The 919,999-nt window shown below is 47.3% G+C and overlaps 3 protein-coding genes, 1 non-coding gene and 1 pseudogene across 9 annotated transcripts in view; 2 read left to right on the forward strand and 3 right to left on the reverse strand.

The window, feature by feature from the left end:
- The window catches only part of LOC119431025 (TBC1 domain family member 25-like), a 330,392-nt gene extending 288,363 nt beyond the window's left edge, over positions 1-42,029 (reverse strand). The window contains exon 1 of one of the 6 annotated variants that reach the window (XM_049657439.1): positions 41,920-42,029. Coding sequence is in view for 2 of the 6 variants with exons in the window: in XM_049657436.1 (XP_049513393.1) it covers positions 41,783-41,836 (54 nt within the window). In the remaining 4 variants the exon portion in view is untranslated. Of the gene's footprint in view, positions 1-29,029; positions 29,737-41,782 lie in introns of those variants that run through there. The other 5 variants (XM_049657436.1, XM_049657441.1, XM_049657437.1 and 2 more) reach the window with 5 other exon arrangements.
- On the forward strand, positions 7,834-7,908 carry Trnas-gga (transfer RNA serine (anticodon GGA)). Its single transcript has one exon. It is a non-coding gene; the product is annotated as a tRNA-Ser (tRNA).
- Positions 42,030-121,271: 79,242 nt separating the features above from the next.
- Positions 121,272-750,906, forward strand: LOC119431026 (calcium-dependent secretion activator-like). The gene is made up of 31 exons (XM_049657435.1): positions 121,272-122,097; positions 166,606-166,880; positions 166,938-167,079; positions 172,291-172,371; positions 172,439-172,608; positions 253,845-253,949; positions 254,770-254,860; positions 259,702-260,075; positions 306,593-306,659; positions 325,825-325,933; positions 326,818-327,009; positions 327,106-327,242; positions 327,301-327,488; positions 389,534-389,572; positions 414,523-414,624; positions 416,990-417,053; positions 453,634-453,757; positions 464,244-464,276; positions 498,193-498,204; positions 507,461-507,564; positions 579,857-580,013; positions 580,940-581,081; positions 597,814-597,969; positions 610,137-610,287; positions 626,814-626,888; positions 657,213-657,296; positions 696,122-696,247; positions 716,191-716,295; positions 735,373-735,518; positions 749,057-749,102; positions 750,673-750,906. The coding sequence occupies exons 1-31, from the start codon at positions 121,705-121,707 to the stop codon at positions 750,832-750,834; spliced, it is 4,152 nt and encodes a 1,383-aa protein (XP_049513392.1). The 5' UTR covers positions 121,272-121,704; the 3' UTR covers positions 750,835-750,906.
- LOC125940833 (SCAN domain-containing protein 3-like) lies at positions 652,612-654,656 on the reverse strand. The gene is made up of 2 exons (XM_049657445.1): positions 654,195-654,656; positions 652,612-653,753 (listed from the first exon to the last, which is right to left on the reverse strand). Exons 1-2 carry the CDS (start codon positions 654,259-654,261, stop codon positions 652,771-652,773), a joined length of 1,050 nt encoding a protein of 349 aa, XP_049513402.1. The 5' UTR covers positions 654,262-654,656; the 3' UTR covers positions 652,612-652,770.
- A 103,951-nt stretch (positions 750,907-854,857) lies between the features above and the next one.
- On the reverse strand, positions 854,858-856,205 carry LOC125941137 (uncharacterized; annotated as a pseudogene).
- Between the last annotated feature and the right edge of the window lie 63,794 nt (positions 856,206-919,999).

Genomic DNA, 919,999 nt, shown 5'->3' on the forward strand with positions numbered 1-919,999 from the left:
ACACCGACGCAAGCGGCGTAGGACTCGGCGCCGTGCTTGTGCAGAGGACTGATGGACTAGAAAGGGTTTAAGTTACGCTAGCCGGTCGCTATCGAAGGCGGAGCAAATTATTCCACAACAGAAAGGAGTGCCTCGCCATCATCTGGGCTACATCAAAGTTTCGCCCCTACCTCTATGGCAGGCCCTTTAAAGTTGTGAGCGACCACCCGCCTTGTGTTGGCTAGCTAACTTGAAGGATCCTTCAGGTCGCCTCGCACGATGGAGTCTGAGACTTCAAGAATTCGACATCACCGTCGTTTACAAGTCCGGGCGAAAGCACTCTGACGCCGACTGCTTGTCTCGCGCCCCCGTCGAACCGCCGCCACAGGATGACCAGGATGACGACACTTTCTTGGGACCCATCAGTGCCGACGAATTCGCCGAACAACAGCGAGCCGACCCGGAACTAAGGAACCTTGTAGATTACCTGGAAGGCAAGACCGTCACTGTGCCGAAGGTGTTCAGGCGAGGATTGGCGTCGTTTTTCTTGCAAAACGACATTCTCCTAAAGAAGAACTCGCCTCTCCGAGCCAACTACCTCCTCGTGGTACCCTCAGCATTGCGTCCAGAGGTTCTGCAAGCTCTCCATGACGACCCAACGGCTGGACACCTCGGTTTTTCCCGCACGCTCGCAGGATACAAGAAAAATACTACTGGCCTCGCCTCTCTGCCGACGTCGCCCATTACGTAAGGACATGCCGAGACTGTCAGCGACGCAAAACACCGCCGACAAGGCCAGCCGGACTTCTACAGCCGATCGAGCCACCTCGCCGACCGTTCCAGCAGATTGGGATGGACTTACTGGGGCCTTTTCCGACGTCGACGTCCGGGAATAAATGGATCGTCGTAGCTACGGACTACCTCACCCGCTACGCCGAAACAAAAGCCTTGCCCAAAGGCAGTGCTGCCGAGGTAGCCCGATTCTTCGTTGAGAACATCCTCCTGCGTCACGGTGCCCCAGAAGTCCTCCACCGACAGAGGTACTGCCTTTACGGCAGAACTAACTCAAGCCATCCTGCGATACAGCCACACAAGCCATCGCCGGACCACCGCCTACCACCCGCAGACGAATGGCCTCACCGAGCGCCTAAATAACCATCGCCGACATGCTGGCAATGTACGTCGACGTCGAACACAAGACGTGGGATGCCATCCTTCCGTACGTGACCTTCGCATACAACACGGCCGTGCAAGAAACGACGCACATGGCGCCGTTCAACCTGGTCTACGGAAGGAACCCGGCAACGACGCTTGACGCCATGCTACCGGACGTCACCGACGAAGAAAATCTCGACGCTGCCACCTATTTGCAGCGTGCCGAAGAAGGTCGACAGCTCGCCCGCCTGCGCATCAAGAACCAGCAGAGGACCGACAGCCGACACTACAACCTTCGACGACGCTACGTCGAGTACCAGCCCGGTGACCGTGTTTGGGTCTGGACTCCGATACGCCGACGAGGACTTAGCGAGAAGCTGTTACGTCGCTATTTCGGACCATATAAGATCACCCGACGTATTGGCGCACTGGACTATGAGGTCGTGCCAGACGGCATTTCGCAATCACAGCGGCGCCGGGCACGACCTGAAGTCATCCACGTGGTGCGTCTTAAGCCTTTCTACGCACGCTGACAAACTTAGGTACTTTGTTACTTTGTTATTGTTTTTTGTTATTTTGTTTTACGCATGGTTTTGTTTTCGCTTTCGTGTTTGTTTGTAGCATCGGGACGATGCTTTTTAAGGGAGGGTATTGACACGTACACATGTTTATCTTTCACCGGTAGCCGCTTTCAACATTGGCTGACAAATGTTAAACGTTATCGCTCGGCGCAGGACGCGCCTGCATTGGAAGCTTCTCGGACGTTATCAATGCTTCTATCCGTCGTCTGTGGTCACCGACGCCCATGAAATCTGATTGTATGAGCGACGCGAATTGTCTAGAACTTTCTGGAAGACACGCGGGCATCAGGGATTAATCTGGAACCTTCGATGACTCAGGTATAAAAGCCGACGCGTTTCGCCGCTGATCAGATTTTCGACGATCGACGACTGTGTTCGCCGCTATCGTTGTGCTTTGAGTGTAGCTTGCTTTTGTGGGCACAGGTTCGCCCAATAAACAACCAGTTTCGTCATACACAGTTTTGTGACTGTTTTCTCTACCGTCACTACTACGTGACAATATTTTTTAAAGATTATCGCAACACATTTTGTGATCTCGCTTTGATACAAGTCATTCCACAAACGGAGAGCTCGCAGAAGGGCCGATAAGTTCGATAAGTTACATGCGCGATAAGCTAAAGTATGCAGACTGCGAGAAGATCGATGAGCAAGATTGCGATGAGCGAGATGTCCCCATGATTGCATGTCCGCAGGACACGGAAAGTGCGGCCAAACGATCATGTGAGGACGTCCGCCGGACCTATTCGACACATCCCCAGGATATCCATGTCCCGGCAGTGGATGTCCAAAGGATATCCATGAACCTATTAAATACATGAACCTATTATACTTCAGACAACACGGCTTCAGGCAAGAGCTTTCAACTGTTACTCAACTTTTAGCAATTATATACGACTTTGCTACAATAATCGATTGGAGACTGCAAGCTGACGCAATGTTTATCGATTTTTCGAAGGCTTTTGACCGCCTTCTACGCTCTTTACTAATCTTCAAACTCAAATCCATTGGAATTAATCCTAAGAATGCTTCATGGGTTGAAGCCTACCTCTCGAATCTGTCCCAGTTTGTTTAAACAATACTGCTGAGCGTAAATAATGCTGAATGAGGCCATCTTGAGGTTATTTCGGATGTGAATTATTTCTGATCATGAATCACTTGGACGCCAATCAATTTTTTCATTCGGCACAGCATGGGTTCCGTAAGGGCTTCTCTACCGAAACGCAACTAGCTTTGTTTCTACACGACTTGCATATAAACCTTGACTCTAACCAACAAACTGACGCTATTTTTCTGGACTATGAAAAGGCCTTTGACAAAGTTTCTCACCGCCACTTACTACTAAAACTTTCTTTGAACTTGCACAGTGACGTACTCAAATGGCTCGAAGCATTCCTTACTGATCGCTACCAATTCGTTTCTATAAATGACAAATCATCCACTCTTCTCCCTGTAACTTCTGGTGTCCCGCAGGGATCAGTTCTCGGTCCTCTTCTCTTTTTAATTTATATTAATGACTTACCCTACATGTATCTTGCAAGATACGAATTTCGCCGATGACTTCGTGATTTACCATCCGGTCTCTAATGCTACTGATGAAAACACTTACAACAAAGTCTTAACAGCGTGCAGTCTTGGAGTGAACAATGGTTAATGACTCTTAATCCCAACAAATGTAAGCATTTATCTTTTACCCGCCGCCGTAACCCTTTCCTGTCCTCTTATACAATAGTAAACGTTCCCATAGAATCAGTAGAATCATTTAAGTACTTGGGCGTAACACTTTCCCATGATCTCAGTTGGGGTACGCATATTTCCAACATACTTTCATCAGCTAACAGAACTTTTGGCTTCATGAGACGACACTTGCGTGACGCCCCGCAGAACGTGAAACTCCTAGCATAGAGAAAGAAATTCAACAAGAGGGGACACTCGGCAAAAACTGGCAACAGGAACACGTCACCATACGTCACGCTATACTTTTGACACCGAACGTTAGCTGCCGCAAGCATCGAAAAAAAAAAAAGAAAGTGAACTTAAGTTATCAGGCATTGATTTATTTTTTAAATTCTTTGCCACGAAAACTAAAACGTTTTGCGTATAAATGAACTTAAGCTTTGCGACTTCTTTTCCTAGCCTTACCTAGCCACAGGTCAATGACGCGCCAGATACATGCGTGATCCGCCAGACAGTCCCCGAAGCCAGCGAGTGCGGCCGCGCGCGCGTTTGAGCGCTCGCCCGCGGCGACCCGTCTGTCCCCTTTTTTTGTAAAGTAGCCTGGTTTTGTGGGCTCCCGGCGTATGCTTCGTTCCTTTTGCACTGGGACAAGACACCACTGCACTATTGGATTACGGCAAGGTGAGAAATTTGGTTTCACAGTCTACGACGCATTTAGCTTACGGCACTGGGACCGAGACTTAAGACGCAGTTATCGAAAACAGCTCGGCGCTCCTGGCGCAGTAATTGAGTTAATGAATCGTGCTGGGACATGTGTTCCGAAGCTTCCTAGGGGATTATTGTAACTTATTTCGGTTCTGTTGAGGCACACTGGCCGCGCAGCGTGCTGTGACGCATTAGCGAGAAACACTCGTCGTAGTGCGCAGTGTAGTGCATCTTACTAGGAGAGTTTGCCGCTCTTCTCTGACCCATACGTTACTGAAGAGTATTTCGTTACTTTCTGGGGTACTTTGAGGCACGCTGGCCGCACAGCGCGCTGTGACGCGTTAGCGATAAGCAGCTCGGCCGTGGTGATAAAGTTAGTTTGGCGTGTAATGAATCTTATAGAGATTAAGTTTGTGACGTTTTTTGTGGCCCCGCAACAACATATACCTTCTTTCGGTACTCACGCCTGTTGAAAACGCGATGGGCGATTGCCAAGAGTGATAACATGGGAGTGTGCTGCTGGCGCCGGCAGAACGCGCGAAAGATAACGCCGAGGACAATCACTTGTAATTCGAAAATTCCGTCTTCTAAAGGACTGAAACAGGCTTTGCCCCAGCATTTGTCTTGAGTGCCTGTTGCGACGTCTCTGTGTATGTCGCGTACCGTCGCATAACCTGAGGCCAGTTTTGAAAACGCGAAGTCGCCCGTGTATTGTGGTGCCAAAGTACGGGAAATAATGCCCGGAAAGGGGGGAACGCTTGGAGATCAGATGTTTTCATATATGTTTGGGATGAGTCGGGTATTTCTACGCCATGTATGTAAAAGCGAATTGCTTTGTTTGTAAGCGCCCATTCACCGCTTCGCACGTTTCGCTCTACACGCAGTATTCTATATATAATAACAAATGACTCATGCTTGTAACATGCTGTTACGTGCTTGCAAATGTAACATGCTGTAATTTACTTTTTTTTCAGCTGGTGCCGTCCGTGGAGCTTCGTACAGGAACTACTGCCTTACCTGCTGTGTCACAACGTTGGATGAACGCACAAAAAGCGCGGAACGAGCTTTTATAGGAGCAAATAAATATTTCCTCATTGCACAAAAGGTCTTGCGTTCTACTTTGTGAAATTGCACGTGGCACAGATTCGATGGGACTTACGAGATCGTCGAAATCATTTTTACTAAATAAACCGATTCTGCACGAAGAGCAAAAAAAAAAAATAAAGGGGGGGGGGGGGGGGCGCAGCCGGCGTGCTATCTTGCGTTCAAAATACGCGCGCCCAACAACCGAAACCGGAAGTGATGTAAGTGATCGACACCGACCGCCGTTGGCACGCTGCAGTCAATTCGGCCGCTGGCTCTATGGGAGTGTCCCCCTCTTGTTGAATTCCTTTCTCTATGCTCCTAGCTTTCAAATCCCTTACCCGACCGAAAGTTGAATACGCATCACCCATCTGAATCCATATCACTCTATCTGTTAACGCGCTCGAGTCCTTTCAAAACCGCGTCGTCGGATACATCCAATCATCATACTCATAGGACGTAAGGTATCATCCTTAAGAGAAAATTGATCTCCAGCCCCTTGCACGTCGTCGCGCTACAGCCAGCCTTGCCTCTTTCATAAGTCTTTTACGTTCCCTAATTCACGAGCCATATCACACCACCCGCACGCATATCGCTACGACTGGGCACCCATTACAATCTACGGCCACGCTCCCATACAACTACTTTTCTTCGTCTTTTTTTTTTTTCCCCGCCAGCATCACTGGAACGCCCTCCCCCACGTCGCTGAAATCACCTGCCCGACATCGTTCTTCGAAAATGTGTCTTGTTGGCTGAAAAATACTCAGCTTTTTTCACCGCGTCATTTTTTTTCCCCTTCTTTCTGTCTTTTTTTTTTTTTTTGCACTTGCGAAATGTAGCTTTCTTGTAGTTTTCTGAATACCTGTGTTCTGTTGCATCAAACTGTACCCACCCCTTATGTAATACCCCTAAGGGGTCTTTAAGGAAATAAAACTGAACTGAAAATGTGCCATGGGATCGATTCTGGGGTCAACTTTGTTTCAGATGAGCGAGTGATATGCCGCGAGGGAGAACTTCCGTCGAGAATCCAAAATTGAGGATGGGAAAAAGGGCGGTTGTTTTGTAACTGTCACCACCGTATAGGGGAGCGCGAGGTTGCGTGTCATGGCGACCTCAGGAATAGGGAAGGCAACGTAGTCGCCGTCGGGTATGGACGGAAAGGCTGGACGTATATTACGGCTTGCGGAGGCAGTCGAAGAAACTAGGCGGAGCGTAGGCGGATGGGCCGGCATCGACGTTGTCGGAGCACGAAGGAAGTTCTAGCCGGAGAAGTCCCGCGGAGCAGTCATAGCGGGGTGGACAGAAAGTCGATGCCAAAAGGCATGGGGGCACTGTTCTAGGACAGCAAAAGAACAGATGTGTGTGGCCCGAAATGATAATGCGTGCAGTGCACATTCCAAGCACGAAGGGTCCATCCCGTCGGCTTACTCGGAGGGGTAAGTGAAATCGCCGGGGCGTTCAGGACTTTTCTGGAGGCGGGCGCCGGAGGCTCGAGCTCATTACAGAAATTTCGTTGCGCGGGTATTAACAATGAGCGGTAACTGCCACACCATCAAACCAGAACTTCCAAGAAGGTTGCATCGGGTATGAGGGACAATCAGAGGATTTCAGGCCGGGATCGTAAATGCAGCGTCACCTCCGGGGGCCTGCACTGGCTAGTTTTCCGGAGAGGCGGCCAAAGGTAGACAGAGTTCATAGACAGTAGACGATTTAACGCGTCATCGGCTATGCCTTTCAGTACGTGTCCCACTTTGTTCCGCTTTCGTTCCATGTCCTTGGTCGACCTTGCGGGCACAGAGGCAACACGTCCCCTGAAATCATGGGCTCTGTGGACGTCTGAGCACGAATTGCGAGTTCTTTCTTGGCCGCTAGTTGTCGTCCGATAGGTCTCCCAAATAGATCGCGTAATTTCTGCTTACAGACGTCCCAACTTGTCAGATCTGCCTCAAGCGTCTCGAACCAGAGTCGCGCAGCGTCCCGCAAAATAAAAGATGACATTCGCAAGCATTATCGTCGGCTCCCACTTAGTGTGGCTGAAGCGCTCATACATTGCCAGCCATTAAAGGAAACGGAGATATCCACCCAAATGCTACAATGGAAACCCAACCGGGTTCCTCGAAAGAAAGCCTCGCAGTTGAAGAAAATTCGTCCTGGTCCGGGACTCGAACCCGGGACCACCGCCTTTCCGGGGCAGCCGCTCTACCTCTGAGCTAACCAGGCGGCTAGCAGATGGCAGGGCGAAGTCGAATTTGTCGACAACTCGAAGCAAATTTGGGTGGATGTCTCAGTTTTCTTTTAATTACTTATCTCCACCTAGCGGATTTCCGCTGAACTATTACGTCATACAGTTGCCTTTGCTTCGAGTTGTCGACAAATTCGACTTCGCCCTGCCATCTGCTAGCCGCCTGGTTAGCTCAGCGGCTGCCCCGGAAAGGCGTTGGTCCCGGGTTCGAGTCCCGGACCAGGACGAATTTTTTCTTCAACTGCGAGGCTTTCTTTCGAGGAACCCGGTTGGGTTTCCATTGTAGCAAATTGCTACATTTGGGTGGATGTCTCAGTTTTCCTTTAATTACTTATCTCCACCTAGCGGATTTCCGCTGAATTATTACGTCATACAGTTGCCTTTGCTTCGACTTCGCCCTGCCATCTGCTAGCCGCCTGGTTAGCTCAGATGGTAGAGCGGCTGCCCCGGAAAGGCGGTGGTCCCGGGTTCGAGTCCCGGACCAGGACGAATTTTTCTTAACTGCGAGGCTTTCTTTCGAGGAACCCGGTTGGGTTTCCATTGTAGAAAATTGCTACAATTGGGTGGATGTCTCAGTTTTCCTTTAATTACTTATATCCACCTAGCGGATTTCCGCTGAACTATTACGTCATACAGTTGCCTTTGCTTCGAGTTGTCGACAAATTCGACTTTGCCCTGCCATCTGCTAGCCGCCTGGTTAGCTCAGATGCTAGAGCGGCTGCCCCGACAAGGCGGTGGTCCCGGGTTCGAGTCCCGGACCAGGACGAATTTTCTTCAACTGCGAGGCTTTCTTTCGAGGAACCCGGTTGGGTTTCCATTGTAGCAAATTGCTACATTTGGGTGGATGTCTCAGTTTTCCTTTAATTACTTATATCCACCTAGCGGATTTCCGCTGAACTATTACGTCATTGCCAGCCATTCATCGACGTCCACGTCGTTTGTGCCGTTGAATTTCCCGGGATCACGAGGGTGCAAGAGAATGACCGGTGAAGGGCCTTGCTCACACTGGGTCGCTTGGTCGGTCACTGTGGTGGCAGCAACGCGCCGTCCGCTGCGAAGATCCAGTTCCCGGTGTTGTAGCAAGCTTACCCAGCACCTCCACCAAAGATGTTACGGGGAGATTCTATACACAATGTATATATTTACAAGGCAAGGCGCACAACGCTACAGCAATGGTAAGGCGTGCACACCAGATAGCCACACCGTCGGTCCAAGCACCGACCACAGGATCGCCGCTCGTGACAATATTAACGACGTCTATACATGTATGGGTGACAAGAAGGCTTTTTGGGGAGGACTGCGTCCTTACACACCTGTTAAAACAGTCGATGAACAGACAAAGCTTAACAAGTCTGGGGCATGCAAAGTAACACACAGAAAACTATGTGTATGACTGTAACACGTAAAAAAGAGCCCTTAAATTTCAATTAATGACTACGTCCGTAGAACGAGTTGACTCCGTCAAATATCTAGGTGTCACAATAACAAGATCGTTGAAATGGGACGTACATATCAATAACGTTTGCGCACACGCGTCCAAACAACTCGGATTTTTACAAAGAAAACTAGCGATAGCCCCCAGCTCAGTGAAATTAACTACTTCTAAGACTCTGGTTAGGCCGATATTAGACTACGGCAGCATAGTATGGAACCCGCATCAAGAATATTTAAACTTGGCATCAGAAAAAATCCAGCACAGGGCGCTCCGGTTCATTTACACAAAGTGTTCAAGGTATGACTGCGCTTCGCACCCAAGCAGGCATACCAACACTTGCTTGTCGGAGGAAGTTGGCCTCCCCTTATCTTCTTTACCATGACCACATAAACTTAACAAAATTGGACTACTTGGTGCCCTCCGGACGTCACTCCAGTAGAATTAACCATGCTATATATTTTTTTTCTTTCCTTTAAGAGTACAGCTCTGGAATTCCCTTCCAATTGTTTGCTCACAATCTGTGTACTCATTCGTGTCGAATTGCACCTCGAGTCATGACGAACACATTGTTGTCGTCTTGGCTCACAAATTTAGCAATGGCGCATTGCCATGCCGCAACTTATGCCACACGCGCCGGTGCCCGTAAGTTATTTCGTACTTTCCTGCGCTCGGTTTTGCGCACGTTTGTCTATTGCATGCACATATGTTAGTATTTATTGCATTCGATACTGTTTGTACATTACACGACACACTCAATGTGCATTTCTGTATTAACTTCTTACACTTCTTACATGGCGTGCCCATTGTTTCCTTGTATTTACTTTTTGCTTACCTGGTGTGTCGATTGTAACCGCTGCCTTTTTGTTTTGAGCTTGCTGCAACCCCCTGTATAAGCCCTTCAAGGCTTACAGTATTGATAAATAAATCAAATAAATAAGACGTCGTTGTTGTCACTGGGATACCCGAGGCGAAAGAAGAGCTGAAGCCGCTACCGTGTTTCGCGGTTGTAGTTGAATATACTGCATGCTTGAATATAAAAAGGACACCAAACAAAAATAAAATAAAATCTTAATACATTTTCGCTGCAGTGCAGTGGTTATCTGCAACATTGTTTTAACCAATCACGGAGGAGCGAGCAGTGACGTCGATGATGCTTCCGGTGAGCGCCACTGGGCGATGATTTGTTTGCATGTTGCACGGGCGTTCTTGCATTTCGCCCACATCGAAATGCGGCCACCACGGCCGGGATTTGACCCCGCGCCCCTCGGGCTTAGAAATGCAGTATACTTCGCATTATATCGGTGGCTGTTATTATATTCTTGCAAGTACAGTAAATCGACAACAGCGAGTTTCTCATATGTCTCACACTGAAGGCAAACAGAAGGGCTTGCTGCACAAGCTGTGCTACATAAGTCCCTATGGCATGTGGCACAAAACACAGGAAGAACAAAAGACAATGTTCTTGCAATAAGTAACGGTCAAGGAGACAATCTCTGCAATGCTATTCACTGCATGCTTAGGAGTGAGGATCAACGGCGAATATCACAACCCCCTTCAGTTTGCAGGTGACATTATCCTGTTCTGCAACACTGGGGATCAATTGCAACAAATGACTGAAGTCTTTAACCAAGAATATGTAAGAGTAGGGTTGAAGATTACTATACAGAAAACAAAGGTAATGTTCAATAGCATGGCAAGTGTACAAGAATTCGTGATCACCAGTCAGCCTCTGGACTCTGTGCAGGGCCGCGATTTTGTAGCGATGTCTTATGACTTATTTTGGAATAGTCTTATCATCCACCGCTCACGGCCGGCTGATCCCGTTGATAACGCGAGCGGACCGTCGCTCTGACCACTGACAAAGCGCGATAAGCGCGAAAAGGCAAACGAACCTCATTGGTATCAGAATACCGGCCAATCTTGGATGCCGCAAGACAAGCTGAAGAATGTCGTCAATTGGCCCGCCGCTTCACTTCGGACGATCAGAGTCGCCAAAAGTCAAAACACGATGCCCGCAACTCGACCCCAGCTTTTCTACCGGGAGACCTCGTTTGGCTGTCCGCACCGAACCGCACACCAGGACTTGCTTCAAAACTTCTTCCTAAATACGATGGACCACACCGCATTTTGCAACAAACTTCTCCCGTGAACTACCTCATAAAGCCACACCGCCTTCTGACATGCGTCGTCGCAACCGCGAAGCCGTCCACGTCCAGCGGCTCAAGCCATATCATGATTCTGTGATCTTATCTCCAGACTAAGTCGTCAGGATGGCTCCTTTTTCCGATGGGGCAATTGTAATGAAGAAGAACGTCTGGACTTGGACAGGAGGATTGCCAACAGCATCGCGTGCAGCAGAGGCTCGAGCTTAGAAATTGTGCTCGGTGAAACGCTCGACCCGTCATCGGCCTTTCGTCGAATAAACCTTCTCTGAGTACGATCATTGCATTCTACAGGTGCTAACATATGGGGCAGTAACTTGGAGGGTAACAAAGGAGCTCGAGGACAAGTTACGACGGAAAGAGCGATGGAACGCAAAGAGCTGTACTAGAACTGTACTTCTTTGTGTATTTGTCTACCCACCGTTGTTATCAGTGGCGCATCAATGGGGGGGGGGGGGGGGGGGGGGGTTCGGGTGTTGTAACCTCCCCCCCCCCCCCACGCGTCCAGCCCCACCAGTCCAACGTGTACCTTTAGCGCTCTGTTCCCATAGTCATTAAAATTCAGGAGGTGGCTGAGGTCGAATTTTCCTGATTAACAAAAAACACTCTATCACTGTCTTGTATTTATTCATTCACTCTTAAATTACTTTGAGTACAACGCCGAAGAAATAAACATCGTCATCATCTTTGGTGTCACTATTATAATTATCAGGCATTTTATTTGCTGTTGGGTTCCTCAGGCTAAAGCAAGAAAATTGCATATTATGCAAAGTGCTTGCTTCCCCCCACACAAAAATTTAAACCCCCCGGCGAAGATCCTGGGTGCGCTACTGGCTGTTATTTTCCTAAACGCAAATAGCGATGGAACGACAAATGTCAGGCGTAACGTTGAGGGAAAAGAAGATGTGGATCAGAGAACAAACGGGGACAGCAGGTATTCTAGCTGACACTAAAGGAGCCCTGAAACGCATTTTATGTTAAAATAGGCCAGAAATACTTCGCCGCGGAGTACTTGAATGCGTTCAACCGAAGCGGCAGGGGCGTAGCCAGGGGGGGGGTTGGGGGGGTTTCAAACCCCCCCCCCCGAAATTCCCCCCCCCCCCCATTACCCACCCTGTGTTCTCGTCGCTTCGCGCTGACATAATTCATGAAAGCGGTGCTACTATCACAATTTCATTCCTGGGCGCTTCCGTTTGGGTTGGTAATTTACAGCGAATCATGTCTGCATATGGAAAAAACTGTCACGGTGTTTGTCAAGGCTTTGACACTCTGTGAAGTTTTGGGCGAGAATGTGGCGGCCGCATTCTGAAGCAACAAATGCGCAACAAATGAAGCAACAAATGCGGCAGCCGCATTTTAGATGATGGCGAAAATGCTCGAGGGTCCGTTTACTTAGATTTAGGTGCACGTTAAAGACCCCAGGTGGTCGAAATCTCCGGTATACATTTCCGCCGCTTCCCTTCAGGTGCCGGTTAGGCCGCGCTCGCGCAGGATCTTAGGCTACGTTACAGTGTACTAGAAGGGTGCTCGGGAAGGGTGCTTTTCTAGTACTCTGTAGCTACGGTTACACTTGGTCTCGAGGCTGTCGGAAGCGGCAAAATCTTGCAAAAATCCCCCCGCCTAGGCGGCAAAACAGGCAGAAAAACAGGCGGCGAGCCAAATCGGTCTCGGGCCGATTTTTTTCGCCATGGCGAAGCGGAAACGCGGCGGAAAGTCGTTCTGCTTCACTGGAAGCTACACTAGCATGTAAACAACCGGTCGTAAAATTGAACATGGCACCAAAAGTGTAGGCTGTAAGGCTGATCGACGCGATCAAGAACCAGCCCTTACTCTACGACAAGAGTGGCACTAAAACGTACTGTCAGCCATACTCGCGATAGTATTCAACGTCGCGCGACCGGAGGTGCGGCAACGAAGCCTTGGCGTGACCCAACTTTTCGCGCTTTTGCAAAGCCAGGCGAACCCACCACCGCCGTTTCCGAGGTGTCCGCGTCTTACGTTTATTCACTGTCCATTTCTAGAAAACAAGTTGGTAGAAGTATAAAAGCCATTTCTTCTTCCACTTCCATGGCAGACAATAGTTAGGCAGATTCCTCGTTGGCGCTCCATAATTCTCCTCGCACGCGTACGGTATGTTGCAGAAGTCGCGGGGTGCTTTTCTCGTCGCGACGATAGATTGGGAGCGCAGGTCTCACGTAGGACGCGCAGGCTTTGGCGAGCCCCAACACAAGGGCCAGCCCGGGTTTTAGATGTGGTGTTCCCGTTGCCCCTTTGGTGTCCTGGAGGCGCCGACAATACGAAATGATGAAATGATATTACAACTTGTAAATAAAAGCTATTAAAGAAATATTATCACGCCTAGGCGCCAACCTGTGACTCAGAGCTACCGTGCCCGTGTGAGGAGAATTACGGAACGCCAACGAGGAATTTACCGAAGGTCGCAGATGACGGGCGAAGTTGCGTAAAATGATCACTTTTGATGACGGTACGTCATCAAAAGTGATCAATGAATGAACATACCGCTCGAAATAATGCGATAATGAGCGCCACCGCGCCGACAAACGTACGCAGACTAGATGGATGTGGACGAAAACGGCAGCGGCGGCCGCGGCGGTAGCAAAACAAATGTGAACAACTTGGACAGGCGCGGAAAAAATTTTCCGGCCGCTTTGGCCTTTCCGCCCGCTTGCCGCTTCCCAAGTGTGAACGTAGGCTTAGTCAGCGCGAGAAACGTCTCTTGTTTGCGATTGCGCCCCTACGGAAGGCTGGTAATTACTGTTGTGTTGTTGAATCTCAAGCCAGCAATTACGGAAGGCTGGCAGTTGCTGTTTTGTTGTGGAATCCCAAACCAGAAATGTACACACGAAGGGGTTGATGACAGCAATGAAATTCCACCGACTCGCAACAGAATGCACGAAACAGACAGCCGACAAGCATGGATTACTGCTGTGCGCAGTACAGCGTAAGTAAACCCTTGTTGCAGGCGCTGACAGTTCTCGTCGGAGTTCACGCGTCCTGAGAAATTGGTTATGTGCACTATGCACTGAACAAGACCGGAGTTCATTTTTGCATCACTAGTACACCAATCAGTCGAGATTCTGTGAGGTACAAGGCCGCTTCCTGTTTGCACTGGCGTAAGTGAAGCAGAAATGAGTTGCACGCACTACTTAAAATGCGTACACATGCCATATCTATGCTGTGCGGTGGAATATTCTGTACGATTCTGAATCTGTTGAAGTAAAGGCAAATGACGGCTGCACGCTCGCACACAGCAGAAGACACAGCGGCCCATGCACTTGCCGCAGGAAATGCAACCCTCTCGTATGAGGGAGCAGGGCGACGAAAGATTCGAAAAAAAGGCATTACGCGTTTTTGCGCGTATTTAAGTTTTCTAGCGCAAAGACGCAGCGAACAAGCTATTGCTATGGGAGTAGGTATAGCCTGGTCACACGTGCATTTTCACGCGTATAGCCGTCCTTGACTTGTGAAACGAACTTGGCCCCGACGAGGACGAGGCCATCTACGCTTAACGGAAATTAACAATTAATGATGTCTTCTCCGATCGCACGTACGGGTCGTCTCAATGATGCGTTTTCGAAGACTGGTCCATTCAGTGGCGCGATGAGAGACCGTTGCTCCAAACGGCCACTGTACCTGTCGTACTTACTGTATCTTATTGCGATAGCAATTATATGGTCACTTTAACCGGATTTCTGCCGTCGGCGTCGCCGTGAGGTTCCCTTTAGATAAAATCTTCGCCGCGCGCCGTTTGTCCGAGCGGAAGCGTGCGGGGACGCGCGCTATCACGGAGAGCGAACGCACTCATCTCCCACGCGCAAGCAAGAAAGCAGGAAGCCAGCGCCGGAGGGAGCTGGGGCGCACTTCTACTCTGCCAACAACCGCGCTCGTCACTCGTCCGCACCGTCTCTTATCTCCACACGGCTCTGACCTGTATGCGCCGTGCATTCGCCGCTCAGTGTCCGTTGAAGCGATAGACCGCACGTACCTTCGCCCGCTGTGGCGTATCCGCTTGCTGCCAGACGTTTGACGGTCGTTGTCTGCAGTCATTCAGTGTGATCTATTCATGTTTGTTTGTGCGCGCTCACACCACGCTTGTTCATTCAGTTAGTAATAGTCGGGCCACATTTTCCAACGCACGCTACACATGCAATGCTGCCCGGATCGGCAGTGCAGCGCTACAGGTGTGTCCCTTCGCACGCGCTGCCCACGGGAAGCGCTTTTTATCAACAGCATTGTTTCACACGCGCCTTCTCGTGGTCATCGAGTCTCTCTTCATGTCGGTCTACTTACGCCGCAGCACACCTGCTTACTTAATCAGCTCATGTTTACTACAATTCATATTGCTACCAAAGCCGCTCACCTTACTTCGTATGACATTGCTGTGTTGCTATCGCATTCATTGCTTCGCCCTTAGGGCTAAACTGTGACATTTTTTTTCTGATCTTACTTTACTTTTTACTTAATTTCTTCGCAAGCACACGCACACGCGAGGGGTGGGGGGGCTATGTTTTTGATATACATGTACAGAGTCTGCTTAAACTACCGATATTTATTATCGATCACGTCACGGAGAGAAAAGCAGAAGCTTGCCCCCCCCCCCCCCCCGGTCGGGCCGGTGAACCCCCCCCCCCGAAAAAAATTTCTGGCTACGCCCCTGCGAAGCGGGGTTATTGGCAATCAAACACGCCCTTTGCGGTTCCTTCTTGAATGCACTGCGAAGGTTACGGCGGAGCGGGGCGTGCCCACAACGCATAGTGACCGTTGGGTGCTAAGGTCGGCAGACAATCAGGTGGGGCCATGAAATGAGGAAGGCGCAAGCTGGAATCAGCTAGCAGTGGTTTCCTGCAGTGAACATAAAATCAGCTGACGATCATAGGCGGAAAGTTTTTCCGGGGGTGGGGGGCTGGGGCCTGACCCAGTGCATATATAGGGTGTCTCAGCGAACACTAACAAAAAATCTCTTAAGTTTTTAACTAATTACCTTAAGTTATTACCTTAAGTTATTAACTAATATTGCAATTTACAAATTGTAGCCGTGGAATTCGCAAGGCGGATCCACTTGGAACGAATTCTCGGGAGGAAATCAGTTTCGAGATATTAATTCCCCAAGTTTGCGGAGAAATGCATTAGTTAGTTTCGAAACTGGTGTCATCCTGACAATTAATTCCAAATGGATCCGCCTTGCGAACTCCACGGCTGCAATTTGTAAATTGCAATATGGGCCATCAGGTAATTAGTTAAAAACTTGGTGAACTTTAGTTAATTATTCGATTATGCATTTCATTTTTTGTGCAAGTAATGTCCGCCTCTTCGAGTAGAAAGGATGTTCCACATCCGCCCCTAGGTTTGTGAGTGGTGGCGCTGGCTAACACTCCCAGGGTTAGTTCTAGTTGTAAAACATAAATACCCCAGAAAGTGGATGGGAAAACGGCTCCGCGGTAGCTCAATGGTGAGAGCATCGCACGCGTAATGAGAAGACGTGGGTTCGTTCCCCACCTGCGGACACTTGTTTTTTTCATCCATTTTCATTTTCCATTAATTTATCTTTTCTTTAATTCAATTAGTAAGTACAAGTAACTGTCCATATGTTGTCCTTGGTGTCATTGTTGGCTTCTTATGATTGTGTGTGTGTGTGTGTGTGTATGTGTGTGTGTGTGTGTGTGTGTGTGTGTGTGTGTGTGTGTGTGTGGTGTGGTGTGGTGTGGTGTGGTGTGTGTGTGTGTGTGTGTGTGTGTGTGTGTGTGTGTGTGTGTGTGTGTGTGTGTGTGTGTGTGTTACCTTTCATAACAGTTACACTGGGATTGTTCACTGAAGTGACGAGCTTTATATGAGTACTTGTAAGACCTCAGAGTAGGAGACAATTCAGTTTTACAGCCCGAGTGCCCTCGCACCGCCAAGAGACTCGCGTCTCTTGGTTGAGTCATGCGACAAGCGAGTTCAATTAAACACGTTAGCGAGATGCATGTGTATTGTGCGTAATAAGTCGCACAAGTACACATCTATTAAAAAGCAATGTAACGCCTTGTAAAAGGTTTAGTACAAAAGATACAATCAAGAAATCTTTTTCTGACGAAAGGTCAGTTATTTAGAAAATAAGACGTAACATAGTACATTAAACGATATATAACAATTTCTGAACACAACTTAGGACTAGAATTATTAGCATAAGTACAATGTGATTCTATAACGTCATATCTTCATTACATGCAAAAGCATGCCTTATGCCACTGGTTTCGTTTATTTTCCGGAGGCAGAACAAAGGATTATAGAGTAAAAATTATCAGGTGCCCAAATAAATAAACATATTAACAAGCAAATAAATAAGACAACGATATCTCAAAAGCGCGAGAAGACTCGATAGCAAATATACGAACAACGCGGATTGTGTTATTGAGAGGCAAATGCAGCATATGACGAATAAAAATTAATAAGGAAAATGCACAGCATGGACTGGGGAGTTTTACAAATAGCGCAACCACGCGTCTTTTTTTTACCCAAATGACCCCAGTCTGCTTGTGCTGTTATGTACCCCATTTTCGTTCTTTTGTATATAACTTTTTCCGTTGTTTTCTAAGCCAGGTGGTTTGCTTTGACTTGTAAGTTGGTGCCTTTCTCTCGCCTATTAAAGACATCAGTTCGTTGTCTGATGCGATGATTTCCCCACCATTGAAAAAGTCTTCGTTCGGGAACTTGATCTGGAAATGAAGCCGTCGGCAATTGATTTTGCGGGAGAGTTCTTTGTGGGCGTGAAAAATTGCCAGATGGTTCAAACGGGCTTGTCCAGTTGTCGACCGCAAGTACATTTTCAGTCGCCGAAGGCAAGAAAAGGACCTCACGGATGTGGTCGACGAGACCGGTATGGCCAACGCAATTTCTTTAGCTTCGCCATTTCCGGCAAAACGTTTCGCAGGTGTTCGCCCTTGCCCCCCGTAAACATGTGCACGACTTCCCCAAATGTGTGCAATGATGCCTACCTTTGCTGGCTCAAAATGTCAACCGGCATATCTCTGTGCAAAATCAGGCGTCCTGGTTCAAGGTCGTCACCGTAGAACTTGGTTATATATGCTTCGTCTTCCTTCCCTATGGCAAGCTGCTCAACGTGGGACTTATGCTGCCACATATCATGTGGATACTTGTTGTTTAACGAAGACAGCACTGTGTCAAGTAGTGCATAGAACCTCCGGCGGTACATGTCACTCGCTGATGGAAACACGTGTGCTGAGGGACGTTCTTGATAGCGGCGTGGAGTCTTGATGATGATGATGATGATCCTTCACCATGGCTCGCACCCACTGAGGGGGATAGGCCAAGAATCGGGCGGCAGTAGGTAGCTAAAAAAAAATTCTTTTTGACAATGAGATACGCAAAGTAAAGAAGGCACAAACAAAAACAAAGAAAATTTTGTATACCTAGAGTATTGTGCCAACGAGCAGTCAGACTAACCGACAGGTGAAAAATATAGTTATTATCAAGGTCAGAAAAAATACAATGTTACTAACGAATTTGGAGAAACAAATTTCAGTGAAATGAATACTGATCTGATAGGTAGAATAGGGTTACTATAATTAACAGGGTAATCGTCTTGTTTCTGTTAAAAATTGAAAGACTGCGCAACAAACGTCTCTGTGACAATAGCCGAGGGAGGAGGCCCCAAATGATAATAATACTGGTGTACTTAATCTTAATCCAATTTTGCAGAGTGGAGCTTCGAGTAATTTCGTTCTCTGGTTTGAATAACGTCGGCATGATAAAAAGTAGTGGTCTATTGTTTCAATTTCCTTACAATTTTGGCACAGAGGGGACATCGTCAGACCAGCTCTGTGTAAATAGAAATTCAATTCCGGGATGCGACAGCGTAATTTGGAGAATGTAACTTCTAACTGCCGAGAAGGACACCACTGATTATTCCAGCCAAAACCGAGATGCTGAAAGTCTGTAGATGGGATCAGCGATAATTTGATTAAGTCATTTCGTAGGCTAAACGTTCTGAATCTCGATGCAGTGACGTAGGCTGTATCCGGTAAAATATGAAGCACAGGTCCATTTAAAGATGTTCTGGCTAATAAATCTGCCATTTCGTTATGTATAAACCGCAGTGTCCAGGAACCCAGAGTAAATTAATTTTTTGTAACGTTGTAGGGATTAAATTTTGAAACACATTTAAGATAGTTGAATTCGTTGCCGAGGAAAGCGACACACATACCGATCGAGAGTCTGTTACTACGACAGCTGATAATTGATTCGGGGGTAGTTTGCGCAGTGCTAAAACAATCGCCAATAATTCTGCTATGAAAATAGTCGTGTAATCCGGAAGGCGAATAGAAAAGGACCAACTAAGAGAAGGAGAAAAGATGCCTACGCCAGCCTTTTCGTTTAACATTGAAGCGTCCGTGGCTATTATATTGTTTGTTTCCTGGTGAGAGAGGTAATCTTGTAATTGGTCATTTAAATATTGGAATGGCATTAGTTTAGCATTCGAGGGGAAGATATCGTCAAATTCAATTTGGAGGATTTTCTTGGATTGACTTATTGGATGAATACATTGAATTTGTACATTCAGTGGTGTAAGCTGTGCCTGTACGAATACGATCTGAGGGGTGTGCAGTCGCCACCAATGAGTATTAAAAAACGTACTTGGTTCATTAATGAAAACATACATTGATCTTCTTTGGGGAGAATCGTAAAACTTTAGGTACGTTTGGACAGTAAGGATTTGGAATCTACTAATTAAACATGGTAGTCGCGCTTCCATATACAGAACGTTGTTTGCAACAAACTTAGGGAGTCCAAGGCACAAACGCAGAGCTTCCTTTTCTAATAGTACCAAAGGTTTAATTTTATAAGCTGGACACCCAGAAAATAAGACACATCCAAATTCCATGATTGGTCGGACATACATTTTATATATCATAATTAATGTGTTTCTTCGCAGCCCGTATCGTCGGTTACTGATTTTACGCAACCATCCTACAGCCCGAGTTGCCTTAAACGCGACGTTATCAATGTGGCTTTTCCAGTTTAGTGTTCCATCATATGTAATTCCCAGATATTTAAGAGAATCCACCTGAGGAATGAACTCTTGACGATACATCAGTGAAATGTGAACGGGAACATCTAAAGGAAAGAGAAGGAGTGCACTTTTACTAACGTTCAGAGACATATGTATGGTTTCAATCCAAGTTTCAAGCATAGATAAGTAATTTTGTAACATTTGATAAAGTGAATGTAGATCAGCATTCGATGCAAAAAAAGCGATGTCATCAGCATAAACGTACACATGAATGTCCTGGAGCAGCGGGATGGAGCTTAAAAATATATTAAATAAAACAGGAGATAATACTGATCCTTGTGGTACTCCCCTCTGTTGCTTATACCTAGACGATGAACATCCGTTTTGAAAACAGTAGAACTCTCTTTCCCTTAAAAATTCTGACAACCACGCCGTGATGTATTTCGGAAACCTGTAATTCTCTAATTGCTTTATCAGTATGCTATGTTCCACGGAATCATAAGCTTTTGCTAGATCCAGGGTCACTAATGCTGAATATTCTCTTCGGCGACGAGCAAGTTTTATGCGACTCTCTAAATCTACGTGCGCACACCAAATCGAGCACCCTGATCTAAAACCAATTTGACAGGGGCTAAGTATTAAGTTTTCAGAAATGTAGGTCGTAATTCGACAATTTAAAATTCGTTCAATTAGTTTAACTAAGTTTGATGTTAGGGAAATTGGTCTAATATTATCTAAATCATATCGACCTCCCTGTTTTTTAAGTATCGGAATTACCTTAGCAAGTTTCCATTCTGAAGGTACCCACGCATTTTTTAAAGAGTAATTTACCATATTCAAAATTTCTTCTGGGGACAATTCATACAGAATTTTTATCACGGCTGTGGTAACTCCATCTGGTCCTGGCGCTGAAGAAGGCAGATAGCGAACAACATCCGCCAGTTCTTGTGTTGTGACTTCCCTAAATTCCTCTAGTGGTAACGGTTTCACTATGTACGGTGGAATGATTGAAGTGAACCTATCTTTCAGTCCTTTTCCAATATTTTCTAATAATTCGGATAATTCACGTGGCGAAAGCACGGAAGAGTCAATATTTGCTGGAACTGGAATCATTTTTCGAGAGCGTAAAAACCTAAAAAGGGCTTTTTTGTTTTTTGATTTAGACAGATGATTGTATTTATTCATATCATACTCCTCTTTGGCTTTATCTATCGTACGCTTGAATGTTGCAGCAACAAATTGGTAATCACTCCAATTCTTTGGACATTGATTACAAAGAAGTTGCTTCCAGGCAGCTTTTCGTTTTCGGTGGGCCCTCGCGCAATCTGAATTCCACCACGGACTTAATGGTTTACCTGTGTTGCAGGTTAAATTAACTGTTGCATTCTTCGCGGAACGCTTTAAAACTGCACAGAGGCTCAGAGCCCTAATATCCTCTTGCATATCCGTACGTGAAAGCATCGTAGACTTCAAGTCTTTTTGAAGTTGTTATAGTTTATAAATGAGTTATTTTTCCTTCTAAGAGAAATCACAGGGAAATCAATTTGAAAAATAATTGGGAGGTGGTCGCTGTTCGTAGCACAGTCTATAGTATTCCACGATGATATAGCTAAAGATGAGCTGGAGAAAGTGAGATCTATAGCCGAATGAGACTGTCCGCGAAGAAACGTAATAACTTTTGAATTTAGACAAGATAGATTATTATCAAGAGTCCATTCCCACAGGCGTTTTCCTTCTGAATCAGTTTTAAAACCCCAAGATACATGGTGTGAATTAAAGTCACCAGCGAATACTATGTCTTTTCTGCAGGAAGCTAATACGGTGTCTAGAGAAAATGTATCCTGCACTCCTGCTGGGAAATATAAATTAACTAAGGTAAAAGGGGAGCAGTCTGGGAGTGAAATGTCTAATGCTAAAATTTCACATTCGGTAGACATTCTTTGAAACGATATCGTTGCTTTGTGACTAAATTTATTTGAAACCAAGAAAGCAACGCCACCACCTCTGGCAGGCCGATCCAAACGAAACATTCGATAATATTTTAGAGAATATTTTTGACCATTTGAAAGCCAGGTTTCTTGTAAGATAATGATGTCTGGAGAAAATTGAGAAGAAATATACGATAGATCTGTAGTAGCAGAAACAATTGAACGACAATTCCACTGCAAGATTTTTAGAGACCCTATGGTGAAGATAGAACGGTAGCGGAAACCGCCTGATCCAAAATAGTCTCTTTCAAAAAGTCCTTCTTGGAAAGGTTCACTTTTTCATATTTTTGAGTTTTTGACTTTGAAGAAATTTTGTGGGGAGGAGATCGTGTGCGTTTTAGACTTTTGTGTTCCATGTCTACATCCTGGTAGTCTTCATACTCTTCCGTTAGGGGTTCCGGTTCCGTCCGTTCTACTTGAGTAGAAGGTCCTGCGCAAGGGGAGTCAGCTGACGAGTTTGATGACAATGTTTGTTTTTGAGTTATGTTTAGTACATTTGCAACCTGGTATGCAGGAGATTGGGTAGAGGCTGCACCAATGACCTGCGCCATCTGGCTAGTCATCATTTGTGTCAAGGACTCAAAAAGAGTTGTTGCAAGTCGTTCCATTGCCTTTTCCATAGCTTTCTCTACTGCCTCTGCTATGGCCTTGGATAGAGAAACATCCATACTAGCGGTGTGACGAGCTGTTACGCCTGCGTAGCCCTGGGATCTTCCCTGAACTTCTGTAACTGCTTCCCTACGTGAGCAACGCCTGCGTTCCACCACTTCTAGTATTCTTAATTCTCGTTCCTTTGCAGAACAGTTTGAATAGTCTGCAGGGTGTGCTTCATTGCATAGGCAGCAGTTTTCTTCCTGCGACTTACATTCTGTGCTGTCGTGATTCTCTCCACATAGGCGGCATCGAGTAACCGATCTGCATCCTTTTATAGTGTGTCCGTAGCGCCAACATTTCAAGCACTGTAGTGGTCTTGGGGAAAGTGGCTCTACTCTGTATATCAGGGGCCATGCCTTGATTTCAGTTGGACGAACTGTTCCCGCGAACGTAACAATCACCGACTCAGTAGGTGACTTCCTGTTCTCAATAATTCGGCTACACCGGTATACGGATACAGCTCCAGCAACTGAAAATAAGTCTAGCACTTCTGAGGGGTCCAGGCTCGCGTCGACCCCACGAACTAAGCCTTTCGAGCATGCAAGGTGTGGTGGAATAAACGGGCTCACCGGATTCGATGCGAATTCAGAACAGTTTAGAAGGTCTCGAACGCACTCCTGATCCGATGAGCAGCAAAGAATACCACCGCGACCAAACTGGCGGACCTCGGTGATCTTTTGGAACTGGGAGGAGGCCTTTCGAAGCTCCACCTGAATCGCTTTCGGATTCTTCATCTGAATCGATCCCCCATTTGTAGGCACAAGAGCCACAGGGACACTTTTGTTGCCACTGCGTAAAAAAGAGTCTATTGGCCACTCTCGGGAAGGGATTGAGGCTAGCCAAGGGGAATGCCCTTGACCGGGGGAAGAAAGAGACATCAGGTTAGTCTGACTTTACACTCGCGACACAATAATCCTAAAGGTGAAGAAAAAAGATCAATAAATGAATCAAAAGAACAATCGAGACGTTAAAAGAGCAATAGATAACCGCCGCCCGATACTTGACCACACCCGAGACAGGACAGCAGACGAAGACAGCAGGCGAGCGGCGAGCAGCTCGGAGCTCGGTATCAACGGGCTGATGCCAAGTCTCACCTGACGTTCAGACTCGCTTTCCGAGTAGTCTTCTTTCGCCTAGCGGCTAGAACACACGGGTCCTCAACTTCTACTTTTCCTGCCTCTGCCATACATACGCGGGTCACGCGCTTTATTTTGGAGTTAATCTGCACCGAGTTCAAGCTTGGCCCATCCAAGATGGCTGGTCCCTTCGCGTGCGCTGTCTCCCCGCGCGCCAAGTGTTATGTTTCCGCTGGTGCTTATAGGGTGAAAAATACGCTTCCTTTTCAGCGTCAGACGGGTTCTGGCGAAGTACCGATAAGCGAGGTGCCCACTACTGGTTTTGTCCGCAGCCGCGGTAGAAGCGAGCGCGACGTCTGTTTTCTATTTCTCATTTATTGCGACAGCAATTGTATCGACACTCCAGGCAAATTTTTGCTGTCGTCGTCGCCGTGATATTCCGTAGAAAGTCCACAAGTCATGAGTGAGCGACCCATACACTACGGGTGCGAGAAAAAGCCTGTAACAGAGACGAAAAGGATGGCTAGTTGATGGACATTATCTTCCCACGCGCTCAATATTCGGGAGGTCACGTGATCAAATGCGCGCATGGGGAGGAGAGAACGCATCTTCTCATCTAGCTCTGCCGCAGCTGCAAATCACTGTGCGCGTTTGACGCTTACGCGGCCCGCGTGCCGTATCCAATTGTTGGTAATCATTGGGGGGTGCAATGATCAAGGGCGAGCAGGGATGGTTGCTAACTTCATGCGCGCTGTCTCCCTTCTTAGGCTGTTTTTCCGCGCCCCAAGTGTTGCAGATCGCATAGCCTAAGAGGTAATTGGAGATCGCTGACCAAGCCGTTTTGTAGTGGACATAAAATATGCAGATGATGATGATGATGAATCTCATTTTCGGAGTCACGGTGAATCGCATGGCTGTACGAACCGTTCGCCCCCACTGCCGGCGTTCACCATAATGCCAGCGTTGTTATAGCGACTGCTCGTGGTCATCCAGCGGGATGTTTACAAGTTTACATGGTCCGTGCATTGCACGATGTTTGTAATTTTAATTTTAACTAGTGCGTAAATGTTACTACAATTCATATAGGCGATATAACCTACGTACAGACTCGTGTGAGGGCCGCACTTTCTTGCCACAATTTTGACGAGGCCTAACCGGGCCATTTTATCTAATTATTCCAACTACGAGTATGAAATCTGCCGTAAACCTCCGCGATCGCCTCCTCTCGCCGTCTATAGTCGTGTACAACTTTAGAAGGCAGCAACATTTGCCCCTCCAAGGCGAATGCACACAACCATCCACCAATGGACGCGCACTCTAGATTGACGTCATGAGCCGGACGGCCGGTGACCCCGCCGACGGAGGACATGGCAGCCCGCGCTTCGAGCTGGGCCGAGTCGCGTCAGCGGGACTATTTCTTTAGTCGCGGTGGCAATCGGCTGCAGCGCTTCAGTGATCAGGGCGGGGCGCCTCTCCTGTCTTCGTAAGTTGTAACGGACTTCTTTTTTATAGTTGCGACGCGCGAGAGTACGCTGCGCGAGAAAATTCGCAGTGGAGTGCGACTGAAATCATCGGTGAACGCGATTGCTTCTCGGTTGGATTAAAAAAAAATTGGCTCTCAAGTTGCAGGTGCGGCTCTTACACGGATTTATACGGGAACAATCTCCCTTCGTGCAATTGTCTTATGCTTCGCAGTCACTAATACTGCTTCGCCTTTGCGGCGAAACTGAAGCCTCTTTTTTTTTTTTTTAATTCTGAGTCCTAGTAAAAGATCTGCTGCGCATGACTGTTGTTGCTTCTTATTATACTGCCAGAAGTCGGCAGACATACAGCTTAATTGCGGCGGTTAAAATGCCTTAAAATTTCTGATGACGTGTTAACGTTAAGCAAGAAACTAAAATCCTTGCCTTGATTAAAGATTCACAGCATAGCACGTCCTACGATGTCAAAAAGATTTTACCTTGAATCGCCTCAAAAGTTTTGGCTATATTTACTGTCTAACAGGTGGGGCCATGAAATTAGTAAATTTACAGGCGCAAGCTGGAATCAGCTAGCGCAAGACAGCGGTAATTGGAGATCGCAGGGAGAGGCCTTCGTCCTGCAGTGGACATAAATATAGACTGATGATGATGACGACGGTCTAATAGGGAGTCATTGTCCAATATAAATACAAAAGAGGGTGCAATCGAATATATTGCTGATGAATTTAAGTTTTTCGCGAGTGTTTTTAGACAGGATGATGGAAAACGGACGCATTTAACGCGCTACATCTTCCTGCTACTGGGGCAGTTCCCCTGTCATGAAGGAATTAAAGGGACACTAAAGAGAAACAGGAAGTTCAGCTGGAATAAAAGAGGGACCTTCAGGAATGCATGCAGTTTTTGTTGGGTGCAAAAATATGAGTTATTAGCGGAGAAATTCGTAAGCAAAGACCAAATATCTCTTTCTCAATTTCTCTCACCCCATATTTGGCGCTGAAGCAGTGTCGTCACAGATTTCATTGCTCTCGGCGAATCAGAATGCGCCATGATACGTCACCGCTTGCGTAAACGGCCGAGGCACTGGATGCATCATGGCTGCATGCATGGTCGCTGCGTTTGCGTTCGCCGAGATGGATATCGTTGCTGCAGCTGAACCTTGCAACGAAGAGCTCGCCAGGGAAGTAGGACTGCATTTCAGCGATATTCAGTGAAACGGAGCGCGGAAATGATCCTCCGTGTTCGAGCGGTAGGTGTTTCCGCGTGCGATGGCGGTGAGCCGCCGGCCGCGCCGGCGGAGAGCTTCGTTTTCGTCGACGGAAGGCGAAGCGTCCGGTCCGCCAGGCGACGATGTTCGCGACAGAGCAAGCGTAGAAAGTTGCGCACATAATCGGTATGGTTATTTCGTGGCTTTATTTAATTACATTCAGCACTCACCGAGCCGCCAGTTTGCTGCTGCTGGGGCACCGGAAGGGGGTTTGATGAAGGCCGCATTGAGGGAACAGCTGCTCGAGAAAGGACTGGCCTCTGGGGCACGCCAAGATACTTTTCGAGGGCAGGATTATACACATAATCCGAGGGCGAGAAATGCAGAGAGCACACCATCGGTTTCTCTGGCTCTTTTGCCGGCAGAGCACTGGGCGAACGCCGGGGAGCCGGGGCTCACCGCGCGACACCACATGAAAGGACACAATCGAGTAAACACTGCCGCTGCTCCTGAGCAAGCACCTTGGGCCATTTATACAGCCCTCAACACTACACACACGAGGCATTTTCTGGCTGTTTCCAGCGAAGTCAACGTTTTTTGAGCCACGCAACACGCAACCAAACACCGTAGAGCGGAACAGGCGCGCGCGACGATGCATTGACCAAAAACGAAACTACGAAACTATCACGACCGGATGTATCGCCATGCCATTTTTTCTTATTTATTTAATTTTGTGCTAAACTTGTACTTCCTCGCTTGAAACGGTTTAAAAAGTTGGCAAATGCTGTTTATGTACGTTTAAGGTGTATTTCATTTTGCTGTTTTATTAACAGCGATAAATCGCTCTCGACCAATCGCGACCGGCCTGCATTTGTAATCTCCGACGTCAGAACATGTAGTGCGGGAAATTCGAAGGGGCGTCAGCACCTATCCTTCAGTTTTTCGCTATTTTCTCGCCTATTAAACATCTGTTTACAGTAAGAATGGTATGGCTGTGATCGTGAAAGGATAATCTACCATTTAAGCTCAACTTCCGGTTTCTCTTTAGTGTCCCTTTAATATTATCCAAAATAACGCTGAATGGGTGGCTAAGCTTGTTGACGTCAAAAATCACTGTTCTCAAGCGAAATCGTCAATGAATGGAAGGAAGGGGTCTGCCATGCCAGTCTCGACACAGGGAACCATGGAACAACATGATAATGGCCAATGTCCACAAGAGACGTGCAAATAACATCTACGGGGAGCGGCAGGTCAACTCCAAGAACCTGTTAGATATATTAGAGTCCGAACAAGTGTTTTCATTTCGAAACAATATTCTTAGCGGTCTGTCGGCAGCCACGCGATTGTTAGAAAGTGTTGATGTACGGAATCACATAACCAGATCAAGTACTTATGCATCAATCACCACAGAAGGGAAAAATGCTGGAACATAAGGTGCGGTACCCCTATACATAGTGCAAGTGCAGTTATACCGCGGGCGTGATTGCCCAATGTTTAACGAGGCTGACCTTTCTCTGCTTGGGCAGTCCAGCGGGCCCGGGAGGCGGCGACGAGGCCCCTCATGGGAGACCTGAGCCCGGGTCATTAAACTTCGCCGGATTTGAATAAAGTTGTTTCCATCCATCCATTTCTCTGCTTAAAGGACTTTACTGCATAGGCTACATAAATGACGACAATCACCGCAGCAACATACTTGCGCGAAAGTGACAAAACGTGTTTTCAATCAATCATAAACGAAGAAATGCCGCCGTAAATAAACACAGCACGTAAGGGAACCAACTACTTGAAACACTTTGTCGACCGCGCACAAATGAAACAGTCATCCCCATTGTAAATGCCGAAACTCGCGATTTCTTGCCAACATTTGTTTCGCACTGTTTGCAAGGACGGCCTTTGTATTGTGTTACTGTATTGATGTTGATGTGCTAATGTGTTCTTGCTGTATTGTACGAGTGTATTTCATACAAAGATACCGCGATTCTTTTTCTGCCTTTTTCAGTATGCTAGCAAGGATAACTTTTCTACGGTAATGACGTGATGCTCCAAAGTGCAATTGCATAGATGTGCTCATTTGTTACTTTTGTTCACCGTTCCTATATTGGCCAATGCTATTTTCAAATAAATAATAGACAGCACGTATTGGTCACAGCCCGCGACAACGCAGAGCACCGTTCCCTAGCTCGGGTGCCGTACTACTTGAAACGCTGAATAAGACACCGCATCGGCCGTGTCCCGATGTGTCATGAAGCACGTCAGTTTTCCTCGAAAAACGCTGGATAAGACACCGCATCGGCCGTGTCCCGATGTGTCATGAAGCACGTCAGTTTCCCTCAGCGAAAGTCCTCAAGGGGCGCACTTGTCGGGTCACAACTTGTTTACTATAATGCATGTTGGCGAGTCGGTACTGGGCGATAGATAGCGCAATACCCGCACAACTCAAAAGAAGAGGCGCACACCCTAGGGTCCGATTAAACAGAATGTTGGCGCTTACGTGCTTGGCTAACGTATCTCCAGCATCCGATAACATGACAAGGGGCGCTCCAAGAAACATGGTTGCCAAGGCCATCTCCAAAACTTACTTGGTCGACCAGACACGCATCCACGACGACGACAGTCCTGTAGTACACGTGCATGGCAGCAACCAGCGCTGTGTGGGCGTCGGGTCCGGAAGTGCGGTGGCAACAGCCACACGCTATCGGCCGCCGCTATCGGCCAGGCGGCGCGCCATTGTCACCGCGCCGCGGAGGACACGTGGTCAGACAAAACACGGCCTCTTTTGGCAGCCTTATCGACCCCCCCGCGCGCAGTCACTTGACCCAACGGCGGTCGGGTGAGCAGCTCTTCTTGCAACGCGCCAAAAAGCGCACTGCACGAGAGGGGGATCACGTATGATGAAATATTCGCAGCGGGCCTCTACAAACCTCTCAGCGCAATGGGCCGTTTCCAGAACAAGTCGTCGTCATTAAGTTTCATCTCGGCACTCCATGGACCATCAAGGTGCCCGGTTAAAGAAAATGCACATCGGTAATGTGGTTTCACTTCATCATTTCAAACTATTTCGCTCCTATTCAATAAATGCAGAACCCCTTGCAAGGCTTCAAATAAATGAGATTGTTTATGCTACCCGCAATGCTGAACGATGGAGTGTCAGTCGTAGCCGTACGAATTTTGGAAAGCAGATGCTACGATATCGACTCGCTAGCTTGCTAAATATTCTTGAAAATAAGGGCATTGATATGAAAACGATACCGGTAAGAGTGACTATGTTCGATGAAAAGGGCAGTGCTCATTCTTTCTCCCGAAGGCTAACAGTTCTCTGGCGTTGTGTGCATGCGCTTCGTCGTGCCTTCTCTTTGAAAGCTGCATGCATTATATTTGCATAACAGTAACTGTTTATTTCCCAGCGGCTGCGGAGCACCTGACCAAGGCGGCGCGGCAGAGAGTGCTAAGAATCTCTGGGTCCGGACAGGCCGCCACTGGAAACTGAACCTGGCAACGTTCAACACGCGCACCCTATCGAGTGAGGCTAGCTTAGCAGGGCTATTTGAAGAATTATCAGGTATTACCTGGGATATTATAGGCCTTAGTGAGGTGAGAAGAACTGGTGAGGCTTATACAGTGCTCACTAACGGCCACGTCCTCTGCTACATAGGTCTTCCAGATAAGAGAGATTTCGCAATCAGTGCGAAACAAGGGTTGGCAAGAAAGCTGAATAGGAGGTATAGAATGAAGGTAGTATAAGCCTACGCCCCAACCTCCAGTCACGATGAATAAGAAATAGAACAGTTTTATGAAGATGTTGAATTAGCAATAAGAAAGGAAGAAACTCAATATACTGTAGTCATGGGCGACATTAAAGCAAAAGTGGGGAAAAAGCAGGCTGGTGAGCAAGCAATTGGCAACTACGTTATCGATTCTAGGAACACTAGAGGAGAGATGTTAGTAGAATTCGCAAAAATAAATAGGCTCCAAATAAGGAATACCTTCTTCAGGAAGTGAAGCAACAGGAAGTGGACCTGGAAAACTCCTAATGGAGAAACAAGTAATAGATTTCATACTCTCTGCTGATCCCAGCATAGTGCAGGATGAAGAAGTGTAAGGTAGGGTAAAGTGCCGTGACCATAGGTTAGTGAGGTCTAGGATTTCTCTCAATTTGAAGTGAGAAAGAATAAAATTAGCCAATAAACAGGCCAACCTAAACGCAGTAAGGGTAAAAGCAGACCAATTCAGGCTGCAAACAAATATGCAGCTTTAGAACAGGAAGATGAAGACAACATAGAGGTAATGAATGAAACCATAACTAGGCTGATCTCAGAAGCAACAACTGAAGTGGGAGGTAAGGCACCAAGGCAACCAGTAGGTAAGCTCTCCCAAGTAACAAAGGACCTAATAAAGAAACGGCAAAACATGAAAGTGTCAAACGCGAGATCAGATAGAATTTGCCGAACTGTCGAAACTGATCAACAAGAAGAAAGTAAAAGATATCCGAAATTATAACGTGGGAAAGATTGAGGAGGCCGTAAAATATGGACTCAGCATAAAATCAGTAAGAAGAAAGCTTGGCATAAAGCTTGGCATAGGACAAGGCAAGATGTATGCACTGAAAGATAAGCAGGGTAATATCATCAGCAATTTCGATGACATAGTAAAAGCAGCGGAACAATTCTATACTGACCTGTACAATATGCAGAGCAGCCAAGCTACTTTCATTTGAAGTACTCATGAAGAGGATACAGAGGCTCCTTCCATAATTAGCAATGAAGTTAGCAGAGCCTTGAAAGACATGACCAGGGGAAAAGCTGCTGGAGAAGATGGAATAACAGTCGATTTAATCAAAGATGGAGGAGATATCATGCTTGAAAGCTTGCAGCCCTTTATATGCAATGCCTCACGACTTCAAGTGCACCAGAAAGCTGGAAAAACGCCACCATTATACTCATCCATAAGAAGGGAGACGTTAAAAGAATTGAAGAATTATAGACCCGTCAGCTTGCTTTCAGTATTGTATAAAATATTCACCAAGATAATTTCCAATAGAATCAGGGCAACACTTGACTTCAGCCAACAAAGACAACAGGCTGGCTTCAGGAAGGGATATTCTACGGTGAATCACATCCATGTCATCAATCAGGTAATGGAGAAATCTGCGGAGTACAATCAACCTCTATATATGGCTTTCATAGATTATGAAAAAGCATTTGATTCAGTAGAGATACCAGCAGTCATAGAGGCATTGTGTAATCAAGGAGCACAGAAGGCATACGTGAGTATCTTAGCAAATATCTACAAGGATTGCACAGCAACCTTGATTCTCCACAAGAAAAGTAGAAAGTTACCTATCAAGAAAGGGGTCCAGGCAAGGAGACACAATCTCTCCAATGCTTAGAAGTATTCAACCTCTTCGACTGAGAAGGCTTAGGAGTGAGGATCAGTGGCAAATATCTCAGTAACCTTTGGTTTCCAGATGACATTGTCCTATTCAGCAACAATGGGGACGAATTACAGCAAATGATTGAGGACCTTAACCGAGAAAGTGTAAGAGTGGGGTTGAAGATTATATGCAGAAGACAAAGATAATGTTAAATAGCCTGGCAAGAGAACAAGAATTCAAGCTCGCCAGTCAGCCCCTACAGTCTGTTAAAGAGTATGTTTACCTAGGTGATTTACTCACAGGGGACCCTGATCATGAGAGAGAAATTTACAGAAGAATAAAATTGGGTTTGAGTGCATACGGCAGGCATTGCCAAATCCTGACTGGGAGCTTACCACTGTCGTTGAAAAGAAGTGTAGAATCATTGCATTCTACTGGTGCTGACAGCTCGAGAACAAGTTAAGGACCGCACAAAGAGTGATGGAACGAAAAATGTTAGGCCTAACGTTACGAGACAGAAAGAGAGCAGTGTGGATCAGAGAACAAATGGGAAGAGCCGATATTCTAGTTGACATTAAGCGGAAAAAATGGAGCTGGGCAGGCCATGTAATGCGTAGGATGGATAACCGGTGGACCATTAGAGTTACAGAATGGATACCAAGAGAAGGGAAGTGCAGTTGAGGACGGCAAAAAACTAGGTGAGGTGATGAAGTTAGGAAATTTGCGGGCGCAAGTTGGAATCAGTTAGCGCAAAGCATGGGTAATTGGAGATTGCAGGGAGAGGCCTTCGTCCTGCAGTGGACACACCGACCTACTCCGACCTTCTCGCCGCACCCCCGACAGCAAAACTAGACAGTGCAGCTTCTGGAGCTGCAATGACGACATTGGCACGAAATCCTCGCTTCACCTTACCCACGAACAAGAATCTTTTGGACGATCTCGTCGACAATGTTCCTGCGTGCGCATTGATTGACACCGAGGTGCATGTGTCCATTATGAGTGCTGCTCTTCGCCGTCGGCTCAAGAAAGTTCTGATGCCTGCCCCAAACCGAGCTCTACAAGTCGCCGACGAAGGGACTGTCGTTATTTTTGGCATGTGCTCTGCCATTGCTAAGAGACACACCGTCGTTCTCTTCACCGTCATCGAGCATTGCCCTCACGAACTCATTCTCGGTCTGGATTTCCTCGCCAGTCATTCTGCCCTCATTGACTGTTCGGCAGGCTCACTTCGCCTTGACTTGCCTCTTTTTGCCAACTCTGTGGACCCGCCTCCAAGCCATTTGAGATGCATGGATTTTATTCGCCTACCGGCTCACTCTGTGACACACGTCGACTGGTTTTCCTCACCAGCTGTACCTGACGGCAATTACGTGGTCTCACCAATCCCAGCTGTTATACTTACACATGGTGCTATCGTGCCGCACACTATGCTGACAATTACTGGCAACCACACCTGCCTTCCCCTTGTCAATTTCAAACTAACCGCGCAAGTCCTGCCTCAGGGGATCTCCTTGGCTATAATTAGCGCTCTGCAGGATGATGAGGTCGAGCCATTCACAGTCGAAGATTGTTACAGCTCAGCCCATACCGTGACATCATCCCACGGCAGTGACGTCGACATTGAGAAGATGGTTTCCTCTGACCTTACACCTGCTCAAGCTGAAGCCCTCTGCAGTGTTCTTAAAGCCTATTGCGACAATATAGGCTGATGATGACAACTTCTAGAGAACGATTAAAGCGAAATAAGATGGGAAAGTGCATCTAGCCAATGACATAGAAAGTTTATTGGAAGTTATTTGAATTTGAAATGATGCAAATGAATCGTTAAGTATGTCGTGATCATTAGGAGTCTTAATCGTACCGTACAGAATACAATCAGCACACATGCAGATTTTAACAGGAATGATACGTGGTAAATCCCTTATATAAATTGAAAGAAGTGGACTTAACTCTTTCGTTTCCGTGGGAAATTGTGCCACTTGTATGTTATTGTAATTATCTTTTTAATAAATATCACGATTACAGTGACATGCTATAAATTAATACAAAGCTAAATGAATGTATTTTCCAAGGATGTTACTTTTAAAAACAAATATTAGCATGTGAGAAGTAATATTTAGTAAAAAAACATTTATTGAAAATTGCATACAGCATTTCCAATGTGGTGCTCATAATATAAAAGGAGAAAAAAAGAAAAATAATCTGATATATAAAAAATGTTTGCAAGTCAATTGTATATAAAAGAAGAATGTTTAAATTATCTCGCTCATAAAGCATATGAGTAAAAATTTTTTTCTGACTAGTGGAAACTGCCTTGTTCCATCAGGTGCCACAATTATATTTTTTCCCTCTACAAGTTTTCCAAGCAATGGATAATACAATGATACCAGTAAGTATAGAAATAAATGAGCTGTTGAACCATGGGGAAATTATGCTAAATGGCAGCTCATAAAAAAATACCACCAAGCAGGTGACGATGGTCTTTTTGCGAGCCCCCATCGTCCAAACTAAAATTCAACGATCTGATATCATCCTCAGAGTCAATGCTGCTGGCAACAGCAGAATAATCACTTGCAGATGCGACAGAATCACCAGAAGGATGTCGTTGGTGGGAGGGTGAGGTGACCGGATCGTCTATCTTCATGCACTAATGAAGCAAACCGCACTCTTTGAGCCGCTGTTAAAAATAGCCACAGCTCAAAAAATGAAACATTAGCGCTTAGAAAATGCGCTAGGTGGCACAGCTAGTCCAGTATAGGAATGCCGGTATTTTTTTCATTTTTGGGTCATCGGTGACCCAAGTTCAATGGGTGTCGTAACAAAAGAGCTAAGATTGGAAAGATTTAAAGGGTACATATTAAGGCCAATTGGAGAGAAAAGAAGCAATCCATTTAAATGATGCATGGTTGTCGAGAATAATGGAGAGCTTTTGTAGCGTTAGCTACACTGGCCTAGCCAAGCCCGTTTCGCGCGGCACATCAAGAGCCGTGCTGCGCATGCGCAAGGATCAGTGATGTCACACGGCTTGCGCACCGGAGCCGGCACCTCTCGCGCACTCCGCCGCCGCCGGTCTGCGCATTCCAGAGGAGTGACGTCGTAGTCGTGGTAGACGCACTGGCGCCGGCGCGCGCTCGCTGTGCAGTCGCCGTCTGACACTGCGCTGGAGCCGCTGCACTTCTGACTGGCGTTTGCCAGTGTGGTATAGCCATGGAGAAGGAGAGCACAAATGCTGCTCAACAGCGCAGAAGAACGGAGAAGCTTGACTCATCGGATCCTGAAGTAGTTGCCTGGCAATTAGCGGTTGAGCGTAGGAGACAACCAGGAAAGCTAAGAATAATCAGCTGTACCTTTGCTAACGCTACATATATCCTGGCATAGCCGAGCTAAGCCACTGCAGCTTTTTTCAACAGTTAAGAGCATGTAACAGCGTCAAATGCTTTCGATAAATCTATAAATAGTGCATCAATTTGATCATGTACATTTAGAGCCTGGATGATATCAAGAGCGAGTTCACTAAGTTTGGTAATGGTGCTAAAACTGTGTCAAAAGCAATGTTGAGCATCATCATCAGCCTATTTTTATATCCACTGCAGGACAAAGGCTGCATCTCCCTGCGATCTCCAATTGCCCCCGTTTCGCGCTAGCTGACCCCCCTTGTGCCTGCAAATTTCCTAACTTCATCACCCCACCTAGTTTTCTGCGCTTCCCTTCTCTTGGTACCCATTTTGTAACTCTAATGGTCCACTGGTTATACATCCTACGCACATGGCCTGCCCAGCTCCATTTTTTTTCTCTTAATGTCCATTAGAATATCGGCCATCCCAGTTTGTTCTCTGATCCGCAATCCACACCGCTCTCTTCCCGTCTCTTAATGTTCGGCCTAACATTTTTCGTTCCATCGCTTTTTGTGCGGTCCTTAACTTGTTCTCGAGCTTGTTCTCAACTGACTGGGAGCTTACCCCTGTCGTTGACAAGAAAAGCGTACAATCATTGCATTCTACCGGTGCTAACATATGGGGCAGAAACTTGGAGGTTAACAAAGAAGCTTGAGAAGAAGTTGAGCATCAGATAACACATTATTTGTCTCCAAAAACTCAATGATATGTTTGTATATTATATGTTCCAGTATTTTACATGAATGAGATGTAACAGAAATGGGTCTATAATTCAATCAGGGCTGTTTGTTCCCGGCTTTGTACAGTGGAAGAACTTAAGCAGATTTGCAGGCTGGAAGGACAGCAGATGTTGAAAGAGATTTCTGGAAAATAATAGTTAAATACAGTAAACTCTCAGTTGTACGAACATCGGTTTTAACGAATATTTCGGAATTATGAATCTTTACAAGATCCCCAGTGGTTTTCCTATACATTCTATGCAAAAACCTTTCAGTTAAATGAATTTCTGAATAGCAAATATTTGTTAAACGAACTTGATCAGTGGACCCGGGCTCAATTTGGAATCAGTTCGACGAAGTTTTGCGTGCTGCAGTGCTGGCGTAGCCGATGCCCGCCAGCCACAAATCGCCCCTTCAGCAGCGGCGGCACAACATCGCTTGTGCTTACAGGACCACCAAGGAAAGCGACCGTTCGGGAGACAAAGACGAGCCACGTGGTGTGTCCGGTTTTTTTCTTTCTCATCGGTTTTGTTCGACCATTTCGTTTTGGATAACAACTGCTGAAACTGATAAATCAAATAACTGCATAAATCCGGCCTTTCCCGCCTGTACGGTGAGAGCGAGCGAGAGGAACAGTGCAACGAGGTGGTCGACCCAGGGATGTAGACAGCAAAACTTCATTTAAAGACTATATGCAGTGTGACAGTGGGCTCGTTACCTGTGCTGAACTATGAGATCTGGAAATTGTTTCCAGTGTGTATCGTGAAGTAGTGTGCGACGAGGAAGTTAAAATGGCAGCGGCAGATTCAAATTCTGCAACTCTAGGATGCCTTAGAAAGTTGCGAGACTTTGTGTCTAAGCAACAAGCTGTGCCAGAGGAACTGCACAAAAAACGCGACTCTCTGGACAGCTTTGTTACTTCTTGCACTTTACGAGCAGCAGTGCAAATGAAAATTATTTATATTTGTCTTTTTTTTTTTCAAAATGAGATAGGCAGCAACGCAACTATTACGTTCCATAATCCATAACACCATAGATCGCATTTCACACATTTGACTCGATGTCTGCTGTGTCCTATATGCTGTTCCACATTCTAGTGAATATTCAGTTTAGTTAACTTTCAGTTAACTGAACTATTTCCTTAGGTCCCTTGAAGGTGACTCAAGTGAGAGTTCACTGTAATGACAAGTCCATAATGAGCATCTAGTGAGGAATGCATTGTCTCTATTTTCAGGACTATCTTTCTTTTTGGAATCTAGATTTAAAATCTAATTTAACACAACCTGGTTTGAAACAACAATATCAATAATGAACTTTGTGTCTGTTTGGTAAAATGAGGAATTCTTAAGTTATGGGTAAAAAACAGATTTAAAGTAAGTATTAAATGAATTTGTACTACTAGGAGTATTGCTTGTAAAAATGCATTAGTAATACTAGGAGTATTGCTTGTAACTGTGCCATTTATTACAAAGGATTCAGTGGTAGATTCTTTAGGTCAAACAGCACTCCAGAACTTTCGAGCATTATTTTTTAACAAACCCGGAAATTTTACATGGAAATAAAGATCATGTGCTGCATTAGTTTTTCTTCAGAATTCCTCCTTAAAGGCAAGAAACTCAGCAGTACGAGCAGTACCACCAACACATCTAGCACGGCGCAAGCGGCCAAGTCAGCATGCCTGATGTGACATTTTCCGAGTAATCTAAGAAAGCTCTGTATTTGTCTTTCTTGTCTTTAACGGGACAAAAGACAATCACACAAGATCACTGAAACATTGGGTTAAAGCATGGACGTCATGGGAGAGACTAATCACTTTAAATTGACAAAAACAAAGAGCTAAGTGCATCAATTATACTAAAACCACCAGCATGGTTTAGACTGCAAAAAGTAGAATGAACATATCGGGCTTTTGGTACAGGACAAGAAACGGATGTAAAAACCGCCTCATGCTCAGATATGCCATCAACAATACATTCGTAACCATAATCGCGAGGGCTGAAAAAGATCAGATCTAAATCGCCATACCTCTCGTGACATCCCTATTTGCTTTAAACCGGAAGTTAATGAAAAGTTCAGTGTTTCTCTGTACAAATTGGTAATCATGGGCAACTAATGATAATGACGGCCAGTGTATATTAGGAGCGCTAAAGTGGACCATACATATTATATTTGAGGCATGCAGCCCAATTTCTAGGTGGGCGGTAAAAGACCCCAATAACAAAGGTCAACTCAAATTAAACTTTTCACCAAACCAACTCTGTTTGAGATGAGGCATCCAGTACAGAGAACTTCAAGTATAGCACCGCACGGGCTCGGACTTACCCGAAAGCCTGGGCCCGGCCCGTGGGCCGGGCCGGGTAGAGCAGTTTTTTCTCGGGCTCGGGCTGGGCTCGGGCTTTCTGGTGGTGTGCATGTAACGTGCAGCGAGTTATTTTCGGGCCTCTCAACTCTGAAAAACATATATTTTTTGGTCTCGGGCCGGTTTCGAGCCGGGCTCGGGCCTAAGGTAAAGGGGTGGCAGGCCGGGCCGGGCGTGTAACGTAGATTATTTCCGGGCACAGGCCGGGCCCAGGTCTTGCCATAAAAGTTTTGATCGGGCTCGGGCGGGCAGCCCAACGTAAAAACGGGCCCGGGCCGGGCCCGGGCTGAAAAAATCGGCCCGTGCAGTGCTCTAACTTCAAGTACAAAACAACATCAACTCTACCTTCAGTTCTATCGGTCCTTATAATATTGATTGAAACCTGGTAGCGATACTTCAGCATTGCAAATATCATTGTGAAAGCACGTTTCCGTGACCTCAATGATGTGGGGAGAGCTGGACAAAGTTAGGACAAGTCAAAATATTTGTAGACTAATCTCTTGGCATTATTATTCATTATTATTTAAGATATGGAGGTTGTCAGGGAAGTCATGGCGACATCATCAAACAGTAGCTGGAGGAGGTGTCCTCGTGTCACAATTATGAGACTTCACAATTGTGTGCATCCCCAGTTGTAGCGCACATTAACTTTCATTACCGCTAGAAATGTGCTCATTTTGGTGCTTTCTTATTTTAACATTTTATTTCAGGACGTAAAATTATAGGCTGATCATTGGTGCGTTTAATGCATGTAAAGCAGTATTAATTGCTCAAACGTCTCAAAATTCTTCTGTGAAACTTCAAAGAAGCACCTAACGGAACACGAATGAAAGTAATATTTTGCTATTTTTTGCATAAGTACTGAAAGCGAAAAAAATCTGAAGTATACAAAATACACAACTGGCACCTAGTTCCCAACTTTTGTAAGTGACATGATGCAAAAAAAAGTTATTATGAAGACTGATTTGGATAAATACTAGCCATAGTGATTCAGTAGTTTTGCACATGTGTGCAAAGCTACATCTCTATTGTAGAGAAGGCATCTGTTTTTACTTACTGCAACAGGCACCAGGTTTGTCTTTTACTGCATTCTTTAGGCTCTCAGAGGTCAGGGAGCATGCAGAAGCTTCCGATTACTTGATTATTCTGTTCAACCAGTTTTTCTGTGCAAGCAAGGTGGTCTAGTGCGTATTCAACTGGTGCCTCTGCATGCGGTTGATTACAACAGTGTGCAGCAATAAATTCACAGGCAGTGTTGAAAATGTAAGAAATCGGACAGCTAGTCAAGCTTCGGTCGATAAAACTTCGGTTGGTACATAGGAATTCAGAATTTTATGGTGAAAAAAAGTCAGCGCAAATTCATTCTGAAATTGACTGTTCATGTACATCGCTGTACGGTAATAAGGAGTGTTGCACAATATTGTCCAAGCTCTTCCGCCGAGCTGACCCAAACAAGGACAAGAAATTGCAGCACCTAATGCGCGGTGTGAAACAGGAGCTCTTTGCCAGCCTGGTTCGTAATCTACCCCGCATCTCTACCAGAAATGTAACCAACAGTTACAACAACCGCTTCTAAGAAAACTTACTTATTCTTGGCAAACCCGTGAACACAAGAGACTCAACAAAACTGTTTTCGACTTCTTTTAATGTCGTTCTTTCTTCGTCACCTCCTGTCACGTGCCATTCATCCGATTCCCGAGCATGAGCCGCCAGTCTGTCAGCACGTGGTGTGGGCACGGTGCCTTGCTTGACGCTTGTGGTGTGGAACAATGCGGAGGGCATCTTTTCGTTCTCGTTATGGTTGGCTGCATTTCTTAGAAGCGGTTGATTGTGTGCAGCAATAAATTCACAGGCAGTGTTGAAAATGTAAGAAATCGGACAGCTAGTCAAGCTTCGGTCGATAAAACTTCGGTTGGTACATAGGAATTCAGAATTTTATAGTGAAAAAAGTCAGCGCAAATTCATTCTGAAATTGACTGCTTCCTCTTGTGCGAGTGAAACCCCCCACGATTTGAAGGATTACTCGTAACAATTTGTACATACGCTGTAGAAATTCTGATGAATGAAAGCAATCCATGGTGGATGAAATAAAGTTGCATGTGATATTAGCTGAACACAAACATTAAAATAAGACAAACTCATGAGCATCTAACGCTGTTTGAGACATCGTTAAAACAGCCTATATGGCAAATCAAATATTACAATAGAAGCTTCCGTGTCTTCACTACGGCTTTCATTAAAAAATTATGCTGCTGGGTCAACCAAAGCGCAAACATGCGCCTATTTATTGGAGAAGTGCTAGGAGCACTGGAGGCTAGTTTCGACGATACCCCCCCCCCAGTCAAAGTTTTATTTTTTCAGACTCCCCAATCTCCAAAAAATTGTGAAAATCTGTCATTTCTGATGGTGCACGATGTTGCTAGTAGCAGGATTTCAATGGAAATGTTTAGAAAAACTGTCGATCTGACTGATTTCTATAGGCGTAGTGACTGATGATTAATAATTAATGGGTTTTCATGGCACATGGGCCAGGGAAGACCAAGGAGCGCCAAAAAAACGTTATGATGTAGTCGATGGTGCAGTCAATGTCAAAGGGTATAATTGACGCAGCTGTATAGTGGCACGAAAGAGTTAAGCCAACTACGATTAAAAGCCTTTTGGACGGCTACCATTGCAAAGGAGCCCCCCTTAAAAGCTTTCAGCATGGGTCCTCAATGATAATGCATGGAAATATCTGCACTGATGTAGCAACATCAAACTGTTTACAGCAATCAAGGAAGGCCTGAAGGAATGACATTCTCAACTGACGATGCTGACTGACAAGTCCACTGTTGATGCGTGGTGGAAAGACAATTTTTTTTCTTTTCTTTTTTTTTTCTTTATAGAAATAGAGGGAGTTAAGGGAAACGCGAACTGAGGTGGGAAAAGTGCATGAAAATGTTGAAGGATTGTCGTATCATCAGTCTTGGTCGGACCTCGCGTAAGCACAAAACTCGCATTCACAATTCTCATATGTTCCACTAACAAATAAACTTGGCTCAGAAAAAAGCCAACCTCATCAACCAAAAAGTTGTCGGATGTGAACGGTTGAACTGTAAAATGCCTAACTGGGAACCTTCCGAAGCGTGCAATCGTGTTGCTGCCATATGCACCTGCCAAGTTGTACCCAATAACAAGGCGCCGTAATTTCGTGAAAACTTTCAAATAGCTCTGAAAAGGGGGCTCTTTCGTTTAACAGAGCAGCCAGCCCTCTAAAAAACACAAGGAATTACTGCCGCAGTAATTCCACAGAAGAAGCAGCTACCCGTCGCATCCGCGGTGCACGTGCTTTGCAAAACACGCTCTGCGCGAGCGAATAATGAAAACACAAATTCCGCGCAGCCGCTCGCGATGTGCGTGACATAACATCCATTTAGAGAGGCAGACTAACCCTACCGGAGTTTACATATCGGACGCACGCCAGCACACGCGCGACACACTCGACTGACCTTTGCCTTGACGCGGATGGCTTCGCGAGCGTGGAAGCCCACCACTCCGGACATAGTGGGCGTCGAGGTTCACTCACAAGAACTCCCCACGTGCGCTGTCTGGAAAGCAGGGAACCGCGACGCGCACCGCGTAGGTTACGCGCACAGCCGAAATTCGCGCACAACACGACGGCAGCAGGCGGCTCATACCCACACCACAGAGCACCCGCGTACACAACGACCTTGTATACAACTGCTACAACCTAGCTACGCTGGCTAGATGGGTAGGTGTGCCGACCGAGCGTAGTTCACCACTTCTCCGCATCATGACGCAGAAGTGGCGCTGCGGACAGTAGAATGCCTGAGCTGCGCGCAACGTCGGCTGCGCTGTGTAGACCACGACCTACTGGAACTACAGACCTGCACAGATGTCCGGCTTCTATGGGAGCAGCTTGCGCCCACTTTCGTTCAACCGGTGGCCATAGGTGGCGCTCTTATAACCTGTTCGTCTGCTACTCGGCGGGCGGCTGGGCGGCGTTCGAATGTGTGCGCCTGCTCTTCTGTAGCGAAGACAGCTAGCTGTTGTCTTCACATTTCTTGTGAAGACAACAGCTAGTATGTCAAAATTGTTTAACTGTACTCATTGTAGTGGTATGTAATAACACGTAAAATAGTACACAAATTCTTTCTCGGTTTGCCATTATGCGGAAATTTCGCGCTGCTCCACAAAAAAAAAAAAAAAAAAAAAGAAAAGAACTAACTGATCGAGTGATTGTTTACGTGTTTTTTCGGCCCGTCAAATACGCATCGCAAAGCTTTTATGAAACTGTGAAAACTGATGCTAGAGTCCTTGCTTTGTTCTGCTTTGCGTGATGGCACACAGCAGTATACCATAATGTGATCGTTTACGTTATCCCATCTGTAATTAACTCAAGCAAGCTGCATGTAGTCAAGGCTGAAGTTGCATGCTTCAGCAGCGTCTGCAGATTCACGCAGTTTCTGTGTGGTCTGCGTATACATATCGTCTGCGTGATTATTTTAAATTTCCTTGTTCATATCAATATGACCAGTTCTTTATTATTCTATTTCATTATTACTCCATTGTACTATGTTTTATCCCATGAATCTTCTGGTAATCAGATTCCCCCCCCCCAACTGCGAAGGAAATCTTATCGTCTGCCGGCTGTACTCGTTTTCCTTTCTTGCACCGCTCTTCTTACTGTATCTCGTGATTGAAATGAGAAGTAATCATTTGCAAATTTTGTTTTCTTCTTTATTTTCGTGAATTTATGCATTTACAAACAATGTAAACGATTTGTGGCTGCCGAAATAGCGGCACGAGCGCTGGAAGCAATCGCAGAAGCAGACGACAGCGAACAGGTTATAACTAGCGCCACTCTGCTCTTACGTTCTATCCCTAGCGGCAAAAGGGGTGAACTAGACCAGGCGTGCTGGAGCAGGGAGATCTGTGCAGGTCTGTAATTCAGTAGGTCGTGGTGTAGACGAGCAGCGTGTTTGATAGTATCGCCTCTGCTCTAGCTTTGAAGTACGCGTTATACAATGGCGTTTCAAGCAGAGTAAGCAAAGCCAGAATTGGGGAATTTGTTACTGTCGTCTACTCAGAAGACACGATATGCTGAAGTAAATTTTCTAGCTTGGCGATTGGTCACATATATTTATTGGTACAAATGCGGCGCTCCAGACCATTGCATTAAATACGTAGATGCATTTTTTCCATGCATAAAACAAAACTGCAGTGGTTTTATACGGTATATGGAAACGTGTTTGCGTGATATTGAGTTCTAATGTTTCAATTTCGAGAAATCCAGCTATTGTGTTTATTGCTGCCTCAGTTGCGGTATTTAAATTGTTACTAGACGAATTGTGTTGGTAAGTGCATATGGTTCACTGTTTGGTTGCAATAAAATAAAGCAATACGTCTTGGGCTAGATTTATGAATATATTTAAAATACAAGAAACGCTCTCATAACTTGACGCACCAACATAAATAGCCTAGCGCCAGCAAGGTCGCAACGTTGGTCCACCACATCATAGCATTATTCACAGCACACGCCTCCGCTTCAGGTGATTCCTCTTCTCCCTGTTACTTTCACGCGCCATGTTCTTGCCCTTGACAAGAAAGTAAAGGCGTGTAATTGAATAAAATTTCACAACATTGTTTGTGAGCTCTTTCTTGTGCCGCTCACAGCCGAACAAATTCGGAAGATTCAGCTGCAGAAAGAATGTAAAGTTGGCGATACTGTTCCTTCGTAACTCATTTAAACGGAAGCACAGCTTGATGGAGTCTTCGAGCGATGCTATCAGTTTTTTTTTTTTTTTTGCTTCAAAAGGGAGCAACAGCCCTGACCTACTCATTATGTTCAATTCAGTAATGTCCCTGAGCAATCGGAGCACTTGGTTCTTTGCAGGAACTTCCTTGCTACATAGCCTGCCATATATAAGCCTAGAGTCACTTTTCTTTTCCCTGTAGCAGCGCAGCGGTGCTCGATGTCGCAGGCGCTGAGCACTTCATGTGCGGCTTGCAAATTTCCAATGTCGAGGAGCTCATAGACGGACGCTTTTCGGTGTACGGCTTGATCATTAACGTCGCCGATACTGAGCAAGCTACTGAGCAGCCCGGGGCTAACATTTCCGCTGTCAGACAGCGCAACATTTTCGCTGTCTTTCTCACAAATTTAGAGCCCGACTTGCAGTTCGGAGCGAAGCAGTAAGTCTCCGTGGTGGTCTTCTTTGGTGGAACAATGCCGCCGCTAATCTCGCTGGTCATTTTTCCGACCTGGAACATTCCACATCGCTTAGGAACTTGCAAACAGTACGAGAGACGCGGAGCTCTTCACCTTTGAAACTGACACGAACAGACGACATACAACTATTGAAATACGGGCTTTATTTTTTTTTTTTTTTTTTTTTTTTTTTTTTTTTTTTTGCTCGCCGCCAGCCCCCTGTAGCAGACGACGCGCGCTGCGGAACCGTTCTACTGACCGCAGCGCCAATTTTGCGTCATGACGCGGAGAAGCGGTGAACTACGCTCCAGACACGCCGGTCGGCACATCAACCCATCTAGCCACCGTAACCTAGCCGTACAGCCGCATCGTTCCGGAAGCAGGGTCCGTACCGGAAGCTTGCCTTGGCCTCCGGGATCGTGCCTAGAATATTGGCTAGTGTTCCGAGAAGCCGGTCGTGGTGCCGAGCAAGGAGGTTATAAAAAAACTTCTGGAGTGGAGATGCCGCGCCGCGGCTGACGCCGGCGACCGCCATATTGCTCCGGGCAGAAAACGCAGCTGCGCCGCTTGGGCCCTTGCGGTAGTTCGGCAGTTGCGGCTTTTATAGTGCTTAGTTACGGTCTGCTGAGCGGTAGTTCTGCGTTTGTAAGGGAACATCCAAGCTCTGCTGAACGGGATGGTGAACTCCTGCGTCGCACGAATCGTGGGAAGCAAAGTCAGGAGTAACGTTTCACGTGTATATGTAGCGCGAAAAAGCCTTCAATCGCTCGACCATTGCTGTGCACTATCTCCGTCGAGGAGCGCTGTTGTTCATGAAATCTACTTTTAATTGGCTAATATAGGCTGAAACAAGCTTTTTTCTGCGTATGTTTGTGCGACAGGTTCGCGAAAGAGAAAGCGCTGCGTGACGCATGGCAGCCCGCTGTTCGCAGAGATGGCGGGGCGCCTAAAGATTCGGATGTTCTTTGCTCGGTGCACTTTGAAGAGGGTTGTTTTGACAGGTCTGGTCAAACGACAAGGCTGCGACAGGGCAGCATTCCAACCATTTTTCTAGTGTTCTCCGCACATCTGCATAAAAAAGCGAGTTCGTAAGAAATGCTTGTTGTTCGTATATATTTCCGGAACGCTTGCATATGAGATTCTCCATGTCGAGAGGAATTATTTACTACTTATTTATATAAAATGATACAGCTCACAGACCTGGCGGACGTCGTAGCTGCGTCTCACAAGTTGGCTGTTTATAAGCGTGGCACGCAACTCTTTCGCATCAAAACAAGAAAATAACTGACCTAACTGGCAAATAAAGAGTATTGCCAGTCACATATCGTGTGTGTAACAACACGATATGTGCCTGGAGCAACAACAGTTCTTGTGCAGCCATAGGTATCCTATCTCGGCGTAATTTAACTTAGGCTGGATCGCGAATATTACTGTTTTCGGAGAGCAAGTTGCTGTTGCATGCGGTCGTGTAAAGCTCTATACAAATCAGAGTTCATACAAATTCCTCTATTGCGGACTCACGATCTTTACAATATTTAAAAGCCATTATTCGTAGTTACTGAACCGTGTGCCTTAAGAAGTGACATTATCACCATGCCTTTAATTTTGGGCATTGGTGCAATTTTTTTTTGTTTTTGTTTTTGCGCAGCCAAAAATATGTTTGTTTTGATGTGTTTGCATTTTATGTATGCCTGTTTGGTATTGTTTTCCTATAGTATACACTGTGATGCACCAGGTAGTTATGCAATATTTTATTCATTTTTTCCAGCATGTTGTTTTATGCTTATTTTTATCAAAACAGCCAGGACATAATAAAAATTTATTTACCGCTTTACTGATTTCACCTTGTACTTCGGGTCACTTCGGTAATGTGGCAAGCTGATGAGCATGAAACGCGTTACAGCTTCAGCCCACGTATTCTTGCGTTAACAACTGCCTTGTGCATTTGTCCTTAGCCTGACATGACAAAGATTACTGGGGATACGACGGCCGCTTTCCACTTCTTTTACGGAGTCTTCGTCACTTTATTTCGTCACAATTCTTTCAGCAAAAAGTCACTCTAAATTCGCCTAATTCACCTCTCTGTGCACGCTTTATCGCCTCAGTTCAATCGCGTAATCACTTTTAGAATGTTAAATGTGGCTTTCCCATCATCATCAACTAGCCCAGCACCGCGTGTTCTTCCCATCATTACCTTTCGTTGAACTCCTATCACCCAGCTAAACCCCTTGAATCCACGATTATTTACTCCTAATTCAACATTATTACAGCCTCAACACACTTCATTCACCTATCTATATTCATTGTCACTGCAGTTCACATGCTTAATTAATATTGTATACTTGATAGTGATATTGCGCGCGCTATCACATCTTATCCTAAGAGGATCATTTCGTGTCAACAGCACAGTTTTGAAACGGCCTTGAGACGGACACCCCACCATGAGGTATGCATAAAAGGCTGTCGCATTAAAAAAAAACATCTGCGCTAAATAAATCATAGTAATTCTCCCGCTTTCATCATAAAACGCCACCACGAAATCGCACTGGTTACGCTACCAGCGCGCAAGCAGCGCTCGTTCTTGCCTGGAGCAAGATGGCCGCCAACCGGTTTTCCAGGCTTCAGCCGGTCGCATGGGCGCGCATAGGGGATCTCCACTCCAGAAGTTTTTTTATAACCTCCTTGGTGCCGAGCGCGTGCGTCTAAATGTCGTACAAAAATCCCTCACGTGACCAGATACTAGGCACCTAGGAACACGATCATTTAGGGACTTTTGAGAAGGCGCGATGGTGGCGCTAAAAGTGACGACGGCATGGGATGGCGCGTTCGTTCTCGGCGTGATCGTTCTCTGGCCCGCGCCGACCGCGCGTTGTTCAACATTGCGTGTGTGATTGTGCTTGCGTTGCTTGTGTATTTGTTGTAGGTTCTGTGTTACTTGGCGGAAAGCCGTGAGTAGTGCTTGTGTGGCACTGCGGCTTTGGCCTCGGTGAGCTCTGGCAATACAGAACCTGCGTTGTGTGATCCGTGTTCCTTGACAATGCGGAGGTGGTGACGATTGAAATGTCGAAGTGGCGTAGCGCCTCGGCAGCGCAGTTCAGCGAACCGCGATGTGGCGTCGCCGTGTCCGCCTTAGCATAACGGACGTCGAGGGATGTGCTGCTCTCTACAAGTCACAAAAATGTGACTGCGTCGACCGCCCACGGTTCAGCGCTGAATGTGTGGTTTGAGTACTGTGCTTGAAACGAGTGGTGCAGCTGTGGTGCCCTAATTTCGCACAATATAGACGCGTGCTTATGTGCAAAAAGGGCAACAAATCGTATCTTAACCCGCTGAGGCGATGCTACAATGTCAACAATGCCGTGCATGTTTATTATGATGGTAGTCTCTACAGCAAGCAAGCGTGCACTGCAGCTATGCTGTGAATATAGCCTCAACTCGAATGTGGCGTTTGCAGAACTCTGTTTGGTTCTGCTTTCAAACAAGCTGTATGTTAGGATTATCACTCACTGCTCACATGAGACATGGGAGTCCATCGTGTGGGTTGGGGCTCAGCACGAATGTGTGGTGAGGGGGTGTGGAGTTGGTGGCTGTGTCAGGTGCCTCACTGAATTTTGTCATTGGAATAAGCTCAATGTAGAAGGACACACCCTATACTTGATGGCTCACTTTCACGGATATTGCCTTTTTTTCCTTGAAATTTCCAGCCTCAGGACGCGCCTCACATTATATTCGGGTTCGTGACACATATAATCACATTAAATTTTTATTTAGGAGAGACCAAAAGCTGCTCGTTGCATCATATTTGTGGTCGTGTTACTTGCATGCAAATCCAGTACTTTCAGTGCCTATTGACTGACTGAGGGGTGCAGGACTTGGCAGTGGTAGCAGCACCAAAGCAGCTGCCCAAATGGTATACCCTATAGTGTTAGATTTCTTGTGCACATGGGTGTACTGTGAAAACACGTTAAAGGAATTCCACAGTTGCTGCAGCATCACGTCTGGATCTGTGGATCACTGAGCGGTTGTTTGATCACATGTCTGAATTTCTGTTGTCACTGAGCAGTTCTTTGATCATTAGCTTAGGCTGTCTGTTTTCTACATATTATATTACAGCAGTGGCGTCAGAGTAGCTGCAAAAATGGGATTTTGCTGTACAATCGCAGATTGGTTGCTTTTTCGACTGTTACATTGCTCTATTTGCTGCAACTGCCGCCAAATGTTGCTTTACCATGTCTGGTGAATGCCTTGAACGTGAACCACATTTGGATGATGCTTGTGAAAGTATAACATACTCCTTGCATGCAAAGAAAACTATCACACCGGTAGGTGTGGTGGAGTCACTGATGAAATAGAAGTTGAAAAATGAAAGTTCTCGCAAAATCTGGAAGTGTTCATGGCGCTTGCCATCAATAATGTGTAACAATCCAAGCAAACATAAAGATAACCTACCTATCCTGAAGAATATGAAAGTGATGCTTCAAGTTGTCAACTTAAAGCTTGATATACTGGTGCCAATCAAGGAAAGAGTTGAGATTATATAGAAGGATTCAGTGCAATTCATGTTTAATCAGCTTGGCAATCTTGTCAAAACGACCAAATAAAATTGTGACTTTTAAGAGATTGCCATGATAATGTGATGAGGTTGCTGGCATTATTTGGTGCTTGGGAAACAAAGCATCACAGGTATGTGGTGATTGAGCTTCTCAAAAAAAAAAGGAAATTAGGTGTGCCACTAAAGATATCTAATAAATTGAACCCATAAACCACTGAAAGAAGTTGAGTGTGCAAAGGCAAATGGCTACAGCTATATTTGCACAGTAATAGAAAAGTTGTAATCGGGCTGATGGTGCACAGGTGATGGATGTATATTGCATGTTCGAGGGCTTAATTTTTCATGAGCTACTCATTTTTGTTTTCCTGTTTTGTTTCCATGTGCCTTAGTGAGCGGAATGCCTGACTGCAGACTTCCGTCATTATGTACAATTAATGAAAAATAAAGTAAATTGTTCTATGGAACTCTTTTTTTGTAACTTCTGTTCAGTTGCAAATGACGCAGTTTTCCCTACTCTGCACTGAATGGTGAAGGGGGGGGGGGGGGGTGAGCGCATGCAGGCACCCTTATACTGGAGCTTTGGGGCGCTCTTACCATGGTTGCTCACATGCCCATTTTTCTGGCTGTAACAACCTAGAGTCAGTGCACAGGTGTTTTTAACGTTCCTCGATTAAGTAAACTTGACGTCACTATGCACAAAATTTAGATTACGACAGCCCAAGATGGCAACTGCCATGAACTGAATATAAAATTGCCTATAAGCATGCATTGTGCAATTGAATGCCTGTGAATTCTGTAATGCCACTTTCATGAAATTGACTGGCATGGTTTGCTTGAAACTGAAAACATGTTCGATCCTCAGTTGTAGCAGACTCACTTCACTATAACATATTTGATAATGCAGGTGCAGATTGTGATGGAATTGATGCGGTTGTTACTCTTGGTGAGAATCATTCATGCTCATTAGAAATTATAGCTAAGGCTATATATACATTACTTCAGTTGAGATCGACTAATGTTGAGATAGAAGCTCAGCTGTGGCACATAGGTACAGGCGAATAAATTTAGAAAGAAAAATTCTGGCACAACCCATTTCACAATGATGCCGATGCTAATACGATAGCATTGAAACAATGTAGAGACATTGTATTGCCACCACAGAGATCAGTCATGTATGAGTCGGGCTCCTCTCTCACGAGTCCCTCTGGACATGCTACGCCTGTTAGCAGGGTTGCCGCTAAGTCGGTGCTTGACATTCGATTCGAATCTGCCCAGCACCTAAGAAATTTTTTTTTTGTCATTGATGAGCGGCCCGGCCCATACCTCGTGACCTATTTTTGTTTCAAACTGGGTGTCCTCAGCACAACAGCCCCAGTGCTCTACCCCTTATACCATGGATTACCCAGTGACCCAAGTTTACGGAAAAATGGATAAAGACCCGGACAGACAGGAAGATAGGATATTCCACACTTTTCAGGGTCTAAGAACGATAATTCTAGGCAATATACACAACTGGCCTGTTATGGATACGTTGCTGGCATTGCAGGAGAACAATTTACGATTTAGAGCTTCTATTGGTAAAACCACAACAATATACACAATTTTGATTTCACAAGAAACAGTAGTGCTATCTGGTTTATGTATTCATCTACGTCACAGGCTCCAGAAGGAGTATTGCGTGGAGGGGGGAGGGCATCGCATAACAAAGGAGCGAAAAAGTTATACAACGTTAGAAATATAAACAGCGACACAAGATCAACGCAATAAATTAAAGATAACAAATTATAAAATCGTGAAGTAAAATTCTACCATTAGAAAGCTGGGTTATACAGTGAATAGTACGATTGCATAATTACATAAAAAAAGGTACATACACCAGAAATCGAAACCACTTGAACACTACCCAAACATACAGATTTTTTGTCTGAAGGTTACAGTATTGTTAATGTCAGCAATGTTATCGAGAAGACCATTCCAATGCCTAATGGCACGTGGCAAAGCACACAAGTCAAAGGCATTAGTTCGACCAAAAATGTGCTGGACGCTAAGGCGATTGTGCAAGCACCTAGATGTGTGGGATGGACAAACAAGAGGCAAGGTGGACGACTGCTCACTATTAATGATTTTATGTAGCAGACAAAACGACACTACATTCTGGCATGATTCCAAGGATGGTAGTGACAATGACAACATAATGTTAGATACGCTCAAATATTGGTTGCAATCCCTGGCGATTAAACGTGCAGCACAGTTTTGGCTATACTCAAGAATGCGGATTAGATATGTCTGGTGAGGTGACCAAATTGAACCTACCAATTCTAGTTGGGGCAAGAATAATGTTTAATATGCACGCTTTCTTGTGAAGGAAGGAGCAGCATGAAGGTTGCATTTTTGAAGATTGATGATCAAAGCACTTGTGTATATGGAGGTTAATCGATAGTACATACAACACTGCCACAGTGCAGTCATGACATTGCAGCAGTGAAAAAAATTCAGAGCACTTATCAAACAAGGACATGTATGCAAACAGCAACACAACACACATGGAGATGAGATGCAGTGCAACAATGCCCTTGTAGCCTACAATGTGTGGTTACTCAATATTTAGAAGCAACGGCACTACCACTAGGGCAACTAGAAGTGTGTTGTGCACGGGTGACGAGTTGACCGTAGTAGCAGCAGAAGGCACAGGCTGTGAATTTGCGGGGCGATCAGCTGTTGCGACAACAATGAACTGTAGACTGCCTAGGTTGAAGGGAACACAGTACGTTGGTCTGTTGGCTCTTCACTGATGTTGCGTAAGGGCCTATAATTGGTGCAGAAAGCATGTGGCCATCCATGGCTCAATCACAGTTGTAAGGTTGTGGGTGCCGACATTGCTCTTAAATTTTGCAAGAATGCGGGCATGGCCAACTTGGTCGTCTGCAGTTTCACTTTTCTGTCACCACCAAAGAACACTGCCACTGGTGGAATTTTTTGGTAGGCTTAACATCTTTTAAAAGCACCTTAAAATAACATTGCCAATAATTTGTCATCAAATTGACAAAACACAAAGAACAGACCAGCTTAGCTAGCCTCCCCATTTTGCAAACAGAATAGCAACTCACTTTGAAGAAAATGGGCCCACATTGTCATCATGATTACTGAGGGCATGCAAAGCGTGGAATGCCAGATTGGGAGCAGTACTGGGGCACTCCTGACAATCGTCTCATGGTAGACATTGTCTTATAACACATGCTAGGCATGTATATATGCTACATGTTTTTAATGTGAGAAAAACTGCAAAGCTGGCCGGCAGCATATCGCAGCACCTTCGCCATCGGCGTCTGTCAAGCAAGGACTGGTTACGTAAATATTATTGCGTCGATGCTACCGAATAGGGCGGGCACAGAGGCGCCGCTCGCCGGTTCGCGAACTGGCCGTTGCCAAGACGCCGACGTGAATTGGATATTTCGAGCGTCTGCACAGCACGGATTTCACGGCGGTGTGCCACCACAGCTGCACCACTCGTTTCAAGCATACAGCACGAACTGAGGCCTCATGGCGTTCTGCCACCACAGCTGCGCCATTCGTTTCAAGCACAGTACTTGAACCACACATTCAGCGCTGAACCGTGGGCGGTCGACGCAGTCACATTTTTATGACTTGTAGAGAGCAGCATATCTCTCGACGTCCGTTATGCAAAGGCGGACGCGGTTCGCTGAACTGCACTGCCGAGGCGCTACGCCACTTCGACATTTCAATCGTCACCACCTCCGCATTGTGAAGGAACACGGATCACACAACGCAGGTTCTGTATTGCCAGAGCTCACCGAGGCCAAAGCCGCAGTGCCACACAAGCACTACTCACGGCTTTCCGCCAAGTAACACAGAACCTACAACAAATACACAAGCAACGCAAGCACAATCACACACGCAATGTTGAACAACGCGCGGTGGGCGCGGGCCAGAGAACGATCACGCCGAGAACGAACACGCCATCCCATGCCGTCGTCACTTGGCGCCACCATCGCGCCTTCTCAAAAGTCCCTAAATGATCGTGTCCCTAGGTGCCTAGGATCTGGTCACGTGAGGGATTTTTGTACGACATTTAGACGCACGCGTGCCGAGCACCCGGATGAATGGATGGATGGATGAGGCTGAACCCTTTAAATCGGGCGGTGGCATACGCCACCTAGCCATGGCTATTAACATAATTTGTACTTTGTGGTGGGTGAAATTTCACCCCTGCCTTAATTTTATCCACCAATCAGATACCCTCTGTTTGGTTATTTCTACCCGCTTAAAGTCTATTTTGCCTTCACTGTCCCTAAACCCCAATGCTTTGAAAAAATCAGCCCCGTTGCCTTGCACTGTAGGGTTAAGCCCCTTACAGAAAAGTATGAGGTGTTCAGCCGTTTCCTCTTCTTCTCCACACGCACAGCACAACGTGTCTATACCTTGGTACTTGACTCGGTACATCTTAGTCCGCAATACTCCCGTCCTGGCTTCAAACAACAAAGAGCTTCCCCTAGAATTATCGTAGATATTTTCTTTGGCAATTTCTTGCTTGAAAGTTCGGTATGTGCCCAGTGCTGATTTCGTCTGCATCCCTGTTTTCCACAGACCCCTCTCTGTTTCCTTAACCTTTTTCTTAACCGCTGTTTCCTGGTTTGCACCCCTCCTGCAGTCCAAATATTTGATTGACAGTTTTCTGGTCAGCTTCCTCCATTTTGTATCAACATTCCTCATGTACAAATAACTGAAAACTCTCCTTGCCCACCGCTTTTCTGCCATCTCTCTCAATCGCTCCTCAAATTCTATCTTGCTGCTGGCTTCCCTGCCCTCGAATGACGTCCATCCCATGTCACCCTGTACCCCCTGATTTGGTGTATTTCCGTGTGCTCCCAGAGCCAGTCTACCTACCCCTCGCTGCTTAACTTCCAACCTTGCTCGAACCTCTGATCTCATGCACAGGACCGCATTGCCGAAAGTCAAACTAGGGACCATCACCCCTTTCCAAATCCCTCTCACCACTTCGTACCTATTGTAATTCCACAGTGCCCTATTTTTCATCACAGCTGCATTTCTGCTACCTTTAGCCGTCACATATTTTTCATGTTCCGTTAGATACTCAGCCCCATTGTTTATCCACACTCCAAGATATTTGTACTTATCCACCATCTCCAGCGTAACCTCCTGTATCCTATGCTCGCTGCCCTGATTATCATTAAAAGTCATGACTGCCGATTTTTCTTTACTAAACTTCAAACCTAAGCTATCTCCCTCTTTACCACAGATGTCCATTAATCTCTGCAAGTCTTCCTTGCTGTCAGCCATAAGTACAATGTCATCTGCATACATCAGTCCTGGTAATGACTGTTTAATCCATTCTCCCTGCTTGAAATAGGAAAGGTTGAAGCCAAGTCCGCTCCTCTCTAATTTTTTCTCTAATCCTTGTAAATACAGCATGAACAACAGAGGTGACAGAGGGCACCCCTGCCTAAGCCCCTGCTGTATCTCTATAGACCCAGATACCTTGTTTTCCCATTTTATACGCACCCTGTTACTTTTATAGATATCTTTTAAAAGATTTCTTACTCCATCTTCCACCGCTAGAGTGCCCAGTATGTCCCACAAATCCTTTTGGATTACACTGTCATAGGCTCCCTTGATATCCAGAAAGGCAAGCCATAGGGGCCTGTGTTCCTTTTCTGCTATTTCAATACACTGTGTCAATGAGAACAGATTATCTTCTAACCTTCTTTGTTTTCGGAACCCATTTTGTAGTTCCGCCAGCACCTCCTCGATCTCCACCCATGCCTGCAGTCTGTCCTTTATAATCTGCATCACCACCCTGTAAACCACTGACGTCACTGTTATGGGACGGTAGTTGTTTATGTCGGCTTTGTCCCCCTTTCCCTTATATATCATGCTCATCCTGCTCAGTCTCCACCCGTCGCGAGCTTTACCGTCCATTATCATTTTGCTCACTGCCTCTCTTAATGCTTTCTTAGATTTTCGGCCCAATGTCTTTATCAACATAATTGGGATGCCATCAGGACCTGTCGACGTGCTACTAGGAACCCTCTTCTCTGCCCTTTCCCACTCGCTTTGTGCCAGTGGAGCCACTGCACTGACTAGTCCATCCTCACCTGATTGAGCACATGCTATGTTTCGTTCTTTAAATTTTTCTGTCATCATTGTTCTTATATGTTCCATTGCCTCATCTCCCTCTAGTCAAACACCTTGAGCTGTAACTATAAACCTCTGCTCTAGGCTAGTCTTATTACTCAAGGAGTTGAGATGTTTCCAAAATTTCTTCGCTGCTTTTCTATCCTTTTTGTTTACTTCTGACAACCATTGGCTCCCCTTTCTTCTGATCTTCTCATTGATCAAATTGGATGCTTCCCTTCTACAGTTTAACAAGTTGTTCTATTTTCTGCCTACATCAGCTTCTGGTTCACCCCTCTGCTTTGAATATCTGTGTTCCCTGGATGCTTCCTGGCGTTTCTCTATGGCCTTCTTAACCTCCTCATCCCACCAGCTCTTGGGTTTACGTCTTCTGTTCCCTTTTGTCCTGACTCGTACCTTAGTAAGCTCTAGCTCAAATAGTCCTGTTAAATTTGCATATGTCCATTCTGTTTTTGTATCCTCTGAAATTACTTCCTCAATTTGCTGGGTTGCTATTTCAAGCTGCTTTTCCGAGTAAAATATCCCACCTGGTTGTTCATCTTGCCTCCTACCTACTTTCATTTCCCTTCTAAAACTCACCTTAATACGTTTGTGATCACTACCTAGACTTCTGGAGCCATATTCATCTATGCTCATTACATTTAGCTTATCGTGCATCCTATGTGACATTAGTGCATAATCTATCGTCGACTGCAGGCTCCCTACCTCCCATGTTATGTGCCCTTCACACTTCTCAGTACTGTTGCATACAACTAAGTCATGCATTTCACACATATCCAGCATCATGTTGCCTGTTGAGTCTGTGTACCCGTCCATGTCTTCTATGTGTGCGTTCATATCTCCTAGTATAATAATCTCGCACGCTTCTCCTAGCTCATTAATGTCACTTGATATGCATTCCAGCATTTTTTTGTTTTCCTCTTTGGCATTTGCTCCTGTCCACAGGTATACAAAGCCAAGGAGTGTCTGCTCTCCTGCAACTTTCCCTTTTAGCCATAAATGCTCCTTGAATTCCTGTTTGACCCTTTGCCAGTTCATACTTTTATGAATGAATGCACCAATTCAACCCCCTTTTCTGCTGCCCTCTGTTCTATTGCAATATTCCCATGCATAGTCAGGATTACAGGGAGGTTGCTCCATGTCCCTAAGATGTGTCTCCACAAACCCGTATACCATCAGCTTTTCTTGCCTTAGTTGCTCGTCTATCTCCTCCCACTTCAGCCTATTCCTGCCACCTTGCATGTTAATGTAACTTATGTCAGAATGACCTTGCCCCTGGTGCTTACGTCTATTTCTTCTACCGATTCTACGTTTCTTGAATCTTGGAGCCTCTCTGGGTCCGTCTTCGTCTACACTGGTGGTCTTAGGGCTCTGGGTCCCCCCAAAAAATCCGTAGCTTGGCGCCCTATCCTACTACCTACGCTCCCGCCCGTGGCACCACTGTAGTGAATGCCATCCTGTGCAAAAGGCTGGGAGCCAGACTCGTACACTTCCCGGTTTACCTCCATTACACCGTACCCAAGTGGTCTGCTCAGACCCCTAATGACCCGGTTAGCCTCAAGCACCCTCCTTTCCATCGCGCTAGCCTGGCCCCGGACATGTGGGATTGTGCATATGGTCACATGCACTTTCGCAGAGGTTTCTCTGAGTTTACGCAACCCAACCTCTAACTGTCCGTTTAGGTTCTGGCTCCTTCCCTTCAGCACATCGTTGAGACCAGCATGGATAACGACCAGATGTTCATGCTCGAGGTTGTCCGATACCACCTTCTGAGCTTTTGCCATTGCGTCAACCATGCACTTCCCTGACTGGGCCTCCACCCTCACCCGCCCGTCTGCCTTCACTGTTGTAAGGACGCCCTCCTTAACCCTAGCTACGTTGGAGTCCCCCACCACTAGGACCCTTCGCTCTACACGTTTGCCTCCCGCCTGCGATTGTCGTCCTCCAGTTCGCGCTAGCTGGTTCTCCACCCGCCCTGCGCCACTGACACGTGACGATGTGCTCCCTGCCGTTCGTCCCTTCCCACCCGAAGCCTGCCGCACTACCTCGCTGTAGAGTTGTGGAACCGCCGTGTTGCCGCCGGCTCTCGACTGCTGTTCAACGGCCCCTAGGCGTCCCTCCCTGCTCTCATGGCATGCCTCTGCCTGAGTCTCCGCGCTGTCCCCACCGCCCGCCTGAGCTGACCCGGGATTACGCGCCGCCTGTACCATTAGCGCCTCCACCCGCTCTTCCAGCACGGCCCGCTTTTCCCGTTCTTCTTGTAGCTCGCCAGCTATTCGCTTTACCAGGACGGCCTCGGCCCCCTCCCTGTGAAGCAACTCGCCGATCCGAGTTTCGAGCTCAATTCGCCGCTCTCGCTCCACCTTCAGCTCCCCTTTGAGCTCTTCCACACTGGCTGCCCATTCCCCTTCCATCCGCCGCACAGCTCCCTTAAATCCTTCACACGACCTGCACGCGAAGCTAGCCTCCTCAGCGTCGGCTAAACTGGCGAAGTGCGTCTCGTCCAAATAACACCAACGTTTGCACTCCTCGCACTGCACCAGCTCGTCATCACCCCTGTCCTTCCTAGCCTGCCGCGCCATTGTCCACCCGTCCACCTATCGAGAAAGCCCAATAAAATACCTGAACAAGGCCCCACGGTAAGCCGTACGGCAAACTCGCTATCCGGCTACCTCCGCTAGCTTCCCTAACGCGGTTTAAAACTGCCGCTTTACACTGCTTTCACCATGCAACACGTGCGCCACAACCCGCTTCCAAAAAAAAAAAAATAAACAAATTGAACTATTCGCTACCTACTAACGTCCTACCAAAGTAACCAAGAAACTAAAAAAGCATGAAAAACAATATATATAGATAGCTCGGGTACCCTAAAACTTCTATCAACCAAATAAGAATAAACAAAAACTGAACTTATTCACTGCTCCTGCTGCGCTGAGCTCCACTCGGCCACGACCGTCCTGTTCGGCTTCACTCGAGAGAGATGATGATGATGATGATGATTTATTGGCATCCCCTTTGAAACGGGGTGGCGACAAATAGTCACCTAGCCTGCTTGATTTAATCAGGTATACTACACATGTTCTTTATCTAGCATTTTTGTATACCTTTTTCAAAAATTTAGCTTGTACCGCTGCCTATGATTTTAAGAGATCAGGTCGTATCCATCTTTTCCCTGCTTTTTTTCCACCAGTACTCTAATCGTCTCTTGCTGATCTCTACGGCTGATCTGTTTATGTTTCCTTCCACTTTAAACCCAAGCGCTTCTGGGAGTTGCACGTTACCTACGGTTCTCGCTGGGTGGATCCCGTCGCATTCCATTAGGATGTGCTGAGTGGTCTCTGGATCTTTACTGCAGCATACACATATCTCATCTAGTTCCGAATATTTGTTCCGATATGTTTTCGTCCTTAGGCAACCGGCTCGAGCCTCAAATAGCAAGGCACTGCCCTTTGTGTTATCGTACAGATTTTCCCTTCTAATTTCTTTCTTCTCATTCTTGTAAATCTCCATTGTCCTTTTCGTTTCCATTCTTTGCATCCAATTCACGGTCTCTATTTCTCTCACTTTCTTTCTGATGACCCCTGGTTGTCTATTTACAGTTTCGATTTACCTGTACTTGGTTGCCAACTTCCTTGACCTCTTCCTCCATTCTGTGTCCACGCTTTTCATGTAGAGATACTTGTGCACTTTAGCCGCCCATTTATTTTCATCCATGTTCCTGAGCCTTTCTTCAAAACTAATTTTGCTTTGTGCTTCTCTGACTTCAAAAGAGGCCCAACCCATGTCTCCATGCACTGCCTCACTTGTCGTATTACCGTGTGCTCCCAAAGCCAACCGGCCTACTGATCTTTGGTTAACTTCCAAACCCGCCAATATATCCGATTTCAAGCATATAATGGCATTTGCGAATGTTAGCGCTGGCACCATTACTCCTTTCCAGATTCCACGCACCACCTCATACTTATTGTGGCCCCACAGTGCTCTGTGTTTCATTAATGCTGCATTCCGCTTCCCCTTTATTTTCAGATTATCTTGGTGGTTGCTTGAGTAATTCTTTCCTTCGTTTATGTGTACGCCGAGGTACTTATATTGCTTCACTATGGGTATTACTTGCTGTTGAATTGACACCACGAAGTTACTCGTGTGTTCATTAAAGATCATAATCCCTGATTTCTCTGTGCTAAACTTAAGGCTTAGATTTGTCGCTGCGTTCCCACAGATATTCGCAAGTATCTGTAAATCTTTTTTATTGTCCGCTAGTAGCACAATGTCGTCTGCGTACATCAATCCAGGGACCTTCTGTTGCACCATTTGTCCATTACGCATGTAGGATAAATCAAAACCTAGTTCGCTGTTTTCCAGTCGTCTTTCTATGCCCTTGACGTAAAGCGTGAACAACAATGGTGACAGAGGGCATCCTTGCTTCAATCCTTGGTGAATTCCCACCATTTGATTTCCTTTTCGGCCTTCCCATGCCACTTGTACTTGGTTGTCTCGATATATCTCCCTCAGCAGCTCCACGAAATCGTCATCTATGCCTTCGTATTGAAGAATATCCCACAACAATTCCCTGTCTACGTTGTCATAAGCTCCTTTAATATCTAGAAATGCTACCCATAAAGGTCTTTTCTGAGCTACTGAAATCTCTATGCACTGAGTTAGTACAAACATATTGTCTTCTAAGCGTCTGCCTGGCCTGAACCCATTCTGTAGTTCCCCCAATACACCGTTTTCCTCCACCCACTTCGACAGTTCTAATTTTATGGCTTGCATTGCCATTCTATATATCACCGACGTTACTGTAACTGGCCTGTACGAGCTCGTCTTATCCTTATCTCCTTTGCCTTTGTAGATGAGATTCATCTTGCTTTCACGCCATCCAACGGGAATATTCTTTGTTCTAATCACTTGCTCTATGGCATTAGTCAGCAGTGCCTTGCTTTTTGGACCGAGGTTTTTGATTAGCTGTATTGGGATTTCATCGGGTCCTGCTGCCGTGTTGTTAGGGACATTTTCTGCTGCCTTTTTCCAATAGAAGCTTTCTATGCTGAATTTTGATCTCTCAAGCCTCTCTGTTGTTGCTGGATCTGTTGTCTGAACTACACTTTTTCTCGTACCGAAGTTATGCCTGATAACGTCTGTGATGTACCGCAGCGCATCATCGCCTTCATAGATGTTACCGTCTTCATCCCTTATATATGCTGATATGATATAGATATGATATGATATGATATGATATGATATAGATATGCTGGCGAACAGCGCCGCGAACGGCAGCTGTCAAAGCACTGGCATGTGAAGCAGACGACGGGACGAAGGCGCTCGGTGCTTCCAGTGATTTGGCACTGCGGGTTTTAAGGGCAGACGCACCGGAAAACGCATTTTCGTGTGCCTGCTTTTGAGAAAGGTCGTCAATTGTACGAGGCAGATCGTATTCGTGGCATCAGGTAGTATATAAAGCAGAAAACGAGCGCAAATTGCGATGCAAATGCACCACGCGAACGGAGCTCACCGCGGCAAGCTAAGACGTGGAACTCCAGCAGTTATATTCCAAATGTTATGTTACTTTGCGCTTTAACATTACCGCGTATTTAATCATGGAAATATGCGAATGACACAAAAATTATGGACAGAAAAAAAAAAGGAGACATACGTCTTCTTTTTCTGTTTCTTAAGCTGCTTCGCCGATCGCACATGTGTCAGTAAGTTCCTGCTCTCTGTCCGTTGTAGTTATTTTATCTTTGCAATGCTTCCCCATTCTTAATTGCTTATAAACTAGCCCAATCTTCAGTCACGGCCCATTTTAAATAGCTTAGCGCGACGGGGGCCGTCGGTGGCGGCGAGTGTGAACACGCCACTGCGTTGGCGTTCGCCGTCTATGCACAGCACAGTCGTGTGCCGGACGCAATCAGAGTTGGGAATTGCTAGGAACGAAAATGTACATTAAAGGAAGACTGATACACTGATAAGACGGCAAAATGACTACAAGTCTGAGTGTTCGCCTTCGGTGCCCTAGCTCCGGAGCCGTTACACTGCGGAGGCGAAGACAGGCAAGTGGGACACGAAGCTCTTGCGTATGAACGGCTCTTTTATTAACGTTAGAACAACTACATCATAGCAAATCAGCGTCGGAAATGTACAATGCCCAGCGATTGAAGCGCTGGCAGCGCGCGGCTGTCGCCGTTTTTTTTTTTTTTTTTTCTTTTCTTTTCGTGCCACAGGTGAGCGCCGTGGGACCAAATGCAGTCATAATGCGTTACGAAGGTTCTCGCTTTCACTCTACACCACAATGCATCAGTTTGGTGTCCCCAGCGCTTACAGTCAGTGCAAACAGCGCTGGCGACCATGCGATTCGAGTATCGCGTTTCAATTGCCGAGCACTGAACGCGCTGTTGCCTACAGACCGCACATATTGTCGCGAGAGGAAAAGGCAGGCAGTCAGTTCCGAGCGAACGGCTGTTTAATGTTTTTGGCCGCAGCAGCCAACAACACTTCTTCGTCCTCGTTCTCTAGCGTTACTAACGCGTGGCATTACCCCTCCCTCCAAAAAAAAAAAAAAAAAAAAAAAAAAAAAAAAAAAAAAAAGAGGCATCGTCTCGATGTCGCTGCACGAAAGAACAGTGAAAGTTAAGCCACGAAAAGTGGGTGACGGGTTAAATACCACAGGGAGAAAATAAAAGAAATGAAAAAGAACGCGGACGTGAGCACAGGCACCGCACCACGAAGTTTGTGAACTGGCGTCAGCGCGAGTGGTAGGGCTTCATCCTGGAGACGTGAACAATGTCGGAGGAGCGTGGTCTACGCGATTGGTGCGATGATTCTGCTGGGACAACTTCGTAGTTGACTTGACTTATGCGATGAAGAACTATGTAGGGCCCAAAGTAACGGCGCAATAATTTTTCTGAGCGGCCTCGTAGACGTATAGGGGTCCAAATCCACACGAGATCTCCTGGCGTGTATCTTACGACTCGGTGGCGTATGTTGTATCGGCGAGCGTCTTGACTTTGCCGAGATAGAATTCGTTGCCGTGCAAGCTGCCGCGCTGCTTCAGCACGCTGAACAAAAGCGTCCGTATCTGGGGCGGTCGTATCAGACGAAGTTGGTAGAAGCATCACGTCGAGCATAGTGACGACGTCGCGTCCGTAGACCAGACGAAAAGGAGGAAACCCGGTGGTTTCTTGAAGCGCAGTGTTATACGCAAATGTCACATACGGGAGCAGTTCGTCCCAATTCTTGTGATCCGTCGCGACATACATGGAAAGCATATCTGCAATCGTTTTGTTGAGACGCTCAGTTAACCCATTGGTCTGTGGGTGATACGCAGTTGCCGTACGGTGCGTTGTACCACTCAGCTGCAGAATATCTCTGACCAACTGCGCGGTGAAGGCCGTACCACGGTCTGTGATGACGACAGCTGGAGCACCATGTCGCAGGACGATATTTTTGACGAAGAAGTTGGCCACATCCGAAGCAGTAGCTCGTTGAACGGCTTGGGTTTCGCAATATCTGGTCAAGTAATCGGTGGCGACAACAATCCAGCGGTTATCAGCTGAAGACTTTGGAAACGGGCCGAGTAAATCCATCCCGACCTGTTCAAAAGGTGAGCAAGGAGGTCGTACAGGCTGAAGCAGACCGGCTGGTTTCATTGGTGGAACTTTGCGACGTTGGCAATCACGACAAGTTCGGACGTACTGCTTCACGCTTTTTGTGAGTTTGCGCCAGTAGTACTTCTTCTTGATCCTTGCCAGAGTACGCGTGAAACCAAGATGCCCGGACGTGGGTTCGTCGTGGCATGCACGTAAAATGTCGTCGCGGAGAGAAGCGGGAACAACGAGTAGAAAAACGGTTTCCGTGGAATGAAAGTTCCGCTTGTAGAGGATATCGCTGCGTAGGCAGAAAGAGGACACGTGACGCGCGAACTGCCGCGGGGGTTGTTCGCGGCGTCGTTCAAGGTATTCAATCAGGGGTTGCAGCTCTGAATCCTGGCGTTGCTGTTGAGCTAGGTTTGGAGATGGAAGACTACAAAGAAAACCGCAGTCCTCGTCAGTATCTGTTGGTGCGGGTTCGACGGGGGCGCGGGAGAGACAATCGGCGTCGGTGTGTTTCTGACCAGACTTATAGACAATTGTCATGTCAAATTCCTGTAGCCGAAGGCTCCATCTTGCGAGACGTCCCGAAGGATCCTTGAGATTCGCCAGCCAACAGAGAGAGTGGTGATCGCTGACGACTCGGAAGGCGCGTCCGTACAAGTATGGCCGGAACTTCTGGATAGCCCACACGACCGCCAGACATTCTTTTTCAGTTGCTGAGTAGTTTTTTTCAGCAGCAGGCAACGTGCGGCTGGCATAGGCAATAACGCGCTCAACACCAGCTTGAAATTGTACGAGTGTGGCTCCGAGACCAACGTTGCTAGCATCAGTATGCACTTCTGTGTCGGCCTCTGTGTCAAAATGACCAAGGATCGGTGGTGTCTGTAGACGTCGTTGAAGGTCGTGGAAAGCGTCGGATTGAGCCGGGCCCCAAATAAATGTCACGTCGTTCTTGATGAGTCGTTGCAAAGGCTCGGCAATCTCAGAAAAATTTGGCACAAAACGGCGATAATAAGCACAAAGCCCTAGAAATCTGCGTACATCGTGCTTTGTCTTCGGTATCGGGAACAAACGAACTGCCGTGGCTTTGTCAGGGTCAGGGCGAATACCGGTGTTGCTGACAATATGACCCAGAAATTTAAGCTCCTCGTATCCGAAGTGACATTTTTCGGGCTTGAGAGACAGGCCGGCGGTGCGGATGGCCTGAAGAACAGCCTCAAGCCTCTCGATGTGCTGCTCAAACGTGGTTGAAAAAACAACTACATCGTCTAAGTAGACTAAACACGAGTGCCACTTGAGGTCAGATAAAACTGTGTCCATCATGCGTTGAAATGTGGCCGGAGCGGAGCACAGTCCAAAAGGGAGGACCTTAAATTCATAGAGGCCGTCCGGTGTTATAAACGCCGTTTTTTCCCGGTCCCGTTCGTCAACTTCAATCTGCCAGTACCCGCTACGTAGATCCATTGAAGAAAAGTAACGGGCATGCCGCAGACGATCCAAGGAGTCGTCAATCCGAGGAAGTGGATAAACGTCCTTTTTCGTGATCTTGTTCAGTTTGCGATAATCTACACAGAATCGTAGTGAACCGTCTTTCTTCTTAACTAGTACAACAGGTGATGCCCACGGACTTGTCGATGGTTGAATGACATCATCATCCAACATTTGCTTAACTTGATGACGAATAGCATCCTGTTCTCTCTGTGACACGCGGTAAGCGTGTTGGCGAACAGGTTGGACGGTCGGTTCAGTGATGATTCTGTGCTTGGTTAGAGGAGTCTGCTTGACCTTCGAGGTGGTGGCAAAACAGTCGTTAAATGATGACAGTAGGCTGAGGAGCCTCTCCTGGTGGGGTTGTTTCAGCTGTGGATTGACGTTGATGTGACTGGTCAAGTCCACATCGCTGTTTTCCTGCATCGAGATTGTCGTTACCGAAGCACATGCGTTGGACTCGTCCACTGTTTCAAAGTAGGCAATGGTGGTATGCTTCGCAAAGTGCTTGTATTCGCCGCTGAAGTTAGTAACTAGGATCGTGGTTTGCCTATTTTGGAGCTCTACGAGACCTCGTGCGACGCCGACTTCTCGATCCAGCAAAATGGTGCGGTTACCTTCGGCGATGCCCATATCTAGGTGGTCTTGAGGGCACTCAACAAGGACGAAAATGCTACTTCGAGGCGGTAACGTTACGCAGTCATCGACCACGCGTAAAGCCGCGCGATGATGTTCATCCTTAACATCAGAATCCGAAGGAACATTCTTCGAAAAAGTCACGAACAAGTCACGCAGATTAATGATCGCCCCATATTCCTGAAGAAAATCCATGCCCAATATAACCGGTCGAGAACACTTGGGCAGCACAAGGAAAGACGCTACGAAGGTCGAAGTATAAATTGTAAGTCTGGCGGTGCATCGTCCAATGGGTGACACGAGGTGTCCTCCAGCCGTGACCAGATGTGGGCCGTCCCACGCTGTCAGCACTTTGCGTAACCGATTGGCCAGCGAGGCACACATAACCGAGTAATCAGCTCCCGTATCGACAAGTGCAGTCACCGGATAACAGTCGACGGAAACAGTAATAACAGCAGAAGCTCTTTTGGCGGTGTCGAAGGAAGGCGTCAGCGGTACGTCGCGAGGGGGTGGCGTCGGCGGAGGATATTTCACGGTTCGCATGACAGCGGCCTCACCCCCGGAGGTCGCCGTTTTCAGTTTCCCCGGCGCGGGCTTCCGCCGGTGACTCCAGTGGAATCAAAGGCGGGTCGAGCGTGGTTTGGTGATGTGTGCCGACGAGGTGACGGCGACCGCGACTGTCTTCGCTGAGGGACAGGAGGAAGACGGTTGCTTTCCAAGTACTCCTCGATTTCCTGTGGGCGTTCGCCATAGCGCGGGCAACGGGCGTCCGGATGGTATCCCCGCAAACCAATCCGTCGGTAATGGCAGTCGCGATAGAAGTGTCCAGCCTCCCCACAGTGATAACACAACGGGCTGTTGTCGGGAGCGCGCCATACCGTTGACTTCCGCGGACCAGGACGAAAGTCTGATTGGAGAGTCGTGCGGCGGCTTGGGCTTGGGAAGCGTCGAGGAGGCCTTGTAGGTGGATGCGGGAAACGGGCCGTTGACGGCGTAGAAACCCGAAGAGCATCGGCGTACGAGAGCGTGGGAGGTTCGGTTCGCGTTGGTGGAGAGGGATGAACCACCTGCCTGATTTCCTCCCGAATGACGTCCGTAAGAGCCGCGGCACTCGGAGGTGCCGATCCATAATGCCTCTGGAGTTCTTCTCGAACAACCTGCCGTATTAGTTCGGTAAGGGACTCCCTGTCATCCCTTGCAGGTACAAGCGAGCATGCCGCAGTCATGGTGGTCTGGCGTTCATACTGCGATAGCCGCTGCCGAAGCATGCGCTCCATGACTGTCGCCTCACGGACGAACTGAGACACCGTTGTAGGAGGATTGCGCACGAGGCCCGCGAAAAGCTGTTCTTTTACGCCTCGCATTAACATGCGCACCTTCTTGTCTTCTGGCATTAGTGGGTCGGCCCGACGGAACAATCGTGTCATGTCTTCCACGAACATGGCGACGGTTTCGTTCGGCATTTGGAACCTGGAAGATAGTGCCTGTTCGGCTCTTTCTTTCCTTTCGGGGGTACTGAAGGCGTCACGAAGCAGGCGGTAAAACTCCTGCCAGCTGGTAAACGAAGCTTCGTGGTTCTCGTACCATACCCTTGCCGCGTCTAAAAGGGAAAAGTAGACGTTCTTCAACTTACGGCGATCATCCCAGTCATTAAAGGTGGCGACCCGGTCGAAATGGTCTAACCAGTCTTCTACGTCCTCAAAGGACGTCGCCGTGGAACGGGTTAGGCGTGCGAGGTGCGTTGACAATGCAAGGTACAGCACCATTTGGGATCTCCTCGGTTTGGCTTGCGGTTGTTGTTGCCATCTTCCTAGCAGAGTTTGCCAGGGGACTGTACTGCGGTGGAAGACCTTGGAGGCGACGGCTGCTTCGATGGATTTCTGCAGTCTCTGAGATACTGGCGTTGGTAGCTTCTGGTTCAGGACCAGCAGGCATAGGGCGTATGTGTACCCAGCACTTCCACCAGTTTGTCGCGAGAGGAAAAGGCAGGCAGTCAGTTCCGAGCGAACGGCTGTTTAATGTTTTTGGCCGCAGCAGCCAACAACACTTCTTCGTCCTCGTTCTCTAGCGTTACTAACGCGTGGCAATATACAGACTTTCCGCCTGAAAAACGCGATGCCGCGATGAACAACAGTTCAATTGAATGGCCTAACCAGCTTCAGTCATGTTTCAGTAACTGTTTGTGCACCCAAAAACGCAACATGTTTGATCAGACTTGGTTTCACGGCAGCGCCTGCTGCGCGCGGCCCGGCCGCCACATGCCATTACATTCGCGGCGTATCCGCATGAAGGCGCCACCGGTCCAAATTCATCGCTTCCTCATTCATCGGTCCAGCCCCTGACGGTAAAGCCCCTGACGGGTGGAGACTGAGCAGGATGAGCATGATATATAAGGGAAAGGGGGACAAAGCCGACATAAACAACTACCGTCCCATAACAGTGACGTCGGTGGTTTACAGGGTGGTGATGCAGATTATAAAGGACAGACTGCAGGCATGGGTGGAGAGCGATGAGGTGCTGGGGGAACTACAAAATGGGTTCCGAAAACAAAGAAGGTTAGAAGATAATCTGTTCTCATTGACACAGTGTATTGAAATAGCAGAAAAGGAACACAGGCCCCTATGGCTTGCCTTTCTGGATATCAAGGGAGCCTATGACAGTGTAATCCAAAAGGATTTGTGGGACATACTGGGCACTCTAGAGGTGGAAGATTGAGTAAGAAATCTTTTAAAAGATATCTATAAAAGTAACAGGGTGCTTATAAAATGGGAAAACAAAGTATCTGGGCCTATAGAGATACAGCAGGGGCTTATAGGCAGGGGTGCCCTCTGTCACCTCTGTTGTTCATGCTGTATTTACAAGGATTAGAGAAAAAATTAGAGAGGAGCGGACTTGGCTTCAACCTTTCCTATTTCAAGCAGGGAGAATGGATTAAACAGTCATTACCAGGACTGATGTATGCAGATGACATTGTACTTATGGCTGACAGCAAGGAAGACTTGCAGAGATTAATGGACATCTGTGGTAAAGAGGGAGATAGCTTAGGTTTGAAGTTTAGTAAAGAAAAATCGGCAGTCATGACTTTTAATGATAATCAGGGCAGCGAGCATAGTGTCACGAGCCTCGAGAAGTAGCCCTGAAGGTTTAATAAACGTAGAGCAGCTGGCTCTAGGAAGACGCGACCGTCGGGGCTGGCTCGAGCAGAGAAGGAGCGCGCGGTCTTCTTTCGTCTCTTGGGCTCGACCCACTCTTGCCCTCGACCCACTACCTACAGGTGGCAATATCCCCCCTTCCGAACAAAAGCATCGCCTCGATGCTAAAAAAAAAAAAAATAGGCGTAGAAGACAAAGAAGAGGAAGGCAGGCAAAGCGAAAGTACACAAAAAAAATGTAGCCGTCACGCCGGCACAGTCAATGAACGAAGAAGCAAGCTCCCAAAGATAAATGAAAAGTAGAAACAAAGAAGGGAATGAGAGAAAAAAAATGAAAACAAAAAAATTACGGACGCGCAATGTACGGCTTCATGCGCACAACATGAACTATGTCTGAGGTCGGTTGTCTTTGTGTCCTACTCCGTGTCTGCGATGTTGTGTCCGGAATAACTTCGTAGTTTACGTCACTGACGCGGCGGAGCACTTTATACGGACCGAAATACCGGCTCAGAAGCTTTTCACAGAGGCCACGACGGCGAACGGGGGTCCACACCCAAACTTGGTCTCCGGGGTTGTAGGGCACGTCCCTGTGGCGGATGTTGTAGCGTCGTGCGTCTGCCTGCTGCTGCTGGCCGATATGCAGCCGCGCGAGCTGCCGAGCTTCCTCAGCACGCTCTGCAAATTCCTCGGCGTCAGTTGTCAATTGGTCAGCGTCTTGACACGGCAGCATAGCGTCCAGCATCGTCTGGACTTCGCGACCGTAGAGAAGGCGAAAGGGCGTGAAGCGCGTCGTCTCTTGCACGGCGGTGTTATACGCGAAGGTCACGTAAGGCAAGATCCGATCCCATGTTTTGTGTTGAACGTCGATGTACATTGCGAGCATGTCTGTGACAGTCTTATTCAGTCGCTCGGTAAGTCCGTTGGTCTGCGGATGGTACGCGGTCGTCTTGCGATGCCTGGTGTTGCTCAATTCAAAAACTTCGTCCATAAGCTGCGCTGTGAAAGCTGTCCCTCTGTCGGTTATTACAGTGGAGGGAGCACCGAGACGCAAGACGATGTGGCGCATGAAGAACTGTGCTACCTCTGAGGCCGTGGCTCTTGGGATCGCCTGCGTCTCAGCATAGCGTGTTAAATAATCAGTCGCGACGATCACCCATTTGTTACCGTCGGCCGAGAGAGGAAACGGTCCGAGAATGTCCATGCCGACTTGGTCGAAAGGCGTGTGAGGTGCTTCAATTGGCTGAAGTAAGCCAGCCGGTTTAACGGATGGTGTCTTGCGGCGCTGGCATTCACGGCAGCCTTTAACGTACTGTTTGACGCTTGCTGAAAGCCCGGGCCAATAGTACATTTCGCTTACTCTAGCGAGTGTTCGTGAAAAGCCTAAATGACCAGATGTCGGTTCGTCATGGCAAGCGAAGAGGATGTCGTCGCGCATGTCCCTTGGAACCACCAGGAGGTAAGCACGGCTGGTCGAACGAGCATTCTTCTTATAAAGCACGTTGTCTCGCAGACAGAAGGACGTCAGCGAGCGGGACAGATGGCGTGGTATGGTTGTGTCGCGGCCCTCTAAATGATCGATGATCGGTCTAATCTCAGCGTCGTCATGCTGCCGTCTGCTCAAGTCCGACGAACTAATGGCGCCCAGGAAGCCGTCATCATCCTCTGTTTCCTGACTGGCAGGATCAATGGGTGCGCGGGACAGCGTGTCAGCGTCTTCATGCTTACGGCCAGACTTATAAACGATGGTGATGTCAAATTCCTGTAGCCGCAAGCTCCACCGTGCCAGTCGTCCTGAAGGGTCGCGCATGCTTGCCAACCAACAGAGGGCATGGTGGTCCGTCACTACTTTGAAGGGACGACCATAGAGATAGGGGCGAAACTTGATGATCGCCCACACGACCGCGAGACACTCTTTCTCCGTAGTCGAATAATTCGCCTCGGCACGGGACAGGGAGCGGCTGGCATACGCTATAACTCTTTCCACTCCATCTTGAAGCTGGACGAGCACTGCGCCAAGGCCAATACTGCTGGCGTCGGTATGCACCTCAGTATCAGCATCATCGTCAAAATGTGCAAGAACGGGTGCTGACTGCAGGCGCTGTCGTAATTCAGCAAAAGCCGCCTGTTGCTCATTATGCCACACAAATGGCGTATCGTCCCTCGTAAGGCGTGTCAGGGGTTCCGCTATCTTCGAAAAGCCTTTAATAAACCGGCGATAGTAGGCGCACAAACCCAGGAAGCGCCGGAGGCCTTCTTATCGGCAGGAGCTGGAAACGCGGCCACAGCGGCAAGCTTGTCGGGATCGGGTCGGACCCCTTTGGCGCTTACTACATGCCCGAGGAACTTGAGCTCTTCGTAACCAAAGTGACACTTTTCGGGCTTAAGTGTGAGGTCTGCCGATCGGATGGCTTCTAGCACACTCCGTAGGCGGTGAAGATGCTGCTCGAACGTTTCAGAGAAGATGACCACATCATCCAGGTACACAAGACAGGTCTGCCACTTCAGTCCAGTAAGGACAGTGTCCATCATTCGCTGGAAAGTAGCCGGGGCTGAACACAAGCCAAAAGGAAGCACCCGAAATTCATAGAGCCCATCTGGAGTCACAAAGGCTGTTTTCTCGCGGTCGCGTTCGTCTACCTCGATTTGCCAGTACCCGCTTTTTAAATCGAGAGAAGAAAAATAGTGGGCACGCCGTAGTCTATCTAACGAGTCGTCGATACGCGGCAGCGGGTACACGTCCTTTTTAGTCACGTTGTTGAGCTTGCGGTAGTCGACACAGAAGCGTAGCGTTCCGTCTTTCTTTTTGACAAGAACGACCGGAGACGACCACGGGCTGTTAGAAGGTTCGATGACGCTATCGTCAAGCATCTCGCGGACTTGCGTACGTATGGCTTCGCGTTCTTTTGCCGACACGCGGTAAGGCTGCTGGTGTATCGGGCGTGCGTCTTCGTACGTGATGATCCTGTGTTTAGTGATCGAAGTCTGGCGTACCTTGGAAGAATGTGCGAAGCAGGTCCTGAATTCAAGCAAGAGCTTGCGCAGTGCTGTCTGGCTATCGGTGGACAGTTCAGAATTGATGTCGAGATGGCCCAGATACGTGTCTGCTGTCTCCACTACTTCTGACGTGAAGCAGTTGTTAACGTTTGCTACTGCGTCAGCAAACGCTAACGAAGTGCCGCGGAACAGGTGTCGGTGCTCGTAGCTAAAGTTGGTAACAAGCAATTGCGAATGACCAGCACGAATCTGTATAACACTTCGAGGCACACAAACACCTTGCTTCAGTAGGTTTTCCAAGTTACTTTCGGCCACCGCTTCGCCATCGCGTAAGCCACAGCATGTAACGTCGACGAGGACACTGGCTCGTGGAGGAAGCGTGACACTGTCTGCCGAAACACGAAGTACGTCGTCGCGCCGTTGGCCGTCTTGCACGTCGATTGCTCGTGCGGCAGAGAAAGTGATACGACGCTCTTGCAGATCGATAATCGCGCCGTACTCCTGCAGGAAGTCAACCCCAAGAATAACGTCGCGGGAGCATTCGCGTAAGACAAGGCAGCTCGCAACGAATGTAGATCCTTGAATCTCAACTCTAGTCGTGCAGGCGCCCAGCGGAGTAACGACGTGGCCGCCAGCCGTCCGAATCTGCGAGTTATGCCAGGGCGTGATCACTTTCTTCAGCTGCGTTGCTATTTTCCTGCTTAGTATGGTGTAGTCTGCGCCGGTGTCCACTAAAGCACTCACGGCATAACCGTCAATGGTCACTGGTATATCGAGCGAAAGCCGGTCGTCTCGTTCAGCTGAAAGTGATGGCGGATCGGTATGTTTCCGTAACTGCGTCCGTCGGAGGTCTTCAGCGCTTCGACCGTCAGCGACCTCGCCCCCAAAGATCGCCTCAGTTAGTTTTCCCGGCGGGGACTGGTCGACCGCTCGGGAGAATAGCGCTGGGGCGGAGGTGAAAATCGTCTCGGAGACGGCGAACGCGACTGCCGCCTGGCAGGCGGTGGCAAGCGCTGCTGAGAGAGGTAGTCCTCAATGTCCCGGGGTCGCTGGCCGTATCGGGGTGGCGGCGAGTATGCGGAAAAGCCGCGAATCCCAAGGCGCCGGTATGGGCACTGGCGGTACAGGTGGTCAGCTTCACCGCAGTGGAAGCACAGAGGCCGATGATCGGGTGTGCGCCAAACATCCGACTTCCGAGGGGGCGGGCGTCTGTCGTCGACGTAGCGAACAGCTTGCTCCGAATGGTGGGCAAATGGAGCGGCATGAACAACCGGCGGCGGTGTATACCCAGCGTCGTAGTACGACATCGGCTGCGCCGACTGAATTGACACCGTAGGAGGAGCACGAACGAACCGCGGTGGAGAGGGAGAAGGGCGCTTCAGGGCTTCCGCGTAGGTCGCACGCGGATATTCAACAGGTACTGCCGCAGCGTTAGCAGGAGGCGAGGTGTCACGGAGCACCTGGTGCACTTCGTCCTTGATAATGCTCGCTATGGAGCTTACCGTAGGGTGCGGTGTTACGGCGGCCTTTTGCAACTCTTCACGCACGACAGAGCGGATGAGTTCTCGCAGACAGTCAGCGTTGCTTCCTATGGCCGTGAAAATGTCAGCAGCAGACATGCTGTTCGCTTGCCGCTCATACATGTTCGAGCGATGCAGAAGCATCTTTTCCATAGTCACGGCCTCGGACAAGAACTCCGCGACCGTCTGCGGAGGGCTCCGTACGAGGCCAGCGAAGAGTTGCTCCTTGACCCCGCGCATCAGATGACGTAACTTCTTCTCCTCCGTCATTCTTGGATCGGCCCGTCGGAAGAGGCGCGTCATGTCTTCGACGTAAGTGGTCACAGTTTCGTTTGGCAACTGGACGCGGGCCTGAATCGCACGTTCCGCTCGTTCGTGGCGATCAGGACTGGTGTATGTCTCCAAAAGCTGACGACAAAACTCACGCCACGACGTCAGTTGCCCCTCGCGGTTCTGAAACCACGTACGCGCGCCATCCTCCAGGTAGAAGTAGACGTGTCGGAGTTTCTCCGTGTCGTTCCATTCGTTCACGGAGGCCACGCGCTCGTATTCGACCATCCAGTCTTCGACGTCTTCGAACACTGTGCCATGAAACGTCTTCGGGATCCGTGGGCTCTCAAGTGTGTAACGGTTCGACATCGTGCTTCCCGTACCGGTTGGGGCGGTTTGAAGAGAAGCGCTGGTCATACCGGTTGATGTGGTGGGAACTGTAGCGTTGACGACTTCTGGAGACAGTCCCCTGATCCTTCGGCTGGCCCGATGCACGGGAGTGTCGACAGGCACTGGATTCGTAGCGCGGATCCTTGGAGGGGTCTGCAACATCCGTGAAGACGCTTACCCCGCACCTCCACCAGTTTGTCACGAGCCTCGAGAAGTAGCCCTGAAGGTTTAATAAACGTAGAGCAGCTGGCTCTAGGAAGACGCGACCGTCGGGGCTGGCTCGAGCAGAGAAGGAGCGCGCGGTCTTCTTTCGTCTCTTGGGCTCGACCCACTCTTGCCCTCGACCCACTACCTACAGGTGGCAATAGGATACAGGAGGTTACGCTGGAGGTGGTGGATAAGTACAAATATCTTGGAGTGTAGATAAACAATGGGGCTGAGTACCTAACGGAACATGAAAAATATGTGACGGCTAAAGGTAGCAGAAATGCAGCTGTGATGAAAAATAGGGCACTGTGGAATTACAATAGGTACGAAGTGGTGAGAGGGATTTGGAAAGGGGTGATGGTCCCTAGTTTGACTTTCGGCAATGCGGTCCTGTGCATGAGATCAGAGGTTCGAGCAAGGTTGGAAGTTAAGCAGCGAGGGGTAGGTAGACTGACTCTGGGAGCACACGGAAATACACCAAATCAGGGGGTACAGGGTGACATGGGATGGACGTCATTCGAGGGCAGGGAAGCCAGCAGCAAGATAGAATTTGAGGAGCGATTGAGAGAGATGGCAGAAAAGCGGTGGGCAAGGAGAGTTTTCAGTTATTTGTACATGAGGAATGTTGATACAAAATGGAGGAAGCTGACCAGAAAACTGTCAATCAAATATTTGGACTGCAGGAGGGGTGCAAACCAGGAAACAGCGGTTAAGAAAAAGGTTAAGGAAACAGAGAGGGGTCTGTGGAAAACAGGGATGCAGACGAAATCAGCACTGGGCACATACCGAACTTTCAAGCAAGAAATTGCCAAAGAAAATATCTACGATAATTCTAGGGGAAGCTCTTTGTTGTTTGAAGCCAGGACGGGAGTATTGCGGACTAAGATGTACCGAGTCAAGTACCAAGGTATAGACACGTTGTGCTGTGCGTGTGGAGAAGAAGAGGAAACGGCTGAACACCTCATACTTTTCTGTAAGGGGCTTAACCCTACAGTGCAAGGCAACGGGGCCAGGGGCGGATCCAGGTTTTTTCTGAGGGGGGGGGGGGGGGGGGTCAGCTTCTGTCAATGATGATGATGATGATAGTAGCCTTTCTTATTTACCGAAATTCACCGTTTCTGCTCACGATGAACCCGCGTTTTATACGGTTAGCGCAACACCTGTAGCCCACCGTGGTGGCTCAGTCAGTTAAGGCGTTGCGCTGCTGAGCACGAGATCGCGGGATCAAATCCCGGCCGCGGTGGCCGCATTTCGATGGAGGCGAAATGCAAAAACGCCCGTGTGCTTGTGTTGTAGTGCACGTTAAAGAAACCCAGGTGGTCAAAATTAATCCGAAGCCTTCCACTATGGCGTGCCTCATAATCAGAACTGGTTTTTGCACGTGAAACCCCAGAAAGAGGAAGAAGACCTGTAGCGAAGCCAGGTATCGGTTTCTCCGAGCTTATAGGAAAGGGACGTTACTCAATACAGCCATGTGCTTGGCGACTGTGCCTGATAATACAGGGTGTTCAAAACTAAGCTTTATGGTTTTCTTAAAATTAGGCACTGGGAGGCATACGAAGACCACCTGTGCAAATAAGTTATGTGGCCAGGTGGGCACAAAGTGAGGTGATAATTATCACTGTGAGCAGCCCAATTAACTAAAATTGAACAATTATTTTTTGCCGACTGCAGTAAGTGGGTATGTTTGTATTGAAAACTTAGAGGCAGTCGAGTTTCTACACAGTATCAGTCGGAAGAATTATTCTAGCAAATTTCAATTGTCGTACTGCGCAGAGTTATCGAGTCGACGCGAGCGCGGTTTATGCTTTGTGTTGCTGTGGAAGGGAGGCATTTTGAACATTTTTAGGGCATTCAATCTTGATGGGTGAAGTGTTATGAGATTTGCGCATGACAACACCAAACTTAAAGCGGCAGTATGAAATATTCGTTAGGATAGCTAAAAGGTTTCTGCTGTTGATGGTGCAGTTGTTGCTCTTGATTTCAATAAAACTTAGAATACTTAAAAATCAGCAGTCACTTTTTTTGCGTAGCCCAGGCAAGGACCATGCCCGGTCATCTAGTCACCATTACGCACACGCACTGCCCTCCGGCTTCTCCGCTCGCGCCATTATCTCGGCATGGCAACTGCCGCCATCTTTACAGGCTGCGCGGTTGCGTGTTACGACAGCGCTTACGGGCTCCTCGATTTTTTTCATTTCACCAGCCGTGAGGGGAAGGAGGATAGTTATCTTTGCCAATGCCTCCGCCCCGTTGTCAGACTAAACGTCACACGCAACAGCCGCGTCACATCTGGGAGGAGCTTTGCACCGATCCTCACTCTCTTGCAAGTTGCATGCGTAATCATGCGAACTACAATTAAAATTTGCAGTTGGATATCTCGGAGCACAGGCATGCTAGAAAAATTCTTCCAAGTAAAACTGTGTAGAAACACGACGGCCTCTAACTTTTGAATACAAACACACACACTTACTGCAGTCAATAAAAAGTTAATATTCAATTTTAGTTAATTCGGCTGCTAACAGCGATAATTATCATCTCCCTTAATCTTGAACACCCGGTATATCTACCCTGCATTGTTTCTTAAAATAAAATTTGGGACGATCTGTTGCAGGTTCGTTATAAATGCGCAAGCACGCGACTGTTTTTGGAGTTCTGTTGGGACACCTTGATTTCCTTAAGAAGATTCTTTGTGTTCGACTGATACACCTTCGTTTGATTTGGAGCACTAACTCCCCTATTCTCAAACAGCCCTCGACTCGAAGCTCTTCCTTCACTCCATGGATGGGTGGATGGATGAGGCTGAACCCTTTAAATCGGGCGGTGACATACGCCACCTAGCATTGACTATTAAGATAATTTGTACTTTGTGGTGGGTGAAATTTCACCCCTGCCTTAATTTTATCCACCAATCAGATAACCTCTGTTTGGTTATTTCTACCCGCTTAAAGTCTATTTTGCCTTCACTGTCCCTAAACCCCAATGCTTTGAAAAAATCAGCCCCGTTGCCTTGCACTGTAGGGTTAAACCCCTTACAGAAAAGTATGAGGTGTTCAGCCGTTTCCTCTTCTTCTCCACACGCAGAGCACAACGTGTCTATACCTTGGTACTTGACTCGGTACATCTTAGTCCGCAATACTCCCGTCCTGGCTTCAAACAACAAAGAGCTTCCCCTAGAATTATCGTAGATATTTTCTTTGGCAATTTCTTGCTTGAAAGTTCGGTATGTGCCCAGTGCTGATTTCGTCTGCATCCCTGTTTTCCACAGACCCCTCTCTGTTTCCTTAACCTTTTTCTTAACCGCTGTTTCCTGGTTTGCACCCCTCCTGCAGTCCAAATATTTGATTGACAGTTTTCTGGTCAGCTTCCTCCATTTTGTATCAACATTCCTCATGTACAAATAACTGAAAACTCTCCTTGCCCACCGCTTTTCTGCCATCTCTCTCAATCGCTCCTCAAATTCTATCTTGCTGCTGGCTTCCCTGCCCTCGAATGACGTCCATCCCATGTCACCCTGTACCCCCTGATTTGGTGTATTTCCGTGTGCTCCCAGAGCCAGTCTACCTACCCCTCGCTGCTTAACTTCCAACCTTGCTCGAACCTCTGATCTCATGCACAGGACCGCATTGCCGAAAGTCAAACTAGGGACCATCACCCCTTTCCAAATCCCTCTCACCACTTCGTACCTATTGTAATTCCACAGTGCCCTATTTTTCATCACAGCTGCATTTCTGCTACCTTTAGCCGTCACATATTTTTCATGTTCCGTTAGGTACTCAGCCCCATTGTTTATCCACACTCCAAGATATTTGTACTTATCCACCACCTCCAGCGTAACCTCCTGTATCCTATGCTCGCTGCCCTGATTATCATTAAAAGTCATGACTGCCGATTTTTCTTTACTAAACTTCAAACCTAAGCTATCTCCCTCTTTACCACAGATGTCCATTAATCTCTGCAAGTCTTCCTTGCTGTCAGCCATAAGTACAATGTCATCTGCATACATCAGTCCTGGTAATGACTGTTTAATCCATTCTCCCTGCTTGGAATAGGAAAGGTTGAAGCCAAGTCCGCTCCTCTCTAATTTTTTCTCTAATCCTTGTAAATACAGCATGAACAACAGAGGTGACAGAGGGCACCCCTGCCTAAGCCCCTGCTGTATCTCTATAGGCCCAGATACCTTGTTTTCCCATTTTATAAGCACCCTGTTACTTTTATAGATATCTTTTAAAAGATTTCTTACTCCATCTTCCACCTCTAGAGTGCCCAGTATGTCCCACAAATCCTTTTGGATTACACTGTCATAGGCTCCCTTGATATCCAGAAAGGCAAGCCATAGGGGCCTGTGTTCCTTTTCTGCTATTTCAATACACTGTGTCAATGAGAACAGATTATCTTCTAACCTTCTTTGTTCTCGGAACCCATTTTGTAGTTCCCCCAGCACCTCCTCGCTCTCCACCCATGCCTGCAGTCTGTCCTTTATAAACTTCACCTTGTTGAGCACAGCGCCGCCTCTCGACTGATAAAGACGCGACAATTCTAAAGAATTCCCGTGAATGATCGTGAAGCTCAGTGACCACTTCTTTGGAGGGATGGCGGTGCTATCTTTCCTCTTGAGTCGAGGTGTTGTGTTGACTAGAGGAGCGTTCTTGAATACAGGCGTAACGCCCCGCTCCAACGCGGCAACCACTACGCTGGGTGTTTACAATATGCGAATCACCGCGTATGAAGACTCACGACACCACCTACAAGAACAACGATGTGGCGTGTTAGCCGAGAGCGTGAGCCAGCGTCTTCATGTTTTGTTTCCCACTCGACGTCATCCTTTTACACAAGGAGCGCATCTGCTCCTGTTTCTCTAACCACGCGACGCCATCCTAGGCCCGCGCGCTGGCGTTGGTCGCTGACGTCACGCTCCTCCACTTCGCAGACGCGGCTCGAGGCTTCGCCCCTCTCCGCGAGAACGCCCACTCAGCCAAACGGATCAGGCGGGTTTGAGCCTCCTATGCTTAATGTACGACAATAAAACTGCGAAGTTTCAATGAAAAACTTGTAGCGTACGAACGGGACTGTGCTCGTGCTGGATATTGTCAACGTGTAACTGTGATCAGTTAAAAAAAGTTTAACTACAGTTAAAAAAAGTTGTCTATGCGTAGTTCTTAGTTTAGCTGTTATTATTTATATGTGAAAACTTCAGCGAGAGATCTCTTTCATTAAGCAGGTTGGTCGCGGAACCGATGACAGCCAATGAGGCAACCGATGACACCCCGAGGGGGAGCTAGGTTAATCAGGCGCGAAGACGCTCGCGCGCACATCGGCGTGCTTGGCAAAAGGGACGTCCCCTCGTTCATTCGACGCCACCGACGGGACGAGTAGGGCACGGCCAGTCCCAGGAGGTCCAAGGTGTTCATGAGAAAAAATAACTACGGCAACTTCGGGACACCACACCCCTACGGAATACAACTAAGCTTGTGAGCGAGCTAGCTTTACTTATACATGGCTGCTACCACTGGTACTCGCGAAAAATACTTTTGAAGAATGCTGGTGGCCATATTTTTTGCGACAGGGTCATCCCCCTGTCAGCGAAGGGGCGATGCAGAAATCTGAGGGGGGGGGGGGGGGTTCAGGACATCCGGACATCCCCCCTGGATCCGCGCCTGAACGGGGCTGATTTTTTCAAAGCATTGGGGTTTAGGGACAGTGAAGGCAAAATAGACTTTAAGCGGGTAGAAATAACCAAACAGAGGTTATCTGATTGGTGGATAAAATTAAGGCAGGGGTGAAATTTCACCCACCACAAAGTACAAATTATGTTAATAGCCATGGCTAGGTGGCGTATGCCACCGCCCGATTTAAAGGGTTCAGCCTCATCCATCCATCCATCCATCCATCCATCCATCCATCCATCCATCCATCCATCCATCCATCCATCCATCCATCCATCCATCCCGCACCCGGTGCCTTATGCACTGAAACTCAGCTGCAATGTGGCGCTGCGGTGCCCCGAGCCAGGAACCATATCTGTGGTTATGCCGCAGCAGACGATGCATGCTTGTCGCTGTGTTTCAAAGGTGTTTTGCGGTGTTCCCTAGCCTTCTGGTTCTTCGTGTGTTGCAAGTGGTGTTGTTTGTTTGCAATATTGGTGCGCTGGAAGTTTCATCTACGAATACGCGCTGTATAGACTTGGAAAAGTACCCGCCTGAACACGTTGTTGCGTGTCGAGCCGGAATGGTCAACTGCGCGGTCTACGGTTGCTCCAACCGGTCAAAAAACAAGCCCAACGATGAGAACTTTCAACCGATAGGCTTCTATGTCGTGCCTAGAGTCAAACTAGGTGAGTGTCTTAAGACAGCGGAGCTATCGTCAAGGCGCAGAGCTCTCTGGCTAAGCAGAATTCATCGCAAAGACCTGGACGAATCGGCGACGCATTACCGAGTTTGCGGGGCGCATTTCATCACAGGTAAGCACGGCAGCGGCATTAAAGCTTAGTCATCTTATGCGCCATTCTATGCGTGCAGCGCTGTAACTTACAATGGACTATATTTTTCAGGACGACCAGCTTATGTGATGGATGAGGCAAACCCCGACTGGGCGCCGAGCCTCAATCTCGGCTACAAGTCAACAACGCATGCTGGAAGAAGCGCCAGCGACAGGTGTGAATGAATTTTGTACGCCGTTAAACAAGTCATTATGAACCAATTTGTTCCAGGTACACGCGACTCAAGCAACGGAAGCGCGCGAGTTCGGCAGCCAGTGCATTTCCATTAAAGCAACGACCGGGGAGCGCGAGCACAAACGCGGCGCCCATTGCTACAGGAACGGCGGCAGATGAGAGTTCTTTCGGTACGACGGCGTTACTTCACGCTGATATCTTTTTACTTCGTTCATTCGCATTTTGCACTGGACGTTTTGCTTTATCAAACTGTACGTACTGCGTCCGTGTAGTTTAAATGCACGAGCCAGCACGCATTACTTCAGTGCACAACGTTAAAAAAAAAAAAAAAAAAAAGGGAATGGGGCAGAGGTGCTGGGGGCAATGTTCAGTTTGTCTTCTTGCTTTCTCATAAATTAGTGTCCATTTCTTGTACAGGTGACGAAGAATGCCCCGCTTCAGAACAACCGACAGTGCAACACCTTGCAGGTCATGCAAGTAAGCTAAGCATAAATTTAGTCATTCGTACTTAAGCGAGTATGGAGCTCTGCTGGAGCTTGACATTTTCCCATTTATGCTTCAGTGTTATGTGCTCAAGGACGTTTGAACTTCGCCCATGAATTCTCACAGCTGATCCCATACCGCATTTGAAGCTCGAGCCTGACTTTGAAGCTCGAGCCAATTCTTTCTATAAAATGATTTCACCGACCCAATTTCTATAGCCACTGTGCGAACCTCTTGCTTAAAGAGTTCCCATGCAGCAAATAATGGCAAGTCAGTAGAAAAACAAGTTGTTAGGGCCATACGCACACGATTGATAAATTCCTGATCATTTAGGAGCTCAGAGTTAAGTTTCCAGAGTGCCCACTGTGGTCGGAAATTGGTTACAGATTTCTCACCAATTTTTGCGATAACCATACAATGATCAGAGAACGAAACTGGGATAGTACTACAAGACAGTCCTCGGGAGAGGAGTGATGAAGAGACATAAATTCGATCAAGGCGGGCGTAAGAGTGACCTTGAATTCGTGTATAAGAGCAAGAACCCTGTCCGGACGCTCCTATATCTATGAGCCCTGCATTCTCTATCACGTTAGACAAAACTTCACCACTCCTGTCTCGCTGAATGTTAATCCCACTTCGATCACTCGGATCACATACACAATTGAAATCTCCCATTAACACAATGCAGCGTTCACAGTCCAGTAGATTAGACACAGTATCAAATAAAAGAATTCGTTTGGCAGCGTCATTAAATGCGTAGAGGTTAACTATTCGCCATGGCACACCCTGCAACACAAAATCGCAGTATATGTATCGGCCTTCAGCGTCCACATGGTAACTAAATGCTGAACAAAGTAGGCTCTTTTTCAGAAACAGGAAGCAGCCTGCGGAGAAACCAAGGGCGTGTGAAACGCAGACATTATATTCAGCCAGAAAAGGTCGCAAGGCCCTTTATGTTTCGTCATCACTCTCAATCTTCGTCTCCTGCACGGCGACGAAGTCGAGGCGATGCCTAGATAAAAGCCGGCGAAGCTGTGCCTGTTTCTGCAAAGACCTAAGGCCCCGTACATTCAAAGTTGCGAAGAGAAGTTGCTGTGTCAGCGCCATGGTGACTAACCACTATACGGACCTAATTATCTATGTGGTCGGTCCTTGAGGGCAACGGTGAGGCTCCCTCCGAACCCCCACCAGGCCTCCTGGACCGTGATCGTCGGCACTTTCCTGAGTGTTTCGATGTCTTGCGGCGACGTGCTTTTCTTGTGGTACTGGTCGTGTCGCTGTCCGTGCTTGTTTCCGTTGTGTTTGTCGCACGGCGCTTCGGAATTGATGTATCCGCGTTACTTCGCCTGTCCTCTACCAGCACAGGGCACGTGTCGAGAAGCTTGGGTGAAGCAGATGATTCATTTTCGGCTGCCTCTTTAGCTTGCTGGGCAGGAACTGGCTGTGTGATTACGGGCGCCTCATTGCACTGTTGCTTGGACTGATCATCTGTCGCTTTGCTACCTTCCTTGTCCTTGGGCGGTTGTGCGATGACATTGTCTTTTACATCTAGACGAGACTTGCCGGCACAACTGGTCTCCGCGGCAGAAGGAACATCTCCGGTCGCGTCGAGAACCTCTGTGGCGTCCATTATGTGTTCTTGCACGCATTCGTCAGGAGGTCGTGTCCTATGTCGTAACTTGTCGGCGTATGTTACCACACATTCTTCAGCTGTGTGGCCAAAGCGCCGGCAGTCTTCACAACGTGGAGTTCTGCAGTTGCGACGAATGTGGCCAACCTTGTTACAGCGGAGACAAAGCGGGGGTCTGCCTGGCTCTGCACTCCACAGACAGGTAGTAGATGTGGAACGTCACCCACACCTACTCCGTCAGCAAGAGACAACACCACATCACGATTTAGAGTACGCATTTCTTCCATCTCCGATACTCTCCAGCTTTCTGCTGATATAGATTTCACTTTCCCGTAAGCCTGGAGTGAATCTCGAATGTAGGCGTCTTCCAAACGCTCAGGTAGCCATAAAAGCTTCATTTTTACTTCCGTGGGCTCAGGGTCCATGACGATGCAGCGTCTTCCTTTCACCGATAAATCCCCGCACGTGACTAGATTTGATTTTGCCATTGGTGACTTGCACGTCACCATCCACACGTGCGACATCTGAAATTGGCCAATGGAACTTATTTCCTTTAGGTAAATAACATTCCGAAGGGCGTCTCTGAAGTCTTGGGCTCTGTACGGTCGACCAGCTAAGTCAGCATGCAGGAAAACGGAGTCCACAACCAGCTTACCGGTAGGAAGACGAGGTAGCACAATACGGTAGTCATTGCTGCTGGCTGACGCCTGAGCAGCACCTCGGCCAGGGGCCGATAAATCCTTTGGAGCGGAGAACATGAAAAAACGCGACCGTTCGGAACGCCGTCTTCTTCTTTCTCTCCCTCAGCCATACAGGCACACTTGCACGGCCTGCAAGCATGCAAACCATATGATTGCGTTCGAGCGCCCTCGGCGAAAGAAACCACCTAGAAACGCGGTACGCGCGAGCGGCGCAGCGTGGCGCTAGCGGTCGAGCGCCGTGCGGGGGCGCAAATAGAAATACGCCACCCCGCGCCCCCGTGTCCTCCACTCTCCACCAATGGTGACGAGTGGAAAGGGCGAGCAGCCCCAAGGGCGGCTGAAGCAAAAGAAAAATAAAACCAGTTCAGTTGGGATTCACGCCGTCGAAACGTCTCTTTCTCTCCTCCGCGCGTACTCGCGTCTTTGAAGCTAAACATTTCGACAGAATAACCTGTCTGGTTGGGAAAATTGATTAAGACTTAATCGATGCTGGACGACTAAAGGGCGCCCAGCATCGGTCGGTTCCAGCCGACCAGCGACGCCGAAGCCCCCCCCCCCCCCCCCCTCCCCCCGCCCCTGCCATGCCTCCGCATCTTACGCTCTCTCTCCCTTCCTCTTCTTTGTTACGACGGACCTTTGAAAAGCGGCACACTGCCACCTCCGAAGAATACTCCCGGAAGAAGGAGCCGAATTGGTTCCGAAACGTCGGGCTAGTAAATTTCCTTATTTGGTTGGAGTCAATCTCGAAGTCTTAATCAATTTTCCCAACCAGACAGGTAATTCTGTCGAAATGTTTAGCTTCAAGTCAGACTTCGGACAAGAGGCAGTGCCTTCAAGACCCACTTAGACTTCACCCGGAAATGCAAAGACCAAAACATCGTTCCACGAAGTCTCCAGCTACGCCAACCTATCAACACAGCGGAAGGCCGGGACATCATAAACAAGGCTCAGCAAAGACTGGTGACAGCGCGGATACACGAGTGCCACACAGTGATTAGGAAGAAAGAAGTCGACGCGTTCTTCGCCAGAAGACAGCTCGAACACAAGGTACCCCATCTTTTTCACCAATTGATTCGTTTGCGTCCTCAGAGGAAAAGAAACACCGCGAAACGCACAAGAAAAAACTCTCTTCTTTAATCAAGCAAACCGAAAAACCAGGAGTGTTGGACAGGCACACAGTAACGAATTTATCATCGAGAAAGCTCACAACAGAAGAGACTTCAGTCCTGGCAATAGGTAATAAATTCAACATCACCACAGATAACCTCCCCCTGCCCAAGATTGTCGCCGCCCTCGAGAGCGGCATCCAGCAGCTGGACCCTAAAGTGCGGGAACCGCTCAGAATAAAATCAATAGGCATAATAAGGTGCAATAACAACCGCCGAAGAGAAAGAAACTTGTCGTCTGACGAAATAAGAGCGCTGCGATTACTGAGGGTAGATAGGGACATTGTAATTCTACCAGCGGACAAGGGCAACTCAACCGTCGTGTTAAACATGCAGGAGGCGTACACCCTCCTTAACAGCCAAGACTACGAAAAATTAAAAAAAGGACCCCACCACAAGGACCCAATCAGTACTGAATAAGACGCTGGTCGAAATTTTCCGAAACCACCCAAATTCTCGAAATCTTTATCTAAAATTAATGTGCAGGCACGGGTCCGCACCAGCCTTTTACGGCTTGCCAAAACTCCATAAACCCCGAATCCCCTTACGGCCAATCGTAGACTTTTCATGCTCCCCACTTCGATCACTATCCGCATACTTGCACCAGATTATATCACCACTCACCGGAAGCACAGCATCCCACGTGCGCAACCCCGAAAACTTCATCAAGCTCATATCAAATGTACGCCTCGAAGATGACGAATGCCTGGTCTCTTTTGATGTGATCTCTTTGTTCACCAGAGTACCCATTCAGTTAGCTATATCCGCAACAAGGGATGCCCTGGAACGCGACGACACACTCGACGAGAGAACCCCCTTGAGTGTAGACGAGATCTGCCGCCTTCTCGAGCTATGCCTATCAAATACCTACTTCACCTTCCGAGGCAGACGTACACTGCCCTGCCAAGTGTCTCCTCACCTTACACTCTCTCCCCCTTCCTCTCCTTTGTTACGACTGACCTTTTAAAAGCGGCACACCGCCACCTCCGAAGAATACCCCCTGAAGAAGGAGCCGAATTGGTTCCGAAACGTCGGGCTAGTAAATTTCCTTATTTGGTTGGAGTCAATCTCTAAGTCTTAGTACTCGCGTCCCAAAAACGTCTTGGTGTATTGGCGGGGCATACACACAGGATGCCTGGGGAGCTTCCTTCCTTCCGTTGCGACATGTATCGGCTTTGTGCGCAGTTCGCCCACTTTTAAATATTTGACATCATTGGGGCGCGTAAAATTGCTCCGACAATTGCTAGCATGATGGCCCAGTCGGTTACAGAGGTAACACCTCGGAACAGGCTTCTGAGGGTTTCTGCTTTCATCTGCTGTCGGTTTCTTTGCGTCCTCTGGCTCCTCATTTTTGATCTTGGAGAGATTGGTGTCTCCCTGTGCTTCCAAAAATTGGTCTGCCAGTTCCAACATATCTTGAAGCGATTTAGCTTTTCTTTCTTTCAGATAGAGTGACAGGCTCGGGTGGCAACTGATGAGGAATTGCTCCTTGATCAGAAGCTCTCTAAGCGCACCGTACTCCTGTGCAGTCTCTGAAAGTTCGGTACACCTATCAAAATAGTGGCTGAGCCGCGCTGCAAATTGCGTCTCAGTCTCGCCATCGGCAGGCTTCCCGATCCTAAACTTATCTCGGAAGCCTTCTACGACGAACCTAAATCTCTTTAGTAGAGCGGCTTTCACCCTTCCATAATTAGAGGCATCGGTTGGCGTCAGCCTACCGTACACACTAAGTGCTTCTCCAGTCAAAGGCGTGCTCAATGCAGTGGCCCATTGATCATCTGGCCAATTCTGGCTTTTAGCAACTGTCTCAAATCTGCGCAAGTAAGCATCCAGATCATCTTTTCTTTCATCGAATACCACAAGCAGCTTGTTCGGGTTCAGACGGAAGCTAGTGTCTTCCCTTTCTGTGCTATCGACTCTTGCCAGAGCGGGAGCGCCTGTACGCTGCTGCAAACGAAGTTGTTCGAGTTCTAACTCGTGCTGTCTTTGTCTTTCTCTCTCCTTCGCCTCTCTTTCTTCTTTTCGCTCCATCGCCTCTCTTTCTTCTTTTATCTGTCGCTCCTTGGCTTCTTTCTTCTTTGGCCCTTTCGGCTACCAGCTTTTCTTTTTCTCTTTCAAAAGCTTCTTTTTCTTTCTGGCTAACCTACTTCCGTAGGGGCAACTAATTTCTCGAGATCCATGATGCCCTTCAAAAATCTAGCCGCGTGCAAAAGATATCTGCCTAGATTTCAACAATCGAGCTGCTCTCTGCACAAAAGTTAGCAAAACGTGGTGCAACACTCAAAATCGTTTACAATGGCAATGCAAACGACCCTAGGCTCTTTCTCCCTACTATGGACACAAAATTTGCACCAGAAAGGTCCTGTCGCGGACGCCAGAAATATTGTCGCAGACCCCGTGAACGAGGCGGAGACGCCAGACCAAATTCCAAAGCCGACTTATCAGCTTCCGAAAATAATCCCACGAAAGCAAGGACAATTAAGAATGGGCCCTCTGGTGCGCCAGCGAACGCCAGTTGCTGTCCAAAGTCCGAGTCGGAGCCCAGAGTTGTCTAAACACCAAAAATATATTCTTCACACAAGGCAGTTACACACACACTTGCACACTTAGACTAGACACAACACAATGCAAATCAGATGGGTATTAACAAACACAAGAAAAATAATTCACGACAAGCACTAAGAGTCCAACATGTAAATTACAAAATGAATAGGAACACTAAGTGTCCAATCGTATTCACTCATGTTGGTCTTGTCAGACGATCTCGGCGTAGCTCGGGGCAAATCTCGAAGAAGGAACTTCTTCCGGAAATGCAGACGCTCGATGAACTCGTTGACTAGCTTGCCGGGGAATCCCCTTCTTCCGCAGACGTTCGGTCTTCACGTTACATCACTTCACCGGTGCGGACTGAACTTAACTCCCCTGATGATTCTCGCACGGCGGTTATATAGCTTCCACAGGCGTTCTCGAACTTTCCTATCGGAGTCGTGATCTCGTAGCATGGCCAAAGCTTGGGAACCTTCGAGTCTTTTCTCGTACCTTCGACCGCCGCCGTCGAAGCGTTGTCGAGGGGGGTGATGACTCATCCCGTTGGCGCACGCTCACGCTGTAGCAATCTCTCTCGACTCGCCAGGTGAGAAGGTGTCCCGGTGCGCGCGTGTGCTCTCTCCGGTTAACGTCGCTTCGTCGATGCTCTTCTAGACGTCCAGGCGCCGTTCGCGTTGCTGTTTGAGGCGTATGCGCTCTCCCCCTCTGTTGAAGTTGCCGCTGGGCCGGCGTGTTCTTTCGCTGGCTTGCGTGACACGCGGCGCGCGCTTGGATTACGCGCTCTTTTGTGACAAACATTCAGTAAAACTGCACCTATCACATGTTATTCCTTTGCCCTTGGTAGTGTTGCATCTGCTCCTATGAGTTAGCACCTAAAAGCATAGACTCATTCATGGCCATTAAGAACTCTAAAAGGTTCACAAGGCCATGAAAGCCTGTGAAGTGATACACATAATTACAATGCAAGTCCCAACTGCAAGGTGCATCAATGTACTATCGACCAAAAAAGTTTACGAACCACGGGATTTCAGAAAACGCTAAATATCCGAGCAGCCCATAAAAGCCAATAAAACCGTACATCACAATGTTCGCGTATATACCAGTAGAGGCTGTAAATTGGAATACCAGGCTGCGTTTTGAGGCTGCCGAGATATCAGCCTTTTGTCAGATCTCTTGGTCCGTAAACATTTTTTGTCGATAGTACACTGTATTCAAGGCCTTGCTTCCAACGCTGCTGATTACTCAGCACGCACCCCACCCCATCTTCCCTGTATACCCCCACCTTATTCCACACCCTATATATAGTAGATATAAAAATTCTCCCCAGCAAGACATACATACACTATCACCTGACCAAGGCAAAGAATATTGTGCGAACAAGGCTGCAGGCCGGGCAGTAGGTCCACACCAGCTATCACCTGTGCTTTGAACTGTCCCCACTTCCCACAGAATAAAACATTTTGTCCAAAGAACAATTAAGAGCTTATTTTAAATTCGAGGCACCGAAGGACTTGAACCGTGGCACAAAATGTTCAGAGTTGAAGGTTGTTCTTTTACTCTTTGTGAGAAGCAGACGAAGATGATTGCAATAATAGTTCCATTCAAAAACGTGCCTTCATTTGAGTCTTCAACAGACGTTGGAGGCTTCTTGTGTTTGAGGGTGCCTGATGCTCTTTCCGGTGCATGTCTGAGCCATGATTTGATGGCATCTTCAATATTTGTTGTGCTTCCCTGGGGAACCACACAACCACAGCTTCAAAGCTGCACATAATGACCTTCTGTATGGCGGCGAGATCAACGCGAGGCTGTGAGCGCACAACGAGGTGCAGGTGGCGAGGCGCTAGTCACCCTCCTCGCCCTTCACTCTTTGTAATCGCGGCGTTGCTGTCATGACGCCAGCGGAAGCACAAAAAGAAAAAAATCAAAACAAATGACGCCGGTGCGCGCTCGAGAAGATTTTAATACACTGTAGCGCGGACATCCTCGCCGGCTGGCTGGTTCGGCAAAATATGGTTATCGTTTAGTTTTTTTCAGGGGGCTTGGAGGGCTGTACGCCCTCCGCAATTTTTCATTACGTAATATGGCCAAAGCATGATAAAACGGTATCCGCGTTCATTAGCTGGTGATTTGGGTTCATAATTGTTTCCTTTTCGCTCAGGACACATCGAGAGGAAACTTTAGTTCTGGAAGAATTATTTGTACTTAATGATTTTGTTTTCTTCTTTGCCCATAGAAGTCCACTTAATAGTTAAGCACCATGCCCTCGCACATGCGATGTTAGCAATATGTTCACAGCATATGATCGTTGAAATTCTAATGAAAAATAGTCGCACTAACGTACGTTAATTGTAGAAAAGATTCCTACATTTAAAGGACGACCAACACACACAGGACGTTTAACGCATCCAGAGGACCTCCACAGGAACAAAATAAACGGAACTTTCTTTAATGCCAAAAAAAGGATGTTCCATGTACGTACGCTTAATGACCAGTGTGGGGCCAGGACGTTGGGATCTAAACTGGATATCCGACGGATATTTGTGGTCCAATGGTCTCCATCACTGTCTTGTATTTGTTCATTCACTCTTAAATTACTTTGAGTAAAAAGCTGAAGAAATAAACGTCTCCATCATCCTTGGTGTCATTATTATAATTATTAGGCATTTTATTTGCTGTTGGGTCCCTTTGGCTAAACCAAGGAAATTGCATATTGTTACGGCCTCGGGAGAGGGTTAAGGGAGCGTTTAACGATTAAGGCACAAAAATGTAGCTCCTTGGGCTATGCTGGCTGGTGTCAATCGTAGGAGCAACGTCGTCTTCCTCTTACTGCTCCCTCACTTTTCACTGGCAGTGTGTCACAGACCCCGTGAACGAGGCGCAGACGCCGGACCAAATTCCAAAGCCGACTTATCAGCTTCCGAAAATAATCCCACGAAAGCAAGGACAATTAATTAAGAGTGGGCCCTCTGGTGCGCTAGCGAACGCCGGTTGTTGTCCAAAGACCGAGTCAGAACACAAACACAAAAACACAACAAAATATATTCTTCACACAAGGCAGTTAGTTACACACACACACACTTGCACACTTAGGCTAGACACAACACAATACAAATCAGATGGGTATTAACAAACACAAGAAAATAATTAACGACAAGCACTAAGAGTCCAACGCGTAGAGTACAAAATAAATAGGAACACTAGGTGTCCAATCGTATTCACCGTGTTGGTCTTGAAGTCAGACGATCTCAACTCGGGCAAATCTCGAAGAAAGAACTTCTTCCGGAAATGCAGACGCTCGACGAACCCGTCGACTAGCTTGCCTGGAATCCCCTTCTTCCGCAGACGCTCGGTCTTCACGTTACATCACTTCACCGGTGCGGACTGAACTCTCGAACTCCTTAAATTCCACTAAACGATTCTCGCACGGCGGTTATATAGCTTCCACGGGCGTTCTCGAATGTTCTTATCGGTGTCGTGATCTCGTAGCATGGCCAAAGCTTGGGAACCTTCGAGGCTTTTCTCGTTCCTTCGGCCGCCGCTGTCGGAACATTCTCGAGGGGGGTTGATGACTCATCCTGTTGGTGTATGCTCACGCGGTAGTAATGTCTGTCGACTCGCCGGGTGAGAAGGTGTCTCGGCGCGCGTGTGTGCTCTCTCTCTCTTTCCGGTCAACGTCGCTTCGTCGAGTCTCTTCCAGACGCTTCGGCGCCGTTGCCAGCGTTGTTGCTTGAGGCTAGACTTGAGGCGTATGCACTCTCCCCCTCTGTTGAAGTTGCCGCGGGGCCGGTGTGTTCTTTCGCTGGCTTGCGTGACGCGCGGCGCGCGCTTGGATTACGCGCTCTTTTGTGACGCTGCCCCCCACTTTAAGAATATTATGCAATAATATTCAAGAAAACACAAAAGAAGCGCGCACAAAAGTCCGCTACACACGAGTCCGTAAGTCCATAAATCAGTCCACCACAGTCCACCACAATTCACCACGTCACTCGCAATACATTGAGACAAACACAAGCAACACAAGTACACTTGGATTACACAATAGCACATCCCTCGCATAACTAGTACCCTTATATTATACAATAATACATCTCTCGCGTCAGTGGCGCACCGACGGGGGGGGATTCGGGGGTTGAAACCCCCCCCCTGAGGCCGACTTAACTCCCCCTTTTGTTTAACCCCTTTTCTTTCCTTACGCATTTGAGTACTGCAACTAAGATGTAAGACGCGCAATCGTCTGCACACTCGCAAAAAGCGCATTTTTTTGACAATTTCCCGTATAGAAATCGAAATTAGTGCTGTTTAGATGGTATTGGCAAACTGTCAACCCCCCCCTGGCAGAGATCCTGGGTGCGCTACTGTCTCGCGTAATGATTACACTTGTACTATACAAAAACTCATATCTCGCGTAACAAGACAATCCTATGAAATATAACATGTGCAAAAAGTATACAAAACTATGACAGGGTAGTTTACAGAACACAAACAAACACTATGTCCAAGATGCATAAATAAACACTCGGTGTACTCAATCAAAACACTTTGCACCACACACTAATCGTCAACGGTTCTTAAATTTAAATTTTCTGTCCTTGGTCTTTCGATGGTAGTGCTTCGCGTGGTTATGGGTCCCGGTTGGTTTATTTTCGGAATTGGGTGTGAGAAGGGGCTGGAAAGGCCTTGTCTGAGCCTTTCCTTGAGCTCGGGTGACAGCTGCCGTGTTGTTCTCGTCAGCTGCTGATGGTTTTCCGCGTGGCTCTTCAATCGTCGATGGTTCGATCTTCGGCTCTTCTTCCAAAGGTTTCGGATCGTCTGGGGCGCGAACTCCCTCGATGTTTCCTAGAATTAGGTCATACAGTGGGCTGTCCATGCAAAGTGCAGTGACATTCCCACTGTAATAGGGGGTCTCGACCTCAATCTTGGCTTCGGCAAGCTTCTTATCCGTACCATCGACCAGGTAAACTAAACTGGTTTCACCCGTGAGCTCGTCGTCATTGACCAAGTCTCTTCGCACAATCACTGTGCTGCTGCCGGTATCACGTAACACCGTGACTTGTTTTCCTGCGATTTTCCCCGCAAGTACAGGCATTCCTTTAACTCGAAATTCTGGGCGTGGTGTCATCACAGCGTTAACTACCGGAATTATTTTCCCATTTCGTAGTTCTACAAAGCCGGCGTTTATGTCTTCTTGGTGTTTTGGCGGGGCATACACACAGGATGCTTGGGGAGGATGCACAGGATGCTTGACGTCATTGGGGCGCATAAAATTGCTCCGACAGTTGCTAGCATGATGGCCCAGTCGGTTGCAGAGATAACACCTCGGAACAGGCTTCTGAGGGTTTCTCCTTTCATCGGATGTCGCTTTCTTTGCGTCCCCTGGCTCCTCTTTTCTGATCTTGGAGAGATTGGTGCCTCCCTGTGCTTCCAAAAATTGATCTGCCAATTCCAACATATCTTGAAGCGTCTTAGCTTTCCTTTCTTTCAGATAGAGTGACAGGCTCGGGTGGCAACTGATGAGGAACTGCTCCTTGATTAGAAGCTCTCTAAGCGCACCGTCCTCCTGTGCAGTCTCTGAAAGTTCGGTCCACCTATCAAAATAGTGACTGAGCTGCGCGGTAAATTGCGTGGCAGTCTCGCCATCGGCGGGCTTTCCAGTCCTAAACTTATCTCGGAAGCCTTCTACGGTGAACCTAAATCTCTTCAGCAAAGCAGCTTTCACCCTTCCATAACTAGAGGCATCGGTTGGCGTCAGCCTACCGTACACACTAAGTGCTTCGTCACTCAAACACGTGCTCAACGCAGTGGCCCATTGATCCTCTGGCCAATTCTGGCTTTTAGCAACTGTCTCAAATCTATGCAAATAAGCATCCAGGTCATCTTTTCTTTCATCGAATGCCACAAGCAGCTTGCTTGGGTTCAGACGGAAACTATAGCTTCTTCCCTTTCAGTGCTATCGACTCTTGCCTGGGCGGGAGCGTCTGTGCGCTGCTGCAAACGAAGTCGTTCGAGTTCTAACTCGTGCTGTCTTTGCCTTTCTCTCTCAGCTAATTCAGCTTCTCTTTGTTCTTTTCGCTCCATTGCTTCTCTTTCCCCTCTTCGCTCCATCGCCTCTCTTTCTCGTTCCTTTGCTTCTCTTTCTTCTTTGGCCCTTTCGGCCGCTCTTTCTACAGCTTCTTTTTCCTTCTGGCCAACCCACTTCCGTAGTTCCGCTCCGGAAAGACCCATCTTCTCACCAAGGGCAACTAATTTCTCGAGATCCATGATGCCCTTCAAAAATCTAGCCGCGTGCAAAAGATATCTGCCTAGATTTCAACAATCGAACTGCTCTCTGCACACAAGTTAGCGAAACGTGGTGCAACACTCAAAATCGTTTGCAATAGCAATGTAAACGACCCAAGGCTCTTTCTCCCTATTATGGACACACAATTTGCACCAGAAAGGTCCTTGTCGCGGACGCCAGAAATATTGTTACAGACCCCGTGAACGAGGCGCAGACGCCGGACCAAATTCCAAAGCCGACTTATCAGCTTCCGAAAATAATCCCCCGAAAGCAAGGGCAATTAAGAGTGGGCCCTCTGGTGCGCCAGCGAACGCCGGTTGCTGTCCAAAGACCGAGTCAGAGCCCAGAGTTGTCAAAACACAACAAAATATATTCTTCACACAAGGCAGTTACACACACGAACTTGCACACATAGGCTAGACACAACACAATACAAATAAGATGGGTATTAACAAACCCAAGAAAATAATTAACGACAAGCACTAAGAGTCCATCACGTAAAGTACAAAATAAATAGGAACACTAAGTGTCCAATCGTATTCGCCGTGTTGGTCTTGAAGTCAGATGATCTCGGCGTAACTCGGGCAAATCTCGAAGAAAGAACTTCTTCCGGAAATGCAGACGCTCGATGAACCGGTCGACTAGCTTGACGGGGAATCCCCTTTTTCCGCAGACGCTCGGTCTTCACGTTACATCACTTCACCGGTGCGGACTGAACTCTCTAACTCCTTGAATTCCACTAAACGATTCTCGCACGGCGGTTATATAGCTTCCACAGGCGTTCTCGAACATTCTTATCGGTGTCGTGATCTCGTAGCATGGCCAAAGCTTGGGAACCTTCGAGGCTTTTCTCGTTCCTTCGGCCACCGCCGTCGGAGCCTTCTCGAGGTGGGGGGGGGGGGGGACACTCATCCTGTTGGTGTATGCTCACGCGGTAGTAATGTCTGTCGACTCGCCGGGTGAGAAGGTGTCTCGGCGCGTGCGTGTGCTCTCTCTCTCTCTCCCTGGTTAACGTCGCCTCGTCGAGTCTCTTCCAGACGTTTCGGCGACGTTGTTAGCGTTGTTGCTTGAGGCGTATGCGCTCTCCCCCTCTGTTGAAGTTGCCGCGGGGCCGGCGTGTTCTTTCGCTGGCTTGCGTGACACGCGGCGCGCGCTTGGATTACGCGCTCTTTTGTGGCAGTGACACGGCGTAACATTCCTCCTCTCCCAGACGAAGCCCGCCGGGCAAGTCACTCCTGCTTCCTTCGTGTGAACGGCTTCAAGCGGGCAACATATGAGTCACCTCAGTCTTGCATGAACGACGGCCATTTGAAGTGAGACGTGCAATTGTGTGGTTCACCTCGCTTAGACAATCGAGGATAAAGTATGGCCCGGCATAGTCTGCAAGTAGTCAGTCAGTCATAAAACTTTATTCTCGGTACTGGGAGTGATGGGTTCTGCGACCCCACCAGATGGCCCTCAGTCAGTGCTGAAGGCGACCTCTTGGGCTCGCGCTGTGACCCGGACTTGTACTTCCGGACCAGAGCTGGCCAGCAGGGTCTCCCACTTTTGCGAGCCTACAAGCTTCTGGAGTTCTTCGGATGGGGGGTCTGCGGGGCAGTTCCAAAAGATGTGTTCCATTGTGGCTCTCTGCCCACATTTCGAGCAATCGGGTTTGAATTCGTCTGGGTTGATGTGGTGCATTCGGACCGGGTTTGGAAGAGTATTGGTTTGGAGTTGTCTCCATTTAACCTCTTGAGCTTTGGTAAGGCTTTTGTGAGGTGGCGCTAGCGTTTGTCTAGCTAACTTAAAGTACTGAGTGATTTCCTGGTAACTGATGAGACCTTCCTTTGTGCGTTCCGGGCTCGAGTCGTTGCTCACGGCTCGGCCGATAGATCCTCGAGCCATACTGTGAGCTGCCTCGTTCCCAGGGTTGCCAGAGTGAGCCGGTACCCAGATCAGTTCCGCGTCCCCCCGGTTTTCGGGGTAGTTTTGAAGGATTTTGAAAGAGGTTTTTGAGATTCTTCCTCTCGAGTAATTATTAATGGCAGTTTTGGAATCACTTATAACTGTTTCAATTTTGGGGTTAGTTAAAGCTAGTGCTATGGCCGCTTCCTCCGCAACGTTAGAGTGTTTGACTCTGACTGTAGCTATTGATATCGGTTCTCCGTTTGCCGCGGAGACCGCTATCGCGAAGGCGTTGGTATTGCCGGGGTATGCCGCCGCATCAACATACGCCACGTCCTGCCTTCCCCCGTATTTCTTTGCTAGAGTTTTGGCTCTAGCTATTCTCCTACCCTCGTGGTAGGAAGGATGCATGTTCTTTGGTAGAGGTTTGATAGTTATGGTGTTTCTGATCTTTGGGGGGAGTTTCTGCACGTCCTCCACCAAGGGTTCAGCGTTTTTACCTATAGCATTTAGTATTTCTCTGCCGGCTGTCGTTCGGGTTAGTCTGAGCTCTTGTGCCCTCCGGTGGGCCTCGACAAGCTCGTCCAAGGTGTTGTGTATTCCTAGCTGTAATAGTTTATCAGTAGGCGTGTTGATTGGGAGCCCGATGGCTGCTTTATAAGCTTGCCTAATTAGTCCGTCAATCGCTTGTGTTTCCCTCTGCGTTAATTCCAGGTACGGGAGCGCATAAGTAATTTTGCTGATTACAAAGGCTTGGACTAGTTTGCATAGGTCCTGCTCTTTTACCCCTGTTCGCTTGTTGGCTATTCTCCTAATGAGCCTGATAGTTTGCGTTGTGGCGTGTCTTAATTTTTCTATGGTGATGTGATTACTGCGGTTTTCTTGTACATACATGCCTAAGATTCGTAGAGTGCTTACTCTTTTGACCGGTTCTCCTTGTACAAGGATTTTGAGATCCGGGATGGGGTAGTCAGTTGCTTTTTTGCCTCTTGGGATGTCACGCTTGACCAGTAACTCGGATTTAGGTTGTGAGCAGCTAAGGCCCAAGGTTTCTACATGGGATTCTATAATATCGACTGCTCTTTGCAGGGTATCTTCTATGTCGCTATCTCGCCCTTTGGTAGTCCATAGGGTGATGTCATCCGCATATAAGGTGAACCTGAGATTAGGTACAGTTCTTAGTTTAGCCGGCAGGTTTATCAGGGCCAGGTTGAAGAGGAAGGGTGAGAGCACGGAGCCCTGTGGGGTTCCGCGGTCACCCATGTTGATGGTATCTGAGTTTGTGCCGCCAGCCGAGATCTCGGCCGTTCTTTCCATTAAAAAAGATCGGACGTAGTTGTATGTTCTGGGGCCCGGATTAATTTGGGAAAAGTTGGTAAGTATACTTTCATGCGTGACATTGTCGAAGGCTTTGTTCAGATCTAAGCCCAGGACTGCCCTGACACAGCTGCTACGTGGGATGATTTCTTCGCTAATGAGGAGCATGATGTCCTGTGTAGAGAGATGCGGTCTGAAGCCTATCATTTCGTTTGGGAGAAGATTGTTGTCTTCCACGTACGCCTTGAGCCTGTTTAAGACCATGTGCTCCATGAGCTTGCCTAGGCACGACGTAAGGGAGATTGGTCTGAGATTTTCAATGTTCATCTTTTTGCCTGGTTTTGGGATGAAGATGATACTGGCGTGTCTCCATTCTTGCGGAATATCCCCTTTCTCCCAATAGGTGTTGATTAGGTTAGTAAGGGCCGTAACCGACGTAAAGTCGAGATTTCTAAGGGTTTTGTTAGTCACACCATCGGGGCCAGCTGCTGACGTGGTTTTAAGTTGCCCGAGGGCGTGGCATGTCTCTGCTATACTGAATTCCTGGTTCAATTCCGGGTTTTCCTCACCTTCATACCACGGGTACGGATTGGGCGTCGGATGCGTATTGATGTATCTGTCTTTGAGGCTCTTTATGAGATCATCCGCAGTGCCCTCGTGTTGATGCGCGATCTGAATGAATTTGTTTCGCTGGGCTGACTTGGACTGCGTAGGGTCAAGGAGATGTCTTAGCAAGAACCAAGTATTCCGGTTGCCTAGCTGACCGTTGACCCGATCACATACCTGTCCCCATTGCTGCCTTTCCAACTCCGCGGCGTATTCTGCAATTTGCTTTTCTAGTTCGGCTATTCGTTTCCTGAGTTTGCGGTTGTGTTTCTGAGACTTCCATCGCTTTTGCAGCCCTAGATGCGCCTCCCACAAGTGCTTTAACTTGGGGTCAGTCGTGTGTTGCTCATTCACCGCTTCTGTAACTGCGGTGTGGCTTTGTACGTCCTGTTTAAGCTCGCGGGTCCAATCACTTAGGTCCTCGATGTCAATCGGAGCCTTACTATCCCTGGCTTTGCGGAAATTATCCCAATTGGTGATTCTGGCTTTAGGTGGCGGTGGTTTGAATGGTGCTGTTTCCACTATCGTTTCGAGCAGGTAGTGGTCGCTACCCATTGTGAGCCCAGTGTTTACCCACGTGGCCGTAAGTACGTTTCTGCAAGTAGTTTTTGGCTCAAGCCACGTCGGCGTATTGGAGTCCACAGCCACACGAGGTCACCGGGAACGTAGGTAACATGCTGGTGTTGACTGTCGTAGCGTTTTAGAGTGGTGTTGCGCGGCAAATGTACATAAGCGAGCAAGGCGACGAGCCTGTTCTTCACGACACAGCGTCTCTGCGATAGACAAATCGTCATGGATCACAAAAGGAAAGATAGTGTCCAGCGTATGACGAAGTTGGCGCGCGTAAAGAAGGAAGAAAGGGCTGAAACCGGTCGTTTCGTGTTTCGCGGAGTTGAAAGCGTACGTCACGAACGGTAATACTTCATCCCAGTTCTTGTGGTCCGAAGCAACGTACATTGATAACATGTTGACGTTTGATTTGTGCGCTCGGTGAGACCATTAGTTTGTGGATGATAAGCTGTTGAGTGTCGGAACTTGGAGGCACACGAACGCAGCAATTCTTCCATAACATCGGCAATAAATTGGCGACCACGGTCACTTATTATCATGCGAGGTGGCCCGTGTCGGAGTATGATTGAATGAAGCATAAAATCAGAAACCTGCGCAGCAGTGGCGGAGGAAAGGGCTGCGGTTTCACAATACCGCGCCAGGTAGTCGGCACACACAATTATCCACCGGTTTCCACTTGAAGAACGCGGAAACGGCCCAATCAGGTCTATGCCGACTTTTTCAAAAGGGGAACTGGGGGCTTTACTGGCTGTAGGTGACCGACTGGAGCTGAGTTAGGTCGCTTGTGGCTCTGACACTACTGTGTACAACTGGCCACATAGGTTTCAATTGTTTTGCGCATTTGAGGCCAGTAGAATCGTTCCTTTGTGCGACTAAGTGTTCGCGTGGTCCCTAAGTGACCAGAGGTCGGGTCATCGTGCGTAAGTTCCGTAACGCACAGTACAGATGTTTGAAGAGACTGCGGAACCACCAATAGAAAACGGGTGCCCGTCGTTGATAAATTCCTCTTGTAAAGAAGACCATCTCGGACGCAAAATTGGCCTTCGGATAGAGGCCCCTGTGTGGCAGAGAAAAAAGCGTTCTATCTTAGGTCTTTGCGCTGCTCTGCGGCGAATGTCAAGGCATCGGGAAAGTCAGGCGACAGCGAAGTGATAAGGTGGTCAAAGTTGTCGGCTTCACAGTCCGTCGTACGTTGTGGCATCCTAGAAAGGCAATCCACGTCAGCGTGTCGACGACCACTCTTGTACGAAATAGTGAACACATATTCCTGTAGACGAAGGGCCCATCGCGCGAAGCGACCGGATGGATCACGAAGATTGACCAGCCAGCACAGAGAATGGTGGTCTAGCTGTGACGATGGTGAACGGGCGACCATATATACGTACGAGCGAAACCGCTGCACGGCAAATACTACCGCTAGGCATTCTTGTTCCGTCAGTGTAGTTGCGTTCCGGCTTGCTTAAAGAACGGCTTGCGTACGCGACGACATGTTCTTTGTTTCTAGAGCGCTGAACGAGAACGGCACCGATGCCGACGCCACTTGCGTCTGTGTGAATCTCCGCTGGAGACGAAGGATCGAAGTGCCGGAGTATTGGCTGTGAAGTTGACAAAAACTTGAGCTGGCGAAAAGCGGCTTCACACTCAGGAGTCCACTGAAACGGAGAGTTAATACGCAGAAGATTCGTCAGGGGTTGAGCGACATCCGCGAAACCGGGTATGAACCGCCGGAAATATGAGCAGAGGCCTACGAAGCTACGAAGCTGTTTGATAGATTGAGGTTGCTCGAATGATTCAACGGCTGCCGTCTTCTGTGGGTCTGGTCTAATTCCATCTTTATCGACGAGATATCCTAACACCACTGTTTGGCGCTCGCCAAAATGACATTTCTTTGAATTCAGCTCAAGACCAACTTTTTCAATACAGTCGAGTACAATATTGAGACGAATGTTGTGCTCCTGAAATGTGCGTCCAAAAATTACGACATCATCAAGGTAGCACATACAAATCTGCCATTTTAAACCATGCAGAATAGTGTCCATGAACCTTTCGAATGTAGCCGGTGCATTGCACAATCCGAACGGCATGACGTTGAATTCGTACAGCCCGTCCGGCGTAACGAATGCCTCTTTTTCCTTGTCATCTGGGTGCATCGGAATTTGCCAATAACCGGCTCTCAGATCCACAGAAGTAGGAAGCGAAGTGCAGGCAGTCGATGGCGTCATCAATACGGGGCAGCGGATAGAAGTCTTTCTTGGTTACGGAATTCAGTCGGCGATAGTCAACGCAGAATCTCCACGTACCATCTTGTTCACAAGAATGACGGGAGCGGCCCAGGGACTCGCGGATTCTTGAATTATTCCCTTTCCTAGCATCTCTTGCACTTGCTCGTTGATGATGTTGCGCTCAGATGGTGATACCCTGTAAGTTTTCTGCCGTATGGGATGCGCTGAAGCGGTGTTGATCCGATGACGTGTTCGAGACGCTGGAATTAAAGGCATTTTGCCGCTTTTTGAAAAGTCGAACACTTTCAAGTGCTTGGAGAGAACGCCCAGGAGTGTGTCACGTTCGCTTTTGCTGAGTGACTTGCTGATCATTTGTAGAAGCTGTGAATCGGCTGAACCTTGAGAACCGAGATGTTCATTCTCGCCTGTAGCATCAACAAATGCAACCAGCGTCGTAGAGGATTCTGGTTTGAAGACAGTAAGTTTCATGCCACGAGGCAATACTGCAGGGTTCATTGAACTGTTGATTGTCCACACACCTGCGCGGCCCTCAACTACAGACACTACGCAATGGGGAACTATAATGTTCTTTTTCACACAGGTCGCATGAATCGGTTCAAGCGTCGCGTCGAACATGGCAAGGTCGTTACTACAACAGAATACTGGAACGCACACAGCAGAGAAGGCAGGAACGATCGTGTCCTCGGAGACAAAAAAAATCATTCATCACGGGCTGAATTTTCCAATAGTGCAGCTGGGAAACTACCATGCACGGAAAGGTGCCCACTTCTACTGTCAACAGTTGCCCCACACTCCCGCAAAAAATCGATTCCCAAAATAACGTCATGCGTCGATCGTGCAATAACCGCGAATTTCGTGGGAAACACCTTGCCGCACAAAGACACGTCCACAGTGCAAACTCCCACCCGACACAACGCATCCCCGCTCACACCACGGAATGTCGCACCACGGCTTATAGAAAACATAACTTTCAGTCCAAGAAGGTTCTTAAAATTCACACTCATTACAGAAATTGTCGCGCCTGTATCCACAAGTGCCTTGGTAGGTACGCCATCAACCAGTACATGAACTTTGTTCTTCGGCATAAACACTGACGGGGGTATATCTGTCGAAAGTGTCTGGTATCTTGCGGCCTCACCCCCATTGGCCGCGCCGACTAGCTTTCCGGCGGCGGTGACTGCGTGCGTCGCCGCGGCGATGGGGATCGTCGAGCACGTGGGCCTGGTGGCGGCGTTAAGCTTCGATCAGAGGCCGGTGAGGGGTGGCGCGTAAACTGGTGGGTGTGCGGGGTGGCCGTGGCGTAGAGAACGGGCGGTCGAAAGGCTGGGGAGACATGAGCAAGGGATTTCGCTGGTATGTAGGGGAGTTGTTGCAAAATCGCGAGATGTGACCCGGGACGCCGCAGCTGTAACACACCGGCGGAGGTCGAGACACCCGTGGCAGCTCGGAGTGACCAGTCCTGTCAGAAGGCATTGGGTAGTAGTATCGCTCTTCATGGGGACGGTAGCCAGCGGACGTTCGTTGAGTGAAACGAAGTGAGCGAAAACGCCGTTCGTAATTGGAGGGTGTCCGATCAGAGTACTCAAGTGATCGCAGTGTGCCTTGGCATTCATCGACGTCTGCTGCGTTAACTGATGGCTGCCATGGGGCCGGAGCAGCTGGCGTTCGCGCGCGTGCTGTCTCTCTTGCATAGCCGTCCTGAAAGGCGCTGGGGCAATGAGAGATTTGCTGACATCGAAGCAATTCTTCCCGTACAGTCTGGCGTATTGTCGACGAGAGGTCATTAGGCGACACAGTGTCGACACTAGCCACTGTTCGGACGTTTGACAGACGGCCAAATTTCAGAGCTATCCGTCGCATCTCCAGCGTTTCGAATGTGCGACAGTGCTGCATCACGTCAGACACGGAGTTCAGGTTTTCTTTGCCAATCAAGAAATTGTACATGTCTTCGGCTATCCCCTTCAGAACGTGTCCAACCTTGTCCTCTTCAGTCATCCTAGGATTCACTATCTTGCACAGCTTCAAAATTTCTTCTATGTATGTGGTACATGTCTCCCCTGGAAGCTGTGCCCTCTGAGCCTATGTCTGCTCCGCTTGCTTCTTGTTCGCGTTAGAATCGCCGAAGCACTTCTGTACTTCCTCAACAAAACGATCCCAAGTGATGAACATGTCCTCGTGGTTTTCATACCACGTGAGAGCAGTGTTCGTCAGTGAAAATACAACATGACCGAGTTGCGCTGCCGAGTCCCAGCCGTTGCTTCTGCTCACCCGCTTATAGTTCTTGAGCCACTCGTCAACGTCTTCCCCTGCATGAGGTCCCGCCAAAGTTTGGCGGCACTCGGTAGTACGGCCAAGGACCCGTAGGAGCCGTAGGAGTTGCCCCCGATGCCTCAGAGGTCTGGAGTTGGGACATCATCTCGATCGGCGAATGCGGAAGTCCGGCAAGGCGGCGGCTGCGGCGAAGACCAGAGAGTAGAGCGTCCGTCGTTGGGTTCGTATTACCCATCACCGTCCACCAATCTGTTACGGCCTCGGGAGAGGGTTAAGGGAGCGTTTAACGATTAAGGCACAAAGATGTAGCTCCTTGGGCTATGCTGGCTGGTGTCAATCGTAGGAGCAACGTCGTCTTCCTCTTTCTCTTCTCTCGCTTCCCTCACTTTTCACTGGCAGTGACACGGCGTAACAATATTATGCCAAGTTCTTGCTTCCCACCCCCCACAAAAATTTCACTCACTCCAACAAAAAAATGTCACAGTTTCGCCCTAAGGGCGAAGCAATGAATGCGATAGCAACACAGCAATGTCATACGAAGTAAGGTGAGCGGCTTTGGTAGCAATATGAATTGTAGTAAACATGAGCTGATTAAGTAAGCAGGTGTGCTGTGGCGTAAGTAGACCGACATGAAGAGAGACTCGATGACCACGAGAAGGCGCGTGTGAAACGGTGGTGTTGATGAGAAGCGCTTCCCGTGGGCAGCGCGCGTGCGAAGGGACACACCTGTAGCGCTGCACTGCCGATCCGGGCAGCATTACATGTGTAGCGTGCGTCGGAAAATGTGGCCCGACTATTACTAACTGAATGAACAAGCGTGGTGTGAGCGCGCACAAACAAACATGAATAGATCACATTGAATGACTGCAGACAACGACTGTCAAAACGCTGGCAGCAAGCGCGTATATACGCCGCAGCAGCGGGCGAAGGTACGTGCGGTCTATCGCTTCAACAGAAACTGAGCGGCGAACGCATAGTGCATAAAGGTCAGAGCCGTGTGGAGATAAGAGACGGTGCGGCGAGCGACGAGCGCGGTTGTTGGCAGAGGAAAAGTGCGCCCCCCCCCCCCCCCCCCCCCGCTCCCTCCGGCGCTGGCTTCCCGCTTCCTTGCTTGCGCGTGGGAGAGATAAGAGACCGTGCGGTCGGTGGTAAGTGGTTCTTGAGGGAAAGGGAAAGGTTGGCGCTATCTTCTGCAGCCCTTGAGGGAGCACGGCTCAGCGCCAGGTAAAGCGCCAGCCTTGGAGTCGCACTGCTGTCTACCCGGCTGACAGCGCTGCAGGACGCAGGCCACCCGGTGTCCCTGCACTGGATCCCCGCCCACGTAGGGATCCCGGGCAACGAGGCAGCCGACACCCTGGCGAAGGACGCCCACCACACCACTGTGCCCCTCAGTCGGGCCGTGACGGAGGGCGACTTCACTGGACTGAGGCTGCGGCGACACCTGGCGACCCACCACCCAGACAAACGGGTGGCACTGGGATGCCCCCCACGACCACTCCCCCAGCGAGGCCTGGCTCGCAGGGAGACCTCGCTCCTTCTCCGGCTCCGCATCGGCTGCAGCTGGACGGCAGCACGCAGCTACCGACTGGGACGAGCGACGTCCCCGGCCTGCAGCTCCTGCGGGGAGCCGGAGACGATCGAACATCTCCTGCTGGCCTGCCCGGCGTACCTCCAGCAGCGGGGCCCACTCCTGCAGGAGTTCCGCCGCCTGGGCCTCCCCTCTGGCAAGGAGGAAGATCTCCTCTTCCCCGGCCGACACCACCTTTCTGCACTTCGAGGCGTCGTGGAGTTCCTTGACTCGTCAGGGCTCTCCGCACGCCTCTAAGGACATTTCTACAAGCGGGAAGGCCTCACGGCCTCCCACCCCACCCCGGGCCTGACCGGCCTGGCACAACACCCCTGCAGACTCTGCAGCACACCAAGGCCTTCCATCTCGGCCTGATACGTGCCGCCTATGCCTGCCGGTTTTGCTTCGCCCAGCCATGGCGACTCCACTCTATCCCTTCTTTCGCTCCCACTTACCCCTCCCCGTTGGCGCTGAGCCGTGCTCCCTCAAGGGCTGCAGAAGATAGCGCCAACCTTTCCCTTTCCCTCAAGAACCACTTATCAGCGCCAGGTGCGGTCGAGCGACGAACGCGGTTGTTGGCACAGTAGAAATGCCCCCCCCCCCCCCTCCCCCGCTCTCTCCGGCGCTGGCTTCCCGCTTCGTTGCTTGCGCGTGGGAGATTGAGTGCGTTCGCTCTCCGTGATAGCGCGCGTCCCAGCACGCTTCCGCTCGGGCATACGGCGCGCGGTGAAGATTTTATCTATACGGAACCTCACGGCGACGGTGACGACGACGGCGACGGCTACGGCGACGGCGACGCCGACGCCGACGGCAGAAATCCGGTTGAAGTGTCCATATAATTGCTATCGCAATAAAACCAATAGTAGAGTGACCTAGAATATGGGAGAGTGTCCAAAGCGCCGGCTCCGGCGAGGGCCTTTTTCTGTGAACTGCCGCGCCGCGCCGCTGCTGCTCCGGACCCGTGGGCTTTTCGCGCTCGCGAAGCGCGCGGGAAGCGAGGGTCGTCTGCTACGCGCTGTAGTTTTTTGCGTTCATTTTCCACGCAAAGCACTTAAACTCTATTTAACTTCAACAATGTGGTGCTGCATCGAGCTTACCCATCTTTGAGCGTTTCTTTGGGCTTGGGCAGCAAGGTAATGCAAAAACTAACGTATCAAACTCATGAGCGCGGCCTAGCTCCGGTGCTAGAGTTCGGGAACGGTATTACGGTAACTGTGCGTGCGCAGAAACGCGCTAAATGAGCCCGCGCAAGGAAAGAACGTAAAAAAAAAGATGGGTACGCGGGCAATAGCACCATCCTTGCAAGAATAGGAGTAACGAAAAAAGTAAATTACTCGCGCAGTCAAGTGAAGCACTTACGTGCGCGCAGTGACCGCTTCGCTCACCATTACGCGCTTTTCGCTCACGGTCAGTAGTGGTTTACAGTTATATGCTTATGTAAATATTCGAATATTCTTTTTGCCAAGACTATATTTTATTGTGAACAGAGCAGAGTGCACGAGAAGGTGTAAGGGGAGCAAGAGAAAGGCCAAGGACGGCCCTAACGCCGCAATATTGTTGGCTTATTTCGCTTAAAAGTACACAAACAATTCTTGCTGTACGCTATCTCTTCAATACAAACTTCGCGCATGATGTACCTTAAGGTTCACAGTGAGCAAAGCTTTTCTTCAAATTCAGACATTCGAAAGAAAAGCCATTCGATCCAGCCAATATAGCTAAACAAAAACATTTTTTGCTACATTGAAATGAATAGATAGCTACTGCTGGCCTAGCCATTTACTAATTTGTTATGTAAAAGTTATTACTGCAATAGCCTTGTTTTAATAATCCGTGAATCCTCTCTGAAATTACCAACATCTAACTTCTCGTAATGTCATAGTTATTGCGTAACGTGCGATTTTTTACGAGAACTAACAAGCATTCATGGCGCGTGACGATGTTTGTGCTTGCGTTATATTGAGTGGAAAATCATCTTGAAAATTATTGCCTTTGATGCACTACAAATATCGCTATTGATTCTACATATCCCTAATATAGTTACCTTCAATAACAGCAAAAAATGAAAAGTTTATGTTCTGGTGATTTGTTGCCTCTTTCATTACGTATTTATATATAAGTACGTAGTTATTGATCAGTAAGTATATTTGCTGTGTACGAACCAGCGAGCATACGCAATAAATATTCCTAAAGTTACTTTCATGTTAAAATTCGCTTAGTGTTTGCGCTCTTGCAACACAAGGTGACAGACGAGTTTCACATACGTAATCCATCATGTTCATTTTCTGACGCTTGCTCGTAATTATGGAATGAGGCATACGTATACAATGTTGCACTGTTAGCGTTTCATTTATTTTGGTTTGTCTTGTTTTTTTGCCGCGTATATTACTCGCGTACCCTTTACCTATACACGCCGTGCTACCAAAGCTTAGTGGCTTTGGTAGGTTGTACTGCTAAGCTCGACGACGCGGGTTCGATTCCAGGCCACGGCGGCTTACATTTCGATGGAGGCGAACTGCATAAAAGTTAAAACATCCGTGTACATAGATTTAGGAGCACGTTCAAGAACCCCAGGTGGCCGAAATTAACGGAGCCCTCCACTGCGGCGTCTCTCATAGCCATACTGTGATTTTTGGGTGTAAAACCCCAGAAATTATCATTACTATTATTACCCTTTGCCTGTGCTCTCAGTTCTTCCTGATATATGGGTAAGTTCGACACGTTGCGATCGAGATTGGCATTTAACACGTTTTTATCGTCACACGTACACCCGCAGCATATCAGAGGGATTTCTGGCCGTCGTCATATGACCACACGTCATATATTGTTATCGTTAATCGTGACTTGAGTGCAAGTACGTCAAGTTACTAATGCCATGACCCATCAGTCATCTTAGTCACACATTTGTGCCTTTCCACACTATACTTTGGTATATACCAAGTGAACGAACCGCGAGAGTTACGCGGTTTGTATTTATTTTTGGTACCGCGGCATCGGCCAACAGACACATTCCGCTTCCCAAGAGCCCAGTTAAGGATTTCGCCTTAATAAAGAAACAACAGAACGCGGGATGCAGTCTTGTAAAGTAAATCGAATGCATGGAATAAAAGAAAGGAAACGATAGGGTGTAAAAGCGTTAGCATGAGCAAACCATATCTGCTACATTCTCTTGGTTATTATCGCGGTCTCCAGCCTATTTTCTTCTGCAGTACGTTCACGCTGCTCATTCCACGCATAACTAAATGAAGTAAGCGCGCGGAATGCGTTACTCAAACAGCCGCGTAAGCGCGGATCAAGCGAGCTAGAAGGAAATAGACAAAATACCCGTATTCACAGCCGGCAAACGCGTTGTCTGTGCGGTGAGTCACTGCGGTATTACATTGCGGTGACGTGGTACTTAATATATCCCAAATTATCGCGATGTTGGCTAATATCAACCAATATATCAGGCTCGTAGCAGACGCCCGCCGCCTTGGCGCGGCTTCCGCAGCGGAGAAAGCCCACGATGGATGGATGGATGGATGGATGAGGCTGAACCCTTTTAACCGGGCGGTGGCATACGCCACCTAGCCATGACTATTAACATATTTTGTACTTTGTGGTGGGTGAAATTTCACCCCTGCCTTGATTTTATCCACCAATCAGATAACCTCTGTTTGGTTATTTCTACCCGCTTAAAGTCTATTTTGCCTTCACTGTCCCTAAACCCCAATGCTTTGAAAAAATCAGCCCCGTTGCCTTGCACTGTAGGGTTAAGCCCTTTACAGAAAAGTATGAGGTGTTCAGCCGTCTCCTCTTCTTCTCCACACGCACAGCACAACGTGTCTATACCTTGGTACTTGACTCGGTACATCTTAGTCCGCAATACTCCCGTCCTGGCTTCAAACAACAAAGAGCTTCCCCTAGAATTATCGTAGATATTTTCTTTGGCAATTTCTTGCTTGAAAGTTCGGTATGTTCCCAGTGCTGATTTCGTCTGCATCCCTGTTTTCCACAGACCCCTCTCTGTTTCCTTAACCTTTTTCTTAACCGCTGTTTCCTGGTTTGCACCCTTACTGCAGTCCAAATATTTGATTGTCATGCAGTTTTCTGGTCAGCTTCCTCCATTTTGTATCAACATTCCTCATGTACAAATAACTGAAAACTCTCCTTGCCCACCGCTTTTCTGCCATCTCTCTCAATCGCTCCTCAAATTCTATCTTGCTGCTGGCTTCCCTGCCCTCGAATGACGTCCATCCCATGTCACCCTGTACCTCCTGATTTGGTGTATTTCCGTGTGCTCCCAGAGCCAGTCTACCTACCCCTCGCTGCTTAACTTCCAACCTTGCTCGAACCTCTGATCTCATGCACAGGACCGCATTGCCGAAAGTCAAACTAGGGACCATCACCCCTTTCCAAATCCCTCTCATCACTTCGTACCTATTGTAATTCCACAGTGCCCTATTTTTCATCACAGCTGCATTTCTGCTACCTTTAGCCGTCACATATTTTTCATGTTCCGTTAGATACTCAGCCCCATTGTTTATCCACACTCCAAGATATTTGTACTTATCCACCACCTCCAGCGTAACCTCCTGTATCCTATGCTCGCTGCCCTGATTATCATTAAAAGTCATGACTGCCGATTTTTCTTTACTAAACTTCAAACCTAAGCTATCTCCCTCTTTACCACAGATGTCCATTAATCTCTGCAAGTCTTCCTTGCTGTCAGCCATAAGTACAATGTCATCCGCATACATCAGTCCTGGTAATGACTGCTTAATCCATTCTCCTTGCTTGAAATAGGAAAGGTTGAAGCCAAGTCCGCTCCTCTCTAATTTTTTCTCTAATCCTTGTAAATACAGCATGAACAACAGAGGTGACAGAGGGCACTCCTGCCTAAGCCCCTGCTGTATCTCTATAGGCCCAGATACCTTGTTTTCCCATTTTATAAGCACCTTGTTACTTTTATAGATATCTTTTAAAATATTTCTTACTCCATCTTCCACCTCTAGAGTGCCCAGTATGTCCCACAAATCCTTTTGGATTACACTGTCATAGGCTCCCTTGATATCCAGAAAGGCAAGCCATAGGGGCCTGTGTTCCTTTTCTGCTATTTCAATACACTGCGTCAATGAGAACAGATTATCTTCTAACCTTCTTTGTTTTCGGAACCCATTTTGTAGTTCCCCCAGCACCTCCTCGCTCTCCACCCATGCCTGCAGTCTGTCCTTTATAATCTGCATCACCACCCTGTAAACCACTGACGTCACTGTTATGGGACGGTAGTTGTTTATGTCGGCTTTGTCCCCCTTTCCCTTATATATCATGCTCATCCTGCTCAGTCTCCACCCGTCGGGGGCTCTACCGTCCATTATCATTTTGCTCACTGCCTCTCTTAATGCTTTCCTAGATTTTCGGCCCAATGTCTTTATCAACATAATTGGGATGCCATCAGGACCTGTCGACGTGCTACTAGGAACCCTCTTCTCTGCCCTTTCCCACTCGCTTTGTGCCAGAGGAGCCACTGCACTGACTAGTCCATCCTCACCTGATTGAGCACATGCTATGTTTCGTTCTTTAAATTTTTCTGCCATCATTGTTCTTATATGTTCCATTGCCTCATCTCCCTCTAGTCGAACACCTTGAGCTGTAACTATAAACCTCTGCTCTAGGCTAGTCTTATTACTCAGGGAGTTGAGATGTTTCCAAAATTTCTTCGCTGCTTTTCTATCCTTTTTGTTTACTTCTGACAACCATTGGCTCCCCTTTCTTCTGATCTTCTCATTGATCAAATTGGATGCTTCCCTTCTATAGCTTAAGAAGTTATTCCATTTTCTGCCTACATCAGCTTCTGGTTCACCCCTCTGCTTTGAATATCTGTGTTCCCTGGATGCTTCCTGACGTTTCTCTATGGCCTTCTTAACCTCCTCATCCCACCAGCTCTTGGGTTTACGTCTTCTGTTCCCTTTTGTCCTGACTCGTACCTTAGTAAGCTCTAGCTCAAATAGTCCTGTTAAATTTGCATATGTCCATTCTGTTTTTGTATCCTCTAAAATTACTTCCTCAATTTGCTGGGTTGCCATTTCAAGCTGCTTTTCGGAGTAAAATATCCCACCTGGTTGTTCATCTTGCCTCCTACCTACTTTCATTTCCCTTCTAAAACTCACCTTAATACGTTTGTGATCACTACCTAGACTTCTGGAGCCATATTCATCTATGCTCATTACATTTAGCTTATCGTGCATCCTATGTGACATTAGTGCATAATCTATCGTCGACTGCAGGCTCCCTACCTCCCATGTTATGTGCCCTTCACACTTCTCAGTACTGTTGCATACTACTAAGTCATGCATTTCACACATATCCAGCATCATGTTGCCTGTTGAGTCTGTGTACCCGTCCATGTCTTCTATGTGTGCGTTCATATCTCCTAGTATAATAATCTCGCACCCTTCTCCTAGCTCATTAATGTCACTTGATATGCATTCCAGCATTTTCTTGTTTTCCTCTTTGGCATTTGCTCCTGTCCACAGGTATACAAAGCCAAGGAGTGTCTGCTCTCCTGCAACTTTCCCTTTTAGCCATAAATGCTCCTTGCATTCCTGTTTGACCCTTTCCCAGTTCATACTTTTATGAATGAATGCACCAATTCCACCCCCTTTTCTGCTGCCCTCTGTTCTATTGCAATATTCCCATGCATAGTCAGGATTACAGGGAGGTTGCTCCATGTCCCTAAGATGTGTCTCCACAAACCCGTATACCAACAGCTTTTCTTGCCTTAGTTGCTCGTCTATCTCCTCCCACTTCAGCCTATTCCTGCCACCTTGCATGTTAATGTACCCTATGTCAGAATGACCTTGCCCCTGGTCCGGTACAGCACGATGGATGGATGGATGGATGGATGGATGGATGGATGGATGGATGGATGGATGGATGGATGGATGGATGGATGGATGGATGGATGGATGGATGGATGAGGCTGAACCCTTTAAACCGGGCGGTGGCATACGCCACCTAGCCATGACTATTAACATATTTTGTACTTTGTGGTGGGTGAAATTTCACCCCTGCCTTGATTTTATCCACCAATCAGATAACCTCTGTTTGGTTATTTCTACCCGCTTAAAGTCTATTTTGCCTTCACTGTCCCTAAACCCCAATGCTTTGAAAAAATCAGCCCCGTTGCCTTGCACTGTAGGGTTAAGCCCTTTACAGAAAAGTATGAGGTGTTCAGCCGTCTCCTCTTCTTCTCCACACGCACAGCACAACGTGTCTATACCTTGGTACTTGACTCGGTACATCTTAGTCCGCAATACTCCCGTCCTGGCTTCAAACAACAAAGAGCTTCCCCTAGAATTATCGTAGATATTTTCTTTGGCAATTTCTTGCTTGAAAGTTCGGTATGTTCCCAGTGCTGATTTCGTCTGCATCCCTGTTTTCCACAGACCCCTCTCTGTTTCCTTAACCTTTTTCTTAACCGCTGTTTCCTGGTTTGCACCCCTACTGCAGTCCAAATATTTGATTGTCAGTTTTCTGGTCAGCTTCCTCCATTTTGTATCAACATTCCTCATGTACAAATAACTGAAAACTCTCCTTGCCCACCGCTTTTCTGCCATTTCTCTCAATCGCTCCTCAAATTCTATCTTGCTGCTGGCTTCCCTGCCCTCGAATGACGTCCATCCCATGTCACCCTGTACCCCCTGATTTGGTGTATTTTCGTGTGCTCCCAGAGCCAGTCTACCTACCCCTCGCTGCTTAACTTCCAACCTTGCTCGAACCTCTGATCTCATGCACAGGACCGCATTGCTGAAAGTCAAACTAGGGACCATCACCCCTTTCCAAATCCCTCTCACCACTTCGTACCTATTGTAATTCCACAGTGCCCTATTTTTCATCACAGCTGCATTTCTGCTACCTTTAGCCGTCACATATTTTTCATGTTCCGTTAGGTACTCAGCCCCATTGTTTATCCACACTCCAAGATATTTGTACTTATCTACCACCTCCAGCGTAACCTCCTGTATCCTATGCTCGCTGCCCTGATTATCATTAAAAGTCATGACTGCCGATTTTTCTTTACTAAACTTCAGACCTAAGCTATCTCCCTCTTTACCACAGATGTCCATTAATCTCTGCAAGTCTTCCTTGCTGTCAGCCATAAGTACAATGTCATCCGCATACATCAGTCCTGGTAATGACTGTTTAATCCATTCTCCTTGCTTGAAATAGGAAAGGTTGAAGCCAAGTTCGCTCCTCTCTAATTTTTTCTCTAATCCTTGTAAATACAGCATGAACAACAGAGGTGACAGAGGGCCTAAGCCCCTGCTGTATCTCTATAGACCCAGATACCTTGTTTTCCCATTTTATAAGCACCTTGTTACTTTTATAGATATCTTTTAAAAGATTTCTTACTCCATCTTCCACCTCTAGAGTGCCCAGTATGTCCCACAAATCCTTTTGGATTACACTGTCATAGGCTCCCTTGATATCCAGAAAGGCAAGCCATAGGGGCCTGTGTTCCTTTTCTGCTATTGCACGATGATGATGATGATTTATTGGCATCCCCTTTGAAACGGGGCGGCGACAAATAGTCACCTAGCCTGCTTGATTTAATCAGGTATACTATACATGTTCTTTATCTAGCATTTTTGTATACCTATCATTACTTTTCTTTTTCAAAACTTTACCTTGTACCACTGCCTATGATTTTAAGAGATCAGGTCGCATCCATCTTTTCCCTGCTTTTTTTCCACCAGTACTCTAATCGTCTCTTGCTGATCTCTACGGCTGATGTGTTTATGTTTCCTTCCACTTTAAACCCAAGCGCTTCTGGGAGTTGCACGTTACCTACGGTTCTCGCTGGGTGGATCCCGTCGCATTCCATTAGGATGTGCTGAGTGGTCTCTGGATCTTTACTGCAGCATACACATGTCTCATCTAATTCCGAATATTTGTTCCGATATGTTTTCGTCCTTAGGCAACCAGCTCGAGCCTCAAATAGCAAGGCACTGCCCTTTGTGTTATCGTACAGATTTTCCCTTCTAATTTCTTTCTTCTCATTCTTGTAAATCTCCATTGTCCTTTTCGTTTCCATTCTTTGCATCCAATTCACGGTCTCTATTTCTTTCACTTTCTTTCTGATGACCCCTGGTTGTCTATTTACAGTTTCGATTATCCTGTACTTGGTTGCCAACTTCCTTGACCTCTTCCTCCATTCTGTGTCCACGCTTTTCATGTAGAGATACTTGTGCACTTTAGCCGCCCATTTATTTTCATCCATGTTCCTGAGCCTTTCTTCAAAACTAATTTTGCTTTGTGCTTCTCTGACTTCAAAAGAGGCCCAACCCAGGTCTCCATGCACTGCCTCATTTGTCGTATTACCGTGTGCTCCCAAAGCCAACCGGCCTACTGATCTTTGGTTAACTTCCAAACCCGCCAATATATCCGATTTTAAGCATATAATGGCATTTGCGAATGTTAGCGCTGGCACCATTACTCCTTTCCAGATTCCACGCACCACCTCATACTTATTGTGGCCCCACAGTGCTCTGTGTTTCATTAATGCTGCATTCCGCTTCCCCTTTATTTTCAGATTATCTTGGTGGTTGCTTGAGTAATTCTTTCCTTCGTTTATGTGTACGCCGAGGTACTTATATTGCTTCACTATGGGTATTACTTGCTGTTGAATTGACACCACGAAGTTACTCGTGTGCTCATTAAAGATCATAATCCCTGATTTCTCTGTGCTAAACTTAAGGCCTAGATTTGTCGCTGCGTTCCCACAGATATTCGCAAGTATCTGTAAATCTTTTTTATTGTCCGCTAGTAGCACAATGTCGTCTGCGTACATCAGTCCAGGGATCTTCTGTTGCACCATTTGTCCATTACGCATGTAGGATAAATCAAAACCTAACTCGCTGTCTTTCTATGCTCTTGACGTAAAGCATGAACAACAATGGTGACAGAGGGCATCCTTGCTTCAATCCTTGGTGAATTCCCACCATTTCATTTCCTTTTCGCCCTTCCCATGCCACTTGTACTTGGTTGTCTCGATATATCTCCCTCAGCAGTTCCACGAAATCGTCATCTATGCCTTCGTATTGAAGAATATCCCACAACAATTCCCTGTCTACGTTGTCATAAGCTCCTTTAATATCTAGAAATGCTATCCATAAAGGTCTTTTCTGAGCTACTGAAATCTCTATGCACTGAGTTAGTACAAACATATTGTCTTCTAAGCGTCTGCCTGGCCTGAACCCATTCTGTAGTTCCCCCAATACCCCGTTTTCCTCCACCCACTTCGACAGTTCTAATTTTATGGCTTGCATTGCCATTCTATATATCACCGACGTTACTGTAACTGGCCTGTACGAGCTCGTCTTATCCTTATCTCCTTTGCCTTTGTAGATAAGATTCATCTTGCTTTCACGCCATCCAACGGGAATATTCTTTGTTCTAATCACTTGCTCTATGGCATTAGTCAGCAGTGCCTTGCTTTTTGGACCGAGGTTTTTGATTAGCTGTATTGGGATTTCATCGGGTCCTGCTGCCGTGTTGTTAGGGACATTTTCTGCTGCCTTTTTCCAATAAAAGCTTTCTATGCTGAATTTTGATCTCTCAGGCTTCTCTGTTGTTGCTGGATCTGTTGTCTGAACTACGCTTTTTCTCGTACCGAAGTTACGCCTGATAACGTCTGTGATGTACCGCAGCGCATCATCGCCTTCATAGATGTTACCGTCTTCATCCCTTATAGCCGTTTGCGAGTTTCTAGTTGGAGCTCCGAGTGCTTTTATATGGTTCCAGAATCTTTTTGGGGCGCCTTTGTCTCTTTTGTGAATGTTATGCACCCAACGTTCACTTGCGCATTTAATTTTCTCTTGCACGAGCTCACTCGCAACCCTTTTCTTTTCTCGGTATGTATTCCATCTAAGGAGCACCTCTTCTTCTTGTAATCCCAACTTTTTGGCTTCTCGATGAACCCTAGATGCCTCTTTACGCTCTTCTATAGCTTGTTTAATTTCCTTGTTCCACCACTTACGTGGTTTCCTCTTTCCAATCCAACAATTGTATTGCCGTGTCCGCCTTATTTCATGCTGCATAACCTCCACCAGTTCCTTATATTCCCAGACTGCTGTAGGAAAAGCCTCAATTTTCTTCTCTATGTTGTTTGCGATCTCTGTTATTTGCTCGTCATTCATTTTTAAAAACTCTGAGGCTATTGGTTCATGTTTTGCGCTGGTATCTCTCCCAAACTGCTAAACGTCTATGATCGCTTCCCAGGCTATTTTTTCCATTTTCGTCTATTATCATTTGGTCCAGTTGTTCGTAGACCATTTCTGAGACTAAGGCGTAGTCGATACATGACTGCCTGTTTCCGCATTGCCACGTTACCTGTCCATGACACTTATTCTCCCTGTTAACTACTATAAGGTTCTGTTCATCACACAAATCCAGCACTAGAGAGCCGTTGTAATCAGTATATCCGTCTAAATCGTCCATGTGTGCGTTCATATCTCCCACTAATATCACCTGGCCCGAGTTACTGAACTCATTAATATCGCTTCTAATGCAATCGACCAATTCCTTATTTTTTTCCCTGCTATCACTACCTGTCCATAGGTAAGCTACTCCCAGCCACGTCTTTTTACCTTGCCATGTACCACTAATCCATAAATGCTCTTTACATGTCTCGTTTACCCTTCGCCACTTCAGACCTCGCCTAATTAGTACGCCTACGCCTCCGCCTTTCCTTGACCCGGTCATTCTGTTGCACCCTTCCCATACAAAGTTGTCAATAACAGGCGGCTGCTCCCGGTACCCTGTACCGGGTCGCGCATTTACATTCGCGCGCCCGTACATGGATGGATGGATGGATGGATGGATGAGGCTGAACCCTTTAAATCGGGCGGTGGCATACGCCACCTAGCCATGGCTATTAACATAATTTGTACTTTGTGGTGGGTGAAATTTCACCCCTGCCTTAATTTTATCCACCAATCAGATAACCTCTGTTTGGTTATTTCTACCCGCTTAAAGTCTATTTTGCCTTCACTGTCCCTAAACCCCAATGCTTTGAAAAAATCAGCCCCGTTGCCTTGCACTGTAGGGTTAAGCCCCTTACAGAAAAGTATGAGGTGTTCAGCCGTTTCCTCTTCTTCTCCACACGCACAGCACAACGTGTCTATACCTTGGTACTTGACTCGGTACATCTTAGTCCGCAATACTCCCGTCCTGGCTTCAAACAACAAAGAGCTTCCCCTAGAATTATCGTAGATATTTTCTTTGGCAATTTCTTGCTTGAAAGTTCGGTATGTGCCCAGTGCTGATTTCGTCTGCATCCCTGTTTTCCACAGACCCCTCTCTGTTTCCTTAACCTTTTTCTTAACCGCTGTTTCCTGGTTTGCACCCCTCCTGCAGTCCAAATATTTGATTGACAGTTTTCTGGTCAGCTTCCTCCATTTTGTATCAACATTCCTCATGTACAAATAACTGAAAACTCTCCTTGCCCACCGCTTTTCTGCCATCTCTCTCAATCGCTCCTCAAATTCTATCTTGCTGCTGGCTTCCCTGCCCTCGAATGACGTCCATCCCATGTCACCCTGTACCCCCTGATTTGGTGTATTTCCGTGTGCTCCCAGAGCCAGTCTACCTACCCCTCGCTGCTTAACTTCCAACCTTGCTCGAACCTCTGATCTCATGCACAGGACCGCATTGCCAAAAGTCAAACTAGGGACCATCACCCCTTTCCAAATCCCTCTCACCACTTCGTACCTATTGTAATTCCACAGTGCCCTATTTTTCATCACAGCTGCATTTCTGCTACCTTTAGCCGTCACATATTTTTCATGTTCCGTTAGGTACTCAGCCCCATTGTTTATCCAAGATATTTGTACTTATCCACCACCTCCAGCGTAACCTCCTGTATCCTATGCTCGCTGCCCTGATTATCATTAAAATTCATGACTGCCGATTTTTCTTTACTAAACTTCAAACCTAAGCTATCTCCCTCTTTACCACAGATGTCCATTAATCTCTGCAAGTCTTCCTTGCTGTCAGCCATAAGTACAATGTCATCTGCATACATCAGTCCTGGTAATGACTGTTTAATCCATTCTCCCTGCTTGAAATAGGAAAGGTTGAAGCCAAGTCCGCTCCTCTCTAATTTTTTCTCTAATCCTTGTAAATACAGCATGAACAACAGAGGTGACAGAGGGCACCCCTGCCTAAGCCCCTGCTGTATCTCTATAGGCCCAGATATCTTGTTTTCCCATTTTATAAGCACCCTGTTACTTTTATAGATATCTTTTAAAAGATTTCTTACTCCATCTTCCACCTCTAGAGTGCCCAGTATGTCCCACAAATCCTTTTGGATTACACTGTCATAGGCTCCCTTGATATCCAGAAAGGCAAGCCATAGGGGCCTGTGTTCCTTTTCTGCTATTTCAATACACTGTGTCAATGAGAACAGATTATCTTCTAACCTTCTTTGTTTCCGGAACCCATTTTGTAGTTCCCCCAGCACCTCCTCGCTCTCCACCCATGCCTGCAGTCTGTCCTTTATAATCTGCATCACCACCCTGTAAACCACTGACGTCACTGTTATGGGACGGTAGTTGTTTATGTCGGCTTTGTCCCCCTTTCCCTTATATATCATGCTCATCCTGCTCAGTCTCCACCCGTCGGGGGCTTTACCGTCCATTATCATTTTGCTCACTGCCTCTCTTAATGCTTTCTTAGATTTTGGGCCCAATGTCTTTATCAACATAATTGGGATGCCATCAGGGCCTGTCGACGTGCTACTAGGAACCCTCTTCTCTGCCCTTTCCCACTCGCTTTGTGCCAGTGGAGCCACTGCACTGACTAGTCCATCCTCACCTGATTGAGCACATGCTATGTTTCGTTCTTTAAATTTTTCTGTCATCATTGTTCTTATATGTTCCATTGCCTCATCTCCCTCTAGTCGAACACCTTGAGCTGTAACTATAAACCTCTGCTCTAGGCTAGTCTTATTACTCAAGGAGTTGAGATGTTTCCAAAATTTCTTCGCTGCTTTTCTATCCTTTTTGTTTACTTCTGACAACCATTGGCTCCCCTTTCTTCTGATCTTCTCATTGATCAAATTGGATGCTTCCCTTCTACAGCTTAAGAAGTTGTTCCATTTTCTGCCTACATCAGCTTCTGGTTCACCCCTCTGCTTTGAATATCTGTGTTCCCTGGATGCTTCCTGGCGTTTCTCTATGGCCTTCTTAACCTCCTCATCCCACCAGCTCTTGGGTTTACGTCTTCTGTTCCCTTTTGTCCTGACTCGTACCTTAGTAAGCTCTAGCTCAAATAGTCCTGTTAAATTTGCATACAGCCGGATGACTGCAGCGCGCCCGCGCGGCACTAACGGGAACTACGCATCTAGGTGCTTTTCGGTCCTAGGGGTCGCGCGTACCCATCTGCGTCGAGCCCCCTAGTCCCCGCTCGCCGCCATAGCTGCGGGAACGCCTCCACTGGACCAGGCTCGGCAACTCTCCGCGAGCAGGAGGCGTGCGCACTGCTGGAAATTGGAATCGATGTCTATCCTGCATTGTTTGAGATAAAACGAAGCGATACAAGGTGGAACAACGCGTTTGCGCGAACGGAGCTGTGCGTGCGCAAACAGCGCGATGACGACCACGTTGAGAAGGCGATCGTTTTCTAGTGCGGCCGTGGCGAGCCGACTGTTGAGTTCTAGCGCAGATACTGAACGGGCATTAACTAGAGAAACACGGGATTTTGACGCGATTAGCGACAGTGTATACAACCGTACGGACTTACGTTAGTGTCATGTGGTCAATGTTTAGACGACGATGGCATTTGTGCACTGGCGAAGCGTTAAAACGTGATTACATTTGGCCGATCATGAAGTCGGAGGGAAGTATGCATGTGATGGTGGACGAATGGTAGAGCTCGTAGTCATACCTGAAAGAACTGATTATGTCACAGTGCTAGAGGCTAATTTCTTGCCATTAGTAAGCAGGCAAGAAGACAATACATTGCTGCTCTGCTCCTGTCGCGACTGTTTAGTCAATTAGTTTTAGTAGTGCCGTGTTACGGTCTGGTAAGTGCGGTAACGTACCGCGATGACCGAATACGTTTGAGCTGCGCGTGTGCTCGATACGTACGGTAACTTGATAATGATGACAGCGGTTAACCTTCAGGCCTTGCGTATAAAAAATAGGACTGTTTGTTTTAAATTGCACCGCTGCCGACACTTTACACCAGCAGATAAGTGGAATCACGACGTCGTGAGTGGAATATAGTTAGTTACTGCAATAAAAACTCGGCGCCCCCTCTAAGTAAAATCTTCGTCACTAGATGGCGCCACCAACCCGAAGTGTTTTTTTTTTTTCCTGCAACGTTTTATGTTCTGTTTCTTTGATTGATTTTCGGTTATTTGAATTTTTTTTCTCATTCGGCCTGAGTATATTACTCCCCTGTACGAAGGGTACGGCCACATGTTCAGTTCAGCTCAAGGTTATGCTTCCTGTTAGAGGGACTGACATACTTGCTGTCACTTCGCCACGTTGCAGAATGTGAATTAAATTTAACTCGTCTCTTGGTCCTACCATGGTGAAAAACGCACGCGAGACGCTGACATGCACGGTGTGGGCTCTGTGGCCGACGCCACTTGCTCGCTATGTTTAGGCTTGGTCCGGCTCGGCTTGCAAAACATGGTGCGCACCTTACCGTATGCGGTAACGTATGGTGCGCATGGTAGGGGAAAGAAATTGAGATCCAAGCTAAGTGACAAATTGTGGCCAGTCAGTTTTCAACAACGTTAACGCAATGCATCATTCTGACGGACCACGGCGGCGCGGCCGCCTGGCCTTTAGCGCGGCGCGATCCGTGAAACCATGCAGAAGCTAGGGAGGCGGCGGCGCTAGGGCGCAGGGACTCACAGAGCTAGGGGCGTTTGCGGAAACGCGTCGCCAGCAAGTACCTAGATCTGTAGTTCCATTTAGCGCCGCTCGGGCGCGCTGCAATCGACCGGCTGCACGGGCGTGCGAATGTAAATGCGCTACCGGGTCCGGTACAGCAGCGCCGCGGCGCGGGAGTTCACACAAAAAGGTCCTCGCTCCTCCCATGCATTCGCGCGACGCTTTGGACGCTCTCCCATATTCTAGGTCACTCTACCAATCACATACCAGTTGGTTCAATTGGTCCAGTTATGTAGTAATTTACGATTGTAAATTTTCCAATTGGTACCAATTGGCAATTTCCCAATTTGAGTCAATTGCTTTTTTTCGCAGGGAAGAAACGAAACACAGACACAAGCACCTAGTTATGTCTGTGTTCCGTTTCTTCTTGTGTGCTTGTTCTTGCAGCGCTACACTAAATACCATTCGATACTGTCACATTCATGAGCACTGGAAACTATATATAGAATCAACGAACGTATTGCCATTGTTACCATAATTAAAAAGTTGTCGCAGTTTCACCTGAAAGGCGAAGCATCAATTGCGATAGCAAATTTGTAGAGAGCTATACGGAGTAATGATAGTAGCTTTATCAGCTGTATAAACTTGGACATGCAGCAGCACCGGCAACACGCAGAACTGTTGTCGACGGCGTCGGCGTTTTGCCCGCGTTCGCACAAAATGCGTGCGGCGTTGCATGGTGACTGTTGCCGGAGCCTCTGATATAAATACGCACTTGCATGGTGCCGCAGCTAAACGTCGCCTCCCTTCCCCCCCAACGGCCTTTCGCGCGTCGGAAGAATTAGGCGCATTTGCTCTACATATATGGTGATTGTAAAGGAGAAAAGAGACGTCTACTTCTGCAGCCCTTAAGGGAGCACGGCGCAGAACGCGCGTTTGTTCTCCGCCGTGCGTTCACTCCCCGTGAAAGCGCGCGTACCTGGCGCCCTTTCACTCGCACATACAGCGTTCGGCGCGCGGCGACGATTTCATCTCCATTGACGTCATACAGAACCTTACGGCGACGGCGACGGCAGGAATCTGCTTTGGAGTGTCCATATAATTGCTATCGCAATAAAAGCAAAATATGGGTGTACTAGGTCTAATTGAGTTCTGTTGATTTCATCATCACTGACGTATAGCTTTTAAGAATGTTTAATTGTTTCTCCCCCGTGAAGGCAGACTGCATGCTCAACTGCTACAATTAGTGTGAACGTAGGTTATAATTTACGATTGGAATCAATTGTTTTTTTGACAGGGTCGCATCGTAAACACACTCGCGCATGGGGATGGCAGCTATAGCGCACATTCTCATTGCACTGCCTCAGCAGACCTCACTCGGCACGCCTAGGGACAAACGCATACAAAATTAGCAAATAAGCTTCTCCGTAGTACCTAGGCAAACCAGACATTCAAGGAGCATATTTCCTGAGATTTTATCTCTTGCACCCGCTTGTACTCGCGCCTGCGCAGCTACCGGTGAGGGAACCATTAATTCGCTTCTCTAAATACAGTATTTATTCAGGACTAAATTTCCGATACACAAAATCAGAAGTATATGTTGTATACGCAGCTGCATTATAGTGGTCTAATAAAAAAAAAGAAAAAGAGAGAGAGAGAAAAAAAAGGAAGCGGCATTGCAAATGCAAAATAGTATATGTAAATAGTACGCATGCTGTGATTACGCAGATTCCACCACAACCACCATATAATTTCACGCTTTATTTCCGGTTTTGCGTGTCGTACTTTTTATTGTACCGCGACGGCATCGGAGCGAGGCTTGGGCAGTACAAGAATAATTATATATATATATATACACACGTTTCGATGGCCCTGCGTTGCAGGCGTTGCAGGTGGAATTTTCGAAATCGTTGCTTCAGATTGCAAGAACGTGTGAAAAAGGCCCCTCGCAGCGGAGGTGTCGCATCGCGAGGAGCGCGCCTGTGCGTGGCAGTCGCTGCTTGTCTCGGCATAAATATATATCGGCAAGCGCTGCGCGCGACCCAGAAAGCGCATGCGCCGCACATCTGCGCGCGACGTCGCTAGCGTGCGGCCGAGTGCGCGGTGAGCTCGTCGATACGGCCGTCTCGGGTTGAAAAACAACAAAGAAAGCGGAAATAAAGGACGTCCGCTGGACCCGTGGCGCCAGTGCACCCTTCCGAAGGCGTCCTCGTACGAGGTAAAAACCCAGCTTGCAGCGTTGCTGCAGTGCGGACTGGCACAAATAAATACTCCGCTAAGCCTAGCCCGGCGGAGATGACGACGACGCGGGTGCCCCATCGCTGGCGGAAGCGCCGCTAACGCCCCTGCGAAGCGCGCTTCCACCCGAGGGCTAAGCGCTGCGGCGAAGCCGACCCCCTCCGCAACATGTTGGAGCCGTCTTCCTCCGAAGATGAAGGCGGCAGCGACAACGAACCGGTCGAGGACGAGGTCTCGGAGGCGGCCGCCGTGGTGCTCGAGCTGCCGCGCAGCGTGAGCGCGACCCGGAGCCTGTCGCCGGCCGCCGAGCCCTCGCCGTCTTCGGCCCAGTCGCGCTCCAACAGCCTGGCGCGGCCGTCCAGCCCGAGCCCGTCGTTGGTGAGCGAGAAGGACGAGACGGCCGAGCGCGAGGAGGAGCTGCGCAAGAAGCGGCTGCAGTTGTACGTGTTCGTGCTGCGCTGCGTCGCCTACCCGTTCAACGCCAAGCAGCCGACGGACATGACGCGGCGGCAGACCAAGATCACCAAGCAGCAGCTGGAGACCATCCAGGCCAGGTTCCAGGTAGGATGCGAGAGACGGCTCTTTTATGAGCGGGCTTTTTTTGCCGAGCGTGGTTTTCTGTGGAGGGTCGAGAAAAATGGCAAGTTTTCACAGATCGGTGGATTTCTATATGAGGCAAGATGTATGCACTGAAAGATAAGGATGGTAACATTATCAGCAATTTCGATGACATAGTAAAAACAGCAGAAAAATTGTATACTGACCTCTGCAGTACCCAGAGCAGCCAAACTACTTTCATTCAAAGTAGTGATGAACAGTATACAGAGGCTCCTTCTTTAACTAGCAATGAGGTTAGAAGGGCCTTTCAAGACATGAACAGGGGGAAAGCTGCTGGAGAAGATGGAATAACAGTCAATTTAATCAAAGATGGAGGAGATATCATGCTTGAAAAGCTTGCGGCCCTTTATACGCAATGCCTCACGACTTGAAGTGTACCAGAGAGCTGGAAGAACGCCAACATTATACTAATCCCTAAGAAGGGAGACGTTAAAGAATTGAAGAATTATAGACCCATTAGCTTGCTTTCAGTATTGTATAAAATATTCACCAAGATAATTTCCAATAGATTCAGGGCAACACTTGACTTCAGTCAACCAAGAGAACAGGCTGGCTTCAGGAAGGGATATTCTACGATGGATCACATCCATGTCATCAATCGGGTAATCGAGAAATCTGCGGAGTACAATCAACCTCTCTATATGGCTTTCATAGATTATGAAAAGGAATTTGATTCAGTAGAGATACCAGCAGTCATAGAGGCATTGCGTAATCAAGGAGTACAGGAGGCACACGTGAATATCTTAGCAAACATCTACAAGGATTCCACAGCTACCTTGGTTCTCCACAAGAAAAGTAGAAAGTTACCTATCAAGAAAGGGGTCAGGCAAGGAGACACAATCTCTCCAATGCTATTCACTGCATGCCTAGAAAAAGTATTCAAAGCTCTTACACTGGGAAGGCTTAGGAGTGAGGATCAACGGCTAATATCTCGGCAACCTCCAGTTTACAGATGCTATTGTCCTATTCAGCAACAATGGGGACGAATTGCAACAAATGATTGAGGACCTTAACTGGAGAAAGTGTAAGAGTGAGGCTGAAGATTAATATGCAGAAGACAAAGATAATGTTCAATAGCCTGGCAAGGGAACAAGAATTCAGGATCGCCAGTCAGCCTCTAGAGTCTGTAAAGGAGTACGTTTATCTAGGTCAGTTACTCACAGGGGACCCTGATCATGAGAAGGAAAATTACAGAAGAATAAAATTGGCCTGGCGTGCATACGACAGGTATCGCCAAATTGACTGAAAGCTTACCACTGTCGCTGAAAAGAAAAGTGTACAATCATTGCATTCTACCAGTGCTAACATATGGAGCAGAAACTTGGAGGTTAACAAAGAAGCTCGAGAACAAGTTAAGGACTACACAAAGAGTGATGGAACGAAAAATGTTAGGCCTAACGTTAAGAGACGGGAAGAGAGCGGTGTGGATCAGAGAACAAACGGGGATAGCCGATATTCTAGTTAACATTCAGAGAAAGAAATGGAGTTGGGCAGGCCATCGATAACCGGTGGACCATTAGAGCTACATGATGGGTGCCAAGAGAAGGGAAGCGCAGTCGAGGACGGCAGAAAACCAGATGGGATGATGAAGTTAGGAAATTTGCAGGCACAAGTTGGAATCAGCTAGCGCTAGGGTTAATTGGAGATCGCAGGGAGAGGCCTTCGTCCTGCAGTGGACATAAATATAGGCTGATGATGATATGAGGCCAGAGATGATCACGTAAGGGAAGCCATCTTGGGAACGATTATGGAGAGTTCGAAGTACAGGAGGCACCATAGCCCGTTTAAGGACAGTGTAACCGTGGTACGCGTAGATACATATGTCACACGTGCCTGGAGGGCTCATGGTACTGCAGCAAGTCGGGATTTATCCACACTTGATAGCATTGCACCAAAGCAAGTTCAAGTTTATAGGTTGTTATTGCATGTACAAAAAATAGGCTTACATATTATCAGGAGGTCCCAGAGTGAGAAACTGCCAGTGGGACCTCCTATCATTAGTGGGTGCATAAGAGTATTAGAGCAGCAAGAACTAACAAGGCAAAAAAAAAGAGAGCGTCAGGAAATACAATTCATAGGGAACAAGTTATAATAGATAGAAAACAATTTGATATTTATTAAACCTGCATTATATAATGATATCGCAATAAATACTCACAAACAGGAATGTCTAGTAATGTAAACAAAATTTAGCTAACAACGAAAAATACAACTTGTTTTACAAAAATATGAAGCTTAACAATACAGTAATAAAAGTAATGCACAAAAATGTAATAATTATGAAAATGTATTTATGACAAAAGAAAACGTGGTTCTGTTAACAGTATTATTTTCATGTTGTGTTTAAAAAATGGCGATGAAAGAGATGACTTAATATTAACAGGGATGCGATTCGAAAGTGCAATAGCACAGAAGTGAAGTGTAAATTTTCCATAGTAGTATCTGATTTTAGGTAAGAGAAGGTTACTGTGCTCTGAAAACCTAGTATTATTATTGTTGATGAGACTGTCAAAAGGAAGGCTGTCTAATAGTATTTCACGATCAAAGAGACAAAATGTAATGAGTGACAAGTTATGATAGAACAGCTGTCGAATGGTTAAGATGTGAAGATGTTGATAGATAGGTAAAGAATGGCAATGGAATGAGCTAAAAATAATTAACTTTATTGCCTGGTTTTGAAGAGGTTCAGGTCGTTTAGGATGAATGGCATATGTATTACCCCGTGAAGATAAACAGTATGATAAATGATTGTTAATATGAGCATGATACAACGAACTAATAGCGTGAGGTTGGAAAAATGCACGTTTTTTAATGATGATGCGGATGTCAAATGAAGCCTTTTTTATTAGCGAGTTGGCATTGCTATTGTATTTAAGGTGTTTGTCGAGAGTAACGCACAGGAATTTAACAGAATCAGATATCGGTATAACAAAATAATTTAATGAAACAATTATGGAAGAAGCAATCACAGTTTATGGGTTATGAAATGCTGCAAACATTAATTAGCAGAAACTCGTATTTTACGGGCCCGGGCTGTCGGCGTGTAATGTGATCTTGTGTCGTCGTGGTCACGTGAAAAAGAAGGTCAATCCAACTGCAGAATTTATCAAAACCAGTTCAAAATAAACTAACATGATTCAGAGTAATGTAAAAGGTACGAATAATCGAGCATTAAGCACATTAATTAGCAGAAACTCGCACTTTAGGGGCCAGGCTGTCGGCGTGTAATGTGATCTCGTGTTGTCGGGGTCACGTGCAAAAAGAAGGCGAATAAAACTGCAGAATTGATCAAAACTGTTTCAAAATAAACTAACATGATTCAGAGTGATGTAAAAGATACGAATTATCGAGCATTAAGCACATTAATTAGCAGAAACTCGCACTTTGGGGGCCTAGGCTGTCGTCGTGTAATGTGATGTCGTGTCGTCGTGGTCACGTGCAAAAACAGGGTCAAAATAAGTGCAGAATTAATAAGAACTGGTTCGAACATGATTCAGAATAATGTAAAAGATGGAAATAATGAAGCACATGAAAATATTTTCCCAAAGGCCAGTCTGGTAGCAGCGCAGCGCAAGAGTCACCCGATGAGCCTTGTGGCACGCTCCAGATTGTGCCATGGAGCTGCAGGCGCTGCTTCGCACTTCCCCAGGTTTCACGGGCATTTGAACTACACAAGCGCAGCAGTTGAAGTTGATTATCTCCGCACCAAGATGAGAACTGGCCATTAGGATACACTACTTGCGGCCTGGGAAGGAATGCTGGAGATGGAAATTCAAGACCATGACCAAAACGAGAACAAGATGAAAGCGGGAGGCTTGTTACTCGAGGCCTGTTAGACAAGTAATATGATTTGAAGGTGGGCCAGTAATACAGAACGACTCGAGCTTATACGGGAGAATAGAATGACCTTTTGTTAGATTGATGAATGTGGCTTCTGCCACCTTTGTCAATAAATTGCTTAATGTTATCTGTCAAGTTAATTGATGCTTATTCTGTCGAATAACCATGCCTAAAACCAAACTAGAGTGGAGAAGGAAGCTTGCATTAGATGGACTGTAAGATTTTCAATGGCTTTACTAAAAAAATGGCAAAATGCAAATTGTGCAGTAGTTATTAATGTTGTCACAAGAACCCTTTCAGACCACGGGGACTACTTTTCCACGTTTCGGCAAATCTGGAAATACATGTGTTCTAAAAATTTTGTCAACGATATTTGCAAAAACAAATGCTGCAACCAGTTTTATTCTGGAAGGCTGGATAGAATCCAGGCCAGGTCCAGTAACATTAAGAGAAGAAATTACTTTTAGAACTTCTTCTGAAGAAACTGGATGAAGGAAAAATGACAGGGCTACTTGGGCAATCAACACTCGGAGATCGCGTATTCTGGCAAGTGGCCAAATGATCTCGTTAGTTCATTCCGCATTGTTGTAAACAATTTTTTAATGCCAGACTCTGTAATATTAAGAAATTGTGACACCTGGTATTCGTTCCATTCTGAATTATGTGTCTTTCATGATAGTCCCGTTTTGCGTGTTTAAGGATACCAGAAAGGATATTGCCATAATTCCTAACTCTAGTTCACAAAAAACTGTGTTTCACCTTTTTGTTGAGATTATTCTTTATTGTTTTAGAGCGTAGCAATGCATTTGTAATCCATGGATTTCTAGGAGTCTATGCTTAAAGGACCATGAGGTGTGCAGTCAGTAATATAATTCGTTATTGGCGATAAAAATATTGAATATGCCCTCTCAGGACACTTTTCTTGAAGAACGGTTGTTTCAACATGTGCCTTGCACCTTCTGTATAAATAAAGATAGATTAATATAACTTTTGGTATACTGGCGACACTGTGTACATTTTCCGACACCTAGGAAGACGAGCAGAAGATAGTGGATACCACTGGAGTAATCTCCAGTAGTATAAGCAGAAGAGGACGAGGAAACTATGTGATCTATCGAAGTGCAAGAGCCAGAAGTGTCATACCTTGTTGGAACATTGATTAAAGAAGAGAAACCGCAGCTAAATAAGCAGCTCATATAATCGGCGCATTGTTGCGATTTAAGTTCAGTTTCAGTTTTGCTTTAGTCCAGAGGAATTGCCATCCTTTATTCTGTTTCAATTGGAGAGCTTGCATGATAAGTTCCCTGGCATGAGGTGAACATTCACGATAAACGGGGAGTCGCTGTTTCTCGAAAAGCTTAGCCTTTTTAGCTTTACTCGCTCGCTTCGATGTTGAACAGAAATGTGCGATAACGTTGTCTTGTTTTGCGGGGACACGATGAGCAATGTCAGTGTTGGAGGGGACGGCCAATCTTTTCACAAGTGGATGGTTTGTATTACAGCCAGGCACGGGAATGCCTTTTCATTATTCAGGCGAGAATACTGCTTAAGAGACGTTGAGACAGCTTTGCCTTTTCAACAACTTCACGACGGTCTCATTCATGCAGTCCATTAAACATGCTATGACTTTTTCTGTTTTGCTAGCTCAGCACACGACGGCATCTTCAAACAAACACAACAGACACTTGTGGCAACAGGGCAGCGGCAAAGATGGATTAGGAAATGCACAAGTTTACAGGAGATCAAACCAAGTGGCAGAACGAAATTAGTTGCGCTGCTTGTGGTCAAGTGGACACCCGTTTTAGTGGGCGATTCGGTAGATGTCGCTTAACTTCACAAGAGTGTAGATAATAGCGGGCGTAACGTGAACCAGCAGATGGCGTCACTCCAGTGCATGCCACTCCAGTCTACCAATAACAGCAGGCGTGAATTGCAACCTACCCGAAGTAGCAGGACGAAATTAGTGGCTTGCTCGCTGCCGCAACCCTTGCTGCCAAGTGAAACATTTTTGCATAACCTCAAGGACTGCAGCATGCCGTCGTATTTCGTGGCTTTAGGTTCATCACGAGAGAAGAAACGTTCTGTACACATCGAACCCAATTCACAGCTGCCTCTCTGAGCACAAAGAAAATTTTGAACCTTGTTCATTTCTTGGAAATTATTTGCCAATGGAGCGACATGCAAGCATTACTTTATTTATTTAAGGATACCTTACAGGCTCTTTAACGTGCACCTAAATCTAAGGAAACACCCGTGTACTTAGATTTAGGTGCACGTTAAAGAACCCCAGGTGGTCCAAATTTCCGGAGTCCCCCACTACGGCGTGCCTCATAATCAGAACTGGTTTTGGCACGTAAAACCCCATTAATTAATTATTACCTTACAGGCTCCTAGAGGCATTGTGTAAGCGGGGAGAGTACAATAAAAGATAACTTATACAATAATTAGAATACATATGTGACTACATATACAATACATATACTTAATAAATATACTTAAAATGACTGCACCCAAAAACCATTTCCTCTCTCCAGGAGCAGCATATTTTTTGTCGAAAAAGTATTTTTCACACAGTCACCTTAAATGTGACTTGCTTTCTGGGGAGGGGGGGAACCTAAAGGAAAAAGTGCACTATCCAAACTAGTCCATCTTCAACAATCTTCCTTCTGCCGTTCAGCAATCAGGGGGATTTCTCTGAAGCCGTTTGGTAAAAGTCACGAGCTTCACACATGTTGCTGCTGCTGTTGGCCATAAAGCGTCGCCATTGCTTGTAGATGGCTCACTTTGGCTGTAGCACAGTGGGCATGCTCTCTGTTTGGCACACTTGAGACCGCACTGGCCCTCTTAGCCTACAGAAGAGGAAGGAATGAAGAAAAAAAAATTTGGCCAGAATTTGTTAATTCTCAAAGTATGCACACTTAGATTGGGGCAACATCTCGACAGCTGCGCACATTTATCAAAGTAACGTTTCTGTACCTTGCATCTCTTTGGAGCTTGCGATTTTATGCACACTCAACACACCTTCTCCAAAATGGGTCGAGTCGGCCTTGGTGGGTTCGAACCTTCCAGCACAGCATGCCAGTTCTCTTGTCACCCGGTGCGTGTCACAACCAGTTTCTCACATTCTTCCCTCGTGACAGTGTTCTGTTAGACTGCACTGCCTTTGGGATCGGGCCTACCAAGTAGGTGCCGAACGTGGCACGACAGGAAGTCGCACCGTGCCTATTCTCCGCAATAACATGTGGACTCGAAAAAAGCAATAACGTTTTGCCTCACTGCTGAATCTCCATTTTGACGCTTGGTCATATATTACAAATGAGAACTTTATCACTGCGCACCATCACCTTGTTGTACAGCAGTAAGGTCATACTGCTGTTTTAAAAGAGGCGTTCCGCCATTGCAGTATCCTTCTCCAGAAACTACAGCAGGGCCCAGAGCTGCCGAGTTTACCTGACCGGCCGGCCGCCAACAAGTAGTAGCCATCAACAATACTGTGTCCTCACTACAATTTGCAACCGCAGCGATCCGTCCTCTTTATACAATCCGAACAATTTATTTCCATAATTTACAAGATACAATTATACATGGTAAGTACAATCGGAGTTCCCAAAGTAAAAACTGTCGGGGGGACTTCCTAGCAAAATGTAGGCAGGGGATGAATACATTATACAGCAGACAATGGCGGATTAGCAGTATAAAGATACATGATAAAATATGTTCATGAAGATTATGGCAACAAATAAGAATAATTACAGGTTGTTCAGAACAAAGAACTCAAAAGAATGAAAACAAGGATATCAAACTGATGAATGATCTAATAAATAAATTTTAAGACATCTACAAAACGAGTACATCGTACATGTTTTTAAATCAGGCAGTAACATGTTCCAAAGTGATATACATGAAAATCTTGCTGTCAGTCGGCCGTAGTTAGTTCATACTTTAGGTAAAAGCAGATTATGGTTAGTGAAAAACCTGGTGTTATTGGTATTCACAATCACTAAAACTGGGAATACATAATTCATTATTTATAAGACGATACATGATGATCAGCATTTTATAACAAGTTTGCGTAGAGGTAAATATTCAGGTTAAGAAAAATGGGGGCTGATGGAGACGAAAATGGGTTGAAGGTGATGAGTCTTAAGGCTTGCTTTTGCAAACGTTCAAGTTGTCCAAGATGCGACCAGTACGTATTTCCCCAAGAAGATGGGCAGTATGACAGATGACTATGAATAAATGCATAATATAAGGAAAGAAGGATGTCTGTTTCGAAGTAAAACCGTGTTTTGATGATCGCATGAATGCCGAAAGAAATTTTTTAAATCAGGGACTGAGCATGCTCACGGAATTTTAGATGTTTATCCAAGATGACCCCAAGAAATTTCGTAGACTCAGATGTATGAATGAGGTGACCATTAAGTGTCACCGCAAGGGATGGAATCAGTGGCGATAGCTGAGGGGAACGAAACACCATGAATTTTGTCTTTGATGGATTGATACGCAATGCGTTCTTTACGCACCATAAGTGAACATTGTTTAAGTCAGCATTTAGTAAATGTTGCAGCATAAGTGCATTCTTATGTGTGGTAAAAATTGTGGTATCGTCAGCATAAAGGAGAGAGTTAGTGTGTTTCAATCTGAGCGGTAAATCGTTAATAATAGCAAGAACAGAAGGGGCCCCAAAATTGACCCCTGGGGAACACCTATGTTAGTGATTTTTGGTGTTGAGAGACAATCATTTACCTGAACAACCTGCGTCCGGTTAGTAAGATAGCTTTGAATCAGTTGCAAAGGTGGCCCAGATATGCCGTAACAGTCAAGTTTATGAGTGAGTGATTAATTGTATCAAATGCCTTCGTGAAATCAATAAACACAGCTCCAAAGAGTAGGCCCTGATCTATTGCTAGCTTAGCTCTGTCAGTGAAAGCGATTAGTGCGACTTGAGTAGAGGCCTTGTCGGAAACGGAATTGATCATCAGATAATAAGTTAAATGTGGATAAGTATTTTGTTAAACGGTTGCAGATTAGTTTTTCAATTACTTTACTAAAGAATGGTAAAATGCACATTGGGCGATAGTTGTTAATGCATTTGCGATTACCTTTCTTAAATATGGGGATTATTTTTCCTGCTTTCAGGCTTTGCGGAAATACAGCAGCTAAAGAAAGTTTATTAACTAAATCGGCCAAGATTGGCAAGAGTTCTTTCGATGGGAAGGGTAAATTTGATTGAGCCCTGGGCCTTTAGTGATGTTAACACTGTGGGGCACAGAAAAAAAGAACGAGGACTGCGTGGAAGTGCGAGTTCTGACTGACAGTGAGTTCCCACCGCCGCCGGGCACCAACTGGTTCAAATGGGTACAAGCGTGCCCCGGCCTGGCGTTTGGCTTTCTTCAGGGGTGATGCTCTTGGGAAAGGAGCCTGCGCCCTGAATTCCCGTCGAAACCAACGTGAGCATGGAAAAAAAGTGATGTCTGGGCCGCTCCCATGGCGGTCATTTCCCATGTGGCGCCCCAAGCACCTATTGAGGTGGGGGGGCGCCTTCGGGTTGAGGTCAGACACCCCTTTCCAAGCGTTGAGGTCCTATAATGGCCGAGCACCAGGCCGGGAGCGCGCTTGTACCTATTTTACCGGTAGGTACCTGGCGGCAACAGGGGCGCTGAAATGAGAGCATTAGCTATGTCATTAGGATCCATGTATCTATTTTTGTTAAAAATTACGTTGGTTGGGTGTGATTGGGGTTCATTGGTGTTAAGAAATTCTTTAATTATTTGCCATTTTTGTTTCGTATTGTTACTGTTGTTCTTAATTTTATTTTGATAGTACTCGCGTTTAGCGTGTTTCAGGACAGTTCCCAGTGTGTTAGAATAAGTTTTTAGCCGACATCTTAGAGAATAATTGAATGGTTCTGCCTTGAGCTTCCTACGAAGATTTTCTTTTTAGTTATCGAACGCATTAGTGCCTTGGTGATCCAAGGATTCCTAGGTGTACGAAACCATTTCTTGACTGTATTTTCAGAAGAACACTGACTGATAATTTCACTTATCTTTGCTGAAAAAGAATCGAATGCTGTTTCTGCGTTATCTTCCTGATATACATTGTTCCAGTTAGTCTTTCGAATGATATCAACAGATTTCTTGCAGTCAAGATCAATGCGCACGTTGTTTCTAATGTGGTGAATGTGTTTGGAACCAAAACATAGAAATACAGGATAATGATCTGTAATAGCATAATCTAACACTCCTGCTGTAGTATAGTCGGTCGTCAAACTAACTAAAATATGATCGATCAAAGTATTAGAACCATTTGGATCATATCTAGTTGGCGTATGTATTAATGATGAAAATCCGCGACTAAGAAACAGCGTACGTATTCGGAACAGGATTGGTTGTTGAGGTCAGCAATGTTAATATTGATGTCACCACAGATTACTATGTGCTTGTTCTCTTCGATTATTTTGTTTAGCATTAGTTGAAATTCTGGGCAAAATTCTGCATATGATGAGGAAGGTGAGCGGTAAAGTGATGCAATGATGGTGTTACGATTATTCATTCGCAAATCATCAATTTCAATCCATACGATTCACAAAGTGGGGTGCTAAACGACAAGTCAGACCGGCGCCGATAAGGCAATTCAGAATTAACAAGAATGGCTGAACCGCCACTACGATTACCCTCGCGATGGCAATATTCTGAGATGTAGCCGGGGATTCCGTATAAAGTACCGTCATATGACGTCAACCACGTCTGCATGAATATGAATGAAAACGTGTGATCGATGATTGAAAGGAAAGCGCTAAGGTCATCGTGGTGTTTGCGGAGGCTACGGATGTTAAAATGAACCAAAGAAAATGCAGATGAATTGTGCTTGAGAAGTGCTTTGGTGTGTTCGCACGATCCATGCTGAGCTGGGATACACCTAATGAGTAGTGCAAATTATCTAAATACTGCAAGATCACTCACGCCGGAGATGCAGTGCACTCCGATTTCCTGGCCTTGATAATGTCCAGAGAAATTTCCATCCCTTGGCTTAAGATCTTAATTAAGCACAAGGGCTTGTGCAAAAAGTCGCTTATTCTCCGGCGTGAGATGATATAGACAGGTGCACTTTTACAACCGCAGGGATCCGTCCTCTTTATGACTTGCCATAGCTCTGAAATGTCACCGCAATGGTTATTACTGCTGACTTAGAGCATGCAGGAAACTCTGAATTAGATGGTTTACAGTGAACTTTTAACATGACCAAATATTTCATTCACGCAAAAAGACTGAGCTATGATGATGGCACACTTCTCATTAATGGCTCGAACACACAAGCCCATTTAACCCCACACACCATTCCACATCAAAGACCAGTGTGTTTACATTTATTTCTGGCCATGGAGATATGTTTATTGGTGCAAGGAAAATAATGAAGTGTTATTGAGTAAACATTAATTAGTACGGTCATTACTTAATTTGTAATTTATTTGCTGTACTATCACGACTGTAAACGTCCTCCAGCACATCAACAACCCTAGTACGGGCTCTAGTTTACGTCATTAGCACATAAATTTGAATTTTTAGGCATCAAATTCAGCGTATCAGAAATGATACGTTGGCCTTTGTGGGGTCCTCCGTGTTATTTTAGACAACAATTTACACTCAAGCTTTGTAAAGTTCACATCTGGGCGCTACTGACATTTTGTGTATCTTGTACTTTTTCCTCAAACATACCCATTTATGAAAGGTAAAAATTGGCATCCACCCGAATGTAACAATTAGCAATGTAGCATTTTTTAACAAAATGCTGTTTTATGCATTGAAGCACAAAAGTAACTCGACCGCCAATCATTCCTTCGCAAAGTTCGGGAAATAATATCTCGAAACTGGTGTCATCCTGACAATTCGTTCCAAATGGATCTGCGCCTTGCGAACTCCACGGCTAGAATTTGTAAATTGCAATATGGGCCGGGCCGTAAGGCAATTAGTTAAAAACATAATTTTTGAATTTTTGGTAATTAGTTGATTATGCATTTCAATTTTTTGTGCAAGTAATGTCCGCCTCTTCAAGTAGACCAGCTCATGAACTAGAATTGTGCTATCTGCCACAGGCAACCTTTAAAAATTTTTCAAAGTGTTCGCTGAAACACACGGTATATTATGAAAGCCTGGGGCTGGACACGAAATAGCGATCTCGACTCAATCCGACGACTTCAAAAGCGTGCACGTCTAATTATAACACATAGTAAACCCTATGAACCATAGAGTTTCACACTATAAAACCTAGAGGGAAATGTGGCGCTGCTGCTCTGTGGTATGCATGGGAATGCCAGTATATTGTGAATTTGAATTGGCATCATTCTTGGAGAGCCAGAACGCCTTGAAGACGCCTAGCACCGTTCCGTCTGTCACAATGATTCATTTCCTGCTAAAGCAGCACATAAAAAACTGCTTTAGCTTTATCATTACACAAAAACAGGTTTTGTTTAATTTTGAGGACATACTTTTGGATGCACAATTCTATGAAACATAAAAAGTATCAGCTGGCCGCTAAAGTTGGAGGGCAGACGACAAGATTCTTGCTCGCTTTGGAACAACTTGTCGTCTGTTCTTGCTTTTCTTCGGTTGATTCTGCATTGTAGGTGAGTAAACTTTATTGATGTGTGTAATATAGGTGAATGAAAGCCTTTTATGTAGATTTTACTTTAATAACGCATTATTTGTGTAGCCATATCCATGTTTTAGACGAAGCCTTGTACAACACCAACCAACACAAGCCTTGCAGACACATATCCCGTCATTCCCATGAGGGCATGGCGCCCTTTAAGAACCTCGCATAGACGGTGGCGCCAGTTTACCCTCTAGGTGTTATAGTGAGAAACTCTATGCTATGAACCAAGCAAATCATTGTTTCATGCCTTGCAAATCCTCCCTTATGATTATTTACATCAATTGGAAACAGGTTTCTATCACCACCATAGTCAACCACAATCGCCCATTTCACTCGTGCATATTTTTATGTGCCTTCCTGTCCCAGAAGAAACTTTATGCAAAGTAACAAACTTCAACCTACCTTCTGCAAATAACATTTATGGGGAGTGACAGGTACATTTTAGAGGAGTTAAAATATGGAATAGTTTTACCATTAGAAAAAAAAAAAAATCTAGCGGCGAAATTCAACAGTATTTTCTTTCAATGCTAGGATTACTAGAACTGCATCACAATTTGTCTTGCATACATGTTCTAATTGTTCCTTTGTGGCCAGATTACATTGCTCGTGTGACCCCGTGTTCTAGTTCTTTTTTGTTAAATGAGAAACTTAATGTTTCTAGGATATGTTTGCTTCTCTCTTTTGTCGTACGTATGTTTATGTGAAAACCTCAAATTGAGTCATGTGTGCTCTTCAATTGTTATATAGACATTTGGTTACACATAAACCATGTGCTTACTAGAAAATTGCACGATATCTACTGAAAATGCCTGTGTCATATTACGTGATATTTTTTTCATTGGAACCGTTACTAGTCTCTGGCTAACTAACCTAGCACTAACCTACAACACGCATGCATATCATTTAAGCACTATAAACAAATGAAGCATTCGATGAGCTTTAAAAAATTCTGTAAAGGGAGTGATCGTGTTTCACCAGGCAAACACTTTGAGAGTTGAATGATTTGAGGGAACAAAATATACTTGAATAAGTGAAAGGGGGAAAGCATCATTGCAGGGGAATTTTATGTTAAAACAGACCATTTCAGAAACGCTGTGCTGCAATAAGTTCAGCAGAGTTACTGGCAATCAAAGATCACCCCGGTCCTTGTTGAATGCTTAGCACTGTGAAGGCAGAGTTTGGTGGTGCCCACAACACTCGGGCCTGCTGAACGTTTGATTTTGGCACCTACGATGCGCTTATGATTGAGTTCACGTCATTGTTCAAATGCAGTTTGTTGAAAACAAGACGTACTCGATCCCCGTCTTACTTCATAGTTCGCGAGAACTGGAGAAGCTTCCGTCGCTTTTCGCAAACTGTTTCTGAGTAATCTCGCTAGATGCTCTAATTAGTGTTTTTCAACTTATAGCCGCGGCTCAGAACCAGTTCGACTTCCTTCTCATTAAAGAATTTGGCTGTGATAGGCCGCTTCTTCTCAGACGAAAAGCGGCCCACACGATGCGCTCTCGAGATTGACGTCACGGTAAGCCCAAGTTTTTCGGTACAGAAATTATTTACGAGTCGTTCTGACTCTTCCCAAGTTTCAGACTTCACCGAATCTGTTATGCCATAAAAGAGAACGTTAGACCGCCTAGAGCGATTTTCCAGGTCGTCAATTATTCTTGTACACCTACGAGACCGTTGTCATTTCGCGCGATGGACTGAGCACATGGGCAAATTTCTGCTCTAGATCAAGGACACGCTTTGTCAATTTTTTGAAATTATTCTTTAACTCTAAGTGAATTTGAAGCACCTTGTTAACAGATTCTTGAATACTGAATTGCTAGCATCAACACGAAAGATAGAGCCAGCCACGAGGTCTAGCTTTTCCTCTTGAGCCTTGGTTATGGGTCCCGGCTCAAGCTCGACATCGCCTCCCAGAACAAGCAGGCACATCAGATATGATACAGAAGCACGAGCACTTTTCAAAACATGAGGTGGCCACGACACCGCTAAAAGATGATCCTCACGATAGTAATAAGCATCATAGTAGCTAACCTGTACAAACATTAGTGGTGAGCGTAGGATTGCAGCGGCGGTGCCGTGGCCCAGGATGGCGTCGGAATGCGCGCACTTTTGTACTGCCCGCTCAGCTGACTCAGTCCCACGTTGCCAGATGGAAAAACTACGGCGTCCAGAAGTGTTGGAGCATCCAGGAGAGGCGAAGTGGCCAAAAACGGCATTGATAGGCCGCAGTCCGTTGACGAAAATGCACGGAGCCAGGGGGAGCTTGTATCATTGTGCCATTCACGCATGGGTGTCGTCGGGACCGGCTTCATCGAAGAAACGAACCATGGCCGGCCGAGGAAAATCGGCAACAGGACCTGTACAAACATCAGCGGGGTGATTCCACGAGAGATCAACACGGGTCCAAAAATTCATGTTTTAGATTTCATTTAATATTTTATATTTTGTGGGCATATCACTCGGTAGTACGAAAGTGAACTTGCATTCTTTGAGAAATGGATACTTTATAAGAAAAAAAATATCGAAATTCTTCAAGTTGCAGGCTCCATTTAAATGCACCGGGCATTCTCGCAAATTCACAACAATGTCAAATACAAAATATTACGGCTACAAAGAATGCATTTTCTTGTGTAAAATGTACACGTAAAGAAGAGTCAGCAAGCGTTGTTTGAGGCTTCTGTGCAAAACGGGAGTGTTTTAGAAAAAAATTCTTAATTTGCTACACTTTTCGAAATTTGCTATATTTACGAATTTTTATCTACTAAACTAATGAATGTAGCCTTTTGAAATTTGGTGGGCTATGAGACCTTAACCTGTTTAACGATTGTGCTGAATATTGTTACTGTAGCACAAATTTTCATTTTTACAGTTTGCCTCAAATGTGAAGTTTTGACGAAAATGAACACTATTTAAAAATCAAAATAAAAAAAAACTCCATCGTTAATTTTGCTCAAAATTTTGTAAACAGCTGTCCACGGACACTGGAAAAAGAACATTAAAAAATATCTTGCATTATTTTGTTTTTAATGACAATATATGTGGTAGAAATGAGAGCTTCGCTGGGATGCATCAAGGTGCTAAGAAATAGGGACATCGGGGTAAAAAGAACGTCCATTAGCCTCTGACTTGCCTAAACTTGGCCATGATTGCGACACAAGGGTAATTTTACCCTTATGGTCAATACTTATGCATAGAATACCGTTTAGTACAATACTCATTCTCTTGAATGTGAGTAAAGATACGTCAACAGAGCAACCTTTACATGGCTCGTTTTATTTAACAAGTGTGCGTAGCTTGCAGCGCAGATAATTGCAGATTTAACGGCGAACTCCCTGTGCATGTACACAAGTAACAAAATTTAAGGCAGGTAAAATTCTCTAAAAATTTCGTACTTGCCATGGCTCCGTCGGAAACGTCATTCTACAGTATGACCTAAGATACGGTGATGGGAGGGGGGGAGGGCGATGGTGTTGGTTAGGGCTTATGTAGCTGGCAGATAGTGTGCCAGCGGTTGCTCTCTTCTACCGCCTCTTTAAAAAGGGGGTTGAACAGGTGGAAAGAGGCGCGACACTTCCTCTCTCCGAAACTTATGTGTTTTGGGAAACATTACCTGTTCCGCACACTCTTAAGGATATTGGTCTACTGTGCGAAGCCTCAAGCAGAGCGTTTCTGTTTTTATTGAAGTATTGGCAGGCACAGATGAACTGTTCTGTGTTAACAGGGAGGGGGGGGGGGGGTGTTCGCGGAACTAGTTCTTACTCTATGAGACAGCGTATAGCTTCTGCGTGACGGATTACTTAAACCACTCCTGAATGGTGAGGTGATATTCAAAGTGCTAAAACCACTCCTGGATGGTGAGGTGATATTCAAAGTGCTGAGAAGTCTTTATATAAGGGGTGATTCATTGGCACTCTTAATTTAATCTGCTGCATCATTGCCTGCAAGTCCAACATGTGGAGGTATCCACTGAAACTTGACAATGAAATGCCTATTGCTGAGCTCCTTAGCTAACATCAATGACTGTCGGCCGAACTTGCTGCCATACAATGCACGGGATAATTGTTGGAGCACCGCTGACAAATCCGAAAGGATGATAGCGTGCTGAGAACGCGTCCTCAGTTTACGAAGCGTTGCAGTAATGGCGGCTCTTTCCTCATTTTCGATAAGACCAACTGATCCAGAGGGCCAGATCACGCAGATCTAATGAAGCGAATCTAATAAAGCTTGCACTTAAGAGGAAGCTTTCGCTCGAGCCCAACTCCGATGCCGCCTATTGAAATACATGTAAAATGCATAAACGATTTCCTGATCCCACTGGGGCCGATTTTACTTAAATTTGTTGCACATGAGAGAGAAAGGTAAATTCTAGTGACTGTTGGACGCGAAATGTCGATTTCTGGCCTGCATTACTTAACTGTAATTTTCAAGAATTGGTAAGTTTGAAAAAAATAGAAGCACGAAGTTTACAAATTCGTAGTTCTGCACCTATATAGAAGATATCGCAGACCTGTGACAACTATTAGAGCATTCAAAGCAGACAAATTTGAGATGCCAATTTATTTCTTATGTGAATTTGTTACATTGTTTATAAGGACTTTGCACAAGTTCTACACACAAAATGGTAGTCTATCTTAAAGCCATGTTGAATAAAGCAATTTTGTACACTTAAGATTTTCTATTCGGTGCAGTTTACAAGATTGTGATATCATGTTTCATTGCTGAGTTAGAGTTATAAATTTGATAGTTTCGTTTTCTGAAGCTCTGCTATTTTGTCAATTTTATAAACAGTTGATGACTTAAATAAAAAGAATCTCAACCAACAGCCACTAGAGTTTCACTTTTCTTTTAACTGCAACAAACGTCATCAAATGTGGTGCAGTGGTTACAGAGAAAAAGGAATTCTCATTTTACATGTATTTGACAGGAGCACCCAAGCTAAAGCTTCCTCTTAAAGCGGCAGCCACACCGCCAGCAACATTGAACGTATTTAGCTTTACCACCTCTTTGCCACCGCCTCCCACGGACCCACTCCCCATTCTACTACACCCTACCAACTCATTCAAAAGAGATGATTTTTAGAAGAGCATCATCTGAAAGCACTAACAAAATATGGGCGCGAATGATGGCCCAGTAGCACAATTTACGTCAGAAAGTTAGGCATTCGAGAACTGCGTGCTTGCAATCATAATACTAGTTTACCAAAACTGCCCTTGTGTCGCAATCATGGCCAAGTTTAGGCAAGTCAGAGGCTAATGGACGTTCTTTTTACCCCGATGTCCCTATTTCTTAGCACCTTGCTGCATCCTGGCGAAGCTCTCATTTCTACCACATATATTGTCATTAAAAACAAAATAATGCAAGATGTTTTTTAATGTTCTTTTTCCAGTGTCTGTGGACAGCTGTTTACGAAATTTTGAGCAAAATTAACAATGTTTTTTTTTATTTTGATTTTTAAATAGTGTTCATTTTCGTTAAAACTTCACATTTGAGGCAAACTGTAAAAATGGAAATTTGTGCTACAGTAACAATATTCAGCACAATCGTTAAACAGGTTAAGGTCTCATAGCCCACCAAATTTCAAAAGTCTACATTCATTAGTTTAGTAGATAAAAATTCGTAAATATAGCAAATTTCGAAAAGTGTAGCAAATTAAGAATTTTTTCTAAAACACTTCCGTTATGCACAGAAGCCTCAAACAACGCTTGCTGACTCTTCTTTACGTGTAGGTTTTACACAAGAAAATGCATTCTTTGTAGCCGTAATATTTTGTATTTGACATTGTTGTGAATTTGCGAGAATGCCCGGTGCATTTAAATGGAGCCTGCAACTTGAAGAATTTCGATATTTTTTTTCTTCTAAAGTATCCATTTCTCAAAGAATGCAAGTTCACTTTCGTACTACCGAGTGATATGCCCACAAAATATAAAATATTGAATGAAATCTAAAATATGAATTTTTGGACCCGTGTTGATCTCTCGTGGAATCACCCAGCGGTGAGCGTAGCCGTGGCCCCTATATCTGTTATGCTGGCGGTATGGCTGTATATTGTGATAATAAATCCAATGGAAATATTCTGGACCATTTTGACAGCACACAATATATTTTCCTGAAAAGGGTTCCATATTGATAAAGTGTATTGATATTGATAAAATGACAGGTAAGCTTCAGGAGTGTGAGCTTGGGGGTTGACTGTGAGGGACTGCGAGGGAAGGAATTGAAGCCGTGTCCAAGTCCCTCGCAGTTAATCCTCAGGCTCCTGAAGTTTACCTGTCACTTCTCGAGTTAGTTCGCATGCTCAACTATTTCGAATTCGATTCTATTCACTACCTACAAACTTTCAGCACAAGCATGGAAACACCATTCGCTCCCATGTATGCCAACATTTTCATGGGACAGCTTGAAGCAAACCTCATAAAATCGTGCCCTTTAAAACCCCACACCTACTTGCATTATATCGACGACATATTCGTAACATGGGTGCATCCCACAAACGTGCTAACCAACCTAATTAGCCATTTCAACCGCTTTCACCCAAGTATTAAGTTTACTGCTCACCACTCTCCTAGTCAGATCAACTTCCTCGACACGATGGTTTAGATAGAAAATCGAAAACTCAGAACAACACTTTACCAGAAGCCTACGGATAGCCAGCAGTATTTAGACTGCACCAGTCATCACCCGCGACACTGCAAGCAAGGAATTTTTGTTGGACAAGCGAAACGAATGAGAAGAATCTGTAGCGAAGACAACGATTATATCCACCACCTAAATGACCTTAAAGTAACACTAGCGGAACGAAACCATCCACAAGTTCCTCTTGATCGGGCTTATGACGCCGCGTCAAGATTAGAGAGGCAGTTGGCATTAGCTAAGAAACAACCTACACCAGCATCTGATAGACCACCAGGCTTTTTAAGAAAATATTCTAATGCCCTCCCAAACATAAACAACATCCTACGAAAATACCACCCAATATTATCAAGTAACGAGCATCAGAGAAAAGCGTTCCCGGATGTACCAAGGGTTACCTATCACTGCAACAGAAACTTTAAAGACAAGTTAGTGCATTCAAAAGTCAGCCAACATCATTTTCCCGTTGAAAAAGCATGTTCTCGCCCCAGGTGCAAAAGCTGCAAGCACCTTCAAAGTGACCTTAAAATTAAAAGTCCCGCAAATGGCTACACACACGAAGTGAAAACTACCTTTACTTGAACTAGCTCCGACGTAATTTATATGCTCGAATGTTCCTTCTGTAAGAAACAATATATCGGCGAAACGAGACAATCAATGAACATCAGGTTAAACGGACATTGTGCGGACACAGCTAAAGAGCTTCCCAAAGCCGTCGCTGAGCATTTCAACCAGCCATGTCAGAACTTAAACTCTACATACTACAGTCAAATTTCTGTTCTGCGCGAGACAGAAAATATAGAGAATCGTACCTCATCCATAAGTTCAAGACATTGCAACCAATAGGCATGAACGTTTCAAAGGGAGCTTTAGAATCTATTCGCTATGCTCAACCGCAAACCATAGGCAACAAAACTAAATTACTTTTCCTTGAGTTGCTTAGTTGGTTTTTTTTTGTTTTTTTCGTTATTCGATTGTCAATAATACTCGAACCTCCCTTAGCTTTCACTCATTCCTTTCGTTCTTTCCCCCTCCCCCGTCGTCTAGGCCCCTTCCACGAAAAGAGGAACTTACAATGACACGTCAACCGGCTAACACATGGCGCTGCCTCAAATTCCTCCACTGCCTATCAGTAGTGCATTATCTGTCTTTTCAATTCTACTCTCTTGCCGCTAACACACTCTAGCTTGTTGCCTCACCCACCCACCTTACCTTCTCTCCCTTTTAGAAGAACCCTACCAATATGTGCCGAGGAGAGCATATGTCGCCTTGAAGAAGACAAGTCCACTTGTCGAAACGTTGGCTCCAGCTCTCGCCTTGTTCTCGTGTTGCTCATCGTCTTAAATTTCCATCTCCCGCATTCCCCGTGTTTTCCCTGTATCTCCCTACCTTTTGCGAGTTATGAAGAAAAAATTATTATATAAGTCACACCGGTGTATAAGGAGCACCTATTATAACTCAGTCGACATGAGGAAACACGGTTATGCATGCTTGTACACTCTTTGCCAAATGTAGTACTTGCCCATTTCAGGGCACTGAACTTATGTGAATAAATTTTTACGAGCCGCCAAGTCTAACAGAATAAAACTTGAACCTGACAGTTGCCCGACAGCAGCACACCCAAATATTTATTCGGGAATTTCTTACCTAAAATATTGTTAATTAGATGGTATAACTTGCATCAACTGTATTTTTATTATTAGTAAAAGGCATATGGATGCACTCAGGTTCATTTTCCGCGCGGAACACCATTCACAAATATGTTCAAGATCGGCCTGTAGTTCTAGGTCATCATGTCCATCCTTAATTTTTCTATATATAGTAGTCATCCGCAAGGAGCCGCATATTAGAGCTCCAACAGTCAAAAATTTAGGCTGCTTCGGTCAGCAGCATCACTGGGTCACCGTCCTCTGAATAACCCAGTCAAAAAAAGCACTTGTCTCCAATTGGGAAATTTCCAATTGGTACCAATTGGAAATTTTCCAATCGTAAATTAGTACATAACTGGACCAATTGAACCAATTGGAATGTAACCAATTGTACCCAATGGGTGCCAATTGGTTTGAAACCAATTGGTTGGAATGGCCAATCCTCGCTTCACCTTACCAACGAACCAGAATCTTTTGGACGTTCTCGTTGACAATGTTCCTGTGTTGATTGACACCGGGGCGCATGTGTCCATTATGAGTGCTGCTCTTCGCCGTCGGCTCAAGAAAGTTGTGACGCCTGCCCCGAACCGAGTAGTACGAGTCGCCAACGGAGGGACTGTCGCTATTGTTGGCATGTGCTCTGCCCGACTCACCATTGCTGAGAGACACACCGTCGTTCTCTTCACCGTCATCGAGCATTGCCCTCACGAACTCATTCTCGGTCTGGATTTCCTCGCCAGTCATTCTGCCCTCATTGACTGTTTGGCAGGCTCACTTCGCCTTGACTTGCCTCTTCTTTTCGACCCTGTGGACCCGCCTCCAAGCCATTTGAGATGCATGGATTTTATTCGCCTACCGCCTCACTCTGTGACACACTTCGACTTGTTGTCCTCTCCAGCAGTACCTGACGGCAATTACGTGGTCGCACCAATTCTGGCCGTTATACTTGCACATGGTTTTAACGTGCTGCACACTGTGCTTACAATTACTGGCAACCGCACCTGCCTTCCCCTTCTCAATTTCGCACTAACCGTGCAAGTTCTGCCTCAGGGGATCTCATTGGCTATAATTAGCGCTTTGCAGGATGATGAGGTTGAGCCATTCACAGTCGAAGATCGTTACAGCTCAGCCCATACCGTGCCGTCATCGCATGGTACTGACGTCGACATTGAGAAGATGGTTTCCTCTGACCTTACGCCTGCTCAAGCTGAAGCCCTTTGCTGCGTTCTTGAAGGCTATCACGGCATTTTTTACTTTGACAATCGACCCTTAGGTCAAACGTTTGTCGTGACCCATCGCATAAATACTGGCGATGCGAACCCTATTCACCGACGTCCATATCGTGTTTCTGCGTCGGAACGAGCTGTTATCCAACAGGAAGTAAAAAAGATGCTTGATAAGGGCATTATCGAGCCTTCCTGTAGTCCCTGGGCTTCTCCCGTCGTACTTGTCAAAAAGAAGGATGGAACGAGGTGCTTTTGTGTGGATTATTGCCACCTGAACAAAATCACAAAAAAGGACGTTTACCCTTTGCCACGCATTGATGACGCTCTAGACTGCCTGTACCGTGCCACCTATTTTTCTTCTATCGACTTACGGTCCGGCTACTGGCAGATATCCGTCAACGACATGGACCGAGAGAAGACTGCATTTGATACCCATGACGGTCTTTATCAGTTCAAGGTGATGCCTTTTGGTCTCTCTAACACGCCCGCCACCTTCGAACGAATGATGGACTCTTTGCTTCAGGGGTTCAAGTGGTCAAACTGTTTGTGCTATCTGGACGACGTCATCATTTATTTGCCCACATTTGACACGCATCTGGACCGTGTTTCAGCGATTCTTGACGTGTTCCGCCGGGCCGGTCTCCAGTTGAACTCGTCAAAATGTCACTCGCCACCAAATATCCGTCCTTGGACACCTCGTGGATGCCAGAGGCGTGCGACCTGATCCGGCCAATATTCACGTCGTTACAAACTTTCCTGTCCCAAAGTCTACTAAGGATTTTCGTAGTTTCATAGGGCTGTGCTGTTATTTCCGACGCTTTGTAAAGTTTTTTGCGACCATCGCATGTCCCCTTACTGACCTCTTGAAGAAAGACGTCCGGTTTTCTTGGGGTCCTGACCATGCTGCATCTTATTTGCAGCTCACTACTCTCCTTACCATGCCTCCAATCCTGGCCCACTTTGACCCGTCTGCCTCAAGGGAAGTTTGAACTGATGCCAGTGGTAACGGCATAGGAGCAGCGTTAGTACAACGCCAGCGTGGACATGATCGCTTTATAGCCTATGCCAGCCGACTTCCATCACCTGCCAAGCGCAATTATTCGATCACAGAGCGCGAGTGCCTCGCTCTTGTGTGGGCTGTTGCAAAGTTTTGTTCATACTTAGACGGACGCCCGTTCTGTGTCATCACTGATCACCACGCTCTCTGCTGGCTATTATCGCTCAAGGACCCCATGGGACGACTCACTTGCTGGGCATTACGCCTGCAAGAATATACCTTCTCCGTGGGATATAAGATGGGACGCTTGCACCAGGATGCCGATTGTTTGTCCCGCTACCCCGTCGACGAACTGGCTGATGCGGACGCCATCGCTTCCGTTTTCTCTGTGTCCCAGTTACTTCAAATCGGCAACGAGCAACGCCGCGATCCTTCATTACGAGCCCTCATCGACCGTCTGGAGTCAACGCCTGGCGACGCCTCTCTCCGGATGTTTCTTCTCAAGGAGGGGACATTATACCGCCGCAATTTCGATCCACACGGCCCTGACCTTCTGCTCGTCATTCCATCACACCTGCATTCGACTGCCCTCCGCCAACTTCATGACGCTCCCTTGGCTGGACACTTGGGCGTCTCGCGCACATATGACCGTGTACGCCGTCGATTCTTTTGGCCGGGTCTCGCCCGCTCCGTGCGGTGCTACGTTGCCGCTTGTGAGCCCTGTCAGCGCCGGAAGAAGCCCTCCATACTTCCAGCTGTATGGATGTCTCCAGCCAATCGACATCCCACCCGAACCCTTTTTCCGTGTTGGTCTAGACCTTCTTGGACCATTTACTCTCTCGGGCTCCGGAAATAAATGGGTCGTCGTCGCTACTGATTACGCTATGCGGTACACAATCACGAGAGCCCTCCCCACAAGTTGTGCTACTGACGTTGCTGACTTTCTTCTCTATGACATCATTTTAGTGCACGGTGCTCCGTGCCAATTACTCGCTGATCGTGGCCGCAGCTTTCTCTCGGCAGTCGTCGAGGACATCCTCCGCTCCTGCTCAACAAAGCACAAGTTCAGCACGTCCTACCACCCACAGACCAACGGCCTCACAGAGCGCCTCAACCGGACCATCACCAACATGCTTTCGAAGTACGTTGCGGCCGACCACCACGACTGGGATCTTCACTGACCATTTGTGACGTTCGTGTATAATTCATCGTGTCACGACACCGCCGGCTATTCACCATTATATCTCCTATATGGCCGAGAACCTGCATTGCCCTTGGACACTTCGCTGCCCTCGCCCGCATGTTCAGCCACTGGATACACCCGTTTCTAGGCCTCACAGGAGCATCACAGACGCCTCTATGATTGCCACCATCGCGACGTGCACTTTTCTCCGGGTTCTCTGGTGCTTCTCTGGTCACCCATTCGACGTGTGGGCCTTTCCGAAAAGGTGCTGTCGCGCTACATTGGCCGTCTGGTGCGACAAGTGACCGATGTCCCCGCCGACCTCTCAGCGCCATCGTCAGCTGCAAGTGACATCGTTCACGTGGCGAGACTAAAGCCATACCACACACCTATCACAGCGGATGTGTAGATTAACCACCGGGACGGTGCTTCTACTGCCGGGGGTGATGATACGAAATAGCCGCCACAGTGTGGCTGTACTGAGGAGAAGGAAGATGACGTGTTCCCGCTTGATATAGCGTCGCCATTTTGGCCTCCATTAGCTTCCCTGTAAATAAATTGTAAATAGCCTTGGGCATCAGCTTCACGTAACAATGTATACCCCACAAAGCAAACCTAAATAGGATTCCAGCTGTCTGAAACAGGTTTGCTGTAGCCGTAGTACTGCATGCATATATAGCTATAACTCATTGAATGGGTTCATAAACTGAAAGTATGATTTCCCACTTGGTTACGTTCTAGCTAGTTTATTCCTATTGGCAGTCCAATTAGACTCAGTTGGGAATGCAAGCTGGGCCTAGCGGGTTCAAACTGGCAAGATCAATTGGACTCTCATTTTTATCTCACCCCACATTAAATATAAACGTAGACTTGACCTATCCCTTGATGTATTTCACTGCGGAACTGTTTGGATCGAAACCGATGCCTTGTCTTCTCCAAACTATTGTGGCGGAATTATTATTGGCTGTATTGACCGTTCTCCATCTTCTTCCATACCTGATTTCCTTCCTCATCTTAGCGTAGTTTTGCAAAATATTACTAGTGAAAACAAGCCCGTCCTAATCGTAGGTGAGATAAATATTAACACGTTTGATGTCGACAATGGTGCTGTGTGTGCCTATACAGATTGTTTTACAGGTTTTGGCCTTGAGCAATTAATTACTTCTACAACCAGGATTTCTACTCAAGGAAGCAGCTCCCTCTTAGACCATGCCCTCACTAATATTTCGCCTTCGCTAGATTCTGGTGTAATTGACAGATATATCGGATCATTACCCTGTATTCGTCACTTTCAAATGTAACCTTCCTAGGACAGATCGCTGTTATTTCACGTCTCGTCTTGATAAGATAAAGTTTGATGCAATTGACAAAATGACTGGACAGTGATAGCTACCAAACAACATCCAGAAGAAGCACTTCTGTTGTTTTCGTCTTTATTTTTAAAAGCTGTTCAAGCTAACACTGTAACTGTAAAGTGCAAAAAGAAATTTAAATTTCCGCACAATCCGTGGATCACTAATGGACTACTTCAGAGCATGAGGAAAAAAGAAAACATGTATAGGAAGACTAAGCAACAATCTTTCAATGTTAATTTAGCGTTTCGCTATAAAAAATATTGCAACATCCTGAGCAATTTATTGAAAAAGTCTAAAAGGCAATATTACGAAAATGAATTCGTGAAACATAGGTTTCATCTGAAAAAACAATGGCAACTTATCAACGAGTTTTTGAATTTACCGCATTTTGGCAGTTATATTGAAAAAATAATTTACAATGATGTTGGTAAGGGAACAAACAGCTCTAGGACGGGACGAAGTGAGTAGACAGACAAGGCGCTGAACTAACAACCACTGGTTTATTGCTGGGAAAGCAATATATACAAAACACAGGCTCAGCGCAGAAGGCCAGAAAAACACGGTTTCTGCGCCGGGAAGGGAATAAAATCATCACATCACGCGTGTCGTCAAGGCAGGTTATCATGTTTTAACAACTAGTTAATCACGCGCGTCGTCATGGCAGGTTATCATGTTTTTAACAAGTAGTTTATCTCGCAGCTATGTAGAGAGACAGAGGAGTTTCCGTGCTGACGCAGGAGTTTCCGTGCGATTGAATGCAAAACTGCTTCCCAAATTTCGCGTGCTCTTTGATCTTTATACCTACCTATTATTTTGCAATCTTCAAAGAGAGGTTTGCAGCCGCATTCTTTGTAGTGCTGGGCTAAATGGCTCGGTACAGACCCTTTCATTGCGTACGCATGTTCCCTCAGCCGGTCATTCAAACATCGGCTTGTTTGGCCAATGTAGCAACGTTTGCACTTGAGTGGGATCTTATACACAACAGCACATGCGCACTCAACATGAGCTTTTCTGTGTTACTTCTCACAGGTTGCTTTTTTGGGGTCTTTCTTGTTTACCTTGCGGCATAGCGCCGACAACTTGTCCCTTGCGCTGAACAAAATGCGTGTGCCTATTTTTCCGGCGACCTTCGTTAACCTATGCGAGACCCCATGGACATAGGGTATGACGGTGGTGCTCACATGAGGTCCCTTGTCTTGGGCGTCACGTCCTGCCCTCCCTCTGGTGAGGATAACCAAAAGCCTGGATGAGCCGGTGCACTTGGTGCATGAAGCTGCTAGCTTCATGCCGGTGGTGGCATGAATGCTGCTCTGAGACATGAGACGGCAATGCTTCTTTTAACTATTTTTGAGTGCGAAGACTTAAAGGGGAGAATACTTTTCTTCGAGCGGGGGTTGTAAGCCCAACAAACGTGTTCCCTTTCTAGCGATGTCTCTAGGTCGAGAAACCTTATCTTATTATCGGAGGGATGCTCGATCGTTAGTTCTAAAGGTTTCATTACCGATTGAAAGATGTCGAAAATTTCTTTTGCACACGAGAGTTGACCTGTTCCGTCAGTTTTGTGTAGCACAAGAAAATCATCCACAAAGCGAAATACTTTAGTTACGCTGGTCGGTAGGAGGCAGCCCATGAGGCTTCTGTCAAAACGTGCTAGCACAAGGTTGCGAAGAACAGGAGCGATACAAGATGAAAATGGCACCATTGTAGCTTATGAACGTCGACTCGAGGTAAAAATTAAGAAGCTCTAAAAACTTGTCAATACCACATGCATCCCATACCTATCAATGCACTGGCTAACACGAGGTTGTGGGGCGAGGTGTATATATTGCTTTGACAGCAATAAACCATTGGTCGTTAGTTCAGCGCCTTGTCTGTCTACTCACTTCGTCCCGTCCTAGCGCTGTTTGTTCCCTTACCAATGATGTACCAACCAGCCCAGACCAGCACACTCCTACAATGATGTAACTATCACTCACCCGCCTAGCATTGCCCGTGCATTCAGTAACCACTTTTATGAAATATACAATACCACACATGTTTCTTCTGACTATCATGCTAGCTGATGCGACCACTCTTTCTTTTTGTTTCCTGTGACCTCTGAAGAAGTCCTTACTGAGATTTCCAACTTAAAGAACACAAGTCCCGGTCCTGATGGAATTTCTGCATTTCATTTAAAGCTTGTTGCTCCGATTATTTCTGATGCTCTCAGTAATTTAATTAACCTTATGTTCACAACCGTTATATTTCCTAGATTTCTAAAGAAAGCTAAGGTAATTCCTGTTCACAAAAAGGGTGATAAAACTCAAGTCGTTAACTACGTCCTATATGTATTTTATCTTCAATTAGTAAAGTTGTTGAAAAGTTATTAGTTAGCTGTATTAACAGCTACCTTAACAAATTTAGCTTACTGAAACCTTGTCAGTTCGGTTTCTGTTCAGGAAGCTCGACTAACTCGGCTTTGCTAGCATTAACTGATTATATTAGATGTTCACTTGATCTTGGACACTTTGTTGGCTCGGTCTTTTTAGACTTTACTAAAGCCTTTGATACAATAAACCATAATGTTTTGTTTACTAAACTGCAGTCTGTTGTAATTTCTGGTCCGGCACTTAATATGTTATCCCGTAGGGGCGTCTGCACAAGCAGGCGTTTGGTGAGTTGCGCCACCACGTACCCGAGCACACGAGGATTGGACCCTCCCGCGTGTAGCCGTGCGCGGCTTAGCCGTGTCCGGGGAAAAGAGGATCCTGGGGGTTGAGCCAATGCCGGGTGTTTGGACCTTTATGGCCCCCCGGCGGAGGCAACACACCTCTTTGGCCTCTGCTTCACGTAGACGGCACCCCCGGACTGACCCACCCGGGGGAAATCGGCAGTCGCCTTTTCCTGTTCTTCTCTTCAATCTTCGTCTTTCTCCCCCACTTTCAATCTTTCCTGTCTCCTTTTCTCTTCCATTTACTTCCAACATTCCTGGCAGCGAGGGTTAACCTTGTGTGGGTAGCCAACCTTGGATATTCCATACCTGGTTATAGTGGCGGCGTACAGCTCGCGTTTGCAGGACCTATGTTCTGCAGGCTCTGCAGCGTCCCCTCGTTGGGCTCCATGGTGGGTGGCTGGCGTCGCTGCCGAAACATTCACCTATACTTATGGAAAGTTCATTCCCCCCACCCCCTGATCGCCGTCTGAAACGAGGGCGCACCGAAGAAGTTTTCAAGTTTTTTGGCCGAAATACTGAGAATTTTCCTCGATTTCATGTAATCCATTCTGAGAAGAAAGAAAAGGCAGCGAAAATGATCTCACCTTTTCTGGTTGCAAAAACATTGACTGAAGCTTTTGGTCCAGGTTATAAAGTTTCCAGGCTGGCAAGCGGTGATCTCCTTCTGGAACTCCACGAAAAGAAACAACACGAAAAACTGTCAAATCTAGTGTCATTCGGGGATCTCCCAGTGACAGTCACACCGCACCGCACTATGAACACAACTCGTGGAGTCGTTTCTGATGCTGATCTTATGGAACTTTCGGAAGCTGAACTACTAGAGGGCTGGAGTGATCAAAATGTGATCAATGTCAAGAGAATTAAGATGAGGCGCAATGGAAAAGAGATCGAAACAAAGCACCTAATTCTAACTTTCGGAACAAGTACGCTGCCCGAGACCATTGAGACTGGATACCTAAAGATCCGGGTCAGACCGTACATCCCCAATCCTCTCCGATGCTTTAATTGCCAAAGATTTGGCCACAGTTCACAGAACTGCCGAGGCCGCAAGACTTGTGCTAAATGTAGTGCCCAAGAACACCCATCTGAAAATTGTGAGAATACTCCACACTGCGTGAACTGTGATGGGGAGCACCCCGCATACTCGCGATCATGCCCATCCTGGAGAAAAGAAAAAGAAATCGTGACAATCAAAGTAAAGGAAAACGTATCGTTCAAAGAGGCACGCAGGCGGGTAGTGTACCTGCCAGGGAGCACCTTTGCCGACGTGGCGCGTCAGGGGGCAGCGCCACAACGGCCTCCGGCGACTGTTTGGCCCACACAACGTGGGCCGGCGGTGGCGCCGTCCGCCCCCTTGGCGGCTGTGGCTGGCGCTGCTCCGCCATCTCAGAACAGGGGGCCATCGACCTCCGGGCTGGTGGCCTCCAGAGCCTCGTCCCTCGAGACGAGGCTTTCACGTCAGGCCAACCGTTCGCAAGAGCGCGTGTCCGGCGCCTCGCAGGAGGACATGGACACAACACCAAGCGTGAGGGCGCAGCCAGCGCCTAAGGAGCGGCGCGATTCCATCGACCGCTCCAAAAAAGAAAAATCTCGTGTCGCGGCACCTGGAAGGGGCCCGTGAGCTAACTTTACATTCTTGAGCGCACAGGCCAAAAACGCATTCAAAATGGACACACAGGTATTGCAGTGGAATGTCCGAGGACTCCTCCACAACCTCGGTGACATTGGGGGGCTCCTACATGAATATAATCCAAGGGTGCTGTGTGTTCAAGAAACACACCTGAAGCACGCGCAAACGAACTTCCTCCGAGAATATGCTATTTGTCGTAGAGACCGCGATGGCACGGCCGTGTCATCCGGTGGTGTGGCTGTCCTAGTGGACAGAGTTGTTGCCTGCCGAGAACTAAAACTCCGTACGTTCTTAGAGGTAGTTGCTGTTCGTGCGGTGTTGTTCAATAAATTAATTACTATTAGCTGTATATACATCCCTCCGAATTATCAACTCCAGAGGACAGAGTTTCAAAACTACATTGATGAACTTCCGGAGCCATACATAGTTGTCGGGGATTTGGGCGCGCATAACACTTTGGGGGAGACAGCCATTGTGACGGAAGAGGGCGTTTAATAGAAAATTTTCTTTTTTCCTCGGATGCATGTCTACTCAATAAGAAGGAGCCGACGTACTATAGCGTTGCACACAAAACCTACTCCTCAATAGACTTGAGCATAATATCCAGTAGACTAATACCTTACCTTGATTGGAACATTATTAAGAACCCCTACGGAAGTGACCACTTCCCAATCGTCATAATTGTAACAAAACAGGCTGAATGCTCTCCACATGTTCCCAGATGGAAAGTTGAATCGGCAAACTGGGTCCTCTTCGGAGAAATAACGTATTTAGCTCAGGATGACATTGCTGGCTTTAACATAGACGATGCTGTGGCCTACTTTACAGGTTTCATAATAGAGGCTGCCACAAAATCAATCCAACAAACTAACGGGCTAGCCAAAAAGCGTCGCATCCCATGGTGGAACGACGATTGTAGAAAGGCGCGGAAAGAACAAAACAAGGCTTGGGGATTGCTTCGCGACTCTCCAACTGCCGAAAACCTTATAAATTTCAAACAGGCAAAATCCCAAGGCAGAAGAACACGTCGACGTGCTAAGAGAGATAGTTGGGAACAGTATCTTTGCAGTATAAATTCCTATACAGACGAGAGAAAAGTGTGGAACAGAGTAAACACATTAAAAGGACGTCACTCAAAATCACTCCCCTTGGTAAACACAGAAGGTGATAGCCTGAAAGAGCAGGCTGACTTCCTGGGTGAACATTTTGAACACATCTCCAGTGCATCACACTACACAAAACACTTCTTGCAGTTCAAAGAAAGCGCAGAACGACAGCCCCTCGAACGTAAATGTGCGCCAAATGATACATACAATCGACCGTTTTCTCTCGCTGAACTTAAGGCATCTCTCAACTGTTGCAATGACTCCGCACCAGGTGGCGATCGCATCCTGTACGAAATGATTAAGCACATGCACCCTGAAACCCTAAAAACACTATTAAGTCTTTTCAATGCCATGTACGCAGCTGGTTACATTCCATCTTCGTGGAAGGAAAGTGTGATCATCCCTATACATAAACAAGGCAAGGACCCATCCTTACCCAGTAGTTATAGACCAATAGCATTGACAAGCTGTATTTGCAAGTTATTTGAAAAAATGATACACCGGCGCTTGATCTCTGTGCTTGAAAGTGGCAAAATCCTAGACCCCTTCCAATGTGGTTTCAGGGAAGGTATGTCCACAACAGACCACCTTGTTCGCATTGAGTCTTATATCAGGGATGCATTTATACATAAACAGTTCTGTCTTTCAGTGTTTCTTGACCTAGAGAAAGCTTACGATACAACATGGCGCTACGGCATTCTCCGAGATCTCTCTGCGATGGGTGTCCGTGGCAACATGTTAAACACAATCGAAAGTTACCTATCGAATCGCACATTCCGCGTAAGAGTGGGTAACGCTCTTTCTAAGTCATTCACCCAAGAGACCGGTGTGCCACAAGGGGGCGTGCTTAGTTGCACACTATTTATCGTAAAAATGAGTTCCCTGCACACAGTCATCCCACGCACTATGTTTTATTCTGTTTATGTCGATGATGTGCAGATAGCCTTCAAGTCATGCAATATTGCCATCTGCGAACGACAAGTGCAGCTTGTAATAAACAAATTGTCCAAATGGGCAGATGAAAATGGTTTTAAGGTAAATCCCCAGAAGAGCACTTGCGTACTCTTTACTAACAAGAGAGGCGTAACGCCAGTCCCAAGTATTGCAATCAAAGGAGATGCGCTCTCTGTGAGCAGCAAACATAAGTTTCTAGGCATTGTTTTAGATTCGAAGCTTACATTTATTCCTCATATTAAGTATCTGAGGGCAAAATGCCTGAAGACAATGAACCTCTTAAAGCTTCTGTCGCGTACGACTTGGGGTAGTGATCGAAAGTGTTTGCTTAACTTGTATAAAAGTCTTATCCTCTCACGCCTTGATTACGGATCTATAATTTACAATTCAGCAACGCCCAGTGCATTAAAAATACTAGACCCCGTCCACCACATGGGTATCCGTCTCGCGACCGGTGCTTTCAGGACAAGTCCAATCCAGAGCTTGTACGTAGAGTCGAATCAGTGGTCGCTTCATCTCCAGCGGTCATACAACAGTTTCACATATTTTCTGAAAGTACAAGCAAACATTAAACATCCTTCTTACTCAACTATAAATGACATGACCGCTGCCACACTCTTCCATAATCGATCTGCAGCAAGAAAGCCGTTCTCTTTGCGTGTGAGGAATCTTAGTGAGGAAATGAGTGTTCCACTGCTTGAACAATGTCCTATGGCTCCAGCGAAACTGTTGCCGCCGTGGCACTGGCAACTCATAGAGTGTGACACATCGTTCCTGGAGGTCACTAAACACGCGCCAGAGGCACACATTAAAATGCATTTCTTAGAACTCCAGTCTAAATACTCGTGTACACAGCTTTACACAGATGCTTCCAAGTCACATGCCGGGGTATCTTATGCAGCCGTCGGCCCATCCTTTTCGGAATCGGGTGTACTCCACCCGGAAACGAGTATCTTTACGGCTGAGGCCTATGCACTATTGTCGGCTGTGAATCATATAAGGGCATCAAAACTTCAAAAAGCAATTATATTTACAGACTCCCTAAGCGTGGTGAAAGCTCTGATGTCACTCTGCAAAAACAAAAATCCTGTACTTACTGAGCTCTATTCCAGTTTATGCAGAGCGTATATATCTAACCAGCATGTGACTATGTGCTGGGTTCCTGGCCATAGAGGCATTGAGGGTAATGTGCTTGCAGACCAGTTGGCCACATCAACTACATCGCAAGCTCCTGCGGCTACTATTCCTCCCGCAGATCTGAAGCCTTTTCTGCGAAGAAAACTGCGAGACCACTGGCAGCGCTTGTGGGACGCTGAAACAAATAATAAGCTTCACTTAATTAAGCCACAGTTAGGTTTCTGGTCACCCGCAACGAAAACACGACGAACTGATGTCCTGTTCTGTCGTCTAAGAATAGGACACACATATGGTACTCACAATTTTCTGTTGAATGGAAATGATCCTCCAACCTGTGGTAGATGTAGTGAGAGGCTGACCGTCCTCCATGTCCTCGTGGAGTGCCGGGAAGCCGAAACAGAAAGAAAGAAATATTTTCCACAAGCGTACCGATATCATGTCCCGCTTCACCCCATTATGTTTCTTGGCGAAGAACCGATTTTTAATGCCAAAGCAGTCGTCGATTTTTTGAATGATGTGGTCCTGCATGTTGGAACTAGTTGGATGCCCAACTAGTTCGTAGCGCATCCTCTCTCCAGAGGATGCCGCTGTGATAGTTTTTTATAGCACATGCCTCCAGGCCCTTGTGGTTCAAGGGCTCTGTTTAGGCAGTAGTGCTTCTTGCCAATTACTGCATCTTAAATATTTTAAATATCGTGTCATTACCTCTGAATGCATTCTTCATTTCATAGTACACCTCATGTCATTGCCATGATTTTAGTACATGTATATTTTACGCATTTTACAGCGATTATTTTTAGGCCCTTTTACAGCCACGCTTCATCTACTTTTCAGAATTCATCGCCCCACTGCACATTCACAAACACTGGCATGGTGCTCTTTGGCCAAAACTGGCCCTTGTGCCATAAAACACCACACATCATCATCACTTAATATGTTAAAAAGTTATCTATCTAATCGTGAATTAACAGTGTACGCAGGTGGGGCTTTCTCTGAAAGCAAAATTATTAACCAAGGAGTGCCTCAGGGCTCCATTTTAGGTCAACTATTATTCTGCATTTATATTTATTTATTTATTTATTTATTTATTTATTTATTTATTCAAAATACCCCTAAAGGCCCTCAAAGAGGGTATTACGTAGGGGGACATATTGCAGTGACATGTGAATAATAACATAGTGAGTGAAAAAAAAGAAAAAGAAACGCGATCATGAACATTGTCTGATATACAGCGGGTAAGTGAGTAGCAAAAAGAAATAAATACAGTGGGTACGTGGAATAGGAAAACAAGAACAAAGACAAAAGAGAATATATATGCAAAGCCACAATATATTATAATTGGAAATTCTCAGCAATTAGAAAAAAAATACATAGCATATTAGTCAGCTACAAGGTGACAACAAGAATACACAAACTTAAAATACAGAGCGCTTGCTAAAATACACAAAAACTCATAAAAAGAATACAGATGCGATATTCCAAGTGAAAAATGGCTAGAACTGGTACAGGAAAAAAAAATAAATCGATTAGGTCGGGCAGTCCGTTTAGGCAATGCGCTCAGTGCGTAGCAGCTCCTGAAATTTTGCTATGTTAGTCTCAGTAGCTACATGCGATGGTAGGTGGTTCCACTCAATGATAGTGCGTGCTATGAACGAATTAGCAAAGCGATGAGTGTGACATGTGGGTCGTTTTACTTTATACTGATGATCGCGACGAGGGAAAGAGACTGCAGGCGCTTGAAATAAATCGCCAGAAAGGATTGGATGATGATAAAGTTTATGAAAAAGCGAAAGGCGGGCTGCTTGGCGACGATGCGATAAGCTTTCCAATTCGGCGCGATCTCTTAGTGCAGTGATGCTCGAATGACGTGAATAATCTGAGAAAATGAAGCGCACAGCACGGTTTTGCAGGGATTCGATATTCTGAATAAGATAGGCTTGAAGTGGTTCCCAAATAGCTGAAGCGTATTCAATTTTCGGACGAACCAGTGTTACATAAGCGAGCTTTTTTATATGTGGAGGGGCATTTTTTAGAGAATGTTTGATAAAACCGAGTGAACGATTAGCTGCAGCAAGAATGACGTCAGTATGATAATGCCACGCAAGATCTGATTGAAAGTGGATACCCAGGTATTTATAAGTAGTAGCAAGTTCTATTTCGACATTATTTAAAGCGTACGATGTTGGTATATGGGCACTACGTTGAGTAAATGACATTAATTTAGTTTTGGATTCATTCAGTGACATTAACCATGTAGAACACCAAGTATTAATACTGTCAAGGTCGGATTGAAGGAGTTCACGATCGGTATTACTGGATATATTACGGTATAGCACGCAATCATCGGCGAATAGTCTAATACGGGAGGACACATTATTAGGCAAGTCATTAATATAAATTAGAAAAAGTAATGGGCCTAAAACGCTACCCTGAGGGACACCTGAGGTTACGTTCACATAAGTAGAATGAGAGTTATTAACGACTGTGTACTGTGTTCTGTGTGACAGGAATTCTTTAATCCACGAGATAATATCAGGGTGTATGTTAAGCTGGGTTAATTTTAGTATGAGCCTGTGATGGGGAACGCGATCGAAAGCTTTTGAATAATCCAGAAAGATGGCATCAACTTGGAAACCAGAATCCAGTGCCGAGTGCAAGTGATGTGCAAAACCAGCAAGCTGAGTGTCACATGAGTATCCTTTGCGGAAACCGTGCTGTTGCTTAAAGATAATACTGTGCTCCTCAAGATAGTTGATGATTTGAGTGTAGATAACGTGTTCCAAAAGTTTGCAGATTGTATTAGTTAAAGAGATTGGGCGATAGTTGAGGGGCAATGAGCGATCACCGGACTTAAAAATGGGAACTACTCTGGCCACCCGCCAGTCGTGAGGGATGGTATGAGATGTTAATGATTGCGAGAAAAGGGCACACAGAATAGGCGAGAGGCTCGGTGAAATATTTTTTAGTATCTTGTTGTTCAACCCGATATGGTCGGACGCGGAAGAGAGCTTAAGATTGTTTAATAATGAGCAAATTCCCCCCTCTCTGATAGTAATTGCAGGCATCGTTATGTCAGTGCGATTACCAATGAGAGGGCTGGACGTTAAATCCTCACGCGTAAAAACAGAGGAAAAAGCATTATTTAGTAATTGCGCGCTTTCCGAGTCGGATATAAATTCGCCATTAAGATTAATAAGGGCAATCTCAGGATGGCTGCGTGGGTTAAGAACACGCCAAAAACGTCTCGGGTTATTTATGAGAAGAGAAGAAAGATTGTTTCCAAAAAAGTTACGTCTCGTGGTTTTTAGCAGGGATTGGTATGCTTTTTCGCATAAATGGTAGCGTTTCCATGATTCCGATAGACGATTTTTGTCAGCGTTTCTATAGAGCCGTTTTTTCTTATTGTTGAAGCGCCGGAGCCGATCGTTGAACCACGGTGTCGAGTTGAAACACTTTATTTTTGCGACTGGAATGTGCATGTCTATCAAATTGATAAGCGTGTTTTTTAACCATGTCCAGTTTTCTTCGACTGACTGCCTTGAGTAAACGGCTAGGAATTCATTAGAAAAAGCTAATAACTCTGAATTGATTATATCGAAGTTAGCTTTCTTGTAACATCGAATATACTTGTTAGTAACATGACCTTTCTTAGGTAAGACTGAAAGGTTGCCGATTATAATGTCGTGATCGGACAAACCATCCATGTGGGACAAGTCAAGGCAAATTGCAGGATGATTTGTTAAAAAAAGGTCGAGAATATTAGCAGACGAAGCAGCCTTACGCGTGGGATTAGTGATGAGCTGTGTTAACGAAAAGTCAAGACAGGTTTGAAGAAAACAGTGCTCCTCTGTTAGGGTAGGGGCAGCGGATAAGATTGGCCAGTTAATACAAGGAAAGTTAAAGTCACCGAAAATCAGCAAAATATAGTTTCGAAAGCGATTAACAAGAACACAGAGAATTCTTTGAAATTCTTCAGAGAAAGTGGGACTCATGTTAGGCGGTCGATAAAATACACCAATCAACAACTGGCTGAAGTCGCATTTCACAGTGACCCATACGCATTCTAAAAAAGTGTCTATTGGAACATTTCCTGACATGAACTCTTTTTTAACTGCTAACAGAACGCCACCGCCTTTTTTGTGCTTATGATCACAGCGAAAAATCACAAACGAGGACCAACTGTTAAAAATATGTGCGTCGGACACTGTTTCGTCAAGCCAAGTTTCAGTAAGTACGACTAAAGACGCTGAGCATGAATCAATGATGGATGATAAAGCAATAGATTTGGGGAGCACACTTCTGATATTGGTAAATAAGAAGGTAATGTCACCATCACGTGTATTTTTGTCTTGAGATGATGTAGTCCGAGTGAAACGAGAGAATGACTTTGCATTGCGTGTGCATCAATCGCTATCGGACCGTGTTACACGTGTTGCGCGATCAGCCTCCGAGTCCCACTCGTAAGTTTCACTGTTGATGAAAAGCTTGTTGAATACCAGACGGATCCTATCGCCTTCTTTTCTTACTGTTTTGGAAAACTGCAAGAGCTTACGCCGTTTCACTCGCACTGCTTCGGAAAAGTCACGTGAAACACTGAAAGCAGTGTTTTTCAATTTGTATCCATGACCTAGCACTACCTCGATTTCCTTGTCGTTAAAAAATTTTGCGATTAAAGGACGGGTTTTTCCCGAAGAAAAACGCCCTAACCGATGAGCCCTAGCAACCGAAGAAACGGTTATGCCTAATTTGCTACTGCAGAAATCCAACAAAAGTTGCTCGGAAGTTTCCCTTTTCTCATTTTTATCGGTATCAGAAATTCCAAAAAACAATAAGTTGCATCTTCGTGAGCGATTCTCCAAGTCGTCCACTTTGTCTTGAATTCTGGAGATGTTACCCGAGTGGCTTGTGGCCGCGCCAACCGTGATCCCCCGAGATACTTGGGCCTCAACGTTGGACATACGGGTCATAATGGTACTAAGGGTTTCGCTGTAGTTGGTCGAAGGCGTACGATCAACAACCGCTGCTACTTTGGCTTCCAACTCAGACAGGCGCCGAGAAACTGTTTCGAGTTCATTTTTCAAGGTGGCGTGAAGCTGCAATGCCTTATTGACGCTCTCAACAACATTGGCGCTGGTGGCCTCAAGCCTTAAAATGGTGTTGACGACGAGCTCAAGTTTTTCTTCTTGAGGTTTCGTCATAGGCCCAGGGTTCAGCTCTATGTCGCCACAGAGAAATAAGAGACGCCACAGGTGCGTCACAAACACACGAAAACGTTTACAGGTATCAGGTGGCCACGACACCGCAATAAGCCATACGTCATTGTCACGATAGCTGGAAACATCGTACAGACTGACCTGCAGAAGCACCAAACATGAGCGTGGCATCCCGGGTGAAGCGATGCCGTGGCCTGTGGATCCAACGAGGTGTGCGCGCTCTTGTAGGAAGCGGTCAGCTGACATGGTTCCTTGTTGACAGCCCATGGACGCTGCCCCGCTCACCAACGGAACGGACGAACCAGCTGCACTTGGAAAAGGGCCGCAAGTCCAATCCGTCGCACAGTTCACACAGATGCGCGGACAAGCAGATTGTTCCACCGGAGATGCGTCCAAGGTGACCGGGTCGGCAGCTATCGGCGAGCCGAGAGCACCAAGCAGGAACACCTGCAGAAGCACCAAACATGAGCATGGCATCCCGGGTGAAGGGATGCCATGCTCATGTTTGATTGATTGAATGCTCATGTTTGAATGAATGATTTACCCGACTGCATTAATTATGCACTACCGATATTGTACGCAGACGATACGACTGTTGCCCTCACAGATAAATCAGTACTTTAGATAATTTCGAAGCTAAACAGTGACCTGTATAAAATTACTGATTGGTGTAACGCCAAATTTTCTCATTTTAAACGCTGCGAAAACGCAATTTATGATATTTAAGTCATCACAGAGACATTTACCTTGCTCTCCGACCATAACCCTCAATGGGCATGACATTCCTCCCTCCACTTGTGTGTTCTTGCTCGGCATTAAGTTAGATCCCCACCTTAAGTGTACCAATCACATTGCGCTCATCAAACAAAAAACAGCATTTGGTATTAGGTCACTACTCAAATCACGTGCATTTTTTTCCAAAGAAGCATTATTATCATTATACTTCGCTTTCATATCATTTATGGTATTGCTTCATGGGGTAATACTTATCATTGTCATCTTTCCTCTATTCAGCACATTCAAAATCGGGCCATTCGCATTATAACTCGAAGCCATTCTTTCTCTAATGCCTCCTCTCAACTACGTACAAACCGCATTCTTCAAGTTACAGATTTCTTCAACTATCATTTAGCGATATTATTTTTCAAACTATATTAACTAAACAAGTTTCTTACAACTTCGTTAATTCTGATCTACTTCTTAATCTTAATAACACAAGGTTTGCAGCAGAAGGAAATTTCCTGTTACCTTTATGTCGTACTAATTACGGAAAGATGGCTTCCTCTTTTTGCGCACTTAAACTTTGGAACAGTCTCCCATATGCCATTAAATTGTCATCTACCTTGTACTCATTTAAACACCAACTTAAGAATTATTTGCTGTCTGATTAACTTTGTATAATGTTATATTGCTAGTTTGTATTTTTGCTTATTCCATTTTGTTGTTTCTCTGCTCTGCATTCTACTTTATTTTTTATATAACAATTAAGGGTGCCGGTGCAGTCTCTGACTATGGGACCCTTGTCTGCATATTATTTCTTGTGTAAATAACTGTGTGAACGAATAATTGACTAAACTGAAACTAAACTGAAACTGACTCAATTGGTACCAATCCCTGACTAAATCTAACCAAATGGAGGTAAGGATTTCCCAATAGGCCCAGTTGATTCCAATCGGCAAGTCCAATCGGACTTAATTGGTTTCACTTTGACTCAATCGTAACCAGTTGGAACAAGGGATTTTCCAATCGGTTCCTAGTTGGGTCCAGTTCATTTCATTTGGCAACTCCAATTGGTTTCTCCTCTGATCCATTTGTAACCGGTTGGAAGTAAGCATTTTCCAATTGGTTCCTATTGGAAAAGCTAATTGGAGTCAATTGTTTTTTTTTTTTTTTTTTTACTGGGAACGTTTATGAGACGTAGGCATGTCACTGGCATTGCTTCTGTGGCATGGTTGGCTTATGGAGAAAAGGAGCGCTCATTCTGAACATGCATGGCTTTATCATGTAGCAGATGCACTGACGGAAATTTTTGGGGAAAAAATGGTATAGTCTGGAAAATATGGCATACTCTAATGGTATATTATCTAGTCTGTAAATGAACAGTGTCTTAGTCGATCTGGACCACGGTGTAAGAGTCTTTGGGTGGGGACACTACATGACTTGCTTGCGAGTCGCGTTGGACCAGATAAAGTAGCAACGAGGCCCGCCCATTGGTCAACGTTCAGTCTAAGTCAAAAGTTTATAATCAATGTTAAAAGTGCCCTGAACCACCCCTCGGCCTTGATGAAAAAACATATTCTGCAGTTAGCATACCTGGCTGTGACGATCTCAGCCATATTGACGATCTCGGCACTCACAAGCAGAACGTGGTCACCTTTTTCTTAAACACTCTTTTTTCGACAGAGTCCTTCTCACCCGTTTTGGGACTGCTGGCGGCTGCCCCTTCCCATAGGCACCGCTATTAGCCGATAGCTGACATCAATCATAGAGGGTGTTTAGATGATTGCGCTTCTTCCTACTGTTACTGTGTATAATTATTGACACAGGTTACTAAACAGGCTGAAGTAAGTGAAAATCTGCGTTGCGAATTTGGATAAGAATTGCTAGATGAAGCCAACTGCTCACGCTCTACCACGCCTGCCTGCGCAGGACTTTGACCACACAGCACTTGTAGTCGTCGAGTCTCGCTAATTTGGATTAGTTTTGAACACTCAACTAGCCTTGAATCACGCAAAACTGAAGGTCAGACCACACGTATGCTTGCCAGCCACTCCTGGCTGCTCCTGCCTCGATGCCTTGACAGACACATTGATCTGTTGACAGTGCTTTAGAATGTGCAATTTGAATGTGGCTACTATCCGCCAATCAAGCTGGTGCAGGACAAAGCTAGTCCGCATCATGTAGCATCGCCAGACTGGTGCACATGAGTGTGCACACACTGCCGTGGCATGTAGTGCAGTGGCTGCTGGGTAGTGTAGATGCCGCTGCGACGAGTCCGCTCACTGAGAACAACCGCATGCTCCGAGTGGTCTCTGCAGGTGACGTGGCTCGAGGCATGTAGTGAGCGAGCCAAGTGCTGGAACAGGTTGTCTACTTGCACACCTTCCAATTGCGTCACCGTGATGGTTGAAGACGTTAGGAATCCAATGTGGGTGCTGCCGATGAACTCGCATGAGCAAATACAGTGTAGACCGCTTATAACGTAAGTCGCCGGAGTCGTGAATATCTGCACTATAAGTGGTACCGCACTACAGTGAAACCTGGATATAATGAAATTGACAAATTCCCGAAAAACTTCGTTATAAAGAGGATTTCGTTATATGCAGGTTCGGCACGAAAATTTGAAAAATAAACGTTTACCGTATTTACTCGATTCTAACGCGCCCTCAATTGTAACGCGCACCCGTTTTCCGTTTTCGTCGAAGCACTCATCCTCGGAATGTCACACCAGGTACCGGATGCGTGGACGCGTGTCGGTTCGCAAAAGCGCGAGGCATCGGAAACGAAGAGCGAGCGTCACGATGGCGTCGTATAGTGTTACAGTAGAACCTCGCTGTTACGTTCCCGGGGGCTGTGTTTTCCCGGCTGTTACGTTGTTTTCGACCGGTCCCGGCACAGCTCCCTTAGAACTCAATGCATTGGTAACCCCAATGTTGCGTCGCAACTGTGGGGCCGTTCCCGCATCATACGTTGCGAACTGCCACCCCACGCCAGCCCGAGCGGCCATTTTGACGTTTCATGTCGCTTGGCTTGGTGGCTTGACGATGGCTGATGATGATGATGATTTATTGGCATCCCCTTTGAAACGGGCCGGCGACAAATAGTCACCTAGCCTGCTTGATTTAATCAGGTATACTATACATGCTCTTTATCTAGCATTTTTGTATACCTCTCATTATTATTTTTCTTTTTCAAAAAATTTACCTTGTGCCGCTGCCTATGATTTTAAGAGATCAGGTCGTATCCATCTTTTCCCTGCTTTTTTTCCACCAGTACTCCAATCGTCTCTTGCTGATCTCTACGGCTGATCTGTTCCACTTTGAAACCAAGCGCTTCTGGGAGTTGCACGTTACCTACGGTTCTCGCTGGGTGGATCCCGTCGCATTCCGTCCCGGCATTAGCCGGGATGGAATGCGACGGTCGCGACTTTGCGGAGAAATGCATTGGCGTTCCAGTTTCTTAACAAAATGTCGCTTTCTGCATTGAAGCATAAACTTAACTGGAACGTCAATGCATTTTTCCTCAAAGTTCGGGAATTAATATCTCAAAACTGGTGTCAACGTGAGAATTAATTTCAAGTGGATCGGCCTTGCGAATTCCATGGCTACAATTTGTAAATTGCAATATGGGCCATCAGGTAATTACTTAAAAACTTAATTAGTGAATTTTTGTTAATCATTCGATTATGCATTTCAATTTCTTGTGCAAGTAATGTCTGCCTCTTCGAGTAGACCAGCTCATGAACTAGAATTTGGCTATCTGCCACAGGCAACCTTAAATAAATTTTGAAAGTGTTCGTTGAAACACCCTGTATATATATACGTGTGTGTAACTTCCCTCCAAAATTAACTGAGTTGCGAGTCAGCACCTGTGAGTTACCTTTTTTTTGTGTCCTCGTTTCTTTTGTGTGTGCTGCAGTTTCAAGAATGAATAGTTTGTACATGCTGTTATGAAAAACAGCGCAAAAAACGGGACAAGATGGAAAGACCTACAGAATGTTGATTGGTGTACGGAAAAATATATCAAGGACGGTGTTGCTGGGCCAGGGAAGCTACGAAACGGCCACAACAAACAGGTGGGAGGGCAGTTAGGTGAATGGCACGAAGAGCACGCAGAAACAGGAATATAGGAATATTAGGGGCCGCCGCGCCGTTCAACAACCTGGTGAATGTTGAAGAGTGTGACAGTGACTAACGGAAAAGAATTTTAAGAAAGGAAGGGGGGGATGGATATGAGGAGACGTGCTTAAAAGGTGTCAAGAACAAAGTTGACGGATAATTATGAACATAGGGGGATAATTATGGACATAGGGGATCGCTCAACACCAGACGGCCGTGGCCAGTCATCTAGCTGAGGCTCACCTACTCCATCGTAACACGTGCTGCTTGCTGTGGAGAGCCCATCCTAACTAAACGTCTCGGCAGTTTTCAGAATTACTGGCCCATGCCGTAATTTTCACAAAAGCTTCTAAACAGGAAGCCGCCCTGCTGCGGATATGTGTCTCAATGTGATCAAACAACAATATGCGTCATGTGATGACTACAATACCACGATCGCAAGTTACTTCCAAACAAGTCGGACAGCGGGTCAGTGAGTGAGACTTGCATCATTGTCCAAGTTTTATCCTGTATTTTTAAATCTAGAGTAATGTAGCATGCCCATAATGCTGAAAGCGTGATAGGCGACTTGCAAAATAGTGCCCGCCCTCTTTCTTATGTAGCCATGGAGGTACCACTCATTAGAAGATCTTGCTGGAAAACAACGATTATTTCCACTGTCACCTGGGCTGCAACATGTAAACAAAAAGACACACGATAGTACGCTGTCTTGTTTTTGTTGGCCTCGTTTTTAGCGCTGTTCCTTTTTCCAAGTCATGTACCAGCTATAGGTCATCAACATATACATTTATAAATGCATCAATTCGCTAACGAAATTTTAATTTCTTTTAATATCATCATTTTTGAAAAATAGCATAAGTATGAGATTGAATTTGATGTGAAGTGGCTGCACGCTTTAGCAATGAAAAACCGTTGGCAGAAGTGTAGCAATGTGTTGTTTTGGCAACGCAAAGATGTGCATCCTTGTTGTTAAAGCCTTCTTGTCCAGGGAGTGCTAGGAGTTTGTGTTTGCATGGTCTACAACCTCTATATATATAGAGAGAGAGATAGGTGAAGGAGGGGGAGGAGCGGTAATTGTCGGGAGAGAAACCCCCCTCCCGAAATAAATGTCTGGTTATGCCGCTGATGGGCAGCACACTCATAAAGCAAGATCGAATACACTGTGTCGAGATACACACATGTGTACCAGTCCAGTCTGCTTTTCTCTTTCTAGGCCCTCCGCTAGGCACTGGTTCAATTTTGAGAGAGAATTGGATCAGGAAGTAATAGACTCATGAGCTCCGGATATGACCTGTGTTGGTGCGAATCTCGATTGTCTGCAGGCATTCCTGAAGGGGGAGACGCAGATAGCGGCGGACGAGGCGTTCCAGAATGCAGTGCACAGCTACGTGGAAGTGTTCCTCAAGAGCGAACGGGTGCAGCGCATGGTGGCCAGTGGGGCCTGCTCAGCGCACGACTTCCGCGAGGTCTTCCGTGCGAATGTTGACAAGCGTGTGCGCAGCCTGCCCGAAATGGACGGACTCTCCAAGGAGACAGTCCTGGGCTCCTGGATGACCAAGTTTGACGCCATCTTTCGCGGGGACGAGGATACCCGCAGGTGAGTGCTGGCCACGCTTTGTCTGTTTGTGGACACCTAACAGCTTGCCTGCTGCAGCCGGACACAGCAGGGTCGAACTCTGCTGCCGCACGGCCTGGCCTCCGAGCTGCTGCTCTCCAAGGAGCAGTTGTACGAGATGTTCCAAGGGGTGCTCAACATCAAGAAGTTTGAGCACCAGCTGCTCTACAACGCCCTGCAGGTACACTTCTCATTTGCCACCCTGGTCTTCTCGGCGAGACCACACGTGTGTGAATGAGCAAAGCATTCTTTACTGAAATGTGCTCACTTGTGGCGCTCATCTTGTTTACTTCACCCCCTTATACAGTATTTCATCACTGGCCCTATCTCAGTGCTCACTCTGCTCTTTTCCCCAGCCAGCACCTGCAAAGCAGAGACCAAATTTAATGAAAAACTTGTTTAGTTGCTTTTTCTGATTTTAAAAATGCAATTGATTTTTTCTGCAGGCTTATTATTTCATGAGACAGTTGTAAAAAGCTTCTCTTATTGTTTTTAAATTCACGAATAACCACTGCACAAAAAATATACCACCCCACCGGTGCATATCCTAAAAGGCACACAATGATGGAAGTACTTCTATGATTGACCCGCCGTGGTGGCCTTGGTGTTCAATTCTCTTTATTTACCAGAAAATAATCTGGCTGGACTCCTGGGCTAAAAGCTGCAAGAATACAGCTTGACGGGGCCCAGGAGACCATACATACATTTCAACAAGTGACAGGTAAACAGATATCGGATGTTTAAAAGCATCATACACAAAAATAAACAAGTTATTTATGCAGATAGTAGACATGATTATACATTGAGAACCTGTACTCTTACTTGTAGAACCGAAGAAAACAACAACAATGCATTTGTGTTAGAATGCAAAACAAACATTATTTCAAGAAACTAACGAAGCACAATTCTACAGTAACACGTATACAACACTCTAATTTACTAAAAGAAAGAAATAACACCACTAATACAAGAACTAACTGCAATAGGACAAAATGACATCAGTTATATATCAATAGCAAGTAACAAGAACAAAACAAATGAAGACCGTGTTTTAATAGATAATTGAATGAATAAATAAATTAGTAATTTAGATATATTTCACGTAATATATTTACTGTGGGTTTGACATTATGTTTATTTAGAATAGATGGAAGGTTATGTTTCAAAGACTGGTGTTTATAGTCGGTGCGAAAACTGGGTATAAGCCACTTTCCCACGTTTCGAGTATTAATATCATGATTCTGATGCTCCAGAAATGCAGTAGTCTGAACGAAGTGTTTCAACGCAGAAGAGCAGATGTAAAATGAACACAGGATGCCAAACTCATACAAATCTTGGATTTTAATTAATCTGTGAGTGCAAAAGTATGTGGAAGTCTGAGATAAATAACCAATGTTGGCAAAGCGACAGACAGCTTTCTTCTGTAAAAGCAGTATTCTATTTATATTACGCTGAGTCGTAGTAAGCCAAACCAAACTGCAGTAGTTTATGTGTGATTGAAATAGCGCGTGATAAATTTTAACTTTTATTTGTGTTGGGAGAATTTCGCGGCACTGCGATAAAACTCCCGTAGTTTGCTTACATAAAAAAAAAAAGTTGCTTACATAAATTATTTATGTGAGAATCCCAACTTAGATGAGATGAAAATGTTACACCAAGAATTTTGTGTTCGTCAACAATGTCAATTTTATGCTCTGCACACATAATATCTTGTTTAATGTTGCATGTCTTGTTTCTAGATCTGAAAATTATTACCTTCGTTTTCCTGGGGTTAATTTTAAGTTTATTTGATAGCGACCATGCTTTAATGTTGCGCTACTAAGCTCGAGGGATCAAATCCTGGCCACGGCGGTTGCTTTTTGATGAGGGCGAAATGCAAGAACGCCGACTACTGCATGCCTCATAATCATATCGTGGTTCTGGCACCCCAGAATTTCATTTTTTGTAACTCCTATGATTGGGTCAACAACCTCACCAGAACAGGCCTCCCTGGTGCAGTATTTGGACACTAGCTCCCTCATGGCTCTTGCAATGAACCCATGGCAGTGGCTGTGGGGCACCAGACCAAGGTGGCAGTAAGACCTGCGATGCAGCAGAGGATACTAAGAATGTCTGGATCCAGACAGGCCGCCACTGGAAACTGAACCTGGCAATGTTTAACATGCGAACCCTCTCTATTTTAGCAGGGCTCTTTGAGGAATTATCAGGCATTGCCTGGGATATTATTGACCTCAGTGACGTTAGAAGAACCGGTGAGACTTATACGGTGCTGACTATCAGCCACATTTTCTGCTACAGAGGTCTTCCAGATGAGAGAATACAAGCTAGGATTTCTAATCCATAAGGACATAGTGGGCAACATTGATCAATTCTACCCTAATTATGAGAGAGCAGTCGTAATAAAGCTAAATAGGAGATATATCATCATCCCTACCTGCGCGATTTACTAATACTTCCTCCCCGTTACGTTTAGCCTCGTCTGGACCGACCGACCAACCGACCGTTACCAGCATTATACTTGTAGTTCTTTTTCCTATTTTGAGCTTATTGAAGATAAGTTTGAAGTCACTGCCACGTGATTTAGCGAACTGAAACAACTTCTTGTGCTCAAAACGAAGCTTCTTTGAGTAATCTTCACTATCATCATCATCATGTAATAACCTTTAAAGGCCCCTCTCGGGGTATTACATACAATACCCCTTCCGCTAATACCAAATACCAGATCTACTAATACCAAATCCTGTTTCCTTTAGCCTCGGGGCGGCCGCAAGAACACGTCTTTCTTTGAAGGATATAAATTTTGGCTTGCCATTCACAAAACGGTAGGAGTAACTAACCTGCATGAAAAGTAGGCATTCATTTCTGATAGCCATGTCGGCGCCATATCCCAGAGTGGTGTGGCGAGGTGGCTGCTTATGTATTTTTCCGTCCGGGAGTGACTCTTGTTGCCAGCAGGAGAGTTGATCAACCATAGGTGTCGCTGTCGCGTCCAGTGTTCTTTGTCGATCAGAGAAGCAAAACGTTGGGCCTTTTCACTTTTCCTTTTCATCCTTTTCACTGAATAAAGAGCTTGGCATTGAATGGAAATTGGTGACGTACTTCAAAAGAATACTCTAGCGGCCATCGTCATTTTCATCGGCCGCCTTTTTATTTATGGCGCGCTCAGGTGCCTTGTTCTTCATGCTGTGTGCTGCGAGGTTACAAAAATAGAAGAATAAAGTTCTTCTGCACCTGCCATCGGCCTGAACGGTTCCTTGTTCTTTCGCTTGCCGACTCACGCATTGTTATAGTGGACCTAACCTTGGTCCCTCTAATGTGTTGACCCGGATGTGATCGCAAGGCGAGCACCACATCATGGAAGGGAACAGTAGCCTGCTCCTCACTCTTTTCTGGACACTTTATTTTGTAATATAGCAGATTCTCATACGCGGCTGCTATTGGCCAATGGCTGACATCCATCAAGAAGGGTGTTTGGATCACTGCGCTTCTTCTGGCTGTTACTGTGCGTATTTATTACGAAGTTTAATAAAATGGCTGAAGTAAGCGAAAATCTGCTTTCGAATTTCTATAACATTTACGTACTTCCAGAAGAAGCTGACTATCGTCTGCTCACGCTCGGCTACAGCCGCCTGCATAGGAAATAAACTTTGGCCACCCTGCTTATCAGTGTCGTAGCCGTCGGGTCTTGCTAATTTCGACTAGTTTTGAACACTCGACTAGCCTCGAACCATGCGAAACTTAAGGTCAGACCACACGCCCTCCTTCAGTGCATGCTCACTCGTGGGTGCTCCTGGTTAGACACCTTGGCAGACTTAGCTTCGTATTGAGCTAGTGACAGCACTTCAAAATGTGCAAGTTGGATGTGGCTACTATCTGTCGATCCAGCTGGTGCAGGACAAAGCCGGTGCACATCACGTAGCACGGCCAGACTAAAGCATATGAGCACGCCCTCAAGCCCTGTCGTGCACAAAGCAAACGCTGTGCATATGCACTACAGTTGCAGGTAGCTGCGGTCTGCTACGTAGCGTTGATACCACGGCCGCCGTGGGGGTGCCGCGATGAGTCCGCTGGCTGAGCACATTTCAGCTTGCTGAGGAGAACCACGTCTGGCTTAAGTTTGGTGTGTTGTAGGTGCCAAAATCGGAAGTAGTGGTGTCTACGTTAACATCCAAAATCAAATTTGAACTGCGCGGAGCATTGTGGGCATGCCCTGCTCCTCCATAGCCTTCACATTGCAAGGCTATTGAAAAAGGAGTGGAGGCACCAAAAATGATTGCCAATAGCTCCGCTTCTGCTGAACACATTGAAGTACTTTTGGGGCACAGTATTAAAAAGTGGTTCAGGGGCACAGTGATAAAAAGTGGTTCAGGGCCCCTTTAAGGGAGAATGCTCAAAAAGGAAGGCAAATTTGCACGTCTTGTTGTGCATGGTATTTATGTGGATGTGAACCACGATTTGGTTAAGCGGTTGTTCTCAGCAAAAACTTGAAAAGAACGGCACAATTGGCTTTAGCATAGTTTCTTGTGAGCATAACAACCAGTGTGTCAGGGAGCCTTTCATAGCCCTTCCATAGTGTCTGTATCTTAGATTGTAATCAGTGTGCTATAAGATAAGACGCAGTGGTTGGTGGCATTGATGACTTATTGAGCATAGTGGGTGGGATCATGTGGACGTCAGTTTTCAATATGGCGAATACACAGTTGGTAGTGAGTGCTTGTGTGAAAAAGTGGAGGCATCTTTTCTGGGCGTGTGTTCTCTTTTGCCCTGAACATGTTGCCAAGGTGGATTACCTAGTAGACCAGGTACTAGTTCACCTAGTACTGCTTGTAGGTATTGGGCGAAAGATCATGCGCACAGGCTGCTGGCAACTATCGCAAATGCCTACCAAGCTTGTATGTGTGTGTACTGGTAGATATGATGAAAGCTTGGGTGCACACACAAAGCTCCGAAGTGAATTGGCAGAACAGCCTAAACTGACAGCATTTGAAGAGTCAAGGTCGCACGAGCGACATCTGCACTTCAGAATGCGATGGGTGAATGGGAACCTGTGGCCATGACTGTATTTCAGTAAACTACAATATAGAGTAAAATTCTCTAAAAGATTTCTTGTGATGCGTTTTACTGCCAAAATGTCTTTTTTCTCAGCCTGCCTAATTCGTTTGACATTTTTGCGACCCCATCCATCTCGGAAATGCCGACTGTATTAGCTTTCCACACACCAGCTGAAACGGTGTGGACAGGTGGCTGAAGCAGAGTTCTTAGCCTAGCTTAGAGAAGTCCCACTTGACATAAAGCGTGCTGCCGCATTATAACCGGTGTTTCCTCTTCTTCCTGTGTGACATGGGAGGTTTAAACTATCCCGACTGCATGTGTTGCACAACAAACATTGCAGTTGGACTCGGCAGATGAGCAGGCAGCGGCCATCCGGAGGGAACTAGACGGTCGTGTGCAGAAAGTCAACGAGATGGAGAAGGTATGCTGTGCTGCAGAGCAGTGTGGTGCAGTGCAGCTAACAAAGCTTGGTGCATTTGTGAGTGCAGAACCGCAAGCTGATGCCCAAGTTTGTGCTCAAGGAAATGGAGAGCCTGCATGTCGAGGAGCTGCGGTCGTCCATCAACCAACTCATGCTCAACCTGGAGAGCCTGCCTGTCTCAAAAGGAAGCGCCGAGAGCAAGTACGGCCTCCAGAAGCTGAAGCGCTACAACCACAGGTGTGACCTTGTCAGGCTCACATTTCTTGAGCATTGCTTTGACACTATCTCACGCTTGCTGTACTTAAATGACAGAAACCTACTGCGGGCACAGATATTCTTGTCCTTCAAACATATTTGATACACCACGTGGTTGAATCGATTAATTAATGGTGATCATTCATTGTGAGGTGCTGTTATTCCTTGGAAAATCTGCAGGCTGAAAATTTTCACTTTTCAGAGGAAGGTAATGTTTGACCTATGCACTGTCCACTAGCACCATCAAGATTGCAGCCACTGGGGTCACCATTATATTGTGATCGCATGCATGCATGCATGCTGGTAAGTTTGGATTATCTGTTTCAAGATCAAACTAACCAAAGTGTTTGCCAACATATCGGTGCCAGCAGGGACCAAGATAGAATTCATGGTAGTCAGATTAATGGTATAATAATAGAGAAACAGCACCAGTTTACAAATTCACCCACTATGTTATGGTGCACCATTGATTGCCAAGCTCTTCTCCCTGTTATGCAAATATAAGCTCTATGCCAACGTCCGAAAGGACTGATGAAGCTGCGGTAGAACACATTGTCTCAGAGAGTGCAATCCTCTCAAAGGTGAAGCCAATTTGACCGAGTAAAGTTGAACCTCACTATATATGTTGTATATGCAGATAAATTGGAAATTGCTTCTGTCTAACAGGTGGTGAATCACCAAGTGAAATTGCATTCATTTTCACCCAGTTTTCTAAAGTCAGCTTCGCCTCAATACAGTGGTGTTAAGGCTGGGCTACATGAATCAAAAAATTGCTGTCAAAGCCATGAACTTCGCCCGGCACTGAACGCTCGACCCTCGGCGTCACAGAATTTGACGCCCGCCGCTGACCCAGCCAGATCAGAAAAACTTGGTGATCTCTCTCCGACTTTCAGCGGGTGGTTGTGAGCTGCTACAAGTTCTTATGTTTTTCTTTTTCCCTAATGCCGCCAGCAGAGCGACCGTTGCGCAGCCTTGAGTGCTTGAGTGCCTTGAGGAAAAAGGGGGTGAGAGATTATAGTTAGAAGCCATCTGTGCATAGTCATCTGTGTAGCCCAGACGGCACACGAAATGGCTTGCAGCTTCGAGAACGAGAGCCGCTGACAAGCCTGTTTCGTGCCAAATTTCAAGAATTACGACCCTGACTCCTATACAAACTGTATAGGGAGCAGCGACCTTTGTCAGGCATTTGTATGCCTTTAGTCTCCTCTCAGTTGTACGAGGAATCAATAAATCAAATCAATTAATAATTATTGCTATCCTCTCTGGTTGCAGTACTAGGCGCCTGTTGTTGGAGGAGGCTTTCAGGAACTGAAACCAAAGTAAACATGGATCATCACAATGTGTTTTTACACAAAAAAGTGAAGAACGTACGTTGCTGTTGGAGAACAAAACCTTCGGCACCGTCTGTTGCACTGGGCCACTCAGCTGCCACGACCGCTGCTGCGCAGTCGCTTGCAGGCTTGCATGTGAAACAGGAGGCACACATGCTCCCCACAACGTAGGCCGTGTTCTACTCTGGGCGGCCGGGACAATGTAGTGCATGGCGGACTGTGTCCCCGACACAGATAGCTTTACAGCGACCCGCGCGTGGCCACTGGCGTTGCTGTATCTTGAAAGCTATCCATGTCGGTCCGCCGTGCGCTGTATTTTCATGGCTTAGTTCGCGTTGATGCGAGACGCAGCATAAAGGTCAATTAATTCGCTCACTGCTGCGCTTCCTCACTCCGGCGTTTTTACAGCGAGTTTCTGCAGTCATCGAGTGCAGGGGTGGGACTCCAGCACCAATTGCACCATTTTGATACAAACGCCAATCCCTGCACCAAACTGCGCCAGACAAAAAAAAAAATTATCGAAATTGCTCTACGCTTCACTAGAACGGCTTCGGATTGTGTGCTCCGGCAGTGGCTGCGAACAACGAGCAGATTCGTTCTCCGAAAAGAGTGCAGCCATTCACATTTGGCACACCGCACCACGGCGCCTACCACACAGTTCATTGTAATTTTCATGCTTATAACACTGGACTCTTCTGGCAAGTGGCCAGCAGGCACATGGCCTCTCCCATCTGTTGTCGCTGCTGTCAGAATGGCCAGGACGGCTTATTTAGAGTGTACAAGAATACGGTTGAGTTGGCCGAGCAGCGTGGCACTCCATAGCTGAGGCGCTAGGCAACGAAAAATAGGCTGAGGGCACTGGTACCGAACTAGATACTAGGGAGGCGGGTTCAGTGGGTGGGCATCTCTATTCCCAGGGCCAGTATAATGTGAAACTATTCCATTGTGTTTTATTGCGATAGAAATTGCATGGACACTCCAGGCACATTTCTGCCATCGCTGTGATGTTTCGTGTAAAGTCCAAGGCTGTCTGTGTGAGTGAAACCGTGCAAGGTTGAGCCGACAATGGTGGCTCAATCGCTTGAGTTCAAGGGAGGAAAGCGGGGAGGAAGCGCGCAGTCTTCCATCGTGCCGGGGAAAGGGTTCTACTCTGGTGACTGCTGCGTATATATTGAAAGTGATCTGCTACGGAGACACATTGCACCGAGTTCGTGTGTGCTGTGTTCTCGCCACTTAGTTCGCGTTGAAGCGAGAGGCAGCACAAAGATCAGTTCACTTGCTACTGCTGCCGTGCTTCCTCACTCCAGCATTTTGACAGCGAGTTTCCGCGGTCGAGTGAAATATGTTGATGTTTGCTTATGCGCGCATGACACCATGCTTGTTAATTTAGTTAGTAAGTGATTGTTTACTAGTTTACATGGCCAGTAAAGCTACTGTCCTTACTTCGCTTTGCTGTTTAGTAATTTGCTATTGCAATCGATGCGCGGTCATCGAGTGAAATGTGTTGATGTTTGCTTGTGCGCGCATGACACTGTGCTTGTTAGTTTAGTTAGTAAGCGAATGTTTACTACAAGTTTATACGGCCGATAAAGCTACTATTCTTCTTCGCATTGCTGTTGACTAATATGCTATCGCAGTCAATGCTTCTCCTTTCGCGCGAAACTGTGACTTCTTTTATTCCAAATCCGCCTTTAGCCCTTTGTGATAGGTCGAAATGGCTCAGGCCTCGCCCATGTAGGCAGAAAAACAGCCCAGGTTTGATTGCGACTCTCTGGGTCTGCGGTGACATATATGCATGGTGACCCAAAAAGTCGTCTTCTCGTCTCATGTTCTCGTCTAAGGTGTTGCGCTGTTAACACCAGGACCAAAAATGATTGGACAGCATAATTTGAGAACATTCATCATGAGCATCGGCGTGGGAATAATATAGTTTGATCGTAGTGCCAGCGGCTTTACAGGAAAGCATGCACCGTGCCGCCACTCGGCGCACTCTTCCACATTCTACTACGCCAGGGGTTCTCAGGTACGTTCATCCCAAGGAACCCTGCTAAGCTCCATAAAGTGCCAAGGAACCCCCCCCCGATTTAACCGAATTATCGAGGGTATCAAGAAAACAAACAAATGCTGCACTACGTCAATACGCTTTTATTTACTCAATGAATCGGCAAATCTTGTTTCTATTTAGCACAAGACCAGTGCGGAAGCTGAAATTTTCATCTCGTGACTGATTAGCGCTAGCAGCGGCGAAGGCCTCGCGACATCCTTCGCGGCGCGCGTTTTCATCTGAGACGCTTTGCACCAATGGGCGCACATCCCGATTATTTTTTCGCCACTCAGCTGCTCGCCAACAAATTGTCCGTCCATCGCGATGTAGCCGGTGATTTTTATCTTCGACAGCTTTGCACTGAGTAAAAGCGAAACTACTGCTTGCCGCAACCGCTGTCGACGAAACCGCGGCCGCTATCGATGCGATCATGGACGGCCACTTTACGGTTCAGAAGGCAGGCGGCTGTATCACCTTTACTTGGGAGTGTGGAGAGTTGTGTGCATGCGCTACTCTCGATGGAGGAAAGACGACTGGCGGCACAGCAAACGAGGATTTAATATTTACAAGAACGGTAGAAGCACGCGGCACACAACACTAAAACCGTAACTCAAACTAAAGGCACGCGAAACTAAAATTGATTCAACAAAAGTCTTCACTGGAACTCAAACAACAAACTCAGATTAACTAGAAACTACTTAAACAAAACTATCTCAGTTTCGGATCCGCCTTAGTCTCTCGGTCAGTCTTAGCGCGGATTCGTCAGAGTCTAGCCACCCTGCATTCGGCCTAACTGCGTCGCAAACAAAATCATGGGCTCTTACGAACTGCTGACTTGAAGTTCCTTACGTCGGGTCCAAGTCGTATTCCTTCGGGTGTCGATGCTGCCGTAGATGCCGACGACTCGCGTTCTCTTTTGTCGGTGGTGAGCTCGTCGGTACTTCGTTAGTGATGAGCTCGTCGGCGATGGCGTTCGTCGTAGCTTAGGCCCACCTGCCTAGGCCTAGCGTCGGGATGCGTCGCAACTTCTTCAGAAGGAGGAGATTCGAACGTGCCGGTCTGCTGCAGAAGGGGGACCCTCTCTGGGGTGCCTGGTCCGGCCGTGAGAAGCTGCAGCCCGTCCAGGAGCCTCGCCCGAACTTGCCGAGGTCGACGGCCACACCTTGGACGGCCAGCGTCGCGGACTCAACCAGACCCCCAAGTCTCCCGTCGCCAGAACATAGCTGGAGATGCGACCTTCCTGACCCGGTGCCACGTTGAAACTCAACGGACAGCGCCGTTCATCCCTCGACTATGCCTCGGTTCGTGCGCCTCGCGCGCTCGCGCCGTTCGGAACACCGGGCATCGCGTGCTCCTCTTCTTTTTCGCGCCACAGGCGGCCTCTTACATGTGACAGGCTGACAGACGCTCCAAGTCAAAACGAAACTACCTTTCGCGGCAAGAAGTGCGGACGAAACTGCGGTCGCTATCGACGCTGCCATGGGAGGCGACTACGCAGTTGTGTAGGCACGCAGCCGACGCGTGCATCGAGTGAAAACGAAACTACTATTTGCCGCAACCGCTGCGGACGAAACTGCGGTGGTTATCGACGCGATCAGAGACGCACAATTAGGCACGAAGCGCTTCGGCGTTGCTGTCAGTCACGTGCCGCGTACGATTGCCGCTGAGGACCACGGCGATGCGGACTGCGTCGCTTCGTTTCAGTTGGACGCTACGCCGTTCTTGCTCTTCTGCGGCGCGCATTTTCGGTGCTCCGCTTTTTTTTTTTTTAATTTTTCCTCCAGCGTATACGTCAGTGCGCACGCTATCAGCACCTACCCTATCTACAAATAGGAGAAAGGCGCATGGTGGTAAGTTACGGCCTCCGAGATTCAAGTGCGAAAGCTTAGGCGCGCTGCCCGTTCTCAGAGGTTGGGCATAGAGAAAGAAAAAAAAACTAAAGAGTGGACACTCCCATAGACCCCGGCGGCCCAATCGACTCTAGCGCACCTGGTGGTTGGTGAGAGCAACTGGCCTGCGCTTCCCGTTTCGGTTTCACTGACGCGAATTTTGGATTACTGTGCGCAACCGACGTTTGGCTATGGCGAAAGTTAATGATTTCAGACCACTTTTCTCCGCCCAAATAGCAATGCATTTGTTTGTCGTTTTGATTTAGCGATTCCCTATTTGTTTTAGCTCAAAACTGTGCGTGCGAATTGAGGTCATGACGTAATCTTTATTTCGACTAAGTTATAATAGAAAGATATGCAGGTAATCATAATTCACTACGGCTTTATTCATCGCGCTTTTCTTTTAGAACAAGCGGTCAATCTATATATCAATCAAAGAGACAGAGTACCCGCAATGTTTTTATTCCAAGGCAAGGTAGAGGCTGAGCATATAAAAAGCACAAAATGAGAAGAACATCGCACAGAAATGCAAAGTAGACAACAAATGCATCTAGACTTGCAAATAAATTCTAACAAATAGAGTGAGAACACAGACAACGCACACATCGCTAGAGTTGGCAGTAGCCGACAAGCTGGTGAAGAATGACGCACTGGGCAAGTGGGTAAGGATCTGTATGGATCTATGGCAAAAACTCAGCGCACAAAGTTGATAAAGAAGGAAGAAGTGACGTATACACAGCAATAAAGTCCCGAGTCACGACTCGGGTTAACAGAAGTAATGCACAGAAAAGAAAAAGCGTACAGAAACCACACGACACAATATATCAGAAAAGCAAAAATACAGTGTGTTGGCTGTTCTTAAGAGCAACTTGCCCAAAATGAGAAAAAAAAGCGAACTTGATGCTTCAACGTTGCCTGTTCGTCCTCGGAAAGGTAGGGCAGCTTGCCCACAATGTGAAAGACAGACTTTATGCTACAACACTTGCAGACCTGTTGCCTCTTCTTATGTGTCGCTCTCATCAAAAACTTAGAGCCCAAGTTACTTGCGTCTGGGCGTTGCTGTGACGCTTCCAAGTTGAAATAGATGGTAGTCATCACTTATCCAAAATTGTGGACCTTAATTGGTGCTACAAAGCGGTATCAGAGGGCTAACAGCCGAAGAAAACCACTTTCGCTCATTATTTTTCAAAAAGGCTGCACACAGTGCATTATCACTGTCATTGTTTTTCACAAAGGCTGTACACAGTGTGTTATCACTGTCATCATTTTTTACAAAGGCTGTACATATTGCGTTACCACTCTCATTGTTTTTCACAAAGGCTGTACATAGTGCATTATCACTGTCATTGTTTTTCACAAAGGCTGTACACAGTGCGTTCTCACTCATTTTTTTACAAAGGCTGTACATAGTGCCTTATCACTGTCATTGTTTTTCACAAAGGCTGTACATAGTGCATTATCACGGTCATTGTTTTTCACAAAGGCTGTACAGTGCATTGTCACTGTCATCATTTTTTTACAAAGGCTGTATATAGTGCCTTATCACTGTCATTATTTTTCACAAAGGCTGTACACAGTGCGTTAACACTGTCATTATTTTTCACAAAGGCTGTACACAGTGCGCTATGACTCACAAGCTATGATAATAAAGGGGCAGCGTCCGCAACCCCATCAACAGCTGCAGTTTTGGACAATCTTATGAAAAGTTTTGATGGGCGTGGTGAGGAGGTTGACGAGAAGCTAATACAGTAGAACCCCGCTGTTACGTTCCCGGGTGCTGCGTTTTCCCGGCTGTTACGTCGTTTTCGGCCGGTCCCGGCACAGCTCCCATAGAACCCAATGCATTGGTAACCCCGCTGTTACGTCGCAACTGTGGGACCGTTCCCGCATCATACGTTGCGAACTGCCACACCGCGCCGGCCCGAGCGGCCATTTTGACTTTTCATGTCGCTTGGCTTGGTTGTTTGACGATGGCATTGGCCGCCCAAAGTGCTGGGGGCGACATTTATTACGTATTTTCGGTTTCCGCCAGCAAAAGTATGGCCTTTGATATCCGCTTTTGCTATCTAAAGATGATGTCTATGACGCGTTGCGGCCCTAAAATTGGTTTTGGCTCATAGATGTTCCGTATAAAGTCCAAGGGCGATAACGCCGTCGCAGCGCGCCGTATGCTTTCTTTCGCGCGCGAGACGCAGTCGTCGGCTCCCCTCGCACGCTTTCACTCGCACATACAGCATATGTCGCCGCGCGCTTTCACTCGCACATACAGCATACGTCGCCGCGCGCCGTATGCTGTATGTGCGAGTGAAAGCGTGCGAGGGGAGCCGACGACCGCGTCTCGCGCGCGAAAGAAAAGCAGAGAGGAAGCGCGCCTCCTTCCGTTTCGCTCGAGGCACCAGCGAGGGAGCGAGGGGGGGGGGGGGGGGGGGGTAGCGGGCAGCGTTGTGCTCTGGCATCATACTGCGCGGCGGCGCGCGCGCGGTCCCGCGGGCCCTATCTTGAAAGCGATCTGCGTGGGGGTAGATTCTCCGCAGTGTAGGTGCGTCGGCGGCTCGTGGCTTTGTGCGTGCTGCGTGTTCTCGGCGCTCAGTTAGGGTTGAAGCGATAGACAACAGCACGAAGGTCACTTCGCTCGCTTCTGCAGCGGCGCTTAACTGCGCGTGTCCCGGCTCATCGAGTGTGACGTGTTCATGTTTGCCTGTGGGCGCTGACACTATGTTTGTTAATTAGTTAATAACCGAATGTTTACAAGTTTATACAGACGATAAAACTACTATTCTTACATTGTATAGCTCACCGCAATCGATACTTCGGCTGTCGGGCGAAACTAGTTTTTGTCGCACGTAAGAATTAAAATAATATTGTGTGCAGTTCAACACTACTCCCATTTCTCAATTTTTCCTGTTTCCTGGCTCTTGCGTTTCCCGGCTCTTACGTTTTTTTTTTACGGTCCCGTGAAAAACGTAACAGCGGGGTTCTACTGTATACGAAAGGCATGAAAATGTGAACCATGCCCACTTCATACTGTGTTCCTTACCCGCTTGAATATATTTCAACACGCGCTTTTGCTATCGTTATATTACTTGAGCTGGAGAGATAAAGTGCACATAGTGACCGACGACCCACACTAACGTGCAGAGTTCGCCCGCATATGCTACAAAAATACAGAGAGGCTACCAAGCATAATTTCTTTTTAAGGTCATACTCTTCATAGTGGGTAAACAAAAGAATGGACATAACGAAGGAGTGGTTAGTCCCGTTGAACTTGATAGAGGGCCATAATGAGGTCTGATGTAACGAAGTAATGACTATAACAAAGCTATTGCAGGATTTGGTTCAACTTGAATGCTTTTGTGTAAAGCAGCCGCTAATTGCTAAGCTTTGAACTTGTCAAGCTGTATACCTGAAATTGAAGACTGGAACCTAACCCTATCTAAGTTTCGGTTCACAAAACGCACATGCCAACATAAACGAACCCGGCAAAACATTTTCAGAAACTTCTCGCAACACCCAGCAGAGCAGAAATGAAAATCGCCAACACTTGAGAGATGGTGATACAAAACATCAGACGCTTTCAGGTGATGTGCAGTGGCCTCAATAATGGCAAGAAAGGGACATTCAAGTTGTTGTACGTATTCAAAAGCTGCTTCCGATGGCACAGTTAGATTTCCGAAAAGTTTGCTGGGGACGTGGTATGCTTTGAGCATTGTGAAATACTGATGGGTCCCCTTTAGTGTCTCGCTGTCGTCTATCAATATCTGTGGGCAACTGCAAGTATCATGTGCATTCCGAAGAAAGTATTTGATGAGAAAACCAGCTATATAATATGTAGCGGAGTCATCAATAATATGGGAGTGAATGTTGGTCGCAAGTTCAGAGAGATCGTCTAGAGCGGGAAAGTCGTCAGGCTGTGGCTGTGCACACTCCTCATTATCCACAAGAGACGCACTAGCGAGGGAGAATGGCGAGAGCTCCTGAAGGAGGTCACATTCATCATCCTCGACATTTCCGTATTCTGACAGTTTGAAGAGTTTTCTTATGCAGATGTGCTTCAGGCCACAAATAAATTGTGCTACATTGGGGTTGGTGTTGCAACCTTGCTTTTGCCTTATGTGGCCAAATATGTTCTCCAGAGGATCCTGTTGAAGTCTGCGTGTTAGCAGGTATTCAAAATTGTAATTTTTGGAGAGGTCGTCCCACAGTTGACAAACAGCCTGAATTGTGATTTGCCAACCAACGACGGTTTGTGGTTGACGTCTGCCATCAAACGTCCATGATGCAATCCAGGGAGGCTGGCCTCGAAGGAAGTCAATCAGCTCTGAATCCTCTTTCACGATTGCATGCCGGAGCTTTTGCGAAGTTTTCTTTTTACTCGAGCTGTTCAAGGCATCGAAAATCCTGTCCATACGATCACAAAATTGTGCTGTAGTGATGGCCGAGGCAGGCAGCACTTTCGCATACACCAATGCCGTGATAGCAATCGAAACTGATGCACTGAGGACCTGCGTTGCTCTGCTGACCTTCATATTAGAAAAAGGTTTCTGATGAATGTGCCTTTCAGTCAACTTTGGAGCCAATCGCAACCGCAACTCATGTGAGGATTGGTAAAGGCTTACAATGTGGGACCAGTCAACGATGTCATCCCCAATATATAACTTGTGTGCTTGCACATTATTGCGCGTTGTTTTAATTAAATGTGGAACATCAAAGATGAAATATACCCGCTCACCATTAACTTCAAAAAAAGGCTTTGCTACAGTCACTCTTAGTTGGTTAGCGAGACTTACATTTGAACTGCCCTGGTCACAAATGACTGCTTTCACTGCAATGTTAATGCTCCTAAGCTCCACAATGAGTGACACCAGCAGGTTATGCATAACAGATGATGGTGTTGATGTGTGCCCTATAGTAAAAGCAACCGGTTGAACCCACTTTTTCGAAACACCAACAAGAAGAACTACCATTGCTCGATCAGCAATGGTTGAAGTGCGATCAGTGCCATCATCTGTAAAACCCTGGACAATGTCCCGTTTAGCATCATAACACAAATTCTTTTTGAGTGCTATTTCATCGAAAACTAAAGCACACACTCGGTCCCGTTCATTCCAAGCTTGAGTATTTGTTGCAATGGAAGAAATGATTCCTGGAATTGTGCCTGGAGTCATCTTTACATTGGCTAGCCACCTCCTTAATGAACGCCGGGAGGGCAAAGAAAAATATGGAGCCAGAAATCGGTATGCTCGCGGACCACGGAAGTTTAAGTGAAGAGCAAATTTCTTGAACCACACGGGAAACCGCTTGCCCTTGCCTTTGGGCCTCAAGCGAACATGTGCAGAAAGAAGTTTAAAAACCTCCTCGGTGACGTGCGGTCGGATAATGCCGAGGGCCTTTGAAGTCGATGACGGTGCTCGGTGAGGCTGCCTCAGCAGTCTTTTGATAGTTTTCCCGCTGTGCTGCTACTTTGGCTTGCAGACGTCGAATGGTTTGCTTGTATTTCTTTGATGGAGACCTTGCAGCTGGCACACAGGAAAGCACTGCAATAAACAAAAATTGATTTAAAAGTGAACAGCAACTAATCCCGTACGAGCGCTTTCTTCGCTTCTTTTTTACCCAAGGTGCCCAACTTTCTGTGGTGCAAAGTTTTCGATTCCACAAATTGAAAAAAAAAAAAAACATTAACAATGGCACCCTAATAATGAAAATCACTGAGAGCCCACCATGACATTTTATTGGTGCTAGTTTGCTCAGAATGTCCTAAACATAAAATTGCACATTGAAAACAGCTGCAATAACAGCATAATCACCATTTGCTGTAGGGCACTCAGGCGTGGAGCTCTTGGAGGACACATCTTCTGGAGAGTCTTGTGAAGCTTGTTCAGTACCTCGGACACTGCTGTCGGAACAATCTTGCGAGCAGCCTGCGGAAGTCTCTATATCAATAGTCTGTTGAAGTGAACATAAGTGTTGAAGCAAACAGTAAACTCACCAGTCACACATGTTCCCTTTGTGACAACTGAGCGACTGCCCAAGGTTTCCTCCAGCAAGACGCAGTCAGCAGGAACTCCTTCACCAGCTACATGGGAGCTGCCACCTGTAGAGGTTTGGTCAACAGTCAACTCAGTTCGAAAAAAAAGACAAGTCGACACTGTACACACCCTGCTCCTCGGGGCACTTCAATGTGTGGGAGCCGCTTTTCGAAGCCTCTGCCGCAGACCCTAAAGAAATGAAACAACAACAATTTGTCAGTAAGAGGCTTAAAATAACAAAAACTGAAGCACATCCACACCTTGCAGTGCGGCTTCTGCAGTCATGTCCCAGTCACTACTTGAAGCGATGCTCAGAGAACCTGCATATATGTGTAGTTGGTACAAGTTACAAAGCTTGTAGCACAGGGAAATTTAAACCGCCCTTTCAAACGCATGAATTGGTAGGTGGAAGAAAAGAGAATGCATCAACAGAGAAACAAGCAATTTGTGGTTTGTGGAATTATCGACAGTGCCAGCTTTCTTTGATACGAGGTATATGTGTACATGTGCATGAAGGCTTCAAGTTAACATTAAATAGCCCTTCAATGTATTTCAAAACAAGTTGCACAGGTCAATAGCATAAAAGAATGACAGGAATGTAAAGCTGTTAGGAAGGTAATAGCCCACAATTCACAAAATTTAAGACTTTCGAAGTGTTACTTCTACAGCGAGGTTTCTCCATCGGCTACAAATATCTTCCAGGTTAACTGTCACCACTGATTCAAAAGAAGTGGCTGCTATCGCAGATAATTGAGTTTCTGTCAATCACTTACATGGTGCAATTGGTTGCACACTGGGAACAGCCATTCTTGTAAGCCTTGTGTGCCCAGGGTCCATGAAACTTTCAGCAGTAAAATGGTCGCTGCAAACCCTGTACGTTGCGTACAATAAGCTGGCCGGCTTACTCAGGAGATCATCTCGTCCGGCATACTGCATCCATGCTGTCATCCTGCATCGGCAATGAACTATCAGCTGAAGGCGAAGTGCTCGAACAGTGATTTTGTTATTGTTAGCCTCACTGAGCAAGCACGAAAAGTAACCTTGAAGACATGCAAACCATACAAAAGCTTTAGCGCACCTGCCGTCCCGTGGTATGCGGAAGAAACTCGTCCCTGGCTTCTTGTGGGTTCTGCCATTGTTCAAGCACCACGAAACACAGCAGTAGCTGCCGTAGCTTGGACCGCCGGACGGCATGGCATCAGCACGGTCTGAAAATGTCAGTAAATGCACACCAGGATTTATTCGTGGTCCGAGGCTTCGGGAAACGCGTCGTGAAGCATGCGAGGCCCAGCGACCGCTCCTCAACAGGGAGTTTTCGAGTTTTCGAATAGCGAAAGCAAAGCTTGCGGGCGTAGCGTTGCGGGCTTCACTTAAGGGGAGCCCGCGAGCGTACGACGCGTTCGCCACTACGCCGCAAGCTTTTCGTACGCTATTCGAAAACTCCCTAATGTTTCGCACCGAGCTCAGCGCACAGCACGCGTCGCCTCGGCTTGACGCCGTGCCCCAGTTTGCTATACTAGGGCGAAATCTTGTACGCGTTCTTGTACGCGTTCCACGATGGGATGGAGGCGTTCCGTTCCATCGAGCCGAACGCGATTCTGCATACGTTGCACAATGTTCACGTCTTGCCGCCGCATACAGCCGCAAACTGTTTTTTTAGCAAACCTCGCCGTCCTCACAAGCTCCAGAAAAAGATTACAACTGCGCGAATAAGACACCACGTAAGAAACACAGAAACGCCCACCCACAGGAAGCGCAACGCGTGTGGGCGTGTTTGTTTCTTACATGGCGTCTTATTCGCGCAGTTGTAACCTTTTTCTGATTCAATGACCCAACTAGCCCAACAACATGTAATTCAACAAGCTTCGCTTGAAAACGTACCTCACCTGCTGTCTCACACACGAAAACACCGAAGCAGCCGACGTTGACGAAACCTTCTCGCTGTCATGCCTATGGTCATGCCTGGGCTTGTCGCATGCTGGTATGGCGAGTACTCTTGGCGCGAAATCGTAGATGCTGCTTATGGCAGTGCGGCTGAACAAAAATAACCACGTAAGGTGCGTTGAATAAATTGTTTTTATGTATAAATAACATGTCAAACATAGGCGCATAATTATTATTTTGTAAAAAACATTCTGTTTAATTGATGATAACTTTTTGTTTTTCGCACTTGCGTCCTCTGGCGTTTGGTGAGAGAACTAGTTTGTTACATGGTCGTGACGTACTTCCTGAGGCCAGATTTCGCGGAGTGTCCTCTCAACTTTTTTTTCTTTCTCTATGGGTTGGGCGGCTACACGCTGCTTGCGTATTTATTGCGCAGTTCGCGCGTTGCTGTTACGCACTGTGATCTGCTTTTTGACACTCGGTCATGGGTAATGGAGGTTCTTTGGATCAAGCGCACCTCGTGTTCGCCGTTTTAGACACTTGTCGAGAGCGGGACCAGGAAAAATTTATCGGTGGCTCGCGGAACCCCGAGCAGGGGCCTGCGGAACCCGTAGGTTCCGCGGAACCCACATTGAGAACCGATGTACTACGCTATAGCTATAGCGTGCTTCTACCGGCCCGCATTCTAATTGGCTTGCGGCAAGGCAAAACTATTTTTGTTATGTAGAAATGGCTTTCAATAAACCACTGTAGTTCATAAATCTGACTTCTCTGTACGGTCTGTTGGTGAAGCGCATTTCCAGGCACTTCGCCCACACTGTCGAGACATTGAAGAAAAATGTATTTATAAAAATATTATTGTGCTCCGAACTGCTTCAAAATGAAATTTAATCATGCAATTTTGTCTGCTCCAGACTGCTCCAAAACACAAGTTTACTTACTCCAAAAATTGCTCCGAAATGACTTTGGGCAGTCCCACCCCAGCAAGTGAGATGTGTTTGGTTGTTTGTATGCGTGTGACACCATGGTTCGTATGCCTATGTTTACAAGCTTATACACCCTATAAAACTAATACGGCCACTAATTTGCTATCGCAAGTGTTGCTTCACCTTTTGGGTGAAACTGCGACTTTTTTTCACAGCACTTAGTGCTTACATATTTTGGGCAAATGAATGCGCATGTTCGCGGAGTCTCTAGCATTGCATAAGAATAATGTAGCAGGCTATCAGTAATTTAGGTACATAGAAATCAAGATATACAGTACAGTCATCATCATTCATCATTTATTGTTCCCTTAAAGGCCCCTGCTTGGGGTATTACATAAGGGGGGAGTACACATACAAAATACACAAAAGCTGGTCAGTGATCAAAATATAAAAGCGGAGAAAACACATGAGAAGTCATTCAATTACACTTATTAAAGGGAACACGAAATTAGTATACCAGCACTGATTACAGTTCAGCTGTAGTATATGAAGAAAGAGAAAGTTTACTTAAAGAGCACACAATGGTGCTCTGGAAAATATTTTTTTGTTGATATAATTTCTGTTGAATAGAATCAAGGGCATTTTTTAAATCTGAATCTCGTGAATTAGTGCCGTTCTGTTTGAGGTTCTCAGTTTAATAGCTGACCTGTGTTTTGCAGCAATCTCACATAGAAAGTTTTGCTTTCCAGTTTTTCTACAACAGACAGAAGCGCTATCCCAACTTTACAGCAGGTGGGCTATTTCCTAAGGCCAATCTGTGTGACGCACGAAAGGATCGCTTGACCTGACCACTGCTCTGCACGTAGCCGGCGCCAACGATAAAGAGCAGGCAATGGACGTTTCACTGGGCCTCTTCGATTATTCGTTCCTGACAGTCCCGGACTGCCCGAGGCAGTGCTTTCAGCCAATGAGCGTTGCGTATGCAGTCTTTCGGACAGTCCGGGACTGTCAGAGACGAATAATCGAAGAGGCCCACTATCAGGTTTGGCGTGATTTGCCACCTGTCTGAAATATGGAGGCTCAGGGCAAGTTCGCACGATGCTTCCTTGCCCCCCGCAGCCGTTTCCCTCGTCCGCGCAAATGCCGAGGCATGACAGTTCCGCACCTGCTGTGTAAATCTAAAGCTGGTCTTGCTGCAAAAAGAGGCTGCCGTGTTGCATAGATGGCGGCCGTTGTTGTCATCTTGTGCTCTCGCTTTTGTTTGCGAGCTGGTTTGTCGGCTTTCCTAATGTGCGATTGCTGCAAATAGATTTGCGTCTATTTGGCACCAAACCGTAGTTTTAGTCACCGACGCCCAATAAAGGAGTGCCGAGCATAACACGGCAACCATAACCAAGTGGGACCAGACTTTGCAATCAATCACTTCATTGTACCTTGCGCCAAAGCTCAGGCTATCGAGCAAGGAGGGCAATCATGAACGACACTAGGAATTGAATATGGGAATGAGAAAGCTTGCAATCGAGAAAGATGCCACTCTGCTGTGCAAGCACTCGAGGCATTAAGATAAGTCAAATGCAAGACACATGCCGTAGCTGCATCGGCAGAATGATCTCAAACAAAGATGGGGAATGAGAAAACTTGCATGATAAAAGTTGAAATAAAGGGCTTTGCCCTTTACAAAGAACAGAAATCCAGACCAAGCACCTGATACTTACTTTCAACTCGAGTGTTCTGCCCGAGTCCATCGAGGCCGGGTACCTGAAGCTTCGTGTTAGGCCATATGTGCCAAATCCCCTCAGATGTTTCAAATGCCAGCGATTTGGCCACAGTTCGCAGAGCTGCCGAACCCGCCAAACTTGTGCGAAATGCAGTGCACACGAACACACTTCTGAATCTTGTGAAAACTCTCTCCACTGTGTAAACTGTGATGGGGAACACGCCGCATACTCGCGGTCCTGCCCATCCTGGAAAAAAGAAAAGGAAATTGTCACAATTAAAGTTAAACAAAACATTTTGTTTAAAGAGGCACGAAGGCAGGTGTCCTACCTGCCAAAAACCAGCTTTGCCAATGTGGCGCGTCAGGGGGCAGCGCCACAACGGCCTCCGACGACTGTCCGGTCCACACGTAGAGTCCGTAGAGTCCGGCGACTGTCCGGTCCACACGTGAAGTCATCCGCCCCCTCGGCGGCTGCAGCTGGCGCTGCTCCGCCATCTCGGAAGGGGCCATCGACCCCCGGGCTGGTGGCCTCCAGGGTCTCGTCCCTCGAGACGAGGCCTTCACCACAAACAAACCGCTCTCAAGAGTGGGTGTCCAGATTTCCACAAGAACCGATGGACACATCTTCCAGCCAGACGGCGCAGCCAGCGCCAAAGAGAATCTCTCGACTGCTCCAAAAAAGAGAAACCCCGCATTACAGGGCCTGTAAAGGGTTCTGTAAGTTAACTTTCTTTTCTTAAACACACAGCACAAAACTCTTTTTTATATGAAATAGTTCATTGGAACCTCAGAGGTATCCTTCAAAATCTTGACGACGTTAAAGAACTCCTCCGCAAGTTTAGTCCCAGGGTGCTGTGTGTTCAAGATACACACTTCAAACATACACAAACAAATTTCCTCAGACAATAAGCTATTTTTCGCAAGGACCACGAGGACACTGTCGTGTCATCCGGTGGTGTGGCTATCATAGTCGACAGAGGTGTTGCCTGCCGGGAAATAAAACTTCGTACGCCCCTAGAGGCAGTTGCTGTCCAAGGGGTGCTGTTTGACAAGCTAGTCACTATCAGCTCTATATACATCCCTCCCAGTTATCAACTTAGTAAAACTGAATTTCAAAGCTACATAGATGAACTTCCGGCTCCATACACAGTTGACGGAGATTTAAACGCACATAACACATTGTGGGGAGACTCGTGATGCGAGAGGTCGCCTAATTGATAACTTTTTCTTTTCCTCGGGAGCATGTTTAGAGCCCACGTACTACAGCATGGCGCATAATACATGTATACACGTATACATGTTTATCTTTCACCGGTGGCCGCTTTCCACCGGCTAACAAATGTTAAACGTTATCGCTCGGCGCAGGACGTGCCTGTATTGGAAGTTTCTAGAACGTTATCGATGCTTCTTTCCGTTGCCTGTTTTCACCGACGCTTATGTTATCTGATTGTATGACCGACGCGAATTGTCTAGAACTTTCTGGAAGACCCGCGGGCATCAGGGATTAATCTGGAACCTTCGATGACTTAGGTATAAAAGCCGACGCGTTTCGCCGCTGATGAGATTTTCGACGATCGCCGACTGTGTTCGCCGCTATCGTTGTGCTTTGAGTGTAGCTTGCTTTTGTGGGCACAGGTTCGCCCAATAAACAACCAGTTTTGTCATACACAGCTTTACGACTGTTTACTTCAGCGTCACTACTACTTGACAACATACTCCTCCGTAGATTTAAGTATTGCGTCAAGTACACTAATCCCGTAACTGGAGTGGTCCGTTCTCAAGAACCCCTTTGGGAGCGACCACTTCCCAATCATGTTAAACTTAACAAAACAAGATATAAGCTCACCACACATTCCCCGATGGAAGGTTGACTCGGCTCACTGGGAGCGTTTCCGAGAACTTGCATATTTAAGCACGGATGATATTGCCTCCTTTAATATGAGAGACGCTGTGGCGTATATAACAGGCTTTATAATTGACGGTGCCACGAAATGCATCTGTCAAACCAATGGACTTGTGAATAAACTTCGCATCCCGTGGTGAAATGAAGAAGGTAAAAAAGCATGGAAAAATCAAAGCTTGGGGACGACTTTGCGACTCTCGAACTGCCGAAAACTTGATTAGTTTCAAACAAATAAAGTCCCAGGGTAGAAGAACACGTCGACGTGCTAAAAGAGAGAGTTGGGAGAAGTACATCTCCAGTATAAATTCTTACATAGATGAGACGAAATTGTGGAATCGAGTAAATAAATTAAAAGGCCGGGAGGGGGGTACACCCATTACCCTTAGTCAGTACTCAAGGTTAGAGCCTGGACGACCAGGCAGGTTGTCTGGGCGAACACTTTGAACATGTCTCCAGTGCATCTCCCATTACACACAAACATTTCTCAGGTTCAAAGAACACGCAGAGCGAAAGCCCCTTGATCAAAAATGTTCACGAAATGAAGATTACAACTGCCAATTCAGCCTAGTCTCTAGCCAGCAGCTACAGGCCAATAGCGCTAACAAGCTGCCTGTGCAAACTGTTTGAAAAAATGATAAACAGGCGCTTAATCTGTTTCCTTGAAAATAACAAACTACTAGACCCCTTCCGATGAGGCTTCAGGGAAGGTATGTCCACAACAGACCACCTTGTTCGCATTGAGTCTTATATTAGAGATGCTTTTATAGATAAGCCCTTCTGCCTATCAGTGTTTCTCGACCTAGAAAAAGCTTACGACACGACATGGTGCTACGGCATTCTCCGAGATCTATCGGTGATGGGTGTCCGTGGCAACATGTTAAACACAATCTAAAGTTACCTATCTAATCGCACATTCTGCGTAAGAGCGGTTACGCTTTGTCTAAGTCATTTACCCAAGAGACCGGTGTGCCACAGGGAGGCATAATTAGTTGCACACTATTTATTGTAAAAATGAATTCCCTGCACATAGTCATCCCACGCACGATGTTTTGTTCTCTTTGTGTCGACAATGGGCAGATAGCCTTCAAGTCATGCAGTGTTGCCATCTGCGAACGACAAGTGCAGCTGGGAATAAACAGATTGTCCAAATGGGCAGATGAGAATGGTTTTAAAGTGAACACCCAGAAGAGCATTTGCATACTCTTTACAAACAAGAGAGGCATTACGCCTGTCCCCAGTATACAAATCAAAGGAGATGCGCTCTCTGTGAGCAGCGAGCATAAGTTTCTAGGAATCATTTTAGATTCCAAGCTGACGTTTATTCCTCATATTAAGTATCTGAGGACAAAATGTCTGAAGACGATGAACCCTTTAAAGCTTCTGTCGCGTACGACTTGGGGTAGCGATCGAAAGTGTCTGCTTAACTTGTACAAAAGTCTAAAAGTCTTGTCCGCTCACGCGTTGATTACGGAGCTATAATTTATAATTCCGCAATGCCAAGTGCATTAAAAATACTAGACCCCATTCACCATCTGGGTATCCGCCTCGCAACCTGTGCTTTCCGAACAAGTCCGATCCAGAACCTCTATGTAGAGTCGAATCAGTGGTCACTCCATCTGCAGCGTTTATATAGCAGTTTCACATATTTTCTGAGCTTACGCGCGAACACTGAACATCCTTCTTATTCAACTGTAAATGACGTGACATCTGCCACACTTTTCCATAATCGACCGTCAGCGAGAAAGCCATTTTCTTTGCGTGTGAGGAACCTCAGTGAGGAAATGGGTGTTCCAGTTCTTGAACACTGTCCTATGGCTCCAGCGAAACTGTTACCACCGTGGCAGTGGCAACTCGTAGATCGCGATACATCGTTTGCGGAGGTCACGAAACATGCACCAGAGGCACATATTAAAATGCATTTCTTAGAGCTTCAGTCCAAGTGCTCGTGCACAGAGTTTTACACAGACGCTTCCGAGACATGCTGGGGCATCTTATGCAGTCATCGGTCCATCCTTTTCGGAATCTGGTGTACTGCACCCGGAGACAAGTATCTTTATGGCTGAGGCCTATACACTATTGTCGGCTGTAAATCATATAAGGAAAAAAAAAAAAAAAACTTCCAACAAACAATTATATTTACAGACTTCCTAAGCATCGTGAAAGCCCTGATGTCACTCTGCAAACACAAAAATCATGCACTCACTGAGCACTATTCCATCCTATGCAGAGCGTATATATCAAACCAGCATGTCATTATATGCTGTATGCTGGGTGCCGGGCCATAGAGGCATTGAGGGTAATGTGCGAGCAGACCAAATGACCACATCAGCTACATCGCACGCTACTAATCATACAGTTGCTGTTCCTGCAACAGACTTAAAACCTTTCGTGCGTAAGAAACTGCGAAGCCACTGGCAACGTTTGTGGGATGCGGAAACAAATAATAATCTTCACTTCGTTAAACCACAGTTAGGTTTCTGGCTCTCAGCTACGAAAACACGACGAATAGATGTCCTATCCTGTCATCTGAGAATAGGACACACATATGGTACCATCAGTTTTTTGCTGACTGGCGATGAACCACCAACCTGTGGTATAGATGTAGGGAGAGGCTGACCATCCTCCACGTCCTCCTGGAGTGTCGGGAAGCTGAAACAGAGAGAAAGAAATATTTTCCTCTAGCATACCGCTATCATGTCCCTCTACATCCTATTATGTTTCTTGGTGAAGAGCCGCTTTTTAACGCCAAAGCAGCCGTTGATTTTTTGAACGATGTGGTCCTGCATGTTATTAGCCCAATAAATTCGTAGCACCTCCTCTCTCCAGAGGATGCTGCTGTGATAGTAGTTTTGTATAACATATGCCTCCAGGCCCTTGTGGTTCAAGGGCTCGGTTTAGGCAGTAGTGCTTCTTACCAATTACTACATCTTAAATATTTTGAATATCGTATCATTCTTAATGCATTCTTCATTTCATAGTACACCTCATTAGTCATTGCCATGATCTTAGTATGTGTATATTTTATGCACTTTACAGTGACTATTTTTAGGCCGCTTTACAGCCACGTCTCATGCACTTGTCAGAATTCATCACTCCACTACAAGCTCACCAACACTGGCATGGCGCTCTTTGGCCATACCTGGCCCTTACGCCACTAAACACAACACATCATCATCATCATTGTTAAGAAAGTAGTAGGGAAACCCTATACATGCGCTATTTCATTAGCCGCAGAGCCGCTCCTTTCGCTGACGAGGTTGTTGGGTTCCCTAGTGGTCCCAGTCCCATTAAGCTAGCCAGCGAATGCCGCCTTCCGCAACTAGCAACACTCGACTCTCCATCGTTCTCCTCGGCGTCAGCCGCTCTGGCATTGCGTAGGCCTACGGTCAGTCATGGCTTTAGAGGCAATTGGGAGCGCTAGTGCAAAGATTATCTTCAAGTATTTTTAATGTAGGGCTCAGCCGAAGTGACGCTGGATATTTTGTTGATACCACAGAGCAATGCAGAGGGCGTTGTGAAAAATGCGAGCTCGGACGCAGTGCTGCTCGTCCAAGATTCTGGGAAACGTGAACCTCGCAAAATGTGAAAGAAATGGCGTCAAACATTATCTTAAGAATTTCTCAACACCCGCCATAGTTCCTTAGTGGCTTTGGCATTGCGCTGCTAAGCACGAGTTCGCGGGATCAAATCTAGGCCACGGCGGCTGCATTTCGTTGGCGGCAAAATGCAAAAACGTCCGTGTGCCGTCCATTGGGTGCACCTTAAAGAACCCCAGGTGGTCCAAATTAATCTGGAGTTTCCCACTACGGCGTGCCTCATAATCAGATGGTGGTTGTAGGACGTAAGACCTGAGAATTTAATTAAATTTTGAAGAATTTTTGAAGGCAAAATTAGCAACGACGAAATGCTTGCAAAAGTGAGACCTTGATGATCATGTGGTCATTTGTATATCGGTAAATAAAATTGTAATGAAGTTCTCCTGGCAGTACTAGAAAATTTTGGCGTTGGCGGAGGGGGAGGTTGTGTAACTGACTGACCCCCCCCCCCCCCCCCCGCTGGTTGAAAGATCTCCCGGATTTAGTTTCTCCGAACTTGGCAGGTATGCTGTTTAAAATTTACTTGCATCCATGCAGTTTGTTCCCTTGTACATATTGCAGAATGTGTAGCACCAAGTCAGGCATCACAGTTGAATTTTGATATAACGAATTATCGGATATATAGAGGTAAATGTAAAATGTTTCTTGCCACTATCAGCATTGTCACACCAACTTGTCCTCTCGCACCACTTGGCAGAATAAACACTCGGACACAAGGTGTGGACACGGCAGCACCGCTACAACGATGTCACCTAACGTGCCGCTCTTCGTGCAGGTTTTCTGTGCCTTCCTGAGCTTTGCCTCAGACGAAGTGGTGGCATTCATGGTCGACCCGCTTTTCCTGCATCGCATCAACGCCGTTTCATATGCACCTTTTCACGTGCACAATCTTTACGGCGGATCATCCGGGGGCGGCTGTACCGACTGTACTCCGGAGGGGCGACACGTGGATGTCGTCTTCTGCGCACCTTCCTCGGGCACGATGACGACAGGACACATGCCTAAGATGGACCGGCTGCTGGTTATAAATACGGAACCATGGCTTATCGGCTTCAGTGGACACGGCAGCAGCGCTACAACGATGTCACCTAACGTGCCGCTCTTCGTGCAGGTTTTCTGTGCCTTCCTGAGCTTTGCCTCAGACGAAGTGGTGGCATTCATGGTCGACCCGCTCTTCCTGCATCGCATCAACGCCGTTTCATATGCACCTTTTCACGTGTACAATCTTTACGGCGGATCATCCGGGGGCGGCTGTACCGACTGTACTCCGGAGGGGCGACACGTGGATGTCGTCTTCTGCGCACCTTCCTCGGGCACGATGACGACAGGACACATGCCTAAGACGGACCGGCTGCTGGTTATAAATACGGAACCATGGCTTATCGGCTTCAGTGGACACGGCAGCAGCGCTACAATGATGTCACCTAACGTGCCGCTCTTCGTGCAGGTTTTCTGTGCCTTCCTGAGCTTTGCCTCAGACGAAGTGGTGGCATTCATGGTCGACCCGCTTTTCCTGCATCGCATCAACGCCGTTTCATATGCACCTTTTCACGTGCACAATCTTTACGGCGGATCATCCGGGGGCGGCTGTACCGACTGTACTCCGGAGGGGCGACACGTGGATGTCGTCTTCTGCGCACCTTCCTCGGGCACGATGACGACAGGACACATGCCTAAGACGGACCGGCTGCTGGTTATAAATACGGAACCATGGCTTATCAGCTTCAGTGGACACGGCAGCACCGCTACAACGATGTCACCTAACGTGCCGCTCTTCGTGCAGGTTGGTGACAAAAAATACGGTTTTCACAGCGATGATCCTTGTCTCGTAGTGCTGCCGTGTCCACAAACGTTGCTTCACTGCATATCTGATTGTTTTTCGGTGGCGAGCCTGTTACTGAGCCTGTCGGGCGACATTGAAGAGAATCCAGGGCCCATGACAGAACAAATGTGCGAAGAATTGTTACAGAATCAGAAAGAGATACTTTCCAAACTATCAGCGATTCAACTTAAGCATGACTCGTTTGAAGCACAGATGTCGAACATGCAAAAGCGACTTTGCTCCATCGAAAGCAAAGTAGAAAGCATCGACGAAGCTCAGAGCAGGCTTGGGAACCTCGAAACCATTGTGTCAAAATCCTCTGACGAAACACGAAGTCTGGTTAATCGAGTAGATGATCTGGACAACCCGATCGAGGCGCAATAACCTGATAATTAGAGGCGTGGTAGAGGATGACCACGAGACTGAAGAGATACTGCTGAGGAAAGTTAACGATGACGTGGTTAGTGCCATATTGGGGGTGCAAGTTAATTCAATCGAAAGAATACATAGGCTTGGTAGGAGGTTGACTGGTAAGACGCGCCCAATAATTTTTAGATTGGCAGACTACAGGGACAAATCAAGAATTCTGAGTAAATGCTCAAGACTTAAGGGTACAAATTACAGTGTTTCTGAGGACTTCTCAAAGAGAGTTGCGGAAATAAGAAAAAAGTTGTGGAACTCAGCTGCAGATGAAAAGAAAAAAGGCAGTAAGGTTAAGCTTGTCTTTGATAAACTAAAAGTGAATAACGTTCTTTACGCCTGGAACGAGGAAACTAACGAACGATATAAGTGTGGCAGCGAACCAAGAATATTCACTGACTGGCACGAACAGAAAGAACGCCGATGTTTCAAAATAATCAATGTAAACGCAAGAAGTGTGTTGAATAAAGGAGAGGCACTAGATATACTAATCTTGGAGCATGAACCTGACCTTATCGTGATCACGGAGACATGGCTAAACAATAGCATATCGGATGTAGAAGTCACTCCCCCAGGGTATACCATAGTTACGAAAGACCGGTCAGGCAGAGGTGGAGGCGTCGCTATCCTGATTAAACAAAATATAACCTTCTCTATAATAGCAGTCCCAAGTGATATCGAAAGCGTTTGGATCAAGACAACGTTAAGTAATCGCAGCGTCTTTATCGGAGGCGTATACAGAGCACCAAATACGACGACAGAGCAAATTTTTCATCTTCGAAAATTCATGGATTCTAATTTTAAACAGGGCGACAATATTGTGCTCTTGGGCGATTTCAATCTTCCGGATATTGATTGGAATTCTTGTTTACCTGGTGCAAAAGATGTGGCACTTAGTGAAAATTTATTAGAATTAATATTCTGTTACAACCTTGTACAAGTTGTAAGTGATTATACGCGGATATGTGCATCAAGATCTTCCATTCTTGATCTTATCTTTGTGTCTAATTCTTTAACTAGCTACATAAATGAATGCGAAGTTGATGATGGTTTAGCTGATCACAAGATGGTTGTGCTTTCTTTTAACTTGTCTCCACTTTATCTTGATAAGGAATTACCGAAACAGATATTGAATTTCCTTGCTGCGGATGATGTTAGCATACTGGACTATCTTGAACATTCCTTTGATGAGTTCACTAAAATACACGAATCGAAGGGTAGTACGAACAGCTTATGGGAACACTTTTCATCTGTTGTGGCTCATTGCATTGAACATTTTATTCCTAAATCGAACAAAAAAAGAAAACGGAAAAATCCATGGATTAACAGAGAAATACTTCATTCAAAACGAAGAATCCAGAGGAAAAGGAAGGCATGCTCTAAAAACCCGACACCGGAAATGTATAATGCCCTAAGTCAAATGAGGAAAGAACTTAATTGTCTTGTTCGGGAATCTAGGCATAAGTTCTATAACATAACATTGAAAAAGTTTCTCTCGGATGCACCTGCTAAGTTCTGGCGTTATGTTAATCCATCAGCTGAATCTTATTCTTCACATAATCAAAAAGTTACGGAGGAGCGCACAGAAGCTTTTAACACTTTTTTCTCTTCAGTATTCACTCGTGACGACGGAACGGTACCTACATTGCCTATTTCTCCTGATCGTCCTTCTGCTGATGATGTCGTAATTAATGAAGCAGGTGTCCTACACCTTCTTTTGAGTATTAATGTTAAGAAAAGTGTTGGTACAGACGGCATTCCTAATGAGTTTTTATACTGGTACGCTGAGTGGATAGCTAAATACTTAACGATCATATTTCAATCATCCATTAGCCAAAGTACCTTTCCTAAAGCTTGGAAACAGGCCAAAATAGTGCCTATTCACAAAGGTGGTAACACAACAAATGTAGAAAACTACAGGCCCATTTCCCTTACCAGCACGTGCTCTAAGCTACTGGAGCATATTATCAGTAAACACCTTTCAAGTTATCTCGAAACATATAATGTGTTGTCACCGTCTCAGCATGGATTCCGCAAGGGTCTGTCTACCATAACGCAACTTGTCGAACTAGTTCATAACCTCTCTGAAACAATCAATAACCGCGAACAGATAGATCTCATTTTTTTTTATTTTTCCAAAGCGTTTGATAAAGTCTCCCACCCAAAACTGTTGTTGAAAATTCAGGCTTTCTTTAAAAACTCTAATATAACTAACTGGTTCAAATCTTATCTTCAGTCCCGAGAACAATTCGTCGAACTAGGCGGCTGTAAATCTGGTCTCGTACCAGTAGTATCAGGGGTACCTCAGGGCAGTGTGCTAGGGCCCCTCCTATTCATATTATTTATTAACGATGTTGCAAATTGTGCAACTGTCCCACTACGATTATTTGCGAATGATTGTGTATTATACAATAGGATAACATCACTAGACGATCAACTGGAACTGCAGGCTAGCTTACAAAAAATTGCGGAATGGTGTGACCAATGGCAGATGATACTAAACCCAGAAAAATCTGTTTCCATGTCCATAACAAGAAAAAGAGTCACCCATGCTAACAGCTATAAAATCCGTGACATTGAACTAAAAAAGGTAACTCAACATAAATACTTAGGTGTACTAATTACTGAAGACCTCAGGTGGAACGCACCCGTCGGGGTAGCTCAGTCAGCTAAGGCGTTGCGCTGCTGAGCACGAGGTCGCGGGATCGAATCCCGGCCGCGGTGGCCGCATTTCGATGGAGGCGAAATGCAAAAACGCCCGTGTGCTTGCGTTGTAGTGCACGTTAAAGAACCCCAGGTGGTCAAAATTAATCCGGAGCCCTCCACTACGGCGTGCCTCATAATCAGAACTGGTTTTGGCACGTAAAACCCCAGAAAGAAGAAGAAGGTGGAACGCACATATAGATATGGTAAGCAAAAAAGCCAGCAGAGCTCTATGGAGTCTCAGACGTAACCTACGTAGTGGTACACCTGAAATAAAAAAACTTGGCATATAAGACCTTAATTAGACCCATTATAGAATATGCAAAAATAGTGTGGGACCCCTATACGGCTATAAATCATCACAAACTAGATCGAGTCCAGCGCCCAGCAGCTAGATTTATATTTAACAAATATCGTTATTGTCACTCTCCTAGTGAATTGTGCCGGAACGCAAATATTCCTGCCCTAGAAATTAGAACAACAGTGGACAGATTAAAATTCCTGTTCCTCATCATTCACAATAAACTTAAAATTAACGGCTCCGACTTTTTCAAATTATCGCCCAACATACGCTTCCGACATAGACACAGCATGTATATTGAACCCCCATTAACACGAAATGACACCTTTAAATATAGTTTTTTTCCTAGAGCAATTAAGGAGTGGAACATGCTGCCCGATTCACTGGTTTCTTCTTCTTCGATAGATGCATTTTTAAACGAGCTGCATGTTCTTGTTTATTCGGGTGAATAAGTTTCAGATTGTGTTCGGCATATTAGTACCGTAAATATATGTGTGTCTTTATTGTTATTATTATTATTATTGTTGTTGTCTTTATTGTTGCGCGTGTAATTATTTATTGTATTGCAAATACTAGTTGTATTTCCATTCCTGTAATGACCCTTCGGGGGTTAACAGTATTAATAAACAAACAAACAAACAAACATCATCTCAACGGAAGGTACAACATAGGATATATATAGAACTCATAAGTTAACAGTAAAGTTCCTTTAGTATTAGTTTACGGCCTCTTAGGACAACTCTACATTTCTCTCTGAAACCTGCGACATGCATAGAACATGCTGTCTTTGAACAAGAAGAACACTCTATGTGTTGTTAACCATATATACAGTAGAACCCCGCTGATACGTTTTTCACGGAATAAAAAAAATTGTAAAAGTCAGGAAATGGGAAAAATTAAGAAGTAAGAGTAGTGGTGAACTGCACACAATTTTATTTAAATTTTTATGTTTGAAAAAAAGTCAGTTTTGCTTGAAAGGCAAAGCATCGATTGCGATAGCAAATTAGTAGACAGCTACACAAAGTAAGGATAGTAGTTCTATCGTCCGTATAAAGTTGTAAACATTCTCTTATTAACTCCATAGTGTCAGCAAACATATTAACAAACACTTGTTATCAACTCATTAACACACATAGTGTCAGCGTGCACAGGCAAACATGAACACATCACACTCGATAACTCGCTGTCAAAACACTTGTGTGAGGAAGTATGGCAGCAGCGATGTGACCTTCGTGCTGTCTATCGCTTCAAAGCAAACTGAGCGACAGCATGCTATGAGCTGTCGGCGCACCCAAAGCTTTCAAGATATGGCCGCACAGTAAGCAGCTGTTGCCAGAGCCTCTGATGTGGGAATGGTCCCACAGTTGCGATGCAACAGCGAGGTTCCCAATACTTTGGATGCTATGGAAGCTGTGCCGGGACTGGCCAAAAAACGATGTAACAGCTAGGAAAATGCAACAGCAGGGTTCTACTCTACAGTGGAAGCCCAACTATATGACTTTCACGGGATCGCCAAAAATGCTGTATAATCTGGCCATCACGTAATCCAAACAAAAAAAAATGTTGCAGTGTCACCCGAAAGGCGAAGCATCACTTGCGATAACAAATTAGTAGAGAGCTATATGGAGTACGGATAGTAGTTTTATCAGCTGTATAAACTTGGACATGCAGCAGCACCAGCAATGCGCAGAACTGTTGTTGATGCCATCGGCGTTTTGCCCGCGTTCGCCCCGAACGCGTGCGCCTTTGGGGGCGGCTCGGAGGTTTTCGACGAGATCGGAACGGGACACTCGTCGAGCAGCGTCGGAAGTCTTTACCACCTTCTCGCCTCGCAACGTTTTTATATAAATACGCATTTGGTGCCGCAGCTAAACGTCAGCCTCCCTTCCCTCCTTCCCGTCCCCCCACGACCTTTTGCGCAACAGAACTACTCGTGTTTGCTCGTGTTGTACATGGTAATTGTAAAAGAGGAAAGAGACGCTTAATTGCTCCGCCGCACACCGTAACATTTTCCTCCGGTGCAGACTAAACTCACAGAGGGAGTTGAGGGACCGCATGATTGTTTCATTCGGGAACCCTATGATGGTTCAGGTGGGCCACACTAACCACTTGTGCCTTCCGCGAGGTCAATTTTACTATGACATAGTTGATGTCACTTAATCAGTTGAGTATTATCATGAATGGACCGCTATACATTGAGATAAACTTGCGATACAAGCATTTCTTCCTTATTGGTGTCCACAGTAAAATGTGGTCGCCTGGAGTGAAAGTGACAGGTACATGCCGGGCGTCATAGCATGCCTTGGTTGAAACTTGCGGAGAGAATTTTCTTAGGCGAGCAAGCCGATACGCTTCGTCAGCATGACGCAATGTCTGTGCAGTGGATGTGTCTTCGTTCAGTGTGAATGGCAAAATTGTGTCCAAGAACGTTTTGGGACTGCGAGCATACAAAAGATAGAAAGGTGCGCGCATATCTGGTTACTTCGTGCATACAATACAGATGTACCGTATTTACACGATTGTAAGTCGACTCGAATGTAGGTCGACCCCCCCAAAATTGCATGTCTCAAAAAAAAAAAGGGGGGGGGGGTGGAGAAAAACCACGCGAGTGCATTCACACAAGGGAAATTATTGATGGGGTTGCTAAGACTACTCATCGTCACTAGAGTCGACCTCACTGGCACTGCTGCCGTCATAGCTGTGCGGTCCCACAGCACATCGTCATCAAGTGCAAGTCCACACTTTGCGAACGACTGCACCACGACATCGCGCGGTACAGCCGCCCACACAGAGAGGACCCACGCGCACACAGTAGCCAGGGAGGCCAAATTTCCTCGTGCTGAAGCCGCCACTGCCGCACCACACGTTCACTGACTCCAAACTTGCGTCCCGCTGCGCAGTTGTTAGTTTCCTCGGCATGGAGGATAGCAGCCCGTTTGAATGCTGAACGACCACCTTCTTGGCACTCATGACAGGCGCGACGATTCAGCACAACAGCAGAAGTGACAGATGCACGCGGCCGTCGAAAACAATCGTATCTCAAAGAAAAGCTCTTCCGCCAGCTACTAATACCACAGAACACCCATACAAACTCTAATACCCCCCAAACGACGACTCTTCCGCCAACTACCATACCCCCCAAACGGCGGCTCTTCCGCCAACTATCAATACCCCCGAAACGGCGGCTCTTCCGCCAACTACCAATACCCCCAAACGGCGACTCTTCCATGATCGATGCTCCCACAGGAGCCGTGCGCTCGTGGTGCGCGCCATCAAAATGTATGCAATACGGTAAATTAATTTACCGAAATTTACCGTTTTTCCTGACGATAAACCCGCGTTTTATACGGCTAAAGCAATACCTGTAGCCCTTCGTGGTGGCTCAGTCAGCTCAGGCGTTGAGCACGAGATCGCGGGATCAAATCCCGGCCGCGGCGGCCACATTTCGATGGAGGCGAAATGCAAAAACGCCCGTGTTCTTGCGTTGTAGTGCAGGTTAAAGAACCCCAGGTGGTCAAAATTAATCCGAAGCCTTCCACTATGGCGTGCCTCATAATCAGAACTGGTTTTTGCACGTGAAACCCCAGAAAGAGGAAGAAGACCTGTAGTGAAGCCAGGTATCGGTTTCTCCGAGCTTATAGGAAAGGGACGTTACTCAATACAGCCATGTGCTTGGCGGCTGTGCCTGATAATACAGGGTGTTCAAAACTAAGCTTTATGGTTTTCTTAAAATTAGGCACTGGGAGGCATACGAAGACCACCTGTGCAAATAAGTTATGTGGCCAGGTGGGCACAAAGTGAGGTGATAATTATCACTGTGAGCAGCCCAATTAACTAAAATTGAACAATTATTTTTTGCCGACTGCAGTAAGTGGGTATGTTTGTATTGAAAACTTAGAGGCAGTCGAGTTTCTACACAGTATCAGTCGGAAGAGTTATTCTAGCGTGTCCGTGCTCCGAGATATCAGACTCCAAATTTCAATTGTCGTACTGCGCAGAATAATCGAGAATTAAGACGCGACAATTGTCAGGAATTCCAGTGAATGATTATGAAGCTCAGTGACCACTTCTGTGGAGGGATGGCGGTGCCATCTTCTCTCTTGAGTCTTGGTGGTGTATTGACTAGAGGAACGTTCTTGAATACCGGCGTAACGCTCCGCTCCAACGCAGCAACCACTACGCTGGTTGTTTACGATATGCGAATCACCGCGTATGAAGACTCACGACACCACCTACAAGAATAACGATGTGGCGTAGTAGGCGAGAGCGCGAGCCAGCGTCTTCATGTTTTGTTTCCCACGCGACGTCATCCTTTTACACAAGGCGCGCATCTGCTCCCGTTTCTTTAACCACGCGACGCCATCCTAGGCCCGCGCGCTGGCGTTGGCCGCTGACGTAACGCTCCCCCACTTCGCAGCCGCGGCTCCAGGCTTCGCCCCGCTTCGCGAGAACGCCCACTCAGATAAACAGATCCGGCGGGCTTGAGCCTCCTATGCTTAATGTACGACAATAAAACTGCGAAGTTACAATGAAAAACTTGTAGCGTACGAACGGTACTGTGCTGGTACTGGATATTGTCAACGTGTAACTGTGATCACAATGAGTGCTACAGTTAAAAAAAGTTGCCTATGCGTAGTTCTTAGTTTAGCTGTTAGTTGTATTATTTATATATGAACACTTCAGCAAGAGATCTCTTTCACTAAGCAGGTAGGTCGCGGAACCGATGACAGCCAATGAGGCAACCGTTGACACCCCAAGGGGAAACTAATCAGGCGCGAAGGCGCTCAAGCGGACCTCGGCGTGCTTGGCAAAAGGGGCGTCCCCTCATTCATTCGACGCCACCGACGGGACGGGTAAGGCACGGCAGGCGCCAGGAGGTCCAAGGTGTTCATAAGAAAAAATAACTACGGCAACTTCGCGACACCACACTCCTACGGAACACAACTAAGCTTGTGAGCGAGCTAGCTTTACTTCCACATGGCTGATACCACGGGTACTGGTGAAAAATACTTTTGAAGAATGCTGGTGGCCATATTTTTTTTTTTTTGCGACAAGGCCATCCCCCTGTCAGCGAGGGGGCGATGCAAAAATCTGAGGGGGGGGTCAGGACATCCGGACATCCCCCCTGGATCCGCGCCTGCTTGTCGGAGTGGTGTGTAATAACGCTTCTCCGACGCCGGGGGTTGTCACCTTCAATGCAACTCTCACAGGGTTTAGCGAGTGGCATGCGATGTTGACCTTGCTTGTTGTGACCCTGCAGAGGGAACCTCCCGGGGCAACAGTGGCTGTTTCCGGTCCCGCGTGCATGTTGCAATACCAGCAACATTACGACGCCCGCGCCCTGTGCAATACCAGCCACATTACGGTGCTTCACTTCCCTGAGGTCATTGCATAACTATGTACAACTATTCACAAAATGGGTCACTCTGTGGTCCCTTCGAAACTCTTGAGGCCGTTAACAAGACGGACGATTTCAGAACCCCAATGGGGGTGGCTGGTTCCCACCCAGACTGCCCTCTTCGCCATCACCGCGGGGTTGCAGGAGAGCGGCTCCTTCTGTGTGTACGATGAGGAGTGTCCGGGTGTTTGCTTCTTCATAGAGCGGGCTTGTTTTGTGGCCTTTGTCTCCTCTCCGTGGTTGCTCTGTTAATTTTGCCCCTCCATTGGTGGTGCAGAAGGCACCACCACTAGCCTACCTGCCTAAATGGAGACTTTTGGCGAATCGGGGCATGAAATAGTATGTCCGCTATTACGGCTTGAATTTTATCGAGGAAAGGCGTGCATCAACTGAAAACTGTCAAGCAGGCCCCCTGAGCTGCACCAGTGGCAAACCACGCATATCTGCCAAATTAGCCAGCTCTAGAGGCACCATGTCTAAGCAGTCCGCACAAGCAGCCACCAGAATCGTAATGATGCCGAAGGGTCAAGGAAAAGATGTTGGACTGATTAGGCCCTTGGCCCCACGTTGGGTGCCAATTTGTGGTCTCGCACTATGCTGATGGTGCGCGCGTACCTCTGGTCCCAGCTAGGCGAAGGTGAGGTCGCGCATGCAGCAAGGGAGACCCTGGGTGTAGCTCTCCAGAAAGAACAAAAAACATTTATGAATGGGGGTTCAATACAACACAAGGTTAACAACACGACAGAATCTGAATCCAACTGCTATACAACATGGTCAAATGGTCGCTGGTGGCTGCTAACGGTGCACCGCGTCAGAGGGAACAAAGGACAAGGAGGCCAGTCTAGAGAGACCGCCTATCCTTCGGCCAGTGCCTGCCATCCCGCATCCCCACTGCAGAGAAAATAGAAACAAACAGAGGAACATACGGGGGCACGATGAGAAGGTGCTGCTCAAGACAGTGAGACGATGGAAGAGCGTACGCGCCCGCCGAGGCCGGGACAAAGGGACCGCCACCAGCAGAGAGGAACATGTACGCACTTCGACGCCTGTTTGTGGTCTCCCCAGGCCTCGCCTTGCGGGTGTGCACCCAGAGTGCGCGTAAGCAAGGCCCAAATCCTACCAGAAAGTCGGCCAGTGGGGGAAGACCGTTGACTTTCCTGTGGGTGATATGACAGCGGATTGACAGTGTCTTATGACGTGCTGCCTGCTGCAACAGTATCTGCAATCTACAGCTCGTGACAAGCCAATCTCGGCATCAAAGTGGTGTCATTTTGGCTTCGACGGCACATGCTCAAGTAACGATGTCACGACCTGAAAAGTGCTTAAGAGGAGATGCTCCTCAGAAATATTTCTTTTTAAATAATAATGCTGGGCAAGTGAAAATTCTACCACTTGTAGAGCTTGATTTCTTCATTCAAAATCTACATTTAGTTTTAGGATATCTCGATGCTTTCATGTCCTAAGTGCCATACATAAGTGAGAAGCAGTGCATGTTTGTGCAGCTGCTGGACATAGCACTTAGCATGATTGAGCACTGCAAAATTATTTTTCCTATCCCTAACACTTCACTGAGTGCTAATAAGCAAGATAATGTGATTCCCTTTACAGGCAACATTTTAAGAGAATTTCGTATCTGGTGCTTCATATTCAGTGGCTGGTGCCCGAGTACATTAAAAATTTTCATCCTTAAAAAAATAAAGTGCTTGCATTAAATCCTAGATAAGTGCATTCTACATATCCTAAAAATTACGCCCATCAAATGTGGTCTTGATTGGAACACAATAAGTACATAAAATGTAGTGCACAAACGCCTTGTTTTGCCCAAAATATGAAATTGAGAAAAATGCGATTGAAAGTTATAAGAGCTGTTTACTTCTGTTAATTATTATTATTACTTCCCGGGAGATTGTGATGCGGCAAAGCTAACCTTGGAGAGAAAAAGCTTAGGCCTACCACGTTGCACGAGCCCAATGGCGTGCGACACCGCGGTTTGACGCATTGCGCGCTTGAAAATGCGTCATGTCTGTGCCTTTTCTTGCCATCTTGAGTGCTTTAACCGAGTTTATTATACTTTTCCCGATCATTTCTGGCTCTGATTTCATCATATGTCAAATAGGAGAAATCAATGTTGCTGAAACAACTAAAAACACAAAACCTATTACTTTAATGAAAATCGCCATTTTTTGACCCGCCTCTCCCCTTAAAAACAAATGCTTTCAATAAATGTGAATAAGTCCGTGTTAGCGAGTCAGTCAGTAACAGTGGCAACGAGGATATCGAACTAGCATTGGGGCAATGACCACAGCTGCACAGGGCGGGCCACCATCCCTTGACAAGGACGAAGACAAATGGGACGCCTATCAGGTGTGCCTATAATCCTACTTTGAGGCCCACAACATTGTCGAGCAGAAGCACAGGGCGCTTCTAATTGCGGGGCTAAGCACCAAGACTGTTGACCTCCTTGTTAGCCACTGTGCACCATCCAAGGTCCAGGAGTGCACATACGATGATGCTGTCAAACTGCTAGGGCAACACATTGCTCCAAAAGAAAATGAAATCGCGGAGTTGTACAAGTTCTTCACAAGAAATCAGCTACCAAACTAGCCTAGGAGTGATTTCATTGTGGAAATCCGGAAGATAGCAAGCAAGTGTAATTTTGGAAATGCCCTAACAGAATGCTACAAGTCTGTGGCTTGCTTGATGCCTGTCAGAAATTGCTGCCACAAGCACACCTTGCACTAAGGAAAGCGGAAGAGACAGCCTGGGCAGCGGAGGTGGCAGCGACGAATGTGTAGCAGGTTGAACAAGCAACTGGCTTCGGGAACGTTCACACACAGTGTCGAAAGAACAAAACACTCGGTTCGCAGCCTCCGTCCAATGACACGTTCCGCGGACAAATTTAGGCTGCTGGTCCTGTGGCAGTGGCACACACAAGTGAATTCAAGTGGAGTTCAAGTTCTGTTCAAGTGGAGTGTTTCCGGTGTCATTGACAGGGCCACCTAGCACGCATGTGCAAGCATGTTTGTCCACACCAGGACGGAGGAACTCTGCGCAGAGCAAGTGTCGATGATTACAACGAGTACCTCTTGAGTCTTCACGCTCCTTCAGTAAGCCTCGTCCAACCGGTCCTCTGCACCTTGCAGTGGAATGGTGTGCAGATAAATATGCAAGTGGATCACCAGTGTCGATTATAACTTGGCCAATGTATTCAGTGGCCTTGGCTGAAAAAGACACCTTTACAGTTAAAGGGTTTTCTCAGCAAGCTTCCGATCAAGGGCCAGCTGAAAGTTCTGGTTACCTACTGTGGAAAGACCTTGGAGGCTACTTTGATCGTACTTGGTTGCTCGGGATCCAATTTATGCAGCCGTGACGTGAAGGCTTTCGAACATGGAGGCAAGCATATACTCAACGTTGAATCGGCGATCGGTAAGCAACATCCTGTTAATGACTTCCGAGTTACACAGTTGTTGAACGAGTTTCACGATTTGTTCTCACCAGGGTAGGACTAATTAATGGACCACCGGCTGCGCCAAGTATTTGAGAGGATAAGGTCTTTCGGTGTAAAGTTACACCCTAAGAAGTGTGCCTTTCGACAAGAACAGCTCAAAATTCTTGGACACCCTCATCAGTGCAAATGGACTTTTAACTAAGGAGGGTAATATAGATGCAGTGTTGAAAATGCCAAAACCATTGTGCATATCAGAGTCGTGCTCGTTTATTGGCTTTGCAACATATTAGAGTGCATTCCTTAAGAACTTGGCAACAGTGCTTGCACCGCCGTATGAACTGCTGCAGAAGAATGTGCCCTGATGATGGGGCACAACGCAAGATAAGGCTTTTGAAGAAGTCATGTCATTGATAAGCAAAGCTCAATTTCTGAGCCGCTACGATCCGAAAGAACCACTTGTTTTAGAAACTGACAGTGACACATCTTCTTGTGGCCTTGGTGCGGTACTTTCCCACTGTATTGTTACGCGAAGGAAGATTCAATTAGGCGAGCAACTATTTACAGATTATATTTATAATAGCGGTTGCAGCACTGACCGGTTGGATTCACAGCACGAGCCCAGTTCATTCTTCCTCCTCTTTTCTCGAGTGATGGCGACCGCGCGCCTCGTTCAAACAACCAAATACAACACGCGTGTAGCTGTATTGATGGAGACGATCGGCCGGTCATATTCCACTCACGCACACTTTCACCTGCTGAGCGTAATTACCCTCAAATCGAACACGACTGAGCTGGCCGCCATGTTTGGGGTCACAAATTTTCGTGAGTATCTCTTGGGTAATGATTTTACCATCATTATAGACGACAAGCCACTGCTATGCCTCTACCGTCCAGAAAAGTCTGTTCCAGCTCTAGCAGCAGCTGCATTCAGCGGTGGTCTCTGCTGCTTAGCAGTGTGGGGTCTCACACATGCTCTTGGGACAAAGGAATGACAACACAGTAGTGCAAACAATCAAAAGGGCATTTATTGCACCTTTCATACACTAATACACACTAGCCGAATTACAACCAATAGAACATTCACACGGGCGCGCGACAAATCAAGCAAGTCCGACTCACCGCGACCCGATAGCGAGCGAATACATTTGCCCCATGCTATGACACCATCGCCTAGTCGTTCACGTGTACAGTCACGCGAACGGTGGCGCGCTCGAGCGATCCATGTTCGTCCATACCGGTGTCCTGCTCTTAGCCTCGCGCGACGGTCGCGCGAAGCGGGAAGGCGCACACGCGAAGCGTTCGTGTTGGCCGCCGATGCCCAAGCCCAAGAGAAGCGCCTTCTTCCTTTTGCGCCCAAGTCACCCTGCTGTTAGGTGGCGTTAGCATCGCGACACTCGCGCCATCTCTCGCAACGCGCCGCAACCACTACGACAGCCTCCAGTGCTTAGCCACGCGGAGAAGCCGGACTACAGGAGACGCGAGCTATGCGGAGAAAACAACTTCAGGGGACGCGGAGAAGCTGGACTACAGAAGACGCGAGCTATGCGGAGAAAACAGCATCAGGGGACTCACACAACTATTGTGAGTACTCAAAACCCCAAAACTCGTATCAGGAACTCTTCTCGCATCTCGAATTATTTCGATGTTGGAAAAGGGGACTCCACCAACGTTCGGCGTCGACACGTGAGACACCTCTGGCTTTGGCATACACGACTCCAGCTGATCAAGGCCACTGACTGTGGGTTGTCATAGTGTGTGTACTTTGGCTGAAAGACTGTGTGATTGTTTGGCAAGGTGGCCTAAGTAGTCAGTGATGCATATCTTGACAACTTGCTGCATCAGGTCCTCCTGAATCTCGGACAGCTGCTTGCCGGACCGAAGTTTGATGCCACCTGTTCCCTCCGAAACTGTCTGGCCAGAAAGAGCAGCAATGCAACAGAAAAGGAGAGACGAAAGCTATGTTTCCGAGTGGCTAAATGCAACCTAGTCTGCCATGCGTGGTCTACGGACGGAATACAAAAGTGCGTTGGGTGCCAGAATGTAGGTACAGCTTGCCGTTTCTCGTCTGTAGCATGAAGCAGTACAGATCACACACACGAACAACATGGCCTGTTGTACTTGGAGAAGCAGGAGCTAGTCAAAGCTTGTTCGTTAGCTTTTTCTCGTTGCTTTCCCCATCATATTACGGTGGAAATAAATGTATTATTCAACCGTTCCTCTGGGACCATCTCTGAAATATGTTGCCTCTTAGAAAATGAGGATCAGTGTTGGTGACAGCATTCTGGAATGGCACGTTGCTTACACTTGAGTACTTAAACAACCATCATTATTCATAACCAAAATTTAGTATTCTTGGGCTTTGACTAGTATTTTTCAAACCTTAACGCTGCCAGGTTTGGGTATGTGCCACACTTCAATGACCGAGAAATTTCCGGTGCTGGGCAGAATCGAAGGAATCGAATCCGCGCCATCAGACGAGACAATCGTGTCTTGCCTGGAGATGCGTGTCATGCGTGAACTTCACACAAGCGCCACTAGATGTCAGAGGCAAGTGCAATAGCGGAGCTTCAACATGGCGCCTGTGACACTACAGTTGCATTAACGTCGACATTCATCATGGTTCTGCCCAGGGACAACTGAGGTAGAACACAGAAAGTATCTAGGAAGAGTTTTGCAGAAAATTTTGGCCTGAAGCTGTAACTAAATAAGTGTTCCTTTTTTTGCCAGAGCGACAGCGTCTCCCTCCGGTGACGCTCTTTTTCACCTTTGCGGGAGGAATGTCCTCCTTGCACGTTGAATGCCTTTCCGTTTCCTGTGTGAGAGCCAAGGGAGAAGGCGTAGTGTGCCTCCGGTGTACACTGATGCATCCGGTGCCAGGTAACACAAAATCTTGCAAAAGTGATATCTCTGAAAGTGATGGACCGTTGAGCGCAATATCAACCCGCAGCAACTTTCACGAAAACTTGCTCTGTCACTGTTTTGTGATAGTGGTGACACTGCTTCTGACGTCCCTGATGGTAGGCTGTTGCCAATGACACGACCGCAGTTTCTGTTTCATATCTGATTGTGACATGCAGGTAATTTTCGGGCCCATTTTCTCAGAAAAAAGGGGCATTCATGTAAATGTGGTATGTGCTACTGATTTATATCCAATTTAGCCAAAGTTAAATTTTGTTGCAGTTGGCTTTTAAGTGCAAAGTGGACTTACGTACAAAATGGAGTTGTGCCTGGATGCATTGAAGGGTCCCTGAAACGTTTCAGACAAATTTTTTAGACGTGTACGGTGCAGCTACAGTAAAACATTCGCGTCACAATTTAGGTGAAGCATCTCATATTAAGAGGGCTATGGATGATTACAAGTTACTCTTCTCCTTAGCCATGTTTTTTCTTCTCAACTCGTTTTCTGAGTGATCGGGGCTAGACTCAGCCTTCACTGGCTCTTCGTCATGATGTGACGTCGTGACGTTTACTTCCTGTTGTCTTGGAGCCAGCACGCGAAGCCTCCCCAACCTCTCTGCTAGCCACCTGACCGTCGATTCCCAGCGAGAGCTATCCAAGCAGTGGGCGTCAAAAGCATTCTGTTGCAGCGCCGAGCGTGTCCGGAAATCTGGTAACCACAGGCGAGCTGGGCATCTTGACAGGTGGGCGGAGGTGTAAACTAAAGCCCTCCATACTACTACCGCTGTGATGAAGGAGCTTTAGCGTAGACGTACGAGTGGCCTGCATGGCCAACCACCTGGTGGTGCAGAGCTTAACCAGCCAAACACAGAGCTAATACTGATGTAACCAAGCGTGAAACATTTTAAACATTTAAAAAGACGTGTTGAAGATTACACTTGTGGGGGTCTTCCCCAACCCGTAGCGCGTGTAATCGCAGCTACATAGGGTTCGGGCGAATAAGGCAACAAGCGAGTCAACTCAACAACGTTTATTGCTGTTGGCAATAAAACACTCTTGCAGAGGGAAGTCCGCTCTGTATAATAAGCAATAAAATAGGCTTGCCTCGTCGCGTGTAGTAGTCACGCAAATGAGGTCACTCACGGGTTTCAGTGGGTAAATCCGTAGCGAGAACCGGGAGAGGGCAAAGTGCATTTCTCCCGTGTCCGCCCGGCTCCCGCGGCGCGCGTTGTGCGCGCACGAGATGTCCGCCCGGCTACCGCCACGTGCGCTTCGTTCGCAAGCGACGGGCGAGCGCCCGCGGGAGAAGGTGTGTGCTCCCCACACACTCCTGCCATATATTTACACCAGCAGCAAAGTAGAATACACTTGGTTACTGCTGTATTGGTAACCAACCCTATGCTTGGTTGAGCTTTGTGCCACCAGGTGGCTGCACCGTGCAGGCATTTGACATTTGCGCCTCCAGTCGTCCCATAAAACGCCCAGTCCACTTGCGCTTGCATCTACGCGAATACCGGACCCACTAAACTCTATTGGGGTAGTAATCCTTCAGCGTGAACTGATGGCCACAAATGTGTAGATGCTGGCGCCGATCGGATACTGACAGTCCGATGCACTGCAGCCACTCCACTCGTCTGCTGCCTTGCAGAGGGACACATTGTTGCAGCTTACATATTGCCAGTCGCTACGTTTGCAGCCCACAATGCAACAAAGGCGAACGATGGTGCTCGCGAAAAGAAAGATCGAGACCAACACTGACCACGCAGCTCTCGTCAACACGGAGCATGTTCTAACACAAGCAGACGACACTTGCTGTGTGCCGGAAGGGCTTGAGTGTAGTGATAAATTGTCCTTGTGTATTCTCTTTCTGTAACTTTATTTTTTATAGAAGCAACTTAACCCACATTCCAACTACAGTCGAATTCACTCATAACGATACCGGTTTTCACAATATATCGGTTATAACAATGAGAAGCTGCTGTACCGTCAGCTTTTGTATGTTGTCTAAGGTGAAATAACCCGCTTACTACAATGCCCCCATGTGGCATTATCAGGTATAACGATGAATTCTGGCCACTGGGTGTCCGTGCCGAAAGCATAACTGCGAGTCGGCCTAGTTGGAACATGTTCATTTTAATATTTTTGTGCGCAAACAAACAGGGACGAAGAAAGGGATGAACACAAGGACGAGCGCTTTCTAACAACTGGTTTTATTTTCGAAGACCCACCTGCATAAATGTTTCACCTGCTGTTTTTATGCTGACCGGGTAGCGCTGATACGGGGCATTCTATCACAAGTGTTGTTATATGCATTATTGACGTGTTCTATTGACTGGATCGTGCAGATCTATGGGTATGGGTTAGGTGCCTTTAGTCGGGTACAACTTTAGAAGACAGGAGGAGGCCCCGCCCAGTTGACCGAAGCGCAGCAGCCAATTCCTCCACGACTAAAGAAATAGTCCCACTCAAAAAATTGTGACTGCTTCTAAAACGCGTATTTGTCGGTATAAATAAGATTTGTGTATCTTGACGAGTGGTTTGGTAAAACTATCATGATGGAAATGCTACCGCACATGCCGGATCGCGAGAGAAAAATAACTCCGTGCCTTCTACAACGCTGTGCGTCGTCTGCTACAGAGCAAGATCGACGGCACCGGGCGTAGCAGTCGCTGGCTTAATAGCATAAGATTCATATATACTTTTTGTGTGTTTGCACAACCTTATTTTTTTAATGTGTTGGGCTTATTTTTAATTAATATTTTTGTTCTTTTTTTTCGCGGTTGCGAACCTGCGCTCTCGTGAGTTCGCGAACGATTGCGCGCGGCATTCTGTGCCAGCTTTCCGCCATGGAGCCCAGCGAGGTGACATCGGAACGCGATCCTTTGTTGCCTAACGAGCCTTGTGTCGCCTCGATGACCACACCACCAAGGAGACTCGGCAAGAACAAGAGCGGCCACATCCTGAACAGCGATTCACGCAACATGATCTTCCACTGCTACACGTTCTGGCGTAACAGGCAGCCTGAACGCAGCGTGGAGGACACGAGCAAGTTTGTCGCCGACATGCTTGGTGTAAGCGAAAGGACTGTGTTCAGGGTGAGGCAGGAAGTTAAAGCTTCGCATTTTTCGGGTGGCAAACTGACGACGCCCTCGCGAAAGTGCCCACGCAATGCGGAGAAGAGGAGACGCAGCGCGAAGTTTGACAGCTTCATGTTGTGCGCGCCGAGATCTTGTGTGCACGATTTCTTTCGCCGCAACGAGATACCGACGGTCGAGAAGGTAACTACCGAGTTCTCGGAGCGTATGGAACTACCATCACTAAGGCGGTGTACTGTGCGTCGCCTGCTTGCCGAGATCGGCTTCAAGCACGAAAAGAGAAGCCGCAACTCGCTGCTTATCGACCGGGATGACATCACCGATTGGCGGAATTGCTACCTCCGTGACGTGGAGCGCTACCGGGCGGAAGGCCGAAAGATCTTCTACCTGGACGAGACATGGGTGACGGTGGGACACACTCGGTCGATTGTGTGGACAGACACCGTGGTGCAGAAGCGCGGACGCCTGTTCGCTCGAGCAAATGGCCTGACGACGGGTCTAAAACAACCTTCTGGGAAAGGTCAGCGCCTGATCGTGCGCACATCGGCAGCGAGGATGGTTTCGTCGACGGCTGCTTGGATATATTCCGAGGCCAAAAGACAGGCGACTATCACGAGGAAATGGACGGCAATCGCTTTGAGGGCTGGTTCAATGACGTTCTGCAGAAGTTGTCAGCAGGTAGCTTCATTGTTTTAGACAATGCACCTTACCATAGCCGGCGAGAAGAGAAATTGCCGACGACGGCCTGGAAGAAGGAAAAGATACAGGAGTGGCTCACAAGCAAGAACATCACCTACGGTGAAAGGATGATAAAGAAGCAGCTGCTTGAGCTGGTGGCATCTGTAAAGTCACGCTTTCTGAGCTACATCGTAGACAACACAGCTGTAAGGGCCGATTGCATTGTACTCAGGCTCCCGACGTACCACTGCGAATTTAATCCCATTGAGCTTGTGTGGGCCAAGGTCAAAAATGGCATCGCTGCGGACAACAGAGACTTCAAGCTGTCCACGGTCGACGTCATCTTGAGGGAGAAAATCAAGCAGGTAACGGCGGAAGACTGGAGGAAGAGCATTCAGCATGTGATGGACTTGGAGGCAAAGTTCATACTTGACACGTCTGGGAGTGAGCACATTCAACCCATCATCATCCAGCTGGGTGAAGATGACACTGAAGAAAGCGACTCCGACTGTGAGCTGTCTGGCATTGAGCCACTCAACGAAGCATAAACGCTTCTTATTAACAAAAGAACAGCCCTTATTAGGGCTACCAAAATTTTGCTGGTGGGTTCGCAACAGCCAACCATCCATTCCGTGACCTCTCAAATAAATAAGCAGTTCCATTTATGGCATATTCCTTATAATAGAAGCTCAATCCTGATAAGCAACGTCCTGCACACATTGTGCTGGATTTAAGAAGTGGCATAGAAACACATTTAAATGCTGGCATATCTGAATTGAAACACTATTGTTAACCCTGATTATCGTTGGCGGGCTCAAAATGCTCATTCGGGCAGCCATTCATGTGGTTGCATTGTTTATTTTGTTATCTGGCTCACACAAGTAAAGCGATAAAGAGAACAAATATAAGACATCATTAGCTTAGTGAGGCCCAAAATGCTCATTCAGGCAGCCACCGTCGAGTTTGACGCGCCCCATAGTGAAATAGCAGGAGTAGGAGCACGCTTGATGGTTCTGTTAGCAGTCTGCACTGTAAATCACAGTCATGTCATAGCGAGTGGTGGTGAAATAGCAGCAGACAACACCAAACTGAGAGCCACTGTCAGCAGCTTGAATGCCAAAGCACATTCATGTGATTGCATTGTTTATTTTGTTATCTGGCTCACACAAGTAATGCGATTAAGAGAACAAATATAAAACATCATTAGATTAGTGAGGCCCAAACTGCTCATTCAGGCAGCCACCGTTGAGTTTGACGCTCCCCATAGTGAAATAGCAGTAGTCAGAGCACCCTTTATGGTTACGTTAGCAGTCTGCACTGGAAATCGCAGTCATTTCATCGCGAGTGGTGGTGAAATAGCAGCAGACAACACGAAACTGACAGCCACTGTCAGCACCTTGAATGCCAAAGCACATTCATGCGGTTGCATTGTTTATTTTGTTATCTGGCTCACACAAGTAATGCGATTAAGAGAACAAATATAAAACATCATTAGCTTAGTGAGGCCCAAACTGCTCATTCAGGCAGCCACCGTCGAGTTTGACGCGCCCCATAGTGAAATTAGTCGGAGCACGCTTTATGGCTCCGTTAGCAGTCTGCACTGAAAATTGAAGTATTGTCATAGCCAATTTTCAATTTATTAATCTGACTCGAGCAAGTAATGCGAATGCAAGCACAATTATTAACGTGATTAACTTTGCTAGCATTTTTTTGTCATATTTACGTACCGGAAAAATGCTCAGTAAAGTTGAACGTGTTTTAGTGAGTCACTTTGTTCATTACAAGCCGTAGGCAAAGTGACGGACAGATTCAGACAGTGATATTGGGGAAGTAATAAATGGTGAAAGTTGCAAAAGCTCTCACAGCACTGCTTTGCTGGACTCCATTCACTAGAAAACTGCATTTGTAATGATGAAAGCGTCATGACAGGAAATGATACCCCACTGCACAATGTTATATATGTGTACGACTACATGTGACGGGCAGCAAAACCATCTGTTTATTAAGACTGAATGCAACAACATAGCAAGGTGCTGTTTCACAATATGGCACCTTTTCATGTGCACTTCTGGCAAGCTACCGTATGCACTGATGCATAAACACATTAACAGGGGAAAGAGACGAAGTAACTGTGCAAGCCACGTGATGCTTTACCATTTTGTATCTGTCAATGTTTCTGTTGTCACAGCTGATAGAACTTTCTTTGGTGCAAGTTGGTTAATCACGTTGCGGCTACAGCACAAGAAGCAAGGTCAGAATAGTAGGAGAAAACAAAGCAAGGTGACAGACTGAGGAGGCAAGGTAGACAAGAGAGAATGGCTTTAATGACATCGAAGAGGCCAGCCCTTCTATTCACAGGACTTTGTGCTTTGAATGAGACGAGTTAATGGAATTGTAAAGAAAGTCGTGGCTGCAGCATGCTTACAAGAACAAATGCAAAAATAAAAGGATAGAAATAGGAACAAATACATACACGCACGGAAGAACTCACATATTCACACACATGAACACAAACGCGAAAACTAAGATATAAAATACAAAAAAGGGCAAAATAACAAATATACACACACACAAGAAAACACGCACACACATTTAACGCAGACGCGAGTAGAACTATTAGGAGTCAGTTCACAAGCAGCTGTGCCTACTTTGTCGTATTTTTTTTTAATGTACACATTGGCTCTGTTGCCTTCACTGTCATAGGAATTTTTTAGTAGCGACATATCACGACAAAGCGCAAAGCTGTGTTGTGGGAAAGCAAGTCGAGCGCTGACAGCACAGCTTATGCGCGATTGTATCACAGCAGGCTTTCTACAGCTGGCGCGTGCAGTGAGCGAAGAGTTCTAAGCCACACAGCGACGCGAATTCATGCCAAGCTCCCTTGCAACGGCACCAGTGTATCAGTCATAATTTTAAATTAGCATTCAGGCTGACATTAAGGAAACAAACACTGCTTCCAAACGCCTGATCGTTAACAATCCAATGACATTCGCTCAAGCAGCGCGTGTTAGTCACTGATTGTTAGCATTGGTGGAAAGCAATCAATCGACGGTGCTACACAACACTCGAACGACGCCGCTAGACGCTCGGCTATCTTATCACACTGCTGCCAACGATCGGTCGTTTGCACGCTGAGCTGGCAGCAACGAATCTTTGCGTTGGAGGTTGCTTCCACAAATCTTTTCTGTTGAGAAACTCGCAGGTTGGTTTCATCCGCGCACGCTTTTCTCATTTATCCTGATAATGGTTTTGCTCCATCACTTCACCACGTCCGACGAGAAACTCAGGGGCACAGTACACAAACACACCCGCCGCTCACAGTAGGTACCAGACTTTGGCGAACTCTCCTCGTCGTAACTTCACTTAGGAGCAAAACAAAACACCACGGAACAAACACGTACGATGTTCGTTTGCAGCGGTATGCCGCCGTGGGATCTTGTTTCCACACGAAGCGCAGCGCAGCGCCACCGATGTTTGCTGCAATCTTTCTTCGCCAGCTCACGGCTCAGAACAAACGCACGCAGCACAAATTGTGCATCGTAAGCTCACAATAATATTTCCGGCATGACAGACCACCACAAACAATTCGAATTCACTCTGACGAAGGGAGACGCACAGAGCTGACGCGACTCGGCCCAGTTCGAAGCGAGGGCGGCCATGTTAGGCATGTTCTCCGTCGGCGGGGACACCGACCGTCCGGCTCATGACGTCACATGAAGTGCGCGCCTATTGGTGCCGGCTGAGGTCCTTAGACGTTCTTATGCTGAGGTCCTTAGACGTTCTCATGCCCAACTGATCTCATACACACCTTTACTGCTACAATTGCCTAGCATTTGGAATTGCTTCAGCCCCCGTCTTGTTCCAGTGACGCATGGAATCGATTTTGCAAGGTTTGCCGAATGTTAAAGTGTACCTCGATGATATCATTGTGGCGAAGAAGGAAAATGACACATTGGTACGGCAGGTGTTTCAGCGGCTTCATGAACACAACCTCAAGTTGAACAAAAGCCAAGTGCCGGTTTAGGGAAGCACAAGTGTCGTTTCTGGGGTACCGCATCAATGCCAAAGGTCTTCATCCTCTGCAAGATAACCTCGAGGCAGTACTGGCCGTGCCGAAGCCAACATCGGTAAGCCAGCTGAAATCTTTCTTGGGCTTGGTTACTTATTATGCTAAACTCTTGCCCAACTTGTCAACGACGCTGGCTCCCTTATATCACTTGCTGGCAAAGGGGGTGTTGTGGCAATGGGGGGTATCCCAGGACATTGCATTTCAAGAAGCAAAGGGTGCCTTAGGCAAGGCTAAATTTCTTGTCCACTATGACCCGCGACTGGAATGCGATGCATCATTGGTTTGTTTGGGCGCAGTGCTGTCCCACCGCATCAATGGCATCTGATAGCTTTTCGCTCTAGAACCTTGACGCTGGTGGAGCGCAATTACTCGCAACTGGAAAAGGAAGTGCTCGCCCTAGTTTTCGGTGTGACAAGGTTCAGAGACTATCTTTTCGGTAATAAATTTTGTTTGATAACGGATCATAAGCCGTTGACAGGGCTGTTCCATCCTGAGAAACCAATTCCACAGATGGCGGCGGCCAGGATACAGCTCCTTTTGTCAGCGTATCAGTATGACATAGAATTTCAGAAAGGGCCATTGAACGCGAATGCCGACGCTTTGAGCCGTTTGCCGCTGCCGGAGCAAAGGCATCTTGGTGAAGATGATTCCGTCGAATATGTGCTACATGCGCAAGCTTTGACAGATTTTTCTCTTAGCGCGCAGCAGTTGGCAGACAGCACGAGCGAGGACATGCTTCTCCGACAGTTGAAGACGTGGATTCTTCGTGGTTGGCCAAACCAGCTGGGGCTGGAGCAACAGTGCCTTCAGCCATACTTCACCCGCAGATACGAACTCACTGTGAGTAAAGGACTAATACACTGGGGTCATCGTGTGGTGCTGCCCGAGACTGTGCGGGCATCTATTCTGAGAGAACTTCACGACACCCACCCAGGCATGACTGCAATGAAGCGCCTGGCCCGTACGATGTTTTGGTACCCCGGATTGGACTGCGACATAGAGAAGCTGCTACAAAGCTGCCAGCAATGCGTGCAATGTTGGCCCGTGCCAGCGGAACAGGTCCCTTCAAGCTGGCCGAAAACCAACAAACGTTGGTCTCGCCTGCATATCGGCTATGCAGGGCCAGTGGAAGGTCACATGATTTTAGTGGTGGTAGATGTGGAAACGAAATGGATAGAGGCAGTACCCCTTAAGACAGCAAGTGCAGAAACTACAGTCGAAGTATTGCGAGGGATCTTCGCGCATTTTGGTCTGCCCCATACAGTCGTTTCCGACAATAGGCCACAATTTAACAGTGACTGAAATATTTTTCAAAGATAACCATGTGTGTCATGTTACCTCCGCTCCATACTATCCACAGTCAAATGGATTGGCGGAGCGTACAGTGCTCACCATTAAGGAAGGTATCAAGAAAAATAAGGATAGAAGTCTGCTCAATCGTATTTCCAAGTTCTTGCTACGCTACAGGGCAACACCGACTCGAGATGGCAAGTCGCCCGCCGAGATGTTGCTGGGTTAGGACCCGCCTAAGCGCACATTTTCCAGAGGAAGAGGTGGCACGGGATCTCACGGTGAGTAGACCCCCGGCACCGTTGTCACAAGTCTTTTCACTGGGAGCGCCTGTTTGGTTGCGGCAGTACAATCACGCTGGCCATAGACGGTTACCCGGCACGATGACGTCAACAAGAGGTAGGCGTATGGTCACAATGGACATCACAGGAGGGGTGCAGCACCGTCACATGGACCAAGTGCGGCCACGACTCGCAGCAGATGACGTAAAGCAAGAATTCTGCGTAACTCGGCCCGGAGACAACCAAATAACAGAGAGTGATCAACCCTCTGCAGTGGAAGACGCTGAACCATCGTCAGACGGATCACTTGGTACATCCCAGACTTCCAGTGAAGCAACCTCCAGTGTACCGGCGGGCTTAGGACTTCCTAGGTGTTCTACGCGCACAAGGAGGCCACCCGTCAGGCTAGGCTTCTAAGGGGGAGGAAGTGCCGTATCGCGGCAATGCAAGCCCGTTTATCGCAACCTGAAGTGTGCATGCTCTTGCTGATTCACAGAGAATAAAAGCAGCCACGCTATCTTCAATAAACCATTCCATTGCTTGCACCTACTGAGTCTGTTGTTACCCACGCTACAGCACCATCCAGCCCAGCCACCAACTTCTCCACACTGCCAAGTCCGGTACGGCTGGTTTACGTACTGTTCTCGCATCTGAGACCACCTATAAACCCCTGGCGCACTCCGAACAACCAGCCAGTGTGCTACGCTTGCGGTATTCCGGGGCGTGTTGCGCACCTCTGTCGCCGCCGCAGACTATTTTTGCAATGGCGCTCCCAACCTTAGCCATGTCCCTCAACAAGCTACACATCGTCTTCCATCTGATGCAACGGACATGTATTCACGTCGCCCTGCCTTCAGTTCACACCGATCTCCTTCTCCCTGCCGCCGCTCCCTTTCCCACATGACTCACCGTTCCAACCATGCCCAGGAGGAAAACTAACAGCCGCAGTTCCTGAGGCAAGAACTGCGCCGTCGTTGAAATTTGCAAGGCCTCTTCTTTCGCTGCCTAACAAGAGTGTAGTGTTTATAGACGGTTTTGCGACGAACGCTCTTGTTGACACAGGAGCAGCTGTTTGTGTGATTAGTGAGGTTCTCTGCCTCAAACTGAACAAAGTGACGATTCCGTTTTTTGATATTTCGCTACGTACAGCGAGCTTGCAGCACGTCAAGCCTTCGACCACCTGCACCGCTCGTGTTTTAATTCAAGATGCGCTCTACATTGTCGAATTTGTCGTCCTTTCTCAGGTGTCGCATGACGTTATCCTGGGCTGGGACTTCCTTTCCGCGCATCATGCAGTTGTTGACTGCGCTCGTGCACAACTCGCCTTGTCTCCGTTATGTACCACAGCCGTCGATGACCCTCACCTGTCCGCTAAAGTGGTTGTCACTGCTGACGTCGTCATCCCTGCTTTCTTTGTCGCCTTAGTGTTCGTCACCTGTGACACTGTCCCCAATTCAACTGGCTCGCTCGTTTACCACGCAAGACCAATGCCGCCAGCAATCTCGCCATGACGAATCTGCATCTAGCACCCATTATTCCCCGGGAATGCTAGTTTGGCTCTGGGTCCCGGCCTTTCCACCAAGTTTCTCTCAAATTACCATGGTCCCTACCGAGTAGTAGAGCAAACATCGCTCATCAACTATATCATCAAGCCGCTCGAGCCATCTTCCAACCACCGCTGCCAAGGGCGTGAAACAGTTCACATCGTATGGCTGAAACCGTGCTACGACCCTCCTGTGCTGTCATTTCCTAAGTCGCCAGGTTGGTTCCTTTCTGCGTGGGCAGTGATTGTACCGGAGCACATCGGCACCAGCTCTGTGCCAGCCAGTGTGGAAGGAGACGTTGACGATCGTGTGGTTTGTGCTAGGTCAGTTTTCGTCAAGTCTACCACTTTGTCAAGTCTACCGCGTCGTCAAGTCTACCTGCAGAATACTCTTGTTACAATATATTGTTACACCACTTGCGTCGGTATGAACTTCAGTAGGGGCTTGAGGGTCAAAATGGCGAAGAATAGGTGGCGTCGCGAGAAGATGGCGCAAGGTGGAGAACGCATGGTCGCAGGCAGGGGACTACGATGAAAGGCCTTTGGCACCACGAAGCAGTTGCCTGAGGGGTGATAGGACAGATGCGAAGTTTTAAACAAAGCGCCGGAAATAAGAGCACAAGCCGATGAAACAGCGAAGTTCTTTCATTTAGTGGGTTTAGGGAACGCAGAGACGGCCCGTAATTTCTCGGGATCTGGAAGAATGCCATCCTTAGACACAACGTGGCCGAGGACCGTCGACTTGCGTGCGGCAAAGCGACATTTCTTCAGATTAAACTGCAGACTGGCGTTGGTCAAGGAACTGAGTTCGTGGTGAAGGCGGCGCAGGTGTGTTGCGAAATCAGGGACGAACACTACGATGTCGTCAAGGTAACATAGGCAGACCTTCCATTTAAGGCCGCGCAAAACATTATCCATCATCCTTTCGAATGTAGCAATATATATACACACATATATTTGCTCTATTATATTGCTGACTTTGACAAAGGCTGGTCCACCAGCCGAAATGTAAAAAATGTATTGTGCAAAAGACCATGTATGTACAGTAGAACCCCGCTGATACATTTTTCACGGGACCGTAAAAAAAATGGAAGAGCTGAAAAACAGGAAAATTGAGAAATGGGAGCAGTGTTGAACTGCACACAATATTATTTTAATTCTTACATGTGAAAAAAAGTCGTAGTTTCGCCCGAAAGCCAAAGCATCGATTGCGATAGCAAATTAGTAGACAGCTATGCAAGATAAGGATAGTAGTTTTATCGTCTTGTAATGAAGAAGAAGAGCACACGGACAAGGCCAGCCAGATCGACTGTTCAATGCCTGCAGTGCAACCAGTAGGCCAGCCGGATCGCCAGTGCTTAGCACGAGTGGGAGCCGTTCGTGCAACCAGCTGTTCCTGCTCTGCGTCACCCGCCTTTCGATTACGAACAGACGCTACCATCTGAACTGTTCAGTACACCCCTTTACAATTGGTGGAAGGTGCTGGGTTTTCAAGAACATTTCCACCCTGGAACTCCGGTCTCGCACTCTGCCTTCCGTCATGCCTGACTCTCCCCAGCCGACGTCGCCGCCACCCTCCGTTGCCTGCTCTGGCGCTCTCCCGCTCCGCCATCCCGCGGTTTTCAGCGGTACGGATGAGCAAGACGTCAATGACTGGTTGTCTACCTATGAACGGGTGAGCTTGCACAATCGTTGGGACGATACCGCCAAGTTAAATGCCGTCATCTTCTACCTTGCGGGAGTGGCTCACCTGTGGTTTAAAAATCACGAAGCCGACTTTCAGTCCTGGTCCGCGTTCAAGACCAGTTTCGCTGAAGTGTTCGGTCGCCCCGCCGTCCACAAGTTGCGCGCCGAGCAGCGGTTACGAGAGCGAGCTCAAGCACCCGGTGAAACATTCACCTGTTATATCGAAGAGGTTCTCGACCTATGCAAACGGGTGGATGCTTCTATGACGGAAAATGACAAATTGAAACACATTTTGAAGGGCATCGCCGATGACATCTTCCAAATGTTGATCGCCAAGAGTCCGCGTACCGTAGCAGAGCTCATAAACTTGTGCCAAAGCTACGACGAGTTGAGGAGGCAGCGCGCTTTGACCAGGCGCCCCTCAGTGGCTGACGAGACCCTCTCTTCCATGACAGTATTGTCTGATCGCTCCCCCCTGCTCACACAAATCCAAGCTTTCGTGCGGGAGGAAGTTGCACGACAGCTTTCTCTACTACCCTTCGCTGAGCTACCCCAACAGCAGCCGCTGCCGCAACAGCCTCCTACACAGCTCGCTCTGACGCTCCGGCGGGTTATTGAAGAGCAAGTTGCTGAGGCTCTACCAATGCAGCATCAGCAGTCCCCTGTCGCAGCGCCTCTTACTTACGCATCCGTCGCCACGCAGCCTCCTCGTCAACCACTCGTTGCGCTACATCCACGGCCGCTACCACCCGTTCATCATCCCGTTCATCGACCTCCTCCTGCCTTTGCTAATCCTTGGCGTACGCAAGACAACAGGCCCATATGTTATGCCTGCGGTATTCCCGGCCATGTTGCACGACTCTGCCGCCGCTGCATGCTGCACTCTGATGGCTTTGCGCAGTCGCCTCCCTACGCCGACGTGCAACCTTTCCACGACACTTCTTTTAGTCGGCAGTCGAACAGGCCACCAGCCGAGCGCCCGGTCCTTACACGTCGATCACCTTCCCCGCGTCGCCGCTCGTTGTCCCCGATGCGTCACGCCCTTCACCCACGCAAGAGGAAAACTAAGCGCCGCAGTTCAGGAGGCAGGAACTGCGTCGCCATTGATCTGTACAAGTCCTCCATTGTCACCTGCGAACGTTGTCGACCTTACTGTTGACGGCGTCTCTACCGTTGCGCTAATTGATACTGGAGCAGCCGTGTCTGTCCTAAACGAACGCCTCTCTCGCGCTTTACGAAAAGTTACGACGCCAATTTCTGGGTTTTCTCTTCGCACAGCAAGCGCCCAGCCAGTTCGGCCTTTAGCAGCATGTACAGCTAGAGTTATTATTCAGGGCGTTCTCTATATTGTGGAGTTTGTGGTTCTGCAGTCATGCTCTCACGACGTGATACTCGGGTGGGACTTTCTTTCGCGAAATAACGCTGTCATCAACTGTGCGCGTGCTGAAGTCGAATTATCGCCTCTGTGTGACGTGCCCCTCGTCGACGCCACTTCTCTTCCCGCTAAGCTAGTCCTTCGGGAAGACATCGCCATACCGCTGTACTCGTGTGCCGTTGTTCCCATCTTTTGTGGCGCTGTCTCTGAAGGCGCTGTCCTCTTCACTCCTTCGGAACTCTTCATAACCCGCAAAGATGTTCCCCTCCCTTTCGCCACGCTTGACATTTCAGCCGGTTTCAGCTCCATCGTTGTCTGCAATCCTCTTCCTACAGCCCTGAAGGCTCTTTGCGGCGAAACACTTGGCCGTGTTCAGCCTCTTGATGACATGTTTATTACCGACGTGCCGGATGCTTCGCATGCACAGCTCACTGACTTCTGTGCACTTTCCACTTCTGCTCCGCCATCACCTGACTTATTCACACCTTTCATTGCCGACGACCTTACTTCCGAGCAGCGCTCCCAGCTTCTTCACCTGCTTGCCCAGTTCCGTTCTTCTTTTGATGTCGCTCAGCCTACTCTGGGCCGCACGTCAACCGTCAGCCACCACATCGACACTGGCTCCAACGCGCCTTTGCGGCAGCGCCCGTACCGCGTCTCAGCCAAGGAGCGTCAGGTGATCAGTGAGCACGTCGACGACACGCCCATAGCGCGTGGGCATCACCGGTGGTTCTCGTCACAAAAAAAGATGGTTCCATTCGGTTCTGCGTCGATTATCGCCGTCTTAATAAGATAACGCGAAAAGACGTGTACCCTTTACCGCGCATTGACGACGCTCTGGACAGCTTGCAAGGCGCTGAATTCTTCTCTTCGTTGGATTTACGCTCGGGCTACTGGCAGGTCCCGATGTCAGCAATTGATCGCCCTAAAACCGCATTCATTACTCCAGATGGTTTATACGAATTTAACGTGATGCCATTTGGCCTATGCAATGCGCCTGCTACGTTTGAGCGAATGATGGACAATATATTGCGCGGCCTAAAATGGAGCACGTGTTTATGCTACCTCGACGACATCGTTGTGTTCGCCCCTGATTTCAGCACGCATCTTCTCCGCCTTAGGCAAGTGTTGATGTCCTTGACCAACGCAGGCCTGCAACTGAACTTGAAAAAGTGCCAGTTCGCCGCGCGGAAACGCAGGCCTGCAACTGAACTTGAAAAAGTGCCAGTTCGCCGCGCGGAAGCTCATGATTCTAGGTCACGTCGTATCCCAAGACGGCATTTGCCCCGACCCATCAAAACTTCGCGCTGTGGCAGAGTTTCCTAAACCTAAGACACTCAAAGAACTCCGCGCCTTCATCGGCCTTTGTTCTTACTTCCGACGCTTTGTTCGCAATTTTGCCTCGATTATATCACCTCTGACACAACTCTTAAGTGGCGCCAACGACCTATCCTCCTGGTCTCCTGCATGCGACACCGCGTTCGTGACCTTACGCCGTCTCCTGACGTCTCCGCCTATACTGCGACACTATGATCCCACCGCCCCAACTGAAGTGCATACCGATGCCAGTGGTATTGGCCTTGGTGCTGTTCTTGCGCAGCGCAAGCCTGGCTACTCCGAGTACGTCGTTGCTTACGCCAGTCGTGCGCATATAATACGGCTACCCAAAGTACTACGGGATTTTCCCCGTACTTCCTCCTCTACGGTCGCGATCCTTCCCATACCATCGATACGGTTTTGCCTTATACACCAGACGCGTCAGAGTGTGCTCCCGTATCAGCCGTCGCCCGATACGCCGAGGAATGCCGTCAATTAGCCCGTCATTTCACCTCCGACGACCAACAGCGACAAAAAGACAACCGCGATGGTGACGCTACGAATCCGAACTTCGCTCCCGGCACACTTGTCTTGTTGTCCGTGCCTTATACCACGCCTGGACTTTCGACAAAACTTCTCTCGAAGTATGATGGACCATACCGCATCGTCGAACGCACCTCTCCGGTCAACTATGTCATAGAGCCGCTTACACCGACATCCGACAAGCGCCGCCGTGGACGGGATATTGTCCACGTTCACCGCCTGAAACCATTTTATGAACCGCTCGTCTCCACGTCGTAAGTCGCCAGGATGGCTCCGCTTTTGCACCGGGGGTAATTGTAATGAAGAAGAAGAGCACACGGACAAGGCCAGCCAGATCGACTGTTCAATGCCTGCAGTGCAACCAGTAGGCCAGCCGGATCGCCAGTGCTTAGCACGAGTGGGAGCCGTTCGTGCAACCAGCTGTTCCTGCTCTGCGTCACCCGCCTTTCGATTACGAACAGACGCTACCATCTTTACTGTTCAGTACACCCCTTTACAGTCTGTATAAACTTGTAAACATTCGCATATTAACTATATTAACAAGCATGGTGTCAACGCCCACAGGCAAACATGAACACATCACGCTTGATGAGCGCGGACACGCGCTGTCGAACGCTGGCGTGAGGAAGCGCAGCTGCAGAAGAGAGCGAAGTGATCTTCGTGCTGTTGTCGATTGCTTCAATGCAAACTGAGCGCCGAGAACACATGGCACGCACAAAGCTACGAGCCGCCAACGTACCTACACTGCCTAGACTCTGCTCTGCTCTCAACTCGTATCGCTTTCAAGATACGGCCCGCGCGCCGCCGTGCAGTACGCAGTTGATGCCAGAGTACATGCCAGAGTACAGTACAACGCCGCCCGCAATCCCTCCCCCCTTGCTCCTTCGCCGGTGCTTCGAGTGCAACGGAAGAAGGTGCGCTTCCTCCCCACTTTTCTTTCTTTCGTGTGCTAGATTTAGACGCGGTCGTCGGCTCCCCTCACATGCTTTCACTCGCACATACAGCATACGCCATGCAGCGACGGCATTGTCGCCCTTGGACTTTATACGGAACATCTATGAGCCAAAACCAATTTTAGGGCCACAACGCGTCATCGACACCATCTTTAGATAGCAAATACGGATCTCAAGGGCCATACTTTTGCTGGCGGAAACCGAAAATATGTCATAGGTATTGCCCCTGGCACTTTGGGCGGCCAATGCCATCGTTTAGCCACCAAGCCAAGCGACACGAAAAGTAAAAATGGCCTTTCGGGCCAGCGCAGGGTAGCAGTTCGCAATGTATGATGCGGGAACGGTCCCACAGTTGCAACGCAACAGCGGGTTACCAATGCATTGGGTTCAATGGGAGCTGTACCGGGACCGGCCGAAAACAACGTAAGCAGCCGGGAACGTAATGGCGGGGCTCTACTCTAGTAACCTTTTTCTAAAATAGTATATACCACGTGACCTACTTGTTGCACTTCACACACACACACACACTTTTTGCTGCTTCGACACTCCTAATGCTAACACATTTTAAAAAGTCGTGGCACTTTTAAAAATCTCAAATGGCGTGTGTTTGCTACCTTCGTGCGTGCCATTTGAGATGCAAGGCTTATGGCGCCTCCTGGAATTCTGCACGAACAACGCGTCTTTATCAAAGAATTTTACGAGTAGCGGCTCAGAACGGCAATGGGAGCCCCCGTTTCCATCGCCCGTGCAAACATTGCCCTAGAGGTACTTGAAAATGCTGCGATAACCTCGTAAAAGACGGCTAAAAATTTTTTGTACGACACGTAGACTGTTTTTGTGTGATTCGTCGCCAAAACGTACTGCCTTTCGTTGAGCACCTGGCTCAGAGCACCGGATGCCAAGTATCCAGTTCACTGTGGAACAAGAAAACAGTGGACAGATTGCCTTCCTCGACGTCCTCGTAAGGTCAAGGGAATTGCAGCCAGTCGGAAGCCAACTGGCACACTTTAGGTGTGACTCTGCACATCCTATCTGACAGAACCGCTCCATTGCCGCTGCACTCTTCTCTCGCGCATCTGCTCCAAGCCTGGACTGCACTAGCAAGAACTAGCCATGGACCTCTCCTAAACTGAAAACTCAAGAATTGCGATCTTCAGTTGCTAACCATGAAACAGTGCAAAAAAACGAGAAAATGAGAAGCAGAAACGTGCAAGGCACTGGCAAGAGTTTTTTGCACATACGGAGTAAAAATTGCACAAGTGCCAACAAACTAAGACAGAAGTTTGTATGTGTGAGAGACTGTCACGGAGCGGCATATTTTCGAATGGTTTGGACGCTGATTAACGACACGCCGAATTACGAGCGTCAAAAACGTGGGCTCCTCACTGTGCAGCGTATAATGCATTCGACATCGACACGCCGAATTACGGGCGTCAAAAGCGTTGTGGCCGCTCGGGCTGCCATCTCGATTCCAGACGCGACACGCCGATTACGGACCCCGAAGTGTGTGTGTACAGCCACGTGGTAGTGCCGGGCTCGACCTTGGCCCTTGACATTGGGAGAGAGGATAATCTGCGGTTCTTCGTCCATGGTGAAAGGGCGTGGCCAAGATTGTTGGGAGCTAAGAGCCCTGAATTCGGAGAACGCTACATAGCGGCAGTTTCCCTAACTAGGGAAAGGAGAGGCTATTTAAGTGCATGTTTTGGGCCCTATTGGTGAGTCTAGAAGCTGATCCTGTAATCCGCGGAGAAGTAGTCAAGGAGCTAGCGCCGTCCAGTATCGCCTGGGCCGCCTAGCCGCGTTGGAACTCCAAGTAACTAGTTGACATACGAGACGTCAAACCAGCGTCTGCAACGAAGTCCTCGGTAGTCCGCCTCAAGTTAGCTCAACCTGCTTGAGGGAAGTCGTCGGATCTAGACTCCCGGGAAACCCAGCCCAGCAATTCGCATCAACCTCGACAAGATCGGACCGCCAGCCTTCTTCGGGAAAGCTCTGTGCACCGACTTCACGGTCTATGGACTTGCTGCTGCTGCCCGGTCAAGCGTATGACACCATTTGTTTTCTTTTGAACTTTGATTGCTCTTGAACTTTGTTTTAGTGAAAACTGTTAAGTGTATTCTTGTGTATTTGATCCTCGCACTGTTTCATTTTTATATCTACTGTTAATCGCTCGTATTTATTTGTCCTTATCGTTGTGTATATAAAGCTCAGGTGTGTTAGTCTGTCTTGTGTCTTTTTTTTATTATTGTATTTTATTAATCTGTGTGTATTTATCAGCCGATAAATATCTTGTTTTTTTGTTTACTCCCGACTCTGACTCTTTTCACTGTGCTCGCTTGCGTACGGAACGACCAACCAGCTTGTCTACCCCGTCGATCGACTTCGCGCCGACGACGAATCGGGGACAGCTGTGACAGAGACCCTTTGGAAAGGTCAAGGTTTCCAGGGGTAATCTACAAGATACTATGCTGTGATGCATCCTACATCGGTGAAACTGGGAATTTTAAAAGAAAGATTCAGCAGCACCAGAGTGATGTCAGGAAAGGCAATGCAAGTTACAATGCCTTTGCATCAAATGACTGCTCACCACATCGTCGATTGGGATGCTGCGAGCATAATTGTGACAGAGAAGCACCTATCTTCACAACTACACTCGGAAGCGTTACGTAATAAAACGAATAAAAACGTGATTAACCGGACACGGGGTAATCTCCCCGAGATATACATGTGCAATATGATCTGAATGAGTGTGCTGGTCTGGGCTGGTTGGTACATCATTGGTAAGGGAACAAACAGCGCTAGGACGGGACGAAGTGAGTAGACAGACAAGGCGCTGATGTTCCCTTACCAATGTGCAATATGCACCACCTAACACAAATAATCGCCCTCTCTTGCGCCAATCTTCATTGTGAGCAGAGGAGCAATCTCAAAGCGTCATTATATTTTATTTTCCTTTTGAACCTTAGGCGAGTGCCAGTTTAATTTGGACTGGCACTCGCTAACTAACTTTGGACTATGAATATCGGCAGATTTTTAAACCTTTATTTTTCATTTTTGGGCGTTACCTGATGAGGGCTGCGGGCACTTAGCATGGCCAACCGTGGTGTCCAAGATTTACGGCGCTCTGCGACACACCCTTTAAAATCGTGCATGCCATTAGGCATGCCAGTGCATTGCTCTTGGCGCAATCGTAACCACGCTCTTATTGATCGACCCTCTTGCGATTTGTTTGTAAGTGCTTACTAACAAGATACTATCCACCAAAAATGCTCTGGGAATTTGCGGTGTCTTTTTACTGCTGAAACTTTAAAACCTCAAATTAACGAAATTTGTGATTTAACAAAGTTTCTTGCTGCAAGTACACCTTCTTTATGTCAAGTCAGGGTGCGTACAGGTCCTTGAAATCCTTGAAAACCCTTGAAATTGAAAAATGCGTTTTCAAGGCCCTTGAAAGTCCTGGAATTTTTTTCCTTCCTTGAAAATCCTTGAATTTCGGGAGCAATGCACTCTTTTTAGATACATTGCGGCCTCCTTTCTGTGGTAGGTCGGCGTCGTTCCGTTTTGCAGAACTGCGCGGAAAAAATAAAAGGCTTCACGGCGTCAAACCGCGAACGGAGCGAGAGACTCGTGCCGCGCTTCGGTGCTGGCTCGGTTGGCAGTTTCACTGCTTTCCTCACCCTATCGTTCGTTTCACTCCTCGCCCGTCGGTCTGCCTTGCAACTCGCGCGCGCGAGGTGAAGCTATATAAAGAGAACTATAGTAGAGCAACTTTACACTGTGCTCAGTGCCTTTGGGTGGAGGTTTGTTATATTATTTATGATAATATAAGTGCAATATAACATTACCGTATTTTCCGTTCTATAAGTCGCACATTTGTATATGACGCACTCCCCTCAAAATGGCAGTTTTTCCGAAAAACAAAAACAAAACGTGTAAGTCACACGGGTGTATAAGACACACCTGTTCTTTCGGTAAGCGATTTAAAAAAGTCATAGTGACGTTTCACTCCGTGAACGCGGGTTATACGCGAGCGTATCGGTGCCATATATTTCCACTGCAGGCGCATTTCTGCCGTCGTGGTTGCCGCGATGTTCCGTATAAAGTCGAAGGGCGATAATATTGTGCCCGCGTGCCGTTCTGTATTATGTGCGAATGAAAGCGTGCGACGGTGAGCCGAATCGCGCGCAAGGGAGGAAATCGGTAAGGCAGCCCAGGAGGAAGGTCGGAGGGGGGGGGGCTGCCTGTACTCTCGGAGCAACTGCGTAGTTTGCGCAGGGGCGCGCGCCGTATCTTGACAGCGATGTGCAGATGCGGCGACTTCGTGGTCGGCCTGCCGCCGCTTGCGTTGCTGCACCATCCTTCTCGCATGGCGCTCGGGCGCGAACTTGACGAGAGCCCGGCACCTCGATAGCGCGCACAGAACCGGTAGCAATTAAGTCAACCAGCGCGCTTGGCGTGGCCATAACATCGGATCCGATTTTGACGGCAGTCTTTCCGAAAAAAAAAAAAGTGAATAGGACGCACCGTTCTGAGACGCACCGACGAAAAATTAAGAAAAAAAACGCGTCTTATACACCGGAAAATGTGGTATGCTGAATGTTTTGGAAATGTTTGATGAACCAACCCAGCTAAGGCCGCAGAAGCCTGAGCAGCTGTTGTGGGTTTTCGTTGTGTTAACTTTTAATATTGCGGACTTGAGAAATGATCAAGACAAGGCATGTTTTACAAAATTGCAGTATACATCTATTTGTTATAATATAATGAATGTGTAGGAAGACTACGCCGAATGGTTTGGAAATGTGCGGAAACTTACCCAGTTAATACTGGAGAAGTCATAGTAGCTGTTGGGGACATTCGTTGTGTTTTGTGAACTTTTTTGTTTTTTGGTATTGTGAACTTGCAAAGTGATCAAGGCTAGATATTATTAGCATCATTGTAATCTACAGTTATTTATTTTTATTTTAGTGCAATAACCCTATGCTGAATGTTTTGAATATTTTTGGTGAACTTTACCCAGCCTACACCGGAGAAACCTCAGTCGCTGTTGTAAGCGTTCATTTTGTGTTGTGATATTGAGAAATTATCAAGGCTAGCCATTTTTATAACAATTGTGATATACACATATTTTTATTATAAGTGCAATAAAACTGGTCATTTTTGGAAATGTTAGAGCAAAGAAATCCTACTTTGGATGCCGCTTTGAGTCCTTGAAAAAGCTGTGACAGGTGCTGGAAAGTCCTGGAATATCCTTGAATTTTTGCCTTAGAAACCTGTATGAACCCTGGTCAAGGTTTGACTGTACTTGAGGTTGCCATGAGTCCATCGCTTTTTTGAGCATGCATTATTCTGAACTGCAAGACACAAGGCAAAGGCTGGCATTTAGAGTTTGTCGAGTTTAAAAGTTTAGTTTATTCTGCAACCATGACCAGGCAATAAAGCTGCAGGTTGCAGCTTGAGGGGAACCTCGTTCACATGGAAGCTTCGTAACAATGGACCGAAAGCACGCATTGTATATAACTCTGTTAACAGAGAGATACCAGTGAAGAGAAAATATTATCCATTGATAACGTTGTCAGATAACGCATAAAGTGACATGTGTGGGATTGTTTTGCTGATGCACTACACGAGGGTAAGTGGTAACCTCAATCTTCACACCAGACTTTCTAAAACTAAACTTAAAACACATATATTTAACAATGTAGCATTATTGCCTGTGATGTAATTACTATAGTGGTATGATACTCAAATAATGACATCTTGTCAGCGCACATGTTAACATTAAAGGTCAGCTGGAATTGCAAATCTTATTGGGTGCTCAAATAAAATGCAACTGTTTAAAAAAAACAAATGAGTGAGACATTGCTTTGTCACCATTTGGTAGTGTGTACAGTGCTCACCGATTGAAATGCGACAGGCAAATTTTGGGTAGAATACTCCTTATGTGCAAGCACTCGCGGGTACCATGTCATGTCGCTTCGAATCTGATCACTAAAGGTGACGCGGACTCTGATCTAACCGTACGAGTCGAGATTACGAGGATGTCACACAAAGTACTGCGATGGAAACAAAAGCATGCACGTTGGTTAGGTCTAAATTGTGGCGTTTCAATCCGTGAGCACTGTACACAATGCTTGCAGTAGTTTTATTCAAATGTACAGTTAAAAATTTCATGCGAATAAGAATTGTTCCACAGTGGTAAACATTGTTCAACATAAACTGCTGCACCTCCACCAAGTTTATTTTGCTTTTAAATTGTGCACCTAGACAAGCGTGGCACCAGTTTATTTGTTGTAAACAATGTTTCCGTAAAAAGTTTCCATAAGAGGGTCACATGTGTCTTTTATTGTCCTAAGTAAAAAATACCATAAATTTTGGACAATTTCTATTGTGGTGTTTTACAGTCATGAGGGTCCTGAACCTCATTGAACACCAATTTACTGATCTCATAGAACCCTTTAGATTCCTGTGTAGAAAGTTTTTTGGTACCAAACGGGGGGGGGGGGGGGGGGGGGGGGACGACACTTCCTAGCCCTTCGAGACATCTTTTGGGATGGTAGCATGCAAGCGCAGTCCAGCTGCATGTGGCTGTAGCAGCTCGGACACTAGAAATGACTTTTGAGCTGCAGTTGCAGTAAAACAAGTGTGTCCGATTATTGAGGCATTGCTGTCAAATAAATTGATTTTCATGCATGCTCCAAGAGTATGCCACAAAAATTTGTTTCCATTGATATGTTAGGATAATGATCTCTGCTGTGTTCCTTGATGTCACAAGAGAGATTTGTAAGCATCACTGTTGCTCCAAAAATAAAACACTGGAAGCTTTGCGCTGGTGTGTGTGCTGGTTGCACTATGTTGAACGTAGCCTTGGAAGAAATATGGCAATGGTTTTAGTGATGTCACATTGTCCGAAATCTTTTCATCTGTGCTTGACTGGTTATTATGTTACATTCAATGGGAAGGTCGTTTGAAGCGGAATAATTGTGACACTTTACGAATGACCAATTCAAGACACAAGTGAGTATGCAGAAATGGCAGACAAAATGTTTACGTCAAAGGTGGATGAGGCAAATTTGGGCATTAGGATGACAATATTCCATGAATGGTTATAAGTGCACCATTCTAAAGAACCCTCACTGTTAATTGAAGCAATCACCAAAAGAGAGGCATTTTGTTATGTTATGCTTGCTTCAGACGTGCAGCTGTGGTAACTGGCTGCAATGACTATCAAAAATAGCTCAGATTCGCACTGTCATCATTGAGCCACTTCAGATGAATGCCGCGCATAGTGTGTATACCATTCACAGTAATTGGGTGCACTTTTGCACTCCCGCATTCATGCACACAACGGAGAGAGAGCACTGTGTTCTTGAGTGTATGCGTGAATGCAGGATTGCACCCAATTACTACTTCACTGTGACGAGTTACCAACTGGCCCAACAGCAAGTAGAACATTCATCATTCTGTGTTTCGTTTGCTCTAGTGCTGTCATGCATACTGGGAATCTGAATTGATGAGATTTTGCTAACTTTGCATATTCTCTTCTTCTCCTCCTTGGCTGTCTGTGGTGACAACGCATCAGTCGGCAAAGGTAATGACGCCTGCTTTCTCCTCCTCTCTTGAACATTGCGCATGCCTTCGTACCTAGCTTTCCACATTTTCTTTATCAGTTGAGTTTGAAGTCGATGTTCATCCCTCATTTTAGGTGCTGTCATAAGATGATGAGATGTTCCTTTTACTCGCCATATTTCTTGTTGCATAATGCTGCTGCGTAATTTCTGTAATTGCGTCTGTTACTTTTTTTTTTTGTTCCTATATTCATGCTTGCTTTTGTCCTGACGACATCTTTTTATTGTATATATTTTTGTTATATATTTCTTGTTGCTTATAGACAATTGCTTATTACTAATGATTGTCGCCCCCTCCCTTATGTAATGCCACAGGAACAAATAGTGAATGAATGCTAATTAGCTCGAATCAATTTTTTTTTTTTTTTTTGCGGACATTCTGTTGTGGTTTGTGATGTATTTTCTTGCCCTCTTTCTGTAATCTGATGAAAAAGCTGAGCGAACGTGAGTGTTATTACCTAGATATGAGGAGCCTTTATGCTAGTGTCCTACAGAGCTAGTTGGAATGCTCACTGGCCTGAAAGTGAAAGATAATGGGGAATATATGCAATGCAGACCTATAAAGGAAATGGGGCTTGCGTTCTCGGACATAATAAGATAATGATGTGAAGAATTATCTGAAAAGGAAGCCTGCTTTTTTTTTTGCTGAACCTTGGCCCATGTTTGCATGCTTAAAAATTGAAAACAGCCGAGTTTTGCCTTGTGACTACGATGCTGCAGCAAAAGTGATCGAGAATCTACTTTTCCCAGCAGGTGTGAATCAGTCGCACGTGTGCTGGAGTGTTCTGTAGCGTGTGTGAGTTTGGGACCCATTAAAGCTAGCCCATTTATAACTTTTCTTTATTTTCATGGAAAAGAAACCTTCAAGTTTTCAAAAATATGGGCACAAGTTTGTACAATCGCATTTATGAAAATTGCACGGTAAGAAACAGGACATGTGACCTCGCAGTGAGATATTTAGGCTCCTCCCACACTTTTTAATTAACTGTTGTTCTCTAAAGTGGCCCTCGTGGCCTTGGTGTCGCTGCCCTCGTTGCACTTGTTTGATGTAGTGGCCAACAAGAGCGAGCATGACATCCATGCCTTTTGGTATCATCTGTGGTAATGCATTGGTGTCACATGGCGGAAGCTCAGTGAAGGTGTGCAATATTTGATTGAGCTTGAAACAGGGACCATGTGTGGAACATTAAAATCCGAGTTGATTGAAGGAAGCTTTATATTTGCACTGGTAGCCAGCATAGGAATCGACCATGCTAAAGGCCAGTCAAAACCACATGCAGCAAATAACATTGAAGAAATAGAATGCGAAAGCAACAAGGTTGGTGAGCTAAAAATATGTACATTGTGACAAACTGGCAAATTTTTCTTGTTTGAAGTAATGTTTGACCAACCAGCTCAAGCAGCCACTCTTTTGCAGCAAACTAAAGTTGCCATTGGAGAAGAAAGCAATAACACAGGATGGGGATGTGATAAGACAAACTAACAACCAGTTCTTATTGCCGGTCTATGTATACTGTGGAAGTACACATCACCGTTAAACTGTGCTCTCACATAGTGTCGACCAAAAAAGTTTACGGACCAAGGGATCTGACAAAAAGCTGAATATCTCCGCAGCCTAAAAACGCAGCCCATTTCCAGCCTCTACTGGTATATATGCGAACAACATTGTGATGTACGCTTTTACTGGCTACTTTTAAAGGCTGCTCGGATATTTCGCGTTTTCTGAGATCTTGTGGTCCGTAAACTTTTTTTTTGGTGGATAGTACGTGATACACGAGTTTGTCATCATTTATTGTCCCCTTAAAGGTCCTGTCAGGGACATTACATAAGGGGGGGAGAGAGGGGTGTGAAGCAGAAGCGAAAAACAGCATAATTAGAATAATAAGAATGACAAATGGGGTAAGTATGACAAGCAATGTACCAGTGCGGGCGAAATGAGCAGCCATGAGCAAACAAGGTGGCCAAAGATAGGTGATGAGACGCAAGCAGATCGTTTTGCGAGGGAAGTAGGTTCAAATGGCCAGTTAGTAGCTGCCTAAATCTGAAGGGATTAGAGTATTCTTCCATGCTTGATGGGAAGGAAAGATTTGTTGAAAGCGTTGGATGAGCCGTGCAAATGTAGCAAGTTCTCGCTTTTGTACTTTCACTATATATTGACATCGACATGCAATAAAGATAGGTCAGTGCTGTTTCCTTCAAGTTTAATAAATGTGCCGCCATACCAGGCTAGAGAAGTAGGTGTGCCGACTAAGCTGCATAGTTCACGATGCAACAGTGGTGTGCTGCATTCAGTAGAATGGTCCCTGCCCGAAGGGAGCAGAGCTGGTTTGCCATTTTGTTCCAAAGCTATGCGCTCCAGAAAGCCATACTTTGGTCGGTGACAGAAGCTTATATATGCTGTTCCATTTTTTATCGTGTTATTCATTCATGTCATACGTTAGCTTGGGCCACTAAGTATGTGCTTGTGGTTGTGCATGACGTTCATGTCATGTCATTGTGTTCATGTCATGATAGCATTCATATCGTGCAGTGCATGTCACGAGAGTCATGTCATGTATGTCATACATGCATGTCATTTTTGTCAGGTCATCATTCATGCTCATGTCACATTATTTATGTCATGCATGCATGCCATGCGAGGTCAGGACATGCAATTTATGGCATGCATGTTACGGAAGCAGCGGATTGCAATTGAAATCACTGAAGCAAACAAAAAGTCATCGTTGCATCCGTGAAATTGGCTTTTCTGCGCGGCAACAGAACATTTGATGTTATTTTAAACCGCATCATGGCACCCAGTGGTGCGAATGGTGCAAGGAAAAGGGAGGTGCAACTCTGCTCCCTTTGGGAGCACTGCATACCTGTAGAATGGTGCTGAGTGGTACGTGTCAACTGCTACTCGTGGCAGACGGCGTGCAACAAATAAAGCATGCGAAGTTAGAAAGTCGTATGCATCCATATGTTTGGTGCAGTGAGGAGCCACGGGTCTTTGTCATTGTGTGTTTAGAAGTTGCTAAAAGGTGTGGAAGCTTCCACGACAGCAAAATGAGTAGTGGTATTTATTTATTAAGGTACTCTAAAAGGCCTACAAGGAATTACATAGGTGGGAGGGGGAAGCAATACAGAATCATTGTGTCATTCATAAACACCTGAACAAAAAAAAAAAAAAAGATTTGGATTCTGTAAAAGGCAAATACAGTTAGTTGTATGAGGGAAGTCTAACAACACTTCAGAATGTTGTGTATAATTAAAGCAGGAACAACGTGAGAAAATATTATTACAGAAGGATAAAAGAAGAGAAAAGAAGAAGATCTCGAGACGCTGGCTGCTGCATGTTGTTGTAGGTCAGCCATCTTGACCACATTAACTCTGCTTGTATATATATTGTAAATATATTCTGTTTATACTCCCCAACATCCCCGTAACAATATCATTCAATTCTGAAGGCACGTAAATGACAGGAACACAAACATGAAAGACACTGATATAAGTCCCGGAAATGGTAAGTACAGTAAAACCCCGGTGATACGAACCCGGCTGGTACGAATTTCGGTGTGATACGAATTCGTAACATTCCCCGGCCGAAATACATTGCTCACAATACGAAAAAAATCGGCTGTTCCGAACGTGTTGCCGCGCCGCTACGGATCATACGAACGCGTGAGCAACAGTGGCGGCGGCCGAGCCGGCGGGGCCACCGGCACAGACAAGCCGGCACAGCGGGATCCATAGTCGCCAAGCAACCGACTACGTCACGCGGCTGCGCAATCTGTCATTGGTCCCCACGTCGAGCGGACCAGACCACATCACAGCCTAGCCGATGCTTAGCGAGAAAGTAGACGACGATTGAGGCACAGCCCCGATGGTCAAAACGCTCCCTGCACTCGACGTGCTCAGGCGCTCAGTGGCGTGCGAAAACATTCCCAAGATCACGTGCACGCACTTATACGCCTTCCAGAAGGCGATCGTTGACGATTTGGGCAAGAAGGAAACGTCCCGTTGATACGTTTTTCAAGGGACCGTGAAAAAAAATGAGAAATAAAAAAGCCGCAGTTTCGCCCGAAAGGTGAAGCAACGGAAACGCAGCAGCAGCAGCAGTGAGCGAATTGACCTTTGCGCTGTCTCTCGCTTCAACGCGAACTAAACGTCGAAGGCACAGCGCATACGAAGCTACCATAGAGAAAGAAATTCTTTCTCTATGAAGCTACTGGCACTAGGCGCACTTTATCAACATTGCAGATCATTTTGACGATAAGGTCCGCGCGGACTCGCTTTCAGGATACGGCACCCGCGTGGGTGCGTCGTATCTGCAACATGCATGCCGGTCGCTTGTTGCAACGCATCGGTCGCTTGTTGCAATGTACAAGCTGGCTGCACCGCTAAATTTACGTGACCGCCACATTCAAACGCAACGTAACATTCCGGTACATTATAGATTGGCGAAGTATCACGGGGAACGCCCGGTAATTCGAACGCGAAAGCATTTGCGATGGTTAATTCGAACATACCGCGCACCGACAATGCTCTCAGCAGCACGCCAAATCACGTGGCGGCGCCTCCGACCGGCATTGCTCCGACACCGCCATAGAGCAAAAGCTTAGGCGAGACCCCTCAACACCGCGCGGAGAAAAAACAAAATAGAAGAAGAAGAAACGACGGCAAGGTCGCCGTTCCTGCGTGGCGCCGGAACACGCGTGTACGTGCCGACGTCTCAGCCACCGCTGCGTCTGCAGCGCAGAGGGAAGCAACGGCGGAGGCCCAGTCCGCCCAACGCTCGCTTCAACGGCAGAAAACGAAATTTCAGGGAGCGGGCTAAGCTGGCGCCGGGCCGGCGGGCGCGCACGGAGACAGTCGAAGGTGAGGGGGCTATGAGGGTGTTGAGAGAAAGGGCGAGGGGAGCCACCGAAGCGACAGAGTTGCCGAGGCCAAATCCGCTGCCCTGCCGCCCTCACCTGGGACGGTCCCCGCGCGCGCCCGTCGCCTCTTCACAACCACAATCTCTCGCCGTGCCTGCACCATTTTCGGCCGTCATCGCGAAGCGAGCGCGGGCAGTTTCGCTCGATATGTGCTTGCGCGCCGCGCTATTTCACGAATCGCACCATTGGTACGTCGTGCTATGGTGCACGAATATTTCAAAAATAAGTCCTTCTTTTAATTCGAACAAATTTTTGGGCTCCTGCGAGTTCGAATTATCTAGATTCGACTATACATGGAAGTCAATGGGATTTAGGTCGGGACCGTGAAAACGCGACGTAGCAGCCGGGAAAACTCAGCAGCGAGGAAGGTATCAATGGGATTCCACTATTAGAAATCTTTTCTGATAAAAATATATTCATTTTTCTTAATATTGTGTATGTTTTGGTGATACGAATTTGTTTTGATGATACAATGTTTTGATGATACGAATACGGCGTAACAATATTAAGAATAAAAGAATGTTAATTGCGAATATTTGCTTAGAGTGTTAAGGTCGGAAATGTTGACGCTGCATTTTAACAATGATGATTATGAAGAAAGTATGAACCTTACTGCCATATTCTGTACTGGCTCGATGTGATTCTGTAAAGTAACAGTAACTTGGATGCCATTTATTCTATGAATATTCAAAGACCTAGGGAGAGATGTTTGCAGGATACGAGCAATGTTTGATTAGTCCTAATTAAATTTTTTAAATGCCTTCTTTGTTATGTGTGTATACCAAGTTTGACCTGCAGTTATTTGCACTCTATAACTGTGTTGTACCTTGTGTAAGCGTTTAGTAAGCATAGAAAATGTCGTAAGCTTTGTTTATGCAGTAATTGCACCACTCGCTGAGTTGCGCTAGGTCCACTTGTAAGCTGTTACGTTATGGGGAGTTAATATCTGCCTGTAGATGATGCAGTCATCTGCAAGAAAGTCTCATTTTAGAGCCTATTTTATTTGTTATATTATTAATGAAAAAGCATGACCCCTGTGGTACTCATGCATGCTTCCAGGTGTATGTCCCTTAATGACAACTTGCTGTTAGTGATTATTAAAGAATTCGGCAATCCAATTGTTCTAATTCTAGCTGATCGACTTTCTTGTCTAGTTGGTTGTGTTTGTACAACACGATCAAAAGCTTTTCTAAAATCATTGAATATTGCGTCCCTTTGATCTTTCTCATGTATGTAGTCGTGAAGGCCAGTAACTACAGTAGAACCTCGTTCATACGTTTTCAAAAAATACGTGAAAAATAAACGTACGATCCGAATCCAGTAAAAATTGAAGCTGACAAGCCCATATTGAGGTGCGAGGGCAGAAAACATTTATTTCTTGCAAAACATAGTTAAAGTCGAATCTCGTTAATTCGAACTGATGCTGTGGTCCCATCAAAGTTATGTGTATTCCAATGGGCGAGAACGCTCGGTAATTCGAACACGAAAGCCTTTGCGACGGTTAATTCAAACTTAACCGCGCATCGACAATGCAGCACGCCAAATCACGTGGCGGCGCCTCTGACTGGCACCGCCATTAAGCAAAAGCTTAGGAGAGACCCCTCAACGGAGAAATAAAAAATAAATTTAAAAATACCGCGGCGAAAATTTCCTCTCTCAAATGGTAAGGTCGCCGTTTCTGCGTCACGCTGGAACAAGCGTGTACATGCCGACGTCTCAGCCAACACTGCGGCTGCGGCGCAGAAGGAAGCAATGCGGAGGCTCAGTCCGGCCAACGAAACTGCCCACGCCGGCCAACGCTCGCTTCAACGGCAGAAAACGAAACTTCGGGGAGCGGGCTAAGCTGGCACCGGGCCGGCGGGCGCTCACGGAGAGGGAGCTACGAGGGAGTTGAGAGGGAGGGGAGCCACTGAAGCGACGGGGTTAGGGTGAAAAGCACGGCGCGTTTCCCTTTCCAGAAAGAGTCCCTCGGTGCGTGCGCCCCCCTCTGCCGCCGAGGGGGGCACACGCATCGAGGAACCCTACGTGCCGCCACCGCCGTCGGTTATGTGATTTTTATTTTACGTGGGTGATGCATTTGTGAGCTGTAGTAAAGATGCACTCTAAAACGAAGAAGAAAACTGAACGCTGGTGCTTCATTCCTGAGTGCAATTCTGGGTACCTGTCGTCCGCCGAAAAAGTATAATTGTTCCCAGCACCGGCGTGCAAAGACGTGTTTCAAAAGTGGGCTCGCGCAATACCGAAAGCTGACAGGCAACTCCAAGAGTAAACTTCTCTGGGAAAGTTCTGCAAAGTTCAAATGTTCCTGCGCATGAATGTGTTTTACAGCGAAGCTGTTCCCCCGGGATTGTGTCCACGTGTAAAAGAAAACTAGCATCATCAGCATTTCTGCTCCATGTGCGTGGCGGTTACCCCCTAGTTGTGCCTTAACACACGTGTCAAGTATTATTGAGTAATGGATACAAGTAATACTTGTATTCCATTACTTCAATAAATTACACCCATTACTCAAGTAATACTTGAGTAATGGATTACCAACTTGCCCTGAATGCTGCTCTCACAGGTGTCAAAACGGATGAGTAACATGATAGGTCATGACATCGATAACATCACATGCTCGTCAGTTACGTCACGATTAACGATAATAAAATCACGTGTGGCGCATACCCGCATTGGATTTGCGGGAATGAGCCAAGGACAATAAAGAAAGAAAGAGCGTATGAAAGAAAGAACGAAGGTAAGAAAAAAAAATCGCGTGTGGCTCATACCCGCGTTGGGACATGAGAGGAGGAGCGGGAGAGATCTCGTCGGCGTCGTGGGCGGACTTGACGCAGCAAACGCACTACTTGGCCGCCGGGCGAAAACAAGACACCGGTCTCCTTGCTCTTTGACGAACATGCCGAAGACGTGTACGATTACTCCAAAGAAAACGATGCTCTTATTTCGCGAGCTAGGCGACACCAACAACTACCGTCTTGTCAGCCGCTACATTTATTGTAAATATCCTGTAAATATACTGCTTATGTCTTTTTCCTCGTAACAATATACAGTAAAAGCTCGATGATACGAATCTCACGGGGTCACGAAAAATATTCGTATTAGCCGAAATTCGTATCATCGAAACAATTAAAACTACTGTCGAATCTCGATAATTCGAACTCGAAGGGGCCCGAAAATTTTTGCGGATTAAAATGACGTATTTTTGAAGTATTCGTGCACCATAGCACGATGCACGAACGGTGCGAGTCGTGAAATATCGCAGCGCGCAAGCGCATAGCAAGCGCGGGCCACGAAACTGCCCACGCCGGCTAACGGTCGCTTCCCGATAACGACAGAAAACGAAGCTTCAGGGAGCGAGCGGGCGGCGCTGGCACACGGGTGCGCACGGAGACCGTCGAAGGTGAGGGAGGAGGGCGGCAGGGAAGCGGATTTGGCCGCGTCAACTCCGCCGCTTCGGTGGCTCCCCTCACCCTCCCTCTCAACTCCCTTGTACCTCTCTCACCTTCGACTCCGTGCGCACCCGTGCGCGCCCGCCGCCGTGCTGGCGCCAGCTTATTTTAGCCGCCCCCTGAAGTTTCGTTTTCTGCCGTTATCGGGAAGCGAGCGTTTGCGGGCGTGGCAGTTTCGTTGGCCCGACTGTGCCTCCGCCGCTGCTTCCCTCTGCGCTGCTGCCGCAGCGTGCAAGTTCAACATGTGACTAGAAAATAGAGGAGAAGGGTTCACTGCCATTTTATCCGCGTGGCTGAGACGTCGGCACTAGTGTGTGCTAGAATACGGTTGTCTAGAACACTCTAGTCGGCACGTACACGCTTGTTCCGGCGCGATGCAGAAACGGCGACCTTGCAATTTGAGAGAGGGCAAAATTTGCGCCGCGGGTTCTTTTTTTTTTTTCCCCGTTCCTTCGCGCGTGGCATTGAGAGGTCTCCCCTGAGCTTTTGCTCTATGGCGGTGTCGGAGCAATGCCGGTCGGAGGCGCCGCCGCGTTATTTGGCGCGCTGCTAAGAGCATTGTCGGTGCGCGGTATGTTCGAAATAAGCGTATTCGAATTAACGAGATTCGACTGTAGCTAAATTAAAGAGCCAGAGGTGAACTCACTCAGGCACATGTACGTAAAAAGCATTTATTTCTTGAAGCACTACTGCTTCAAACTCTTCGCGCCCAGTCGCGGAGGCCGCGCTGTCCGGCGCCGCGCCTCCGCACCAAAAGAGAAGGAGAGAAAGCGCGTGACTGCGCGCTGTTCTCTTTCGCGGCCGTCGGTGGGGCGGCGTTTATTCGTATCAACCGACGCAGGCTGAAAATCGATTCGTAACAACCATTCTCTAGCACGTTGCAAAGTAATGGGGCTTGGCCGGGACCACAGAAAAATTCGTATCATCCGGAAATTCGTATTAGCCGTGATCGTATCATCGAGCTTTTACTGTAATCAATAATGATAATATATAAATTCACTATAGCAATATTCACTACAGCAGATGCACCATAGTCATAGCTTCGCTGGCTTCCATCTTCACAATAGTGGAAGGGCTCTGGATTTCTTTTAATTCAATTTTCCTGTGTGCAGAGAAAATGTACACACAATTTTGAGACCAATGGCATGTAACGGGTCTAAATACATGTTTCTGCAAAGGAGCAGGCAAGCATTTAACAATGGGAATAAACATTAAAAACATGGTTTGAATTAGTTGCAGCGATTCATAATTGTAATGGGAAAAACGGCATGACACTAAAGTACATTGGAATTAAAATTATTGCTAAGTTGTTATCTGGAAAAGTTCTGAATAGAGAGTCTGGAATAAAGCTTTTTCCTGAGATAAAAGTTTGGTTAATTTCTCTATAGCTGTAACTATAATGTATAAGCTAATATATTCTTTCATTTGCACTATTGATAAGTTTTTTTTTTCTTCAGCGGAACAGGTTTCCGCAAAGAAAAAAAAGGGTGATGCATTCAACGCTTGGCTAAATGTTTACATTGCGAAATGTAAAGAAAGATCCGTGTCCTGACATTTCTGCACCTGAAAGCAGGATCCTTACACGATCTGAATGAATGTGTAGCTCTCTGATACACTTTCGCTTCTAAATCAGGTGCTCTTGTGCCGTGTCGAACCGCGTCATCAAATCCAGTTTCTCGTTTGTGCGTGCCACGTCTCACTCCGTCCCCTCTGAACGCGCATGCTTTCACGGGCATACGAGAAGAGCAAGCTGCACCATTAGAGTGTGCCGTATGTTGGGGCAGAAGCTCAGAAAAAAATCTAAATCCTCAGAACTGGTGCGCACAAAGTAGCACGAGCGAAATTCGTCGGGTGCGAGCTGCGCTACGCAGTACGCCATCTGCTCAACTCTGTTACGGCGCCCCCGCGTACAGCGCCCCTTACGGCACCGGCGCGCTTTGGGGACCGGTTTCTGCGGCCGCTTTTCACACCTCCCTAAGCCACCCTAACGGGGTTGCCGAGGCCAAATGCACTGCACTGCCGCCCTCCTCCCTCACCTTCGACGGAGTCTGCGCACACGCGTCACTGTGCCAGCGCGGCCCGCTCCCTGAAGTTTCGTTCACTACCGTTATCGGGATGCAAGAGAGAGAGAGATTGTGGTTGTGAAGAGGAAGAGGCACTATCGGGATGCGAGCTTTGGCCACCGTGGGCAGTTTCGGGGCCCTCGCTCGCTATGTGCTTACGCGCCGCGATTTCACGACTCGCACCATACACTATGGTGCACAAATACGTCAAAAATAAGTACTTTTAATTCGAACAAATTTTCGGGTCCCTTCGAGTTCGAATTATCGCGATTCAACTGTATTTTCTGCTGGTGCATCACACCCTTGGGCAGGAACAACTCCTTTTGCGCACATTGCAGACCCTTGTCTGCATTTTCGTTGTCTTTCGTGCGAAAGAAGCTTTGTAAGGCTTCCAGGCCAGCAAGGGCTTCGGCGAAGGTAGCCGGTGGGCGCAAGCCTTCGTTCTCGCCGCTGTCTTCAGGCGCCTCGTCTGCCACCACCTCCGCTAAGATCTCGGCGAGTCGTAGCACCCCGCGCCTGTTTTCGCCGCTTAGTTGTTCGCGTTGAAGCGAGGTAGCGCAAAGGTCCATTCGCTCGCCGCTGCTGCCGCGCTTCGTCCCTGCGGGCGAAAGAGCAAAAGCAGAGAAGTTGCATAAGGGGGGGGGGGGGGGGAATTGAGCACTGCAGAGAAGCCGCGCGGCGGCTGTCTGCCACTTAGCGCTTCACAAGCACATGAGAGCGGCCTTTTTGCACACCTGAATGATAATTTTTCGCAGCAGAACATATCATATGACCGCAGTTTGCCGTAGTGCTGAACGTTGCTGCCGAATATTCGTATTTTCCGGGAACGTATTAACCGGAGCGTATTAACACATTCCGCTATGGGGTTATGTTTATTTTTCACTATTGCGAACGTAGGAGCCGGGAAATAGTATTAAACGGGAACGTATCAGCGAGGTTCTACTAGTTTGAACAATTGTGTCTGACCAGAGTTTTTGTGCCTGAAGCTTTGGTGACTGTCTAATAGTAAGTTAGTCGCATTTAAATGCATCATAATGTGGGAGAAAAGATGGTGTTCTGATGGTTTGCTGCAAATACGGGTCAGTGATATCAGTTGGTAACTGTTAGAACTCGTGCTATTGCCGGACTTGAATATGGGAATGACATGCACCCATTTCCAGTCAGCAGGAATGCACTCACCATCTGCTGAAAGATGAGCGACAGTAAAATGGATGAAACATGTACTGTCATTTCAGAAGTTTAACGCTAGTGTTGATGCCGTCAGGGCCAGGGCTCAATAGAGTGGACTATACTTCAATGGTATGCTTATAGTTACCGGTACACATTAGTGACGTCAGGGCTCAATAGAGTGGACTGTATCTGTATTGTAAAGTGCCTTTTATTGCATCTTAGAACACTGCAAGGCGGCTGCGTGGTCACGAGCTCAGAGTCCTTGGGTACGCCACTTCGCTCGCTCGTCCAAGCGCTGATATACAACAATCTGTTACGGTACACATTAGTGACTAAGAGCGGAATTAGTGCCTTCAGGAATAGCCTGAACCCATTAGTGAAATTTTCAGAATGGTATTTATTAAAGACATATTGTGGTGACATTAGTGATAGCTTGTCATATTTAAGTCTGCAAGGAAGTGGCCTAAACACGTCACCTATGTGTGAACGCCTTTAATGATGCGATATGTGTTAACAAGAAGGTGCCATGCTGTGTGGCTGCCTTCATCTCTGTAAAATCACCACCCTCTCCTGCAGAGCGCTTTCTTGCCGCACCAAATGCTCGCAGGCCTGCCATCACAGGCCGTGCAGTTTGTGCGGTAAAGTAGCTCCAGTGTGCGAGTTATGTCTGCCATTTTGCCACAAGTTCAAGCGGTTCTCCAAGATTAAGCTTCGCCACCACCACATACGAGCTGGGAGATGAGGCGCAGGAAGGCACCGCAATCACCACTACGTGATTTTTTTTTGTGAAGCAATGCACCTTATAGCGATAAATGTACTAATACTGATTGGTTCAAGTTTATTAAAGTTTAATAACAGTGATGTGATTCTAAGAAATTCTGCTGCTCTGGAATTCACTCTCTGTGCACGTCAAGATCAATAAAACATTGTGTACTCTCATACGTACACAAATATACAGTCCTTTCTACATTTTCACAGCCAGAAAGTATTGTGTTTACTGGCAAAAATACAACAATTTTCAAGTGAAACTTATGCACTCTCTAAATTTTCCTAATTTCTTTTTGAAAACATGCGTGGTGCAATGAAACTTAATCAGTTGTTCTGTTCTTGAAGGACTGGAATAATAGTGTCTTCTGTTTGGCATGAGAGGCATCACCCACCGATAATTCAGACTCTGTGGAGACCACTAAAAAGTCCAAATAATCAGCAGTCCAAAATACCGGATTCACCAGAAAATAAGTTACTCCACAATAAGGTGTGCCATATCCTTGGATCATCATTTTTCAAGATACCTTCAATTTCTCGTGACTAGCGCAAGATACATCAGTTTTTCGGCATTCTTGGCACAGTGGTCAGCACGCTCTTTTATCATGGTGTGCTAGCAGCCCCTGTTGATGTGGCCAGTGCTGGTTGCACGAGATATTGTGAAAGTGAAAATATCTTTGAAAGCAATTGTCCGACAATACAGCCCAAGTTTATGAACACGTTGCCATGGGTACATATGCTTGTGTTTAGCCTAGACAGTGCATGGCCGGGATTTTCTGGCAATGCATTTTGGGTCATTCTTTCATGCTTTTCGTGCTTCGTCAGTTGTCCGAGCAATGTTCCACCCTTATTATCAACGGGATCAGCTGGTCATGAGCGGTGGGTAATAAGAGTGGAACAGAACTCGCACGGCAAATCGCACAAATCGCAAAGGCAGCCTTTACTAGTGGCTTGGCTTGTTCTGTGGTTTGGGCATGGTCGGTGGCTACTAGATCAACTAGGCTTCACTAGTTTTGGTTTGAAGGAGGAACCGTCTAAAGGCCGGTGATGCATTAAAACGAAATTATCTCGATTTATGTTCGACTCGGTGGCAAAATTAGCACACAGCCATGCACTCAGAGTTCAAATTTCGCATCGTGTGCTGTAAGGCATCCGAAAATTTGGTCGTCCTTATGCGTTAAGTCTAGTATGGGGCCAGTGGCAGTGCTGCGGAGCTGTCCAAATAATCTAGAATGTGTGAATTATTGGTGTGTGACTTATCTTGGCTGTACAGCCCAGTGTGTATGTGTGTTTTGGTTTTCTCATACCTTGAGCATGTCGCACTAGTTTGCTCAAGTACTGTGCCAACTAGTTTGTCCATGGCAGAGTGCAAAGGCCAGATGACATGGTGAACATGTTTACTATTTCATAAATAACCCACAACAGTAGACAAGGTGAGGATCAAGGCTGTGGCTTGGACAATGCGGTGTTTGACAGTACTGCATAAAACAGGCTTCAAACAAATACAGTATAGACCACTTCTAACGTAACCGCTTATAGTGCAGGACCGGATATAGTGCGGCCTTTTCAGACTCCCGTTAATTTTCCCATAGCACTCCATGTATACACATATCGCTTATAGTGGAGTTGCGGGAAACGAAATACCGGTTACAGTGCGGCTGCCTGGGAGTACGGAAGTCAGCGGAGACGGCGAACGCTCCCCTCAAACGGGCGCCCCAAGGAGGAGTGCTCGAGGAAGAAAGACGAAGTGGAGAAGAAGAGCACGTGGTGCGAACGAACAGCCAGTGAGGCTGAAACCAGAATCTTGAGTGCGAGTTGTGAAATATCACGGCGGGCATAGCGACCGAGGGTCGCGAAACTGCCAACGTCGACGAACGCGCGCTTCACGATAACGGCAGTAAACGAAATTTCAGGGAAGCGGGCGGCGCTGGCACAGCACGGCGAAGGGCGTACGCGGAGACCGTGGAATGTGAGGGAGGAGGGCGGCAGAGAAGCGGATTTTGCCTCGGCAACTCCGCCGCTTCGGTGGCTCCCCTCGCCCTCCCTCGTAGCTCCCTCCGGGAAGGCGCCGCCGCTCCAGCCGGCCCGGCGCCAGCTCCCCGAAGTTTCGTTTTCTGCCGTTATCGGGAAGCGGGCGTTTGCCGGCGTGGGCAGTTTTGTTGGCCGGCCTGGGACAGCGCTGCTGCTTCCCTCTGCGCCGTAGCCGCAGAGTGCACGGTCAACACGTGACTAGAAAGTAGAGGAAGCATAAAGGAGAAAGAAGGGTTCACTACCATTTTCTACGCGTGGCTGCGGTAGCGTGGCTGAGACGTCAGCACGAACACGCATGTTCCGGCACAACGCAGAATCGGCGACCTTGCCATTTAAAAGAATGTGAAATTTCCGCCGCATTTTTTTTTCTCATTCTTTTTTTTTTTGTTCACGCACAACAATGAGGGGTCTCTCCTAAGCTTTTACTCTATGGCGGTACCGGAGCAATGCTGGTCGGAGGCGCCGCCGCGTGATTTGGTTCGAATTAATGAGATTCGACTGCGAATTGAATGCAAACATTCTAGCCACATTCCTTGACTGTTGCATATGCGTGGCGGCTCGGTGCACATGTTTTTTCTTTAAATTTTTTTATTTATTACATACTGCAGACCCTTGGGTCCAAGCAGGTGGGTAGTTTTGAAAAAACAGTCATATTACAAAAAGCGACAATACAAACTGTTTGAAGATTAATGCAATAACATAGATAATAAAACACAAAAGAGCAACAATAGAATCCGTTTCAAGATTAGTGCAATAAGATATACAGTTAAACCTGCTTATAACGAACCTCAATATAACGAATTCCTGGATATAACGAAGTTTTTCGATTCCCCGCCGTCACTCCATAGAAGCACATGTATTTGAGACCTCTACGTAACGAAGTGGCAGCGGGAGACCACCTCGATATAACGAATTTTCCCCTCCGACCATCTAGAGACTTCGCCCCAAATTTTGTCATTTTTGCGCGAGTAGCAACCGGAAGCACCTTCTCCGCCGCGATGGAATGCCAAGCGAGCGCACGTGTGCGTGCGTGCGTGTGCGAGGCGGCCCTGCTTCCCTCGACCCGGCGATCTTGTCGCCGCGGGCGTGAGCTTTCCCCCTCCCTTCATTCAAATCTGATCCTGCCGCTTGCTGCAGCTGGCCTAGACCGCCAAGCCGGCACTCTCTCCTTTTTCAGCTGATGTTGCCGACGCGCTGGTGTACACGCTGTGGCACATCAGACTCGATGAGCGCGGACACGCGCTGTCAAACGCTGGCGGCGTGTGGAAGCGCCGCTGGAGAAGCGAGCGAAGTGACCTTCGTGCTGTCTATCGCTTCAACGCAAACAGCGCCGAGAACACACAGCACGCAGAAAGTTACGAGCCGCCGACGCACCTACACTGCTAGACTGCCCCAACGCAGATCGCTTTCAAGATACGGCCTGTGGGACCGCGCGCCGCCCCGCTATCCCTCCCCCCTCGCTCCCTCGCCGGTGCATCGCGCGCAACGGAAGAAGGCGCGCTTCCTCCCTGCTTTTCTTGCGCGCGCGAGATTTACGCGTTCGTCGGCTCCCCTCGCACGTTTTCACTCGCACATACAGCATACGGCGCGCGGCGACTGCGTTATCGCCCTTGGACTTCAGGTTACGGCCACGCTAGCGGCAAAAACACGCAGCAAAAGCGGCAGGAATCGGGGGTCTTGCGGCGTGCCGCGCGAAATGGTTCTGCGGCAAATGCCGCGTGCCGCGAGATGAAGAACCAATCAAGAGCGACGAGGGTGACGTCACGGAGCCATCACAACCGGAACGCCGCCGGTCCGCGCCGGGTTTTCAATCGACGATCGTCGTCTCTCGCATGAAGCAACGAGCGCTCGCGGTGTTGCTCGCCCGTTCGGAGAGCGCGGGAGATCTTATCGCGCTCCGCGCGGAGAGACGCGCGTGCCACGGTGGCCTCGCGGCAAGGCGCTGACCGCTGACGCGCGGCAACTTGCCGCTCGCTGCATGACCGCGCGTTTTTTGCCGCTAGCGTGGCCGTACCCTTATATACGGAATATCTATGAGCCAAAACCAATTTTAGAGCCACAACACGTCATGGACACCATCTTTATATAGCAAATACGGATCTCAAGGGCCATACTTTTGCTGGCGGAAACCGAAAATACGTCATAGTTGTCGCTCCCGGCACTTTGGGCGGCCAATGCCATCGTCAAGCCACCAAGCCAAGCGACATGAAAAGTCAAAATGGCCGCTCGGGTCGGCGCGGGGTGGCAGTTCGCAACGTATGGATGCGGGAACGGTCACACAGTTGCGACGCAACAGCGGGGTTACCAATGCATTGCGTTCTAAGGGAGCTGTGCCGGGACCGGTCGAAAACGACTTACAGCTGGGAAAACGCAGCCCCCGGGAACGTAACAGCGAGGTTCTACTGTAACACTATACGACGCTACGACGCCATCGTGACGCTCACTCTTCGTTTCCGATGCCTCACGCTTGTGCGAAACGACACGCGTCCACGCATCCGGTACCTGGTGTGACATTCCGAGGATGAGTGCTTCGACGAAAACGGAAAACGGGTGCGCGTTACAATTGAGGGCGCGTTAGAATCGAGCAAATACGGTAAACGTTTATTTTTCGAATTTTAGAGCCGAACCTGCATATTACGAAATGCTCTTTATAACGAAGTTTTCCGGGAATTTGTCAATTTCGTTATATCCAGGTTTAACTGTAGTACAACTGAATGCAAAACAACAACGGAATCTGTTCCTAGATTTTTGCAAAGATAGTGCTACAATAACACATGTGAAATGGTGCAACAGTGATACTTCGGTGTGGTAGGAGAGACTAAGATGTCTGGATTAATTCGTTCCGATCTAAGACCGTGTGTGGAAAAAAGGAATACTTATACTTACGTTTTGCATATGTACGGGCCTTGAAAGTAGTTGCATTGGTTATAGTGCGGTACCGCTTATAGTGCGGATATTCGCGACTCCGGCGACTTACGTTATAAGCGGTCTACACTGTACCTTGTTTAGCTACAATGTCTCCATGCACTCTTTGACATGTGCCTTTCCTATATTGCAACTATGGCTGCCATACCTAAAACATTCTTTGTACTAAATTCATAATAAAAAGTTTGATTGTTACAACCACATAGCAACGGTTAATATCAATGTCAGCACAACCATGCTTTTGTCAGTTTGTGGGTTTGAATGTTGTGCCAACGCTCATGCAAGGTTAAGGAATACAGTGTAGGACAATCAAGCTATAAGGAAGTGGGACAAATCTGTAGCATGTGAGCCAACATGCCGGTTTGAATGACTTGGTTTGCATGGTCTGCAGCAGAAAGCCACACCTTTTAACGTGGTAATGAATGCCATGGTGGCTTCACTGGAGCATGTCAACATATGCCCAGTATAGCTCTCACATGCACTCATCCTCCTCCTCAATAGTGCACTCAACATGATGTGACATGGTTGTATATAATGTTCCCCCACTCTTTCTTTCTCCCTCGTTGCTCAACTTCGAACCCTCAAAACTCATGAGCAGTCGTCGAAGGTCTTCAGTCCTGAGGCAGGTAGAATCTTTCTGAGAGTTCTCTCCTCAAAGGCATGATGCATATTCTGTGTGCAGACACTCTCGTGTTGTGACAGTGTCTGCAGACGGGGTCACACACAAACACACACACACACACACACTGTGGACATTCCAGTTGCACGTTGCTGTGCCGTGTTTGCCTGCAGCGCACTTGTTCTCAGTACCTCTCGTATTAATCACTCAAGTGTGCACTATAATGGGCATACCCAATTCGTGGCTGCTTTGGCATGTGAAGCTTCTTAGAACAGCCTGCTATAGTGTCGAGCACTGCAATACATCCGTTATCCGAGCTTTAGATTGGAGAACTTTAAAAGCATCATTACTAAAAAAGTTCGCTACCAACAGAGCAGTGCTCAGAGCAAATAGAGTGACGTTGAAATAGGAGTGCTTGCAATCTTGGAAATACGTTAGCAACAAGCCACTTCTTCCACACATGAGTGGCGCATAATGATGATGTGCTTGTGCATGTTTGTTGCCTGCTTGTGTGTGCAGCACTACCCAGGTGGAAGTGATACTACGTGACTGCTTGACCAGGTACCTGCAGGCACCACTCTGGATGGTCGTCTATGATGCTGTGCTGCTTGCATGTGCTGCTACGTACGCATGCTTTACCCTTGTTGATTTTCTTGCCCTTTATTCGTTCATTCATATCTATTGTGTGCTTTATTCACTTAACTCAGCTTCTTCAAGGAGAACCTAGAGCACATAATTTAAAGCTTGCTTCAACAGCAGTTAGATCAGAAAAATTAGTATTCCAACTTACAACTTTGCATATGCTCACAGGGTCAAGACAGTGTTAACAACTAAAAGCAGCACAAAATTCAACCTTGGCACAGAGAAGTTGACGCAGTATCATGGCCAGAGACTGGCGCCAACACGAAGTTTTAAATCTCCACTCTTCTAGCATGTCCAACCAGTCTCAGTGACTAGGTGTTAAAATTGGCAAAGTGATAAATGGTAAAGAGTGGAAAAACACCTTGGGAGGCAGAATGTGCACACTATTTCACCTATCTTGTGATATGCTCTGAAGAGCTGGCTTGCCTGCATGCATAAATATGATTGCATCTTGGCCCCTGCAGTTGTGTCAGCCTGTCTAGCAAATGCCAGTGCTCCTTGGACATGTTGCTTTCCGAAATTGTTTTGCTTGCATTCTTTTGAATAAAGTGTTGTTGCTTGTTTTGTGCTGCCAAATAGCTGGTAGGCAAGTGAAAGATCTTTCTTAAACATAAATCATGTGTGCCACTTGGTGATGATGCAACTGTTTTGCTGAGGGCTTTTATTTATCATAACTCATTTGTTAACACAAGTGTGCAGCCATTGTGGCACAGCTTTGGTCTGGAACCACAGTGTTGTTTCACCAAATAGCTGTTGTGGCCATCGAGCAGGGACCAACTTGCTGCTGTCCTTATCGTCGCAGGAGCCAGGCCTCCCTTTCCAAAGAAGGTCTGGCCGAGGACACTGAGACGACCTTGTCAAAACTGGACATTGTGCTCTCCTTCACGCTGGAGGTAAGAGCCCCCCTCATGGCCAAGTAGCTTTCACTAGCTACGCACAGCACTTTTCGAAATAGGCTGTGTGTCATAGTGCTAAACCAACTGGAAACAGGCTTTATTATCACCAAACTAAAATAAAGAAGTGTGTTTTTAAGCTCGTTTAAGTTCTCTGGCTTTTCCGTGGTTTGTATGAACATATGTTTCTGGCTGGCCGTTTATGCGACTGTGACACGTGCCTACATATTTATTATAGACTATGAATCATGCTGGTCCCGTAGGAATAACTCGGAAGAAAAGAGTACTGCGCACACTGGTGTTGCACATTATACGTATTTCTGACGTTTCAGCTGATGGACCAGCCTTTGCCAAAGTGATCGTTTGTCATTTTGACAAAGGCTGGTCCACGTCAGAAACACTAATGTATGGCGTACTCTTTTCTTTGAAGCTATATATATATATGTATATATGCCTACAATTAAACCTCGGTGTAATGAAGTAAGTTCGTAAAATTGGCAGTATACTTTGTTGCATTGAAAAATTTTGCTATATAGGAATTGGACCTCTTATGCGAATAAGTACGGTGTGCTTGCTTATAAGGGCCCACGCATGAATTTAAATAACCAAAAACATTCATTTTGTTGAATTTGAGAGTCGGCCACCAAAGGTACAGTTTCAAGATGTGACGATGATGTGAAGCTTTCGCATCCACTCCACCACTTTTCAACACGTCTCCGAGGTTACGTGACCTCCAGCACTAAATGCGGGAGCAGACAGTGCACATGCAGCCATCTTTGCCCCATATTACTGGCTGCCATGTGCAGCCACAGCAGGGCTCATTTGCTCCCTTCCAGGCATGCCACGTACTTGCCCCCACCTCTTCGCCCGCACGGCAGTGCTTCTCGGCTCACCCTCGCACCCACAGCAAATGGCATGCGTGGCGCTATAGGATCGTGCATGAACCATATAGGGAAGAAGTTTGGGCGTGTTGGTGGGTCATTGTAATCTTAACTGGGATTCATAGCGCTAAAACGACACAAGGACGAGGAAGAATACGGGACGCGCGCTGTTATTTGTTACAATAAAGTTTATTACCCACCTTAGCCGCTATGTTGTTGTCACGGGATCAAATCCCGGCCAAGGCGGCCGCATTTCGATGGCAGAGAAATGCAAATATGCCAGTGTCCCATGCATTGGGGGCACGTTAAAGATTGCCTGGTGGTCAAAATTAATGTGGAGCCCCGCGCTACGCCGTGCCTCAATCAAATCGTGGTTTTGGCACGTAAAACCCCAGAACAAACTGTTGTTGTGTATCGCCACAGGAATAAGATAACGAGGGAAATTGTCGAAGCAGCAGAGATAGCTAGAGGATGTGATGATTGCGTTAGCACGCCGTCTATTCTTTTATCCAAGAAAGAGCTTGCACTTTTGGCACAGTAGCCGCATGACTGTTTTTCCTTTCTTCTTTCCTTCCGAGTTTTTTGCAGTGCCTTTCCCAGTGAGTATATATATGCTTACTACTGCAATAAAGCAAGTGTTGAAAGTTAGCGCTCGTCCCGTGTTCTTCCTCGTCCTTGTGTCGTTTTAGCGCTATGAATCCCATATAGGGAATGGGACAGTCTTGCTGCTACGCGCTTCGGCGGCCGCTCACTGCCACGTGACGCACGATAAGAGGGGTGTGTAAACACCATCTGTGTCAGCGGCAGTTTCCATTTATTGCCTCAGTATACATGTATATCTTTCACCGGCGGCCGCTTTCCACCGGCTAACAAATGTTAAACTGTTATCGCTCGGCGCAGGACGCGCCTGTATCGGAAGTTTCTAGAACGTTATCGATGCTTCTTTCCGTTGCCTGTTTTCACCGACGCTTATGTTATCTGATTGTATGACCAACGCGAATTGTCTAGAACTTTCTGGAAGACCCGCGGGCATCAGGGATTAATCCGGAACCTTCGATGACTCAGGTATATAAGCCGACGTGTTTCGCCGCTGATCAGATTTCGACGATCGCCAACTGTGTTCGCCGCTTTCGTTGTGCTTCGAGTGTAGCTTGCTTTTGTGGGCACAGGTTCGCCCAATAAAGAACAAGTTTCGTCATACGCAGTTTTACGACTGTTTACTTCAGGGTCACTACTACGTGACAGTATTACTTTTCTGTGGCAATGAAATTTCATTATATTGAAATCGTGTATAACCACACTTCGCTATATTGAGGTTGATAATACATCTCCTATAGACAAAAGGTTATAAAAAGTTCAATGCTGAGAATTTTGTTACAATAAAGTTTATTACCCACCTTAGCCGCTATGTTGTTGTCACGGGATCAAATCCCGGCCAAGGCGGCCGCATTTCGATGGCAGAGAAATGCAAAAATACCAGTGTCCCATGCATTGGGGGCACGTTAAAGATCGCCTGGTGGTCAAAATTAATGTGGAGCCCCGCGCTACGCCGTGCCTCAATCAAATCGTGGTTTTGGCACGTAAAACCCCAGAACTCATTCATAGTAAAGTGTTATATCAAGGTTAAACAGTATACGCATATGTAAAAACAAGTTACATTTCTGATGGTTCGTTTTGAACCTGGTTCCTCCGCGTAGAAGCTTGATGATTAAGACATTACAGTGGAATCTCGTTGATATGGTTTTCACGGGAACTGGAAAATACATCGTATTATCCGATAATAATCGTATGTAAGAAAAAAGTGCATTATCCAAAAAACTTATTATGCAGAATTGTGTCAACGAGATTCCACTGTATTTATTTATTTATTTGACAATACTGCCAGCTGCTTTTTGGCAGCCAAAGCAGGAGTGGTACATAGAAAAAAAAAAGGGGACACTGTACAAGCAAAGAAAATGTCGAAATAAAATTCGAACACACCAAGATCATACACAGTGCAACACAGATCATACTTGTACGCTACTGCGCAGAACAATATCTGCGAAACTAAAGAAACGAGTTAAATAAAAATTCGGTACGAAAGGAATTGCGTGCTTCGCTCACATCTGAGAAATAGCTGATAAGAAAGAGTCGACAGTACGCTTGTTCGTTACCTCTTGTGGAAGCCTGTTCCAGTCTCTTATCGTTCTAGGAAAAAATGAAAATTGATAAGCGACAGTTCTAGCCTGGGGTACAATAAGGGTAAGTTCGTGCTTTCCGCGGGTACTTCTACACGTGTTAAACTCGTAAGTATTTGTCAAAATTAATTTTAGTTTGGCCGTCGACTATCGTGTAAAGCATCTTCAGACGGCGTAACTTACGGCGTTCCTCCAGTGTTGCAAGACCAGACCTTGAACGGAGGTCGGATAGTGACACCTGTCTTCCGTAGGCATTAAAAATGAACCTGAGTGCTCTTTTTTGTACTTTTTCCAGCTTATCTGTATCAGTCTTAGTGTGCGGGTCCCAAACGACATCACCATATTCAAGTTGTGGACGCACCAGTGAAGTATAATCAACTAGTTTTGTTTTGCTCGTACAGTGCTTCAGACATTGCCGAAGTAACCATAGTCTTTTTGAGGCTGACGAAACTATGTTTTGAGTGTGCACACTCCTTCTTAAATCGTGAGATATTTTAATCCCCAGATATTTAAACGTATTGACAAGCGTAATGCCAACATCGTTAATTTTGTATGCATGCGATAGTGGACTCTTATTTTTTGTTACGGTCATTTGGGAGCACTTACGGATATTTACGCTCATTTTCCAGGTCTGGCACCAGTTAGAAATTGATGTTAGAGAATTGCTTAAGAGTAATTGGTCATTTTTAGTTTGAATGGCATGATAAGCAATGCAGTCATCCGCGAAAAATCGACATTGTACGGCAGTGTCAAACGAGAGATCATTCAGATATACAAGAAAAAGTAATGGTCCAAGTACGAACCTTTGAGGAATGCCTGAAAGGACTGGAGCCATTGATGATTTAGAGTCACCTATTTGAACATATTGTTGGTGTTGCGTTAGGTAAGAGTCAAGCCACCGTAGAATACGTTCATTTCTAAAGAGACGCTTTAGTTTTAATATCATTTTGGAATGCGACACGCGGTCAAAGGCTTTTTCAAAGTCTAGAAAGATTATGTCGACCTGGCCACTATTATCAAGAACTGCAAACAAATCATTAGTAATGTGAAGTAACTTTGTCACTGTTGAAAGGCCACGCCTGAATCTGTGCTGACTGTTCAAGAAAAATTTGTTGCCTTCTAGGAAGCTGCTTAAATGTTTCAAAAGAAAATGTTCTAATACCTTGCTAGCTGTGCACAGCAACGACACCGGGCGATAATTAGTTACTGTGAGCTTATCGCCAGTCTTGTGTATCGGCATAATTTTACCTATTTTCCAGTCAGAAGGAACTTCTGCTTTCTGCAGACTTTTGCTAAAATTAATATAAAGATACTTGGCACACCACTCCGCGTATCTAAACAAAAATGCATTTGGGATTTCATCGGGTCCCGAAGATTTCCTAATGTCTAAGCTAAGCAATGCTGAAAAAATACCTTCTTCTGTGATTAGTAGCTCTTGAAGTTGATACATAGTTGCGTTGCTGAAATCTATATTGTTATCGGCATTGCGCAGAAAAACGGATGAAAAGTAGTCGTTGTATGCCGTTGCTATACAGGTTGGTTCAGTGACGTCCTTATCGTGTATTTTATTCTTATTAAATCTGGATTTATTTTGCCATTCGCCGTTTCTGAATTTTATAAGCTGCCCTAAGCTGTGGTTTCGAATAATAGACACAATGTTAAAATGTCACCTAATCAGTCATGACCTGGTTATATATTTTGTGTGTTTAAAACAGTTGTGGTATGAGCATAACAATGTGACCTTACTGAACCAAACTTGTGTGGTGGTGTTCTGCATTTGCAGGTGGTTGTGATGGAGGTGAAGGGGCTGAAGTCGCTGGCTCCGAACCGCATCGTCTACTGCACCATGGAGGTGGAAGGGGGTGAGAAGCTGCAGACGGACCACGCCGAGGCCTCTAAGCCCATGTGGGACACCCAGGGTGACTTCACCACGGGACAGCCCTTGCCCTTAGTCAAGGTGAAGCTGTACACGGAGAGCCCAGGCCTGCTCTCTCTCGATGACAAGGAGCTGGGCAAGGTGCTGTTGCACCCAAACCCTCTGAGCGCCAAGGCACCCGAGTGGTACCGGATGGTGGTGCCCAAGAACGCCCAAGACCAGGACCTGCGTATCAAGATTGCCCTGCGCATGGACAAGCCGCAGAACATGAAGCACTGTGGGTGCGTACTGCTCTTATCTCACATTAAGCATGCTCTTGCTGCAACCACGGGCTATTGTAATGGACTATTATCATCATCAGCCTATATTTATGTCCACTGCAGGACGGAGGCTTCTCCCTGTGATCTCCAAGTCTTGCGCTAGCGTATTCCAACTTGCGCCTGCAAATTTCCCAACTTCATTATCCCACCTGGTTTTCTGCCGCCCTCGACTGCGCTTCCCTTTTCTTGGTATCCATTCTGTAACCCTAATGGTCCACCGGTTATCCATCCTACGCACTATTGTATGGTAGCGCAAAGGCACAATCACAAAGACGTCTCACGGACGCTAGCATCTCCTCACTCGGCTCTGCCATAGTGGTTCTTTTGGGCAGCTATGCTATTCTCCATAGGCAAGTCCTCTCGATTACAGATCCCGCACTTGCTGAACTACGTGCGATAGTAGCTGCTTGCCGCTATCTTCCCCCCAACACCCCGCACCTTCCTATCATTTTCACAGACTCCATGGCCGCCTGTCGCTCCTTATTACGCGGGGAATTTCCTACTCCTCTGGTACACATTCTCCAAAGTAGTCTGAGTACACAAGTTAAATTGTGTGGGTACCTGGCCACACGGGACTGTAGGGGGAACAAACGGGCTAACCGGCCCGCCTGTGACACTCTTCGCCAGGCTCCCGACTTCCCCGGGCCAAGCTCACATGATTCCCGACCTCCTCCCATTTCTCTCCCACCATGCGTTTCCGCCTTTACAACTCTGTCCATCTCGTGCACACGGCGTCCTCATCCGACAAGTCCAGACGGGCTCTCTTCTTCCTCCCACACGTATACATCTCCTTCGCGCATTCGCGGAAGATGTCACAGGTGTGGCGGTCATCCCGATGAATGCTGTGGTCCTGCCCTCCTCCCCACACTTTCCCCCCAACATCCTCTCGCGGCATCATTGCTTGCTCAGCGGTACTTGGCAACCTTCATCGCTGCAGCGATGAAAGGCGTGCCCAGCGGGACCCTGAACTGAGGGACCCTCTCCACAACTGCTACTCTTACTTTTGGTTTTAATAAAGTATATCATCACAGGGTGTACACACCCTGTGACGTATGTCAGGGGTGTGTCTTATGCCAGGTACACAGGGCCTGGTGTTAAAGCACCTTTGTAAGGTTGCTTTCTCCTCCTCCTCAGCCCACTCTGCTGTAGCGCAGCAGATGACCTTTTGGTGAGTGAACATGCGCATAGCGATGTGGTGTGCTTTCCCCACCATACGGAAAATACCTAGGTGGTTTCTTTTGCAGGTTATGCCAGATTTTTTTTTTCTGAAAGAACTGCTGCACCCAATATCTTATGTAATACATAAACAAAAACCAGAATCAATGCACTTTCCACGCATATAAGTTTTTTTTACGAGATGTATGTCATAAAAAAAGATATGAATTGCCAAAATCAAGATTGTTGGATAAAATTGAACAAAACTTGTAAGGACACACTTGTATCCACTAAGAGAAAAAATGTAACAAAAATTATCAGATATACAAAATGTATTGCTGTCTCATAGGCACTATATCCGAAAAAATTGAACAGGTGTTCCGCTACAAAAATTTAACGGTAAGCACTACAGTTGGGCGTGCTGGGCTGCGGCCGCTTATGGTTTGCGTTGTCATCGCTCTCAGAGCGTTAAACTATCGATAGCGGGTGGCCATTTTTGCTCTTTACTATGACGATTGCGAAACTTCAGAGCGCGTTCAAAAATCACCATCTTTCGGGAAAACAGCGATCTGCTTAGAAAACAAAAATATAGTTCTCCTCCTTCACATCCGATAGCGCTGTGTGTCCATGAGCGGTGCGGAGGGTGTCGTAACTGACGTTTCAAACCATCAATAGCGGGCTAACGATGCCCAATGGGCGCGGTAGGGAAAGAGTTAAGTCAGTGCGCTAGCAGTCTACCTCCAAATAAATTTATCTATAGCATAGAATTTCTGTTTATGCAAAATTAATAACTGCAGCTTTCTCTGTACTGCTAACTGTTCTCCAAAGAATGTATCTAAACGATCGGCAATGCTTACTGGCAACAACTCCAAATATATTGTGTACGCTACAATTAAGTTACAATACAACCTTCGTTACGCCAGTCTTGCAAGATCTTGTGTATGGTTGTTGTTTGAACTTCGCACCTACCAGGCGACCGATCACCATCATGTCATTTGCTCCTCACGAGCTGCTTGGTGGCTCCCCAACCCATTAAATCAGGGCTCTATGTCATTCTACTGCACGGTGTCTTTGGCCTTTCACAGCAACCAGCAGACCCAGAGATCCATGACATGGTGCAAAACCCAGGACCTTGCCAATGCATAGAAATGCTTCGCGACACCTGCAATTTGATGACGAGTTCCGGGCTACCTGCTGACAGGTGGAACACCTACTGTGGTGATGCTGAAGCCTCTGTTTGCAATTGGACGGCATCATAACTGAAGCGGAAGGCGCGTTGCGAAGACAAGACCATAGTTTCGTTTCCCCAATCTTGTGTCCGTGTCTGCACGCCTAACTTTCTTCTAACATAAATCCCTAGCTCAATTTTCTGTTGGACGAATTTAATTCATTGAATGCCCTCATGGCTGGAGCAGCTGCTTTAGTTATTTCAGAACTCCAGGTTATCGAGGAGTGTTAACTAAGTTGACATCCTGAAGAACTGATCCGGCAACAAGAACATCATAGTGCAAGACCAACTTGGAAGTCTACTGGATTTTAAGCTCCTGTCATTGTCAACAAACATTTGCACACTTTGAGACCCTAACGGCGAAGTTCAGGTGCATGTACGTGATGTCGTCACTTGGCATGGGTCCGGCAGTATACTGTGCCATGCTGCGTGAAATTCTCGTAAGAGCTCTGCCATTGGATGTGGTTTTGAGGTTCCACGAGCTTCACAAACGAACGAAGACGTTGGTACTGATAGCCTCGACAACAGATCCTGACGTCTCTGGGCATCGTTTGACAGCCGAGAAGGAACTGCAAGAATTGTTAAAGTTCATCGGTCACCAGCACCAGGGCCAAGAACCTGTGGCCGAACCAATAGAACACCTGACATTGCAGAAGACAAGCCTCCTAGATGTTGGTACATGGTGCCCACAGAACAGCCTTCAGTGATGCTGCCACTTTCACTGAGGCCTGTGACTGCGAGCGAGAAAGAGATACAGTATTTCAAAGGAATTCACGTCGCAAGCTAGACAAAGGACACAATGACAGGATTGTTGTGTTCTTTGTCCTCGTCTAGATTGTGCTGTGAATTTTTAAAATTATGATCCACCAACTAGCTCAAACGAAAATTCTGCTCAAGATACAGTAAAATCTTGTTTACTCTTTCGTTACTGGGTCAATTTGGCCAACAGTTTTTCTACGCTTACTAAACATTTCCGTATGGAATTCTTCCACTAGCAATATCATGCACCATCTAAAATGACGACTGAACTAACATTTTGTCAGATTTGACAATTTTCGGCAGATTTGGGAGTCTGGAAAAATAAAACTTCGGCTAGGGAGGTTGTGGGGATGCGCGACTCTCACGCGTTTCCTGTAATCCGGCTTCACCGCGTAGCTAAGTGCCGACGGCGGTCGTGGTGGTTGCGGAGCATTGCGAGAGATGGCGCAAGTGTCGCGATGCTGGCGCCACCGGGCGGCGGGGTGACTTTGGAGAAAGGGGTCAACGGTGCTTCCTTTTTGGTTTGGGATCGGCGGCCAACACGCACGGACGCTTCGCGCGTGCGCCGGCCAGCTTCACGCGACCGTCGCGCGAGGCTAAGAGCAGGACACCGGTATGGACGAACACGGATCGTTCGAGCGGGCCACCGTTCGCGTGACTCTACACGTGAATGACTAGGCGATGGTGTCATAGCATGGGGCGAACGTATTCGCTCACTATCGGGTCGCAGGGAGTCGGACTTCCTTGATTTGTCGCGCGCCCGTGTGAATGTTCTATTGGTTGTAATTCGGCTAGTCTGCATTAGTGTGTGAAAGGTGCAATAAATGCCCTTTTGATTGTTTGCACTACTGTGTTGTCGTTCCTTTGTCCCAAGAGCACATGCGAGACCCGACAAGGTATCATCGAAAGTAGCCTCCAGTGCTCCTAGCACTTCAATAAAAAGATGCAAACTTGCGTTTTTCGTCAGCTTGGCAACATAATTTTTACATAACAGCAGCAGTAAAGACACAAGAAGCTTCCCTTGAGTTAATAATTTCCCGATCTACCGTCTATGCTGGTTTAATGATGTCTCGTAGAACTATACATGCTCATGAGTGTGTGTTATTTTCATAATTATATTCTACTAATATCAATTGCATCTTTATTTTTTCCACTGTGGGTTGCATTTATCCATCAGCACTTGGATGGCATATGTACTAAATATTACAAGCAATCCTTCCCACCATGTGGAGTTTTCACTCACACAAAAACATGCAGTCAATTTCAGACCACCTTTCCACTGATGCTTGACTAGCTGTTTAATCTCGTATTTTGAGCACCATTCTGCAACTCTAATGGTCCACCGGTTATCCATCGTTCGCATTAATTACATGGTCTGCCCGGCTCCATTCCTTCCGCTTAATGTCAACTAGAATATCTGCTATCCCCGTTTGTTCTCTGATCCACACCACTCTCTTCCTGTCTCTTAATGTTAGGCCTAACATTTTTCGTCCCATTGCTCTTTGTGCTGTCCTTAACTTGTTCTCGAGCTTCTTTGTTAACCTCCAAGTTTCTGCCCCATATGTTATTAGCACCGGTAGAATGCAATGATTGTACACTTTTCAACAACAGTGGTAAGCTCCCAGTCAGGATTTGCTAATGCCTGCCGTATGCACTAGGTGGGGTGATCAAGTTAAGAAATTTGCAGGCGCAAGTTGGAATCAGCTAGCGCAAGACAGAGGTAATTGGAGATCACAGGGAGAGGCTTTCGTCCTGCAGTGGACATAAATATAGGATGATTTTGAACCCCGCCTGTGCCCTTATTCATCACTGTACAATATTGTGCACATTACTGCACAGCAGTGGCGCACCAACGGGGGGGCGGGTTCGGGGGTTGTAACCTCCTCCTGAGGCCGACTTAACCCCCCCTCTTTTGTTTAACCCCTTTTCTTTCCTTGCGCATTTGAGTACTGCAACTAAGATGTAAGACGCGCAATCGTCTGCACACTCACAAAAAGCGCATTTTTTGACAATTTCCCGTGAAGAAATTGAAATTAGTGCTATATAGATGGTATTGGCAAACTGTCAACCCCCCCCTGGCAGAGATCCTGGGTACGCTACTGCTGCACAGCATTGTACAGGAACTAAACAAAGCACGTGGAGGCCACTTGAATGCACCCTAGACCACCTTGCTTGCACAGAAAAGCTGATCAAACGCAATAATCAAGTGTGAGGAGGCTTCTGTATAAGTCGCGAGAGCTGGTATGGTGGCGCTGCTGCGCTAAAACAACCAGCGCCGCGAGTAGCGGCCGTGCACGTAAGCACGTCGCAACTTGTCACAGGCGCTCTCCCCGCTTCTACCGCGTGCAACGCCGGCCTACGGGAGCAATGGCCGTGCGAAACCAGAAGCGCGTTTTATTTTGTGGATTTCGCAGAATTGAAAATGGGGAACAGTATTTCAAACGAAGCAGTTTGCTCCGCGGCAATGATCTTTAATGCCAGAAATCATGTTTACGGCGTTATAGAAGAAATTATGAGTACAGCGGACCCCTCCGATGTTGTTGGTAGATGTGTCGCGCAAATGAAAAGTGCCGACTTTGATGTGCACCTTCAGGTAAATGGGTGCGAGGAGTGGAAGTGGGTGCAAGTGAGTGCAAGTGAGTGTGAGTGGAAGTGAGTGCGAGTGTGAATGAGTGCCTGTGAGTGTGAGTGGAGGTGAGTGCCAGTGAGTGTGAGTGCACTCGCACTCATTGCAAAGGCGTGAGTGCGAGTGAGTGCCAGTGAGTGCGAGTGCACTTGCACTCATTTAAAAGGCGTGAGTGCAAGTGAGAGCCAGTGAGTGTGAGTGGAGGTGAGTGCCAGTGAGTGAGAGTGCAAGTGAGTGTGAGTGGAAGTGAGTGCGAGTGAGTGCCAGTGAGTGTGAGTGTACTTGCACTCATTTCAAAGGCGTGAGTGCAAGTGAGAGCCAGTGAGTGTGAGTGCAGGTCGGTGTGAGTGCGAGTGAGTGTGAGTGCAAGTGAGTGTGAGTGGAAGTGATTGCGAGTGTGAGTGAGTGCCAGTGAGTGTGAGTGCACGCGCCCTCATTTCAAAGGCGTGAGTGCCAGTGAGTGAGAGTTGAGGTGAGTGTGAGTGCAGGTGAGTGTGAATGCGGTGTGTGCCAGTGAGTGAGTGGCAGTGAGTGTGAGTGCAGGTGAGTGCGAGTGAGTGCCATTGAGTGTGAGTGGAGCTGAGTGCCAGTGAGTGTAGGTGAGTGCAAGTGAGTGCCATTGAGTGTGAGTGCGAGTGAGTGCCATTGAGTGTGAGTGCGAGTGAGTGCCAGTGAGTGTGAGTGGGTGCCAATGAGTGTGAGTGCCAATGAGTGTGAGTGCCAGTGAGTGTGAGTGCAGGTGAGTGCGAGTGAGTGCAGGTGAGTGCGAGTGGAGGTGAGTGCAAGTGCGAGTGAGTGTCTGTGAGTGTGAGTGGAGGTGAGCGTGAATGTGAGTGAGTGCAGGGCCTGGAAAAAATTATGGTGAGTCAGTGTGAGTGAGTATTCTCCCGCACTGCCGACCTATGGCAACGACTGATTAGTAGCGCTCCACGTCGCAGGCGGCGCCACTTGTTCAGCTCGAAGCTGCAGCGCACAAACCCCGTACTCCCTGATCTGACAGCCATTCCTTCTCGAGCCTAAAGGATGCAGTAAAAAACAAACCATGTGCCTGCTGCAATGAGTAAAAACAAATGCTCCCTCAATACTAGGAACTTATCCGTTTTCACATTTGTGAAGCTACTGCTTTCTTGCATCACTACCATTGACGCCAGCAAATAGTCATAATTTTTTTTGAGTGATACGACTTACAAAACTCGTGAACTAGGAACCAGGTGCATATTTTGTATATGTCAGGTTTTTTTTTACTCTCGGTACTTATACTGAAAATAGCAAATTATTACTTTCATTAGTGTTCCTTGAGGCACTTCGAATTTTCACATAAGAATTCTCAAAAATTGTCTGAGCAATTATTGCTGTTGTACAACCATCCAAAACACCAGTGATGCAGGCTATAAGTTTTATATATTGCGTTATACGTTGCAGCTACTGTGTCATGAAATAAAATGTTAAACCTAAAAGCACAGGATATGAGCATATTTCTAGCGATAACAAGAGAGTTACCTAATTCAACCTTCGTTAATTCAGAAAATTGGATCATTGAAACACGTTCCCTTCACCCGGCAGGCAAAAGCATTGTTTATTAAAATCAAACTCTTGCTAATTTGGCCGTATTTGGCCACCCACTGAATAAAATTGGGCAAATGTCGGAGTGCGCGGTGCCCCAAATGTGTGACACAAAAGAGCAAAAGTGGCACTAGCGTCCAACCAAAACGAAGCGGTAGAGTCCACATCACCATAGTCATCAGCAAGAATTGTACAGCAACGTCAGGAAAGCCAGAATGCTGTATGCCTATTTGGGCATTTATATCCATTATTTGCGTTTACTATCACGCATAACATCGCATGGCCGGGTGCCTTCATAACTGCTTAGTCGCCATCCATGATTGGGTTGATACTGAGTAAGAGTTATTACGTCCTATGGATCACCTATGGATATCCACAGCCAGATTGTTGCAAGAGGATTATCATCGTTTTGCTTCAGGAACAAAGTTCTATACAAAATGAACTTCTCATCGAGCAGATCAAGCTACAGTGCAGACCGCATATAACGTAAGTCGCCGGAGTCGTGAATATCTGCACTATAAGCGGTACCACACTATAACCAAAACAACGATTTGCAAGCCCTGTATGTATGCAAAACATGTAGACCAAGCAGCCGCACGTATCCGAGAATCAAAGCGTGCAACTGGGAGTTTTGCATCCGTTTAAATTTACGAATGTTGAAAGGGTAATGTCCAAGTACCCACGATCTTTGCATGAAGCAGACAAAGTAATAATTTTCTTTAAATGTTGCAGTTTCACCCGAAAGGCGAAGCCTCAATTGCGATAGCAAATTAGTAGAGAGCTATAAGGAGTAGGGATAGTAGTTTTATTGGCTGCATAAACTTTACACATTCGCTTACTAACTGAATTAACAAGCGTGGTGTCAACGCGCACAAGCAAACATGAATAGACTCGATGACCGCAGACAACCACTGTCAAACGCGGGCGTGGGGAAGCGTGGCCGCCACAGCAGACAAAGGTTTGTGCGGTCTATCGCTTTAACGGAAACTGAGCGGCGTAAGCACAGCGCATACAAAGGTCAGAGCTGTGTGGAGATCGCTTTCAAGATACGGTGCGCGCGACAACACGACAGCCGGCACAGGCGCAATGGAAGCCCCCCCCCCCCCCTCCCTCCCTCTCGCGCTGCCCTCCCGCTTTGCTCCTTTCATGTGGGACATTGCGTAGCCAGTTACACTTGCGCCCGGTTGCAAGATACGCATTTGGTGCCATAGCACAGCGTCGCCCCCCCTCCCTCCCCCCATACTGCCACGGCCTTTTGCGCGACGGAAGTCGCGTTTGCTCTCCGCTTTGCGTTCGCTCTCCGTGAAGGCGCACATCCCCGGCGGGCTTTCACTCGCACATACGGCGCGCGGCGACGATTTTATTGCCCTTGGACTCATGCTTCACGTCTCGTGCTCCTCCTCCGCATCGCCCTCGTTGATCTCCCCTCCCATCGGTGGGAGCACCTCGTTGAGTGCTCACTACCGCCCTTGTCGGCGAGATTTTCCCGTGGAAGCCGCATTATAACCGGTATTTCGTCTCACGCGGCTGCACTGTAAGCGGTATGTGTATACATGGAGTTCTATGGGAGGGTAAACGGCAGTCGGAAAAGGCCCCATTGTAGCCAGTTCTGCATTATAAACGGTTACGTTAAAAGTCGTCTATACTGTATTTGCTCGTCGTTCCTCGTAGTGAAGTACTGGAAGCATGCCAGAACGAGGTCACTTCTGGGCATCTAGAATATACGCAAACACTGAACAGAGTGCGACAAAGATACTATTGGCCAGGACTGCCTGTCAAGTTCGGACCTGCCTAGATTGTCAGCAGCACAAGTCACTTCCAACGAAACCAGCCGGTTTGCTACAACCCGTTCAAGTACTGAAAACGCCATTCGACCAGATTGGAATGGACCTATTGGGTCCACTTCCTACCTCTACTACTGGTAACCGCTGGGTTATTGTAGAAACTGACTATCTTACTCGCTACGCCGAAACAAAAGCTATCCAGAGAAGCACAGCAGCAGAGGTGGCCCGACTTTTCATAGAGAATGTTGTGCTGAGACATGGCGCACCAACCATCATCATAACAGACCGAGGCACCGCATTCACAACCGTGCTTTCAGATCACGTCCTGATGCTCAGCAGCACAACTCATCGAAAGACAACAGCGTACCATCCACAAACAAGCGGCCTGAACAAAACACTCGAAGACATGCTTGCAATGTACGTGAATATAGAGTACAAAAATTGGGACGAGATTCTGCCTTATATCATGTTTGCTTATAACACGGCTAAACAAGAAACTACACGGATGACTCCATCTGCCTTGTGCATGGACATGAAGTAAGGACGATGCTCGATGCCATGCTATCACACGAACCTGATGACATTGACACGGATGCCGATGCGTTTACGCGACGTGCAGAAGAAGCCAGGCAGCTCGCATCCGTGCGGATACACCAGCAGCAAGAATACGATGCAGGTTGGTATAAAGCCCGTCATAGGCCTGTAACTTTAGAAACCGGTGACAAAGTATGATTCTGGACGCCTATACGAAAACGGGGACTATCCGAGAAGCTGCTGAGGCAATATTTCGGACCTTATAAAGTGCTGCATCGGCAAAGTGACGTCACATACAAGGTCGTTCCAGATAGCCCTTACTGCACATGGCGCCGCCAACACTGTTCCGAACTTGTGCACGTAGTGCGCATGAAGCCCTTGGTCAGCGAATGACTGTACGAGGGACTTTTCTTTTCACCAAGTGAACTTTATTGTTTAGCATCGGGGCAATGCTCTTTTCGAGGGAGAGCAAATGATGCGTGCTCTATGCAGACATTTAGACTAGGATGACTATATGTGCTTTAACGTACTCCGTGTAGTGGGACAGGGGGAATTCGAAGACGAAGAATACGTCTTTTGTTCTGGTGGTTTTTCAACAGGCTGTTCCAACATCTAGTTCCGCATTGTCTCTTGTTCACGTTGAACCACGACAGTATGGATAACCTAGGGATGTGTTGAATAAGCTCTGCAGACGTCCGTCACACGATTGTTTGGCTGCACTCCGTGTCCTGTGGACATCCCTTGCATTTCTGTGAGGGACATCACAGGGACTTGCTACGTACATTTTACGAACGTAAGCTAGGTCCTTCTGCACAGTGTTTGCTGTTAGCTCTGAAAACAACCTACAGGGGCACTGCGCGCTCGCTTGACATCAGAGCAAGGGCTGCTACAGTTCGGGTGGTGTCCGGGCGCCTCCTGCAGCGTTTCTGTTTGTTTGCTTTCATTTTCTGTGCTAGTACACTTATGACGGTCCTCTCAAACATATTTTTACGATGTCGTTGTTCATCAAAATTTATTCCACGAGCTTATATTCAAGACAACAGTATATTTCTCAAAGGCAACGTAACAGAGCCTGCCGGCGAAGCGCAGTCTAGCGTGCTGTGTGTGTTTTCTTTCATATCTTTTTTTCATGCGTGGTTCTACACTCTACAGCAGTAGCTCACATGGATAATTAAAGCGTGAAATTCAAAACTTTAAAATAGAACAAATCAGTACTATACTACTCATACAGTAAACGCTCGTTATAATGAACTGAACACAACCGCGAAAAACTTTGATCAAGGGGTAAGTTGATAAAAGTGACTACCCCTTAAAAGCATAGAAATTAGAGCTGAAATAGCACGACTCCACCGAGGTCTAATACGGGTGTTTCTAATATGGGCATTTTCGATCGCAATCGATCCAAATAGGGATCAAATTTCTCGGTCACGATTGGCTTCCTTGCGCAAGCTACAAATCACGGTTAAGAATTTCGATCCAGGTCGGGCTCGATTGTGATTGAAAGTGGCTGTGTGACACTGTTATAAGTGCGAGATGCTCAATGAGGCAAACCTTATTGAGGTCCAAATAGGTGTTCAGCTGCTGGGTAATTCTGTTGGGCGCGAGTAATGCCTGCTCCTGTTTGTTCAGGCACTACATGAGGTTGTGGTCACCGCCCGTGCACTCAATTTCGTTTCGCAGCAGACTGTGTCTCCTGTGCCAGTGTTGTAATACCACGAGGCTGTTCGTCCATCGGCTCGTCATCCTCATCGGGGCTACCAAGGACAAAGTCTACTACTTTGGCAGCCATAGCAGGCGTGACGACGGTCACATAAGCACCAGCCAACACAAATGAGTCGAAGATGCCTTCCACCTCTTCGCCAACGATTCCGTTCACAGCTTCGTAGAGATCGTTGCAAACCTAGTGATCATCGTCAGGCTCGTCCAAGTGCGGCTGGGAAAAGCTGGCATTCTCAAAACAGTTTGCCATCCTAGCAGGTGCCAGCTTTTTCCATGAACAGTTTAGCAAATGTACGGCACCAAGCTGGTTGATGTTGTAGCCCTTATTGGCATCATATGCGATGAGCATGCGTTGTAACTCTTGTGGTACAGTGCAGTCCACTTACAACGATACCATATATCAGTTATAATGATGAGTCGACTTAAGAGTATCAACCTATGCAGTAGGGCTATGAGAAAATACACCATATATAATGATATGTTATTCACCGCATATCAATTATAACGATTGAAATTTTGCCTTTTGAGCGGCGTTTGCCATGCAGAATAATCGTGAAATTGTGTTGCCAAGTTCCCTTTAACCGAAAAGAGGCAAAAAGTTTGGCTACACGAGTTCGTATCTGCTGCCATTACTGCGCAGCGCTTCCCGCTCGCATACTGACCGCAAAATCCACGGAAGAGCATCGCAAATTGGCGCAGCGCGCCACAAGATGCGATCGTATTTCTGCAAGCAGCAAGGTCAGGCTGCGCATCTCTTATCCATGAAGGATCTCGTCAGTGGTGCACTTTGTGTGTGCCACTAGTGACAGGCACAAAGCAAGGGCTGGTCATTCTCCAGAGAACGATAATCTCGTCATTATTTCAACAAAGAAAAATGTGCAGTTGCTTCACACAGCTGTTTGCTTGCTTGTCGACTGTCTCTTCAATAAAGTTTTCCCTCTCACTGCTCCCGTTATCTCTATGTACTTGTAATAGGCATACAAGCCTGGGGGGAGAAACGACGTGGATGAACTTGTGGGTTAACTTTGAAAACGCCTCAACACCAGCCATGAATGAACCTAAGGGCCTCGAATCCTACTGTGTACTCAACTTGCGCCTCCTGAAAAGGGCTCTCCTAGTTGTTTGCTCGCCTTGTTCATGTCTACTAATCGGTGTGTCCCCTGCATGGGAGACGAAATGTCTTGAGTAAATTGTCCTAATATTCTCTATTGTAAATGCTGTAATTATTATAAATAGGCCCTCTGTACTTTTTTTGCTCCCACTCTGCTTCTGTTCTTTCTTCATTGCACCATTCTCCTTTCTGGCCAATGTTCAGGTGTTAGCCATCGCCAGTGCGGCCAGTGAAATGTTTCCTTTCTTTCAACAAACACAAATGTAGTCATTTTTTCCACAATCAAATGCGAGCTGGCACGGACGTGTAGTAAGCTGCATCTTTCACCTATGTGTATTTGATGCGATGGAGAGGGCATCACCCCCATGACAATCCCCCCTTCGGACCGCCACTAGCCCTCGACTTGCTTTCACATTCAACCACTCCCATTCATGCATGTTGCCCTTTCTGAGCCCATCTTGTGAAACTTTCTGTTCTGTGAGAAAGGGGGATGGGGGTTCAACCCCCCCCCCCAACCCTTCCCCCTGGCTGCGCCAATGATTTGTTAATTGTTTTTTTGATACCCTTGTTAATTAAACATGCAGTTAATTAGGACATCTTTGGTACCCATGAAATCTGAATTAACCACGTTTTCCTTACAAAGGCCAGCCAATGTTTTGGTGCCTCAAGCAGGGTCACAGGGCGAGAAATTGTAGAGGACTACAATAATGCAGGAACTGTTCCAGGAGGTACATCACAATCACCTCTGTACATTGTGCACAATGAAAACATGACCTCTGCATCAATCAGCCTTGTATCGCCAATACACGTTCTGTTATATCTTAATAACTGAGCCGCTAGCTTGCGGCAGACCAGAGGTTACATAGTTATGTGTTACAACGGTTACAACTTCGCCAGAGAGGTGTAGGCAAGGCTCTGTCCGCTACACTGGCCACAGAAGTGCTGGTTGCCAGTTGCCCGCAGTCTGCACTTGAGCACACAGGGTTGCCAACATAACACTCTTCCCCCCTAGCTAACGTAGTCCTTCACGTAGCTTGGTCGTCGTCTGATGCGCTGAGGGCGGCCATAGCTGCTCAGGTGGCTCCACCGGGTTTGAGACAGGTGGTGATAAGGGTGTGGCAGGTGGTGATGAGGTTGACTCAGCCACTGGTTCCTCCGTGGTGTCCGCGGTGTCGATAACCTCAGCTGGCAGCGTTTGTCCCTCAGGATCGTCAGAAGGCTTTGGAAGCTGTGGTTGTTGGTCAGTGGTCTCATTTGGCAACACCATTAGAGGTTGATCAGAATATTCGTTCCACTCTCTGCTTCTTATCTGATTGACATGACGCTTCCAAGGACGACCATCTATCGTACGAACCTTGTAAGACAAAGGTCCAGTAATGTCGCATACAACACCAGGCAACCACTACAGACCTTCTAGGCAATTTCGGACGAACACGGGCTGTTGACACTTAAAGTATAGCACTTTCTGGTTGCTTTGCTGAGACAGCTTTTGTGTTTATCTATCATCTCCCCCAGCAGGTCTGGGCGCAGCTTGTCTAGCGCAGTGTGGAGTCTTCTGCCCATCAGCATTTCAGCAGGACTCTTGCCTGTTGTTGAGTGTGGCAGAACATGTTGGCTTAACAAGAAACGAGCCAGTTTAGTGTCCATGTCTCCACCACTCATGCGTCTCAGAACCTGCTTTGTTTCCTGCACCATGCGTTCAACCTGACCATTGGTAGATGGATGGTAAGGTGCCACTCTGACATGTCTGATCTGGTTGTTGCGCATGAACACTTGAAACTCCTCCGGACAAAATGCTGTTCCATTGTCCGAGACGACGGTGTCTGAAACACCGTGTACAGCAAACAATGCACGCAACTTGCGGCACACAGTTGCCGACGACATGGATTTCAGAGGAAGCACCTCCAATCATTTGGAGTGCGCGTCGACCACTAGGAGGAAAACAGTCCCTTGGAATGGTCCTGCAAAGTCAATGTGGATCCTCGACCATGGGTTCTTTGCATACTCCCAGGGATGCAGCTTTGCACGTGGTGGTTCTGGCCTTGTCTCTTGACAGCGCCGACAAGCTCGGACCTTTTTCTCGATGTTTCCGTCAATTCCTGACCACCAGACCGTGCTTCTCGCCAAGGCTTTCATGCGCGCAATACCAGCATGCGTGCTGTGCAGCAACTCTAAAACATGACTTCTTGCTTGTTTCAGAACAACCACCCTGCAGCCCCACAGAAATTCTTCCTCCAGTTTTCAACACTGCCTCAAGCCCGTAAGGCGAAGCGTCGCAGGCCACTATTAATGGCTTCTGGACACTGTAATGGGCAAGGACAGTTGATGACTGTAGCCGCTGCTTAGCTTGACGAAAAGCTTCTGCCTCTTGTTTTGTCCATTTCCAGCTGCTATTCTTATCAAGCAGCCTTCTAGTGTGTGCGCAGCTCCACACAGAAACCTGTTGTAGAAGTTCAAGGCTCCCATTTTTACACTTGTCACCCTTGTCATCAGTTGGCTGGATGCCCACCTCGCTGACTTTATATCCCAAAAACTCAACTTCATCCATGCCAAAGGCACATTTCTCTTGATTTAGTCACACGCCATCATTCTGTATGCATTGCAGTACTGCTTCCAGACGCGCATTATGCTACAGGATGGCCTGTGTCAGTGATCTCCAATTATCCCTGTATCTTAACTTAGGCTATGCTATCTGCAACACTTGGGGCACGGAAAAACAGGCTAAGAAGGAAGACAGCACACATGAAGTTAGCAGCCATCCCTGCTCGCCCTTGGATCATTGCAGCCCCCAATGATTACCAACAATTGGATACGGCACGCAGGCCGCGTAAACATAAACCGCATCCAGTGGGGATGTCCTGACCCCCCCTCAGATTTCGGCATCGTCCCCTCACTGACAGGGGGATGGCCCTGTCGCAAAAAAAAATATTCTTCAAAAGTTATTTTCGTGAGTACCAGTGGTATCAGCCATGTAGAAGTAAAGCTAGCTCGCTCACAAGCTTAGTTGTATTCCGTAGGAGTGTGGTGTCGCGAAGTTGCCGTAGTTATTTTTTCTCATGAACACCTTGAACCTCCTGGCGCCTGCCGTGCCTTACTCGTCCCGTCGGTGGCGTCGAATGAACAAGGGGACGTCCCTTTTGCCAAGCACGCCAAGGTCCACTCAAGCGGCTTCGCGCCTGATTAACTTAGTTTCCCCTCGGGGTGTCAACGGTTGCCTCATTGGCTGTCATCGGTTCTGCGACCAACCCGCTTAATGAAAGAGATCTCTCGCTGAAGTGTTCATATATAAATAATAACAACTTACAGCTAAACTAAGAACTACGCATAGGCAACTTTTCTTTAACTGTAGCACTCATTGTGATCACAGTTACACGTTGACAATATCCAGTACGAGCACAGTGCCGTTCGTACGCTACAAGTTTTTCATTATAACTTCGCAGTTTTATTGTCCTACATTAAGCATAGGAGGCTCAAGCCGGCCGGATCCGTTTATCTGAGTGGGCGTTCTCGCGGAGCGGGGCGAAGCCTAGAGCCGCGGCTGCGAAGTGGGGGAGCGTGACGTCAGCTGCCAACGCCAGTGCGCGGGCCTAGGATGGCGTCGCGTGGTCAGAGAAACGGGAGCAGATGCGCATCTTGTGTAAAAAGATGACGTCGCGTGGGAAACAAAACATGACGCTGGCTCATGCTCTCGGCTACTACGCCACATCGTTATTCTTGTAGGTGGCGTCGTGAGTCTTCATACGCGGTGATTCACATATCGTAAACAACCAGCGTAGTGGTTGCTGCGTTGGAGCGGAGCGTTACGCCCGTATTCAAGAACGTTCCTCTAGTCAACACACCGCCACGACTCAAGAGAGAAGATGGCACCGCCATCCCTCCACAGAAGTGGTCACTGAGCTTTATGATCATTGACGGGAATTCTTGAGAATTGTCGCGTCTTTATCAGTCGAGAAGCGGCGCTGTGCTCAACAAGGTAGAGTGGAGTAAGAGCTTCGAGTCGAGGGCTGTTTGAGAATACGGGAGTTAGTCCTCCAAAGCAAACGAAGGTGTCTCAGCCGAACACAAAGAATCTCCTTAAGGAAATCAAGGTGTCCCAACAGAACTCCAAAGACGGACCCGTGCTTACGCATTTATAACGAACCTGCAAAAGATCATCCCAAATTTTATTTTAAGAAACAATACAGGCTAGATCAGGGGTTCTCAAGCATGTTCGTTCCAGGGAACCCTGCTAAGCTCCATGATGCGCCAAGGAACCCCCCCCCCCCCCATTTAACCGAATTAAAATGTCCTAATTAACCGAATGTCGAATTACCCAAGGTATCAAGAAAACAATAAATGAATGCTTACTACGTCAACAGGCTTTTATTTACTGAATGAATTAGCAAATATTGTTTCTATTTTGCACAAGAGCAGTGCGGCACCCGCCGCGGTGGCTCAGTTAGCAAAAGCGTTTCGTGGCTGAGCACAAGGTCACGGGATCGAATCCCGGCCGCGGCGGCCGCATTTCGATGGAGGCGAAATGCAAAAACTTTTGCCTGTGTACGTGCTTGCGTTGTAGTGCATGTTAAAGAACCGCAGGTGGTCAAAATTAATCCAGAGCCCTCCACTACGGCGTACCTCACAGTCAGAACTGGTTTTGGCACGTAAAACCCTAGAAAGAAGAAGAGCAGTGCGGAAGCTGAAGTTCTCGTCATCTCATGACTTATTTTAGCTAGCAGCGGCGAAGGCCTCGCGCTATCCTTCGCAGCGCGGCCGCGGCGCGCGTCTTCATCTGAGACACGCTTTTCACTACCGCGCGCACATCCCGATTATTTTTTCGCTAGTGAGCTGGTCGCCAACAAATTGCCCGCCCATTGCGATGTAGCCGGTGCTCTTCATCTTCGACAGCTTTGCACTGAGTCAAAGCGAAACTACTGCTTACCGCAACCGCTGCGGAGAAAACCGCGGCCGTTATCGACGAGATCATGGTAGGCGACTTTGCGGTTCAGAATGCAGGCGGCCGACGCCATAGCCGACGCACTCACCAAGTCAAAACGAAACTACCGTTTGCTGCAACAAGTACGCACGAAACCGCGGTCGATAGATCATAGATGGCGACTACGCACCTGTGAAAGGCACGCAGCCGACGCGCGCACCGTCAAAACGAAACTACTATTTCCCGCAACCGCTGCTGCGGACGAAACTGTGCTGGTTATCGACGCGATCATAGATCGCGATTACGCACTTATGAAGGCACGCGGCTAGCCACCAACGCGGTGTTACGCGCGGTGATTAACGCAAGAATAAAGGCTTTGAGGACACAATTAGGCACGAAGAGTTCTGGCGTTGCTGTCAGTCACGTATAGCGTACGATTGCCGCTGAGGACCATACCAATGAGGACTGCATCGCTTCGTTTTTGGACGCTAGCAACGTTTTAGCTCTTTTGCGGCGCGCACTTGTGGTGCTCCGCGCATCAGTTTTTTTTATTCCTCCGAAGTATAACATCAGTGCGCACGCTATCGGCACCTACCCTATCTACAAACGGGAGAAATGCACACGGTGGTAAGTTAGAGCCTTCGAGATTCAAGTGCGAAAGCTTAGGCGCGCTGCCCATGGCTGCCCGTTTTCGGAGATTGGGTGGCTACAAGCTGCTTGCGGATTTATTGCGCAGTTCGCGCGTTGCCGTTACGCACTGTGATGTGCTTTTTGACACTCGGGCATAGGTAATTGAGGTTCTGTGGATCAAGTGCACCTCGTGTTCGCCGTTTTCGCCACTTGGCGAGCGTGGGACCACGGAAAATTTATCAGTGGCTCGCGGAACCCCGAGCAGGGCCCTGCGGAACCCCCGGGTTCCGCGGAACCCACTTTGAGAACCCATGGGCTAGATATACCGGGTGTTCAAAATTAGGCTTTATGGCTTTCTTAAAATTATGCACTGGGAGGCACATGCAGACCACCTGCGCAAATCAGTTATGTGGCCAGGCAGACACAAAGTGAGATGATAATTATCGCTGTGAGCAGCCCAATTAACCAAAATTGAATAATTAACTTTTATTGACTGCAGTAAGTGTGTATGTTTGTATTCAAAAGTTAGAGGCAGTCGTGTTTCTACACAGTTTCACTTGGAAGAATTCTTCTACCGTGTCTTTGCTCCGAGATATCCAACTCCAAATTTTAATTGTCGTTCGCATGATTACGCATGCAACTTGCAAGAGAGTGAGCATCGGCGCAAAGCTCCTCCCTGATGTGACGCGGCTGTTGCGTGCGGCGTTTAGTCTGACAACGGGACGGAGGCATTGGCAAAGATAATAACTGTCCACCTTCCCCTCACGGCTGGCGAAATGAAAAAAAAAAAATCTAAGAACCCGTAACCGCTGTCGTAACACGCGACCGCGCAGCCTGTAAAGATGGCGGCAGCTGCGATGCCGAGATAATGGCGCGAGCGGAGAAGCTGGAGGGCAGTACGCGTGCGTAATGGTGACTAGACGACCGGGCATGGTCCTTGTCTGGGCTACGCAAATAAAGTGACTGCTGATTTCCAAGTATTGTAAGTTTTATTGAAATCAAGAGCAACAACTGCACCATCAACAGCAGAAACCTTTTTAGCTATGCTAACGAATATTTCATACTGCCGCTTTAAGTTTGTTGTTGTCATGGACAAATCTCATGACAACATTCCACCCATCAAGATGTCAATGCCCTAAAAATGTCCAAAATGCCTCCCTTCCACAGCAACTTAAAGCATAAACCGCTCTCGCGTCGACTCAATAACTCTGCGCAGTACGACAATTAATTTGGAGTCGGATATCTCGGAGCACGGACACGCTAGAATAATTCTTCCGACTGATACTGTTTAGAAACACGACTGCCTCTAAGTTTTCAATACAAACATACCCACTTACTGCAGTCAACCAAAAATAATTGTTCAATTTTAGTTAATTGGGCTGCTCACAGCGATAATTATCATCTCACTTTGTGCCCCCTTAGCCACATAACTTATTGGCACAGGTGGTCTTCGCGTGCCTCCCAGTGCCTAATTTTAAGAAAATCATAAAGCTTAGTTTTGAACACCTTGTATTATCAGGCGCAGCCGCCAAGCACATGGTTGTATTGGCTAACGTCCTTTTCCTAACAGCTCGGAGAAACCGATACCTGGCTTCGCTATAGGGCTTCTTCATCTTTCTGGGGTTTTACGTGCCAAAACCAATTCTGATTGTGAGGCACGCCGTAGTGGAAGGCTCCGGATTAATTTTGACCACCTGGGGTTTTTTAACCTGCACTACAACGCAAGAACATGGCCGTTTTTGCATTTCGCCTCCATCGAAATGCGGCCGCGGCGGCCAGGATTTGATCCCGCGATCACGTGCTCAACGCCTGAGCTGACTGAGCCACCATGGAGGGCTACAGGTGTTGCTCTAGCCGTATAAAACGCGGGTTTATCGTGAGCAAAAGCGATATATAAGAAAGGCTACTATCATCATCATCATCATTGACAGAAGCTGACCTCTCCCCTCAGAAAAAACCTGGATCTGCCCCTGATTAACCGTCATTCACAGCTGCGGCAGGGCTAGATGAGAAGACGCGTGCTCTCCTCCCCATGCGCGCATTTGATCACGTGACCTCTTACTAACCCGAATATTGACCGCGTGGGAAGATAATGTCAATCAAGCCGCAATGCTTTTCGGCTCAGTGTTGCGCGCTTTTTCTCGCACCCATAGTGTATGGGTCGCTCAGTCATGTGACTTATGGACTTTATACGGAATATCACGGCGACGACGACAGCGAAAATTTGCCTGGAGTGTCGATACAATTGTTGTCGCAATAAAAGCAGAAATAGAAAACAGGCGTCGAGCTCGTTGCAGTGTGCACCGGCTACAAACACAGCACGAACACCAACCACAAAACCAACAGTGGGTACCTCGCTTATCGGTACTTCGCCAGAACCCGTCTGATGCTGAAAAGGAAGCGTGTTGTCCACCCAATGCCTCCTCTACGAGGAGGCATTGGTCCACCGTATAAGCACCAGCGAAAACATAACACTAGGCGCGCGAGGACGCAGCGCATGTGAAGGGCCCAGCCATCTTGGATGGCCCAAGCATGAACTCGGCGCAGATTAACTCCAAAATCAAGCGCATGAACCGCGTATGTATGGCAGAAGCAGAAAAAGTAGGAGTTGAGGACCCGTGTGTTCTAGCCGCTAGGCGAAAGAAGACTCCACGCCGCTATCACGAAGGTTCCTGACCACACGTGTTTCCATCATCGAGGGACATGTACCGCCAGAGGTTCTATGAAGTCCCACATTGAGCAGCTTGCCACAGGGAAGTTCTACGGTGAAGACCTTGAACCAAGATGCCCGATTTTGCACAGAGATATGCTGATTGACATTTTAAGCCAGCAAAGGTTGGCATCATTACACACATTCGAGGACGTCGTGCACATGTTTATGGGGAGTAAGGGTGAACACCTGCGAAACCTTTTGCCGGAAATGGCCAAGGTAAAAAAATTGTGTTGGACATACCGGTTTCGTCGACCACATCCGAGAGGTCCTTTTATTGCCTTTGGCGACTGAAAATGTACTTGCGGTCGACGACTGGACAAGCCCGTTTGAACCATCTGGCAATTTTGCACGCCCACAAGGAACTCTCTCACAAAATCAATTTGAATAAGATTGCCGATGACTTCATTTCCAGATCAAGTGCCCGAACAAATACTTTTTCAATGATGGTGAAAGCATTGCATCAGACAACAAACTGATGCCTTTAATAGGAGAGAGAAAGGCACCAACTTACAAGTCAAAGCAAACCACCTGGCTTAGAAAACAATGCAAAAAGTTATAGAAAGGAACGAAAATGGGGTCCATAACAGTGCAAGCAGAGTGAGGGCATTTGGGTAAGAAAAGACACGTCTTTTGTATTTTGTCTTTGTTTGAAAGCTCCATTTGTAAAACTCCCCAGTCCATGCTGTGAATTTTTCTTACAAATTTTTCTTCGTAATATGCTGCATTTGGCTCTGAATAACACAATCCATGCTGTTCCTATATTTGCTATCGAGTGCTTTCGCGCTTTTGAGATATCGCTGACTTATATATTTATTTGTTAATATGTTTACAGTAAAAGCTCGATGATACGATCATGGCTAATACGAATTTCCGGATGATGCGAAATTTTCTGTGGTCCCGGCCGAGCCCCATTACTTTGCAACGGGCTAGACAACGGTTGTTACGAATCGATTTTCAGCCTTCGTCGGTTGATACGAATAAACGCCGCCCCACCGACGGCCGCGAAAGAGAACAGCACGCAGTCACGCGCTTTCTCTCCTTAAAGAGAACAGCGTGCAGTTACGCGCTCTTTCTCCTTCTCTTTTGGTGCAGAGGCGCGGCGCCGGACAGCGCGGACTCCGCGACTGGGCGCGAAGAGTTTGAAGCGGTGGCGCTTTTGATGCTTTTGTACTTTTCCTCCTTTTCTGCGAGCCGTCAGATGGAGTGGCTGCTGCGCTTCGGGCTGCGTTCTTCGTGTTTGCGCCATTTTGCCTAGTCGCAGCGAGCAATGTCTCGCAAGCGGAAAGCACTCTCCTTCAAAGAGAAATTAGACATTCTTCGAAAGGTCGATGAGGATCCCAAGAGGAAGCGGACGGAGTTGGCTAAGGAGCTAGGCCTCGCAACATCAACACTGAGCACAATTGTTGCACAGCGAGACTATCATGAAAAACGTGCTTGCGTTCAACGTCAACGCGAAGCAAGCGAATTCGAACACGCTTATTTCGAACATAACGCGCACCGACAATGCTCTTAGCAGCGCGCCAAATCACGCGGCGGCGCCTCCAACCGGCATTGCTCCGACACCGCCATAGAGCAAAAGCTCAGGAGAGACCCCTCAATGCCACGCGCGAAGGAACGGGGGGGAAAAAAAAAAGAACCCGCGGCGGAAATTTCCTTCTCTCTCAAATTGCAAAGTCGCCGTTTCTGCATCGTGCCGGAACAAGCGTGTACGTGCTGACTAGAGTGTTCTAGACAACCGTATTCTAGCACACACTAGTGCCGACGTCTCAGCCACGCGGATAAAATGGCAGTGAACCCTTCTCCTCTATTTTCTAGTCACATGTTGACCTTGCACGCTGCGGCAGCAGCGCAGAGGGAAGCAGCGGCGGAGGCACAATCGGGCCAACGAAACTGCCATGCCTATATTCTAGGTCACTCTAGCCATGCCCGCAAACGCTCGCTTCCCGATAACGGCAGAAAACGAAACTTCAGGGGCCGGCTAAAATAAGCTGGCGCCAGAACGGCGGCGGGCGCGCACGGAGATGTGCGCACGTAGTCGAAGGTGAGAGAACTACGAGGGAGTTGAGAGGGAGGGCAAGGGGAGCCACCGATGCGGCGGAGTTGAAGCGGCCAAATCCGCTTCCCTGCCGCCCTCCTCCCTCACCTTCAACAGTCTCCGCGCGCACCCGTGTGCCGGCGCCGCCCGTTCGCTCCCTGAAGCTTCGTTTTCTGTCGTTATCGGGAAGCGACCGTTAGCCGGTGTGGGCAGTTTTGTGGCCCGCGCTTGCTATGCGCTTGCGCGCCGCGATATTTTACGACTCGCACCGTTCGTGCATCGTGCTATGGTGCACGAATACTTCAAAAATACGTCCTTTTAATTCGAACAAATTTTTGGGCCCTTTCGAGTTCGAATATCGAGATTCGACAGTAGTTTTAATTGTGTTTCGATGATACGAATTTCGGCTAATACGAATATTTTTCGTGACCCCGTGAGATTCGTATCGTCGAGCTTTTACTGTATTTATTTGGGCACCTGATGATTTTTACTCTATAATCCTTTATTCTGCCTCCGGAAAATAAACGAAATCAGTGGCATAAGGCTTGGTTTGACAAGTAATGAAACTATTGCGTTATGGAATTACATTATACTTATGCTAATATTTCGTCATAAGTTGTGTTCAGAAATTGTTATATATCGCTTAATTTTTATATATGCTATGTCTTCTCAATAACAGACCTTTCGTCAGGAAAAGATTTCTTGATTGTATATTTTGTATTAAAACATGTACATGGCTTTTTTCATTAATGTGCACGTGTGCGACGTAGTGCACACAAAACAAATATAACTCCTTAATGTGTTTAACTGAATCTGCTTGTCGCATGGCTCATCCGAGAGATGCCACTCTCTTGGTGTTACGAGGGGGCTATAAAACTGAATTGTCTCCTGCTCTGAGGTTTTGCAAATACTCATATAAGCTCGTCGCTTCAGTGAACAATCTTTCGAGGTCACACGAAATTTTCAGTGTAATTTTTGTGCAATGGCAATTGTATGGACACTCCAAAGTGGATTTCTGCCGTCGGCGTCGCCATCGCCATGAGGTTCCGTATGACGTCAACGGCGATGAAATCATCGCCGCGCTCCAGACGCTGTATGTGCGAGTGAAAGGGCGCGAGGGACGCGCGCTTTCACGGGGAGCGAAAGCACGTCGGAGAGCAAACGCGCGTTCTGCACCGTGCTCCATGAAGGGCTGCAGAATTAAGTGTCCCTTTCCTCCTTTATAATCACCATATATGGAGGGCAAACGCGACTTCTTCCGTCGTGCGAAAGGCCGTGGGAGGGGGGGGTGAGGGGAGCTGCGGCACCAAATGCGTATTTATATAAAAACATTGCGAGGCAAGAAGGTGGCAAAAACTTCAAATGCTGCTCGACGAGTTTCCTGTTGTGATCTCGTCGGAAACCTCCGAGCCGCCTCCAGAGGCAAGGGCAACAGTCACCAACGCCGCGCGCGCTCAGTGCGATAGCGGGCAAAACGCTGATGGCATTGACAGCAGTTCTGCGCGTTGCTGGTGCTGCTGCATGTCCAAGTTTATACAGCTTATAAAACTACTACCCTTACTCCCTATAGCTCTCTACTAATTTGTTATCGCAAGTGATGCTTCGCCTTTTGGGTGAAACTGCGACATATTTTTTATGAAAGGAAATATATATATATATATATATATATATATATATGCATACATGGGTAGGGTTCGGAAAGCTGGTCGGGCTCCAGCCCCCTCCCCCCCCTTCCGGAAAAATTAAATCTTTCCACCTATGTAAAGGTTTACCATGTATTCCACAGATTGATAAATTAAGTGCTAAAATTTTATGGTCAAGTCAATCAAATTAGTACATGTTCTTTCAATTCTAATAATGCTGATTCGGTTGACCGTCCCTTACGAAAACCATATTGGGATTCTGAAAAAAGCTGTATCCTCTGAAAAAAGTTACTGATCTAATAATGCAGGGCAGTAGCGCACCCAGGATTTCTGCCAGGGGGGGGTTGACAGTTTGCCAATACCATCTAAACAGCACTAATTTCGATTTCTTCACAGGAAATTGTCAAAAAAAATGCGCTTTTTGCGAGTGTGCAGACGATTGCGCGTCTTACATCTTATTTACAGTACTCAAATGAGTAAGGAAAGAAAAGGGGTTAAACAAAAGGGGGTTTTAAGTCGGCCTCAGGGGGGGTTACAACCCCCGAATCTCCCCCCCGTTGGTGCGCCACTGATGCAGGGTTTTTTCAAAGGCTTTAGCAAAGATAGGTATGATACATATAGGTCATTAATTTTTAGCCATGTTTTTGTCTCCGCCTTTATATACAACAGACTCTTGATCGTTTCATTGCATCTGGGAATTCACCTAGTTCTATCGACAAGTTATATATGTATGCAAGTTTGGGCACTATGTATTGAAGTATTGTTTTGATTGGTCTAATTTGGAGGTTGTCTATGTCTAGTGCTCTCATATTCTTTAAAGTCATGAAAGTCCTATAAACTTCGACTTCATCTGTGGGATGAAGGAACATACTTTCAGTGCAGATATTGGCCAACTCATCGCCGAGTAGGGGATTTGTAGCAGAGTGTTATAGCCAACGAAATGCTTATTAAAAAATTCTGTGAGAGCATGGCCAGTATACACTGTTTTCGTGCGTTATTTCTTCCGGAGACGCATTTTTTCTTTCATGGCCTAAAACTTTATTTACTGCATTCCATGCTGCAGAGGAGTCTTTGTTTGAAATGTTACCAAACATATTTTCGTAATAAGTTGCCTTAGCTCGCCATAGTTCCGCATTTAGCTTACTTCTAACTTATTTGAACTTCTTCAGTGCAGTAGGACATCTTGTCTTTAAGAAAGCGTGGAAAAGCTTGTTTTTGCGATGTATTTCTCTTTTGTGTGCCGGCATTACCCACGGTTTTCTTATTTTTCTGGATGGTCTGAAAGTTTTAAAAGGAAAATGCATCATGTAAATGTTCGTAAATGTCTCCAGAAATTCTAAATATGCGTCATTAACATTTCTTTTTTCATATACGCAAGACCAATCTTGCGAAGAGATATTAGATTTGAAATCTTGTACTTAATAGCGCATAAAAAGGGACGAGGCACAGATGGACGACGCGGACACAGCGCTAACTTCCAACAATCTTTTATTCAACGAAGCACTTCACACATATATAGTTAACAGATAGCAGCGCACGCAAGCGCATGGCTAATGCCGTCATGCCCTCATGCCCTCACTTATGAGCGCATGGCTCAGCCGCTCATGCCCTCATAAGTGTTTTTCCAGTTTCCTTGCGCAAGAGGAACGCCTCAAACAGGCTGGTTTTCTGCAGTATATTATCACAGCGGTGGCCGAAGGCCTCCTTAAGACCGTGAAGCGCGGGCAAAATGAGCAGTTCGCTTCTCCGGACATCGTTCAAAGGAAGCAGAAACGCTCAATCATACCGTACATCCACGATATCTCACACAGGCTGAAAAAGATTGGCAACAGCGCAAATGTAAGCGTCATCTTTTCAGCGCCAAACAAGCTGTCGAACTTGTGCAAGGCCAGCTATTGTGGTTCTGGAAAACCCCGTTGCCAGACAAAGCACAAGGAAAGCCATGTTCAGTGTGAGAACAATATCGTGTATGAACTACCCTTGTCGTGTGGCAAAAATACATCGGCCAAACAGGAAGGTGTATAAATGATAGGCTGCGTGAACACGCAAATAACGTGCGAACTGGAGGAGTGGGCCATCTGGCTTTCCACTGTAGAAAGCATGGGTGCAGTCCCATTTATAAGCAGTGCACTGCGATAGGAAGAAGCCCAATGCAAGCAACACGTGAGATCATTGAAGCGGCGAAGATCGCTAGTTTGGGGAATGCTTGTGTTAGCGCGCCTTCAATTGATCTTTCGAAAAAAGAATTAGATTTTTTAAACAAGGTACAGAGGGTGGCGTGAGGAAGATAGCATCCTAATCTCTCGCTACAAAAAAATTTTTTTAAAATCTTTTATATCCTTTTTTCACCTTTTTCATCTTCGATCTCATCTTCATTACACATGCCACGTTGCCGTCATGTGTTAAAAAACCAGTACTTATGCGCTTGCGTGCGCTGCTATCTGTTAACTATATATGTGTGAAGTGCTTAGTAGAATAAAAGATTGTTGGAAGTTAGCGCTGTGTCTGCGTCGTCCATCTGTGCCTCGTCCCTTTTTATGCGCTATTAAGTACAAGACAGGGAATACCAACTCGCCCAATCTTACGCTCTTTCTAGATTTGAAAGCCTCTAAGGCATCATTGGAGATACACTGAACAGTAACTGCGTCGCACTGACGTTTTCCGGTTTTCCCAGAAGCATCATAATGCATAAAAATTGGACAATGGTTGCTAATTTTTCATGCTAATGTACCAGCATCATGAATTAGTTTCGCAGTTTGTAATTAGCAAGTCTAGCGCAGGCGAAGTGGACACCGTTACTCGAGTAGGTGTTTTGATTATATTAACAAAGCCCGATGAAAGTAGCCTCGTAGTAAAGTCACGTACAATAGGTGTATAATGAAGAACATTTATGTTGAAATCACCTCCACAATTTAATGTAAAGTTGTTTGAGCGAGTGTATTCTAACAATGCCTCAAAATAATTCACAAACAACATTAGGTTGCTGTTTGGAGGGCTATACACCACAGTAGCTAGCTCAGAGCTATTTTTTACACATAAAAATTCGTAGTCATCGGTAAGTGCCGAGTATTCTGGTAGGATTTCAAAGTTTTTAGAGATATCAGTGTAAAGAGCGACACCACCTTCACGCCAATTTGTGCGGTTTTTAAAGAAATTTTTGTAGCCTTCAAGGCACAAAGTATCACATCCTTCGTTATCTGTCCCCCGCAGGGTCGTCTGCATCAGCAGGCGTTTGGTGTGTTGCGACACCACGGACCCGAGCACACGAGGGTTGGACCCTCCCGCGTGTATATTGCGCGGCTGAGCTGTGTCTGGGGAAAGGGGGATCCTGGGGGTTGAGCCGATGCCGGGTGTTTGCACCTTTAAGGCCCCCCAGCAGAGGCAACACACCTCTTCGGCCTCTGCTTCACATAGATGGCACCCCTGGGCTGACCCACCCAGGGGAAATCGGCAGTTACCTTTTCCTATCCTCCTCTTAATTCTTCGTCTTTCTCTCTCACTTTTAATCTGTCCTGTCTTCTTTTCACTTCCTTTCACTTCCAATTTCCCAGGCAGCTAAGGTTAACCTTGTGTGGGTAGCCAACCTTGGATATTCTATATTTGGTTATAGTGGTGTCGTACAGTTGGTGTTTGCAGGACCTGTCCTTTACAGATTCTGCAGCGTCCCCTTGTTGGGCCCATGGTGGGTTCATCTTAAGTATCGTAACAGTGCAAACAATACAGGGACAAAAGGAAGGAAAAACGACAACACGGCGCTGACTCTTAACTGATATTTTATTGAAGGATCGTCTAATATATTGCTACACGCGTGTGGTATTTGGTTGTTTGAACGAGGCGCGCGGGCGCCTAGACGAAGAAGACGAACTACTCTGGGCTCTCGAGCTATCGGCTGATCTGGCCAGCGCTGCAGCTATCTTTTGTAAATATACTTGTAAATAGTCTCCTGTACTTAATTCTTCGTTCGCGTAACATTTTTGGTGGAGCGTGCCGTTCCCCGTCCTCACCACGGAGCTCCGCAGCGGCCGCACCGTCCAGCTTTCCGCCATGGCTCCCGGTGACGACACCTCGTCTGCTGCTACTACTGCAACTCCAACCACAACGTACGTCATGGTTGCCACTCCCCGCGATCCTGGCTTATTCTCCGGCCAAGATAATGTTGACGTTGATGACTGGCTACGCATGTATGAGCTTGTTAGCCGCAACAACCACTGGGACCCTATCATAATGCTAGCTAATGTCCTCTTCTACTTGGGCGAATACCTCGTGTCTGGTTCCGGACACACGAAGAGGAGATCTCTAGCTGGGACGCTTTCAAGGAGAAGCTCCGCGACCTCTTTGGCAATCCGACCGGTCGGCAGCAGGCTGCAAGAAAAGAGCTTGCTACACGAGTACAGTCTTCCACTGAATCGTATGTCTCGTACATACAAGACATGCTAGCTCTTTGCCGGAAAGTCGACGAGAACATGGTCGAAGTTGACAAGGTTGGCCACGTTCTCAAGGGGATCGCGGACGACGCGTTCAACTTGTTGATCTTCAACAATGTGTCTACCATCGACGTCATTGTCAAGGAATGCCGCCGCTTTGAGCTCGCCAAAAGCCGCCGCGTCATTCCACAGTTCTCCCGGCTCCCTAAACACGGCTGCGACGTCGTCCTGCGTCGCCCTTACCGCTTCACCCCCCTCCAATGAGACCGTCACGCGTATTGTTCGCCGCGAGCTCGAGGCTGCCAGTCCTGCCACGTTCCTTCCGCGCCCACTTGACCCCACCATTGACCAACCAGCCCCAGCGATCTCCCTCATTCAGGAGGTTGTGCGGCAAGAGTTTGCCAACCTTGGTTTTCCTGCTGCCTGCTCCATCTCCCGAGCTGGCGCCCGACTGGTGCCGACAGCTGCGCCTCGCAGCGATCTGTATTCCCGTCCCAGATACCGCAACCCTACAGAATGGAGAACTCCGGACGACAAGCCCATTTGCTTTCGTTGCCACCGCATTGGCCACAGTCGCTCGCACCTCCTGGACATCACCGTATTCGAGCTACTTTTCCCCGTCCCCTCGTCCATATGCCGACCCTCGCCCCTACTCGCCTTGCCGTATGCCTTCTAGCTCTCACGTATCCGTCGATGACAGTGGTCCCACTCGCTCGCCGTCACCGCAGCGCCGTCGGTCCCCGTCGCCCCAGCCATGCCACTATTCGTCGCCGACCAATTATGGACCCTCCCGGACGGAAAACTAGGCCATGCAGCTCTTGGAGGTAGTGCTGCATCACGTTCGTCCTGTCCAAATTCTCCGTTGATGCTTCTCACGAACATGAACCTAATTGAAGTAGATGTAGATGGTGTCCCGTTGACGGCATTCATTGATACTGGAGCCCAAGTGTCCATAATGAGCGTTAACCTATGTCGTCGCCTCAAAAAAGTTCTTGCGCCTGCCGTCACTCGAGCCGTACGCGTCGCCAATGGCGCCACTGTTGCCGTCTGTGGTATGTGCACTGCTCGTGTAGGAATTGCTGGCCGCCAAGTTCCCGTCCTGTTCTCCGTGCTGACCAGTTGCCCTCATGACCTAATCTTCGGGCTCGACTTTCTGACGACGCATTCTGACCTCATCGACTGTTCCACTGGTACGCTGTGCCTCGAGCTTCCTCTTGTTTCCGACGTTCGCCCCGAACAACTGCACACCCTATGCACTACAGCGTTTGTTCGGTTACCTCCAAAAGCCTTAACCTTCGTCGAATTGGCTTCAACGGCAACCGCGCCTGATGGCGACTATGTCGTCGCCCCTATTCGTGATGTCCTCCTGGCGCGTGACATCTCTGTGCCACACTCCGTCGTTACCCTTGCCGCTAATCGGATGTGTCTCCCCGTTGTGAATTTTGGCTTGACAAAGCAAGTGTTACCTGAAGGCATAGCGGTGGCCACGCTCCAGTCAGTGACAGACAACCACGTCACTGCTTTTGCAGCCGACGCGTCTCCAGATCCTCCTGATAACCCGCAGGATGCCTTGAACCTCGACAGCCCATTAGGTCCCACGGTCGCTCCGGACCTCGCCCCTGGCCAAGCAGCCGCCCTATATCGCCTTTTGCTTTCCTATCGCGACATATTTGACACTGACAATCGCCCACTTGGTCAGACGTCCCTTGTTAAGCATCGGATAAACACTGGTGATGCTGTTCCCATTCATCGCCGACCGTATCGCGTGTCCACGGCAGAGCGGCAAGTTATTCAGCAGGAAGTCAACAAGATGCTTGCCAAAGGCATTGCTGAGCCCTCGTCGAGCCCTTGGGTGTCGCCGGTGGTGCTCGTCAAAAAGAAAGATGGCACGTGGCGTTTCTGTGTTGATTACCGCCACCTAAACCGAATCACTAAAAAGGACGTTTACCGATTACCACGAATTGACGACGCTCTTGATTGTCTTCACGGTGCCAAATACTTTTCGTCCATTGACCTTCGATCTGATTATTGGCAGATTTCCGTCGATGACCAAGACCAAGAAAAGACCGCTTTCGTCACTCCAGATGGCCTCTACCAATTTAAGGTTATGCCGTTTGGTTTATGCAATGCCCCCGCCACGTTCGAACGGATGATGGACTCTCTGCTTCAAGGTTTCAAATGGTCAACTTGCCTTTGTTACCTCGACGACGTCCTTGTGTTTTCTCCTACGTTTGAGACGCACCTTGAGCGCGTCGCAGCTATCCTTGACGTCTTCCGCAAGGCTGGGCTCCAATTAAACTCATCGAAGTGCCACTTCGGGCGCCGACAGATTACAGTGCTTGGCCATCTCGTCGATGCTTCCAAAGTACAACCCGACCCGGAGAAGGTTCGAGCAGTAACAGCTTTTCCTGTACCTCAGTCTGTCAAAGACGTCCGCAGTTTTGTGGGGCTCTGCTCTTATTTCAGACGGTTTGTGAAAGATTTCGCAGCAATCGCTCGACCACTCACTGAACTTCTGAAGAAAGACGTGCCTTTTACGTGGGGTTCCCCTCAGGCTGCCGCATTTTCACGCCTTATCACGATTCTGACCAATCCACCGATCTTGGCCCACTTTGACCCGTCCGCACCTACAGAGGTCCGAACCGATGCCAGTAGTTATGGGATCGGCGCAGTCTTAGCGCAACGACAACACGGACACGACTGCGTTATAGCCTACGCTAGCCGGCTCCTGACAACTGCAGAGCGCAACTATTCGATTACCGAGCGTGAATGTCTTGCTCTCGTCTGGGCTGTTTCAACGTTCCGCCCATATTTATATGGCAAGCCCTTCTCAGTAATCACAGACCATCATGCGCTGTGTTGGCTTTCGTCGCTCAAGGATCCTACTGGTAGGCTCGGTGGTTGGGCTCTCCGACTACAAGAATATCCCTACACAGTGACGTACAAGTTGGGACGCCAACACCAGGACGCAGATTGCCTCTCTCGCTACCCAGTCCAAGACCCGACCTCTACGTCTGATACTGACACCGACGCCTGCGTTCTCTCTGTTTTTCCACTGGTCCATGTCGCCGACGAGCAGCGCCGTGACCCTTCCTTGCGTGTCATCAGTGACCGCCTGGAATCGTCACTTGCTGACAGCTCGCTTCGCTTATTCACACTTCAAGATGGCGTACTCTACCGCCACAACGTTCACCCCGACGGCCCAGCATTACTCCTTGTGATCCCTAAACACCTTCGCTCGGCTGTTCTCCACGAACTTCACGACCTCCCCACTACCGGTCACCTCGGTGTGTGAAGTACCTACGACCAGATCCGCCGACGCTTCTTTTGGCCAGGGCTTGCTCGCTCCGTTCGAAGATACGTAGCTGCGTGTGAGAAATGCCAGCGACGCAAGACACCGTCGACGCTCCCTGCTGGGTACCTTCAACCAATTGACATTCCCGCGGAACCATTCTTTCGGGTTGGTTTAGATTTACTTGGTCCTTTTCCTCTTTCTACCTCTGGGAACAGGTGGATCGCTGTGGCCACAGATTATGCGACGCACTACGCCATCACCCGAGCGCTCCCTACAAGCTGCGCCACAAATGTTGCCGATTTTCTTCTACGCGACGTGATTTTATTACATGGAGCTCCGCGACAACTTCTCACAGACCATGGCCGGACATTCCTGTCAAAAGTTATCGCGGACATCCTGCAGTCCTGTGCCACGAGGCACAAGCTATCCACGTCATACCATCCGTAAACGAATGGCCTCACGGAGCGTCTTAATCGCACTCTCACAGACATGCTCGCGAAGTATGTGTCTTCCGACCACACTTACTGGGACCTCGCTCTACCGTTTGTCACCTTTGCGTATAATTACTCGCGCCACGATACAGCCGGTTGTTTGCCATTTTTCCTTCTGTTCGGCCGAGAACCAGCACTGCCCCTCGACACAAGCATCCCTGTTCACGCAGCACCCACCAGTGAATATGCACTTGACGCCGTCGCACGCGCTGCCCACGCAAGGGAAATTGCCCGTGGCCGCCTTCTGCACTTCCAAGAGAGTCAACGGCGTTTGTACGACCAGCGACACCACGACGTGCACTTCCCGCCTGGTTCTTTGGTGCTTCTATGGTCTCCGTCGCTTCAGGTCGGCCTGTCAGAAAAACTGCTGTCTCGTTACACAGGCCCCTACCGAGTGATTCATGCCGTGACTCTGTCACCTTTACTTGGGAGTGCGGAGAGTTGCGAGCATGCGCTACTCTCGATGGAGGAGAGAGACGCCTGGCGGCACAGCAAACGAGGATTTAATATTTACAAGAACGGTAGAAGCACGCGGCACACAACACTAAAACCGTAACTCAAAACTAAAGGCACACGAAACTAAAATTGGTTCAATAAAAGTCTTCACTGGAACTCAAACAGCAAACTCAGATTAACTAGAGACTACTTAAACAAAACTATCTCAGTTTCGGAGCCTCGCTCCGCCTTAGTCTCTCGGTCAGTCTTAGCGCGGAGTCTAGCCACCCTGCATTCGGCCTAACTGCGTCGCAAACAAAAACATGGGCTCGAATTGCTAACTTGAAGTTCCTTATGTCGGGTCCAAGTCGCATTCCTTCGGGTGTCGCTGCTCCCGTAGATGCCGACGACTCGCGTTCTCTTTTGTCGGTGGTGAGCTCGTCGGTAATTCGTTCGTGATGAGCTCGTCAGCTCGTCAGCGATGGCGCTCGTCGTAGCTTAGGCCCACCTGCCTAGGCCTAACGTCGGGATGCGTCGCAACTTCTTCAGGAGTGCCGACGTGTCATCCCGAGGAGATTAGAACGTGCCGGTCTGCCACAGAAGGGGGATCCTCTCTGGGGTGCCTGGTCCTGCCGTGAGAAGCTGCAGCCCGTCCAGGAGCCTCGCCCGAACTTGCCGAGGTCGACCGCCACACCTTGGACGGCCAGCGTCACGAACTCAACCAGACCCCCAAGTCTCCCGTCGCCAGAACATAGCTGGAGATGCGACCTTCCTGACCCGGTGCCACGTTGAAACTCCACGGACAGCGCCGTTCATCCTTCGACTATATCTCGGTTCGTGCGCCTCGCGCGCTCGCGCCGTTTGGAACCCCGTGTTTCTCGTGCTCCTTTTCTTTTTCGCGCCACCGGCGGCCTCTTACATATGACAGACTCCCGTCACCTACGAGAATCGCCCCTGACACCCCATCTGCTTCCCAGTCCAGTGATATCGTGCACGTTACACGACTGAAGCAGTATCACCCTCCCAGTGATGACATTTAGACGCTCCGGGACGTCGCTTCTGCCGCCGAGGGTTATGCTACACGTGTGTGGTATTTGGTTGTTTGAACGAGGCGCACGGGCGCCTAGACGAAGAAGACGAACTGCTCTGGGCTCTCGAGCTATCGGCTGATCTGGCCAGCGCTGCAGCTATCTTTTGTAAATATACTTGTAAATAGTCTCCTGTACTTAATTCTTCGTTCGCGTAACATTTTATACAAGAAATTCAAAGAACCATGACTTGCGCAAGACACAATGATACATCAAGGCCGTGGCGACAAACTAGGCATAATCAGAAGTTGCAGAAGTAATGAAATTCCTTGTCATGAAGAGCGATCGACGGTTCACTGATGCATTCCTTGCCCCTAATCGTTATATTGTATGCCTCAGCGATTTCTCTTGTCAGCTGGTTAGTGTGTTTGATAAGACTTCTATCATCTTTAAACACACTAACCAGCTGACAAGAGAAATCGCTGAGGCATACAATATAACGATTAGGGGCAAGGAATGCATCAGTGAACCGTCGATCGCTCTTCATGACAAGGAATTTCATTACTTCTGCAACTTTTGATTATGCTTAGTTTGTCGCCACGGCCTTGATGTATCACTGTGTCTTGCGCAAGTCATGGTTCTTTGACTTTTTTGTATATATATTAGACGATCCTTCAATAAAATATCAGTTGAGAGTCAGCGCCGTGTTGTCGTTTTTCCTTCCTTTTGTCCCTGTATTGTTTGCGCTGTTACGATACTTAAGATGAATCCCAACCAACTGGCCCAACTTGCCGTCTTGTTCCATGGTGGGTGGCTGACCACTGAAACAAATTTCACATACATAGATAGTTCCTTTCCCACACTTCCTGATCGCCGCCAGAAACGGGGGCGCACCGAAGCATTAAAATTTTTTGGCCAAAAAACAGAAATTTTTCCGCGCTTTCACGTTATTCTTAGTGAGAAGCCAGACAAGAGCGTAAGAGTTGCATCACCTTTCCTCGTTGCAAAATGTTTGACCAAGACCATAGGACCAGGCTACAAGGCTACAAAGTTGGCAAGTGGAGATCTCCTGCTGGAACTCCGCAACAAAAAACAAGATGAAAAGTTACATAGTTTAGTGTCTTTTGGCGAAATACCGATAACAGTCACCCCGCACCGCACGATGAACACCACTCGTGGTTTCGTCTCAGATGATGATCTCATGGACCTAACCGAAGCTGACCTTCTAGAAGGCTGAAAAGATGAAAATGTGATCAATGTAAAACGACTTAAGGTGAGACGAGATGGCAAAGAGATCCAAACGAAACACCTTATTCTCACATTCGGTACAAGTGTTCTGCCCGAGACCATAGAGACAGGATAATACATAAAGATCAAAGTCAGGTCCCACATTCCGAATCCTCTCCGTTGTTTTAAGTGTCAAAGATTTGGCCACAGTTCGCAGAACTGTCGTGGCCGCCTCACCTGTGCAAAATGTGCCCACGAACATGCATCCGAATCCTGTGAAAACAAACTGCAATTCGTGAACTGCGACGGCGAGCATGCTGCCTACTCGCGGTCCTGCCCATCGTGGAAGAAGGAAAAAGAAATCGTTACAATCAAGGTCAAAGAAAATATTTCGTTCAAAGAGGCACGAAGGCGGGACCTGCCAAAGAACACCTTTGCCGAAGTGGCGCGTCAGGGGGCAGCGTCGCAACGGCTTCCGGCTGCTGTTCGGCCCACACACACAGTGAGCCGGCAGTGACGCCATCCGCCCCCTCTGCGGCTGCAGCTAGCGCTGCTCCGCCAACTCACAAGAAGGGGCCATCGACCTCTGGGCTGGTGGCCTCCAGGGCCTCGTGCCTCGTGGTGAGGCCTTCCCGTCAAACCAACCGCTCGTAAGATCGCGTGTCCAGCGCCTCGCAAGAGGCGATGGACACAACAACCGGCCAGACGGCGCCGTCAGCGCCTAAGGAGCCGCGAGAATCTTGCGATCGCTCCAAAAAAGAAAAAGCCCGCATCACAGGGCCCGACAAGGGTTCTCTAAGTTAAGTTAGTCTCTTAAACGCACAGGATAAAAAACACTTTCAACATGAATACACAAATAATACATTGAAACGTCAGAGGACTCCTACACAACCTCGATGACGTTAAAGAAATCCTGCACAGGTTCAAGAGGCACACCTTAAATCTACACAATCCAACTTTCTCCAGCAATACGCCATTTTCAGGAAAGACTGAGACGACGCTCTTGCGTCGTCCGGTGGTGTAGCCATAGTTGTAGACAAGTCCGTAGCTTGTCAACATCTACCCCTTCAGACGGCCCTTGAGGCAGTGTCAATTCGGGCAATTCTTTTTAATAAATTGGTCACTGTATGTTCCACATACATACCCCCACACTATATTCTCGGAAAAACTGAGTTTTATAATCTTATTCATCAGCTTCCAGAACCCTACATACTTGTGGGTGATTTTAACGCTCACAACACGTTGTGGGGAGATATCCGATGTGACCCAAGAGGTCGTCTTATAGAAAACTTTCTTCTGAACTCTGGTGCGTGTCTCTTCAATGGGAAGGAGCCAACATATTACAATCTTTATCATAATTCTTACTCATCAATAGACCTGTCAATTGGCTCTGCCTCTCTTTTCCCCCGATTTAAAATGGTGTGTGCTTAAAGATCCACTTGGAAGTGACCACTTCCCAGTGGCACTGGACTTGTTGAAACAACTAGACTAAGCTGACTGGAAGTGTTTTAAAGAATCCACATACTAATCACGAGATTTTATTAGTAATTTTAGCATAGATCATGCTGTATTATATTTTACCGCTTTTATTATTGACGCTGCAGAAAAGTTCATCCCTCAAACAAAAGGTCGTTCATGTGGAAGACGAGTTCCCTGGTGGAACAAGGACTGCAGGCAAGCTCGGAAAAAGCAAAACAAAGCCTGGGGCATTCTGCGCCGATACCCAACTGCAGAAAACCTTCTTCAATTCAAACAATCTAAATCACAGGGAAGGCGCACGCGACGGTAGGCTTGGAGAGCAAGCTGGGAGAGGTTCCTGTCGAGAATAAATTCATGTAACCAAGAAACAAAAGTGTGGAATGCGCTCGGAAGGCTAAAGGGAGGAACCGCATCCGCTGCCTTTGGTAAATAATCAAGGAAACAGGTTGGAAGACCAGGCAGATGCTCTTGGTACACATTTTCAGTACGTATCTAGCTCCGCGTGCTATACACATACATTCCTTAAACACAAAGAAATAGAAGAACGGAAGACACTGGACCGCAAATGCAGAGGAAACGAACTATACAACTGTCCATTCAACACTGCCGAGCTTAAAGCAGCATCGAACGCCTGCAAAAGCTCTGCGCCGGGAGCAGACAGGATTATGTATGACATGATCAAGAACATACACACGGACGCACAGATAACATTGCTCGCACTTCTTAATCACATTTGGGCAGCCGGACACCTTCCAGCGGCATGGAAGGAAGCTATCGTTGTCCCAGTTCTGAAACAAGGTAAAGACCCATCCCTGGTAACAAGCTACCGTCCGATAGCACTTACAAGCTGCTTATGTAAGCTTTTCGAAACAATGATAAATCGCCGTCTTTTGCATTTCCTAGAATCAAACAACATGCTTGATCCCTACCAGTGTGGATTTCGAGAAGGCCGGTCCACAACCGACCATCTTGTGTGCATTGAAGCCAACATACGCGATTCATTTGCTCATAAACAATATTTCTTGTCAGTTTTTCTCGACATGGAAAAGGCTTATGACACCACATGGCGCTATGGCATTATCAGAGACTTATCAGGAATGGGTATCCGTGGCAATATGCTTAGCGTAATCAGAGTCCTTCCATGCTTTTCTGGTCACGAAACTGCCGCCTCAGTTTCATATAGAGCCAGCGCCCGCCGCTAGAGGCGCAACCGTGCATGGGAGGGCATGCGAACGCCGCGAACGCCGCTACCGCTGTGGTTGTGTGTGGGGCAGCCTCGGTATTCTAGCTTTCTCAACTTCCAGAACCGTCGGTTTACTTTCACGTAACTATTTTTAACATTCCACATGCTTAAATAACTGCCAGATTGCGTCTTCTGTCATGATATGAGCGCCCAGGACGAAAAAAAAAAGCCGCTCATAACATGGAGCTTGCGGCGTTCTCGGACCAAAAAAAAAAAAAAAATTCTGGGATTTTGAGTCAGAACCGCGATACGATTATGAGGCACGCCGTAGTGGGGGACTCAGGATTAATTTTTACCACCTGGGATCCTTTAAAATGCACCTAAATTTAAATAAACGGGTGTTGTCCGCTGTGCACGGCCGGGCGGTCTCGGTCCATATTTCTTTGTCATGGCCGTTCGCCTCAACACTTCGGTAGGCTCCGCTGTTTAATATTTGCCTGAAATTAGACACCGCGCATTCGCACAAAGCGCCAGTGGTCCCACTTATCACCAGATGCAAACATATGGGCTGTTGCACCCCCGTAAGTAAGCGCCAACTCTCCGTTGCGCACATCTGTTCACTTTCTGTTAAACTGTGGGCAGTATCTTATCCGGAGATCAAAAGTATGAAATTGTTATTGCAAAAGGCTGCTTCTGTAGAATACTTAATGACAATGAAAAGGAAATTGAGCTGCTCCGTGCGCTTCAGATTTCTCTGCAAAACGATGCCATTTCTGAATGAGATTTAGGTAGGATAAATGCAAGACAAAATTCACTACTAAATGTCTTCGGTGCGGCTTTTAGCAACGGATTAAGGCGAACGTGAAGTGTTAGGACCTGCACAGTTGAAACTAGCTGTATTGTAATTAGGCAATTGTCTTAGCAAGCAGTCCTTTAGAAGCGTCGGTAAGCCCAGCACTTGAATTCAAGCTGCTCGTGGTTTCGACGCAGAAACGATGAGACTAGGTATTTTGGTTCTTAATGCGCGACTATTTACAGGATGTTAAAATGTTGTAATCACCGGTCCTGATATTCTTATCATGGTCGAAAAATAAAAAAAACTGCTTTATAATTCGATTAAGAAAAGAAATAAAACGTGTTGGTGCAAAAGCAACCTACAAGCACGATCATTTATTTATCATGTAAAATAAGTGGAGCGAAATACAAACAGCACAAAGAGGTGTCCGGTCATGAATGTTCCACCATTCACAATGCAAGAAGTTGTTAAAAGCACTGATAGCATAAAGATATAATAATCTGATGTAATAAGCATAAAGAAAAAAACATCAAACGTGAGAGATATGTATTAAGGGGCAGGAAACAAACACCAGCAAACGAATGGCAATAAATGCACAATGCATAAGGTTGTTTCTATAAACAAGAAAGTGTAAAGCATAGGCATTTCATAACACATGGCAAAACAACTCTCAAACGAACACAAGTAGCCACATCACAAATACAGCAATTTAAAAAAAATGGCTGGTTAGAGATACCACCATTCCACTTCTTCAGCTGTTACTTAAACATGCACACACAACTTGCTCAACAAATCATAATGCAAATATAGGTTTGGGCTTCGTGAGGTACGCTGGAAGGCCTTCAAAAATCCTTGGAACAGCGTTAGTCTTCAGCGTCGGCTACTCACGCTCCAGGGACACGGCGTCGCCGTTGATGTTGAAATTGTACGCAGTGATGATGTCGGAGGCGTCGAAATGTTTCGCGCACACACGCGTATACTTCGATTCGAAGTTAAAACCGCCACCTTCCTGCCGCGGTATGGCCCGCTTCCATTTCTCGCGTTGCTCCTTGTCAATATAGGCAAACGGAACAACGACACCTTTTCGATCGTGCCCTTGTAGCCGGAACGGCAACCCGGCACGCAACACGTGTTCGGCATCGTTGTCCCACCCCGCCACTTCAACTAAACAGTCCAGCACTCGAAAAATAGCGCAGCACAGAACGCACCCGATCACTCAGCTCGCCTGGCACTGCGCAAGCGTTTCAGTACGCGAACGATGCCCTCCGATGCGCAGTGGCGCCGTGTCGCGGCAGCTTTGGGCAGCGTATGAACCTCTCCCATAGCGTGACGGCGGAGTTTCGTGACCAGAAAAACATGGAAGGACTCTGGTGTAATTGAAAGCTATCTCTCACACCGAACTTTCCGAGTTGAAATTGGTAATGCCCTCTCTAGGCCATTTACACAGGAAACTGGGGTACCGCAGGGTGGTGTACTTAGCTATACCCTTTTTATTGTTAAAATGACCTCTTTACGCTCGTTTATCCCACAAAGTATGCTTTATTCGGTATATGTTGATGATGTCCAGATTGGATTTAAATCGTGTAACATCGCAGTCTGCGAGCGACACTTTCAGTTTGGATTGAACAAAGTCTCAACATGGGCAGATCAGAACGGTTTCAAGCTGAATCTACAGAAAAGCTCCTGCATCCTATTTACAAGGAAGAGGGGCCTTGTCCCAGAGCCCAGTATCCAGCTCCATGATCAGCGCTTACCTCTGAACACTCAGCATAAATTTCTTGGTGTCTTGCTTGACTTTAAACTTACATTCATTCCGCATATAAAGTATTTGAAAGCCAATTGTTTGAAAACAATGAACATTCTTAAAATTCTTGCGCACACGACATGAGGCAGTGACAGGGGCTGCTTAATGAACCTGTACAGGAGCCTCATACGGTCACGTCTGGACTATGGGTCTGTGGTGTATCACACTGCCGCTCCAAGTGCACTGAAGATTTTAGATCCCGTCCACCATTTAGGCATTCGCCTGGCCACAGGCGCCTTTAGGACAAGTCCTATACAGAGTTTATACGTAGAGTCTAATGAGTGGTCACTCCACCTGCAAGGAACATATATAAGCTTCACATATTTCCTCAAAGTGCAATCTAATCCTGAACACCCGTGTTATAAAACTGTTAAAAGATTTCACGTCTGCCACGCTATTTCAAAACCGACCTTCAATGAGAAAACCTTTTACACTACACGTGAGGGAGTTGAGCGAGGATATGAATGTCCCACTAGATTTGCACACACTGATGGCTCCAGCAAGGCTGTTGCCACCGTGGCTGTGGCAAGTGATAAAATGCGACACGTCATTTGTCGAAGTTGCAAAGCACGCTCCAGTGGAACACATCAGAACGCACTTCCGAGAACTTCAATTAAAATACCAATGCCCAGAATTTTATACTGACACATCAAAGTCCAATGCTGGCGTGTCTTATGCAGCAATTGGTCCATCTTTCTCAGAATCTGATGTAGTGCACCCCAAAACAAGTATCTTTTCCGCGGAGGCATACACATTAATGTCGGCTGTAAAACACATAAAGGAATTAAAACTTGAAAGAGCTGTCATATTTACAGACTCTCTGAGCGTAGTAAGATCTTTAGTGTCTCTACGGAAACATAAAAATCCAATAATCAATTACCTTTACTCATCTCTGTGTACTATGTACGCATCTAACCAATATATCGTAATATGTTGGGTGCCAGGGCACAGAGGCATAGTGGGCAATACGCTTGCAGACGAACTTGCTACATCCATAACTATGAGAGGCTGCAACTCTACCGTAGCAATCCCTCCCACAGACTTGAAGCCTTTCTTGCGCAATAAGCTGAGAAACTTTTGGCAATCCATCTGGGACCATGAAACCTCCAACAAACTTCATTTAATCAAGCCGCACCTACGAAACTGGCCTTCGGTAACAAAATCGTGACAAACTGATGCCGTGCTTTGTCGACTGCGAATAGGACATGTGTACGGCACTCATTCTTACCTGCTCACTGGTGGTGAACCTCCACTTTGTGGTAGGTGTGGTGAGAGGCTGACCATTGTCCATGTCTTGGTGGAGTGTCGGGTACTAGAGGCTGAACGCAATAGGCACTTTCCTATAGCACACCGATGCCACATTCCCCTTCGTCCGGTTTTGTTTCTTGGAGAAGAACCAATTTTTGACTATAAATCAGTTTTACAATTTTTACACGATGTCTTGTGCGTTATGAGCCCACATGATTCGTAGCACGTCCTCTCAACGGAGGCTGCTGCTACGATAGTTGTGACCTCCAGGTCCTTGTGCTTAAGGGTGAGGCACTAGTGCTACCTCTTCATACATGTACCGTTTCTTCATAACATGCCATGTACCATCATCAACCTTTAATGCATATATAATTGTGGACATTTCAACGAATCTTTTAGGCCTCTATACAGCCATGTTTTATCCATGTCTTAATATTAATTATTCAACCACCCATAGCAGCCTATTACCATAGCATTGGCGCTCTTTGGCCACATCTGGCCCTTGCGCCAATAATCATAATCATTCGTTATCTGTCATCATGTCGAAATTAAAAGAGAATTCACTTAGTGGGTATGTGATGTTTCCCTTGAGCAGATCGTACATTAAAATGCAGTACAGAGGACCTAGAGCAAAAGAAGGTAATCAAGCAGCAGCCAATCAGCTACAGCCGAAATGGACAGTCCACTAATTGGACTCTTACAGAATACCGCCCCTGATCTGCGGGTCAAGCGTGCAGACACACGACTCGTTTCAGAATAATCGCTGGTGCTTCCATGATGTACAATTTGATTAGACAAGGGTCGGTGAGAATGTACACAACAGATAGAATCAACATTCGAGGAATCATGCAGCTCGCACTGAGCGATAAAGTTTTTAGCGAGTAAAATGCAGAGGATAAATCTGTAGAATAGATTTTACAGCGATATGGCTGACCAGCCTGCCAAAGCTACAAGAAAAATCTGCTGTGTATATATAACCTTTGCTAGCACAAATAATCCGAATAATCGAGCTTGTCTGAATTGTTCGTGTCCCGATTATCGGTCGGCGCCAGTTGTGAATCGGCCAGAGCAGAGGCTTCAGCTTTATGAGGAAAGCACCTGTTGTCTGTCGTCTAAAGCAGTGTTTTTGAGCATTACCAGGGGCTCATCAAGGCTGGTTTGGCTAAGAGGAGCATTGACGACATTGATTCTGGCCAAGTGTTTCTGACTTGCTGAAAACATGGCTAAGCTGGCAGCTGTCAATGAAAAATTCATAACATGCATTTGAAATAAACTGGTACGCTGTGTGAACAGGCTTGTTGTCTTGATGAAAGGCATGCTCAAATTTAGGTTTCTCTTCTTATTTACAAGAAGAGCAGAATTGTTTTACAGCAAGAAAATACTTTCTGGAATAACACTTGTCAATTTTATGTGTTTGAAATCAATTGGCATTTCTTTGCCGCCAAGTGCTCAGAAACCTGTATTTCGGTGCTCCAAAATGCTCCCAAATGAACATTTTGCTGCTCCAAGAAATGCTCCAAATCTCAGTTAATCAATGGCATCACTGTGTGAGCGTTTACACTCTTTAAATGCATTTTATTTTGTTAGTTTTATTGAATTTGATTGTCGTGTGCAAAAGCAGTCCATAGGGCTGCTGCCGGAGTGAGCCTAAAGCCCCTGTATTCTGGAAAGTAGCGACACTGTCCTCCTCACGCGCGCTTTATTCCTAAATTCTTCTCAGATTTCACTCTCCCACGAGCCAGCACGTTGCGCACGGCATGCTTTTCGGGCCAGGGGCCGCCGGGTGCCGTAGAAGTGAATCAGTACGCACGCTTGTTGTTTCACTCGTTTGAATCGTTATTGTGGAATTCATTTGCCTAATGACACTGATGCAACTATGGTAACCTTCCGATAGGTCATCGTGATTAATATTTTCAATAAAAGACTCCAAGATAAACTAGCGGAAGCACTCTAAAAAATTGCTATCGTTTAGTGGCTTGCTCTCCATCCATGGTGCAGCGGAGTACAGTATGCGGAAAACTTCAGCAGTGCAGACAATTCATGCGTTAATTTCACATCATCATCATCATCAGCCTATATTTTATGTCCACTGCAGGACGACGGCCTCTCCCTGTGATCTCCAATTACATCTGTCTTGCGCTAGCGTATTCCAGCTTGCGCCTGCAAATTTCCTAACTTCATCATCCCATCTGGTTTACTGCCGACCTCGACTGCGCTTGCCTTCTCTTGGTATTAATTCTGTAACCCTAATGGTCCACCGGTTATCCATCCTACGCATTACATTGCCAGCCCAGCTTCATTTCTTCCACTTAATGTCAACTAGAATATCGGCTATCCCCGTTTGTTCTCTGATCCACACCACTCTCTACCTGTCTCTTAACATTAGTCCTAAGATTTTTCGTTCCATCGCTCTTTGTGTGGTCCTTAACTTGTTCTCGAGCTTCTTTGTTAACCTCCAAGTTTCTGCCGCATATGTTAGCACCGGTAGAATGCAATGATTGTACAATTTTCTTTTCAACGACAGTGGTAAGCTCCCAGTCAGGATTTCGCAATGCCTGCCGTATGCACTGCAACCCAATTTTATTCTTCTGTAAATTTCTTTCTCCTGATCAGGGTCCCCTGTGAGTAATTGACCTAGAAAAACGCACTCCTTTATAGACTCTAGAGGCTGACTGGCGATCCTGAATTCTTGTTCCCTTGCCAGGCTATTGAACATTATCTTTGTCTTCTGCATATTCATCTTCAACCCAATTCTTACACTTTCTCGATTAAGGACCTCAATCATTTGCTGTAATTCATCTCCATTGTTGCTGAATAGGACAATGTCATCTGCAAACCGAAGGTTGCTGAGATATTCGCCGTTGCCTTCCCAGTCTAAAAGCTTGAATACTTCTTCTAAGCATGCAGTGAATAGCATTGGAGAGATTGTGTCTCCTTGCCTGACCCCTTTCTTAATAGGTAACTTTCTACTTTTCTTGTGGAGAGCCAAAGTAGCTGTGGAATCCTTGTAGATGTTTGCTAAGATATTCACGTATGCCTCTTGTACTCCTTGATTACGCAATGCCTCTATGACTGTTGGTATCTCTACTGAATCAAATGCCTTTTCATAATCTATGAAAGCCATATAGAGAGGTTGATTGTACTCCGCCGATTTCTCGATTACCTGATTGATGACATGGATATGATCCATCGTAGAATATCTCTTCCTGAAGCCAGCTTGTTCTCTTGGTTGGCTGAAGTGAAGTGTTGCCCTGATTCTATTGGAAATTATCTTGGTGAATATTTTATACACTACTGAAAGCAAGCATGACTTTCATATGCGTGACTGTAAAGAAAACTTAACAAAAGCAGGAATATGCATGATGTTTTTCTACGGCAAATCCACCTATACTGAGGGCACCGCAAACACTTGAGCCAATGCCACTACGTCAGGAGCATTCTGGGCTTGCGTGAACATTCAATAAAGGAAACATTGCATGCGCTTGAACTTTGCTTATGTCGCTTCAGAATAAACCAACAGCATGCATCGTGTACATCTTATCAGAATTAGGGGCCAAATGCAATGCGCGTAGCTCGTATACTGTGACAAGCTGTGAATGAAGCCCATAAATTACGCAATTTTTTTTCGTGTTGCTGGCTGCTTACTGCACAGCGGATGTCGACATAACTTTTATCAGTGGTTGAATTTCTTTTTTTTTTCGTTCAGAACATCGCAAACTGAAGGATGGGCACCTACAGCATGCGTTTGAAAAATCAGGCCACATTCTCCAATTCATGCATAAGAACTTAACATTATCTGAATTGACAGGAAACCATTACTGATGCGCAATTTTTTTTATGTAAGCCATTCGTCGCCGGTGTTCTAGAAATTCCGACACTTGGCTCCACGAAACTGTCAACTTCTCGGGATGCGAGTACTAATTAATGAAGGAAAAAAATGGTTCAGAGAATTGTAGGTGTGATTAGGCATTCATGACAGGTAGGTGATTAGCAAAAAGAAAAGAAAAAGCTTTGGGACATTAGCCTCGGAGTAGTTATTGCGACCTGAAAGTTTTGTTTTTCTAATTGGGGAACATAATTTCATGAGATAAATGCAGCCTTCAGGGGCACGCCAGTAAGATTGTAATGAACGCGAAATTTAACTTGCAATAAATAAATGTGCAATGCACTGTACCCAGTGAACTAACACCATGCATGAAAACTCGCTGCACTGGTTAACAGCAGCTACCAGACATTCTTTTGGCCAACTAAGCTCACCTAACTTGCAAACACACGTGCGCGGTGGCAGCGTGATAAACATGTGGACCGTGAATGGCGGCCTTAAAAAAAGTAAAAAATAGCTAAAACAAGTTTCATGACATCTTGACATGACGGTCAGCTGATAGGGCGCTTTCGCGCGCCACAGCCAATCGATGCGTGGGAAGCGAGGAGTACACTGGCGCGGGTGAGGATGCGGTGGCAAAGATCTATGAGTGTCGCTACTTTCCAGGATAAAGGGGCTTTAAGTGAGCCTGGACCACCTTGTGTTGTCCCATGGAACCAATTGAAGGTTGTGCCTGTGCCTTGAAACAAATAAGCATCAATGTTCTGGTGTAGTGTGTGTGAAAGCATGTGGCATGCACCTAATGGGTGCAAACTGAATGTTTTTTTCAGCTACCTGTACGCTCAAGGCAAGCAAGTGTGGAAAAAGTGGAAGAAGCGTTACTTTGTTCTTGTCCAAGTGAGTCACTCATTTCATCAGATTGTGTGTGACTGAGAGGGTGAGCAATGATTGGCTGTGTACGCTCAAAGCGCACAGGGTGTACCCAACATTTGTCAAGGCAACGAACATACCAAGTCTAAGAATGGTGCACTTGAACAAAGTTCCATCTCCTGTGGCAGCAAATAGGGGGGAAGGTGATCCTGCTTTCTGCTTGTCTGGTGCAAAAATGTATGTAAAAACCGATTAGTGTGCCTGAAAGGAATCACTACCTTAAAGGGCCCCTAAACCACCCAGAGGTCGAACAGCACGATCAATGGGCCAATTGACAACCACGAAGCTGCGCGCCTCCGCCACCGGTGACGAGAACATCGGCTGCAGCTTCTGTTCCAAGCAAAATAATTTCTGCCAGATAAAGTGATGCATAAATTGTACGTTCTATGAAAAACAATATTCACTTCAAACGTTAAACATGAACGATAGCTCCGATACTTGTCGAGCTCAGCTGCAGTGCACGGCTACCGACGGGAGACGACCGGCTCGGCTGTGCTCGCATCACAGCCGACGGCGCCGTATACGCGTATTTTTCTTCTTTGTGTACAATTATTGTGAAGAGCAATAACAGTGATAAGAAAATATTGCGGCTTGTGTGTGTCGGTAATTCATTCCGAAGCGCCGTCCACTTTAGCTTTGAAGTGAACCGGAAAAGGCCTAGCGACGATATCGGCGCTGTCGCGTGATCAGCGGTGGTGAGGCTGCCGCACAAATGGGTCCCGGTCTCATCCTCTCTACGGCATTCAAGGAAATTTTGCCGTTCGCGAGCAATACCGCCGTCGAACGGTGGCCCGCGTGTGGCTAACGCCATGCGGCGAGTTACCATGCCGGTAACGTGGACGGGCCTTAGCCGCGGCTCAGCGCTTCTCGGCTACCCGCTGTTGGTTCCGTGCTGACCCGTGCTCATGCAAAGCGTGCTGCTATGAACCCTGTGTTGCGCGCACGTCTAGAAAGGCCAACACTGTCGTACCCTGTTCGCGCAGCTAATCAGACCGCTAAGCACGACTGTGTAAGAAAGTGAGCAATTTGGCGCTTGCGCTGCGGGCTGTAATCACTGATTTGCAAGCGCGCACAAGCGAGCAACACGACGAGGAAGAGCAGGGAGCGCGCGTACCTGCTAGCAGACTAACTGGAAGTTGCAGGATACCGGAAAGGCCAGGAGAGGAGGACGGCATTGGGCCTCTTCGATTATCCATCTCTGACAGTCCCGGACTGTCCGAAAGACTGCATACGTGACACTCACTGGCTGAAAGCACCATCTTGGGCAGTCCGGGACTGTCGGGAACGGATAATCGAAGAGGCCCATTGTTATTTTGATTTTGTGGCGCGGGGCGTACCGCTGCAGCGTTTGGCATCGTTGATCATGACGGCATTCTGAACTCGATGCACATGTCTACTTGAAATTAACAAAAAATATCTGAGGTGGTTTAGGGGCCTTTAACACAAAATGAAAACTAAGCATGAAAGGCCGAATGTAGCATGAAAGCTACAAACGAAATATGGTTTTCTCAGAAAGAACACTTCACAGCTTAGGAAAAATTCGTCCTGGTCCGGGAGGAATTTTTCGGACGAATTTTTACTCAACTGCGAAGCGTTTTTTCTAAGAAACCCGTATTTCCTTTATAGCTACATTCAAATGGATTTTTCCCTTTCATGATGCTCCACCTTGTGGGATTCTGCAGAACTGATTTGCCAAAAGTAAGCATGTGTTAGATAAACTCCTGGGGGCAAAGTGGTTATGAAAAAAACAGCAGCTTATGAAAAAGTGAAAGATGGGAAATCTTTATTCTTATTACGAGGAAGCTAAGAGTCAATTTCATCGATGTGATGTTTTTAGTGCGAACATATGTAGCAAGCATAAAATGAACTGATAGGTTCCGAATGGTTTGTAAGGGGTCAGTTAACATGGTTTAAGGTGGATCCCATATGGCTGAATCATGTTCAAGGTTTGGGTGGAATATTTGATATAGCAACAATTTAAGATGTACGGGTGCTTGATGAAAAAGTTGCCTCAGGCCATTGAGCAAGAATTATTGAGGAGGCTAAATGGTGCTCGCTCGGGTGTCCCAATAAAGTTGCTGACGCACCCTCTTTCGTGAGTCAGCTCACAGAGAAGGCAAAACGCGCTTGGCACGCTCTTCGAAGAGGCTGGTTCACGGTGGTAGAATAGGAACGATGAACAAATGGCGCCGCTTCGGCAGTGCCTTTATTAGCATGTACCGAGTACGCAGAAACAGTATTTACTGTCTTCCCAAAATCACCGTTGGCGTGTTAACCAATATATTATATATATATTGTTGCTATTATTGTTAATGAAAAATCGTTGAATCGAGAAATTGTCAGTTTCCAAGCACATTACTGAAAGATTAATCACTGAGAGGACAGGCTGATTTAAAAAGCAAAGTTCATCGACGCTTTCTGCAAGATATTTCTAGTCCCCTGTGCCACGTCTACAATGGTCACCGCGGCTTCACTTACTGCGTGTTTCAGGCTGTTTCTGTTTGTTGTTCCTCTGAGTGGCTGGCCAAGGTCGGCCACGAAGGCGCGGCGACGCTGCTCTACTTGCCGCACTGCTCCTGTCATTTGCAGTCTGCAGCATTTCGTAGGTGCGTGCACGTTTGTACTCGCCATCTGATGCTATTGGCGCAGGCACCTGAAGCCCAATGCTACCCACAATGGCGTGAAAACCAAATATTTTTTTTACACGTTGTACACTCGCTGGTAAGAATTTTCACACTTCCAGAAAAATACACAAGCGGCCCTTGTGATTGGCGCTCTGTGTCAGTCTTGTCGAGGTTACCGGTGCCAATTAGAAATTTTTAAGCTCCATAGAGCCTGGTACACTTATTTTTGTGGGCAAGGCTGGCAGACAAGCTGTTAAAAACAACGTTTTAAAGCGACAAAAATTGCGATAATAACGGACATTTTACTGCACAGCAAAACTACGTGTCTGTGAGCCCACAAGACCTGTCTCCCCACCTGGTCACTGTTGTGGTGCGGCAACGTGCTTGCGGCGCTCGTTTTCCCGCCTCTCCTGTTCTATCACCATGGGCTCGCCAGTTCAAGGCCATTCGGTGACGATTAACCACTAGCGTTTTACGCACGAATGGATGTGTTTCTTGCGCCTCTTCACCGGGAATAATGAAAGAAATGCGTCACTTAAAGAGTAATTACCTCTGTGATGTATTTATTTAGAATGCCAAATCTATAATGCATGTTACTTAAAACACGATAAGGCAGGTATGAATTGTTTCAGTGAATGATGGTACTTGCCCTCTATGCCATTAGCTCATATTTAGATTGTTCTTCTAACTTCTTCCCCGCCTCTGCCTTAGATGATTGAAAGCATCGTTAATGACCATTGCTGGGAACTGCTAACTCCTGCGATACTATCGCTTCAGGTGTCCGACGATTCGTATGGTGCTGGTAAAAGACAGTGCTCTGAATGCACTATGCCTACTTCTGTATCTTGTGGGTCAATTTTTAAACATAATGATTTGTTTTCTGTGCTGCTGTGAGAAGGCAGCGAGTTTGTCCGGAGCTTCTCGATGCCACCCTGCTGGTCCAAGTCTCTAATATTCCAGCACCAACCTATTGCTTGTCCTCTTGGTAACTACTTCACAGCTTCCATTCGGAAGTCCTTGTTGCATGCTAAGAATATTTTAAGCATAAACTTAAATGATAATGAACATACGCAGCCGTAACAGATGCACATAAATGCGGAACTTCCAATTGTTTTTTAATGTGCAGATGAATTCTATACAGGAGGTTGGACAACAAAAATTGACGTCTTGTTCTTTGATGCAATAATAAAGAAAGGAACCAAATAGTAAAACTCGTCGAAACCACTCTTCCTAGCAAATCCATCAGTCAATTGCCAGCCTCTACTTCTGTTGGGATGTTTTCTGCCTGTTTCGCGCTTCGCTTGCGCAGTGCTGCCTCATACGGATTCCCACATAGTAAAGAATTTTGGCTACAGCGTCATTTTTGTGTTTGTGGCATGAAAACATGAGGTCCAAGTTTTGAAGAGCATGGTCGATGGTTTCCCAAAAAAGAACGGATGGAAAGCGCTCGCCTTTGTTGCACCGTGCAAAGTGCGCACAAAATCTGAGAAGCCAGCGCTGCTGGCACAATGCAGAAGCCCGCGAGAGCTCTAATAAAGACGGAAGGCCTGCATATCGTGAAAGAAACCGCAACAGCTCGCATGCCCAAATTGGAAGCTTTTCCTCCCAAGGTCACCTACGCATTCACTCACACTACATCTGAGCGAGTGAACTGTGGCGGCGTCGGCAGACGTCGTCTGCTCCGGAATTACTACTAGCAGTTTGTTTCAAGTGCAGCACAACATGCAATTAGGACAGTATTCATTAATAGCTGCTGCTAAAATGCCTGCCACTTCTATTTATTGATGTTACAGAATGAAATTGGAGAAAATTTACAACATACGAGACTACATCGCCATTTTTTGTGCATAGAATCCATAGAAGAAGAGCTAAACAATGGTGACGCGCCCGACGTGTCATCTGTTGTGCTGCGACGAAAACTGCATTTCCTCCTCGCCCGACCGTGACTTTATCGGGTTGCCGTCGCAACCTAGGAGATTCCTCTCGTCAAAAACTTCTTTCTCCGTGCCTCAGGTAACCTAGAGTGCGACTAGCGTTGTTAGTAATCTTAAGTTATGAGACTGCCATGACAAATTGTTGAATATGTAAATATCAAGATATTTATAACTGCTAATGTGCTTTAATTTGGTGTACTGTGTATGTGAGATTGTTCGGCTTTTAGGTCTGTTCGTGCTTTTACAGTCAGTTGTTAACCATTTACTATGTACTACACCAGTTAGACATACAGTCTTGGACCAGTAATTCTGACTCGACGAGCACTACCAAAATGTCCGAATAATCGGGAGTTGGAAATACCGGATTCGCCAGGAAAAAAGTAACCGAAAGGGGAACACATCCCGAACTCCTCAGCTGGGATGGGTTGCAGCTTTGCTTCCTCCACTTTGCAGGATTCCACACAATAATATAATATAATGCGCATGGACGGCAATGTCTTCTGCATAAACTTCAAGGACGTTCGCAGGCAATAAATTAGGTCTTGAGGAGTTCGTTGAGATCGCAGTTCTTGCCTCCCGAACTGCGTTCCTTAGTTTTCCTCCTGGAGAGCTTCAGGGCGGTGGACAAGCGGCGACAGAGAACACCGACGGGGTGACGGAGACCGACGGGTATTGAAGGTTCGGGAAGCAGGAGGTGAGGCTTTGAAGTGCTGAGAGGCAGAAGCGGAACGGAATGGAGAGTCGCAACGGTTGCTTGGTGCCCTCGGAGAATCCGAAGGATACCATCTGCGCCGGCGGCAAAACCGTGCTACATGCCCAGGCAGGCTGCAAGAATAACAGATAGGGCGGTTGTCATGGGTGCGCCATGGATTGAGAACAGTGGGCTGAAACTGATGGAGATATTGGCGAGGTGGGCGCACGGGCTGCTATGGCGGCCAGTAGCTGCTTGGAGGGGCATATGTTGCAGCTACTCTCGGAGGTGAGGGAAAAGTGCTGGTAGGTCTGGATTGAATAGCTGCAGGCCTTGGATTTGCGACAACGGCAGCGTACTGAGTGGAACAGGCGTAGGAGGCGGTTTATGTGCAAGTGGTATGGCGCTAACGACTTGGTCTTGTATCACCTGATGGAGATCCGGAGACAAGGGTGAAGCCGACGCTTAACTGGATGGCAGAAGAGAGAGTTGACGTGCCACTTCTTGTACAAATTGCGTGATTTGGTCGAAGATTGCTGAACTGGAAGGAGTAGCACTGACACCGTCACTCGTAGCTGAAAGCGCGATGTCCGGAGCGGAAGTTCGGCGCGTAGAAAGCCGTTGTTTGCGTAGCGTTTGCGTAGCTTTCATAGCTCTGGCAAAGCGAGGTGAGGTCATTGACCGTCTGAGGATTCTTTGCCAAGAGCATATGGAAGGCATATATTGTCTATGCCTTTCAATATGTTCTTGATTTTCTCATCTTCGGACATATCTGGGTTGATACACCGGCAAATGTCAACTACATCTTCAATGTAGGAGGTAAAGTTTTCGCCCTTTTGTTGGGCACGGCAGCGAAGCTGGTGTTCAGCCCGAAGTTTGCGCACAGCAGGGTGACTGAACACTTCTTAAGTTTCGTTCGAAACGCTGTCCAGGTAGAAAAGTCAGCCTCATGGTTGCGGAACCAAAGATGGGCGACCCCGGAAAGGTAGAATGGTACGTAACCAAGCTTGTCAGCGTCATGCCATTTGTTGTGGGTACTCACTCGGTCGTACGATGACAGCCAGTCCTCTACGTCATGATCGTCAGTGCCGTTGAATACGGGAGGATCCCGTTGGCGTGGCGCACCAGGACAGATGACCGAAGGCGGTGCCGGGGGTGGATCGGTAGGACTAGTCTCCTCAGGCATGGGAGATGTGACAGGGATTGTCCGGCTGCAGAGATCCAGGTTTGCAACAGGTCCAGCACCTCCACCAAATGTTACGAAGCACTTGGGGAAGTCAGCGTTCGCGACTAGAACGATAAAGCAGCGAGAGGTAGCACAGCCGATCGAGCACCGACACAAGGCTTATCTCTCTCGTCGTTCTCTCTCTCACAGACACATCCCCACTGCTCCTTATTTCACAGTACAAATGTAATAATATAATGTGCCTTGAACAACTCCCGTGTATACCCGCCGTGGTTGCTCAGTGGTCGTGTTGTTGGGCTGCCGAGCACAAGGTCGCGGCCCGGACACGGCGGCCGCATTTCGATGGAGGCGAAATGAAGAAAACACCTGTGTACCTAGATTTAGGTGTGCGTTAAAGAACCCCAGGTGGTCCAGATCAATTCGGAGTCCCCCACTACGGCATGCCTCATAATCATATGGTGGTTTTGGCACGTAAAACCCCACAATTTTTTTTTAGACTCCCGCGTATGATGGTCCTTATGACGGTATAAAATTTTATTTTTTTTCTCGAAGTGTAAGGCATACCTTCTTTGTCTCTTTTTCGCAAGCCCTACTGTGATGAGAATGTAATGAGGTGTGGGCCCAGGACAACTCGCCAAGGAACACAATCGACCACTCGAGTACACACAAACACAGAATCTGTATTAACAACACAAAATACAAGCTTGACGATAGACGGGTACTTAAAGATGTACGCTGACTAACACGTGCAGTCCTGAAGCTGCTACTAGAGTATCTGTTATATAAATTGTCTCTCACCACACGCTTCCTTTGCGTGGAGCCCGTTGCGCGTAGAGGCCAATGCCGATCTCGAAGGGTCGACTGGCAGTAGGGCGACGTCAACGTGGGTCTACCCACAGTACCGTGGGATCTACGGCGGCAGCGGCGACGGCAGCCGACGTAGTCGTGGTAGCCGCGCAGTAGCTTCCGCTACTGCTCTCGCCTCGGGCAGCAGGCTGGTCATGGCAGTGGCCTGGGAAAGCGGCCACCTCGCCTGGTTCCCTGGACTGTTGCCCAGCAAAAAGACGGGCCCTTGAGGCTGCCTGAGATACTTTTTAGAACTACAGGAAGTTGAGCTAGTTGGTAGGGATTCATTGTGCAAGAAGGTTAGGGTGTGCAGACACGGACACGAGAGAACAGAACCATACAACACAAACGGGGTTTGTGTCGTCTGGCTCTCTTCTCTTGTGTCCGTGTCTGCATACCTTACTTTCTTTCACGATCAAGGGACTTTGTGATGCATTGTGACTGCATATGGTCCCACGGTGCTCACCGGTGGTGCGATAGAGCAGCGGCCGCCAATTTTTTGTGCGCTCGAAGTACTATATGTCTTTATCATGAGCACTGTACACTTCTGAACATTCATAAAGCAGCCCTTCACACGCAAGAGGTACGTGTTCCATGTGAATTGCGTGTCTTCGCCTCTGCAGGTGTAACGTGGTTCCAGAGCTTTGGGCACCGAAGACAAACACTCAGATTTGTAGTCATTTTTCCGGCTTAGACTTTTAGGGTATATTTTCCTTCCTTGGCTTCTTAACTCAGGATATGATACATGACCCTGTGTGATCTGCATTGACAGTGAACACAAATTCAGTGGCGTGTTCACACTCACCGTCAACGTTGGCCTTACACGTGCTCTCTTTGCGTTAAGCTGTGTGAAATAGACCAGTACTGATGATTGGGCTAGTTTATGTGACGTTAAAGGGACACTGAAGTCAAATAAAAAGTCAAGTTTAAGTGATAGAGCAATGCTCTAGAACGTCTAAGGCGTCAATATAATCGCGAACAGAGCTTTAGTAATTGAGAAATTGAGGTAAATGCAGGACACGATAAAAGACTCCCCAGGGACATTCCGGTACTTACCTGATGATGAAGGCACCCCTCAAAAAAAGTATGTCAGTACTCAACCACTCATATTAAAAAGATTGTTTCGTTGCATTATAAGATGGAAGAAAATGCTACTTGTCTACTTCTATTAGATTCTTAGAAAAAAAAAAACCTTTTTGACTTTACACTTGATAGCGACGCGGGCGGTCAAAAGGTTTCGTTCTCGCTCGACTCTGCGCCGCGCACGCTTTCGGGTTTCAGAAGTTTTGTTAGCACGTAGTGCTGCGCTGGTGTTACTGGCTTGCTAAACTCGCACTTGAATTTGCTAGCAGCGTGAGAGTCGCGACAGCACGTCCAGACGATGACCAGCTTCGTCGCCCGACGTCGCATTGCTGGAGTCCTCGCTGCTTTCGCGCTTGGAAGAGCCAGTGTCGAGGCATAGCGTCCTCTATAACTCTATAAGTTATAGAGGAGTCTATGGTCGAGGCCGCCGTCGTAGTACGCAACGACGCCGGCAGCACAAGCCCTCAGCAGCATGTCACGCTCATCGGAGCTTCAATCGCTAAAATCGAGCCCAGCATCGCAAGCCAATGTGTCGTCAGGGTTGTCAACTAGTTGGTATATTGCGACGAGCGTCGACGATCACTGTGTTCACAATTCGGTGTGCGCTTTACCTTTCTCAATCGTGGTTAGCCACCATAGTTCCGTTTTCGCACTGCCGTTGGCTCTGTCTTGGCTCTGTTTCTGGCCGCGCGTTTGTACTTTCCGAAAAAAAAAAAGCCATAGCGCCGTCTGCGGACGCCGTTTTGCTCACCGGCGACACGTCACTATATGGCCATGACGTCACCACTCCTCGCTCGGGCGGGCGATTTGAATTGCGTTAGAGGTACGTGGACGCTTCACACGCAATTTTCTCTTCGAATAAATCTTTTCTTGGCACGAAACAACCGTTTCGAGGTTTCTGGTATGATATTTTAACAGTCCACATTGAAATATTGCCTTTGGTGTCCCTTTAAGATAGGCAAAGCATCGCAAAGAAAAATAGAAATGCAACGGCCAGAGAACGGGAACTTGCCAACACATGTGCAATCGTCGAAGCAGTGCAAGAAACAAAAAAGGGAGATCCTTTTTCTGTCCGTAATTTTTCTGCTGATTCACCCATTTACATTATTAAATACACTACAATGTTAACGTGCACAGCAAAATAACATCTGGAATATAACTGCTCCATGTCGTAGCTTGCAGCAGTGAGCTCTGTCTGCGGGGTGCACTTGCATCGTAATTTGCACTCATTTTCTACTTTGTATAATAGCTGATGCCATGAATGTGGTGACCTTTTTCAAGAGAAGGCACGAGAAAACGCGTTTTCTTGTACGTCAGGCCTTGAAAGCTGCAGTGCGAAATCACTGGAAGTGCCGTGTATGCCTTCGGCTCGTCGTCTGCTTTACATGTCAGTGCTCTTACTGCTGTTGTTAGCGGCGCTGTTCACCAGCACATTGCTGGCACCTTACGACGGCCGCCCGGTACCTATGAAAGAACCTTTTAAGTCTTAATGGGCCATCAGCAACTGACAGTATTGTTCGACCCAATGAGGCAGGAGAGCGCTGTTGCGACAGCAAGAGTGCATAGATGGTTGACATTTTTGGCTAACTACTGGTACGTAATCATGCATAAGCCCGTAGCAGCGATTGCACGCGCTGACACGTTGTCACGTTTCTCATTATCTGACACAAAAGAACAAGCAGAGCAAATGTGTTTTTTTTCTACTATTGTTGAGTTGCTCACAGCCTAAGACATTGAAGATCAAACAGACCATAACAGGCTCGTAGCAAGCGTTCAAAACATGATCTGGCACGGTTGGTCAAAAAAGCGTTCCAGATAAGCTGTAGAAACCCGCGAAGGACCACACAGGAAGAGCGGTCAATGAGCAAACATATCGTTTTTATGGAACAACAATCACGATGACGACGATGATAGCAGGTGAGCGAGAAAGAAGTTTCTACAGACTCCCCGCGGCGACATGAAGGGTTATTTTGGTGTCCTTGGAACAGAGACAGTCTGGTTGCACCATATCAGTTCCAGCAGGCCAGATAAGGTGAAGGAAACCTCGCACAGGCGGCATTGTTCACTGGTTCATGTAAATTCGCTTTGTTGTCGGTATTCACCAGGGCCTGTGCCTTGTCCTTGTCTTACCGAATGCACAGTTGCACTTTGTTTCGTAGTGTCAGTTCTTGCGTGCACACGTAATGGTGTTAGACGACGTTGCTCAACGTTGAACGTCAGTAGCTGGCGCTTAGTATTCTGTGGTCATTGCTTGATCTTCCTTGAAGCAATGTGGACGTTGTCAAGAGGTGTCCAGCGTCGGCAAATCACTCGGCGAAATGGACACCTTGGCCTGTCTTTGCACTGCTTTGATTTTGTGCAGATGATATCCGATCTCGGTTACATCGTTGTTCTTGCTTTTCTGGATATCTGCAGCAGTAGTAGTCTTAATGGTCGGACGTTGGTTGTTTGTGCCATGTAGGATTCGTTGAGGGTTAAATACTTCATTCTGACAGCAGGGGATAGGGCTGTGGACAGACGCTCTTCTACGTTGATTGCGCAGTGACGATGGGCCTCCTGTTGTCTGCACCGGTACTGGCTGGAATTCATTTCGCTTCGGTTCATGCATGCACCTCCGTGGTCATCAATACAATGAGTATGTTTTCCCGTTCCTGGATGGCACCGTGACTCTTGGGTGGGAATGAGGTCTTCGTGAACTCCTGCACTGTTCATCAGAGACATTGTTGAACCGCGTGTTGCTATTTGATCCGTTCTCGTGTCTTGGACACTGTGTGAAGGTTCTTTCGGTATCTCTGTGGCTACAAGAGATACCGTCCTTGTGCTTTCGACTCGTCTCTAAAGTCCAAATGATGACATCAGTTGATAGCTGTCATCGGCTCCATCATACACGTCTCTAACCATGTTACAGTTAAACCTGCTTATAACGAACCTCCATATAGCCCCGGCGGCCGCATTTCGATGGGGGTGAAATGCGAAAACACCCGTGTACTTAGATTTAGGTGCACGTTAAAGAACCCCAGGTGGTCGAAATTTCCGGAGTTCCCCACTACGGCGTGCCTCATAATCAGATCGTGGTTTTGGCACGTAAAACCCCATAATTTAAATTTTGAACCTCCATATAACGAATTCCTGGATATAACGAAGTTTTTGCATTCTCCGCCGTGACTCCATAGAAGCGCATATATTTGAAACCTCTACGTAACGAAGTGGCAGCGGGAGACCCCCTCGATATAACGAATTTTTCCCGCCGACAACCTAGAGATTTCGCCCCAAATTTTGTCATTTTTGCGCGAGCAGCAACCGGAAGCACCTTCTCCGCCGCGCTGGAATGTGAAGCGGCGGCGGCGCGCTTGGCGCATTCGAATTCACGGCGCGAGAGCGAGTCCACGTGTGCGTGCGTGCCAGCATGCGCGAAGCGGGCCTGCATCCCTCGACCCGGTGATCTTGCCGCCTCGGGCGTGACCTTTCCCCTTCCCTTCATTCAAACATGACCCCGCCGCTTGTTGCAGCTGGCCCAGCCCGCCAAGCCGGCACTCTCCTTTTCCTGTTGATGTTGCTGAAGGAAAAAAAAAAAAAAACGTGTATTTTTTTTTTCAACGTGCTGGCTACGTCTCTCTCTGGTTACTGCGCAAGTCTCTGCGCTTCACTTCACTAACTTGACACTAGGTGACACTATATGACGCTACGACGCCATCGTGCCGCTCGCTCTACTACGTTTCCGACGCCTCGCGCTTGTGCGAAACGATACGCGTCCACGCATCCAGTACCTGGTGTGACATTCGAAGGATGAGTGCTTCGACGAAGAAACACGGGATATTGACCTTGTCTGCAGTTCGCTTTGAAGATAAGCCCGTGCGGGTGCACACTTTTTCCACATCGCAGACACTTTCAAGATACGGTGGCCGCCACCGAAGCAAACGCCTCTCTTTCTCGCCTCCCCTGCCTTGCCTAGCGCGGAAGCGCACTTCCGCCCCCCTTCTCCCTCGCGCGCGCGAGATTGAGTCGGCTGACCCCCGCAAGCTTTCACTCACACACACAGCGTACGACGCGCGGCAACGATGTTGCCGTGTTTCGACTTTACACGGAACCTCAAAGCGACGTCCACGGTGACGGCACAAATGCGCTTCTCAATGAAATGTGCTTCAGCGCGGTTAGTACTCTGACGGCAACAGCAAATTCGCACCACCTACCGGCAGCTTCTCCGCGTTAGCAGGAACTCATCTCGAAGGCCATGCTTTTGTGCGCGACAATTGGCAACAACTGTACGAGCAGGAAATGTGTCATGGTGGCCATGTTGTAAGTTCACTATCGCTGGCGACTGTCTTCCGGGCATCGCAACTCGAGAATCGAACGTCTGTGCACATGAGATTTTGCCGATTTTGTGCCTGTGCGTGTAGAACAAGAAAAATAGTAAGCACTAACCGTTTGTTGGGCAATGAGCGACTACGGCTTAAGCGGTCAGCCAATAGATGGGGTTCAGTGCGGGCTGGGTGGGGGAATCTTCGCGACTACGTAAACCGCAATTACGCATTAAGCGGGTACGTGTTAACGAGGTTTGACTGTACTATCCTTACTTTGTATAGCTGCCTGCTAATTTGCTGTCGCAATCGCAAAGACCTTCGCCTTTCAGGCAAAACTGAGACTTTTTTCGTCATCGCAACTTTAGTGTATTGGGGGTAAATCTTGAGCGATAGTACATATGGTAAGCGTTTCTTTTTCCAATTTTTGTGCCGAACCTGCATATAACGAAATCCTCTTTATAACAAAGTTTTTCGGGAATTTGTGAATTAGCTGTACTACCGGTTTTAGACACAATATTGTCTTCAGTAGGTACTTCCATGTCATTGAATATTGCTGTCTTTATGCCGTTCCTTCGTTTACCTTCTTCAATGCAGCCATGGCTGTAGCTTCGGTCTTACAATCTTTTACCGGTTGTATGTTTTGCAGCGCTTCAAGGCACAAGAGTAATAAGATTGTCATTGTTGCCCATGTTGTCATAAGACGGCATTGCCGAGGCAAACATTCCGTTGCTGCTCGAACGGTATATCTGCATAGCTCGAGGCCTTGTTCAGTTGCAGAGCAAATGGTCCCTAGTTCTTCTGACGAACTTCAGCAACAAGTTTCAGCACGTCCCTCAAGGCATGGCTGTCACCTTTCTCAACAAAATTGCGGACTTCTCCGACGTCGGCACTGTAGAGGTGACTTCACCGGACCTGACAGATGCTACCACGCTTAGCAGCCGCATTCACAATAATGCCGGTTTGTTGGAACAACAGAAGCAACGACTATTAGGCCTCGTGAACGAATTCTCTAGCTGCTTCTCTACAGAATCTAAAGTTTAGCGCACCTCCGTTTCGAAACACCGTATTTTCTCAGAGGAATCGGCGCCCCCAGTTTGTCAGCATCCATATCGCGTGTCGCCAATGGAAAGAGAGGCGATTAAACGCCAGGTTAAAGAAATGCTGAACAATGACGTGATTCAGCCTTCGACAAACCCATGGGCGTCCCCCGTCGTTCTGGTAAAAAAGGACAATACACTACGTTTCTGTGTCGACTACAGATGGCTTAACAAAGTCACCAAGCGCGATGTTTAGCCCCTGCCAAGGATTGACGATGCCTTGGACCGTCTACATCATGCCCAGTTCTTTACCTCATTAGATCCTAAGTCAGGGTACTGGCAGATCGAAGTCGACGAGCGCGACCGGGAGAAGACTGCATTCGTGACACCTGACAGGCTATACGAGTTTAAAGTCCTCCCATTCGGCCTGTGTTCCGCTCCCGCCACATTCCAGCGAATGATGGACACTGTACTCGCTGAACTGAAGTGGCAGACGTGCCTCGTCTACCTGGACAACATCGTTGTGTTGTCTGAAGAGTGTTCTTGATGCTATCCGCAAGGCAAACCTCACCATCAAGCCTGAAAAATGCCACTTTGGTTTTCAGGAACTCAAGTTTCTGGGACACGTGGTCAGCCCCCAGGGCGTTCGGCCAGATCCTGAGAAGTTGGCTGCCGTTGCTGAGTTCCCTCGTCCTACAGATAAGAAGGCTGTTCAGAGGTTTTTAGGACTCTGCGCCTACTACCGTCGTTTCGTTGAAGGTTTCTCAAAAATCGCTGAGCCTTTGACGAGATTAACACACCGCAATGTGGCCTTTCTGTGGACGGAAGAACAAGAACAGGCGTTCACAGAATTATGCAAACGACTGCAAATAGCTCCGGTGCTCGCGCATTTTATTATGATGCTGAAACTGAAATTCACATGGAAGCCAGCAACATTGGTCTCGGAGCCGTTCTTGTTCAGTGGCAAGACGGGACGGAACGTGTAATCGCTTATGTGAGCCGTAGTCTCACAAAGGCAGAGGCTAACTACTCGACCACTGAAAAGGAGTGTTTAGCAGTCGTTTGGGCCATCAGTAAATTTCGACCCTACCTGTATGGCCGGCCATTTCGAGCGGTCAGCGACCACCATTCACTTTGTTGGCTTGCCAATCTCAGGGATCCATGAGGCCGCCTCACTCGTTGGAGTCTGTGCCTACAGGAGTATGACATAACTGTCGTCTACCGATCTGGACGAAAGCACAGCGACGCTGACTGCCTGTCACGTGCTCCGATTCCATTGACATCATCAGATTTGGAGCAAGATTTACCATTTCTTGGTGTCAATGACACGGTGAGGATGGCTGACCTACAACGTGCCAACACAGACCTGCTTGCTCTTATCCAGTATCTTCAAGGAGCTGACGTTGTTGTCCCATGCCCGCTGTCACGAGGACTGACATCGTACTGCCTGCGGAGCAATGTACTTTACAAGAAAAACTTTGAAAACAGTCAGGAAACGTTCCTTCTCGTCGTTCCTACGGTATTGCGCCAAGAAGTTTTGTAGGCATGTCACGACGACCCCTGTGTCGGACACTTAGGCTTCACCAGAACACGAGTGCGCATACGCCAGCGATACTACTGGCCACGGCTATTTTCGTCTGTTCAGCACTATGTGAACACCTGTCGTGACTGCCAGAGGCGTAAAGTACCACCCGTCAAGCCCGCCGGTCTGCTCCAACCTCTGGACCCACCTCCAGCACCGTTCCAACAAGTGGGCATGGATCTCCTAGGTCCGCTTCCCACGTCATCTTCGGAAAACAAATGGATAATCGTCGCAACTGACTACCTAACCCGTTACGCCGAGACCAAAGCTGTACCCCGGGCAACCGCTGCTGAAGTCGCCAAGTTTTTCGTCCTCAACATTGTACTGCGCCATGGTGCACCCGCTGTCCTCATTACTGATCACGGTGCAGCATTTACTGTAGATTTAATACAAGGAGTGGTCACGCTGACGCACAGCAACCATCGGAAAACCACGGCTTATAACCCCCAAACTAACGGATTGACAGAGCGCCTTAACAGAACACTGGCCCATATGCTCTCGATGTATGTTGATGTAGAGCACAAGACATGGGACAAAATTTTGCGATACGTGACATTTGCCTATAATACAGCTCAGCAGGAGACCACCCAGCTCACCCCATTTGAACTTGTCTGTGGACTTCGTGTCACGACACCTTTAGACGCCATGCTTCCAGTAGGCGACGGCACCACGACAAGCGAGGGCGCTGATGACTTTATCCAGAAAGCAGAGGAAGCTCGCCAGCTTGCTCGGAACCGCATCCGCAGTCAGCAGAGTACCGATGCCCGTCGTTACAACCAGAGCCGACGGAATGTCCAGTACAACTCCTGCGATCACGTGTGAGTGTGGACACCTGTCCATCACCGTGGGCTCTCAGAGAAACTATTGTGACGATACTTCGGACCACATGAGGTTGTGCACTGGCTTAGTGATGTGAATTACGAGGTCCTGCCCCAAAGCGTTGATCCTCGCTTGAGTCGACGACGTCCCCGCCCCGAAGGTGTACACGTAGTACGGATGAAGCCGTACTACACCCGCGAGTGAAGTGCAACTTTGAAACCCTTTGCCGTCCTACGCAGTGTTGTGGTTATCCTTAGTTTTTGTGACCACATTTGCTATTAGAGTTGTCCTACCACCTTATGCACTTTATTTTACCCAGCCGACCGGTCGCTTTCGAAAGGGGAGAAATGATGCGAGATAGGCTGGCACCTGCGGCCGCCGGCCGCTGCAACGAGAACGACAAAGTGTGTTCTGGAACGCGCGCTCCCCGAGTGTCAGCCTTGACTAAAAAGAACACCGTTTTGCCAAGGCGTCGACTGCTAACTTCGTGACAATATAATCGCGAACAAAGCTTTAGTAATCGAGAAATTGAGGTAAATGTAGGACACGATAAGAGACTCCCCAAGGACATTCAGGTACTTAGCTGATGACGAAGGCACTCCTAAAAAAAAATGTCACTAGTACTCAACCACTCGAATTAAAAACATAATTTCATTGGATTATGAGACGGAAGAAAATGCTACTTGTCTACTTCTATTAGATTCTTAAAAAATAGAACTTTTTGGCGTTACCCTTGATAATGACATGGGTAGTGTAAAGGTTTCATTTTCGCTAAAGTGAACTAGACAATGTTTTGCGCACGACTCTGTGCCACGCACTTTTGAGTTTCAGTAGTTCCTATATTGCGTAGTGCTGCGCTGGTGTTACTGGCTCGCTAAACTCGCACTTGAAATTGCAAGCAGCACAGAATGCCACGTCCATGTGATGTCGCGCGATGCCCGAACCAATGCTTCCTTTCCAAACGGTCCGCGCGACAGCACGTCCAAACGGTGACCAGCTTCGTCGCCCGACGTCGCAATGCTGGAGTCCGCGCTGCTTAATTTCGCGCTCGGAAGAGCCGGTGTTGAGGCCGCCGTCTTAGTACGCAACGATGCCGGCAGCGCGAGCCCTCAGCAACATGTCACGCTCATCGGAGCTTAAGTCGCTGAAATCGAGCCCAGCGTCGCGAGCCAATATGTCATTGTCAATGTTGTCAACAAGGTCAATTGCGACGAGCGTCGACGGTCATCGACAATGTGGCGCACGCTTTTCAGGTCAATTGCGACGAGGTCAATTGCGACGAGCGTTGACAATGTGGCGCACGCTTTTCCTTCCCTTTCGCACTGCCGTCAGCTCTTCTTGGCCGTTTCTGGCTGCGCGTCTGTGTTTTCTGCAAAAAAGTCATACATCTGCGAGCGGCGCTTTCTCACCGGCGGCACATCACTTTACTATGAGACGCATGACGACACCACTCCTTGCTCGGGAAGGCAGGCAATTTGAATGGCGCTATAGGTACACGGACGCTTCAGACGCAATTTTTCCTTAAGTCTTTTCTTGGCACGAGACAACCGTTTCGAGGTATCTGTGATTGTATTTTAACATTCCACGTTGACTTAATATTTGCCTTTAGTGTCCCTTTAAGAGACCGTGTGGCGAAGATGTTTTTAGAAAACTGCCATTGTGCAACACATATTAGACCCTTAATTGCCGATTTTTCTTTTTAAGAAATGAAGTCAGTAATGTGAAAAGGTGGGATCGCACCATGTGGGTGACCAAGACAAAGCGAAGAGGACGCACAACTACTTTACTTCAGAACAAACACTTCATGTACACCCTCAAGCATTAAAGATATACAAAATATGATTAGAAGCACTTATATATTTATATTCCTGCGCACACTCGAGCGTCAAAGTTAGGCAACATATCTAACATGGTGTGCTCTATTTGTTGCAAACCTAACACATTTATTTTCATTATTAACAAATTTATTGTAGGGCTCTTCCAAAAAGGTAACCTCACGATGGCTCAGTAGAACAGATGGTTGGCTGATACAACTCTTTTCTTTTGTTAATGTGGACTATTTCGCCGGTCAGCTGTTTTTTATGGTGAGAAAGAACTGTAGTGTAATTGAAAAGGAGCAAGTTCCCACATTGTGAACAGTGCCCTTTAATATGGGAATGAATGTTTCCCCCTAGTGACATTTTGTGTTCCAAAATCCTGTGTTCACACACCGACCCCCAATGTATACTTTTTCACAAGATAGGGGCAAACATCATACAATGGAAGATCTAAACTTGAAAAACGCTAGCCGTATGCTTTACCGTGCACTTAATTAAATCTATTTACTTTAATAGTTCATGAAACTCTACAATCCAGCCCAGCACATATTTTACTGAGCTTGTTAGGTGCTGAAAAAACTTCTTCTAGACTTTACCTGCTGCCCATGTTTTTTTTAGGTTATGCAGAATCTTGTGCACATATGTTATGGACACAATTTTTTTCCTGCTGTCATTCTCTTATAATGTTAGGCTCCTTCTAAAAGCCATTGCACAGATAACAAACCAACTTATAGGCTGATCTACACAGCTTATGTTTTTCGTATCCTGCATTCTTTAGCCTGATTACTTGGCTGAAACATCCATTTGTTTGATTCAGGGGTGTGCTAGAATTAGGCAGATAACTGTCAAACGAATCATCAGTCTGCTGTGGCGTGCTTTTTTTTTTTGCATCTGGTTTAATTTAACCCGCTGGATGGTTTGATCAGTTCGGTTGGTTCAGCCAGGGTCACATTAATGGAAGCTGACTGTATTTGCATATCTGCCAACCAGTACTGAGAAATGTTGTGCTTCCATATCATGAAGAAGCATATATTGTTTGAAACCTGAAGCAACAGATGGCATTGTTCCTTCACAGACCTCATGATGTCATGTATGATTGCGCCGTAGTGCAATGCACAGCAGGAGTAACAAATGCTTAAGCATATTTCCTTTTAGTGCATAATTTCGAGCATAATAGAGTGTGTGCTTTAAACAAATTTCCTGTGTTTTCAGGTGTCGCAGTACACGTTTGCCATGTGCAGCTTCAGGGAAAAAACATCGGTGCCCACGGAGCTGCTTCAGCTGGATGGCTACACAGTGGACTACACGGAGACACTCACAGGTGGGGAGCTTTTCACTCGGTGTTCTTCAGTCCTCTAAACATAACCTTGTCATTTGAGGAAAGCCCCCCCTTTGTTGCACTTTCTTTGAACCAACCATACTAACAACAAGTCGTCATCTTGTGCGTCATGTGTGATGCACCAGTAGTGTGCGAATTTTGCTCAGTGCACCTTCGTCTCCACACAAAAGTGCTTGGGTTCTTTCTTGCCTAAGGACACGCACACCATACAACAGCTTCACTTGATTTGTTCAGAGCTCGGGCAGCAACGCTATGACAAAATAGGCTAGTTGCTGATCTTCACTAGTAAACATCCAAGGAGAAGACGACAAACGCAGCACAGTGCTTTGTGTGTTTGTCCTCTTCTCTGTGTGATGTCCATTTTGCACGTAACATGTTTCTTTCTGAAGCCAACCCTATTGTCACGTAGTAGTGGCGGTGCCGAAAACAGTGCTAAAACTGTGAATGATGAAACTGATTTTTTATTGGGCGATCCTGTGCTCAGCAAAGAAAGTAACTCACTTTACAACAAGAGCGGCGAGCACAATCGTCGATAAAAAACTGATAAGTGGCGAGACGCGTCGGCTTTTATACATGAGTCATCGAAAGTTCCAGAGTAATCCCTGGCGCCCGCGTGTATTCCAGAAAATACTACACAATTCGCGTCGCTCATACAATCATATTACATAAGTGTGGTGACAATGGACAACGGATAGAAGCATCAATAACGTTCGAGAAACTTCTGATACATGCAGGCGTGTCCTGCACCGAGTGATAACGTTTAACATTTCTTAGCCGGTGAAAAGCGTGCACTGGTGCAAGATGAACAAGTACACGGGCCACTATGAAGAGGGGTGTGACCACCAATCTTTGATGCACCTGTGCAGAGATGGAGGGTGGCCGCTTCTTCTTTAACGCCGTGCGGGAGGGGGACAGTGTGGCCTTTGCGAGCGAGGACGAGAACGAGTGCCACCTTTGGGTGATGGCCATGTACCGGGCGACTGGCCAGTCGCATAAGCCGACGCCCCTCATCCAGCCACTGGCCAGCAAGAACTCCACCATCTCGCGTATGCAGGGCGGCAAGTGTTTTTTTTTTCTGTTTTTTTTTTTTTTTCCTCGGGCTACTGCTGTGGTGTCTGGCCTGACCCGTCTCTATGCCCCCCCTCCCCGTGCAGACACCGAGCGTGCCCGGAAGCATGGCATGGACGAGTTCATCTCGGCTGATCCTAACCGCTTTGACCATCACTGCCTGTTCCGCATGCTGCAGACATTGACCCTCGATTATCGACTGGCTGACCCATACTGCTCGCTGGTAGGTGCTCCTCCCTCATCTCTCACTTCACTAGCGACAGTGCCACCTTTTTCTGCAGGGTTGGTTCAGTCCCGGTCAGGTGTTTGTGCTGGACGAGTACGCAGCACGCTACTGTGTGCGCAGCTGCTTTCGTCACCTGTGCTACCTGCAGGACCTGCTCACACGTGCCGAGAAGGGCCTCATGATTGACCCCACGCTCATCCACTACAGCTTTGCCTTCTGCTCCTCGCACGTCCATGGAAACAGGTGTGCTTTGCGCTTTCTCTCTTGGGCACAGCTTTAGTAGGGACATGAGATGGCACCAGCGGGCTGCAGAAACACGACTGGGCTGTAAATGATATTGGCTTCATGTCAGCATGAAAAGTAGCCCTTTGGTTCCCATGTCGCTGGTGCCATTGGTTCGTGTCGCAGCCTCTCGTGAAACTCAGGTATAGCATCAAAAGCCATTGTAGGCCTTCACATGTGTGCCAGCCTTAGGTGCATGGTCTTCCTGAGCATTGTTTTGTGCCTGGACCCTAGCCATCCTTTTTTCTCTGCTGCCTCTCCCACCTTTTTTGTGGTTGCGGCCCCCTCTTTTGCAAAAGCTGTGCACACTGCACTCGTCTGTTGGTCCTCCTTGTAGTGCCAGGCTTGTGGTGACATGACACGGTTTGCTTACTTCAAGGAAAAGTATTTTCGAGGTTTTTCTTGTGCTTGTAAGAGCACCCAGCATGGCTTAGCTCACAAGTCAATTTTAGGTAGTATTTACTAGGCAACAATGCTCATAATATGCAATAAGCAATCTCTGAAAATCTTTGTACAGGGAGCAAGCATCATTATCATACAGGTTAGCATTTTTTGCACATGTGCACGAAGTATGACTTTCATCGGGTAAAGCTTTTTACAAGACTGTAGACAGAGCGCTAATGCTACCTTTTAAAGCAAACTGCATGAGTGCACTGAACTGGGCTGATGTGTGCATTCTTAGAAGGAAATCAAACAGCGCTTCAGACACCACAAGTTAAAGGTGGCTGCCGCGTCTATTGTATTTACTTAATCCTGTCTGAGGCGCTTTTCGATTCTAAAGCAAAGCTTTTTTTTTTTTTTTGCCTACCCTCCCGAGTATGGGATGGCATGTATCTTGACTGGGCTTATATTTGCAGGTACAGCAGAACCCCGGTCACTCGATTTTGCAATTTTCCACATTTAAGATCTGTATTAGTGTTGTCTTGGCAAACTCCCCATAGAGACAAACAGTGCATTGAAATCATACACACAGTTCGGGGATCAGTCTGCATGCGAGCACATAAGACTTCTCTCACATTCATCGTTGGGTTTCACGTCAGTCATCGTACGAGATGGGACGTAAGTTAAAGTGGTGTGTTGGTACATTATTACAGAACTTGTCGGGATATGGGGGGGATGCCAACGGCCCTCTGCCTCGACACACCGAGCCCCGCGGTTGGCGCATGCCTGCGCATCAACTGCGGTCCGGTACAAGCTCGAGGAAACAATAGACGACAACCACGTGTACACTCGGAAAGCATTTATTACGACTGCAACTAACACTTCGAGCTGGCCAGCTAGCTATATAGTTGACATCGCTGAGGGTTCCCTTGAAGAGAATAATACACTAGGTAAAGAAGCGCTTCCGACTTACCAACTGGGGAATACGGGGGGGCCGCGGCATTTGCCGCGGCAAGAACGCGGTTGACTAACCACGTGCGGGAATCGGGAGCGGCGGCGGAGACTTCCGCCATCACCGCTTGCCGGGGACCAAAGAGACCCGGGCGATATCAGCGGGATCTCACGTGACCCACCCGGTGGCGCTGATAGCGCTTGCGATTCCCGTGCGCCGCCCGCGGAAGGAAAGTTTCCCCTCTCCCAACTCTCCCTGGCACGCATGCGCTTGACGTGATGTTCGCTGCCCGTGCGGCGGTTATGGGACCCGAGGATTCCCACATCCCTCCAGCCTTAAATATTGCCCTACGGCGGAGAAATCGCTGGGACGACAGCTACGACAAATTATCCGGGCAGATGCGATGGTAAACTCCGGCAGGAAATGGCAGAATCCACGTTGATAGGCAGCGCAGTCCTGTGTGGTGGCCGCCCAGATATGGCAGCTGTTATAGTGGTTGACGATGACGGGGGCTGACGATGGCTTGCCCTCAAGATGCGCGCCGCAATGTCCACCCGGGAACAGCGGGTCAGGACTTTCTCGAAGCGGCGCGCGCGCCGGCACGATGAACCTCGCACCGATGCATCCTCGTGGGAGTGTATGATGGTGGGCCTCCCTCACTGTGGCTGCCATGTGCTGCTGCATCGGGCCACGAACAGGGAGGGGCCGATGCCACAAAAGACCCATAAAGGGTTCTAATGAGCCGCCGCGAGGAGATGCAGGCCTAGCTAAGTGGTCCCCGCTCGCTGCTCAACACACAGCTTCCGAGCAGACTCCTGGGACTGCGCCCCGCTGACGTCCTAGCCAGCGTTTCCGGCGCCCAGCTCCCAGAGCCAAAGATACAGAAAGGAGGCTATTTACATATGTACAGGGAAAATCGACCACCGCGCCGGCTGCTGCACTCACTCGCTTCGGGCGTACTCTTAAAAGAAAACTTGCTGCAAATCTCAGCGTCTACACGAGTTCAGCGACACTGGCGCAGCGTTAACTTGCCCTCAAGAAAGCACACACAGATCTAGCTAGCAATCATGCCTTCGGCTGAGGCCTAACGCTGGTACGGAGAGATCGTCGTCCCGTTTTCCAAGAGCTTGCCCCACGTTGGGAACGCCAAAATGTCGGGATATGGGGGGGATGCCAACGGCCCTCTGCCTCGACACACCGAGCCCCGCGGTTGGCGCATGCCTGCGCATCAACCGCGGTCCGGTACAAGCTCGAGGAAACAATAGACGACAACCACGTGTACACTCGGAAAGCATTTATTACGACTGCAACTAACACTTCAAGCTGGCCAGCTAGCTATATAGTTGACATCGCTGAGGGTTCCCTTGAAGAGAATAATACACTAGGTAAAGAAGGGCTTCCGACTTACCAACTGGGGAATACGGGGGGGCCGCGGCGTTTGCCGCGGCAAGAACGCGGTTGACTAACCACGTGCGGGAATCGGGAGCGGCGGCGGAGACTTCCGCCATCGCCGCTTGCCGGGGACCAAAGAGACCCGGGCGATATCAGCGGGATCTCACGTGACCCACCCGGTGGCGCTGATAGCGCTTGCGATTCCTGCGCGCCGCCCGCGGAAGGAAAGTTTCCCCTCTCCCAACTCTCCCTGGCACGCATGCGCTTGACGTGATGTTCGCTGCCCGTGTGGCGGTTATGGGACCCGAGGATTCCCACAAACTGCAGCACAATAAAACAGGAATAACATAAAGAAACGACCAGGGCGAGCGCTGTCCTGGTCATTTCTTTGTGTTGTCCCTGTGTTTTGTTATGCTGCAGTTCCGTGCATTGCCAACACTGCTGGACACTGCCAACTCAGACATGCAGCCGTGCTTGTTCACGCGTCGACAACGTTCGAGATTGTTCGATTAATTTCATTTGCAAATCGCATATCTAATATTCAATTTCTGAAATATCATCATCTGCAGGATATATTTAATTCCACTGCAGGACGAAGGCCTCTCCATGTGGTCTCCAATTACCCCTGTCTTGCGCTAGCTAATCTCAACTTGAGCCTGCAAATTTCCTAATTTCATCACCCCACCTAGTTTTCTGCCGTCCTCGACTGCACTTCCCTTCTCTTGGTATCCATTCTGTAACTCTGATGGTCCACTGGTTATCCATCCTACACATTACATGGCCTGCCCAGCTCCATTTTTCCGCTTAATGTCAACTCGAATATCGGTTATCCCCGTTTGTTCTCTGATCCACACCGCTCTCTGCCTGTCTCTTAATGTTAGGCCTATCATTTTTAGTTCCACCACTCTTTGTGCAGTCCTTAACTTGTTCTCAAATATAAAATTTCTTTAACTATCGGTACCGTTGGTGAATGAGCCCGCCGTGGTTGGTGCCTTGTTGTGCGCAGCGTTCCCACGGCTTGCAATGTCTATCGGTACAAGGTTTAATCAGATCAATGACACCTATCAAAAGATTAACGCTAGACGATCAGAGGGAACACCAAAAGCAGCACATGTAGAAAGCATGGAAGCACATGTGACGATCGGGCGATTAACCACTGGAAGGCATGCTGATTGCATCAAATACGCGTGTTCATTGTTCGCACACACAGATATGTGCAGTAGAGAACTTTCTACCCACGTGCGAGCATGCAGATCAACTTGTCACACCTGCTCGCAGTAGTTGCCAGGGTTGTCAGGTCTTTGGGAGAAAAAGTGGCCTAAAATATCCAAAAAGTAGCCCAGAAAGCTGATAAATGTGGTTAAACTTTATTGGGTAGCCAAAAAAGTAGCCACGGTACAACAAACCGACCATTGTCAATTTTTGAGGTGAAATGAAGAAGAAAAGGCGAGAACGCACTGTGGTTTCCTGCTGCACTGATGCCAAATGAGAATAACTGAACAAAACAAGCGTTATTGTATTTTATTGTATCATAATTTACCATAATGACTACCTGACATTTTCTGATAATTTCTGCAGCACACTTGCATGCTTTCTGATAGTCGAAGCGGTGTCGCCAGTTTCGGTACAATAAACTTACTGCACGCCATCCTTGCACCACTATGACTTCTCTCCAAACATTCCCGTGCAAACTGTATGACATCACACACGTTCTACTCTCCCTGGCATGCAGTCGCAAGTGCCTTTAAAGGGACTGACAACCGATTTTTAAGGACCTAGTTTTTATGGCGCAAAGCAAAGCTCACCCTCGGTAGTGTTTACACCTCCAGCGGTTACTTTCAAAAGCACGTGGACATTTTGCAAGCAGAAGTTTTCGATCTTAGCAGCCTCTAAAAAAGAAAGAGTCCCTCCTCCAGCGACACTGAGAAGTGAAAGTGATGCCGATAGCCTGCCTCGCAAATTGTGAAAGTGGCCTATCGTTCTGCTTTCACAGGAGTGAGTGCAACTAGTGCTAGTGTGGTTAACCACCTATATTTTGACCTTTTCAACCACTTTTGAATATAAAAAGCTGGTACAATAAGTTTGCATTGTTGTACTGACGTTTCTGATATTTGAACCGCGTTATTCCCCAAGTACACGCCTACGTCATGGCTGGCTGGCCCACGTTGTCATTATGCTGTTCATAGACGAGCCAAGCCAACTAGTCGAAAACGAAAGCAGCGCCACTTTTCTACTCGCTGCAAACGAAGGCCTATCCGCAGATTGAAAGTGTACTGCCTTTCAATACAAATAAAAAGACCAGGAACCGCGTGCACTGATAGAAGGTCACGTGATATGCCACTTATGCTTCATGTTCTAACCGTGTGGGGCTGCCGAAGGTCATTTCTTGCAACTTTTAGTGAAGAACTAAAAATGCAAATATGTTTAATGAGAAATACATGGTTTGTTTTTACCAATACAATAGGTAATCTTTCCATCATCTTGATTCATGCCTTTAGGAAACTCTCGACACCTGTAATGTCATGGCTGCCACGACATGTTGCTGCAGTCGCTTCTGGCGCCAAGAGATTCACTATCGAGGTAACCGTCATTGGAGGTGGGATTAGGACATCCCCTCCGTCCAATGCAGCACACAAAAGCATAGCTTTTAAGATTAGTTGATTCCTGTTACGCTCGTGTACGCCACCTATAGAGAAACTCAATGGGCATCTTCAACTATCCGGCCCTGACAGTTCGAGGTAGTGATTTCAGTCAGTGAGCGTTGCTTATAAAACGTCGACAAGACGAAGAGGTCCACTGCCCATATTGTGGCTACTATTTGGTTTCAGCTCCTAGATTTGCTTCCGCTGCTTGCAAAACACAAGGCCTTCGAAATCTGTTTTTTGGAGCTGTTGCAGGGAGTGCGATTGGCACACTACCTCTAGTAGAGTCTCCAAAGGAGTACATTTATGTAGGTCAATCACTAACACTGATCATGAGAAGGAAATTTACAGAAGAATAAAATTGGGTTGAAGTGCATACAGCAGGCATTGCCAAATCCTGACTGGGAGCTTACCACTGTCGTGTACAAAAGTGTACAATCATTGCATTCTACCGGTGCTAACATATGGGGCAGAAACTTGGAAGTTAACAAAGAAGCTCGAGAACAAGTTAAGGACCGCACAAAGAGCAATTGAACGAAAAATCTTAGGACTAACGTTAAGAGACAGGAAGAGAGCGGTGTGGATCAGAGAACAAATGGGGATAGCCGATATTCTAGTTGACATTAATCGGAAGAAATGGAGCTGGGCTGGCCATGTAATGCGTAGGATGGATAACCAGTGGACCATTAGGGTTACAGAATGGATACCAAGAGAAGGGAAGCGCAGTCGAGGTCGGCAAAGAAACCAGATGGGATGATGAAGTTAGGAAATTTGCAGGCACAAGTTGGAATCAGCTAGCACAAGGCAGGGGTAATTGGAGATCGCAGGGAGAGGCCTTCGTCCTGCAGTGGACATAAAATATAGGCTGATGATGAGTTATGGGGCATTTGTAAATTTTCTTTCAAATGGTGTCCAGTTTTCATATGCACTTGAAGAGTATAGAAGAAATGACGAACGAAACATTATCTCTTCTTGCTAGGACGAGTAAAAATTATTTAGTTATAAATTCAGATAAAACAAAAGCAGTACTTTAGGACGAAGAAAGCGAAGGACTGCAGCAATCTTGTCAGGGTCCTGCTGAATGCCATCCCTGCTCACGACATGACCCAGGATCTTTATGGCTTTGCTGGTGAAACGGCACTTCTTGGTGTTCAGCTGAAGACCAGCGCGGGCGAGGCACGTCAGAACTTCAAACGGGGAGTGAAGGGCTTCATCCTCGAGACGTGAACAATTTCTGCATCTCGGCGACCGTGGTCAGTGACGGAGTGTACTGGGGCGACGAGATAGTTCACTGCAGAAGTTTGTTGCACAATGGTGTATGGGCCAATGTAGCATTGAAGGAACTTCTCACAGAGGCCTGGAGTTCGGAATAGAGTCCAAAGCAGGACTTGGTCTCCCGGGTGAAAACTGACATTGTGGCGTTTGATGTTGCAGTGACGTTTCCTCTCGGCTTGGGTAGCTTCCGTGCTTCGCCGGGCGATTTGACGGCAATGTGCAACTCGGGCAGTAAACTCTTCTGGAAGGGATGCGTTAGGCGAAGAAGGTGCTTAAAAGAATTCTGTCGAATACGGAAGAAGGAGGTCATTCATACACAAGGAAAAAAGGCTGTAACCGTCCGTTGAATAGCAGTGTTATATGCAAATGTCACAAAAGGAAGAATTTTATCCCTGTCAGTGTGGTCAGGATAGACTTGCGTGGAAATCACAGCGTACGGTGGTAGCGCTGAGTAAGGCCGTTGGTTTGCGGATGAAAGGTAAAAGTAGATTTGTGCACAGTATCAGTGGCCCAAAGAACTTCCTCGAGAATTTCAGAAATAAACGCCTTGCCGCGGTCACCCAGAAGAACACGAGGAGCCCCGTGGCGCAAGACGATGGAGCGCAAGAAAAAGTCAGCAACTTCAGAAGCGGTGCCGGATTGAAGAGGTGCAGTCTCGGCATTGTTGAATAGTCGACCGAAATTACAATTGTGGGGTCTCATACGTGCTCTTGAGAACAAAGGAATGACAACACAGTAGTGCAAACTATCAAAAGGGCATTTATTGCACCTTTCATACACTAATACACGCTAGCCAAATTACTATGCATAGAACATTCACATGGGAAGTCAAGGAAGTCAGACTCACTGCGATCAGATAGCGAGCGAATATGTTTGCCCCATGCTACGACACCATCGCCTAGTCGTTCACGTGTACGGTCATGCGAATGGTGGCATGTTCGAACGATCCGTGTTCGTCCATACCAGTGCCCCGCTCCTAGCCATGCGAGACGGTCTCGTGAAGCGTGGATAGGTGCACGCACGGGACGTCCACATCGCTTACCGACCCCAACCCGAAGAGGAACAGCCTTCTCCCTTTTGCGCCCGCGTAACCCCCCGCCGTCAGGTCGCGTCAGCAGTGCAACACTAGCGCCATCTCTCGTAATACGCTGCAACTCCGCCGCCGTAAAGCTACGAGGCAAAGCCGGAATACAGGAGATGGGAGCCATGCGGGGAAAACAACATCAGGGGATGCGTGAGAGTCGTGCATCCTCACACAATCCAACGGTGTCCGGAGGGTGTCAAAGGCAATGGACCATATAAATCAATACCAACGAATTCAAAAGGTGCCTCCGGTCAAGGGAGAAATTGTAGTAAACCGGCAGGAGGGGATGTCGAGCATTTGCGGCGCTGACATGATGCACAAGAGGCAACATATTTGGCCAGTGTTGTGGATAGGCCAGGCTTGAAGCAGCGGGTTTCGATGCGGTCGTAGGTCTTGTGGAAGCCGAAGTGGCCAGCCCATACGTCGTCGTGAAGTACCTCTAATACTCGAAGGTGAAGGCAGCGAGGTAGGACTAGGACCCCCCGGTTACTTCTCAGATGGTAAACGTAGCGGCGTAGCACACCATCTTGAAGGCGGAATTGTTGAAGCTGGCATGTTGAAGCTGGTTTACTTGTGATCTTGCCTCTCAACCCTTATCCGAAGTCGAGGAATATAGGTACCTGGGCGTTATCATAACGCATGATCTTTCCTGGAACAAGCATATCTCTACTACATGTCTTTCAGCTTTAAGAAAACTTGGTCTGCTCAGGCATAAATTAAAAATGGCACCTCCGGAAACCAAGCTGTTGGCTTACAACTGTATTATAAGGCCTACACTAGAATATGCGGCAATTGTTTGGGACCCGTACACGAAACGCAGCATCGATGCATTAGAAAAAATTCAGCGAAAAGCTGTACGCTTTATATTTTCTAAATACCGTCCAACTGACTCTCCCTGAAACTTAATGCAAATGAATAATATACAAACACTAAAATTGCGACGGAAAATTCAAAGGATTAAGTTCCTCTATCTGCTTCAGAATAATCAGCTATCTCTTAATCCGCAACAATACATACAACCGCTAGCAGGGCGACTTACAAGGCACCGGCATGCCCAGTCATTAACTCCGTATTTTGCCGGGACCAACACCTTTAAATATTCCTTGTTTCCTCGCACTATAGCCGAATGGAATGACTTACCCATATCGCTTCTTATTAACCCTGAAAGCATTGAATGTGTTGACAGCTGAACATGCGACAGTTGAAAAATGGTTGCTTTTTGTTTATCTTGTTTTGGGTGCAGTGCTTCTGAAATTGTTGTTTTTTATTTTCCTGCATTCATTCCATTGTAATTAATTTTTATTTTTGTTTTGCTACTCACGTACTCTTGCATTTCCTTGTTTTTGTTGTTGTTGTTTTTTCTGTACCTCTGCCCCTCCTGCAAGGGCCCCTATAAGGCCTGCAGTATTTTCTAAATAAAATAAATAAATAAATAGCTTGCGACTGTTGAGTGGGTCGACGAACCCACTAAGGTGATCCTTGACTGTTCTATAGTAGGAGTCGGCCCGCTGAAGCAAGACGAAATCAGAGCGTGATGAAAGCGTTACTTGGTCCAGGGGCATTAACGAGAGCTGGTCTGAGGCAAGTGTAGTGTCGGAACGGCGTGATGCGGAAGATGACAGCACAGTACTGGGAGAGAGTGAGAGTGGTCAGCAGGAGACAATGCGTCTGCATCGTGATGGCTTTTGCCAGGCTTGTAGGTTATCGTAAAGTATATTCCTGCAAGCGGAGTATCCAGCGTCGTAAGTGTCCTGACTTGTTTTTCATTGATGACAACCAACACAGAGCACGGTGGTTGGTGACGATGGTGAAGTGGCAGCCATAGAGGTATGGGCGAAATTTCTGAATCAACCAAGCAGTAGCCAGACACTTTTGCTCTGTGATGGTGTAATTCCGCTCAGCTGGAGAAAGTGTGCGACTGGCGTATGCTATGACTTGCTCTTTAGAGGCTGCATTACGTTGCAGAAGTACTGCTCCAATACCTTGTGCACTTGCGTCAGTATGGAGTATGGTGGGAGCTCTGTCATCAAAGTGGCGAAGCACTAGTCTGGAAGTAAGGTATTGCTCGAGAGCCTGTAAAAGCCGACGTGCAGTCGTCAGTCCATGTGAAAGAGGCACCGGTAGCCAGTAGCTTGTGTAGACGCTATTGCAGCAACGTTGTGGATAAAGTGACGAAAATAGGACGCCAAGACGAGGAAACTACGGAAACCTTTCTGCTGCTGTGGGCGAGGAAGCTGGAGAACAGCAGTAATTTTTTCAGGATCTGGCTGGATGCCATCCTTTGAGACCACGTGGCCCAATACTTTTATACTTTTACTTGCAAATGTGCACATTTTTTTTTGCAAGACACTCGAGCATTTGCAAGACACCCGAGAACTAATCGCTGAAGATGTTCACTGAAGATAGAGAAGAAGATGACAATATTGTTATGCGCTATTCCCGCGCACTGAAGTACGCATCCTGCCGAGCAGGGAAGAATGCGCAGAAAGACGGTGAAGACGACGATCGGAGTAGCGCTCATGTTGTTGTTCTGCCATCTTGCTCGCAGCCGTCTCTCTCTGTATATATCTTGTAAGTACAATTTCCCATCCCTTTTGGCTACTCTCATCCCCGTGGCAATATCTTCCAGATAATAAAGACAGGTCTTTCATTTTAGTCCACAAAGAACATTGTCTATCATGCGCTCAAATGTAGCTGGGGCGTTACAAGGGCCAAAAGGCATCAGGTTAAAGTTATAAAGTCCGTCCGGTGTAGCGAATGTGGTCTTTGTCAGTCTCGTTCATCAGAATTTGCCAATATCCTGATCAAAGATTAAGGCTGGAGAAATACTCTGCCTCCTGTAGTGTAGTGTAGTGTTGCCTTGAAGAAGACAAGTCCACTTGTCGAAACGTTGGCTCCTGCTCTCACCTTGTTCTCGTATTACTCATCGCCTTGAATCGCCACCTCCCGCATTCTTCTTGTTTTCTCTGGATTTCTGCCTCCTGTAGTGTGTCTAAAGCATGAATTCGAGGTATGGGACATACGTACTTGTGTGTGATCTTTTTTAGATTTGATAATCGACGCAAAAGCGAATGGAACCATCTTTTTTCTTTATCAGAACCACAGGAGAAGCCCAGGAGCTAGGTGAAGGCCGTATTATCTTTCGCGCAAGCTTGTCAGCAACCTGTTCTTCGATGGCCTTCCATTCGGACGGCGATACACGATAGGGGCGTCGTCGTACAATAGCAGAACCATCAGTTTCGATGCGGTGTGTGTTCGAGAAGTCTGGCTCAACACAGGGGAACAGCTATTGAAACAGCCTTAGTTCTTCGCCAAGACAACCAGTAAGGCTTCAGACTGAGCGGCTGTTAGGTCAGAACCGATGACGGCTGGAGGAGGGAAAGAATCATCCAAACCTGAGGTTGGTGCTAGCGATGAAGAGCATGACTTTAGGGATGGGCTGAGGGTCGGCGAGGGTTGCCTCAGTCATCCCTTTGGGCAACATCACAGATAGAAAAGCGTGGCCACTTGAAAAACTGGACGAGATATGCATTTGGTGACGTAGCACAGCGTCGCCGTGCTCCCCTCCTCTTCCCTCCCTTACCCCCCACGGTCTCTCGCGCCACGGAAGTCGCATTTTCTCTCCGTCGTGCGTTCGGTGCGTTCGCTCTCCGTAAAGGCGTGCATCCCCCGCGCGCTTTTACTGGCACATACGGCACGCAGCGACGATTTTATCGCCCTTCGACTCATACTCCACGTCTCATGCTCCTCCTCCGCATCGCCCTCGTTGATCTCCTCTCCCATCGGTGGGCGCACCTCGTTGAGAACGAGATTTTACCGCGGAAGCCGCATTATAACCGGTATTTCGTCTCAGGCGGCTGCACTGTAAGCGGTATGCATATACATGGAGTTCTATGCAGTTTCTCTCCGATGTACAGTATAGACCACTTATAACGTAACCACTTATAGTGCAGGACCGGATATAGTGCGGTCTTTTCAGACTCCCATTAATTTTCCCATAGCACTCCATGTATACACGTGTTGCTTATAGTGCAGTTGCGGGAAACGAAATACCGGTTACAGTGCGGCTGCCTGAGAGTACGGAAGTCACTGGAGACGGCGAACGCTCCCCTCAAACGGGCGCCCCAAGGAGTGCTCGAGGAAGAAAGAGAGACGAAGTGGAGGAGAAGGGCACGTGGTGCGAACGAACAGCCAGCGAGGCTGAAACCAGAATCTCGAGTGCGATTCCTGAAATATCACGGCGCGTATAGCGAGTGATGGCCACGAAACAGCCAACGTCCGCCCAACGCTCGCTCCACGATAACGGCGGTAAAGAAACCAGGGAGTGGGCGGCGCCGGCACAGCACGGCGAAGGGCGCACGCTGAGACCATGGAATGTGAGGGAGGAGGGCGGCAGGGATGCGGATGTCGCCTCGGCAACTCCGCCGCTTCGGTGGTTCCCCTCGCCCTCCCTCGTAGCTCCCTCACTTTCAACAGTCACCGTGCGTGCCCGCCGCCGTGCAGGCGCCGCCGTTCCAGCCGGCCCGGCGCCAGCTCCTCGAAGTTTCGTTTTCTGCCGCTATCGGGAAACGGGCGTTTGCTGGCGTGGGGCAGTTTCGTTGGTCGGCCTGGGACAGCGCCGCTGCTTCCCTCTGCGCCATAGCCGCAGCGTGCAAGGTCAACACGTGACTAGAAAGTAGAGAAAGCATAAAGGAGAAAGAAGGGGTCACTGCCATTTTCTACGCGTGGCTACGGTAGCGTGGCTGAGACGTCGGCACGTACACGCATTTTTTTTTGATCGCCCGTGACATTAAGGGGTCTCTCCTAAGTTTTTACTCTATGGCAGTGCCAGAGCAATGCCGGTCGGAGGCGCCGCCACGTGATTTGGTTCGAATTAACGAGATTCGACTGTAAATTGTATGCAAGCGTTTTAGCCGCATTCCTCGAGTGTCGCATACGCATGGCGGCTCGGTGCACATGTTTTGCATATGTGCGGGTGCGGACCTTGAAAATTGTTGCTTTGGTTATAGTGCGGTACCGCTTATAGTGCGGATATTCGCGACTCCGGCGACTTACGTTATAAGCTGTCTACACTTTAATTCAAGCACTTCTCCACCAGTGCAATACTGTACATCGGACGTGTACTGCCTACCACCCTCAGACGAATGGTCCGACTGAGCTGTTTAATCGGACACTGGGCGACATGCTTGCAACACATGCTGCATGTGATCAAACAAACTGGGACCTGGTTCTTCTATTTGTGACATAGGTGTATAAAACCGCTACGCAAGTCACAACCGGGTTTTCCCCTTTCTTCCTTCTGTACGGTCGGCAGCCATCGCACACTATCGACACGTTGCTGCCATACGCACCAGATGCCTCGGAGTGCATGCCCGTGTCGGAAGCCGCCCGTTACGCTGAAGATTGCCGCCAACTAGCCAAGCGCTTTACTACGGCCTACCGACAACACCAGAAAAATGCCCGCGATGATGACCACCCTTCTGTCGCAACATTCGCTCCTGGAGCACTTATGTGGCTGCATGTACCGCCCTGCGCTGCTGTGTGGGGATCGAGGTGCCTTCCCGCACCTCGTGCCCCAGCTCGTGCGTGACGCTTAGCTCGATCTCCGGGAACCGCCACCGTAACGGCAACATGGCGGACATGGCTAGCACGCCGGACCTACTTTCCCACGCAAACCGTGCTTCTCCCCCCCCCCCCCCCCCCCCCCCCACCGGGATTGGACTTGCCCCGCGAGAACACGTCACCCGGACGCGCCCTAATTGCCCTCCCGAGCAGCGGCCCCCGGGCACCCTCTCCAACTGAACTCTCATCCTCTGAGCGCATGCTCGCTGCGGCAGATGCTCACAGGCCCGCAATGAAGTGGTTACATGAGACCTTCCTCGTTCTCGCGCTTGGCAGACCGTTACCCGGTTAGCCCTAGCCCAGCGGGCGCGCGTACTCGATCGGTCTTGCGGTGAGCCTTGGCCCGTAAGCGCCGTGACTATTGCTCTGTGCTGTATCTTGGGAGAATAAACCCATGCTTGTTGGCGAACTGACTCCGGAGCCTTCTCTGCGCTGTGTGGGAGAGTCGACGAACCCTGCTGTAGCACTTTTGTGCATTGCGGAGTGGAGGAGCGTCGTGCCCTTTCCTGACCATCGCTCGTAGGGTAAGCCTTGTGCAAACCTACCTCTACAGCGCCTGATTTGTCTTTCTAACTACTCTCAAGTTATCATGGTCCCTACCGCGTCGTCGAGCGTACCTCCCCCGTAAATTGCGTCGTTGAAACCTGTTACGCCACCCAGCGACTGTCGTCGACGTTGACGTGATGTTGTTCACGTAGACTGCCTCAAGCCGTACTTCGACCCTCTTGTTCCCACCTGTTAGATCACCAGGATGGCTTCATCTTTTCGACGGGGGCAATTGTAATGAAGGAATGAAGGCGATGACATCCCAGCCTCAGCGATCATCATCAAGAGCAGAAGGCACGAGCTCGGCATTCGAACACCTCCATCTTGCTCTTCCTGAGTACTTTTCCGAGCTACCGCTTTGTTTGTTAGACTCGCCCAATAAACCTCTTTATAGAGTGATCAATTCTAGAAGACCGGTGTTGTGCTCGGGAAAGATAATTTTCGCGCGGCAGACCAATTCTCTTCTGATAGATCAAATAAAGAATTTTTAGTCTCGCAATCTTTCGGCAGACACGGAGAGGTTCCAGATTAAGTCACTGCAGCATATTGGTAACAGATCAAAAAGATCGATAGTCAGATACAATAAATCTAGCAGCAAGGCGCTGAATTTGTTCAACTTGGGCAATATCTTTAACATAGTATGCGTCCCACACTGTGGAAGCGTGCTCAAGCACTGGTCGAACTACAGTGCAGTATGCCTCGAGTTTAACGCTTAACGGTGAGTCTTTTAATTTTTCTGCGCAACAAGCAAAGTTTATTAAATGCTGTTGTGCAAACGTTCTTCAAATGCTTGTCCCATTTTAAGTTGCTCGTGATAGTTAGTCCTAGACGTTTGACTGACTGAATGCTTTTATTAGCAATGTGGTGCATATGAGACAGTGGCTTTTTCTTTGTGGTTATTGTCATAGCAACAGTTTTATCAAAATTGATTTGCATACCATTTCGTTCGCACCAGTCCGCAAGTTTACAGAGGCTATTGTTCGGTAGTGTCTGGCAGGAGTGGCTACAGTGTACACCGCTTATAACGTAAGTCGCCGGAGTCGCGAATATCCGCACTATAAGCGGTACCGCACTATAACCAAAGTGTAAGGGGGTTTATTTACAAGCAGGGGCTACGTAACAACAGCCTTGGCCCAAGAGCGTCGGTCGCTGTCTCGCGCTCTCCGGGCTGCCGGACCTCGTCGTCCTATCTCGATAGTTCTTGACCCTCTTCCCCACTACAAAAGCAACAATTTTCAAGGCCCGCACATATACAAAACATGTGCACCGAGCCGCCACGCGTATGCGACAGTCGAGGAATGCAGTAGAACGTTTGCATTCAATTTACAGTCGAATCTTGTTAATTGGAACCAAATCACGCGGCGGCACCTCCGACCAGCATTGCTCCGGCACCGCCATAGAGTAAAAGCTTAGGAGAGACTCCTCCATGTCGCGCGCGAACGAAAAAAAAAAAAAAGAAAGAAAAAAAAAATGCGGCGGAAATTTCACCCTCTCTCAAATGGCAAGGTCGCCGATTCTGCGTTGCGCCGGAACATGCGTGTACATGCCGACGTCTCAGCCCCACTACCGTAGCCACATGTAGAAAATGGCAGTGAACCCTTCTTTCTCCTTTATGCTTTCTCTACTTTCTAGTCACGTGTTGACCTTGCACAATGCGGCTACGGTGAAGCGGGAAGCAGCGGCGCAGAGGAAAGCAGCAGCGCGGTCCCAGGCCGGCCAACGAAACTGCCCACGCCGGCAAACGCCCGCTTCCCGTTAACGGCAGAAAACGAAACTTCGGGGAGATGGCGTCGGGCTTACTGGGCAGCGCCTGTACGGCGGTGGGCGCGCACGGTGACAGTCGAAAGTCAGGGAGCTACGAGGGAGGGCGAGGGGAGCCACCGAAGCGGCGGAGTTGCCGAGGCGAAATCCGCTTCCCTGCCACCCTCCTCCCTCACATTCCATGGTCTCCACGTGCCCCCTTCGCCGTGATGTGCCGGCGCCGCCCGCTCCCTGAAGTTTTGTTTACTGCCGTTATCGTGAAGCGAGCGTTGGCCGGCATTGGCAGTCTCGTGGCGCTCGCTCGCTATGCGCGCCGTGATATTTCACGACTCGCACTCAATATTCTGGTTTCAGTCTCACTGGCTGTTCGTTCACACCACGTGCCCTTCTCCTCCACTTCGTCTCTCTTTCTTCCTCGAGCACTCCTTGGGGCGCCCATTTGAGGAGAGCGTTCGCCGTCACCGCTGACTTCCGTGCTCCCAGACAGCCGCACTGTAACCGGTATTTCATTTCCCGCAACTGCACTAAAAGCAATACGTGTATACATGGAGTGTTATGGGAAAATTAACTGGAGTCTGAAAAGACTGCACTATATCCGGTCCTGCACTATAAGTGGTTACCGTATTTACACAATTGTAAGTCGACTCGAATGTAGGTCGACCCCCCCAAAATTGCATGTCTCAAAAAAAAAAGGGGGGGGGGAGAGAAAAACCACGCGAGTGCATTCACACAAGGGAAATTTATTGATGGGGTTGCTAAGACTACTCATCGTCACTAGAGTCGACCTCACTGGCACTGCTGCCGTCATAGCTGTGCGGTCCCACAGCACGTCGTCATCAAGTGCGAGTCCACACTTTGCGAACGACTGCACCACGACATCGCGCGGTACAGCCGCCCACGCAGAGAGGACCCACGCGCACACAGTAGCCAGGGAGGCCAAATTTCCTCGTGCTGAAGCCGCCACTGCCGCACCACACGTTCACTGACTCCAAACTTGCGTCCCGCTGCGCAGTTGTTAGTTTCCTCGGCATGGAGGATAGCAGCCCGTTTGAATGCTGAACGACCACCTTCTTGGCACTCATGACAGGCGCGACGATTCAGCACAACAGCAAAAGTGACAGATGCGCGCGGCCGTCGAAAAGAATCGTCTCAAAGAAAAGCTCTTCCGCCAGCTATTAATACCCCCCAAACGACGGCTCTTCCACCAACTACCATACCCCCCAAACGGCAGCTCTTCCGCCAACTATCAATACCCCCCAAACGGCGGCTCTTCTATGATCGATGCTCCCACAAGAGCCGTGCGCTCGTGGTGCGCGCCATCAAAATGTATGCAATACGGTAAATTAATACGCTACGCTACTACCGTAACCATGGAGACGTAGGTGCAAAGTTGTAACCACGCTGTAGCGCCCCTGATTTCTCGTTTCTCTTGCCGCAACTAGCGGTACACGGTTCGGTTTCGATTCTAAGTCGACCCCCCAACATTGGATTGTCAAATTTGAAAAAATGGGTCAACCTACAATCGTGTAAATACGGTACGTTATAAGTGGTCTATACTAACACTATATACATCAACACTACATACATCACGCAGTCGTCAGTGAACAATTTTACTGCAAGAGAATGATCGATATTAGAGGCAATATCGTTTATATCAATTGAAAAAAAAACAGAGGACTAAGTACGGAAGTTTGTTGTACCCGAGACAAGACCGGCAGATCAGCAGACCTAACACCCGCACACTCCACAAACTGTGTGCGATTGTTCAGATAAGCCTGCAAGCATAATATCATTCTCTCAGGAAGCCCGGTATCCCTTAATCTGTCAATGAGTAAAGTGTGTGGTACACGAGGAAAAGCTTTTGACTTGTCAATGAAAACTGCATCTCCAGATCAGATCAGCAGTCCGAGAGGGTTTCTCATGTGCTCAAAGGTATCGCCGACGATGCTTTTAACCTGCTTGTGTATACCAACGTTGATAAAGTCAACACAATCATCAAAGAGTGCCGGCGGTTTGAACAGGCCAAGATCCGCTGTATAACCCATAGATTCACCCGACTGCCCAATACGGCTGCAACTTCATCGTGTGATGCCGTTCGCCTGCCTCCCACCTGTGACCACGTTACGCGCATTGTTCGTTGCGAGATTTAAGTTGCCTGTCCTGCACCTATTCAACCATCCGTGTTTACATCCCACGCCAGTGACCCATCGCAGCCATCAGTGTCCCTCATTCAAGCTGTAGTCAGGCAGGAGTTTGCCAATCTCGGCCTTCCATCAGCGTGCCCAGACTCGTCCTGATGCTCGGCCTTATTCCTCTGGACCCGCTCGACGATCCTACACCTCTCCTGTCTCCTTCCACAATCCTGCGGAATGGAGAATGCCCGACGATCAGCCCATCTGCTTCTCCTGTCATCAGGCCGGGCACATTGCTCGTTATTGCCGTCGCCGTTGGACCTACGCATCTCGCCAGCCCTCCATGCACCCTACTTCTATACGTTCAGCCGCTGGTTGTCCCACTTATACTCGTCGTCCTCCCACGAGCCTCTTCTCTCTGACGCCACTGCTCCTGTTCACCGCTTTTCCCTCTCTCCGACGCCGCAACGCCGCCAATCCCGCTCTCCGCAGCCCTGCTGCCTTTCTTCGCTGTCCTTCTCTGGACACTCACCGCCGGAAAACTAGATAGTGCAGCTCATGGAGGTGAAGCTGCAATGCCATCATCCCCTGCAAATCCTCTGCTGACTCTCCCCACTCACCATAGCCTCCTAGAAGTCAAAGTCGACAATGTTCCTGTGACTGACCTCATCGACACTGGTGCATACTTGTCTATTACGAGTGCCCCTTTATGCTGCCGCCTGCAGAAGATTATTACGCCGTCTACGACATAGACAACACGTGTTGCCGATGGTGGTGCTGTTCAAGTGATTGGAATGTGCACTGCCCGTGTCAGCATTGCCGGTCGTCACACTGTTGTCCTTTTTGCCGTCCTTGCTTACTGCCCCCATGACCTTGCCACTTCTTTTTGAATAACATCGCGCTCTGATGCGGACACACGGTAAGGTCGACGGTGCCCCTTGGCCTTGACTTTATTTCGGCACACTCCACCTTAATTGATTGTTCTTCTGAAACACTCTGCCTCAATCTTCCTCTTGTATCAGATGCCTGTGAAACGACCGTCAGCCGCCTAACCCTCACCACTTTTGTCTGCCTACCACCTTGAGGCATCACGTACGTGTGTTTGTCATTGACCCCACCCGTTCCTGACGGCGACTATATCGTCACTCCAATTCCTGACGTACCCCTGACGCTCAATGTTACTGTGCCACATACCATCGCCACTTTAGCTGACAACTTTGTGTTCCTCCCGCTACTAAACTTTGGTCTGACCCCCCAAGTGTTGCCCCACAAGATGTCACTTGCCCACCTCACCGCTATAACAGACCTTGAACTGAGGTTTGAACAGCACGAATAAAACAAGGACACGAAGAAACAAATACCCCAAAGAAGTGCTGTGTGCGCTGTTTGTGGTATTTGTTTCTTCGTGTCCTTGTTTTATTCGCGCTGTTCAAACCTCAGTTCAAGATCATGAACCAACTAGCCCTCATCAAGACCTTACTGATACTATAACAGACCATGACGTCAAGGTTATCGCCATAACTACTCCTGAAGAAACTGAAGTTTCCCAGTCACCAAGTTCTGAGGACAGCATTTTTCGCAACATGATTGGATCAGACATTTCACCTGACCAGGCCGACGCTCTCTGCCGTGTTTTGGCCTCATACAGTGACAGTTTCGACATTCTTGATCGACCCCTAGGCCAGACTAAGATTGTCACCCACCGAATCAACACTGGCGACTCTTTGCCCATTCACCGTCGACCTTGCCATGTGTCCGCATCAGAGCGCGATGTTATTCAAAAAGAAGTGGCTAAAATGCTTGCAAAGGACATCATCGAACCGTCATCTAGTCCTTGGACCTCCCCCGTCGTATTAGTAGAGAAGAAAGACTGCCCCTGGCGTTTCTGCATTGTTTATCGGCACCTCAACAAAATCGCCAAAAAGGACGTGTACCCTCTTCCACGTACTGACGATGCCCTCGACTGCCTCCATGGTGCCACCTTCTTTTCATCCCTGGACCTTCAATCTGGCTACTGGCAAATCGCTGTAGACGACCTGGATCGCGAGAAGACCGCATTTGTGATCCCTGATGGCCTTTACCAATTCAAGGTCATGCCTTTCAGTCTCTGCAACGCACCAGCCACCTTTGAGAGAATGATGGACACACTGCTTCAAGGATTTAAATGGTCGATGTGTTTATGTTACCTGGACGACGCGATAATTTTCTCCCCCACTTTTGCAACACACCTTGAGTGGCTTTCGACCATTCTAGCAATTTTCCGCCAAGCTGGCTTCCAGCTAAATTCCTCGAAGTGCCACTTCGCTCTTCGTCAAATTACTGTGCTGGGCCACCTCGTTGACGCTTCCGGCGTCCGACCAGACCCAGCGAAGGTACGTGCTGTCACGAACTTCCCCGTTCCACGGTCTGTCCATGACGTTCGTAGTTTCGTGGGGCTGTGTTTCTACTTTCGCCGTTTCGTGAAAAATTTTGCGGCGCTCGCACGTCCACTCAAGCAAGAAGTCCCGTTTTGTTGGGGTCCTCTACAAGCTGATGCTATCTCTGAGCTCATTGTCGCCTTAACGACTTCACCTATTCTTGCCCATTTTGACCCAGCTGCTCCCAAAGAAGTGCGCACAGATGCTAGTGGTCACGGCATCGCTGCAGTTTTAGCCCAAAACCAACGAGGCATTGATCGCGTTATTGCGTACGCAAGTCGTCTCCTTTGAAAAGCTGAACGCAATTACTCCATTACGGAACGGGAATGTGTTGCCCTTGCCTGAGCGATTTCGAAATTTCGTCCTTACTTGTATGGCCGCCCTTTCCGTGTTGTCACTGATCATCACGCGCTCTGTTGGCTTTCCTCACTGAAAGGCCCTACTGGACGACTTGGTCGTTAGGCGCTGCACCTTCAAGAGTACTCTTACTCAGTTACCTACAAGTCTGGCCGCCTCCATCTGGACGCGGACTGCTTGTCCTGCTACAATGTTGACCAACCAGACGGATCGGAAATCGAACCCAGCCCCTGCGTTATGTCCATGTCTCAGTTTCTCCAGATTTGTGACGAACAACGTCGTGATGCTTCTTTGCGATCACTCATTGACTGTCTGGAATCTGACCTAACGACGCCTCACTGCGCATGTTCGTCCTCGTGAATGGCACACTTTACCGTCGTAACGTCCAGTCCGATGGCGTTGAGCTGCTTCTCGTGGTGCCTAAACATCTGCGTTCAACGATCCTGCATTAGCTTCACGACGAACCAACTGCTGGTCACGTTGGCGTATCCCACACGTGCGACCGTGTCCGGCGCTGCTTCTTTTGGCGTGGTCTTGCCCGGTCTGTTCGACGTTACGTGACCTCCTGCGATAAATGCCAACGTCGGAAACGTCCTGCCGCACCCCCTGCTGGACTGCTTCAACTTCTGTCTATTCCAACAGAACCATTCTTCCGTGTTGGTTTAGACCTTCTCAGTCCTTTTCCCGAGTCAAGATCTGGCAACAAGTGGGTCGCCGTTGCTATTGGTTATGTGACCAGGTATGCAATCACTCGAGCGCTCCCCACCAGCACTGTTACTGACGTTGCCGATTTTTTGCTCCACGATGTTATTCTACACCATGGCGCCCCTAGCCAATTGCTCACAGATTGAGGCCGTGCATTTTTATCCCGAGCAATCGACAATCTTTTGCGCTCCTCCTCAACGTAGCACAAGTTGACCACTGCCTACCATCCCCAAACATTGGCCTCACTGAGCGCCTCAATCGCACCCTCACGGACATTCTCTCGATGCTTGTTTCATCTGATCATCGTGACTGGGACCTGGCGCTACCTTACATGACCTTCGCCTACAATTCATCGCGCCACGATACCGCCGGTTATTCACCCTTTTATATGCTCTTTGGCCGTAAACCGACGTTACCAATGGACACCCTTCTTCCGGCTGCTGCTGCCCTGCCTAGCGAATATGCACGTGATGCCATCACTCGTGCCAATCACGCGCGTCAGATTGCCTGCTCTAGGTTGTTGGCCTCGCAAGCGACCTCAAAGCACCTCTATGACAGCCGGCATCATGATGTTCGCTTTTCGCCCGTTGCCTTAGTTCTCCTGTGGTGTCCATTCCGTCGTGTTGGCTTATCCGAAAAGTTGTTATCTCGATACACGGGTCCTTACCGAATCATCTGCCAGGTCACGGACGTCACCTGTGAGATTGTTCCCGTCTCTCCGACTTTGCCACCTGCGATCGTTCCTAGTGACATAGTTCACGTCAGCAGACTGAAAGCATTCCATCCTCCTTCTAACGACAATGTTTGAAGTGCGCCGAGACGGTGATTTTACCGCCGGGGTTAGTGCTACGAGAGAGACATTCTGCCTGGTGCAGACGACAAAGAAGACGTCTCTGTCGGGTGCTGATGGCTGACCACCATCTTGGATACTGTGTCTGTGTAGTGTAAATAGTCCCGCCTTGTTTCGTTTTAGTAACAATATTCTTCAAATAAGGCAGTTACATACACGCGTGCACATTTCAGCTAAACAAATCGCAATACAATTCAAATGGGTATTAACAAATCACAGGAAAATAATTAATGACAAACACTAAGAGTCCAACACGTACAATACAGAATGAATAGGAACACAAAGTGTCCGCTCGTATTCACTCGTGCTGGTCTTGAGCCAGACGATTTCGGCGTAGCTCGAGGTAAATCTCGAAGGAGGAACTTCTTCCAGAAATGCAGACGCTCGAGGAACTCATCGGTTAGCTTTTGGAGGAATCCCCTTCTTCCATAAATGGTCAGTCTTCACATCTCTTCACCGGCGCGGTCTGATCCCCCTTCCGATTCCTGCACGGTGCTTTTATCTCCTCCACCGGCGCTTCTCGAACCTTCTAACAGAGTCGTGATCTTGTAGCATAAACCAAGCCAGGGAATCTTCTAGACCTTTCTATCGTTTTCGGCCGTGGCCGCTGGAGCGTCGTCGAGGATGGTGGTGTCTCATCCGTTGGTGCACGCTCGGGCTGTCTTACTCACTCTCTCTCTGCTTGCCGTGCACGGTGTCTGAGAGGGTGTTTTGGCGTGCGCCCTCTCTCTCCTTTCTGTGTCCTTCTCGTATCTTCTCGAAGCTTCTAGTCTTCGTTGATTGCGTCGGTTGTCTGCTCCGTGTGCGCTCTCTCCCTCTGTCGAAGCTGCCGCGGGGCCGACTTGCTCTGTAGCTGACTTGTGTCACACTCGGCGTGTGCATTAATTGTACGCACTTTTGTGACAATGGTGGAGACATGCCTTGAAAGCATGATCACCCTAGCATGGCGGAAAGTGGGCAACTTTTCTCATGGCTTCTGAAATTTGAGCGCGACGCTTGCTCATCTCCTATCCTTGTTTATTTATTATTTATTTATTTATTTATTACAAAAACCCGCATTCGCTCCAAGGGCATTACAGCGGGGGGGGGGGGGGGGGGGGGGATATAGACATATTTATACATTTGTGGATGCAAACATTAAACACAGTGTCACACAAGCGAAACAAGGCTTTACAAGCAGGTAAACAAAGGCAATAGATCGCTAGTATCTAGGTATGATACCCGTATAAAACAAAACAAGTACAGAAGTACAATACAGAAAACAAAACAAGTACAAGATCAGGTAACAGCAGCGCTATAGAGCTTGAACACACTTATAAAACTGAGAATTAGATGCGATGCTTACAACTTTTTCATGAAGGCTGTTCCACTCAGATGCCGTTCGTCGAAAAAATGAATACTTCAGCAAATTGCCTCTGGAAGTTGTCTCCCGAACTTTAAAAGCATGGTCGGGGCGATTCGAAATGTAATGTGGTGCGAGCATGTAGTTCGTTTTGTCTATGCCAGAGCGCCCATGGAAAATATTATGAAAGAACTTCAGCCTAAGATACCGTCTACGATCGCTCAAAGTCTGCAGTTGCAATCTGGTCTTCATAGCGGTGACGCTACTTGTACGGCGATAGTCACCGACTATGTACCTGGCTGCTCGATTTCGTATGCGCTCCAGCAAATATATCATGTTCTATTGATAAGGATCCCAGAGTACACTCGCGTAGTCGAGAATAGGACGAACGTATGACGTGTACAGGACCTTTTTCACGCCTTCAGGGCACGCATGGAAAGCGCGAGCCAAAAATGCAAGGGTTCTGTTGGCTTTATTTGCGGTTTTTATTATGTGTTCATTCCATGACAGGGTATCGGTAAAGTATACACCAAGGTACTTGGCCTCCTTTACATGCGGTAAACTGACATTGTTGATAACATAGGAGCTTGGCGAGTCTAGCTTTTTTCTCGAGAAATGAATGTAATTGCATTTCGTTGTGTTTAGAGCCATGCGCCAGGTACTACACCATTCAGAAATTTTATTCAGATCAGATTGAAGAATTTCGATATCAGCTGGAGTGTCAATTGAGCGATAAACAACACAGTCATCTGCATACAACCGTATTTTCGAAGTGATTCCTTCTGATATGTCATTGATGAAGATTAAGAACATCAAGGGGCCTAACACCGATCCTTGCGGTACGCCAGACGTGACAGGAACTGATGATGATTTCGAACCGTTGACAATGGTAAGCTGACTACGAGAAGAAAGGTAGCTTTCCAGCCATTTAGACACATTTTCAGGAAGACCAAGGTGGGCTAGCTTGTAGGATAAGCAACGATGACTGACTTGGTCGAACGCTTTTCTGAAGTCTAAGAACACGCAATCCACCACGGATCCTTTATCAATCGCGGACACAAGGTTGAAATGGAATTCAACCAGTTGTGTCTCACAGGAGAAGCCCTGGCGAAATCCATGCTGGTTCTGGAAAAAATAGCTGTGCTCACTGAGATGTTTAGCTATGTTGCTATACAAAATATGCTCCAATATTTTTGTTGCTTCGCATGACAGAGAAATTAGGCGGTAATGTTCAACATTATTTTTAGATCCTTCTTTATGAACCGGTACAACGTTTGCAACTTTCCATTCGTCTGGAACTGTTCCCATTTTCAGTGAAAGTGTGAACAGACGATGGAGAAGGCGACTCATGGGGCGTGCACATTCCTTCAAAACGCGGTTAGGTATCATGTCTGGCCCGTTTGCTTTGCTGGGCTTTATGGCGCTCAGGAGGTGGAAGATTCCTTCTTCAGAGAGCGAAATTGCGTCCATCGGTTGCAATACTTGGTGAACATCTGGCAAAACGGCACTATCTCCGGGCGAGTCTGCCCGAAACACTGATTTGAAGTAATTATTTAGGACGACAGCTTTATGTTCATTGTCCGTAATAGTTCCGTCCACCGTAAGAAGATGCGGTATACCTATATCTTGTTTACGATTACTCTGAATAAATTTCCAAATTGATTTGCTGTTATATTTTATGGACTCTTCCATACCCTCAAAAAAAGTTTTTTTGGCTTGACGAATTTTGCTCTTGAAAGAATACTGAAGTGCGGAAATTTTATTTAGGATGGCAACTGATTTGACCTTGCGAAAACGAATAAGCGGCGCGTTTTATTAATAATGCTGCGAATTTCACTCGTCATCCATGGTTTGTCCCTTCGTCTCTTAGAGCTAAGTATTTTCGATGGGACGTGTTGCTCAAAGTTAAGACTTTCGATCTCAGGAGCAACCATGCATCGCTGACATCATGACGACTGCATTTTGCGTCAAACGTGGGGTAAAAAAGGTCTAGCTCATCTCGGATTGCGCCGTAATTGCCTTGATTGTAGAAATACACTTTTCTTTGAGACTGCTTACTTTTATGCCGATGCGGATACTTGAAAGAAGATATAACTATTTTGTGGTCGCTTATGCCAGGCGACCACAAAATGTAGTATCCTTTACAATGGTGGATTCATTTGTGAATAGAAGATCCAGAACGCTGGATGAGCCTGAGCACACCCTTGTCGGTTCTAACACATGCTGAGATAGGTTTAAGCCGTTTACGAAGCTTCCCAGGGCGTCGTGCAATGCTGAGTGCGCGAAAAATGTGGGTTCTTCACGATTCCAGAGTACATCCGGAACATTAAAGTCACCTCCTAGCAGTATAATATCATTTTGTGTCGTCTTAAGTTCTTCATACAGGTTTACTATGGGCTCAGCGTTCACACCGGGTGGTCTGTAAAATGACCCTATTGTAAGCGTTCTTCTGGTTGACAGCGAAATCTTTCACAGTGCGACTTCACATGTTCGACATGAGTTTTGTATTGGCCAACTTGGTAAGTCATTTCCAACTAGCACGAAAACACCCGCACCATGCGTGTTTCTGTCAGTTCGGTACACAGTGTATCCCAAAGGAAAGACGTAGGCATCTGGCACAGAATCATCGAGCCAAGACTCGGTACCAATGAGGATGTTAGGGCGATACAATGATGTAACAAAAGCGAAATCAACTTTATTTTTGACACTGCGGCAATTTATCACCATCACTGTTAGGTCAGCATCAGTGCAATTTCGGAGCTTCTTGGGTCCTTCTAGCTACGAGTTGCAGTGCACGACTTCTTTGCTATCTGTATTATATCTGCACGTCTTATTGTCAATGGAAAGACGGTTGAAACAAAGCTTAAAAGGGCGCTTCTGTTATTTGGTGTATGCAATAAGTGGTTTTCTTTCCGCACGCACACGTGGCGAGAAATCTTCACTGATAGCATAACCAGTATCTTTCAGCTTGAGACCCTGCGACAAGATATTTTGCTTGGTTTTGTAGGAAGAGAAGCAAGCAATAAGCGGACGTGGTTTGCTTGTATTGAAACGTCCTACGCGGTGCGCACACTCTATGTCGCGATCATTTAGTCGCACACCGACAACATCGTCACATACCTTGCGTATTTGCGCCTCAGCCTGGTCCCACGTCTCGTGTTCAGTGTCAGCAATACCATACACGACAAGATTACAACGTCTACTGCGATTTTCTAGATCGTCACAGCACCTAGTCAGGTTTGACAGTTCTGTTGTCATGGACTTAAAGCAAGACTGAACCAGTTTCACGTCCGATTTAACGGTCTTTAGCGACAACAACTCCTCTTCTATTGCACATTGTTTAGTGGTCATAGTATCTAGTTTCTGCTCAAGTTCGGCCTGCTTGCCGTGCATAGCGGCGACCTCGGTTAGCAGCTGCTGCTGTTTTATCTCAAGGGAGGAAATAACATCGACAGCTTTCATAAGTTTTTCAATCTGCTCATCTGTCAGTGGTCCAGGGTTTAGCTCTACATCACCTGATAAAAGCAGGAGTAAACGTGTGACAGAAAGTTCGGCAAAAGAACAAGCAAACCGAACACTTTCAAGGCAACAAGAAAAGAGAATCAAGGGGGATGGTGCCGACAGCAGACGACGTCTCTTCGCATTAGGAACGGTATGGTATGATACACCAACCTGAAGAAGAACGAAGCGTAGGCGCGTGCTGCTCGCGTCGGCACCGAGTTCCACTGGAGAAAGGCGGCTCAGCTGCTTTTGTAGTTGAAGGTCAGCCGGTGCTGCCCTCTGACCGTCGAGACTGTTCCGCGAAGTCAGGCACGGCGTGGCAGATAAGTCCAAAACTTGATGGGCTCTTTCCATTCGTGGAGGGCGGTTGGACTGTTGCGGGGGGCATACTGCTGTGCGCCCAGTTCGGGCGCGCTTCTGTACTTGGGAAGTTCGCATGCGCCCTCCTTTTCTAGCATGGTGGAAAGTGGGCAACTTTTCTCACGGCTTCTGAAATTTGAGTGCGACGCTTGCTCATCTCCTATCCTTGTTGCGGTTGGACTGTTGCGGGGGGCATGCTGCTGTGCGCCCAGTTCGGGTGCGCTTCTGTACTTGGGAAGTTCGCATGCGCCCTCCTTTTACTGCGACAAGGTTTCATGTACTATAGTTGTAACAGCACGACACTTTTTTAAAATGTTCGTTGTATCTGGATGCAATTTCGATAGGTGGGGTAAAAAAATTGTAAATGCTATGGAATGTTGTTGTAACCGATAATTTGTTATATATAGGATCATTTTAAGTGGGTGACTGTACTGTCAAATTTTGCTTGGTACTTTTGCTGAGTGAGATGGTTAATGCTGGCATTATGATGCCAAGGAACACGAATGTGTACTATTATCATTTTGCCACGAATGTGAGCATATTCACGCACGAAATCATTCTTATGCATTCTTATGTGCATTTTGCATTGTACTGCAGGCAGTGCTCCCTTCACAGGGAATGCCTTAATGGATGGCTTTCATTTCTGTAAAATTTTTAAGTTTCCTAATCTGAGGTTCTGCCTTCTAGAAATAAGGCATACATTAAAAAAAGGACTTTGAATCAAATGGATCAGTTGGCTCCCAACAAGCAGATGATGAATAGAAACCAGAAAATGTCTTAGCCAATTCTAGCATGATGCAGTGGTCTGTGCAGTAAGGAGTGTCATTTCACCATAAGCCTGAGAAAGTGGACAAGTTTTTTGCTGCCACAGCTGTTTTCTTGGAACGGTGAGTGTGCCATGCGACTTCTGCATACAAGTAGGGTCTGAGCATGATGATGGTATAGGACTTGATCTGTGCTGCGGTAAACATGCTGCAAATATATTATTAGAAATCTTTGATGCACCACATGCATGCACGCCATTATGCACTTTATTACAGCTTTGGCAGAGATGGAAGAGCATGCCAGTAGTCGGCATGTCACATTGATTTGCTCATGTGGAAAGTGAGGGGATTGCTTGTGATTACGGTAGGGATACAGCACACGCTGTTCTCATTTTCTGCTAGTTTTGCTTTATAGGTTTGTTTGTGACTCAGCAAAAAAGTGTTTACTCGCATAATGGACGCAGCCCCCCTCATGCTAAACCAGGCCCAACTCTCACAAAGCATGTGCTGTATCAACAGTGTTTTTGTCAAATCTGCATGCTATGCAGTGAGGCCACAGCAATGCTGGTGCTTTTTTTGCGCTCGGCTTTAGATCTGCTGGATTCAGCCAATGCTTATGAGCATCGCCAATCATGTCACATACAGTAAAACCTCATTAGTTTGACCCTCGCTAATTCAGAAAATCGGATCGTTCGGACTTGTCTTCTGGTCCTTGCAGTTCTTACTTCAAACTGTCATTCATTTGAACGTATTTGGCCTGAATTCGGACAACCTTAGGAGCTTGGCGAGCACGAAGCGCCGCCACTATGCGATGCCAAAGAGCAAGTTAACAACACTGGCGTCCAACAGAAATGAAGCGGCCGGTGAAATCGTATGTGACCGGCAGGAGCGCCGGAATGCTTCTTGCCTATTTGTGCCTTTATAGCCTTTATTCTTGCATCTTCTTCTGCACATAACACTCCGTTGGCCGCCTGCCTTCATAAATGCGTAATCTCCCTCCTTGATTGCGTCGATAGCGGCCGCTGTTTCGTTCACAGCGGTTGTGGCGAACAGTAGTTTTGTTTTGACTTCTTCAGAACTGCAGCGTGGTCGCCATCGATGATCGTGTTGGTACCGGCGCTTGCCGCAGTTGTGGCAAACAGTAGTTTCATGTGGACTCCGTGCACACGTTGGCTGCGTGCCTTTGTCGCTGCAAATGCCAATCGGTAACGAGATGACGAGATTTGCAGTTTCTGCACTGCTTTTGGGAAAAATAGAAACAGGATTTGCGCATTCATTTGGTAAATAAAAGCGTGTTTATTTATTTCATAATACCCCTAATGACATGAAATAATGTGAGCTTTGCGCGTTACAGAAAAGGAAAAAAAAAGCTATACATTTTTACGACATCTAGCAAGATACACAAATAAAACAGAATACAATATAGATAGCACGTGAAAATTATAGGGAAAATACAAAATTGACTGAGAAAACATAAATTAAGGGCATTGAATAGATGCAATATGCTAGGAAAAGAAGTAAAACTAGCTCCAGCTCGAAAACTGCATAAGTTGTCAACTGAACAAATAAATAGGACATGAATAAACCTATACAATGTACACACAAAATGGTTAAACAAATGATCAAAACAAGTTCTATATACCTGAACAACATAGGAAGAAACATTAAAATAGTACATGATGAATAACGTAACTGTTGCGTAAAAGTTCCTGAAAAGTTGCAAAATGGGTTTGAGTAGCAATGTTTGAGTAGCAATGTTTGAGTAGCAATAAAGTTTGTGGCAGCAGTGAAAGGTGTGCAGTTTTGCAGCAATGTGATAAGTTGTCAAGCTGAGCACGAACTTTTATTGCTGAAATACTGTGCTTATTATTCAATCAATCACTAGAAATTGGGACCGTTCCTGGTGACTCGAAGAAAGCTAATATCTTGCCCATTTTTAAATCAGGTGACCGCTAGAACCTTGCCAATTACCGCCCAGTCTCCCTTTCAAGCAGCCTCTCAAAATTACTAGAACACATCATAGCCTCAAGCCTAATTAAACACCTGGAAGCAATAAATTTTTTCTACCCATTTCAGCATGGTTTCTGAAAGCACTTATTGTGTGATTCCCAACTCGCCGAATTCACCCACAACATTCTGCTTATCATGGACAGGGACCTGCAGATCGACGCCATTTTGTTCGATTATACAAAAGCGTCCGACATGGTGCCTCACAAGCTTTTACTGCAAAAACTACCTGGACTTTGAATGTGCAATAACTAACTCAGATGGATTGAACAGTTCCTATCTGGGTACACACAATACACTTCCACAAACAATCACCGCTCACCTCTTACCGATGTGACTTCGGGCGTTCCTCAGGGTGCCTGTCTGTCCCCTTTATTATTTCCAATCTATGTTAACGACTTGCCTACTAGCATACATTGTAAACTACGACTTTTTGCAGACGACTGCGTAGTTAACAACACTGTTAACTCCTCTGACGATCTTCTTTGCCTGCAGCGTGATCTCAATGCCATCTTCATTGTGCGAAAAATGGCACATGCCTCTCAACTTATCAAAATGTAAATCGGTGTCTTTTACCCGAAAGTGCAGTCCCTTTCAGTCCACTTATTGCATTAGCTCTGTCAACCATCAGCACCACTTCATCTTACAAGTACCTCGGTCTTATTTTGACATCATCGCTCTCTTGGATAACACATATCGAAACAATACGACGCAAAGCTGCACGCTCACTCTGGTATCTACAAAGAAAGTATCTACTTTGTAGCGATTTGATTTCATCGGTGATATAGGTTTGGCAAGGATCCCAGATAGCTGATGCATACTCTATTTTGGGACGTATTAATGTGATGTATGCTAGTCTGCATTGTTGGCTTCACTCCTTCTTTTACAATCCACGCTCAAGGCACCACCTTCTTAAAGGGACACTAAAGGCAAGTACTACCGTAAAAACCGGAATATAGGTCGAACTTTTTTTCAAAAAACCATTGCGAAAAGTCGACCCTCGTCTTATATACCGGACATTGGCAGAAAAACTACGGAAGTCTTGCAACAATGGGCAGATGAAGTAAAAAGCGGCCTGCGCCATCGCATTCAGGCTGCTTTTTCACATCTTGTTTCAAAATGAGCGGAAGCTGACGGCACAGCGGAAGCTGGCCTTTGAAGAAAAAGGCCATTGAGTACGCGGAAGCCCACGGCAACCCACGAGGTTGCCGTGGACTTCGTATCATGTGACCATCGACCCGCGTGTTTGTCAGACCTTATCATCACGGTACGGAGCAGCATTTAAGTAAATACTGTCACCATTGTGCAACAGGCTGAGTCGCATTTGTTTTAAGGTAAGGGTGTCTTTCGGTACTTTTGCCATTGAAAAAAGATTTTTTTCATTTTTAGAATCGGTTAGTTGGGGGGTCGACCTATATTCCGGTTCGACCTATAGTCCGGTTTTTACGGTAAGTCAGGCTGAAGTGATGGATTAATGCTCGAGTATCTCTAAGGCGTCAATATTATCGCGAACAGAGCCTTAATAATCGAGAAACTGAGGTAAATTCAGGGCACAATTAGAGACTCCCCCGGGGCATTCAAGTACTTGTCCGATGACGAAGGCAGCTCTGATTTAAATTCTGTGTTTAGTACTCAACCACTCGTTATAAAAACATCATTGTACAGTTAAACCTGCTTATAACGAACCTCCATATAACGAATTCCTGGATATAACGAAGTTTTTCTATTCCCCGCCGTTACTCCATAGAAGCACATGTATTTGAGACCTCTACGTAACGAAGTGGCAGCGGGAGACCCCCTCGATATAACGAATTTTCCCCGCCGACAACCTAGAGATTTCGCCCCAAATTTTGTCATTTTTGCGCGAGCAGCATCCGGAAGCACCTTCTCCACCGCGACGGAATGCGAAGAGAGCGCACGTGTGCGTGCGTGCGAGCGTGTGCGACGCGGGCCTGCATCCCTCGACCCGGCGGGCGTGACCTTTCCCCCTTCCTTCATTCAAACCTGATCCTGCCGCTTGCTGCAGCTGGCCTAGCCCGCCAAGCCAGTACTCTCCTTTTCCAGTTGATGTTGCCGACGTGCTGGCAGACGCTGTGACACATCACACTCGGTGAGCGCGCACACGCGCTGTCAAACACTGGCGGCGTGTGGAAGCGCCGATGCAGAAGCGAGCGAAGTGACCTTCGTGCTGTTGTCTATCGCTTCAACGCAAACTGAGCGCCGAGAACACACAGCACGCACAAAGCTACGAGCCGCCGGCGCACCTACACTGCCTAGACTCTGCCCCAACGCAGATCGCTTTCAAGATACAGCCCGCGTGACCGCACGCCGCCGCGCAGTACGCATATGATGCCGGAGTACACGGCCGCTTCTTTTTTTATATATATATACAGTAGAACCTCGCTGTTACGTTTTTCACGGGACCGTAAAAAAATAACGTAAGAGCCGGGAAACGCAAGAGCCAGGAAACAGGAAAAATTGAGAAATGGGAGTAGTGTTGAACTGCACACAATATTATTTTAATTCTTACGTGCGACCAAAAGTAGTTTCGTCCGACAGCCGAAGTATCGATTGCGATTAGCTATACAAAGAATAGTAGTTTTATCGTCTGTATAAACTTGTAAACATTCGGTTATTAACTAATTAACAAACATGGTGTCAGCGCCCACAGGCAAACATGAACACATCACACTCGATGAGCGCGGACACGCGCAGTTAGGCGTCGCTGCAGAAGCGAGCGAAGTGACCTTCGTGCTGTTGTCTATCGTAGAGTGTACTAGAATATGGTCGAGTGGGACGAGCGGCTGGGGCGGCGCATGCTTTGCAGTGAGGCGCCCGACGTGGAAAAATACTGTGGCGGCGCTGCGATCGAACTGGATTGGGCCGCATCAAGGTTGCGCCGTTGGAAACTGCTGGCGGTACAGCTCGGCAGGGTCATTCGTGCTACTTCGCGAGCTGGTATTTGCGTTCATATCGCTCAAATTGTGTTCATAATTGCATATGACATGTATTTATGCCTTTAGAATAAATTCTTTCTTTCTCTTTTTTTATTTCATTTTATTTTTTAATGTCGCTCGGTAATTGCGCGTGCATTGCGGCCGCAGTGTCGGCTTTCATTCTACTATGTTATTGTACGGTTCCCTTTGGAGAAAAAATATTTTTCGCGTTCTTCAAGCAGCATGTATCTCTCGTACGTATTGTTGCGCATATAGTTTTCCATCAGTAGGTCTTGAGAAAAGCAGACGAGGTAACATATTGTCACGAGCCTCGAGAAGTAGCCCTGAAGGTTTAATAAACGTAGAGCAGCTGGCTCTTGGAAGACGCGACCGTCGGGGCTGGCTCGAGCAGAGAAGGAGCGCGCGGTCTTCTTTCTTCTCTTGGGCTCGACCCACTCTTGCCCTCGACCCACTACCTACAGGTGGCAATATCCCCCCTTCCGAACAGAAGCATCGCCTCGATGCTAAAAAAAATAAAAAATAGGCGTAGAAGACAAAGAAGAGGAAGGCAGGCAAAGCGAAAGTACACAAAAAAAAAAATGTAGCCGTCACGCCGGCACAGTCAATGAACGAAGAAGCAAGCTCCCAAAGATAAATGAAAAGTAGAAACAAAGAAGAGAATGAGAGAAAAAAAAAATGAAAACAAAAAAAAAAAAATTACGGACGCGCAATGTACGGCTTCATGCGCACAACATGAACTATGTCTGAGGTCGGTTGTCTTTGTGTCCTACTCCGTGTCTGCGATGTTGTGTCCGGAACAACTTCGTAGTTTACGTCACTGACGCGGCGGAGCACTTTATACGGACCGAAATACCGGCTCAGAAGCTTTTCACAGAGGCCACGACGGCGAACGGGGGTCCACACCCAAACTTGGTCTCCGGGGTTGTAGGACACGTCCCTGTGGCGGATGTTGTAGCGTCGTGCGTCTGCCTGCTGCTGCTGGCCGATATGCAGCCGCGCGAGCTGCCGAGCTTCCTCAGCACGCTCTGCAAATTCCTCGGCGTCAGTTGTCAATTGGTCAGCGTCTTGACACGGCAGCATAGCGTCCAGCATCGTCTGGACTTCGCGACCGTAGAGAAGGCGAAAGGGCGTGAAGCGCGTCGTCTCTTGCACGGCGGTGTTATACGCGAAGGTCACGTAAGGCAAGATCCGATCCCATGTTTTGTGTTGAACGTCGATGTACATTGCGAGCATGTCTGTGACAGTCTTATTCAGTCGCTCGGTAAGTCCGTTGGTCTGCGGATGGTACGCGGTCGTCTTGCGATGCCTGGTGTTGCTCAATTCAAAAACTTCGTCCATAAGCTGCGCTGTGAAAGCTGTCCCTCTGTCGGTTATTACAGTGGAGGGAGCACCGTGACGCAAGACGATGTGGCGCATGAAGAACTGTGCTACCTCTGAGGCCGTGGCTCTTGGGATCGCCTGCGTCTCAGCATAGCGTGTTAAATAATCAGTCGCGACGATCACCCATTTGTTACCGTCGGCCGAGAGAGGAAACGGTCCGAGAATGTCCATGCCGACTTGGTCGAAAGGCGTGTGAGGTGCTTCAATTGGCTGAAGTAAGCCAGCCGGTTTAACGGATGGTGTCTTGCGGCGCTGGCATTCACGGCAGCCTTTAACGTACTGTTTGACGCTTGCTGAAAGCCCGGGCCAATAGTACATTTCGCTTACTCTGGCGAGTGTTCGTGAAAAGCCTAAATGACCAGATGTCGGTTCGTCATGGCAAGCGAAGAGGATGTCGTCGCGCATGTCCCTTGGAACCACCAGGAGGTAAGCACGGCTGGTCGAACGAGCATTCTTCTTATAAAGCACGTTGTCTCGCAGACAGAAGGACGTCAGCGAGCGGGACAGATGGCGTGGTATGGTTGTGTCGCGGCCCTCTAAATGATCGATGATCGGTCTAATCTCAGCGTCGTCACGCTGCCGTCTGCTCAAGTCCGACGAACTAATGGCGCCCAGGAAGCCGTCATCATCCTCTGTTTCCTGACTGGCAGGATCAATGGGTGCGCGGGACAGCGTGTCAGCGTCTTCATGCTTACGGCCAGACTTATAAACGATGGTGATGTCAAATTCCTGTAGCCGCAAGCTCCACCGTGCCAGTCGTCCTGAAGGGTCGCGCATGCTTGCCAACCAACAGAGGGCATGGTGGTCCGTCACTACTTTGAAGGGACGACCATACAGATAGGGGCGAAACTTGATGATCGCCCACACGACCGCGAGGCACTCTTTCTCCGTAGTCGAATAATTCGCCTCGGCACGGGACAGGGAGCGGCTGGCATACGCTATAACTCTTTCCACTCCATCTTGAAGCTGGACGAGCACTGCGCCAAGGCCAATGCTGCTGGCGTCGGTATGCACCTCAGTATCAGCATCATCGTCAAAATTGCAAGAACAGGTGCTGACTGCAGGCGCTGTCGTAATTCAGCAAAAGCCGCCTGTTGCTCATTATGCCACACAAATGGCGTATCGTCCCTCGTAAGGCGTGTCAGGGGTTCCGCTATCTTCGAAAAGCCTTTAATAAACCGGCGATAGTAGGCGCACAAACCCAGGAAGCGCCGGACGGCCTTCTTATCGGCAGGAGCTGGAAACGCGGCCACAGCGGCAAGCTTGTCGGGATCGGGTCGGACCCCTTTGGCGCTTACTACATGCCCGAGGAACTTGAGCTCTTCGTAACCAAAGTGACACTTTTCGGGCTTAAGTGTGAGGTCTGCCGATCGGATGGCTTCTAGCACACTCCGTAGGCGGTGAAGATGCTGCTCGAACGTTTCAGAGAAGATGACCACATCATCCAGGTACAAAAGACAGGTCTGCCACTTCAGTCCAGTAAGGACAGTGTCCATCATTCGCTGGAAAGTAGCCGGGGCTGAACACAAGCCAAAAGGAAGCACTCGAAATTCATAGAGCCCATCTGGAGTCACAAAGGCTGTTTTCTCGCGGTCGCGTTCGTCTACCTCGATTTGCCAGTACCCGCTTTTTAAATCGAGAGAAGAAAAATAGTGGGCACGCCGTAGTCTATCTAACGAGTCGTCGATACGCGGCAGCGGGTACACGTCCTTTTTAGTCACGTTGTTGAGCTTGCGGTAGTCGACACAGAAGCGTAGCGTTCCGTCTTTCTTTTTGACAAGAACGACCGGAGACGACCACGGGCTGTTAGAAGGTTCGATGACGCCATCGTCAAGCATCTCGCGGACTTGCGTACGTATGGCTTCGCGTTCTTTTGCCGACACGCGGTAAGGCTGCTGGTGTATCGGGCGTGCGTCTTCGTACGTGATGATCCTGTGTTTAGTGATCGAAGTCTGGCGTACCTTGGAAGAATGTGCGAAGCAGGTCCTGAATTCAAGCAAGAGCTTGCGCAGTGCTGTCTGGCTATCGGTGGACAGTTCAGAATTGATGTCGAGATGGCCCAGAGACGTGTCTGCTGTCTCCACTACTTCTGACGTGAAGCAGTTGTTAACGTTTGCTACTGCGTCAGCAAACGCTAACGAAGTGCCGTGGAACAGGTGTCGGTGCTCGTAGCTAAAGTTGGTAACAAGCAATTGCGAATGACCAGCACGAATCTGTATAACACTTCGAGGCACACAAACACCTTGCTTCAGTAGGTGTTCCAAGTTACTTTCGGCCACCGCTTCGCCATCGCGTAAGCCACAGCATGTAACGTCGACGAGGACACTGGCTCGTGGAGGAAGCGTGACACTGTCTGCCGAAACACGAAGTACGTCGTCGCGCCGTTGGCCGTCTTGCACGTCGATTGCTCGTGCGGCAGAGAAAGTGATACGACGCTCTTGCAGATCGATAATCGCGCCGTACTCCTGCAGGAAGTCAACCCCAAGAATAACGTCGCGGGAGCATTCGCGTAAGACAAGGCAGCTCACAACGAATGTAGATCCTTGAATCTCAACTCTAGTCGTGCAGGCGCCCAGCGGAGTAACGACGTGGCCGCCAGCCGTCCGAATCTGCGAGTTATGCCAGGGCGTGATCACTTTCTTCAGCTGCGTTGCTATTTTCCTGCTTAGTATGGTGTAGTCTGCGCCGGTGTCCACTAAAGCACTCACGGCATAACCGTCAATGGTCACTGGTATATCGAGCGAAAGCCGGTCGTCTCGTTCAGCTGCAGGTGATGGCGGATCGGTATGTTTCCGTAACTGCGTCCGTCGGAGGTCTTCAGCGCTTCGACCGTCAGCGACCTCGCCCCCAAAGATCGCCTCAGTTAGTTTTCCCGGCGCGGACTGGTCGACCGCTCGGGAGAATAGCGCTGGGGCGGAGGTGAAAATCGTCTGGGAGACGGCGATCGCGACTGCCGCCTGGCAGGCGGTGGCAAGCGCTGCTGAGAGAGGTAGTCCTCAATGTCCCGGGGTCGCTGGCCGTATCGGGGTGGCGGCGAGTATGCGGAAAAGCCGCGAATCCCAAGGCGCCGGTATGGGCACTGGCGGTACAGGTGGTCAGCTTCACCGCAGTGGAAGCACAGAGGCCGATGATCGGGTGTGCGCCAAACATCCGACTTCCGAGGGGGCGGGCGTCTGTCGTCGACGTAGCGAACAGCTTGCTCTGAATGGTGGGCAAATGGAGCGGCATGAACAACCGGCGGCGGTGTATACCCAGCGTCGTAGTACGACATCGGCTGCGCCGACTGAATTGACACCGTAGGAGGTGCACGAACGAACCGCGGTGGAGAGGGAGAAGGGCGCTTCAGGGCTTCCGCGTAGGTCGCACGCGGATATTCAACAGGTACTGCCGCAGCGTTAGCAGCAGGCGAGGTGTCACGGAGCGCCTGGTGCACTTCGTCCTTGATAATGCTCGCTATGGAGCTTACCGTAGGGTGCGGTGTTACGGCGGCCTTTTGCAACTCTTCACGCACGACAGAGCGGATGAGTTCTCGCAGACAGTCACCGTTGCTTCCTATGGCCGTGAAAATGTCAGCAGCAGACATGCTGTTCGCTTGCCGCTCATACATGTTCGAGCGATGCAGAAGCATCTTTTCCATAGTCACGGCCTCGGACAAGAACTCCGCGACCGTCTGCGGAGGGCTCCGTACGAGGCCAGCGAAGAGTTGCTCCTTGACCCCGCGCATCAGATGACGTAACTTCTTCTCCTCCGTCATTCTTGGATCGGCCCGTCGGAAGAGGCGCGTCATGTCTTCGACGTAAGTGGTCACAGTTTCGTTTGGCAACTGGACGCGGGCCTGAATTGCACGTTCCGCTCGTTCGTGGCGATCAGGACTGGTGTATGTCTCCAAAAGCTGACGACAAAACTCACGCCACGACGTCAGTTGCCCCTCGCGGTTCTGAAACCACGTACGCGCGCCATCCTCCAGGTAGAAGTAGACGTGTCGGAGTTTCTCCGTGTCGTTCCATTCGTTCACGGAGGCCACGCGCTCGTATTCGACCATCCAGTCTTCGACGTCTTCGAACACTGTGCCATGAAACGTCTTCGGGATCCGTGGGCTCTCAAGTGTGTAACGGTTCGACATCGTGCTTCCCGTACCGGTTGGGGCGGTTTGAAGAGAAGCGCTGGTCATACCGGTTGATGTGGTGGGAACTGTAGCGTTGACGACTTCTGGAGACAGTCCCCTGATCCTGCGGCTGGCCCGATGCACGGGAGTGTCGACAGGCACTGGATTCGTAGCGCGGATCCTTGGAGGGGTCTGCAACATCCGTGAAGACGCTTACCCAGCACCTCCACCAGTTTGTCACGAGCCTCGAGAAGTAGCCCTGAAGGTTTAATAAACGTAGAGCAGCTGGCTTTTGGAAGACGCGACCGTCGGGGCTGGCTCGAGCAGAGAAGGAGCGCGCGGTCTTCTTTCTTCTCTTGGGCTCGACCCACTCTTGCCCTCGACCCACTACCTACAGGTGGCAATATGCAACGTTCTTGTTTGCCGCTTAATTCAAACAAGTAAAGCATATCTGCCCCATCCGGCGCCTGTACTCAGATTTACGGGAAGCATTGTTATAGATAAAAAGAAAGAGTAAACTGCAGCGCAACATTTCATTCAAGTTTCCGCCTTCCTCGCGTAACAGAATGCGGAGTAATTGGTAAGGGGTCATTCATTGCAGTCGGACCGCGATCGAGCGCCGGAAATGGTTTTAGTTAGTCATTCTATGTGCTAATATTTGGCCGTAAGCCGTACGTGAAATTTTTAGTCGATACTTCAAAAAAGATCAAAAGAAGAAGAGAAAGAAAGCCTGCGCGGTAGCCTAATTAGTGGCTATAAAGTGGATACGGCGTTGCGCTGCTAAACTGGAGCTTGCGGGTTCAAACCAGGTCGCGGAATTCGATGGGAACGAAATGAAAAAAGACTCGTGCACGTCTATTTAGGTGCACGTTAAAGAACCCAGGTGGTGAAAACTAAACCGGGTGCCTTATAATGACATCGTAGCTTTGCCACGTAAAACCAAACAATTTCTTTAAATTAAAAAAAGAGAAAAAAGTAAGTGGCTGCGTTCTTCGGCTTTTTTCTAGGGGTAAAATAAATAATTCTCCAGGCTGATTTCAGAGAAAAACGCTTATCGCGCTTATCCTATATTTCATACATAAATGTAATGCCGTTCCCAAATGTATGACGTACCGCTCAAGTCAGCAGCTTGTACATTATAAACGGCTGCTTTCAGTTATTCGGTGCACTATCACAACGATCATAATGAAACAATTAAAGGAACGGCATGCCTCACATACACGTAGAGATGTGCAGATCTGTTGCGTTCGTTGAAGAAGATAAGTGTGGTACCACAGAGGCACCCAGTTTTAATGGGTTGCAAACATGATGAGACTGTCAAAAAAAAAAAAAAGGTTTCCTTGCCTGAATCAAGTGAGCAGATTTACAGGCTGCCCCAAAACAGGGCGTTTATATTGAATGACAGCTAGAAACTTGTTAAGCAGGACTTATTAACACCCATGCGTTAATTCTCTCAGAAACTGCGCCTCTGCGCAACAACCACGACTCTCCGGTAGCACTACCATCCGGAATAACAGTCCTCACTTCCATCGGTCCCTCACCTTCGAGACTTCAACAGTGCTGTTATGCGTTACATTCGAACGGAAACGACTATTCGGCGTCGTACAGTATAGCAACAACACTTGCGCGCGCGCGCGCGCCCACACACACACACACACACACACACACACACACACACACACACACACACACACATATATATATATATATATATATATATATATATATATATATATATATATATATATATATATATACGATGTTTTTGCCTGCTTTGGATATTATTTCTGCGAATGAGAGTTTTATGTGCAGTATTCCCTAATAAGTGTGTTACAGCAAACACGTGCGCTTATTCCGGTCAGGAGTTCTCGCTTTTTCAATTCGTCCATTTAGACTATTTGTTATTTTTTCCTTACATATATATCGTGAACATATATGTTTATGCACCCTTCGATTAAATTATCTAGAAATACATTGGTCATTCTTCGCGCCACGCAGTTATTAAACCTAGTTTATTTCACTCTAATGCTGTTTTCTTCGATGATTTTCCCTGATAAACATCCACCAACAAAAAGCGTGCGTAAAATGACACGATATCAATAATAAAATTACCTAGCTTCATGTTGCAGAGATACCAGTTACAGTGGTACCAGAAGACAGTGGTAAAAACAGCAGTTCACCTGGCTAAAACTACATTTAGTACCGGCCGTCAAGAGTCATGGGCTCACCAAAGCAACTAAACATAAAAAAATGTACTGCACAGACGTTCTGCGAGAAAAACTGGGCGTCCGCCAGCGTCCACGTAGAGAACGCGCGCTCCCTAGCAGACGACGCGCTTGACAACGACAGCAAAATTGAAGACGTCGCGCTGTGTAATCCATGCCTCAAATATATGTTTGGCAAAATGGTGTAAGCATAAATTTGCAGTTGGAATAAAGCACTATTTTAAGAGCTACTATGCGCAATCGGCATCGGCGCACGCAGCGAAAGTACGTTGAATATGCCGCGGAGCGCGTTTCCGCCCCAATCCAGTTCGCTCGCAGCGCCCTCGCATAATTTTTCCACACGCGGCGCCTCAGCGGGAGAGCGCCGTTCGGCCCACTCGACCATTGTCTAGTACACTCTAGTCTATCGCTTCAACCCAAACTGAGCGCTGAGAACACGCAGCACGCACAAAGCCACGAGCCGCCGACGCACCTACACTGCGTAGAATCTGCCCCCACGCAGATCGCTTTCAAGATACGGCCCGCGGGACCGCGCGCGCGCTGCCCGCTCCCCCCTCCCTCGCTGGTGCCTCGAGCGCAACGGAAGGAGGCGTGCTTCCTCTCTGCTTTTCTTTCGCGCGCGAGACGCGGTCGTCGGCTCCCCTCGCAACCTTTCACTCGCACATTCAGCATACGGCCGCGCGGCTTCCCTCGCAAGCTTTCACTCGCACATACAGCATACGTCGCCGCGCGCCGTATGCTGTATGTGCGAGTGAAAGCGTGCGAGGGGAGCCGACGACTGCGTCTCGCGCGCGAAAGAATACGGCGCGCGGCGACGGCGTTATCGCCCTTGGACTTTATACGGAACATCTATGAGTCAAAACTAATTTTAGGGCCGCAACGCGTCATAGGCATCATCTTTCAGTGGCGTAGCCAAGGGGGGGGGGGGGGGGGGGGGTTCAAACCCCCCCGAAATTTTTTGCACCCCCCCCCCCCCCCCCACACTAACCCACCCTTTTCTCTCGTCGCTTCGCCCTGCCATATTTCAAGAAACCGGTGCTACTTTCACACTTTCATTGCTGGGCGGTTCCGTTTGGGTTGGTAATTTACAGCAAATCATGTCTGCATATGGAAAAAAACTGTCACGGTGTTTGTCAAGGCCTTGACACTCTGTGAGGTTTTGGGCGCGAATGTGGCGGCCGCATTCTGAAACAACAAATGCGCAACAAATGCGCAACAAATGAAGCAACAAATGCGGCAGCCGCATTTTAGATGAAGGCGAAAATGCTCGAGGCCCGTTTACTTAGATTTAGGTGCACGTTAAAGTCCCCAGGTGGTCGAAATTTCCGGTATACATTTCCGCCGCTTCCCTTCAGGTGCCGGTTAGGCCGCGTTCGCGTAGGAACTTGGTCTCGAAGCTCTCGGAAGCGGCAAAATCTTGCAAAAATCCGCCCGCCTAGGCGGCAAAACAGGCAGAAAAACAGGCGGCGAGCCAAATTGGTCTCGGACCGATTTTTTCGCCATGGCGAAGCGGAAACGCGGCGGAAAGTCGTTCTGCTCGACCGGAAGCTACACTAGCATGTAAACTTCCGGTCGTAACATTGAACATGGCACCAAAAGTGTAGGCTGTAATGCTGATCGACGCGATCAAGAACCACCCCTTGCTCAACGACAAGAGTGGCACTCAAAAGTACTGTCAGCAATACTCGCGATAGTATTCAACGTCGCGCGACAGGAGATGCGGCAACGAAGCCTTGGCGTGACCCAACTTCTTACACTTTTGCAAAGCCAGGCGAACCCACCACTGCCGTTTCCGAGGTTTTCTTGTCTTCCGTTTATTTATTGTCCATTTCTAGAAAACAAGTAGGTAGAAGTATAAAAGCCATTTCTTCTTCCACTTCCACGGCAGACAATAGTTAGGCAGATTCCTCGTTGGCGCTCCACAGTAGCGCACCCAGGATATCTGCCAGGGGGGGGTTGACAGTTTACCAATACCATCTAAACAGCACTAATTTCGATTTCTTCACGGGAAATTGTCAAAAAATGCGCTTTTTGTGAGTGTGCAGACGATTGCGCGTCTTACATCTTAGTTGCAGTACTCAAATGCGCAAAGAAAGAAAAGGGGTTAAGTCGGCCTCAGGGGGGGAGGGGGGGTTCAACCCCCGAATCCCCCCCCTTCGGTGCGCCACTGGCGCTCCATAATTCTCCTCGCACGCGTGCGGTATGTTGCAGAAGTCGCGGGGTGCTTTTCTCGTCGCGACGATAGATTGGGAGCGTAGGTATCACGTAGGACGCGCAGGCTTCGGCGAGCCTCAACACAAGGGCCAGCCCGGGTTTTAGCTTTGGTGTTCCCGTTGCCGCTTTCGTGCCCTAGAGGCGCCGAAAATAATGCGAAATGATGAAAGGTTATTACAACTTGTAAATAAAAGCTATTAAAGAAATATAATCACGCCTATAGGCAGCAACCTGTGACACAGCGCTACCGCGCCCGTGTGAGGAGAATTACAGAACGCCAACGAGGAACTTACCGAAGGTCGCAGATGACACGCGAAATTGCGCAAGATGATCACTTTTGATGACGGGTGGGTCAGTGAATGAACATACCGCTCGAAATAATGCGATAATGAGTGCCACCACGCCGACAAACGTACGCAGACTAGATGGATGTGGACGAAAGCGGCAGCGCGGCCGCGGTGGTATAGCAAAACAAATTTGAACTTGGACATGCGCGGAAAAAATTTTCCGGCCGCTTTGGCCTCTCCACCCGCTTGCCGCTTCCCAAATCTGAACGTAGCCATAGTCTGCAGCGCAAAACGTCTCTCGTTTGCGATTGCGCCCCTACGGAAGGCTGGTAGTTACTGGGGCCGTATTCTGAAACGTTCGCCTAGGCGAAATTTCTTTTTTCGCTTTCAGGCGTGCGCTGATTGGCTGTTTTAGTAAAATTGGATGAGCTGATTGGGTGGTTGAGCCCGACGTCATTCAATTTTGCTCAACCAGCCAATCAGCGCGCACGCCTGAAAGCGAAAAAAGAAATTTCGCCTAGGCGAACGTTTCAGAATACGGCCCCTGTTGTGTTGCTGAATCCCAAACCAGCAATTACGAAAGGCTGGTAGTTGCTGTTGTGTTGTGGAATCCCAAACCAGCAATGTACACACGAAAGGGTTGATGCCAGCAGTGAAATTCCACCGACTCGCAACAGAATGCACGAAACAGACAGCCGACAAGCATGGATTACTGCTGTGCGCAGTACAGCGTAAGTAAACTCTTGTTGCAGGCGCTGACAGTTCTCGTCGGAGTTCACGCGTCCTGAGAAATTGATTATGTGCACTATGCACTGAACAAGACCGGAGTTCATTCCTGCATCACTAGTACACCAATCAGTCGAGATTCTGTGAGGTACAAGGCCACTTCCTGTTTGCACCGGCCTAAGTGAAGCAGAAATGACTCGCACGCACTACTTAAAATGCGTACACATGCCATAACTATGCAGTGCGGTGAAATATTCTGTACAATTCTGAATCTGTTGACGTAAATGCAAATGACGGCTGCACGCTAGCACACAGCGGAAGACACAGCGGCCCATGCACTTGCCGCAGGAAATGCAAGGCGACGAAAGCTTCGTAAAAAAAGCATTACTCGTTTTTGCGCGTATTTCAGTTTTCTAGCGCAAAGATGCAGCGAACAAGCTATTGCTATGGGAGTAGGTATAGCCTGGTAACACGTGCATTTTCACATGTATAGCCGTCCTTGACCTGTGAAACGCACTTCGCCCCGACGAGGACGACGCCATCTACGCTTAACGGAGATTAACAATTAATGATGTCTTCTCCGATCGGGCGGGTCGTCTCAATGATGCGTTTTCGAAGACTGGTCCATTCAGTGGCGCGATGAGAGACGGTTGCTCCAAACGCCCACTGTACCTGTCGTACTTACTGTATTTTACTGAGCTTACATTACTTTTTACTTAATTTCTTCACAAGCACACAGTGCCACACACACACGCGAGGGGGGGGGTCCCATGTCTTTGATATACATGCATAGAGTGTGCTTAAACTACCGATACTTATTATCGATCACGTCACGTAGTGGAAAGCAGACGCTTGCCCCCCCCCCCCCCCTTCCGGTCGGGCCGATGAACCCCCCCCCCCCCCCCCCCCGAAAAAAATTTCTGGCTACGCCCCTGTCATCTTTAGATAGCAAAAGCGGATATCAAAGGCCATACTTTTGCTGGCGGAAACCGAAAATACGTAATAAATGTCGCCCCCAGCACTTTGGGCGGCCAATGCCATCGTCAAGCAACCAAGCCAAGCGACATGAAAAGTCAAAAGGGCCGCTCGGGCCGGCGCGGTGTGGCAGTTCGCAACGTATGATGCGGGAACGGTCCCACAGTTGCGACGTAACAGCGGGGTTACCAATGCATTGGGTTCTATGGGAGCTGTGCCGGGACCGGCCGAAAACGACGTAACAGCCGGGAAAACGCAGCACCCGGGAACGTAACAGCGGGGTTCTACTGTATATATATTTATATTCAGCGGCCGTGACAGTACAACGCCGCCCGCTCCCCCCCCCCCCCCCCTCGCTCCCTCGCCGGAGCCTCGAGCGCAACGTACGAAGGCGCGCGCGAGATTTAGATGCGGTCATCGGCTCCCCTCGCACGTTACTCGCACATACAGCCTACAGCGCGCGGCGACTGCGTTATCGCCCTTGGACTTTATACGGAACATCGATGAGCCAAAACCAATTTTGGGGCCACAACGCGTCATAGACACCATCTTTAGATAGCAAATACGGATCTCAAGGGCCATACTTTTGCTGGCGGAAACCCAAAATATGTCATAGTTGTCGCCCCCGGCACTTTGGGTCAAGCCACCAAGCCAAGCGACATGAAAAGTCAAAATGAACGCTCGGGCCGGCGCGGGGTGAAAGTTTGCAACGTACGATGCGGGAACGGTCCCACAGTTGCGACACAACAGCGGGGTTACCAATGCATTGGGTTCTATGGGAGCTGTGCCGGGACCGGCCAAAAACGAAGTAACAGCTGGGAAAACGCAGCACCCGGGAGCGTAACAGCGGGGTTCTACTGTAACACTATACGACGCTACGACGCCATCGTGACGCTCGCTCTTGGTTTCCGATGCCTCGCGCTTGTGCGAAACGACACGCGTCCACGCATCCAGTACCTGGTGTGACATTCCAAGGATGAGTGCTTCGACGAAAACGGAAAACGGGTGCGCGTTACAATCGAGGGCGCATTAGAATCGAGTAAACACGGTAGGCATTTCTTTTTCGAATTTTCTTGCCGAACCTGCATATAACGAAATCCTCTTTATAACGAAGTTTTTCGAGAATTTGTCAATTTCGTTATATCCATGTTTAACTGTATTGTATTATAAGACGAAAGAAAATGCCATTTCACCTGTTCTATTTTATTTTTAGAAAACAGAACCCATTGACATTACACCGTTGACAACGACGTGGGCGCTAAAAGGTTTTGTTTTCACTCAACTCTGCACTGCCCATGCTTCCGCGTTTCAGTAGTTCCGTCATCGCGTAGTGCTGTGCTGGTTTTGCTGGCTCGCAAACCTCGCACAAACTGCAAGTAGCAGTAAATTCCACTTCCATGTGATGTTGCGGGTGACTGAACCACCGTGGCCCGAACTACCTGAACAGTCCACGCCACTTGACCAAAAGCAGTTGCAGTGGCGCAACATACCGCCGTCTGTCGGGCGCCGTTTTACTCACCGATGGCAGCAAAGGGCGGAGATGGTGTACGCAACGTCACCACTCCCCGGTTGGAGGGGTGGGAGATTTGAATTGCCATAAAGGTATTCGGACCCTTCAGATGCAATTTTCTTGTAAACTAAGTCTTTTCTTTGCACAAAACAAGCATTGCGAGGTTTATGGGATGGTATTTAAACAGACCACGCCGACTTAGTATTTGCCTTTAGAGTCCCTTTAAACCACTATTGCGAACTTCCTCTCACACAAGCCACAGCTCTGCCATAGCGCGCTTACCCGGCCGCTCGTTTGCCATGACCACTTCCTTCTTTCCTGATGCAATCGTTTTCTGGAATGCTCTCCCTGACCACTTCATTACCTGTACTGACAGCAAAAAATTTCATCAGTACCTAACAAATCACTTTCACTAACTTTCTGTTCCCAGTTTACATCGTTTAAGAAACCATCTCGGAATAGTCTACCATTGTCAACCCTTCCACCTAGTGTATTTTTCTTTTTTTTTTGTTCGCAAATGTATTGCCGTGTTGCTTCTTTGATTTCATAATTTTTGTTTGATTGTTTCAAGTCGTACAAAATCAGCAATGTATCTTTTTTTTGTAGTTGTATGTAACCACTCTTGCCTATGTTTGTAGGCAAGAGTGGTCCAGGCCTTCAAGGTGATACTAAATGAAGTGAAATGCTAGTGTAGGGTGAGTAATAAGAAAAATCAAACAGACCGCGCAGTTCTGTAGCGATTCGATTTCTTGGGTGATATAGGTTTGGCAGAGATCCCAGATGCATACTCGATTTTTGGACGTATTGTTACGGTGAAGGGAAAGAAGAAGGTGACGCGAACGAGAGGAAGACGAAGTCTCTGGCCGTTGCCTGAACGCCATATTTCTTCGCTTGTAAATATACATCCTTCTACACTCGTGGGCCTGCTTTCTTCCTGCAACATTTTGGTGGAGGTGCTGGGTACAATCACGGAACTTCGCAGTGGACGTCATCTACCTGCCGCCACAATGGCAGATCAACCGACACAACCGACAACGCCTCAGCAGTCCACGCCAACGGTCATCCTCACTCATCTGCGGGACCCGGGGACATTTTGTGGCACGGACAACACCGACGTCGAGGACTGGCTTGCGATGTACGAACGAGTGTGCGACAACAACAGGTGGGGTCCAACAATGATGCTAGCAAACCTAATGTTTTATCTAAAAGGAACTGCGAAGCAATGGTACGATACGCATGAAGCTGATCTAACAAGCTGGGATGTCTGCAAAGAAAAAATGCGTGACCTGTTTGGCAGACCTGTCGGTCGTCAGTTGGCAGCAAAAAAAGAACTTGCATGCCGCGCTCAGACGTCCACAGAATCCTATGTCGTGTACATACAGGATGTGCTGGCTCTCTGCCGCAAGGCTGACAACACCATGACCGAGGCGGACAAGATTGGTCACATACTAAAAGGTATTGCAGACGACGCCTTCAATCTCCTGATGTGTAAGGATTGTGCCACTGTGGATGCAATTATAAAGGAGTGCCGGCGCTTCGAACAAGCGAAAGGCCGCCGCGTCCCTCAACATTTCGACAGGCTGCCCAATACCGCCGCGACATCTTCGTGCGCAGACCCGCCGCGGTTCGTTCAGCCGACAGGATCAGAAGATCTAACGCGTATCGTTCGCCGTGAGCTTGAGGCCATGGCTCCGGCTCCAATTCGTTCCGACTGTCGGGAAAGTGTGCCCGCTATCTCGCTTATACAAGCGGTCGTTCAGGAAGAAATAGCGAGTTTGGGCATTCCATCTCTCTGTTCGGTCTGCCATACGAACACCTACCAGATTTCTCTGGCCGCTCGCTCCCAGACGCAAAGCTTCTCGCCACTCCGCCGCAACCCCGCTGACTGGCGCACACCGGATGACAGACCCATCTGTTTTAATTGTTCCGGTATTGGACACATCGCCCGTCATTGCCGTAATCGCTGGTCGTCGTCTCCTCGGTGGTCGTCTCCCAGTCACTACCGCCAAGTACCAGACAATCGCACTTTCTCGCCCTACACGCCGCCTCGGAACATCAATGCCGACAGTGCTCCACCAAGATCCAGCCGCTCCCCGTCTCCGCAAAGCCGTCGGTCCCGTTCGCCTCTCGTTCACCGCTCTTCGTCCCCATCTGCAACCGGTCGCTTCCCTTCGGGAAACTAGGCGGTGCAGCTCCCGGAGGTGAAGCTGCAACTCTGACCCGGCCCACAAATCCTCTGTTGACCCTGCCTACACGTGGAAACCTACTGGACATTGAAGTTGATGGTGTTCCTGTCACATCTCTCGTTGATACAGGAGCGCAGCTTTCAGTTATGAGCGCTGCTCTCCGCCGAAGGCTCAAAAAGGTTCTGACTCCCGCCGTACCGTGCACTGTGCGAGTCGCCGATGGGAGTACTTCACCTGTTCTTGGAATGTGCACAGCACGTGTGACCATTGCGGGCCATTATAGCGTTGTTTTATTTATCGTCCTCGAGCACTGTCCACACGACCTAATTCTCGGCCTCGACTTCCTTTCGAAACACTCTGCCCAAATTGACTGCTCCGCCGGTGTTGTACAGCTGGATCTGCCGCTTCCTGCCGACGCAGACGCAACAACTTGTGCTTCACCCCGCTTATGTTCTGCTGAGTTTGCACGGCTGTCTCCACAGGCGGCTACCAATGTCCTCCTGACGCCCTGTCCTCCCGTACCTGATGGCGAGTACGTCGTGTCTCCGCTTACTGACGTGGTTTTGTCACGAAATATTGCCCTACCGAGCACCTTAATCCGGATCCTCGAAAACTGCGCTCGGGTGCCCATCCTCAATTTTGGATTTCCGACGCATGTGCTGCCACACGGCATTGCCGTCGCACTTATCACTCCTTTGGATGAATTTGAGATTTCTTCTTTGGCCTCCGAATCCTTCCTGAGTACCAACGCACCTTTGTCACCCATTCCTTCGTGCTCGACGCCTGCGGACGATGTTTGTAAGATGATCGCCCCTGACCTTCCTTCCGAGCAAAGAACAGCTCTTCGTCACCTCCTGTCATCTTATCGGGATATCTTTGATTTGGACGACCGTTTACTTGGTCAGACATCTGTTGTCACGCATTGCATCAACACCGGTGACGCCAGCCCCATTCATAGGCGGCCATATCGTGTCTCCGCAACAGAAAGGGCCATAATCCAGAAAGAGGTCGACAAGATGATGGACAAGGACATCATTGAACCTTCCAGTAGCCCGTGGGCATCACCGGTTGTCTTAGTAAAGAAAAAAGACAACTCGTGGCGCTTCTGCGTTGACTACCGTCACCTCAACAAGATAACAAAGAAGGATGTTTATCCCCTGCCTCGCATTGACGACGCTCTTGACTGCCTTCACGGATCCCAATACTTTTCATCAATTGACCTCCGCTCCGGCTATTGGCAGATTAGCGTCGACGAGATGGACCGCGAGAAAACCGCCTTCGTCACACCGGACGGTCTGTACCAATTTAAAGTCATGCCCTTTGGATTATGCAATGCGCCAGCTACATTCGAGCGCATGATGGACTCTCTGCTGCGCGGCTTGAAGTGGTCTACATGCCTCTGTTACCTCGACGATGTGATTGTGTTTTCGTCGAACTTTGAGAGCCACCTGAGGCGCCTCACGACCATACTCTCAGTGTTTCGCAGGGCTGGCCTTCAGCTAAACTCCTCCAAGTGCCATTTCGGTCGCCATGAAATTACCATGCTCGGCCATCTCGTAAACGCCGCCGGAATCCAACCTGATCCACAGAAAGTCCACGCTGTGCGCAATTTTCCTGTACCTTGTTCAACAAACGATGTCCGTAGTTTTCTGGGCTTATGCTCTTATTTCCGGCGATTTGTGAAACAATTTGCCGACATCGCTCGCCCTCTCACAGACCTTCTTAAGAAAGATGCCTCTTTCTCTTGGGGACCACTACAGGAGCAAGCCTTCTCTACCCTGATCGAGCGGCTTACAACCTCCCCGATTCTGTCACACTTTGACCCTTCTGCGCCTACTGAAGTACGAACTGACGCGAGTGGTTATGGCATCGGCGCTGTCCTCGCTCAACGTCAACAGGGCCACGACCGTGTCATCGCTTACGCCAGCCGCCTTCTTTCCACGCCCGAGCGAAATTACTCCATCACTGAGAGGGAATGCCTCGCGCTCGTATGGGCGGTCGCGAAATTTCGGCCGTACCTTTTCGGTCGGAGCTTCTGCGTCGTAACCGATCATCACGCCCTCTGCTGGCTCTCCTCTTTGAAGTTTATAAACTGCGCAAGAAAACGAAGACACAAGAAGGAAAACACACACGACACCACGAGCGCAGCCTGAGAACGCAGCCCGAGGCAGAGTGTCTTCGTTTTCTTGCGCAGTTTATAAACTTCAAAAAGCTATGAACCAACTAGCCCACCAGAACGTCCTCTTTGAAGGACCCAACTGGACGACTTGCACGTTGGGCATTGCGTCTACAAGAATATACATTTTCTATTACGTATAAGTCAGGGCGCCTGCATAAAGACGCTGACTGCCTGTCCCGCAATCCCGTGGATCAACCGGACGATACCGATGCAGACTCGGACATCAGTATTCTGTCTCTCTCCGGCTTTCTCCATATTGGCGACGAGCAACGCCAAGATCCTGTTCTTCGAACACTTATGGAACGCCTAAGCTCCTTGCCTAATGACCCGCCTATGCGGATGTTCACCTTGCGCGATGGAACTTTATACCGTCGTAGTGTTCGTCCTGATGGCCCGGAGCTGCTCCTAGTCGTTCCAAAGCACCTTCGACTGGCCGTGCTCCAGCAACTTCACGACGCTCCTACTGCTGGACATCTGGGCATCACTCGTACTTACGACCGCCTGCGGCGCCGCTTCTTCTGGCCCGGCATTTATCGCTCTGTGCGCCGTTATGTCACTTCTTGCGACCTGTGTCAGCGCCGCAAGACGCCTGCTCTGCCTCCTGCTGGTTTGCTTCAACCAATTGCTATCCCTACAGAGCCCTTCTTTCGTGTGGGCCTCGACCTCCTTGGCCCCTTTCCTATTTCTATGAAAGGAAACAAATGGATTGCTGTAGCAACAGATTATGCCACGAGATATGCCATTACACGAGCGATGCCAACCAGCTGCGCTACAGATGTCGCCGACTTCCTACTATACGACGTCATCCTGCACCACGGCGCCCCTCGCCAGTTACTCATGGATCGCGGCCGCTACTTTCTCTCGAAGGTCGTCGATGATCTGCTCCGCTCCTGTTCTACAGAACACCAGCTCGCTACCGCATACCACCCTCAAACGAACGGCCTCACCGAACGACTCAACCGCACACTAACCGAAATGCTGGCCCTGTACGTTTCCGACGATCACCGCGACTGGGACGTCGCTTTACCGTACATCACTTTCGCATACAACTCGTCCCGTCACGATACTGCCGGATTCTCCCCATTTTACCTTTTGTATGGCCGCGACCCCACCTTGCCCTTCGACACGTTGCTACCTTCCGCAGTACAATCACCCAGCACTGGTTACGCTCGCGATGCTATTGCCTTAGCCGCCCAGGCCCGAGAGGTCGCCCGTCATCGCCTCACAGTCTCGCAAGCTTCTGAAAAACGACGCTACGACCTTCGGCACCGAGACCACCATTTTTCACCTGGTTCCCTTTTCCTTCTCTGGACGCCTTCACGTCGAGTCGGCTTGTCGGAAAAACTCCTTTCCCGTTATTCTGGTCCATACCAGATATTACGACAACTGTCCGACGTGACATACGAGATCGCCCCAGTCGGTCAGCCTTCAGTGTCTCCCAACGTCACCAGCGATGTTGTTCACGTCGCCAGGCTCAAGCCCTATGTCTCCCCATTAAGCGACGCTCCATAACCTGCACCGGGACGGAGCTAACCCCACCGGGAGGGTGATGTTACGGTGAAGGGAAAGAAGAAGGTGACGCGAACGAGAGGAAGACGAAGTCTCTGGCCGTTGCCTGAACGCCATATTTCTTCGCTTGTAAATATACATCCTTCTACACTCGTGGGCCTGCTTTCTTCCTGCAACAGTATTAATGTGATGTATGCTAGTCTGCGTAGTTTAGCTGGAACATGCTTAAGGTTGCGTTTGAGGAGGGCTAATGAGCAGTTAGCTGATGCCAATGTCAGGTGGATGTGATGATGCCACGTTAGATCAGACCGTGAGTGAACACCAAGGTACTTATATTGCCACACCTTGCAACAGGTGCCACATAATTAGAAAGACAAAGACGCGCGCCATCCATGCGCCATGCGCCGGCACCTGCTTTGGCGGGCGCCAGCGAAGAAGCAGACGAAGACCCTCCAATCCACGCGCAGGTGCTTGAGTTTTCCGTTTGATCAGCTGGCGGTCAGAGACTCGGACTCAACGCTTCAGGTCGCCTGTTCTCCTAGAACGTGGCATTTCTGGTGGAGGTGCGGGGTATCCTCGACCTATGCAACAGACCTTTTCTAGCAGCAAGCACATCAGCACCATACCGGAGCTTATACCAGTGCATCGTGCCAGCCAAAGAATTCAAGAACTGGCCCCTGAGATTGTACCGTCATCCAGGAGAACAATGGCTACGGTGGAAGGTATGGTTGCGACAGTACCAACTCGCACTGCAGAACCCGTGAGTGCCAAGTCCCTTCCACGGCGACCTTTATGAAGATGTGGAAGACTGGCTGGACGACTTTGAGCGAGTAGCAGATTTCAACGAGTGGGACGCATGAGCAAAATTAAGGAACGTGTATTTCAGCCTCGAGGACAGTGCTCGCACCTGGTTCCAGAACTAAGCACTTATGCAATAAGCTAAGCACTTATGGCTTTCGCAACAACGTACTTGAATTCCTTCATAGTTACTTTCACAATCGAAACCAAATCGTTGAAATAAACAAGATAACCTCTTCACCTCAACATCTGAGAACAGGAGTGCCACAGGGATCTGTGCTTGGTTCCTTGTTTTTTACAATATATATCAATGATCTACCCCAGATTTTAACGTCCGCTAAAGTATTAATGTATGCCGATGACACTGCTCTGATAATCAAGGAAATAGAAGAAAAAACGCAAATAGAGCTTTCTAAGATTTCTGAATGGTTTCTTGCAAATAAATTAACAATAAATGCCAAAAAAACGAGATATACTCTTTTTCATTCACGTTCCAAAACCGTCAGTAGTGATTCTATCTCATTGTCTATAAATCAATGTCCACTCGAACGCACCGACTCATATACATATCTCGGCGTTATTCTCGACAAAAATCTAAACTGGCAACTCCACATAGAAGCCCTTTGCTCAAAGCTAGCATCTGGCTGTTATGCTCTTCTCAGGGCACGGGAACATTTTCAAATAGACATTCTCCGCATCTTGTATTTTTCATTTATTCAATCTCATTTAATAGACTGTATTGAGTCATGGGCATGGACTTTCACAACGTACCTAGAACCTATTCGACACCTTCAAAAACGAGCCGTCCGCACCATTACTTTCTCTCAGCGAAATGAAACAAGTAAACCAATCTTTGTCAAATTACAAATACTGCCCTTCGATTCTTTGCGAGAAATAAATATGGTCAAATGCGTTAATAGCATCATAACAGACAATCATCCATTTCATGTACCAATATTATGTATGCCTGCTCGCCCAACACGAAATAAAACTTTTTGCAACTTCAATATACCACCGACAAGAAATATATATGGCCAGAGATCAGTGGAATTTATTGGCATAAAAATATGGTATGACTTACCATTTGAGGCAAAACAAAACAACAATGTATCACATTGGTTAAAAAAATACTATCTTCAGCAAATGTCCGCGGAACCTGTCTGAATATGTTCATCCCATGTACGCGACAAATAGTATGTACTAGTTTACAAATATGTTTTGTATGCTAAGTTGCAAACGAGATTTTTTTTTTCGTACTAACCAAGTGTTCCTTTCATTCTATACTGTTTTTCTATATGCTCTATGTGTTCGTTATATTTATTTTGTGCTATAAAGTGTCACTGACAAGATTACTAATACATATTTGTAAATGACCCCACTACTAGCCTTTGGCTAAGGGGTCATACAGTGTTTGCACACAATTTGTATTAACTTTGAAGAAATAAACTTGAAACTTGAAACTTGAAACCGCAAAGAGGCTCTGACATCATGGCGTGAGTTAGGTTAGCGACTCTTAAACACCTACTTGAGCCCCGATCGCCGAGAGCGAGCAGAACGGGCTTCCAATTGTGTGCTCAGAAGCCCAATGAGAGTGTTCTGATGTACGTTGAAGACATGGCATGTCTCTTCAGGCAAGCCGACCCTTGCATGCCAGAAGACAAGAAGCTGCGTCATTTGATGCGAGGTGTCAAAAAACAGCTTTTTGGTGGGCTTGTTCGTAACCCGACGAGGACTGTTACCGAGTTCCTCACAGAAGCCGTTGCAATGGAAAAGGCGCTGCAGCATCAGTGAAACCAGTATGACCATCAAGTCAATGCTCCTTCGACAACAGTCGGTCTGGAAGCTTTCGTGACTGACATTGAAGTGCTCCGCGAGCTGATACGATCGGTAGTCCGCGACGAGCTGCAACAGCTGCACCGGGCGCAGCAGCCTACGGTCAATTGCATTGCCGACATCGTGCATGACGAAGTGCAGCATGCACTCGAGGTACCTCAACCTTGCCCCGAAAGAACACCCCAGGCGAGTGAATTTCGGCGCACGACATACGCTGATGCGGTGAGGCGCAGCTTCCCTACATCGTCAACACCACCACCCGCGGCGAGCGATTTCCAGTGTGTGACATATGGAGAGTTTGAGCCGCTCCATCCCTGCATCAGCGCCACTAGGTCCCATAACCCCCCACGTTGCGCTCTATTTGGCACAGGCGGTTCCTTACTTTCCCGACAACCGCCCTGTCACACGTAAATCGGACATTGGCGCACGCCCTACCGACGACCGCTTTGTTTCCATTGTGGTGAGGCATTTAGCGTTGCACTGCAGACACAGCAAGTTGCAGTGTCACTACTGCAAGAAAGTGGGGCACTTGGCAGTCGTCTGCAACTCACGGAAGGCTGACACATTCGTGACGGAAAACACGTCTGCTGTGAGTACTGTCCCACCACGATCAACACGTACCGTGCAGGTTAATACTGTTGACGACGATGTCGACGTGCTTCATGTTCCTCGTGGTGCTGACGTTTTTGACATGTGGCACCTAAGTGGTGAGCCGTCTGTCCCGCCTTTCCTTGTAACCATGGAAATGTTCGGGAAGCCGCTTCTGATGGAGTTGGACACCGGTGCAAGCTTCTCCATAATGCCAGTAGACAAGTTTCAACATGCCTTTCCAGAAGTGAGTCTAGAACCTTCAAACGTAATTTTGCACGGGTTTAGTGGGAAGCTCGAGCAAGTCAAGGGCAAGGCAAACGTTTGCGTTGGATACAAGGGGCACGAACGGGTCCTTCCATTGTACCTCACGAGTGGCACTGCTCCAACGTTGCTCGGGCGCAACTGGTTTCAAGCTTTGGGCATTGGCATCGAAGGATTCAAACAATTAACCAAGTTAGTGATGTCAGCGAGTTGATTGCTCATTTTCCTGTGGTGTTTGCAGAAGGAATTGGCACATTCAAGGGATTTTCCACCAAAACGCTTGTGCCTCCAGATGCAGTGCCGAAATTCTGCAAACCACACCCACTTCCGTTCGCGTTGGTTGACTTCGTAACGCAGGTGATCCTGAGGTTGCAGTGTGAGCACATTCTCGTTTCTGTGAAGACAGCCAAATGGGCCAGTTGTGCCTGTTCAGAAAAAAAACAATAACAATTTGTGGAGATTTCAAGCAAGCAGTCAATGCTGTGTCGCTCATGGAAACCTACCCAGTTCTGCGTGCTGAAGAGCTGTGGGCAGCCATGTCGGGAGGTCAGAAGTTTATAAAACTTGACCTTCGAGACGCCTACCAGCAGATATCTCTGGATGCAAAAAGCCGTGAATACGTGACCATCAACACACACGTGAGTCTCTTCCAGTATACACGCTTACCTTTTGGCGTTTCTGCTGCACCTGTTATCTTTCAGCGAGAGATGGAAAATCTGCTTCGTGGTGTTCTGAAAACAGTTGTGTACTTTGATGACATTGTTATTACAGGCATCGACGACAAAGACCATTTGGTGAATCTGATGATTGTCTTGCAGAAACTTCAGGAAGTGGGCCTTAGGTTGAACTGGAGAAGTGCGTTTTCTTCACTCCCGTAGTGGAATAGCTGGGCCACATCATATGCAAGCAAGGTCTAACGCCCGACTCCCAAGAAGGTACAGGCCATCATCAATGTGCCAGAGCCAGACAATGTGAAGGAGATTCAAAGCTATCTTGGCCTGCTTAATTTCTACATATGGTTTTTGTCAAACATCTCAACAAGACTGTGTCCCTTTTATCAGCTGCTTCTTGAAGGGAAAAAGTGGAGCTGGGGGAAAGAGCAACAGCAAGCATTCATCACAAGTAAAAGGCTCTTGTCAAATGCACCTGTTATGGTCCACTACTGTTCTGAGAAACCACTTGTGCTCACTTGCGATGTGTCACCGTATGGTGTTGGCGCAGTCTTGGCACAGACCGAAGCAGATAGAACCAAAAGACCTGTAGCTTTTGCTTCACGTACTATGCTTGCTGCTGAGTGGAACTATAGTCAGACTGAGAAGGAAGGTCTTGCTTTGGTTTTTGGTGTTCACAAATTTCATCAGTACCTGTGGGAAAGGCCATTCACTGCTGTAACAGACCACCAGCCATTGTTAGGACTTTTTGGTTCAACTCAAGGCGTGCCAAGCCAGGTATCACCGAGAGTCCTCCGGTGGGCACTCACACTATCAAGCTATCAATTCAAGCTCGTCTACAAGCCAGGCAGTATGCTAGGCCATGCTGATGGACTCAGCCGGCTACCTCTTCCCGCAACTGAGGTTCATGGCTCTACGCCTGCCAATGTCTTCATGTTAGAACAAGCATACCCTGATGTCCTGTCACCTGCAGTCGTTAGACGTGCTACGGCAAGGGATCCCATGCTGTCACAAGTGGCTGAGGCTGTCCTGACCGGGACTCCTTTTCCGGTAGTTAGAGTCTGGGGCCCTTACACTACGAGGACCAATGAACTTAGTCTGCATGAAAGATGCCTCTTGTGGGGAGCCCGTGTCATCGTTCCCAAGTCCCTGCAATCCCAAGTACTTAAGTTTTTGCATGCTGGCCACCCTGGAATTGAGAAATCAAAGATGATTGCTAGGTCCCATGTGTGGTGGCCTGGAATCGACGATGAAGGAAGAGATTGAGACACTGACCAAAAAAAGTTTAAATATATTTGAAAAGGCATTAACGTTTCGGCTCCCCGACGGGAGCCTTGTTTACAATTTACAATGAAACATGCGGCAGAGCTTGCGCCCTTTTTTATGTGCGGCTCAAGACATGACCATTGCATTTGGCATACATGGACTGCAGATTTCCTTCATTGCCATAAAGAGTGTGTGAGATGGTTTGGATGATTAAGGATTTAAGATAAAGACGCGTAGAATGATTTTATTTCCTGGTGACCGTTGTCGGAATCCTCGGGTCCCATAACCGCCGCACGGGCAGCGAACGTCGCGTCAAGCGCATGCGTACCAGGGAGAGTTGGGAGAGGGGAAACTTTCCTTCCGCGGGCGGCGCGCGGGAATCGCAAGCGCTATCAGCGCCACCGGGTGGGTCACGTGAGATCCCGCTGATATCGCCCGGGTCTCTTTGGTCGCCAGCAATCGGCGACGGCGGAAGCCTCCGCCGTCGCTCCCGTATTCCCGCACGTGGTTAGTCAACCGCGTTCTTGTCGCGGCAAACGCCGCCCCCCCCCCCCCCCCCGTATTCCCCAGTTGGTAAGCATGCGCTTGACGCGACGTTCGCTGCCCGTGCGGCGGTTAGGGGATCCGAGGGTTCCCACACCGTCAGGCGAGAGACGTACATGATTTTGGTGCTTTGGAAACAGTGGTCAGTAGCCGAGATAACAGGAGCGATGCGATAGTTTACGGCAGATGTTCTTTCAAGCACGGTGTACGGGCCGAGATACCTGTGAAGAAATATTTCACAGAGGCCTGGTACTCGAACAGGTGTCCACAGGAGCACTTCGTCGCCTGGGCGGAACGAAATGACATGACACGTCGCATCACTCTTGTCCTGAATAGTCACGGCGTTGGCACACGTAATTTCACGGCAGTGGGTGATGCGGGCGGTGAACTCCTCTGGTAGAGATGTGGATGGAACAGAAGGCGTGCACGAGTAAAAAGGGACTGTAGTTTGTTGCGTGTTGAACGGCAGTTTTATAAGCAAACGTGATGAAAGGAAGTATAGTATACCAGTTTTTGTGGTCGGGTTTAACATACATGGAGATCATGTCGGACAGAGTTCGATGGAAACGCTCGGTAAGACCATTGGCTTGGGGATGATATGCTGAGGTAGTCTTATGGATGGTGTTAGAGGCCTGCAGGACTTCAGCAAGAACATGCGAAAGAAATGTCGTGCCATGGTCACCCAGAAGAACACGAGGCACGCCATGGCATAAGGTAATGGCGTGCAGGACAAACTCGGTGACTTCAGAGGCCGCACCAGAAGGAAGAGCTGCTGTGTCAGCGTAGCGAGTGAGATGGTCTATGGCGGTGACAATCCAGCAGTGACCCGCGGGTGTAAGCGGAAGGGGTCCGTATAAGTCGATACCCACGAATTCGAAGGGAATGGACGGGCACGGCAATGGTTGTAAAAGGCCAGCGGGAAGAGAGGAGGTCGAACGTCGTCGGTGTTGGAATGACGCACACGAACCAACGTACTTGGCAACACTAGTAGACAGGCCAGGCCAAAAACAGCGAGTCCTAATGCGGTCGTAGGTTTTGTTAAATCCTAAATGGCCAGCCGTTGCGTCATCGTGAAACGCTTGTAAAACTTGTAGTCAAAGGGAGCAAGGGATGACTGTGACCCATCGGTGACCATCAAGATGGTAAACTTGCTCAAATAATGACCCATCGTGAAGTTTAAACCATGCAAGTTGTTGTCTTAAGCGGCTGTTGCGAGGACGGGATAAGCCAGTGAGCCGGTCGATAATTGTGCCGCAGTATGTATCTGCACGTTGGAGGGAGGCGAGGTCTCCTGATGGACAGAATGCCTACCGAGGGCATGAACCATACCGGGGCCATCGTTTTGGTCGGTTAGCTGGGTGGAGCCAAACAGATGGAAGGTGAGGCATGGGCATTTGGCGACAGCGGACAGTGAGAGAAAGCGTCAGCGTCTTGGTGTTGCCTGCCAAACCTATATGTGACAGTGCAGTCCTACTCCTGTAAACGCAGCACCCAATTAACGGCCGAAGCATCCGGACATATTCTTCAGGGAGGACAACCAACACAGAGCATGATGGTCAGTCACAATTTTGAAATGGCGGCCATATAAACAGGGGCGAAACTTTTGTATGGACCATACGATGGCAAGGCATTCTTGTTCAGTGATGGTATAATTTCGCTCAGCAGGAGAAAGAGTATGACTCGCGCAGGCCCTGACTTGCTCTTCAGACGGTGGTTCCGCTGCAGCAGGACAGCACCGATTCCGTGCCCACTTGCGTCAATGTGTAGGATAGTAGAGGCTGTGGGATCAAAGTGACGAAGCACTGGTCCTGACGTGTGGCATCGCTTGAGGGTCTGAAAGGTGGCTTCACATTCATGCATCCAGATAAAGGGTGTGGTCGTGGTCAGAAGTTTATGAAGAGGAGCTGCGATAGTCGCAAAGTCACGGACAAAGCGACGGGGGAATCAACGCACGCTCCACCCCTTGTACTACGACGCCTGGTACGAAGGCAGATCCCTTGTATTTCAACGCAGCCGCACGAGCCAGCCAACGAGCACCAAACCGACAAACAATGATGATGATTATGAGAATGGGTATATAAAGATAAGACGATGATGAACTGCACGGTTAGCGCTCACACTATGTATCAACAACCACTGACAAAGCACAGTGCAGAGAAATGAAAGCTGCAGTCTTATTTAAATAGTGCTTTTCTAGGAACAGGCTTGCACCGACCTTTGTTATCTTCTTGCCTTTCATGAGCTTGGATAGGGATAAGGAAAAAGAGAGGCATCCTGAAGTCGTGGCGCTGAGACGTGCTCCTGCAAGGGCTGTAGAATAGAGCGCCAGCCTTTCCCTCCTTGAGAACCACTTCAGGATGGAAGATATGTTGTACCAGATGAAAACAGGCAGCACTCTCGATGCAAAAAAAGCACGACAAAGAGATTCTCAGAAGTCACAAGCTGCCAGAAAATTTTGTTTCCTTTGTTGAAGGACGGGAGCACCCTTTAACTAGCCAAAGGAGGCGCTCGCCTCACGGGTGGTGGGAGGGGGGCGGAACTGCTTTGAGTGTGGGGGCATGCCCCCACTAGTTTAGAACCTACTGCACCCCCCCCCCCCCCCCCCGATTCCAGAGCCTCTGGCTACGTGAAACGAGACAAATGCAACAGCTCATGCCTGAGACCGTACCAGAAGCACGTCGTGCAGCAAAAATGCGAGGGAAAAAAAAAAGAAGGCGGTGCTTGTGATGAATACGCCATGGAATCCTTGTGGTTCACGGTCTGGTCGCCCCAGTCAAGTGATGGCTCGGGCCTGCAGGGATTCACTCTTCGTTGTCCTCTTTTCTTCTCACCGTCCACGGCACTTCGTCTCGCGATGCTTATCACAATGCCCTGTTTGTACATAAGAGAACCCTGGGGGATCAGAATTATGTTGGCCACTCCTGATAGACATAGTGTTTGGGACCCTGTGATCAACCATGATGTTTGCAGTAATCAGACAGTGGATATAACTTGAAAGGGTTTGGGCTAGTTTGTATGTCTTGATTACTGTGCAGAGGAGTAGCGCTCATTCTTGTCGTCCAGTTGCTCCACGCTCTTTCCAGTAACTGGATGTGCAAACAACACGGGCCATTCCTTTAGCTGTGTGCACTACAGCCAAGTGCACGTGTTGTGGCACAAGCGTTTTTTTTCAAATAAGGAATGAGCTTTCTTGTTTTCCTTCATTGATAGAGTTTTCACTGTGCCTCAGATTTTGAGGCAATGAATCAATTTATGAGCTCTTTCATACAGCACTGTGTGAAGGCATTGCTGTTTTGCTTAAAGAAGAGTAATTTCTTTGCACCCAGTGCATGCTCACATCAGTAAATGCCAAACTGGAAATCCCACCTGGCTGTCTGGCCGCATAGCATTGAGCCGTGTTCATTCTATCCTGTCATGGACAACAGCTTGTGCTTTCTTTTCTTTTAATCTTTTCACCAATCAAATTTGTACAGGCCCATTACTAAGAGAACTTAGTTGATCGGGATTTCAAGGTTGAGCATTTGGAAACACTGTCATAAATATGTCCCCAGGTTTGAAAGAAAGCATGTCCATTATGTGAGTAATCTCAGTTAGGCTGCATTAGGTAGCAGCTGCATGTGGTGCATCTGAGTGAGTGTGTGTGCACGTTGTAACCTGTGGAGGACTGACGTTGGCTTCACATTGTGTTGCCGGTGTAAAGTATCGCCCCTCCAGCTGGCCTGGTCGTTACAGACGTGAGGTACGTCCACTGTTTTGGCTGCTTCTGCCTGGTGCATGCCTCCTCGGCCATGATGTTGTATTGTGTGCCAGGAAGGAAGTTGGATTGTGTGTCCCCCCATGTGTGGTTTAATAAAGAAAGGCTCAATGTTTGGTTGATGGTGGAACAAGGTGGGCTGACAGCCATCCAACTCGCTTTTGCTGCTACATGGGGCTAAACACCACAAAAGTCATCTGGCTTTCTTTGTGGCAAAAGCACAGGTTCGCTTGCAGAGGTACACAGTTGTCGACTGATAACTCGGATTTGACAGGTACCACCAAAAAGTCAGAATAATCAGAAGTCCGAAATACCAGATTTGCCAGAAAATAAAGGGACTTTATTCCACAAGTGGCCAAAAAAAGTGTGCTGTGCTCTTGGATTATCAGTTTTGGGGATACCTTCAATTATGCATGACTAGCACAAGACGCATCGGTGTCTACAAGCGATGGCATTCTTGGCACAATCTTTCGCATGACTAGTGCAAGACACATTGGCGTCTACAGCATTCTTGGCACAGGGCCAAGCATGCTTTCTTATCACAGTGGAGAATCACTGATGCATGTTGACGCATCCCACGTGAAATATTGGAAAAGTGAAGGTATCTTAAAATGTCCAAGAATGCAATACAAACACTTTGCTCTGTGGCCTAGAGAGTCTTTGGGCCTGATTTTCTAGTGATGCCTTTCATGCGATTCCTTTTCGTCAGTGGTCAGATCCACCTGCGTTATCAACAGTGGATGAAAAGAGGGGAATGGAACTCACATGGACCAATTGTGCTAATGCAGCCTTTTCTTGTCCTGCGGTTAGGGTGTGATCGGCGACTACTAGATTGACTAGCCTTTGTTAGTATCGGTTTCGAGGAGGTACCAGCGACATGGTCGGCAACTATGCCGGCAATGTATCAAAAGGAAAATATAGCTATTTCTGCTTCAATCAGTGTCCAAATTATCATGCAGCCATGCAGTCGCAGTCCGAATTATGGCATGACACGCTGTAGGGTGCCTGAAATTTCAGTCGTCTTATACATGAAGCCTACGGAGCCAGTGGTGGTGCAGCGGAGCTGTCTGAACCAAGCATATCCAAAATATCGTCTGAATAATCGGTCGACGACTGTATCTATGTGAATACCTGTTAAACTCGAGTAGCCAAAATAATTGCAGAGGCCTTCGAGTCTGGCTTTGGACAACCAGAGGGGGCAATCTCAAGGAATAGTAAAGTAAATCTCAAGGACCTAATAAAAAAATGAATCGTTCTCATCTCGATGAGAAGTCTATTAAGAAACAACAAAGCAGACCAAAGCAGACTCGGTGCAGGAGGTCTTTTCCTGAATACTAATAATGGTTGATTAGGTAGAACAGGCTGATGAATGCATCTCTCCACTGCATGAAAGCAGTGCGTTCCGATACAAACGACAGTCACGTATGTCGCTTTGTTTTAATGGAACAGAAACAGCGCTGTCAAGCAAAGCTTTCTAAGTTTGAGGTATTGTAGGTCATGACCTGGGATCTCATAGCAAAGTTAAGAAGTAGGGAGACAGTCATGCAAAGGCAGAGTATGTGATAAAGCAGGGAGAGAGAGTATTGTTTAGCTGAATGCATTTGTCACTCTGAGGATACCTGGATGTGGTAAACCAAAGGCTGCACGTGGGTTGCTCACATCGGAGCAGCTATGACCTTTTCTGCGAACAGTTGTGGGCGTCAGAAACTTTCCGCTCAGAGCAAGAATGCCTACAAGTCAATCAGTGCAAGACACTGTGTAGGCAGAAAGTGAGCACGCTTTGCTTTCATCTAGACTGGTGGTCTGATGCTTGCATGTGGCTCATTCTGGTGATGGTTTATGATTTGCTTTTTGTATTTTTTTTACTTTCACCACCGTTGTCTCTGGTTGTGCTGCACTCTGCGCTGGCAAAAAAATTATGCCATTAAATAAAAATGGAAAACCTTCAACCCTATCACTTAATGACATTGCTGTTGCTAGTGCGATACAGCATAGGCACGGTAATTTTGGCCACCATTTTTCTTGCACGGTATTAATAATTTTCAAAGAAGACTCGCTGTATTTATATGTAATTCAAACAGTAAATTGTACCACACAGATCTGCCAACCTTAAATTTTCAAGTATACTGGAGGCCTAGCTAAAAGCTACTAAAATTTAGGGAAATATGCAAAAATTGTTATAATATGTATTAAAAAATTTGCTAACTTTAAGGACATCATGACTCTTCTGGGAGTTGCAAAATCTCTGTCATGTCAGTGCAATTTTAAGTGTTTACATAAAGACAGGCAGCTGCTGTTATGCTCTGTGGCAGTGCTGTGGTTAGGTCATTGAAATCAGTTGTGCCCTAAAGTGGACGCAGATAAAAAATTTTATGTGCTGCCCTGCATAGAAAAAGGTTTGAAGTGCCTGGACAGGTTGTGTTTAATGTGCTTGTTTGCTTGTCAGTGAACATATTGTTGGCAGTAGTATTGATTAACCCCTCTGTGATAGTTATTGAACAACTTGTTTAAACTGAATGGAATGAAAAGGAAAATCTTATATCAGTTTATGACCATTCAAGCCATTTTTGATAGCGCACAAAAGCCACACCCTTTATTTCTGCCACAATTTATACATTGAACTGCAGCGCAACATGGTAGGCAGCGTCACATGGAATATGTAATTGTAATGGATCATACTACATCCCCATTGTGAAAAGGCGGTCTTTTCCAGTATTTTTGGTGGCACGAGTGTCAGCGAACACATTCTAGATTAGGTACATTGATTCCATCAAAAGATCCACCTTAACTGGGTGGCCCACTGTCAGGTTTGTTGGTGGCCACAACCTAGAGTTACTGCATATGCTACCAAAGGTTTTGTGTTGGGCGGGTACGCTCTGCGTGAGGCTAGGGCTGAAGGCAAGCTCCGGATCTAGCCACACACAGTCGTTCCGTCGTTCTCCCCTACCCTAGTGCGTGCAATCGCAGCTACGGAGGGTTCGGGCGAATAAAGCGAGTCAACAACATTTATTGCTGCGGGCAACAAGGCACACTTGCAGAGGGAAGGCCACTCTGTAATAAGGAATAAATAGGCTTGCGTGTGGAAGTCAAGCAAGCGAGGTCACTCGCGGGTTGCAGCGAGTATATCCGTAGGGCAGGTCAGGTGCAGCGAGGTCAGAGAGACCCGGGGGTCTCCCGGTCGTGCTTTTGTATACCTTTTTACCTTTTCGCGAGGGGAATGTCCTCCTTGCCCCTCGGATACCTTCCCTCTTCCCGCGAGGGTACGTGCATCGGGAGAGGCGAGCGAGAACCGGGAGAAGGCAAAGTGCCTCTCTCTCGTGTCTGCACCGTGCACAGCGTGCGCACACGACGACAAGAGTACGTGGGAGAAGATGTGCATGCGTGCTCCCCACAACGTGTGAGACACGCACAGCCTTAGACATACCCTTATATAGTACGTCGAAGAGAAAAGAAATCTGTAGAGTATACCATTACTAAAAGCGATCCGCGCAGCCCGTTTCTAAGGCGCAGTAATGTCTACGTGCGTGCGGGAAGAACCATCCGGCAATTTCTAAAATCAGCTGAAATAGTTTGCAGAATAACCAGTATCTAACCTGATACAGCGTTATTTTCAGAACTCGTGAAATCCGAATACATGGAAGGTGGCTGGACTAAAATACATTTCTAGTCCAGCCACCTTCCTGTCGCTTTGTCTATGTCTGCTTCTCGATTTTTTCTGCTTTCAAGTTTGCTGGTAGTGGTAGTCACGCAAGCGAGGTCACTTACGGGTTGCAGCGGGTAAATTTGTTCCGGCAGGTTCGAGGTAGGGATGCCAGAGAGAGTGGGTCTCCCCCGGTGGCGCTCTTTTATGCCTTTTTACCTTTCGCGAGGAGAATTGCCTCCTCGCCCGTCGGATACCTTCCCTTTTCCCGCGAGAGGCGAGCGAGAACCAGGAGAGGGGCAAAGTGCCTCTCTCTCATGTCGGCTCCTCTGCAACGTGCGCACGCGATGATGCGAGAGAAGGTTAGTGTGTCTGCTCCCCACAGCCTCCACAGGCAGGTCGCCATAACATAATTTCCAAGCAACCATGCACTGCAGAGATGCTGGCACTTGGGCCAGTTTTTTGTATTTCCTGCCGCCGCCGCTGCAGTGAACTAGATTGGGAATAGTTAACGCCAGTCAAGTTCACACTGAATCCAGCTGATCTTTGCTTTCGTTGCTCATGTGCGCAGCATCTCGTGCTACGGTTGTTCCATAGCAGTTTCATTATAATGAGATAGTGCATGCGATTGCGACGGAAAGAGCCCGAGTTGCAGGAAGTGCGCACAGACACAAGCCGTTGACTTCGAGTTTTTTGTGCTGTGCTTCGCGTGTCAATGCAAACGAGAAGTCCATCACATGCACGTGAATTCTAGGCACAATACATGTTAAATGCACGCCGAAATTAAAAATGTCCAGTCATGACACGCAAATTGTATGTGTTCTGTGTGTGGTGGTTCATGGCAGCGAAGTGTGTACGTGTTTGTGTTATTGGCCTTCACAAGATTCAGAAGTGATGATACGATCACAAGCGGTTTGCCTTTTTGCATGTTATCACTGTCATTCGTCATGTGCTACTGTGTCTGAGATGTTTTGCCGGCTATGATGTGCGTGGTCATCGCGTAACGTCCAGTCCATCAGAGCGTTGCCACAGTTTGATTGGAAAAAAACGATTATGGATTTTGTCTGCAGTACAGGATTTCAGAGAACATGAAGGCATTAAATGTATGAATGTACAAGTACAATCAATGGACATATACCAATGTTAAGCACTGGTGTTCAGCCTTGAAGCTTAAGCTTGTTCTGTGCAAGAAGAAGCACAATCTTGATCATAAAAACGTCAAGCTGATTCTAGTGTTAGCATTTTTTTACAACTTTTGGACACATTTAAGCTGTTTTACAAGCGTATTGTTTCTGTGCATGCTTGCTAGACTTGATGCACCATTATAAGCAGCAAAAGCGTAATTTCATTACCTGATTATTGCATCAAGGCAATTGTACTCTACAACACAGGTAGACCGCATTGCAGCCTGTTCTGTATCCAGTTGAGTGTAGTTCTGCTTTTTGAACAGCTTATAGTGACTATATTAGCCCCTATCATGCCTGAACTGCGCCTTTAAGTGTCTTTCTTCTAAATGCCTAAAATTCCAGTCTCTAGTTCTTGCATCAATCTTGCTAAATTGTTTAATTTTGCTCCATGATTTGTTGGCCAAGTAATGTGTGACTGGTAGGGTAATCCAGCTCAAAATTTGGAGTAGTGGTATCTGCAGTGGGTGATTTAAAAAGAAATATATATATATATATATATATATATATATATATATATATTTCTTGAATTTTGAAACAGCTAGTATGCACTAATGTAGTTCAACTTCTCTGTGCGGCCAGCTCTTGTATTTCCTATTTCTGCAGTGTCTCATTAAATAATTGTGTGGGTGTGCAATAAACAAGCATGATTTTCTTAACATTTACAAAGCCTTTAGATTATTTTGGTATAAACTATACACATTCTAGTAGATTTTCATTTCAAAGTGAATAGAAGCTTCTCTCATTATGACAAAAGTAAAAGCTGCTCACATGAGCACTGATGCTTGCTGTAGTGGCTGCATGCGCTTCACTTATTTGCCGTGCTTGGCCTGGATGCTCATTATCTTTGCGTGGTGGATAGTCGACTCCTTGCAAGTAGGCGAAGCCACTGTAGCTACTTCGTAGCATTGTGTTCAGTTATGAGAGAATAATCTAAGCTTACCTCGTGACACCTTACTGCATAACTGCTGTTCTTCCTCTGGGAAATTACTGAAGGGTCTTCGGGTAAGGACACCAGAACAAAGATTAATTTTCAGTGAACTGCCTATTACATCAAATGTGGTTCCGATAAAGTTGCTTGACTCACAGTAAGGTGCTTTTGTTGGCTGTAATGACAACTTTACAGGTTGAAGATAAAGGTCTACTGCAAGTATTGTGAATATTTGGAGAATAATGTGAGCTCCTAGGATTATAAAAAATTTGTAGCTGGAATTACCAGTTATGGGCATGAAATGCACCACACTGCTTTTGTGCAAGTGTTCTAAGACAGGGAACTTACATTTTCTTTTCCTAATAATGCACCACTTAGGATGTTGCATCTGGACACAATGCAGATTATTACTAAGCGACAATTTATTTCATCTATTACTGCTTATCTGAATCAGGAAGCAAAAGTGGCGTGCCATCATGTAACTTATGGTAAGGGCTTTTAGCAGTTTTGATTTATCATGCAGTGCAGCTATATATTCCCTCTGAGAGCAAAACTCTGTACAATCCACTGCACTCCAACAGAAAGTTACTCTTGGAAACCTGAGCGTGAAAAGGAACACTAAAATGACTGATGCTCAGTGCCTGGTCCACAGCAAATGTGAAAGCAAATCAGTAAAATGTTCTTACAAGACCTGGATGTTGAGAGCTTTGGTGCCTAACTGGGTATAGACCTCGGTATATTTAGTACGGCCTTCTAGATCAAAATATTTGGCTATGGTGTGCCATGATCGTATTTTATAGAAGCACAGGCACTTTTTTTTCTTGGAAGTTGCAGTAGGGTTTTATTCCCCGAAAAGATGTTGGACTTTCGCAGACGAGTGCTCTTTTGCTTACACTGTTCACACACTCCGAGTCACATATTTATTTATATTTTTAAGCAAAGAATACATAACATGTTAAGGATTGCTTACCTCAAATGCGAACGTTTATCCAGTTTTGAATAAACTGTATTTTATTTTGAAGCTTAGACTGTGCTTTTTATGTAACTTTCACTCTGAACATTCTGTAGGATCGTCGGACTCAATAAAATGCTGCATTTGGCCGACATTTATAGAATACTCACTTTGCCCCTAAATTATCAGGTAAAAAGTTTGGGGATGGCGCATAGGTGAATCACCTGCGAGCACATTTATGAACAAATTCCAAGCCCAAAAAACAATGCATAATATTTGCGCCGCATTGCTGGAAAGAGCAGCATTTTTTCTTTTTTTTTTCTTGACTATACTATTTAATCAGCTGTTTTGATGATTAGGCGGGAAAACAGTTCACAAATGTTGAAAAAGAGCCCATGTTTAAAACAGAGCTCAGCTTCGTTGCATAGCTTTGGTTGCTTGACAAGCAAGTCAGCAAACAGTAACTCTACCACAACCATTTTGCCGTCCCCACCAGTCTGCATCCCAGGATTCAACAAACACTAAGGCACAAGATCACGTCTGTTTCATGCCAGAACACCACTCGGCATCTCCACCATGTAGCTTCAGTCGTTGCCGGGGTTCATTACTGTTGCCGTGTTCTTTGCATCTGTCACCCAGACGTGGTGACCTGAACTTTGTGCTGACGTCCTGCTCAAGCATGGTCCAGCCATTACGGATCCAGCTTATTCTCGGGATTCGGCAGTGTGGTCCGAAGATGTGTGCCCATGATAAGTTGTGTCGGGCTAAAGTCATCAATCCGAGAGTGTCATGGTAGGCAAGCAATGACACATAGTGGTCATTGCTTTTGTGCCACAGTTCTTTCACTGTTCGCATTGTATGCTCCACTTCCTTTGTCGACTGTGGAAATGCTGGAGGGCTTGTTTGATGAGCGTAGCCATACTCCGATTCAAACTGATGTGAAGAAAACTGTTGTCGCTATACACGAACTCTGGAGTGCTGAAGCACGCAATAACACTCTTGCGTGCAGTAATAATTGCACTGCCAGAAGTTCCGTGTAGTGAGCACTTCCGGGACATAGGAGCAATAATCAACCATCAGCAAGAAGACGACTTTCATGTTGGAAATGGTCTTGTTGCCATGAACGATACGGTGTTGGTGATGGCTCCACTCGCCTTACTATTTCACATTCTTTACAGTTGACATGTTTTACTCTACAACTGGGTCCCGGTCACAAGACTGACTCGCACACCCTTGCCTTGGAGTGGACTGCAATAAGATATTCTTAGTGGATCAGGCGAAGAGAGTCGTCCTGAAGTGCTGCAGGAACTTTCAGCCGAAGGGAATTGGCATCTGTGAGCTAGCCGCAATGCTTCCAGTACGCTGTTAGTTGGCCAGGGGATGTATTTTCGGACAGTAACATTTGTAGATAGCAGTTTTAGTGCATGCTGATTAGCTGGTTGATCAAAACTGCTCGAATCAAACTACACAATCTGTACTATGTCATGCGAAAGTGATAGTATCTTCAAAAGTGATCATGCAAGAAAACGTGCCCAGGTAGCCCTGACTTTGCTGGCCAGCTGAGTTTGCAGAACCCTAATAAAGCCAAGCACAAGACATCAGATGCCTGGTGCCTCTTGATAGGCACACACTCCTTCACTGCGTCGACAACGATGTCGGTGTACTGCTCAGCTGAGTCCACTGCAGTGCTAGCTGGGTGTGAAAGTGGAGCTTTTGACAGCAAGTACCTTGCCAGGGATGTAAAGCACTCTGTACATAAGAGGTTGCCTACAATACAAAGCACTTGTTATTTCGTTCATGGTGGCAGCAATGTGGTGGGGAAGGCGGTTTCATTGTGCTGCTGTACGAGAAGGCAACATTGGCAAGCAACTTTTAGTGTATGGCCATTCAAATTGTGCATCTCTAGAATGGCTACTTTGCCCTCCATGGCTCAGTACGGACTTTGTTTGAAAACCATGAAGCTACCTTGTTGACCTGGCAAGAGTTTTGCCATCAGTCTCCAAAATACCTACAGAAGGTCGGACCGAATGCAGCAAGCAGAACGCGCCCTCAATTCCAGGAATTGGAGACCAAACAAGGCCGTTGCCATGTTTGTGGACATGTCGCGGATAATTTGGTGAAATGACCCTGCAAGCAATGATGGAAGAAAAGTAAGTACGCTTGTTAATACGGGGCATGAAAGAACAGTTATTCGCACCTCTTACATGCAAATCCTTGGGTACCATAGTGGAATTCCTTAATGAAGCAACGATGGAGTGTATGCTACAGCTGCGCTTCATCTACAGCGGAGCATATGCTATGGCAGTACAAGTGACCAAACAACCTTACAGTTCTCCTGTTGTCCATGGCAACCATTAACTTTGCAACTCTCACAGAATTTGTGCGCAGTATTGTATGTGAGGAGCTGCAAAAAGCTCATGCAGTTGTCTTCTTTAGCAAACTTGACTGCTATAACGGATGTCATCAGCAAAGAGGCCCAGCAGCTGGTAGAACCCTCTCCTGACGTACATGTAAGCTCCTGTCAGCTGTCCATCCACGCAGCGGATGACACAGTACTTATCAAGCCCACTGTCTTACGCAAGCCCATCGCTGAATACCTGCGGAAATCGAGCGTGTGGCACGCTCCCAACAATCGCCCACTCTGAGAACCATTACGGTGAACCAGGTCACATATACAGCGAGTGCACGTACTGGCAGATGGGCCCAGACGCACGTAAACTCCATGATAGTGAGCAGCCCCAGAGCCAAGTACTTGGCCAGCCTCAGTCCCACTCTATGTCACGTGGCCAAAATGTTGTTTTGGGCCCCCAAGTGCATGGTAGGGAGCAGTGACTGATATGAACTGGACATGCTCTGATCCGCCTGCTGGCCACTGATGATTTCCTTTCCCAGCCCTCTACGACAAAGGTGCTCCTGCTGACATCTCCGTTCTTGTCAACAACTCATTGCCCTCATCATCATGGTCATCAGTGCTCACCCAGGTGAAAATTTGAAGTGGGATTTCAAGTGGTTTCAAGTGGTCCCACTTGCTTTCAAGTGGCCATTAAAGTGGTACCACTTGGACCACAACAGGTTCCACTTGCCGCCAAGTGGTTTCTAATGTGGTCCCACTTGCTTTCAAGTGGCCATTAAAGTGGTACCACTTGGACCACAACAGGTTACACTTGCTGCCAAGTGGTTTCTAAAGTGGTCCCACTTGCTTTCAAGTGGCCATTAAGATGGTACCACTTGGACAACAACCAGTTCCACTTGCTGCCAAGTGGTTTCTGAACTGGTCCCACTTGCCTTCAAGTGGCCATTAAGACCCAAACCACCCAAACTTGGACCATAACGGGTTCCACTTGTAACCAAGTGGTTCTTAAAGTGTCCGGCCAGTTAATTTCAATTAAATGACCATTAAGATGGTACCACTTGGACCACAAATTTGGTTCCCACTTGCCTTCAAGTGGCCATTAAGATGGTACCGATTACCACAACAAATTCCACTAGTTGCCAAGTGGTTCCCACACAGTTCCAAATTGCTACCACTTCCATTTACTAGCAAGTATTTCCTTAGTTTCCTCTTTTTGACCATGTGGCTACTAAAATTGTAAGAAGCCTTCAAAACAGAAGAAAGTGCCACATGACTAGTTGCGTGGTTCTTTATGCGGGCTTCTTTAAGGCTTGGAAAAAAACATTTATGCAGCACGTATTGAGAAAGAGACACAGATCAGGAGTGGATGGTCTGCATTTTCTAATTGACAATTTTGTTCTGAATATATTTGACAACGTAATAACTGATTACGTAATTAAGGGGAATACAGTATACTCTGACTTGCTGCGAGCGACAACAGACATTAGCTTGTTCCGGCTCAGCTATGTGGCACTCGCATATTTTTAAATTATGGCACAAGTTATGGGGGACACCACTGTATAAATTGACAGCACTTGATTCAGGTGGCCACTAAAGCAGCACGTGCATGAACACTCGTAGCACACAACTTAGGTATTTGGTGGAGTGGTGGTTTTAATCAAGCTTTACAGAATAAGTTAAGCATGTTAAAGTTCTAAAACATTAAACACATGCTGCATGCACTTGCAGTAATTGCTGACACTTTGCTGTACTTCAAATAATTTATTCAATACAAAAAGGAACAAACAAGACTACATATATTTGCAACACAATTTACACAATAATGACGTAAATATATGTGAAAACGGAGCACATGAAACTTTTAGTCTTGCGAAAACTCAACCCAACAAAATAACAAGCAGTTGCCAGCTTATGTCTATGGATGAGTGACTGTCTATAACTGAGAATGCATCCTGGGATTGTGGTACATTTCCCATGACAAGTTTTCCGTTGAGTTCCAAAAAAAAAGGTTTTCTCAAAAATTGGTAGTCAGTCCCTTTAAGAAATCTACCACTTCAACCCAAGGAAGAGGCCATACCAATTAGAACAATAAAATATGACACTAAACAAAAAAGCTCGAGAACAAGTTAGGGACCGCACAGAGCGATGGAATAAAAAATGTTAGGCCTAACCATCATACCGTATTGGTGTAGCAGCGCACTGACAAGGACAGAGTGGAGAGACACAAGAATACACGACACTCGCAACTATTTTATTTTAGAAGGAACACTTCATCTTTATATACCCGTGCACCCTCCAATGTAAACGATGTGCAAGGTCAGATTAACAGCACATTTACAAAGCATATGCGTGCACACTCGGGCGTCAAAAATATACCACATATCTTGCACGCTGTGCACTCCTATCCTAATCATTGTACCCCTAACACAATCATTTTTACAAATTTAATCTAGCGACTTTCCAAAAAGGCGACCTCACTATGGCTCAGAGATATAGATGGTTGACTTATACTGTTCCGCAACTAGTTGCAACTAGTTGCGGAACAGAGAGAGTTCGCGATTTTTCACCATGGCATGGATCAAGTCCCCGGAGAGCAGGTGGTCATTTCTTGACACCGATTGGGAAATGCATTGCCAGGCTCTAAATCCGTGAGCCAATGCACGTTGCTTCCTTCATCGTGTTGCACGACTGCTCCCGGAAACCCACTGCTTGGCAAGTACCAACACCTAGCAAATCGGTGGCTCACTTTGACACTGGGATGCGGTAAATTCTACATTTGGTGAGCTTTCTACAGCTGTCGCGAGTGAGTAAAAATGTCTTGGGGTTTATTTTTCATCCGAACTAACTTGGACTAAGCAGGTTGAATTTGTAACAGTGAGAGCTCGCACTCAGTGTTATATTCGTAGTTCCATTATATTTTTACAAATGCTGTATTTCCATGACGGTGAGTCTTTAGACTGTGCGTGCGAGACTATAGCCGCTGATAGGTCCCAAGAAAGTGTCGTCATCCTGGTCGTCCTGTGGGGGGGATTCAACTGGGACGCGAGACAAGCAGTCGGCGTCAGAGTGCTTTCGCCCGGACTTGTAAACGAAAGTGATGGCGAATGCCTGAAGTCTCAGACTTCATCGTGCAAGGCGACCTGATGGATCATTTAAGTTAGCTAGCCAACACAAGGCGTGGTGGTTGTTCAGAACTTTGAAGGGCCTGCCATAGAGGTAGATGCAAAACTTTAATGTGTCCCAGATGATGGCGAGGCACTCCTTTTCTGTTGTGGAATGATTTGCTTCCACCTTCGACAGTGACCGGCTGGCGTAACTTACATCCCTTTCTAGTCCGTCAGTCCTCTGCACAAGCACGGAGCTGAGTCCTACGCTGCTTGCATAGGCGTGGGCTTCGGTATCGACACTTTCGTCGAAATGCGCAAGTATTGGCGGCGATTGCAGGCGTCGCTGCAGTTCTTCAAATGCTTCCATTTGCGGCATCTCCCACTTGAACTTAACGTCGGCCTTCGTGAGATACATCAGTGGCACGGCAATTCGTGAAAAGTCCTTGACGAAAGGCCTGTGATAGGCACACAGTCAAAGAAATCTACGCACTGACTTCTTGTCGGCGGGCAGAGGAAAGTCAGTGGTGGCCGCATTTTTCTGTGGGTCAGGGCACACTCCTGACTTCAGTGGCGCACCGACGGGGGGGGATTCGGGGGTTGTAACCCCCCCCTGAGGCCAACCTAACCCCCCCTTTTGTTTAACCCCTTTTCTTTCCTTGCGCATTCGAGTACTGCAACTAACATGTATGACGCGCAATCGTCTGCACACTCGCAAAAAGCGAATTTTTTTGACAATTTCCCGTGAAGAAATCGTAATTAGTGCTGTTTAGATGGTATTGGCAAACTGTCAACCCCCCCCTGGCCGAGATCCTGGGTGCGCTACTGCCTGACTTGTTCGTTACGTGGCCCAAAAACAAGAGCTCCTCATATGCGAAGCGGCACTTTCCTGGCTTCAACGTGAGTCCGGAGGTCTTGATTGGTTGAAGAACTGTTTCAAGGTGCCGGAGGTGTTCTTCGAAGCTTGAGGCAAACACAACGACGTTGTCCAAGTAGACCAGGCAAGTCTGCCACTTCAAGCCTGCCAGTACTGTATCTATGGCACGTTGGAAAGTCACAGGTGTCGAGCAAAGACCAAACAACATGACCTTGAACTCGAACAGTCCGTCCGTCTGGTGTCATAAAGGCAGTCTTCTCCCGGTCCCTCTCGTCGACTTCTATTTGCCAGTAGCTGGTTTTGAGGTCCATCGACGAAAAATACTTTGCGTTGTAGAGACGATCGAAGGTGTCGTCTATCCGGGGGAGAGGGTATACGTCCTTCTTCGTGATTTTGTTGAGGCGACGATAACCAACGCAGAAATGTAGGGTTCCATCCTTCTTCTTTACTAACATCACAGGGGACGCCCACGGACCCTTGGACGGCTGGATGATGTCATCGCATAGCATTTCGTCGACTTGTTGCCTTAGTGCCTTGCATTCGCGCTTCGAGACTCGGTACGGGCTCTGACGGAGTGGGCAGACGTATTCGTTGGTTAGAATGCGGTGCTTGGTAACACAGGTTTATCAAGTTTTTGATGACGACGAGAAGCAGTCCTTGTAATGGAGGAGCAGGGCTTTTAGCTGTTCTTTCTTATGCCTGGGAAGGTTCTCATTTACATCGAAAGCTGGTTCAGGTACCACAGTCGTCGTTGCAGGTTTTGTAGAGTCAGTGAAGGCGAAAGCACTGCTCGCTTGTACTATTTCGTCGATGTAGGCGACCGTTGTTCCTTTGTTAATGTGCTTGTATTCGTGGCTGAAGTTTGTGAGCATCACTCTTGCTTTCCCTTCAGGTAGCTCAGCTATGCCTCCAGCAACGCAAATTTCATGGTGGAGCAGTAAGTGATGATCACCCTCGACAATGCCCTCCGTGTCTGCAGGCACTTCGGTATAGACGGAAATTATTACACTGGAGCGAGGTGGAACGGCTGTTCTTCAAGCACATTCAAGGCACGGTAACTGATGTTTGTATCTGGTGGCATCGCTTTGTGCGTTGAAAGCGTAATGAACTTGAACCTTAAGTCGATGACTGCACCATGTTGGTTTAGAAGTCCATGCCTAGGATGACATTCCTGGAGCAGTGCTGCATGATTAGGAAGCTCGCCGGGTAAGTGTGGTTGTTAACTGTGACTCGCGCTGTGCTGATACCAGTGGTCGTTTTTAGGTGGCCTCCCGCTGTCCGGATATTGGGTCCCTGCCAGGCCGTTTTCACCTTCTTCAACTTGGCGGCGAACGGGCCACTGAAGACGGAATAGTCGGCTCCAGTGTCGACGAGAGCGGTGACATTATGACCATTGATTAGCACATCTAGGTCGGTAGACCGTCGTCCGGCGTTGCAGTTAAGTGGTGGCGATGGATCACGGCTGCGTCGGCTTGCTTGGCTGCTGCTACGTCGTGTTGGCAGGTGTTCTTTCGGCGGAGCAGTGTCGTCATCAGGGTTCTTACCAGGCGGCTTGCTGATACCTCGTCGTGATGATTCACGAATCGGCGGCAACGGAGGATCTTCGGCATTGCATCGTACAGCAACCGCACCTCCATTGGTTGCTGCTTTTAGTTTGTAGTCTCCGGGTTCTCTCAAGCCGCCTTTGTCGTAAGGCTTAGGCTTGACGGCCAACTCCCTTGTGCTTGCCTTGTACTACCGGGGTTCGGCGGTGCAAGGACAGGCAGAAACACGACAACACACGATAGCGTAACAAGTATAAAAAGGGTTTATTGCTCCAGGGAAATTCGTGTGGAAGCAGGCTATAGAGTCGACCTCGACGTTTGTCGGGGTCGATAGTGGTCGAACGAGGTAGGGCGCGACAAATGAGGGGAACGATGTGGTTACCTGAGCTCCGTCCTTCATCGCGGCTCGCAGTCGTCTCTCATTTCTCCGGCGTGCGCCGGTCGCGCCGATCGCGACCGCCCCGCCTCGTTCTGGGCTCGGTCCAATGAGCGCGGGGCTCCGCGTACACGTCACCGCTGCGTTTGCAACCGGTTTCCAAGAGGATCGCGCCACCGCACGAAAAGCCGTTTGGCTCCCCGAACGGGAAGAGGGAAAAACAGCGAGCGGATTCATTCTCCACAACAAAGAGTATAGCCGTTCACATTCCACACACTACAGTGGCCACTGTACACACACCGCCAACTGCGCTTCCTGCACAGTTTCTCGTAGTTTTTGCGCTCATAAAACTAATATTTTCGGCGCTTCCGGTGCGTGCGCGCGGCAACTCGCGGCTGTTGTTGCTGCTGTCGGAACCGCCAGGGCGGCTGTAGAGCAGTGTTGTACGGAACGGCGTTCCTGGAACTAGTTCCTTTTGGGAGGAACGGACTAACGCCACTGTTCTGTTAAGGGTCAGTGGACTGTAACGGTAACTCGTTACGTTTACGAAGGCACGGCAAAGGGAACGGCGTTTCTTCCATAAACGTTCCACCACACTGAACAGACGCACGCACGTACAGTATGCAGCAAATCATGCAGGGCGGATGGGCAACCGCGTGAGGTGCAAGGAACTACCACTTGCCTGTCACGTGACTATGGTGCATTTTTTTTTTTCTCGTGAGTAGTCCTTTATAATGCCGAGTTAAAACAAGGAACTTTAAGAAGTTGAGAATATGTATTCTGAATATTTTTTGCCGCTCATACAGCAATATTTAATCAAACGCCACTGTATTGTTCCTTTCCATGCGGTTTCTTCTGCAAGAAATTTAATTATATTTGTGCATGTGAGTTACTTTCTATTTGCACATCTGCAGGACAGTATCCTGACTGCGCATTTGAAGACCGAAATGGAAAGTGCCATATATGTTGCACTTGTAATAGACGAGCAGCAAAGTTGCAGTTAGACATGTCTGGAGCGTTTTAGAAATTTGAATTTTAGAAATTTGTCTAGGAGCGTTTCTTTGAATTCTTTTTATCTCCAGATAATCTACTGCCGGCGATGTTCAAATTCGTACAATACGCGTAGTTCGATGTGAGTTTTAAATTGCTGACTTTATTTTGCTCCAGGATTATCCACACTGTATTTTAATTATGAAAAAATTAGGGGAAGCTTCACACTAAGTGGTGCGAAGACTGGGCAAACAGCGAAGCTGGTGGCTCATCCTAGCTTTAAGTTTGTTTTCCTTTGCTTACCTTGGTTTGGCTTGGCTGGTTCCTAGCAAAGTTAGCCGACTCGGGGTCGGCGCGCAGTCTTCTAAAGGCCCTTTTATATTCCGAGGTAGCGTTGACGTGCGAGCGCGCTCGGCACGAGGACGCCGCGCCAGCGAAAGCGCAGCTGGCGCGAGGCGTATCCGACGTATCCGGCGTTCGTCGGCGTTCGTCGGCGTGCCCCGGCTACGGCCGGCGTCGAGATGCGACATGCTGCGTTTCACGCCAGCCTCGTCGAACAAGATGGGCTGATGGATACTGGTGGCTGCACGTGCAGCGAGTTCGCAGTTTCATATAAAAAGCGCATGCGTCTAGGCGGCGCGGCGTGGCGCACACGTTGGACTACAGAGGGGTCTGTTTTCACGCCTTCCATAATCACGGCTATCCACCAGCCCATCTTGCTCGACGAGACGCGGATGTGGTCCATTCTGGGTGACGAGGCCGGCGTAAAATGCAGCATGTCGCATCTTGACGCCGGCTGCAGCCGGGGCACGCCGAAGAACGCTGGATACATCGGCCGTGCCTCGCACTGCGGCGAGGGTAACCTGGGAGAGGGTGGTAACCTCGCTGAGCGATGACTTCGCGTGTGTCTCCTAGCAACGCCGCGCAACAGCTGTGCGAGGTGTTGCTAGGTACCGGGCGGTGACGTTATTACCAGGCGCAGTGTCTTGTTCGCAATATGTGGCCTAAGCAAGAGCTTAAACAGCTCCGTTGTTAAAAAATAAAATGCAACGTCAATGTAACGACATGTTCCAATGTTCGATGTGTAACTGGAACGCGTTCCTTTCGCATTAAAGAAACTTATAACGGGAACTCGTTTCATAATTGGGAAGGAACGAGCTTGCGTTGCTGTTTTAGAGGAACGTGTACAACACTGATTTAGAGTACACTAGAATATGGTCGAGTAGGCCGAGCGGCGCTGCGCTCCCTAGCTGAGGCGCAAAACTACGAAAAGTATGCTGAGGGCACTGCGAATGGACTAGATGTTAGGGACGCATGCGCCGTAGCAGGCGGGAGTAGAAGCCGTTCCTCGTCCCTCCCGTGCTGCCTCCCCGCTTTCCTCCCTTTCGCGTGCGAAATTGAGCCGCGATCGTCAGTTCCCCTTGCGCCAGGTCGCGAAATACACAGTTGTCGCCGGAGCACAATGGCCCCCTCCTCCCCATCTCACCACGGCCTTTCGCACGACAGAAACTGGCGCGTTTGCTCTCCGCTTTCCTCCCTCGCGCGCGCCAGATTGAGCCGCGATCGCAGGGTGCGTACAGGTCCTTGAAATCTTTGAAAACCCTTGAAATTGAAAAGTGCGTTTTCAAGGCCCTTGAAAGTCCTGGAATATTTTTTCTTCCTTGAATTTCGTCAGCAATGCACTCTGATATTGCAAAGTTTTTTTTCTTCGTTGGATCCTAAATCCGGGTATTGGCAAATCGAAGTTGATGAACGAGATCGTCAAAAAACAGTGTTTGTGACACCTGACGGGCTTTATGAGTTCAAAGTTCTCCCCTTCGGCCTCTGTTCCGCACCTGCCACCTTTCAGCGGATGATGGATACCGTGCTTGCTGAACTCAAACGGCAAACCTGTCCCGTATACTTGGATGACGTCGTCGTGTTTTCGAGCATGTTTGATGAACATCTCGCACGACTCGAGAGCGTCCTCGCTGCGATCCGTACTGCCGACCTCACCATGAAGCCTGAAAAATGCTACTTCGGGTTCCAAGAGGTCAAATTTCTTGGCCATGTCATTGGTCCTACACGCGTCCGACCAGACCCCGACAAGTTAGCTGCCGTCGCCGAGTTTTCACCACCCACAGACAAGAAGGCCGTCCAACGCTTCCTTGGTTTGTTCGCTTATTATAGGCGCTTCGTCGAGGGATTCTCTAGAATTGCTGAGCCTCTGACACGGCTTACACGCGACGATGTGCCTTTCATTTGCGCGGACGAGCAACAGCAGTCGTTCAATGAATTGCGCCAGTGTTTGCAAGCTGCCCCAATACTTGCTCATTTCGACGAAGACGCTGACACAGAAATTCATACTGATGCCAGCAATGCGAGTGGTAAATTAGTAGACAAATGGCAAATTAGTAGACAGCTATACAAAGAAGACAAGTGGCAAATTAGTAGACAGCTATACAAAGTAAGTATAGCAGTTTTATCGTCTGTATAAACTTGTAAACAAGCACGGTGTCGGCGCGCGCAGGCAAACATGAACACATCACACTCGATGAGCGCGGGCACTAGCTGTCAAAATGCTGGCGTGAACAATGTGATCTGCGTGCTTTCTGTCACTTAAACGCAAACGGAGTGCTGAGAACACACAGCACGCACAAAGCTATGAGCCACTGACGCACCTACACTGCCCCCAACGCAGATCGCTTTCAAGATATGGCCCGCGCGACCACGTGCCGCCGCGCAGTACACAGTTGATGCCAAAGTACAACACCGCGCGCTGTCCCTCCCTCCCCCTTCCCCCGGTGCCTAGAGCACGACGGAAGAAGGCGCGCTTCCTCCCCGCTTTTCTTTCTTGCGCGCACGAGATTTAGCCGCAAGCGTCGGCTCCCCTCGCACGCTTTCACTCGCACCCACAGCATACGGCGTGCGGCTACAGCGTTATCGCCCTTGGACTTACTACGGAAAACTAGCGCGAAAAAGATGTGGACGAGCAAGAAATGACGAACACGGGTGCTGTTTGTCGTTTCTTGCACGTCCACGTCTTTTTTGCGCTAGTGTTTTCTTAATATGGAACCACACCAATTGGCCTAGCTCTCAGTTTTGATGTTTATACGGAACATCTATGCGCCAAAACCAATTTTAGCGCCTCAACGCGTCATAGACACCATTCTTAGATAGCAAATATGGATCTCAAAGGCCATGCTTTTACTGGCGGAAACCGAAAATACGTCATAGGTGTTGCCCCGGGCACTTTGGGTGGCCAATCCCATCGTCAGTCAAGCCACCAAGCCAAGCGACATGAAAAGTCACCATGGCCGCTCGGGCTGGCAGTTCGCAACGCATGATGCGGGAACGGTCCCACAGTTGTGACGCAACAGCGGGGTTACCAATGCATTGGGTCCTATGGTAGCTATCCGGGACCGGCCGAAAACGACGTAACAGCCGGGAAAACGCAGCACCCGGGAATGTAACAACGGGGTTCTACTGTATAATGGATGTGTAGCAAGACTACACTGAATGGTTTGGAAATGTTCGGTAAACTTGCTCAGTTAATACTGGAGAAGTCAGAGTCGCTGTTGGGAGCATTCATGGTGTTTTGTGAACTTTTTTTGCGGTATTGTGAACGTATTCAGTTTTGATGTTTATACGGAACATCTATGCGCCAAAACCAATTTTAGCGCCTCAACGCGTCATAGACACCATTCTTAGATAGCAAATATGGATCTCAAAGGCCATGCTTTTACTGGCGGAAACCGAAAATACGTCATAGGTGTTGCCCCGGGCACTTTGGGTGGCCAATCCCATCGTCAGTCAAGCCACCAAGCCAAGCGACATGAAAAGTCACCATGGCCGCTCGGGCTGGCAGTTCGCAACGCATGATGCGGGAACGGTCCCACAGTTGTGACGCAACAGCGGGGTTACCAATGCATTGGGTCCTATGGTAGCTATCCGGGACCGGCCGAAAACGACGTAACAGCCGGGAAAACGCAGCACCCGGGAATGTAACAACGGGGTTCTACTGTATAATGGATGTGTAGCAAGACTACACTGAATGGTTTGGAAATGTTCGGTAAACTTGGTCAGTTAATACTGGAGAAGTCAGAGTCGCTGTTGGGAGCATTCATGGTGTTTTGTGAACTTTTTTTGCGGTATTGTGAACGTGCAAAGTGATCAAGGCTAGACATTATTAACATAATTGGGATATACATTTATTTCTTTTTATTTTAGTGCAATAACCCTATGCTGAATGTTTTGAATATTTTCGGCGAACTTTACTTAGTCTATACTGATGAAATCTCAGCCGCTGTTGTAAGCGTTCATTTTGTGTTGTGATCTTGAAAGGTTATCAAGGCTAGACATTTGTATTATAATTGTGATATACATTTATTTATTGTAAGTGCAATAAAACTAGTCATTTTTGTAAATGGTAGAGTAACGAAATCCTACTTTGGATCTTATTTTGAGTCCTTGAAAAACCTGTGACAGGTTCTGGAAAGTCCTGCAATATCCTTGAATTTTTACCTTGGAAACCTGTACGAACCCTGGATCGTCGGCTCCCCTCGCGTGTTTTCACTCGTACATACGGCGCATGGCCACGGTGTTATCGCCCTTGGACTTTATATGAAACAACCCGGCGATGGCAAAAATGCGACTGGAGTGTTCATATGATTGCTATCGCAATAAAATGCACTGGAGTGTCCATATAATTGCTATCGTAATACAAGTAGTTTGGAATAGTTTTACGCTATACCAGCCCAAAGTTTACTGCAGCTATCTGGGCCTGCGGTGACATGTGGTGACCCAGAAATTATTTTACCGCGTCGATTGGACTGCATAATTTGAGAACATTTTCCGCTATCACCATGAGTGTAGGCGCGGGAATGTATAGTTTGATCGTAGCACCACCAATGTTTTCGGCTTTGCAGAAAAGCATGCGCCGTGCCACCGCTCGACCGACTCTTCCATACTCTTGTACGCGATAACTACAAAGCGCGATTCTACTATGCACTTCGTGTTGGTTTATTCTGTGTTTCGTCGTAGTTTACAAGTGCGCTGCAATATTCCGTTGTTCCACCAAAATTCAGATTCGGTTGCTTTCCAAACTGCTCCAAAATTCAATTTTGTCTGCTCCAAATTGCTCCAAATCACAGTTTTACTTGCTCTAAAAATTGCTCCCAAATGACTTTGGGCAGTCCCACCCCTGGAAAAGGATTAATGACATAGAGTCTGGCCAGGTGTTTCTGACTGATGCTAGAGTCTTGCTGAAAACATAACAAAGTGTCAGCTGTCAATGAAAAAATTATACGATGTAAAAGGCAACATCTGAGGAGCTTCACTCAACTTGAAATAAACTAATTACACCACACTGTGTGAACAGGTTTGTTGTCTTCATTTAAATTAAAGGGAAACTCATGTATGTAGAGGCAGAGCAACATTCAGGGGTGGGCCTCCTGTGCCAATTGTGCCATTTTGATACAAACGCAGATTCCTGCGCCAAGCTGTGCCAAACACAAAAAATAGACCGAAAGTACGCCACTCTGCGCCAGAACGGGTTCGTCACGTGTGCCCCGGCAGTGGCCGCGAACAGCGAGCGCATTCGTTCTCCGAAAAAAAGTGCGGGCTTTCACATTTTGCAGACCGCGCGACGGGCTCGTGGTTTTCGTGTTTTTAACACAGGACCTTTTGGCGCTTCCGGCAAGTGGCCACTCTCTTCTGTTGTCACTGCTGTCGGAACAGCCAGGGCGGCTGTATTTATAGAGTGTACTAGAAAACGGTTGAGTGGGCTGATCCCTAGCCGAGACGCAAAATAACGAAAAGCAGGCACTGCAAGCGAACTAGATATTAGGAAGGCGCACGCTGCTGCGGGTTCGGCGGGCGGCCGTCTCTGTTTCCAAGGCCAGTATACCGTAAAAATATTTCAATCTGTTTTTATGCCCACATCGACGAGGCCCGAGACATTGCGAGGGGCTAGTACAGTGGAACCCCGCTGTTACGTTCCCGGGTGCTGCGTTTGCCCGGCTGTTACGTCGTTTTCGGCCGGTCCCGGCACAACTCTCATAGAACCCAATGCATTGGTAACCCCGCTGTTACGTCGCAACTGTGGGACCGTTCCCGCATCATACATTGCGAACTGCCACACTGCGCCGGCCCGAGCGGCCATTGTGACTTTTCATGTCGCTTGGCTTGGTTGCTTGACGATGGCATTGGCCGCCCAAAGTGCTGGGGGCAACATTTATTACGTATTTTCGGTTTCCGCCAGCAAAAGTATGGCCTTTGATATCCGCTTTTGCTATCTAAAGATGGTGTCTATGACGCGTTGCGGCCCTAAAATTGGTTTTGGCTCATAGCTAGATGTTCCGTATAAAGTCCAAGGGCGATAACGCCGTCGCCGCGCGCCGTATGCTTTCTTTCGCGCGCGAGACGCAGTCGTCGGCTCCCCTCGCACGCTTTCACTCGCACATACAGCATACGTCGCCGCGCGCCGTATGCTGTATGTGCGAGTGAAAGCGTGCGAGGGGAGCCGCGCGGCCGTATGCTGAATGTGCGAGTGAAAGCATGCGAGGGGAGCCGACGACCGCGTCTCGCGCGCGAAAGAAAAGCAGGGAGGAAGCGCGCCTCCTTCCGTTGCGCTCGAGGCACCAGCGAGGGAGCGATCGAGGGGGTAGCGGGCAGCGTTGTGCTCTGGCATCATACTGCGCGGCGGCGCGCGTGCGGTCCCGCGGGCCGTATCTTGAAAGCGATCTGCGTGGGGGCAGATTCTACGCAGTGTAGGTGCATCGGCGGCTCGTGGCTTTGTGCGTGCTGCGTGTTCTCGGCGCTCAGTTTGGGTTGAAGCGATAGACAACAGCACGAAGGTCACTTCGCTCGCTTCTGCAGCGGCGCCCGCGCTCATCGAGTGTGATGTGTTCATGTTTGCCTGTGGGCGCTTACACCATGTTTGTTAATTAGTTAATAACCGAATGTTTACAAGTTTATACAGACGATAAAACTACTATTCTTACTTTGTATAGCTCATCGCAATCGATATTTCGGCTGTCGGGCGAAACTACTTTTTGTCGCACGTAAGAATGAAAGTAATATTGTGTGCAGTTCAACACTACTCCCATTTCTCAATTTTTCCTGTTTCCTGGCTCTTGCGTTTCCCGGCTCTTACTTTTTTTTTTTACGGTCCCGTGAAAAACGTAACAGCAGGGTTCTACTGTAGCAGATTTGGAAGGCGCAGTTTCGCCCGAAAGGCAAAGCATCGATTGCGATAGCAGCTATACGAAGTAAGGATAGTAGTTTTATCGGCCGTGTAAACTTGTAAACATTTGCTTACTAACTAAATGAATAAGCATTATGTCACAAACATCAACTCGACGACCATGGAAACTGAGGCAGCAGCAGCGACCTTCGCGCTTCAACTCGAGATGGGCGGCACTGATTGCTTCCGGGATGGGGCCTTCCCTTCCCTCCAGCCACGAGCGAGACGGAGCCGCCTCACCCTCGCACGCTTTCACTCGTATACGGCACGCGGCGACAATATTATCCTACCTGGAATTTATACGGAACATCACGGTGACGGCAGAAATGTGCCTGTAGTGTCCATATAATTTATATCGCAATAAAGACATATTGGAATAGTTTTAAGTTATACAAACCCAGGGTTGATTGCGACTCTCAGGGTTTGCGGTGACATATGGTGACCCAGAATTTATGTGAGCGTTGATTGGACCGTCATAATTTGAGAACATTTTTCGCTATCATCATGAGCATCGGCGCGGGAATATATAGTTCGATTGTAGATCCACCGCTGTTTTCGGCTTTGCAGGGAAAACAAACACCGTGCCGTCGCTCGACCCACTCTTCCTTATTCTAGTACGCTATAGCTACAAAGCGTGCTTCTACTACGCGCCTTGCGTTAGTTTATTCTCTGTTTCATCGTGGTTTCCAAGTGTTCTGCCATATTCAATTATTCCACTAAAATTTAGATTGGCCTGCTCCAAACTGCTCCAAAATGAAATTTACTCTGCTCCAAGTTACTCCAAAATGCAATTTTGTCTGCTCCAGACTACTCCAAAACACAATTTTACTTGCTCCAAAAATTGTTCCGAAGTGACTTTGGGCAATCCCACCCATGAACATTGCTTTACAGCAAGCAAATACTTTCTGGAATTACGCTTGTCAATTTAAGTGTTTGAAATAGTTTAGGACGTGTCCAGCAGCTGGAATTTATTAGCGCCAATGTGCTCCGAAATCTGTATCTGGATGCTCCGAACTGATCCAAAATTAGGATTTTGCTGCTCCAAAAATTGCTCCAATTGTCAGTTCGTCAGTGGCACCACTGAGTTTGGAATAGCTTTACGTTATAGTGCCCCCGGACAAGGACAGAAAGATGAGAACACGCGCTGTTGTCGAGGCCCAAAGAATTAGACTGTAACAAGGTTTGAGACCGGGATAGTTGGTGTTCCACGTTGCTGTGAATTACAGCACCCACTGGAACAAAGACAGTGCTATCAGTGTTGCCTTTTGTGCTCATTTAATTTAAGTGGTGACCATCTAACGATATGCTGAGATTTGGTACACACGCAGGCTGGTTATGTTCCACAGATTGATTTTGCAATCATGCCAGCACTGATATGTGTTACCCTGATTTTGTTTTAAATCGCCCTGTTAGATATTTTAGACCATACTAACCGACTAACAATGTGCAATACTAATTTATTGATGCATGATTATGGCAAATGTATTGCTCCACACTATGTGGCCTCTGAAAACACACTCTTGCATGCCTTGTGCATAACCAGCATGCATCTGTGTTGTCTCAGCATGGGAGCACATGCCAAGGCATAGATGCTCATCTGCACTTGTGCGTTTAACCACATGAGGACATGCAGGAACAACAGAATGAAAGACAGCTTTGTGAAGCTTATTATAAGCACACTGAAGGTGCTGAAATGCTTCATGACTCCACAGTGCATGACAGTGTGACTTGACCATTGCCCCCCCCTCCGCCCCCTCAGGCCTGATGGCATCGGCACCGTCACCGTCGAGGAAAAGGACATGTTCGCTCAGGTCAGGGAGCGCCTGCGCATTCTTCTGGAACACCAGATTACCCACTTCCGGTGAGACATTGCCACCTCACTTTCCTTCTGCAGAAGGCCCCTTGTGTCCTCATGTCCTCATTAGCAGTGAACACATTCCGTTTTTTTTGCACACTTTACACCGGGCTATGTTTTTTTACCTATGCTGGCTACAGAGTCTAGCTAGTGTAGGAATTTGCTTTTTTTTTTTTTTTTACTTGGTGTAGAAAAGTGTAGCCCTACAAGAAGCAGCTTTTTATAGCTGTAGTGTAGCATGAAAACTAGACTTTCTACACTGAAGTTTCGATGAGTGTAGGCAGCAGACAACAAATAAGCAGGCTGGCATTGCAAACGCATGGTGCCATTTTGCCTGATACTGTTGGTGCTGCTATAGCGACAATAGTGAATATTCACTGCAAGGAAGGTAGCCAAGTGCTGGCGTGACCATGTGTCACAGAGGAAGTTGGGCTAATCTTCCAAGAAGATATAAAGTTATCTTACTCTCGCATGGTGCAGGCTGTTTCAGACTCCGTGCTATATTATACGCATTGAGAAGTTGTCTTCGTGCATTGAGCATTCACAATGTATTTCGTGGCAGTTTGTCTAGATTTGATGATAAAAGAAAACTCGTACATTGCTGTTTAGTTTCAGGCAAGGGCATATATGCAGCCAGTAAGTGCGAAGTTGGGCGAAGTGCGGAGTCGGGCGCTTTTCGTCTGCTGATGCATAAGACGACGCGCTGCCTGCTCTGATTGGCTACAGCCCAGCGTGCCAAATGCAGCAAACTCTGCCCGGTACTACACTTGTCTATACGAACCTGCGTGAAGCGTAGGTAAAAAAAAACAAAAATAGCCCTAGTGTCTTCCAGTTGAAAACAACCTTAAACCTCATATTTCATTAAAGTGAGCTCTAGGCAGTGTGTAGGCAGCTTTTTTCATCGCCTGCACTCGACGAAGGCACGAGGATAAATTGGCCAACAAAAGCAAACATGCCATTCCAGTGTGCCACAGGTGTTGCTGGCCGGAGTGAAAGGATGGGCAGATTTCATAACTAGCAGCCACTTGAGACCATCTGGTGAACACGGGAGGCCGTCACGAATGACCAAGTGCACACTGAGATGATGCAGCACTCGAGATATCGCAAGTGTGTTAGAGAGAATGGCATGAAGCGATGCGACTTGTGTGCTCATAAGGTTGGCAATGCACCCATTCTTCATCGTTTCAGGCTGCGTATTTGTTTGCGATTGGGCTAATTTTGTGTGGTGGCCAAGCTCTTGTCAGAGCAGTGTGGAAGACCAGTGATCTTTGCTGCACCTTGTTGGGACTAGGTCATTCATCGTTTACTCACTTTTCTGTGTCCACTTGTGATTACCTGCTCTTCTACGTCTTTGCAAGATATTGTGGGTATTGCAACAGAGCGATTCAGTACACAGCCATCACCAGCATCAGAATGAGTTGTCACTGCTCACTTGGCTAAAATTTTGCATTTTTACCTTTTCGTTGTGCACCATTGTCATCGAGATACCCGTATGCGCCCCGAAACGTTTCATTTATTACACTTTTACTTCTTGGCGAGTGTTATTCCGCTATGTTCATTCCTCGCCAGATGGGTTTCCATCGAACTCTGGACCACCTTAATTTGCAACAGGCCGCACTCGGGTGATAAGGAAGGAGGAGGGCACAAGACTGTAGCCATGACCTCGCTGCAGCATCAACGCCTGGGTATTCCTCAAACATGGCTTCTGTTTTTTAGGTTGAGCACCCTGTGTTCCCCACAGGTGATGCTAGGCTGTTGGCTCACACGACGCCCGTTTTTGTAGACAGATTACCAATGCTTGGGAATTGAACTCATGCATTTAGAGGGTATTTTCAACAGCTTAAGAACTGGAACAGAATGAGCTATGTGAACTGCCTAAGCAGTGCCTGGAAGCCACCCGACTAATTGATTGAATCTTAAACTTACTGCTGAGCTAGTTGGTAACTCATTATGGCAAAAACAAGCACACCTGCACTCACGCAATCGCACCAAAAAGACCCCCAGACACAACGCCTTTGTCTGGGGGTCTTTTTGGTGTGACTGCATGTGTGTGGATGTGTTTTCTGCGCTCTAACTTGTTTTACCATAATAATTGCATCTGCTTTCACATAAGTAGCATAAGCATTTATAAAAAAGCAAATTTCAAGATTGGGCCATAAGAGATGCAGAGCATTATTACTTGATTTCATCAGTATTATGCTACAAATAAATGCAATGAAGCCTGGAAATTTGCTGCGGACTTTGGTTCCATCTTGACAAAGCCATGTGAGGTGCACATTGCCGGCCATTTGAATGTGTAGCGGATATCTTCTCCTTTTCTCCAGGCTGAGAAAACAAAGCCAGACTGTGCTATATCGAGTGCTGTGTGCAGGTACTGTTTTCCATTTGGGAGGCCGGAGGGCGCCCTCAAGGCTACTCTGTCCCTGCTCGAAAGGGTGAGTGAATTATGCACAATCAGCCTGTATAGGTCGGCACATAGCATGGCTTCCGACTGTGAGTGTGCTAAATCTGTCGAAAGAATTGCCTTTCTAGGAGCTGTGATTTCGTGATATTTATTTATTCAATAGTGCAGGCACAATGGCCCAAGTGAGACCTGCAAACAAGATACAGAATACACGTCTAGCATTTGCAAAATATACCTATAATCAGATTAATGCATTTGATAAAAGCATCAACAACTGTAGTGACATAAAATATATATTGTGGATCCCACGCACTGTGAGAATCAACGTTATGCAAAGTTTTCCAGGTAGCTGGCTGTTCAGCATCGTTTGGATGTTCTGCAGAGAAATATGTACCAGACATATATATATATAATATAATATTTAATGTATGTGTGAGTGCGTGTGTGAAAACAGCAGCGAGATGATGACGACAGCCAGGACAATATTATGATGGCATAATAATGGAGTGGCTTGCCAAGCGCTAGCTGCTCAAGTGTGCCACTTCTGCGGGGGCGCCATTGCACAGCAGTTGCATCTTCGACGCTCCACCCTTTGTCATTTGGCATGTCTGCTGATTTTCTGCTTTAGCACTGCCGACCTAAGAGCCGACTTCCTGAAAAACGTGCATACTTCCTGCGAATCTCGGGAATGCTGCAAGAACAACAGAGTGCAAGGTTTAAAGAATGACTACCACATAAAGGGCCGCAGGGTATTTCTGCTGGATTCTTATAGCTTGAATGAGCCATTCAAGTGGTTAGACATGTTTGTAGCCCCATCAGATCCTTGTCCGCAGATGTAGGCACTGTTTATGCCTCTGTCCTTGGGAAGTTTCAGAAGCGTAGACGCAAGGCCTTGTGCAGACGAATGCTAGAAAATCTTTCGGGCAAAGTACCGTTCAAAAGGTACCCGACTCACGCTGACATTTGCTCCGTGCCTACAGAAGTGAAAAGAAAGAAAACAAAGTGTTGTAGTCAATTGAAATACAGTCAAGACCACTTATCCCCGCAGGGGCGTCAAGAGGCGTTTGGTGTTTGCAACACCATGTACCCAAGCACATGGGGGTTGCCCATGTGTGCGGCTTAGCCGTGTCCGGAGGAAAGAGGGTCCTGGGGGTTGAGCCGATGCTGGGTGTTTGGACCTTAGAGGCCCCTCGGCGAAGGCAACACCCCTCTTCGGCCTCTGCTTTACGTAGACGGCATCCCCGGACTGACCCACCCGGGGGAAATCGGTGGTCGCCTTTTCCTGTCCCTCCCCTTAATCTTTTGCTTTCCTATCAACTTACCTTTCTGTCCCGTCATCTCCTTCCCAAATTTTCTGTCTCTCCCAGGTGGCTTGGGTTCACCTGGTGCGGTATATCCAACCTTGAGTATGGTGCATTGGGTTATAGCAGCAATGCATGGCTGGCCTGTGCACGTCATTGCTCTGTCAAACTTGTAGCGTCCCCTTGTTGGGCTCTGTGGTGGGTGGCTGCCATTGCTGCCAAAGCAACTACATCCAGCATGCATAGAGCATCATTTCCTTTGCTACCAGATCGTACCGCTGCAAAGCGTGTACGTACCGAAGTCTTCCTCAACTTTTTTGCTCCACGCAAAGAATCTTTTCCACAATATCATGTTATCCACAGTGATAAATCTGACAAGCCCGTAAGAGTTATATCACCTTTCCTTGTATCTAAATCCCTGACGAACACCATTGAACCAGGCTATAAAGCTAGCAAAATGGCAAGCAGTGACCTCCTCCTTGAGGTTCGTGACAAACTGCGACATGAAAAGCTTGCAAATCTCACAGCCTTTGCTGACATCCCAATAACAATGACCCCACATCGTTCCCTGAACACAGTCTGAGGCGTGATCTCAGATTCTGACCTGTTAGAACTAACCGAAGCACAACTATTGGAAGGCTGGCAAGGCCAGAAGGTCATTGAGGTAACAAGGATAAAAATCAGGCAAGCCAACAACGAAATTCGACCTGAAACATCTGATCATTACATTTGCCTCTAGTGTGCTACCAGAAACCCTCGAGACAGGCTATACTAAAATCTGTGTAAGACCTTACATTCCCCACCCTCGTCGATGTTTCGAGTGTCAGAAATATGGCTCACAAAGCTGCCAAAGTCAACTCACCTGCGCAAAATGTGGTGACAAAGAACACACTTCCGATAACTATTCTGGCACACCCCACTGTGTGAACTGCGAAGGTGACCACCCAGCATATTCCCTATCCTGTGAAACCTGGAAAAAAGAGAAAGAAGTAATTACATCAAAAATCAAAGAAAACATATCATTTCAAGAAGCACGAAAACATGTTTCTGTTTTTCATACCGCGAGGTATGCTGATGCGTTGCGTAAGAAGCCAGCGTTGCAGCAGACTCCGGCATCGGCCTGGCCCATAAACAGTGTGGCTGCGGCTGTACCACCAGCCCCCTTGGCGAAAGCAGCTGGCACTGCTTTGCCTTCCGTGAAGGGGGGCCCATCAACCTCCGGAATGGTAGCTCCAAAGGCCTCGTCCGACGTGTCGAGGCCTTCACGTCAATGTCCAGCGCCCCACAAGCGGCGATAGACATAACACCTATTCAGATAGCGCAGCCAGTGCCTAAGGAGCGGTGGGATTCTCTCAACCGCTCCAAAAAGACAAAACTCGCGTCACGGCGCCTGGAAAGGACCCCGTGAGCTAATAATCTTATACCTGTGTCACACGGGCACATTTGGAAGGCCTTCCAGTCGACGGCCTTCGAAATGCCACAACTCTATCGACTCGAAGGAGTTATCGCGCTGCTACACGGCACTTTTGAAAGGCCGTTGAGTGGTTCAGGCGTTTCTCGCAAAATTGTGTGGCGCTGCGGATTTTTATTTTCGTTTTCGTGTCAGCAAAAGTTAAACAACATTAAAACCACTTAAAAGCACTATAATTTCTTTTATATTTGCTGATACGGCGAAATGGCGGCGATATGATGGCAGCCGGCAGCACATGGAGTAGAGGGAGAGTGTACGAACACAAGCACGTCGCTGTTGTAGAGAGTATGTGCAGTTTGCACATATCAAGTGGCAGAAATACTTGATTGAATAATTAATAGCACTCATATATAGTATTTTTAGAGCATTTTGGTTTGATTTGTTCTTTCTAACCGTGAGTACGAGCACACTGTGAACGAGAGGGCATGTTCGCACTGTTTCCACTTTCGTTGCTCAAAGGCCATCGAGATTTCGATAGAGTTGTAGGGTTCTCCGTTGACTCGATAGACTATTGACTCGGCGGCCTTCGAAACCGCCCGTGTAGCAGCTCTAACTTGACCTTTGAGTCAATTGACTATCGGTTGGAAGGCCTTCCAAACGCCCGTCTGACACGGGTATTAGTCTCTTAAACATACAGCACAAACAGTTTTGTCATGTGGGGATGCGCGACTCTCACGCGTCCCCTGATGTTATTTTCCCTGCATAGCTCTTGTCTCCTGTAGTCCGGCTTCTCCGCGTGGCTAAGCGCCGCTGGCGGTCGTACTGTTTGCAGCGCATTGCGAGAGATGGCGCGAGTGTTGTGCTGCTAACAATACCTGACAGCGGGGGGGCTACGCGGGCACAAAAGGGAGAAGGCTGTTCCTATTTGGCTTGGGATCAGCGACCAACACGCACGAACGCTTCGCGCGTGCGCCGGCCCGATTCGCGGGACCGTCTCGCGAAGCTAAGAGCAGGACACCGGTATGGACGAACATGGATCGTTCGAACGCGCTACCGTTCGCGTGACCGTACACGTGAATGACTAGGTGATGGTGTCATAGCATGGGGCGAACATATTTGCTCGCTGTCGGGTCGCGGTGAGTCGGACTTCCTTGATTTGTCGCGCGCCCATTGGTTGTAATTCGGGTAGTGTGCATTGGTGTATGAAACGCGCAATAAATGCCCTTGTGATTGTTTGCACTACCGTATTGTCGTTCCTTTGTCCCAAGAGCATCCGTGAGACCCCACATCTGGCTGCCCAATGTGGGGCTCTTGGGGCATCGGACAATAAAAGTTTTGCTCGGTTCGAGACAACCTTTGTTTCAACCGAAGCGTAGTCCTAGCGTGGATTTTGATCGCTAGTGTCGGCGGCATGCTTTCTTGAGTGAGGCGATGGTCGCTGTAGCGTGTTCGAACTTTTCAACATGCTAAGCCTTTTCGCGGGTGTTTTGTTGAAGTACACTCGTCGGTACGAGAGCCACGTGGTCTGCATCCTGGGAGAGCGAGGCCTAGTGCCCGCGGAGCATTGGCAAGCCTGAAGCGAGTAAGTACGGAAGCCTCGTGGGTGGTCCGAATTTCTTATATAAATAGCTTCTTCTATCTCTTTGACTTCGGAAGCCGCGGCTCAGGGAGCCGGGTGGCCGCGGGCCACGGGTGCCGCTATGAGCTGACTGGTATTGCGGCCTGGCACCGGGCGCTCCGACACCGTCTGGGACGGTGGGCGCCGTCAATTCTGATGCTGTGTGCACTGAGCGGGGTAGGACCACCTCACAGAGCTAACGTCTCCTCGTGGCTGCCTGTTGTGCCCATTTTGGGTGATGTTTTTTTTTTTGGATGCGGGTTGTTGTCAAAGTAGCGACGCATTAGGCCTAAGGCTTAGCAAAGCTGCCTGTCGCACATTGAGGGACACAACCTGGTGGACCGTGGTGTGAGGTGTCGCACATTGCTTCCCTCATTAGTTCGCCTCGCACGAATTGAAATTCTCATTCGACTCAAGAAAGTAAGCTTTGTTCACGTGAACTTAGCATCTCCAATGCCGCCCGAAATTTTGCTAGCCGAATTGAACATCGTACCACGTGGGCAATGCGTATGCCGAATTCCTTTCCCTTGCACTACTTTAGTGTTTGTCGAGTGCGTTCAGTGTACGCAGCAAGAGTGGAGTCACCCCTGGTTTGCTGTCACCTGCACATCGTCTGCGCTGCTGCCCCGGACTAGAATCGAGTTCCCCAGGCGATGCAGATGCCTGTGGCCAGTTCAGCACAGCGATTTCGGCGGCCGCCTGTGTCCGGCTCGCTACCCTCGGCGGCTGGGAAAAGAGCCGGCAGTCACCAACGGCTACAGCGGCTCTCGCCGGCAGGGCGCGTCGGTGCGAGCGACGCTTGCTCATGCCGACTTCTGTGTCGCCATTTCCGGAGTCCTGGGCTGGAGTTGTGCCATCGAATCTGCAGATATGGTGCTGTGACCAACGGACGCCAGCGGTGAACCCCAGAGACAATGTCGGCTCGCATGTTGTGGATAACGTGTGGACATTTCCTCGACGCGGCCACTGTCGCATGTACTAACTTTTGTTTGCGACGCGCGTGCGCCGGCCCGTTTCGCGGGACCGTCTCGCAAGGCTAAGAGCAGGACACCGGTATGGACGAACACAGATCGTTCGAACGGGCTAACGTTCACGTGACCGTACACGTGAACGACTAGGCGATGGTGTCATAGCATGGGGGAACATATTTGCTCGCTGTTGGGTCGCGGTGAGTTGGACTTCCTTGATTTGTCCCATGTGAATGTTCAATTGGTTGTAATTCGACTAGTGTGCATTGGTGTATGAAAGGCGCAATAAATGCCCTTGTGATTGTTTGCACTACTGTATTGTCGTTCCTTTGTCCCAAGAGCATCCGTGAGACCCCACAGTCATCATGGATACACAAATACTCCAGTGGAATGTTAGAGGACTCCTTCATAACCTCGATGACATTACAGAACTCCTACACAAACATAACTCAAAGTTGCTGTGTGTTCAATAGACACATCTGAAACTCACGCACACAAACTTCCTTCGTCAGTATACTACCGTGTATTGTAAAGACCGAGACGACGCTGTTGCATCTTTCAGTGGTGTAGCAATAATTGCTGAAAAGTCGGTGGCTTGTTGACATGTGGCTCTTCAGACGGCCCTTGCGGCGATGTCAGTTCGGACCATTCCATTTAGCAAACTGGTAACTGTGTGTTCCATTTATATATCCCCCAATCATAATCTCGAAAAAACTGATTTTTATAACCTCATTGACCAGCTTCCCTAGCCTTACATTCTCGTAGGAGATTTTAATGCTCACAACACATGTGGGGAGACTCCCATTGTGACACGAGGGGACGACTCATTGAAAATTTTCTTTTGACCTTTAATGCGCGCCTGTTTAATAAGAAGGAGCCCACCTATTACAACTTCCTACACAACTTCTATTCATCAATAGAACTTGCGATTGGCTCTGCCGCTCTTCTGCCTGACTTATTAATGAAATGTAATTAAAAATCCTTTTGGAAGTGACCACTTCCCTGTAACCTTAAACTTAATATCACAGTATGACCACCGTCCTGATATTCCTTGATGAAAATTAGCATCTGCTAGCTGGGAGCATTTTAAAGAAGCAATTTATTTAACACAAGATTTTATTACCGAATTTAGCATAGTAGGATATTTTACCGCTTTTATACTTAATGCAACAGAAAAATGCATCCCACAGACAGATGGTAACTCATGTAAAAAACTAGTCCCTTGGTGGAATGATGACTGTAGCATGCAAGAAACAAAATAAAGCATGGGGCATTCACCGTCGATAACCTAATGTGGAGACCCTTAATGCATTCAAACAAATTAAATTGCAGGGAAGGAGGACTTGAAGGCAAGCAATGAGAGGAAGCTGGGAAAGGTTTCTCTGTGGCTATAATTGATACGCACAGGAGGCTAAAGTTTGGGACAGACTGAGAAGGGTCATTTATGCAGAAAATTCGTGTTCCCCAGGGAGGCGTCCTCAGCTGTACGCTCTTTATTGTGAAGGTGAACACGCTCCATCATTCACTACCTCCAGCCATTTTCTGTTCTGTTTACGTGGATGATGTACAGATAGGTTTCAAATCCATTAGCCTTGCAGTTCGAGAGGCATGTATATACACATATTGTTACGTGTGAGGAAAACGAAGACCGGTGAACGGGCTTGCGGTCCTGGGCTGGAAAATAGGAAGAGGACGACGCTGAGTGCATCAACCAGCCAGCCGCTCTTGCGCTCACCTTCGCGACCTAAAATAAACGGTTCCCTTCATCTGTAAGGTTTACAAACGGTCTCCTTCGCGCATAACAAAGTGGTGGAGGTGCGGGGTAAGCGCTCGCAACAAGCAGTATGTCATAGATGGCATCCACGACCCCACACATGCTGCCGTCCTGTCCGTGTATGCGTTAAAGACAGCGCCTGACGCTTTCGTCCGCAAAGCTTCAGTGCTACAGGACACAGCTAGACGGCGTTGGGAGCCGTGTGCTACTTCTCAAGCTCCCCTGCTGCAGAGTGGCAGCCCCTTCGTTGGTGACGCTAGCCACTGCACTAGTGACGGGTTGTGAGACACAAGAAAGCAAATGCGATACCAGAGCAGCACAAGGCCGTTGGTGCCAATTTGCGTCCACGGTATCGGAGAGCTGACGGCGCATGTAGACACGGGCGCTGACCGTTCAGCGCTGCTTTGGCAGCACGCACCTCCCACTCTCCAATGCTGGACTCGGGCACCCTTGCGATGCCTAGGGTGAAACGTACAGCCAGCAGGCACCATTGACCTGCAGCTGCATACAACCGCTGGTAGAAAGCATCTACATGCCCGTCTTCAACGACTTGGCTGCTGACATCATTCTTGGCGTGGACTACATCCTTTTCAACGACGTGCAACTGAATATTGGGGGTGGTAAAGTTATGCTGCACTCCACGACCTCCTGTGCGCCACCGACTAAGTCACAGAAAGGTGAGTCTTCCGGCAGGAAGACCCTTTCTAGCATTCTCAGGCAGCATTGTGCTCTGTTTGCTGACAACAGTACACAACTTCCCGGTACTGACTTGCTTGAGCACTGCATTCCGACACACAGTCACCCACCTATATGCGTACCAATGTGACGGTGTGCAGAATGCAAACGTTCTGTCATTGCCGAACAAGTAAGTGAGATGCTGACTGCTGACGTGATTAGACCGTCGTGTAGTCCTTGGGCCGCACCTGTTGTCACCGGTGAAAGACAAACATGTATACGTGTCAATACCCTCCCCTTAAAAAGCATCGTCCCGATGCTACAAACACGAAAGCGAAAAACAAAACCACGCGTACAGAAAGGGACAAAAATAAAGGACCTAAGTTCGTCAGCGGGCGTAGAAAGGCTTAAGACGCACCACGTGGATGACTTCAGGTCGTGCGCGGCGCCGCTGCGATTGCGAAATACCGTCTGGCACGGCCTCATATTCCATTGCGCCAATACGTCGGATGATCTTATATGGTCCGAAATAGCGACGTAAGAGTTTCTCGCTAAGTCCTCGTCGGCGTATCGGAGTCCAGACCCAAACACGGTCTCCGGGCTGGTACTCGACGTAGCGTCGTCGAAGATTGTAGTGTCGGCTGTCGGTTCTCAGCTGGTTCTTGATGCGCAGGCGGGCAAGCTGTTGACCTTCTTCGGCACGCTGCAAATAGGTGGCAACTGCGAGATTTTCTTCGTCGGAGACATCCGGTAGCATGGCGTCAAGCGTCGTTGCCGGTTTCCTTCCGTAGACCAGGTTGAACGGTGCCATGTGCGTCGTTTCTTGCATGGCCGTGTTGTATGCGAAAGTCACGTACGGAAGGATGGCATCCCACGTCTTGTGTTCGACGTCGACGTACATTGCCGGCATGTCGGCGATGGTCTTATTTAGGCGCTCGGTGAGGCCATTCGTCTGCGGGTGGTAGGCGTTGGTCCGGCGATGGCTTGTCTGGCTGTAGCGCAGGATGGCTTGAGTTAGTTCAGCCGTGAAGGCCGTACCTCTGTCGGTGATGAGGACTTCTGGGGCACCGTGACGAAGGAGGATGTTCTCAACGAAGAAACGGGCTACCTCGGCGGCACTGCCTTTGGGCAAGGCTTTTGTTTCGGCGTAGCGGGTGAGGTAGTCCGTAGCTACGACGATCCATTTATTCCCGGACGTCGACGTCGGAAAAGGCCTCGGTAAGTCCATCCCGATCTGCTGGAACGGTCGGCGAGGTGGCTCGATCGGCTGTAGAAGTCCGGCTGGCCTTGTCGGTGGTGTTTTGCGTCGCTGACAGTCTCGGCATGTCCTTACGTAATGGGCGACATCGGCAGAGAGGCGAGGCAAGTAGTATTTTTCTTGTATCCTCGCGAGCGTGCGGGAAAAACCGAGGTGTCCAGCCGTTGGGTCGTCATGGAGAGCTTGCAGAACCTCTGGACGCAATGGTAGTTGGCTTGGAGAGGCGAGAAGTTCTTCTTTAGGAGAATGTCGTTTTGGAAGAAAAATGACGCCAATCCTCGCCTGAACACCTTCGTCACAATGACGGTCTTGCCTTCCAGGTAGTCCACAAGGCGCCTTAGTTCGGGGTCGGCTCGCTGTTGTTCGGCGAATTCATCGGCACTGATGGGTCCCAAGAAAGTGTCGTCGTCCTGGTCGTCTTGTGGCGGCGGTTCGACGGGGGCGCGAGACAAGCAGTCGCCGTCAGAGTGCTTTCGCCCGGACTTGTAAACGATGGTGATGTCGAATACTTGAAGTCTAAGACTCCATCGTGTGAGGCGAGTTAGCTAGCGAACACAAGGCGTGGTGGTCGCTCACAACTTTAAAGGGCCTGTCATAGAGGTAGGGGCGAAACTTTAATGTAGCCCAGATGATGGCGAGGCACTCCTTTTCTGTTGTGGAATAATTTGCTTCCGCCTTCGATAGTGACCGGCTAGCGTAACTTACAACCCTTTCTAGTCCGTCAGTCCTCTGCAGAAGAACGGCGCCGAGTCCTACGCTGCTTGCGTCGGTGTGGACTTCGGTATCTGAGTTTTCATCGAAATGCGCAAGTATTGGCGGCAATTGCAGGCGTCGCTTCAGTTCTTCAAATGCTTAGACTTGCGGCATCTCCCACTTGAACTCGTCGTCGGCCTTCGTGAGGTACGTCAGTGGCACGGCGATCTGTGAAAAGTCCTTGACGAAGCGCCTGTAATAGGCGCACAGTCCAAGAAATCTATGCACTGCTTTCTTGTCGGCCAGCGGAGGAAAGTTGTAGACTGCTGCAGTTTTCTGAGGGTCGGGGCGCACTCCAGACTTGTTGAAGACGTGGCCCAAGAACAAGAGCCCCTCATGTGCGAAGCGGCACTTTTCTGGCTTTAACGTGAGTCCAGAGGTTTTGATTGCTTGAAGAACTGTTTCAAGGCGCCGCAGGTGTTCTTCGAAGCTTGAGGCAAACACAACGACGTCGTCCAAATAGACGAGGCAAGTCTGGCACTTCAAGCCTGCCAGTACTGTATCCATGACGCGTTGGAAAGTTGCAGGTGCTGAGCAAAGACCAAACGGCATGACCTTGAACTCCAACAGTCCATCTGGTGTTATAAAGGCAGTCTTCTCCCGGTCCCTCTCGTCGACTTCGATTTGCCAGTAGCTGGTTTTGAGGTCCATCGACGAAAAATACTTTGCGTCGTGGAGTCGATCCAAGGCATCGTCAATCCGTGGGAGGGGGTATACGTCCTTCTTCGTGATCTTGTTGAGGCGACGATAATCGATGCAGAAACGTAGGGTTCCATCCTTCTTCTTCACTACACCACGGGGGACACCCACGGACTCTTGGACGGCTGGATGATGTCGTCGCGTAGCATTTCGTCGACTTGTTGCCTTATGGCTTCGCGTTCGCACGCCGAAACTCGGTACGGGCTCTGACGAAGTGGGCGGACATTTTCGTCGGTTATGATGCGGTGCTTGGCGACAGGGGTTTGTCGAACTTTTGACGACGACGAGAAGCAGTCCTTGTATTGCAGGAGCAGAGCTTTTAGTTGTTCTTTCTTATGCCTGGGAAGGTTCTGATTGACGCCGAAAGTTCGTTCAGGTATTATAGTCGTTGTTGCAGGTGCACTGGAATCCGTGAAGGCGAAAGCAGTGCTGGTACTATTTCGTCGATGTAGGCGACCGTGGTGCCTTTGTTAATGTGCTTGTATTCGAGGCTGAAGTTCGTGAGCATCACCCTTGCTTTCCCTGCATGTAGCTCAGCTATGCCTCTAGCGACGCAAATTTCACGGTCGAGCAGTAAGTGATGATCGCACTCGATGATGCCCTCCATGTCTGCAGGCACTTCGGTACCGACGGAAATTATTACGCTGGAGCGAGGCGGAACGGTGACTTGTTCTTCAAGCACATTCAAGGCATGGTAACTTATGCTTGTATCCGGTGGTATCGCGTTGTACGTTGAAAGCGTTATCGACTTGGACCTTAAGTCGATGACTGCACCGTGTTGGTTTAGAAAGTCCATGCCTAGGATGACATCCCTGGAGCAGTGCTGCAGGATTACGAAGCTCGCCGGGTAAGTGCAGTTGTTTACCATGACTCGCACTGTGCAGATTCCAGCCGGCGTTATTAGCTGGCCTCCCGCTGTCCGGATATCAGGTCCTTGCCAGGCCGTCTTCACCTTCTTTAACTTGGCGGTGAACGCGCCACTGAAGACGGAATAGTCAGCGCCAGTGTCGACGAGAGCGGTGACGTTATGACCATCGATGAGCACGTCTAGATCGGTAGACCGGCGTCTGGCGTTGCGGTTAATTCGTGGCGTCTGATCGCGGCTGCGTCGGCTTGCTCTGCTGCTGCTACGTCGCATCAGAAGGTCTTCTTTCGGCGGTGAAGTGCTGTCAAGGCTGTTGCTAGGCGGCGTGCTGATATCTCGTTGTGATGATTCGCGAATCGGCGGCGGCGGCGGCGGCGGCGGATGATCTTCGGCATTGCGTCGTACAGCAACCGCACCTCCATCGGTTGCTGCCTTTAGTTTCCCGGGTAAGGGCTGGGAGATCGGCCCCGGGTGGGACCGGTGTACTGACGGCGATGCAGCGAGATGTAGCGGCCTGGTAACGGCGAGCGTGAGGGTCGTCGGGGTTGCCACTGGGCTCCGGCGAGGTAGTCGGCGATGTCGCGCCGTCGTTCACCCCTCACTGGACGCGGCGCGTTGATGGCGAACGCTCGTAGGCCCATCTCGCGGCATGGGCATCGGCGGTAGACATGGCTGGCTTCCCCGCAGTGATAGCAGAGCGGGCAGTGGTCGGGGGCGCGCCAAATGTCCATCTTCCTTTGGTAACTGCGCTGGGCGACGGGGGCGTGCTGGCGGTGGCGGCGGCGGTGGATGACGAAACTGCGGCGTTACGGGGCCCTGGCGCGAGCGCGGAGGGGGGCCTTGACGACGGGCGATGGCGGCGTAGGTCATTGCTTCCGGCTGGGGTTGCGGTGATTCGGGAAGTCCTAGCGATTGCTGGATTTCCTCCCGCACGATATTGGCGATGGAAGCAACTTGAGGCTGCGACGACGGTAGCAACTTCTGCAGCTCTTCGCGTACTATCGCCCTGATGGTGTCTCGTAGGTCGTGGGAGAGTCCTTGGACTTCGGCGTACTGTGGCGTCGAACGGCGATTGTATTGCTGGTTGCGCATGTCCAGTGCTTTCTCGATCGTCGTAGCCTCCGAGAGAAAGTCTTGGACTGTCGTTGGTGGATTCCGCACCAGTCCCGCGAATAGCTCCTGTTTAACTCCCCACATGAGCAAGCGAACTTTCTTGTCTTCTGGCATAGCGGGGTCGGCGTGCCGGAATAATCGAGTCATTTCTTCAGTGTACATACCGATGCTCTCATTCGGGAGCTGTATACGGTTTTCCAACAAGGCTGCAGCTCTTTCTTTACGGACGACGCTCGTGAAGGTGTCCAGGAATGCGGCTCGGAACAGGTCCCAGGTGGTTAGTGCACGCTCCCTATTCTCAAACCAGGTTCTGGCGCCGTCTTCAAGCGAGAAGTAAACATGGCGCAGCTTGTCGTCGCAGTCCCACTTGTTGAACGTAGCGACCCGGTCGTATGCCTCCAGCCAGCTTTCGGGGTCTTCACATGGCGATCCGCGGAAAGTCGGCGGCTCCCTGGGTTGTTGCATCACGATTGCAGATGTTGGCGCAGGGGCTGTCATAGTAGCTGCTGCCGAGGTCGTGACTTTTGTCCTCTTGGTCGCTGTGGTCTTCTCGGGAAGAAGTCCGTACTCCGGCAGAAGTCCTTGCTGCCTACGGCTAGCTCGCTGGTCCTTGGCGACGTTGGCGCTGTGCTCCGGTTTTGGGCTTGGATCACGGCTTTTCGGGGGCGTACGCTGCATGAATACACTAGCACCTCCACCAGATGTCACGTAGTAGTGACGCTGAAGTGAACAGTAGTAAAACTGTGTGTGACGAAACTGGTCATTTATTAAGTGAACCTGTGCCCACAAAAGCAAGCTACACTCGAAGCACAACGAAAGCGGCGAACACTGTCGGCGGTCGTCGAAATGTGATCAGCGGCGAGACGCGTCGGCTTTTATACCTGAGTCATCGAAGGTTCCAGATTAATCCCTGATGCCCGCGTGTCTTCCAGAAAGTTCTAGACAATTCGCGTCGGTCACACAATCAGATAACATGAGCGTCAGTGAAAACAGGCAACGAAAAGAAGCATCGATAACGTTCTAGAAGCTTCAGATACAGGCGCGTCCTGCGCCGAGCGATAACATTTAACATTTGTTAGCCGGTGGAAAGCGGCCACCGGTGAAAGATAAACATGTATACGTGTCAATAACATCGCCGACGAGGTGTCGTTGAAGTTGCTTTGAGAAGAGTAGTCATGCATTTTTGATGTAAATGCATACGCTAGTCAATGCAGTCACGAAACACGTGTGTGAATAAAAAAAGCACGAGCACTGCTGATGCAGTTCCGCTGTGTTTGTCGACCAACTGTGCCTTTCTCGGTGCAGTTTTCGCAATCTGAAATTCCTTTAGTGACCTGCTTGGAAACGTACAAAGTGGAAGTCTTACTAATTTTGAATATTTTTTAGGGGTGTGCGAATATCAAATAGTATCACTGAATCGAATAGTGAACGTTTGAATAATTTGAATCGCCAATCGAATATCTACTATTCGATACATGTATTCAGTTTGGAGACCTGCACAGTGCCACATGTCACGTCGAGCCAATCGTACTCGATGCAGCATAAACAAGCGTTTCACTTCGTCTTTGGTTGTAAAGGAGCGCCGAGGACGCCGCAAACTTTGCTGTGGCGCGCGCTCCCCAGCCCGATACAGGGATCACACACATAATGCCCGAACGCCGCAATTCACAGAATGGCGATCCTAAATGATAACGCGACTTGGACAGACGTAACGGCAACAAAAGTAGCACATTCGCAAAGTAAAGTGCGAAAGCATGAGCGAATATCGCCAGACAACACAAAGGCATCCTCAGTAAGTCTCTGGGATGTAGGCATGAGGACATTTGTAGATCCTAAGGATGTCCTGCACTAATCCTAAAAGGCTCTCCCGATCAGGTCCATTTGTACATCCCAAGTAGATACTGAAAACACACCAGGTACATAATTGGGGGACCATTTTAGTATGATGTCGGGACGTGTTCTCATATTGTTGTGCTCCGGTTTGATATTTGTGCTCTTTCATGTGCTCTGAAATCTCAGAAATAGTGTCCTAGTTTTTGCCACCATTAAAAAGCAGTCCTGTATCACACAAACTACCTCACGTGCAGCACCACATATGCACTTACAATAGCATAGCCTTTGAGATCTGCCTTTGCTATTTCAAGAGAACCATTGATGGAAGGTGCGCTTTGGACACCACCATCAATAATAATAATGTAATAATAATAATAATGTTTAAAACAAAATAGTCTACCAATAAGCATCTGTTTTTCACAGTGTGCCATTTGTCCTGAGAATATCCTGCTTAGGATGCTGCTAGGATATATGTCAAGTTATATTCGTGATAAGTCCAGCATTAGATGTTGTGAGCATGGTGTTGTGGACGTCCTCAGTGTGTCCCATAAACAAAAATTCAGGGCCCTTCCACTACTGTGAAGATGGAAGCCAGCGAAGCTGTGACTATGGTAAATCTGCTATAGTGAATTTATATATTATCATTTTTGACTATATCTTTGGCATGTTCGTCAAAGGGCAAGGACACCGGCGTGATGGCCAAGTAGTGCGTTTGCTGCGCCAAGTCCGCTCCAGCCACAGCCAGTACGAGCCACAGCATTCAAAGCCGCAGCACACTGCACGGCATCATCAGGATCCTGGAAGATGTGGTTAACCCTTTGCGGTCCGAAACTTTTACCCACTTTCCGGCTGTCCTGGTCCGAAGCTATTTTGCCAGTTTGTGGTGCTGCAAAGAAAACCACAAACTCTAGAAGAAAAACTCGCAGGATATTTATTTTTTCTCTTGCATTCTGCAGGCAACACCTCTACCGATATCTGAGCAGCGTGTGATACCACTCGAAGCATTCTCCTGGTTGCAGGCCAGGGTTGTTTCTTCAGGTTTTGGAGAAAAACACAGTTTCCTTCCTGCCTCCATTTGTTTTTCGATCGCTACAAACAGCACAGTCCTTGCTGCTTCGACCTGGGAGCTTTTAGATGAAATAGCTCCTCCCATCTAGCCTTTCCTCTCACTGCTTCCACGCAGACGGGCCCCGATTTTTGGCTCTAGCCCTCACGTCACGTCACGGATGAGGTTGCGGCGGTACTGTAGGTGTTGCTGTTCTTTATCACCATGATTCTGCAGCTGTGTGCGCCTCAAAATAAGGGTATTGACAATGGAAACGTCTAGAAGCTTACACTAAATGCACCATTGTAACACGCACGCGGTGAAAAAGTGGTCATGCTTCTCAGCAAACCGCATGAACGTGCAGTTCCGCGTGCAATTGAGAACGCTCTGGTAGCCAGAAGCCGTGCTGAACATTGTGCTGCAGCCTAGTGCAAAAAGAAACTTCAACAAACAAAGTTTATTTATTCCTCAAGAGATGGCGCATCATGCATACAAAGAATGCGCACGAATCGCAGTGAGACAAACCGCGAAATTTAACCCCCGAACACCCTTGTCGGGCAGTGCCCGACAGCGGACCGCTACGGCCGTATTGCGTTGTCGGGCCCTGCCCGACAACGGACCGCAAAGGGTTAAACGAGCGTCCGTCCCATAGCGAGTCCAAAGGGCAACTGCTGATAACAGCGCTAGCGCGATCATGAGGCAAGCGTCCGAAAAGCGTTTGTTTCGTTCAGCAAAGTTACGAAGAACTGGGAAGCACATCACAACGTTGAAGCCGAGTACTGCGCAGCACTCTGTCATGCCAAAGATTATTACTCTACTAACACTCTCCCAGTGTAAGGAACGAAGTGACTGCGCGTCCGCCGGTTGTGGTTTATTGAACCAACTGGTACGATGGCACTAGCGCGAGCCCTCGTCCTGCGTTCCAAACCTCTTCTTCTATAGTTTTCAATACACTCCCGCGGCCGCGTGTGCGCTTTCAGAAGGTAGATATGCTGCACAGGACATCGGTCCTGCGGGTCGATCATCAGTACTACGTATCAGGAACGACCCTTTTTGAGCACTTAAAAACATCTGGTCCACAGTGCAGTGAAGAGGGGTGGCACATAGAAACTGGAGTTAGCAGACAACACAGCATGTGCTGGAAGCATGTCTAACGTGATGGAGATAACCACAACTATTTTTAAAACTTGAGAAATAGCCTAGATGATGAGACTAGAATAAACATGAAGAACCAATATGCATTAAGGTTCGCTGATCCTCAAAGAATTTTCAAACATACTGCTAGGTGGCCACATGTATGAAGAGTGAACGCCGTCGTTGCATTACAGGCACCTAACTTATTGTTTTTATTATTTTTACCGCACTATATTAGCTCACCAGTGTGAGGCAAGCATCAGTCAGGCCACTGCGTCCATTGCGGCAGTGGACATTAGAAATCGTCATGAAATGCATGAGCCCCGCACGGTTGGAGGTTGTAGAAATCGGTCTTATAGGAAAGAGACGATAACACATTTGCAGGAAACGATGGTTGCTGTCGGGGTTTCTGGCGCTTCGAGTTAGCATAGCAGTGCGCGGAATTAGATCCAACGACGTTCACAGATGCGGGCGCTGTATTGAGGAATGGTAAGCGAACAACTGGCTGATTTCGGGGGCTTAATAGGACTTTGGTATAACGGGAGTGTGGTACGAAGTCCTTTGGTAGAAGGGTGGTTCTTGAAGGAAGGCGAGGAAGGACGGCAAGATGAAAGGACAGGTAGGTTTTCCATGAACAAGGCAAGGAAGGCTGTGGACCTGCCAGTAGTTACAGTAAGCCCTGAAGGCTGGCTACTCCTGGAGCACGACATTGCGGTCGTCCAACTTGCCGAATCTTTTTCTTCTGACGCACGTTGTCGATGGGAAAGCGAACGCTGCTCCAGGCCGGCTCACCGCCTTTGTCAGTCTTCTTGACGTGAGCTTTGAAGTTGCCTCACTTGCGGTCTACATTGTAGCCGAAAATGGTCATGAAGCGCTTGAACAAGTTGGCCATGTCGGCCAGGGCTACGGCGGACGGACCTCGCGCGGCGAGGACTACGATGAGGGCTCTGTGGGATCTTTATGCGCGAAGAGCTTCTTCGGCGGAAGGCTACCGTAGTCTGGGAGCGGCCAGATTCGTTGCTGAAGGTTTGAAGAGAAAAGCCGTTGGGGCGCGCTTTCGTTGCGCTCGTGGCATGTTTTCTTCGGCGCAACAGGTGCATTATCTTGTCGTTTTCCGAGTTTGCAACAACAACCGGACGAGCTGGCTGCTGCGGTGCCAGCGGTTGCGGTTGCTGCTGCCATCCCACCAGGATGGAACGGTAGCCCATGAATCAACCGACGGCGTCCGAGCGATGGGGCGGGGCCGCAGTGCTGAGAATGTCGCACACTTTCACTTGACCGTGGCTAAAGTAGGAGTTCGAGTCGTCGGGCGTCTCCGGCGGTGGTGGACTTGCCGTTGTCGGCGCGATGTAGCCCTGTTGGTAGATGAAGGTGAGCCTTTTGGCCGATAAAATCGGTGCAGTAGCATACGATCGGGTTGGGGTTTTCACGTATGGTCGGGTCGCTGACGTTGTGCTGTAGCTGGTCTCGGGGCTACTGTTTCGAGCACTGATTTGCCGGTGATGGTCAGTCTCGTCACTGCATTGGCGGTAGGAGGAGTGGTGATTTTACAGCGGCAATTTACGTGTCTCCCACACTTTGTTCACGAAGTAACTGAGAAGAATGTACTTCTCACTGTAGAGGTTGGCTTGCATCCAGTGAGTGGCCTTTGACATGCGATCTGCGTGCGTTGCGTGTTGACTGCTTTGGCCTCGGGCAAAACTGTAGGGGTAGATGAACGGTTCAGCAACTGGTCTCTTGGGCATCCTCGTCGACTTTGGCCTTCGTATCTGTCTTGATTCAGGTGACCTCACTCTTTTCAGGGGCTGTTTCGTGACTTCTCTGTCACTCGTCCCTCGGGGGTTCTCGGGGAGCCTACTCTCTTGCTTAGCAAAAACGCTGTTTACAACAATGGTAGATTTCATCATGGGCTTGTAGTTGTTCTGTGGAACTTTGAACGAATGGTCCACCTTGGTGTACCGTGTTGGCGACTCATTCAGATGTGGCGTGTCATCGTGGTCGAACAGGGTGGACTTAAATTTCGAGCGTGGGCTGGAACGTGGGTGACTGAGGTAGTCGACGTTCGTTGGTGTCTTCTCGGTGTCGGTGATGCCTATTGCACCAAGTTGCCACATCTCCGTCGGGTCAGCAATGTCATGTGCTGTTTGCTCATTCCGCTCACACGCAAGGAATAGGACAGATGCGCTGGAGTTCCAATTAGGCAAAGCATTGGCGGGCCTTACTGGGTAGACGCCTTGCAACAGCCAACCGAAGACCGTCTCAACCGCGCATAGATCGCTGCTTAGACATTCTATTCTTCCGGTCACTATGCGCCAGTAGTAATCTGACCCTATAAGAACACTGATTGTCGGTATCGGCCAATCACCCAGTCGATTCTCAACTGCGACAAACATCTTCTGTGTGAGGAGATCTTGTCCGATGGCTGGAGTCTTCACAGTGCAGACTTCCGGTACCTCCAACGCGTCGACGGTGACGTTGCGGGAGTCGAACCGACTATGAAGTTCGAGCTTGACGCTTCGACAGCTGTAAGGGCGGGAACACTTAGAAGTGCCAAACGCCTAGAGAGAGAGGTGTTCTGTCCCGAGGGAAGGCAGGTCGAGCCTTTTGGACAGGCCGCGTCGAATAAAGGTTCTCTGACTGCCGGTGTCAAGAAGTAGTCGAACTAACACGGAATGGTGGTTTCCGGATGCCCAAACTGCGGCTGTTTGCATCAAGACAGGTGCAGACGTGTCACTATTAGCTGGAGCACTTGTCACTGGCGGCTTGACACTTTTCGTTGGATCATGGTTGACAATTGGATCACTGCTCTCCGGAGACGGGTAGTTGCGATCTTGGTTCCATATGGCGCAAAGTACGGAAAGGTGACGTTTTGAGCATAACTTGCACTTGAGCCATGCGGTGTTGCGGCACATTCGTGCTACATGGCCCTCTCTGCCACATTTAAAACAACAGTTCTTTCCAGCAAGCCGGCGTCTGATCTCGTGGGCTGACAATGTGGCATGGCAGTCCTTGATGGTGTGGTCATGGTTTTCAATAGTACACAGCAAGGATGCTCGTTCGATGCAGATCCTGCGGCCAAGGCTAATGCTGACGGTACCGGTGGTGGTAGACAAGGTCGGCATCGCCCTTGTCCCGCGGAGGTAATTTTCAGTAGGCACCTTGAACGGGAGGCCTAGCTCTCTTCTCTGCTCTCGACTTGCACCTGCAGGAACTTCATGACCTTTTGCACCTCCTCTTGCCGCGACCTCAGAGTAGCCCCGTCATCGGGCTCGGTCTCCTTCATGCGTTGATGGTAGAGAATAGCAATATCTTCGGGAAGCGATTGCATAAGGATGTGATGAAGGATGACTGCGTATTCTGACGCTGGAAGTCCCAGGCTGTCGAGGCAGCTTGTACGAAAGTGCACCTCTTTGTAGAGTTCCCGCAGCTGCGATACATGAGAAGAGCGATCAATGGGCACGATGGCAAGTAAACAGTCGATGTGGTCGTCAACGAGGGTGGTATGACGGCTGAACCTCTCTCGGAGCAATTTCACTGCTACAGCGTAGTTCGCTTCCGCCAGACGCACACCTTCCATTGCACGCTTCGCTGTTCCGGTTAAGTAGGATCTTAAGTACGAAAATTTCTCGATGTCGGACAGCTCGCGGTTGTTATGGATCGTGGCCTCGAAATGTTCCTAAAAGCCCTGCCACTCGTGAAGTTCACCGGAGATAATGGGTACCTGTAGGGCAACTCGGTGTAACGGTGCTCGGGAACTTGCTTGAGTGGAGACGCCTTGGGTGGCGGTGTCGCTGAGAACGCTCTGTGTGGTGCTGTCTCCGGCTCTTGCAGCAGAATTGAGAATGAAGCGGACCCAGCTCATGGTGTTGCGGATCTTGTCGTGGTACTCCAGAGCGACGATGGCTTCCGCCTCATACTCGTCACCATCATCCATGAGGTCGGCAACCGTCTCGTTGAGCGCTGCTAGCGCCGAGTCCTTGTCCTGCAGATCATCCAAATTAACTTGCAGGTCAAATGGCGAAGGATGCTCGGCTTGTAGCGCTTTGGTAGCGGACGAGATGAGCCTTGTAGCAGCCGACGAGAGTGGCGACGTGGGCTTGTTGGTCTGTCATCATGGAATGGTAATTTGGAAGCGCATAAAAAACAAGGACACGAGAAGAAACGAAGACGAAGAAACGAAGACACGTCTTCGTCTTCGTTTCTTCTCGTGTCCTTGTTTTTTATGCGCTTCCAAATTACCATTCCTTGTAGCAGCGACTCGAAGTACGCCTCTGCTGCGTCGCAGTCGATCCATCGTCGGTGCAGGACGCCAGTCGTCTCCTGGGTTTCACGGCACCATAAATGTAAGGAACGAAGCGACTGCGCGTCCGCCGGTTGTGGTTTATTGAACCAACTGGTACGATGGCGCTAGCGCGAGCCCTCGTCCTGCATTCCAAACCTCTTCTTCTATAGTTTTCAATACCCAGCACTTTTATTAGCCCTGTCAAAAAGAGCAATTGATTCCAAATTGGGAAATTGCCAATTGGTACCAATGGGAAAATTTCCAATCGTAAATTAGTGCATAATTGGACTAATTAGACCAGCTGGAACATGACCAATTGGTTTTGTTGGAGCGACCAATTGTACCCAATGGGTACCAATTGTTTTGAAACCAATTGGTTGGAATGACCGATTGCACGAACAGGCAATAGCAATACACATATAGACCCCACAAAGCAAACCTAAATAGGATTCCAGCTGTCAGAAACAGGTTTGCTATAGCCTTAGTACTGTATGCATATATAGTATAGACCACTTATAACGTAACCGCTTATAGTGCAGGACCGGATATAATGCGGTCTTTTCAGACTCCCGTTAATTTTCCCATAGCACTCCATGTATACACGTATCGCTTATAGTGCAGTTACGGGAAATGAAATACCGGTTACAGTGCGACTGGCTGGGAGTATGGAAGTCAGCGGAGACGGCGAACGCTCCCCTCAAACGGGCAGCGCCCCAAGGAGTGCTCGAGGAAGAAAGAGAGACAAAGTGGAGGAGAAGGGCACGGGGTGTGATCGAACAGCCAGTGAGGCTGCAACCAGAATTTTGAGTGCGAGTCATGAAATATCACGGCGCGCATAGTGAGCGAGGGCGACGAAACTGTCGAGGCCGGCCAACACTCGCTTCACGATAACGGCAGTAAACGAAACTTCATGGAGCGGGCGGCGCCGGCACAGCACGGCGAAGGGCGCACGCGGAAACCGTGGAATATGAGGGAGGAGGGCGGCAGGGAAGCTGATTTCGCCTCGGCAACTCCGCTGCTTCGGTGGCTCCCCTCGCCCTCCCTCGTAGCTCCCTCACTTTCGACTGTCACCGTGTGCGCCCGCCGCCGCTCCAGCCGGCCCGGCGCCAGCTCCACGAAGTTTCGTTTTCTGCTGTTATTGGGAAGCAGGCGTTGGCCGGCCTGGGACAGCCAAAGAACACCATACAAAATGGGACAGCGCCGCTGCTTCCCTCTGCGCCGTAGCCGCAGCGTGCAGGGTCAACATGTGCCTAGAAAGAAGAGGAAGCGCATAAAGGAGAAAGAAGGGTTCACTGCCATTTTCTACGCGTGGCAGCGGTAGCGTGGCTGAGACGTCGGCATGGTCACGTACGTTTCGGCACAACGCAGAATCGATGACCTTACCACTTAAAAGAGGGTGAAATTTCCGTCGCGTTTTTTTTTCTTTCTTTTTTTTTCTTCGTTTGCACGCGTGACATTGAGGGGTCTCTCCTAAGCTTTTACTCTATGGCAGTGCCGGAGCAATGCCGGTCGGAGGCGCCGCCGCGTGATTTGGTTCGAATTAACGGGATTCGACTGTAAATTGAATGCAAACGTTCTAGCCGCATTCCTCGACTGTCGCATACGCATGGCGGCTCAGTGCACATGTTTTGCATATGTGCGGGCCTTGAAAATTGTTGCTTTGGTTATAGTGCGGTACCGCTTATGGTGTGGATATTTGCGACTCCGGCGACTGACGTTATAAGCGGTCTACATTGTATAGCTATAACTCATTGTAGTTACTTTGAATGGGTTCATACACTAGAAATATGATTTTCCGGTTGGTTACGTTGTAGTAAATTTATTCCTATTGTTAATCCAATTAGACTTACTAGTTGGGAATGTAAGGTGGGCCTAGCTGGTTCAAACTGGCAAGTCCAATTGGACTCGATAGGTTGCATTCTGACTCAATCGAAACCAAACGGATGTATTGATTTCCCACTTGGTTGGAACCAAGTCCAATTGGGCTCAATTGGTTTCACTTTGACTCAATCGTAACCAGTTGGAACTAGGGAATTTCCAATCGGTTCCAATTGGGTCCAGTTCATTACAATTGGCAACTCCAATTGGTTTCTCCTCTGACCCAATCGTAACCACTTGGCAGTAAGCATTTTCCAATTTCCTATTGGTCCCAGGTGATTCCTATTGGAAAAGCAAATTGGAGTCAATTGTTTTTTTTTTTTTTGACTGGGAGGTAATCCTAAAGCATTGTGGAGAAGCGTCAATGGGACGGAAACCAGTGTTATTTCTCTTGATAATTCTGAAAATGAACCTATACGACCCGCAGAATGCTCCTCAGTGTTTAACAATGTTTTTTCAGACAATTTTTCTTCTGAAGCATAACTGCGAGTCGGCCTAGTTGGAACAGATTCATATTCTTAAATTTTTGCGCGCAAACAAACAGGGACGAAGAAAAGGAGACACAAGGACGAGCGCTTTCATGAATTTTTCTTCATGTCGAGTTGATTGAGTTAAAAATGTGTCACATCATGATTATCCTTTGATGACCCCTATCATGTTTGAGCACTCTGGAATAGTACACTTAATTGACTCGCTAAAGCTTTCTTCATCTTGTGGAACTGACAGTATCAACTTCTAAAACAGACTAAACATTACTCGTTTTTGTTTTTGGCTAAACTCTTCCAGCAGTCACTTGATCATAGTATCCTTCCTTTTGATTGGAAGATTGGGAAGGTGGTTCCTGTTCATGGCGCACGCACTCGCTCATTTTCTCTTTCTCTCTCCGGAGCATAACGCGTGATCATACGCAACGTTCTACAATAAATTATCGACCCATTTTGCCAACAAGTATTCCTTGCAGACTGATGGAGCACATATTGTACAGTCAGTCATATCTTTAACTTTTTGGAATCAAATTCTTCCTTTACGTCATCACAACACGGCTTCAGGCATTCGTTTTCTTGTGAAAACTCAATTAATTTTTTTCACTCACTGCTTGCACTCTATACTAGACAAGAATTGCAGATTTGATTGCGCCTTTCTAGACTTCTCGACGGCTTTTGATAAGGTTACTATTGTGTTGGTTATGCACAAATTTCCTCTTTAAACCTTGACCATAATGTACTTAGCTGGCTTGAATACTTCCTTATCAATCGCCGACAGTATGTTTCTGTCAACGGTCATGATTCATCCTTTACTACGTAGCATCAGGAGTTCCGCAGGGCTCTGTTTTAGGTCCAAAACTTTTTCTAATATACATTAATGACTTGCCCAATTGTGTGTCATCTTCAGTTCACCTATACATCGTTGACTGTGTACTGTATCGGGAAATTCGTGAGGATAAGTACCAGGAAATTCTACAGACTGGTCTAAATAACATCGCCACTTGCTGTAAAATCTGGCTCATCGAACTAAACCCCAAGAAATGCAAGCTGATGACTGTTACAAGATGCGATGTGTGTGTGTGCCTGCATATATACCTAACCACGTCCAGCTGGAACATGTTTGATCCCACCGTTATTGAGGTGTAACTATAATCATTTGACTTATCCTGGAGATGTCACATTGACTCCACAATCTATAACGCAAATCGTATGTTAGGCTACTTCTGGTGAAACTTTAGCAAATCCTCTTCATCACTGAAACTACTATTGTATAAACACTAGTTCGGTTTAAGTTGGAATATGTTGCTGCTATTTAGGACCCTTGCAGCGCTACTCTTATTAATTCTCTTGAAATGGTTCAGAATAATTCCACTCGTTTCATTTATTCAAACTACGATCGTACTTCTAGCATAAGTTTTATGAAAAACAACTTGTCTCTACCATCTTTATCACTGCGCAGAAAGGCTTTTCACTTATGCCTTTTTCATTAAGTATTTCATCATCATATCCTTAACAGTGAGCTCATTCTAGCACCTACTTATCTGTTATCTCGAGTTGGTCACCTTCATAATGTAAGAGGTACTTTTGTCACACAAACAGGTTTTGATATTCATTTATTCCACATACAACGAACGAATGGAACCAGCTCCCTGATGATATCGTGTCAATCGAAGACAGCGTACACTTTTCCGCCTAACTTTGCTTTTTTTTTTAACTGTGACCACATGGCCACACGCGATGTATTTGTGCATGCACTGTAGCGCCGTATCTTCCTTTTGTCCAGGTCAGATGTCGCTAGGTTTATATAACATAGTATTCTTGTTATTTGATTTCTTAATTATTATGTCCACTGCACATGTTGCTTGCATTATATAAATTTGTAGTAATCGTTGCTATTGTTTTACGCATGTACCCCACTCTGCTCTGTAACGGCTTGGCGCTTGAGGGTATGTGAAATAAATAAATAAATAAAGGGGCACTATGATTAGTGGGACGTGCCGCCGCCGAGTATCACGACACTTGTGAAAGAGGCATCGGTGGTGGCGAGGGGTATAGGGCTACAGAGCTGCAGTTTTGACAGAACAAGTGGCGCCACCCGTGTCACGGTGCGCTACTAGTCAGTCGCGACAGAGAGCAGGTGTGTACGGGTGAAAGCATGGCACCTCGAAAGAATGACGCAGAATCGCAGTCAAACTGTGTACTGTTGCATGTACGGCTGCCACAGCAGCTACAGAAACACCGCCGGTAAGCTCCCAAAGATAAAAGTTTAAATGGAAGTGCATGGATCCGGGCCGTGCGACGGGCGAGGTAAACAAAGATGCTGTTCAATTTTTTTTTTGCTTTCACTGGAAACTTGCTCATTGCAGTCATGAACTTTGCCTTTTTTAGCCCCGAAGCGGGCCTTTGGCAGCCTGTGAAGAACCAAAGCAAACACAGCCAGGGCTGCAGCTTGTTTACACCACCTTACATGTGCAGCTAGCTCCCACAATGTGCCTTGGGCGTGAAGACGAAAGAATGAGCGAGAGTGAATGAAATAACGATCGTTTTTCTTACCTGAAGCCGCACGTCGTAGTCGACGCGCTTCATTTGCACGACACATCTACCAACAACGTCAAAGGCTGCACTCATAATCTCTTCTTTAACGCCGTAAGCATGATTGCTTGCGGTAAAGATTGTTGCTGCGGAGCAAACTGCTTCGTTTGAAATACTGTTCTACGTTTTCAATTCGGCGAAATCCGCAAAATAAAACGTTCTGCTGGTTTCACACGGCCATTGCTCTCCCGTAGGCGGGCATTGCACGCGGCAGAAGCGGGGAGAGTGCCTGCAACAAGTCACGACGTGTTTGTGCGCGTGGCCGCTAATCGCAGCGCTGGTTATCCTAGCGCAGCGGCGCCACCATACCAGCTCTCGAGCCCTATAACATTGGGCCATCCATCATCCGTTTTGAGACCCATGCTAAGGCACAGCTGGCGGGAAACCGCCACGCACACGGAGCCGAAAATTGTTGATCTACTTCCAGCTCTATCTATTTCCATTGTCGGATGCGATCTCCTGGAACGTAGCCTATAACAGCCTCCCTGTAAAAGCTAGGACATTCTGATCTTTCCAGGACATCTGTGGGGTGTTTCTTGTTCTCTAGACCGTGTCCGATACACAGCGACCAAGTCCCTGTTACTCCAACAGCTGTCGATCACTAATGAGCTGCATATAGGAACATATTAGCGGCAAGTAGTCCGTGACCGCTTGAGGCCCCTTATCACATCGGCCAGCGGCGCATTTGCATCAAGGCCACACTGCCTCGGCCATTAGGCCTAACCGGTGCTACTTCATCAGGCATTGGAGACTTAAGTTACGATTTGGTGCCAAATCGATGCGGATCTCTTCGGAGGAACCGCGCGACACTTGGAAAGCTGACTAGTCAGCTCACAAACGAAAGGCGGATGAACGAGGAGTCGGGAGGGGGGGACTTGGCGAGTGTTGCGAATTTGCCGTGACCCTCCAGACTCTTTGACAGGTGGCAAATCAAGCCGAACCTGCAGACGAGCGGCATGCAGCTATGCGCGGTCCTTTTGTTATTGGCGCAGATTGGCCTTACGATAACCCACCCGCCGTAGAGTTGGGACAGCCCTTCTGCATTTTGGAGAAAAATAGGAAATCAAAACTTTCTATGCAATAAATCAAAGATTGCCGCAGAACACAGGTTCACTATTAAACCGACAACCTCATTGGTATTCAGTACAACAGAATGTCACTAATTCATTGGCTTCAGAGAAAAAAAGCGCTTGATTCTATTCAGCAGAAAATGTATTGATAAAAACATATTTTCCAGACCTTCATGTACTAGAATTGAGCTGTAATCAGTGCTGGCGTACTAATTTGGTGTTCCCTATTAATGAGAGTAGGCTGTACTGTGTATCTTGATCTCTATATGTACCTGAGTTACTGATGTAGCTTGCTACACATTTTTATGCAATGCTAGGAGATTCCTGAGCATGTGCAGCAGCATGTTTTCTTGTCCAAAATTATGAAGCATTAAGTTTAATGAAAAATTTTCTGATATTCGATTTGGTATTTGACATTTTCTTCTTGATTCAATTTGATATTCAATTCAAAATGTACTATTCGCTATTCACACATCCCATTATTTTTTTTAAAAGAATGTTTGGGAAAAAAGAAGCAACACAATATATTTAAAGGTGATGCAGCACAGGCCAAGGTAGGTGGCCGCTGGCGGTAAGGCTGGGTTTAGTTCTTTGTGGTGTAGGCCATTGCACTCCTACATTGCAAAAGATAATAACAAAGAAATCAATTAAGTACAAGATGCACGCTGAAAAAAGCACTATGCATGGCAAGTATATGCTCATACATCATGAAAGTGTAACAACTTCATGAAGACTATGCAAATTTTTCTGTGAAATTTGAACTGCAATACCATATGCAGCAACTAACAGCAATCCTCGCCCGGAGCTATCTCTTTTCTAACACATTTCCTAAGCAACCACAATGTCAAAGATATCCTCGGGCGAAACGAGTAAAGAAGCACTTGGTGCGTAATCGTTCCGATAAAACACAGCGTGATTTAAGGCCCTTGCAAACAAGGTGAAGCTTGTGCTTTAAAAATCAATAATATATTTCTGCACGAAGCAGCTAGCAACAACTCAACATGCACGAAGCCGTGCATAAAGTAGATCCAGAAAGCATGAGCTGTGTGACAGCTGGTGGTTTTAGCAGGCCACAAGAACCAACAACAGCTGAAACTCCTGCAGTCAGTGCACGCTAGGAAGAGCAACACTGTAAAGAAGTAGCAAATGGCAGAGCTGCATTCAGAACCAAGCGAAATGCATTTAACAATCACTGACAATCCAAAAGATGTCGATCGAGAGCAACAAACACCAAGTTGACAAAAAGATATTGTAATAACATCCATTGCTGACGTTCGTGCGGCCTGGAGGGAAAGGACCTTGTCGCCGTCAAGTGTTTGCAGGTGTTTGAGCACCACACGTGCAATGATTGTTCTGAGATGCGCCTCGGAGCTCTGACACACATGCGATGGGTGTTGCTTTTTTCGCTCCGAAAATGGGAATCAAACCGAGAAGCACGAGCAACAACGTAGAAAAGTACGGTGGACTACTTTCCCGATTGCACTTGGGAAGGCTGCCACCCATCGGTATGCACTACGCATGTGGGAAAGCAAGTGACGTTCCAGCTTAGAGGAGGCACTGCCCTAATTGTCTGCTTAATATGTTGACTACAGAAGGCACGCAAGTGCACGTCTGCTCATTCAGTTCCTAGGCATTTATGTTTTCATTATCAAAATACTTTCAAGTAATATAGTAAAGGCTCGATAATTCGGGATTTCAGGGGACCCGAAAAGAAGTGTCTGAATTAACTGAATGAAGTATTATCGAGGGTATCAAGAAAACAATAAACAAATGCTTACTATGTCAATACGGTCTTACTTACTGAACGAATGAGCCAATGCTGTTTCTATTCTGCACAAAAGCAGTGCTGAAGCTGCAATTCACGTCATCTCGTGACTGATTATTGCTCGTAGCAATGTAGGCCTTGCGACTTCCTTCGCAGTGTAGTCGTGGCACGTGCCTTTAGCTGAGACACGCTTTTCACTACCACGTACACATTCCGATTATTTTTTCGCAAGTGAGGTGTCCGCCAACAGATTGTCCGTACATCACTATGTAGCCATTGCTCGTCATCCTCGACAACTTTGCACCGAGTCAACTGCGGCTGCTATCGACGCAATCATGGACGGCAACCTTACGGTTCTGAACGCACATAGCCTAAGCATGCACCGAGTCATGTTGAAACTTGTTTGCTGCAGTAACTGCAGACGAAAGCGGGTTTGCTATCGATGCGATAATGGCCGGCATGACTGCGCAGTTTTGAAGGCACGCAGCCGACACGTAGCACCGAGTCAAAACAAAACTATTGTTTGCCGTTATTGCTGCGGACGAAACCATGGTTGCTATTGACCCAATCATGGATGGTGACAGGCAGTTATGAACGCATGCAGCCAACGTAGTGTTATTCACGCCAAAAATAAAGGCTTTAAAGGCGCAAATAGGCCCCAAGTGTTCCGGTGTTGCTGTCGTACACATACAATTTCCGCTCATGACTTTGGCTATGTGGACTCCACCACTTCGTTTCGGTTGTACGCTGGCACCATTTTTGCTCTTCTGGTGCACTCGCCGAGCTCTGCAAGTTTTCTGAAGGAACCGATGTGCAGCCAAATACATCTGAATTAACGAAAGTTTGGCTACATTAAATAAGGCCTGCTGGGACCAAAGGACGATTCTGAATTATCGGACTTTCTGAATTAACTAGGGCTGAATTAACGAAGTTTTACTGTATGATAAAACACGTGAGGGGAATACAGTGCAGACCTGAATTTTGTTGGGTGGGTTGCACGAGCATCCTGTCACTTGCATCAGCCACAAAAGGGGTTGCCGAGCTCAGGTGTGATGCATTGTGTAGACTCCGGGGCACCAAGGGGACGGCAACCCTTAGCTGTTTTAATTAGTGTCAAGGGATTGTAGACAATGTGCTGCATAAACATTCTTCTGCTTTCACCATGCGCCCACATTGTGTGGCCATTACCAGCCTGGTTGCTGCACGCATCTTTATTGCGATAGCAATTATATGGACACTCCAAGCGGATTTCTGTCGTCGGCATCGCCGTGAGGTTCCGTATAAAGTCCAGCGGCGATGAAATGGTCGCCACGCGCTGTATGCTGTATGTGCGAGTGAAAGCATGTGAGGGACGTGCGCTTTCACGGGGAACGAACGCCTGGCAAACGCGACTTCTTCCATCGCACTTAAGGCTGTGGGGGGACGGGAGGGAGGGGAGGCAACGTTAAGCTGCGGCACCAAATGCATATTTATATAAAAACATTGCGAAGCGAGAAGGTGGTAAAGAGTTCCGACGATGCTCGACGAGTGTCCCGTTCTGATATCGTTGAAGACCTCCGAGCCGCCGCCAGAGGAACCGGCAACAGTCACCAACGCCGCGCGCATTCGGTGGTAATGCGGGCAAAACGCCGACAGCGTCGACAACAGTTCTGCGCATTGCTGGTGCTGCTACATGTCCAAGTTTATACAGCTGATAAAACTACTATCCTTACTCCTCTCTACTAATTTGCTATCGCAATTGATGCCTTTTGGGTGAAACATTGTTTAAAGTGACGCTTGGCCCCCATTTTGTGGGTGCTGGCACTGTCCCATGTGCCACTAGGTGCAAGCAGACCGCACGAACAAGAAGTAGCTACACAGCCATGTGCTTTAGAGATGGGCAAAACTGCAGTGAGCGGCTCAGCTCACTGAAATGAACCGGTTCACTTGAACGTGTATTATGCATATTCTATAGTTATCTGGCTTTGAAAAAAACTATGCATAATTTAATAAGTGTTATTGGTATTTTCGCTATGTTTAGAGAATATTTTTACATATATTAAAAGCGTGAATTTTTAGTTGTAATGAAACTTTCTTTTCTGATAAAATGCTTATGAAACTGTAACAGGTAGAATGCGACGTACTTCTTTCAGTAAAAAAATATGTAACTTCATCATCATTACAGAAGCTTGTCTGTTTTTGTGGTACTTTAAAATGCACTTTCGCCAAAATAAGACCACGAAATGATTGTACATTATCTTTCAACGTTTTTATTCATTTATTCACATACGTACGTTCACTATAATATGAGTGAGCTGTAACACCATGCAAAATGAATGTAGAAATAATGTCTTCAAGTGCAATAGAAAAATTATACGAAAGATCCACAAAACTGCCGCACGTACCTTTCGTTTTTTTAATCGTTTTTTTTTCTCTTGAGCGCACGCGCGACACTGGCGATCATGCCATCATGAGCAAGGAGAAAAAAAGAAATGAAGTTCTATTACAACACAACAGATCATTGGCCTCGTTTTAATGACATGCTAATGATACACGCTAAGAAAATGCACTGAAGTGGATGTCATGGGCAACATTTTCATGACAACACTAATTAGCAAAAATGAAGACCAGGACGTAAACTGTGCATTCACCTGTTGTCTTTAAAGACACGGAAGACCATCTTCGAAGTGTTAATGGACCAGCGCACCCCAAGCAAAAAAATTAGCTTGGCAGAAAATTGGACGGCCGCCCATGGCCAGCTAATAAGACCAAGGCCCGATCTCAGCCTTCTGGGTCGGGCCGGGCTCGGTTGTTGCACGTGGCCAATCTGTTTGCCAACCACCGGTAGATAGTTGGCAGTCGGCATCGGGGCCAACGACATGGCCGCCGGTTACTTCATTGTGGCTGTGGTTGGCTGCCGTACGGGCCAACGACTTCCGCACAACGGTCACAACGTGGCTTGTCCACGGCCAGCATTCTATTGCCGGCATTTATATGTAGGCTTTTTTTTCTTATGTCGATTTTTAAGGCCCCTGCTAACAAATATTCCGCTTGTTCAGCAGAGTTACCTTAACTGCAGACATTATATTCTGGATAACTTGCAACTGCAGCAGCATTTAATTGAAAGAGTCGCGCTAATTATATCTTTAATTACTCGCTTTAGGGTACATGTCGTAATGGTGAAATTAGAGGCCGTAAGCGCGCAGGACATATTCAATCGGAACCAATTTTTTAACTAGCGCCAATTTCGAGATATATGAAGTCAAATTAAGTCAGCAAAATGAGTTGGTGTCCTGAATACTACCCTCGAGCATGGCATATATTCACAGTGCCGCAAGAAAATACAGATGACACCAAGGCATTTTTGCCCCATACTTTGACGTATACCTTGAAACTGGTACTAGTTAAAAAATTGGTTCTAACTGACTAAGCCCTGCATGTTAACGGGCTCATTTCCATCATTACCACAGAAAATTGGCACGGTTTTGTCAATTAGAAACTTATGCACTATACTGCTCATTTAGAAAGTAATGTCCACCTGTTAAGTGCAACCCAGATGAAAAAAAAAAAAAAAACAGAATGTTGGTATCTGTGACAAGAAAAAAAAAAAAGATAGTTTGACATAAGAAAGGACACGTGTAATTCGCTATTTAATTCTTGCACACGTTTGTGTCCTTAAGCGCGCTATATAAAGAAGGCGAGCGCTTTTGTAGAGAAATTATCACTACAGTTGATTTTTGTCGACTTTATTGATCTATTTAGATACAAACACAACAGAAACTGGAATACTTTGTTATGCAATGCTGTAATAGTAGGTTAGTGGTTGTGACAAACATAAAATAGGAATTAATCAACGACAGTCTTGTATGGGTACTTGAAAATGCCCTTCCTTGAATTGCGTAAGCCCATTTACCAGAGAACTGTGCAGCCAGGTCACTGGACTGATTCTGCTGTGGTCCCGCTCTGGTATCTGAAATACAGACATGTACTACGTAAGTTTCAGAAATAGGACATGTATAACTCTTCAATAGGACATGTATAACTAATATTGGACTAGATGCTTCGTGGCCTCTCAATAACTCTTTAAGCATTGTACTTAATTATGAACAGGTTCTGACAAAACCCTCATTTTTCATGACAAACCCTAAATACGCAGCCTCACATTATTTAACCTCAAAACAAGCGTCGCAAAAATCTCGCGGCAAAGTTCGCCTTTCTTCAAATGACCTTCACCACCACTGCAACGTAGTACATACGGCATATACTATTATAGGGTGTCCCAACTATCATGCACCAAGATTTAAACATATGCAAATGCTACGTAGCTGGACAGAACCAAGGTAACATTGATTGCCATCGCTTGGAGATACTCAGATTATTTTTTTGCATTCCACCTAATTGCATGTTTAGTCCTAATTAATTAAGCAAGTTCTCAAATATTATAATTAGATGAAAAGTATGAATGAGAAAATTGTAGAGCAACATGAAAAACTCCCGATTCAAGTTTATGTTGCTCAATATGTGTTACATAAAAGTGTTTTTCTGAGCATGAAAGAAGCCCGCGAGTACACGCAAAATTGCCGTGCAACTCGCCGCTCAAAGCACTTTGCATGTATTCGCAGGCTTCTTTCACATTCGGAAAACACTTTTATGTAGCACATATTAATTGCAACAGAAAGTTGTATCGAGATTTTCATGTTTCTCTACAATTTTCTCATTGACACGTTTATAATATTTGATAAGTTTAATCATTAATTAAGACTAATTAGGTAATGAGACAGAATACAAAAATTAATCTGAGTATCTTCAAGCGATGGCAAACAACATTACCTCAGTTCTGTCCATTACGTCGCATTTGCATATTTTTGAATCTTGGTGCAAGACATAGTTGGGACCCCCTGTATAGTATATGTTACGGGCACTGCATGCATACATCGGTGCTTCACACATACCACGACAAGCTTTGGCATGTGAACTCTTGCACCTTGAGTGCAGCTCCATAAACCACAAGACATGACATTATGGCTGTGCTACTATAATGTCGCTTTCAACAGATCGAAAAGGGCAGACGAGCTCTCGAAACAGCCCCCTTACGCACTCTCCTTCCAAATTAACGCTACAAAACATAGCCTCCAATAGCATAAATAATACGTTACGAGTAAATGTGGACGCCCGTATAGGAGGTGAAAATCTGCAGGCTGGAAATGTTTCGCGAACAAGCGCAGCACTATAGAAACCGTGCGAAGCTGCGCCGACCAATTCAGCCACTTCCCGCCAAAACCTCCCTCGCTAAGCCACAGTGGAATCTCGATGATACGATCACGGCTAGTACGAATTTCCGGATGATACGAATTTTTCTGAGGTCCCGGCCGAGCCCTATTACTTTGCAACGTGCTAGAGAATGCTTGTTACGAATCGATTTTCGACCCGCGTCGGTTAATATGAATAAACGCCGCCCCACCGACGGCCGCGAAAGAGAACAGCGCGCAGGCCCGCGCTGTCCGGCGCAGAAGCCGTGACTGGGCACGAAGAGTTTGAAGCGGTGGCGCTTTTGTTGCTTTTCTTTTTGTCTTTTCGCTCGCTGCGGCGGCTGCGCTTCTCCACGCGCGGCCGCCGCAGCAAGTGCAGGTTCGTGCAGTCTATCACTTCAACAGAAACTGAGGGGCGTAAGCGCATACAAAGGTCAGAGCCGTGTGGAGATCGCATTTAAGATACGGTGCGCATGACACCACCGACAGCCGGCACAGGCGCAAAGCAGAACGCATTAGAGCGGCCCCCCCCCCCCCTCCCGCTCCCTCCCTCCAGCGCTACCTTCCCACTTTGCTCCTTTCGCGTGGGGAGATTGCGTCGCCAGTTACCCTTGCGCTCGGTTGCAAGATAAGATACGCATTTGGCGCCGCAGCACAGCGTCGCCCCCCCCTCCCTCCCTCCCATACCCCCACGGCCTTTCGCGCAACGGAAGTCGCGTTTTCTCTCCGCTGTGCGTTCGCTGTCCGTGAAGGCGCGCGTCCCCCGTGCGCTTTCACTCGCACATACGGCGTGCGGTGACGAATCGCCCTTGGACTCGTGCTCCATGTCTCATGCTCCTCCTCCGCATCACCCTCGTTGATCTCCTCTCCCATCGGTGGGCGCACCTCGTGCTCGCTACCGCCCTTGTCGGCGAGATTTTCCCGCGGAAGCCGCAATTTTGTCTCACGCGGCTGCACTGTAAGCGGTATGCGTATACATGGAGTTCTATGGGAGGGTAAACGGGAGTCGGAAAAGGCCGCGTTGTAGCCAGTTCTGCACTATAAACGATTACATTATAAGTGATCTATACTGTAAATGCTTTTTACGTACGTGTGCCTGAGTGAGTTCACCTCTCAGCTCTCTAATTTAGCTAGTTTTAATTCTGTTTCGATGATATGAATTTCGGCTAATACGAATTTTTTCCGTGACCCCGTGAGATTCGTATCATCGAGATTCCACTGTACGTGCCTGCCTCATGCCGGTTCCTGCCTGTGAATGCTGCCTCAACCGACTGCCACAGACGGTTGAGGCGACCTCCTCCTCTGTTCTTTCACTCCCCAATCCCGTCCCCCCAAGTCAGAATTCAATGCCGACTAGGCGGCGACTTCTATTCAGGCGCCGACTAAGCGGCGGGTGGGGGCATCCTATATGATCGGCGAGCAGCGTCAGGCCAGCGTGAAGCCGACGTCTCTGGCCAGCCAGAACTTTCGTGCTCGGCATTATGCAGCCCTACTCATCCGGGCCAGCATCCGTGACCAAGCCAGCACAGACGGGGTTGGCAACATAAGTCGGCTTTCTTACGGTGCAAGCTCTTCAAGCCAACATAATCGGCTCCCAGCGATCTGCCGAGCATCACTCGATGGTCGGTCCTCGGCCAATTTTGCTTGGGACGAAGTGCTATTGGTGAGAGTCGTGAGACAACATTCGAACAGCAGCAGGCAACGAACGGTACCATCCTTTGCCAATTAAGGCTTCTTTACTTCTCCCCTCGGTGGCATCGGGTGCCACACCATAGTACACACAAAAAACCAAAGGGACTGCTGCGCACACCACAGACTGCGAGCGAGTACAAGTAGCGCGAGTCTACCCACACCGGACACCATTTGTCGGTCAGAAATCGGAACCTCGAAACCCAGCAGAAGACCCGGCTCTGATGGAATGGTTTGGCACGGTCATTCAACGAGAGAGAACCGGCTTTCTCAATCTGAAAGAACAGCCGCTCACGTACTGAACCATGGCTCCCTCGCTCTTCAGAAGAGCGGCTCAAAAGATCCAGCCGGATCTTTTGAGCCGCTCTTTTGAAGAGCGAGGGAGCTGTGGTTCAGTGAGTGAGCAGTGGTTCTTTCGTTCTTCAGCCGAAGGCGAGGGGGCGAAGGCGACTCTTGCGAGGAAGGGCGGGAGGGCAGTTGCTTTCTCGTACCGCTAATAGATGGCACGGAAGTCGCATGCAGCATAATACCCGGCTCTGATGGAACGCATTGGCACGGCTCAATGAACGCAAGAGAACCAGCTCCCTTTCTCCAACAGAACCGCCGCTCACTTTTACTGAACCACGGCTCAGTCGCTCTTTAAAAAGAGCTGCTCACAAGATCCGGCTCGCTCCTGAGTGACCCATTTCTAGTGTGCTTTGAGCCGCATATTAAAAGAAGCAGCTGTGCTTATTACTGATTCTCACATATGTGGGGGATCTCCCAGTGTTTTGCTGTGTCTCGCTGCTGTAGTATATAATAAATTTCTGCGCAGATATGTAAATATAGTTGCAAGCCAGCACTTGTCGTGTCCACATCTTGTGCCCAGTCATGTTCCACTCTGTATATAGATTGGTTGTAACAGCCAGACTTGGCTTTTTTGTTACTGTTGTTGTACGAGTTGATTCAAAAGCTGATGTGTTTATGGGTAAGGCAGAGAATGTAATGACAACAAATGTGTATGGTTGTGCCCCCTTCACCTGTTGCTTGAGATTGCATGCTATTGACTCGTGTGGGTGCACTGTACCAAATTTAAATCAGAGCTTGTGTTGGCCAGCTTGTGTTGGCCAGTCGGGCAGCTGTTACTTGCATGGCACTCTCGCTATCTGGCCACTGAACCTTGTCAACTCCTGCAGGTGTTGATGAAGGACGTGATGACTCCAGCACCTCCGGAGGAGGTGCGTGCCATCATTAAAAAGTGCTTGGAGAATGCGGCCCTCGTCAACTATACCCGCATCTCGGAGCAGGCCAAACTACAAGGTGGGTGCACGGCTGGGGCCTGCTGCACTTGTCATACATTTATTAGGGCCACTCACAATGAACAGATATGCAGTTACGGTCATAACAGTTAAAATTAAGAGCACGAAATAACAGAGCACTGTGATATTAAGCTACCTTTCCTTTTCGCACTCTTAGGCATGTCGCAATGTCAGTGACTATGAAACCCCTTCAGTGTTTTATTGTATTGACCAAAGGTGGCCTTTCTTTTTTATGGCTTATTTGCAGACTTCATTCAGTGAAAACTCTTATAAAGCTTTTTCAGCCAATTTACTTCATGCATGAGAACCTCCAACCTGGATAACCTTTTCAGGACCCGTGGACAGAAGGGAGGTGTTAACTACACAATGAGCTAACTTCAACAATCTTTTTGCAGAAAAACCACCTTTATGCACGGTGCATAAAAGTGGTTGCATTGCATAAGGGTTGCATCACACATGATCAGTAGTTCAATCTGAGCTTTCCAAAAAGGCCGTTTCCTTATCTAACAGGTTGATAGACGGGGTGCTTACACAGCTTTGGCCACTACGATTTATGGCCTGTGCCTCAATAATTTTGCGCACATCTTTATCTCTATGCCTGGCCAGAACCACACAATCGTCAAACAGAGGAGCGCAGCTGCATTCATAACAGTGAACAGACCGATGACCGTCACGGTAATTTTTCACATTTAGACTATGCTCTCTTAAGCAGTCATCAAGACACCATCCTGCCTGTCCTATGTACAGTATAGACCACTTATAACGTAACCGCTTATAGTGCAGGACCGGATATAGTGCGGTCTTCTCAAACTCCCGTTAATTTTCCCATAGCACTCTATGTATACACGTATCGCTTATAGTGCATTTGCGGGAAACAAAATACCGGTTACAGTGCGGCTGCCTGGGAGTACGGTAGTCAACGGAGACGGCGAACGCTCCCCTGAAACGGGCACCCCAAGGAGTGCTCGAGTAAGAAAGAGAGACGAAGTGGAGGAGAAGGGCACGTGGTGCGAACGAACAGCCAGTGAGACTGAAACCAGAATCTTGAGTGTGAGTCATGAAATATCATGGCGCGCGTAGCGAGCGAGGGTCGCGAAACTGCCAACGCCGACCAACGCGCGCTTCACGATAACAGCAGTAAACAAAACTTCAGGGAGCTGGCGGCGCTGGCACAGCACGGCGAAGGGCGCACGCGGTGACCGTGGATAGTGAGGCAGGTGGGCGACAGGGAAGCGAATTTCGCCTCGGCAACTCCGCCGCTTCTATGGCTCCCCTCGCCCTCCCTCGTAGCTAGGTGCAATAATCATTCATTGGCCGTGTTGATGGGAAGTCCCAGTGCAGCCTTTATAAGTCGTCTGATTAAAGTGTTTAGCTTGTTCTTATCAGCCCGTGTCCATTGTAGCATGCCTGCCACGTACGAGAAGTGGCAAAGAAGTGGCAAAAGGCGAATGCATGTACCAATCTTATGGCACTGTCTTCTCCTAGCCCCTTATGCTTGTTGATAATTCTATGCAGAAGCCTAATGACTTCTTCTAACCTCTTAGAGATTTGTTAACAATATCATATATATTGTCACGAACCACTTGGGGAAATCGGCGTTCGTGACTAGCAGCGAGAGCAATGATAAAACACCCGAGAGGCAGCACAGCTGATCGGGCACCGAAACAAGGTTTATCTCCCTCGTCGTCGTTCTTTCTCTCATAGCCACATCCCCACTGCTCCTCATTTCACAGTATAATATATATATTGTAAAGAGACAGAGACCGAGACAGCACTCGTTCACTGGGCCGGCTGTTCTATTCCCTCCTTCGTCCTTGTCTTCTCTGTCTGCCCGCACCCGCAGTCCGAGCGCGGGAGCCTCAGTGCGTCATTCTCTTCATTACACTCGGCCACGCTGCCAAAGATAGCTCAGGTGATTGTGAGAGCGTGCTGGTGATGAGCATCTATAATCGACAAGACTTGGGAATGGGAGTCGTCATCGTTAGGGTCGTTCAGTGCGCAACCAGCTTCTCGGGGGGTCAGCACTGAGTGTTGCGCTTGGGTCGCACTTGGCAAAGCACGGCACATTGCATAGCGGCTGGCCATGCTGATGCGCCGTGCATACAGCGCAATCCTGTGCTCAACCATCGTGTGCCTCTTCGCAACGTTGCCGGTGACGGATCAAGGCTCCTCAAGGTGCTCGATGCTATGTTGTGTGCAGTTGAGCTGTCCAAGTTAGAGGCCGGGATACTAGGTGGATCTAGCGGAAGCGGGATAGTAGTGGAAGCACAGGTGCGCCTGGTGTTTCCCACTAATTCGGATGGAGCTGATGGCCTCACCCAGTGAGACGGCACCTTCATGTGCACATCCGACGGTGAGCTTGGAGGCCGTGTCACCGACTGCTGTGGATGGCATGTTATCTCGGGCTCTGGCAGTGATGGTGTGGTGCCTGATGCCGAAGCAGACTCTGAGACCCGTGGTGGAAAAAGTAGCTGGCAACCGGGGTGTACAGCAGGGCAGGCTGTGATCCCATATGTCAAAACCTTGTCGGCAGCGGCGATTTGGTGTTGCTCCCGAGCTTCATGGGGCTGCAGTCGCAGAATCTCGGCTGGTGTAGACGACCATGTCAAAGTAGGAGAGGTGGTCGCCATGAGCTTCCCACCGTCTTTAGTAGAGCCGACGGCGACACCCGATGAGATGGTGTCTGTGGCTGACCTCTATGCCTGAGGGCTGCTGCAGGGCACACTTGCCGCAGCGTCAAAGCGGTAGCTTGCAGGAGCGCCATGCGCAGAAATGGGCTGGTCGGACTCACCGCAGGCACAAGGATGCTGGCCGAAAGCAGCTATTAGCGCCACGCTCCATTCAGGCCAGGACCGCTGCGTGACGCTTTCGTAGGTGTCCCATGCCTTTGCAGCACCGAAAAATCATTTGGCTGCAACCAGCCATCTTTGGTGGTCTGGCCAAGCAGGCCAGTCACCCAAGGCATTGATGGTTTGAAACCAGACAAACAATCGGCGTCAGAGTGCTTTCGCCCGGACTTGTAAACGAACGGTGATGTCGAATGCTTGAAGTCTCAGGCTCCATCATGCGAGGCGACCTGAAGGATCCTTCAAGTTAGCTAGCCAACACAAGGCGTGGTGGTCGCTCACAACTTTAAAGGGCCTGCCATAGAGGTAGGGGCGAAACTTTGATGTAGCCCAGATGATGGCGAGGCACTCCTTTTCTGTTGTGGAATAATTTGCTTCCGCCTTCGATAGCGACCGGCTAGCGTAACTTACAACCCTTTCTAGTCCGTCAGTCCTCTGCACAAGCACGGCGCCGAATCCTACGCTGCTTGCGTCAGTGTGGACTTCGGTATCGGCGTTTTCGTCGAAATGCGCAAGTATTGGCGGCGATTGCAGGCGTCGCTGCAGTTCTTCAAATGCTTCCATTTGCGGCATCTCCCACTTGAACTTAACGTCGGCCTTCGTGAGATACATCAGTGGCACGGCAATTCGTGAAAAGTCCTTGACGAAAGGCCTGTGATAGGCACACAGTCGAAGAAATCTACGCACTGCCTTCTTGTCGGCGGGCAGAGGAAAGTCAGTGGTGGCCGCATTTTTCTGTGGGTCAGGGCACACTCCTGACTTGTTCGTTACGTGGCCCAAAAACAAGAGCTCCTCATATGCGAAGCGGCACTTTCCTGGCTTCAACGTGAGTCCGGAGGTCTTGATTGGTTGAAGAACTGTTTCAAGGTGCCGGAGGTGTTCTTCGAAGCTTGAGGCAAACACAACGACGTTGTCCAAGTAGACCAGGCAAGTCTGCCACTTCAAGCCTGCCAGTACTGTATCCATGGCACGTTGGAAAGTCACAGGTGTCGAGCAAAGACCAAACAACATGACCTTGAACTCGAACAGTCCGTCCGTCTGGCGTCATAAAGGCAGTCTTCTCCCGGTCCCTCTCGTCGACTTCTATTTGCCAGTAGCTGGTTTTGAGGTCCATCGACGAGTGACGCTCAAGAATACAGTCGTAAAACTGTGTATAACGAAACTGATTCTTTATTGGGCGAACCTGTGCCCACAAAAGCAAGCTACACTCAAAGCACAACGATAGCGGCGAACACAGTAGACGATCGTCGAAAATCTGATCAGCGGCGAAACGCATCGGCTTTTATACCTGAGTCACCGAAGGTTCCAGATTAATCCCTGATGCCCGCGTGTCTTCCAGAAAGTTCTAGACAATTCGCGTCGCTCATACGATCAGATTACATGAGTGTCGGTGACCACAGACGAAGGATAGAAGCATCGATAACGTTCGAGAAGCTTCCGATGCAGGCGCGTCCTGCGCCGAGCGATAACGTTTAACACTTGTTAGCCGGCGGAAAGCGGCCACCGGTGAAAGATAAACATGTATACTTGTCAATATAATGGTGTGACTTATATGTTTTTTTTTTCTTTTTTTCAAAAAAAACTGATATCAAAATCGGATCGGATACTATCGCCACGCGAAGCGCCGCTAGGTTGACCTCCTCTGGCAGTTGCTACTGGTTGGTCAAGAGTTCGACGAAAGCTCGTCTGGTCAGGTAGCATGTTGGGTTAATGCAGGTTAACTGGACAACGACGCTATGTCGGCTGTATTGTGCACAAGGAACCTGTACAGGCTCCGAAATGTCAAAACAACTTTTTTGGCTTGGTCAGTGAATGTAATTTTCATTAACCCAACATGCTACCTGACCAGACGAGCTTGCTACCTCAGTACGAGCCACCCCTCCCTCCCCCGCTGCCTTCCCACTTTAATCCCTTGTGCACGATTCGGCTCACCGTCGTAAGCTTTCACTCGCACATATCGCCCTTGGACTTTATACGGAACATCGTAGTGACCACGACCGCAGAAATGCGTCTGGAGTGTCCATATTATTGCTATCGTAATTATATAGGAATAGCACCCATGCGCTTGCACGGGACCCGTGTTCATGAAGTGAAACGTTACTAATTTTTTTGAATCGCTTACCGAATGAACAGGTGGGTCTTATACACCGGTATGACTTTCATATTTTTTTTTCGCAAGAACTGCTGTTTTGAGGGGGGGTGCAACTTACACATAGGTGTAACTTATAGACCAGAAAATATGGTACGCCAGATGTGTTTGACTCAAAGTGAGAAATAAATATGCAACAATAAGGGTTGTGTGGTCGTTCAAACACAGATAAAACTTATTACAAGCTCCTTGGTGCTAAGAAGTAAAAGGAACGAAAACGTAACCAAAAGATTATTTATTATTTTGTTCTATGTAGGCGAGGGCGAAAACACACAGGTGGCCACCCTAGTCAGGCGAAACGTCACGGCGGTGCAGCATGACACTGGGAGTACACAAATCACGTTCTCGTAGAACTGATACCGCGAAGAAATAGAGACGGTAGCTTGTTTGTGTTAAATGTCTACAGCTCTCTCAGACAAAGAAAATGCTACTTCGGGGATCTCTTCGCGACGACGCGACGTATGATTAAGAACAACCCACTGTTGATTGTGGGGGACTTTAATGCTCACCACACGGCATGGGGATATAAGCAGACTTCGATCAAGGGCAGGAAATTGTGGGACGACATACAAACTCATAATCTGGATTTAATAACCGACCCGATGCAGCCTACGAGGAAGGGAACTAGTGTCGCGTGTGACACGACACCCGACCTCACTTTGACGGGGAGCGGCACTAGAGCCACGTGGTGCAATACAAAGGAGGACTTGGGCAGCGATCACAAAATCATAGAAGTGGTGGTAGAAGGAGGCCCGGCAACCCCCCGGAAACGGAGGGTAGAGGCCGTAAATTGGGACTTTTTCAGGGCACTCAGGCACGACCTGTCTCCCATCTCTGATATTGCGGAGTGGAGCGATGGCGTAGTGCGCCCTGTGAAAGAAGCCACCGAAGCGGTGGAAATTGAGGGGGACAACAAAGCGCTAGACAGGAGATTAGTTAACCTCTGGAGGAAAAAGAAAAGGCTTGAGGACCGACTTCGACAGAAGAGATGGGCTCGAAATATCAGGAAACAGATAGCGGCTTTAAACAAGGAAATTGAAGAGCACGCAATCACGCTCACGAAGCAAAATTGGCGGAACGTCTGCGATCAGATGGAGAGGAGTATGAGTACCGCGGGAACGTGGCGACTTCTTCGTCACCTCTTAGATCCGGATAGCACAAAGTCAGCGTCCACACAACAGCTGGAAAGAATGGCACATCAATCCCGCCGGACTTGAACCCCTCCCGGCCTACGGAGGAGGAGAGAATTCGGAATTAGACGCCCCGATCTCCCTGGCTGAGGTCAGAGCAGAGATTAATCAGCTAAGGACTAAGTCAGCGGCAGGGCCGGACAGAGTGAGCAACAAAATGCTCCGTAACTTAGACGACAGCTCAATCGCCAACCTCGCAACCTACATGCAGGAGTGCTGGGAGAAGGGGACGATACCGCAGGAGTGGAAACTCGCCGACCTCATTTTTATTCCCAAGCCGGGTAAAAAACTGGGCTTCGAGAACCTCAGGCCTATATCGCTCACCTCCTGCGTGGGTAAGGTTATGGAGCACGTCGTTCAGACGCGGCTCAATAGGTACATGGAGGAAAATGGACTGTATCCGGACACCATGATCGGTTTTCGACCAAAGCTGTCGGCATGCGACGTGATGCTGCAGCTCAAGGATGAAATTATAGACAAGCAAACCCGAGACACGAAAGTGATCGTGGGGTTAGATGTGGCAAAGGCATTTGACAACGTGAGGCACGTGTCTATCTTGGAGAATTTGAACTCACTCAATGTCGGGGAGAAAGTGTACCATTACATCAAGGACTTTCTTACCAACAGGAAAGCCACTCTCAAGATAGGGGAAGAATCTATAGAGAACATTGAACTGGGTAACGTGGGGACGCCGCAGGGCTCGGTTTTATCACCTACCCTCTTCAACATTGCGATGTTGAGACTCCCCGAACAGTTGGGGGAAATTGAGAATCTAAACCACACCATATATGCGGATGACAACATTATGGATGAACAAGGGCAGTGATGGGCAAATAGAAAGTTCCCTGCAAATTGCAATTGACATCATCGAGGAGTGCCTGAAACCCGAAGGACTTAGATGTTCGGCCGAAAAGTCGGAAGTACTGTTCCTAATGCCCCCCGGAAAACGACTGCTTCACCAAAAGCGCGAGGCTGGCGTCCACCTGTACGTCAACGGCGCAGAGATCCCCGCGGTCGACAGTATCCGCGTCCTCGGGCTGAGGATTAAGGCAAACCGGAAGAACTATGAAACACTTGCTAGGTTAGAAGCCAGTTCAAATCAGACGTGTCGTCTCATCAGACGAATAGCGAACAGGCACGCTGGGATGAAGGAGGCGAATCTCCTGAGGCTAGTGCAAGCCTTCGTAATCAGTAGGATAGTGTACGTGGCACCCTACCTCAAGCTCAGTGGAGCAGAACGGAACAAACTCGAAATCATTATTAGGAAAAGTGTCAAGGTCGCGCTCGGACTCCCCCAGAACACGTCCACTGACAAACTGATGAGGCTAGGGGTATCGAACACTCTCAAGGAACTGATTGAGGCTGCCCTTACCGCGCAGCATCAAATGCTACTTGGATCTAAAACGGGGAGGAAAATTTTAGAGAAATTGGGCTACGAGCCCAAACATGAGCAAGTGCGCTAAAGAGACATCCCCAGACAGATCAGGGACAAGACAAAAATACCTCCGCTACCCAGAAACATGAACCCTGCCTTTCACGACGGCAGACGTAAAGACAGGGCAGAGGCATTGCAAACTAGGTATACTGGTTGACAGGACGTCCTATATACGGACGCTGCAGAATATGACAGCAAAGCGGCATATGCGGCCGTGGCGGTTAGAGAAGATGGAACACCAATGGCGTGCTGCACAGTCAGTGGCGTCGAGACGGTTGAAGCTGAGGAAGTGGCTATAGCCTTGGCCGTTCACCCAAAGGGGGGCAAAGGTGGTCATCAGCGACTCCAAAAACGCCGTTAGAAATTACGAATCGGGGAGGGTGACGGAGACTGCCACCCGTATATTAAACAGGGACGGGGGACCCAGACAGCTTGTTCTGCTCGTTTGGGCACCAGCTCACCAGGGACTTTGAGGTAACGAGGAGGCTCATTCGGTCGCCCGAGGTCTCACTTACCGGTCGACCCCTGGAACCTCCCAAGTCACCGAAACTATAAACAGAAGAGAAGATATGCGCGCATACCAGGAAATCACAGTATACTACAGACTAAATCGACAAATTTACCCGGCAGCGGACTGAACACTCAGTAAGAAAGATGACGTTATGTGGAGGAAATTACAGACGGGGGTTTTTCCAAACCCTGTACTCTACAGCAAGTGGCATCCAAGAGTATTCGATTCAAAGTGCAAATTCTGTGATGAGGCAGCAAATCTGGTTCACATGGTGTGGACATGTCCGTCTAAGCATGATAGATCGCGCACTCTAGAATCCTGGGAGGCTTTGCTCCGCAGCCCAGACCCCAACGTCCAGCAGGACATCATCGGTCAAGCCCTTGCTGCTGCTGTGTCTCAAGGTATTCCGGCCCACGGCTAGGGGCGACGGTGGAGAAGGATTTCTCTCCCGACGTTGACTGGTGTTTTTTAATAAAGTTGTTCCTCCTCCTCCTCTGGAGTCAAAGCAAAATATTTTTGATCGGTTTTCGGTTCAAGGGGAAAGTCGGCGACAACCGACGTCGGGCAACGTGAGAATTAGCGCGTATCTCGGGCAGGGATAGTGTGGGCTCCACTAATCTGCCTCTCGGTGCACTACCAGATCGTAGCAGAGAACTCGGGGCTTGCGCGCTCAAGAACTTGTTGTTTCGTTTTCTATGGGTACAATGCTCCGTTACCGAAGCTTTATCATTCGTTTGATGTTCCTTTGTGTTCGTTTTATCGGAACAGCGGTCTCGCATTTCGGTGAGCACGTGCTGCTTCTGAGATCATGCTCGCTGCCTTGACTGAGGCATGATTCGTAAGAACCCGCACAAAGCAAGCACGGCCTCATTGGGGACAAGGCTAGCCCTCGTCATCGGCTGCATCACATTCACGCTACCGTATCAAACCACGCGCAAAACGGTGCGCATAGAAAAATTAATTGAGAGAAAAATATTGGAGAAATAAATTGAGAAACATATATATAAGCTATTTTCAAATTATTGAGAAAAATAAATACTGTTTTTATCGTTACATTGCTCGAAAATTTTTGCATGTAAACCAAAACCCTTGTGAATCGCTATGGATCATCTTTTTTCTTTCCAGTGCAGAACCAGTGCGGAACTTTTTTCAGTGGAACGAAACTAAAACCAGAATGAACAACATTTAGTTCCGACACCCCGGTTAAAGGCGTGAACTGGACCCGGATGAAAATGGCACATATGTGCACGCACACCCACACATGTACCTTTTTCGTGTATTACGAATGTGCCCAAACTATTATGAATGCCAGCATCACCTGATCATCAGCGCCGTTGTTGGCTGCAGCGTGATGCTGAGGTGATGCTTGGGTGACGAAGCATAGCCACAGTCAAATGCCCTGAACACGGCTGCAACCAGAGTTTTGGTTGTTGGTGCACCCCAGCCTTGATGTAGTGCATGCTGTTCATGTCCTGGCCTAGTCCAATGGCAGAAGGAACGTCCTGAATGTCTTTTGTCGTTTTGTCCACAGAGCTTCTTCTGCAGATTCAGGTTGTCTGACTGATTGCTTATTGTTAACTTTTCAGCGCGAAAAAGCTACACAAGGACTAAAGAGTGAACCACACGTCATGAGCGCTGTGTCGTGTGGTCCTCTGTTTAGCCCTTATGTAGTTTTTTTGATGCACTGAAATGTTAACGATGAACACGTAGAACTTGCTCAATTCACCCTACTTCTAAGCTTGATTTGTTGTCTCTGGCGCTTAGTTGTTGCTCGCATTTCTTTGAAGTATGTTTTTTTCCACAGGCTTTAGTAAAATACTTATTATTGTTTATTTGGAGATGCAGGAGACAATGCAGGAGTGGGCACAGAATTTTAGCACAAGGTGAAGAAAACTAAAATGTTACATGGTGGAACACTGTGCTGCAAAGTAATACTTCTGACACGGACGTGAAAAAAATAGGACATTACTCAAAAGAACAAAGACACAGTCCTAGTCCTTCACATTCGTTTTGAAAGTATTGCTTTGCAGCGCATTGTGTCACATAACCAACTGGCCCACTACAGCAAATTATTGTAAAATGTTAGTGAAAAACACAGCTTTCACTTCCTTTAATGTCACAGTTTGTTCTTTGTTTACATTATTGTAGCTTTCAACTGTGAAGAGAAAAAAAAATTTAAGCACTTGAAAGGTGACCTAAATGGAATTAGTGGATTTTTCCTATGGTTCTTGCGGGCACTTGTTTGCATTTTTTATGAAATGGGTGCTCTTGTTTTTTTGACGGATGCCTGCATGCAGATGCTTTTCTTTAGTGTAATGAGACTTGCAGCTCTGTTGTGTTTCTCTTTGTGTCCCAGGTCACTACCAGGCAGGAGCTGCCCAACTACAAGGTGCGCATCTCTTTTGCTCTCCTGTATGACCCAGCGTGTCAGCATCTCATGTAACCAAGGCTAGCAGTGCAAGCACTTGAATGGGGCTTCTTGGCAGTAATGGTGGTATTGACACATGTACTTGCTTATGTTTTTTCAGTGGCTGTTTATCACCAGCTAAGAAATATTACAGAGTTGTTGCTCAGCGGAAGGTGCACATTTCTTTCGCGAATATTGTTGCCAATTCAATGTGCTGTTTATGTTGTTGCCGAACCTTGTGCGATCACATTGTGTGCGACGCAAATAGGGTTGCACACTCCAGAACACACACAAACTTTTGCTGTCATTTCTGGCCCTTGGCATGTTGGAACTCTTCAGGGAGCCCAAGGAAGGGAATTCCTCATAATTTCCTGTGGCATCTATTTAAGAAGAATTTGACACATTCCTGAAGCCACTACAAAATACGAAGCCCTCTCACACATTGTCATTATTTTCTAGAGGAAGTGAAGCTGTGTGTAGTACATTTTGCTGGGCTAGTCGGTTCATACTGAATGATTTCAGGCCATGAGTAGTGCAAAATGGAAACAGAAAGGGGAAGGAGACAAGGTGAGGGCTCAGTTTCGGCTGTTTATTCTTCTTACAAAGACATCCAATATAAAGAAGTATGCACTGCGCAACAAACTAAACTTGAAACTCGCATCACTACACCCGCATCAGGCTCTCAATAAAACATCTCTCCGAATTACATACCTCATGTAATTCTGAAGATGAAAAGCTTCTAATAATTCACGTGCCACTGCCTCATCTTGTCGTGGCTCGCACTGATGGGCTCTGCAGTGTGAAGGCAAAAAAGTCCTTGCCTTTTAAGGACCGCACTACAAGAGAACGGAATGTCGTAGATGACTCATTTTACGTGCGGCCTGGCATTCTTCTTAGTGCAACCAAGCTTCTTGCGACTAGGGCACAGCTGGGCAAGCTTGTGTCATGTGTTTAGGTTGCACCTTGTTTAGAAACAAGTGCAAGTTTGAGCATGCACTGACTTTTATTTGCCTTACCAACAACATTATCTATGTGCTCAGGTCCTAGTGACACTCATATTCTGCTACCCAAGCTAAAGGAACACCGGACAGCACGTAGGTAAATTATAAAGGCCTGCGTGTATGTGTCATGCAGACTGTCTTTACCAAATTTAGAGACATTTGCCATTTCTTACATACATCATTCAATAATTTTATGCAAGTACTCGTTGAGTTTAGCTTGGTCGGCTACCATATGTTCAGTCTGCAAGAAATCTGGCTTGAACCGATGAGTCAGCTACGAGGTCATTGATAAACATGAAGAACAGCAGGGGTGTTCGAGCACCAAACCCTGCAGCATCCCAGATGCAACACAACCTATGGCAGAGTGACTTTCTTGAACAGTACCTACTAGTTAGAAAGGCCTATTTCTAATTTCATTAATACTTTCTGGTGACTAACAGTATCAAATGCTGTTTTAAAATCTAGGTAACTGATATCAATCTGTCCTCTTCTATCAAGCACTTCACTGAGAAAGTGTGTAGTTTCCACAGGTTGTGTTACCGCTGGCAAGCCATCATGAAATCCGTACTGGAACTCACTGAAGAACTTGTTGTGATACAGAAATTTGCTTATATATTTGGAGACTATTTGTTCAAACTAGGCTTGTGCGAATATTGTATATTGATACGGAACAGCCGCCCCCACAGTGTGGCTACACTGAGAAGAAGGAAGACGACGGGTTCCCGCTTGATATATCGTCGCCATTTTGGCCTCCGTTATCTTCCCTGTAAATAAAGTGTAAATAGCTTTGGGCATCAGTTACACGTAACATTATTTGGTGGAGGTGCAGACGTTCCCCCTACCTGTCATGGAGCTTCGCAGCGGTCGCAACGGTGCCACTGAAAAATCGGCTCCTGCTGCCGGCACTTCATCTATGCCAGCGTCTCCGTATGCAGCACCAACCTACATCACCGTTTCTCCCCCCTCGGGATCCTGGTGTTTTCACCGGAGTCGGCAGTCCTGATGTCGACGACTGGCTCCGCTTATACAAATGTGTCAGTACCAGTCACAGGTGTGATCTGACTGTTATGCTTGCCAATGTTCTTTTCTACCTCGACGGAGCTCCACGGGCATGGTTCCAGACTCAAGAAGAGAAGATCTCGAGCTGGGATCTCTTCAAAAAAAAGCTCCGCGACCTTTTTGGCAATCAATTCGGTCGCCAACTCAATGCCAATAAGGCCCTTGCCACACATGTTCAGACGTCGACCGAGTCCCACGTGCCGTACATGCTCGATGTCTTGGCCCTTTGTGCCAAGGCTGACCCGAACATGTCCGAGGACGATAAGGTTAATCACGTCCTCAAAGGCATTGCTGACGACCCCTTCAATTAACTGGTGTTTACAAACATCACCAGCATCGATACGATTCTCAAGGAGTGCCGCCGTCTCGAGCATGCTAAAAGCCGCCGGGTATACCAGCACATCACGCGACTTCCCAACACAGCTGCAACGTCATCCTGTGATGACCTCTTCCACCAGCCATCGTGGTGTGACAACTTAACCCGCATCATTTATCGTGAGGTCGAAGCAGCACAACCGGCGGCCCCTTCATTCCTGTCGCCTGGCCGTTCTCCGGCAACGATCTCCTTGATCCAGGCCGTCGTCCGTCAAGAGTTGTCCAACGTCGGTCTGCACTCCGTTCGTTCCGTGCGCTCGGACCCTCTTTCTCACCGCACGTATCCACCCCGCTCTTCTTACTCCTCTTATCGCAACCCGTCCGAATGGTGAACTGTGGACGACAAGCTGATCTGTTTTACCTTGGCCGCATTGGACATATCGCTCGCCACTGCCGCTGCTGCTGGCCTTCTCCAACGTGCTTTTCTTCTGATTACCACCCTCGTCCCTCTAGCGCGTCCTTTTTCTTCTATGTCCGACCCATAATCTGACCCTGACACGACCCCGTTAATCCCGCTCGCCTTCTCCCTCCCGCCATCAATCTCATTCACCCCCGTCACACCTTGCTCCTTCTCCGACCTACTCGCCGCACCCCCGACTGGAAAACTAGACAGCGCAGCTTCTGGAGGTGAAGCTGCAATGACGACATTGGCACAAAATCCTTGCTTCATCTTACCAACAAACAAGAATCTTTTGGACGTTCTTGTCGACAATGTTCCTGTGTGTGCTCCGGCCTCACTCTGTGACACACGTCGACTTGTTTTCCTCACACGCTGTACCTTATGGAACTTACGTGGTCGTACCAATTCCGGCCGTTATACTTACACGTTGTGTTACCATGCCGCACACTGTGCTGACAATTACTGGCAACCGCACCTGCCTTCCCCTGGTCAATTTTGCACTAACCGCGCTAGTCCTGCCTCAGGGGATCTCATTGGCTATAATTAGCGCTCTGCAGGATGATGAGGTCGAGCCATTCACAGTTGAAGCTACAGCTCGGCCCATACCGTTATATCATCTCACGGCAGTGACGTCGACAATGAGAAGATGGTTTCCTCTGACCTTACACCTGCTCAAGCTGAAGCCCTCTGCCACATTCTTGAAGGCTACCACGACATCTTTGACTTTGACAATCGACCCTTGGGTCAAACATCCATCGTGACCCATCGCATAAATACTGGCGATGAACCCTATACACCGATGTCCATATCGTGTCTCTGCGTTGGAACAAGCTGTTATCCAACAGGAAGTTAAAAAGATGCTTGATAAGGGCATTATCAAGCCTTCCTGTAGTCCCTGGGCTTCTCCCGTCGTACTTGTCAAAAAGAAGGATTGAACGAGGTGCTTTTGTGTGGATTATTGCCACCTGAACGAAGTCACAAAAAATGGACGTTTACCCTTTGCCACGCATTGATGACGCTCCAGACTGCCTGTACCGTGCCACCTATTTTTCTTCTATCGACTTACGGTCCGGCTACTGGCAGATATCCGTAAACGACATGGACCAAGAGAAGACTGCATTTTATACCCATGGCGGTCTTTATCAGTTCAAGGTGATGCCTTTCGGTCTCTCTAACACGCCCGCCACCTTCGAATGAATGATGGACTTTTTGCTTGAGGGGTTCAAGTGGTCCACCTGTTTGTGCTATCTGGACGACGTCATCGTTTATTTGCCCACATTCAACACGCATCTGGACCGTCTTTCAGCGATTCTTGACGTGTTCCCCCGGGCCGGTCTCCAGTTGAACTCGTCAAAATGTCACTTCGCTCGCCGCCAAATATCTGTCCTTGGACACGTCGTGGTTTCCAGAGGCGTGCGACCTGATCCAGTCAATATTCACATTGTTACAAACTTTCCTGTCCCAAAGTCTACTAAGGATTTTCGTAGTTTCGTAGGGCTGTGCTGTTATTTCCGACGCTTTGTAAAGGATTTTGCGACCATTGCATGTCCCCTTACCGACCTCTTGAAGAAAGACGTCCGGTTTTCTTGGGGTCCTGACCATGCTGCATCTTTTTCGCAGCTCACTACTCTCCTTACCACGCCTCCAATCCTGACCCACTTTGACCCGTCTGCACCTCAAGGGAAGTTTGAACTGATGCCAGTGGTCACGGCATAGGAGCAGCCGACTTCAATCACCTGCCAAGCGTAGTTATTCGATCACAGAGCACGAGTGCCTCGCTCTTGTGTGGGCTGTTGCAAAGTTTCGTCCCTACTTGTACAGACGCCCATTCTGTGTCATCACTGATCACCATGCTCTCAGCTGGCTATCCTCGCCCAAAGACCCCACAGGACAACTAGCTCGCTGGGTTTTGCGCCTGCAAGATTATACCTTTTCCATGGTATATAAGACGGGACGCTTGTACAAGGATGCAGATTGTTTGTCCCATTGCCCCGTCGACGAACCGGCTGATGTGGACACCATCGCTCCCGTTTTCTCCGTGTCCCGTATCAATATTTCTGAATATTTGATTGAGTATTATAGTATTCGACATTTCAGTACTTGAAGTTTATGAAGTACTGTACTTGAAACAAATTAATATACATATATTTTTACGTATAAGCTGCACTCCCAATTGCAATACCCCAGAAGTAAAAAAAAAATGTGCGCATAACTCGCAAGAATACCTGCATACAAAGCCCAAATGTTTTTTAATCAGTCTTATTTCTTCCAGTGGCTCTGTTTCCCTCCTATTTGGTGATGCTGATTGTGGAGAACTTTGCCCTAAACTAACCTTCAAGTCGGCTGTTTGGCAGCAGCGCGGGTCATACTGACATGAAACCACACCGGAAGTCGATATTTTACTGCCAAATTTTATAAATTTTGGTGCGTTATACATGCACCAAAGACAGAGGGCCATTGGTGGCATGTACTGTAAATTTGGTGACAGACACCCGGCGAAACAGCACTGGTTCCATATTGGACCATGAATGTCCGCGAATATCCAGAGGGCAACAATTAAAGAACATTTGGATGTCCGCAGGTCATCCGCACATATCCGCCGGATGTACTATGGCCGTCCGTAAAACCTTAAGGTACAACCGAAAGGGCCATCCAGTAAAGGTCCTATGCATATCAAAGCCACCAAATATTTGGATGTCCCAGGGGCGCTTACTATTCACTTTTTCAGGATGGCTACAAGACATACATAGGATACAAAATTTGCAAATATGGGATGCCTGAGGGATGTCAATTTTTGTTATTTCATTGCATGTATACCGGCACCAGATGTGGTCTTCTGCCCCTCAGATCATTGCCATAACGTCAGTGCTGTTGCAACATTCACATGCATGTCTTACTGTGAAGCTGTTATAGGCTAGGTTCCAGGAGATCGCGACCGTGTACACTCTAAGTAGGCAACAATTTTGTGGCGTCTCGTTTTGTGGCACCTCAATCACTTGCTATATACCAAAATTAGCAAGGAAGGATACAAATGTATGACTAACATGACTGATAGGTCATGATATCAATAACATCACATGCTTATCAGTTACATCACGATTAACAGTAATAAAATCCCGTGTGGCGCATACCCACATTGGATATGCAGATATGAGCCAGGGACAAGAAAGAAGGAAGGACATTCTTATTTCTAGGGTTTTTACGGGCTCAAACCAGTTCTGATTATGAGGCATGCTGTTGTGGAAGGCTCCGGATTAATTTTGACCATCTGGGCTTCTTTAATGTGCACTACAATGCAAGCCCATGGGCGGTTTTGCATTTCGCCTCCATCGAAATGCGGCCGCCCTAGCCGGGATTCGATCCCGCAACCTCGTACTCAGCAGCGCAATACCTTAGCTAACTGAGCCACTGTGGAAGTAAAGAAATCACGTGTGGTTCATATCTGCGATGGGTATGAGCCGCCGAGAGCAGAGAGATGGCGTTGCACGAATGCCTGTGGCAATGGGGCAGACTTGGCGCAGCAAATGCACTACTTGGCCATCACGCCAGGCAAAAACAAGATGCCGCAGTGTCCTTGCTCTTTGACGAACATGCCGAAGACGCTCAATATGGTCAATAATGATAATGTACTGAAGGCAGTGGGCCACGGTGCTGGTAAAGGAAGAAGAAGACAAGGAACGCTTGCTCGCCCGCTTCGCCATAGCTCCCTTTGACTTGTTTCGGTCTACCGCTGAAGCTCTAGATCGAGTGCTGCTAGGCAAACATCTTCATTGCATCTGGTGGAGGTGCTGGGTTTCTCTTCCACATCCTGAAACTCCGCAGTCGGACACTACCACCAGCTCCTGTGATGAATGATCCCGGACCGTCCCAGGCTGCTGCTCCCCCGACCATTATCTGCCCTGGCGTCGTCCGGCAGCGCGATCCTGCTATATTTAGCGGAGCAGACGACCTCGACGTCGAGGACTGGCTCACCGAATATGACCGTGTATAATACATACACGTATATATTATGTAATACATACATAATATATGACCGGCATATAATAAGTGGGCCGACCGCGATAAGCTCACTAATGTAGGCTTTTGACTGGCATGGCGAACCTTTGGTTCAGAAATCATGAATCCAGTTTTACCACCTGGTCCACTTTCACGAGCACTTTTACTGAGGTCTTCGGCCGTCCCGCCGTTCGCCGCCTTCGTGCTGAGCAGCGATTGCGTGGTCGCGCTCAACGCAAGGACGAGAGCTTTACCAGCTATATTGAAGACGTGCTCTCGCTCTGCCGGCGCGTCAACTCATCCATGGACAAAGCTGACAAGATAAAGCACATCATGAAAGGCATCGATGACCACGCCTTCCAGATGCTCGTCGCCAAGAGTCACCAGACGGTAGCCGAGGTAATTCAGCTCTGTCAGCAGTACGACGAGCTGCGCAAGCAGCGTGCCTCAACACGTTGTGCTGTTTAGCAGGATACCGCAGATCTCGCTCCCTTGGATTTCAGCCGCGACGCTGCCGACATTTCTGCTTTAATGCCGCAAATAAAGCAGTTCATCTGCCAAGAAGTCGCGCGGCAACTGTCTTGGCGACTAGCCCTCCTGAGCCGGTGACATCCTTGGCTCCTTCGCTTTGTCAGGTGCTTCAAACGCAAGTTGCTGAGGCACTACCACCTGCCCCTCATCCGCAGCCCGTTGTTGGACCACTGACTTACGCCAACGTTGTCGCCCGGCCTTATGTTCCTCCGGCTCCTCACGCCTACCGGACCACCGGAACTTTCCCTGTACCGCCACCACCTTCACGTCCGGTTCCGGTTCTTTACTCGACCGCTGGAGCCTCTGTCGTCAACCCGTGGCGCACACCTGATAACCGGCCAATATGCTATTCCTGTGGTTTCCCGGGCCACGTAGCACGATTCTGCCGCCGTCGCAACTACCGTTTCCCTGACAGTGGGAGTGCCTCCGGCTACATGCCTGCTCGACTTCCGCGTCATGATGTGTCTAATCTTCCTCCGGACTAGTCTTCTAGTCGCCGCCCCTTCGATTCACGCCGGTCGCCCTCCCCATGTCGTCGATCCCTTTCCCCCATGGTTCGTCGACTTAGTCCAGCCCACGAGGAAAACTAACAGTCGCAGTTCCCGAGGCAAGAACTGCGTTTACGTCGAACATTTCAAGGCCGCATTTTTCTCCTGCGAACGAAATTGAACTGTCCGTAGATGGCGTCACCGTACACGCACTTATTGACACTGGAGCCGCCGTTTCTGTTATTAGTGAAAAGTTTTGCCGTAATTTGAACAAAGTGACCACTCCAATTACCTATCTATCGCTGCGCACGGCAACCTCGCATTGCATTCAGCCTTCAGCATCATGCACAGCTCGAGTCGTCATTCAAGGCGTTTTGTATGTTGTCGAATTTGTCATCCTATCCTGTTCCTCCCACGACGTCATTCTTGGATGGAATTTCCTATCTGTAAATCAAGCTGTTGTCGACTGCGCTCGTGCTGAACTTACGTTGTCAGTGCCGTGCTTTGACCCTGACGACCACCATTCTACTAAAGTTGTTGCTGCCTCGGACATCAACATTGCGCTTTCTTCAGCCGCTCTGGTCCCTGTGTTGTGTGACTCTGTCGCGAACTCATCTGTTTTGTTTACGCCGTCAACCTCTTGTGCGAGCCGTCGGAACCTTCTGCTTCCTTTTGCTATCGTCAGTTTTTGCGGCGGTACTGCTGCCCTTTACGTGTGCAATCCTTCCGCGAGCCCTTCATCCATACTCCCCAGCGAGTGCCTGGGGAGCTCTGAATATTTCGACTGCGTCCTCCCGGCTACCATGTTTGACGATGCGGCATCACTTCCACTTTGCGCCGTCACTCCTCCTGGCGCGACCAATGCCCCTGTGGACGTCTTCGCTCATGCCGTCGACTCGGCACTCACACCTGTCCAGCACGCGGAAATTATCAAGCTCCTCGAGCGTTTTCGGGCCTCATTCGACATTGGCCAACCGTCCTTGGGTCGAGCGTCAGCAGTCGTTCACCATATCGACAGTGGCCAACAAACCCCTTTGCGCCAGCGTCCATATCGTGTGTTGGCCGCTGAACGCCGGATCATCGACCAGCAGGTTGACGACATGCTGCAGCGTGGCATCATCCAGCCCTCTAACAGTCCCTGGGCATCTCTGGTTGTCCTCGTTAAAAAGAAAGACGACTCCATAAGGTTCTGCGTCGACTATCGCCGCCTTAACCACGTAGCACGCAAAGATGTCTATCCTCTACCGCGCATCGACGATGCCTTGGACAGCCTACAGGGCGCGGAATTCTTTTCCTCGCTGGATCTGCGCTCTGGGTACTGGCAAGTGCCGATGGCAGAGGCCGATCGCCAAAAGACAGCCAGGGTTCGCACAGCCCCTTGAAATCCTTGAATATCCTTGATATTGACAGTATAAGTTCAAGGGCCCTTGAAACTACTTGAATACCCGTGGGCTCCTTGTAATCCTTGAAAATCCCGTGGGATTTGTTCCGCTAGAGGAAATTAACGATGTACCTCCGCAAGTCATGCTGATATTTAAGGCCCTTTCGCTTACGAATGCCCATGAAAACAAGCTGTGTTGACTAAAGGGCAACATCAGGAAGTTTCGGTTTTAAATCTCGCAGCCCCTACGTCGTCTGGCAACTAATATGCATTGGAAATCCCATCCAATCCAATGCGAGACATATCGCTCGCTCGGCTTGCGTATAGTGCCTAGAATATACTCTAGTGTGCCGTCCACCGAGAGTCTCCAACGCGGGACGGTGGCGCGAGCAGTGATGCCTGCCGCCGCGGGCCACCAGACGGCGATGCCTGTCGGCACCATGCTAAATCCTGCGGTGTTCGACTCGCGTTCGTTTGCGATGCGTTGATTGCTACGCGTCGATTGCAATGCTTAGTTCATTTCTCGCCTTGCTGCCGCTTTCGTTGCAGTCTTTTCTTATTGTGAGTGGGTTTTTTGCATCTATGTGTGCACTCATCTGTCTAAAGAAACTTTGAACAGGTCGCGAAACCGCGATTTCCCAGAGACGCGGAAAGAAACGGCTCATCTCATTACCCAGCGCGTCCGCAGACCCCGAACGTATTGCGGATTGGGACAAGAACATAAGAGGCAGATCGCCGGGCAAATGGGGAGACTCGCGTCGTGTCTTGCCTGAAGTCCACCCATGTCTCAGCATGGTCCGGCACAGTCTCGAAGTGCAGCGCACCAAGCGGCCGGCGGCGGCAGGCATCACACTCGGTGCCACCGCGACACCCGCTCTCGGCACACTAGTATGTGTCTTTTAGGTACTATAGTCGGGCCGTTTGTCGGCCTCGTGCGCGCCATTTCAGTGAAGTTTGCGTTTGCGTTGTGTGTTTACTTTGACAAGATGCCAGGCGGGAAGTGCAAGTTTCAGCCTGCGTGGCTGCAACATACGGACTATCGTCACTGGGTGAGACCGGAACCAAGCGATCCTTATCGAGCAATGTGCGCATTATGTCAGAAGACGGTCGACATTTTAACGATGGGGGAATCTGCCTTGAAGAGCCACCAGAAAGGCGACGGAGTTTCCGTCGAACAGCCAAAGAAAAAGAAGCGGAGATAACAGCTCTTGAAAGAGAAATTAATGCGAAAATAGGGCTCCTTTCCTAAGTCATGTGAGGAAATAAAATTACGCTAACACTCCTTGAATTCTGCCTTTTTGCATCCTTGAAATCCTTGAAATGTCCTTGAATTTCCAGCCAAATATTGTGTACGAACCCTGGACAGCTTTTGTAACACCTGATGGCCTATATGAATTCACCGTCATGCCCTTCGGCCTCTGCAACGCCTGCCACTTTTGAATGAATGATGGACACCATTCTCCGAGGCCTGAAGTGGAACACGTGCCTTTGTTACTTAGATGACATTGTAGTTTTTTCTACCGACTTTGTGTCTCACCTCAGCCGCCTCGAGCAAGTCCTTGCGTGCCTCACCGCTGCAGGACTGCAGCTAAATTTGAAGAAATGCCACTTCGGCGCTCGCAACCTTACTATTCTCGGTCATGTGGTCTCAAAAGACGGTATCCTCCCGGACCCTACGAAACTTAGGGCCGTGTCTGCGTTCCCTAAACCAACTACCTTGAAAGAGCTTCGCAGCTTCATCGGCTTATGCTCGTATTTCCGACGCTTCGTCCGCAATTTTGCCTCCATAATCGCCCCCTTAATGGCACTCCTTACCGGCCGTTCCGAGCTACTGGACTGGTCCCCGGCATGTGACGACGCATTTCAAGAACTGTGCCACCTTCTCACCTCACCGCCAGTACTGCGCCACTTCGATCCCTCTGCTCCAACTGAAATTCACACGGACGCTAGTGGGGTCGGACTAGGCGCTGTTCTTGCACAGCGCAAGAGTGGCTTTGATGAGTACGTCATAGCGTATGCCAGCCGCACCCTTACCAAAGCTGAGGCGAACTACTCCGTTACTGAAAAGGAATGTCTGGCCATTATTTGGGCTATTGCAAAATTTAGACCTTACGTGTATGAGCGCCCTTTTGACATCGGGACGGACCATCATGCTCTATGCTGGTTGTCTTCACTCAAAGATCCAACTGGTCGGCTCGCTCGTTGGGCATTACGCCTACAAGAATACGACATCCATGTTGTTTATCGCTCAGGCCGAAAACATTCCGACGCAGACGCTCTTTCCCGGTCACCCCTGTCACCTGATCCTATCAGCTCATCTGTTTCCGCCTGCGGTGCCTTCGCCCTCAACATTTCCGACATGCCATCAGAGCAGCGCAAGGACCCATGGATCTGTTCGCTTCTAGATTTCCTGTCTAGCCGGTCGCCAGCGCCGATCTCTCGGACGCTCCGTCGCCAAGCCACGCACTTTATTATTCGGGATAACCTGCTTTACCGCCGCAACTACAACTCCAGTGGCCGCAAGTGGTTGCTTGTTATTCCCCGACATCTGCGCCACTTTCCACGATGACCCACAATGCGGCCATGCTGGGGTATTGAAGACATACTCTCGCCTCCAGGTTCGGTACTACTGGCGCGGTATGTACCGTTTCGTTCGCCAGTATGTACGGTCATGCCCCCTGTGCCAACGCCGCAAGACGCCACCTAAACATGCTGCCGGTCCCTTGCAGCCTTTACCATGCCCCGCTCGAGTGTTCGACCGCGTCGGCGTTGGCCTGTACGGACCGCTTCCCAGCACTCCCAGCGGCAACCGCTGGGTTATTGTTGCTATCGACCACGTTACACGGTACGCAGAAACTTCAGCCCTGTCATCTGCCACAGCAAAAGACGTTGCTAGTTTTATCCTTCAGAACTTGATATAACGGCATGGAGCACCTCGAGAATTACTAAGCGACTGTGGTCGCGTTTTCCTCTCTGACGCCATTACAGCGTTGCTAAAGGAGTGTCACATCATTCACTGCACTACCACGGCATACCATCCCCAAACTAATGGCATGACAGAGCGTTTTAATCGCACCCTTGGCGACATGTTGGCCATGTATGTTTCATCTGACCACTCGAATTGGGATCGGATTCTGCCTTTCGTAACATATGCATACAATACTGCAACGCAAAGCACTACTGCATTTTCACCTTTCTTTCTTCTTTACGGACCCGAACCTTCATGCACAATGGACTCAATTCTACCCTACCGGCCGAATGCTTCGGAGTCGACGACTGTTTCCCGAGTGGCTGCATATGCCGAAGAATGTCGCCAGCTCGCTCGCTCGTTCACATCCCAGGACCAGTTGTGCCAAAAGCATCGCCACGATGTGTCCACTACGGCTACATCCTTTGCTCCCGGCTCGCTGGTCTGGTTGTGGGTGCCGTCTACTCCACCAGGTCTTTCCTCTAAGCTGCATTCCAAGTACCATGGTCCCTATCGGGTACTGCGACAAACATCCGCAGTCAACTACCTCATCGAGCCGATGGACGCGTCTTCCGACCAGCGTCGTCGCGGCCAGGAAATTGTCCACGTCTCCCGTTTCAAGCAGTGCCACGACCCCCCTGTCTTTTCCTGCCCCTAGGTCGCCAGGATGGCTCCTCTTTCGGTGGGGAGTGATAGTACTGAAGGCAGTGGGCCACGGTGCTGGTGAAGGAAGAAGAAGACAAGGAACGCTTGCTCGCCCGCTTCGCCATAGCTCCCTTTGACTTGTTTCGGTCTACCGCTGAAGCTCTAGATCGAGTGCTGCTAGGCAAACATCCCCATTGCAATAATATATAAATTCACTTCTAAGTCGGCCGGACCAGGCGGCCGGACCAGGCGGCCGGACCAGGCGGCCGAATGGACGCACCAAGCGACTCAAGTCAAACCCAGGCAAACCCGAACTGAACTCTTTATTGAAGCATGTCTACTGCGATATATATATACATGTGACACTTGTGGAACCACGTCTCGATGTTACATGTACTAGTTACTGTTAGTGACGGCACCTAGTGTTAGTGTAATACACTACAATTTTCCTGTATCATATAAAACATGAAAAACAGTCACTGTCTGAGTGAATGCTGGTAAACCACTGTCAAATTGCTGCACATAGTCTTGGAAGTGCACGGGAGGTCTCCGAATTCTCCCGGGCCGGTCAGGCGGTGGTTCAGCGACAAGTCCGTGGCCATCCACCGGTCCATCTACCGGTACACTACACTCAACCGTGCCAGGGCCTGAAGCCTGACTCCAGTTGTGAATCTTGCTGCCGTGGTGAGGTCGGCAGCATAGACACTGGTGGTGAAAGAGTGTGCAGAAGCAGGATGGAGTAGTGCGAGTGGTGGTGTGTGTTGGCTGCGGATTTCAAGGTGCAGTGGTTCCTGTCTTGTCGGTTGTCTGCTGTGGTGCTCTGTCAACGCGGGCATGTCAAGCATGCAAGGTGTGGCCAAGTTCGTCTCTTGCCCTGGTGATGCTTCTTTCAGTATTGCAAACAGCTACGAAGCATTCCAGGTCCTCCTGTCTTCCAGGTAGAAAGACCAACGGCCTATTTTCTTGAGGATTTTCAGCGGTGCTCCGTAACTAGCAGTGCCCTTAGGTCCTCTAACTGGTTTCTTCACTCGTACATAGTTGCCAACTTGAAATTTTTCAACTCTCGCTGCTTGTCGTTGGTCAGTATAGGCCTTGCTGGTGCTCTGCAACCCTTTTTCTGAGCAAACTCATCTCCTGAGCTGGATTTGTGCTGAAGTCTGTGGTTGGGGCTGACCGATGATGTCCAGAGCTGTTTTTATGTGTCGGCCATGTAGAAGAACTGCTGGTGAGAGACCGGTAGTGCTGTGAGGGGTGGCTCGGCATATTCTTAGGTTCAGTCAGTCGCCGTTGCCTTTGCTGGACGTTGCTCCAGTGGGGCCAGTTGAGCGTACGACTTCAGTACGCGATTAAATCTCTCGACGAGACCATTTCGATTCAGGCTTGTGGGTGGTACACGGCAGAAAAGATGTGCTTGATCCCGCAGTATTCAAGGAAGGACTCAAACTCCCTTGACGTGAACTGTCGGCCATGGTCGAATACTGTCTCGGTCGGGTAACCTTCATGAAGAGCGTGAGAAGAAACTTCATCACCATGCGAGATGTAGCATCTGTGCAGAATGCCACTTCTGGCCATTTCAAGAAACCAAAAATCGACTACTGCAATGACAAATCTGCTGGCTCATGCTCAAAAGGACTGACGATGTCAATGGCGATCTTGTACCAGGGCTTATCGGGAAGAGGTACTGGCTGAAGTGTGGGCGAGTTCTTGGCACTTTTGTAAGCACTCTGACAAACAGTACAACTGCGGATAGTCGTCTCAACTTGCTTGTCCAATCCTGTCTACCAGTACTTTTGTCGTAGATGTTGTTTGGTTTTCACATTACCACGGTTTGACAAAAGTAGCTGTGAGCTTGTTGGGAACTACGATGCGCTCCGTACGCAAGAGCACACCATCAACTACGAACAACTCTCTTTGGACTTCATAGTACGAAGTCAGTTGGAGTGCTAAGTTTTTCCGGGGCAGCCACATTGTCTGTACGTAATAGACAACTTCTTGGAGTGTGCTATCAGCTGTAGCAAGTAGTAGGTATTCTTGGTGTACAGATGTCACCAGAGACACGATTTCTTCGTCCATCTCAAGGCCACCTTCAATGTCTGACTGAGGTAGCCAGGACAAGGCATCGGCTACCTCGTGTTGTTCTCCACACCTGTACTGCACCGTGAAGTTGTACCGCAGTAACCGTGCAGTCCATCTTGCGATGCGGAGCGGTCGCTGTCCTGTGCTTTGAGCTGAGAGCAGAGCCACTAGCACTTGATGACTCTTTGCAGAGTAAATGAACGTCCCTATAGGTGTACATGCCATTTCTCACAAGCCCGCAAGCAGGCTAGAGTCTCGCATTCACCCGTCAAGTACCTTCGTTCTGCTGCCATTAGTGTTGGGGTGCAAATACCACGGTTTGAATGTGCTGACCATCAACTTGTTGCAGTACTGCACCCAGACCATAAGCGGATGCATCAGTGACCACAATGACGGGAAGTGCTGGATCGAACATCCATAGTACCTTGGGGGAGGCAAGAAGATTCCTTACTTTTGCGAAACTGCTCTCAGCAGCAGTGTCCCAGTTAAAGGGAGCATCTTTATGGAGAAGTCTACGCATGGGCTCGACTTCCTTTGCTAGGCGCGAAACAAACTTGACATAATATTCCACTTGTCCCAAGAAAGACCGGAGCTTGCCAGCATGTGCGGGGGTGGCGGTATGAATGATAGCAACAACTTTGGTCTGAAAGGGTGCTACTCCTTCTGCGCTAACACGGTGACCAAGAAATGAGAGCTCTGATCCGTTGAAAACACATTTGTCATTCAGCTTGAGCCCAGCGTCTGCAATCCACTACAATACTTGCTCCAGGTTTTGCCTGTGCTTCTTCTATGACTTGCCGAAGATGATGTAGTCCGGGTAACAGGGGACACCTCTGCAGCCTTGGAGGATTGATGTCATGAGTTGCTGGAATGCGGATGGCGCTAAGGCTAGTCTGAAACACACCCTCTTAAATTGGAAAAGACCGTCGTGTGTCTCTGCTGTGTGGATGGAGCAGGACCTGGTAGTATGCAGATTGGAAAAGTGATGGGCACCGTTCAGCGCGTATAGCAACTGTTCTGTGTGTAGCAGGGGAAAGCTGTCAACCACCACAGCTTTTTTAGCCTCCCGAAGGTCAACGCAGACGCGAGTGCTACCATCTTTCTTGAAGGCTACAACAATTGGGGAAACCCACTCGGACGCTTATATCCGTTCAATGATATCAGTGGAAAGCAGGTCCTTTGGATCATTGCTGACTGGTTTTCACACTGGAAATGGTAGGCGTCTGAGCTTCTGCATGACAGGGACAACAGACTGCTTGAACTTGACCCGATGTTGGACACTCTTGGCAAGTCCAAGCCCGGGTGAAAACAAGTGTCAAATTTGGTCCATCATGAAGTGGGCATACCAAACTTGGGTGCACCCAATGGCAGCTTTATGGTACCGCTGACACCAGCTTGTTTGATTGTTGTGAATGTGCTGGTGGCATGTTGGGACACTTCGACGGTGTCGAGTCGACAGCAGTTTCGATGGCCATATTGAGGCAGCGTAGTTCCGTGCCTACAATCTGAAGGCCAAGAGCTTGTACGGCATCTAAGCCAAGAAGTGATGTTCCACTTGGTGTGACGTGGAAAAACACCACAGCTGTTTCGGGGTGATAAATCCAACAAAGCAAGTTGAGAGCTTTGCAGCTGAACTTGGTCTTGGAACAAGCTTCGAAACTGTTGTTCTCCCATTATTGACACAGCTGAGCCAGCGTCTACCAGAAACCTTGCGACGCACGGAGGTGACGACAAAGCAACTGGTTGAACTCCGACGTCAACGTAGACACCTGTACGCTTGCTAGTGTGAACAGTCAGGATAAAGATGACACTGTCAGCATCTGGCTCTGGAACAATTTTACGGACCCAGGCTGGGGAGTCTTTCCCATCCGCGACGCAAACTTCGACATATTTGTGACTTGTTGAAAATGACCGCGGCGACCACACGCGTAGCAGGTTCGACCACGAGCTGGACATGCTGATGGTTGGCAGTTTTTTATGCCGCAGTTCCCGTTTGTGATCCCCGAGTACGGGACGACTGCACTAGCGGTCTCCGGCGCAGGCGGACAAACGAAGCGTGGGCGAGAAGGGCTAAGGCAGGCATCGGTCGGTACTGCTGAACTGACGGACTCATCTGCTGCGGCCTGCCGTGTGGTGTCCATGCGGATACTGTGGTAGGACTCGATTGACAGGGCTTCGGATTCACGATGCACTTGCTCGGGAAGCGCGATCTCCACGGCGTAGTCGAACATCAGTCCGTCACCCTCCTGCAGGTGTGGGCATGTTACCCCGGCGACGAACTAGTTGCACAGATTTGTATCAGCTTGCGCGCCAAACTAACTTGAGGAGGCAGTTCGCGAAGTGCCAGGGTAAAGTCAGGTATAGGCTCACCGTGCAGTTGACGACGGTTGCGAAAGCGGTGTTGCTCGACGCGTACATACATAGATTGCAGGCAGTGGCGAAGTGCTGTGCTTCAAGGGCAGCGTCATATTCGTACGCTGGCTTTTTGTCAGCGTCGGCATAGAATGAAGAACTGTACTGATGGCGAATGACCGTGCTTCGATGTCTGGGAAAAGAAGACGATGAGTGGTGGTTGTTGTTGATGCTCTAGCTCGCGCTCGCCAGTAACCAGACCTGCCTTTTGAATAGCCTTCTGCAACGCCACGTCCAGGCCTGCTTGAAGACCAACACCCCCATTTTAAGTGGTGGAGGTGCTGGGTATTGTTCATCCTGGAACTTCGCAGCCGGATGCTACCATCAGCTATCACCATGACTGATGCTGGCCCATCGCAAGCTGCTCCTGTGCCACCGACAATCCACTGTGCTGGCGTGCCCCGACAACGCAACCCACCTATATTTAGCCGCACCGACAACCAGGACGTCGAGGATTGGATCGTCGAGTACGAATGAGGGAGCTCTTGTAACAAATGGGATGACTGCGCCAAGCTCACGAACGTTCACTTTTACATCATTAATGTAGCCGGCCTCTGGTTCAAAAATCATGAAACCAAAATCACGAACCGGTCGACCTTCACGGCAGCCGTCGCGGACGTCTTCGGTCGTCCCGCAGTGCGCCGGCTTCGCACGGAACAGTGCTTGCTCAGTCGAGTCCAATGCAAGGAGGAGACGTTTATAAGCTACATCGAAGATGTTCTCTCCCTGTTCAAGTGCATCGACCCATCTCTCGCCGAAGGGGAAAAAATAAAGAAAATCATGAAAGGGAGTCGACGACGATGCATTTCAGATGCTTGTCGCTAGGAACCCCCAGACTGTAGCCGACGTGATACGACTCTGCCAGACTTACGACGAGGTGCGAAAGCAGCGTGCGTCGACGCGCCGTGCTGCTCAAGATACAGCAGACATTTCGACCCTTGCCAATGATGCCACTGCTGATCACACCATTTTGCTACCACACATAAAGCAGTTCATCCGTGAGGAAGTTGCACGTCAACTTTCCCTAGTCACCCACATACCTGAGCCAGCACCGTCTTTAGACCCACTTCTTCATCACGTCATTGAGACGCAAGTTGCCCAGGGACTATTAGTGGCCCATCCGGTGTTGCCTGTCACTACGCCACTAACTTACGCTGCCGTTCTTGCCAGACCACAGGCCCCATCTCTTTCTGGCGCTTACCGGGCCACTGGGTCCTTCTACACGTTGCCGCCACCCTCACGCACGGTGCCCCATCCTTCTTCGCCCACCGGACCATCTATTGTGAACCTGTGGTGCACCATTGATAACCGGCCCACGTACTTCGCATGTGGTCTTACGGGTCATATAGCCCGCCACTGTCGCCGTCGCAGCTTCCACTCTCAAAACGGTGTGGCTTCACCAACCTATCAAGGTGCTCAGCACTCACCACGAGTTCCTTCTCCTGTCGCCGACCCGTTTTCTACACGCCGCCCGTATGACTCACGCCGGTCGTCTTCTCCCCGTCGCCGATCCATCTCCCCGATGCTTCGGCGAACTAGCCCCGCTTGAGAGGAAAACTAACAGCCGTAGTTCCCGAGGCAAGAACTGCGCCGTCATCGAACTCTCCAAGACCTCATTTTTACCCGCCTAACGAAATTGATTTATTGGTAGAAGGTATCGCCGCAGGTGCACTTGTCGACACAGGAGCTGTTGTTTCTGTAATTAGCGAAAAATTGTGCCGCGATCTGAGAAAAGTGACCACCCCGCTAACCGATGTTTCCCTGCGTACGGCGACCTTGCATCACGTCAAGCCTACCGCTCAGTGCACAGCCTGTGTAATTATTCAAAATGTTATGTATGCCGTTAAGTTTGTCGTCCTGCCCCGATCATCCTACAACGTAATCCTAGGGTGGGATTTTCTCTCTACTCATCAAGCCTTCATGGACTGCGCTCATGCCGAACTCACATTGTCGACGCCGTGCCCTGACCTCGACGACCGCACTGCCCCTAAAGTGTTTGCCGCGGCTGACGTCCATATCGCCCGTTTGTTCGTCGTTCTGGTACCGGTGTTTTCGCCTGCCGCCGCCAAATCACCTGTTTTGTTTTCGCCATCTGCAGCTCCGGCTCGGCGCCGAAACTTCCTCCTCCCGTGGGCTGTCATCAACTTCTGCAATAGTTCTGCGGCTATCTACGTGTGCAATGTATCTGTATGTCCGTCACTTCTACTACGCGGCAAGTGTCTGGGGAGCTTCGAGACTTTTGACTGCCTTTTCGAGGATGCAATGCTTGGAGATAAGGCATCACTACCGATTTGTGCCGTCGCTCCTGCTGCTGGCACCGATGATCCTGTCGACATATTCTTAAATGCCGTCGATTCCACCCTCACACTTGCGCAGCACAAGGAGATCGTGCAACTCCTGCAGCGTTTTCGAGCCTCCTTCGACCACAACCAGTCTTCCTTAGGTCGAACATCAGCAGTTGCTCATTGGATCGATACCGGTCAACAAGCACCATTGCGCCAGCGCCCATATCGTGTGTCGACTGCAGAAGGCCGTGTCATCGATGAGCAGGTAGACGATATGCTGAAACGTGGAATAATCCAGCCATCCAGCAGTCCCTGGGCCTCTCCAGTTGTGCTGGTGAAGAAAAAGGACGGATCCATGAGGTTCTGCGTGTATTACCGACGTATTAATCGAATAACACGCAAGGATGTGTACCCTCTACCACGCATCGACGATGCGCTGGACTGCCTACAGGGAGCAGAATTCTTCTCGTCCTTAGATCTGCGCTCGGGATACTGGCAGGTACCGATGGCGGAGGCCGATCGCGAAAAAACGGCTTTTGTGACGCCTGATGGCCTGTATGAGTTCACAGTCATGCCCTTCGGCCTCTGCAACGCGCCTGCTACTTTTGAGCGCATGATGGACACGATCCTTCGAGGCCTCAAGTGGCATATTTGCCTTTGTTATTTAGACGACATTGTGGTCTTTTCCTCCGATTTTGCGTCCCATCTCACTAGCCTCGAACAAGTGCTCGCTTGCCTCTCAGCTGCAGGACTGCAACTGAACTTGAAGAAATGCCACTTCGCCGCTCGTAAGCTTACGATTCTAGGTCATGTTGTTTTGAAGGACGGTATTCTCCCCGACCCTGCCAAACTTACAGCCGTTTCAGCGTTTCCCAAACCAAGTACCATGAAAGATCTCCGCAGCTTTATCGGCCTATGTTCTTATTTCCTACGCTTTATCCGCAATTTCGCTATGATCATCAACCCTTTGACCAAGCTCCTCGCTGGCAGTAAGAACCTTTCGGCAGGGTCTCCTGCTTGCGACGACGCTTTCAACGAATTGCGCCGTCTCCTTACGTCGCCTCCTATACTGCGACACTTCAACCCCTCTGCACCCACTGAGATCCACATGGACGCCAGCGGTGTCGGGTTAGGCGCTATTCTTGCTCAACGGAAAGATGGGTTTGAAGAGTCTGTCATTGCCTATGCAAGCCGAACTCTCAACAAAGCTGAAGGCAACTATTCTGTCACTGAAAAAGAATGTCTTGCCATAATTTGGGCCATAGAGAAATTTCGTCCTTACGTGTACAGGCGCCCATTTGACATAGTGACCGACCACCACGCCCTGTGCTGGTTGTCGTCACTGAAAGATCCAAGTGCTCGCCTAGCTCGATGGGCATTGCGCCTCCAGGAATACGACATCCGCGTCGTGTATCGCTCTGGTCGGAAACATTCGGATGCAGACGCCCTCTCCCGTTTGCCCCTGCCTTCCGACCCTGTCTGCTTCACAAATACTACCTGCGATACCACCGCTCTTGCCATCGCTGACATGCCATCTGAGCAGCGCAAGGACCGTCTGGCCGGACTTCTGCTCCCACTTCTCAGACGTTGCGTCGGCAGGCTGAGCATTTCACCACTCGGGAAGACGTGCTGTACCGCCGGAATTACACTCCCGGCTTCTGTAAGTGGCTTCTCGTCATTCCTCGCCACCTGCGCTCCGAAATCTGCTCCACTTTCCACGACGACCCACAATGTGGCCACGCAGGTTTCCTGAAGACGTATTCATGTATTAGGCTTCGGTACTACTTGCGTGGAATGTACCCTTATGTTCGACAGTATGTTCGGTCATGTTCCACGTGCCGGCGACGCAAGACTCCTCCTCAACACGCCGCCAGCACCTCTGTCTATTACCTCTGCCATGCCCCGCCCGATCATTTGACCGCGTCGGCATCGACACCTACGGTCCCCTTCCCAGTACACCAGACGGTAACCGGCGGATAATCGTTGCCGTCGATCACCTCACACGCTATGCTGAAACTTCACCTCTTCCGTCGTCCACAGCAAAAGACGTTGCCACTTTCATTCTTCACAATCTCGTCCTTCGTCATGGAGCTCCTCGAGAGTTGCTGAGTGACCGTGGTCGTGTGTTCCTCTCCGACGTCATGGCAGCATTGCTTCGTGAATGCCACGTTGTTCACCGCACCACCAGTGCCTATCATCCACAGACAAACGGGATGACAGATCGTTTTAACCAAACCCTGGGCGACATGCTCGCTATGTACGTCTCGTCATACCACTCCAATTGGGACCGAGTGCTACCTTTTGTTACGTTCGCTTATAACACCACCATTCAAAGCACAACTGGATTCTCCCCTTTCTTTCTCCTTCACGGACGCGAACCTTCTTGCACCATGGACACTATTCTTTTATACTGACCTGACGCCTCCGAGTCCACGACTCTATCTCCAGCAGCTAAATACGCCAAAGAATGCCGCCAACTTGCACGTTCATTCACATCACAAGACCAGTGGCACCAGAAGCAACACCACGATGCCTCCGCTACCACTACGTGCTATGCTCCTGGCTCGCTAGTCTGGCTGCGTGTCCCGTCCACTACACCTGGCCTTTCAACGAAGTACCAGCGTCCATATCATCTACTTCAACAAACATCTCCGATGAACTACCTCATCGAGCCGTTAGAACCGTCTTCTGACCATCGTCGTCGCTACCAAGAAATTGTCCACGTGTCCCGACTCAAGCAGTGCTACGATCCCCCTGTGTTTTCTTGCCCCTAGGTCGCCAGGATGGCTCCTTATTCCGCGGGGGGGGTAATTGTATTGAAGGCGAATGACCGCGCTTCGATGTCTGGGAAAAGAAGACGATCAGTGGTGGTGGTTGTTGACGCTCTAGCTCGCGCTCGCCAGTAACCAGACCTGCCTTTTGAACAGCCTTCTGCAACGCCACATCCAGGCCTGCTTGAAGACCAACATCATTTTAGAACCAATTTTTGGCATCGAAAGAAGACCCCATTTTAGACCCCATCTAGAAGACCCCATTTTAGAACCAACTTTGCTACCTTGGCAGCCGGCGTTTTGGTGGCAGCGGTAGTCACAGAAAGCGGAGCCGACGTGTGTGTGGGTCAGGGGGGGGGGGAGGCGAATACGTTCTCCCTCAGAGTTGAGACAGTGCAAAAGAAGGGCTCGACGGCGGGCCACCGACAGCTCCGACGCCCCGCAAGCAAGGGCGAAGTTTTCGAACAGCAGGCACTGCCAGCAAAGAAACGGCGGCGGCAGCAAAATCTCTGGGAGCATCCTCGTCGCCAGATTGTTATGTCAGCTGGACTAGGCGGTCGAAAGGACGCACCACGCAACTCGAGTCAAACCCAGATGAACCCGAACTGAACTCTTTATTGCAACATGTCTACTGCTATATGTATACACATATGGCACTTGTGGCGCCACCTCTTGATGTTACATGTAGCTACTGTTAGTGACGACACCTAGTCTTAGTGTAAGGCTCTACATTCAGCAATATTCACTACAGCCAACCCACCATAGTCGCAACTTCGCTGGCCTCCATCTTCCCAGTAGTGGATAAGCTCAGTTTTTTTTTTACTGCAATATAAGTGCAGCAACACACAAACAATTACGGCACTGATTTTAACAGAGACCTATCATAGTGGCACACAGATATGAAAAGACACTGGTAGTTTTTTTTTTTATTTATTTATTTAATGTACAACAGCAACATACAACAGTCAACGCACAAGTTTCCAGATGTCAGGCTGCAAGCTGGAGACCACAGCACTTATAAGCAACGGCACGTAATCCGCTTAACAAAAATATTCTTCATGGATGTAGGCCTTGGCTGCTGCTCAGGTTACATGTATGAAAAGGAGGTCAGCAAACTGTGGTCCTTTGTAGTTTGGTCATTGCTTTTCGATGATGCTTCAGTCAAGCTGTATCTGAATCATCGGGTAAATTGATGCCATCTTAAACGTTGCCAATTTCGAGAAATAAGTGCTGCTATGGATGAATCATATAGTCGCGCACATTGTACGTACTCAAGCAAACGAGTAAAACATTCTTTTATAGATTACCTATTACTGCATGGCGTTCTTGCTCCTGTAATGTTACATGCAGCCAGCGAAAGCATAGCCTTCAAAATCTCTTACGCTGCTGAGCTCGAAGTCGCGGGTCGATTCAGGTCGCAGTGGCCGCCTTTCGATGGCGGCAAAATGCAGGAACGCTAGTGTAGTTAGATATGCTAAGGCAGTCAAAATTATAATAGGGAGTCCCCACTATGGCGTGTCTCATGATTAGACCATGTTTCTGGCAGGTTAAATTCAAGAATTTAACCTAATGTGTCTCATTGACAAATTTTTGGGGAGGAGGAGGCTCAAAATCGACCTTTCCGCAATGATGGATAGCTTGAGTGCGCTGACTCTAGTATTGCATAATTAGTGGCTTCTAGTGGGCGATTCAGTATTCTGCAAGTTTTCCATGAGCAAGTTTTTAAATGTAACTGAACTCGTCTACGCAGTATAATATATTAATGCCACTTGCTGTAGGAATAAAAATTTAGCAATTTTCATGCTACTGTGGGTTTGTTCAAATATTAACATCTGCAAAGTTGTCATTTTAAGTTGCAATTTTAAACGTACTGACTGCCAGAATGTGTTGTAGACATTGATGGAAATGAAATGGTCATGGCTTATAGCAGTAGAATCCAGCACGGTATTGACAATTTAAGTAGGAATTATAATTTTAAAGTGGCTAAGAAAATGTCAGACACGAGTAAGTGGTGCAGCCCGGAGGTAAAATCTTGGTACTCCGGATGTAGTATATGAGATTACTATACGTAAGTCGGCCGTTATTATATTTGTTGCTTAACATTGCAGTTGGTATATTATTAAGCTATTACGCCTTATTCTGTGCAAAGTAAGGAAAGCCCACGTGCCCCACAATGCAAGGCGGCAAAGCTGTTGTCTGGTCTCCCTCTCAGATACAGAGTGCCACTACAATATTGGCACATGCGGGGCTACGGCAACCACCTGTTTTGCTTCCAAAAACTTGGCTTGGCTAAAAAACACTCTTGACCGGTTAATGACCAAAGCAGTTGGACCAGGAAAACATGTAGCTAATATTGTAAAAATAATATAACACTTTCTCACAGCTACAGCCGCACTTGTCGTGTGCCTTCCACCAATGCCGGTGTATAATTGCTATCGCACTGACCTATCACTGTTTTGAGCATGCTTCCAGCGAACGACTACACAGCGCATCTAAAAATTCTGATTTCACAAGTTACCACTTCATGATTGGAGACTCTGACCGGTAAACTTTCTATTCACACACAAAAAAAAGGGTACCATGAAAATTGGTTATCAGCCCCTTTAAGGATATGTCAATTATTTGTTTTTCCTTGCATATTTCACTCTGATTATGTGTCAGATTTGAAGCCGGGTATTCTACCTCTACTCCACGCCACCACGTAAGATAAGCATGGTAATATCATCAGCAATTTCGATGACATAGTAAAAGCAGCGGAAGAATTCTATACTGACCTGTACAGTACCCAAAACTGCCAAACTACTTTCATTCGAAATAGTGATGAACCGGATACAGAGGCTCCTTCTATAACTAGCGATGACGTTAGAAGGGCCGTGAATGACATGTCCAGGAGAAAAGCTGCTGGAGAAGATGGAATAACAGTCGATTTAATCAAGGATGGAGGAGATACCATAATTGAAAAGGTTGCGACCCTTTATATGCAATGCCTCACAACTTCAAGTGTACCAGAGAGCTGGAAGAATGCCAACATTATACTAATCCATAAGAAGGGAGACGTTAAAGCAGGGGTTCTCAGGAACGTTCATCCCAGGGAACCCTGCTAAGCTCCATAAAGTGCCAAGGAACCCCCCCCCCCCCCCCCCCGATTTAACCGAATTATCGAGGGTATCAAGAAAACAAACAAATGCTGCACTACGTAAACACGCTTTTATTTACTCAATGAATCGTCAAATCTTGTTTCTATTTAGCACAAGACCAGGGCGGAAGCTGAAATTCTCTTCATCTCATGACTGATTAGCGCTAGCAGCGACGAAGGCCTCGTGACATCCTTCGCGGCGCGCGTTTTCATCTGAGACGCGCTTTGCACCAACGGGCGCACATCCCGATTATTTTTTCGCCACTCAGCTGATCGCCAACAAATTGGCCGTCGATCGCGATGTAGCCGGTGCTTTTTATCTTCGACAGCTTTGCACTGAGTAAAAGTGAAACTACTGCTTGCAGCAACCGCTGTCGACGAAACCGCGGCCGCTATCGACGCAATCATGGACGGCGACCTTGCGGTTCAGAAGGCAGGCAGCTGACGCACGCACCAAGTCAAAACGAAACTACCGTTCCCTGCAAGAAGTGCGGACGAAACTGCGGTCGCTATCGACGCTGCCATGGGAGGCGACTACGCAGTTGTGAAGGCACGCAGCCGACGCGCGCATCGAGTGAAAATGAAACTATTTGCGCAACCGCTGCGGACGAAACTGCGGTGGTTATCGACGCGATCAGAGATAGCGACTACGCACTTACGGAGGCACGCGGCTAGCCGCCAACGCGGTGTTACGCGCGGCGATAAACGCAAGAATAAAGGCTTTAAAGGCACAATTAGGCACGAAGCGCTTCGGCGTTGCTGTCAGTCACGTGCCGCGTACGATTGCCGCTGAGGACCACGGTGCAAGCTGAGGACCACGGCGATGCGGACTGCGCCGCTTCGTTTCGGTTGGACGCTACGCCGTTCTTGCTCTTCTGCGGCGCGCATTTGCGGTGCTCCCGCGTATTTTTTTTTTTCTCCAACGTATAGGTCAGTGCGCACGCTATCGGCACCTACCCTATCTACAAATAGGAGAAAGGCGCATGGTGGTAAGTTACGGCCTCCGAGATTCAAGTGCGAAAGCTTAGGCGCGCTGCCCGTTCTCAGAGGTTGGGTGGCTACAAGCTGCTTGCGTATTTATTGCGCAGTTCGCGCGTTGCTGTTACGCACTGTGATGTGCTTTTTGACACTCGGGCATGGGTAATGGAGGTTCTTTGGATCAAGCGCACCTCGTGTTCGCCGTTTTAGACACCTGTCGAGAGCGGGACCAGGGAAAATTTATCAGTGGCTCGCGGAACCCCGAGCAGGGGCCTGCGGAACCCGTAGGTTCCGCGGAACCCACTTTGAGAACCCATGCGTTAAAGAATTGAAGAATTATAGACCCGTTAGCTTGCTTTCAGTATTGTATAAAATATTTACCAAGATAATTTCTAATAGAATCAGGGCAACACTTGACTTCAGCCAACCAAGAGAACAGGCTGGCTTCAGGAAGCGATATTCTACGATGCATCATATCCATGTTATCAATCAGGTAATCGAGAAATCTGCGAAATACAATCAACCTCTCTATATGGCTTTCATAGATTATGAAAAGGCATTTGATTCAGTAGAGATACCAGCAGTCATGGAGGCATTGCGTAATCAAGGAGTACAAGAGGCATACGTGAATATCTTAGCAAACATCTACAAGGATTCCACAGCTACCTTGGTTCTCCACAAGAAAAGTAGAAAGTTAGCTATCAAGAAAGGGGTCAGGCAAGGAGACACAATCTCTCCAATGCTATTCACTGCATGCCTAGAAGAAGTATTCAAGCTCTTAGACTGGGAAGGCTTAGGAGTGAGGATCAACGGCTAATATCTCGGCGACCTCCAGTTTACAGATGCTATTGTCCTATTCAGCAACAATGGGGACGAATTGCAACAAATGATTGAGGACCTTAACTGGAGAAAGTGTAAGAGTGAGGCTGAAGATTAATATGCAGAAGACAAAGATAATTTGTTCAATAGCCTGGCAAGGGAACAAGAATTCAGGATCGCCAATCAGCCACTAGAGTCTGTAAAGGAGTACGTTTATCTAGGTCAGTTACTCACAGGGGACCTTGATCACGAGAAAGAAATTTACAGAAGAATAAAATTCGGTTGGAGTGCATACGGCAGACATTGCCAAATCCTGACTGGGAGCTTACCACTGTCATTGAAAAGAAAAGTGTACAATCATTGCATTCTACCGGTGCTAACATATGGGGCAGAAACTTGGAGGTTAACAAAGAAGCTCGAGAACAAGTTAAGGACCGCACAAAGAGCGATGGAACAAAAAATCTTAGGAGTAACGTTAAGAGACAGGAAGAGAGCGGTGTGGATCAGAGAACAAACAGGGGTAGACGAGATTCTAGTTGACATTAAGTGGAAGAAAAGGAGCTGGGCAGGCCATGTAATGCGTAGGATGGATAACCGGTGGACCATTAGGGTTACGGAATGGATACCAAGAGAAGGGAAGCGCAGTCGAGGTCGGCAGAAAACCAGATGGGATGATGAAGTTAGGAAATTTACAGGCGCAAGTTGGAATACGCTATCGCAAAACAGGGGTAATTGGAGATCGCCTTCGTCCTGCAGTGGACATAAAATATGATGATGATGTGTCAGATAGAGTGCAGAAACATACAAATATAAAATGAATTACGAACGTATAGAATTTCCAACTATATTTTCCAGGGGACATCCCGATCGGATGTCCAGAGTGATGGGATATGGATTTTTATTGTGCATCCTATGGACGTCCGTGGTGGACGTCCCATGGATATCCGTGGCAATCAGGGATCGGGCCCCAGATTATGTGCGCAGGCGAGATCGCAAAAATGGCGAGACCATGTTTGTCTGTGTGCTTCCAGAACACAGACGGAAAAGCTGAATTTTCATAACACTGCTGGTGTTACGCAATCAAAGTTGCACTTCACAGCATTACAATGATGCCCGGCGGGTGCAAATAAAATGCACTCGCAGCCTCAACCACCACAAAACTTTAAGTAGACAAAAGCACAACAGTGAGCAAGAGCTTGTAAACAAACTTTCTCTGATGCTGGAGTTGTAAGGAATGCTGAATTTGCATTTTTTCATGAAACTATCGTAATAGCGGCACTTTGAAAATAAACTGACACCAAAGGTGCACTTGTTTCTTTTCGTTTTGTAAATACAGAACCAACTTTTCTTAAGTTTGTCAACATCTGACGCTTATGTCAAGTTTTTATGCAAATCCCACAACTATTAAAATTATTTGTTTCGATCAACACTAATTACTATATTCTTCGACTTCACTTCGAACCAAAAAATTTATATTCGCACAAGCTTAGTTCAAACACATTGCACAATGTTGACGTTAAGGCAATTGGCCTGTAATTAAAGACGGATTTAGCATTGCCTCCTTTTGGTATTGGAATTGTTTTACTCATTTTCCACTCGGGAAGGATTTCCTTGTGACAGGGTTTTTTTTTTTTAATAACCAAAGGTATTTTGCCACCCATTCGGCATACCTCTTTAAGTTAAAAGACATTCTGGATATCGTCAGGGCCAATCGACTTAGATTCCTTCAAGTTCAGCAAAAGTTAAATATATACCCTGCTCTGTAATCCTGGGTTCACCATTGGGCAGAAAGCCCCTACCATACACCAATGCGCAAAGCATAGTTTCGTGTATTGAAGCACAAAAGTAACTGGAACGCCAATGCATTTCTCTGCAAAGTTCGGGAATTAATATCTCGAAACTGGTGTCATCCTGAGAATTCATTCCAAGTGGATCCGGATCGCCTTGTGAACTCCACGGCTAGAATTTGTAAATTGCAATATGGGCCATTAGGTAATTAGTTAAAAACTTTATTAGTGAATTTTGGTTAATCAGGTGATTATGCATTTCAAGTTTTGTGCAAGGGATGTCCACCTGTTGGAGTAGACCAGCTCATGAACTAGAATTGTGCTATCTGCCACAGGCAACATTTAAAAATTTTGAAAGTGTTCACTGAAACACCTGGTATACATATATGAGCGTGTGCGCACACTATATGGTGGTTGCCAGCTCCCCCTCCACTGAAGGGCCTGTACTACGTGCACAACTGTAACAACTTGCTTTACAATGCTGAATCATCCTTCTTTTTAATTGAATAAGTCCCCACAATAGGTAAAGGTTATGTATTAGGGCTTTAAACATTAGCTCCCTATTATTCACACTTGCAGTCTGCTGGCGACCAGGATCCTGAAACGGTTCAAAAGAAATATCGAACACATTGAGTATGGCCGTGTCATCAGCCCTATAGTCTCTATATGATGCACGTAATCTGCACTGTTTTCCAAAGCACCATAACATGAAGGTCAAACCAACTAAGGAATATTGTAAATGCCTGGAATAACTTCAACACCATGTGACCATGTTCATAGACACTTAGAAATAGAAGGTCAAGAGCAGGTTTGCTGTCATGTTGGACAACTGTATCCATGGGCGAACCCCATGTGAAAAACACAATTTTATCAGTGCGGTTGCAGATTCATGCTCTCATTCTCCTGGCAACATTGTGTCCCTCTGAACACTGAGAGAATTTAGGTCACCTGCAATTACGACATTTTCATGTCGTGCACGCATGCTCTACAAGAAATCGCTCAACTTTAATGTGTCAGCACGGTCATGCGAATGAAAACCCATCTGTCGGCTTGTGTAGGGCAAAAGAGGGGAGAGGACGGGGAGCACAGCACAGCTGGAGATCAAGGCACATGCCGTGCAAGAATGCAGCCCCGCACACTTAGCCATCAGCAGATGCACTTTGCTTCCTGGGACACGTGTCGCATTAGTGTTTGTGTGCTGTGTGTACGCTGCGAATATTTCTTTCAAACCTTCAAGCAGGGTCCATTTGCGCAAAATGGGAACGCACAAAAGGGACGAAACTTGGGAAAGCTAATGCATTACTGTTGTGTGTATACCATTCATCGCCCTCATTTTTCGACGGTGGCTGTGCTAAACCCAGGTGGCCAGTACACGATGTCTACAACAGCTTCCTGACTAGATTAGTGGAAACTACTGTAATGATAAAAAGATCACCGAGACATTTAAGGGACAATAAACATTTAGTCAACTTTGAAAAGCATGAAAAAATTAATCATGGAGCCAGATATGGGTCGATAGAGCACCGTAGGCGCAGTTCTTAATTGTATCCAACTTGTGGGGTCTCAAGCAAGTTGGACACTTGTGTCCCAACTTGTGTCCTTTGTCCCAACTTGGCTCTTGGGACAAAGGAACGACAATACAGTAGTGCAAACAATCAAAAGGGCATTTATTGCACCTTTCATACATTAATACACACTAGCCGAATTACTACCAATAGAACATTCACATGGGCACGCGACAAGTCAAGGAAGTCCGACTCACCGCGACCCGATAGCGAGCGAATATGTTCGCCCCATGCTGTGACACCATCGCCTAGTCATTCACGTGTGCGGTCACGAGAACGGTGGCGCGTTCAAACGATCCGTGTTCGTCCATACCGGTTCCCCGCTCCGGGCCACGCGAGACCTCTCGTGAAGCGTGGATCGGCGCACGCGCGGGACCTCCTTGTCGCTCACCAATCCCAACCCTAAGAGAGAGCGCTTTCGACCTTTTTCTCCCAAGTCACCCCACTGTTCGGTGGCGTTAGCATCGCGACACTTGCGCCATCTCTCGCAACGCGTCGCAACCACCGCCAGCACTTACCCATGCGGTGAAGCCGGACCACAGGAGACGCGTGAGAGTTGCGCATCCCCACATCCCCCCGACCTTAAATCACTACACATACTCCGGCGAAACATGTCACAAGGTCTATCAACGCGGGCGTCGCGAACAAAAGTTAATACATGCGACAGTGGCACCTCCGAAGAAATATCCTTACGTTATCCACAACATGTGAGCCGACATTGTCTCTGGGGTTCACCGCTGGCGTTCGTTGGTCACAGCACCAGCTCTGCAGATTCGATGGCACGACTCCAGCACAGGACCCCGGAAACAGCGACGCAGAAGTCGGCCCGAGCAAGCGTCGCTCGCGCCGACGTGCCCTGCCGGCGAGAGCCGCTGTAGCCGTTGGTGACTGCCGGCTCTTTTCCCAGCCGCCGAGGGTAGCGAGCCGGACACAGGCGGCCGCCAAAATCGCTACGCCGAACTGGCCACAGGCATCTGCATCGCCTGGGGTAGCTCGATTGTAGTCCGGGGCAGCAGCACTGACGATGTGCAGGTGACAGCAAACCAGGGGTGACTCCGCTCACGCTACGTACACTCAACGCACTCGACAAACACTAAAGTAGTGCAAGGTAGAGGAGTTCGGCATACGCATCGCCCACGTGGTACGATGTTCGATTCGGCTTGCGAAATTTCGGACGGCATTTCAGATGCTAAGTTCACGTGAACAAAGCTTGCTTTCTTGAGTCGAACGAGTAATTTCAATTCATGCGAGGCTAACTAGAATGAGGGAAGCAAAGTGCGACACCTCAACACAACGGTCCACCAGGTTGTGTCCCTCCACGTGCAACAGGCGGCTTTGTAAAGCCTTAGGCCTAATGCGTCGCTACCCTGACAACCGGCATCCAAAAAAAAAAAAAACAACGACACCCAAAATGTGCACAAGAACAGGCAGCCGCGAGGAGACGTTAGCTCTGTGAGGTGGTCCTACCCCGCTCGGTGCACACAGCATCCGAGTTGACGGCGCCCACCGTCCCAGACGGTGTCGGAGCGCCCGGTGCCAGGCCGCAGTACCAGTCAGCCTGTAGCGGCACCCGTGGCCCGCGGCCACCTAGCTCCCTGAGCCGCGACTTCTGAAGTCAAAGAGATAGAAGAAGCTATTTACATTAGAAATTCAGACCACCCACGAGGCTTCCGTACTCGCTTCAGGCTTGCCAATGCTACGCGGGTGCTAGGCCTCGCTCTCCCAGGATGCAGACCACGTGGCTCTCGTACCGACAAGTGTACTTCAACAAAACACTCGCGAAAAGGCTTAGCATGTTGAAAAGTTCAAACACGCTACAGCAACCGTCGCCTCTCTCAAGAAAGCACGCCGCCGACACTAGCGATCAAAATCCATGCTAGGAATACGCTTCGGTTGAAACAAAAGTTGTCTCGAACCGAGCAATACTGTCAAAATTATTGTCCAATGCCCCAAGAGCCCCATGTTGGGCAGCCAGATGTGGGGTCTTACACATGTGCTCTTGGGACAAAGGAACGACAATACTGTAGTGCAAACAATCAAAAGGGCATTTATTGCACCTTTCATACACTAATACACACTAGCCGAATTGCTACCATTAGAACATTCGCATGGGCGCGCGACAATTGTCAAGGAATTCCGACTCACCGCGACCCGACAGCGAGCGAATATGTTCGCCCCATGCTGTGACACCATCGCCTAGTCATTCACGTGTGCGGTCACGTGAACGGTGGCGCGTTCGAACGATCCGTGTTCATCCATACTGGTGCCCCGCTCCGGGCCACGCGAGACGTCTCGCGAAGCGTGGATCAGGCGCACGCACGGGACCTCCGTGTCGCTCACCGATCCCAACCCAAAGACCTTTTTCTCCCAAGTCACCCCGCCGTTCGGTGGCGTTAGCATCGCGACACTCGCGCCATCTCTCGCAACGTGCCGCAACCACCGCCAGCACTTAGCCACACGGTGAAGCCGGACCACAGGAGACACATGAGAGTCGCACATCCCCACAAACTATACTTGCTTAGCAAGGACAGAGTATGTGACAATGTACGTGATTTGTTCATTGACATAGAGTTATGACAGCACAAAGCATTGTTGCAGGGGTACTTGCTAAAGTGGACTATTTGTCGACCATGTTTCAGTGATGTCAGTGAAGTGCACGTTTGTTTATATTCAAACTTAACAGACTTCTGGCATCATTTTATCACTCTGCCGAATTTATAGAATCCTATTTATTCTAATTGGAAATAGTCGCTGAATATGTCACACAGTCATCGACACGCAGTCTGATTCTAACACTTAATCCCATTTCCTGGCAAAGCCTTTGCTTTGTTGTCAGAATCCTTTTGAAGCTGACCTGCCCTTGGGCCCCTTGTTGAAACACCAGCCTCAGGCTGGCTGCGACTGGCTGCTGGAGGCACTGTTGCTTCTCATCAGCCGGGCACATGTTGGCAAATCTGCCTGCCACCATCTTGGAATAAATGCTGCTGATGCAAGAATCTGGCCTTGCTTTGTTGCGATTTGTTAGCATAGCTTTTTCCAAGATTATCAATTGCCCAAATAATGACCTTTTGACTCACAAATATGCACGAGAGCAACTAAGTGCTTTCTTACCAAAGACTTGTGCTAAAAATATTTAACACTGGGAGTTGCGAGCTTTTAGGAAACATTAGTGTTATGTTTGTCAAAGCCTGTCTTTTTTTCTACCATTCCACGTTGACCTGGCAGACCAGGAGTACCGTAAGTTGCTTCATTTTGCTATTGGCCCTTCCTTGAGTGTTGTAGCACGATGCATGTTTATGCACAAAGCTGGGGGGGGTGCCAAGTCCTTATTTTAGTTTATACTTGGTACTGAAAATGGTGCTTGGCACTCGTGTGCCAGTCACAGAGTGCATGTGCCATTTGGTGCGACACAAACAATCAAAAGTAAAAACAGCAAAAAGGCAGCCCAAAGAAGCAAGCTGAAAACATTGAATGCAATTTTGTAGTGCTGCAAAGTAAATTGACGCCAGCTAGCCCACGTCAGTTCTTTGCTGGTCCACATCAGTGCTAAACGCAGCAGTTGCACTTGGAATGATGCTTGCTAGTGGTCCAAGCTGTATATCTGCACGTGCACAGCATGTCCTCAGTCCCAGAATGGTATTCCACCAGGTAGTCTGGTGGTTTTGCTCCCAGCAGCAGCTCCGAGCACACTGTCATTGTGCACATTCTCACTGAAAGTATACTGATGTGAGGAGCCTTTGTATTACATTTATTATGTGTAATAAATTTGAATGGGCTGTCAGCAAAGTATGTTTTCTTTTACATGCCCAAGTTAGTCTGTTGTGTGACTCAAATGTGGTATGCATGCCTGTTCCAAGATGGACCCGCTGTGTTGGCTTTGGCATTGCACTGTTAAGCCCAACGGCGCGGGATCAAATCCTGACTTCGGCGGCCGCATTTCGATGGGTGCAAAAGGCTAAAACGCCCATGTACCATGCATTGGGTGCACATTAAGGAGCCCCAGGTGGCCAAAATTAGTCCGGAGTTCCTCACTGTGGTGTGCCTCATAACCATATGTGTGGTATTCAAGTTATTTTTTTCTAAGATGTTACACAGAAAGCAGTGCTTGTTCTGAGAGCTTTAAAATGCCCAGTGAATTTGCAGTGTGGAAGTGGAATGTACTAGTATGCTTATCCAGCACTACTAAAATGCAATGACAATGCACTTGCTTTTTAATTACTGATGCCTGTAGGAAACCCAGCCTTCAGGACACAAACACCAGGAGAGAAGTAGACTGACACACGCTGGGACTAGCAGCAAGTTTAAAGAAAACAACCACACAGAAGTTCGCAGGGAAGGCAGAGCGCGGTTGTGTGGTTGTTTTCATTAAACTTGTTGCTAGTCCCAGCGCGTGTTCGTCTACTTCTCTCCTGGTGTTTGTGTCCTGAAGGCTGGGTTCCATCGTTTCTACAAGTATGTACCAACAGGCCCAGCAACAGACTCTTCTACTGATGCCTGTTTAATGTGTGGTTTCATCAACATTTCTTTTGGTAATAATAATGACTCGATCGTAGCCCATAGCTTCATGCTGTGTATTGTGAAACCTGTGCAGTCAAAAAGGGCTTCAGTAGCACTGTGCGGCATCTTGTTGGCCCTGGACAGGACCTTGAAACGATTTTGCCCGTTTTCTACAAATGCGCGGCAAAATAGCTGCCCATCTACATAGAATGGATGAGCGATCTAGTTGGCGTCATTGGGAATAGCACAAGAAGCATACTGCTCCATTAAAGTGACAGGCCTGAAATGATTTAGCTGGTTTTCTACAAATGGAAAATGAAAACTGAGTGAATGGCATTGCGATTATAATTTGAAGTGCTCTGCCTAAACACTTATTAATTAAAGATTTCTGCAAATCTGCTGCTCCACTCCACCATGTTTTCAGAAAAACAGCTGCCCATTCTACATTGAATGGGTGAGCAATCTAGTTGGCGTCATTGGGAATAGCACAAGAAGCATGCTGCTCCATTAAAGTGACAGACCTGAAACGATTTAGGTGGTTTTTTGCAAATGGACACTGAGTAAATAGCATTGCGATCGTAATTTGATGTGCTCTGCCTGAACACTTATGAATTAGAGATTTCGGCAAATCTATTGCTCCCCCCCTCCATGTTTTCAGAAAAACAGCTGTCCCTTCTACATAGAATGGGTGAGCGATCTAGTTGGCGTCATTGGGAATAGCACAAGAAGCATGCTGCTTCATTAAAGTGACAGGCCTGAAATGATTTAGCTGGTTTTCTACAAATGGAAAATGGACACTGAGTGAATAGCATTGCGATCATAATTTGATGTGCTCTGCCTAAACACTTATGAATTAGAGATTTCGGCAGATCTGCTGCTCCCCCCCTCCATGTTTTCAGAAAAACAGCTGGCCACTCTACATAGAATGGGTGAACAATCTAGTTGGCGTCATTGGGAATAGCACAAGAAGCATGCTGCTCCATTAAAGTGACAGACCTGAAACGATTTAGCTGGTTTTCTACAAATGGACACTGTGTGAACAGCATTGTGATCATAATTTGATGTGCTCTGCCTAAACACTTATGAATTAGAGATTTCGGCAGATCTGCTGCTCCCCCCCTCCATGTTTTCAGAAAAACAGCTGGCCATTCTACATAGAATGGGTGAACAATCTAGTTGGCGTCATTGGGAATAGCACAAGAAGCATGCTGCTCCATTAAAGTGACAGACCTGAAACGATTTAGCTGGTTTTTTGCAAATGGACGTTGAGCATTGCGATCATAATTTGATGTACGTGCTCTGCCTAAACACTTATGAATTAGATATTTCGGCAAATCTGCGGCTCCACTCCTCCATGTTTTCAAAAAAACAGCTGCCCATTCTACATAGAATGGGTGGGCAATCTAGTTGGCGTCATTGGGAATAGCACAAGAAGCATGCTGCTCCATTAAAGTGACAGGCCTGAAATGATTTAGCTGGTTTTCTACAAATGGACACTGAGTGAATAGCATTGCGATCATAATTTGAAGTGCTCTGCCTAAACACTTATTAATTAAAGATTTCTGCAAATCTGCTGCTCCACTCCTCCATGTTTTCAGAAAAACAGCTGCCCATTCTACATAGAATGGGTGAGCAATCTAGTTGGCGTCATTGGGAATAGCACAAGAAGCATGCTGCTCCATTAAAGTGACAGACCTGAAATGATTTAGCTGGTTTTCTACAAATGGACACTGAGTGAATAGCATTGCGATCATAATTTGATGTGCTCTGCCTAACCACTTATGAATTAGAGATTTCGGCAAATCTATTGCTCCCCCCCTCCATGTTTTCAGAAAAACAGCTGCCCCTTCTACATAGAATGGGTGAGCGATCTAGTTGGCGTCATTGGGAATAGCACAAGAAGCATGCTGCTTCATTAAAGTGACAGACCTGAAACGATTTAGCTGGTTTTTTGCAAATGGACGCTGAGCATTGCGATAATAATTTGAAGTGCTCTGCCTAAACACTTATGAATTAGAGATTTCGGCAGATCTGCTGCTCCCCCCCCCCCCCCCTCCATGTTCTCAGAAAAATAGCTGCCCATTCTACGTAGAATGGGTGAGCGATCTAGTTGGCGTCATTGGGAATAGCACAAGAAGCATGCTGCTCTATTAAAGTGACAGGCCTGAAATGATTTGGCTGGTTTTCTACAAATGGACACTGAGTGAATAGCATTGCGATCATAATTTGAAGTGCTCTGCCTAAACACTTATTAATTAAACATTTCTGCAAATCTGCTGCTCCACTCCTCCATGTTTTCAGAAAAACAGCTGCCCATTCTACATAGAATGGGTGAGCGATCTAGTTGGCGTCATTGGGAATAGCACAAGAAGCATGCTGCTTCATTAAAGTGACAGGCCTGAAATGATTTAGCTGGTTTTCTACAAATGGACACTGAGTGAATAGCATTGCGATCATAATTTGATGTGCTCTGCCTAAACACTTATTAATTAAAGATTTCTGCAAATCTGCTGCTCCACTCCTCCATGTTTTCAGAAAAACAGCTGCCCATTCTACATAGAATGGGTGAGCGATCTAGTTGGCGTCATTGGGAATAGCACAAGAAGCATGCTGCTTCATTAAAGTGACAGGCCTGAAATGATTTAGCTGGTTTTCTACAAATGGACGCTGAGTGAATAGCATTGCGATCATAATTTGATGTGCTCTGCCTAAACACTTCTTAATTAAACATTTCTGCAAATCTGCTGCTCCACTCCTCCATGTTTTCAGAAAAACAGCTGCCCATTCTACATAGAATGGGTGAGCGATCTAGTTGGCGTCATTGGGAATAGCACAAGAAGCATGCTGCTTCATTAAAGTGACAGGCCTGAAATGATTTAGCTGGTTTTCTACAAATGGACGCTGAGTGAATAGCATTGCGATCATAATTTGATGTGCTCTGCCTAAACACTTCTTAATTAAAGATTTCTGCAAATCTGCTGCTCCCCCCCTCCATGTTTTCAGAAAAACAGCTGCCCATTCTACGTAGAATGGGTGAGCGATCTAGTTGGCGTCATTGGGAATAGCACAAGAAGCATGCTGCTTCATTAAAGTGACAGGCCTGAAATGATTTAGCTGGTTTTCTACAAATGGACGCTGAGTGAATAGCATTGAGATCATAATTTGATGTGCTCTGCCTAAACACTTATTAATTAAAGATTTCTGCAAATCTGCTGCTCCACTCCTCCATGTTTTCAGAAAAACAGCTGCCCATTCTACATAGAATGGGTGAGCGATCTAGTTGGCGTCATTGGGAATAGCACAAGAAGCATGCTGCTTCATTAAAGTGACAGGCCTGAAATGATTTAGCTGGTTTTCTACAAATGGATGCTGAGTGAATAGCATTGCGATCATAATTTGATGTGCTCTGCCTAAACACTTATTAATTAAATATTTCTGCAAATCTGCTGCTCCACTCCTCCATGTTTTCAGAAAAACAGCTGCCCATTCTACATAGAATGGGTGAGCGATCTAGTTGGCGTCATTGGGAATAGCACAAGAAGCATGCTGCTCCATTAAAGTGACAGACCTGAAACGATTTAGCTGGTTTTTTGCAAATGGACGCTGAGCATTGCGATAATAATTTGAAGTGCTCTGCCTAAACACTTATGAATTAGAGATTTCGGCAGATCTGCTGCTCCCCCCCCCCCTCCATGTTCTCAGAAAAATAGCTGCCCATTCTACGTAGAATGGGTGAGCGATCTAGTTGGCGTCATTGGGAATAGCACAAGAAGCATGCTGCTCTATTAAAGTGACAGGCCTGAAATGATTTGGCTGGTTTTCTACAAATGGACACTGAGTGAATAGCATTGCGATCATAATTTGAAGTGCTCTGCCTAAACACTTATTAATTAAACATTTCTGCAAATCTGCTGCTCCACTCCTCCATGTTTTCAGAAAAACAGCTGCCCATTCTACATTGAATGGGTGAGCAATCTAGTTGGCGTCATTGGGAATAGCACAAGAAGCATGCTGCTCCATTAAAGTGACAGACCTGAAACGATTTAGCTGGTTTTTTGCAAATGGACGCTGAGCATTGCGATAATAATTTGAAGTGCTCTGCCTAAACACTTATGAATTAGAGATTTCGGCAGATCGGCTGCTCCCCCCCCTCCATGTTCTCAGAAAAATAGCTGCCCATTCTACGTAGAATGGGTAAGCGATCTAGTTGGCATCATTGGGAATAGCACAAGAAGCATGCGGCTCCATTAAAGTGACAGGCCTGAAACGATTTAGCTGGTTTTCTGCAAATGGACACTGAGTAAATAGCATTGCGATCCCCAGCTTTCACTGGGGACTGACAGCCAGATGGCTTGCGGATAGTATTGGAGACACCTTGCTTGCTGGCTCCAAGACAACAGATGCCACGACACCACTTCATGACGCAGAGCCAGGGAAGGCTGAGATTGGCCTCGATCGCTCAGGGAATGAGTTGAGGAGAAAAAGCATGGCTAGGGAGGAGGGAAACTTGTAATTGTCTGTAGCTCTCTTACTATGAGACGCTTCACTTAAATTGTGACGTGAATGTTTTACTGTAGCTGCACCTTACACGTCTACAAAATTTGTCCGAACCGTTTCAGGGGCCCCTTAAGCTTCTTTCTAATATTTTTACCTTTAATCTTCGCATTGAACTGCTGTTTTACTTTGTATTTATCTTGAATGTAGATTTATTTTTGTTGAAAAGTGTTTTTTTTTTATTTCTTGTCATCGCTGTTGCAATTGCATATTTTTGTTAACTTTTCTGTCCTGTAGTTATCTGATGTTTACATCCCTCTATGTCCCCCTTATGTAATGCTGTTAGGCCCCGAAGGAGGATCTAAATGAAATGGGAAAAGAATATGCACACATTAAGTTTTGTACCTGCAAAAATAAAAATGCAAGTGCTATAAGTGCAAAGCTGTTGCACAAGTACACATAGAGGAGTAAACAGTGGTGATGGCAACTGTACTTGTCTTCTTGCAAGGAGTAAACACACACTTCATTTTGAGGCCTGCATCGGCAAACAACACACTCAGTTCACATCAACCAGAAGAGCGTTTAACTACTCTTTTACTATAGCGTACTCACTCTTAATGTGAAAAAGCTTTCCGTGAGAGATGAGAGATTCCATCCGTTCATGACAAAAACATTTTTTAAAATTAATATTTTATTAATTCAGTTTCAGGGATTCTTTAATGAATGTCATTTAATTTAGGATCTACAGATGTAGGGATGATTTATTGCCTAATTGTTGAGGGATAGCAATTGTATTATTTATTCTTGATTGCCAACATTTTAAATGTTTTCACTAGTGCCACAGAAAGATTTAATCTCTTCCCGCATGGTGTATGATACATATAGAACAACTTCTATTGCAATCAAATCGAAAAAAGAAATTCTACATATTCACCGGGAATCTATGTTCTATCTGGCAATGAAATATGGGATGACTTTAGCATTGAAAATAATTTCTTAGTTTGCTTTAAAAAACGTTTGGCAACAGTTTGTCACACAATGTGCGAGAAGTTTGTGAACAAACAGGTTATTTGCACAATTTATACACTTGAAGTCAGCACACAAAAATGTCAGGGTAAGCCTACTATGATGTTTTGATCGAGAAATACATTGGTGTGTTATGTTGGTGGTGGATGAGAGCAGGGATTTGTTTCCTCAGACAAGAACAGATTTAGTGTCAGAATGCTTGCACTTTTTCTAAGCACCATTATTGGCGATAAATGTGTACAAGAATAATGTTGGTCGAGTGGATGCATAGCTTATAAAAGTTATGTGGTGCATTGTAAAACAACAGACAAAAAAAGTCAGTTTTATGTCAATATTTGCTTTGCATAGTCTTTGGAAGCTTGATGCTAGTATCTGAAAATTCACATTCATTCTTGTAAAGAAGAATCGATGGAACTTTCTTCCTAATGGCTTTGAGCTGCATTAATTAATTCGGTTCATCGTCTACACACTGTCTTGCTGAAGCTATACATTAAGGCACTGCATTGAGATAGTCGGTGTGCACATGCTGCGCCTTCGCTCTTTGGCGAGCGTACATATTTGGCTTTTGTGCTTCAAGTAGTGGAAAGTCATCTCCCTCCTTTTTCTGTGTGTTATTTTACATTGCACCACATATAACAGTGTTTGCATGGCGGCCTGCTGTGTTTCAAGAGCTAACACAGCAGCAGCAACACATTTCTCTCGCAGGATGAATGTTTTTTTTTTTCAGGGGGGCGGGGGCTCGCATTAAGCTTCTAAAGACTACTAGTGAAATAAAACAAACACTCGCCAATGGACTATGCAAACAATAATTGACACAAAAACACTGTCTATAAATGGTTCAATATAGACATTAAAGCTGTAAGTAAGTCAGATATCAAATTTTAGAGAACCTTGTACTAGTTTGAGCTGTGAAAAGTACGCTCCTATTTTTGAAAAACTGCTTCAAGTATTCTCAATGGCTCTGCTATTCGAAGTGATCATTTTTATGTTTTACGGAATACTTCAAAATAGTGTGTTGCGTATAACAATTCTAATCCTTGAGCTGGATTATTCAGAGACGCGGACACTACTTGCACGATAAATTGAAACAGATATTGAAGTAATTTTAAAAAATCACTAATTAATTTCTTAGTTAATTACTTTACAGCACATGTGGCAATTTACGGATTGTAGCCAATGGGCTTGCGAGGCGTATGCACTTGGAATAATTTCCAGAATTTTGTCAGTTTGGAGATATGCACCATCAAACTCGCCGTAAAAATGTACTGTTGTTCTGATTACTTTTTTAACAAAATGCTGTTTCGTGCATTGCAGCACAAAAGTAACTGGAATGTCCATGTATTTCGTCTCACATTTCGGGAAGAAATATTTTGAAATTGGTGTCATCCTGGAACTTCATTTCAAGTTGATACATCTTGCAAACTCACCGGCTACAATTCATAAATTGCAGTATGTGCCGTATATAATTAAAATTTTAATTAGTAAATTTTCAATAATTAGTTGATATATGTGTGTCAATTTCTTGCACTAGTAATGTCCGCCACTTTGAATAATCCAGCTCAAGGACAAGAATTATGCTATCTGCCACAGGCAATTTTTTTTGAAGTTCTGTAAAACCTAAAAATGATCACCTCGTACTTTACAAGTTCTCTGCAATTCAAAGGTTATTCTGCATGGTCATACCAATAACTGCATGGCATATCATATGCTACAATATGTAGATATGCTATGCCTCTGACTGATAAATTTAGAATTTTTTAGAAAAGTGTTTAAGCATATGTGGCTTAAAAAAGACTCGCCCAAGTTTTCACAGCAAAATAAAAAGTCGTGCAGTAAGTTAGGTGCCAACAACTTTTGGGAAGAGCAAATGCAGTTTTCTTTATGTAAAGGTTACTCTTACATGTTTGACCCAAGATGTTACATAATTACGACAGCTCATGAAGTGGTTAATAACAGCCTACACGGTGAAAGGTTTAAAAGTGTGTGCCAAGCCCTGTGCGCCAAAAAGCGCAAATGACCATCTACACAAAGCTGTATTTACAGAATAAAGAAAGCCTCGAGTCATTGTTTTAAGAACTAGGCCTTATCAATGACTGGAAGTCTTTTCTGTGGCCCGTTCGTCTTGCTTGATTGTGAAGAGATCCATTTCAGAGCACACCAGCATTGTGTAAGACAGTGCGAGAATGCCACATGGTTCACAGATTGTGCCTTCTGCACACTCGTGCCGAGTTGTGACATCATCGGATTGTGTGGCATACGACCCGATTAAATGATTTGTTGCCACAGTGGTGACATGCGTATCAACGAGACCTCTAGGAAATTGAATTTAGTTTGACCATGTTGTTCCCATAAACATCGGTTGTATGTTCCTCTAGATATAGCAACAGTGGTGGTGACAATCCCCAAGGATTGTGCAATGCATGCTTCCAGTGTAGCGTTTTCAGTTAAAAAAAAAGGGGCACTTGTCTCCACCCAGACCTTGAGGAGCAGCTGCCTTCGAACCGTAAGCTGAAGGAGCTGATCCACCTTGCCGAACTGTGTGTGGACCTGCTTCAGCAGAACAATGAGCACTACTCCGAGGTGAGTGTGACAAGGCTGGCTCAAATATGTGAGGCCTTCTCTGCTCCACTCACCAAAGTGCTTGGCACATAATGGTTGTGGTAACTGCAAGGAGAAATATGTTGGCCCTGAAAGAGTGTAACACCTTACCTCTTTCACCTTTGTCAAGTGTTTGCTAAGCACAGCTTGCAGATTATATTTGAAATTATGCGAGCCGATTTTATAGAGTTTGTGCATGTCAGTGACCCTTGAGGTGCACTATTATCGCCGTTCTTCTTGCGGACTTAGTTGTATTGCTGTGTGGGGCTCATTTTTCAATGCTACATCAGCATGAGTGTTGGCTGTGTGCATCCATGACAGTCAGCCTGCTGCATGACTCCAGTTGCAGGGTTTGGAGCACCCGAGGCGCTCCTCTGAGTACTTGATTGGAGTTTAGAATGGCAAGCAGCCTCTCTCTGTGAGCGTTAAAGCAGTCCACATGCTGGCACAACAGCTCCCTGGTGCCAAGCTGTTTCTTTCTCTGGTGTTTACGCCAACAATCAATCAGCAATGAAAAACCTACTTAATTTTCTGGGGCTCCCACACCACAGCTTTTTGGCACTTCACTCGGTTGAGGCACTAGGAGAAATTAGTAATGATTAGTAATTAAGAGACATGTACTGTTGGCAAAGTTTCTAAAGAGTTGTAACCGAACAGAATTAAGTGTTACCACAACCAACAGACAACACGTGGCTCAAGTTTCAGCAAAGTGATGGTGTAATACAGCGGTAGAAAAATTGGGCTTATGAATGCTAATATTTGCACGTTTTGTAAGGGTGCTACAGAAGCCTTTGCGCGTGCATGCTCATAGGAAGCGCTTCGACAGGGTGCGCAGGTCATATTGGTCTTAATCGATTCACGTACCATTTAAAGCAGTTTGTATGAATTATGCATTGTGAATGAAGGGTAGCACAGTGACAACACGTGGCTTTGAATTAATAGCTGACGTCCACCTAAATGAATTTAGATCAATGCCAATTTTTTTCCTTCCACAAATAAATGGCTGTGCCGCTTGATACCTGCCAAAAGGTGTTCATGCCAGGAGAGGCAAAGAGTTCCACCAAACAGCTGTGGATGCTTTTAACAGTGTCCGAGATTATCTTAATGCTGTGAGGTGAATCCTCACCGCATCGCACTTTTAATGGCTCACACCATCTGGGGCATAGCCATAGTGGACGCCTGTATTTCTATAGCATGCCACTTGGCTGACAGCACGTGCCTGCTGCTAGTGGCTGATCATCAGTCTGCGAAAGCCTGCCTCACATTCATGGAGAGCACAGCTGATGGCTGGCATTTATTTTTTATCAGTCTGCCTCAAGATCTTTAAGTTTTCAACTGTGTCTGCCGAGTGGTCTACTAGCACGCGGCATCCCTCTCCAGAAGCATACAAAAAAGAACACCCGTGTTCATAAATAGGTACACACAAAAAATGTGTGCAAGTTCTGACTGTCAGTCTGTTTTGGCAGAGTGAACCACTTTGACAGCTTTATCAACTGCTGATGAATTCTGGATCGAAAGAAGCCTACCAAGCTTGGCATGAAATGTCCACCGAAGCCCACGCGCTAAACAAACCCAGCAGGTGTTTTTTTTTTTTTTTTTTTTTTTTTTTTTATAAGGAGGATGTATATATACATACAGGAAATGTCACTTTGTGATAAATGTTTCAAGAAGGAATAAATGTTTGAAGGAGGAACTGAACATACAGTAAACCCTCAAATTGAAAATTGAAGCAATTTGAAAAGAAGTGGGTGGTCTGCAAAAGCCTCTTTGATGCGGAATGCTGGTGTTGGCTGCAAGCCTTGTGCAAGCACTGTACATTCAGTTGGGGGCACCTCAAACGTACAAATAAATGTGAACCAGAGAAAAAGTGCTCTCTTCCAAGGTGTTGAGCTCATTGCACTAATCGGAGCCTAATAAGGAGGTGTACGTTGAGTGCTAGCGCAGCTGCCGCCAAGGCAACGCTAGTATTTGTAACATTGCTTGAGAGAAGCTTATTCACCTACTATACTCGTTCACTCGTACATTGCAGGGTAATTTTTTCTGTACATTAATGTGTTCAAGTTGCCAGTATTTATTGTTTTGGTACCAGTAGCCTCAGCCAGAATCTGCATTTGGTACAGATATTTTTTCTTTTTTCAACTTGACTACCACTCATTTTATGCGACAACCTCAGTGGGAGGTTGACCTGCCGGCATATCACAAATGGATCTTTCTAGTCTACAAGGGTGTTTTGTAATTTTTCATTGAAGCAGTCTGTCAGGGCTAGATGTAAAGGCCTTTTGTGCGCTTCGTTGAATTGCTGTTGGTGACAATGTTCGCATGTGCAGTAACACGAGGTGTCTCTGACTATGCCAAGGCATCGGCTGTGTTTTCATGCAGATGCTCTGAGGCAGGCTTTTGCACTGAGTGGAATGGCTGATGATGCAGGTAGGCTGCTTTCTGAATTGAACACATCTCGCGACCACACAGGTCGTCAGAGTGCTGTGTTGTTACATGGTCTTAGGCCAACAAAAGAGTAAATGTGTACCCTTGGAAACAAAGGGCCTGTATATTGCTGGCACTATCTTCGTACTGTTTATTGAATGAACAAGCAAAGGATGGCCACCTGGTGCAGATGTGTTCAATTCTTGAACCCATGCAGGGTGCTCTAGTGCACACAATGCTCTGCATGGGTGACGCAGCTGTTTGTTGAGCACACTTGTCGACCGTGATGCTGGAAGCGTAAGTATACGTTCCTCCTACAACTGTGCCTTGCTGGCTGCAATGTGCATGGAGCCATTCTGCCAGAAGGTGCAGCTGCTGCCACTTCATGAGAGACATGTATTGTACAAAAATGCCAGCAATGAAAAGCATGTGCCGTATTTACTCGATTGTAACGCGAGGGGTGACTTTTCATTGCGTCCATCATGAAAAAATAAAACTGTGGAAGTAATGCGAGGGTTGAGTTTTTGTTATGTCCAGCAAAATAAAACCGCTAAAGTAACGTGACACCACCGGATGCATGAAAAAGTCGCACATTTTCCCGAAAGGCGAAGCATCAATTGCGATAGCAAATTAGTACAGAGCTATACGGAGTAAGGACAGTTGTTTTATCGGCTGTATAAACTTGGAAACATTTGCTTACTTACTGAATTAACAAGCATGGTGTCAGCTCGCACGAGCAAACATGACTACAGTGTAGACTGCTTATAACGTAAGTCGCCGGAGTCGCAAATATCCACACTATAAGTGGTACCACACTATAACCAAAGCAACAATTTTCAAGGCCCGCACATATGCAAAACATGTGCACCGAGCCGCCATGCATATGCGACAGTCGAGGAATGCGGCTAGAACGTTCGCATTCAATTTACAGTCGAATCTCGTTAATTCGAACCAAATCACGCAGCAGCGCCTCCGACCGGCATTGCTCCGGCACCGCCATAGAGTAAAAGCTTAGGGGATACCCCTCAGTGTCGCGAACAAACCAAAAAGAAAAAAAAAATGTGGCGGACATTTCACCCTCTCTCAAATAACAAGGTCGCCGGTTCTGCATTGCGCCGGAACATGCGTGTATGTGCCGACGTCTCAGCCACGCTAGCGTAGCCACGCGTAGAAAACGGCAGTGAACCCTTCTTTCTCCTTTATGCTTCCTCTACTTTCTAGTAACGTGTTCTAGTAACCGCGCACAACCGCTGTCAACACGCTATAGCGCGTCAGCAGCAGAGAGTGAAGGTTCGTGCGGTCCATCGCTTGAACGGAAACACGGCGAAAGCACAGCGCGTGCAAAGGTAGGAGCCGTGTGCAGATCGCTTTCAAGATAAGGTGCGCGCGACAGACCGCAGCAGCGCAAAGTACAAGAACACAATTGCTGGCAGAGTATAAGCCGCACCCCCTCCCTCCCGCACTTCCTTCCCACTTTCCTCCTGTCGCGTGGGAGATTGAGTCGCCAGTTCTTCTTGCGCCCGGTCACAAGATACACATTTGGTGCCGCAGCTAAACGTGGGCTCCCCTCCCTCCCTCCCATCCCCCCACGACCTTTCGCACAACGGAAGACTTTGCGTTTGCTCTCCGCCGTGCGTTTGCTCTCTGTGGAAGCGTGCATCCCTCGCGCCCTTTCACTCGCGTATTTGCACATTTCACTTTCACTCGCACATTTCACTTATTCATTAGAATTGGGTGTATCATTGCACTTTTTAGACAACTTGAATTTCGCTATTCAATTGTAACGCGAGGATCGACTTCAGGTAGCAAAAATATGGAAAAAAACTCGCATTACAATCGAGTAAATACGGTATGTATAGCATACCTGATTAACTCAAGTAGGATAGGTGACCATTTGTCACCGCCACGATTCAAAGGGGATGCGAATAAATCGTCATCGTGACTGAGAAAGAGCCTCATTTAAAAGATTCACACAGTGGTCTGAGACCCTTGGTGGTCGTGCCTGACACTTTGTGACTCGGTCAAGAAAAGCTGAACCATTAAAGTACTTAAAGCGGTGAGGTGGGCTAGTTGGATGCTGCATCTCACATTCATGTTTGCAGCGCAGATTTGAAAAACACTTACACAGAAGGAAACAAGCAGACTGAACAAGGGCTGGACATGAAATATATACAGGCACATAAGCGGAAACACTACACAAGTGGGGTGAAAACGGACATATCACCAAGAAATCATCAGGTTCCACGAACACTACAGCTACACAGAGAAGCAGATAAGCAACTAAGACTATCACCACTGCTTGTACACTTTCGTTCGAGTACTCGAGCTCTTTCTGTGATAGACCAACAGACAGAACGCTGACACATTTGTTTTAATTATTGCTAATAGCTATGGCTTCAAAAATTTCTCACACGTGTAGCATCGAATGCTGGAGTACAGACGCACCTGGGGCCCTCCACCTGCGCATCCGCCCGGTGCTCTCGCAGTCTGTCATCGAGACAGCGCCCAGTGAGCCGATATAGCTTTTCCCGCATGAAAGCGGTATCTTGTACACGACGGCAATCGTGGAAGGAACAAACCGAGTCGCATGTTTCTTTTTGCAGGCAATGTTGCATTTGCGCCCATAGACCACAGGGCATATGCAGGCCAATTTTCAGCGTTTGTGTAGTCTACTTGGTTCCTCTTGCGTGTTTTTCAAGTCCGTGCTGCAAACATGAATGTGACATCAAAGTACTTTTCTAGTATTTTGACCACATAATTAACTGAAGGACTTAAGCTCTACCTGATGTGCTCATCTTGTGTTTTTTTTTTTTTAACTTTAGCAGCGCACTTAGAGGTTTGTTGGGTTGACATTTTATAAGGCTTCCATCTAAGAGTGCCACAGGGTGTATCCTTCTAGAGTGCTTCTCATCTTGACAACTTTTTATTAAAGAAGGCGCTCTCGCAACTGAAGCATTTATTCAAAAAGCTGTTTTGTCATTTGCCACTCTTGTACGAAATGGTACGTGCATACCCTTGGAAACAAAGGACCTCTTTCGCAAGGGGAAACTGGACGGGTCACAGCCAGCCAGCACATGGAATGAAAAAACGGGTGACCATACCCAATATCACAGTTTTAAGTTTTGCCTTCCTTTTTATAGAAAAAGGACATTTTGAGTGCAAGGTCAAAGTGCAATTCTAACGGTGTCAATTATAATCTATTTCTATGAAAAGTATTTGTGGTGATCGAACCCGCGGCCATGGCGCATGGCAATGAAGACACAGTAGCCGCTGTGAGGGGCACACTGACCGCACAGGTCATGCGCTCTGCTTTTTATTGTACATCGCGCACGCCTGGTGGTGTCATTTACCACACTTCCTCCCCCCTTAACACAACAGCATATAAGTAGTTACAGTTCAAGGAGAAAACCGAAACACCGGACAGCGTTCTCTAGTGCTCCGACAAAGCAGAGGTGTGGAGCAATCGGTGCGTGTTGATCTTGTGGTGTCACTGGCCTCCAGTTGATAGGGCTCGCCGGATGGTAGTAATTGACCCTCCAAGCTTGTCGCTGCTTCCGGTAAACCACTGTCAGTTGTACCTCCGGTCAAATGGGGTTCTGAGCGTGCGGTGCTGGAGCACCGACGGTTGTGCTGGTCGGGCATCGACTCTGGCCTTACATGGTCGAGATGCCGGGTCCATTGTCGCCCATCATCCAATTGTAGCTCCACCTGTGAATTGTGTTGCCTGATGAATACAGCGGGAATCCAGCTCGGACCTGGCCGAAAATTCCTGGTGACTACTCTGTCTCCTGGTTGTGCTGGCACCCTCGGTTTCGCTCTTTGATCGTACTCCATCTTCTGAGCGAGTTGTTTTTGGAGGACTATTTTCCTCAAGTCCGGCCGCAGCAGATCCAATGCAGTCCTGAGCCTCTGTCCCATCAACAGCCTGGATGGGCAACACCCGGTGACCTCGGGGGGTGTCGACCTATATGATAACAGTATTCGTGCAATTTGTGCACGAAGGTCTCCTGGGTCAACTTTGTGTAATTTTACTTTCATAGTTTGAACGACTCTCTCCGCTGCACCATTAGAAGCAGGGTGATAGGGCGATACTAGCATCCTCTTCACGCCTTTCTTCTTCAAGAATGTATCGTACGCTTCACTCGCGAAAGCGGGTCCATTGTCCACCCTGTCTGAGAGGCCCTGATTCGCAAACATGACCCGCATGCACGCAATTGCACATTCCACTGAGGGTGATGAAACGGCAAAAACTTCAATCCATTTGGAGAATGCATCAATTGCAATAAAAAAAATGGAATTCCGGTAAGGTCCCGCATAGTCCACGGGGATTCTTGACCAGGCCCTGTCTGGGAATGGCCACGGCATCATAGGTACTGGTCTCAATGGTCTCTGCTGTTGTTGGCAGGCGAAGCACTCTTGAACCGTGGTTACGATGTCGTCCAACGACGGCCACCACATGACTGGGCGATGGCTTTCATTTTTGTGACCCCAGGGTGGCTCTTGTGTAGTAACTTGAGGACTTCCCCTTGTAGGCTGGAGGGTACCACAACACGGTTTCCCCAGAGCACACAGTTCTGATGCACACTTAACTCAGTGAATCGGGACACCTATGCCCCCCCCCCCCCCCCCTCTGATGTCAAGTCTTGAACATGACCAGACCATAAATCCTGTAGCACTCTTGACAACACCGGATCTCTTGCAGTGGCTTCTGCAACCACCTTTGATGAAAGGACACGGGGATAGACACCTTCAAGCACAAATACCTCCGCAGGCATCCCCGGAGAGCATTCAGTTGTTGGCAAGCGGAGTCTACTCAACCCATCTGCATGGGCTATCGGGCCTCCATGCTCAAACTGTATCCCATGCTCAGGCCTATAGCTCAAACTGTAGCTGTACCCTGCCAGCAGCAACGCCCAGTGAAGAAGCCTCGGCGAGCACGTTTCCGGAATAGGCCTTCCAGCACCTAACGGGCCCAACGAGGGTTTGTGGTCGGTAGCCGCTTCAAATTTCCATCCCCAGAGATACTGCCTGAACTTTGTGACACCAAACACTAGACCAAGTGCCTGTTTATCCAATTGACTGTAATTCTTCTCAGCGGCCGTGAGGCTTCTTGATGCAAAGACTGTCGGTCGCTGTTCTCCAGTAGGCTCTCTCTGTGCCAGGACTGCCCCCAGGCCACGAGGGGAAGCATCAGTGATCAACACCGTGGGTTTGGAGGGCTCATAACGGGCCAAGACACGGGTGGATGCGAGCAGCTCCTTGCTTTTCGTGAATGCACATTGCTCAACTGCCGTCCAGCGCCACTTTGTTCCATTGGTAAGCAATGGCTGCAGTACATCTGACAGGTTGGGGAGAAACTTTCTGTAGAAATTCACCCAACCCAAATGGCTTTGCAACTCTTTCGCATCTCGAGGTTGTAGCCCGGCAGCACTTATTATGTGGCTGAAGTACTGGACCTTGCATTTTGCAAGTTTCAGCTTCAAGCCCACCTCTTGCAAGCGCTTTAGTACCTTGCAGACATTTGCCCATTGTTCGTCGTCATTAGCACCTGTTACCAAGATGTTATCGAAGTAATCAAGACCTCCCAGGAGGTTTTCCGTGTCTCGTTGAAATATGGCTGGGGCGGAAGCAACCCCGAATGGCAGTCTCGTGTATTGAAACAAGCCCTTGGGGGTATTGACAGTGACGAACTCCTGTGACTGTTCTTCCAGCTCGATCTGCTGGTAGGCGTCCTTTAGGTCTAGCTTTGTGAACCTCACTCCTCCCTGGAGCTTCGTGAACAATTCCTCTATGCGTGGCACGGGATACGTTTCCACAAGTGCTATGGGATTTACAGTCAACTTGTAATCGCCGCATATACGCAACTGCCCATCTTGTTTTAGCACCGGAACGACAGGTGCTGCCCATCTGGCAGTCTTCACTGGCTGACCACACCTTGATGGAGCAGTCTCTGCAACGACTCCTCAAACTTGTCTTTCAAAGCAAAGGGCATCCGCCGGGGCTTAAAGAATCTTGGTTTGGTGTCTGGCGCCGCGAAGACGCGAGCCTTAACCCCACGGAACGTGCCTAAACCATCTGAAAACACCTCTCAAAAATGGTCCACAGCTTCTTCTGCAGACGACACGGACAAAATAGATTCCGGCTTGCCGATTCCCAACTGGAATTCCTTCATCCAGCTCCTACCAAACAATGCTGGGCACTGCCCCTTTACCACAAACAGAGGTAGCCGTCTCTCCTCCTCCCCAAGCTTTACGGCGGCCGCAAACTTCCCGGCGACTGGTCGTGTGTCTCCGCAAAAACTTCTCAGCCGTACGTTGGATCGCTCCAAGGCGGCCGATGGGAACGGTTGCGTGAACTTTGTTTCACTTATGGTTGAGACACTGGCGCCCGTATCAAGTCCCATCTTTAGTGGCACGTCGTTAATGATAACTGCAATGTGCATGGGTGCCGGCCCGACCGCCTCGAGTGCCCAAAGATTGTACGCTTCTGGTGTTTCACTCACTTCGAGTGTCCCAAGCACTTCATCCACGGTGTTCACGTACCTCGAATCTGCATGCCACGCCTGTCTGTTTACTAACTCGCTATCACTTTTGCACACTCATGCCAGATGCCCTTGCCACCTGCATTTGTAGCAAACTGAGTTGACGTGTTGGCACTGGCGCGCTTGATGGGTACCGCCGCCGCGGAAACACCTGCGTTCGCGACGGCCATGTTGCACTAAGTTTGTTGCCACCATGGCAGTTTCGACTGTCAACTGGGCTGGCTCCAAATGTGGCGTTGGGTGAGCGCTTAGCATACGGGAATCCTTGTGAGACATTCTTGCGAGCAGCCTTAATGGCCGTACTGTACTCATTGTGGTTTCCAGGTTTAAATTGGCTGTTTACAGTAACCGCGTTTACATTGACACGTCGTCAATGCCACCGACGATTTGGTCTCGTACCATGCGGTCTCAGAATGACCCAAATTTGCAGTCGTCGGCCAGTCGCTTTAACGATGCGAAGTACTCGCTCACAGCCTCTCCGTCCCACCTATTTCGTGAGAAGAACTTGAAACTTGCTACCACTTCCGACACCTTTGGTACGAAGTGGTTGTTGAGGGCTTCAAAAATTGCCGCTAAGTTCATTGCGGCAGGTTTCTCAGGGGCCAGTAGGTTTCGCAGCAAGGAATACGTCGCGGCCCCGCAACACGTTAGAAATGCGGCCGTCTTCTTACCGTCTGGCACGTCGTTCACCGTTAGGAATAGTTCCATCCGCTCTCGGTACTCGGTCCAGTCTGCAGCGTCCACATTGAACTCGTCTATCTTCCCGATGACCGGCAAGCTTGTTCTTGCGTCACCGTTGTCATTTACTTGAAGCATTTTTTCTCGTCGCCAGTTGTGATGACCGGCCATTGTGCACGGCAATGAAGACACAGTAGCCGCTGCGTAGGCACACTGACCGCATAGGTCATGCGCACTGCTTTTTATTGTACATCGCGCACCCCCTCAGTTGCTACAGTATTGCACAATAAAAAGATGGCTCCACAGTGGCACAATAGCACAATGTTATGCAAGTCACAAAAATGCTAAACATTCTTGTCATTTCGGAACAGCAGTTTTTTCGAGTAGCCATAGTCGCTGGAACTTTTCAAGAGCTCTAACATTTTGAAAAATTATTCTATAATGCTAAAATTTGGCACCCAGCCCGATGCTATTACTGTAAGCATGCATTGCAGTTTTTACATCTCCAGCGTATCATTGAAGCTTGTATCTCTCTCTATCCGATTTTTACTAAAATTGAGCCAGCAGTTGAAAGGTTCATTTTTAGGACTCCTTGTCAAAAATATCTTTGCCACAGAGTCAACAAAATGGCCCAGTTAAGCTTTTCTCATGTGCGTCTGAAAAGCGTTGCAAGTGATGCATTTCATTGCTGATGATAAACAAATTGCCTCCTGCGTGAGTACACGTTGAAATGGTTTTTCTGCTAGAACATGAAAAGGGGTGCACGAAGCACTTGTCTTTTAGTGCAAGAACCATTTCAAACCAACACTCGCCCAAATCACCACTTTGACAAGGTATTGATCATTGCTAGGCTCTTGCAGCATTCAAACTGCCAACCACTCACTGCTGACACAAGGAGAAAGTGTTCGGTGAGCTTTGCTTTTAATATCTCTCTTGCTGTCAACTAGAAAAGCCAATTTGAGTCAACACCGAGGGTAGGACGGGAAGGTATTTCGCTGCAAGAGACATTCAGCAAAATAAGTCATGTCTTGCAACAACAGCAACTATAAAGGGACACTAAAGGGAATTTCTTCTGTATCAGTAGATTACACTTCCACAATACCAAAAACACCACTCTTACCACGAGAAGCCACTTGGCAAGCCAGAAAGAAACGAAAAACACAGAAAGCGAGTGCCGATGCCACCTTGACGTCATGGATTTTGACAGCGTCTTCTGGGTCCCAGTTAATTCTTTACCGGTAAAGACACGGTGTTCTAAAGGAGCCCAAGACTAAATATGGAAAGTTTGGCAAACTTTTAATGAGCCAATGTAGCCCAAATACGAAAAATTACTTCAGAAGTCATGGCATCACACTGAAGTGCTGACATTGGGTTTTCCGTGCGAAATAAAAAAAAATAACTTTTAAATTCATTTTGACTTCTAATAATTGACCTATTGCAGTGTAATTAATGACAGCAGAGTTTTTGAAGAATGCCTTATCCGTCTAAAAGTGATTTATTGTTTTGCTTTAGTGTCCCTTTAAGTAATGACTGGTAAAACAAATATTAAGACCGACTGCTTTGACTTTCCTTTTTCTTACACAGCTCCTGTCCATTTGTCAATTCTGTGCATTTGCAAGAACTACTGTACTTCATGATCAGAGCAGTTTCGGGAAAGAATTAGTTGATGATATTAAACGCATTTTCTCAGTATTGTTGTTTGTGGGAAATTTCGTAATGGCAAACCTTTTTTCATATTCGAGCCTATCATCTTCAAATGGCAAACTGTCCCTTCTGCTGTTAGCACACCTGAAAACGATAATGAACCGCGCTACTTTGCTCTACTAATTCATGATTGAATCCAACAAAAAGCAACGAGTAATGAAATGCCAATGCTTGAATAACCTCTGAGGTTTGAAACATCCGTCAATGCATAATTATTCTGCCGGTGTTGTTGGCATCTCTGAGGAGACCCAAAGTGCTGTGGAAGCTGTCCACCAGCAGTCATTGTGGGAACAAGTGAAATATTCGAGTGAAGTTGCAATTCACTATTTCTCAAAAAGATTTTCAAACCAGATGTAAAAAGTTGAAATCTTTGTTGTGCTTGCTCAGTCCTAACGTGCACTTTGCACGAAGCATGTGGTGAGTGCCGCACATGTGATGTTTGTTTTGTGGTGAGGACCTAGCCGAATGCTAACCAACATCTGTGTAATATTCATTGCCTTTCTTTATTGCCTAGCAGTGGGCACACATGTATTGTGATGGTGCTTCTTAACACTGAAACCCCCGATGTAACCGAGTTGTGGCCCTTCACTGCGCAATGCCCCGTGGGGTGCAGAACTGCAAGCACGGAAATAAGACAGCTTTGCGGCCCGCTGCACGTGTGGTTAAATTTCAATAAATCGTGAAAAATCTTTTCGGCATTTGCAGCACATAATTTCTTAAACTCCTGATGCAACAATCTTTATGGTAGATGCATTCTGGAGCAGTATTCCCAGGCAATCCACAAGATTGCATGTGACTCGGCATGTACAGCCGGCAGCGTTTCTGCTCCAGCTCACTATCTGCGCGCAATGCTGTCAAACAAAATTTCACGAAAGTGATAATGTGTTTCTGAAAGTGATCAATACCCGAGAATCTCCTTGTGCGATGGTCGTTCACTTTCCTCTTGGCTCACCGTGAAACTAGCGAAACGGCAACGCAGAGGACGGCTTTCGAGTAGGCCGGTGAACTTTGCAGTGCCTGCTTGGCTCCGCAGATGGCACTGGCGCTGGTGCTATCTGGGAGGCTTCACCTAGCTGCCAGTCTGCATAGTTTGAAAAAGTGGAGGAACTAATGTTTAGCACCACCGTGGTGCAAGTTGGGCACCTTCCTGTGTGGTGTGGCTGCAGTAAAAGAGGTGTGGCTAGCCATCGTAGTGCAGCAGTGACACAGTGTTGCTTGACTGCATATTCAACGAAGGGATGCAGAAACTACCAAGCTGAACGAGCACACAACAGTCTTGTTTGTTATATCTATTGGCAGAAAAATCTTACTTGGTTAAAACAAGGTTTTAAATACTTGGATGGGGATTTCAAGGGGTTATATTACGAGGTTTCAGTGTATTTGCCGTTTTGCACCAGCTTTGCTGAGGATGGACTGCAGGGGCGCTATAACGTAAAATGATTCCAAACTGTTTTGATTCCAAACTCCTGATGTCAAATTTACGTAACCACCGACGCAAGCATTGGGCGGTGACCCGCAGCGTTGTCTGAACAGCCCGATCAAACACTCTCCTCGTTTATAGGAGGTCACCTTTGTTCGCTTTCAAAACCAATAAAATTGTCTACACTCTGCTGTTTTTCTAATCTAATTGGCTGACAAGAGGTGAGGAGCACGCTCTAGTGGAGAGGTTTTCGATGGGGCCGAGCCAGCACAGTGAAAATAGATAATCGCATGAAGAGGGTGGTGCCGGCTTCTCCGATTGGCCCGCTTATTAGCCTGCGGTGGCTGGTCGAAAATCGCGGCGGCATGTAACGGAAGGATAAGAAGGCAGCCAAAATGGATCCTCAGCAAGCAAGAGTTGGCAGAGCGATGTCGTATGCATGCCGAAAGGGCTCGATAACATTTTACTGCCACACAAAAAGGTTTATCATGTGCAAATAAATACATGCTCACCGGCAGGTGCGAGTAGCGAGGGCCTGAGCGATCGGCGGGCAGCCATCTTCTATTCCTTTCGGAACGGGGCAGTCTGTGGCTATTCAGAAAAATTTTCAGTTTTGTTTGGCATATTAATGCATTTTTTTTCGAGTACACGTCACTTTGACGTGGTGAGTTTTCGCGGTTTTGTGAGGTCGTGTGACAGACAGGGGAAGTGGGTGTAGCCAGAAAACATTGGACCAATAGCAGAGGGCTAATGGTGAAAAGGCGTCAAATCAGGAATTATTATTTTTCCTTTGTGCGGTTTAATCGTCAAATCAGGAATGATTATTTTTACTTTGTGCGGTTTAATCATGCATAATCAGTGTGTACACATTATATCAGATGGGGAGATATCGCGGTTTTCGTGACGTCGCGTGACAGACAGGCCAAGTTGGGAGTGGCCCGCAAATATTTTGACCAATCGTGGAGGCTGATTGCAGAAATTGGAATCAAAACAGTTTGGAATCATTTCACGTTATAGCGCCCCAGTCTCCCCCTCAAGTTTTGCTTAGTTTTCGTAGCATATTTAATTTGCTTTATCATCCGTACCCTCATTCTTGACTGTTGGTGTCTAGCACTACAAGTCGCATGCTCAAACATAAACACGGTCAGTGTACCCTTCTACCGGTATGCCAAATTTTGCAAAGATTGTGCTGGTTTTAATAACGAGCAGTTGCAAAGCTTCTCAACCTGACATGTAAAGCACATGGATCTCCAACCATGAGCCGGTGTAATATTCATTGGGTGCTGTCTGTACATTCAAGGGGTGCTGTCTGTACACATGGTACTGCAGACACCCTTGGTGAGTAGTTTTTGTTGCTATTCCACTGCTGGCGGCCCACACAGCGAGTCCTCGAGAGGAGACCTGTTTTCCTCCTTTACTCTGTAGCAGGGGTTGCAGAGCAATGCTGTGGTTAGCAGTGATTAAGCAGGAGTGCAATGCATGTGCAGCCAAGCCGCGTTTTAATGATTCCCCTTGAATTCCTCCATCATATTGCAGTAGTAATCCTGGCTTTGCTTTAACTTGGTTATAACAGAGTTGTACGCTGCTATAAAAAGTAATCACATTGTATAAACAGCAGGAAATCACTGCTGGTCAAATTTTTATATTTATAACAAGACAGGCATTATATGACATGATTTTCGCAGCGCAAAAAAAAAAAAAAATCGGAAAAGAAAGAAATAACATCAGCCAAAGAAAACAGCAGAAAGAAAACATAGGCACTGCACTTACAACTGTTTATTCTGAAGCAAAACTTGCTGCACTAGCTCCAATGGCTCCCACGTTATTTTGTGCACCTGCACTGAATTTTTTTGTGAATATAAAGAAAAAAATTATAAACATGTACTGCAAAAGCGCACAGTAACGAGGGGCAGCGGAAAGCAGGAGGACTGTCATCTGTGGCAGGAACTTGTCAATCACTGTGTAAGGAAACTGAGGTTTGGCTAACACCATTGATTTTAATGTGAAATGCTTCTAACAGTTCCCATCATTACTTCTTCCCATGATTGACATATAAGAAAAGACAATTGATAATGGCACTCAAATCCTTGTGTGCTCTCATTCAGCCATTAAGACAGCAGCTTAGCGGGATCTGGTGTCCAGTGGTGGACATGCCTGGCCCTGTCACAACACATCCCCAGGGGCCAGTTAGGTCACAGCTATTCTTAAGGTTGTGGCTTACCTTGCGGTAGTGTAGCACGACTTTCGCTCTTTTTCGAGTGAGAAAGTCCAACAAGTCCTTGTTTACTTCTCCTGTCCTGAATTTTTTGCTATCTTTGAGCTTTTGTTGCAATATTTCCATCACTGATATCGGCACCAAATGAGGGAATCTGACTTTTAAAATCTGCTTGACCTGAATGGCAAAACTAGTGTTTATCTGGCAATAAATGCGGGTCCCAGCAGAGTCTCTCTTATCAATCTTGGAGTGCGTAAACTTTCTTTTTCGGTGCTCTGCTAATTTGCGCCAGCAGCCATGTTCGTTTTAACACTTCATATCTAAAAAGTACAGCACACCATCCACTGAGAGCTCATTCATAACGGACAGGCCATTGGTGTGAAGTTTAAAAAGACCTTCTCATCAATGTCAGTTTTTGATGCATGACTTTGCTCTGCACCTTTAATGGAGAAAGTGATTGCAGCTCCGTCCCAAGGTGTGAAGCGCACACCTAGCTGGTCCAGATGTTGTGTGAGCGTGCACATTGCGTCACCACAGAGAAATGTCCCTCTGTGGCCACGTGGATGTTGTTTGCACCAAGCAAGGTAGGTGCGTTTCACCTCGCAGCATGTGCCTGCTTTGTCGCTTGCCCTCGCTTGCCCACTTGTAGGGTTGTGTGTGCGTGTCGTGTGTCTCGTCTTCTGTCTTGTAACTCTCTCTCTCTCTTTCTCTCTTCCCCCCCACCCTCTCACCTCGTGAAACGTGCAGGGCTTTCGGGCGGTGAGTGTCCCCTGCTGCCTAATTGCTGCTTCATTTTTTTTCTCACTGCTGTTGCCACAAACTCGGTGTTGTCCGAGCAATTCTTTTGGGGCTGTCACGCTTGACATCCCACTGCAGGGAAAATGTGTCCCCACCAGTTGCAATAGCTGTATCGGGAAGCGTTGCGCGTACAAACGGACAAACACAGGAAAAAGACTTGAACGGATAGAGCGCAAACTTTCAACTGGTTTTTTATTTGTGTAGAAGCCACATTATGTAGACTGCTTTGACATGTGCCCGAAAAAGGAAGGGGGGGGGGAAGGGAGAAGGAGGGGGAGGGTTGCAAATCAGGTTGTGTGCCTATGTTTCATAGCATTAAGGTTTTAGGCAGGAGTAACGACAAAACTTCCCGAGAACTTTTAGAAGCCTTCTATATCAAGAAAAAAAGGCGATACTTGCATAAGTGACACTTCTGTTACCCTGTATCGAGCGGAAAATAATTTTCTGCGCAGCTGCTGTTGAATTGAGGTGGGCGTGATTTGCAACCCTCCCCCTCCTTCTCCCTTCCCCCCCCCCTTCCTTTTTCGGGCACGTGTCAAAGCAGTCTACATAATGTGGCTTCTACACAAATAAAAAACCAGTTGAAAGTTTGCGCTCTATCCGTTACCGTCTTTTTCCTGTGTTTGTCCGTTTGTACACGCAACGCTTCCCGATACAGCTATGCAACAAGCCCCGCAAGAAGTTCTTCTAAACCACCACTTGCAAGATGGTGCAATCAAAAGGGCTGCCTTGTGGACCACAGTTCAAAAGCAGTCTATGCAGCTGCACTGTTGTCTGCAGTTGCACGATGTTGGCAACAATTCATCACTGTGCTCGCAGTGCTGAAAGATGGAAACACAATTGTCCTTGTTTTTAGCAGAGCCAATCAGCTATCTAGTACAGTATTCATGTTTGTTCTCCTAGTATTCTACATTGCATAGGTTTCCATGAAAACCTTTTGTGATGAGCTGCGCAATGTGAAAAAGCTAATCTGCACAAACTGGACAGAGCGTCTTAACTGACTAGTGTTATAGGGAGGCATTTCACATTGTAACAAAAGAAGAGTGGCACTTAATATTTGATCTACAACTTAAGAAATACTCACTTTTATCTCCATGCAGAATATCTGCACCAATGGGTTCTGTACAGAGTGTCTTGCTTGTGTGCCTGGCAGGCGTTGCCCCAATACCCAGTAGCAGAGTGGTGTCAGGTCACGGAGGGTTTAAAATGTGCGAGCTTTTGGGGTCTGACACTGCTTCAGAAATCCATGGTTGGACGAAAATTCGTCTGGTCGGGAAGAGGCATAATAAAAAAGGAAAACAGAGAAAAACCGACCACAAATGAAACGGCTTAAAAAAAACTTCAAGACATTTTGGGACAAAGAAACAATAATACAGTAGTTCACACAACAATAAGTGCATTTATTGCACCTTTCATACACCAATGCCAGCTAGCCGAATGACTACCAACAGAACATGATGGGCGCGGACAAATTGAGGAAGTCAGACTCCCTGCAACAGGACATCGAGCAAATGTGTTTGCCCCCATGCTGGACACCGCCTAATCATTTGCGTATAGCCACGCGAACGGTGGCACGTTTGAACGATTGAGTTCATTCATCCTGGTGCGCAGTCTGTGCATCACCATGCACAGACTGCAGCTGCAGTTACGTCGGCGAAACTGGAAAATGCACAAGAAGAGAAAAGAAGCGCCAAAGGGACGTCTCCAACAAGAAAAGAGCCTCGAACGCTCTTGCCAAGCACGCCGACAATCGCAGTCACCGCATCGATTGGGAAAATGCTGGTATAATAGCTAAGGAAAAGAATCTAATGATGTGACTCTTGTTAGAATCTTTATTTATTCAAACTACAGACAACAGTATCAACAGGACTGATGGAAATCTGCCTGCCAACTACACCTATTCTCTACATCACATTTTGGCATAAAAACGACTTGTGGCTCTTGCCCGCTTTTAGTGTGATCAAGGAACCCGTACGGGTCCCGAAACGTCTCTGTGTTATTTTCACCTTGACTTGGTCAGTGACCACAATTTCTTCATTATCATGTTACCTGACCAGACGAACTTTCGTTGATCTCTTGACAACATCAGGGGATGCGTGAAAGTTGAGCGTCTATAGAGCTGGTGTCGTCTCTGATGTCGACTTGGATCTCAAAGACGGAAGTTTTTTAAGAGCATGATCATTTGCACACCACCATGCAAAATAATTAGTGTTCGTAGGTTGGGTTCGTCAAAGTGTATGAAGATACTGTTTGCCGGTGGAAAGCTGCCTAGTCATATAAAGGCTCGACTTGCGCACTATCCTGTTCGCCCCTTCGTACCACGACCCTTCATCATCATCATATTCAGCCTATATTTTTGTCCACTGCAGGACGAGGGCCTCTCCCTGCGATCTCCAATTACCCCTGTCTTGCGCTAGCGTATTCCAACTTGCGCCTGCAAATTTCCTAACTTCGTCAACCCATCTGGTTTTCTGCCGACCTCGACTACGCTTCCCTTCTCTTGGTATCCATTATGTAACCCTAATGGTCCACCGGTTATCCATCCTACGCATTACATGGCCTGCCCAGCTCCATTTCTTCCACTTAATGTCAACTAGAATATCGGCTATCCCTGTTTGTTCTCTGATCCACACCGCTTTCTTCCTGTCTCTTAATGTTAGTCCTAAGTTTTTTCGTTCCATCGCTCTTTGTGCGGTTCTTAACTTGTTCTCGAGCTTCTTTGTTAACCTCCAAGTTTCTGCCCCATATGTTAGCACCGGTAGAATGCAATGATTGTACACTTTCCTTTTCAGCGACAGTGGTAAGCTCCCAGTCAGGATTTGGCAACGCCTGCCGTATGCACTCCAACCCACGACCGTTACAATGCCATAAAGGCCTTCTTCCGACTGCAGTGGTTGGTAGGCGGAGGGTCACAGCATTTCTTCTTAAGATTGGTCATGTTCAGGACTTTTGCACCAAAGATCTGCTCTGTGCCATATGCGGTGGGAATCACCATATAGGTGCCTGTGAAAGTCAGACATATCGGTGCCCTAACTGTAAAGGCGAACATTTAGCAATGGATAAAGGATGTCCCTAATTGAAGGACCAACAAAAGGCACTAAAAGAGAAAGCCAAAAAGAAGGCAGCAGGAGATGAAAGCACGCGTCGCCGTAGTGCTGGTTCAGCGACTGGAAATGCCTCAACCAAGCAAAAAACAGTGCGTTCAAAGAATGCCAAAGACATAACGCATCGAAAAGAAGGGTGGCGGACCTTCTACCTCTCGGAGTCATGGTGATCAGCACTGCCATCGAAATCGTCGGAACAAGTTTCTACAAAGACTGCGACCAGAGTGGAGAACGTTGCAAACACAGTGCATAAACCGGTCTCAGCCAACCACGAGGTGCAACTTGTCAATCTTCTGAAGATGCTTGTCAACGTCATCAGGTCTCTAATCGCCGTTCGTCAGACACCAGCAGCATCAGCAGCAAAGCAACATTTGGCGGCCCTCGTTCCAGTGTTCAATGGCCTTCACTAGACGTGTTACCGGAAACAATCTTATCAGTTGTCAGCAGCCTCGCCCCTTTGTGCTGCAATGGAATGTCAGGTTGCTGCAACCGCGGCACGCTGATCTAGTTCTTTGACTCATCGCTGTGAAGACTCCACCAGGGGCGGTATTCTGTAAGAGTCCAATTAGTGGACTGTCCATTTCGGCTGTCGCCAATCGGCTGCTGCTTCACGTGCAGGAAGGAGACTGGCTGGCACCTTCCTGCACGTGAAGCGGCAGCCAATCAGCGACAGCCAAAATGGACAGTCCACTAATTGGACTCGTACAGAATGCCGCCCCCGATGTTATAGCGCTTCAGGAAACTAACGTAAGGAAAGACGAATATCGACTGCCAGGCTTCGTGGGTATCCACAGTAACACTTGATGCACACAACCAACTTGTGGCTCTTTTCAGTGTGTGGACGCAGCACATACGCGGAATGCTTCAAAAGCATAAGTGTACGTACATGCTGACTTGGATTTCACAGTTCTTGACACAGACGACATCTTTGATGATGAGTTTGAGTGCACAGGTGTTACTGTGAGTCTCAAGGGTGTGACTTCGACGGTGGCAAGCATATACAACCAGCCTACATGTTCTTCAGATACCTCACTACTTGAGTGCTTAGTGTCTCCGTGTGGTGTGTCGTTTTTGTTATGCGGAGATTTTAATGCTCACCCTCCGCAATGGTGTAGCCGTCCCTAAGACAATCGTGGCACAGGAATTAACGACCTTATTATCAAGAATGATCAGCAAATACTGAATGACGGCTCACCTGCATTCCACTATAGACCTTGCGATTTCAACGAGAGATGTGCACTTAGCCTGGTCATGCGAAGCTGACCCGTGGGGCTCAGATCACCTGCCCGTTTGGTTAACACCAACACGTACTGCCGTCTATGCAGGGACAAGTTCCGTCAGCTCATCTTAAAGGTTCAAGACAGTCTGTTTAAACGAGTGAGTGAGTGTTTACGAGAAGGTACAGTACAACGACGATCAAGTATCGGCAAACCAAACCCCGATATTAAGCTTTTACGGCTCCGCGCATGTTGACGCTGCGCTTATAGGCGGGCACAGCATTCTAAACGATGCACGAACTGGACTCTGTATAACCGCATTGATGCAGCCATACAGCAGCATACAAAACAGCTTCGTCACAAGAGCTGGGCCGCCTTATGTAGTTCGCTGCATACTGGAAGTGGTTTTGGCAATGTGTGGCGCATACTGAAGGCTCTCTGCACTCCCGAAATCTGCAAGAACCCTATGGCTGCATTGTGCATAGCGACTGGCCATTCACCAAAAGTTCTAGCGGAGGCATTTGCAAACCTTTTCGTCCCTCCGATGTTCAGTGACACCACAAATGGCGACCTTCCTTCTTTGACAAGTCAGAGTACCATAACTGCTTCCTACGGTCTCGCCTGCCAGATGGACGAGGCAGACTTCACTCTTGAAGAGCTGCGATGTGCGCTCAGCGTCTCCAAACGCCGCACTGCCCCAGGTGAAGACGGTGTGACATATCAAGCATTATGGAACATTGTTAACAGTTTTCATGACCGTATATTGGACGAGTATAATGAAGTATGGAGAACTGGTGTAATCCCTGCTGAGTGGAAATTGTCCGTGGCAATACCAATTTTAGAGCCCGGGTGCCCCGCAAGGCACCTCAAGTCCTACTGGCCAATATCCATAACCTCAAATGTCATCAAGTTAATGAAGCGAATGGTCCTGTTTCGCCTAGATGACAGGCTAGAGAAGCTAAATTTTTTCCCCTGATGTGATAAGTGGTTTTTGTCACCACCGTTCAGCTCTGCACTGCATTTCAGACCTTGTGTCAGCGCTTGAATTTCCTAAAGGAAACAAGCACTCTGCCTACATGCTGTTTCTAGACATACAGCAAGCTTTCGACTCGGTTCCGAATAAGGCGATTATTTTTGCTCTTGCAACTGCGGGAATTTCGGGTCATCTGCTCCGCTTTGTGCACAATTTCCTATCGTAGTGCCAGATGAAAGTGCATGTCAGAGGAATAACAAGTGAATCCCGCACTGTGAAGTGCGGTGTCCTACAGGACAGTGTTTTATCGCCGCTTCTGTCTAACACAGTACTCGCTGCGCTTCCAAGTCGCTTGCTTCGGGACAGTGACTTCCCTGTGAGCATAGCTGCAGATGATATTGCTCTGTGGATAGGTGGCCCTTCGTACCTTGGATGAAGAGTACTTGGGTGAAGTTCGCCTGCAGATATCACCTGCTAAGTAGGCTGCAATAACATACCACCCTAAACAACGCGCTCGTCGAACAATGAGCCGACTGTACCTTGAGCCCTGTGCCATTATTTATGAACATTACTGACATTTCTGAACATGCTGCTTCAGGTATGCCTTCACCTCCGAATGAAATCACCAAGCACATATTCCCTATTTACCTCACAATCCCTGCATACACAAAAAGTCTGATATGCCTGTTTCGGCCATATTCCAATAGGCTCAGTCGCACATGTTCGAAAGATTTCCAGATTACCTTCAAGTTTTTACAGACACGATCAAGGCGCCTCTGCAGCTTTTTTCTACCCTTCGACTTAAGTATGACGTATATTTCATATACCCCATTCAGCCTCGTCAAAAACTGCGGAGCTAGTAGCAATTAATGTTGCACTGAAATACGTGCAAAAGCAGTTAACCACATCAAATATTGTCATATTTACGGACTCCCGCGCTGCACTTAGCAGATTACAACGCAGTCAGGTTGATTGCCCGATTGTGCGCAGCATTACTGACTCTGCCAACAAAATTTTATCACGTGGGGTATCTCTCGTTGCTCAGTGGATACCTTCACACGTAGGGATCGCCTGAGGCTGATCGGCTGGCTTCAGCTTGCACGACTGTGCTTGCCCTGAAATGTTGTGCAAGCTTTATGACGCTCGTCTGCTGATTCGTCGCCACCTACTCAAGAAGCATCCAGACCAGCGCGTCGCACATGGAACGTTCCCACCGCATGTTTGCTGTCGAGGCTTGCCTCGTCGGGCTAGAGCGCAACTACTGAAGCTAAGGGTTGGCTGTGTGAACGTGCACGAACGTTTATACAGACAAGGATGTGTGGCCAGTCTATTGTGTACGTCTTGCGGTTGCTGCAAGACACTTCAGCACCTTATATTGGAGTGTCCCGCTTTCAGTGCGCAAGGCATGTCGCTAGTGAAGGACTATCACCTCCTTGGCCTGCGGTGTACGACACTAGATGAAGGCTTGTACCCCAGTGGCTGTGCGTCTCGACGCAATCAAGCTCATCGCGCTCTCCTGACTGTTCTGGTACTAACTTATGTTCACGTTTGTAACTTAGAGACTGTTGCTGTATGTGACCGATACTGTGTGTTCTACATTATTCTTTGAGATTTGTCATCTTGCTCTTTCTTTCCTCCCTTTCTTCCTATCGTTCATTTCTATGTTTCTATCTCCTCCTTTCTAAAGAGTAGGCAGGCGTTGTGCCTGCTCCTCGCTTTCACTTTCCTGTCAAATGTATATGCTTTCAAATCAATAATAATAATACAGTAAAACCCCGGTGATACGAACCCGGCTGGTACGAATTTCGGTGTGATACGAATTCGTAACATTCCCCGGCCGAAATACATTGCTCACAATACGAAAAAAATCTGCTGTTCCGAACGTGTTGCCGCGCCGCTACGGATCATACGAATGCGTGAGCAACAGCGGTGGCGGCCGAGCCGGCGGGGCCACCGGCACAGACAAGCCGGCACAGCGGAATCTGGGCGGGATCCATAGTCGCGAAGCAACCGACTACGTCACGCAGCTGCGCAATCTCATTGGTCCCCACGTCGAGCGGACCGGACCACATCACAGCCTAGCCGATGCTTAGCGAGAAATTAGACGAGGACCAATGCTGCAACGTCGACCGCGGCGCAGCCTCGACGGCCAAAACGATCCCTACACTCGACTTGCTCAGGCGTTCAGTGGCGTGCGAAAACATTCTCAAGATCACGTGCGCGCACTTATATGCCTTTCAGAAGGCGATCGTTGACGATTTGGACAAGAAGAAAACGTCCCGTTGATACGTTTTTCAAGGGACCGCGAAAAAAAAGAGAGAGAGAGAAAGAAAAAGCCGCAGTTTCGCCCGAAAGGTGAAGCAACGGTAACGCAGCAGCAGCAGCAGCGAGCGAATTGACCTTTGCGCCGTCTCTCGCTTCAACGCGAACTAAACGTCGAAGGCACAGCGCATACGAAGCTACTGGCGGTAGGCGCACTTTGTCAACAGCGCAGATCATTTTGACGATAAGGTCCGCGCGGGCGCGCACTATGCGCACGTCGCAGATCGCTTTCGGGATTCGGCAGTAACGGCACCCGCGCGGGTGCGTCGTATCTGCAACGTGCTGGTCGCTTGTTGCAACTTACACCGCGCACCGACAATGCTCTCAGCAGCGCGCCAAATCACGTGGCGGCACCTCCGACCGGCATTGCTCCGACACCGCCAAAGAGCAAAAGCTTAAACGAGACTCTCAATGCCGGGCGGAGGAAAAAATAAAAAAGAATAACCGCGGCGTCACGCCAAGGTCGCCGTTTCTGCGTGGCGCTGGAACACGCGTGTACGTGCCGACGTCTCAGCCAACGCTGCGGCTGCAGCGCAGAGGTAAGCAACGGTGGAGGCCCACTTCGGCCAACGCTCGCTTCAACGGCAGAAACCGAAACTTCAGGGAGCGTAAGGGAGCGCGGGCTAAGCGGCGCCGCGCTGGCGGGAGCAGCGGACGCGCACGGAGACAGTCTAAGGGCTACGAGGGTGTTGAGAGGAAGGGCGAGGGAGCCACTGAAGCGACAGAGTTGCAGAGGCCAAATCCGCTTCCCAGCCACCCTCCTTCACCACCTGCGACGGTCCGCACGCACGCCCGTCGCCTCTTCACAACCACAATCTCGCTCTCTCGCCGTGCCTGCGCCGCCCGCTCCCTGAAGTTTCGTTTTCTGCCGTTATCGCGAAGCGAGCGCAGGCAGTTCCGTGGCCCTCGCTCGATATGTGCTTGCGCGCCGCGATATTTCACGAATCGCGCCGTTCGTTCGTCGTGCTATGGTGCACTAATATTTCAAAAATAAGTCCTTTAAATTCGAACAAATTTTTCGGCCCCTGCGAGTTCGAATTATCGAGATTCGACTATACATGGAAGTCAATGGGATTTAGGTCGGGACCGCGAAAACGCGACATAGCAGCCGGGAAAACTCAGCAGCGAGGAAGGTATCAATGGGATTCCACTATTAGAAATCTTTTCTGGTAAAAATAAATTCATTTTTCTTGATATTGTGTATGTTTTGATGATACGAATTTCGGGTGATACGAATATTTCACGCGACCCCGCGAGATTCGTATCACTGAGGTTTTACTGTATTCCGAAATGTTCTAAAAGAGCCCATCATGCGTAATAACATTTGTCAGATCACGACTCTCAGGATCGAGTTCCACTTGGTGGTAAGCAGACGCTAAATCCAGCTTCGAAAATCGCTGTGCGCCAGCTAAGCTCTGCAGCAGCTCTTCTGTCTGTGGAAGTGGAAAGCTATCAACAATTATAGCTTTATTGGGTTCTCGCAGATCAACGCACATTTGTATTTACCCATCCTTTTTCCGAACCACCACTATTGGAGAAACCCGCGGCGAGGTGCTCAGTAATGTCTGCAGTTGGTTCAGCTGAACAGTAAAGGGCAACCTTCGGAGCTTGCTGGCAACACGGGCTCGCAAACCCTAACTTTATGTTTGAATCCATTGGCAAATCCAAGCCGTTTGTCAAGCATACTCTGAACGTAGCTCAGATGGCAATGCAGGAGTGCTAGGTGTAAGACTCTGAATTGATATACCGTCAGCCTTCATTTGTAGTGCCACAATGGTATCTAGGCCCAGAATAGTGGTGCCTTCAGACGCAGCATATAGAAGAATGCAAGCACTTCTGTCTTGGAACATAGCATCCTTCCTATTTTTGACTTGGAGTAGTCGAAAAGCTGCACTGAGGTAGGCTTCAAAGGGCTTGCGCAAAAATGGCACCACAGAATAGTGGCAAACGATATAGCCTGGCCTTCCACACAGCCTTGTTTGTGTACACTCGCCGTATACATAAACAAAGGAAAGCACCCACCCAGATCATTTAAAAATAAAGGCAATAATGAAACACACAGAGCACTGTGGGGCCACAATAAATATCGGGTGGTTCGTGGATAATGCAATATTTCAAGTTGTCGAATATTTGTGCTGATTGAAATGGGACATTGCTTATCGACACATTACAAATGATTCTACTGTGGAGGAGCCCCGTTTGTCACTAAGTAGCCAATTCAATAATCTTCTGTCATTAAACGCCTTGGGCAGCGTATGTTTTCACGTTTTAAGCCAAACAGTTTGAACCATCTCAATGTTGCATAAAACAGTGGCCAATGAAAGAGGCACAATGACGCTAGTCTTGTTTTGCACATCTGGCAAGGAATCCATCTGTTTCTCATTCACAAGCTGGGAACGTGTTTCAAATAAAGTAAACTTTGTGCAAACCTTATATCTCATTTTGTTTAGAAATTTAAAAAGTATTTGCTATTCAATTTCATATTTGAATGTTGTTTTTCCCAAATGTTTGTATTCAGATTTCAGGTGTGTTCAGGTAGACTAAGGGGGGTCCTGACTATTTTTAGTTTCGGAGCAAAATTTTGTTCTGGGATGGGAAAATACTTCCACATAAAGGAATCTACCTTCGTTATGCGAAACTTAGCACGGATTTCCTGGAAAAAAATTTTCATGTCACTAAAGGTGGAAAAGAGAGTTCTGACAACTTGCATATCTTACAAATTTGAAGGCCTCTCCTAAAATTAATGCATTGTACCCCGTGAAAATTTTTTCTGTAAGTCTACAACACTACATGGGAAGTTAAATTTAAGCCACCCACAGTATGTTTTAAAAACTTTGGCTTTTGCACAACTGCCTCTGACCCCGAAATCACAGTCAGTGGCGTACCAACTATTTCTCGAGTGGGGGGGGGCAAGGGACAAACCGCAAACCACCTGCTCCCCCCCCCCTCTCTCTCTCTCTCTCTCTCTATATATATATATATATATGTATGACATCGCGAAAACTATTTTATTATGTGATAGAGCCCGGAAAAGGCGTCTGTTAGTTATTTTTATATGGCCTATTTAACAATCACACATGGTGAACCATGAGGGCCCGAGAAATTATTTTAATTTGCATTTATTTCTTGGAACTATACAAAACTTCAAGATGATGCAGATACTAAGGCAATGAGGGCCTCACAGAGGTCCCTGATCCCGCACTGTAGCAGCAGTGCGGATCAAGTTGGATCTTTTTACACTTCAACATAGGCCAGAATGCTGTTTTATAAGTTTAGTGTGGTTTTGTGGAGCTGACGCATAAAATTGCAGTGCACATGTAGTTGTGCACATTCATATGAATCTACTTTCAGGCTTTAATATCCAACCATTTAATGTGCACTGCTGGAAGAGCAGGTCCTTCTGCAGTTTTAATGCGAAGCTTTCTTGTCTCAGACAAGCCTGCTTTGTCAGATGTCCACTCCAGTCGAGTCTGCCACAAATTTTTTCCTGGTTCGTATCTTAGCACCACCAACTTGATCCGTGAAGCCTGCTTGATCCGCACTTGATCCAAAGCGCACAATAAAAACGCCCATTTTCTACAAAGAATTTTAATAACTAGACAAAGAATTCTACTTGGTGTTGAAGTCTACAGGACGAATGTATTGCTAGTTAACGTAATAGTATTGTTGAGGTCATACGCAACAAAATACACATAAATTACTTGCGATAATTCACAAGAAAAAAAGACAGCAGATGTGTGCGAACTTGAAGAATTACTACCCCATTTCCAGCGAAGCTGTTTCTTTCGAGCAGTTGCAATAAAAGTTTCAGTTTCCTCTAATTATATCGCATGCTTGAAAACGTTGCCCGTATATGACTGTTCCGTTTGAAACCATGCCCACGTGTAATGTTTTGGAGCTCTTCGTGTTGGGATAAATTTTTAAAAAGCCAGTCATTCATCAACACACATGTTACTTGGCCAGAACATTTACCATTGTGTGCCAGGGTAGCGCTCTCAATTCTGCCCCGCTCGTTAGACACGCTCATGACGCTTTAGAGCACTTTCATAGGGAATTTCTTCATTACCTATCTATTTTAGGCTTTGCCTATACATCACCCATTACCTGATTCTTACAGTTACCAAACATAAAGAAGCTGCCTTTTTTAGTTCAGTGAGAACACCAGGCGAGCCTAATATATCAAGCAAGAAAAAGAAGAGAGTTGTGGGAGAATTATTCGTAACGCTTCTAAATAAGCCAGTAACATTAGAACTTCGCGACACATTACATTTTAAATGCTGCTTATTCCTTCAAAGTATAAAATTTATGAAACGCAGAGTTCTCTTGGGACATTGGGAAACATGACTAAAGATTTGCCGTGATTCAACGCGGTTAAACCAAGTTTGTCGAACAATAGCACAGTTTTTCTTGCTTTGAGAAATAAGGACACAGACGCTGCTCTGTGCCGTCAGCAGCTACCGCATGTGCAAGTGCACTGCAAGACAACACACAGACGTTGCTCGGCGGGGTAGCAGCGGCGAGCGAATTGACCTTCATGCTGCGTCTCGCTTCAACGTGAACTAAGCGTCGAGAGCACAGCGCATACGAAGCTACCAGCACTCGGCGCACTTTGTTCACATCGCAGATCGCTTTCAAGATATGGGCGCCCACGCGGCGTATGCAGCAGTCGCCGGTGGTGGTAGTCCCAGTTTGACCTTGACTGAGCTTGAAGGTCAGATTTACGGAACCAGGCGTTTTCTGGGTTTGTACCTGGAGCTATCGCTCCACTAACAGTAGTGTGATATTTTCAAATGCTTGCTTGCAATGTTTCACACCTGTGTTTGATCAACACGCATTTACCATCGTTTATAAACTTGGCGTGTTGTTCCCCTTATGTTCGCAAAATTAGACCTCAGTTGTAATTATGCCAGTGCAGCAGTACAAGTTTAACACCGCTCGTAAAACACACTAATAACGCTATGGACCACTTGCATACGTAATTTACTGGAAAAGGCGCGTTTAACGTACTCATTTGAAACATCCCCTAGTCATTTGAAACATCAAAGGTTACGAAGTGCGACTCTGCCACATCTCTACAAGCAAATAACGCAGTAACTCATCAGTCAAAGACCACCTTAAAGACCCTGGCATCGTTCAACAAAAATTCGTGCCAAGATTGCCAGGCGTGCTATTAGGCGGAACTGGGAACTTAAAAAGAAGCCTACAACAGCACCGCAATGATGTAGCCAAAGGGTACACGGTGTCAAGCGCACTGGCGGAGCATCATGAAAAAAACACTGTATTGATTGGCAATCGGCTTCCGTCACCGAAAAGAAGAAATTAAATTTTGCTTCAGATGTGTTTCGTTGGAAAGTGTCGGCTTTCAAAAGTGGGGGGGGGGGAGGGGGGGCAAATGGCATACTTTGCCCCCCTAATTTTGACAGTGGGGGGGCAAGTGCCCCCCCTGGCCCCCCCCCCCGGTAGATACGCCTATGATCAGGGTTATTCTTGGGGCCATTTTAGCTAAGGTGATGAAGCTGAAAAATTTTTGACAAATTTTCAAAAGCTTTCTCGCAAATAAGAAAAAAAGCAGTATGCAACTACACCACATATTTCTTTCATTATGAAATCCTTAGATGCAGAAATTGCAAAAATAGGGAAAATTGGAACATTTGAGAGACGTGTAAAAAAAATAATCATCGCCGATTTTTATGACAGTTTTATCAGATAACCACCCAGGACTGGTTAATCTGATACTGCAGAAACGTGCCGCATTATTTTATTTTAAATGCGGAAATCAAGCCTATTTTAACACCCATGTATGGTCACCTCAACAATGTGTCTTGTTCTAATAATAAAATAAATATTACACTCGAATTGAATTCTGAGCTCAGTAATATTGTTGTAGTAAACAAGAGTGACTCAGATTGTGTCTTTTTTAGCCATGAAATGAGTTAAGCTTGAGTTCTCAGACCTCCTGCATCTATATTCATACTACAGTACCTCGAGAAAGCAAGCACGCATGAGCACGTACAGCAAGTTTTTTAAGACAAGTCAGGGGAAACAATTTCTGGCATTATCTCTAATTACAAAATGCTCCCCGTGTACGTTAACAATGCAGCAGTCTAGTGGGAAAGCGCAATGATGCCACTGTAATGGATGAGGCAGCTGGGTACGTTCAGATGAGGACAGTCGCAAAACAGCTCCTGAATATTTTTCATTCTCACTTAAATTTTTTATATTATGCATAAAAATCCTTCCACACTGCGGACCTGCGACTACTTTTCCAAACACACATAATTTTTTTTTTCACTCACAAGAAATCCCAAGACAAGGTGTGAAAATCTCATTATCCAGTCGCAAAGTGTTCCAAACTTTAAATGTGCGTGGTATAGAGAAAGTTTCCTACACATTAGCCCTTGTACTCCACATTTCTACCACCTCTCACACGAAATTAAGGTAATTTGAATATAATTTTCCTAGCATGGTGCTTAAAAAAGAGTAATTGTTTTTTTTTAAGAGACAAGGCAGCAATTGGTATTAAAACCACTTTTGATGGTAGTTTAAGAAAGAATATGCAAGTTTAAGTATTTTATGTGCTTGTATGGAACCCGTCTCACACTGAGAATTCGTTGGACAGGACTGCAATATTCAGGATTTGGTGATCCCAGCAGCATAAATAAAAACGGCGCCGTTTAGCAAGACCAACAAGGAAACAATTATGCTTGTCAGTCGAGCATCCTTGACAGCATTTTTGAGAGCAAGTGATTTTGTGAACATTGTAGCTGGTAAACTTGAAAAAGTTTTTTCTTACTGCACATGAAGCCTTCAGAGAATGGAGGAAAGAAAAATAGAATGGTGGGTGCAAGAAATTCAGACAAACCACATGTGGAAGAACGTAAAATCTGACTGGGGAAATTCACTGTATGTAGCGGAAACACAGAATGGATGGAGCTGTGAATCTGCAGTTTGCAGAACTTGCTTGCTTGACTGGATACTACAGGTTGCAGCAGACAACGCAAATAAACTCTTTCAAAAATCCTAAACCTCAAGCTGTGGTTCTTGCACTTTCATTTGACCTCCCTTTCAACCCATGTTGTGAATGATAAATTCGTCAACCTCGATTAGCCTCGTGATCGCTTCTAGATATCCCATATTACGATAATACTCAGGCTGCCTGTGCATTAATCAAGCTCAGCCACCGTGAAGTTCGTTGCTCTATAAACAAAATGAGGGTAAGGACGCTGAGTGAAGCAGATCAAAATTCCTAGTCTACATCGAACAGTTTTATTATTATTAGAGTATAGCGACAGATTTTTTCAGGAAGTTCATCAAGAGGTGGTCCTGAAGTTGGAATTTTTTTCATTTAAAGAAAAAATAGGCGCACACTTTGCTTTCCATGCCCTCTTTTTCTAACTTGCCATCCAGTTTGAACCAAAAGGAAGAAATTGGTGAACACACTATTTCGTAAATTGTGAAGCTCGTAACAAACAACAGAGCAAAACAAAATTTCAAGTTGAACCCTTAATACAAGGTGCCTTAACAAAACGTCCAAATAAGCTACAAATTTTTTGTGTATTGTCGGGCTAAGAATAATTAAATTAATTTGCCTTAATTCCACACGAGAGGTGGTATAAATGTGAAGTAAAAGGGTTAGCATGTAGAAAATGTGTTCTCTATACAGTCGAGCTCACATATAACTGCCCCACTTAAGACGAACTTTCCCTTAAAATGAACGAAACCTGCGTGACCGTCAAAATATACAGTATTTGAATGGCACAAAATCGCACGTACAACGGACGTCTTTGGGCCCTGCCAATCGGTTACAGCAAACGGACGGTGCAAACTGGGCGTCGTGATGCGAGATATAACGACGACCTCCAACCCTCTCGCGCGCGCGGCCTGTTTTCCTGAGCTTTCTAGCAGGCGAACTGCGCATTTCGTGCCCCTCTCAAGTGAGCTACCCTCTCCCCGCAGGCACGCCCTCTCCCAGTCGACATGCACTGTCTCCGCGCCGCCCGAGCGACCGCGCGTGCCCCCCGGGCAGCGAGGTTCGATCCGGGGGGAGCCGCGTTGGTTTCGGAATTATGTGCCCCTACGCTCAATGCGAAGGCGTGGATGACACGCAACTTATTCGCAGAGTGGCTGGGCGTGACAGGCAAGGCAGGCGCTTGCTGCTCGTGCTCAACGCACCACGTTCTAACTTCTCTGATGGCAGTGCCTCGACTTGTCCTGCCGCCTAATTCGACTTCGAAAGTGCAGCCGCTTGATTTATGCATAATACACGCCTTTAAGGCATCGTATAGCACTGCATTGTGGAGCGCTAGCTCATCGCTGTTGACCACCCGGCCGCCAACGTGCCACTTCGTGTTTCACTGTATTCAGCCGTTGAGATGGTGAAAGCGGCTTGGGTGGAGGTAACGGCCGCTTGCGTGCTGAACTGTTTCCACAAGGCCTAGTATCTGATGGCGAGCCTGACGCTTCCGAAGAGGATCAGTCCGGCGGCGATTTGTGGCAGCGCGTCGTTGACTCCGACATGGGGAGCCATGGCATTGGTTGGGATGGTTTTAAGGTGAAAGCCTTTAATGGCTCGTACTCACGGCGTCCCACCGTCCGTCCATCCGTGCCCTAGAACGGCGCCAGCTGTGGCCTCTCCCCCTCACACTCTCTCGTAAATCACGTATGGGATGGCACAGCGGCGCATAGCAACAGTTGCGCCGCCACAGCTGTGGCCTCTCCCCCTCACACTCTCTCGTAAATCACGTACGGGATGGCACAGCGGCGCATAGCAACAGTTGCGCCGCCACAGTTGTGGCCTCTCCCCCTCACACTCTCTCGGCAATCACGTACGTGATGGCACAGCGGCGCATAGCAACAGTTGCGCCGCCACAGCTGTGGCCTGTCCCCCTCACACTCTCGGCAATCACATACGTGATGGCACAGCGGCGCATAGCAACAGTTGCGCCGCCACAGTTGTGGCCTCTCCCCCTCACACTCTCTCGGCAATCACGTACGTGATGGCACAGCGGCGCATAGCAACAGTTGCGCCGCCACAGCTGTGGCCTCTCCCTCTCACACTCTCTCGGCAATCACGTACGTGATGGCACAGCAGCGCATAGCAACAGTTGCGCCGCCACAGCTGTGGCCTCTCCCCCTCACACTCTCTCGGCAATCACATACGTGATGGCACAGCAGCGCATAGCAACAGTTGCGCCGCCACAGCTGTGGCCTCTCCCTCTCACACTCTCTCGGCAATCACGTACGTGATGGCACAGCGGCGCTAGCAACAGTTGCGTCGCCACAGCTGTGGCCCGTCCCCCTCACACTCTCTCGGCAATCACATACGTGATGGCACAGCAGCGCATAGCAACAGTTGCGCCGCCAAAGCTGTGGCCTCTCCCTCTCACACTCTCTCGGCAATCACGTACGTGATGGCACAGCGGCGCATAGCAACAGTTGCGTCGCCACAGCTGTGGCCCGTCCCCCTCACACTCTCTCGGCAATCACATACGTGATGGCACAGCAGCGCATAGCAACAGTTGCGCCGCCACAGCTGTGGCCTCTCCCTCTCACACTCTCTCGGCAATCACATACGTGATGGCACAGCGGCGCATAGCAACAGTTGCGCCGCCACAGCTGTGGCCTCTCCCCCTCACACTCTCTCGGCAATCATGTACGTGATGGCACAGCGGCGCATAGCAACAGTTGCGCCGCCACAGCTGCGGCCTCTCCCCCTGACACTCTCTCGGCAATCACATACGTGATGGCACAGCGGCGCATAGCAACAGTTGCGTCGCCACAGCTGTGGCCCGTCCCCCTCACACTCTCTCGGCAATCACATACGTGATGGCACAGCAGCGCATAGCAACAGTTGCGCCGCCACAGCTGTGGCCTCTCCCTCTCACACTCTCTCGGCAATCACGTACGTGATGGCACAGCGGCGCATAGCAACAGTTGCGCCGCCACAGCTCTGGCCTCTCCCCCTCACACTCTCTCGGCAATCACGTACGTGATGGCACAGCGGCGCGCGCGGCAATGCTCCTTCGTCAGACGTCTCGTTGCAGCAGTCGAGTTAGTCGGATGGCTCCCAAGCGGCCTGGTGATGATTCCACGGCAAGTGGTTCGGAGAAGTGCTTGCCGAGCACAGTTTGGAATTTACAAAGTGTCCTTCAATTTTTATTTCTGCTGATGAAGACACTGACTTTATGGAACTGTGCATGGATGAGGCATCGTTCATGAAGTGCGGGCCGAGAGTGATGCGGAGGATTTGGATTCCGATGAAACTTCAGAGCCAGCACTTGTAAGCGCGCCTGTAGCAATGGGCTACAAGAGGGTCTCGGGAAACTTGTCTATGCCAAGGGCGTCGGCAAATAGCACGCTTCCGCTGGAGACCACCCTCATTGAATGTGCACTGCACAAACAGACAAGCATCACGGATTTTGTTGCAAAAAAAATGTTTTGACTAGCACCTTTTTTCTTTTGAGCGATTTAGTCGAGTCCACTTACAACGAACTTCGGGATATAATGAGCGGCCGCTGCGTGACGCTCGAGTTCGTTATAAGCGGGCTCGACTGTACCATGCACTTCTAAAGTTTGCAACATTTTGCGACTTGGTAACGACGATTTTGCACCTTGTCTCCCCCCCGCAGGGGCGTCTGCATCAGCAGGCATTTGGTGTGCTGCGACACCCCGTACCCGAGCACACGAGGATTGGACCCTCCCGTGTGTAGCCGTGCGCTGCTTAGCCTTGTCTGGGGAAAAGGGGATCCTGGGGGTTAAGCAGATGCCAGGGGTTGGGCCTAACACACGTCTTTGGCCTCTGCTTCACATAGACGCCCCGGGCTGACCCACCCTGGGGAAATTGGCATTCGTCTTTTCCTGTCCCTCTCTCCAAGCTTTTCTTTTGTCTCTTACTTTTATATCTTTCCTGTCTACTATTCGCTTCTCCTAACTTCCGAATTTTCAGGTGGCAAACCTTGTCTATTGTCACCGGTCGGAATAGGGCATGCGCAGAGGCGCAAGAAGAAAGAAGTGCGCGTGCTAACCGCCCCGCTCGATAATTCGCTCTCACTGCCATTTTCTCCAGAGCCCAGCTGCTCTCAATAAACGTCGTCAGCCCCCTTTTGAAGGCACGTGGCAGTATCATATCCAGCCTTGGGTACATACTATATATTAGGTTATAGCGGCAATGCATAGCTGGCATCTGTAGGTAATCTTCACACCTTGTAGCGTCCCCTTGTTGGGCTCTGTGGGGGGCATCGCTGCCGAACAGAGCAAGGCTGTCGTGGCTAATGCCCCTTCCTGGTTGCCCTCAGAAAAGAAGGCACACCGAGGCAACGTTCGATTTCCTAATCCTCAGCAAAGATCCATTTCCCCGATTTCATGTAATCGCGGCTACCCTGAACCAGCGAGCACCATCTCACCTTCCTTGTGGCGTAGCGGAGAAGTTTAGACCTGGCTACCAAGTGACAAAATGGCGAGTGGTAATGTGCTCTTGAAACTTTGCCACAAAACTCACGACAAACTGACCAGCCTCCTGACATTTGTTGATATTCTAGTCATAATTACCCAGCATAAATCAATAAACACTGTCTGTTGGGTAGTCTCAGATGACGACTTGATCAACCTTAGTGAAACGGAACTGCTTGAGGGCTGGAAAGAGCACAATGTTTTTGATGTCCAGAAAGTTAAAGAGCCCCTAAACCACCCAGAGGTCGAAATTTAGTTGTGGTGTTGCAGTTGTGCACGACTCTACAATGAACACGTAACCGCTATAATTTTTCGAAATGGTGTCCTAATAGCGGGGTTACACGCGTTTGATGATTAAAACACGGCCCTCGCTCGTTTCGCTTTTTCCTTCGCTACTCTCCTCGTCGGCTGGTTTCTCTTTCTCGCCGAGCGCTCCTCCAAATGTCACGTGACATACGTCATCGGCAACGCACAGTCCATTTTCGGTTAAGGCAGATCCACGCTAGTGGCAAATATACCGACAGCGAACCGGCCTCCAGTGCCGTAGAACGTCTGCCACGCAAGAGGTGTCCAAACTAGACAGCAGTTCGGCCGGCGCACAGCTCACAGCACGATCAATGGGCGAATCGACGACCGCGAAGCTGCGAGCCTTGCCACCGGCAACGAAAACATCGGCTGCAGCTCATCTGCAGTGCACGGCTACCGACGGGAGACGACCGGCTCAGCTGTGCTCGCATCGCAGTCGACAGCGCTGCTAATATCAGCATATTTTTCTTCTTTATGTACAATTATTGCAAATAGCAATAACAACGATAAGAAAATATTGCAGCTTATGAGCGTCGGTAATTCATTTCGAAGCGCCATCCGCTTTAGCTTTGAAGGGAACCGAAAAAAACCTAGCGACGATGTCGGCGCCGTTCAGCGATCAGCGGCAGTGAGGCTGCCGTACAAATGAGTCCCGGTCTCATCTTCTCTCCGATGGCAAGGAAATCTCGCCGTTCGCGGGCAAAACCGCTGTCGAATGGCCGCCCGTGAATGGCAAATGGCGTGCGGTGAGTTACCATGCCGGTAACGTGCTTCCCGTTGTGGCTACCCGCTGTGGCTGCCGTGCCGGCCCGTGTTCATGCGAAGCGTGCCGCTATGGACCCTGTGTTGCGCGCACGTCTAGAAAGGCCAACACTGTCGCACTCTGTTCGCGCAGCTAATCAGACCAGTAAGCACGACTGAAGCATGGAACGCGAGCGATTTGGCACTTGCGTTGCGGGCTGTAATTACCGATTCGCAAGGGCACACAAGCGAGCAAGACAACGAGGAAGAGCAGGGAGTGCACGTACCTACTAGCAGGCAAACCGGAAGTCATAGGTCCTTGTTCAACCAATGGGCGGCGTAACCGCTGTTGACATCACCAGATGTATCCTGCTGACATCGTGACTACTGCTGGGGATACCGGGAAGGCCAGCAGAGGAGCATGGCATTGCTTTTTGATTTTGTGGCACGCCTGCGGTGTGTAGCCCTGCAGCCTTTCGCATCGTTGATCATGATGGCATTCTGAATTCGATGCGCGTGTTTACTTAAAATGTTCAAAAAATATCTGAGGTGGTTTGGGGCCCTTTAAGATATGCCGTGACGACAAAGAAATACCGACCAAGCACCTCATCGTTACTTTTGGAACTAGCAGACTACCAGAGTATGTAGAAACCAGTTACGTCGAAATTAGCGCCAGAGCATATATACCAAATCCTTGGCACTGCTTTAAGTGCCAGGGGTGTATGGCCATGGATTTCAGAGCTGTCGGGGACGGCTCACCTGGGCAAAGTATGGCAACCATGATCACGCTGTACATGACTGTGACAAAAAACCCCACTGTGTGAATTGCGATGGTGGGCTCCCTTTATGCACATGTTCTTGCCCTGCATGGAAAAAGGAATAACACTGAAAATCAAGGAAAACATCTGCTTCACGAAAGCGCTTCTCAATTGTGCAGTGCAATGCTGATGTGGCACACAAAGGTCACGACTGTTTGGGCCTCACACCAGTGGCTCCGTCTCCCCCATGAGGGGAGGCCCACAACGCATTTCCATCCCCGCCTCCCACAACCCCAGCCACCTCAACACTGCTCTCTTGAACGCAAAGGAAGAACCAAGAATCCCCGGAAGGAAAAGATCACTTGACTGTAAACACCCTGGAATATTCTGTTTTATTATAATGGCAACGCAGATACTCCAGTGGAATGCTAGAGGTCTCCTGCATAACCGAGATGACATTAGAGAACTAAACAATCCTAAAGTATTCAGGAGACACATGTAAAATCGGTAAACACAAATTTGTTGCACCAATATTGTATAGTACATAAAGATCGCGATGATGGCCTAGCTTCATCAGTTGGTGTTGCAATTATCGCAGTAAACACTATAGCATGCTAAAAGTTCAAACTCCTCTTGAGGCAGTACCCATTCGTGCTACCATACTTAACAAAATACTAACAATCTGCTCAATGTACACCCGGTGACAAAAGTTTACAGACCACGGGATCTCAGAAAATATAAATTCCCGAGCAGCCTGTAGCAGTAGCCAGTACAAAACACTAATTAGACCGAAGTTAGGCTATGCGTCATCTGTCTGGGATCCTGGTCAAAAAACATAAGCAGACACCATTGAGTCAGTTCAGAACAGGTCAGCACGTTTCATCCTTTCAAATTACTCCCGCACAGCCAGCATTTCTCTAATGAAGTCAAACCTTGGCCTTATTGATTTGCAGCTTCGAAGAAAGATTTCCCATCTCTGTCTTTTTCAAAAGGTCCTTTACCAAAAAAGCCGGAAGATCCCACGCCCTGTGGGAATCGATGTTATGCGAAGCATTGTGCGGGCGGCCTACCAAGGTAACGAAACGACCATGAGAGCACCAAGACGTAGGCGGCTCTTTCATGAACTCCATGACATGCATGTCATGAAATTCATGTCATGAGTCCTCAGGAGTCCCTTCAGCTACACCAAAGAGACCTTAAGGCGAAAGCCTTAGTCATGCTCATGACTATGACTTCGACCATCAACATTTAGCCTTTTCCTTCACTTAGTGTCCACGTTCGAACCCATTTCAGTGGTTTTTGAGTATTAACCTTTTTCGCTGAGTCATTGTCATTTTTGCTGAGTCATGCCCTTGATTATGACTTCTACCATCAACCTTTAGTGTTTCCTTCACTTCGTGCCCACGTCCGAACCCATTTCAGTGGCTTTTTCGTGTTAATGTTTTTCCCTGAGTCATTGTCATTTTTGCTGAGTCATGCTCATGACTATCACTTCTACCACCATCCTTTAGTGTTTCCTTCACTTAGTACCCACGTCCGAACCCATTTCAGTGGTTTTTGAGTGTTAATCTTTTTTTGCTGAGTCATTGTCAGTTTTGCTCAGTCATGGTCATGACTATGACTTCTACCATCATCGTTTAGTGCTTCCGTCACTAATTACCCACGTGAGAACCCATTTCAGTGGCTTGTGAGGGTTAAGCTTTTTTGCTGAGTCATTGACGTGTTTGCTGAGTCAGGCTTATGACTATCACTTCTATCACCATCCTTTAGTGTTTCCTTCACTTAGTAACAACGTCCGAACCCATTTCAGGGGTTTTTGAGAGGGTTAAGCTTTTTTTGCAGAGTTATTGACGTTTTTGCTGAGTCATGCTTATGACTATCACTTCTATCACCATCCTTTAGTGTTTCCTTCACTTAGTACCGTCTGAACCCATTTCAGGGGTTTTTGAGTGTAAATTTTTTTCACTGAGTCATTGTCATGACCTATATGACACGTATGTCGTGACATTTGTGTCATGACCTATCATTTATGTTTGTCATATATTCTTGTCATACTATGCAATTTTGGTACCTATTAAGTTAACGGGATGAGCATGAGAGCACCAAGATGTAGGCGGTTGTTTCATGACCTACATAACACGCATGTCATGAAATTCATGTCATGACATATCATTTATGTTCGTCATATACTCTCGTCATAGTATACCAATTTTGGTACATACCAAGTTACCGAAACGACCATGAGAGCGCAAAGACGTAGGCAGCTAGATAGATAGATACTGTCAAAGTAGCAAATGTTTGCCAAGAAATGCTTCGCTTAATAACTCACTTAAACAAGAATCCATTTCAGGAGGCTGTGTTGGGTGTAGTTATCTCTGTCATCAGGTGCCAAGTGTGCTTCTTTGGTTTGTACTACACAATAAAACAAGCCAATTCCTTCTTTCAGGCTCCACGTGTTGTAGATGCATTGCAACAGCCACATCGATTGCCACTGCCACCATTTGGCATCACAAACCTTGATTATTGCCAATCCTGGAGTAAACTTGCGTAATTGAAGCCTTTCCTGCACACTACGTTGTCCTTGGGATCGTTCTTGGTTACAGCCAAACTGCAGGAAAATAATTTAGTAAAGGTTTTGCAGCATATATTGGTGTAGGGAAAAAATGCCAGACCTTAATAGGACGTGTAAGCGCGACTGAACGAAGCCGTAGAGAGAGGCAGCGCGACTTTCAACTATAGATTTTATTTTCGCGCGCACCGATAAATACATACCGAACGAGCGGAAACAAACAATACAAAAAGTATCCTTAAGTATGGCTTTGCAGCCACAATCTCGTCAATGAATGCCCAAATGGCCCGAGATTACTCTAGTGATGTTATATTGATGCTCTTTTAGTCTCTCATTGATGCATCTGCCCGTTTAACCGGCATAAGTTTTTTTTTGCTCCAAAGCGGAATGGCATAGACAACGTTATGAGTGCAGGTTACAAATTCCTTGTGATATTGAATAGAACATCTTGTCTGAATTAACCTGCTTGCATGGCTTCTGTAGACACTCGGGGGCAGAAAAAACCATGTCCACCCTCAACTTTCGTGACCGCGTCCACCCCCGACTTTCGTGTTGTTATTTATTATTAGTACAGTGGAATCTCGATGATACGAATCTCACGGGGTCACAAAAATATTCGTATTAGCCTAAATTCGTATCATCGAAACACAATTAAAACTAACTATATAAATTAAGGGGGGACGCGGGGATCAGATCGCGAAAATCGCGAGAAAAATCGATTTTTGAAAACCACGCGTTTGGGTATCTGCAACACCTAATCTACGCTGCATCATAATGGTTTGGCTGAAAATGCACTGAAAGTGCCCGAAAAAGTTTAATTCGTCAGTGCGCAGGGCGAGAAAACAGTTTTAAATCGCTCAAAATCACCGCAGTTCACGGAGCCATATCTCGTATTTCCCGCCACCGAGCGCCGCCATCTTGGTATCGTTCGAAAGCTCAAAGTTTCGCCATTCCGCTTCTCAATTCGTCCGTCGTTGCTAACTTGTAACAAACGCACAAACGCCAAAGAAGCGCGGCTCAGCGATAGGGAGTCACACGGACCCTCTGATAAAAGCGGGCCTCCGATTGGCTGCCGTGCTGAAAGGCGTCTCTCCATTGGTTGCTGCTGTGGCAGGGGCAAGATGGCAACCGCGGTTGTCTGCTTCGTAAACCACGCCAGTGTCTTCACTTGACACGCTTTATAAACTGCGCAAGAAAACGAAGACACAAGAAGGAAAACACACACGACACCACGAGCGCAGTGCGCACATAAAATAGAGCCCAGAGGAGAAGAAATGTACTTCAGTAGGACGTTCTGGTGGGCTAGTTGGTTCATAGCTTTTAGACGTTTATAAACTCTTATATAAACTTATAGACACGCAGAATTCGGATTACTGAGAGCTCCCAGTTTAGTGATGGATCGTCGCTCGTTGGAGAAGAAATTTTGGACGAAGCACGCCTTCGGAATACGGAAGCGCTCCTACGGCAAGAAAAATACGGCGATTAGCGGGAGAAGTGGAGGAGCACCCGACTGAACTAGCGCAACCTTGCACCGTGGATTACGTGCCGCGCTATCTTGCACCGTGTGACTCCAGCAGCGAAACCTACAATCGCCCTGTGCCATTGGCACCAATAACGCAGCCGACGGAAGACGCGCCAACGGAGGCTCCCGCGCCTCGGCGTACGGCCGCGCGAATCAGCTGAGATCGTATCTCGGTAGACATAGCTCGCTGCGACTAGGCAAAATGGTGCAAAAAAAGAACGCGGCCCGAAGCACGGCAGCCACTCCGCCCAATGGCACGCGGAAAAGCACAAAAGCAACAAAAGCGGCACCGCTTCGAACTCTTCGTGCCCATTCGCGGCCTCTGCGCTGTCTGGCGTCGCGTCCGCGCCAAAAGAGAAAGGGAGAAAGCGCGTGACTGCGCGCTGTTCTCTTTCGCGGCCGTTGGTGGGGCGGCATTTATTCGTATCAACCGATGCGGGTCGAAAATCGATTCGTAACAACCGTTTTCTAGCACGTTGCAAAGTAATGGGGCTCGGCCGGGACCGCAGAAAAATTCGTATCATCCGGAAATTCGTATTAGCCGTGATCGTATCATCGAGGTTCCACTGTAGTTATTAGTTAGCTGCATCGCCCTATAGGGCATTAGAGCAGGGAGGTTACAGACTTGACTAAATACACGAACAAATTATTTAAATGCGTGGAAAAAGGCATCATTTTCTGTAATGTATACAATGCTCGATGGCAAACTGTTCCAATCTCGAATAGTTCTAACAAAAAATGAATAACGGAAGACGTTACCCCTACAAGAAAATTCCCTGATCTTCAAACAGTGGTTCAGTCGCTTATATATGTAGTGTGGTGCCTGGATATATTGTTCACGGTTTATACCTGTTTTAGAATAATAAATATCGTGGAAAAATTTGAATCTGATATGCCTTCTACGATCCTTCAGCTCTTGCGATTTAAGGTGGCGGTCCCACACATATATAACATTCTAAGGATACTAGACTTGTACTGTAGATTTGGTGTTTGCTGCATTGTGTGCTGTCAAGTAGCCAACTCGGTCATCCTTGGTTGTTCTTGGAGAAAATTTGATTGTGCATTTATTAAGCACTGCTCTATAGCACTGCTCATGTCATAAGCATGCAATCACTCTTCCAGAAGTCAGTGTTAGAGAGCATTGTGAAATATTTTGGTCGCTAATGGACAACCTGTGTTCGTCCTGCAGAAGCCATGCGTCTATCTTTCTGTTCATCCTAACAGTGTGGCCATATAATTGGCATTGGTAAAGCAACAGTACGTGTTAATTGGTGCTGCCTCATCTGGTTGTCCGCAGGCACATTAGTGAGCCTCCTTGTTTTTATGTGAATATTTCCTGCTAGAAAATGGCAACAGCATTCGAACAGTTATACGAGTAGCCAAGCCTGAATCGCAGAGGTAGAAATATTGCTTTTGAGCCATCTCAAAATGTGGGCTACCACTAGTGATGTTCTAAACAGTGAGCGTGATGCATGAACCCTTGCATGAGTGTTGTGCCCCCGCCCCCCCCTCCCCCTTCAATTTGGGGGCAATGACCTACTTCTCTGCCTCCTCTCTCTCTGTCTTCCTTCGGGACTATCGCCTCTCCAGGATCGGGTAAGTGTGGCATCACCTGGACATGACAGCCTTTTTTTTTTCACTGCCTGGTGCATTACCGCCTCTTCTCTACCAACCATGAGATGAAGTGCAGTCTCTCTGTCACAAACTACATCATTTTCCTGTAGCAATAGTTTGATAACACGAGGTAACATGGGAGGAGCATATTGTGTATAAGATATATAGTAGCAAAATATTTCGTCATATATTCGCTTGCAGGCAAGTGTGAGCCGGGCATCTCGGATTTTGCTGCAGTAAAGCCACTGGCCCTGCAGCGTCCTACATGGTGTGGCCATTTCAGTGATTTTGTCGCAAGATGTAGCGACATAGTATTTCTCTATTTAGCTACCAGCTCCTTTTTTCGGGGACGTTACAGAACAAAAGCTGTATGGCAAAAACGAGATTATTGCAAAGGATCGTGGGATATGGCATATCTTCTGCAGCCAATTCTGCTGCTGTCTGTACAGTTTTTTTTTTTTTTCCCTCGCAATGTTATTGCATTACATCTCGAGTGCTGTGCAGCTTAGCTAAATAACTAATGTGGACAGTTTTTGAAGGTGTGAGCTGTCATTCCTTCATACAAGTGGTATATGCATCTCGACTACTCTATAAATTGTTTCGTAGTGGAGAGTTTGTTTCTTGCCTGTGTTTCGTGCTAAATAGACTTGTTGCACTTCACACGGTCATGTGAATATCGGTATATCCAATTTAATGTGTAGTTTTGATGTTTTGAAATCGTGAAGTGATTTATTTGCCTGGAGTTCACAGAAAACGTCCGTTAATTTAAGTCCTGTTAGTTTGATTTCTTGGTTAATTCGATCCAGGCCAAAGGTCCTGGTCAGTGCCCATGTGTTTCTATGGGCCCAAACTTCTGTTATTTTGATCCTGAAATTGGCATTCGCTGGATAATTCAGACTTGGCCAGTGAGAATGCACGCACCTGACCCCTAGGGACCAAAATAGCGACCTCTTTAGTAGCAGCATCTGTTTCGGTGGGGACAGTCATTGCGTTGAACATGCATCTCTCTCATCGAAAACGTTTATTTTCGGCCTTTGCCAGAAAAATTTTTCAGCAATAAGTAGCTCGCAATGTGCGATTAAGATATTTACCCGATTACAACATGCGCGTTTTCTTTTTTTAGAAAAATTGGGCCTGCGCGATGCAACCGGACACAATTTGTATGCTTTACCGCGTAACAAGGATGTATTGCGGCGAAGCTGACTTTAAAAAACCGGCTGCCGTTGTGCGACACACCTTGCTATTTTTCTTTTCTTCCTTTTTTTTTCATTTTGCTAAAACACGGGATGTGCATTAGATTTCTACTTTGTTTAGAAGCTTTAATATCGTTTCTATGTTTGTTTTGTATGTTGGACGCATAAAAAGTGGGCGCAGGTTTGATTTGGGGGGGTGTTAGAATAGCCAAAATACTGCCAAACGAATCAGCACTGTGTTGGAGTTTTTTTCTCCATCTTGTATAATTCGACCCGCCAGATAAGTCGATCAGTTTTGTTGGTTTAGTCCGAGTCAAATTGACGGAATTGGACTGTACTGGTAAACAGCATCACTGAGTTTTAATTTCACGAAGTCTAGTTCCTTTTTTCCCCCTTGACAACTTTTAATTATGACTCCATTCGAGTGTTTGTTTACTCGCATTTAAACTTTATTCTTGGCCACAGTTAAGCACTGCGCACACATTTTCGTTTTGCATTCAACGCAAAGGTATCAGCGGCTCATTCCTTAATATCTGAGATGTGTCATTGCCACCATACAGTGCTACTCTTGCAACAGAAAGCAATTGCATCTCACTAGCGACTGTCATATGACAAACATTGTTTATAGGTACAATTTAGGTGTACATGTCCTCTGCTGCTCCTCTTGACATCCCCCTGTTTTTGCAAATGGAGTCTTTCAGGTGATGGGTGTCGTTGCATAGGCAGCTGAAGCGCAGTGCTACCATTCTGTTTGCGTTTGCACAATGCGGGTATGCATTTTCACTGTATACCTGCGCTCAAACCTGCTTTCTGTTTTCTTCCCACACCGGCAGCAGTGGGAGGAGCCCTTTTTGTATGCTGGTCAGCATACATTTTGCAGCAGTTACACTCGCCGAACAGTGCTTCCAACGCACCGTGAATCGTTTCTGGCTGTAGTAGCTTTTTGTGGACTAAGACGAGGGCTCTTGTTCTTCTACTGAACAACCTTTGTGTTGGAGAGCCCACTTCGGCTCTAGGTGTGTTCCACAGGTTGAGTAGAGCCATTCTAGTGTGCACTTTCTCAGTAGGCTTTTTGCTGTCTGGACCACTCGCACTGTGAGGTGGTTAGACTGGGCATACCTTGGCTGAATCCCCAGTCTTTGCTCAAGTTTCTCGTGTTGCACATGAAGTTACAGTCGCTGCAGGCGAGGTGGTGCTTTGCTCAGTGGCTTTTGAGCGATGTGTTTTCGTGGCTTGTGATCCATTGCCATTGCTGTGAATGGCCAGTCATACTGGTGGAACATCTGATGGCCAGAACCTCTTTCTCTATCTCAGGGTAGTAATGCTGAGCTTCTGTCATTGTTGCCGATGCCCCTCGTCGTCCCAGAGCTTAGCTGGGCCGCTCTCTGTGGCTACGTGTCTCTTTTACCCGTTGGCCACGTATCTCCGTGTGCACTTTTGCACTTCTTCTTTCCTGTGTTGTATTCTTTTTATTCGGACGCTCTCATTTGCTTCTAACTTCGTCCTCTTCTTATCTTCTGTTTTTTCTTCTTCTTTTTTTCTTTATTGGCTCATGACATGTGACCCAGGAATTTTACAACCTGCTTGTTAAAGATGCACTTTTCATTGTTCAGTTTCGCTCAAACATCTTTCAAGATATCCATTAATAGCATTATGTACTTTTTGAGCTGTTTGATTATTCCTGCATGCACTAGGATGTCATCCAATGGAATTCCTTCCAGAATTTTACTGACCACTTGTTGGAAGACCTCTGGCACTGTTGCGATGCCAAAAGGGACTCTCTTGAAGCAGTACCTCCCCCAGGTTGGCTGAAGGCTATGTTTTTCTTTGTGCATTTTGACACTCTCATTTGCCGGAATTCCTTCTATAGGTATGGTAGCAAAAACCTCTTGGCGATTTGTGAGATGATTTCTTTCAGTGGTCCCTCAGTGGGTAATGTCTCCTGATAGGAACTCTTGTTTAATTCTAGAGAGCCGGTGCAGATCTTTGTCTTGCCTCTCTGTTTGACTACCACCTCTCTCTGTTTGCCTCTCTGTTTGGCTACAGAATGGAGTTGGTTCGGCTATGTTCTCGATTTTGCTCCATCTTTGCAAGTTCCTGCTGAACTTCTTCCATCAATGCAAATGGGACTTTCCTGGGAGGTTTGTTTTCCAAGCTCTTTCTAGAATAATGGATATCTGCATCATATTCAGATTGCTTTATGCATCTAATGCCTTGAAATATGTCCTCATTGCTTTCTAGTTCGCAGACTTCATGCACTTTTTTTTACCAGGTTTAGAAATTTGCACGTGTTTTGAACAAGCACTGGAATGACATATCACAGTCTACAACAAGGAACTGCAGCTTTGCTGCGTGCCTGTTCACTGTACACGTCTCTCTCAGTCTTCATCAAGAACACGAATTTTGTGGTTTATATATGTGGTGATGGAAGCACATGTAGACCTCCCACTGCTGAATTACAGCTCCTCCTGCCGCACTGCACTGCTGCTCTTTGTTTTTAGCTCCTAGACATTCTGTTTCCTGTTTGTCTTCAATGGTGTTCACTTCATTTGGCTGCTCGAGTGGCACATGTTTGTGAAGGGTTCAATTTTTTTTGCATCTGTTGGACTGCCTTTCATAAGCTGGACATTCCCTTGGCTTATGGAGGATTCTGCAAAAACTGCACGCTTTTCTGGGTCATCGGATTTTTCCATGGTGGTGGCTTTTTCATTGTGAGTGCATCCACACTCCTGGTCTCACTGATAGCGATGTCTTTGAGTTACTGCGATGCTTGCTCACTCACCCAGCACTGGTCTGTAAGTCAACAGTCAGTTCGCCCTCGAACGTCGTCGTTGTCAATGCCAATGATGATGCGGTCCCTAAGGAGCTCGTCGGCCAATTCGCTCTTCTTTGCTTGCAGCCACGCCACTGTCAGAAATTCTTTGACACATTCCCCTGCCTTCTGTTTCATTTGGTTAAATTTGTACTTCTTGTACACATGATTAACCTTTGGGGAGAAGTATTTTTTTAAACTTGCACTTGACTGCTTGTAGGTCTTTCTTAGCTTAACTCGGTGGGAGCATCTGGAACACATACTGTGCGTCCGGCTCAGTCATCGTCATGAAGTTCACTACCTTAACTTCCAGAGGTTTCTTGTGGAATTGTACTGCACTGGCATACCATTCGTAGCTTTAGCCAGTATCCCTGTGTGTTGGGTAAGCAAGAGATAGCACGTCAAGCAGCTTCGGAGCCTTTCTGTCATAGTGGTTTCGGAATCGTGTCTCACTGCCACCATTCTGCCTCCTTCGAAACGCTTCTAGTTGCAGCTTTTGGGGCTTGTGTCACTCTTTTCTTTGACTGGCTTCTTGCTATCCTGTGTCTGACACCATGTCATATTGCCGCAAGTCTGCTCCTAAACATGTGTTCTACGACGGTAGCCAGCGAGCCACTCTGTCAAAAGAGTGTCTGCTACGTCTCGCGAGCCTGCTTGGTTTCGTGGGGTGGCGCAATGTATGCCGCTCGTGCACGCGCACGAGACAGTGGTGCGGACCATCACTGGAGAAGAGAAAGAAGTGCGTTCAGCGCAGAGACGCTCGTGTGGAATGTTCTTGAAATCTCTTCGTGTACATAGTTAGTTTCAGGGCACAGGTTCGCCCTTAATAAACCAGTTATTGTATTTCACTCCTCGAAATACCGTTACATTCTGGTGGAGGTGTTGGGTATGTTTGGAAGTCCCCTGGGTGCCAGAGACAGGAGTCCCGATCCTCAGCGATTGGAATCTGGAGAGCTGACTCCAGTGCACCAGCGCGCCAGCCGCCGACTTCGGGGAGACCCGCCTGAATTCGGACCGCTTCCCACTGCTACAGCCACACAGACGGTGTCTTCCGCTGACGCCACAATGATGACTAGCCAGGCGACATCACCCGAAGTCGTCGTGTACCCGCCGCGCATGCCCGAGCTGTTCCACGGTGAGCTGTACGAAGACGTCGAGGATTGGTTGGAGCACTTCGAGAGGGTCGCAGATGTCAACGGCTGGGACCCAGCACGGAAACGTCGCCACGTGTACTTCGCGTTAAGGGATTCAGCAAAGACATGGTATGAAAATCACGAAGCGGTGTTAACGTCGTGGGAAGAGTTTCGGCGACATCTGCTTGCTGCGTTTTCAAGCGCCGATCGCTGAGAGAAGGCTGAGAATGCTCTGCAAGCCAGGAACCAGCGCACCAACGAGAGTGTTGGCATGTACATCGAGGACATGTCCCGTCTGTTCAAACGTGCAGATGCAAACATGCCCGAGGAGAAGAAAGTGCGCCATCTTATGCGTGGCGTGAAGGAGGAGCTATTTGCCGGGTTGGTTCGCAACCCGTCACATACTGTTGCGGAGTTTCACACCGAGGCGACGACGATAGAGAAGGCCCTGCAGCAGCGCGCCCGCCACTACAACCGTGATGTCAGCAGCACCCCTGTGGACGTTCTTTCGGCAGGCGTAGGCAATAGCACCGAAGCGTTAAGAGAGCTGATGCGATCTATCGTTAAAGAAGAGCTTCGGAAGCTGCAGCAACCGCAAGTCGCGTTGACTGTTTCGTCGCTCACTGCCATCATTCGGGATGAAGTTAGGCATAACATGTTAGAACCGCAACCAGAGGTGCAGCCTGTTTCACTCGGGCAACCACTGCAGGAACGCCGCATACCAACATACGCTGACGCCGTGCGTCAGCCTGCCATGCAGACTGCATCATTCGCAGCCCTCAGTGCCCGCCCACCAGCTCTGCGCAGTGCATCCTTCCAGGGAGAGTACAGACCACAGAAAAGCGACGTGTGGCGCACACCCGACAGGATGCCGCTCTGCTTCCATTACAGAGAGGCTGGACACATGTACAGATGGTGCCCATATCGGCGAGTCTGCCTTCGTGGATTTGCTGTCAATGCACCTTGCCCCCGCAATGGAGAAAGACCCTTAGATATTGAAGATTATTTGTCGCGAAGTCAACTTGCAGCTGCTAGTTACCAACACCAGCCACGGTCACCAACGCCCGCCCGCTACCGTTCACCAAGCCCGCGACCCTTTTCAAGTTCCCCAAGGCGTCGTTCAGAAAGCCCGTGCCCGGAAAACTAAAGCCAGTGACCTGGGGAGGCAAGGCCGCTGACGTTCGACAAAGCGAAGATCCTCCATCAATGTCGCAGTGCAGTAGCGACAAGCAGAAAGCGACGACTACAATAAGTACGCAGAAAATTTCTTCAGACTTACTTATTGCCGTCGATGGACATGCATCGAATGCTTTAGTAGACACGGGTGCTGATTATTCAGTCATAAGCTACGCACTCGCAAAGCAGCTAAAGAAAGTTTTGACGCCGTGGAACGGATCGCACGTACGTACGGCTGGGGGTCACCTCATTAATCCTCTAGGAATATGCACTGCAAGAGTTCTGATTCGAGGTGTAACTTACGTTACCGAATTCATAGTACTTCCGGACTGTTCGAGAGATGTTATACTCGGTATGGAGTTTCTGCACGCAAACGGTGCTATAATTGACCTGCAGAATTCTAGCGTTTCCTTCTCGACGAAGCTGGCCATTTACATGGAGGAGCCTGAGGAACCGGACTACACTGCCTTGCGAGTTCTCGACGCAGACGTAACTGAGCCACCACAAAGCAGTGTACTGGTTCGCGTCAGAAATCTAGCATTCGTTGACTCCGAGGGTATAGTGGATGGCAGTGTCGAGCTATTGCTGAAGAAAGGTATTTGCATTGCTAGGGGCATTATCCGGTTACGCAATGGGCTTGCCGATCTATTGCTGACAAACTTCGGAAACGAACTTCAGCATGTCGTGAAGAACACTGCCATCACCTCATTAATCCTCTAGGAATATGCACTGCAAGAGTTCTGATTCGAGGTGTAACTTACGTTACCGAATTCATAGTACTTCCGGACTGTTCGAGAGATGTTATACTCGGTATGGAGTTTCTGCACGCAAACGGTGCTATAATTGACCTGCAGAATTCTAGCGTTTCCTTCTCGACGAAGCTGGCCATTTACATGGAGGAGCCTGAGGAACCGGACTACACTGCCTTGCGAGTTCTCGACGCAGACGTAACTGAGCCACCACAAAGCAGTGTACTGGTTCGCGTCAGAAATCTAGCATTCGTTGACTCCGAGGGTATAGTGGATGGCAGTGTCGAGCTATTGCTGAAGAAAGGTATTTGCATTGCTAGGGGCATTATCCGGTTACGCGATGGGCTTGCCGATCTATTGCTGACAAACTTCGGAAACGAACTTCAGCATGTCGCGAAGAACACTGCCATCGCCTTCCTGCACAGTTTTACTGCAGTGACACGCTTATGTACCCTGGAGTCGGAGCCACCTCCTGCGAAAACTACGAATAAGGCCGATGCAGCAGTTGCAATAAGCCCACACCTATTGCCAGCCGAGGCGAAAACAATACAAGACCTCATAGGTGCTTTTGCAGAGTGTTTCTCTACTTCCTCAAGAGTACGGAGAACGCAGATTGTTAAACACCATATAATAACAGACGAAGCAACCAGACCTGTATACCAACGCGCATACCGAGTATCGCCGAAAGAATGGGAGATCATAAAGGATCAGGTGCAAGAGATGCTTCAGGGCGATGTCATTCAGTCGTCCAACAGCCCATGGGTGTCGCCGGCAGTTCTTGTCACGAAAAAGGACAACACTATGAGATTCTGTGTTGATTACCGGAAACTGAATAGCGTCACCAAGCGTGATGTCTACCCTTGCCACGTATCGATGACACCTTGGGCCGGCTGCGTGATGCAAGGTATTTTTCTTCATTGGATTTAAAAAGCAGATATTGGCAAATTGAAGTGGACGAAAGAGATCGTGAAAAAACAGCATTCGTTACTCCGGACGGACCTTATGAGTTTAAAGCACTCCCATTCGGCCTCTGTTGCGCGCCAGCAACCTTCCAGCGCATGATGGACAGTGTCCTGTCGGGTCTCAAAGGGCAGTCATGCCTAGTCTAATTGGATGACATTGTGGTATTCTCTTCAACGTTTGAGCAGCACGTGGAGAGGCTACGTTCAGTGCTCCAGGCTATCCAGTCGGCCGGCTTGACAATCAAACCGGATAAGTGCCAGTTTGGATTTGAAGAGCTTCGTTTCTTGGGTCACGTCATCAGCGCTCAAGGTATTGGGCCGGACCCCAAGAAGACTACAGCCATCGCAGGATTTCCCAAGCCACGAGATAAGAAAGTGTTGCGTCGATTTTTGGGCTTATGTGCTTACTACAGGCGATTTGTAGAAAATTTTTCAAAAATTTCCGAACCTCTAACAAGACTCACGAAAGAAGACGTATGGCATACCAAACAAGACACTGCTTTTAAAGAATTAAAGAAGCGTTCGGAATCCCTGCCAATCCTCGCCCACTTCGACAAGACTGCAGATACAGAGTCCACACAGATGCCAGCAATCTGGGTCGTGGCGCAGTTTTAGTTCAGTGGCAAAATGGAGAAGAGAAGGTCATAGCGTACGCTAGCCGCACTCTTTCAAAAGCTGAAAGAAACTATTCTGCGACGGAGAAGGAGTGCTTGGCAGTCATATGGGCCATCAGCAAGTTTAGACCATACCTCTACGGCAGGCCGTTTCATGCAGTCAGCGACCACCATTCACTCTGCTGGCTGGCAAGCTTGAAAGACCCATCCGGACGACTTGCGAGGTGGAGCCTCAGACTCCAAGAATATGATATTACCGTTGTATACAAGTCTGGGCGAAAGCATAACGACGCTGATTGCTTGTCACGCGCACCGGTTGGCTCTCCTCCTTCCGAAGACGACGATTTCCCATTCCTTTGTGTTATGCGAGCCGCGGAAATCGCCGAGCATCAACGGGCCGACGCAGATTTGCTCCCACTCATAAAGTATCTCGAAGGGCATAATGTTGAAGTTCCACGAGTGTTTAAGAGAGGATTATCTTTATTCTGCCTCCGAGATGACGCACTCTACAAGAGAAACTTCCAAAAGAACAATGAAAAGTTCTTACTCGTCGTACCGTCAGTTATGTGGCCTGAAATATTAGAAGCCTGCCATGATGACCCCTCATCAGGCCACTTGGGTGTCACCCGAACATTCGCCAGGATCCATGCAAAATATTATTGGACAAATTTATTAGCGTCAGTACAACACTACGTGAAGACATGTCGCGAATGTCAAAGGCGCAAAACACCACCCGTAAAGCCAGCTGGTCTTCTTCAACCCATAGACCCACCTAAGACTCCATTTCAACAAGTTGGGATGGATCTTCTTGGACCATTTCCCACATCGTCATCAGGGAAGAGGTGGATCGTTATCGCGACCGACTATTTGACACGATATGCTGAAACTGGCTGCCTTGAGCGGGGAACGGCCGTCGAAGTTGCCAAGTTCTTTTGTTCACAACATAGTGCTTCGACATGGCGCCCCAATGGTTGTCATAACAGATCGATGTGCAGCATTTACAGCTGAATTGATGCAGTGCTTGATGACGATGACTAACACCAGTCTAAAGGCCTTGTAGTCTCATCGAACCAGTACAGCGTGGTACTGAACCTCGTCCTGATGGGATGCCTACCTGAAGATCTTGCCATTATGCATGGACAAAAACATACAGAGGCAGACCATTTATTCAGGAATGCTGAAACTCTCGAGGAGAGAACACGGCTGGCAAAGGAGCCTCATCCGCGTACAGGTGGAAATCTGGGAGGAGTAGGATTGGCTACAGACCCGTCATAAGGGTGCCTGTCTCCTCCTCTTCGCTGGTACACGGCTCCAGCCAATCAGCAGTGGCCAAAATGGACAGTCGACCAAGTTGGAGAATGCGCCTTTCCAAAAAGGCTATCTCTTCATCAAGCAGGTTGGCAGATGCTGTGCAACACCTTTCACCATTCTGCCTGATAGCTTGCGCCTCTATAATTGCACGCACATCCTTATCTTAAGTATCGTAACAGAGCAAACAATACAGGGACAAAAGGAAGGAAAAACGACAACACGGCGCTTACTCTCAACTGATATTTTATTGAAGGATCGTCTAATATATATACAAAAAATTTCAAAGAACCATGACTTGCGCAAGACACAGTGATACATCAAGGCCGTGGCGACAAACTAGGCATAATCAAAAGTTGCAGAAGTAATGAAATTCCTTGTCATGAAGAGCGATCGACGGTTCACTGATGCATTCCGTGCCCCTAATCGTTATATTGTATGCCTCAGCGATTTCTCTTGTCAACTGGTTAGTGTGTTTAAAGATGATAGAAGTCTTGTCAAAAAGGGGGCGACACCCGCATGAGTTACAATGTACCGGAAGATGACGTGGTTCTGTAACTCATTGCAATGCGGGGGCGACACCCGCATTGTAACTCATGCGGGTGTCGCCCCCTTTTTGACAAGACTTCTATCATCTTTAAACACACTAACCAGTTGACAAGAGAAATCGCTGAGGCATACAATATAACGATTAGGGGCACAGAATGCATCAGTGAACCGTCGATCACTCTTCATGACAAGGAATTTCATTACTTCTGCAACTTTTGATTATGCCTAGTTTGTCGCCACGGCCTTGATGTATCACTGTGTCTTGCGCAAGTCATGCTTATTTGAAATTTTTTGTATATGTATTAGACGATCCTTCAATAAAATATCAGTTGAGAGTCAGCGCCATGTTGTCGTTTTTCCTTCCTTTTGTCCCTGTATTGTTTGCGCTGTTACGATACTTAAGATGAATCCCAACCAACTGGCCCAACTTGCCGTCTTGTTGCAGCACATCCTTATCTCTGTGTTGGGCAAGATTAACACAATCATTATATAAATTTGTAGTACTCACTGTTATTGTTTTTCACATGTACCCCACTCCCCTCTATAATGTCTTGGCGCTTGAGGGTATGTGAAATAAATAAAAAAAAAATTAAACAAGTGTGCGCAGGCCGCATTCTTCACAATGAACAGATGATGACTGTTGCAGTAATTCCTTACATTTAAACTATGTTCTCTTAAGCAGTCATGAAGGCATTGTCCGTTTGTCCCATGTACTTCCTACCACGTGACAATAGCAATTCATACTTTACTGCCTTTACACAATCACTGAGATGGTTTCAATGCCCCTTCAAACAACCAGGTTTTACGACAAGTGTTTGTCAACCAACGCACTTTGCTCAGTTTATCTGGTGCTTAAAAAAACGGCCCTTGCTTTTAACCGATTAGCAATCTTAAAGGGGCCCTGAAACACGTTTTATCAACGTCGAGAAATGCATTTGAAATTAAAATGGACTATTTCAGAAATACTTTGCAGTAAAAAGTACTTCAATGTATTCAGCAGAAGCAATGTTATTGGCAATGAATGATCACCTTTGATCCCTTTCATGTTGCTCCTGCTCCGTGTTCGATGCCTGCAAAGGGTACAGTAGGCTTCGCCTACCGACCTAGTCAAAAAATGCAGTTGACTCTAATTGGGAAATTTCCAATTGGTACCAACTGGAAAATTTCCAATCGTAAATTAGTACATAGTTGGACCAATTGAACCAACTGGAACGTAACCAATTGGTTTTTGTTGAAGTGACATATTGTACCCAATGGGTGCCAATTGGTTTGAAACCAATTGGTTGGAATGGCCAATTGCACCAGTGGGCAATACACATATATACCCCACAAAGCAAACCTAAATAGGATTCCAGCTGTCAGAAACAGGTTTGCTATAGCCTTAGTACTGCATGCATATATAGCTATAACTCATTCTAGTTTCCTTGAGTGGTTTCATAAACTGAAAGTATGATTTCCCAGTTGGTTACGTTCTAGCTAGTTTATTCCTATTGGTACTCCAATTAGACTCATTTGGGAATGTAAGGTGGAAATAGTTTGAAGCGCAAATACAGAGACACAAAAGAGCACATGAGACACAGACGAGCGCACTACCAACAAGGTTTATTGACCTCCACATGTGTTTATACTATGTTCCCATTACTGCTGCACACGCGCACAGTGCCTTCTACGAAAGGACAGCTCTTTATCGGACAGGTGTACAGAAGGAGTGCTGATACAGGCTGAGCCTAATGAAGATATCTTTTCAGCTTCTGTTATCTCACGGGTGAGCCTATGGTCACTTCTGCTGACAACAGCACACTTTTCAAAAAGAGGTCTACATTGACAGGAACTGCAGTGCATCGCCAACCAACCATCACGTGCCGTTTTCTTTACGTTTAGCGCGTGTTCCTTCAAACGTTCATTCAAACATCTCCCCGTCTGCCCTATGTATTGCTTGCCACATGTTAGCGGGATACTGTAGACTACATTAGTATTACAGTGAACAAAAGGGTCTTTGTGCTGCTTATTGCAGCCTCTTTGATTACGAACGTACCTCTGATTGTAGAATTTAATGAGCTTTTGTGGTGCCAAAAACACATTAACTTTCAAGCGGCCTGCAATCTTTTTGATATTATGTGACACCCCATGAATATAAGGGATGACAGCCACTTTCTGATGCATGTTGGGGGATGAAACCTGTGATCGATTAATCTCCGTGCGCAATCTTCGGAGCAAAGATTCTGCAACAGAGCACTGCACATGCAACGGGTATCCAGCTTGTAACAATCGCTCCACCTGGTAGCGAAGACTTGATTGCATCTGATGCGAACACGATTACTTAACTGCATTCAAAAAACATAAATTGATGATCCCTCTTTTAACCAGTTTAGAATGTGCCATAGGGCAAAATCGGCTTATTACTTCGCGGTTCATAGCACCAACAGATTTTGTCCGATCTCAGCCTGTATCAGCACTCCTTCTGTACACTTGTCCGATAAAGAGCTGTCCTTTCTTAGAAGGCACTGTGCGCATGTGCAACGGTAATGGGAACATAGTATAAACACGTGTGGTGGTCAATAAATCTTGTTGGTAGTGCGCTCGTCTGTGTTTCATGTGCTCTTTTGTGTCTGTGTATTTGCGCTTCAAACTATTTCCGATGTACAACCAACAGGCCCAAATCGCTACAATTCTGAATGTAAGGTGGGCCTAGCTGGTTCAAACTGGCAAGTCCAATTGGACTCAATTGGTTCCATCCCTGACTCAATCGTAACTAATTGGTGGTAAGGATTTCCCAATGGGCCCAGTTGATTCCAATTGGCAAGTCCAATCGGACTTAATTGGTTTCACTTTGACTCAATCATAACCAGTTGGAACTAGGGATTTTCCAATCGGTTCAAATTGGGTCCAGTTCATTTCAATTGGCAACTCCAATTGGTTTCTCCTCTGATCCAATCGTAACCAGTTGGAAGTAAACATTTCCCAATTGGTTCCTATTGGCCCTAGTTGATTCCTATTGGAATAGCTAATTGGAGTCAATTTTTTTTTTTTTGACTGGGGAATGTCATGTGCAGGTTCAAATTTAATGTTGAATGTTCACCACTACTACCAATTTTGGTGCCTATGACGCCCCAAACTCTGAGGCTGTCCCTCAGCTTGCGGTTTAATTTATGGTGTCTCATTTCTTAATTAGATGTGCTGCAGTGTACTAGATAGCTATGTGCAGCTTTGTTTTCTCGTACCAAGTGGCAAGTAGCACATTTCCTGTGGCACTTATCTCTACAGCAATCACACAATTTTTGAGGGTCGTCTCTATCTTCGCTCGTGCGAGTACGTTAGCAATGCCAACATAGGGTAAAAGTAATGGATGCCGCACTTGCGTTGAAAGGATTCCTAGCGTAACAAACTTCGACCATGATGGCGACAACTTGGGAAGCAGGCGACTTGTCCCAGTCAGATGGTGGCGCTCGGGCTGGCTTGCCACGTCACCCACAGAGACCACTCGGAGCATGCGATTTTCCTCAGCGAGCTCACCGAGAGAGCTCGTCGTGGCACTCCACTGCGGCCGCAGTCTCTATGCTACGTAGCAGATACAGCTACATGCAACTCCTGCGATGTGCACAACAGTGGGCACTCCAGTCTGGCAGTGTTACATGGTGCAGACCAGCCTTGTCCTGTGCTAGCTTGACTGTCGCATAGTAGCCACGTCCAAATTGCACATTTTCAAGTGCTTCAAGATGAAGCAATGTCTACCAAGGTGTCTCTAGCCATGAACGGCCAGGAGTGAGCATGCACTGGCAAGCGTACTAAAGACCTGACTAAGTTTCGCACGGTTCGAGGCTAGTTGAGGGTTCAAAATTAATCGAAATTAGCAAGACCCGACGGTTGTGACTCCAATGAGCAGCATGGCCGGAGGTTAATTTCAACATGGGCAGCTGCGGCCGAGCGCGAGTAGATGATAGCTGGCTCCTTCCAGAAATACGTAATTCTTACTGTATCATAAAAAGTCAACAAATGATGACACCAAGGACAACATAGGGAAAATTACTTGTACTTACTAATTGAATTAAAGAAATGATAAATTAATGGAAATGAAAGCGGATGAAAAAACAACTGTCTACAGGTGGGGAACGAACCCACATCTTCGCATTACGCATGCGATGCTCTCACCATTGAGCTACCGCGAAGTGTTAGCCAGCTCCCGCTGGCTAACACTTCCAGGGTTAGTTCTAGTTGTAAAAACATAAATACCCCAGAAAGTGGACAGGAAAACGGCTCCGCGGTAGCTCAATGGTGAGAGCATCACATGCGTAATGCAATGACGTGGGTTCGTTCGCCACCTGTGGACAGTTGTTTTTTCATCCGTTTTCATTTTTCATTAATTTATCATTTCTTTAATTCAATTAGTAAGTACAAGTAATTTCCCCTATGTTGTCCTTGGTGTCATTGTTTGTTGGCTTCTTATGATATGATTATAAAAATCGGGCCCCTCGGTTCCCTTTCTTCTCGTAATTCGTACTGGAAATATGTAATTTTTATCGAAATAAGAAACGCAGATTTTCACTTACTTCATCATCATTTATTGTCCCTTAAGGGCCCTGGGTTTGGGCATTACATAAGGGGAGGGCATCTAAAGAAAAATATATGCGCGGTCATGTTATTAAACAGTAAAATATCCCAAACAACGAGGCATGTTAAAATTTTACATTTCGATAGAACATAACAAAAAAAGAACATCATGTGATGCATCTCCGCTTGTGTTTACAAAACAATGATGTAGGGATATTACAGCACAAAATTACAAGTACTAGAAGGTGTGGTTACATAATACAACTATATTGAAGCGAGGAAAATGAGAGCACAGCGTTTTATAGCACAGTTTACAATAAATAATGTCAAGGTGCAGGCCACAATATTATGTATAAATAAGATTAAGGATCAACTACAAAGCGAGATTCCAGTTTAACATTTGGTTCAGCAAGGAAAGGAAGACATCTGCTGATGATCACTTTAGTTTAGAAAAGTGAGCTGACACTAACCGCCTGTAGTTAGAATTGTTACGTTCATGGACAATTGATTCGGGAAGCGAGTTCCATTCTTCTATGGCCAGGGGTAAAAATGACTTGTTAAATGCATTTGTAGAGCCAGTTATACGCTGCACACTCATGGAATTGAAAAGCCGGCGTGATGTTCGCACAGGTGGTACTAAAAGGGAGGTTCGAAGGTCAGGGTGATGGTAATATTGATTATGAAACAGTGCCAGCTGTGCTGTCTTTCTTCGTTGAGCTAATGAGTCGAGACTGATGGATGATTTGATGGCACTTACGCTAACCCGAGTATCATATTCAGAGCAGATGAAGTGAGCTGCCTGATTCTGGATGCTTTCAAGTAATTCAATTAGATAATTTTGGTGAGGGTTCCATATCGCACAGCAGTAGCGCACCCAGGATCTCTGCCAGGGGCGGGTTGGCAGTTTGCCAATACCATCTAAACAGCACTAATTTCGATTTCTTCACGGGAAATTGTAAAAAATATGCGCTTTTTGCGAGTGTGCAGACGATTGCGCATCTTACATCTTAGTTGCAGTACTCAAATGCGCAAGGAAAGAAAAGGGGTTAAACAAAAGGGGGGGTTAAGTCAGCCTTAGGGGGGGGGGGGGGTTACAACCCCCGAAACACCCCCCCGTGGGTGCGCCACTGTCGCGCAGGCATATTCCAGTTTAGGTCTAATGTATACCTCGTAGGCAAGTTTGCGGATGTAACTTGGGATAAAGAAAGAGACCGTTTAATGAAACCAAGTGTTTTCGGTGTGGCTGCAACTAGTTTTGTGATGTGTTCTGACCAGTTTAATTTGTTTGTGATAAGGACACGTAAATATCGGTACGAGTCAACACATGCACGGTTCGTGGAGTTTAAAGAGTATGCATAATTTAGGATGGATCGCTTTCGCGACACTTGCATACTTTTAGATTTGGATACATTCAGTTGGTGTGCCAGAGGGCGCACCAGGTTTCTATCATGCTGAGGTCTTTCTGCAGGAGTGACTGGTCAGTGGTACAAGTTATGCGACGATAATGGATGCAATCGTCCGCATAAAGGGGAATTGAGGACGAAATACCACTAGGGAGGTTGTTTATAAAGATTAAGAATAAAAGGGGCCCTAGGACAGAGCCTTGAGGTACGCCTGAAATAACATTGGAGGTATTTGAGCGATGGTTGCCAACAGTAAACTGAGTGCGATCTGAAAGGAACGAGGAAATCCAGGACAGTATTAAGGAATCTAGGGAGAGGGAGGAAAGTTTAGCCATCAGACGTTGATGTGGGACCCGGTCAAAGGCTTTAGAAAAATCTAGGTATATAATGTCAGTTTGAAATGAAGAATCTTGGTTTAGGTTAAGGTCAGTGGTGAACTCGTAAAGCTGTGTATCCCAAGAAAATCCAGAGCGGAAACCATGTTGCTTGTGAAAAAAGAAAGAATTATTGTCCAGATGAGAAGCGACTTGTGAATAAATTATATGCTCTAGCATTTTACAAACAATACATGTTAATGAAATTGGGCAGTAGTTTGATGGATCCGAATGGTTGCCTGCCTTGAAAACCGGAACAACCTTGCTTAGTTTCCAATCATCTGGGATTGAAGAAGTGGAAATTGATTGACTAAAGATTATTTGTAATATCTAGCATGATCTAGTGCCATTTAGTATCTTTGTAGTTATGTCATCAGGTCTGGGAGTGCTAGATGGCTTCAAGCTATCGATAAGTTTAGCTATGCCTTCAGCTGAAATGAAAATCGGAGGCTGAAATTATGGCTGTGAGTGCGGGGTACATTAAGGACTGGTTTGTGAGTAAAAACGGAAGAAAAGTTCATAACATCTGCACTGCAGGGATGTTTGAGCCATCTTGGTCATGTAAAATAATATTTTGTGGTGAGTTGTGATTCGGTAATAGTACCTTCCAGAATTTTTGGGGGTTATTTTGAATGATATTCTGTAAGTCTTTATGAAAAAATTTCTTTGTCGATCGCCTTAAAAGATTCGTATAAGCACGGAGGCATTCAGAGTACCTGTCTCATTTTGAGTGTGAGTCTGCGTTTTTGCCGGCCCGAAAAAGACGCTTTTTTTTATTTAATAGCCGTCGAAGAGCGTTTGAAAACCAGTGCTTATCAGCATCAGCACGAATGCAGATAAGAGGTACATGTGATTCCATGAGTGACAGTATTTTTTCCTTATAAAGCAACCAGTTAGTATTGTTCGAGAATAGGCACTTTCACTGAAGTGATGAAGAAACTCTACCAGATACGGGTAATTTTCACATAGTCAGCTTTGTTATAGTTGCGAATATATTTTAATGATGGCTTGCAGATAGAGATTGAAATGGCCAAATTAAAAAATAACACGTGGTCACTAAGGCCCCTAGTGCACGAGAGATCCTGACACAACTCTGGTTTCGAGAGATATACAAGATCAAAAATGTTGGTACCTCGCGTTGGAGTTTTAACAGACTGAACAAGATTGAAGGTAAGAATTAATTCTAAAAACTTTTTTGACTGGCGAGAACATGCTGACAACTGCTCCCAATCGATATCGGGATAATTAAAATCTCCACAGAGGACAAAGTTAGCGCGGCGATAGAGGGACTGCAGATGTAAGAGGACGGAATACAACTCATCAACAAAAGAACAATCAGAATCTGGCGGTCGGTAGCAGGCGATAAGTATGGTTCTGTAAAATGGAAGAGACAGGTTAACGCGCACTAGTTCGAGGCTACAGTGCACGGGTACTAAATATGAATCGACCGTTGCTTTAACAAGAACCAGGACATTGCCTCCTCTTCGGCCAACTCTGTCGAATCTATAGACACTGAACAATTTACTGTCATCAAGGAGTTCATTGTCTTTAATGTCTACGGTAATCCACGACTCAGTAAGGATTGCAATATCCGAGCAGTTATCTTGGAGAAGGGCTTCAATAGCTTCTTTCTTGGTAAGTAGCTGCGAATGTTCGTGAGCATGACCGCCATATTATTATAAGATAGGGTGACATGTGTACTTTGCAAAGGCTTAGCTGGTGTAAGCTGGGGTTTGGTCGCGGGCGGTGACCGCTATGAAGCAAGTTCGATAACGGAATCCGTAGCAGCATTATATATGTATTGCTTCTTGTCGATCAGCAACTTGTCGTAACGTATTTTGAACGTGGCGTCCCTTTCCTTAGCAAAAGAGTAAAATTTTTTTACAGGCTAATCGAACGGGCACCGAATAATCTTCTCTAATCGAAAATATTGATTCCTTCAGCTTTGGCCCTGCTGCCAGGATCTTCGACTTGACCTTAAAATGTGCCAGTTTGACAATGATTGGATGGTGTTTAGATACCTGGAAACGGACGTTCTATATCGTCGTTGTTTATCGTCAGTCCAAGGTGCTGTGAACAAAAGGAGATTACATGCGTCTCCGATTGCTCCCAGGTTTTGCCGTTCGAATCCGCGATACCAAAAAAGATTCAAGTTAGACCTGCGCAAGCGATTTTCTGCGTCGTCGCACTTTTCTGTTAGTATTTTTTATTCAGAGGAGAGAAGAGCCTGGTAATTTCGTTGTTCGAGCTTAGGGATGAAGTTTGTCCGTTGGCTTGACCTGCTTGTACTATTTTTTCGAAGGCATCAGCCCGCAGGGAAAGAGTGCTGACGTGGTTTTCAATGCTATTCTGTGCACTACGAATGCTCGAAAGCTCAGTAAGTACAGTATTCTGCGAGAGTTCAAGACGGGATATCGCCGCAGCAATTGTTTGTAGGATTGCTGATGTATCGTCATTACCAGGACTAGGGTTCAGTTCAACGTCGCCAGAGAGCACAAGCAAAAGGCGAACAGCATAAGCGTTGATGCAATGTAAGCACATTTGATGAAACAGTTTGCGGCAAGAGTCAATAAACTCAAGTGGGCACGACACCGCAAATTACAAGGGGTCACTTGTACGGATACAACAAGCATGGGTTAAGTAACTAACCTACACAGAGAGAGAGCGGTGTTGGCATGACCGTGTTTGATGCGGTGACATGCCCCAAGTCGCGCCGGTGCAGTCGTGGCTTAAATATGCATGACGAAGATCCCGCGTTGACTGTAGCACCAGGTTGCCAGATGAGTGGCTCGTTCCACACGGGAAATAGCGGGGATGCGGTGGCTTCTTCGATGGCAAGTAACAGGGGCAGCCGGCGAAGCGTCTTGAAGGGTCCTCAGATAGCTGGATGTCGGCGAAGCCATAAGGCAGCGCCGAGACGGTCCATATCAGGAAAGCCTGCACAGAGAGCGGTGTTGGCATGACCGTGTTTGATGCGGTGACATGCCCCGCCTGTTTATTAAACTGCATTAACAAATATGCACAGTAACAGCAGAAAGAAGTGCACTGATCCAAACACCCTTATTGGTTGATGGCTGCTATCAGTCACTGTCAGCCGTGTATGGGAATTTTGCATACGACGATACATGCAATTCGCTGGCGGCTTCGAAACGGGTGAGAAGGCCTCATTTGAAAAGAGAGTGTTTGAGAAAAAGGTGACTTGATGCTTCTTTTGTGAGCTCCATGCGCCACACACAACTGAAAAATTTTGTTGAGACATTCACAACAGCGCATGCTGTTCGTGGACTGTGTCAAGTTCGAGGGGGTAGGTAGGGCACAACCGCAGTCTTTCGTTTAACTATTCATCTGATTGTCCGTATGGGACCTCCTCTGGAAATCCTCTGCTACAGACATGTGTCAGGTATTGCTACAGCTGACATATTTACCCAAGTCTGGTGTGATATCGGTGTCAGATGACATTCCACTGAGTCAACATGTACACTGAGATGCTGGCAAATTCAGCATTCCTACAAGAATCCGCATCTCTATTCTTGCCGAGCAACTTGCCTATGACGTCACTGGGAAACCGTCTTCGGAGGCATGCCTTATTTAAGGTGTGGGCCAGAAAAAGAGCATGTGTGTATTCAGCAAGTTGCCCGTGCTGACCGCATCCATGCCATTCTATGTAGGAGAGCTTCCTATGTAGTATGATGTACTCGCTTCCTCCTTTACATGAGCACCTCAATGGTTGTGCCTTGTGTTGACTTTCCCATCCTCGAAAGCTAAGTTTGTGACGTTTACATGACCACCGGATTGGCTGATTAGGGCATGAACTGCTTGCCTAGCAAGTGATCCCTGAATGATGTAGCGTGCTCATGCACCAGTGCTCTGAGAATGATGCAGCTGCGTGCTACAGTTTAACATGTACGGCACTCGGTGTATCCTATGCCTTTGTCTTTAAACAAGTTTGCCTTCCCATGTAAATAAACCATTGTTTGATTCCTCCAACCTCTTGTCCTCTTCGTAACTCATCACGATGAAGCAACTCTTCCATACAAAAAAGTTTGGATGACGGCATGGGCCCGCTAAGCCTCCGAGCATAGGCTAGCTACCCATTTTGAGACACACCAGCAGCATAGGCTAGAGCGCGACTGTCTGTGTGATGCCCGACTCGGAAACCACGACACCACATTACTGTATTCAGGTAGCACCCTGCAGACAAACGTTCGGACTGTATATTTAAGCTTCTATGGATCTTTCTTAAAGCATTGCCTATGCACAAGTTGGCAGTACCCCTTATAATCAGTTTTAAATTAGCTGAATTATGCAGTAATAAGGGCTCATTAAAGGTTCAGACAGGCGAAGCTGGATATCTAAAATACTCCAGTGTCCCCTCGGCCGACAACTCAACCGTGAGTGTTAATGAATGAAGAGCTTCAGTAAAAATCTCTAACATATTATCCAACATTGAGTGCGAGCCCAGCTTAAAAAAAACTAAAAATAATTGACACATCTAAACACTAAGATCAATAAATTTGTCTGATAAACATCTGTCATGATAGGCTTAAAATGTATACCTAGCAATAAATATAGGTTCCAAACACGAGCCAATGCACGCCTCTTGCTTGTGAATAAAAATACCATTCTGCATGTGTTGTCAAGATAAAAGTGGAGCAAATCTAAGAAGCCTTGAACCAGATGAGCTCTGAAATGCAACTGCTCTGTAATCGTTGGTGTGATCTTCTACGTAAGTTAGCATAGTTTCTTAAGTGGCAAGGAATAATACAGGTCCTTCGATGTCAAAAAATTGTCAGGTTTTTTTAGAAAATATGTCATTTCTTTCGAGTTTTTCACGAAAAATGTGTCGTCACAATCTCGGAGAGTTTGAATGTTAGGAATTACCACTATGGTCATCTTTCTGTTCGTTGTCAACAGCTGCGCGCCGTTGTTTAATGATTGTGTGTTATTCTTGCCTGACAAAAAAAAAAATGTGTGAAATTACAGAGGCCTGACCTATTAGGCGGAATGTGTGTGAGCACTATGTCAGTCGACCTGCCTTTTTTGGATGGAGCAGCGTGACATTTTTTACCACGAGTGCCGCAGTTGTGCACGGTGTATAAATGCACCAGAGAATAAACTTTTGAAGTTTGTGCATCTGTTATATTCTTGTCTGCTGGTGCTGAAATGTTATCCAAGTTTGAATACCAACACATGCATACCAGGAAAAGGTTAGCAAAACAATCTTTTTGCGAACAGGACTTGTGGTCACAAGACAACTATTCAAAAGTTGTTAGTGCACATCTTAGTGGTAAGATGATGTAGCTACAGCTTAACATGTACAGTGCTTGGTACTCCTGCATGCAATGCGTTCCCTTCACTGTGGACAAAGCGTGGGAGCCCAAGTAATGTCTGCTGTCGGTATATTGGCTTGAAATGGCTTTAGGCACAAAATAAGACATGGACTAAGAATAGACAAGCTCCCAATTGGGACGACTGGCCTCCCAGTTTCACTGTTGGCTTCGGTAGCGGAAGCTTTGTCAAAGAAATTTCGTCATGAGCTAAACACTATACCGGAAGAAAGGGAAATGCACCCTGTATGTCCACAAAGTGGCCCATTCGTTGAAAAATGATGCAGCAAGGTGCCTGCAAATTGTCACGTATTTGGGTGGGTGTGTCAGCGATAAAAAAGAACTCTTGTAAACCTAGTTATCACAAGCGAACTGTCTGTTTGGCTTGGTTTTGCAAAGCCTATGCACACATTGTTTGATTAATGCACGCTTCCGCGCTTGGTAAGCTTATCTATACCGTGCTAATCTGGCCTCCCTTTGCTCTGGGGTTTCAGCAGCCAACTTTGCCTTTGCTTGAGATTTCGCAGCCTGCCGTCTAGCTATACAGTGAAAGCTCGATGATACGAATCTCACGGGGTCACGAAAAATATTCGTATTAGCCGAAATTCGTATCATCGAAACACAATTAAAACTACAGTCGAATCTCGATAATTCGAACTCGAAGGGGCCCGAAAATTTGTTTTAATTAAACGGACGTATTTTTGAAGTATTCGTGCACCATAGCACGATGCACGAACGGTGCGAGTCGTGAAATATCGCGGCGCGCAAGCGCGCATAGCAAGCGCGGGCCACGAAACTGCCCGCGCCGGCTAACGGTCGCTTCCCGATAACGGCAGAAAACGAAGCTTCAGGGAGCGGGCGGCGCCGGCACACGGGTGCGCACGGAGACCGTCGAAGGTGAGGGAGGAGGGCGGCAGGAAAGCGGATTTGGCCGCGTCAACTCCGCCGCTTCGGTGGCTCCCCTCGCCCTCCCTCTCAACTCCCTCGTAGCTCTCTCACCTTTGACTCCGTGCGCACATCTCCGTGCGCGCCCGCCGCCGTGCTGGCGCCAGATTATTTTAGCCGCTCCCTGAAGTTTCGTTTTCTGCCGTTATCAGGAAGCGAGCGTTTGCGGGCGTGAGCAGTTTCGTTGGCCCGACTGCGCCTCCGCCGCTGCTTCCCTCTGCGCTGCTGCCGCTTCCCTCTGCGCTGCTGCCGCATCGTGCAAGGTCAACATGTGACTAGAAAATAGAGAAGGGTTCACTGCCATTTTATCCGCGTGGCTGAGACGTCGGCACTAGTGTGTGCTAGAATACGGTTGTCTAGAACACTCTAGTCGGCGCGTACACGCTTGTTCCGGCGCGATGCAGAAACGGCGACCTTGCAATTTGAGAGAGAAGGAAATTTCCGCCGCGGGTTCTTTTTTTTCCCCCGTTCCTTCGCGCGCGGCATTGAGGGGTCTCTCCTGAGCTTTTGTTCTATGGCGGTGTCGGAGCAATGCCGGTCGGAGGCGCCGCCGCGTGATTTGGCGCGCTGCTAAGAGCATTGTCGGTGCGCGGTATGTTCGAAATAAGCGTGTTCGAATTAACAAGATTCGACTGTAGATAAATTAAAGAGTCAGAGGTGAACTCACTCACTAGAAGGGCATTAGAGACTTTTTTCTTCAAGAAATAAATGCTTTTTACGTACATGTGCCTGAGTGAGTTCACCTCTGACTTTTATTTATTGCCCAAAGCACAGCAGCCACTCCGTCCTATGGGCGGCCGCCGAAAAGAATGAAAAGTACAAAAGCGCCACCGCTTCAAACTCTTCGCGCCCAGTCGCGGAGTCCACGTTGTCCGGCGCCGCGTCCGCGCCTCCGCACCAAAACGGGAGAAAGCGCGTGACTGCGCGCTGTTCTCTTTCGCGGCCGTCAGTGGGGTGGCGTTTATTCGTATCAACCGATGCAGGCCGAAAATCGATTCGTAACAACAGTTCTCTAGCACGTTGTAAAGTAATGGGGCTCGGCCGGGACCACAGAAAAATTCGTATCATCCGGAAATTCGTATTAGCCGTGATCGTATCATCGAGCTTTTACTGTATCTACTGGATGATTAGATTCAGCCTGTCGCTTGCACTGAAGCGCAGGCACAGATGGCCCAGCCGGCGCGCCATCCATGGCAAGACTGAGCGACCAGGCACCGGCGAAGCAGTCATTAAACCCTCGCCTAGTCACGTGGTACCGCAGCGGCGAGGCTCCAAGCGAGCGTAGCTGCGATGTCTCTCGCGCATCATACCTGTCACACTTGCGCTTCGGCGGCTTGCACTCCACGGCTCGAGGTCATTCCGACGCGATGATTGACCTTGCGAGACATGGCATGGTTTTGCTCTAAAAAGTTCGAGTGTGACAAGAAGCTCGTAAGGTGCTTCTCGAAATGTTCTGTAGGAGTTGTACTATATGAAATTCCTTCAAGTTGCAACGAGTTTTACATTGGCCAAACAGGCCAGCATATAAATGACCGCTCGCGAGAACTCGCCTTGTCATTTAACAATGGCACCGGATGCCATCAGCCACGTCATTGCAAAACTTGCATGTTTAAGCCATTGCTGGCAGGTATGCTACTGAAAATGTGGGATACCTTGGCACGTCGAGATTTGGAAATGCGGTGGCAGGTGTATCAGCGTTCCTTTGTTGTCACTTTATGCGAACAAGTTTCATTTCGTTGGTGATCGGATAGGGTAATTTCGGTGTTAATCTATTAAGTAATTCATTGTACTGTTGTGCGTATTTCTGAGCTAATATGTAGCGATGCGTCAGGAAATAAATCAGTTGTGAGTGGTAGCTTGTCCTTGTCTATTCTTAGTTCATGCCTTATTTTGCACGTACAATCATTTCTAGCCGCAAGGGTGGCGTGTTGGTGAAGTTGCATCTTTGGTTAGCAACGTGACATGGCAAGCGAGAGAAGTGACAGGAAAGAGCGCTGACTTACAACAGTTTTTATTGCACACATGAGCAAGGCTTAAATACCACCCTAAGGCACAACAGATAGTACAGATGGGTAGCACGTGTCCGGGATTCCTGCTTCCAACATACAATATGCAAATCTTGTGACTAAATATTGCATTTCTTTATCACACAGTGACAATGAAGTGGCACTTACATAGCACTCTCTGGACTTTTGAATTTCAAGTGCTTCAATAATTTCTCTGGTTGCTTGTGGTGACTGATAATTTGTATGCTATCGAATAAAGGTTTGCGTTGATGTTCTCGGCATCCATGACCATAAACGGAGTTACAAACATGATTATTGTGCCACTTTAATCGTTCATTGAGACAGTGTTCCGTTTGACCAGTGTATTCGCGGCCACAGGAAAGAGGAATGTTGTAAACAACGCCTACCTAGTGTGCATGCGACGAAGCTGTTATTATGATGGGTTCTGCAGTAATTTTTTTTCTTTTGGATTGCAGTTAAACTGCCTGCATAAGTGTGACAGCTTACCTGGTGCCGAAAACACAACATCGATGCCAGCACGCCGACCAACTTTCTTGAGATTATGGGACAATGTGTGAATGCAAGGGATGACTGTGACTCTCTTTCTGGGAGTGGCAGAATCAGGGTTGCTAATTTTTTCTTGCTTTTGCAAGCTTCCCGCTACTGACATCATTAGATTGCCCGGGTACCCCGATTGCTCAAGCCTCTGGACCTGTTTTCCGAAACTAGTTTCCATTAAGTGGTGACATGACTTTGAAAGGGAATTACTGAAGCATAGGTTAACGATTCCTCACTTGATTAGCTTAGAATGGGCTGAGCTAAATGGTAAAAAATCTTTGCTATCTCTGGGTTCATACATCCAGCACAGCTGATTGTTCCTAAAAATGAGTTTGAGATCTAAAAACCTAATCGAGTCGCCATTTGGCAGCTCATGGGTCAAGGCTAATGGATGAAGACAATCTTCAAACAGCAATTAAGCAGCATGCCAGCTAGTTTCAACAGTGTTGGCGTCAGTATCTAAAAGAATTAAAAAATAATCTACAATCCTAAAGCCTTTTTCCACAAGAGACGGAAGGCATTCGGGAAGTGCACGGCCATAAGTGGCTATAGCAAGATGTCACTCAGTACAGGCGCCATGCATGAACCGATGCAAACTCCGTCCCTTTGTAGGTACGTCTTGCCGTTCCAAGTGGCAAACGCCAAATTCAAATTCGTATCTAAAAGCCCAATAAATCCCCCTATGGTGATGCCAGCAGCATTTTGAAAGGCTATGCTGCCATACATGTCAGTGCAAATGGAGACAGCGACGAGCAGTGTGTCATGAGGCGATGAGTAATGAAGGTCCTTTATTTCAATGGAAAAGGCAAATAACGCTCAGCTGTGCTTGTTTATCAGAAACTCTGTGATCTGTCCAGATCCAGTCACCCCAAAAGGAGTCGTCAATCCGCCTTTTTCATGGCCTGACGGCACATGCGCCCTGCCCTGGCGGATTAGTCCCGAAACGATTTGGAAGGGTCGCTCACGTGGCTATAGCGCGGCCGTGTGGCCCCATCTCGGGGAAACGTCCCCCGAAAAAAAAAAGCGCTCGGACGCATTCTACTGCCAACTCGTGCCGTATATCGCGATGAAACTCCACTGGTAGCTCTACGTCGGTGCGGTATTCTAAGCGTGCGTAGCGTAAGACTGACTTTGGTACAGCGACGGGCTTTCTTGTTGACAGCACCGATAAAATCACCGTGCTTACCATCGTTCGACCTAACCCCGCGCGATACGCCGTCGGACCGATAACGCGATAGCCGCGACACCTTCATTGGTGTATACAAACAATCGCGCTCAAAGTGAGTCAAAACATGCCTATGAAGTTGAAAGGTTGAAATGCACAAGCTTCGACCCTCTCAAGCTGTGCACATGAAGTTTGAGCCAATGTTGATCCTGGTCAGCGAAGGTTAGGCCTAGCGCCGTCAAGTTCGTGCACCCGCTACCGGCGGACCTGTACTGAAAAGTAAGCAAGTTAGGACGAAGGAAACTGCTTTTATAGTTCAGTTCTGGCCTTAGCGATTTGAAATAAACTACTCTTCGCTTCGCACGGCGTGTACAGAGTAAGCTGCAAGCGGCGACACAGTGCTGTGCCCAACGGCTGTGCCAACATCTGTACGTCGACCGTTCCCGTAGGCTGCCGCTCTTATTCGCAATGTAGATGGGTGGGTTTGTACGTGTTGGTATTCTGACACATTTCTTAATTCCTGAGATGTATTGTTTATTTCTGCGTCAAACGCGAAACAAGAGACGGTACATTCAGTACAGCAGCATAAACGGTCGCCTCGCTCAGTTATATATTACTAACAGTGTCAGCGATGGCATCCGCGTTGTTGCAGGAGAACAACACGGCCTTTAAATGAGCGCTTCTGCCTGCACAATTTTATCTAATAGTGCTTTATGACACGTGAAAACTAAGTATGATGAAATTAAGGAAAGGCGAGAATCAGTAATAAATTAACAGCCCGATATTTGTAACTGGATCACAGTCACTGTTGACTCATACGCTCATACTTACTCATCTCACGGTGGAATAACGCGGCTCATATGAGCCGATATGTGTGTTTTATTCGACATTCTGCCTTTTTTTTTTCATATCAGCAATGCACCTTTTCCCCAATTTTTGACGCTAACAACGATCTGTGGCTGTAGATGTCGATGTAAACAAGTACACCGCTTTGCTAAATCCGACGCGGAGGGCTGCGCGCTTGAAAACTTCTTATTTATGCAAAATGTCTAAAGAATGGGCAAAAAGAATTGAAAAAAAAGCGAGGTGCAAGTGCAGGAGTTGGCGACAACAAACTCCAAAGCAGCCGCACCAGCAGAGGGAACTCAGCGTGCCTTTATTGGCCACACGATAAACAAAACAGGGCACTCACGCCTGCTGACCCTATAGTTGGTGAGTGCTCTTCCAGGAACGACATGCTGCACCGCAGAAGCCATTATAATTATTCGCAATCCACGAAATTCAGCTTCACAAATCAACCGGCAAAAGCCCCAGCACCCTTCCAAAATATTTCCGGCGGCATGCGGCAGAGGGCAGCACAGTAAAATGAAAAGGCGGATTGTGAGACATTTCAAATGTGTGTGCAAAAATTTCGTAAGTGACTGCTACCAAGTGTCTGCCTCTGAGACAATCACATGTAAGGGCACCGTGTGAGTTTTTACAGAGAAAAACATTCCTAGGCTCAAGTTGGCACTGTTTTTTAGTGATGAGGCTAATTTAGGTAGATTTAGTTTCCCGCAAATTTTTTGTGCCCTTTTTCTATCATTGGTGAGCACCACACTTTCCTGTCACTTCCCATGTAGATCGTCACACTGCTAACCAAAGATGCATTTCTAGCCCACATGCAAAGCTTTTAATATCAGTGTGTGTTTTCTTCGCTTCGTGATTCTTCTAGACTGGACAAGATTTTGGCAGACTCTCAACTTTACAAGTGTATATGTGTTGTATTGTAATGGTGATAATCCCTTCCGGTATTGTAAATTCGGACTACTGCAATATCCTGAGAGATAGCCCACCTAAAATCTACAGCAGATTTGGTGAAAAGAGAAAGTGAGCTAACTTTTGGTGCACAGTCAAGAAAAAAAAAAACATTGTCGCCAGAACTTGTGAAGGTTTGTTTATATGCCCCTATTCAGTCTTCCTCAAAACCTTCAAAGGAACAGTCATTGTCGACAAAAATACCTATGACTTTGTCATGGTCACATGGGCAGACGTGGAACAGGCAGGGAAGCGGACGAGGGATGCCAGTCGCTCGAGGAGCTCGCCGTCTTTGGACCCATCATCGGGGGTGTAGACAGCGCTTGAACAATCGGACCACAACTTTCTTGGATGCAGATGCCCAAGGGCATGGACCCGAGCTTCACATTGTCTTTCCACGTGAAGGTTTTCTTCAGATTGCCCTTGGTCATTACTCCCCCCAATGGTTTCATCCAACTCGAGCCCGCAGGCTCGAGGGTTGGCTTGCAAAGTCTTGTTGGGGATGGGCAGCTCGTCCAGCACGAGCAGGCATCCTCATTCGGCCCCCAAATCTGTGGGCTATCTTTGGTGTGTTTGAAAAAATAGAAAATCATGCCAAAAACTGGGGTAGGTTTTTTTTGGGGGGTGGGGCATCTCTCGGGACATTATGATGAATAAAAACATTTCTGCAGCTACACTGCAATTTTCTTTTTTATTTTCTTTTTTCAAGATTGCTTTTTTTTCTTCTTTTAAAAATAAAAGTGAAGCGAAACTCTAAGTAATGCTAAAAAAAAAGAAAGTTGAGAAACTCTAAATTTCATTTTGTCTTACATGTAGTCTCTGCTAAACTTTGAATTTTGGGCTAAGAATAAACTGAAAGACACTCTCTGATGTTACACCAAGAATAAACCCTAGTTATGAGGGTTACCACTCTTAGCGTGTGTGCCTGTGGTGCACGAGCATTTTTGGCTGTGGCCAGGAATCGGCTGCAGCCAGCAGTTCCGACATTTGCTGACCTGCCGCCTTCTTGCACAGTGGAGTTCTTACAACTTGGAAAATACGTCTCAGTTCTCTTCTGGAAGCGAAAAAAACAGAGGCAACCTCCATAATGAAGCACAACGGTTTTGGTGTAATTGTGCCATCTCTCGTTGCATCAAAATCTACATTTCTTGAGTGACATTGCTGCAGTGGAGTGCGAATGAGTGTTGCCCCAGGTATTCTCTAGCCCATAGCTTGCAGCTGATCAGAATTTGAAGGGAATTGCACGGCATACATATCAAGTGGGTGCCGTGCAAGCCAGTGTCATCGTTGTTGTGCTGCAGGCGTTTGCGTGGTTCAGCGATCTGCTGGTGGAGCATGCCGAGATCTTCTGGTCGCTGTTTGCGGTTGACATGGACGCGGTGCTCGCGGAGCAGCCGCCCGACACCTGGGATAGCTTCCCTCTGCTGCAAGTGCTCAACGATTACCTACGCATTGATGGTGGGTGGCTTTTACACTTAAGGCAGTTGGATTCTTCCTGCCGTTGATCCAAACAGAGTGAAAGCTCTGTGGGAGACAGCAGGTGTTAAATGCACTCAGCGAATCAACAAAAGACATTTCAATTGCATGCTCACATTTTCACATACAACATTTCAAAAATATCCAGCTGAGCCCTGTTCTGCAAATTCTTTTCGCCAGTGAGTTGGTTACAACCACTGGGAAAGCATAGCCATTGAAGGCAAGGCCTTTGTCATTCTCATGCACATTCAGACAGGATTTCATTGTGATTTCATTGCACAGCCCTATATAAGTGTAATCAAAATTCAGTTCGATGTCAGTGCTGTCCATGTCTTCTTGTCTCTGTCTACGTGTGGCCTTGCACTGTGAGCGTATATTTTAGGACAACTCACCACCTAACCCAAACTTTCCTAAATTGCATTCAGATGGTTTTTAGTTGGTAGATCCCTCATAGATGTTGCGGAAATAACAACCACATGGTAGCACATCATTCATAAAACCATGGACTGCTGATTTGTCTACACTTGGCAAGCAGAGCGCAAGTGGACATCTGCCAGAGAAGGCTTGTCTTGGTAGCCAGTGCATGCGGCTTCACCCGTGGTAAATGTTGGTCATTGCTTTCTTTGTCCATTCTATACAATTTAGGTAATTTGGGTGTTTACTACTCCGGTTCTTTGAGATGTGAAATAATGAGCATGATTTGTGCTGTCAGAGTTACTGTAACATGTCACCAGCGCAACTTTGCTTGACACAAATGCTGTCAGAGGATGACTGGCATGCATGCACAGGAAAAGTGTGGGGCTGCCCAGTTTCAAGTTGTGCAGGTAGTACGATGCACAGGGTTGTATGAGGAAAAAAAAAGAGATTATTGAAGCGCCTGTGTCATCAGGACCAGCTTTCTTACGCAGAAAACTTGTGTGGAGGTCGCTTCCACCAGCATCTGCGAGACACATTTGCTCCTCAAGTGGTTCGCTACGTGGACCTCATGGAGTCCTCCATTGCCCAGTCACTGCACAAGGGCTTTGAGAAAGAGCACTGGGAGATCAAAGGGTGAGTGACTTGTCAGAGAAACTCGAACAATGTGGTTAGTTAACTGCAAAAAAAAGGTATCCCGAAAAATGTCTGCTGCTACCATGACAAAACGTGGTAAAGCAAATGATGGTTGAGAATGGTATATTAAGCATAAATAAGCCAAAGTGTCATTATGTATGTTGGTGTCGGCATAGATATGACGACGGCAAAGAATGCATCTAGTGTCGGCCATTATTTAAAAAAGTTAATAGTTTAGTGAGCTGTGGCATTTTTTGATCAGACAATCTCCAACCACTGACGTGAGCTTGCGCATACCGGCAGTCATTTCCAGGTATTTTTATTTACTTTATTTATTTTTTATTTACAATACCTCAAATACCCCTGTTGAAGGGGTTTTACATGAGGGGTGGGCGAGCATTCAAATTAGCAAGAACACAATTTGGTATGTTACACGGCAAGCAAAGACAGGCAGACATCTCGATAAATACAGTAGGACATCGACATAAACATGGTAAAGATAGTGCTACCGGTAATACAAGCAGTTGACACAATCAGGCAAGTGATTCAATGACAGACCTAAAACGCACAGGATCAGCATGAACAATGGCGCTTACTGGAAGGTTGTTCCAGTCGACGGCTGTTTCAGAAAAGAAGGAATGAAGATGAGCAGTTGTCCGAGCATGTGGTGGATAAACGGCTTTATGGTGGCTGATACGGCTTGAAAGACGGTGTGCTGGTTTGATAAGGGTGTTTTCGGGAGGGAGGGTATGGTAGAGTTTATGATAAAGGCAGAGTCTGAAGGTTTTGCGACGCCTATCTAGTTTGGGAAGATTAGCTTTTGATTTTAGCTGAGTGACACTTGTATGGTATGAGTAGTCCGAAAAGATGAATCTGGCTGCACGATTTTGTACCGACTCGAGGGTCTTGCTAAGGTTTTGTTTATGGGGGTCCCAGATTGCGCATGCATATTCTAACTTTGGTCTCACAAGAGTTTGATAGGCTAATAACTTAACGGAGGGTGGGCAAAGTGCGATATTGCGACGTAGATAGGCAAGGGTGCGGTTGGCTTTGTTTGTGATGTGCATGACGTGTGATGACCACGTGAGATCACGGGTGATGTGAAGTCCTAAATATTTGAGGGAATCTACTGAAGAAATGACCTCGCCATTAAGCATGTACGTATAAGTTTGATATTGTTGTCGTCTATGAAAAGAGATTACGGAAGTTTTCTTAACATTAAGCACCATGAGCCAGGTTTGACACCAATTGTCAACGTGTGTTAGGTCGCGCTGAAGCATTAGTTTATCGGTGGGATTTGTGATGGAACGGTAAATGACACAATCATCTGCAAATAGGCGAATGTTTGAAGAGATGCACGCGGGTAGATCATTGATGTAAATTAAGAAAAGTAGCGGGCCGAGTACTGTTCCCTGTGGGACACCGGAGGCGACAGGAGAGAAGGTGGAGTTGACTTCGTTGGCGGAAACAAACTGTTGGCGGTTGGTGAGGAACTCTCTTATCCATTCAAGTACTAAGGGGCTTAAGTTGAGATGCGATAGTTTTAGCAAGAGTCGATGATGAGGTACTTTATCGAAGGCTTTTTCATAATCGAGAAATATGGCATCTACAGGGATGTTATTATCTAGACTAGAACTGATATCATTAATAAAGAAAGCTAATTGAGTTTCGCAAGAAAGGCCCTGCCGGAATCCGTGTTGGTTAGGAGTAAAGAAATCGACAGAAGTTAAAAATTTGACAACGTGGGAGTGAATAATGTGCTCCATTATTTTTGAACACACACTGGTGAGGGTAATGGGACGGTAAGTATTTGTTGAGCCATTTTTTGGAATAGGTATAACTTTGCCAATTTTCCAATCTAAAGGAACAGAACCTGATTCGAGAGACTGTTGGAAAATTTGCGCTAGAATGACGCTGACGATATGTTTAGTATTTTTTAATACTTTGCTGTTGATACCGTCAGTGCCTGCAGATGAGGTTAGTTTTAATGAGTCGATGATTTTAGAGATACCACGGGGTTCGAAATTGATACTGGGCATGCATGGATAATCAAAGAAGGGGTATGCTGGAAGGCTATGGGAGGGCTCATGGGTGAAGACAGAACAAAATGTGGTATTAAGAGTCTCGGCAACTTCATGTTTTGCAATGGCGATACCGGCTTGATCTAACAGAGATATAGATGTCGAAGAATCACGAGGATTGATGGTCCTCCAAAATTGCTTCGGGCTGCTGCGTATTAAGGAAGGTAGTGTGAAGCCGAAAAAGGTGCGCTTACTGCTTGCTAAAACAGAATCGAATAGCTTAGCCGTAGATCGATATTTGTCCCACGCGTACGGAGTATTTGCCAACTTAGCCGATCTGAATTGGCGCTTTTTTTTGTTCTTCAGTCGTTTTAAATCTGCATTAAACCATGGCGACATAGGTTGTTCACGGATATTTCTTACTGGAATATATTTTTTCATTAGTCGTTGCATTTCATTTTTAAACAGGGACCAATTTAAGTCTACGGAGCGTGCGTGGAAATCCGGGAAAAATGAGTCGCAAAAATTGCCTAGTTCGTTGTTCATACCGTCATAGTCTCCTTTATCATATAGTGTTATTGTTTTTGTCCTGGCGTTTAGGCGAATCGATTTGTATGTGTACATGCCGTGAATCACTGCGTGATCGCTGATGTTATCGAGGTAACTAAGCGGGGAGAAATTGTCTGGTTGTGAAGTTAGCAAAAGGTCCAGAATGTTAGAAGATTGCGCTGTGCATCTGGTTGCCGAGCTGATTAGTTGCGATAGGCCAAATGTAAGGCACGTGTTTACAAAGTCACTTTCTTCATTCTGTTTTGATAAAGTGTAAGCTAGGTCGGACCAGGTAATGGATGGAAAGTTAAAATCCCCAAAGATAGAGATAGCAGCTTTGGGATACAGAGAAGATACTTTGTGTAATGCATCATGAAACAATGATGTAAATGAGCGGTCACTGTCTGGGGGACGGTAACAAGCCCCGATTATAATGGGTGGGCTCATGGCCTTGCAGATGACGAAAATGATTTCTAAAGGGGAGGGAACAGTTATACGGGCGCACTGCAGGGAGCGGTGAGCGCCTATAAGAACACCGCCACCTCGTTTGTTCTCACGGTCATGTCGAAATAAATCAAACCCAGGGAGAATAAAATGAAGCTCTTGATCATTAATAGATGAATTTAGCCAGGTTTCAGTAAGTATTACAAGGTTGGACGAAGACGAGTCGATAAGACTGCCTAGAGCATCACCTTTGTTTAAGACACTTCTGATGTTAGTGAAAAGAAACGACAGAGCAGTTCGTTGGTTAAGTTCGAGGGCAGATTGCGATTGCTACGATCCGAGTTTGCCAACTTTTTGACTGGTACTGTCAAATATGTATGTATCGTTCCCAATAATTAATTTGTTATAGCGTAATTTGAATGCAACATTTTGGCTTTTCCCGAAGTCGACCAAGCGTTTTCGAGAAAAGCGAGTGCTTGGTGAGTTGTCTTCCGCAATGCTTATACCAGGTACTTTGATTCTACGTCCCGCCACTAGAACACGCTCCCTTTCTTTGAAGTGTGAAAATTTCACTATCACAGGACGTTTTCTTTCGGAACAAAAAGTGCCAAGACGGTGAGCGCGCTCAATATCTCGTGTTTCGACGGTTAGCTGGAGATGAGATGCGCAGTGATCTATCACTTTTTTTTCTGACTGTGCCCAGGTCTCTCCGTCTGCATCGGCAAGACCGTAAAATATCAAATTTTGCCTACGCGCCCTGTCTTCCGCCTCGTCTACACGGGAGGTTAAAGCAGCGATTTGGTTAGCCTGGCTCTCAGCAAGTGTCTCAAGGCCTTTGACCTGAGTCTTTATAGCGACAAAAGAACCACAATCCTGTTCTATTTTACTAAGTCGTTGCTGGATAGTGTCTAGGATTTGGTCGTTTTTACTTAGTTTAGTCTTTAGTGCCCTCATTTCAACCACAGTTGACTAACCTTGCACGTTGGACTTGTTGGTATAAGATGATGGAGGCAAAAGGCGTAGCGCATCAGAAACAAGAGGAAGAAACGTGTGTCTTGTTTGTTTTATTCCTCTTGTGTCCTGTTTCTGATGCGCTCCACCTTTTGCCTTCAACCACAGCACAGTCTTGGACAGTGCATTCAATCAACCCTGGATGCCCAAGCCAGAGTTAATTATCAGCTTCAACAGTTTGATTCATGAGCTGCACAATGTGTACTCAAGGATCCTGCAAGGTCTGAGAACCGTGAGGCGAGATCGTGGGAGGAATTTCATTGGCAATTACTCACCATTTATACCATTCCAAGGAGTATCCAGCCCAAAGCCCAAGTGAGAGCGCTACGACATGTGCTCGGGGCACGTTGCTAGGCGGCTACTGAAGTCTAAAGGAAAAGTCGTCGAAGAGGACGGTGCATGTGAGCTGTCCACTTTTTTGTTGAGAGCCTTGCATCTCAGTTGTAAATAACCAGAGCCTGTTTACGTAACAGTATCTCGGAGGTGTGGATGCCTGAAAATTACCTAATGTCCAGCATTTCTGGTGTCACCTGGCAGCAATTGTTGAAGTGAAGACCCTTCAACAGCATGTCACAACATGTTACTTTGTGAGAAAGGCAAGTTGTGGGTAGCACCACTTCCCATGTGACAAAATCAGGCCAGAGCAAGTTGCGTGGCCAGGATGGCACCACACTCTCTCAGATGCCCAGCTCAACAAGCAGCAGTCGTGAGGCTGTACTACCTCCAATGTGACGAAAAAAGTGCTGTTGTTTAGGCACCCAAGAGCCCTACCAAGTACTTGCGTGACACATCTCGCAAGACGCAGTGACGTGCGTGTGCAAAGGAAAACCATACGCATGGTGCCTCCCTTGCAGACAAGCTCAATGGGAGAGGTCTATATAATAGCCCCAGGAACAACAACGAACAATGTGGTGAGGGAAATGATTCGCCGTAATTAAGGGACAGTAAAACAGGGAAATGCGTTTTTCCGTTCTCTCGATCTTGTGTCTTAATATTTAGCACTATTTTTTCACCACATACTGGGAATGCTGTCTCATTAAACTAAATATGGTAATTTACAATAGTTATTATAGCTAAATAAATGAAAATATAAATAGTTAAGGCACAATAAATTAAATTTGTGAATTTGGCAAAGTTGCCATACCATGGCCTGCTTTCACTTTGTTCTCGTGTTTGCCGTAACACGGCAATATCTGGGATAATGGATATGGTTAATGACGAATACGGAACTGGTAGGTGAAAGCACTAGAAAAAAGCACTTGGGGGAAAACTAATTTATGGACCTGCATTTAATCATACTTGCAGAAATGTCATAATACACAGCATGATGATGATGCCAGCAGTGAAATTTAAGAAAATTAGGCGTGGGCAGTAACTAATGCCACATTAGGAGAATTCCAGAATGTTACAAAAAATATAAAATCAGCATAGAAAAGGCAAAGTCCTGTTTTAAGTGCATAGCGAAGGCAGTCCCAAAAGCAAGGGAGCTTCTTTCTGGGCACTACAGCTCTTCCACATGTATTGTGGCTCATGAATGGCATGCCACAATGTTTCATAAGTTGTTTACCTTTTCAGGCATGCAAAGGTAATTGCATTAACTGGCCAGTGTGGGTGCATCTATACTGCCCATAGGTTGGTACCTCTGGATTTAATAGTGTGATGTAAAGCAGAGGGCCTGAATGAAAAACCTCGATAAAAAACTTGACTGTGGGAAACATGTGAGTGAGCTGTTTGTTATGGTCAGTGATAAAGAATGCAATGTTCTGAAGCAATTCATGGGCTTGAATCACAGTAAAGTGTGCGCTGCGCAAGCTCCATGGGAACTGAGGAAGGAAAAATTAAATAAGCAAGGACATAGCACGAAGGTCATCCAGCCTGCATGGATTTCCTTGCGCCCGAGTGTAACGGATGCCTGGTCGTCACGTGTGGCAATGTGGCATGCTTCCATGGCTTCCTTGGTCTCCTTTTTATAAGGGCAAGACAAGCTGTGTGCATTTGGCAAACAGGAAACGTATGGCCCTTTGCCGTCCCATTCGTGGTTTGTGATATTGCCTTTTTGCATTGCTTCTGTTGCTTTCTCTAAAAATTCCATCTGGTAACAAATGGGACGGGCATTGAAGCAATGTAGTTACACAGCCACCGCAGAGACTCAGTCAGGCCGGACAAGCGGCACCACCGCAGTGTGCACATGTCTGAATATTTTTGAATAGATGTGACGGGGGTTCCATTCCGCCCAGTGCCAGCTTTTCTTTCTTGTCGTTGAGGAGCAGCACGTACCCAAGTGGGTGGCAACATGTTTCATGTCACATACCCAAGTTGGTCCCTTACATCAAGTGATGAACCCATTGGGTTACCCAGTGAATCAAGTTGGTGGGAAAGACACTAGACGAGGACAAGCAGATTGTTGTGCCGTAGGGATGCGGAGAACATTAGCAACCAGTTTATTGTGCAGCAAGAACGGAAGTACAAGTGGCCAGAAGAGGCAGCAATCGCGGTCAGGTCACCGGGTAGCTTGACTTGCTGATGTCACATACATCACATTTCCGCCCTCTTAATTTGTGGGGAGCTACCGTTATACAAAACTAAGATGGCGTCATTCATTCATTCTTCATTCATTCTTTATTATTAGAACATAAAATATACAATCTGAGTAATTTGTCAGCCCGCCAAAGCAAAGTTGCTTTTGGGCGGGACAGGGCAGTGCTTTGGCCTGAATGACACAGTTTTGTGCTTCAATCAAGGAAACAATAGGGAAAAAGTATGTACAGCAGGAAGATAAAAAGAAATGTCCATATATAGATACACATTTTCTTTATGTACCAAAAACCCGTAGTCTGCGAAAGCATCGATGCTTTTATGCGGACCAGTGTATAGTTTCTCTCAGCAAAGCATAGTACATGTTTTCTTTCGCTTTTCCCCATTCCTCCTTTTCCGTTATCCTCAAACGCTCGACTAATTTCCAATTGTTGTTCCTGCACAAGCAATAACGTAAGCAATTGCATACTTCAGCAAAAAAAAAAAAAAAATATTGTGTGTACAGCACGACCATCCATTCCATCATATGTAGCAGTTAGATGTAGTGGTGAAATGTTTTGAAACAAAAACAGACACGAATATAAACACAAAGAACACAATATCCTAGTCCATTTTATACAATAGTTAGCGAAATGATATTGTAAAAAAACTCCCATCCCATCGATTTCTCTTATTATTCCCAGTCGTTTGCCAGAACTGTGTGGTGTATGAAATTTTTTATTTTCTGGAGTGACGATACGTTGGTGACTTGTGGTATTTTGTTAAAGTAGAACGGTACATAAAATGCCCTCGTTCTTTTACCATAGTTCGTGAACGCTTTAGCCCGAACGAATGTCTCAATCTTGCGCAAATTCCGAGTTTTTACGTTTTTTGTTTTAAATGTTTCATCAAAATAATGCTTCGTAAGTACTACCGAAAGAAAAAGTTGTTTAATATCAAATATCCCATGTTCTGCCATGAGCTCGCTGTGGCCAACAGCGCTGCTGTTTGTTCCGTATGTTATGTTATGCGTTATTTTCTGTATTACTCTATTTAACACGCTTAGCCTATATGGCGAGGCCAGTCCGTATATCGTGATGCCATATCTTAATACAGTTTCACCCAGAGCCTTATAGGTGAGTTTTCTTAAGCGAAGATCACATACAGATCTGATTTTGTAAATAACTGCGCATACTGTTCGGAGTCTTTTAGCTACATATTGTATGTGATTGACAAATGAGAAGGATTCATCGAAAATAATGCCAAGGTACTTTATTTTGGTAGCATACGGCATACTTTGGCAGGAGCATCGATTGCAGTGCTCACTATGCAAGTATAGGTGTTCGGTCAGTTCCACTTTCTTGTACGGGCTGTGGAAGCAGATTAACTGTGTTTTTTCTTTGTTAACAAATATATAGTTGTTCTCAAACCATGTCATTATTTTGCATATATCTTCTTGTATTAAAGTAACACTTTCAATAAAATTTTCATGGGGCAGTATTAAAGCAGTATCATCCGCAAATTGGTATAACTTTGAGTGTAACGACAGATGGGCCGATTCACATACAAATTATTCACATAAATTATTCACATCATTCACATACAAATTAAAGAGCAGTGGGCCTAGCACGGATCCTTTTGGGACTCCATGCTTTATGTGAATTAAGTTGCTCTCTGTATTTTGAATTCGAACAACCTGATGTCGATTTTTGAAGTAGTCTTTTAAAACCTCTAGGAATGGTCCGCGGAATCCCATTTGAGCTAATTTTCCAAGTAGTACTTCGTGATCCAACGTATCGAAGGCTTTTTTAAGATCTAAGAAAAGCCCAATTACCGTCTTATTTTTATCTATTTCACTATTCACTATGTCTGCAAAGTCTTCTAGTAATGTGATTGTGCTTTTCTTGCGACGAAAACCATATTGTGAGCTAGACAACAGATCGAATTTTTCACAAAAGGAAACCATTTTTTTGTGAATAAGCTTTTCCAGAACACACGACAATGCTGGCAAGATTGCTATAGGTCTATAGTTCTCGCACTGTTGCCTTCTCCCGTTCTTGTAAATTGGTCTAATCAAGGATACTTTCATTGCGTTAGGAATTAGGCCCGTCCGAAATACTTTTGAATAAATATATAGTAGTACACTTTTTAAACAAGTAAAGTTAAACAGTATCTCACGAAATCTAATCCCATCATATCCTGGCATTCTAGTAATGTTAAATGATCTTATTACATCCCAAAGGTCAAGATCAGTTACCTCACTCAAGTATGCAGAGCTGATATTTGTCTTAATTGCTATGTTGTATGCCACCCTAGGGGAATTTTCTCGAAGTTTGATAACAGTATTTGCAAAGCAGTTATTAAATTCGTTTGCTACTTCATCCATTTGTCGTCTTCGAAAATTCTTGCTTATGACTTCGTCTATGCTGCTCTTTGTTTGTCTGCCCGTTAGTGAATTTACTACGTTCCACGACTTTCTCAAGTTAAATTCACACTCATTCAGCTTGTTACTATAGTATTTATTCCTTGCTAGCCTTATTGTAGCCGTTAGTTTATTTCTTGTTTGCCTGAATTCTTCTCTCAGCTGTGCGTCTGATTGATTGGCCTTACTTCGGCGCCACAGCTTTTCTTTGACGTAACTTAACTCTTTAATTTCATTGGTGATCCATGGCTTTTCTACTTTCCTTTTTTTTATAGTAATTACCTTTCGACATTTATCATAAAATGATTTCAATGTGACAATCAGTTTATCGTAAGCATGTAAATGGTTTAGTGTTAATAAGGTATCCCAATTAAATTCTTTAATTAATCTATCCATCTTCTGATTATCGAAGATATCAAACTTATGTTTAGTTTCTCCACGTAACTTGGTTATGTCATCACAAAACATTGTGAGAGCAATAAAGTAATGGTCAGCAACCTTTTCTTTCACGATACTTGTTACTGGTTGCATGCTTGAAACACGCGTTAGTATATGGTCTATACATGACGTCGTAAGTTTGTGACCCAAAAATTCTTCTCGCGTAAATCCTGTAATGTTGTTTTCTAATCCATAACTTGAAATGAGAGTCAAATAATCACTGACATATTTTTTCGTAGTAGAGTAAGTATCTATGTTGAGGTCACCTACAAGAATTATGTTGTCTCGTTTCTCTAGTGTCGTTAAAAGATGCTGTAATTCCCCCAAAAAAGTGCCTATATTTTTATCTGGTGGCCTGTAGATCGCGCAGATTATAAATGATGCATGTGCACTTTCGATTGATAACAGTAGTACCTCTGCCTCGTTGATTGTTATGGACCGTCTTTCGCCTAGCCAATTGTTTCTGACGTATACTATAACGCCGCCTCCTCTTCTGTCGTGGCGGCATACAGCAAATTGTTCAAAATCGTTCATTTGATATAATTTAACATTGAGGTCATCTACGTTCACTTCAGTCAGAATAATCACATCTAATGCATTTTTGTATGGCTCTAAATAAAGCTCTAATAAGTCCCAATTTTTATGTATGCTTCTGATGTTAATATGGATCAGGTCAAGGCATGGAGCTTTTTCTTCCTCGCAGGTGTATCTCTGTCGATAAGTGACCCAGTCTTTAATTGAGCTGGATTCTACTTCCATGTCTATGTCATTTTGGCTATACTCGCTTCATTTTCAATTCTGATAACTCCGGCTCCTTCTTGTTTTCGCGCAAATACTTTCCCGTTCTTCACCCACACGAACTTGTACGCTTTTTCTTTGGCGGCATTCTTTGCCATCCACAACAACTTCTTCACATATGACGTTAGGTTTTCATTTATGAAGATTTTATCCGACTTTATTTAGCTGAAGCCTTTTGGCTAGCCATGTATCTCTGATTGATCTGTTCGAGAATCTGACCAGTATAGGCGGAGTCACCCCTGCCCGAACTCTAATTCTGTGAATGGCCTCTAGCTGCCCATCCATTGGCCTAGTCAGACCGAATTTGTCAGCACAATTGTTCAACACATCTCTAAGGTTTTCATTGTTTGACTGGGGTATTCCGTGGATTTCAATGTTACTTCTCCGGGAGTACTCTTCTAAACTTTCAATCGTTAGCTTCATCTGTGCGACCTCATCTGCCAGACTGTCTGATTTAGTACCTAAGTTCACGGTTGTTGTCTGCAGAGTTTTAATGTCTTCCTTTTGCGCTTCGATCGCCTTCAACAGCGAGTCATATTGTGAAGACATATGTTCAAGTGAGCTCTCCATTCCTACAATTTTTTTGTGTTGTTCTTCCAATTTAAACAGTGTGTCATTATGTTTCAGCATTTGCGTTTCGGCGGTTCTTTCCAATTTTCCTAGGCGATCTAACACATTGCTGAGCTTCGACGACAGTGATTCAATTGAAGCCATGACGTCGTTCAGTGAAGGCTCTTTCGTCGCTCCCTTATCATTATCGTTCTTTTGCTGGTCATGCGGCGTCTTGCGAGTCCGAGTGTCGGCCGTTTTGCAAGTCTGACACGTCCACAATTCTACGTCAGCATTGCTCATGCTTTTGTAGGCAGTTTTAGTTACTCCTGCGCATTTGCCGATATGGTAGTTATTGCGGCATAGACCACATGTAATTCCATCGGAGGAAAGAGCCTTCATGCACACGAGACAATCAGAGTTTTCCATTTCACTCGTGTCAACAAAATCAAAGAACGAACCAAAGTGCAAACAAAGCAAAAGCAAGCAAAAGTGAGCAAAAGTGCAGTCCAGCAACGCCCCTTTGATTAAAAAAGCAAAGAGAAACAAAAATTAGAGTTCATACCTAAAAAAGAGACAGAGCGTTTCTTTCTGTCAGCGCCGTTCAAGGGCCCCGCTGGACTGCAACGATGCGATGATCCGCTTCCCCTTTAAAGCATGTCCAGGTTGTCACTTGCTCATTCGCTGCCGATAATGACGTCATCCGGTCTCGATGATCAGTGCATCTTCTTGCCGTGTCGCATCTCGTTCCCATGCAGGGCCGACGGTTGCCTAAAAAAGAGACAGAGCGTTTCTTTCTGTCAGCGCCGTTCAAGGGCCCCGCTGGACTGCAACGATGCGATGATCCGCTTCCCCTTGAAAGCATGTAGGGTCCAGGTTGTCACTTGCTCATTCGCTGCCGATAATGACGTCATCCGGTCTCGATGATCAGTGCATCTTCTTGCCGTGTCGCATCTCGTTCCCATGCAGGGCCGACGGTTGCCTAAAAAAGAGACAGAGCGTTTCTTTCTGTCAGCGCCGTTCAAGGGCCCTGCTGGGCTGCAACGATGCGATGATCCGCTTCCCCTTTAAAGCATGTAGGGTCCAGGTTGTCACTTGCTCATTCGCTGCCGATAATGACGTCATCCGGTCTCGATGATCAGTGCATCTTCTTGCCGTGTCGCATCTCGTTCCCATGCAGGGCCGACGGTTGCCTAAAAAAGAGACAGAGCGTTTCTTTCTGTCAGCGCCGTTCAAGGGCCCCGCTGGACTGCTGGACTGTCGTCGATTGTGTGTGGGATATCTTTGTATAGGTGGCGCAGCCTCCGAAGCTACGTGCACTGCAGTTGTGGTCTCCGCAGCAGGTGTGTCTGACAACTCCCCGAACGTGTCTTCGCCCTTGGAGACATCAGGGGCGGTATTCTCTAAGAGTCTACCTAGTGGACATTTTGGCAGCCGCTGATTCGCTGCTGCTTGACGTGCAGGAAGGAGACTGGCTGGCACCTTCCTGCACGTCAAGCAGCAGCGAATCAGCGGCTGCCGAAATGGACAGTCCACTAGGTAGACTCTTAGAGAATACCACCCCAGCTGTGCCCAGCAGATCTTGGTGACAATGCCACACTGCGAAGCCCCATGGCATGTGCACCTTGATGGCAGAAGAAACGGGTCCTTTCTGCCGTACCACAGTACCCGGAAGCCATCTCGGTGGTCCCCCGTTAATTTCGAACAAGGACATTATCTCCCACAGAAAACATTTGAGCCGTGTCGGTTGGACTGAATAAATTGCTCGTGCTGTACTAGTTCTTTTACTGCCAGTTTGAGAATGTCGAATTTGGAACAAAGACGATGGCCGAACTTTGAGTTGGCCGGCGTTTTCTTTGTAGTAGCATAAGGGGAGTTACGATAAGCTAGTAAGAAATTGTGAAGGTTGGCCTGCAAAAAGATGGCGAGTTGAGCTAGTTGGTTGACGTCCATATTTGACTTGGATTGAAGCGCACTGTAGACACGGACACAGAAAGGAAGTAGACAGTACAGCGCTTGACTATCAACCGATTTTTTATTAGACAGAAAAACATTTATAACGATGTTACAATATTTTCGCGTATGCGCAATAAAGTTAGATGTGACATTCATTTAGCGTGGTAGCTTGGGTGTGTTGGTGATTCATTGGAAAAAACACAGCGCTGTGTGCGTGTCGCTCTCTCGTGTCCGTGTCTTTCTTGTGCTGTGTTTTTCCGGTGACATTCATGACAGGAGCGCCAAGACTTTGACCCCTCAAAAGACTATCGCAATTGTTGTCTGTCCAGATACGCATGTTTCCCATGTTTGATTCTTTCTTTAGTGCCGTCTTTAGGGACTGAACAAAACTTTCTGCCAAGCCATTCGAACTTGACTGGTAAGGCGCTGTTGTGACTTTATGTGCGCCTATCGCATGGACAAATGTCTTGAACTCTGCTGACGTAAATTGTGGCCCGTTGTCAGATATGATTGTTGTCAGGTAACGGAAGCAGCAAACAATTTCGTGAAGATGATCAATAGTTACCTTGCTAGTTGTGTTCTTCATCATGCAGACTTCTGGCCAATTAGAATGAGCGTCAACTGCAACTAAGAATATGGTCTGCTGGAAGGGCCCTGCAATGTCAACGTTTTCCAAGGAGTTGTTGGCCACCGGTGGAAACGGGAGGGGCACTACTCTGTTCCTGGCAAGGTTTGCATTCTCTCACGTGAGATGAGCGTCATTCAAAGGCCACCAAACGTAGCCGCGGGCAAATTCCTTGGACCAAGATGATTGTTGTGAAGTTCTTGTAGAACCAGGGACCTCAGCATTGACAGTGCCACTACACGCATTCCCTAAAGCTTTGATGCGTGGTCAGCTGTGTCCGCCTGTACGGCTGGAGCTCCATCTCGTCCACAAAGTTAGGCCACCCCGACAAAATGGCCAGGGCAAAAAAGAGTCGGCCTCGACATTTTTGTTTGCCAGTCGAAACTTTAAGGGGTACCTATAGGCAGACAGCGTAACAGAATAACGTTCAAGTCGTGCTGCTGCCAAGGTTGGTATGCCAGACTTTGACCCCAAGATAGTTTGCAGTGGTTTATGATCTGTTATCAGCGTGAAAGAGTGTCTGTAAAGATAGTAGTGAAACTTCTTAATGGCAAAGATGATTTATGGTGCCTAGATCTTTCCCAATCTTGGCTATATTTCTGTTCTGCATTGGACAATGTCCTAGAAGTGTAAGCAACAGGACGACTGCTGCCACCAGGAATAATGTGCGAAAGCACGGTGCCTACCATTTAATGTGATGTGTCGCAAGCCATTTGAAGGGGACTTTATGCGCCATAGCGGACCGGGACCTCCATTGACGCCAGTGCATCATTGATGTCATCAAAGGACCATTGGTATACACTTGTCCGCATCCATGCCTGGTCGTCACGCAGTAGCTTGTACAGGGGATGGGCCAGCGTGGCCAGCTGAGGCAGGAATTTACTGTAGTAGTTTACAGCTCCAAGCAAAGAAATAATGTGCTGCTTGTTCTCTGGTGCTGGCACAGCTACAATGTCTTTTCCATTGTGGGATGTATGCCATCTGCACTTAGTTTGTGCCCCAATAAGGTCGACTCCTTCTTGAAGAAGGAAGTGCATTTGTCACCCTTGATTTGTGCCCTCCTGTTACTTGGAACTGCTTCTAAGTTCTGAAGGTGCTCCATCCTAGTCTTTCCTGTCACTAGGATATTGTCCAAATAACATGCAACACCTTTGAGATTCTTGAGCATTATGTCCTTGACACATTGAACAATACCAGGAGCTGAGGACGCACTGAAAGGCAGCCGATTTACTTTCGTGCATTGATCGCCAGAAGACGATGCGCCGATTCCGCAAGCACGACTTGTTGATAGACCTTGTTTAAGTCAATTTTAGAGAGTCCTTTGAAAATTTCTTCGACACTCAGCAAAGGATAGCAATCGGTGTCTAGCATAGGGTTCACAGTTGTCTTGTAGTCGCCACAGAGGCGGATGTTTCTATCTTTCTTTACAACCAGCACCACCGGTGTTGCGTACTCGCAAGTGGCTAGTGGTATAATGACGTCCATTGACTGCATTTTGTCAAGCTCTTTTTCAACGGCAGAAACAAGTGCGAAAGGCACACTTGACACCTCCAAGAACTTTGGATGAGCATCATTTTTGAGAAAGAGCTCTGCCTTAATACATTCAAGTTCTTTGAAAAGATCACTGAACTTGCTCACCTTGTTTCAGTATCAGTCGGCTCTCGTGCTGAGGAGCGCTTGTTGCAGGAAAACACTGTCGGCCCAGAAGTCCTGCTCAGCCACATACACAAAACTTTGCCCATTGCGCTCAACGACCACTTAAGCCACTCCTGCTGGTTCGACCAGTGTGTAGGTGCGGAGGCGCAAGTTTGTCGCTCACAGCTTCAAAGAAGGAAATAACTGTTGCTGTTGCCTTAGAGAAATCGCAGATACTGCTGCCCCCGTATCCATGTCAAGCAACATCTTGTTTATCAAGAGACGTACAGTTATGTCATCTTTTTTGGAACATGTGGTACCGTTTAATGTCACTTCTGCTTCACTGGCAAGAACTTTCATGTTCCGCATTCTTATGTGCAATGACCTTGCATTCTTATCAGCTTGACAATTGTGCTGAATATGTCCTTTCTTGCTACTGCCAAAACACGTCAGTGATGCATTCATGCAGTTTTTACACGTGTGCTTAAAAGAGCCAGTGCCACACCGCAAACAGATTTTTGATGCTTTGTTTTCGCTGCAATCTTTAACTGCAACTGCTTTCTGCCATTGGTTTTACGTAGTTGCACGATGTGCGTCAGAGAAGTTTGTTCAACTATGCACTTCTGCAGCGCTTTTAGTTGCAGCATCCATCGCTAAAGCTTTTCAACAGTTTTTTTAAATGTTAACTTTTAATCTTCTGCAAACAAAACTGACTGAATATCTTGGCTTCGTAATGCACAAACTAATTTGTCCCTCAGCGCTTTGTCTAAAAAATCCGCAAAGTCACACAAACTCGAGAAGGAATTCAGTTCTGCTACAAATTCAGCAATTGATTTACTCTCATGCTGAGACCGCCGATAGAACTTGGCTCTCTCACCAATTACTGAAGGCTTCGGTGCCAAATGGTTGCCAAGCAATTTCCTTAGGTCATTGTAAGACTTGCTTGATCTGGAGAGGTAAGTGGTTTGAGGAGGGCATACGTCTTTGGATGTACTATGAGGCTCAGGAACGCATGAACCTTGTCCTCCTCTGGTACTTTGTTGAAGTGGTGAAACAATTTCGACCGCTCATCGTAGGAAGCCCAGTCGCTTGATAAGTCATCAAAAGGCTCCATGTGGCCAAATTGTTCCACCACTTGCGTCACTGGATCAGCCATCTATGCTGTTCTGGTAGCTCGCAATCTTGCAGTGACAGCACCAGGAACACGAACCAGACAAGAACTTTTCTTCCGTTATACCAGCGCTGCTGTAGGTTCGAATCATCCTCGTCGCCAGTTGTGTCGTAGGGATCCGGAGACAGACGTAGAACATTAGCAGCCAGTTTATTGCCACATTGTGCAGCAAGAACGGAAGTACAAATGCAGCGGGCCAGGAGAGAAAACATGCCAGCCTTATAAGCAGTTGCGGCCGAGTCACATGACTACCTGGAAGCTTGACTTGCTGATGATATATGATAGCACCACAGCATGTGGTGCTATCATATATGTGACACAGACATCCTAAAGAATGCTAACCAAATGCAAAGCCAGAGGGGACACATGTGCTCAATAATTTGCTTTTGGGGGCATACCTTTGGACACATTCTGCAGTGCCTTGTGAGTGAACATCACTTACAGTCGGTACGTTGCCTCATGTTAGCACTGGAATATATTGTTGGCAATGTATGCGTTATAGCTAGAATGCATGCAGGGAAATGGGCAGTTGACACTACAAGTGTGCAATGTGCAAACTGATAGTGTGCCAGGGTTGCAACCAGCTTATGTGCTTGCAGCAATGGCTGCCCATCGTCCGAGGAACTGTTCTGGAAGCTGGACGCACTGCAGTGTTTCATCCGAGACTTGCACTGGCCCGACGAGGTGTTTGCCAAGCACCTCGAGCAGCGGCTCAAGCTCATGGCCTGTGATATGGTGGAGTCTTGCGTCACTAGGTGAGTCTCATGATAGAGGTCAGTGCACTTTTTGATGACAGTGCTTATCTTGAACTCGCAAGAAAAACACCTACGAGTTCTGTATAGGGCACAATTCGAATTAGACAACATAAAAGCACTTACCATTTGTAACAACACTTTATTGATGAAGTGGGCTACGTTTGGTTTACTGTGGTATGAAATAGTCTTGAATCTTCTGCTTTATATCTTCGTTACCTGGAATGTTACTTTGAGACATACGTTGCATAGCCTTTAGGCTTGGCGCAGTTACGCCCAGTGTGTTAAAATATTTCCTCGTTGTCCAAGTGCTCGTGGTGGCATTAGGCATTTCGTCAATCACGGCCTCCACCATGTGTCCACAGAACCAATTGTAGAAGCTGGGTAAGCTGTATGATTGCATCATGAAAACCACATTTCTCTGTTCAGGATGCAGCCAATTGTAGTGAGTGGCATCCTCTTGCTGTGTACATGCTAACCAGTTTTGCACATCATACTTTTCTTCAAGACCAGTGGAGGACTGTGTGGATTCACACTGGCCTGTGTGCTAGCCTTCTTTTGTCTGCCATGTCAAGTTATTTACCAAAACACTCATCTTGCTTGTGGTCTAGATTTCTGTCAACATCACCTACTGTGTGGACAAATTACGAGCTTAGCAACCACTTTCATAGCATAATCAAGTGCAATACAGATTGTGCGTACATACTAAACACAGGTGAGTAGATGCAGGCATCTTCTCTTAGTGATTCTTGCTTTTTCCTACTATCCTAGAAAAGGAAGTAGCTGAGACACCTTCAAGCTGCATAATAAGCTTACAGGTAATCATTGCTTTTGACAATCAGCCACTGCATTTGTACAGTCTGCAATAGGATGTCTAGCGACCTGGTAAACCTGGAAAAGTCATGGAATTGTCAGGTAATTTTTCATTTTATTGAGTGAAGTCATGGAAAATGACTGATTAAACTGCCCTAGTTGCAAATTTATGTAGTTTTGTTCCCCACAAAGCTATTAGACTCTTTCCAGCACTGCAAGTCAGCTTTTCTGGACACTTTTCGATTGCCATAATGATGATAAATTGATTCGTAAATTACTTGCAGCATTGGCTTCTGGCCTGCTTAATCCTTGCGTGCACTTGCAAGAATCTTCTAACATTTGTTTCTATGCAGGGCGTGCCACATGTGAAGCATCTTGTATGTTGCAGCAAAAGATAGTAGAAGGGGCACGTAGAGTACATGCTGATGAACCAAAGGCTCGCCACGGAGCAGTATGAGTTGATGGGCTAGTTGATTCGACATACTAAGGACAAAAGAAATGCCGCTGAACTGAGTTTTGTTGATGACCAACCAACATATATAATAAATGAACATATACAAAGAACAACATCAAAAACACAAAGATAAGCAATGACATCTCGGGATTATTATTGTCTATTATAGCGCGTGGTCTGATTAACTTATTTATAACTGTGCAGAAATTGAACTTCTGTATCCAAAAGTGTACAGTTGTCTTAGAACTTTATCATCATGTCTGCACAGCGCAAACGACGAGGACAGAAGAAAGAACGCAACACGGGCGCTGACTTAAACTAAGCTTTATTTACGAAACCACCAGAACTACATACTTTAGACATGAGCAAAAAGTAATACAGTTAAACCTGCTTATAACGAACCTCCATATAACGAAATTCTGGATATAACGAAGGTTTTCTATTCCCCGTCGTTACTCTATAGAACCACATGTATTTGAGACCTCTACGTGACGAAGTGGCAGCGGGAGACCTCCTCGAAATAACGAATTTTTTCTGCCGACAACTTAGAGATTTCATCCCAAATTTTGTCATTTTTGCGCGAGCAGCTACTGAAAGCACCTTCTCCGCCGGGACGGAATGCGAAGCGAGTGCACGTGTGCGTGCGTGCGAGTGTGTGCGAGGTGGGCCTGCATCCCTCGACCCAGCGATCTTGCCGCCGCGGCCGTGACCTTTCCCCCTCCCTTCATTCAAACCTGATCCTGCCGCTTGCTGCAGCTGGCCTAGCCCGCCCAAGCCGGCACTCTCCTTTTCCAGTTGATGTTGCCGATGCGCTGGCAGACGCTGTGACACATCACACTCGATGAGCGCGGACATGTGCTGTCAAACGCTGTCAAACACTGGCGTGTGGAAACGCCGCTGCAGAAGTGAGCGAAGTGACCTTCGTGCTGTTGTCTATCGCTTCAACGCAAACTGAGCACCGAGAACACACAGCACACACAAAGCTACGAGCTGCCGACGCACCTACACTGCCTAGACTCTGCCCCAACGCAGATCGCTTTCAAGATACGGCCCACGCGACCGTGCGCCGCCGCGCAGTACGCAGTTGATGCCAGAGTACAATACAACGCCGCCCGCTATCCTTCCCCCCTCGCTCCCTCGCCGGTGCCTCGAGCGCAACGGAAGAAGGCGCGCTTCCTCCCTGCTTTTCTTGCGCAAGCGAGATTTAGACGCAGTCGTCGGCTACCCTCGGACGTTTTCACTCGCACATACAGCATACGGCGCGCGGCGACTGTGTTAGCGCCCTTGTACTTTAGGGTACGGCCACGCTAGCGGCAAAAACACGCAGCAAAAACGCGTGTCAGAAACGCGCGGCAACGCTTCATGCCGCGCGCGGCAAATGCGGCAGGAATCGGGGGTCTTGCGACGTGCCGCGCCAAATGGGTTCTGCGGCAAATGCCGCGTGCCGCGAGATGAAGAACCAATCAAGAGCGACGAGGGTGACGTCACGGAGCCATCACAACCGGAACACCGCCGGTCCGCACCGGGTTTTCAATCGACGATCGTCGTCTCTCGCATGAAGCAACGAGCGCTCGCGGTGTTGCTCGTCCGTTCGGAGAGCGCGGGAGATCTTATCGCGAATTTACGAAACCATCTTTATATAGCAAATACGGATCTCAAGGGCCATACTTTTGCTGGCGGAAACCGAAAATACGTCATAGTTGTCGCCCCCGGCACTTTGGGCGGCCAATGCCATCGTCAAGCCACCAAGCCAAGCGACATGAAAAGTCAAAATGGCCGCTCGGGCCGGCGCAGGGTGGCAGTTCGCAACGTATGATGTGGGAACGGTCCCACAGTTGCGACACAATAGCGGGGTTACCAATGCATTGAGTTCTAAGGGAGCTGTGACGGGACCGGTCGAAAACGACGTAACAGCCGGGAAAACGCAGCCCCTGGGAACGTAACAGCGATGTTCTACTGTAACACTATACGACGCTACGACGCCATCGTGACGCTCGCTCTTCGTTTCCGATGCCTCGCGCTTGTGCGAAACGACACGCGTCCATGCATCCGGTGACATTCCGAGGATGAGTGCTTCGACGAAAACGGAAAACGGATGCGCGTTACAATTGAGGGCGCGTTAGAATCGAGTAAATACGGTAAACGTTTAGTTTTCGAATTTTGTGCCGAACCTGCATATAACGAAATCCTCTTTATAACGAAGTTTTTCGGGAATTTGTCAATTTCGTTATATCCAGGTTTAACTGTAATAAAAATCAAACAAGCAACACAGACAAACAGTTCAAGATATGATGATTATAAAATGAGGCGTTCGTAATTTCAGAAACTGTTTTACAAACCATAAAACAGCACAGGGCAAGAATAACTATATTAATTACAAGTTATTGATCAGATGAGCGAAGTGGACGCCGTCAGCTGTGACCACCTCCTCTGGTAAAGTGTTCCATTCAGATGTTGTCTTTATAAAGAAAGAGTGTTTCATGTAATTTGTACGACATTTAATTTCTCTAATTTTACAGCTGTGATCCCTCCTGCTTGAGATGTAGTGGGGAGGTTTTATATATTTAAATTTGTCCATACGAGTTGAGTTATTATAAATTGCATGCATTAGTTTCAGCCGGTTTTTCTTCCGCCTTCTGTCAAAAGGTTTGATTCCAATGCTGGCCTTCATTTGTGTGACATTAGCTCCCCTGGAATATTGTTTTAATACAAACCTCACCGTACGATTCTGTATAGCTTCAATTTTATCAATGAGGCATTTTTGATGGGGGTCCCACAAGCTGGACGCGTATTCTAAGTGTGGTCTTACTAGTGATCGGTACGCCGCCATTTTCAGTATTTGAGGAGCGCCACGCAGATTCCGAATAACAAGGCTAATCATGCTGGCTGCTTTTTTAACGGTGTTATTGATATGCTGATGAAATGAAAGATCTTCCGAAAGAAGCACCCCTAGATATTTCACTTCGGGTACGTTTCCAAGTACCTTATTACCAGCTGTGTACCTTGTGTTCAGTATGCGCTTCCCTTTGCTAAATATTATGTGGTAGCTTTTATCTGCGTTGAGATTTAGTTTCCATGTGCTACACCATAAGGTGACATAATCAAAATCTTGTTGAAGTGATTGCATGTCACTATCTGTACTAATTTCCCTGTATATTACACAATCATCTACGTATAATCTGACACTGTAAGAAATATTAGACGCGATGTCATTGATGAAAATTAAGAATAATAATGGTCCCAATACCGAGCCTTGTGGCACACCCGAAGTCACTTCCACAAATCTAGATTGTTTTCCCCCCAGGACGACGCATTGTTTTCTGTTGTTGAGGTAATCTCCAATCCATTTCAAAATATTTTGATCAATGCTGAGAGCAGACAGTTTGTGCTTTGATAGTTCATGCGAAACAGAATCGAATGCTTTTCTAAAGTCTAAGAATATTTCATCAGTCTGCAATCTATTGTCAGCCGCAGTGGCAAGGTCATGAAATAGCTCTATTAATTGGGTGGTACATGAAACACCAGCACGAAACCCATGTTGATTCTGGAAGAAAAAATTATTAGTTTCTAAATATTACTGTACACAATATGTTCCACTATCTTACAAGCTATACAGCATGAGGAAATCAGCCTATAATTGGCTACCATAGACTTCGGGCCATTTTCGTGAATGAAGACAACCGAAGTCGTCTTCCATTCTTCGGGAACAATTGCAGTTTCAAGCGATTTTCGATATATTATGTACAGGTATTGAGACACAATAGGGAGTTTTAGTATAGCGGAAAACGCTTACGTTATCGTTACCGTGCGACGCAACGCTAACGTAAAGAAAGGCTGCACTGCGCGGTACAAGGTAGTGTTCTAGAATAGCAGAACGGAGCAAAACACTAACGCTAACGCAAGTACACTTGGGCGCCATCTCGAGGCGGATACAGCAAACATGAGCAAATCCTCTCGTTAAGCCTACTCCACCGCTAATCGAGAACGTATATTGAAAACACTGCCCATTTGTCACCTGTACGCCGCTGTCGAAGCATCATCACACAAATCTAAAGCAAACACGAGCATTAGTGAGGAACGAATGAGCCAAACAGCACAGCACGACTCGATAGATCCGAAGTGGACGGCTCTCGCTTCAGCAGGCGCTGCCATCTTGCCCTACGTACGGAATCCCTTGCGTGCGTTAGCGTTCAACACTATATTCCGGAAATAGCGTATGAACGTAAGAGCTTTGGCTACGTTTACGTTCTGCGCATGCGCAGTTTGCAGCACGCAACGCTAACGCTAAATCCTTGCGTTTGCTGTTTTCCGCTATACTAAAACTCTCTAATATCAGAGCATGCCTTTAGTACTTTCGGGGATATCTTATCTGGACCAGCTGGTTTGGAATCATCTAATGAACATAAACATGTTCTGATACCCTCAATTGTGATTGTTACAGGAGGCATTAAACATTGCATGTTGTATTTAAGAGTAGGTAATGTATAATAACGCTTTGGTTTCAAGAAAACTGATTTAAAGTAGTAACTGAAGCAGCTAGCTTTGTCAGTAGTGTCTAATAATTCTACTCCTTCATGCAAGATACTGGGGGTACCGGATTTTCTTTACGCGTTCTTTTAAGATAGCTCCAGAAAGATTTTGCATTTTTTGTTATAGCCTCTGCTAGTCCAGAGAAGTAATCCTCCTTTGCCATTGCTATAGCCCTTTTATACTTCACGTCCAGTTCCTCCAGACGGGGCTGAACAATAGTAGGGTTTCTTTTATATTTCTGGTATAAGCGAGAGCGTTTCTTTATCAGCTTTTTCACATCACTCCTTACCCAGGGCTTATCGACTTTGCACTTATCTTGCGCATACTTAGAGGGAATGCATTTTTCAGTCAGTGCGGATAGCAAGTTTTTGAAAATGGTCCAGAGGGTACCGACGTCTTCATCCTGGGATTTAACAATACAGTAAAGACCACTTATAACGTAACCGCTTATAGTGCAGGACCGGATATAGTGCGGTCTCTCTCCAGTTAATCTTCCCATAGCACTCCATGTACACACGTATCGCTTATAGTGCAGTTGCGGGAAATGAAATACCGGTTACAGTGCGGCTGCCTGGGAGTATGGAAGTCAGCGGAGACGGCGAACGCTCCCCTCAAACGGGCGCCCCAAGGAGTGCTCGAGGAAGAAAGAGTGACGAAGTGGAGGAGAAGGGCACATGGGGGTGCGAACGAACAGCCAGTGAGGCTGAAACCAGAATCTTGAGTGCGAGTCGTGAAATGGGCCACGAAACTGCCAACGCCGGCCAACGCTCGCTTCATGATAACGGCAGTAAACGAAACTTCAGGGTGCGGGCGGCGCCGGCACGCACGGCGAAGGGCGCACGTGGAGACTGTGGAATGTGAGGGAGGAGGGCGGCAGGGAAGCGGATTTTGCCTTGGCAACTCTGCCGCTTCGGTGGCTCTCCTCGCCCTCCCTCGTAGCTCCCTCACTTTCGACTGTCACCGTGCGCGCTCGCTGCCGTGCAGGCGCCGCCGCTCCAGCCGGCCCGGCGCCATCTCCCCGAAGTTTCGTTTTCAGCCGTTATAGGGAAGTGGGCGTTTGCCGGCGTGGGCATTTTCGTTGGCCGGCCTAGCACAGCGCCGTTGCTTCCCTCTGCGCCGTAGCTGCAGCGTGCAAGGTCAACACGTGACTAGAAAGTAGAGGAAGCATAAAGGAGAAAGAAGGGTTCACTGCCATTTTCTACACGTGGCTACGGTATTGTGGCTGAGACGTCGGCACGTACAAGCATGTTCCGGCGCAACGCAGAATCGGCGACCTAGCCATTTGAGAGAGGGTGAAATTTCCGCCGCGTTTTTTTTTTCTTTTTTTTTTTTTGTTTCGTTCGCGCGCGACATTAAGGGGTCTCTCCTAAGCTTTTATTCTATGGCGGTGCCGGAGCAATGCCGGTCGGAGGCACTGCCGCATGATTTGGTTCGAATTAACGAGATTCGACTATAAATTGAATGCAAACGTTCTAGCCGCATTCCTCGACAGTCGCATACGCGTGGCGGCTCGGTGCACATGTTTTGCATATGTGCAGGCCTTGAAAGTTGTTGCTTTCGTTATAGTGCGGTACCGGTTATAGTGCGGATATTCGCGACTCCGGCGACTTACGTTAAAAGCGGTCTACACTGTATAATCATCCAGAGCTTCCTCTAACCCATTTATAATTTCATTATAATTGGCTCTATTATACATAGATACTTTTCTGATCATAGAGAAAGCAGCAGCTGCAAAATGCAGAAAGGACCGTTTAAGCGCATGTTGTCGCGATTGCTGCCGCCTTTCCCACTGCTTATATGCTTATTTATTAGGATGTTTGAGTTAATTTCGTCTACCCTAGGAAAAGTACATACAGTGTAGACCACTTATAACGTAAGTCACGTATATCTGCACTATAACCAAAACAACGATTTTCAAGGCCAGCACTTATGTAAAACATGTAGACCAAGCAACTGCGCGTATCCAAGAATCGAAGCGTGCGACCGGGATTTTTGCATCCGTTTAAACTTACGAACATTGAAAAGTTAATATCGAAGTACCCACGGTTTTTGCATGAAGGAGACAAAGTAATAATAATTCAAAAAAAGAAAACGACAGTGACCAAAATTTCAAATGCAGTACAGTGCCTTATCTGATTTTTCAGACTGATCGGCATATGCGCGGTGTCGAAAACATGGTGACCGGGGACCAAATTGCCGCCATTCGAGTATTGCCCATGCCTTCACTTTTTTTATCAAGGGGGTTTCTCCACTTTCCATGTGCCGTACAGCCATGGCAACGCATTTCGTTCTCTCGGCACCAAACCACAACATTGGTCACCGACGAGGTGCGCTAGTTAGGCCTAGCCGACGGGGGGTGCCAGGTGGCATGCCGTTGCAGGAAGCTTGCCCTTGATATGTTCATATCCGTAGACGATTATGGGCTGAACTGACAGCAACCCGTACAAACCGGAGTTTGGTTGCTCGGGCAATCAGCCGCGGCGACTGCTATGAATTCCCACCAAGTTTGTATGTGTGCACACTGGTATGAATGGCGGAAGCTCACAAGGGCACATAAAGCCTAACAGCTCCAAGCTAAATTTGTGAATCACTACTTAAACTGACTCCGTCACATGCGCAATATCTGCACTTCGCGACGCACATCACAGCGGGTGCACAGAAACTGAACCGTGTTCAGTGCAAAGCGCACCACTGATAAGCAGCCGAGCAAAAGGCTTCTCTGTCCCCTAGGCAACCACCGCGCACCCGCATGGTGCTGCCGCCGCTTTTTAAAGGGAAATGTTTAGGTGAAATCGTATATGACTAGGCGAAATCACTGGTGTACAGAAAACTATCATGAAGTTAAGAGTTGGACGGAAACCCGTCTGTTCGGGAATATGCATGACAACAATTAAAACGGACACCGACGACGAAAGTTTTAAAAAATATATAATAAGACGTTTCGGCTCCCACACCGGAGCCTTGTTCACAATGAAGGTGAAGGCAGAAATGGTGTGGTTATGTAGGCTTTAAGATATGATGTAAGCAACGTGTGTACACGTGAGGAAAGTTGCCGTCATTGCGATTAAAGGGATACGGACACAAAATTTGAAAATTTTACGAAAATACCGACAATGAATCCCCAGTGTGTGATTACACCGAAAAGAAGTAATCACTTAGCTCATTTTTCAGCCGATGGCTTTATTTTTGGCGTTTTTGTGAGCGCGCGCCTCGCCGCCCGACCCGCGGGAGTTGGAAGGCGTGATGTTACGACACCCTCGTCAGATAGCCAGCTGGCCGGCTGTGATCATTCGAAGCATGCCGACGCCACCATCGCGAGCATGGATTCGAGTTCTGGTGCCTTTACCAGCGATGAGTACATGTCTGAAGACGAGGACCATTCCAACTTGGCAAGAAATATTACCGCTTACGGTTACGAGCCTTCCGCGTCAAGCGACGAAGAAGAGCAGGTGGCCGTGGAAGTGCCGGTCAGGTTTTGGCGAACTGTAGCCGGAAGATTTCGCTCTGCACCAGATACTTGCGCAAGAATTATTTGTCGTTTCCTCTGTAAACTTGCTTCTTCAAGAGCTCACGCAGGCAAGGCAGCTGCGGGGTAGTTCATGACTGCGTGGATGACTGAATAGTAGTTTATGCCATTGGCATGAGCAACTGCTGTGAGGTATCAGTACTTCCGAGACTCTCACGTCCACTTTGCCAGCCGACCAACAGATGGCAGCACCTGCCTGGAGTTCTTCCCAGTTTTTCCTGCTTTTAGCCTGTGGAGAAGCAGAGCTGTGTGTGTGTCTGCCCCACTGCCATGTAGGACTGATCTCGTGAGTCGTGCTCGCACGCGCTAGCCTTGTATTGTTTTACTATGCTTTGCCAACATCTTTAAAGACATTACTGCCTTTGTGCCCAGCCTCGGGCATCTCGCCCCAGCCTTGCCCTCACACTGCACAAGAAGGCTGCAATGAACGAAAACAGTACCGACATCTTTTCGCCTTCTCTTTTCAAATGCACCGCTGATTATTTCTGCCTTGTGTTTTCGTGAGAAGACCGATGGCACAGCGTCGGGCTTTAGGCATTGCCTTTTGAGCGGCATACCAAGGCTTTTCAGCACAGCCGGGCTGGTCACATAATCATCGTCGATGAAGTGGTCCGCGCAAATGAAGTCATTTTTTAGAAGTCTCCAGGCTGGGCGTGATGGCTGACAGGCAGGTATCCAAAGTTTACGCACCTTCTCGTCTCTGGGAAATGTGTGCGACGGCGTGTCGCGACCGACGATGCTATTATATAACAGCAATGTCTGGGCATTTCCTTCCGCCGCGACGAACACGTCAATACCAAACGATGGCCGTGGGAAAGTGCATGTAAGACGCACCACCTGCGTGGAGTCCCGACGGTGTTAATGTTTCAGATGACCACGTGCGAAGATCGCCGAAAGGGGTTAATCAAACGCTGCAAGGGACCGACACCCCCGGAAACACTGCGATGGCTGTGGCCAACCTTGGCCGTGCAAGCGGGTGTTTCGCCGTCAAGTTTCAGCTTCTGCCGGCGGCCGCTTGGAGGCAAGGTGCAAAAGAAAATCGAAAAAAAAAGTTGTTTCTCGTTCTTTTCTCGAGATGTTTCTCGTTTTCAAAGCAGCTTTTTGTATTCGTCATTTTCAACAGTTCAACTTTTGTTCCGACGCAAAAAACCACCCGCCCACTTTTGTGTCCGTATCCCTTTAAGTGTGTGTTCAGTGGTCTGAATTGTCAGGGATTCAAGCAAAAGCCGAGAAGTCCAGTTATTTTCTTTTTTCTATTATCTTTGCGTTGTCCCAGTCTATTTCATGACGAGTGGCTTATGCGTGTTCGGCCAGAGCATTTGAAGTTACGTGCTTCTTTCTTGCATGATACATGTGCTGCTCGAGTCTTTGCTGAAAATTGCCTGTCTCGCCGACCTAACTGCGATCGCAGTCTGTGCATGGGATGCTGTTGACAACAGCTTGGAATTTCTCTTTTGGTAGCTTGTCTGTTTTTATAAACGTAAAAGAGGTTTGGTCAAGCATAAAAGAGCTCGGGTTTGGTGGACACTGCAGGGAGAGGCTGCTTGCCAAGGCTGGCCGTGTGACTCAGCTGCTAGCTTGGACGTGTAAAATGAAGAACCAGAAATGGCCTTTCTCTGTGGTGGCACATTTGCTTGATAGCGCCTTTTATTCATACGCGGTACAAATGACAGAACTGTGATTGCAGCATACAATCACGTAGTCACGTGGGGATTTGTTTATGATGTGAGCAAAAGTGCTTGATTAAAAGGTACGAATTTAAATACTGCTGAGCCTGATGCTTCCTAGAAGGCTCTGCAACTACATAATTGCAAGTTTAATTTTCTCTAAATTTAGGAATTGTGGAGTTGATTACCTAATTTTGACTACTTCCGCAAATAAAGAGAATGCAAAATAATTTCTCTATAGAGCGGCCAACAACATTATTTTAGTCGCGTTCTTCTAAAGCTCATGCAAATATTTTAACCTTGGCTCTAGGTCCTGTAGTCGCCTTGTATGTTTGTTATGATGTACAGTAGAACCTCGTTCGTACGTCCTGGAAAAAAAATACCACAAGAAAAAAGGTACTAGCCTAGAAAAGATACAATCCGAAGTAGCTCAAAAACTTGACAAACTCAAGTGCAGTTGACATCTACGTAATGTGGATCCTTGCATACTAGGCACAGCTTTGGCGCCCGGAGAAACGGTGACGGTAAATCGAAACGAAACCCATCTGGTAGGCGACGCCCGCCTAAACGACACGTGGTCCTAACATCGTGCATCCTGCAGCAGTGAACGGTTTGGATTATCAGCTATGAAAAGCTTGCAGTGCGCTACCAAAAGCACTCCATGCGCTGTAAAACAGATAGGTGAAGATGCTTATCGCAATAAGTTTGGCGGCAATAGCTGTGAATGCGGCGGGCCCATTCACAGCCCGGGAGGACAGTTGCCGGTACCGGAATAAGAAACTGGGTGTGCGCCGACATTTTCACGTGAGGTGGGTTGGTGAGTATTGCAGTTAAGCTGCTGTGGTGGGCGGCTATATACTGTACTCGATCGCACGTGCCTCGCGCATTTTCTTATTTACGTGGGATCTAGCGGCCGGAAAACGTATCGTATGATCTCTGTTTGATGATGTACTAAACGTTGGTGCCGAAAAATCGTGTTTTCTGCGAACGTATGAACTGGTAAAAAAAGAACAGAAGAAAACTTAGCTCTGTTGTGTCATTTTTTGTGTTCTTGATTGCGAACGTTGGCGCCAGAAAGTCGTATGTAACGGGACGATATCAACGAGGCTCTACTGTATTTGTTTCATTTTGCACGCCATTGTGACAGTGGGGCAGCTGAAGGTAGTGCTTCATTGTGCAGGACGCTGCAGGCATTCCAGCAGCTGCAGAGAAAGAGCAAGTGGAATACAACTGACTACATCGTGCCCTCAGAGATGTGCGCCATGATCAACGTGGTACTCGAGGCACGCATCCAGTCACTCAAGCTGTGCACCGTGGACGGAGCTGACGTGGTCAGTCACATGCCTTGTACCAGCTATAGTTTTGATACAGGAATGCACCTTGAGGGAAATTTCTATCGAAGAGTTGTGAAAAAAGTGTAACATATCAGATCATAGTTACTTTCAGATATAGTGCAAATAAGTACACATACACACGAAGAAGACACGACAGACACAGACGAGCGCCAGTACCAACTGTTTATTACAATCGACACACACAACAATTTATAAGGTGAAAGAGGGTTTGTTGATTGTAATAAACAGTTGGTAGCAGCGCTCGTCTGTGTCTGTCGTGTCTTCTTCATGTTTATGTGTACTCAAGTACATCCACTATTACGATTAAAAAAAAAAAACAATTTTATACTGAACTAGAGGAATAAACAAGTAGAATAATTACCTCCAAATAGTACAATCGCCAGCGGGGAAACGATGCGTGCTGATGGGCCCACAAAGCTGCGAAGTACAGAGGTACAAAACAGCTGCCTTGAGTTGTGTTCTTCAGTTGTCACAGCACCACAGATAAAAAGAACCAAATATACAACTGCACGAATGATACTGTGCAGGCACTAACAGCATTGGCTCCTTAAAAACACATTGTTCATTCACTAACAAACACACACACCTCACCCTGACGTGGCAGCTGCCAATGCACTCATGCTGTGTGCAACTACGGTTGACTACAGTCGCAGCTTTATGCTGTTCTCACCCCCTGGGTTCCCTTTTCTGCGATGCTGCTCTTTGATGACTGTAAACATTACGGCCTTTTACATGCGATATCAAGTCGGCAATTTAGGTTGACAATTTAAGTCGGCAATTACAATATGCGCAACTCAACAGAAGATACGGGACTAACGAAACTTGTGGGGGTCTCACACATGCTCTTGGGACAAAGGAACGACAACACGGTAGTGTAAACAATCAAAAGGGCATTTATTGCACTTTTCATACACTAATGCACACTAGCCGAATTACAACCAATAGAACATTCACACGGGCGCGCGACAAATCAAGGAAGTCCGACTCACCGCGACCCGATAGCGAGCGAATACGTTCGCCCCATGCTATGACACCATCGCCTAGTCGTTCACGTGTACAGTCACACGAATGGTTCCGTGCTCGAACGAGCCGTGTTCGTCCATACCGGTGTCCTGCTCTTAGCCTCGCGCGACGGTCGCGCGAAGCGGGCCGGCGCACGCGCGAAGCGTTCGTGCGTGTTGGCCGCCGATCCCAAGCCAACGAGGAAGCGCCTTTGACCTTTCTCTCCCAAGTCACCCCGCTGTTCGGTGGCGTTAGCATCACGACACTCGCGCCATTTCTCGCAATGCGCCGCAACCACCACGACCGCCGCTGGCACTTAGCCATGCGGTGAAGCCGGATTACAGGAGATGCGGGAGAGTCGTGCATCCCCATATCCCCCCTTCTTAAATCACTACACATACTCCGGCGAAACATGTCACACGGTCTATCAACGCGCTCGTCGCGAACAAAAGTTAGTACATGCGACAGTGTCTGCACCGAGAAAATGTCCACACGTTATCCACAACATGCGAGCCGACATTGTCTCTGGGGTTCACCGCTGGTGTCCGTTGGTCACAGCACCACCTCTGCAGATTTGATGGCACGACTCCAGCCCAGGACTCCGGAAACGGCGACGCAGAAGTCGGCAAGAGCAAGCGTCGCTCGCGCCGACGCGCCCTGCTGACGAGAGCCGCAGTAGCCATTGGTGACTGCCGGCTCTTTTCCCAGCCGCCGAGCGTTGCAAGCCGGACATAGGTGGCTGCCGAAGTCACTGCGCCGAACTGGCCACAGGCATCTCCATTGCCAGGGGTGTCTTGTTCGTAGGCCGGGGCAGCAGTGCAGACGATGTGCAGGTGACAGCAAACCAGGGGTGACTCCGTCCACGCTGCGTACACTCAACGCACTCGACAAACACTAAAGTAGTGGAAGGGAGAGGAATTCGGCATACGCATCGCCCACGTAGTACGATGTTCAATTCGGCTAGCAAAATTTCGGGCAGCATTTCAGATGCTAAGTTCACGTGAACAAGGCTTACTTTCTTGAGTCAAACGAGAATTTCAATTCGTGCGAGGCGAACTAATGAGGGAAGCAATGTGCGACACCTCAACACCACAGTCCACCAGGTTGTGTTCCTCCACGTGCGGCAGGCAGCTTCGTAAAGCCTTAGGCCTAATGCGTCGCTACCCCGACAACAACCGGCATCCAAAAAAAAAACATCACCTAAAATGGGCACAAGAGGTAGCCGCGAGGAGACGTTAGCTCTGTGAGGTGGTCCTACCCCGCTCGGTGCACACAGAATCCGAGTTGACAGTGCCCACCGTCCCAGATGGTGTCGGAGTGCCCGGTGCCAGGCCGCAATACCAGTCAGCCCGTAGCGGTACCCATGGCCCGCGGCCACCCGGCTCCCTGAGCCGCGACTTTCGAAGTCAGAGAGATAGAAGAAGCTATTTACATAAGAAATTCGGACCACCCACGAGGCTTCCGTACTCACTCGCTTCAGGCTTGCCAATGCTCCGCAGGCGCTAGGCCTCGCTCTCCCATGATGTAGACCACGTGGCTCTCGTACCGACGAGTGTACTTCAAAACACTCCCGAAAAGGCTTAGCATGTTGAAAAGTTCAAACACGCTACAGCCACTGTCGCCTTGCTCAAGAAAGCACGCCGCTGACGCTAGCGATCAAAATCCACGCTAGGAATACGCTTCGGTTCAAACAAAGGTTGTCTCGAACCGAACAAAACTCAAAATTATCATCCGATGTCCCAAGAGGTCCACGTTGGGCAGCCAGATGTGGAGGTCTCACACATGCTCTTGGGACAAAGGAACGACAACACGGTAGTGTAAACAATCAAAAGGGCATTTATTGCACCTTTCATACACTAATGCGCACTAGCCGAATTTTAACCAATAGAACATTCACACGGGCTCGCGACAAATCAAGGAAGTCCGACTCACCGCGACCCAATAGCAAGCGAATACGTTCGCCCCATGCTATGACACCATCGCCTAGTCGTTCACGTGTACAGTCACGCGAACGGTGGCACGCTCGAACGATCCGTGTTCGTCCATACCGGTGTCCTGCTCTTAGCCTCGCGCGACGATCGCGCGAAGCGGGCCGACGCACGCGCGAAGCGTTCCTGCGTGTTGGCCGCCGATCCCAAGCCAAAGAGGAAGTGCCTTTGACCTTTTTCTCCCAAGTCACCCCGCCGTTCAGTGGTGTTAGCATCGCGACACTTGCACCATCTCTCGCAATGCGCCGCAACCACCACGACCGCCGCTGGCACTTAGCCACGCGGTGAAGCCGGATTACAAGAGATGCGTGAGAGTCGCGCATCCCGACAAACTTCAGCAGCAAACAATTATGGTTGCTGCTATTGCGCCATTGTAGACTCGCCAGGCACCACAGCTTGGCTTTGCAGAATACGACTGGTGGTTCCCTTGTTTTTTTCTCTTGAGGAGGGGGGGGGGGGTAGCATTCGCTGTGCTGCAAACGCTAGCTGCTTCCTCAACTCATTGTGACGAGGCTGAACCGAGGCATAGTTAGGCAACGTCATCAGTGACATAAAATTGGCAAGATTATGCAGGCGCACGTCGCTTTCGTGCTGAGAGATGAAGCCAATTTCACTCACTTAGTGTGCTGAAACTAATGCAAACTTGCGAACGCATTGTGCTGCACATTCGTACAGCATAATTCTTAATGATTTAGTGATTAGTTATAAACACTCATCATACAAGCAAGCAGTCCCAAAGTCTAATTTTTCATCAACTGTCATCATCGTTAAGCAAGCAGCAAACAAGATCAGTAGAATCCAGCAATAGTTGTTGTCTAACAGACCAGCAACAATCTGTATAAGAGAGAGAGAGAGAGAAACGTGGTGGGAAAGGCAGGGAGGTTAACCAGAAAAGATTCTGGTTTGCTACCCTGCACTGGGGGAAGGGGAAGGGGAAATGAAAGGTGGAAAGAATAGGGAAGAGAAAAAGCAGTCACGCGCGCTGTATAAGAGGACCTATTAGTCTAATAGAGGAGCTACTAGACACACAACACTGTTTGTATATAACTAATAAGTCAAACATACAAAACCTATTGTTCTTTTAGGTAAATCAGTACAACTAATAGAAACTTGTACAACTAATACAAAACTGTATTAGACCAACTTCTATTACAATTTTTGCTTGGGTAGAAGAATAGCGTACAAGCTGGCGGCATGTTGAGCAGCAGGATACTTATGGATGCTTGTAAGAAAGGACCGTGTCAAGAGTATTAGTAGAAGGTTCTCTTCCGTATAGAAGAAAGTACGAGAAAATTCAGTAGTAACTTGTGGTGCGGTATTGTAGGCATATGTTATGAAAGGAATAGTCTGATCCCAGTGGTGAGATGCAGCCATTGACAGCACATTCCCGAGCATTATGGTATCAAAGGGTCGACTAGGAAGCAGCTCTGACCACATTTCCACCATTGGCACTGAGCAGAAGAGCGAATTAACTTTGGCACATACATGCCACGCCAATAAAATCGCAGGCATGGTCAAGGCCGGCTTGTGCACGCTTTGGGCCGGTGTGAAAAGCGGCACATATATCGACACGAAGGTGGTGGGGTGTGACAGGCGGCCACTTGTGCCCATCAGAAAGGTAGTGCCAACGGTAAAGAAGGCCATCACAAATGGCGAAGTGGTGGCAGAGAGCACGAGACGGTCAAAAAGGATGCTGATGGGAGCACTAACCGAATGGGCTGCTCTGAAGCCATGTTGTATAGTGCAGATGAGGAAAGTGTATGCTCAAGGACGGCGATGCTGTCAGCTGATACTGGCGAGTGTTAAAGCACATCGGCATCAGTCTGACCGGTAGAAAATGCAGATGTTGTAATCCCATAGCTTTAGTGCCCGCGGTGGATCGTTTAGGGTGGATAGCCAGCAAAGGCATGATGGTCAGTGATGACATTGAAAACGGCAACCATACAAGTAAGGGCAAAATATTCCAAGATGTTGGCCAAACACTCTTTCTCTGTAACCCAGTCTCTGCTTTTGTGGGAGTGCGGCACGCGTAGGCCACAACATATTAATTGAATCCTGATTTATGTTTGTAACGACTTTAGGCCCTCAAGAAACAGACAGGAGACCTCGTACACATGATAGAAAAACATAACACAAAAATGCACAAGCCAGAAAAGTGACACAGGAATACGACACCCGCTAAAAAAATCAAACAACAACAAAGCAACACCCAAGCCATGAGTTCCTAATAGAACAAATAGAACAGTCTGACCATCACGATGTAGTCGTCGTGTCGCAAGACACCGCCATCAACTCCAATGTGCCGTGCCGCAGGAGTAGTTTTCTGGGACGTTTTTATCACCAGCCTTGTGAATCGGGATTATCGTAGATAGCTCAAGAAGATGTATAAAATGATCTTAGACATTGTAACAAGCACTGATGTACGGGAACACAAAGAAGAGACAAGTAGACATCAACTAAAGGTTGAATGTCTCTTCTTTGTGTACATCAGCGCTTTTTACGATGTCTAAGTTCAGTTACAACCAACTAGCCCAAATTTCTGCTTTAAATAAAATGATCAGTTAATGTAAAGGTACACAAAGAATATCGATGCATTCCTTCAGCGCCAAAGAAGGTATGTTGTCACAACCGACTGAAAATTTCGCTGGCATAGCACTAGTTACAATTTCACTATCTGTAAATGTATTACGATTGCGAGTAGGGTATGTATTGTTCGTTGATAGCCGTAGCCATTAGCCGAGAACCTTCTGTGCAAAAATAGGTATTAAACGTCAAAACGAGGGTGTTCACTCCGAGAGCCTCCAAGTCTGGCATGGTGTAAGAGTTTCCTTTTGGACGAGAACTCCACTTTCAGTACTTCGTCCTTTTCTGAAACCATGTTGACAGTCAGTAAGGAGGTTGTGTTTTTTAGAGAAATTTTCTATCCGAGCATTTATAATTTTTTCTAGTCCTTTTGAGAAAATAGGCAACACAGACACAGGTCGATAATTGCCTAAGTTGTTTTTATCGCCATTTTTGTAGATCACGGTTACCTTTGCTACTTGCATTCTACTAGTAAAAGCGCCCATTGTGAGGGACAAATTATATATGTGCGTTAATATTGTTGCAAGTAAATCAATCACATACTTAATTGGCCTAATTTGAAGTTCATCAGCTTCTTGACTGCGACTGTTTCTGAGTCCCTGAAAAATGCTGGTTACTTCGTGCACATTTGTTGGGTGGAAAAATGCTGAATGTTGTAATCTATAAATATGATTTCTTGCTTCAGGATAATATGTGCTACTACCGATTCCGACAAAAAAGTCCTTGAAAGAATTTGCAAGGTTCGTTCCAGCTACCTTCATGTTTCCAATCGTCAGGTTTTCAACTGTTGTTTTACTTCTTTTTCCGTTCAATACTTTGTTAAGGTTCTTCCATAAGATGTCACTATTTCGAAGGCAATTTTCATCAAACATACGACTGTAATATTCATCTTTAGATTTCTTTAAAATTTTATTAAGCTTATTTCAAAATATTTTATATTCTTTCAATTTTTAGATCCTTCAGGATGAAAGGAAGGACTCAAAAAGTTTTGTTTTTGTTTGATTAGCTTGATGAGGTCATACGTTATCCACGGCTTGCGCAGCTTTTTTTGCGTGTGATATGTGTGCATATCATAGCTCTTGTTGGTATCCTCAATTGCGTATGTTTGACTCCAATCAACCTCAATTTTGCGCCTAAATATATCTAATGTCTGTGGTGATAATTTACGATAAGTTGTCTCAGGCCATGCATGTTTTTGTAAATCATTGTTCCGCTTAAGCATGCAAAAGATTGGCAAATGATCTCTAATGGCTGAAGTTACAACGCCAGATGCAGCTTTTTCAGTAATAGCATTAGTAATAAAAAGGTCTAGCAGAGATGCTGTTGATTTAGTTACGCGTGTTAGAGTGGAAATAATGTTCTCAAAGCCATTTCCTTGTAGCAAGAGTAAAAGTTCCATGGTGCGGCCCGAGTTCGCGAGAAAACTTAAGATGTGGCAACATTACCAGTTGGCGGTCTGTACAATATGGCAAACACACTTTTACATCGTTTAATACAGATGGTTTCAAAGTCTCCAGTGACAATGCTATAAATTCACTTATGACGTCAAAGCCTGGTACTGCTACCTGTATCGACACCCCACCTCCTCTGCTATTTTGACGATTTAAAAAGAAATGACTGAGCGAGGTAAAACAAAGGGATCAGAGTTGTCATTGTACCAATTCTCGGTGAACATGATTACATCGAAAGAGATTTTGAATGACTCTAACAGAAGAGCGATGTTATCGTGCTTTCGTTGAATGGATCTTGTGTTCAGATGAAAGAGCTTAAACAGTTTGTGTGGTTCACAGGGTAAAGCAATTGATAAAGCCTCCGGGAGAATACAATCGACTGCCATCCTGGTATTGGCACGGAAATCAAGCTGCGTAAAAAATGCGCATTTCTAGTCGCCCGTGCAAATCTTGCCAAGATCGCTCTCACGCTTTATCGCTGCAACTTGCGATTTTTCGTCGCGACGTGCGAAAATGGTGCCGTTTTTCACCCAAACAAATTTCCATCCCGCTTCGTGTTTGCGGACTACAGCCATGCCTAAAAGTCTCTTCATAAATTGGCAGAGGTGCTCATTTATGTAAATTGGCTCGTCTGTCGAGGAATCCAAAGATGATTCAGTCGGCAGGCCCAACTTTGTGTTTGTGAGCTTTGTTTTGCATGCTTTTTCAAGAACCTTGTCGCGCTTATCTCGCCTCACAAACTGGACCACAATGTTCCTTTTAGTTTTATCTTTTGTTGAAACCCTGTGACATACGTCTACATCAGTGACTGAAATTGGTTCATCGATTTCCTTGCCAATTTTTCTGAGGATATCTGAAAGGCACTCATTTGGTTTTTCTTTGACGCTTTCGATTTCAATGTTCCGGTTACGCGAGTACTACTGTAAGCCGTGTAACATTATGAAAGCCAGATGATGACATCATGTGATAGTACTCTGAATGACAATCTTTTAAGGTATATATGTTGAAGTCCCCGCAAATCACTGTTTTTTGGTTGAGTGCATTTACATGCTCTAATAACCGTTAAAAATGATACATGAAGGCTGATAGCTTTTAATTGGGGGCGCTATAAACCACTACAATAACCTCATTTTTACATTTGGTGACAATAATCTCAAGCTCTGATGAATAAGATTTTGAGTAGTCTGAGAGAAGAATACAAGATTTTACAAATAAGGCCACACCACCACCTCTATTGGAGGTGTGTCTTGTAGTTGAAAAGAAATTGTAACCAGGAATACTATAACTTTCATTCTGTTTTAGCGAAGTTTCCAAAACTGCTATGTAATTAAACACAAAGGGATGTGAGGATAGTAGAGTACAGAAATGGTCCATGTTTTTATGGATGCTGCGAAGATTACAATGTAGGAGGCTATGGCAAGAATTAGCTTCTACAAACCCACTCGCCGGCTGTATGAGGACATTCATTTGGGACAAACCTTCTTCATTCAGCAAATGAGGAATAGGCAAATGAGGGATAGGATAGCGATAGGATAGGTCACAGTGAATCTAATTGACATTGAAGTTTTCAGCTTTTCTAGCAAGAACTTTTCCGTTTGAGAACCAGACAAATCTCCAATTTTTTTCACGCTTCTTCGAGATTGCCTTCCCCAACAAAACCTTATTCTCGGGACATAGATGCTCGTTTACATATGGACTTCCATCGCCGTCAAACCCAAAATCTGCTGGGGTTATTTTCTTCATTTTGACAAGTTGAAGAATATGGTTGCGGGCTGAGCGTGAGCGATATTTCACAACATTTGGCTTTGTTTTGTCTCTCGAGGGCGCTCTATGAACGACATCAAGCTCATCCGCAGATAGTGATACTGCGAACTTTTCAGCAAATGATGTAACACTGTTAGTCAGGTCTTCATCTTTCTTTAGTGGGAGTCCCTTGATTTCACGATTTTGCTGTCTGCTGTACTGTTTTAGGTGTATTATTTCACTGCATGCTTCATCAAGGCCTTCACGCAGTGCTGCATTCTCTTTATTTAGGATTGCATTATCTTTTCTTAGCATCTCAAGAGTTTTCTTTAGTTCCTCAAAGTGGCTATTCATGAACTGGACTGCTTGATTGATCTCTTGCATCTCATTTTTCAGGCCGTTGTTGTGTGCATCAACCTTAGTCGAAAGTTCGGCAAGCAGTTTAGCTACCTCTTTTATGGTCATTGGTGCTTTATCACCCATATTTCAATGTTTACACGTAGGCACAAGGTCAGTACAACTGTAGGACAGAGCAGTCCGGGAGCTATAGAAAACTTAGTATTTAATAAATGTATTCTGCACACATACTTGCATAGGAAAGAAGACATGATTACTCCAGCCCCGTGTTTCAGCTGCCTGGAATGCTCTGCAATGAATGACGGCGAACCGAAGCTGCTGTCTTTTATAGCTCGAGGATCATGACGTCAGCAGCTCCTGCGCAGGCGCCAAATTGGGCGTTTCCAGGGTAGACCACGGGGCAGCGATAGCTCAGCAGATCTACCAGCGACAAACGGTCCTCGTGACTTCGACGTGGCTGAACGAAGCAGTTGTCACTGCATGGGAAAGAAGACGTCATTACTCCAGCCTCATGTTTCAGCTGCCTGGACTGCTCTGCAATGAATGACGGCGAACAGAAGCTGCTTTCTTTTATAGCTCGAGGATCATGACGTCAGCAGCTCCTGCGCAGGCGCCAAATTGGGCGTTTCCAGGGTAGACCACGGGGCAGCGATAGCCCAGCAGATCTACCAGCGACAAACGGTCCTCGTGACTTCGACGTGGCTGAACGAAGCAGTTGTCACTGCATGTCAAAGAAGACGTGATTACTCCAGCCTCATGTTTCAGCTGCCTGGACTGCTCTGCAATGAATGACGGCGAACAGAAGCTGCTGTCTTTTATAACTCGAGGATCATGACGTCAGCAGCTCCTGCGCAGGCGCCAAATTGGGCGTTTCCAGGGTAGACCATGGGGCAGCGATAGCCCAGCAGATCTACTAGCAACAAACTGTCCTCGTGACTTCGACGTGGCTGAACGAAGCAGTTGTCACTGCATGGAAAAGAAGACGTGATTACTCCAGCCCCCTGTTTCAGCTGCCTGGACTGCTCTGCAATGAATGACGGCGAACAGAAGCTGCTGTCTTTTATAGCTCGAGGATCATGACGTCAGCAGCTCCTGCGCAGGCGCCAAATTGGGCGTTTCCAGGGTAGACCACGGGGCAGCGATAGCTCAGCAGATCTACCAGCGACAAACTGTCCTCGTGACTTCGACGTGGCTGAACGAAGCAGTTGTCACTGCATGGAAAAGAAGACGTGATTACTCCAGCCCCCTGTTTCAGCTGCCTGGACTACTCTGCAATGAATGACGGCGAACAGAAGCTGCTGTCTTTTATAGCTCGAGGATCATGACGTCAGCAGCTCCTGCGCAGGCGCCAAATTGGGCGTTTCCAGGGTAGCGATAGCCCAGCAGATCTACCAGCAACAAACTGTCCTCGTGACTTCGACGTGGCTGAACGAAGCAGTTGTCACTGCATGGAAAAGAAGACGTGATTACTCCAGCCCCCTGTTTCAGCTGCCTGGACTGCTCTGCAATGAATGACGGCGAACAGAAGCTGCTGTCTTTTATAGCTCGAGGATCATGACGTCAGCAGCTCCTGCGCAGGCGCCAAATTGGGCGTTTCCAGGGTAGACCACGGGGCAGCGATAGCTCAGCAGATCTACCAGCGACAAACTGTCCTCGTGACTTCGACGTGGCTGAACGAAGCAGTTGTCACTGCATGGGAAAGAAGACATGATTACTCCAGCCCCCTGTTTCAGCTGCCTGGACTGCTCTGCAATGAATGACAGCGAAGAGAAGCTGCTGTCTTTTATAGCTCGAGGATCATGACGTCAGCAGCTCCTGCGCAGGCACCAAATTGGGCGTTTCCAGGGTAGACCACGGGGCAGCGATAGCCCAGCAGATCTACCAGCGACAAACTGTCCTCGTGACTTCAACGTGGCTGAACGAAGCAGTTGTCACTGCATGGAAAAGAAGACGTGATTACTCCAGCCCCCTGTTTCAGCTGCCTGGACTGCTCTGCAATGATTGACGGCGAACAGAAGCTGCTGTCTTTTATAGCTCGAGGATCATGACGTCAGCAGCTCCTGCGCCGGCACCAAATTGGGCGTTTCCAGGGTAGACCACGGGGCAGCGATAGCTCAGCAGATCTACCAGCGACAAACTGTCCTCGTGACTTCGACGTGGCTGAACGAAGCAGTTGTCACTGCATGCGAAAGAAGATGTCATTACTCCAGCCTCATGTTTCAGCTGCCTGGACTGCTCTGCAATGAATGACGGCGAACCGAAGCTGCTGTCTTTTATAGCTCGAGGATCATGACGTCAGCAGCTCCAGCGCAAGCGCCAAATTGGGCGTTTCCAGGGTAGACCATGGGGCAGCGATAGCTCAGCAGATCTACCAGGGACAAACGGTCCTCGTGACTTCGACATGGCTGAACGAAGCAGTTGTCACTGCATGGGAAAGAAGACGTGATTACTCCAGCCCCGTGTTTCAGCTGCCTGGACTGCTCTGCAAAGTTCATTTAACATAGAAGATTCTTTTGAAACATTAAACTCCAATGATGTGGGAGGATTTTTGCAGTCCTGCGTTACCATAGGTAATGTTTTCTCTGTCGATGTTAAACATCTTTTCTATATTCTATCCCACAATAGCAGCTGTTTTTAGTTGTTCAGGCATGTATTGAAAAGAAATGCACTGTACCATTTCAGAATTCTGTGGGCATGTCAGTTGAAAATTTTATTAGGTTGTTGGAGTTTTATCTTAGTGCCGCGATAGTTCGGTTTGAAGATAGGGTTTACGTTCAGAAGACGGGCATCTGTATAGAGTCCTGTGTAGCCCCTATCTTAAGCAATAATTTTCTCTCGATTGTTGATAGCATTTTGAACAGCATGCTTGACAAAAAGAAGGTATTGAAAGTGTTTAGATAAGTAGATGATTTCCTAATCGTGTTAAACAGACAGGATCCATCAGGCCATCAAGAGACTGTCACAGAGATTCTAGAAGTTCTTAGAAAATATAGCCATGGTTTGGAACACACCTGTGAACTACCAAAAAACAATCACTTACAGTTTTTAGACCTCTAGCTCAGCCTGGGAGCAGAAGTGCACTAGAAGTACCACCCCCCAGCGCAAGAAGAGCTCTTGTCTTACGAGTCAGCCTACTCTAAGGCCGTAAAAAGAGTAATGTAAGGATGTAAGCATGGTCATGTAAGCATGGCATACGAAGCAGCTTCCAACTGCAGGTTGAAAGGCGGGATTCCCAGAGACAGTTTTAACTTCAGTAGTCGAGTCCCTGCTCCAGAAGATAAAATGTAAAGTAAGAAAAAACGCGCAAGAACAAACCAGGAGATTAAGACCCGTAGTCATACCCTACTCTCACCGTGTAGCTCACAACCTGAAGAAGGTTTAGCAAGTAAATTCAAAGATCCGAGTAGTTTTCTCAGCCCCTTCAAAACTAGCTACAGTGGAATCTCGATGATACGATCACGGCTAATACGAATTTCCGGATGATACGAAGTTTTCTGTGGTCCCGGCCGAGCCCCATTACTTTGCAACATGCTAGAGAACGGTTGTTACGAATCGATTTTCGACCTGCGTCGGTTGATACGAATAAACACCGCCCACTGACGGCCACGAAAGAGAACAGCACGCAGTCAGGCGCTTTCTCCCTTTCTCTTTTGGTGTGGACACGTGGACGCGGCGCTGGACAGCGCGGAGGCCGCTACTGGGCATGAAGAGTTTGAAGCGGTGGCGCTTTTGTGGCTTTTGTGCTTTTCCTTCTTTTCCGCATGCCATTGGACGGAGTGGCTGCTGTGCTTTGGGCCGCGTTCTTTGTGTTTGCGCCATTTTGCCTAGTCGCAGCGAGCTATTTCTACCGAGGTACGATCTCGGCTGATTCGCCCGGCCGTACGCAGAGGCGCGGGAGCCTCAGTTGGCGTGTCTTCCGTTGACTGTGTTATCGGAGCCGATGGCACAGGGCAATTGTCGGTTTTGCTGCTGGAGTCACACGGTGCAAGATAGCGCGGCACGTAATCTACAGTGCAAGGTAGCGCAGTACGTTCAGTCAGGTGCTCCTCCGCTTCTCCCGCTAATCGCCGTATTTTTCTTGCCGTAGGAGGCTTGTGCATCCATATTCCGAAGACATGCTTTGTCCAAAATTTCATCTGCAACGAGCGACGATCCATCACTAACCTGGGAGCTCTCAGTAATCTGAATTCTGCGTATCAAGTGAAGACGCTGGCATGGTTTACGAAGCAGAGAACTGCGATTGCCATCTTGCCCCTGCCACAGCAGCAACCAATGGAGAGACTCCTTTCAGCACGGCAGCCAATCGGAAGCCCGCTTTCATCGGAGGGCCCGTGTGACTACCTTTCGCAGACCCGCGCTTCTTGCGCGTTTGTTACAAGATGGCGACGACGAACGAATTGAGAAGCAGAACGGCGAATTTTTGAGCTTTCGAACGATACCAAGATGGCGGCGCTCGGTGGCGGGAAATACGAGATATGTCTCCGTGAACTGGGGTGATATTGCGCGATTTAAAGCTGTTGTCCTGCGCCCTGACGAATTAATCTTTTTCGGGCAACTTTTAGTACGTTTTCAGCCAAACCATTTTGATACAGCGTAGATTAGGCATTGCAGATACCGAAACGCGTGGTTTTCAAAAATCAATTTTTCTCGCAATTTTTGCTATCTGATCCCCGCGTCCTCCCTTAATTTAGCTAGCTTTAATTGTGTTTCGATGATACAAATTTCGGCTAATACGAATATTTTTCCTGACCCTGTGAGATTCGTATCATCAAGATTCCACTGTACATTGTGCTCTCATGTTAACAACCAGAAAACAGAATGCGTGACCTGCAGAACCCAGAATACCGATCCACTTGTCAGTTGCAAGGAAGGGGTTGTTAACAAATTCCGCTTTCGTGCAAGAAGGTTTACATTGGAGAAACGGGGCAATGTTTAAATGAAGAGCTAAATCCAAAAAATCTTTTTTTTTTTTCAAAAAATGCGTTTTTGAAGTGCATGGTGACCTACCTTAACATAGAAGATCCTTTCAAAACATTAAACTCCAATGATGTAGGGGAAAGGGACTGGTTCCAATGTGGCCATCCCTTCCAAAGAGTGCGGGTGTGAGCCTCGCCTAAGAGATAGCATTGTTCTGAATAGAAGTCAAGACAGCGTTGCCCGTGAGCTGAAGGAAGCCTTCTACATTAAAAGGAACGGCCCGGAATGCATCAGCGAACCGTTGAATATACTGTATAAAAGTGAAATGTCCTTTTTAGAGGCCCTTAGTTAGAAATTAGCACCTTGGTGCATCGCCTGTGCTTGGTGATAAATCTTAATTTTTTAGTTTCAAATGGGGTAACCCCCTACAGCGGTGCTCTTGTGTCGCGTTACCATAATCTCTTATGGTCCTTTGGCCCTATACACCACGTGTCATAGTCGTGAACGTCATCTTTTATTCGAGATTCATAATCGTTTTATCGCCTTGTTCCCTGTTACCATGTGATTTTCAATCACGTGTGAGTTGCGCTGCCAGATTTGCCCATATATTTTCTTGTGTTCCTGTCAATAAAGAATCAGTTGTTAGTAAGCACTCGTCCGTGTCTCTTCTTGTGTCGTCTGTTTGGCGCTTTAGTACTTCAAGAAGAAAGCTACGTACGGGCGGAAACTTCCAACTATATTTCAGAACAAAAGCGAGCCTATATTATTACACATCAGGTCAACACGTGCCACAGAACTTTGATGTAGACTTAAAGTTCTTCCATGTTATCAGAGACAAACCCCCCATAGTAAGCTTGTATACCAAATGAATCGCATCACTGTCATGCAGAGATACATAGACAAATCTATCACGTGAGCTGAAAACACATGATGCTGTGGTACAACGGAACACTGTAATCAAGAGTTCGACGGAAGCCCGTCTGGTCGGGATGGAAAATGCCAAAGAAAGATGTACACCGTTCAAACGAACTTTAAAAAGCAGGACGTATTGACTTCTATACGGAAGCCTTGTTCACAATGGGAAAAAAAAAAAGGTTTAAGTAGGTTTTAGTACGTGACGTTAGCACCGCGCGTAAGACAAAGGAAGGGTTCCGTCGTTTCGATAGAGCGTGTGTCCTGTTGACTGTATCTCGAGGGCCTCCAGGTACAGGTGCTACTTCCAGTTTCTTCCCTGGCTGATTAGACTAGAGTTCGCCCACTCAGTATTGTGCATAGTCGTTGCTGCCTGCTCTGCCAAAGCATTTGACGCCAATCTTTTCTTATCCACATTGTTCTGATGTTGGCGCAGCCGTTGTTTAAGGTTGCCCATCTCCCAGATGTAGATGCAATTGCAGTCTGCACAGGGGGTCTCGTAAACAATGCCAGGAAAGACTTCTTTTGGCAGCTTGCCCTTCCCACTCACGAGCGCACCTCGCACGTGAGCTGCCTCAAAGTCATATTTACGCAGCACGTGTAATAAGGTCTCGCTTATCCTGGGCAGGTAAGGAATTGGAGTGCCTCTCTTCTGATGGGCACTGGCAAGCTGGGAAGGGTTGGACAAACGGTGTTCCATCATGAATGCAGTGGGCTAACCACTCTTCGAAAGATCCTTAGGGATTGTCTGCACATTGGAGTTTAGGTCTTCAGGTTTCGTGCAAATGCAGCTTGCATGGCCCCACAGGGAGGCCTCTTGTGAGCATCAGGATGACCAGACGTGATGTTCAGGTACCTGCCAATGTGTGTAAGTTTTTCTGAAAATGTTGAAAGAAAGTACACCGTTGCTCTTTTTACTAATACATCCAAAAAAGGTAGTTTCTGGTCTGCCTCCATCTCCACTGTGAACTGAATGAAATCTGCTTGAACAGTTCAAATGCATGGTGAAAGCTTCTAAAGCACAGCACTTGATTACACAAAAACAATCGTCAATGTAGCATAGAAAAATTCTTGGTGTTGGGCTGAAGGAAGCTCTTGCTTATTGTTACTCTTACTGCATATCTTCAACTCAATATGTCAGAATGTATTGGTTTTTGTTATTCGGTACGTGACTGTTACAGCTAAGCATGCATGTATACCTGCTCACACAATGTCTAGAGGCCCCATAAGTATCTGACACATGCATGGCAACTATTGCATAGAAAATAAGTAGACACATTAAAAAAATGTAACTAGACAGCAGTGTATAAAATTGAGCTGATCAGTTCATTAAGTAAAGAATGTGGCAGTGGTAAGGGAAAAAAGAAGGTATTGCAGCTGGCATGTTTTTAATTAGTTTTAGGATGTCAACGCAACAAAAAGGTCGGTCAAGTGAGAGTTGTACTTTTCAATGCATAATTATTTACTGCGCTGTTAGGAGGTTGTAAAAGGAGATCACTGCACTTACAAAAACAGTGTTGTAGAATTGTGCGCATTTGCTATTCTGCAGCACCAGTACCACAGCAAAATTGATGGCCTCGTGGATGGGACACTTCAAGAGATGCAGACAGGACTCATTGCCAAGGTGAGTTTGTTGGCGGCAATACTGCCTTTGTGGCATTTGCTGCTAATGCAGTGCCACAGCCACCTGTATAGTCACTAAATAACTATTAAACTGTTACAGTGCAACTTTGATACCATTCTGCGTAATACGTTTTTCGAGATGATACGTCTTCTTTTTTTCGTTTGTCGGCCACGCCCCATAGGAGCAATGTATTTTCATGCGGTTGCGTTTTCACCTGAAATTGGATGATACGACTTCAAAGTGGTATTTCTGAAAATCGTAGCTTTATATTCAAGTGTACTAAATTAAATACAATCCAACACCCCACGAACAACTTGTTAAGGGCCGGCGACACTAGCGGAAGAACGCGCGCCACAAAAGCTGCCGCGAAGCAGGTTTTTCGTGCGTTGGGAGGAATCGGTGCTGGACCAATTTAGATTGCCGCGCGCCCCGGTGGCGAAGGAGCCGCTAGCAGCAGCAGAGCTGCCCTCTGATGTACACACGGGCGCGGCCGGTCTGGAGGCCCGCGCTCGGTCTTTAAAGAAGGGAGCGCGCGCCTCCTGACTGGCCGTGGCATGTGGAACTCATATGCGGACCCGCCCGACCGCAATTTTCGCGCTCGTAGTATCGTCTGCTCGCGTCAGCTTTCGCGCGCGCTTGTTTTGGTTGGCTTTTCAGGCGAGATCTTCATGTGGTCACGTGGCTGAATGAAGCGCCTGCCCTCGTCCGCCAGTCGTATCGCTCGTGTCGAGCTCTGTTCTTCAGTGTTCCTTTGTTTTGGAATTCTTGGCCTCGTGGTGCCGTGACCTCCGTCACAGAACTTGTTATCTTTCAAAATAACTTGTTTACGGACTTTGGAAAAAAGAAAGTTCAGCAAAAACTGACGACCTGTTTTAATGTTGCTCAATAAAAGTGTGTTGACTGCGATTCGGTTTGTGTGGTGTCATGATGCTGCTCTGCATAACATCTGTGTTATGCGGACCATTATCACTCCACGCTGCAGGAAGCTTTGCTAGCGAGTTTGTCACCAAGTGAGCCTGTTTTCTTACGTTTTGGGGCTTGCTTCGAATGGTACGATTTTTAGATGATACGTTTTGTTTTCCGGTTCCCGCGAAGATGGTATCAACGAGGTTCCACTGTAAATAAGTCGAGCTTCTGTTAAGTGCAGACGACGGTCATAAGCTGTAGGTTAGGCATTCTATGCTCCAGGTATGAACAAACATATTGATTTAGTATTCATTTGAAAGGTATGTTGTCTAAGGAGGCAAAATTCAAGGTGTTGTGGAACAGAACCGCACAGAGCAACACTTTGTCTGAGTGCTTTGCTGCTCTCACTTGACCAATGCTTTCAATAATTTTGTCGCGAATGTGGACAAGCCTTGTCCGATGTATCTCTTTATTTGGAACAACAAAATGACACGTCTATGTTCTTTCACACTTAACTGTGATTTTGTCAATAATTACAACTTTCCATAACAGCAGTAGTGTAGTGACATCAATGATATCCAGATACGGCTGGTGATGTTAGTTGCTAATAAACATTTTACCACGAATTCTTGTGCACATATACGATTCCTGTTTAGCTGCGTCTGCTTTTCCAAGTCAAATGCAGATTGCAAAGTAGTAATGTTGTATAAAAATCTCATTGAATTAGGAAAATATAGACCTGGATGTGTCCTGCCATTTTGCTGTTATAAGAAGCTGATGTTGACATGTAGTGACATGTATTTTTTAATTTATATTAATGACTTACCCCTACACGTATCTTGCAAGATACAAACTTTGCTGATGACTGCGGGATTTACCATCCAGTTTCCAATGCTACTAACAAAAACACCTTACAACAAAGCCTTAACAACGTGCAGTCTTGGAGTGAACAATGGCTAATGACTCTTAATCCCAACAAATATAAACATATATCTTTTACCCGCCGCCGTAACCCTTTCCTGTCCTCTTATACAATAGTAAACGTTCCCATAGAATCAGCAGAATCATTTAAGTACTTGGGCGTAACACTTTCCCATGATCTCAGTTCGGGTACGCATATTTCCAACATACTTTCATCAGCAAACAGAACTTTTGGCTTCACGAGATGACACTTGCGTGGCGCCCCACAGAACATAAAACTCCTAGCTTTCAAATCCCTAATCAGACCAAAAGTTGAATACACATCACCCTTCTGGAATCCATATCTTGTTAACGCGCTCGAGTCCTTTCAAAACCGCATCATCAGATACATCCAATCATCATACTCATATGACATAAGCGTATCATCCTTAAGAGCAAAATCTGATCTACAGCCCCTTGCACGTCGTTGCGCAACAGCCAGCCTTTGCCTCTTTCATAAGTTCTTTTATAGTTCCCTAATTCACGAGCCATACAGGGTGTTTCATTTTAGCTGCACCAAATATTTAAAAATTGCCTGTGGCAGATAACACAATTATAATCCTTGATCTAAACTACTCGATGAGGCGGCCATTACTTCCACGAGAAATCAAAACGCCTAATTGAGTAATTAGCATAATTACGCTAGTTAACTTTTTAATTAATGATTTTACAGCACATCTTTCAATCTACGAATTATAGCCGCTGAGTTCGCAAGGCGTATCCACTTGGGACGAATTCTCAGGACTGAACCAGTTTCGAGATATTAATTTTTAACGTGTCCGACGAAATGTATGGGCGTTCCAGTTAACTTTTTGAGGGAAACGCTGTTTTATGCATTGAAGCACAAAGTTAACTGGAATGCCCATGCATTTCGTCGGACACTTTGAAAATTATTATCTCGAAACTGGTTCAGTCCTGAGAATTCGTCCCAAGTGGATACGCCTTGCGAACTCAGCGGCTATAATTCGTGGATTGAAAGATGTGCTGTAAAATCATTAATTAAAAAGTTAACTAGCGTAATTATGCTAATTACTCAATTAGGCGTTTTGATTTCTCGTGGAAGTAATGGCCGCCTCATCGAGTAGTTTAGATCAAGGATTATAATTTTGTTATCTGCCACAGGCAATTTTTAAAAGTTTGGTGCAGCTAAAATGAAACACCCTGTATATCACACCACCCGCACGCAAATCGCTACGAACTGGGCACCCATTACAAGTCTTACGGCCATGCTCCTATACAACTACTTTTTCTTCGTCTTTTTTTTTCCCCGCACAGCATCAGACTGGAACGCCCTTCCCCACCACGTCGCTGAAATCACTTGCCCGACATCGTTCTTCGAAAATGTGTCTATGTTGGCTGAAAAATAATCAGCTTTTTTCACGCGCCATTTTTTCCCTCTTCTTTCTGTGTTTATTTATTTATTTTATTTTATTTATTTATTTTACAAGTACTACCAGCCTTGTTACCAGGCCTTAGGCAGGAGTAGGCATTTGAAACAAAACATGAATATGAAATATGACCAAACAGGATAGCAGACACTGAACAAGAATCTGCATAACAAACAACACAAGCAAAACCTTTTAACAATCCTGATTTGACGAGACGCGGGATGAATGCTATGGTTTATTCACAAAGTGCAGAAAGAAAGGATGAAACCGTTGGACAGTTGTGGCGGGTAATGCGTTCCATTCGGAAATCGTACGCACCCCTGGAGCTCCGCTCTGGTCGACGGTTGTGCTCGCCAACACCAGTCATGGCACAAACCACCGCATCCACTGCCGCGACCACTTCAGCTCCGCTAGCTGGGCCTATGTGGTCCGTCACCGCACCGCAACGTGACCCTCAGGTTTTTTCTGGCCTTCGCGGCGAAGACGTGGAAGACTGGCTTGACCAGTACGACAGGGTGAGTGCTTGCAACCATTGGGACGAGTCAAACAAGCTCCGCAACGTTGCCTTCTACCTGAGGCAGGTCGCCCAAACTTGGTTTTTCAACCATGAACGGGACTTCCCTGATTGGCCAGCCTTTACTGCGCAGCTGCGACAGATATTTGGCACATCTGCTGGGCGCTCCGAAGTAGCGAAACAGAAGCTCGCTACCCGCATCCAGGGAGCCGACGAATCCTATACCTCCTACATTGAAGACGTTCTGGCTCTCTGCCGTCGCGCTCAGAGTGACATGCCCGAAGTGGAACGTATCCGCCATATCCTGAAGGGCATCAACTCCGTTGCTTTTCACGCCCTTGTTATTCAGAACCCCACTTCCATTAGTGACATCATCACGACTTGCCAATGACTTGCCACGATCTGCTCCTTTCGTCTTCCACGCGCCTCCTGCGACGCTCACCTTACCGACAACGACGAATTGCGAGCACTCATCCGCATCATTGTGCAAGAGGAGCTTCACGGCCATGGTCCAGCCAACACCGCCATTGCGTCTCTGCACGCTCCTCCTCCCAATTTGCGCGAGATCATTAAAGAAGAACTGGCATCCATGCCAACTGTCACACATGCCCGGTCCCCTGCGCCTGTTTGTGCACCTTCTTACGCTGAGATTGCTTCGTGGCCTGCGGTCCCAGTTCCATCTGCACCTGCCACCGTTGTCTGCGACCACCTGGCCTTGATAGCAGCGAAGGCCCCCGTGGCACCCTACGACTCTACCTGGCGCCCTTCCTGCCTAGTATGTTTCTACTGTGGCATACGTGGTCATATCTTTCGTTTCTGCCGCCGGCGCCAGCATGATGAACGACGTGGTTATTCCGCCTATGAGAGAGACTATGTGCCCAGATCGGACGCCTATGTTCCAGCACCCTATATATCCTCGTCACGTCGCTCGCCCTCACCTCCGTTGTCCCAAAACATGTCCCGGTCTTCTCGCTCACCCCGTCGTCGTTCCCCGTCTCCGTTCCCCCGTACTTCATCGCCCCTGCGATGAAGTACAGCCTCCACTTCTTTCGACAACCATCCGGAAAACTAGACGCTGCAGTTTTTGGAGGAGGAACTGCTTGTTTGCGAACAGTCCCAATTCCTCCTGCTCGCCCGACTAATTTACTCGCTGTTTGTGTGGAAGGTGTTTCTGTCGACAGTCTTATTGACACTGGCGCCGCCATCTCTGTTATTCATCACGAACTATGCTTCCGTCTACAAAAAGTGCAAACTCCGTATGTTGGTCCGGTCTTATGTGGCGCCAATGACAATCCGATTTACCCTACCGGACAGTGTACTGCTCGTGTCCTCATTGGCGGAATTCGCCATCATATACAGTTTACTGTTCTTCTGTCGTGTGCTGATCCGATCATCTTAGGCTGGGATTTCTTGTCAGCTGCATCTGCTATCATTCCGTGCGGACAACCACTTATACCTATTACGGACACTGAGCTCTCTGACGTTGCCGATTCCTCGCCGCCCCACCTTGTCACAGCGGCAGATTTTGTTCTTCCACCCGGCCAAGCCCGCATTCTCACCATTAAATCTAGTGTGGGCGTTTATTACGCATGTCTTCTTCATCTGTATATTATCATCATCATTCTACGTTGCTCGATCCTCATCATCAGTTATGTGTGATCATCATCATCATCAGGTGTGTGCCTTTGCTGGTTCGCTCCCGAGTACTTGGGCCGAATAAACGTTGTGCCAACAGAGACGTCTTAAGTGGTGGAGGTAGCTCATTCGATCCTCAGTCCTCTGCCCGCTCAGTCTACCCCCCTGTTGCTACGTTCAGGCCGCCGCTTGGGCTCACTGTCCGCTAGCATGTCTCAGGACGCACCACCCTCCACTTCTACCACTACCGTTCTTACACCACCAGCCACCCCTTACATCTTAAGCAGCCACCAGCGTGACCCCCATCTCTTCGCTGGTCTTCGTGGGGAAGATGTGGAGGACTGGCTGGATGACTACGAGCGAGTAAGTTCCGCCAATCATTGGGACGACCCCCACAAGCTCCGCCACGTCTCCTTCTACCTGACGGGTATGGCGAAGACTTGGTCCTTCAACCACGAGATAGACTCTACTGAGTGGGCTGCCTTCAAGCAGCAGCTCCGCCAAGTATTTGGTACACCGGCTGTTCGTTCTACCATCGCAAAGAAAAACCTCGATACTCGCCAATAGCAGCCAGGCGAGTCTTACACATCGTATATCGAGGATGTTCTTGCGCTTTGCCGCCGTGTGAGTTCATCTATGTCAGAGTCAGATAAAGTGCGCCACGTTCTGAAAGGCATAGATCAGTCGCCTTTAACGCCCTTGCCATCAAGAACCCCCGCTACAATCACTGACATTGTCACAACGTGTCAGCGCCTGGACGAACTTGTCTGTTTACCTTCAGCTGGACGTTGGCAACTATTCTTCTACGGCGGACCCACATCTGCGTGTCATAATACGAGCTATGATACGTGAAGAATTACAACCTATGGGCTTGTCGTCACCGTCGGTGTGCCTCAGTGCGCCTTCTAGCACTGCCTTGCGCGACATCATTAGGGATGAAGTGGCGTCCTTGACCTGCTCCACGCGTGTGCAACCCTCCGCCTCTCGTCCCCTACCAACGTACGCGGAAGTTGCTGCCACGCCTCCAGGCAACGCCAACTCCACGGTGCCGGGACCCACGTACGCGTCTGTTGCTGCCGCGCCTCCAGTAAACATCTCGTCGATGCCGCCCGAGCTTTCATCGACCCATTTGACTGCACTGACTCCCGGAGCACCAAGCCCCCTGTACTATCCGCCATGGCGTCCATCACGTCCCACGTGCTATTACTACGGCTATCGCGGCCATATTTCACGTTACTGCCGCAAACGCCAGCAGGACGAGCGTCGGGGATACGACATCCCCGAACGCAACTTTTCCAGTGGAGCCTCTGCCCAAAGCAAGCGTTTCTCTTCACCTCCGCTCCGCTCTACTTCTCCACCCGCATCGACTGAAGACCGCAGCACTTACCGTTCAGCCAGACACCGCTCCTCTTCACCGTTCACCACTCCACGTCACCACTACGGCCCGTCTCCCTCAACTCTAACATTCGTCCGGAAAACTAAGCAATGCAATTTTTGAAGGACAAACTGCATACGACACCAGGACTGAAATTCCTCCAGCGCACCCATCCAATATGCTCTGGGTGTTTGTCCAAGGAGTGCCCGTCGATGCTTTGGTGGACAAAGGCGCGACAATTTCCGTTATTCACCCAGATTTATGTTCCCATCTCAGGAAAGTCACGACGCCATACGACGGACTGACGCTAGTTGCAGCCCAAGGGGACACTGTTCGACCTTCCGCTCTTTGTACTGCCCGTGTTGTGATTGATGATATTCGGCACCATATACAATTAGCTGTGCTGTCCCCGTGCGCTCATCAACTTATTTTAGGGTGGGATTTTCTGTCTTCTGCTTCCGCGGCCATTTGTTGTGGTCAACGCGTCGTGCATCTTACGGAAACCGACTACTTACTTGGGGAAGACTATTGGCAAATCCCAATGCACGAAGACGATAAAGAAAAAACAGCGTTAGCCACCCCTGATGGGCTTTATGAATTCAACATCATGCCTTTCGGGCTATGCAATGCACCTGCGACTTTTGAACGCATGATTGACTCCGTGCTGCATGGCCTGAAATGGAAAACTTGCCTCTGCTACCTGGATGACATTGTCGTCTTTTCGTCAACATTTATTCAGCACCTGCAACGCTTAGATGAAGTTCTGGCGTGCCTTGCCGACGCTGGTCTTCTGCTCAACACGAAGAAATGCCATTTTGCCAGCACATCTATTAAGGTCCTGGGGCATGTCGTGAGCAAGGAGGGCATACATCCTGACTCTGACAAGATTGCTGCGGTCCTTCACTTCCCTCGCCCAGAAAGGTCTAAAGACTTGCGAAGCTTCCTTGGCCTGGCTTCTTATTTCTGTTGCTTTATACGGAACTTTGCCTCCATCGCTGTGCCGCTACACAAGCTACTTGTTTCCGGTGTACCCTTTCACTGGTCTCAAGAATGTGAAGCAGCCTTTGACATTTTGAAGGACGCCCTCACATCTGAACCTGTGCTTTGCCATTTTGATGAGACTTCACCGACTCTCTTGCACACAGACACTAGCGGCCACGGCATCGGCACCATTCTTCTGCAACGCGACAACTCTTCGCGCGAGAGTCGTTGCATATGCCAGCAGCGTACTCAGCGATGCCGAGAAGAACTATACGATAACTGAGCAGGAGTGCCTGGCTGTTGTTTGGTCCGTACAGAAGTTTCATTCCTATTTGCACGGGCGTCATTTTACAATTGCTATGGACCACCACGGATTATGCTGGCTCTCCACTCTCAAGAACTTGGCTGGACGCCTGGGTCGCTGGATTCTCCACCTGCATTAATATGACTTTGACATTATTCATAAGTCAGGCAAAAAACACAAAGACGCTGACGCTCTTTCTCGTTGCCCGCTTCCTGCGCACCCACTCGACACCTCGGCAACTGTGTCGCAAAGCAGCTCTTCGGATGTCACTTCTACGCCGGTTTCCTCTCTAACTTCAATAGACTACCTTTCTCAGGACGACGATCAAACATTTGCATCTCGCCAACGGGCTGACCCATATTGTCGGCGTATGATAGACCACCTCTCTGGTGCTTCTCGCCCACCTAACGCGGGCTTCGACGCCAACTCGCACAATTCAAGCTGGACAATCACGTGCTGTATCGGCGCATTTACCACCTTGACGGTCAACGCTGGGTGCCCGTTTTTACCGCGCTCTCTTCGAGCCGATGTCTTCAGAGCATTCCACGATGACATGACAGCTGGCCATCTCGGTTTCCACAAAACCTACGATCGCATTCGAAGCCGTTACTATTGGCCTGGCCTTTCTACTAGTGTGGGGAGATACGTCGGTTCCTGTTCTGTGTGTCAGCGTTGCAAACTCCCAACATCTGCTCCTGCCGGCGAATTACTGCCTATTCCGTGTCCCACCGCACCATTTGAGGTTGTTGGCATCGACCTTTATGGGCCCCTTTCTGTTACTGCAGCTGGCAATTGGTGGATAGTGACCGCCATCGACCACCTGACGTGCTACGCTGAGACAACATCAGTGATCACTGGCTCGGCTTCGGAGGTTGCCGACTTCGTCCTTCAAGCTATAATTCTGCGCCATGGTGCTCCTCGGGTACTGCTAAGCGACTGTGGAAACGTCTTTCTTTCACAACTTTTAAACGAAGTCCTGCGTGCCTCTAGTACCACCCACAAAACAGCGTTGAGTTACCATCCACAAACTAACGGCTTGACAGAGCGATTTCATTGCACGCTTGCCGACATGATCGCCGTATATATTCAGCCTGATCACAAGAATTGGGACAAGCTTCCACTATTCGTCACTTCCGCCTACAACACGGCCGTTCAGCGTACCACCGCCATTTTACCTATTTTACGGACGGTCGCCTACTCCCTTCTAGACGTTTCTTTCTTCAATTCTCCTGTCGACCCATCTGCATCATCTAGCAAAGAATTCGTTTCACGACTCGCCCAGTGCCGCCAGCGTGCTCGCGTAAACACAGCAGCCAGGCAACAAGACCGGAAGATCATTTACGACACCTTCCATCGTGTTGTGTCTTTCATACCTGGTGAGGAAATACTTCTATTGACGCCCCTTCGCACGCCTGGTTTGTGCGAAAAGTTCCAGCCGCGATTCATCTGGCCCTACATAGTCCTGGAGCAGACATCGCCCGTCAATTATCGCGTGACTCCTGTTGTCGCCGCAACAGACCGCCGTTGTCACAGCACTGAGGTCGTTCATGTCTCCCGCATGAAACCCTTCAGGCGGCGTTCTTTGTCACCTTGACCTGCAGCCAGGATGGCCGCTTCCACATGGGGGGGAAATTAGTGTGGGCGTTTATTACGCACGTGTTCTTCATCTATATATTATCATCATCATTCTACGTTGCTCGATCCTCATCTTCAGTTTTGTGTGATCATCATCATCGGGTGTGTGCCTTTGCTGGTTCGCTCCCGAGTACTCGGGCCGAATAAACGTCGTGCCAACAGAGCCGTCTTACTAGCGAAAATATCGACAGTGCCGCAGTGGTTTCCCCTTCTCAGCGCTGCATTTTTCGGGGAATCGCTATCGCTTCTTGTCTAGTGCGTTTCTCACGCGGCTGCGCCAGTCTGACCGCCTACAACACGACATCAGAGCCACTTCTGCTGCCGGAGGGGTCCACTGTTGCCATGCCTATCGACGCAGCACCAGTATGTGTCGTCACTGCTTCGCCTGTTTCCTTCTTCGCCGAGTGTACGCACACAGACGGTTCACCCAGTGCTCTCAGGGCCACTGTGAGTTCAGATCTGAGCCCAACTCAGTCTGATGCCTTGCTGACCATCTTAAAAAAAGCACCAACTTTGCTTTGATGTGTGTTCGGATGGCTTGGGTAAAACAACAGTGGCCGCTCATCACATCGAAACCGACGGATCCCGCGTCATTCGTCGCCGCCCTTACCGTGTATCGTCTGCTGAACGGAAAGTTATGGAAGACCAAGTCAACGACATGCTCGCACGGAACGTTATAAGGCCTTCAGCAAGCCCTTGGTCGTCTCCTGTTGTTCTAGTAAAAAAAAAAGGACGGTTCGGTACGCTTTTGTGTCGATTATAGGGCACTAAACATAATTACCCGTAAGGATGTATATCCTATGCCCCGTATTGACGATGCTTTGGATACCTTACAAAGTGCCAAATACTTTTCGAGCCTCGACTTGCATTCTGGATATTGGCAGATCCTGATGCATGAGCCCGACAAAGAGAGGACGGCGTTTGCAACACCTGATGGCCTTTTCGAATTCAACGTAATGCCTTTTGGTCTGTGCAATGCGCCAGGCACATTTGAACGAATGATCGATACCGTACTACGCAGCCTCAAATGAAAAACCTGCCTATGTTACCTGGACGACATTGTCATCTTTTCATCCAGCTTCTCCCAGCACCTAGAACGTTTAGACTACGTTCTCACGTGTCTAGCCAAGGCCAGTCTCCAGCTCAATACTAAGAAGTGTCGATTTGTGAGCCACAGCATCAAAGTATTAGGTCACGTGGTCAGCAAGCACGGCATTGAGCCAGATCCCGACAAGGTCGCTGCTGTACAGCATTTTCCAACACCAACCACACCTAAAGACCTTCGCAGCTTTCTCGGATTAGCGTCGTACTTCCGCCGCTTTGTCCGTGGCTTCGCGACTATCGCAGCTCCTCTTCATAAACTCCTGACCACGACCACACCCTTTACCTGGACGGATGAATGTGAAGCCACCTTTCAGACCCTCAAGTGATGCCTCACATCAGGACCAGTGCTTCGTCACTTTGATCCTACAGCCTCTACTATCCTCCTCACTGACGCAAGTGGGCATGGAATAGGCGCTGTCCTGCTGCAGCGGAACCACGCGTCTGAAGAGCAAGTCGTGGCCTACGCGAGTCGTACTCTTTCTCCTGCTGAGCGAATTTATACTACAGTAAAAGCTCGATGATACGAATCTCACGGGATCACGAAAAATATTCGTATTGTCCGAAATTCGTATCATCGAAACACAATTAAAACTACTGTCGAATCTCGATAATTCGAACTCGAAGGGGCCCGAAAATTTCGTGAAAAAAAAAAAGTCGTGAAATATCGCAGCGCGCAAGCGCATAGCAAGCGCGGGCCACGAAACTGCCCACGCCGGAAACGGTCGCTTCCCGATAACGACAGAAAACGAAGCTTCAGGGAGCCGGGCGGCGCCGGCACACGGGTGCGCGCGGAGACCGTCGAAGGTGAGGGAGGAGTGCGGCAGGGAAGTGGATTTGGCCGCGTCAACTCCGCCGCTTCGGTGGCTCCCCTCGCCCTCCCTCTCAACTCCCTCGTAGCTCTCTCACCTTCGACTCCGTGCGCACATCTCTGTGCGCGCCCGCCGCCGTGCTGGCGCCAGCTTATTTTAGCCGCCCCCTGAAGTTTCGTTTTCTGCCGTTATCGGGAAGCGAGCGTTTGCGGGCGTGGCAGTTTCGTTGGCCCGACTGTGCCTCCGCCGCTGCTTCCCTCTGCGCTGCTGCCGCAGCGTGCAAGGTCAACATGTGACTAGAAAATAGAGGAGAAGGGTTCACTGCCATTTTATCCGCGTGGCTGAGACGTCGGCACTAGTGTGTGCTAGAATACAGTTGTCTAGAACACTCTAGTCGGCACGTACACGCTTGTTCCGGCGCGATGCAGAAACGCGACCTTGCAATTTGAGAGAGGGGGAAATTTCCGCCGTGGGTTCTTTTTTTTTCCCCCCGTTCCTTCGCGCGCGGCATTGAGGGGTCTCTCCTGAGCTTTTGCTCTATGGCGGTGTCGGAGCAATGCCGGTCGGAGGCGCCGCCGCGTTATTTGGCGCGCTGCTAAGAGCATTGTCAGTACGCGGTATGTTCGAAATAAGCGTGTTCGAATTAACGAGATTCGACTGTAGCTAAATTAAAGAGTCAGAGGTGAACTCACTCAGGCACATGCACGTAAAAAGCATTTATTTCTTGAAGCGCCACCGCTTCAAACTCTTCACGCCCAGTCGCGGAGTCCGCGCTGTCCGGCGCAGCGCCTCCGCACCAAAAGAGAAGGAGAGAAAGCGCGTGACTGCGCGCTGTTCTCTTTCGCGGCCGTCGGTGGGGCGGCGTTTATTCGTATCAACTGACGCAGGCTGAAAATCGATTCGTAACAACCGTTCTCTAGCACGTTGCAAAGTAATGGGGCTCGGCCGGGACCACAGAAAAATTCGTATCATCCGGAAATTCGTATTAGCCGTGATCGTATCATCGAGCTTTTACTGTATCACCGAACAAGAATGCCTCACCATCGTATGGTCCGTACAAAAGTTTCGCCCCTATCTATATGGCCGCCAATTCACAATTGTGACTGACCACCATGCTCTGTGTTGGTTGTCCTCCCTGAAGAATCTGTCCGGACGCCTCGGCCGTTGGGTTCTGTGTTTGCAGGAGTACGACTACACTGTCACATATAGGTCTGGCAGGCAACATCAAGATGCTGATGCTTTATCTCGTTGCCCGCTGTCGCCAAATGCCCACGTCTCACCTTCCCTCCGTTCGGCACCGCCCAGCCAACCGACCACAACCATGGCCCCGGTACGGTTCGTGACCTCGGTCGACATTCTGTCCTCAGAAGACCTCGCCTCCCTCCAACGTGCAGATACGTACTGCCGCACAATTATCGACCAGCTCACTGGCTTATCCCGTCCTCCCAACAGCCACTTAAGACGACAACTGGCACAGTTTAAACTTCATGATGGCTCATTATTGCGGCAAGTTTACCACCCTACCAGTCACCGATGGGTCCCAGTCGTCCCTCGCTCACTTCGACTGCAAATTTTACAAGCTTTTCACGACGACACAACGGCTGGTCACTTAGGATTTCATAAAACCTACGACCGCATTAAGACTCGCTGTTTCTGGCCTGGCCTGTCTACTAGTGTTGCCAAGTACGTCAGTTTGTGTGCATCATGCCAACATCGAAAACCTTCGACCTCTCTTCCCGCCGGCCCTTTGCAACCATTGCCGTGCCCATCTGTTCCCTTTGAATTCGTGGGCATTGACTTATATGGACCCCTTCCGCTTACACCCGCGGCTCACCGCTGAATTGTCACCGCTGGATTGTCATCGCTGGATTGTCACCGCTGGATTGTCACCGCCGTGGACCATCTCACTCGCTACGCTGAGACGGCAGCTCTTCCTTCTGGTGCGGCCTCTGAGGTCGCCAAGTTTGTCCTGCAAGGTGCGCCTTGTGTTCTTCTAAGTGACCGTGGCAAGACATTTCTTTCCCATGTTCTTGCTGAAGTCCTGCAAGCCTCAAACACCATCCATAAGACCACCTCTGCGTACCATCCCCAGACCAATGGTCTTACCGAGCGATTCCATCGAACTCTCTCCAACATGATTTCCAAGTATGTGAAACCCAACCACACAAACTGGGACACTATACTTCCTTTCGTCACATTTGCATATAATACTGCCGTTCAACGCACAACAAACTGCAGCCCCTTTTTCCTCGTGTACGGCCGTGCACCGTCTTTTGTCTTGGACACCACCTTCATCTCTACACCTTCTGTTCCATCCACATCTCTACCAGGGAGTTCGCCGCCCGCGTCGCCCACTGCCGCGAAATTGCGCGCGCCCACACCGCGACCATTCAGGACAAGAGGAAAGTCCGTTGTGATGTGACCCGTCGTGTCATTTCGTTCCGCCCAGGCAACGAAGTGCTCCTGTGGACTCCTGTTCAAGTGCCAGGGCTCTGTGAAAAATTTCTTCACAGGTATCGGGGCCCATATACCGTGCTTGAAAGAACATCTGCCGTGAACTATCGCGTAGCTCCTGTTACCTCGGTTACTGACTGCCATTGCCGCAGCACTGAAATTGTTCACGTCTGTCGCCTGAAGCCGTATCTTCGGCGTTAGGACCGTTTCTGACTCGCTGCCTTACCGGCCGCTTTCGTGAGGGGGGGAAGTTAGTGTGAGCGCTAACTGTGCAGTTCATCGTCTTCATGTGTATATACCCATCCTCATAATCATCATAATTTTGTTGGGTTGGTGTTCGTGGGCTCTCTCGCCCTGTGTGACAATACAAGAGCTCTGCCTTCGTCCCGGGCGTCGTCTCACAATATACAGAATAGGTGCATCTTCGTCCCTCTTAGCCAGTATCCTGCCGTTTTCGGTCCAGACGAATTTAAATTTTTTTTCTTTGCCTTTCAGCCTTGCCAGCCGATACAGCTCCCGTTGTGCACGCGAAAGATTGTGATTGAAGTAAAGCCACGGAAAGGTGCTCTCACGAGCAAGCTCACGTAGCGTGTAGCGAGCCATTCCTGCTTGGCCTAGACAGTGTGCACACCGGAATGGTATTGCTCCGTGCGGGAAGTCGGTGAACATCGGTCGTTTTGAATGCCCAAATGTTTAGCTTCGCGGCCAGTTCTGACAAGAAGGAAGGCAAATCCTCGTTGGGGTTATATGGCCGGCCATGAATCTCAAAATTGCAGTGTCGGCTGTATTGCTCTAAGTCGCCAACCTTCGCAAGCAGCTCAGCCTGGGCAACAATCTTAGCGCAGAGTGTATCTACTTGCGTGCCTAGCTCGCCGACTGGTATCTGGTTCGCAGTTACTGTGGACAACACCGATTCATATTTAGCGGCAAGGGAATCGAGCGACCCCTGTATCTGCAGAACAGTTTGTGTAGTTTTTTCTCCGGTAGCTTTGAAGGTCGGTAGTTCTTCCACTCGACTAGCCAACATTTCGACTGTAGTCGTCAGCCGGTCCAGTTTATCATTTACAGTCAAAAGTTGTTGTTCTAGTGCTCCATCGTCCAATTTATTACCCAATACAGGTTGCTTGACGGCTTGCGTCTTGCATGCGGGGCAGACCCAGGATCCCCATTTTACTGCTGACATTTTTGAAAAAGTTGACTCGGCAACCGTCAAGCAGTTCTTACCCAAGTGATAAGCTTCATTACACACAGAGCACGTCTGAAACTTATCGTCTCGCGGCAATGGCTCGGCACAAATAGTACAATCGGGCATTGTGGTGCAGTCGGCGGCAGAGAGCAAAATAGAAAAGGAACGCAGGCAGGTCTGAACTCACCTGTCGAGAGCAAAATAACAGATCAATACATGGTACAGCCTTGCCACCGACTGCGACGGGAGTCGGCGGGAGCAGTCCTTGTATAGACGGTAGTCAGACTTGATTGGGCTGGCCGAAACCAGGTGACCAAGGCAATGGAAGCGATGGTGGGCGACAGAGAATGAAGCCGATGTTGGTCCTTTGGTATCTTGATGTGAAGATCGGAGATCCGGGAAGCCAGCACGTGTCGATGCGTGTTCCCTGATAACCGGATCGGTTCCTTCGAATGCGTGCGCAACCGAACAGTGTGTCGACAGCAAAATAATGGATCAATACATGGTACAGCCTTGCCGCCGACTGTCAAACGTCTGGAAAACGTCATATTTTAGCTCGGCGGCACCCCTCTCATCTGGTTTTGGACCCACGAGGACGATCTCACCAGCTGGGACATGTTCAAGCAACAGCTCCGCGACCTTTTCGGCAACCCGTTTGGTCGACAACTTGCCACCAAGGAACAATTGGTGGTACGTACCCAGACGTCAACTGAACCGTACTTGTCGTACATACGGGACGTGCTGGCCTTGCATCTACAAGCTGACCAGAAGATGTCTGAGGCTCCCAAGATCGCCCACATTTTTCAATTCAATTCAAGTTTATTCTATTTTTCTTGAGATATACGAAAAAAAATGGAGGAGGCCCGAACAAAAAGTGAAACTCTGTTCACTTGACAGGGATTCAGGCCCCCTTTACAAGGCACAGCAGTTGATGTGGAACACCAAAGAAAGAAACACTCCTTATGCGTAATTACAGTAACAAAGCATCCTGTGTCCTTTTGTTTTTATATGTATATAAAAAAACACTTAGTATGTATACACACAAAAGAAAAAACACAAATCACCATATGTTACATTAAGTATTAAAAGAAACATTAAATATTCTTCATTACAGTAGTTTCATTACACTTGTACACAGTTTCATTACACTATAGAAACATATATAAAATGAAAATAGAAGAAACGTATATTTTTCACAGATGTGCACTACTCAACAGATACAAAAAATTTTCTTAGTGTTTTCTTACTGGTAGATTCAATGAATATTTCATGTTCAATCAAGTAGTGTAAGAGTTTTGGCAGTCTGTAACAAAGCATCTCACTCATATTTAATCGAGTGTATGCAATAATCCACTTTTCAGTATTACGGAAAGGATAAGGGTGAGTTTTTTCCTTAAGTTCAGCTAATGTACGTAATGTTCCATCAGAAAATTTAGGGCATTGTTTGTATCTGAGGGCTAAATTGTATGTGTAGAAGTTTTGAGCAGGAACTACGCAAAACCGAGTAAATAGCGGTCCTGTGTGTCCTCTGTAGTGTTCTCCAGCTATATGACGGATAGCTTTCTTTTGCAGTACGTGTAATCTATTTATATTTGTTAGTGACGTGGTGCCCCAAACAAGAAAAGAGTAGCTCATCTGAGAGGAGAATAATGCATGATACAGCTGTGGTTTGACACTACTCGAAAGTGAAAATTGTGATTTTGCGAAGACACCTACGGTTTTGGAAAGGCGGGCAACGAGGTGGTTGATATGTGTATCCCACGACAAATTTTTATGAAAGTAAACTCCAAGAGTTTTGACAGTGTCAACAATCTCTATGATGGAATTATGGAGAACTAATGTGTCTGTTAGTGAGAAATTTATTTCGTGTAGTGAAAATACGATAGCTTTTGTTTTGTTTTCATTTATTTGTAACAAATTCAAATTGCACCATGTGCTAAGACCTTTGAGAACATTGCTTATATCACTATAGTCGGGTACAACTTAAGAAGACAGGAGAGGCACCGGCCAGATGACCGAAGCGCAGCAGCCGATTTCCTCCGCGACTAAAGAAATAGTCCCGCTGACGCGACTCGCCCGGCTTGAATCGCGGGCTGCCATGTTCTCCGTCAGCGGGGACACCGGCCGTCCGGTTCATGAGGCAAGTCTTCAGTGCGCGCCCATTGCTGGAGGCTCGTATGCATCTGCCTTTGAGGGAGCAAATGCCGCTGCCTTCTAAAGTTGTACCCGGCTATAGTTGTTTTATGTAAATTCTGTGAATGAAATAGTGTCGTATCATGTGCATATAAGACATATTGTCACGTACGAGTTTGTACCACTGTGGACATACTGACGTTGGTTGGGAAAGAAGAGGCAGAAGTGTCTCGGAGCTCGGTAGATGGTGTCACCCTGGCCACAGAGCTACAACCCTCTGTATATATTGTAAATACATATATTTTCTCCCCGTAACATTTTGGTGGAGGTGCTGGGTAATCTCGCCACAAGCTGGCCCTGGATCTTCGCAGCGGGCGTCACATCGGTTCCGCTGTTATGGCTACTGACGCTGCCTCCGACGCTGACGCTGCCTCCGCCGCTCAGACACCGGCGGAAGTGGTACTAACCCAGCTACGTCACCCGGGAATCTTCACTGGCACTGGCAAGGTCGACGTCGAAGACTGGCTGACGTCGTATGAGCGCGTCGGTAAGCACAACAAGTGGAATGCCACACATTTGCTGGCAAACCTGATCTTTTACTTGGGAGGAACCGCGAAGGTATGGTTCGAGACGCATGAAACCGAAATTACAAGCTGGGACTCCTGCAAGGAAAAGCTACGCGATCTTTTCGGAAGGCCTGTGGGACGTCAAATGGAGGCCAAGCAAGAGCTAGCGTCACGTGTCCAGACACCAACCGAATCATACGTCGCGTATATTCAAGACGTTCTGGCTCCCTGCCGTAAAGCGGACATGCTAGAGGCCGATAGGGTTGGACACATCTTGGAAGGGCATCGCAGACGATGCGTTCAACCTCCTGCTTTGCAGGAACTGCTCAACGGTTGAATCCATAATAAAGGAATGCCGGAATTTTGAGCAAGCGAAGAGCAAACGCATCGTACAACGCTTCGACCGACTTCCCAATACGGCTGCCACTTCCTCCTGCAACGACCCTCCGGCATCACATCCGCCTGCCACGCCAAGCTTGACACAGGTCATCCGCCGCGAACTTGAGGCTATGGCTCCAAGTTCTCACTGTCCCCATACGCACGACAACATGACCATCTCGCTCATTCAAGCTGTTGTCCGCCAAGAAATTGCCAACATGGACATCCAGTCTGCCGTCCGCCCACGTCCCACCCCTACCACTCCTGTCATTGCCTCTGCTGCACCTCGCCAGTCGTTCCAGAGTCGATATCGGAACCCATCTGAGTGGCGAACACCGGATGACAGGCCGATTTGCTTTGCTTGCTCCCGGGTCGGTCACATCTCCCGCCACTGCCGTAGTAGCCGCTGGTACTCCTCGCCTCAACCATACGCTGATCGCCGCTTCAACCGAGACCCTCGGTCTCTGTCGCCCCTTTCTGAACCATACCATGCCGGCCTTCCCTCTCGGGGAAACACCACTAGCCGCTCGCCCTCGCCGCAACGCCGTCAGTCCCGCTCGCCTACACCTCGACGCCCCTCGTCCCCGTCCTACGCGGGCCGCTTCTCAGGAAACTAAGCAATGCAGCCCCCGGAGGTGAGGCTGCGTTGACGACTCTGACTGCAAAACCTCTGCTGAACCCTGCTGCTCGACCGAACCTTGTTGAAATTTTTGTTGATGATGTACCCGTTCAAGCCCTCATCGATACTGGCGCTCAGGTGTCGGTTATGCGATCAGATCTTCGTAGCCGTCTCCGTAAAGTCCTGACACCTGCCGAGTCGCCTGCCGTCCGAGTGGCTAATGGCAGTACAACAGCCGTGATGGGAATGTGCGCCGCCCGTGTTACCATTGCCAGTCGTCCTGTGTTAGTCCTGTTCACTGTACTGGCCGAGTGTCCCCACGAAGTGATTCTTGGAATCGACTTCCTGACTGCTCATTCAGCACTTATTGACTGCGCAACCGGCACCCTTCGCCTTGAACTGCCCCATTACTTTGCCGACCCGACCGAAGACCAGAAGTCCCGACTTCGTTCTGCTGAATTTGTTCGCCTGCAACCTGATGCTGCGACCTACGTCCTCATGTCGCCTTCTCCTCCACTTCGAGATGGTCCTTACGTGGTGTCCCCACTTTGCGACGTTCTCCTGGCACGCCAAATCGCACTACCCAGCTCCATTGTCACTCTTGTTAACAACCGAGCGTGGCTTCCCCTTCTGAACTTTGGTTCGTGTCTGCAAGTGCTTCCTGAGGGTGTATCTCTCGCTTTGCTGTCCCCTTTGGAAGAGTGTGGAGTAGCTGCTCTTACGCCCGAACCACGATTCGACACTGCTGCAGCTTCCGACCGTCCTACTTCAAGCAACGACAAGTTTACGCCCATGATAGCTACTGACCTACGGCCTGCTTACGCCGACGCCCTTCGCCGTATTCTGATGTCCTATGAAGACATCTTTGATTTTGGAAATCGCCCGCTAGGTCGCACTCGTGTCGTCACCCATTCCATCCTCACAGGTGACGCTCCTCCTATACACCGGAGGCCCTACCGTGTGTCAGCAGCTGAACGCCAGGTGATCCAAACGGAGGTGGACAAAATGCTCTCCAAGGATATTATCGAGCCTTCCTGCAGTCCGTGGGCGTCACCTGTCGTTTTGGTTAAAAAGAAGGACAATACCTGGAGATTTTGTATCGATTACCAACACCTGAATAAGATTACGAAAAAGGACGTGTATCCGCTTCCGCGTATTGATGACGCGCTGGACTGCTTACACGGTGCCAGTTATTTTTCATCGATTGATTTGCGCTCCGGCTACTGGCAAATCGCAGTCGATGAACGAGATCGCGAAAAGACCGCCTTTGTCACCCCAGATGGTCTCTACCAATTTAAAGTGATGCCTTTTGGACTGTGTAATGCCCCTGCTACCTTCGAGCGCATGATGGACTCTCTTCTGCGCGGATTCAAATGGACCACATGCCTCTGCTACCTTGATGACATCATAGTTTTTTCACCGACGTTTGAGAGCCACCTTCACCGACTCTCAGCTACCTTGATGTTTTTAGACGTGCCGGCCTACAACTCAATTCTGCAAAATGCCATTTCGGCCGCCGCCAAATACGAGTACTTGGTCACTTAGTTGACGCTTCTGGCGTCCAGCCTGATCCTGACAAAGTTCGTGCCGTTGGGGAGTTTCCCCTTCCGCGTTCTCCTACCGATGTCCGCAGTTTTCTAGGGCTGTGTTCCTATTTTTGGCAATTTATCCAGAACTTTGCCGAAATCGCGCGTCCTCTCACAGACCTTCTGAAAAAGGACACCACTTTTCGTTGGGGACCCGACCAGGCTGAAGCATTTTCAACGCTTATCAGTCGCCTTACCAATCCACCCGTGTTGGGTCATTTTGATCCGCATGCCTACACCGAAGTTCGCACTGATGCAAGCGGTCATGGCATTGGCGCTATCTTGTCCCAACGACAGCGGGACACCAATCGCGTGATCGCGTATGCTAGCCGTCTTTCTGCACCAGAGCGAAACTACTCGATAACAGAACGTGAATGCTTGGCCCTTCTTTGGTCCATTGCTAAGTTCCGCCCTTACCTGTTCGGTCGACATTTCATCGTCGTGACAGATCATCATGCCTTATGTTGGCTATCCTCACTCAGAGACCCGACAGGCCGTCTTGGCCGCTGGGCTTTACGCCTGCAAGAGTACACGTTTTCCGTGTCCTACAAATCTGGGCGGTTACATAAGGACGCCGACTGCCTCTCCCGCTACCCTGTCGACCCACCGGATGGCACCGAAACCGATACAGATACCTGCGTTTTGTCGATCTCCGACTTCTCACGCATCGCCGACGAGCAGCGTCGTGACCCATATTCGCGATCCATCATCGAACGCATTACCTCGGAGCAACAGGACGCTTCTCTATGTATGTTTGTTCTCCAGGACGGGACCTTATATCGACGCAATATGAATCCTCATGGTGCTGAACTGCTCCTCGTCGTTCCCCAGCATCTGCGCTCGACAATTCTCTCGCAGTTACACGATGCGCCTACCGCTGGTCATTTGGGTGTCTCCCGTACATATGACCGTGTGCGCAGACGATTTTTCTGGCCTGGGCTATATCGCTCTGTTCAAAGCTACGTCGCTGCCTGCGAACTTTGCCAACGCCGCAAGAAGCCTCCATTGTCTCCCGCTGGCCACCTTCAGCCTATAGATATCCCCAGTGAGCCATTTTTCCGCGTCGGCCTGGACCTCCTTGGCCCATTTCCTACCTCATCCTCGGGCAACAAGTGGGTGGCTGTTGCGACGGACTATACCACGCGTTATGCCATAACGCGGGCCCTCCCTACAAGCTGCGCAACTGATGTGGCTGATTTTCTCCTCCATGAAGTCATCCTACATCATGGTGCCCCACGTCAGCTACTCACCGATAGAGGCCCCTGTTTTCTTTCTAAGGTTGTCGACGACCTTCTTCGTTCTTGCTCAACGTCCCACAAGTTCACGACGGCTTACCACCCACAGACAAACGGACTTACCGAGCGTCTCAACCGTACACTTACGGACATGCTCTCCATGTACGTGAGTGATGATCACCGGGATTGGGACTGCACCTTACCTTTCGTGACGTTTGCATACAATTCGTCGCGTCACGATATTACTGGTTATTCCCCGTTCTATCTACTATATGGCCGTCACCCTCTCCTGCCTCTTGACTCACTGCTCCCTTCTGACGCCACCACTACCACGTTCTATGCTCACGACGCCATTGTTCGCGCGGCCGCAGCACGTCGTATTGCCCGTGACCGTCTTCTGGCATCTCAGACTATCCAGAAGCACCGTTACGACAGTCATCGTCGGGACGCTCATTTCAGCCCTGGGTCCCTTGTTCTGCTTTGGGTACCCTCCCGCCGCGTCGGCCTTTGCGAAAAACTGCTGCCACGATACGTCGGGCCATACCAAGTTCTTCGCCAAGTCACCAGCCTCACATATGAGATCTCACCTGTGAATTCAAAGTCTTCTACCACCCCAGGAACTGATATCGTGCACGTTTCGCGACTAAAGCCCTATAACTCGCACGCTGATTCGACACCCTAAGAAGCATCGAGACGATGCTTCTGCCGCCGGGGGGTTCATGTCACGTACGAGTTTGTACCGCTGTGGACAAAATGACGTTGGTTGGGGAAGAAGAGGCAGAAGTATCTCGGAGCTCGGTAGATGGTGTCACCCTGGCCACAGAGCTACAACCCTCTGTATATATTGTAAATACATATATTTTCTCCCCGTAACAATATTTAGGTGTTTTACTAATACTTGTGATGTCATTTATATAGAGATCAAACAATAAGGGACCTAAAATACTCCCTTGGGGAACCCCTGTATTTATGGGTTTACATGAAGATGAGTATCCATTGATTTCTACACGTTGCATGCGATTCCAGAGGTATGATGCTATGAGATCTAATGGTAAACCACGGACACCATACAACTTTAGTTTTATTAGCAGTGTTTAATGATTCAGTCTATCGAATGCCTTCGAGAAGTCTATGTAATTGCCTGTGAATGCTTTGAGAATGAAGTCTTTCTGAGCTAAATGTGCAAGTTCTGTGGAACGGCCACTGCGAAAGCCAAACTGGGCGCCATTAAGTATACTGAATTTATCAGTGAACTTCGTTAATCTTGTCAAAATTATTTTTTCAAGGCCTTTAGAAAAAATGGGTAATATGGAAATTGGTCGGTAATTAGAAAAGTTATTTTTGTCACCTCCTTTGAATATCACAACCACTTTTGATATCTGCATTTTCTTTGGAAAGACACCTGTACTGAGCGCTAAGTTATAAGTATTGCAAAGATGTGGTAAAATAATGTCTATTACATATTTAACTGGTCTTATCTGTATTCCATCTATGTCACAAGCTGCACTATTTTTAAAGGAGATAAATATGCCAAAGATTTCATTATCATTTGTGGGTCTGAGATATATACTGCTACGTTTTTATTTATTTCGTTTGCTGCCTCTGGGTAATGTGTACTGACCACTAAACTCGTAAAAAAATCATTAAATGACTCACTAAGTTCTGCACCCTTGACGGTTACATTGTTTAGCATCAATTCTTTAATAGTTTATGTGGTATGTGAGCAACCCACTAATTTGTTTATCATTTTCAACATAACATCGGGCTTGGTCCTTTCATAATGGGCTTCTTCGATTTTCGGAGTTCTGGCAGCCCGCTGGCAGCCAGACAGCAGCCAGCTAGTTCCGGTTGTGATAGGAAGTCACATGAGCTGGGATCCCAAGACAACCCGGAGCTGCCCGAAGTTTGCAAAATCGAACGCCGGGACAGCGCTGGCCGCGGGATAAATGTAAACAAGCTACCAAAATGGCAGCGACCGGCGTGGGCGGCGTGCGCGTGGCGTAGTCAGCCCATTTCTGCGTTGCCACCGTGAAAATATACAGCTGTATTCGGAAAAACACTTTTGCGAGAGTTCGCGCGACTGGGCATCTCACTTTGCACAGCGTAACAAACGGCCTGCGACGAGTCCGATGCCAAGACGCAAAATCGCACGTAAATAATCGCGCAAAAGCAATCGCTCAAGGATGCCTCGAGGAGGTCGGCCACCGGCGACATTTGAAGTCATTTGACAAGACACGAAAAAGCGGGTAGGTCATTAAGCGTAAAATTTCGTGCCCATAGACATGCTTGAATTCGATTTCAGAAAGTTTGTTTCGGTTGATAGTGCTCCTTTCAATTCTGCTCCTGTGCTGAAGGAGCTGGGGGCTGCGGCTGGCCAACGAGGCGTTGGGCTGGCGCATGAAAATGTATGACACCTGTGACCATCAAAAAGCTTTATCATGAGAGCAATAATTAACCTAATATACGTGTGGCCACTACTCATCTCAGTGCATTCCTTTAACATCAACGGCAGTTTCGAGCTGCCACCCAAGCATACGGCGGATAGACGGAGCGAACGTGGGCTAGCTGCGAGTCCCAGGGTTGCCACTGAGTGTTGAGTCAATGTCGCCAGACGACGAGGAAAAAGTAGCCAAAAGTAGCCATTTTTTTGTAAATTTCGCCAAAAACGTCGCCACACTAGATATGTACGGCAATACCTAGTAATAAATTCTTCCAATTTTGCATAACCTCGCAGAATACAGTACCATCCAAAACCCTGAAATTATATTGACGTTCTCCAATGCCAGTTGCATCGCCCGCTTCAGAATGGGAGCTTGATACGCCTGGTTCTCCGACTAGCCGTTAGATGGCACCGTAATGCCACACCATCATCATTATCATGTAGAGTTACTATAGCTCCAGTAACTCAAAGGGCATGTAAGGATGTGTCCGCTCGTTTCAACGGAAGAAGACGTATCACCATCGGCTCCACCATGCTAAAATCTCCACTGTCCATTTCTTATAGTCACAATTATCTCCGCGCGTCTATCTGATGCATATAATAAATGAACCGATAAACAATGTAAATTGTCTTAAGCAATTGTTTCTATTGCACACACGCAATGCAAAGAATTGAGAATGTGTTAAACAATTACTTTTATTGCACACAAACACCCTGCATCAGCCTCTCGGCCGCAAATATCACCCTGTGATCGCGAAGCGCTTTCTTGAGGAACACTAATTGTAGATACTGCAAGCCCCAGAATAGTTTGCCGTCATTTTACAAAGCACTTCCTCCGGAACGATGTAGTTTGACGATGTCTTCTTCTTCAGACGAAGGCCAAATTTGACCCTTAAGATGGACTCCAAAAGGTCCATCTTCATCTTATTGCGAAGTTCTGTTTTAGTTAAGGTTACATTAGAAAAGACTCTCTCCGCTTCGGCATTTGAGACCGGAAGTGTCAGGATCCTGATGGCTCCAGCGGCGAGTGCTGGGAAGGGACATACACCAGCAGCGTCTCTGAATGCTAGCGCCTCATACCAGAAACTTGTGGCAGAACTAGTTTCAGTTGTAGCGAATGCAGACCGAAGCAGTCGTACCTCCGCTTCCAGTTGGTTGTTACGTATGCCAAACAGGCATGATGGCAAACTCAAGATCTCCCGGCAAGCATTGGGCCCCAATACAGTTTCCGGACTTACAGCTTGAAGCCTGCGGAGAGCAGATGTTGCATTTGGAATTCGTGTTTGTAGCTCTGTTGCCAATTTCTGCAAAAAATTGAAGCACCGCTCTCTAATGCAGGTCTGCTCCTGGGCAGGTAATCCACTTGCCGCGAGCCGTTCTGCAAATGCTGCTCCGAGGTCTGCTTGTCCACAGTCTAAGTAGATGCTCTCCATGTTTTTTAAATCCAGGGAAAGCAGGTCACTGTTGGAGTTGTCCTTAAGCAGATCTTGAAACCAGCCGTGTTACGGCACATCTATGTATAGATTTTCTAGTTCTTGAAAAAGCTTCAAGGGGTCGGCTGTCTGGCTCTGAAACAACAGATTCACTCGTTTCACATTGTGAAGCACTGCTGCAAGAAAAATCAAATAGACGTGGTTCCGAGTGTCATTGTACATGTCCCGAAGAACACGCGTGTTATAGTTGCGGCTGTCGATACTGTGAAAAAAACTTCTGCAGGCTCTCAAATTGACCCAAAATTCTTTCGATGCAGTCGAACATTGCCAACCACCTTGTTGGAGACAGAGACAGGAGTTTTGGTGGCTCTACCTTGTCGGTGTCTTCCAGCATACTGTTATACAATCCCTTGTATGCAGCGAGCCTGGTGGATCTGTGAGCAAAGTAATTGTGAGATTCTCGTACCATGTACTCGAGCGCTGAAGGCATTGTCTGCATTGACTTTGCGGCAACGAGGTCTAGCGAGTGGCACATGTACTTTACTAAAATCAAATCTGGATTCCCTTCCCTGAGCCGGCTCCACAGAGAGTTGTGCTCTCCGCACATTGAGTTTGCACCATCTGTCGCTATTCCGACACAGTCTTTAAGGCTCAACCCGTGATCAGACAATATGTCCATGACACACTGATGCATCACTTCTGCTGTTCCATTCGCTACTTCTTTCAAGTCGAGGAACGTGTCCGAGATACAGTTCGTTTCAGAGTTATGAAAGCGAACAGAAACACACAGCTGTTTTGTGGTGGAGACATCCGTAGATTCATCGAGCATTAAGGAGTACCCCGGGGCTTCCTTCACCATTTTGTCCAGCTTGTGCTTGAAGTGTGGTGCCAACACATTCTTGATGACAGCTGCGCACTTGGTACGGTGCATCCGAAACTTTCCGTCGAATTCTTCTTGCAGAATTTCACCAAGTTCATCAATCGCACTTACAGGTGTGTGCGTAGCGGTGAACAATGCTATTCGAACTTCCCGCCTTGCTTGGTCAAAATTTGGCTTGCTGACCTGGGCCAAGAACTGCTTGAGCTGCTGTGGGGCAGGCACAACGTAGTCTTTGTGCTTCTTAGAGTCGGCGTGCTTTAGGAGGTCCGTGTAATGAGGCCTCAATACACAGTTGCAGTATTTGCACTTCACCGCTTGTCCATGTTCAGTCGGCGATATCCAGTCTGGAAAACATTTCGAAGTGAAGAAATAAAGAAAACCTAATGGCTTAAATGCACAAGCTCTGTTTAGAAAAAAAATAAAACCACTGCAGGAATGATTTCATGAAACTTGGCCAAATAATAAATTCCGTTGTTCGCTTTATGCCATCGTAAAACAAGCCATGTATGACCTGAGTCAGTATAGAAACAAAGGAACCCGCCCGACCGACGTAATGGCTTAAACTCACAAGCTCTGTGTAGAAAAAAAATAAAACTGCGGCAATGATTTCATGCAACTTGGCGAAATAATAAATTCCGTCCGCTTTACGACAACGTAAAACAAGCCATGTATGGCCTGTGTCAGTATAGAAACAAAGGAACCCGCCTGATCGCTTATATTCATAAATGCAACACGATCATCCAAGACTAACATAACCACAAATCCCCTGTACATATAACACATACCTTTAAGTTTTTGATCCCGGAGCCATTCATCACGAAATCTTCGCTTCGCATTAGCGTGCTTCCCCATGTTCCAGCAGTTAAAAAGTAGGTATTACAGCAGCGAAGACAGGCAGCTCCACAAGCTCCGCCGTCGCCAAATGGGAATCAGGAGATCGTAGCAAGCGGATGGATGGATAGATTCTATGAGCGCCCCCCTTGAAACGGAGTGGTGGGTTGCGCCACAAAGCCGCCAACCCATCAACACTGCCGTCTCGCGGCATGCAGAGCAGTTCGCTAACCTACATTTCGCTAGGAGACGTGCCAGTACCTCATAGAAAAATTTAGGAGGTAGTGGACGGGCTGAATGTTGTCGCTCGTTTGTTTAGAAGACACTGAGCTTAGAACCCATAACTCGATCGAGCTCTTAGCCGAAAATCGCCAGAAATTCGCCAAGTCGCCATTCATAATTTTTGGTCGCCACGGGCCTCTGAAATTCGCCAATTTGGCGAAAAGTAGCCACCAGTGGCAACCCTGGATGCGACGCCTTCGCTATATAACTGCAGAAAAAAGTATATCGCCGCATATACACGAGCGATGTGAAAAGGGATACCACTAGAGAAAGATGAACCGAAAATGCATCGCAATGTGCGTCTACAACTTCGCGAACAACTTGCGCGGAACACGATGAAAATACCATGCAAGCATAATCGACAGCGCCGGTGACAGCATCCGTGCGTGCTGTTTACAGCGGTGAAAAAGGATTCACGGCATACACACACACAAAAAAAATGTCACAGTTTCGCCCTAAGGGCGAAGCAATGAATGCGATAGCAACACAGCAATGTCATACGAAGTAAGGTGAGCGGCTTTGGTAGCAATATGAATTGTAGTAAACATGAGCTGATTAAGTAAGCAGGTGTGCTGCGGCGTAAGTAGACCGACATGAAGAGAGACTCGATGACCACGAGAAGGCGCGTGTGAAACGGTGGTGTTCATGAGAAGCGCTTCCCGTGGGCAGTGCGTGCCAAGGGACACACCTGTAGCGCTGCACTGCCGATCCGGGCAGCATTGCGTGTGTAGCGTGCGTTGGAAAATGTGGCCCGACTATTACGAACTATGAACAAGCATGGTGTGAGCGCGCACAAACACGAAGAGATCACACTGAATGACAGCAGACAACGACTGTCAAAACGCTGGCAGCAAGCATACGCCGCAGCGGGCGAAGGTACGTGCGGTCTATCGCTTCAACGGAAACTGAGCGGCGAATGCACTTAAAGGTCAGAGCCGTGTGGAGATAAGAGACGGTGCGAGCGAGCGACGAGCGCGGTTCTTCGCAGAGAAGTGCGCCCCCCCCCCCCCCCCCCTTGCTCCCTCTGGCGCTGGCTTCCTGCTTCCTTGCTTGCGCGTGGGAGATTGAGTGCGTTCGCTCTCCGTGATAGCGCGCGTCTCCGCACGCTTCCTCTCGGGCATACGGCGCGCGGCGAAGATTTTATCTATAGGGAACCTCACGGCGACGGTGACGACAACGGCGACAACGACGGCGACGACGACGACGACGACGGCGACGCCGACGGCAGAAATCCGGTTCAAGTGTCCATATAATTGCTATCGCAATAAAAGAAAGCTTCGCTGCCGCTCGTATGGTTCGCCGCCGCTCGTATGGCACCGCCTCGCAAGGCGGAACGGTGCGTTTAGTAAGATAACGCAAGAAGCAACCCAATCAGCGATCCACGCACCACGCCGACGAGTACGCGAGACGAAGTCCGAAACCACAACAACCGGGGCGGCGCGCGCAAGCGTTCGACGCAAGCCAGTTGACTGAGCGAGGTAAAAGTCCTCAAGTGCCCGCACTGCAAACCGTCAAGTCCCCACAAAGATGGCGGCGAGCGCTCATCGCCTCTTTTTGTCGTCTGCTAGCCAGAGAACTTCCAGAGAGCAGCCAGAACAAAATCGTCCTGGCAGGTTCTGGCAGCCCGCGGGTAGCCAGAACCGTCCAGCCCGAGTAAAACGAACGCGCGGCGGAACGCGCGGCGGAAAACGAAGGCGCACTGGCTGGTTCTGGCAGCCCGCGGGTAGCCAGAAGTGGAAAATCGAAGAAGCCCACTGCTGAAAAGCACCAGGTGTGAAAGGTATCGCAGATGACGCGTTCAATCTGCTCGTCTTCACCACTGTTGACAGTGTCATCAAAGAGTGCCGACATCAAGCAAAATGTCAGCGCATCTAGCTACAGTTTGAGCGTCTACCGAATAGCGCTGCAAAATCATGCTGCAAGGCAGCAACTCCTTGTCAACATCATCTTCTTATAACAGCACGTAGCAATAGCCCCTTCCATCCTCTGAATGCACAAATTGTGTAGAGTCTGCCATGCCAAAGCATTGTATCAAAAGTACTGTATTTATATGAATCTAAAGTGCGCCTTTTTTCCGAGAAAATGGGTGCGAAAATTGCCGGCAAGTTACAATCGGATACTAAATCAAAACTATGTTCGCGGCATTGGCAACAGCATACCATCAAAGCTGCCTGAGGCTGCGTCACAAAGCAGGTTTTTGAGAAGGTTGCCGTGGGTTCATGTTGTGCTCGACTATGATCTGGAGCTGTATTCTTGATCATACCGCAGCCGTGGCCTAGTGGTAGAACGCCCGCCTCGGCTGCGGGAGGCTGTGGGTTCGATTCCCACCGCCGCTGGGCACCCACTGGTTCAAAAGGGTGCAAGCGTACCCCGGCCTGGCGTTCGGCTTCCTTCAGGGGTGATACGCTTGGGAAAGGAGCCTGCGCCCTGAATTCCCGTCGAAACCAACGTGAGCACGGAATACCTTTCGGAGATATGCTAGCGCAATTTCATGCGACTCGGCACCAGATGCTTGGGTGTGTGCAGCCACCAGTGCTGTGCCAAGCTGTGCAGAGTACAAGCCCGATGCAGAGTTACATAAGTGATAACAGTATCTCTAGAAGTGCTTGCTAGAGAATACCACCCCTGTATGCTTGGTGTCTGTGGAAGCACAAATGGCGACGCGCTACTTTGGAATTATTGCTTTGCAGCTGACCAGCATGCTGGAGGTAACCTTGGCCAAGCTGTCCCGCTACGATGAAGGCAGTCTGCTGGCACCCATTCTCTCCCTCACGGTGAGTCCTCACTAGGAAATAATAAATTGATGTTGGGCGCGTACCGTGCATACGAGAAATGTGGCCAGAGATTACAAAATGAACAAGTTATTTAGAAATGCGTGAAGGAAAGGTAATGCGGTTAAGTGAATACCATACATGTGAAGCATGCGATTGTCTCTATTTTCATCTTATGCAATTCAGTGTGTAGCACAATTTTAATGTGATTCATTATTTATTATGCACTACACGTTTCGCAAGCTATGACGCAGCGAGAGCAATGTTTGATCCTTGGTGGGGGAAGAGAGGTGCCACACCATTGTGCTTGTGGGGATTGAGGGTTGCGCCGGCGTCATTGCGCGGGCAAACACCTGTTCTGCCGTCCCCCGGTTTTCCCCGTCCTCCGCGTAACCGGTTCCCGCGGTGGCGCTGCGCACGCGGCGGTTGTGCTGAGGGCGGGGCGCTGACGTCACGAGGCGGCCGGTTTTTCGGCTGCTAGCGGCGGAGCGTGCCTGGGACTTCTCTCTGGGACCAGCACACGGTACGTTCATGCTTTCCTCTCGTCCGCCGACACCTTTGTGACTAGGACTGGAGCTCGCGCACGGTGCCTTTGCCCGTGCGGGGAGCGCGTACTTTGTGCTGATCCTTTCCCGACGCTAAGCCGATGAGCGGTGCCATTAGTGCTCGCGCGAGGTCGTACCCCACCGAGCCGCACTTGCCGGAAGCCTAAGCCGAAGGATATTGCCTGTGCTCTCGCGAGTTGACCCATTGGTTATCGCCAGAGCAAGTAGCATAGCCGCCGGGACTTTTCCTAGCGGCGTGTCCCAGCTTGAGCCTGTGCTCTCGCCGCGACATGCTATATAGGCGCCTGTTATTGTATTTTCGCCCTGGTGCGGGACCCCTTTGGCTCCCCGCTGCGCGGGCGTTTGTGCAGTGCTGGTGCCGACAGTTTCAGTAAACGGTTTCCGTCAACTCAGGGCTTTACTGTGTTTTTGCGTACGTCGCTCGGTAGCCCCTTGTGGCCTCTGAGTTCGCGCGCGAGCGGTGCTGGAGGCGACGGCTGACGCGGCCCTGGGGCTCGCTAAGCTCGAACCCGCGGTGTTTGGTCTCCTGTGAGACACCAAGAACCCACATGCTACAGCACACATGTGTCAATAGGGGTGCGCGAACATTCAAAAATTTCAAATATTACCCAATCTTATATTTTCAACTTTCTAAATTTTTGAATATTTGGTTGGGGGTATGAATATTTGCAACAAATCGAATATATTGCTAGCCGTGTGGGATAAAACACAGTTATTAGTGTTTCTTCTGTCTAATCTAAGAATATGTGTGTGGTTTTGTGCTAAATTTTGTGACGATTTCGTGCTGCTGGCAAAATCTTGCCTGTAAAGTGTGCTCAGCCACTGAGCGCCTAAGCTTTGCGGGAAAGCCAGCCTCTTTGTTGCAAGGGACACGGGTTTGCAGACAGCGAGGGTGCACTTAGAGCGCAACGAAAGGGGGGCTACTGAATCCAACTGCAATAAGAATGTTCCTTCTGGGAGTATGGGCGGATCCTCGGCAGAAATGCCCATCCACACGGCCTCACAATGCAAGTATGCCAGCTCCCTGCCGCATGTCGCACCTCCGTGCAGCTAGAGTGTACTAGATTGGGGGAGTGGGTCCAACGCAGGCTGAGGGTTTCTTTATTGAAAAGTTGGTGGCGCCACCGTCGCTTTCTCCCGAATGAGTGGCCCCCCCGTGCTGGCCAACGCTTGTCGCGTCGGAGACCCTGCCGCAGCTACATGGAGCTTTGACAGGCATGGTGGCGGCAACACTGGTATTATTCCCCACCGATCTATTGTAAATAAAATGGAAAAATAGCGGCGGAAAGAATGCAAACGACGCAACAACGACGGTGTGTCGAGCAGATGACAGCTATCTGCCGCGGTGGTTCAGTCAGCTAAGGCGTTGCGCTGCTGAGCACGAGATCGCGGGATCGAATCCCGGCCGCGGTGGCCGCATTTCTATGAAGGCGAAATGCAAAAACGCCCGTGTGCTTGCTACAATTGTAGTGCACATTAAAAAACCCCTCGTGGTCAAAATTAATCCAGAGCCCTCCACTACGGCGTGCCTCATAATCAGAACTGGTTTTGGCACATAAAACCCCAGAAAGAAGAACAGATGACAGCTACTCAGCCCGTGAGCTTGCCTCAGCCAATGAGCGCTGCCAGAGCCAATGTTGATTGGCCAGGCAACGGCAGTACCGCCACAATTTCAACGTTTTTTGCTTCACCCTCAGCGCTTGCCAAGGCAGCTGGACCCACTCCCCCATTCTAGTACACTCTAGTGCAGCGTATCGCATGCCTGTTATATTTCAGGATAGAGTGATGGCCGATCCTCTACCGCAATACACGCACAAGCGAAACCCAGGACTTGTGCAGATCTCTCAGGCAATGGGTGTTACCACGACATATTGCGGTATGCTAAAAGGAGCTATTCTAAACGAGTGTGGATGCATTACACATGTTTAATTGTAGTTATAATAATTGAAATATTCTTTTCATGCCGTCAAAGCTCTCTTCTTCCTGTAGTGTGGTGTAGTATAACTCGCTCTATATTGGTGGCTGCGCTATATTCTTGCAAATGCAGTACCTCGACAACAACGTGTCTCACACTGAAGGCAAACAACGCTTGCTGCGCACGCTGTGCTGCACAAGTCCTGCTTGCGTGTGGGATAAAACATGGCACTGCAGTTCTTTTCTGAGCAATGGTTATAGCAAACACCACTTCGTTTTGGGTGGATGTGAGTGCAGCTTTTGCCTTGCTTATTCGTTACTTTTGCAGTGCCGCTCCCAATCCCGAGTTTATTGCTTGACAGCCAATGCCACGAGTGATGGCTAGCACAGAGTCAAATGAGTTTACAGACATTTGATGTTGTATAAACAGGTTGCGAGAACAGACAGCTAATGGGAATTACTCAATTTTCCAAGTTAACATGAGCAAAATACACAATCTTTCCAACATATTAAAATATTTGATTTGATATGTATTTATATTTGATTCATATTTCTAAATTTTGATATTTGCACACCCCTAATATTTGATTCACGGTGGCACGTACCCATTCCGGGGGAATGTGCGAAGAATGAGACAAACGCAGTCGCTCGGTAATAGAGTAAGCCACATCCAGTAGGACTTCGTTCGTGCATTTTGGGAAAAAGTGCTGGAAAAACCGTAGTAATTAAGAAAACGTACGATCCAAAGTCACTAAATAGGTTCAACTGTAGCTGATGATGGGAATTGTTTGTTTTTTTGTTTTTTTTTAAACATAGGTAGGACATTGGGCAAAATAATTAGGGCTTGGTGGCGCAACTCACTGCCCCTTTTCAAAGCGGACGCTCATAGCATCCGTCCATCCATCCATCCTATCACGCGGTTTTTTGTATTTCGTGGGCTTTCTTTAAGCTTTTATTGACGAGTGTTGCCTACAGGCAACATGCCAGGAAAAAAATGTTTTCTTGCCTTGTTTCAGTATTGAGTACAAAGTTTCTGGCTAAATGTTTTCAGCCAACACTGAATGACAGACAGGCAGCAAGTGTTATTTGTTTGTTCAGAGTGGGAAAGTTGGACGAAAAAGTTTGGCACGCGATCCACTGTCTTTTGAAAGCAAGCTCAGAGGAGACAAGATACACATGTGATGTAAATGAAATGAAATGTTCACATATGATGAGAGCTGTCTAAACAAATTAAAAACCAAGTCTTAGGTGGCTTGGGGTGATGCCCACTTCCGGTTTCCAGCCTGGGGTTTTTTTCCCCCTATTGCTTAAAAAATTTCCGCAAATAATTTTTTTTGTTGATTTTTATTTATTTTCATTTATTTACTCTCAAGGCCGTACAGGCAATACAGAGAGGAGTGGCAATAGAAAAAGAAGAAATGGCTAATGAGCTAGTACATGATCACAGATAGCTGACTTGAACACATCATGATCTGTGATAGTGACGATGGAGGCGGGAAGGTGATTCGAGTCTTGACTTATTTTCGGTATGAAGGCTTCGAGGTATGCATTGCTTTTACACTGAGGCACCCCAGCCTTCATTCGATGATCAATACGGGATGACAAATGGCTCGGAGGCGAAAAAAGTGTCATTTTTAGGTCATTATTAGTGTAGTATATTTTATGAAACAGGCATAAGTGGGAAATTCGATATCTAGTAGAAAGGAGAGGTAGGTCAAGCTTTTGCTTCATGTGAGAAATGCTGGCTAAGCGATAGTAGTTAGAATGGATAAACCTAGCTGAGTGGTTTTGAACTGATTCTAAGGACTGTGTTAACGAGCTAGTTTACGGGTCCCATATGGGTGAAGCATACTTGTGTTTAGAATGCACGAGTGTTTTATATAGTAGTAGTTTCAACGGAACTGGAGCGAGGCGGAAATTTTGCTGAAGAAAACCAAGGGTACTGTTAGCTTTGTTAATAACATGGTGGATATGTTTCCGCCATGACAGGTTATTCGTGATATGGATGCCTAGATAGTTGTAGCTGTCGACGAACTGAAGAGGGCAGCCGTTAAGATCATAGCCGTGAGAAATGGACTGGTTAATTTTTCGAGACACCCTCATTGCTTTACATTTGTTAATGTTTAGTTTCATAAGCCATGTATCACACCAAGAAGAAATTTAATTAGGTCAGGTTGAAGAACGGAGGAGTCAGACTCATTAGAAATTACGCGGTACAGAACGCAGTGGTCTGCAAAGAGCCTTATATTAGAAGTTACAGAATCAGGCAGGTCATTAATATAAATTAGAAAAAGAAGAGGCCCAAGGACTGACCCCTGAGGAACACCGTATGTTACATTGCATGATATAGAGTCATGATCATTAACAGAAACGTACTGTGTTCTATTCTGCAAGAAACATTCAATCCATTTAAGCAAGCTGCAATCAAGATGGAGTGCGCCAAGTTTCAGCAATAGTAGTCAATGTGAGACGGTATCAAAAGCTTTTGCAAAGTCAAGGAAGTCAAGGAAGTCAAAGTAGTCAATAGCTGAAGCTCAATCTAAAGCGTAAGACAAATTATTAGTAAAGGTTAATAATTGAGTCTCACATAAATAATTTTTAAGAAAACCATGCTGCTGTGACGCAAAAAAGTTATTAGACTCGAGAAAACTAATTAGGTTGCTGTAAATTATGTGCTCTAATAACTTGCATGGAATAGAAGTTAAGGAGATCGGCTGGTAGTTTAAGGGGTTATGAATATCACCAGACTTATGGACTGGAATCACCTTCCGCCATCTTCCAGTCATCCGGCAGTGTTGAACTCTGCAAGGACTCAGTAAAAATCATCATCATCATCACCATCATCATCAGCCTATATTTTATGTCCCCTGCAGGACGAAGGCCTCTCCCTGCGATCTCCAATTACCCCTGTCTTGCGCTAGCGTATTCCAACTTGCGCCTGCAAATTTCCCAACTTCATCATCTCATCTGGTTTTCTGCCGACCTCGACTGCACTTCCCTTCTCTTGGTATCCATTCTGTAACCCTAATGGTCCACCGGTTATCCATCCTACGCATTACATGGTCTGCCCAGTTCCATTTCTTCCGCTTAATGTCAACTAGAATATCGGCTATCCCGAAACTAATCAACAAGAAAAAAGTAAGGGATATTCAAAATTATAACGTGGGAAAGATTGAGGAAGCCGTAAAATATGGACGCAGCATTAAATCAGTAAGAAGAAAGCTTGGTATAGGACAAGGCAAGATGTATGCACTGAAAGATAAGCATGGTAATATCATCAGCAATTTCGATGACATAGTAAAAGCAGCGGAAGAATTCTATACTGACCTGTACAGTGCCCAAAACAGCCAAGCTACTTTCATTCAAAATAGTGATGAACCGAATACAGAGGCTCCTTCTATAACTAGCGCTGAAGTTAGAAGGGGCCTTGAAAGACATGACCAGGGGAAAAGCTGCTGGAGAAGATGGAATAACAGTAGAGTTAATCAAAGATGGAGGAGATATCATGCTTGAAAAGCTTGCGGCCCTTTATATGCAATGCCTCACAACTTGTGTACCAGAGAGCTGGAAGAACGCTAACATTATACTAATCCATAAGAAGGGAGACGTTAAAGAACTGAAGAATTATAGGCCCATTAGCTTGCTTTCAGCATTGTATAAAATAGTCACCAAGATCATTTCCAATAGAATCAGGGCAACACTTGACTTCAGCCAACCAAGAGAACAGGCTGGCTTCAGGAAGGGATATTCTACGATGGACCATATCCATGTCATCAATCGGGTAATCGAGAAATCTTCGGAGTACAATCAACCTCTCTATATGGCTTTCATAGATTATGAAAAGGCATTTGATTCAGTAGAGATACCAGCAGTCATAGAGGCATTGCATAATCAAGGAGTACAAGAGGCATACGTGAATATCTTAGCAAACATCTACAAGGATTCCACAGCTACCTTGGTTCTCCACAAGAAAAGTAGAAAGTTACCTATCAAGAAAGGGGTCAGGCAAGGAGACACAATCTCTCCAATGCTATTCACTGCATGCTTAGAAGAAGTATTCAAGCTCTTAGACTGGGAAGGCTTAGGAGTGAGGATCAACAGCGAATATCTCAGCAACCTTCGGTTTGCAGATGACATTGTCCTATTCAGCAACAGTGGAGACGAATTACAACAAATGATTGAGGACCTTAATCGAGAAAGTGTAAGAATTGGGTTGAAGATGAATATGCAGAAGACAAAGATAATTTGTTCAATAGCCTGGCAAGGGAACAAGAATTCAGGATCGCCAATCAGCCACTAGAGTCTGTAAAGGAGTACGTTTATCTAGGTCAGTTACTCACAGGGGACCTTGATCACGAGAAAGAAATTTACAGAAGAATAAAATTCGGTTGGAGTGCATACGGCAGACATTGCCAAATCCTGACTGGGAGCTTACCACTGTCATTGAAAAGAAAAGTGTACAATCATTGCATTCTACCGGTGCTAACATATGGGGCAGAAACTTGGAGTTTAACAAAGAAGCTCGAGAACAAGTTAAGGACCGCACAAAGAGCGATGGAAAGAAAAATTTTAGGAGTAACGTTAAGAGACAGGAAGAGAGCGGTGTGGATCATAGAACAAACGGGGATAGTAAAAATATATGACAAGAAAGCAGATGAATACGCTACAGTACCCTTAAGTAATTTGTAATTTATGTTATCAACACCTGCCAATGAGGAAAGTTTTGCTTTTTTAATCAAATTCTATATGCCATCAACATTGATCTAAACCGGCTGCATCTCAAGGAATGTAAAGGCACGTGCGGACAGTGAAGTATCTGTTAGAGCGTCAGAAAAAGATAGCAAAAATGTGTTGTTAACAGCCGTTGAGCAAAGCTCACGGGGGACAGGAAATCCAGCGTCAGTTTTCAGAAACATTTCTTTAGGTTTGCGTACATTGATAACGTTCCAAAACTTCTTAGGATTAGTTGTGGACAGATGTTGTAGTGTTTCAGAAAAAAAAGTAATTCTTGGCTGAGCCATTTTATATTCAGATGCGGTAGCTACGTAGGCTGCTTTTGCTTCGGTTTCCCCAGACAGCTTGAAGCGTCGAAAAATGTGTTTTTTCTTGTTAAGAAGCCATTTTAATCAAATGTTAAACCAAGGAGCCCGATTGCATGGAGACAATAGGCGAGTCGGAATATATTTTTCAATTAGTGTGTCAACCTTGTTTTTGAAAAAAAGCCAGTTTTCTGCGATAGACCTTTGCCAGAACTGTGGAAAAAAGAAATCGGCAAAACTTTGTAACTCCTTATTGACCAAGGAAAAATCTGCTGTACTGTAGTGACAAAATTTTCTTACAGTATTTTAGACGCTGGGGCAAGCGTAAGCAGATTGCAAAATGAATCATGGAATGATTGCTTAAACCAGGTATAATTGATAATGAAGAAATTGAATCAGGAGATGTGGTGAAGACGAGGTCAAGGATGCTGGCAGAAATTGCAGTGACACGGGTAGGCTCTTTAACAAACTGGGTGAGGCCAAAGGTCGAACATATATTGCCACGTAGTAGTGACGGTGAAGAAAACAGTCGTAAAACTGTGTATGACGAAACTTATTCTTTATTGGGCGAACATGTGCGCACAAAAGCAAGTTGCACTCTAAGCACAACGATAGCGGCGAACACAGTTGGAGATCGTCGAGATCTCATCAGCGGCGAAAGGCGTCGGTTTTCATACATGAGTCATCAAAGGTTCCAGATTAATCCCTGGTGCCCGCGTTGTCTTCCAGAAAGTACTAGACAAGTTACGTCGCACATACAATCAGATTACATAAGCGTCGATGACAACAGACAATGGATAGAAACATCGATAACATTTGAGAAACTTCCGATACATGCAGGTGCGTCCTGTACCTAGCGATAACGTGTAACACTTGTTAGCCGGTGAACAGCGGTCACCGGTGAAAGATTTATTTATTTATTTATTTATTTATTTATCACAGTACCCACAGCGCCATTTCTGGCATTGGGGGGTTGAAGAAGGAAAAGGTGCATGTACTACCGCGCTCAGGCGGCGAAAAAATAAAAAATAACCAGCCATTTGAGATAGGAAAAACACCAAATTTTTAAACATAAAAATTTCACAGCAAGTAAGAAAATGAGTCATTTGATGTTATGGACACTCAGGCAATTTGTTCCAGTCAGAAATTGTTTTGGGAAAGAAAGACATTTTGAAGAGGTTAATCCGGCACCTGTATTCTTTAACTTTGAGCGAATGGTCTCTTCGGACGGACACATAATCAGGGCTAAATATATATTGGTTTCGGTCAATTCTAGTTCTTGAATGAAATATGTTATGAAAAAATTTTAACCAAAGAACTTCCCTACAATTTTGAAGTGTGTCCCAGCGCAAAGTGTTTTTCGCACCCGATACGCTGAAAAACCTACCATAGTCATTAAAAATGAAACAAACGGCCAAATTCTGAACTCTTTCTAGCTTTTGTATGTCAACTAGAGATTTCGGGTCCCAGACTGTGCAAGCATACTCAAGTATGCTTCTAACATTTGATATATATAACAGTTCTTTGGTTACGACGCAGGAAGCCCAAAGCGTGGCAGGCTTTGGCAGTAACAAAATCGACATGGCGGTGCCAAGACATTACACTGGTCAAATATACACCAAGATATTAAAATTCTGAGACTGACAGCAGTTTGCTACTGTTAATGTTATACGTGAAATCACGAGGAGTCTTTTTTTTAGTGAAACACATATGTACAGACTTTTGTAAATTAATATGCATTCCCCAATCCTCACACCATTGAGCTACTGTACACAAGTCCTGTTGTAATGCTTCGCAGTCACCTCAATCGTTGGATATTCTATACAAAACACAATCATCCGCGAAAAGTCGCATGCGTGAAGAAATACCTGTGACAATGTCGTTCATGTAAATTATGAACAGTAAAGGACCCAGGACGGATCCCTGAGGCACCCCTGAGGTCACATCAACGTCATGCGACTGTTTCCCGTTGATAACAACTCTCTGACGCCTCAGGCTCAAATACTCCTTTATCCATCTAATAACGTTCTCATTTATGTTGTACCAAGACAATTTTTCTATTAATAACGAATGTGGCACAACATCAAATGCTTTGCGGAAGTCAAGAAATAAGCAGTCAACAGAATGCCCTTTATCCAGTGCGCTTGTTAAATCATGAACGAATTCGGTAAGCTGGGTGACACATGAGTAACCACTGCGAAAACCATGCTGATGGGTATTTAATAATGAGTATGCACTAAGATGGCTCATAATGTTAGTATAAAACACGTGTTCTAAAACTTTACATATCACACTGGTCGATAATTTGAAACAATATTTCTAGGTCCAGATTTGTGTATAGGCACAACGTTTGCAAGTTTCCATTCATCAGGTCGAGATCCGTCCTGTAATGACTTGGTGAAAAGAATCTGCAGCTACTTTGACAGAGAGAACGCACAAGAAGAGAGCAGGATCGGGGGTATGCCATCTGGTCCAGTGGCACTGTTTTCTTTCAATCTTTCTAAGAGCGACACAATTCCTCGCTGATCAAATACAACGTCCGCCATGGGCTCAGCACTGATAAAGTCAGGGCGACATTCGGCAGGGCTAATGTTGATTTCAGCAGTTGAAAACACCGAGCTGAAAAATGCGTTAAAGCACTTGGCTTTCTCCAGATTAGCATGAACGATAATTCCGTCATGATCGAGTGGTGGGAAGGACAAGTCATCCTTTCTATTTCTTTTTATGTACTGCCAAAATTCTTTAGGGCGATCTTGGATGCGCAAGTCGAAGGACTGAAAATAGGCAAATTTGGCTATTTTAACCGAAGCACTCATATCATTTGTGATCTTCCATAACTGATTCTTGTTTTCGTGCGATGGGTTCCTTTTGAAACGCGCATATAACTGTTGTCTGTTTTCAACGACTCTACGCACCTCTTTTGTAAACCATGGCTTGCTTTTGCTGCGACGTTTCGTCATAACCCACGATGGTACATATTGTTCACGTAGATCGAAAAGTTTGTCTTTCAGCGTGTTCCACAGTTCATCTACGCTGAGCGATTCAGACAAAGTTTCGAACACATCAATATAAGATTCTAATGCGCGTGTTATCTCGAGAGTACGTGCCTTTCGATAACTGTAAATGCGCCGATTGCCACAGTGCTCAAGTTTAACATACTGAAAATTCATTTCCGCCAGAATACAACTGTGATCACTGATACCAGGCAATATAAGGGTGGACTGAACTACCGATGGTTGATTAGTCAATAATAAATCCAAAACATTATTGCCGCGCGTTGGTTGCAGCACTAACTGGGATAAACTAAACGAATTGCAGAGAGTTAGCATTCCTTTGCCTAATGCAGTAGTGGCTCGAGATGAAACACTCTCTGAGCACCAGTTTATTTCAAGAATGTTAAAATCACCCCCTATAACTAAACAGTCAGTTTTAACAGTTTCAATCATGTCAGTTAGGTCGCTCAAAACATGAAGCCGGCTTCCAGGTGGCCTGTAAAACGAGCACACAGATAAGGATTTACCATTTAGAAGTCCAATTTGAGCCCATATAGCCTCACTTATCCCTACATCAATTTCGATCTTACAAGAGCTAACCATGTGGTCTATAAGAATAAAGACACCTCCCCTGTGACTGTTGCGATCATTTCGATAGCTGATATAGTTGCTGGGAAAAACTTCTCTATCCATGACCTCACCATCTAGCCATGATTCACTTCCAATCACAACCGACGGTTTCGTCATGTCGATTAGACCATGCAGCTCCTCTACTTTATTCTTAACACTTCGGCAATTTAGAACAAGAAATGACAAGATAGAACGTTCCGGCTTAGTCTGTCAAGTAGCTTGAACCACCTGGCCCCGAGATTCGTCATATATGTATTTGGCGCTATTCAAATAAAGTACATCGTATTTCAGACGCGCTTTACCATTGGTGCCCTTGTGAGCTTTAGCATAATTCCACAGTATTTTCCTCTTTTTTCGAACTGGTTCAGAGAAGTCCTCCGAAATGCTAGTAGAACTTCCTTTTAACTTTCTCGCATTCGACAGAACACCCTCTTTGTCCTTAAATGAACTGAAATTAACAATTATTGGCCGAGTTCGTTCCGGACTGAACCTTCCGAGACGATGGGCCCTTCTGATGCCAGGGTCTATTCCCAGAGTAGACCTGTACAATTCTAGGATAAGTTTTTCAGAAGTCGTATGTGACTCGTGTTCTTCCATTTCGTTAATGCCATAGAAGAGCATATTACACCGTCTAGATCGATTTTCAAGATCGTCCACTTTGTTCATCAGGGTTTGCCACTCAGACCGCTGTTTTTCACCACTCACTCTACAGTCCTCAACAATGGTGCGCATTTCCTCGAGACTTGCAATCTTTGATTCCAAATTAGCCATACGGGTGTTCAGATCCAGCATTGCTGTTTTGTTTTCGTCCTGATATTTCTCGATGCCTGTAAGTTTTTGCTTAATTTCTGCCTGTCCCTGCAAAAGCTGCTGCAGGACCGCTTCGCTAGGACCTGGGTTCATTTCAACGTCCCCGCATACAATAAGAAGCAAAAAGTAAAACGCAGCTCGCCGCAGCAAAGAAAACCTGTGCCTCAAGCGCAACATGGGCGTGCGAGCTACAGAATGAGAAGCAACACATGCATACAGTATGGGGGGTGGAACCGGCATAACGTACATGAAACACACATCATTGAAATGCGTGTCACTAACCTGCGCGAAGAACAAGAAATGCGTGAGCGGCAACGCCATTTCGGTATCGCCGGTTCCACGCCCCAAAGGCGAAATGACGATTCCCACCTTTTGTAGAGTGTAGTTGCACGGGCTGTAAATCCATGGTGGGTTGACTGGCACTGCACATTGTCCAAAAGCAGTTGCGAGGCACACTCCCTCGATGAAGTTGTCCGTAGATGAAGCAGGTGAAGGGTCGAAGAGGGAAAGAGTGACCGGTGTTGACCAATCATGAAGAGCAGATAATTCCTTGCCATGAAAGCAGTGACTTGAATTACCAGCCATGAACACCTGCGCGAAGAACAAGAAATGCGTGAGCGGCAACGCCATTTTGGTATCGCCGGTTCCACGCCCCAGATAAACATGTACACGTGTCAATATTGCCACGGGGATGAGAGTAGCGAAAAGGAACAGGAAAATTATATTTACAAGATATATATACAGAGAGAGACGGCCGCAGGCAAGATGGCAGAACAATAACACGACATCGTCGTCGTCACCGTCTTTCTGGCGCATTCTTCCATGCTCGGCATAGCGCGTAACATGGAACCCCCGCCGTTGAGAGCGCCGTTGAGAGCGCTTAAGGAGCAGTAGGATCGGGTCCGGCAACATAAGGCTTAAGGCGGGAGACGTGCACGATATCAGTGGCGGACGCGGCAGATGATCAACTGTTCAATGGAGTGATCTCGTATGTGACGTCAGTGATCTGGCGTAGGACCTTGTAAGGCCCAGAGTATCGGGAAAGAAGCTTTGACGACAAGCCAACGTGGCGGCGAGGCGTCCAGAGGAGGACCAAAGAGCCCGGACAGTAATTAACGACTCTGTGGTGGCTATCGTAGCGGGCCTTTTGGGACAGCTGGGAGATCCCTTGCAATCTGGCGAGCCGTTGCAGCCCCTGAAGCTGCATCGCGGGTGTAGTCAGTAACAGGGTGCACAGGTGATGGTAAAAGAGTCTCGAAGGGCAATGTGGGATGGTGGCCAAACAAGAGATAAAAGGGGGAAAAACCAGCGGTGTCATGGCGTGACGAGTTGTAGGCAAATAAGGCAAGGTGCTGTCCCAATCACGGTGGTCTGAGGAAACGTACATGGAGAGCACTGTGGTCAGCGTGCGGTTGAGGCGCTCGGTAAGCCCAGTGGTTTGTGGATGGTAGGCAGTGGTTAGCTTGTGACAGATGGAACACGAACGAAGAATGTCGTCGACGACTTTGGACAGAAAGGAGCGACCACGGTAGGTCAGCAGCTGTCGAGGAGCGCCGTGGTGAAGAATAACGTCGTAAAGTAGAAATTCCGCAACGTCAGTGGCGCAGCTTGTCGGCAGTGCCCGCGTGATAGCGTATCGTGTCGCGTAGTCCGTAGTGACGGCAATCCACTTCAGAATCAGAATCAGTTTATTCAATACAAAAACGGGGTTAATTACATGGTAAGTATATACAGAAGGAGGTCCCGTAGTTAAAAACTGAAATGGGACCTCCTATGCATGATGACAAGAGTTATTAATACAAACAATGGCAACATGTAAAGTTTACGATAATACAGATTTTAAAAGACAAGGCATAAAATGAAAAAAAAAAACAAAAAATTAAAAAAATGCAGCAGTTTAATGCATAAGAACAAGGCTGCAGTTTAGACAATAATAGGGAGAACTACAAAGGGTCCATTTCCAAGAAGATGAAAAGAATGCAGGAAATAGAGAAACATGATTAAAGTTAAAAAAAAAAGTTAGAAAAGACGAAAAAAAAAAACATACTACACTAAAAAATGAGAGTCGGATAAAGCTAAAAGAAAGCGCTTAAGTTCTGTATGAAACCTGTGAGATTTTAACAATTTTAAAGGAAATGGTAATGTGTTCCAGAGAGATAAAGCTGAAAAGTGTAATGACTGCTTGCCGTAGTTGGTGCGAACGCAGGGTAAAATAAAGTTCATATTCTCTGCAAATCTAGTATTATTTGTATTCATAAGAGACGTCGGTGGTATGATGGTTACTGGAATATTATTGTTTATTGCCCTAAAAATGAAAATGGCCAGGTTGTATTTAACAAGATCAGTCACATTCAAAATATTATGAGCGTGTAATAACTCACTAGCGTTAATGCTACGAGATGAAAATGTTATTAGACGAATAGCTCGATTTTGAATGACTTGCAATGACATTAGGTGACTGCTATAAGTGTTTCCCCATGATTCAATGTTATAGTTTATATGAGAATGAACAAAAGCATAATACAGCGACATCAGAGTAGAAAATGAGAAATATGGCGTGCTTTAATTAGAACGCGTATTCCATATGCCATTTTCTTCTTTACGTTAGCTATGTGAAGGTGAAATTTAAGGTGGCGATCAAATTCCACACCTAAATAGGAGCAATGATGAACTGCAGTGATTAGGTGATTGTTGATGGAAATGGATTGAAGGTGCTCAGGCGATCTCTGATGCGATGTAAAGACGACAAAATTGGTCTTATTATGGTTAATCTGCAGCTTATTATGTTCACACCACGCGGAGATTGACAGAATATCTTCGTTTAGTTTACTTGTTAGTGTTTTTACACAATTGTTAGAATTAAATATAGTAGTGTCATCAGCGTACAGAATGCACTTTGAAGAGGAGAGGCAACTAGGCAGATCATTAATATAAATTAAAAAAAGTAGGGGACCTAATATGGACCCCTGCGGTACACCTATATTAGTAGTAGCTTCTTTAGAGTAGTACCCAGAAATGTTAACGACTTGTTTTCTATCTTGTAAGTAACTGCGGATTAGAAGTAGTGGCAGACCTGTTAATCCAATGGCTTCGAGCTTAGTGCAAAGAATTGTGTGATCAATAGTGTCGAAGGCCTTAGATAGGTCAACAAATATGGAGGCTGTAAATTTACCTTCATCAATTGCTTTTTTAAGGTAATCAGTAAGAGCTATGAGTGCTAGATTAGTTGAAAAACCAGAACGAAAGCCAAATTGATGGGGGGAAAGAATACTAAATTTATTTAAGTACTTTGTTAGACGCTTTTCGATAATTTTTTCAATAACCTTATTAAAAAATGGAAGAACACAAATAGGTCTATAATTCTGCATGAGCCTGCGATCACCTTTTTTTAAAACAGGAATGACTCGACCGCGTTTAAGTTCACGTGGGAAGAAACCGGATTTAAATATGAGGTTAATGATAGCAGAGAGAACGTTACCAATATGTTGTGCAATCATTTTAATATGGTAAGCGTTAATATTATCGAGTCCAGCGCTAGTGGCTTTAAGGGTCCTAATTATTGAGATTACTTCATCAGGCGTAGTTGGGAAAAGGAAAAATGAATGAGGTAGGCGGTTAAAGGACATTTACAGCATGAAGCAGAATCAGAAGTGGTATTGAAAAAAGCATCACAAAAGGCATTAGCAATATCAAGCGGATTACTGTATTCCGTGTTATTGTGAATGATTCTCGAAATGACGTTCTGGGTGTTACGATTTAAAAAGGTGTTAACTATTTCCCACTTTTTCCTAGTGTTATTACCACATTCTGCAATTTTATGTTCGTTATAATTCCTCTTCGCAATTCTCAGCTGAGCTGAAAGTGAGTTAGAAAATTTTTTGTAACGGGCAAGTAGTTTAGTATTAAAAGGTTGTTTTTTTGTTTTTTTGTACAAATTTTCACGAGACCGCATTGCTTTCAGAAGGCTATCTGTAAGCCATGGGTTTTGCGGTGATGCTACCTTTTTTCGGCATTTTTGTTTATGAGAATGGGAGTTGAAAAGCGATGAAAGTGTCGACATAAACTGTGAAAAAGCTGTTTGGGGGTCATTAGTTGATACAACTTCCGACCAATCAGTTTTAGTTAGACTAGTAAGGAAGATTTCTTTGTCAAGTATAATTCTGTAATATGAAGTGTTCCCAAAGGTTGAGTGATTGCGAAAGCGAAGAACGATAGGGTAGTGATCGGTAAAGTTGGTGTTAACGATGCCTGCTTCCGGTGGGTCAGTTAAGTTCGATAATGCATGGTCAATCAAGGTGCCATCAACATTGTTAGGACAGCGAGTAGGGAGAGAAATTAAACATTCATACCCAAAACTGTGAAAGTTGCTTGAATATCTAGAAGAATTAGATGAAGTGGTATCCAAGAGGTTAATGTTGATATCGCCCATAATTATGCCATTGCAGTTAGCGCACGATATCTTTTCCATGGTTCGATCGAGGGCACTACAGAAATCAGTAACTAAAGAACCGGGTGAGCGATAAATGCAGCCAAACACTAAGTTCCTGTTGTCTATACCGAAGACGGGTGAGTCAAATTCAACAAATACTGATTCACAGTTAGTAATATTTAACTCCAAGTCATGCCGGCGTTTGTATGGAATGTTAGATGAAACAAATATAGCTGCACCACCGTGGTTACTCGTCTCTCTGTGAGAATACTCAGAAACGTATGAGTTGAAACAGAATAGGTCTTTGTCATCATTACGTAGCCAGGTTTCAGACACACATATTATTGAAAAGGTGTTAGTAAGTGTTGAAAAAAAGTTCTGATAATCATCGAAGTGCTTTCGGAGACTTCTAGCATTGAAGTGAATGATTGAGTGGTAGTCACGCGACATGAACTTATTCAGTGCAGATGTTGACAGGTAAGAATCCATGGTGGATGGTAATGACATTTAAGGGTTCCGATAGAGAGAGTTAGTTGAAAACAGATAGGTCAGACTCATCAGCAATGCGACAAACGCGGCTCTCATTTGTCTTTCTGGCCTTAATCTGACAATTATCCGTCCACAAGTGCTTCCAGTTGTTGGCCTTTTTCAGCGCCAGTGCTTTGGAAAAGAGTGCCTTATTTTGTGGTGTCAGGTGGTCATTAACAAATATGGGGAAGTTACTGTCATATCTGCCGATGTCACTCAGGCAGAGCCTTGCCTTTCGTGCCTTGCTGTTGAAATCATTCTTTTTTGTTCGAGAACAGAATCTTGTAATTAAGTTCTTCTTTGCCTTATCTTTAGTAGACACTCTATGGACAACATCGAGATCAGTGGAAGTAACGGGACATCCAATTTTCCTGCCAATTGTCTCCAATACAGCAACACAGTCCTCGCCCCAACATCTCTGACTTGTTCCCAGTCAGAGATGTTGGGAATGGCTCAATGAGATCAAAGTAGAACAGGACACCGGGAATGTCGATGGGCTGAAGAGGACCGGCTGGTGGTGACAAGGATGGATGCTTGTGGCGCTGGCAGGACTCACAAGCAGCAATGTATCGGTGCACAGAGCGGTGGAGGCCTGGCCAGAAGAACCAACGCCAAACGCAATCGTACGTGCGAGTTGCTCCGAGATGTCAAGTGGTTGGGGCATCATGAAGCTGTTCGAGGACAGTGGAACGAAGTGTTTCGGGAACAACCAGTAGAAGCTCTGGGCCATCGGAGCTTGTATTGCGTCTGTATAAGATGCCGTCACGAAGCAGGAATAATTGTAGGAACGGGCACAGTAATGAGAGCGTAAACGGCGGATAATTGACCACAAGTTGACCTCGCTGAGCTGTTCGCTGCTCGCTGCGTATGTCGGATAAATCGGATATCGCGAAGACACAGGCGTCCAAATCGTGCGCTGACAAGTCGGGAGGGTCCACTGAATGACGGGATGGGCATTCCGCATCCTGGTGCAGTCTGCCAGACTTGTAAGTGACGTCAAAGCTGTATTCTTGCAGTTTCAGTGCCCAGCGACTAAGTCGTCCAGTCGGATCCTTGAGGGAAGACAACCAGCAAAGCGCATGGTGGTCGGTGATGACCGAAAAGGTGCGGCCAAACAAGTATGGTCGAAACTTGCCGACAGCCCAAACTAGTGCGAGGCACTCGCGTTCAGTGATGGAAAATTTGCACTCTGAAGAGGAAAGAAGGCGACTGGCATAGGCGATGACGCGGTCGCGTCCTTGTTGCTGCTGGGCGAGAACAGCGCCGATGCCATGTCCACTGGTGTCGGTGTGAAGTTCAGTGGGGGCTGACGGTTCAAAATGGGCCAAGATGTTTGGTGACGTAAGTAACGTCGTGAGCATGTGAAACGCAGTGGCCTTTTCAGGACCCCAAGAAAATTATGTTTCCTTCTTCAAGAGTTGCATGAGTAGACAACGTCGGTGGACGAGCAACGTCGGCGAAGTTCTTGACAAAACGTCGAAAATAGGAGCACAAGCCGACAAAGCTCTGGACGTCCTTAGAGGAACGTGGCATAGGGAAGTCTTTGACAACGCTAATTTTTTCTGGGTCAGGTTGCACGCCTTCAGCACTTAGAAGGTGGCCAAGCACAGTCATTTCGCGGTGGCCAACACGGCATTTTGAATAGTTGAGCTGAAGGCCTGCTTGCCTGAAAACTTCAAGAACTGCCAACAAGTGGCTAAGGTGGCTGTCAAATGTCGGTGAGAACACAATGACATCGTCAAGGTAACAGAGGCAAGTTAACCATTTGTATCCACGGAGGAGGGAGTCCATCATCCTTTCAAATGTGGCTGGGGCATTACACAGTCCAAAGGGCATTACCTTAAACTGGTAAAGTCCATCGGGCGTAACAAATGCGGTCTTTTCACGGTCTTGATCATCGACAGATATCTGCCAGTAGCCTGACCTCTGGTCGATGGAAGAGAAGTAGACAGAGCGGTGTAGACAGTCGAGAGCGTCATCGATCCGCGGCAAAGTGTAGACGTCCTTGCACGTTACCTTCTCTAAGTGGTGGTAGTCGATGCAGAAGCGCCAGCAGCCATTTTTCTTCTTGACTAGGACTACCGGTGATGCCCATGGACTGCATGAAGGTTCACTGATGTCCTTGGTGAGCATCTTGTCGACTTCACGTTGTATCACTTTTCGCTGGGCATGAGACACGCGATAAAGACGTCGTCTGATTGGGCTGGCATCCCCAGTATTGACCTTATGAGTGATCACAGATGTCTGTCCCAAAGAATGGTCATTGAAGTCAAAGATGTCGTGGTAGGACTTCAATATGCGCCGCATATGGGCTGTCTGTGCAGGAAGGAGGTCAGATGCAATCATCTTGTCAATATCACCATCGAAGAGATTGTGCGAGGAAGAGGAAGGGGCAGAAGAGAAAGAAGCGTCAGTGCAGAAATGGCACACTCATCGATAGAAGCAATGGGGCCTAGAGTCATGCCGCCTGGGATGAGTTGCGGGCACCAGCTAAAGTTCAATATGGTTAGAGACGTGCGATTATCCGTAACTCTGATAAGGGTGTGAGGAAGAGCGACGTTTTTGGCGAATGAGACGTCAACAATCGGGGTCAAGATGTAATCGCCATCGGGAATGGGAGAACAAGACCGCAAGTTCACATACATAACGGCTTGAGGAGGTAGACGAACGTAATCCACTGAGCACAAGCACAGTTGGCGTGCAGTAGGAGCATCATGGTAGCACGGTAGGTCTAGCTGAAGCAAGCCGGCTCCATGATCAATAAGGGCAGAATGGGCAGACAGAAAATCCATACCGAGGATGAGGTCATGGGAGCATTTCTCGAGCACGGCAAGTAGTACGCTTGTGGATCGGTCAGCAACATTTATTGGTGCGGAGCACATCCCTAGCACGGGAAACGTTCCACCATCGGCGACACGAATGAGCGGTACTGTGGCTGGTGTTAGGACCTTCTTAAGGTCTCTCTCTCAATTTGAAGAGAGAGAGAGTGAAATTAGTCAAGAGGAAACAGGCCAACCTAAAGGCAGTCAGGGTAAAAGCAGACCAATTCAGGCTGGTGCTCGCAAACAAATATGCAGCTTTAGAACAGGAAGATGAAGATAACATAGAGCTAATGAATGAAACCGTAACTAGGCTGATCTCAGAAGCAGCAATTGAAGTGGGAGGTAAGGCACCAAAGCAACCTGTAGGGAAGCTCTCCCAAGAAACAAAGGCCCTAATAAAGAAACGGCAAAACATGAAAGTGTCCAACTCAAGAGATCAGATAGAATTCGCTGAACTGTCAAAACTGATCAACACGAAGAAAGTAAGGGATATTCGAAATTATAACGTGGGAAAAATTGAGGAAGCCGTAAAATATGGACGCAGCATGAAATCAGTAAGAAGAAAACTAGGCATAGGACAAGGCAAGATGTATGCACTGAAAGATAAGCATGGTAATATCATCAGCAATTTCGATGACATAGTAAAAGCAGCAGAAGAATTCTATACTGACCTGTACAGTAGCCAAAACAGCCAAGCTTCTTCCATTCGAAATAGTGATGAACCGGATACAGAAGCTCCTTCTATAACTAGCGATGAAGTTAGAAGGGCATTGAAAGATATGACCAGGGGAAAAGCGCCTGGAGAAGATGGAATAACAGTAGATTTAATCAAAGATGGAGGAGATATCATGCTTGAAAAGCTTGCGGCCCTTTATACGCAATGCCTCACCACTTCAAGTGTACCAGAGAGCTGGAAGAACGCCAACATTATACTTATCCATAAGAAGGGAGACATTAAAGAATTGAAGAATTACAGACCCATTAGCTTGCTTTCAGTATTGTATAAAATATTCACCAAGATAATTTCCAATAGAATCAGGACAACACTTGACTTCAGTCAACCAAGAGAACAGGCTGGCTTCATGAAGGGGTATTCTACGATGGACCTTATCCATGCCATCAATCAGGTAATCGAGAAATCTGCGGAGTACAATCAACCTCTCTATATGGCTTTCATAGATTATGAAAAGGCATTCGATTCAGTAGAGATATCAGCAGTCGTAGAGGCATTGCGTAATCAAGGAGTGGAGGAGGCATACGTGAATATCTTGGCAAATATCTACAAGGATTCCACAGCTACCTTGGTTCTCCACAAGAAAAGTAGAAAGATACCTATCAAGAAAGGGGTCAGGCAAGGAGACACAATCTCTCCAATGCTATTCACTGCATGCTTAGAAGAAGTATTCAAGCTCTTAGACTGGGAAGGATTAGGAGTGAGGATCGATGGCGAATATCTCAGCAACCTTCGGTTTGCAGATGACATTGTCCTATTGAGCAACAATGGAGAGGAATTACAACAAATGATTGAGGACCTTCATCGAGAAAGTGCAAGAATTGGCTTGAAGATGAATATGCAGAAGACAAAGATAATGTTCAATAGCCTGGCAAGGGAACAAGAATTCAGGATCGCCCGTCAGCCTCTAGAATCTGTAAAGAAATATGTTTATCTAGGTCAATTACTCACAGGGGACCCTGATCATGAGAAAGAAATTTACAGAAGAATAAAATTGGGTTGGAGTGCATACGGCAGGCATTGCCAAATCCTGACTGGGAGCTTACCACTGTTGTTGAAAAGAAAAGTGTACAATCATTGCATTCTACCGGTGCTAACATACGGGGCAGAAACTTGGAGGTTAACAAAGAAGCTCGAGAACAAGTTAAGGACCGCACAAGGAGCAATGGAACGAAAAATCTTAGGAGTAACGTTAAGAGACAGGAAGAGAGCGGTGTGGATCAGAGAACAAACGGGGGTAGACGATATTCTAGTTGACATTAAGCGGAAGAAATGGAGCTGGGCAGGCCATGTAATACGTAGGATGGATAACCGGTGGACCATTAGGGTTACAGAATGGATACCAAGAGAAGGGAAGCGCAGTCGAGGACGGCAGAAAGTCAGGTGGGATGATGAGGTTAGGAAATTCGCAGGCGCAAGTTGGAATACGCTAGCGCAAGACAGGGGTAATTGGAGATCGCAGGGAGAGGCCTTCGTCCTGCAGTGGACATAAATATAGGCTGATGATGAAGGTGGCGACGAAGCTCCGAATTCATCACTGATATCTGAGCCCGAGTATCCACTAGAGCGACATGTGCGTCATCCAGTTTAACGTCTATCGGGTTCTGTCTGGTCTTCAGTGTGGTCAGAGGATTTGGCAGGCGGGTCGTCGATGCAGCATCATCTCTGGGAGCTGCGCATTGTCTAGTTTTCCCAAGGGAGTCGTTCAATCGGTGACGTAGGGCAGTGGAATTGGGGCGAGCGAGATGATTGGCAATGCGACAACGGTGAACGGGACTGGTGACCACGTGGGGAAGGCGAACGACAATACAGCATGGAGGGAGCATCTTTAGTGGCGGTTTGGGGTGAAATCGGCCATGATTCATGTCGGGACGACGGTTGTATCCATGGGCCGCCTGATACCAATACCAGCGGCTGTTACAATGACGGGCCACGTGTCCAATACGACGGCAGTTGAAGCAAATGGGACGGTCATCAGCAGTCCTCCACTCGGCTGGGTTGCGAGTGCGGAACGGCGACCTTTGACCTTGGGCGTGTGAAAGTAAGGGACGGCGGTCGATCGGCTGGGGAGGAGCTGCGGCGCACACAGAGTCCAAGCCAGCATTGGAGAGCTCCTGATGAGTGATAGCTTGGACTCGTGGCACTATCTGGGAGCTATCGTCACAGGTACAGCCGCACGTAGAAGCAGGAGACGCAGCGTCAAGTTCACGTCCGATTATCTTCTTTACGTGTTCCACGGTGACCGGCGCCAACGGCTCAGGTACGTCTTCGCAGGACCACGTTGCTGCCGTGGCGGAAGTCGAGCGAAATTATGGGCAATGCGCCGACTTTCAGCGGCCTCAAAGCGCTTGCAATCTTGGATGATGGCATCGATGGTGTTGCAGTCTTTGCAGATTAGCAGGTTGAAGGCATCATCTGCTATGCCTTTTAACACGTGGCCTACTTTCTCAGACTTCATCATGCCGTCGTCGGCTTTGTGGAAAAGGGCAAGCACGTCCTGTATATAAGTCAGGTATGACTCTGTCGCTCTCTGCGCCTGAGATGCCAGCTCCTTCTTTGCTGCTGCCTTTCTACCTGCGGACTTGCCGAACAGGGAACGCTTCTTTTCCTTGCATGCATCCCAGCTCCCAATTTCGTCTTCGTTATTCTCAAACCACACCTTCACGGTTCCTTTGAGATAAAATAATATGTTTGCCAACATGATCGTCTCATCCCAGTGATTATTCTTACTTGCACGCTCGTACAGGGGTAGCCAGTCCTCGATGTCGACGTTGTCAGTCCCGCAGAATGTGCCTGGGTCTTTTAGCTGAGCCAGGACAACCGTTGTTGTTGCAGCCGCCTCGGTGGGCGCAAGCACCTCTTCCACCATCGTGAATAAAGCCAAGCATCGGCCACTGCGGAGCTCTGTTGTACCGTGTGGGTACCCCGCACCTCCCACCAAAATGCCACGGGGATGAGAGTAGCAAAAAGAAACAGGAAAATTATATTTACAAGATATATATACAGAGAGAGACGGCTGCAGGCAAGATGGCAGAACAATAACACGAGATCGTCGTCTTCACCGTCTTTCTGGCGCATTTTTCCATGCTCGACGTAGCGCTTAACAATATCAAGAAAGGTTGAACATTGGGATGAGGATAGAGTCACTGATGGGAAGTCAACTGCCCAGTCAATGCCGGGGAAATTGAAATCACCAAGCAAGAATATTGGTGCTACTGGATATTCAACAACAATTTGGTTAAGACAGTCAAATACAGTTAAACCTGGATATAATGAAATTGACAAATTCCCCAAAAACTTCGTTATAAAGAGGATTTCGTTATATGCAGGTTCGGCACGAAAATTCAAAAAAGAAACGCTTACCGTATTTACTCGATTCTAACGCACCCTCGATTGTAACGCGCACCCGTTTTCCATGACCAAAAGAGAGGAAAAAAATCCTTGACAGTACCGCACACCTCATGCTTTTATACAGAAATACAAATAGCGCTCAAGATTTACTCCCAATGCACTAAAGTTGCGATGAACAAAAAAGTCCCAGTTTTGCCCGAAAGGTGAAGCATCGATTGCGACAGCAAATTAGCAGACAGCTATACGAAGTAAGGATAGTAGTTATTGGCCATATAAACTTGTAACCATTCGCTGTTTAACTAAATTGGTAGACTAATGCCTAAGCACACGTACTACAGCACATGGTCGAAGCTATGGGAGCTAGGCTTGAAGTGCATAGGAGGTGGCCATATTGAAATGCCGATGGTAATATGGTGGCGCTAATTTAGGGTCGTATCCGATTCTAACGCGCAGTCAATTGTTGGACCCATTTTATCAGAAAAAAAAGTGCGCGTTAAATTCGAGTAAGACCCTAAATTTGCGCTACCATATCGCCATCGGCATTTCAGTATGGCCAGGTTTTAATGAAGGGAGGGGGAAAGGTCACGTCCTCGGCGACAAGATTACTGGGTCAAGGGATGCAGGCCCGCACGCTTGCACGCTTGCACACACGCACACGTGTGCTCGCTCTCGTTTCGCAGTCGCCATGAATTCGAGCGCACCAAGCGTGACGCCGCGGCTTCGCATTCCGTCGCGGGGAGAAGGTTCTTCCGGTTGCTGCTCGCGCGAAAATGACAAAATTTGGGGCGAGATTGCTAGGTTGTCAGCGGGGAAAATTTCTAATTTCGAGGGGGTCTCCCACTGCCACTTCGGTACATAGAGGTCTCAAATACATGTGCTTCTATGGAGTAACGGCGGGGAATAGAAAAACTTCGTTATATCCAGGAATTTGTTATATGGAGGTACGTTATAAGCAGGTTTAACTGTAGTTTATTGCAAAATGTGGATGTACTATCGGGTGGTCGATAGCAAGCGGCAAATACCACGTCTCTGGTATTTATATGAATACAACAGCACAAGAATTCAATCTGCGAAGGCACGTGTATATCAGATGAAACAGTGATCAAGGTCCCACCGCCACATCGTCCTATTCGGTCATTTCTATAAATATTGTAAGCCTTACTGTACTTGAAAAGTTCAGGATTTTCAATTTTATCTGAAAGCCAGGTCTGGATTAAAACAAGAATATCTGCATTACATGTGTCGATCGGCACAGACAGGGCATTACGTTTATTCATGATGGAGCGGATGTTAGTGAACAGCACAGAGTAATCATTGGCATGCTTATTCTGTATGGCCACGCGATGCTAACTCGAAACAGGAGATGGGGTATTGGCAGGGAAGTTTATTGTGCTGTTGCCTATATTACCGCTGGCAGTAGCAATACTGTTCTGTTGAAGCTCATAAACAGTATCGGTTTGAGAGCAATACACGTAGCACGTTTTGTTGATGAACAATTTGTTGTACCTGAGATGATACAATTGACCATAGGACTTCCCAAATGCAATTAACTTATTCCTAGTCATTCCAGTTGCCCGACAGAAGTCTTCTTGAATGGGTATACCCCGGATCCCTTCAGTTTCTTCTTTTGTGTTAATATGTTTTCCTTTACTTTAAATGATGCCAGTTTCACTACCACTGGTTTACATTTGTTATTTACAAAGGCACCTAAGCGATGCGCACGCTCAATTCCCTCTTCGAGTAATTGCAGTGCGAAAAATTGCACAAGATTTGAACGAACTTTTTTGCTGTTTCCGTCCAAGTTTCAGAGGTACTACTGGGGATACCATAGAAAATCAAGTTGTCTCTCCTTGACCTGTCCTCGAAACCGTCCAGACGAGATTGCACCGATGCTTTCTCACTTTTCATGGTTTCGGTAATGAAGCCTCGGATATGAGCAGGTTCCTGCTGAGTTTCAAGTGCAGCAACTGTCTCTTCTACGGACGCTAATCTGGCATTCGTGCTTTCGACATGCTCCTTAAGTAATTTTTGGTTGGCTTTCACTTCATTAAGAGTTGAGATTAGCTCAGCGTCATGCACAACCATTTTAGTAGTAAGAGAGTTAATGGCCTCGCGAACCAGGTTAGTGCTACAACTGGGATCAGGGCCAGGGTTAAGCTCAACGTCTGCGGACATCACAAGCAACTTTGTAACATGTACGCAGTCGGTGAGTAAACACCACAAAATGTCGAGGCATGGGACGAGCAGCAAAGCGCAATTGCTAGAGCGCTTACAGTGAAGGGAAGTCGAGTTACCAACCTGGATGTAAAAGAAAAACGGTCTCAGCAAGGACTGCGCCATTGCTGCTATCCCATGCCCACTGACGAGGGTCGTCATCGTTGGCCTATTTATATGCGCACCACAGGGTGACGCATGCGTCGATGCCGTTGGTTTGATGAAAGGATCCGGTGCGATGATTCCGCTGACATTTCCGTCGTGCACAGACGAAAGAGGGAACAGCAAACCACCGCTTGATGCAAAGGCCGGGTTGTCAGCAAGGTAGGGCACAGTACAGGCTCCGTCGGATGGGTTCCAGGCACTAACAGGAAATGGCCCGATTAGTGGAAGAATCTGGATGTAAAAGAAGAACGGTCTCAGCAAGGACTGCGTCATTGCTGCTATCCCATGCCCACTGACGAGGGTCGTCATCGTTGGCCTATTTATATGTGCACCACAGGGTGACGCATGCGTCGATGCCGTTGGTTCGATGAAAGATGCGGTGCGATGATTCCGCTGACATTTCTGGCGTGCACAGACGAAGAAGCGAACGGCAAATCACCGCTAGATGCAAAGGCCGGGTTTTCAGCTAGGTAGGGCATAGTGCACGCGCCATCAGGTGGGTTCCAGGCACTAACAGGAAATGGCCCGATTAGTGGAAGAATCTGGATGTAAAAGAAGAACGATCTCAGCAAGGACTGCGTCATTGCTGCTATCCCATGCCCACTGACGAGGGTCGTCATCGTTGGCCTATTTATATGTGCACCACAGGGTGACGCATGCGTCGATGCCGTTGGTTTGATGAAAGATGCGGTGCGATGATTCCGCTGACATTTCTGGCGTGCACAGACGAAGAAGCGAACGGCAAATCACCGCTAGATGCAAAGGCCGGGTTTTCAGCTAGGTAGGGCATAGTGCACGCGCCATCAGGTGGGTTCCAGGCACTAACAGGAAATGGCCCGATTAGTGGAAGAATCTGGATGTAAAAGAAGAACGGTCTCAGCAAGGACTGCGTCATTGCTGCTATCCCATGCCCACTGATGAGGGTCATCATCGTTGGCCTATTTATATGCGCACCACTGGGTGACGCATGCGTCGATGCCGTTGGTTTGATGAAAGATGCGGTGCGATGATTCCGCTGACATTTCTGGCGTGCAAAGACGAAGAAGGGAACAGCAAACCACCGCTAGATGCAAAGGCCCGGTTTTCAGCAAGGTAGGGCGCAGTACAGGCTCCGTCGGATGGGTTCCAGGCACGAACAGGAAACGGTCCGATTAGTGGAAGAATCTGGATGTAAAAGAAGAACGGTCTCAGCAAGGACTGCGTCATTGCTGCTATCCCATGCCCACTGATGAGGGTCATTATCGTTGGCCTATTTATATGCGCACCACAGGGTGACGCATGCGTCGATGCCGTTGGTTTGATGAAAGATGCGGTGCGATGATTCCGCTGACATTTCTGGCGTGCAAAGACGAAGAAGGGAACAGCAAACCACCGCTAGATGCAAAGGCCCGGTTTTCAGCAAGGTAGGGCGCAGTACAGGCTCCGTCGGATGGGTTCCAGGCACGAACAGGAAACGGTCCGATTAGTGGAAGAATCTGGATGTAAAAGAAGAACGGTCTCAGCAAGGACTGCGTCATTGCTGCTATCCCATGCCCACTGATGAGGGTCATCATCGTTGGCCTATTTATATGCGCACCACAGGGTGACGCATGCGTCGATGCCGTTGGTTTGATGAAAGATGCGGTGCGATGATTCCGCTGACATTTCTGGCGTGCAAAGACGAAGAAGGGAACAGCAAACCACCGCTAGATGCAAAGGCCCGGTTTTCAGCAAGGTAGGGCGTAGTGCACGCGCCATCAGGTGGGTTCCAGGCACTAACAGGAAATGGCCCGATTAGTGGAAGAATCTGGATGTAAAAGAAGAACGGTTTCAGCAAGGACTGCGTCATTGCTGCTATCCCATGCCCACTGATGAGGGTGATCATCGTTGGCCTATTTATATGCGCACCACAGGGTGACGCATGCGTCGATGCCGTTGGTTTGATGAAAGATGCGGTGCGATGATTCCGCTGACATTTCTGGCGTGCACAGACGAAGAAGCGAACGGCAAATTACCGCTAGATGCAAAGGCCGGGTTTTCAGCTAGGTAGGGCATAGTGCACGCGCCATCAGGTGGGTTCCAGGCACTAACAGGAAATGGCCCGATTAGTGGAAGAATCTGGATGTAAAAGAAGAACGGTCTCAGCAAGGACTGCGTCATTGCTGCTATCCCATGCCCACTGATGAGGGTCATCATCGTTGGCCTATTTATATGCGCACCACTGGGTGACGCATGCGTCGATGCCGTTGGTTTGATGAAAGATGCGGTGCGATGATTCCGCTGACATTTCTGGCGTGCAAAGACGAAGAAGGGAACAGCAAACCACCGCTAGATGCAAAGGCCCGGTTTTCAGCAAGGTAGGGCGCAGTACAGGCTCCGTCGGATGGGTTCCAGGCACGAACAGGAAACGGTCCGATTAGTGGAAGAATCTGGATGTAAAAGAAGAACGGTCTCAGCAAGGACTGCGTCATTGCTGCTATCCCATGCCCACCGATGAGGGTCATCATCGTTGGCCTATTTATGCATATAAATAGGCCAACGCACCACAGGGCACCACAGGGTGACGCATGCGTCGATGCCGTTGGTTTGATGAAAGATGCGGTGCGATGATTCCGCTGACATTTCTGGCGTGCAAAGACGAAGAAGGGAACAGCAAACCACCGCTAGATGCAAAGGCCCGGTTTTCAGCAAGGTAGGGCGCAGTACAGGCTCCGTCGGATGGGTTCCAGGCACGAACAGGAAACGGTCCGATTAGTGGAAGAATCTGGATGTAAAAGAAGAACGGTCTCAGCAAGGACTGCGTCATTGCTGCTATCCCATGCCCACTGATGAGGGTCATCATCGTTGGCCTATTTATATGCGCACCACAGGGTGACGCATGCGTCGATGCCGTTGGTTTGATGAAAGATGCGGTGCGATGATTCCGCTGACATTTCTGGCGTGCAAAGACGAAGAAGGGAACAGCAAACCACCGCTAGATGCAAAGGCCCGGTTTTCAGCAAGGTAGGGCGCAGTACAGGCTCCGTCGGATGGGTTCCAGGCACGAACAGGAAACGGTCCGATTAGTGGAAGAATCTGGATGTAAAAGAAGAACGGTTTCAGCAAGGACTGCGTCATTGCTGCTATTCCATGCCCACTGACAAGGGTCATCATCGTTGGCCTATTTATATGCGCACCACAGGGTGACGCATGCGTCGATGCCGTTGGTTTGATGAAAGATGCGGTGCGATGATTCCGCTGACATTTCTGGCGTGCATAGACGAAGAAGAAAACAGCAAACCACCGCTAGATGCAAAGGCCGGGTTTTCAGCAAGGTAGGGCGTAGTGCACGCCACGCGCCGTCAGATGGGTTCCAGGCATGAACACGAAACGGTCCGATTAGTGGAAGAATCTGGATGCAAAAGAAGAATGGTCTCAGCAAGAGAACTGCGCCATTGCTGCCATCCCATGCCCACACTGCTTATAATTATGTGTGCTTATCATTATGCTTATTCTTGATGTGTTCCGCACATTTAGAATGTGCGATTTGGGGAGTATTTATATGTATTTATATATAAGTACAAGAAGCTGCATCAATGGTATTGCAAACTTAGTTGCAAACACTTGAGTTGGCAATTTTGAAATGTGATCTACAACATTTATTTTGGCAGTATCTTGATGAATCCAATATTTCTTAAGTTAGGCAATTGGTTTGTAAAAATTGACTTTGCAAAAGCAAAAAAATGCCGCGGACTAGGTCTTGTGTTCGTGCGGTCCTCAACAGTACTGAGTTTGTTTCAGCCCACTAGCAGACTTTGTTGTTTTTAAAACCTTGGTTACTTTAACCTGGGACACCCTATATAAGCCAAATGATATTGCTTCTTTTAATATAGACGATGCTGTGGCGTATTTAACAGGCTTTATAATTGAGGCTGCCACAAAATGTATCCATCAGGCTAACGGACTGGCGAATAAACGTTGCATCCTGTGGTGGCACAACAAATGTCAAAACACACGGAAAAAAAAAAAAAAAGAAGTACAAGGCTTGGGACAACTTGACGACTGTCCAACCGCAAAAAACTTGATTAATTTTAAGCAAATAAACTCGCAGGGTAAAAGAACACGTCAACGTGCAAAGCGAGAGAGCTGGGAAAAGTATATCTGCAGTATCTTATTTTGATGAGAAGAAAGTGTGGAACAGGGTAAATAAATTAAAAGGCCGGGGCCGTTATTAATTACCCAAGGCCTTGAAGTTGAGGCAGATTTTCTAGCTGAACACTTTGAACATATTGTGTCGTACTGCATGCAAACTTTTATGTGGTTCAAAGAACATGCAGAGCGGCAGCCCCTTAAATGCAAGTGTGCCTGAAATGAGGCATACCATTGAGTTTAGCTGATGTTCAGGCACCTCTGAATAGTTGTAACGTATTATTTATCGGATATCTTGTCGGGGTTGGAAGATCAGCAGGTCGGTTGGCTTTGGGAGCCCTCGGTAAAACCACAAATGAGGCAGTGCAAGGTGACATGGGTTGGGCCTCTTTTGAAGTCAGAGAAGCACAGAGCAAAATTAGTCTTGAAGAAAGACTCGGGAACATGGATGAAAATAAATGGGCGGCTAAAGTGCGCAAGTATCTGTACCTGAAAAACGTGGACACAGAAGGGAGGAAGAGGTCAAGGAAGCTGGCTACCAAGTACAGGATAATCGAAACTGTAAATAGACAACCAGGAGTCATCAGAAGGAAAGTGAGAGAAATAGACACCGTGAATTGGATGCAAAGAATGGAAACAAAAAGGACAATGGAGATTTACAAGAATGAGAAGAAAAAAATTAGAAGGGAAAATTTGAGGCTCGAGCCGGTTGCCTAAGGACAAAGACATACCAGAGCTAGATGAAGCATGTGTTTGCAGCAGCAAAAATCCGGTCAGCACATCCTAATGGAATGCGAAGAGATTCACCCATATATAATGTACACCTTCCAGAAGCGCTTGGGTTTAAAGTGGATGGAAGGGTCAACCGGTCAGCAGTCAAGATAAACAAGAGACGTTTAGAGTATTGGTGGGAAAGAAAAGCAGGGAAGAAATTGATATGACTCGATTTGATCTCTTAGTCATAGGTGGAAGTATAAGGCAGATATTGAGGGAAAAAAAAGATTAATGAAATTTATACAAAAATGCTAGATAAAAAACATGTGTAGCATACCTGATTGAATCACGCAGGCTAGATGACTATTTGTCACCGCCCCATTTCAAAGGGGATGCCATTAAGTTGTCATCATCACATTTATTTATTTTTATATAATTTATTTATGAATCTCATATATACAGGCAAAGGTGAGAGGGATAAGATGAGCTTGTATGGGCCACTTACGGTAACATCGTTGATATAGAATCAATCAATCAACCATATTTTTATTTCCTTTGAAAAGGAGGACGACGAGACTAAAAGCTAAAACAGCTTGACGAGGTCCCGACCCCTTACAAGTTGGCGAAACAGCAGAATAACAGCCTGTCATACATAAGAATTGCAAAGTGGACAAGCATTAGAGAGTGACGAGGATTACAGAATGAAAATAACAGAACGGCAAACAGTCGCACAAGGAAGAAATGGCAGTACAATTAATCAACAACGTGAACAGCAGCGGTCAACCAGAACAGGAAAAAAAATGGAAGGCATATACTAGTCTTACAAATAAATAAGCTGGCAAAACATTTGATAATAATGTTTTGGTTGCAGGAAGGACCAAAATCTTGTAGGTTTAATGTGTTTAGCAGCAAAGGTAGTGTGTAAGACAAAGATTGTTCGTCATAGAAAGTTCTAGGTTGGGTACGAACCATATCTCTTTATGTCTAATCTGACAAACACTTGTGTTGATGTGTAGTCTTGCCAGGTGAATTGCATCATCAATACCAAATTTAACGAAGCCTTTATAACAAAACATGAACCTGTAATTGTAAAAACAAAACATAGGAAGAATTTGATATTTAGAAGAAAGAGGTTCTGTGGAGTAAGTAACATCAGCTATGTAACGCACAAGGGCTCTTTTTTGCAGAGCTTGTGAAAGTTTCTCGCACCACTTGTGCCCCACACCAGGATGCGCATGAGCATTATCTTCACCTTAGTAGGGATAATGCGTCAAATACGTGCAATGACGCCAGTGGCAGATGACAATTTGGATTGGAGGTAATCAACATGCTCATTTCATGTAAGGTGCTTTGAAAAATGCACTCCAAGGATACTAACAGAATCTACCTGCTCTAATTGCTGACAATTCAGACACATATTAGTGGTCAACGTTTTACCTCTAGGCATGTATAAAATTACTTTCATCTTCATAGGGCTGATTTTTAAACAGTTCATCGCGGCCCAGCATTCTAAATCAGACAGCGTCTTGTTAGCCTTTATTTCTGTATCTGATTCCAAGTTGCCTGTAATAAAGGTGGTTGTGTCATCAACATACGAAACAAATGTAGCGTTATCTGTGCAGTGTATAATATCATTTATGTAAATGAAAAATAAAAGTGGCCCCAAAATGCTGCCTTGTGGCACACCAGTGATAACTGACTTCCTTGAAGATATCGCGTTACTAGTATCTACCAACTGTGACCTGTTGGAAAGATAAGGAGTGAGTGGGGGGCACACCGTACTTTTCTCATTTGTTAAGAAAGATAGAATGATTAATTAAATTTGAGAAATCTATGTATATGCCGAGTGCCATATGTTTACGGCTGAATGCATCTATAGTAATATCTTTTTGACTCAGGAGGGCTGTATCCATAGAATGGTGCTTTCTAAAACCATGTTGGAAGTCTTCAAGCAAGTTGTCACGGTTAAAAAATGATAGTAATTGCACATGCATTATTTTCTCAATACCTTTAGAAAATACTAGAGTTATTGATATAGCCGATAATTACTCAGTGAAGTTTTATCACCGTACTTAAAGACGGGAACAATGCGAGCAATTTGCATATCCTTGGGAAGGTACCTGTAGACAATATTATGTTGTAAATATGGGCGAGAATAATATCAGGCACATACTTCACAGGGCGAATCTGGATACCGTCGGCATCTAATAGCTTTGATACAAGAAAAAAACTTCAGGGGAGCCAGGAAAAGCGATGCACCATTCCTGTTTACTGGTAGAAACTGAGCGTAGTTGTTGAGGTTGTGATCGACGTCCTGGTGGGGTGTGTGGGGTCTCACACATGCTCTTGGGACAAAGGAACGATAACACAGTAGTGCAAACAATCAAAAGGGCATTTATTGCACCTTTCATACACTAATGCACACTAGCCGAATTACAACCAATAGAACATTCACATGGGCGCGCGACAAATCAAGGAAGTCCGACTCACCGCGACCCGATAGCGAGCGAATATGTTCGCCCCATGCTGTGACACCATCGCCTAGTCGTTCACGTGTACAGTCACGCGAACGGTGGCGTGCTCGAACGATCCGTGTTCGTCCATACCGGCGTCCTGCTTAACCTCGCGTGACGTTTGCGCGAAGCGGGCCGGCGCACACGCGAAGCGTTCGTGCGTGTTGGTTGCCGATTCCAAGCCAAAGAGGAAGCGCCCTCGACCTTGCTCTCACAAGTCACCTCGCCGTTCGGTGGCGTTAGCATCGCGACACTCGCGCCATCTCTCGCAATGTGCCGCAACCACCACGACCGCCGTCGGGACTTAGCCACGCGGTGAAGCCGGATTACAGGAGACGCGTGAGAGTCACGCATCCCCACAGGTGCTAGGGTAAAGACTTCATTAAACACGTATGCATCTCTGGAAAGTTGCTGCCCATCATGATACAAAATATGTGGAATAGCCGAGTTGGAGTTAGGCTGTAATAATGCATTCAATTTGCGCCAAAGCACATCACTTTGTTGGTTCGCTAAATATTCCTAAAAAATAAGCGTCTTTGTCATCCCTAAGCTTATTTGTTAAACTCTTTCTATTTTTCTTAAACTCTCTAGGCAAGGCTTCATCTCTAGATTGCACAAATTTCAGTGCTCCAGAAACGGACAGAGGCAGAAAGCCAATACGTAGAACATTTATCTCAAACAGAAAAAAGATGTTATTGAAGAAAAACAAACAGCAAACTACACTGACACACTATAAACAATATACATACACAAACACTCGAAAAACTAGCTATACATATAAAAACAAACAAGCCCTCAACTACATATGGTTCCTTGGCTCAACTAACCAACGCGAAGTCACGAACAAACGAACGTTCTGACCGTCACCAGTCGTGTCGTACTCCGGCCCAGCGTGGCAAAGGACGTTGGCCTGCGTGGTTCCGATGCAGAGTGGGCGTCGACCTCCGTCGAGAGCGATGAGGTTGTGTTCTTCCGCAGAGACCCGCGTGGCACAGGACGCGGTCTGGGCCAGTCGGCCGTTGTGCGGGTGACATGGCGATTGCCTTCGTGGCAAAGGGCAGCTTGGGGCTGGACCGGGGAACACAGCCACGGCGACGCAGTCGGGGCTCAGGAGCTCGAGTTGTCGCTGGCCAACTCGCGAACGTGCTGCTGCCTCTCGTCTCCAGAGCACAGCTGGAGATGCAACTGCTTGTCGACCACGTCAGCAATGCCCGCTCATCATCGCCTGCGTCCCCTTTTTCTTCCTTTCTTGCCTTTTTTTTTCTCGCCTGATTTTTATTATCATATCATAAGAAGCCAACAAACAATGACACCAAGGACAACATAGGGGAAATTACTTGTACTTACTAATTGAATTAAAGAAATGATAAATTAATGGAAATGAAAACGGATGAAAAAACAACTGTCCGCAGGTGGGGAACGAACCCACGTCTTTGCATTACGCGTGTGATGCTCTCACCATTGAGCTACCGCGGAGCCGTTTTCCCATCCACTTTCTGGGGTATTTGTGTTCCACAGCTAGAATTAACCCTGGGAGTGTTAGCCAGCACCAGTTGTTTTTTCATCCGTTTTCATTTCCATTAATTTATCATTTCTTTAATTCAATTAGTAAGTACAAGTAATTTCCCCTATGTTGTCCTTGGTGTCAATGTTTGTTGGCTTCTTAGGGCATCCCCACCAAGGTATTTCCAGAGCATTTTCATTCGACTTGAAGGGTTTGATTTCTACGTTGAAACGCCCGGTTCATTTTGCGAGAGTCTTACTTCGTGATCCTTGAGTTTTGCGAACAGGGCATTTTCCAGATGCTGTATTCTCCAGATGAGAGTTTTCATTTTCCAGCTGACTGACAGATGTTTACATTTCCTCGTAGTTCGCAAATTCCATGGATCCTTTCAAGGCAGTTCTTTAAATTCATTCTTTAACTCGCGTTTAAGTTCCTCAAACAAGTTGGAAAGAAAGCTCTTGCTTGCCTGCCATTTCCACCAGAGTGGGAGATAAAAGGAGAGAACAAAACGCGAGCAAAGTTTAGCAGCGTGGGAATACAAGAAATAAATGTGCGTGAACAGGAATGTGGCAGCACCAGCTACGGTCCATCCCACTATTTCAAAGATGGAAACTTGTACAGGTGGAAAGAAGTGCATGCGGCTGCAACTGCTGCTGCCAACAATGCATGCCAGAAAATTAGGATGGGTGGAGATGTACTGGGGGGAATGGCCAGGCTTAGAGGATAATAATAACTCGGTGCATGCTCACAGTAGACCTTCTTTATGGATATAATTTAGAGATATTAAAGGAGCCTATGACAACGTAGACAGGGAATTGTTATGGGGTATTCTCAAGCACGAAGGCATAGATGACGATTTCATGGAGCTGCCAAGGGAGATGTATAGAGACAACCGAGCACAAGTTGTATGGGGAGGTCAAAAAGGTAATGAATTGGTGGAAGTTCACCAAGGACTGAAGCAAGGATGTCCTCTGCCTCCATTGTTCTTCACGCTTTATGTTAAGGGCATAGAAAGACGACTGGAAAACAGTGAATTAGGTTTTGATTTAACCTACATGCGTAATGGACAAATGGTGCAACAGAAGGTCCCTTGGACTGATGTATGCAGAGGACATAGTGCTACTTGCTGACAGGGTGAGAGATTTACAGATACTTGCGAATATGTGTGGCAACGCAGCAACAAATCTAGGCCTTAACTTTAGCACAAAGAAATCAGGAATTACAATCTATAATGAAGAGACGAGTAATTACATGGTGTCACTTGATCAGCAAGTCATACCGATGGTCAAGTAATATAAATATCTTGGCGTATACGTAAATGAATGAACGGCTTACTGAAGCACCCACCAAGATAACATGAAAATAAAGGGGAAGCAGAATGCAACAGTAATAGAGCATTTTGGGGCCACAACAAATATGAGGTAGTGCGTGAAATCCAGAAATGAGTAACCGCGCCAGCGCTACCGTTTGCGAATTCCATTCTTTGCTTAAAATCGGATATCTTGTCGGGGTTGGAAGTTGGCAAAAGATCGGTTGGCTTTGGGAGCCCACGCTAAAACCACAAACGAGTGCAGCACAGGGTGACATGGCCTCTTTTGAAGAACAAAATTATTTTTGAAGAAAGACTCGGGAACATGGATGAAAGTACCTGAAAAGCGTGGACACAGAATGGAGGAAGAGGTCAAGGAAGTTGGCAACCAAGTACAGGATAATCGAAACTGTAAATAGACAGTCATCAGAAAGAGAGAAATAGGGACAGTGAATTGGATGCAAACAATGGAAACAAAAAAGGAGAATGGAGATTTACAAGAATGGAAGGAAGGAAATTAAAAGGCGACAAAGAAAGAGACAACACGAAGTGGTGTTGTCTCGGTGTATACCGCTTCGTGTTGTCTCTTTCTTCATCCCGTTTGTTTTTTACATTAACTTCCCAAATCAATTTGCTTTGTACATTCACATGACACTAAATAGTAATTAAAATTAAACTATGGCATTTAACATACCTAAGCTGCAGAGCGGCTTATGGAGGACACTGTAAGGAAAGGCCCCAGATTAGTTCTGACGACCTGGCATATCTTACCGTACTCCTAAAGCAGGGTAACAAGTGTTTCTGCATTCCTCTCTCATGTAAATTTAGGCGCCGCCACTTGGTACGGTGCCACTGAGCCGCCGTGATGGGTATGGTGACAGTTGTAGGCAAAGTTCACCTTGTGTATCGTTTAAAGCTACAGTGTAAATAGGGCGCAAGTGGGTACCTTCACGACAATGTAGTACAAATTTTTTGTCCGAAGACCAATCATTTAAGCGAATTATCATATCGGCACCAGGAAAATGTGAATCATCTGTGATAAAATGTACACTTTCAAAGAGTAATAAATTTTTGTGGCTGTTTGATCTGTGGAAGAGGCACACTGTTATGAAATCACTACATGCTGACTTAAAGGAACCGTGCACTCGGCAACAACGCTATGTTGTTTTGCAGGGACGATTTTACTTCCTAAGCACAGTTAGTAGATGCTGTCACTTCAAAAAGTAGCAATATACAAGCAGCGCCCTTACGCAGAGAGGAACGTTTTTTGCCCACCAGCGCCCACTTCGGAGTGACGCTGTCAGGTATGTCGAATAACCCCAGGTGTGTTGTTGAGGGACGTCGTACCATTTAATAAATTTCTATTTTCCCCTGTGACATATATAAAATACACTCAAAGGGGCCCGAAAATTTATTCAAATTAAATGAGCTTCAAATGAAAAGGAGCTCACCGAATGGGGGACTTATGTGCAGCGCTGCATTGGGCAACGCATGTGCACTTAGCTTACACACGAGTGGTGAGTTACGGAAGGCGGCAGCACGGTGCATGCTGCCGTGAAGCCACATATCTAGGCAGAAATTTACTGCTGTGAAGCGGCACATTGAGGCAAAGCCGCACTTTGGCATTACTGTTAAATTTTTTTAATGTTTATTGCAAGTTATAGGCACGCAAATACAGTACTTGTAATGGGACGCGGGAGAAGCAGCTGGCATGCAGCCGCACTTCTGGGTTGAAGGTGCCGTCTCAGGAGTTGGTGCACTTCTGAGAGCATGTTCGACGGTATGGTGTGTTCACAATAACCATTTCAAACATTCATTTGTTCTGATTACCGGGTGTTCTTGCGCTTGAAATGCACTTTAGTTTTGACAGGACCACGGCATCAGTAGAAACAGCCGGATGTTGGAATTAACAAGATTACACTGTAGGAAAAACGTGGACACAGACATGCACGAAGCACTGTGTGTGCCCTCATGGTTTTTTTGAAGGGCACTCCTTGTAACTAGGCTATCATCAGTACCGCTTCAACAGGAACTGGGTATGGTGGAAATGTGAATCCAGTGTATCTGGTGCATTTTTGTGCATTCCAGCACCTTTGAAGCGCATTCTGTCCCACTGGGATCATGCCCAGCGCACCATACGATCACTTTTGAACTTTATGTGTGAGACGGGCTTAGACGGTTGTCTCTAGGAACTGTGCAGTGTGCAGTGCGCGATATGTGTTTGTGGGATGACATTCTGTGTGGACAACACTACTCCTGCGTGTAGTGTGTGAAACGTGCACAACCGCGTATTGGACAACGTGTGTAAATAGTAGCTCATTGTACGATATCATAATCACCTGTCACCTACCTCTCTCTGTATCTCCCACTTCCCCTTACCCCAGTGAGGAGTAGCAGGCTAGAGACACGCTCTCCAGGCCGACCTCTCCTCCCTTCTCTTCATTAAAATCTACTCTCTCTCTCTCTCTCTCTGTCCCACTGGTGCAGTACCGGCAGGGCATGTCCAGTTCAGGCAAGGAAGTGGGCCAGCAGTACATCAACTCTGTGCGCAACAGCATGGAGCAGCTTCGTCAGAAGGTCAGCGACGAACTCTGGGTGCTCGCCCTGTTCGAGGTAAGCACCACAATGTGGTAACGACTGCACTGGTGTTGAAGAAATCTGTTGCCAGACTACCTTCCAAATTTGATGGACACCATCAAATATAGCGAACACAATGTGGTCATTTCAGTGGCACGCAGACCAGGAGAATAGCACATATATCTCTAGAGCACTGCACAGGCCGAATGTCTAGACCTGGCCCGCAACTGTATGAACGGGGCCCACCCATGGGAGGAACTCAGTGCCTCAAAGGAGTATTGACACAGATTTCTTGGGGGCTTCATCAGCAGCTATTGACCCAGTGATCATGGTGAAGAAACTCGTTTGCACCAATGTGCGACAATTGTTATATGCTCGTATGTTATGACCAGTTGCAGTTTCAATTTCAGAGAGCACTTCGTGCTCTCTGAAATTGAAACTGCCCCGTGACATATGAGGCATGCTTGGAAGCAGCAATGATAACGTGAGCGCGCAGACCTGTGATGCACGCTAGTGCACCATCTACCGTACCATCTATTAATTTTCCTGTATCATCTGCTAGTTTGATGGAAAACCTGTGCATTGCAGCGCCATTGTAATGCTTAAGAGAGTAACCTGTTGGGCTTGTTGGTTGAACATCGTAGAAGGCTACAGCGTGGAACCAAAGAAGACACGAGAGGCATTCAAAAAACAGCGCTGTGTCTGTGTTTGTGTGCCTCTCCTGTTTTCATCTTTGTCGGTTCTGTGCTATGGCCTTCTACGATGTAATGCTTAGTTGAGAAGAAGTCTATTACGGAGTATAATCTTGCCACTAGAGAGTTTTAGTGTGGCTGAAAACTTCTTACAATTTTCGGTTTACTGGGTTACCGGAGGGATGTACGGCAGGATGCATGGATGGATGGTATGAGTGTTCCCTTTGAAACAAGGTGGTGGGTTGCACCACCAAGCTGTTGTTATTATTGTTTTGCCTAATGCCCTACCTATCATCAAAGCACACATGCACGCACACACACACACACACACAGAGAAATCCCAGCGTCAAACTTTCTGAACCACTACTGGGAACTTTGTTCTTGTACGCCTCCGTTGTTTGTAGTCTCCATACTTTTATGCCACGAAACGTCCAATCGCCTCTTACTAATCTCTAATGCGGATATGTTTACTTTCCCCCTGCTTCAAGGGCTTCAAGGAGGCCAGAGGAGCCTAAACCGAAGCTGGGTAGATATCTTCAGGTTCTCATAGAACACACTCCATCATTTTTGTCGGAGATTAGCAGACGACGAAGAAAAAGAATGAATCGTGGGCTGCTGCCTCCACGCCTGGCGCCAAGAAGTGCGTGCACTGTTATCATCATCATGATACTTTTTGTGTTTGTCTCTCGCCATTAAAGGTGTTGTTGAGTGTATCACGGTTTCGTCTTTTCTGGCGACGCGGCCGAGTGGCCGGCGTTCCGCAACATATGGAGCCAAAACCCACGGACAACGAGTGGATCCCAACGACGTGGATAACAAGCCCCGGCACCGACGAGTGTCTTCTAGAAACTGCAGCCGGAGCAATCTGATCCTTCGGAACCGCACCCAGGGAAGCACCACTCGGAACCAGCTACCTTACGAGCAAGTAAGCCACAAACCTAACAAAACATGGACCACCTGAAAACTAAATGCTCTGCTAGACGAACCCAATCAACGAAAATCATTAATGAGGCGACAACGCTGCTGGAGAGCGGCTGCAACGACCGCACGGCATTCATCAAGGTTATAGACAAGCTCGTCGCCAGTCGTGACGAGCTTCGGAAGATCAATGCCGAGCTTGAGGACGTGATTCCTGTCGAGGATCTTGAAAGAGAGTACGAGTCTGCAGCGCATTATGATGACCAGACGCTTGAGACCCTGACACGCCTCCGGGCCGGCTCGAAGATCCATTGGCAGCACGGTGCAGACTGCTCCCTCGACGACGCTCAATACGCCACCTGCCCCAACGACAGTTGTGTCGCAGAGCTTCGGACCTCGTCTCCCAACGCTGACCATCAAGCCTTTCCATGGGGACGTGAGTCAATGGACGTCGTTTTGGGAGCAATGCAATGGCGCTGTCCATGCAAATACAGCTCTGCGCATGACTGATAAATTCTACTACCTCCACAACTACCTGGTAGGGGAAGCAGCAGCTGCCATTGCCGGACTACCAACAACTGAAGCGTCTTATGACAGTGCCATCGATCTGCTAAAGCGGAGGTTCGGGGACAGGAGCCGGATTGTACAGCATCACTTCAGAGCGCTCCGCGAACTGCAGCCCGTGACGTCTCCATCGGCTACGAGGGAGTTGGGCAGGCTGTACGACAGAGTCCAGCTGAATGTCCGCTGCATCAACGTCCTAGAAGTTCCAACAAGCAATTTTGCAGCGATGCTCTGCGACGTTCTGCTTCAATCTCTGCCACAAGAAATCATCGTGGCGTACCACCGCCATAGCCAGGATGACGCACAAGGCACGGCATCCTCTGCTTCAAGGGAGGCAACCACAACGTCTTGCAAGAAACTCGAGCAGCTCTTGCGATATACACAGATAGAGCTTGTGGGGTCTCACACATCTTGGGACAAAGGAACGACAACACAGTAGTGCAAACAATCAAAAGGGCATTTATTGCACCTTTCATACACTAATGCACACTAGCCGATTTACAACAAATAGAACATTCGCACGGGTGTACGACAAATCAAGGAAGTCCGACTCCCCGCGACCCGATAGCGAGCGAATACGTTTGCCCCATGCTATGACACCATCACCTAGTCGTTCACGTGTACAGTCACGCGAACGGTGGCGTGCTCGAACGATCCTTGTTCGTCCATACCGGTGTCCTGCTCTTAGCCTCGCGCGACGGTCGCGCGAAGCGGGCCGGCGCACGCGCAAAGCGCTCGTGCGTGTTAGCCGCCGATCCCAAGCCCAAGAGGAAGCGCCCTCGACCTTGCTCTCCCAAGTCACCCCGCCGTTCGGCGGCGCTAGCATCGCGACACTCGCGCCATCTCCCGCAATGCACCGCAACCACCACGACCGCTGCCGGGCTTAGCCACGCGGAGAAGCCGGACTACAGGAGGCATGCGGGGAAAACAACATCAGGGGACGCGTGAGAGTCGTGCATCCCCACAAGCTCGAAACAAGAGAGCAGTGTGCTCCATCGGCATCCTCCTTCATAGGCGGCAGGTCCCACAGAAAGCATGTGCCATCGTCATCATTCCTGCATGCATCGGTAGAATCGAAACAAATCCGCAACGATTGTTTCTTTTGCAAATCTACAAGTCGTGCAACCGAGGCATGCAGCGCTACCTTGACCATATCAGAGGAAAAGAACTGGCTGGCTCAAGCTATGCGGTGCTACCGATGTACTATAAAGGGCCACAGCGCAAACTAGTGCCGGCGGAAGTTGGTGTGGGCGGCATGCAAAAGCAGGCATGCTTCAACAATGTTGAACCCAGTTTTTCTAGCGACAACAGCCGAGAAGTCACATAACGTCGTATCTGATGCTACCAAGCCAATGAAGGCAGAGAGTCCGCGGTCGACTGCCGTTACAAGCTGTCAACTTGACGATGCCATTAATTTAGACTTTTCGTTTTTGGATCGTCGGTCCCAATGAGACGTCTTATATCAGAGGCATCTTAGACGGAGGCAGTCAACACAGGTTCATTAAGGAGGACCTGGTGGCGTGGTTGGGACTAAAAATCATTAGAGAGACATGCCTAGCGGTGAACACGTTTGTGTCAGACGCTCCTTCTCGTGGCAGAAATTGCAATGTCGTTGAAGTTTGTCTGTGTAGTCAATTTGATGACACCAAGCACATCATTGAAGCGATAGCCATGCCAGTAATTTGCTACGACATCCCTGCCACGGCTATGGAATGTTCCTTCACAGCAAAATTACGCGAGCAAAGTTACCGCCTGGCGAACGATCGAACTGTGCCTCGAGGATGTGGTGAGAAAGGCATTAGTCTGCTCATAGGATCTGATCAACTCTGAAACATCTTGAGCGGCGACATCATACGCAGCACGGAAGTGCAAGGATTGGTCGCGGTCAAGACAACTCTTGGCTGGACGCTACGAGCTCCTGCCATGAAAACGAGCTTCATAAACGGAACATCCGAAGTGATGGTCTGCGTCCTCCGAGTGCAAGCTGGAGAAGTTAAAGGATCAGACCAAAGCACACTGGAGTCCTTTTGGACGTTGGATGGGCAATTGCGCCAAAAGAAGCAACTCATGGGCACGCAGACACGTTGGCTGTTCTCCAACGCAAAATTGCAAAGATTGGAAAGCGGTACCAAGTAGCAGTGCCTTGTAAAGAACCGGATATTGAGCTACTACAAGACAAGACAGCGATACGATACGGCGATTCGGCAGTACATTGTTTCCGGACATGCTGAAGTTGTACTTGACAAGGAATCGATAGATGGCCCTGCGTACTACATGCCACACAGGGAGGTTATTCGTCAGGACCCACAACCAAGCTACGCGTGGCTTTTGATGCATCCTCTCACGTGAAAGGAGAGAGATCTCTCAACAGTTGTCTCGAAACTAGCCCGAACCTAAACCCGGACTTACTGCAGGTTCTCCTTCGCTTCAGATGGTACCTAGTGCCCATGACAGCAGACATAGAGAAGGTGTTCCTGCAAGTGGAGATACGAAAAGAGGGCCGTGACCTGTTCACATTTCTGTGGTTTGACAAAAGTCCTGCTGTTCCTTTCAAGGAAGAAGCGGTCGAGGTTTGGCATATGACCAGAGTACCCTTTCGATCTACAGAGTATCTTTGGATCCGACCCTGGCGTTTGTCCCCAGAGAAACTCAAGATCACTCGCACTGAGTTCGAACACATGCTGCAACTTGGCATCATCCGCCCTTCCTCCAGTAATTGGCCATCACCACTACACATGGTGCCTAAGAAGACGGGAGACTGGCACCCGTGCGGCGATTACCGGGCACTAAACAACGTTACAGTTCCTGATTGCTACGCTCTCCCGAACATTCAGGACTTCACGGTAGCGTTGCACGGTGCGACAATCTTTTCTAAGATCGATCTCGTTCACACCTATCATCAACTATAGTTCGCTGAAGAAGACATTCCCATGACCGCCAGCACCACACCCTTCGGTCTTCTTGAATTTCTCCGCATGCCTTTCGGCTTACAGAGCACGGGCCAATCCTTTCCGCGTTTCATCGATTCCGTCACCCGAGGCCTGCCTTTCGTTTTTGCATACATTGACGACCTACTCGTCACAAGCTCTTCCGCAGAAGAACATCTTCACCACTTGCGGTAGTTGTTTTCATGCCTTGCTAGTAAAGGAATATTCATCAATGCCGCCAAGAGCGAATTTGGTCAACCGGAACTCGAGTTCCTCGGTCATATCGTCAACACTAACGGCATTCGACCACTGCCGTCCAAGATTTGCATCATCGAAGACCTTCCCCGACCGACCACACTTGCCAAGCTTCGCCAATTTCTCGGACTTGTAAATTTCTACCGCCGATTCATTCTCGATTGCGCACGACTTATGGCTCCGTTAGACACTCTGCAGGTCAACAACCGTAAACAAGCGCTTCAGTGGACTGAAGAGGCCACCGACACTTTCACAAGAGTCAAGTCTGCCCTCGCCGACGCCACGCTGCTTAGACACCCAAAGCCAGACGCGCCCACTGCCATCATGACCGACGCTTCAAACACCGCCGTTGGTGCCGTTCTGCAGCAATTCATCGACAATGCGTGGCTCCACTCGCCTTTTTCTCCAAGACACTGAAGCATGCGCAGTCCCGCTACAGCGTGTTCGGCCGTGAATTACTCGCAGTTTACCTGGCTATCAGACATTTTCGTCATTTCCTAGAAGGCTGTGCATTTACTGTCTTGACAGACCACAAGCCTCTTGTGCACGCAATGAACCATTCGGCGTTCTGTTACTCGCCCCGCGAGAGTCGACACCTTTCCTACATCTCAGAGTTTACAACAACGTTCTGCCACATCAAGGGCACCGACAACGTTCCAGCCAACGTTCTGAGTCGTGTCAATGCCGTTTCCATGTTGACGTCGGAGCCGTTCATCATCGATTGTCGACTTACTCACCAGTCAACAGCGTGACGACACCAAACTTTGTACACTCCGGAATTCGTCACTGTCCCTGAAATTGGAGGACATCGTTGTGACTCCAGATGGTACGTCTGTCGTCTGCGACACTTCTACTGACACACTTACACAATACATTCCGGCATACTTTCGCAGACATCTACTCGAAGCCGTGCGCAACCTGTCGCATCCTGGCATACGCGTGACAGAGACGATTCTTTCCAGTCGTTTCGTTTGGCCTCGGCTAAACACGCAAGTTCACGACTGGGTTCGCTGCTGTTTGTTGTGTCAATGCTCTAAGATCCAGCGTCATCCCATTCGGCCTGCCAAGTCTTTTCTTCCACCTGATGCTCGTTTTGACACCGTACACCTGGACCGCGTCGGCCCTCTCGCACCTTCGAAAGGTTACTGCTTCATACTGACGTGCATCGACTGGTATACACGGTGGCCAGAAGCTACACCTATATCTGACATCTCAGCACCCACTGTTGCAGCAGCTTTTGTGTCTACATGGATTGCAAGGTTCGGCTGCCCATCCACAATAGTCACCGATCGCGGTTGGCAGTTTGACTCATTACTCTTCAACGAGCTACTCAAACTACTTGGAACGACACTTTTTCGCACGACTGCTTACCACCCGCAGTCCAATGGAATTGTTGAATGTTTTCACCGGCATCTCAATGTCTCCCTTATGGCGCATAAATTGCCGTAGACGTGAGTTCTACATTTGCCTCTCGTCTTACTTGGCATCAGAGCCGCACTCAAGAACGACCTAGGCTGTTCGTGTGCTGAGATAGTCTACGGCACTCACCTACGCCTTCCATGTGATTTCTTTCTCGCCACCAGCAAAACACCTATGCCATCACCTGCCGACTACGTTGCCGAACTGCAAGCTTTCTTCAGCCAGATATGCCCCGTGCCTACACGTTCGCAAGAAGCAAGGTCTCCGTACATTTCTCCCACACTCACCTCTGCTACCCATGCTTTCGTGCATAACTGTGCCGTGTGGAAGCCTTTGCAGCCACACTACTCCGGGCCATAATGTGTTCTCGAGCGTCGTCTGACGACTTTTGTCGTCAACGTCAATGGCCGATCAGACACAATTCACCTGGAATGTCTCAAACCCGCCTACATTCAAGCACCCGTGCCATCGGCCCCACCAATGTGCGACGCAACCCTGCTGCATCCTTCGACGCCGCCTCCGTACATGACACCCAAGACCAACGCCAAGACACGCCGCGTCACGTGGACTTTCCATCGTTCATTGACCTTTCCTCCTCTCTAGGGGGGGGAGCCCTCTGTAGCGGCAGCAGCATCAGCATCGCATGAGAATTACGTAGACGCTCGCGTCTACACGAGATAAAGCCGCTGGCACGCTCCGGCACGGGCAAGCGTTCCGAAACAGATTAAAAATGCTATGCTAAGAGATTGAGTGTCGGTTTGTCCTCTCCCGCGAGAGCCCTGAGACTTTACCAGTCTACATGGTCGCTCGTCGCCACTAATGAGTAGTTTCCAAGGAAGCGAAGGGGGCGTTCATGCGCAGTCAGATTCACACAGATTCACATGCTCAAAAAAAAAAAAAACAACGCCTGCTAAGATAGCTTATTTCTTTACCCATCAGCACTACTTTTAAGACACTAACGCATGTGGCTGATTGCACGCATATTTGGCCTTACTATACTTTGTATCATCATCATCAGCCCGTATATATTGTTACGGGTTGTGTAGAAGGCGTTTATTGCAGGGAGCCGTAGGGCAAGTGGGTGCCGGTACTACACGTCGTCCTTCTCTTCCTCACTGCTCTCCTAATGTTGTTGTTGCTGCTTATGCTGCCACTCCACTACCTTTGACGCACTGTAACATGGCTCCTCTCGCAGACAAAGCCCTCCGGGCGAGTAGTCAGTGGGGCTTTCGTTGAATAAATGGCTTCAGGCGGGCTACATGCGTGATGTCGGTCTTAGATGACCGTCTCCCATTAGAAGTGAGGCGTCCAATTTTATAATTCACCTCGCTGAGACGCTCAAGCACAATAAACGGTCCAACATAGTCAGCGAGCAGTTTTTGACATAGACCGCGTTTACGCACGGGAGTCCATAGCCACACTAAGTCACCCGGATCGTAAGTGACTTGCCGGTGTTGACTATCGTATCGGGATTTGTACTAGAGCACTGCACGGGCCGATTTTTTCAGCCCGGGCCCGGCCCAGGCCCGTTTTTACGTTGGGCGCCCGCCCGAGCCCGATCAAAACTTTTATGGCAGACCCGGGCCCGGCCCGGGCCCGGAAATAATCTACGTTACCCGCCCGGCCCGGCCCGCCACCCCTTTACCTTAGGCCCGAGCCCGACTCGAAACTGGTCCAAACCCGGCCCGAGACCGAAAAATACATGTTTTTCAGAGTTGAGATACCCGAGAATAACTTACGTTACATGCACACCACCAAAAAGCCCGAACCTAGCCCGGGCCCCCGTCAAAATACCCGAGCCCAGCCCGGGCACGGATCAAAAAGCACACGCCGTGCCCGAGCCCGGCCCGAGCCTGTGAAAAAAACTGCTCTACCCGGCCCGGGCTTTCAGGTAAGCCCGAGCCCGTGCAGTGCTCTAATTTATAGTGCTTTTGTGAAGCTAGAGTACGTAATCGAGCAATGCGCCGAGCCTCCTCCGCTCGGCAGAGAGTTTCCGTGATACAAACGCCGTCATGTGTGCCAAAAGGAAAGATAGTGTCCAATGTGTACCTCAGCGGACATGCGTAAAGCAGGAAAAACTGACTGTATCCAGTGGTCTCATGTTGCGCGGTGTTGCGGTGTTGTATGCGTAAGTGACGAACGGCAATACTTCGTCCCAGTTCTTGTGGTCCGAGCTTACGTTCATGGAAATCATGTTCACAAGTGTTCTGTTCGTGCGTTCTGTTGTTCTGTTTGTGCGTTCTGTCAGACCATTGGTTTGCGGGTGATAAGGCGTTGAGTGTCGCAGGTTGGAGGCGCACAAACGTAGAAGTTCTTCAACAACATCTGCTGGGAACTGACGGCCACGGTCGCTAATGATCACTCGAGGGGGACCATGCCGAAGTATAATGCAAGGCAGCATAAACTGTGAAACCTCGCCTGCAGTTGCAGAGGGTAGTGCTGCCGTTTCGCAGAACCGAGTCAGGTAGTCGGCACATACTATGATCCAGCGGTTGCCTGTGGAAGAACGTGGGAACGGTCCTATGGAGATCGATGCCTACTTGCTCAAAGGGGGAACTGGGTGGCACCACAGGCTGTAAGAAACCGGCTGGAGCTGCAGTAGGTCTCTTGTGACTTTGACACTCGGCGCAAGTGGCTACGTATGTCTCCGTGGTCTTGCGCATTTGAGGCCAGTAAAACCTTTTGGCTCGATGGAGTGTCCGCGTGGAGCCTAAATGACCTGAAGTTGGATCATCATGCACGACGCGCAAAACAGAAGAGCGGAGGGCTTCTGGCACCACCAGAAGAAACTGTGCACCTATCGTGGAAAAATTCTTCTTATACAGCAGTCCATCCCGAACACAAAAACTACACGATGTCGACTCTTTCGCGGCAGAGAAAAGTGGCTCTAAACTCGGGTCATCACGCTGTTTTCTTGAGAAGGTTGTGGCATCAGGGAAATCACGGTGTACGGATGCAGTGAGGTGGCCGAAACTGTCGGCGTCGCATTCCGTTGTACTAAGAGGCATCCGGGAAAGGCAATCGGCATCAGCATGTCGGCGGCCACTCTTGTAGGATACAGTGAAGCTGTACTCTTGCAGACGCAGGGCCCATCGTGCAAGGCGTCCAGATGGATCGTGAAGATTCACGAGCCAGCACAAAGAATGATGATCTGTGATGATCGTAAAGTGACGCCCATACAGGTACGACCGAAATCGCTACACCGCAAAAATAACAGCTAGACATTCCTGCTCAGTCAGTGTGTAGTTACGCTCAGGTTTGCTTAATGACCGACTTGCGTAAGCGATGACGTGTTCTTTGTCATCCAAGCGCTGAATCAGAACAGCACCAAGACCTACGCCACTCGCATCTGTGTGGACTTCTGTTGGCGCGGAAGGATTGAAGTGTCGGAGGATCGGTCGCGACGTCAGCAGAAACTTTAGCTGTCGAAAGGAAGCTGAACAATCAGGCGTCGACTCGAAAGCAGCGTTCTTGTGCAGGAGGCTTGTCAAGGGATAAGCGATGTCAGCAAATCGAGGAATGAACCGCCGAAAATAGGGGCAGAGCCCTAGAAAGCTGCGTAGTTGTTTCACAGACTGAATTGAATTGAATTGAATCTTTATTTTCATGTATTATACATGAAGGATGGCGGGAGTAAAAGCTGCATAATAGCAGCTTGACTAGCTCCCATTACCTACAAAAGGGCTGCAAAGCAGTGACATCAAATAGTAAACAAAACATATTATACCAGACAGGAGATATGCAAACTTTTACAATAATTCAGAATTATTACAAAAAAAGTTTTAACAGGATACAATAGTTATTGATAAAGCATCGCAAAATAGAAGAGAAAGGGGAAATCTATACGCATGTTGAAAAGACATAACTAGATTACAGCGATACAATTGGATACATCACACATATAATGAATATCTGATATAAATTAGCAATAAAATTATAAAAACACTGCAATAGCGTCCATTGAAGTCATATTTTCTATGTTTATATTATTACCACTAAGGTAATTTAACATCTTTGGAATAACATTGCATAGCATCTGGTCACCATAGTTCGTACGTGAACGAGGCACTAACCAACGATCATGCTGGCATTTATCATATTTACTCTCAGTGGGTTTTAGGTTGGCTAGATCAGAAATTATTGTTCTTTGTCTGAGTTCTTTCTTTATCACCTTACAAATGTTGTAATTGTAAAGACTCTGCATACCTATTAGCTTATATTTTTCTTGTATATAACTTAGAGAATGATTAGACTCTTTTTTAACAACAATTTTAAGAAATCTATTTTGAAGTCTTGTAAGCTTATCAATGTTTGTTTACGTTGTGGCACCCCATACAAGAAAACAGTAGTGAGCATAGGATAGAAACACCGAATGGTAAATGATAAGCATTGTTTTCAACGGAAGTAGATAATGGTTGCGATAAATGATACCAAGTATACGCGAAGTTTTTGTTACTACCTGCTGTACATGTGTGTCCCATAACATGTTATTCGAAAATGTGACACCTAAAGTTTTAACATGATCGACAATTTGGATAACATCATCATTAAGATACAGAGAAGAAGTTACATGCACCTGCTTGCCTTTTATTCGAAAAATAACCGCCTTAGGTTTTTCTGCATTAATTACTGCATCAAATGCTTCAACAGCCTCTGTCTTCGCAGGGTCAGGCCTGACGCCGTCTTTGTCCACAAGATGTCCCAACACCAAGGCTTGGCGCTCACCAAAATGGCACTTTTTAGAGTTGAGCACAAGACTAGCCTTCTGTATGCAGCTGAGTACAATACCGAGACGCGTGTTGTGCTCGTGAAATGTGCCCCCAAAGATAATAACATCGTCGAGGTAGCACATGCATATCTCCCACTTTAGACCTCGCAGAATGGTATCCATGAATCGTTCGAAGGTGGCGGGTGCGTTGCACAAGCCGAACGGCATGACATTGAATTCAAAAAGTCCATCGGGTGTTACGAACGCCGTTTTTTCCTTATCCTCGGCATGCATCGGGATTTGCCAGTAACCGGATCTCAAGTCTACAGAAGAAAAGTAAGAAGCCGAATGAAGGCAGTCTAAGGCATCATCTATATGCGAAAGTGGGTAGACATCTTTCTTGGTAACATTGTTTAGCCGCCGATAATCGACACAGAATCGCCAACTGCCATCTTTCTTTTTAACAAGAATGACAGGTGCAGGCCAAGGACTCACGGAGTCCTGAATTATCCCCTTGTGCAGCATTTCCTGAACTTGCTCGCCAATTATCTTGCACTCAGTCGGTGATACTATGTACGGCTTCTGTGCGCTGATCCGGTATTTATACGATAGCGTATTCGAGACATCGGAATTTGGGACGTCGTATCAGTCTGGGAAAAGTGAAACACTTGCGAGTGCTTGGATAGAACATCCAATACTCACTTGTGCTGAGCGACTTGCTCACCATCTGAAGTAGTTTCGAGTTCGATGGGCAGGGATGGAGGGACTCGTCTGCAGCTCCGAGTACAGCCAGTAACGCCAGTGTCTCTTCTTTGAAGAGAGCGAGCTTCATGCCAAAAGGGAGAAGTATGGGCTGGGCCGCATAGTTCATTGCCCATAATCCAGAGTGTCCTTCAACTACCGACACTAAACAATGCGGAACGGAAACATTCTTTTTTACACAGGGCCAGATGAAGAGGCTCCGTTGCGGCATCAAATGTGGCAGGGTTGGTACCAGAGCAAATGACCGGAATGCATACAACGCATTGTGGGGACGATGACGATGTCCTCAGAAACACAAAAGGAACCTTCTTCACGTGGCAAGTTCTCCATGAGTCTTGGTATAACCTTGTGTTGTACCGAAAGCTCCCCACTTTGACAGTCAACGGCTCCACCACACGCCTGCAAGAAATCGATGCCTAAAATAACATCATGCGTGGATCGAGGAATAACGGCAAATTCAGTGGTAAATACTTTCCCACACAAACACACATCCACAGTACAAACACCGATCGGGCACAACATGTCACCACTAACACTGCGAAACGTGGAAATATAGTTCCAAGAAAATATCACTTTTTGTCCCAGTAGGGCTTTAAAATTTAAGCTCATCACAGAAATTGTTGCCCCAGTATCCACAAGAGTCATTGTAGGTATATCGTCAACAAGCACGTGAACTTTGTTTTTCAGCATGAGAACTGGCGGAGGAATGTCGGTTGGCAGCGAACGGTATCCAGCGACCTCACCCCCATCGGCCGCACTACCTAGTTTTCCGGTGGTGGGGATAGCAGGCGACGCCGCGGCGATGGAGACCGCCGAGTATGTGGAGCAGGTGGTGGCGTTAAGCTGCGATCGGAGGCTGGCAACGGGTTCCGGAAGCTACCTTGACGAATTCCACGATTGGTTGGCGGGCGTGGAGACCATGACGTGGAGAAGGGTCGATAATTTGACTGGTACGTCGCTCGTGAAGGTTCTTCTCGGAAAGGTCGGCGGCGGTCGCAAAACCTGGCGATGTGGCCAGGGACACCGCAACTATAGCGCACACGAGGAGGCCAAAATTCACGGTGCTGCTCAAAGCCTTCATTTCCGCCAGCGAGCATGGGGTATCTGTCATGATCGCCATATTCTCTGTACCCTGAATAAGTGGTACGGTACCGTTGCTCCGGATAAGAAGTGCGGCGCTGCTGCTCGGTGTTGGCCGGTTGGTGGGTGCAGATGGAAGCACAGCTCTGTAATCGTCCACGTTCGCCGCATTAACAGAGGGCTGCCACGACGCAGATCTGGGCTCGTTGCCTCGCGAGTCGCCGCTACCACAACGGCCGATTTCGTGTCACCGGAGGAGCTCTTCCCGAACTATCTGTCGTATTGCCGACGACAGATCGGATGGTGTGCTCGCGTCAATGCAGGTCAATGTCGGCACATTAGCCAAACGGCCAAATTTCGGTGCCACGTGACGCATCTTCAGTGCTTCAAACGTGCGGCAATGTTGAATGACGCCGGCCACAGCTGTCAGGTTTTCTTTAGCTATTAAGAACTGGTATACGTCTTCTGCTATGCCCTTAAGAAGATGACCCACCTTATCTTCATCGGACATGCTAGAATCCATGAGTCTACATAGCTTGAGGACCTCTTCTATGTACATAGTACAGGTTTCGCCAGAAAGTTGGGCCCTTTGGGACAGAGTCTGTTCAGCTTGCTTCTTCCTCGCTGCGGAGTCCCCAAAGCATTTTTTCAGTTCTTGGACAAACGTATCCCAGGTCGTAAGCGTGTTCTCGTGGTTGTCGTACCACATGACAGCAGTGTTCGTGAGCGAGAACACAATATTTGACAGCTGAGCGACGGAGTCCCAGCTGTTATGTTTGCTCACCCGTCGGTACTGCTTCAACCACTCGTCCACGTCCTCACCACCAGTCCCGGTAAAGCTGGGTGGCTCCTTGTACAGTTGCAAAGAGCCCGTTGGCCTAAGGGGGTTCAGTTTCTCGGGACATGCCTGCTGTTGGGGATGGTGGAAGTCCCGCCAGTTGACAACTGCGACGAAGTTCGGGTGGTAGTGATTCCGTCGTTGGATGCTTAGATACCCAGCACCTCCACCACTCTGTTACAGGGTGTGTAAAAGGCGTTTATTGCAGGGAGCCATAGGGCAAGTGGGTGCCGGTACTACATGTCGTCCTTCTCTTCCTCACTGCTCTCCTAATGTTGTTGTTGATGCTGATGCTGCCACTCCACTACCTTTGACGCACTGTAACAATATGTCCACTACAGGACGAAGGCCTCTCCCTGCGATCTCCAATTACCCCTGCCTTGCGCTAGCTGATTCCAACTTGCGCCTGCGAATTTCCTAACTTCATCACCCCACCTAGTTTTCTGCAGTCCTCGACTGCGCTTCCCTTCTCTTGGTATCCATTCTGTAATTCTAATGGTCCACCAGTTATCCATCCTACGCATTACATGGCCTGCCCAGCTCCATGTTAAGCCTGCCCAGGCCTAACAGTTTTCGTTCCGTCGCTATTTGTGCGGTCCTTAACTTGTTCTTGAGCTCCTTCGTATAGCTGTTTAATAATTTGCTAGCGCAACCGATCCTTGTCTTTTCAGGCAAAAATTTTGCCTGAAAAGCCATTTCTTATGAACCTGGTTGAAATGAAGGTTCCAGTTTAAATTACACGAGAAATAATCTCCCAATACTTTCATACTATCTAGGTACCTCTATTTCTTGTGCTCTAAGGTTTGCTTTAGTTTATTATAATGTAATGTTTACTATAAGTGATTTAGCATGGAAGCTTGGGCATGTTGGTGATTCATTGGAAAAAGACAGAGCACAAAAAAAAGACACGGACACGAGAGAGCGACACGCACGCATGCGTGTCACTCTCTCGTGTCCGTGTCTTTTTTGCGCTGTGTTTTTTTTCCCAATTACTATAAGTTGTGGGGTCTCACATGTTCTCTTGGGACAAAGGAACGACAACACAGTAGTGCAAACAATCACAAGGGCATTTATTGCACCTTTCATACACTAATACACACTAGCCGAATTACTACCAATAGAACATTCACACGGGCGCGCGACAAATCAAGGAAGTCCGACTCACCGTGACCCGATAGCGAGCGAATACGTTCGCCCATGCTATGACAGCATCGCCTAGTCGTTCACGTGTACAGTCACGCGAACGGTGGCACGCTCGAACGATCTGTGTTCGTCCATACCGGTGTCCTGCTCTAAGCCTCGCCCGACGGTCGCGCGAAGCGGGTCGGCGCACGCGCGAAGCGTTCGTGCGTGTTGGCCGGCGATCCCAACCCAAAGAGAGAGCGCCTTCGGCCTTTTTCTCCCAAGTTACCCCGCCGTTCGGTGGCGTTAGCATCACAACACTCGCCCCATCTCTCGCGATGCGCCGCAACCACCACGACCGCCGTCGGCACTTAGCTACGCAGTGAAGCCGGATTACAGGAGACGCGCGAGAGTCGCGCATCCCCACATCCCCCCAACCTTAAATCACTATACATACTCCGGCGAAACATGTCACACGGTCTAACTGTTTTTTTTTTTTTTTTGTTCGCACGCGTCGCGAACAAAAGTTAGTACAGGCGACAGTGGCTGCGCCGAGGAAATGTCCACACGTTTTCCACAACATGCGAGCCGACATTGTCTCTGGGGTGCACCGCTGGCGTCCGTTGGTCACAGCATCAGCTCTGCAGATTCGATGGCACGACTCCAGCATAGGACTCCGGAAACGGCGACGCAGAAGTTGGCACGAGCAAGCGTCGCTTGCGCCGACGCGCCCTGCCGGCGAGAGCCGCTGTAGCCGTTGGTGACTGCCGGCTCTTTTCCCAGCCGCCGAGGGTAGCGAGCCGGACGAACTGGCCACAGGCATCTGCATCGCCTGGGCTAGCTCGATTGTAGTCCGGGGCAGCAGTGCTGACGATGTGCAGGTGACAGCAAACCAGGGGTGACTCCGTTCACGCTGCGTACACTCAACGCACTCGACAAACACTAAAGTAGTGCAAGGGAGAGGAATTCTGCATACGCATCGCCCACGTGGTACGATGTTCAATTCGGCTAGCAAAATTTCGGACAGGCATTTCAGATGCTAAGTTCACGTGAACAAAGCTTGCTTTCTTGAGTCGAACGAGTAATTTCAATTCGTGCGAGGCGAACTAAAGAGGGAAGCAATGTGCGACATCTCAACACCACGGTCCACCAGGTTGTGTCCCTCAACGTGCGACAGGCTGCTTTGTTAAGCCTTAGGCCTAATGCGTCGCTACTTTGACAACAACTGGCATCCAAAAAAAAAACACCCAAAATGGGCACAAGAACAGGCAGCCGCGAGGAGACGTTAGCTCTGTGAGGTGGTCCTACTCCGCTCGGTGCACACAGCATCCGAGTTGACGGCGCCCACCGTCCCAGACGGTGTCGGAGCGCCCGGTGCCAGGCCGCAATACCAGTCAGCCCGTAGCGGCACCCGTGGCCCGCGGCCACCCGGCTCCCTGAGCCGCGACTTTCGAAGTCAGAGAGATAGAAGAAGCTATTTACATAAGAAATTCGGACCACCCACGAGGCTTCCGTACTCACTCGCTTCAGGCTTGCCAATGCTCAGCGGGCGATAGGCCTCGCTCTCCCAGGATGCAGACCACGTGGATCTCGTACCGACGAGTGTACTTCAAAACACTCGCGAAAAGGCTTAGCATGTTGAAAAGTTCAAACACGCTACAGCAACCGTCGCCTCGCTCAAGAAAGCACACCGCCGACACTAGCGATCAAAATCCACGCAAGGACTACGCTTCGGTTGAAACATCTCGAACCGAGCAAAGCTGTTAAAATTATCGTCCGATGCCCCAAGAGCCCCACGTTGGGCAGCCAGATGTGCGGTCTCACACGGGCTCTTGGGACAAAGGAACGACAACACAGTAGTGCAAACAATCAAAAGGGCATTTATTGCGCCTTTCATACACTAATGCACACTAGCCGAATTACTACCAATTGAACATTCACACGGGCGCGCAACAAATCAAGGAAGTCCGACTCACCGCGACCCGATAGCGAGCGAATACGTTCGCCCATGCTAGGACACTATCGCCTAGTCGTTCACGTGTACAGTCACGCGAAAGGTGGCACGCTGGAACGATCCGTGTTCATCCATACCGGTGTCCTGCTCTAAGCCTCGTGCGACGGTCGCGCGAAGCGGGCCGGCACACACGCGAAGCGTTCGTGCGTGTTGGCCACTGATCCCAACCCAAAGAGAGAGCGCCTTCGACCTTTTTCTCCCAAGTTACCTCGCCGTTCGGTGGCGTTAGCATCGCGACACTCGCGCCATCTCTCGCAATGCGCCACAACCACCACGACCGCCGTCGGCACTTAGCTACGCGATGAAGCCGGATTACAGGAGACGCGCGAGAGTCGCGCATCCCCACAAAGTTAGCTTCTTTATGTTCAGCTGTCAAATTAAGGTATGTACCTTGTCATTGCAGGTTTTTTAAAGGTTTTATTTGTGTTATATTACCTCTATTGTTTGTTTGTGTTCCAAGGGGCACTGTCACAATAAATAATTCAAGAGACAGTGCACTGCTCTTGTTTTTTCATTGTTTACTATATGCGAGTTTCTTTTTGTCCAATTGAAAAAATAACTAGCATGTCATTGCAGGCAATGCTTTGGGTTGCTTTGCTTGGTATGAACAGGGTCCTTTTATATGTATTTTCATTGTCGCTTCACACAGAGGAGTTGTCCTCCGTGACAGGTCGTAAATAAGTTTTTGTGAAATTGTTACATCATGATGCAAATGTCTGTGGTTTATGTGGCTCTCCTTAGTCATGTTTCAAACCCTTTGTGCTATTAGTGCAATGCCACTCTGTAGATTGCATGCTGAAGCCATTGTAATGCAAAAAAACAACAACATAAGACTGGACAACACGGGCGCTACAATGGCTTGACCAAGTATTAACTAACATGCTCATATTTTGGTTACGGCATGTGTGTTTGAAATGCGTGGTATGCGCTCGACGATGCTTATTGAACGTCAGTGTTTTAGAGAAAGTGGCAGCTCACCAACTGAAGAAACTAGCATTCCTTGCAAAATACTAGAACACATAATTGCATCTAATATTGCCCAGCATTTAGAAAATAACCATTACTTTTTTAGGAAAGGTTTGTCTTGTGAAACCCAGCTACTAGAATTCACTTATGATCTATTTTCTAATATGGATGGTAACACACAGACAGACGGCATATATGTCGATTTTTCTAAAGCATTTGATCGTGTAGCACATTGTCATCTAATTACTAAACTGTCTTCCCTTAATCTTGATTCTCTAACTATATCTTGGCTCCGAATTTTTTATCATCACGCAAGCAGTTTACATGGGTTAATAACACCTCATCTCCACTTTCTGGCGTTACTTCTGGTGTTCCTCAGGGCAGCGTCCTGGTTCCTTTATTATTTCTTATCTACATTAATGACCTTCCATCTCATATATCATCAAACATCCGTTAGTTTGCCGACGATTGCATAATATACCGTAAAATTAAAACTCGGGCAGATCATCTGGTACTACAACAGAATCTTGACACAATTTCATTCTGGTGCTCGAAGTGGCAGATGACGGTTAACGCTGAGAAATGCAAACTAATGACGTTCAGCCGAAAACAGTCAAACTCGACTTACACATACTCTCTTAACAATAAACCCTTATTGGCAACGGACCACTACAAGTACCTTGGCATTAACTTCACTTCTAAACTATCCTGGGCAACACACATTGAAAAATTACCGCTACAGCATCGCGCACACTCGGATACCTGAAACGTAATCTTCACGTGGCGCCATCTATAACACGAAAACTAGCATATCAGACATTTGTTCGTCCACAACTCGAATATGCATCCTGTATCTGGTCACCTCATCAATCATATCTAATCGACTTGCTAGAATCTGTGCAAAACCGCGCTGCACGTTTCATCACCCGTGACTATAACCGCTACTCCAGTGTGACTAACATGAAGGCTTCGTTATCATTACCATCCCTGTAATTACACAGAAAGATAGCCATTCTATGTTTATTCCATAAAGTAATCTACAGCGCGCACGTAAATACTTTGCCACTATCAAAACCTCATCGTATATCTCGCAGGCTTCACAATCAGCATAGTTTTGTTCGTCTTTTTGGCCGCACTCAAGCCTTTAACACATCTGCGCTAGCACGTGCCATTATTCAATGGAATGACCTCCCTGATGATGTAGTGTGTATTCATGATCACGCGGCATTTAGAAATAAAATACTAACCATGTATGACTGTGTTTGTTAACTATTTGAAATCTTGCAATCATGTTTATACATTATATAATGACAGCATGTTGGCCCGTTCAAATATGTATAATACATACTAAGTGTCTTATTATTAGTGTTACACCTATGTTATCTCTCACATTTTTCTATTGCATAACACTTGGTTTTTGAATTTCTTTTTGTTTTGTGTTCTTGTAAAAATTTATTGTATAGTTCCCCTCACATAATACTCCTATGTGGAGCCTGCGAGGTATTTGTAAATAAAATTAAAATAAAATAAAAATAAAAAAACAATCCTAGGTGTATGTGCTCTATTTTTATCCTCGCAAGTTGTACTATACATGCTTGGTTTGCTGCTAAGGTTTCTTCTCAACATGCCTGATCAGTATACATTCAATTTCTATTTGCCATATTTTTCGAAATCCAAATAGCTTACTAACCTATTTGACATCCTGCGGTTGCAGCAATGGTATGCTGCCCAGATGAGCCTGCTGTGTTCGTGGCTTTCGGAGCGTTTGGATCATGGACTTCACTCAATCCAACTGTCAGCACTGCTGCACATTGCTCGGGTAAGAGATTCTGTGCAGGGACGAGACAGATTAATCGTCATATTCTGCAAAATAATTGAGATATTAGCATATTATGCCATGAATTGCATGTGGTACGCAATATTTGTGATATGACGCCGACCGAAAAAAATGTTTGCTCGAAAGCAGCAGGAGCTTGATGTGGGCGAGTTGGTGTAATATACTTGAAGAAAAAAACAGCACAAAAGAGACGACGACGAAAAGAAGACAGGTACAACAGACGGGCACCAATTTAACTAAATTTTGTTTCAGGAAACAAGGTATATGCATCCCACTATGATGCATCCCACCGTGTCGTTTCCTTCCAGCCTGGAGACGAAGTGTTGCTGTGGACTCCAGTTCGCGTTCCTGGTTTATGCGAGAAATTTCAGTCCCGTTTTGTCGGGCCTTACACAGTTCAGGAACAGACTTCGCCAGTTAACTATCGTGTCGCGCCCGTTGTTACGCCTTTGGACGGCCGCTGCCGTACCACAGAGATTGTGCATGTTTCACGTTTAAAGCCTTTCATACGGCGTTCGCCGCCATAGCCAGCGGCCAGGTTGGCCGCTTCCATGCGCGGGGGTGATTGTGTGAGCATTATATTACCGCTTCATCTTCTTCATCTGTATATACTCATCATCATGGTCAGCGCCATTCGCTTCAGCGCGCGACCTGCATAATAAACCGTTGAGGTTTAACAGCTGTCTCGCAGTATATACATGAAAAAAATTAATTACACCACCGTGACGTCATAAACTCCCTATCATCATACCGTATTGGTGAAGCAGCGCGCTGACAAGGACAAAATGGAGAGACACACGACACTCGCTGCAGTTGTATTCTTGTGTCTCTCCACTTTGTCCTTGTCAGTGCGCTGCTTCACCAATACGGTATGAGGATTAATCGCTATGAGGATTAATCACCAACTCGCCCAACTTTCCACATTACTGAACTCTCTATCGCATCAAAAAGGCAATCTCTTTGTCAGCAAGTGCCACTGACGGGCAGCTAATGCGTGTGCCCTCGGCCCTCGCAATGTAAGTAACTTCTAATATCTCCCTTTCTAGTCTATCTCCGGAACGTGCCAGAAACTTGGTGTCATAAAGGTTCGGACGGCATTTGTGACGTTTACAATGTTCAGCCAAATGACCCCCCGCATTGTTATTTACGGCCCAGTTGTGCTCTCGCGCCCTTTCATTGTAACGACGCCCCGTTCGCCCAATATATACCTGCTTGCAGCTTAGAGGGATTTCATAGACAACATTTCTAGTGCGCCGCTTGTTTCTTGGAGCATGGGTCAGGTTTTGCTTTGGTCAGCATCGGGCATATCTTGGCCAGTGTACATGGCGCACTAAAGACAAGATTAGCATTGTGCCTCTGCGCAACCTTCTTGAGGTTGTGGGACACCCTGTGCCAGTATGGGATTACGTGTACCCTCCTCCTGTCAGCTGGTTTTTCTTTGTTTCTTGCATGTTTAATCTTTTGAAGAAGCTTATCGCAGACGCTAGAAACTAAATAAGACGGAAAACCGGTTTGGCTCAGCCTTGTAACCTGGCTGTTAAAGCTGCTTTCTACTTTGTGAATGCAAGATTTAGTTAAAGCTTCCCTTAGGCACGTTATTGCAACTCCTCTTTTTACTAATTTGGAGTGGGCAGTGTCATACAATGTCAACTGCTTCTTCAACCTTGGCTGGTATTCCCAACAAACGTGCGTGCGTGAGCTTCAGATCTAAGAAATGAATGCAATTGTGTCAGTTGGCCACTCACACGTGAATTTTAGAGCCTCCAACACGCTTCTAAAGGTGTTAATTACCTTTTCTATTGTGTCATCTAGCCTTGACTGTGGCACCTTGTTAATGACCACCAGGTAGTCGTCGACGTGCCTCAGTACGGTAGTTGTGCAGAATTTCCATGTCCATGTCCCTTTAGAAGAAGGGACATGGAACGGTGTGTACGAGTTTTCACTGGATGTTGAAGACATATTGTTACGCGAAGAATGAGTCAGTAAGACGGGCAACTATTTACAGGTTGTATTTACAACAGCGGTTGCAGCGCTGACCGGTTAGGTTCACAGCGCGAGCCCAGCTCGTTCTTCCTCTTCTTTGCTCGAGTGATGGCACCCGCGCGCTTCGGTCAAACAATCAAATACCACACGCGTGTAGCATAATCCCCCGGCGGCAGAAGCGACGTCCCGGAGCGTCTAAATGTCATCACTGGGAGGGTGATACTACTTCAGTCGTGTAACGTGCACGATATCGCTGAACTGGGAAGCAGATGGGGCGTCAGGGGCGATCTCGTATGTGACGGGAGTCACAGCACGAAGCACTCGGTAGGGGCCTGTGTAACGCGACAGCAGTTTATCTGACAGGCCGACCTGACGCGACGGAGACCATAGAAGCACCAAAGAACCAGGCGGGAAGTGCACGTCTCGGTGTCGCTGGTCGTACAAACGCCTTTGACTCTCTTGGGAGTTCAGAAGGCGGTCACGGGCAATTTCCCTTGCGTGAGCAGCGCGGGTGACGGCATCAAGTGCATATTCACTGGTGGGTGCCGCGTGAACAGGGAGAGTTGTGTCGAGGGGCAGTGCTGGTTCTCGGCCGAACAGGAGGAAAAATGGGGAATAGCCGGTTGTGTCGTGGCGCGAGGAATTATAGGCAAAGGTGACAAACGGTAGAGCGAGGTCCCAGTAAGTGTGGTCGGAAGACACATACTTCGCGAGCATGTCTGTGAGAGTGCGATTAAGACGCTCCGTGAGGCCATTCGTTTACGGATGGTATGACGTGGATAGCTTGTGCCTCGTGGCACAGGACTGCAGGATGTCCGCGATAACTTTTGACAGGAATGTCCGGCCATGGTCTGTGAGAAGTTGTCGCGGAGCTCCATGTAATAAAATCACAGTCGCGTAGAAGAAAATCGGCAACATTTGTGGCGCAGCTTGTAGGGAGCGCTCGGGTGATGGCATAGCGCGTGGCGTAATCTGTGGCCACAGCGATCCACCTGTTCCCAGAGGTAGAAAGAGGAAAGGGACCAAGTAAATCTAAACCAACCCGAAAAAATGGCTCCGCGGGAATGTCGAGTGGTTGTAGGTACCCAGCAGGTAGCGTTGATGGTGTCTTGCGTCGCTGACATTTATCACACACAGCTACGTATCTTCGAACGGAGCGAGCAAGCCCAGGCCAAAAGAAGCGTCGGCGGATCCGGTCTTAGGTACGTGACACACCGAGGTGACCGGCAGTGGGGAGGTCGTGAAGTTGGTGGAGAACAGCCGAGCGAAGGTGTTTAGGGATCACAAGGAGTAATGCTGGGCCGTCGGGGTGAACGTTGTGGCGGTAGAGTACGCCATCTTGAAGTGTGAATAAGCGAAGGGAACTGTCGGCAAGTGGAGATTTCAGGCGGTCAATGATGACACGCAAGGACGGGTCACGGCGCTGCTCGTCGGCGACATGGACCAGTGGAAAAACAGAGAGAATGCATGCGTCGGTGTCAGGCTCAGACGTAGAGGTCGGGTCTTCGACTGGGTAGCGAGAGAGGCAATCTGCATCCTGGTGTTGGCGTCCCGACTTGTACGTCACTGTGTAGGGATATTCTTGTAGTCGGAGAGCCCAACGACCGAGCCGGCCAGTAGGATCCTTGAGCGACGAAAGCCAACACAGCGCATGATGGTCTGTGATTACTGAGAAGGGCTTGCCATATAAATATGGGCGGAACTTTGAAACAGCCCAGACGAGAGCAAGACATTCGCGCTCGGTAATCGAATAGTTGCGCTCTGCAGTTGTCAGGAGTCGGCTAGCGTAGGCTATAACGCGGTCGTGTCCGTGTTGGCGTTGCGCTAAGACGGCGCCAATCCCATAACTACTGGCATCGGTTCGGACTTCTGTTGGTGCGGACGGGTCAAAGTGGGCCAAGATCGGTGGATTAGTCAGAATTGTGATAAGGCGTGAAAATGCGGCAGCCTGAGGGGAACCCCACGTAAAAGGCACGTCTTTCTTCATAAGTTATGTGAGTGGTTGAGCGATTGCTGCGAAATATTTCACAAACCGTCTGAAATAAGAACAGAGCCTCACAAAACTCCGGACGTCTTTGACAGACTGAGGTACAGGGAAAGCCGTTACTGCTCGAACCTTCTCCTGGTCGGGTTGTACTCCGGAAGCATCGACGAGATGGCCGAGCACTGTAATCTGTCGGCGCCCGAAGTGGCACTTCGATGAGTTTAATTGGAGCCCAGCCTTACGGAAGACGTCAAGGATGGCTGCAACGCGCTCAAGGTGCGTCTCAAATATAGGAGAAAACACAAGGACGTCGTCGAGGTAACAAAGGCAAGTGGACCATTTGAAACCTTGAAGCAGAGAGTCCATCATCCGTTCGAACGTGGCGGGGGCATTGCATAAACCGAACGGCATAACCTTAAATTGGTAGAGGCCATCTGGAGTGACGAAAGCGGTCTTTTCTTCATCTTGCTCATCGACGGAAATCTGCCAATAACCAGATCGAAGGTCAATGGACGAAAAGTATTTGACACCGTGAAGACAATCAAGAGTGTCGTCAATTCGTGGTAAAGGGTAAACGTCCTTCTTAGTGATTCGGTTTAGGTGGCGGTAATCAACGCAGGAAACGCCACGTGCCATCTTTCTTTTTGACGAGCACAACCGGCGACGCCCAAGGACTCGACGAAGGCTCAACAATGCCTTTGGCGAGCATCTTGTTTACTTCCTGCTGAATAACTTGCCGCTCTGCCGTGGACACACGATACGGTCGGCGGTGAATCACCAGTGTTTATCCCAAAGCATCACCAGTGTTTATCCGATGCTGAACCAGGGACGTCTGACCAAGTGGGCGATTTTCAGTGTCAAATATGTCACGGTAGGACAACAAAAGGCGATATAGGGCGACTGCTTGGTCAGGGGCGAGGTCCGGAGCGACCATGGGACGTAATGGGCCGTCGAAGTTCAAGGCATCCTCTGGGTAATCAGGAGGATCTGGAGACGCGTCGGCTGCAAAAGCAGTGACGTGGTCGTCTGTCACAGACCGCGGAGCGTGGCCACCACTATGCCTTCAGGTAACACTTGCTTCGTCAAGCCAAAATTGATGACGGGGAGACACATCCGATTAGCGGCAAGGGTAACGACGAAGTGTGGCACAGAGACGTCGCGCGCCAGGAGGACGTCACGAATAAGGGCGACGATATAGTCGCCATCAGGCACGGTTGCCGTTGAGGCCAATTCGACGAAGGTTAGGGCTTTTGGAGGTAACCGAACAAACGCTGTAGTGCAGAGGGTGTTCGGTTGTTCGGGGCGAACGTTGGAAACAAGAGGAAGCTCGAAGCACAGCGTACCGGTGGAACAGTCGATGAGGGCAGAATGCGTCGTCAGAAAGTCGAGCCCGAAGATGAGGTCGTGCGGGCAACTGGTCAGCACGGTGAACAGGACTGGAACGTGGCGGCCAGCAATTCCTACGCGCGCAGTGCACATACCACTGACGGCAACAGTGGCGCCATTGGCGACGCGTATGGCCCGAGTGATGGCAGGCGTAAGAACTTTTTTGAGGTGACGACAAAGATTAGCACTCATTATGGACACTTGGGCTCCAGTATCAACCAATGCCTTGAATGGAACACCATCCACGTCTACGTCAATTAGGTTCGCGTTCGTGAGGAGCGTCAGTGGAGGATTTGTACAGGACGGACGGGATGCAGCACTACCTCCAAGACCTGCATGGCCTAGTTTTCCATCCGGCGGTTTGGCGAGGAAAAGCGGCGAGGTTGGGGTGACGGGGAGCGACGGCGTTGAGGCGACGGCGATCGCCCGGACGAGCGGCTGTCAGGGGCATCAGAAGGAGAGTACGGACGGCGAGGTGAGTAACGGCGAGCGTCGGCGTATGGGCGAGGAGCAGGGAATGAGCTCCAGTACGGCGGCATCCAGGTGCTGCGGCAGTGGCGGGATACGTGAACAACTCGGTGGCAGCGGAAGCAGATCGGTTTGTTGTCGGGGGTACGCCATTCAGCAGGATTGCGTGGTCAGGGAGCGAAATACTGGTCGTTGAAGGATGTGGCCATGGGAATGGATGCCGAATCAGGTCGGAAGACAGAGCAGGCGGTAGGAATGCCAAGGTTTGCAATTTCTTGCCGCACAACTGCTTGTATGATGGAAATAGTAGGGGCCGCTGGGTCAAAGGTACCGTCGAGGGGTCGTGGATGAAGGGGGGCCGGACTCGCCGCTTCAATCTCACGGCGAACGATACGAGTGACGTTCTTGTGAAAAGGTCGTGTGGCAGGAAGAGCGGAGCAAGAGGACGTGGCAGGGGTGTTTGGGAGCCGGGAAAACTGTGGGACGACGCGGCGGCTTTTGGCTACCTCGAAGCAGCGGCATTCTTTGACGATGGCGTCGACAGTAGAGACGTCGTTATAGACGAGCAAATTGAAGGCGTCGTCCGCGATGCCTTTTAGGATATGGCCCACCTTGTGAACCTCGGTCTTGTGCTCGTCGGCTTTCCGGCAAAGCGCGAGCACTTCCTGTATGTAGGCGACATACGATTCTGTCGACGACTGGACATGGGTAGCAAGCTCCTTTCGCACAGCCTGTTGGCGACCTGACGGGTTGCCAAAGAGGTCGCGAAGCCTCTCTTTGAAAGTGTCCCAGCTGGATATCTCAACCTCATGGGTGCGAAACCAGACAAGCAGTGTCCCGTCCAGATACAGTAAAAGCTCGATGATACGATCACGGCTAATACGAATTTCCGGATGATACGAATTTTTCTGTGGTCCCGGCTGAGCCCCATTACTTTGCAACGTGCTAGGGAACGGTTGTTACGAATCGATTTTCAGCCTGCGTCGGTTGATACGAATAAACGCCGCGCCACCGACGGCCGCGAAAGAGAACAGCGTGCAGTCACGTGCTTTCTCTCCTTCTCTTTTGGTGCGGAGGTGCGGCGCCGGACAGCGCGGAATCCGCGACTGGGCACGAAGAGTTTGAAGCGGTGGCGCTTCAAGAAATAAATGCTTTTTACGTACATGTGCCTGAGTGAGTTCACCTCCGACTCTAATTTAGCTACAGTCGAATCTCGTTAATTCGAACACGCTTATTTCGGACATACCGCGTACCGACATTGCTCTTAGCAGCGCGCCAAATAACGCGGCGGCGCCTCCGACCGGCATTGCTCCGACACCGCTCAGGACAGACCCCTCAATGCCGTGCGCGAAGGAACGGGGGAAAAAAAAAAAAGAACCCGCGGCGGAAATTTCCCCCTCTCTCAAATTGCAAGGTCGCCGTTTCTGCATCGCGCCGGAACAAGCGTGTACGTGCCGACTAGAGTGTTCTAGACAACCGTATTCTAGCACACACTAGTGCCGACGTCTCAGCCACGCGGATAAAATGGCAGTGAACCCTTCTCCTCTATTTTCTAGTCACATGTTGACCTTGCACGCTGCGGCAGCAGCGCAGAGGGAAGCAGCGGCGGAGGCACAGTCGGGCCAACGAAACTGCCACGCCCGCAAACGCTCGCGTCCCGATAACGGCAGAAAACGAAACTTCAGGGGGCGGCTAAAATAAGCTGGCGCCAGCACGGCGGCGGGCGCGCACGGAGTCGAAGGTGAGAGAGCTACGAGGGAGTTGAGAGGGAGGGCGAGGGGAGCCACCGAAATCCGCTTCCCTGCCGCCCTCCTCCCTCACCTTCGACTAAAGCCCTTTACCTTCGACGGTCTCCCCGCGCGCACCCGTGTGCCGGCGCCGCCCGCTCGCTCCCTGAAGCTTCGTTTTCTGTCGTTATCGGGAAGCGACCGTTAGCCGGCGTGGGCAGTTTCGTGGCCCGCGCTTGCTATGCGCTTGCGCGCCGCGATATTTCACGACTCGCACCGTTCGTGCATCGTGCTATGGTGCACGAATACTTCAAGAATACGTCCTTTTAATTCGAACAAATTTTCGGGCCCCTTCGAGTTCGAATTATCGAGATTCGACAGTAGTTTTAATTGTGTTTCGATGATACGAATTTCGGCTAATACGAATATTTTTCGTGACCCCGTGAGATTCGTATCATCGAGCTTTTACTGTATATGCATTGGTTGGTTGCTCGCTCCCATTCTGTAGGATATTTTTTTTAGCACCTTTGACAAATGTGTAAATAGCATTCTGGATCAGTCGTGCTCCTACCGTACTGAGGTACGTCGATGACTACCTGGTGGTCATTAACAAGGTGCCACAGTCAAGGCTAGATGACACAATAGAAAAGGTATTAACACCTTTAGAAGCGCGTTGGAGGCTCTAATATTCACGTGTGAGCGGCCCACTGACAAGTGCATTCGTTTCTTAGATCTGAAGCTCACGCACGCACGTTTGTTGGGAATACCAGCCAAGGTTGAAGAAGCAGTTGACATAAAAAAGCTGTTCGCTCAGCAGTCCTGGTGACAAATTTTTTGATCATGTCTTCTAAGTTGAGCGTGGCGGTCCTTTTCTTGTGAACGTGCAAAGTCAGAAGATGTGTTAGCCTCCTCTGGGTCGTGCGGTTCTGCAAAAAAGTTTTCATTCAGCGTAAAGCGCTAAATGATCGTTCTGCTGAAGCTACAGATGCAGGTATCCAGATGCAGATATCCAGAAAGAAGTTGCAGAAAGAAGTCTACCAGCTCATGGACTTGTTCAGATTTTTCCTGCAGAGTCTTCGAAATGCTTTCAATTGATGAAGCCTCAACTTTGGAAAAAATAGAAGGAAAAAGCAAGAACTTCGCCGAAATACAGCTTAGATCAAAATCAGCTGCATGCACGCCTAATGGCGCATATAGGTTGTCAACCGAGAACTGTCTACCTCTGGCGGCTTCAATCAACGTGTCTTCTAATTTCACTAGCTGCTCCATGGCAGGCTGATCAAAGCACCTCCGCATTTTGCTCGTAATATGGTCGATTGCCTCAATATATTCTTTGCGCAATGCTGTTATGGGATCGAGCGCAACTGGTGGGAGAGAAATGCTGGAGATCTCAAACCTCCTCGGCGGCTTTGTAGGCCTTCCACTGTGAGGCTCCTTCAGACCTAGCTGAGTTGCAACTGTGCTCCTCAAACGTGGTATCAGACCACAGGTTGCGTCATCTTGGCAGCTTCTTTCCCACCTTCGGCATGAAACGTTGAGTGGTGCATTGCTAGTTCCTCACACGGACCAAACAGAGCTACGGAGATTCCCACGAGTGTTTGGTATCCCGTCAAAGCGGCTTTCATGGCTTCAGAACGGCGCAACAGGGAAGACGAAAAGTCTTCGTCTTTCCTGTTGCGCCGTTCTGAAGCCATGCATCCTTACCAACTCGCCCAATTGTCAGTGCTACTCAAAACGCCTTTGCCATCTTTCATGAAGGATCTAACTCGGTGTTTTTTGGACCCTGGCACAGTTCTCAGTGAATCGACTTTATCCTGAACCTTGTCGGGGCACAGTGGCAGAAGGCTATTTGGCATTGACTCATTTGATGGACTGTAGGGACCAATTTTGTGCTTTACTGATTTCTAATTTTTTACGGTACTCAAAGCATCACTAATGATATCGCAGCTCTTACTAATTTCCTGCAGTACAATATTGAGGCAGTGATTACTACAATGTACACACAGGGATGTCGGCTCAGAATCGCTAATCTTTTTTTAGATTCATGCAAAATGGCTGGACATGTTAGCTCATCTCTGTGATCATGTCTGTAATGGCCGTCTACAGCATGTCAGCCCTGCTATCTGACACATTATAAGGGCCCATATACTTTTCGTGAACGTTGAGTGCCCTTTCAGCCCAAAGCATGCAGGTGGCAAACTGTGTCTCTAACGATTTCTCATAGTATCGTGTGGGCCATGGTCTCAATTAACTCGCTCAGCACATCACTGCTTATTTATTTCTGCCATTCCTTTCCTCAATGCTGGAACATACCCTGACCTTTCCTCAAGGAAATCGAGTACATTTCCATCGTATTTAGTGTGCCAAATCAGAGCTTGGCCATGCGACGCAGGTAGCAGATGGAGCTTACAATGACACGTAAAGACGTCCGCGCTTCCTTCTGCTTCTTGCTACACTGCTGTGTTAGGAGCTTGTTACTCCTCTGTCTCGACAGGTTGTAGTTCAGAAAATCTAAGTGGAACTGGAGCTTTTTTTATGCCGTCGGAACCTCTCCATAGCATTAAACATTTATTAAAAACCAGTCCTCACAATGGCTGGTTCTGCTGCTGCCTGCAACCCTTTCTCTTAGAAAATGAAACGCACTCATGAGGAAGCACTACATTGCTTTTGCTGTCACGCAAATTAGCCACACAAATTTTTCAGACCAATCCCGCTGGGATGACCTGTTACTCTTGTTTCTTGGAAATGTGTAGCTTTGGGAAGGAAGCGAGCGAAGGCCTAATGAAACTGACTCCTCCTCAATCGGTTTGCTCTACAGTGAACTCCCACCGTCAAGCAAGTGCGTGCTGCCTGCCTTGCTCAAGGCAGGCAGCAGTTTCTTCCAGTTTGGAAGATTCAGGCAGCTTCTTTCGGTTTGGTCAACTGGCCTCGACGTCGCAGGTGTTTCTAGAAAGAGAAGAAAATAAGTTTTTTACTTTGGCCAATGCGGTCACCTCGGCGGATCTACAACGACTCTATGTGCATACTGGGAGTCTACCCTCCTTTTAAAGTTGTTGGGCACGCATTATAGCCTCAACACTGCAGACCTCGTGGAACAGTCTGTGGATGATGGCAATGACTGGAAGACTGGATGCACTCAGGCTGTAGTCATTGTCCGTTGCTATGGGCTATGGCGGTCGTAAGTTCCGAAAGGGTTCCTGTGAAAGTCATGTGATTTAAGTTGCTCCACTGGCTGCTGTTTAAAACACAGTTTTATAGCCTTACCGTCTGAGCTTGTTTCATGCGCAACAATATGGCTGCATTGCTTGGACGGAGACTCTGGACAGGCACCTACCGCTAACAGTGCAAAATGATGAAGCGAATAAAAGAATAAAATTTACATGCACACTTGAGAAGTGTCATGAAACACGTACAGGCATGGGATGTAATACATTGTGGAGTTTCGGTTCTAGCACTTATGTACAAGAACCATGTTTTGGTGCTGGCAGAAAGAAACTGCCTTTCTTCTGTTGAGAAGCCGACATCGTGGCACACATACTACTCGTGTGCACGCGATCCCTCTGAGACTGAGGTGGAGCAGTGCGGATTGGTACAAAGTAGGCTCTCGAAAGCCTGACAGCATTGTACACGGTTGTCGCGGCCAGTAAATTATGTAAAGATGATTGCATGGTTAACAAAAGTTTGCAGTCTTCATGAGCATTTATACAATATTAATACCTCATAATTTTATTACCTTGCGCATTATTTTTCTTTTAACACAGCAAAGATAACATGACGCAGAGTGTGCTAAGCAACATATCAGGGCAGGTGGCACCGAATTCAAGTGGCCGGGTGATGCAAGATTGTGCAAGGCTCTTTTCACCGGCATATCTTAACCGCTTGGCCTTTAGGCGTGCGACGAATGCGCCGGTCAAACTGTTGACATATTCGGGACAGGATTGGCGTGTATTGACCCTTTTCGTCGAGCAGTTTGTTTTAGCGAAACGAGATGGCACTCACGGCGGCGCGCCATACCTCTCCTCAGCGACCGTGCACGAATACGAGACCATTGCCACTTCTGCCTTGCTTCTGTGCGATCAGCTGTCGGAAATGCAACTGAGTGTTTGCTAACACACTGTGCTCCAATCATGCTAGAGTGAATCATGTGAATTGAGGACGTGTACAATAGTTGGCTGCAAAAATAGTGACTGGCATGTTAAGGAATAGAATGAATCTGTGTGGCCAAGTTCGCGGACCACTGCTGCAACTGTCCGAACGTGCTACCGGCACATGATGTACGGCTTTCCTCGAGGATACAGAAATTTGCTCATCCGCCAGCCTTGTATCGCTAACCTTCAAAGAAAGGACTTCATCCCCAGAATGTCGGCAAGAGTGAGTACCACTTGTTAAACAATGACAAAGGGAGTAGCGCCGCTTCCTGTCATAGTAAGTTTCGCGCACTTTATCTATACATATCTGTCCCAAATGGCAGGAAAACTTACTCCCACTCTATCGCCAACGTATCAAGAATAAGTGAATGGGCGCACACTTGAATATATGCGCACTGTATATGCACAATAAATGACGGACTGCACCTATGGCGCACGAATGGTCGAAGCTGAATGTTTCGTGATGGTCCATAAGAGTAAGCAAGTTACTAGCTGTAATATATATTTGCTACAAGGTATTACAATTTACAAAACAGCTACGTTTCAAGCCTTGTGCACAGCAAGATCAAATCTATCGGAACTGAGCACACCCGCGAGTGATTAGGCAGAAAATAATCAGATAGTGGCCGCACCAAGAAACTTCACTCAGTCAGAAACTGACAAGCCACTGCTTCAAAATATTTGCCGAATGCAGAACAAAGAGCAAAACACATTAATGCTGATTCAATTCATGAGCGGAATGTTTGGATAGCTTGGAATACATATTTAGCCCCGCTTTTAGAACAAGCATCATATACGCTGCTTGCGCCATTTGGACATAGCTTAATTAGCTCCGAAAGCGCTTTTGGATGTTCTCTGAAGGTGTGATCAAAGCTTCGTGTCGTCCACCTAGTCACCGTCTACGATATCTCCGAAAACAGAGGTTTTCTAAGCCGCGCCGGCGTCATACGCTTTCATTGTAAACAAGGAGGCAACGGAGGCAGTTGAGGCAAGCAATGAACGCGTCACCACGTGATCAAACATGGCAGCGCCCATGGGATCACCGCGAAAAGGGTCAGTAGGCACGGTGAGTTACGGGGCACACGGTGCGCCTGTAGGTAAAGTATGTGTTCGCAATCATGCAAAAGTGTGAATAAAATATAAGAAGGAAGATAATCGTCATGACATCACGTTTATTTACAGTAAAGTGCAGTCCACTTATAACGATATCAAGAACTAAAAATCCGATCATTATAACTGATCATCGCTATAGACCGTTTTTTCATGGGCGCCGCCATTGCGTAGGCAGTGGCGCCATCTATGGGCAGTTGGCATGCTGGCTTGTGCAATCGCCCGTGTTGTATACTATGGTATATGCTCGGCGGCAGTTTCTGGTGGATTTTTTCACTCTCGTGCGGTCTATTTAGTATGAAATCGCGTCTTCTACGTGGGCAATGGTCCTGTGAGGCGTAGTGAAGGAATTTAAGTCTGAAGTAGTAAAGCGGCTGGAGTTTATGCTGGCGTTAGGGCGGACTGAGCACCCAGCGCGAGGTGTGCGCGTTTGTTTGAGCCTACAATCAGCCTCGGATATCAGTTAGGTATTTCTGACAGTTCGTTTCACAAATGTTACCTTACTGCACCATTCTCAGCACTGTAATCATAAGCTCTGGTTTAGCTGCAACGAGTAGTTACGAAACATTTGATGATCCTAACAGCGTGGGTAACGTTCTGCTGGAGAATAAGTCGTGCTGTTTACTTTGACAAGCGTTCAAGTTGTTATCTGTAGATACATTGGGCCATTGCCTTGTTTGCTGGGCAAGGTTTTCGCCCACAAATAAAATAGTTTGGTTAATAATAACCGCATACCGTACCGTGTGAATCACACTTTTCGAGTGGTCGAAACCAGCTGCAGACTGCGCGAGCGTCCGAGGTAGCTCTAAATGCTGTGTTATAGATCTGTTTTTTCTATACAGCGCATGGTCCTAGTGGTCCAAGCATGCGGCACGACCATGAGAGGTCTTATTGCGGCTTTATTCCGTGCTCTCTTTTATTTTTCCACAACAGGAGGAGATAAGAGCTTTTTAAAAATTTTTTTTTTCAGTCCCGTAAGTCCAGTCCTCTATATACGACGCATTCACCCATCTTACGGAAATTGTGTCCTTACGTATAGCTGTTGGATTCTCTTTATGCGATCCCCTTTGTATATTATGCCTTACAGGGCAAAAAGTCAATGCTGATCGAAGCACGAAGCCTGTGTGTATCATATGTTGGTTTGCCAATTAATCGCAGTGCTCGCTGTGTTGACCAAAGCCTTCGGCCTCTTGCAAGAGGCTAACGTAGACATAGTGATTTGAAGCCGTGAGAATGATGCCGGTGGCTGATGCAAATGTTTTACAACTCTTCGTCGAGTGAAAACTGATACATATCCAACTTAGGGCCCATTCAAGTATAAACCGCATTCACGCGATCTTGCGCGCGACAGCGACAAGTGACGCGATGGAGATAGCTGTCGCGGTCGCTCGTCGCCTACAAGTCGTACCGCATGCGAGCGACAACTTTGAGCGACGTCTCCCCGGTGTTGCCGGTATGAGGGCAGCAAATACTCGCCGAAACTGGCGTGACGCTTGCTTTATTAATTTAAGTTGATGTGTTTTAGTGTAAAGAGCAGCATAAATATTTCTAAAGGTCTTGCACTGCGTTATTATCAAAATCTAGTCGTTTGCTCGTTCCGTGTGACAATCGGTAGTGCTTGACTGATGTATATCGAGTTCCGGCTTCGCGCTATTGGCTCGTCACTCATAGCACTTCCGGGCGACGAGCGACGAATTCTAGATTTCTAGAACCGAGCGATTGAGCGAAAAGACCGAGCGATCTGTTCGCGCGACGGCCCGTTTCGTCGCTCGTCGCCATCGCGCACAAAATCGCGTGAATGCGGTTCTATCTTCACACTTGCGACTAGGCGAGGTCGCGGGACCAATTGCGACTGGCGACCAGAAATTACAAATGCGACCGACGAGTCGCTAAACCGAAATGTATCACGACATGCCGTTCACGTCTGCTTGAAATGTCATCGCCGCGTAAAATAAACGTCTGCGTCCTGTTCCTTCGCATCTGATTGGTTCAGCTGTTCTGCGACTGCGGTCGCGCGACTGAAAAATCGAGCAGTGAGCGACTGGCCCGAAACGGTCGCATTTCGAGGAAAGCGACCATTTCCCTGATTCAGTGTTTTCCACGCGCCTCGACAGATGGCGCTACGCGATGTATAATTTGCGTTGCACGGTTTGTCCCGAGCGAATGCGTTGCGCGGCGGCGGAGTCGGCGCTCCTGTTTATCTTACTCCGTGGTTCGCAGTCACCAGTAGCGTGGCCGGCAGTGGCGCAACGAAACACAGACACTTCCAATGGAACACGAAACCGGCAGAACGGAGAGCGCGTTGTCACGAGTAGTATCGAATGGAACGAGACAACGCGGCACTCCACGCGCCGTTGCCGCGTGCCGCAACGCGAGTGTGGACTTGCCCGCGCGAGTCTGCCGCTAGCGTGGCCGTACCCTATGCTTCCTCTACTTTCTAGTCACGTGTTGACCTTGCACGCTACGGCTACGGTGCAGAGGGAAGCAGCGGCGCTGTCCCAGGCCGGCCAACGAAACTTCCCACGCCGGCAAACGCCCGCTTCCCGATAACGGCAGAAAACGAAACTTCGGGGAGCTGGCGCCGGCTCGGCTTTGGGCGCCTCGATGCGAGCTGGGCATCGAGGCACCCTAGGCCGGCTGGAGCGGCGGCGCCGCCACTGCGGCGGGCGCGCACGGTGACAGTCGAAAGTGAGAGAGCTACGAGGGAGGGCGAGGGGAGCCACCGAAGCGGCGGAGTTGCCGAGGCGAAATCCGCATCCCTGCCGCCCTCCTCCCTCACATTCCACGGTCTCCGCATGCGCCCTTCGCCGTGCTGTGCCGGCGTCGCCCGCTCCCTGAAGTTTCGTTTAATGCCGTTATCGTGAAGCGAGCATTGGCCGGCGTTGGCAGTTTCGTGGCCCTCGCTCGCTATGCGCGCTGTGATATTTCACGACCCGCACTCAAGATTCTGGTTTCAGCCTCAGCTGTTCGTTCGCACCACGTGCCCTTCTCCTCCACTTCGTCACTCTTTCTTCCTCGAGCACTCCTTGGGGCGCCCGTTTGAGGGGAGCGTTCGCCGTCTCCGCTGACTTCCATACTCCCAGGCAGCCGCACTGTAACCGGTATTTCATTTCCCGCAACTGCACTATAAGCGATACGTGTGTACATGGAGTGCTATGGGAAGATTAACTGGAGAGAGACCGCACTATATCCGGTCCTGCACTATAAGCGGTTACGTTATAAGTGGTCTATACTGTATATGGGTTTTTTTCTCATAGCCCTAATGCGTAAGTTGACACTGCTATGTCGACTCATCGTTATAACCGATATATCGTTATATGTGGTATCGTTATAAGTAGACTGCACTGTAATTGAAGTTCCTCGTTATGGTGGAGGTTTGATCAGGTAGACGGTTGCATCGACGTCGTAGTCTGGTGTTATATGCTATGCTGAGCAAATGGATACCTTTATTCTACATGAATCCTTTAGTTATTTGCATGCATTATTGGCGATACACTTTGCAGGCCACTATTATACTCACATGAACTTTGTGGAGTTGGGTGTGGTGCAGTGGTTGCACAATACTCGGTTCGTTACTTGTTTGTATCTCAGTTTTGCACTACCCCTCCCTAGCAAAAATTCTAATACAAGAACTAATAGCCTGTTAGGTTATTCTATATAATAGAACTAATAGCCTGTTAGGTTAGGTTACCGTCTATTAGGTATATTAGTCTAATAGATATATTGGTGTATTGGTCTGTTAGTCTAATAGATCTATTGGTGTAGTAGTCTAATAGGTCTATTAATGTGTTATACCCGTGTCACACGGGTGTTTGGAAGGCCTTCGAACCGATAGTCTTTTGACTCAAAAGTCAAGTTCGAGCTGCTACACGGGCGGTTTCGAAGGCTGCCGAGTCTATCGAGTGGACGGAGCACCCTACAACTCTATTGAAAACCCGATGGCCTTTGAGCAACGAAAGCGGAAACAGCGCCAATGGGCCCTCTCGTTCACAGTGGGCTCGTACTCACGAATAGAAAGAAAAAATCAAATCAAATGCTCTTAAAAATAGTATATACGAGTGTTATTGTTTATTTAATAAAGTATTTTTGCCACTTGAAATGTGCCAACTGCACATACTCTCGACAACAGCGACGTGCTTGTGTTCATCATGCCACAGTTTCGCAAATAACTTAAAAACTAAACATATATTTATAACAATGTCTAAACAATTTATTAAAGTACATTTCTGTGCTTTTGAATGGATTTAATATTATTTAACTTTTGGTGACATGAAAACGACACTAAAGATCTGCAGCGCCACAGAATTTTTTCGAGAAACGCATAAACCACTCAGTGGCCTTTCAAGAGTAGCACCGCCACGACTTCTTTGAGTCGGTAAGAGTTGTGGCATTTCGAAGGCCGTCCACTGGACAAGCGGGCCGTGGGGTCTATTTGTATGACACCAAATGTTGCAATGCACAGAACGAAAAACAGGTAGAATTGGAAAAATTGGTTGAAGCATGAATTTTTTACACATTCCTCTTTCGATATCTTTGTCAGGTCAGCAATTTTGATTGCTTTTAGTTAACCATAGGACGTCCTTTTGAAGAAGTGGTTAAAAAAACCCGGGCACATAGATACACACATTTAGAAACATTCAAAAGCAGGGGTGCTAGTTCTAGCACTAAAAATTTAAGCTGGCCATATTTGCTTCCAAATTGAAAGAATGTGGCTTCGTAATTGCCAAACTAATTTTAGAACAAAGTGTGATATGCTAGCTCAAATTGTTTACCATAATGAAAAATTACACCGCCTGACACGACAGGACAAATAGAGAGCACACAAAATGAACATAAAATGTTCTGTGTGTTGCACTGAAAGTGTAGGCTGGTAAGGAAGAACTCTAGGCCGAAATCTTGCACGGCATTGTCGGGCAAGTCATTGCTGCAACGCGCACAGCAGTCAGCCCGATGACACTGTACTGAAGTACATCCACTGTTTGGATTTAAAAAAAAAACACGAAACAATTTTATACTGCACTAGAAGAATAAAAAAGTAGACCTCCAAACGGTAGGATCGGTGATGGCACAGCACATAGATGCACGCTGATGCGTCCACAAAGCCACGAAGCAGAGGGGTAAAAACAGTTGGCTTGCATTGTTTTGAAGGCACTACAGCATCCGCAGATGTCCAAATATACTAGTACTGCGCTCACACCACGGGCTCCTTAAAAACACATTGTTCATTCACTAACAAACACGCACGTCGTAGTAAAAAAGAGGCCTCGCCTTGACATGGCAGCCGCCAATGCATGCAACTACGGCTGATCACGGTCAAACGTTCTTCCCGCCCGCTGTGTTCCCTTCTCTGCGATACTGCTCTTTGATGTCAATAAATATTTCAATAAATAAATAAAAATTTAGGTTATAAATTTAACATTACTTTATGTGCACTTTTAGAGGCAAACAAACGTGGTTGCTGCCCTCACGGGGCACACCGCGTCTTTCGGAATACGGCTGGGTTTTTCTCCTCATGGGGAAGTATTGGCTGTGCTGTAAACACTAGCTGCTTCCTCAACGACTCATCACGACGAGGCTGAACAGAGGTCTAATTAGGCAAAATTGGCAAGACCATGTTGGCACGCGTCGCTTTCGTGATGTCACTGAGAGATAGCGGCCAGTTTCACTAGCTTAGTGCGCTGAAACTAATGCAAATGTGCGAACGCAGTGTGCTGCACATTTGTATAGCAGAATTGTTGATGATTCAGTGAATAATTAGAAACACCTCTCGATGCAAGCAAGAAGCGGTACCCTAGTCTAATTTTTCATCAACTTTCACCCTCGCATTAAACAATCAGCAAACAAGAGCAGCAGAATCCAGAAATACAAGTTTCCTAACAGACCAGCAACAATCTGTATCAGACCTATAGGACCTTTTAGTCTAATAGAGAAACTAGAGCTATGCATTGCCAGAAGATTATGCTGATTTGTTATTGTTTATAAAGGTGTGTGCTCATTCTTAGCTTTCTTCATTCAGGAAGTACTCATAATATGGTTTCCTTCCCGAGTTCCTTGTGTGCATTGCAAAAGCATAAAAATGCAGTGCAATAACAGCCGTGCAGTTTCACAACTGTGCTTGGTGGCTGCCAAGTGTGTGCGTCCATTGCCGTTGTTTGCCTTGTGGTTGTGGCACTTGATTGTTGGGACAATTGGAAGTGACTCCAAGGCAAGTAGTGTCAAGGCTGACACTGCTGATTGATTTTTTTTTCTGCAGAAGCTGTACTCAGACTTCGAGCTCCAAGGTATTGAGGAGGAGAAACTCAACTCAAAGGTGTACCAGACAGTGTGCAGTCGGCTTCAGCTGGAGGAGGCAGCTGCCTCAGTATCGGACGCCAATAGCCGTGAGAAGGACGACTCTGAGTGAGACTTGTTCCGCATTGCATGATACATCATCTCTGCGGAAAACATCTACATGCTCATCGATTGTCTTTCATAACAATATGTGCAGAGCCTCTGACGTGTCTGATAAAAATTTAGTGCAAACAACTACATGGCATATTTTGCCTGATACTTAGCTCCAATTAGTGCATGCGTTTCACTGCACGTATAGCCTTAGATTCAAGTGGTGCTGTGTTTCTTGGTTGTATGATTCAGTGAAGATATATTTTACAGACAATTTTGCAGGATGGGATATTTGACAAGCACTGTTCTTACATAATGCCTTATTTCAAAGCAAAGCTTAATTTACCACAACCCCCTCGCCCAATCCCTTCCCTGGGGGTTTGGTGTCGCTGCTGCTGGCTTGGTCGGTATCTCACCACACGTGCACACACACGCGAAAGATATACATATATATAGTTGCTTAATGGGGAAGAATAAGAACTTGTGCCCAGAAAACGAATTACACTCAAAACACGACAATAGTGGCAAGCACAATCGTCGGTCATCAAAATCTGATCTACGGGTCGTGCATCAGCTATTTGTACAAGACCCATCGTACATTCCAGCGTAATAGCTGGTACTCGCGTTCATGCGAGAACGTACGCCACTATTCGTGTTGTGCTTGCAATTTGTTTAGACAACAGCAACAGTCGAAAAAGCTCTGATACTTGAAGGCATGTCTGAACAATAACGTTGTAACAGTTACTGCTGAAAGATGGTCACCAGAAGCACAATTACGCGTATCAGTCTTAAAAAGCATCATCCCATTGCTGCGAGCAGAACATAAAAACAAAAAGTACATACAGTTAAACCTAGATATAACGAAATTGACAAAATCCCGAAAAACTTCGTTATAAAGATAATTTCATTATGTGCAGCTTCGGCACAAAAATACGAAAAAGAAACGCTTACCGTATTTACTCGATTCTGACGCGCCATCGATTCTAACGTGCACCTGTTTTCCATGACCAAAAGACTCAAGAGTCAATATCTTGCATTTCTTCGTCGAAGCACTCATCCTTGGAATGTCACTCCAAGTACTGGATGCGTGGACGCATGTCGTTTCGCACAAGCGTGAGGCGTCGGAAACGAAGAGTGAGCGACACGATGGCGTTGTAGCATCGTATAGTGTCACCTAGTGTCAGGTTAGTGAAGTGAAGCGCAGAGACTTGCGCAGTAACCAAAGAGTGGCGCTGCCAGCGCGTTGAAAAAGAACATGTTTTTTTTTTCCTTCGGCAACATCAACTGGAAAAGAGAGTGCTGGCTTGGCGGGCTAGGCCAGCTGCAGCCACCGGCGAGATCAGGTTTGAATGAAGGCAGGAGGAAAGGTCAGGCCCGCCGCGGCAAGATCGCCGGGTCGAGGGATGCAGGCCCGTCTCGCGCACGCTTGCACACGAGCGCTCGCTCTCGCCTCGCAGTCGCCGTGAATTCCAGCGCGCCAAGTGCGACGGCGCCGCTTCGCATTCCATCGCAGCGAAGAAGCTGGTTCCGGTTGCTGCTCGCGCGAAAATGACAAAATTTGGGGCAAAATCTGTAGGTTGTCGGTGGGGAAAATTCATTATTCGTCTCCCGCTGCCACTTCGTTACGTAGAGGTCTCAAATACATGTGCTTTTATGGAGTAACTTCGTTATATCCAGGAATTCATTATATGGAGGTTCATTATAAGCAGCTTTAACTGTATAAGGAAAAGAAACTGACAAAGCAAGTGAAGTTTGCACAACACAGTTCGTTAGTGAATGTAGAATGGCTGAAGACGCACTTCGTAGACAACTTGTGCATGGCGGTACTGTGATTGCATGACACTGTCAGGCAGTCTAGTGCACCTTATAGGGAACTTATAGTCCATTGCATAGGTTTTTCATTGAGCCTACTTTAGGGCGTATTGGTGTCAAAACCCAAGCACCATCACCGGGCTGGTACTCCACGTGGCGTCGTAAAAGATTGCACTGTTGGCTGTCAGTTCTCTGTTCGTTCTTAATACGCAGGCAGGCGAGCTGTTGGACTTCTTACCGCCCAGCGCTCCGGTTTACTGCCTACTCCTCCGTTTTATAGCACACCCCTCCAGTTTACTGCCCACCGCTTGGTTCGACCAATCAAAATTTCTGATTCCTTGTTTTTTCACTATCCTTGGGTGTTTGTTACTGTGAAGAAATTTTAGTTAGAAAAGTGATGTTGAAGTTGAGCAAATCACACTTTTCTAGTGCGCTGTCAACAAAAATCAGGGAGAGAAAATTGGCCGTCAGGAGGTGCCCATCGTAATGCGAAGGATGTTTGTGGTGAACGGACGTGTTTTTTCAGGGCTCTGTGGCAGCGAACAAAAACATTAGCTTTTGTGCATGCATTCAGCTTGTTTCTGTTTCTAGACGTGCTGGTTTCTTTAGCTTTAAAATAATAGGTGGCTAGGTTATCAGCTATTAGTTTTTTTTTCTTCTTTTTTTGTCGTCTGTGTGTATTTGTATCGGGAATATTGCTGTTGTAGTATAGTGAGAGCGTGGGCACGTGCAACTGTGTGTCATACCTCGTTTGTTCACCGTTTATTGTGTTTAAAACATTGCAGATAAATCATTTGTGGCAGGATTTAGGCTATATGTTTGTAGGTACATTCTTTGAAATGTTCGGTGTTAGCATTAGAGAAGGCTAAGTGCAACATGTGGCAAGAAAGATGGTAAAGCATGCAGTGTGCGGGGGGGTCCCTCAAGGTAGACCAGGGGAAGGATGAGAATGGAGAGGAAATTGAGTCATTTGACACACTGTAATGTTGACTAAAGAAATTGGAGGATGGAGCTCAATATGGAGCGAGACGCACGCAAGGTGGTAGAAAGAAGACTTCGAGCAGTCGAGAAAAAGACTGAACAGGGCCGCCATCATGAACGAAAATGGTAGTGACGATGGAATGCTGTCTCCCGGTGTGACAGGACCGGGAGTGCCTGGAACGTGCGGGTTGGGCAGCTGGAAGGAGACCCACTTACCTTGAAGCGACCACAAAGGGAAAGGAGGAACGAAGGGGTTAATGCGCCATGTCAAATCCGAGTCACGCGGATGACAAAGGGAAGCAGGAAGAGGCCTCAGGAGTAGGAGAGAGGGAAACGGTGGCACTCAAATCTGACTAGGTGCTCAGAGGCAATTGTGGAGAGGGTGAAAGGTGACAAAAGAGTGTCAGTAGGGACATTTCCAGGGCAGACATTGGGCTCTGTCATGTGGAGAGCTAGAGAAAAGCTCATGGATAATGCAGAGGGCGCAACCGTGTAGTTAGTAGCAGGTGGGCTAAATGATGTGCTAAACAGAATAGAGGCAGGACTAGCCCGGCGTTTGGCGAAGGGTGTCAACGACTTGCATGAGGGCCCCCTCGGGTGCAGATTGTGATGTGCACAGTGCCAGAGGTACCTTTATGTGACAGAGACGTACAAAGAGTGCCTGTATGGAGGGAGAGTGAGCTGAGAAAAAGGTTTCCAAGTTGTAGAAGTAAACAGGGAAGTGAGAAGGCATGGCGGTTTTCAACATGACGAAACCCTCTTCAATCACAGGCTTGGATGGGAAGTGGGCTGGTGACTTGCTGGTCGCCCAATTGCTTTTTTTTTTTTTGGGGGGGGGGGGGGGGGGTGCACTTGGGCGTTCAGCAGGCCAGGGTGAATAGTAATGCACAAAATCCACTTGTGGAACCTCAGACTAGCACCACCGTTAATAACAGAAAAAGGAGGAAAAGAAGAAAGAAGACAGCTCGCTGTGCTTATGGATAATGCGCAGGGCGCAACCTTGTAGTTAGTAGCCGTTGGGCTAAATGACGTGCTAAACCGAATAGCCATGTTACATAACCATGCAGGACAGCAGAAGAAAGCAAAAGTGGTTAGAGATTGAGGAGCAGTTGTATAGAGGTGTGCATACGGCTACAGAGACTGCCACCAATGATTGATGTGTGGGAAGGGCGCACCAAATCAGAAAGAAAGGGAGGGGGAGTCGGAATGCTCATATATCAGGGAGCCCAATGGGAAGGAGTGAATCCAAAGAGCATCTGTGGCTATCAGGCACAGTGAGTGGAAAGAAAACTTGGCTGGGCGCGTCCTAGTAGGAGACCAGAAACCCGGTGTACAGCACTTTATATGAACAGTCAACGCGATGTCGTTGTCGTCTCTGTTTTTCCGCTCGTGCGCTGCTTCAGCATCATTTTCGTGGCCTGGCACATGCCCGCGATGACAATATAAGATGTGGCATTTGCTCCTCCTTTGCAAAAAAGCATCGTCCCGATACACCAAGGTCCGAAGGCAGTGCAGAGGAGTTGCAAAATTGATGTCAGTTGGAAAAGTATGGCTTCATACGAAGCAAGTGCACAACCTCGGGCAGATGCCACTGGCATTTGGAGCAGTAAGGACTGTCAGAAACAACTTCATAATTCACATCACCGATGCTGCACAGAACTGTGTACGGTCCGAAGTATCTCCACAGGAGCTTTTCAGATAGCCCGCGCCGACAAATAGGAGTCCATACCCTCACCTGGTTGCCGATGTTGTACATGATGGGTCTGTGCCAAAGATTGTAGTGTCTGGCATCGTAGTCCTGGTGTTCATGGATTGGCAAACACGCAAGCTGCCTGGCTTCCTCTGCGCATTGTGTAAACTCCTCGGCACCAGTCTCGTCATCACCGCACTCGTGTGGCAGCATCGCGTCCAACATTGTTGGAACTTCCAGGCCGTAAACAAGGCTGAAAGGAGTCACACGTGTTGTCTCTTGGTGAGCCGTTTTGTACGCAAATGTAACATAAAGTAAAATCTCATCCCAGTTCTTGTGGTCAACGTCGATGTATGTACCCATCATGTCTGCCAGAGTCATACGTTCTGTCAGCTTACTGGTTTGGGGTGATTAGCTGTTGTCTTTTGCTGAGTAGTGCCACTCAGTCATAAAACGGTATCCAGAAGTGCTACCAGAGATCCATGCCTTATGACGACTAAAATATAGAAAGTAGCGAAACTCTCCTCCACTCCTACGCTTTCCTCCTCGATGTCCCAGCCAGCTGCATGCTCTGCGCACGGCACGCTAAGAAGGCCGCCGTGCGGGTGTCGGCCCTATGTGTTGGCTGGCGCCCGCGCCTAAGTTAACATTCTTTTTTTTCCGTTCTACTATTAAACAAAAACTCCATAAATTTGTGGGACATGATTGACCCTACCATGAGCCCCCTTAATCATCTTCTCATTTGCGCAATAAAAGCGTTAAGTACGAACGCTTGCACCATGAACAATAACTGCGTAATATTATAGCCCACATCGACTTCGGCATTTTAATACCAGTCGTATTAGTGGCGCACAGCTTTAATGGTAGAATATTTACGTTATATATTTGTACAATCCTCAATATTTTTCAGCCCACTGACGTTATGCTAAATGCAGATTTTATCTAGTGCATGATTTTCGCAGAAATGATGTTGTTTATGAAGCTGCTTCTGAGTGGTTTTAGAGGCAGGATAGTTTCTTGGTGCCTTGGAGTGATTTCCATGCAGCTGCTTTATTACTTGTTGAATAAAAAAAGCACAGCTGCTTGAAAGACAATAAAATTTTTTTCATGATCTCGAGGGAGAGACAATTTTACCAACAATTTGGAGAAGTGGCCTGGCCAAGGGGTTTGACTTGAAATGTCTGGATGATTACTCGCGCCAATGGATAATTAGATTAAGTTCTAGAAATATTACGTTCTCTGGATGAGGTATCTTGGCTAGTCCCTCGATAGCACTTTAGGAGGCCTTCAGATACCCGTGTCAAAGCAATATTTAGCGCTGTAAAGTCTTGCCATAAAGGACGTAGTCATTTTGTGATTGACAGCTGGAAGGAAATAATTCGTACCATTTCCTTAATTACCGAGGTCATGAACCTGGAAATATTTTTCGAAATATATCTCAGTATATATATAACTCAGATCACCTGTGAAGAAAACCAGCAGTCGGTGAAACCAAGGCAAGCAAAGTTGTGGTGTTAAGTACTTCGAAATTGATTGTGTAATCATTTATGAAAGAAATAATTGATTAGAAGGTTTGATCACGGTCCACGTGACACCCGCAGTAATACAGGACGTACTACGTCCACCGCTATGAAGGAGGGTGGCGCTTGTCAACACTTTCGAGATTAGCTTACACTAGACAGAAATACCCAGAAAAGTTGAAGATTGGACAGCTTTTCGCCGTAGCTCAGTTGGTAGTGCACCGGACGCGAAATTCGAAGGTCGTGGGTCGGATCCCACCGGCAGCGCATGGTTGTTTTTTCTTCTACTTTCTAATCAATTATTTCTTTCATGAATGATTATACAATCAATTTCGAAGTATTTAACACCACAACCTAAAAAGAAAAAAATGGAAACACTTCCCTATGCTTGCCTTGGTTTCGCTGACTGACGGTTTTCTTCGTGTGTATGTCCTAACGAGAGTCTCAGATTCCTCCCCTTGTTTGCACATCACCTGTAGTGAGTCAAGGCTCACGTGAAAAGGCATTTCTCTGACTCAATCCTCACATGACGCTAGATATAAGAGCGCTAGCGTTGTGGTAGCACTAGCTTGGTTCACAACAGAGGGAGGCGGCCTGTGAATGGTACCGACAAAAAAAATGAAAACACAAGCAAAGCGCCATTCCGCGCACGTTTCCCGGGCAACGGCCCGAGGGGCCAATCATCGCTCAGAAAAGCGCTGGTTCGAGAGGCGGGAGAGGAGGGCGTGAGAGGGCTTTCAGCGCGGCGGCAAAGTTCACAGAATGTCAGTACTTTTAAATTATCAAGGGACTTTAATGACTACAGCTTCGATAAAAAATTGTACTGCTTTGCCTGCTGTTCCCCGTTGGGGAGCACTTGTTTCGGCGTATCAAGTGAGATAATCTGTGACGACGATTATCTATTGCCGGCAGTAGACATTGGAAATGGACGTAGAAGGTTCATGCCAGTTTATGCGATCGGTGCTTCTGGTATCTGAACAGGATTCAGCAGTCCAGCTGTCTTGAGTTTTTCCGCATTGGCAATCCAGGCATGTCTGAACATAACGTTTCACGACCGGCGCAAGTCTCGGTCAGTAGTACTTTAGACTGATTCTTGAAAATGTGCAGGTGTAGCCCAAGTGACCAACAGTCACTGTGACAGGCATCCCGAAGAGATGCGGGAATGACGAGTAGGTAGCTTTTGCCACTAGGTGAAGAGTTCTTTTTATAGAGAAGGTCGTGGCGCAAGAAAAACGAAGGCAGCCCTCGTGCGCATAACATTGGCACGCTGCTTGTTCTTGCCTCTAATCTAATCAGTTCTGCATCCTCACGTTGCTGCCGTGCAATGGCAACACTATCTACCATGCCCAGCAAAGCCGCATCGTCATCGTTGTGCACTGCAGTCCGAACAGGAGACCGAGAAAGGCAGTCAGCGTCGGTGTGTCGCTTCTCCGATTTGTGCAAAACAGTGAAGTGAACTGGAGCCAAAGACTCCAGCATGCAAGCCGACCAGCTGGATCTTTTAAATTAGCCAGCAAAGTGCGTGGTGATCACTGACAACAATGGCACAGCAGCCATTCAAATATAGAAGAAATGTCAGGATGGCCTATACCATTGCAAGACATTCTTTTTTTGTAGTCCAGTAGTTAGCCTCTGTTCTTCATAGCGTCCTGCTGGCGTAAGCAATCACTCTTTCGGTGCTGTCCTGCTGCTGAAGAAGCACTGCGCCAAGGCTGACATTACTAGCATCGGTATGAAGAATCGTCGGGGCGCCTACATCAAAGTGTGCAAGCACGGGAGGCGTCTGCAGCCGTTTCTGGAGCTCATGAAATGCCCATTGCTGCTCTTCGACCTACACATAGGAGAGACCTTCTCTGGTGAGATGTCTTAATGGCCACGCGATGTGCGAAAATTCCGCAAAAAACCGGCAGTAGTAGGCGCAAAGGCACAGAGAATGCTGCACGGACTTTTTATCAGATAATGTTGGGAAATTAGCAATGTCAGCTGTTATGTCTACAAGTATGGCTTCTTAAGCTAGTTGGTTAGATTCATCAGAGGTGGTCATAGCGCTAGAAGACATGGACAAGAACGAGAGAACAGGACAAGCGGTGTTGGCCAGAATTAGCACTTGTCCGGTTCTCTCGTTCTTGTCCATGTCTTCTAGTGCTATGACCACCTCTGAGCTGTTAAGTTGCTGCATGGATCATATCACAAGGCACCATCGCTACGAGGCGGTATCGGCAATAACCTTTTTATTGCCGTCACGAAACAAACACAGAACGATGGAACTCGATAATAACTGGCATATATGCACTCTTGGGGCCAGAAGAGGGCACTCTTCATCACCAGGGTTGACCGACGAAGATACGTCATTCGCTGAACTCAGTGGCCAGAATCGGTACAGAACATCAGCGATTTTATCGAAGTCAGGTCGGACACCTTGATGACTAATGATGTGGCCAAGGAATTTAAGATCTTCAAAACCAAAATGGTACTTTTCAGGTTTCAAAGTTTGACCAGCTGAGTGTACTGCTTCAAAGACCGTCTTCAGTCTTCGTAAGTGTTGCTCAAACGTGGCAGAGAAAACAACCACGTCATCGAGGTACACCAGGCAGGTTTGCCATTTGAGGTCTGAGAGTACCATGTCCATTAATCATTGAAATGTTGCTGGTGCAAAACAGAAACTGAAGGGAAGCACCTGAAATTCATAAAGTCCTTCGGGCATCACAAAAGCAGTCTTGTCACGGTCTTGCTCATCAAGTTCGATTTGCCACTAGCTGCTTTTCAAGTTCATCGACAAAATGTAACATTCGTTTCGTAGCCTGTCCAGTGAATCATCGATATGCGGTAGCGGATAAGTGTTTTTCTTTTGTGATCTGGTTGAGTCTTCGATAGTCGACGCAGAAACACAGGCTACCGTCCTTCTTTTTTACCAATATGACAGGCGATGCCCAAATACCCTTAGATGGCCAAATAACCCCGTCCTCAAGCATCGTCTTCATTTGTTTTTGTGTTGTTCCTTGCCCCATCCTATATCTCACCTCGCAACGATCACCAAATGAAGGTGGGGATACCACGATGCAAATCCAACTATTACTTTTACTCATTTATACCACGCACTGCCGCTGACTGGAACCACCTTCCCGCCTCCATCGCTGCTATTAGTGACACCATTAATTTCAAAAAGATTGCCAACGACTTCATATGTACTCACCACTCCTCTCTGTAATGCCCTCGGGCCTTGAGAGTATGTAAATAAATAAATAAATTTGTATTGCCTCGTGCTCTTTCGGTGCTACACGGTAAGGATTCTGCCAAATGGGTCTTGCATCAGCTTCGGTGATAATACGGTGCTTGGTGAGGGGCATCTGGCTAACTCTTGACGCAGATGAGAAGCAGCTGTGAAACTTATTGATGAGCTCAAGAAAGCAGTTGCGTTCGACGGGGATGAAGTTAGACTGACGTCAACCACAGGCGCAGGTATAGGCACAGTGGACGCCACATGCTGCACTGATAGGCAGTCTTGTATTGGGGCAAATTCGTCTAAGTAAGCAACAGCAGTGCCTTTAACAATGTGTCGACATTCCGTGTTAAAATTTGTTGATCATGTCAGTTGAGTTCATTAATTACAGCCCTGGCAATGGACACGTCAGGACTCAGTACCAGTGCGTTGATGTGTTCAGCGACTCCAGTCCTACTGTGTAAGTTATCGCAGATTACAGGCACCAGGAAACAGCTTTGCGGCGCGTTGTCAGCGATACGAACACGACGTGACGATGCAGTCCCGGATATTAATCACTGCACCGTACTCTCTCAAGAAATCCATCCCCAATATAAGTTCCTTACAACATTCAAAGAGAATGACGAGGGTAGTGACAAAGCCTGAACCGGCGATTACTATTCTGGCTGTGCATTTTCCAATGAGTGTCATCAACTGACCCCCAGCAGTTCTGATGTTGGGCCCGGTCCACGGTGTCTGTCGGCTAGCTTTAGACTCATTATCGAAAAATGTGAACCAGAGCAGCCGCTTGGTGGCCGTCAATGCACATGACAAGATCGGCGCTGACGGCGTCGGTTACATGGGATGTGGTTGGAGTCGTTGAAGTGGCGGGAGGTGGACGACGAACAGCTTCCGTGTAGGTGAATCGTCGCGCCACCACCTGCCAATCGGGCAAAGAAAGGCTTGTCGAACTTCCTCCCGAATGACATCAGCGACAGAAGCCACCGCTGGTGCCATGGGAGCAATCCCAAGCCGCCGGATCTCCTCTCGCACAATCTCTCGGATGACTTCATGCAGAGATGTGCCGCAGCTCTCAGGTAGAAGTGAACCATTCATCGGCGAGTTTTTTGTGGTCATATTGGCGGTAACACTGCTGTAGTGCCCGTTCAATAGTGGTAGCCTCCTCGGTGAATTCGTCCACTGTCGTTGGTGGATTCCTCATGAGTCCGGCAAACAGTTGCTCCTTCACTCCCTGCAAGAGGTAGCACAACTTCTTTTCTTTTCTTTTCCATGGAGCAGACCCATCTAAGGGTCTGCTCCATGGAAAAGGCAGGCCATATCTTGAGCAAGCTGGCTCTCATTTGGTTTCTTAATATGGGATTCGAGAAAGTGCTGCACATTGTCTCTTCTGTTGCTGCTAGTGAATGTGTCTAGTAACTTGGTGCGGAAGACATCCCGAGTGGTCAAACTCTTCTCCCAGTTTACGAACCACATCCTTGAAGGGCAAAATAGAGATTAGCGAGCTGGGAGCCCCAGTCATTATAACTGGTGACACGCTCGAACTAGTCCAGCCAATCTCTTCAAAAGCGTCACCATGGAAACTGTCCGGAATCTTAGGATTCTGCAGCGTCACCTGCGATGGAGTTGCAGTGGCCATAGTGAAAGCAGGTAGACTCATTCCTGCTGGGTCCTGCAGTGAGTTGAACTCGGGCATCAGGCATCGCCGCCTAGCAGGCGGCGACTGTATTGGTGAACAGGGGTTTTGACGCACGAAGGTGATTCTGCACTCAATGTATGGTTCCGCGAAAGGGTGCTAAACATGAGGCAGTCCTGCTCCGCACCTCCACCAGTGTCCTGTCCTAGTAGGAGACGAGAAACCTGGTGTACAGCATGGATAACAGCATTTTATATGAACATTTCAAAAGAACTTCTTCTTGGGCAAGTTGGTTCTGATATTTCCTACGTATACTTTACTGTGGCGCAAAATGCATTTTGTGAAAAGGGGACAGAAGAGAGGAGACAGTGAAGCTCCAAACTACCAACTGTTTAATGACAGCGTCAGAACATTAACTTCCGCGCGTCTGCAGAAGGTATGCCATGGAACTACATGGTCAAGGTAACATTTTTTGCAAGAAAGCACATGCATTTTTGCAGAATACAATGTGTTGCTAACACAATCAGACCCTTTCTTTTTAATAAAGAAAACAACTTCCTCGTAGTTTCGTCGCCACTTTTGCCCAGTATCGACACTTGCTTAAAGCGTGGCTCACAAGGACAGGCCTTACAGTGCGCAGGAAGATGCACATTGTCGCACTTACCAGTACTATTTGCATGCTTCCTCAGTCTGTCATTAATGCAATGTCCCGTTTGTCCAATGTAGGACCTACCGCAGTCTAGGGGTATCTCATAGACCACCCCTTCAATACAGCGCCTGACAGGTTTGGTGTGCTGCTTCTGGCTGCCCCGCGGCCCATCGTGTGTGATACGAGGGCATAATTGAGCCAATTTGTTGGGAGCTGACAAAACAACAGGAATGCCATATCTGGTAGCCACCTTCTTGAGGTTATGGCTCAAACGGTGAACATATGGGACTACCTCTGGCTTAACACGCTCCCTTTCCTTTGAGTGCGCCTTTACATTGGCACTGGTGGCTTTCAACTTTTGCAGCAGGGATTCAATCACAGAATTTAGGACACACTGCGGGAAGCCAGCCCTTAACAGTCTCTCAAGCTGATTGTGAAAACTCGCCTGCACCATATGTACACATGACTTGCGCAGAGCAGATTCGAGGCAAAGTAAAGCGATTCAACCCTTCACAGTCTTAGAGTGCTCTGAGTCGTACTGCAACAATTCTTTTTTACCTCGAGAGATGTACGCACAGCAAACATGATCACTCAGAAGTGCTAGGTTAAGGTCTAAAAACTGCAAGGAACTGCCCTTCGGAAGCTCAATAGTAAATGTAAGTCCTTTTGCGTTTGCTCTAAAAACTTCTAAAATCTGCTCAACCATTTCATGGCATGTTCTTAAAGTTTTTAGATACGTTGATGATTTTTTAGTTGTTATTGACAATAGGTGCCCTTTGTCATGCCATGAAATGGAAGTTTGATAGCAGAAAAGTACCACAAACAACGGAGACCTAAAAAAACAAATTCTCAATAGGGGCTCAAAGTTTGATGCTGGGAATTCTTTGTGTGCGTGTGTATGTGTGCGTGTGTGTTTAAGATAGGCAGGACATTAGGCAAAATAGTAACAAGAGCTTGCTGGCGCAACCCACCGCCCCATTTCAAAGGGGACGCTCATAGCATTCATCCATCCAGCGCGTGATTTTCCATTGATGTCATTTCGGAACCAACATAAAGCAGAGAGACGTGAGCTGCAGCGCCATATTTTGCTGTGCAATTTCTAGGGTTCGTTGCTTGCTGCTGTGTGCCCACAGAAAGAGCACATAAGTGTTGGCTGAGGCAGATTTGAATTGCCGGCGTGTATGTCACATGTATTTTGAGAGCAGCGAGCTGTACATTTTCTTGTCCCGGCGAAGTTTGCCAATTGCGGTGGGATGCGTTGCTGTTCCTGTTAGTTTTGTTAATGCGTCCCAAATGCAAAATTGGTGAATGTACAATTTTAAATGACAGAATATGACCGTTCCACAATTTTTTTAAATGTACATTCACCAATTTTGAATTTGAGATGCACTAACAAAACTAACACGAGCCAGCAACACATCCCATTGCGATTGGCAAACTTCGCCAGGACAAGCAAATGTACAGCTCGTTGCTGTCAAAATGCATGTGACACATGCGCTGGCAATTCAAATCTGCGCCAGGCAATAAGTGCTCTTCCTGTGGGCAGTAGCAACGGAAAAAAGAATAGAGAGAGGGACCCTCCCTCTATCACATGATGACCACCTCTAAATAATTTCTAGGGAGACTCCTGGACACAGCATATTCTCTAAGTTGTTCCACTCGGTGGTGTTGAGGGTATTGTAAGTAAGTAGAATGGCTTATTGACAATGGTGCACAACTTCTTGTTTGTGTTGTTTTTGTAATACCCTGCATATGTGTGCACTTTCTCAATTTTCTCAAGACAATATCAGTGTATATTGCAATTATAAAGATGTATTTCATTAGTTCAGAAAATAGAAAAACATGGCCCCTGCACTACATCTACATTCCGCGTTTTCTTGCGCTTCAGTTGATCGGTGCTCATTGCTGCCTTGTAATTTATTTATTTATTGGCAGAAATCTTTAAAGATTTACTGCACATTTTAACCCTTTAGGTCTATACAGGCGTTTTGTTTTTTTAACCCACTTGGTATTGAGTGCCTATGTTTTGCTGGTGTTGTAATTGTTTCCAGAGCCACAAAAAGGGGCAAGTCGCTGCACTTTAAGACAGCCATGTCTGTGAGTAGCGCACTTTACTTTGCAAAGGGCTTTTCTTCCTGCCTGGGTGGTGGAGGAACTTCCTTCTTCTGAATGGCACTGTTTATTGTGATGCTATAGGATCGCCCATTGCATAAGTCAAAGCTTTTGAACAAATTTATGGAACCTCAAGAGGGCGACAGTAACATCGACAAAAGATGACCCCTTTCCAGGCCCTGTTAGGAATAGTGGTTATATTCAGGAATTTATCAATATTGGAGGAGATAAATCATGCCGCCAGCTTCACTGCTAACATCTCTGTCTCAAGTAGCGTTTGCCTCAAGCCACCGCACGTACCAGAGCTAAGGGACTGCGTCACTTTCACGTAACTCCTATTCTTTCGTTTTTCGCAGTGCGGTGCACTCCAAGCAGCACGTTTGTGCGTTCTACATTAGATGATTTACCAAAGTCATGTGCCGTAATCATCCAAGTTACGGGCAGTAGTGCATCTTGCGTTTCGGCAATTCTCCAGCTGGAGGCGGGGCTCTCTTTCGAAAGGAGACACGGCTTTCACTGGTATTTCCAGCTGTAGAGGTTTTTTAGACACCAGCACTTGATCTATGCACCATGTTTGTCTGTCTGCAAAGCCCAAACCTGGTGAGGGCCATTTAAAATGGATCCCAAGGATGAACAGGTTGGCAGCAAAAATTAAACATTTATAATTGTGTGTCGAGCAAGGTTTCAATTTGTTTTGTTTTGTTTTTACAACATTGTCACTCTGTGTTCCGTCTTTAGGCTGTTCATTTATTTATAACCACAATGAAGCCACAGGGGAAACTAATTGTTCACAATAATTTAATTTTAAAAATAATAATGGAAATGGATGTGCATTACACTTGCAATTATTCAACCATTGAGTGGCGGCCATTTGCTTTCTTGTCTTGTGTTAGCTGATAATGTTCAGCATGTTGTTATGTTACTATACAAGGGGAATAAGGGGAGGCACAGTGGAGGGGGGGTCCCTGCAGGTTGTCTTTCTTTGTTTGCATGAGCATAAGGGGTGCTGTTCAGTGTGGACTTGCATACAGAGCAAGAAACCTGAAGGAGAGGTGGGACACAGGGTCATTCAGATGCCCACCACATAACGTAGTCATAATGGACCCATGTAAGCACTGACGTGGCAAAAGCACAGCGATTCTTAAACGCTTCAATTCTTCTTTTGCGATTCTGCACTGCAATTCTTGTCTCGCAATTCTTCTACACTCAGCAAGTTGAAAATCAGATAACATATTAGTGACCGACATAGGCGTGCGCAGAATCTTTCATTAGGGGGAGCGAGGTTTCCCCAGAGCGCCCCCCCCCCCTTCTGTCAATGCACTCCCACTGATGTCCTTCCGCTCATATTGTATATTCCGCTCAAAGGCAGTCCCTGCGCAGCTGAGGCGTCAGTGACGCAATGCGCATACAAATAATTTTTATTCTTTCTAAGCCAGAGAAAGATACGACACATATGTCATCTTTAACAGCACAGAATATTTTAACATATTGCCTCAATGTGACTCTGCTAGTATGGAAAATATAGTATACTATACTCGGCATGGATTTCCTTCAGGCGAACGTTGCCATCATCGACCTGCAAGAGTCTAGAGTCAGCTCCGCTACTACACAAGCCATAGCGAACAGGAATGGCAACGACCGTCACATCGTGCTTCGCGTAGCCGACGATCACGTCGCGTTGCCGCCCAAGAGCTTCGTGCTTACCCTTGTCCGATGAGACATGGAGGACGACGCCGAAGGAATTGCTGAGGCAAACATCCCCCTGCTTCTTGAGCGCCACATTTGCATAGCCAGAGGGCTTCTTCAGGTGCGAAACAAATGTTCAGTCATTATGCTAACAAACTTTAGCGACGAGTATTGGCATGTGTCGCGAGGAACGACAATCGTATTTCTTCGCGAAATCATTGATGTGACTGAAATTGGCACATTGGAAATCGCATCGTCTCAACAACCTAAGTTACCCAGCACCTCCACCAGAAAAATGTAACGTAGATGAAAGACGGAGTCTTGAAAAAGTAGATGCTTCTCTTTAATGGCGGGCCAGAAGAAGAACGAGCAGGTTACGCACTTCATCGTCTTTCATGGCGCCGACCTTTGCGCACGCCGTCCCGCGGTGGGGAAGCCCCACCACTGTGTCAATACATACAGGGCAAACGCATGGGTGCACCTACACATGGCGAAAGCTGTCATATGGTGTCTGCAGAGGACGAAAAACGCCACCCAATACACAACGTAATGGCAACGCTTAAAAGCACGAGAATATACCGCAGATTAAAAATACGAGAAACAGCAAGTTACAATATTTAGTAATTATTGAAGATAAACGCTGTGAGATGCCATTTTTTTTTCTTCTGAGCATCCAAATGTGCAGTTGATAATCTTACTTTTTGGCACTTGATAGAAACATTGATGTAATAGAAACAAGGGCAGTCGAGCCGGACTATATCGAACCCGTTTATATCAAATTAACCCGTATATCAAACAATTTCAAAACACGGTAAATTTACATTGAAAATATATAGCAAAAGTTACTGTTACATCGAACGAAAATAGCAACGACAACCGATATATCAAACTCCATGTGCCTCAAAAGTGCCCCAGCAAGTTGGCTTTGCCTCGCGGTTGTGGGGAGAACTGCTGGCGCCACCCTAGAAAAAGTGGTTGAGACCCGGCTGTGCACAGGCGAACACCCCCCTGCAAAAAATTATCCTGGCCTAGCTGCTCGCAGCGCTTATAGCCAATCAGAGGCCGTCGTGCTTTCTCCGAGGCAGTACAAGCATAGAGAAAGAAATTGGTACAAGTGAGCTCCATTTTTTCTTTCTTTATGCTTGTGTGCCTGCTGCTGCCTCTTTTCCTCGAGTCCTCATTCAGCGTGGTCCGTGCTGGTGGTGTTGCCTGGTGGCGCTCTGTGAACTTTCTTGGCGCGCTGTCGTCATGGCTTGTGCAAAGAGGCAGAATTTGCCGTTCGCCGTGAAAGTCGAAATCGTAAATCGAGTCGAGCGCGTACAAGATTCCAAAGAGCACCTTGAGTACTATCCTGAAGAACAAGGCAGACATCAGGGCCAAGTTGGACAAAAGGCCAGGTGCCCGTGGCGCCCGACGTGTACGAAGATGTCGAAGCGGCCGTTTACAAATGGTTTGTGGACGTTTGGTCGCGAAACATCACGGTGTCCGGCCCTATGATCGAGCAGAAAGCCAAGGACCTTGCTTTCTTGCTTGGCAGGAACGATTTCCAAGGCAGTTCCGGCTGGCTCCAACGGTTCAAAGAACGGCACGACATCGTTGGCAAAGCTGTTACGGGTGAAAGCAGAGCGGTGGACCTGGACAGCATAGACAAATGGCTCGAGGAAAACTGGCAAGATATCACAGCAAGATATCAAGCCCAAGATATCTTCAGTGCGGATGAAACCGCTCTATTTTGGCAAATGTTGCCAAACAAGACACTTTTCTTATTGGTATGTGCCTTTGCGTCAACAAATCCTATAGCTGGCCTATATCGAATTATGCCATATATCGAACTAATAAACGTTTTTTGGCGAGTTCGATATACCCGGGTTCGACTGTAATTACTTTTCTTGCACAAGATAACACGCACGCATTATGTCATGCTCAACAAACATTATACAAACTAATGGATATGTTATGTGGTGGTAAAAATATTTTATGACCATATTACTAAAAATGTGTGGCACGTGGGAGATATAGTACTTTTCACCAATTGTCAAAAGTCTAAAGCAAAAATCTACGCGATTTTGTCACGAACTCTTCGATGACTGACTCAGAACTTGTTGACAATGCAATCTTTTGCTCAACGAACGGTAAAAGCAGCCACCGAAGCCGGTCATGACTCATAGTTGATCTCAGCTTTGTTTTCACAATGGCGAGCTTTGAAAACGTCCGCTCGCCTGTGCAGCTAGTGACAGGGACAACTGCAAAGCCTTTAAGGATTTTAAACAAGTCCTTATAAACTAACGCTCCTAGGTCGTTTTGTTGCAACCCTTCTAGCCATTCATTACAGTCACCGAGCTTTATGTGCTCTATGCTAACCTGTGCCTTCAGTAAGCGGAGCTCAGCCTGCAAGCTGTCAGACTCCATGTGAAAATACTTAGTGACAACGTCTATCTCCTCGTCATTGGCAGTGAGGCGCAGAATGTTCATTATCGCAGATATGAGAACGACGGTCTCCTGCGTGAATCTTGCCTCAATTCCTTCAACGAAAGCATTAAGCATGGCGTAAAAAACGCTGACGCGGAGTTCTTCCTCCTTTGTTTCGTGAAAAAACTGACTGGCAAAGTTCACGTCTGCACGTCTAGACACTTTCCTCTGTCTCACAGCAGGAATACTGATCCCGCGAGTCTGGCATATCTCTGTGACACCTTGAAACACCTTTGTAAATGCACTCTCATCCAGCCTCATTTCCTTGAGAGCGTCTTGGAGATTTCTCACTCGCTGGAACGCAGTAAGAACATTTATTTTTGGGTCCTGGAGCATACGGCTAACCTTGAGGACCATCTGCAGCACAGGATGGGTCATTCCCATACAAAATTGAAACTCGAAGCTTTCCAGTTGCACAAGAAGTCCTTTGCTTTTGCTCGCGTTTCCGAATGCTGTGTGTTTTCCATGATTTCCTCTACGGCGTCTACCAAGGCGCAGTAGTTATCCCGCACTGCTTTGACGGCTTCTGCCTGGCAAGCCCATCAGGTTGTGGACAAAGATTTTAGCGTTGTTAGACCTGTGCCTAACGCCGAAGATATATGCTCAAAAATTGCGTGACGCACTGGGCTAGATTTTATGAAGTTGTATGCTAGCTGCAAGGTGCCGAAGAAATCAAAAAGAATTTTGTTCTCGGCCCTTGACAAACAGGCATCAACGAGAGCCAGATTCAAACAGTGAGCGTAACAATGGACGTATAATATTCTGTTGTTTTTCTCTTTGCATTTGGCTTGCACCCCTGAAATGTGCCCTGACATGGCAGCAGCGCCATCGAAGCAAACAGAGTTCACTGATGTCTACGTGATTTTGAGAACACCTGGAACTCGCTCCAGTACTGAGAATATCGAGGTGCTGTCAACACTAATAAATCGCTCTAGTGCGGTGAACACTTCTACGGGCCGGTTATTCTCCTCACTGAAGTACCTTATTACAACAGACAACTGCTCGTGGTGTCCACATTCACTAGTCTCATCGCATATGAGAGACACAGTTTTGCCTTCCAGGCAGTGAATAATCATTTGCATCATCGCAGCATGCAGTGCCTCAATGAGATCATTCTGCGTTCTATTGCTGGTGTACAAAGCATTTTTCGGTACAGAATCAAGGTGAGCTTGCAAGACAGCATCATATTGCTTCAAGAGATTAACGATCTCTAGAAACAAACCTTTTCTGTGCTTTCCTCACTTTCGTTATGGCCTCTAAAGGGCCTGCCACTCTTTGCGAGTAGAATTACAATGTCAACAAAACGCTGTAAAAGTTCTCGGTTTCTTTTTTGTTTTTCTTCTCTCAAAACGACACGCGTCTCGTGATTCTCATCTAGCAGTTCACCTACAGATTTGCATTTTTTGTAAGAGTTTCAGCACAGGATGCTATTTAAGTGACTGTTGGACTTTTCATGAACCCTGAACTTCTCTACAGCTTTCTTCCATCTGTTGAAGCCCACGGAGACGAATGCTGGATCTGAATGACCCTTCCACGCTGAACTCTGCTGCGGAAAAGCGCGACAGTAGAAGCAAAATGCAGCGTCTTTCTCTATGCTATATTGCAGCCAGTTAAACTTGTCGTACCAGCGCGCGCAAAACTTTCGCGTTCCGTTCGCCGTTTGTTTCTGCGGGTAGCAATTCAAACGCGGCTGAATAGTACCACGCATAAGCCTGGTGCGCCTGTCAGTGTGAAGGTCGTCGCGCGGCAACGGTCGCGAAGGGTCATCATCACTCGGTGCGCAGCTGAACGTAGTCGTAGTAGAGCACTGTTCTTCGTCACAACCGAGTTCAGTCTGGCAGTTGTCGTCTCCTTGGCAAGAATGTGATACTTGAAGCGGGATGTCCTCGAGGTGCTGATTTTCGGCCACCCGGTGGGATGGTTCACTGGCACTGGCAGCCTCACATTCATGAGGTTCTGAAAGAAATTTTCGACCTTAGCTCAGGCTACGAATACTACTGATTTGGAGCCTATTCTGTAAATTTAAACGCAAGCATGAAAATGAACAGCTTACCAATAGAAAGGAGCCAAGCTCGTAGCCTATCTCCTTGCGCTTTCTCTTCAACCAATTTGTTTCGTCGGGAGTGCCGAAACTGAGCTCCAGAAGGCTTGCTCAGTGCCATGGTATCGCTTTCTGCACAGAAAAATTTATAAAGCTGGATGAGCTGCGGCAGCCACATACCCAGGATTTTTTTGGGGGGGGAGGGGGAGAGGAGAGGTGTCATATGGTAATTTTTCTATGCGAATCCGAAGGGGATGTGTTCGTTTACAAGTAAATACGTGAATAAAGCCCGTAAAGAGGAGTAAACCTGCAGCTAGAAATGAAATAAAGTGTAACCCGCTGGTACGCCTGTTGGGGAGACGAGGAAACACATTAAAGAAACTCCTGAAAAAATTAACTCACGAATCACTCTTCCAAGAACAAGTAAACAACAAGAGCTAGAGAAAAGTAAATATTTCTATGAGCGTTTTATTCAGTCAATCAATTCACTCAGGGGTGAAAGAATTTTTGTCACTGATCCCGTTAAGGGGTTGCAATGGCCGGCCGGATTCCAAAGGCTGACATATCTGTCCCCCGAAACGCTCCATGAAAGCACGGACAATTTTGAGGAGTGGTCCTTTTAGTGCGCCAGCAAACACCGGTTGTGGACCAAAGACCGAGTCAGAGCCGAGAGTTGATAACACAAACAAAATATATTCTCAGTTAAGGCAGTACAACAACACAAAACCATGCACACTCGTCTGGTAACAATCACAACTCAATTCACATCGCAACTCACTTTATATCTCAGATAGTGTTTACAACCACAGGAACCAACAGCAAATCACGCTACAAATGCAATCACATGCACCACAACCTATTCGAGAACACTTAAAGTCCTGAATATTGTCACGTAGTATTGTGACGGTGAAGCAAACCATCGTACTACTGTGTATGATGAAACTGGTTGTTTATTGGGCAAACCTGTGCCCACAAAAGCAAGCTACACTGAAAGCACAACGATAGCGGCGAACACAGTCGGCGATCGTCGTAAATCTCATCTGCGGTGAAACGTGCCAGCTTTTATACGTGAGTCATCGAATGTTCCAGATTAATCCCTGGTACCCGCAGTGTCTTCCAGAAAGTTCAATCAGATAACATAAGTGTCGGTGAAAACAGGCAACGGAAAGAAGCATCGATAACTTTCTAGAAACTTCCGATACAGCCGCGTCCTGCGCCGAGCGATAACGTTTAACATTTCTTTGCCGGTGGAAAGCGGCCACCGGTGAAAGATAAACATGTATACATGTCAATACCCTCCCCTTAAAAAGCATCGTCCCAATGCTACAAACAAATGTGAAAGCGAAAATAAAACCACGCATAATAAAGAAAAAAATAACAAAGTAACAAAGTACCTAAGTTCGTCAGCGCGCATAGAAAGGCTTAAGACACACCACGTGGATCACTTCAGGTCGTGCGCGGCACCGCTGTGATTGCGAAATGTCGTCTGGCACAACCTCATAGTCCAGTGCGCCAATACGTCGGATGATCTTATATGGTCCGAAATAGCGACGTAAATGTTTCTCACTAAGTCCTCGTCGGCGGAAATCGGAGTCCAGACCCAAACACGGTCGCCGGGCTGGTACTCGACGTAGCAGCGTCGATGATTGTAGTGTCGGCTGTCGGTCCTCTGCTGGTTCTTGATGCGCAGGCGGGCAAGCTGTCGACTTTCTTCGGCACGCTGCAAATAGGTGGCAACGTCGAGATTTTCTTCGTTGGTGACGGACGGTAGCATGGCATCAAGCATCGTTGCCGGGTTCCTACCATAGATCAGGTTGAACGGTGCCATGTGCGTCGTTTCTTGCACGGCCGTGTTGTATGCGAAGGTCACGTACAGAAGGATGGCATCCCACGTCTTGTGTTCGACGTCGACGTACATTGCCGCATGTCAGCGATGGTCTTATTTAGGCGCTCAGTGAGGCCATTCGTCTGGGGGGGTAGGCGGTGGTCCGGCGATGGCTTGTCTGGCTGTATCGCAGGATGGCTTGAGTTAGTTCTGCCATAAACGCTGTACCTCTGTCTGTGATGAGTACTTCTGGAGCACCGTGACACAGGAGGATGTTCTCAACGAAGAATCGGGCTACCTCGGCAGCACTGCCTTTGGGCAAGGCTTTTGTTTCGGCGTAGCGGGTGAGGTAGTCCATCGCTACGATGATCCATTTATTCCCGGACGTCGACGTTGGAAAAGGCCCCAGTAAGTCCATCCTGATCTGCTGGAACGGTCGGCGAGGTGGTTCGATCGGCTGTAGAAGTCTGGCTCGCCTTGTCGGTGGTGTTTTCCGTCGCTGACAGTATCGGCATGTCCTTACATAATGGGCGACGTCGGCAGAGAGGCGAGGCCAGTAGCATTTTTCTTGTATCATCGCGAGAAAAACCGAGGTGTCCAGCCATTGGGTCGTCATGGAGAGCTTGCAGAACCTCTGGACGCAATGCTGAGGGTACCACAAGGAGGTAGTTGGCTCGAAGAGGCGAGAAGTTCGTCTTTAAAAGAATGCCGTTTTGCAAGAAAATTGACGCCAATCCTCGCCTGAACACCTTGGGCACAATGACGGTCTTGCCTTCCAGGTAGTCTACAAGGCTTCTTAGTTCCGGGTCGGCTCGTTGTTTTTCGGCGAATTTGTCGGCACTGATGGGTCCCATGAAAACACCACCTGTGGTCGTCCTGTGGCGAGGGTTCGACTGGGGCGCGAGACAAGCAGTCGGCGTCAGAGTGCTTTCGCCCGGACTTGTAAACTATGGTGATGTCGAATGCTTGAAGTCTCAGACTCCATCATGCGAGGCGACCTGAAGGATCCTTCAAGTTAGCTAGCCAACACAAGGCGTGGTGGTCGCTCACAACTTTAAAGGGCCTGCCATAGAGGTAGGGGTGAAACTTTGATGTAGCCCAGATGATGGCGATGCACTCCTTTTCTGTTGTGGAATAATATGCTTCCACTTTCGATAGTGACCGGCTAGCGTAACTTACAACCCTTTCTAGTCCGTCAGTCCTCTGCACAAGCACAGCGCCGAGTCCTATGCTGCTTGCGTCGGTGTGGACTTCGGTATCGGCGTTTTCGTCGAAATGCACAAGTATTGGCGGTTATTGCAGGGCGTCGCTTCAGTTCTTCAAATGCTTTGACTTGCGGCATCTCCCACTTGAACTCAACGTCGGCCTTCGTGAGGTACGTCAGCGGCTCGGCGATTCGTGAAAAGTCTTTGACGTAGCGCCTGTAATAGGCGCACAGTCCAAGAAATCTACACACTGCCTTCTTGTCAGTGGGCGGAGGAAAATTGGAGATGACCGCAGTTTTCTGAGGGTTGGGGCGCACTCCAGACTTGTTGATGACGTGGCCCAAAAACAAGAGCTCCTCATATGCGAAGCGGCACTTTTCTGGCTTTAACGTGAGTCCGGAGGTTTTGATTGCTTGAAGAACTGTTTCAAGACGCCGCAGGTGTTCTTCGCAGCTTGAGGCAAACACAACGACCTCATCCAAATAGACGAGGCAAGTCTGCCACTTCAAGCCTGCCAGTACTGTATCCATGGCACGTTGGAAAGTCGCAGGTGCCGAGCAAAGACCAAACGGCATGACCTTGAACTCGAACAGTCTGTCTAGTGTTATAAAGGCCGTCTTCTCCCGGTCCCTCTCGTCAACTTCGATTTGCCAGTAGCTGGTTTTGAGGTCCATCGACGAAAAATACTTTGCATTGGAGAGTCAATCCAAGGCATCGTCAATCCGGGGGAGGGGGTATACGTCCTTCTTTGTGATCTTGTTGAGGCGACGATAATCGACGCAGAAACGTAGGGTTCCATCCTTCTTCTTCACTAACACAACGGGGGACGCCCACGGACTCTTGGACGGCTGGATGATGTCGTCGCGTAGCATTTCGTCGACTTGTTGCCTTATGGCCTCGCGTTCGCCCGTAGAAACTCGGTACGGGCTCTGACGGAGTGGGCGGACATTTTCGGTGGTTATGATGTGGTGCTTGGCGACAGGGGTTTGTCGAACTTTTGACGATGACGAGAAGTAGTCCTTGTATTGCAGGAGCAGAGCTTTTAGTTGTTCTTTCTTATGCCTGGGAAGGTTCTGATTGACGTTGAAAGTTGGTTCACGTATTATAGTCGTCGTTGCAGGTGCACTGGAATTCCGTGAAGGCGAAAGCACTGCTGGCTTGTACTATTTCGTCGATGTAGGCGACCGTGGTGCCTTTGTTAATGTGCTTGTATTCGGGGCTGAAGTTCGTGAGCATCACCCTTGCTTTCCCTGCACGTAGCTCAGCTATGCCTCTAGTGATGCAAATTTCACGGTCGAGCAGTAAGTGATGATCATCCTCGATGACGCCCTCCATGTCTGCAGGCACTTCGGTACCGACGGAAATCATTACGCTGGAGCGAGGCGGAACGGTGACTTGTTCTTCAAGCACATTCAAGGCATGGTAACTTATGCTTGTAGCCGGTGGTATCGCGTTGTGCGTTGAAAGCGTTATCGACTTGGACCTTAAGTCGATGACTGCACCATGTTGATTTAGAAAGTCCATGCTTAGGATGACATCCCTGGAGCAGTGCTGCAGGATTATGAAGCTCGCCGGGTAAGTGCGCTTGTTTACCATGACTCGCGCTGTGCAGATTCCAGCCGGCGATATTAGGTGGCCTCCCGCTGTCCGGATATCGGGTCCTTGCCAGGCTGTTTTCACCTTCTTCAACTTGGCGGCGAACGGGCCACTGAAAACGGAATAGTCAGCTCCAGCGTCGACGAGAGCGGTGACGCTATGACCATCGATTAGCTCGTCTAAGTCGGTAGAACGTCCTCTAGCGTTACGGTCGTGGCATCGGATCACGGCTGTGTCGGCTTGCTCCGCTGCTGCTACGTCGTGTCGTCTGGTCTTCTTGCGGCGGCGAAGTGTTGTCGTGAAGGCTCTTTCCAGGCGGCGTGCTGATACCTCATCGTGATGATTCGCGAATCTTTTTCGTCGTCGGTGCAGGATTTTCGGCATTGCGTCATACAGCAACCACACCTCCATCGGTTGCTGCCTTTAGTTTCCCGGATAGGGGCTCACAGACCGGCCTCGGGCTGGGCCAGTGTATGGTCGGTGCTGCGGCGACAGGTAGCGTCCTGGCGATGGCGAATGTGAAGGACATCGGGGTCTCCAGTGCTTTCCGGCGATGTAGTCGGCGATGTCACGTGGCCGCTCGCCAAGCTGTGGACGTGGCGCGTTGACGGCGAACCCTCGTAGGCCCATCTCGCGGTATGGGCACCGGCGGTAGACCAGCTTCTCTGCAGTGATAGCAGAGCGGACGGTGGTCCGGGGCGTGCCAAATGTCCGTCTTTCTTGGGTAGCTATGCTGGGCGACGGGCGGGCGTGCTGGCGGCGGTGGACGACAGAACTGCGGCGTTACGGGGCCCTGGCGCAAGCGTGAAGGGGGGCCTTGACGACGGGCAACAGCGGCGTAGGTCAGTGCTTCCGGCTGGGGTTGCGGCGATTGCGGCTGCACATCGGGAACTCCCAAGTGAGCGCTGAACTTCTTCTTTGACGACATCGGCGATAGATGCCACTTGAGGCAGCGACCCGGGAAAGAGCTTCTGCAGCTCCTCGCGAACGACTGCTCTGATGGTCTCGCGCAGGTCGTCGGCGCCTAGTGTTTGAGCATCGGCGTAGTTGGTCAGGTCACGGCGGTTGTATTGCGTGGCGCGCATTTCAAGCGTCTTCTCGATCGTTGTGGCCTCGGAAAGAAATTCAGCGACAGTCTTGGGCTGGTTGCGCATCAATCCGGTGAATATTTGCTCTTTGACACCCCGCATCAAGAACCGAACTTTCTTATCTTCAGACATGTTGGGGTCGGCATGGCGGGAGAGGCGAGTCATCTCCTCCGTGAAGATCGCGATGCTCTCGTTCGGTAATTGCACTCTGGTTTCTAAGAGAACCTCTGCCCTTTCCTTTCGTACGACGCTCGTGAAGGACCTCACGAAGTTCTCACGAAAAAGCTCCCACGTTACCAGGGTGGTCTCTGTTCTCAAACCAGGTCCTGAGCAGCGTTATTAAAAATAGACATAGCGCAGCTTGTCGTCGTCGCTCCATTTGTTGAACGTCGCGGTCCTCTCGTATGTCTCCAGCCAGGTTTCAGGGTCTTCAGCCGATGATCCACGGAAGGTCGGTGGCTCCCGAGGTTGTTGAAGCAGGATGGGGGACACTGGGGCTGCCATTGGGGTCGTTGACTTGGCCTTGATCGCTGTGGTCTTCTCGGGAAGAAGTCCGTACTCCAGGAGAAGTCCTTGCTGCCTACGGCTAGCTCGCTAGTCCTTGGCGATGTTGGCGTTGTCCTCCGGTTTCGGGCTTGGATCGCGGCTTTGCGGGGGCGTTCGCTGCATGAACACACTAGCACCTCCACAAGATGTCACGTAGTATAGTGACGGTGAAGCAAACAGTCGTAAAACTGTGTATGACGAAACTGGTTGTTTATTGGTCGCCCAATAAACAACCAGTTTCGTCATACACAGTTTTACGACTGTTTGCTTCACCTGTGCCCACAAAAGCAAGCTACACTCAAAGCACAACGATAGCGGCGAACACAGTCAGCGATCGTCGAAAATTTCATCTGCGGTGAAACGCGCCGGCTTTTATACATGAGTCATCAAATGTTCCATATTAATTCCCTGGTACCCGCAGTGTCTTCCAAAAAGTTCTAGACAATTCGCGTCGGTCATACAATCAGATAACATAAGCGTCGGTGAGAACAGGTAACGGAAAGAAGCATCGATAACGTTCTGGAAACTTCCGATACAGGCGCATCCTGCGCCGAGCGATAACATTTAACATTTGTTCGCCAATGGAAAGCGGCCACCGGTGAAAGATAAACATGTCAATATTCACAAAGTGGGTCCAGTCCGCAACTCTTGTAAAGTAACTCGAATGTGTTTCTCTTCCAGGAAACACTCACGCAAACTCCAGCGCCATTCCCTTCATCATCGGTCCCGAATGCCACTCTTCTAGGAGGCACTCTTCAATGTCGTCGCAGCTCCCACGACGTCGTCACTCAATTCTTACAGATTGACTGACACCAACCATCATCAAACGCGTCTTCTTCGACCGACCGAACGACGCACGCTTCAACGTAGTTCGCCATCTCCGCGGCTGACTTCAACGCGGCTTACACCACATGGACTGGCTGACTGCTCCCCGCCGCAGCACCCTTTTATACCCTCGCGCCCGGCCTCCAGAAAGTTCTTGTGTCTTCTTTAGCGTGCAGCACAGTGGAAGCTAGCGAACATTCTAGACTTCACTCGCACCTTCCATCCGTGGCGGCGCCACTCGGCGTCACGTGATGATTTTCTTTCACGATCATTCGATAGTTCTCTAGAAGCCAGACCCGGCGGCCATTTCCAAGGCCGAGGAGGGTTTTTCACCGACGGCTGGCCATAGACGGGTTGCCGCCTGGCGCTGCGTCGCGGCGTTGTTTTATGGTTGTTTTTTTCGTTGCGCACACTAGAGGGAGGGAACTTTGGTGTCGGTGTTTTATGCCGTCGAAAAAGAAACCATACCGCCGGCGCAGTCGCGCCTCGACGTTATGGTTTCTTTTTCGCGTACTACTCCTTGGGATTCTCTCGTTCGCGATGCTTGTGATGTCGTCGTACGTGGATTTTGCACGCCACAATTCAAATCTCACAAAGCGACATGGAAACAACTGCTACGCTTGAAAGGGCATACTATTACGACAATGGGCTGAACCGAAAAATCTACCCATGTGCATAACCTTTCCATGCATAACGAAACCAACGGAGACGCAAACAAGTCGTGTAATGTGCCTTTCAAAATGCAGATTTTTCGTAGCGCTTTTCTGTCGGACTTTGGTATGTTTTATGCACGTATAGGGGCAACAAACGAATACCAAGACAGTTTCAATGCTGTACGAAAATAAAACTGTAATATTATGAATTAAAATATAGATATGCTCCGGAAAATCGGGGAAGGTGTTCAGTTACCGTGGTATCGCATTTGCCAATAACTCACATCGGCTTGTTAGATGTCGCGAGGATGACCCGAACTTGGAGCCCATCACATCAACTGGACACAGGAGGATCAATGACCGGGCGATGCAGGCCAGGCAGTTGGTCACATGAAGTTATCACAGGTAGACGATATGCGGAGACGCAGAGAACGTTTCCAGTTATCGTGCCCGCAACTTACTTGTAGTGATACTTGAAGAACTCATCTCCTGAACTCTTAGAAAAAAAAAAAAGAGAGTGTGTAACTCTTGTAGGTACGTCCTCCTTGCTAAGTCTCCGTGAAGAGATGCGTCAACTCTCTTTTGGGCCACATGACTCTCCAACGAGAGAGTTTACGTGTGCTTTTAACACACGTAAACTCGTAAATCAGAACTTGCAAAAAAAAATACAGTCCAAAGACTCTTACTTATTGTGTAGCAAGACTCTTGCTACACAATATTAGTACCACCTGTATTATGAAGCATGATATATTGGAAATGAACCACCGCTGCCCCAAGTGTCCTCTGGTGGGTGAGAGCGCTACCAACTGTTGAGCTCGTTCAGCACGTAGGTGCGGCTCGCAGCATCGTCAAATTAAATGCTGGGGCCATGACAAGGACATCTAGAAGCTAGAGCGCATCCTGGAAAAACAACCCGTGTACGTCAAAGTGAGAATGAAAGCACCGCTTTTTTTTTACCTTAATTTCAGGGGAAAAAATTAAATCGTGGCCACATTAGTTTCGTTAAATTTCATGGTATACATGGGTTGATCATTTCGCATTTCGGAGGCGTGGTACTTTGGCAGGATAAACAGAGGCTCACCAAATTGCGACACACATATGGAGCGGCTTTGCTTCGACAGTAACACTCGGATGACATGCACACCGCACAACAATGCCTGGGTCACCTCATTGGTGTTATTCTATCTGGGGAAAATATCGCAATACCAGCAGCGTACACAAACAAGCATAGCAGTAAGTATTGCTGCGAGTTTTTCTAGCGCTATGTTATACCGGGGAACGTTGTTGGCGGCCAAAGGCGGAAATGTCGAATACTACGTTAGACACCTTCCAGCTCCGTAGCGGGCAGTTCAGTCTAGGAAAACGCGTTTTTCTTTAAATTAAGCATTTTCTTGGCACGAAATAAGTACTACGAGGTTTCCATAATGGTGGTTCTTGCAGCAGTCCACGCGAACCTTATGTTTCCCTTTAGTGCCCCTTTAACCATAACGGGACCGGGGCTATGGTGGCTAGATGGGTAGGTGTGCCGACCGAGCGTAGTTCCCCACTTCTCCGCATCATGACGCAGAAGTGGCGCTGCGGACAGTATAACGGCTGAGCTGCGTGCAACATCGGCTGCGCTGTGTAGACGAGCAGCGTGTTTGATAGTATTGCTGCCTCTACTCTAGCTTTGAATTACGTGTTATACAATGCCGTTTTGGGCAGTTTAAGCAAAGCCAGAATGGGGAATATGTTACTGTTGTCTACTCAGAAGACACGATATGCTGAAGTAAATTTTCTAGCTTGGCGATTGGTCACATTTATTGAAACAAACGCGGCGCTCCAGCCCATTGCAATAAATACGTAGATGCATTTTTTCTATGCATAAAACAATACTGCAGTAGTTTTATACGGTATATGGAAACGTGTTTACGTGATATTTATGGTATCTTCGATTGGTCGCATCCATACCGCGAAGCAGAGTCGTGCAGATCCGGCGTTCCCCGAACTCAGAGGTAGAGGACAAGCGCGCAAGCCGAACGTGTGACTCGCTCTCGGAGGAGGAAATGGCAGATGCGAAACCACGTGTCTACTTCTAACGTTCGATGTTTCGCCTATCCAAAGCTAAACCGGTGGACGCGCCGGTGGGATGACCGTTCGTTGAGGTGCCAGCATGCTGTGGCCTAAGTTGCCTAGGCTACGGTGGACCGTCGCCAACGGCGACGCTGTGCTGTGATGACGTTGCTGGAAACGCTCTCATCTCAATGACTGCTCCAACGACAGGGCGCGGAGCGCCTCAGAGCGCTCGAAGATGGAGAAGAGCGATCGAAAAAAACCAGGCGAACGCAAGGTGTGCACCGTCTTTCAACCAGCCGAAGACAAAGCCGCTCACGAAAGCTGTCTAGAGCGCTCCGAAACAGCCAGCCGAAGATGCCATTAGTAAGTTCTTATGTTTCGATTAGTCATGAGGGAGGTTAGTCATGAGGTCATGAGGTTAGTCATGAGGGAATGAGTCATGAGGGAGTTAAGGACCGCACAAAGAACGATTGAACGAAAATCTTGGGAGTAACGTTAAGAGACAGGAAGAGAGCGGTGTGGATCAGAGAACAAACGGGGATAGACAATATTCTAGTTGACATTAAGCGGAAGAAATGGAGCTGGGCAGGCCATGTAATGCGTAGGATGGATAACCGGTGGACCATTAGGGTTACAGAATGGATACCAAGAGAAGGAAAGTGCATTCGAGGACGGCAGAAAACCAGGTGGGATGATGAAGTTAGGAAATTCGCAGGCGCAAGTTGGAATACACTAGCACAAGACAGCGGTAATTGGAGATCGCAGGGAGAGGCTGATGGTGATCATGATGTTTCAATTTCGTGAAATCTAGCTATTGTGCTTATTGCTGCCTCAGTTACGGTATTTAAGTTGTTACGAGACGAATTGTGTTGGTAAGTGCACACGGTTCACTGTTTGGTTCCAATAAAATAAAGCAATACGTCTTGGGCTACATTCAAGAATTTATTTATTTATTTATTTATTACAAAAACCCGCATTCGCTCCAAGAGCATTACAGCGGGGCGGGGGGGGGGGGGGGGGGGATATAGCCATATTTATACATTTGTAGATGCAAATATAAAACACAGTGTCACACAAGTGAAACAAGGCTTTACAAGCAGGTGAACAAAGGCAATAGATCGCTAGTATCTAGGTATGATACCCGTATAAAACAAAACCAAGTACAGAAGTACAGTGCAGAAAACAAAAGTACAGGATCAGGTAAACGCAGCGCTATAGAGCTTGAACACACTTATAAAACTGTGAATTAGATGCGATGCTTACAACGTTTTTAGGAAGCCTGTTCCACTCCGATGCCGTTCGTCGAAAAAATACTTCAACAAATTGCCTCTGGAAGTTGTCTCCCGAACTTTAAAAGCATGGTCGCGGCGATTCGAAATGTAATGTGGTGCGAGCATGTAGTTCGTTTTATCTATGCCAGAGCGCCCATGGAAAATATTATGAAAGAACTTCAGCCTAAGATATCGTCTACGATCGCTCAAAGTTTGCAGTTACAATCTGGTCTTCATAGCGGTGACGCTACTTGTGCGGCGATAGTTACCGACTATGTACCTGGCTGTTCGATTTTGTACGCACTCCAGCAAATATATCATGTGCTATTGATAAGGATCCCAGAGTACACTCGCGTAGTCGAGAATAGGACGAACGTATGAGGTGTACAGGACCTTTTTCACGCTTTCAGGGCACGCATGGAAAGCGCGAGCCAAAAATGCAAGGGTTCTGTTGGCTTTATTTGCGGTTTTTATTATGTGTTCATTTCATGACAGGGTATCCGTAAAGTATACACCAAGGTACTTGGCCTCCTTTACATGCGGTATTTAAAATACAAGATATTTAAAATACAATATTGTTACAGGGATGTTGAGAGTAAGACTGGATGTATTTACAATATATACACGAGTAGAGTTAGCGTGGTCAAGATGGCTGACCAGCAACAACACGCAGCAGCCAGTGTCTCTCGATCTTCTTCTCTTGCCTCCTATCCTTCCGTAACAGGACTCCCGGGTGCTGAAGCGTCGTCTCGGCGCATGTCAGGCAAAGAACTGCGAGAGAAGTATGGCTTCAACCGCGAAACGTGCACGATGTCAACTGGCGTCGGACTTGAGGACAGATCAAACTGTAACGGCGAGATCTCGTAATTGACGTCGTTAACTTGACGTAGGACTTCATAAGGCCCTGTGTAGCGAGAGAGAAGCTTCTGGGAGAGACCGACACGACGACATGGTGACCAGAGGAGCACCCAAGCACCTGGGGCGAACTGAACATCACGATGGCGCCCATCGTACCGCTCTTTTTGTATATCCTGAGAGGCCAATAGACGAGATCGGGCGACTTGACGCGCCATGTGAGCGCGATCGATGACTTCACGAGCGTACTCAGTTGTAACACGTGGCACAGAAGGTAGGATGGTGTCAAATGGCGATGTGGGATCGCGACCATACGAAAGATAAAAGGGTGAACATCCTGCGGTGTCATGTCTGGACGAGTTATACGCGAATGTGACGTAGGCCAGCGTGGCGTCCCCGTCGCGGTGATCATTGGAGACGTACATCGACATCATCTCTGTGAGTGTTCGGTTGAGACGTTCCGTAAGACCGTTCGTTTGTGGGTGGTAGGCCGTGGACAGCATATGCTCTGTGGCACAAGAGCGGAGGAGGTCGTCAACAACTCGAGACAAGAACGAGCGGCCGCGGTCGGTAAGTAACTGTCGAGGTGCACCGTGGTGGAGGATGACGTTATGGAGGAGAAAATCTGTGACGTCAGTTGCGCAACTAGTCGGCAACGCCTTGGTTATCGCGTAGCGTGTCGCGTAATCGGTAGCAACGGCGATCCACTTATTCCCTCTAGTCGTTGTCGGAAAAGGGCCAAGCAGGTCAAGGCCTACGCGATAGAAAGGTTCAGAGGGAACTTCAATTGGATGGAGTCGGCCGACAGGTGACAGGGGAGGTTTTTTCCGGCGCTGACACAATTCGCAAGTTGCGACATAACGACACACAGAGCGGTAGAGTCCCGGCCAGAAGAACCGGCGTCGTACGCGGTCGTATGTGCGCAAAACTCCAAGTGTCCCGCCGTTGGTGCATCGTGAAGTTGTTCGAGAACGACGGATCGTAGATGACGAGGAAGGACAAGGAGAAACTCAGGGCCCTCAGGGTTGATATTGCGGCGGTAGAGGATGCCGTCGTGCAGCACGAACATGCGGCACGGGCCGTTGGTGCTGCCAGATTGCACTCCGGCGATGATGGCCTGCAAGGACTCGTCGCGATGTTGTTCAGCGTGCATGTCGCACATGTCAGTGAAAGTCAACACACAGGTCTCCGGATCATGTGCAACAGGATCAGGAGGATCCACGGGATGACGAGAGAGGCAGTCAGCGTCCTTGTGCAGACGTCCAGACTTGTAGATGACTATCGCCGGTTTATTAAAGGCTTTTCGAAGATAGCGGAACCACTGACACGCCTTACAAGAGACGATACGCCGTTTGTGTGGCATAATGAGCAACAGGCGGCTTTTGCTGAATTACGACAGCGCCTTCAGTCAGCACCCGTTCTTGCACATTTTGACGATGATGCTGATACTGAGGTGCATACCGACGCCAGTAGCATTGGCCTTGGCGCAGTGCTCGTCCAGCTTCAAGATGGAGTGAAAAGAGTTATAGCGTATGCCAGCCGCTCCCTGTCCCGTGCCGAGGCGAATTATTCGACTACAGAGAAAGAGTGCCTCGCGGTCGTGTGGACGATCACCAAGTTTCGCCCCTATCTCTATGGTTGTCCCTTCAAAGTAGTGACGGACCACCATGCCCTCTGTTGGCTCGCAAGCATGCGTGACCCTTCAGGACGACTGGCACGGTGGAGCTTGCGGCTACAGGAATTTGACATCACCATCGTTTATAAGTCTGGCCGTAAGCATGAAGACGCTGACACGCTATCCCGCACACACATTGATCCTGCCAGTCAGGAAACAGAGGATGATGAAGGCGCCATTAGTTCGTCGGACTTGAGCAGACGGCAGCGTGACGACTCTGAGATTCGACCCATCATCGATCATATAGCATATTAGTGACGGAATTTGTCTCTGTATCTCGATAATAATAATCGAGCCGCTCTTCTCTGGACTTTTGCAATCTTGTCTATAAGACATTTTTGGTGGGTATTCCATGTAATGCTCTCATACTCTAACTAGGTACGCAAAAGGGTTACAAATACGGTTAACTTCACCTTCAGAGTAGCAAGCTTTATCTTCCTTCCGAGTAATCACAACTTTCTCTCAGCTTTTCAGCAAATGTCATTATGTGTGTTTTCCAGTTTAGATCTGAAGATATTGTTACATCAAGGTACGAGTTAACTTGTGTTAGATGGTGTCCAATCCATATCGTAGTCTAAGGCTAACATGTTTTTAGTTCTCTTAGTCAGCCGTATGTATGATGTCTTGCTAAAGTCAATGTTTATTTTATTTTTCATGCATTAGGCCGCAACAACCTGCAGCACGGAATTTAGTGCAAATTGGTCCTGGTAGCAGTTTACATCTGAGTAAATTAATAAATCATCTGCAAATAAACGTACGGTTAAAATAGGAGGAATTGTGTCTGCAACATGTAGCACAAAGAACTGGACCCAGTATGGAGGGACGCCTGAAGCTGATTTTGCATTGTTCACTTCCACGAATTGTGTTCTGTTAGACACAGGGATATTTTTATCCATCCCACAGTTTTGAAATCTTAAAGTTTAGTTTTATAATCAGTCTTACATGAGAAACACAATGAAATGCCTCAGACATGTCAAGGCAAATTGCATCGATTTGTCCTGTTTCGTAAAGTGATATTGCAGTCGGTCGTAGACTGTTTCTGTGAGCTGAGTAACCATCGACACCTTCCATCTATAGCCATGCTGTTTCTTAAAAAGAAGATTAGAATCTTCAAGATAAAGAAATAAACTTTTTGAAATAATATGTTCAATGATCTTACAACATGTACGTGTAATGTAAATTGGTCCGTATTTTTCAATTTTGTTTATTTCCAGATTTAAGAACAGACACTACTCGAACGTTTAGTCAGTCATGATAATGCCTGTTGCTGAAGTGATGCAATAAAATTTTCTAATAAATACTTTGTGATCCATTCTGCGTAGCACTGTAAAAATGCATTTGGAATGGAATCTGGGCGAGCCAAGAAAATATTTGTGCTCAGAGAGAGAACAACATCCGGCATGACTGATCCTCATCTTCCACCTATTAAAAGAGGGATTAGGAAGTGTCTGGACTGATAAAGGCACAGCAAAACAAAACTGCTCGCTCTATAGCATAGCTAACAGTTGAGGCTTGTTGTGTGGTGTTCTCCCACTGCTGGTCCCTGCTATAAACAAAGCAACAGATCCATTCCAGTGCAGTGTTGGGCTGTTTGTGTTTTTTTTTTTTAGCAGTCGGCACTATAATTTGAGCGAATAAACTCAAATAAACATTCTAAACAGTGGCCAACACAGACAAAGTGGTGAACTGGCTGCTGCTGTTAGCACGTAGTAATGACATTTTAATTACATTTCTTTTCCTTGTGTCTTTACTATAACTAGAAGAAAATTGTTCTGTATTTTGACCATATTAGCTCCGTTTAATTTTGCACTCAAGAGCATGCTAGCTTCCATATGAAAAGTTATTTGAAAAGTTCCTGTTTAGCCTACGATGGACAACTAAGTGTGCGTTCATGAATTCTTTTTATGTGAAGTTACTGCACTTGTTTAACACTGCATTTTGAAATTTTGATGCAATTCAGCTGCTAAAATACTTTTTGCAAAAGGAATAAAACGCACTTCATGTGCATTTTTTTGGCATTTTTACAGACTGAGGAAAAATAAAAAACTTCCGCAAGGACAGCACCATTAGAGTGGGTCCAATGCAGGCTCCCTGCTTTTGTTACTGAAAAGTTGGTGATGCCAGCGTCAGTTTCTCCCGAACGAGCGGCCACGCTTGTCGCGTCGGAGACCCTAACGCAGCTGCATGGAGCTTTGACAGGCGGATACTTGGTGGCGGCAACACTGATATTATTCCCCACCGATCTATTGTAAATAAAATGGAAAAAGAGCGGCGGAAAGAATGCAAACTACGCAACAACGACTGTGCATCCAGCAGACGACAGCTACTCAGCCCGTGAGCTCGCCTCAGTCAATGAATGCTGCCGAAACAGCCGGAGCCAACGTTTCTTGGCCAGAGATTCCGAATAAGGCGACGGCAGCGCCGCTGCAATTTCAACGTTTTTTTGCTTCACCCTCGACGCTTGTCAGCGCGTCCGCTGGACCCACTCCCCCAATCTAGTACACTCTAGCACCATGTTATGTTCGAAATTTTGATGAAAGATGAAGAACTTCCAAGAAAACAGTTGAATGTTAATGAAAAGTGTATTTTAATGTGTAATAAAAAAGAAAATTTACATATACATGTGAATAAGTACAGATGGAACATTAATTATTGCCACTGAAAGGTTAGGTACTGCCAAGCATGAAAAAATATGGAACAGTGTTGCAGCGCACATCGCTGTTGCACATCTTGAGAGCAGCTGCTGGAGATGGTCAGGTCCAAGCTGCGCTGAACACCAACAGTGCCAAGGCAACACGAGGACAAGCGCCAACTGACGATAAAGTCACAGGCATGCATACACGAGACCGTTTACATGAAAGGGCATCTTATAAAAAACCCTGATGGTCACCTGCTGTCCCTCTTCTAAGAATCTGATTTCTCTTTTATAGAAGGGATGTACTGACATATATGTGCTCTGTTTGCTAACCATCTGTGCTGGTTCGCTAATCACGCATGCTTGCTCATCTCCAAACCGTGCTGTTGAATCACACGTTCATTTGTTTACCTTTGACATTTAATTACCTTGTGATTTGTCATCTCTGGCTCTTGTGATGCCGCTCAACATGCTTGCAGGGTTTCTGATGTTATTGTGCTGTGCTTGCAGTGCAGTAAGCAATAAGTCATACACCACTGCCAGCTCTCTTTATGCTTCACTAACATACGCAGAATCCTTCCAACACGCATCGAGCTTTGTTCATATCTGGACAACTGTGAATGTGACATTTTGGTAGTAACCGAGACGTGGCTGCATCAAGAGATTAGGGACGACAAAGTCCTGCCTGATTTCAATAACTTCACTATCTACTGAAATGATAGGAATAACAAAAGTCTGTAAAAGTAACTGTAACGACAGAGGTAACTGTTGCCGACCATCTAACGCTTCAATCGGACCTCAGTAATGTAGATGCATGGTGTGAGACTTGGTTAATGAAATTGAAATGTAAGGCAATGAGAGTTACTCGACGTACTTCTCACGACACATCATGTGCATATTTTCTTAATAGTGTTCCCCTAACTCAGGTTTCCACTTACAAATACCTTGGCATTTATATTTCTGAGAACCTTTCCTGGCAAAGTCATCTGAACCATATAACAAGTAATGCTGGCCGTACTCTTGGTTATATAAAACGTAATTTTAGTCTAGCTCCCACCAACTTAAAGCTTTTGCTTTATAAAACATTGGTTAGGCCCAAGCTTGAATATGCATCGTCCATTTGGGATCCTCATGTCAGCTCACTTAATCTCAGCATAGAAGCGATTCAGAACCGAGCAGCACATTTTATTTTATGTAACTACTCACATACAGCAAGTGTCATTTCAATGAAATACAATCTCCATTTGCCTAAACTGTCACTTCGTCGTAAAATCACGCGTCTGTGTCTATTTCATAAAATCTATCATTGTAATCCTACTTTAAGAGACTCTCTTTTGTCACCACCATTGTACATTTCTTCCAGAAACGATCATCAGTTCAAAGTTGACGTGCCATGTTGCTGCACGAACACCCACTTCATTCATTCCCACAACAAGCAGAGACTAGAACCGCCTTCTCTCTTCCATTGTTTCACTCGTAGATATGCGTAAATTCAAACAAGCCCTTGTTAACCACTTTTTGTAACCTTACTACGCTGCTAAAATGTGTTTCTTTTTTTTTGTGTTGATACCACCCACTCCTCTCTGTAATGCCTAGGCCTTGAGAGAAAATAAAAGAAATGAAAAAGGGAGGTGGGGTGCCGATTGCAGTAAAACAGCCTGTAACGTCCTTTTCCGTTATTCTTCCCAGTCAATTAGAGATTTTGTGGGTTTGCATCACACCGCGCATCTACTAAACATCTTTTAGGAGTCTGTTACAGACCACCAGACACTCCCCAATCTTTCATCTCCGATTTGCATGATAACCTCGCTGAAATAAAAGCTAAATTTCCAAAATCAAGTATTTGCCTACTTGGTGACTTCAACTATGCCAAAATTGGTTGGCCTAGCTTAAGTTTTCGAACGCGTGACGGCACTAATTTAGCTCTCAATTTCTCATTAGTCCAACTAGTTAATCAGCCTACCCAAGGCAACAACACGCTCGACCTCACGTCATTCCCAGACAGTTTTAGTGCTATTTCTTGTTCTGAGGGATCGTGTGCTGCTGAATTTCATGATTTCCATTTATTCATGAACACGAGCGCTAACACTTGATCATATTTTTGATTACAACCGTGCTGACTACAATGCTATTAAACTTGGCTTGCAAAGTTTTTGTTACACATACCTTCCAACGTTTTTTCAGTGTTCGGTCAATGACAACTGGCTTTTGTTCAAACATATATAGTTTGCTGGAATTAACCCACTCTCATATACCATTATGCTCCTTTCACATGAACGCGTCTAAACCATGGTTTAATCGGATATTGCGTGCACTAAAAAAAGAAAAAGCGACTTTTCAAAGCAGCTAAGCACCTGGGCACACCGGCTTCATGGCAGAAACATACAATCGCCGATGAAGAATATTGCAGTGCCATCCGTAAAGATAAGTTTAAATATTATTCCCACGGCCTTCAATCGCTTATGACGCACAACCCCCCAAAATTCTGGAAAACGATATCACCCGCTAGCACTCCGGCTCTTATTTTCTGGTTAAATGACACTGGTGCTCCAATTAATCAAGAAGAATGTCTTACTGTATTCAATAACTATTTTGCTTCAGTATTCACGCAGGAAGACCATTCCACTATTCCACCATTAGCAGATGTAGACTACCAATACATGATCCTCATAGTAATTAGTGTCACCGGCATTGCATCATTGATAAACAGTCTCAAGATATCAACTTCCGCCGGTGTTGATGTTCTTAGTACAAAAATACTCAGAAACACTGTCATACATTCAAGCAATATTCTTTATATTTTTCGTCAGTACCTAACAACTGGAGAAATTCCAAACGACTGGAAAATTGGCAAGATTATCCCCATCTTCAAATCGGGTGATAAAACAAATGTGCGTAATTATCGCCCCATTTCATTGACATCAGTTTCATGCGAGATCCTCGAACACATAATCGTATCAGGCGTTGCACAGCATCTCGACAGTAATAATTTCTTTTTTACTAACCAGCATGGGTTCAAGAAAGGCTTCTCGTGTGACACTCAACTGCTAGAATTTACTAACGAACTGCTACACAATATGGACGAGAACGTTCAAACGGGCTGCATATTCTTAGACTTCTCAAAAGCATTTGACCGTGTTGCGCATTCACGTTTAATAGCTAAAATCACTTCCCTTAACCTAGACTCATCAACAACCTCATAGATAAGGAATTTCCTGTCATCTCGCAAACACTTCACAGTTGTTAATGATCACTCGTCTCCATTTAGCGATGTACTATCTCGTGTACCACAAGGTAGCGTCCTGGGCTCATTGCTGTTCCTCATTTACAATAATGATTTGCCATCTAACATTACATCAACCATTCGTTTGTTCGCAGATGACTGCATCATTTATCGCAAAATTCATTCATCTTCAGATTACCTAGCACTTCAATGTGACCTCAGTCACATAACAGCTTGGTGCACATCGTGGCAAATGTCACTTAACACCGAAAAATGCAAGCTCATGACATTCAGCCAGAAAAAATCAATCTCTTCTTCCAATTACTGAATAATACCTTAGTGTCCCGCACGCTTTCATATAAATACCTAGGCGTTCATTTCACGAGTAACCTCTGCTGGTCAACTCACATACAGAAAGTAACAGCCAAAGCATCCCACACATTAGGATATCTAAAACGTAATCTCCATGGAACTCCTGCCACTACGCGTAAGCTCGCCTATCAAACATTTGTTCGTCCACAACTCAAGTACACATCACCCATTTGGTCACCTCATCAGGCTTATTTAATTAATTGCCTCGAATTGGTTCAAAATCATGCCGCACGTTTAATTTCCAGAAACTACAACCGTCACTCAAGCGTAACAAACATTAAGTCATCACTCTCCCTTTCTACATTGCAATCAAGGAGAATAATCGCCCTAATCTGTCTATTCCACAAGATAGTCTATAGCGTCAATCATTCAACGCTGCCCCTTGCACAACCTTACCGCACCTCACGTCGTTTAAACAATCCTTTAAGCTTCCAAAGCATTTCTGGTAGAACCGCTGTATTTAATTCATTGGCTTTGCCACAGGCTATCATTCACTGTAATGGTTTTCCTGAGCACATAGTGAAGATCCGTGATCCAGCTAGTTTTATGGCCGAAGTAACGGCCATTGTTTCTAAATACTAATGCATTATTAACTATTGCATAATGTTGTGCTTACTTTTCAGTGATGGGTACTGACAGTCAATAAGCATTGTGTTGCATAGTCATGTTACTCATGCTCCTGACATTACCCCTATCTATGTAATCCCCCCCCTCACACAATGCTCTGATGCTGGAGCCTGTGAGGCAACGTGAATAAATAAATAAATAAATAAATGAATGAATAAATAAATAAATAAATAAATGTAATATGAAAATAGTCCATCATATGCTCAAATGTTGCGGGGGCGTGGCAAAGCCCAAAAGGCATAACACGAAATTCATATAGGCCATCTGGTGTTACAAAGGCCATTTTAGGTTGGTCTACGAGTGCCATGGGGACTTGCCAATAGCCGCTGCATAAGTCGATAGAAGAGAAGAACTCCGCGCCTTGGAGACAGTCAAGGCGTCGTCAATTCTCGGAAGAGGGTAAACATCTTTACGAGTTATTTTCTTAAGATGATGGTAATTGACACAGAATCGAATCGATCCATCCTTCTTCTTACAAAGAACAACAGGAGATGCCCAGGGACACGCCGCGCTTGAGCATGTCAGCTACTTGGTCATCGATAACACGACGCTCTGTCGCGAATACACGATATGGTCTTTGTCGCTGTGGCGCACTGGTACCCGTGTAGATGCGATGATAAACATTTTACGTGCGGCCCAAGGGAACATGCTGCCATTCGAAAGACGAACGGAACTTGTCGAGAAGGTGTAGAAGCTGGGCGCGTTGGGAAACAGTCAACGTGTCGGCGATGGAGCCATGTAAAACATCGGGCGAAGTCGGCTCCTGCGCGGGGTTACAGGTCACTCCGGCGACCTCATGAGTGGCGATGGAACCAGTTGGCATAACAATGATGACAGCAGGGTCGACACACTGGACGCGGCCAACGCACTCCCCACGAAGCAACGTGAGAGGACAGGACAATCGGTTGGCGACGAGCAGTCTGCTGACGCCGGCATGAATGTCCAAAAGAGCGAAAGGCAGCGGGGAACATTTGCGATGAGCGAAAATGGCAGATGGCGTAAAAAGTGTGCTGGCACCATCAACAATGTTGCATGACACTGTGGCAAGGGCAAATGAGTGCGGTGGAATTGTAACGTCTTCGGCAACAAATACTTTATCTTCAGGTTCACAAGCGTCAAGGAGTGGGACATGACACAGCGTTTGAAATTCCACTTCAGCACGAGAACAGTCGATGACGGCCTTATTAGCAGAAAGGAAGTCCCAGCCCAAAATAAGATCGTGGGAACAAGACCACAGCACCAAAAATTCGACGATGTAGAGGAGGCCTTTGATCACAACGCGAGCAGTACACGCAGCTGCAGGCATGATGCGGAAGGCGCTTGCAGTACGAAGTGATACGTTCAACAGGGGCGTCGTAACTTTTCTGAGCAAGCGGAAAAGTTTGGCACTAATAACTGAAACTGCGGCACCAGTGTCAACGAGAGTGAGTGCAGCGACGCCGTCCATATATACATCAATAACATTAGTCGGAGAAGAGAGAGGCCTTGGTCTGTTCGTGGGTGACGCAGTTCTTGCCTCTGGAACTGCAGCGATTAGTTTTCCCGTTCAGGCGTAGAAGGACGACGAGGCATCGGCGAAAGCGAGCGGCGTCGAGGTGATGGCGAATGGCGGTCAACAAGAGGGCGGTGGTCGGATAGGAAGACATCGGGCCAGGGTTCTGAGACGTGGAGGATGACGGGTATGGGGAAACGTGTGGTTCGGTGTCGAAGCGACAGCGGTAGGATGGTGCACAGCGACGGCAAAATCGTGCAATGTGGCCAGGTAGACCACACTCAAAACATATTGGCCGGTTGTCAGGAGTGCGCCATTGTCCACTGCTGTGTGGGTACCGCGGCTGAACGAATTGAGGAGCTAGATGCAGTGGCAGGGCTGATGGGAATGGCGCAAAGGCCTGAGGTGGGGGCCGCGCGAAAGCCTCGGCATAGCCGAGAGGTGCAGTCACCTTGGCAAAAGCAACGAGAGTTGGCACTGGCAGAGTTTCGCGGGCAGAAGGGAGAGCTGCACAAACGTGCTCGTGGATGACCTGGCGAAGGTTGGCCGGCAAAGGCAAGGGTGGTGGCGTGGTTGAGGACAGCAGCGACACATCACTGCAACATATCTTGCAACAAATCTTGGGCATGGTATTACGATGCAAGGTGGTTTTAGAGACTCGAGAGCGGAGAAACAGCTTTAAAAAATTCACCGATGATTATGATACTCTCTAATGCGAAATTTGAATGCAGCTCTATACATGTTGTGATTTCGCGATATATTTGCTGGCACAGACAATCTGTTTCGTGTGTCATGTTGCACACGGAGCGAAGTGTGGTGCGACTGCCTCGCTAATCGAGAGATCGCGAGAGGGAGCGCAAGGATGACGTGTGAGCACGATTCACAGCAGCTGCCGCAGACAGATCCGAGTGGTGACGAAATAAATTGGCACCCCCGAAAATGGCTCCCTCGGGTAACAGAAGCTGGTCTTGTGCTTTTGTATACACCGGAAGTGATTTCAGGAGCTCTAAATATGCCATGGCTGCCATGCATCGCTTGTTTTTGCATCTCTACTGCTTTGTATCGCACAAGTGAAGCAATTCAGCGGCGACGCATTCCTACACCACTGGGAGCTAGAGCGTGTCAAGAAAGACATGGTCTCAAACTGTTTCAAAGCAGACAACGTAGAGGTGGCCCCTGCAGCTCCTGACATCTTGCCAAAATGATGGTTGGTGTCGACGGGAGGAAATGAGAGGCAGCGATTTCAAATGGAAATTTCCTATTAAAATATGCGCCGAGAGCCCAGTTTTTTTGTGTGTCTAACCATATTGGACCTTCTATTCTCAGTTACAAATATAAACGGACAACTGTTAGACGACCGTGTTGTGGCTCCTTTAAAGCAGGGCGATCAAAGCTTCGGACAATGATATTTATGCTGCGCTACCCTTGTACTGTAGTAGTGTACGGTGCTGCTTGACGTGTTTCAAACTATACGTATATTGCCTGCATTCGTCAGTTTCAGCTAGATTAAAAAAGATACATAAAATGTGCTTGGCAAAGATGTAGCGTCGGCAAATAATCTCGAGCCACAATGCCCCATTCTTTTCATAACACACTGGCAAAGGGGCACATAGTGCAGAAACAAACAAACAAAAAAGCGTTATGCTAAGTTTTCCAGCACATATTGTCTGATCTTGATATTTCTGCTGCACATTTAGTGTTCGTGTAGGTGTGGCCGTAAAGGTGCTTTGACACAAGTGGAGTACTCGTAGGAAAGAAAGGAACGTTATGGAGACAACAGTGCTTATGAGGACTTGTGCAAAGATTCTGTGAATGTACAAGGACACTAAATAAACATATAAGCAAGCCCAATTACTGTGCACAGATGCTTGGAAAACGCAATTTAGTTTTATGTTGAAAAAAGAAAAATCTCGGTTCATGTATTCAAACAAGGCAAAGGTGTTGCAAGGAGATCAGTACTTCAATTGAGTAACAGGTGAGCAAGGGGAGCGTCAACTTGGAGCCAACATTTGACCAAGCAAGCATATTTGTGAGGGCCGTGACGAAGACAAGTTCCCATGCTGAGGCTTCCTTTGCTCGTCCACTGTTGATTGGCTGAATGTTAAGCCAAACTTACGAGTTTATTTCAAAAACTTTTTGGGACACACTGTGCTCAAGTTTGTCGTCTGCAGTTTGATGAAAAAGAATCATTGTCTTTAGTGATTTCTCATGCTTGTGAAATGTTTTTAGTGATTTGTCATGTTTTACGATACAAAACTGTAGACTGCTGCTTTTCTGATAGGGCCCACAGCTCTCTATCTGGTAAATTTTCAAACATTTCATGGTGAGGCACATAGTTGAAGAGGACCTGTTGTCATTATGGTGACGGTTGAGCTTCTCGTGGCTTGGCGCGGGCAGCTGGCAGACTCTTTTGTCCTCCTTCCTGGAAAGAGAAACGATGAAGCTATGCAAGCAAGAAACGGTGAAACAAAAGGTAGTCCAATAAATGAACAAATCACGGTTTTAGGTGAAGTGTTGAGAAACATAAGCATATCTACCGAGGGAGGGTACTTGCCCCCCCCATTTTTGAAAACGGACACTTTCCAACAAAACAGCTGAAGCAAAATTTAATTTCTTCTTTTCGGTGACGGAAGCCGCTTGCCAATCAATACTGTGTTTTTTCATGATTCTCTGCCAGTGCATTGACACCATGTACCCTTTAGCTACATCATTGCGGTGCTGTTGTAGTCTTCTTTTTAAATTCCCAGTTCCACCTTATAGCACGCCTGGCAGTCATATCACGAAAGGTTGTAGATGATGCCAGGGTGTTTTCTTTTTCGAGGTGGACTCTGACGAGTTGCTGCGTTAGTTCACTTGTACAGATTTCCTTGAATTTGACAAGCTCACCCCTCGTGCATCTGGGAGAGGCTGGTCGGGGTAGCCATTGTCGTGTAAGTCTTTCTTCAGCTCAAAGTATTCTTGCAACAGCATGAGTGGAATGTGAAAATATAGATGAAACTGGCAACTTGAAAAGAAGGCTACAACAGCACCGCAATGATTTGGCCAAGTGGCACGCTGTGTCAAATGCACTGCCAGAGCATCACAAAGGTCACAGTATTGATTGGAAATTGGCTTTCCTCATCGAAAAGGGCAAGAAATTATCATCCCGCTTGTTCCTCGAGTCATTTTGCATATCATCATCATCATCATCATCAGCCTATATTTATGTCCACTGCAGGACGAAGGCCTCTCCCTGCGATCTCCAATTACCCCTGTCTTGCGCTAGCGTATTCCAACTTGCGCCTGCGAATTTCCTAACCTCATCATCCCACCTGACTTTCTGCCGTCCTCGACTGCGCTTCCCTTCTCTTGGTATCCATTCTGTAACCCTAATGGCCCACCGGTTATCCATCCTACGCATTACATGGCCTGCCCAGCTCCATTTCTTCCGCTTAATGTCAACTAGAATATCGTCTACCCCCGTTTGTTCTCTGATCCACACCGCTCTCTTCCTGTCTCTTAACATTACTCCTAAGATTTTTCGTTCCATTGCTCTTTGTGCGGTCCTTAACTTGTTCTCGAGCTTCTTTGTTAACCTCCAAGTTTCTGCCCCGTATGTTGGCACCGGTAGAATGCAATGATTGTACACTTTTCTTTTCAAGGACAGTGGTAAGCTCCCAGTCAGGATTTGGCAATGCCTGCCGTATGCACTCCAACCTAATTTTATTCTTCTGTAAATTTCTTTCTCATGATCAGGGTCCCCTGTGAGTAATTGACCTAGATAAACATATTCCTTTACAGATTCTAGAGGCTGACTGGCGATCCTGAATTCTTGTTCGCTTGCCAGGCTATTGAACATTATCTTTGTCTTCTGCATATTCATCTTCAACCCAATTCTTGCACTTTCTCGATGAAGGTCCTCAATCATTTGTTGTAATTCCTCTCCATTTTGCATATAATCTACGGCAAATGATTGACCGGACACGGGAACCCCTCCCTGAGCTATACGCAAACGCATTGCATCATTCGGCATGTACAGTATAGACCACTTATAACGTAACCGCTTATAGTGCAGGACCGGATATAGTGCGGTCTTTTCAGACTCCCGTTAATTTTCCCATAGCACTCCATGTATACACACATATCGCTTATAGTGCAGTTGCGGGAAACGAAATACCGGTTACAGTGCGGCTGCCTGGGAGTACGGAAGTCAGCGGAAACGGCGAACGCTCCCCTCAAACGGGCACCCCAAGTAGTGATCGAGGAAGAAAGAGATGAAGTGGAGGAGAAGGGCACGTGTTGGTGCGCACGAACAGCCAGTGAGGCTGAAAGCAGAATCTTGAGTGCGAGTCGTGAAATATCACGGTGCGCACAGCGAGCGAGGGCCACAAAAATGCCAACGCCACCCAACGCTCGCTTCACGATAACGGCAGTAAAGAAACTTCAGGGAGCGGGCGGCGCCGGCACAGCACGGCGAAGGGCACACGCGGAGACTGTGGAATGTGAGGGAGGAGGGCGGCAGGGAAGCAGATTTCGACTCGGCAACTCCGCCGCTTTGGTGGCTCCCCTCGCCCTCCCTCGTAGCTCCCTCACTTTCGACTGTCACCGTGCGCGCCCGCCACCGTGCAGGCAGGCGCCGCCGTTCCAGCCGGCCCGGCGCCAGCTCCCTGAAGTTTCGTTTTCTGCCGTTATTGGGAAGTGGGCGTTTTCCGGCGTGGGTACTTTCGTTGGCCGGCCTGGGACAGCGCCGCTGCTTCCCTCTGCACCGTAGCCGCAGCATGCAAGGTCAACACGTGACTAGAAAGTAGAGGATGCATAAAGTCATGGAGGTAAAAAATACTAGGAGGGAGCGTCACGTGATTCCGCTAGCCTCGGCAAGCCAACCTCCTCTGAAGCCACCCCTCCCTCTCTCAGGAGCCCCGTGCGCGGTGCCTTTTGGGGCGGAAAAGGCCCACAAGGTTGCCGGAACATTCGTGATTGTTTGGCACGTGGTAACTTTTAGTGGCGCCTGCCGTCACAGGCTTTGAGGCCCGTATGCGGGTGGTGGTTTTCTGCTACTGCGCGCGTCGTTCTTCGCTTCAAATGCGATGCCTTGAAACGTGGAGCAAGACTAGGGCATCTGACTCACGAAGCCAGAAAATTTTCAAGGCGTCACTTGCGCTTACCACCGCGGTTAGTGGAGTTGCCAGCGCTCACGGCTCGAAACCTGTCCAGACGCCCGAGTGTGGTCTATTTTTCCTACGTACTCAAGTTTCATCAAATCAGCCGTTGTGCACCTTAAGCTGTGGTGCGTATAATCTTGCTAATTTTTCGTCCCGCTGTATTGCATCTAGAAAGAAACGAGATGTTTTGAGGGACACTTTTTTTTGTTGCATTTTCGCTTAATAAAAGGCTGGTGTGCGTGTTTTATTTTGAGAGAAATAATTTTTGTCACGCTGTCTTGCACCTAGGAAGAAACGAGATGTTTTGAAGGACACTTTTTTGTCGCATTTTCGCTTAATAAAAGGCTCTGGTGGGTGTGTTTCATTTTGAGAGAAATAAATAGCATTAGCCTGCATTCTAACCGCCGGAAGCAATCGCCGTTTATTCATATTTACGTGTACTATTTTGCAAGATTCTGTGGTGCGACGACGCTGTTGAGACGCGCCTCGGGGATCCATTTTCGTTATATAATAAAGCAAATGGACGGGATTTGCGCATTATCTAGAGTTTATTCAGCTGTTTTCGAATGCGAGTATAGCCCCACAGCATAATTATGTCCTAGAATCAAACACTGCTTCTTCCTCTGCTAGTGTGAAACGGCATGAAAACTGAATACATAGCGGCAAGGGAAAAATGGCAGCATTCACTTGCACTTGTGGATTCTATGGGCGCGTTAAGTTAAGGCGCTCGAGCGCGCTCTAGCCAGCAGAGCGCGCTCTTTTAAACTTAACGGCTAAAAAGCGACTTCCGGTGCGTGATTACGGAGCGCGCTCTACGCGCTCCACCCTGGAGACGGTGCGCGAGAGCGCGCGCCTGCTACGACTTCCGGAAAAATGACGTATTTCCGACTCTTTCCACTTATGCAAGTCCGTGCTCCTTGCCCACTCGTTCCTGCCGCCGCTGCGCAGCCGGGTGTCTGCTCCAAGGCATGATCGGGAACTTCGCGTGTTGGCGCGGTTTGAGCTTATCACGAACCGAAAATGACGGCCCGATCATTACTTGCCAGACGCTCAGGTACGTAACCGAACAGTCGCAGTTTGGCGCCTTCTCGTCGCTACGTTCATGTGTATGATTTATTCAGGTCCTCACGGTATCATGGAAGATGTTGGAACACTGCTCTTTGAATTGTGTGTACGTGTATCTGGGCGCAAAGTTGATCACATAATCCTGGATGCCTCGGATCATAAGGCTTTCTGTCCTCTTGCGATCGGCAATGAGTCATCAGTCAGCATACCGCGGAGCAGAAATAAATCCTCTGACAGGGTACCTCTGAGAACACCACGAACAGCTTGCATCGCATACATAAGCCGCTGCTGCTGCGTCCGTCGCTGCGCGTCAAGTTCTTCTAGCTCTTCATCGCCTATCAAAAACTGCAGGAGGGTGTTTATCGGCGGCGCCATCTTCAAAAAGCGCGCGCAATGCGATAGCGGTCGTGGAAGCAACATAACATACGCCAGACTCGTGCGCCCGAAAGCAGTCGGCGAATATCGCCGTTAAGTTAAGCTCCGAAGGCGTCGCACTCGAGCGCACTCGAGCGTGCTCCTTTGGAGTTCGGAGCGCGCTAACTTAACGCGCCCATTGTGTTGCTGGTGCACTTGTACTATGGAAAGCACATTTTTATGACAACAGTAATTGTTTCATTCTTTATTCAGTGTTTATTGCACCTATAGAAGACAGAAGATTTCACACAAATACAGAAGGAAGCCAGATTTATAATTTAAATGAAGTACATGCAAAGATAATACACAAAAGAAAATTATAAACAGCAAGTAGGAAAACTTATTGTGCCACTGCTCTTCGGTATCAGTATTAGCATACTTGTATGCCACAGGGCATTTGTATAATAATGTTATACAAGGTAAACTATACCACACGTAGTATTGATACCTTTAATAAAACTGGTCAATGGGATCAGCTGTCCTTGAATGTAGCTGCAGTTTTGCTTACAATGCCTTGTATGCAACGCCTTCAATACAGGGCTATAATTGTATAATATTTATATCTGCGCTGTCCTCACAAATATCGAAAGGCTTCGGTGATTGTGCTTGTCAGAAAAGTAAGCAATACATATGCAGAAATTAAAAAAAGAGTGGTAGTTCACAAAGTCAAAGTTGAAACAATTGATGTGAGGTCAGACCCACAAAGTAAGTATGTCAGCACTAAAATACAATGCATTTTGCTGCAAGTAAAATGTACAACAAAGCTTATGTTGTATCACATACCTACAAAAAAGTTAGCACCGTCGAAGCTGAGCCAACACACCGCAATATTAGGAGGCGACGGCTCTATTACGTTGTGAACCTCAAATGAATTAATATTTCACGGTATTTAAAACACTCATTGAGTGGTATACACCAAATGTTTGTGGTTACAGTGAATTTGACATCTTAAAACGCTATTGTAAAGCAAATGAACAGAGTGAGCACATTAAATTATTTAAAAAATAGTAAAACCAACGGTATTCCAGGTGACAGTGGCAAATTTCCACAAAGGTCAGGTAAAAGACATACAGGATAAACATTAAAAAAAAACATTGTCATCCTCAAACGTATACTTAGCTCACACATAATCCATTGAGAGCATTCACAGCATGTCCATGTCATCACACAGTTTGCTCTAGTGAAAGGTAGGCCAGCTAACCTACCATCATTGTCCGCACTGTTTAGCTTGGGCTGAACAGAACAATTGTTTAAGCATAATTTGCATGCAGGTGATTCAAGCTACAGCATTCAGCAAGACAACAAACATGTACTTGCAGAATTTGCAATAAGGTATCACATTTTCCCTCTATAAAAGTTTGACATCTGCATACAACGCTCTTGAACAATATATGCACTTTACAAAGTAACTCAAAAAACAAATACCTTAACATAAAACCTGGTGGGACAGCTGAAGTTGATGGATAAAGGAATTAATTGTGTGGGCCATCATGAACATAATTCACCCACGAGAAAACTTGTGTAGCAATTCTTCCAGTACTGCGAGCCGCAGGCACCGAAGCTCAGACACCCTGCCTGGGTCAGCAGAGTAACCATGATCCTGTAAAATTGCTTCTGTGAGTGGTTCACTGGCTGCAGGGCTTCCCTGAGGGGCAGTGAGGTTAATTACATCGATGGAGTATGGTTTTTTTCAGAAGAGCGTACAAAGAGAATTTCGATGTGTTTCAATAGAAAGCAATTTCCGCCATCAATGTCCTTGACCTCATTGCGAACTATCAGACGCTTCAATGCTGCTGCAAACTGCTTTGCTGTTGGGTTGTCATTGCAGCCCCCAAATGATTTTATTGCAGCAAAAAAGTAACTCAAGGTGGTCCTGACTGAGCTTGGAAGTCGGAAGATATGCCAATAGGCCATTTTCTGTAACCAAGTGGTTGTATAGACGGTTGTCTAAGCACACTACAAAGCGAATGAAGCCTGTCTTTTGGTTGGTCCCTGTCATTAGTTTACCAGCTGCAGACTCCCTAAGCAAGCAAAAGTAGGCCATAAGTTCTTTGACATACGCAGTGACAGGAGCCACATTTCCAGGACACAGCGGTCCTTTCTATTCTTCTTGCCTTTGATGTCTTGAATTAAAAATTTCAAATGCGTTGTTGACATGTCTGATAAACTCTTCTGTTGGCAACGAATTTGAAAATTTTGAATTTTTTTGAGCTCTGCAGTCACTAAGAGCATCTGCTACCGATTGACTAAACGTTTGAGCCAACAATGAGACTTTCATGGGCTGGTTTTTCTAGGTAATATGTGCTTGGGTCTAAGTTTGTTTGCCAAATGTAGGCCCTCTGTGTACTGGATTTCATGCAGCTCATCAATGTGTTTCAACAATATGAACTGTTTGTTCATATCACAATAGCCTTTTTATCAAACAGGGTGTGCCGCAGTAGCTTCAACATGTGACAGGGATCCAACATGGCAAAAAAAAGCTTTTTTTGTCACTGGATGTGGAAAAGAAGCATCCAACTCAGTCAGGTCCATCTTGCAGCCAAGGCTGTGCAGCAATGACAAATTCGCTGCAGCGCCATCGCAGGTCAAACTCACAATGTGTGCACCTTTTTCGTGAGTGAAGCTAGCAGCTTGCAGCACCCAATTGCGCCTCTGCTCACCACCAAGGCCATGCACTAGAAAGTAGCCAATCGGCAGCTTCCATCTGCCATTGATTGCAACAAGCATTAAAACAAATGCATCTTTGGCAACTGGAAAGCTTTCATCATTGACATCAATGCCCATGTCAACATATCCATGGAAGCTTTTCCCATCCCACACTACTTCTCTGAATGGCCATCTCATCCACAACCAGATTGTATAATGTGGAGAGCCCTGCTTTACCTTGATAGCCAATGCAGTCATTGCCTCTTTTGAAAAGTCAGCAGCCCTATCAATGTGTTGATATCATTTACACAGTGTCTTTGGATGCGGGAGGCATGTGTTGAAAACAGCTCGTACATATCTGTATGCTCTAGGGGAATAAAAATGCAAAGTCAGTGCAAATGGCCTGAGCTCTGGCGAGCAAGCGGGTGACATTGCTCGCACCAGACTTATGTGGCAGTTGACGCATGAGCAAGTCTTTTTTTGCCCCACCAAGACTCTACAATATGGCGACATCCTCATTTCCTAGAATGCGATTGTCAGATAAATCTTCTATGACATTTTCGAGATGAGCAACCTTTTGAAAAAGCTGTTGATGGGATTGCCGTAGAGTCTTCATCTTCATCTTGGTCGCAGTTTGTAATTGTGTAACGCCATACTTCATGCCTCAGAAAGGCCTTTTCAGGTGCGTCTTCTGCTGGCTGTGGCTGCAAAATATCACGCGCTGTAACAGGTGCATGAACGACCAACATGACACAAAGCACGTATGCAGAACAAATTAATTGTTGTGGCATACACTCTTGTGCAAGCTATGAAGAATATAATGCTTTATTTTAGGTCATTACATTGCTCACAACGGTTTCAGTTTACACTTTTGTGAACTTAAATACTGTGGGGGCATAAAACTGCCATCCACACGAGCTTGCTAGTGCCACTTAATTTTGTTTGTTTATTTATTTGCTAAATACTGCAGGCCCATCTGGGCCTAGGCAGGAAAGGTAGAAGTACAAAACGACTAACACAGAAGAGGCCAATGTAGCATAGTTCAATGAGAGATGTTTTGCAGAAGCCTTTCAGTTTGAGTGGGCAAAATATACTGAGCTCATATATCACGGCTCATTGTGACCGATCGAACATATAAATAGCATATAAAATTGTGAAAATCCTGTTGGTCTTCTAGTTATTGTGTCATTTGAATGGAAAAGAAAAATTTAAAAAGGATTATTGGCCGATAATTGGTGCTTAATGCAAACCCTGAGGAAACTCGTACCGCTGCGGACGAATATGAATGTTTCAGTATTTAATTAGATGGTTGCCATGATCATAAATGTTAGTGTCCAAGTGCAGTTCACTGAGTGACATTTATTATGCTTGAACTATTAAACAGTTGCCACGAAAATATATGCCACTTCACTTGCAGCTACCTAAGGAAACAAGTATGTAAAAATTGTAGTGGTCGAGTATTATCCTCACCATAGTATGCCTTGCTGTTCGAGGTGTCACTGGGTTGTATGTAGGCAGTGCTGCAGAAGCTTCACCCTTGAGCGTCCTGGAGGGCCTTGGACTGGGAGACTGGACAAAATACACCAAGTGCAATGAGGAGGGACTGCTTACTGCAACATAACTTGAAATTGATGACCGTGCAAACGAAACACCAGATGCACAGTTGAAGCTAAAACCCGGGACTAATAGCGACACCATTGGCTTCATTTAAAATTTAAGCACAATAATGACCAGCAAGCAGGACATTGTTCGGGAGATCAGTGGCTGTGGCTATCGACCTTTTCACAAACCGACGTTTGAGCAGCGCCATTGGCCGACACGGGCCACGTCTAGTGTCAGAACATGTTATGCCACCATTTTGGACTGTGCGCCTTGCGAGAGCAGGGCGGCCGCGCTTCGGCTGTATGATCTTCGCCACGCATTATTTCGATTGTTTTCTTCCGCTTCGCTTGTCTTGTGCCGCTTGACTTGTTACGTGTTTCACATGCTCGCGTGAGCGCTCAGTGTAGTGTGCCATGGCAACAACAAGCCCAGCCAGTTGATGTGGTGTTTCGTCGTCGGTAGCGGCGGCAGCCGCGTCTGCTTCGTCGAGACCTGGCGTGATAATCAGCGGTATATTTCATTGTTATTGCTGGGCACATGTGACCGTATCGTCAATTGAATCTGATCACCATTACGTTTCGTGCTTGAGGGTTGCCTCATTTAGCGACAGCAGGCGCTTACGTAGCTGTCGGGCAATGCTTAGAACCAGGCGCCGGCGGCCCGACGATGCGTGTCAGTGGTTGGTAGATATTCGGTGGTTACTCCATACGCTTCCGACACAACTGAACAGCTCAATCATGCAAAATTTATTGGATCTGGTGCAGTGCAAGGTGCTTATAACCAAATTTCAAAGCATAAGTGTGGCGATCCAGCAGCGTGGTACCTCCAGCGAATCGACACGCGACAGTGATCACAGATGCCAGCGCAACTGATACAGTCCAGGTGCTAGATTTTTATTTTTAGTATTTAGTATTTATTTATTTATACATACTGTCAATCTCAATAAGGATTATAACAGGACTTGTTATAAAGATATATTTGTTTACCCATTTTTTACGTTTGTTTACCTAGAATGGCTTTTCTTTCGAATGTCTGAATTTGGAACAAGCTTCGCTCACGGTGAACCTTAACGTAGATCGTGCGCGAAGTTTGTATTGAAGATATCGCGTATGGCAAGAATTGTTCGTGTGCGCTATCTCTGAAGCGAAATAAGCCAATAATATTACAGCGTTAGGGCCATCTCTGCTCTTTCTCTTGTTTCCCTTACGCTGTCTCACTGTGCTATGTTCATAATAAAGTAATGTCGAGTCTTAACAGTTGTTGAATAAATACATATGCATATGAGTGTAAACCACTACTGACCATACGTGAGTGAAAAGCGCTTAGTGGTCAGCGAAGCGGTCACTGCACGCATGTAAATATTTCACTTGTTTGACTGTGCGAATATTTTATTTTTTTCGTGACTGTTATTCTTGCAATTATGATGTTATTGTCCGCGTGCCCATGCGAATACCGTTTTTTACGTTCTTACTTGTGCGGGCTCACATAGCGCGTTTCTACGCCACACACAGTTAGCGCATTACGGTTCCCGAACTCTAGCACTGGTGCCAGGCCGCGCTGATGAGGTTGACACGTTCGTTTTTGCATACTCTTGCTGCCCAAGCACATAGACAACGCTCAAAGATGGGTGAGCTCGATGCAGCACAACATTGTTGAAGTTAATTACCTTTATGGGCAGGGCAGCGCAGGCTGCGTGTGAACGTAGAGACAATGTTTTGGTGGACACAGGGTCTGCATACATCTTCCATAGGACGCGATTTTTCCAGATCGCTGCGAAGTGTATTTACCAACTAGTTCTCTCGCAGAGTGCTCCAATTTGTCTTATACCGGTGTCACACGTCCACTTTTGATAGCGATCGTGACCGATCATCGGACGTTCGACCGCGATTGGGTCCCTAAGCTTCCACAGGTTGAGCAAAGAAGCCAATCGCGACCGAGAAATTCGATCCAGATCGGGCTCGATCACGATCAAAAGTGCACCGTGTGACCCCCGTATTAGGCCCTGGAATGAAGTCGTGTTTGAAATAATAACAAATGTAGCCTCTGCCACTGCATACGAGAAAATATTGCATTGAAGAGCTGACAATTCTCGCAACCTATTGGGAAATGTGCCGAAAAGAGTTTACCAAAATGCGTTATTTTACTGATGTGTGCATTGGTTCACATTAGACTGAAATGCCACATCCTCAGGTGATGCAGGAAACCGGCGAAGCGTGAACATACCACATCGCGGCAGTGGTCTTGCGGAGTGCTGTGCTGTGGACACACTTAGTCCCCCAAATCGTTATTTTCCGCTGGTTGTTTGTGCACCCATAAACTGCACAGTGCTGGCCTGTAGCCTTTTGATGAGTATATATGCCATTATTTACCAGCGTAAGTCATTCATGAAAAAAATAAACGGAAACATCGAAGGAAAGCTACCACTCCGCAATGCAAGCGCAAGGCAAGCTCACAGTCCAGACCGAACAGGCAACACTGACACATACTCTCCACGCCAGATCGTCAGAAGCGCCCTCGTGAAAATGTCTATATACTGCATTTTTTATCTACTGTCCCAACAAATGTTGATAAAGCTTACCAGCACAGTTGGCATGGTATAAATTTTATTACTGTTGTAAATGTTGGAGCCTAGCAAGGGTGTTAATTATGTGTGTAATGAGAGGACATGGCTGAAGTATAATTCAGAGAAGGAGTGTGTTTTCCTTATTCCAACTTTACTGAAAAAAAAAGTGTTTTTTCATCTTACATAACACTGCTTTGCTGCAGTTTGTTTTATTTTCCTTATCTTGTACTTATCCTAGATTGACTAAAATGAGATTATGATGTAGCATATATGGCTTTCATTCATTAGCACTTGCTTTTGCCAGTGTTAACAATGAAATTTGAATGCAGTATGCTTGTCACCTGTGTCAAAAAAGGGCTGTAATGTAGCCAATGATAGGTTGAACAGTTCTATCTTTCTCTTCATTCTAAGCATTACTAATAGATCTGTTAAATCTGTCGAAAACATCTTACAAAAAGCTGTATGACAGTCTCATATGCATTTTTGAAACTTAAATAATTACTTTAAAGGTGAAATCCAAAATATATATTACAGGGAAACACCATGTTTTTGCAAAGCAGATCAGAACATGAATGAACCAAGGCACACACGTGAGAAAATGTCTTAAGCAAGCTCTGTGATCATTACGACAATCAAACATGCCAGGACATGTTGGATTTCGGAAAGCTCATCAGCGATGTCTCAATCAGTCAAGGACGCGCTAGCAGATGTAGCAGTACCCTCTGCTAGTACATCAATCAGACAAGCCCTCAGAGATGTCCATATCCATTGTGGCTTGAGAGAGACCTGCCTGAATATAAGAAAAGCATATTTCACTTCAGGAATGGTGGGGGACATCTACACAGTCATGAAAAAGGTATGATCGAACTGGAAACATGCATTATGGCTGCATACAGCTGTGCATCAACTTACTGGCTCAACTTGATGCTGTTATGTTCCCGTGGATGTAGCTGCTTCATTTTAAGGTTGACTCATTGCTGTGGCATCGTCCTTTGCAAGCGTCTGCAGTTAAAGAATAACCCACCAGATATTTTTAAGGTCCAACAATAACATTTGCTGTGGAATGCATTTACACAACCTTTGCAGAGTCATGCAAAAGACCTCGCACGATCTGTGCATGCTTTCCCTACACACCGCATCCCCTTGTGTAGAAAACTATGTTTGATCTAAGTGTGCTTGTAAAATATACATACAGCTAATTGAATCTCGGGGAAAATGGAGCTGTAGTAACATTGCAGTGCATGTTTCACACAAAAATATCAAAGATATAGCTGTAACACATACACAATGTAATGTAATGCCCCCTCTGTAATGCCTCCAGGCCTTCAGGGTGTAAAAGATAATTACGAAAGGACGTTCGTCACACTCGTTTGCCGTGCCGCGCGATGAGGAAAAAGGACGCAGGAAAAGCCAGTCTGACTCGGGGTGCAAAATGCAAACTACATTTATGACAAAAGGCGAAGTACACCCGGACAGAACGTTACGCACATTACACACATAGCACGCTAAAAGAGCTAAAGCTGGTGGGAGTCCAAAAAAACCCACAGTTCGAAAGATGTAACAGCTCACAGTATGTGGACAGGTTGCGGGAGTGAGGGGCGATGACGTCACGACGTCGGACACGCGTCGCTGTAGGACGGTGTGGAGAAGATGGCTCTTGACGAACTGGAGACGACCGCTTAGCAGCCAGCCTGCATCCGAGCCGCAATGCACGCTGCAGGAACGGTCAGCCTGCCCAGCGGGCAGCTTGCGCTCGAGCCGCAGTGCTCGGCGCAAATGTGGCCATTAGCCAGGCCACGAACGATGCTCCGCCGAACAGCTGGCCAAGGAGACGCCTTGCCCGTGATCCGCAATGCTCGCGGCAAGTGGTATCACAGCAGGCCACGCCACGCTCCGAGCTGCATTACTCGTGCTGGCGAACGCCTTGGCCAAGGGCAACGGTCGGGCGGCAGCTCCAGGGACGGCCGCGTTCCTTGGAGCCTTGATTGTCGGCGTCCAACACGTCAGCCGGCTGTCTTGCGTCTCCCGCTGACTAGGCGCGTGTCTCGCCACGAAGCATTTCATCACGTGCTCGTCATACGTGGCCCAATCGTGGCACGACGCATCTTCAGAATACCACTGGGCCATCGCTGATTTGGCGAGATCACTCACATGTGTGGTCCACTCGCGAAAGAGCGCGTGCACACTTCGTCGTCGTCGGCGTCGTTTTCTTTCATTCATCACAATCACCCCCCACACAAGAAAGTTGTTTCAGTAAAAACAACTTTTTTCTAAACACCGCAACACAGTAATGAAAAATGACACTCAATATACGTCCGATACACCAAATCACACATGCGAAAGAAGACTGAGCCCTAACCACACAAGTACACAACGTGGTTAATTGTTCCCACACTAACATTCTAACAACTAAACACTGTCACAACAATACAAACCTAAGCATGGAAACAAAATGGAAAAAGAAGAACTATCGAAAGAAGCAACACCAAATGCCACAACCCCTTTCATGCTCGCTAGGCTCATTATCATTACCGTTACGAATGTCTAAGCCGCAATTTACAAGGGTTGTATTTTGTGCAAACAGGCTTGAGGCGATTCCGACATTTTTTTCCGAAGCCCTGAACACAATACATCAGTCTACGAACAAGTTGCACACAATATAGGCTATCTCGTACACAGCCAGACACTCAAAAAGATATGCAACCGAACTTAGTTCCAATAACAAAGGATCACTCATCGCTACATCTTCTAACACTGAACACCATCGATGAAGCAGTGGAACACACTGTAGAAATACAAGAACCTTTTTTTTCTACCGCGGCTGCGGTGCTAGTTTCTACCGGCACTCTCTCTACATATAACATTTTTAAACCGGACATGCTTTCTTAGACGCAGTGCAAGAAATTCACCTGAGACCAAGGTTCTTATAGTGCTTGGTAGCACAAGCTGGCGTGCCAAATTTTCAGACATGGAACAACCTTTTCCCGCGAACCGCTTCTTGCGCCGAGCGCGTTCTGCGTTCCTACACGGAGTGGTTTCTACTGCCCTTACTTTCTCACTACGCTGCTGATCACAGATCTCCCTTCTACATTGAACAACGCGTTCCACGTTCTGCCCTACATTATATCTTTTCGTATCCAGCCCTTTGATGCTCCCATTTTGTTTTTGTACAAACTCTGTTTGGCAATAACCCTCATAAAAACAATGATTTGATTTGACATCCTCGCGTTCGGGACACAACCCTATAGCATCCTGCGCCCCACCTGTAAGCAAGCTTTTCCCGGACTCGCTGGCCTCATTTCGGTATGGCTGTAGACATTTGCCAGAGTCTACACACAAGCTCATAAACTTTTTCGTAACCACTCCTTCTGAGGTGTTACCTTGTGCCACGTACCTTATGTTCAGAGGCACGATTCTTGGCTCTAAGCCATCCTTTTGTTCTGTATGATGCTCGAACCAGTACCAATCAGAACATTCGCCATTAAGGCTATCAGCGCAGCATTTACTACGCTCCCATTCGTGGTAGAGAGCTTGATGACAATCCGCTTTGAATGTCATCTTACTTAGGATTTTGGCAATAGATGCCTTCTGCAAGTCTTCATAGAGACTTATTTTACCAAGACCGTTTGACTTGATAACGTTTTCACGGCAGGCGTTGTACACCGTTACCGACGCGAACTCTCTATCCTCACATTGCACATTCTCAAAATTTCCCCAGCAGCCATCCCCGTCACCACACCTGTCTAGCTCCGATTTTAAATTGTCAAGTCCCACTTGGTTGACGACGTCACAACTGCTGACATGGCAATAGTTCAGTCCAACTGTCGACCGTTTTCCGACTCCCACGTTGTTCTCGTCCGCCTCCACTACTCCGGCCTTGCCTAGCTCTTCTGAAGCGAGTATACCCAAATGCTGCTGTACCAATCGCAGCCGGAGCTCACGCACTGAATCCTCCGTTTTATTTAACCTTTCTTCACGGGCCTGCAGCTCTCGCGCTACATCTTTAGCATGCTCAAATGAACGCGACTCTCGTAACGCTTCTATATCTTCAGCTAGTTCAGCTTTGTCATAGTTTAGCTGTTTTCCAAACCAGTTCAGAAATTCCTCAAGAGGCATGCTAAGCTCCTCGCTAAGTGAAACTAACTTTTCCGGGTCCATTCCTCAGCCACGGCACACAAACAAGGTGAAACTCTTAATGATGGTAAACAAAAGAGCTTAGTCCTGTCGCGGACGCCAGAAATGTAAAAGATAATTACGAAAGGACGTTCGTCACACTCATTTGCCGTGCCGCGCGATGAGGAAAAAGGACGCAGGAAAAGCCAGTCTGACTCGGGGTGCAAAATGCAAACAACATTTATGACAAAAGGCAAAGTACACCCGGACAGAACGTTATGCACATTACACACATAACACGCTAAAAGAGCTAAAGCTGGTGGGAGTCCAAAAAAACCCACAGTTCGAAAGATGTAACAGCTCACAGTATGTGGACAGGTTGCGGGAGTGAGGGGCGATGACGTCACGACGTCGGACACGCGTCGCTGTAGGACGGTGTGGAGAAGATGGCTCTTGACGAACTGGAGACGACCGCTCAGCAGCCAGCCTGCATCCGAGCCGCAATGCACGCTGCAGGAACGGTCAGCCTGCCCAGCGGACAGCTTGCGCTCGAGCCGCAGTGCTCGGCGCAAATGTGGCCATTAGCCAGGCCACGAACGATGCTCCGCCGAACAGCTGGCCAAGGAGACGCCTTGCCCGCGATCCGCAATGCTCGCGGCAAGTGGTATCACAGCAGGCCACGCCACGCTCCGAGCTGCATTACTCGTGCTGGCGAACGCCTTGGCCAAGGGCAACGGTCGGGCGGCAGCTCCAGGGACGGCCGCGTTCCTTGGAGCCTTGATTGTCGGCGTCCGACACGTCAGCCGGCTGTCTTGCGTCTCCCGCTGACTAGGCGCGTGTCTCGCCACGAAGCATTTCATCACGTACTCGCCATACATGGCCCAATCGTGGCACGACGCATCTTCAGAATACCACTGGGCCATCGCTGATTTGGCGAGATCACTCACATGTGTGGTCCACTCGCGAAAGAGCGCGTGCACACTTCGGCGTCGTCGGCGTCGTTTTCTTTCATTCATCACACAGGGTACTACTAATAAATGAATGAAAATGATGTTCACTCCTGTAATTTAAAGTAAAACTGTGTTATTTCATCTCAACTGTCATTTACCTATTGTTTAAAATATGTCAACCAACATCATATCTTCTGAAAAAAAAAAGAAAATGATATTTAGCCTCAACATGGAGAGTGATTGAACTTTGCAACATGATGTTTGAACTTTGCACTCACAAGCCGAGTTACTACGAGCAGAATATTCTCTACAAAATTATTGTTCTTGGCGACTATTGCAAAACTTGGTATGTTATGTGAAGACTAATCTTTCATGGTTTCTTCAATTATTTAGTTAGATTGCAATTTTGATTGTTTTCAGCCAGAAGAAATACATACAAAATTCAGTCAATAATAATTTTTTTAGCAGGAAATGTAATTCTTCGACAAAAAATAGTTTCACATCGTACCTTTTTAGGAGTGTACGCTAGCTGATAAAAGTACTTTAAAGAGAAATAAATGTTTAACACTTAGTGGGAATTATGACGAAGTCGGAAAAAAAATGGCTTGAATAGTATTGCACCACTATTTCGTCAGTTATAATTCACACGAGCATGTAGTCACTAGCGATCGCGAATATTGCAGTTCCATTTTCATAAATAAAAGAAACATTCATTGTGCTTACCTATGGAAGGACAGATCATCGCGCCGATTTTCTGTTCGATTAGGGCATCCTGGCACAAAACACTTCATCATGCAGGTGCGCCTACTGCTGACGGGAGTTCTCGCCGGTCTGCTAAGAGGCCGAAGACTTTGATCAGATCTCGAGCAACAGTGTCGACTGCGCTACCTTAACTACGGGCCGGCACGGCCCTAAATATGTTCGGAGTCTCCAGGTCGCCGGTCCATCCTTGGGCACAAGACGGGACGCATTTTTTTTCCATAGGGAAACAGTCGCTTCGGACCCTGTACGCTCGCTTAATCGCGTGCACATTTTGCGGGGGCGAAAGGCATCATTGTTTCCCAGAAGACGTCGTCAAACGCAATGAATCGTTGTCGGAAGGGCGGCTTGGTTGCCTTCACACGTTTTCAGGGTGAAAGGTTCCTTCGTTTCCCTGAAACCACACCGAAACGCAACCAGTCGTCCTTGAGGTGGTCCTCCCTGGTTGTTGGGCGCAATGCCGGTTAACCGACGCCTTCGTTCGCAACAGCCTTGGCGCCTGTCTGCTAATTAGGCGGCGAGACTCAACTGCTTCACACACTTGAATTCCCTCACTAACCTCGGCGCGCGTTTGCCACGCCGAGTATGTGCGCATATTCCGAAACCCCCGCAGCAGACGAAACCGAAGCCACCGAAGCGAGCCGAGTAAAATCTACCGCTTGCCTATCACATGAGGGCCTATTTCCCATCATCCCATTCCTCTAAATTTTTTATGACTAGGCTTCAAGATTGTCACGTGACGCTCCCTCCTAGTTTTTTTCCTTCCTCCATGCATAAAGGAGAAAGAAGGGTTCACTGCCATTTTCTACGCGTGGCTACGGTAACGTGGCTGAGACGTCGGCACGTACACGCATGTTCCGGCGCAACGCAGAATCGGCGACCTTGCCATTTGAGAGAGGGTGAAATTTCTGCCGCATATTTTTTTTTTTTTCGTTTTGTTCGCGCGCGACATTGAGGGGTCTCTCCTAAGCTTTTACTCTATGGCGGTGCCGGAGCAATGCCGTTCGGAGGCGCCGCCATGTGATTTGGTTCGAATTAACGAGATTCGACTGTAAATTGAATGCAAACGTTTTAGCCGCATTCCTCGACTGTCGTGGCGGCTCGGTGCACATGTTTTGCATATGTGCGGGCCTTGAAAATTGTTGCTTTGGTTATAGTGCGGTACCACTTATAGTGCGGATGTTCGCGACTCCGGCGACTTACGTTAGAAGCGGTCTACACTGTACATAGTAAAGACCGCCATGCACCTCGTTCATTGTGAACGAGGCACCCGTATTGGGTGCGAAAACGCCAAAAACATTCTCGTTCTTCGTTTTGGCTGGCGAGTGCTCGTTTTCTTGTGCTGGCGAGTGACAGCACCTAGGTGTTTTTTCTCGGTATCCTCAGCAAACTATGCAAGGAACGTTGCTTATATTTTTTCCAAGTATGAAGCAAATAATGTTCTGAGTGAAGAGCGATAAATGTTTATTCTATGTAGGTTCATTACACCCTTTGTAGAAAGTTACTCATTCAAGCATTCTGAGGTGCCATACTGCCACACATCGAAATGTTTCCCATAAACCACTGCACATTATACGAACTTGAAATTTTTTCAGAATATGGAGAATTTTGAGTGAGGTGCGTTGCTAAACATTCACGTTCCTGCTTTAAATGGAATTACTGCAGATAATTACTAAACCCTTATTATTCCATTTGTCTTTTTGTCCATCATATGAGATTCGTAATTTGTTCCTCCGGTGTCCTCGGTGAGCTAAACAAGGCATCTTTACATCTGGGGAAAGCTAGGGGCGTGGTGGGGGTAATGTGTAGGGGATGTTTCAAATGAGTAGGTTAAATGTGTCTTTTCCTGTAAATTACATATGAAAGTTGTCCATAGTGTTATTAGGGTGTTTTACTGAGGTCTAATTTTACGAACATAAAGGGAACAATACACCAAGTTTATGTGCAATGGCAAATGCATGTTGATCAAACACAGCTTTAAAACATCGCAAGCAAGCATTTGAAAGTATCACACTACTGTTATTAGAGCGATAGCTCCACTACTCCAGGTGCAAACCCAGAAAACGCCTGGTTCCATAAATCTGACCTTCAAGCTCAGCCAAGATTAAACTGGGACTTTTCCTGCCACTACCGGCTGCTGCTCTGTACGTCGCGTGGGCGCCCATATCTTGAAAGCGATCTGCGATGTGGACAAAGTGCGCCGAGTGCTGCTAGCTTCGTATGCGTTGTGCTTTCGACGCTTACTTCACGTGGTTGAGTAGGACGAGCAGCTGGGGCAGTGCATGCTTTGCAGTGAGGCGCCCGATGTGGGAAAATACTGTGGCGGCGCTGCGATCGAAGTGGATTGGGCCCCATCAAGGTCGCGCCGCTCGAAACTGCTGGCGATACAGCTTGGCTGGGTCATTCGTACTACTTCGCGCGCTGATATTTGTGTTCAGACCGCTCAAATAGTGTTCATAATTGCATGTGACATGTTATTTATGCCTGAAGAATAATTCCTTGCTTTCTCTTCTTTATTTTATTTTTAATGCCTCTCGGTGATGCGCGTGCATTGCAGCCGCAGTGTCGGCTTTCATTCTACGATGTTATTGTACGGTGCCCTTTGGAGAACAAATATTTTTCTCGTTCTTCAAGCACCATGTATCTCTCGTGTGTACTGTTGCGATATAGTTTTCCATCAGTAGGTCTTGTGCAACGCAGACGAAGAAACACATGTAACCTTGCCGCTTCAAACAAGTAAATGTAATTGCATATCTGGCCCATCCAGCGCTTTGTACTCAGATTTATGGGAAGTATTGTTCAACATTCCATTCAAGTTTCTGCCTTCCTCGCGTAACAGAATGAGGCGTAATTGGTACGTGGTCATTTATTGTGGTCAGACCTCGAGTGCTGAAAACTGTTTTAGTTGGGAATCTTTGGCTGTAAGCCGGACGTAAAATCTTTTTCCAGTCGGCACTTCAAAAAAAAGAAAAGAAAATAAAGAAAGCCTGCGCGGTAGTCTAATTAGTGGCTATACATATCGTGGATACGGCGTTGCGCTGCTAAACTGGAGCTCGCGGGTTCAATCCAGGTCGCGGAATTCGGTGGGAACGAAATGGAAAAAGACTCGGGTACTTCTATTTAGGTTCACGTTAAAGAACACCAGGTGGTGAAAACTACACCGGGTGCCTCATAATCATATCGTGGTTTTGCCACGTAAAACCGAAGAAGTTGGTTAAATGAAAAAAAAAAAGAAAAGAGCAGGTGGCTGCATTCTTCCGCTTTTTTCTAGGGGTGTAAAAAAATTATTCTCGTGTCTGATTTCCGAGAAATACATGTTACGCTTATCCTATATTTCATACATAAATGTAATGCCGTTCCCAAATGTATGACCGCTCAGCTCAGCAGCTTGTATATTATAAATGGCTGCTTTCAGTTATCCGGTGCACTATCATAACGACAATAATGAAACAATTAAAGGAACGGCATGTCTCACATACACGTAGAGATATGTGCAGATCTGTTGCATTTGTTAAAGAAGATAAGTGTGGTACCACATGGGGCACCCAGCTTTAATGGGTTGAAAACATGGTGAGACTGTCAAAAAAAGGTCTTCCTTGCTGAATCAAGTGAGCAGATTTACAGACTGCCCCAAAACCTATATTGAATGACGGCTAAGAACTCATTAAGCAGGACTTATTAACACCCGTGTGTTAATTCTCTCAGGAACTGCGCCTCTACGCAATAGCCACGACTCTCCGGCAGCACAATCATTCGGAATAAAGTCCTCGCTTGCATCGGTCACTCACCTTTGAAACTTCAATAGTGCGGTCATGCGTTACATTCGAACGGAAACGACTGTTCGGCATCATACATATATATAAGATGGTTTTGCTTGCCATGAATATTATTTCTGCAAATGAAAGTTTTATTTGCAGTATTCACTAATAAGTGTGTTTCTTACTGTAAACACGTGCGCATATTCCAGTCGGGAGTTCTCACTTTTTCAATTAGTGCATTTAGAATATTTGTTATTTTTTCCCTTACATATATATCGTGAATATATATGTCTATATATCCTTTGATTTATTACCTAGAAATACATTAGTCGTTCTTCGCGGTTTATCTCACTCTAATATTTTTTATTCGATTATTCTCCCTGATCAATATCCACCAACAAGAAGTGCACGTAACATGACACGATATCAATAATAAATTTCTTTTTACGTAGCTTCATGTTGCAGAGATAACCAGTTACATTTAGAAGACAGTGGTAGAAACAGCAGTTCACCTGGCTAAAACTACATTTGGGTACCGGCCGTCAAGAGTCATGGGCGCACCAAAGCAACTGAAACATTTAAAAAAATGTCCTGCACAGACGTTCTGCGAGAGACACTGCCAACGTCAGCCAGCATCTGCATACCAAATGCACGCTCGCTAGCAGATGACGCGCTTGACAATGACAGCAAAATTGAAGACGTCGCATTGTATAATCCATGCCTCAAATATATATTGTTACATAAGACAACACAAGGCGGGACTATTTGCACTGTATTTACACAACGTGGGAGACACAGTAGCCAAGATGGTGGACAGCCACCAGCACCCGATAGAACCATCTTCTTTGTTGTCTGCCCCAGGCAGAATGCCTCTCTCGTAGCATTACCCCCGGCAGTAGAAGCGCCGTCTCGGCACACTTCAAAGATTTTCGGTAGAAGGAGGGTGGTATGCTTTCAGTCTGCTGACGGGAACTATGTCCCTGGGAGCGATCGCAGATGGCAAAGTCGGAGAGATGGGAACAATCTTGTAGGTGACGTCCGTGACCTGGCAGACGATTCGCTAAGGACCCGTGTACCGAGGTAACAACTTCTCGAACAAGCCAGTACGATGGAATGGACACCACAGGAGAACTAAAGCACCGGGTGAGAAGTGAACGTTGTGATGCCGGCCGTCATAGAGGCACTTATGGGTCGCTTGCGAGGCCGACAACCTATAGTGGGCAATCTGACGCGCGTGATCGGCACGAGCGATGGCATCACGTGCATATTCGCTAAGCAGCGCGGCAGCAGGCGGCAGTAGGATGTCCATTGGTAACGCCGGTTCACGGCCAAAGTCTGCCCCAGGCTGAATGTCTCTCTCATAGCAATATGTTTGGCAAAATGGTGTAAACATAGCTTTGTAGTTGAAATAGAGCACTATTTTAAGAGAGTACTTGCGCAATCGGCCTCGGCACCTGCAGCGAAAGTACTTTGAATTTGCCGCGGAGCGCGTCTCCACCCCAATCTAGTTCGCTCGCAGCGCCCTCGCACAATTTTTCCACACGCAGCGCCTAAATCTATTCATCTCAGTAATGGAGTAAATAATCTTTTAAAATACATCTATAAATACATCTTTATTTAAAATCTACATTTTAAAATACATCTATATTTAAAATACATCTATAAAAGTAACAAGGTGCTTATAAAATGGGAAAACAAGGTATCTGAGCCTATAGAGATACAGCAGGGGCTTAGGCATGAGTGCCCTCTGTCACCTTTGTTGTTAATGCTGTATTTACAAGGATTAGAGAAAAAATTAGAGAGGAGCGGACTTGGCTTCAACCTTTCCTTTTTCAAGCAAGGAGAATGGATTAAACAGTCATTACCAGGACTGATGTATGCGGATGACATTGTACTTATGGCTGACAGCAAGGAAGACTTGCAGAGATTAATGGACATCTGTGGTAAAGAGGGAGATAGCTTAGGTTTGAAGTTTAGTAAAGAAAAATCGGCAGTCATGATTTTTAATGATAATCAGGGCAGCGAGCATAGGATACAGGAGGTTACGCTGGAGGTGGTGGATAAGTACAAATATCTCGGAGTGTGGATAAACAATGGGGCTGAGTACCTAACGAAACATGAAAAATATGTAACGATTAAAGGTAGCAGGAATGCAGCTGTGATGAAAAATAGGGCACTGTGGAATTACAATAGGTACGAAGTGGTGAGAGGGATTTGGAAAGGGGTGATGGTCCCTAGTTTGACTTTCGGCAATGCGGTCCTGTGCATGAGATCAGAGGTTCGAGCAAGGTGGGAAGTTAAGCAGCGAGGGGTAGGTAGGCTGGCTCTGGGAGCACACGGAAATACACCAAATCAGAGGGTACAGGGTGACATGGGATGGACGTCATTCGAGGGCAGGGAAGCCAGCAGCAAGATAGAATTTGAGGAGCGATTGAGAGAAATGGCAGAAAAGCGGTGGGCAAGGAGAGTTTTCAGTTATTTGTACATGAGGAATGTTGACACAAAATGGAGGAAGCGGACCAGAAAATTGTCAATGAAATATTTGGACTGCGGGAGGGGTGCAAACCAGGAAACAGCGGTTAAGAAAAAGCTTAAAGAAACAGAGAGGGGCCTATAGAAAACAGGGATGCAGACAAAATCAGCACTGGGAACATACAAAACTGTCAAGCAAGGAATTGCCAAAGAAAATATCTATGATAATTCTAGGGGAAGCTCTTTGTTGTTTGAAGTCAGGACGGGAGTACTGTGGACTGAGATGTACCAAGTACCAAGGTATAGACACGTTGTGCGGTGCGTGTGGAGAGGAAGAGGAAACGGCTGAACACCTCATACTCTTCTGTAAAGGGCTTAACCCTACAGTGCAAAGCAATGGGGCTGATTTTTTCAAAGCATTGGGGTTTAGGGACAGTAAAGGCAAAATAGACTTTAAGCGGGTAGAAATAACCAAACGGAGGTTATCTGATTGGTGGATAAAATCAAAGCAGGGGTGAAATTTCACCCACCACAAAGTACAAAATATGTTAATAGTCATGGCTAGGTGGCGTATGCCATCACCCGGTTTAAAGGATTCAGCCTCATCCATCCATCCTCACAAATGCCAGGATATACCCTAGCTACACCAAGACATTACAAGGACACAGGGCACACTCATCCGACAAGCCTAGACAAATACCCTGCAAGGAACTTTTTTTTCTCTCAAGTAGGGTTATTTTGCACGAAGGTATTAGTATAACAATGATTGTAAGGAGGTAACCTTAGCATCTGTTGTACGGAGTGCGAGCATCTCTGTCTTTTAGATTGAAATGCGGTTTAAGTTGGTAGGTGAGGATTTTCTCTATAGGTTGCGTATGCTGTAGGTTATTGGGGTCAGGAAGCTAGAGGGCGATTTCACTAATGAGCAGAAGCAGAGGAAGGTTGTAAAAGACAAGCTATGGCCAAAGTAAAACAACAGCTGAGGGCCACAATTCCACCAATCAGTATCTGACGGTTCGTTAATAGCAGCACGACGAGGTCTAGTGCCGAAGTGGGCAAGTGGCAGGGAACCAACACCTTCACGCCGTGAAGCAGTGACTGACACGTCAGTGATAGCCCCGTGGGGGCTGCCACTGAAGTGGCACAAAGTGGAAACCGACAACAAAGAGAGGGGTGGGGCGAGGGGGGATAGGAATATGTGGATTTAGGTGAAAATTCCAAGGGCGAGAAGGAGAAACAACGTCAAGCTGTCTTTGTTGGGGATTCGAACATGCAAAGGGAGGAAATGGTGCTAAGAGAGAAAGTGGGCGCGGACGAGTGAGGCCATATTAGCACGTTGCGGGGAAACCGGTCATGGCAAAAGACAAGCAACACATGTGGATGATGATGATGATTTATTGGCACCCCCTTTGATACAGGGGGGCGACAAATAGTCACATAGCCTGCTTGATTTTGAAGTTGAAGTTGAATTTATTTTCATCAGTAGCACAAATTAAGAACAGGTGATCAGGTATACTATGCATGTTCTTTATCTGGCATTTTTGTATACCTCTCATTAATCTTTTTCTTTTTTTTTCAAAAATTTACTTAAGAGATCATGTTGTACCAATCTTTTCCCTGCTTTTTTTCCACCAGTACTCTAATCGTCTCTTGCTTATCTCTACTACTGATCTGTCGATGTTTATTCCTTCCACTTTAAACCCAAGTGCTTCTGGCAGTTGCACTTTACCTATACGGTTCTCGCTGGGTGGATCCCGTCGCATTCTATTAGGATGTGCTGAGTGGTCTCTGGATCTTTGCTGCAGCATACACATGCTTCATCTAGTTCCGAATATTTGTTCCGGTATGTTTTGATCCTTAGGCAACCGGCTCGAGCCTCAAATAGCAAGGCACTGCCCTTTGTGTTATCGTACAGATTTTCCCTTCTAATTTCTTTCTTCTCATTCTTGTAAATCTCCATTGTCCTTTTTGTTTCCATTATTTGCATCGAATTCATGGTCTCTATTTCTCTCACTTTCTTTCTGATGACTCCTGGTTGTCTATTTACAGTTTCGATTATCCTGTACTTGGTTGTGAACTTCCTTGACCTCTTCCTCCATTCTGTGTCCACGCTTCTCATGTAGAGATATTTGTGCACTTTAGCCGCCCATTTATTTTCATCCATGTTCCTGAGCCTTTCTTCAAAACTAATTTTGCTCTGTGCTTCTCTGACTTCAAAAGAGGCCCAACCCATGTCACCCTGCACTGCCTCATTTGTGGTTTTACCGTGGGCTCCCAAAGCCAACCGGCCTACTGATCTTTGGTTAACTTCCAAACCCGCCAATATATCCGATTTTAAGCATATAATGGCATTTGGAAATGTTAGCGCTGGCACCATTACTCCTTTCCAGATTCCACCCACCACCTCATACTTATTGTGGCCCCACAGTGCTCTGTGTTTCATTATTGCTGCATTCCGCTTCTCCTTTATTTTCAGATTATCTTAGTGGTTGCTTGAGTAATTCTTTCCTTCGTTTATGTGTACGCCAAGGTAATTATATTGCTTGACTATGGGTATGACTTGCTGTTGAATTAACACCACGTAGTTACTCGCCTCTTCATTAAAGATCATAATTCCTTATTTTTCTAAGCTAAACTTAAGGCCTAGATTTGTCGCTGCGTTGCCACAGATATTCGCAAGTATCCATAAATCTTTTTGTATTGTCCACTAGTAGCACAATGTCGTCTACGTACATCAGTCCAGGGACCTTCTGTTGCACCATTTGTCCATTACGCATGTAGGATAAATCAAAACCTAATTCGCTGTTTTCCAGTTGTCTTTCTGTACCCTTAACGTAAAGCGTGAACAACAATGGTGACAGAGGGCATCCTTGCTTCAATCCTTGGTGAATTCACACCATTTCATTTCCTTTTCGACCTTCCCCTACCACTTGTACTTCGTTGTCTCGATATATCTCCCTCAGCAGCTCCACGAAATCGTCATCTATGCCTTCGTATTGAAGAATATCCCACAACAATTCCCTGTCTACGTTGTCATAAGCTCCTTTAATATCTAGAAATGCTACCCATAAAGGTCTTTTCTGAGCTACTGAAATCTCTATGCACTGAGTTAGAACAAACATATTATCCTCTAAGCGTCTGCCTGGCCTGAACCCATTCTGTAGTTCCCCCAATACCTCGTTTTTCTCCACCCACTTCGACAGTTCTAATTTTATGGCTTGCATTGCCATTCTATATATCACCAACGTTACTGTAACTGGCCTGTACGAGCTCGTCTTATCTTTGTCTCCTTTGCCTTTGTAGATTAGGTTCATCTTGCTTTCACGCCATCCAACAGGAATTTTCTTTGTTCTAATCACTTGCTCTATGGCATTAGTCAGCAGTGCCTTGCTCTTTGGACCAAGGTTTTTGATTAGCTGTATTAGGACTTCATCGGGTCCTGCTGCCGTGTAATTAGGGACATTTTCTGGAAGCTTTCTATGCTAAATTTTGATCTCTCAGGCCTCTCTGTTGTTGCTGGATCGTCTCCTTTGTAGATGTTACCGTCTTCATCCCTTATAGCCGTTTGCGAGTTTTTAGTTGGAGCTCCGAGTGCTTTTTTATGGTTCCAGAATCTTCTTGGGGTGCCTTTGTCTCTTTTGTGAATGTTATGCACCCAACGTTCACTTGTGCATTCAATTTTCTTTTGCACAAGCTCACTCGCCACCCTTATCTTTTCTCGGTATGTGTTCCATCTAAGGAGCACCTCTTCTTCGTGTAATCCCAACTTTTTGGCTTCTCGATGAGCCCTAGATACTTCTTTACGCTCTTCTATAGCTTGTTTATTTCCTTGTTCCACCACTTACGTGGTTTCCTCTTTCCAATCCAACAATTGTTTTGCCGTGTCCGCCTTATTTGGTGCTGCATAACGTCCACCATTTCCTTATATTCCCAGACTGCTTTAGGAAAAGCCTCAATTTTCTTCTCTATGTTGTTTGCGATCTTTGTTATTTGCTCGTCATTCATTTTTAAAACTCTGAGGCTATTCGTTCTTGTTCTGTGTTGGTATCTCTCCCGAACTTTAGTTCTAAACGTCATGATCGCTACCCAGGCTATTTTTAAATGCGAAGCATTTTTTGGCGAACATTTACTACTTTAACAGTATCTATCTATCTAGCCACCTACATCTTTGTGCTCTCCTGGTCGTTTCGTTAACTTGGTATGTACCAAACTTGCCATACTATGATAAGAGTACCATATTTACCGGTCTATAAGTCGCACCTTTGTATAAGACTCACCCCCTCAAACTAGCAGCTTTTCCAGAAAAAAACGTTAATAAGTCGCACTGGTGTATAAGACGCACCTCTTCGTTCGGTAAGTGACTAAAAAAAATCTTGACATTTCTTTCCATGAACGTGGGTCACGTGCAAGCGTAAGGGTGCTTCTAGTTCACTGTAGTAAGGGTACCATATATTTCCGCTCCAGGCGCATTTCTGCCGTCGTGGTTGCCGCGATGTTCCGTATAAAGTCCAAGGGCGATAAAAAGCGATAACATCGTCCCCGCGCGCCATACTCTGTATGTGCGAGTGAAAGCGTCCGACGGTGAGCCGAATCGCGCACAAGGGAGGAAAGCGGGAAGGCAGCGCGGGAGGGAGGGGGGTGGCGGTTTGTACCCTGGTAGCAACTGCGTAGTTTGCACAGCGGCGCACGCTGTATCTTGACAGCGATCTGCAGATGCGACAAATTCGGGGTCGGCCGACTCGCGGTCGGCCTGCCGCCGCTGGCGTTGCTGCTCCGTCCTCATCGCACGGCACTCGGGAACTCGATCACGAGAAGAACCCGGCACCTCGATAGCGCGCACAGAACACGCAGCAATTACGTCAACCAGCGCGCTTCGCGTGGCCATAACATCGAATGCGTTTTTGACGACAGTTTTCTTGAAAAAAAAAACAGAGAAACGTAAATAAGTCGCACCGTTCTATAACATGCACTGACGAAAAATTCAGAAAAAAAACGCATCTTATAACCGGAAAGTACGGTATATGACGAACATAAATGATATGTCGTGACATGCGTGTCATGTAGGTCATTAAACAGCTGGTTACGTCCTGGTCGTTTCGGTAACTTCGTAGGTACCAAAATTAACATAGTATGACAGGAGTGTATGACAAACATAAGTGATAGGTCATGACATAAATGTCATGACATGTGTGTATGTAGGTCATGACAATGACCCAGCAAAAAAGATTAACACTCAAAAACCACTGAAATGGTTTTGGACGTGGGTACTAAGTGAAGGAAACACTAAAGGATACTAGTAGAAGTCATAGTCATGAGCATGACTCAACAAAAATAACGATGACTCGGCAGAAAAAAATATTAACAGTTAAAAACTGCCGAAATGGGTTCGGACGTGGGCACTAAGTGAAGGAAACACTAAAGCATGGTGGTAGAAGTCATAGTCATGAGCACGACTCAGCCAAAATGACAATGGCTCGGCAAAAAAAAGCTAAACGCTCAAAAACCACTGGAATGGGTTTGGACGTGGGCACTAAGTTTAGGAAACACTAAAGGATGATGGTAGAAATCAGTCGTGAGCATGACTCAGCATAAATAACAATGACTCAGCAAAAAACGTTAACACTCAAAAGCCACTGAAATGGAATCTGACGTGTGTACCAAGTAAAGGAAACACTTAAGGATTATGGTAGAAGTCAAAATCATGACCTTGACTCAGCAAAAATGACAATGACTCAGCAAAAAAGCTAATACTAAAAAAACCACTGAAATTGGTTCGGACGTGGGCACTAAGTGAAGGAAACACTAAAGGATGGTAGTAGAAGTCACAGTCGTGAGCATGACTCAGCCAAAATTACAATGACTCAGCGACAAAAAGATTAACGCTCAAAAACCACTGGAATGGGTTCGGATGTGGGCACTAAGTGAAGGAAACTCTAAAGGATTGTAGTATAAGTCATAATCGTGACCATGACTCAGCAAAAATGAGAATGATTCAGTGAAAAAGATTAACACTCAACAACTGATGGAATGGGTTCGGATTTGGTACTAAGTGAAGGAAAAGGCTAAATAAAGGTTGATGGTCGAAGTCATAGTCTTCAGCATGACTATGGCTTTCACCTGACATGACATGAATGTTATGACATGTGTCTCATGTAGGTCATGAAACGGCTGCCTACGTCTTGGTGCACTCATGGTCGTTTCGTTAACTTGGTAGGCCCCCTGCACACTGCTTCGCATAACATCGATTGCCACAGGGTGTGGGATCTGCCGGCTTTTTCCATTTTCGTCTATTATCATTTGCTCTAGTTGTTCGTAGACTATTTCTGTGTCGATACATGACTGCCTGTTTCCGCTTTGCCATGTTACCTGTCCATGGCACTTGTTCTCCCTGTTAACTATTATAAGGTACTGTTCATCAGACAGATCCAGCACTAGAGAACCGTTGTTATCAGTATATCTGTCTAAATCGTCCATGTGTGCGTTCATATCTCCCACTAATATCACCTGGCCCGATTTACTGAACTCATTAATATCACTTCTAATGCAATCAACCAATTCCTTATTTTTTTCTCTGCTATCACTACTTGTCCATAGGTAAGCTACTCCCAGCCATGTCTTTTTGCCTTGTCATGTGCCGCTAATCCATAAATGCTCTTTACATGTCTCGTTTACCCTTTGCCACTTCAGACCTTGCCTAATTAGTACGCCTCCACCTTTCCTTGACCCGGTCATTCTGTTACACCCTTCCCATACAAAATTATCAATAACAGGTGGCTGCTCCAAATCTTGTAGTTGCGTTTTGGTTATAGCGTACATGCTAATCGCTTCATCATTCAGCTGCATTTGAATTTTCAGCCATTTTTTCCTGCTTGCAACCACCCTGCATGTTAATGTAGCAAATTTTACCTTCGCTATTCTTATCCTTTGTGCATCTTTTCCTAACTCCTGGTCATATAATTCTGCCCTTTACTGGTGTTTCGCTACGTTCAATCTTTAATCCTTCCTGATTGCCGGAACCCACCTAAAAAAGCTACAGCTCGCACCGCGAATTGACGTCCTACCGGTGTTGCTACCGTTTCGCTAAAATGTGTCCTGTCACGCACAAAAGCGCCTCCGCGGCCTGCTCGGTGCACTTTTCGGTTGATGTCAATGACCGTAATATTCATTGCTGTAGCTAGAGTCCAAATTTCCCTGTTTACTGCAACAACTGCCCTTTCAATTTCATACCCCTGCCTTTCAACCTCTGGCACCGTGCACACCACGATTTGTACTTCCTTTGAAGCATTCCACAGTTTGGTGACCCCTTTGGCTATTTGCTTTGTGATCTCTGCCCCTCGTCCGTGCAGTAGGTCAATCACTCCACCCATTATCACCACTAGGTGTCTCTCCTCCATTGTGTCTCACAGTGTTTAAAGGCGGCAGTTTTAAACCGCGTTAGGGAAGCTAGCGGAGGTAGCCGGATAGCGAGTTTGCCGTACGGCTTACCGTGGGGCCTTGCTCAGGTATTTTATTGGGCTTTCTCGATAGGTGGACGGGTGGACAATGGCGCGGCAGGCTAGGAAGGACAGGGGTGATGACGAGCTGGTGCAGTGCGAGGAGTGCAAACGTTGGTGTTATTTGGACGAGACGCACTTCGCCAATTTAGCCGACGCTGAGGAGGCTAGCTTCGCGTGCAGGTCGTGTGAAGGATTTAAGGGAGCTGTGCGGCGGATGGAAGGGGAATGGGCAGCCAGTGTGGAAGAGCTCAAAGGGGAGCTGAAGGTGGAGCGAGAGCGGCGAATTGAGCTCGAAACTCGGATCGGCGAGTTGCTTCACAGGGAGGGGGCCGAGGCCGTCCTGGTAAAGCGAATAGCTGGCGAGCTACAAGAAGAACGGGAAAAGCGGGCCGTGCTGGAAGAGCGGGTGGAGGCGCTAATGGTACAGGCGGCGCGTAATCCCGGGTCAGCTCAGGCGGGCGGCGGGGACAGCGCGGAGACTCAGGCAGAGGCATGCCATCAGAGCAGGGAGGGATGCCTAGGGGCCGTTGAACAGCAGGCGAGAGCCGGCGGCAACACGGCGGTTCCACAACTCTACAGCGAGGTAGTGCGGCAGGCTTCGGGTGGGAAGGGACGAACGGCAGGGAGCACATCGTCACGTGTCAGTGGCGCAGGGCGGGTGGAGAACCAGCTAGCGCGAACTGGAGGACGACAATCGCAGGCGGGAGGCAAACGTGTAGAGCGAAGGGTCCTAGTGGTGGGGGACTCCAACGCAGCTAGGGTTAAGGAGGGCGTCCTTACAACAGTGAAGGCAGACGAGCGGGTGAGGGTGGAGGCCCAGTCAGGGAAGTGCATGGTTGACGCAATGGCAAAAGCTCAGAAGGTGGTATCGGACAACCTCGAGCATGAACATCTGGTCGTTATCCATGCTGGTCTCAACGATGTGCTGAAGGGAAGGAGCCAGAACCTAAACGGACAGTTAGAGGTTGGGTTGCGTAAACTCAGAGAAACCTCTGCGAAAGTGCATGTGACCATATGCACAATCCCACATGTCCGGGGCCAGGCTAGCGCGATGGAATGGAGGGTGCTTGAGGCTAACCGGGTCATTTGGGGTCTGAGCAGACCACTTGGGTACGGTGTAATGGAGGTAAACCGGGAAGTGTACGAGTCTGGCTCCCAGCCTTTTGCACAGGATGGCATTCACTACAGTGGTGCCACGGGCGGGAGTGTAGGTAGTAGGATAGGGCGCCAAGCTACGGCTTTTTTGGGGGGACCCAGAGCCCTAAGACCACCAGTGTAGACGAAGACGGACCCAGAGAGGCTCCAAGATTCAAGAAACGTAGAATCGGTAGAAGAAATAGACGTAAGCACCAGGGGCAAGGTCATTCTGACATAGGTTACATTAACATGCAAGGTGGCAGGAATAGGCTGAAGTGGGAGGAGATAGACGAGCAACTTAGGCAAGAAAAGCTGATGGTATACGGGTTTGTGGAGACACATCTTAGGGACATGGAGCAACCTCCCTGTAATCCTGACTATGCATGGGAATATTGCAATAGAACAGAGGGCAGCAGAAAAGGGGGTGGAATTGGTGCATTCATTCATAAAAGTATGAACTGGGAAAGGGTCAAACAGGAATGCAAGGAGCATTTATGGCTAAAAGGGAAAGTTGCAGGAGAGCAGACACTCCTTGGCTTTGTATACCTGTGGACAGGAGCAAATGCCAAAGAGGAAAACAAAAAAATGCTGGAATGCATATCAAGTGACATTAATGAGCTAGGAGAAGGGTGCGAGATTATTATACTAGGAGATATGAACGCACACATAGAAGACATGGACGGGTACACAGACTCAACAGGCAACATGATGCTGGATATGTGTGAAATGCATGACTTAGTTGTATGCAACAGTACTGAGAAGTGTGAAGAGCACATAACATGGGAGGTAGGGAGCCTGCAGTCGACGATAGATTATGCACTAATGTCACATAGGATGCACGATAGGCTAAATGTAATGAGCATAGATGAATATGGCTCCAGAAGTCTAGGTAGTGATCACAAACGTATTAAGGTGAGTTTTAGAAGGGAAATGAAAGTAGGTAGGAGGCAAGATGAACAACCAGGTGGGATATTTTACTCGGAAAAGCAGCTTGAAATAGCAACCCAGCAAATTGAGGAAGTAATTTCAGAGGATACAAAAACAGAATGGACATATGCAAATTTAACAGGACTATTTGAGCTAGAGCTTACTAAAGTACGAGTCAGGACAAAAGGGAACAGAAGACGTAAACCCAAGAGCTGGTGGGATGAGGAGGTTAAGAAGGCCATAGAGAAACGCCAGGAAGCATCCAGGGAACACAGATATTCAAAGCAGAGGGGTGAACCAGAAGCTGATGTAGGCAGAAAATGGAACAACTTCTTAAACTGTAGAAGGGAAGCATCCAATTTGATCAATGAGAAGATCAGAAGAAAGGGGAGCCAATGGTTGTCAGAAGTAAACAAAAAGGATAGAAAAGCAGCGAAGAAATTTTGGAAACATCTCAACTCCTTGAGTAATAAGACTAGCCTGGAGCAGAGGTTTATAGTTACAGCTCAAGGTGTTCGACTAGAGGGAGATGAGGCAATGGAACATATAAGAACAATGATGACAGAAAAATTTAAAGAACGAAACATAGCATGTGCTCAATCAGGTGAGGATGGACTAGTCAGTGCAGTGGCTCCACTGGCACAAAGCGAGTGGGAAAGGGCAGAGAAGAGGGTTCCTAGTAGCACGTCGACAGGTCCTGATGGCATCCCAATTATGTTGATAAAGACATTGGGCCCAAAATCTAAGAAAGCATTAAGAGAGGCAGTGAGCAAAATGATAATGGACGGTAAAGCCCCTGACGGGTGGAGACTGAGCAGGATGAGCATGATATATAAGGGAAAGGGGGACAAAGCCGACATAAACAACTACCGTCCCATAACAGTGACGTCAGTGGTTTACAGGGTGGTGATGCAGATTATAAAGGACAGACTGCAGGCATGGGTGGAGAGCGAGGAGGTGCTGGGGGAACTACAAAATGGGTTCCGAAAACAAAGAAGGTTAGAAGATAATCTGTTCTCATTGACACAATGTATTGAAATAGCAGAAAAGGAACACAGGCCCCTATGGCTTGCCTTTCTGGATATCAAGGGAGCCTATGACAGTGTAATCCAAAAGGATTTGTGGGACATACTGGGCACTCTAGAGGTGGAAGATGGAGTAAGAAATCTTTTAAAAGATATCTATAAAAGTAACAGGGTGCTTATAAAATGGGAAAACAAGGTATCTGGGCCTATAGAGATACAGCAGGGGCTTAGGCAGGGGTGCCCTCTGTCACCTCTGTTGTTCATGCTGTATTTACAAGGATTAGAGAAAAAATTAGAGAGGACCGGACTTGGCTTCAACCTTTCCTATTTCAAGCAGGGAGAATGGATTAAACAGTCATTACCAGGACTGATGTATGCAGATGACATTGTACTTATGGCTGACAGCAAGGAAGACTTGCAGAGATTAATGGACATCTGTGGTAAAGAGGGAGATAGCTTAGGATTGAAGTTTAGTAAAGAAAAATCGGCAGTCATGACTTTTAATGATAATCAGGGCAGCGAGCATAGGATACAGGAGGTTACGCTGGAGGTGCTGGATAAGTACAAATATCTTGGAGTGTGGATAAACAATGGGGCTGAGTACCTAACGGAACATGAAAAATATGTAACGGCTAAAGGTAGCAGAAATGCAGCTGTGATGAAAAATAGGGCACTGTGGAATTACAATAGGTACGAAGTGGTGAGAGGGATTTGGAAAGGGGTGATGGTCCCTAGTTTGACTTTCGGCAATGCGGTCCTGTGCATGAGATCAGAGGTTCGAGCAAGGTTGGAAGTTAAGCAGCGAGGGGTAGGTAGACTGGCTCTGGGAGCACACGGAAATACACCAAATCAGGGGGTACAGGGTGACATGGGATGGACGTCATTCGAGGGCAGGGAAGCCAGCAGCAAGATAGAATTTGAGGAGCGATTGAGAGAAATGGCAGAAAAGCGGTGGGCAAGGAGAGTTTTCAGTTATTTGTACATGAGGAATGTTGATACAAAATGGAGGAAGCTGACCAGAAAACTGTCAATCAAATATTTGGACTGCAGGAGGGGTGCAAACCAGGAAACAGCGGTTAAGAAAAAGGTTAAGGAAACAGAGAGGGGTCTGTGGAAAGCAGGGATGCAGACGAAATCAGCACTGGGAACATGCAGAACTTTCGAGGAAGAAATTGCCAAAGAAATTATCTACGATAATTCTAGGGGAAGCTCTTTGTTGTTTGAAGCCGGGACGGGAGTATTGCGGACTAAGATGTACCGAGTCAAGTACCAAGGTATAGACACGTTGTGCTGTGCGTGTGGAGAAGAAGAGGAAATGGCTGAACACCTCATACTTTTCTGTAAGGGGCTTAACCCTACAGTGCAAGGCAACGGGGCTGATTTTTTCAAAGCATTGGGGTTTAGGGACAGTGAAGGCAAAATAGACTTTAAGCGGGTAGAGATAACCAAACAGAGGTTATCTGATTGGTGGATAAAATTAAGGCAGGGGTGAAATTTCACCCACCACAAAGTACAAATTATGTTGATAGCCATGGCTAGGTGGCGTATGCCACCGCCCGATTTAAAGGGTTCAGCCTCATCCATCCATCCATCCATCCATCCATCCATCCATCCATCACATGCGTTCCTTGGCTTTCGCTATCACCTCTCTATTCAGTTTTCCCGGAAGTGCACTAACTTGGACTCGTTCGCCTGCACCTACCCTCTCTGTTATCACCGGTTCTACTTTACGCATGTTGGAATCACCAAAAAAGACAACTCGGCGCTTTTCTTCCTCCTCACCGCCGAAAGCTGCCCTCGAGGTCACAATGTCATCCCCTCCTGTCTTATCCTTGCCCATGTTTTCTCCCGCGGCCACGTCAGTGGTATCCCCTTCGTGACCATCACAAACGTTTCCGCCACTGCTTTCCGGTGTGGCGGGTTCGGCTGTCTTAGCTGCACTCGCTTCGGAACCAGCCCTGTTCGCGGTGCTCGCCTCGATGTGTTCACCATTGCTTTGCGGAATGGTGGCCCTCAGCTGCATTTCTATGTTAGCTAGCTTTTCTTCTACCTCCTTCCTCCGCTTCTGTTCGCTTTGAACTTCCTTTGCTAGCTTTCCGACCCGCTTAGCTAGCTTATCCTTCTCCTGCTCTAAACCGTGTAGCCGCGACCCTAGCATACACATCCTTCGGCAACGTTCGCGTCACGTGACAACTCAAACCGCCTTTCTTCCAACGTGTGAGAACGCTCGCACTCCAAACAACGCATGCGTGGGTTCCCCCTAGTACCAACCATCATCATCATCAAAGCATACATGTGACAAAAATGCAATTATTCATTAGCTACTTATATCTAAGCGAAAAGACCAACAGGGTGCGTTCTTGAAATCCTTGAAAACCCTTGAAATTGAAAAGTGCATTTTCAAGGCCGTGGAAAATCATGGAATTTTTTTCCTTCCTTGAATTTCGTGAGCAATGCACTCTGATATCGATATTGCGACCTCCTTTCTGTGGTAGATCGGTGTCGATCTGGCAGATTCCCCATTTCAGAAGCAATACGCCGGCACGAGCACACATGGTTCCGTATTGCAGAACCGCGCGGAAAAAATAGAAGGCTTCACCGCGTCAAACCGCGAACGGTGCAAGAGACCCGTACCGCGCTTCGGTGCTGGCTCGGCTGGCAATGTTTACGCTGTTTTCCTCACCCTATCGTTCGCTTCACTCCTCGCCCGTTGGTCTGCCTTGTCCCACTTTCCCTCTTGTCTGCGAGGTGAAGCTAGTGAAGCTAAAGAGAGCTATAGTGGAGCAACTTTACCACTGATGCTCAGTGCCTTTGGGTGGAGGTTTGTTATAATATTATTTATGATAATATAGTATAAGTGCAATAACATGCTGAATGTTTTGGAAATGTTTGATGAACCAACCCAGCTAATACTGCAGAAGCCTGAGCAGCTGTTGTGAGTGTTCATTGTGCTAACTTTTAATATTGCGGACTTGAGAAATGATCAAGACATGTTTTACAAAACTGCAATATACATCGATTTGTTAAAATACAGTAGAACCCCGCTGATACGTTTTTCACGGAACTGTTAAAAAAAAAAACAAAAAAAAACTTAAGAGCCGGGAAATGCAAGAGCCGAGAAATTGGGAAAATTGCGAAATGAGCTAGAGTAGTGGTGAACTGCACACAATTTAATTTTAATTGTTCCATTTGAAAAAAAAAAGTCGCAGTTTCGCCCGAAAGCCGAAGCATCGATTGCGGTGGCAAATTAGTAGACAGCTATACAAAGTAAGTATAGCAGTTTTATCGTCCGTATAAACTTGTAAACAAGCACGGTGTCAGCGTGCACAGGCAAACATAAACGCATCACACTCGATGAGCGCGGGCACTCGCTGTCGAAACACTGGTGTGAGTGATGTGACCTGCGTGCTGTCTGTCACTTCAACGCAAACGGAGCGCCGAGAACACACAGCACGCACAAAGCTATGAGCCGCTGACGCACCTACACTGCCTAGACTCTGCCCCCAACGCAGATCGCTTTCAAGATACGGCCCGCGCGACTGCATGCCGCTGCACAGTACACAGTTGATGATGATGATGATGATGATGATAAGTGGTTCTTGAGGCCCAAGTGCAACGCCGCCCGCTATCCCTCTCTCCCCCTCCCCCCGGTGCCTCTTCCTTTCCGCTTTTCTTTCTTACGCGCGCGAGATTTAGCCGCGGTCGTCGGCTCCCCTCGCCCGCTTTCACCTCGCACATACAGCGCACGGCGATGGCGTTATCGGCCTTGCACTTACTACAGAAAACTAGCACGAAAAAGACGTGGACGAGCAAGAAACGACGAACGCGGGCGCTGTTTGTCATTACTTGCTCGTCCATGTTTTTTCGCGCTAGTTTTTCTTAAAGGAACACTAAAGAGAAACAGGAAGTTCAGCTGGAATAAAAGAGGGACCTTCAGGAATGCGTGCAGTTTTTGTTGGGTGGAAAAATATGAGTTATTAGCGGAGAAATTTGTAAACAAAGACCAAATTCCTCTTCCTCAATTTTTCTCACCCTAGATTTGGCACTGAAGCAGTGTCGTGACAGATTTCATTGCTCTCAGCGAATCAGAATGTGCCACGATACGTCACCGCTTGCGTAAACGGCCGCTACGCTGGCTGCATCATGGCTGCATGGCCGCTGCGCTTGCGTTCGCCGCGATGGATACCATTGCTGCCGCTGAACCTTGCAACGAAGAGCTCGCCAGGAAAGCAGGACTGCATTTCAGCGATATTCAGTGAAAAGGAGCGCGAAATGATCCTCCGTGCTCGAGCGGTAGGTGTTTCCGCGTGCGATAGCAGTGAGCCGCCAGCCGCGCCGGTGGAAAGCAGAGCTTCGTTTTCGTTGACGGAACGCGAGGTGTCTGGTCCGCCAAGCGACAATGTTCCCGACAGAACAAGAGTAGAAAGTTGCGCGCGTACTCGGTATGGTTTTTTCGTGGCTTTATTTAATGACATTCAGCACTCACCGAGCCACCAGTTTGCTGCTGCAGGGGCACCTGTAGGGGTTTGATGAAGCTGGCATTAAGCGAACAGCTGCTCGAGAAAGGACTGGCCTCTGGGGCATGCCAAGATACTTTCCGAGGGTAGGATTATATACATAATCCGCGGGCGAGAAATGCAGAGAGCACACCATCGGTTTCTCTGGCTCTTTTGCCGTTTGATCATCGGCAAAGCACGAGCCATTGCGAACGCCGGGGAGCCGGGGCTCATCGCGCGGCACCACATGAAAGGACACAATCGGGTCAACACTGCCGCTGCCCCTGAACAAGCACCTTGGGCCGTTTATACAGCCCTCAACACTACACATACGAGGCATTTTCTGGCTGTTTCCCGCGAAGTCCACGTTTTATTGCGATAGCAATTATATGGACACTTCAACCGGATTTCTGCCGTCGCTGTGAAGTCCCGTATAGATTCCAAGGGCGATAAAATCGTCGCCGGGCGCCGTATGCGCGAGTGAAAGCGCGCGGGGGACGCGCGCTATCACGGAGAGCGAACGCACAGCGGAAAGCAAACGCGACCGTCGCGCGAAAGGCCGTGGGGGTATGGGGGGAGGGAGGCGGGGCGACGCTGTGCTACGGCACCAAATGCGTATCTTGCAACCGTGCGCAAGGAGAACTGGCAACGCAATCTCCCACGCGACAGCAAAAAAGCGGGAAGGCAGCGCGGGAGGGAGGGGGGGGGAAGCAGCTTCTACTCTGCCATCAACTACGCTTCTATTGGCTGTGGTGGCGGTCGCCCGCACCGTCTCTTATCTCCACACGGCTCTGACCTTTTTATGCACTGTGCATTCGCCGCTCAGTTTCCGTTGAAGCGATAGACCGCACGAATCTTCACACGCTGCGGCGGCTGCGCTTGCTGCCAGCGTTTTGACAGTCGTTGTCTGCGGTCATTCAGTGTGATCTATTCATGTTTGCTTGTGCGCGATGACACCACGCTTGTCAATTCAGTGAGAAAGTGAATGTGCTCGAAGTTTATGCAGCCGATAAAACTACTATCCCTACTCCGAATAGCTCTCTGCTAATTTGCTATCGCAATTGATGCTTCGCCTGGCGAAACTGCGACATTTTTTTGAGCGACGCAACACGCAACCAAACACTGTAGAGGGGAACAGGCCCGCGCTACGGTACCGTAGCCGCGCGATGATGCGTGGAGCAAAAACGAAACTACGAAACTATTACAACCGGATGTAGCGCCATGTCATTTTTTCTTACTTAATTTTGCGCTAAACTTGTACTTCCTGGTTTGAAACGATTTAAAAAGCTGGCAAATGCTGTTTATGTACGTTTAAGGTGTATTTAATTTTGTGTTTTCTTAACAGCGATAAATCGCTCTCGACCAGTCGCAACCGGTCTGCGTTTGGGATCTCCGACCTCACGAACGTGTAGGGCAGGAAATTCGAAGGGGCGTCAGCACCTATCCTTCAGTTTTTTGCTATTTTCTCACTTATTAAACATCTGTTCGCCATAAGAATGGTATTACTGTGATTGTAAAAGGATAATCTACCATTAAAGCTCAACTTACAGTTTGTTTTTAGTGTCCCTTTAAGATGGAATCACACCAATTGGCCCAGCTCTCAGTTTTGATGTTTATACGGAACATCTATGTGCCAAAACCAATTTTAGCGCCCCAACGCGTCATAGACACCTTCCTTAGATAGCTAGTACGGATCTCAAAGGCCATGCTTTTACTGGCGGAAACCGAAAATATGTCATAGGTGTCGCCCCAGGCACTTTAGGCGGCCAATCCCATAGTCAAGCTACCAAGCCAATTAAGCGACATGAAAAGTCAACATGGCCACTCGGGCTGCCAGTTCGCAATGCACAATGCAGGAACGGTCCCACAGTTGCGACGTAACAGCGGGGTTACCAATGCATTGGGTCCTATGGGATTTATGACGGGACTGGCCGAAAACGACGTAACAGCTGATAAAATGCAACACCCGGGAACGTAACAGTGGTGTTCTACTGTATCATAGATGTGTAGCAAGACTAGACTGAATGGTTTGGAAATGTTCGGTAAACTTGCCCAGTTAATACTGGAGAAGTCAGAGTAGCTGTTGGGAGCATTCATTGTGTTTTGTGAACTTTTCTTGGCGGGGGGGTTGTTGTGAACTTGCAAAGTGATCAAGGCTAGACATTATTATTATCATTGGAATATACAGTTATTCCTTTTATTTTAGTGCAATAACCCTATGCTGCATGTTTTAAATATTTGTGGTGAATTTTACCCAGTCAATACTGGAGAAATCTCAGCCGCTGCTGTAAGTGTTAATTTTGTGTTGTGATCTTGAGAAGTTATCAAGGTTAGACATTTTTATTATAATTGTGATATACATTTATTAATTAGTCATTTTTTGAAATGTTAGAGTAAAGAAATCCTACTTTAGATGCCGCATTGAGTCCTTGAAAAACCCGTGATAGGTCCTGGAAAGTCCTGGAATATCCTTGAATTTTTGCCTTGCAAACCTGTACGAACCCTGGACCAAGAAACTGAAAAAGCACAAAAAATAATTCATAACCATTACTCGGCTAACCTAACACACCTAGAAAATATAGAGCGAGAAATTAATTAAGAAAACTTATCCCTTTGGCACACTGCTCCTGCTGCGCTGAGAAGCACCTCCACTCGACACATCCGTTCCGGTCGGCTTCACTCGAGAGAGACTCCAAGTGTCATGTGGTAGTTGCTGACAGCGCCGAGCAGCGTCTGTCCTTTCTCAAAGCAAGCAAAACCGTGCTATCGCTCAACAAACTTGGTTTAACCGCGTTCAACCACCGCAAATTTTTAGCCAGGTTTCCCACTGTCCCAGGAGAACTCTGCATTTCAGAAATTTTATACTTTGAAAGAATAAGCAGCATTTCGAGTGCAATGTGTCGTGAAGGACTAACATTAGTGGCTTATTTAGAGGCGTTATGAATAATTATTCAATCCTCTTTTTTTTTCTTTTCAATTTTTCATCCGTGATATATTAGGTTTGCCTGGTGTCCTGACTGAACAAGATAAGGCAGCTTCTTAATGTTCGGTGACTGTAAGGACCAGGGAATAGTTATACTTGGAATGCCAGCAAACTTGGAAGTAGAAAAAATCGAGAAGAAGACATAGACAAAGTGACAGGAAGGTGGCTGGCACCTTCCTGTCACTTCCTGTCACTTCCTGTCACTCGGTATTTCAGCCACCTTCCTGTCACTTTGTCTATGTCTTCTTCTCGATTTTTTCTACTTCCAAGTTTGCTGGCATTCCAAGTATAACCATGTACCAACTAGCCCAACATGCCACTCTCATAAACCAGGTAATAGGTGAAGTTTAAAATAGATGGGTAATTTGGGCTTTCACAATAAATTGCCTATGCAAGCGCTCGATCTAAGGCGTTATGAGCATGTCTAACTAGCGGGGCAGAATTGTACCCACTGCCCTAGCACACTATGGTAAATATTGTCGCAAAGTAACATGTGTGTTGATGAAATACTGGCTTTTTAAAAATTGATCCCAACTTGAAGAGCTCCAAAACATTACATGTGGGCATGGTTTCAAATAGAACATTTATAATGGGCAATGTTTTCAAGTATGCAATATAGTTACAGGAAACTGAAACGTTTTTTGCAACTGCTCGAAAGAAACGGCTTCGCTGGAAATGGGGTCGTAATTCTCCAAGGTCGCACATTTCTGCTGTCTTAATTTTTTTGTCAATATTGGAATTTATGTTTATTGTATTTTGTTGCGTTTGACCTCAATAATACTATTACGTAAATTAGCGATACATTCGTGTTGTAGTCTAAAAACATTAAGTACAATTCTTTGTCTAATTATTAAAATTGTTTGTAGCAAATGGGCTTTTTTTTATGCACGGTGTACTGCTGCTACCGGGTAAGATCAGGGACCTCTGTGAGACACTCATTGCCTTAGTACCTGCATCATCTTGAAATTTTATGGAGTTCCAAGAAATAAATGCAAATTAAAATAATTTTTCGGGCCCTCATGGTTCACCATGTGTGATTGATAAATAGGCCATATAAAAATAACTCAATCTCAATATATTGTCACGTAGTAGTGACAGTGAAGAAAACAGTCGTAAAACTGTGTATGACGAAACTGATTCTTTATTGGGCGAACCTGTGCCCACAAAAGCAAGCTACACTCGAAGCACAACGATAGCGGCGAACACAGTCGGCGATTGTCGAAATCTGATCAGTGGCGAAACGCGACGGCTTTTATAAATGAGTCATCGACGGTTCCAGATTATTTCCCTGGTACCCGCATGTCTTCAAGAAAGTTCTAGACAATTCGCATCGCTCATAGAATCAGATTACGTGAGGGTTGGTGACAACAGACAACGAATAGAAGCATCGTTAACGTTCGAGAATCTTCCGATACATGCAGGCGCGTCCTGTGCCTAGCGAGAACGTTTAACATTTGTTAGTCAGTGAAAAGCGGTCACCGGTGAAAGATAAACAGTATACGTGTCAATACCCTCCCCTTAAAAAGCCTCGTCCCGATGCTACAAACATCAAAGCGAAAATAAAACCATGCGTAAAGAAAGAAGGAAAAAAAAGCACAATAACAAAACAACAAAGTGCCTAAGTTCGTCAGCGGGCGTAGATCGAAAGGCTTAAAACGGACTACGTGGATGACTTCAGGTCGTGCGCGGCGCCGCTGTGATTGCGAAATGCCATCTGGCACGACCTCATAGTCCAGTGCGCCAATACGTCGGATAATCTTATATGGCCCGAAATAGCGACGTAACAGTTTTTCGCTAAGTCCCCGTTGGCGTATCGGAGTCCAAACCCAAACACGGTCACCAAGCTGGTACTCGACGTAGCGTCGTCGAAGATTGTAGTGTCAGCTATCGGTCCTCTGCTGGTTCTTGATGCGCAGGCAGGTGAGCTGTCGACATTCTTAGGCACGCTGCAAATAGGTGGCAACATCGAGATTTTCTTCGTCGGTGATGTCCGGTAGCATGGCGTCAAGCGTCGTTGCCGGGTTCCTTCCGTAGACCAGGTTGAACGGCGCCATGTGCGTCGTTTCTTGCACGGCCGTGTTGTATGCGAAGGTCACGTACGGAAGGATGGCATCCCACGTCTTGTGTTCGACGTCAACGTACATTGCCAGCATGTCAGCGATGGTCTTATTTAGGCGCTCGGTGAGGCCATTCGTCTGCGGGTGGTAGGCAGTGGTCCGTCGATGGCTTGTCTGGCTGTATCGCAGGATGGCTTGAGTTAGTTCTGCCGTAAAGGCCGTACCTCTGTCAGTGATGAGGACTTCTGGGGCACCGTGGCGCAGGAGGATGTTATTAATGAAGAATCGGGCTACCTCGGCGGCACTGCCTTTGGGCTAGGCTTTTGTTTCGGCGTAGCGGGTGAGGTAGTCCGTAGCTATGACGATCCATTTATGCCCGGATGTCAACTTTGGAAAAGGCCCCAGTAAGTCCATCCCGATCTGCTGGAATGGTCGGCGAGTTGGTTCGATCGGCTGTAGGAGTCCGGCTCGCCTTGTCGGTGGTGTTTTCTGTCGCTGACAGTCTCGGCATGTCCTTACGTAATGGGCGACGTCAGCAGAGAGGCGAGGCCAGTTGTATTTTTCTTGTATCATCGCGAGAAAAACCGAGGTGTCCAGCCGTTGGGTCGTCATGGAGAGCTTGCAGAACCTCTGCACGCAATGCTGAGAGTACCACGAAGACGTAGTTGGCTCGAAGAGGCGATAAATTCGTCTTTAAGAGAATGTCGTTTTGCAAGAAAAACAATGCCAATCCTCACCTGAACACCTTGGGCACAATGACGGTCTTGCCTTCCAGGTAGACAAACAGCAGACAGCATTATCACTGCTCGCCGGCTGGCGTTATCACGTTACCACATCTCGTCCCTCCCTAAATGAAGGTATCATTTCACTTGCGAAAGTCCTCATGTTGGAAACGGTCTGGTGGCTTCCGCACCCTCGTGCTACGACGAGGTGCTTGGTTGTCCGTACTCTTAGGCGAACTGGGCACCGTAGTGGGAGGTGAAGTCACTTCGGGGTGTGCGGGAGCCTCTAGAGCCATGGGAGGTTCCACTGCTGCATGGTCGCTCGGTTCACTTTCTGACAGACGTGGAACTGGTTGCGAAAGTGCTGCGGTCTCGTGGTTCGTGTCCGAGGGCACCGGAGGTGTGGAAGGCGCTGGCTTCGCTGGACCAATTCGTTGTTCAGGTCTCTCCATGTCGTACACTCTCGTAGATGTGTCGGCATGTGAAGGCCGCAGGTGATCGGCATGTACAAACCGAAACTGGTTGTGCACTTTCACCACATACATCACCGCGCTGACCACTTGAGTCACCACTGCCTCTTGCCACGACACATGTTCACCACGCACAGTTTTCACGTAGACGCGGTCACCAACACGAAACACACGTTCAGCACCACGCCTCTTGTCACACTTTTCTTTCACACGCCCTTGCTGATCCTGCATAGCATGACCAAAATCAGGTTTCAATAAAGAAAGCTTCGTGCGCGATTGCCTTTTCAAAAACAACTGTGCCGGCGATTGCCCTGTGGCACTGCTGGGAGTGTTTCGATACGCGCAAAGAAATTTGTCAATCCATTCTTGGAATGAACTGCGACTATCCGACTCGTTCTCTTCTAGAACTTGTTTTAGCAATGCTCGCTTGATAGTCTGCACCATGCGTTCTGCCACACCATTCGATGCGGCATGATACGGCGGAATGCGAACGTGTTTCCCACCATTAGCCAACAAGAAGTCCGCAAATTCGGCGGACGTGAACTGCAGTCTGTTATCACTCACCAATGTTTCCGGGAGTCCGTAAGCGGCGAATGCGCCCCGAATTTTTTCAATTGTCTTAGAGGCAGTCATGAAAGTCATAGGCCACGATTCCACCCATTTCGAGTACGCGTCGACTAAGACCAAAAACACATTCGCATCCTTTACAGCGAAATCCATATGCACTCGTGACCAACATTTTGCCGGGTACGTCCACGGGTGCAAAGGTACGGTTTCAGCGGCGGGCTGAACTGCCTGACAAATCTTACATTGTTGAACATACTGTTCGATACCCTGGTCCATTCCTAGCCACCACACAAAGCTTCTAGCAAGCATTTTCATGTGGCTGGCCCCTGGGTGCTCTTCGTGTAACAAGTTTAGCACTTGAAGTTTAGCACTTGAACAATCGGGAATAATGACTCTCGAACCCCATGTGACACAACCTTGTACAAGCGACAGTTCCCACCATCTGACGTAGTAAGGCTTCAAATCCTCTGCGCATTCGCTCGGCCAGCCATTCATTGTAAATTCGGCCACGCGGGACAAGATTAGGTTCCTTTTTGAGGCCTTTGCTATTGCTTCTGCGGTTAACGGAATGCATTCAAAAACTGCCAAACACTCGGATGGATCTTCCATGCTGCAATCTGCAAGTGGAAGTCTCGACAGAGCATCCGCCACCTCTACGTTTTTTCCGCGTCGATACTTCAGCTGATACTTGTAAGCTGCAAGCGTCATTGCCCATCGTTGCATGCGGGCCGCGGCTATACTAGGCACTGGTTTATCTTGCCCAAGAATGCCTAAGAGCGGTTGGTGGTCTGTGCACAGAGCGAACGTCCTTCCGTACAAGTAGCGGTGAAATTTCTTCAACCCGAAAATCAAGGCAAGGGCCTCGCGTTCACACTGCGCATAGTTTTTTTCTGCTGGTGTCATCGTTCGCGACGCATATGCGATCGGCCGCTCGCCTTCCGCCGTCTCATGAAAGATAACTGCCCCGAGCCCGTACGATGACGCGTCTCACAACATACCGATCGGCTTTTCTACATCGTAGAAAGTTAAGACGCGGGTGCTTGTGAGCAGCCTCTTCGTCGCGACGAAAGCGTCGCTGTGTTCCTTCGTCCAAGACCACTTTTCCTTTCTTAGGAGCCTGTAAAGTGGCTAGATCTGCGATCGTTGAGACGTTGTTCAGGAATTTTGCATAAAAATTTAACATTCCCAAATACGCCTTTAGTTCCGTCTTTGTGGTAGGCTCAGGTGCCTGCAAGTTTGCATTTTTCTTTGTTTCGGTCGGGTAGATTCCCTCTGTGTTTACCTTGTGACCCAAGTACGTCACGGCATCTTGGAAAAAATGGCACTTGCCTTCATTTAACGTGATTTTGTAATCACGGAACCGTGCAAAGACACGCTCGAGTGTCTTTTGGCGATCAGCCGAGTCCGAAACCGCCACGATAACATCGTCTATGTAACATCTGACGTTTGGTATGCCCCTTAATACTGTATCCATTAGGGACTGAAAAATTGCAGGCACACTGGCCACCCCGTATGGAAGGCGTTGGAACTCAAAAAGACCCAAGCTCGTGTTAATTGTCAACAGTGGTCTGGATTCCGGACTGAGAGGCACTTGTTGATATGCGGATGATAAATCCAGAACGCAAAACACCTTGCCATGTGCAATGTTTGAGTACAAATCTTCTGGTCTCGGCAGTGGATAATGATCGGTTTTTAACACTGGGTTAAGATTATTTTGTAGTCGCCACTAATTCTGTAAGTACCATCGCTTTTCCGAATAGTCGCGATAGGTGTTGCCAAATCACTGCGAGGAACTTGCTTTAATGTGCCCTTTTCTACCATGCATGCTCATTAGCTGTTTTTCTGTAGGCTCTCGTATTGCAAAAGGGACAGGTCTTGCGCGGCAAAACACTGGTGTGCAGCCTGTCTGCAGAAGAATTTTCGCTTCAAAACCTTGTATTTCGCCCAGTTCACTCGAGAAAACGCCGTGAAATTTCTCTTTAAGTGCCTGTACCCTGCCTTCCCAGTTTATGTTTCCTATTTCTCGCCAGTCTAGTTTGAGACGTTCAAGCCAATTGTGACCTAATAACAGGAAGTCGTCTGCCTTCGTCTTTCACTACGACAACTGGCAAGGTCACTCACAGGTTATTGTGTTTGACCACTACTTCGCACTGTCCCTTAAGCTGCAGCCGCTCCCCCGTATACGTACGCAATGATACGTGGGACGGGGTGCACCTTACGTGTGGAAAAGTCGCCTTATACACACTTTCTGGAACTATCGTCACGGCTGCGCCTGTGTCAATCTGCATCTGCAGCGGTCTGCCTTCTACCTCCACGCTGACCTCGTAACAGGACTGTGCCATATTGACGAAATGATATACTTCCTGCTCTGTTTCTTCCTCCGCACATTCTATCGCATTAGTTCGTTTGTTCCGCCTAGGCTCATTTCGACACATTTTATGCAAATGCCCTATTTTGTCGCATCTGCGGCACCTAAACTCTTTGTACCAGCACTTATTTGAGGAATGGTTCTTGCCACATCGCTCACTTTTACTGTTCGGGCACAACTGACTAGAAGTGCCGTAGCCTTCCTTTTGCTCTCTTTGCTGATTCTTCACAGCATTTATATTGCTATCCCCAACCTTCATTAAGGCGGAGTCACGTGCTGCTAACTCTCGGGCTAAAGCAATTTTGCATGCATTCTCGAACGTCAAATTCCTCGGCAAATAACGCACGCTGGCTGTCCTCATTTCTTACCCCCACCACCAGCCTGTCCCTCAAGGTGTAGTTCAAAAACTCGCCAAAATCGCATTTTATGACCAGGTGCTTCAGCTCTACAATAAAATCTTCGACACTTTCTTGTTCGTGTTGAACACACCTGTTGAATTTGCACCGTTCAGCTATAACTGAACTCGAAGGACTTTAATGACCTTTAAGCAGCTGTTTCACCTCAGCAAACGTTTTGTCAGCAGGCGTGTCCGGCATGACCAAACTTTTGAGCACTTCATACATTGCTGCAGCAATTGCAGTTAGGAACACTGTTAAAACTTTTTCCTGTTTTACATCATTTGCACTAATGAAAAGCTCAAAGCGTTCGAGGTGTGACTCAAAGTTCTGAGGTCTTGGGTCAAACTCACTTAACTTGCCCAAGTGCAACATTTTGCAGAGGCGAAGGCACTCAACAAGTCCGCGTTTCACGAGCGTGGCTTACTCAGTTGCACAATGGTGGCGTTGGGGCGTTCCTTGCAGGTCCGCCGAAGAACCCCGATGTTGGCGGGAATGCTTGCGTAATCCAAGAGCAGGTGCAGCATTTCGTCTGTCGCTCCAGCCGTACGCACTACCTGACTGAGCCTGTAGCAACCGTTCCTAGGCTACGCGGGCCGCCAACCCGCCTCATCGCCACATGAAGTAACCGAGACACCGATTGATAGACCAAGAATCAGCCTTTGTTCTCCGCTGAGCAACTAATATATAGGGCTGGTGTGACGTCACCCGCCGCAACAGATAACCGCTTACGCGGTGACATACTAGGAGACAAACAGCATATAGCATTATCACTGCTCGCCAGCTGGCGTTATCACGTTACCACACTACCATTGTTTCAGACATTGTTAAAACAGCTTAGACGTCAGATCGGAAAATTAGACAACCAGAGAGAAGCTTCTGTGTCTTCACTGATGCTGTCATTAAAAAAATTATCTTGCCGTGTCGACCAAGGCACACATTTTGAGTTGCTTTATTGAGGAAATCCTAGAAGCATTCAAGGCAAGCTTCAACGATACCTCCAGTCGAAGTTTTATTTTTCTCCTCCTCAATCTGCCAAAAATTTTAAAGTGTGACAAATAGTTGAGCCGTCATTTCAGATTGCTGCGTATTGAACCTTATGCTAAGTAGAGAGGCAGGAATATGACAGTGTTAATTCAGTGCTCCGTACTTGCCTCTGACATCACCAGACAGCATAATCTATACGTAACATGTGCCTTGCAAAAGCAGCACTCCTCCCCCTTTAGAGGTCAGGAGCACGTCTCACTCAGGTGGTCGTTCGTCGAGGCGGGTTGATTTACAGGCTGCTGAATGTCACTGGGACCAATGTCGGCCACCGGGGTCGCTCCGAGAGGATTTGTGATCACCTCTGGTGTGGCTGGGGCCTTTGGCATAGCAGGCCGCAGGTGTACAAGGCCTCAGTTGATCAGCGTGACAGCGTTTGTTCGCTGGGTTGTCGCTGGGTTGTCGGGACGGTTGTCCGCTGGGTTGTCGGGACGGTGCATGCTAGCCACCTTGGGCCTGGTGCCATACTGACTGACCTGCGGAGAATGGCATGTTAGACGTGCTGTGCTTCCAGTCACCGGGATAGGGAATGCATAACTCCAATTTTGTTCATATTGTTATGAGACTCCGCGCAATGGGACAAAGACGATGTTGACCATTGTGGTGAAAAAGATGACGATTGAAAACATTGTCTTTCCGCCATCTTGGCAGTGCTACAGCTCGCTGTATATAGTTTGTAAATATATTTTCATTTATACCATTTTCCGTGGCATTTTGGTGGAAGTGCTGGGTACTACTCAAGACGGAACTCCGCAGCGGTTCCACCATGTCAACAGGCGGGGATATTGCATCAACCGCAACACCGGCACCCCAGCTAGTGATCTTGATCCAACCCTGCGACCCAGGCTCTTTTTGCGGTACCGACAACGTCAACGTTTATGACTCGATAGGGAATTACAAGTGCGTCGCAACGAACAATTGGTGGGACCCGACAGTGACACTCGCTAATGTCGGTTTCTACCTCAGTGGGACAGCACGTATCTGGTTTGACACTCACGAAACGGAGCTGACCATCTGGGATCTATATAAGCAGAAGCTTCGTGACCTATTTGCAGTGGTGGTACTGCCCAAAGCCATTTTGGAGCAATTTTTGTAGCAAGTAAAATTGCATTATGGAGCAGCTTGGCGCAGACAAAATGGCATTTTGGAGCAGCTTGGAGCAGAATAAATGTCATTTTGGAGCAGTTTGGAGCAGGCCAATCTAACACCATTGGAATATGGCAGCACACTTTGAAACCGCGATGAAACAGAGAATAAACCAGCAAAAAGCACACAGTAGAAGCACGCTTTGTAGTTATAGCGTACTAGAATATGGAAGAGTGGGTTGAGCGGCGGCACGGCGCATGTTTTCCTGTAAAGCTGAAAACATAGGTGGAACTACAACCGAACTATATATCCTCGCGCCGAGAGAGAATAAACTTTAATCAAAAGAGCACGCGAGCGTAGGTAGCTCCTCCGCTCTGCAGTGGGTGGTCCCCTCAGTCCAGGAGTCCAGCGGCCTTAGCCGACGCTTATGGTGATAGTGGAAAATGCTCTAATTATGCCGTCCAATTAATCGACTTGCTAACAATTTCTTGGTCACCATTCGTCACCGCATACCCAGAGAGCCGCAGCTGGTATAACGTAAAACTATTCTAATCTGGCTTCATTGCAAGAGCAATTATATGGACACTCCAGGTGCATTTCCTGCCTCTGTCGTGATGTTTCTCATAAAGGCCAGGGGCAATAACATTGTCGCCGCGTGCCGTATGTGCAAGTGGAAGAGTGCGAGGGTGAGCCGACGATGGCTTCCAAATCTCGCGCGCTCAAAGGAGGAAAGTGGGGAGGAAGCGCGCCGTCTTAAGTCATGCGCAATGCACCGTGGGGGGAGGAGATTAGGTCACGCGCAAGGCACCGTGGGGGGAAGAGAGGGAGGGGCGTTCTTCAACGGGGCTGCAGCGCGAGCCCTAATCTTGAAAACGATCTGCCATGGAGACAGTGCGAGTGCTCATAGCATCGTGCACGCAGTGTTTTCACTGCTTAATTCACGTTGAAGCAAGAGGCCGCACAAAGGTCAATTCGCTCGCTGCTGCTGCCGCGCTTCCTCACTCCAGCGTTTTGACACCGCGTTTCTGCGGTCATCGAGTAAGATGTGTTCATGTTTGCTTGTGCGCGCATGACACCATGTTGTTAATTTAGTTAGTAAGCAAATGTTTGTAAGTTCATACGGATGATAAAACTACTATCCTTACTTCGTATAGCTGTTGACTATTTTGCTATTACAATAGATGGCCTTTCGGGCCAAACTGCGACTTTTTATTCCAAATCCACCATTAGCCCTTCGCGAAATGTTAAAATGGCTCAGGCCTCGCCCATGTGGGCATAAAGACAGATTGGAATATTTTTAATACTGGCCCTTAGGAGAGACGCCCATCCACTGAACTCGCTGCAGCACGCACCTCCCTGAAATCTAGTTCGCTCGCAGTGCCCTCAGCTAGGGAGCACCGCGCCGCTCAGCCCACTCAACGGTAGTCTAGTACCAGCGCTAGTACACTCTAAATACAGCCGCCCTGGCCATTCCGACAGCAGTGACAACAGCCTGGAGTGGCCGTGTGCACCGGCCACTTGCCAGATCCGCCGAAAAGTCCAGTGTTATAAGCGGGAAAATCACGAGATACTGTGTGGGAGGCATCGTCGCGCGGTCTGCGGAATGTGAACGGATGTGTTCTTTTTCGGGGAACGAATCACCTCACTGTTCACAGCCACTGCCAGAGCACACATCCGAAGTGGCGCAGCGTGGCGCAATTTCCGCCAATTTTCTGTGTTTTGCGCTGTTTGGCGCAGGAATATGCGTTTGTATCAAAATGGTGCAATTGGCGCAGGAGTCCCACCCCTATATTTGGCAATCCAATTGGCCGCCATAGCGCCGCTTCGAAAGATCTCTCCTGTCGCGCCAAATCTCCCACGCAGTCGTACGTGTCGTACATCCTTGACGTTATTGCCCTTTGCCGCCGAGTTGAAGCCACCATGACCGAGGCGGACAAAGTAAGTCACATCCTGAAAGGAATTGCTGATGATGCTTTCAACTTGCTGTTCTTTAAGGACTGCTCGATCGTTGAAGACATTATCAAGGAAAGCTGGTGTTTTGAAGCACTGACGAGTCGCCACATCGCCCAACAATTCATGCGGCTTCCAAACACGGCCGCTACATTTTCCTGCGCGGATGTTCAGTCGCCCATTCAGCAACCGACCACCGATAGCCTTGTCCGCATCATGCGTCGTGATATTGAGGCGGCGTCGATCGCCACCTTCCTATTTCACACGCCCTTCCGACGATTCCCGACCGACGGTCTCTTTAATCCAAGCCGTCTTGAGGGAAGAGCTGGCTAACATAGGATTCCAGCCTGTTACCTCCCTTCCTCACCCTCGGGTCAGTTCTGAAATTCAGCAACGTTGCGCCGCTATCGTGATCCGGCCTAGTGGAGAAGCCAGGACGATAAGCCCATATGTTTTCATTGCCACGGCATTGGGCATATTTCCCGTCACTGGCGGTATCGCCAACCTTCCTCCTCTCGCTCATTTTTTTACATTCGCCGCGACGATAATCGGCCCCTGCAGTTTCCCGCTCATAACAACTCACCTCTCCGAGACGCTCCTGTACCAACCCGCAGCTCCAGCCGTTCACCTCCTCACGATTGTCATTCCCGGTCCCCTCTGCCCCGCCACTATTCATTGCCGCTCCCATCTGGCCGCTCTTCCCAGGAAAACTGAGCAATGTAGCTTGCGGAGGTGACACTGCATTGGACCCATAACCTGCAAAGCCTCTTTTAACCTTGCCCACGCATAAGAACCAACTTGCCATAGAAGTGGATGGCCTACCCGTTACTGCCCTTATCGACACCGGTGCACATATTTGTATCATGAGCTCTGATCTCCGTGAACACTTACACAAAGTGCTAACACTTGCAGAGTCCCGCGTTGTACGTGTTGCTGACGGCGGAACTCCGGCCGTGCTTGGAATGTGCACCGCACGCGTGAGCGCCCTGGCCGCCACACTTCCGTGTTGTTTCATGATCTTCGCCACTGCCCTCATGAAGTAATCCTTCCACTCGATTTCATGACCACTCCGCTGTACTTGACTGCTCGGCCGGTGTCGTTGAACTTGACTTCCCCGCTTCACCAGACGCTCCTGACGTAGTCTAGAGCCAGCTCTCTTGTGCCGAGTTTGTTCGTTTGCCGCCCCAAGCACTCACCTGTATTGTCGCTGTACACTGCCCCAGTGTATTGGATGGTGACTATGTGGTTACTCCATCTACCAGTGTCCTTTTGTCGCACATGTCCTTTCCCCACACTGTTGTGACTGTTGCAACCAACCAGACTTGCCTGCCCCTCTTGAACTTCGGACTCTGTCCTCAAGTTCCTTCCCAAGGCATAGTTTTGGCCACCCTGTCACCATCAGATGAATGCCAGATTTTATCACTGTCACCTGATCCTACGTCGGCAATTTTGTCCGCCGACGCGCCCACTTCTCTGTAGGTACAGAGCGCTATCACAAAGATGATTGCCCCGGACCTTCTGCCCTCCCAAGTAGACGACCTCCGTCATTTGCTCGTCACATACTCCGACATCTTCAAGTTTGACGGCCGTCCCTTAGGCCAAACCTCTCTCGTCAAACATTGCATACATACTGGCGATGCGCCTCCGATTAACCGGTGACCTTATCGAGTGTCACCATCCGAGCGCCAAGTTATTCAACAAGAGGTTCACAAGATGCTTTCAAAAGGCATTATTTGGCCGTCAGCGAGTCCATAGGCTTCCCCTGTTGTCTTAGTTAAAGAGAAAGACAACAGTTTATGATTTTGCATTGATTATTGGCATCTCAATAAAATCACCAAGAAGGATGTCTATCCTCTTCCACGAATTGATGACGCTCGGGATTGCCTTCACGGCGCGACCTATTTTCCATCCATCGACCTACGCTCTGGCTACTGGCAGATTGCCGTGGAAGACAGGGACCGTGAAAGGACAGCATTTGTTACAGCTGATGGCCTCTATCAGTTCAAAGGTATGCCATTTGGCTTGTGCAATGCCCTGGCCACGTTCGAACGAATGATGGACACGCTGTTGCACATCTTTAAATGCCTGTGCTACCTGGACTACCATCCATCTGCCTGTGCTACCTGGACGACGTGATCGTGTTCTCCCTGACATTTGCCACACACCTCACACGTCTTTCATCCATCCTGTCGGTGTTTTGTGCGGCTGGGCTACAACTTAATTCTTTGAAATGTCACTTCGGTCGCCGCCAAATTACCATCCTCGGGCATCTCGTCGATTCAACTGGCGTCTGTCTCGACCCCGCCAAGATTGGTGCTGTCATCGAGTTCCCTGTACCAGCGACCTTGGCATTGGCCTAAAACAGCGCCAATGCCAACATGGTTGTGATCGAGCTATTGTGTACGCCAGCTGGCTTCTTTCCCCTGCAAAGCGCAATTATTCCATTACCGAGCGCGAGTGCCTCACTCTTGTTTGGACAGTTAGCAAATTTCGCCCCTACTTATACGGGCGGCCTTTTACTGTTACCACTGACCACCAGGCTCTGTGCTGGCTTTCGAGCCTCAAGGACCCCACTGGGCGTCTAGGTCGTTGGGTTCTATGTATCCAGGAATTCATGTACACTGTGGTGTACAAGTCTGGCCGACTTCACCAGGACGCTGACTGCTTGTCTCAGCACCTCATTGATGCCCCTGATGCTACCACGGAGGATACACCACCCAGCCTTTTCTCGCTCTCCGCTTTCAGCCACATTGGTGACGAGCAACAGCGGGACACGTCTCTAAATGATCTCATCAACCACCTGCAGTCTGGCTCGTCGGACCGTTCACTTCGCCTGTTCGTCATTGTAAATGGCACATTATATCGCCGTAACATGTACCCCGAGGGACTACTTGTCGTTCCCGCACATCTTCGGGCGACCGTACTCAAGCAACTGCATGATGTCCCAACAGCCGGCCACCTTGGTGTTTCCACGACGTATGACCGTATACGGCAGCGCTTTTTCTGGCCCGGTCTCTACCATTCTGTTCAACGTTATGTCGCTGCCTGCGCGTTGTGCCAACGCCAGAAAATGCCATCTCTTCCTCCAGCTGGGCTTCTCCAGCCTATTGACATACCCGCCAAGCCATTTTTTCATGTTGGCCTCGACCTTCTCGGCCCCTTCCCTCTCTCCACCGCTGGTAATAAATGGATTACCGTTGCTACGGATTATGCGACCCGTTATGCTATCACAAGACTTCTCCCGACCAGTTGTGCTACAGACGTCGCCGACTTCTTGATGGAAGACGTAATTTTACATCACGGCACTCCTCGTCAGCTTCTCACCGACCGGGGTCACTACTTCTTATCTGAAGTCATTGAAGACTTACTTCGTTCTTGTGCCACCAAACACAAACTTACGACTGCGTACGACCCCCAAACGAACGGTCTTACTTAACGTCTGAATCGCACTATCACTGATATGCTCTCTATGTATGTTTCGTCTGATCACCATGACTGGGACACTGCGCTACCTTCTGTCACTTTTGCGTATAACTCCTCACGCCATGACACCGCCGGCTACTCTCCCTTCTATCTTCTATACAGACGAGAACCAACGCTCTCTTTTGACACACTTATTTCGACCCCTGCCACATTGCCTACTGAATACGGCCGCAACGCCATTGCTACAGCAGAAATAGCACGTCACATTGCCCGTCTTCGCCTCTCTGCATCGCAGTCACGACAAAAGTTGTTGTACGACGCCCACCACGCCCGCTTCAGTGCGGGTGATCTTGTCTGGTCCCCGTCTCGGCGCATTGGCCTTTCTGAAAAACTAATTTTAAGATACTCAGGCCTTTATCGCGTCCTGCAACAATTGACGTCACTTACGAAATAGCCCCGCTCGATCCTACCACGTACGTCGTGCACGTGGCCCGCCTCAAGTTGTGCCCACCAGCCTTAGGCGCCATGTCGGCGCTTTTCCGCCCGGAGGTTAATGTTACGAGACTGCGCGCAATGGGACAAAGACGACGATTGAAAAGATTGTCTTTCCGCCATCTTGGCAATGCTACAGCTCGCTGTATATAGTTTGTAAATATATTTTCATTTATACCGTTTCCCGTGGCAATATTTGATATCCCAGCAACACTTCCGTGGGCGACTTCTTTTACGGGTGTTCTGCGATACCTACATAAGAATCTGACTAGGCGCGTTGTCACACTGCCTCCCTTCACTTTCCTAAGGCCATCTTTATTTGTTCTGACCGCTCTTTCGGCAAGGTCGTTTGACTGTGGATGGTATGCTGTCCAAGTTAGGTGCTGAATGTGGCTGCGGGCCATAAACTTCTGGAAGATTGATGCCACGAAGTGCGGTCTGTTGTGTGATACCAACGTGCGTGGTAGCCCGAATCTGCTGGAGATATCACTTAAAGTGTCAATCGTTGCTTTGGCTGTCCTGCTTCTCATTAGTATTGCCTCAATCCACTTTGTTTCACATGTGTCCCTCCACCGGGCCCGCATAGCACTGTCTGGTCATAGCACTGGCCGCTGTGCTGTGGGCATAGCACAGGCTTGTGCACAAGTTTCACATCTGTGCACTAAGCATTCAATATCTTCATGGGTCCAGGATACCAAAATACGGTCCTTGCCAAGCCCTTCATGGGGGCCATTCCAGAATGTGTCTCGTGCAACACAGCCACCAACCGTGACACTGCTGCTTTTGGCACTACTACCCGGTGACCCCAGTCCTGGCTTACGGTCCATTCGTGTTTCAAATGTGTAAGCATTTCTATGCTTACCCAACGAGAAAACTTTCCGTCCTTCTCGTAAGACGATTGCTTTCAAGATATGGGCTCGCGGGTCTCGCTTAAACACAGAGTGGCGAAAACACAGCATGCAGAGCTCTCTGTCTGCTTCGCAGATCGCTTTCAACATACACTCCATGCGGCCGTGCCAGAGTATGTTTTATGAGTCCGTGCAGCCACCGGAGTCCTTTGATCACAGTTCATAATGGTTTGACATGGATGGACAAAGCGCTGAAGAGCAGTAATGGCTTATAATGATCGGAATGTCAGCAGCGCACCTGGCGCTGCCACCTGCAGTACTTTGCTTGCGTTAGCAATGCACCTTGCGCCGCCATCTGCGCCATTTTGTGTTGCCGCTTCGCTGTCGTTTGTACCGGTTGGATCAAGTTTCATAACATACATATGACACTGGGCTGCATGGAGATGAGCAAGTGGCACAATGCTTACACATACTTAGACAACTCCCAGAGTAGTTTCTGAATGAATATTTGCTGAAATTACGGTCGGAAGTGCTCTTCTGCCAGGTATGTTGGCCACCCTTCCATAATCCACTGCTTGACTTGTTGCAAGAAGGGATCATTCCGAGTGAGGTGCGCTAGTTCCACAGCTCTGAATGATTTGACTTCATAGGGCTTGGGATACTCTTGCACTTCCATCTGGCAATCGTCCTGCACTATCGGGGGGAGTGGCAGATGAATCAGAGGGTCTGCATTGGTATTATCGGCACCCTTCCAATATACCAACTTGTATTGGTAGATGCAACCATCTGGGGAATAGCTTTATTGGAGCTAAATACAGTATAGACCACTTATAACGTAACCACCATATATATAATACAGTCTTTTCAGACTCCCGTTAATTTTCCCATAGCACTCTATGTATACGCGTATTGTTTATAGTGCAGTTGCTGGACACGAAATACCGGCTACAGTGCGGCTGCCTGGAAGTTCGGCAGTCAACCTAGACAACAAATGCTCCCCTCAAGCCACAAATACCATATTTACTCGAATCTAACGTGAACTTTTTTCTTATAAAACAGGTCCAAAAATTGCGTGCGCATTAGAATCGAGTACGGCCCTAAATCTGAGTTACCATATAGCCGTTGGCATTTCAAAATGGCCCCCTCGCACGCGCGTCGAGCCTAGCTACTCTCGAGCCTAGCTACCGTAGCTTCCTCCATGTGCTGCAGTACACGTACTTAGGCAATAGTCTACCATCTGTCTTCACGTTCTCTGCATCTGCTCTATCAGCATGAAGTACTGAGTTCATCATGATGCCACATTTAAAAGGAAAGTGATCATGTGTGCGTAGACGGATGGAAATCGGGCCGCTTCACAGGTGTTCGGAGAAACCGAAACTTGTGTTCGGGACTGGCGCAAACAGAAGGAGAGGACTTTCGCCAGCAAAGCAATGCGGAACGGTTTCAGTGGACCAAAGCAGGACGTAATGTGCGACGATCCACTTCGGCGATACGATCGCCTTGGCCCTATCTTGAAAGTAATCTGCGACAGGGAAAGTCCGCTGCGTGCCGTGCTTTCCCCGCTTATATGGGTCGCGTTGGAGTGAGAGGCACGATAGCACGAAAGTCAATTCGCTTGTCACTCGAGCGTTTTGATAGTTCGTTTCCACGGTCAACAAGTGAGATGTGTTCATGTTTGCTTGTGCGTGCGTGACACCGTGCTTGTTAAATTATTTAGTAAGCGAAAGCGGAACCTAGAGCACGGTGACAGCTACGCCAGAAATGCGCCTGGAGTGTCCATTATTGCAATAAAATAGTTGTTTTGGTTATAGTGCGGTACCGCATATAGTGCGGATATTCACGACTCCGGCGACTTACATTATAAGCGGTCTACATTGTAGTCCTGTCAGCGGTTCGCAGTCCCTGACGCGTTCGAACAAGTTCCCATACAGGTAGTCTCGAAACCGAGTTACACCGAATACTAGTACCAATGCTTCCTTTCCTTGTTGAGAGTAGTTCCTTTCTGCTTTGGTCAGTGTGCGAGACTTGAACCCGATCGGGTAGTGCACCCTGTTACATCTGGATGGCTATGGATTATAAAAAGGTTGGTCGAGAAACGAGACTGTGTACGCCATGGCGAGCGGTTCTTTGTGGACTGGCCTGCTCTGTGTTGGGAGAGGCATTTATTAAGTATCGAAGAGATACGTAGGGGGCGCTAGCAATTACATATTACATAACATACTGCTACACAAGAAAATAACAAAACAAACAAAAAAATTATATCACAAAATCAATCTTAAAGGAATTCTCACTGGCGTTCCCGACCGTGTCTTCTTCGGGAGTGCTTGCGGAGGCAAAGTTCTTGGGGGGGTCTGAGGGATCGTCAGGCAGAGCTCTTGGCTGTGAGGAACAGCATGGCTCATTTTCTTTTGTTGATTCGACAGGATAGCAGTCTTCAGCCTGTGTATCCCTTCATTCATTCCTTTTTATTTCGGCGTTATGGTACATTATAGCATGTACAAAATGCTGGGGGCACAGACTAAAAGCCAAAAAAGGCTTGACGGGGTCTGTACCCGATAATTGCACGTTGACAGAGGCAACAAAAAATGTTCCTATGTGACAACCTTACAATGGCAAAACTATACATCTGAAAAATAAAACTAACAGTGTTGAAATTAACATTAAAAAGCAAATATTTACTTTTCTGCACGACATCAAAATTTATAAAAACTTGGAGAAACTTTCCAGTACAAAATCAAAACTTGATAGCAGCAGCATTACAGAAAACAATGCTGGTTGTTTAAAAGAGTAGGCAATGTATATGCGATCATTTGTCGGCCATAATTAGTATGAGTCCGTGGCGTAAACCAACAAGTGATTCCGCGCGTGTCATAAACATGCAATCTTTCAGTCAAATTAGCAAGTTCTTTCAAGCACAGATTGTTTGTTTTAATGCCTTGTTTGTAGCGTTTCATTAGTAAAGAATCGTACAAGTCGTCAACAGGTATTACGTTTAGATTTTTACAGATGGGCCTTGTGTGTGCATTATACGGAGCATTGACAACCAAATGGACAGCCATTTTTTGTAATCTAGAAATCCTCAGAATGTTGGAAATTGTGGTGGTTCCCCAGACTAGGTAGCAATAGCACAGTTTTGAAAGGAAAAGTGAATTATACAATAACAGTTTTACTTTCTCAGGCAAAAGAAAACGTGTGCTTGCTAATATACCAACCGTGCGAGAAAGACTGGAACAAACAGAATCGGACTGCAAATCCCAGGACATTAAAGAGTACACCAAGACATTTCACAGCAGGAACCACCTCAATTTTGATGGACCAAGAAAAAGCGCTAAATCAAAGTTGACTTTCTTGCTTCTAGCTCTAAATAAAACCGCTTTTGTTTTTGAAGTATTTATAGTTAGCGAGTTGTACAAACTCCAGGTATGCAGTTTTGCAAGTACGTTATTTGCTCTGGTTTGAATTTCCAATAAATCTGATCCTAAAAAAAAAACAAGCTAGTATCGTCAGCATAAACTATAAATTGGGTATTTTCATGTATTCTTACTACGTCATTAATATATACATTAAAAAGTAGAGGCCCTAGGATGCTTCCCTGTGGTACTCTGCTGTTTAGGGACCGAAAGCCTAATTTATAGCTATTAAGTTGTACCTGCTGCTGGCGATCAGTCAAGTAGCTTTGCATAAGTGTGAAAAATGCCCCACAGAATCCGTAATGCTGTAGCTTTTTTAAAAGTGTGGTATGATTGATCCGATCAAACGCTTTTGAATAGTCAATAAATATTCCAACTATGTAAAGTTGATGCTCAAAACCACCTAATATGATTTCTTTTTGAAGAAGTAACGTGAATTCCGTGGAACGTTTTTTACTAAAGCCGAATTGAAACGGCGTTATGATGTTATGGCGACTTAAAAAACTATTCATTCTTATGTATATTAACTTTTCAATAGCTTTTGAAATAATGGGCAGTATGGAAATAGGCCTGTAGTTTGATGCATTATTTTTGTCACCGCCTTTGAAAATAACGATAACTTGTAGCTGTTTCGGGAAATCGCCAGAAGATTGATCACATGTGTTAAGGCTGGCGCAATGATGTCAAGCACGTACTTGACCGGTTGAATTTGTAGATCATCAGGGTTGGCGCAGTAGCTATTTTTGAGGGATAAGAACATTGCTACAACTTCTGGCTGGGAGACGGGAAAAAAATATGCAGATTCACATGTTCTCGAAGGCATATATTCCATGCAGGAAGTATTATGCACATTGCTTGCGACAGAGGCAAAAAAATTGTTGAAAAGGTCAGCTAGCTTACGGCCAGTGAATGTATCGTTATCTAATTTAATCTCAGTGGGGCCAGTGTTTTCTTTAGAATAACCTTCTAAGAAAGAATTCAGCCTTTTCCAGACAAGTTCCGGTTTTCTAGATACTTCATGATTAAACAAGTTATAAAAGTACCATTCTTTTTGTCTGCGCAAAAGGTTATTTGTTTTATTCCTATATTTCTTAAACGCTTGTAAATCGGAGGCGCTTTTTGACCTAAGGAACCTTTGAAACAGTGCATTTTTATCGATGATAGCCTTCAAGCATTCCGAAGTAAGCCATGGCTTTCTTGCCTTACGGGGACGGGTCTTTTTGATGTAAGGAAAACTTATGGTGAAGGCTGTTTTAATTTTGTCTATTAGTAGTTCATACGCGCGAGTAACGTTACCACTACTATAGATGGAGCGCCAGTCTGTAGCTAATAAAATTGAACGAAAACGCTGCAATGTCTCCTGGTTTACGTTACGGTATGTGACAGACCTTTCATGTTTGTTTTTTGAGTTTGGTTTGTTAAAGCTTTGTATTATGTGTATGGGCAAATGGTCACTAATATGTGGTCCGAGAACTCCTGAGTCAATTGTCTGATTTTGACAGTTTGTTATAAAAGCATCAATACATGTTGACGTACTTAACTGTATACGTGTCGGTTGTTTTATCACGTTTACCAACGCATTTACTACGAGCATTTCCATAAGTTGAGCCTGTGGCGCTGAATTGCTCAAGAAATCAATGTTAAGATCACCTCCCAAAATTAGTTTGTAATTATTGTCGTTAATCCAAGCAAGAAATTTGTCTAAAAAAGATAAAAATGAAGGTAGCATCCCTCCAGGTGGGCGATACATAACCGATAAAATGCCATATTTGCACTTTACCGTAAGAATTTCATAATCATCTGTAATTCGAGAATAATTCAAGAGCAGTTCGCTTTCAAATCTGTCTTGAACCATTAACGTAAGACCACCGCCTTTTTTACCGCGACGATTTAGAAAGTGAGACTTATAACCAGGCAATTGCAGTACCTCCAGTTCACTTGTATACCAAGTTTCGGTCATCATAACTATGTCAAAACAAAATTTAAAACTTTCTATAAAAGTTGTGATGACGTCTTCTTTGTTCCGGGCCAACTGGAATATGAAGAGCTGAAATATGGCCGCTAACAGAGACAGGCATATTTAAATCACTTGGCGATTTGAAATTTGGATCCATCATTCAAGAGTGGAATTTTTAAAAAATGTACGAGGGAAAGCTAATGATGAACACCTTCCTGCTGCAGGTGTTCATCGATCTTCACTAGGTCAGCGACACATGTTATTTGAAGCGCATTCGAAGACTCAGTCTTTCTTACAAATATTTTACCATCTGTGGTCCACACAAACCGCCATTTCTTTTCCCTCTTTTTCTCAATGGTCATGGCAAGCAACTTTTTGAGCTTTGGACAGAGATGCTCATTTATGTATATGGGAGATTTTCCAGAACAGCCGACATCGGCCACGGAAGGACGCAGCTTTCATGCCTTGCGAAGAACAGAGTCGCGTTTTGACCTGTTTTTGAATTGAACAATGATTGCCGGGCAGCTATCTTTTGAACGAACATGGTGGCACACATCAATGTTATTTTTCGCGATGGGTTCATTTTTCGCATTTCCAAGCACCTCAAGCATTTGAAACAAGTTTTCATTTGTAGCAAGTGGTACATTCTTTTAGTTCAATGTTTTCTAGCGCGATCATTCTCTTGTCAGTTTCAGAAACCTGGTTCTTTAGTTCCACATAATCCTTCAAAAGTGCCTCATTTCGAGTTCTAAGTTCCCGATTTTCTTCCTGTAATTGTTTACAGTGGTCAGTCATGTCTTCAAACTTTTTGTTAAAAACTCGAGGCTTTTTGTCATCTCTCGATGTTGATTTCTAAGCTCTCTTTCAAGAGCCGAACATGTGTCCTGAAATTCTTTCCGGAAATCCCGGACAAGCTTCTCTATATCGTCAGAGTTATTTCTAGACGACATGGCTCACAAAATAAGAAAAGAAAGAAAAAGCACTGTGGCAGCAACGGCAGTAGCGGCAAGTAGCGGGCGTCAGAATAGGCAAACAAAGATGTGACTAACCTGTAATATTTCAAAAACGTGTTTCAGCGGACATGCGTCAGATGCTGCCGCCACTGCCAAAGTGCGCAGGAAAACGGTTGTCACGACTTGATATAGCCACTGGTTCAGGGGGCGCTCCGAAGAGTGCGTTGATAGCAAATCTATGGCAGGGAAATCCGTGCGGTGATATGGGCTCACAGCATCGGCAATCAGGCTGTAATATTTCAAAAACATATTTCAGCAGACATGCGTCAGATGCTGCCGCCACTGCCTTGAGTAGCGTCACACTCATAGGTGGTGTAAGTTGCGCATATACACTTGTCCATTGGCTGCTGTAACAGTATACCTCTGTGGCTCTGGGCCTACCTGGGTTATGACTGCTTTCTCCCATTTCTTTCCATGCCAAAAACCACACCAGCAGGTTCTTGCTTGATGGAAGCAGATCTCGAGCATGCTGGTCAGCATGCTTGTGCTGTGCCTGCTGCCTTGTTTGAAGCTTTCTCTGGAGCGCATTATCTGGGTAGTGCGGTTACTGGGATGGGCTGGAATAAACGTTCTTATCCTTCTTCCCATAAGCATCTCTGCTGGGGACAGGAGGCTATTCATTGGAGTTTCTCTGTGGTTCGTCAGCACCAATGAGAGTTCCTTGCCTTCGGACACAGCTTTTGTCAGTGATGCTTTGATGTTCTGGACAGTTCTCTCAACTTGACCATTTGAGCGAGGAATAAGAGGTGGGTTTGTGGACGATATCCCATTCCTTGTTGAAGTTTCTGATGTCAGTGGAATCGAATGGAGAGCCTTGATCACTCATGACTTCTGAAGGTATGCCAAAGTGTGCATACATATCCTTGAGCACTGTGATGACAAATGAGGCTGAGGTTGTTGACATTTTCTTGACCTCCACAAACTTAGAATATAGTCGTCCACTAAAAGCAAATAAGTAGCACAATTGTGGTGGAATACGTCCACTGCCACTTTCTCCCAAGGACGCGTCGGTAGTTCTTTATCAAGAAGTGGTTCTCACTGGTTAGCTCGCTTATGGCATTGGCAGACCTCGCAGTTAGATATTATCTGCTCAGTGTCCTGGTTTATTCTGGGCCAGTAGACACTCTGGCGAGAAGTATTCTTACACGAGACGATGCCTCGATGTGACCCATGGAGCCTTGAAAACACTTCCTTTTGGCATGCCTGGGGGCACAACAAGTCGTTCACCATAACACAGAAAGCCATCAGTTGTGTACAGTTCGCTTCTGATTGAATAGTAGGGCTTCAATGTTGTCAGCCTTTCTAGATGTACGAAGCTACACGTTCGAGTGTGCTATCAGTAGCTATGCAGTTTCTTATCTCAGCGATCTCTTATCTCAGAGTCGAAGTAGTGTAACACTGGTGCTGTTGTCAGCTTGCTCTTGATCTCGTTGAATGCATCTGACATCTTAGGGGTCCAATGCCATGTAACATCAGACTTGAGAAGTTCTCCAAGAGGCTGTGTTCTTGTTGAGAAATTCAGGACCATCTTCATGAGGTATGTTGCCTAGAAAGCGAAGAAGCTCAGCTTTGCTAGTTGGTGCTGGAATAGCGTTGATGGCCTTGACCTTGCTGGGATCAGGGGTGATGCCTTGCTGTGTCAACTGATGTCCTGGGTAGGTGACTGTCGGCAAACCCAGTTTGTCATAGTTCTTTCTGATGTGGTTAGCTTGTGCTATGCTGAGCACTTTACTCAAGTGAACCACATGTTCTTCAAGTGTTCTTGATGCGACCAAAATATTGTCAAGTATGGCGTTACAAGGCCTTGACCTTCAAAGATACTGTCAACTGCCCGCTGAAAAAGTTCAGGCGCTGTATTGACGCCAAATGGTACCCGGAGGAACCTGTAGCGTCCCGAAGGTGTGGCGAATGTGCATAAATACGAGCTGTTTTCATCAAGTGCTAGCTGCCAAATAGCACTCTTAGCATCCAAAACTGAGAACACAGTGCACCCACTTAGTCGCGCCAACAGTCCTTCTGGAGCTGGAATGCGATAGTGATGTCGCTTCACTGCTGCATTTAAGTTCCTTGGGTCTAGACAGATTCGTACACTTCCATCTTTCTTGGTGATAATGACAATAGAATGGACCCAATTTGTTGGTTCCGTGACACGCATGATTATGCCATTCTGTTCCATTCGTTCGAGTTCAGCTTTCACAATTTTTTCTAGTGCACTTGGCACATGGCGAGGGGCAGTAACTGTGGGCTTTGTGTCTGGCTGGAGGTGTATGCTGTACTCTCCTGGTAGCCTGCCAATACCTTTAAACACATCAGGAATTTCTTGAAGCACGGCTTCAAGCTACTCAGAAGCTGGAGGGCGTCACTGCTTTGATGTTCCCAACTCTGTGCACCAAGTTTGGCGCTGTGCTCCAAGTATAGGCTTTCTTTGACTAGCAAGAATTTTGGAAAGCTTTGCTTGTTTTTCACTGAGCAAGAGAGCTCACATTCATATTCAATGTTGAGTTGCTCACCTAGGCAAGTTGTTACCTTGGCTTTTGTTGTTGCCACAGTTGGTCGAGGCTTCCATTTCAACATAAGCTGTTCAGGGAGAATGTTCACATCGGACCCAGTGTCCAACGTCACGTCACGTCCATTCACTTGGACGCTTTCAAGCCAGTCTGATAATGCACTTTCTACAATGTCCACTGTGAGGCTTCCAAGAAGAATTCCTGGTCGGAGTCATCACCTTGGTCAGCTCTCAGCATCCGAACCTTCCTCTGCATTGTTCGTTGCTTCTGATGGCAAACACTCGCGTAGTGACCGAACTTCCCACACGCGTAGAGCCGTAGGCTGGACACTGTCGGGGCTGGTGTATGGTTCCACACCTGCCGCATGTACATTGAGGCACTGTTTCTTTGGGCTCTTTCGTTGAAACGATGGTTGTCCTCTAGGCCGTTGCTTGGCAGCTTGTTGTTGCCGAACTTGCTTGCCTTTTCTGTTCAAGTTGACCACAATCGCTTCTTGTCCATCCACAGTCATTGCTAGCAAAGACACATGCTGCTTGGAAACTTTTGCCGCTCTACACGTAGTGATGATTTTCTGCAGTATTAAGTTTCTCTCGCGGAACAGCCTTTCTCGTAGCATTGTGTCACGAATGCTGACGATGATCCTGTCGCCTAGGAGGCGATCATGCTTGTCACCAAAATCGCACCTTGCTGCTTGATTCTGAAGTTCCTCATCAATCGGTTGGTTTTCTTTCTGACACATGCTGTTGAAGATGGCTGTCGCTTGCATCACGTTCTTGTATGAAAGGTATCTCTCGTTGAACTGCGCAATAATTGCTGCTACAATGTTGACTGTCTGCTCACCTTCGTCTGGCGAAGGAAAGCGGAATGTCTCCACGATTTTCCGCGCTGTTGGGCCGATGACGTGAAGTAGCAGTGCTTGCCTTGTTGCTTCTGGCTTTGTGCTGCATTCGCATGCTGCTTTGTAAAGCTGATAGGCCACTTTCCAGTCCAACCACGCTTCCGCGGGATTGCTGCCCGGCTCAAAATGCTTAGGTGCTTGAATGAGAGGTAGTGCCATGCTTAAGGTGTCACGTCACTGAGGCGCCGAAGAGCTGCTTTAAGCTAGTTACTTTACTTCTGACACCATGTTATATCTGGATAGCTATGGATTATAAAAAGGTTGGACGAGAGACGAGACAGCGTACGCCATGGCGAGTGGTTCTTTGTGGACTAGCCTGCTCCGTGTTGGGAGACGTGTTTATTAGGTAGTGAAGAGATACGTAGGGGGCACTAGCAATTACATATTACATAACACACCCCTCCGATCCTATGTGAAAAAACCGCGCCTACACTGACTGATGATGCGTCACATTCCAGGTGGAGTGGCTTACTGGTATCAAAATGCATGAGAAACTTAGCATTTTTCACCGCTTTCTTTGCTCTCTGAAAGGCCTGCTCCTGCCTTTCCCATTACCAATTCGTGCCTTTTGCAAGAAATGCGTATAATGGTGACAACAAGGTCGATATTCGAGGCAGGAATTTACTGCAGTAACTAAACAGCCTCAGAAATGCTTGGAGTTCACTCACCGAGATTGTCTGTGGGGCCTTGAATAATGCCACCACGTTGTCCTCTCTCAGTCGGAGGCCCTTTTCGTCAATGCAGTGCCCTAGAAACGTCACTTCTGCCAAAAATTGCACTTGTATTGGTTTAGCCAAAGGCCATGCTCTCTTAGTCTTTGTAGTACTTGCCTTAGTACTGAGCAGTCTCCCGCTTTCTCGGCCACAACGATGTCGTCCAGGTAGACCTAGCTGCATACTGGGGATACCACTAAGTTCGGCTTCCATGAGCCTCTGAAAAATTGCTGGTGCTGAGGAAATACCGAAAGCCAGGCGGTTAAAGCAGTATAGACCCCTGTGTGTGTTGATTACTGTGAGCTTCTTCGATTCCTCATCTAACGGCAGCTGATTGTAGGCATCTCGAAGGTCAAGCATGCTGAAAGCTTCTCCGCCGTTGAGACTTGAAAAAATATCTTCCACTTTTGGCGGTGGCTATTGCTCCATCTGGGTTGCGGCATTGACCGTGAAATGAAAATCCCCACACAATTGCAGCCGGCCATTCTGCTTGACGACTGGAAATGCCGGTGTTGCCCATTCAAACGTTGCGACCGGCAACAACACGTCTTCCCCCACCAGCAGGTCTACTTTCTCTGAATACAGTGGTTTGAGGGCATATGGGACCATTTGTGCTTTATAAAATCGTGTAACCCCTTTCTTCAAACGGAGACTGACTGGTGGTCCCTTACGTAACCCGAGACCAGGGGTGAATACATCGCTGAATTCTGCGAGTGGGCGTTGCAGGTTCTCACTTCTGGCCTCCGCTTTGGCTTCTACATATGTGACAGGGTTCGTAGCTAGAACTGGCACTGCCTACTTCATTGAAACTTCGGAAGACATCACAGCCACAAAGCATCAGACCTGCACAATTGACAATGAGGCTGCCTTCCCAAGTGTTGCCGTCATTTCCAGTTGCCGTACAATGGGCAGCGCCCCTAGGAAACAAGATAGCTTGATTGCTGTCCCCGCAACGAAGGCCACTGGTTGCGGCTCTTCAAAAACACAGCCTTTGGAATTACGCTCACGGGCGACCCGGTGTCTACCGGCATGGTCAGAGGAACCCCGTTCCAGATCGACTTCCATAAGATCGGCTTCATGATGGTCCCTCTCAGGGACGCGACTAAGGCATAGAGGGCCTCGCAGCATCCACGTCGTTGTCCTGGCACCCGGAAAGAGAGTACGCTTCTTGCTTCCTGTTGGCCACGTGACGACTTGATTGGCATACCTGAGATAGATGTCCCCGTGTTGAATTAGTCTCAGCACAGTCTCTGATTGAAGAAGAAGAAGCGCCTCCTTCTTGGAGAGAGCCTGTGCTCACGAGCACGTGCGGTGAGAGTCTACCAGAACGGCGAAGAATAAATAGTGTGCCTGATGCTTTAAATCTCGCTTCTTGTCAGTAAACCGTACGCAATCTTACATTTGGTGCTGAAGACCCGGGATCTACTACCGGAGACCACAGAAGGCTACGAGTGAACTGACCATCATGGAGAGGCTGCGATCGAAGCGGAAATCGAGACGATCTCTGAACACCAGGCTTATTAACGAGGCAAAAGCTCTTCTCAGCGATGAAACAGCCCCTCAGATCAGCTCAACACGGACATCTCAAGGTGAATAACGATGAGGTGAACAAGATCAACGAGGAACTAGAAAGCCACGTTGCTGATGAGTTTGAGCAAGAATACAACACCGTTGTGGAATACGAGGACAACGCTACCAGCATCATGAGTGAGCTGCTTAGCAAGCGAGACCGTGTTGTCATGTCGTCAACACCGGAGTTTCGGACTTCATCGGCAGCCAGTACAGCGGTAGTCTCTGGAGCCAAGCTACCCAAGCTTACCATCGCCCCATTTGCTGGTGATTTGTGTCGATGGAACGACTTCTGGAAACAATTCGACCAGATGATTCACCGCAATGGAAGCCTCACAGCGACGGACAAGTTTAACTACCTGAGGTTCTTCCTAAGAGGCGACGCAGCCTCAGCTATTGTGGGACTGCCTACAACAGAAGCTTGCTACTAGGACGCCATCGATATAGTGAAGAAACGCTTCGGTGATAGAACGAGACTCGAACAGGAGTACTTCTCCAGGCTTTGTACTTTGCCTTCGGTCTGTTCAAGTGACCCGACAGCTCTTGGCAAGCTGTACGACCAGATCGTCATCAACATCCGCGGACTGGAGACCCTGGGGGTGAGCAAGGCATCCTTTTCCACTATGCTGTGCGACCTGTTGCTGCGGGCTTTACCACACGATATAGTGGTACAGTACCACTGGTCTGGCGCCATTCGGGCGACAAGTGATAGCAGTGATGCAGTAATATCACTGAGCTGGAACGCCTATTAATTTTCCCGTCCATCGAGTTGGAGAGCTTAGAGAAAAGCCAGTTTGTGAATCCAGAAAGAGAGAATGCGCCAAACACATCTCGCCATTTTCGTGGCTCGAAACCCACGTCTTCAGTTCTTCACAACACTATGAAAGTACCTGAGAACTGTGTGTTTTGTAAGTCGAGTCAACATTCCATGGAAGACTGCACACTTGATCTCCCACTATCGCAAAAGAAGCAAATTTTATCAGGAGACATGAGGGGCTTTCGATGCACAACTAAAGGTCACAGGGCGTGTGATTGTAGAAGCAAGGTTACGTGCTCTACCTGCCATAGACGTCATGCGACGAGTGTGTGTGATCCGCAAAAAGTAAGCAAGAAGACATGGTAAACTGGCAGAACAACTGCCAGAATACCAACAAGGAATCCAAGCACAAACACGACTGTGTGCGCATCTCTAGGGTAAGATCGACGTACCATCGAGGATTCATCGACGAGCGTCCTCCTGGAGACGTTCCGAGCTTGGGCAGTAACAGACGTCACCTGTCGATATATCAGAGGTGTCATAGACGGAGGCAGTCAGCGCACATTCGTCACAGAACGGCTATCACAACAGCTGAAGTTGCAGTGTGGGCTCTACCGTCATTGCACTCAATACGTTTGCATGCAAGTCGAGTCGAGCAGCGCAGAAGCGGCGTGTTGTGCAGCTCCGTCTACGGAGCCAGTTCTCAGATGGGGAAATTGCCTTACAAGCGATAGAAATTCCACACATTTGCCAAGATATCGAGGTAAGTACAACCAGCTCACCGTTCCTCGCGGAAATTCAGAAGTCTGGAAAGGATATCGCTGATCACCGACTATGCGAATCCGTTGTCGGGGAATCAGGCATAAGCGTTCTCATCGGTTCCGACCAAATGTGGGCTGTGATGGTGGGTGAAGTCACTCGATGCGAGAGCAATGAGACACTGATTGCTATGAACTCTAAGCTAGGGTGAATGTTTCAAGGCAACACCAACTGCATGACATCAGATATAACAGCTTCGCGGATCATGGTCTGCATACTGAAGACGAGTGTACAAGAGAGCGACAAATTCCTCCGCTCATTTTGGGAACTCGAGAGCGTGGGAATATCAGACGTCGTTGACATTGAGACCAGGCTCAGTCCAGTATTGATGAAATTCGAAGAAACCATCACTCTTAGGGACGGAAGATACGAAGTGATGTTGCCCTGGAAGGAAGAGGTCGAGCTCTCGGACAACAAGCAAGTCACAGTAACAAGACTTTGGAAACTTATCTCCCGACTGTCAAGCAAGCAAGGACTTTTAGAGACGTATGACAGCACCATATGGGAGTACCTGTGGGCTGGACATGCGGAGATTGTTGAAGGGCCACCCCTGGATCCGACAAAGGTTTATTACATGCCGCACAGAGAAGTGATCCAAGAGCACGCACTAACCACAAAAATCAGAATAGTTTTCAATGCTTCTTCGCACGCCAAAGGGTGCTTCTCATTAAATGAATGCCTCGAAAAGGGTGAAAACCTGTACCAGGATCTGGTGAACGTACTACAGTAGAACCCCTTTGATACGTTTTTCACGGGACCGTACAAAAAAAAAAAGTAAGAGCCAGGAAACGCAAGGGCCGAGAAACAGGAAAAATTGAGAAATGGGAGTAGTGTTGAACTGCACGCAATATTATTTTAATTATTACGTGTGAAATAAAGCCGTAATTTCGCCTCTTTGAAGGGCCTTCTCGAATTTATGAAAGAAAAAGATGATACCAAGTGGTTCGTTCTTCAAGCTGCTTCACAGATATTCGACCCAATGGGATTTGTTGCGCCATTCACCATTGCCATCAAGATCTTCCAGAAATTGTGGACACGTGGAAAAGGCTTGGATGAGCAGCTACCTCAGGATCTGCAAGAAGAATGGCATGAATGGGTGCGCCAACTACCAGTCTTGCAGAATATTTCCATACCACGTTATCTTGGCAGCGGAACCAAATCGCCCCGAGTCTACAGACTCAAGTACTTTGCAACACAAGCCCTTCGGCATATGGCGCAGCGCTCTACATCGTACCAAGCTGCTTAGTGAGGTCCGAGTTGTTGATCGCAAAAGCATGTGTGGCACTTATCAAGACTGCCACGGCTGGAGCTTCTAGGAGCCTTGATCGGAGCAAGGCTTCTTCATTACGTCTCAAGTGCCCTCACTGACTTTGAGATCCACTGTACAATGTGGTCGGATTCCACAATTACGTTGTCATGGATAAAAGGTGATGCAACGAAGTGGAAGCAATTTGTGTCGAACAGAGTGTAAAAGATCAGGAAGAAAAACCGATCCTTCTATGTGGAAGTATTGTCCAAGACAGGCGAATCCTGCTGATCTACTGACACGTGGAGTTTCAATGGATAAGTTATTATATAACTTATCCGTGGCTTCATGGACCAGACTGGCTAGGCGAGTTAGAAGATAGATGGCTACTACAACCCCCAGAACCTATCAGCACCGACGATAGGATAATCTGTGAAATGACTGCCGTTCACCTTGCGATCTACAGTACGACGATGTCGACATCAATTCTTGACATTGACAGCTACAGCAGAATCGAAAAGCAGCTCAGGGTCACGGCATGGACATTCAGATTCATCAAACACTGCCGATTCATAAACAGAGCGCACAGTGGTTTTCAAGTAGCCAAAGAGATCACTGAAGCAGAAAACTATTGGATCAAACATGTACAACAGCAAGGAGTTGTTCATTCATTCATTCATTCATTCATTCATTCATTCATTCATTCATTCATTCATTCATTCATTAATACTGACAGCCTTTGCAGGCTATTACAGGAGTGGAAGAAAAGCACATAAGTATACATGGGCATAAGCTCAACAACTAAATCCAACATAATATACAAACAAATGTACTGGACAAAAAAAAAACAGCTGAATTGCAGAATACACAAGTTGAGGCAGGGATTTGTGCTATTGTCTGGGTGTTCTGTGGTGTATGAATGGCACGAGGCGATCAATAAAGACATCAAGAGAGTCACTTCTCACGATGGAGTTAGGCAGCTGGTTCCATTCTTTATTCACTCGAGGAAAAAAGCTGTATTTAAAACAATTATTATGAGAGAGTCGCACAGGAATGTACATACTGTGGCGATGTCTAGATGGTTGGTCGGGGTGAACTGTAAAGTACTGCGTTGTATTAATCTTAAAGTGACCGTGAATCAGCATGAAAATAACTTCATCCTTTCAACCTTTCTTCTGCCTTCAAGAGTTTCAAGGTTTGCTTGTTTGCATAACGTGGTCGGTGAATATATGCGGCGATATTTATTATATATAAACCGGGAAGCCAGTCTCTGCACCTTTTCTATTTTTGCTATATCAGATGCGGTGTAGGGATCCCACACAATTTTTCCATATTCAATAACTGGTCTTACCAGTGTTATATAGAAAAGTAATTTTACATCGGGAGTTGCATTGCGGATGTTACGGCTCAGACCCCAAATTACCCAATAAGCCTTGGAGCACACATTATCTATGTGCGTATTCCAGTGTAGGTCGGAAGTGAAGGTTAAACCGAGGTACCTGTGCTGTTGCACTCTATTAACTTCATTACCTGCAATGATGTAAGGGTATTTCATTACATTTTTCTTTCTAGTGACAGACATGATTACTGACTTGTCCGGATTTAGCACCATTTGCCATGTGGAGCACCATTCTTCTATTTCTTGTAAGTTAATGCTTAGCTTCTCTTGGTCACTTGTGGATTGATTTGTGTTGTATATGACACAATCATCTGCGAACAATCTTACTGGAACTATGAGAGATTTTGGTAGATAATTTATGAAAACCAGGAACAAAAGAGGGCCTAAGACGCTCCCTTGAGGTACACCTGAGACCACCGGGGAAAGAGTCGATTTAAAACCTCCAAGGTCGACGAACTGTTTGCGAAAGCTGTGGTAAGAGGAAAACCAGCTTGTTATTTTGGGGTTCCTGAAAATAGCATTAATTTTTTGCAGCAACTTTGGGTGGGATACCTTATCAAAGGCTTTTGCGAAATCCAGGGATATTATATCGGTTTGTTCACGGCTGTTTATAGCTTGAGCGAGATCGTGAACGGTTTGTATGAGCTGGGTGACTGTGGATAAACCATTGCGGAATCCATGTTGAGAAGGATGTAGGATATTGTTACAGTCTAGGTATGCCATTAAGTGTTTAAACACAATATGTTCCAGCAATTTGGAACAAGTACAAGTTAAAGAAATTGGCCGAAAATTATTGACAGCGGTTGTGGAGCCGCTCTTATGGATCGGAATAATTTTTGCACGTTTCCATGCAGCTGGGAAAAACCCTGTGGCAATAGATGTTTGAAAAACTTTTGTGAGGTATTTGGCAACCCACTCTGCATATCGAAAGAGAAATTCATTTCGAATTCTGTCAGGGCCTAGGCTTTTTTTAACACACAAGTGAAGAAGTAAGTTTAAGACCCCCTGCTCTGTTATTTGTATGTCTTGAACTGGAGGACAGCCAGGAGATTCTGTGAAGATTGGCGACAAACCGTCGTCAGAAGTGAAAACTGATGAGAAAAACAAATTAAGGCTTTCAGCTCATTCTTGACTGTTGTTACCTGCCGTGCTTTGAGACTTTGAAGGATTGACATAGCGCCAAAATTTCCTAGGTGCTTCATTTAAAAACTTTTTGAGCCTTACATTGTAAAACTTGTCCCTAGCCTCCCTGACAAGACGCTTCAGGTCTTTACTCATGTGCCTAATGGCACTACTTCTAACAGGATCACACATACTCCTGTTTGCCCTCCGCTTCCGTTTTAATTTTCGTTTGGCGTGTATAATTTCTCTCGAGATCCATGGATTCCGCTTTCGTATGCGTATCGAACGCTTTGGGATAAAGTGCCTGGTACAGTAGTCAGCTATGTTTGAAAAGCTATCCCACAATTCGTCAACTGTAGCACTGGTCCCAAAAAGACACATGAAATCGTCAAATGAACGCTCCAGGTAGTCCAGCACAGAGACATCATCGGCGGCCGCAAAGTTGAGAACTATGTTAGAAGGTTTACTATGCGTGTGATCTGGCGTCATGTCTAAATCTATTACAACCATTTTATGATCTGACAAGCCGTCACAGAGGTCACATGTACAGAGACACAACAACAGTTTAGATTTTAGAAGATACAAAGACGAGGTCAAGTAGTGATGATGTTGTTGCACATACTCTGGTATAACCTTCTATGACTTGAGTTAAGTTGTAGCAAAACGCAAGTTCTATTATTGCTCACAGCTTGACGTATCGGTTGAACCAAAGGAGAGCGCGTTCCAGTCGATGCCTGGCAAATTAAAATCACCTAAAAGTATTATTGAGTCATCATGGTTTAGGTTCGTGTCCATAAAATTTCTAAGGTTAATAAGCATGTCTACAGAGGAGTTTGGAGCTCTGTAGATAAAAATTCTAAGGTTAATAAGCATGTCTACAGAGGAGATTGGAGCACTGACATACACCATGCGGTTGTTCACCATAATTTTAATCCAAACTGCTTCTATGTCCTTCGGAACATCAAGTACAGAAAACAATAAATCATTTTTAACCATAATTGCCACTCCCCCACCTCTTCCTGTCCGGTCTTTTCTTATTAACGTATAATTGGGGGGGCGTGACCACGGCATTCGATATGTCTCGATGAAGCCAAGTTTCAGTTACTACCATGATATGTGGTTCATGCTCCAAGGTTATACTTTCAATGTCGGCTACTTTATTAACTAAACTCCTGGCGTTTACATTTATAATCCTAAAGCATGCATTGGGGCAGTTTTTGAGTCACATAAGACTGGCCTCTGTGGGAGTATGACATTTTACTCTTCCGCCGGTAACTTCATCCCAACTGTACAGAACATCCCCAAATTTTAACCTTGTCGAAGATTAATTTAACTTTCATGCCATTGCGTCTCTCTTCGTCTGATGATTTCCAAAGCGTTTTGCAGATCTCAGTAACTCTTTTGGAATAATCTTCTGATATGCTTATTTTTGTATTTTTGAGCTTGTGACAATTCTGCAAAATTTTCATCTTATCTCTGAAGTCAGTTAACTTCATAATTACAGGTCGGTCCTTGCCCGGTGTTTTCTTCCCTAATCTATGAATTCTTTCGATGGAATTCAGTTTCTGTCAGAGTTTATTTTTAAATATGTCATCATTAATCTTCTTTAATAATGTTTCCTGTGTTTCACGCACTTCCTCTTTTATACCTCTAACTATCAGATTGTTGCGACGAGATCGGTTTTCAAAATCATCAAGCTGCCTGGAAATGCTGCTCATGGCTGTGTCGTGACCACTAACAACGCTCTCTAAGTCAGTAAGCTTTTTATGACTTTCATCAACGCTCAGTAGTTTATTTTCTATAGCCAGAAGCCTGGCTTGTATTTCAAGAATGCGAGCTTCAGAAGATGTCTGGTTTTCCTGTATTACTGAGATTTTAGCAAGAATTTCTTTCTGCGTATTAATCATTTCTTCGAACATTTTTTCAGTAATAGGACCGGGGTTAGATTCAATATCTCCGGAAAGCCTGAGTAACAAGAATGCCATTGAAAAACAGTCACATATACAATGCACAAGCCTACGTGGACACGGCAGCACTATTAAACAAAGATAATCGCTATGAAATCCATATTTTCTTTCACCAACCTGCACAAGCAAGGGTACGTTCGGTGACATTGTCACGGCAGTGCTGCCGTGTCCACTGAAGCAGGAGCGTGCAGATGCGCCTTTTATAAGCACAGGCCTTGCTGTCCGGCGATGGTCCCGTGATGTCAGCATGCCCAACGATGGTGCGCCGTATTCCACGTCCACGTGTCGAAGAGAAGGCATAATCACGTCGAATGAAGATGTGCAGAGCGAGTCATACCCACGAAGCCATTGCGCCGCGTCGATTCCGTCAGGCGGCAGGCAGTATACGTCAACAGGGAATGATGCCACCTCGCCGAAGACGAAGAACAAGTAGCCAGCATAAACCTGCACAAGCAAGGGTATGTTCGGTGACATTGTCACGGCAGTGCTGCCGTGTCCACTGAAGCAGGAGCGTGCAGATGCGCCTTTTATAAGCACATGCCTTGCTGTCCGGCGATGGTCCCATGATGTCAGCATGCCCAACGATGGTGTGCCGTATTCCATGTCCACGTGTCGAAGAGAAGGCATAATCATGTCGAATGAAGATGCGCAGAACGAGTCGTACCCATGAAGCCATTGCGCCACCAGACCAATACAAAAACTTTATTCACTTGAGCTGAATGAGTGATTTGGCGGCTGGGAGTGTGTTGAATTAATCTCAGCACAGTCTCTGATCGAAGAAGAAGAAGCACTTCCTTCCTGGAGAGAGCCCGTGCTCACGAGCACGTGCGGCGAGAGTCTACCGGAACGGCGAAGAATAAATAGTATGCCTGATGCTTTAAACCTCGCTTCTTGTATGCCATCTTAAACACCCACTTTCTACAGTTGTGACAAACTGTTGGAATGTGACGACAGTTGTCGGCTTGGTGAGAGAATCCACCACAATGGCCACAGGTCAGTGTTTTTCTCAGTCAGCTTGCCCCTTGGCAGGCTGCGCGTCATCCGTACGTAGTTCGTACTTTGGTCGAGCTGCAATTCGTTTTTCTGCATGCTAGCATGTCTGCGACAGCTTGTTTGGCCAATATTGCAAAGTCTTCTGGTTCTTGTACTTTCAGTGTGAGAGTCGCGAGTAGGTGATGCCGCACGTCTTCGTCGTGCACGGCACATACAATGCGTGTTCCTGCAGCTAGGGTGCCAAAATTACAGCTCTTGGCCAAACGACGTATATTGACTAGTAACTCTCGCATGGTCTCAAATTCATATGTCCCCGCATGGAGAACATGTAGCTTGCTGATAATTCATTGATGTTCGGCACATAGTAGCTTCGCAAATGCTTGACAACATCGTCGTATCCGAGCTCATTCACAGGCGTCGGGTGGCAGCGCCCTTGTCGGGTAGCGAGGCCACTAGCAAGGCTTGTCGCTATGCTGAATCGGTCATGGCATGACCTTCAAAGTACGCTTCGCTAAACTCCGGCAGTCGATCGGGGGCCATTACAGGCTGACCACACGCGGTTGCTTTGGGGGTGTCACCTCACTTATCGCGTAATTATTCCTCCGAATCCCATCCTCGTGTGCTCTGTTGCGTATTGAACCACATGCCAAGTCGAGAACCAGGAAAATGACAGTGTTTATTAGTGGCACAAGCACCGAGTGACCCTCTTGTTTCTTGCACAGCAACTTCCGGTTAGGGACCGATTTCCGGTTTGTCACAGAGGTGGGACGAAATTAAAAATAAATCATAAAAAAGTAAAAACAGATATCGATAGTTCTGCTTATGGTTGATGATAAATATGACAATAGAGCACAGGTTTAGTACAGTAAAGAGCTAATTAAGTGTCAGGAATAATTAGAACCAATTAAGTAAAGTCTAATTCTCGTAGTCGAGAACAAGTTAAGGACCGCACAAAGAGCGATGGAATAAAAAATGTTATGCCTAATGTTAAGAGACGGGAAGAGAGCGATGTGCATCAGAGAGCAAACGAGGATAGCCGATATTCTAGTTGACATTAAGAGGAAAAAATGGAGCTGGGAGGCCATGTAATGCGTAGGGTGGATAACCGGTGGACCATTATAGTTACAGAATGGATACCAAGAGCAGGGAAGCATAGTCGTGGATGGCAGAAAACTAGGTGGGGTAGGGTGGCTAGAATGGGGAGGTGTGAATACCGGCGGCACAAGCGTGACACCCTAGTGCGCCGATGCAGCGCGCCGATGCCGAGGGGCGGCGCTGTTGACCGAGGCGATCAACAAGGGACTGAGACAGGGTTGCCCTTTATCCCCGCTGCTGTTTATGATGTACATGGTAAGGATGGAAAGAGCGCTAGAAAGAATCAATATTGGATTTAAGCTCTCATACAAACAAGCTGGCACAATAGTTGAGCAGCAGCTTCCAGGTTTATTTCATGCGGACAACATTGTGTTGCTAGCTAACAAGCAAAGTGATATGCAACGTCTGGCTGATATCTCTGAGGAAGAATGTGAGAAGTTAGGATTAAAATTTAGCGTTAAAAAATCAGGATATATGGTATTCAATGAAAACAGTGAACAGACAGTGTTGATACAGGGCCAGTAAATACCTCGGGTAAAAGAATACAAATACTTAGGTATATGGATAAACGAAGGCGTTAGATATTTAGAGACACAGGAAAAAACAATAATAGCAAAAGGGAAAAAGAAATGCGGCCATAATTAAACACAGAGCGCTGTGGGGATACAATAGGTACGAGGTGCTCCGGGGTATGTGGAAAGGTGTAATGGTTCCATGGCTTACATTTGGAAATGCGGTTGTTTGCTTGAAGTCAGGAGTACAATCAGGACTCGATGGCAACCAAAGGTCAGTGGGACGCCTCGATGAGTACTAACCCACCACCCCATTTCAAAGGGGACGCTCATAGCATCCATCCATCCATCCATCCATCCATCCATCCGGTAAGGCACGCAGCCTAAATGAGCGCATCGCCAGCCTCTGGTATCGCGCACTTTCTGCGAGCATCAAGGAATACGTCTTTATCATGAAATCAACATTTTATCAGCCCACATCATTACTGCTGTGAGATTTTAGGGGCCCAGTTCGCCTTGCGTTGATAGATTCAAACGCGTTTGTTTTTGTTCTCAGGATCAGGATCCTAGGGGTGGGGGGGCTTTGGAATAATTTCGACCACTTCGGGTTCTTTAACGCACACTGACATCTTACGGCACACGGGCGCCTTTCATTTAGACTCCCTCAAAATGCGACCGTCATCCTCGAGGTCAGCAGTAATCAGCCTATGCGTGCCGTACGTACGACCTGTAAACTGCAGTGATTACCTGATTACTTATCAACGTACAAACCACTTTTTGCCAGCGCTTGCAGACCTGTGGCATGTCCTTTCGGCGCTCAAGTAAGCAATTTCTTATGATTGCAGACAGCAACAGATTTGGCGATGAAACCGTTTATTTAAGTGAGGAAAACAACTGTGGAAAAATTTGATCTACAACACGCAAGATTTCAGTGTTTTTAGTTTATTCTCACTGCCCTGCTGAATGACACCTTTAAGAAAAAATAAATAAATCCTTGTTACGCAATGAAAACGTACAACTGATGCTGTCAGGGCAGCAGAATGACCTAGGCAACCAATTTTTGGCACATCACCAATTGATCGACTGCATAAACTCTGCCACAGCTTTGGCATGCAAATTAGTGAGTTTGTTTTCAAGGGCATTGAACATCTTGTAGAATGGTTGTGATGGATATAAAAGGCCCCCAAGGTCTCATCTGTTTGTTCTTTAGATTCCACAACAGCTTCCTTGTGAAACTGCCCAGCCAAGTAGATGCTACAGCTGGCGAGTCCTTCTTCAATGAAGAACACTACATTTTTGGTTAACATAACAGGCGCGGCATTTCGTTCATTGCAAACTCTGCAGTCTGGTAATGAGCAATGTTTTATTTAAACTTTTGCATTGACCACAGTTCCAAAGGTCGCTTAAGCTCGAAAATGAACAATTCTTCTGCGACTGGATTGGGCATTCCATCCAGCTGTATATTTTCAGCCGCCACGTCTGCCGGTGGGCATGCATCCCCTGTCTTGTCAATAGACAAGCGCCGCTTCTCTTGTAAGATAATAATATTATTTTATTCGTACTCAGAGAGTCGAATGTCTAGTCCAGGCATACAGGGTCACAGAAGGCGGAACTGCCTATACCGGAGTGGTTTGCATGCCGAACCTGGGACCTGTGGAGCGTGTGAGACATCTCTTCTTTTTCTTTCTTTCGTCAGAGTCCTGCTAATGTATTTTGGCAAGTTCTGAAGTACTGTGGGCACGGCATCTTCTGACAGGGTAGGAATGCGACGTGGTATCAAGACTGCAGTTCCATTAATAAAGTCACGAAGGAAAAAAAAACAAAACAGACGGTGGTGATCAGATTGAGCTAGTGTGAAAGGCCTCGTGAATAATACCAGGAGGGCAATGCCGTGGCGATGCTGTGCAACACGCTATGTATCGTGAGAAACACCCCAAAACAGGCGACGAGACCAACCGACGGCAAAGGCACGGAGGCGAGGCGAGGCCGGCGAGGCGAGGCCGGCGTGGCTATGCTTACCAAGCCGCGAGCGGCAGCGCCACATTTCCCCTGGTCGCATCGGTGCACAAGGGGGTCACGTGCGCCCGAGGGAAAGCGCCGCCGGTATTCACACCTCCCCATTCTAGCCACCCTAGGTTTTTTTTTTTCTTCACCCTAGGATGAAGTTAGGAAATTTGCAGGCGCAAGGTTGGAATCAGCTAGCAAAAAACAGGGGTAATTGGAGATCGCAGGGAGAGGCCTTCGTCCTGCAGTGGACATAAATATAGGCTGATGATGATGAATTGCCGTACACCAAAGCACACAATCGTACACTTTAGATACCCACCGCATCAGTACAGGTTCCCATGAAACTCCAAGACCACACTTAAACCAGGGGCTCATTACAGAGTGAACGCCTGCCTAACACAGTGGAGGGGTGACATCATTCCCTCCTCTCTCTCCCGGCGCTTGTTACATGCTCTCATGTCAGCGGCGTTTTCCGCTAGGGGTCATGACCTCCTCGCCTGCTCCTCTGTGCGTTTCCCGCCAGTTTCGTTTGCTCGCTCCTCCGAGTTCGGTTATCCGCCCTACACGAGGGTATACCAATGCCGAGGAGAGAGTGCCACTAGCGGACACCTAAATCAAGGATTACAGTCGTTTCTCATTTTTCAGCGCTCAGTATTTAAGTACTCTTGCCTCTGAGACCACTAGACAACATAGTCCATGCATGTGTGCTGCTTATCGCAATGCAACGCAGCACAGATGGTGCATGACGTTGCTAGTAGAAAAATTTGAGCACGGTAATGAAAGGTAATCGATTTCTATAAGCACGGTAATGAAAGACAAGCATTATCATTCGTCTTTGTTTTTGTTCTGCTGTTTGCTATTATTGCCTTTCTTTGGAAATTCAAAAGGTGCGTATTTCTAATTATAAAGCAGCGTAATTAGGTTTTTACCAGATTTTTTTTTCTTCGGCCACCTGCTACAAAAGAAGGCCAGCTGCTTCAAAGTGCCATTTTGCCTGCTACAAAGTTTGCTCCAAATTGCTGCTGGTCATTACGACCATTGTGCCTGGTTGTTCACTGTATTCTTGCTGTAATATTTTTCACTACGACAGCTGCATTTTATATCTGAGCTCAAGTGTAATGCTGCACTTGCCTTGCACTGTTGTGCATCCATCATCACTAATCGTGTAGGCTAGAGCATGCTGTCCACTAGATCTTCCTTTAAGTAAATTCTCTGTCTCAAACGTAATGCTGGTCTTCATGTCAAAGATTGTTTAAAATATGTCTGATTTTGTTTGCTTTTTTTACTTTCATCATAAAACAGAAACATCAATTTATCTTCCATTTTTGTTGTTTTTGTGAGTGGAGTACAAGTGGCAGTTTGTTGCTTGTTGCATTGCACATATGACTCTAAAGTGCTTTTTTTTCTCAGACTAGATAAAAATAAACAAAGCTTCTGAAAGAGATTTCGTCCTTATATGTCCTTTTACTTTCGAAATAGAACCATTAGGTAGGAGTTCTGATCTTCTCATTATAAGAGACGCACTCTTGGAAAGTCCATCTGGATTGAGCAATAGTTGACTAGAAAATGACTTAGGTTAGTTCCGCTTAATCATCTGCAACAAAGTCTTGAGTCAATGTGTATGGTCTGTCTACACACCCTTCTTTAAGATCAGCTAATGATCCTAAATTGCTAATGATTGTTGCATTGTGCAGCACTGTGTCTTTTCTTCTGTATCATTTTAATGCGTAAGCATTCTTTGGCGAGTACCCCAGCTCCATCATGCGAAAAGTGTAACGCCTTTTCTATAAGCACCAAAATGCGTAATTTGCGAAGTTGAGACATTTAGTCATTAGAATAGTGTAAATGTAGATGTGGTAGCTTTATAAGCGATAAGGAACAATTTAAACAAAAAATAAATAAAATGAGCACACCCTTAGAGATACATAGGACTCCATAGAAAATGCATGGGGAAGCTTATAGTAGGGGTGGGCCAACTTGAAATTTGGGGTTGGGCCAACTTGAAATTTGCATGTGGCCCAATTTAATTTTGGGGAGGGTCAACTTGAAGTTCTGGGGTGGGCCAACTTGAATGTTGGGTGTGGCCAACGTGAAATCTTGGGGTGGCCCAATGTCCAATTGAACGCTGCGGAGCATCCTTATGAACTCCTCGTGGGCAAGCGAGCACGTTGAGACGCTTGGTGCATTTTCATTGGGGTGGCCCAAATGTCATTGCACAGACAAGGAACACGCACATAACACAGGCTTGCGAGATCGAGTGACAGCGAAGGCGACAACTCACGCGCTACTGTGTTCCCTTTCAACTGCTCTGCTCCGTCGAGATGCGCTCGATCCCACCGTTCCTGCTCAATAGCACTTTGTAGAGGCCGGATGCGGCGTGAAAATCTGACAATCGTGTACTAAAGCATTCTTTGCCACTTGAAAAGCCATGGTAGACGCGCAGAAGCTAGGAAAAGCAAAAGCAATGTCACAGCCAAGCCAAACAATGCATTAGTAGACAATTATCAGCATTTCTGTGGCTTTATTTATTTATTGTACGACCTTACAAAACCACGACACTTGATGAGATTGCTTTCTTTGTTTTCTGAATATTCAGCAGACCTTTCTTGGTGCGTTAATCTGCCACATGCAATCTATGTGCAGGGACTACCCGGAGACGGGGATTGAAAGCGAAGCCTCGCCACGACGCAAAATCGTGGCCTCGCTGCGTGACGCCGGTGACGGGGCAGAGGGTTACGTTCGCAGCATCCAGAACGTCACACAGTCGGTCACCGAGCACCTGTCGTCGTTCAAGCGCAACGTTGGTGGCATCGCCAGCAAGTTTGGCTTCTTCAACCTGTGAACACTGGCGCACACGCACGAACAAGTGCTGGGCATGCCTGGTGTATTTGGTCCGTGCGAGGGTACGAGCTTAGCGCTGGCCGCCGAATGGCACTACTTGTCCGCGCTGTTTGACCGCCAGCGCAGCGCGTTGGCAAAAGCAATGTCTTCCAGTGTGGATGCTCTCCCACTCGACGGGATGGCCCGCTTGTACCCCAGCTGACCAACATTTAGCTGCAGTGCGCTTAGGTTGCTGCATTAGCCCAGCATGCAGATCGGTGGTCGTGCACGAACCTATGCAAGAGGGGGGCCTGCAGTAGTTTGCACTGGGACGGTGCATGAGAGCAGTGCTCCATGTAAGCACACTGATGCAGAGTGCTGCAGCACAAAGCACTTGTTGCAGGGTGACCTCGACTTGCGGGGCCCCCATTCTGTAGTGAGCACAGCATTGCCAGCACTCTGAAATGCTACCATGCCTGGGCACAGCATTGCTTGTCTCACATAGCTGAGGAAAGGCCTTGTAGGCCATCAGAAACTCTGCAGCTTGTACAAGAGACTGCACCATAAACTTTGTTTAGTATCTGTACACTATCGAACAGGAACAGAAGGCGCAATCCAAACAACGAACATTATTTCTTTTTTTCACACCTTTACAGTAGCGAAGCAGTGGACATTTCCCCTCTTCAAAGTTAAAGTTTATTGTGTGTAAGAAGTATATGCACTCTTGCTTACAGTCTGATGATCCAAGCAGTGGAGTGGTGTTGTCATATTGCAGGCTCTAAAAATCAGTGCTTCTAAGAAGCCACATATGAGTTGCATCTGGCAGCCTGAGAAACTTTTGATGTGCATGAAATCTTTTTTTGGTCTTGTGCTTCCGTGAGCACTAAAGATCAGATCACACAAATGGTTGGTCATATGACTTATGGCACATGGCTACTCCACACAAAGCATTAGCTCCCATGAGTCAGTCTGCACTTTTGCGAACGCATCTAGTAGAAACAGCTCACAGTTCCCTTTATTCCCTCTCTCAAAGATAAGTTTCTCTTTTAACTGCAGTGCTGTATTACATGTCGCTGCCACTTATGTTTAGTGAAATTTCTCATTAGAGTGATGTGTGGAATATCGACTATGCTTTATTTTGTACAGGTCTTTAACAGGAAAAGCATGGTCATCTAAATGCACATATTTATATATTATTATTTCAGCAGCATGAGCCCGTGGTATCATTAGACCATTTTTGTCTATGTTTAAAACTACATGCTGTTTTGTGCACGTATGTGAATGCTCCCATTGGCTGTTAAACTGACTAGTCTCTGAATGAAACTGGAAAATATTTATTTAGGTAAATTATTGAAAAAATCGCAGCAGCCACTTCAACATGAAGTGAAGTTTCTGACTCCAATTCTTTCATCCAACTGCATTTCAACATGAAATGCAGTTGGATGAAAGAATTGGAGTCAGAATGACAATGTGGACATCTTTACCTCCATCTCCTCAGCCACTGCAACCACGGCATTTGCGGCTTGTGTTCTTTGCTGAAAATCTCACTTCAGCTTGAGTTTCTTAGTAGGCTTCTCAGGCAACTACAACCACTGTATATGTTGTCTTCAGTTTAGGCATTCTTGCTATGTGAAGCACCCATGTGGTTCAGTTTCCTGAAAGAATTTATTTTATTTCACGATAATGCTTGTTGTCATGTGTTCAAAACTATTTGGTTATCATGGCTTTGCCCTTTCACAATTCAGATTTTACAAGTTTAAACTATGTTTATGATCCTCTAATGCTGACTGAATTAATTTTCACCAGTATAATAAAACTGGTAAATGGGCGCATCATAGTTCTCGCGATCTGCAAAGTGAAGATGCCTAAGTTGTAAGTGCATTCGTTTAGTCAGCCATTTTCAGCAGAGTTGAAACAAAGTTTCTTTTTTTTCGCCATGCGGCAGAACAGTTTCTGTGTACTTACAGCCCATTTCATCAGCCCCATTTTTTTGTTGATCAATAAGCAACCTTTTTACTTTCTCAGTCACAAGGTTCTACATGAAATAAATTGCTGTTTATGAACACTAAATGCTAGGAGTTGGTATACCAAAGTTTGTTGTTGGAGCCCAAAAAGAGGCGATGTCTGTACAGTGGCTAAGCAGAGGTTACACACGAGAGCCTGCTTTGAAGGATTTGCTTTGTCGCAAGAGCTTAGCAGTCAGCAGTGCTTGCCCTGTTTTGTTGTTCACTTCTTCAAGCTAGGAGAGGACAAGGCAAGTCTAGTATTCTTCGTCAGTGCATTAAGTGGACAAACGAGTTTTCTACTAAGTCATATGTGCCATGTCGGTTTGCATTGCAAAGGCAACGAGTGCACCACGTCTAATATGAACACACTTCACGCCACTGCACTAAACACTCTTTTGAATAGGCCCACTTGTTTGTCCTATCTTTTGGGCACTTAAATGGGTGCACTCTCTATTTTTAGTCATTTGTGTCGTTACTCCTGTACAGCATCATGAAAATCAAGGGGCTTGGCTGAGTGTGCTATACTTGGATTTCAGCAAGTTTATTTTGCAAGTGTATTACTGACAATGCATGTGGGAAGAACAGTTCGTGTTAGTGGTCTATCAAACCACCAGACCAAGCAAGGAAAACATGCGCCTTGAAACAATAATCTTGCATATCCTGCTTATCGCAATATGTTGCAGAGAGCCTACCCAACCAAAAGGGAAACAAAGGCACATGTCACACGCTGCACCTTTACTCTAATGCAGCTGTGCCCTCGACACTGTTCTCAGATTGACCTGAACAGCAATGTTGATATAGCATGTAGGTCATCCTCGAGTCATACAAATATGACTTGTACAGAGTATACTACATTGCATTACTGTGTCTGTTATGTATTTTTGCCTTGTTTGTTATGTTTGATTCGCTTACTAAGTGCACTAAAGTCCTTGCAGATCTATTGGGCTCATTTCATGTTTGTCTGCTGCCTTGGAAAGCTGAGCTCTCCAGATTACACAGAGAAAGTGTGTAGTTTTTTTCTCTAAGCTCTGAGCTGCTTAATGGTTCATCTTTAAATAAAACAGAATCTCCACTGCACCTGACTGTTGTTCTCCAAGATTATTTTTTTTCCACTGTCAGGTATTTTAAAACAGCACACTGCTAGATGTTATTGCATGCTAATATAAGGTAGTGTATAATGAATTTTGATTGATACAATTTTATGCTAATGTGAGAGATCAAGCTATTTCATGACTAAACTTTCTACCACAGAGAAACAACATACACAAAAAGCATATGACTTTCAAGTAAAGCTTTATAACTGAGAAAATATCATTAGTATGTAAAGAAGCGATATGCAATGCACATGTGCCATAAAAAGTGTGACAACAACAGCATATATCGTAGTATGAAAAACTGATAATGTGCTGCAATCTGTGGCCAGCCATCACTTGCACATGCAAAACCAAGATACTGCAATTGACAAAGCAATGGATGGCATACTCGGACGCTAGCCAGCTTAGACTATCTCCCTCGTTCGCTGATCAGCATTCTTGTACAAAGCAGCGCACTTTATTGCTCTGGTTTTTAGACCACAACATTTACAGTGTGTCGCCGCATGTGACTGTAGCCCCCAACAGGCGTTGTAGCCAGTCATTTACACATCACCCCGTTTCTCCAACATATGATATTGCACAGGACACAAATACGCATTGCTTCATTTTTGCAGTCTACAAAACAAAAGAAGGTGTATGTTCTTGTATTCTCAGTGACCTCTTTCAAGCATGTATTAATTGAGAGATAATGACTAGACTAGATAGGTCACTCGTGTCACAAACTTAGGTTTGTTGACAGTTACCTTGGTACTCTGTAGATCGGTGACAACTTTGATGACATCGCCTGAAGCACCCCCTTGCCCGTTTTTACTAGTCCTTGCCCATATACTTACTAATCATTTGCGCCTTCTAGTAGTTGGCACCCATGAACTGCGGAGAACCATGCTATTAAATGTTGTTCAATTTGATGCTGACTTTTTCGAAACAGGTCTGTTGAATGTATGAGCTTAGAATTAATAAGCTTCTCTTATCATACCCGTCTGTGCACAGCAGACTGGTGAAAAGAGCAATCATTGGGTTGTGCCTTGGAAACGCATTAAAGAAATCCTGCGTGCAATTGACACAAAACAGCTTTTACTTGCAAATAAACTGCCTTGAGGCAGCCTAGGAACTGATTTCAGCTGTAGCAGACGTGTTGCATAGTGAGCATCATCAAGAAGAAAACGAAGGCACGTGTGAGAAAATCACGGTAATACATTCACACAACTTGAGGAGAGAAGGTGGTAGATGTAAAGGTGGCACCACATAAGTTGTCACCACTATGAAGGCAAAATCCACATGTTCTACAAAGCACCGTGTGCGTTTTGTAGACTGCAAATGGCAAGTTCATCCCTTCTGTCGTGTAACAACCGATATGATAGGGCTACGTCTAAATGACCGGCACCATTAATAGGGGGCTCACGTGGCGAAACACTGTATATGTGCAAACCAGAGTTTGAAAAGTTGTGCACAAGACTGCTGATCAACCGGGGAGGTGCATCACATTGTGGCACTCACTTGTGCCATCACGCTTTGTTGTGTGTATTGCTTCTTTATCTATAAAAAATACATTCTCAGTTAAAAAAGCTTTATCGTGCCTGTTGATCATATACATTTTGTGTCCAGGTGCCAAAAAAATTGACCATCAGTTATTGTGAAGTACTGTTAACATGGCAGTGTGTGATAACTGAAGGCCTGATGAAGCAGAACATTTTTCTTGTATGTCGTTTAATGCATCATAGTGGCTGTTCTTGCTGCGTGGTAGGGCACTGATCGTTGAGCAAATAGGAAGCTTTTCAATAGGGGCCCCAAAGCGTCACGCGAGAGCAACAACATTTAATTTTGCACTGTGCACTTTGACGAGCGAAAATGAAAGCTTCAACAAAAAAGTAATCTAGCAACATAATTGCTCTTTCGATATGTGTTTCATCAGTAGTAAGACTGAGTACTCGTGTACAGTGTTTATAATAAATTGTCTCATGTTAAGCTCTGAATTCAGTATCGGCTGACCTAGCAACGAGATGTGTTTGTGTTGGCGGCCTTCAAGTTTGGCTAGCAATCTAACAAGCACCAATTTCTCACTTAACCCTTGCTTTTTAAATGAAATGAGTGAAAGAGAAAAGCTACGACATCGTTCATTGCTTTTCGTGGCGGCAGGTTAACAAGGATTGGGGTCAAATGTGGTACAAGGCGAGAGCCGTAGCTTAGATGGATGCCACCATGTTCCTCAACACAAAGCTTTTGCGCCGTGTTATGTTGGAGCACTATTTATGTGAAATAGCATCACCGATGCAAATGCCAAACTCTTTTTGCATCTCATGCGTGCGCACTAATGCTGATGCTATTTCTTTGGGGCCCCTATTCCAAATCTCTCTAATGCGTTTCCAGCGTTCATAACAATGCAAAGGACAAGGATGGAAAGAAGCACAACACAACGGGCACTGGTTGTCTTGTCATACGTGTTCTTTCAGCACTCATTTTTCGCACTAATATGAATGCTCTCGGCAAGATGAATCAAGGTATTTTTAAACAAGTTGTTTTCGTTCTGAATTTTGTCATCAACAACACACTTAGTAACTAGTGAGCTCTTTAAAAGCTTCAGGCCCTAGCTAAAAGGCTGCATTTAACAATGTATACTTGGGGAAAACAAGAAGTTTCTGTTTGGCGCCGTCAAATTTGTAGCTTTGCAGCTGCACATTATTTTGACAACACCACAATTTTTTTGTTAAAGGAATCTTTTATTGCGATAGCAGTGATATGGACACTCCAAAGCGGATTTCTGCCGTCGACATCGCCATCGCCGTGAGGTTCCGTATGACGTCAACAGCGATGAAATAGTCGCCGCGCTCCGGACACTGTATGTGCGAGTGAAAGGGCGCGAGGGACACGAGCTTTCACGGGGAGCGAACGCACGTCGGAGAGCAAACACGCGTTCCGCGCCATGCTCCATGAAGGGCTGCACAATTAAGCGTCTCTTTCCTCCTTTGCAATCACCATATATAGAGAGCAAACACGACTTCTTCCGTCGTGCGAAAGGCCGTAGGGGGACGGGAGGGAGGGAGGGGAGGCGACGTTTAGCTGCGGCACCAAATGTGTATTTATATGAAAACGTTGCGATGCGAGAAGATGGGTAAGATTTCCGACGCTGCTCGATGAGTGTCCCATTACGATCTCGTCGAAAACCTCCGAGCCGCCCTCAGAGGCACAGGCAACAGTCACAAACGCCGCGCGCGTTTGGTGCAAACGCGGGCAAAATGTCGACGGCGTCGACAACAGTTCTGCGCGTTGCTGGTGCTGCTGCATGTCCAAGTTTATACAGCTGATAAAACTACTATCCTTACTCCGTGTAGCTCTCTACTAATTTGCTATTGCAATTGATGCTTCGCCTTTCAGGTGAAACTGCGCCAAATTTTTATGTGCAGCCCACTGTCATTCAGCACGTTAGCTTATAATACTGGCGCTGAGAAATCACTGCAGAAATTGGTTGTGTTATGTGAATAACTAAAAGTGCAATTAAATCTGCGATTCGGAATTTGGATATGTGGTGTTAAAATGTCTTGAAGAATGAACAGTGCAGCATTATACGGACACACATGCATCCTGCCTGTCCTTTCCAATTCGCAAGTTGCACTTGTTCACTTTAAAAATCACTATCTTCATTTCTGAGTAGGATCAACTGGTTCTTGCACTGTGTGGTGCAGAAGATGGATTGAAAATGCCCTCTCGGCCGCACACGTACTGGCCTTTTTCAGCTGGCGAAGCAGATATCCAATCTTGCAGATGGTGATAGCCTGGAGAGGCACACCTGTCTCTTCAAATCTTGGGGGTTTTACCTAGTCCAGATGCCGCGTGCAGCAGTGGCTGTGCCTTAGACCAAGCGCTGCTACAAAGCACATGTCACCCTTTTCCTTCAGGCTGAAAAAGCATGGGCAGCAGCAAACCTGGGTTATGAGCTAGCCCAATGTGTCTCGCACCAGGGTTGCCCTGCATAGACATTTCTTCAGCACCTTAATAATTTGCACTGTGGCTTCACAAGAAGGTAAGGAATGCTTCATACGTGCATAGTTTGTCACCATATCATGCCACCGTATCAGGCACTCTGTGGCGTTTCCAAGCCATATTGGCCAAGTTTTTCTCTTGCGTCGGGTATTCTTGATGCATTTTCTGCACCTTGTGGCGCTGTGCTTCGTGAGCACTGTGCTCACATTACACACTTCTTCACACTTCCATTATAGTTTATGGGTACGTGTGTGCGATCAGTAAACCTTCTGTGAAGTGTTCTCGAAGTGGTAGAACTTTTCATTCAACTGGGAAATTTGCCATTGTAGCTGTAACAAGTTTGTGATCATAATCAGCACTCGAATTGTTGTGTAACTCATGAAATCATCTTTCTGTATTGCATATTGCAGAAAATTAAGTCTCACTACTGGCAGAAATGGCAGGAATTACTATTAATTGGTACTCAGAGCTTCTGGTTGGCTGCTTTTCATGATTTGCTTCTTCTAAATGGCTGCCTAGTGGTGTCTCTTTATGCCAGGTAGCATCTATAAAAGTCTTGAAAAATCATGCCTCCCAGTCTCTATTTTGCTCTAGTGCATTACTGTGCAATTGCAAAGTGCACCCAAGTCGATGAGACTATGTTATTGAGAATAGCTCACTTCTGGGCTAGCAGATTGATATTTTTCAGTGCAAATAAACAGGACAAGGCGTGCTCAGGGGGTACCAGCTATCTTGCAGCCCTCCTCCATCCCCTCATCTACTTTCTTTTTCACCCTGTGACATTTCTCGGAAATTCAACAAGAAATAAAATCCAATATTTATTATATTTCATTTCATTTATTTATACCCTCAAGGCCCGAGGGCATTACAGAGGGGAGTGGTAGGATTGAGAACAATTGAAGTTCCTGGTTATACAATATTAGCTAATTATTGGCAATTAAATGATGTCTTGCAGGAAGTTCTTGGTTGTACATGAAATTTCCTGGCTATACAATGTTATCTAATGATTCACAAAAACAAGCAATGTTTTGTATGGAGGAAAGGTGGCTCCATGTGTTGATACCGACTTTAAATAACTATGGTCAAGATGTGAAGAAGTGGGTGGGGAGAGTATATAAAATCGGTAATAGATTTTATGAAATAAGGAAAGCCTGAAGATTTTGCGGCAGGATGTAAGTGAGGGCATTTTTCCAATCAAATTTCTTTAAGGTGCAGAACGTTGGCCAAACTGGGAGATGTGTTAATGATAGGTTAAGGGAGCATGCAAACAATGTAAAAGCGTGTGAAAGAAAAGATTTCAAAGGTTTTCTGGCAAGTCATTGGCAAGGAGTGTTCGCCCAACCTTGTAAACACTTCTGATATCAAGAAGAGTAAAATGTGTGTGACATGGGAAATCGCAGAATCTGAACGGAGACTTGGGAAGGGATGTGTCAGCATGGCCTCCATCATGCTTTCAGACGAAAAGCTTGCATATTTATGCATGATAACCCTTGCTTAGACAGCACGTATAGCTTCTACTCTGCCTACAACTGCGCACTTGTACTTTGCGCTGCTGCGAGCGGTGGCACGTGCCGTATCTTGAAAGCGATCTCCACACGGCTCTGACCTTTGTATGTGCTGTGCTTTCGCCACTCGATCAGTTTCCGTTGAAGCAATAGACCGCACGAATTAACCTTCGCTCGCTATGGCGGCCGCGCTTGTGCATCAAGGAGGTTATAAAGAAAACTTCTGGAGTGGAGATGCCGCGCCGCGGCTGACGCCAGCGACCGCCATATTGCTCCAGGCAGAAAACATAGCTGCGCCGACCATTGTTGTGCTCTATCTCCGTCGAGGAGCGCTGTTGTACCTGAAATCTACCATTTAAGTTCGCAAGGGTGGCTGAACGGGCGTGTTGGTAAAGTTGCATCTTTGGTTAGCAGCGCGACGATCTAGAAGGGACTCTTTCCTGTCCCTTCTCTCTCGTTCCCATGTAGATTGTCGCGCTGCTAACCAAAAATGCTCCCATTTAACTGACGAATATAGGCTGAAACAAGCCTTTTTTCTGCGTATGTTTGTGCGACAGGTTCCCGAAAGAGAAAACGCTGCGTGACGCATGGCAGCCCGCTGCTCGCAGAGATGACTGGGCGCCTAAAGATTCGGATGTTCTTTGTTCGGTGCACATTGAAGAGGGTTGTTTTGACAGGTCTGGTCAAACGACAAGGCTGCGACAGGGCAGCATTGTAACCATTTTTCCAGCGTTCCCCGCACATCTGCATAAAAAAGCGAGTTTGTAAGAAATGCTTCCTGTTTGTATATATTTTCGGTGCGCTTGCATATGAGATTCCGCTTGTCGAGAGGAATTATTTACTACTTATTTATATAAAATGATACAGCTCTCAGACCTGGCGGACGTCCTAGCTGCGTCTCACAAGTTGACTGTTTATAATTACGTGCATAAATATCGGCACGCAACAGTTTCGCATCAAAACAAGAAAATAACTGACGTAACTGGTAAATAAAGAGTATTACCAGTCACATATTGTGTGTGTCACAACACAATATGTGCCTGGAGCAACAACAGTTCTTGTGCAGCCATAGGTATCCTATCTCGGCGTAATTTAACTTAGGCTGGATCGCGAATATTACTGTTTTCTGAGATCAAGTTGCTGTTGCATGCCGTTGTGTAAAGTTCTATACAAATAAGAGTTCATACAAATTCGTCTATTACGGACTGACGATCTTTACAATATTTAAAAGCCATTATTCGTAGTTACTGAACCGTTTGCCTTTAAGAAGTGACATTATCAGAATGCATTTAATTTTGGGCATTGGCGCAATTTTTTGGTTTTGCGCAGTCAAAAATATGTTTGTTTTGATGTGTTTGCATTTTATGTATGCCTGTTGGGTATTGTTTTCCTATAGTATACACGTGATGCACCAGGTAGTTATGCAATATTTTATTTATTTTTTCCACCATGTTGTTTTATGCTTCTTTTCTCAAAATAACCAGGACATAATAAAAATTTATTTACCACTTCACTGGTTTCACCTTGTACTTCCCCACGAAACACAGCTATTTGATGTCTAAAAGATGTCTAGAACGGATAATTAAAAACTGTAATAGCTGTCCTGGTCAAGACATTTTCTAGCCGTGGACGTCTACAGGTAATTCAGTAAGCTATGCTAACGTTACGCTAAAAGTTGGCTAATAAACATCTCGACAAGAACAACTTCCAGAACTGTATTAGACGTTCCCAGAATTCTGTAATAATGGCTTCGGAAACATTATGCAGGCTTTTATAAAACATCTTGACAAGAACAAGTTAAGAATTTTATTACGTCTAACAAAATTCTTAATTAAGCTATAAAAGCCTGCATATTGTTTCCGAAGCCACAACATATTGTCACGTAGTAGTGACGCTTAAGAAAACAGTCGTCAAACTGTGTATGACGAAACTGATTCTTTATTGGGCGAACCTGTGCCCACAAAAGCAAGCTACACTCAAAGCACAACGAAAGCGGCGAACACAGTCGGCGGTCGTCGAAAATCTGATCAGCGGCGAAACGCGTCGGCTTTTATACCTGAGTCACCGAAGGTTCCAGATTAATCCCTCATGCCCGCGTGTCTTCCAGAAAGTTCTAGACAATTTGCGTCGCTCATACGATCAGATTACATGAGTGTCGGTGACCACAGACGAAGGATAGAAGCATCGATAACGTTCGAGAAGCTTCCGATGCAGGCGCGCCCTGCGCCGAGCGATAACTTTTAACACCTGTTAGCCGGTGGAAAGCGGCCACCGGTGAAAGATAAACATGTATACGTGCCAATACCCGCCCCTTAAAAAGCATCGTCCCGATGCTACAAACACGAAAGCGAAAACAAAAGCACGCGTAATAAACAAACAAAAAAAAATGACAAAGTAACAAAGTACCTAACGTCGTCAGCGGGCGTAGAAAGGCTTAAGACGCACCACATGGATGACTTCAGGTCGTGCCCGGCGCCGCTGTGATTGCGAAATGCCGTCTGGCACGACCTCATAGTCCAGTGCGCCAATACGTCGGATTCTCTTATATGGTCCGAAATAGCGACGCATCAGTTTCTCGCTAAGTCCTCGTCGGCGAATCGGAGTCCAGACCCAAACACGGTCGGCGGGCTGGTACTCGACGTAGCGTCGTCGAAGATTGTAGTGTCGGCTGTCGGTCCTCTAGCTGGTTCTTGATGCGCAGGCGGGCGAGCTGTCGACCCTCTTCAGCACGCTGCAAATAAGTGACAACGTCGAGATTTTCTTCGTCAGCGACGTCCGGTAGCATGGCGTCAAGCGTCGTTGCCGGGTTCCTTCCGTAGACCAGGTTGAACGGCGCCATGTGCGTCGTTTCTTGCATGGCCGTGTTGTATGCGAAGGTCACGTACGGAAGGATGGCATCCCACGTCTTGTGTTCGACGTCGACGTACATTGCCAGCATGTCGGCGATGGTCTTATTTAGGCGCTCGGTGAGGCCATTCGTCTGCGGGTGGTAGGCAGTGGTGCGGCGATGGCTTGGCTGGCTGTACCGCAGGATGGCTTGAGTTAGTTCTGCCGTAAAGGCTGTGCCTCTGTCGGTGATGAGGACTTCTGGGGCACCGTGATGCAGGAGGATGTTCTCAACGAAGAAACGGGCTACCTCGGCGGCACTGCCTTTGGGCAAGGCTTTTGTTTCGGCGTAGCGGGTGAGGTAGTCCGTAGCGACGACGATCCATTTATTCCCGGACGTCGACGTCGGAAAAGGCTCCAGTAAGTCCATCCCGATCTGCTGGAACGGTCGGCGAGGTGGCTCTATTGGCTGTAGAAGTCCGGCTGGCCTTGTCGGCGGTGTTTTGCGTCGCTGACAGTCTCGGCATGTCCTTACGTAATGGGCGACGTCGGCAGAGAGGCGAGGCCAGTAGTATTTTTCTTGTATCCTTGCGAGAGTGCGGGAAAAACCGAGATGTCCAGCCGTTGGGTCGTCATGCAGAGCTTGCAGAACCTCTGGACGCAATGCTGAGGGTACCACGAGGAGGTAGTTAGCTCGGAGAGGCGAGAAGTTCTTCTTTAGGAGAATGTCGTTTTGCAAGAAAAACGACGCCAATCCTCGCCTGAACACCTTCGGCACAATGACGGTCTTGCCTTCCAGGTAGTCTACAAGGCTCCTTAGTTCCGGGTCGGCTCGCTGTTGTTCGGCGAATTCGTCGGCACTGATGGGTCCCAAGAAAGTGTTCTCATCCTGGTCGTCTTGTGGCGGCGGTTCGACGGCGGCGCGAGACAAACAATCGGCGTCAGAGTGCTTTCGCCCGGACTTGTAAACGAAGGTGATGTCGAATGCTTGAAGTCTCAGGCTCCATCGTGCGAGGCGACCTGAAGGATCCTTCAAGTTAGCTAGCCAACACAAGGCGTGGTGGTCGCTCACAACTTTAAAGGGCCTGCCATAGAGGTAGGGACGAAACTTTGATGTAGCCCAGATGATGGCGAGGCACTCCTTTTCTGTTGTGGAATAATTTGCTTCCGCCTTCGATAGCGACCGGCTAGCGTAACTTACAACCCTTTCTAGTCCGTCAGTCCTCTGTACAAGCACGGCGCCGAGTCCTACGCTGCTTGCGTCGGTGTGGACTTCGGTATCGGCGTTTTCGTCGAAATGCGCAAGTATTGGCGGCGATTGCAGGCGTCGCTTCAGTTCTTCGAATGCTTCGACTTGCGGAGTCTCCCACTTGAACTCGACGTCGGCCTTCGTGAGATACGTCAGTGGCTCAGCGATCCGTGAAAAATTCTTGACGAAGCGCCTGTAATAGGCGCACAGTCCAAGAAATCGACGCACTGCCTTCTTGTCAGCGGGCGGAGGAAAGTTGGAGATGGCCGAAGTTTTCTGAGGGTCGGGGCGCACTCCAGACTTGTTGATGACGTGGCCCAAAAAACAAGAGCTCCTCATATGCGAAGCGGCACTTTTCGGGCTTCAACGTGAGTCCGGAGGTTTTGATTGCTTGAAGAACTGTTTCAAGGCGCCGCAGGTGTTCTTCGAAGCTTGAGGCAAACACAACGACGTCGTCCAAATAGACGAGGCAAGTCTGCCACTTCAAGCCTGCCAGTACTGTATCCATGACGCGTTGGAAAGTCGCAGGTGCCGAGCAAAGACCAAACGGCATGACCTTGAACTCGAACAGTCCGTCTGGTGTTATAAAGGCAGTTTTCTCCCGGTCCTTCTCGTCGACTTCGATTTGCCAGTAGCCGGTTTTGAGGTCCATCGACGAAAAATACTTTGCGTTGTAGAGTCGATCCAAGGCGTCGTCAATCCGTGGGAGGGGGTATACGTCCTTCTTCGTGATCTTGTTGAGGCGACGATAATCGACGCAGAAACGTAGGGTTCCATCCTTCTTCTTCACTAACACCACGGGGGACGCCCACGGACTCTTGGACGGCTGGATGATGTCGTCGCGTAGCATTTCGTCGACTTGTTGCCTTATGGCCTCGCGTTCGCGCGCCGAAACTCGGTACGGGCTCTGGCGGAGTGGACGAATATTTTCGTCGGTTATGATGCGGTGCTTGGCGACAGGGGTTTGTCGAACTTTTGACGACGACGAGAAGCAGTCCTTGTATTGCAGGAGCAGAGCTTTTAGTTGTTCTTTCTTATGCCTGGGAAGGTTCTGATTGACGTCGAAAGTTGGTTCAGGTACTATAGTCGTCGTTGCAGGTGCACTGGAATCCGTGAAGGCGAAAGCACTGCTGGCTTGTACTATTTCGTCGATGTAGGCGACCGTGGTGCCTTTGTTAATGTGCTTGTATTCGGGGCTGAAGTTCGTGAGCATCACCCTTGCTTTCCCTGCACGTAGCTCAGCTATGCCTCTAGCAACGCAAATTTCACGGTCGAGCAGTAAGTGATGATCGCCCTCGATGACGCCCTCCATGTCTGCAGGCACTTCGGTACCGACGGAAATCATTACGCTGGAGCGAGGCGGAACGGTGACTTCTTCTTCAAGCACATTCAAGGCATGGTAACTTATGCTTGTATCCGGTGGTATCGCGTTGTGCGTTGAAAGCGTTATCGACTTGGACCTTAAGTCGATGACTGCACCGTGTTGATTTAGAAAGTCCATGCCTAGGATGACATCCCTGGAGCAGTGCTGCAGGATTACGAAGCTCGCCGGGTAAGTGCGGTTGTTTACCGTGACTCGCGCTGTGCAGATTCCAGTCGGCATTTTAGGTGGACTCCCGCTGTCCGGATATCGGGTCCTTGCCAGGCTGTTTTCACCTTCTTCAACTTGGCGGCAAACGGGCCACTGACGACGGAATAGTCGGCTCCAGTGTCGACGAGAGCGGTGACGTTATGACCATCGATTAGCACGTCTAAGTCCGTAGACCGTCGTCTGGCGTTGCAGTTAAGTCGTGGCGTCTGATCACGGCTGCGTCGGCTTGCTCCGCTGCTGCTACGTCGCGTCGGCAGGTCTTCTTTCGGCGGCGAAGTGTTGTCGTGAAGGCTCTTTCCAGGCGGCGTGCTGATATCTCGTCGTGAAGATTCGCGAAACTTCTTCGTCGGCGGCGGAGGATCTTCGAAATTGCGTCGTACAGCAACCGCACCTCCATCGGTTGCTGCCTTTAGTTTCCCGGATAGGGGCTCACGGACCGGCCCCGGGCTGGGCCAGTGTATGGTCGACGCTGCGGTGACAGGTAACGTCCTGGTGACGGCGAGCGTGAGGGTCGTCGTGGTTGCCACTGGGCTCCGGCAAGGTAGTCGGCGATGTCACGTGGTCGCTCGCCAAGCTGTGGACGTGGCGCGTTGACGGCGAACCCTCGTAGGCCCATCTCGCGGTATGGGCATCGGCGGTAGACATGGCCGGCTTCCCCGCAGTGATAGCAGAGCGGGCGGTGGTCGGGAGTGCGCAAAATGTCCGTCTTCCTCTGGTAGCTGCGCTGGGCGACGGGTGGGCGTGCTGGCGGCGGCGGCGGCGGTGGACGACGGAACTGCGGCGTTACGGGGCCCTGGCGCGAGCGCGGAGGGGGGCCTTGACGACGGACGACGGCGGCGTAGGTCATCGCTTCCGGCAGGGGTTGCGGTGATTCGGGAAGTCCTAGCGATTGCTGGATTTTCTCCCGCACGATATCGGCGATGGAAGCAACTTGAGGCTGCGACGATGGTAGCAACTTCTGCAGCTCTTCGCGTACTATCGCCCTGATGGTGTCTCGTAGGTCGTGGGAGAGCCCTTGGACTTCGGCGTACTGTGGCGTCGAACGGCGATTGTATTGCCGGTTGCGCATGTCCAGTGCTTTTTCGATCGTCGTAGCCTCCGAGAGGAAGTCTTGGATTGTCGTTGGTGGATTCCGCACTAGTCCGGCGAATAGCTCCTGCTTAACTCCCCGCATGAGCATGCGAACTTTCTTGTCTTCTGGCATAGCGGGGTTGGCGTGCCGGAATAATCGAGTCATTTCTTCAGTGTACATACCGATGTTCTCATTCGGAAGCTGTACACGGTTTTCCAGCAAGGCTGCAGCTCTTTCTTTTCGGACGACGCTAGTGAAGGTGTCCAGGAATGCGGCTCGGAAGAGGTCCCAGGTTGTTAGTGCACGCTCCCTATTCTCGAACCAGGTTCTGGCGCCGTCTTCAAGCGAGAAGTAAACATGGCGCAGCTTCTCGTCGCAGTCCCACTTGTTGAACGTAGCGACCCGGTCGTATGCCTCCAGCCAGCTTTCGGGGTCTTCACATGGCGAACCGCGGAATGTCGGCGGCTCCCTGGGTTGTTGCATCACGATTGCAGATGTTGGCGCAGGGGCTGTCATGGTAGCTGCTGCCGAGGTCGTGACTTTTGTCCTCTTCGTCTTCTCGGGAAGAAGTCCGTACTCCGGGGGTTGGTTTTGTAGCCTGAGGCTAGCTCGATGCTCCGGGACAACGTTGGTACTCTCTTCGGGGTTCGGGCTTGGATCACGGCTTTTCGGGGGCGTCCGCTGCATGGACACAAAAGCACCTCCACCAGATGTCACGTAGTAGTGACGCTTAAGAAAACAGTCGTCAAACTGTGTATGACGAAACTGATTCTTTATTGGGCGAACCTGTGCCCACAAAAGCAAGCTACACTCAAAGCACAACGAAAGCGGCGAACACAGTCGGCGGTCGTCGAAAATCTGATCAGCGGCGAAACGCGTCGGCTTTTATACCTGAGTCACCGAAGGTTCCAGACTAATTCCTCATGCCCGCGTGTCTTCCAGAAAGTTCTAGACAATTTGCGTCGCTCATACGATCAGATTACATGAGTGTCGGTGACCACAGACGAAGGATAGAAGCATCGATAACGTTCGAGAAGCTTCCGATGCAGGCGCGTCCTGCGCCGAGCGATAACGTTTAACACTTGTTAGCCGGTGGAAAGCGGCCACCGGTGAAAGATAAACATGTATACCTGTCAATATAATGGCTTCAGAAACAATATGCACGCTTTTACAGCTGTCTTTAAAGCACCATTTATAGATTGTCATCCTACAGTGATGTGGTAAGCAAAATTAATAGCCACTTCTTCAGTATACCATGCATCTGTATGCTAGCTTCATAGTACATGTTAATATATAGAACTGAAAAATAAATTGAAGCGTTACATTATATTATTTATAGTAACTTGCATAAAATTGTTTAACATATATCAAATGGGCAATACACATCCAGAGCAAATGTGCATAACATGCAGAAAAAAATTACCTGACCTTGTGAGAAAGCCGCTTTATTGGCTAATAAATTAAAGGACATGTAGAATGATTTTACAAATCTTTTTAATACAGTAGAAAATGTGACCACATAAAATAAGACGTAGCTGCAGTAACACAGCAATCCACGTCCCTTCCCTCTTGGATACACTGGCTGCCCACAAAAGTCTACTCTGTAATACAACAGTGAAGAAAAAAGTGAGTAAGCCAGACTTTATTTACAATAAAGATGTGCAGTTCGGTATTTCAAATAGCAACATATGTGCCGTTGTTTTACCTCGGTCACATTTACTTTATAAATTTAAGCAATACTTTCTCTCAAAATATTATGCTGTACGATGACCTTCAGAATTATGTTGCAGATATGATATCAAAAAGCTACTGTAGAGTGAAATTAAACTGGCGAATGGTTTGATCCACACACGACTTGCAGTAGGTCATTAGCAGTTAAATGGTTTGCAAACAAATCTCTTACAAGAGTATGCTACTTTTATTTAAGTAATGGTGTTGGTGAGTTGTAGCAACAGGTGGGCTTAGCCTGACAATCAAGGCCCGCAACTGCTCCTTCCTAGTGTCTCTTACAATATCACTGCGGTATTGTACCACATGTAAATAAAACCATTATCTTCTTAAAGGGACTCTAAACACTTATCTAATCATAGAATGGCCTCACTATTAAAGGACGTCGTCTCACGAATCTCATGTCGCAAAAGGTTTTCCAATCCTTCAACTATAAGTGAAGTTACCACACCAATGCAAGACTATTTTCCTGCCTGCTAGCATGCTGGAAGCTGCACAGAGGAGAAACCAAGAAAGCAAAGCCCCGGTATACTACGCTGGATGGATGTATGAGGCTGAACCCTTTAAATCGAGCGGTGGCATACGCCACCTAGCCATATTAACATATTTTGTACTTTGTGGTGGGTGAAATTTCACCCCTGCCTTGATTTTATCCACCAATCAGATAACCTCCGTTTGGTTATTTCTACCCGCTTAAAGTCTATTTTGCCTTCGCTAGCTGTCCCTAAACCCCAATGCTTTGAAAAAATCAGCCCCGTTGCTTTGCACTGTAGGGTTAAGGCCTTTACAGAAAAGTATGAGATGTTCAGCAGTTTCCTCTTCTTCTCCACACGCACAACACAACATGTCTATACCTTGGTACTTGACTCGGTACATCTTAGTCCGCAATACTCCCGTCCTGGCTTCAAACAACAAAGAGCTTCCCCTAGAATTATCGTAGATATTTTCTTTGGCAATTTCTTGCTTGAAAGTTCGGTATGTGCCCAGTGCTGATTTCGTCTGCATCCCTGTTTTCCACAGACCCCTCTCTGTTTCCTTAACCTTTTTCTTAACCGCTGTTTCCTGGTTTGCACCCCTCCTGCAGTCCAAATATTTGATTGACAGTTTTCTGGTCAGCTTCCTCCATTTTGTATCAACATTCCTCATGTACAAATAACTGAAAACTCTCCTTGCCCACCGCTTTTCTGCTATTTCTCTCAATCGCTCCTCAAATTCTATCTTGCTGCTGGCTTCCCTGCCCTCAAATGACGTCCATCCCATGTCACCCTGCACCCCCTGATTTGGCGTATTTCCGTGTGCTCCCAGAGCCAGTCTACCTACCCCTCGCTGATTAACCTCCAACCTTGCTGGAACCTTAGATCTCATGCACAGGACCGCGTTGCCAAAAGTCAAACTAGGGACCATCTCCCCTTTCCAAATCCCTCTCACCACTTCGTACCTATTGTAATTCCACAGTGCCCTATTTTTCATCACAGCTGCATTTCAGCTACCTTTAGCCGTTAGATATTTTTCAGGTTCCGTTAAGTACTCAGCCCCATTGTTTATCCACACTCCAAGATATTTGTACTTATCCACCACCTCCAGCGTAACCTCCTGTATCCTATGCTCGCTGCCCTGATTATCATTAAAAGTCATGACTGCCGATTTTTCTTTACTAAACTTCAAACCTAAGCTATCTCCCTCTTTACCACAGATGTCCATTAATCTCTGCAAGTCTTCCTTGCTGTCAGCCATAAGTACAATGTCATCCGCATACATCAGTCCTGGTAATGACTGTTTAATCCATTCTCCTTGCTTGAAAAAGGAAAGGTTGAAGCCAAGTCCGCTCCTCTCTATTTTTTTCTCTAATCCTTGTAAATACAGCATGAACAACAGAGGTGACAGAGGGCACCCCTGCCTAAGCCACTGCTGTATCTCTATAGGACCAGATACCTTGTTTTCCCATTTTATAAGCACCTTGTTACTTTTATAGATATCTTTTAAAAGATTACTTAGTCCATCTTCCACATCTAGAGTGCCCAGTATGTCCCACAAATCCTTTACACTGTCATAGGCTCCCTTGATATCCAGAAATGCGAGCCATAGGGGAATGTGTTCCTTTTCTGCTGTTTCAATACACTGCGTCAATGACAACAGATTATCTTCTAACCTTCTTTGTTTCCAGAACCCATTTTGTAGTTCCCCCAGCACCTCCTCGCCCTCCACCCATGCCTGCAGTCTGTCCTTTATAATCTGCATCACCACCCTGTAAACCACTGACGTCACTGTTATGGGACGGTAGTTGTTTATGTCGGCTTTGTCCCCCTTTCCCTTATATATCATGCTCATCCTGCTCAGTCTCCACCCGTCGGGGGCTTTACCGTCCATTATCATTTTGCTCACTGCCTCTCTTAATGCTTTCTTAGATTTTGGGCCCAATGTCTTTATCAACATAATTGGGATGCCATCAGGACCTGTCGACGTGCTACTAGGAACCCTCTTCTCTGCCCTTTCCCACTCGCTTTGTGCAAGTGGAGCCACTGCACTAACTAGTCTATCCTCCCCTGATTGAGCACATGCTATGTTTCGTTGTTTAAATTTTTCTGTCATCATTGTTCTTATATGTTCCACTGCCTCATCTCCGTCTAGCCGAGCACCTTGAGCTGTAACTATAAACTTCTGCTCTAGGCTAGTCTTATTACTCAAGGAGTTGAGATGTTTCCAAAATTTCTTTGCTGCTTTTCTATCCTTTTTGTTTACTTCTGACAACCATTGGCTCCCCTTTCTTCTAATCTTCTCATTGATCAAATGGGATGCTTCCCTTCTACAGTTTAAGAAATTATTCCATTTTCTGCCTACTTCAGCTTCTGGTTTACCCCTCCGCTTTGAATATCTGTGTTCCCTGGATGCTTCCTGACATTTCTCTATGGCCTTCTTAACCTCCTCATCCCACCAGCTCTTGGGTTTACGTCTTCTGTTCCCTTTTGACCTGACTCGTACCTTAGCAAGCTCTAGCTCAAATAGCCCTGTTAAATTTGCATATATCCATCTGTTTTTCTATCCTCTGAAATTACTTCCTCAATTTGTTGGGTTGCTATTTCAAGCTGCTTTTCCGAGTAAAATATCCCACCTGGTTGTTCATCTTGCCTCCTACCTACTTTCATTTCTCTTCTAAAACTCACCTTAATACGTTTGTGATCACTACCTAGACTTCTGGAGCCATATTCATCTATGTTCATTACATTTAGCCTATCGTGCATCCTATGTGACATTAGTGCATAATCTATCATTGACTGCAGGCTCCCTACCTCCCATGTTATGTGCCCTTCACACTTCTCAGTACTGTTGCATACAACTAAGTCATGCATTTCACACATATCCAGCGTCATGTTGCCTGTTGAGTCTGTGTACCCGTCCATGTCTTCTATGTTTGCGTTCATATCTCCTAGTATAATAATCTCGCACCCTCCTCCTAGCTCATTAATGTCACTTGATATGCATTCCAGCATTTTTTTTCCCTCTTTGGCATTTGCTCCTGTCCACAGGTATACAAAGCCAAGGAGTGTCTGCTCTCCTGCAACTTTCCCTTTTAGCCATAAATGCTCCTTGCATTCCTGTTTGACCCTTTGCCAATTCATACTTTTATGAATGAATGCACCAATTCCACCCCCTTTTCTGCTGCCCTCTGTTCTATTGCAATATTCCCATGCTTAGTCAGGATTACAGGGTGGTTGCTCCATGTCCCTAAGATGTATCTCCACAAACCCGTACACCATCAGCGTTTCCTGCCTTAGTTGCTCGTCTATCTCCTCCCACTTCAGCCTATTCCTGCCACCCTGCATGTTAATGTACCCTATGGCAGAATAACCTTGCCCCTGGTGCTTACGTCTATTTCTTCTCCTACCGATTCTACGTTTCTTCAATCTTGGGGCCTCTCTGGGTCCATCTTCGTCTACACTGGTGGCCTTAGGGCTCTGGGTCCCCCCAAAAAGCCGTAGCTTGGTACCCTATCCTACTACCTACCCTCCCTCCCGTGGCACCACTGTAGTGAACGCCATCCTGTGCAAAAGGGTACGTGGGAGCCAGACTCGTACACTTCCCGGTTTACGTCCATTACGCCGTACCTAAGTGGTCGGCTCAGACCCCTAATGACCCGGTTAGCCTCAATCACACTCCGTTCCATCCCGCTAGCCTGGCCCTGGACCTCTGGGATTGTGCATATGGTCACATGCACATTCTCAGAGGTTTCTCTGAGTTTACGCAACCCAACCTCTAACTGTCTGTTTAGTTCTGGCTCCTTCCCTTCAGCACATCGTTGAGACATGGATAACGCCCAGATTTTCGTGCTCAATGTTGTCCCATACCACCTTCTGAGCTTTTGCCATTGCATCAACCATGCACTTCCCTGACTGGGCCTCCACCCTCACCCGCCCGTCTGCCTTCACTTTTGTAAGGACGCCCTCCTCAACCCTCGCTACGTCGGAGTCCCCCACCACTATAGGACCCTTCGCTCTACACGTGTGCCTCCCGCCTGCAATTGCCGTCCTCCAGTTCGCGCTAGCTGGTTCTCTACCCGCCGTGAGCCACTGACACGCGACGACGGGCTCCCTGCCGTTCGTCCCTTCCCACCCGAAGCCTGCCGCGCTACCTCGCTGTAGAGTTGTGGAACCGCCGTGTTGCCACCGGCTCTCGCCTGCTGTTCTACGGCCCCTAGGCGTCCCTCCCTGTTCTCATAGCATGCCTCTGCCTGAGTCTCCGCGCTGTCCCCGCCGCCCGCCTGACGCAGCTTTGACCTGGGATTACGCACCGCCTGTGCCAAGAGCGCCTCCACCCGCTCTTCCAGCACGGCCCGCTTTTCCCGTTCTTCTTGTAGCTCGCCAACTATTCGCTTTACCAGGATGGCCTCGGCCCCCCTCCCTGTCAAGCAACTCGCCGATCCCAGTTTCGAGCTCAATTCGCCGCTCTCGCTCCACCTTCAGCTCCCCTTTCAGCTCTTCCACACTAGCTGCCCATTCCCCTTCCATCCGCCGCACAGCCCCCTTAAATCCTTCACACGACCTGCACGCGAAGCTAGCCTCCTCAGCGTCGGCTAAACTGCGGAAGTGCGTCTCGTCCAAATAACACGAACGTTTGCACTCCTCGCACTGCACCAGCTCGTCATCACCCCTGTCCTTTCTAGCCAGCCACACCATCATCCGCCCGACCACCTAACGAGAAAGCCCACCAAAATACCTGAACAAAGCCCCACGGTAAGCCGTACGGCAATCTCGCTATCCGGCTACCTTCGCTAGCTAGCTTCCCTAACACGGTTTAAAACTGCCGCTTTACACTGCTTTCACCATGCAACACGTGCGCCACAACCCGCTTCCACAAAAAAAAAAAGAACGATTCGCTACGTACTAACGTCCTACCAAACTAACCAAGAAACTAAAAAAAAAAACATGAAAAACAATATATATAGATAGCCCGGTTAACCTAACACTTCTATCAGCCAAATAAAAAATGTCACAGTTTCGCCCTAAGGGCGAAGCAATTAATGCGATAGCAACACGTAAGGTGAGCGGCTTTGGTAGCAATATGAATTGTAGTAAACATGAGCTGATTAAGTAAGCAGGTGTGCTGCGGCGTAAGTAGACCGACATGAAGAGAGACTCGATGACCACGAGGTGAAACGGTGATGTTGATGAGAAGCGCTTCCCGTGGGCAGCGCGTGCGAAGGGACACATTTGTAGCGCTGCACTGCCGATTCGGGCAGCATTGCATGTGTAGCGTGCGTTGGAAAATGTGGCTCGACTATTACTAACTGAATGAACAAGCGTGGTGTGAGCGCGCACAAACAAGCATGAATAGATCACACTGAATGACTGCAGACGACTCTCAAAACGGTGGCAGCAAGCGCATACGCCGCAGCGGGCAAAGGTACGTGCGGTCTATCGCTTCAACGGAAACTGAGCGGCGAATCCACAGCGCATACAAAGGTCAGAGCCGTGTGGAGATAAGAGACGGTGCGGGCGAGCGACGAGCGCGGTTGTTGGCAGAGTAGAAGTCTCCTGGGAAACTTCCGGTAGCCGGTCCTTTTGCTCGTTTTTGCTGGTATTTGTTCGTTCGCGCGCTCGTCCTGCGCATATTCTGTGTTATTTTTCGGGTATATAATATAAGTGCGATTTGTGGCATTCATTGTGTTGCGTGACGGCGAGTAGCTCTTGGAGCATCGACTGTTTTCATTACGTTTACTCGTCAACGGCGTTTTTCAAATCTGGGAGCCTACCAAGAGCTCTCAGATTTGCTCTGCCCACTTCATCCAAGGTAGGTTACTACGTGGAGTAGCCGGACTGCTATTGTAAGCGGTCTGTCTAGTAGTGCCACCTACCAGCGTCAGCACACAGCCAGCCCTGAAGCCAAGCCGGCCAGGCCTAGTGTGAGAAGTGTGCGCGAGAGTGAAGTGCGTGCGTTGACTGTCGTCGCGTCTAGTCGAGTTCTTGGAGGCGCCATGCCTTCTAATAAAGTGCGTTATTAATTGTATTCTCGAGCCTTAATTACGTTTCGGCCAGCAGCCGACCCTCGCCACCCCTCACAACTGGCGCAGTCGACCCCGAACCATGCCTGAAACATTGCCTCTCGCCCGCCTCGTGAAGTGAGTCGCCAGCCAACGCTCCTTCCTTTGTTCAGCTCCGGCCGCCCGACGCAGCCTCTCGCCCGCTTCGTCTTAGCCATTTCGCGCCTTCGCCCTTTGTGTTTCGCCGACCGTCGTGCTGACGCCTGCCCGCCCGATGAAGTAGCTTGCCTGCAGTGCCCAAACGGTTCGCCCTACTCGCCTTATCGTTTCTCGTGACTCTTGTGCTGCTTTGTCAACCGCCATGCCGCTCGTGAATTGGAGTGACGCGACGCCGGCGGATCTCGCAGGCTTTACAGTGGATTACCTCCGTGAAGAGTTGGCTCGCCGAAACCTCGACGCTACCGGGTCGAAGGAAGAAATAATAAGTCGCCTTATCGCCGACATCGCCCAAAACCGCCCAACGACGCCTCCTTTGCCTTCCCCAGACTCCGCCGCGTCCACCCAGCGTTGCAACGCTGCGCCGCTCCCGCCAAGCCTCAACGCAGCCCAAACTACCGAGTTGCTGACGGGTTTACTTCAGCAGCTCCTTCACGTGTCGCAACGAGCTGCAGCCCCAGTTCAAGTCACTACCCTTCCAGACCTCTCCGCATCGCTTCCTACATACAGTGGAGACGGCAGCATTTCAGCGTCCCACTGGGTTGAAGAGTTGGAACGAACTCGAAACTTGGCTTCGTGGGAACCTTCAACCCTACTCGCCGTCGCCCTGGGCAAACTTCGCGGAGCAGCCGCTGATTGGAAAGCCGTCATCGGTCGTCAATGTCCAACGTGGGAAACCTTCAGACAAGCGTTCCTAGACCAATTCAGTGCCAAGCAAACCTTGCTACAGTGGCAACAAGCAGTCACTTGTCGCGTACAGGCGCACGGAGAAAACCTTGTCAGCTATTCTATGGCGAAGTTTAAGCTAATCTCTGGATGCCCAGTTACCCTCACCGATCCCCAGCGCATAGAGTACGCCCTTCAGGGCATCGCCGACGTGAACCTGGCCACTACTATTGCAGCGCAGCGCCCAGAGACAGTCGCAGCGTATATGGACATTGTAACTCAGCTTGACCAAACATTAAGCCATTCGTCCCTTCGCGCCCCACGCACAGGCTATCCAAGTGCCAAATTACCAACGCCAAGCCCACAGGCACCTCCACGTAGCACAGTGTACACGAACCCCCAGGCTGTGTCAGACAAAACCGGCCGGCCACAGCGCATTTCAGCCCTACCACCAGACCAACGAGAGGCTAGATACCTCACTATCTCAGCTAAGCATGGTGCTCCTGCCTACCGTCCTGGCCAGAACTTGGCCGAAGCTGTGTGTTTTCAGTGCCGTCAAAAGGGACATCTCGCATCCAAGTGCCCGTCTAGATCTACTGCTCCAACATCTACAACACATCTTTCGCCAGCTCTCCACAGCAGCCCTTCCGAGACCCTTGATGGATCTCTGGTTCAGTGTGCTCTTGTCGACGCCACAATTGCTGGGATTGGCCAAGTAGATGCATTTCCAGACAGTGGATCTAAAGTGACACTTGTTTCACGTCGCCTGGTCAGCTCCTTGCCCCTCCTGCCCTGGACTAGACCTCCTCTTGTTGTCGTTGGAGGAACATCAGTAACTCCAGCTGGTGCCATCTGTTTGAAGATTTCTGTTGGACCTATCACCGGGTTGGTCGAAGCAGCCGCCCTCAATAATAATGCTGTGCCACTTATATTGGGTGAAGACTGGTTTTCCTCAAGCCAAGCACAGTTGGTGTTTCAGCCGCCCCTACCAACTGAAATCCGCCATTCTCCAACAGCCACAAGTGTGCCATGCCATGAACGACTGCTGCCACGGATGGCGAATGCTGTTATGATCCAAGGGTCATCTTTCGGTCACTGTGTTCCTGGTCCCCACAGCTCAGCAGGCCTACAGCGGTCGCCGCTACCAGGACCAGACGAGCCCCCGTGGTTGGCACTATCTTGCCACAATGATGTTTCAAGCACCTACAGCCTCTCGTCTACGTCCAACCGAGCTGCTTCCTCGACAATTGAGGTTCACATTGACCCATCCCTGCCTGCGGTGCAGCTAGGTAGCCACTTGCCAGTGCCTCAACAACAGGAACTTATGAGCATGTTGTCAGAACACGCTCAAGTATTCGCTCATGGAGAGGATGACTTGGGCTTGTACGAAGGTGTCGAACATGCAATTGACCTTCTTCCTGACGCCGTGCCATACAGTCGATCTCCCTACCGGTACTCAGCTGCAGATCGTCGTTTTCTTGAGGCCCAGACAAGCACACTCCTTCGCCAAGGCATCATTCTTCCAGCCTTAGGACCTTGGGCATTCCCCGCAGTAGTTGTTAGCAGAGGCAGTAAGAAGCGCCTTTGTGTCAACTATGTGCCCCTAAATAAGATGACTGTGAGTGTTGTGCAGCCACTTCCGCATGCAGATGACATCATGGATGATATTGCTGGTTCACGGTACTTTGCCTGCCTGGACCTAAAGTTTGCTTACTGGCAGATTCGTGTGCGTGAAGAAGACCAAGCAAAAACTGCTTTCATCACCCACCATGGCACTTTCATGTGGACCCGCATGCCTTTCGGGCTGAAGAATGCACCAGCCACCTTTCAGCGAGCCATGCAGTCAATTTTTGCCAACTTACAGTCACACTGCCCAAAGTGCGGTGTGCGAGTCTACCTGGATGATGTTCTGCTTTTCGCGCCAACATTTGATGAGTTTTCTACACTGCTTGACGAAGTACTTTGTCTACTCCACACCAGTGGATTCAAGGTTTCACTCAACAAATGCAAGTTTGGCTTGGAGTCTATCAAGTTTCTTGGATTCATTCTGAGCAAAAATGGCAAGCAACCTGACCCTGCCAAGGTCGATGCCATCCTGAAAATCCCGCAGCCTACGAGCAGCAAAGCAGTTTTGTCATGGCTCCAGACAGCCAACTTCTATCGTCGCTTTGTTAAGAATTTCTCTCGGATTGCAGCACCTTTGCAGAGTCTCATTCGGTCCGAAGAGTTTGTCTGGACCAGTGACTGCGATGAAGCTTTTCGACGAATCCGCACAGCATTAACAGAAGCCCCGGTGCTGGGCCATTTTGATCCAGACGCCCAAACCACTGTCACAACAGATGCCTCAGCAACCGCAATTGGAGCTGTGCTCTCCCAGAAACAGCGTGGCAAAGAAACTGTTATCGAATATGCGAGTCGCGCACTCACTGTCGAGGAGAAGAAGTTGCACAGTAATGTTTGGGAGTGTATCGGTGTGCATTGGGCGGTCACTATCAAGTTCCGCCACTATTTACTTGGCAAAAAATTCTGCTTGCTGACTGACAACTGGACTGTCGCATGCTTGACAGCCAACATCAGGCCGTCACGTCGTTTTACGACCATGCTGATGGATCTTACGGAGTTCGACTTCACAGTGCAGCACCATCCTGGTCGCCAAAACGTGGTTGCTGACATGCTGTCGAGACTATCTGCAGCAGTCCTCCACCAGTCACAGTCACTCGCAAATATGCAAGCAGAAGACAAAGAGTGCCAGGATCTTCGTCGCTCTCTGGCATCTTCCGAACCGTCCGAACATGACATTACCATAATTGATGAGATCCTGTACCATAGTGATGCGACTACAGGTGTACAAACTATCATAGTGCCAGCAAAGATGCGCCAGGCTGTCCTGGAAGTCGTTCATGATGGTGGAGGCCACATGGATGTAACCCGGACACTGGCCAAAGTGAGAGAACGATACTGGTGGCCGAACCTCACACCTTCAGTGACCCGCTACGTCACAGCGTGCCAGATCTGCCAAAGCAGCAACCGCCCAGTGTCTAAAAGTGTTGGAAAAATGGGCCTCATGCCAGTGTCAGACGTTCCTTTCGCCTTATTAGCCATCGATCACATCACAATGCCACCTGCTTCAGGAAAGAAGTACATTTTAAATGTCATTGACTTCGCCACTCGTTTCATTGTCCCAGCGGCTGTGACTTCAACTTCGGCTAAAGAGGTTATAGCGCATTTGCAGTCCGTGTTCTTTAGGTTTGGTTGTGCTGATGACTGCATGTGTGACCATGGTGCAGCTTTTGAATCTCACCAGTTTAAACACTTCATGCGCTTGCACGGTGCAGAGATTCACTACTCGGTTGCATACCGCGCAGCCAGCAACGGCCTTGTGGAAAGAAGCAATGGGACATTAGTCTCCGTTCTTCGGAAGCTGTGTCCCAATGACCCGACCTCTTGGGACAACAAACTTGAAGAAGCTGCTTTTGCCATCAACACAAGCTACAGCGCCAGCAGCCGTTTCTCTCCATTTGAACTACTTTATGGATATGTCCCCAAGCTCCCATATCAACGTCACCGTCCTGCTACAGCCAGGACACTGCAAGACCGTCTCCTAATGTTGTCTCAGAACCGAGCTACTGCAGCAGGCAATACTGAGGAAGCACAAGGGAAACGAAAGACAGCGTATGATCAATCCCATAGGGATCACTCTTTTCAAGTCGGCCAGTTCGTCTGGGTGCGCCGCCAAGAGCCCGTCACAGATGGTACTGGAAAGTTGGCACCTAAATTCAAAGGAATATATCAAATAACCGACCAGAAAACGCCTGTTACATTTGTGGTCAGCCGCATAACTGGTCAAGGGCCCCGGGACCGACCCCAAGACAGGGTAGTGCACGTCTCTCAACTCAAGCACTACGTTCCACCGTACATCGAGCCCTACATTGTAAAAAGCCAAAATTTATCTGTGGGTAACCCATCCAGCTTTCCCAGTGGCGGTAATGAGTTGTCTCAACCACCGGTCTCTCCTGGCCCTGCATTCCTGCCTCCTGCGGTACCCTTGTCCCGACCCCATCGGCAAAGGCGTCCACCCGAACGCTTGAAGGACTATTCTCTCTCGCAGTGAACACATCAAGCAGTGTTTTTTCCTAGACCAAAGGGACTTGGTCAAACTAAGAGGGGCCGGATGTAAGCGGTCTGTCTAGTAGTGCCACCTACCAGCGTCAGCACACAGCCAGCCCTGAAGCCAAGCCGGCCAGGCCTAGTGTGAGAAGTGTGCGCGAGAGTGAAGTGCGTGCGTTGACTGTCGTCGCGTCTAGTCGAGTTCTTGGAGGCGCCATGCCTTCTAATAAAGTGCGTTATTAATTGTATTCTCGAGCCTTAATTACGTTTCGGCCAGCAGCCGACCCTCGCCACCCCTCACACTATAATGCTGAATAATAAAAGTGCTACTGCGCGATTGTTCTCGCCGTATGTCGTGTAACTCACGCGAGAGCAGCGACTCTCGCCCCGAGTTTGCCCGTTCGTCCAGTTTCTTGTCTCGGCGTGGATCGCCATGCTACGAACATGAGTTAAAATTATTGTTTAGCGGCTGCCATGCTGCCGCCGTTTTATTTTAATGCTTTTAGTATCTGGGTCACAAGTGCACTTCTGCAGCTCTACTACCCTAGGTACATGTGCGCATTTAACGTCCCAAAGCGACTCGGGCTATGACGGATGCCGCAATGGAGGGCTCCGGATAATTTCGACCACCTATGGTTCTTTAACGTGCACTGACATCGCACAGTACGCGGACCTCTAGCATTTCGCCTCGATCGAAATGCGATGGCCGGGGCCCAAACGGCGTCTTTCGGGTCAGCAATCGGACACCCTAGCGGCCGAGCCACCGCGGCGGCATTTGAGCATTTGTATCGGTATCGCAGAGCAGAATCGCAGAAAAGGTAGCGATTTCCGTGCATGCATGTAGGAAGTTTCGGCCACATTCTAGAAACATTTACGAATTAATGAAGGCCAATTATAGATTGCAATCCCGTGTCTAACACTACAGATTTCATTTAGTTTGTCCCATTTCAGTCGACCTAGGCTTCTTGCACTATATGACTTTTGAGAATGTACAGTGATTTGTGAATGCATATTGAAAAGCAGAAACAAGGCATATGACGCAGAAAACATGTGCTTACCATGCACATGCAACACATGCACAGCTTACCACTTCATCATCCATCTTGCAGCAATATAAAAGTGCCATTGCGAAATGCAAAAACGCCCGTGTGCTTGTGTTGTAGGGCACGTTAAAGAACCCCAGGTGGTCAAAATTAATCCGGAACCCTCCACTATGGCGAGCCTCATAATCAGAACTGGTTTTGGGGCGGAAAACCCCAGAAAGAAGAAAAAATTGTCATTAACGTTTTTCTAGTTTTCGGCAGTCCCATTACCTGCCTTGAAGACAACAGTCTGCGTTCATTGCATGTCCTCACTAAGATGCTCCGCTTGTTGCTCCGGGGTTGTAACTGAGGGAAGGTGTTTGGAGCCCGGCGAAAACGAAAATCGCAGAACATCATCGTCCAGCGGATCGGGCAGCTCTCTGCCTCTAAACATCAACTTTTGGCGATACCGATCGTTTGCTTCAGTGCTAAGCGCCTTAAAAGAGTCGCTCGTCATCTCGACAATATTCACGATGTAGAATCAGCTCATCACAGATTCCACCAAGCAGTGCTAACATCGACACGCCGGCCTCACGTCGCGCATGCCTTCAAACAACATAGCCGGAAGTGCTTCTAGCTCTCCTGCCGGAAGTTCCAATGGGACAACCAATCAGCGGCAAGCGAGGTTTGTTTGTAAACACTGAAACCGTCTATATGATGCGACGTTAACGGATTGCATATATGGCTTGTTAAAGTCGCACGGAATCTAACGTTTCGCGTCGGGCACGCGGATTTTAAATCTTTTTCACTCTCACGCGCATGCCCAAGTATGTCACACATTTTCCGACAAATACATCTAAAAAGGTTCTTGAGTTATACGCTCTTAAGACGTTCACCAATGTATACTCCGGTGACGCTAGAGGTGGGCTGTTACCACAGCTGAAACACAATATCATATTTGATTAACCGTACTTCCTGCTACATAATTAATGTTTCCAAGAACATCTGTTTAACGTCTTCGCGTAGACCAAGACGTCCATAGCCGCTTGTAGCCGTTCCGAGAAGTTTTCAAGACGTTTGGTGTTTCGTGGGTCGTGTCACTTCGGTAATGTGGCAAGCTGATGCGCATAAAAGGCGTTACAGCTTCAGCCCACTTATTCTTGCATTAACATTGCTGTCTTGTGCTTTTGTCCTTAACCTGGCATGACAAAGATTACTGGGGATTCCTAATGATACAACTAGGCGACATGAAAGCCCTAGCGTCGCTGACTGAATGATACGACGGCCGCTTTCCACCTCTTTTGCGGAGTCTTTGTCACTTTATTTCGTCACAATTTTTTCAGCAAAAAGTCACTATAAATTCGCCTAATTCACCTCTCTATGCACGCGTTATCGCCTCAGCTCAATTGCGTAGTCACTTTTAGACTGTTAAATGTGGCTTTCTCATCATCATCAACTAGCCCAGCACCGCGTGTTCTTTCTGTCATTAACTTTCGTTAAACTCCTATCACCCAGCTAAACCCCTTTAATCCACAATTATTTACTCCTAATTCAACATTATAACAGTCTTAATACACTTCCTTCACCTCTCTATATTCATTGTTACTTCAGTTCACATGCTTAATTAATATTGTATACTTAATAGTGGTTTTGCGCGCGCTATCGCCTCTTATCATAAGAGGATCCTTTCGTGTCAACAACACGGTTTTGAAACGGCCTTGAGACGGACACCCCGCCATGAGTTATGCATAAAAGCCTGTCGCATTAAAAAAATATCTGCGCTAAATAAATCATAGTAATTCTCCTGCTTTCATCATAAAACGCCACCACGAAAGCGCACTGGTTACGCTACAAGCGCGCAAGCAGCGCTCGCTCTTGCCCGGAGCAAGATGGCTGCCAACCGGTTTCTCAGGCTTCAGCCGGTCGCATGGGCGCGCATAAGGGATCTCCACTCCAGAAGTTTTTTTATAGGCTTTTTTATAATCTCCTTGTTGTGCACGCCAGCGTTTTGACAGTAGTAGTGGTTGTCTGCGGTCATCGAGTGTGATCTATCCATGTTTGCTTGTGCGCGCTGATACCACGCTTGTTAATTCAGTTAGTAAGCGAATGTGTCCAAGTTTATGCAGCCGATAAAACTACTATCCCTACTCCGTATAGCTCTCTACTATAATTTGCTATCGCAATTGATGCTTCGCCTTTCGGGTGAACCTGCAACATTTTTTTTTTTTTTTGCGCTGCCGCCTTTTCAAGTAGTGGTGATGTGCTATGTCCAATTAAGATCTGAGGTAATGTGCACACCAAGATAGCGGTAAGAAGAAACAGGTTCGAGAATCGTGTTGAGAAAATAGCTGGGAGAGGTAGTGGCAGTTCGAGTGAAGCGAAGTGCTTTGCACTTGTGAGCATTAAGCTCCATGAGCCACTTGTTACATACGACAATTAGATGAGATCGCTTTGTAAGGCTGTAGTGTCGTTATTGTGATTATTTTCACAAATTATAACAATCGTCAACAAAGAGGAGAGTATTAGAAGAAACGTAATTTGGGAGGTCGTCAATATATATTGGCAACAAAGAACGGCAAAGGGCCCCTTTGGTACTACAGAATGAACAGGCTTGTTGGAAGATTTTGTGCCATTACATGCAACGAACTGAATATGGTTAGTGAGGAAGTACTCGAGCCAAGTAACGAGATAAGCATATTTAATTAACTTAGCTTGAAAAGTAATAGTTTATGACACACTTAATCAAATGCTTTCGAGTAATCGAGGAAAATGCAGTCAACCATCGAACGGTCTAAAATTAGGTGTAGTTTGTCAGTGAAGGAAAGAAGTTGAGTGATTAGAACTATTGTAGACATTCCAATGAGCTTCTGATCTGGAATACTTGGCGGAGTGAAAAGCACGTTTCTTTCTATTTTCTAGTTGTTTTAAATGAGCGTTTTCATTCATCATCACTAGCCTATATTTATGTCCACTGCTGGACGAAGGCCTGTCCCTGCGATCTCCAAATACCCGGCCCTGTCTTGCGGTACCTGATTCCAACTTGCGCCTGCAAATTTCCTAACTTCATCATCCCACCTAGTTTTGTGCCGTCCTCGACCCTTCTCTTGGTATTCATTCTGTAACTCTAATGGTCCCGGCCGGTTATCCATCCTACGCATTACATGGCCTGCGCAGCTCCATTTTTGTTCTCTTAATATCAATTAGAATATCGGCTATCCTCGTTTGCTCTTTGATCCAATGCTAATAGAGCAAACTCAGTTTCACAGCTTCGCTGAAAATATGGGCTCCGTGGCGGTCGCGAGAACTAACGGCGCTGCGACCGAGACGCGCTACCGGCAGCGCTTCCGTTTGCGCGCCTTCTTTGCTGCGGCTGCGTACCGTGTGGGAACTTGTGGCGTCCTACAGAAGTTCCTTCGGAGGTCTGTGGGCTCATGCGATATGCTGACGTATTTTGTTGCACCGGGTTGATCAAGCGGCTACAAATCATCAGCTAAGCACTACTTTTAATGCGTAAACATTCTTTGGCAAGTACCACGTCAAGCGAAAAGCCTTGTATCTGCACAAAAATGCGTAATTTGCAAACTTAAAATGTTTAATCACTATAATATAAATATAGATGATTGGTAGCTTTATAAGAGATAAGGAACAATTAAAAAATTATCAGAGGGAATATCCAGGGATACGCAGGGCTCCATAGAAAATGCATGGGGAAACTTACAGTAAGGCGAGCCAAATAAAATTCGGGGGTGGGCCAACTCCAAATTTCGACGGGGGCAACTTAAGTTTGGGGTTGGGCCTAACTTTCTCCAAGGAAATGCATGGCTTATGAGGGTGTCCCGAATATCATCCACCAAGATTTAAAAATATGCAAATGCCACGTAGCTGCACAGAACCAAGGTACGTAATGTTGTTTGCCGTTGCTTGGATATACTCAGATTATTTTTTGCATCCCGCCTAAATAAATAATTGTCTCAATTAATTAATACTCTTCTCAAACATTTTAATTAGATTAAAAGTGTAAATCAAAAAATTGTAGAGCAGCGTGAAAAAATCCCGATGCAGCTTTCTATTGCTCAATATGTGCTACATAAAAGTGTTTTTCCGAGCGTGAAAGAAGCCGGTAAATATACGCAAAGTGCCTCGAGCGGCCGTCGCGTGGCAATTTTGAGTGTATTCGTCTATTTGCATATTTTTAAATATTGGTTCATTATAATTAAGGGAACTCTCCATTTGTAGATGGCTGAATACACAATCTTTTTGAAGCTTTTTCACGCTATCTGGTAGTTTTTTTGCTTCTTCCCTCATTAGCTATCTCGGCCTGCTTTTATGCCCCTCCCGCATAATCACCGGAAACGTCTTGCAGCGCAAAAGCGACACGGGCGCAAAAGAATACATGGGACGACAGACAAGCGCAATTGATATCGGAGTAACTTCACAGTCGTTGAAATCGGAGCGTTCACGTCGCCCTTAGGATTTAAGGCCCAACCGCATGCACGCGATATTCAAGCGACAAGCGACGCGACAGGCACACCCTGTCGCGCTGTCGTGTCGCGGCGTGGAGCAACCACATGAACGCGACACCGCAAAAAAGAGTAGCGCCGAATTTACATTGTTGTGCGAATAAATGTTATCGTGCGCGCGTAAAGAAATCTCAATTTATCAAAAGGTCAATGTTTTATCTAGACCTAGCTAAAATATGCTATCATCCCCAGCGAAAATCCGTCCCATGCATCCCCGGTGGAACTCCGTCCCATGCCGCCAGGATGGATGGATGGATGGATGGATGAGGCTGAACCCTTTAAACCGGGTGGTGGCATACGCCACCTAGCCATGACTATTAACATATTTTGTACTTTGTGGTGGGTGAAATTTCACCCCTGCTTTGATTTTATCCACCAATCAGATAACCTCTGTTTGGGTATTTCAACCCGCTTAAAGTCTATTTTGCCTTCACTGTCCTTAAACCACAATGCTTTGAAAAAATCAGCCCCGTTGCTTTGCACTGTAGGGTTAAGCCCTTTACAGAAAAGTATGAGGTGTTCAGCCGTTTTCTCTTCTTCTCCACACGCACAGCACAACGTGTCTATACCTTGGTACTTGACTCGGTACATCTTAGTCCGCAATACTCCCGTCCTGGCTTCAAACAACAAAGAGCTTCCCCTAGAATTATCGTAGATACTTTCTTTGGCAATTTCTTGCTTGAAAGTTCGGTATGTTCCCAGTGCTGATTTCGTCTGCATCCCTGTTTTCCACAGACCCCTCTCTGTTTCCTTAACCTTTTTCTTAACCGCTGTTTCCTGGTTTGCACCCCTCCTGCAGTCCAAATATTTGATTGACAGTTTTCTGGTCAGCTTCCTCCATTTTGTATCAATATTCCTCATGTACAAATAACTGAAAACTCTCCTTGCCCACCGCTTTTCTGCCATTTCTCTCAATCGCTCCTCAAATTCTATCTTGCTGCTGGCTTCCCTGCCCTCGAATGACGTCCATCCCATGTCACCCTGTACCCCCTGATTTGGTGTATTTCCGTGTGCTCCCAGAGCCAGCCTACCTACCCCTCGCTGCTTAACTTCCCACCTTGCTCGAACCTCTGATCTCATGCACAGGACCGCATTGCCGAAAGTCAAACTAGGGACCATCACGCCTTTCCAAATCCCTCTCACCACTTCGTACCTATTGTAATTCCACAGTGCCCTATTTTTCATCACAGATGCATTTCTGCTACCTTTAGCCGTCACATATTTTTCATGTTCCGTTAGGTACTCAGCCCCATTGTTATTAAATGCTTTGGTCGTCATGCCACCTTACGTTCCATCAGCATAATTTATATTTCATTCCGCTAGTATTGTGCTATTATTGTCAATCAATCGAGATTAGATCACCGGCGTCAGGGAATTGTATTCCGTCGCAATTATTTATCGCATCACTTCAGAATCATCTCATCGTCGTGATGCCGTCGTCCTCACATGCCTTCGTCGTTCTATCGACATCATTCCTACCTCTAAATCCATTGTCGTCACTGCATGCACCGTCGGCCTGCGGTCTTTGTTCTACCATCGTGAGGTAACATTGGCGAGCTATGGTTATAACAAAGCGGGTCAATCAGGGACACAGTGTATGGCCGCATATAGCCGAATCACTTGAAAATGAGGAGAAACACTACGGATTCTAAACAATGATGTCTTAGCTAACACGGTGTGTCGCTTCTTGTTCGCTAGATTGTGTGAATGCTAATCGCATTAACTTCGATTATTATTAACTCGAGTTCCATCTTCGAAAATTATTAGCTCGAGTTCCATCATTGTAGGCACATCCGAATGACTATATGAGATTCAAAAGAGACTAAATGGCGGGCCGCGGCGTGTACGGTAGTGTCCACCTATGCCTTCGCTATAGTATGTTGCCACACACTTTAAAGCACGAGCATGGTAATCAACCGATGAGCTTTTCTACAACTTCATCTCTAAATGTAAGCCGGGGTTCTGCCACTCCCGGCGGTTGTGTCCAGCCTGATCCCTCTCTGTTTTCCTAACTGTCGATTGTATGGTTTGGTTTCATACCAAATATTCACATAATAATCTGTGGGTGTTCGGCTAGTAATGAAATGTTTACTTCTTTCACAATTAAATTATCAAGTAACCAGCAAGAAGGGATGCAGGGCAAAAACCTGCTTTGATGCAGCTTCAAGACTGCCCGGCTGCCGTTGATCACATGACAGTATTTTCCCGATAATCGAGAACTCGAGCTAGCTTGGTATAGGCAAAAGGAATAATGGGTCGAACAGAACCGGGCCGGCAAGAGTATGGTACCTTCGCGCTCGAGCCAGGCCCGGACCTGAAAAACTGGCCCATGCAGTGCTCTACTTCAGATAGTCTGATCAGCATATTCCCATTATGTCCCGTAGTAGTCACGCTGAAGTAAACAGTCGTAAAACAGTCGTGTATGACAAAACTGATTCTTTATTGGGCGAACATGTGCCCATAAAAGCAAGCTACACTCGAAGCATAACGAAAGCGGCGAACACAGTCGGCGATCGTCGAAATCTGATCAACGGCGAAGCGCGTCGGCTTTTTTACATGAGTCATCGAAGGCCCCAGAATAATCCCTGGTACCCGCATGTCTTCCGGAAAGTCCTAGATAATTCGCGTCGCTCATACAATCAGATTACATGAGCGTCGGTGACAAGAGACAACGGATAGATGCATCGATAACGTTCGAGAAACTTCCGATACATGCAGGCGCGTTCTGTGCCTAGCGATAACGTTCAAAATTTGTTAGCCGGTGAAAAGCGGTCACTGGTGAAAGCTAAACATGTATACGTGGCAATACCCTCCCCTTAAAAAGCATTGTCCCGATGCTACAAACAAAAAAGCGGAAACAAAACCACGCGTACAGAGAGAGAGAAAAAAAAACAATAACAAAGTAACAAAGTACCGAAGTTCGTCAGCGGGCGTAGAAAGGCTTAAGACGCACCACGTGGCGGACTTCAGGTCGTGCAAGTTGTCGCTGTGATTGCGAAATCCCGTCTGAAACGACCTCATAGTCCAGTGCGCCAATACATCGGATGGTCTTATATGGTCCGAAATAGCGACGTAACAGTTTCTCGCTAAGTCTTCGTCGCCGCATCGGAGTCCAGACCCAAACACGGTCGCCGGGCTGGTACTCGACGTAGCATCGTCGAAGATTGTAGTGTCGGCTGTCGGTCCTCTGCTGGTTCTTGATGCGCAGGCGGGCGAGCTGTCGACTTTCTTCGGCACGCTGCAAATAGGTGGCAACGTCGAGATTTTCACCGTCGGAGACATCCGGTAGCATGGCATCAAGTGTCGTTGCCGGGTTCCTTCCGTAGACCAGGTTGAACGGCGCCACTTGCGTTGTTTCTTGTACGGCCGTGTTGTATGCGAAGGTCAGGTACGGAAGGATGGCATCGCACGTCTTGTGTTCGACGTCGACGTCTACTGCCAGCATATCGGCGATGGTCTTATTTAGGCACTCGGTGAAGCCATTCGCCTGTGGGTGGTAGGCGGTGGTCCGACGATGGCTTGTCTGGCTGTATCGCAGGATGGCTTGAGTTCGATCTGCCGTAAAGGCCGTACCTCTGTCGTTGATCAGGACTTCTGGGGCACCACGACGCAGGATGATGTTCTCAACGAAGAATCGGGCTACCTCGGCGGCACTGCCTTTGGGCAAGGCTTTTGTTTCGGCGTAGCGGGTGAGGTAGTCCGTAGCTACGACGATCCATTTATTCTCGGACTAGGGCGTCGGAAAAGGCCCCAGTAAGTCCATCCCGATCAGCTGGAACGGTCGGCGAGATGGCTCGATTGGCTGTAGAAGTCCGGCTGGCCTTGTCGGCGGTGTTCTGCGTCACTGACAGTCTCGGCATGTCCTTACGTAATGAGCAACGTCGGCAGGGAGGCGAGGCCAGTAGTATATTTTTTTGTATCCTTGCGAGCGTGCGGGAAAACAAAGGTGTCCAGCCATTGGGTCGTCATGGAGAGCTTGCAGAACCTCTGGACGCAATGCTGACGGTACCAGGAGGAGGTAGTTGGCTCGAAGAGGTGAGAAGTTCGTATTTAAGGTAATGTCGTTTCGCAAGAAAAACGACGCCAATCCTCGCCTGAACATCTTGTGCACAATGACGGTCTTGCCTTCCAGGTAGTCTGCAAGGCTCCTTAGTTCCGGGTCGGCTCGCTGTTCGGCAAATTCGTCGGCACTAATGGGTCCCAAGAAAGTGTCGTCATCCTGGTCGTCCTGCGGCGGCGGCTCGACGGGGGCGCGAGACAAGCAGTCGGCGTCAGAGTGATTTCGCCCGGACTTGTAAACGACGGTGATGTCGAATGCTTGAAGTCTCAGACTCCATCGTGCGAGACGACCTGAAGGATCCTTCTAGTTAGCTAGCAAACACAAGGCGTGGTGGTCGGTCACAACTTTGAAGGGCCTGCCATAGAGGTAGGGGTGAAACTTTTATGTAGCCCAGATGATGGCGAGGCACTCCTTTTATGTTATGGAATAGTTTGTTTCCGCCTTCGACAGCGACCGGCTAGCGTAACTTACAACCCTTTCTAGTCCGTCAGTCCTCTGCACAAGCACGGCGCTGACTCCTACACTGGTTGCGTCGGTGTGCACTTCGGTATCGGCGTTTTCGTCGAAATGTAGAAGTATTGGCGGCGATTGCAGGCGTCGCTTCAGTTCTTCAAATGCTTCGACTTGCGGGGTCTCCCACTTGAACTCGACGTCGGCCTTCGTGAGGTACGTCAGTGGCTCAGCGATCCGTGAAAGGTCCTTGACGAAGCGCCTGTAATAGGTGCGCAGTCCAAGAAATCTACGGACTGCCTTCTTGTCGGCGAGCGGAGGAAAGTCAGCGATGGCCGCAGTTTTCTGTGGGTCAGGGCACACTCCAGACTTTTTGATGACGTGGCCCAAAAACAAGAGCTCCTCGTATGCGAAGCGGCACTTTTCTGGCTTTAACATCAGTCCGGAGGTCTTGATTACTTGAACTGTTTGAAGGCGCCGGAGGTGTTCCTCAAAGCTTGAGGCAAACACAACGACGTCGTCGAGGCAGTGTGCCACTTCAAGCCTGCCAGTACATTATCCATTACGCGTTGGAAAGTCGCAGGTGCCGAGCAAAGACCAAACGGCATGACCTTAAACTCGAACAGTCCGTCTTGTGTTATAAAGGCCGTCTTCTCCCGGTCCCTCTCGTCGACTTCGACTTTCCAGTAGCCAGTTTTGAGGTCCATTGACGAAAAATACTTCGCGTTGTAGAGTCGATCCAAGGCGTCGTCAATACGTGGGAGAGGGTATACGTCCTTCTTCGTGATTTTATTTAGGCGACGATAATCGACGCAGAAACGTAGCGTTACATCCTTCTTTACTAACACCAAGAGGGCCGCCCACGGACTCTTGGACGGTTGGATGATGTAGTCGCGTAGCATTTCGTCAACTTGTTGCCTTATGGCCTCGCGTTCGCGCACCGAAACTCGATACGGGCTATGAGGGAGTGGGCGGACATATTCGTCGGTTATGATGCGATGCTTGGCGACAAGGGTTTGTCGAACTTTTGACGACGACGAGAAGCAGTCCTTGTATTGCAGGAGCAGAGCTTTTAGCTGTTCTTTCTTATAATTGGGAAGGTTCTGATTGACGTCGAAAGTTGGTTCAGGTACTACAGTCGTCGTTTCAGGTGCACTAGAGTCCGTGAAGGCGAAAGCACTGCTGGCTTGTACTATTTCTTCGATGTAGGCGAATGTTAATGTGCCTTTGTTAATGTGCTTGTATTCATGGCGGAAGTTCGTGAGCATAACTCTTACTTTCCCTTCACGTAGCTCAGCTATGCCTCTAGCGTCGCAAATTTCACAGTCGTGCAGTAAGTGATGATCGCCCTCGATGACGCCCTCCATGTCTGCAGGCACTTCGGTACCGACGGAAATCATTACGCTGGAGCGAGGCGGAATGGTGACTTAGTCTTCTAGCACATTCAAGGCATGGTAACTGATGTTTGTATCCGGTGGTATCGCGTTGTGCGTTGAAAGCGTTATCGACTTGGACCTTAAGTCGATGACTGCACCGTGTTGGTTTAGAAAGTCCATGCCTAGGATGACATCCCTGGAGCATTGCTGCAGGATTACGGAGCTCGCTGGGTAAGTGCGATTGTTTACCGTGACTCGCGCTGTGCAGATTCCAGCCGGCGTTATTAGGTGTCCTCCCGCTATCCGGATATCGGGTCCTTGCTAGGCCGTTTTCACCTTCTTCAACTTGGCGGTGAACTCGCCACTGCAGACGGAATAGTCGGCTCCACTGTCGACGAGAGCGGTGACATTATGACCATCGAATCGCACGTCTAGATGAGTAGACCATCGTCTGGCGTTACGGTTAAGTCCTGGCGTCGGATCACCGCTGCGTCGGCTTGCTCCGCTGCTGCTACGTCACGTTGGTAGGTCTACTTTCGGCGGCGAAGTGTTGTCGTCAAGGCTCTTGCCACGCGCTATGATGATACCTCGTCATGATTATTCGCGAATCTAGTTCGTCGGCGGCGGAGTATCTTCAGCATTGCGTCGTACAGCAACCGCACCTCCATCGGTTGCTGCCTTTAGTTTCCCGGGTAAGGGCTGGGAGATCGGCCCCGAGTTGGGCCGGCATACAGCCGGCGATGCGGCGAGATGTAGCGGCCTGGTGACGGTGAGCGTTAGGGTCGTCGTGGTTGCCACTGGGCTCTGGCGAGGTAGTCGACGATGTCACGTGGCTGCTCGCCAAGCTGTGGACGTGGCGCGTTGATGGCGAAACTTGCAGGCCCACAAAAGCAAGCTACACTCGAAGCACAACGAAAGCGGCAAACACAGACGCCGAACGTCGAAATCTGACCAGCGGCGAAACGCGTCCGGTTTGATACATGAGTCATCGAAGGTCCCAGAATAATCCTTGGTACCCGCGTGTCTTCCAAAAATTTCTAGATAATTCGCATCGCTCATACAATCAGATTACATGAGCGTCAGTGACAAGGGACAACGGATAGAAGCATCGATAACGTTCGAGAGACTTCCGATACATGCAGACGCGTCCTGTGCCTAGCGATTACGTTTAACGTTTGTTAGCCGGTGAAAAGCGGTCACCGGTGAAAGATAAACGTGTATACGTGTCAATATGATAATGAAAGATTGAGTAAAGCAGCTTAAGACGTAACCTGCTTCCATGTTCAAGCAAAAGCATCCATTCAAGTTATTTTTTCCTCTTGCACTTAGCGGTTGTAGTATATCCCCAGGTCGAACAGTGTCGCGACGGATTGGACTTTTTCTACGGCATTATTATGCGAAAAAATTAATTTTTGGGCGTTACGTGCCAAAACCACGATCCGATTATGAGGCATGCCGGGGTGGGGAACTCCGGTTTAATTTAGTCTATCTAGGGTTCTTTAAAATTCACCTAGTGGAGCATTGATATGCACATCAGAAACCGCATTCAACACAGGGCATGCCTACACCAACATTGGTAAAACTTGTTTTTTACGCTGCTTTTTTACGTTAATACTTCTGTTGCCAGCTTTGTTGCCAGAAGTGAAGGGCATTCCCTGCATTTCCAACTACGGTATTAACATGTTATGACCAAGAGCCATCCTCGATCTGACAGCATAAGACCTAAATATTTCACTGGTGAATTATTTTTTTTTATTTCAACTGGCCACTTAACAAGTACTTATATCTGATTTTGTTACATTTTTGTAGTGAAGCTAATGTCTACAAAATTATTTGTTTAGGAACATGCTATTAGTGACACACCATTTTTATACTCGCTTCAAGTCGGCCGCCAATAAAAACAATGACTCATTAGATGCCCTTGCACACAGTACACAATCATCCACAAAAATTGTATCCCGGTTCGATAATATCACACATATTGCTAATAAAATCCTTGCACTCAGCCGCGCAACGCTTGAAACAGCGAAGCTGTGTGATCGTAGCCCAGCTTTTCCCGGAAGTGCACGCGAACTTTTCATCTTATCACTCATGTAGATGATAATTTCTTTTCGTGCGTCTCGGATTTATGGCCGACACTGCGCGTTGCACAGCGCAGCTTGCAACACCGACACCGCGTTCCAATGCCGACATCGCGTTCCAGGAGACCCGCTCCGTGAATGCGTCGCTCTCTCTCTCTCTCTCGCTCTCATAGCACGCAAAACCTCTTCACATCGCAGAGCACGAGCGTACAAACGCGTCAGCTGTGGACGAATACGACGACGCTCGAACGCAATGCAGCCGTCGTGCAGCACGAACACGCGGCACGGGCCGTCGGTGCTGCCAGATTGCACTCCGCGGCGATGATGGCCTGCAAGGACTCGTCGCGATGTTGTTCAGCGCGCATGTCGCACAGGTCAGTGAAAGCCAACACGCACGTCTCCGGATTATGTGCAACAGGATCAGGAGGATCCACGGGATGACGAGAGAGGCAGTCAGCGTCCTTGTGCAGACGTCCAGACTTGTACATGACAATAAAAGAAAATTCCTGCAGCCGCAAAGCCCAGCGACCCAGCCGTCCTGTCGGGTCCAGGAGGGAAGACAGCCAGCAGAGGGCATGGTGTTCTGTAATGACCGAAAACGTGCGGCCGTACAAATATGGCCGGAACTTGGCGGCAGCCCACACTAAAGCCAAGCACTCACGCTCGGTGATGGAGTAATTCCTCTCAGAAGGTGAGAGCAGGCGGCTGGCGTAAGCTATTACGCACTCGGTACCATTCTGCTGCTGGGCGAGAACAGCACCGATGCCGTGGCCACTGGCGTCAGTGTGGACTTCGGTCGGTGCAGATGGATCAATGTGGGCAAGTATGGGAGGGGTGGTCAGAAAGCCGATGAAAGCGGCGAACGCGTGAGCCTGCTCCAGGCCCCATGAGAAAGGCGTGTTCTTCTTTAGAAGATCTGTCAAAGGGCGAGCAACGTCGGCAAAGTTTTTGACGAAACGGCGAAAGTAAGAACACAGGCCGAGGAAACAGCGCACGTCAGAAGCAGAACGAGGCACAGGGAAACTGCGAACGGCGCGAACTTTATCCGGATCTGGCTGTACACCGGTTGCGTAACGAGATGTCCCAACACGGTAATCTGACGGCGCCCCAATTGACATTTCGTAGAGTTCAGCTGAAGGTCGGCTTTTCGGAAGACCGCAAGAATTGCAGCCAGTCACGTAAGGTGGCTGCTGAACGTGGGAGAAAAAACAATAACGTCGTCAAAATAACAAAGACAGGTGGTCCATTTGTAGCCTCTCAGAAGAGAGTCCATCATTCGTTCAAATGTCGCATAAGCCAAAGGGCATTACTTTGAACTGATATAAACAATCAGGTGTTATGAAGGCAGTCTTCTCGCGGTCCATTTCATCAACAGAAATCTGCCAGTAGCCGGATCGAAGATCAATGGACGAGAAGTATGTAGCTCCGTGCAAGCAGTCCAAGGCGTCATCGATGCGTGGTAAAGGGTAGACGTCCTTTCGCGGGATCTTGTTTAAATGGCGATAGTCGACGCAAAAACGCCAGGTACCATCCTTTTTCTTCACGAGGACGACTGGCAAAGCCCTAGGACTAGCTGATGGTTCGATGACCCCTTTGCGGAGCATTTTGTCCACTTCTGATTGGATTATTCTACGTTCAGCATGTGATACACGATAGGGACGCCGACAAATAGGATTCATGTCTCCAGTGTTGATACGGTGGTGAACAACAGATGTTTGGCCGTAAGGTTGGTCGCCGAAATCAACGATGTCGCTGTACGATTCGAGCAGGAGACGGAGGTCCTTGGCCTGAGCAGAGGTGAGGTCAGGTGCAATCATTTTGGCGAAGTCATCCATGAAAGAACCAGATCTGTGAGCTGCAATTGGTGCTAATAATCCACCACTCGGCATCCATACTCTCAATGTCAAATTCGGACGTACTAGAAACGCTGGCCAAGAACATGCCGGCCGGAAGCACTTGAGGGCACATGCTGAAGTTCAGAAGCGGTAGAACGACGTCATTATTCGTAACCGTGATCAGCGTATGCGGAACAGCAACGTTTCGGTTCAAAAACACATCGACGATGGGGCGAAACGCATATTCAACGTCAGGAACCTGTGGCTGTGCGGTCAAAGCGACGTAAGTGACTGCCTCGGGTGACAGACGCACATCTTGAAGCGAGCACAGGCGCGGTGGCGGCGCGGTGCTCGGAGCATCGGCGAGTTGAGGCAGTTCCAACGGAAGGACGCCGGTTGCGCAGTCGATGAGAGTATAATATGGTTGGATAAAAAGTCCAACCCAAGGATAAGGTCGTGAGGGCAGTTGTCGATCACAGCTAAGAGAACAGAAGTAGGGCGGCCGGCTATACTTAAACGTACAGTATACATTCCGAGAACAACCAGCACGCCACCGTCGGCCACACGAAGCACTTGTGCAGCTGCTGGGGTGAGGACCTTCTTTAAACGACTACGTAGGCAAGCACTCATCACAGATATGTGGGCTCCAGTGTCGACGAGTGCTTGGACAGGTACGCCGTCTACTTTGACGTCAATTATACTTCTCTTTGTGGGCACAGACAGAGGATTTGCTGCAGTAGTTATCAATGCAGCACCACCTCCGAGGGCTGCAGTTCTTAGTTTTCCGAAGGAACGCGGTCGAACGCCACAGGTGTAGAAAGGCGACGTGGCTGCGGTGAACGGGAAGATGGGCGACGTGTGTGTGGTGAACGAGACTGGTGTCCGTGATGCGATGGTGAACGACTGTACCACATGTTCATGGCAGAGTTGTCGGCACTGTTAGACTCGGCGGAGGGCGAAACATGGCGGGAATTTCCATCAACACGGTTCAGGTTGGTCGGCGTGCGAGGTGTTGAGGGCCACGAGTTGCGACAGTATCGGGCGACATGACCAATACGGCGACAGGTGAAACATATCCGCTGGTCGTCCGCAGTTCTCCACTCAATCGGGTTGCGATATCGCGGAGAGAAGCGTCGCGGTGGATCAAACAGAGTAGAAGGGCGTTCGTTGGCTCTGGGTTTGGCGACAGCACAGAAAGAATGTAAACCAATGCTTTCAAGTTCCTGGCGAACGATGGCTTGAACGAGAGGAACTGAAAGAGGGGTAGCGTCAGGGCGACGCGAACAGAAAGCTGTGGGCGCCATCGCTTCCAGTTCACGTCGAACGATTCGCACCACGTCCTCTGATGGCGACGCATGCTGCTGTGCGGGCTGATCTTCACATGTCGACGTTGCGGCAGTATTGGCGAGTCTGGCGAATGGTTGTAGGACGCGGCGGCTTTTGGCCTGCTCGAATTGTCGGCACTATTTAATTATAGCATCAACTGAAGAACAGCCTTTGCACATGAGCAGATTAAAGGCGTCGTCAGCGATTCCCTTCAGCACGTGCCCCACCTTCTCAGCTTCAGTCATGTCGTGATCGGCTTTACGACAAAGCGCCAGCACGTCCTGGATATACGAAACATAGGATTCTGTGGGGGATTGGGCACGGGAGGCGAGTTCCTGCTTTGCGGCAATCTTACGGCCGGCTGGTTGGCCAAACAACTCTTTTAACTTCTCTTTGCATTGGTGCCAGCTGGTCAGCTCCTCTTCGTGGTTTTCGCACCAGACCTTTGCCGTGCCTCTTAGGTACAACAACACGTTAGCTAGCATAAGCGTAGGGTCCCATCTGTTGACTCCACTCACGCGTTAGTACATGGCCAGGCACTCTTCAACGTCGGCGTCATCGGTCCAACAGAAAGTTCCGGGATCTTTGGCTTGTACAACCACAGCCGATGGGGACGACGACGTAGCTGGCGATGGTGCCGTTGACGTTGGAGGTGACAAGGACGTTGATCCCGCGTGCTCACCGTCAGTCATGGTGGGGATGGGGAGGCGACGCCCACTGTGGAGCTCCGTTTCCAGCCTTGGTACCCCGCACCTCTCACCAATGTATTACGGGGATGTTGGGAGTATAGACTGGATGTATTTACAATATATGCACAAGTAGGGTTAGTGTGGTCAAGATAGCTGACCAGCAACAACACGCAGCAGCCAGTGTCTGTCGATCTTCTTCTTTTTATTCCTCCTATCCTTCCGTAACAATATGATTCGCATAAATGCACGTTCTGGCAGCGTGGCTGTATAGCCTAGTGGTTCCGACGCTCGCTTTGGGACCGGAGGTACGCGGCCTCGAAACCCACCTCTTCAAGAAAGTTTATTAATTTCTCTTTTTGGTAGTTTCTTGATACGCACCACAAATTACGGCTGGCTTAAACAGCTTCGCTGTTAAAAAGAGAAATTCGGCAGAGACATTTCAAACTGCTTACGTGTGGCTATGCGAAAGCGATATATTCCCTTTGGTGCAGTTTTGTACGTATATAACGGCGTTGCAGGAACTAGTTCCTTTTGGGAGGAACGGAGGAATGCCACCATTCCTTTAAGGTTCGGTGGAACTGTAACGGTAACTCCTTATTTTTACAAAGGGACGGCAGAGGGAACGGCATTCCTTCTGTAAACGTTCCACGGCACTAAACAGGCGCACCGACACACGCACGTATGCAGCACATCATGCAAGGCACAAAGAACTACCGCTTGTCTGTCGCGTGACTATGGTGCATATTTTTTTCGTGAGTTCTGCATTATATTTTTTAATGACTAGGCTTCAAGATTGCCACGTGACGCTCCCTTCTGTAGTTTCTTTCCGCCATGGCGGCCTGTCGGACACTAACATCGAGATGTAACTCTTGCCGAGTTCAAACAAGGGTCTTTACTAAATTAAGAACATCTATTCTGGACATTTCTTTTTCCGCTCATACTGCAATATTGGATCAGCATTCATTAAAAGCCTAAGTATTGTTTCTTTCTATGCGGTTTCTTGTGCAAACATTTAATGATATACTGCTGAGACACCTTGTACAATACATTGCACATTGCCTTCCACTTTTTTTTTCGAAATTCACTCGGAAGTGATTACGCAAAATATTCACTCTGGGTGTGAAGAACGGTGCATGTGTAACTACTGTAAAGAAGTGGTTTACTCATATTCTTGTCATCCGCTTTCGAGAAATTTGACAATAAATTGGTCTAGACCTCTGTATCGTCCCACACGGCCGAAAGACTTCGAGGCGTATGTCGAAGTCACCGAGATTTCGTGAAAATACCGGACGCGGCAGCAATATGGCAATGTACTATACGTAGTTCCATCTTCATCTCAGCGTTCAAACAATGAAATGCAGTTTTTACCACAGCTTACATGAGGAGATGATGGAGATAGTCATTTTTTTCACGTACATGGAGGCGGAGCTTTTGGCATCTTTCCGTGGTATTATAGCGCCCACCGACGCCGCAACGCGGGGCCCTTTGGTCGGCGCTCTCAGCCGGTGCCTTAGCGCCGGCTGTCAAAGAAGTGAAAAAATTAAGAAGCACAGCGCGTGCTCGAGGCGCAAGCTCGGCACGCCCAGTGCCGTTCTAGAAGCTAGCCACGCTGGTCATCGCAGCCGCCGCTCGGCTCACCACCTTCGGCATTTTGAGTAGGGACGACGGCACGGCTCGTACGGCCCCTGTCACGTCATCCCAGAGTGGTGCTACACTATTGAAATTTTAAAAATTGTTTATCAAGTTCATGACATAACAGTAGGCAATAAAAACTACCGTGAAGAGCGATTATGTCCCGTTGTTGTGTCCGGGTCTCAGGAGGCTATTGGTGCATGCGAGTAACTTTCTATTTGCAGATCTGAAGCGCAGTATCCTGACTGCGCATTTGAAGACCGAAGTGGAAAGCGCCATATGTGTTGCACTTGTAATAGACGAGCACCAACGTGGCAGTTAAACATGTCTGTAGTATGTCGGGTGCTGCTTGAAAAAAATTCGTCTAGGAGCGTTGCTTTGGATTCTTTTTATCTCCAGATAATGTGCCGCCGGCAATGTTCAAATTCTTATAATATACTTAGTTTGATGTGAGATTTAAATTGCACACTTTATTTCGTAGCAAGATTATCCGACACCCCATTTTAATTTCAAAAAATCAAAGGTAACGTTAATGTAACGACACGTTACAATGTTAGAAATTTAACTGGAACGCGTTCCATTCGCCTTAAAGTATCTTGTAACGGGAACTCGTTTCAATATTGGGAAGGAACGAGGAACGAGCTTTCGTTCCTGTTTTAGAGGAACGTGTACAACGCTGCTTTGGTGAAATGTTTTTTCCGCACGTTCCGCCTCCATGCAAGTTCACCCCTGCGTTCTAACGGCGCGAGTTCGTAACTCGAAGGAGCGCTCCGCGGCGTTCAATTGGACATAAATACAAGGGGTCAGGCAAGGAGACACCCGAAAGGCGAAGCACCAATGGCGATAGCAACTTAGTAGAGAGCTATACGGAGTAAGGATAGTAGTTTTATCAGCTGTATAAACTTGGAGATGCAGCAGCACCCACAACGCGCAGAACTGTTGTCGACGCCGTCGCCGTTTTGCCCGCGTTCGCACCGAACGCGCGCGGCGTTGGTGACTGTTGCCAGGGCCTCTGGGGGCGGCTCGGAGGTTTTCGACGAGATCAGAACGGGAAACTCGTCGAGCAGCGTCGGAAGTCTTTACCACCTTCTCGCCTCGCAACGTTTTAGGAGCGAAGCTCCTTATAGCGGCACCCGTTCCGTCCCCGTCGTCGTAGTAGTAGTGTGTAACCAGTCTGAGAAAAATGAGACAAAAAATTCCGAAGTTGTGTCCGTAGCGCGAAATCGAACCACGGACCCCTCGCTTCCGAGCGCGCGGCGTTAACCCACTACGCCACGAAGCGCACATAGACACACGCACCACGATGGCAATAAATACCCAACATTAACGAAAGGCCGCGTTTCTAGCGCGTTTCTAACGCGTTTGTGCTAGCGCGTTACGGCCCGTGTAAGAAGCTGGTGTAAGACGCTGTGGCCTCTCCGCCTTACCTTCAACGCGTTTCGAACGCGCTGCCCAAGGCGGTGGCAAATCAAGTTCAAGTCGAGGAGCGTTTATGAATACGGGGGGTATACTCTCTCAGCAGTCATGTGATGGCGTCGGCAAACGCGGTGCACGTTCCGGCATGTGTAAATGGCTGCGTAAGACGCTGTGGCCGCTCCCCCTTACTAGAGAGTACTGCACGTTTCTAACGCGTTTCTGCTAGCGTCCCCTTAAGCGGGAGATCCGATGATTCCCTCCGGAGCTTCGCCCACTCATCATCATTCACCCCGTGAATATGGTGTGATTTTTTTATATAAATACACATTTGGTGCCACAGCTAAAGGGTCTAGTTTGCAGCGGAGGAGTGGAGAGGGTGTGGAGCTTGGCCTTATTTTTATGCCCCGCGGCAGCACAGGCTGCATACATTTTCGGCAGCGACGGAATTCGGAGTAGCGGTGGAGCGGGAGTTGCGAGTCGAGCTAGGATGAGTTGGCTAGGATGAGTTTATCCGGTCGTAGGGGACAAAGTCGGGTCTCCTCCGCGCCCCGCAGGCCTGGTTTCGATTCCCGCCCAGATCAAAATTTACGTATTTTTCTTTTCAAAGGGATTAGTTTACTTTGTTTACATGAACCTGCCTACTAAATTTGTCATCAATTCGAGCATTTTTTACGCGTTTTTACTCTTTGCCGTCGGCCATTTTTGGTAGCGTCATTCGGTCACGCCGCCGTCTACAACTACGGGTTTTCGCGTAATGGGGCATATAATGCTTTCGCATTAAAAAAGTGGAAAGGAATCGGCCCCAACACGGAGCCTTGCGGCACACCAGACGTAGCAGCAACATCATCTGAGCAACTCACATTCAAAACAACTCTTCGAGTTATACCTGTGTCACATGGGTACATTTGGAAGGCCTTCCAGTCGACGGCCTTCGAAACGCCACAATTCTATCGACTCGAAGGAGTTGTCGAGCTGCTACACGGCACTTTTGAAAGGCCGTTGAGTGGTTCAGGCGTTTCTGGCAAAATTGTGTGGCGCTGCGGATCTTTATTTTCGTTTTCATGTAACCAAAAGTTAAAGAACATTAAAACCACTTAAAAACGCTATAATTTATTTTATGTTGCGAAATGGCGGCGATATGACGGAATCCGGCAACACATGGAGTAGAGGGAGAGTGTACTAGACAACATGGAGGAAGGAATGAACACAAGCACGTCGCTGTTGTCGAGAGTATGTGCAGTTCGCACATATGAAGTGGCGAAAATAGTTTATTGAATAATTAATAACACTCAAGTATGGTATTTTTAGAGCATTCTGGTTGGATTTGCTCTTTCTAACCGTGAGTACGAGCACACTGTGAACGAGACGGCATGTTCGCGCTGTTTCCGCTTCCGTTGCTCAAAGGCCATCCAGATTTCAATAGAGTTGTAGGGTGCTCCGTTGACTCGATAGACTATTGACTCGGCGGCCTTCGAAACCGCATGTGTAGCAGCTCGAACTTGACCTTTGAGTCAACTGACTGTTGGAAGGCCTTCCAAACGCCCGTGTGACACGGGTATTACTTACTTAACAACACCGAGTTACAGCCTGTATATTCATAAAAGTATTCACGTGTTCATAGTACCGCTAATCTTACCTGGTCAACTTATTACCGCTAATCTTACCTGGCATATCGACATTAGTAACACTGCGGATCGAACGTTGGGTTATTGGCTCCTGTACACTTATAATGCCACCATCCTCTCTCATGTTACTATAGAAAACACTAATAGGAACAAAATTTGAGTATACATCCAATGTGTGAAATTCCATTGTATTTATTACCTAATTAGAACTCAGATTTACTCCACTCGTTTTATATGTTCTACTTATGATCGAATAGCTACTCTAACCCCAAATAAAGCTAAAGTTGAATTTGTAACCCGTAAACTGATACAGTCGAACCCGGATATATCGAATCGGAAGGGGATCACAAGAAGTTCGTTATATAGGTAATTCGGTATATAAAATAATAGGCCCTCAGGTAAGCGGTGGCTTACCGGTTAGTGCATCTGAGAGCCGCTAACTTACTGCACGCAACATGGGGGAAAAAATCAAGCACACTTTATTTACCCGCAAAAAACAAAAAATGCTGGTTCACTTTCAACTTCACTGAAAAGTCCAAGCTGATTCTTTCTTTACACTTGTAGCGGCCATCGCTCGCGGAAAATAAACTCGTGAATAGGCACTCAACCCACACTACGACGCCTCCAAAAACGGATAGAAGGAATGTTGACGTCCGAGGTAGCATGAGGGCTAGCGGAACAGCCTGACGGGGCTCAACTGACTGCACTATCTCTTCTCCACCTCCAGGTGCCAGAATACCTCAAAGTGTACAAAGGAGTGCACTATGAGGTCTTCTGCGTGGCGCCGCGTTCGATATATCGAATGTGCTGGTGAACGAACGTTCTTTATACGCGTGCACCAGCCCGATACATTTGCATGGAACTTTCAAGGGGATTTTACAGCTGTTCGACATACAGAATAATTCGTTATAAGTTGGCTTGATATATCCGCGTACGACTGTATATCTCCGTCACCATATATGGCATCGTATTGATCAGCTGTACAAAATACGTATCAGATTTAGTCACATTAACTTCCTTCAGCTCTTTCTGGCCTCACACAGCCCTTGAATGGTATCGCCTCCCCAAAGAAATCATAAAGAGTACAAATAAACGCAAGTTTCATGCAACATCAACTACCGTACGTTGTTTAATCTGAACTTGTTAATTACTTACTACGTTCCTTTTAAATTCTTTGTAAGGTCAGTTAATATGGTATGGTTAATTTGTAAAGCAGCCTTCGTCGTGCGCACTGAACTTTTTTCCTCGTACCACCAGCTAAAATTATATGATTAGGAACTTACTTTTTAATCATTGCATTATTTGTTTAGCCTGCTCAACCCACTTCGTTCCGTAATGCCTTCGAGTGCTGACGGCGCAAATAAATAAATTATTAAACTGTAAAAAATATTTCTTGGATGAGAGGTGGTCACCTCCGGCAATGTTTCATCATCATCATCAGACTATATTTATGTCCATGGCAGGACGAAGGCCTCGCCCAGCGATCTCCAATGACCCCTATCCGGCGATGTATAAAATATGCGCATTATTTAAAGCTACATAGTTTAACACTACGTAGCTAAACTCAGTTATTCTTCTGAAATAACTAGTCAGTTGTTCCTCTTAGCCGCTTATTTAGTCTGTGCATGAAAGTCTCTCGTTTTATTTGCTCAAATGACAACCTAATTAACAAGCTTTTGAAACTCATGTCGCTTTGGTATACAAGTTGCTGTTTTTGGACTCGCGCTAAAATAAAAAAAAACGTACATTGCTTTATAAATGCAGTGGATGAAATTGCCGCGAAAAGACAAAGCCGTGTAATACATTTGAGCTTTTCATTACATGCCTATAGCCAGGAAGTTTATGCAACCAAATGATTGTGTATTATTACGTTCTCAAATTTTTGCGGCATTTCCCCTATGTGGAGAAGCCAGTTTAAGTTTTCAATGATTCACAATTCGACTTTGTGATGTTTCGACCATATATTTGATAGATAGAAATGTGCATGACCAATAGGAAAATATGTTGGAGGCAAAAATTCTTAGCAAATTTTGCAAAATAATCTGTATTTACCAACTGAGCAGCATATTTCTACCCTGGAACAGATAGGAAATTGAAATGAATCACATGCATAAAAGTTTGCAGCTCTAGTATTATGAAGTACAGTTTCAGTTTTATTTCTTTCAATTTATGATATATGATAGTTGATGTGATGACTTCAATTTCCTGTTTTATGTTTAGGCTACTGACACTGCACAAACTATATTTTTTGTGATAACACGGAATACAGGCCCAGAGTGCGGCTCATAAACACATCGGGATAATGAGGTGTAATCTGTGGATACATTTCTCGCTATGGGTAATATAGGAGCCCCTTTCTCGCAAATATGTCTTGGTTGAGAGCGCGTGTGCTGAAAGTAGACTGATTGTCCGCGCTTTCCGTGCAGCTACCGAAGCGACTGTGACAGCCTTTCGCTGTTTAAAGGTTTAAGCCTTTCGATGCCAAGCGCCTGAAATATACACAAACAACGCGCTTGTCCAAAACCAGAAAGGTCGCAAGCATCATGCGAAGGGAGGGATTACCCTTGTACGGGTTAGTTGCATCCTTGAGCAAAAAATAAAAACCGGGGAGTGACAAGTCATTTTTAACGACGGGCTGTCGCTCTTATCGTTATCACAAATGACGACTTGCGGCAACGTACTGCGCTTTGTCGGGAAGCTGTTATGGTTCGTTCTTCAGAAAGGGTATTTGTTTTTTTCCGCATCGTAACTTACGTCATCGGGGCAGATTTTAAAACATAAAGGTCTTGGGTCAGGCGGTGGTACCTAGGTGACATGAACGCCCGACAAAAGTGGACTTGTACAGTCACTTTCTTTTGGAAGTGCTGATAACGTTGTAATTTTAACCACAATAGCACTTCGTACATGGCATTTTTCCTAACAGCTTAACAGAAGGCTAATCAGTCCTCATATTAATAACTTAAAACTTTTTACCAGAGACACTCTCAGATGACTTCAATATATTTACAATAAAGCGCTCCATAATTTCCACCATGGCTTTACGTAGGTACGTTGGCGCACTTCATGCAATAATCCCAGTCAGCCTACTCACATATAGCGCATTACTAATCACATCTACCATGGCCTCGGCTACATCCCAAGAAGCAATTTCCTACCTATTTTGATTACTTAAGACTCGGTAGGCTTAAGACAGGCCGAAATTCGAATAGGAATGCGTAGTATGGAATTAGTATGGAACCTACAGTGATCTAGAACGTATGCATCACACTCGAGTCTGTCCAGAATTAGACTGTAACATTCATTTACTCTGACTATTCATCTATCATCAGTGTTAATAAACTAAACGCATACTGTGCCGATCTTTCCCCCCACCTCACCCCAAATTCAGCTGGGCGCAGGCTACCACCCTGCGTCTGCTACAAATACGTACCCTTCACTCGCCCGCCTCCACCTTATATTCCCTGAAGTCTACAGTACACCCAACTGCCGGTGCTGTGGCACTCACCTGGCTACGCTTCCGCATGTGCTGTGGGAGTTCCCAGCACTGTACACATACATTAACACCACGACCCCCTCGTCGAGGTTGCGTGAGGCTCTGCGGAGCTCCGCCCTCGACGACCAAACCTGGGCGACCCAGCACGCCCGTGAGGCGGCGGCGAGGCAAGCCCTCGACGTCCCCTCATGGGAGGCTTAGGCCCGGCCATCATAAAGTGCTGGCTGTACAATAAATGTTTATTCCTTCTTCTGAGCTTCTATCGCTAGGTTTGCGTCGTGAAGTCGCCTGCGCTTGCACAAGTTCTACAATTCTACGCTCCAATATCCCATCACCAAGAGCTCGGCGCTTGTCATCACGAATAAGCTAAAAAGCAACCTCGCCTTCAGAACGTATAGTCAGCGTCACAGGCTTTCGTACCCCAGAAGGTGAAAAAATATTTATATTTCTACGCCTTAGTCACGCATCGTAGTATTCGGATTTACAGCGTATACTGGTCTAGAGTAAACAAAACAAAAGTTTTGCATAGTTTTACTGGCTGCGGGGTAGCTGCGTTGAAAATGAACTTATTCGCAGCACCTCGACCGCGTAAACTTTTGGCGGCGACTGTGCGATTGAACACCTGCATTTTCTTTATTCTGCACGCAATTTTTTTTAATGAATGGCCTTCCAGCCAACGTCATGCAGTGCTTACACCTGGTTAATTTTCAGGACAGCAGACTCAGACATGACTTATTAAGTAGAAGAACTTAACTATTATGTAGCACGTCATTATTATCACCAATCAGGTGTAATAAATATCTAAACAAATGAAGGATAATAACATTGCCTATGAAATTTTACTAAAATCTCAGGACTACTTCAAAACTTTGCGTGTTCGTCTTGTGTACGTCCCTATACTTTCTAGCAAACTGAAAGGGAGAAATTCAAGCGTGAAATTGACATCTCTTGTGGCACCATGGCAGAAAAGGGAAGGTGTAGCTTAGTGGGTCCATATGAAAGGATCAGCTGCGATTGTGCTACTCACGCACAAGGAACGGCACTTTTGTATTTTTTTTACAGGCAGTAAAGTGATAAATGGTGTCCGTGGACGCTGGAGTGATTATGACAATACCACCGTACCGATATGGGTGATAAACGATTCTAATAAGGGAACAATTCTGCAAGCCTCACGGTCCTTTCTCATGTTTCTTCAATTGTCCAAACACGTTAAATTTAGCGTAGGAGAAAATTCTTACAGAATTACTGAAGAATTGTACCAGTAATTATGTCATGGGGCTGCGATCTGATTCAGCAATAGAGTTAGTTAAGAACAGAACAGCAGAATGCCATAGTAACTTTGGTGATTCTAGCCGAAAAAAATGTCTTGTTGCAACGCTTTGTGGGCATAACTCAAGAAGGGTGTGGTCTGTGATTGGAATAGTTCTCTATTTTTACACGACAAACTACATTAACACGCCCCGGTGTCTTTTCGCATTATTTCCAATACTCCTCTGCGTACGTCGTGGTAAATGGATATGAAGACCTTTAGTATTTCGGGAATTTCGTGAAGGTATATGGGAATGTTACAAATGATAAGACACGTGCGCTGCATATTGAGGATAGAATGTTTATGTTTCGAGGTATTGGTTTGTACTAAGCAAAAAAGCTTGTGAAATAATTCGGACAGCCTTCATTTGCACCGAAGATCCGGTACGCAAAAAGTCTGCTTTGATATAATGCAAATATACTCAGTCAAATAGCTTCTGTATTTCTTTGTAAGAATACTACGTCTGGGGCTGCAGCCAAGTTTTCTACTTCTGCGTCTTTTAATTGCACTCACGGGAAGCTATTTATTTTTGTGGTACGTTTCAGGCTGAACAAAAGTCTCACAAACACGCCTTTCCATGACATAGCTGAATAGGCAAAAATATTTCTTAGTAATGTCTTCATAAATGTTTGCCTTAAGAAAGAAATCAACTTTGAAAACACAAAGTTGGGTTTATTGTCTAAAATACATTACACCTAAAGTGCAAAAGAAGTTTGGAAGCACGTTCGCATGTTCACGAAACCAGCCAGTTATTTTTTTTTAGGAAGACGTTGGTACAGTAGAAAGAAACGAAACAAGAACCGCAACTAAATGACCTGCGTTTAGGAATATGCCATCTGGCAGGAAACGGCCAAACTAAGCAGCGACAAAGTGATAAAAAAAAAAGCGGCGCCGCTGGCTTCGAACCTGCGAGCTGCCAATCGTGGTATCAGCGAACCTAATCGGTGGTCGCGCAGAACGCTCGGCAATCTGTTTGAGTGCGGCCAGAGGAAAAAACTAGGTATATATACGTACCACAATAAATTCGGCGACCTCGTTATGAAAACTGCGATTTTGGAACTTTTTTGGCCTTTCAACAGTTGCTGCTGCAACTAGCTGAAAGCCGAGTCATTGAAGTTGATAAATCCCCAATAATACGTCGATCGATGCAATAGGCTCATCGCAAATTGCTTTTTACTGGCCAAAAAAGCCTCCAAAATTTGGCCTTTTCCATAGACTCCCATACTTCGAACTTCGCCCGCAATTTGGAACGGGTTTTCTGTCGTAAGTAATGGTACCGCTTGCATGAGATGTCGGGCTAAGCTCCTAGAGCCTATTTCCACAGTAATATTTTGAAAGATGGCTTCTATGATTAGTTATTTGGGAAAAACGACGCTCTCCCATAGAAAATGCGCATGTTTTCAGAGGCGGCCGCTAGAGGCGCTGTTCGGCGATGTCCCAGATTCCTGGTATTGCTAGACTAATCAGCAGGGCCCAAAACCTGCGCTTAAATAGCCTTTCCTTTCCCTAGTTCCCTATGTAGGGAAACTGCCGGTATGTAGAGTTCTCCGAATTCACGGCTCCTAGCTCCCAAGTCTTGGCCGCGCCCCTTTCACCATGGACGAAGAACCGCAGATTCTCCTC

Source organism: Dermacentor silvarum, chromosome 10, assembly GCF_013339745.2.
Source record: "Dermacentor silvarum isolate Dsil-2018 chromosome 10, BIME_Dsil_1.4, whole genome shotgun sequence".
Classification (NCBI taxonomy): Eukaryota; Metazoa; Arthropoda; class Arachnida; order Ixodida; family Ixodidae; genus Dermacentor; species Dermacentor silvarum.

What these genes read in the sequence shown, in the direction of transcription:
- LOC119431026 (XM_049657435.1), top strand. Translation starts at nt 121,705, where the DNA reads ATGTTGGAGCCGTCTTCCTCCGAAGATGAAGGCGGCAGCGACAACGAA. An exon ending in CTACACGGAGACACTCACAG is followed by an intron (nt 325,934 to 326,817) that starts GTGGGGAGCTTT and finishes GCACCTGTGCAG; the next exon opens with AGATGGAGGGTGGCCGCTTC. An exon ending in CTCTGTCCCTGCTCGAAAGG is followed by an intron (nt 417,054 to 453,633) that starts GTGAGTGAATTA and finishes CAACTCCTGCAG; the next exon opens with GTGTTGATGAAGGACGTGAT.
- LOC125940833 (XM_049657445.1), bottom strand. Translation starts at nt 654,261, where the DNA reads ATGGGGAAGCACGCTAATGCGAAGCGAAGATTTCGTGATGAATGGCTC. An exon ending in CCGGGATCAAAAACTTAAAG is followed by an intron (nt 653,754 to 654,194) that starts GTATGTGTTATA and finishes AATGTTTTCCAG; the next exon opens with ACTGGATATCGCCGACTGAA.